This window comes from Puma concolor, chromosome B4 (assembly GCF_028749965.1).
Source record: "Puma concolor isolate L17-30 chromosome B4, mPumCon1.1.hap2, whole genome shotgun sequence".
NCBI lineage: Eukaryota > Metazoa > Chordata > Mammalia > Carnivora > Felidae > Puma > Puma concolor.
In genome coordinates this window covers 120,317,284-121,470,716 of record NC_141673.1, presented here as the reverse complement: position 1 = coordinate 121,470,716, position 1,153,433 = coordinate 120,317,284, and the positions used below count along the sequence as shown (strand labels likewise).

General features: G+C 41.7%; 4 protein-coding genes, 4 long non-coding RNA genes, 1 other non-coding gene and 3 pseudogenes across 33 annotated transcripts; 7 read left to right on the top strand and 5 right to left on the bottom strand.

Moving 5' to 3' along the window:
- The first annotated feature begins 28,556 nt into the window (after window positions 1-28,556).
- OTUD1 (OTU deubiquitinase 1) lies at window positions 28,557-31,377 on the top strand. The gene has a single exon (XM_086714748.1). The coding sequence runs from the start codon at window positions 28,695-28,697 to the stop codon at window positions 30,141-30,143; it is 1,449 nt and encodes a 482-aa protein (XP_086570874.1). The 5' UTR covers window positions 28,557-28,694; the 3' UTR covers window positions 30,144-31,377.
- Window positions 31,378-51,991: 20,614 nt separating this feature from the next.
- Window positions 51,992-58,747, bottom strand: LOC112867962 (nucleoside diphosphate kinase D, mitochondrial-like; annotated as a pseudogene).
- A 22,823-nt stretch (window positions 58,748-81,570) lies between these two features.
- Window positions 81,571-135,478, top strand: LOC147579469 (uncharacterized). The gene is made up of 5 exons (XR_015253985.1): window positions 81,571-81,728; window positions 98,097-98,208; window positions 99,810-99,898; window positions 120,399-120,469; window positions 133,459-135,478. It is a non-coding gene; the product is annotated as an uncharacterized LOC147579469 (long non-coding RNA).
- Window positions 135,479-184,734: 49,256 nt separating this feature from the next.
- Window positions 184,735-185,562, top strand: LOC112867961 (ubiquitin-ribosomal protein eL40 fusion protein pseudogene; annotated as a pseudogene).
- Window positions 185,563-228,395: 42,833 nt separating this feature from the next.
- KIAA1217 (KIAA1217 ortholog) lies at window positions 228,396-983,602 on the top strand. Of its 25 annotated transcripts, none has more exons than XM_086714730.1 (24): window positions 228,396-228,831; window positions 266,391-266,466; window positions 501,700-501,849; window positions 690,257-690,540; window positions 825,106-825,186; window positions 840,286-840,484; window positions 883,769-883,967; window positions 888,051-888,144; window positions 920,124-920,956; window positions 935,981-936,085; window positions 936,601-936,652; window positions 942,857-943,006; window positions 955,318-955,493; window positions 960,870-961,000; window positions 961,575-961,722; window positions 963,487-963,934; window positions 966,419-966,602; window positions 970,605-970,768; window positions 971,488-971,652; window positions 974,942-975,061; window positions 978,796-978,873; window positions 978,985-980,580; window positions 981,100-981,222; window positions 981,936-983,602. In XM_086714730.1, exons 4-24 carry the CDS (start codon window positions 690,427-690,429, stop codon window positions 982,434-982,436), a joined length of 5,661 nt encoding a protein of 1,886 aa, XP_086570856.1. In that variant the 5' UTR covers window positions 228,396-228,831; window positions 266,391-266,466; window positions 501,700-501,849; window positions 690,257-690,426; the 3' UTR covers window positions 982,437-983,602. The 25 variants fall into 25 exon arrangements, with proteins under 25 accessions (XP_086570856.1, XP_086570857.1, XP_086570851.1 ...); XM_086714731.1 differs by having other exon boundaries at window positions 228,460-228,475; XM_086714725.1 differs by lacking the exons at window positions 228,396-228,831; window positions 266,391-266,466; window positions 501,700-501,849 and adding an exon at window positions 587,810-587,946.
- Window positions 293,913-294,515, bottom strand: LOC147579468 (uncharacterized). Its single transcript, XR_015253977.1, has 2 exons — window positions 294,405-294,515; window positions 293,913-294,280 (listed from the first exon to the last, which is right to left on the bottom strand). It is a non-coding gene; the product is annotated as an uncharacterized LOC147579468 (long non-coding RNA).
- Window positions 360,321-360,405, top strand: TRNAE-UUC (transfer RNA glutamic acid (anticodon UUC)). The gene has a single exon. It is a non-coding gene; the product is annotated as a tRNA-Glu (tRNA).
- LOC147579466 (uncharacterized) lies at window positions 533,807-563,330 on the bottom strand. The gene is made up of 4 exons (XR_015253983.1): window positions 563,242-563,330; window positions 549,887-549,955; window positions 548,439-548,601; window positions 533,807-534,543 (listed from the first exon to the last, which is right to left on the bottom strand). It is a non-coding gene; the product is annotated as an uncharacterized LOC147579466 (long non-coding RNA).
- Window positions 783,569-799,309, top strand: LOC147579465 (uncharacterized). The gene is made up of 3 exons (XR_015253984.1): window positions 783,569-797,941; window positions 798,160-798,616; window positions 798,853-799,309. It is a non-coding gene; the product is annotated as an uncharacterized LOC147579465 (long non-coding RNA).
- A 27,873-nt stretch (window positions 983,603-1,011,475) lies between the features above and the next one.
- ARHGAP21 (Rho GTPase activating protein 21) lies at window positions 1,011,476-1,149,265 on the bottom strand. The gene is given in 27 exon segments (XM_086714722.1): window positions 1,011,476-1,012,353; window positions 1,012,355-1,013,989; window positions 1,016,851-1,016,882; window positions 1,018,822-1,018,927; window positions 1,019,248-1,019,289; window positions 1,019,498-1,019,623; window positions 1,022,348-1,022,437; window positions 1,022,515-1,022,588; window positions 1,023,276-1,023,354; window positions 1,023,454-1,023,609; window positions 1,024,420-1,024,562; window positions 1,025,153-1,025,292; window positions 1,025,369-1,025,433; window positions 1,027,769-1,028,053; window positions 1,029,396-1,029,521; window positions 1,031,625-1,031,661; window positions 1,036,458-1,036,560; window positions 1,036,711-1,036,887; window positions 1,048,774-1,050,670; window positions 1,052,012-1,052,041; window positions 1,059,476-1,059,530; window positions 1,062,030-1,062,108; window positions 1,064,108-1,064,200; window positions 1,088,528-1,088,552; window positions 1,088,805-1,088,984; window positions 1,146,982-1,147,442; window positions 1,148,843-1,149,265. Coding segments are annotated over 26 exon segments (5,919 nt in total). The 5' UTR covers window positions 1,147,060-1,147,442; window positions 1,148,843-1,149,265; the 3' UTR covers window positions 1,011,476-1,012,287.
- Window positions 1,130,884-1,130,983, bottom strand: LOC112868032 (U6 spliceosomal RNA; annotated as a pseudogene).
- LOC147579464 (uncharacterized) lies at window positions 1,147,239-1,153,151 on the top strand. The gene is made up of 4 exons (XM_086715145.1): window positions 1,147,239-1,147,419; window positions 1,147,937-1,148,128; window positions 1,148,551-1,149,586; window positions 1,149,829-1,153,151. The coding sequence occupies exons 1-3, from the start codon at window positions 1,147,239-1,147,241 to the stop codon at window positions 1,149,288-1,149,290; spliced, it is 1,113 nt and encodes a 370-aa protein (XP_086571271.1). The 3' UTR covers window positions 1,149,291-1,149,586; window positions 1,149,829-1,153,151.
- Window positions 1,153,152-1,153,433: the final 282 nt, after the last annotated feature.

The window sequence follows — 1,153,433 nt, the reverse complement described above, 5'->3', positions numbered from 1 at the left end:
TGGGACAGCCCGTGGTTCCACATGGTATGTTCCCCTCACTGTAATGAGTCAGACGCCAACTTGTTCAACTCTAAGTGTGTTCTTAATGGCCTTTGGCGGGATGGAATTGACTCCCATAGCACGGACTAAATGTTTTCCATTGTTTTATGTTTACTTGTTCTCCTATCTCCTCAACTAAAGGCAGAGACCATGTCTATCCTGTCTCCTATTATACTCAAAATACCTGCTTTTTGATTTGGAATATAGTTCAATACCTCCTGAATGAACGGATAAACATGGGGGAAATTGGGCCTAGCTTCATATTCCTTGACTCGTTCACATGTCTCCTATGTATTAAGGAAGCTAGCACTTAGGTAGTAATCAGCCTGTGGCTAAGAACTACCAACATACACTGGAAAAGGTACATAAAATCACTCTGTAAACTGTTCTCACTCTTATCCTAACGTAAGTCTTAGAGGTAATACAAATCTTCCTCTAGAGTGTGAATTTCAACTCTTCCCAACAACTGCTGTGAAGTTGTTTGCTTATTCCTCCTTCCTCAGTCTATTTCTTTCTGATGGTTTACTGGTTTTCTCTCTGATTACAAAAGCAGCGGTTTATTTTGGTATTTGGGAACATTGAAAACCATAGACAAATGTAGAGAAGAAAATAAACCCACGTCCTGTTTTTTTTCTAATTTTTTTTTAATGTTTACTAATTTTTGAGAGAGACAGAGTGAGCAAGGGAGGAGGAGAGAGATAGGGAGACAGAATCTGAAGCAGGCTCCAGGCTCTGAGCCATCAGCACAGAGCCCAATGTGGGGCTCAGACCCACGGACCAAGAGATCATGACATGAGCCGAAGTCGGACGCTTAACCGACTGAGCCACCCAGGCACCTCCCATGTCCTGTTCTTAAAGCAGGCATCTTCCCCCAAATTCAAGTTTATGTGACCTCATGGTTTGCAGATTAATAAGACTCAGTGTTTAGATATTTAAAAAAAAATTTTAATGTTCATGTATTTTTGAGAAAGAGAGGGAGAGGGAGAAAAAGAACGAGTGGGGGAAGGGCAGAGAGAGAGGGAGACACAGAATCTGAAGCAGGCTCCAGGCTGTGAGCTGTCAGCTCAGAGCCCGACGCAGGGCTCGAACTTATGAACTGTGAGGTCATGACCCGAGCTGAAGCTAAACGCTCAACCCACTGAGCCAGCCAGGCGCCCCAAAATATTCAGAGATTGAAAGAGCAACGAAAATTATGTTGTACTAAGTGGTTAAGAAAGGGACTTTGAAGGTATTCAGTGAGAGGACTCAGGAATGCCAGAATCCCTCTGCCAATGAGCCAATCACCTTTTTTGCCTGGGCGAAGGGGGAGGTTTGAGTTTGCTATTAAGGATAGAGCAGTGGGACAAAGAAGGGTGGAGGGCTGGAGGGGACAGGAATGGAGGTGGAGGGGTGGAGGGGAAGAGGAGGGTGCTTCCTATCTCTGTGACTCCAGGCCAAGTCTTGAGCTCTTACTTTGTGGGTGGCTTTATGGGTTAGGACCTCATACCCGGGATCCACACGTTCACAAATATATACATAGTTCTACCCCAGAATGTTTACCATCACCACCAAAGATACCTTTTCTACCCTTGGCTATTCCTTTCATTATCTTCTCCAGTAGACTGCAATCCTTTGAATGCGTTCATCTGGCCATATGCATATATCGGGGGAGCATTGGTTGCAGCAGCGTATCTCCTTTTTTCTCTTGCAAAACTGAGCCATGTATTTATCAGATAAAAATCATCTGAAATTGACAAAATGGGAAGATTGCACAGATCACTGCTGTGGTTCTGATACTAATAAACAAAAATGTTCTGATACTAATAAACAAAAAAACTAAATAAACAAAAAAACCCCAAGCAATTATGTAAGTAACATACAGACACTTCAGTGCTCTTTGTGGCTATTATTGGTCACTAAAATTTAGCAGCAGTCACTCTGTATTTATGCATGACATTAACTATGTGTTAGATTGATAAAATTTGGGTTGTTAAAAAAAACTCTAGCATGTTGAAACACTCTGGTAACCATCTGCTCCATTTAATAAATCCCAGGAATCTCTATGATGTCATCAGCAGCCAATCACAGCTTCTGTGGGCATGTGGTCACTTCTCTAGATAACTGTTTACTTCCTGCCACATGCCAGGCATGTTCTGAGCACTGCTCCCAGAACGATGAATGAAATAGGCTCTTTCTGGAGAGCTCATAGTTAATTACTGTTGATATATTCCAATAAAAAATAGAGAAATTGACATTTAACTAGCTTACATAACTTTACGGAATTATGCTTTTACTCATCTTTTAAGAGTACTAAAAGTAGTTCTAGAGGCGCCTGGTGGCTCAGTCAGTTAAGTGTCTGACTTCGGCTCAGGTCATGATCTCGCGGTTCGCGAGTTCGAGCCCCGCTGCAGGCTCTGTGCTGACAGCTTGGAGCCTGGAGCCTGCCTCGGATTCTGTGTCTCCTTCTCTCTCTCTGCCCCTTCCCTGATGTCTCTCTCTCTCTGTGTCTCTCTCTCCCTCTCAAAAAAAAAAAAAAAAAAAAAATATATATATATATATAATATTAAAAAAAAAAAGAATACTAAAAGTAGTTCTAAATCCTCACTATTATATTCCTGAACATCTGGTGGGAAGCACTGTTTACATCACAAACTTCAGCAAATATCACCAATACCTCAAGAGATCAGAATCTCCATTCTCAGTTTTATTATGACTTGCTTATGGTTTTTAAAATGTCTTAAACATGTAAAACTTTTAGTAATCAGTTACAAAATGAGAAACATAACAAACTAGTTTAAAGTTGGGAAACATGGGGCGCCTGGGTGGTGCAGTCGGTTAAGCGTCCGACGTCAGCCAGGTCACGATCTCGCGGTCTGTGAGTTCGAGCCCCGCGTCGGGCTCTGGGCTGACGGCTCGGAGCCTGGAGCCTGTTTCCGATTCTGTGTCTCCCTCTCTCTCTGCCCCTCCCCCGTTCATGCTCTGTCTCTCTCTGTCCCAAAAATAAATAAAAAACGTTGAAAAAAAAATTAAAAAAAAAATAAAGTTGGGAAACATATCAGTGAGGCAGTCCCCTCTAAGTATCAGACTTGAACTCCAGATGTTAAAGCCCTTTCAGTTTCTTTTAGGATGGTCTTGGATGCAAAACTCCAGTCATCACTGGAATTAACTTAAAGCCACCCTTTAAATGAAGATACTACCTAAGAACTACGGATTAAGAGGCTATTCTCTATTCCTGACAGATGTCATTATTCCATCTACTTGGGTATCCAAGCAATGAATGGTTGATCCAACTCAACTGGATAAACATTGCATTTATAAAGCAACACATTCTCCTTTCAGATGCACAAGATTTCAGATGGATCCTAGAAATTTCACTCAAAAAAAAAAAAAATAAATAAATAAAAAGGGGGCCCCAAAAGATCTTCAGAATGAACACTAACTAGACTCAACTTCATCACAAGGATCCATTCGTGAGACCAAAATGGAATTTCTGGGCACCTGGGTGGCCCAGTTGGTTAAACTTCCGACTTCGGCTCAGGTCATGAACTCGTGATTCATGGGTTCAAGCCCCACATTAGGCTCTATGCTGACTGACCTGCTTATGATTTTGTCTCTCTCTCCCTCTCTCTCTTCCCCTCCTCCGCGTGCACATGCTCTCTCTCTCACTAGCTCTTTTTCTCTCAAAATAAATAAGTAAATAAACTTAGAAAAAAATAAAATGGGATTCCCTTTCTTCGAATGAAAGACCATAACCTGAAAAAGCAATATGGCACAGAAATAGTGTTTGCACTGGAATGGGACTGCCTTCAATTCAACTCCCTGCCACTTACTGAATATGCTGTACCTTAATTTTATTATCTATAAACTGGTGATAATAATGGTGACTATCTTATACAGGGACTGTGAGGTTGAACTGAGCTAATACAGGTAAAAGTTTTAGACAGTGCCCAGAACATACTAAGGACGTTGGTCATTATTATGTGGTTTTATCCCAAAGTAACCTGTTAAAAAGATATTTCCAGGGCGCCTGGATGGCTCAGTCGGTTGAGCATCCGACTTCGGCTCAGGTCATAATCTCACTGTCTGTGAGCTCGAGCCCTGCATCGGGCTCTGTGCTGATGGCTCAGAGCCTGGACCCTATTTCGGATTCTGTGTCTCCCTCTCTCTCTGCTCCCCCCACCCCCACTCATGCTCTGGCAAAAATAAACATTAAAAAAAAATTTTTTTAAAGATATTTCCCGGAGTGAAGATGATCAGATAATTTCTCAAGTTTCAGAGGAAATAGGCTACGTCCTAAACTTAAAAAAAACTTTGCTTTTTACTAAAGATCGCTTGGGCTCTGTATATTATTGAGTAAACAGAGATCCAGCTGAGAGTGCCTTTCTTCTTAGAGCGTTTTCCAATAATGCAAAGATTGCTATGTGGTTGAACTTTGCTTCCTGAGCCTAGTAATTTTTCCAAGTATCAAAAAATGACTGGTAGAATTTATTGGTGTACTAAGAACATTCTGCCTGTGTTTTCATTACCATACTCAGAAGGAATCCATTAAGCTAATCAATATACGCTTACGGTTGCCAAGTTGCAGAAAAAAATCCAATCTTCCTAAGGTTGTAGTGAAGGGGCTACAGTTTTAGCAATGCTCCCTGACTCATCTTTTATCATTCTGAGTCATTTGTAACCACCTAAACTCTTTCCCAAAGTTAATCCTGTTCTAAGAAAATGTCCAAGTAAATGATACAGTATGGTATTTTTGAAGCTCTGACCTCACTTGAAGAGCCAGAGAGAGGAAATTTCCCTCTTAAAAAAAAAAAAAAAAAAAAAGAAGAAGAAGGAAAGAAAAAGCACAGTCAAAAAAACAAGCCCTTTGGAAAAAGAAAGCTTACTCTTTTCCACTAATCATTTTGAGATTGTTCTTTTGTTTGCTATGCTTAGCTCTGGAGGAGTGTGAGGTCCTGAAATGGAAAGTAGAGATCCATTCAGATTAAAAAAAAAAAAAAAAATTTTTTTTTTTTAGCAATTCCAAAATGTTTAACCGGAAGCCATTTTAATGAATGAAAAATCCTTACATTAGGGAGATTTATACACTGACAGCAGAAGTTTTGCAGGGCAAGCAAATTCAGCTCCATGTAGGTCAGAAAGTCTCACAGAAAAGTAAGAGTGACTGGACTATTCTTGCAGGATCGTTCAACTATCTCTCTAGAGATTGCTTCCTTTAGACTCTGAATTTAATTTTTTTTAATATTTATTTATTAAGGGGGGAGGGGCAGAGAGAGAGGGAGACACAGAATCAGAAGCAGGCTCAAGGCTCTGAGCTGTCAGCACAGAACGTGACACAGGGCTCGAACTCACGGACTCTGAGACCATAACCTGAGCTGCGGTTAGACGCTTAACCCACTGAGCCACCCAAGCGCCCCTAGAGTTCTAAATTTCAGAATGGTAATCCCTGACACCCGAAAGAGGAAGAAGCAACATGCTAACTGAGTTTTTTTGGTTTTTATGAGAAAAATAGAAAATGTTCATCTTTCTTCCCCAGGTACAAGGGACACACATTCTATTCAAGAAAGGTAGTCCATGGAAGGAATAAACCACAGTTGGAGGTAGGTGAAAGGAAGTAGGTGAGAGGCTGAAAACTCAGTATTGATCATATGCCGAGCACTCTCTTCTTTTTTTCTTTTTTTTAGTTTATTTATTTATTTTGAGAAAGAGAGAGAGACAGAGAGCAGGACAGGGGCAGAGAGAGAGAGGGAGAGAGAATCCCAAGTAGGCTCCACACTATCAGCATAGAGCCAGATGTGGGGCTTGAACTCAGGAACCTCGAGAATGTGACCCGAGCCCAAGTCAGACGCTTAACCAGCTAAGCCACCCAGGCGGCCCACAATCAACTCTTTTTTAGCAGCTTCATTGAGATATAATTCACATATCATGAAATACACGGGTTTTAAAGCATCTGTTCCATGTTTTTAAATATGTTTACAGGGCTGGGCAATCATTACCGTGCGCTAATTTTAGAACATTTTCACCATCCTCCAAAGATATCTTGTACCCGTTACTGGTCCCTGCCCACTTTCTTATTATTCCTTCCCCCACCTCCCAGGCCTAGATGACCACTGATGGACTTTCTGTCTCTATAGATTTGCCTACGCTGAACATTTCGTACAAATGGGAATCTACAAATGTGGTCATCTGTGATGACTGACGTCTTGCCGTTAGCTTAGCGCTTTCAAAGTCCATCCATGTTGTAACATGTATCCGTACATAATTCTTGTGTATTGCTGATATTCTGTTGTGCTGCTATACGGTGTTTTATTTATCCATTCATCCATTGATTCCGTTTGTTGCCACTTTCAGGCTATTGTGACTAACGCTACGATGAACATTCATTTCCAACTTTCTGTGTGGACATATGCTTTCAATTCTCTTGCACAGATTCCGACGGGTGGAATTGCTGGGTCGTATGGTAACTATATTTAACCTTTTGAGGGACGGCCAAATTGTTTTCCAAAGTCGCTTCACCGCTATGTAGTCTCACCTACAATGTCTGAGGGTTTGAATTTCTCCCCATACTGGCTAATGCTTGTTATTGTGGGTTTTTTTTTTTCCTGTTTTATTGAGGGGTAATTCACATTACAGTAACATTCACCTTTTTAAAGTGTACAATTCAATAGTTTTTAGCCTATTCACAGCTGTCAACGGTAAGCACAACCAATTTTAGAACATTTTATCACCCCCAAAGAAACCCTCACCCAGTACCTGTAACTCTGCAATGGCCCCACTCCTCACCCCTGCAGTCTTTCATCTACTTCCTGTCTCTATAGATTTGTGTTCATTTTCTTCAAAGGTAGTCCAGTAAAGGGGCACTCGGGAGGCTCAGTCGGTTGAGTGAATGACTCCTGGCTTCCGCTCAGGTCACCGTCTCACGGTCTGTGAGTGTGAGCCCTGCATTGGGCTCTGTGCTGATGGTGGGGTGCCGGCGTAGGATTCTCTCTGTCCCTCTCTGCCTCTCCTCTGCTCATGTTCTCTCTCTCAAAATAAGTAAATAAACTTAAAAAAAAAATCCAGTAAGAAGTTTTATCTAATTGTGGCTTTTGATTTACCGTTCTGTATAGACTAATGGTGTTGAAAATCTTTTCATGTGCCTATGGACCCCTGCTGTATTTCTTTTGGAGAAATGTTTATTTTTTATTTTTATTAAAAAAATTTTTTTTTCAATGTTTATTTTTGAGATAGAGAGAGACAGAGCACGAGCAAGGGAAGGGCAGAGAGAGAGAGGGAGACACAGAATTAGAAGCAAGCTCCAGGCTCTGAGCTGTCAGCACAGAGCCTGACGTAGGGCTCGAACTCATGGACCCTGAGATCATGACCGGAGATGAAGTCGGACGCTTAACCGACTGAGCCACCCAGGTGCCCCATTAGTAATTTACTTCTTTAGGTCGCTCCTTATTCCTGGAAACTCCATACCTTCGATCCGGTTTGCGGCTGCATCTACAGATCTGACTCTTCCCCCCCTTCCTCCAACTTGAGCAACTTTACTGGAAATCTTTTCCCTTTTTTTTTTTTCCATGCAGACAGTCTAAAAATCCATTTCCACTTCTCTATGTCTCTTTTTCCCTAAAAACAAGTCGTTCTGGTAAATTTGCCTGTCCTAAAGCTCTGGCTTCCATCAAAATATGTGATCTCAGATTGCAGCGTGAAAGCCAGTCGTCTAAAGGCAACAACACTCTTTTATTTGTAACAAGGAATGTATTTAGTTTTCTGCCTGAGAAAGGGTTCTAGACATTTGGGTCCAATTTTGTTCCAGAAGGCTGAGGTCCTGCTCTCCCTTTCAGCTTTAATTTTGAAGTAAGTCATTATTTGAGTGCTTATAACATTGTTTTCATCAAGAATACAGAATGATGTTTACCACTCAAGAGTAGAAATATAGGGGCGCCTGGGTGGCTCAGTCAGTTAAACATCTGACTCTTGATTTCGGTTCAGGTCATGATCTCACTCACAGTTTGTGGGTTCAAGCCCCACATCTGGCTCTGTGCTGACAGTGTGGAGCCTGCTTGGGATTCATTCCCTCTCTCTCTCCTCTCTCTGTCCCTCCCTGCTTGCTGTCACTCTTTCTCTCTCAAAATAAATAAATAAACTTAAAAAATTAAAAAAAAAAAGAGTAGAAATATAACCACGTATGTATGGCCTATATAAGCTAATTCAAAAAAGATTCCTAATTGCATTTAATTCCTAATTAAATATGATATAATTTTACTAGTTATTTGTATTTACTTTAAGTTTTAACATTCATCTGTCCCTATTACTTCTAAAAGTACATATGAATATTTGTCTGTATCCTATGACAAGACAGATTTGATTATATATTCCTTGGATTAAAAAAAAATACCATACAGCAAAATTAAGGACACTATAATCATGAGATTTAGGAAAGAGGTAAATTAAATACAGATTATATTTTTTAAAAATATAATTCAGTCATACTCTGGGTACTTTTTAGTCTCAAAAACATTTACTGAAGATATGTTTAATGGAGAAAGGACATAAGATTTATATAACAAATTGCCTATTAGCCTACTACTAAAAATTAATAGTTGATAATTAAAAATACTTTTAATCTCCCTTGCTCCTTCAAGTTCAATACAACTGAGTAAATATTGGGTGCCTACTTGGCTGAGTCGCTCAGTTAAGCATCTGACTTTGACTCAGGTCATGATCTCATGGTTCATGAGTGTGAGTCCTGCATTGGGTGAGCCCTGCTTCTCTCCCTCTCTCACTCTCTCTCTCTCTCTCTCTCTCTGCCCCTCGCTCACTTGCACCTCTCTCTCAAAAAAAAATTGAGTAAATATTCTTACCCCATTTTATTGGCTATGAAATGAAAACATAAGCTGCTATCTAAAATGTAAGAGGGATATTAACTTATTTACACATGGTAATTAAATGTAAATATAGATTTCTGTTTTGTTTTCAGTCTCTTTAGATATATGCGATGAATTGCCTCAGAGTGAAAGGGTTTATTCTTATTATGAGAGAAGCCCACATTCCTCTTCAAACATTGATTTATTCAACAATTGCTGCATTAACACAGTCTATGGGGATACAGGAGGGAGAAGGGACTGATCATTTCCTCATGTTCACAAAGCTTGTGATCTGGGAGATGGGCAAATCACCACGTGGCAAAGCAGTGTCATGAGGCCCAGGCTGCTGTGAAAGCGTAGACATGAGGCATCTAACCCAGACCTGCAAGGAAGAAGCATCATCTACACTGAGACCTTATGAAGGGACAAGAATTACCCAGGTAAAGTGTTCAGGCAAAGGGAACAGTATGTGCAAAAGCCCAGTGATCAGAGAGACAGGGTCCGGTTAGGGGACTTAATGAAGTTTTCTACGATTTGAAGGTAAAAGGGAGACAGAGTATGAGTTTTGAGAGACGAGGGCTGAAAAGGAAGCCGAAAGCCTGGCCACCAAACCTACTACACCGTGTTAAGAAAAGCAATGGGGAGAGGCACCTGGGTGGCTCAGTCAGTTTAAGCATCGACCCTTGATTTCAGCTCAGGTCATGATCTCACCATTTGTGGGATCAGGCCCCATATCGGGTTCTCCCTCTCGTGGTTCTCTCTCTTTCTCTCTTTCTCTCTCTCTCGGCTCCTCCCCCCACCTTCTCTCTCTCTTGAAATAAATAAATAAACTTAAACAAAAAAGAAAAGAAAAGCGATGGGGAGTCAGTCACACAGGTTCTTAAGCAAGGGACGACAATAGGATAAGATTTGCAGTTGAGATATATAATACTAATAATCATAATAAATAACAAGAATAATCATTGCTAATATTCATTGTGTTGATAACATATCAGACACGATACTAAATGTCTTATATCAAACACTCCCTACTATATTTTTCAAGTGCCATTACTGTCGCTTACAATAAAAGCTACATACAGTATGCTGTGACTGTCAGAAAATGGAAAGGAGATTCATTTTATTTTACTTAAATGGGGCTTTGCTCCATGATTACCAGCACAAGTGAGGCGTTATGTGATGTGTGGACCCCAGCTTTAGAGGACGTAATTTGACAGTGTAAGTGAACAGGATACTTTTCATTTTGGGAACATAGAATTACTTGGGAAAATTGGTTAAAGTACAGAGTAGTTTTGAGTAAAATTGAATTATGTTTAATTAATTTCCCTATAGTGCCGTTTTATGTTAGCTTAATGATTGCGCGCGCGTGTGTGTGTGTGTGTAGTAGGGTAAGTGGGGATTTGGTGGGAAGGCCTTGGAAGAATGCTGCAAATGTATGCTTTGAATTATGGAAATATACATAAAGTCTTTGAGAAGACATAAAACTATCAGCAGAATAGTATCTTCATGCTGTTGGTTTCTCAAAGGCATTGTTGAAATGAAGAGCTTTAGAAACTATCATAAAGTTACTTTGTCGGGGTGCCTGCGTGGCTCAGTTGGTTGAGCATCTGACATTGGCTCAGGTCGTGATCTCATGTTCTGTGAGTTTGCACCTCACGTTGGGGTCTGTGCTGACAGCCCAGAGCCTGGAACCTGCTTCAGATTCTGTGTCTCCCTCTCTCTCTGCCCCTCCCCCACTGGCCCTCTGTCTCTCACTCTCTCTCTCTCTCTGTCAAAAATAATAAACATTAAAAAAATTAAAAAGTTACTTTGCAAGCCATAGACTGGACATGCGTCCGGAAGTGACGTTAAAAATACTTAATGACCGGGGCGCCTGGGTGGCGCAGTCGGTTAAGCGTCCGACTTCAGCCAGGTCACGATCTCGCGGTCCGTGAGTTCGAGCCCCGCGTCGGGCTCTGGGCTGATGGCTCGGAGCCTGGAGCCTGTTTCCGATTCTGTGTCTCCTTCTCTCTCTGCCCCTCCCCCGTTCATGATCTGTCTCTCTCTGTCCCAAAAATAAATAAAAAAAACGTTGAAAAAAAAATTAAAAAAAAAAATTAAAAAAAAAAAATACTTAATGACCTTAGGATATAGGCAGCAATTAATCCAGAAGGACTCATCACAGAGCTGGAGGCTGCCTATTGGTTTCTGAGTGCTGGGACCACCAGGGACGCTGCAAGAGGGAGCATAGATGTGAGAGCAGCTGGGAAACCTCAGAGGTCATAGGGTGTTGGCTGTTCACCAAGGAATATGGAACTATTTCAATATTTTATTACCAACAGGTATGACCACACCAGGAGGTATTGGCTTAATACTAGCTGTACATGTTCTTATTTTTAGTACGAATAGGAAGAGCTATATAAAAATGGCAGGATGGTAGGCATCTGTATAAGCTACAGGAAAAATGTGCCCAGAGAACACTGCACTTGAAAAAACAATCAGTAAATTTAACATCCTTCAAATAGACTTCTGTTCCAAAGAAAAATGAGTCAGAACCCCAAAACAGAACATAAACAGAGCCCAAATTCTAAAAAGTGTAACATTCATCATAATGGAGGTAGATTGTGCTCAACATTGAAGGAGACATAATTTTGGTTCTTCACTAAATAAGGGCATAAAGTTGTCCGAATGGACTCACTCATTTTCAAATTTGTATTGAGCTCTTAGAATACACAAGAGCATTGAGAGAAAAAGTGACATTCTTCTGGGGTGCCCGGCTGGTTGTGTCAGCAAAGCATGGGACTCTTGATCGCAGGGTCATGAGTTCAATCCCCATGGTGGGCGTGGAGATTACTTAAGAAAAAAAAGTTAACATTCTCCTTAACAAGGACATCTTCCTTGTGAAAGTGCATGGCAAGTGATGGAGTAGAAGTTTGAAAGCGGAAATGTCTCTGATCTGCCACTTACTGCTGGTCGATCTCTGACACGTTCACGTGTTGGTTAGAATACTGGTTTAATTGCTTTAATAGAGATCAAGAGAACGATGGCGTAAATAAAATATATTACTTTAGTTCTTTCTCACTTAAAACTTCAAGATGGCTGGCAGTCCAAGCTAATAGCTTCATGTGGCCATCTGAGAACTTGGGGTTTGCAATGCCATAAAGTTGTGGTCTTATCTGCAGGGTGGAAGTTGACTCAGCACTACGTCTATGTTTTTTTTTTAATTTTTTAAATGTTTATTTATTGTTGAGAGAGAGACAGAGACAGAGCATGAGTGAGGAAGGAGCAGAGACAAGAGGAGACACAGAATCTGAAGCAGGCTCCAGGCTCTGAGCTGTCAGCACAGAGACCGACGCGGGGCTTGAACTCATGAACAGTGAGATCATGACCTGAGCCCCAATTGGCCACTTAACCGAATGAGCCACCTGGGTGCCCCATCACTACATCTATGTTCCTGCCTGTTGGGAATGGGGGAAATATGTCAGCGGGAGGCACTCCTTAAAAAGGCCTGACCTGTAAGTTACATACTTCTATTCTAATCACCTTCCATGGACTATTATTGACTGACTTGGCTATTACCGGGGTGGAGGAGAGGTCGAGAATCATAGACTCTATCTGGCCAGCTATGTGCCTAGCTGAAACCACGAAGGTTCTAGTATGAAAAGGAAGGATGAAAACTGGTCCTTGGGGAAACAATTAGCAGACCCTGACCCCTTGGACTACCCTGAGCCTCAGTTTCACCTTTGTGAAATGCAGAGAATTATATTAAACACTGTAGAAAACACCTAGCCTGGTGCCCAGCGCATGTCAAATGTTCAACCGTAATTAGTTTCTCCCCTGCCTGGCTTCATGCAATGGTAGCCCTGGTGGTGTGGGTGGGATTCGTGCTTACAGACGGTCCAGCTAGGTAACAGCACAGACCCTGTATCAGAGCAGTCATATGGTGCCAGCCCTGTCATTCTTCATTCTCTGCCATATCCGTGAAGATGGGTTCAGGAGCTTTACCGGCATGAGGTTTACTGGTTTATGCCTTTTTTTTTTTTTTTTTTTTTTTTTTTGGCTCACAGGCTTTTTTTTTTTTTTTAAGTTTATTTATTTATTTGGAGAGAAGGAAGCAGGCAGAGGGAGAGACAGAATCCCAATCCCGATGCGGGGCTCGGACTCACGAACCGTGACATCGTGAGCTGAGCTGAGATCAAGAGTCGGATGCCTAATTGACGGAGCCCCCCAGGCTTCCCATTAGTTCACAAGTTTTACTATTAAATACTTTCTTTCTTGAGCCCTAGGATCCCTCCGTATTCTGGTGAAATCAGTGTAGTGACCTAAAGGAAGCATCTCGAGGAAATGAGAAGGAGCCGTTTGGGATCGAAGCTCTGAGGAAGAATCTAGTATAAATCCTACTGCCAGGCATTCCGCTCTTTCTCCCGCCCATTCTACCTTCCTAAATATTTCCTAAGGAGCTAGGATCCACGGAGAGCCATTATCCTTTCTCTTCTATCTAGGTCCTAGGTTCCTGAGACCCTTTCTTTACAGTTCTTTCTCTACTCGCCCAACAGTTTCAATATGCCAGTCTTTTTTTTTTTTTTAATGTTTATTTTTGAGTGAGAGAGAGAGAGAGGCAGAAAGAGGGGGAGGACAGAAGATCTGAAGCGGGTTCTGCGCTGATGACAGAGCCAGATGTGGGGGCTCAAATTCATGCACTGTGAGATCATGACCTGAGCGGAAGTCTAACGCTTAACCAACTGAATCACCCAGACCCCCCTCAGTGTGCCAGTCTTAAGATAGCATTCATCTCTTATTACCTAAAGGGGAAGGACTGCTCTTTTCCCAATCGTATTTCCCTTATTTCTATAATATGTCCTTTCCAAGATGGCCCCCAATAATCCTCACGGTAGTCACTTTCTTACATCGTCTATCTTCACACTGAGTCAGGGCTGGCGCATGTGATTCACAGATTACGATGGAGATAATGGTGCGTGACATCACGGCTAGGTCATAAAGGCCATGGAAGCTCTTGCTCTGCTCCTTTTTTTGATTCCTTGTCCTGGGGGGCGTGAACCACCGTGCCATAAAGACATGGAAGTGCCTTTGGGCAGCACCCATGTGCCAACAGCCAGCTGTCTGCCACCCATGTGAGCGAGCCAGCTTGCAAAGAGGTCCTCCGGCCCCAGGCGAGTCTTCCTGAACTTGCCTCCACCACGATTTGACTCTGACTCTATGAGCTACTAAGCCAAGCTGTTATTGGATTTATGATATATCTATACTGTACGCGATACTAAATGTGCATGGATGTTTTAAACTATTATGCTTTGGGGTCATTTATTACACAGAAATAGAAAACTAATATACTACTAATCTGTACTCTATATTTTTGGGGGATAGTCATGCAGTTCGTTTCTCAAATCCTTCCACTGTACTTGTGCGTTTTCCAGGGTAAATCATCATGATTCTTTAGTCAGGGTGTGTAGAGCGCAAAGCAGTTCTCACGATACTGATGCGATTGCAATCAGCTGTTAATAATATTAAATTTCTTTAGGAATTCTTCCTTTTTTTTAAAATTTTTTAATGTTTATTTATTTCTGAGACAGAGAGAGACAGAGCATGAGTGAGGGAGGGGCAGAGAGAGAGGGAGACACAGAATCACAAGCAGGCTCCAGGCTCCGAGCTGTCACCACAGAGCCCGACGTGGGGCTCCAACTCACAAACTGTGAGATCATGACCTGAGCCGAAGTCGGTCGCTCAACCGACTGAGTCACGCAGGCACCCCAGATATTTTTTTTTAATTTTTTTTAACGTTTATTTATTTTTGAGACACAGAGAGACAGAGCATGAACGGGGGAGGGGCAGAGAGAGAGGGAGACAGAATCGGAAGCAGGCTTCAGGCTCTGAGCCATCAGCCCAGAGCCCGATGCGGGGCTCGAACTCATGGAGGAGATCGTGACCTGAGTCGAAGTCGGACGCCTAACCGACTCAGCCACCCAGGCGCCCCAATTATTTCTTTTTAAAATAGAAATTGGAGTGCATTCAAAGTTATCCCCTGGCTGACTCAGTTGGTAGAGCATACAGCCTTTGATCTCAGGGTTGTGAGTTCGCGCCCCATGTTGGGTGTAGAAATTACTTGAAAAATAAAATAGCTGTAGGAATAAACAGTTTACTTCCATATTTTACTTCCTCATGTTCCCCTTTGCAAAATCTCAGTATATACATGGGAGCATAATACTTCAGAAAGTTTTATATACCGTGATAGATAGACAGGTAGATAAATAGTAGATAGGGAGTGAAAGATTGAGAATCCATGCTCAGAGCAAATGGCTTCAATCTCACACACAAAATATACTTTCTCCTGTATCCCCTTCATCTTTCCGATCCACAGTGACAGTCATCAGCATGGACAGTGTATATATAAGATCACCAAACAGACTGTGGTATGCCTAACCCAGGCATCACAGCAATGTTACAAGCATCAGGTATATAGTTGAAACAATCATGTGATGTTACATATCAATCACCAATGAAGCCAAGCAATCAGCTTGGTTATGACAGTTTCATGCACAGATTCTGATTCTACATCACAGTTGCCTGTCTCTAAGATCTAAGAATCCTTTTTCATATCATGCTGAGTGACATAAAGTCAGTCAAAGAAAGATAGATGCCATATGTGGCATTCACTCATATGTGGATCTTGAGAAACTTAACAGAAGACCATGGGGGAAGGAAGGGGGAAAAATAGTTACAAACAGAGAGGGAGGGAGGCAAACCATAAGAGACTCTTAAATACAGAGAACGAACTGAGGGTGGATGGGGGAGTGCGGGAGAGGGGGAAATGGGTGAAGGGCATTGAGGAGGGCACTTGTTGGGATGAGCACCGGGTGTTGTATGGAAACAATGAACCACGGGAGTCTACACCAAAAACCCAAAGCACACTTCACACGCTGTGTGCTAGCCGATTTGACAATAAATTATATTTAAAAATAAAAATAAAAATCCTTTTCCTCCCCCATCCCTTTTCCTCCCAACTTTCTCATTTTTCCCAGGAGATTGTTATTCCTTCTTTTGAGTTTTCTTCTAGATGCACCTTTCTGGGAATTCTCACAGAATGGTAATATTGAGACCACTGATGTTAAGGGTTTAATTTTTTTTTAACATGTATTTATTTTTGAGAGACAGAGGAAGGCAGAGCATGAGCAGGGGAGGGGCAGAGAGACAGGGAGACACAGAATCCGAAGCAGGCTCCAGGCTCTGAGCTGTTTGTCAGCCCAGAGCCCGACCAGGGGCTCGAACCCGAGAGCTGCGAGACCATGACCTGAGCTGAGGTCGGACACTCAACCGGCTGAGCCAGCCAGGTGCCCCTGAAGTTAAGTGTTTAAACTTGTGAAAACGTGCATGTCTTTGCTGCTAAAATCAGTTCTAATCACTTCACACGGAAGGAGACCTCTATGATGACTACCCTGTGCCCCCCAAATCATGAACACACAAATGCAGGCTCAGGTGTCAGAGTCGTCTATCCGCTCTCCGCGGGCCACTGCTCTGTGTCTACTGCTCCTTAAACTCTCCCGCCTCAGCCATCTTCCTTGTCCAGAGTCCCATCACAGACTTCCGCCCTTTGGGACAAAACTAACCTCTTAGTCTTGGGACAAAACTAACCTCTTCGCCCGTTAGTCAAACTTTGTTAGACGAAACAGAGCTATGGTATCTTTCAGTGTCCTTAGTACAACAGCGCTTCCTCGAAATAGCTTTGAATGCATTGCGTAACCTCAGGGTGTTCAGCAACTCCCCCAGGAGAGTCAGAGGGGGGCTGGAACAAGCCCACATTTTTTTTAAAGTTTGTTATTTTTTAATTTATTTTGAGACAGAGAGATACAGAGCAAGCAGGACGGAGCAGAGAGAGAAAGAGAGAGAGGGAGGGAGAGAATCCCAAGCAGGCTCCACAGGGTCAGCATGGAGCCGGCCGTGGGGCTCAACCTCACGAAACCGCGAGATCATGACCCGAGCCAAAGTCAGGAGTCTGAGGCTTAACTACCCAGGCACCCCACAAGCCCACATTTTAACAGGGGCTGCTCTGGGGGGGAGGCCTCCATCACCCTGCTGGTGCTCACATGGGTGCCACACGGGCAGAGACGATGCTGGCAACCCTGAGAGGGGACGCGTCCCCTGAACACCTTCTTGTGCCTGTCACTCCCTTCTGAGCTGAAGTGTCAGGCCCGCGGTGTGTCAGATGGCTGGAGTCCCGGTCAAATCCCGGACCTCATTTTCTGGGTGCTGGGAGAATGAATCCGGTCTTCCTGCTGGGGAGGAAGGGCTCTTCCCATACGAAAAGAATGTTTCAAGAGATGCTGGGCAGTGACGAACATGACAAACGCCCTCTGTGGTCGGCACCTCTTAAAACTTTATGTGCTGTGTTTCATTCAATTTGAATAAAACGATGAGGATTAACTGACTCAGCAACCGTGATTTTATTTTACTGTGTATTTTTTAATTTATTTTTGAAATTATAGTCGACACACAGGGTTGCAACCATGAATTTAAATAGGGTCTACTCTGGGGCGCCTGGGTGGCTCAGTCAGTTAAGCGTCCGACTTCAGCTCAGGCCATGATCTCATGGTTCGTGAGTTCGAGCCCCGCATCGGGCTCTGTGCTGATGGCTCAGAGCCTGGAGCCTGTTTCCGATTCTGTGTCTCCCTCTCTGCCCCTTCACCACTTGTACTCTCTCTCTCTCTCTCTCTCTTAAAAATAAATAAAGTTAAGAAAAATAGGATCTACTCTTAACAAAATTGTGATGTCAACATTGTCAGCCTCTCGTTTAGCCTCTTGTCATAGTTTTCTTCAACCCCAGACTCTTTCTTCTTACCTGTTGTTTGGTTTCATCTGAGAAACTTACTCTAACCTAATCATCTTGTCTTTTTGGGGGGGATTGTGCCTGGGTGGACAAAAGAAGGGGACACTTTCGGCTTCCAATCCGGTTACATATTTGGCTGTTAATTCTTTGAGCCCAGCACCAAGTATATTCTTATTCTTATTCAATACAAGTGTATTGTATTGAAACGTACTTGTATTGAAATGTTCTTGTGTTCAAATGTTCTAAGAGATAATGTTTTGGGGGAAAGCTGGGATATTATGTGACTTAGTTACCTCATGTATATTGCAAGCTTTTTTCGTATCGTTTCCTATGGTATAAAGTCACTTAAATTTTTTTTTAGTTTTTTATTTTAAAGTTTATTTATTTATTTTCTGGTAACCTCTTCATCAACATGGGGCTTGAACTCACCACCTTGAGATCAAGACTCACATGCTCTTCTGACTGAGCCAGCAAGGTGCCCCAAAGTCATTTAATTTTAGAGTTGAAAGGAATCGTACAGATCGTTAAACTCTTATTTTATATATGAAATAATTAAGGCCGGGGAGATGTAAAGATTTGTTCAAAGCCGATCATTTGGTTTTGAAGTTGAGAGGAGAATCCACAGCTCCTGATTCTAGCATATTCTACCAAACTATAAGACTCATGCACCAAATATCAGAGATCCTAGATTTTCATGGACATGACAGAGGAATGTGTTGTAGGAGAAAATAGGGAAAAATATGAAAATAACTTTTCTCTTCTGTCAGTTATTGATGGAGTGACCACACCTGCTATTTTGTCTGGGACACTTTGGGTTTATCCTTGATGACTGGAATAATTATTAAGAGGAACCCCTTTCACCCTCAAAAGTGTGCGGGAACATAAATTGCAGGTTAGCTCACTTAATGAAAAATTACATTGTTCTTCAATGATTCCATCTTCTCAGCAAATGTATTAGAGTAAAAGGGTCAGCCTATGCTATAAATACAATGATTAATCGGAGTAAAACCAAGGCCATAATGGTTTTCAAATTCCAAGTCACAACCATTGGTGGGCCATGAAATGAATTTGGGGTTATAGTCAACATTTATTTATTTTTTTAAAAATTAAAAAAAAATTTTTTTTTTGAGAGGGAGCGGGAGAGAGTGAGGGAGGGGTAGAGAGAGAGAGGGAGACACAGACTCCAAAGCAGCTCCAGGCTCTGAGCTGTCAGCACAGAGCCCGATGTGGGGCTCAAACCCACAAACTGCTAGATCATGACCTGAGCTGAAGTCAGATGCTTAACCCAGGTGCCCCGGAGTTATCATGAAAATTTAAAAGAGGGAATCGAAGAAAAATTAAATTAGAATGCATGTATATAGTAAAAGTAAGCATTATTTTAAGAAACTTGTTTCCGTTACGCATACATACATATATACACAGCAGTGCACTTGGTCTCAATGTAACACTTACTTCTTGTTGTAGGCTGCAGTGAAAAACAAAAACAAGAACAAAAAACAAAAACAAAAAAAGGGTGGGAAGGCCGTGGCATAAAGAAATCCAGAGCTTTAACAACTCTAAAAAAGAAGATGCAAGGCCATGACCGTTTATACCACTTTGCAGGAAGCTGCTAGATGAATTGGCTGTCTCGATAAGGTAGCTAAAATTCACAGCCTTTGAGACACGGTAAGGAATAAATATTAAAGCTCTCACTACAGTGATAGAGTCAGGGGAAGCAATAATCACTTTAAAGGGCATATATATATTTTTTAATGTTTATTTATTTTTGAGACAGAGAGAGACAGAGCATGAACAGGGGAGGGGCAGAGAGAGAGGGAGACACAGAATCGGAAGCAGGCTCCAGGCTCTGAGCCGTCAGCCCAGAGCGCGACGCGGGGCTCGAACTCACCGACCGTGAGATCGTGACCTGAGCCGAAGTCGGACGCTTAACCGACTGAGCCACCTAGGCGCCCCTAAAGGGTATATTTTTTAGTTGTCTTCATATTTCCAGGTATTATTATTAAGCAGATCACACAATGCACACTTGACACTTACACACCCCTTATGTAAGGATGTTACAAGGTTTCTAAAAGACTTAAGGATAACCGATTCATTAAAATGCTGTCGGAGAAAAAGTCCGGAGAAGTGTATTTTTAGTATGGAAGAGATTTTGACATATCAAGTAAGAAAAAGAGGTGACAACACAGTATCTGCATATGATCTCATTTTGTAAAACATTGCGTCTGTACCCACGTGTAATGTGTTTCAGGTTTTGCCAACCTTGGTACTATTGACATTTGGGACCAGATAATTATTTGCTACAAGGGGCTGTCCTATACACCATAGGATATTTAGCAGGATCCTTGACCTCTGATGGCGGTAGCTGCCTCCATCCATCCGATTGTGACAACCAAAAACGCCTCCAGACATTGCCAGATCACCTGGGCTGAGAACCACTGACATAGATACAATTGACCCAGGAATTGTCTTTTCCTGGGAAAAGTGGATGGACTTTTTAGGAAAACATTTCTGTCTTTTGTATTTTCATAATAAGAAACCCCATAAAACTGTTTTTACATTGAAAAAAAAAAAAGCATTGTCTTCACAGCAGTTTTTATAATTTTGATGATTGAGATTCTTAAGCTGGAAGATGTTTCCAGAAAATTGAGAAGTCTCAGTTATAAAGCTGCAGAAGCCAAGAGACTACGATTTCTTTTGTTTTGTTTCCACTCATTCATTTAAAAATGTCTCCTTATTAGCACTGTGTAAGTTTACATATGATAAAGAGAGAGCCTTTAGAAATATAATCATTGGGGTGCCTGGGTGGCTCAGCCGGTTAAGTGTCGAACTTCAGCTCAGGTCATGATCTCATGGCTTGTGAGTTCGAGCTCCGTGTCAGGCTCTGTGCTGACAGCTCAGAGCCTGGAGTCAGCTTTGGATTCTGTCTCACTCTCTCTCTGCCCTTCTCCTGCTCACACAAAAATAAACAAACATAAAAAAAAATAGAAATATAATCATTAAGTGCTATTTTCCCTGTGTCTCAATGGAAAATTGGAGTTATGGGGGAGAATTAAATGTCATTAAATATGTTTCATAAATGCAACAGTTTCCAAAAAAATCAGATTCACTGGCATTCAAAACCTCCCGGGGTCGGTAAACTTTGTCATGGACTACCTTCTAAAATGTTTGGAAGAAATTGTCCTAAGAACCCGCATTTAAAGGTGCAAATATATGTACAAAGATGCTCTCCATGACATTGACTAGTGACAAAATTAGAACAATTGATATGTCATTAAAAATAGATTACCCCACATCCATACTTTGGAAAATTTTGCTAGACATTAAAAGAACAAGGTAGATCTATATACAGGACATGAAAAATGTTCAGTATGTAGCAGTGAAGGCCAAAAGCATATTGCAAAGAAACACACACAGTATAATCCTACTACAGGCACATAGGTATGTGAAATATACAACCTACATGCTTATAAACATTCTAGAAATATATGTAACAAAATGTTGACAGTGCTCACCTCTGCAGTGTGAGGTAGGGGACATGGGGTGGAAGGAAATGGCACTTTTAATTTTACATGTTTGCCTCGCTTTAATCTTTTATAACACACTTTTTCCCCCCTCCATCTTCTCCTTTTTTTAATCTTGGCAAAATAGTTCTGTAACGGCGGGGCATGTTCACAGTCGACCTCTTAGCCTTTAAGGGCGTGTCTCCCAACCTGGCCTTCCACCTGTATGGGGGGGGAGGGGTGTGAAGGTGGCTTCGTGCTCCCCATTGGTCTCTGGGAGGGGTGAGCTGTATTACTATCATGTTCTCCTGTTTACAGATATTTAACTGTGTGAACATTCACGATTGCGGATATTTAACATGTTGGCGTACAACCAGATGGCTCAGTAATGTTAGAACCACCACTGGCAACACAGTACAGCACTTACTGCATTGTTAGTGTGTGTGTGTGCGTGTGTGTGTAATGTCTTGTTTTTGCTACTTTATGTTAAGCGCTTTATATACAGGGGCTGTCTTAATCCATCCAGGCTTTTATAACAACATACCAGAGACTGGGGTAACTTGTAAACAACAGAAATTTATTGCTCATGGTTGAGGTATTAAAAAAAGCAGGGGAAGAGTTAAAAAGGAGGATGGGTAAACAAAAAAAAAATGAAATTTATTTCGCACAGCTCTGGAGGCTAGACGTCTGAGATCAGGGTGCCAGCTCGGTCGGATTTGGTGAGAGCCCCCTTCCAGGTCACAGACATCTCATTGTGTCCTCACACGGTGGGAGGGGCTGGGGACCTCTGGACCCTCTTTTCTAAGGCACTAATCCCATTCCTGAGGGCTCCACTCTTGTGACTTAAACTCTTCCCCAAGCCCCCACCTCCTAATACCATCATCTTTGCACGTTAGGATTTTAGGATTTCAGCAGAGGAATTGGGGGGAGGGGACATAAAATCCAAATCATATTAGGAGCCATATCTTATATTTCCACTTCGTCCTCTCCAACTAGCAGGCCTAGTTATTATCAGTAGACCTGATCATCATACTGGTTAAGGCAGTCGGAAGCAGGTAACAGGGCACAGAACAAGGTGTTTCTGGTCTAACCACTCCTTGGCTAATACCAGATCTGATGAACAGAATTCAGGGAACACCTGAGGTGTTTGGGCTCCTCCCCTTCGTGCTGGAATGACTCAAAGCTGTGTGGGAACTGATTATTCTGTTCAGATTGTGTCATCTGAACCTCCCTGTGAATACCAGCCCTGGCTTTGCTTCTATTCTCTCAATAGTCCATTGAATCCACAAAAAAAATGCCATTGCCACTGCATGAGTAAGGACTTGAGCCGTATTGCTAGTCACTGAGGGAACTGTTGGACTATTTATCAAAAGGGTCTGCACATTTTCCAAGCCTAAACTTAGGAAGTGATTACACATACTTCCCAGTCTTTTCTCCGTTCCTTGTCCTATTTTTTTTCCTATAAAAGGCAAAAATCTACTGATTACTTGATCCAGTTATCCTAAATTAATTTAGATTTCCTGGCGTTATGCGATCTTTAGACAATGGGATTTTCAATGATATTAATAAATACAATTTCAGAAGAGCTTATAAGGTTTAAATAATTAAAAGGAGCTTTTGTTTCTGTCTGGAAATTTCACTTGTAGCCCATGACATGTCAGCAGTGGTAATTGTGCTGCAGAGAGAACACTGAGATGTTTGCATGCTATGGTGTTATTTATTTATTTGTTCACTTTAAATTGTCCATATAATAGAACGAATATATATCGACCCACACAATACTTCCCAAGATGCTTGCCTTTACTGCTTAGGTTCCATTTTTTACTTGACAATATTTAGAAAATATTTATTGAGAGCCCACTAAGTCTCAGGCACTTTTCAGAATCTTTTCCCACAATACACTATATATTTTAAGTTTGGTTGGTTCTGTACATGGTTAAGTTGAGACATATTCCCATATGCTGTACGCATAGTAGTTCTCAGTAACTGTTGGAACAGAATGGACAATTATTTTTTGTAACATGATGATTACACAAAAAGCTTGTGTAAACTTATGAATTATGAATTCAAATGGCTCAGCTTTTCAAATATCCTTTTACCTGGCCCTAAACAATTTGATTTCAGGAAGTTTCAACTCTTTTATATCATTTTAACAATTACACTAAAGCTGCTGACAATTACAATTAATTTGCCAGAAAAGTCATTAAGATATATAGAATGTGCGACTCATAGTAGGCTTTTAAAAAATTTTTTTTTTCAACGTTTATTTATTTTTGGGACAGAGAGAGACAGAGCATGAATGGGGGAGGGGCAGAGAGAGAGGGAGACACAGAATCGGAAACAGGCTCCAGGCTCTGGGCCATCAGCTCAGAGCCTGACGCGGGGCTCGAACTCACAGACCGCAAGATCGTGACCTGGCTGAAGTCGGAGGCTTAACCGACTGCGCCACCCAGGCGCCCCATAGTAGGCTTTTTAAAAACAGCTTTATTTAGAACTAATTCACATGCCATAAAATTCACCCTTTTAAAATGCTCAATTCAGTGTTTCTTTGTTTTTTAATGTTTATTTATTTTTGAAGGAGAGAGTGAGACAGGGCACCAGGAGGGGAGGGGCAGAGAGAGGGAAACATAGAATCTGAAGCAGGCTCCAGGCTCCGAGCTATCAGCACAGAGCCCAATGTGGGGCTTGAACACACGAGCTGTGAGATCATGATCTGAGCAGAAGTCAGACTCTCAACCGCCTTAGCCACCCAGGTGCCCCTCAATTCAGTGTTTTTTTAGTATATCCCCAGAGTTGTGCAGCCATCACCATAATCTAATTTGAAGTATTTCTAACATTCTAAGAAGAAATCCATTCCCATTGGTAGTCCCTCCCTAGTCCTTGGCAACAATGAATCTATCTTCTATCTTTAGGGGTTTGCTTATTCTGCATATGTCATATAAATGGAATTATGTGACACATGTGACCTTTTACGTCCAGTTTCTTTCACTTAGAATGTTTTCAGGTTGTAGCATGTATCATTCTTTTTATGGCTAAATAATATTTTATTGTGGATATACCACATTTTGTTTATCTATTCATCAGTTGATGGATACTGGGTCCTTCGCACTTGTTGGGTATTACGAATAATGCTGCTATGACAAAGCTGATTTACAAGTTTTTGTATTTGTACTTTACAAATTTTGGACTTTCGTTTCTTGGTTCTATACTTAGGGGTCTAGGTGTCACCTTTTGAAGGAGCTGCCAGATAGACAAAGTGTCTGCACCATTTCAAAATCCCATAAGCAATGTACAAGGGCTCTGTTTTCTTCACCTTTTCTCCAACACTTGCCATTGTCTGATTTTTTTGGTATAGTTACCCTAATGGGTGAGAAGTAGATCTCACTGTGGGTTTTGATTTGCATTTCCCTGATGGCTAATGATTTTTTTCTTTTTATGTGCTTATTTGCTGTTTGAATATCTTCTTTGGAGAAATATCTATTCAAATTACTTGGCTATTTAAAGAACTGGGTTGTCTTTCATCATTGAATGCTAAGACTTCTTCACATATTCTTTGTGTATTTTAAAGTCTCATCAGATACATGAACCGTAAATAGTCTCTCATTCTTCAGTTTCTATTTCCACTTTCTCTGGGGTGTCGTCTGGAGCACAAAGTTTTAGTTCTAATGAGGTCCAATTTGCCTATTTTTTCTTTTGTCATTTGTGCTTTTGGAATCACATCTAACAAATCATTGCCTGATCCATGGGGCTGAGGTTTCCTAATTTCATTTAAGGATTTAATAGTTTTACCTCTTGTTTTTCAACGTTTATTTTTTTTCGGGACAGAGAGAGACAGAGCATGAACGGGTGAGGGGCAGAGAGAGAGGGAGACACAGAATCGGAAACAGGCTCCAGGCTCTGAGCCATCAGCCCAGAGCCCAACGCGGGGCTCGAACTCCCGGACCGCGAGATCGTGACCCGGCTGAAGTCGGACGCTTAACCGACGGCGCCACAGGTTTACCTGTTGTATTTCAACCATTTTGAATTAACTTTTGTATATGTTGTGAGGTAAGGGTTCAACTGTATTGTTTTGTATTGCAGATATCCAGTTGTCCCGGAACCGTTTGTTGAAAAGACTATTCTTTCTCCCACTGGATTGTCTTGGCACCCTAGCAAAGTCAATTGACCAAAAACGTGGATTTGTTTCTGGACTCTATTCTGTTCCACTGATTTCTACGTTTGTCTTTATGACAGCACCACATGGTCTTGACAGCTTGGCAGTAAGTTTGGAAATAGGGAAGCACGAGTGCTCCAACTTGGTTCTTTTTCAAGATTGTTTTTTATATTAGGTGTCTACAAAAATGATTATTTAGTGAATGAGCAAATGGATGAATGTTTGCATTTTTAAAAGTTTTCTCTTGAGGGTGAGGAGGTTTTATTATCTTTAAAGGAACCGTAGCTAAGAGATAGTGATATTTAGATATACATACTTTCCGAAAACATGCCAGGATTGGTCCTATTTTATAAAGATGCCTTTGATGGCTAGGTTTCTGCTACCTGGGCTGCTCGACAGGATCTGTTTCTCAATTTTCTGTAATTGGCAGCATGCTGAGGGCATAGCTGGTACTCGATAAATATTCATTGATTAAATGCCTTGTCCTTTTTGTTTTGTTTTGTTTTAACCTATTGCTTGTCTTGTCGCTACCCGTTGGTTGATAGTCGGTAAAATGTCCTGTTTTTCCAGCCCTTTCAAAAACGGTAATTTTAGTTTAGAACCCTATTTTCCTCAACTCCCGCCAATGTTCTTCACAGCACCAAAATACGCTAGACGGATGAGTTTCCAGGATGGAAACATTAGGAATTCTTTTCCGATGGAGTATCCCGGAATTGGGTTTGCCCCTCTATTTCCTACCCTGATTGCTTTGCTATCACTTGCAAGGAGTAGCCTCCCTAAGGCGGGAAATTCCCATTCCCACGCCTGGCAATCATTTCTGCTTTGAGTTTCCTGAAGTGCCATTTCCTTCAGGAAGACTTCCCAGATTGAGATACAGAGTGGACACTGATTCCATAGTGAATACGCGGTCTGGCACAGCCCACCACATCCTCCCACCAATCCCACAAGATAAAAAGGAAAAAAAAAAAAAAAGAAGCCTTCACGTACGTTAAAAATTTTGTATTTTCACATCTTTGTTTTTACCTGTCTGTTCCTAATTTGGTGCATTGTTCCTGTGTTGCCCCCAAACCTGTTAAAACTTGCTTTAGGATTTAAATGGAAGTTTCCTTATCTCCCTCCAGGCTCCTGCTATGCTTAGCTCTGCTAGGCACATAAAGGGTACTTAGTAAATGTGGAGGGATTTTTTTTTTTTTTTTTTTTTTTTAACTGTCTTGTCTCCTGTTTCAGAACACCAACTACTCGGGCTAAAGGTAGAGCTCAGTGCGAAGTGCTTAATACACAGAGCCACGGACACGCCCACAAAAGCAGCGATGAAATCTAAGTAACCTCTCCCTTTTCTAGTTAGCCATGGGGGCTACAAGCTTTCAAACTAGCCCACCAGCAGTTTTTATTTCCTTCTGCCTGGATTTACCTAACCAGTTGGCATGACGCAAGCAAAGGGCCAACTGCTGGGATCCCGACGGTCCCCAAAGCCGCACCTCCGCCGGCCCCGCCTACCGTGGCAAATTAAAAGCCCTGGCCAGTGCCAGGAGACCGGAATCCCAGTTCTGGTTTCTCCAAACTTTAAAACCTTGGGGACCCACATTCTCCGTTAATTAATTCATTCAGTAAATATTAGCCCCAACTGTGTGCCAGGTACACTGCTAGGTCACCGGAACAGCGAACGCGACAAAGTATTTTCATTCGTGGAATTTACATTTCAACGGAAGGTTGAGGGAGGGCGGACGCGTACACCGTAGCCCACGGCTATTTCCCCATTTCTTTTTTAAAAAACCTTTTTTAAAGTTTATTTATTTTTGAGACAGAGCGAGCGAGCAGGGGAGGGGCAGAGAGAGAGAGAGAGAGAGAGAGAGAGAGAGACAGAATTCCAAGCAGGCTTCCAGACTTCAGCACAGAGCCCCATGTGGGGCTTGAACCCATGAACCATGAGATCACGACCTGAGCCCAAACGAGGAGTTGGATGCTTAACCAACTGAGCCCACCCAGGCGCCCCTACTTCCCCATTTCTTAAAGCTACGGAAGAGCTTCCAGGTTCAATTTGAATGTTTAGGGCCTGTTACTTGCACGTGATCAAAGCTCAGCATGCAGCAAAAGCTGCCGCTCCTGTAAAGTCAGTCCGCGGTTGATCACAGGAGTATTCTAGCTCTGTTTTACAGAGGGTACAACTAACAGTTGAGCATAAGTCTTCACTATTCTACACGACCTCGGTATGCATCACGACTCTGACCCACGGTTAGTAGCCGCCTCTATTTGCCAAGGGCCCGAGGTAGTTAGGCATTTGGTATTTCGAAAGGCTGTTTGAAGGGCTTCCTTTCGCCCAAGTTATGCATGTATTTGCCAGTCGACAGGGGGTAGGGGGTGCAGAAAAGTTGCTTTCGGTTAAGCAGGGCAGCAAGGTCCTGGGGAGGACGCGAGGCGTCACGCTACGTTAACATTTTAATCCAAAGAACTGAGTCAAAACGACGGCAGTGGTGCCAGGGCCCTGCAGAGGCCACGCAGGTTTTAAGGAGGCGCTCCGTCCTCCATTCCGAGCCTGAAACTTCCTCCGAAACGCACGCTGTGAAAGCATCGTAGCTTCCCTGAACGGCGCCCATCCCGCCACAATCCGCAGCCGCAGTGCAGGATGGCGCAGCACCGAAACCCGTGGCAGAGCAGGCGAGAGCTGTCACCGCCTCCTCGCCCGCCGAGGCCAGGAACGCCTAGCCCGCGCAGGCCACCCCGGCGCAGCGCTCTCCAGCCCGCGCCCCGCCCGCGCGCGCGCGCGCGCCCGCGCCCGTCCCCCGCCCCCCGCCCCAACCAGCGCCGCGGCCACGCCCATGGCGTCCGCCGAACGGGGCGGGGCGCGGGCCGGGGGGCGGGGCGAGCCCGCGCTGTTGAATGGGGCGCCGAGACGAGCCGCGCATTCCAACGGGCCCACGTGACGCGGCCGCGCGGCCTGAGGTAAACAACCGCGGCCCCGCCTCCCGGCCCCTCCGCGGGCCCTGCACTGCTCCTCGCTGTCGGGACGCGCTCCAGCGGGGCGGGCGGCTTCCTCCGACAGTCCCCAGCGGCCGCCGCGGGCCGGAGCAGCGGCAGGCGGGCGCGGCGCCCCGGGTCTGCGGGCCGAGCGCGCCGGCCGGGGTCGAGCGCGCGTCCCCTCCCCGCCCCCACCGCGCGTTGTGGCGCAGCAGGAATTTGGCGGGGACCCGGGCGCTATTTGCGGCTCTTGACGCGCCGGCGGCGGGTGGCCCTTCGGTCATTTCTATTCTAGGGGCACTGGGTCATCGCGCCGGGCCGGCCCCCTCCCCCGGGCCCGGAGGGTGTGTCCCCCTCACAGGGGCTCGCCGCGCCTATAAGGGGCCCGAGCGGCGGGCAGGGACATGCAGCTCTACAGCAGCGTCTGCACCCACTACCCAGCCGGGGGACCGGGTCCCACGGCCGCAGCGCCCGCTCCTCCCGCCGCCGCCGCCGCCGCCGCCGCCCCCTTCAAGGTCTCGCTGCAGCCCCCGGGCCCCGCCAGCGGCGAGCCAGAGCCCGAGACCGGTGAGTGCCAGCCTGCCGCGGCCGCCGAGCCCCGAGAAGCCGCCGCCGCCCCCGCCGCCAAGATGCCCGCCTTCTCCTCCTGCTTCGAGATGGTGTCCGGGGCCGCCGCCCCCGCCGCGGCCGCCGCCGGCCCGCCCGGCGGGTCCTGCAAGCCGCCGCTGCCGCCGCACTACACGTCCACGGCGCAGATCACGGTGCGGGCCCTGGGCGCCGACCGGCTCCTGCTGCACGGGCCCGAGCCCGGCGCCGCGGCGCCCGCCGCCCAGCGCGGCCGCTGCCTCCTGCTGGCCCCGGCGCCCGCCGCCCCGGTCCCGCCGCGCCGGGGCTCCTCGGCCTGGCTGCTGGAGGAGCTGCTGAGGCCCGACTGCCCCGAGCCCGCGGGCCTGGACGCGGCCCGCGAGGGCCCCGACAGAAACTTCCGACTGAGCGAGCACCGCCAGGCCCTGGCCGCCGCCAAGCACCGAGGCCCCGCGCCGCCCCCGGGGAGCCCGGAGCCCAGCCCCGGCCCGTGGGGCGAGGAGCACCCGGCGGACAGGAGCCTCCGGGGCTGGGAGAGGGCGGGCGACCGCAGCGACCCTCCCGCCGCGGACGAGGCACGGCGGCCCGACCCGGAGGCCGAGGCGCCCCCGGCGCGGGGCGGCGAGGCCGCCCAGAGCGGCGGGGCCGAGGCGGTGATCGTCTCCAGGTCGGATCCCAGAGACGAGAAACTGGCCCTGTACCTGGCGGAGGTGGAGAGGCAGGACAAGTACCTGCGACAGAGGAATAAGTACCGTTTTCACATCATTCCCGACGGCAACTGCCTCTACCGGGCGGTCAGCAAGACGGTGTACGGGGACCAGAGCCTGCACCGAGAGCTGAGGGAACAGACGGTGCATTACATCGCCGATCATCTTGACCACTTTAGCCCCCTGATTGAGGGCGACGTGGGGGAGTTCATCATCGCTGCTGCTCAAGACGGGGCGTGGGCCGGGTACCCGGAGCTGCTGGCCATGGGGCAGATGCTGAATGTGAATATACATTTAACTACTGGAGGGAGGTTGGAGAGCCCCACGGTGTCTACCATGATTCACTATTTGGGCCCAGAGGATTCCCTAAGGCCTAGTATTTGGCTCAGTTGGCTCAGTAATGGACATTATGATGCGGTGTTCGATCACTCCTATCCTAACCCAGAGTATGACAGTTGGTGCAAACAGACTCAAGTGCAGAGAAAACGCGATGAGGAACTTGCCAAATCCATGGCCATATCCCTGTCCAAAATGTATATTGAACAAAATGCATGCTCTTGAAGTGGCTGAAAACCCACACCCTGGGAGAATTGCATACGTGATTTGTGTCGGGAGAATTATGAACTCTAATCAGGGTAATAGCACTTTTAAACTTCCTAGTAGATTTACTGTAGGTGTAATGCCTTAATCATTTTTTTGAATGTTTTCTCCTCAGAGCTGAAGGTTGCTGGGCACCTAAATGATGTTTCATGATGGCTTTCGGTGATCCTACTGTCCTACTGCTATTTATAATTTGCTGTATAAAGTTGGCACTACTTAATTTGCAAGCTAGTTTCTCACGGTGTAAATTTGTTCATTCCTGGTCATCTGTTTTCTACACAAATGTATTTTTGCACAACATTTTTAAAAATTGGTGTACCTTCACCTATGACGTGTGTTCCATTTTGACAGCTTTCCAGCATAAATCCAGAGAAGCGCTTTACATGAAGTTTCTTACTTTGAACAGAGTTTTGTGATTTAGTAGTGATTTTATGTTGTTCACTTTGAATTTTACGATTCTTAGATAATTATTTCGAGTGGATATTGATGCGTTCGTGTTACCAGACTGATTGGCCCATTCCATTTTGATGAAAACCAGATTTGTTGTTTTGGAAATCATTATTTTTCTAGAAATGGTAAACCTTTTAAAGAGAAACACTTAAGGGAAGGTTGTGGGAGTTTTCTTTAAGGGATAGTACCAGCTTACTTGAATGAAAGTCTGATGTTTGCTGATGGTACAGTGACAACTCTTCTTGTACTTTGGTTGGCATTTAGAGTAGATTGGTGCTCTGAACCGTTTTTATTTATATTTGTCATTTTGTTATAGAAGCATTTTAACTTTGTGACAAGATAAGCCTCCTGCTTTGTATGGCTTCTCGGATTCAACTAAGAGATTTGAAAAACTAACAACATAAATGCCTTGAATCAACCGTGGCGGTTGTTTCACAGCAGGAGAATACCGTCTTAATATTTTATTCCTTTTAAATTCTCTCAAAAGGCAAAATAGGATTGCCCTGTATTATGTACAAATAAAAATGTCTGTAAACAGATCTTGTATGGTTTGCTGGGTCAAACAGTGTTCCCAACCTGAAATCTATCTTATTTCCACTTTAACTACTTTCAGTCCTATTTATTAAGTACTGCAGTTTGTACTTTTTTATTTTGTAACATTTTGTGATTTTTTTGTACAATGCTGTATTTGTACAATAGAGCGATTCTCAGCTGATGGAATGAATGAATAAAATGTGTAATTTTACTTTGGCAATGTCTTTTTGGCTAAGGCCGTTTTTGAATTTCAAAAGTGACACTTGTGGGAGCTTTTCTTACACGTATGTGCCTTTTTTCCGTGTGTAAAGCTGTCACGGAATTCTGAGGGAGGTTTCTTAAGTTCTCACGTGAACAGGGTAGGATAATCATTAGTCATTTCACAGGATAAGTCTTTGAGAAATATAATTTAAAGGTGGAGTAACTGAGGACATTGCTCTCATTATTTCTAATTATAATTCCTGTCAAACTATAGAGGATGGCTACTAAACAGGGAAGTGCAGGTATTGTGTTAGCCAGCACAGTGTCTAAGTATCAGCGTTTTGCGTTTCACTTATTCTCAGCACAGATTCACATGTTTCAAAGAGTAACCAAAGCAGTGCCCTAATTTTTATCCAGTCTGGCATCTGGAGACCACGGGAATCTATTAAGTTTAACACGTGTTAATCGGATTTACTTTACGAGCACACCTGTGTATATATAATCGGGGTATGTTGTTTATCGTAGAATAAAAACAGCTGCTTTGGATGTTTTACTTTACAGTTGATAATGGCATCTGTTTATGTGTCACGTGTCTAGGCACATTTGAGCTTGAGTTCATTGCTTAACCACATTTTTGGAAGAATGCCATTGGTTAGCAGGACAATTTCCTTTAAATGTTAACTAATGAACTTTTTTAAATGTTAACTAATCACGCATCTCTGCTTTTTTAGGCAAGATAAGGTTTGCCTCATGGCATCGCTGATTAACTTGGGGAAAAAAATTATTTGAATCACCTAGCTAAATATGGCTCTTTCCTCTTCTCCCCTTTATGTAGACATGTATAAAATTTGGATATGCTTAAAACTTACACATATGAATAGGCTAATTAGGTATAATTTCCTAAAAAGCATTCTAGAAGCCCATGACTATTCGGAAGAAACCGATTTCTTCTGGGTTCGGTTTCATTTTTGAATTAGAGTCCCAACTCCTCGATTGAGATTCTCAAAGGTGTGTGTTAAAAAAAAAAAATTAACGAATCCTAAGATTGTATTGCACGGCAACACGTTTTTTTAGCGGTCTCGCCTAAAATATCTGTCTGTGTCTTTCCCATTGTCTTTCTTTGGCTCGGGTTTGTTTTTGTTTTTGTTTTTGTTTTTTTGAAGAAGTGTCGTGTCGTAACTCCCTTACACTCAGTATTTATTCTCTGCTGTCATCCCAGGTTTATATATTTAGTAGCAGTGCTGGGTCGAGCGTTGAAGCGGTGGAAATGTGGTGGATGTAATTTACTTACTCTCAGCAGCCAGATTGGTTCATATTCCTTCAGATATTCTCTAAGAAAAGGAAATGCCTCAGGGTTCCTTGAACATCAAAGTTGGTTAGCCTCAGCTTGGGTAAACAGTCTTTATGTTGCCATGTTTTCTCCATAGTTTTTGTATTAAAGAAGAGGATCTTGAGCTAATCTCACTACTTTTTAAAATTTATCTTATGTGTTTTCCCTCTTTCCCTAAAAGGTGAGAAAGTTGAACTCTAAAAGTTAGCTTGGTGCTCAGCGTGCCCATATGGAGGAAAAGTATTAGCGAATAAAAATAGGTTTTAAACCTTTGGACCTCTGATAATTTAACATGCAGGTAAACATAACCGGAGACATTCAAGTGTCTGTATCAGATCTGTCATGGTCACGCTCAACGATTGTTACATGAAATCCCAAGCCCAGACCTTATTACTCTTTGGAGTGTCTATAACCATCTCAAAGAGTCACCAAGAAACTAGATGGCATTGAATTCCATTTCATTCCCTAAATGTACTAAGTGCACTAGACACGGACTGTATATTATGTTCCCTGTTGAGTCTCTGCGCTCAAACCTAGTAACTAGCAGAGTAAATGCTCAGTAAGTATTTGTTGAAAGAATGGATTGAAGGAAAGCGTGAGCTTGGGACAATATTTGGTGGATGTGAAATTAAGTAAAAATGATTGGATTCTACAATTACAGGTCATTACCACTGACAGAGTAATTCTGAGCTTGTCACTTACAAAAAGGCAGTGAAGTCTTTAATTCTCTAATGGAAAAAGTAGATTTTGAAACCCAAAGATCAGAATTTGATGTGATCTCTGTGTCATCTTGCAAACATCTTGAGAGCTAAACTAAGGAAAATTATTTAAAAATAGAACTTCCATTCATCTGAAGTGATTTTGAAAGTGTTGCCTCAGCCCAGGGGCCTTGCTCTGACTTGCTTTCGGGGTTGCACGCATCTCGAGTCCAGTCTACGCCATTTCCTCATTCTGTTTCTGTTTTCTTTCTATAGCCTGGTTCGGAAGGAAACGTTGGACAGATTTCAGGCATGTTTTAGGATTGTTGTGTTCAATAGCACCGGCCTCAGCCTTACACCATTGGTCACCGGGGCCTGGGCAAGCAGATCTATTGGGGGAAAAGAATCGGTGTATTGCCTCCCACTGTAAATTAGGTCAGTGACTATTCTATGAGTAGAGGTCAGAGAGAGAGAGAGAGTTCACTGTCATCAGATTACTAGTAGTAACATCCTATCTAGCCTGGTTTTCACAAGTGAATTTTCTAATGGAGCGGTCTATTAAGGTCTAGAATTTAAAACAAAACTGCTTTCGATAAAATTCTTTTAAGAAGCAGTCTGTGGTGCACTAATTTGCCTTTGTGAAATAATAACGTAGTTTGATCTTCCTTGAATGGCTGAGTGCTTTCATGGTGGCGTGGGTATGTGGACGTGAAGCCACGGCAGGCTGCTGGAGGTCCCACAAGTCCCTTGTACTTTAAAGGATCTCAGAGTGCTCGCACTTTTGTCTTTGTGGTTTATACTTTCCTGTCTCCTCCCTCAAACCTGGTTCCCCATCCTGATTTCCTATGTTGAATTAAAGACACCAATAAGCAGGCTTATCAGAATTGACTCTAGGATAATAGGAAATGGGTTTCTAATCTGAGAATAGGATGTTCTGTTATGAGTAATGTGCTCAGCTTTAGTTTTGGGGCAACGAGAGAGGTTTTTTTGCTTATATTTTTGTCTTCTTTTTACTTGTTTTTTTGAGAGAGAGAGAGAGAGAGTGGGGAGAGGGGGAGAGGGACAGAGGGGGAGAGAGACGGGGGGAAAGAGAATCTTAGAGACAGAGAGAGGGGAGGGGCAGAGAGAGAAAGGGAGAGAAAGAATCCTAAGCGGGCTCTGCACTGTCAGTGCAGAGTCCAACGCGGGGCTTGAGCCCGTGAACCGTGAGATCATGACCTGAGCTGAAACCAAGAGTTGGACGCTTAATCTACTGAGCTACCCAGGCGCCCTGAGGGAGAGAGAATCTTAAGCAGGCTCCATGTTTAACGTGGAGCCCAATGCGGGGCTCGTCTCACAACCCTGGGATCATGACCTGAGCCAAAATCAAGAGTCGGATGTTCAACAGACTGAGCCACCCAGGCACACCCATCTTCTTTTTTTTTTTTTTTTTTAATTTTTTTTTTTTTTCAACGTTTATTTATTTTTGGGACAGAGAGAGACAGAGCATGAACGGGGGAGGGGCAGAGAGAGAGGGAGACACAGAATCGGAAACAGGCTCCAGGCTCTGAGCCATCAGCCCAGAGCCCGACGCGGGGCTCGAACTCACGGACCGCGAGATCGTGACCTGGCTGAAGTCGGACGCTTAACCGACTGCGCCACCCAGGCGCCCCAACACCCATCTTCTTTTGTGCATGCTGTGGGTAGTATCCTGGAAATGCTGAATTTTCTGATTAAGGGACCCCAGAATGTACGTAGTGCCATATTCAAACAAAACAAAACAAGACAACTTGAGGCTAACTATCTTAGTCCTCAAGGCTGCAATTGATTTGTCATTGCCTGGTTGATACTTTGCTTCCTCTCTGCCACATGTCATCCTTTTTGTGTACCTGTCATTGTCTTCCTTTTGCTTTTTGTATTTAGTGTTCCGGTTCACCACGATGTGCTGATTATGAAGTAATTCACATTTCAGTTCTGTATTGAAGACTCCAAAGTACAGTACACATAGATAGGTCTAGTACAAATATGACTATTGTCTTTCGAACGGCCTCTCCCTAATACTCCTTTAATGAGCGTGCATTATGTCTACACTGGGTAAATAAGTGAGTCTTCCTCATCCTGGCCTTCCCTTTTCTTTGAAGGATTTTTCCCTTATATTGATTAGAATGGTTGAATAGGCACTCTGCAATTAACCTGAATAGAACTCAGGCAACGACAATTGGAAAAACTCCCAATGGGATTTGTACGTTTTATATGCGACAGCAGTTAGAGAAAACCTCCCCCCATCCCAAGAATTTTATATTTTGAACTGGAATTTTTAGCAAATATCGACGTCAAGTAGATTGAGAGTATGTAGAGAGGTAGCCTCAGTGACGTACGCTTGAAGTGATGATTGAGAACAAATGTTCCACTTAGATGAGAAGTTCTCTCAATAATTTTAACCGCGGACTGTGTGGTTGTATTTCGTAGCCTATCAAAGTGCAAAAGGGCGGTGTGCAAAGTAGGTAATTGTGAAGGAAATTTAAACCAATGGGTCATGTAAAACCTGTGCAGCCAATTTGTAAAATAAACTCAAATAAAGCTTTCGGTTCTAATGACAAACAGGAAACATTCACACCTTTTGTCTCTTACAGTGAAATTTGAACCGTACTGATGATAGAATAGGACTGAAGAAGCAGAAGAACACCGTGAGGAAATTCTCAGCTGTCGCTTCACCGCCTTGGTCATCTTGCCGGAAAGTGCCAGACCTGGGGGTGGGGAGGGGCGTTAACAATTACATTTTTTTTTAAACTTTAACTCTAAACAATACTCCTATCTCAATAAACAGTAGATGTCTGAAACAGAAACCTCAAACACGACTTATCCTACAGGGCTTTAGGACGGAATTAGAAGAGCGATTTAAGACGTATGTTACACTCGGGGCGCCTGGGTGGCGCAGTCGGTTAAGCGTCCGACTTCAGCCAGGTCACGATCTCGCGGTCCCTGAGTTCGAGCCCCGCGTCAGGCTCTGGGCTAATGGCTCGGAGCCTGGAGCCTGTTTCTGATTCTGTGTCTCCCTCTCTCTCTGCCCCTCCCCCGTTCATGCTCTGTCTCTCTCTGTCCGAAAAATAAATAAACGTTGAAAAAAAAAAAAAATTAAAAAAAAAAAAAAAGACGTATGTTACACTCTTTTTTTTTTTTTTAGTTTATTTATTTATTTTGAGAGAGAGAGCATGAGCAGGGGAGGAGGAGAGAGGGGGAGAAAGAGAGGGAATCCCGAGCAGGCTCTGCGCTGTCAGCCTAGGGCTCGAACTCAGGAACCATGGGACCACCACCTGAGCGGAAGTCAAGAGTCAGACCCTTAACTGACTGAGCCACCCAGGCGCCCCAACACTTTTCAATATAAAGTAGTTTTCTCGGACAGATTTTTCATTACCTTCCCATATTGTTGATGGTGGCTGTTGGCAGAAGACAGTACTGCTCAGAATTGAGGCAATTTGCAGAGAGATGGCTAGACTAGTTTAGAAAGCGACAGGAACCTACAGAAATAGACAGTGTGATCTTAATAGTTAAGATAGTTAAGCGAAGCCTGTAACAGAGAGAAACTTCTCTTTCGCTTAACTGTTCCAAAGGGAGCAGTCCAGGCCGGCTGTGCTCTGCAGAGGACACATTCCCCAGGACACGGTCACTATGTGCAAGATCCAAGCTGGGCCACCACCGTGTCTGGATCGTAGCTCAGAGAAACAGCACACACCCTGAGGTAGCACCCTTCGCTTCAGCTCTTGTCTGTTGGCCCGAATTTCATCATATGGCCTTATCTAACTGGCAAATACCATCCAGACTGTTCCCAAGAGGAAGGGTAAATGGGTTTTGGCAGAAAAATAGCAATCTTTTCCAAATCTTTTTTTGACAGGAATGGTTTAGGGTTACAATATCTTTAGGAAGAAAATTATAATAAGGCAGTATCTGGGAATAAAATATGCATGAACTTGCTTCACTGAATTAATAGTGGCTGCCACGGAGGGCTCCTTATCAGCTCTCCCACAATGTGTTTGCCACTGGTTAAATATATACGTGTGCAAAGCCTTCCTTGTTTTAAGAAGGCTGCTATTTTTCTATTTCCCTTCCATTCTTAATTGTTTTGTAGGATGTCGGAAATATCTTGAAAATCTGGCCTTCAACACACGTCCTGGGTCTCTTCAGAGAGAACAATATATAAAACTTTTCCCTCTTACGTTTTCATAGATCTTGCTTCTCCGGGATATTGCTGGTTTTACTTCCCTCCCTTTCTCTACTTTCTAGTTCTTTTTTATTTATAATTCCTGCCTGGTTGTCCTTTAGAATAGTTTTCTGTGCTTAAAATAAGGTGATCTTTACTAATTTTTTACTAATTTACTAGTTTTACTAATTTGCTCAGTCTTTAAAAGAAAACATCTAAACCACACCTAAAGAAAGGGGAAGAACTCACACCATTAGTGGGTACTTAGTGGACTAGCGGCTCCATGTAAGTGTCATATTTAAAATTTAAGGATGAGGCTTCCCTCTTGTAATTCTTAATCACTTTCTTTTTTTTTTTCTTATTTTTTTTTTTTAATTTTTTTTTCAACGTTTATTTATTTTTGGGACAGAGAGAGACAGAGCATGAACGAGGGAGGGGCAGAGAGAGAGGGAGACACAGAATCGGAAACAGGCTCCAGGCTCTGAGCCATCAGCCCAGAGCCCGACGCGGGGCTCGAACTCACGGACCGCGAGATCGTGACCTGGCTGAAGTCGGACGCTTAACCGACTGCGCCACCCAGGCGCCCCTCTTAATCACTTTCTTAAGGTTAATAAGAATCATCACAAATGGGTCAGAGCCGCCAGCAGGAAGCATAACCCATCCCAAGAGATGATCACGAACGTTCTTGTTGAGATGGGCAGTCGTCCGGCTGAGTCAGGAGAGCTGTACTATAAGCAAAGCCTTGTGAAGGGTTCATCAAAAGTAATTGACTTGTGGGCGCCTGGGTGGCTCCGCTGGTTAAGAGTCTGACTTTGGCTCCGGTCACGATCTCCCAGTTCGTGGGTTCAGGCCCCGCACGAGGCGCTAGCTATGCCGACAGCTCGGAACCTGGAGACTGCGTCACGTTCTGTGTGTCTCTCTCTGCCCCTCCTCTGCTTCGTACTTGTGCATGCGCTCTCTCTGTCCTAAATAAATAAATAAATAAATAAGTAACTGATGTCAAGAAAGCCATAACTGATGCAAGTATCTGTATCCGAATTATCTAGCTGCCTGTCTATCTTGCCTGCAGGAACGTATTGTCACAAGAGAAGGATAGTGCTCTGTGTGATGTCTAGAGAACAAAGAACCAAGGAAGAATATTGGTCAATGTGTCTCTGTCCATCTAGGCGAGAAGGTGTCCTGGGCAAGCCTCAGTAATATGCTGAATAGATGAGAGAAATGAAGGAAAACACTTCTTGGAGCGTTTGGTCCCATTGATTTCACAATCGTAAGTTAAATTTGGTGCTTTACCTGCTTTCCTCATGGACCCCTCGGGATAATTGCACGCAGTAGTGTGGAGCCACTGCCTGCACTCCGATCTGAGAATACTGGCTGCTCAGGCTTCGCCTCTCCCTGCCTGCCACACCCAACCCGAGGCGGATTTCTTTCGGGGGGAAAATAGACTAGATCAGGAGAAAAGACCTCCGGGACTCTCAGTTGGGATCCTCAGAAAAGCAGGCACGCAGAGGGAAGCCACACTGTACACATATTCCAAACAGCTTCCGTCTCAGAAATACCAATGCCATCAATCGCCAGGCATTTTTAATATCGTCTCTAACATAAACGCGAGACCCCAATAATTGACGGAGGAACAGTGGATGAGAAGGAAAGAGAAAGGAAAGGATGCAGTGAACAGAAGAAAATCGAAAAGGAGAAAAAAAAGTGAGTGAATCTCTAATTGATCTCTTCCGAGAAATAAGATAAGATCTTGGATCCTGGAGAACAGAGTGCTGCTATTTTTAAAAAGAAGTCTTGTAAATTAAAAATAGCATAGCTGATGTTAAATATTCAGTAGAAGTTTGGAAGATAAAGTGGAGGAAATCTCTCAGAAAGTGGTACAAGGAGACATGGAATGAAAAATAGAGACCCGATAAGAAAATGAGGAAACGAATCTACGAAGCCCAATATTTGACTAATAGGTATTCCAGAGATAGAACGAAGACAATGGTTGAGAAAGAAAGGTTATACCAATGATTTCCCAGAGCTCAAGGATAGCAACCTCTAGGTTGTAAGGTCCCACAGGATGTCCACAGTGTCATCATGGACGGCCATATAGGTTGTGTCTGTGAATGTTATGGGAATAGTATTCCCCAGAGTGGTGCAGTGCACAACATGTACAACTGTGTGTGGCAGCCCAATGAATGCAACCCATGCCATGTTATTTTGAATAGCTATTTCAAAGTACTCGGTATTAAAAAAATAGCCTCATTGCTTTCGAGGAGAAAACGAAGTCATTTCTCAACAGAAGAACTCAACAGATTCTCAACTAAGACTTCTCAACAGAAACATAACCAGGAGACCATTGAACGATGCTTTGCAAATTCAGAAGGAAAATGATTTCGAAGCTACAATTCTATACCCAGCCAAATCAGCATTCTTAATTGTAAACAGCAGAATCTATACGGTTGATGTAAGCAGATAAGAAGTTTATTGACGTTACATTGTTTGGGTTGTTTATGGGCTTTTCTGGTAAGTAAGAGAATGCATGCTTGCACACCATGTTGCCAGGACCCACACCCAAAGACCATCGTGGGGACTGTACCTGAGAAAACATCCACACTACCACACTTCTCCGGATACCACAGCTTGCAGCAATGATGAGTCAGCTCTGTATCGAGCCATCCCTCCCCCACAGAGTAGATCGCCGTCTCCATAATCTACCACAAAATAAAAACATAAAAAAAGGAAACAGCCACTTTCTCATGTTGCTTACTTTTTTTTTAAGTTTATTGATTTATTTTGAGACAGAGAGTGTGTGGGGAAGGGCAGAGAGAGAATCCCAAGCAGGCCCCGGGCTGTCAGTGCAGAGCCCTACGCTGGGCTCAATCTCATGAACCATGAGATCATGAACCGAGCCGACCTCAGAGGTCGACTGAGTAACTGCCGAGCCACCCAGGCGCCTCTCACACTGCTGACTTCGGAACCGAAGTCTTACCCACGTACGTGTCATTGGAAGAATTTAGGCTACATATTTCCCTCCCCAACCCCAGCAGCCAAAGGGCACATTCTAGATGTTATCTTGGAAAAGTGAGACCCGAGACGTGGGAGATTTACCAAGGGAAAGGTGACCAAGAGATCTCGGGTAGTGCGGAAACGAAACAGTATTTACTAGACCAGCCAAACTATTAAGAATGAGAGTGGCATAAACATATTTTCAGACACTGAAGTCTCAAAAAAGGTACCACCTCCTTAGCCTTTCTCAGAAATCTACAGGCAAGAGTCCTGCCTACACGAGGGTGCCAACCAAGGGAAATTAAGACACGGGATCTAGGAAACAGGTCTCCATCTCACCTGAGATAAAGAGAAGCCACATACTGGTTGGTGGTCGAAGGAATGTCCAAGTTGGCATCTGGGCTGCGGGTCTACAGAGAGGCTGGCACAGGACAGCTCGGGGCTTCTGGCCACTGAGGGCTGGATGAGCGTTGTCAGGGGAGCTGACAACGGTATGGGGACAGATCAGTGGCAAAAACAGAGAAAACCAAGCCAATAGAAGAAAAAGGGACGATCATTACTTTTAGGGAGAACAAAAAAGTTGTATACGAAAAGGAAATTTAACCAAAAGACCAAATGTTTGTACTCAGTTATGAAAGATCACTGCATAACATAAAATGTACAGCCTGGATATCGGGTTCGCAAAAAATGAAGTAAATAACTGAGAAGATAAGGGAGGGGAAGTGCCTATATATATGTATATAGATGCACATATATATATACGCACACATATGTATATATACAAACACACACACACACACACATATATAATGTCGCAGAGTTAAAATCTTATCTTCCATAATAGAAAATATATACTATCTTAAAAGTAAAAACCAAGAAGTTTAAAAATATTTTTAGTAACTATAACTATATTATATATTTATATGAGCGTAAATTACATTTGTATTAGTAATTCACATAATAATAGCAACACATTATTTTTAATTATGGAGGCATATGCCAGAATAAAGATTAAAGGAGTGGAACCAGCTGCCTCTGGGGGGTGGGAAGGTTGTGGCAGGAGACTATTGTTTTTCACTTAAATTTTGTTAAATTTTTAAAAATTTTAAGTAGGCTCCACTCCCAATGCGGGGCTTGAACTCATGACCCTGAGATGAAGCGTCACACGCTCTACTCACAGAGCCAGACAGGCACCCCCTGGTTTTCATTTTAAGCTGTGTTGAACCATTTGACTTTCAAAAGTAAGAATATATAGAACTTAATAAAAATAATGATGACGGAGAAAATTCAATATATTACAGATTCTCGCAAGCTCTGGGTTCCGGGTTTTAGTTGTGCAGCTCTGTTCTTTTTAAAATTAAAAAAAAATTTTTTTTTAACTTACTTTTGAGAGAGAGAAAAACAGAGCGTGAGCAGGGGAGGGGCAGAGAGAGAGGGAGACACAGAATCCGAAGCAGGATCCAGGCTCCAAGCTGTCAGCACAGAGCCCGACGCGGGGCTCGAACCCACCGACCGGGACATCGTGACCTGAGCTGAAGTCAGACGCTTAACTGACTGACCCACCCAGGTGCCCCCGTGCAGCACTGTTCTTAATACTATGGTGTGATATAGATATGATGTAGACCTGAGTTCTTGTACGAGTGTATAATTCTGAAACTGACGTCCATGAGAGACCTCTGTGTAACGGGCTGGAAAGCAATGAATACATTTATGTTCAGTCTATATTTAAATGAAGCTAGATTCAGTTCTCATCTACACAGATCAAAACACATGCTCAGGGCATAAGAATAACTGCAATTTCTAGGAGAAATGGCAGAGAAAAGAATCCGTTGGTCAAGCAGGCTGTTGACTCCACCCTGGAATGATTAAGCTCCCACGATGGTAGTCACTGGTTAATCATTGAGGCATCTGATGGGGTTTGGAAAACTCATACCCCCTCACACACATTTTGTATTCAGATGACCAGAAGGTTTCAGTGACCCCCTGGAGAATCAAACCAAGGTGTCATCCCCCCTCTTAAGGAATCAATAGCCTAGTGGGGGGCGGATAAGAAAAGAAATTTTAAGAATACAAACGTATTAAATTTTTTTGTTGTTGAATGAGTTGACTCTTGGGGTTCAGAAAAGCGGAAATTCAGCGAGATTTGAGTTGTCCAAAGAGGTTCACAGAAGAGGCTGGATTCACAGCAAACTCTGAAGGGAGAAAGGATCGGAATGGTAAGGGGGAGGGGGACGGCCACTCTGGGACCATCCCCTTGAACGCACCGATGTGACAGTGACTGAGATGCATTCAGATCGGTAGAAAAACAGTCCTACGTCACCACGAAGAGTTCCTGTGGAGCAGTGTGGAAACCAGGCTAGGTGTTGTGGGGCTACATTATAGAAGATATTGGAAGGCAGGAGGAAGAAGTTAAATTTGATGTGTTAAAGATGGTCAACTGTAAAACAAGGGAGTATTTTTCTTTGATGTATCTTAGGCGTAAAATGTAATTTCAACTTTTCTTATAGAATTAAGCATGCTAATTATAGAAAATACATGTATCTTAGATATTTTTCCACTTCTGTTAGAAGTGGAAACGGTTGAGATTTGAGATTATATCTGGGTTAAGATCTTTTCCTTGCCCCCTGGTACTCTGTGACCTTAGGGAGAGTTCCTTATTCTCCCTGAAGTTTGGTTGGTTTCTTCATCTTTTAAATGGGGCAAATGTTGTAAAATGCAATTTTCTCAGTTCTTACCCTTTTCTCTGGAAATTTCCCTCTGCCCCCATTTGCAGGGATCAATCCTTGGGAAGCCTTACACCCCCACCACTCTGGGGTACACATCTGACTGAAGCTACACTAATCAGGTTCTTTCTTCTGGAAATTGGACACATTTGTGGGCCTGGGATGGTAATATTTGAATTTAAGGCTGTGTGTGTGATTTCTTCCATAGAGTTCTGGGGAAGCAGAAGAGGTAGCTAGCTGGATTGCAGAAAGAGAAAAGAATAGGGGCGCCTGGGTGGCTCGGCCGGTTGAGCATCGGACTGTTGACCTCAGCTCAGGTCATGATCTCACAGTTTGTGAGTTCGAGCCCCACTTTGGATTCTGCGCTGACAGCATGGAGCCTGCTTGGGGTTCTGTCTCTCCCCTTCTCTGCCCCTTCCCTGCTCGCATCCTCTCTATCTCAAAACAAATACATAAATTTTAAAAAAAGAAAGAGGAAAGAATGATGTAAATGTGCTAAGAGATCTGGGTACTAGAGGAAGAGAGAATTCCCAGATTATCATTTCCGGCATTGACCCCTTTCTAAGGCTTTGCTGCCTTCCTGCATCCTTGCAATAAATTAACCTTTTTTCCCCTTAAGCTAATTCAAGTTCGTTTTCATTTCCTTAAAATTAAGAGTCTTAACGCACGCTAGATACAAATAGCTCTCTGAGCGCCTTAAGCACTTCCCCATATTGCTTGGCCTTCCCTCCAGATTCTGACTTTGGTCCTTGCTTCACAGAGATCCCTAGAGCCACCTGCAGTTTCCAAGTCTCTGCTCAGCATCCTATTTGTTTGCTAACGTCCCCTCGGCCAAAGAAAGTTAGACGACCGAAACTAGATTCAGGGGGTGGAAATAGACCTGTCCTCGTGATAGGAGTTGCTGCAAAGTCACATTGCAGAGGGAAACGTACCAGGATGTATCCAGGAACGGTAGGAATTATTGTGGCCATTTTTGCAAATTCTCCCACAGAATTTTGATGTCTAGTGGGGTGAACTTTGATGATTGGAAGACAGAACAGAAAGATCCACAATCGCTTTGTCTTCTGTCTCTCCGCTGGACTATTCTGAGGCTCATTGGTTTCACGCGCTCTCACTGGAGGTGTCCTGGGAGTCTGGGCAGCGTTGCATACAGTCTTTTGCCTCCAGTTTATTTCATAGGTATTTGAGCTAAGACACTATTATATCAGATTCTCGAGAAGATTTAAAGAGGATATAATGTCTCTGGATTACACTCCATAATCTGTAACTGTTGTCAGTGTTACTAACAGAAGCGTTTCATAATAATAAAATCTGAACGGACTTCAACAGTACAGGCATACCTCGGTCTACCGCACTTCCTTTCTTGTGCCTTGCAGTTGCTGTGTTTTTTTTTATAAATTGAAGGCCATGGCAATTCTGCATCGAGCAAGTCTAATGGGGCCATTTTTCTGACAGCATTTGCTCATTTCATGTCTGCGTGTCACGTTTTGGTAAGTCTTGCACTATTTCCAAACTTTTCATTATTATTGTATTTGTCATGATGATCTGTGATCGGTGATCTTTGACGTTACCATTGAAATTGTTTTGGGGTGCCATAAACCACTCCCGTATAAGACCGGAAAGTTAACGGATAAATGCTGTGTGTGTTCTAACTGTTCTACCAACCAGCCAGGCCTTGTTTCTCTCCCTCGGCTTGGACCTCCCCATTCCCCGAGATGCAAAAATATTGAAATTAGGCCAGTTAATAACCCTACAATAGCCTCTAGGTGTTCAAGTGAAAAGGAAGAGTTGCACGGGTCTCACTTTAGATCAAAAGGTAGAAATGATTAAGCGTAGGGGAGGGCATGTCAAAAGCTGAAGTAGGCCAAAGGCTAAGCCTCTTGAGCCAAACAGTTAACCAAGTTGTGCACGCAGCAGAGAAGTTCTTGAAGGAAATTAAACGTGCTTCCCATGAACACAGGAATGATAAGAAAGCGAAGCAGCTTTATTGCTGATGTGGAGAAAGTCGGAGTGGTCTGGAGAGAAGATCAAACCAGCCACGACATTCCCTGAAGCCAAAGCCTCATCCAGAGCGAGGCCCTGACTCTCTTCCATTCTATGAAGGCTGAGAGAGGTGAGGAAGCTGCAGGAGAAAAATCAGAGGCTGGCAGCGGTTGGTTCCCGAGGTGTAAGGAAAGAGGCCGTGTCCGTAACACAAAAGTGCAAGGTGAAGCGGCAAGTGCTGATGTGGAAGCTGCAGCGAATTATCCAGGAGACGTAGCAAAGATAGATCATTAATGAAGGTGGCTATGCTCCATAACAGATTTCCAATATAGAAAATATAGCCTTAGCCTGGAAGAAGATGCCATCCAGGACTTTCATAGCTAGAGAGGAGAAGTCAAAGCCTGACTTCAAAGCTTCAAAGGACAGGCTGACTCTCTAGTCAGGGGCTAAGGCAGCTGGTGACTTCATGCGGAAGCCGATGCTCACCATTCTGAAAATCCTAGGGTCCTTAAGAACTGTGCTAAATCTACTCTGCCTGTGCTCTATAAGTGGAACTACAAAGCCTGGATGATTGTATATCTATTTATGACATGGTTTCCTGAATATTTTTAAGCCAACTGTTGAATCTACTGCTCGGAAAATAAAGATTCCTTTCAAAATATGGCTGCTTTGTGACAATGCCCCCCGGTCATCCCAGGGCTCTGATGGACACGTACAATGAGATGAATGTTGTTTTCATGCCTGCTGACACAACATCTATTCCGCAGCCTGCGGATCAGGTAGTCATTTCAACTTTCAAGGCTTATTATTTAAGAAATACACTTCATAAATCCCTAGCTGCCATAGATAATGATTCTTGTGATAGATCTGGGCAAAATCAATTGAAAGCCTTCCGGAAAGGACCGACCATGCTGGATGCCATTAGGAACGTTCGTGATTCAGGAGAAGAGGTCAAAATATCGAGGTAAACAGGACTTCGGAAGAAGTTGGTTCTAACCCCCAGGGATGATGTTGAGGGGCTCAAAGACTTGAGTGGAGGAAGTGACGGCAGATGGGGCAGAAACAGCAGGACAGCTAGAATTAGAAGCGGAGCCTGAAGATGGGACTGAATTGCTGCAATCTCATGACGAAACTTTAACGGATGAGTAGCTGCTTCTTATGGATGAGCCAAGAAAGTGATCTCCTGAGATGGGACCTACGCCCGGTGAGGATGCTGTGAAGGTTGTCGAAGCGATAACAAAAGATTTGGAATATCACATAAACTTAGTTAATAAAGCAGGGACAGTGTTTGAGAGGACTGAGTCCAATTTTGAAAGAAGTTCTCTAGTGTGGTTCAAATGCTATCAAACAGCACCGCATCCTACGGAGAAGTCGCTTGTGAAAGGAAGAGTCTATTGACGTGGCAAACCTCATCGTTGTCTGCTTTTAAGAAATCACCACATTGGGGCGCCTGGGTGGCGCAGTCGGTTAAGCGTCCGACTTCAGCCAGGTCACGATCTTGTGGTCCGTGAGTTCGAGCCCCGCGTCAGGCTCTGGGCTGATGGCTCGGAGACTGGAGCCTGTTTCTGATTCTGTGTCTCCCTCTCTCTCTGCCCCTCCCCCGTTCATGCTCTGTCTCTCTCTGTCCCAAAAATAAAATTAAAAAAAAAGAAATCACCACAGCCACCCCAGCCTTCGGCGACCGCCACCCTGATCGGTCAGCAGCCACCAGCAAAAAGATTATGACTCTTAAAGCTCAGATGATGGTCAACATTTTTTAACAATAGTTTTCGAGAGAGACAGAGACAGCACCAGAAGAGTAGGGGCGGAGACGGGGAGAGAGCGAGAATCTCAAGCAGGCTCTGCACCGTCAGTGCAGAGCCTGATGGGGGGCCTGAGCTCACGAAACGTGAGATCATGACCTGAGCCAAAACCAGGAGTTGGACACTTAACCGACTGAGCCACACAGATGTCCCAACAATAAAGTATTTTTAAATAAAGGTATGCACATTGTTTTCTTAGACACAATGCTATTGTATACATAATAGGCTGCAGTATAATGTAAACATAATTTTATCTGCGCTGGGAAAGCAAAAAAATTCATTTGACTGACTTTGTTGTGACATCCGCTTTATTGCAGTGCCCTGGAAACCGCAGCGTGTCTAGAGTATGCCTTAGAAATGATATTGGCCACATTCTCAAGTCACCCTGCAGTAAAGCCAGAATTAATAAGTTTGAAGAAAACACATGTAACCTGATGGATAAAACAACAACAACAACAACAACAAAACCCACAAATGTTCCTAAGTAGCATTTGGTCCATGATACAAACAACAGACTATTGATGAAATACGTGAAGAGAGAAAATTAATGTGTAGAAATCTCCAGGTATGCAGCCAAAACTGTTCTCATGATTAAATTCCTTAATGGTCTTCATAAACCAAAAAGGAAAATAAAAAGACATAGAGTATTCAGCTTAAGAGATTAGAAAAAAAGAACATAAAACAGAGCCAAGGAAAGAGCCGAGATCCCACAGTTGGGCTGGAATCCACCCTCACCGGCTGCTCAATTTTCAGGAATTTGGTGAGGCGGTGGTTAAATAGCCATTATTAAAATATCTCATTATATGAACTTAAAGAAATCGAACTAAAAACAAAAATGAGAGGCGGCGGGGTAGATCAGTCGGTTAAGCGTCCGACTCTTGGTTTCGGTTCAGGTCATGATCTTTCAGTTCGTGAGTTCAAGCCCCGTATCGGGCTCTGTGCTGGCAGCTTGGGATTCTCTCTCTCTCTCTCTCTCTCTCAAATAAATAAATGAACTTTAAAAAAATGATACTCAAGTCATTACTTCTTAACTAATTTAGTTCATTTCACTCTTACACGTGCTCTTGAGTTTATACATGTCGATTGCATGTGTCTAGTGGAAATACCAAGTAATGGCGTACTGCTGAGCATCCATTTGCAATTCTATCTAATCCATCTGCTTTCGCCAATGTCACAGTGACAGCTGGAAATCAGCCATGGTGGGGGTATTTACACCATGCCATTCGGCAGTGCTACAAATTAGAGCCATTGTCTCCCACCTCCTCCTCTTCAGCTCCTTCTCCTCCTCCTCTTCTACAGAACTGTTGTTAACAAGCATACCATTGACCATTGTTCCATTGGCCATTGACCATTAGTAAATAATCTTTTTTTTTTTTAAAGTGTATTTATTTACTTTGACAGAGAGAGAGGTAGGGGGGTGGGGAGGGACAGAGAGAGAGGGAGAGAAAGAGAATCTCAAGCACTGTCAACACAGAGCCCAACCTGGGGCTTGAACCCATGAACGGTGAGATTGTGACCTGAGCCCAAATCAAGAGTCAGATACTTGACCGACTGAGCCACCCAGGTGCCCCAGTAAATAATTTTTTTTTAAGGGATTTGAATTTTCCAAGTTGAGATTAGAATTTTTAAAAAGCTTTAAAATGCTTTATAAAGTCCAGGGGCACCTGGGTGGCTCAGTCGGTTAAACTGCTGACTTCGGCTCAGGTCACGATCTTGCATTCTGTGAGTTCGAGCCCCACATCTGGCTCTGTGGTGACAGCTCAGAGCCTGGAGGCTGCTTCAGATTCTGTGTCTTCTTCTCTCTCTGCCCCTCTGCCTCTCATGCTCTCTCTCTGTCTCTCTCAAAAATAAATAAACATTAAAACAATTTTTTAAAAAGATGCTTTATAAAGTCCAAACGTATTTCAGTGTGGTGGAATTCTTCAAATTTCTGGGATACAGGTCTTTGGTTGGGAGGTGTGCAGTTAAATCATTTCTAATTAATACAAGATGGACCTTAGCACTTAAGAGTGAATGAGATCTCACAATGTTTCTTTAGATTGGTAATATGCAAGGATTGGGCTATAGAGAAGTTTTCTGGCCAAGTCTCTGGATGCTTCTAGGTTATCTGAAATCTAGAAATGGGGGGACATGTATTACACTGTGTGTGTGTGTGTGTGTGTGTGTGTGTGTATAGTCAAATGAAATATACTTTACACATGTTTTTTGATAAAACATGAGAAAAATTTAAGTAGGTTGGTGAGTTTTAAGAAAATAATGAATAACAACAGTGACAAAAAGTGCTTTTGCATGGTGGGGGTTATTTCCTTTGGATTTGAAATAATTCTTAGTAAAAAATTCTTCGTAGCAATTTGTGTGAAAGGCATGTTAAACTGTGAGCTTAGACATACAATAGAGAATGCATTTTGAAGGAAGAGAAATTGCAGTGTTATGAAAGTTTGCTGACATGGTTTTCTCCTTTATGCCCAAGCTGTGTTGTGACCCTGTGAGGTAAAGCAAATATATCAAAGCAATTTACCCCTATGTCAGAGAGTATCCTATTTGAGCGGTCCATGCCTCAATTTTTAAGAATGCTTAATTTGTGCCCCAGGTTCTTATGCTGTATAGAATATATTCCACCTTTTTATTTCTTCATTTGATTTTTTTTTTAAAGAGTTAGCATTAGGCTTTAGCTTTTTTTTTCTAGACCTTTCCTTATTATTTTTACAAATTCTCTTGAAATAATGGTAAGACTTCTTTTCTGTTTTAAAATTTTTTCAGTTTCTTCTTGTTTTCTTTTTTTCTTTCTTTCTTTCTTTTTTTTTTTTGAGAGAGACAGAGTCCAAGTGGGGAGGGGCAGAGAGATAGGGGGAGACACAGAATCCGAAGCAGGCTGCAGGCTCCCCGCTGTCAGCACAGAGCCCGACGCGGGGTTCAAACTCACAAACCGTGAGATCATGACCTGAGCTGAAGTTGGACGCTTAACCGACTGAGCCATCCAGGCACCCTGGTAAGATTCATTTTCAAGTCAGAAAATTTTCAACTTGAAAACAAACCATTTCCAAAGATCTCTTTGAACTAAGTCTGACATCTGAACTTTCTTTTTAATTTGTTCTTGGCATTGTTAGCTCTTATGAATTCCCTGGGCTTATTAGAGCATGTGAAGCTCTTACGGCTTTCAGTTAATACAATAAAACCTGTTAATGTAAATTTATCTTGGTGTTCTGCACGTGTTTGCTGATTCTGTACATGTGAGTCATTCAGATCTAGATATAAAAGATCATATTTTGAAAGCAAGGAACTAAATGATCCTTTCTAATTATGTTAAAATATTTAAACATTTGGACTTAGATTAAAGATCTCTAGGAAATATGACTCTACATTTTTTTTTTTTTTTATTTGCCTTTGAGAGATAACCTAGTTGGTTTATAGCATACATGGAAGTGGATTTTCCGGCTGAATAGGCTATCGTGAGATTTGGGCTCCTCCAATACGCAAGATGAGATGAAGGATAGATATCGTGGACCATACCTCTTACTGGGTCATGAAACTGTATCCCTGGCCTATTTAAGTAAATACTCACTTTGAGCCTTTAAGCATGATTTGAAGAGTCTACTCTTAGAACCCTGATAGCTCCTTTGCCTGCCTGACCCCATGTAAATAAATATTTGTTGAGTAAGTGATGGGTAAGAAAATCATAATCTAGAAAAGTAGCCCGTGTTTTCCAACCAATTTTATGTCTTTATTTGCAATGCCCTACCTTTCTAAAAAGTAACAATCTGGATTTCGGCATTCGTGGTAAAATTGAGGGCTTTATCTGCAGTCTATTTTTGTATCATGATAATTCATCCATTGGAATCACGTTTGACATCTTAAAGATGAAAGCAGTGTCTTCTAATAAGGATTCCCAGAATAGAATCAGCATATTAATAAACCTGCCCATCACCCAAGTGAAATCCATTAACTGAGTGATGTTTGTTAACTAGTCACAGATCATACGGTATGACACTTCTCAGTCTTTAAATTTCACTCATTCCTGGCTATTGTGTTCATTAGGTGTTGTTACTAGAACAAAAGGGTGGTGAGCTTCCCCAAATGGTCAACAATGGTTGTTTACTTACATTCCAAAGGAAAGCCTTTAAAAAATATGTTTTGTATGAATTTTAAAGACACTCCAGGGGCACCTGGGTTGCTCCGTTGGTAAAGCATCCGACTTAGCCTCAGGTCATGATCTCACGGGTTTGTGAGTTCGAACCCCACATCGGGCTCACTGCTGTCAGCGCAGAACCCATTTTGTCCTCCATTCTCTCTGCCCCTCCCTCTCTCTCTCTCCCTCAAAAATAAATAAAGACATTTAAAAAAAGACCCTCCAGTTGATATAGTGATTAATTAACAATCAAATCTGTCATCACCAGAACAGCTACTGCTACTTGATTGATTTTAACTAATAGATACGCGGCAACACTGATGACCCTTAGTACAAATAGGATGACCCTATAGAATATACTGTTTGGCTAACATAGTATAGATATTATTGTAAGATTTTGTCTTATTAGTTGTCAACCAAAAAGGTAAAAGTAAAAGTCTCTCACAAAATACCTACGAAGGTAGGGTTGGAGTCAAGCTGAACTTTCTCTTTTTCTTTCTTTTTCTTTTTGTGAGAGAGTAAGCTTTAGCTCCACTTTCAAACTCTGACGCCTTTGCATTTAACATTCCCCCCCGGGGGAAGGGAGGTCACGCTACACACTTTCGGAGACATCCCAAGGGTTGTCTGGCACTTTGGTACAGAGAGGATTTGGTCCAATCTCTTGCTGGCTCGGCATGCTAGAAGGCATATAAATCAAGTTGGTTGCTCAACCCCTCTGGGCTGGGGTGGGGTGGAAGGGGGACAGGGAGGTGGTCTGGGACAGATGGGCAGAGCGTGGGCGTGGGCTCAGGTTCTTACGACAGAGGTAGTTGATCCTGAGTGGCTGTTGAGGCGGCTGAGGGCAGCCTGACTGTTCTGGTGGCCTTAGCTGCTTCTCTGGTGGCTTTCCAGTCCATCAGCTCACAGCCCTGGAACCATAGCTGGCTCTCCCTCTGGGCCCCCTCCACGGAGTCACTGGTGTGGATGACGTTCCTGCTGATGCGGACCCCGAAGTCCTCCCTGTTGGTGATGGGACAGCCTCAGCTGAATCGGTGTGTCCTTCCAGGGCTTTGAGGTGCAGGCCACGCTGGGGCCTTTCCAGACCACGGCCATCATGGGGCTGGAGCTCACGTGGCTGATGATGTAGCTGATGAGGGCTGGGTGGAAGGGCTTCCCCTGCAGGCCCTGGTAGTGCTCGGTGAGGGCGCTTTGGTACCTGCACCGCCACCAGTATGAAGCTCCTCCCCTCAAAGTGCTGGGTCGCATCTCCAAGAAGCCACCACGACACCCCGTCTGGCGTCACTGCGACGCGGGGCTGCTTCCAGGTGCAGGAAGGCCCTCCCGAGCTGGGGCGCGAGAGTGGGTTTGGCCAGGGGCCTGGGGCCCGCGGGTTGCTCTGCACCCCGAGAAGCCTCCGTGACCCCCACCTGTGGGCCACTGGCTCTGAGCTTTCTTTTCAGGAACACGGCAGAGATGAAACTGGTAATAGACATGTTCACCTGTAACATTTACCAAGTAGTTTCTGTCCGAGTGAATACACGACAATAAGTTTGTTATGTTCTAGCACTATGGTTTTTGTGCAGGTGGCATAGGTCGGGAAATTTAAGAAAAAGTGTCACGCATTCATTGACTCAACAGACATTTATGTACTGACGTCCTAGATGAGGTTGGAGACAGGGGCAGGGGCCAGGCCTCGGAGTGTCTTGTAGGCGATGGTGAGGAGTTTGGACTTTGTTCTACAGAAACTGGAAAGAAATGGAAGGATTTTAAACAGGCGCGTAAACAAACCAACAAACAAAATATTTGATTTACTGTCTAAAAATCTCTCTGTGTTGACTAGAGAAAAAAACTGCAGTAATCAAGAGTTGAGGGGTTATTGCAATAGTCAAGGCCAGAAAGGATGACAGAGTAAATTGGGGAGGGGTCAAGGGCAATGGAGAGAAGTTGGTAGACTCAGGTTGAAGGTCTAGAAACTAGTGGTTGGGCAAACAGAGAATTAATTAATTAATTAATTTTTAAAGTCTATTTTTGAGAAAGAGGAAGAAAGAGAGAGAGAGAGAATGAGCAAGGGAGGGGCATAGAGAGAGGAGACAGAGAATCCCAAGCAGGCTCTGTGCTGTTAGTGAAGGGCCCAATGCGAGGCTCAAACTTATGAGCCATGAGGTCATGACCTCATGACCTGAGCAGAAATCAAGAGTCAGACATTAACCAACTGAGCCACCCAGGCACCCTAAGCAAACAGAATTTAAACTCCCCCTAACACCCAGACCTTCCTTTCTTAGATGAAAGATGATCTTTACTCTCTATTTGTTTCTCAGTCAGAAGTTCCGGAAAAAGATCTACAAATCATGCCATCTCATCCACTCGATAGTTAAGTTTCTGGACAGAACTGTTATTACTGGGCATGCAAACCAGAAAACAGAACCACACAGACCCTTAAATATTTACAAATGACGTCCTGACAGAATTTTTACAGTTCCAGGTGAGCGGTTTTCAATGGAGGGAGCAAGGTAAAGCTTCTCCCCTGTTGAATGATCCAAGATAATTGTTGGTAAGAACACAGCTCCTAGATCGCTGAAGTCAAGTGACTACAGAGTGGAGAGGTGTCACGCAAGGAGGTCGCACGGGGTGTGGGATCCCCAACAACGAGGGATGTTGAGATGGTCTAAGCAGTAGTCCAACATTCAGGCGATGTCACCAAACGGTTTGCGACTCTGGTATAAATTCTGAAGAGTCACTTTGGTTCAGGAGCTTTTTGATTTGAAGCTTTCAGCAGCCGATTTAGAGAGGTTGGCTTGACCAATGAGAGAAGCAATCGCTTCATTTTATGTCGTTCCAACCGAGTGCCCAGCACAGCGCCAGTACAAGGAAGCACTCCGTGTTTTCTGCGAACATGTTTTTCATCTATTTGAGGAGATAACAGGTAAACATGCAGAGCAATGAACATAACAGCTTGCACGCTGAGTGTCCCAATATGGTGGAGAGAGCACAGAGTCTGAAGTCAGACGTAGCTCCGATCCTGCTTCTTTCTCTTACCAGCCGCACGATTTCAGGCAAATTACTAACCTCATCATCTGTCTGTTTTTTCAGTTTTATCTGAAGAAAAAAAAAAATAGAGGTATGGATGTCTCCCCCCCACCCGCCCCCTTCCAGTTTGTTAGGATCACACAAACAAACAAAAACCTGAATGGATTTTTTTTTTTTTTAAAGGAAGAAAAAGGAAAACCGTGAAGAATAGTGGTAGGTGCTTCATGCATGTTTTGAGTTTCAAGAAAGAGAGTCTGAATTACAGAGCAAAAAAAAAAAAAAAAAAAAAAAAAAAAAGGCATCTTCATGCTGAAGGAGTTGGAATAATTGTTGATGAGAAAAATGGTTGGCGTTCCCATTTGCGGTAATCGTCTCAAGGTTTGAGATGAATGGAAGTGTTAGCTTTTGTGCTGTGGACTAATCGGAGACCAGAGAAGCCTAAAATGTGAAGATTGTGACATACAGGCAAGTGTAAAAGGAATTAGAAAGGGAAAGATGAGTATAGGCTTTTAGTAAACTGGAAACTATTAGTCTCTGGGAAGCTGCTCAGAGTGGGTAAGTGTGTGGGAGAAGGGTGTGACAGGAGACGGGATATATCTATTACCTTTGTCTTCTGCCCCGAAATTCTCTTCCCTGGCTAGCATCCGGTGCCAGGTGGGCCAGCCAAACCAGATGAGCTTTCTGTTTTCCTCTTCCTTTTCCTGGTTCAATTTCTGCGGGACTCTGACTCTCAGCCAGAGCTACTCAAAAGGTCTCTGCTTTCAAAGCCGGTTTACTGCCAACTTCTGTCTCCACATCTTCAAGATCAAGGTAGGCGCTGATGCTGCCCAGGGCACTGGGACAAAAAGCGGAATGGCTCTGATTTCTTAGAAACAACAATACGTCTGGAGCCCCTCTGTAAGGCAACGAACCTAACGATGTGCTTTGCGAAAGAAAGAGATCTGCAAACGGGTGCTTCATCTCAAGGCAGGCGTTGGAGAATTCAGAATCTTCCCTGAGAGAGGGTGGATACGTGAAATGAGATTGCCCTGAGATTCAAGTGGGAATAGCCACCCACCACGGATTGGTGAAGAGGGGCAGGTAGTCTGTGAAAAGAAGACCACACTGTAGGCCGTTGTGGTTAGGAGTCAATGAGCAAACGTGGAAGCTCTTAGAATGGTGCCCTGCACACCGGTGGATGTGTTATTGTCTCCAGGCAGTGTTTCCTAATTTCCCTAGTGGTAAAAACCGCTTGGAGAGACTTGTTGAATTGAAAGATTTCCAGGCACCTCACAGAAGATACTATTTCAACGGGCTTCAAGAGGGTAAGGGAAGTAGAACTTGTATGCTTAGCCCATGTCCCAGAATTCCAAAGCAAGTGAAGGGTCTTAGGGCTCCTGTTGGCTCATTCTTGCTTCTAGGCTTCCAGACCTGCCCTTCTCTGGGGCTGCCTACACCCATCAGCCCTGAAAAAGGAAACTGCCAAACAGGGCATCACTGAGGCTTTCTTCTAGGTGGGCCCAAGGAGTCTCTTTGCAGGTGCCCTCTGTTGGGGATTTACCCAGGGCTTTATAGCCTGTTCCCATTGGCCTTGGCCTGGGGTGCAGTTCCTATATTCCCTCATCTCTATCACTAACCTTGTCTCATCCCTCACTGCCCCAAACATCTTCCCTCATCCAACTGCCCTTCCACAAGCCTGCCAGCCCTTCCGGCGCTCTCCAGAGCTCCTGTTCCGTGAGCCACGAGCACATCCCCGTCTGCCTCCAACTGTCTTGTACTGTTTTCTTCACTTTCTTGACTCCACTGAGACCCTCTCTAGTCGGGGCTATTTATCTCCTCTTTCCCTAAGTATCTCATAGTCAGAATGAGGGGAACAGTGTCCTTTGTGGTCCTCTCCAACGCCTTTTCAAGGTCGTGGGTCCACAGGAGGAAAAACAATCCATCTTTCTCCTGGTCCTTACCTATCGCCTCCAATCCCGATTGTCTTAGAAGATGGCAAGGATCACCTCACGACACATCCAGCTCCTTTATGGTGGGAATGATGTCGTATGTGTCTGAGCACATTGGTGTCCCTAATATGTCCAATAGGAGAACAGAAGTAGCCTGAGACAGGGGGATTATTAGGCCAGGTTGGATGAACAGTACTGAAAAATGTACAGTGGGGTGTAAGGAGGCCTGCCTGAAACATTTCCTCGGGGTTACTTATTTATAACAAAGAGCAAGCAGGTGGGGTACCCGGGTGGCCCGGTTGGTTAGGCATCTGACTCTTGATTTTGTCTCAGGTCATGATCTCGCAGTTCGTGGGTTCGAGCCCCACAACAGGCTCTGCACTGGCAGTGTGAATTCTGCTTGGGATTCTCTCTCCCTCTCTCTGCCCCTCCCCTGCTCAGGCTCGCTCTTTCTCTCTCTCTCTCTCAAAAAAAAAAAAAAAAAAAAAAAAGATCAAGCAGGCATTAGTACCTCGTATTCACCTTATGAATTACCATAAAATTGTGAAAAGCCGTTAAGTTGTTGTGAAAGAAGTTAAGTTTTTTAGATACAGAGTAATCTTCAAAGTGATATCCCAAGGGAGAAAAGGTGAGGGTGGTCAGCTCTGGATGCAGGCAATAAAGGGGTACCCTGATGTAGAGAATTCAAAAACAATCATCAAAGTGACGAAGAATCGATGTGATTCTTTTAAAAAAACTCATCGTGTGCTGGCACTTGTAAGCAATATTAGTAATAAAATGTGCCTCTCCCCCCAAATCAGTTTTGAGCAATTGCTGTGGTTCCTGTTGAGTCTGTTGTGCGCGAGCTTCAAATGAACACATTTTTCGTTTCGTATCCTTCAATCAACACTGTATCGTAGCTGGAAGTTAATTTGGAGAGCGTCCGGTTATTCAGCGGGCTCTCCATGGGTTTTCATTCAGAGAATAAATTCATGGAGGCTTAGCATCTCTGGAACTAACTTGAAAGGCCTTTTCCAAGCCCTGTGACGTTCCACATTCCTCATTTAACGGTATGCTTGAAATCCACGACGATAGCACAGGCATTGTGAGGACAAGAAATGAGCTCTCCTCACAATCAGATCCTTCAGATCTGTCATTCTCTGTGAGCCTGTAGTGTTCCTACTCGCATTAAGATTTTAAAATCGTGGAAAAGAGCATGAAGTGACGAGGTGAAATATTTTGAGTAAGTGTGTGTTTTAGTTCACACATGAAACACTTTATTGAATTTGAATGACAACTTTTTTTTTTAATGTTTATTTATTTTTGACACAGAGAGAGAGAGACAGAGCATGAGGAGGGGAAGGGCAGAGAGAGAGGGAGACACAGAATCCGAAGCAGGCTCCAGGCTCTGAGCTGTCCGCACAGAGCCCGACGCGGGGCTTGAACCCACAGACCGAGAGATCATGACCTGAGCCGAAGTCGGATGCTCAACCGACTGAGTCACCCAGGCGCCCCTGAATGACGTCTTTTTAAATTTGAAATTAAAAATATTTCATCGTAAGTTATTTATTTGAAAAGTAAAGAACAAATCAAGAAAATAATGCTTATTACTGATTATTGCATGATTATTACTTTTTGACATATAGAAGAAGGGAATGTTAAAAAGGATGCACTCTGATTGTCCAATCTGGACAATATACTAGATATACTAGATGGGCCACTGGTTCCTCAAAGCGTCATTGTTGTTTTCAATTAAAATATAATTAAAACATGTTACTCAGGATAGAGAGAAAATGGACCTTATGATCAACTTTCTGTCTCCCTCCTCTCCCATAATAATTCAAGAAAAACCAAAGGCCCAATGAAGATGTCCATGCATGCTTTTATTTGGGAACTATGAGTGTGTTTCTCACACCAAAGGAGTTTGTTTCTTGACTGGTATTCCAAAATTTGCATAGGTCTGTACGATGGTAATTTCCGAAGTTGTCTTTTATTATTTTTTTCAAGTTTATTTGTTTGAGAGAGTGAGCAAGCAGAGTAGCGTCAGGGAGAGGGGAAAGAGAGAGAGAGAATCCCAAGCAGGTTCCACATGCTCAGCACAGAGCCTGATGCAAGGCTCAAACTCATGAACTGCGACATCATGACCTAAGCTGAAATTAAGAGTCGGACGCTTAAGCGACTGAGCCACCCAGGCTCCCAGAGAAGTTGCCTTTTAAATATGGCATTCACAGTCAAAGGGTATTTTAAATTTGTTGATTATCTATCATCTGGTGGCAAAATACTTCCTGATAATTTAAAAATAGGCGTACAATTTTGGCATTGAGTGGTACCATTTAGAAAGTAGTGTAAAATATTGCCCAAGTTGAATTTAAACAGCGAAGTGTTTTGCATGTTCTGACGGTGACACTTCGTGAAAGTTACCTTTGGAAAACTAAGTTCTTCAATGAGCTATTTGTGAATCCCTGGATGTCCTGGCGGTCAGGAGTATTGCCTCAGATGGGTCAAGTTCTTGCTCCTTAGGTGCCATTTCACCTCGGGCACACACTCATGCAGCCACTGGGAGTGATCACTTGTGCTACTTAAATCGTTCTCTTTCTCCTCATCCTTCTCCCCCTTCCTCTTCTCCTTGCCACCCATTTGCTCTTGTGTCCTTCTCTTCCCATTTGTGCCCCATACCAAAGGCTTCTAGTTAAATTCCCTGGATACAGCCACATAAATTAATTTGAGTATAATGAAACTCCACGGTATTTGGCAAGTCATGGTATTTTTGGCTTCTGGTTTCATTTCACTTGCATTAACACAATTCAAGAAGCACACAATGTGGGATGAAGATCAATGCATGCATCGATTATGTGTATGCTTTGGCAGAGTAATCCGACCTCTAAACATATTTGCTTTAGACCTTGCCAAGAGCATACTTTCAATTCTCTAGGGTGAGTAATGAGTAGAGCTTTCAGGGCACCAAAAGTCGATGATTAGTCAAAAGGTTTTTCTACTATCCCCTTGGTTTTCTGCCCCAAACCGTGTTAAGCAATATCTAGATATTACTCTCATTGGTTTTGAGCATTTATAAATGAGATATTTCCTCATAAAGTCTTGGGACAATCCTCCACTCTTACTTACTTGGGCGAAAGCGGATACAAAGGAATTTGCCTGCAATACCAGCTGGGGTCTATGACCCTGAGTGCGTTTCTATTCCAAAGGGCAACAGTGCTCTGCCCTTACCACCTCCTGTAGATAAAAAATGTCATTGAGAAAACATTTAGCCTGGCTCTCTCCCCATTGGAGGCATGTCCACGGGGCAGATTGTCTCTACAAACTACCCTAACTGGCAAGGGCGAACACATTTTAGAATGAGAGAAAATTCTTATAGGTATTTTGCAAACATAAGATATTCTTCCCTTGCTGCAATATTTGTCTTTTGGGAAACAGGTTGCAGAGCCTTGTGGTAAGTTGCTCAATAGCAGTCATAGCCTGTTAATTCCATTTTTTTCTCTCCCTAAGAGAGACGGGAAAGAACTGTCTGGTGAATATCAGGGTCCCTGGGCTCATATGCGGGCATTGGACCAAAGGTCTCCCAGAACTGCAGTGTTTTACTCTAAAATAAAAAGATTGGCTTATCAAAACAGGGACCTTGACCGGAATCCGTGGCAATTTAGGGACCAGAGTCCAACGGGCATCTTTGGCTGAACTGCAGGATTCTGGAGATCCCTCTAAAAGAAGGCTGCACAATGTTTTTTTGTATGTACATTTCATCAGGTTTTGAAAAGCTTCTCTGACTTTCTAAAATGATCTTCTGCAGCACTCCAGAAGCTAAGGTTTGTTTCTCAAATTACATTAAAGTTCATTCTTAATCGGTGTGCCATTGCCTAGTTCCATTTTTTTGCGATGGGATCTTTTAGGACACTCATGTATCTATCCCCCAGCATTGGCAATCATTAACATGTGGCCAGCCTGCTTCCCCTCTTATCCTGTACCTTCTGCCCCATCTCTGTTCTAAAGCAAGTCCCAGACATCATGTTATTTTATTGAAAGGAATATTTAAAGAAAGAACAACAGGGGCACCTGGGTGGCTCAGTCCATTAAGCAACTGACTTTTGATTTCCACTCAGGTCATGATCTCCTCGTTCATGAGTTCACGCCCCACATCAGTCTCCACTCTAACAACATGGAGCTTGCTTGGGATTTTTTCTTTCCCTCTCTCTATCCCTCTGTGGCTCAAGCTCATATGCTCTCTCAAACTAAATAAATAAACTTAAACAATTAAAAAAAATAAAGAACAATACACTCATCTGGATGAGGATTATGATCCCATGTTAGATACATAGTAACGGTATCTTGGGATTTTTATTTTTTTTTTTTTTTTTATTTTTTTTTTTTTTTTAAATTTTTTTTTCAACGTTTATTTATTTTTGGGACAGAGAGAGACAGAGCATGAACGGGGGAGGGGCAGAGAGAGAGGGAGACACAGAATCGGAAACAGGCTCCAGGCTCTGAGCCATCAGCCCAGAACCCGACGCGGGGCTCGAACTCCCGGACCGCGAGATCGTGACCTGGCTGAAGTCGGACGCTTAACCGACTGCGCCACCCAGGCGCCCCTCTTGGGATTTTTAAAAAGCACATTCATGTGTGCGCTCTCATTTAATTCTCATCGTAATCTTTGAAGTGCAAATTGTTATTCCCACGTTGGAAATGAGAACACCGTGGTTTTAAGGGAGATCGTTGTTTCTACCCAGTGATAAAACAAATAATGGGACAGGGATGGGACTGGAATTTAGGTTGTCAGATTCACAGCCTTAGCCTCTTTCCGGCACACCACTACCCCCTCACAGACTGGTAGCTGCGAATGAACTTCAGCCACATCTCTTCGTGAGGGAGAGAAAGGAAATTTAAAGCAGTTCATGAATTTGACAACCTAATTTTCCATTAGCTTGGAGATTTCTGGGGTTCATCATCCTTGGATCAGTAATTGCATTTAGTGCTGTGTTGTGAACTTGGACTATCAGGACCTTGTAGGAAATTATTCTTAGTATGAACAAGACACTAGGTTTGAGTCAAGTTAATAAGTAATTAGCACATTCTCTGTCCTAGGGAAGTTGGTTCACTTGTCTGTACTACAGATAGAATTGATACTCTAACAGTCCCTAAATGTCATGTTTATACATTTGTTTTGTGGTTAAACTTGCTATTTTTTAAAAGTTTATTTATTTTGAGAAAGAGAGAGAGCACGTGCATGTGAGTGGGGGAGGGACAGAGAGAGAGAGAGAGAGAGAGAGAGAGAGAGACGGAGAGAATCCCAAGCAGGCCCTGTGCTGTGAGTGTGCAGTCCGACATGGGGCTCAATCTCACAAACCATAAGATCATGACCTGAACTGAAACCAAGAGTCAGATGCCTAACTAACTGAGCCACCCAGGCACCCCTAAACTTGCTTTGTTTTAAGGGGACGCCAAGATGAGCAAAGCAGATCCTGACCTCAGGAAACTTACAATCTAACGGTAGGGGGAAAATACACATTAAGATTTGTAATACTTGTCAACAACAATTATAGGTAAATTTAGAAGTCCAGAAGATAAGAAAACTATTCACTGCTTATGAATGACTTCTGTTAGGAAATAGGGACATGTGTCGTTTAAGGCTTCAACACACACATTTGAAGGCAAATATTATTAACCCCAGCTACAGGAGACGAAGTTGAGGTTTGTATGTCTGGGGATCCGGGCATCTCAGGTGAAGGGAGTAGCCTCAGAGAAGCAAGGCGTCTGGGAAGCAGAGAAAATTCTCAGGTTCAGGGATCAGGAAACAGTGAATGAAAAGCTCAAAAGCATCTTTAAGGCCTCTAACCCGTAACGAGAAGACAAGTGGATATGTGTTGTGAAGTGTAGGCTGAACAGGGAAAGTGTGGTTTCAGTGAAGTGTCTACTGATCCGTGAAGTTTCCCATGGGTCCTCTGAGTGATGTATTTTGGGGAGACCATGACCTTAGAAGACACTAAACTCTGATTTGTACTTCTGATTTTCACCCGTGGTTTGTTCTTTTTTTTTTTTTTTTTTTCATTCTATACAGTCTGTGGTCAGCTTTACACGGACCAATTGGCTAGCAGCTGAACTTTAGTTAAGACCTTGTAACCCCCTCCCCCTTATACAATTATGTTACCTACAAAGAATAATTTGGTAGTGAGTTAAGCAAACAGACATTTTTTTTTTTTATATATCGTTTAACCATCTCTGTTCCGTGTGGCAGTGACCTAAGCAATTTGTTTTTATCATTCAAGTGTCTCTTCAATTAATTAAATTTGATTCGTAGCTTTTCTAACCTAAGAATTAATCAAAATTCAGGCAGCGAAAGAAACTATTTTGTATAATGCTAGCGCAGTGGGCCCGAGTCATTATATATTTGTCAAGATCCGTAGAACGTATAACACCAAGAATGAACACTATTGCAAACGATGGACTTTGGGAGATGATGATGTGTCAGTGTAGGTTCATTTGTTGTAACACATATAACACCCTGGGGTAGGATGCCCGTAGTGGGGGAGGGTATGCATGGATGGAGAAGGAAAATCTCTGGAGTTTCTGCTCAATTTTTGTGTGAGCCTGAAACTGCTGTAAAAAATAAAGGCTATTAAAAAAATAATACAAGTAGAGAGCCAACAGAAGCCAGAAGCCTTCAATCTAGGTAGCTTCACACGGGAGTTCAGAGGTTGGAGGTCAAGGTGGGGGTACCATGACTCAGCACAACTGGCAGGAGCAAGGAGCTGGGGTTCTTCCAGCTGCACCAGGGATGGCAAGAGCTTCTTCGAATTAACAAATTCTCTTGTGGCGTGAGTAGAGCCAGCCAAGAACACCACCACAGAGGAGAGATCTTAGAGTCAGAAAGAATGTTCCAGAATTCTAGAAGTGCAACGTTCGTTGTCCTGTTCTGTTCAGAACTGATACAGCGTGAACCAGTCCACACTATCCCTTGCATTCCAAAAAACCCTGTGGTGATGTCTTCCCTTAAGAATGCATCTTTAAAAAAAATTTTTTTTTAGTGTTTATTTATTTTTGAGAAAGAGAGAGAGAGAGAGAGAGTCAAAGCTGGGGAGGGGCAGAGAGAGAGGGAGACGCAGAATCCGAAGCAGGCTCCAGGCTCTGAGCTGTCCGCACAGAGCCCGACGCGGGGCTCGAACTCACAAACCTTGAGATCATGACCTGAGCCGAAGTTGAACACTTAACTGACTGAGCCACCCAGGCGCCTCTTTCCCCCGCCCCAGGCCATTTTTAATTTTTACCTTAAATTTCAAAACACAGGGCACCTGGATGGCTCAGTTGGTTAAGTGTCCGACTCTTGGTTTTGTCTCAGGTCGTGATCTCGTGGTTCGTGGGACCAGGCTCCGCGTCAGGCTCCATGCTGACGGCCACCTCCCTGCTGGCTCTCTCTCTCTCTTGAAAATAAAGAAATGAACTTAAGAAAAAACCAAGTTCTTTTGGGATGAGCACTGGGTGTTGTATGGAAACCAATTTGACAATAAACTTCATATATTGAAAAAAAAAAAAAAGAAAAAACCAAGTTCAAAACACAAACAAAAACATGTATATATCTAATCTAATCCGATCTGATCTGTCAGATTCTACCAAGTATCTCTCCATATTTTATTAGAAACTCATGGGGGCGCCTGGGTGGCGCAGTCGGTTAAGCGTCCGACTTCAGCCAGGTCACGATCTCGCGGTCCGTGAGTTCGAGCCCCGCGTCGGGCTCTGGGCTGATGGCTCAGAGCCTGGAGCCTGTTTCTGATTCTGTGTCTCCCTCTCTCTCTGCCCCTCCCCCGTTCATGCTCTGTCTCTCTCTGTCCCAAAAATAAATAAACGTTGAAAAAAAAAAAAAAATTTAAAAAAAAAAAAAAAAAAAAGAAACTCATGGCAGCTAAATATGTTTCTATCCCTGGCATATACGTGCCCTTTTGCTCTCCCATGACTGTTTGACAAAAGTACTCTCTACAATCCCTTATTCTTCCATCTCTGAACTCATTTGTTTCGAGTTGGCTTTTTTATTTTTACTTAATACTTTCTTTCGACTCTTTTTAATATTAAACACTATAACACACACACACACACATACACACACACACAATCTTGAAAAAAAGCAAGAACACTATATCAAGAGTAGGAACCGAGTTTCCTTGGTATTCCTATATCACTGGGGTGAGGATCTGTTCTGGATCTTGTACATCTTCATTAGCCACAACATATACTTACGTTTGTTTGGGGTCCCCGTTCCCGGGCTAATCGTTTCACTTCTTTAAAGAACTGTGATGTGCAGTTACAGGAAGGGACTAAGCGAGCCAGGAAATGGGGATTCCCGATCAATCCTTCACTCGCTTCACTGTAGTGTTGGTGAAGTCAGTGAAATCTTTTCATAATTCTAAATCTGGAGTACCCAGATCAATCTCACTGAGTACCCAAGAAAGAAAGACTGGTATGGTGATCCTGTTGGAGGGGGCAAAATAATTAAGTAGGTTGGATTCAGCTATTGTACTTTTGTGCAATTGTATTGCATGTTGAAATTTACTGTCCCTTGGGGCGCCTGGGTGGCGCAGTCGGTTGAGCGTCCGACTTCAGCCAGGTCACGATCTCGCGGTCCGTGAGTTTGAGCCCCGCGTCGGGCTCTGGGCTGATGGCTCAGAGCCTGGAGCCTGTTTCCGATTCTGTGTCTCCCTCTCTCTCTGCCCCTCCCCCGTTCATGCTCTGTCTCTCTCTGTCCCAAAAATAAATAAACGTTGAAAAAAAAATTAAAAAAAAAAAAAAGAAATTTACTGTCTCTTAAGAGAAGTAGAGCTTCCGGATTTTTTTCTTTTTTTTTAAATTTTTTTTAAATTTTTTAATTTACACCCAAGTTAACATTGAGTGCAACAATGATTTCAGGAGTAGATTCCAGTGATTCATCCCCTATGTATAACAGCCAGTGCTCATCCCGACAAGTGTCTTCCTTAATGCCCCTTACCCATTAAACCCATCCCCCCCACCCAGCAACCCTCAGTGTGTTCTCTATATTTAAGAGCCTCTTATGTTTTGTCCCCCTCCCTGTTTTTGTATTATTTCTGCTTCCCTTCCCTTATGTTCATCCGTTTTGTATCTTACATTCCACATATGAGTGAAGTCATATGATATTTGTCTTTCTGTGACTAATTTTGCTTAGCATAATACCCTCTAGTTCCAGAGCGCCTGGGTGGCTCAGGTGGTTAAAGCATCCGACTTGGGCTCGGGTCATCATCTTACGGTTTGTGGGTTCGAGCCCCGCATCGGGCTCTGTACTGACAGCTCAGAGCCTGCAACCTGCTTCCGATCTGTGTCCCCCTCTCTCACTGCCCCTCTCCTGCTTGCACTCTGTCTCTCTCCCTCTCTCAAAAGTAAATAAACGTTAAAAAAAAAAATACCCTCGGTTCCATCCACGTTGTTACAAATGGCAAGATTTCATTCTTTTGGTTGCAGAGTAATGCTCCATTGTATATATACACCACATCTTCTTTATCCCCGAGTTTTTTTCTTGCATCTGAATCTGCCAGTCACAGAGGCATTTAGTAAATGCCTAAGAAACTAGGTATGGTCACCTGTGCCCTTGAACTTTTTTATTTCCACCATAATATTTTATTATTTTTTTTCCGTGACCCATAAAATATCTATGAGTCTATGTCGTGGCTTTTTTGTGTCCCACAGTTGTATGATTTCTAACGGGTGCTCTCTTGTTAATCCATTGGCAAATGTTTACTCTATTCTGTTTAAGTGGAACATCCTGGAATTACTTGATACATCAAAATCTCACATATTTCTTTGGCTGTTTAAATGATTGTTATTGATCTCTAAAAGTATTGTTTATAATTTCATCTTTCGATTAGTCTTGCTTTTTTTTTTAAATCTCCTTTTTCTTTCTTTTTTTTTTTTTTCAATGTTTATTTATTTTGGGGACAGAGAGAGACAGAGCATGAACGGGGGAGGGGCAGACACAGAATCGGAAACAGGCTCCAGGCTCCGAGCCATCAGCCCAGAGCCCGACGCGGGGCTCGAACTCACGGACCGCGAGATCGTGACCTGGCTGAAGTCGGACGCTTAACCGACTGCGCCACCCAGGCGCCCCTAGTCTTGCTTTTTAAATAAGAAAGTAAAGCTATTTTCCTCAAAAGATAAATATTTTTAGGAAATCAGCGGCGTGCCCCATGAGTGTTCAACACGTATGTCAGTACCGTTGCCTAGTTCCCTCAGTTATTTGCAGGGGTAATATTCAACCCACTTAACAATTTGTAGGGTATGAGTGCCAAGAGACAACAGGGCATTGGTCTCAGAGCTACTGAAAACTGCCGGATATCAAAGAGGGGGCTCCCGGGGTAGTTGATGCAGCTGTACCAGGAAAACCCGACTAGCCATCCCTCCTATCGTTGAAGAACTGTGATTCTAGATTCTAGATTCCATCTTGGTAGAAGCCGCCTGAGTGATTGATTTACCACACATTCTAATAAAGCAGCACGACACTGAGGAAAGACTTCAAAGTCAGAAAGCCCAAGTTTGGATTCTGTCTATTATTATTATTATTATTATTTAAAAAAATTTTAAATGTTTTTATTTTTGAGAGAGAGAGAGAGAGCACAAGTTGGGGGGGGGGAATGCAGAGAGAGAGAGGGAAACACAGAATCAGAAACAGGCTCCAGGCTCTGAGCTAGCCAGAGCCTGATGTGGGGCTTGAACTTGTGAATTGTAAGATCATGACCTGAGCCCAAGTTGAACGCTTAACCGAGTGAGCCACCCAGGTGCCCTTGGCTTCTGCCTTTATGGCTTGCGTGACTCTGGGGAAACTTCTTATCTTCTGGGTGTAACAAGTTGCCTTCTTTTTTTTAATGTTGTTTTTTTTTTTTTTTGATTTATTTATTTTTGAGAGGGAGAGAGAGCACGTGGGTGCACAAGTGGGCGAGGGGCAGAGAGAGAGAGAGAGAGAGAGAGACACAGAATCCAAAGCAGGCTCCAGGCTCTGAGCTGTCAGCAAGGGCTTGAGCTCACGAACCATGAGATCGTGACCTGAGCCAAAGTCCGACGCTTAACCCACTTAACCCACCCTGTTACCCCACAAGTTCTTTCTAAAGGAGCATGGTCATGTCGTCCATGTAGGGTTGCCGGGTTGCCAAATGGGGTGAAACGCAGCAGCTGGCCCACAGGGAGTGTGTGGTCGCAGAGAGGGACTGCCATCATCCCCCTCATTTCTGTGGCCCCATTCTTCTGGGTTGCTCTTTCCTTCTTGGAAAACTTTTCCTCGGGCTCTTCGTCTTCTGTTCACGCCTTTTGTTCTCTGCACATTCTCTCCAACTATCTCATCTACAACAGTGACTTTTGCTCTCACCTCAGCAACAACTTCATAGCCTGACCCTCTCTTCAGCATTTCTCCTGGGCTCCAAATCCAACTTGTTGCTAGTAATCTCTGCTTGACGGTCCCCTAGCTACCTCAGCGACTCCACAGGTCTGCAACCGAATGCCCCATCTTTCCTGTCACACGGTAACTTGTTGCCTCTCCTACCTGGGTAGCACCATTCACTAACTCTCTTAAGCCAGAAACCTGAGGGTCATCTTTAAACATTCGCTCCCATTTTTGTACGCTGTCACCTACTCCTGTCAGTTCTGCCTCTTGAATATCTTCTCACCTCTACTGTCCTAGTTCGGGTCCCCATTCTTTTCCTACTATTAACTAGCCATTCCCCCTTTGTAGCATCAACTCTCTCCAGACTAAGGCAAGATCCTATACAAAGCCAAGAGAATATTTTTCTTCTTGATACTTTCTTTTCACATTTTTATTACACCCAAAATGGCTTGTAGAAATATCATAAAATAGAGATGTGAAAAAAAAAAAAAAAGAAAGAAAAGCTACCTGTAATCCACTAGCCAGACGAAACCACTACTAAAATTTGGCATCCATTCTCCACACTCTTTTAAGCTTTTAAATAGTAGACTATGCTGTAAGGTTGAACCCCAGGAGTTTTGGAATCCTAGATGTGGTGAGATTGAAAAACAAACAGCCAAGATCTGCAGTCTGATATACACTGGATAACTAATGGTCCGTACACTGTGCTGATATAATGGAGTCTGACCCTTGCTTGGTGATTGATTCTTGGTCGATTTCATTTTAAAGGACATATGGCCAAATCGCATACCTTTGTTGAGGTTATGGTTTCTCCTGAAAGAAATAGATGTCATCCAAGGAGTGGCCAATCCTGGGTAAGCTGAGGTGTGGTAAAAGTCTTTTATTTCTCTCTCTCTTTTTTTTAATTATTATTATTTTTTAATGTTTATTTATTTTTGAGAGAGAGACAGACCATGAGCAGGGGAGGGTCAGAGACAGAGGGAGACACAGAATCCAAAGCAGCCTCCAGGCTCTGTCTGAGCTGTCCACACAGAGCCCAATGCAAGTCTTGAACTCATGACCGGGAGATCATGACCTGAACCAAAGTTGGATGATTAACTGACTGAGCTACCCAGGCGCCCCAAGCTTTTATCTCTCTAATACCAGAATTTCCTTTGAGGATTTTAGGATATTTCCAGTGCATTAACAGCAATGGCTACACAGGGAAATTGGGAGCAAACTAACCTTCTTAAAGACCAAGGATACGTTCTGGGCATGTACAGTAGGAATTCTGAGGTATTCAGCATGTGGTTCTTCCTTCCCAGTGTTCCCAAAATGACAGTGAGACTCCGCGAAGTTGTAACCCTGCTTCCTGCTGAACTGTGGGGAAAGAAGGGGAAGGGTCCATTTGATACTTGAGACAAAATTACATGACTACACGGGGGGCCTGCGTGGGTCAGTCAGTTGAGCCATCCGGCTTTGGCTAAAGTCATGATTTCTAGGTTCATGGTTTTGAGCCTCGCGTCAGGAGGCTCTGTGCTGACAGTTCAGAGCCTGGAGCCTGCTTCAGATTCTTGTTTCTCCCTCTCTCTCTGCCCCTCCCCTGCTTGCATTCTGTCTCTCTCAAAAATAAATAACCATTTAAAAAAAAAATTACTTGGGGCGCCTGGGTGGCGCAGTCGGTTAAGCGTCCGACTTCAGCCAGGTCACGATCTCGCGGTCCGTGAGTTCGAGCCCCGCGTCGGGCTCTGGGCTGATGGCTCGGAGCCTGGAGCCTGTTTCCGATTCTGTGTCTCCCTCTGTCTCTGCTCCTCCCCCGTTCATGCTCTGTCTCTCTCTGTCCCATAAATAAATAAAAACGTTGAAAAAAAAATTTAAAAAAAAAAAATAAAAAAAAAATTACTTGACTACATACCTAAATGCAACCAGTAAGTAAATGTTGTTGAAATATATTCAGCATCTGCTCAGTAGTAATAGAAGGCGAGTAAATTGGAGGCAGACAAGAGGCACCTTTTCAGCCCTGATGGGTGTTAATTTACTTGTACTACATGTCTTACAATCCTGTGTGTAGAAATAACTTAACCTGAATGGCCTTAAAAAGGTAAAATCTTCTCTGCCCGCTTGATTTTTAGCTAGATGGTAATCCTTTGAGAAACCAAGCCTTCATAAACAACGGGTGGTCATGTTTCTTTGTTTGATTTCATTGTTCTGAAACCCTTCGTTGTTGACTGTCATTCACAGGTTATGTGGATGCTGGGGCAGTTTCTGTGGTTAGCAGTCACCCTCCCTCCCACCCCCTCAATATTTCCAGGGTGCCTTTGGTGGTGATGTTGCCTTGCCCCTTGCTGTATGATCCATTATCTTGTGAAGGAACTTGCAGCTCTCCAATTTAAATCTATCTTGTTAATGCGTCCTTGTTCTACTAGTTGGAAAGTAGAGCTGAGATTTCCTGAGTCTCTAAAGGCATTTTTATGTACCAATTATTTTAACCTAATCTCTTTGGAGACAGCAATTAACACAGTATATTTAAATAGCTAAGTTCTTCCTCTGCATATCCTGGCCTCTGAAATGTCACCGATCATGTGTATCGCATGCTATTTAGATCATGGGGAGGAGGAGTTTCACATTAAAGTAAAAACAAATTCAGCCTTTCCATTCCTAAAGGTAGTTTTACTTTGTTGTTGTATAAGAGGTTCAAGTGGGAATCTGCTTCTGTAAGTTACCTTTTGTTTCTTGCAAATACTCTTCTCGCAGAGCTAAGCTAGGTACGTTTTCAGTCTTTCTTTAAATAGTTTGCATTTATGGATAGGAAATGGAAATATTTTTGGTCTCATAGCACCAAGATTACATCTGAATTTTTTATAATGGAATAAAATAGACCAAGATAATGTCTGTTTTACGGGTTGTTATACAATTATAAATTGCTGTATACTGACCGAATTAAAGTACGCTAATGTTTAAATATTCATGGACTGTATGCAATATTTAAATATTTGTTTTCGGCTAAAGCCCAGGAGAGTGGGTTGTTTATACCACTAGATCTCCAACTTTAGTTTGTACCCTGATTACCTGGAAAATATTGGGTCCCATTCTGAGTAACTGATCCTGTGGATCTGAGGAGGGCCAAGAATTCACCTTTCCAACAAGTTTTTAGGTGATGCTGTTGCTTCTGGCCTGGGGACCCCACTTGGAAAACCACTGGTTTAAACACTCAGAAGGACACATTCATAAGGCTTGCCTGGGTGCCGGAATGTTTCTGTGGCTGATAGTCACAGACAGGGTGATGTTCCAATTCTAAGTAAGTCCTTTGTTCTTACATCTCCATTAATTTCATTATCGTTAGAATTCTGGCCCAGGGGATAGGAAGAGGGCTGATGCCATTAGCTCCAAATCAGCTATGGGAGAGTAAGCAAGAGTAGAAGAATGTATTAGCTTAGGTTTGTACAAGTTGAGTTGGAAGTCCAGGTGGAGGTGTGCCAAAGGCGAATGGAAATTATGGGCCAGCACTCGGCAAGAACAAGGCTGTAGAGAGAGGAAAAACTAATCACTTACAGATGACCTAGTGGTCGGTGCCTTCATTGCCTTATTTCATTTAATCCACACAAATCTCCTGAGGGTAGGCAAAAAATATTCTTATTTTTGTAAGTGAAGAAAGCAACTGAGATTCAGGAATTAAGTAACTTGTAATTGTCTACGACTCAAATTGGAACCCCAATTGGTTTGTTTCTGAACTTTCTATTATATTTGTGGATGAGAGAGTTTGAGAAAGGAAGGTAGGCTTCCCTACAAAGGGATCAAGGACGGTGAAGCCTGAAGAAGGCCATTTAGATTTGCTGTCTGAAAAGAAAGCCTCCAGAATCTTGGCTGATGGTGTAAGTCCCTCAATTGCAGAGGGCCAGGAAGGAGAGGCAATGAGCAAAGATTCACTTTTTGAAGATTGGTTTTAAAAGGAAAAAGACAAAAGAATGATTTTTTACGAATTCGGGTCTTCCCTAATATAGGCACCTATTATGGACTGAATGTTTGTGTCCCACTCAAGCTCATAAGTTGTGGTCCTAACCCCCATGGGATGCTATTTGGAGGTGGGACCTTCAGTAGGTAATTGGGCTTTGATTAGGTTATAAATATGGGACCACCATGATGGGATTCGTGCCCTTTTAAGAAGAGGGAGAGAGATGTCTCTATTTCTCCATGTATGGGGATTCCATGATGGAATATGGCACCTCCATGATGGAATTAGTACCTTTGTAAGAAGAGGAAGAGAGAGAGAGATGTCTCTGCTTCTCTGTGTGCATGCACCCTTTAAGGCCACGTGAGCACACAACAAGGAGGCAACCATCTACAAGCCAGGAGGAAGACCCTCACCAGAACTGGACCATATGGACTCCCTGTCCTCAGACTTCCAGCTTCCAGAACTGTGAGGAGGTAAGTGTCTGTTGTGCAAGCCACCCAGACGATAGTGTTTTACTGTGGCCGCCTGGGCTAAGACAGCACCCATGCAAATTGGTGGGGTGTTTATTCAGACATGGCCCATTAAAAGGCTGCTCCGAGGGTTTTCAATACGTGGAACTGGTGTCTCTTGATGTCTGTTCCCATCCCTACTTCTGTGGGAACACTTACAAACAAGCAGGGTCCTCCAGTCTTGTTAGGCATCTCTTGCCAAATATACTTAATTATGCAACTGGGTGAGGTGTGCGGTGCCTCTTACATAAGAACTGGTTTTTCTGTCATTTATCAACCTGGCCTGGGCTACCTCTCTGTTGCTTGTGTGCAGGGGACACGTGAGGTGGTGAGCCAGTGTTAAAAGCGTGACTCAAATGGCTTTCCGTTTTAGTTTGAGCTTCAGGGCTGAGGTCCTTACCACTTCACACTAAGGAAATCAGCTCTGTTATATCCAGGTCTCTGAAGTGTGTCGAGAGCTGTCCGAAATGAATGAAATATCAACTTGTTGGTTCCTACGGGCCAATCCATTCACGTACGAGAGAGCGTAACATGTTGTTTCATTTCCGCTCTGACTTCATTTCATCTTTTGATTTTGAAGTGACAGTGGAGATGACTTATAAACAGCTACAGGGTTGGTTTTTTTTTCCCCCCGCAGCACGACTGGAAAGATTCTTAGCTGATGTATTACTGAGCTCCCAAATAGGTAACAGGTAGAGCCGAGAGAACGAGCATGGTAAGCATGCTCATGGGCCTGAAATTCTTCTTCTATCAGGCAGAATATACAATCGCGAATACATTACAAAGATACGAATTAGTATCGAAGAGAAAATGATGTTGCAGATATCACACGGTTTCATGAATTGAAGTACATTTTGGAAATGATTTATGGGTTTTTCTTTTGGCTGAAGCAGATTCTAGCTCAGAGTTTTGAAAGTGCTAGGAATTCTCCCTGCGGGTAAATACGAAGAGGGTGTGAAGCTGTGCTTCTCTCATTCTGCAGCCATGTGTCTCAAGAGCAGACAGACCTTCGAACTTCCACAAAGGCGACCACGTGTGTAGGTGAAATTTAACAGGTATCCACGCAAGATTTGAGAACCACGAGCAGCTTCCAATACAGATATGGAGAGAGATAAAGTGTTTTACAGGCCAACGTTGGCACTATTTTTCTTCTAAGTCACCTGAAAAAAAAAAATGACAAATATTAGAACACTGCTTTGGGTTACACATGGATTGAACAGGTGAATTACCTGGGTCCTGAATGTATATATATATATATATATATATATATATATATATAGTACATTCTACACTATATAGAATGTACTGGGCCACCTGAATGTACTATATATATAAAACCATCCCCTTTTGGTGTCTCATCTGTACAATGGGGATAATAGTAATATCCACTTTATAGAGTTATGATGAAGGTTAAATATTAATGCATGTAAAGCCCTTAGAACTATACCTGCCATAGAGTAAGCCCCTAATTAAAGTAAGACATTTATTACCTAGAAGGGAAAATGGAATAAGCCCTCTTCTTGCAACTGTCAGCAACAAGTGAAAAAAAAAAAAAAAGGTGGAGACAACTCAGCCAGGTAAAATTGGCGGTGAAGGGGCAGATGATGTGGAGGGGCACATCACAAAGGAGATCTATCCTGCTTGCTTGGGAAGGCACTTCTTGTGGGGATGGTGTCTCCCAGTGGGGTGGCCAGGGTGGGCAGGGGCAACCCTCTTAATTCCCTTTACTCAAACTAGGTGTTTGCTTTTGGACTTTTGGCATCTCTGAGCACAAGCTCTAACTCGGGCAGCCTTTGAAGGAAGCTACTCTCCCCCCGCTCGAGACTCAGGGTCCACCTACAAGTAGAAGGGACTCTACTTGTCACCCGTGCTCTCGGCTCTTGCCTTCCTTTGGGAAAACAGCACGTTGTTTGCCTCTTTAAGCGTGTATGGACAGATACTTTTCTTAACGGACCTCTCTAATCAAAGAATCACAGAGCCTCCTCCAGATGTATATTTAGAAATGTTGCCATGGTCACTGTTTCCTGTTTGGGCTTCTGTCATCTGGCTCCTGCAGCCTGAAGGTGAGACTCTTCCAATAGCTCATCGCACACGTCTGTGCCAGCATGGTGGGGGGACAAGGACGGGGGAAGGACCCGTTTTTGCTATCAGCAGCCCTGCTAATTGCTTTCCAATTTTACTGTAATTGGGCAAGTCACCTGGCCTCCATTCTCTCCTTAGGTAAAATGAGGGTATTGGGTGAGCCTGTAAACTCCTTCAAGGTGTGCTGTCATATTTGATAGATGTAACCCCAGCACAAAGAAGTTGACTGACTTTGGGCCGCTAACGTATTTCTTACATACCGATCACAAAAGTGATTTGACCAAACCCCCTTCGACTCAATAACCATCTCAAGGAGATTGGATCTAGTGACCCGGAAGCCACTATTATAGTTGACTTCCCCTTGGGCTCCATGCTGTCTCGTCTGACCTCCCCACACCCTCACTTTACTTGACCAGGCTTTGCTGTTATTTGCTTCTTGAAGGCTCCCAAAGTTCAAACCAGTTCATCAGAAAGATTCCTGGGCTCACAAGACTTCATGGAAATGAAAGCTTTTCACTCCAGCCTGGGCAGGATCAGACTGACCCGGGTGAGACTGTTCTGAGTAAGTATCCTCTGGGACTCTTCTGTCATTGGCGATTGCTGATGTAAAAACTGTTCCATAATACTTTGAATAGGGTCATTTTCCAGACATGATCATGACAACGTCTTTCTAGGTGGCTAGCAACTGTGGAGAGAAGGCATGCAAAGAAAATGCCTAAGCAGACTATGAAGTTGCTGTGAAATTGCAAAACTGTGTTTTTTAATGTATTTTAAGGATCACAAAATGATCAGCAAGAAAGGTTAATACTGACTCTGTCAGTGGCTGGGACACTCTGGGGTGAGCATAAATGGGCCCATGGATATTATATCTGATGATGATGAGATTTACTCTCTATGTATTTGCATCAGCCAGCCATTTAAGTGTGCAGATAGTCTATAAAATGTAGAATATGGACTTGGAATGTTTGGATCAAAGGTTTTGTAGATTATTTCATAAACTTCTCGTGGGTAGGCATTGTGTAATATGTGTTTCCTGATCCCAAGCACCTGACTTTATTACACTCAGAATAAAGGTCTAGGTGCTTCCAATGCGTTTTGAAATGAAGAGAGGAGACACCTATATATGTATCAATAAATTTCATAGTGCGTTCTAGAAATATTTTAAATAAAAATGTGGCCCTCTTGCCTGTGAGAGAACCCCATAGATACTCCTGAGCAAATTACTTCTTTAAAATGTTCTAGTTTCATTTTATCATTCTGGTTTGGGGACCTGGAAGATTTAAGCCATATCAGAATGCATAAAACAAGAAATTTTCTTGGGGGAGCCTGGGTGGCTCAGTCAACTGAGCCTCCGAGTCTTGATGTGGGCTCAGGTCATGATCTCACGGTTCGTAAGCCCCGCATTGCGGTCTGTGCTGACAGCGTGGAATCTGCTTGGGGTTCTGTCTCTCCCTCTTCTGCCCCTCCCCTGCCTTCTCACTTGCGCCCTCTCTCAAAATAAATAAGCTTTAAAAAAAAGAAAAAAGAAATTTTCTTAGTGCAGTTAGTATCTCTCCCTGCCCCCCACGCCCGACCCCGGTTTCTTAGGTTTGAATGCTCTCATGGAGCTTCCAATGGGGATGCTAAAATCTAAAATGTTTCATGAAGCAGATAAAATGATTTAAAGTAGTAAGTTCCTTTACTCATAAGCCAAGTGGTTGCAGACATGCTTTCTTCATTTTTCCCAAGAGCATCGCAAGGCCCAAGAGTACACATCAGCTCATTCATCATGATTCAGAAATTGTTTCAAGGTTTCTCCATGAAGGGTGAGGGTATTTGCATCTCTTTTGAGTTATTTTTTTTAAGTGATGAACTGTTGTAGACCTACAAAAAGTATAAATGACAGTATAATGAACACTCAACGTACTGGCCGCCTGGATTAAGAAGAAGATTGCAAAGACAGTGGGTGTCCCCATGAAACCCTGTCACCCCTCCTCAGTTTTCATACTTTTACTCTATACATATACAGCCTTAAAATTATGATCTTTTTGGCATACCTTTAAATTTATATGAGTCATACCACATATGTCCTTCTTCAAAAACTTTTTTTGTAGGGCGCCTGGGTGACTCAGTCGGTTGAGCATCCAACTTCGTCTCACGGGGCATGATCTGACGTTTGTGAGTTCGAGCCCCGGAACACGGTTCTCTTTGCTGTCAGGGTGGAGCCTGCTTCAGATCCTGTCTCCCTCTCTCTCCGCCCCTCCCCTGCTCATTCCCTCTCTCCCTCCCTCTCTCTCTCTCAAATACAAACATTAAAAAAATTTCGTTTGTTTCTTTAATCATATATTTGTGACATTTAACCATGTTGGCAGAGGTAAGCTCACCTTCACTGATGTTTGGCATTTTCTGAGGTGAACAGACCAAACATTTTCTGACATTTCTCCAAATCTCTTATGCAAGAATCTCTTAGGGATAAATATGTAGGAGTGGAATTGCTCCTACGTAAGGTAGGCACATCTTTACTAAGACCAGCTATGACCAAATTGTTCCTTAACGTGGTTGTGCCCATTTTCCATGGTCTTCTGGAACTGCATCCCTACTGCTCTGCATTCTCACTGACAGTTACCAGAACTTTTTATTTTGACCAATCTGATGAGTGTGAAATAATATACCTTATTGTTTAATAGATATTTCCCCGATCGGTACTGAAGTTAAAAACCTTTGTATATGTTTATTGGCCATTCAGGTTTCCTGTTCTGAGAATTACATTATTATATCATTTGGCTTATTTTTATTTTATTATTATTTTTTAAAATGGTTATTTATTTTTGAGAGAGAAAGAGACAGAGCGTGAGTGGGGGAGGGGCAGAGAGAGGGAGACCCAGAATCGGAAGCAGGCTCCAGGCTCTGAGCTGTCAGCACAGAGCCCGACGCAGGGCTCGAACTCATGGACCACGAGATCATGACCTGAGCCGAAGTCGGCTGCTTAACCGACTGAGCCACCCAGGCTTCCCACATTTTGCTTATTTTTAAAAATTGTTTATCTTCTTAGTGGTTTATAGGAGTTCCTTATAATATTTTGCCACTAATACTTTTTCCCCCAGGCTGTGGTTTCTTGTTTTTTAAATGTTATCTTTTAATTAGCAAATAATTTGGTAACTCTTTTAAAAGTTTTCTCTTTATTTATTTATTTATTTTTAATGTTTATTTGTTTTGAGAGAGCATGAGCTGGAGGGGGGGCGGGGGGGGGGGGACAGAGGATCTGAAGTGGGCTCTGTGCTGAATTTCTCTCTTTTTAAAAATTTTTACTTTTTTGTATTTTGACAGAGGGGAGGGAGGGAGGGTCAGAGACAGAGGGAGAGAATCCCAAGCAGGGTCCAAGCTGTCAGTGCAGAGCCCAACTCGGGGCTTGAACCCACAACCCGTGAGATCATGACCTGAGCTGAAGTCAGAGGCTTAACCAACTGAGTCACCGAGGTGCCCCTAATTTTTTCTTTAATATAGCTTTTCATATCTTGGGGTCATAAAGCTATTTCCCCCAATTTTGTCTCCTAAATGCTTTAAAGTATTTCTCCCCACCCCCATTTAGCTCTTAATTTATCTATACTTGAATTTATAAATGGTGTAGGATAAGGATCTAATTTTATTTTATTTTTTCACTGAATGGAATTTTCTATGCTAGGAAAAGGTGCATTTTTATTAATCCCATTTGGGTTTGTTTTTCTTCTAGAAACTAAGGGATCAGATTATTATCAATTCTGGTAAAACATAAGACATTATCTCTTTGAATATTTTCTTTCCTGCATTCTCTTTATTTTCATTTTCTGGAACTCATGTTAGAACTATATTTGAACTTCTATCTTCCATGTTTCTTGACCTCTTTTTCCTGTTTTTCACATCCTTGATTCCCTGTCTTGCTTTCTGTGCAATTTCCTCACAGTTAACTTCTTTCTTACTAATCTTTTCTTCAGCAGTGTCTAATATGCTGCTTCACATTTCTAAGTTTTTAATTTCAATGATTATATTTTTCATACGTATGACTTGTATTTTATTTTTTTCAAATCTATCTTATCTTTTTAAACAGTGTTATTCTTTTCTCATGTCCAAGTTCTCTTTGGCTTTTGATTTTGGCATACTTGTTCTATGTCTCTGATAATTTTGTTATCTGAAGTTCTTCCACTATGTGTTGATGTTATGATGATTTTCAGTATGGTTTCTTTGACTATTTGTAAATTTTGGATTGTGAAATCATCTCAAGTGGGACTTCTTGGTGGGAATCTGGCACAACTTCCAGAGTGACTTCTGATCTCCTGCTGCCGAGGATATTTCTAGATTGGTAAGACTTTTGTTTGTTTGTTTATTTGGTACCTTTTTGGCTCAGACATCTCTAGACAATGGAATAAGTGCATGACTACATATTTTGGGGGGAGATAATTATTTTTTCCAACTGAAGCCAAGATAAACAGTCTTCTTTTCTTGGGTGGCTTTTTAAAATTTTTTTAATTTTTAATTTTTACCTTTTACAGAGGGGGTGAAACCTTCTGGAAACTCTTTTGATTCAAGTTTTTTAGTTCTACCTCCCTTTCCTCAGAAAGTCTCCAGGCATTATCTGTTGCTCATGTGGTGATTGAGAACCTAAAGTTTTGGTTCCAAAGACATGCAAAACCCTGTAGAACTGTTTAGTATTATCAGTTTATTCTTTCCAGTTTAAGTGTTTCAGTCATTTTTGGCCACTGTAAATTTCTCTTGTGTAATTAATTACCTTTGGTTTTATAGCAGGGGCATTTTCAACTCCCAGACCTCCAGAAAGCAAAGTCTGTGTGTTTAACTCTTGCAGCTTAAGCTATTCAAATAACAGTCTTGGGGTCAGAAGAAAATGATTTAACCAGTAACAGAGCCAAATGATCACAGAGTCTAATATAAATGTGTTTATTTTTTTATTATTTTTTAAAATGTGTACTTTAAAAATTGGTATCGTGCTTTTTGCCTGCATTAGACTGTATCTTCAGGAGAATAAGTTGCTCTTGACTAAAAATGTTTTTCTTCTTTCAACAGGTGAGTGGTACGTGTCTATGATCTGCCTGACAGTGTGGGATGTACTTCAGATTTCAGTGCAGTGACTACTGACTTATTTCTCGCTTGGCTGAGAGTTACACAAGCCCATGTGTGCATTGGAAACATCACAATCAACGTAGCGCAGATCTTCTATGTGGAAAAGGTCTCCTTAGAACAAAACAGAAGCGAGATTAAGTGGTGCTGGAATTTTGACAATGTTGTCATGAACTGCTGCCAATTAAAAGCAATTAGCTCATTGTTCTTTATTAACTGGACATGCCGATTAATGGGGCTCCAAGGGCTCATGGTCTGAATCTGATTTGATCTCTTTTTACGAGTAATTATGACTCAAGGGAAGACTCGATAGATGTATCTACCAGTATACGTATGTGTATGTCCATATTTTTCTCTGAGAAACAGTATCCTGTAATTTGTACCAATTTTCTCAAAAATGAACTTTTCCAGTTGGGCAAGCTTGGTTTAGTTGGCAAGAGAATGCATGAAAGCACCCACGTACCTCTACCGATTTGGTGGACACATAAAGAGTACGGTCATGCAGTTCATTTACGTGTGCCTCTCCTGAAAGGTTGCTGCAGGGGATCTTGAAACAAAGTGTTCTTTTGAGAAGAAAAGAATCAAAATTAAAAACTAATTTTACTATTTTTATTACCTTATTAAGAAAAATTTTTAAATTATTATTTTATCTTACGGCTACTCCAGAAAGTTTCTCTGCCTTTCCACGGCCGAGGGTATAAGGATCAAGTAACAATAACTACTTCTTGGGCAAAAGAGATCATAGGAAGTCTGTTCCAAGGTCACTGTGACCTTAAAGCAAGCCAGAGCACAAGCAATCTCCACATTGCTCTTTCCATGGTCCCAAGCTCAGAAACCACAAATGACATCCCTTGAGTACAAAGCCAGAAGGGAAAAATATCCATTACTGCATCGTTATGACTTCTTTGACATTTCTCTCACCGATGACTGAGAGGTCCACAGGATCCCAATCCATGGGATCCCAACAGCTAAGGGTGATAGAAAAGTCTGTGGGGCTACTTTGCTTCTCTCAGAGTTGATGTGACTAGCAGGACTCCAAAGCTGCCTAAAATTGAATTTGTGATTTCTTCGACTCCATAAATCATCAATGAATGAATGAGTGATTTAAAACACACTTAGTGAGAGTCTACCAGGTGTTTGGGTGGAAGCGACAGAGGCAGTTAAGAACGAGTTCTTGCCCGGAAGGAATTCACAGGGTGGTGATGGAGGTCAATGCAATAGATGGCTGTCATGTGGATGAAGCAGGGGCACAGGTCCAGTTGTGGGAATGTGGAGGAGAGGCTCAGGGAGGGACCTTGGGTGAGGGACCTCTGACTTGAATAAAAAGGGAATTGCAATGTGCAGCTAAGGCTACAATGGTAATGATGTTGCAATATTTAAGTGTATCACATCAACACATTGTATACCTTAAACCTACACAACGTTACATGTCGTTTTTATCTCAATTAACAAAAGAAGGGAATTGCCCATGTGTTAGTCAAGTGAAGTATTCTCAATCATCAGAGAAAAGCAAAACTTAGGAATACAGCAGGCATGGCTGTTTTTTGTAGTGAACTGTTCCATTTGATTATCCTCGTTTTTGTTTAATTTTTGTTAAGATTTTATTTTTCAAGTAGTGTCTACACTCAGTGTGGGGCATGAACCCACAACCCCAAGATCAAGAGTCTCACCCTCCATGGACTGAGCCAGCCAGGTGCCCCTGTTTAATTTTTCTTACCTTGACAACATAGGCTCTACTATTATGTACAGTGTTCTTTTTAGAAGCAAAAGCATCTCACCATGTGAATAGCTTAGATGTTGTAGGTCATAATGTACACCTAGTAAGTGCTTGCTCTGTCATCCACTCCTGGACTGGGCCTGACTTGCCAGGAAGAGATGCCATGGGGGGGTTATGAGAAATAAGCCCACTGACCCAATCAGAGAAAGGATGCAGAGACTTGGAGCACAGTGAGGCGAGGCTTTAATCAATGTTCTTGCAAGAGTGGGTGTCTGATGGACAGGCACACTGGGGGCAGTTACAGCAGACCATTTATCTCCTAGTGTGCAAGTCCCTCCCCTGGTCCCTCATTGGCTGGGCACTACAGAGGTAAGTCCCTCCCCTGGTCCCTCATTGGCTGAACGCTACAGAGGTTACATACAGCCTTACCTGGATGTCGCCTGCGCCCATGTAAGGCAAAAAGTAGTCTGATTGGAACAAGTGTACATTTCTGGAGGTGAGGCAGAGACTTTCAGTGTTCTGTGTTCTTTGGTGCCTGCTTATTGCAAAGCCTGCAAAAATAAGGCCACAAATTGGAGAGGGGAAGAAGAAATAGGAAGTGAAGTGTCTAAGGGTTTGGGACTTCATTGTGGTGGTGGGCGGGGGGAAGGGGGTTCTCACATATTTTCAATAGGTTGTAAACCTATTAATTAGATAGCACAGCCTTTATTTGGTATTTCTGAAAAAGAATCATCTCCCTTACTTCTCACAGGGTGACAATGGACACTTCCTGTGCTCAGGAAGCACATCAGCTGGGAGACTCGGAGTGGCCATAGCCCTGAATTTCAGCGTGGAGTCAGCATGAAACCAAATGTACCTTACGGCTGCGGTGATGAGAGCGAAGCTTTTACCATTTGTTTTGGACTCCCGCGCTGGTAAATAGTAGACGGCTGACAGTCGATTGACAGGAAGGAGGGTAGCTTTAGGATGAAGACATGGAAAATGGTGGCAAACTCTCAGAGATTCCCAGGACAAAGCGTTCTCCCTCCCCATTCCAACGAACTGACAATTTCCTATAAAAAATTTAGGAAATTTTTAAAATGTTTATTGATTTTTTATTTATTTGGGGAGAAAGAGAGAGCGTGCACGCACAGGTGAGCAGGGGAGGGGCAGGGAGGGTGAGATCGCGACCTGAGCTGAAATCAGGAATCGGACGCTTTACTGACCGGGCCGTCCAGGTGCCCCGGAAATTCTTTATTATTGAAAGGAAATAATGTAATTCAACACAAATTCATTGAGTGCTAGCTTTTGGACAGCTACTGTAATGAGTTGTGGGTTTACAACGGTGGAAAAAGACTTGTTTCTACCTCAAGTTGCTCACAATGTAGACAGACTCTTAGACAGGTGACCATGCCCACTGATTCCCCGACCAGACTGATCAAGTGCAGGCCCTGATTTTCCATCCCAGATCTACCCGGAACTGCCTGTCATGCCATCATTTTGTTTGCATTTCCTACCTCCAGATCCCAGTCGTAATTAATACTTTATCGATTTACCTTGCTACGTTTGTGGAATTGCTCAGCTACATGCAACCCCGGTTCTTTAATTTATAGAATCAGGCTCAGTCTCTAAACTACCTCTGTCCCTGAACCCCCACTCCTGCTCAGTATCTCTCCCCCTCCCCATGTTAACCTTGGCCCCTATTTATCCTCAGTCTTTGGTCTTGTCCTCATCCCCTACCACACCCTGCCCATCCAAAATCTCATTTACTCAAATGACTTACGTATATCCTGCCATTTTTTTTTTAATTTTTTTTTTCAACGTTTATTTATTTTTGGGACAGAGAGAGACAGAGCATGAACGGGGGAGGGGCAGAGAGAGAGGGAGACACAGAATTGGAAACAGGCTCCAGGCTCTGAGCCATCAGCCCAGAGCCTGACGCGGGGCTCGAACTCATGGACCGTGAGATCGTGACCCGGCTGAAGTCGGACGCTTAACCGACTGCGCCACCCAGGCGCCCCTATCCTGCCATTTTTGAACCCCTGTAGACTTCAGCAACATGGAGCTAAAATAAAAAAATGGAAAATCACTCATAAGAGTTGCATCCTGGGGGTCGTAACCCATTACTTTTTTTTTTTTTTTTTGATGTTTATTTATTTTTGAGAGAGACAGAGACAGAATGCGAGTGGGTTAGGGGCAGAGAGAGGGGGAGGCACAGAATCCAAAGCAGGCTCCAGGCTCCGAGCTGTCAGCACAGAGCCCGACGCGGGGCTGCAACTCACAAGCTGTGAGATCATGACCTGAGCCGAAGTCGGATGCTCAACCCACTGAGCCACCCAGGCGCCCCACGGTGTAACCCATTAGTGGCCAATTGCAAAAAATCAAGCGAGGACGCTGGAAGAACTGAAGGGGGCAGCAGAGGAACAAGCATGCTTTCTGGTTCTGGTGCTGGAAGAAAAACCAATACAGGAATCCCAGCTTCATCCAATTTTCTCTCACCTTTGTGCTATTTTTCTTCATGTTTTCATTTCTCCCCCTTTTATCCCTAATTCATCTGTTTCTCTCTCCTTCTCATTTCCTTTTTGAGTCTTCCCAATTGCTTCTGAAGGCTTTGTGCAAGCAGAGAGATAATTTCTAGTTGGTTTTTTTTTTTCCCCTATCCATCCCGAAATATTAAATTTGCCATCCTTTGCCTCTTTTTTTTTTATCCATTTTAAATCTTACGAAATAAATGGGCTCTAGGGAGTGTTAAAAAGCAAAAACAAAGGGCCCCAAATGGCATCACTCAGGTTACGGCTTAAGTCAGTAACCCAGGGCTTAAGGCTTAACCTAATTGCAGTTTCAACCCATCCCAGAAATGTAAGTCTTAACGGGTCAGTCAGGAATTTTCTGATACTCACCAGAGAGGTTTCTGTCTGTAGGCCTTCTCTGTCCCCCAGAGGAAGAGGAGATTATTTGCATACTAAGACCCTCTGCCCTTCCTCCTAAGGGAAGTGATCTTGCCGTAAACAATTCTTTCTTGTCTTTAGCTAATAACTCTCTTGCCTGACCCTCCTTCCTATAAAAACCTTCCATTTTTTTTAAAGTTTATTTATTTATTTTTGAGAGAGAGCGAGAGAGAGCACAAGCATGTGTGTTTAAGGGGAAGAGAGAGAGGGAGAGAGAGAGAATCCCAATCAGGCTCTGCACTGTCAGCATGGAACCCAGTATGGGGCTTGAACTCACGAACTGTGAGGTCATGACCTGAGCTGAAATCAAGAGTCGGTCACTTAACTGATGGAGCCACCCAAACCTTCCATGTTGTACAGCTTCTCAGGGCTCCCCTCTGATTTGATATAAGGGATGCTGCCCTATTCATGAATTATTTAATAGAACCAATTAGGTCTTCAGATTTACGCAGCTGAATTTTGTTTTTCAACAGAACTATTGCAATAAAGTATGTTCTGTATCGTCTTTAATACAAAACTTACAAAAATAATACTGGCTGTGTAAAATTAACAAATGTGATTTTAAGCAATTGCCTTTAGAACTTCTAGCCATTGGTTAAATTACTTAAAGCGCTTTCTCAGGAGTATCCATCCACCTGTCCCTGAGGGTCAAACCTATTCTGCTACTTGTTTTTGTAAAGAAAGTTTTATTGGAACATTGCCATGCTCATTTGTTTACCTAGAATCTATGAACGCTTTTGCACGGCAACAGCAAAGTTGAGTGGCCCTGACGGACTGTAGGTCCTGCAGAACCTAAAATATTTACTTTCTGGTTTTTACAGTTTGTAGACCCTGCTCTAGGTGTCTGTATTAATTCACTGAGGCTAAATTATGCAGCAGTGGCAGATGGTTGGAAACCTCTATGGCTTACAGGGGCACCTGGGTGGTTCAGCTGGTTAAGCCTCCGATTTCGGCTCAGGTCGTGATCTCGCAGTCTGTGAGTTCGAGTCCCACATCCGGCTCTGTGCTGACGGCTCAAAGCCTGGAGCCTGCTTCAGATTCTGTGTCTCCCTCTCTGCCCCTCCCTCATTCTCTTTCTCTCTCTCTCTCAAGTAAAATAAACATTAAAAAAAAAAAACTTAAAAAAAAAACAAATTTCAGTGGTTTACAACAAAGGGCTAGTTTTTAACTCACATGATGCAATCTTTGAAGGTGAGCTTTGATGTTTCACTCCGGGACTTGGGCTGAAGGAACAGCTCCCATATGGAATAGTGTTGACTTAGGAGAAAGGGAACAGAAAGAAGGTGTGGAATCATGATAGCTCCTAAAACTGATGCCGTAGCCTGGGCCTGAGGACCCAGAGAGGATCCTATGGGACCAACCAAGAAGGTCCTTGGCTTCACACAGGATAGAGATCAAATGTGAGCCAGCGGGAGGTGAGAGCAGAGTTTATTGAGGATGTAGAGAGAGTACAGATACAGACGGACCATCCAGGAGACTCAGAAGGAAAAGGAGCATGAGTCTCATCTTTGCTTGGGGTCTTGGGTTTTTACTGGTGACTGTGGTCTGGTGCACCTGTCCACTCAGGCATCCAAGAACTGATCCGAACATGGACAGGGGCCAGGTGTCCTTCAGAGCTCACTCAACACCTGAAGCCGGGGGGGGGGGGGTTTGATGTCAAGGTGTTTGCGGTCAGTGGTCTTGGAGAACGTTTATGGAGACCCTGCATAATCACTACCTAGATGTTATCTATCCTGCTGGAAGACTCCAAAGAAATCATTAACTCCTTGGCCATGTTTTACAAGGAGGACATACATTAAGGCCCACATGCACAAGCAGGGAAGGGACAGAGAGAGAGGGAGAGAGAGAATCCCAAACAGGCTCCATGCTGTCTGCGCAGAGCCAGACTCGGGGCTGGAACTCATGAACTCATGAGATCGTGACCTGAGCTGAAATCAAGAGTTGGAGGCTTAACCGACTGAGCCACCCAGGCGCTCCTGCTTTAAGCACCCTCAAAAGGGACATGACTCAGGGTGTCCAGGCTTTCCTCGACCCCTGGGTTCTCTTCTCCATTCAGTTCTGAACATGCCCTCTTTTGTCCCAGCTCTAACGGAACTAAACATGAGTTCACTCCCTGGTGAGTTACAGACAGAGACTGCACCAGGTGGGGTTGTCACACAAAGGAAACTTTATCTGTAGAAGATAAGGAGGTCACGGGGAATAACTTCCAAAGCCATGACTCCTAGAGTGGGTGTGACTGGGTTTCTTTCGTTTTGGGTTAGGAGGAATATTCAGGAAGGGGAGTTTTGACATCACATATGAAGGCAGGCATAAGGTTGCACAGGTGTACTTAAAAAACATGCCTCTACTCATATCATATGTTATGTCAGAGAAGCTTGTGCTCCTGCGTGGGCGGAGATTGTAACACTATAATCAGGTAGAGGTCGCTGTCCGACAACCTGTGGTCCATCTGGCAGGTATGAGTCAGTGGTTGAGCTCAACCTGGTGTAGCAACTCCAGAGCTCTTCCTGTTTGCATCTAAAAGATAAGGTTCAGGGAACCTGGGTGGCTCGGTCAGTTAAGCGTCCAACTTGGGCTCAGGTCACGATCTTGTAGGTTGTGAGTTCAAGCCCGCATGGGGCTCTCTACTGTCCTTGCAGGCCTGCTTGGAATTCTCCATCTCCCTCGCTCTCTGCCCCTCCCCCACTCGCTCGCTCACTCTCCCTCAAAAATAAGTAAACATAAAAAATTTTTTTTTTAAAGTTAAAGTTAACATTCCCGTGAAGAAGGCAGGTCAGTGATGGTCTTGCTGGTGGACAGCTTTAACCTCATCAACTCTGTGGGGCACAATTTCACAATCACCTACCTCTCCCCAATCCCTGACACTCCAACTGTGCTCTTCGAAATTCACTCTGTTCACTTCTCTATCTCTGCAAATTCTTCTCTAAACCATCCCCTTCATCTTCTTGCTCTGAATGAAACCTAGCTCTTCCCTGAGGCCACTGCTGCCTCAACAGATCTTTCAAAGGACGTGCTTTTCTTGCCTACACCCTGGCTCCCTTTGGACACAGCGGGTGGAAGGATATCCTCCTTTTCCCCACACTGCCACTTCCAGGCCTTTCTCCTCCCCTCCGCCTTAATACTTTCAGCCCCGAATCTCCTATCAAGAGACATTGCCAGGGGGCTTGGGTGGCTCAGTCGGTTAACCATCTGACTTTGGCTCGGGTCATGATCTCGCGGTTGTTGAGTTTGAGCCCCACATAGGGCTCTGTACTGTCAGCACAGAGCCGGCTTCAGATCCTCTATCCCCCTCTCTCTGCCCTTCCCTCACTCTCTCTCTCTCTCTCTCAAAAATAAACAAACAAAAAAAATTATCAAAAAAAAAAAAAAAAAAAAAAAAAAAGACAGACATTGCCACCCACTGCCTCTCCTTGTTGCAGACCGTGGGTCATTCCTGCTCATTCCTTGAGGACATTAGCTCCTGACACACTAACTCCTTTAAGGACAGTCCTGTCATCATTCTTGTGACATAAATGTCTGTGCTTTTAACTCCTTGATCTCCCAGTTTGTTACCTCCCCTCGTGGAATGGCCTTGGGTCCAACCCTTCCTCATCACGTTCCCCTTGTTCATTGTCTTGATCTTCTTGTTACCAGTGATAACATTCCAAAGTTCCCATTGTAAGCAGCCCCACTCTCTAACCATCATCTTGTATCTGTCTAACTCATTTCCTCTGGGATTCTTTTTTTTTTTTTTTTTTAATGTTTATTTTTGAGAGACAGAACGTGAGCAGGGGAGGGGCAGAGAGAGAGAATCCAAAGTAGGGCTCCAGTCCTGAGCTGTCAGTCCAGAGCCTGACGTGGGACTCTTGAACCCACAGACCGCAAGGTGATGACCTGAGCTGAAGTCAGACGCTTAACTGAATGAGCCACCCAGGCGCCCCAAGGTTTTGGGATTCTAACTCCAATAATGGTTGGACCCCATTGGGACCTCCAATACCACTTTTGCTCTGTCCCACTCTGCCCGGCTGAGGATCCGTGGTCCATCATGCACACAACATCCATTGCATTGTTCCCCCTGGTGAAAAGTTCAACTCTTCACCCATTGCAGCTGGACAGGGCTTGAGAAAAACATGCTTGTTAAATTCATGGACTGTTTTAGTCCATTCTAGCTGCTAAAACAAAATACCACAGACGGGGTGGCATATAAACAACAGAAATTTATTTTTTACAGTTCTAGAGGCTGGAGGGTCTGAGATCAAGGCACCAACATGGTCATTCTGGTGAGAGCCCTCTCCCTGGCTCATACCTGGTGCCTTCTGGCTGTATCCTCCCATGGTAGAAGGAGACCAGGAGCTCTCTGGGGTCTCTTTTATAAGACTGCTAAGTCCGTGAGGGCTCCACCCCCATTACCTAAGCACTTCTCCAAAGCCCCACATCCTAATACTATCACATCAGACACTGGGATTTCAACCTATGAATTTTGGGGACATTTATACATGGCATGAATCTTAAGTGAGGTCCTAGAGCTATAGGTCATGACTACCATAACTATGTAGTCTGTTTCCTTTCCAGCTGTTCTAGATAAACCTTCCACACTTTCTCCTTTCCCTTCAAGCTCTCAACATCTTCTCCCTCTCAGCTGGATGACATAGTATTTTACTGAGTAAATGGGAGCAAAGAGAAGATTCCTTCCACACGTTCCCCCTTCCATCTGATCCCTTGTAGTCCTCTTGGTCCTGTGGAAGAACTGACTTTGTTTCTATCTCAAGTCACATCTCACGCCCCCCTCTGGTGTAGTAGATCCTTTCCTTCCTACCTAATCAAGGACTCTGTTCCAATATCTGTCTGGATTCTTGTTTAATATATTAATACTATCAGCAAACAAACATGCTGTCGTTTTTTCCATCTTAAAGTGCCTCTCTTGACCCCACGTATCCTTCCGGGTACTGCCACATTCTTCTGCACCTCTCAGAAGAGTTGTCTCTAGTCATTCCCTCCTTTTCCTGTCCTTCACCCCTCTGCAATTCGGCTTCCATTCCTCTCCCCCACCAACTCACTAACAAGGCTTTCACATTGTATTCCAATGGCCTGTTGTGTGTCTCCATCTGAATTTACTTCCCAGCAGCATTTGATAAGCCGATCTCTTTCTCTTTAAAGTATATTATTTCACCTTCCAAGACACTGTAGGTTCCTTGTTTTCTTTCTACCTTGCTGGCTGGTGCTTCTCAGTCTTCTTCGCTTGTCCCTCCCCTCCCTCCGTGTTGCTATTACAGTACTTCTGCGATTCTCCATCATTCATTTTCTCTTCTCTAACTAACTATGCTTCTTCCTGAGGGAGACTATTCAGTCCCATGAGTTTAAATGCCCCAATTATGTCCACACCCTGGACCTCTGCCTTGTTTTCCAGACTTATAATCCAGTTGTCCACTTGAGGTTTCCATTTGGATGTCTCACAGGCAGCTCAAACTTAGTACGTCTGACATCAGACTCTTGATAATAGCTGGCATGTGGCTGTTTTGAAAATCAAGTGAAACAATACATATACTGCATTTGGATTTTTACCTATTATTATAATTGCATGGAATAGGTATTCAATAAATATTTGTTAAATAAATAAATATTACAGTAAATCACCAGGGTAATAATATGCTGTCTTAAGGAGTCAGCAATAATAAGTATATGTTGATGATAAAGAGAATGAGTAATACGGTTTATTTTAGTGTCTACTATGTACCAGGCACAGTTATAGGCACTGAGACTATAACAGGGAAAAATACAGACAAAATTATTTTTCTTTCAAGGTTTACAATCTAGAGGGTGAAAGGGGAAGGAGACAAATAGACGAATAAACATACATACTATGTCAGATGGTGATAAATGCAGTGGAAAAAAATAAGGTAGAGGAGAGAGATTAAGAGTGCTCAGGTTTGGTAGGGGAGGCTCTTTCAGACAGCACTGTGTATTAGTAAATTATTGCTATTGCCATGCAACACACCTCTCCTAGACTTGAAACAGTAATATACTCTTCGCTCACACGGTTTCTGTGGGTAAGGAATTTCAGAGCACCTTAGCCTGGTGGTTCTGGCTCAGAGCCTCTTATAAGTGGGCAGTCAAGATGTCGGCTGAGGCTTCAGCCATCTGAAAGTGTGAGTAGGTCCGGAGTTGGTTCCATCACAGGCTGGTGAGCTGATTCTGGCCCTTGGCAGGAGGCCTCAGTTCCTTGCCGTGCGGACCTTTCCATCGGGGTGCTTCATGGCCTCAGCGCATGGCAGTTTGCTTCCCTTGGAGATGATCCCAAACACATCAAAGTATCAGCTCAATGTTTTTTATAAGCTGGTGTCCAAATCATGCATGTAGTTTCCACAATATTCTGTTGGTCACACAGGTCAGTCAGGTTCAGTGTGGGAGGGGACCACACAAGGGTATTAGTACTAGGAGGTGAGGCTCACGGGCAGCCATCGCAGAGGCTGGCTACCACAGGGCTGCATGGTCTCTCACTCTCCTTCATGCTCATTTAATCTCCAGAATTATAAGGGATAATAGTAATGTGTGTAAATCACCAATTTGGGGACAGTTCCCACAGCAGATGATGGGAAGTCAGGGACAGATACTCTGAAAAGATAACATTCCACCAGGGGGTTGGCCATGTGAGGGAAGGGGTGTCCAGGCAACAGAAAAGAAATAATTGAGAGGCCCCGAAATAGGAGCATGCTTGGCGAATTGGAAGAATAGCAGGGTGGGTGGTGATGAATCGAAGGAAGAGAGCCAGGGCAATGTCGGTGATGAAGGCAGAGAGGTGGGGCCAGATAATGTTGGGGTTTAAAAATAATCATAACAACTTCCAATTTGGGGCACCTGGATGGCTTAGTCGGTCAAGCATCTGACTCTTGATCTCAACTCAGGTCTTGCTCTCAAGGTTGTGAGTTCAAGCCCCATGTTGGGCTCCATGCTGGGCATGAGGCCTACTTCAAACAAACAAACAAACAAACAAACAAACCAACCAACCCAAGAAAGTTTCCACTTTACTTTGAGACTTACTTTGGGAAGTCATTGAAAGGACTTATCTAACCATTGGAATGACATAATTTATTAGACTTATATTTGAAATGTCTCAGTCTGGTTGTTCTGTGGAGAAAAAAAAAAAAAAAAAAAAACTAGGGAGGCAAGCAAGAGTGGAAGAAAAAGAGCAGTGAAGAGATTGCTTTTATATAGTCCAGGGGATAAACTGGGGGTGATAGAGACTGATAGAATTCTAGAAATGGATTGAAACTACAGTCACCAAGATCTACTTATAGATTGGATGTGAGCTGCAATGATGGCAAAAAATACACTGAGAACGATTTGTAAGGCTTGGCCCAAACAACGAAATGAGCCAAGTTGGTATTTACTAAGATGGGGAGGAGAATGAGGAGGATTCGTGGCTTGTTTTGGGGGGAGGGCTAATGTTCTGTTTGGAAAGCTTAAGTTAATTTCCAAGGGGAAATATCGGTTAGATAGGTATGTCTGGGGTTCAGAGTTTGACTAGATGTATAAATCGATGAGCCATGAACATTTAGATGGTTTTTAGAGCCAGCAGGCTGAGATCATCACAGGAGTGATAGGTAGAGGGGTATCTGGGTGGGTCAGTCAGCTAAACGTGCGACTCTTAATTTCAGCTCAGGTCATGATCTCACCATTTGTGAGACGGAGCCCTGTGTTGGGCTCTGTGCTGACAGCATGAAGCCTGCTTGGGATTTTCTCTCTCCCTCTCTCTCTGCCCCTCCCCTGCCCATGCTCTCTTTCTCTCAAAATAAATAAACACTAAAAAAACAAAAAGGGGTGGGACACCTGGGTGGCTCAGTCATTTGGGCATCCAACTTCGGCTCAGGTCATGATCTCACGGCTCATGGGTTCGAGTCCCGCATCAGGCTCTGTGCTGATGGCTCAGAGCCTGAACCCTGCTTCAGATTATGTGTCTCCTCTCTCTGCCCCTCCCTTGCTCTCTCTTTCTCTCTCTCTCTCTCTCTCTCCCTCTCTCAAAAATAAATAAACATTAAAAAAAAGTGGTAGGTAGAGAAGAGGTTCAAGAAGAAAGCCCTAGGACATTGTAGCATTTGTAAGTTGGCAAGAAGAGGATCCATCAAAGAGGCTGAGACTAAGGGGCCAAGGATGAAGAAGGAGAGCAAGAGTGTGTTGTCCAGAAACCGAGAGAAGAAATATTTCAAGGAGGAAATGAGGTTATATGTGTCAAATCCTGCTGATAATGAAGAGAAAGAATAAAAACTGATGACTGGATTTGATCATTTAGAAGTCATGGGTGACTTTGAGGGAAGCAGAGAAGTGGTATAGTACCTAGACAGAAATGTGGGGACCACAGAGACATTTTAAGATGGAAGCATGTGTAAATGCTGATGGAGAAGATTCTGTAGAGAAAGAAAAGTTGACGACGCAGGAGAAAGGAGATATTTGCAGAACTGAAATTGTTGAGTAGGAAAGAGGGGGTGAGATCTAATGCACAAGGACCAAGTTCATTGTTTCAAAAGCGAAGACAAGGAATATGGCTACAGCTACAAAAAGTTAGTAGATTTGTGGACAGGGATCGCATTTTGTCTCATTGAAATAAGAAGCACTCAGCTGATCTTGCAGAGGGTAAGGGGTTTGGGAGGTTTGAGAAGACAGAAGGTGTGGAATATTTGTTTAGGAGAGCACACTTGCTAAAAGCGCACAACTGGCAGGCAGTGTTGAGGGTCAACCTGTCGCTTGTGGTCGTGATTTTGCAGAAAGAGCAGTCGGCATGACTGTGTCTTCCTTAGTTGCACAGGTGCAGGTGAGGAGTGGAGAGAGAGAGAGTCAGATGTGGTCAAGGATGGAGTTTTTCAGGTAGTTATGAGTGAAGGAGTAATGAATATGGTGTTGGGGGTGTTTGGCAAGGGGCGCTTACCATGTCGATCACGGAATTTGAGCCGAGTGTGAAGAAAAGTGAGGCTGTGAGAGGGGGAACGAACAATGGAAATGATGTGCCAATAGAGTCAAACACTGCTGGAGTTGGGGTGTGGGAGAGCGAGCCGGTGGGAGGTAGGTGGGGTGTCTGAAAGTGGGGTTTTAGATGAGATGCCCTTGTTGGTAGTGATTGGGACTAGGGGCCGAGCACGGAGAGGGTTGTGGCCGAGGTGAGCTGGAACCAGATCCTTGCTGGTGACGAGTCAAAGTTTCGTAGGCTGATGAGTTAAATGTAACTTCCATATGGAGTATCCCCAAGAATCCCCAAGAATGCTCTTGTTGACGGCTCTAAAACCTTGAGTAAATGGAAGGCAGTGACTATGAGTTCTGTGACAACAATAATTAAAGGTTGCCAGGTACCTTCTAATGCTAATTTTATGAGCTTGGCTATTTCATTCAATCAGTATAGGTCTCAGTATACTTGTGCAAAAATAGGAAAGTCGGTCTATGTCATCTCCAAATTCCCCCTGTTCTAGGATTCAACAACAGATTTTAAAAACGTATGTAGGGGCGCCTGGGTGGCGCAGTCGGTTGGGCGTCCGACTTCAGCCAGGTCACGATCTCGCGGTCTGTGAGTTCGAGCCCCGCGTCAGGCTCTGGGCTGATGGCTCAGAGCCTGGAGCCTGTTTCCGATTCCGTGTCTCCCTCTCTCTCTGCCCCTCCCCCGTTCATGCTCTGTCTCTCTCTGTCCCAAAAATAAATAAACGTTGAAAAAAAAATTAAAAAAAAAAAACAAAACAAAAAACGTATGTAACCATCTTGGAAGACTCTTCTGTTAACTGGAGAACAGCTGACCTGTATTTCCAGCTTTCCGACCATATAAGGAAATCTATTTACTTCAGGTTGTAATGTATGATCTTGCTAATTTGCAAGGGCATTTTCTTATGGCTAGCAAGTTAAACAAGGGTCTTGTTAGGTTGAAAGAGGTAGAAGGTCAGGGAGGGAGGGAGAGACAAAATTCAATTCTACAAGTGTTTATTAAGTACCAACCCGGCGAATTTGGAATTAACGTTGTTGGAGGTTTTACCATTAGAGAGAAAATTGCATGATTGTTAGTTTATGAAATGAGTCAACAGGGAGTCTTTGGCCCCAGAAATCTAATTGAGTGAACATCCCCACGTATTATCAGAGAGGATTCCCTCACTCCTCAGTTCTCCCTTGACCTTACCGTCATCCTGCTATTAAAGCACTTTCTCATCGCAAAGTCGTAATTTGGTTTCTTCTCTATCACCCTGTCTGGAATTGGAAGTCCGGGAGGGAAGGATTGTTTGTTATCTTAAAAGCTTAGAATCGCAGTGCCTGATACACTGATCACTTGATAAATGGCTCATCAATTCAGGATTGAATGATAGATTGAGTGTATGAATGGAAGCAGGAGCCATGCATTTATTTTCTTCAGTGTCTGTTAAAAAATGACCATCTGACAGGTTGTTGTTCACCGTACAGCTTAGGAGTTTGTTGTAGATATTTAAAGTATGCATCGGGGGGCACCTGGGTGGCTCAGTCGGTTGAGTGCCCAACTCTGGATTGTGGCTCAGGTCATGGTCTCACAGTTTGTGAGTTCAAGCCCCACGTCAGGCTTTGTGCTGACAGCATGGAGCCTGCTTGGGATTCTCTCTCTCTCTCTCTCTCTCTCTGCCCCTCCCCTGCTCTTATTCTCTCTCTCTCTCAATAAATAAATAAATAAACATTTACAAAAAAGTATACGCTGGAACGAGAATGTGAGGAATCACATGACGAGGCTGAGAGGGTGGTTGGCTTTTGCTAAATGGCATCCCTTTTTCACTCTGGGATTTTGATGAATCTCATACGTGTGTCTGGCAATATCTTCCTTCCTCGTTCACACGCCTTCTGATTTCAACTTGCGTTACCCCATCAAAGCATTTCTAATAATCTAGGTCTTTTAGAAACTCTGGAGCCCAGAATCCTCAAAAGACCTAAAGGAAGAGTTTTGAGAAACTAGGCTCTCTCTTGGCCTTTTCTTTCTCTGTAGGGGGGGCTCTGGCCATGATCTCCTGCAACGGACTTTGGTGAGTCAGGGCACAAGGGGAATGGGGGGAGACTCACTGTTTCCTTATTTCTAACGGATAAAGTGTTATTTTTTTTTATTGTATCGTATTTCTTTTTTTATTTAAAAAAAATTTTTTTTTTCAACGTTTATTTATTTTTGGGACAGAGAGAGACAGAGCATGAACGGGCGAGGGGCAGAGAGAGAGGGAGACACAGAATCGGAAACAGGCTCCAGGCTCTGAGCCATCAGCCCAGAGCCCGACGCGGGGCTCGAACTCACGGACCGCGAGATCGTGACCTGGCTGAAGTCGGACGCTTAACCGACTGCGCCAGCCAGGCGCCCCTCGTATTTCTTTTTTAAAAAAAAAATGTTTATTTTTGAGAGAGAGGGAGATTGAGAGTGCATGAGTGGGGGAAATGGAGAGAGAGAGTGGGACAGAGGATCCAAATCGGGCTGCATGCAGACAGCAGTGAGCCGGAATCGGGGCTCGAGCGCACGAACCCTGAGATCACACCCTGAGCTGAATGCAGTTGGACGGTCAACCGACGGAGCCACCCAGGGGCCCCAATTTTATTGCATTTCTAACTGGACGCTGAGCCATTTGCCCTAGCCCCGGAAATGATCAGTGAAACTCCGACGTGAACTCTGAGCTGGCGCTTGGTTTTTCAAGAAGGCTCTCTGCTGACAAGCCAGGTCTGTCCTCCATGCCCGGGATGGGTGAGGTGGCCTCTGTTACATGGAGTTGGGATTCACCCCGGGATGAAATCATTCATGGTTTCGCCTTTGCCTGTAGTCAGTTAAGAGACTCTGGCAAGTGGCTTCCCTCTGGGGACCTCGTTCTCTCTTCTCACCTGTAAGATCAAGGGTTGACTCAAGAGGACCGGGATGATCTTTTGCAATTCTCACTTCCGGAATGCTGTGGACTTTTTCTTTTCCCCCCACACCGGTCGTGGTTGTTGGCTCTGAGGGACCTCTGCCTAGACACTCCCTTCGTGAGATCACGTTTCAGTTGTAAATCTTCTCCAGGCTCCACTTCAGTCCTCCCATTTGTATCTCTCACGTCATTGTTTTCTCGGTCACATCTACTCTGGGTTGGTTTGCAAGCCTTCTGGCAAAATTGAACTCCACTCGGCATACGCTTATTGAGGTATTAATCCGAGCCACGCACCGGGGACCCAGAACAGGAAAAGCTCTGTCCCCCCCGGGCTCTCACAGCTTGGCAGAAATAATGCCAGTTAGCTTCTGTGCTGTGGGTTCCATTTTAAAGATCTTAGGTGCTCACGAACATTACCTGTCTCCCCTGCCCTGCAAATTTTATTCATGAATTGCCAAAAGGCTATCAAGAAGTTACCCGGAGTATCAGTGAATGCAAATGGCGGTGAACATTTTTCTCTGCTCTTTTGGAGCAAAGGCAATATGCACCTTCCACCTGGTGTTAATTTAGCTGGACTATTCCGCCCCGCAGGACTGTTACCTTACTATGACTCTAGTTTTTAACAAAGGGAAAACATTCAGTAAAGAGGACAGTGTTTACAATTCTGAGGACTTGGGGTTGAAAGGAAAGCAGTGGCTGCGAGCTGTGTGGAGCCCTGGGGCCCGCCCGGCCTTGAGGGAGGGAGGTCACCCCCGCGAGCGAGAGGCGCAGTAGCTCCCCCTAAGGGTGATGCTACTGAGTTGCTTTGCTGACATACTGTTTGCCCATTAAGGGTGTTTAAAGAGCAATTAGCTCCAGTTTTGCTCCAAGAGAATAAACTCTTCAGGACCAAGGGAATCTGTCCATTCCCACCCTCGGCAAGAGCTGGGCCAGACTCGAGGCTCGGAAATGGCAACTTCCTAAGTTTCCACGGTGAGGGTCGTTTTGTGACGTCACAGTCACAGAGTCTCCAATTGTCACATACTTCCTGTAAGCACGATTATACTTCCAAGGAAAGAGTCCAGTGAGTTTTGAACGTCCTCACCTCTGCTCCTCTCCATTTTCTTTAATATTAGGGAATGGAGAACATTGTATTTTATACACTTTATAGCTGAAATTTGGTTACTCCTTGTTGATTTTTGGTAGGTTTATTGTCTGATTATTAATTATTGTTGACATTTCTCATTAATGAATGGCTATCCGGAAGAAAATTATATCAGTTTCGTATAGGATTTGTAAAACACTAAAAAACATGCTTGTTCTTAAAGACTATTTAATTAGAAAAAACAATGCATTATGGGGTGCCTGGGTGGCTCAGCTGGTTAAGCCTCTGACTCTTGATTTCGGCTCAGGTCATGATCTTAGGGATCTGTGGGTTCAAGCCCCGAATCTGGCTCTGTGCTGACAGTATGGAGCCTGCTTAGGATTCTCTCTCTCTCTCTCTCTCTCTCTCTGTCCTTCTCCTGCTTGTGCTCTCTCTCTCTCAAAGCAAATAAATAAACTTTAAAAAAATTAAAAAAGAAGAGAATGCATTTTAGGAAACACATCTTTTTAATGTAATTTATCCCTTCTTTTACTACAATTTCTAACCTCTTATTTCCTCTCCTGAGTTGTTAGCTCTTTGAAGTAGAACATTATTTGGTTCACTTTTGTGTTCTTTCTAATTCTAAATGCCTATCACAAAGGAAGAATATGATGAATCTTGGTGAAATGTCATGGATTTTATTATTTATTTTCTCCTTTTAAAGAGAGAGAGACAGGGCACAAGTGAGTGAGGGGCAGAGAGAGAGAGGGAGGGAGGGAGAGAGGGAGTGAGAAAGAGAGAGAGAGAAGCGGGGCTCACCCAGGGCTCGTGTTTTTACCCGAAGCTGGGCTGGTGCTCACCCGATGTGGGACTTGAACTCACCACTGTGAGATCATAACTTGAGCCGAAGTCAGATGCTTATCGACTGAGCCACCCGGGCTCCCTAACGTCGTGGATTTTAGAAAAACGCCGATATGAGCGATGAAGCACATCACTGACCCATTTGTTACCTGACAAGAGAAGACAAGCGACTTGCCCACGGTCATGCAGCTAACAAGCAGGAGGGCCTGGATTCAAACTTAAGCAATTTGGTTCCAGAGTTCCCCATATACAGTCAGGTATATGAAATAGTGTATATCCCTTCCGCCCTCCTGCTGCAGCTGATACTGTCTTCCTTTCCTTCAAGAGCCCCGGGTTTTACACGGGTGTCCGTACCTCCTGCATGCAGCTCATTTACTAGGGGGCAGTTGATTTCACTTCCGGTTACGGAGATGGGGCATGTAGCTTGGGCCTAAAGTGACAATTGGGGTCCCCTTCTGTGGCCTGACTTACTGCATCAGGGGTGGGCACTAAGCCTGCAGACCATGTCTGCTGAGGCATTTCTGGGAGGGAAGTGTCCTCTGTCTTCTGGAAGAATTTTGGATGACCATTTTCTTTCTCTTTCCTTAGATATGCATGGGAGCAGGCAGCTGTGGATGGCCAAAGCAGGGCCACTGGAAGTAAACCTGGCATTGACAAGGGGAAACAGGTGCAGTAGGAAACCTGGTTTTGGATGACATTGGTGAGTGAGTCAAACCACCCTTGAAGCCAACCCTACCTCTAAGCAGTCAGTCATGTTAGCCACTCATCTCTTACTGTTTCAGCTACTTTGAGTTTTTTGTTTGTTTGTTCTGTTTTTTGTTTGCTTGTTTTTGGGTTTTTTTGACAGAGAGAAAGAGAGAGAGAGAGAGAGCACGCATGGGGGGTGGCAGAGAGAGAGGGAGAGAGAAAGAATCCCAAGCTGACAGCATGGAGCCAGATGTGGGGCTCGAACCCATGAACCGTGAGATCATGACCTGAGCCGAAGTCAAGGGTCTGATGCTCCACTGACTGACTGAGCCACCCAGGCATCTAAACACAAATTTTTTTTTTTTAATCACTCAGTGGAAACTATTCATGGCCATAATTTGGGAAGGTAAGATTTCGTGCCTTTCTCAAGAAGCTAACTGTTCAGAACCTTGACCAAGTAGAGTTGTTAAACTTGGAAAGAAGTAATTAGATCTCAGTATTTAAGAGCTGTGTGATAACTAGTTCATGTTATATTTACAACTCTATATTCGAATACAACCTAAATGTCAGGTGCCTGAGTACGAATATAAAAATATCAGAACCTGCTGTTACTGCAGCTGAACCTAAATTATCTCCTTTAGGGAAAATCAATACTTCTCTTTTAAGCCAAGCTCAGATTCCCACATGTACTTCCAAATGACAAGTAATAAATGGCCAAGGAAAATATTTTTTAAAAATACCTCTACAGAGGTAAAAATTATGAAAAAATGCTACTTGCCTCTTATGAGAATTAGGAAAATCCTCCCTTAACTCCTCTCATACAGAGGATTTTACTTCTCCACTAAAGTAGAGTCCACTAAATAACTTCTGGAATGGAAGTTTTGATTGTTGGTGAATATAAGGACAAGTAATTCAAGGAAAAAGACAAATAATCTAAAGATAAAACCAGTATCTTGAAAGAACGTTTCTTTAAAATTTCAGTGGTTCTAAATTTTAAAATATTTTTGTAATGTTTACTTATTTGTCTGTGTGTGTGTGTGTGTATGTGTGTGTGTGAGAGAGAGAGAGAGAGAGAGAGAGAGAGAGAGGCAGACCAGGCTCTGAGCTGTCAGCACGGAGCCTGATATGAAGCTTGACCTCACGAACCGCGAGATCATGACCTGAGCTGAAGTCAGACACTTAACTGACTGAGCCACCCAGGCACCTCTCAGTGGTTCTAAATTTTAAACTAGAAGGGAAGGGCTTCTGTTGGTACTAAGCTAGCCTAGAGAACTATCTTTAAGAATAAATACCGATTCTTCTTGGTTAAGAAATTTATAAGGGCCTCCTATTCTAAGGTCCCTGTTCTGTTTTCCCTTCTTTGGCAGAATCTACAGGCTTAATACTTTCCTTTCCAGCTTGGTAGACCACCTCCTCTTTCTTGACCTCCTGGCACTGTATCTTGAACAAACAGAATTATAAGATGTTTATTAAAGTTGGGGAAAAAGTAACCGTTTTCTGCTCTTTTTTGTGTATCAGAAAGAGCAGGGGGTCCCAAGGTATCTGATATAATGGATGCAGTATTTGGAGCCCTGTATTTTAATAACTATTAAGGAAAAATGGTTTGATTTCAAGGTCCCTGGACTGTAGAGAGCTCAAGCCCTGGCTGCAAATCGTTTGCCTTGAAGAGACATAAATGAGAACCACAACTGCCAGAAAATACGGTAATCTCTAGAAATGCCTTGATAAATTAAAATGAAAGACAGCCCAAGACGTCAGCCCTTCATACCCATTGAATGCTGTGCTCTCAGTCAGCTGATAAGACTTTAATTTATTTTATTATTTCATTTTTTGTGACAAAATGTAACACAACTCATGCATTTTTGTCCACTAATCCTCTCTCTCCTTCGTATAAATGGCATACATGATGATGACCTATGTTAAAGTTATTGCCCACTGTGTGCAGCGTTACAGAGATAATCTACAAATAGTATAACAATTGGTAGAAAATTAAACTATAAAGCATATAACTGCAGAAAGAGATATAAATCTCTAAATATTTGGGTTTCTTTCCCTTGCACATCTGTTATTTTAGCCACTTGAGCCACCTAGTGGTAATATCTGTGAAATATGATTTCTTATACTGAAAAGGCATATAAAAGCTTTTAACTTGTTGGGATGAGCACTGGGTGTTATATAACTTACATATATATACTATATACATAATATATATACACTATATATGCATATATGTATATATGTACATACATATATACATAATATATACATACTATTATATATATACATATATAATATATACATACTATATATGTATATATGTATATACATATATACATAATATATACATACTATTATGTATACTATATACATAATATATAATATTACATATTATATAACTTACATATAACTGGGTGTTATATGTAAGTAATGAATCACCGGATTCTACTCCTTTAACCAATACTACACTGTATGTTAACTAACATGAATTTTAAAAAATTAATTGAAAAAAGAAATAAAAGTGGTAGTATGGACTGAAAAAAAAACCTTTTAGCTGTTTCCAACTTAACAGGACTGAAGTAAGGAAAATGAATTGTAATCATTGTATACATTCAGATTTCCAAATTAGTGTTTATTAATAAATAAATTACAATTAACTAACAAAGTAAGCAAAGCATTATGTTTTTATAATTTGTTTTATAATATTCAATCTTCTACCAATTTAACATTAATATTTATTAATGAATTCATTTATTATTAATTTATAAATAAAAAATAAAGTATAAAAACGTAACTCTTTGCTTATCTTGTTTCCTCTAGTAAAGTCCACATAGCCAAGAAAATAAAAATTATAGGAAATAGTAATTGATGGGAGGGAAATTTTCAATATGTATAACAAAGAAATAGCTATCAAATATTTAGTGAACTAAAAATGACTAATACATTTTAGAACTTATATTCACATGGAATCTTGGTCCTGGGTAGAGCCATATTTTCCAAATCTGTCTTCCGACACATCATCAGTCTCATTTCTTCTTACATTCAAAGAACAAAAATTAATTACCGATCTGCTTAGCGGTCCATTAGAAATATTCCACACCCAGATTACACGGTGACTAATCTGAGATTTCTTTCACTGGGAATTGTAGCTCAAACTAAGTTTCCATGTTGGCTCTGTTCCGGTGTAATAACCTCCAGCAGAGCCAAATCACAAAATACTTACTAACTTCATGTGTTAGAATCCACATTCGTCTTTGCCTTGTTAACTTTTAAGGAGCTTTTTATTTGTTGTTCCAAGAATGTCAGGTTCTTTGGTTTCCTGCTGTCTTAAATTGCCATATGTCTCTAAAGACATTTGTGTGTGTTTATGTGTTTTTAAAAATCAGAATTAGCACAAAGGAGTGATAAATTTGTTTTCTTCGAATTCACCAAGCTTCTTGCTTGGTAGGATTGCAAAGCCATAGTGTGAAACCAGCAGGGCAAATGTTCTCTCTTTTGGCTGATCCAGTGTTACGTAAACTCTGACCTCCCCGCATCTCATCTGGTTTGCATTAGGTGAGCAGAAGACAGGTTGATTTCACGAGGGGTCCTGGAAGCAAAGGTGTCTATGGAAGGGTAGAGGAGTGAAGCTTGTCAGCCTGAGAGCCGATAAGATCTTTAAGGGATGATTGAGCAGAATGAACATGAAATAGGCTCTAAAAGAGGAGAAGCTTCCCTGATGTATAAGGCATCCAGGCAGATCTGGTGGGGGGAACAAGGTAACAAAGGGAGGATTGTGCTCTAAGCGAGGGGGTGAAGGCCTATTCTTTTGCCTTCCCTTCAGGGGATACCATCTTTCTGGGCAGAATGTGTGCTTGGGGAATAGACATGTTGCCTAGGCTGGGCAGCCAGAGAATTTCCTCAGGCATTTTGAACTTGGGGCCGGTGAGAATGAGTCTGACTTGTTCTTTGGGGTGAGTCTTGGGAGTTGTGTGGTACTGCTTGCTGCTCTGTGGAGAAAATCAGCCTCAGAGAGGAGAGATAGAAGCCAAGATGCAGACATACAGGACAGGGAGAGAGTCTGAACCAAGCTTCTTGGAATGCACTTCTCCTTTTGCATCAATTAATTTGACCCCCACTCTTACTTAGCTCCTCAGACCAATTCAGATTGGAAGATGTAGTGTTCGTGAAATAACACAAGTCCCAAAATGAACTTTAGAACAGTAAATAAAGCCATCCAGAGAATATGGAGGAATAAGACTTTCCTTTGTTCTGCATTTTTCATGTAGAAGGGTGGACATTATTAGCTAAAGCTACGGTCTGCTGGTGTTCAGTCTGGTCTTGATTCCCCGCCCTGTTCTCATTCTTCATAGGATCCTCGAATGAACTTCTTTTCTCTCATGATTTTAGCTCTCACCAATGTGCTTGCTAATGGCTCCTGAATTTTTTTTATATTAAATATAATTTATTGTCAAATTGGTTTCCATACAACATCCAGTGCTCATCCCAACAGGCGTCGTCCTCAATGAATGGCTCCTGAATTTGTAACTCTATGAACTCAAGAGCTGTCTATCTAATTGTGTATTGGGCATTTCCTCTTAGTTCTATGGAAACCTCCAAGTCAGTGCATCTAACAAATAAACTCTTCCTGAATTCTTCGTATTCCTTGGGGCAGAGAGTGGTATCACTATCTACCTGGGTGCTTAAGTTGGAAACATATGAATGAATCATTGGTGACTCCTTCATTTTTGACCCCTACATCTTATCGGTCAGTATGATTTTTCCACAAATCTCATTATTATTCCTCAAATGCATCTCTTTCTCTCCACCTTCACCATTAGGTCCTTAGTCAAGAGCCTTAGTATTTCTTGTGTGGCTTATTTTAATAGCCTCTTCCCTTTTGTCCCAGCCTTGAGTTATTCACCACTTGATATTCTTCTTTCTGGAGTTAACTTTCTCAACTGAAAATCTCGTAGTGTCATTTAAAAAAATCTTTCATGACATCCCTCCCCCCACCGCTCCCCCCCACCCCATGCCAGCCAAAGATCTGTAAGTTCTTCCATATGGTTTTTCCTCTTCCTCCAACATGATCTTTAGCCAGTCCCTTCCTGCGATTCTACTTCCTAGCCATGTGCGTTTCTCCCCGAATGGGCTGTGCCCCTGCGTGTCTCAGTGAGTAGACTGCTCCTTCTGTAGAGACTGATTGCACAGCTTCTGTCTGCATGACTTCCCAGTTCATCCCAGCCACTCCCCTCTTCAGAAAGGCTTTCTTAACCTCTCTACTCTGTGGATAGTTCTGCTACAACACTTATCACAGCCTCTTGCTATCATCTGCTTACTCCCTTGTCTTCCCAAATGTGCTGTGAAACTCCTTGAAGCTAAAACAAGCACCTGGATATCTAATGTGTAAACAAATAGAGTCTTTTATCCAACCGATGAATTCAAAGATGAACACAGCCATGAACCATTTACCAATTACTCTGCTTGGAGTTTACACTCTGGGCAGCATCACTTCTGAAGCAATAAATAAGAAAAATGAAGGTGGCGGTGGTATGTTAGTATTGTTAAAAGACTGCAAAGGAGGAGCCTCCTGCCGTTATCTGCCCACTTCTAGCAGAACAGATTGGTGGGTGAGAATATGAAATATGGTAACTTGAACTGCCATAAGTGAGGGTGGGAGGAAGGCAGTCATTTCATTCTGATAGAGGAAAACCTACATAGAGACTCTGCTCCACTGTTAACTTAAAAAAAATTTTTTTTTTATGTTTATTTGTTTTTGAGAGAGACAGAGACAGAGGGTAAGTGGGGGAGGGGTAGAGAGAGAGAGAAGAATCTGAAGCAGGCTCCGGGCTCCATGCTGTCAGCACAGAGCCTGACATGGGGCTCAAACCCATGAACCATGAGATCATGACCTGGGCCACCCAGGTGCCCCTCCACTGTTAACTTTTTAAACGGCTCTAATGAACATTGGCAGGTATCTGAATGAACAACCTTGAAAGCTTTTGATTGCCCAACAAGAGACTGGAAAAGGCCTTTCTAGAAGCAAGAGAGAAGAGGAGCTATGTGGGATCCTATGAAGGCTCACACAGAAGCGTAGATACCAGCGTCCAACTCAAAGGAGTTGGCCAGGTAGTTGTTTCCAGTCTGTTTCCTGTTGTTGGCTCTGTTTAGGATTTTTCTGTCTTGGTAACATTTCGCAAAAGAGCATTTGCCTTTCTTTGTAGGTCAACTGAAGTGGTTGTGGGATTTTTGCTCCTTTTCTCCTGGGATCCCAAGCCAGCTGCACTACCTGTCGGAGATCCCATGGTCTTTACCCTCCACAAAGGGGAGCTAGAGTCACACTTGAGGGACATAAAACAAGGGATCTATCAAACCATCAAACAGAAAATTCCAGGAACATTTGTTTAATACCAACTCAGAAGTTGCTTCAGAATCTCCATAAGAAAGGGGATTGGGGGCACAATTTATTAGTAAAGGGGAGTGGAAAGGGGTTGAAGGAGACATGGAGATTATGGATTGGTAGGGTCAAGCTAAATCCCTCCAGAGCCCCCTGTTTGTGTTACTATGGTAATGGTTCTCTCACTAAATCATGCTGGACATTGTGGGAAATTAGAACAACAAACAAAGCAAACCACTTGATTAAAATGAACCCTGCCCTGAAGGAAATTGGAGTCCAGCCGGGAGAGACAGAAAAACTAACAGGTTTAAGAGACTATTAAGTCAGGGGTGCCTGGCTGGCTCAATCCAGAGAGCATGTGACTCTGATCTCCGAGTTGTGAGTTCAAGCTCCATGTTGGGTATGGAGCCTACTTAAAAAAAAATAACTAAGAAAAAAAATTAAAAATAAAAAGACACTATTAATCAACCCAAAACAGTTTCCTGGAGACCAGTCTGTGCAACTGATTGACCAGGAGTTCTAGTCTTGCCGACACCATTAATCTTTCCTGGTCCCAGGTGCCATTTGATATCACTTGGTGGTCATTGTGTCTGCTCTGTGGTTAAACATCAGTAGGGATGATTCTGGGTTGTGGGCATGGCTGGGCTTTCAGGGCAGCAGTGGGGATTCCAGAAATCTCTGGGTCACTGAAAGCCCCTTTCTTCAGCCCAGTGTGGGGAAACTGGGCTGAGAGATTACTGGGGATATGGACACCCTCCCTTCACATCCCTATTTCCTGAAACAGGGTTTTACAGTATCTCCAACCAGTCTTACCTCCTCATCTCATGTGTTTTCCTCTCAGAAAATGAGAGCTTTGCTTGTTTTGCTCTGTTTGAGACCTGAGATTGGGCACAGATGAAGACACTTGCCAATTTTCAATTGCATTATATCTGAATTTACATTATCCTGGGGCATGATTATCAAGGGAATTTTCTATAATAATGTTCTCTTTGAGTTGAAAGAAATCAGAGTACTGCCCTGAGGAGAAAGAATTAATATATAATTATTGTATAAGGTGGATGTATGAGGATAATAATAACCAAGGATCATCGATTCTTTACTATATGCCAGGCGTCGTTTTCAATTATTTATTTGTGTTATCTCATTTATTCCTCACAGTGGCCCAGGGAAGACTGCCCTGTTATTATCTCCACTTTAGGACGTGGAGATTTGGGTATAGAAAGGTAAAGTGATTTGCCCAAGAGCACGTAGCTACTCAGTGGCAAAGTTGGAGGTGGAAACTCAGCCAGTCTTACTCTGGATACCGTGTTTTTAACCACAATGTTATTTTGAAGTGGAGCAGTATAGGTTGTCTTTTGTTTGGTGATGGGGAGGGGGTTGCTGTAAAACTAGCTCAGATTCACAGCTTAACCCAACTTCAAAGCTGGACGGTAATAACTAAAATCTGAGTAGCTAGCTTTGTTATAAATGAGAAGAGTGCCATTGGGGTAGGAAAACCCTGCAGACACTTGGAATTTTGATTTCTCATTTCCAAAAAAATTCCAATTTGATTTTTAAATATTTATTTTATTTTTGAGACAGAGAGAGACAGAGCATGAGCGGGGGAGGGGCAGAGAGCGAGAGAGAGAGAGACACACACACACACACACACACACACACACACAGAATCCGGACCAGGCTCCAGGCTCCGAGCCATCAGCACAGAGCCCAATGCAGGGCTCGAACTCGTCAACCGCAAGATCATGATCTGAGGACTGAGCCACCCAGGTGTCCCCCGATTTGATTTTTCAACCTAGCCTCTTCTGTCTTTACAGAAGCATTTTGCAACTTTACTTGTTTTTTCTTTCCTTAAAAATTTCAGTTTTTCTCTCTTAATTTTTTCTTCTTTCCAAAATTTGGGTATGCCCATGACTACTGCATCATGGGGGAAAACCAGAGTGAACTACCTTTGGCTGCACCTGCTTCCTCAAGGTTTTTATTTTATTTAAAAAAATTTTTTTTTATTTTTTATTTTCGAGAGAGAGAGAGAGAGAGAGAGAGGGAGAGAGAGCATGTGAGTGGGGGAGAAGAGTAGAAGATGGGAGAGAGAGAATCCCAAGCAGGCTCCATGCTCAGCATGGAGCAGACTAAGGTCTTGACCCCATAACCTTGGGATCATGACCTGAGCCCAAATCAAGAGTTGGTGGCTCAACTGACTGAGCCACCCAGGCCCCCCTCCAATAGCTTTTTAGAAAGACTTATTTCTTTCTTCAAATTCCACTGCCTCAAGATTTGTCTCCCCAAGCTCCAGGTAATCTCTTTTCGAAGTTCAAAGGCATCTGTCATTTTCATTGCTTCTGGCTCTTTTAGCTTCTGTGTTACCGTAAGATCCCTCTCTTCTGCTTCTCTTTTTCCTTTTTTCGCCTCTCATCTTCCTCCTACCCACTCACTGTGGGCTTGTCCAGGATGTATTTCTGAGAACATTGCTACTCTTTTGATGCATCCTTCCCTTTGAAAAGGTCATCCATTTTCAAAGTTTCCCCTTTCCCTTTCACACAGGTTACTCTGTATCTATCTTTGTCTTAGTAATTTCCTCTTGCCCAAATGTACTTACTTCCAAGCGCTTCCGGGAAATTTCCACCTAAGGATTCTACCGCCACCATTTGGCTCAAAGTGAACAAGATTTGGTTCATAATCAATATTTCCCACGTGAGTTCTCCTGAGAACAGTAAATAGAACACACTTATGCAGCATGTACAGTAAGTCTGGAACCATTCCAGTTATCCTCTTTATTTCACGAGATGAAGGAGCTCAGGCCTAGGGATGCAAAGCATTGTGCCCCCAGTTGACATGACGCAGCTATCAAGTGGAGAAGCCAGGGTTCACCCTAGGCAGTTCTGAGAATCTTTACTCCCAGCCAGCCCTTGATATTTCTATGCCATGTTTTCTGATTTCCCACAGTCAAAATTGTATTCATCAATGTTCCTTTTCTTCCAGTCCAATTCACAGCTCTTTACTTTTCTTTCAAGATGTTTTTGTGGTCTGTATAAGTCAGGCTCTGCAAGGCACAAATGGCCCATTCAAAACCAAACAGACAAAACCCAGTGGTATGGTTAAGGAAACCAGCAAGGGCTGGGGGACCTCCCTGGGGCTAACACATTGGTAAACAATGCTATGGGAGTCCAGAGAAAGCTGGGTCTATGGAAGTAGGACCACCTACCAGTAAGGTATGGGGAGGTGGCAGGGAGGGGAGTGGAGAGAACAAATACCCCAACTCTCTCTCCTCATGGCTTCTACTTGTGCTTCATTACCTCATGCCTGGATCATTGTTGCTCCCTCCTCAGTGATCTAACTTCGTTTCTCTCCACTTTATCGTGCTGCCCTATCGCTAGACCAGTCTCTCTAAGGTGCCACATTCACTGTGTGATTTTTCTTCTCACAACCTTCAAAGGCTTGTCATTGCTTGCCAGTCTAATATGGACAGTGCTCCAAATCTTGAGTCTAATCCCTCTTTCAAATGTTGTGTTCTGTTACTCTCCTAGCACTTTGCTCCAATTGGCTTCCTCATTGCTGCCCCCCTTTCTATAAACATACCCCTCTTAAACCTGCATCCCGTGCTGTGGCTCATATCCTTCCTTAGGCCTGAAATGCCTTCTTCGGTCTTCTATCCAAATGCTATATATCCTTCAAGACTCATCTCTCTGTAAAAATTTCTCAGACCGCTCCTATATACATGGGTCCTTCTATCTTTCCAAGTTTCCGCTGAATTGTGGAAAACACCTTACCAATTAAGTCTTTTCTAGATGTTTTGTAAACATGTGCCTTGTCTCTCCTAACTGATGGATAAAGATCCCCAAATCAAGAATATGGTCAATGGTTCATCAGTGTGACCCTTATTTTCTACGCTATAATAGTTTGAAGGGGTACAGTTAAAACAGTGTGGGGATGGTTAACATGCCAACAAAAAGTAATTTATGCTCTAAGCCCCTTGCTGTACAATCAGGGTGACCCCGGCTTTTAAGTCCCTCCCTCTCCTGGCAGGGTCCCCAGTGATCCCCTTTGCTGCTAGAAGCACTTGAGATTAAGTGCCCGGGGGTATCTCTGCTGTGTCCACTCTTTGCTTTTGGAGGCTGCAGGCCTACAGACCAATAAAATCGATCCGTGCTCTGTATGCATCCTTCAGCTTTCCTTCTGGAGACTGTTCATTTCACACGGTTGTCATTCTTCTTTATCCTTTTTGGTATAAACCATCCTGTTTGCCAGCAGTTGCCTGTTGGTAGGATTATTTGGTTCATACACCGAGAGAACTCCAATGTACTGACCCCTAGCTAGTATTTCTGACCAAAATTGGTCCATATCAAATTTTCCATCATGTAGGTCAATGCCTGGAAGATGATCTTCACTTCTGTTCTTTGCTCAGGAAATCTCAGTGCTGGAGTTTTCTGTGAGCTCTTCTCAGACAAGAGCCCTCCTTGGAACACTGTGACATGCTAGGACATGAGTTCCCTTAATGACCATTAACAATTTATTCTCAAAGGACCTTAACATTCATCTGTCATCTACTGTGATATCTACAATATTGATTTTTTTCTCTTTGCGTTTCCAATCTCATACTGTAAGGCTCTAGGATTTCCTTTACCACTTCTAGGAAAGCTTAAAACTCGACCTTTTAATAGTTAAGTAGAAACAGCATAAGTTAGTGAATATAAATGGACTTCTTCCATTGGTCATTTGGATGGATTCTCTGACCTTATCTCTAGAAGGCTTTCTTATCTTAAAATTTTTTTCTATCCTGTCTCTTTCAATGAATGTTCCCCAAGATGATAGGTTCTTTGATAGCTTAATCAGAACTAGAGTAATTTAAAAAACCAATCCTAAGAAACGCCAAAGTATTTCAGAGGGAAGAAGAATTTGTGTAGTGAAATATTTTCACAAGGGATATATTGGGTTCTTCCGAGTGACATATGTACAGTTAAAAAAAAAATTCGTTGTGCCCATTACTTTTGGAGCAAAGAAATGCAACTTTTCTAATCTACTGTGGTTTGTAATTAGGTGATGAAAAGCAGTCTTCTCCAGATTCAGCAGCTGTTAGCTATCTAGATGTTTCTTTCTATCAAGTAAAAGCTATATTGCTTTTTTAGAGATGATCACAGAAATGAAAACCATCACCAGACTAGCTAAATCAAGACAGAGGGAAGGGGTGGGGTGGAGAATCATTTAAAAAAGCAATTGTGTCCATACAGGACATTCCTTCTGAAGATTTTGACATCCTGAGGAACTTCTCTGTCTACCTCACCTCTTATAAAATCATGCGATGTGAAAGGGAAGCCAGAGCTAGATGGGAACAGAGGAGGGGGTCTGGGCCATTTCCTTTGGTAAACACAAAGACCTTCTTTTGCTAGAAAAAACCCAGAAGCTGAACTTGGTGGGTTTGAGGGCTCGCAAATGCAACCAGCTGAAACTTTGTAAACATTTAGCATAAAACTCATTTTTAATCTCATAAACTTAATTTTTTCCCCTAGCATATGGGATGCATAAAAAGGAAATAAAACTTTAGTAAATTGAGCCTTACTTGTGCTTTATAAAAAAGAAATTGAATTGCTCTAATGGCAGCTGCAGCTGGCATTCAGCTTCCAAAAACCAGTGTAAATCTAGTTTTTAGTGCTTGATTTAGTAAACACTCAGCTGCAAACAGGCTTCAAAAACAACTCTGAATGCAGGGTTTTCCGTAAAGGCAGTTATGTAACCTCTGTGTGTTATGCCTTTAAAATATGTGAAGTCTAGCAGAAACCCTGATTGAGACGTCTTACAATTATCCTTTGCTCTATATTTAAATCTGCATAGAGTTTGCTATCCGTTGCACACAGAGCTCGCACAAATGGATTCTAATAGGCTGCAAATCTAAATGGATGTGTTGTGGTCATTCATGCTATAAAAAAAGTAGAGTCCTCCTCGGATGCCAGAGTTGAGTTTGACCCATTGTTTGGTTATCTTATCTCCAAGTGATAGTCGCAGCCTGTGTTTGATTCTGCCCTGCTCTGGGCCTTGTCAGACTCCCGCACATTGAGGACCCAGAAGAAACCCCGTTTCGCATTCTGTTCAGCAAAGGCTGCACGTGCCCAGCTTGCAATGTTTGCTAAAAATAGAGAGAAAATCTTGTCCCTGACAAACAAGATGAAACGTCCAACTGCTTTAGAATCGACGCACAAATAACTGTTAGGTTTCTAAATGCCAGTTTAGCTTAAATCTTTCTTAGTGAACTGGGTTTAGTGGAGATTTTTGTGTTTCGGTTGTTGGCTTTCCAATCACTATATATTCACCGGTAGACAAAAGGAAGGTGGGCACCTCATGGCGTTTCTGCTCAAGGAATCTTTTCTAATAATTCTGGCTCAGATGGGCAAGGTTAGTCCTGTGAACAATTTGGAATTAGGATAAATTGGTGCCTCTTTCTTCCTCCCTTAACTGCCTTACAGTATCTCAGGCTTATTTTTAGCTGGTTGCCAACCACCCCTGTCTGAGGATTTCTCTACTTCTCTGGGGCATTTCCAATCTTAAAAGAGACCCTCGAATGTGGAAGAATCCCAAGACCCCAAATTTGTGTTGTTTGCAAGCCAGGATCTGGGGTTAATCTTCTGGGCAGAGGGCAGATTGTTGTAAGGCTGGCTCTCGGCAGAGTGGCTGGGCTTTAGAGAAGGAAATTCACATACACCCTCTTTCTTTTTCCCACCATCTGGTCTTTTGGCTGCCAGCGACTGGAGCTATTAAACAAATGGAGACTTTATGAAATTTGAAAACAAGACTGCTGCACAGCGTGGTAGGTGGAGAGAGTCACGAGTTGATGGTTCTACTCATGGCTCTGCTGTTACCAGCTGAGTGACCTTAGGGAAGTCACTCAAACTCTCTGAGCTTCTGTCCTTCCTACCTTTCAGGACTGTGGCAGGGCTGAATACAGACATGAGAAAGTAGTTTGAAAAGTCCGGAGTACGACACAATTCTGAGGGACTTTGATTATTCAAGGCAGTGAGGCTTACTTACACAGCGAGGAGTATCTTCTTCTTCCCCAAGAAAGGGTAACCATTGCCTGCACCATCGTGTTTTAGAGAAATTATGTGAGCATGTAGTAGATCCTGTTATGCCTGTGGATGACCTTTCTGGAGAAGATCTGATCCCTGACTACTGAAACAATTAAAAAGGATAAAAGCGCTTCAGAAGTCACATGAAAATATTAAGGTGAAAACAGATGAGCTATCCTGGATGTAATCTATATTATACCTCTCCCCAGCCAGGAGAGATATTCAAATAATATTATAATATTATAATATATAATATAATATAATATAATATAATATAATATAATATAATATAATATAATATAATATATAATATTTCTTTCTTTTTCTTTCTTTTTTTACATACATCTTTTTTTTTTTAACGTTTATTTATTTTTGAGACAGAGAGAGACAGAGTATGAATGGGGGAGGGTCAGAGAGAGAAGGAGACACAGAATCCGAAACAGGCTCCAGGCTCTGGGCTGTCAGCGCAGAGCCCGATGTGGGGCTCGAACTCACGGACTGCGAGATCATGACCTGAGCCGCAGTCGGACGCTCAACCTACTGAGCCACCCAGGCGCCCCTACATACATCTTTTAATGTTTTATTTATTTTTGAGGTGGGGAGAGGGACAGAGAAAAAGGGAGACAGAGGATCCAAAGTGGGCTCTGTGCTGACAGCAGAGAGACCTGACGTGGGGCTGGAACTCACGAACCGCTAGATCATGACCTGAGCTGAAGTCGGACACTCAACCGACTGAGCCACCCAGGCACCCCTTAGTTTCTTTTTAATATTCAAAATTAGTCGCCTGAAAGGCTACCTGTTTATGTTAGAAATCCAGAATTTATTTTTATTTTTATTTTTGAATTAAAAATCAATAATTTATAGGCATATAGTTTAAACAGTTGAATAGTTTTACGGTTTGCTTCCCTCCCTCTCTGTTTGTAACTTTTTTTTTTTGAGACTCTTAAATACACAGAACAAACTGAGGGTTCATGACGGGGGCGGGGGAGAGGGGAAAATAGGTGATGGACATTGAGGAAGGCACTTGTTAGGATGAGCACTGGGTGTTGCATGTAAACGATGAGTCACGGGAATCTACCCCCCAAACCAAGAGCACACTGTATACACTGTATGTTAGCCAAATTGACAACAAATTACATTAAAAATAAAATTAAGATTAAAATAAAATAAAATAAAAAACAAAAAAGCAACAAAACAAAACAAAACCAAACCCAAAGTTGAATAGTAATAGAAGAGCCATTACGAAATTTAGTTTCCTGACTTGCCCCTTCTCACTTCCCTTGTCCCCTTCCTCAAAGGCAACAGCTTTCAACCCTTTTAAAAGCTCCTCCTGACCTTTACAACTTTCCCAAGTTCTAAGAACGATGCATATATTGCTATGTCTTTAATTGTCAATTTTAGCATGGAAAATGGAGCTAACTCTTCATTTGGATGTCATTTTGCTTCCTTTCTCATCTTCGCAGTATAATCCTATTACAAGTTGGGTTAAATTAGTATTAGGATTATCCTAATATTCTTTATAACTGAGCATTGTCACATACCATGATTAGTCTTCCTTCCTTTGTTTATATTTTTCATAGAGTTAAAAATACTGGTCTTTTCATTCACTGAGTTTTCTTTGTATGTTTTAAATTATTTCCATTTCTTCTAATGGCCTTTTAGTAAAGCTCTCCCCTAAGGTCAATCACAACAGCTAACCTCTCAGTTCCTGTATGTATTTTCTGAGCCACTGCTCCTTTGCCCCTGCAATCTGGCTGGACTGTGGTCACCTTTGGATTACTTTTGCTCCCATTCCAGGCCTGGGTGGCCTTTCTGATCTCATATCTTGCTCTTCCTCCTCTCCCTTTTCTTTTTTATTAAAGAACATTCTCCAGGAGTTTCATCTAGTAGATGTTATAGTAGTAAAGGGAATCAGGATAGCAGTCTTGGCCATGCCAGTCTCTGCCTCTCTCTGCTTCATTCATACTTTACACTTGTGCCCAGTTATCATTAGAAATCTCTGTACCATCGGGGCACCTGGGTGGCTTATTTGGTTAAGCATCTGATTCTTGGTTTCGGCTCGGGTCATGATCTCATGGTTCGGGAGTTCGAGCCCTGTGTCGAGCTCCATGCTGACGTTGAGGAGCCTGCTTGGGATTCTGTCTCCCTCTCTCTATGGCCTTCTCAAAAGTAAAGAAACATTAAAAAAGAAAAGAAAAGAAAAAAGAAAAGAAAAGAAAAAAGAAAAGAAAAGAAAAAAGAGAAAAGAGAAAAGAAATCTCTCTACCATCATCTTGAAATTTGTCCTTTTTCTTTCTCCTGTTTTGGTTTTGTTTTTGAGAGAGAGGGCACAAGTGAGTGAGAGGCAGAGAGGAAGAGAGAGAGAGAGAGAGAGAGAGAGAGAGAGAGAGAGAGAGAGAGAACCAAGGCTCACCTGAAGCGGAGCTAGAGCTCACCTGATTTGGGACTTGGACTCATGAACTGTGAGATCATGACCTGAGCCAAAGTTAGATGCTTCACCGACTGAGCCACCCAGATGCCCTCTCCTGTTTTGAATTGACTCTTTCTCCTATCATATATATTCTTCCTCTGTGTACTCCTTCACACGGGTGAGGGGATCTTCAATTGTTTCCTGAGCAAGTGTGTATTTCAAATTTTTTGAAATCTTAGATTTCTAAAACTGTTCTAATTTTACCTCGTCTATAATTTATGTCTGAGTATGGAATTCTAAGTTGGAAGTTATTTTCCTTCAGAAGTTTGAAGGCCTTGCTCCATGGTCTTCTGGAATTCGATGTTGGTATTGGGAAGAACAGAGTCCTGCAGTGGCTTTTCTTAGTCCACAGTGTTCTGAACTGATATGCCTTGCAGTCAGTCTGTTTCTGCCCCTATGCTGGGTACTTAGTGGGCCCCTCAGTCTGGAAACTGATGTCTTTAGTTCTAGGAAATTTTGCTTCTAATTTCCTCTCCTCTGTTTTCTCTGTTCTTTTTGTTCATCTGATCGTTCTGATGTTGGAGTTCCTGGAATTGTTTTCTAATTGTCTTGTGTCTCTAGGTGTCCTCCTCTTTATCTTTCCCCCTGTTTTCTAACTCGTTTAGCTTTTTTTCTTTCTGTTTTTATGTTTTTAGTTCTCAAGAATGCTTGTTGTTCTCCCAATGCCCCTTTCCACAGGATTCTGTTCTTGCTTCAGGAACTCATTATCTTTTCTTGTGTTTCTGAGGATACGAGTTGCACTTTTGGTTCTTGGATGGTTTCAGTTGCTCTTTTCTGTTTGCTCTGATCTTTATCTTCCACATTCGAGGGTTTTCTCATGTGTCTGCCCTTGTTTATGTGCTTGTGATCAAAATGCAGGAACTAAAACTCTGATTGGAATCTCCGCAAATGTGTTTGGGGCTTGTCAACTTTGAGCACCACTGTGGGATCATCTTCCCTTGGGTCATTTGTAGGGGAGCTCTCATTTTAAAGTTTTCTCCTTTTCTTATGTACTATGTTGCTAGTCATAATGATTTTTCTGCTGAAATTTCTAGCTCTACATAGCAGCTTGCACTGCAGTATCTTATTATAATGCTGTGCCTTTGAATAACTTTTGTTCTTAACTAAGACACTGTGAATCTTGGGGCACCTGGGTAGCTCAGTTGGTTAAGTGTTTGACTTCAGGTCAGGTCATGATCTCACAGTTCATGGGTTCAAGCCCCGTGTCAGGTACTATGCTGACAGCTAGGGGCTATGAGGCTGCTTCAGATTCTGTATCTCCCTTTCTCTCTGTCACCCCCAGCCTCATGAACTGTGAGATCATGACCTGAGCCAAAATTGAGAGTTGGACTCTTAATTGACTGAGCCACCCAGGTGCCCCTGTGTCCATTTTTTTTAAATTAAAAATTCTGGAATGGATATCCTTAGGAGGGTGCTATATATATATATATATATATATATATATATATATATATATATATTCATTTTTCTATACAAGGTAAAATGAAAAAGTGAGATGACCAGGATCCTTAAAACACTCTTATTTTAATTAAATTGGTCCACTTTGAAAAAGTTGGTCATCTATACTTGAGACCAATACAAATTGTAGTTTTGACAATTTTCTCAAAATGTTTCTCCCTAACATATCACACATTCTTGTTTTCATTTATCTTTAATTATATAAGTAATACATAGTTTTTTTGTAAAAAATCTATGCAGATACAGCAAAACTACTGACCACACCAGTCCCCTTAAAAACAAACAAGTACCACTGGTTTTTACAACAGTAAATGAAACTACCGGATATAGACCTACCACAATTTAACTATCTTTCAAATTATGGACATACAAAACACTTCAAAATTTTTCACTTTGCAAGTAAGATGCCAGTTAAAATCCTTATACATGTTTGTTATGTACATGTATGACTATGTCTCTAAAACAGGTAACAAGAGTAGAGCTGCAGGGCCAAATCGTATGCACAAGTAAAGCTATAATAAAATGCTGCACAGTAACCTTCCAAGGAGTTTTACAAATCCCTACTCCTACAATAATATATGAAAATAGTCATCTCCTCACACCTTTGCTAATATTGGTATCCGTCTAAAATAATTCTGGCCAATTTGATGGGTGAAAAATGCCATTTTAAATCATATATATTTAAAACATTTTTTTAAGTTTATTTATTTTTGAGAGAGAAAGCATGAGTCAGGGAGGAGCAGAGAGAGAGAGGGAGACAGAGAATCCCAAGCAGGCTTTGCACAGCACAGAGCCCAACGCAGAGTGCAAACCCATGAACTGTGAGATCATAACCTGAGCTAAAGTCAGATGCTTAACAGACTGAGCCACCCAAGTGCCCCTAAATCATATTTTAAATTAATAATGAAATTGAATGATTTTCTAACTTCAACATCCCATCCATAGCTATTACTAATTTTCTATTGGGGTCCTTATAGACTGTAGCTTATTTTATATGTATTTTTGTATGGGTATGAAGATGAGTTCATCCATATAAGCAATTCCTGTTCTTTTATATATGTTGCAATTTTTTTTTCTAGTTTATTGTGTGATTTTTAACTTTGTTTATGTGGTCTTCTCTTGTGTGGTTTTAAAAGTTTTATGTAGTACAATTTATTTAAAAATGTGTGAGTGAGTGTGTGTGTGTGTGTGTGTGTGTGTATGAATGCATTGTCTAGTGCAAGATAATAAGCACATTTTCCTTGAATTTTTTAGCTTGATGTATTTTTAATAGCTTTATTGAGATGTAAATCGCATATCGTGCAATTCTCCTATATACAGTATACCATTCACTGGTTCTCAGTATACTCGCAGAATGGTGTATCCGTTCCCGTAACCAGTTTTAGAACATTTTCATCAGCCCAAAAAGAAACACTGTAGCCATTTGTAGTCACTCTTCATTTTCCTTCAACACACCATTTTCCCTCCCACCCTAGGTAAGCCCTAGTTTGTTTTTTGTATCTGTAGCGTTACCTATTCTGAGCATATATAAATGCAGTCATGTTATATGTGGTCTTTCGTGACTTGCTTCTTTCATTTAACATAATGTTCTCAAATTCTCTCCACGTTGTAACTTTATGTTTTTAGAAGTAGATCTTAAATTCATCTGGAATGTATTGATTTGTATACATTGGGTAAATAATCATATATAAGTTATTAATATTTTTAAAAATCATAGCCAGTTGTAATAATATTATTTAAGATTTGGTCCATCCTTTTCTTCTTCTTTTTAAAAAACTTTTTAAAATATTCATTTATTATTTTTGAGAGGCAGAAAGAGACAGAGGGCAAGCAGGGGAGGAGCAGGGAAAGAGGGAAACACAGAGCACCTGAAGCAGGCTCCAGGCTGTGAGGTGTCAGCAGAGAGCCCGATGCAGGGCTCGAACCCACGAACCGTGAGATCACGACCTGAGCTCAAGTCGGATGTTTAACTGACTGAGCCACGCAGGCGCCTTCCATCCTTTTCTCACCAATTAGAGTGTCTTACTAATTAAAATGCCTTGGGATGCCTGGGTGGCTCAGCTGGTCAAATGTCTGACCCTTGATTTTGGCTCAGGTCATGATCCCAGGGTCATTGGATCAAGCCTTGTGTGGGGCTCTGTGCTGAGCACAGAACTGGCTTAAGATTCTCTTTCTCTCTCTGCTCCTCCCCCACTCACACTTTCTCAAATAAAATAAAATAAAATAAAATAAAATAAAATAAAATAAGTCTCCCCATCCATGAGTATGGACCGATTTCTGAACTCTGTTTTAAGGACTTTAAGGCGTTAAGGACTGTAGCTGTACAGTATAGTTTTGCTACCTTGTAAGGCAAGTCTTCCCTCACTTTCCTTTTCCTAAAATTTTCTTGGCTATTCTTCCGCACTTTCCCTTCCCTTGAAATTTTGGCGTCAGTCTGTTGCATTTCATCAAAATACTGCTGAAACTGTGATTAGAATTTCATTGAAATAGTAGACCAAGTTTTGAAGAAAGTTCATCTTTATAAGACTGGGTTTTCCTATATTTTTATCCAGTTCACAGCCATATTTTTTTTATTCGCTAGATGGACTGTAGATGTTCCACCTGGAATCAGCATTTTAATTTTTTTTTTCAACGTTTATTTATTTTTGGGACAGAGAGAGACAGAGCATGAACGGGGGAGGGGCAGAGAGAGAGGGAGACACAGAATTGGAAACAGGCTCCAGGCTCCGAGCCATCAGCCCAGAGCCTGACACGGGGCTCGAACTCACGGACCGCGAGATCGTGACCTGGCTGAAGTCGGACGCTTAACCGACTGCGCCACCCAGGCGCCCCAAGGAATCAGCATTTTAAATTGATGTATAGGAAGGTCACTTGCTGTGGTAGGAGCTGCAGAGGGAGGCATAGGGTTTGATGAAAAGGTAATGAGATCTGCTTCGATGCATTCTGCCTGGAAACGTTGGTGAGAAATGACGCACATGCCGAATGTTGCGCCGTTCGTTTTGGTGACTTTTTAAGAAAGGCAATAGGAAGGCAGGTGATACATGATGTCTTCTGAAGGAGAATATGGTGTTTGGACCAAAAATGTCTGAAACGATTAGACGTGAAAAGGGCAGAGCTTCTAACCTATAGTGGCGATTTTTTTTTCAAATGTTTTTATTTATTTTTGAGACAGAGAGAGACAGAGCATGAGCAGGGGAGGGTCAGAGAGAGGGAGACACAGAATCTGAAGCAGGCCCCAGGCTCCCAGCTGTCGCACAGAGCCCGACGTGGGGCTCGAACTCACGGACCGTGAGATCGTGACCTGAGCTGAAGTCGGACGCTTAACCGACTGAGCCACCCAGGCGCCCCACAAATTTCGTTTTTAATAAAGGGGAAACAAAACACAATTAACTGTTTCATTTGGCTTCGCTCGTGTTGAGAGGCTCCCGGGATAAATAATTCTTGAAGTCATGGCTGGCCATGCTCTCTAGAGCCTTCCTTTCTCCAAGGTCTGATTGCAATTGTATCCTTCCATTGTCTCAGGTTTCCGCATGGCCCGTGGTAACCTGAATTTCCTAGGCAGCCTAAGTGGTTAAAATGAAGGGAGGATGACAGGGGCCACTCTCTCTGTACACACAAACTCTTATAAAACACCTACGTTCTCAGTATGAGGTCCCCCAATACTTCAGGAAACCCCCAGGGGCATCGTGGTGTACTTCCAAGGTCGGCATTGCAGAGCCTGACATCTCTCCCTCTCCTGCTGAGTCTCTCCCATGCTGATCTGATGCAGTGTTCTCTGATGCCCACTGGAGATCTTTGACTGGTGACTCATGGCCACTTCCCATTTTGTGACCAGGACGGGGTCACGCTGCCTTTCAGTTGAGCCACACTGACTTTCAACGTGCTGAGTCAAAGATGCTGCAGCATGGGGCACCTGGGTGACTCAGTCGGTTGAGCGTCGACTGCACCTCAGGTCATGATCTCACGGGTTCATGGGTTCGAGCCCTGCGTGGGGTTCCGTGCTGACAGCTCAGAGCCTGGAGCCTGCTTCAGATTCTGTGTCTCCCTCTCTCTTTCTGCCCTTCCCCTGCTGGCCCCGTCTATCTCTTTCTCTCAAAAATAAACATTGAAAAAATTAAAAAAAAAAAAAAAAAAGATGCTGCAGCAGGAGCACAAATGCCCTGCTGGATTCTCTACCAAAGTGGGGAGACTCTTCCTCTTTCTCTACCATCACGTAACGTTGATACCTGGTCAGAGGAGGGCCGTCCGGGGCTCTCAGCAAACACCTGTCTGCGTGGGATTGGGTAGCTGGATGTCCCAAGAGACCGCACTGTGTCCAACATCTCCTTCCTCTCCAGTTGTCCAACTGTGCGTGGGGCCTTGACCTTGAGCCAAGCTTGCTATCAGTGTCTTCAGTCTTGGTCCCATGCATACACAGAACTCTGGTGTCCCACCACCGGGGCCTTCCAAATACCACCAGAAGGTCTGAATCCTAGGATGACTATGGTTTAGGTTCAAGCTGGAAGCCCTTCTGCTCAACTAAGGAAATGATTCAGAATCATGCATTAAGTTTGAATCATCCCAGTAGGCCTGTGGCCATCTGCTCTTACTTGCAAGGAAAGAGACAAATTGTGGTTTTGGCATATGGCTTTTGCTACTAAGCCTTATTGTCTTCTCTTAATGGTGAAAATGACACATTGTTTAAAACTAAGGGATCATTATCGCATGTGACTAAATGTACAACGAAACGTTATAGAAGGTATATTGATAATTCGATGTTCAAACTAATGGAATAAGTGTGAAGGCATGGGGGAAAATTGTGGCCATGGACCAGATTATTTCTTGGCTTTTTTTTTTTTTTTTTTTTTCAGGAGTGGCAGGAAGTTGTTGGAGAGGATGCTTGGATGGTCATTCCTCCTCTCAGCCAGTAGTGTGCCTTTTGGTAACTACCTCCCCTGTATTTTTTTTTTTTTTAAAAAAAAAGCTTATTTATTTATTTTGGGGGAGGGAGGAGCAGAGAGAGAGAGAGAGAGAGAGAGAGAGAGAGAGAGAATCCCAAGCAGGCTCTGTACTGTCAGTGCAGAGCCCAGCATGGGGCTTGGTCTCACGATTCGCAAGATCATGACCTGAGCCAAAACCAAGAGTCAGACGCTTAATCAACTGAGCCACCCAAGCACCCCAACCTCCCCTGTATTTGCCTTTCTCTTGACTTCAAAAAGATGAAGAGGTTTGTTGCCTTCAGTTGCCCAACCCCTTAGGACCTATGGTAGATGACACTCATTATGACTTCTCTGGTTTGGATTGATCTGAGCCACTGAGAACGTAAGATATAATTTTAGAGAGTACCACCTTAATGATTGGGAGTCGCACAGTATCGACTTCTGCTCGGGTCATGATCTCACGGTTTGTGGGTTCAAGCCCCACATCGGGCTCTGGCTGACAGCTCAGAGCCTGGAGCCTGCTTTGGTTTCTGTGTCTCCCTCTTTCTCTGCCCCTCCCCCATTCTCTCTGTGTGTCTCTCTCTCAAAAATGAATAAACATTAACAAAAATTTTAAAGTCACGCAATAGTAGAAGGAGCTAGAAAGATGAGTCTCAGACATAAGCTTGAGAAGCATGCTGCTCTAATTCAACCTCTGCTCTTTAGCTAGGTCTTCCAGTTGGCTGTTCATTCCAATCTCATGCATGTCTCAAAGAGGTCCTGTGGTCACATATCCCCATGCCTCACAGGCATCTTGTGTAGAAGTTTTCCAACGTTTTAAACCTAAGTCATTTATTCCTATTCCGTCTGTAGTAAAAATGACAAACAGTCGTTGAGTCCTCCCAGTCCCAAATTGCATGTGGAATGATATGTAAAGGAAAGGATGTAAGCTCTGATGTCAGATAGACCTGAGTTTGAATCCTGGCTTCACCACTTACCAGCTGTGTGACCTAGGGTAAGTCATTTAACCTCTCTGGATCCGGCTCTTCGTAGCTCAAAGTGGAGATCGAATGCCGATCGCAGCGGGTAGTTATATGAGTTAGATGAAATGACAGATGTGACCGTGACTGGCATGCGTTGTGCGTTCAACAAATGCCCTCGACCTGTGTGTTATTTTCAGATATGCTCTATGTCCAAGTAATTAATTTGCATTGATTCTGTTGCTTGTGTAGCAGGTGACGTCAGCAAGGAAAGAGTTCATTACAATTAAGGAAGTCTTTAGAAATCGAGTTACAGCCTGAAGATTGGACTCCAGGAGATGGAATTATTTTGCAACCTAAGATTAGTTCAGTGAAAAAGATTAATGAGTCACATTATGGAATCAGCTCAAGCTAATGACAAATGAAAATGTTCTGGTTTTTAGCTAGAGTTGATTTAATAATATTTGTGCAATAACAGCATTATATTCAAAGTCTGTTCTAGCAAATTGGCCTTTACCCAGAGTTTTCCTCTCAGAGGTGAGGTCATTCTTATCATCTGACTGGCCACTTTGGGGACAGAGCCCTCGAGGGTGCAGTTTCAGGGCTGGCGAGAAGCCCTCCAATTCTCAAACACCCTGCTCTGTTTCTTTCCTCTTGGGATGCAACGAGGTGATTGAAGCTTTCACCCACCTATTTTCCATGATTTAAGTCATCTGCGAGAATCACAGATGAAGCCAGACTCAGGCATTAATACCTTAATCGGCAGTGATTCATCTGATTAACCCTGGCAGAAAGTACAATCCTGGGGTAAGTAGTTTGGGGGAAGAACAAGTCAGAGTAGGTGAGGCAGAACCCTTGGGAAAAGGTGGGTGGGGTACAGGGGCTCAGCAAGTGCTGGTGAGGGGTTATTTATTACCCCAAGCTGCCAGAACACTGTTTGAGTTTCAGCTGGTATTTGGGTCAATTATGCCTCGTTCTGACATTACTGTTTTCATATTTCTGTCATCCCCACTAGGCTATAAAATCTTCAAGGGAAAGGAGCTTCCCTTTCATATCTCTCACTTTCCCTCCGAGTGCCGTCCTTGTGTCTAGGAGGCATTCAATAAATGCCTGTTGAATGAATAAGTAAGTCAGTGGAGGTAAAGGGGATATTCAAAGTGAAACGAGGAGGCATTGAACAGTATCTGGTGTTTTGTTGTTGTTTTTTAACCTAGGTCTGGATTTCGTAATTCTGTGTTCATTTGTTGCTTCAGGTAAACTACCCTCCTGTGAAGTCTTTTCTGTTTTCTGCCCAGATTTGGGTCTCCCTACCCCTTCCTTTCTATCTTCCTGCACATCACCTCCAGTATGTCTGAGCAGGCTCACCTCGCATGTGAACTTTACGGCTGTCTCTGCTTCGCTGTTTTTATTGAAATCCTGGCATCCACTCTGATGGTGTTCAGAGTGACCAAGAAATCCGCCATCTCTCTAGTATCACCTGAGCAAGAAAGAATCGGGGATCATCATGCTTACGAAGTGCTCTAGTCTGAAGTTCAAGTTACAGCGGGAAAATCAAGTCGCTAATAGAGGCAAACAAATGTTGAACACGCCCACTATATGGCAAGACTGGAAATGGAGTTACACAAGATATGTGCTGCAGGGGACCACTGAAAGCTTTTGGGCGAATGAAAATTTTGTTGCCCTGAACAATCTCTAAAATTTGTTCCGGAATACTGGAATGGTTTTCTATTACAGAAAAATTCATTTCAGTGTTTCTTTTGGTGAAATGCATTGTGTTGGTTCTTTCCCCCTTTTTTTCCTATGGAGGACACTGTATTCAGATATTTTTTGTAATCGAAACTTTTGTCTTGAGGTAATGGTATATTCGCATGCAGTTTTTAACAAATGATACAGAGAGATCCATGTACTCTTTATGCAGTTTCCCCCCAGTGGTAACATTTTTGTAAAACCACAATGCAGGGGCGCCTGGGTGGCTCAGTCCATTGAGCATCTGACTTTGGCTCAGGTCATGATCCCACTGTTCATGGTTTGAGCCCCGTGTCAGGCTCTGGGCTGACAGCTCAGAGCCTGAAGCCTGCTTCAGAGTCTGTCTCTCTCTCTCTCTCTCTCTCTGCCCCTTCCCCATTCTTAAAAAAAATAAAAACATTAAAAAAATTAAAACTACACTACAGTATCACAACAGGGTATTGACGTTGATACAGTCAAGATGCAGAACATTTCCATCCCCAACAAGGTCCTTCATATTGCTATAAAAATAGCCACCCCCAGTTTCTCCCCAGTTCACCCTCTTAAAAAAATTTTTTTTAATGTTTATTTATTTTTGAGAGACAGAGACAGAGCATGAGCAGTGGAGGGGCAGAGAGAGAGAGGGAGACACAGAATCGGAAGCAGGCTCCAAGCTCTGAGCTGTCAGGCAGAGCCCGAACGAAGGACTAGAAAGGCTAGAACTCACAAGCTGTGAGATCACGACCTGAGCCGAAGTGGGTCGCTAAACTGACTGAGCCACCCAGGCGCCCCACCCCCTTCTTAATCCCTGGCAACTAATCTGCTCTCCGGTTCTGTAATTTTGTCCATTTCAAGATGGTTATATACATGGAATCATATAGTCTGTCACCTTTGGGGATTGGCTTTTTTCACTCAACATAAGTCTCCAGAGATTCATCCAGGTTGCTGTGTAGCTCATTCCTTTTTAGTGCTCTGGTATGGACGTATTGCGATTTGTTTCACCATCCATCCATTTCTAATTTCGGGCTACTAGACATAAATCAACTGTAAATATTTCTGTGTAGGCTTTGCTGTGAACCTACGTCTTTATTTCTCTGGGATAAATAACCAGGAATATTGATTGCTGGCCGGTATGGTAGTTACACGTTTAGGATTGTTTTGTTTTGTTTTGTTTTGTTTTGTTTTGTTTTGTTTTAAAGAAAGTACCAAACCATTGTCCAAAACGGCTGGGCCATATTACGTTCCCACTAACAATGTGTGAATGATCCAATTTCTTCGCTTTTGTGGCAGCATTGGTGTTGTCATTATTTTTTATTTTGGCCATTTTGATATGTGTGTAGGGCTATCTCATTATGGTTTTAATTTGCGTTTCCCTAATGGCTAATGATGTTGAACATCTTTTTATATGCTTATTTGCCATTTTTATATCTTCTTTGGTGAAGTGTCTCTTTATGTCTTTCGCTCATGATTTAATTGGATTTTTAATTTTTTTTTAACTGTTGAGTTTTGAGAGTACTTAATATAGTCTAGATATTAGTCCCTTGTCACATGTTATTCGCAAATATTTTTTTTTTCCTGGCCTGTAGCTTGTCTTTTTATTTTCTTAGCAGAGTCTTTCATTGAGCAGAAGTTTTTAAATTTTATGAAGGCTCATTTATCAATTTTTACCTTGTGGGTTATGCTTTTGGTGTCACATCTAAGAAATCTTTGCCTAGATCCTGAAGATTTTTTCCTACTTATTTTTCTAAAAATTTCACAGTACTACATTTTACTTTTAATTTTGTGGTACACTTTCAGTTAATTTTTCGGTAAAGTGTGAGACAGATTGAAGTTTATTTTTTTGCCTGTGGATGTCTAATGCCCCAGCACCATTGGTTTCAAGGCTATCTTTTCTCCATTGAATCGCTTTTGCACCTTTGTCAGAAATCAGTTGGGCATATTTGTGTGGGTCTATTTCTGGGTTCGCTACTCCGTTACATTGATCTATGTATATATTCCTTCACCAGCACCATCCTGTTTTGAATACAGTATCTGTACAGTATGTCCTGAAATCAGGGAGATGGATCCCTCTTACTTTCTTCTTCTTTTTCAAAATGATGTTAGCTATTCTAGTTCCTTTGCCTTTACAGATAGCTTTTTGTATAATCTTGTGTAATGTTTGCAAAAAAATCTTGCTGGGATTTGGATAGAAATTATATTACATCAATTTGGGGAGAATTGACACCTTTACTCTGTTGAGCCTTTCAATTCATGAACACGGAAGATCTCTGATTTCTTTCATCAGGGTTATGTAGTTGTTATCGTACAAGTCCCACACATGTTTCGTTCGATTTACACTCAATGTTGAATTTTTTGAGAGGTTGTAAACGATATCGCATTTTTGTATTGGGTATCTATGTGTTCATTGCTGGTATGTACAAATACACCTGATGTTTTCCCACCTCTATTGAGAAATAATTGAGATACATCACTGTCTTAAGGTTAAGGTGTGTGGCATGATGGTTCAATTTACATACGTTGTGAAATGACTACATAATAGGTTCTGCTAATGTCCATCTTCTATAGATGCAATTAAAAAAAAAGAAAGAAAGAAAAAAGGAAAACATTTCTTCTTGGGATGAGAACTCGTATGATATACCTTCTTAATAACTTTCTTATATATCCTACAGCAGTGTTAGCTGTAGTCTTCATGTTGTAATTACATACTTACTGCTTACTCATCTTATAACTGGCCGTTTGTACTTTTTCATCACCTTCCTCTGATTTCCCCTCTTGCCACTTGCTGCCTCTGCTAAACCGTAAGTCTGATCTCTTTTTCTATAAATTAGATTTGTTGGTTTTTTAAAATGAATTTCTATGTGTTTATCTTGTATCCTGATTAGCTCTGGGAGTCTCTTGTAGATTTTTTTTGACATTTATATGTAAAAATCATGTCGTCTGCAAATATGGGCAGTTTTATTTCTTCCTTTCTTGTCTGTAATCTTTTTTTTTTTCTTCATTTTTCTTGAATACCCTGGTTAGAACTTCCAGCATTATGTTGAGTAAGACTCGTGAGACTGAATATCCTTCCCTTTTTCCCAATTTTAGGAAAACAGTCAGTCTTTTACCATTAAGTACAGGCTAGCTCTGGATTATTTTTAGGTGCACTTTATCAAGTAGAAGAAGTTTCCCTCTATTCCTAGTTTTCTGAGGGCTTTTACTATGAACATGTCTTAAATTTTATCAATGTCTTTTTCACCAGTTGATATAATCATGTAACTTTTTCTTTAGCCTGCTAATAGACTTATTTTAAAATGTTGAACCAGCCCTACCTTTCTAGAATAAGCCCCACTTGTTTCTGGTGTCTAATTCTTTTTATATATTGCTATTTACTAATATTTTGCATCTATATTAATGTACTGTATTCTGTATCTTTATTCGTACTGTCTTTGATTATGGCAGTAAGGTACTACTACCTTCATAAATCAGTTGGGAAGTGTTCTCCCCTTTTCTATTATCTGAAAGAGATTGTGTACAATTGGTGTTAATTCTTCTTTAAAAGTTTGGTAGAATACTTCAGTGAGGTGCCTAGGCCTGGGAATTTCCTTTTTGGAGATTTAAAATTGCGAATTCAATTTCTTTCATTGTTAGAGGGCTGTCCAAATGATCTATATCTTGTTGGATGAGTTCTGATAGTTTGTGTTTTTCAAGGAAGGGATTCAGGTCATCTAAGCTGTCAGATGTATGTGGGTAGAGTTGATGGCATCCACCTGGTGCTACTTTGCTGTCCACAGGCTCTGTAGTGATGTTCCATGTTCCATTCCTACATATATTGGTATTTTGTGTCTTTTTTTTTTTTTTCAGTTTTGCTACAAGTTTGTCGATATTTTTCAATGGGTTTTTGTTTTACTCCCCTCTCTCTTTCTCTCTCTGTTTTCAATTCATTGATTTCTGCTATCCTTATATTCTTTTCCTTCTGCTTGTTTTGGATTTATTTTGCTTTTTATTTTATAAAATATATATAAATATATATATAAATATATTTATTTTATAAATCTATTTTATTTATTTTGCTTTTCTTTGTCTATGTTTTTGAGTTGGAAGCTTAGATCATTAATTTGAGACTTCTTTTTTTCTGATCTCTGTGTTTAGTACTATAGATTTCTTCCTTCATAGTTTTAGTTTATTTATATTTTCAGAGAGAGAGAGAGAGAGAACAAGGGAGGGGCAGAGAGAGAATCCCAAGCAGGCTCTGCACTGTCAGTGCATAGCCCAACCTGGGGCTCGAACACACAAACCATGAGATGTTGACCTGAGCCGAAACAAGAGCCGTCCACTTACCTGACTGAGCCACCCAGGCACCCCTAAGTTTTCCCCTTCACATTGCTTTAGCTATGTCCTACAAATTTTGATACATTGCATTGTCATTTTTATTTAGTGCAATGTATTTTTAAATGTACCTTGAAACTTTCTTTTTGACCCATAGATTACTTAGAAATGCATTGCTCAGTTTTGAAGTGTTAGAGATTTTTCTATTATCTTTCTGCTATTGATTTTTAGTTTAACTTCATTGTGGTTGGAGAAAACACTACAAAACTTCAATTCTTTTAAGTTTTTTGAGGCTTGTTTTATGACCCAGAATTTGGTCTATTTTCATATCTTTCATAGGCGCTTGAAAAGAATGTACATTTGGCTGTGTTGAATGGAATGTTCTATAAATGCTATTAGATCCTGTTGGTTGATGGTGTTGTTAAGTTCTCCAATATCCTTGCTGATTTTCTGTGTAGTTGTTCTAATGATTGTTGAGAGTGAGGTGTTGACATTTCTTACTATAAATTGAATTTATCTTTCTCCATTCAGATTTGTCCGTTTTTGCTTCACATTTTGCAGCTTTGTTGTTTGATGCATGCATATTTAGGATCACTGTGTCCTTTTGGTGGAACGACCCTTTTATCATTATATAATGTTCCTCTCTGTCTTTGGTAATTTTTTTTGTTGTTAAATCTACTTTGATATTAATGTGTATGTGACATATTTTTTCCATCTTTTTACTTTCAACTTACCTATACTGTTATATTTGAAGTGAGTTTCATATAGCCAGCAAATGTTAATTCACTCTGCCAATCTCTGTCTTTTAATTGCTTTTAAAAGATCATTTACATTTAATATAGTGATTTCTATGTTGGGGATTATTACCACTATTTTATTTTTTTGTTTTTCATTTGCTCTCTGTTTTTGATTTCTCAATTTTTCCCTATGTGGGTTACTTGAAAATTTTTTCATTTTGATTTTTCTGTTTAGTGTTTTTGAGTATATCCTCTTAGGTCATGTGTTTGCTTGTTTCTTTAAGTATTGCATTTAATAATGAGATGTCATTGTCTCACCAGTCCAAGTGAAGTACAGAAACTCCACCTCTCTTTACGTTCCTTCACCTTACCTTGCTTAAAATGTACGGTTCATTTTCATTAATCACGGTAGTTACATTCTATAAGGTCTCTGTGAACACTGAATTAGCAAATACTAAATTACTGCTCCCAAGGGAAATACAGAGTTAAATTCCTTTGAGCCTCAGGTTTCATTTTCATCAATACATAACCTGTTTTATGCATGTTTCTGTTTAAAGATACCTTATTTAATATATATTGTTGATTCAGCAACATTGAACTCATGGCTGACAGCACTATAATTTATGCCTAAATGAAGCTTATCCAACACATGTATTTTCTCCATAAAGCACATCACAACCTTCTTGCACTTTAGAACGTGAGACAAAACTTCAGCATTACACTTGGAGGCCATTTTAGACAGCAAATTGATAAATAAAAAGCACAAAAAAATATGTCACACTAGGTAGACAAAGAGCATTTGTTTACAGTATGAGAATTAAGAGGACAGAATGTCACCTTATTTGGCCTCATCATAGAACATGTATGTCAGTGACTCAAATTTTTTGCCAGTCTGCACTTGTAAAAATGGCACGAGTATTAATTTGAGAGTTACAAATACATTTTAATGAGCTGATGAATTGGCAAATATAGAATCTGTAAACAATGAGCATAGACTATAAATGTCTTAAATGTTTTTCTACAAACATTTAGAACCATATCAGACAGTGTTATGATTTTTGCTAAAATCATAAAACAATTTGGAAACTCAAGGAGATAAGAAAAACATTGCATTACGTTATATGTTTGCTTACTTTGTTCCTTTTTTCTTTACTGATGTTCCAGATTTCCTTCTTTTATCATTTCTTTCTTATTTAGAGAATTTTTTTCTCTCCATCCTTCGAGGGTAGTTCAGCTAGTGACAAATTCTTTTTGTTTTCTTTAATCTGAGAATGTCTTGATTTCCTCTTATGCTTCAGGGATATTTTTGCTGGGTGTTAGATTTGAGGTTGTCAATCTCTTCTCCCACTACCTGAAAATTGTGTCACTTCCTTCAGAGTTCCATGGGGTCTGATAAGAAACTTGCTGTCGTTCAAGTAGGTTTTTTTCTTTATAGGCAAAGAATATGCTATTTTTCTTTGGCTCTTTGCAAGATTTTTCTTTGCCTTAGTTTTTGGAAGTGTAATTATGAAATGTCTTGGCACGAATTTCTTTAAGTTTATCTCTTTTGAGGTTGACTCAGCTTCTTGAATTTGTAGCTTTATGTTTCCTGGCAGATTTGGGCAGTTTTCAGCCATTATTTCTGCAAGGACATTTTTAGCCCAAACTTTCTCATTTCCTTCTGAGATTCAATGATATGAATCTTGGATATTTCTTTAAATTTTTTTAAACGTTTATTTAGTTTTGAGACAGAGAGAGACAGAGCATGAATGGGGGAGGGTCAGAGAGAGAGGGAAACACAGAATCCGAAGCAGGCTTCAGGCTCTGAGCCGTCAATACAGAGCCCGATGTGGGGCTTGAACTCATGGACCGTGAGATCATGACCTGAGCCGAAGTCAGTCACTTAACTGACTGAGCCACCCAGGCGCCCCAAATCTTGGATATTTCTTATAGCCCTACAGGTCTGAGTCTCTCTTCATTTTTTTTCTCTGTTGTTCAGATTGGATAATTTCTACTGTTCCATCTTTCAGTTCACTAATTCTTTCCTCTGTCCTCTCTGTTCTGTTGTTGAGTCCATCCACTGGGCTAACTATTTAATTATTGTATAAATTTCAGTTCTAAAATTTCCATTTGGCTCTTCTTTATTGTCTTCTAATTCTTTTCTGAGACTTTCTATTTTTCTCGTTAGACTTTTTTGTTTTTTCATTTCGGTGTTTTCATTGTTGCTTCTTGAAGCATTTTTATCATGGTTTCTTCAAAATATTTGTTAAATAATTCCAACGTCTCTGTCACTTGGTGGTGGCTATCTTTGATTGTCTCTTTGCACTTGGTTTGCGATCTTGGTTCTTGGTATGATGGGTGGTTTTTTTTTTTTTTTTTTATTGAAACGTGGACACTTTCATATAGTGTAAAGAAGTCTCCGGATCTTACTTAAATCTGGTTTTATTTATTTATTTTTTATTTATTTATTTATTTTTAATTTTTTTTCAACGTTTATTTATTTTTGGGACAGAGAGAGACAGAGCATGAACGGGGGAGGGGCAGAGAGAGAGGGAGACACAGAATCGGAAACAGGCTCCAGGCTCCGAGCCGTCAGCCCAGAGCCCGACGCGGGGCTCGAACTCACGGACCGCGAGATCGTGACCTGGCTGAAGTCGGACGCTTAACCGACTGCGCCACCCAGGCACCCCTTAAATCTGGTTTTAATTGGCGGTTCTGAGCGTTCTCTGGAAGGAGAAAGGGAGCACTACCATATTACTACTAAGCTGGAGGTAACAGCTCGGATTCCTGTTGGGCCTCTCCAGAACAGGGAGGCTCCTTGTTACACCTGAACAGGGATGGGAGCTCTGGCTCCCCCGTGTGGACTGCACGGATACTGCAGTGGGGCTGGCTTCAGTACCCTTGGGCCACGGTGATATTTCTGACTGCCCACGACGCCTCTGATGCCCACCCCAGTGGGGTATATTCGTATGTTTAAAAATATATATTCGTTATCTCTAGAAAAAAGATAAAAGTAAGCTTCCTTAATGAACTTCTGAGCTTTCCATTTCTGTCATCTCCCTGCTGATTAATTTTTTTTTGTTTTCTTTTTCAGTAAGTCTCTTTACCTGTTCGGGTCTGGCAGCTGTCCAGATGCTTTCTTCACTCATGGTGAATTTTCATATATAGCTACTGTTTTCTCCTATCTTTATTCCAGCGTTTTCTGCTTCTTTTGCTCCTCCTTTGTGCCTTGCTTCTCAGTGTTTACTCCTTTTGAATGTCTGTATCATAGGTGCTCTTTTCAGAGCGTTTCACTTTTAAAATAAACAACCACCAAAGAGGGGGTTAAGTTCAAGTGCTGAGAAGTGCAAGTCAGTGCATCCTGCCTGGAGACACCTCCCTCTGGGGGCAGGGGGGCATCTCAAGTTGACTGTGGAAGGGTCAATAGGAAAGTCTAGCCGAGGAGCTGATTTTGAAGACTGAAACCCATTTCCTCCGAGGAAAGGAAATAGTGCAAAACTATTTGAGGTCATATTTCCCTGCCTTAGCCACTTGAATGGGGGTAGTGGCAATCAGAAGCTATAAATAGATAAACTTTGCTAGAAACACCTTGAAGAACCATCAGGAAGTGGCTGGCCTTGTTCATGGTGTTTTAGAAACTAGCATGTTAGCGGCCGATGGCATCTCTAATTTCATTTTTGCAGATATCCATGGACGTTGTCATCCTTCTGTCACTCTTTGGGATTCTCAGAAGTATCCTTTTGTTTCATGTCCCATCCCCCACCCCCGCCTCTTCACACTCTTGGGTTTCTGGATGGCCAAATAGGATTTGAGTGATTGATCAGCAAGTTTTACTAATGATTTCGATGAGCTTTATTTGTTTGGTGAGTCATTAGCTTTTCCTGGTAATTAGAATTTAGTCTCAGTATTCATACTTGATGTAATTCTGGATAAAGAGTATCCTCGTTAAACTCAACTAGATTTATAATTTCCAGGTCATTATAGAACAATGTATCTGAACCTGTAGTACTTCTCTCTTCTGACGGAAGAACTGTTTTATTTTGTTTTAAAATATCAAGTATTTTTTTGCTTATGAAATGACCTACAACCCTGGCTGTGGTTTTAAAAGTAATGTTGGGGCGCCTGGGTGGCTCCGTGGGTTGAGGGTCTGATGCTTGATTTGGGCTCAGGTCACGATCTCATGCTTCATGAAATCAGGCCTCTTCGTAGGTCCTGCACTGGCAGTGAGGAGCCTGCTTAGAATTCTCTCTCTCCTCTCTCTGCCCCTCCCCCGCTCATGCTCTCTCTCACTTAAAAGAAACAGACATTTTTTTAAAGATCAAAAGTAATGTTTTCCAACAAAGTGTTTGCTGGGTAAAACTGGTATCAGTCTGGGCTCTAGTAACCCTTTCTTTGGGGAGGCATGTGAGTGAGTCGGCCTTTGGGATCCATTTATTAGATTAATCTTTTTTTAGAATCCTAATTATGCCATATCTGGCGTCTGGAGAAAAAAAAAAAGAGGATAGTGTCCCTGTCCACCTGTGTCGCAGACCCCAATAAAAGATGCGGCCTTCAGCTGGTACTGAGCAGCCCCCCTTTATCCCCTTAGGGATGGCAGGGAAGATGAAACGGTTATCTGGCTTTATCCAGGTCAACAGAAGAGCGGGGCTGAGCAGGGCTTTAGCTGATCCTTCTTTGCGTGCGTGGGCAGCTGTGTGGCTCCCGGAGCCCTGGCTGAGAGGTGCAGAAGCATCGGGGCGTCTTGCTGGGGTGTGGTGAAGTCAGTTCCTTCCCTCGCCTTCCCGCAAGGCCGAAGGGAGGAAGAGAAGTCGCTGCCTTTCTGCCAGCCGGGTTCTTTTGCAAGTTCGCTCTTGGAGGCACTAATGATGAGTGGGAACCGCTTTCTCTGACTACTTTAAGGTCACCCTAATTGGCTCCTTTGTGTTATAAGGCCTTTCAAAGAGACTAACGACGCATTCTTTGGCTCCCAGCTGCATGTTAATAACACCGTCTTTGGAGTCTGACTTTAAAGCAGCGTCACCTCTGATACTTGAATGATTTGATAGTGGCAACAGAATGATCTAAACTGAAGGTCCTAAGCAGGACACAACTCCTCCGGCCACCCCTGGGGCGGAGGGGGACGTGGGCACAGAGTAACTCCCAGGCATGGGCTTTATCGGCCACCTGGCTGTCGTGAATGGCAGCTCCTCAGCAGGTGAAGGAGCCATGCCCGGGGAACTGTCACCGTCAGCATAATGCCGCTGCCTAAACAGTTTCCCTCCCTTCGGCTTGGTTTTCCCACAGACGCTGCTGACTGCGACTGCTGATAAGCTGCATAAGGCAGGAGGTCAACAATCCGGAGACTGCTCTTAATTATTAAAGGATCAACACGTCTTAATGCACGCATCCACCGGGGAGGCCAGAGAACTGGGGCTCGGGGAGAGAAGTCTTCTCCTTCTCTTTACATTGGCAAAAACAAACACACGAAGCAATTCTCGGGGGTGGGGGGGGGGGGTGGAGCTAAAGGGTTGCCCCTCTCTCCTAACTCTAAATTTGGAACCGAGAATATTGGCACCTCTTCCTCTTCAGACTCAAGCTGCCGTGTCATCGAGGAGTGGGTTTGCAGACGTGATCTCCACTTAACGAACCGAACCTTGACTCGGCCCCACGGCAAGGAGCGCTGGGACCCAACAGCCCAGGGCCCCAGGGGAGCTTTGCGCGACTACTCTGCGTTAGTGCCTTCTCTTGTCCTAAATTAAGCTCCTTGACATATAATTATCCATCCCACACACTGAACCTATCTCCAAGGTAAATGTTTCTGCTCGGCGAACACTGGTTCACAGGATAAAAACAATCCTCCTCTGTCTCCTCCCTGTCACCACCGCCAGCCCCATGGATGAGTCCTTGCTGGGTGCCCTGGGCTCAGGGCTGGGCTGCCTGCTGCGGCGATCACACGAAGCTACAGGTGAGCCCGAGGAAGTGGTGGTTGTGCCTTTTCTCCCTCCTTTTTTCTTTCTTTCCACAATTGGAGGGAAAGGCGTCGGGACCGGTCAAGAGCGATGCAGTACGAAAAGAATCAGGACACCATTCCGTTGCAATACTTGACAACGTTGCAGAGGAAAAGGGCTTCATAAAAGCAGTGGCCGGGTGGGTTATCTCCAAACGCGTGTGGCTCCCGAGATGAGGACACCATCCCGAAAATTTGACCGCAATGCCTATAAGCTGAAGTACCTGTTCCAGATCTGCGCCAGATGAGGTTTCGGGGGGGGGGGGGTCTGCCTGAGAACCAACGAGTTCATGGCAGCTCCCAGGCTTAATTATCATGGTGTTGCTCTCAGTAGCAGAGCAAGCGAGGAACAGAGACAATTCACTCGGGAAGAACATGGCAATGTTAAGCAAATGACCAAGAAACATGGAGAAATGGGCTCAAACGAATTCATAAGTCTGAAATTCAAATGACAGCCCTCTATGTTTATCTATCAGGTTTGCAAAGAGAAAAGAAACAACAATACCCTGTGTTGGCAAAGGGTACCGGGGAGTTACTAGAATCAGACAGACTGGTTTATGCTTCTAGGCTCTTTCTCTTACTAGCACAGGGAACTTGGGCATGTCATTTGTGTTCTCTAAGACTATTCTCCTCATCTGTAAGATGCAGATAATATTAGTAACCACCTCCAAGGGGGTTTGGGAGATTTATGTAAAATCATGCTTATAAAGTGCTTAGTGCGTCATCTGACACATAGTAAATGCCCAGTTAATATTCAAATTATAATCATTATTGGAAGCTAGAAACCCAACACACTGATAGGGGAGTATAAACTGGTAAAACCCTATGTAATAAAAACTTGACATGTATGTTAAAGCCTTAATGGTGTGTATACACCTGATTTAAGCACTTCACTTCTAGAAATCTATTTTGAGGAGACAGGACACAATCATATGTTTACGAGGATATCCTTCATGGTATTTATGACAAAAATGGAAGCAATTTAAACACCCAACGGTAGTTAAAAATGAGTAGTAGTTAGAAAGTAGTAATTAAGAAGTAGTTAAAAATTAAGTTTCAGTCGCTATCTCCAAGAGATGCAGAACATATTTTTGAGAAATACTTGATGGTGGAGAGAAATGATACGCTGTGAAAATAATGGTTTTCAATTAATGGATTCCCTATTATTTGTATTTTTTATTAATACTTGCTTGTCATTTTAAATTTGTCTGTAATCAGTCAACAAATACTTTTTGGGCATCTGCTGCATATTGGGCACTACGGTGGGCACCATGGATTTGGTAGTGAATAAAGCAGACAGGGTGCGCCCTTGTGGAACTTCTGGTCCACTGAATATGTGTCACTTTTTAACAAAAAGGACTAATAATAAGACAAAAGGGGAAACTATATTTGTTTGTTAGGGTTGCCATAGCTTAGGTGGCTTAGACACAGAAATTAATTAAAAAATTTTTTTAATGTTTATTTATTTTTGAGAGAAATAGAATGAGCATGAGTGGGGGAGGGGCAGAGAGGGAGACGGAGACACGGAATCCCAAGTAGGCTCCAGACTCTGAGTTGTCAGCACAGAGCCCAACGTGGGGCTTGAACCCGTGAACCCTGAGATCACGACCTGAGCTGAAGTCAGACGCTCAACTGACGAAGCCACCCAGGTGCCCCAGAAGTTACTTTTTTTGCAGTCCTGCAGTCTTAAAGTCTGAGATCAAGGTGTTAGCAGGGTGGGTTTTAACCTGAGATCTCTTTCCTGGGCTTGAAGGTGGCCATCTTCTCCCTGTGTCTTCACCTGATCTTTCCCTCTGTAATTGGATCCAAACTTCCTCTTCTTATAAGGACACCGCCAGTCAGATTGGATTAGGATCTGCTCTAGTGACCTCATTTAACTTAATTACCTCTTTAAAGATCTTATCTCCAAAGACGGTCATATTCTGTGGTACTCGTGGTTAGCATTTCAGCACATGAACCTGGTTGGGGGAGACAATTCAGCTCATAATAGAAACCATTTGATAATATTTCTTGTTTGACAATTACTCTTTTGAGCTATATGATAAAGACACCATGTGTCTCTTCCTTTTCCTTCCAATGAGGCATTTTTTTAAAAGTTTTTCCCCGATCTTTAATTCTTTTTTTTTAAATTTTATTGTTTTAAATTTACATCCAAATTAGTTAGCATATAGTGCAACAATGATTTCAGGAGTAGATTCCTTAATGCCCCTTACCCATTTAGCCCATCCCCCTTCCCACACCCCCTCCAGTAAATCTGTTTTTTCTCCATATTTAGGAGTCTTTTATGCTTTGTCCCCCTCCCTGTTTTTATATTATTTTTGTTTCCCTTCCTTTTTGTTCGTCTGTTTTGTCTCTTAAAGTCCTCAGGTGTGGTATATATATATTACTCAGCAATCAAAAAGAATGAAATCTTGCCATATATATTACTCGGCAATCAGAAAGAATGAAATCTTGCCATTTGCAACTATGGGGATGGAACTGGAGGGTATTATGCTAAATGAAATTAGTCAGAGAAGACAAAAATCATATGACTTCAACGGGGCATTTTTAGTCCCTTTGGAGACCCCATTCAGGAAGACTAAGAACATGTACTTCTCTTTGAAAAAATTTTTTAATGTTAATTTACTTTTGAGAGATAGAGCATGATTTGGGGGAAGGGCAGGGAGAGAGAGACATGGAATACGAAGCAGGCTCCAAGCTCTGAGCTGTCAGCACAGAGCCCGACGTGGGCCTCAAACCCATGAACTGTGAGATCATGACCTGAGCTGAAGTCGGATGCTTAACTGACTGAGCCACCCAGGCAGCCCCATGTACCTTTCTTTGAAAGCTTGTTCACTGGCCGCAGCACAGGCATGTGTGGAGATTTCAGTTTAGGGAAAGGTGACCTTAGATAAGAAGTCCTAAATCACCTGTAGAGAATGGTGACATTCAAGGGTTTCCCTGGCATTTCAAGTCTAAGTGAACTTCAAGTATGAACTTGAGGCTTGAGTCCAGGGTCCCTACCTCAGCCCAGAACTAAGCATTCCAAGTAGACCTCCTAGAGAGGACTTCCCGAGGGTGGTGTCCCAAGGTCTAATCAGATTCAGATGCATAGTCTGAAAATGAAATCTTCTTCAAGGTGTGGCAAGGGCCATCCAAAGAGAATGAGTCATTGATGAACAATAAAACCATTAGCTTCTTTTATTATACATATCCAATTTTACTTTCATTAAAAGAGAGATAAACAAAAGAGGGAATAGATGATTGTTTTCAGCTGGAGAATTACTACAGGGTAAGATTAATATAGACGTGGAAGTGAACCTAGAGACCTCACGTTCATCCCGTTTTAAAGGTTTGGAAATTGGCCCACCAAAGCCACCTAGATTTGCCTCAAATCACACATGTGGTGAACAGCAAAGGCCGATCTAAAATCCAGGGATCTTGACCTTGACCCAGTATCATTCCTGTGATCCATCATGAGGAATGGAGGAAACACTGGATCTGAAATTTCACCCCAGCTGGAGGCCAATGGGCACCCTCTGAGTGCTCTCTCTGGTCTCCTATTTTTTTTATAATATAGCCCCTTCTAACATTAACATCCTCCAAGTCTTCCGTGGGGGTCACTTATTCTACATTCAGGCCAACAAAGTTGGCAGGTGGGTGCAGATGTATTTGTCAGAGAACGGTTCCAGCCCGCTAACAAAAGGAGCTGTGGTCTCGGGTTTCACCTAAGGAAGCCTGAGAATCAGGAGGTTAAAAAACACAACAACAACTTAATAAATGTGGAACACGAACGGTAAGAGTTGGCAATCTTGTGTTTTCCACCTCTTACATTAAAGAATGAGCTTCTATGTCACCTAATGATTAACTGCTGATACATTTTATTTGCCTTTTCAGATTCTTGTAATGCAAGAATCTGTTTTCATTAGCAAGTGAAATATCTTCATCCCATTTTCTCCTCCTCTTGAAATGCTAAGCTATAATTTTCAGGGTGCCAAATGTCAAGGGATTGATGAAAGTTAGTTTAGCTTTTCTTTTAGTTTTAATTTTTCTTCTTCTTTTTTTCTTTCTTCTCTCTCTCTTTCCTGTATTCTCTTCGGTGTGTGATTAGGTTTGTTTTCAAAAGGTGTTGGAACCTTAGCAAAATTTTCATTAGCATTCCCTGTGCGCGCTTTAATTAAAGGAAACTCATGTTTTTGCTCAAGTCATTGGAGAAATGAAAAGTATAGTCTGATGCTAAACATGCTTGTACTTTGCATTAATTTAACTGGACCCCCTTCTCTGATATAAGAACAGAAACAAGGCCATAGACCAACAGCCACTCACAGACAAATTCGTAAGTAGCATGGTTCCAAGACGGTTTCCAATTATCTCATGTCCTTTTTGGTTTTAAAGGACAAAGATCTAAATGAGGAGTTGTACCTTTCTGGGTGAAACAGAGCATTAATTGCTGACATTTTTACATGCTGCTGAAGAGTGTACATGAGGTGTAATGCATATATTTCTATGAGGTTTCTGTGTGAATTGTACAATTTTTACGTGGGTGACTTGCATTCGTCCTTTTACTAAACTGATGCTGCTAATTTCATTTATTTTACAAAAATTGAAATTTAAACCATTGGGCTTTCCCTCAAATATACAGAAACCTAATAAACTGTATTTTGCTTGTCAAACTATCGTTTATTTTGCATAGTGATGATGGGAATCAGGGTTCGTAGAATTTTCTGCTTCTTTTTTTTATTTCAGCAACAAGGGAAGACCATCTATTTTATTTTGATATGAAGTCTCATTTTCTGTGATTTTAAATGAATCTAAAACATTGTTCTGGAGTATCAGATCCAGTGACTTTCACATGGTCACTTTAAAAAAAAAATTGTTTTTAAAAAATCTTTCACTTTTCTGTTCTTTTGGTCCGTGCAACTTAGAAATCACTCAGGTTGGTCAGTAAATTTTATGACATCTCTCTCCATGTGCCAGAGAACAAAATGTTACAAAAACTGCCTGTTGATTTGCCGTGGTTCCTTGACAAAGAAATCTTGAACTAGCCAGGAGTCCCCTGAGGGCTGGAAAGAATTGACAGTTACAGGGCATGACCCCTGCCCCGATCGTAACTGCTTTCACTTCGTGTTGTGGGCCTCCAGGACCTCGTTTCTAGAAGTGTTGGCCACCAAATCCTGAGAAGTGAAGAAAGGGGAGTTGAAATGTCCACTGAGAAAAGAGGGGATGGGACCCCGTCTAACTCAGTTCACAATCAGATCACACCATGACCTGAAAGCAATTCATGAATTCACGATGAGAAATCACCGTCACAGAGATCTGAAATTCTCGGAAACGACATGTCCTTCTCCTAGTGGACAGACTGACGTGGGAAGTCAAATGATAATTACAAAATTGCTACATGAGTATGAAGCTAGAAAATGGGGAGTTAATAGCATCCGGCTAAAAGAGTTGAATGTATCCATTTCATAAAAGGGATGTTCTTACTAATGGGACCACAATATTTGAAGTCCATTAGCTTACTCTCCTTCATCTCTGGATATGCTTGGATAGGCATTCTAGCACTTACCTCAGTGACTCACCTTATTCTATGTTTCCTAACTGACCCGCTCCTTTAATGATTTATACATTCTTTATTTAGACATATCGATGCATTTAATCATATCATGGTGAAATTAACCCTGCCTGGGAGCCATGCTGTCTTTTTTAAATGATGGTCATTCATCTATCAATTATTTATGGAGTGTCTCCTATGTGCCAGGCCTTGTATTTTGCATTAGGCATACGGCAGTAAGCGAAGACAAACAAGTAATACAGTCTGGTGGGGGAAATAACTAAACAAGCAATTATAGTCATGTGTGACATGTGTTACAGAAGGAAAAGAGCAGGGAGTATGGATCACGTCATCCCTAGTCTAGGGGACTCCAGAGGGTTTCTGGGAGAAAGGGATGCCAAATTTGAGAACTGAAGGATGGGGCTGGGAAGGGCAGAGACGAGAAAGTACTCTTGGTAAAGGAAACTTCCTGTGTGAAGGCCCACAGGGTAGAGAATACTAGAGACCTTCAAGTCACTGAAAGAATTTCATTAGGGCCATAATATCACATGAAGGTGATAATGGCTGGTGAGCTCAGCAGGGACCAGATCAGGAAGGATCTTATTAGACCTACTGAGAAGACTGGACTCTATCCATGCTTGCTACGTTTCCTAGGAAGTCCACACAGACTTCCCTGGATGGGCTGTAGCAAAGCACTATGCCTTGGAGTATTCTGCGGGAAAAGTGGAGGCAAGTGCAGGAAATCATTTGCCTGCTTTCCCCCCATCACCTGTTTTCCATTACTGAGGGTTACCCCGGGTATATCAGTTACAGGTAACCAGAGAAGGCACAACCCATAGGAGACTTTACATATGGATTTGTCACAGGAATTGGCTTACGCCATTGTAGGGGCTGGTTCGACAGTCCCATAAAGCCATCTCCGTATCTGATGCTGGAGCTTGAAGTCCATGGGGCAGGTGGTCTGGAAGAGACGATCGTGAGCAGGTTGAAAGTCCATGAGGATGGACGGAAGCCTCCATCTGTTCTTGTTTCCTTTGACCTTTGTGAAGCTCTTTGTCATCGAGCTCAACACATACGCATGGACCAGGATTCACAAAAACTGAAGGTGAATTGAGAAAGTAGGGACAATCGCAGGCCCGGATGCTGTGGTAAGTCACCCAACCAGCAACACGTGTCACCTACAAAATGACATCTTCCTTTCTTTCACCTGGTGGAACTCCCTAGAATCTCCCTGTGGCCCATCATGGGCCATAGCTTTCAGACCAGACTGTCACCGACTTCTCCTCCAAACCTCTTTCTGGGGCCAGTTCTTGAAAGCACAGGACGTGGTGGGAAATTAATTCTGGGGAGCATCCTCTGGCCTCTGCAGCGTGTGGAGCTTCGTCCAAGTGCAGAGGTTCTAGGAGGAGCCAGAAACTTGGAGCGGCTGTTGCCCAGACCTGGCATGTGTGGAATGAGGGTTGGTTGGTCATCACAGTAGCAGAATGGGCTGGGAGGTGGTATATCTGGGGCAGTGGGAGATGCCTCGTAGACTGTAGCTATCTGTTGGGAAATTTTGATAAAATTGCACATAATAGGACCTTTAAGTCTGAATGGAAAATGTTTTAACACGGAGTCAGAAGACTTTGAAAGTTTCTTTTTGTTGGGCAAAGAAGCATAACGTTTCAGAAGCCTGTCAACGGAAGCTTAGAGCTTTGACGTATTAACTCTGAAACCTTTTGCATGATAATGTTCATGCAAAACCACGGCGGGTTTCGCGCATACACTGTGCTGCTTTCGGTAAGAATAATTGAATGTTAGGCAATTATAAAACTTGTTAGATTTTATTCATTCCATTTAAGAAATCTAACCATCCCAGATAGAAAGATTTAGCTGTAGAGAAATTTCATGTATGGTTCAGTGACAATAACGATGCATGTGTGGCTCAGAAGTAATGAAAAATATGAGGATCATCAGATTATTGAAGAACACATTTTAAATCTTTCCCTCTGCTTCCACGCTTCGTGTGCTTGTCTCAAATCCCATCTTTGCAGAAACCCAGTAAGAACAAATAGAAGGAGAGATAGTTTCTGCCATTCTGGCATTTACAAAGAAGACTTCATGTCAAGACTATGAGTGTATTCAGATTTGTTTTCCCTACGTAACTGGTTCCTGATGGTTCTTGTTCTGAGTTACTACCTGTGACAGAAGATGTTTATATAAAGAAAATACCCCATGGGGTGAGGCATTGGTTAAGACCGACTGTGGTTTGTACTTAATCCCAGCTCCCCGCCTGTGATAACATGCACTTCTCTCTCACTTGAGAAATCTGACCAGAATGCATGTGAGTCTGAGTGTGTTATGATAAAGAAAATAGGAAATGGTAATAATTTATTTAAAAATTAAATACTTTGTAATTTGGGTACTTTACCACTAAAGTTTTTAATATCCATATATATCCTCATGCATCACCCACATTTATAACACGGGGTGGTGCCTCACTAAGATTTAGAACTACAATTGTAAAAGCTGGTTCTGAATGAGAATAGCCTTTCATTCAGCTTCTTAAATGTTCTTATCAATAAAACTTAGTGATAGGATTATTCCTGTTGATTATAGTGAGTGGTTGTAGGGAGTGGGAGGGATTAAACTTGATCACAATATTCCTTTGTGGTTAGAGATAGTACTTTGTATTATTTTAAAAATAATTGAATTATCCATCAGTCAATTGTCATAACTTTTTTGTGGGGTAGAGATCAATTTGAATTCCTTGGTTAACTTCAAGTGAAAACAAGCCATGTTGTACTTGTAGAAAATTAGTAAGAATGATCATGGGCTGCTTCACAAAAGAGATACAGGTGGTCTGTATCCATTCTTTGTCTCCATTTCAGCACTCACAAAAATCCTTCAGGAATTAGGCAAGACTCTTTCGACTGTAAATGACAGAAACCTGACTTGAAGTAGCTTAAGCCAATACATACATACATACATACATACATACACAAATAAAATAAAAAGAAGAAATCTATCAGCTCTTGTAACTGAAGTCTAGAAGATTTCCCATGTGGTGAAATTCAGAGACTCAAGTGATATTGTCAGGTCTCTGTCTGCCTGTCTCTACCTCTCATACACACATACACAATTTCTAACAAATCCAGCCTGAGGTGTGCTCCACCCTGAACCAATCACTGAGTGTTGTCAGAGGATGGGATGTTCTAGTTGACCAATGTGAGTCAGGTGGTTGGCTATCCCACTGTAGAATAATGAGCTAATTTTACCCAAAGAGAGATCTGGCCTTTGTTGTGGCCCTTGCGATGTGATCTCTAAACCCTTAGAATTTCCAAAGTTATGGGAATGTCTTTGTTACCCATGGTGGACTCCTTGGACCACATCCGATGGTTTATAGTAATGAGGTGATTCAAGGCAAGGGCATGGCCAAGCGGAAGATCAACCATTTGATGAGAAAGTTGTGGCTTTAAGTCATGAGATATCAGCTTAAAATCAGGGGATGTGTGGGGGTTGGAAATCGAATTCAACCATGTGAGCAATGATTCAATCAGTCATGCCTAAGTAATGAAATCCCATTGTAAATCCTGGAGACCAAAGCGAGGGTGAGTTTCCCTGGTTGACAATATTCTTTATCTGCTGTAACATTTTGATGCTGGAGTGTAATGCATCCCTGAATATGATAGAAGTTTCATATTTAGAACCCTCCCACACTTCACCTTCTGCATCTCTGGTTCTAATTTGTATCATTTTGCTATAATAAAACCATACTGCTAGTAAACTGAAGGTGGTCATGAGAGACCCTACATTTGTAGCCAGCTGATCTGAAGTGAGGGTGGCCTTCCCTTCTTTGTGGGAACTGTTCCCTCAGACTTTGAAGTTTGGCATCCTCATTGCAGTTGGTGTCAGAAGTTTTGAGTAGACTTGGCATTCTAGATGACTGTGCCCTTAACCTTGAATTTGTCTACCTCTGGTACCCACAATGGAGAAATGAAAGGAAAAATGCTGGGTAAACAAAATAAAACCAAAGGGAATAAGACAAAAAACAAAACAAAACAAAACAAATGCCCAGCTAACTCCATTTTTAATGTGTCCCATCACTCTCAAAAATATGGTACTGGGGAGCCTTGGTGGCTTAGTTGGTTGAGTGTCCAACTCTTGATTTCAGCTCAGGTCATGATCCCAGAGTTGTGGGACAGAGCCCCGTGTCTGCTCTGTGATGAATGTGGAGCCTGTTTGAGATATCCTCTCTCTCTCTCTCTCTCTCTCTCCCTCTCTCTCTCTGTCCCTCCCACTGGCACATGCACTCTTTCTCTCTCTAAAATAATAACAACAAAATATGGTACCTATAAAAATGTCCCATGGTTACTGAATGGACTGAACGCTTGTATTACCCCCAAATCCATATGTTGAAGCCCTAAACTTCAGTGTGATGGTATTTTGAGGCTGGCTTTTGGGACCCAATTTGGTTTAGATAAGGGCATGAAGGTGGGACTCCCATGAAGGCAGTAATGTCCTTATAAGAAGAGAAAGAGAGACCAGAGCTCTGTCTCCCTGTCATGTGAAGTCACATAAAGAAGGCTATCTACAATCCGGAAGCAGGTCCTTATCAGGAATTCAATCTGTTGGCACCTCGACCTTGGACTTCCAGCCTCCGGAGCTATGAGAAATAAATGTCTGTTGTTTAAGCCACCCAGCCTGTGGTATTTTGTTACAATGGACCAAAGCAACTAAGACAGCTATCAAAACTTTTCGGGTCATGCTTACCCAAACCTATAACCTTGGGCAGCATTTTATGTCTTGTACCTTCCCTAAACTAGTCTTAAAGTAAAAATTTGAGTTAAGTTGCTAATTCTTGAAAATGAATTAATGTGCTGCCTTTCTTCCAACATTTACCTTTGAAAGTCATTGAGGTTTTAAGTTTATTTGTTTGTTTATTTATTTATTTGCGTAATCTCTACACCCACCGTAGGGCTCGAACCCACAACCCAGAGATCAAGGGTCACCTGCTCCTCTGACTGAGCCAGCCAGGCATCCCAAAAGCCATTGAGTTTTTAACCCAAATCAGAGAGTAATCTGGAATGTAAGCTTTATGAGTGCAAGGACTAGGTAGAAGGCTGCCCAGTGTCAAAATGGCCAATGAAGACAATAAGCCAAACCCTTCAGGCTTTAGTCACTTACTGCAATACCATCAGGAAAACGCCACAAAGAGCAAACAGGCGCTGGCCTCCCCACTATCCCATTTATTCGTAAATAGAGCTGGGTTGGATCAGGTGGATCAGCACACTGCTGAGGCAGCATGGAGCCATATGGACTCCCACCATTTTGTGGAAGGAGAAATGGGAGTAGGAGAAGGAGCAGCTCCGGGAGTAGAAAAGTGCTGAGTACGATGGGGCGCCTGGGTGGCGCAGTCGGTTGAGCGTCCGACTTCAGCCAGGTCACGATCTCGCGGTCCGTGAGTTCGAGCCCCGCGTCGGGCTCTGGGCTGATGGCTCGGAGCCTGGAGCCTGTTTCCGATTCTGTGTCTCCCTCTCTCTCTGCCCCTCCCCCTTTCATGTTCTGTCTCTCTCTGTCCCAAAAATAAATAAAAAACGTTGAAAAAAAAATTAAAAAAAAAAAAAAAAGAAAAGAAAAGTGCTGAGTACGAGTCAGAATGGAGGAAGAGCTCTTCCAGTACCCTCCCCGCCACAAGGGGGTCTCGGCAGAGGTGCCTGGACAGCGTCTCCAACTGGAGGCACCAAGGCCCAGAACACAGAGGCATGTGTAAGAGTGTGACCAGCTGGGGAGATGAGTCCTGGAGTGAAGCTTCCTCCAGAGAGCCGCGCATGGGCTGTGGACCAACTCTGGTGTGGGGAGGGCAGCTTTTCTCCTGGGAAGACTGCCGGGCTAATGTCTTATAATTAGCTATAGTCAGGCCTGAAGGATCACACGTAGGGTTTTGGCCCGGGGTGGGACTCGTCAGGACCCTTGTCTGTTCCCTAGTCCATCGTAAGTGCCTAACGCAGTGCTAGGCACAGAACAGGCACTCAGGAAACTGTTTTTTTTTTTTTTAATTTTTTTTTTTTCAACGTTTATTTATTTTTGGGACAGAGAGAGACAGAGCATGAATGGGGGAGGGGCAGAGAGAGAGGAAGACACAGAATCGGAAACAGGCTCCAGGCTCTGAGCCATCAGCCCAGAGCCTGACGCGGGGCTCGAACTCACGGACTGCGAGATCGTGACCTGGCTGAAGTCGGACACTTAACCGACTGCGCCACCCAGGCGCCCCTGGAAACTGTGATTTTTATAGCCGGCCACACAGAGCCCCTGGAGATACTCCAGGAGCTATTCCATTGGCCCTAATGTCACTGAATGTTAGAGCGCCCGTCTCTCCACAATTGATGAGTTCCAGCGACACATCCGATGCCCAGTCCAACAGGTCTCCAACAGAGCAGGGAACGCTGGAGTTGCCGCACATCGTGCAGTTGGGGAGTCGATCAAAGGAAGAGCTGAAGGGGAAAAAAAAGTGAAGAAATGAATGAGTGGTTTCTGGAGGTCTGGGGAAGTGCCCTTTCGTGCTCACCGCATGAAAAGGGAGCTTTAGAACTCTAAACTCTCATGTGTGGAAAGCGGAGCAGATCAGGTTATAAAATTTATAGCAACTCCCTGCCTTCTGCCATTTGGCCTTTGGGCTCCTTCACAATGTAATGGTCACGATGCGCTTGGTAACCATGGGTCAGCGGAAGAATGATCTCCCCGTCTCTGATTCTAGCCTATTCTCACTTAGGAGGGGGCTCTCCTGGTCTTTGCATGCTGCTCCCCCATCTGTCCTTCCAGTTTGTGCGTTTGCCTGCATCCAGAGCTGTAACTCGCAGAGCGCTCCGTAACACGGGATGTCTGCGGTGCTCAGCGTTGACGCCCTGAATTGAGAGGATGAAAGGAAGTAAACTTTTCTAAGTAGGAAAAGCCTGCTCTGTTGAATGCTTCTTGGAAATTTGCATATTTTCATTTCACTGCCTTATAAATTATTACCGGGAAGTTAAATCTCTGTAGTCTATAAACAATATGATGAAGTGCATTTTTTTTCCCCCTCTAATGGGTTTGTTTTTAAAGACACAAAGCGTGGATTCAAATATTTCAAAGATGTTTTCTATGATCCCGTGTTATTTAAAACTTATTCATTAAACATCTGATGAATAGGTCTGTTATGTGTTTTTAAAGTTGATTGAATGCTCATTTTGGAAGGATGGAATGAATGATCACACAATGATTTCATTTTAATACATCTTTGTAGGTGTCCAGTGTTATATGGAATTGAATCACGATTTGCTCTACAAATTGACAGGCTAGTAATCATTATTCTTCATGTACAAGCAGGAGTCTGTCTTTAATCTCATCATATTTTCAGTGGCACAGGAGATGGAGGTGGTGAAGCATTATTATTTTTCCCGCACAGAAAATTATGCCGCAAAATAAATCGTGTGCAGGGCTGTCATAATGGCCGCAACGGTTATGACAAGAAAAAAGAATAGTGACAGCTACCCTTCAGTGCCCAGTGAAATAGTGAACAATTTGTTGGGTATCCCTGGAGTCCATTAAACTGCCGTATGATCAGTTTCGTGGCTGCCAGACCTCAGTGGGAACCAATTAGAATGCACCAACAATGAAAATGGATGTATGTGGGAAAACAGGGTTAGATTTGTGGGGGAAAGCAAACAAGCCATTGAGCCAAGAATAAGGTTGGTGGGCATTCTCTAAAAGAGACTGGTAAGTTGTTAAGAACGTTTTGAGTGTTTTGACTGTGTCTCCTGCAATATTTTAAGCCGTTACTGCAAAGGAATTGAATTAGTTGGATTTAGCCTCCACAACATGAGCGATCCATTCTGCAAATTGCAGCCATTATTAATTTTGTTCCAGAAGCAGCCTTGCATGAAACATTAGAGTGGTTTTTCTTTTCTTCTTGCATTTAAACTACAGATAAACACTACAGATTGCTCCGGATGAATGCTATGGAGATGCCGAAGACTGTCCGACAATTTCTTTTAAAGTCGGATGTTCAATTGCGAAAGATGTTCGAACAATCTAATGATGGATGTTCATTAGTTCACTGCTGCCAAGATGAGTTGCTACTCTGCATCTCTGATACTGATCGTGTTTCTGCAGTCATGATTGAGCTGTTGAAGAAAAAACACTCCAAAGAACTCTCTCGACTGTGTCCAAGCCAGCACCAACTTGAAATATCATTGGCTTACGCAGCAGCATCAAAACCCACAAAGCGAATAGATTAGATCCATCCCAGAGACTTTTCTCCAGCTGTAAATGGATTTGCCCTCTTTAGAGTGGGGAACAGAGTTCCAACACAATTTTTCTTATTGGAACAGACTAAGGAATTTACTTCAAATGGGGCTGCTGGTTGTCCTGTGGAAGCTGTGTCAGAATAAATATTCAGCTACTCTTCAGAGGCATAATTTGTTCATTCTCCCATGAAACATTTGTGCCACATGAGCTGTGTATAGCCGACTTTGTTTAGCTGGCGGAAAAAGTCTTTCACTCTAGCAAAACTTGTATTTAGCTCAGGTAGGGTCTCATTTTAATGAAAACAGTTTAACATTCAGGGCTTCGCAAGGGGCCATTTCCATATGCCAGATGTCCTGAGGCAATAACCCTTTGTTACTTGTGCACAATCAATTTTATTAAGGGAAAAATTCCAAGTGACAGATGTCACCAGTGACTGTCCACATCAGTTTAATGAAGACGTGGCTTTGGAATGTATCATTGTAGGGTGACTATTTAAATGCAAAGCCTATACTGTTACAATGTGATAAGATATGATGCTTTGCAGATTTATGGGGACAGGAACTGACGATTTCTCACGTGGCACAGCATTTACTGTATCCTTCTTCGAGTCCTAAACCTCCCTAAACTGAAGATCGTGCTTGAGTATAGTAAATACTCAGGAGATGCTTCATAACAAGAGATGATGACTGTGGCCCAGTGCTTTCTATGGGGTCGTTTGGCAACAGAAGGCAAAAACTGGGGTGACTGGCATATGCCATAAGAAATAAGGACAGGTTGCTATCAAGAGCAAGCAAGACTTTTTCTTTAAAATATTTTTTTTTCTAATGTTTATTTTTGAGAGAGAGAAAGAGACAGGGCATGAGCAGAGGAGGGGCAGAGAGAGAGGGAGACACAGAATCTGAAACAGGCTCCAGGCTCCGAGTTGTCAGCACAGAGCCTGACACGGGGCTCGAACTCAAGAACCGTGAGATCATGACCTTGGCTGAAGTCAGACGCTTAACTGACTGAGCCCCCCGGGCACCCCCTAACTTGGATTTCTTGATGTGGCTTGGGCTGTGGATGGTGGCTTCTCCTTTCTTCGTACTGAAATTTAAGGTCTACCAACTGTGAGCTTCCAGTTAATAGAAGGTCTTCATATTGCCTTATAATAAGCCGGAAATGAGGTCATTAGTACCGTCCCTAAGTGGAGCCCTTTGGTAGGGCTTCTTCCACTGGACTGAGAGTCAGGCAACAGGAGACCTAAGGTTACTAAAAATGACCTTGGGAGCATTTACATTCATTGCTCCTAACAGCAACACCACTGTGTGTATTCACAGCAGCTAGAGGGCATGAATGCTTATTTCTTATCCCTTGTCCATTGACTCTATTTGGAAATGTCAACGCCATCTTGCATTTGTCTGAGATAGCCTCCATTTGTATATGTCAAGCTGGGACGCGCTTTTTAGTTGACCTCATAAAGTGATGCTCCTTGTCAGAGACATGCCTCCTAACATCCTCTTAAAATCCTGGACTTGACTGTTTCATGTCCTCACTGTAAAGTGGTCATTTAGAAACATGTCTAATCTTTTTTTTCTCTTCCTGTGCCTTACCCAGCCAACCCAGGTATTCCCATCTTTTGGTAGAGACTGCTCATTGTGCTTAGACTTCCTAATCCTTTAACCATTTAACATATTAAGCTGAAGGCTACAGCTGAGCCTGAATTTTCATTGGTAGCCAGGGATAATAGTGGGACAGAGAGTGTTGGAAATATCTCCTTTTCAAAGGTATAGTGCTTTTATCCCCCCCCCACCCCCGCCCCATTCAGTATTTGATTAAATCAGTGCTTCCAATTTATCAGCATGTTGGTAACAAAACCCGTCAATTTTTGCCAGGGCCACTCCATCTTCTAGTAAAGTCTCTAGGACACAAAGAGTACATTTATCATGAGGAGATTATAAAGGTTCACTTTGACATTTCAAGGGAGACTGATTATGTGTATTCTTTTCATGAGATGCCGAAAATCTATTCGAATATCAGTTATGCCCAAGAAACTTACCAGATCTTGATGACTTTCCTAGCTCCAAAGTTAGACTATTGGATCCCACAATTAGGGGAAAGTTCTACTCTTCAGCTTGCTCTGAACTGAATATTTGTCTACCCCCCTTCACTCATATGTTGAAACCTACCCACAAGGTGATGATATTACGAGGTGGGGCCTGAGGGAGGTGCTTAGGTCATGAGGTTACTTATAAAATTGGTCCAAGAGAGCCAGCTTGTCCCTTCCACTGTGTGAGGTTACAGTGAAAAGGTGTCATCTGTGAACCAGGAAGCGGGCTCTCTCCAGATACCAAATCTGCCAACACTGTGATCTTGGACTTCCCACCCTCTAGAACTGTGAGAATTGAATGTTTGTTCCAAAGCCCCCCAGTTTATAGCGCCTTTATGATAGCAGTGCAAACTGACTGAGACACTTGAATATGATTCCTAGTCTGTTGTAAATAAACAGAATTTTAAAAGCTGTAAGTACATTTATAATATACAGATAATTGGGAAAGTAAAGTTTTTACGGTTTTTATACAGAAATTTTCAGTCAAAGGTGGAGAGTTTAATATAATAAACAAACCTGTACCTAACTTCGGCTACTATCAACATTTCGCTAATTAAGCTTCAATCCTTCCACCACCACCCCCCCCTTTTTTTGTTTTTGTTGCAGTAGGTTAAAGGAAACCCCAGATATTGTGTTATTGTATATCTAACGCTTTAGTATGTATTTCTAACTATCAAGGTTTCCCCTTCCGTTTTTTTTTTTTCCTTTTTTTTTTTTTTTTTTTAATTTTTTTTTCAATGTTTATTTATTTTTGGGACAGAGAGAGACAGAGCATGAACGGGGGAGGGGCAGAGAGAGAGGGAGACACAGAATCGGAAACAGGCTCCAGGCTCTGAGCCATCAGCCCAGAGCCCGACGCGGGGCTCGAACTCACGGACCGCGAGATCGTGACCTGGCTGAAGTCGGACGCTTAACCGACTGCGCCACCCAGGCGCCCCTCCCCTTCCGTTTTTAAGAAAGAAAAATAACTACTTTGTCATTATCACAGATAATAACACTAACAATAATTTCCTTAACTGCACTTAAACCCAGACGGTATGTGAATTTCTGAATTCACTATTCGAACTCAAAAATGTCTTCTTACAGTCGGCTTATTATTATTTTTTTAAATCGGGCTCTACACAAGGTCCACACACAGCATTTCATTAATATGTCGGTCTTTTCAGTCTTACAACCACCCCTCCCCTCCCTCCCTTTATTTATGCCATTTGTTTGTTAGAGAAGCTGTCATTTATTCTCAGAGTGTCATACATTCTGAACTTGGCCAGTTGCCTCCTCATCATGTCAACGAACTCGTTCTTCTCTCCTCTGCATTTCCTGCTGCCGAACTCTAGGTCTAGAAAATTGATCGGATTCCTCAGGTTGCATTTTGTGGAAGGGATTCCTTCTCAGGTGGTGCAGAGTCCTTCCACCACCTCGTATCAGGGGTGTGTAGTAACTGGTTCTACTGGTTATTTTAGTGATGCTGACACTGGGCAGTGTGTCCAGGTGGTATGAACTTAATATCTCCTTTATAAAGTTTGCCATCAACTTTCCTCCAGATGAGCGCCTTTTATTGCATGTGTACTGACAAGAGATTTCTTGCCAATGAGTGATGGACTCAAGACTCCTTGACCCATGCTCATTTGAAACGCTTCCCTGGTTGCCTCACCACTGCTTGCGTCTAGTTTGGCACCAATTATATGCTTCAGAAAAAGGCACTTTCTTTCACAGCATTCTTAATTCTCCATTTCCCCCAATGCGCTTACACGACCCTTTTTTGTTGTTGTTGTTGTTAATGACAGGTAGTTTTCTCCACTTTCCCTACCAAATGCAGATTTGTCAGTGTTTTGAAACAAATCTCTTAGTAAGGCCCCGGATGCTCTTGAACTTGCTCTCTGCTGCCAGATGGCACAAATGGCAACCTCCCTTTGATTGGCCTGCTGGGCTTTCATCAGTAAGGTGCTGTGGATTCATACAGCCTACTTGGAGGAACTGAGGTGATTTGTCAGTGACCTGGCAACACAGAACCACCTAGAACCTTCCAGGTGATGAGTGCTACTGAAGACATAATTGCTAATTAATTATGTGTGAATTTGCATATGCCTGTTGTTCATATGGTAAACAGATAGTAAATAACATATATTCTTAAAAAAAGTTTTTTTTTTAATGTTAACTTATTTTTGTGAGAGTGAGAGAGACAGAGTGTGAGCGGGGGAGGGGCAGAGAGAGGGAGACACAGAATCTGAAGCAGGTGCTCCGGGCTCTGAGCTGTCAGCACGGAGCCCGACACGGGGCCCGAACCCACAAACCGGGAGATCATGACCTGAGCTGAAATCGGACGCTCAACTGACTGAGCCACCCAGGTGCCCCAATAACATATATTCTTATATAACCCATGGAGCCCCAGTCTTGAAAGCAAATCATTTCTTTGCATAGGAAGATATTTAGGGTGATTCAGAAAACCATTAAGAAAAAGGGTTTAGGGTAATAGGAAATATTTATTCTGCAGGCAGGAATTTATCTGGGCAATATTTATTTTTTAACTAAGCCCTTAGATTTCCATGAACTTATTCCCACTTCTCCATGAGAGGACTTTCTGCTGAAACAATAGTAACAGCTATGATTCCATGGGTGCTTATTGGGTGCCAGTCACAGTCACAGACCCCACATTCCCGAGACTCTGAGAGATTATATAATTTATCTGAGACCAGAGTCTCCTAAGTGTGACACTGCACTTCTCCTCTGTCGGAAAGTCCTAAGAAAAGCCACAGCCTCTGCAATTGGTACATTGCACAGGTTTGTGCAACAGCCATTAGTGATATCAAGAATCTCAAGACAAAACATGGTGCTCTAAGAGCAAACTTGGAGCAGTTGCTGATAATGAGACGGCACTCTTTGCAATGACATATCAAGGGCAGTGTCAGAAAGCCACCAGACCAGTACTCCCCAGTGAGGAGCACTTGATTAAAGAATGTGAGTCGAAGATACACCAGCAGAGAGAGACAACGAGATGGGGTAGGGAGGACACCATCCTGGCTGCATTGTTCTTGGCCGAGGTCTTCACCTAGCGAGAACAGATGGGGAACTAATCCCACAACCAGGCTGGACTTTCACTTAAATTATTTGTGATTTGCTGCCTATATCTGAGGCGATATAATTAGGTTTAATGATTTTCAACCAGAAGTTATTTGCTTTTACATATTTTTAAACTGGAAGACTCTCTCCAGTTTTATTAAGGGCAGTACCTGGGCCAGGTGGAGTTGACCCATGGGTGTAGTCAACTTCTGGGTGCTGTGATAGGTAGATTGAGTGGCAGTCACCTTCCAAAATAGCTCCCAAATAGGGACGATGTTTCAAAGAACCAACTGTTACATCCACATTAGAGCAACATACACAGATTTACGAGACTGCTTCTTCTTATCATCACTAATCAGTATAACCATCCCCAAGTGGGCGATTCATATAGAATTCCTTACTCGACTACTGCAAAGACAATCCAAACTATGTAACTCTTACCGTTTAAAAACCAATGTTTAATTACACTTGTGATACATGAGTATATTCTCCCTCCAAAAATCCAGAACCCTACTACTGGCAGAGCACAAATTCAATATTTATCCTGGAGTCACAAAATAATTTTTCCTGAATAGATCTCCACACGTAAAGGAAAGCAATTAATTCAAATGAGCTTACTCTTTGCAGCCATTGAAAGGGAAATGTTGAGTATGGAATCTGCCCAATTTTCTGTTTGCTTCTGTGGGGGAGCTTGGCCATGTGTTGCATTAGTTAACAACTCGTGTCTGAGGCTCACTGAAAGGAATTTTAGGGGTCACGTAGTTTATCGCCCATCTGGAAGCAAAGCCAGCAGGGATCCCATTTCTCAGGAGGTTTGGAAGTGGCATGTACTTAAAAAAACCAAGGAGATATTTTTCTGTTTTGTTTTTCTAAGATTATTTCTTTCTGAAGACTCTATAATCGGAATAGTATCCATTTTCCCACTTAAAAAAAAAACAGTAACATTTTCTGTATCATGATTCTAAAACATATTTTTAGCTTTGTTTTTGTTGTCTTTTCCTGTAGGGCTCCCATTAAAGTATGCCAACGAGAAGAAAAACAAAATTAAAAGCCATTCTGAGAAATGAGAAATTAAGATTCTTAGAGGAGGTTTTTTTTTTTTTCCTTTTCATGTAGAAGAAAAATTGGGGATTTCAGGTTACTTTCATTACTGCTCTTCAAAAATCCTAAATAGCTTTTTACCTTTTTCTTCTTTGTTCTTTTTAAGCAGTTCAGACAGTTTTATTTTAAAATAACCTTCAGTTTAGAAAAAAGGCTATGTAAAACTTCAGTATGGTGGAGGAATCCAGATAAATGTTTAGGGCACGTATTCCCTGGGGTGTTGGAGGAGTAAGATTAGCTCTTATATCCGTATTACCAGTTTCTTTTTTTTTTTTTTTCCCTTCAAATTGTGTTTGCTTAGTAAGGGGGAGACAGAATTTGAGGAGGTTGAAGGTGATATTGTGAGGACAGTGGCTCCTTTTCTACAGCAAGTGGTTTAGAAGGCACCTGGGTGGCTCATTTGGTTGAGTGTCTGACTATTGATTTCTGCTTAGGTCGTGATCTCGGGGTTTGTGGGTTCAAGCCCTCCATGGGGCTCTGCACTGACAGGACCCAGCCTGCTGGGGATTCTCTATCTCCCTCTCTCTGCCCCTCCCCTGCTTGCCTTCTGTCCATCTTAAAAATTAATAAACATTAAAAAAATAGAAAGTGGTTTAGGCTGCATTTTGTCAGCAATGTTGAGAGGTTCTCAAATGAGTAAACGTTTGTCTTGATTCCTCCTCCTTCTTTTCTTTTCCTTTCATTTTTGGAAAGAATCCGCCGAACATCTGAACTCACTTGCCCACTTACTTCGCACCAAAGAAGCTGAAAAGAGCCAGGTACGTGTCCCCATCCCACCCTCACCAGCAAAATTTGAGAACATGATTCGGCTTGACCAATTATGTGCTCTCCTTGGAACTTTGAATTCAGAGCCAAGCAGCATAACTGCGTCTACGGGAGCTGGTGCCCGTGGCCATGCTCAGTGTCCAGAGCTGGGAAGAGGGGACCAGCAGCAGCGAGGGACCCACACGCATTTCTGGTCCTGGTTCCCTGGCCTTGCTGGCCGATTTTGGGAGCTACTCAATGTGCTTCCGGCACGTTCTTTTTCTGCTTCAATCATTCAGAGTGGTTTTCAGTGCTAAGAAAACAATCCTCCCTGACACAGGCTTTTTCTGAGATTTGGACCTCAAGATCTGGAGGTGAAAGAAAGCATGGAAACATTCATTGAGGGGAGGTGGGCCCCCTTTCTGAGGTCTGACCTGCTTCCTCAGACCACATGTGTCTCAGGACACTTTCCTCACCTAAGTACCCCAAGGGAGAATGAGGTAACACTTCACAGAGAACACAAAGAGGCATAATTTCAAGGAAGAGATTAATGCCACCTTTTCAACCTTTCAACATCGGGTGAATTCCTATCCTTAAAAAAAATTTTTTTTAATGTTTGTTTATTTTTGAAAGAGAGAGAGAGACGGAGTGCAAGCAGAGAAGAGGCAGAGAGAGAGAGAGAGGGAGACACAGAATCTGAAGCGGGATCCAGGCCCTGAGCTGTCAGCCCAACACAGGGCTTGAACCCAAGAGCCGCAAGATCATGGCCGAAGCGAAGGCTGCTGCTTAACCGACTGAGCCACCCAGGCACCCCGAATTCCTATCCTTTCTCGGAGAGCGAGAGTTCTGGAAAAGGGACCTGTGTCTTGCAGTATGATGTTGGGGTTCACTTAACTAAGACTTATAGGAGACAAACGTGTCAGTAGCCGATAGTTACCTTTTCCTGATTCCTTCCCACCCGCCAGCTGAATTCACTTATGGGCGGTGAGAAGTAGCAAACCCAGAGCTAAGGACGGCTATTACCTGCTAAGGCATTCTGAGACGGAGCCTCTGAAAATGAGAATATAATTTATCAAGCAGTGTGTGTTCAATGATTCAGAAAGATCCATATGTGCTTTTGTTTCAGCCACTCTAATGAGAATATGTCAACTTCAGTTATACTCTTCTATTATCAGGCTCACTCCGACTAAACCAGAGTGGCTGCTTTCCAGAGAGGCATGTTCTCGTTGCAAGGATATGCTAGCTTTGCAGAGAGGCTTTCTTCCTCGCATAGGATCTTCAGGTTAGGACTGAGGCCCCTTCAACTGTCAAAAATCAGTATTTTATTTCTAGAAGGGATTTGACAACCTTCCAGCATCATTATCCACCACTGACTTTTAGAAAGAAAAGAAAAAAGGGTAAGGCAATATCTTCAAGAGTGAGTGATTTTGAGGGTGTGGGATGGGCTGAAGCCAGAGGCCGATGCAAAACAAGATGTCACATTGTTTAACAGACCAAAAGAAAATGACATTTCTTCCAGCTCCCTGCTGAAATGAAGGTCAAGTCTTCCAGTTTGGAGACAACGGGTGTCCCAAGGGGACAGAATATTGTACAGTTACAGGCATGTGTTGTCCAACAAGTAGATGGTGAAATACACGAACGGCCAAGGATTCGTATAAATGTTCTACTGAAGGGAAAATGATCCTCACCCGAATTCAGCAACAAACCCTTTGCTTTTGTATAGCAAGAGAAACCCTGAGGATAAAAAAGGGAATTTAGTGTGAAACAAATAATCTTTTTTTTTTTTTTTTTCCAACTCAAAACCCCATCTGCCTTAAGGGTGAAAAACACATAAGAATCTCCATGGGAGCGGGAACCAAGCAGGGTTTTGTCCTTACGTGGCCGAATATGCTCTATGTGGGGGCAGAGTCTAATGCCTTATTTGTGATGATGGTCATTTAAGGGCGGGACAAGACAACCAGGAAGAGCTCCTCAGAATTTATTTCCTGCGTCCTCTGTTGGGGCATCTGAAACCGAGAGTCTTTACCTGATGCTCTGGGTTGAGATGTTCATGCTGATCCCTTCGCAGGCAATTTGCAAGAGACAGTCTGCAATGCCAAGACATATCTTCACAAGTTTGCTTTGTTCTTACTGTTCAGTGGCTATCTCCATACGAATCGTCTCCCTTAGGAAACTTCAACCGCTGGCAGCCCTTATGAGGACAGCGCAGTAGACAGCAAAAACCGAGTCCTCCTTGGAAGCAAGCAGTCTCACGGATTCTTGGATGGAAATTCGATCTGCAATTTACTTCCTCCGTCCCGCTCTTTTGAAAGACGCCTGTGTTTTAGCGGACAAGTTTCTGGTGTTTATTGTTTCGTAACAGGCTGAGGAAGTCTTGAGACGGTTGGCAGTTTTAGCAAATTGCTAGAATTTTGGCTCCATGCTGTCATTTACCTTTTTATGCTCCAAAAATGGTAAATAGTACTATTTATCGAGTGTCTACTGTGTGCCCATCACTGTGCTATGATATGCTTTATGTACATTATCTTTAATTTTTATAACAAGTCTGCTCTCATTTGAAGGATTATGGAACGATGGCCTGGAGATTAGCTGAGTAATTTTTGCACACTAGCTGCTCTGTTGTTTGCAATGATATTTGGGTGTTTTTTTTTTTTTTTTTTGCCCGTGTTCAGGGGGAGTCTTGCTGGCTTCGTGGGTTGATTCGTGCATGTTCCTGGTATTTCACTTCTTCATGCACATTTTCCTGCACATGTCAGTTAACGCCTCATTCGATTTTGTAATTGTTTCTGATCCCTTTCAAGTTAAAGCTGCTTCCCTCTCCCTTCAGCAGGGTATCAAAGTTGGCTGCTGGCAGTTGATAGGCATTATCAGAGGCTGCAGATCAAAGATGCTTCATCAAATAGAGGGTGCTTTGGCTCCCAGAGAGCAAGCGACTTGGGCATTCCTTTCCATCACGGTGATGAGACGTTAGTAAGAATTAACTAATTTGCTGTCTATAAATGGGTGTCTTTGACTCAAAGCCTTGAAACTATGCTAATACTGCCTAATGTCTATTTGAAAGCTTCTCCTGAAATTTCCAGAAGATTTAAAAATGTATTGCCTTGGAGCACACAAAATTGTTCTTTCTCTAAATGCTAGGTTAGTTCAGAATGCATGTATGTTAATTAGAGTTTTTTTTAGTGTTTATCAACACGCTGTCAAACAAAAGAATACACCTATGCCGTGTATGAACTAAGAATTCTTAAATATGGGTACAAAATGAGCAGGAGCTATAAGGTTTTTAAAGAAGATTTCCCAAAATGCTTACAAAACTTCTCAAAACGTATTCTTCGGGACGCTAACCCCACCAGTTTTCTTTGGAAACAGGAAGGTGAATAAATGGTCGTATAAATCTGGGGCACAGTGAATGCTTTATTTCTCCCTTGGAGAGTTACAGTGCACGTTAGCATATTGTAGAATCTACAGTAGGAAATCTGTGCTTTCCTTAAACCCATGTTTTCTCATATGAACTTAATCATGGAAGATTTTATTGGGTCATACCTCTTACCATCGCACAGACCATGCTTTGGGGAATGCTGGACAGTGAAAATGGAAAGAAAGAGACAAGTTTCAGTTTTTCAAATGTGGAGTCTTCCACCAGAGAGATATTGACAACGCTAATCCCCGCAGTCAGGTTTATTGTGGGTTTGAGCCTGTGAGAGGAATTTTTGGGTTCTTCAGCACACACAGATTTGTACTGATACGCACACGGTCAGCCCAAGGCCACCTTCCAACAGCGTGCTGTGTAATTTGGACCAGCTCTGCAGCCCACCCCACCCTCAACCCTGGATGACACTCTGTGTGATGGGAGGGGGATCCTGTGTCCACTTCCCTCCCTGCACCGCAGGCCAGAGAGGGGAAGAGGCCTGTGAAAACTGGATAATCTGCCCCCTGTATGTTTTTTTTTTTTTTTTTAAATAGGAACGTTGGTGCATTAGAGTTTTTTTTCCAAATTATGTCACATATATACTTTATTTTAATGGAAAAATAGTGCTTTTGAGTAGCCTATGATCAGTCTTTAAAAATTTGTCTTGGGGCGCCTGGGTGGCGCAGTCGGTTAAGCGTCCATCTTCAGCCAGGTCATGATCTCGCAGTCCGTGGGTTCGAGCCCCGCGTCGGGCTCTGGGCTGATGGCTCAGAGCCTGGAGCCTGTTTCCGATTCTGTGTCTCCCACTCTCTCTCTGCCCCTCGCCCGTTCATGCTCTGTCTCTCTCTGTCCCAAAAATAAATAAACGTTGAAAAAAAAAATTAAAAAAAAATTTGTCTTAATGTTTATTTTTATTTTTGAGAGAGAGAGAGAGAGAGAGAGAGAGAGAGAGAGAGAGAGATACAGAGCGCAAGCAGGGGAGGGGCAGAGAGTGAGGGAGACACAGGGTCTGAAGCAGGCTCCGGGCTCTGAGCTGTCAGCACAGAGCCCGACGTGGGCCTCAAACTCATGAACTGTGAGATCATGACCTGAGCTGAAGTCCGACGCTTAACGGACTAAGCCACCGGGGACCCCAGCCTATGATTAGTCTTAAGGTCGGCTTCTATGCACTGATTTCTTTAGAGCTATTAAACGAGAAATGAATTCGTATCTGTCACAATTTATTGCCTTATAGTTGTCCTGAATGTGAATATTGCATTTCACATCCATATACTTCTCCACACCCTATTATTTTGTTCTTAGGAGCCATTTCAGGTAGACCGTGGCCCTCTCATGCTGGTCAAACCTGCTCCCAGAAAGGGAGCAGTTTTCATTAGTGCTTGGTTTATTTAACAAGCCTCCAAATGGAAAAGGTGACAGGGCAGACAGAGTATAGGAAGGATAGGAGGGCTCTACTGTCAATAGACCAACAACTTGGATTTTAAAAGAGATTTTGTGTCTTTTGGCTGTCCTTAGAGGAAGCAGATCAGATCAGGGTTTATATGCTTGAATTCTTGGGCCATGGTCTCTCGCCAGCTTCCTGGCAAGACCTCAACCAGCTTTCAGTCTTGCCAGCAGGTTTGTGACATGTGATTTCTGAAGAGGGCTTTCTAACCTAGATGACTACACTGTCCCCCTTGTTGAGACGGAATCTGGAAGGATATTCATGGGCCTGGTGGAATCTCAGTCAGCCTAATGTACTTGAAAATGAATTCGCTTGTCAGAGAACAATTGACAAAAGAAAGAAAAAAAATGTCGGTTAAATTTTGGGTCTAAAAAAAGCTGCTCTTAATCACATCTTAAAATAGCAGCCCTCCATTTGATCATTGAGCCCACAAAAATGTGCAGGCCTGAAATTTGGTCAGCTTTTGTTTCAAAGATATCTCGTAAAGTCTGTGCAGCCCTTTGCTACCTGAGACAAAACAAAATAACAACAGAAACCAAATCAAATGCACAAATACATGCCCCCCAATTAACTAGAAAAAAGAGTATTACTTCCTAAGTCCATTCCTACAATTCTTAGTATCGTGCCGGAACAAAACTAGCTTTCTTCCCAGTGAAAATATTTCATTAAGAATATTTTAGCATTCAGGGAAAACTCCGGCCCAGAGGTTGTCATGCCTATGGTATCATGTCTGTGTCTTCGACGGCACAGTCCTCTGAGATACCCCCGAGTACCTCTATCAGTGAGGATTGCAAAGCGTGACCCAAGCCTGAGGCAGCATCCACTGTCATTTCTATATGGCCAAGTTAATCAGCTCCCTCGAGGGCATCCCGCTTATGCGGAAGGAAGAGACTGGAAATCTGCCAAAGCTAAGATTACTGGAACTTGGAGTTACCAGGCAAGTAGATAGATAGATAGATAGATAGATAAATAGGGATAGATAGAGATACATACCAAAGTGCAGAAAGAGAATCGCATTGCAAGTTGAGTTTCTTGGGGAGCAGACTTAACAGGGAGAGTGGTCTACAGGACGGTATACTGCACGTGGGACCCATCCTTAGGGAAAAGAAGGGACAGCAGCAGGATTGGACAAAGGAAGCTGGGCTGAGGTGAGGTCTCAACAAAGGCATCAGCCAGCCCCATGGGAAGCTTTGATGCTGGGATGGTCTTTCAGTGTTGACGCAATTGGAACCAGGCCACTGCCTCTTCGCACTCTCTTAGTCGGTCATTGGATTGATCTGTCCTGAAGGGTAAGGTGGCTGGGTAGCTGCAGCCGTTCCCAGATGGGCGTCGTCTGCCAGCCAAATGCCCAGTCCTTCATCTGGGAGGCAGCATTCGCCACGACACCCTGCAGTTTTCTTTCCTAACATAAGAAGTGACTCAATTAATGACCCTACAGAATCAGAGCTCTGTTAGGATAGAATGTTTTATGTTGTTTTTTTAAAACTTTTTACTTATTTTTGAGAGCGAGCACAAGCACAGGAGTGGCAGAGAGAGGGGACAGAGGATGTGAAGCGGGCTCTGCACTGACAGCAGCTAGCCTGATGGGGGGGCTCAAACTCCTGAACCGTGAGATCGTGACCTGAGCTTACAGTCGGACGCTTACCTCACTGAGGCACCCAGGTGCCCCTAGAATGTTTTATTTTAAAGAAATATTCATGACTCAGGAGAAGCAGTGGCTCCCAGGGACAATGGTGCTGTTTTCTACAAGTTGGGGACAAGCTCTGCTATAAGCCACAACTTCTGCGCATCTGAAAGGTGGGAAAGAACTGCTTTTTAAAAAAAATTTTTTTAATGTTTATTTATTTTTTTAGACCCATTTTTTAAATGTTTATTTATTTTTGAGACAGAGAGAGACAGAGTGTGAGTAGGAGAGGAGCAGAGAGAGAGGGAGACACAGAATCGGAAGCAGGCTCCAGGCTCTGAGCTGTCAGCACAGCTGACACGGGGCTGAAACTCACAAACAGTGGGATCATGACCTGAGCCAAAGTCAGATCTCAAAGGATTGAGCCACCCAGGCGCCCCTCAAAAAGGTTTTATCAAAGCAGGGAGACAGGATCATGGCAGTAAGACCTGCCCTGGGGTTGTGACGAGTGACTGATTATATATACTTGGGAGTTGGGGGAGATAAGGAAAAAAGGAGGCCTCCAGAAGGACTTTCATATGCTAAAGAGGAGTCAGAAGATACTGGAGGCCTTGTTATTGTCAAGGTAAGGTGGTTTTCCCTCTAGGAAGCCATTAACATTAAGACAAGACAGTTGGGAGTTTATTGGAAGACTGTTTTACTCTGCCTACCTCAAATTGGTCAGTGGGCTGCAGATTATAAAGAAATTTAATTAAAAAAATTTTTTAATGTTTATTATTTATTTTTCAGAGAAAGAGAGAGACAGAGTACAAGCACGGGAGGGACAGAGAGAGAGAGGGAGACACAGAGTCTGAAGCAGAATCCAGGCTCGGAGCTGTCAGCACAGAGCCCGATGTGGGGCTCAAACTCACTAACTGCAAGATCATGACCTGAGCCGAAGTCGGACCTTAACCGACTGAGCCACCCAGGTGCCTCTGGCAAGCACTGTTTTGGTTGTGAGGAGTTTGGTAAATGATGTCCCAACCTTGGCCTTAGCGTTCTTTCTGTCCTGCCCCCCTACCCCATGCCTCCATCATGACACTCTCTCTTCTCCCCCTACTTCACCTTCTTCCTTTGCCTCATAGACCCCCTAAGGCCTGTTATTTTTTGCATAAAAAATTCTTGATAAATTTTTATTTATATTCTTAATAATTTTTTTTTGGTACATGAGCATCCCTTTGATATTTTTTATATTAGATTTCACCCTTGGTAATGAAAGTCTGACAATGAAGAATGCATTGAACCTTTTCTTTTGTTACTATGAAGAACGGCATGTGTAGGATTTAAGTGCAAACCAGATGGCCAGGCTTTGAACCTGGCCCCACCACTCACCTGCTGTGTCAGCTGGGCAAGTTGTTAACTCTCTCTGCCTCAGTTTCTTCACCTGTACAAGAGAGATAACAACAACGCTTTTCAGAAATAATAATAGTGTTTTCACAAAACAGGTTGTTATGAGAATTAAGTGAGTTATTTGCGAAGTGTTTAGGATAGTACATATGTATCACATATGTAGTAAACATTATGGAAATATGTTCTTATTCAAAAATAAATTGGGGCCCCTGTGTGACTCAGTTGGTTAAGTGCCTGACTCTTGATTTCAGCTCAAGTCATGATCTCAAGGTTTGCGGGATCAAGCCCCGTGTTGGGCTCTGTGCTGACAGTGTGGACCCTGCTTGGGATTTTCTCTCTCCCTCTCTCTCTCTCTGCCCCTCCTCTGCTCATGCTCACTTCTGCAGGCACTTGTGCTCTGTCTCTCTGTCCCCTACCCCCCATCTCTCAAAATAAACATTTCTTTAAAAAGTAAAAGCAAATACTCTAGGCATGTAATGTATATTTCTTTATCTGGAAAGGGCGGGGGTTTGGAAGTAGGAGGAAGGAATAAACATTGTTAAGTACCTTCTATGTGCCAGAAACCACTAAGGCACACAGGTTGCTTCACTTAATTCTCATGATAGCCTTGGGATGTCGATATTATTCCCCTTTTACAGATGAAGAAATTACGATTTGCAGAGTTTAAATTGCCCACTGTCACGGAAGTGGTGAGGGGTGAGCTGGAATTCAAACCCAAGATGACCTGGCGTTCATGGTTTGCTTTGTTCTATTTTTGCTGGGTCCTCATCCCAACCCACTCCATGTTTATGATACCCCCTCACACCGGCTTTCCATTTTCCAGTGAACAAAAACTGATGTACTTCGAAGTGATACAAACCAGAACTTCTCACTCCCAGGAGAACTCCCTCTAAAACTGTTAGTTTCATTTTGTTTCCCCTGCAACATGAAACAAAGAGTAATGGCATGAAAAATATGACCTGACAACATCATTTATATTATAATTTCTCCTAAAAGATGAACTTTATCCTTAAAACAATGCCCTTTATGGCAAAAAGATTAGCTTACTTCTGTTCTATTGTTAACTGCGAAAATTACCCTTTAGTTTTTAGGGTTTGTTTGTGTTCAAAGAATTCATGAGCAAATATTTCTACAGAGAAGCAAACTCAAAGCTGGGAAGATTAATTCATAATAAGTCAAATTTTGATGCTAAAATAGTTTGATCTGAGATTACCATTGACTACAAATTGCCATCTGTGCTTACTTGTTAAAGATGTCAAGTGTAATTAATTCAGTGGACCCACTATTTGACAACCTCTGCTAAAGGGATCTGTGGAATACATACTGGATGCTAATTTTCGAATTAAACCTGCCCAGTGGTTGTTGGTTTTGTGAAAGTAACTTCTTTCCTGATTTGACCAAACCTCGAAAATCCCATAAGGGGGAAAGAAATGATCGTTCATTAAAAAAACCTACTGTGTGCCAAGCACCGTGTTATGTTAATATACCCACGTTAACCTTATTCATTCTCCAGGCAGTCCTATAAGGGGCAGCTATTAGCTCCTTTAGTGGGGGGGGGGGGGGGGGGGGAGGCACAGAATGCGTTTTTTTTTTTTTCTCAGACCCTATGAGATGTGAGAATTCTTACTCTAGCCCTTTATGTGCAAGACTCATTGTTAACATATATGTGAACATGTATGTGCAGACTGGATTTTCCCTCCTGTGTTTGAGTGGGAAGCAAAGGACAAAGAAAAAAAGGGGAATCAATTTACCACCCATGTGTTTCTTAATCACTACTAGCGTGGAAACTCTGAAAATTCCTCGAGGGGCTTGTGTCCTTGCTTAAGGGCAAAAGGAGAGAGGCTGGTAGATTGATCTTGTTCGTGTTTCGTTAGGGAGGAGCAGCATCTTGGGTAGAAGCAGCAGGTAGTGGTAAGGAGAAGAGATTCTGGGCCGGGAGGCTGCTGCTTGTGAACAGTATCGGGAACAAGACATTGAAAAGAAGGTAAACCTGATCAAAGTCATTAATACTGAAGGAAAAGACTTGACCTAGAAAATTGACCCTGAAACTCTGTATCTCTTTCCCCAAACTTGTACCCAAGGCATTGCCCTGTTTGCTCATTTCTTGCCAGTCTTGTCAGGAGTCCTGCCGGTTGGAGCCCCTACACTAGCCTACAGAAGCCTCCTTAAGTGACCTGGGTTGGAGAAGTTCTCACCAAGGGCTGACCTCAGATGGGAGAAGGGACAGATGAAGAGAATGTCCGTGTGCCAAAGCAGTGTGGGGATAAAACACATTCCAGACAACTGAACTTGAAACGGAATTTATTTCCCTTAATAGAACTGTAAGTGATGATGTATAGACTGCAATCTTATGGGAACTAAATTCCAGCAGGAGTTTGTGAGAAATAGGTTGTTTGTTTGTTTTTGAGAGAGAGAGAGTGCAAGTGAGCAAGGGGCAGAGAGAGTGAGAGAGAGAGAGAGAGACAGACGGAGAGGGAGACAGAGGTGGGGGTGGGGAGAGAGAGACAGAGAGAGAGAGAGAAAATCCCATAAGGGGTGGTGGGGGGTGGGGGGTGAGGTGGAGAGAGAAAGACAGAAGCAGGGCTCAACTCAGGCTCCTGTTTCGTTTGTTTGTTTTACCTGAAGCAGGGCTGGTGCTCCCTGGATGTGGTATTTGAACTCACAAACTGTGAGATCATGACCTGAGCCAAAGTCAAATGCTTAACGACTGAGCCACACAGGAGCCCTGGTTGTTGCTTTTTTAATGAACAGTCTTGAAGACCTAACAACCATGAACAACAAAACGTCTCTTAAAAAAGTATCTTCCAAATTTCCTAAAAATTTACTTTTCACACAACGTATCATAAGATGGAGCTAGCTTAAAGTTGAAGAGCTAAGAGAAGGACAATCAAAAGAAGCTAACAATCTCCCCAAATAAGAATTCAACAACTGACAAATGAGATTAGAAATGGCTCACAAAAGGAGCTACTAAAATTGACCAAAATGGAGCAAAAAGCTGGCTTTACTTTGAAACAATTAAGTAATTTACAAAATATGTTAATGCTCACATTTGCTACATTGTTTACTAGCCTTTATCTCAGATAACATGCATTAACCAGGAGAGAAAATGCACATTGAATCTATGAATTTGTTTTGCTGATTTATTTTCATTTAAAATTTTATGTATTTGCAGTAGACACAGATATACAAATGTGTACTACAACGTTTTTCTGAAACAAATGTATACCGTGCTAAATATCATGCCCAATTTTTTTAAATTAATAAAACAGATCAAGCCTCCTACTTTTTACAGGCTAGCAATATCTCGCTGTACTTTAACTTTTGTCGTTTGCAGGACTGTCTGCACCTGTACTAAGTGGGGGTGTTCTTCTGTATTTTTGTATCTGGACTTCTGCACTTTTTATTGGACGTTTAATTTTCGTATAGTCACATACTAAAAGGAAAAAAAAAAACCCTGTGCTTACCTTCTAGGCAAGGTATGGTAGCTATGGAAATGCTTGTTGTTTCTTTAATATTTTTCTACATAATTGGATCTATTTTAGCAGTCTGAGTTATTGCAGCTATTATAAACCGAACAATGGAGGAAGGCCAATTATTCCAAAGCTGCACTTAATGGCCGCTCGCCTAGCACAGATATCTCTCTTCATAATCAACTGCAGTGCAACATGCATTTTCTGAGGAATTCAAGAGGCAGGCTCATCAACACTGTTTTTTTTATCTTTTTATTTTTTAATGTTTATTTATTTTTGACAGAGAGAGAGAGAGAGAGACAGCATGAGCAGGGGAGGGGCAGAGAGAGAGGGAGACACAGAATCCAAAGCAGGCTCCAGGCTCCGAGCTGTCAGCACGGAGCCTGACGCGGGGCTCGAACCCACAGACCGTGAGATTGAGACCTGAGCGGAAGTCAGACGCTCAACCCACTGAGCCACCCAGGCGCCCCCACCAACACTGTTAAAGAGCATCATTTTGAAGTCTAGTGGCAGACGTTAAGAATCTTGGACCATCTGTAGCGTTACCTGCTTCTTAGAGTTCTTGGCCAGTTGTACTCTTAACTATTAAAAAAAAATGCGGATTGGTGGTTAGGAACTATATCAAATAATTTTGTTCATAAAATCTTCTATATGAGCAAGACATAGTTCTCCTATGTCCTGTGTACTCAATATAGATGTGTTTTCCCAAATTAGCTTCAATACTGGCTTGAGCAAACAGCCGCAAGCATTCAGGGAAAGATGTCAAGGTGAAAATCCAGGTGAAAGGTACCAGTTGAAAGAGACTGGGAAATTGGGTAAGAAACTCAGTTTGGAAATGGCAAGTGAAGACCGTAAACTCCTAATATGGCCTCTGTGGGTCCAAGAGTGATGTCACTAAAGCAAACCTGGCCCCTAAGAGCCCCCAGGCTATTTGACTGACTCCTCTTTGCCTTAAGAAAAATAGTGACTGCAGGGATGTTCGTTTTTAGCACCTTCCCAGTTTATGTGATTCCCTCATTAGTGCTCACCTCAACGACTTGCTTCAGTTTCCTGAGTGCTTGGGATCCCTCCCTCCTCACACCCTCCCAGGCCAGTGCCCCACATCACCAATCTTTCCTGACTCATCCCCCCCAAAGTATATCTGCTTGTATTCAGTTCCCTCAGGGGCATGTCTCCCACAGAGGTTGCATAGCATGATTTGGGAATCAGATAGGCCTGGGATCAAATTCTGGCTTGGATACTTATTAACTGTAAGAACATGGGTGAAGTATTTAACTCTTTTGAGCATCAGTGTGTTCATAAGTAAAATGGGTATAACAATAGGACCTCCTAATAAGGTTGTTGTGAGGAGTAAAACACATAGTGTATTTGAAGGGGCTAATATGATAACGTGAAAAACAGCAGGGCCCAGTAAATGGAAGATAGCGTAACTGATTTGGTAATTGACAGTAAAAAGGAAAAAAAGAGTTTCACATTAATGAAAAATCTCAGAAAGGATGTACAAATACTCTATAAAGATTGTTAAAACCTTATTGGGAGAAATTAAGGAATATCTAAATAAATGGGGTGATATGCCATGTACATGGATTGAAGGAGTCAATATATTAAAGATTTAAACATTTCCCAAATCAAACTACATATTCAATGCAATCCTGATAAAAATCTCAATAGAATGGTTACCATATTGACCAGCTGATACTGAAGTTTATAAAGAAATTTTTTCAAATCCCAAGAATATTCAAGACACTCTTGCAGTAGAGTAACAAGGAGAGAGGATTTATTCTGCCAAATATTAAAACTTGTGAAGCTACAGCAATCATGACTTTGTGGTATTGTTACAGATAAATAGCCCCAAGGAAGAGAATAGGGATAGCTAAAAAAAAGCTCATGTAAATTTTGATATGATATATGACAAAGGAGATGTTCCAGGACAGTTGGGGAAATGATTGTCTTCTCATTAAATGATGCCAAGATAACTAGGTATCTAAGTGGGAAAAGAATGAACCCGGACCCCTTCCTCACACCATATACAGAAATCAACTCCAAGTGGGTTATAAACTTAAATGTGAAAGAAAAAATGTAAAGTGTTTATATATTTATAAACATCTCCAGGGCATTGGGCAACATTTTAAAATGAGATAGACAGAGATGAGATTAGGGCACCTGGGTGACTCAGTCGGTTAATCATCTGACTCTTGATTTCAGTTCAGGTCATGATTTCATAGTTTGTGAGATTGAGCCCCACAGTGGGCTCTGTGCTGACAGTGCAGAGCCTGCTTGGGATTCTCTCTCTCCCTCTCTCTCTCTGCCCCTCCCCTGCTCACTTGTGTGCTCTGTCTCTCTTTCTCAGAATAAATACATAAACTTAAAAAAGAGAATATTAAAATGACATTAAAGTAATTAAACTCATGAAAAGACACCTCTTTGAAGAGTGTGGAAATACAAGCCACAGAATGAGATGACATTTGCAACACATAATCCACAAAGAACTATATCCACAAGTCAGTTAGAAAAAGACCGACAACCCAATGAGCCAAAAGGAAATCCAGATGACTGATAAGAATAAGCAAAGATGCTTAAGCTCACTAATTATCAGGAAGCACGAGCTAAGTCGTACTGAGAACAGAAAGCCAATGTCACACACACCAAGAGTGGCAAAATAAAAAATGTGATGCAAACAAGTGTTGGCTAGGATGTGGAGGAATGAGAGCTTTCACGCACTGTTAGTGGGAGTAGAAATTAGTGTGATTACTTTGGAATACAGTTTGCATTTTCCAATGAAATGGGAGCTCCACAGAACTCAGGACGCAGCAGTCCTATTCCTGGGTATATCCCTAGAGAAATGCATGCATTTGCATATCAGGAGACATGTGTAAGAATGTTCTAACCAGAATTTTGATAATAGTCTGAAGCTGTAAATGAACCAAATGTCCATTAACAGTAAAGTGGCCATAACCATGAAGCGGATGAATAAATTGTGGTATGTACATGAGTATGCTGAAATTCTTCCAACGATGTAAAAAAAATGAGAGCTTTTCTGGGGGGAAGGATCTTACAAACACAATGTTGAGCACAAGAAGTGGAGCACATAAGAATGTCCACAGTATATTTTTAATATATGTAAAATTGAAAAATAGGAGAAACCATACTTCCTAAGGGATAAAATTATAAAGGAAAACTATGACAGCTGGGGCAGAACCGCCATAAGAATCATGGCAGTGGTTACCTCTAAAAAGAGACAGAGGGTCTCAATGAGGAGGGTACAGACTGGGGGCTCAGAGGAGCAACCAATATTTCATTTTATATCTTGGACTTTGATGCCCAGCACATATACCACATAATCATACATCACACTGTATATGTGAATTCTTTTTCCATCCTTCTGTATGTGTACCATATACCAAAATTATATATATATATATATATACACACACACACACACACACACACACACACACACACACATACACACCCACACCAGAAAGAGAATCATGTTGGTATTATTTTAGATTCCAAAATAAAGCAGTTACTATTCAGCCTCTGTGCTTTGAAACACAAAACCCGTGTCACGCTGACATCTTGAGCAGCCTTCCAAGTGTCATTGACGGGCTGTATTTAATGTTAATAAGATAACGTAAATGAAAAACTTGCTATGTCCCAGGCAATGTGCTAAGGGTCTAGTACACGTTAGCTAGTCCTCAGTCAACACTGAGACACCGTCATTTAGCGCAAAATCTTTTTTTTTTTTTAATGTTTATTTTTGAGACGATGCAAGAGACAGAATGCAAGCAGCAGGGGGGCAGACAGAGGGAGACACAGAATCTGAAGCAGGCTCCAGGCTCTGAGCTGTCAGCACAGAGCCCGACGCGGGGCTCGAACTCACGGACTGTGAGATCATGACCTGAGCCAAGGTCGGACACTCAACCGACTGAGCCACTCAGGCACCCCTCGGTGCAAAATCTTGAACAGAACTAGACTGCTACTTCACAGCCATGGTTCCTAAGGTGTGGCATTCACTCGTCCCACAGACATCTGGGTGCCTAGCTCCACCCTGGGCGGTGGTCACACAGAGGAAAAGGACACCAGCCCTGCCCTCAGGGAGCTTCTGGTTCAGGAAGAGAGTCACATAAGGAAACAAGTAAACAAAGTCAGTAGTTTATGGGAGCTCTAAAATGGGGTGGGGACAAATAAAGCTGGAGGAAGAAAATAGGCAAAGGTAAGAGAAACTGTTTTAACCAGAGCCTTTTAGCCAACCAACCTATCCTTCTTTACGACCTGTTCCTTTACTCGTCTCTAACTACTTTAAAGTTAACTCTGTCTTATCACTTGTTTTCTCACTGGACTCCAAGTGTGTCTATTCTTTCTCTTAAAAAGTACGATTCTCTTGGATTCCCCTCTCCCCACCCTCCTGCCTCTCTTCCCAGCTCCCTTCCTCTCCTCCCCACCTCTTTCCCTCTCCTCTCCCTCTTCCTCCTCTCACCCTCTTTTGGCTTCCTAAATCAGAACTCTCCTTTAATGTCTCGATCAAATGTGCCTTTCTCTGTAAACCTCCTGATACCTCCACTTCCAACCCCGGCATTAGAAGTGAGCATTCCCTTTCTGATATCCTTCCACATTTTATTTATGCGATTTTTGCAGTCTATAGTATATGTGATTTTGTATTATAATTATTTGTGCGCATATTTTGTCTTCCCTGCCAGAGTGCAAGCTCCTTCAGCCCCGAGACCATGATTAATTTTGCTTTGTGATTGTCCACAGCCTTGCCGAATAGAAATGGGCACTTAACCAGAGCTTGGAGGTGTTTGAAAGCAACCTGACCAGGTTTTTGGAGGTTGGATGGATCTTCTGGAACAACGGTGTCATGAATTATATAATAACAGCAACTTCTAGTACTTTAACATGGTAAGACATTTTAAGCTGGGTTGAATGGAATCAACAAAGAAAGATGCTATCTACAAGCCAAACACTACTGTTGTATTTTCTCCTTTTGCAAGAACAATCATTTATGAGGAAACATAGCTAAGTTTTCAGATGTATAGAATATGGAAAGGATGGCTTATCACCCATAGATCAATTCCACCACGTTCATGAATTCTACCATCAGGAATTCAGAGCATAAAAGGTATAAAATGCCATGTTACCTCATATTGACAATTGTTTCATTTTTGCTTAATGATATTGAATAAAATCATTAAAATCTTTTCAATGTTTTGGTTTGGAAATTTCTTCTACTTTTGTTTTTTAGTGCAGCATCTCTTGTCATTTCTTTATTGCAGCTTTCACTGTGATCTTCTCTCTTGGAAAACATTTTCAGCTACCAGACCAATAGAGCAGGTAGGACATTTGATGAAAATCTATGAAGGTTTGGTTATTCTCAGAGAACTTTCCTTGAAATTTCTTTATGTTTTGAAATGTTGAATGTTACGTGATCCCTAGGGAACCCCACTGCATAGCTACCTAGAAGTTCAGTTTAAAATACTCAAGTTGGGGTGCCTAGGTGGCTCAGTCGGTTGGGCGTCTGACTTCAGGTCAGGTCATGATCTCGCGGTCCATGAGTTCGAGACCCGCGTCAAGTTCTGTGCTGACAGCTCAGAGCCTGGAGCCTGTTTCAGATTCTGTGCCTCCCTTTCTCTCTGCCCCTCCCCTGTTCATGCTCTGTCTCAAAAATAAATAAACTTTAAAAAAATTAAAAAAAATAAAATAAAATAAAATACAATAACATACTCAAGTTAAGCACATTGGACGCTACATCCAAAACAGAATGAATCACAGAAAAAATATAGTTTTGAATGCAGGGCAATGAGACGCTAGCCTCAATTCCAAATTCCTCCTCTCCCTGACAGTGTCTGGGTACAGTTCGCACACTCTCTCTGTGACCACTTGAGTTACGGCTGAAGCTTGTCTGATCTTCCCTTCCCCCGTCTCTTGACCGGTACGGCTGTTGTCCTCGGGACAACATAAACCAAAACTGGCTTCTGTCTGTTGGTTGTGCTATTGCCAGGGACACACTTGGGGTGCCTAGTCATTGGGGATTTAATGCAAGGAAGTACAAAGAGAGAAGAAGGACAGACAGCAGCCACCGTTCTTTTGCCTCACGGAGAAAAGGAACATTTTTAAGATGCAACATCAGTCTACAGCGGCTGTCCCTGCAGCAGCGGGTGTTGAGTGCTTTGTATATTTTCTGCAGTGGCCTCCAGTGTTTTTAATCATTCAGCAGGGGAAAAAATTGAACACGCTCTTCCCGATATATGTATTTTTAAAATGTACACAAATAATAACAATGAAGAAACAATGAGATAAAGAAATGTGAATAGGTGTTCCGATATTTTCTTGTGATGCCACAGCGGATCCTCTCGTAAACTTCATCTTGGACATCCTTGCTTGGTTCGGGTGAACGCCACAGTTAGGGCGTCTCAGCTATGATCTGCCTCTTTTGCGGCCCCTGCAGCTAATAAGGAGCTTCCTTCTGTGTTAGGACTTCTCCTTACTGTGGTCTCTGTGTCTCTCCACTTTTGCCCTGCCCCCTTTGGCTCTGATTCCGTCTGTACGTGTCACGTACAAACTTCATAAGGAACAGACCCAGTGAGGCCCGTCAATCACCGTTCTGTGTGGAGCTGTCTTGGCAGGGCTTTCTTGCCAGGCTCCAGGAGAACTGCTGACCGGCCTAGAAAACTCTGTGAGTTGTATGTTTGGCACTGGTCCAGCCATCTACCAGCATCAGTGTTATACTTTAGTATGACTGTCATAGGTGTGGAGGGGGCCATGGGTGTGACGGTGGCTGATGGGGACCAGGCACGGTTCTGCACGTGGTGGTGACACCCCTCCCCTCAGAGCCAGTCTTCTGTGGGTCGCTGCTAGGGTTGTTGGTTACAGATCTTGATTTAATTCTTCTTTTCTTATCCTCTCCAAACACCCCCGAGCCCCTCCATTTCAGAGCCACAATTTATTTACTAAGCCCACAGTGGGAAGACCCTGCTACTTTTGTTTTCTAATGTCCTCAGTAAAGAAACCCTTTTTTTTTTAAGTTTTTATTTTTATTTTTATTCATTTTTTGAGGGAGATATAGAGAGAGTGAGCAAGTGGAGGAGAGACAGAGAGAGAGAGGGAGACAGAGAAACCTGAGCAGGCTCCGTGCTATCAGTGCAAAGCCTGATGCAGGGCTCAGCTCACGAACTGAAAGATCGTGACCTGAGCCGAAACCAGGATTCGGATGCTTAACTGACCGAGCCACCCAGGAGCCCCAAGAAACAGTTTTATTTTTAAGTTTATTTTATTTGGGGGGGGGAGGGGCAGAGAGAGAGGGAGAGAGAGAGAATCTCAAGCAGGATCCATGCTGTCAGCATGGAGCCCAACACGGGGGCGTAAGGGGGAGGACTCAGACTCATGAACCGTAAGATCATGATCTGAGCCCAAATCAAGAGTCAGGTGCTTAAGTGACTAAGTCCCAAGAAAGATCCATTTAACCCACTCTTTGTTAGTAAAAGTCCCTGTACTGAAGGAGGTAATGAGTTTTCAGGACAGTCTGGCACATCTCAGGGTGAGTCCTGTTTGTACATTGAATCCTTCCCAGGAAGCATAGGGGTGATTTTTTTTTGCCCACCTCTTCCACCATGTTGGAGAATTTTAAATCTAGAACCAGCCGATAGCAATCATTCATCTGGGTTCTCTTCTGTCCTGCGGCCTATGGATGTTTGTCCAACCTATATCCATGACACTGGGCACAACACGCTTATGTGTCCTATGTGCTCTGGGAGCCAAGAAAATGATGCTACTTTGGGGCCCCACTCCACCTGTGTGAAGCAGCATAGAATGAAGGCAAGAGCAAGGGCTTTGTAGCCAGACCACCTGGGTCCACAATCCAAGGTTGGCCACATATTCATGCTATAACGTGAACAAATAACTTTATCTCTTTGTATCTTGGTCTTCTTCTCTGTAAAACAACAGTAATAATGGTACTTGCCTCAGGATTATTGTGAGGGCTGGTTGAGTTAGTATATAAATTCTTATTATAGTTAGCATTCAGTAAATTCAGGTTCTTATTATCTAAAAGGAATAATATACAGTTAACCCTTGAACAACCCACGGGTTAGGGGCATAGATCCCCTGTGCTGTCAGAAATCCACATATCATTTCTGGTTCCCCTCAAACTTAACTACTTGTAGCCTACCACTGACCGGAAGCCTTACCGAGAGCATAAACGGTTGATTAACACATATTTTGTACATGTATTATATGCTGCATTCTTACAATAAAGTAAGCTAAAGTAAAGGAAAAGTTATTATGAAAATTATCAGGAGGAGAAAATACGTTTACAGGGCTGTTGTGTATTTATCGAAAAAAAGATCCATGTATCTAAGCGGGCCCACGGAGTTCAAAAGCATGTTGTTCAAAGGTCAACGGTACTTTTCTGTGATTTTTCAGACTAGTGGGGGGCTTATTACACTTCTTGCTGGAACAACTGAAGATACACAAAGTGGAAGGATGGGTTTCATTACCCGTGAAATGCAGGCACAGCCAGCCTGTGTCCATCTCGTTCACCGCTCTGTCCTCAGTGCCGAGCCCCATCCCTGATGCAATGTAGACGCTCAATGCATATTGGCTACTGGGTTAGAAAATGTCAGAAAATATAATTACATAAAAGTGAGTGTTCTTGAAGGGATTTTAATGCGTTTTGATTTGTTAAAAGAGAACGAGGTGATGTTCATGGCCTCTAGGAGCACGCAGCAATGATCATTTCTGCTTATGGAAGGACCTCGCCCTCCCCCAGCCAGTTACCTTATGTACTTTTCATAAAATCCTCAGAGGTGGGTATCAGTGATCACGTTGCCCGTGGAAAACTGATCCTCCCAGGATTTATGACCTTCACCGAGGTCACAGGGCATTCAGTGGCAGAAAGAGGACTCGAAGCAGGGCCACATGGAGATTTCTGAAGTCCGTCCTCTTTCTGCTGCTCTCTTTTCACAGCGGCGAGGACGGCTCAGACGACCCCTGTCCAGTACCTCAAGTGTCTAGAAACTTGAGAGTGAAGAACCAGTGAGGGATGTAGAGATCCCAGGCTCCTTAGAGGGTCACTTAAACCACCTGCTATCACTCAGTTCCTAAACTGGTCATCGGAAACTGCTGTTTACCTGATTGGAATTAAGAGACAGACAAATAACTGTACTAAATGCAAATGCCTGATGAACTTTCTTGTTGGATATTTCTCATTTAAAATTCAGAATATACTTGATGTATTATGCAAGAAGGATCAGGAACTCAAAGATATATATATTTGGGAGCCAGGGGGAAACTTGCAGAGAGTGTGGAATGGGGCAATTAATTTCAACCTTTTGCTATTATCTGCAAAAGGAGTTAAGGCCTACTTACCTTCTAAACCAAAGGGGAATTCTCAGGAAGCATTATTTAATGCGTAAAAATAAGTTTTTAAATAATTAAGATAAATGCTAAAAATAGCGAAGCAATAAACCTCTTTTAAATATTTTACCATAGTATATTGCGAACATGACTTACATTCAGACTGTGTCCTGATTTGGATATTTTGTGTTTCTACAGTTTGCTCTGTAGATCACTAATCAAAATTAAATAGTGACTGTGCCTAATTATGATGATAAGTTTTCACAGGCTGCAAGGAGAATGACAATTTTAGAAATAAATGCTTTTGTTCTGAATGAATTCACTCTGAAATAATTTGTTGCTTAGATGAGTAATTTGTTGAGATAGTTATGATAGAAGGGGTTCCAAATGGAAGTAATGAGATGAAATGGAACAGCAAAAAACTCGGGAAAATATCAAGAAAACATAAGGTTTTAAACACATAAAGTGGGTGAAAACCTTCTTGGCGAACAGGTAAAAGTCCTGGGTATTTATATTAGCTAAACCCCAACATGATTATGAGGCTGTTTGTTCAGCAGTAAATATCCCTAAATACCATTTAAGAGTATTATCAAACACACTTTTAATGTTATCTCTTAGATCTTGAGCACGTTAGACTTCGGTGTCTGGGAGTAAACAGGTAATTATTCCGCACAGTAATTTTCTTTACAAGTATAAATTGTCTTATTCTATCTACTGGAAGGGATGGGGATTTTTATCTTGAACTATCACCTGATCTGTTGTGGGACTGTAGAACCGAAGGCAGGAAACTTGACCTTTCTGGGTGACCCCGCTCAACGTTCTCTCGTTGGGAATCTTTAAGCGATGGAAACACAAATACTTCCAACCCAGATAACAATACAGTCGTATTCGACCTACCTGGGTGTTTTTCTGGGTATCAGAAATTTTGCTACATTCCCCAGAAGTTCTGCAGAGCAGCCAAGATGGAAAACTACCTCCAGAACAGCTGAGATCTACATCCCATTTCTTACCTGCGGTACAAATCTGTCTCTACTCTTCTGACTCTAGTGAGTGTCTGATGACTGCCTTTGTGATTTTGCCTGAACTTGAGGAAAATGGCCTATAAAACCTCTACCAAGGTTCTTCACTGTGATGGTTATTATTTTTTTTAGTTTATTTATTTTGAGAGAGAGAGAGAAAGCACAAGCAGGGAGGGGTAGAGAGAGAGAGAGAGAGGGAGAGAATCCCAAGCAGGCTCTGCACTGTCAGAGCAGAGCCCGGTTTGGGTCTTGAACTCACGAACCTCGAGATCATGACCTTAGCTAAAATCATGAGTTGGTTATAACCCTTCACCGACTGAGCCACCCAGAAGCCCCTGTGATGGTTGATTTTATGTGTTAATTTGAGTGGGCCATGGCTGTCCAGATTAGACGTTATTCCTAGGCGTGTCTGTGAGGGTGCCTTTAAACCAGTGGATTCAGTAAAGTAGATTGTCCTTCTTAAGTGGTTGGGCCTTATCCAGTCTGTTGAGGAACTGAAAAGAACAGAAGGCAGAGGAAGGAGGAATGTGTCCCCTTTTTTCCCAGCTTCACAGATTGAGCTGGGGCACCTCGTCTCATATTCTCCTGCTTTCCGAGTAGGATTTATCTCGTTGGCTCTCCTGATTCTCAAGACTTTGGACTAGGCTGAATTACACCACTAGCTTTCCTGAGTCTCTGGCTTACAGGTTCCATGTTGTGGAACTTACTAATAATAATAATTACATAAGCCTTAATAATTACATAAGCCAATTCTTCCTTCAATTTATCTTCTATTGCTTCTACATCTCTGGAGAACCCTGGATAATTCAGTAACAGTTTTCAATTCATTGACGCCTTGGAGAATCTGATAACAGCAACAAACCCTCTTCCAGAAAAATGCACATTATCATGGATATAATTCGAGCATGCTTTAGAACCCCAAAATTCCATCCCTAAACACCAAAATTAAAGTCCCTATCTTACTTAGATAATGCCTGAAACCAGATGCCCCATTCTTATCTAACTGGAGCTGTAGCCTCTGAAGCCTGTACTTGAGCCCAGGAGGCTGGGAAATTGTCATGTCCTTTCCCAAAGAAGCAAGAAGGACCACTTCTGAAGCCTGAGGCTCAACTTCACTGATGTGGCTGTTTAGATATTATCTGAAACCCTAGCTAGAGGTACAAACATAAAAATATAATTCAACACCAGCACAGAATGCTGAACATGCAGCCTCATAAGTGTTATATAAAAATGCAATGGGGTGAATTGCTTTGGTCTGGCTATCAGAACCAATCTTAGCAGCAGAGCAGATGGAATGAACTTGATCGGGTTATTGGGTCTCACCCCTGCAGCTGGGAGAGAGTGGATGGAGACTGCGGGGGCCACTGTGGAAACAGCCACAAAGCCAACACGTGTTCTCTGTGGTTATCCTGCCGCAGCTCGAGGGCATGCCAGATTCGCTGTAGAACCTCCCACCACATGCTCTGGGAGCTCGTGACTCCCCTGAGATGGCCACATCTCTAAAGTGTTCGTCATCTGTCAGGAATCTCAATGTCTGCATCTACTTTCAAGCACTTTTTAAAATTGTTTCTCCATTATCGAAGGGCTTAGCTTTTCCCCTAAAATTTAAGAAACCGTATGATTAGTACATACAGGTTTGTCATATGCTGATCTGGATGCAGTTTATTATTGAGCAAGAAACATTTGAAACTGAATTGTTTTATTTTATAATTCGCTTAATCGAGAGATGTGGTTTGACTCACAGTTCCTCTAAGTAGTCGTCTGAACTGAGATTTTTTTATCCCCTTGTAAAAAAGAAACAATGTCATCTTTAATCCAAACCAAAAAGAAAAAAAAAAAAAAGAAAAAAAAAGCTCATCAGTCCGTTTATTTCAAGCATTTAGTTTTTAGTTTCTTGTCTACCTTTCTGGTTGGCCGTGCTCAAAGTCAGAAAATCCAGCTGAAATGAATGATAACCTAAAAGACATTGGCTCCAAAAGAGAAACTCTGTTTAGATCATTAACTTTAGTAGATACTGAAAAGTAGGCAAATATCAACACCTGTCAAAAGGCAATACATCCAGGGGCGCCTGGGTGGCGCAGTCGGTTAAGCATCCGACTTCAGCCAGGTCACGATCTCGCGGTCTGTGAGTTCGAGCCCCGCATCAGGCTCTGGGCTGATGGCTCAGAGCCTGGAGCCTGTTTCCGATTCTGTGTCTCCCTCTCTCTCTGCCCCTCCCCCGTTCATGCTCTGTCTCTCTCTGTCCCAAAAATAAATAAACGTTGAAAAAAAAAAAGGCAATACATCCAGTTTATGGATGAATTCTGCAAAACTGTCAAGTAATGGGTAATTAATACTTTAAACTATTGAAGAGTATTAAAAAAGAAAAGGAAAGACTTCCTTATTTACTCTGTATAGCTAGCATAAACCTGATTTCAAAATTGGACAGGCATGGCACTCAAATAAAGGGAATTACAATCCAATTTGAAAATATAGGTGCAAATACAGAGATAAAACCTTAAGAAATCAAATCCAGTGGGATCTGGGAGCTAGGGGGAAAATTGCAGAGAGTGTGGAGCGGGGCAATTAATTTCAACCTTTTGTCATCATCTGCAAAAGGAGTGAATGCCTGCTTACCTTCTGCCAAAGGGCAATTCTCAGGAAGCATTATTTAATGCGTCAAACTAGGTTTTTAAATAATGAAAATAAATGCTAAAAGTAGTTAGGCAATAAACCTCTTTTAAATATTTTACCATAGTATATTGCAAACATGGGTATGCATTTGGGAAAATTGCATGATGATCAAGTAGGTTTCGTCTCCTGCATACAAAGGTGGTTCAATACCAGGATACCCATTAACCTAATTGACTACATAACACATGAAAAGAGAGACCAAATTCCTAGATGGGAATATCCAATGTTATAAAGATATCACATCTACCTCAAATTTGTTGATTAATAAATATAACACTAATCAAATTCCGTCAGAATTTTTGTTAGAAATCGGAATTTTATTCTAAATATCACATGATAGAGAAAAATGCCTAACAGTCACAGAGACATTAGTGAAAAAGAACAGAGAAAAGGGTGGATCTTCCCTGCTGTCAGGAGGACATAGTTAATGAAGCTAGTAAGTAAAACAGAGAGGCAGTGCATGGAAGCACAGAGGTCCTAAGCCAGAATCCTGCCATAAACATGGGGATTTTGCTTTGGTATAGGTAGCATTTCGAGCATGAAATAAAGGGTAAGAAATTTAATAAATGGCTACTGGATAATCTCTCACACATTAGAAACAATACAGAGCTACAACCACCATAAAGTTCATACATTTACAAGTGAGGTATTTAAGAATGGAAACAAAATCCCTGTTGCAAGGCAACTTGTCACTCTCCATAAAAATGAGAAAAGAAAATTACAAAGCAAAATTCTAAAATCATTAGAAGGAAATATAGGAACATGTGTTGATGATACTGAGTTGAGGGAGGCCTTCCTAGACAAGACAACATTTGAGAAGCAAAAGGTTAAATCAGACAGTCTCTTTTTTTTTTTTTTAAAGTTTTTAAATTTATTTGGGGGGGGGCTGCAGAGAGAGAGAGGGAAAGAGAGAATCTCAAGCAAGTTCTACGCAGTCAGTGCAGAGTCCAGTGTGGGGCTTGATCTAATGAGACCATGAGATCATGACCTGAGCCAAAATCAAGAGTCAGATGCTTAACCAACTGAGTCACCTGGGCACCCCTCTTTTAAAAAAATGATATAAAAAAGACAGTCTAAGCAGAATTAAAATAGAAGCAATAAGACTGAGAAATTGTTTACACCATATTTAATAGGTAATGATTACTCTCCAGAAAACGTAAAGAGAATATATAAATCAATTTTAAAAAGTCAAAATAGTTGAAAGGTATGAATAAACAATTCATGGAAGTGGAAATCAAAAGGGACACATGAGAAGATTCTTAATGTCAAAGGTAATTAAGGAAATACAGATAAAACTTTAAAATATATTTTAACCATCCAACTGTCAAGATCAGAGAAAATGTTTATCTGCATTATTTGGTAAGGATGCAGGAAAATATATATTTCTATAAACTTTAGGTGAAAGTGTAACTTGAGATAGCCTTTCTGGAAATCAATTTGCCACTTATATAAATGATAGAAAGTTCCTATGATTTGGCCTACCCATTCTATTTCTGGGATTCAAGTCTTTGGAAATATTTACACTTAAATCTACAAGTATATGGACAAAGATTTTCCAGCATTGCTTTTCAGCATAACGAATTGGAAATAATCTAAATCTTCATCAAAACATGGTATTTCTGCTAGTGAATACTACACAACCTTTAAAAATAATACTGGAAAATCATAAAGTCACAAAATATATAGCCAGTAGATCCCATTTATAAATCTTCCATCAACTAATTGGGTGTGTGTGTGTGTGTGTGTATCTGGATGGGTCAGTGTCTGTGTACAAATTCATAGGAAAAGTTTAGGAAGGATCTACCAAGTGTTGACGATCAACGTTATGCCATTTATTTCTATTTCACTTCAGTGTTTTGCAACAAGAGTATATCATATATTGAGTAATAAAAACAGAAAAATAAAATAACATGATATGAAGAATTTTAATGACATCACATAGCATGATGACCATGAATTCCCACTGCCCACCCTTCTCTACTTGAACAAGTAGATACTCTTGACTACCTGTCAGGAAAACAAGAGTGATTAATCTTCCTCTACATGACAAAATCTTTCCATTGAGCACCACAGTACAAGATGAGATTTTTTTCACAGAGTGAAAGGTAAGACATGAACTAGGAGAAAATATTCACAATGCATATATTTGACTAAGGATTTGTATCCAGAATCAATTAAAAAGTTAAATGGAGGGGCGCCTGGGTGGCGCAGTCGGTTAAGCGTCCAACTTCAGCCAGGTCACGATCTCGCGGTCCGTGAGTTCGAGCCCCGCGTCGGGCTCTGGGCTGATGGCTCGGAGCCTGGAGCCTGTTTCTGATTCTGTGTCTCCCTCTCTCTCTGCCCCTCCCCCGTTCATGCTCTGTCTCTCTCTGTCCCAAAAAAAAATAAATAAATGTTGAAAAAAAAAAATTAAAAAAAAAAAAAGTTAAATGGAAAAGTCCTACTAATCAATAAGGTAGAATACCAAATTAGAAATAAATGACAGAAGCACATCTGGAATGATAGATTAAAGATCTCAAAAAACCCACTCCTCCATAGAAGCAGGCAAAACACTGATAAAAATGGCAAAAAGTACACTTCTTTCAGAACTCAGGAAAGTAATTAAAGGCTTACAACAATCCAAGGAGCTTCCAAAGACATCACAAAAAAGAAAACTACAGACCAATATACCTTATAATATTGACATAAAACCCTCAAGAAAATATAAACAAACATATAAAATTAAACATAAAAAACGTAAAATAAAAGCAAGACATAAAAAGAATTGTAGAGGCACTTGGGTGCCCTGTAGTTGGCACTCCATTTGGTTGAGTGTCAACTCTTGATTTTCCCTCAGGTCATGATCTCATGGGTGTGAGATTGAGTCCTGCGCTGGGTTCCATGCTGAGGGTGGAGCCTGCTTAAGATTCTCTCTCTCTCTCTCTCTCTCTCTCTCCATTTGTCCCTCTCTCTCACTCATGTGCTCTCTTTCTCTCTCTCTAAAAAAAAAAAAAAAATTGCAGACAATGACTAAGTGGGTTGATCCCTGGAATATAAGGTTGATTTAACCAACAAAACTCAACCAGTATAATACATCAAATTAATACAATAAAAGACCAAGAATCACATGATCTTAATAGAAGCAAAAAAAAATTTTTTGACAAAGTACAATGACTTTTCATGATAGAAACACTCAAACACTCAACAAACTAGGAGTAGAAGGAAATTTCCTGAAATTGATAAAGGTCTTCTATGAAAAACCCACAGCTTAACACTTAATGGTGAAAAACTGATTTTTTTTCTCCTTCAAATCAGGAACAAGACAAGAACATCCACATTCATCACTTCCATCTAACACTGTATTAAAGGTTCTAGCCTGCATTTAGGTAAGAAATGAGATAAAAAACATCAAGATCAGAATGGAAAAATAAAACCATCTCTGCACACAGATGACACAAACCTACATAGAGAAAATCCTAAGGAGTTGCACACACACAAAATGTTAGTATTAGTAAACAGGTCAGCCCAGTTGCAAGATACAAGATATAGAATCAATATGCAAAAGTCGACTGTATTTCTATTTGTTAGCAATGAGGAGTCTGACAATGAAATTAAGACAATTCCCTTTACAAAAGAATGAAATACTTAGGAATAAACTTAACAGAAGAAATGCAATATTTGTGCTGTCAAAACTCAAAATCTTGTTGAAAGAAATTGAGGAAGACTTAAATAAGTAGAAAGACACCCTATGTTTATGGGTTAGAAGTTTTAATGTTAAGATGGCAATACTCCCCAAACTAATCTACAGATTCAACACAATTCCTATCAAAATCCCAGCTGAATGTTTCCAGGAATTACCAAACTAATCCTAAAAGTCAGATGGAAATGCCAGGGATCTAGAATAGCCAAAACAATCTTTAAAAAGTTGGAGGACTCGTACTTCCTGATTTCAAAACTGACTACACTACTACTATAATCAAGAAAATGGGGCTATAGCCTAAGGATAGGCATATGGATTAACAGAATAAATTGACAGCACAAAAATAAACCCTTATGTTCATGGTCAATCAATTTTCAACAAGGATACTAAGAAAATTCAACAGAGAAAGAACAGTTTTTTCAACAATTGGTGTTGTAGCAACTGTATATCCATAAACAAAATAATGAACTTTGGATCCCTACTCTGCCATATACAAAAATTAATTCACAACGGATCATAGGCATACATGTAAGAACTAAAACTTCAAGACTTACAAGAAAACTTGAGAGTAAATTAAAAAAAAATTTTGTTAACGTTTATTCATTTCTGAGGGACAGAGAGAGAGCACAAGTGGGGGAAGGGCAGAGAGAGAAGGAGACACAGAATCTGAAGTAGGCTCCAGGCTCTGAGCTGTCAGCACGGAGCCCAACGCAGGGCTTGAACCCACAAACCGTGAGATCATGACATGAGCTGAAGTTGGACGCTTAACTGACTGAGCCACCAGGAGTCTTACAATCTTAAATCATGCAGTGGTTTCTTAGGTATGATACCCACAGCACAGATGACAAAAGGAAGACTAAATAAACTGAGCTACACAAAAATGAAGAACTTGCGTGTGTCAAAGGACACTATCAAAAAGTGAAAAGACAACCCACAGAACAGGAGAAGAAGACTTGCCAATCATTTATCTGTCAAGGGTAATGTATTGAGAATACACAGACATCTTTTGTAACTCAACAATGAAAAGAAAAATGGCCCCAGTTAAACATTAAAGAATTTGAATAGACATTTCTCTCAAGAAGGTATACAAATGATCTGTAAGCACATGAGAAGATGCTTAAATCATTAGTCATTGAGGCAAGAAAAATGAAAATCACAATGAGATACCAGTTCACACTCGCGAGGATGGCAAACCTTTTTTGAAAAAGACAGGCAAGGGGCGCCTGGGTGGCTCAGCTGGTTGAGCGGCTGACTTTGGCTCAGGTCATGATCTCACAGTTTGTGAGTTCGAGCCCTGCATGTGGCTGGCTGCTGTCGGTACAGAGCCCACTTCGGATCCTATGTTCCCCCTTCTCTCTGGCTCTTTCCCACTCGTGCGCTCTCTCTCTCAAAAATAAATAAAACATGAAAAAAAAAAAAGACAGGCAATAACAAGTACTAACGAGCATGTGGGAAAAATGGAAACTCCATTCATTGCTTGTGGTATTTAAAAATAGTGCGGTAGCTTTGGAAGTTTGGCAGTTCCTCAAAATGGTGAACATAGAGTTACCATATGACCCAGCAATGTTCCTTCCAGGTATGTATCTGAGAGAATTGAAAACATACGTTTCTTTAAAAACTTGTATACAAATGTCTATAGTAGCGTTATTAACAACAGCCTCAGACAGGAAACAATACAACTGTCCCTCAAGTAATGAACAGACAAAGACGAACGTGGCACGCTCTTTCTCTTCAACAAGGCAGCTGAGCAGATGAAGAGATGCAGATCTTTGTGAAGACCCCGACAGGCAAGACCATCATCCTCAAGGTCGAGCCCAGAGATACTGCTGAGAATGTCGAAGCCAAGCTCCAAGGCAAGGAGGGCATCTCCCCTGATCAGCAGCATCTGATTTTTGTGGGCAGATGGCCGGAGGATGGCTGCACGCTCAGGCGACAATACCCAGAAAAAGTCCACTTGGTACTTCGCCTGTGGTGTAGCATCATCCAACCTTCCCTCCGCCGGGTGACCCAGAAACACAACTGCGACAGGATGATCTGCCCCAAGCGTCATGGTCGCCTGCATCCTGTGCTGTCAACTGCCAGAAAAAGTGCGGCCACACCACCCATACCTGTGCTCCGAGAAGATCAAATAAGGTCCCTCTACTCACTCTTCCATTGCCTGCAGGAGGCCCAAGGCCCTTGGGCTTCAGCAAAGTTCCCCTTTCATTGAAAAAAATACATAACCATATAAGGGAATATTGCTCAACATTAAAAAGGCATGAAATACAGATGCTTACTACAACATGGTTGAGCTTTGAAGACATGTTCAGTAAACACACACACACACACACACACGCACGCACACAAAAAAGTGACAAAATGTTACACAATGAATGATCTTTTTAATTATTATTATGAAATGTCTAGAGTAGGGATATAGACTGAAAGTAGATTACTGGTTGCCAGGGGTTGGGGGCGGAGGTGGGGCAGATGCAGAATGACTACTAATGGGAATATGGTTTCTTTTTAGGGTGATAAAAATGTCCTGAAGTTAGATGATGCTGATAATGGTACAACCCTGTAATACACTAATACCTGATGCATTTGTACTTTAATACCATGAAATTTATAGTATGTGACTTATATCTCAATAAGGCTATTGTTAAAAAAAATGGGCAAAAGACTTTCACAGGCAGTTTCTAAAAGAGCATATCTAACTGACAGTAAGCATGGGAGATGATACTCAATATCATTAGTCATGAGAAAATTAAAATTAAAACCACAACAAAATACCACCACACACCCACTGGAATGGCTAAAATTAAAAAGATTGACAACACCCAGTTTGGCACCAACACGGACCAACTGGAACTCTCATACGTTGCTGGTGGGAGTTTAAATTGGTACAAACACTTTGGAAGACAGAATTATATACTAAAACTAAATAGATGCCTACTTTAAGATTCCCAGTAATTCTACTCCCAAGTGTATGTCCAACAGACATGAATAGATATCTCCACAAAAAGATTCAGAGGAGGTATTTTGGGGGCTCCCGTTTACCGTCCTCTCCCTATTTCTCTCACTCCCCAGGCCCTGTCAACCACTTTCCTACTTGGTTTATATGACTTTGACATTTTTTTTTCTTTTTTAGATTCCACACGTAAGTGATGCCATATCTGGTTTATTTCAGTTAGTATAATTGCCCTCCAGTTTTATCCATGTTGTCACAAATGACAGGATTTCTTTCTTTTTAAAAACTGAGTAATATTCCATATATATTTCAGTATCACATTTTTTCTTTCTTTCTTTCTTTCTTTCTTTCTTTCTTTCTTTCTTTCTTTCTTTTCTTTCTTTTAGTTTTTTTTAAATTTATTTTGAGAGAGATAGAGAACAAGCAAGGGAGGGATAGGGGGTGGGGGGATAGAATCCCAAGAAGGCTCCACATCATCAGCACAGAGCCAGATGCAGGGCTCGAACTCACGAACCATGAGATCATAATCTGAGCCGAAATCAAGAGTCAGACACTTAACCAACTGAGCCACCCAGGCGCCCCTCAGTATCACATTTTCTTTAACCATTCACAGGTCAATGGACACTTGGGTCGTTTCCATACTTGGGCTATGTGAATAATGTTGCAGTGAACGTCAGAGTGCAGATAGCTTCCCAAGATAATGATTTTATTTCCTTTGGATATATATTCAGGAGTGGAAGTGCTGGATCATATAGCGGTTCTTTTTTTAGTATTTTCAGGAATGTCCACACTGTTTACCATCATGGCTGTACCAGTTTACATTCCTACCAACCACGTAGGAGGGTTCCCTTTCTCCACCTCTTGCCAGCATTTATTATTTCTTGTCTTCTTGATAATAGACATTCTAACTGCTATGAGGTGATGATATCTCATTGTGGCTTTGATTTGCATTTCCCTGATTAGTGATGTCAAGCACCTTTTCATGTGTCTGTTGATATTTTGTATGTCTTCTTTGAAAGAATGTCTATTTGGGTGCTTTGCCATTTCTTCATTGGGTTGTTTGTTTTTGTTTTCTTTAAACTGTTTTTTTTTTTACTAACCTTTTATCAGATACGTGGTTTGCAAACATGTCCTCCCATTCCAGAGGTTACAGAAGGTTTTTAGTTTGAAGTAGTCCCGCCTGTTTATTTTACTTTTAGTTACCTTTGTTTTGGTGTCTAATCCAAAAAATGATGCTAAGACCAATGTCCAACAGCTTACCACTTATGTTTTCTTTTATAGGTTTTATAGTTTCAGGTCTTACATTCAAGTCTTGATTCCATTTTGAGTTGATTTGTGTGTATGGGGTAAGAGAGGGGCACAGTTTCATTCTTTTGATTGTCTGGTTTCCCCCAACACTGTTTATTGCCAAGACTGTCCAGCACAGCTAGATATTCTTTTCTGATTTTCTTTCCCAAAAGACAGAAATAAGAATTTATTTTGGTAAGGTCTCCTAATCTTTAAATGCTGAAACTATTTCATATGGGGCTTTAAAACCACTCTGCATGCCTAACAAAGCACACTGGCGTCTTCCATTCAGATCATGGACTGCCATTTTACAGCATTTGCGTGATACTACTCTTGTCCTCTTTTCCAGGGTTAAGTAATTATAATAGATGTCTTATTTAAAATGCCTTTAGAGGGGCGCCTGGGTGGCGCAGTCGGTTAAGCGTCCGACTTCAGCCAGGTCACGATCTCGCGGTCCGTGAGTTCGAGCCCCGCGTCAGGCTCTGGGCTGATGGCTCAGAGCCTGGAGCCTGTTTCCGATTCTGTGTCTCCCTCTCTCTCTGCCCCTCCCCCGTTCATGCTCTGTCTCTCTCTGTCCCAAAAATAAAATAAAAAACGTTGAAAAAAAAAAAATGCCTTTAGAGGCGCCTGGGTGGCGCAGTCGGTTAAGCGTCCGACTTCAGCCAGGTCACGATCTCGCGGTCCGTGAGTTCGAGCCCCGCGTCAGGCTCTGGGCTGATGGCTCGGAGCCTGGAGCCTGTTTCCGATTCTGTGCCTCCCTCTCTCTCTGCCCCTCCCCCGTTCATGCTCTGTCTCTCTCTGTCCCAAAAATAAAATTAAAAACGTTGAAAAAAAAATTAAAAAAAAATGCCTTTATAAGTAGCTACTTTACAGTAATATATAATTAGTAAAATTCAATTGTGAGAGTTTTAGTTCAGTTAAGGATGACATAAAATTAACAGATAATCCATTTGTCTGGGAGTTAATCTATTGTGGAGCAAAGTAATATTCTCTCTTTTGTGAAAAATTGTAGTAAAATATGATATCTTCTTAGAAGCATTACTGGCAAGTAAAATAGGGAATAAGAAGGCATAATACGATAGGAGTGCATCTAAAATAATAGCACCCAGAGAATTAGAGAAAAGATAGACCTAATGACAGAATGTCAGCCCTGTAAAAAGCGTATAAATATATAATCTCCCGAACACAATAAAATACTAATTCTTTCCTGTTTTTACTGATTTCATCTAAAAATATGGCAGTTTTCTCTAAAGTAGCTTATGGCTTCCACGGGTGTGTGTTAATACAGCAAACGTTGGCCATTACAATATATCACACAGGTAGAATTTACCACCGGGCAAAGTGAAAAGGTTTCTTCAGGGTCATGTTTCAGGGAGGTGATTGAGCCCGGGGAAAACAGAAGTCCTCTGGGATGAGTCTGGGCTGGACTTTGACTGAGTTGGAGATTGACCAAATCTTGTAGGTGCTGAGGAAGCTGCTTTCTGACAGATGAAGAAACCATCGAAAAATAGTGAGGCTGCAAGACTGATGAATCTTATTTCTAATTAAAAGAAAGAGAGCCAATCTTTTTTGAATTTGTGCAGCAGAGGGAACACAATTGAGTGTTCCACCACTCCAACACCAATGGGTGAATATAAGTGCTCTAATTTACAGTGCTCTGTATGATTACCTATAAAAACAAAATTGCCCATTTAAATGACTGTATTAATTTCCCCGGGCTGCCTTAACAAAGTGTCACCAACTGTGGGGCTTAAAACAACAGAAGTGATCATTCCATGGTTCTAGAGGCTAGAAGTCTGAACCGAAAAAATGTCACCAGGGCTGTGCTGTCTCGGAAGGCTTTGGGAAAGGCGTCTTCCTTGCTTTTTCCTAGCTTTCTGGTGGCTCCTGGCAGTCATTACTCGGTAGCTTCATCACTCCCATTTCTGTCTCCGTCTTTAGATCGACTTCTTCCCTGGGAGTGTGTCTGCAAATCTCTCTCTCTCTTTTAGGGACTCCACTCATTGGATTTAGGGCCCACCCTAATTCAATATGACCTCATCTTGGCTTGACTGCATCTGCAAAGACCCCATTTCCAAATAAGTTCACAGTCACAGGTGCCCAGGGTTGGGACTTCACCATAATCCTTTGTTGGGGACACAATTCAGCTCACAGCAATGACCACAGCTTGTGTAACTGTGGAGAAGGCACACAAAAGTAAAATATAAATCTTGCCTTCAAGGAGTTTCTATTATATGAAAGATGCAACATAGACACGGCACAATTTACGTATAACCATATGCATAAAATATGGAGAGTCATCATTTCAGAGCTTGAAGAGATATTCAAGATAATCTATTCAAAGCCCTCATTTCCATGTGATGTGAAGTGGATTGGAGCTACCTTTGTTTTGTTATGATATAGGACATTTTAATTTATAAATAGGCTAAGTTTTTGATCTTTTTTTTCCTTTGACATACCCAGCAAAGTAATTCCCCAGCACAGAATTATAATATTATGAATTGATATGACTTTATGATTTTTTATTTTTTTACACTTCTATTTTTGTGTAAATCATAATACAGAATGCTCATTAATGCTCTTCTCCAAATCACCATGGTTATCTAACTTACTATAACTATATGGGCGATAAATACTACAATATTCTTCAATCTGTTTCTTTAATCCTTATTTTTCTTCCATCAATTTGTCTATTCCTGAGTCAGAATCTGATTGTTTGAATTTCTGTGGTTTTATAATATATGACAAAGTAAGCCTTTTTGGTCTTTTGCCCCCAAATATATCTTGGCTCATTTCAAATTGTTCTCCAAGTCAAGTACAATTGTAGTATCATTTTTGAAAGTTCTAAATAGATTTTGTTTGGAATTACACATGAGATTGCATTGCATTTATAGAGTCCTGCCAAGGGATGGCAGAGCCAGAGTGAGATACAGAAGATGTTCATATGGGGGAGGGGTGTCGCAGAGTCTGGAGTGGGCTGTCAGGGCCCAAGTAGGGTAAAGATGGAAACCATGTAGAACTGTCACTTGGCATTAGGTGTCAAAGCCTGAGTAGGACCTGTGGTACAACCACAAAGGTGGGGACAGCCTAGTGGGGGGAATCAGAAGGCCATGGCTCATGTCTACGGCATTCCTGCTAAGGATGCCTAACTTGAATTCAATCACAAAGAAACTTCAGGCAAGGCCAAGTTGAGGTACATTCTACAAAACTGGCCTATAGTCTTCTAAATAATCAAGGTCATGAAAGTCAAGGCAATACTAAGGAGTTGTTAAGACTGAAGGAGACTAAAGAGAGATAACTAAATGCCAAGCATGGTTCTGCACTGGATATTTTTGTGGTAAAAGATTATTGAGATAATTGATGAAAATTGATTATGGGGTTTAATAATTAGATGGCAGTAATATATCAGTAATAATTTTCTTATTTGAATGGTTGTATTGCCATTATGTAGAACACCCTTGTTTGTAGGAAACACACTAGAGTTTTAGGTGATAGGGAAACAGGGAAAGCAATTTACTTCAAGTAATTTGGAAAAAAGCAGGTTTTTATATAGTACTTCAACATTTTGTACCTATGTGATTACTTCAAAAATAATTTTTCAAATAGAAAACAATTGTGTTCTGAAAATAAATTTATAGACTAAATTGAAAGAGAATTGAATGTTTTCAAGATTGAATCTTCCCATATAGAACATCTAATGTATCTCCATTAATTCATTTTTTTTGTTTTTTTTTTTTTTTTTTTTTTTTTACATTATTGAGGAAATAATTGCTTCTTCTGTATAGGCTTTGATTATTTCATTCTCAGGCATTTAATAATGGTTTTTGCTATTGTGGATTTGTGAATGGGATGTTTCTTCCATCCTTCACCTTTTTTTATGCTGACATGTAAGAAATCTGTTGAGATTTATGTGTTTATTTTTTATCTTGGGCACTCAGCTGAGTTTTGACCTTTTATTTCTATTTTCAATTGATTCTTTTGTAATTTCTTAGTAATAAATCATATACTGCAAACAATTTTGGTTTTGTCTCTTTATTGTATGAATTTTTACCTTACCTACCTTATTGCTAGTAATTCCAGAATAAGGCAGCATATGGTCTTTTTTTTTTTTTTTAATTTTTTTTTCAACATTTATTTATTTTTGGGACAGACAGAGACAGAGCATGAACGGGGGAGGGGCAGAGAGAGAGGGAGACACAGAATCGGAAACAGGCTCCAGGCTCTGAGCCATCAGCCCAGAGCCTGACACGGGGCTCGAACTCACGGACCGCGAGATCGTGACCTGGCTGAAGTCGGACGCTTAACCGACTGCGCCACCCAGGCGCCCCCAGCATATGGTCTTAAAGGCAGGTATCTTTGTCCTCATCTTGGCTTTAGTGGGAGTGCTACTAATGTTTTCCTCTGAACTGTGGTTTACTGCTTGTTTATGATCTTAGCCAAAAGGCCGAGAAGCGATACTGCTTGTTTATGATAGATACTCCTTATTGCACTAAGGGAACATCTTCTTATCCCTAATTTGCTAGGGTTTTTCCCTCTACAGATTGAATACTGAATTCTACCAAGTATTTTTGTGGTGATATTCATATGACTGTTCTCACTTAACCCGTTTGAGTAATGAGTTGCCTGAGAAGATTTCCTAAAGCTGACTTACTGATAAATTCTTAGGAAAAAATTCAACTTGGGAATTAATATAATGTGGGATTTAATGTGATAATGTTCTATATGAGATTCTACAACTATATTTATAAACAATATTAGTGCTCATTTGTTCGTGTCTGTTATGTTCTTGTCCACCTTTTAACTTTAGAGCAAGGTAAACATCATAAAATTAACTGGGGAACATATTCTACAATTTCACAGATAACATAGAATATGATCAAACCAACCTTCAAGGAATAGAGAGACCTTGTCTATAAAGAAGACCTTCTCTTCTTTTCTCTTCTGTTTTCCTTATTACTATTATTTTCTACCTTTTTAAAACCTTTTTTCTTAGTTATTATGCTATCTAAATTTGCTATGCTTTTGAGTCAATTTTGGTGTTTTACATTTTCCTGTAAAATCGTCTCTTTACTACGTGTGTCCTTTTCTCTGGTGATGTGAAACTTATATGTCTATTTTTTTCTATTAGTGGTTATCTTTATGTTAAAAATATATTTGATATTAAATTCCTGTCATTCCCAAGAACAAAATGATGTGTATGTACTTTGGTCACTCTATCTTTCCCTCCTCCTTCCAAAAGCTGATAAGTTAGCATGTTATATGTTGCTCCTTCTCTAGTAGTCTCTTTAATTTTGTTTAAGCAGCTATAGATTATTTTTAAATATTATGCATTTTTCCATTAAAAGTGTTTATAATTGCTTTGTCTTTCACAACCATAATTAATTATTATTCTTCAAAAATTTTATTTCTTTCCAATCATCAATAAGGGAATGTATTCTAATTATAAAAATTCATTACATAAAACTAAATTCTCCTTTTATAACCATTGGCAAATGCCAGTTCCTTCCAAAGAACTTATTCCTGTTGTGAATTTGGGTTTATATCCTGTCAAGTATATGGTGATGCATGCCATATACACCCAAACCATGTATTGAATGTGCAATATTTAGAGTAAATTGTTTAATATGGCACAAATTATTACATAGCTTCCTTTTTTAAAAAAACTGATTGACACAGCTTGGAGCTTTTTTCATGCTAGTATGTATAGATTTACTTTGTTGTTTTTACCTGCTTCATCCCATAATGTAAATGTACCACAATTTTTTCACCCACTTTCCTACTATTAGACATGTAGATAATTGTTTTGGAGCTATTGCAAACAATGTTGAAGTCAGCATCCATTTACATGCCTCATTTTGTTTTTTTTAATTAAAAAAAATGTTTTTTTAACGTTTATTTATTTTTGAGACAGAGAGACATAGCATGAATGGGGGGAGGGTCAGAGAGAGAGGGAGACACAGAATCGGAAGCAGGCTCCAGGCTCCGAGCTGTCAGCCCAGAGCCCGACGCAGGGCTCAAACTCGTGAACCACAAGATCATGACCTGAGCCGAAGTCGGACACTTAACCGACTGAGCCACCCAGGCGCCCCTACATGCCTCATTTTGAACATGTACAGGTGTATCTCTAGAGTTATGTATCAATTGCTTTACTTCAGGAAATAGCAAACACTTTAGGTTTTCCAAACATAAAAGGATTTAATGCAGAAATAAGTTGTTGATAAAATAATTATGAGTGCTGGGGGTGTGGCCGTCAGGATATTCCACTGGAACATTGACTTCCATTTTGACCAGTGCCGATGCGATCCCAGCCTTGGGTGACTGCTGCTGTCACTTCTGTCATCACCACCATCCACAGTGACTAGACATGCATGATGAAGCTTGTGCACTGCAAACCCCCTCACTCTTTGGAGCTTCCTTGTCTGTCCACACTGGTGCAGAAAGATCATGTAACTCCTTCTGCCTTAAAAAAAGCTCATGAACATCCATCTAAGTGCCAGAACCAAATTTACATCCAGAATCCTAGCAGCAAGAGAATCAGAGGAATGTAGTTAGCTTTCTAATATCGCCAAATAAGAAGGCAGGATGAACTAGGAGTTGAGACAGTCAAACCAGTCTATCACAGTCTAAATCGTTACCTACTCTATATCCATAAGCAAGTTTTTATGCACATGGAGTCTTCCAGACAGCCACAATAGCAACAACTTACTCCCACCTATCATTATGCAACTATGCTCCATATAAATAAAATGCTCTCTTACCAAAGAAAAGGCACAAATCCCATTAAATGCTCTATCCACCCCTGAAGACGTTCAGTTCTTTTCCAGTTCAGTCACAGGCCCATCTTGGTATCCAATAACCTCAAAACTAAATGACAGCTAACCATCACCTCATTGATATAGAAGTGAAAAGGAGGGGCGCCTGAGTGGCTCAGTCGGTTAAGCATCCAACTCTTGATTTCTGCTCAGGTTATGACCTCATGGTTGTGAGATGAAGCCCGTGTCAGGCTCTGAACTGGGCGTGAGGTCCTCTTAAGATTCTCTCTCCCTCTCACTCTGCCCTTCCCTCACTCATGCTCTCTCTCTCTCAAAAAAAAAAAAAAAAAGAGAAGATTGGTTAATACACACAAATATATACATAATAAAGCAAGCAAGAAAAATATGTACAGCTATGATAATCTGTCCTGCAACAGGTCAGAAAAACATTGTTGGTATTTACAACTTCTTCGTCCACTACCAATTTTATGGGTCAATTTGCTCTCAGTCACCACCAGTTAAGTGTTTTATATCTAGTGAGGTGACCCACACCTTCCTTCCATAAATGCCTGAGCTTTTCTTCATTTTGTCTGTATTGTGTTGCCGTGGGCTTCCATTAATCTTTAGTCTTGGATATGAAGTATTAGGAGACACCCAAGGGGATTCTCTGGGTTATAAATACTCCTTCCTGCCCTTGATATGTACCAGTAACTCTATTGCTGCTTGATAATCAAGGCCCATCACGCAAGCCAGAACAGCAAATCCTTTCTTTGTCTTTGTTCTTTGTTCAGTAGCAAGAGACCCCAAAGGTGGCCAGCTGGCTAACTCATCTTTTAGTTCAGTGAAATCATTGTTGTGTCATAGGTGGAAGCAGCCATCTACTGAGAAATAAGGAATTTAAGCTGGCAGGTTCAAAATCATGGCAAAGAGAAGTAAATATTGTGTAAGTGAGTATGATAACAGCAAGAGGAACCGCTCACACTTAATTCGCCCTCTTGATTCCCAGACCCTCATATTTTGTTGACAGAGGAATCAATACCATAAGACTGTCCCCAATATCACAGAGAGGTATCTTTCAATTGATGCATAAATGAGTTTTGAACAGACCATCTCACCATTGTATAGGGTATTGGGAAACAGAGTTAAGATCCACAAATCTTGTAAAAATAAGTCCATTGTCTCATTTAAAAAATAAATAAAATGAATTCCTTGGTCAGAAGGAATGTCATGTGAAATACTATGGCAACAAAAATGACATCCAGTAAGATCATGGATGATGATTTGTGACAAAGTGCTTTGACAGAGAAGGCAAATCCATATCCAGAATTAGATTATTTTCTGGGATATATATACGAGGCTAGATAGACCCAAGTAAGTCATGAGAAAAATTTCATGACCTCCACGGGGTGAGGGCCCCCTCACAGATCAAAGTCAGTAGTTGGTACACAGAGATATGGCTACACCAGATGTAAGAATATTTAAATACCTCTCTATGGTGAGTAAATAGTACTTCCCCAGCTCCTAAAGCTTCCTTTTCTGAACTCCCTTGCTGCCCCAGACCCTCCTTTCAGATCTAGGCAGTAGGATGAGAAAGGTATAAATGATCTGCTTTTGATTTTGTTATTGTTGTCTTAGGGACAAAAAAAGATGCAGGCAAGGACCTTCACTTCTGTTCACCTATTATCCTTGGCATTCCAAGTTCAACTTGGACAGAAGCCCTCTCCATAATGAGTAATAACTGCTATAGCTCTTTCTGCTTTACATCCATATCTTGCGACTACATGGTACACCCTCATCATATTTAGTTTGATAAATTAAAATGTCTTAAATTAACCTTTCATTTGAAACTTCCCCCAGAGTTCCAACTGGAGATTAGAGTTCAGGACTTGACTTTGCCTAGCCTTGGGTTTGTCCTATCCCATGTTAATGAACTTGTGGGAGAAAAGGGCAGCACCCCTTACTCACGTGACAGACTACAGGGCAAGAGGCAGAGGCGGGCTGGTGATGGCGAGACAAAACCATCAGGTCCCTCTCTGCTTTTGCAGGCCAATCTCCTTGAGAAGTCCCAGGCCTTGCATAGATGCTGGCATCGTGCTCTGGTTTACATCAGAGCCCTAGCATTTATCCTTCTAGATAGCTGCCTCTCCCCCATGGACTAGAAAGAGAGGGAAGGAATGAGATGGAAAGCCTCAGGCTGCCATGTTTGCTTCAAAAATTTTCTTTACTATTTTTAATATTTATTTATTTTTAAATATTTTTAGTATTTATTCTGATTATAAAAGTAATACATGGTCATTTACTTTTTATTTTTTTTAAGTTTATTTATTTATTTTGAGAGAGAGAGAGAGACAGACAGAGTACAAGTGGGGGAAGGGCAGAGAAAGAGGGAGAGAGAGAATCCCAAGCAGGCTCAGCACTGTCAGTGCAGAACTCATGAGCCGTGAGATCTTGATCTGAGAGGAAAGCAAAAGTTGGATGCTCAACTGACCGAGCCACCCAGGCACCCCAAGACATGGTCATTTAACAATGATATCATACAAAAATATATAGGAAGTGAGATAGTCTCTTTTATTCTCATTCCCCTCTCCCAGTGATAACCATTGGTATCAGCTTTGTATTTCACACACACACACACACACACACACACACGTATAGACATTATACCATAACATTTTCCTAGTCTTTGTACTAAAAGGAGTATTAGGATGCATTTTAACAAATTTAATAATATCTTTATTTATTTATCCTTGACAGATCCTCTTTTACATCTTATTCATTTCAACAGTGAGTGGTGCAGTATTTCACGTTGGGTCTGTATCATAATTTCTTTAATCAATGCAGGATGAATGAATATCTAGTAATTTATATGTTGTGCTTTTTTTTTTTTTTTTTTTTTTTTTTTTTTTTTTTTTATATCCAAGCACTTATGGTGATGATAGAGGTAGAAATTTCACCAACTGGTCCTTGGATTTTGGACTCTTTACAAAAGTTTGCAAAATAGAGAGGCCATCTAAACTTATGGACTCACCAATTAGTTTGGAAAGCTAGACTTGCTCTTGGATGCTAATTCAGAATCATTTCAGAGCGAAGCAGGCTTCTCTGTTTTTGTTTGGAGGGGAGGGGACTGGAACACGTAGTGTTGGTAAATCCAGTTTGTGTACAATTGTTCCTTAGATAAATGTATGACATAAAATGCTTTCTAAGGAATTTATGTATCTGTAAGGTACATTAAAAACAGCCTTTATTTTTGTCTCTAAAGAAAATAAAAGTAAGCTGCATAATGATATTTTAACCAACCCCCCCCAACACAGACACATACCCTTCCCACTGACCCCAGAAACTGCAACTGTGTGGATTAGAGAGGTTTTTATACTCTATTTGTAATAACTTTAAGATTTTTAGTCACTGAACCATTCTGTCATCAATTTTCATTGCTTTTTATTTTACTTTGAGGTGGACTGGTTCCAAGCTGACTAAGTCGCACATTTAAAATAATTAAAAGTTTTATGTTGCAGAAGAAAAATACACTCTTTCTTCCACCTTGGTGTGTGTCCTTTTCCCCATTCATTTATCACCGTAATGCAGAAAAATAGTAAACCAAAGCAGCATTTCATGTCTAACCTTGTCGCCTCAAACATTCAAGATGAAACCTATGAAGCTCTACAAGCTTCTGTGTGTGGGGCTTACAGTCTTTGCAAAGACAATGGAAACCACTAAATGCTTTTGAAATTATATTTACAAATAAGATTTATATATCTGTGATATTTTTTAAGTTAGCTTATTTTGAGAAAGAGAGAGAGAGAAGAGAGAGAGGAGGGGAGGGGCTGAGAGAGAGAGAGAGAAAGAATCCCAAGCAGTCTCCACACTGTCAGTGTAGAGCCCGATGTGGGGCTCAAACTCATGAACCGTGAGATCATGACATGAGTTGAAATCGAGAGTCGGATGCTTAACTGACTGAGACACCCAGGTGTCTCTCTGTAATGTTTTTAACAGAGTACTTCATGGTAGAAACGTGGTTCTATACAAACAGTAAACCAAGGTGAACGAGAGAAGTGCTGTGTGCTGCTGAAGGCCAATGAATCTTACTTTTTTTAATTTTTTAAATGTTTATTTATTTTCGAGGGGCAGAGAGAGAGAGAGTGAGACCCAGAACCCAAAGCAGGCTCCAGGCTCTGAGCTGTCAGCACAGAGCCAGACATAAGGCTCAAACTCAGGGACCACAAGATCAGGACCTGAGCCGAGTTCAGACGCTTAGCCAACTGAGCCACCCAGGTGCCCCCCCAGTTCATCTTATTTGAAGACAGACGCAGTGCGCGCTGGTATTAATCAGGTCACGGTAGCCTGTGAATTCTCTTCTCTTGAAATCTCTTCCTCCTATACTCTTCTACTTCCCACCTCCACAAACTGTTCTTGTAGATGCATTGCACCCCTATTTATTTGTCTAGTTTTAGGTGATGGAGACTCCAGAATTTCTTGTCCATCATGTAAGGAGAAGAGCTAGAAGCTGGATTTACACTTGTTCCTTACAAAAGTTTGAGAAATCATTAATTATATTAAAGAATGCCCTACCCTCACCTACAACCCAGCAATACCATTGTTTTTAGAGTAGAAAGGAAACGTAGAGGGAATCCTCTCTGATTCTCTTACTTCGTACATGATACTAAGGCCCAAGAGCTGAAGCTAATTGCCCAGTGTCACAGCCAGATAATGGCACAGCCGGCTAATGGCACGGCCAGTTTCCCACTTCTCACTCCAGTTTGGTATTTATGAAGCATGTTCAAAGTGATAAGTGATTACCACAAACTTGACATTTGATTTTGGAATTGGCTTCATACTTATGTTGAAATGTTGCTGCTCCTGGACTTTATATATTGACAAATTTAGGAATCCACTTTAAACGAAATAATCAAGTCCGGCAGCAAAGACCTGACTTAGGGGGATAAGTAGAATTGAAAAAAAAAATTCACTTGTTTCCTCCTTCTCACTGCGGCTTCCCTTGAGATTTTCCTAAAATAGTGTTGCGGTTGGATGTCCAAGTGTTCTTTCAGTGGCATGACAATTTAATCGTTTGGTTGTGCAAAAAACAAAGTCTCAACAAAGATAATTAGGTAGTTTATTGTGGGTTCTCTTTTAAAAACACTGAAAACGATTTTCTAAGGAGAAGCTCTAATAAGCTTGAAGGTAAGATGATCGCTTTATCTACAGTGACAGTTTAATTTGTGATTATGTGGAGATTTGGAAAGACTGGCACAATGGGATCTAAAAGCCCTTCTTGAAGGGCTCATCTCCCCGTTAGTACATATTCCTAGAGAAGAGAGAAAACACAAAGGTGCCTTAAAGGTACAATAATCTCCACAGAAAGACTTGTCTTAAAAATTTCTGGGCTTGTTTCCAACAGCACCAAAAGTGGCTTCTGGAGGTAGATGTCCACATACCTATATGTGTAGGATGCCAGAGTGAGTGCTGTGACGTAGAAATGGTTGTTGCTTTTTTTTTTTTTTTTTTGTATACAAAGGTCCAGAGATATGAGAAACTTGGTCCTTTCAAAAAAAGTGCAGAATTCTCCATAAAAGTGAGCAGTGGCGTCCAAGAGAACTTTCTTCCAAGATGGAAATGTTTAACGTCTGTGCTGTCCAGTACAGTCAGCACTTGCCCCAAGTGGCCAGTGGGCACTTGAAAAATGACGGGTATAACTGAGTAACTGACTTCTAATTAAATTAATTTTAATTCATTTACACTTACATAACTACCTGTGGCTCGTGGACAGCACGTTGGTCAGAGCAGTTCTGGTGCATAAAGGAATGGATGACAGTGAAAAGAGATGAGGGGGGCCTAAGCCATTCTAGGAAGTGTGGCCTTTGTCCTGTAGGTAACAAAGAAGAACTGAATGGCTGATGGCTTAGGGCCCTGACATCGGCATAGAAAAATAAACTCAAGGGCACAGGTAGAGAGGCTGGCTATAGACTGTAACAGCTCACTGCTTGGGATGAGAGGAAATGAGGCAAGGATGTGTGTCAGAGAAGCTACAGTTTATAAAGCCAATGGGAAGGGAAGAAAAATTTAAGGAAAGTCACATCAGATTCACTTTTCTGCCAAGTAGCAAGAGACCAGTTTGTCTACTGAAATTGAGGGAATGAAAGATGAGTCCTTGGACGTTGTGAAGAGGAGGGTAGGGTTGGTCTGAAATATCATTTGGGGACTGACTAATGATAAATGATGGGATTTCCTGGTGGTGGGACTGAAGGCACAGCTGAAGTTGAAGATTGGCTTTCAATGGCTCCAGTCTGCGGTTCCAGAAGGGTTTATTCATCTGGGTATGAAACTGGAGAAAGTATTGTAATGGGAATCGAGGGTCATAACCGCAAGCAATTGCTGCAAAAGGCCTGGGGTGCAAGGAAATTGAGTAAGCTGATGAAGAAGTGCTTCAGATAATAATTTGAGGTCCTGAAGACCTAGAAGAGTAAGTTAAAAATTTTTTTAATGTTTATTTATTTATTTTTTAAAAAATATTTTTTTTTTCAACGTTTTTATTTATTTTGGGGACAGAGAGAGACAGAGCATGAATGGGGGAGGGGCAGAGAGAGAGGGAGACACAGAATCGGAAACAGGCTCCAGGCTCCGAGCCATCAGCCCAGAGCCTGACGCGGGGCTCGAACTCACAGACCGCGAGATCGTGACCTGGCTGAAGTCGGACGCTTAACCGACTGCGCCACCCAGGCGCCCCTTAATGTTTATTTTTGACACACACACACACACACACACACACACACACAGATCGCACAAGCAGGGGAGGGTCAGAGAGCAAGGGAGACACAGAATCTGAAGCAGGGTCCAGGCTCTGAGCTGTCAGCACAGGGCCCAAAACAGGGCTCAAGCTCATGAACTGTGAGATCATGCCTGAGCCAAAGTGGAAAGTTAACCAACTGAGCCACCCAGGTGCCCCTAGAAGAGTAAGTTAGATCAAAGAGTAGAAAATCGGAGTTGAAGACTTCAGAGGCATATTTATAGATGACCACAAGATCCATGGTGTGGCCATGGTGATATATGGCTGGAGATTAGTGAAGGTCATTGGAATTGAGATGTTGAGAGGTATCTATACTAACAATAACCAATATATCAGGACTTGGGATAGGGAGTAATGATGTGAGCCAGAAGTCAATAAGTGAGAGAAGTTATCAACATCTCAGAAATGAACATGCAGAGGAGGGAGAAGGAGGTGGCATTGTAAGGTGGCATACAGGAAGGAGCCATAAAGGAAGACAAGTTTATGCGAATCACGTCAACTCAAAAATCCTATCTCCTGATCCTGGAGCAACACTGTTGGAAGATGCGAGGTCTCCAGTGGCTAGGGCTGCTGGGAAGCAGTGAACATTAGAACAGCAACAGATTTCAGTTAAGGAGGGAGACAGAGGAAGTGTTCACCATTTGTCAAGGAGCATTGTTTACTGGGTATGGAGATTCAAGAGGGCCCATGGGCTATATAGCAGTGAAGGGACCAGTGAGAAGTGAAAGAAATTACAGCAGAGGGATGTGAGCATGGTTTTTATCTGTTGTGACAGATTTGCTAGTATGATATATAGTCGTTTTTGCTGACTTTGGAAATATTTTAGGACAAGACCAAAATTTAGACCCTATCACCCGTTAGATACGGGGCAAACAGCCTTCACTACAGGGATGAACAAGTCTAGAATTTTACTTTTTCTCTCATCCAGAAACGGCCTATGCATTAAGAGAGGGAGGGTGTCTGACCATCTTTAGAAACAGGATACATTCTCATTAGCCTCGGATGGTTGAGGTGTGACTGCTTACTTGCAAAAGAAGGATAAATTACCTTACCTTACAAGTGCTTTTACATTCCAATGATTTTGTGAATCTAAGATAAATTAACTTAAATTCTTAAATATTAGAAACATAGCAGAATACCACTACAACATTTTTTGAGGATTCCCGGTGACCTTATTTTATAAATTTAAAATCAGAACACGTGGTCCGGCAATGGATGTTTTCTAATCTCTAAATTGAATGATATGAAACCACACTTGGATAAACATTGAATGCACTGCCTTTGTAGAAAAGAATAAAATAAATTTATATTGGAATTGTCTCAGAAAAATCTAAGATATATGACTACTATACTTGTAAGTGAGAATAATTTATCAGGTGGATATTTCAGTGACTATACCTTTTTGGCTACAGTTTAACAAATTCTGATCTAGGGCACAGAATGTGCCAGTGAAGTTCCAGTGAAGCTGTCCAAATCCAGGAAATGAAAGATATAACGTTGATTGAATAATTTAGATTTTTCTTCTCTACTTTCAGGCACTCTGGTCTTACCCTTCTCCTGTTTTTCTAAGTATTCATGCCTTATACAGGTTCCTTGTTTTATTTTATTGCTCAGAAACACATTATCTCACTTAAAATGAGGAAGCCAGTGAGAACAAGTTGGCTCTATTCACAGCACTGTAACTCGAGGAAAATTCCTTCTGCAAATGATGAAGAATTCTGAGCATGTTTAGCCACAGCTAATCCTATTCCTTTGGGTATAGTGTGGTGCCGTACATTGGAACATTTTAAGAGCATTACCCAGCTAAGCAATAAACATGCTTTTAAAGGCTTATGGGTAGTATGCTGACTCAAAGCAGAAATAATATCATTTTAAGTTGCCACATCCAGATTCATTCTTTCTAAGACCCGTGTAGGCTTTTCAAGGTCCTTTGCCCCCTCTGTGACAGTTGGCTTTTATAAGAGTTGTCTCGGAATCCAGTTTGTTCTATGATCTTAAAACAGAGCAAACCCAAAACAAACAAACAAGAAAATCTCAATATTTATTTGGAATTTCATGAGGTGAAGACTTCTCAGGCAAGAGATCATACCCAGCCTCTTCTTATTGGTGACATACCTGGAGTCACCTACGAGCTGTGGCTGGGATCTGTCTTCACCGTGGAAACCACTTTTTTGGTGAAAAGAACTTTGGTTGGACTTATGGGAACTGGAAAAGAAGACAAATAAAGAAGTGATGGGAGAATGAGAGGAAAGATACCCCATTAGAGCCAAAGTGGGCAAAGGAAGGCAAGGTCAGAGCTACACTACGGGTTACTGAGAATAAGACCATGGGAACAGAAAGGAATTTTCCATAACTTCTAGAATCTAAGGGAAAAGGATGCTTAAAATACATTTTCTTGAAGACTTGGGAGCTTTTCCTGAAGTTCCCAGATAGTAAGAATGAGAGTTAGGAGCAGTAGTCTACGAGGAGGGAGACAGAGATTCTCTGTCTTGTAAGATTCTCTGAACCTCATGTAATGACCCCAAGTTATTGTTATTACAGTAATAGGGTAGTCTAGGTATGTTAAAATCTTGCAACAACAAATCCCTTAAAAATACCATGAGATTTTTTTATTTTTTAAAACATCACATAGGGGCGCCTGGGTGGCTCAGTCGGTTGAGCGTCCGACTTCAGCTCAGGTCACGATCTCGTGGTCCGTGAGTTCCAGCCCCGCGTCGGGCTCTGGGCTGATGGCTTGGAGCCTGGAGCCTGCTTCCGATTCTGTGTCTCCCTCTCTCTCTGCCCCTCCCCCGTTCATGCTCTGTCTCTCTCTGTCTCAAAAATAAATAAACGTAAAAAAAAAAAAAATTTAAAACATCACATCAATGGAAAGTCAAGAAAATCACCATGGTCAGAGACAAAGCAAGAAAGCCAGTCCTAGGAGAACAGGAATTGCTGAAATTGTTACAATCCCTGAGAACATCTAGAAGGTCTTGTGCTTAGCACTTTCCCAAAGGGAATTTTAGGAACGGTTACTACCTTAGAAAAACAAAAAGAAAACAAGTCTAGAAGGCTCAGACAGCAAGGAAAATGGTCTCAGCCTCAATTCTGAGTGGGGATGAAAAAGAATCTCTCTCAAGATTTCAAGGTCCCCAGTCAAGACAAGGGTTTCAGTTTTGAACGTACACTATTTGTGTGATATATAAAATCCCAATATAAAGGGGATCCTGATGAGACATTACATTAGAGGACCTCAGAAATAAAATCAAATTCTTCCTCCAAGGAACGTACCCTCCACCTAGGACTTTCACTCCCCAAAAGGAGACTTCCTACAACTATGAGCCCTTAAACACACACACACACCCACACACACACACATGCAAGCATGGATGTGCACATGCACACACATGCAAAACCAAGCCAATGTGAATGAGTAAGCAGAAATAACACACACAAAATTGCACTCACGAAGAACTATCAGAGGCAATAAAACAGCTAGGTTTAATGCATTTAAAGAAAGAAAAGAGTACCTTTTTAAAAGGAGTAAGGAAAGAGAGGTTATATAATGATCAGTCAGATGAGGAAAAGAACCAGACTATAATTCTAGAAATGAGAAAAGTAATGATTTAAATGAGGCACTTAATGGAATGGCTAAATCACCAAATACACACAGCTGAAGAGAGAACTATGAAGAATATATATTATTAAAATGGCAGAAAATATGAAACGGAGGTCAAAATGTCTGATAATTTCCCAGGATTGTTGCAAAACACATCTCTAACTCAGAAGACCAGCACATCTCTACTAGATAAATAGAAAGAAATTCACACCTAGATTCATCTTAGTGAAGCTGCCGAACACAGAAAATAAAGAGAAGCAGTTAAGAGTTGCCAGAGGGAAAAAAGGCAATTTACCCAAGAAGGAATAATAATCAGATGGAAGTCTGAGTCCTCAAGAGCAGCGATAGGGACTACAGACAGTAGAATATTAAAATTTCAAAGTACTGATGGAAAACAACTGTAAGACAAGAATTGTGTTTCTTAAAAAATTATCTTTCACAAACAAGAGGGAAATTTTTTCTGTATAATAAAACTGGGAGGGATTACCCCTAACAAATTTTCACTTATGGAATTTGCCAAGGGTGTTTTTCAAATGCAAGGAAGAAATCTCTAGAAGAGCATCTGAGCTATAGGAAAGATAGCACACGAATAAAATCATAAATATATCACTGAATCTACTTAGTATTAAGAACACAAAACAGGAATGCTTAATTTAAGGGGTTCACAATAAACACATAGAGCTAAAAGACTGGACAAAAATTGAATTTAAGCTGTGGGATGGGTTGGTAGCGGTTGGAAATAAAATAAACGTCTGTGTATTATTTAGAGATGAGTAAATATATCCACCAGGAAGTTACAACAGCCCTCTACGTACACCTAATACAATACTAACACAAGACTAAAACTGTGAAGGAAAAATTAACAGAACTATAAGAATAAATTGACATTTACAACTGCAGGGTGGGAAATTTCAACATACCTCTCTCATTATTTATAGATCAAGAATAACAGCAAAACAATAAAACTTGAACACCACAATTAGGAAGATTGATTCAATGGATGATATGAAATTCAGTTAAAGAGTATGGATATTCTCTAACAACATGGACATTTAGAAGTTGGTCACATACTAGGGCATAAAACAAATCTCCATGAATTTTGAGAAACAGTTATCATATAGACCACATTCTCTGACCGCACTTAAATAAGTAAACAGTTAAAAACAACAACAAAAGAATTAAAAAATGTCAGTGTGTTTGGAAATTTTAAATAACTCAATAACTCATGGATCAAAGATGGGTCAAAATGGAAATTAAAAAATACTAAAAACTAAATGATATGGAAACACCATATACTGAAATGTGGACAATGCAACCAAAGAGATGCTTCAAAGGACATCTATAGCCAAAAAAAGTATATTAGAAAAGGAAAGAGTTGAAAACTAACACAATTTCCAATTTCAAAAGTTAGAAAATGCAGTAACGGATGATAGCAGTAAAGATAAGAGCAGGAATCGGTGAAAAAGAAAACAAAGATATACTAGAGAGCATCACAAAAACCAAATGCTGGTTGTCTGAAAAAGAAAAACAGAGAAATCTTATTAAAGACAAGGAGAGAAGACCCAAAGAAATAATATTCTGAATGCAAAAGGGACACAACCAGACATACAGCAAAGATAGAGAAAATGTGACAATAACATTTTCACAATAATTTTGTTTTGAAGTTTATTTATTTTGAGAGAGAGAGGGGGAGAAACAGTGAGCGAGAGCGGGGGAGGGGCAAAGGGAGAAGGAGACAGAATGCCAAGCAGGCTCTGCACTCTCAGCGCAGAGCCCAATTCAGGGCTTGAATTCATGAACCGTGAGATCATGACCTCAGCCAAAATCAAAAGTTAGATGCTTAACCGACTGAGCCACCCAGCTGCCCCCATTTTTCCAATAAATTTTGAAAACAGATGAAATGGACAAGTTCCTAGAAAAATATAACTTACTATCAGTGAGTACTAAAGAAATTACAGAAATAGCTAAAAACCTTCTCAGAACCAGAAAGTTTTTTTTAGATGAGCTCTACCAAACTTTTAAAGAACATATCATTCCAATCTTTTGTTAACTCTCCCAGATACCAGGGGAAGAAAAGACAATACTCCCAAATCCATTCTGTGAGGCCATTCATAGCCAAACCAGATATGAACAATAAAGAAGCATAGTTATAAAAATAAAGCACATAAAACACAACAGAATTAAAAAGTCAGAAGACAATGGTATGTAAGCTTTGAGATTGGACCCTGGACTAAAGCATCCTAAACTGTTTTATTATTCAGTAGGCAGGTGAAGATATTGATTGCTGTTTGAGTTTTAAGATGTAAGCATGTTGGGGCACCTGGGTGGCTCAGTAGGTTAAGCGTCTGGCTTGGGCTCAGGTCATGATCTCACAGTTCATGGTTTTGAGACCCGCGTCAGGTTCTGAGCTGGCAGCTCAGAGCCTGGAGCCTGCTTGGGATTCTGTTGTCTCCCTCTTTCTCTGCCCCTCCCCTGCTATCACTCTGTGTCTGCGTCTGTGTCTGTCTGTCTTTGTCTCTGTCTCTCTCTATCAAAAATAAATACACGTTGGGGCGCCTGGGTGGCTCAGTCGGTTGAGCGTCTGACTTCAGCCCAGATCATGATCTCGCGTTCCATGAGTTCGAGCCCCGCGTTGGGCTCTGTGCTGACAGCTCGGAGCCCGGAGCCTGTTTCAGATTCTGTGTCTCCCTCTCTCTCTGCCCCTCCCCTGTTCATGCTCTGTCTCTCTCTGTCTCAAAAATAAATAAACGTTAAAAAAAAAATTAAAAAAAAAATTTAAATGTTAGCATGTTAAAATTTCAAGGACAACCACTTGAAGACTAGAAATAAATATCTATCTCCCAAATTGTCACAGGGGAGAAAAAAAATTAAATGTAAAGAGAAAATCAAGTCAGAAGACTAGAAAGAAAAAGGTGACTTCAGGAAAAAACTGGACAAAATAAGATGGAAGAAATAAAGTAAAATATATGAAGAACCACAATGAATGTCAAAAGCATAGGTTGATAGTCTAATTTTCAAAAAGCCCACCTACATATTGTTTACAAAAAAAGTTGATGGAAAATTTCTTCACCTGGCTTACCTGGGCGAAACTATCCTAATTATATCCACTCTGTGTATGTTAGGTGTCTAACATAATAGAAATTCACAGATGTCTGAGCCAACAAATGTCACATGAGTCAGAATTAATTTGCCTCCAAGTTTCTTGGAGACTTTCAGAGGCATGTTTTTATTTCATCAGTCACTGTCCTGAAAGTGTAAGATATTTTAGGCCAACCCCACAGTCTTTTGTGAAGTCTCTGTGGATCTCAAAAAACTGACCACTTGACCAAATACTTGTACAAAGATCTTTGCTCTTAGAACACCATGGATGTTGGCATAGGACTTCAGCCTCAAGATGTTATTCTGGGACCTTTTCTGAGGGCTGAATTCTTTCTTGGAGAGCTTCAGGGATGACTTTACTAAAATCTGATCCCACATTTCCTGTCTGTAGTGACATTTAGTTATGTCAATTTCATAATGTCAGGACCAATCTTATTATATAGGCTGGTCATCAACTGTCTAGGGCAGCAAAATATTACTGGCATTAAGGTGCTGGGTGACTATTTATGCCAGCAGAAAAAAAATCTATTTGAAAGACCACAAAAAAGAAGATAGAGTTAAAAAGAAAACTTTAAAATGTAGGAGTTCTTATGCCTTTGCTTCCTTTAAAGAAAAAAAAAATGCCGTAAGAAGAAGCAGGTCTGAAACTTAAGAATCATGCGGTGCTTCTTTTCCTTCCCCAGAAGGAAAACTCACAGGGCCAGCTCTAGGCAGATTCAAAAAACAGAAAACAGCTTCCCTTTTCTCCAAAAATATTATCCTGCAGACTTCCACTCTGACATTCTCAAGATAGGCAATGGCTGTTAAAAATGTTTAATTCAATTTTTTTTTTTAGTAAAACACACATGGAGTTTTAAAAAATTAACACATTCAATTGAAACGCATGGTCTCTTGCCCCAGGACCTGAGCTGGCTTTTCAAAATCACCCTCTTCATTCTGCTCAGCTATTTCTTCTGATAATTACCTATATGCCTCTAAATACTACTCTGATTTTGATTTTTCAGTTTTACACATTGTCTATTGACTTCTTTGTATGAAAGATGAGTATTTGGAACTCTTAGAGACAACCCCCCCCAAACTTCCTCCTTCCATTATTGTCCCAATATGCCTATATAACACTTTTTAATAAATCAGTAATCAATGGTGCATTTTGATGGCTATGAAAGTTTTATTCACTGCTGAACAAAATCTCGTTCTGTGACTGGATTTTCTTTTTTATGAAACTTTCCATTTTCCTGGGAATTGACACAGCTTCGTTTTTATTTGCTAGGTTATTTTTTAATGTTCCTATCACAAGTTCTTTTCAAACTCTTCACAAGATCTATAAAACCTGTGGTACTATTTTAAATACTTCCCTACATGGTAAAACATTGCAGGTAATCTATCAATTCCAGTTTGCTTCCTCTTAGAGACATATTTCTTGAATCCGTCTATACTCCCCTTCTAATCTGGGTGGTATGATGTGGCTTATTGCAGAGATGGCGTCCTGGGACTCCCCTTTTCTCCACTTTGTATTAGAACTCTTGCACCTTAGATTTGCTCTCTTTGTTTTTCTTATTTACTCTCTGATTTTGCTGTGTAGGATCATCCTTTAGTTTCCTGAGATCTAGCGCATGGGAATTGGAAAGTAATATTTCTAAGGCCTCAGATGTCTAAAAATGTGTTTATATTACCTCTGTACTTTTGATAGGTTGGCCGGATACGGATCCTAATTTTTTTCTCATAATTCTGAAGATTGCTCCATTGTCTTCTAGCTTCTAATGTCTCTAATAAGAAGTCTAACGTCATTATGATTGTTTACCTTTGAAGGTAACTTAGTCTTTTTCCCTGGAAGTTGCCTGGAACTTTTAAGGAAATTTCTGGTGTTTTAAAAATTTGTAATGACTTGCTTTGCGTAGGTCCTCTGTTACTTTGCTGGGCTGGTCATTTCAATTCTAGGAAATCATCTTGAATTGTTTATTGACCTAATCTCTTCTCTGTCGTTTGTTTGTTTGTTTTTGTTGTGGTTGTTCTTCTCTTCTGTATTACCTCTTATTTAGATGTGGAATTTTGGATTCATCATGCCATTTCCCCAAATTCTCTTTCATGGTTTATATCTCTTCATCTTAGCTTCTCTGGGAGGTACTCCTCAATTTATCTTCTAGCCCTTTTGGTATTTTTTATTCTATTGACCCTGCTTTGAATTTCCAAGAATTCTGTCCTTTTCTCTGATTGTGTCTTTTATTATTATTATAATTTTTATCAAGTCAATAGCTTCTTTTACCTATTTGTGGATATTAAATGCAGGTCAAAAAATCCTATTTCAACTTTCTACATTGTTTCATTTCCCCCAAATGCTATGGCTTCTTGGAGGTCTCTTGATATTAAGAAGCTGTTTGGAAAATGTGTGTGCGCAGACAGGACATCTCTACCAGGGTTTCATGCGAGCTCCATAGCAGAGGCCCAGCTGTTTCAGTGAGTAGTATAAAATGTCAGTATATGCAAATCTTTCCCTCATCCTCCACTCAGTCTTTTTATATCTCAAGAGAAGAGAATTATCTAGTCGCCAGCCTTGGGGAAAAAGCCTTGTTGCCTGCGTTCTTGGAGTTGAGTCATGGAAAAGTGGTGGGTGTCTCAATGTTCGGTATATAGGTTTTTAAGTTTTATTTTTAAATTTGCATACAGTAGCATTCACTTTTTTTGGTTTATAGTTTCATGAGTTTGGACAAATGCAAAGAGTCACAAACCACCACCACGATAGAAATAGAACCGGTTCATCCTCCTCCAAAATACTCTCATGCTTGCCCTTTGCATTCTCTCTCTCACTCTAAGTCCTAACCATGAGCAACCTCTGATCTCTTCAATATTCCTAAGGTTTTGCTTTGCTGTCATCTCATATTCATGGAATCATTCGTTTGTGACCTTTCCTTGCCCAGTTAATTTCATTTGGCATAATGCATTTGAGATTTATCCATCCTGTTATATATATCAATAATTCATTTTTTCTTGCTGATTAGTATTCCATTATACAGATTATCACTGATTGTTCATCCAATCCTTCATTGAAGGACATTTAGATTGGTTCTAGTGTTTGGTGGTTATAAATAAAGCTTCTATAAACCTCTGCATACAGGCCTATTTATGAAAATAAATTTTCATTTAAATCCCACCCCCTAGAAATACGATTGGTAGGTCAAATGATAAATGTATACTTAACCTTGTAAAAAACGGACAACTGTTTTTCCGAGTGCCTGTACCATTTTGCATTTTCATCAGCAACGTATGAGAGTCCCATTTGTTCTGGAGCCTTACCAGGATTGGCACTGTTAAGATTTGTCTGTTTTTTTAAGTCATTCTAATAGGTGAATAGTGATATCACATGGTGCTTTTAATTTGCATTTCCCTAATGACTAACCATGATGATCATCATTTCACATGCCTATTTGCAATCCATATATCTTATTTGGAGGAGTAGGTTTTGAAATATTTTGCCCATGTTTTCTATAGGATGTTTGTTTCCTTATGGTTGAATTTCAAAGCTTTTTTTTAATATATTCTGGGTGTAGTGCTGCTTTTTCAGATGTCTGGTTTGCAAATATTTTCTCTTAGTCTGTGGCTTGTCTTTTCACTCTTTTGTTTTATTTATTTATTTTTGAGAGAGAGAGAGCAAGCACACGTGCAAGAGTGAGCAAGGGGCTCAGAGAGAGGGAGAGAGAGAATCCCAAGCAGGCTCCACCCTGACAGCACAGAGACCACGAGATCCTGACCTGAGCTGAAATCAAGAGTCAGATGCTTAACTGACGGAGCCACCCAGGTGCCCCTTTTCACTCTTTTAATAGCGACTTTCACAGAGTATAAATTCCTCATTTTAGTGAGACGCAATGGTCAATTTTTTCTTGTATGAAATGTGCTTTTAGTGTCATATCTAAGAATTCTTCACCTAATCCACATCATAATATTTTCTCCTGTGTTTTCTCATAAAAGTTTTATTGTTTTAGATATATTTCAATCTATAACCTACTTTGAATTAATTTCTATAAAGATGTGAGGTATAGAACAATGTTTTTTTTTTTTATTTATGTATCTCTAATTTTTCCAGCAACATTTGTTAAAAGATTATTCTTTCCACCATTGGATTTCCTTGTCCCTTTGTCAAAAATAAACAGACTGTATTTGTATGAGTCTATTTCTGGGCTTTATGTCTTATTCCATTCATCTATCCTTGAACCAATATTTCATTGTTTTATTGGTTTATACTGAAATTTAAGGTAAGATAGTATGTGGCTTCCAACTTTGTTCTGCTGTTTCAAAATTGTTTTGGTACTTCTATTTCCTTTTTCCCACATACATTTTTTTTTTTTTCTGATAGAGAGAGAGCATGAGAGGTAGAGGGAAAGAGAGAGAATTTTAAACAGGCTCCACGCTCAGTGTGGAGCTTGATGTGGGGCTCGATCCCACAGCTATGAGATCATGACCAGAGCCAAAATTAAAAGTCGCATGCTTAACCAACTGAGCCATCCAAGCGCCCCAATCCACTTACATTTTACTTTATTTATTATTATTATTTGTTTATATGTTAAAAAAATTTTTAATGTTTACTTTTGAGACACACACACACACACACACACACACAGCACCAGCAGGGAGGGGCAAAAAAAGAGAGAGACACAGAATCCAAAGCAGGCTCCAAGTTCTGAGCTGTCAGCACAGAGCCCGATGCAAGGCTTGAACTCACAGACCGCAAGATCATGACCTGAGCTGAAGTCCGACACTTAACCAACTGAGTCACCCAGGTGCCCCCCCCACCTACATTAAAAAAAAAATTTTTTTTTCAACGTTTATTTATTTTTGGGACAGAGAGAGACAGAGCATGAACGGGGGAGGGGCAGAGAGAGAGGGAGACACAGAATCGGAAACAGGCTCCAGGCTCTGAGCCATCAGCCCAGAGCCTGACGCGGGGCTCAAACTCACGGACTGCGAGATCATGACCTGGCTGAAGTCGGACGCTTAACCGACTGCGCCACCCAGGCGCCCCCCCAGCCTACATTTTAGATCAAATTGTTGACATCTATGAAAATTCCTCTGGGATTTTTTCTGGAATTGCAGTACAAATAATACATTTAACTTATACACATGTAAGTTACCTCTCAGAGACTCTTAGAAATAGTCAAGAAAATTTTGCAGAAAAGTCTTAAATCAGCAAGTATAACCAACAAACTTTGACTTGGGACTCCTGCTTCTGTCAAGAAGGAGTAACAGGAATTGTTTCCTGGCAGAAACAACAGCAAAAACAACAACAAAAACCTAGAAAAGTATATTAAACAATGAGTTCCAAGTCATTGTTCATTAACCAATGAACAGCATTTTCCCCTGAAAAATGGGAAACAAATGACATGAGCATTATGCAAAATGGAGTTGGGAATCTTGGGGGTATAGAGTCTGCTAAAGTTTTCAAGATAGATTACTAGAGAGGAGAATGGTACATTGAGAGGGAAGTTCAGAGATCTCCAGATATTACCTTTTCAGTATTCTTCTGGGTACAAATATACACATGCATGTGAAAAAACTACTCTAGGCAGGGGAAAAGACCACTTAAAAAAAGTTAAAGTGAATATATTAAGGGGCCCTGAAATAGTGCCTGTTGCCACCAGCCGAAATGGAAAAACTCAATTTTGGGAGCAATGGTAGAATGCTCAGAAACCTCTTGTAAGAAGTTGGGTAGGGGCGCCTGGGTGGCTCAGTCAGTTAAGCGCCAACTTCGGCTCAGGTCATGATCTCGCGGTATGTGAGTTCGAGCCCTGCATCGGGCTCTGTGCTGATGGCTCGGAGCCTGGAGCCTGCTTCGGATTCTGTGTCTCCCTCTCTCTCTGCCCCTCCCCTGCTCATGCTCTGTCTGTCTCAAAAATAAAAAAATTAAAAAATTAAAAAAAAAAAGAAGTTGGGTAAATAATTAGCCATAGACTGGCACAACTCTGAACCTGCCTAACAAACCAGGAAAGCCAGATCCAAACAAATCTAACAGTTTTGCAATAAATTAACTGTATCCAAGAACAAAGCTTAAGAAGATTTATAGGAATACAAAAATATCCAGTACCCAGCAAGATAAAATTCTTAACTCCTGGCATCAAATCAAAAATTACCAGGCATGCAAAGAAGCAAGAAAATATGATTCATAATGAGGATAAAAACCTGGACCAATCAAAGTGGACCCAGAACTGAAACAGATGCTAGAATTAGCAGACAAAGATGTTAAAACAGTTATTAAAACTGTATGCCAGATGTTCAAAAAGCTGGAGGAAAGACTGAGCAAGTAGAAAAATGATATAAATAAAAAGCCTAAATCATACTTCTGAGATGATAACTAAAATCTCAGAGATGAAAAAAAGTCACTGGTAAAATAATTGGCAGATTAGACATTGCAAAAGTAATAATTATTAAACTTGAGACACAGCAATAGAAAATAGGCAAAATGAAAAACAGACAGGAAAACAAAAAACAAAAAACAAGAATAAGAGAATCACTAAGATGTAGAATCACTTCAATGGTTCAATATGTGAACTTGAAGTCTATAGAAGAAAGGACAATGAGGTTGAAATTTTTTCAGAAAATATTTGAAAAAATGACTGAAAAAGTTTCAAATTTGATGAAAACTAAAACCCCATATACCCAAGATGACTAATGAACTCCAAACAAACAAAAGCAAAACAAAATACAAAAGCAAAAACTACATCAAAACACATACAATCATATTCTGCAAACCATAAGGAGGAAATCTCAAAAGGAGCCAGAGGAAAAAAAAAAGACATATTAAATAGAGAGAAACAAAGATGAGGATTATAGCAGATTTTGCCACAAAAACTATACAAGAGAAAAGCAATGGAGTAACATCTGGAAAGTTTAGTGGAAGAAAAATGGTCAACTGAGAATTCTATACTCGGTAAAAATAACTTCTAAATTCACACAAGAAGTAAGGACTTTTTCAGATATACAAAAGCTGAAAGAATTCATCACCAACAGAGGCATAATACAAGAAATATTGGAGAAAGTCCATCAGACAGAATGAAAATACCAGATGGAAATATGGATATACACAATGGAATGAAGAACATTAGAAAAAGTAACTCTGTGTGTAAATGTAAAAGGACTTTTCCCTGCTTACTTAAATGTCTGTAAAGGATAATTGACTATGTACACACACAAAAATAATAATGTATTGTGGCATGCAAAACATGTAGAAATAAAATACATGACTACAACAGCACACATGATAGGGTGGTTGAAATGGAAGTATACTGTCAAAGTTCTTTGATGAGATGTAATGTGGTATGACATCACTTGATGTTAAAGATAAGTTAAAGATGCATACTAAAGATAAATTAAATATAAGTACTAAAGCCCTCAAAGCAACTGCTAAAATAACAAAGTGAAGAGTAATATCTAATAAGCCAACAAAGGAGATAAAATAGAACTACAAAAATATTTTATTAATTAGAAAAATGTGACAAATGAAGAAAAAGGGAACAAATAGATGGGACAAATAACAAGGTGGTAGATTTATTTTTATTTTTTTTTAAAATATTTATCTATTTTCGAGAGAAAGAGAGAAAGTGAGCGCAGAAGTTGGGGAGAGGCAGAGAGAGAGGGAGGGAGAGAATCCCAAGCAGGCTCCACACTGTCAGTGCAGAGCCTGATGTTAGGATTCAGTCTCATGAACTATGAGGTCATGACCTGAGCCAAAATCAAAGATCAGCTGCTTAACCAAATGAGCCACCCAGATGCCACCAAGATAGTAGATTTAAATTTAACTATGTAATTAATCACATAAAATTAAAGCATTTAAAAACCTTAGTTAAAAGGCAGAGACTTCTTCCAGATTGGCCAAAAAGCATGACCTAACAATTGGCGGCTCTAAGAAACCCACTTTAAATATGTTAGACACAAATAAGAGTAAAATAATGGAGGGGCGCCTGGGTGGCTCAGTCTGTTCAGCATCCAACTTATGCTCAAGTTGTGATCTCATGGTTCCCAGGTTTGGGCCCAGCATCGGGCTCTGTGCAGATAGCTCCAAGCCTGGGGCCTACGTCAGATTCTGTGTTTCCTTCTCTCTCTGCTCTCCCCTGCTTGTGCTCTGTCTCTCTCTCTCTCTCAAAAATAAACATAAAAAAAATTTTAAAAAAGAGTAAATAATGGAAAAGGATATACCATGCCAATGCTAATGTAAAAATAGCTGGAATAGTTCATTAACATCAGACAAAGTAGACTTCAGAACAAAGTATATTATGTTGTATAAATGATGATTTCATAAGAACAAAGACTTCAACTCATGAGGAGGACATGACAATCCTACAATTTTATGTACCTAGTAAAAAAGCTCCAAAATACATGAAGTTGATCAAAAAACTGATAGAACTGCATGGAGAAATAGACAAATACACAAATGTAATAAAAGAATCAAATCTAACTGATAGAATAAACAAGAGACAAAATGTCAATAAGGATGTAGAGCATTTGAAAGACACTATAAATCCTGACCTAATTGATATTTATAGAAAACTTTAACAGCAACAAAAACACAATTTCCTTTCAAATTCATATTGAACATTTGCCAAGATAGATTGAGTTTTGGAGCATAAAAAAAGTCTCAAAAGTTCTCTGACCACAGTGGTATTCAGTTAGAAATCAATAACAGGAAGTGTCTGGAAAATTTCCGAGTATTTGGCAACTAAATAACATACTTCTAAATAACTCAGGGGTTAATTAAAAGTTCAAAAAGAAATCAGAAAGTATTTTGTACTGAATGACAGTGAAAACAGAAAATATCAAAATATGAGGGATGCTACTCAAGCAGTAATTAGAGGGTGATTTACAGCACTAAATGCCTATATTGTTGGATAATAAGAAAGTTCTCAAATCTTTGACTTCAGTTCCCACTATAAGAAAATTAAAAAAGGAGCAAATTAAACTCAAAGTAAACAGAAGATAGGACATAATGAAAGATTAGAATGGAAAACAAAGAAACGATAGAAAAAAAATCAGTGAAACTTAAAGCTGGTTCTTTGAAAAAATAAAGTTGATAACCAGATTTATTACAAAGAAAAAAGTTAAGACCCACATTATCACACAATATCAGAAATAAAAGAGGAGAAGAGGAGACATAAGTACAGATTTTACAAATAATAGATGGGCAATAAAGACATATCATGAAGGACTTCATGCCAATAAATTTGACAACTTTGAGGAAATGAACAAATGCCTTGAAATACACAAAGTACTAAAGTTCACTCAAGAAGAAATCAGATAACCTGAATGGCCTATATCTATCAGATATCATATGGAGTTTCTAGCCAGTGCAACCAGGCAAGGAAAAGAAATAAAAGGCAGCAAGATTAGAAAGGAAGAACTAAACTGTTTTTATTCACACATGACATGATTGTCTACAGGGGAAAATTTGATGGAAACGTACAAAATGTTACTAGAACTAATAACAATTTAGAAAAGTTGCAGGATACAACATCAATGTACGAAAGTCAATGTGTTTCTGTGTATGAGCTATAATAAATTAAAAATTAAAAAAAATATCATTACAGCAGTACCAAAATTTTGAAATATTTGGGGTGAGTACAACAAGCAATGCGCGAAACTCGTACGTGGAAAACTACAAACCACGCCGAGAGGAATTTTAGGAGACTTAAGTAAAAAGGAAAATATATTGTGCTCATCAGTTGAAAGACTTAAAACTGATCAGATATCAATTTTCTCCAAACTGATCTACAGATTCAACATAATCCCAGTGTATACCACCAAGCTCAGGGCTAACATTTCGCTAACACTTTGAAGCCACAGCATAGAATCTGCTAGAGGAGTAAAATAGCACCATTGTTGCCTTTGCACTAGAAAGTTGGCTTCGTAAGGCTGCCCGCAACCTAACATGGCTTCAGCTGCTCCCGCTGCCAGCCCTGACTCCAGTCGAAAAGACTTTGCAAACATAGCTTCTGCTAAAAGCTGAACATCTTCACCATCATTCTCTCTGCTATATTGATTACTCTGCACAGAGGTTGTCTCTCATGTGGCTCACTTCTGGACTGAAGTCTCCTGGGGGTGTGACAGACTACGGGTGCCGTTACCTGCCTGTGCTCTAGCTGCAAAGGAGGTTGAACAAGTGAGCCATCCACGTGTTTAATCTTGAAAAGGTGAAACTCACAAAGTAGAACATTTCCCCAAATTAGAAAGGTGTTAGAAAGTGTTGGGAAGCCAGAAACATGACATATGCCCTGTATATAGGCCAAATACTAAAAATAATCAACATAAAATAATTGGACGTTAGCTGTATTTTAAAAGAAACTGCCCAAATTAGAAGTATGTGAATCTTTTGTTAGTCCTCAAGAAAGAAAAGGCTGTATTTTATTCCAGGGTGTACGTCTGTCTGTCTCCATTTCCCTCAGATTCACTTGAAGAGTTCCAAAAATGTGTGTGCAGGTGGCAGTCAGAAAGAATACAAAAACAAAGCATAGCCTAAGGGATGTCGAAAGTCTTCACCAAAAATCTAAGAAGGAATGACCTATTTCCCTTTGCCCAATCTGTACTGCTTTCCAGGGAGTCCTAGAAAAATGGAGAAAGGCAACCATATGCAATTAGCCCATGCACAGACATGGAAATCTTGTGTGAGTGTATCTATCAGTGAGCCTTAACTTGAATCCTGAACCTTAGGTAAAGGAACAGTGAGAAATGAAGTTTGTAGCTTTTTGGACTCTCCAACTCCAGGTGTGGGATGACGGCTGAGTGAGTCCATGAACTATACCAACTACCAGTGGCCAAGAACGACTCCTACAACTGCTCGCCTCATTCTCAGAGAAAGGAGGGGTCTAAAAGATCTGGGGTGTAGCGAGAAAGGGGTCATTTTGAGAATGTCTATCACTCAGATAATCCTCTCTCTCCATCACCTTGTGTCAGCGACTTGGAGGGAATTCTAACAAAAATGAATGACCCATTTCATGGAACCCTTTCCAAGTCCCTAAGCAAATTAAACCTCAGATATATACATATATATATATATATATAATTTTATATATTCCATATTTATATATATGGAATTTTAAAAATTATAGAATTTTAAAAATTATGGAATTTTAAAAAATTTATAAAATTCCATAGTTATATATATGGAATTATATATATATATATGGAATATATATGGAATTTTCCTTCAAAGGAAATAACAACAGAAGTAGAAATAGGAAGGACTGTGAAGCCCATTGGCAAGAGAGAGTACCAGCAATACCCATAGTGCAGCATGAAGATCTGACACAAGTCAGCTAGATGGAGGAGTGTCATACCACAGCGAGACGGCACCAGTGCCATCAATGACAATTCAGAGGGCACTTCCCGGTCCCCCGGACTAGCCAGGAACTAGAGAAGAGGGAAACCGCAGGCTCCCCAAGGTAGCTGGGAGTCCCTTTCGTGAAGGAACCCTGCAAGGGCTCAGAAACAATTGGGGCATATGGGATCAGGAGCTGCTGAACAACCAGATGCTGAGGTGATCAATTGGGACAACAGCCAAACTGAAAGTAACAATCAAGCTCGTCTACTGTGACAACGCAAGCAAGAGGCACAAAGTGGCGCCGGCTGCCCAGTGTTCCATTTTCCCCATGGAATGGCACCGGGCAAAGGTCAGGTAGATCCGCAAAGATCGGGGGTGGTCGCAAGATAGGCTCACTGCCATGGAGCCCTGAATAAAGCCTTCTGCATTTTTACGCACTCATGGGTGAAGAGGAGGAAGGGGATGAAGGCCGAGGAATGGGAAAGCACTGACTCAGAGTTGAGAAAAGTGCCTCAGTCAAGGTCTCCATAAGGAGGCTTCTAAATGGAGGTGCCTATGCTCGGAATACAGATCTGAGGGTGAGCATGGCTGGCCTTGGGAGCCCAGAGCCCTTGACTGCAACTCCCTCTGGAAAATGGCAATGCAGTGGCTGTGCACCCACTCTGGTGTGGAGAGGGCAGCTTCCCCCGTCTCCCCTGCCCATGGGGGCTGCCAGGCAAAGCCTTTGTAATTTCCTCTGGTTGGTCCTAAAAGATCCCACATAGGATTTCTGGCCTAGAGCTGGACTCCTCAGGACAATGCAAGGGGTTCTCTTTGGGTGGAGGATTAAAGTCCTATAATAGAGTGTGGGGGTGGAATTGTAGAAATGCCGTGTGTGTGTGTGTGTGTGTGTGTGTGTGTGTGTGTGTGTGTGTCCACGCGCGCGCACGCGCCTATTAAGTCTCCGCTGTTATGGTGGTCTGGACAAACAGATTACGTATTTTTAGACTACATCCACTTAAAGTTACATACAAATTTTATTTTAAAGGCCAAGAGGCTTTTTTTTTTAAAGCTAAGAAACCTATAAAGAAATGTACTATTCTTTCAAAGCTTACTTGCTTATTTGTTCCCCAAGACTGTCTGTAATGCCTTAAATTATAACAGCGATGTTAACAGTGACTCTGGTGTCTGAATTCTTTTTTCCTGGCACTTCTAAAATATTTTATAAACAACAATAACAAGAAACCAGGTGAGGGAAAAGTCCCAAGAACCAAGCACTAACTCTTCTTGAAACATGTCCAAAGAGATGGCCAAGGAGGCACAAGCCACCTTCCTCCCAGCTTTGGGTATTTCTGCTGGCAGAGAAAGTCACAGAAATTACCATTTCCCTGCATTGGCGGTGTCCTGCCTTCTGAATGTCCAGAAAGAGCTGTAGCAGCACAGCAGAGGTGGAACAGATCTATGCACCTAGAGGCTTTTCAGTGGCACCCTCAGAAGTCATGGCTGCCCCACAAGTTCAGTTCTGTATTTTTTTGCATGTCATTTCTGGAACCTCAGATCTCCAGTCAGAACTTTTTCCTCTAGATCTTCCAACGGTTCTGTGAGCCCCTAATTCTGGACACTGAGTCACCACTTTCTCAAAATATCCAGAGCAATTTCTGTTTCTACTCCTCTCTTGTAAGAAGACCTCTGGGATGCAAGTTTAAACTCAAGCTGGACCAACATGTTTCACCTTAAACCCACCTCTCTTTTGCCACTATAAATATTTCTCCTTGGATATATATTTTTTTCCCTGCCTCGTACCGAGTGGTGTATATATCTTCTGATGGTGTTTTCACTAAGAATACATATAGTTTCAAACTTCAGAAGCTGTTGCTAGGGGACAGGTACAGTCACTGTACATCTCCCCTTTAATCATTTTAATGGGAATGTTCCGGAGGGCATTTTGACTTGAATTTCTCATTTGCCATGGTCTTTCACGCACACGTTTGAGGATTAGGTCAAGTTTTTTTTATTATTAAAAAAAATTTTTTTAAGCAGCTGCAAGTGAAGACATACATACCTAGTGAGTATTTTGGCGGATCGCATAATGTTTCAAATGATAGCATCTTCCAAAGTCAGCTCCATGTACTGTAAAAATCAATGGGTTTTGCTTTGCTGGAAAGAACCTGGAAGAGCCAGGACTGTTGGGTACAGATTCAGCACCTTTGCCAGAGCGGCTCAGCTCTGTGGCCGGCTGGCAGTTCTTTCTGGGAACCATGCCTTAGGTATTTCTGAAGCAGTGTCAAAGGGATTTTTACTATAGGGTGCTATATCCAATTAATTCAGAGGACTAAAAATACAGCCTGAGACAGTGGAATTTTTGACTGCAGAAGTCTCTGGCCGGGGTTTCCATTCTGGCACATTAAAATAACATTACTGCATTAGAAGAAAACCCCTGGGCAAAAAAAGCAAAGGAAGGCAGGGAGCTGCCTCTTCTTGGTAGTAAAATGGTGTGAGGCTTTCAATTTTATGTAGTGCTGCTCTTTCAACACTATATATTTTCAAATGCCATGGGTGTCCTGGGCATGTGACCTGTCTGCCTAATGATTTAAGCCGCAGTACTAACTTAATTACCTCAACCTGGCAAGTTTGTTGCAGGAAGAGACCAGCAGTGCTGCTTACTGCGAACCAAGAGGTATTTATCCACTGTGTTTTCCACACTTTCTTTGCTCTTTCCTCTGAGGTTGAAAATGAGAGGCAGTTCTCTGTTTTTACCCCAAAGTCCGACTAATTTTCTGGTTGCTGTTTAATCAGACAATGAAGGCTCAAGCAGGTTACAGCAATGGCCGTTGGTAGTTACCTGTGGTTGAACCTTACATAGAGGCTGCGAGGCTTTACATTTCTTGCAATGAGAGTGTGGCAATCCACAATTCTCATGCTGCCCTTTATGTGGGGAAAATTACAGCTTCCCATCTTCTTGTTCGAGTTACTTAGGACACATATATCTCTTAACCATACTTAATGCTGCCTGGCTTTTAGGGAGGAAAAGGCTGAAAAGGAGATGACTTTGAATAGTTTGCAACATGAATACAACTTAAGTATCACCCTGCCATTTCTGTATCTTAGAGGTGGGTGGAGGAAAACACAGGTGCATCTCTCTGCCAGAATATATAGGAATATATTTTTGGAAGATTGTATAATGTAGTGCCCATTATACCATTGGTTTCATGAGATAATTATGAAGCACTAAAGCAAATCAGCATACTAGACTAGTTGAATATGCTAACATTCTAATTTTGTATAGAAGGTGATTACTGTTATTATTACTTATAAAGTACAGTAAGTGTACATAATGCTTTATAAACACATAGGCAGACAAGGGCTCTGCCCAGAGGTACCTAAGTTCTAATTGCTTGAATTAGACAATCTAAATGAAAAAGAAAAAAAAAAACACACCAAAACCCCAAAACTACTCTGTGCTAAAGTGGAAGGAGACCAGGCAGAAAATGGGGTTAAAGAAATAAGTGTTCTGGAAGGACTGAAGGATAAAAGCAAGTGTGCTTTTTAGTCTTAGACTGAAGCTGCTTCGCTCAATTCAGAGAAAATCAAAGCACTGTAACTACATCCACTTAAAAAGACTTCCTGATGCCTCTTAAGAAATTCTAATTGGCTCTTATAAATTCAGTCCTCCCCTACTTGCCCAGACGTAAGTGTCTGGATCCCCAAATCCCAAAGCAGAACTCACAGGGAGTCACATGGAAAGAAGAAAAGGGTGCCAGATCGTAGGCTCTTTGGGGCAGGAAACAAGTCTGATAGGTACTTGATCTTCTAAATCTATTCTCTTGGCCAAGACTTTCCCAGACTTGATACCACTGATGGGAAGAATGAAAACTGTAGCAGCACCGTTGTTCGCACATAAGCAAATCTACCTATAAAAGCATCCCTTATAAAAACCCTTAAAACCCACCCTTTGAGGAAGCCTTCCCCCAAATCGGAATTGAAAACAACAAACTGACTCTTTACTATTCCTCATTAGGTTTCATAATGTGACAAAAATGTTCTTTGGTCTCAATATAGTCCATTTAGGATGAGTAGTCTGTGACTCATGGAAAAGCAGATCCAGGGAATGCTCTAACTCCTATCTGAAAAGCTACGGAGCAGTAGCATTTCAACATATGGACACATGTGTGGTTAAATGTTATCATATTTTAAATATAAATAACCCCAGCCAAATCCAGTTTTTTAATTGCAAAATTATTGTTCATCTGCAATGGTACTTTAGGTGTACTATTTATAAATATGTCATGCCAACTGCTTGTTTCGGTTATGACATTTTTAAAATTTGAATGTATCAGTTTAGGACTTTAACGTCTTAAGAGAAATCAGCCACTTAGATTTTGTCTTTGAGGTTAACTCTACCAGGATTAGAAGGTACTATACAAAGCTATACTGTTCAAATACAGAGCTATTAATATATCATGAGGCATAAAATATTAAGAGCAAATCCAAGTCTTGAGAGAAGTTACAGGAAAATTCCAGTGTTTTATACCAAATTTACTATGTCCTAAAAACAAATGTTTACAATTTTTGATGTTTTCTTTATCATGAGCTTAAATGACTCTTTTCGTGTCTTTTTGAAAATGCATCCACACACAATTGGACCGATTTGTTAAAATTATTTTGACCATAGTCTCTCTTTATAAACACATATAATAAACATATAAAGATATATGTGCCAACTGGTTTTCAGGTAAGCCCTATGTGAACGAATTTTTCTCATTTTTGATTTTTTAAAGTTTGAATTTTAATCCCAATTAGTTAACATACAGTGTTATATTAGTTTCAGGTGTACAATATAGTGATTCAACACTTCCATCCATCACTCTGTGCTCATCACAACAAGTGCATACCTTAATTAATCTCCTTGACCTATTTCTCCCCACCCCCCTCCTCCCCTCTGGCAACCAGTTTGTTCTCTATAGTTAAGAGTCTGTTTCTTGGTTTCTCTCCTCTCTCTTTCTCTTATTTTTTTCCCTTTGCTTGTTTGTTTTGTTTCTTAAATTCCACCTATGAGTGAAATCATAGGGTTATTTGTCTTTCTCGGACTTATTTTGCTTAGCATTATATGCTCTAGCTCCATCCACGTCATTGCAAATGGCAAGGTTTCGTTCTTTTTTATTTGTTTATTTATTTTTCAAAAAAAAATTTTAACGTTTATTCATTTTTGAGAGATAGAGACAGAGCATGAGCAGGGAAGGGGCAGAGAGAGGGAGACACAGAATCTGATGGAGGTTCCAGGCTCTGAGCTGTCAGCACAGAGCCTGAAGTGGGGCTCGAACTCATGAACTGCGAGAGCATGACCTGAGCCGAAGTCGGACGCTCAACTGACTGAGTCACCCAGGCGCCCCTCATTCTTTTTTTTTTTAATTAATGTTTATTTATTATTGAGAGAGAGAGAGACAGAGAGAGACTGGGTACAAGTAGCGAGGAGGGGCAGAGAGTGAGGGAGATACAGAATTTTAAGCAGGCTCCAGGCTCTGAGCTGTCAGTACAGCTGAGCTCCTGTTGGATGCTTAACTGACTGAGCCACCCAGGTGCCCCCATTCTTTGTTATAGCTAAGTAATATTCCATTCATATATATACATCTTCTTTCTCTCTTCATCTATCGATGGACACTTGGCCTGCTCCCATATCTTGGCTATTGTAAATAATGCTTCCATAAACATAAGGGTACAGGTATCCCTTTGAATTCGTTTTCTTTGATTCTTTGGGTAAATACACAGTAGTGCAATTGCTGGATCATAAGGTAGTTCTTTTTTTTTTTTTTTTTAATTTTTTTTTTTCAACGTTTATTTATTTTTGGGACAGAGAGAGACAGAGCATGAACGGGGGAGGGGCAGAGAGAGAGGGAGACACAGAATCGGAAACAGGCTCCAGGCTCTGAGCCATGAGCCCAGAGCCTGACGCGGGGCTGGAACTCCCGGACCGCGAGATCGTGACCTGGCTGAAGTCGGACGCTTAACCGACTGCGCCACCCAGGCGCCCCTCTATTTTTAATTTTTTGAGGAACCTCCATACTGTTTTCCTACGTGAAATAATTTTAATCTTCATTCCTGCCCTTCCCCTCCTTCCTTCCCTTTCCCCTTCCCCCTTCCCTTCTCCCTTCCCCTTCCCCCGTTTCCCTTTCTTCTTCTCTTCCTTCTTTTGTTGCAGAAAACGAGGAGTTGAATCAGAGCTTGCTTTGCTCTGGAGAAAGCTTCCAGTAAACCAGAATTATGAGTCTCCATGATTTTGCCAACATGTATTTGCTAAAGGGTTTGGTTTAGAGGCTTGAATAGCTACAGAGTATATGATAAAAAGCCACTCTTATATTAAAATATTGCCCTCTTCAAAAACAAAAACAAAAACAAAAGCAAAAAACCACCCTGACTCCCAACAGAGCTATTCCTTCTTTGTAAACACGATGTTCGGACTACATGGTAGCTATGGATTGGTGTGTAAGTATAGATAATTTTCCATCTGGTCCCTGGAAGGTGCCTGACAACTGAACTGCCTGGCCATAGGTGAACTTCAGGGTCACACAAGCATTGTCCTGAAGACTGTTGGGCCATATTGGCAGTGCCTGGAGCAGTGAGAGCGGTCCTCACAGTGATTAGGGCAAAGTCCAGGGCAAGTTGAGCTAAGAGTGTTTCTTTTTTTTTTTTTTTTAACGTTTATTTATTTTTGGGACAGAGAGAGACAGAGCATGAACGGGGGAGGGGCAGAGAGAAAGGGAGACACAGAATCGGAAACAGGCTCCAGGCTCTGAGCCATTAGCCCAGAGCCTGACGCGGGGCTCGAACTCACGGACCGCGAGATCGTGACCTGGCTGAAGTCGGACGCTTAACCGACTGCGCCACCCAGGCGCCCCTAGTTAAGAGTGTTTCTTAACTTATCAGAAGTGCATACACCCAACTTAAATGATTTTATGCATTCTGACCAATGGGAAAATATTTGCAACGCACTTTGGGCAGTGTTCTGCGTTCCAAACACCAAATGTTTAAAACTTATACGTGCCAATTAACAAACATGAAAGGATTCTCATAGGAGAAGATCAGAAAGTGATGTTTCTCTGGACAACTTAACCTCCCACTCAGTCATTGACAGTTTTCCTTTTGAGAAATGATTTTTCTTCTCCTCTCCTTTTCATTTCATATATAAATATAAATATAATATACATACTGTATATATTTTGTTTGCTTCTCATAGATGGCATGAGACAGTTTAAAACATGTAGATTTTAACAGGTACTTATTTTAAACTCTTTAAAAAACAATTAATCCGGTCTACATGTATGTATTAAATGCCATTTTCCCAGGCACCATGCTGGGTCCTGTGGAAAGAAAGACAAAATTCCTGCTCCGAAGGAGATTTTTGAATTTAGAAAGGAGACAGAACTGCAAACCCACCAATGCCATTAGAATGTGAAGGAAAGTTACCCTGGAGCTGTGAACAGAATATAATAGGAAATCAAGGAAGAAGTACTTAGGCCCGCTACATCCAATAGCCATTACTTACTTTGGCTATGTCAGCCAGCTGTCATACCTGCTAAGACAGCATTACTAACTGGCCCTTGACACTGAACACTTGGAAGCAAAATTGTGCCCCAACTTGGAAGGTTCGTATGTACCAGCATACCTGCCACTTTACAATCTTGTTTTCAAACCATTCCTTCCTAAATGACTTGCTTATTCCCACACGACTAATCTGAACTTAACAGTTTCAGGAACAGTCATTCCTACTGAGGAATCACTGTTTCTGAAACATGCATAATTAGGATCCAGTTATGTAATTCCTTTGTGATGACAGGGTGTTTTCAAACTTCTCTGTTGAAAAAAGGGCCTTTGCAAAAGGTGCTGGAAGCTGATATGCTATGTCCTTCCCTGAAAATTTCCTGTTCTATCTTCTAATTAGCAACATGCTGCATCTTTACTTATTTTAATTATTCTACTTGTTGTTAAATCCATCTCCTAGTTAAGAATACCTATATATTATTGTTTGATTAGCTAGAATTCTAAGTTTCAAATGTGGGAATTCCTGAGGCTTTTAAACCGCAGGCAGTAGCCCAAGATCCCAAACTTTCTGCTATTCTGTTAAGCTTCCACTGGAGATTCAAGAATGCAACGAAACTTTCTGCTGCTTCAACCAGGGCTGATCCTACTTTTAGTAACTTTAAGAAGCTGAAGTTTAAAAGTGTGAGCAGGGGATCTTTCTCTCCCATTCTGTTTACTTCCTGCTTCCCACCCTCCACTCTTTCCATTTGAAGCAAGTGTTTTAACGAATTAGAGGCAACTCGGAGATCAAACACTATTCAGGAAGACTCCTGCATTAAAAACTCACTGCCACTTGGCTGGGGCAAAACCGCTGGCTGCTCCTGCGGTCACTGCAGTGCGCACCTGACGTCTCACGGCTGACAGCGGATCCGGTCTCGGCGAGAGCGCATTGCACATTTTGCTCCAGCCCGGAGGCGGCGGGCGGCGGGAGGGCACTCCCGGGCTGTGCAGAGCGCAGCAGGGGCACCGAGCCAGGCACTTTGCCCCAAAGATGGCCGGGTCGCTCCTAAGGGACAAACGCTCCAGGGAAAACTTGAGCCATCCCAGAACCTCTTGAAGACCTCTCATTTGGTTCCTCCACAGAAAGGGTCTTCTATTTTTGATCCCCGGGACAACTTCAGAGAACGAGGAAAGTTGGGTGGCTACTTAACGATTTGGGAGCGTGGCAATGATTCAAACTGTGGCTTCACCCTGATGATCTCTAGGGACTCTGCGTGGAGTTCTAACCATCGCAGCTTCAGACCCAGAACCCAAGGACAAGGAATCGCGCATCTACAGTCAAGCCTCGGCCTTGACCCGTTTCTCTGGTTCCGCCCAGCTCTGGTGGAAACTTCCCCCAGGTTCACGCGGGGCTGGGAATTAGGTGGGAAAGGCAAGGCCCCCTTGATCCCTTTACAGAAACTTCTCAGTACACAGCTGTGTCTGTTCAGAGTAGGCACCCTTGTGGCGGACCAAAGCGAGCACCTTCCTAGGACCTCTCAGAGAGAATGGATGGAGGCCAAGGGGACCCTGAGAGGACCTTTCCCGTCCACACCCCGCCTCCTTCCCATGGGAGGTGAAAATCAACCCTCTCGCACGGTTTACTCCTCTCTTCCTAAACATCCAGCGCAGTGTTTTAAAGGCGCCCAGAGCATCCTGCAACTTTGGGGAAAGAGAGCGCCCGACTCCCGCTCTCCCACTGCCCCTGTCGCGTTAATCCGTTTCCTTTGGTCGCTTTCAAACTCGCGTGGGTAGTATCCCCGGATCCCCGCCCCAACCTGGAAGCGAGCGCCCCCGGCTGTTCACGGCAGCCCCTCGGCGCCTGTTTGCAGGGAGCTCGGCTTCTGGCTCGTCGCAGATCCAGCTGCGGTTCCGACCGGTCCCCAGCCTCGCGAGGCACACGCGCGCGTGCACACACACGCGCTCACACTCCCGCTCACACTCGCGCATCCTCGCTCCCGGCACCCCACCCTCCGAGCCGCTCCTCCGCGGGGTGGGGGGGGGGGGTGGGGTGACGTCAGGACTGCAGTCCCGAGGAGAGCGGCTGGAGAGGGTTGCGCGCTCCTCGCCTAGGAAGCTGGAGGCGCACTCGGGCAGGCGCCGCTCGCGCGCTCCTCCCTCTCCTCTGCACCCGCTGTCACGCTGCCCGCCCGCGGGGGAGCCTCGCGAGCCTCCAGGTGAATTGAAAGTCGTTTCCGGGGGAGGACGGAGAGGGTGCTGCAGTCCTGGCAGGCACTGAAACTGCAACTCGGACAGAAACGACCCGGCGGAGGAGCGGGCGCGCGGCGGCGTGCGCAGCCTCCCCGGGCTGCCGGAGGCGGCCGCTGCACAGCTCGCCGCGGAGCGCGGCGGCCGGACCTCCGCCCCGGCACTCCCCGCCCCGGGCGCGCTCGCCGGGGAGAGACCCCCGAGTCCTGCGCATTTCGCAGCTGCGCCGGCGTGGGGAATGAGAGCGCGGTGGCTCCGGGTCGCCGCGGAGCAGCTGCCGGTGGGAGAGAGAGGCGAGGCGAGGGGGCGGCAGCCTCGGCCCGAAGTAAGTGCAGCAGAAGTTTGCGTCGGTTTCCCCGCCGCTCCCCTGGAGCGAGTGGCAGGCACATCTCCTCCCCTCGTTCTCTGAGGACGACGAGGGCACACTTCCGAGGCAGTCTCGCCCGGGAGAGAAAGTGAGCCTTACCACAGGCGGGCGAGGACCCCGGGAGGGCCAGGGCAGGGAGGGATCCCGATGGGGGGGGCGGTGAGGGGGTGAGACCCCGGCTGGGGTGAGGGACGCGTGAGGAGCCCGAGCCTGGAGCTCTGAGGGCGGGAAGGGGGTGGCGAGAGTGAAGGTGGAGGTAGTCACACCTATGCTGGTGACCTTGGCGTGCCCCCCTGGAGCGGCGAGCCGGGGGCTTGTCAGAGGCTGGAAACGGCGCGGCTAGAATATTGCGTGGATCCTTACCCGGGGCCGCGGTGAGGCCATCGCGCTTCCGGACGCCGGACGACGGGGGCACGAGGAGCGACAAGCCGGCGCGAGGCGGCGACGCTGGAGGGTGGGGACGCCGGCGAGCGCAGAGCCCGCGCTCGGAGCGCGAGGTTGGGGGTGCTCCGAGGCGCTCCAGCCTCCGCGCGGGAGACCCCGGTCGGGGGAGGAGGCGGGCGTGAAGCCTCAGGTCGCTGCGGTGGCCGTCGGGCGCCTCTGGAGCCTCGGTGGCTAGTGCTCCCAGTCCGGAGCAGGCTGACCGGCGGGCGGCGGCGCGCCTCCGGCTGCCCCCCCACCCTGCGCCGGTCCCCCCGAGTCTGCAGGCGCTTCCCCGCCCCGCCGCCAGGGCCGGACGCCACCGGGCTTGCCCGCGCGACCCTAGCTCCCTGCTCAGCCGTTCGCGGGGCCCGTTCAGCTCTTCTTTGGCTCCTTGCTCTCTAACCGGACTCCCGAAGGAGGTTTTATCCTTTAACTTGACCGAACTTCTGATGGGGAACAAAAAAAAAAGTTCACGGCAGCCGCGCGCCTCGCTAGGACCAGAGCCCCGCGGAGGGCAGGCGGGGGCGCCGCGGGCCGGCTCGCCCGCCCTCTCCTCTCCTGGAAGGGTTCTCAGGGAAGTTTGGACAAAATGTGACGCGATTATTCTGGGAAGGCCACGAAGGCATCTTCTTCCAGAGTAGGACCGTCTGTGCCTGGGAGTCCGGTGTCCCACCCGGCTTCTGGTACCAAGGGTACATACACTTGGGGGGACGAAGACGATTAATTAAACCCCATCTTTCAAAAAGTCATTCATGATGCATACTGGTCACCCAATTTCATTTACTCTGATTCATTCATTTATTCACGCAGAAACACTTTAGGAGGCCCAGTGTGTGCCAGGCATTGTGTTAGAGGCTGTGGCAACAGAAATGACTGATGTTTGGTTCCAGTACTCAGGGAGCTTACAGTCTGGAAGAGCAGTGGTCGGGAAAGAAGATGGAAAAAATACATGTCCTACAGGAGACGGCAGGTGCTACCTGGTTTTCACCACAGTGACTCACTCCCATCTCGTTAACTGTGGAGCCCAACATCTGCTGTATTTCATCCTCCCTGAAGGCAGCGACACTGTCATTCTTTTTGACGCCCAGAGGCCAATACTGTGCCAAGCACATAGTAGGTCATCGATAAAGTCTGTTAACTGAATGGATGAGGGGATAAGTTATTCATATTGAAGAGTGTTTTAAAGAAAGGTAACCATGCTGTATAGTAGTCCCCCTCATTGGAGGGGGAAGGGATCCGTCCAAAACCCCCAGTAGATGCCTGAAATTTTGGAGATAGTAGTGAACCCTATACATACTGTGTTTTTCCTTATACATTCATACTTATGATGAAGTTTGACTTGTAAATTATGCAAGTAAGAGATTAAGAGTACCATAATAAAATAGAACACTTATAACGAATACTGCAATAAAGTTATATGAATGTGGTCTGTCTCTCTCAAAATATTGTACTGTACTCACCCTGCTTCTTGTGATGATGTGAGATGATAAGATACCGGTCTAATGAGAGGAAGGCATTGTGATGTAGCATTAGACTACTACTGACCTTTTGACCACACCTCTGTGGGTAACTGAAACCTTGGAAAGTGAACCTATGGGTAAGGGTTGGGGGGCTACTCTATTGGGGGGACATTAAAGAAGAAAGAGAATGAGTTGAAAGGGGAAGGAATCAGGGAGCTGGAGAGGGCAGGAGAAAAAAAAAGATAGGGCTCATGAACATTTGGAAGTATATATTCTTTAACAAACAACTTTTGCCTTCCATTTTAAGCCAGTGGAAATTAGCAGCACTCAACTCCGTGCTCTATGAAATACAGGAATCTCTGTGGATATTTGGATTATAACTTTTTTAGAGCAAGGCCTTTGTTAATTACCGTCTGGAGGTCATGATGCCATGTACATGTGGGTATGTTGATAATATGGTGATTTGGATGTGTCTAGGGTAGAGGAACAGGTTGATGAAAGAATACTTTAGAATTACCAAAATAATTCCTTCAAACATCTTTTAATATTTTGCTACTTAATGTGCAAATTTCTACTCATGTATTTTAACTATAATTTAAACTCAATTAAAATATTTATACAGAGATTTTAGCAATGAAGATTAAACACATGTGCAAGACTCTCCTTGGCTTAAGTAATTGAACCCATTGCACAGGTAGAAGGTGGTAAATTCCCAGGTGAATGATAAGGGTTTTTCACCCCATTAATTTTTTTATTTTTACCAAAAAACTAAAACTTCATATATTTTTATTATGTGCAAAACAGAGCTACTTCTTTTTTTTTTAAACCAGTATTTTTCAACAGTAATAATAACTTGGTGATCTGAGTCAAGAGCTTATAGGTATTAATCCTGGATTTAGTTATTGGAAACTTTTGGTGCTATGTGATTTGGAGCCATTCTAGAATTTTTGTCAACCTCATTTTCTCTACTTATGAAATAAGATTATTTTACTGAAATGATTTAATTTGTCTTTTAAAATCAGAGTTTGTCAATGTAGAGTGTGCTGGGTTTAGATATTGTACTCTGTAGTTGATGTCATTAATTTGGTATGCCAGCACTGAGTAGCAATTTGTAATTAGCCAATAGAAAATAACCCATATTTTCTATCATTAGGTGTTTTGAAGATGTTTTAGGACATTGTCAGAGTTCTAGGAAGAGTTTTGTGATTGTGGACAATGCATGGTGACTAAAAATTGTATTTTAGAAGGAACTATAAATAAATACTAAAAATGGTAGCTAAACTTCGGGATTCTTTAACCAGACACTGAAATGTTTCTTCCGTTGTGGATATTTGAATTGAATTGTTACTAGAATTGCACTGGTAGATCAAAAGACTATTTGAATGAATCTTGTAGATTTTACAAGGAGTACATTCTAGAGGGTAGGACTTTATTTTGGAAATGTAGTTAGGGTATAAACATGCTGAGGTTATAGGAGTGTGAGGTTGAAGATTACTGAGCATAGAAATGATCTAGCCTTGTTTTTGCAGATGAGAAAACTGGGGCCTAGAAAGGTGAAGGATCTAAATTTCCCAGGCTCACATTGATATGCACGAGAGCCCTGTATAGGGTCCATTCTAGGCCTGACAAGAAATCACACCCTCAGGACACCTAAACGCAGGGGCACCTTAATGGATCTGCTATCCACGGATTTCCTCTTTTCTCTCTCTCCAGCTCATATCCTGTCTTTGGTCCCACCTCAGAAAGGTCCCACCTGCCAACCTCCTACTGTCCCCATTCCTGCTGCCTTTCCAGGTCCTTGACGGGACAGAGCAGTGAAGGACTTGGTCAAGGGTCCATGAGTTTCAGCCTCACACACAGGTCTAGCCTAGGCAGAACTGTGGAATAAATTAAGTTTGGATTGGGTGCTTCCCACATGTACTTTCCTACATTTTGCCACCACTGCACATCATAGGATCACAGTTTCAGGGCCAGAAGGGGCTTTCGAGATCATCTGGTCTTTATATAGATCATCTATAAGATGAGGGAACTCTGGCCTGGAAGAGATTCTGTGACAGTCATATTGTACAGGACCCCATGAATCGAGTTCAGATTCTTCTTGGCTGCTGTGTTCTGTCTCCACTGAACAATGCTGGTGCTGGCTGGTGTTTGATCACTCTGTTAACATAAATAAGCATGTGAGCTCTGGAAGGAGACAACTTGTGTTTATGTTCTAACTCTGTCTTTCCCCAGCTCCACAACCATGGGCCATTACTTAAGTCCCTAACACCTTTGTTTGTGTATTAGCAAATTTTTGTTTTGTTTTATATGTAGGTATGGGTGTATTTGCATAATCATTTCTTTCTTACTTCCACTTTAGGTTGTAAGTGTTATAAGGAAAGGAGCCAGGTATTTCTGCTTCTGTATGTCCATTGTGTCTTTGGTACACAGTGGATACTCAGTTACCATTTGTTGAAAAAAGGAATGAATGAATGAATGAATGAATGAATGAGTATACAATGACAGAGTGAAGGAGGGAAGTATCACTTAGGTAGAATTGGAATTCTTAATATGAGAGCCATATCCTTCTAAAGATTGTAAATCTGAAATGCTGTTCTCTTTGCATATCACTTTCTGGGTAGATGGGACCCTGAGATGCCCCGTCACCAAGCCTACTTTTCTCATTTGCTCCTTCTTTAAGCAAGTGACTGCTCCATTGTTCTGATTGCTTGGGCCCAAAACTTTGGAGTCACCCTTGCATTCTCAAATCTTGGAGCTGTGCCTTCAAGATGTATTCCAAATCTGACCAGTTCTCACCACCTGCCTTGCTACCAGCCAAGACAAAGCCTCTACTATTTCTCACCTGGATTATTGCAGTGGTCTCCTTACGTCTTTCTTGCCCCAACCCAAGTCTAGGTTCAGTACACAGCCAGGGCAATAGTACTAACACTGAAGTCAGGTCACACTACTCCTGTGCTTACATTGTACGTCCTCACATCTTACTCTTATAGTTCATTTACATCTTCCCGTTTCTTTCAGAGTAAAGGAAACAATCTAGTCCCTTCTAGCCCTTCTGACCTCTCCAACTTCCCCACAATCACTGTGTTTCTTCCATACCGATGTCCTGCCTGTTCCTGCAACATAGCAGGTATGCTTTCTGCAAAGCAACTTTGAACTTGTTCTACCTTTTGTCTGGAATGCTCTCTCCTAAGCACCTGCTGATACTCTCACTCTCTTCAAATCTTCTTCTTAAATTCCTTCTCTTAATAGGGCTTCTCTTGGCTGCCCTATTTAAGATTATACCCCTCTAACTTTTTATCCCTCTTTTCTTGCACTAATTTCCTTTTTAGCTCTTATGACTACAAATACCATATACTCTATTCAAGTACATGCTTAATTAGTATAAGATATTACTCTTATGGTATCATCTCTGGTTTCCTGGCCTTTTTGTCTCTCCTTTGACCAGGTTTATGGTCAGAGGCAGAATTCTGCCAGGATCCTTAGCGAGTCTATTTGGAAATGACCTTGAAGGAATCCGAAAGGTTGCTTACATCTGCTGCTAGAAATAATTAGGAAATAAAATGCCGTTATCTCTCCAAGATATGACCTAATCATTTCCATGAAATACCTCTGACCAGGGGCTTCTGGAAGGTTGCTGCTGTAAGGTCCATCTTTGGGGCGACAGTATCACATTCCATCATGCTTTCCATGCACGTCATCTCCAAAAGGGGTAAGGGTCTTCTTCCCCTAAGGGATCACATTGTATTTCTTAAATGGCAGTGTCAGTGGGAGGCTGGGAAGAATGGCATTCCAGGGGTCAAAAGTAGAGATCGGGGTCAAACTGGAAAACCAAGCTGTTTCTGGAACATTATTTGTTAATGGAGTCACCTACTGAAGTCAGGATTAAGAACAGGAAGGGGAGAGGGAACTGAGAGAGACTTTGTAGATTAGCTCGTTGACCACCCAGGTTGGATTTTCACTGCTTTTCTTTTTCTTGTCTCCTGCTACTGGGTTTTCTTCTTGCCTGTCTTAACATGACTATTCTCATTGGTTGTCCTGAGGAGGAGTTATGAAACCATATCCATTAACCAATGAGACACTACGTGAAAAAAATAATGGTTAAGATGGCACCTCTAAAGCTATCCCCAAGGCTGGGAACAGCCTGTGTGCTGAACAACACTCCTTAATTGCTTGATAATAGGCTGTACCTGTTTAATGCACTGTTCGCTGAACTGATAGGATGTTTTTATGACTTCTTCCAGGATGTTGTGAGCAGATATAGTGCCTATGTGTTAAAGTTGGGTACACTATTATATTTCTATAAAATTATCATACTAAACTCTGCAGCTTATAGTTCCTGCTAGCTCAGAGCAGTCTCGAGCTCAGGGCAACTTGTAAAATTGACTCAACAGACAGTATTTTTAGTCCTAAGTGCTCATAATAGTTTTGCCTTAACAGAGAAAAGTGTTATGTTGTGCCCATTTTTTGCTCTAGAAATAGAAAGAGAGCCTTGGGTTTAGCGCTTGTAGGTTACCAGTTCTGTTCTTAGCACTCTCTGTGACCTTGTCCAATTTACATTAGTTTAGAGTCGCTTTTCTGGAGCCAGGAAAAGTTACCACAGCAGCAGAAATGGGGCCAACAACCTTGAAGTATAGCTGTGAGCAATCCATTTTCCTGTAACTGTAAGAGATGCAGCCAGAGCAATTCTTCAGGAGAGACCATGTGTGTTGGGGGCGGAGGCAGTGGTATGAACTCAAGGATAGAAACCCAAACTATCATAACAATAAGAAGAAAGAGGTGGGTGACTTTTAGCTTTTCAAACAACTGGTGTACACGTATATTTTTGTCTAGTTTACAAACACATTTTGTTCTGAGTGTTTTTCCCAAGTAGGTTGTTTGGAAATATTGTGCTCATAGAAACAATGTTAGATGTGGCATTCAGGGTCCCAGATGCCTTGGGAAGAAGCTACTTAAATCACTTCTGAGCATTAGAAAATAATGCTACAGTTTGATTTTTCATACGAGAAAATGAGTCTTAATTTCTAATTAATAAAATACTAATCTCCATCTTGTTACATTATGAAGATCTAGGTTGCCATTCTTGTAAGTAGCCTCTCTCTTGACTCCTTACAAGTTTGTTCAACAGGAGAATACAGCTGACCTTTGATTTGGGGTGCTGACCTCCATGCAAGTCAAAAAGCTGCACATAACTTTTGACTCCCCCAAAACTTAACTAATAGCCTACTGTTGGATGGAAGCCTTATCGATAACATAAATAGTCAATTAACACGTATTTTGTGTTATATGTATTATAAGCTGTATTCTTACAATAAAATAAGCTAGAGTTAAGAAAATGTTATTAAGGAAATCATATGGGAGAGAAAATACAGTTACAGTACCATATTGTAAAAAAAAAAATCTGTGTATGAGAGGACCCACCTAGTTCAAACCCACATTGTCCAGGGGTCGACTGTGTGTGTTTATTTCTTTACGAGCTTTTAAAAACAAGTATATAAACTCAAGTTAATAAAGCTTATGTAAATAAATAAATAAAGTGCATGTCAACAGTAAATATGTAGACATCGTTGAGAATTAAGATTCATGCGAGGCAAATATCAGTGTCGATACTGGGAATTGGGATGTTCTTCCAGCTTTTGCTGGGACCCCATTCTGCACAGGATAAGGGGGCTTGGTTTGTTGAAAACCGGCTCAGAGTTCTGATGCTGGTTTTCTCAATCGCATCCGTGTCCTTGACTCACCAGACCCCTAAGACTGGATGCTGGCATCTAGTACCCCTTTGTAGAAGACACAGAGCAATTATCCTTTGCCTCTCTACTCTGTCATCCTTCCGTCTGTCCTGCAGTCTCCCTCCCCTCTCCTTCCTCAGCATTCTGGTCCTTCAAGCACCTTTATGCAATGTGGGATCTGTCCTCCCTCTAGTGGTGGTCAGGAAATTGTCCCTTCCCATTGCCTCCCTCCCCACCCCCAGCTTTATTGAGATGTAACTGACATATAACATTGCATAAGTTTAAGATGTACAAAGTATAACATCTTCGTCATGTCACATAATTACCATTTCTTTTTTTGTGGTGAGAACATTTAAAATCTACTGTCTTAGCCATCCATTGCCTGGGTTAACGCCAGGAGCTTGTTTTTACCTACTACGGTCTTGGCAGTGACTGGGCATGTCACCTCCCAGCAGCCTTCAGAGACCTGGGCAAGGAGATTCTCCTGGTAGGCACTCACACATAGAATGGGTGTGTCCGGGCACAGTAGGGGCAAGGGGCAGGGAGATCAGGGACAGTCACTCTGAGACTCCTAAGGTTTCTTTGGAGGACCCCAAACATTACTCTGTGTACTTCCCTGTCTATTCCATTTCCAGCTTTGTATCATGGTATCTTACCTACACATTTCCAGTGGACCAGAAAGTAGGTTCAGGGCTTACATTTTTTACTCAGTGAATCGTAGACACAAAAGATCCAAGAGTCATCACATTTGTTCTATAAAGGTCCAGATAGTAAATAAATATTTTAGACTTTGCAGCCTACATTTGGGTGTTGTCACATATTCTTTAAAAAAATTTTTTTAATGTTTATTTATTTTTAAGAGAGAGAGGGAGAGAGCGAGAGCGTGTGAGCACAAATGGGGGAGGGGCAGAGAATGAGAGAGAGACAGAATCTGAAGCAGGCTCCAGGCTTCGAGCTGTCAGCACAGAGCTTGATGTGGGGCTTGAACTCACCAACTGTGAGATCATGACCTGAGCCGAAGCCGGAGGCTTAACGGACTGAGCCACCCAGGCATCCCTCTTTTTTTTTTTTTAAACAACATTTGAAAATATAAAAACGATTCTAAACTATAGGCAGTACAAAAGAAAAAAAATATGCTGAAGGTTAAATTGGGTCAGTGGGTCTTAGTTTGCTGAACCCTGTAATAGATGATCAGGGTAGATCTTCAGAAATCTTAATTTCAGAAATTTGAATTTTATAATTTATAAACGTATAATAAATATATATTATAGTGAATGTATAATAAGATATATATAATTATATATATAAATATTTATATTTATATCTATATTTCACTCATAATGGGTGAAGTTATCCTGAGCATTTCACCGTAGGACCCAGATTGGGTCTTTGTTGGAAGAATGAGGTCTCTGGGAATTGGGGGTGTGGAGAGGTGAGGACACTGAAGATGGGGACCTCAGTGGTAAATAAAGAAAAGCATGGGGGCGCCTGGGTGGCTTGGTCGGTTAAGCGTCCGACTTCGGCTCAGGTCATGATCTCACGGTCCGTGAGTTCGAGCCCCGCGTCGGGCTCTGTGCTGACCGCTCAGAGCCTGGAGCCTGTTTCGGATTCTGTGTCTCCCTCTCTCTCTGACCCTCCCCTGTTCATGCTCTGTCTCTCTCTGTCTCAAAAATAAGTAAACGTTAAAAAAAAATTAAAAAAAAAAGAAAAAGAAAAGCATGGCCTCAGGGCATCTTTTTTCATCCCTTAAAACAAACAAACAAACAAACAGTTTTATTGAGATAAAATTCACAGGTTATAAAATTCATCCATTTAAAGTATACACTTCACTTTTTTTAGTGTATTCATAGGATTATGCAGTGATCACCACAGTCTAACTTTAGAACATTTCCATCTCCCCTAAAAGAAACTCATACCATTAGCTCATTTGTCTTTCCCCCGCGACCTGCCTGCTTTGCCAGTCCTGCCAATCCCTAAAAACCACTTATCTACTACTTGTCTATTCCGGACACTTCATATACATGGAATCATACAACATGTGGTCTTTTGTGACTGGCTCTTTCACTTAGTGTAATGTGTTCAAGGTTCGTCCATGTTGTGTCGGCACTTCATTTCTTTTTGTTGCCAAATAATAGTCCATTGCATGGATAGACCACATTTTGTGTACCCATTCATCGGTTGATGGACATCTGGGTTGTTTCCAATTCTCGGCTGCTATGAATAATGCTGCTGTGAAGGGTTTTGTACAAGTCTTTGTGTGGATATATGTTTTCATTTCTCTTGGGTGGATGTCTGGGAGTGGAGCTGTTGGGTGATGTGGGTGGAGTTGTTGGGTGATGTGGCGACTTCGGTTTAACATTTTGAGGAAATGCCAAACTGTTTCCCAAAAAGGCTGCATCATTTTACGTTCTCACCAGAAGTCCTTGAAGGTTCCATTTTCTCCATTTTCTTGCCAATATTTGGCTTTTGTTTTTAATTATAGCCGTCCTAATGGGTGTGAAGTGTATCGCATTGTGGTTTTGATTTGCATTTCCTTAATGACTAATGGTACTGAGCCTCTTTTCATGTGTTATTGGACATTTATGTATCTTCTTTGGATAAATGTCTATTTAAATACGTTGTCCATTTTGAAATAGAGTTGTCTTTTTAGTACTCGTTTGTAAGTGGTCTAGATATAAGTTCCTTGTAAGATATATGATTTGCAATATTTTCTTCTTTTTTGGGGGTTGTCTTTTCACTTTGAAGATGGTTTAGTTTGCAGTACAGAAGTTTTGGTAATTTGAGTAAGTACAATTTATCTATTTTTTTCTTTCGTTGCTTGTGCAAATTCAGTAACATTTATTGTTAAGTTTTCTTCTGAGTGTTCTATAATTCTAGTTCTTGCTTAATTTAGGTCTAATACATTTTGAGTTAATTTTTGTATATGGTGTGAGGAAGACGTTTAACTTTATTCTTTTGCATGTGGATATCCGGCTCTCCCAGCACCATTTGTTGAAGAGTTTAATTGTCTTGGCATCCTTGCTGAAATCAATTGAACATAAATGTGAGGGTTTATTTTTGAACTCTCAGTTTTATTCCATTTATCTGTCTCTGTGTCTATTTTTTTTTTTATGTCAGTGTCACATTGTCTTGTATACTATGGTTTTGTAGTAAATTTAAATTGGCAAGTGTGAGTCCTCCAGCTTGGTTCTTATTTCTCAAGATTGTTTTGGCTCTCTGAGTCCCTTGAATTTCCATTTAATTTTAGGATCTGTTTGTCAAATTCTGTTAAAATAGCCAGCGGGGATTTTGGCAGGAATTGTGTTAACTCTGTAGATCAGTTTGGGGAGTAAATACCATATTAACAATACTAATTCTTCTGATGTATGAACATATATGGCTTTCTATTTATTTAGGTCTTTAACTTTTTCATCAATGTTTTGTGATTTTAAGAGCATAAGTATTGCACCTATTTGTTAAATTGTTCTTTGGGATTTCTTCCTTTCCAGTCTGGATGCTTGCTTTCTTCTTCCCTCGTTCCCCCCTTCCCTTCCTTTCTTCCCCCCCCCCCCTTCCTTCTTTTTCTATTTCCTTGGCTAGAACCTATAGAACAATATTAAATAGAAGGGTGACAGTGGATATCCTTGTTTTGTCTCTGATCTTAGGGGGAAAGCATTCAGTCTTTCACAATTAAGTATAATGTTACCTGTGGGTTTTGCATAGATACCTTTTCTCAGGTTGAGGAAGTTCCCTTTCTCTTCTTGGTTTGTTGAGTGTTTCCATTATAAAATGCTATTGGATTTTGTGGAATGCTTTTCCTATGTCTATTGAGATGATCAAATGATTTTTCTTCTTTATTCTATTAAAGTGATATATTACATTAATTGATTTTCAGATGTTAAGCCAACAATGCATTCCTGGGATAAATTCCACTTGGTTGTGTTGTGCAGTCCTTTTTATATTTTGCTGAAATTTAGCTTGCCGGTATTTGTTAAGGATTTTTGCATTTATATTCAGAAGGAATATTGGTGTATATTTTCTTTTCTTGTGGTATCTTCATCTCATCTGGGTATCAGGGTAATAGTGGCCTCTCCTTTTCTGTTCTTCATTCTTTTTTTTTTCTTTAATTTTTTTATTATGTTTCTTTGTTTTTGAGAGGCAGAGAGAGACAGAGCGCCAGTGAGGGAGGAGCAGAGAGAGAGGGAGACACAGAATCCGAAGCAGGCTGCAGGCTCTGAGCTGTGGGCACAAGAGCCCGATGCGGGGCTCGACCTCACAAACTGTGAGATCATGACCTGAGCTGAAGTCAGACGCTTAACCGACTGAGCCCCCAGGCACCCCTCCTGTTCTTCCTTCTTAATACTGCTGTTCTAGGTGCTTCAGGGACAAGCACAAATGCAAGATGGGAAGAGGAAGGAGTCAGGGGTTGTTGTGGATCCCAGGCGGCAGCACGGGTATGGGGAAGAGAACCCCAATAGAGTCTATAGAAGACACAGGATTCTTGGTTGCCACATGGACGCCAGGCTGGGGGCCTATTATTGGGGATATCTTATGTATAGGATGTGTTCTATTCTGTTCTTTTTATACATATATTCATTCGGAATAGTCATCGCCTACTGTGTGATAGGAAGGGCATTTACTACTGATAAGTTTAAATAGATGAAATTCCTTTCCTATGAGAATGCACAGTTTAAAGGAGTAGGCAGATTCAATAAAATAATCACAAATTAAATGTGGCATTACAACTGTATGTGTTCAGGATGATAAAAGGGAGGTTCCTGGTGTCTTAAGAGTATGTAATCAGAGGGGCACCTGGGTGGCTCAGTCGGTTAAGCGTCTGACTTCAGCTCAGGTCATGATCTTGCAGTCCGTGAGTTCGAGCCCCACGTCGGGCTCTGTGCAGACAGCTCAGAGCCTAGAGCCTATCTCAGATTCTGTGTCTCCCTCTCTCTCTGCCCCTCCCCTGCTCATGCTCTGTCTCTCTCTCTCTCTCTGTCTCAGAAATAAATAAACGTTAAGAGTATGTAATCAGAGAAGTTGGTCAAGTGTTCTGGTGAAGGCTCCGCCTCAAGAGTGAGTGATGGCGGCCAGTGTGGGTGGAGTGCACAGAGCAAGGAGGAGGCAGGTAGAAAGAGCCAGACCACTCGAGGCCTGCAAGTCCAGGCTAAAGGCCTGCACCATTATCCTGACAGCTAGCAGTATGTTTCACTTTTTAAGTTTCCCTGTCTGGATTCACTGGTCATATTTTTGTTTCACGTTCTCCTTAAAGAAGGAACTATCACTCATCATTGCTGCTATTTCCATTTATTTTAGGTGTTTACTTTTATGGGGCTCAGAGTGGAGACAGACGGGGGGGGGGGGACATGGAATAGAATGAGGCATGGAAAAAATGGCTTTAGGCTGGTCCTTGAGAGAATTAAGGGAGAAAAGAATACGACAAGGTTATGTTTGTTGAAGGGCGGGAGAAAAAAGATGGGAGCTAGAAGGACGATTGGCATGCACCTGGCCCACTCCCCTAATTTTATAGGTGGACACACAGGCCCAGAAACACCAGGTGACTTCTCTGCTCACATTGCCTGAAACAGCAGAGTCGAAACACCTCTCTGCCGGCCCACCTCCCTTCTGAATGCTCTTCCCTCTGGCCAGCACTAGTTCTCAAGCTGAGCTCTAAAGGAAAAGAAGCCGCTGGTCAGATAGAGAATGAAGGGAAGGAGGCTTCAGGTAGTGGGGCTGATACACCAAAGTCCTTGAGGCGGGAGAGAGCTTGAAGGCAGACATTCAAGATGGCCGCTCTGCTTGGAGCACAGGTGGTGAGACATGAGGGGAGAAAAGAGGTCGGGGCTTCCTCACAAAGGGTCTTGTAGGTTAGTAAGGAGTGTGGATCTATTCTTAGCGCAGCGTGAACAGTTTTTTTTTAAGGAGGGGAGTAACATGAAAACACTGACGTGTTAGGAAGATGATTTGCTACTTTGTGGAGAAGAGGTTAAATGGGGCCAGAGCAGAAGTGGACAGGCTAAAGATTTGGTGGGAGTTAGAATTTACAGGGCTTGATGATGTTACCTCCAAGACATTGGGGGAACTTCCAAGAAGTTGGATATACTTAGAGTAGAGAAAGGGGCAGTGTGGATCCTCCCTAGGGAGGTGGGTTATTCTTGAAGCAGATGTATGGGCTCTCACTGAAGCTGCCCCACCAGCAGTGGGGAAAAACTCCTAGAGGAAAAGAAACTTCGGTCCACCTGAAATGCTCTCCCTTCTTTCATCACGGACAAATGTTTACCTATTTTTCAAAGCCTGTCTCAAATATTACCTCTCCTGTGAAACTTCAAGTTGGTTGACATTTATATAGCACTTATTATGCCTGTCTAGCCCTTATTAGTATGTCGATGTTGCCCTCATTGTGCTTAAAGTGCTATTATTGTTTCTGTTTAACACACAGCAACATGAAGCACAGAAAGATTAGTCACCAAGAGGCAGCCTGGCTCCACAGACCCATGCTTAGCCGCTTCGCTGTGTGGCTTCTTGCTGGGAGCTCTCTGTGCACAGTGACTGACTCCTTCTCTTGCTTCCAGTGACCTCTGTGACAGCACTTTTCGTTGCATGTGAAGCGTTGATGTTTTGAGTGTTTTTCTTCTCTGGTAGAGAGTGAACAAATTGAAAGCAGGGACTGTGTATTGTTGACTTTCACGTCTTCAGGGCTGGGTACATAATAGATGCCGGATGCATGAATGAATGAATGAATGAACGGACGTGAATGAATGGATGGATGTCTGAGAGAATAAGAAAGGAAAGTAGCGGAAGTAGAATAGGGCTTTCTGTAACCTTCTGCAGCCTGTATTTTTCTAGGCCAAAGAATCCCTGAGCTGCATTATAATTCAGGCCAGTGTCATTTCTGGCTTTGCCATCATATTGTTTTAGAATTTCCATTAGTGCTTTGTTGTGTTCTAATCAAATAATGCTATTCTCAGTTAAACAGATGATGAAGCTTCTGCTCTGGCAGGTATTATGCTCTTTAAACAGTTGCCGTGTTGTCACCAAGGACATTTCTGCATCTGATATTGATTTAAATATTCAGTTATGAATGTCAGGAAGACAACTTTATTTATAGCTAATGAGGATTGTATTGGCTGAAGAAATCGGCAACGTGAACAAGATAGTACATGCTTGTTAATTCAGTGTGAGTGAAGAGAATAGCCTCGTCGATCAGCATTCACAAGGCTTTTTGTTCTGTACTGATATAAAATTGCAAAATACTGGGTGTTATGATTTTACTGTATTTTAGTGTCAAATAGTGAAAGTATTTTTGGGAAGTTTATTGTATTTTGCAGACGATTCACGTCGTATTGAACTTTTACTCAAATGTAGATTTATACAGGTGTGCCTTGATTTTGAAAAGTTTGTTTCACAAAACCCGAATTGCAGAACAGATAAGTTGGAAACAAGAGTATTTGGGTAGTTCACTGAATATCTATAGAGTAGGTATGATGAGTTTAGGGGCTTGGGTCCCCATCTACTCTTCTCATTCTCCAGGATTCCGATCGATAACGCAAACCAACCAGGCAAGATCGCTAGCCAGATGGAAAATATAAATAGGGATTCTGTTTGTCTGTATAATCTTCCATGCAGGATTTTGTGAAATCTGTATTAGTGTATGCACTTTAGGCTTCATTCAAAGTGGGACTTCTTACTCCTACTTTTTATTGAGAATTGGGCCCCACAAACTCGAGTGTGCTTGCAAAGGGAGAAAGGGACTAGATATTCAGAGCAAACCCTATACCACTTGCTTGGATGTGGAAGGGGCTGGCAGGCTGCTCCGAGAGGGTATGCTGGGTAGAATAACGCACCCCACCCCCACCTCCCGCGTCCACATCCTAATTCCCAAGAGCTATGAATAGTTTATCTTACATGGTGAAAGAGACTTGGTGGATGTGATTATGTTAAGGATGTTGAGAGAGAGGTATTATCCTGGGTTATCCAGGTGGGCCCTTTAAAATCACAAAGGTCTTTATAGGATGGAGTCAAGAGGGCCACAGAAAAAGGTGTGAGGACAGAAGGACACATTGAAGTGATGGAGGGCCACAAGTTGGGGGATGTGGACCATCCATAGAAGATGGAAAAGGCAAGAAAACAGATTCTTTCCTAGAGCCTCTCGAAAGAGCACCGCCCTGCTCACACCTTTGATTTTAGTCAGCCCCATGAGACTTCTGACCCGCAGAACTCGAAGATAACAAAGTGCTGTTTGTTTAAGCCACTCACTTAGTGGTACTTTTTTACAGTAGCAATAAAAAACGAATACGGAAGGTTTGGGGACCTGTCCAGATGTGCTTACCACATGGAACAAGAAACTAAAGACAGCCCTCTGGGTCCAAGTGAAAGATGAAGTACCCCTGTCCACTAGTAAGACATCGTCCAATTAATAGCAAGCCTGGACAGATCAAACCAACCAGTCTTCTGCCCTGGGATACAGTGAGCGAGAAAATGGAAGCCGGTGAAGCCATCTCAGTGGGGTGAAGTTAACTCCAGGAATCAGAGACTTACACGACCGTTGGACGCTGGGAGAGCCACGCCCAGGATGCCCACTTTCAAGAAATCTGGAAGTGTGGGAGTCCTAGAAGGGTGCCAGATCTCTGGGTCAAACCTCTGTTGTCTGCTGACACCCGGGAGCCTGCCTGTGGCTCATCCAAAAACAACAACTTGCACCTTCCAGATCTCACATGAGGCCCTCTCAATGGTGAACTTTTCATAGGGACTTTGCAGGTAAGGGAGAAGTGAAGTTTCTGGACTTAACCTCTCTGAAGGCCAAGGGCTGAACTGTACAAGGTGTCAACACCATCGGGCAGGGATGGTGGAGGCAACATGCTGGCAGAAGCTTGTTTGCTTCTCTATAGTTTGAGGGAGGAATGTGGCAAAAAGAGCTTACACATCCCTCCCTCCAACCCCCCAGTTCCTTTGTTCTCTTAAGCTATTGGGGCTGTAGCCATCATTCTGGGCCCAGTCAGCGGATGTGCTGGCAAATTCTTTAGGTTACTGCAGAGCTGTGCGGTGAACCCCATTCTGAAGAGAAAGGAGATAGACGTGAAATTGAATGGTTGTGGATACATTTTAAATGACTGTGTCCTAATGTAACTACAACTTACCACGTATCTATTTTGAAGCTACATGATTTCAAGGGCATTTTTCTTTGAAGCTTTTAACAAATAATTTAAGCCAATTAATATTCATTGCAAATGTCAGAAGCAGTTGAATTTTATTTTCATAGGGCCTTTGAACTTCTGTGTTTACTGTGAAAGATCAAATGTTACGCCGTTATTTCCACTTTGAAAATTTGATGAAGTTGCACATGTAACTGTAATCTAATTATTAATAGTTATAAATGCCATTTAATTAAATAATGCATGCCTTATTTCTTTTTTTAAACTTTATTTATTTAAAATGTTTGTTTATTTTTGAGAGAGAGAGAGAGAGAGAGAGAGAGAGAGCGAGCACTAGTGGGGGAGGGGCAGAAAGCGAGGGAGACAGGACCTGAAACAGGCTCCAGGCTCTGAGCTGTCAGCACAGAGCCCAACGCGGGCTCTAACTCACAAACCGTGAGATCATGACTTGAGCTGAAGTCGGACACTCAATCGACTGAGCCACCCAGGCGCCCCTGCGATATTTCTTATTGCTCTCAATCGAGTAGTTTTGGAAGATTTGCACATTACCTGTTCAATCTTTAATTGCCTCTTAAGTGTATAGAATTGCTTCTGATATGCCAAAAGCAACAAAAAGGGGTGGTTGGAGTGGAATGCAGCGGGCAGGCATTTGGTTCTGTGTGTAATCTCAGACGATGGAGACGGGGAACAGCCAAAGTTAACAACAGGAGGTGAGTTGGAATCTCTATAAATTGAGCGGCGAGGGAAGCCACGTCAAGCCAAGGTTTCCAACTGTGATCTAAGAGTTTGGAAAAGAGCGAGGGAGGGATATGCCGTGGATTAATTGACATAGCAGATGACAGGAGTGCGGAGAGCAAGTTGGTAGGACATCGCTGAATAGAAACGTTTGAAGCTGTCATACTTTGGACTGCGTTTACCGGCTCAGGTACCCAGGATGGCTCTCGCAAGCTCATCTCGCACAGGTTCTGGTCTGTACAACTGTGTTCGTTTGGCTTTTTGCCCCCTGGTTATCATACTGAGTCATTTCTCCATTTCTAAGACCATAGGCCAATATCAAGAGCGGTCACTAATATTTCAGTTTTATTTTATCATCAGAAATTTTGTTTTTGTGCTTCCAACACGTTAGTTCGATTCCTACCCAGACAGACTATCGTGGACCAGGAGGCAGGTGCAAAGCCCTTTTCCTGTTTACCAGCATCATAGAAATGAGAACTTCAATAGTAGTGGCCATTTACAGGTCACATTTTTAGTTAATATGGAAGTTCTGCTCTTCTATGGTCTAATTATAAAGGTTCTGCCTAATTTTTCTGTGTCTAGGAGCTTGTGTTGATTTGCATGGTGATATTTTTATCATTATTATTAGTAGCAGGAGTTATTCTGACACAAGACACCCATTAAAATTCTTCAGTATCTCTGATAAGTTTGGCTCTAATTCCCACTAGAATATGTGATGTGATTCTGGAGTTGACAATATTCTAAGAAATAGTCAATTTGGATTACTCTGTTCCTCAGCAAAATTAATGCTTAATGATCTCCCATGTCTGGTACTTCTAGGCAGTTTCCTTTATGTCTTTGTTTTCAAACCTACTCTCAAATCTATTCAGCTTAGAGTTCTCTTCTGAAGCCAAACCTGCATATACACTGATTATTAGGTACCCCAGGCAGGTATTTTACAGGCAACTCACACTTAATGTGTACGAATAGGCAATATAACCCCTTCTTCCATTTCTCCAGATCCATGTTTGCTTATTCAGAGATAGACACCAGCTAGGTGTCAAGTCAGATATCTGAACTTATCTTGGATTTCCTCTTTGACCTTGTCTATATATAATCAGCTGCTGAGACCTGCCAATGAAGGCTTGGGTGGTCCTTCTGTCCTCAGGATAGCTGCTTCTCCTGTGCTCTCATAGCAGAGGCAACTGCTTCTATTATAACAGTTATTTTATTATACTGTAACTGTTACTTGCGTGTCTGTCTCTTGCTTTTGAGGGTAGAGGAGAGAGACGAGATCTTTCTTCATGTTTATCCCTTTGGCGGTTAGCCCAATATTTGTTTAGTCAATGAAGTGAAGGAAGGAGTAAATAAATTTGATGAAAGTACTATGACCAGGGTTGGTACATAAAATGTCCTAAATAATTTATGTATGATGAGCCTGTGATTCCTTATTTGACTTTACTTCCTCTTTACTATTGAATATTATGCGACCTAATGGTAAAAGCTGTATTAATTTTGGAGTCTCTTTGATGTAGTCATAAGATTTTACATTCATTTTATGCTTCGCAGTGTGAAGTTTCAAATATATACCAGGGAGATTTAAAATGAACATGAAGTAGATGACTAACATGTAACTTTGGGAATTTCAGTGTCAAAACATATATATTCATTTTCTGTCATCTACAGACATTATCTTTACAAAAAAATAAGGAAGAACTGATTCCAAAGGAAGTAATCCCATTACCCAAATTTTAACAATTGAACTTGCCCATGAAAAAAAAAAAAATAAGCTGGCACTTTAACTTTTACAGCATTTTATTTAAAGGATAAATGTCATTGCTATATGTTCACCAAAATGATCTTTGAAAGACGTGATCTTTTTTTTTTTTTTAAGTTTGGTTTTAAAGGGAAACACTTTCCCCCAATTTGCAAGTTGATGGTTGTATTTTCGCTGTAACAGTGATAAGAAAGCAGAAGTTGTGACACAAATGATACAAATGGTGTGTTTCAGTTTTGAAAGACATTATCATTCTTTTCACTCCTCACATAAGCTTTTATGGGCACATTCTGACTGATGTCATACGTAGGAAATTTACACTTATACTTCCATTAGATGAGAATATATCATTAGAATATATGAACTAGTAGACCGTGCACACAAAATAAAACAAAAGTATGGTAGGGCACTTGGAAAGTTTCTCCTTATGAAAGAAATGAACAATACCTTTATTTAAATCCACCTAAAACGTAACTCTGACTTACAGCGTGTGGCTTAGGTTTGGGGTCATCAAATTCCCTTTGCGTTGGATTCTTATGCATGCATTTTGTAGTGGTTCTAAAGAAGTAAACTCATCATCCTTTTCTGTTAGGCATCCCTTGTGCTGAATAAACTCAATATGTAAAAATTTTGGAGCACAAAAATTGCAAATTAAAACAAAATTAGCATATACAATCGGGATTTCCTGCACTTATGGGGTGAACTTGCTTTGTCTTTCCCTGAATAAAATTAAGTTTGTTAGACCTTCCCAATTATTACATTTATTATCCTCTTCTCCATCTGGAGACTCTTCCCTCCTTACCTCCAGCCTGGCCCAGCACCGAACACACCAAAGATGATTGCACGATTTGATTGTGTAAGTCATTGGGGAAAGCTGACCCAGCTTATTAGAAGCAATTTTTTATATCTGCACCTATTGTGTAAATTAAAAGATACTTAGGGGCGCCTGGCTCGGTCGGTTAAGTGTCCATCTTCAGCTCAGGTCATAATCTCACGGTTCATGAGTTCGAACCCTGCATTAGGCTCTGTGCTGACAGCTCAGAGCCTGGAGCCTGCTTTGGATTCTCTGTCTCCCTCTCTCTCTGCCCCTCCCCTGCTCTCTCTCTCTCTCAAAAATAAATTAACATTAAAAAAAGATATGTGCACAACAACAAAGCAATATGTGGCTTTTTTTCTTTTTAAATCTTTGACATCAGCCATAGTTCTTTTAGGTCCTAATTTTTCATCTTCTTCACATTTTCAACGTCTCATCTGTAAAGTTTGTTTATACTTGTTATTGTCCCTGTGCCTGTCTTGGGGGCACATGTTTCACCATCTTAAACATTCATACATACAGACACACGCTAAACAAGTAAACAAAAGCCATGCACAAAAACTGCATTCTCCTTCAATACTAAACCCATTGCCTACTTTGCCCTTCTTTTTACAACTTGTCTTTTTGAGAGAGTTCCCTGCACTCACTGTCTTCACCTCTTCACCTTATCTTCAACCTCCAGGTTTCTGAGAACTCACAATGCATCTTGGTATTAAGAAATACTTGGTTACCCCTGTGCCAGTGCATTTTAAAATAAAGTAAATGGGATTCTGCTTTCAGATTTTGTGTTGTTTTTGTTTTTGTTTTTGGCTCTCGATTAAGCTCACAGGAGGACTTGTTGACATACAGTAGCTAATAAGAGCTGATTTTTATTGAACACTTAGTATGGTCCAGGCAGAGGGCTAAACTCTTTGCATGGATTGTGTAAGTTGTGCATCACAACCCCATAACTTTAATTTAACAGGAAGCATTTCTTTTTTTTTTTAATATAAAAATTATTGTCAAATTGGTTTCCGTACAACACCCAGTGCTCCTCCCAACAGGTGCCCTCCTCAATGCCCATCACCCACCCCCCGCTCCCTCCCACCCCCCATCAACCCTCAGTTTATTCTCAGTTTTTAAGAGTTTCTTATGGTTTGGCTCTCTCCCTCTCTAAGTTTTTCTTTTTTTTTTCCCTTCCCCTCCCCCATGGTCTTCTGTTACGTTTCTCAGGATCCACCTAAGAGTGAAAGCATATGGTATCTGTTTTTCTCTGTATGACTTATTTGACTTAGCATTTCTTAACCATAAGAATTTTACCCACTGATTACTGAGGAAAAATGAGGTCCATGGTCTTAAGCACAACAGTACAGATCACCCTAAGATCACCAACCTTGAATACTTTTAGATTGCTGAAAAGATACCAAATAAGGTTAGAGTCCTAAAATCATAAGTCCGGTTGGGAGTGGAATGGCTAGAGATGCTGATTTTCTTATGTTTTTACATTCTTCCTATTAGGTTTTTTTTTTTTTTTTTTTTATGTCTGTAAAAATTTATTTGAGAGAAACAGAGAGAGCATGAGCAGAGGAGTGGCAGAGAGAAAGGGAGACAGAGAATCCCAAACAGGCTCTGCATGGTCAACGAACCCATGAACCCACGAGACTGTGACCTGAGCCGAAATCAAGAGTGGGGCGCTCAACTGGATGAGCCACCTAGGTGTTCCTTCCTATTAGGTTTTAAGTCAAGGCAATACAGATATATACAATGAGAGTGGAGGCAGAAATGAGAAGAAAATGACCCTAAGAGGAGATTACTATACAAAATGAATGCTACAAAATCTTTCTCGTTGGAGATGTGGATCATAAAATTGGGCTCTGAGCTCATTAACAGCTAAGGCAATGGTAAAAACATCATTGGTGACATGGTTCACTGTGTCTCCAATCTAAAAACAAACCAGTTTTTCAGGAAAAGTACAGCTAGTCCTCATAACGAGGCCCAGATCCCCATAGCAATGATCACAGAGGATTACATATAAAACCCTTTAAAATATGTGTATCTTCTCAAAACATTCTTCATACGGCTTTCTTAACTTTCTTGAGCTGTGTTTTAGTGTTAGAGCCATTATGATCCGGCTTTCCTGTTGGTTAGCATAAATCCTCTTTGTTTCCGTTTTAGCCTACTCAGGGTGCAGAATAAACGTGGGTGTTCTGTCCCTCCCCACCCTGCATCCCCAATAGTGTGGGTGCTAGTAGTTAATTAACATAAGTGACTGCCTCTGAAATGGCCTTTCCTCTGTTAAATACCTTTGTGCTTAAGAGAACAGTTGCCTTTTTCAAAATATTTAAATGTGCTTTACAGGATAGCAGAAACATTCTGAAGAACCATTTGTTTATAAGCAAGTTTTGTATCACAGGGGAATATTTTATGATTCAGGATTTGTCTTTCGCTTGTTTTTTTCCATGTTTAAGTAATTCTTTTTGTTTGCTTTGTTATTCATCACAAACTTCAAGCAGTTTTAAAACTGCATTATTTTTTAGTTACTGATAAATCCTTTATCTGGGGAGAAGGGTATGCGGGTCGAGAAGAATCAAGACTAATCCGATACGGAATCAATGTACAGAGACGGAAAGCAAGGGAATCTAACACTTTTCTTTAAACTGAAATCAGTTTGGTGAAAGAAGATAAATGATAAGATTTCTCTTTGTTAAGAAGGACCATATTCTTTACAATAGTTTCTTATAGCTATCTCTGGGTTTATGTAGATGAAGTAACTATTGAATAAGATGTTCTGGAGCACTGAGAGAGACATATCAGGAACCATATAACTTGGAGAAAGAGAGAGGGAAGGAAGGAAAACAAGCAAACAAAACGCAAACTCAGTTAAAAACAAGGCCTTCCCTTCAATTTATTTAGCTAGATCGAATGTGCACACAAAATAAGTGTCTGTGCTTGATGGCTCCTCCAAAAGCTAAACCTGGAATTTACCACGCGGCCCTGCAATTCACTCCTAAATACATACCCAAGAGAATCGAAAACAGGTATTCAAACAAGTACGTGGATTTGCATGTTCATAACAGGAGTATTCACAATAGCCAAAAGGTGTGGACAGCCCAAGTGTTCATCAGTAGATGAACGGGTCAACAAATGTGGTATATGTAAGCCACGGAATACTATACAGCCATAATAAGGAGCAAGGTAGCGATACACGCTACAGCACAGATGAGCCTCCAGAACATTCTGGTAAGAAGTCAGATACAAAAGGTTATATATTGTGGGATTTTATTTATTTAAGTTAAAAAGAAATTTTTAACATTTATTCATTTTTGAGAGATAAAGACAGAGCATGAGTGGGGGAAGGGCAGAGAGAGAGGGAGACACAGAATCTGAAGCAGGCTCCAGGCTCTGAGCTGTCTGCACTGAGCCCGACATGGCGCTTGAACTCATGAACTGTCGGATCATGACCTGAGTCAGTCGGACACTTAACCGACTGAGCCACCCAGGTGCCCCCTGTATTGTTTTATTTAAATGAAATATTTAGAATAAACAAATCCATAGAGACCAAGTACAGATTTGTGGTTGCCATGGACTGGGGGGAAAGGGGAATGAGGAGAAATTGCTTAATGGGTAGGAGGTTTTATTTTGGGATGATGGAAATATTTCGCAACCAAATAGAGGTGGTGGTTGCCCAACATTGTGAATGTACTAAGTTTCACTGAAGTACTCACTTAAAATGGTTAATTTTATGTTATGTGAAGTTCACCTCATTAAATCAAGAAATAGCCATATATATGTATTATGTGGAAATGAGGACATAAGTAAATGCCAGATCAAACAGCTGAGAAATTCAAAAGCATTTGTCTCCGGAACAGAAGAATGGAGGTTTGGGGAGGGGTAGGATAGGGTCAGAGTATTTTTGTTTTTAAATTTTGCAATAACATTTAACCTATTTAACCTATGTGCGTGCAACTTGATAAACTTAAAAATTTGAAGAAGTGTTGCTCACTAAAATTTTATAATACATTAGACAGTGATCAATAATGAAATATCTAAATTCTGCAGAAGCATTGAGTAAAGAAACCAATTAGAATAGTGAGGGTTGTTTTTAAAAATGTCTTTGTGGAAATGAACTATGAGCTGGATTTTGAGGTTGAGTTGAGTAGCTTGATGAAATGAATTTCCAGGGGACCAGAAGGAGGTGGGACATGCAGAGGGACCCTGGGCTGAAGTAAGTATTGTGGCGTCACAGAAAGGACTTTCTGAAAGATGAAAGTAACGATAACAGGGATCCCCCAAACCGGTTACCTCCTTTCCATTTGGTTTTTTACCTGAACTAAACACTTCCCTTTGCCTTCAATTTTCCATTTGGTTAAACAAGAAAAGATACTGGAATCTCACAGCTACATCTTGGAAATGCTGTTAGAATGCTCTGTTCTTAGGAATAGGAAAACCTGTCCTAAATTTCATAGATAAAGATTCAGTGTAAATACATTAACCACTTTAAGCCTAGAATTATTACACTAACATTCACAGGTCACCCACATAGAAATGGCTCATGTCCTCTAAGGGATGAAAAACCCGTGGGTCTAGGTTTTGCTTCGAAAATTAAAATGAAAAGGTATGAATTCCACTGAATTCCTTTTTAACTTATCAAAGACCCTAAGAATATTTTTGGATTCGGGGCATTAATAATAGCTTCTTCTAGCACCCAATTTTGTATAGGCTTTTGTTGTCTTTAAGTCCTAGTTTTTAAGGCCCATTAAAAAATCATTTTTAGAATGAAATACGTGAGAACTTCATAAAACATCTGGGAAATTAGCCAGTTTCCCTTGAAAAGTCAGATAGAACTTCCAAATTGCCATCGGAATCCACTCCTTCATCCCAGCCTTACCACTTCTGCCCAGAAAGTGCATCCCCTAGACAAATTGGAAAGTGGGTTAGGGCTTCCTGTTCTCAGTATTATTTTAATTTAATGTCTTAGAGTTGTCACCTTTCACCCACCTGGCTCTGAAAGGCCCTGCACACTGCACAGCGTGTGGGTAAAATAATAGGTAAAGCATTATCATCCGTTGGAGTCAGGGTCACTATTATAAATAACATCCTTTATTCCTTAAAAAACACACACACACATGATGAAATCCTGCTATTGCTTTCACTGCTGGAATGTGCTATTCCTTTTCAGTGCTTATAAAAGTATAAGGAAATCAATCATCCCTATTCTTGGTTACCTAAACCGATCCAAACCAACAAAGGTAATTACAAATGTTCTCTGAGTATGTTTATCATTAGTATTAATAAGGTATTAAAAATCCACCCCCCCCAATTTCCCTCATTTAGGAATCAGGGTGTTTGCCTTCTGAACAATGGAAGAAAGTAGTGTAAACCCACCTGTTCAGAGTTCAAAAAAAATCAACCCTAATGCCTAAAACACACACCATGAGTGCTTCTAATAAAAATTTTGAAATTTTGCCTTTGCATTAAATCAGGTACTCAAGGTTTCTTTTATTATTCTTGTTTCTTTTCAGATTCCCTATTTTTTTTCTTTAAAAATATTTTGGGGGTGCATGAGTGGCTCGGTGGGTTAAGCATATGATTTCGGCTCAGGTCATGATCTAGCAGTTTGTGAGTTCAAGCCTCACATCAGGCTCTGTGCTGACAGCTCAGAGCCTGGAGCCTGCTTCGGATTCTGTGTCTCCCTCTCTCTCTGCCCCTCCCCTGCTTGCGCTCTGTCTCTCTCTTTCTCTCTCGAAAATAAAGATGAAAAAAATTAAAAAAAATATTTTGCCATTGAAATCCAAGCGTTCATTCACTGACAAATGAATGGATAAATAAAATGTGTACATGCATACGCACACACACGCGTGCACACACACACACAGAGAATATTATTCAGCCTTGAAAAGGAAGAGAATTCTGATAAATGCTAACAACAGGCATGAACCTTGGGACACTATACTAAATGGAAACCACTAGTCACAAAAAAAATCAAATACTGTACGACTCCTCTTATATGAGGTACCTGGGATGGTCAGATTAATAGAGAAGTAGAAAGGTGGTTGTCAGGGGCTGGGGGAGAGTGGGGAGTTAGTGTTTAGTAGGTATAGAGCGTCAGTTTTGCAGGATGAAACGAGTTCTGGGAATAAATGGTGGGGATGATATCATAACGATGTGAAGGTACTTGATGCTACTGAACAGTGCACTTAAAAAATGGTTAAGATGGGGGGCGCCTGGGTGGCGCAGTCGGTTAAGTGTCCGACTTCAGCCAGGTCACGATCTCGCGGTCCGTGAGTTCGAGCCCCGCGTCGGGCTCTGGGCTGATGGCTCAGAGCCTGGAGCCTGTTTCCAATTCTGTGTCTCCCTCTCTCTCTGCCCCTCCCCCGTTCATGCTCTGTCTCTCTCTGTCCCAAAAATAAACGTTGAAAAAAAAAGAAAAAAAAAAAATTAAAAAAAAAAAAAAATGGTTAAGATGGTAAAGTCTGTTGTGTATTTTACCACAATTAACATTGCATATATATGCATATATATATATGCATATATATACATGTGTATATATACATGTATGTATGTATATATGTATATATACGCATGTATATATACATGCGTATATATACATATATATGTATATATACGTATATATGTATATATACATATATACGTATATATACATATATATGTATATAATTATATACATAAATATTTTAGCACTTTTTCATTAAATCTATTATTAGCTCTTAGATTAGGATAAATAAATACTCCTTGTCATGTTAAAAAACTTCCTAGTATTTTTAAATTATCTTAAAATTAAAATAATTCTGGATAAAAATATTTTCTGAATGTATCTCACTTCTTAAATATAGTCTCTTTATATAGTTTTGATTTCTGGGATGTGCCAGCCTTTGAAGGGACAGACCGCATGTGATGTGATAGGCTTTCGCTCTGTTGTCTCCTTAACTTCTCACAATCATCAACGAGGAAGCTTTTATCCATGAGGAAGCTCAAGCTCAGAGATATTAAGTACCTTACTCTAAGTCACTCAGGGCTGAAGCCAGATCTCGACCTTAGTCTGTGTTAACAGGCAGCTTTGGACTGCATAGGTTGCCAACCCCAGTTGAAAAAGGCTTCAACAAGTAGATAATATTGCTCATATATTACAGCTCCCGATGGGTGGCTTTCAGGTCCTGTATCTCGGGTCGAGCTTCTCCTCTGTTCCTCATTTAATTCGACCCTGCCCAGTGTGTTGGCACCATACGCAGTCTGTGGTAAAAGGCCGAAGGAATTCTTGGGGGTCATCCCGCAGACTTGATCACACAACGCATTGGCCAGGATTGGTCCACATGCCCAGTTTTAGACCAGTCACTGGCCATCAGAGAGGGATGAACTTAAGTTATAATTTGGGGGAAAATGGATACTGAGGAGTGCACCACCAGGTCCATCTCAACCTGCCTGATTCTCATGGACCATGCCACTTTCTTAGGGCTCTTGATGTGTCTGCTGTGAAGGCCCTACACTTTTATACTTTGTCATGATTGTATCGGTTGATTGGCTTCTAACTCTTGCTGTCTCGCTTCCAGTTTATGTTAGTGCACTTGTTCCCAGCTGTATTCCCATTCCTCCTCTGATTATTTAGCTATATGCTTATTAGCTGCTGTGTCCTGGGAAAGTGAAAGAAATACCACCTTACCAGGGATTTTTATACAAATTAAAAATAGACAAATAGTAATGGCACATTGGTCTCTTCTAAGGCAAAAGTGTGTGAGCTTTAATGTATGTAACTGGCATCATCTCCTTTTGATGTTCACATTCATTTTTGCACATTTCCTGCTGTTTCATGAGTTTCTCAGTAGTTGAGACTGTCTCATGGGTAACTTCTAATTGTGAATACTGGAAGTTATACAATAGGGAATATAATACTTGTACTGTTTTTATTTTTAAATATTTAATTTTGAGAGAAAGAGAGAGAGACAGACCAAGACAGAGCACAAGCGGAGGAGGGACAGAGAGGGAAGGAGACACAGGATCCTAAGCAGGCTCCAGGCTCTGAGCTGTCAGCATAGAGCCTGATGCAGGGCTCGAACCCACAAACCGTGAGATCATGACCTGAGCCAAAGTCAGATGCTTAAGCCACTGAGCTACCCAGGCGCCCCAATACATGTACATTTTTTACACGGATTTAGTATAATTAGAATTTTTAGCATTCTTAAGATGTTGGCCAAGATTTTTTTTTTCAGTGTTACTAGATTTATCAATAGCGAAAGATAAGGTTGAAAGGTGGACAAGAAGCTGATTGTGGAAGATTTTGATTGCCATGCTGGGTAACTTAGCAGATTTTTTTCAAATTTTACCCTAAGTAAGTATCCCTAAAGGAGGAAGATAATGAAGACATAATCCCAAACTTGCTGGTTAGCCCTAAATGGTTTAAAAAAAAATCAAAATTTATTTAAGCCCTTGTGTTGCAACTTAAAACTTCATGTGATTTTGTATTCCTCTCCATAATATGTGTGTAATTATTTTAATATGCCTTATGCTTTGGTTACTTGTCATTAAGTTAATTTATGCACCAGGAAGTCATGCCATGTTTATCTGACAACTTTGCCTCCAGACTGTCCCACACCCAGGAGGACTTGCACATCTGGCCATGACCTTGGTGTGGGTGGGAGTTGAAGCCCTCCAAGCCCATTCTTCTAGCTTCTTGAAGCTATTGTGTCTGCCTCAGTTTTACACGGTGGGATTCCCTCCTACACCCCAGATTTTGCACCACCCTTTCTCACAAAGTGCTTGCCTCCAGCCTGCTGACCTCCCCAATCTTCCTTTGCCTCTTGTGTCTTCGACTATAACCACTTCTATGTTTCTGGCTTTTTTCTACCCTTCTAAACCCTGGGTTTGGAGTCTAGCTGCCTTGCTGTCTGCACCCTAACTCAGCCCATTCCATAGAGCAGGACTGAAAATTGAAGATTTTCATAAAATAGTGTGGCTGATTCAGAGTCTTTCTGTAAACTTGCCCTGAGAATCGTCTGTGAGAAGGGTTTAAGTGGGCAACTTCATTGTTAGGGACACCAGTTGAAAAGCACATAGAAAGCCTCTTTGGCAGGAAGGCTAACATGATTTGATGTTACTGTGTGAGGACTCTAGAGAAACTGTGAACTAGGTCTTGAATCAGACTTGTTCCCTCTTTAGATTAAAGATGGCTATGTGGGCAAATGATGATTCATGTGAAATGTTTAGGTATTTCCCTGTGTTTAACTTTATGATTGCAATCATGTGTGGGATCTATGAGAATAAGACATAATTAAATATAACACAGCATATGAACTATTTTCCCCCTTTCTTCCAAGTGGAGTCGAATTAAGAACACTGTAGTTAATGGAATAACTAATGTCCACCCCTGATTAGACTGAATTCTTTGGTTCAGAACAATAAATGTCATCTGCTTACATACCAGGCTTGTTTATTCATTGAACTTTTGACTTACGGAAACTAGCATTTTACTGTAATAAACACTTGGTTACATCTGTTACAAATTGAACACAATTGCTTATTCCAAGAATAGTGTTCCAACTCTAGACCAAAATTATAAGCAGCTGTATGCTAATAGATATGCACACCAACTTCCCACCTTTGTGTCCTGTTGTTTTAAAAATGTGTGTACCTCAAAAGTCAAGTTCAAATGGATGTAATTTCTCATTTGGAAAATATATTTTAGGGGTTTGTGTTCTTTTCTTTGCTCACTCTAAAATTTGAATCATTCTGTGTGGAGAGAAAAAGGTGGTTGCAACTTTTGTCTTTGTGTTTTCCTTTTATAGGAATTCAAGGAAATATTTCGCCATTAATTTTATCCACCATTCCAACGAAATTATTTTTCTTTCTTTTTTAACTCTTATGGGGTTTTAAATTAACTTTGTGAGGTTTATTTATTTTATTTTTTTAAGTTTTTTTGGTGTTTGCTTTTCTTTTTCTTTCTGTCTTTTTTTTTTTTTTTTTTTTTTTTTTTTTTTGAGAGAGAGAGTGTGCAGGTGTGAGTTGGGAAGGGGCAGAGAGAGAGGGTGAGAAAGAATCTTAAGCAGGCTCCCTGCCCAGTGCAGAGCCCAACTCGGGGGGGGGTCTATCTCAGAACCGTGAGATCATTACCTGAGCCTAAATCAAGAGTCAGTTGCTTAATCCACTGAGCCACCCAGGCGCCCCAATGTGCTTGCTTTCCTTTAGTACTAACTTGGATACTGTTCCTATGACTTTGGGGAAAGTAAAACTAATTTATTTGTCAATGGTTGCCTAATATTTAAGCATTAGTTTTTCATTTTCTTATAATTTTCCTAAATTATTAAAGAAATATAAGAATATTTTCAGATGCTGAAATGTTTTGATATTTGACTTTTCAGTACCATCGTAGTATATGAAACTTCTAGGATTTTAAGTGTTCAGTAGAATTTTGACTATATAATAGCTGATAATTTAATGGGCAGTAATCTAGGTCTTCAATAATTATGTTTTTGGTTTGTAGGTAAGATTGAATCTTTTTCCAAGTTTGTTTTCTGGTTGCATTTTGTCTTTGGTAAGTTGTTCTTTGTTTTTTTATTTTTTAATTTTTTTTATTTTTTAAAATTTACATCCAAATTAGTTAGTATATAGTGATGTAAGTTGTTCTTTGTTACCTGACAACTTATCTACTGCATTTCTAATATTTTTCTTATAGATCTGTATATTACTTACTGCTCCTTACCATGTTAGTAAGTGTAAATTTTTTCTTTCAAATATATTTATCATGTAGCATTTGATACAAAGTATTGAAACACACAAGTAAGTTATAAAAATAAATCTCAGTTATTATATTACTACCGTAACTGGAACCATGCAATTTAACCACAACTCAGCTTAGCCAGAACATCAGCATTCAACTTAATGGAATCCTACCCCAGTCAATCCACTTCCTCACTTTCCCTTCATTGGTAAGCACCAGTCTTTGAGGTTTATCATTCTCTTAGGAAGAAACAGAAAATCTTAACAGATTGATCACTAGTAATGAAATTGAATCAGTAATCAAAAAACTCCCAAAAAACAAAAGTCAAACACTAGATGGCTTCACAGGTGAATTCCACCAATCATTTAAAAAAAGAGTTAATATGTATCCTTCTCAAACTTTTCCAAAAAATTAAAGAGGATGGAGTGCTTCCAAATTCATTCTAAGAGGCCGGTGCTACCCTGAGACCAAAACCAGGCAAAGACACTACAGAAAAGAAATTATAGGCCAATATCATTGAGGAACATAGATACAAACATCATCAAAAAAATAGGAGCACACTGAATTCAACAATACATTAAAAGGAATCATATGCCACAATCAAATGAAATTTATTCAGGGATTCAAGGATGCCTCAATATCCACAAATCAATTCATGTAATGCATCACATTAGCAAAATGAGGGATAAAAATTATATGGTCATTTTATTTTATTTATTTTGGGGGGTATTTTTATTTGATTAATTTTTATTAAATTAATTTTTATAAAAAACTTACATCCAAGTTAGTTAGCATATAGTGCAACAATGATTTCAGGAGTAGATTCCTTAATGGCCCTTACCCATTTAGCCCATCCCCCCTCCCACAACCCCTACAGTAACCCTCTGTTTGTTCTCCATATTTGAGTCTCTTATGTATTGTCCCCCTCCCTGCTTTTATATGATTTTTGCTTCCTTTCCATTATGTTCATCTGTTTTGTATCTTAAAGTCCTCATATGAGTGAAGTCATATATTTGTCTTTCTCTGACTAATTTCACTTAGCATAATATCTTCTAGTTCCATCCACATAGTTGCAAATGGCAAGATTTCATTTTTTTTTTTGATTGCCGAGTAATACTTCATTGTATATACATACCACATCTTCTTTATCCATTCATCCATTGATGGGCATTTGGGTTCTTTCCATACTTTGGCTATTGTGGATAGTGCTGCTATAAACATTGGGTTTCGAAACAGCATACCTGTATCTTTTGGATAAATGCCTAGTAGTGCAATTCCTGGGTCATAGGGTAATTCTATTTTTAATTTTTTGAGGAACCTCCAGACTTTTCCAGAGTGGCTGCACCAGTTTGCGTAGCCACCAGCAGTGCAAAAGAGATCCTCTTTCTCCGCATCTTTGCCAACATCTGTTGTTGCCTGAGTTGTTAATGACTGCCATTCTGACAGGTGTGAGGTGGTAAAAATTATATGATCATTTTAATAGATGCAGAAAAAGCATTTGACAAAATTCAGTATCGATTTACGATAGAAACTCAACAAAGTGGGTATAGATGGAACATACCTCACCATAATAAAGACCACACATGACAAACTCACAGCTAACATCATACTCAAGGACGTAAAGCTGAAAGTTTTTCCTCTGTGATCAGGAACAAGACAAGAATGCACATTCTTGCCACTTTTATTCAACAGGGTACTGGAAGTCCTAGCTATGGCAATCAGATAAGAAAAAGAAATAAATGGCACCCAAATCAGTGAGGAAAGAGTAAAACCATCAGTATTTACAGATGACATGATACTATATATAGAAAACTCTAAAGACTCCAGCAAAAACTATCGGAACTAATAAATGAATTCTGTAAAGTTACAGGCTATAAAATAACATACAGAAATCATTTGCATTTCTATACACTAATGAACCATCAGAAAGAGAACTGAAGAAAACAGTCCCATTTATAATAGCATCAAAAAGAATGAAAAACCTAGGGAATAAATTTAACCAAGGGGGTGAAAGGCTTGTACTTTGAAGTTACTATGTTTTTTAATGTTTATTTATTTTTGAAAGAGTGCAAGCAGGGGAGGGGCAGACAGAGGGGGACAGAGGATCTGAAGCGGTCTCTGCACTGACAGGCTGACAGCAGCAAGCCGTATGTGGGGCTTGAACTCACAAACTGCGAGATCATGACCTGAGCTGAAGTTGGATGCTCAACCGACTGAGCCCCCCAGGTGCCCCTGAAGTTATTTTTAAAGTTTGTCACATGTTTGGATTTTTTAGCAATGTTTTGTTTGCTTTTGCTTTTTTCTTTAAATTTTTAAAAATTACATCCCACTCTGTGCAACTTCTGCAATATGGTATTTCTGTGAATTATCTGTGTTGTTGCATTTAGATATAGTGTATCCATATTTATCCTGATAAATTTTTAGTTGAGAGAGTACACTCCAATTTATTCATCTATTATCTTGCATTTGAGTTTTGTCCACTTTGTTACTGTTATAAATAATACTGTTATGAATGTTATAAATAAGGATCTACTAATGTACATGTGCAAGAATTCTACAAAGTGTTCTTCTGAAAACAGAATTGGTGGGTTGTGGGGTATGAAAAGCTTCAGTTTTAGTGTTAAGGCTGCATTGTTTTTGGAAGGAGGGGCATATGATTTTAACTTTCCCCAGTGATGTGTAAGAGTTCTTATTGGTCTGCATCCTTGCCTGTACTTTGTATTGTTAGACTTTTAATTTTTTATAAATGTATGGAAGTCAAATGGGACATTATTATGATTTTCTCAAAAAAAAGTTTTTTAATGTTTATTTATTTACTTTTGAGAGAGAGAGAGACAGCATGAGTTGGGGAGGGACAGAGAGAGAGAGAGAGAGAGAGAGAGAGAGAGAGAGAATTCGAAGCAGCCTCCAGGTTCGGAGCTGTCAGCACAGAGCCTGATTCAGGGCTTGAACCCACAGACTGTGAGATCATGACCTGAGCCAAAGTTGAACACTCAGTTGACTGATCCACCCAGGTGCCCCTACATCTTGATTTTAAAATTACATTTTATTTAAAATTATTTATTTAAAATAATTTTATTTTATTTAAAATTACGTTTGATTACTGACAAGATTGAACATCTTCTTATTAGTTTATTTGCCATTTGTGGTCCTTCTTCTGTGAAATGCCTGTTGTGTCTTTTGCCTGTTCTTCTACTGTATTATTTGCTTTATTCTCACTGGGTTCAAGGAGTTTTTAAAAATATATTATGAACCCTACTCCTCTAATGGTTGTAGGTGTTGTATATAGTCTTCTTTCAGGTTTTGACTTGTCTTTTCACTTTATTTATAGTATTATTTTTTAAACAGCTTAATTGTGGGGGAGGGCACCTGAGTGGCTCAATCGGTTAAGCCTCCAACTGTGGCTCAGGTCTGATCTCACTGTTGGTGAGCTTGAGCCCTGTTTAGGGTAAACATGAGCCCCTCTTCTCTCTTCCTCTGTCCCTCCTGGGATTCTCTCTCTCTCTCTCTCTCAAAACAAACAAACAAACAAACAAACAACAACAACAAACAAATGGAATTATACAGTATGCATTCAGTTTTGCCTGGCTGCATTCACTCAGTATAATTATTTTGGATTCATCCATATTGTTGCATATATAAGTAGTTCATTCATTTTTTATTGCTAAGTAATATTCAATTATATGGATATATTACAATTTGTTTATCCAGTCACATTTTGTTAGATATTTGCATTGTTTGTTTTTAGGCTATTGAAAACAAAGACATTCATAGAAGCCTTTGTATGAACATGTGTTTCTTTCTCTCTTGGCATACCTAGAAGTAGGATGGCTTGGGTGTATGATAGGTGTACATTTAAATTTTACGAGAGTGCCCAACTGTTTTCCAAAGTAGTTGTACCATTTTACACTCTAACTAGCAGTGTTTGAGGGTTTCTTCATGGTATCTTTTTGTGAACAGAAATTCTTAATTTTAAGTTAGCTGAATGCATTGATAATTTCTTTTATTACCTCTTTTTTCATGTTATTTAAGAAGTTCCTCCCTACCTGAGACCATAGTGATACTCTCCTTTATGTTAAACTTTTTTAGGTTTTGACTCTTGAGTTCAAGTCTTTAATCCTTTGGTGCGGTGAGCATGATATGATGTGGAATTCAATTTCATTTTTGCCAGATGGCCGACGAGTTGTCTTAGCACCATGTATCACATGTCTGTCCTTTCTCTTGTGGGCTTCAACACCACCTCTGCCCTACATCATGTTTTCATATATGAGAGGCTCAGAGTGTCATCTCTGTTCTGTTTCGTTTGTCTAAGTCAGTGCCACACCATGGTGATCAATCACTATAGTTTAAAAAAATTTTTTTTTTGACATTTATTTATTTTTGAAAGAGAGAATGAGGGAGTGTGCATGAGGGAGCACACGCAAGAGAGTGCATAAGTAGGGGAGGGACAGAGAGAGGGAGACAGAGGATCCAAAGCAGGCTCCTCGCTGTGAGTCCAGAGCCTGAGGCAGACTCGAACCCATGAACGGTGAGATCATGTCCTGAGCAGAAATCAAGAGTTGGCCGCTTAACCGACTGAGCCACCCAAGCGCCCCAATCAATCACTATAGTTTTATTATAAGTCCTAAGATCTGGTAGTGCAAATCCTTTCACCTTTTTTGTTTTCAAGGACTGTTCTTGCGTTTTGCTCTTCCATATATATTCTGGAATCAACTTTCCAAGTTCTATAAAAACAAAACAAAATAAAACAAAATTTCTGGGATTTTGATTGAATTGCATTTAATTCAAAGTTCAGTTTGAGAAATGAATCTTTAAAAAAGTTAAGTATTCTGACCCAGGAACATGACATTTCTTTCTCTTTGAGCGTTTAGTGTCTTTCGGAAAAATTTTACATTTTTTTCCATGGATGTTTCGCAGACATTTGTTAGGTTTATTCCAAGATTTTACATATTGAAGGTAGATAGTCTGTTTTAAATTCTACTAGTACTTACATTGAAATTTTAAGAAGAATTAATTGCTTGCTTTTCAAATTTCCCTCCCATTATCCTCTGTCTCAGTGCACACACAGGTTTACACTTCTATGAATTTAATATGGAATTCGACACACAGAAAAACAAATCTTTTCGAACATGTCTTTTTTTTTCAATAAATGTGTGTTTTGCATTCTGTTTCAGTTACTATAATGATAATAATTAAAATTATATTTGTTAGACTATATTATTTTTGTCACAACTATGAATAATATATTTATTGAATTATCTCCAGGCAGTTAACCAGTTTCAATGCCTACTGGTTAGTTATTTCCTGTTAAACGCCTTCAGTTTTTGAACTTACAGTTTCATTAACCTCCTGGTGAGCTGGAATATGTCATCAGTCAATTTTTGTAAGAAACTTATTGGGTGGTAAATTTATCAGCCTTTTTCATCCGCTGGCTGATATTTTTTTATAACATTCTTCATTTGCAGGTGTATTTAACATATGTTGCCCTAACATATGAATAGCACATACTATTTATAAAATTCTTGAATCATAAACTCTCTTCCTCCATGTGTTATAAACTGCCTTGTCGTCTGGCATTTACAGTTATAGAGGAGATATTGGAAAAGAAACTGTAGTTGGATTTTTTCCCTCAGTTTGGTTGGTTTTAGGACTCCTTAAAAAATTCTTTAAGTTTAAAATTTTTATGAGGCTATGTCATAATATTTATTTCTGCTTGTTAAGCTTTTCTGGAAGATGTTAAACTATCAATTTCTGATCTCAAGTTTGCTTTTTTAGGTCTGGAATATTTTATCCTCTCCAACCTCCTATTATCTGTTCTTTTACTCTTCGGGTTTCTCTCCAAGATCTGTCCTTCAAGTACACCATTCCCTTTGTGCGTATTTTTTTTTTTTAACAACTTTATTCATTTGGCTCTTATTCTGGGGATGCTTCTCAAGTTTATTCCCCACAGTATGAATTGATTTTATGTATGCCTACTGATTTTGTTTCAGCCACTACATATTTCATTTTGCTACACTTGTGTCTTATTTCAGACAGTTCTTATTTAATCATTCTTTAATCATATTGGGCTCAGAAAGCAGATAGTGTTCAAAATGTTTTTCTGTTTATTAAAGTCTGTGTGAAAGGAACACAATACGGGATTTTTCTTTAAGCCATATACTTTGCTTTCTCTTTTCTTAGACAAGAGAAGTTTACAGATAGATAATGGATTAATTTAGCACATATTTACTGAGCACTTGCTACATGCCAGGCACAGTTCCAGACACTGGGGATACAGCAGTGAACAAAATAGGCACATGCACACACAAATCCCTACACGCTTGGAGGCTATCGTCCTCAGAGCAGACACGGGGAATAAGCAAACAAATAAAACACTCGTGCATCAGGTGGAGAAGTGATCTAGAGAAAAGTAGAATGAGGTGCATGGGGGTGCCCGTGGGCTGCTTTCACACTAAGAAGTTACCAGTATTTGGGGGAGAAGACTCCAGGTGCAAAAAACTGCTAGTCCAGGATCCTTCGGCAGGAGTATGCCTGGTGGATGTGAGGACTAACAAGGATGGTTAGTCAAGCCAGGTGGTTTGAGTTTAGCCAGCGAGGGAGGGGCTGACCTCTAGGAAGTGACGTCGGGAGGCACCGAGGACCGGATCACGTAGGGCTTCTTGGCTTTGACTTGTTTCTTCATGACATGGGTATGCGGCAGGGGATTTGAGAACAGAGATGTGACATGACACGATCTTAAGTTTTTTTGTTTTTTTTTTTTTTAACAGCATCACTCTGGCTTCTGGGTTGGAAATTGACGGCAGAGGCCGGAAGACCAGCTGAGAGGCTGCTGCAGTGACCCAGGTAAGGGATGCTGGTGACCCGGGCCAGGTGGTAGTGGTGGAGAAGTGCCAGCTTTAGATCTGTTTTTTATATATTTTGAAGCAGACGTAACATGATTGGCTGAAGCTTTGGATGTCAGGTGAAAGAAAGAAAGAATTAAGGATGAGTTTGAGGCTATTTGCCTGAGAACTGGCATAGACTTGCTACCTCTGAGCAGGAGAAGACAGAGAGAGGAGAAGATTTGGGAAGAGGAGGGCTTCTGTTTTATATGTCATAGGTGTGAGAGGCCTCCTGGATATGTCAGCAGAGCCGATGTGTAGACAACTGGACACAGTAGTGTGAAGTTCAAGGGAGAGGTCAGGCTGGAGAAATGACTTGAGAGTTATCAGTGGATGAACGGTGTTTGAAACTGTGATTCCGGTGACACCAAAGGGAAAACTGTAGATAAGTAAGCGTGCTGACATTTTCACCTGTTTCATTCACTTTTGAGTTTGACTTGATCTTATTTCTGCAGTTGTCCTGGGGGATTGGCTTTAGGGCTTCTCCTGCGTCTGTGAGCATGTTGGGTTACTTTGTTTTGTTTCCTTTCGCCAGTGTGGAAGGTCCATCTGGGTCTGTGTGGGAGCAGGTACAGGGTGGGAGGTTTGCGCTCACCTCATCACTGCTGAGTGCAGAAGTTTTCTTCTAGACCTAAAGATGGTGTGCAGGTTGATAGAAAAACATCTTTGGTGCCTGGGATAACGGAGACATTCATCAGATCCTGGTTTGTTCTGTTGGATGCGGATTTCCCACTCCTCCTTCAGTTTGGTTGCCTACCACATTGTCCGGCCCCAGCTCTGCTGTTTCTTCAGCTCACAGACCAGGGCGGTGAGCATGGCACTGAGGCCTGGGTAATCGTCGCATTCCCGGACAAGGAGTTTGTCCAGTGGTGGACATACAGGCCCATCGAGTCGTTCCTGGGACTGATACAAGGCTGTCGGGAGAAAGAAACCCTCTTTCCATGGGAGCTACTGAACTAAAACAGTCCTGGAATTGATAGTTGTTACTCCTTTGCTGCATAGAGGGAGCATGTTTAGAGGAGGAGAGAATGCAGCTTTCATAAAGAGGAAAGGCCAGGTGAGAGATGGGAGAGAATATGTGCCCTAACAGCATTGTTTAAAGATCTTGCCCTGAGCTGCATCTGAAGTCACTGTTGGGCAGCTCCTTGCTTGCTTGCTTGCTTCTTTCCCGTATCTTTCCTCTCCTTCCTTTATTCTTTTCTTTCCTCCCCCGCTTCTTTCTGGAATATGCTTTTTGGAATTGGCTTTCTCTTCCTTTGCAGTTGGAATAGTTCTCATTTCATGCCTGTTCAATCCTTCAGGCAATCCTCAGGCCCAGGTATGGGAAATAAGGGTCTTTACAAATGGTTCATTGAAGAAAAGAGGCACATTTAGATGCTTAGCTCAACTCTTTTTTTTCTGTATCTCAGAGATGCCATCACTGTCGTTTCGGGATATGTTTTTCTACAGTCACACAGGCAGGACTTACAGAGCCAGCCCTGGACGTCCTGAGTTGCCAGCTGAGACTGGAATAAGGGTCAGTGGTGAATGAGTTCATTACAGTCCTTTCCTCCCAGTTCCTATTTTAGTGGAGGACAGATATCAAACAAATAGATGCAATTTAAATAGTAAAGCAGACAAGTGCAAGGGAGCCCGGGGTCAGTTCTGGAAAGGAAGGGCCACTCTGAGGAGGTATTTTCGAATATCATAAGAGCAAAGTAAGTGCACGAACATGTGGTGGTCTGGGTGGATGCAGTCCAGGCCGAGGAAATAGTGAGGGCCCTGAGAGAGAATGAGCTTTTGTATGCAACTGCCAGAACGCTTTTATGGAAAGAACGGGGTGAAGGATGATGAGAATGGCAATCAGAGTTGTACAGGGACCTGGTCCTGTCCAGCCTCGGGTGTGATGGCAAGGATTTGGGATGTTCTGAAGAGACGAACTCCCTGGGGGTGAAATCAGGGAGGGCTGCTGGGAGGAGGTGGCAGGACCAGGAATGACAGCCTGAGCTCTTCCCCCGCCCCATGTAAACCTCTTTCCCCTTCACTGCAGCCTTGGGGGAAGGAGGGCAGTGGGGGCAGGGTCTGCAAGCCACAGTAGGATTTTGGTATTTGTCCAAGAGCAGTGAGGAGCTATGGAAGGATTTTAAGCAGCAACGGGCTCAGGTTGGATCCTCACTGCCGTATTCTACTCGGAACCAGAGGAAGGGAGCGTTACATAGTAGAAGTCTCGGTTATCCCTCGCTCCCCCCTCCAAAACATGTTTAAGATTGTCAACAACAGAAATAAAACTTCCTCTAATCCGCACCTTTCCCCCAGCCCCTCAAAAAAAGAAACCAATGAGTGTACTAAGGAACTTTGGGTTGGCTTTGAACAGGGAAGTGATGTGATTCAATGTCTGCTTTAAAACCGTCACTAATGTTCTGTGGCAGACTGACCAAGCTCCCTTTCACTTGTCTGCTTTACTATTTAAGTTGCGTCTATTTATTTGATATCTGTGTCTCCCACCAAAATAAGGACTGGGAGGAAAGGACAGGGAGACCAGTTAAGGGCTGACGCCGTGGTCCAGGGGCGAGGCCATGGTGACTTGGACCAGAGTGGTAGTGCCAGAGAGTCATCAGAAAGCAGGGGTTAAAGCCGATGAGGCTTGCTGATGGAGTGATCACAGGGTTTGAGCACATGACATAAGTGTCATGTTGCCTGAATGAAGAAGTTCTTGTGCCACTTTACTGATAGGGGCAAGTCTTAGGGGCAGATTTTGAGAGAGGGTGCAAAAAGGTCTATGTGAGCTCTGTTGTGTTAAGATACCACCAGACATCCAGAAGGGGATGTGTGCCGGGTGGATTTGTCTGGAGCTCTGGCGAGAGGCCAGGGAAGCAGATAACTTGAGGGATTCAATGGCATGCGGGTGGATTTAAGGGTGTTGTGCTTGGTGACAAGTCCTGGCGTGTGAGTGTGGGGAAGCTGGAGACCTGAGCTCTTGGAAGATCTAAAAGAAGAGGCTTCTAGACTTGAGAGGGGCTGTCACAAAGCAGGTCACCAGGGTGGTGTGGAGCCCCGGAGACCGTGTGCACCAGTGTGTTCAGGAGAAGGGGGGTGTGATAAGATATTGCTGAGTGGCCACGTATAATGGGGAGTGGGAAGTCTTTGCTGGATTTGCCTTCATCGTCATAGAACATCAAGGCCGGGGTATGGGAGAGGTGGAGAACACTCTAGGTAGGGACTGACTCTGGACCAAGTGTAGAGTGGGCAGTCCCTCTTACGTGCCAGCCACTGAGGCCGACCAGGGTGTGCAGATGCTGCCCAAACCGTCTTGCCTCTGCTAGAATATCATAAGCGACGGGCTGGATTGTCTGACGAAAAGACCAAAATGGCGCCACCACTGCTGTGGTGGAGAGAAAGGCAGATTGCTGGGAGTTTCAGTAAGATGAAGATTATTTTGTTATCTTTATGTGTGATGTTAGAATGTGACCTGCACAGGAAACCTGAATGAGAAGCTCAGGACAGAACTGCAGTCCGCAAGGGGCGCCTGGGGGGCTCAGTTGCTTGAGCATCCAACTCTTGATTTCAGCCCAGGTCATGATCTCACCGTTTGTGAGTCTGAGCCCCGCATCAGGCTCGGTGCTCCCAGTGCATTGTCTGCTTGAGATTCTCTCTCTTGCTCTCTCTCTGCCTCTCCCCTGTTACTCTGTCTCTCTCTCTCTCTCAAAATAAATAAACTTAAAAAATTTGTTTGAATAAATAAAAAATAAAAATAAAAAACAAAACTGCAGCTGCTTCTGAGGGACTGCAGGTAGTAGATGAATTTGGCAAAAACCAGTGTTTGTGGTTCTTAGCACAGTCTGTTGGTAATCCCATCCAACATCTATTTCCATGAGTAGCTCAGTTTTATTGTTTCTTTTGCAAATCACCTTTAAGTTGGGTGCCTGACATGTGCTAAAATCAACCTGAGGGAGAAAAACTTCTGTGGCATTTAAAAGGATTTGACATGTGTTAGTTTGGACAATTCCCAGCAAGAGGGGACATTTTATTAGGACATTCCACTGGAATAAATTGCACTCTTTTTTTTAAATGTCTATTTATTTTTATTTTTATTTATTTTTTATATTTATTTTATATACATATAAATACATGTTTTTATTTTATATTTATTGATATTTTATTTTTATTTATTAAACACTGATTTAAATGTTAAGGAGAGAAAGACAGAGTATGAGCAGGGGAGAGGCAGAGAGAGAGGGAGACACAGAATCCAAAGCAGGCTCCAGGCTCTGAGCTGTCAGCACAGAGCCTGATGCGGGGCTCGAACTTACGGACTGTGAGATCATGGCCTGAGCCAAAGTTGGACGCTTAACCGACTTAGCCACCCAGGTGCCCCAGTTGTCTGTACTCTTTTGAAGACAGTACAATTCCATTCACTTTTGGGGGATTAAAGATCTAAAAAATAAGAGGGAATGAGGGCCGTTCTAATATAAACAGTTATAATTATGGAGTTCGCACCCAGCTGGGTGGAGAGAAATGATCAGGACCCACCTCAAGAACACTTCACAGTAAGTTTTATATTTTGGAATTCTTATATTTGAGGGTCGTGTCTGATTAATGAGCTAACTCATCTCTGGAAGGTAGCCTGTCACTCCGAGCTATCCAATGCTGTGAGCCTCTGTTTACAAATTACATTTGTCAAGGTTGGTACTAAGAGAATACGATATAACCAGTAAAACTTGCACCTTCTCATACTTAGACTGGTTTTCTAGAACAGTTTTCACTGGGCTGATGTTTGAATATTTGGTTAACATGACCATGCTTTTTAATGTGTCCTTTCTAATCTTCAGAAGAAATTTAAATGTCTCTGGGAACACAGTTAAAGGAGTAATTAATTTTTCCTGGCAGGGGTCAGGAAAGACTTCGGAGCAAATGTAACATTTGAGGCAAGGCTGGAAAGATGGATTGTTTTCTGGTAGAAAAGGGAAGAAAGCGTTTCATGCGGAGGGGAAGCATGAGCAGGAGCAAGACCACGTGGAAATGCCTCAGGTGCTTGGATCCAGGCCAGTTCCAGTGAAAAAAAGGAATACTTTGGAATTAAGGGCTTTAAAGACAGGAGCAGGCCTTTGTGGTGTCCAGGCTTTCTAGTTAGCAAGTGCATGAGCTGCTAGGCGGCCTGCTGTCTCTGGGGCAGGATTGATCGCCATTTCCTACTGTGGCACTTTCCTGCTGCTTTGACATTTGCATGAACCTGGCAGAGGATGCAGACTGATGTTGCTCAGAACTGAAGATTGATTTTCAGTCCTGGGAGGGTTTGTAGGTGACCTTTAGAGCCAGCTGAACTGGGTGATTGCTCAGAGAACAGACTAGAACGAGTGATGTTAAGGAGGCGCCAACGGTAGGTACCCAAGGTCCGACTTCCAAAGGGCAGGCTCTCCTTGATCACTGTTAACCCAGGTGGGGTCCCCCTCAGACTGTGTCATGAAGGCTGTCAGAGGAGAGGCAGTGTAACCGGTGCCTCCACCATCAGTGCTGGGAAGTACGTGATGGATGCCACCTTGGTGGGTATGCTAGCCCTGGGTATCTTCCCCTCAAAATCAGGATACCCCTGTATTAGGGTTCTGCAGAGAGATAGAATCAATAGAGGGTGTGTGTGTGTGTGTGTGTGTGTGTGTGTGTGGCCGTATCCATACCCATATCCATGAGAGAGAAAGAGAGAGATTTTAAGGAATTGGTTCATGTGATTCTTAGGGCTGACAAATCCAAAAATCTGCAGGGTGGGAGGGCAGGCTGGAGACTCAGGGCAGAGCTCATATTGTAGTTCAAGTCTGAAGGTTGTCGTCCACTGACAGTTTCTTCTTGTTTGGGGAGGTCAGTCTTTGTTCTTTTAGGGCTTCAACTGATTGGACGAGGCCCACCTATATTATGGAGGGTAATCTGTGTTACTCAGTGTCCACTGATTTAAATGTTAATATTATCCGAAAAAACACCCTCACAGAAATATTCGGGATAATGTTTGGCTAAATATCTGGGCATCGTTAACCATCACAACCTCTAAAGACTGCTGTAGAGTGAGGATTCTCTATTAGTCAGTGTCTGTTTATCATCGTTTTGCCAACAAAACAGCAGGGAATTTTTATTATTTCTTCCATGTTGCTATATGCCCAGTACCAACAGCATTCCCTGGCATATAATGAATGCTTAAGAAGTGTTTTTATAAATTGAATGAATAATAGAATAAACATTGACTTCAGTTATTTGGAAACACAGTACCTGGCACTCCAGTTATCTTCATCCTGGCCAGAATGTTTGTGCTAACATGATATGATTGCCCAGAGTTGCTCCGTATGTCTGGCTTGAGCCTCTGCATCTTCCCAGACGTAACGTAGGCATCTTTGGAAGTTGATTGTAACTTTTTCATGTTGCTGATTACCATGGATACCCTGGGAACAGCCTCCGCTGCACTGTGATTTGGCGTGTTCCATTGGGCGGCTCTTAGCCGAGCGAGAACCCTCATTGAATCATCTGAGGAATCTCAGTTATTTTAGTTGTGTGTGTATATATATATATGATATATATGATATATATCATATATATCATATATATATATATGTGGTATATATAATAGTATATACCATCTCTGTATCGGGAGAGGGCTGAAGAGAGAAAGTTCATCAGGGAGGGGGTGCAAATGCGAAGGGCAATGGAGAAAAACATCTGCTTCTGATTTTGTCCACAAGCGAGCAAAGACTGATCCATGCTTAGGTTGCTCGCAATGTTCAGATTTTCCTGTTGTTTCGCACCCTTTTTTCAAAAGCTTATTTATTTATTTTAAGAGAGACAGAGACAGCGCAGGTGGTGGGAGGTGCGGAGAGAGAGGGAGAGAGAGAGTATCCCAAACAGGCTCCACACTGCCAGCGCAGAGCCCAGTCTGGGTCTCGAATCCACAAAGCTGTGAGATCATGACCTGAGCCCAAACCAAGAGCTGGACACTCACCCGACTGAGCCCCCCGGGCGCCTCTAGTTTGCACCCTGTGTAAACACTGACGTTATTCTAAGGACTGTGCTGGACATTTTTGCACCATGTTCCCTGCCCTCCATTAACCTACATCCCAGATAGGTGTCTGGGAGGCAGAGGTGTGTGTTCAACTTTTCTACCTGGTGTGCCAACATTATTTGTACGGGTTAGAATTTGAGTGAGAACTTCTGTGGGAAAACAGAGCGGTTGGGGTGATGGCGAAGGGGATCGTTCTCTGCCAGCTGCGATGGGGAAAGAGGTCTAGAGATGGGGTTGGAAGGATTAAACAAAGTGCCAAAGAACATTTGCTTGGTTGGAGTGAAGGAAAGGGAAAGACCGTAGGAGGTGAAGAAGGAATCAAGAAAGCTGGCAGAAGGGCCTCAGGACCACCAGAAGGAGCCATTTAGGAAGCGAAGACTACGGGGCCCAGAGAATCTTACTGACCCATAAGAATATCTCTTTTGGGGGCGCCTGGGTGGCTCAGTTGGTTAAGCGTCCGACTTCAGCTCAGGTCATGGTCTCATGGTTTGCAGGTTTGAGCCCCGCGTCGGGCTCTGTGCTGACAGCTCAGACCCTGGAGCCTGCTTCATATTCTGTGTCTCCCCACCTCTCTGCCCCTCCCATACTCATGCTCTATCTCTCTCTGTCTCTCAATAATAAATAAACATTAAAAAAAAGTATCTCTTTTGAGAAACACTTTATAGTGTCTGACACTCAGCCCGTAGGGATGTGATATGATCAAAATATTTGGCAAGAAAAAAGACCTCTTTGTGTCTCTGCAGAGGAAACTAGCAAGAAACGGGGGGCGGCTGAGGGGCTAGCTAGGGTTTTGTCTTGAGGAATAAAAGAGAAAGGAAGGGGATGAAGGTGTTGGAGGAAGTATTGGCATTTTATTTCTTCTAGAATTTGGATGAAGACTGTGATACATCTTTTACTTGCTGGTCTTCTGACCCTGGGTGATTGGGGTGACTCTCAGAGGTTATTTGAGGAGTTGAACAGTGTGGTGGGTTAAAAACTGCAGTCTTGAGGCAACAAGAAGGGAAGGGTTTGAGAAAATACAATATAGGTGTCTGGGTGGCTCAGTCAGTTAAGCAAATGACTTTGGCTCAGGTCATGATCTCGCAGTTCATGAGTTTGAGCCCTGCATCAGGCTCCCTGCTGTCAGCACAGAGCCCACTTGGGATCTTCTGTCTCCACCTCTTTCTACCCTTACCCCACTCATGCATGCATTCTCTCTCTCTCTCTCTCTCCCAAAAAATGAATAAAACATTTTAAAAAATATGTACTACCAACGCAACTGCAAATCAGCCTCTTGGGTCCGGGGAGAACATGTCAGGATGAGGTGACTATCAAGACCGTGGGAGTTGAGACAATTAAGACAGCACATTCCTCATTAGGAAAGAATCAAAACTAGATCCCAGAGGAGGAGTCACAGATGGTGAGGGAAGTGATGAAGGTGAGCATCCGAAAGTGACACAAAAGTTAGAAGGATACCAAGGTCAGGGTGGATTCCCTTAGAACCATGATGTAGAACTGGCGGGCTCCTTTGCAAAAGGTCCAGCTTCTTCCTGACGCTTCCAGCTTCCTCCTGTATGTGTGACTGACACTGGGGAATACATCCTCCCGTCTCCCATTGTCCTGCACTCCCTGGGCCCACAGTCTAACCAGGTCTAGGCTGGTTTTGTAATGAGAACCAAGTCCCAGAAGCTACTATTGTGTCCCACGTTTGGATTCCCTGAGAAGCCCTACTAATCAGGACCTCCCCATTTGGGGTGAATTCCACTGGAAACCCCAAGGCTAATAGCTCCTCCAGATTGCACACCCCTGCTATTTTTAGTTCCTTCTCAAAATTAAAGTCCCTAGAAGGTATGTTACCTCTTCTGCATAGTCTGGCCTGCTGTGTGCTTCTCCTCCTGACCCAGCCTCCACCACTGCCGTCCTCCAAAACCTATGCCCTGTGCCTTACGGAGAACTGGTTTCCTAGTGAACAAAAGTCCCTTCTTTTACCCCCTTCTTCAGTGGAAGCTATTACCTTTGAGTGTCTTTCTTTCTTCCTTCCTTCCTTTCTTTCTTTCTCTCTCTCTCCCTTCCTTCCTTCCTTCCTTCCTTCCTTCCTTCCTTCCTTCCTTCCTTCCCTCCCTCCCTCTCTGTTTCTTTCTTTCTTTCTTTCTTTCTTTCTTTCTTTCTTTCTTTCTTTCTTTCTTCTTTCTTTCTCTCTCTCTCTCTTCCTTCCTTCCTTCCTTCCTTCCTTCCTTCCTTCCTTCCTTCCCTCCCTCCCTCCCTCCCTCCCTCCCTCTCTGTTTCTTTCTTTCTTTCTTTCTTTCTTTCTTTCTTTCTTTCTTTCTTTCTCTCTCTCTCGCTTTCTTTCTTTCTTTCTTTCTTTCTTTCTTTCTTTCTTTCTTTCTTTCTTTCTTCTTAGAGAGAGAGAGAACACAAGTGGGGGAGAGGGGCAGAGGGAGAGAGTGAGAAAGTATCTTAGGCAGGCTCCATGCTCAGCGAGGAGCTTGACACAGAGCTTGATCACATGACCATGGGATCATGATCTGAGCCAAGATCAAGAGTCAGATGCTCAACTAACCGAGCCCTCTAGGTGCCCCCTGCCTTTGAGTTTTAACGGACATCTTCCTCCATCTCAAGGCTTCCACATTTGCAGCAGCCTCCCTACTGTAGGTTCTTTGAGAGCAGGAAGCACATGTGATGTGTTTACCAAGAATCTTCCCAGCATCTAACACAGTGTCCAAAATAGCAGCTACTCAAGAAATACTTCTTAAATGAACGAATGAGTGCATGCATGTAGAATCTGCTCTTTTGCCACAGCGTGTGTACTAAGAGCCAGGAGTCCCTTTTCCTGAATTACTGTCAACGGCGGTCCTCACTTTTGTCCCCCATGTCATGAAGCCTTTGCCGTCTGGCTCCTGCCTTGCTGCTACACCAAGTCTGGAGTAACTTCAGTGCCCTGCCACCACTTGGAATTATGCCACAGCTGACATTTTTGTTCTCATTGGTGGAGCTTTCTAGAAGTGGGTATTCATAGGCCATGAAAATGTTCTTTACACTCTTATCTCCAATTCCTCACCTCCAAGTGCATCCTAATTCAGTCCAGCTGAGCATTTGTACAACCAAGATTCCCGACTCCCTATCATCCTTCTTCTTTTTATTAAATTCACTGCACTTTTCTGTCTTTAGCTCAGTTGAGAACTTAGCAACACTTGCCAATTTTGGCCATGATTGCCTTGAAACATTTGTCCTTGGCTTTCTCTAGACTTACTCTTACAGTTTCTTCCTTCCTCTCCTTCTCCATCTGTCTTTATTCGCTTCTCTCTGTGCCCATTTCTAAAACATTAGTGCTTTCTTAGTGTTTAGTCTTTTTTTTTTAAGCTTATTTATTTATTTTGAGGGAGAGAGAGAGAGAGCATGCAAACAGGAGAAGGGTAGAGAGAGAGAGGGAGAGAGAGAATCTGAAGCAGGCTCCACACTGTCCGCACAGAGCTGGACATGGGGCTCGATTCCATGAAATGTGAGATCATGACCGGAGCTAAACTCAAGAGTTGGATACTTAACTGACGGAGCCACCCAGGTCCCCTAGTGTTCAGTCTTCTGCTCTTTTTTTTCTTAACCCTAAATTTTCTACCTGTGCTGTCCTCTGGCACCCCCTGAATAATCATTTGCATTAGAGATGTCTTCCTAATTTAGATCCATCTCCTATCAGCTTATGAGGTCTAGATAGATATCTTGCTCCTATGTACTAATTGTACATAAAGGGCTAAAATTGACCTCAAATTCAACCTGTTATAAATGGAACACATCATTCCCAACCAACTCTCCAACTTTGCTTTGTCCCCAGTATTTTCTTTTTTCATAACCTTCCTTGTATGCCTTGATTCCTTTTCATTCTCTTGAACCTCACTCCCACAGCCTTCTTTGCGTCATTATTACTTATTGCCTGGGTTAGCTTGGTTCTTTCTGAAGCTGCTTTCCAGGTATCTACTCCTAACTGCATCCCATTTAATATCCAAAGTGTCAACTTTCTAAAATAAAAATCTGATCATGTCATTCTCCTGCTTAAAACCTTTCACTTCTTCTGCGTTGCCCTTAGTGAAACTCGAAACTTTTTGGCATAGCCTGCAACAATCCTTCAAAATCTAACCTAAAGTATACTTATTGAATAAATGAATAACTAATTTAAGAGCTTGAATGAGAGGCCATGATGGACTAATGGTGGCATAAATGCAGGAGAGTTCCAATAGCAGCATCCTGGGAGAATGAACTTGGTCTTGTTTTATATTATCATTAATACATTCAAGTACTCCCTTAGCTTGGAAATATTTGAAGTTTAGTGCTTCGTCAGAAAGTACACACCTTGTCTTTCCTACCCATAACAAGCTGGCCATTAGAGTGCCTTCTACAATGCTGTGTGCGGTGTCCTATGCTCAGGAATGGATGTGTTGTCTGGGAGGGTTTTTTCATTCACAGATTTTAATAACTTAAACCAATAAGAGTTCTATGTGCTGAAGTATTTTGAAACGTAAGCGAAAACCGTGTCTTCTGGTTTTCAGTTCCCCATATTATGCGTCATGAGGTCCTTACAGGAGCTTAAAATGTCTTTTCGATAATAGGATACTATTTTTCCACCTCTTCCCTAGTGTCCTTGAATTTACTTTCAGTATGAAAAAAATACTCAATTTCATCCCATTTTACTGTGATTGATGAAATTAATTTGTCAGTGTGGCTAATGGTCTTGCAAATCAAATAATTTCCTCGGTTTAGCAAATCTGGTTGAAGAAAAATGTGAAGAAGAAGTTTTAACCTCCTGGCTTCCTTTACTATATTCAGAGATGTCTCCAGGGGTTTCCTGTCAGATTATGTGTCTTGAAAGTATTTGTGACTAATTATGGGCAATGGAACCTCAGGTTCAGGTTTTGAAAAATGTTGAGATGAGGGAACATCAGCGGACATATTTTATTGTGTCTACTTTTTAAATAAATTTTCCAGAAGATTGTTTTCATAGGCAAAAAGTGGGTCTGCTGTGTTATTATGTGTTTTGTTTTTGACAGCCGATTCTGTATTTCACACCCCTCAGGTTAGAAGGAAGACAGAGGCAGTTTGTGGGTATTTGTGAGCTCTTGCTAGAGCCAGCTGGATGCTGGCTATCCTTGTTCAGTTATCCTGTGGTGTATGTTAAGCCCAAAATAGTTTTCATAAAGAAACAGATTGAATTTCACTGTGAACATTTTCATCAATTCCTGGAATCTCAGAATGTCATTAATTAGCAGTTGGAAGTGTTGTGTTATGTGTCAGTAGTGATTTAATGAATTGAAATAGTATTAACTTTGCCTTTTTTTTTTTTTGGTTCATAAGACATTTACATTTTATTTACTCTTTAGCTGTGGGCTTAAACAAGCCTTTATTTATTTTTTTTAGAGTGGAAATCATTGAACAAAATATTTGTTTGCTTCAAAGGTAGGTTTATTTTGTAGCTTTGAATAGCATGGGAAAAAATTGTACTTTGATCCAAATGTTAATTGAAGGCTGAAGAATTGTTTCTGAAAATTTGACTATTTTTAACCACCTGGATATAAGTTCTAATTAAAATAACCACATGTGACATTCACCTTTATTTTCATTAACTCAGAATTAAGAAGCGTGTTATAGGTATAATTTTCCACTATTTATGCAATATTGTACTTTCTCTGGTTCCCTGAGGTATTTTATGTTTGATTACATTTATTTTGAAATGATTTTTCTTCCTCTTATATCAAAAGCATTAGTTATGACATGTTACTAATGAATGCAAGCATAAAGGAGAGACATTTTTATTAACTCCTAAGCATTAGATTTTATTCCGTGCCTTGAGGTTCTTGGCTTCTTAAAAAAACTCGTCATGAGATAAAGTGAGTAGGTATTTGCTGAGTGCCTTCAATGGGTCAGACTTGTGCTAAGCTCTGTATGCTACTTATGTTATTGCATTCAATTATATAAGAGCCTTATAAACTATCATCATCTCCACTTTCCATGGAAGGTAGCTGAGGCACAGAGGTTGAGTACCTAACCTAGGTTTTCATATTGATGGACTTGGGATGGACCTTTGACATTAGTGATAGATACTCTGCAAGCCTATTCACCAGTTTAATGTTTCTTATATTTTATGGGAACTCCAGTGTTATATAGAAAGTATTTTTGCCTAGTTGAAGAAAGATTCCAGATTTGATAAACAATGGTGCCAATGAGTAAATGTCAAACAATAATGGAGGCAAATTTGGCTAAAGACCAGTGTCACTGGTTATAATCAGAGTTTCCATGATCATCATGTAAAACCTTACAGAAAGAAAAGATAAAATCCTCCCTACAAGGAATAGGAGATCATTGTACCCAAAGAAGCATGACCAATAAACTCACAATTAGTAGAAATCATTTTAGAGCTTTGGATTGAAATATGCTTTATCTGCTGTGCCTGCTTTATCTGTATATTTGCTTGTGAACATAATCAAAAGTCAAATAGCTATCCACCTATTTCTTGGTTGAAGTAGCTATAATAGTTTTCGAAAATTTAAGATGTAAGCTGGGAATTGAATTTGTACCTGTGGAGCATGTATGTGACTGAGTTGACCCAACTCTCTGTAATGGACTCTCAAAACATTTGAGTACAAGAATCCCATTGATTGAAACAAGAGTTATCCACACTTGCAGTTCCTGGAAGTATGTTGGAGAATGGAATGGTGGTCTATTCTATAATAAGCAAATTAATCTTTTTTAAAGGATCGAAAACACCGTAAGTCCAAACTCCAAACTAATCTCAAAAATCTTTTCATAGGCCAACCTAATATGAGTTTTACCACATCATGTTTTAGAACATGAAGGAAATCCTAGATCATAAAAATTTCCGACTTTCACTTTCAACTCTACCTTTGGAGCTTAATTATTCTGTTCCCTTCTCATCTTCCTGACAAATTTCTACTTACCTGCAAGACCCAACTTAAAAGTGTCCCCATCTATGAATTCTCCCCCAACTGCTTGCTCACCATTCCCTCCTCCCTGCCCCTATCAGAGTTTACCTCTCCTGGATGTCTCCTACACTATCTAATGACCAGCCTTCCTAGTGTCTCCTCTGCTGAGCTGGGAGCACCTGGGGAGGAGTGGAATTCATTTCAGAATCCTCATGGTATGGTACGGTGCCTGGAACATAAGAGGCACTCAGTGTTTTTTGAACAAATGAATCAGTGACACAAGATAATCAAAGTGTGTGTATACTGGAGATAATCACATCAAAAAAGTGAGAGAAAGGGAAGGGGAAGTTAGTTTCCCAGAAGAACTCCAAAGACAGAAGAATCCCATCCCCGATTAATCTCTGTTTCAAAGGAAATGTGGTGATTGCTCACGACAGAGTGCTCCTGGCACCACGTGATCCATGTGAGGGGCTTTCTTTAGATGGAAACTTCACTAGAATACAGAGTTTTAATGTTCTGCCCAGGGACCTTCCCAGCATTTTTCCAGATAGTCTAACAGACACTCTCCCTCCTTTCTTGTTATGACCTTTGATGAATCTTGGGGGATATTCTGATCCTGGCGGCCTTCAATGGGGCACAGTTCAAGCCTAGAGATGGCAGAAGTCAAGGCTGCTGCTGCCGTATCACCCCCACCTCTCTTTATACCTTTCTTCCTTAGTGTCCACGTGTCCCAAGGATCTAGCGTCCCTCCCCCTTCTGATTTTCTCTCCACCTTCTCGTTGGGGCCCTTGAATTTTGACATTCAGCTTCTGAATGCTCCTTTCATGTTGCTTTCCCATGTTTCCTTAATCTCTGGGCATCCTCTGAGGGAAGGAGCTGTTAGGTCCATTGTACCATTTTCTACAATTTTTTTAATGATCATTGCTAACTTTTTCCATTTGTGAGCCGTAATCGGTGGTATTTAACTGCTGCATTACGAGGAAGGGTAAAATCAAAGGAAAAAGATTTTAAAATCCCATTGGCAAATGACTTAGAACCACCAAATCATCAAAACAATAATTAAATACAAACTGAATTTCATCCTTATTATACAAATACTCCGGCAAATCACAGTCTGTGTAGCCGGCAGGGTTGATGCTTCCAATCCAGAGGTCTGCAGTGGTACTGCCCCCGTGCAGACTCTTGAAGTTCCAGCTGCCTCGGGCTGTGGCCCGCATTCTTTTCTGAGCTGCAGAGCAAACGGAACAAAAGGTCTGGAAGAGAAAATAGCTTGGATCCTTGGAACTGGCTAAGATAAATTAAAATCCTGAAGAAATCCTAAGAACCCAAATCTATGGATAGAGAAAGACATCTCTTGAAGTATATATGGCAGTTCCTAACCATGGATCTTTTGTCATGCTCCAGGGGATGAAGACTCCTGATTTAGTCCCACTACAGTTGACTAATTCAGTTTTATTACCCAACTGGCCATATAATTTTTACCTGAGTCTCTTAATCTCTGTCATCTTCAGTGACCATAAAAGTCCCTAACAGCGCTGAAGTTCAACACCTCTGTGATCCTATGGGTGAGAGAGTACAGGATGTGCAATGCAGAGATGAATGTAGGTTATCTTCTCTCCCCCGTGGCCTCGAGTGAGGAGTGATACGTACAACTACGTGAATGCAAAGCAAAAACAAATGAGGAATGAAAAGAGAGGAGAAACAGAAAATAATAAGCCCAGAGGGAGAAGATTTAATATGTTTTGTGGGAGTACCAATGCCAGCAGGAAAAAAATAGAAAAGTCAATAGTCAACCCCAGAAATTTGGCCGTGCTGTGTGTCACCGAGAGCCTAATGGACTGATTGTGAACTAATGATTACAAAACGGATTTCGGTTTGCCTCCGGTTACCATCTACGCTTCCTGTTGTTTACAATTATGAAGCAGTATATTATTGCATTATTTCCTTTTAGTTTCTGTTGGTTCACATGTATTTGTATCATATCACCTGTGGTTATTATGTGAGTCTGAGGCCTGCTTCAAAGAAGTATAAGGTTAAAAAAAAATGGAAACCTTTTGAATTAGTGTTTTCATTTTCTTTGGCTAAATACCCAGAAGTAGACTTACTAGATTGTATGGTACTTTTTAGTTTTATTGCAGCATTATTTATAGTAGCATGATGAATGGATAAATAAGATGTGGTACATATACACAATGGAATATTACTCAGCCACAGAAAAGAATAAAATCGTGCCATTCACAACCACATGGATGGACCTGGAGGGCATTATGGTAAGTGAAACAAGTCAGACAGAAAGACAAATACCAGAGGTTTCACTTAGATGTGGAATCAAAACAAATGAATGAACAAACAACCAAAAAAACCCCCAAAAAACAGACTCATAAATACAGGTAACTAAGTGCTGATTGCCAGAGGGCAGGGTAATAGGTGAACTAGGTAAAGGGGATAAAGAGGTACAAACTTCCAGTTATAAAATAAATAAGTCATGGGGATGAAAATTACAACATAGGGAATATAGTCAGTAATACTTAATAACTTTATATGGTGACCGATGATAACTAAACTTACCATGGTTAGCATTTTGAATATATATAATTATTGAATCACTATGCTATACACCTGAAATTAATATAATATTATATGTCAACTATACTTCGATTAAACATTTTAGAAAAGAACAAAAGTAGAAATCTGTAGATAAATAAACAGTAAATGATGTGGGTTAATATTTTGAAAAATAATATTGGGAATGCTAAAGATGAGTTTGAAAGTTAAATATATGGTGTTTTTAGTGTTTGTTTTTTATTTTATTTAAAAACATTTTTCAATGTTTATTTTTTGAGAGAGAGTTTGTACCTTTGACCACCTTCCTCCGATTCTCTCTCCTCCCACACTTCACCTCTAGCAACCACAAATCTGCAAATCTGACCTTTTTTTCTATGAGTTTGGTGTGTGTGTGTATGTGTTTAAAGATTCCACATATAAGTGAGATCATGTAGTGTTTGTCTTTCTCTGTCTGACTTATTTCATGTAGCGTAATGCCTTCAAAATCCATCTATGCTGTCACCAATGGTAAGATTTCCTCATTTTTCGTAGCTGAACAATGGTTCCTTATACATGTGTACCACAACTTCTTTATCCACTTATCTTTTGATGGACACTTAGTTGTTTTCATGTCTTGGCTATTGTGAATAATGCTGCTGTAAACACAGAGGCGCAGATATCTTTTCAAGTCAGTGCTTTTATATACTTTGGATATGTTCCCGGAAGTGGAACTGCTGAATCATAAGGCAATTCTAGGTTAATTTTTGAGGAGCCTCCACAATGTTTTTCATAATGGCTGCACCAATTTGTAATCCTGCCAACAGTTCACAAGGGTTCCCTCTCCTCCACATCCAGGCCAGCATTTGTTATCTCTTATCTTTTTCATGGTGGCCATTCTAATAGGCAGGAGGTGATATCTCATTGTGGTTTTAACTTGCATTTCCCTATGACTAGTGGTGTTGAACATATCTTCATATACCTGCAGCCATTCATATAGCTTCTTGGAAAAAATGTCAACTCAGATCCTTTGTTCATTTTCCACTCAGAAAAAATAAACTCAAAATGGATTAGAGACTTAAATGTAGGACCTGAATCTATGAAACTCCTAGAAGAAAACGTAGGAAGAAAGCTCATGGACATGGGTCTTGGTCATGATTTTTTAGAAATCACTCGTAACATACAAGCAACAAAATAAAATATAAACAAATGGGACTGCATCAAACTAAAAAGCTTCTGCACAGCAAAAGAAACCATCAGCAAAGGGAAAACACAACCTACAGAATGGGAAAAAGTACTTGCAAATCATATTTCTGATAAGGATTAATATCCAATATATATAAAGAACTCATACAATTCAATAGCACAAAAGTAGTACTATGTTGAGTAGAAGATGCCAACAGTGGGCATCTCGCATTGTTTCTGATCCTAGAGAAAAGCTTTCTGACTTTCACCGATAGTATGATGTTTCCTGTAGGTTTTTCATATATGGGTTTCATTATGTTTGAAGTAAATAAATGCTTAATTTTGAATGTTACAGTATCTGAAGGCCTGATTTCAGAAGAGGTATCTTTATTGAGTAGAAGGCAATAACAGAAACAACAGTAATACTAATAATGATTAGATAATGGTGTAGAGAGAGGATAATTATATCCGACAGACCATGGGCTGATTCATAACTCCTCTGTTTTCTGGATATCAGATTGGAAACGAGGTGCTTAATGTGAACCACCAGTTTCCTGTCTGCAAATTTCTCTCAGAAAGTTGTATGCATGCTTTAAAAGTTCCAGGTTGCTTCTCTATCCACCTGCAATGTCTGTATGAAGGGTGCGTTTCTTTCCTGTGCTCCTTGACTAGACGGAGGAGGAAATTATTTCCTTTGACTTGACACTATATCCCCATTTAGCTCCCTTCTCCCATTGCCTCATATATACCTTATTAGGGGACTAGCCTATTTTATTTTATTCTGAGCTTTTTCTCTCTTCTCAGGCTTAGAGAAGTTTTAACTCACTACCCAGGCTGTCACGTATGATTTCAGGAGACAGCACAGACAGGTTAATAGACATACATGAATCCAAGTAAGTAGGTGAGGAGGTGCAGGTTTATTCTGCCATGTACAGGCTCCTCCATTGGTCCTCCTTTCACTCGAGGCACAGGGGCTATAAGAACAAGGGAACTGGCCATGATGATGGCTACCGTCATGCACGGGGCAGGTGGAAGTAAATCTTTTCACCTCAGTGGTGGTTGAGTTAGACTAGTCTTCAGTGTTCCCATACCATCTGAATGGGACTGAAAGTGAGGTTAATAAGGAATTTGTGACATCCTAAGGTTGCATCAGTGTACCCTGAGATGGAAGTGTTCAGGTTCATCAAATGTTTTGATGATCAAAAAAGGTTTGGAATGGATAGTGGTGCAGAGGTTGAATTCTAGTGGCCACAGTTGAATGTCTACACTGTTGTCCAAAGATTTTTTTACACCTTTTTCCAGCAGTAAAGAGAAGAATAGCAGTAGAAAAAAAAGGCAGCAACATGGAAGGATGAAAAAAAATCAGTCAAAGTTTAGTAGTAAGACCATGTGTCTGCATACATATGCTTATGCTGAGACAGTTCACCAGTTGGTAAAGAAAGAAAATCTCAGGGAGTTGAGTAAGTATCCACTTTTAAAGCTGATCTAGTCCCAAACAGTCATTAAAACTTTAATGTGATTTTTCAAAATTTAATTGGGCTAGCCATGTACTTGGAACTTCCTTATTAATGCATCTCAATGTTAGTTATAATAAACACTATAGGACGGTTGGATAGAAAACTGTTTCCCTTCTTTTTTTTAATCACTTTTTTCAACCCCAGAAGTGTGCATTAAACATTAGAATAAAAAGCATTCACTTGCTATGCTACCTAACATGTGCAGCTTTCAAATCTCCATGTCTTATCAGGGTTACACGGTAATTTAATTTTTAAAAAATATTTACATTTAATTTTTAAAAAATATTTAAAATATTTAAAAAAATATTTTTAAAAATTTGAAGGTGACTTACAGAAGAAAATGTGGCCAATAAGAAGGTAGACCGCAATTAAATTTCTTTAGCTAACAATGATTTCAGTATTATTCTACTCGGTAGGAAATTTAAGTCAGATGACAAGTTGAAAATCATGTATTTTCAACTGGGTCCTTCTCCAAGAGACTTTTCCAGCTTCTAAATCACACGTGGCTCCATGCCCTGTAATTGTCACTTAGCGGTGTGCTACAATGAATACAGCAAACACTAGTTTTTGCTTTTGTAATCTAAAAAGAATAGTTTTTATTTATGGCAGTGATCTTGACATTCAAACAAACAGGTAACAGTTTGATCAAGTTTATCATGATCTGATTTCCTCTAGGCACCACTTAACAGCAAAGAACAATAATTTGTTTTCAACCCTGATGTTACTGGAAGTTCATGTGACAAATATGTATGTTCACAGAAGCCATTTGACTGCAGAGTCGTGGTTATGGCTATGTGCTCATGTAGCCTCTCCAACAACATGCCATTCTTATTTTCACCTCTGTTCAGTCATTGCTTAAGCAAACATTCATCCAGGGCCTATCCTGTGCTAATAAAAAAGATACAGAGATAGGCAGATAGAGTCCTACCTCCTTAGGACCTTATGAATTAGCTGGGAGACACAGGAACGTTCAGGGTGCTGGGGGAACATAAAGAAGCAGTGAATAATTAGGATAAGTGGTGGAAAAGGATGGTCAGAAATGGTTTCTAAAAAGAGGTGGACAGGGACGTCTGAGTGGGTCAGTCGGTTGAGCGTCTAACTTTGGCTCAAGTCATGATCTCGCGGTTCTTCAGTTTGTGTCCCATGTCGGGCTCTGGTCAGGCTCTGTGCTGACAGCTCAGAGCCTGGAGCCTGCTTCAGATTCTGCATCTCCCTTGCTCTCTGCCCCCACCCCTGCCACCCCACTTGCACTGTCTCTCTCTCTCTCAAAAATAAATAAACATTAAAAAAAATGGTTGACAAAGAGGGCAGTGAGTGCAGTAGGGGATAGGTATGAACAGCTGGGTAGTGCCCCCTGATAATTTAGCTGGGTGTAAGAGAAGTTAGGACAGGAGAGGCATGTCACGTGAAGGAGCTGGGCTTTGCTCTGAAAGCTTTGGAGAGACAGAAGGATTCCAAGCAGAAGAGTGATATTATCAGGTTTGCACATTCCTGGTGCTAAAGCCCCAACTAAGAAAACAGAGATAAGAAGGACATATTTACATTCTACTAGGAAAGAACTGGAAGGGAAGGTAACCAACTGGAAGGGAGAAAGAGGGCACTAGGACCACTTGGAATGGGCACTTGGAAGGTGCCTTTTACTGAGAAAGGAAAGGGCTGGTGATGAATTTACATAGGGATGACATTTTAATGCCCTTCTCTCTTCTGTAGTTTCCTAACATAGAAATGTATACATAAAGAAGATACACAAATGAGACATAAATCACTGCTTTAGTAATAATCAGGTAAGCAACTTACACCCCAAAGTAAGCCCAGACATGAGGCCTAAGTCTGGGACTCCAAGAAGGGCTTTCTCCTTTCTTCTCCAAGAAGGCAGAAGCTGGGTCATCTAATTCAGGAGACCAGAAAAAGTAGTCTGGCTGGTTGCCCCCAGGGAGTACTAACCTTGGAAGAGCAAGCCTTGGGACAGAAGTTACCTCTGAATTAGAAAGTGATAGCAACGTGAAAGAAGCCTCATTTTGTCTCCAAAGAACAGTAACCCCATACTTTCTCAAAATGAGTCCAGATTAATATTTCAAGAGCCAGCCAATAAGGTTTGTAAATTTTCCATTAGGGAAGAAATAGTGAGGGGGGGGGGGAATAGTACAGTGGAGACATTATCTCTTCTATGGTCAGAGCATAGGGATGGTGACAAAAGCATGTTCCTTTTCCCTGAGCCATTCCCCAGTGCTGGACACAGTGACTCTAGAGGTTCTGAAACAACCAAGAGGAAATATAGCAGGGATTTTTGCTCTGGAGAGAAAGAGTTGCTTAGGAAGTCATCCGAATGTTGGTTGTGGTGAAGTGTTGGGATGGGAGGGGTCACTGGAGAAGAATGTTTCATGAATAAGAAGGGAAATGTGTGGAGGATGGAACATGGGAGCAACCAGTATTTAAGGGACAGACCAAAGAAGTGGTGTCTCAAGAGGTAATTAAAAACAGGAAGAAAACATCATCATTGAATCCAAGAGACGAGAAAGTGTCAAAAAGTCAAGAAGAAAGGGGCAATCAACAGGGCAAAGATCTGTAGACAGATCAAAGGTGCCCAATGAAGTTTTCAAGTAGGGGCCACAGGTCACTGATACAGTCTTGATGGATAGTTGGAGGGAGAAGACAGATTCTGTTCACACAGAAGGAAAGGAGAGAGGAAAAGGCTGAAAATGCAGGGGGCAGTGGGGATAAAAGGAGAAGCAAAGTGTTTAGATGCTGGGAAACGCGGATGGGAGCTGGAACCTCACATGAACCAGCCTCCTTCCTGCCTCAGGGACTTGACATCTGTGCTCATACTTCCAATTCTTCACCTGCCAACTCTGCCTCATCTTACACGTCACTTCCTAAAAGAACATTCCCCAGAAACCTCAGTCTAAATGAAGTACCTCTGTTTTATTCTTTCATCAACACCCTGCATCTATTCTTGTGTTTTAAATATTTATTTATTTTTCGGAGAGTGCAGGCAGGGGTGGGGCACAGAGAGGGGGGCAGAGGATCTGAAGCGGGCTCTGCACTGACTGTCTGATAGCAGTGAGCCCGATGTGGGGCTTGAGCTCACAAACCATGAGACCATGACCTGAGCCAAAGTTGGACACTCAACCGAATGAGCCACCCAGGGGCCCCAACCCTACATCTATTCTTGAATTTCAGAGCACTTACCACTGTTGGCAATTATATAGTTTTCTCCATGCTTATTTGTTTAATGCTTACTTCTCTTATTAAACCAAAAGCCACATGTGGGCAAGGATCAGACCTGGTCTTGCTAAGGGTTATGCTTTTGGCTGTTAGCATGGTACCAGGCACATATTTCATGCTCAGTAAATATTTGTTAAATCCATCAGTAAAGTTTCTTGGACTACTCCGATCTGTTGAAAGAGACTTTGATTTTAATGTTCAGGAACCAAGGTATATTTGTGAACTCTTTATAAGGAAAGTGCAAGCTGGCATTTTAAGAATGTGGGGAAAAGTAGTCCTGAATTTTTATTTTATTTACTTATTTATTTTAATCTTTTAAAAAAATTTTTTTAAATATGAAATTTATTGTCAAGTTTGTTTCCATACAACACCCAGTGCTCATCCCAACAGGAGCCCTCCTCAATGCCCCCCCCCCACCCCGCTGCCTCCCACCCCCCATCAACCCTCAGTTTGTTCTCAGTTTTTAAGAGTCTCTTATGGTTTGACTCTCTCCCTCTCTAACCTTTTTCTTTTTTTTCCCTTCCCCTCCCCCATGGTCTTCTGGTAAGTTTCTCAGGATCCACATAAGAGTGAAAACATATGGTATCTGTCTTTCTCTGTATGACTTATTTCACTTAGCATAACAGTCTCCAGTTCCATCCACGTTGCTACAAACAGCCATATTTCATTCTTTCTCATTGCCATGTAGTATTCTATTGTGTATATAAACCACAATTTCTTTATCCATTCATCAGTGGATGGACATTTAGGCTCTTTCCATAATTTGGCTATTGTTGAAAGTGCTGCTATAAACATTGGGGTACAAGTGCCCCTACGCATCAGCACTCCTGTATCCCTTGGGTAAATTCCTAGCAGTGCTATTGCTGGGCCATGGGGTAGATCTATTTTTAGTTTTTTGAGGAACCTCCACACTGTTTTCCAGAGTGGCTGCACCAATTTGCATTCCCACCAACAGTGCAAGAAGGTTCCCGTTTCTCCACATCCTCGCCAGCATCTATAGTCTCCTGATTTGTTCATTTTGGCCATTCTGACTGGTGTGAGTTGGTATCAAAGTGTGGTTTTGATATGTATTTCCCTGATGAAGAGCGACGTTGAGCATCTTTTCATGTGCCTTTTTGCCATCTGGATGTCTTCTTTAGAGAAGTGTCTATTCATGTTTTCTGCCCATTTCTTCACTGGATTATTTGTTGTTCGGGTGTGGAGTTTGGTGAGCTCTTTATAGATTTTGGATGCTAGCCCTTTGTCCGATATGCCATTTGCAAATATCTTTTCCCATTCCATTGGTTGCCTTTTAGTTTTGTTGATTGTTTCCTTTGCAGTGCAGAAGCTTTTTATCTTCATGAGGTCCCAATAGTTTGTTTTTGCTTTTAATTCCCTTGCCTTTGGGGATGTGTCAAGTAAGAAATTGCTGCAGCTGAAGTCAGAGAGGTCTTTTCCTGCTTTCTCCTCTAGGGTTGTGATGGTTTCTGTCTCACATTCAGGTCCTTTGTCCATTTTGAGTTTGTTTTGGTGAATGGTGTAAGAAAGTGGTCTAGTTTCATTCTTCTGCATGTTGCTGTCCAGCTCTCCCAGCACCATTTGTTAAGGAGACTGTCTTTTTTCCATTGGATATTCTTTTCTGCCCTGTCAGAGATTAGTTGGCCATACTTTTGTGGGTCTAATTCTGGGGTTTCTATTGTATTCCATTGGTCTATGTGTCTGTTTTTGTGCCAACACCATGCTGTCTTGATGATTACAGCTTTGTAGTAGAGGCTAAAGTCTGGGATTGTGATGCCTCCTGCTTTGGTCTTCTTCTTCAAAATTACTTTGGCTATTCAGGGTCTTTTGTGGTTCCATACAAATTTTAGGATTGCTTGTTCTAGCTTCGAGAAGAATGCTGGTACAATTTTGATTGGGATTGCATTGAATGTGGAGATTGCTTTGGGTAGTATTGACATTTTAACAATATTTATTCTTCCAACCCATGAGCACAGAATGTTTTTCCATTTCTTTGTATCTTTAATTTCCTTCATAAGCTTTCTATAGTTTTCAGCATACAGATCTTTTACATCTTTGGTTAGGTTTATTCCTAGGTATTTTATGCTTCTTGGTGCAATTGTGAATGGGATCAGCTTCTTTATTTGTCTTTCTGTTGCTTCATTGTTAGTGTATAAGAATGCAACTGATTTCTGTACATTGATTTTGTATCCTGTGACTTTGCTAAATTCATGTATCAGTTCTGGCAGACTTTTGGTGGAGTCTGTCGGATTTTCCATGTATAATATCATGTCATCTGCAAAAAGTGAAAGCTTGACTTCATCTTTGCCAATTTTGATGCCTTTGATTTCCTTTTGTTGTCTGATTGCTGATGCTAGAACTTCCAACACTATGTTAAACAACAGCGGTGAGAGTGGACATCCCTGTCGTGTTCCTGATCTCAGGGAGAAAGCTCTCAGTTTTTCCCCATTGAGGATGATATTAGCTGTGGGCTTTTCATAAATGGCTTTTATGATGTTTAAGTATGTTCCTTCTATCCCGACTTTCTCAAGGGTTTTTATTAAGAAAGAATGCTGAATTTTGTCAAATGCTTTTTCTGCATTGATTGACAGGATCATATGGTTCTTATCTTTTCTTTTATTAATGTGATGTATCACATTGATTGATTTGCAAATGTTGAACCAGCCCTGGAGCCCAGGAATGAATCCCACTTGATCATGGTGAATAATTCTTTTTATATGCTGTTGAATTCAATTTGCTAGTGTCTTGTTAAGAATTTCTGCATCCATATTCATCAGGGATATTGGCCTGTAGTTCTCTTTTTTTGCTGAGTCTCTGTCTGGTTTGGGAATCAAAGTAATGCTGCCTTCATAGAATGAGTCAGAAAGTTTTCCTTCCCTTTCTATTTTTTGGAACAGCTTGAGAAGGATAGGTATTATCTCTGCTTTAAACGTCTGGTAGAACTCTCCTGGGAAGCCATCTGGTCCTGGACTCTTATTTGTTGGGAGATTTTTGATAACTGATTCGATTTCTTTGCTGGTTATGGGTCTGTTCAAGTTTTCTATTTCTTCCTGTTTGAGTTTTGGAAGTGTGTGGGTGCTTAGGCATTTGTCCATTTCTTCCAGGTTGTCCAGTTTGTTGGCATACAATTTTTCATAGTATTCCCTGATAATTGCTTGTATTTCTGAGGGATTGGTTGTAAGAATTCCATTTTCATTCATGATTTTATCTATTTGGGTCATCTCCATTTTCTTTTGAGAAGCCGGGCTGGAAGTTTATCAATTTTGTTTATTTTTTCAAAAAAACATCTCTTGGTTTCATTGATCTGCTCTACAGTGTTTTTAGATTCTATATTGTTTATTTCTGCTCTGATCTTTATTATTTCTCTTCTTCTGCTGGGTTTGGGGTGTCTTTGCTGTTCTGTTTCTATTTCCTTTAGGTGTGCTGTTAGATTTTGTATTTGGGATTTTTCTTGTTTCTTGAGATGGGCCTGGATTGCAATTTATTTTCCTCTCAGGACTGCCTTCACTGCATCCCAAAGCATTTGGATTGTTGTATTTTCATCTTCATTTGTTTCCATATATTTTTTAATTTCTTCTCTAATTGCCTGGTTGACCCATTCATTGTTTAGTAGGGTATTCTGTAACCTCCATGCTTTTGCAGGTTTTCCAGACTTTTTCCTGTGGTTGATTTCAGGTTTCATAGCATTGTGGTCTGAAAGTGTGCATGGTATGATCTCAATTCTTGTACACTTATGAAGGGCTGTTTTGTGACCCAGTATGTGATCTATCTTGGAGAATGTTCCATGTGCACTCGAGAAGAAAGTATATTCTGTTGCTTTGGGATGCAGAGTTCTAAATATATCCATCAAGTCCGTCTGAACCACTGTATCATTCAGGGCCCTTGTTTCTTTATTGATCCTGTGTCTAGATGATCTATCCAATGTTGTAAGTGGAGTATTAAAGTCCCCTGCAATTACCACATTCTTATCAATAAGGTTGCTTATGTTTGTGATTAATTATTTTATATATTTGGGGGCTCCCATATTCGGCGCATAGACATTTATAATTGTTAGCTCTTCCTGATGGATAGACCCCGTAGTTATTATATAATGCCTTTCTTCATCTCTTGTTACAGCCTTTAATTTAAAGTCTAGTTTGTCTGATATAAGTATGGCTACTCCAGGTTTCTTTTGATTTCCAGTAGCATGATAGATAGCTCTCCATCCCCTCACTTTCAATCTGAAGGTGTCCTCGGGTCTAAAATGAGTCTCTGGTAGATAGCAAATAGATGGGTCTTGTTTTTTTATCCATTCTGATATCCTATGTCTTTTGGTTGGAGCATTTAGTCCATTTACATTCAGTGTTACTATAGAATTATATGGGTTTAGAGTCATTGTGATGTCTGTAGGTTTCGTGCTTGTAGTGATGTCTCTGGTACTTTGTGGTCCTTGCAACATTTCATTCACAGAATCCCCCTTAGGATCTCTTGCAGGGCTGGTTTAGTGGTGATGAATTCCTTCAGTTTTTGTTTGTTTGGGAAGACTTTTATCTCTCCTTCTACTCTGAATGACAGACTTGCTGGATAAAGGATTCTCAGCTACATATTTTTTTCTGTTCATCACATTGGAGATTTCCTGCCATTCCTTTCTGGCCTGCCAAGTTTTAGTAGATAGGTCTGCCACTAGTCTTATGGGTCTCTCTTTATAAGTTAGAGTGTGTTTATCCTTAGCTGCTTTCAGAATTTTCTCTTTTTCCTTGTATTTTGCCAGTTTCACTGTGATATGTCGTGCAGAAGATCAATTCAAGTTACGTCTGAAGGGAGTTCTCTGTGCCTCTTGGATTTCAATGCCTTTTTCCTTCCCCAGATCAGGGAAGTTCTCAACTAGGATTTGTTCAAGTACACCTTCAGCCCCTTTCTCTCTCTCTTCCTCTTCGGGAATTCCTATTATACGGATATTGTTCTGTTTCATTGCATCACTTAGTTCTCTAATTCTCCCCTCATACTCCTGGATTTTTTTATCTCTCTTTTTCTCAGCTTCCTCTTTTTCCATAATTTTATCTTCTAATTCACCTATTCTCTCCTCTGCCTCTTCAATCTGAGCTGTGGTCACCTCCATTTTATTTTTCAGCTCATTTATAACATTTTTTAGCTCCTCCTGACTGTTTCTTAGTCCCTTGATCTCTGTAGTAATAGATTCTCTGCTGTCCTCTATACTTTTTTCAAGCCCAGCGGTTAATTTTATAACTATTATTTTAAATTCATTTTCTGTTACATTGCTTAAATTGTTTTTGATCAGTTCGTTAGTTGTCGCTACTTCCTGGAGTTTCTTTTGAGGAGAATTCTTCCATTTTGTCATTTTGGATAGTCCCTGGAGTGGCGCGGAACTGCAGGGCTCTTCCTCTGTGCTGTCTGGAGTAACTTGTGTTGGTGGGCGGGCCGCAGTCAGACCTGATGTCTGCCCCCAGCCCACCGCTGGGGCTACAGTCAGACTGGTGTGTACCTTATCTTCCCCTCTCCCAGGGGCAGGACTCACTGTGGAGTGGTGTGGCCTCTGTCTGGGCTACTTGCACACTGCCAGGCTTGTGGTGCTGCTTCGATGGGATCTGGTGTATTAGCCGGGGTGGATTGGCAAGGTGCACGGGGGCAGAAGGGCAGGCTCAGCTGGCTTTGCCCTTGGTGGTCCCCTGCAGGAGGAGCCCTGCAGCTCCAGGAGGGAGGCAAACCCATCAGAGGGATGGATCCACAGAAGCACAGCGTTGGGTGCTTGCGTGGTGCAAGCAAGATTGGTGACGGGAACTGGTTCCCTTTGGGATTTCGGCTGGGGGATGAGAGAGGGAAATGGTGCTGGCCAGTGGCTTTGTTCCCCTTCGAGCTGAGCTCTGTCTTCCGGGGCTCAACAACTCTCCCTCCTGGTGTCCTCTCACCCTCCCGCTCTCCGAGCAGAGCTGTTGACTTATAACATTCAGAAGTTAAGTCCCGCTGGCTGTCAGAACTCATGCAGTCCTGCCCCTCTGCTTTTGCAAGCCAGACTTGGGGGCTCTGCCTTGCAGGGCAGGCTGCCTCTCCACCACCCTGGTTCCCTCCTGTCAGCGTGCACGGCCTCTCCGTCCTTCCTACCCTCTTCCATGGGCCTCTCGTCTATGCTTGGCTCTGGAGAGTCCGTTGTGCTAGTCTTCTGGCGGTTTTCTGGGTTATTTAGGCAGATGTGGGTGGAATCTAAGTGATTAGCAAGATGAGGTGAGCCCAGCACCCTCCTATGCTGCCATCTTCCCCTCAAGATAGAATTCTTCCAGTCCTTATTTTTTAACACAACAGTTGGACTTCACTGTCATCAGTATCACAAGACATGAGAGATTGAAAAAAAAAATGCCTGGACGTGTCTCTTTACCATTTACTGCAGCCCAGAAATGGGTTAATTCATGGATCATTGACTTGCTCATGGGCAGTCCTGGACTGAACTTGCCTTGGGAGGGTTGTCTGGAGCTGAAGGGGATGCAGGTCTGCTTGAAATTTCCGGAGCCACACAGAACTAGAGCAAACAATGTTACAATCTTCCAGAACCAGCCCAGACAGGTCAATGAGCATTGATCCCTCCACTGTGCTCTTCCCACTGCTAGGAGCTGAGTGTCCTCAGCTGAACAATGGGTAACCCCCCATTCCCACAGCATTTCAAGTCTGGTGAGGACTTCGGGTAATGGAGAAGGAGGTGAGCCAGCAAATGTGTTTTATCAAAGGAGTGGGACTGATTGCTACTATATCATTCTTTCATTCCAGCTCTCTCACAGGTTTTGTTTTAATGACTTTGGAGTCTAAGAAGCTCTATTCAGAACACCAGAGCACATTTGGCTCTGACATATGCAATCAGTGCATGCCATGGGAACTTGGCTCCCTTTAAACTCAAAATTAATTATAGGCATTTATATTTTCAGAAACCAAAATGGGTAATCAGACTTAATTAACTGGTAATCAATCAATGCTTCTCTTCCTCCCCATGTACAATGGCAAGTGAAGATAATTTTGATTCTGAGAAGATTAAAAACCCTTTAGAGTGTGGGGAGAACCATTCTAGCATCATGCATGGGGAATCTGATGTGTGGTTTCCACTATTGTTAATGACATATGGTAGATACATAGCCATCTTTCTCATTATGCCCCCAAACCACTTTTGCTTGGTGGTTTTCATGTCTTCTGTGCTAGAGGCTGTACTAACATTTGCAAATCTCATTTCTCCAGTGGTTACATGCTGGAAGAGTCTTGATACTTGCTATCTCCCTTGTTTAGGCTTCAGTTGAGTTGAATTGAGTTGAATTGAGATACACATTATTTATGATTGTTTTAAAGATCCTTTCCACCTAAGCTTAATTTTCACCAACTACACACTGGTGGGTAAAATCCAGCGAGTTCAGATGTGGTGATAGAAGGGGAAAAGACAGGAATTGGTGACATGCCACTTCAATAACAATAGTAAAACATTGCTACATTAGCCCCCAAAGATGGAGAAGACTCTTCGAAGAAAGTTGTTATGTTTTAGCATCAATCTAAAAAGTCATTTCTAAAAGAAAGTCATTGTATTGTAGCACCAGTCTGAAAAGTTTCTAAGAGGAGAGATCTTAAAAGTTCTCATTTCAAGAAAAAAATTGTAACTATGTTTAAAAAAGTCAGTTTTCAGTTATCTTTTTGAGAAGGTGATATAGTAGTTTTCCTCTTATTCACCATTGAGTGAATCTAGATCCTCTAGAATCTCCATGACGCATAAGTTCTCCCAATTTCCCAAATTAAATGGAAAGACAGGATTAGTTCTGTGCACAGATTGTCCGTTGTGTATCTCTGGAGTCCCCCAAGAGCCCATCTGTTTTTCCAATGCCATGGAACTCAGCAGAGCAGGAAGCCTGATGGAAATAAGGAATATATTGGTTATAGAATATACGTCACCTTTTTATGACTGGCAATATTAGTGCTGCACATTCAAGGTGCAGCTTCTAGTTAGGTTATCTTAACTTCTACTTAAGTTTGAGGCACTTCCTTGATATGACAAGGTAAATTAGCATATTATCAACCCAGCATTCTTTTGGTGATGAACCTTTGATAGAAGTCCTCAAGTTTTTCAGTGTTCTAAGGAAGTGTACTCTGTAAAATGTTTTTTAAAATGTTTAATGTTTATTTATTTTTGAGAGAGAGAGTGAGAGCAAGCAGGGGAGAGGCAGAGAGAGAGGGAGAGGCAAAATCCAAAGCAGGCTCCAGGCCATCAGCACAGAGCCCAATGTGGGGCTCGAACCCACAAACCGCGAGATCATGACCCGAGCCAAATTCAGACTCCTAACCAACTGAGCCACCCATTAAGAGCTGAAGTATTGTTGTAAGTAATGATGCCTCTGGGCGTGTAACTGGTTATTTTTTATGCCACTGTTAGATCTACTCCAAGGGATGGTTTCCAAAGACATAGCTTTGCCTCCAAGTAGTTCAGGTTGAATAAAGCTCTCTCCTAGTTCAAATTACCCAATTTGTAGAGTTTCTGCAGTGAATATTAGAACTTAGTTTTCCTTCTCTTCATACAGTGTGCTTTTGAACCACTTCCTTGTGCTAGAGGTTTTGATTTAGGAAATGCAGGCAAATTGTTAATATTAGCATGAGTAAGATAGAATTGGAAAAATATATGTTTTACTACCAAATCCCCCATATCGTATTACTCTAATTCAGGCCATTAATTTGTGCATCAAGGGTAATGATGCTTCTTGATGATACTTTGTAATGTTTATATTATATATATATAGCGACCCTGGCCACTGTATGAAAGATAAAATTGCAAATCTTAAGGGATGAACAGAATAAAGGGTATTTTTCAGTCACATAGCATGTGTTCCTGATTAGTGGATAGTACCCTTCTAAGTTACGATTGGGAGACTCTGTTTTTTTCTCTTTTGTGGCTTTGCCATTTTTTATACAAGGCTTCCGTGTTACCATGAAAGAGGAAAGGGCACGAAGGATTGCATGTATTCAGGGACCAGGCTTGTGAGCAGCACACATGATTTCTGACTCACATTTTCTTGGCCAGAATTCAGTCACATGCAAGGAAAGTGACACTGAAGTCCAGCTGTAGAAGACACAGCTGTAGCCCATGACCATCCTGTCTCTGTCACAGTTGTTTGCTCTTTTCCTTTATAACCTCTCCCTTCCTTTGCAATTTGTCTTTTTTACTTCTACAATGTAGGACTTGGCAGTGTAGCCCAAGTGTTGAAACTTGAAGAAAGCTTTTAAAAATATATACAATCTGTCAAATTTTATGAATTTTAAACTATGTGAATTTAAAAAGTGTGATTTAAATGTTAGTAAATATTAGCAGAATCTCATTTTATGTGTAAAATTTGAAAAAAAAAAAAAACCCCGAAGTATACCAAATTTAAAAATAATCTAAATTGTATAATTTCAAAGTTAGCTGGCAAAGTGAATAGCAAAGTATTTATGCCGTTGACACAGTTGATGCTCTCTACCTTATGTGATAACAGAAATATCTACTATCCTTGGTAGGTATAACGTCAATCATACATTTCTTTGCGTGCATTAGAATCTCTGATGGTGGTTTTAATGACTGACCTGCTTTCATTTTAATGTCCATGGTTTTCTAATATAAAATCTTTTTTATATTCTGTATATTCTAAAACAATGTTAAATACTCATCAAGTGGTGGTATTAGTCACAATGTTTGAAATGTGCTTAAGAGTCAATACCATTGAAAAGGAAGGTGAGTAATCATAACTGGGAGGTGGAAGAGGATAAGAAACAAAGGAACAACAGCAGGAAAAGATTAGCTAATGTTTGTGAGCCCTGGGCATTGTTCTAAGCACTTGCATTAGGTCGATTCTTTTAATTCTCACACTAACTCTCTGAGGGAAGTAGGAAGGTACCATGATTGCTCTTGCTTTGTAAGTGCAGAAACATAATACTCTGGGTAGAAGGTCACACAGTACCTATTGTGCCATGCCATGTTGCTAATTAAATTTAGAATGAACATTCTATGAGCTATTAGGGATATCGCAGAAAAAAATGAAAAGAAGGAAAGCAGTCTTTTCACCCTGCCCCATTCTGGAATTAATCCTTTAGGATAATTATTTGTTGTGACAATCTAATTCTTCAGGAGCTCATCCTCGGTATACAAGCAACTACCCTCTAACTTTATGTACAACCAAGAAGATACTCCCTTGTGAGTTCTCCATACTTTTGGATCTAGAGCCCTAAGTTACTATTTCTGGTTTCCCTTCCTTCTGTGTCCTCATGTAAACAGCCTGCTTTGCTCCCATCAATGGAGTACGGTTTTATTTTTTCTTCCTGGAACCCTAGATGGATTTAGAAATCCAAATTAGAGAATGGAAGTTAAGGAGGAGAACAACAGGGATGGGCTGAGATAGGGACATAATTGATTGATCCATTCATTAATTTCCTCATTCATTCATTAAACTGTTACCAAGGGTGCTATGTACCAGGCATTGCTGTAGACTTGGGAGATTCAAAGAGGAGGGAACAGTCAAGGTCTTGGAGTCTAGTAGGAAAGAGGAGTGCTAAAACATAAAACAAACAAACAAAAAACAAGCAAAATGAAACAAAACAAAAAACCAGAACTGCAAAATGTTTCTAACTTCCTTGGGAAAAGACTTTATGTACAGCTTGTCCAGACAGGAAGAGGTGGAAGGCCATGACACGTTCCAGAAACCAAGAGGCATTCCATGTGTGCTGGAGAACGGCAGTGCCCTTAGAATTAGGTGACAGGCACTCTTCCTTGATTTGGGTTCTTGTACTTTAGAAGGTGTCACTTTGGCAAGAGGTTTGCGGGGCCGGGGAACCTGGTCAGGCCACCCTGGAGCCCGTGCCCTCTATACTCCAGGTACTAGGTACCCCAGAATGTCCTGCTCGGATGGCCCCCAAGCTCGCTTTGAAGGTCTGTGCTGATCTCCACTGGCAATTCTCCTGAGTGTGAGAATGCATGGTAAATGTAAGCATTTCTAGATCTAGGTGGCTGTATTCAAGGGTGTGTGGTTGAGTTCTGACATCAGCCAGGGGTGTCCATAACCTGCCCACAAGTTTCTTCATGGGGGGAACCCTGGAGTGGAAGCAAAGGGACATGGGGTAAGGGGATACAGCCTGGGGGCCCAGAGTCTTCCTATGCTGCTCTTTTCCATGCCAGACTCTTTTTCATGTGAGGGCTTCAAGCATTCTAAATTCACCCCTGGTATCCAAGTCCTTTAAGAAGTTATATTTGTTAGGATGGAAGCCTTGGGCATATTTAACAGTTCATAAACTTGATTTATAAGTTTTAATCTTCATGCATATGGTATATGGGCCCCCGTTTCTGCTCTCGCCTACACCCCACAAGTGGAAAGGGTGGGCTTCTTGCCGAGCATAAAGCTGAAAAGATAGATTGCCGTAGAATGATGATCTTATATATCTTGCCAAGTCGCAACACGGAGTCAACAGGCATTTTTAAGAAGATGAATTTTTGTAAAAATTCAACCCTGGGGGCAGGGTGAGGTGTGAATAGGGAAGACCTGCCGGTCATGAGCGGGTTAGAAGCTGTTTCAATTGATTAGCTCACAGACGAGGAGGAACTGAATAAAGGCTAAGGAAGAGGCAGTGAATGCGAAGGTAGGATGATGCGGAGATTCTGGACTTGAGGGACGTTAAGGAGGTGGACTCAGTGAGCACTGCTGATGGGTTCATAGATTTATGGGTGGAGTGACAGAATGGGAGACGGGGAGTTAGAAACACAGAGCCCAGGGGGAGTGAGAGGGCTTATGTTGTTGTTGTCTGCGAAACTGTAAGGATGACAGTGCCATTGGTGGATGTTGATAGGCACCTAAACCTCATCTTTACTCATCCCCTGAACCACACGTGTTGTAACGTGTGACAGTTGACCAACATTCCCTATAAAACAAATGACCAACGTTAAGTATCACTTTGACTAAGTGGACAAGATGCTTGAGTTAATTCAAGATTTTAAACTTAGTTTTTGATGGACTTAACATTTTAGGTCATGCTAGTATTTCATATCATACAGAGCTTCAGTGTGATTAAATTAACTGTCTATGAGTGTTGCATGAAAATGGGATACATCTGCATTTTCTTCCTTTGATGTAACTGATGTAATTGATGCAAGACATTTCCATCACAGACTTTTTCCCACTGGTCAGTGGCTTCTGTCTGTATTTTATACATTCTTAATTTAAACCATTTTATGTTGTAGCCCTGCTAACTTCTATAACTATAAAACATAATTATCCCTCAGACATATCAGATAATGTTATAAAAGTAACATTGACTCAAAATGACTTTGACTGAGTCAGGTAAAGATCTCTAATGATTTCTTTTGAAATTATAGGGCAGGTCATGTTCGGAAAAGAATCAAATATTAAGTAGAGGAATTACATTGGATCAGTGCCCAGATTCTTAAGAGAGACCACTGAGGATGATAATCTGGTTTCCTTTGGAGCCTGAATCCAAATCATTTCTCCTTGATATAGCAGTCCCTGATGGCAAGCTTGAGGATAAGTCTGATTCTCCAGATGATTTTCTGTAGTGTGGTTTACAACTTGATTCTTTAAGGAATTTGGTCAATGCTAAAGATATGAACTTTGAGGAAAGTTCATATTTATATGTGTATGTATATATTTATATGTGTATGTATCTACATACACATATAAATATTTATAAATAAATATATATTTAAAACTTTCACCTATGAAGATTTAGATGATGCTCTTCCTATGCTTAGCTCATTATTGTTTTATTCACATATTTATTTCATATGTTTATTCATAATATTCTCTTATGTCAGGCTCTTTTTCCAGGTGACAATTACATGCACCATAAGGGGCATATTTGGCTATAGATCTTACCTCGGGCTGATAGCTCAATAAAATATTAATATTCATAAACTCTAAAGACCTGTTAGTATTTTAAGATGCATAAATAAAACTACTATAAAAATATATTGGAATTATTAGTATGTATACTGAAGGGAATGACAATGGGTACGTTGTTTTTCCTTTATATAATATCCCGTATTTTCCAGAATTTCTCCGATGAACATACTGTTCTTACATTTGGGAAAAGGAAATTTGTCATTTTTAAGAAAGAAACGAGATGCATAAGGGGCATATATGGTGGTGGAACAGAGCGATGAGGTTACAGGAAGTCATATGAAAGCCCATGTGCATCCCTACTCATGCATTCACTAAAAGGAAGTAAAGATAAGAAAAAAAAAGGAACAACTGGAAATATCCCACCATACTTGTAGAATGGAAGGGAAGTTGAATACAGAAAATACTTGCTTTCTGTCTTTAAAAGGTCACCAACTGCCAATATTAACTGAGGATATGTTTGTGGCAGGTAGAAGCATCAGTTCCTGCATGAGAAATATTTTCACTGCATAACTGGAAGAGTTATCATTACAGTTTCTTTTTGGTATCATTAAAGATTTAAGCCCATAGAAAGGTATGGAGATAAATGTAAGCCATCAGCTCACAATCCAGCTTCATCAAAACTTGGCACTTTGCTAGCTTTGCTTCAGAGATTGTATTTGTGTTAAGTAAAATATTGCATCTTTATGGTGGAAAAGAGAGAAGACTTTGGGTACGCCCCAGTTCGAGCCTGCTGGCGTGGGGAAACTGTAGGTGGGCTGAATACAGGTGGGGCATCCTCTGTGATTGGTTAGGAGTGTCTATTTGCCTATTTCTGGTTGGTCCTAAGTTGGAAGCGGGACAAAAATTAGGGAAATTAGTAATGAAATCCTGGTCATCATGGAGTGATCGTTATAGAAATTATTGTGCAACCTTCTGGTTTGTTGCTAATGATAGCAGTCGGGCTTCCTGCAAGTCTGACTTAACGCAGGCTGGCATCCTGGGCTGTTGGGTTGGTTCTCTGGGTTGCCGGTCAGAGTTCTATTTTTACAGGTGGTTTGGCCATTGTCCGTTGGTATGTTCTGTCTCTCATGATACACAAGCCTCCAGTTCATTTCTGTTTACCTGGAGAATGATATTTCATTGTATGGGTATACAACAATGTTTATCCACCCTTGGACCATCCATCCCAGCTTGGACCCCAGCTTTTTACCACTACGAACGCTGCTGCAATTCAGATTTGCGTCTGTTTGCGCAAGGAATGTTTCATACCATGAATTCTCTGCTATCTGTCTGTTTTTTGGTTTTGGATGTGAAAGATATGATGACTTCTTGTCTTTCTGTTTGGTCAAATCTAATGTCCAAGATCGTTAGAGTTAGTAAACACTGTCCAGGACTTCCAGAACCTACAGAGGTAAGCCAGCAAATGATGTTTGCCTGGTGTTTACATATCTGATGATTAAAAAAAAAATCACTCTTTCTCCTCCTTCTGCAAAAATATGAATTCCATTTCCTCTTCCTCCTTCTCTTCATCTGGAATTAATTAGGATGGCAACCCCACTACTCCACCAGCATGGGAAGCTCTTCAAGTTAGCCATTATAAATAGCCTGAAGTGTTGTGGATTCACGACATTATCACATAAAGCTCACTCAGTGTGAATGTTTTCAGTCAAGGCCATGTGACTAATAGATACTTAACCAGAAGTTAAATTGACCGCAAGTTCTAAGATGAACCCTTGGTATTGAATAATTGTCAACACACTTATTTTATGCTTACCCTCTCCTTGAAAAGCTGTACTGTGTATTGAATATTAATATTGTAATACAACCTTTTATATGTAGCTGCTTTCTAGGATTTTCATAGTTTTTCTTTTCACTCCAGATAATCAATGCACGCTCATGTGAACCGTAAATATTTGTTTCAAAGAAATAGTAAAAAAATAAAAGCATACCTGATAGGTAAAATATGAACTTATGATCCTTATTTATGTGACTAAGTGTTAAAAACCCTATCTCTTAACTCACAAACCGGTTCCCTTTTGTATATTCCACTGCCTCCGCTATGTTTTGCCTGAACTTTCAAAACAAAAGGACACTTTGTAAGAAATCTCACTGTCGCTGGGCTTGTGCCCTTCAAGCAATGCTTCCAACTGCTATCAGAGTGATCTTTCTAAAATGAAAATATAATTATCCCCTACTGAAAATCCATTAAGACCTTTTATCATCTGTAGGATAAAGTAACAACTACTTAGTCTGATATGAAAGGCCCTGTGCGACCAGAGCGCTTTTTCTGGACACTCCCCTTCTGGCTCTCTCCAGCATGGCTGGACACCAAGCAGCCCCCTTCCCCATCTACACCCGGGGGTTCCCGGAGGTGCCATAGGACCCTAGACCCCTTGCCTGGAATATTCCCCTTTCCCCTATTTGTCGGACTAACTCACCCTTCAGGACTCACCTCCAGAGTGACTCGTTCTGGGAAGCTGTTCCAGAGTCCTCTCCCTCGTCCACCAAGTCAGGGGCTCCCTCCCTTCTGTGCCCGGGTCTACACACACCAAAGGGTTTTGTAATTAAGGATATGTTTGCATTCCCACACTAGCCTGTGGGATCTTTGAGGGCAGAAACTGCTCTTGAAATGTTCATCTATGTTTGGTTTTCAGAGTTTGGACTTTAACGTTTTAAAATATATACACATATATACATGTTTATGAACATGTGCACCCACAAATGTACCTGGCTTTTAGCTCCTCTCAGCCACTTGCTTTCTGCACTTGGACATTGTTTCACCTCAAACCTTTGGCTTTCTTATGAGGAAGTTGAGCCCAGTTAGATTTTGAGACCTTGGAGGAGTCACTGAAAATTTCAACCAGGGCACCTGGGTGGCTCAGTTGGTTAAGCTTCTGACTTTGGCTCAGGTCATGATCTTGTGGTTCATGGGTTCAAACCCTGCATCAGGTTCTGTGCTGACAATTTAGAGCCTAGAGCCTGCTTCAGATTCTGTGTCTCCATCTCTCTCTCTGCCCCTCCCCCATTCACACTCTGTTTCTCTCTCTCTCTCTCTCTCAAAAATAAATAAACATTAAAAAAATTCAAAAAAAATTCAACCAAAGATCTACCAAGAGTAAGGCCATTTCTCCAGATTCCTTTTTTTATCCACAGCAACCAGGGAATATCTAGCCCAGTTAAGTGTTGACTAACCTGAAGGAAGAAAGAAATGAAAGAGGAAGGAGAGTGGGGAGGGAAGGAGGAAGGAAAAAGAGGGTAGGGGAAGGGGAAGGAAGGTGAAAGGGTGTGGGGGGAAGGAAGGGAACGTGCAACAATATGAAGCACTCTTTGAGATCTGTACAGGCGAGGGGGACACCTAACCGACGTTGAATTTCTGTTGGAACAAAGAAAAAGGAAGAAACTGATGCTGGGTAGGCAGTGAACAGTGTCAACACCAAAAATGTTTCTGGGATACAAAACTAAATCAGACAGGAAACTTGCCCCTGAGAACTTTCTCTCCAGTAAAGCAGATGAAAACATGTCTGCATAGAACTGCAGAGCAGGTGGTGAGAATTGTCTGGCTCAATAGGCCTTCTGTAAAAATCTATTGAGTGTATAAAGAAGTGAGCCAACAGAAGAACAGATAAAGTTCTTCTAGGACTTCAGAGGAGGAATAAATTCTGCCTAGCTGAAAGGCTCCAGGAAGGGAGAAACAAACTTACCTTGGCCTTAGGGCAGGGAGGATTTGGAGAAAGTGGATAAGGGGCAAGGTTTGGGGTGAGTGCGGATGGGGAGGGGAACATTCCAGGTAAAGTGAAGAGTGGAGAGGCGTGTATGGGGCTGGGATGAATCCCATTTGGCCAAACAGCTCAGTTTTGATGGCTCGCAATGAAGATAGCCATGCCACAAATCCTGTAAATTAAGCATACGTTATTCTCTTGTCTTGGCTTTTCTACTGTTATAGAAAACAATAGTAACCATCAGTGACCATCAGTCACCATTTCCACCCCTCCAAAATCTTAAAAATAATAATCTGAAGTAACCAAAAGAGTTCCATGTGAACAGTAAGTACTTATTTCAAAGAAATAGTAAAAAAGGAAAAACATACCTGGAGAAAGAATATGAACTTATGATCATTATCTCTGTGACTAAGTGTTAAAAACCCTATCTCATAACTCACAAACCTTTTGTCTACCAGACAGGCACAGGGACTAAGAGGGGAGTTCCCAAGTGGTGAAGGTGGCAGGGGTTTGCGCTGCTTTGGTTCCTAATGGAGGATGGAAAATTCTTCAGCCAGAGTAAAGCAAAGGCTAAATGGGGTGCTGAGATCAGCAGGTGTAGTGAACCCAGATAGAGACGGAAATGTGACCATGCCTAATGACACGGCATTGCACTTTCTGTTTGTGCTGCTCAGAAGCCTGGGTTCCTATAGAAAAAGAATACTTCGCAATTATCAGCTTAACCTTCGACGGTCATGACAGCTGTCTTGATGTGCCCCTCATAGGTCCTGGATAGAGGAGGTTGCGTAGGACAGTGAGAAAGGAAAAAACGTTTTGTTTTATAGACATTTAAAAAATGTTAACATTTAGTAGCATGGTCTTTTTCTTTCTAGGAACATTTTTTTAAAAATTTGAAATAGATCTCTGAATCATTTTGTATCATAAGCAATTGTAGAAGAGACAGTGAAAGGGAACGTTCAATATATTTTTTTACATGGTGGAAAAAAAACCAATTTCCTGATTATCATGGAATATCTCATATTTCTAAGTGTTCACCAATCACATTGATTCTGTAGGGTAATTTAAATAAAGGGCTTGATAAATGGAAAATCGTCTTGCTTGACAATAGAATGAGAGTATATGGGATTCTAAGAGATTTATGTTACCTCCTGTTGTGTATGCTAGGAGGCTGGGTGTTGGGGGTATAATAGTACAGAAACTACCCTGACAGTGTCCTAGGAGGGCCACACAATCCTGAGCCATGTAGGCAAAGACAGTGGTAAACACAAGTTTTCAGGAGCTTGCAAGAGGGCACACGACCCAATCCTGAGGGTCAAGGAAAGATCCTGGAAGAAATACCATTGAGAGGGGATGTTCTGGGACAGAGAACAGCATGATTGGAGGCTCAGAGGTGAGGAAAAGCAATATTGCAAGGAGCTGGGAGAAAACCAAACCAACCAAACTGAAATCCATCATGCTTCCTGTGATCCACATTCAATGTGCCATATACCTATTTCTGAAACAGAAATAGCCTTCCTGACTGATATTTTGTTTATAAACTGATAGGTGAAGCAATGACTTTACAAATATTAATCTATGGTGCGCCTGGGTGGCTCAGTCAGTTAAGCATCTGACTTCAGCTCAGGTCATGATCTCAGTTTGTGAGTTCAAGCCCCGCGTCAGGCTCTGTGCTGACAGCTCAGAGCCTGGAGCCTGCTTCTGTTCCTGTGTCTCCCTCTCTCTGCCCCACCCCCAGCTTTGCTCTGTCTCTTTGTGTCTCTCAATAATAAATAAACATTAAAAAAATACAAATATTAATCTACTGTAATTCATTCCTTTTGGAGTATATTCTTTAGGACACAAATTTGTGAAAAGTCAGTTATCTTGTGTTTAGGGTTTTGTCATTGGTGAATCCTTTAAAAAAATTTTTTTTTAACATTTATTCATTTTCGAAAGACAGAGAAAGACATTGTGTGAGTGGGGGAGGGGCAGAGAGAGAGGGAGACACAGAATCTGAAGCAGGCTCCAGGCTCTGAGCTGTCAGCACAGAGCCCGACGCGGGGCTCGAACTCACGGACCGTGAGATCATGACCTGAGCCGAAGTCGGACGCTTAACCAACTGAGCCACCTAGGCACCCTTGGTAAATCCTCTTTTAAACAAAATTGGTTATTTAAGAAAAATCAAGATCCCTTTCCTCACCATGGGCTGGTGGGGGAAACATGGAATATCTGTGCTGGAATTCTTTGTGGAATTCGCAGGTCTTGGTCCACTGAGAAGGCCACCGAGTTCCAGATGGAGGAAGCACCTTGCCCAAGTTCACTCAGCTTCGGCAGCTAGAGTGAGATCCGTCTACATACAGCCCCAGTTTTTACATCCCCGTCCAGTGCTGTTCCCCTAACACCTGAAGTTTCGTCCCAAATTTTCCTACAAAGGCTTTGTAGGGATCTGCTAGTTCTTTTGTTAAGTGTCTGTGATATAATCCTTTGCTTGTACTTCCCTCCTCCCCCATGTGGCGCTTTCAATTAATTAATGAAAGGTCAGGTGACAAATGACTTGCTTTCTGATGGGGTTTTGATAGGAATTGTTGAGCATGATTATGTGTGCACATTTTGGGGACAGCGGTTTCCTTACAGCGCTCATTTACATGGCTAATTAACCGCGCTCAGCACTGTCGGGTAGGGCAGGACAGGAACAGGGAGAAACCACCAAGGACATAACACAAAACACCCAAATTATGCTCTTTCATAACTGAACAATCAGAGGCACGTTTTCCATAAAGCCGAGTGACTTGTTATTACAATTCTCAAGGTCCTTTTACTTGAGGCTGAGGATGACCATAGAACTCAATGACATGAAAGGGATAAGCTGTAGGTCACAGGGGGCCACTTTTGATAAATTTCTTTGCAATGTGAGAGGGTAAATGAGCTCTCAATTACCAATAAAATGCAGAGCTCTTTTTACATCTCTCTAATTCTTAATAAAACTTACAGAGACCAAAGGAGAAAACCTTGTTTTCTCTCTTTCCCTTCCTTGAATTTCTGAATAAGGGAAAAGAGGAATGACTTACATTGTATTCTTTTTTTTTGGGGTGGGGGGTGTATTTTTATTACACTGGGCCTAGTTAAGTTATCAAAATTAGAGCCTTGTGGTTCTTACCAGTGTTGGTGACCTTTGTTTTTAATCTTTTGTCATTAAACTTTGGTATCCTGATTTCTGAAGCAGACCACTGTGTGAGTCATCTGGGATTACACAGTATTCTGACCCCGGGCAACAGAAAACTGCCATTTCTAAGCTTCTCCTTTTTCTGTAGACATAGAACTCACAACCTCCTTTGAATGCAGGCTTGGGAATCAGACATTTTTTCACTCCTCTCTTAGCGGAGCTTCTCAACTTCTGAAAGACACTAGGTAAGTTTACTTAAACTTGCCGAGACTCAATTGTCCCACCTATACATTTGGGATGACAATAGTGTCCATATTGAAAAAAAAGAAAAGATTCCCTAGCATTTTGCTAAGCTGTCATATGAACACTTGCATATTGTTATATATAAACACATATTTTAAATATTTATTTATTTGGGGGGACAGCGCAGGTAGGGGAGGGGCAGAGAAAGGAGGGTCGAGGATCTGAAGCGGGCTCTGCGCTTACAGGCTGACAGCAGCAAGCCAATGTGGGGCTCGAACTCATGAACTGTGAGATCATGACCTGATCCTAAGTCGGAAGCTTACCTACTGAGCCACCCAGGTGCCCCTAGGCAGAGTGCATATTTGGGGTTTTATTTAGTTTGAAAGAACTACATTGTGCATGTTGTTTAAATCACTGTAACACAATATTGAAGACAAAATTTGAATTTGCTTTTTTTTTTTTTTTTAATTTTTTTTTTCAATGTTTATTTATTTTTGGGACAGAGAGAGACAGAGCATGAACGGGGGAGGGGCAGAGAGAGAGGGAGACACAGAATCGGAAACAGGCTCCAGGTTCTGAGCCATCAGCCCAGAGCCTGACGCGGGGCTCGAACTCACGGACCGCGAGATCGTGACCTGGCTGAAGTCGGACGCTTACCCGACTGCGCCACCCAGGCGCCCCTGAATTTGCTTTTTAATTAACTATCAGTCAATGAAATAAAATGGAACTTCATTTTCCTCTTTTGGTTAAAAAAAAAATGGTGTCCATATCACAGGGTCTGAGAATTCAATGAGATAAAGTGGGTAAAGCCCCTTAGCAAGGTACCTAGACCATCATCAGAACTCAGTAAATGCTATCAAAATATAAAGTGACTGGTAAGGTAGAATTTTAAAACCTCTCTAGATTGAATTTGATATTTTAAACTTCCCTAACTGCAGTGACCCTGAATTCCGAACTGAGAAATGGCCAATTTCAGTTACACGTGCTGAAGCATCTATTTAATATTTACTAAGTTGTCAGTAAGCAATCATATTGATGATATTTGTAGTAAATGTTATGCAGAAAATTTTGGGATAGAAATTAGCTTATTGTTTGATAGATAATGTAAATCTCTTGATGCATAGCTCTCTTTCAAGAGTGCTGTTAATTTGTTTTATTGTTGTAGATATCCTTAAGCTTAAGATATTCTTATGACTTCTGGTCATAATAATAGCCAAATCTTTAAATGCTGCTTTACAATTTTTTTAATGCTTATTTATTCTTGAGAGAGAGAAAGAGAGAGACAGAGAGTGAGTGGGGCAGGGTCAGAGAGAGACACACACACAGAATCTGAAACAGGCTCCAGGCTCTGAGCTGTCAGCACAGAGCCGGAGGCGGGGCTCAAACCCACAAACTTGAGCCAAAGTCAGATACTTAAGCGACGGAACCACCCAGGTGCCCCTGAATGCCGCCTTTAAAAACTTTGTAATATGAAAAATTTCAAACATGTTAAAAAGTGGACAGAATGGTATAATAAACCTCTATGTATATTTCATCCAGCCTCTATAATTAATACATGGCCAGTTTTTTAAAAATGTTTTATTCTATTTTTTTCTAGCTTTATTGAGATATAATTGACATACAATGTGTGTAAGTTTTAGGTATGCAATGTGATGATTCGATGTATATATTGGGAAATGACTAGTCTAATAAGGTTAGCTAACACCTTTATCATGTCACATAATTATCATCTGTGTGTGTGTGTGAGAGAGAGAACATTTAAGACTTAAAATTTAAGCACATAATACAGTATTGTCAACTATAGTCGCCATGCTGAACATTATATCCCCAGAACTTACTCGTGTCATAGGTGTACGTTTGTACCTTTTGACAAAATCTCCCTGTTTCCCCAGCCTCTGCCCCCTGGCAACCTCCACACTACTCTCTCTTTCTATGAGTTTGGCTTTTTTAGATTTCACATATAAGTGAGAGCATACAGTGTTTGTCTTTCTCTGTCTGACTTATTTCACTTAACGTGAGGCCCTCAAGGTCTATCCATGTTGTTGCAAAAGGCAGCATTTCTTTCTTTTTATGATTGAATAATATTCCAGTGTGTGTGTGTGTGTGTGTGTGTGTGTATTCTTTATCCGTTCATCTGTCCATGGACACCAAGATTGCTTCCATGTCTTGGCTTTTATATAATGCTGCAATGAACATAGGGGTACATATATCTTTTGGAGTTGGTGTTTTTGTTTCCTTTGATTTCAGGTCTTGCATTTAAGTTTTTAATCCATTTCAAGTTAGCTTTTGTGAGTGGTGTAGGGTAGGATTCCAATTTTATTCTTCTGCATGTGAATATCCAATTTTCTCATCACTATTTATTGAAGAGACTGTCTTTTTCCCATTGAGTATTCCTGGCTCCCTTGTCAAATGTTATTGATTGTATATGCATGGATTTATTTCTGTTCTGTTGGTCTGTGTGACTGCTTTTATGCCAATACCATTCTGTTTTGATTATTAGAGCTTTGTCAGATAGTTTGAAATCAAAAGTATGATGCTTCTGGCTTTGTTCTTCCTCAGAATTGCTTTGGCTGCTCAGTGTCTTTTGTGATTCTGTACAAATTTAGGATTGTTTGCTCTATTTCTGTAAAAAAAATACCTTTGGAATTTTGATAGAGATTGCATTGAATCTATAGATAGCTTTGGACAGTATGGACATTTTAACAATATTAATTTTTCTGACCCATGAACAAAGGGTATCTTTCCATTTTTCTGCATTTTCTTCAGTTTCTTTCATTAATTAGTCTTCTAATTCTCAGTATACAGATCTTTCACCTCCTTGGTCAAATTTATTTATAAGTATTTTTCATATATATATATATATATTTGACGGTACTGTAAATAGAATTGTTCTCTCTATTTTTCATATTGTTGTTAGTGTATAGAAACACAACTGATTTTTGTATGTTGATTTTGTATCTTGCAACTTTACTGAATTTGTTTATTCTAGCAGGTTTTTGGTGGAGCCTTTAGAATTTTCTATATAGAAGTTTGTGTCATCTGCACACACAGAAAATTTTACTTTTTCCTTTCTGATTTAGATGGTATTATTTATTTTTCTTGCCTAATTGCTCTGGCTAGGGCTTCTAGTATTATGTTGAATAGGAGAAGTGAGAGTAGATAGTGTTGTACCTTATTACAGAGGGAAAGCTTTCAACCTTAACCATAGAGTGTGTTGTTAACTGTTGGGTTGTCATATATGGCCTTTATTATGTTAAAGTACCTTTCTTCTATACCTAATTTTTGGAGAGTTTTTGTTATATAAAGATGTTGAATCAAATGCTTTTTCTGCATCTATTGATATGATCACATATTTTGATCTTTCATTCTATTAATGTTGTGTATCATATTGTTTGATTTGCACATGTTGAACCATTTTTGTGTCTCAGGGATATCCCACTTGAACGTGGTGTATGACCATTTTAATGTGCTATTGAATTCGTTTCACTAACATTTTTTTTTTCAGAATTTTTACATCAATATTCATCAGGTATATTGGCCTGTAGTTTCTTTTCTTGTATTATCCTTACTTAGTTTTGGTATCAGGGAAATTCTGGCCTTATAAAATGAATTTGGAAGTGATTACTCTTTAATTTTTTTGGAAGAGTTAGAGAATAATTGGCATTAACTCTTTTTAAAATTGAAGTATAATTAGCATACAGTGTTATATTAGTTTCAGGTATTCAGTATAATGATTTAACAATCCTAAGTTACTCAGTGCTCAGCATGACAAGTATACTTTTATTCTTCTTTATGTATTTTACCTATCCCCCTCTATCTCTGGCAACCAGTTTGTTCTATCTATTTAAGAGCCTGTTTTTTTGTTGTTGTTGTTTCCTTTTTTCTTTGTTCATTTGTTTTGTTTCTTAAATTCAACATATAAATGAAATAATATGGTATTTCTCTTTCTCTGTATGATTTATTTCACTTAACATTATATCTACTAGGTCCATCCATGTTGTTGCAAGTGGCAAGATCTCACTTTTTTATGACTGAGTAATATTCCATTGTATATATACAAACAGCAACTTCTTTATCCACTCATCTATGGAGAGATACTTGGGTTGCTTTCATATCTTGGTTATTGGAAATAATGCTGCAATAGACATAAAATGCTGCATATATTTTTCAAAAAGTGTTTTCTTCAGTTAAATACCCAGTAGTGACAACTACTGGATCATATGATAATTCTATTTTTAATTTTTTGAGGAATCTCCATTCTGTTTTTGTTCTTCAAAACAAATTGGCTGCACCAATTTGCATTCCAACTAATAGTGTGCAAGGGTTCCTTTTTCTCCACTGCTTGGCAACATTTATTATTTCTTTTCTTTTTGATACTAGCCATTCTGACAGGTGTAAGGTGAAATCTAATTGTGGTTTTGATTTACATTTTCATGATGTTGAAATGTCTAGTCAGGTCCTCTGTCCATTAAAAAAATTTTTTTTAATGTTTATTTATTTTTGAGAAAGAGAGAGACAGGGAGACAGAGTGTGAGCAGGGGAGGAGCAGAGAGAGAGGGAGACACAGAATCTGAAGTAGGCTCCAGACTCTGAGTTGTCAGCACAGAGCCCAATGTGGGGCTCGAACCCATGAATTGTGAGATCATGACCTGAGCCGAAGTCAGATGCTCAACTGACTGAGCCACCTAGGCGCCCCCCTCTGTCCATTTTTTAATCAGATTATTTACTTTTTTCTTTAGTGTTGCATTGTATAAGTTCCTTTTTTCCCCAACTTTTTATTTAAATTCTAGTTAGTTAACATAGTGTCATATTGGTTTCAAGAGTAGAATTTGGTGATTCATCAATTACGTATAACACCTAGTGCTCATCATGACAAGTGCCTTCCTTAATACTCACCACCCATTTAGCCCATTACCCACCCACCTCCCCTCCGTCAACCCTCAGTTCATTCTCTGTAGTTAAGAGTCTCTATGGTTTGCTTCTCTCTCTTTTTTTCCCACTTCCCCTATGTTCATCTGTTTAATTTCTTAAATTCCACATCTGAGTGAAATATGGTATTTGTCTTTCTCTGACTGACTTGTTTCACTTAGCCTAACACACTCTAGCTCCATCCATGTCATTACAAATGGCAAGATTTCATTACTTTTGATGGCTCAGTAATATTCCATTATATACACATACACCACATCTTCTTTATCCATTCATCAGTCATTGGACATTTGGACTCTTTCCATAATTTGGCTATTGTTGATAATGCTGCTATAAACATTGGGGTGCATGAGCCTGTTCAAATCAATACTTTTGTATCCTTTGGATAATACCTAGAAGTGCAATTGCTAGATCATAGGGTCGTTCCACACTGTTTTACAGAGTGGCCACACCAGTTTGCATTCCTACAAACAGTGTAAGAGGGTTCCCCTTTCTCTGCATCATTGCCAACATCTGTTTCTTGCATTGTTAATTTTAGCTATTCTAACAGGTGTGAAGGGGTATCTCTTGGTAGTTTTGTTTTTCTCTGATGATGAGTGATGTTGAGCATCTTTTCATGTGTTTGTTGGCCATCTGTATGTCTTCTTTGGAAAAAGTGCCTGTTTATGTCTTCTGCCCATTTATTAACTGGATTGTTTAGTTTTTGGGTGTTGAATTTGATAAATTCTTTATAGATTTTGGAGAGTAACCCTTTATCAGATATGTCATTCACAAATATCTTCTCCTATTCCATAGGTCGCCTTTTTGTTTTGTTGATTGTTTCCTTTGCTGTGCAAAAGCTTTTAAAAAATGTTTATTTCTTTTGAGAGAGAGAGAGAAGGAGAGAGAGAGAGAGAGAGAAGGAGAGGAAGAGAGAGAGAGCAGGGGAGGGACAGAAAGAGAGGGAGAGAGATAATCCCAAGCAGGCTCTGCACTGTCCACTAAGAGTCCAGCATGGGGCTTGATCTCATGAACCATGAGGTCACAATCTGAGCCAAAATAAAGAGTTGGATGCTTAATTGACTAAGCTACCGAAGCACCTCTGTGCAGAAGCTTTTAATCTGGATGAAGTACCAATAGTTCATTTTTGCTTTGGTTTACCTTGCCTCTGGAGATGTGTCTAGTAAGAAGTTGCTGTGGCCGAGGTCAAAGAGGTTGCTGCCTGTGTTCCCCTCTAAGATTTTGATGGTTTCCTGTCTCACATTTAGGTCTTTCCTCCATTTTGAATTTATTTTTGTGTATGGTGTAAGAAAATGGTCCAGTTTTATTCTTCTGATGTTGCTGTCCAGTTTTCCCAGAGCAATTTGTTGAAAAGACGTCTGTTTTCTATTGGGTATTCTTTCCTGCTTTGTTGAAGATTAGTTGATCATATAGTGGGGGATCTATTTCTGGGTTTTCTATTCCATTGATCTATGTGTTTGTTTATGTGTGTTGTATAAGTTTTTCATATATTTTGAATATTAACTGCTTATCAGATACTTCAATTACAAGTATCTTTTCCTATTAAGTAGGTTGCTCTGTTGTTTTGATGATGGTTTCTTTTGCTGTGCAAAATCTTTCTATTTTGGTGTAATCCTAATAGCTTACTTTTGCTTTCGTTTCCCTTGCTTAAGGAGATAAATCTAGAAAAAATGTTTCTATGGTCAATGTCAAGGAAATTACTGTCTATGTTTTCTTCTATAAGTTTTGTGGTTTGGGGCCTCATATTTAAGTTTTTAATACATTTTGAGTTTATTTTTTGTGTATGGTGTAAGAAAGAGGTTCAATTTTATTCTGTGCCTGTACCTCTCTAGTTTTCCCAATGCCATTTGTTGAAGAGACTGTCTTTTCTCCTTTGTATAGTCTTACCTTCTTTGTCATAGTTTAATTGACCATATAAGTGTGGGTTTATTTCTGGCCTCTCTGTTCTGTTCTATTGATCTATATGTCTATTTTTGTGCCATTACCATACTGTTTTGATTACTATAGCTTGGCAATATATATTGAAATCTGGGATTATAAAACCTCTAGCTTTGTTCTTTTTTTCCCAAGATTGCTTTGACTCTTGGAGTCTTTTGTGGCTCAATACAAATTTTACTATTATTTGGAAATCTACAGGCCAATATCTCTGATAAACATAGATGCAAACACCCTCAACAAAATATTAGCAAGCCAAATTCAACAATACATTCAAAAAATAATTCACCACGATCAAGTGGGATTTATTCCAGAGATGCAAGGGAGGATCAATATTTGCAAATCAATCAACATGATCAATCAACACCACAATAATAAGAGAAAGGATAAAAACTATATGATCATCTCAAAATATGCAGAAAAAACATTTGAGAAAGTACAACATCCATTAATGATAAAAACTCTCAACAGTGTACGTTTAAAGGGAACATGCCTCAACATAACAAAGGCCATATATGGAAAACATAGCTAGCCTAATACTCAATGTTGAGAAACAGATTTTTTCCTCTAAGATCAGGAACAAGACAAGGATGTCCACTCTCATTACTTCTATTCAACATAGTATTTGAAGTCTTAGCCACAGTAACCAGACAAGAAAAAGAAATTAAAAAAAAATCCAAATTGATAAGTAAAGTAAATTGGTAAGTAAAGTAAATGAAGTAAACTCACTGCTTGCAGATGACATGAGACTACATATAGAAAACTCCAAAGACTCCACCAAAAAACTACTAGAACTAGTAAATGAATTCCTTAAAGTTGTAAGATAAAGAATTAATACACAGAAATCTGTTGCATTTCTTTACACTAATAATGAAGTAAAAGAAAGATAAATGAAGAAGGCATTCCCATTTCCATTTGTACCCAAAACAATTAAATACCTTGGAATAAATGTAACCAGGGAGGGGAAAGACCTGTACTTTGAAAACTATAAAACACTGATGAAAGAAACTGAAGATGAGGCAACAAAAAGATATTCCATGCTTATGGATTGGAAGAACCAGTGTTATTAAAATGTCCATACTACCCATAATGCAATCCCTATAAAATACCAATATTTTTCACAGAACTAGACCAAATAATACTAAAAATGGCATGAATTCTTCTTTGAATATTTGGTAGAATTCCCCTGTGAAACTGTCTGGACCTGGGCTTTTCTTTGTTGGGAGTTTTTGATTACTGATTCAATCTCCTTAGTCATTATTGGTCTGTTCAGATTTTCTGTTTCTTCATGATTAATCTCAATAGGTTGTATGTTTTTAGGAATTTATCCATTTCTTTTAGTTTTTCCAATTTGTTGGTGTGTAGTTGCTCCTAGTAGACTCTTAGGATCCTTTGTATTTTTGTGGTATCATTCGTAACGTCTCCTCTTTCATTTTTGAACTTATTTACTTGAGTATTACCTTTTCCCTATAGTCTAGCAAAGGGTTTGCCTTTCCATCTTTTTAATAAACCCGCTCTTAGTTTTGTTGATCTCTACTGTTGTTCTACTGTTCTGTATTTGCTTTAATTATTCTTTGATCATTGCTATTTTCTTCATTCTGCTAACTTTGGGCTTAGTTTATTCTTCTTTTTGTAGTTTCTTAAGGTGTAAAGTTAGGTTATTTATCTGATATCTTTTTAAATTCTTTTTTTTTATTAAAAAAATTTTTTAATGTTTATTTTTGAGAGAGAGAGACAAAGCACAAGCAGGGGAGGGGCAGAGAGATAGAGGGAGACCCAGAATCTAAAGCAGGATCCAGGCTTGAGCTGTCAGCACAGAGCCTGATGCAGGCTCAAACCCACGAATTGTGAGATGATGACCTGAGCCAAAGTTGGACACTTAACCAACTGAACCACCCAGTGTCCCGAGATCTTTCTGAATTCTTAGTGTAGACATTTGCCACTGTAAGCTCCCTTCTTACAACTGCTTTTGCTGCATCCCATATATTTTGGTATGATGTATTTTCATTTTAATTTATCTTAAGATATTTCTTGATTCCCCTTTTGATTACTCTTTTATCTCAGTGTTTGCTTAGGAATGTGTTGTTTAATTCCATATGTTTGTGAATTTTCCAATTTTCCTCCCATTATTGACAATGGTATTGACTACATAACATTGTGATTGGAAAATATACTTGATATGATTTCAGTCTTCTTAAATTTGTTAATACTCGTTTTGTGATCTAACATATGATCTATCCTGGAGAATTTTCCTTCTGTGTTTGAGAAAAATATATATTCTGCTACTGTTGGATGAATTGCTCTGTATATGTCTTTTAGGCTCATTTTCATCTAAACTATGGTTCAAGTCCATTGTTTCCTTATTTATTTTCTGTTTGGATAATTTATCCATTGTTGAAAGCAGGGTACTGCAGTCCTACTATTATCCTATCCTTATCTATATCTCTCTTCAGATCTGTATCTTTGTTTCTTCTTACTATTCTTGGCTTAACATTTATTTTATTTGATATAAGTATAGCCAACCTTATTCTCTTTTGGTTTACATTTGCATGGAATATCTTTTCATCCCTTCACTTTGAGCCTATGTATGTCCTTAAAGCTGAAGTGATTCTCTTGTAGACAGCATATAGTTGAATACTGCTTTTTAATCCATTTAGCCACTCTGTACCTTTTGGTTGAAGAATTTCATCGATTTACATTTAAAGTAATTACTGATAAGTAAGGACTTACTAATGATATCTTAATTGTTTTCTGGATGTTTTATAGTTCCCTTGTTTCTTTCTTATTTGCTGTTTTTTTTGTGAATTGATGATTTTTCATATCTCTCCTCACATTTTATGTTTTTGATGTCACAGTTTACTTCTTTTTATGTTATATATCCTTTAGCAAATTATTAAAGCTATTGTTAGCTTTGATACTTTTGTCCTTTAACCTTTACATATAGTTAAATAGTTAACACACCACCATCTTATGGTATTAGAACATTCTGAATTTGACTATATACTTACCTTCACCAGCATGTTGTATATTTTCATGATCATAATTAACATCCTCTTATTTCAGCTTAAAGAACTCACTTTAACTTGTAAGGCATGGTGATGAGCTCTTTCAGCCTTTGCTTTTCTGGGAAACTCTATCTCTCCTTTTAGTTTTGAAGGGCAACTTTGCCAGGTAAAGTCCTATTGGTTGGCAAGTTGTTTTGTTTTCAGCACTTTGGATATATCATTCCATTCTGATCTGGCCTACAAGGTCAGCTGAGAAGTTTCCTGATAGCCTTTTGGTGGTTCCTGTGTGTGTGAGAATTTTTTTTTCTCTTGTTACTTTTAAATGTTCACTTTGTCTTTGATTTTAGTTATGTGTTTGAGAAGATTGTTTTGGGTTGAAATTTTGGGATGATCAATTACTTTCATGAACTTGGGTATACAGATGTCTTCCCAGATTTGGGAAATTCTCCTCCATTATTTCTTTAAATAAGTTTTCTGCCCCTTTCTCTCCCTCTTTGCCTTCTGGGATTCCAATAATGTGTAGATTGTTTTGCTTAATAATACCCTGTATCCTTACTGTTTTTCATTCTTTCTTCTTTTTGCTCCTCTGGTTGGATGATTTCAAATGACCTATCTTCTAGTCCACTAATTACTTCTGCTTAATTGAGTCTGCTACTGAAGCTTTCAATGGAATTTTTCAGTTCAGTCACTGTATTCTTAAACTCTAGGATTTCCCTTCAATTTTTAAAAAAGTTTTCTGTTTCTTTGTTGAACTTCTCATTTTGTTCATGCATTGTTTTCCCAATTTCTTTTGGTGGTCTATTTGTGTGTGTGTGTGTGTGTGTGTGTGTGTGTGTGTGTGTTTTGTAGTTAACTCAGTTTCTTTAGGATTATTCTGAATTCTTTGTTAGACAGTTCATAGATCTCCATTTCCTGATAGTCAATGGTGCTTTTTTGGTTTCCTTTGGTGTTTTCTTGATTGTTCATGATTTTTGTGGTCTTGTGTTGGTTTCTGTTCATTTGAGAAAGTAAGCATCTCTTCCAGCTGTTACAGACTGGATTCAGTGGGAAAAGCTCTTTACCACTCAGCCTGTCCAGAGATTCTAGGTGGGCTGTCTGGTGGTGTCTGTGGGCAGACTTGCTGCCAGAGTTCTCAGGTGGGCAGGTCTGGTGCCGGGGTCAGCAGATGGACAGGCCTGGTGCCTAGATCCGTGGAGGCAGGCCTGGAGCCTTCAATTACTGGAGTGGGCCAGGTGCTTGAATCTATGGTGATGGGACCTGGGCCTGTGTGGGTGGACCTGGACCCTGGGCCCATGGAGCTGGTCCAATGCTGCGATAGCCCTGGATCTGGATGCTGAGGCTACAGAGGATGGTCTGAAGCTGGATTTGTAGGAACAAGTCTGGAGGTTAGATCTGTGGGGGCCAGCTTGGCACTGGGATGGACTAGGAACCTGGGTCCATGGGAGCTCCCTGGGGCCTGGGACTACAGGGACTGGCTTGGAGGCTGGGTCTACTAGGAATGGCCTGGAGCTGCAGCAGGCTGAGAGTCAGAGTTTGCAGAAGCCGATTTGGAGGCTAGGTGTGTGGCTGCCAGCCTGTGCTGGGGTGGGCTGTGATCCTGGGTTGTGGGAGCCCCTGGGGCCTGGGGCCGTGGGGACTTGGCCTGGTGCTAAGGTGGGCTGGAGACTGGGGCTGCAAGAATTTGCCTAGAGCTGGTGTGGGCCTGGTGCTGAGGTCTGTGGTGAAGTCAGGTGCTTGCTTACTTCAGTCTCTTTTCCCCATGGGGACAGAATCTCTTTCCACACTGGGCTGCCTGGGCTTGGGGGAGAGGTGATGGGGGAAATGTAAACTTTTTCCTACCCTCTTCAAATGCAATTTCCTACCCTCTTCTTTTCTTTTCTTTCTATTCTTTTTCTTTTCTTTTCTTTTTTAATTTTCCTTTCCTTTCCTTTCCTTTCCTTTCCTTTCCTTTCCTTTCCTTCCCTCTCTTTTTCTTTTCTTTTTAAATTTTATTTTAGAGAGAGAGAGCACATGAGTGGGGAAGGGGGCAAAGGGAGAGAAAGGGAGAATCTTAAGCAGGCTCCACGCTCAGCATGGAGACCAATGTGGGGCTTGATCTCATGACCCTGAGATCATGACCTGAGCCAAAATCAAGAGTTGGATGCTTAACCGACTGAGCCACCCAAGCGCCCCAATATTGTCTTATTTCTGTGCTTTACCCAGGTGCTATAATCCCTCACCTGGAATACTTAGCTCTTGGGAAGGTATTTTTGTTCATGGATAGCTGTTTAAATTGATGTCTCTGAGAGAGGATGAGGGCTAGAAATTTCTCTACCACCATCTTGCTGACATCTCTCTACTCTGCTAGGGCCTGTCTTTTTTCATCTAAATCCCCACTCATTTCTCTCCTGCCCCATCACACTGGGTTCTTTTGAAACAAATGTCAGACATCATATCATTGCATTGTAAATAATTAGGAATTTATAACTAGAAGATGAAAAGTCCTTGATGGTAATATAACTATAATGCCATTTTCACACCTTAAAGCCATTACGTTTTAAATTCCTTAGCATTATTAAATATCCAGTCATATCTCAAATTTCTCCAAATTGTTTTATGCATATTGTTTGATAGTTTGAGAATACCACTTTTGAATAAAGGAAAATTGAAAAATATATTAAATAAAAGTAATTTTTCTGTGAATTTATGTTCATGTGATATACCTTAGTGATTTCTGGCAATTGCCTCTGAAAGAGTAAAATTATACCACTTGAAATATTGAAAGATATATCTTAGTACATGAATTTTACAATTCTGTGGAAGGTTTCATGACCTTTATCTCTAAGAGTGCTGAGTATCCTAAGGATGAATTAAACACAAACTTTTATCATTTGGGTGATCATTTTCTGATGTCTTATCCTTGCAAACTATGACACGAGAGGGCAAAACAAGCATTTAACCTGTCCAGCAGGGTTAGGAAGAGGGCCAACATCTTCATTTTCTGCCATAGGTATTCCAGAATGCTTGCAGGTAAATCATATTTGCAGAGCCGAGCCACGCTTTCAATGCCTACAGAAGCTGGCTTCTTAAGGAGAACTACAGAGAAATCTTTCACAAAGTGAGGAATACATTGTCCTCAGCTTTGAACAAATATTATCAATTTAATTCTCTTCTAGTAAGCTTTCATATATTAGGCTTTTTCAATGGATCTTATTTGAATGGCATTACTATGATCTATTCTTAGTCTTTTTGTCTTGAAGTGAAAATGGATATGGTTAAAAACTCTAAGCTTCTTTGGCATTGTAACTGCTGTGTTTTTACAGAATTGCATTTCCCTGGGAACAGTTTGCTTTCTTTCCTCTTGGCCAGTGTTAGGCTGAAGGGGAGCCAGTGCATATTCTTTAACCATGTTTCTCGGTGCCTCACAGATCATTAGACCCATGAGTTGACTGATGTCCGGAAACCATTACTTCCCATGTGGGAGAAGTGATGACAGGAAGGATGTAAGTTCATTTAGGCTCTAGACCAAGTCATGGAAGAAATGAGTGACGTCTTGTGCACAGTTCTCTTCCGTTTATTAATAACTGTGTGTATTGTATTCCCATCATTCTACATATTCTACCATCAGAACGAGACCTCTAACTATTCAGTCATTCCACTGTGGTCATGGAGAGAACCCCACAAGTGAGCCTAGCTGGCTCAAGGAACCCATTTCCACTCCTGGGAAAGCAGCTTACAAGGTGAGCTAATCAGGCACTGGCATCACCTGGATTTCGTGTGCCGTTCCCAGATAGCGCGTGTCCAATATCTGTCTGGTGCTTTTGCTCATTGGTTATTCCATGGAGCTAATGATTCCCTCATTAAGGGCTACTGTGTGAGCCAGTAGCCACATTCCCTTTCTTGCCTTCTTTCCTCTTTCCCTTCTCTTCTTCCAGCGTGGCATCGTTTCCTTCCTCGATAGTATCCCTGCTTCCAGCAGAAAATTCACTCAGGGAAGGTCTAGCACTGGTGAATGCACTTCTACTGAGAACATTCTTGGCAAGGGAGACAGTGCCTTGGCCGGCAATCGACTGCCTGAAACACTCTGATAGTTCCTAACCGTGCACACAGTTTTGCATATGAAGTGTCTAGTACGGAAGCACCTGCTATCTGGGCCTGGATTCTTTGCCCTGTCTGGTGCTGGAGCTGCGGCCGTCACTGCCCTCTGACCTGTAGCACAGGCTGGCCGTGGACAAATATGATGCATATGCCTGTGTGAGCTGTGGACTCAGAGCCGGCAGAGATAATTTAGGCTGCTGTCAGTAAAAGCACTTAAAAGCAAAGGAGATGATTTCATGTTGACCTTTTCTCCCCATGGTTCAAATCAGGTGAGATTAATTTTAATAGTCATTCATCAAAGGCATTTCGGCTATTATAATAAAATCATTGCTTTTAAAAGTAAGCAAATGCCTGTTAAGAGGAAATTATTGGGCTTTCATATAGTCTTCAATTTAAAAAACATCCTTTAACAATGTAAAACCATAGAACTTCTAGACCTTCTTCAACTTTGCTTTGCAACTTGCTCTTAAGCCATTCATTTATAAACCAAAGTGCAGAGAGAAATACATCATCTCTTCCCACCTGTTTGGAAGGTTACTTTTTAAAGTGGATGCTTATCCATTGTCTAGTCCTTCTGAGGTGCCACTTCCTTGTTGATGGTCATTATCACTAATCAGAAAGTACTTAAATATTTTGGGGGAATATCTGAACACATTTGAAATGAATGTTGTGGGGTGGGGGAGGTAAAAATCTCTTATACAATAGCTTGACTTGTGGGTAAGTTGAATTGTAAGGCAGCTGCTTGGCTGGTTCTTCTTTCTACCTTCTGATTATAAGGGACCAAGCAAAGCTCAAGTTTTCACTGAAGAGGAACATACTTTCCCTCATGCTTTTGCTTACAAAAGCAGAAAAAGCTGTTGTTCGTGTTTTCAGTTAGCTGACAAAATTGCAGTTAGTCTATTTTAGGCAGTATTTGATTTTTGTTAACAACTGTGAGTCATTTCATATATAATACATGCTTTGGTTTTCATTCTGTCAAATTTCAGAACAAAATTTTAGATTTCCTGAAATAAACATGCAATATGCAATTTATTGAATGTAGCATAAACCAGACACATAAAGGTGATTGAGCAAAATAAATGCATAATTGCTTACCTTCAGCTGGGAGCTGAGGATCCCTGGACAATCTGAAAAATGCCCTGGAAAATGAATGCTGATTTTAATGGGTATGTGCATGTCTTTTTTGCTGAGAAAAATATAAAGACATATTCTTTTATCTGATTGTCAGAGGACACTTGACTATCACCTGATTTTACCCCTCACAACACGATGTCTGCTCTCTGAAGAGCTGATTACACTGGCCTGACTCACTCCCCAGCTTGTGACACCCCAAAGTCTTTGGGAAAGCTGGGAAGCCTTGGGGCTTCCTTCCTCAGGGGACTCTCAGTCTTGGAGCTCCCAGGTTTGTGCAGCGGTTTCTGCCTCACAGATCCCAGCCTCTTCCCCAGTCAGGTTTTATGAGAAATCCCATTGATAACATTTCCTGATTTTAGTACCACTTCTTGGAGATTTGGGGGACGTGGGGAGGGATCATTCAGGAAGTGACCTCCCTTTGATGTCTCCCTAGCTTCACCTCATTCTCTCCCAGTCCCTTTCCTTGGCACTTACTAAAGAAGCAGATTCCTACACTTAGGCCTCACTAGTCCCCTTGAAAGTCTCAGCCTCTATCCCTAGTGCTTATCTAGATATTTTCCAAAGGAAACATGGAATATGAAACGACCTCCATCTTGTCATATGCTGCACAAAGATATTAGCTTAGGTTCCCCAGGGGCACAGTGGTGGGTTAGGGAAGAGCATTTCGTCTCTCTAAACCTCAGTTTCCCCATTTGTACAGTGGAGGTAATAACACCTGCTTTACCTTCCTCAGAAGCTGCCTTCCATGTTTGTATCTCCTGCTTGACCCTTCCCCTGCCCCTGCCCTATATCCTAGAGGGTTGAGCTGCTCTAGAATCTTCTCCTTCAGCCCAGTGCCCACTGGATTACAGAACGGTATCCTTGAAGGCCTCAGGACAGGAGTCTTCTCTGGAGAAGCAGAGTACTTTGAGTACAATGACCTGAGCATTTTGTAAAATGTATATTTTAACACAAATATTGGCCATGCTATCATGTATGTCTGGAATATTCAGCCCTATTCCCCTTCCCTATGAGGGGAGGACATAAAGGTATTGTTAGGCTTGACGGGCTGAGAGGGAAGAACCTTGTCCCCCTGGATGATGATAGAGGTGTCTTTATTGAACAGCTCTGGTGCCAGTGGCACTTTATATTCATTATGCATTTACGACTCACAACTGCCTTGAAGGTAAAATATTTTTATCTCTAGTTCAGAAACCAGGAAACCTGAATTTCTGAGGGATTAAGCAAAGGGCTCAAGGCCACACAGTTAGGGCGTATGTCTGATTCTGAACTTATGTATGCCTGACTCCAAATTGACTCATGGTCCTCGTATTCCAAGCTGGGGTAGAGATTGTCATTCATCTTAGCAGACAAAGCATCTGTGCTTTCTGCAGCCACCTGTTCTCTCAAACCATACAAGGAGATTTAAATTCAGAGGAGCTATACATTCAAAGACCCTTCGGGTCACTGCCACTTACAGCATTCTGAGGGGTTATGAACCCAGTTCTTTGGCCACAAGTTAAACTGGGCGCCCGTGAAAGGGATTTCTTTCTTTCTGTTTTGTCTTTTCCTTTAAAACCATACTGTTTGGAGTGCGATGTGAAAAACAACCCATTAGGGTGTGGGAAGAAAATACTAGGCCAAAAGAGGAAGTTGCTAGTCCCTTAAGGCATGGCCTGGAAACCAGCATTCTGCATTCTGTTCTCAGATGGCCACAGCACTTGTCCAGACTCAAGAGGAGGAGGGAGGCCCACCTCTAGATGGAAGCAGTTTCACAGAAAGTCTTGCAAAGAACTATTGGTAGGACCTATGTGCTGTGCTCCTGTTCTCCAGCACTTCCGTGTATGAGTTGGAGAAATTGACCTTCTGCCTACTCCTTGTCACTTCAGGGTGCTTTAAAAAGATGCATCCAGTGTTGTTGGAGCTAAAGCTGTAGCTACCACTTGAGGTTAGCGAATTTTAGCTGTGAACCAAACAGAAAACTTAGTGGTGTAGTGAATGTAGGCTCCCTAGAGTTTGTGGTCTATCCCATGATACTGTAAAGAAAAGGTATAGATTACGTCTCCTCATGTATTCTGAAACATGCAGTGATCCCTGTGGAGCAACGGATTCTACTTCTATGGATTAACATCATAATAACAGGTAGCAGATTCTTGGCAGACAGAACCCTGAGTAGGATGTTCAGTTACAAAATTTTTTTAATGTTTATTTTATTTTTAAGAGAGAGAGAGAGAGAGAGAGAGAGTGCACAAGCAGTGGGAGGGGCAGAGAGAGAGGGGTACAGAGAATCCGAAGCAGGCTTCGTGCTGTCAGTAGAGAGCCCAATGTGGGGCTCCAACTCATGAACCGCGAGTTCGTGACCTGAGGCCAAAGTTGGGTGCTTAACCAACTGAGCCACCCAGGTGCACCTAGGATGTTCAGTTTATCTAGAATCCACTAGAGTCCACTGGAAGGAGGGATGAGTAATGAGTCCAGAGAAGAAAGAGTGGCAGATCATGAAGGACCTTATATTAGTTTGCTAGCAAAGTACCACATAGAGCAGCTTAAACAACAGAAAATCATTTCTCATGATCTGGAGGCTACAAGTCCAGGATCAAGGTGTTGGCAAGGTTGGTGGCTTGTGAGGGAGAGTCTGTTCCCTGCCTCTCACCTAGCTCTTGTGCTGGCAGTCTTCGACGTTCCTTGCCTTGTAGAAGTGTCACCTTGATGTCTGCCTTCATCATCAAATGCATTCCCCCTGGGTATGTCTCTGTCCCCAGATTTCTCCTTTTGGTCTGGACATCAGTCATATTAGGTTAAGGCCCATCCTGTTGACTTCATGGTAACTTGATTACTTCCCTAAAGACCCTGTCTTCAAATGAGGTCACATTCTGAGGTACTGGGGGTTAGGATTTCAACATATGGATTTGGGGGGTGGGGATGGGGAATTCAACCCATAACAGCTTTGTAAGCCAGAAAAGAAGTTTAAACTTTGTCATCAGAGCTTTTATTAAGATTACGTAAGATAATGTTTATGAAAGCACTTCCCAAACTGTGAAGTACAACACAGATGGGAGCTATTGCTATTGTAATTGCTATGTACTTAACAGTTTTTCAGCCTTTTTCTTCTAATTTCCCTCTGATTTTTGGACCTTGTAGAGCAAGCTGCCACTCTCCAGAAAATGTGACGAAGGCAAAATGCTTCTGCTACTACAGGATTATTAAGAGAGAGGGAGAGAAAAAGCTGCTCTTAGCATATTCCTCTAAGGAATTAGGATGTACTAATTAATTTCTGATTTTCTGAAGGAATTCAAGAAACTTCCTCTCGAATTTTTATTGGACTTATTAAGACTCACTCTTGTATTCAAGGCCACTGGGCTTATATATGAAATTGAAATGTTCTGTTAAAGGAAACCTAGTGGCTTCCATTCTCTGTTTAAATGAAAAAGCCTCAGGACCACCTTCTTTGTAATGTCAGATTGAATATATAGCAAAGGGCTTATATTAAAAGAAGCGGCAAAGAGGATAGGGTTCTAGTAGACTAAGAATTAAGAATATATTAGCCCTACAAGAAATGCCTTTATAAGATATAAACCAGATTAATTTTCAAGTGATTTCTTTTCCTTTGCCCGTATAATATTTTTCTGGGAACAATTTTGTTTGCTTTGAAAACCATTACCCCCGGGTGTCTTAGAAATCTCTTCATTGCTTTTTCATCTGCTTATAGCCCACCAATCCTCAACTCTAGCCTCTTATATTTGCACAATAGAAGATCAAAATTCATTTAAACAGGATGGAGAACACCCATGAAACAGACAGAGCAAATAGCATAATAGGAAACAAGACACTCACCCATTTTATATAGATTTGTTGCTCTGTTTAGGTGTATAATGCCTTTATTACTTAATGGATTTGATGTGGTTCATAAAACCATATAAATTACAACAAGATTAAATAACAGCTGAGGTAAACAAGGGCCAAGGATGGAACATGGGTGATGATATTATAAAGTAGGGGTAGGTTTAATACAGTGAAATGCATCACACGTGGTCATGTGTCCTTGCTGGAGCTGGCCTCAGATGGTACCCAGCTTCTCAGAGACCATGGCATTCCTCAAGGCGGCTGGACTTTCTAAGATAATAAAACCAGTGAGCCGCTTTCTTGTCTCCTTGCGGACAGAGAGATTTCTTCTGAAGATGGGCAGGACCAGTAGATAAGTAGTGAGTGCTATGAGGTTGGCTTCTTGTATCATCCCTCAGTGAAGGCCAATGACATTAAAACCTAATTCAGAAAGAGCAAGGTCCAGGGGCACGTGGGTGGCTCAGTTGGTTGGGTGTCCAACTTCGGTTCAATATATGATCTCATGGTTCATGAGTTTGAGCCCCACGTCGGACACTGTGCTGACAGCTCAGAGCCTGGAGCCTGCTTCTGATTCTTTGTCTCCCTCTCTCTCTGCCTCTCCCCCGCTCACACAATGTCTCTCTCTCTCTCTTTCTCAAAAATAAAGAAACATTAAAAAAATAAAAAGAATCTCAAAAATAATGAAACATTAAAAAAATAAAGAGAGAGAGAAAAGTCCAGAAGAACATAATCCAAATCAAAACTTTCTGATGGTCTGACTTCATCGAAGGTTTTAACTGAAAATATCTAGAGCAGGGTTTCTGAATCATTTTGGGGTTACAGACTCCTTCAATAAGAGGAATAATGGCAAATCTAAACTGAGGACCTACTATAGTCAGGCATTAAGGTGGCTCACCCAGATACCTGAGATTATCTTAAATCTGCACAGCAATCCCAAAGATAGGTACTATCGTAACCCCCCTGTTATGATTGGGTATATGAGGCCTTGAAAGATAAACAACTTGCTCGAAGACTCACAGTAGTGGAAGTAAGTATAATCGAAGCAGTCTGAGTTCAGCCTGCCCTTCACTGCCATACAGAACTGCCTGTAAAAGCCCTTTGATGACCTGATTAAAATCATCACAATATCCCTCTGCAAAAATACATACATATACATAAACACAAAAACCCACATTTCATGTTTACAGTGTTCACATGGGCCCTGAATTTCTTCCAAATACATGAAGAGCTCCTGCTTGTAGAAACTGAGTAATGAATGTCATTCAACGCATTCTTGGGAGTATTGGTCTTATTAGGACTTTGTGACTGGGGAGCAGAGAGCTGAGCGCGCTGGTCAGCGGCAGCCCCCAGGAAACGGACATGCTAGGTTGCTGATTAAGGACAGGTCCACAGGCTTTTCCAGTCAGGTAAGATGTGGGGAAGGCGAGAGTTCTCTCATGAAAGCTGAGGACGGTGGCCGAGTGGACAGTCTCTCTGGCCGCCCAAGGAGAGAAGTTGGTCCAGGAATACCCATAGAACACTGCTCAGTGTCTGCCTCAGTGCATGGATAAATGAGTGACTGAGGCCTGGCAGACGTGTTTTTTTTTTTTTTCTTTTTTCCCCCTACATAATCATTTTAGCCAGGAAATATTGCTCCAGTAGCACAAGGCAGCCATATGAGAATTTCAATAAAGCAGCCACAGTGTATCTTCCTTTTAATCGGTGGCGTTCCCTGGCAACCTCCCTAGATAACTCTCTCTGAATTGGGCCCCTTGGTATCTGGTTGACTTGACCTGTTGCATAAAATTAATGCATATGAGCATTAAAGGTTGGGGGACAATCTGACAGTGATGATGGGTTTTGGCTTTAAAATAGCTGATGATGCTATCCTCGTTACTATTCTCAATTGTCTATTGAAGCCGTGTCTTCTGACAATGAAACCAAAAACAGGGGAGACACTTACCTTTTTTCTATCAGTGCCATGGACGTCAACCAAAGGGAACGTTTAATCATTGGGTTACTACCTGAAAAGAGGCGGCTGGGAAACACATCACAAAGACTGAACAGCCTTCTGACTCAGACTCTTGAAGTGGCTTGTGAAGCATGTTCTAAATAAGCATGAGTAACCATGAAGTGATACTGAGCTCAGAGGGTTTTCCAAAAATAATAATGATGGTTGTAGCTAATTGTGTGACAGGTGCTCTTGTAAGACCTTTGCACGGATAATTTCATTTATTCTGCCCACCCCATGTGGTAGGTGCTGTTATTACCATCCCTGTTTTGCAGTTAAAGGAACTGAACCCCCTTCCACAAAGCGGGTGAGCATTTTATGCCAGTCAGGTTTCCCTACAAAGTGATCGAAGGCACTTTTCCATGTGGAAAAGCTGGATTACAATTGACTCACTAAACTAAGAAGTGAGATTACCAAGAGGAAAAACCATAAAGTTTAGGAGGGATATTTCATAGAAGAGTGGACTTATAATTTGGGGTAAAAAGTAATGGACTCCCTAAAAAATGTGGTGCACTTTGAATGTCTTGTAGTGACGCTGTGGTCCACTGCCCGTGCCTCTCCCCCTCTTCAGGCCCAAGTCTTGCATTTTCCCAGCTGCTTGGAGTGTCACTGCTAGTGGCTCAGAGCTGAGTCTGTCCCCAGGCATCGCCAAGGTTGTACCGCTTCACCAGGGGCAGCCAACATCCTAAGACTGGTCAAGGCAGGGGTGCAAGGACACGGCCCCCTTTTGAAACTGAATAGCCATCCACTTCCAACCTCTGCCCTGTTCTGCTGCCTTCACTCCCTGTAACGATGCTGCTCTCCAGTAAACAGCATACAGACACATTTTAATCTCAAAACCTGCTTCTTGGGGAACCTAAGCTATGACCAACCTGTCTTTGTTTACAATAGTCCCTTCTTTGATTCTCCAGCAATGAAAGATTCCTTTCTCATTTCACATAGGATATCTATGAAACCAGTTTTTTATGCATGGATTTATTTTTCTTGTGTTCCACTGCTTTGTGGAAGAAATATATCTTAATAAGACTACCATGAGAATACTGTGATTTCACTTGGTGGATTTGTATACACACGCACACATCCCTAAGGACCAAAACAGAGATGCAGGTTAATACAAATATATGTGTGTTATAGAAAATTAAAATACTCTATGTGACTTAATGAAATAGCAATTTAAGCATGGACAAAAATATAGATATAAAATGAAAATATTTTGCAAACAAAGGCATTATGCGTGGCTCTGTAGACATGTAGATGTAAATATACACAAAAATGTAGACTCACAGTTGAGAACATAGCCAGGGATATAGATGTGGCTTTTGTTGTTGGGTCATGTTTTTAGCCCACACTCCTTTTTTTCTTCACTGCTGGGATTTCACCTGTATTAGGACAACAGGTGAAGTGAAACTGCTCAAATATAGCTTAAATCAACCGCTGGGGTACTTCAGGGAAGAGTGTAATTATATGCTGCAGATATGCTGCAGAATTCTGCAGGGCAGTGAGTAAATCTTCCTGAACCTCTTGTCAAGTGGTTGCTTTCTGTAGAGGTGAGTGTGGTGAGAGGTGCCTTTAAACATTCTGAATTTCTTCCCTGTGTGAGTGCAGGCCAGAGGAGTCACTGCTCGGATGCTTTGCCTTTGTTAACATGACACACAACCAGATTTCTTGCCCATGTGAATAAATGTTGGACTTTTCCCCTGGACAAACTTACAAAATTTAAAACAGAGAATATATGCATAGGGAACATGAACATGAGTCTTGTGCTTGGTGCTCCTGTCAGTCAGCTTTGTTCTCTGAATTACTTTTCCAGGGCAGTAATGGAGGTATACGCCCTCACCAGTGCCTCCTATGGTGTATGTTGAGAGGTAGCTGACTGGATGAAAGTGTGTAGTTGCAGACAGCAGACCAGATGATGTCATTCCTGTAAGCCCTCTAGTCAACTAACGATCCTCATGCATTAAATGAAACCTCAGTTTGAATTCAAGACGAGGGCTCTGGAAGAGGACACTATCAGGCAAATACTTTTAGTTTGATCTCGGACCATCTAACTAGATAGAATTCCCATCTTGGTCATTCCCAAGACATTCAGCCCAGAGATGTCTGAGAGTTGATTGAGGCGTGTGTGTGTGTGTGTGTGTGTGTGTGTGTGTGTGTAAGAGTGAGAAGGAATGGAATGGGAAAGGTGTGTTGAAAATAATCTTTTCATTGATGAGTTAAATGACAGTATTTCCACAGGTGAAAAGCATGCATATCTATATACAAATTAAAAGTGATGGATAAAGAAGTCCACGTAGAAAAATAAATAATGAATGAATGATAAATGGGAATGATTTTTTTCCTACATGAAATTGACTATATTTTTGGGTAATAGCATCAAACTGGAGACTCAGTAATTTTTCATTTCTTCAGAATCTGCTTTAATTACTGAAACTCTGTTTACCTTGGTGATGACCTTCTATTTTAACATTCATCAGCTTTCCTAAGAATACCATCCTGCATTCTTATGAATCATACTATGAAAAAAAAATTCTCAAAACAAACATCTGGGTGTTTTTTTTTTTGGTATTCACATTTCATATTCTATTACGGTTCTCTGTCATCTCTTCTAGGAATAATGATTTTTTGCTGGCCTAGTTGAATCTTCTTAGGTTTGAACCAACTGTCTTTCCTCTTTTGAATGAGTTTAATTTGCATTGCTACTTTTTCTTTATGCCGACTCTTTGAAGATTGCAATCAACTCCTTTTTGGCCTTCACTGTACATTTTCAAGTTATTGATTCACTTGCTATGTTGGTATATAAATGAAGCTTACAAATGCAATTTCTTTGGTTCCGAAGGTGTTTTTTTCCCCCCTTCAGTTCTCTGATGTCCCAGCACTTCTAACTTCACATTCACAATATCTTGGCCCATTAGCAACTAGGATTTGTTTGGTCACAGTGAACTATATTTCCTTGCTCTAATGAAGCACACAAAATATAGCTGCTATCTTCTCAGCAGGCTCACCTTTCTAAGGAGGCCAGAGAGAATATTCCCTGAGAGCAGAGAGCTAAGCCCTGAGAACTTAATGAACTCCAAGGTACTGTCTACATGAGACTGTTGCATTTGAATGAAACTTAGCAACTCCCTGCAGCTGGGTCGGCTGCTCCTATGAGCACACAGCCTTCCTAGCCTTTTGAATGGACCTTCTCACTGTCCTGTTTGGGTTTTGTTTGGTTTTAATGTACTGGTGGCCTGGATGACATAGTCTGCTGTGCTTTCAAATCCCATTTTGTACTTTCTGGAATGGAAGATTCACAGAGTTTGAAGGTTCACAGTCTTGATGTAGGTAACAAATATCATTATTAGAAATAGAATTATAAGTAGAATTTAGACCTAGAAGCCAGCCTTAAATGACATTTCTTAAACTAAAAATGTGATGTTTCAAGGAATATGGGGGAATGAGCCCTGGGTTCTCAATGCTGTAGTATGGGGAATGGGAATTAGAGACATGATTGCAGGTGAAGTTTGGGAGCCAGAATCCCACCTGCATGTGGAGTTTTAAAAATAGCCAGATAAAGAGGTTGACTTTATTCTTCAAGCAAATGGGTAACCATTAAAGGCAATGTGATCACATTTGTGTTTAGAAAGGATGAATATGACTGAGTTGATGTGAAACAGCTTCCTGGCCTTTCAGTTCAACACCTAGGAATGTCAGCAAAATATAAACATGTAAATACCTAGCCCAGGTTCAAAATCAAGAAATGGAAGTCTTGAGCTGTCTGAAATGAAGAACTCAGAGTCAGATCCAGTGAGCAGGAACTGAAGCTTAAATGGACCATGAGAGAAGGCAATAAAGCTGTAGGTCTTAACTGTTGGCAACTGAAGTTTTAAGTCCCAGGGAGAAGGAGGTGAGACCACAGTCTCAGAGCTGAGCTACATACACCAAACCAGGAATCACAAAGGGGTGCCTAGCCCGTTAAAAACTGAGCCAGAAAACTGTGCATGCCCTCAGAGAATTGGTGGCAAAGTTTGCTGTACATTTAAGGCCATAGAGAAAAATATCACCAAAGAGAAATGAGAGCTCCAGGCTATTGTTACTGCAGATTTACACTATCCATGGGGTAAGGTACCCAACATTGAGAAATTACCATGAAAACTTCTGGAGCAGGAGGAATTAGTATACCTCTGACAGAAGCATCCTCAACCATCCCATTGGTATTCTTCCCAACAGAACTCTGATTGAAAACAGCTCACACTGAAGATGAGCTAATAAAAAGTACAAGTCATACAAGTAACAAAGTGCAACAGAGAAACTAGAAGACCTGACAAATGCAGCAATGCAGGTTCCAAAAACTAGAAATGATAAAATAACCAGGAACATCAGCATAAATATATTTAGAATGTTCAAAGAACTAAAGGAAATCAGAAAAACCATAGGGCAGGGATAGAACTATATATAAGTAGGGTGTATTTTAAAATGACCAGTAGGATTTCTAAAATTAGAACTGCAGCCATTTCAATTAAAACGTGGGTTGCATAGGGGCGCCTGGGTGGCGCAGTCGGTTAAGCGTCCGACTTCAGCCAGGTCACGATCTCGCGGTCCGTGAGTTCGAGCCCCGCGTCAGGCTCTGGGCTGATGGCTCAGAGCCTGGAGCCTGTTTCCGATTCTGTGTCTCCCTCTCTCTCTGCCCCTCCCCCGTTCATGCTCTGTCTTTCTCTGTCCCAAAAATAAATAAACGTTGAAAAAAAAAATAAAAAAAAAAAAACAAACGTGGGTTGCATAATCAACAAAGATACAAGAAAGGAGTGAACTGGAATATTAATCTCAAGACATTATAACGAATTCTGTGTAGAAAGACAGAGATGGAAAATATATAATAGAAGTTAAGAGAAATGGAGGCCACATTGAGAACAATCAATACACATTTAATACAGGTCCCAGGAGGAGAAAAATAAAGAATGAGAAAGGAGCAATATTCAAAGAGGGGGTGGTGAGAATTATTCCAGATTTAAAGTGAAGGAGCACGGAATATGGTGAGTAGATAGTAAAATAAAAATATAAACCCACACAAGTCACATAACTGTGAAAATACAGAACATCGATAGCATAAAGAAAATTTTGTAAAGTCCTAGAGAGAAAAGTAAATACCTAACAAGGAAGGGCAGTTAGAATAACAAGACATTTTGCATCTGCAATAATACATGTCATAAAACAATGAAATAATATCTTCAAAGTGCAGAAGAAAAATAATTGTCAGCTTAGAATAATATAAAAATACCCAGGTAAATTATTTAATAGTGATGATAAAATAAAGATAATTTCTGATTTGCAAAGAAAAATGCATTTACTACTCTCACTCTACACTTGAAAGATGTCGTTCAGAAAGAAGGAAATTAAATCCAAAAAAAGAATGGTGAATGAGGAATTTTATAAACAGGCATGCAAGTAAAGTAATATTTAAAGCATCTAATTATGGGGATTTAACAAAAAAGGCAGACATTAAACAATAACATAAGATGTTGGAGGTGAGCAGAGAGTCAAGTTTTTTGTTACTCAGAAGGAGATTTAGAGACACAGGTTAAGCAGAGACATACGAAGGTTAAGATTATATCTAAAACCTTTAAAGGTAAATGTTGCAAGAAGTGGAATGCATACATTTGGGAAACAAAATATTGTAGCAGAAAAAAATAATAAAGAAAAAAATTCAACAAAAGTGAGTTAAGGAAAGGAAAAGAAAGGAAAAGAAAAGCAAGGTAAGTTCAAAACAAAATAAAATGTCACAGTAAGGCTAAATGTGTAAGCAATCACAATAATCATAGATACTTTAAGCATTCTTTATATAAGATAAAATCTCTCACAGAGAATTATAAATTATTAGGAACTTAAAAGGTCGCTAAATTGAAGTTCAGTATAGAAAAACTGTATTCATATAATATATAATGGCAACAAAATGCGTTTTGCCAGATAATACAGACAATGGTTGCTGGGAAGATGACAGTGTAGGGAGCAGCACCAAGAACGTGTCTTCCCACCTAGAGGACAATTGCACCAGTAAGATCTGTCTAATGTTACTATTTTGGAACTTTAAGGTCTGTTGAAGGCTTGCAACTTCCAGGGGAAGGCTTGAATGGTAAATTGTGGTCAATTGTGGTCAATTTCATCTCTTGGCACAGAAGCAGCTACCTACTCCTCTACCCAACCCCCACCACTGCCCCATGGCAGGCCGCTGTGCCTGTGTTCCAGGAGCAGCTTGCTTCCAGTTTGTGGCCACCAGCGTGGCTGGAAAAGAACCCTGTCCTCCAAATATCAGGGATCCGTGCTGTGATGCTGATTGCTGCTTCTTATCTCAGAGATACAAACAAAGAGGCAGGCAGCCATTGTTGTTGTATCTCTTCCCACTGTTGCAAACCCCTCCTCTCTGGTGAAGTGACTTCTAGGGGGTTTAAAGGGGCAGAGCCCTTTTATTCCCCTTAGTGTTTCTCTTTTTTTCCCTTTTGGGAACCAGACATTGAAGACCAGGACATTCAAAAGTAACTGCATACAGAGGGGAAACTAAAAAGTCACTGTACTTGCCTGTGGAAAGGCACAGGCTCAGAAAAGACCCGAGAAGACCTTAAATTTCATCCCTGGCTAATCCTCAGCACAGAGAGGTCCTCCAACAAACAAACAAACAAACAAACAAACAAACAAACAAACAAAAAAGATAACCAGAAAATAACAAGCCCTGCAGAAGTTTACCCTTGATTGATATGATTTCTAGACTTACCATACTATTAGATGAAAATGTCCAGTTTTTAACAAAAAAACACAAAGCATACAAAGAAACAGGGAAGTATGGCACGTTCAAAGGAAAACAAATGAATTAATGGCAATTATTCCTGAGAAAGACCTGATGGTGGGTCTACTAGGCAAAGACTTAAAAACAATTGTATTGAAGAGGCTCAAAAAACTAAGAGAAGATGTGGAGAAAGCCAAGAATAATGATGTATGAACAAAATAGAAATATCAATAGAGAGAAAATTTAAAAAGAAACCAAAAAATAAATTCTGGAGCTGAAAATGGAAGTTTCACTAGAGGAAATGAAAGGCAGAAGAAGGGATCTGCAACTTGAAAATGAAAATGGAAATTATCTAACTGAGGAATAGAAAGAAAAAAAATTGAAGATAGGGGAACAGAACTGAAGGAACGCATAGAACACCATCAAGTGGGTCAACATACACATTGTGGAAGTCCCAGAAGGAGAAGAGAGAGAGGAAGAGGCAGAGAGAACATTTAAAAAAATAATGGCTGAAAACATCCCAAGTTTGATGAAATACATGAATATAGACATCCAAGAAGCTCAATGAACTCCAAATAAGATGAATTTAAAGAGATTCACACTGACACATTTTCTTAAGTTTATTTATTTTGAGAGAGACAGAGCATGAGTAGGGGAGGGACAGAGAAAAAGGGAGACAGAGAATCCCAAGCAGGCTCCACACTCAGCATGAAGCCCAACTCAGGACTCTAACTCATGAAACCATGAGATCATGATGTGAACTGAAATCAAGTTCAACTGCTTAACCGACTGAGCCACCCAGGCACCCCACACTGAGACACATGTTAATCAAACTTTTAAAAGCCAGAGACAAAGAGAGAATCTTGAAAGCATCAAGAAAGAAGTGACTCATCATATACAAGGGATCCTCATTAAGATTATCAGCAGATTTCTTCTCAGAAAGCCTGGAGCACAGAGGCAGTGGGCCGATATGTTAGAAGTGCTAGAAGAGAAATCTATCAACCAAGAATCCCTTATCTGGCAAAATTGTCCTTAAAAGTGAAGGAAAAATGAAAGCATTCTCAGATAAACAAAAATTAAGGGACTTCATTACCATTAGACTACCCTGTAAGAAATGCTACAAATGCTATTGCCAGTTGGAATGTAAGGACACTAGACAAAACCTCAAAGCCATCTGAAGTAATAAAGTCATCGTAAAAGTAGACACATGGGCCATTATAAAAACTGGTCTTGTAACAGTGGTTTGCAACTCTACTTTTTGTTTTGTTTTCTACACAACTTAAGAAACTAATACGTTTTTTAGCAAAATATTATCTTTTTTAAAGTTTATTTATTTTGAGAGACGGAGAGACAGAGAGAGAGAGCGAGCGAGCTTGAGCAGGAGAGGGGCAGAGAGAGAGAGAGAGAGAGAGAGAGTAAAAGAGAATCCTAAGCAGGCTTGGTGCTGTTAATGCAGAGCCCAACGTGGAGCTAGATCTCAGAACTGTGAGATCATGACCTGAGCCAAAATCAAGAGTCAGGTGCTTAATCGACTGAGCCACTGGGTATCCTTAAAGAAATATTTCTAAAGCAATGTCTTCTTTCTTTAAAGAAAAAATTTTTTTTAGTGTTTATTCGTTTTTGAGAGACAGAGAGAGACAGAGCGTGAGCAGGGGAGGGGCAGAGAGAAAGGGAGACACAGAATCTGAAGCAGGATCCAGGCTCGGAGCTGTCAGCACAGAGCCCGATGCAGGGCTCGAACCCACGGATCTTGAGATCAAGACCTGAGCTGAAGTTGGATGCTTAACCAACTGAGCCACCCAGGCGCCCCAGCAGTGTCTTCTTTCTTTGAGTTCCTACAAATTACACAAACATTTCTGCTTTTTCAGATTCTTCTGAATCGGTTTATTTCTTCTGCTTAGCTCTCAGATTCCACCGAATTCTACCCCCACCAAACTCCTATCTCTGCTTTTAAACTCTTAGGAATGTGCCCCTTTCTTTGCCCTGGCTTTACTGTAATATAAAACTCTACTTCTTAGCCACCCTTTATATGTACTATTCTTATTTTCATCCCCTCTCACCCAGGCAAAACTCATTCTTTTTCTTTGTGAATGAAGTTGCTCTGAACTTTTATCCCCTCTTCAGAAATTACTACAATTTTCCTCAATACTTTCTTCAGCCTTCCTTATTAATGACACTGGCTTCCTCTTTTTTTTTTTTTTTCCACTTCTGAAAGGTGATTCTAGTAACATTTAGTCACTAATTATGAATCTAGATTTCAAATTCATTTCCCTCCATGTTTCAGTTTACAGTTTCTGGTGGAAAATGCAGACCTATTTAATAATATCACTGTTTACATTTTACATGTCTAATCTGAAGAACCAAAAGCTCTCTACATGGAGATATTTGCACAATATTGTGAATGTCATTAATGCCACTGAGTCATGCACTTAAATGGTTAAATAAATTTTGTGTTATGTATATTTTCTTACAGTAAAAAATACAAAAAGGTAAAAAAACAATTTATAATAGTGTCAAAAAATCAAATACCAAGAAATAACTATAATAAAGGAATGCTTTACATCCACTCAGAAAATTATTAAACATTATTTAGAAAAGTTAAAGAAAAATTAGGGGTGCCTGGGTGGCTCAGTTGGTTGAGCATCCAACTCTTGATTTTAGTTCAGGTTATGATCCCAGGATCATGGGATTGAGCCCCATGTTGGGCTGTGTGATGTGCATGGAGTCTGCTTGAGATTCTCTCTCTCTCTCCCCCATGCCACTTTCCCCCACTTGCACACTCTCTGAAATTAAAAAACAAAAAAGACAAGTTAAAGAAAAATTAAATAAATGAAAAGCCATTTCAGGTTCATGGGTTTGAAAATTCAGTATTGTACAGAAGTTAGATCTTCCCAAACTGATCTACAGATTCAATGAAATACCAAATAATAATCCTAGAAACTATTTTTATGGAAATTGATTAACTGATTTCAAAAGTTATATAAAAACGCACATGGAAAAGTATATTCAAGACAGTCTTGAAGAATAAAGTTGGAGGACTAATAATGCTAGATATCAAGACTTTTTATAATAAAAGAGCTTAATGTTGGTGCAAAGATAGACAAATAGACTAATGTACAGAATAGAGAGTCAGAAACAGATTCTACCTATCAAATCACCTGATTTACACCTTCAGTGTAGTGCAATAAGGATGCACCTGACTTTGTGGAAGAATAAACACTGGTCTCTACTCATACTGTATACCGAAATTAATTTTAAGTCAATCATGTATCTACGTAGTATAACAATAAAATTTCTTAAAACAGCTTGATCATATAGATGAAAAGTTTTTGAACAGGATACAAAAAAAAAAAGCAGTGTAAGGAAAGATAGATTAGACATCATTAAAATTAAGAACTTCTCTTTACTCCTGTCATTAAAAGAATGAAAAAGCCGGCATTAATGTGGAAGAAGATGTTTGTAATTCACCTATTTCTTAAATGTCTAATATCTGGAATGTATAAAGAATGCCCACAAATCAATATGAAAAGGAAAACAACCCAATAAGTGCTGAGCAAAAAAGACACTTTGCCAAAGAAGATCAAGATGGCCAATAAGTATATGAAAAGTGTTCAACATAATTTATCAGGGAAATAAAATTAAAACTATGAGATAGATGCACTATAATGGCTTTTTAAAAAAATTTTTTAATGTTTTATTTATTTTTGAGACAGGGAGAGACACAGCATGAACAGGGGAGGGTCAGAGAGAGAGGGAGACACAGAATCTGAAACAGGCTCCAGGCTCTGAGCTGTCAGCACAGAGCCCGATGCGGGGCTAGAACTCAAGGACTGCGAGATCATGACCCAAGCCGAAGTCAGCCGCTTAACCGACTGAGCCACCCAGGCACCCCATTGTTTTTTTTTTTTTTTTATAAGGGGAGGACAATACCAAGTATTGATTATGATGAAGAGCAACCAGAACTTTTATTTACTACTGGTGGGATTGTGAAAGTGGAAACTGCAGGTATCTGCTAATGCTGAGCATGTGTAGACTTAGTGACGGGCCAGTTGCATTCTAGGTATATGCTCAGCAAAAATATATACATATATGTTTCAAAAGATATGGATAAGAATGTTCATGGCAGAATTTTTACTTATAGTTCAAACTGGAAACAACCCAAAGGTCCATCATGGAATATATACCTACAGTGGAATACTATACAGCAGTGAAAAACAGGTACTAACTCCTACACGTAGCAACATGGATGAATCTCACAGACTTGGTGCATGAAGGAAGAGAACAAATACAGTTTATTCACTTATTTCTGTGCAGATAGCATGCAAAAACAGGCAAATCAGGGGTACTTGGTGGCTTAGTCTGTGGAGCATCTGACTCTTGATTTCAGCCCAGGTCATAATCCCAGGGCCATGGAACTGAGCTCCATGTCTGGCTCTGCACTGAGCATGGAGCCTGCTTCAGATTCTCCCTCTGCACCTCTCCCCTGCTTGCTTGCCTCCTCTCCCTCCCTGTGAAAAACAAAACAAAGCAAAACAAAAAGAAACCCAGGCAAAGTTAGTCTATGGTGATAGAGGTCAAAATAGTGGTGATGGAGAGTAATGGCTGGGAGAGGGCACAAAGTGGGTTTCTGAAGTTCCTGATCTGAGAGATGGTGATACAACCGTGTTCACTTAGTAAATTCATCAAGACGTACCCTTAAGGTTTGTACCATTTGTTGTATTTATGTTATACGTCAATGAAAAAATTAGCAAATATAAAACAAAGCGGGGTGTCTGGATGGTTCAGTTGGGTGAGTGACTGACTCTTGATTTCAGTTCTGGTCGTGATCCCAGGGTTATGGGATGGAGCCCTCATCAGGCTCAGCACGAGCGTGGAGGCTGCTTGGGCTCTCTCTCTCTCTCTCTCTCTCTCTCTCTCTCCCTCCTCCCCTCTCCCCCACAAGTTCTCTATTTCTAAAAAATAAAATAAAATATAAAAAGCTTTGAAAGAAACAAACATACAAAGCAATACATATAAAGCAATATATATACATATATGTGTGTATTAAAAGTGTCTATACTGGAATTATACACCTACATTCATAAAACGTCTTAGGGACAGGAGGGAAAGGAGAGAGACTGGAAAGGGAACAAAAGTAAATGTGGTTTTGCCTGAAATGTTTCGTTTCTTCTTAGGAAAAAAATTGTATTTACAGCAATAGTTACATTGCGTTAAGATGTGTTACTTCTCTGGTGTTTGTATGATTTTCTGTTTTTGAGTGTGTTTTGACCTTTAAAAACATACAGTTTAAAAGAAGGGAGTTAATTGTTACTGTGACCTAGGAATGAGATTTGGAGGAGGAGGCTGGAATTAGAGGCGTGATTTAGGAAATGGTTGTCCTGTTCTAGAAGAAGATGGGGAAGGCATGAACCAGGGTGGTTGGAGTGGGGGAGACTGGAGCATATACTCCAGCAACACTTAAGAGGTAGGACGATAAGACCTTGGTGATGCCCCGCATTGGAAACCCAGGTAGTGAGCAGACTCAGGGGACTCTGAAGCTTCTAGATCTGATTTTTGAGAGGACGCCATGCCATGCTCTGCCTGAGAGGTACAAATGGGAAGAGGTGTGCATTTGGTAGAGCAAGAAAGGGGCAGGTATGGAGCATTAAAAGATTGTTTAACACTTATGTTTGAGATGTCAGCTGGACACCCAGGTGGATATCTACAGAAGACAATTGGAAATACAGTTCTGATTTGGTAGAAACCTACAATAAGTGACAAAGTTATATACGAGAGCTTAGAAAAAGGCAGTGGAGTGAGAAATGATCATTGCCATTCCTTGTTCTTTGTAATGTTGTGACAGAACATATGTATAATCTGTATAATTAGGAATATATATATATATACATACACATACATACATACCACAATGCTGTTACTTCATTAATTCATGTAAACTTGCAAACAAGGGGTTCACTGTATTTGTGTATCTTTCATTGCGTTTAGCACAGGCCATAGTAAGAGCTTGGTATAGGACTGACAGATGAAATAATGAGAATAGTCTTGCTCCCTTTGTTTTTTAAATCAGCTTAGTTGAGATGTAGTTCACATACCATGATTTACTCATTTAAAATGCACAATTCAGAAAAAATGTATAGAGTTGTTGAGTTATTATATTGTACTAGGTACTGTATATTGTACATGAAACTAATACAATATTGTATGTTAATTATACTTGAATAAAGGTTTATTCTACTAAAAATAATTAAAGCTAAAAAGTTGCAACTCAGAAAAAAGACAAAAAAAAAGTAAAGTGCGCAATGCACTGGTTCTTCATATATTTGCAAAATTGCGCAACTTTCATCACAAGCAATCTTAGAACTTTTTCATTACCCCACAAAAGAAACCCCATTAGACCCCATTAGACCCCATTAGGTCTCACCAACCCCAATGTCCCTTTCCCCCATCCACCTTCCACTCTAACCTTAGTTAACTACTAACCTGTTTCCCATCTTTCTAGATTTGCCTATTCTGGATATTTTGTTTTGTTTTGTTTTGTTTTAAGTTTATTTATTTATTTTGAGAGTGAGAGAGAGAGCGCAGGCACGTGCACATGAGAGAGAATGGGGGAGGGGCAGAGAGAGAGGGATGGAGAGAGAATCTCAAGCAGGCTCTGCACTGAAAGTGAAGATGTGGGGCTCAAACCCATGAACCCTGAGATCATGACCTGAACCGAAGTCAAATGCTTAACTGACTGAGCCACCCTGGCACCCCCTGGATATTTTGTGTAGATAGACTCATGCAATGTATATAGTTCTTTACGACTGACTTCTTTCACTTAGCTTAATGTTGTAAAGATTTATCCATTTTGTAGCAGGTATCATTACTTCATTTCTTTTTGTTGTCAAGTAATAGTTCATTATGTGGATATGTCACATTTTATTTATCGATCATCATATGATGAATAAATGGATTGTTCCCACTTTCGGTTATTATGAATAATGTTGTTACAAACATTCATGTACAAGTTTTTGTGTGGACATGTGTTTTTATTTATTCTGGGTAGATACCCAGGAGTGGAATTACTGGGCCATATGGTAACTTACTGTTTAAGCGTTTCAACAATTGCCAAATTGTTTTCCTTAAGGAGCTTCATTCATCACTTAACATTCCCACCAGCAGTGTATGAGGGTTCCAGTTTCTTTACACCCTCCCCAATATTTGCTATTATGTGACCTTTTTTAATTTCAAAGCTTATTTATTTATTTATTTATTTTGAGAGAGACAGAGATAGTGCAAGTGGGGGAGGGATGGAGAGAAGGAGAGAGAGAATCCCAAGCAGGTTCCACTCTACCAGTGCAGAGCCCAATGTGGGGCTCGAAACCACAAAGCCGTGAGATCATGACCTGAGCTGAAACCAAGAGTTAGATGCTTAACCAATTGCCACTCAGTCACCCCTCTGACTTTTTGATTATAGGATCCTTGAGTGTGAAGTGTATCTCATTGTGGTTTGGGTTTGTATTTTCTTGATAGCTAATCTTGTGCATATCTTTTCATGAGTCTGTTGAACATTTGTATACTTCTTTGGACAGCTCAGTTTCTTTGGCCATTTAAAAAAATGTCTTTCTTATTAATGAGTTCTTTATGTATTCTAGACGCATTTCCCTTATAACACATGATTTGCAAAAATTTCCTCCCATTCTGTGGGATGTCTTGTCACTTTTTTGATGGTATTCCTTGAAGCACAAAATATTGCTGATGTTTATTTTTTTTATTTGTTGCTGATGCCTTTGGTGTAATATCTAAAAAACTCTTGCCTCATCCAAGTTCACTCTCCTTTGGTTTTTTAAAAAATAACTTTTATGACTTACATTTTTTTGTTTTTGTTTAATTATAGTTCTTGTCTTAAACATATGAACGTTGTACTTTCCCCACTTTCTTTCTGAATAATCAGTCTTTAGAAAAGTTCTTCATGCGGGGCGCCTGGGTGGCTCAGACAGTTAAGTGTTCGACTTTGGGTCAGGTCATGATCTGACAGTTCGTGAGTTCGAGCCCCGCATCAGGCTCTGTGCTGAGAGCTCAGAGCCTGGAGCCTGCTTCAGATTCTGTATCTCCCACTCTGTCTGTCCCTCCCCTGCTTGCACTGTCTCTCTCACTCTCTCAAAAATAAATAAACATTTAAAAAATTTAAAAAAAAAAGAAAAACTTCACTGAATATTAAAAAAAAGAAGAAGAAAAGTTCTTCATGCATACAGGGGCACGTGGGTGGCTCAGCTGGTTAAGTGTCCAACTCTTGGTTTCAACTCAAGTCATGATCTCATGATTTGTGGGTTCAAGCCCCACATTGGGCTCTGTGTTAACAGCTTAGAGCCTGGTTGGGATTCTCTCTCTCTTTCTCTCCACCCCTCTCCTGCTCTTTCTATCTCTCTCTCAAAATAAATAAACTTTAAAAAAAAAGTTCTTTATGCATACAGTAGTTTGACCCTATTTTTCTCACTTCAAGTTTTATAGTATTTTCCCATATCATTAAAACTACTTGGAAAAGATCACATAAAATGCCTGTCAACCCTGCTATATAAATTATGTATTCTAATGTATTTAAAAATTTCCTTATTCTTATTCTTAACATTTATTCTTATACATTTATAAATTACTTCCAATATTGTGGTATTTCTGTTAAGGGTTAGTGAACATGCATATAAATATATCTTGGTCCAGGGGCGCCTGGGTGGGTCAGTCTGTTAAATGTCAGACTTTGGCTCAGGTTGTCATCTCGCGGCTAGTGGGTTCTAGTTAAGAGATGGAGTTATTGGGTCAAAGGCCTGAGCATCTTTCTAGACTGAAGGCAAATTGCTTTCCAGAAACTTGTGTCAATTTGCCCTCTCCTAGTCAATGCCTATGTCACCGTATCTTTGTCTGTATGCGTATTACTTTTAAAAATCAAGTAGTGACTATAGGTTACTTCTCACCTCTGCAGTCCCTTCTTTTCTTTAAAGCTGAGAATGGAGCTGCCAGTTCCAGTATGATGTAGTCCCCCTGGGAAGCCATAAATTCTGCCGAGGCTTTTACAGTATTTCCATGGCTTTTTGGTGACTTCACACTTCATTTAAAAAGGCATAAAACAATTACCAGGTCATTAGCAAGCGCTTTTTTAAAGGAGCTTCAAAAAAGCTTTTATAGAAATGGCTAGTGAGCTGCTGATTTATTTTGGAGGGAGAGGTGGAGGATGGGACAGGGACAGTTAACAGAAATGAACAATTTATATATGTATGTATGTATGTATGTATTTTGAGAGAGCATGAGTGGGGGAGGGGCAGAGAGAGAGAGAGGGACAGAAGATCCAAGGCAGGCTCTGCGCTGACAGCAGAGTCCGATGCGGTGCTTGAGCTCATGAACCATGAGATCGTGACCTGAGCCAGAGTCGGACACTTAACCTACTGAGCCACCCAGATGCTCCCAGAAATGAACAATTTAAAGGTAAATATCAGATTATGGCAAGAATGAGTGGGTCTTGCTGCTCGCTAGATCTGGATGATTCTTCTCAGGGCAGGGGTTCTAGTTGACTCTTATAATGGAGACCCTTCACGACGTAGCCTCTAGGCAGGCAGATCTGTGTCAGAACCCAGGCGCAACCATTTTCTGGCTGTGCGACCTTATGCTGTACACAAAGCACTTAGCATGGCTAAGCACATACCACATTCTCAATAAATATTAGCTATTTTGATTACTCTTCATCTCTGTATCCCCAAAGGACAGCAAGCACTGGGGATGGCTGATATCAGGGTAATTATTAAATGAGTAAATAAATAAGTTATGGGAAAACTAAAAAGTGTGTATGGAAGAAACTTTCCAATTTCCATATTGTAGGCCACTTACGGTCCTCCATTTCAAATTTGAGCCATCTCAAGCTTGAAACTTCCCTAGGCTATTATCCACTTAGGTTCCTTGGTGAGATTTTACTCTGAAATAAACCATTATTTGTAGCCTGTCATGTTTCTGTTCTTGCAAGGATATGCATTGTGCTTTGGTTCTGCTATTTTAAATCATTTAGCAGATAACACCAAAAAAAAAAAAAATCACTTAGAGTCTGATTTAATCAAGAGGTGCAGGATGAAGTGTGAAAAACCCAGTGTTGTTCTGAGCCTTGGCTTTATTGAGGGCTGCAAAGAGGTATAAATTAAGTGACCTTCCCAGGTCAGGATTTTATGACTCTGATAAATTCCCCAGGCTTAGCAGTTGTCAGTGAAGACATGGGAGTGAGAATATGAAGATCTTTTCTCCCCAACCACATCTTCCCAAAGAGTAGTGAGATAATGGATTTGAAAGTGCCTTGAGAAAAATAGTTTTATAAATCTAAAATATGATTATTATAAGCACAACAGAAATATGAGGCAATTAGAATTGAGGCAAAGATTTTTTTTTAAGTTTTTTAATTTATTTTTTTAGAGAGAGAGAGAGAGTGTGTATGAGTGTGTGGGGGGACAGTGAGAGAGGGAGAGAGAATCCCAAGCAGTCTCCACACTAGAGACCAACATGGGGCTCAAAGTCATGAACCATGAGATCATGACCTGGACCAAAATCAAGAGTCGGTTGCCTAACCAAACGAGCCATCCAAGTGCCCCTTAAAAAAATTTTTTTTAACCGTAAGATCTTATAATTAAAGGGATTGTTAGGGGTTTTGTGATCCAAATCTCTCATTTTTATATATGAAAAATGAATAAAGTTACTTTGTCAAAATCATTGTGTTTAAAACTGAAGTCCTATTACTAGATGTAAAAATAATAGATAGTAAAAATTAAAATTGAAAGTGTTCCTAAAATACTATTTATTTATCTTCACAATATAAGGAAATCTAATCTTACATTAATGTGATTTATTTATGAGTTTGAATGCATTTTAAATGTTATTGACCTAAGGTAAATTTAAAAACCTGAAATGAGGGGCCCCCTGGGTGGCTCACTCAGTTGAGCATCCAACTCTTGATTTTGGCTCAGGTCATAATCTCACACACCATGAGATCGAGCCCCGTTTTGGGCTCAGCGCTGATGGTATGGAGCCTGCTTGGGATTCTCTCTCTCCCTCTCTCTCTGCCCCTCCCCTTTATGCTCTGTCTCTCACTCAGAATAAATAGGTGTACATTTACAAAAAATCTGAAATGAGAAATTTCTTTTTAAAAAATTTTTTATAATGGTTATTTATTTTTGAGAGAGACAGACAGCAAGTAGAGGAAGGGCAGAAAGAGAAGAGACACAGAATCCGAAGGAGGCTCCAGGCTCTGAGCCATCAGCACAGAGCCCAATGTGGGACTCAAACACACAAACTGGGAGATCATGACCTTGGCTGAAGTCAGACGCTTAACCGACTGAGCCACCCAGGTGCTCCTGAAATGAGAAATTTCAATTCTGAAGGCTTCATTAGAATTGATTGTTTTACTGTTTTAAAAAGGTTTTTTGCTGCACAAAAACACAAAGTTTAAATTCCCAGTCTCCATGCTCATGGTAAGTTAACTGAACAGCCTCTTCCTTGGCGAATTGCTTATAAGGAGGGTATGATCTTCCCTGGAGGTTAATTTACATTGGAATTAATAAAGGTTAATGAAGTCTTTTGGGAACTCCCTTTTCCCCCCCTGGGGTCCCATATTTAAAGTCAAGCTGCTTCCCTTCAGCAAAACTTTAAGAAAGTTCTCTCCTAGTAGGCAGCATTCACATTACCTTTAGCTATAAAAGTCCTGTATGCAAGGTATTGAGTGACATTTTGAATGCACAAAAAGAAACACTAAGTTGCAGGGATTTTTTTTTGGCAAATATTACTTGGATCCTTGGATTCCTACACTCACTTTTGGATGGTAGTCTATTTAAAACACAATTTTTTTTTTTTTTTTTTTTTTGTCCAGCTCTATTTGGAGGAAATGAAGAGTGTGGGGTGGGGTGGTGGTGGGGTGAGAGATCTAAACCACTTTAGAGAGCTCTAGAAAAACTGCATTTTACCATGGTAGTTTGAAGGACAAATGGACAAGTGGTTGGAGGTTAAGGCTTTTGTATCCCTTGTCATTAACTGGAGAGGCCTATTCAAGAAGCGGACAGTGGAAATGGTCCAGCTGGGCATTATTCTTTCTGCAACTGAGTGGGGAGCACTCACAGATTCTGGAAAAGAAGCAAAAGCAAAGAGAGGGAAATGGAAAAAAAAAAAAAAAAAAGATGACTCTGCTCTTCTCAGGCTACCACATATATTGCTATCCTTGCTCTTTGAACTTGAAATAATGAGTACTGTAGAGTATGTATTGCATAAGTGCTTGACATCAGATTATCTTGCATAGTTGGGAAACAAGATGATTCTTTTCCCCTTGCAAAAAGACAAAGTACTTGTTCTTCCGAAAGCAGTACTCTGAGACTATTACATAACACTCATTTTAAATGATTTGAAATAATTTTAATTGGTACTTACCTGGGAGCCTATATCACTTTCATTTCACCAACTCTCCCAAAATGGCATAGAGAATTGCTGCTCATCAGCAGCTGTGAAAGTACGATAAGACAGGATGATGTATACAAACGATTTCTTCTTTAGAAGAATTCATCCAGAAGAATTGTCAAATTATTGTTAAATGGCTATAGTTCTTATTGAAACATTGCAAGAGAAGTTTAAAGCTTCACTCTCATTCTGTGACCTTGCTATTTGGTAATCCTACCAGAGAATCATGGGGTACCTTTGAGCTGGGACATGCTTTAGGGACTGTCTTTTGTAAAGCACTCAGTTTTTTTTTTTTTTTTTTCAAATGAGATAGGGACCAAGGGGGGTTAGGTAGCTTGAAGGCTATAAAGTAAATTTGAGGCTAAAAGGAGCCTTCAGAAACCAAAAGATCGGAGTCACTCATAATTGATTGCGAAGCAGAATGAAGGAAGTCTACAGTTTCCTCAGTATTGACAAGAAGACATTGGAGACAGGAGCAAGAGAGAAGGAACTAGGTTAATATGAGAAATGAGTACCTCCTTGATTTTGGTTACAGGGTTGAAATAGTACTAGTCTTGTTTTGAGATGGTATTTCAGTAGTTTTTGGCTGGTAATACTGTCAGGTTTTTGTATGAAGTACAGAGGTCAGGCTGTTATTCTGAACAGCTCTCTAGGAAGGGCTTTACAAGAACTGATTAAGTTCAAAGTGAAAAAATACTCTGCATTCATTTAAAGCCTAAATTTTGAGTAATATAGTTTCCAGACCCCCTCTTGGTAGGGCCCCCAGCATGCGGGATAGGAAAGAGGAATCCTCAGTCTTTTTTTAAAAAAAAATTTATTGTTTATTTTTGAGAGAGAGAGAGACAGAGAGAGAGAGAGAGAGAGAAACAACATGAGTGGGGGAAGGGCAGGGAGAGAGGGAGATACAATTCGAAGAAGGCTCCGGGCTCCGGCATGTCAGCACAGAGCCCGATGTAGGGCTCGAACCCATAGACCGTGAGATCATGACCTGAGCTGAAGTCAGACTCTCAGCGGACTGAGCCACCCAGGCGCCCCCAAGGAATCCACAGTCTTAATGTCTTTGGTTGGATATGGACGCTAAGACACAGGGCATTCTGTGACAGAGGCAAAAACCAAACCTCAGTCTGTGACTTCTTGCTTTGAAGTGCTTGTGTGATCTTAACAACGGAGACCAGAATCAGCTGTGGGGAATGAGGGCCTCGGTTGCCTTGACAATGATTTGGCCTTAGGCAGGGTGGAAGGGACTAGGAAAGAGGCAGATGAGGTGGGTGGAAGGGGCTGGCCAGACTCTTGAAGAAATTGCCCACTCTTGTAAACCCTCTTGACAAATGTCATGACCTGGTGACTAAATTTCTTGCCCTAGGAAGGATTTTCTAATAGCTCTGGGACTATTGTTTTGCTGTTGTTAGTATCCATAAGGCAAAGATGTGAGCTTATAATAATTGCATTTTAATAAAATATTCCTTATGAAGTAAATGTGTTTAAAATGATTGTCATTATGCTGGATATTACTTTATCCATATAAATCATAGCATTCTATTTTTAGTATCTGGGATTATTTGCATAATATTAAGGCATTCTTTGAATTTATTAAGAGGGGGATTGTTGAGCAGAAATTCTGTGACAAAGGATGCTCATAGCTCCTCATTTATTCTTTCCCTCTTGCCTAGTAACACAATCCTGATATTAGTGGGGCACATGGCTATCGTGATAAAAGATTACATGGTCCAAGGTGGAGCCTGGTGACTAGGTTACAGTGAAGATGATGTAAATGGAACTTTTTTGTTCAGGACCTCCAAGAGGTCTTCTAAAAGAGCAAGGTGTGCCCTTTCTCTGTCCCTTCTCCTTGCTAGCTGAATTCAGAGGACATGGATGAAGCTCCAGGAGGAACCAGAGTTCAAGTATAATATGGGAAAGACCTGGAGCAGAAGGGACATACCAGTCTTGGGTGCCCTGCTGCTGGATTTCTTTAGGTGACAGAAAAATTAATGTTTTTGTTTAAGCCACTATTACTTGGGGATCTCTGGATATGTTCAGTCAAATATAATCTTACATAATACATATCTTAAAATATTATGCAAAATATTTAGCTCCTATAAAAAAAGTCATCAAGCAAAAGGTTTTGCCAATGAACCCCAAAACTATGATGTCCTTTAAATCGCAATTTGCCCTGGTGGTTTGAAAGCTTTATGTCGTAAGACAGAGTTTTTGAACCTGATCTCCCCTTACATGCTATAAGGGGAGTCTTGAGAGGAACACTGGACCAGTGTTTAGGAGCCTGAATTCTGGGCCATCTGAGTCACTTTTTTTGTGCTGTGATTTGAATAAACCATCCTGACCTCAGTTTCTCTGTCTATAAAATAAAAATTCTAGGCTAAGTAGTCTCCATAATTCTTCCAAGCTCTGTAGGCTATAAATTTATAAAATTGCCTATTGCCTTTTAAAACCATTGAAACCAATTGGTCCTAGCTACCTATGCAAATATGTGGTGACAAAATACTTATGGCGTGCCTGGTGTATGCAGATGGTCAGCCAGCTTTGCATCGTATGAGATATGTGTGTGCTGGGAGAGGTGGGCCACAAAGCTCATTTCCAAGGAATTTACTTCCTAATAGTGTAGAAAAACTAGGTGGACACCAAGTCGCAGGATTTTGAAATGGCCTGTGTCTCCTGGCCCCTAGTTCAATGCTATTTCATGCTATCTTATCTCAGGGCTAGCTTGTCTCAGGACTATCTTGTCTAGTCCGTGTTAGAACTCCACGTATTAGATTGACAGGGGCCTACTAGCTAAGTGGTTTATGGAGCTCTTATTAAACTCCAAAAATTTTATTTAATGTCACAAAATGCCATTCTACTCTATTATTACTCATCTAAGACTGGTCTGTTTGCCATGAGAACAGTCATTCAACCTCTCTCTAATCAACATTAGTTGTGCTTCATCTTGCTTATAAAGCTACATGTCAACAAGGGCAAAATATTGTTATCAACTGGGTGCCCACGTGCTGAATGAGTTCATGGGGCAGTAAAATCAGAAAAGGCTTTCTGGAGACTGTGAGTTTTGATCCAGAGTTCTAGAAAGGTGACGTTGTGAGTTGTTAGACAAGCGAGGTTGTTTTTATTTTTTTTTTAATGTTTATTTATTTATTTTGAGAGAGAGAGAGAGACAGAAAGGGAGAGAGGGAGAGAGGGAATCCCAAACAGGCTCCATGCTGTCAGCACAGAGCCTGATGAAGGGTTTGAACTGATGAACTGTGAGATCATAATGTGAGCCGAAATCAAGAGTTGGACGCTTAACAGACTGAACTATGGAGGTATTCTGCTAGGTCGTTTTAAAGGGGGTGAATGTTATGTGCAAAGAGACCGAATAAAACTAATCAAGTGGTTTGGGTAGATGGCAGCCAGGTTGGCTGAAGTGGAGAGTAGGATGGAGCTGGGGGGAAGCCACCTGAGAACTTCCCTGCCGGTCTTTTTCTGCCCGGACTCTGTTGTTGGCATGAAATACTCCCCTTAAGCCCAGTGTTTGTTTGGAGTATGGAAGGAGCCCATGTAGAAGAGACATGAATGAGAGTATGACTCTGGTGGAAGTCATTTTAAAGAAACAGAGGGAGGGATGGCAAAATCATCACTGCAAGAATGTGTCCCCTTTATACAAAAGATATTCCATTTGCATATTTAGATTTCATGCTTCACTGTGTGCTTATTTGGTGGGGATGAGATAAAGTTGTAGAAGGAACTTAGAATTTCCTGACTTTTGAAAGTTAAGTCAGCTGTGACTTCCTATTAATAAAGTATCTTCATGGGCTTAATTTTCTTGAGGGTGTGTGTGTGTGTGTGTGTGTGATATTTAATGAAAAGAGAATAAGTAGGCAGCTGATTGATTGCAAGCAGTGTATTTACCTGAGTGTATCATTACTGAAATTATCATCGACATTAGAAGTGGAAAAACATCATGGTGTTTAGCGTCAGCTCTGGCCTCTTCCGGTTGCAGCACAAACCTATTCAACAGAGTCATGACACTTCCTGAGCATTGATTTGGACACTGTCACGGGAATAAAGCGCATAGCCACATTTCACAGAACATACCACAGATTCTCTCCAGCAAACTAGATTGGCCAAATGGAAAGGATTGCACACACACTACAAATCAATGTTAGTACTGGTTTGTGTTTTCTAGCAGAGCCATGGATGCAGCTTTCCTTCTTTGGTCTTCTTCCAAGCTTCTCTGCAGTCTTGCTTATTTGTGCTTGTAAACGCCCATGTACATCAACGGATACAAACAACAGAGACAACCTTGAGAAGAAGAAGGAAGCAGGGCTCTCTCTGCTTTCCTTTTTTTTTTTTAATAGCTAATTTCTTGGATTCCTTTCATTTAGTCTCTCTCATCTACCCAACCATGCATACACATATAACTGACATGAATTTCTCTGTAACAATCTTATACAAAAACACCACATTGCTTTATGTTTCTATTTCTAATTGCATTTATTGCCTAGGGTAGCTAAAGACCCAATACAAGGCATCATTGGAGGCCTCTGCAGTTGAGAATGGCCCAAGAGTCCAGTGGTATTTTGCAGTTTAAAAAAATCGGGGAGGGCCTCCAATTGTTTAAGCCATTGTGGTTACTGATGAGATGCACATTGTTCAAGCCCTTGTGGTCTATTCCAAGGCAGAGGTCCCTCTCCCAGTACCCGATGTGGTCATGACATCATTCTCCATGCCAACCAAGGCCATAGCTCCTGTGCTCAGGCTACAGCATTCCAGACTATCCCATCAGACATCCTGGACAGAAAATAGGAATTGGGGGCAGCTCCTTACACTTCCGGTTTCTTCTTTTAGTTTTGATGTCTTTTTCACCATTTACACTGAAAGCTACATCCATCTTTTTGGCTAGTAACAGATTCCAAGGCCTGAGTATGGTTTCTGGCCGTTTCTGTTTTCATTTTCTACACCTAAAATTTCTGAAAGCCCTAAACTCGAAACTCAAGAATTTGTTTTATTTAGAATGGGGGGGGGGGGGCAAAATCTGTCTTATTTCTCCTAGATCCTGTTGAGAATATGGATTCATATTTTAATAGACTATCTTGCCACATATCTATTATAGGGATTTGGGGCACATGGGAATAAAAACAGGAAATTTTTTTACCAGAGAGAATTGGCAAAATTTTAAATTTGTTTTTATTATTGCTGTTGATGTTGCTTAATGTTATAAGGTGCAAGAATTTTCTTAAGGCAGTGTGACTGAAAAATTGAGTCAATAGGCAGGATCAACTAGCTGTTTCTACATCATGAATCTTCCAGCCTGTTGTTCCATTTATAAGTTATTAATTATTCTTCCATTCTGGTAGTGTGGTGGAGGATAGTGTGTCCCTTGAATGCTTGAAGAAGCAAAATGTTTTGCTTACTTCTCTTATAAGAATGAAGAGGTATTTAGAAAAAAGCAAATGGGGAAGTATTTCCCAGAGAATTTTGTGAGAATGAGAACCAACTAAGTGTTGACAGTAATGATGTGTGTTTTGAGAGTGAGTTCCTTTAGATGACTAAGTTTATCCTTTGGTCTGAAAAATGACAGTGATTGTACAATTAATTAGCATGTGCATCATATGTCCAAACGGCCTAAAATAAAGATGAGAGAGGCAATTTTTAAAAAATTTACAGGAGCCACTAACCATGAACCACTCCTCCCCAAATTAAGCAGAGTAAATATAACGTATATATAGTGTATTAGCTTTCAATTGCTGTTGTAACATACTGCCACAAACCTCACAGTTCTGTAGATTGGAGGTCCTGGTGGTACAGCATGCCTCAACTCGGTCGTCCACTTAGAGTCTCACAAAGCCAAAGTCAAGGTGTTGACAGGGATGTGTTGCTTTCTGCCTTCAAGTACATTCTTGTTGTTGGTAGAATCCAGTTCCTTGTGGTTGCTAGACTGGGATTTTGTCTTCTTGCTGGCTATCAGCTGAGGTCTACCTGTGGCTCCTAGAAGCTCTCTCTGGTCCTTGCACATGACCTCCATCACATGACTCTCTCCAGCAAAAGCTCTGAATCCTTGTCAATCTTAGAATGTCTTTAAGTCTTTCTTTTGCTGTGTCTCTTCTGTCTCTTGCTGGAGAAATTTCTCTACTTTTTACAGGCTCAGTTAGGTGAGTTGGGCTTACCCAGATAATCCAACATAATCTTTTAAAACCTATGGCCTTAATCACATCTGTAAAGTCCCTTTTGCCATGTAATTAAGCATATTCATAGGTTCCAGAGATAGGGGTGGATATCTTTGGTGGGTCATTCTACCTACCCAAAATGCCATTTTTTTTTCTTGTGAAAAAGAAACACGAAACATTCAATTCAGCTGCTTTTAAATTAAAAAAGCAAAGAACACAAAACTATCCAATATAAGTAAAATTTGTAAACTTTATTTCAGTCCAGTGAATGAATGGCAAGTTGGGATGGGCTTGGATGAATGGAGGTAACACAGAATCTAGAAGCGAGAATTTGTTTCAAAAGGGGGAAAAGGAAAGAAGGAGAGAGCTTTATAGATTTAGAAGGGCAGAGCCATAGAAAGGGGGGGGGGGGGAAAGGAAAGGAAAAAGAAAGGGAAAGGAAGAGATGGAACTAGAAGTAAAGGTGGAGAGAAGATGAAAAGGGGAGGAACAATATATAAAGGTTAAGAAAGATACAGAATTATCCAAAAGAAGTAAAATCAGGATTTCAGGGAGCTATCTGAAATCCCTGTCCACTGCAGCATTATTGTAAATAGCCAAGACATAGAAACAACCCAAATGTCTGTTGACAGAAGAATGGAAAAGGAAAATGGAAAGGAAAATGGAAAAAAAAAAAATATATATATATATATATATTTAAAATGGAGCACCTGGGTGACTTAATCTGTTAAGCATCAACTTTGGCTCAGGTCATGATCTCACGGCTTGTGAATTCGAGCCCCACATCAGGCTCTGTGCTGACAGCTCGGAGCCTGAAGCCTTCTTCAGATTCTGTGTCTCCCTCTCTCTCTGCCCCTCCCCCACTCACGTTCTTTCACTCTCAAAAATAAACATAAAAGTCTTTTTAAAAATTTTTTTTTCAACGTTTATTTATTTTTGGGACAGAGAGAGACAGAGCATGAACGGGGGAGGGGCAGAGAGAGAGGGAGACACAGAATCGGAAACAGGCTCCAGGCTCTGAGCCATCAGCCCAGAGCCCGACGCGGGGCTCGAACTCACGGACCGCGAGATCGTGACCTGGCTGAAGTCGGACGCTTAACCGACTGCGCCACCCAGGCGCCCCTAAAAGTCTTTTTAAAAAAGAATGAAATCTTACCATTTGTGACAACATGAATGAACTGAAAGAACATTATGCTAAGTGAGATAAGCCAGACAGAGACAAATACTGTATGATCTCATTTATACATAAAATCTAAGAAAGTCAAGTTCATAGAGCTAGAGAATGGAATAGTGGTTGCCAGAGGGTGGGGGATGGGGTGAAGAAAAGGGAGAGAGGTTGGTCAAAGGTCTAAACTTTTAGTTATAGGATGAAAAAGTTCTGGGGATCTAATGTACAGCATGGGTGTTAATAATACTGTATTATATATCGAAGTTGCTGAGAGAGTAGGTCTTAAGTGTTCTCTCCACACCAAAAAAAAAAAAAAAAAAAAAAAAAAAAAGAAAGAAAGAAAGCTATCTATGTTAGGTGATGGATGTACTCATGAACTTGATTGTGGTAATAATTTCAAAATGTATACATACATCCACCCATTGTGTTGTACACCTTAAAAACATACAATTTGTATTTGCCAATTATACCTTAATAAAACTGAAAAAAAAATAAAGGTATATAAAATATTTAAAGAGGAAAAGAAATGTATGAGGGCATGTAGATAAGTTCAAGTAGACTGTAAAGTGAAGGTCTTTAGGACATTTAGGGCCTTTGTTCTCTATTAGGGTGACCATATGAACACAGTTCCAGGTTACACTGGTTGTCCTAACATATTTGTGACTAGCAGCCCTTCACACTCATAAGTGTCCTGATTTGGACCATATATTATAAAGTAATCCTCCCTTAATAGGGTTCCATCTGGAAGGCATTTTTTTTTTTTTTTTTGTAGCTTTTAACATGGTATCAGGACATCTGCTTCACATGCATTTGGTCTTAGAATTCTGCAAAATGCATGACATTCATTAATGACTGACTCAGGTCTCTGAATCAAGTTTCTAATTCCTGAACTCATCTCCTATTTGTTTGTCTCCAACATTCACATCTGTAAGCTCTATTAATGGTATTAGAAAATGGCTGTGTTTGTTTCTTTAAACAAATTTCCTTTTTCCTTTTGGTACATCATTGTATAACACACAGTTTACAATGTAATCTTATGCTTTTTGCAAAGAGAAAAATGAAAACTTATTATCTCTTAGATATTAAAATATGATTTCTAGTATTTTAGTTTTTCCACATTAAAACCTCAGCTTTTCCATATCATTTGGATGTACCTTAAATGATTTAAATTCTTAGAAGTCATATTCATGTTTGCATGCTAATTAATCTGTATTGATGAACACGTGTATAAATAATGATGATAAATAAAAGAATGGGTGACCAACAGAAAAATTAACTCTGGCTTTAATGAGGCTGTATTTCATGCTTTTGGTTATTACACAACATATAAAGCTCTTGCCTTATAGTTATTATACTCAGCAAGGCTGGTTATTTGATTATGAGATAGTTTCAATATTGGTTTAAGTAAAATTGATTTTCATGGACTGCAGTTTAGTTCTGAATAATCTGTGTATTATTCTGAATTGTAATGCCTTTAGGAAATAGCAGATAAAGGAAATACCCAATTTGCCATAGATTACCATGGCATGCTTTTCCCAGGTCTAGTAACATGGCAAGGTGGTTAACAAAAGCAATCTTGAGAGTCAGGCAGATGGACCTTGGTCCTTAGCAGCTGTGTGTCCTCAGTCAAATGGTTCCTCTTCTCTGATGCTTAGTATCTTTATGTGGAAAATGAGGATATCATTATCAACCTGGGCAAGTGGAGTTGATATGCATTAAATGAGATTAATGAGAAATCCCCAGTACAGTCGCTGATACTCAGGCAGACTTCAAAAATCTTGCCTTTTGGGTTGACTAGTACTCTAGTATGTTAGCCTTAATCTTTGTCACTCAACCTGAACTTAAACCTTAATTTTGTGATGAAAAAGTTGGTCTATTTAGATTTCACATCCTTTTATATTGTCTTACTTTATTTGAATTTTTTTAAGTTACACCCTCAGGGTCTACTAAAAGAAGTTTAAGTGTTTTATAGGATCATAAACATAAATGTTTGCTAAGTGAATAAAAAATGTATTTTTAAAAAGATCAGGGATTGAAATTTCATAACAGGGCCAGAAACAATAGAATTTTATTATTTACATTAGATTTGTCATTTCAGTAGCAAATGCTCGCCATCGAAAGGCGAAGAGCCTAATGTTAGTCGTTCTTCTCAAGAGTAGCAAAAATCTCTTTATGTTACATGTTTTTTGGAATACAATAAAATAGTTTTGATTGGTGATTTGGGAGCAGAGTCACAGTTTCCCTACGGTTCCTTTGGTGCCTCGTTTATGACTCCTTTGAGATGCCATTGTCCATGGTACTGACCTCTAAACAGGCTGTGCTCCATCCAGTTCAAGTATTTGTGCTGGCCCAGGGTGCCAGGCTCATAAGGAGTGCCCTCTGGTTTGTAGCTGCTGCTTTTCTGTGTTGGGTCTGTTGTCATTTTAAAGCTCTTCTTAGACTCCTCAAATGCTCACAGGGCCCATTTGTTCCTGGGTACAATTTTTTAAACACTCCTATTCAGCGTCTTGTTTCATGCTGTGGTTCAGAGGTTTTTGAAATGTTTCTTGGCCCAACTCACTCCTGGTTGTTGAAATTCAAGTCCCCTACAGTGGTAGCCATTCCACAGAATTTTAGTGATCACCTCCTCTTTAGTAAAATCTCAGTCTTCCTCTTGTGTTTCTCTTTTCCTCTCACAATGCTACTATACTCACAACACTTCAGATGCCAATGGCAAGTACAGATTGTCCCTGTGCTTCTAACCAACTGGCTACAGATTCCAGGTTCCAATGACTCCCCTTCTTATGTTCTGTTCACTCAGAGGAAAGGTATAGATTATCGTTTTATTGTGAAAGGATATGGCTCGGGGATGGCCAAATCGAAGAAACACATAGGGAAAGGTATGGGGAAGAGGTAGGGAGCTTCCGTGCCCTCTCTGAGCACATCACTCTCAAAGAACCTCCATGTGCTCACCAACTTGGAAGCTCTCCTAACCTTTCTTTTTTTTTTTTTTTTTTTTTAATTTTTTTTTTCAACGTTTATTTATTTTTGGGACAGAGAGAGACAGAGCATGAACCGGGGAGGGGTTAGAGAGAGAGGGAGACACAGAATCGGAAACAGGCTCCAGGTTCTGAGCCATCAGCCCAGAGCCTGACGCGGGGCTCGAACTCACGGACCGCGAGATCGTGACCTGGCTGAAGTCGGATGCTTAACCGACTGCGCCACCCAGGCGCCCCTCTCCTAACCTTTCTAATTGGGTTTTTATGGGGGCTTCCTCACATAGTCATGATTGAATAAATCACTGACCATTGGCATTTGACTCAACTTGCAGCCCCTCTTCCTTTCCTGAGGTCAGAGGTGGGACCAAACTTCCACCTCTTTAATCACAGGCCCAGGCAATTAGTTATAGTCCTCAGGTTACCTAGCAGCTCTCCAAAAGTCACATCATTAACATAACAAAAGATACATTAATCACTCCCATCACATAGGAAATTCCAAGGGTTTTAGGGGCTCTATGCCAGGAAAGAGATGATGACCAAATTTGTATTTCTCCTTATAAATCTCAATATCATACCTCTTAAGTATAGACTCCTATTGTAGGCACTATAGGGAAATAAAGTTGAATATGATTTGATAAGTGACTTCAAGAAGCTTAAAATCTTGTGGGAGATGGAGGGGAAATTAGTAAACAGATTTGGGAACGTGAGACGAATAAACTAAGTATTGTACGAGAGATACAAGTAATGTGCTGAGTCTACAGCAATGACTCAACCCTGGCTACCCAGAAGAATCACCTGGGAGAAGGGAAACTTTTTTTTTTTTTTAACGTTTAGTTATTTTTGAGACAGAAGGAGACAGAGCACGAGCGGGGGAGGGGCAGAGGGAGAGACACACAATCTGAAAGAGGCTCCAAGCTCTGAGCTGTCAGCACAGAGCCCGATGCGGGGCTCGAACCCACGAACCGTGAGATCATGACCTGAGCCGAAGTCGAACGCTTAATGGACTAAGCCACCCAGGTTCCCCAAGAAGGGAAACTTAAAAATCTTGGTACAGGGGTGCCTGGGTGGCTCAGTTGGTTGAGTGTCTGACTTTCGCTCAGGTCATGACATCCACGTTCGTGGGTTCAAGCCCCACATCGGGCTCTGTGCTAACAGCTCAGAGCCTGGAGCCTGCTTCAGATTCTGTGTCTCATTCTCTCTCGGCCTCTCCCCTGCTTGTGCTCTCTTTCTCTCCATCAAAAATAAATACACATTTAAAAAAATATTGGTGCAAATGCTCAATCTCAGATATATTCGGAGGCTCTAGGGCTGGAAGTCAGGGTGTCAGTGTTGGAAGTCACCAAGTGATGCCAATGTACAGATGCAGCTTAGAAATACTGGCTTAAATATGGACCTCACATATTCTCACTGGCTGTGCAGCAGGCAGTAGTGAAGTCTTAGACACCTTTGTTTTTGTTGATTTCTTGCACTCATCTTCATGCTCCATATTGGATTTTGAGGGCTTCTTGTTTCAGTGTTGTAGCCATCAAACCTCGTATAATTAGTATATATTTGTTAATATATATATTAAGTAAATATATACTAATATTTGCTGTTGTTATATATATATATATGTATGTGTATATATATATATATATATATATATAACTAAATATATATACTTAATAACTATTTGTTGATAGAGGAATACCCACTTTTTAATGCCTCCTCCTTTTAACAACAAACATTTATTGAACAGCTGCTATGTTTGGGGTACTGCACTAAGTGGTGGCGATAGGGCAGCAATTGCAATCCAGTCTCTGCCTGGATATTTTCTGTTTCCCACACCATGCTTTCCCTTCCATCAGAACCATCTGGGAAGCTTGTGAATGCAGCACACTTTTGGATCCCTATCCAGCCTATTAGTGAGTCTCTGAAGCTCAAGTCCAGGGATCTTTCCTGTTCGCAAGCTGTCCTGATGATTCCTGTGCACATGAAAGCCCAAAAGCGCTAAGTTATGGTGTTTGCAAAGACACAGTGGCTGGACAGAGCTGGGTGGAGAGTGCTGTGGGGGCTATCCCAGAATGGCTGACTTCTGGGGAGCCAGGAGATGGTGCTGGGAGGGGGTGGCCTTTGGACTGGGTCTTCAAGGATGACTGTTCATGGAGGGAACAGGAGAGAGAGCATTTCAGGCAAAGAAAGATTCTGAGTCAAATTAGAGACACATGAAGGAATAGGGCACATTGAGGAGATTGGAGGCCAACTGTGAGGTGCCTTTTGTAATTTTAAGTTAATTAACTTTTATTGATTTCCTACAATGCTCTAAGTATTGAGCACAAAGAGGGTGGTAAACTGCTCTAGGTACAAGGTGTTCCTAGGTCTGGCTCTGAGCTCTTGTTTGGTTCAACAGAGTGGTGCCAAAGCTCTGGAAGTCCCTCAAGAGCTCAGAGGCCTTCTTGATTCATTGTTCTAAAGCCACACCCTGGTGTGGCTTTATCTTTAAAGGAAAGGCACAGAGATCTAGCTTATACAGTCAAGATCACCTCTCCCTGATGCAGCCCTGACAGATGGGGTAGAGACTTCCCATCTTCAAGCATCTGGAGGCTCTAGAAGGAGGCAGAGTCTGGTTGGGCATGGGGGTTGGCTCTTGGAGATCACAGCTGGTGATCCTAAGAAATCGGTAGGTTGATGTTATAACACCATTAATGTCAGGCTATAAGCATTATAAGTAAAATAGGCTTTGGTATTCTAACCTGGAATTCTAACCACCACTTACAACTTGTTGTCTAAGGGAAAGGATAAACCATGTTCCAAAAACTAAAAATTGTAAAGAAACAATAGTAAATGCTCTGAGTTTTATAGTCACTTCTCATTACTACTTATTTACTTTTCTCATCAACCCTCTGAGAGATGCCATATTACTATAGCTGCTTTACAGATTGTGTGGCTTATAAACTGACAGAGTTAGGATTTGAACCCAATGTGTAGCGTTGGAAACCAAGTATGTAACAACCATGCCAGGCCAATTTCGGAATGAGAATTTTTTGATTAAATTGATAATTTTCTCTGCCTTCTTATTTTATATACACATCTCACAGTGTCTGTAAAGGTTTTGGTGAATAGTTAAGGTAAAACAGATGAAATAAATAAAATGCCCCAAATAAATAGAAAGAAAAATACTGCCCCCTTGCCATTTTTCTACGGTGCTCATTGCCATATACACGAAATCTTTCCTCCTGGGTACTTTTGCTCTAAGAATGCCAGATAAAGGGATAAGAAAATGTAAAGTTATTCATTTTGGCAGGAATTACAGCTAAGGCTGCATATCTATCAGATTACTCTGCTCCAATGAGTGTTTTCAGCTATAGTGGCCATAAGATGATTATGATTCTGTAAAACAAAACTTAGAAGGTTAGGATGAATTCAACAGAGTTATGAAAACAAGTGCCGGGATTTGCTAAGTATGTTCCTTGATCATCTACTTTTCCCCTTGATACCTAGATAATTGCTTGGGGCTTGAATCAGTTTACACCTAGCTATTTGATTGTCTGCAGTACCTGAAGGAAAGGGTTAACTATTGGCTTGGTGGAATCTGTTTGAAGGTATCGTCTCCACAGGAGAAAAACAGAGGCTGCCTTGGTGAGAACTTGTAGTTGAAAGGGGAGTACTGCAGAAACAAAATTCCTTCACAGCCATCTGGAGTTTCAGGAATATTCAGTTATGATATATTTGCTCCTTTTTATTCAAAAGTTGAATTATTCACACATTTACGATTTTCTGCATGGTTTGACATCTAATCCAACTGTTTTATGTTTATTCATTGGATAGTCTAAACATGTTCTCTGTTTCTAAACTATTGCTAATCTTTATAGTCATTTGATATGGTTAAATTATATCTTGTAATTTAAATAATACTCTACTGAGTGCCTTCTATGTACCAAGTATCGTATTTGTAATCTTTTTTGGTACATGTATAATTTCAGGTGCCAAAGGGTTAATAAACCATTGCATAGTTGTCAGACATTTCAAAATATTTTTAGTAAAGATATGAATTTACACAGCCTCTTAGTAAAAGGAAATTAATTGAGCTCATGCTGCGAAACTAAATAAATCAGTAGGAAGAAAAATGGCAGGGTTTACTAGCGGAAGTAATTAGATCAAAGGATTCTTCTCCATTGTACTAAGTTGCCTCTATTTGTTTCTGAACGGCTGCTAATGTTTAAATCTCTGGGCTGCCAGATTTTTACTATTTTGCCAACAACATTTTCTCTACTCCAAGTGTTACTGGAAAACTAATCAGATGCAGTAATTGATTTAACGACAGAATGATTCAATAGCTGCAATCTTCTGTAAAAAATCTCCTTTCTTCTTTATTCTTAAGGTAAATTATCAATTCATGGGTCTTCATAGAAGAGCAGTTCTCTTTGCTCCCTTAAAAAGAAGAGTTGTCTGCACTCAAATTTGTCTGGGGGTAAAATGTTCCAGCTATGGAGCCCTCTGCTGGGTGTAAATGCCTCATTAACAGTTGAGTCAAAGATGGTAGTCCCATGCGATAATCATATGGCTGTTTAAAATTGCATGTAATCAAAATGATGTGGCCTTGATAGACAGATGACCTTGTCCGGGGCTGTCTGAAAAGAATTCAGTTATAGAAGTTGGTGTGCTTGCCTGTTTCCGTGATAAAGGGTCTAGGGTTTTGCTTTTAGGAGCTTTTGCCCTGTCTGAACGGCACACCTGTGCCCCTAGTGCCTATCTTCTGATGGACAACATACAGTCTTCCCCTTACAAGCGTGTGTAATGTGAAGTGTTCTATACACACATATCCGCATAGATGTATATGATTTGTATATACGTATATATGTTTAATGACCAGAGAAAGTACCAAACAGACATGACAATTGCAGATTTCATATCAAGGCTTCTCCGTGTCAAGTGTCCTCCAACGCCCACAGGTCCTGAGTGTGGCACAGGGCTTATAGTGAGTGGGCAGGACGCACAACTCTGTAGAGCCCTAAGCTTAATTGAACCCTGTCCCCCACCTCCCAACCCCCTATTTCTAGAACTTGCTTATATGATGATTCCTGGTAACCAGCATCTTCTCTCCCTTCAACTGGGGACCCTCTTGCTTTCTGCATGCCTCCACTGTTGTCCCATTCTCTCCACAGATGCCATTTCATACCCCACTTGTACACTTGAGGGATATTTTAAATTATGAATGTAATGTGTATACTAATAGTAAAATTTGAACAGTACAGAGGCAAGAATACGGAAAGTAAATATCCCTCCCCCAACCTTATCCTCTGTCTCCTCCCATTTCTTTTTTTAGTTCTTCTTGCGGTTAAATCTATAATGATCCCAGGTAATGTGCTGATTTAACAACTTTAAACAGTGGATATTGACTCCTTGGTATGAAAGATTAGGAATTTAGCATACTGGTACTATTTCTTCCACTTCTAAAAAGGTTTTATTCATATTAGTAATCCATTTATTCCTTGACTTTATAATTTTAAATAATACAGTTAAATCTCTTTTTCTGAATATATCAACCTTAGGCACTATATCTACACTCCTCGATATATCTATAAAACGGGGATAATTACTCTTTAGGGCTGTTATGAGGATAAAATGAATGAATCTGTGTAAAGTGTTTAGCAAGGGCCTGGCACTTAGTGCATTCTCAATATATTTGGCCAGTATTCTGTTAGGGCAATTGCTAACCTTCAGCTCTTCACTACCCTAGCTAAATATCTGCCTTAGTCAGCTGTGGAGCGTGACTTACACATTATCAATGTGAATGTCATTTACATTCTCAACTGCAGCATTTCTTGTTGACATAAAAACAATCATCTGCCTTCATCTGATTTCTAGTGTCATCCAGCTCATTTATAGCCCATTTTGTTACATTTGAAGACATTTCCTTTGGGTCCTTTGCTTTCTTACTCGAGTTTGGATTGATAACTTTCCAGGTCTGCTGGATGCTCATCATCTTGGTTAGCTTTTATAAAATGATTAGGGAATGCCTCATTGGAAAAGTGGTATTTGAGCAAAGACCTGAACTAGGAGGAGGAGGAGGAGGGGATTCTAAACAGAGGAAGCAAATTGAGAAGACCCTGAGGCAGGGGTGCCTTTGCCTACTTGGGGCAAGGGAAAGGTGCCTTTGCCTACTTGGGGCAAGGAAAAGGGGCCAATGTGTCTAGAGTGGTGTGAGCAATCAGGGTGGAAGCAATGAAGGTAGTGAGAAATACTTTGAAGACAAAACTAAATGGATTAGATGTGGAATAAGATAGAGAGGAATCAATGACAATTCCAATAATTGCATTCTAAGCAATTGAAATGACGAGGTTGCTGTGTATTATGAAGACCCCAGGAAGAACAGATTTGGGCCATGTGGGGTAGGGGCAGATGTGGTAGGAAGGGGCGTAGAGCAAGACCTCCATTTTGGAAATATTCGTTTAGAATGCCTACAAGATATCCAACTGGAGATGGGACATGCAAGGTTGGATGTGTGCCCTGGAGTTCAAACCTGTGATAGTTAGGCCATGACATGAGAGAAGCCACGGAAGGAGAGAATGGGAACAGAGATGAGAGTAATTAGGGCCAAGTGTCAAGCTCTACACTTAGGGTTATGCCTAAGTGTATATAGGTGGACGAGGTACAGGGGAGCCAGTAAAGAAGAAGGTAAGGAGAGGCCATTGAAGTATGACAAGTAGGAAGGAGTGATTTTGGGGAAGCCAAGTGAATAAAGCATTTCAAGAGGAAAGAGGGAAAGAATTGCAAAGAGGATTCGAAATGGGAGAAGAAGAGAGAGTGATAAAACAAATCGAATGCTAGTAAGAGGAAAAAGACTGAGAAGGATCCCTGAGCACATTGCTGGATTTAGTTAAATGGAGCACATTGGTAAACTTCATAAAAGCTAAGTGATTTTTTTTTTTAACTTTTCTAAGGAGAGAAGGGGGACCATCCCCAATCCTTGGCACATTTTTATTCCCAGGGATGATGAACATCCCACTGCCTGCTAACATGTGCATTAGCACTCAGCAGGGCTGGGCTTTAGCCATTGATGTTTCTGCTCTGTTCCTGGTCCAGAGTGAGATTTCTTTCCTTAAAAGCCTGTCTCTGCTATCTTTGTTTGCTCTTTTTCTATTTGATCACATTGGCATGTGTGTAGGGAAGTGGGAGTATGAGAAAGTATGAACCTACTAGACTATTTTGACTGAAGTTTCTTTCTACTAAATCTTTAACTTCTTTACTACATGTTCCTTTCATTTTCTGGCCTTACCTGCCTCACCATTGAGGATGTGATCTTTGTGGCCACTTTCTCAAATGGAGATGCTTTCTGTTCCCCGCTCCACATACAACTGGATTAGTGAAGTTTGTGTCTCATTGCACCACAGTACCACTAGAAGTCCATTCTCTTTCATTTGATACTCCCCTCTCTGTTTCTCCTAGTTTTTGTCACTTACCAACCTCCTGGTCACTGCCTTTTGGGCTGAATTATGTCTCCCTCCTCAAATTCAAATGGTGAAGTCCTAACCTCCAGCATTTCAGAATATGACTGTATTTGAGGGTATGGTTTTTAAAGAGGTAATTAAGGTTAAATGAGGTCATTCAGGTGGGCCCTAATCCAATATAACTGGTGCTGTTATAAGAAAAAGAGATTAGGACACAGATATACAAAGAGAAGACCATGTGAAGACCATGGTTGATGACAGCCATCTGCAAGCCCCAGAAGAAACTTGCCCTGACAACACCTTGATCTTGGACTTCTAGCCTCCGGAATTGTGAGAAAACAAATTTGTGGGTTTAAAAAAATTTTTTTAATGTTTATTTATTTTTGGGAGGGAAAAAGAGACAGTGTGAGTGGGGGAGGTGCAGAGAGTGGGGGAGACACAGAATCTGAAGCAGGCTCCAGGCTCTGAGCTGTTAACATGGAGCCCAACACGGGGCTTGAACTCATGAACCGCGAGATCATGACCTGAGCCAAAGTTGACCACTTAACCGACTGAGCCACCCAGGCACCCCAATAAATTTGTGTTTTTTTTAAGCTACACAGTATATGGTACTTTCTTAAGGCAGCCCTCTTATTTACAGAAGATTTTGGTACTTAGTTCACAGACCTTCTTTCCACCCGGTGTCCTCCTGGCTGACTTCAAGGGCAGTAAAAATGACTCATTCAATACCCTGGTAATTTAATCATCTCCAAGGCCCTCTTCCACTCTACTCAAGCCAAGTACTAACAAGGCTAGTCCCCAGTTTTCACTTAGAACTGTTTTGCCATTGAATTGACATGTTCATTTTTCCAGCAGTCTCATTCGACTATTTTTAATATACTGGTTCTTCAACCACTTTATCACATAGTCCATAAAATCTTCTAGATTTTCTCCCTATTTATCAGGCAACTCTTTCCATGACTTCCTCCTTGCCCTCCTTAGCCTTCATGAACCGTTCCTTCAACCAAAGTCTACTGCAAGCCTTCACCCTCTTGTTTTGTTGTCTTTCTGTTACATCTGCTTAGCAAACCCCAAATGTGGATGGATCTGAATGCCTGTGTTCTCCATGTCTGCAACTGGGATGCATTATGATGATTGAACATAGGGAGATTTTTTTCCCTTTTTACTATTAAATGAGACTATGATGAATATCATTCATTGTACACATATCGTTGTGTATTTCTTTGATTACTTAAACTAAATTCCTGGAAATGTAGTTGCAGGATTGGAGGGTTAAGACTTTCGAAATACATCTGATTGCCTTTCAGTGAGTTTGTAGTGAGTTTTCATCATTGATGTATGAGAATACATGTTTCGCTGTAAATTTCCGAGAGTTGAAGAAGAGAGAGTTAAAATTTTTTAAGTCAACTAAACAAATGAAAAACATGTTTAGTATATTATTTCCTTTATTGCTAGGAAAATGATAGATTTATATATTTATTGATAACTTGTTCTCTTGTTTTTTTGTTTCATTCTTTTTCAGGTGTGTGTTTGGTTTTTTATTGGTTTTATAAGAGATCGTTTTCTTATTAATTACTGGATATAATTGTTAACTCAGGACTTTATCTTAAACTCATAAATGTCCTATTCTGTTATGAATTTGATTATTGTTTTAAAAATCTATTTTTTTCTTATAGTGCATCTTCAGAACTACAAATTATACATACATAAGGGATTTTTTTCTATTTCATATTTGTCATACTCTTTATCATTATATTCATCTCCATTCTTTTCCTCTATATTCTGGAAGATCATCTCAATTTTTTCACATTACATTGTTTTTCTCTTTTGTATTTTTAGTCCTTTTTTTTTAATAATGTCGCAAGCAGATATGTCTTATAGCTGTTTATTAATTTCATGATGTCTTACTCCTTTCTTTTCTTGTTTCATGGCATGTTTAAATTTTGACAACACTAAGCTGTATTGCTGGCAATCTTGTGAATCTTACAGTAGATCTTTTTCTGAAGCATGTAGTTTTTCTTCCTCTTAAATATAAATTGCTCTCCTTTTGAGTTGCAGAATTTTTAATTTTTATTTTATTTTATTTTTTCCTGTTTGCTCATCTTTAATGAGACGGTCACTGTTTAAGTCTGATTTTGTTAAGGTTGGGTGAATGAATTCTTTTGTTGTCCCACATAGTTCACTTGGTTGGGCTTAGAATTTCTCCCTCATATAATTATAGCCTGGATTATTTTACACAGTTCCTTTTCTAACTTCCTGAGTTCGGTGGTCATTTATACCCAGTATGGCTCTGTGTACTGCAAAATGGTCTTCTGCTCTCCCATTGTCTATTAATGTGAAGGAGAAATTATTCTCAGATTCTCTGATGATCATCCCTTTCCAGAAGTAGTGTGAGAAAACTATCACCTCCCCAGCTTGGATGGCTCCTTCAAACTCTTTCTTCTCCTCAGACAAATAGATTTTGTTTCCTAGGACTGATGCTCTGCAAACCTGTCTTTTTCACCCCAGTCAGATAGTTTTTTTGAAAATGCATATGTCCAAATGTGTGTGGAAAAGCTATACTTTTAACTGATAGAAATGCGGGTGGGGGAAAGGGTCCTGACTGCTGCATACCACAGCTTCTGCCTTAAGTTGGTGGCTTCCCTCATTTTGACCAGAAAATGTTAGCAAACTTCCATGGGCAGTGGTAGAAATCATCTACTGTTCTGTCCTTGGGTTCTGTTAACACTTGGTTAGTATATGTTATTAACCAGTATTCCATATTGCCGGTGCTCTTGTAATTCTGTCTCTCGTCCAGTATTGTTGCATTTCAATGAGAAAGTAGTAAAGGGTGATGGGGAAACTGTTAACTATTCTTCATCTTAATATGGAAGTCTGTGTTTTTCTTAGAAGTTATAGAATTTCTTTTAAAAGTGTAAGTTTAATAGAGGGAAAGAAACATAGAATGAGGAATTAGTGATCCTTTTAAATTAGCTTCCATTACCAATTTGACAATAAATTATATTTAATTAAAAAATTAGCTTCAATTATATCATGTAAGAAAAAACTTAAATATGATTGAACTTTTACGGATAAAAGATTTTCACCTATTTAGTACATTTTATTTGTTTTATTTTATTTTAATTCCAGTGTAGTTAACATACAGTTTTATATTAGTTTCAGGCATACAATATAGTGATTCAATGATTCCATATATTATTCAGTGCTCACCAAGATAAGTGTACTCTTTTTTCTAAGTTTATTGGTTTATCTTGAGAGAGAGAGAAAGTGCTAGTGGAGGAGGAGCAGAGAGAGAGAGAGGGAGAGAGAGAGAGAATCCTAAGCAGGCTCTACGCTGTCAGTGCAGAACCCAATGTGGGGCCTGAACTCACAAACCGTGAGATCACGACCTGAGCCAAAGTCAGAAGCTTAACTGACTGAACCACCCAGGTGCTTCAAGATTAGTGTACTCTTAATCCCCTTCACTTACTACATTCTAGATTTTTTTCTAGTTGATGAAGATACATTTATTGTAAGTTATAATTCATTATACCTAATAATTAACTATTTGCAAATCATCTTCCATCTGTAAGGAAATTCATGGAAATGGACATAATCATTAAGACAATATGAAATATTTAAGTTTCCCAGTTTGGAATAATTTAATAAGACTGATAATAGTTGACCTTCTTTATATTACTCTACTGGTAGTTGCGTTTTTGCCATATTTCATTTTAAGAGGAAATGTAGCATTGTGGCGAAGAACATGATCTTAGGAGCCAGATCTCCTGAATTCACCTTTTGAGTTCACCAATTACTACCTACAGGTCTGGGCAATTTTACTTAACCATGTATATTTCCATTTACTCATGTACAATGTGGGAATAATAATGGTACATATGCATAAAGTTGATATGAAGATTAAATAAGTATATGGGTAGAGAATTTGGCTATGGTAAGCACTATGTATGTGACTTTTTTTTTTTTGTATGTGACTTTTATTAGTATTAGTTCTTTGTAGTAAATGTAGGACTATTTGGCAATTCTTGTAAACCTAATTTTTTCCTATGGTTGTGCAGAAACCTGAATGTTGAGAAGGAGTCTGTAATATGAGAGTCGAGGGAAGACCATGTCTAGAAGAAGAAAAGCTGCAAAAACCTTGAGACAGAGGTGGACTTGCCAGGTTCTTGTCTACTGTGTTCTTTAGTGTAGGATAATATTAGTTTACCTGTTTCCTTCTGGAAAACCAGTGTCAGTTTCTGTGAGTCTTTTTTCTTGGGCTGGGCAGATTTCTCAAAGAAGGCTCAACTAATCTCTTCCTAACCATATAAGCCTGGCAACCATATATAAATCAAGGAAGGAGGCTTTCAGAAATTTTGATTTAAGTCTTCTGTTATTCAGCATGGTTCTCTATCTTTGATTATGACTGGAGTCTATCAGTCCAGAGGTCTTATGTTACTTTTCAGAGAATAAACATCCCTGTGTGTGTTGGCATGGGGGAGGGACAGTATATAGCTATATGTTGTGAAAATGGGCAAATGAAGATTTAATTGCTTTTAAATTATTTCCCACCAATTCTTCTATATTTAACAATCCTTCCATACTCACTTCCAAAGGGACCCAGTGTCACAATTTCTTGAGACTTCTGGTATGATCTGAAATCTAATTTATGTTGTTCCTTTGCTTTTCCTACTTGTTTAGGATCCAGAGTTTTAGAGTATTCAATAGTTTCTATTTTTTCTTCCTTTCTCTTTGTCATTTATACCTTTTTTAAAAATTATTTTACTTTTGTTTTAGTGGGGTTTTGGAAGAGAGTGGAATATAAGTCTTGTTTCAACCCACCATCTTTAAGTGGTGGTCTCTCACTTCCCTTCAACTTATTTAAGATACAGTTTCCATCTCCATTATACCACTAAAATATCCCTTGCTAAGTTACTAATGATTTGTGTTGTCATATCTGAAATAAAGGCCTCCTTCTCATTTTACTTGATATTTTAGCAGCATTTTATTATGTTGACTGCTCCTCTTTGAAACAGTCTGTCTTCTGAATTTCCAGATAGCACCCTCTTCTGGTTTTCTCTCTTTGATCACCTCCTTGTCAATATTCTAAGTTAGTAAATGTTGGAGTGCCTCAAGTCTCAGTTTTAGGCCCTCTTCTGAGCTCACTTTGTACCATTTCCATAGACATCCTTATCCATGATTCTGTCCTCAGTTTCTTCCCATTTCCTCATGACTTTCAAATTTATGTCTCTAGCTAGGTATCACCTCTGAACCACAAATGCCCAGCATCTCTACTTGAATGTCTCAAAAAAGAACCTCCAAATCAACATGTTCAAAACTCAACTTAGCATCTCTTCTAACATGCATGAAACACACGCACCATCTGCCCCCAAATCATAGGTATCTTCTAAGCATTTCATATTTTAGTAAACGACAACATCAGCCATGCTGCTTGTTTCTCGCCCCATGTATCTAATACATCTCCATTTCTCTTGCCTTTACCTCTGTGTAGTGAGTTCCCACTTGGAGGACAACTGCTGTCTTTCCTGGAGAATTGAATGGTTCCTTAGAAGATTTTTTGTGAACAAGAAATATACCTTGGTTGTTGCAAGCAATGAGATGTTGAGATTGTGGTCACAGCATAAGTTAGCTCATTCTGACTAATACAATACATGTCCTAGTTTGTAACTATACATTCCTTCCAGTTAATAACTTAATGTCTTCCTCCCTTTCAATTGTTAGCTTGAGTAGAGGAGAAATTGTTTCTGTGTTTTATGAACCTGCTACAGTCCTAGCACATGGAAGGACCTCAAAAGTATGCGTTCAATGAATTAATATATTAAAAGACAACATTAAGCCTAATGTTATTGTTGACACAGTTCCTCAAATAGGTAGCCATAAGTGTTGATAGAACAAATGAATAAAAGAGTTGATATTTTTGTTATAATTTATAACATTATACCAACGGAAGCCTTAAAATATGTAGATCTTCAATCGAGAAATAGGAATTAATGCTGGAAATGAGAAAAAAGCTGATATTGAGTTGTATTTTCTGAGAACCAGTTCTCATTTACACATGCAGTCAGCATCTATCCGAATTCTGATGTATAGGGAGCTTCGATAGCAGCTAGTTCATGTAAAAAGTTATTTGCTCACCTGCTTCTCAAGACAAGTGCTCTGGTCTGTGTTGAAATAAGGGGAAGTGAGGCAGTTGCTCTAAAACCATCTAGGGTAGCACTTGGTGAATAGCTTGTTACTCCATCATCCCTCCTAAGGAATAATCTGGAAGTTCATATTTTAAGATAGCCTTCTCTGAAATACAGCTTAGCCTCACACCTCACTAATGCTTAAGAATTGCTCTTGCTGGCTTTTCTGATCTTTCCTGCTCTGGCTAACTCCCTGCTCATTCCCTAGATTAGTCAGAAGACTTTCTGTTCAAATTCACTCTCAGCTGTGATGGCTTAAGGTCTTCTGAGGTGAGAGTTTCTTCTTAGTTGACCTTTCTCTCTTCTATCAGGAGTCCTCTGACAATTTCCAGGCACTTATAAACATTCATACATACAACAGACACATTGCAGTCTTGCTTGCTTTCTAATCTGAATAGCCTATATATCCAACCTTCAGGGACTGCTGTGAATTTTTTATTGTGTGCTCAAACCAGGAGGCTATTTTTAAACACAATTTACAAATTGGACTTTGGAAAATGAGGTGGACCAAATTCTAGCATTTACCACAAGTAAATGCCTGAAAGTCCATTTCATTAAAGAGTTTTTAATTAAAAAGAACAACCCACAGGTGCCTCATTGTTCTAGTGTACAGGATCATTCAGCAGCCTTTGGAGGAAATGGAAGAGTTGGTTCCTTGGTTATTGTCCTCCTGACAGAATTAACCTAGCAAAGAGCTGGGATGGCCATTAGAGGCCAAGGTAATTTTGTTTGAAGTGCTACCAGTCCCTCACTTTCATTTCTTTAAGTTTCCTAGAATAACAAAGAAAAGGGTAATTATGGCCTCAATTCTTTTATTTTCTTCAGACACCATTTTAATGTGAATCTCAAAGAATACCAGCTGAAAATATCACCATAGGAGAAAACCAGATGCAGAAGTGTAAATAAGGATAGAATTCTCTTTACTCCTAAACTGTAATCTGTGTGAAGGAAGGGGCAAAGATTAACACGCCTGATAGTGTACATCAGATGTAACAAACTTTCAATAAATGTTTGTTGAATGAAATTCACAAAAGAGTTTTCAGTGTTTTCAATTAATAACTTATGATCTCAGAAAGATAAATTCTCAATGTTTTGTTAACTTATGATGGACTTCAGGTGTTGGTAAATTTTCTTCTTCAGGCTATGAGAGTTTCCTCTGTCTCAGGTACTGAACATATTGTCCAATAGAGCTGATCAGTTCACTCAATGTTTTAAAGGAAAACAATGACAGGACTGAATAGGAGGCTGCAGATAGAAAGCAGTGGGGATCAAATGGTCAACTGAAGAAGGCAGTTGCTAGAAGCAAAACTCTGTCAGTAATAATGATGAGCTTTACTTGAAATCAAAACTGCTTTGTAGATTTATTCATGCCTGTGTGCCTTAGAATGGAGGTCCCCATGCCTGTGTCTGCATCAGAATAACCTGGGCAGGGATGGGGTCAAGTAAAAAGTGTTGATTCAGAAGCTCTAGTGCTAGGACCCAGGAATCTGCATTTTCTAAGTGGTTCACATGTCTGTGATGCACAGCTAGTCAGGAAACTCCATGCCTCTCAGCCTGTCTGTTATGAGTGGAGTGTCATGCCCTCCCCTTTGCGGAAGGAGGAGAGTCTTTTCTCGAGAACATCCATTGATGGATGAATGAATAAAGAAAATGTGGCATATATACACAATGGCATAGTATTCAGGCATAAAAAAGGAAATCTTGCCATTTGTGATAACGCGGATGGAATTTAAGGGCATTATGCAAGGTGAAATAAGTCAGGCCGAGAAAGACAAATGCCATACAATCTCACTTATATGTGGAATCTTTAAAAAAAGAAGTCTTGGGGATGTAATGTACAGCATGACTATGGTTAATAATACTGTATTGTATATTTGAAAGTTTCTACGAGTGTAGATCGTAAAAGTTCTCATCACAAGAAAAAATATAATTATGTGAGGTGATGGATGTTAACTAGACTTATTGTGGTGATCATTTTGCAATATAAATAAATATGAAATCATCACACCGTACACTTGAAACTAATATAATGCCATATGTCAATTATCTCCAACTAGAAAAAAAAAATACTTCACAAAGGATCAGTTGTAATACACTGAAAGAGAGAAGCAAGTTCATGATTGACTGAGAGAAAGCTATAGGTATTCTTAAAATTCTTCGGATGTAAAATTTGGGGGGAAACAAAATTTTATTAAGTCTATGTCAAAAATATTTTAAATTTTAATGTGGTTCTAAGAAGGTAGTAGTTGAAAAGGCTTCAAGCGGGAGGCAGCAGAGAGGAGACAGGCCAGGAGAATCTGATAAGAAAGTGGGAGAAAACAAAAGGTATGGCTTGGGTCACGTTCACTTGGACGCAGCAGGAGAAACCATCAGAGAAGGATCTCGCTGACCACTTACAGGGGGGCAGCCAGGGCCAAACCCCTTCTTCCCCTGGCTCTACCCATGATATGGTGGGACCAGCCGCCTTCTGCGACAGCTCAGACAGTAGTTTGCCAGGTTGACCAGAGAAGGTAACTTAATCTTGCCAAGACTCTGCTGCCTCCTGCTTGAAGTCTTTTGCACTTAAAGTTGTGTCCTTTGCTGGTTCTCTGGGAATGGTAAACTTTGCCTAGCCTAAAAATCCTGGTGGTCAGTTGGTGTGCTTTCCCAGACACACCAGGCATACTACAAAACTAGAAAATTCCCTGCCCCATTGACTCTATTGCTCTCCCAGTCTACTGTACAATCTCAAAGGACTTTCATATCTTTATCAGGATAGAAAACCTTCCTTTGATTTAAAGCTTCCACCTCTCTCCCCTGCTTACAACTTAATTACTTCAAGCAGCTTAGGGTTTCAGAAATAAAAAAACCTGAAAGAAATTCAAACTTACTCTGAGCCAGTGTTGTACAAAAAGCCTGACTACCATCTTGGAAAGGAGAAGAGAACATAAATGATTTCGATGAACTGTAACTGAAAACATAGTAAGCACGTGTGGATGTATTTGTGTGTATGTGCACACGTGCTATGTATGTGAGGTTTGTTGCATTTATAGATTTATGGTTCCTTTGTTATGAGAGCAGCTGGAAGCCCATGGATTGAGATCCTCTGGACTAGAGGATCTGGAATATCCATTCCAGCTCTTGTGTTTTGTGCTTTTAGGATCTCTTTGCCCTTTGTTATCGACCTTGATTGAGAGCTTCAGCAACCTATAGCTTCTACAAATGGGCACTAAACTCTCTAGGTGCAATGACAGGAGTAACTTTGGATAGAATTGTCATTGTTGGTTGGTTGATTGGTTTTTCTAACCTGAGGTGAGATAAAAATACTTTCGGAGTGCTCTCTGGACAAATCATGGTAACAACCCTCCACTAACCACATGCCTTGAGGCATTTCTTGCTCAGGTACCCAAGGGATAGCCAGTGCCTACAACAGCCACAGACTATATTTCATGAGTTCTTCCACATAGAAGCAGCTGTTCTTTAATATTTCACATTGAAACCTCAATTTTATGACTTTTGGCCATGGCATGTTGCAAAGCTTTCAATCCAAAACACAAGTACAGTGTGTACTTCAGAAAAGGTTATGTGCTTACAGCAGCATTTCTAAATACACCTGTTGACAACATTTTAGAGATGGGTTTATTAGCCTCATAAAAGCATCACTGTGGTTAGACCGAAGTGTCTAAAATGACTTTCCTCTGATTTTTTTGGCAGCCAGTACAAAAACAATTACTCAGGGTCACAGACGTATCAGACTCTTGCTTCGGACTTAGGGTAGCGTATGGACTTTCAATGGCATGTACACTCACTGCCATGTGCTCATTTGCCTAATGGCATTTGCAGCCATTGTGCTGAGTGTCACTGGTCTAATTATAAGAGGGGTGAGGGTGAGCTGGAGGCCTGAGGTGCACAGCAGCTCTGCCTCTCCCGCGTGCTGACGTCAGTGGCCTTTTCACGTCAACATAGGAAGCAGCACGGCACAGACTAGGCCTCACAGCCTAGCGCAGGGCCCTGCTTCCTTCTGTTCTGTGCTGCTTGACTTCCTTCTCCTGATGCAGCTGGAGTAAACACGTATGTTTTTACCTTTGAAAGTAAACTCTAAGTGACCCTAATGGTGAAATCTTTAAAAGTGTATACCTCTGGTTTCCTAGGTGATAATTTAATATCATTTCTCCTTGTTTCCAGCCTACCTGGAAACGATTCCATTTCACTTTGGTCCTTTTTTTTAGCGTGATTTCTGTGATATTGGCCCCATCAAAGCTGGCAGGATTCCCTTACCATCTGTAAGAAGTATATCTTTAGTGACATTAATATTACATGTAGTAATGGCATGCCTATATGCAGGACTAACCATGTTTAAAATAAATAGATGAGACAAATAGAGTTTTGGGATTAAGAATTGTTATTCTAAGTACTTCCTCTGCTCTTTTATTTAGAAACAATTTAAGCATCATTTTTTTTAAAAAAACCATTCAAATACATTACTGCTATAGTAATAAAATAAAGAAAGGAATTGTTATAGTGCTAATCATGCGGACTATAACTATGTTTATGGCTTACTTTCAACTTGCTATGGGCAAAATAAAGGTCAAGAACCATTAATTTTTTTTAAATGTTCTTTTGTATCTTTTTTTCCCCTGGGGAAGGGTTCACTATTTTTGTGTTATACAAGGAATCTGACTCTTAAAAGTTCTTGCTAGGAGACATAGACGGAATGTTCGTGTCCCCCTAAAATTCATATATTGAAAGCTAACCCCACTGTGATGGTATCTGGAGGTGGGGCCTTTGGGAGGTGATTCCTCATGAATGAGATTAGTGCTGTCATAAAGGAGACTCCAGAGGGTGCCCTCACCCTTTCTGCCGGTTAAGGACACAGATAACAGACAACAATCTATGAACCAGGAAACAGGCTGTCCCCGGACACTGAATCTGCCATGGCCTTGTTCTTGGACTCCCCAGCCTCCAGACTGTGAGAGATAAATGTTTTGATATTCAGGCCACCCAGTGTATGCTATTTCTTTTACAGCAGCCCTAACAGAAGGACAGTGGGACGTACCTTATCTGATGACATAGGCATGACACTGGCATGAAGGAAGGCAGACTTTGCCAAGACTTCAAGTTAACTTGGATTGAATGATGAAATATATAGACACAGAGGTTATGGTCATCATTTTATGGGCTAGAGCAGTGAGGTAGGCAGAATGGATTCCAGAAATGTCTGTGCTTCAATCCCTGGATTCAAAGGAAATTACCCTGGATTATCTGGGTGGGCCCAATTTAATTGCATTAATCTTTAAAAGCAAAGGACTTTCTCCAGCTGGAGTCAGAGACATGTGACAGAAGGGAGATTCAAAGTATAAAGAGAGAGCCTGCTGTTGCTGGCTCTGAGATGGAGGGGGTTTTATGGTGAGGATATAGCAAGGAAAGGAGGACCCTAGTCCTGCAGCCACATGGAAATGAACTCTTCCTATAATGGGAACGAGCCTAGAAGTGGATTCTTCCCCCACAGAGCTTCTGGATAAGAGCCCACACCAGCTGACATCTGACCTTGATTTCCACCTTTGGAAACACCGAGCAGAGAATTCAATCAAGCCACTAGGATTTCTAACAATAAGAACCAAGGGAACCAAATAGAAGCACGAGAAACAAAACGTGTTGTTTAAAGCACCTTTGAGTGCTCAGGGATTCCATTTGGGGTGAATGTCCTAGCTCAATGGTTCTCAGTCTGCATGCATTCTATAAGTACCTGAGGAGCTTTGTGAACCTGTCAGTGCCCAGACCACACTCTCAAAGTTTGTGAATTAATTAATTATAGTCACTGCTCTTTCAGTGACTATAAAGTGAAATTAGAATTGATAACTAGTGGCTAACCCAACAACTAAGGCATTGGGTGACACAGGAGTGACTGAGACGGGTTTTCAATGCCTCCTAAAGACAATTGGTGTAAAACTTCATCAGTGTTTTTTAAATCACACCAATCCTGAATGATCTTCTGTGAAATTTCTTGAAACTTGTTGGAGGAAGGCATATATAAATAAAACTAAAGGCCAAACCCTAGTTTTACTTGAGGAATTTCTTCAGTGTTTTGTGTGTGAGAGAGACAGAAAAAGAGAGAGAAAAATCATTAATAATGTATTTTGAGCCCTCCAGAGAATTGATGATCTCCACATGAATTTCTCTTTTAATCTTCCCTCACCCCTGTCTTCAGAGAAAACCTTACTCATTCCTCACTTCCTTCCATCTCTTCTTGCAAATGCAACTTTTTGTCCTCTGCCCCACAGATCTCACTTGAACCTCTTAATTGGTGCAAAATGTTCACTAATTGACCTCAACCCACTGTGTATTCTGTAGACTTGTGTGCTCTGTTTTTGCACTACCTTAACTTGTGGTACTTGAATACTGTGTGTGTGTGTGTGTGTGTGTGTGTGTGTGTGCATGCACAAATAAACTATGGGCTTTCTGAGAAGAGGTACACGTTCTCTCAGATTAATTTAATTCCTTTAACAAATTTTTATTAAACTCCTATCATGTATCAACAACTGTTCTAGTTGCTGGAGATATAAATAACAAAGTCTCACTTCTCATGGAGCTCACATTTGGTATTGGAAGGCAAATGCTAAGCAAGTAAATATATGGTGATAGTGATGAAGAAAAATAAAGGCAAAAAAAAAATGGAAAATGAAGGGCATAGAAGGAATGCTGTTTTGGATAAGTTGATCTGGAAGGTCTCTGACAAGGAGATACAACAAACATCCTGGGGAATAGCGGTTCAGGCCAAAAGGACAGTGGAGTGTAAAGTCCCTGTGACATCTGGAGAGCTGTGTGTGTGCCAGGAACGAGGAGGAGGCCAAAGGGAGATTAGCAGGTGATGGAACCAAAGAGATAAGTGGGGCCAGATCAGATAAGACCTGTAGGCTAGTATAAGGATTTTATTTTATTCTGAGAGAGTTAAGGAGATTTTGGAGGGTTTCAAGCAGAGAAAAGACATGATAACTGTCTTCTATCTGTCCCCTGTCCTTGGATATTATATTCCTTGAAAAAAAAAATGTCACTCTTAACCATTTCCTTGTATGTATGCTGTGCTCTTCAAACTATCAAACTCAGACCCTAGTAAGGATAAGTTTGCCTCCCAATTGCCACATCCAGTGCCTTTTTTCCCAATATTTATTTTTCTAGACTTTTGGCAACCTTTAATGCCTTTGACCATGGCCTCCATTCTGAAACTGAGAGCAGTCTGAAAATGCTCCTACTTCACTCTGAAATAAACTTATCTTGGCATGTGTGCTTCAAACCCTTGATGACTTTCCGCTGTGTACAGGGTAAGTCTGTGCTCTTTAGCCTGGTGTGAAAAGCCCTTCACAATCTGGTCCTAATTTATCCTTTCAAAAAAAAGTTTTTTTTTAATGTTTATTGATTTTTGAGACAGAGACAGAGCATAAGTGGGGGAGGGGCAGAGAGAGAGAGAGAGAGAGAGAGAGAGAGAGAGAGAGAGAGAGACAGAATCCAAAGCAGGCTCCAGGCTCCGAGCTGTCAGCACAGAGCCCGACGTGGGGCTCGAACTCACGAACCCTGAGATCATGACCTGAGCCGAAGTCAGATACTTAACCGACTGAGCCACCCAGGCACCCCCAAATTTGCCCTTTCAAAATTTAATTGATGTGTCTTTATTTTCATGCATGTTCAATTTTTATATACTTGATATTGTATTCTACTTTTTTTCACATCATGCTATTTCCATTTTGCTCTAGACTTCCCCCCCCCCCCCATTAACCTCTTCCTCAGTACACACACACACACACACACAAGTCAGTATTTTTAGTTTGGTGTAGATTCTTTCTTAATTTTCCCCATGTGCGTACAAACCTATACAAATAGAAATATGCGAGCATAGGATATTTGTTTGTAACTATGGAAATACAATGTGTGTATATTAGTTAAGGTTATCCACAGAAACAGAATTAATAGGAGATATATATATATATAAAGTCATATGCAAAGTCATATGAAGTCATATATATATATATATATATATATATATATATATATATATATATGACTTGAAACTGCAGTCATGAGTTCCAAGGCATTCTGGAGGCAGAATTCCTTCTTTCTTTGGGGAACCTCAGATTTTTTTTCTCTTAAAGCCTTCAACTGATTGGATGAGGCCTACCCATACTATGGAAGGTAATCTGATTTACTCAAAGTCTACTTACCTAACTGTTAATCACATCTTAAAAAACCAATATCTTCGCAGCAACATCTAGACTGATGTTTGTCCAAATATCCGGGCACCATGGTCTAGTCAAACGATACATAAAATTAACCATCACAATGCATTTCTTTACAGCTGTTTTTTTTTTTCTCACAAACAAGGTATCATTGACATCCTTCCATGTCCATACCTACAGATCTTACTTATTCTTCTTAATAACTACATAACATTTCATATTTTCCATATATTTTTAACAAGATCATGTACTACAGTTTATTTAGCCATTTGCCAATTGATGGACATTCAGGTTATTTTCAGTGATTTCTTTCCTCTATTATTTCCTATTATTTTCCTCTATTTTCAGGGAGGTCACTACAAATAATGCTACGCATTGCAATTATTTTAGTAGATAGCATTGGATTACTTTTTCAAACTGTACTATCCATCTTTCTACGAGCTGTATGTGAGAGAAATGTTTCCTTTGTTCTAGCTGGCACAGAAGATTAGTATTCTGTGTAATTACCCTGTACACAATGGAAAGTCATCAAGGATTTGAAGCACACATGCCAAGATAAGTATATTTCAGGGTGAAGTAGGAGCAGTTTCAGAATGGAGGCCATGGTCAAAGGCGTTAAGGGTTGCCAAAAGTCTAGAAGAATGAACATTGAAAAAAAGACACTGGATTTGGCAATTGGGAGGCCAACCTAATGTATGGAATGTGGCATATTATAATACCTTTAATTGGTATTTTCCAGGCTATCAGTGAAGTTGGGCATATTTTTTTATGGATTGTTGTTTTTGAATTTATTTTAAAAATTGGATTGTATTCCTTTACATTTTTTGCATTGATTTCTATGCCTTTTTAAAAGATCAATTTAACTATTATAGAATTGAACTTTCGATCTCTCGTGTGGTTTGCAAATAATTGTTACAGCCTGTCATTTGTCTTTTTGACATTGTGGAATCATTTATCGTTACAAATATTTTTCTTAAGTTTCTTTTTATAATCAGAACTGCCTTATGGATTATAGCTTTGGAGCTCCCCATTTTGCTAAAGAACTCTAAGTTTCATCTTGTTTTTCAGTTCTTAAACATTTAAGTCTTTAGTTTATCTAGACTTTATTTTTGTATTTGGTGTGGGATGAGGTCTAAATTTGTTTTCCTCAAAATGGTTAGTCAATTATGCTAGCCAAATTCGTCAAAAAATTACTACATTTTAATTTAGAGGAGAGAGGGCTAAGTAAGCCATCCTTTCTCCTCTAACTTAAAATACCATTTTTGTTCCGTGTCAATTTCCCAAGGATACTCAGATCTTTTTGTGGATTCTCTATTGATTTTTTCTGCCACTTCTATGTTAGTTTGATCAAAGAAACTTTAAAATAAGTTTTTGTGGCTGGTAAGGAAAGTCAACAACTTCTTCAGCCTCAAACACAATATGCTTTATTCCTATTTCTTTTAATTTCATAACACTATTGGAGGCTTATTTCTCCATGCAAACATCAAATTACTTTACCCAAATTCCAAAAATAAAATAAATAAAGTAACTCCTACTGTACTAAATCAAACACGCAACCCTCTAAGATTTACTTATAATTGCATTATATGTTATTTCAGGGAGGAACATTGCTGTGTTCATGATATTAAATCTTCCCATCTCAATAGAAAGTGCTTATTTGCTGAACCAACATCATAATAGTTGCTTCAAGTTGATCGGGCCTCAAGGAGAACTCGCCCATTGGGTCTGGATGATATTACTTCACTGATTTAAAAGCACTAAGATAAAAATAGGTGAAATTTAGTAGAGTAAAATTTCATATTTTCGCAAGTTTCTCTCTTTGCTGGATAAGGACCTAATATTTCCCATCAGTATATCCACCCTTTAGTATTCCAAGGAGCAAGGAATCCCCAGGAGACCAAGAGAGGTCAAGAGAGGGTGCTGCTGATTCCTATGGGCAATTGCACCCTTGCCCCACACATGTCTTCCTGTGGTGGGAGGAGGGACCCAGTCCCCTGTGCACCCTACCCAGGCTTAGGAGGGAAGGTGCCACAAGAGGTTCTCTGGGGCTCCTCTCCCTCACCTGAGCCTCCCGGCCTGGCCACACTGTTCTCAGACCTTTGCATCCTGTAGATACCCAGCAATTGTGCCATGGCCGGGACAACATGAGCGGGCCTGGCACTCTGCAGCCTTGTCCTTCGTGGCGGCCTGGTATGCAAGTTCTCGTGTTTCCTCATTTCCCTTGAGTTCAGGCCTGTTTGTTTTGTGTTCTTTTTGCCCTTTCTCAACCCATAAAATAACTCCAGAGCACATGGTTTTCTTCGCCACTGAGAAAGCAGCCCAGATAGATGGCTGTTCAGTTAAGCCAGTCCAGGCATGAAGGATTCGAAGACAGACCAGTGAATAGCCTGAGCAAAGCCAGGGCAAAAATCGCCCTGGCCCAAGGGCACAGTGACTGTCAACCCACTGCTCACATTGTGCCCGGGGCTCTGGGAAGAATGAGCAAGTATATTTGCCTGAATCTCTGTCCTTGTCTGTATTCTCTCTGTATGGATATTACAAAAAAAAAAAAAAAAAAAAAAAAAAAAAAGAATTGTCCATCTGTCACCAACCCATGGCTCTCCTGGCAGTCTGCCTGAGTCAAGCTGCAGTAGTTACTTCCTTGTTCCTTCTGCAGGTTGACATTTTCCAACATCTGCAGCCTCAGTGTTGAGCAAATAAATGGCTGTCAATTCGCTCAGAGGGAATAGTCTTCATTTCTCTTGTGACCTATGTCTAGAACACATGGCAGGGCCTGAGCTGTCTGTCCCCTTTATTAGCAGAATCTCCCAGCTCTCAGGTCTGGTGCGTGGTCGGATGTTTGCAAAAAAGCACTTTATTGGACGTAGTAGCTAATAAAAAGTTAGCATTTGGTGTCACAAGTTGGGGCTACACTCTGAGTGCATATTTTTGAATAACATTTGAAGAAAACGTCTTTCCTTTGGAAAAGCTAAGAATGCCTTTTTTAAAAATAGACCTATTTTAATGTCAATTTTCTGCCTGAATAAAAGTGAATGAATATTAAACATTGCTGCAGGCCATCTTGTCAGTGGCATTAAAGATTCTCTGCTATAATAAATAATTCTGTAAAAGCACAAATTTTGTCTAAGCAACGTTCAGCCCCATTTTTTATAATGTATTTTCAGTCCAGGGTACATATATTTGCAGCTTAATGTGTGAACATGAAATGTAGGTTAGCAAATGAGTAGCATATATTTTGAAATAGCGGTATATCCCTGTAGAAAAGGTGGGCCAGTGGCTAAATGGAGAGCAGACGATTCCTCCTAGTTGGAAGGTAGTGTATGTCTTGGAGGAAAAGTGAGTCATATCCGGCACTCCTGAACTGTTATTCACTTGAGTAACACATTAGGTGTCTGCGGAGGGAAATGTGATGTGTCGTGTAAAAAGAGCATTGGGCTCAAATCAGCAGCCTTGGTTTCAAGAAGGTGGCGGCTTTGCTACTCATCAACTGTGTGACCTCAGGCACCTTATTTATGCTTTCTGAGCATCACTTTTTATCGACTACAGAAGGGAAGTATCCGACTATGTGGGAGTTCTAAACCTCATTATTTTACACATTGGCGTGTCTCAGTCGATGCTGAGGTAAGTAATTTATTGCTACTAGAAATAAAGTCCTGACACTTGCAAACAATTTATGGTTGTAGCACAGATAAGTTTAGTTAGCCCTGTGATGTCATTCTCACCAACTTGGCTTCTGAAGTGGTTTCTTGAGCAAGAGAGAAGGTGTGAGTTGTGGCCGCCACCCTGGTAAGACAAATGTCACTGCCACCAAAAACTTCTAAATGACCAATTTCATTATTTACATGACTAGAAAATGTTTTCATGGATACCATTCCCAAGAAGTTTCAGGATATTTGCCTCGCTTCCATACAAATATTTCTTGTCGGTGTTTTCTCAGTATTTTGCCCACATCTGGACATAGCATGAAGAAGCCAGTATATTTTGTAATCGTTTATTTTAGAGAGACAGTATGAATGGGGGAAAGGGGCAGAGTGGGGGGAGAGAGAGAATGAATCTCAAGTAGGCTCCATATTCAGCACAGAGCCCAATACAGGGCTCTATCTCAGGATCCTGGGATCGTGACCTGATCTGAAATCAAGAGTTGGATGCTTAACCAACAGAGCCACCCAGGTGCCTCAGAAGGCAGTATCTCTTAAATGTGATCCACCTTGTGTGAACTACTGGGCTGGATTTTTCCCCCAGCATTCCCTCCAGTGAACTACCCCTTATGCAGTTAACAAGAGAGGACTTTCACACATGCCGAGTGGGGTGGCTGAGGGAGCAGATGCTAACTACATCCAGAGGTAGAAATGTATCTGGAAGCAGAAGCATCTCTGAAATGTTTCTGCTGCTCTTCTGATGCTGGGTATTTGCTGCTGGCTGCCTGATCACAGAGCCTGACTCCCTTGTGTTTGAGGACTTGGAGTTTCAAGCTCCATATTTGCATCTTCTAGCTTTTCTTTGCCTCAAGGCATCTTAATACAGGTATGTGATAAGGGTTGAACCGTAATGAATCTCCTTTCTTCTCCTGCCTGCTCCACCCATAGCCCACCTGCTCCCACTGAACACACAACTTAAAGAAACACCAATAAATGGACAGGAGAACACCAAAGAATGGTGGAAACAGCCAAGGTAGTGAGGACTCAGCCAGGTCTGGGGGCTTCTTTAACTGCTTCTTTGCCAGGCAGGGGGTTAAATTTTCCATACGTTGATTTGTTGATGCACATGACTCCGTGAGGTAGGCATTAATATCCACATTTTATAGGTGAGAATGCTGAGGCTCAGAGAAATTAAGTAACTTTTCACCCAACTGGTAGCCACTGGATAAGATTCACAGGCAGGCAATCTGGCTCCAAAGTCAAGGCTCTTGACGACTCTTCTTACCATGTCATCTGTACTGCGAGTTAACTGAGCTTCTGCAGCTATTTTCGCCTAACTGTCCCATGAAGTCACTCTTATTATCCAAACGCTACATTGGAAGAATCCAGGGATCCGTGAAATTAAGTAATGTGACTAAGGTCACGTGGCTGGAAATATTGACAGGCAGTGAAGGAGCTGGGATTTGAATCTAAGTCTGGGATCTGATGTAGCAAATGTAAGAGGAACACAAGAAAGCGAGCATCAGCACCTTCCTTTGCGAAGGCCAGGACTTCCCAGAAGCAGATGAAAGGAGACCACTCCTAGGACGAACCTGGAAAGGACGGATAGATTTTGTCTAGGAGAAATACTTAGAGGAAGTCGATAGGAAGCTAAAGAAGTTCAGACGTTAGTACTAAGCCCCATTCTCAATGTACAGAAGTTTGCTCTCAGCTTCTGGAAAGCAAAAGCTGTAGCAGCTGACTGTGTACCCTCAGCCTCGCGGGGACAATCCCCCGCCCCAAGACTGTGTTGTGTTAGCCTTGCTAAGACTGCCAAGAGCTTCATTTACCGCTGCTACAATATCTCCACTAGCTAGTGTTCACATTAAGGGAAACAATTAGAAACTTAATTGGTTTTTTTTTTTTTTTTCCTTCCTTGCTTCTCTATTTCCGAAGCCAGTCTGCCTTGATTGGGAGCCTAAGCGCTTTTATGCGCTCACCAACCTTGCTTCCAGGGTTTTGATGCAAGGTTTGTAAAGACATAGCATTGCAGAGAAGCCAGCCCATGAATGTGAAAGTTTAATTTCTAATGACTGTCCTCAGTGGAAGCTCTTTATCCATTTATATACAATTAATTTTTAGAACAGAAATAAAGATATCTTGTCAATTGCTCTTTTTGGAGTTTGTCAGTGACATTTGTATTTCAGACCACATTTCCGGCATTTTCAGAAGGAAGCAAACCCAGAATAAGCAAGTGGACAGTCTGAAATGAAGTATCAGTAAGTGACAAAAGTCTGTTACAGAGTCCATGCATTTTGTCCAACCAGAAATGTGGGAGTCTCAGGGGCTCCTGGGTAGCTCAGTCAGTTAAGCGTCTGACTCTTGATTTCAGCTCAGGTCATGACCCCACAGTTCATGAGTTCAAGTCCCGCTTTGGGTTCTGCGCCGACAGTGCGGAACCCTCTTGGGATTCTCTCTCTCCCTCTCTCTCTGCCCTTCCCCTGCTCGCTCTATCACTCCCCCTCAAAATAAGTAAATAAACATTAAAAAAAAAAAGAAATGTGGGAGTCTTTTACTGGTTAGAAATTATTAAAAAAACCCGAAAGAGCCAAATTAGAAGCAGGATATTCTGATAGTGGAAATCAGACTCAGAACGACACAGGGTAAGGACAATCATGTGGGGCCATTAAATGTAAGGACAAATAATTTCCCATACCTTAACACACTTTCAGAGTACCACATTTTTTAAATAAAATAATTGCTAGTTATACTCTTCTCAAGCATAAAATCAAATTATGTTTAGTACAGACTAACAAAAACAGGGTCACAATTAATGTTCTTTATAAATAATTCAATAAAAATAATAATGTTTTCCTGAAATATGACTCAAAGGAATGTAATTTATCTGAAAAATGGATTTGTGTGGAGTAGTTCTTCTGCAAAGATGCTAGGTGATACGTTAGTTTATATATATCAGTGAGTGTGGTGCATCTTATCTTACTTATAAGTTTGGCATTATACTCCTAGTTTTAGATGGGTCCATGAGTTATGGCAAGGGGCACAGACTTAACCAGTGTTTGAGTGTGCCAGGGCCGATCCAAGATGCCATCCCCTCTCTCCGCTTACTGGTTTCATCCTATGCAAGTTCAACCTGGAAGGTTGGAGGGAAATCATGGAGAACCGTATTGCTATCCTCTTTTGGTCCTCCAAACAATTCCTCCCCTCCCCTCCCCTTCCCTTCCCTTCCCTTCCCTTCCCTTCCCTTCCCTTCCCTTCCCTTCCCTTCCCTTCCCTTCCCTTCCCTTCCCTTCCCTTCCCTTCCCTTCCCTTCCCCTCCCCTCCCCTCCCCTCCCCTCCCCTCCCTTCCCTTCTCCTCCCCTCCCCTCCCCTCCCCCTCTTTCCCCTCCTTCCCTTCCCTTCCCTTCCCTTCCCCTCCCCTCCCCTCCGCTCCCCTCCCCTCCCTTCCCTCCCCTCTCCTCCTCTTCCCTTCCCTTCCCTTCCCCTCCCTTCCCCTCCCTTCTCCTCCCCTTCCCCTCCCCTCCCATCCCCCTCCCTCCTTCTCTTCTCTCCATTTCCTTCTCTCTCATTAAATTGAATTGGAAGTTAAAATATTCTTTGCCTTAGGTAAATGGGAGATTACAAAATTTCAGCCTTACACCAATGTTAGGCAAGGAAACCTGAGTACACACCTAGTACGATATTAAAGTATTCCAATGATATGACCTAGCACCATACAATTCAGTTGGATTTTGCATAGTGGTGGCAGTGAAGTGAAGTAGCAGCTATCATTAATTGAGCACTTACTGTATGCCAAGCATTCCATTTTACACGGTAAGAACATATCCAACATGAATTTTACTTACATGGTGAGAAAATATGCAATGTTTATGGAATCATTTTTGTAATTCATCCAAATCTATACTCTGTTTGATATTAACCAAATCAGGTTTGTTTTTTACCCTGACTTTTACCACTCATGGTTTGCTATCATATATCAAGCCCCCAACCTCTCCTACAAGTCTGCTGTGAGCCATAATGGATTTATCTAGTAAAATGTCCTTTTTTTTTCTAGTAATATGTCCTTGAATGACATAATGATGTTCACCTCTTGATTGCCATATGTTTTGTATTTTCTGAGTAAAGCTGTCACTTCCTTTTATTTATATTCTAATTTTTCTCTTGTAGATGTCAAATAATGTTGCTTCACTATTTTGTCATTTCATGAGGCCACGGGACCAGAGTTCTGGCTCTGCCATTAGTTAGTTTTGAGATCTCCGTTTATTCAGTTAGTATCCCTTGACTTCAGTTTTCTCATCATTAGAATAAAGAGTGGTCCTTAAGCTTCTAATGTCCCTTCCAGCTCTAAAAGTGTGTTATTTTATGATTCAGTTTACACCCTTCATGATCCATAATCCTTGCTCATATCTCCTTTATCTAGAATGGAACTGTAATGATGTAAACCATCATTTGGACAATACCTGATGCTACGTTCCCACTCCCGACCAATTAAATCTGGGGGTGGAGTCCAACATCATATTTTCAAAAGTTCTCCAGTTTATTCGAATCTGCAGCTAGAATTAACAACTACTAGTCTTCACTAAAGCATCCTGATTTTATCTTGGTGTCTCTACTGGTCACTGCTACAAATCAACAGACAGAAGAGAACAGGAAAAATGTTCTAAGATCCTTCTGTATGGAAGCAAGGGACCAGGCGTCTGACAGGAGGAAGGTAGCCAGTAGCAGAAGAGGTATTCATGGCTTTGGAAGATATTATAAAGGAGCCATTCTTATTCGGGTACAGAATATAATCTTTCAAAGGCTTGGCTGGTGGAATTCGAGAATAACCAAGAAAAAGAGCGTTTGGTCCTCCATTTTAACCACTGTTTAAATTTGAGTTTTCTCCCACAAAAATACACCTCCAGTTTTATAAGGCACAGCAATAGATATAAAGTATGCTTTATGGTATGCTTTGGGGTCAGCATTGCAGGCATGGAGCTCCACAAACACGGGTCCATGCACACATCTGTTACAAATCTAGCCTGTGTCCCATGTTGCATGGCCTCCCCGTTCATGAAGTCCACTTCCTTGGAAAGCTGCCTTGGAGCAATCGAACTGGAATCGATAACTCAGAGCTTTTTTTCTTGACTGAAACTTCTACCTTTCTTCCCATAAAAAAGAAATGGTTGAATTTAAAGCAATATGTGCTCAGGGCTGAGACCACCATGAAATCCTACAACTACATTTGATGACGACAACAATAAGGGGTGAGTTATGAAAAGTTAAGTGTAGGGTGAGAGGTGGCATAGAGCAGTGGAGACACTGGCTTATGTGCCCCTGCGTCTGGAAATTAGACTCACTCTGCCACTCAGTGATTTGATCCTGCAGACTTCTTTTTAACTTTTAAAAGTTCTCCGTTTTCAGAAATGTGGAACGGGAGCAGGTGACAGGATCCTCTCCAGGGTCCCTTTCATCAGTCAGGTTCTACAGTTTTCAGCTTATGTGTCACTAGCTGTACTTTCTTTGGCTAACAAATGGATTGTCTAATTTTCCTCTTTAATTTGTACTGAAGTTTCTAAGACTTCTACGAGATGGGGTCACATGGAAGGCAGAGAGCCCAGTGGCTGTCTTCTCCAGAGGAGGTATTAGACCAAGGGACTTCATAAGTCCCAGTGACAGTGCTGCATCCTGATTGATTCCTCACTTTAATTTCATCTAGGCTTTTATATCTGCAGGAGAAAATTTGTTTTTTATATGTCCTGATGTGTGAAATTCTATTTATCATTTTTAACATTTCTAGAACAGTTCCCTTTGACCTTCAATCTAATGCTTTCCATCCATGAACAAAACTCTTTCCATAGCTAGAGATATCAAATACTGGGTGAGCAAGACAACTCCATAATTGACATGTTTGTATTAACAGTGTGTATGCCTTGATATCTTGAGAAGTTAATATATTTTTGCCTGAAGTAATTACAGTTTCCCTACGAGAACAGGGACAGGTTTCACTGAGCTATACATCTTTTTCCCTGTCAGATACGTACAATTGTCTTTAAAAATTAGGAAGCTAATTCCCTTTGATAGCTTCTGAATAAATGTTCACTATCAAAGGCTTTAACATTGGATGTAAATTGACACTTGAATATAAAATAGGCTTTAAAAATCTCTCTCCTTCCTTGGCTATCATCTGTTTTGTTATATACCAAATAAACACTGGTATATAAAAGATTCATACTGTGATGCCAGTGTTCCTGATAGAGGAGTTCACGGATACAGGAAAATCTTCATTTGCAGCCACATAAAGGCACTGGTTTTCCACTGTTTCTTGTCAAGCTCCCGCAGGGGCACCATGGGAACCAGATTGCCCAGGGCACACAGTTCAGCTGCATCTACAGCGGGTGCAGAAGAGTTACCGGTAACACAGATGCATATTGTCACAGTAAAGAGCCACAAATGCCCTCCTCTTTTTCCCTGGCAGGAAGGCTCTAAAACATGACGACTGACTTATGAGACAGCTTGGCTCTGAGCAGCGTGAGACACTGAGTCAGATCACAGCAAGAAAAAACCCAGACGTGATTTATATGGAAATAACATACTCTTCACATACAATATTTTTTGGAGGAGGCATAGTTATGTGCCAGAGTGTTTCTTCTGTTATCTCCAAGCCACTGGATAGCATCAAAAGGTGGTGTTCCAGCCACAGTTTGGGTCAGCTCCTCTTGCTTAAAATGGTCATGCTATTTTTCTCTTGATTCAGTTATGTAAGTTTATTTCCAGAAGAGTTTTTTGGCTAGGATGTAAAAGATTCAGTCGTTCATTCAACAAGTATTTATGTTCATGCTCTAGGCTCTGTTTCAGATGCTGGGCCTTCTTGAGTCTATATTTGAAGGGAGTGACAGAATTAATAAATAAAAGATGTCGTATGTCGCACTGTGATCGTTGCAATGGAGTAAAATAAAGCAGAGCGCAGGGATAGGACATACAGTGTGGGAGAAGGTGCTTTTTAAAATAGTGTGGTCAGGGAAGGTCTCCATGAATAGACGATATTTGGGCAATGAACTGAAGGAAGTAGGATGCAAGCCATGTGCACGTCTAGGGGAAAGTGACGGGGTTTGGAGCAGGGTGTTAGTAACAGGGGTAGTGGGAAGTGACAGCTTCTCCAACTATATTGGAGGTGGAAATGACAGAATTTCCTTTCAGATTGCATGTAGGGTAGGAGAAAATTGCTCAGGGATGACTCCAAGGATTGTGGCTGCACAGCCGAAAGATGGAGTTGTCCTTCACTGGCGTGGAGAAGTCTACAAGAGCAAGTTTGGAGAGGATGGTATTAGGCATTCTGCTTTCGATCTGTAAAGGTTGAAATATTTTTTTTTTTTTTTTTTTTAAAAAATTTTTTTTTTCAACGTTTATTTATTTTTGGGACAGAGAGAGACAGAGCATGAACGGGGGAGGGGCAGAGAGAGAGGGAGACACAGAATCGGAAACAGGCTCCAGGCTCTGAGCCATCAGCCCAGAGCCCGACGCGGGGCTCGAACTCACGGACCGCGAGATCGTGACCTGGCTGAAGTCGGACGCTTAACCGACTGCGCCACCCAGGCGCCCCGATATTTATTATACATCCAAATACAGAAGTCATGTGGGCAGTTGGATATTCAAGTGTGGAGTTCAGGGGCAAGACTGGTGATGAAGACGTATATTCCAGGGTATCCATTCTTAGATGACATTCAACGCTATAAAGCTGGATGAGATCATCTAAGGCAGTGATTTGCAGTCAGTGCCCACATCCACCCTTAGAAATTCTTCTCTAATCGGCTTGTAATGGATCCCAGACATTGGTATTTTTAAAAATCTCTCCAGATGATTAGTCTATACAGATTGGGTTAAGGAGTAAGTGTGGTTAGAGACAAGAAGGAGGCTAAGACAGAGTCCAGGGCATGCTAACATGTAGATGCCAAGGAGATGAGGAAGAGAGTAAAGAGAAGGAGCTACTGTGAGGCAGGAGGAAAACCAGGAGAGTGAGGGATCCTGGAAGCCAAGTGAACAGAGTATCGAGGAGGAAGTGACCAACTGTATTAAATACCGTGGGCAGGTTAAGTTAATGAAGACTAATAACGGACCATTAGATTTCGCAATGTGAGGCCACTCACTGTGGCTTTCAGAAGAGCTGTATTGATGGCCCAGTGGGGCAATAGCCTGATTGATATGGCTTCAAGAAAGAACAGAGGAGAGAAAGTAGAGCGAGTCCTTATAAAACAATCCTTTTGACAAGTTTCTCTATAAAAGGGAGCAGAGAAGTGGGGAGTTAGCTGGAGGGAGAGGTGAGAGTAAGAGAATTTCATTGTTTTAAGATGGGAAACATAACAGCACACACAAAAAGTGCATTTGTAGGCTCTTGAAAATGACCCGGTAGAGAAGGGAAATGATGCAGGAGAAAGAAGGAAGAATTAGTGGAACAATCCCATGGGGTAGGGAAAAGGGGTGTGTGTGCGGTGAATAGTTTACTCTGGATGGAAGTGTGGCTGGTTGCTCCATGGTAACAAGGAAGGCTTGAATTCACGAACCATTTGCAGAGAGGTGGATGCTTTGGGTGACAGGTGTGAAGGATGTTGCTTTCGAGTGCTTCCATTTTCTCAGGGAAATGGGAAGCACATTCTTCAGATAGGAGAGGGAATGGGAAGGAAGGGTGAGAGGCTTAGGGAGAGAGCAAAGCATGAGATACACGTAGGGAAAATAAGTCAATGGACAAGGGAAATGACTTGATGGGCGGTCCAGGGATCACGGGTTTAGGGTAAGACCGTCGGCCCCAGCAGTGTGTTTGTCTTCCAGCCATGGTCAGCTGTGTGCCTGGTGCAGAGGACCTGGAGCCCTGGACTCAAGCAGGGTGGAGTCTTTGCCAGGTGCATAAAATGAAGGGAGAGTGGGCCACCGAGTTGAGTTATTTGCAATGGCATGATTATAATGACGAACGCTGCAAGTTAGGCTTGTTGGGGGAAAATGAGGACACCCTGGAGATGAAGAATAGTGAAAAGGTGGTAGGATTAATGGATCGGAGGTCTGGGATAGGGTTAGGAAATTGCTGAAGACATGTTTCTAATAATTCATTTATGCCATGAAACCACTGTCTATTTCGATGAAAGGTAAGCACATTCATCACTGAAACTGATTTCACTCTGAATCTAGTTAATTAAGTTTTCAACCATTAAAATTAGTTAAGTTATGCAAAAAGGGCCACAGCTTTGAACATTAGTATGCATTCTTTCACTTACAATTATGAAATGAATATATTAGTGTATAATCTAAAAACAATTAGTGATTGCTAGAATACATCTCAGTAATCTGTCTCTTGTAAAGTAATAAATTGCCAAAGACAGAATTAAACTATCCTGAGCACTTTTTAAATATTTATGCTTCTTTGTAACCCCGGTGGTTTGGGGAAAAAATGATGACAAACAACATAATGTATCTCTCCGTCTGTTTTGTAAATCACTTTAATTTTGCTAAATTGCTGGAAAGGGATTTACTATGGTTAAGAAACACTTTTCAAAAATGTAATTGATAAAATTGTGTTATAAAAGACCGATGCCAGAGCTATAAAGTGCTTGATTTTGATAAGATTTTGTCCATTACACTTTAGAATTTCTATGTATGAATGGGGATTTAGCTGTCCAACAACCAATTCTAATCCTATTCTAATGACCTTTCCATTCCACTGACTGGAGGGGGCAGCGTGGGTACCTTGCTCCATGCCCTGCTTCCCTGATTGGATGAAGAGAGCCAATTTCTTCTAGCATGAGGACCCAGCATGGTGGGCCCATGTACGGCTGCCCTCCTCTGACACAGCCTTGTGGCCAGGTCACTTTCCACCAATCCCTTTTTGACTGGCAATGGCTTATGTTCTTATGTTTGCTGCTGGAACCCCCCCCCCCCACCCATCTGCCCACCAAGATATAATCACCTTACAAGTGTGAGGAAAACACGAATTTGTGTGGTTTATGTCTTCATTTAGGATAAAATATGGTTTCTGATCCTGAAAAATAGAATGCCTCTTCATGGTCTCAACAGTGTTATAATTTTCACCATCAAAGTTAGACTAAAACTTTGAATAAATTTTAGAACAACAAAAACACGTACAAAATCCCCCACAATTGTGAGGTTTACTGGATTCCTGGTTAAGATGAGATGATTGATTCAATGTTTGCTTCTTTTTCTCCATTTGGGAGTTTTGTGGCCTCAGGCTTCTTCCACACTCAATCTCTTGGTCCATCCATACCAGTGGCACTAAGTTCTAGATGCAGTTACAAGCACTTGCTATTGTGCTCTAGGTTGTCAGGTCCAGACCTAATGACCATTCTCGTATCTTCAAATAAGATCAGTCTAGAGCCTAAATGAGCCTATAACAGTGACTCTGGGTTCCACTACACATCTAATCTTCGATTGACTCTGCTTGAACTTCTACCTTGACTTACTATTCTTAGATACAGGTCTTCGACGAAAGTGCTAATGTGGGTTGTATATCTAAAGCTTTCCTATACAGATTAGGATAGAAGAAAACTCACAAGCAGTCTTCACACGTCTAATGTGTTCCTGAAGATATGGAAAATCAAGTGCCAGAAAGTCGACAAATAGATTTGTATGTTACAAGGGATTTCCCTTTCCATAGAGATTTAAAAAATTAAACCCCTAATTATAATTTACCTATAATCTTCCATGAAATGGTTTTATTTTTTATTTTTTAAGCATTTAGATAAATTTTATTTATTTATTTATTTATTTATTTATTTATTTATTTATTTATTTAAATATGAAATTTAGTGTCTAATTGGTTTCCATACAACACCCAGTGCTCATCGCAACAGGTGTCCTCCTCGATGCCCGTCACCCACCCTCCCCGCCCTCCCACCCCCCATCAACCGTCAGATTGTTCTCAGTTTTTAAGAGTCTTTTATGGTTTGGCTCCCTCCCTCTCTAACTTTTTTTTTTTTCCTTCCCCTCCCCCATGGTCTTCTTCCATGATATGGTTTTAATATTCAGCATGTATTCTTCAGTTTTGTTCATTAACTAAACAGGTATCTTCATCGTTCTAATAAGTGTTCGACTGAGACTAGAGATTTGCTGTTCTGTTGAACAACCTGTGCTCCTTATTGGTAGTACCAGAGCTTCCGTTTCTCTGTTTTCCCTTCACTCCTATAACCTGATCTGGGGAACATGCAATGTGATAGTCACATTCTCACATAAACGTCTCAGTACAGATGGAGATGACAATGTCCCACACTTAAGCTACTGTGCAGCAAGATATGTGCCCTACACTGTGATCTGGGGTTATAATCATCCTGAGTATCAAAGTATGGTTGTGTAGATGATCAGTGTTACATGAAACCAGACATATCACCAGTAAGGAAGAACCACTTCTACGTTTTCTTTTTTTTTTTTTTTTAAGTTTACTTTGAGAGATAGAGTGAAAGAGAGAGAGCAGGGGAGGTGTAGAGAAAGAGGGAGAGACAGAATCCCAAGCAGGCTCAGCGCTGTCAATGCAGAGCCTGACATGGGGCTCGAACTCACAAACCGTGAGATCATGACCTGAGCTGAGATCAAGAGACAGATGCTCAATGGACTGAGCCACCCAGATGCTCCTCACTTACACATTTTCTAAAGCAGACCCATGAATAAAGGAGAGGAAAGCATTGAAGGGGAACTAGGACACAGTGTGGGGGAAGAGGGTCCAAGACACTAAAAATTCGCCTTATTTGTCCATTGAATCATGGTTGGGAAACATGATTCAATACTCCCTCACATTTGAATTATCATTTTGTTTTGTTTTGCTTGGAATAGCATCTGGGAGTAGTCTGTACCCATTTTATTGATTTATGCTTACCTATTGATTGATTGATTGATTGATTTGCAATTAGGAAACAAATCGTCATAATCATTAAAAAGAAACAGAACCTGGGGGTGCCTGGGTGCTTAGTTGATAGAGCATCGGACCCCTGATTTCGGCTCAGGTCATGATCTCGTGGTTGTGAGACTGAGTCTCTCGTCAGACTCCATGCTGGGTAAGGAGGCTGCTTAAGATTCTGTCACTCTCCCTCTGCCCCTTCCTCTCTCTTACCCTCTGAAGTTGAAAAATTTTTTTTAGAAAAAAGAAACAAAACCTAAACTTAACTCTATGTTCACCACTCAAGGCAACAAATGACATTTTTGGGGAGTTCCTGCCAGAAATATTTCTCATGCTAAATATTAAGCACTGGAACACCTTTTACTTCATTTTGGACTTATATGTTTACAAATTCTCTCTTTGTGAGGCATCATATCATTTGAAAAACATCTGTGTTATTCTTCATGATGGGGCTAAAGAATGAAAAACTGTGACCAATGCCACAATTAATAAATTAATTAGAAAATATGGGGTGCCTGGGTGGCTCAGTTGGTTGAGCATCTGACTGTTGATTTCTGCTCAGGTCATGATCTCACAGTTCATGAGTTTGAGCCAGGCATCAGGCTCTGTGCTGGCAGTGGGGAGCCTGCTTGGGATTCTCTCTCCGTCCCTCTCTCTCTGTCCCTCCCCAACTCAAGCATGCTCTCTCTCAAAATAAATAAATAAAGTTTTTTAAAAAAGAAAATAATTCAAAAAGTTTGGATCACGGATGATGAAACAGAGTGACAGTTGTGTTGGGAGAGTTTTCTCTTTTAGAATGATTTCTCCAGAGGGGTAATAAGCCATATGAAACTTTTACCTACAGTGTTTTACATTGTAATAATAGCTGCTTTAGCTCATGCTCCATTAAAAACAAAACAAAAAACAAACAACAAACAAACAAACAAAAACCCAACTCAAAGCATTGAAGTCAGGGACAGATGAATTCCTTGAATGATGATTATGGTCACTTCAAGAGCCAGTCAAGGGGTGCCTGGGTGGCTCATTCAGTTAAGTGTCTGACTTTGGCTCAGGTCATGATCTTACAGTTAGTGGGTTTGAGCCGCACATCGGGCTCTGTGCTGACAGCTCGGAGCCTGAGCCTGCTTCAGACTCTGCTTCTCACTCTCTGTCCCTCCCCACTAGTGCTCTGTCTCTCCCTATCTTTCAAAACTAAATAAATGTTAAAAAAAATTGTAAAGATCCAATCAAATACTACTATGCATTATTAAAATTCTAGCATCCTGAAGAGAATAAAATTGGGGTAGCACATTGTCCTGAACCTTAAGAGTTGAATTCTAGATCCAGTCGATGTCGTAACTCTCTCTTGATTTTAGGCAAATAACCTGAAGGAAGGGCAGGAGACTAGATAATATTTCATATTCTAGCCGTTACATTTTAAATTGTGCAGAATAGGGGCACCTGGGTGGCTCAGTTGGTTGGGCGTCTGACTTCTACTCAGGTCATGATCTCGTGGTTCACAAGTTCGAGCCCCGCGTCGGGCTCTGTGCTGACTACTCAGAGCCTTGAGCCTGCTTTGGATCCTGTGTCTCCTCTCTCTGCCCCTCCCCTGCTTGCATTCTGTCTGTCTCTCTCTCTCTCAAAAATAAATAAATATTAAAAAAAATATAAATAAATTGTGCAGAATAAAAGGTAGGAGGCAGGTGACCTATTTTTGCCTCTTACTTACAATAATTAAATAAAAAAAATTGTATCTGAGTGTCAATTGTTGTATACAAAAGAAAATATTGGTGTACTTTTCTTGCCCATTCTTGATTATTCTTGAAGTCCGAAAGTATCTCTGTGGATACTCAAAGATGCCTGACCATCGGACACATGATGACAGCAGGAAAGGGGAATGTGCTGTCAGTGTAGTGACTGTCTACTTGTCCCTTCTCAGAGCAGCACTTGGGCATGCCGTGCGTAGCTTTTGTCCACTTGGTCGTCCTATAAGCCAATTTAGCCTGCTAATGCATTGTCAGTTCTATAGTCTCAGAAGCAAAATTATTTTTCAGTGTAGGGGGGGCCTTTCTCTCACCAGTAGCCAGACTGTAATCCAGGGAAAAATAAAATTCAGCCACTATAGCACATACTATCTTGGTTTTCCAGTCACCTCTCGAATTAGAGGAATTATTTCAGCAGATTTGCCCTTCACTGCAGGCTTCAGGTTTGTTCCAAGTAACTCGTGTATTTTATGTCCCGTTGTTTGGAATAGTAAAGGGCCTGGCACCTGCTGGTTTCCCCAAGATGGTAATAATCCCAGGTCTCTATAGGTACTTGTTTAACCCTACCACTCAGTCTTCAGCTCCTTGCCTGGAAGTTTAACTTAGAACAGAACTGTTTAGGGTGGGTCAGCCCTGCCACCCTGCCTTCTCTCCTATCACGCCGCGCTGTTTTCTCCTGGTTGCCTAAATTGCTGTTTTCTGGAAAGAAGCATTTCTGCTTCCTCTAGTCAAAGAATCTGGGTGGTTTCTTTCTTTAATTTTTTTTTTTTTTTAGTTTTATACTTTTCAGTGTACTGTTTTAAAGCACCTAAGCTGACATCTCTAAATGAGGACAAGGATGGAGAGTCGACTTGAAGAGAGGGTCCTCACCAAGGAGGGAGGTCAGGAGGAAGCAATATAGGGAGCAAATCACAGTGACAAATGCTTCTCTCACCAGCTCCCTTATAGATTTGAACTCCGTAAGTTCAGGAAAAGCTCTTTGCTTATCTTTGTATCTTCAGCATGTAGCCCTGTGTTTAGCCCTCAGGAAGTACTTGATAAATATTGGTTCCACTGAATAGAACACAAACACACACTGTTGAACCGCGCATGGCGGACAATTGGTGACTGAGTACAATTGAAGATGGACCAATGGGAGAAGAAAGGAAATAAATTTCTCACTCTGGCTTCTGTCCCCAAATATCTCCCTGCCATGTCCCTGTTTGAAGCTGTGTTCTTCTATAACCCATTCGCATAATCGGCTCTAAATTTTAGAGCTGTCTTTCAAATCATTGAACTATTAACAACTGTTGTACCCATGTTTAGTGGATTCTTTGTGTAACCAAAGGGGCTCAGACAAAATAGCTATTTCCCAAGATCGCTTCACAAATGTGAAGCCTTGCCTGCTGTTTGTATTGTAAATGTAACGACGTGTATTGTTGATTCCATTCTGGGTATGATTGTGTGGGTGAAGCCTTCTGTGCCAATGGCGGCTGTAGAGTCTGCAGCTGTTAGTAGATAAATCATTATCCTGATGTTAGCTTCTGTTTATCATCTGCCTAGATTTTACAAAGAGTCAAAAAAAAAAAAAAAAAAAAAGGAGAGAGAGAGAAGAAAAGTTGACTCTTCAGTGACACTGTAGTGACTTTTCCTGATTTCCAATAGCCCGGAGCACCAAGTATCACTTTTATAGTTTTTATTGCTAACTTAGTGAATGTCAACATAGGTAGCTTTGTATCTGCATCAGAAAATAGTCTTTCTCTAAAACACATTTCATTGAAAATCTGGTGGATCATATTTCATTTAAAAGGATGTCACCGGTTTACACGGATGCCTGATTCTACCAATCACTGCTATTTAGTCAAAACTCTGCCCAAAAGATAAAAGCTCTGTGTTAAGCATGCTTGGGAGAAGTGATTGCAGAAGTAGCCCTACCAGTCAGTGGGGTCAGATTCCTGGGATCAGACCAAGGAATCTTCCAGGGTTTGGTAAATTTATTTCATTTTTAACACGCTCACTAGGGTGCAGCAGCGAGAAGTTGTGTGTGCTCTCTGAGATTGAATCTATCCACCACTAGAAGCCAAATAACTGACTTAAATCAAGGACAGCAGAGTGAACTGGAGAGACACCAAGTTCAGATTCAGATTCATTTTACATGTGTTCATTATCTGAAGTCTTCTGTTATTAATTTTACTTCTCTGAGACTGGGTGGTTATATCTTTATTACAAAGTATTTTTTCCCCTAAAAAAGGTAGTTTATTAGCAAATTGATATTATTAAGGTACTAGGAGCTAAAATAACTCTTTTTTTTTTTTTTAATTTTGGACTTGCGGCGCCTGGGTGGCTCAGTCGGTTAAGCATCCAACTTCAGCTCAGGTCGTGATCTCACGGTTCGTGAGTTCAAGCCCCGCATTGGGCTCTGTGCTGACAGCTTGGAGCCTGGAGCCTGCTTCAGGTTCTGTGTCTCCTTCTCTCTCTGCCCCTCCCCAACTTGTGCTCTGTCTCTCTGTCTCTCAAAAAATAAGTAAATGTAAAAAATAAAAATTAAAAAAATTAAAATTTGGACTCAAATTCCTCAACTGCTGTACCTATAGAGAGCACTTATTCCCAGCCTCATATTATAAGCCTATGAGTAGTAACATAAGAGATTTCAGGTCTCCCTTAACTGAATCTTTGCCATTAAGATATTTCTGACTATATTTGATAGAGAAAGACAGTAAAGCTCAGGAATCCTAGATTTTAGGTTTGATATTGCCAGTTTCTAGCTTTCTTACCTTGGGGACACCATTTAACCCCACTGAGCCTCAGTTTCTCCAATTGTAAAAAATAAAAGGATCATAGTATCTCACCCATTGATGATTATATCCAATGCAGTATGTCAGAATATTTCTAAAAAGTGTAAAACATATGTAAGTGTTTCTGTTTAAGACAAGAGATGCATTCAAAAAATGGAGTGTGTAACTGCTAGGGGGTGGTGTTTGTTTTTAGTCTCTAAATCACATTCCCTTCAAATTTTTCCATTACTGATGTTCTTATAACAGAGTTTCAAAAAAATAAAAAAAGAAACACAGCTATAGGCAACCATTAGGATAAATTAGAATCTGTGTCTAAAGAATATAAGGCTTTCCCATCTCTGTCCTGAGGGGTCAATATCTACAGTTTCACAGGAAAAACAAAATTATATCTGCGAAAACAGCCCAGTCATGAAATTTACTTATACTGATTATAATCAGGATGTAAGAATACTCATTTTTAGGTATCTTTTTTGTGTTACATTCTTGGTTTCCTTTTTTAAAAGAAATTCATCTGGTCAGGCTTCTGTGAAGATCCAGATGTGATTAGCTTATACGAACCTGAAATTTAACGACAACTAAGAGATTTTACCAGGGACTTGGATTTTATTGGCTTTTGGAAAATCTGAAGTAAATATTATCCAGTCACTATTTAATATTTTTCTATATCTTATGAAGTAATTCTCTTTATGATGTTGTATAAATCACATTCATTTTTATAAATTTTTGGTATATCCTTAATGACAGTTTTCATAGCAAGATTGTGTACAGAGAGAACCATGTGTTATCTTGGTAATATCTTTCACAGAATTTTGCATTTACAAAACAGAATACAATCAAGTTTGAAATTGTGTTTGTGTGGCTTTCCAGGTATTGCCACCTGTCTCACGTAGGATGTCTGGGTCGTACTCAGGGAACAGTTTACTATCTATTACTCTTTCTACCAGGCTCCCACCTTTCTGGCATTAAACCTTAGGACCAAGTTGATGAATTTGAACTAACACTAATTATATATCATTCAGTAACCATCAAAAAGGAGACCAAGACTGAAATTAGGATAGACATTTGCTTGGATTGTTTTTTCTCTCTCCCCATTTTATTAACATCACTCCCATTGACTGATTGGTTGATTGATTGGCATTTCCTAGGGAGAAATAAGTGGGATGTACTACTCTTAATTTTTTTTCTTTCTTTAACTGAGGTATAATTGACATAGAACATTATATTAATTTCAGGTGTACAACATAATCGTTCGATATTTGTATATATTGTGAAATGATCACCACAATAAGTCTAGTTAACATCCATCACCAACACATGATCACAAAAATTTCTTTCTTGTGATTAGAGCTTTTAAGATCTATTCCCTTAACGCCTTTCAAATATGCAATACTTAGTTCCCATGCTGTACAAAATTTACTACTCTTGAATAGGTAGTTATGTATATAATCATGCGTCTAAAATCATCTGTCTGGATTTTGAAATTTAGGGATAATATTTAATATGTTGTTTCACATTCAACTTTCAGCTAGACTTTCTTACAATTTGGGTATAGAAAGCCAGGTAATGAACAGAGACAGATGACAATGAAAAGCCTATTTTTAAATGTATAATTTAATTAATTTTGCCAACTATATATATAGGCCCATGTAACCAATACCCAAATCAAGATATAGAATGTTTCTATCACCCACAAAGTTCTTTCTTGTAGAGTTTCAGTCTACTGCCTCTCCCCACCCCCAGCAACTACTAATCTGATTTCTAGCACTATGGATTAGTTTTCCCTGTTTTAGAGCATCATATCATTGGAGTCACATATTCAACTGTGTCTGGCTTCTTTTAGTCAGTATTATGCTTTCGAGATCCATCAATTTTGTGGCACGTGTCAATAGTTTGTTCCTTTTTATTGCTGAGTAGTTGCTATAGATTGAATGTTTGTGCCCTCCTCCCCCTAACCCCCGCCCCGGCCAATTCACCTAATCCCCAAATGTGATGATATTAAGAGGTGGGACCTTTGGGAGGAAATTAGGTCATAAGGGTTGAATCTTCATGAATGGGATTCATAATTTTATAAAAGAGGCCCTGAGAGCTTTATCGCCCCCCTCCGCCCCCACCTTCCTCCAGTTGGAGGTTGCAATGAAAAGAGGGTGGTCTGTGAACCAGGAAACAGTTTCTCGGCAGACACAGAATCTGCCTAACGCTATGACCTTGGACTTCCCAGCCTCCAGAACTATAAGAAATAAAGTTCTGTTGTTGTTGAGCCTGTTCTGCTAGAGCAGCCTGAACAAACTAAGGCAGTAGTATAGTTATTCCCCCTTACCTATAGTCTTGCTTTCTGGGGTTTCAGTTACCCATGGTCAACCATGATCCAGAAGCAGATGATCTTCCTTCTGACCTGTTGTCAGGTCACTAGTAGCCTAATTTTACATCATGATGCCTATGTCATTCACTTCACTTCATCTCATCATGTAGGCATTTTATCATCTCACATCATCACAAGAAGGGCAAGTACAGTTCAGTAAGATATTTTGAGAGAGAGAAAGACCACATTCATATAACTTTTATATTGTATACCATTATGATTGTTGTATTTTATTATTATTATTGTTTAATCTCTTATTGTGAATAATTTATAAATAAAACTTTATAATAGGTATGTAGGTATAAGAAAAACATAGTGTATATAAGGTTTGTACTATCCAGTTTCAGGCATCCACTACGGGTCTTGGAGTGTATTTTCTGCAGATAAGGAGGGGGACTACTGTATTCCATCTTACAAAAATAGCACAGTTTACCTTTTCTGGATGTTTGAGTAGGTTACAGTTTGGGGCTGCTATGATGAAAGCCACTCTGAATCTTCGGTATAAGCTATGGTTTTAACAATATGCTTTTACTTACATTGGGCAAATACTCTTGGTCATAAATTACCAAATTGTTTCTAAAGTTATGGTACCATTTTACACCCCTACTTGTAACGTGTGAGAGTTGAGTTGCTCTGCATTCTTGTCTATGCTTGATATTGTTAGTTTTTTTGATTATAGACATTCTAATGAGTATCTGTTGGTATCTCACTGTGGTTTTATCTTGCATTTCCTGATGACTAGCGATCATGGGCATTTTTTTAAGGTTATTATCCATTTACAAACCTTTTTTTAAAAATATGTTTTTGTTTAAGTTTATTTATATTTATTTTTGAGAGAGAGTGAGCATGAGCAAGAGAGGGGCAGAGAGAGGAAGAGAGGGAATCCCAAGCAGGCTTCTCACTGTCAGCATGGAGCCTGATGTGGGGCTTGAACCCACGACCCATAAGATCACAACCTGAGCCAAACTCAAGAGTCAGATGCTTAACAGACTGAGTCACCCAGGTGCCCCCAAAACTTTTGTGCAATGTCTATTCTTATCTTTTCTCCATTTATCTGGTTGTCTTCATTACAGATTTGTAAGAGTTCGTTCTATATTCTAGATACAAATTATTTGTCATATATGTGTTTTGCAAATACTTCCTTCCAGATTGTGGTTTGCATTTTAATTTTCTTAAAAATGCTAGTTGAAGAGCAGAAGCATTTAATGTTAATGAAGTTCACTATATCAAGTTTTCTTTTATGGCTAGCATTTTATTTTATTTTTTTCCTATCTAAGAAACATTTGTTCACCTCAGACAAAGTCAAAAGGGTTTTGACCCCTTTGCTTTGTTCAAAATATAGTTGATTTTTGTTTATTTTGTATGATTCAAAGCTACTAAATTCAATAATTAAGTCTTATTAAATATTTATTTGGAACTTTAACATTTTTTTTTCTATGAGTCCAATGACACATATATTAGACTGTTTTATATTGTTCCATGGGTTCTTGAAACTGTTCATTTTTTTTTACTTAAATATTTTCATGCTCTGTTCTTTCAGTTATCATTTCTACTGGTCTTTCTTCTAGCTCCCTAACCCATTTATTCTTCCATCTCCAATGCTGTGAATGTCTCCTCTAGTGAATTTTTCATTTTGGTCATTGTAATGTTTAGTTCTAGATCTTCCCTTAACATATACTTTCCGTTTCTCTTCTGACATTCCTCCTCAGTTGACTTATTATGACCATTTTTTTCCTTACGTGCTTGAATGTATTTTTAAAAAGTGGTTATAAAGTCTTTATCTGCAAATTTCAACATATAGGTGGCCTCAGTCTGTTTGTATTGGTTATTTTTTCTCTTGACAATGGGAGTCATTTTTTTTCTTTTTTAATATGTACACAGTCAATAAATTCTAACTGATTCTGGAAATTGTAAATGAATGATATGTTGTAGAAACTGGATTCTGTTTTCTTTCTCTAAAATATATTGATTTTTTGGTCTTGTACAAAGTTTAATTTTGAATAATCGTGTCGGACTTGTATTAAGCTTTCGTACACTTTGTTAGATTAGATCTTTGGAAAGTCCAAAATGTTTCCTAAGCAATTCAAGTTGACAAATCTTTGAACTCTGTGTCCCCTGTGGATCTTTATGAGTTATCTTGTTAGCTTGTAAAGGCAGATAGTGGAAGCCTCAGTTTAAGTTTTGGTACTTTCTCCTAAGACATGGCCTTTCCAGTGTTTCAGCAGTGTCAATATTGTATATCATGATGTCACTGAGTCTCTCTTATCTGATTGAGCCAGAATGCCAAAATCTCCCAACACTGCTTGATCTCACTATCCGTGTTTGGCTCTCAACCTGGTAGCAATGGCCATCTGATAAGCCCTGAGTTTTGCTCTGCACATACACAGCCCAGTCCTGGGCAAAGGACTTGTGGGAAATATATATTTAGACTTCTGAGTCTATTTTTCCCACATGCTGGCAGCTCTCTACCCTTTAGGACCCAGCCATTCAACTCTCAGCAGCTTCAACAACCTCAGTCTCTGATCTTTGCCTTCTCAGATCAGCAGAACTGCTTCGCTTTGCTTGGGCTCCAACCCCTCATATAAGTAGGAAATTGTTCTGAGGCAGAGTTCCAGGGTAATTATGGGGCTCACCTCATGAGTTTCTTTTGTTTCAGGGATTGCATTCTTTTGCTTCCCATTGTCCATTGCCTAGAAATTATTGCCTCATGTCTTTTGGTTAGTTGTTAGAAAAAAAAAACCTGGTTCTGTTGAGATTAGAAGTTGAGGTCCCTAAATTCTTTCTATTAATTTCTTTTACCTGTTTTTCCCTTACCTACCTCCAGGTGTTATTTTTCTTTTGTTACTTTTCCATTGTTTTTCTATTCTCAGAACTATTTCTTTTTACTTTCTTAATTTAAAAATTCATTTCCCTTTGAATTCTTACTTGCTTGATTTTAAAAATGAAAAACCACAGGAGTGTGTGTGTGTGTGTGTGTGTGTGTGTGTGTGTGTATATATATATATATATATATATATATATATATAATTTGATGTTTGGAAAGTAAATGGCATTCATTTACACAAACCATTAATCAAAATATAAATAAAATATAATTATTAAATGCTTTAATGTCTGTTCACTTTGAAAATTACCTTTTAAATATTGCTTGTCAGGTAGTCATTTATAGAGGTTTCTTTTAGGAGAAAATGGGTAACATTCAAGCAAACAGAACCTTTTAGGAGATTTTTCCCTAGTCTGGTTTCTTCTAACTAATGGAAATAAAATTATCATTACAGTAAGCTGGAAGGCTGCTTCTCGTCCCCAATGGCATGCTTCAGAAGCCTTGTTGAGTTTTGTGGTCCACCTGGTATAACCAAGTGAATCATCTTTCATAACATGTTCAGTGTCTGCTGGCCTCGGGACTAGGAGTCTGCTGATGAACCTTAGCCTTTCAAGTAACAGAAATCAGCCTTTGAATTAAGAGTTATTAATGACATGCATTAAGCATCAGTTTTCATTTCCTCCAGGGGGAGAAATCTCATGGACAATTTGAACAGGGTACCTCATTTATGGTGTTAAACGTCTTTTAATAATGATGGCTGAGTTCTTAATTTTATTCATTTGTTCAGTGTTATAAAGAAAAGAAAAGATACCTCCGTTAAGAATTTTGATAGAACTGGGGGAAAAAAATAAACCTACAACTGAAAATAAGTATTGCCATCATCAACAAACCATGACCTGGCGGTAAGATATATAGAATCCTTGTTCCTCCTGGCTGATTTATGGCATAGAAAACATAACATGATGTTGAAATCTCTTTGAAAAGTGGAAGAATAATCAAAGGCAAATGGCTCTATATTTCTTTCTTCGATTTACAGGATCTTTTGTGGCCAGTTTCCAATTCACTTTCTGTTGTTTTTTGTTCATTCTATAATCATGATCCACATCATCCAGTTTACCTTAGATGCATCTTTAGATTTTATTTCAGCAAGTGAAAAAAAAACTTCTGAATTAATTTGTCACACTTTCATCAGCACTCAGACTCCACATACTGTAAGGAGTTCTTGCTTTATACCCGTATCCTCTTCCTCCCCCTGCCCCCCACCCCCACCCCCCAGGGAAGTCATTATGTGACTACAGTGTCTTAGCTTCAGGTGGTGAATACTGATGTTGCCTGTGACCTCTACAGTGCTATTTCATTCTTTGGTAAATCAGATCTAATTCCATTTTGGCCTCTTGATATTTTGGCCTATTATACAGTGGGTAATGTGTGATAATGAGGACTTGTGAAGAATAATTTTAAAACAAACTCAGGTTTTACTGCTGCAGTAGGTTATTTTGGGGGTAGCATGTCAAAGATTGGGGGGAAGCTTTGAGTAGCCAAACCTGGATGACACTTGCATTCTCTGCAAAAACATCTTTGGACTTGAGATTCTTTCCATTATCAGTTATTATTTTTAAGTTTTTGAGGTTTTCTGACAACTGGGTTTTTTTTTTTCTTTTACAAAGTTGAACCAAATGAGAACAGACTTTGTACATTGAAGCTTTGATTGAGGGTGGGTAGTGATTCATAAGTTATAGAGGTTAGAAACTCAAAGTGGACACCTAAGAACTTTGCTGCTTTAAGTTGTTGGCTTAAAGTTGATGTTGGAGAAGAGTTGTCTCTCTCCATTTGGATAGAAACAATTGTGGTCAGTCTAATACTTTAGATACATTCCTACATTTCCTTTATAACATTTTTTGGAAATAAGTGGCGAATTTTTCAAAGGTATGTATATGAACCTCCCTAGACATTCATGTAGTTAAAATTATCAGGATTGATTTTAATGACCTCATTGGTAGAAATACATTTCTAAATGCTACTCTTTATTAACAGATACCGTAGATTGAAAATGACCTTGTCAGCTCATCAAATCAGGTGTTTGTATGGGGGTCTCCATCAACTTCCTTCATTCTCATTTTACTTATAAATGAAAATAAAAAATGTTCTTGCTCCGTTATTTGCAACAGTGTCCCAAGTTGTCTGAGAAATTTTCTCAGTACCACTCCTTGGTTTGATTTTTCCCTCGTATATCTGCTGCCTCGTCTTTCTGCTCTTGACTGCCCTCTGAACCATCCCCAGGCTTTGTTAGTGCTCAGTGATGTAGGAGGAACAGCGGACTTAGGCTTCAGCTGAAGAACCTTTCATGGCGGCCAGGGCTGAAGATAGAAGTTGCAAACACGCGGATTTGACCAGCTAGGGAGCCAGGGTGCATGAGTGGATCATAGTCCTTTCCGTATTGAAGAGGTTTCTATTCAGGCCCTTGGAACCAAGAGACATGCAAGCTAACTGGCAGCATGGAGCTCTGTCATTATCTTCAACCTTCACTAAACTCTGAATAATAGTAGGGCAACGACTGTTAGTTTTATTTGACATGAGGGCAAATCACCGTTCTATGTGCAACCAAGAGGTTATTGTTTTCTAACTAAAAAAAACTTTGAATTTCTACGGAGTATTACAAAAATCTAATTTCCTAAAAGAATCTGACATGACATTATATTTTATGGAATATTAAACAATTTTTAAATTGCTTTAAAAAAGTTCTCTCTTGGATCCTCAATTCCCCTTCTTTTACAAATAGAATTCTATTTTGGGTGAGGCTAATAGTAATAGTTTGGAGAGAAAGTGCCAGAGCATCTGTGATATGGCTGGGGTTTTTTTCAGTGCCAGTGCCTAGCTGCTGCTAAGCGAGTATAGGAAAACAGTGGCTACTCGTATTTTATTGAACAAGCTGCACATAAATTCTGACTCTAACCAGGAGATTGGGTGCTTTATTGCAAACAGAATGACTTTCTAACCTGGAACTTGGTTTCATATACTCCATCATACTGATCTCAATTCTGACACTCAGACCACAGCTTTTTGGCTTGAAAAAGTTTATATATTTATAAGATGTATGTATGATACATGTGCAACCATAAAACTGGATCCAACACCCAATTCAAGACTTTGAACACAGCTATCATAATTGAAGACCCCATATGCACTCTTCACTATTTCCAGCATCACCTTAACTCTTTATTAAAGCTTTACCATGAATGTTTGTATCTCTAAGAATTATGTGGTGAGTCTCCAGGAGTTTGAAAGTCATAACAATCGAATTATACCCTGTTCATTCTTCTGAAACTTAAAAAAATTTACTTGTGGTAAAAGACACATAATGTAAAATTTAACATCTTAACCATTTTCAAGTAAACAGATCAGTGTTCTTAAGTATTTTCTATTCATATTATTGTGAAACCAACCTTCAAAACTTTTTCATCTTGCACAACTGAAATTCTGTATGCGTTAAACAACTCCTCATTTCTCCTCCTTCCAGCTCCCAGCAGGCAGCATTCTACTTTCTGTCTCTATGGAATTGACTACTTTATATCTCTCATATAAGTGAAATCGTATAGTATTTGTCCTTTTGGGACTGACTTGTTTCACTTAGCATGATACCCTCGAGGTTCATCCGTGTTGTAGCATGTGTCAGAATTTTCTTCCTTTTTTAAAAAAATTTTTAAAAATATTTATTTATTTTTGACAGAGAGAGAAACAGAGCATGAGCAGGGGAGGGGCAGAGAGAGAGGGAGACACAGAATCGGAAGCAGGCTCCAGGCTCGGAGCTCTCAGCACAGAGCCCAACGCGGGGCTCAAATTCACAGATCGCGAGATCATGACCTGAGCCAAAGTTGGACGCTCAAACGACTGAGCCACCCAGGCGCCCCAGAATTTTCTTCTTTTTTAAGGTTAAATGCAAATTTCTTTTGATCCACTCAGGATTATATTCACAGACTAAACCATGTTGATAAATATAGTTCTTCTTGATTTATTTTCACTGCTGTGTGTTATTCCATACGTAACCATTTCATAACTTATTTACATGTTCTATTTTTTCTGGACTTTGAGTTGTTTCCAGAGGTTTTTTTTTTTTTTTTTAATGGTTATTTATTTATTTATTGAGAGAGCGAACAAGCCAGGGAGGGACAGAGAGAGAGAGGGAGAGAGAGTATATCCCAAACAGGCTTCACGCTGTCAGTGAAGAGCCTGATGTGGGGCTCGAACTCGAACCATGAGATCATGACCTGAGCCAAAACCGAGACTTGGACACTCAACTGACTGAGCCACCCTGGTGCCCCTCAGAGCTTTTGAATTTACTTTATAACCAATTATCCTGGAGCAGGGTTGCTCATGGCTCTTGTTCATGTTATGTGTCCCTGTGCAAGAGTTTCTTTAAAGCATAAATCTAAGAAGTGTTGAGTGACAGGGTATATGCAAGTTCACTTTACTAGACAATGCCAAATTGATGTCCCAAAATGTTTATACTGATTTCACAATTTTATGTGAAAGTTCTTGTTGCTTCATAGCATTGCCGGCACTTGATAGTGTCAAAATTTTAATCTGCCAATTTGATGAGTGGGAAATAACCTCGTTGTGGCTTTATGTTGCATTTCCTTGATTGCTAACAAGTTGGGGTATCTTTTTGTACATCTGATTTGAATCTTTGACTTTATTTTTGGATGAATGGAGAAGAAATGTAAGTCAAGGGAGAAAGAGAGTAAGTACTTTATATCCAAACCTTTACTCTATAACCAGAACTTCATAACTGATCATAACTCTGGTAGCTTTGTTCCCCATTGCAGCAGTCTAAATATATAAAATGAGGGGCGCCTGGGTGGCGCAGTCGGTTAAGCGTCCGACTTCAGCCAGGTCACGATCTCGCGGTCCGGGAGTTCGAGCCCCGCGTCGGGCTCTGGGCTGATGGCTCAGAGCCTGGAGCCTGTTTCCGATTCTGTGTCTCCCTCTCTCTCTGCCCCTCCCCCGTTCATGCTCTGTCTCTCTCTGTCCCAAAAATAAATAAACGTTGAAAAAAAAAAATTTAAATATATAAAATGAGCACTGCCCTTAAATCTTCTGTTGAATGACTTCTTTTTTTTTTTAATCCTTACTTATTTTAGTTTTGAGAGAGAGAGAGAGAGAGAGAGAGAGAGAGAGAGAGAGAGACAGAGCATGAGCAGGGGAGAGGCAGGGAGAGAGGGAGAAAGAGAACCCCAAGCAGGTTCCATGCTTTCCGCACAGAGCCTGAAGTGGGGCTCAAACTCATGAACCGTAAGATCATGATCTGAACAGAAATCAAGAGTTGGATGCTTAATTAACTGAGCCACCAAGGCACCCTTGAATTACTTTTTTTTATTGAGATATAACTGACATATAAAATTATATTAGCTTCAGGTATACAGTGTTATAATTCAGTGTTTGTATACACTGTGAAATGATCACCACAGTTAAGTCTAGTTAATATCCATCACCATATATAGTTACAAACATTTTTTCTCTTGTGATGAGAACTTTCAAGATTACTCCCTTAACAACTTTCAAATATGTAATATAGTATTATTCACTAAAGTCACCATGTTGTACATTACATTCCTATGACTTATTCATTTTATAACTGGAAGTTTGTACCTTTTGACCCCCTTAACCCATTTCACCCTCCCTGCACCCCTACCGTCTCGTTCTGTTCTTCTGATGCTGCTCAGAACCTTTGAAAGGAATCACATGGTCTACCAGCCAGGCCGCAAGAAAGCTCAGAGGACCAGAGTCTAACTTTTTTGATTATATGTGAATGTGTGTGTGTACAAATGCGTGTAAAACACATAGAAAAATAACACAAAACAAAATAAAAAATAAAACAAAATTTCATGAAGTAATACATTTACTAAGTATAATATAGCTTAATATTCTTACTTTAATTGATTCTAGCCTTCTCTTTTCTTTTTCCCTCTCTCTTTCTCTCTTTCTTTTTTTCCTCCTTCCCTCCCTCTCTCCCTCCATCCCTCCCTTCCTTCCTGGTTAGCACCAACTAAATTGATTTCACAATCCAAAAAGGTGGTAGTTCTCCATGAGGACAATGCTGCTTCCAGGGAATGTGTTGGATATTTGTGAGTGCTTTCATGGATTTACTGGCCAGGAACCAGAGATGTGATGCATGACATAGTTGCAAACAATGAAAACTTACTGCCCATATCACAGAACTTTCGTTGGATACTCATGTAGGTTTACAGAAAACTGTTTACCTGAGAATGTCCTTCCACAAAATACATTTCGCATAGTTTCCATATGTCAGCCTCACAATAGAAGTCGGACTTATATCAGTTTGTCTTGTAAAATTATGGTCTGTCACCTGCTGGAGTGGAAGCTTCTTGAAGGCAGGAGTGGTATAGTATTCTTCTGGGTAATGTCTACAAATGCATGACCAAGGGCCTTATATCTAGGATGTAGGGAGGAGTGAGTACACAGGCTTCTGTTAGAGAAAAATGTGGTTTAAATTCCATATCATGGGGCACCTGGATGGCTCAGTCAGTTAAGCGTCCGACTTTGGCTCAGGTCATGATCTCACAGTTTGTGGGTTCAAGCCCTGCACTGGGCTCTGTGCTGGCAGTTCAGAGCCTGGAGCCTGCTTCAGATTCTGCGACTCCTTCTCTCTCTGCACCTACTCTGCTCACACTCTGTCTCTGTCTCTCTCTCTCAAAAACGAATAAATATTAAAAAAAATTAAAATATAAATTCCAGTTCTATCACGTCTAGTTGTTGTGGGTAAGGGTAAGTCATGAAGCTTCTGTAACCATTAATCAGTCATCAGCAACATGAATCAATAATACACATATCACAAAATTTCTTTGGGGGATTAAGTAAAATAAAGTTTGTATTATTATAACCATTATGAGTGATAACAATTATTTCCCTTGAAGAAATATTTGTTCCATTGATTTAGACTCCTCTTATTCTAACATTTTTTTAACCACCGCAACAAGCTCTAACATTCATTGAATGCTTGCTTTGTTCCAGACAGAAAAGCTTTCATAGGATTATTTTCCTTCAGTTAATATTTGCTACAGCCCTGTAAGGTATAATTTATCTAGCTGAGAAATTTTAGGTAAAAACAGGCTCAGTAACTTGCACAAAATCTCACTGCAGTGCACCAAAGGAGGGTTTGAGCAAGGGAGTCTGATATTAGCATATGTCTTAACCATTTTGCTTCTTGTTTGCTAATATAAATATATTTTTTAAAAATTCCATAATACAATCTTCAATTCAACTGGCTTCAAGTTTGACAGATCTTTGATATTGTCCTTTAGAAATGAAAGTATACTGACCCAGTGCAGGAAACAAAACCTGGGCCCAATAACACAAACATGAGAACGTGTGTGTAAGCGTTGCAAAACTTACTTACGTCGGAAATCAAACATCCAGTTCAAAATTCAGTGTGTGGCTTAGGATTGAATCTTTCATGCAATCCTGTTTCTCTAATTCTGCTGTTTCAGTAATCAACTAAAAATGGAAGTATTAAAGAGCTGGCATATTTATGTGTGAATCCAGATAATGGAGTCAACCATAAGGGTAATATGGTTATAATATTAATTATATTATACATAACATGATATAGTAACATATATATCTTAAATTAATATTAATATGATTTAGTGGATATGGTTTATAGATATAGATTAATGGCAACTGGTGAATATATAGAGCTTCTATACTGAGTCTAACATGAAGTGCAGTACTTATCGGGCCCAGTATTTCTCTTCTCAGTTCTCTGTGTGCCGATCTATGGGCCACTATTCCGTGGCTGTGAGGGAGTTGTATTTTTAACCACAGCTAAGTATCAAATGCAAGCCTCTAGTTTCATGGGGATGGAGTGAGAAGTCAGGATGGGTTAACGTGAACACATCATCACTACTGGAGGCACAACTCGGAGTACCTTGCCATCCTGACCTGGGGTCAGGTGACGCTTCCTGTTTGTGATGTATTCTTTGTATGTGATGAATTTATGCATGAGGGTGAGAAGGAGCGCGTGGATGCCATGCTGAGCTCCTGAACCAGTTCATAGCATTACTTAAGAGGCCGCATCAGACGGCAGGCAAGGCTGTGCCTTCCACTCAGTCCGAGAGTATTGCAAAAGAGCTCATCACAATTTAATTTTGCTGACAACAACACATGACCAGCTGTCGAAGCGCAGTGAAGTGACGACGGGAGGAAAGAAACAGTAAGCAGAGCTGAGGTCTGGGTATAGCTGCAGAACCGCCCCACTGGTTTGACAAAAGGTTCTTTGAGCTCGGCTTCATCGTAGGGCACAAGAGGCCCATAGAAGAGAGGGTATTGTGGATGGAGGATGTTAGCAGAAAAGCTCAGGGAAAGACTGAAGTTGTGCCAGAGAGGAAGCCTCGAGGGGGACGGGTGGGGTGTTAATGACAGGAGGGATCCTTAAGTGATGTGGAGCGGTTGAGATCGGAGCCAGATTCAAGGAAAGCATTTTAGCTGCTTTGTGCCACTTTGAAAGAATATATGTGAGGCGCCTGGGTGGCTCGGTTGGTTAAGCATCTGACTTCGGCTCAGGTCATGATCTCTCGGTTTGTGAGTTCAAGCCCCTCATAGGGCTCTCCGCTGTCAGCACAGAGCCTGCTTCAGGTCCTCTGTCTCCCTCCCTCTCTGCCCCTCCCCCACTTGTGTGTGCTCTCCCCACCCCCCCTCAAAAATAAATAAACACTTAAAGAATATATGTGTATAAGAAAAGGAATACCCTAAGTTTCTTACTGGACAGTGACTTTTGTCATGAGCTCACACAAGTGCCAGAAATAGGAACAAAGATAAGGAAGATTGCTCTCGCAACCCTTTAGTTTGTTGCTGTTTTTGTTAATTTATAAACTTGAGTCATTGAAAGTCTTGGTGTTCCTTAAAACTTAGGTGCAGTGAGCTTAGTTTCCGTCAAGTGTGGAGGATTCTTTGATGGATGTTAGAAAAAACATCCAGAAACTCTTTCTAGCCCTGGGGTTTGGGGACGTAGGATATGGTGCCTCCCTCAGACTAAATGAAGGAGAAATAACTCCATACAAAATCAGCCTGGTAGCTTCAGTTTATTAAGAGTTGGCAGGGGCACCCGGGTGGCTTAGTCAGTTACGCTTCCAACTTCAGCTCCAGTCATGATCTCACAGTTGGTGAGTTCAAGCCCCACATTGGGCTCCACACTGATGATGCAGAGCCTGCTTGGAGTTCTCTCCATCTCTCTCTCTGCTCCTCCCTTGCTTGTGCGCTCTGTCTCTTTCTCTCTCAAAATAATAAACTTTTTTAAAAAACTAAAAAAAAAGAGTTGGCAGTCTAAGTTGCACCAATAAAGTTTAGAATTCCTGTGCTAGAATATACAAATTCATTTCCACGTAGCTTTTGAAGGAGAATGTTTCTGCACATTCGGAAGTATTTTTGTTCAATTCTTCTCCACCCAACAGTAACCTGGAATGTTCCACAAAGTGAAAGTCTTTTTAGTGTGAATCTTCGACTTGATGAGGACCTTCGCCACATTTTCAAAGGCCATGCCAAATGTAAATGCAAGTGGTATTTAGGGTATTTTGACATCAAAAATAAAATATTGAGTATATATTGCCTAGAATAGTATCAGAAACATGGTGGGTGTTTGTAGACCTTTGATGATGGCAATGAGATGATGAGAATGAGCTACCTTAGCTAGAGTCCAGATATATTCTAATGCTACCATATGTCTTCTACTAAGTGTTTCTAACATGATCTTCATAGATACCTGCAATACCTGGATATCTTCATAGATACCCAATTGACTTTTTACAGCATGTTGTATTTGGCAAAATTTTTCTTATATGTATTTGCTAGGATAAGCTAAGTTTGGCTGTACTTACAACAATATCCAAAATATTCTGGGCTTAACACAATAAACGTTTATGCCTCATTCTTGCAAAGTCAGTGATATGGCAAGATGGCCCTCTGGACAATTGGTCCGGACTGCTTTCGCTTGAAACACTCCCATATCAACGTGTGCTCCAGTGGTCACATCAGAGAGAGAACATGAAAAATCCTGCAGTGGCTCTTGAATGGTTCTGCCAGAAAGTGCCACATAGTCTTTCTATTCAGATTTCATTGGCCAGAGCAAGTCATGTGGCTACATCTAACCTCCTGGAAGTGGGCAAGTACAATCCTGTGACCCAGAAGGAAATGAGAAAATGAAATATCGGTGAGCAGCCATAACATCACCATACCTACATTACCATATCTGTCACTTAGTCTTTCAAAAGAGGTTCAAAATTCTAGCAGTCTTGCCTTTGCAGATGAAAGAAAAAAGAATCAGAAAGGTGAAGTAAATTACCCACGGCGAGCCAACTAGTAAGAAATGGGCCAGCCCATTTGACCCCAGCCTTCAAACTCCAAATTTCTTATTTTTTTCCATCCAATGGACAGTGATGAGTCTACTGCTAAGAGTGTGTGTTTAGGAACAGATTTCACATCACCGTGGGGTTTTTGCAGAGTAGCCATGATATTGCCATGTTTTTAGTTGCACCCAAAGTATCAGTATGTGACCTGCCATCTGAAATTGCTGATGGGAAGGGGCTGCTTATTATGTTGTTACTGAGAAAGTTCCTTGGTGGAGTGGGGGGAAATGTGCCCTGGACCCTGAACACATGCTCTGTCTGCTGAGTGGGCCCTAAGGGTCTGAGCAGAGTGAGTACTTAGAGTTTGTCTCTGTAGGTCTCCCCACTTAGACACTGGCTTTCTGCGTGTCTTGTGTCATGACCTGCTCCACTCACACAGCCAAGGAGCCTGGAGATGAAGGAGTGTAGCCATCAGGTGACCTTCCTGGCCTTCTTCAGGGGCCTGAGGTATGATTTCTGCTTTACAAATGATGATAGCAAGTTCCTGAAAAGATTCAGTCATTTGCCCAAGGTCAAATAACTAAGGAGCTTGGGGAGATCCCAAAACTCCACCAGCCTCTGGGAGGTTCTTTCCATGGCACCACATGGGCCCTTGAAAGGACACAGACTTCCGAGAGCAGATAAGAGGTAGAGAGGGGGATTGTACCCATCATCTGGAAAGAGCCCATTCTTTGGTGAAAAGGGGGAGGGGTCAGTGACTATCTCATTAATCAGACAGCAGTGTCATTATCATCCCCCAACAACTTTGAAACATTGAAAAGCAAACATGAGCCATTCGTCCAAAATTCCAAGACAGATTGCCATGGTAGGGAAGTCCGAACAAATCTGCACATGCGCGCGCACACACACGCACATACGCTGTACACACCAAACATAATCAAGGCTTTTCTCATGATCTTATGTTCCTAATCTCTTCATTACTCACTACTTAGAATAGCCGCGCGTAAAATGGAGTGTACTTAAACAACGAATGAGAAGTGTAGAAAGAAATTACTTTTGCTGATGTCTGGGATTTTTTTAACGTTATTTATTTTTGAGACAGAGAGAGACAGAGCATGAACGGGGGAGGGTCAGAGAGAGGGAGACACAGAATCTGAAACAGGCTCCAGGCTCTGAGCTGTCAGCACAGAGCCCGACGTGGGGCTGGAACTCACGAACCGTGAGATCATGACCTGAGCCGAAGTCAGACGCTTAACCGACTGAGCCACCCAGGCGCCCCTGGGACTTTTTTATTGCTACGTGTGGTTTTAATTTTTTTTAATCTGGGATAAAACTATAATTAGGGTGAAATTTTATCTTGATTCATGCAAAGTAGTCCTACTACCAAAAATATTTCATAAGCTCCCCAATTTGACATTTCTTATAGTTCTGGGTGGACTTTTTAAGAAAGTTCATCTTCTCCACGACTAAATTCCAGCATGCATTTAGTTTCGTGATTGAGGTAATGAGCCTGGAGCCTGAGAGTAATGTGTAGGAGAAGACAGGAAAGAATCCATGCAGTTCTTGTGACTGGAGCCCAAAAGGTGTGGGGACGTCAACAGAGGAGGGAAGTCTTGCTGTAGGGCTGAGGTCAGTTTCCCCAATGTGCTTCACTTTCTTTGTAATTAATAATTATACACACCAGTACTACCATGTTGGAGTTCCCTAACATTTTATGAATATATTTTTTGAGAATATGTGCAATATATTGGGATAAATTCTATTACAGAGAGAATGTTTGTGAGAAAAAAAAAAACCCTGCCTTTCCCAATGACTCAAATACTTAGACATTGAAGTACTGAGAATACCAGTGGAGGTGAAGCTGTCTGAAGCAGTGTAAAGCCCTTCATGGATTTCTGTATATAAATCATTGACATGAGAACTGCACACCAGTCCCCTATGTGTATTTAAGCAAATGGCCTGAGGGCCTTTTATTGGGCTGTGGCTTTGCTTGAGTTCTTCAGCAAATAGACTGCATCTGTATGCTTTTCTTTCTTTTTTTATCCTCTCTTTAAAACCTTCCTCCTTTTCTTCAACAAATAATGTTTGATTACTAAGAAGACTATTAAGAAGACCTGGGGAAGTGAAGGCCGGAAGGAGTGAAGAGCGGAAGCAAAGGCAGAAGGCAGGGGGGCAATGTTAGTTCAGAGCCTGTGCGGCTGGAGCAGAGACAGCAGCAATGACAGAGTGGTGTGAGGGGTGCGTGGGATCCATATCACATGGGGGTTGTCTGCTGTGAAGGAATTCAGGAGTTTTTTCCCTAAATTTAAGTTGGATAACATACAGTGTAGTCTTGGCTTCCGGAGTAGAACCCAGTGGTTCATCTCTTACATATGGCACTGGGTGCTCATCCCAAAAAGCGCCCTCCTTAATGCCCATCACCCATTTAACCCATCTCCCCATCCACCTCCCCTCCAGCAGTCCTCAGTTTGTTCTCTGTATTTAGGAGTCTCTTATAGTTTGCCTTCTTCTTTGTTTTTATCTTACTTTTCCTTTCCTTCCCCTATGCTCATCTGTCATATTTCTCAAAATTCCACCTATGAGTGAAATCATATGACATTTGTCTTTCTCTGACTGACTAATTTCGCTTAGCATAACACCCTCTAGATCCATCTACATTGTTGCAAATGGCAAGATTCCACTATTTTTCATCGCCAAATAGTAGTCCATTGTGTGTGTGTGTGTGTGTGTGTGTGTGTGTGTGTGTGTGTACTACATCTTCCATCACTCATCATCAGGGAAATACAAATCAAAACCACAATGAGATACCACCTCACACCTGTCAGGGTGGCTAAAATTAACAACTCAGGAAACAACAGATGTTGGCGAAGATACAGAGGAATTCAGGTTTAAGAAGCTCTTGGTACATTGTTTTGTTTCGACATTTTTCAACAATTTGGATTTCATCTTCTCAACTATACTACCTTTAATTTCAGAGCCAGTACTCTCCCCTTCATAACTGGTGCCCCTACCCACCCTGATGGCAGTGACAACACTCTCTCTTTTTCTTTCCACCTCTCTGACTCTACCTCTGCCCTTTCATTGCCTTTCTTCCTTGACAAACCCCTTAGGTGTTGCTTTGCCCAGGTATTACCCTCAGCTACCTTCTTTCTCTAGATGCCATTTCTGGGTGACATCTTTTTTTTTTTAAGTTTTTATTTATTATTTTGAGATAGACAGAGACAGCATGAGTGGGGGAGGGGCAGAGAGAAAGGGAGAGAGAGAGAATTCCAAGCAGGCTCCATGCTGCCAGTACAGAACCCATGAAACTGTGAGATCATGACCTGGGCTGAAACCAAGAGTCAGACACTTAACCGACTGAGCCACCCAGGTGTCTCTCTGGGTGACCTCTTTTGAACCATGGTTTCTACACCACTAATTCTCCAACCCAGTCTTGACTTCTCAACTGAGCTTATAGGCCATCTCCACTGGGAGATGTCCACTCTTTTCGTTGTGAACCTTTCTAATGTCCCCCTACTCCTAAAGGATGAAGCTAGAGCTCCCGAGTGACCCTTGTGCTCTCTCCTTGCTTCACCTCAACCCTACACCTTCCTCTTCCTCCCGAGGCCGTGAGACACAAGAAGAGCATCTTCTGGGTGACTGTCCCCAATCCAGCTTTTCCCCAAATGCAGCATCACTGAAGAGCTTGCTCTGTGAACTGCTGGCCACCTATGGCGTGTCAGATGGTGCCTCACGCTCAGCACACGATGGTGAACGGGACCTCCCGGATTCATCCTTGAAGTGGAGGAAGCCCAAAATGGGGGTGACAACCAATAAGCAGTTTGGGGCAACCAGCAAGCAGTCAGAGGAAATAAGTGAAAGTGCAAATGTGCTCAAAAATGCAAAGGTCAAATTTTTTGAAAGAGAAGAAAGTGAGCAAAGGCATGACTTGGGAGAAGGGGGAGGGATAAAAAATAGTTAGAAGGTGTAAGGAAGGAAAGCTGAGGAAAACCTGGGTAAACTCTTTCAGAACCCTAGGTGAAATTGCCTTCTGAAGAAGCAGGGGAAAGTGGAGATTTCTGGAGAGGAAGAAAAGAATGGGGGGGGGGTACTCCCAAGGAAGCTTCCATACTGCCTTGACCAGACCTTTGGCCATGGGTCCAGCTGTAGTCTTGGCTGCAGTGGACCTTACAACCTTCACCAGGGACAGGAAAGTGATCTCCCCTAAGAGCAAGGCTCTAGGTTAAATGAAAGGAAATGAAATTCTCTAAGAAAAACATTAAATCCTGGGTAAAGGAACCTGAGGTGTGGCAGGTGACAAGGCATATAAAAACAACCTGAAGCTCTTCATTTCAGTAGGACATGAGGTTTAAGCTGGTCCCTCCACACACTGCTCTGAATAGCCACAGGCCTGAGGGCTGGCCCATGGTGGTGATTTCTGGCTCCCAGCAGCAGAAGGGGGTTTGGCTAGGAGAGCAATCCTGTGAGCAAGATGCCCCAAGCAGATGGGTCCACCAGCCCGGAGTTGCAGATGGTGGACTTCAGGACTCCTCCAAAGGTCTTTTGATGTGTACTGCCCAGGATCAGAGTCAGAAATGTACAAATTAAAGATGGTCAAGAAGACTTGACTCAAGAGGATTATTGTGGTGGGGTTTTGCAGTAAGGGAGAGAGATGAGACTCAACTCCAAATGCAATAAGGAAAAGTGGGGATTAATGGCTAAGTAACAGGGTGGGAGGTTGTTAGATGGAACACTTCTTGTCATATGTGACCTAGAATTTCAGGGATTTGGATGTCCATCTGGTCCGTGACACAAAGTAGATTCAACCAACACTTAAAGAATATCTGTAATGGGCCAGGTACTATGTCAAGTACTTCCATTTATTATTTTATTTCATCCACACAAGTATCCTGTGATGCATCAGTATTCCTTTCAAAATTGAAAATATTGGAACTAGAAGAAGCAACCAGCACAAGGTCATACCTCTGGTAAGTGAAAAGCCAGGACTCAGGTCATCTGGCTTCAGGTTCAGAGGTATTTCCATGGCTATGTAACTGTCAGTGCTGACATTATTTGCCTGCCTCTGGGCCCTTTGTCCCTTTTAAATGGTAAAAAGACACCCCAAACAACCTCAGTCCTCCTCTCCTGCCCAGTGGTCATTTCAAATTAGAACTGTTTTTATCACTAGCAGCTTTATAGTCTGTACCATGGAAATGCACAGGACTCACCGTTTTCATCTTACCTTCACATATAAGAACACGTGTAAAAGGAGCAAAGGAGTGTGTGTGTGTGTGTGTGTGTGTGTGTGTGTGTGTGTGTGTGTGTATTTAGGGGTTTTGTGTCTCTGTCACACCATTCTCTTCCCCTCCTCCCCCCTAAATTGAAAATAAATTCATAGCAGGCTTGATAAGGGAATTTTATCATCACAGGTTTGGCAAAACTGGACTGCCATCACCCGGTGTTTTAGCAAGCCCGGTCTTGCCTTCCACGGTGAGGGTGAATGGGCACGATGTGAATGATTATCCAGGCATATCAGCCAAGGCTGTGCAGAGCCTTCCGCTCTGACTTCTGTGGAGAGCAGTGCTTTGGCATCAGTGGGCAGCTGGGCTGAGACTTCTTGGTCAGGAACCACCTGACTCTGGGCACCCAGAAGCTGAGTTGAGGGAGCATTGGCTGCTCCAGGTCGTGATGAGCGACAGGCGGGGTGGGCACAAATCAGGCCTCTGCCGACCCTCTCACACCATCGTAGGAGGCAGAGCCTCCCCCCACCCCCATCAACCTGCTCCTCCACGCTGTGGATTCCGTTAACCAAGAACAAAGCCCCCCTCCTTCCTCAGTTCTTAGGAGAGCTTTAAGTACAGGTGCCCTCGGGGAAGGTAACACATTCACCTAAACTGACCACAGAGGTGAGGGTTCGCAGTGGATGAGGCCTCAGGGTCTGAGCCTTCGGGAGCCCTTGTCCGCCCTTCTGGATCCAAATACCAACGAGCCCATCAACGAAGGTCTGGCGGCACCGGAATGAACTGCTTGGAGTCTTTAAAGGAAAATTTAAGGCAGTGCATAATGCAATAGAGAAGACTTCCCTGTGATTGGAGGCACATCACACACATTTCAAAGGAAAGAATTTGAGAATCAAGATAAGAGCAGCGGAAATACAGAGCAGGCATAGAGGCGCTGGCAGCAAGAGGAGACTGGGAATGCCAGCCCCCTTAGAGCCACTTCATTGTCCTTTGTAAATACGGTGACACAGTCTCGGCCTGCTTTGGCCAGTCTGTCACTGGTGTTTTCCCTAGAATGTCACTTTATCTCCGGAGTCATCCCTGGCACATCCAACACAGCATGGCCAGCAGGAGAAAAGGAAAGCAAAGTGATTTGTATTCATTTATCCTTAGGAACAAAGGTCACCCTTGGTAACCGTTCTTCCCTAAGACAGCTTGTGTATTCACAATGACTCGTGACAGCCAGCCAGTCTTAATGGAGACCTTCCTTTTTACTGAGAAGAACTTCCCCGAAGGCTCTGCATTAGCCTCCCTCACCGCAGGGAAGATAAACGGGTTGTCCTACTGATTCTTGCCCAGAGAACAGACATCCTATCAAGTACACGAATGTATACTGGCAAGAAAGACCAGCAAAGCTCCATCGTACTATTTTTTTACCCAATGCTTTTTTATTCCTAAATGAAGACAAGGAGGCTCTCCCTGCTGCCTTATTACCCCTGCTCCCACAACCTGCCTTATGACCTCGCACCGAGACCTGGAGGTTCTTCTCAGATGAAGGTGGTGGGGGTGGGGAGAGTGGGGAGACGTATTTAATTAGAAGACCAGGGGCTGGAATGGAGAGATAAGCGAGGGGGTATCCAGAAGCTTCTGGAGACTCTAGGGTTGGTAGAGCAGAAGGCAGGCTGCCGGGGAGGTTCCAGCTTCCAAAATAGTGCTGGCACTCTTGGTTGGCATTCACAGGCATACCTCAGAGAAACTGGGGGTTGGTTTTAGACCATTGCAATGAAACAAGTTGGATTTTTTTTGCCTTCCAGCATATAAGAGTTATGTTTACACTACGCTGTAGTCTATTAAGTGTGTACCAGCAATAGCATTATGTCTAAAGAAGCAAGGCACATATCTTAATTAAAAAATACTTTATTGCCAAAACATACTAACCACAATCTGAGCTTCTGGTGAGTCATAATCATTGATAGCAGATCACTGTAACAGAATAATAATGAAAAGCTTGGAATATCGTGAGAATTACCAAAATGTGATCCAGGGACGTGCAGTGAGCAAATGCTGTCGGAAACGCGGCACTGAGAGACTCCTTTGATGCAGGGTTGCCACAAACCTGCGATTTATAAACAACACAGTGCTGTTGAAGTGAAGCAAAACGAGGGATGCACGTCCTGCAAGAGAGAAAAGAATCAGGAAGATTCTTCGGTTTTTTTCAGGTAGATTCTTCAAATAGACTAATAAACATATTCTTTCTATCCCTCTCCTATTTCTGCGATTTACATACTGGGGAGGCAGAGAGTCAAATAGATGAGCATCTTTAGGGGAGCAAGTAACTGCTTCCTGCTCTTAGATGTATTGTCCTCACGCTGGCCAGTCTGTACTTGCCCATTTAGCCCTTCATTCATTTAACCACAGTTCATTAGAACCTCTTCAGATCCAGACATTTTCTTAGGTTCTGGTGACACAACAGTTAGCATGGACAGATTTCCTGCGCCGGTAGAAGGCGGGGGGGACACAACGCTAACCCAGGAGTGCTAAGTTGGAGGAGAGGCGACCCAGACTTGTCTGGGGACTTCAGTGAGGCTGGTTGGGAAGGAGAAACTTGGGTCAGGGTGTGAAGGATGGGCGGGCCTTGGCCTGGCTTTCTGGTAGGGAAGACCCCCTTCCTGATGCAAGAAAACTTAAAGGCAGAATGCAACTTACAAAGCAGGCTTGCATGAGGGTGTGACGGGGACACATCTGAGGCCAGTCACCAGTGTGTACACTCCCACCCTTTCCTTCCAGCATGATGCAAAATCCTGATGTCACCTCTTGGCCACCATGGCTCTGTGGGCAAAATCAGACGCCACAGCAAAGTCATCCGCCTTGCCCTTCAGTTACCCCAGCCGGGGCTTGGGGACCGTGTGAACACCTGTGCCACCTGCTGTGCTTAAGTCCAGGAGGAGTCTCCTTCTCAGTCAGATCCATTCAAACAAACAGGAAATAATTCCTGGTGAGCTGCCTGTTTTGTTTCCTGTGTGGCAGTATCTGTATCTAACTTCCATACAATCCAAACTCCCAAGCTAATCCAGGATAGGGCGTGGCAGGAAGTCTAAGGTAGGGGACCACGGGGCTGGGACCCGGGAATGGAGGAAGCAGACGAGGTGGCAGAACTGGGCTGGGGCTCCCGGGAGACAGGTAGGGCACGTGTAGATCCGCTCTGATGCTGTGGTGCTCAAGGGAGATTGGGGGCGTGGAGGTAGGTTTGAGTCATTTGATTATTTATTAACTGGAGAATTAAGGAAACTCTTGCAGTGAGAATGTGTTGAGTGAGAAGAAAGGAAATTACAGATCAGACCTGAGATTACCAGCACTAAAGGGAAGGCAGGAGAAGGGGAGGCTCATAAGAGGAAAGGGAAGGGGAGGGAGGGGAGAGGGCAGTGGGGAGGGGGGTCGGGAGGAGAGGAGGGGGGAGGGAAGAAGAAAAGGAAATCCAGGTATCCCCCACTTTTTCAAAGTTCCCATTAGGCCACTTTGTTTTTACAAAAGGCCTGCATCAGTACCCATTTTCACAGTCCAAAAGAAATCCAGAGAGGCTTTTTGCTTTTAGAGGAAAAGATGAAAAGCAAAACTAGCATTCAGTGTTTGTTTCACAGCGAGCCCTTATAGAGGCCATGTGCCCCCTGGACACCACTGAGCTCCTTCCCAGGGAGCTCCACTCCAAAGCTGCCACAGCTTTGACCAGTGTCTGTGGGCATCTCTGCTTTATCTCCATTTATTTTGTGCATCCATCAAAAAAATGTGTCCTAAGGTATCAGAAAAGCCTGAGACAGGTTATTTTGGGGGGTCTTGGGACGCTCCAATTTTTTTCATATAAATTAACGGTAATTGCTTTTTTGCTTTACCCCATTGCGGCTTACGAAAGCTTTCACAGAACACTTTGCTTTCAGATAGCAGGGGAAGCGTGTAGCTGGAACAGAGGGTGCAAATAGGAAAGGGAAATCGCACAGAAACCAGAGGAAGTAGTCTATGTGGCAGAGAAGCCATGTAGGTAAGGGAAAGGGCGTGTTCCTTGGATTTAGAAAGACGTGGGTCATTCGTTCATTTTAGCAGTTGCAGAGGGCTGAGGTGTGAACAGCAGTTAATCTGTGAGGGAAAAGGGAGGCAACGTGGTAACCAAAGGGAGTCACAGATTTCGGACAGAGGTTTTTTGTTATTTGTTTTTAATATCATAGGGACTTGGATATGCAATTGGGAAGGGAAAAAGGAGATGAGGGGAGACTGGCGAAATCCAGCCGAAGTCTGGAGTTTAGTTAATAGTAACCGACCAATGTCGGTCCCTTCATTGTGACAGACGTGTGGCTGTAATGTGAGAGGTTAGCGTTAGGCAAAGTGGGGTGAGGCTTATGTGGGAACTCTCTGCGTGATTTCTGCCACTTTCCTGGAACTCTAAACCTATTTCAAAACAAAAGGTGAATTTAAAAATGAGCTACTGGGAAATTGCCTTTAATGAGAGACCAAGAGGAGAGGAAGGAAGGGGCAAGACTGGTAGGCAGGCAGGGCCACCAGCAGATGGAGGAGGGAGGTCGGGGCAGTGGGAAAGATGCATTTACAGACTTGGTGGTGGGAAGTTCAAGGCCATCTCTTAGATGGCATCTTTCTCTGACAAAGAAAAGGTCCTACATTGGCTAAATTGAGAGAGGAAGGAAATGGAAGATTTAGGTAGTGGAGATTCTTTAAAAAGCCACAATGTGTAACGGAACAGAAAGAATGCCTAGGGCGATGTGGGGAATATCTAATTGCCATGGGTAGCTTTTAGGAACTTTATTGCTTACCGATTACTGATATTCTAGGCTGTCTCTTAAGAATATTTACCATCTGGGCACCGGGGTGGCTTAGTCAGATAAGCATCTGACTCTTGATCTCAGCTCAGGTCATGATTTCACACTACATGGGGCTCTGTGCTGACAGTGCGGAGCCTGCTTGGGATTCTGTATCTCTCTCTGCCTCTCCTCCCCCACCCCCGCCCCTCTCAAAATAAAAATAAGTAAACTTAAAAAAAATATTCATCCATTGGTCAGTCCAGGTTACTGTTGTCAGATTGTCTACTGGCTTAATTCTAATAAAAAAGTCATCTAAAAGTAGCTTTTATAGAAAAGCAGCATTATTTACAATAGCCAAACTATGGAAGCAGCCCAAGTGTCCATTGATTGATGAATGGATAAGGAAGATGTGGTGGATAGATAGATAGATAGATAGATAGATAGATAGATAGATAGAAATATTACTCAGCCATAAAAAAGAAGGAAATCTTGCCATTTGCAACAACATGGATGGATCTGCAGGGTATTAGAGTAAATTAAATCAGTCAGAGAATGACAAATACCCTATGATTTCACTCACGTGTGGAAGTTAGGGAACAAAACAAATGAACATAGCAAGGAAAAGAAAAAGACAGGAAAACCAAGAAACAGACTCTGAACTACAGAGAGCAAGCTGATGGTTACCAGAGGGGGGTGGTGGAGGGTGGAGGAAACAAGAGATGCGGATAAAAGAGTATATTTGTCAGGATGAAAACACTTCCTATAAAAAGATAGCTTTTATAGATTGACTAACATCTAATGAGGGTGAGCTGACCTTTCTTTCAAATGTCTAGATTCATAGTAACTTCAGCCATGGGTTTGAGAAAAACTCATCATCCTTTGCTTCTCTCTTTGACTCTGGGCAGTTCTGACCCAACCACACAGAGGGTCCCCCCTCTGACCTTCCCAACACCCTACCCAGGCAGCGTTAGTCACTTTCTTCACTGAGCACCACCACTTTAAAAAAAAAATTAATGTTTATTTATTTTTGAGAGATAGAGAAAGAGAGAGAGAAGAGAGGGAGCAGGGGAGGGGCAGAGAGACAGGGAGACACAGAATCTGAAGCAGCTCCAGGCTCTGAGCTGTCAGCACAGAGCCTGACGTAAGGCTCAAACTCATGAAGTGCAAGATCATGACCTGACCCGAAGTTGGACGCTTAACCAACTGAGCCACCCAGGCGCCCCGAGCACCAACACTTTATATGCCTCAATGAGAAGTCACATTTTCTCATTGCACTGCAGTTGACTTACATGTTTACTTAATACTTTGGAGGTAGATTAAAATAAATACATCATACTTTTCAAACGCTCAATATAAAAGTACTCATAAAAGTTATGAGGAATGGTGACTGGAGAGTTTCTTACCCATGTAGCTTAAAAACATACCCTTACACCCTAGTAAAGTAGAATTAGAAATGTTTGGCTTAATATTCTTTTTTTCTCTGTCTTCTTATAGAATAGAATATGTGTATACCAGTGGAACCCCGATTTTTAATATTTTAAATATTTGGGTCATACTTCCAGTTTGTTTCAGTGTGTTAATGATCACGTGGTGGTGATCACGCCCAAATTAAACAGGAAATACTGGAGGAAAATGCAGACAAAGAGAGCATTGCACAGAGACCTTAAAATGGATTCAATATGCAGAATGAACGTCTTGCTGAATTGCACTTTCCAAAACCACTGTTACTCACCAAAAAGGAATCGCTATGATTTCAGTCCAGCCAGTAGCCAAGTCAGCAGGACTTCCAGGACAGGGGGATGCACAGATCCTTAATTTCTAACTGTGAAATTCTCGGAATGCTTTTCCTGTGAGTATGTGCAACAAGCCTACAGTCCAGTCAAAACAGGGTGGTAGAAACAGGAAGTGGAGATTCTGGCCCTCCGTGAGGCGGGGACGAGGAACAGGTGTGTTTGAGAGCCTCCAGCCACAGAGAGAGAAGGGCAGCAGGGCCAAGTAGCAGATGGGAGATCTAGGGGACAGGACTCTGATTGTGTGAGGGGTAAGTGGCTTGAGTTTTAGCTATGAGATGTTATTTCCTACAGCTTGTTTGTCACAGGTAATATGAAGGGTCAACAAAAAAGAGCCAGCAAGAGAGTCCCAAGGAGCTAGCACAGAACTCTCCCCAACTGTCCCCACAGCTGTCGCTGACAAATGATGTCTGGCACCTGTTCCCCCAGTTCACCCCAAGTATGATCAATGAGAGAGAACGAAGAAACCTATTCCATTACCTAAAGCTAGGAGGGGCCTGTGACTCGATCTTTTCTTTTGGCGAGGTTTGAGTGCTTGGCTAATCTTACTTTAGCTTGAGGTGTTTTATATGTATATCTGTATAGATATAAGTGTGCATATAATCAGCTAGACCAGGTTTAGCTTAAATGTTTTTAAATAGGATTTATTTTTTTCAGTTGAGAGGTAATACACTTTAGTCCTGCTATTCTTGGAGAAAAAAAACCCAAGAGGCTAATGAGAAATGTTTCGTCTTATCTATGTGAAAAGTGAATGGAAAAACAACCAGCCGTAAATGGATCTTGTTATGATAATGTAGCATAACTGACCTTTGGCCAGTCCCGCCAGGAAGCTGTTTTTAGCCATGGTAACCTTTGCATATGGTCTGCTCCAGTGCTGGGTAATGGCTGAGACCCCTTGGGAAAGTCACCATTCCCACGGTGGCTTCAGCAGGAAGTCCACGTGGGTCCTTGCTCCATCGCAGACCTGCTGCCATCATCAGGCTGCCACCAGGTCCTGCTCCTGATAAAGACAGCAAAGTCCAGAGTGCTCCCAGCATTGACTGGAACATGAAAAACTTTATACCCCATAAATAGTGGTAGTTCGGTGATCTTTAGGAAGTTGAAGAAAAAGCTACAGTCGGTGTCAATAACAGCATCAAAAAAATGCCTTCAGAGAGCAAGTTTTCTGAGAACAGATGTTGGGACAGTTGTCTTTGCACCAGTGGGGCTGCTGCAGAGTCAAAGCTGGGTGGCCCTGAGCCTGATTAAAAGCCACCCCATACAGGTCTGCAACAAACTCATGGGGGTTGAAGCCAGGTCTCCAAGGAGTAAGGGAGCAGGGCCGTGTGGCCTCAGTAACTGATGGAAATGACTCATTTCCAGTCTGTGATGTTGAGAGAAATAGAAATGACTCATCCTCCCCCGTTACTTAGTGTTTATTGCCATTGGTTTGGAACCATCTGGGTGAAGATTTATGTCACTGAATAGTAATAAAGGAATCCCTAACCAGGAAGGTACCAAATGCCAAATGTCAACCTTGTATATTTGAAACTAGAGTCCCAGTCTTTGTAACATTTTTTTACTTACCTTGGCTACAACCACCCTCCGCTAAATCCCTAATGGACTATGGCTATGCAGGTCCATTCACTCATTCATCAAATATTCATTCACGCTTACTGAGGGCCCAGGCTCTGTCCTGGGCTACAGGCACAAATGACAATGTTTACTGACCAAGGCTTCAGTCCCAAACCCAATTTTTCTGGCACTGGCCAAACAGCAGATCTGAATCTAGAGGAGTCTCTGTGACAAGACTGGAAAGACCAAAAATTCCGGTCTATACCTCCTTGCCCCTTGACCACCTATTCCTATGTGGCTTCCCTAGGGCAGAGCACTTTCTAGGGCTCGCTGACATCTCAGAACCAGGGAGTTTTATAGAACACATCCCAGAATGAAAGACCAACCCAAGGCTTAGTCCTCCAAGTAAAGATTCTAAATAGGGTGACCTTAAAGAGGCCTTGCCATGTGGACCAAAAGTCATTAACCCTGCACTCCACTCTCAACAACTCTAGCACAGGAAGGTTCTTGGCTTTGACCCTGCTTCACGCTAGTACTCCCACTAAGGTGGTGACTCTCAGCCCTTTTTCTGCCACGATCCACTTTAGGGAGGACTCAGGTGTGGAGGAGAAGGCCTACGTGTCCTCTTCCAGGAGCTCGCTTAGGACCAACCTTGGGGTTGCAGATTCAGTTAAGACTCTTTTAGTCTTTATCCACCCTGTCCTACCTTATCCTCTCTTTTGGGAAAGTCCCTCACTGGCTGGACTGTTAACGTGCACTCCCTTTCTGGACTGGCACCTTGAATTTTTTGGCTGGCCACAGAATTCACTGCTCTCTCTGAGGTCTTTCAGGTTGATACTAACAGTGAGTCATCAGACCCCTTTAGAGTCAGCCTTAGAATAATTAAACATCAAGCTGGCAAGAACCTTTGGGAGGATTAAAGCTGATCATCTCCTCCATCCCTTTATTTGTCAGTCAAATCACTTTCTGAGAGGTAGGGATCCGGCTTCTTTCTGAACCCGGTCAGTGACGGGGGCTTTTCCACCTTAAGAAGGCCCAGTCCACTGATGGCTCTAATGGAAGTTCTGTTATGGGAACCCAGGTTCAATTTACACTAAACTGACTTCCACTTTAAAGACAAGGTAATACTTTCATCTTTATGTAGGGCCATTTTAGCAACTGGTGCATTTGTCACTGGTGAAGTACATGTGTTGGGATTCCTGCACCCAACAGGAAATGACTGATTCTCTAAGGGATTGGGTCAGAAAGACAGAACACTCCTTCTCTGCGGCTGGAGCCCCCAAAAGACAACTGTAGGCTCCTTTTGGCCCGATTTTTGGATCCAGTGAGCAGTTTCCATCAGAGGGAGCGTTTGGGTTTTTCCTAGCTCCATCTGCTTGAAGGAGTTAGTTTGAGATTCATGTCCATGGTTGTCACTTCCTTCTCTCATGGTTGCGATAGTGTTGCTTATCTGCTGATATAGATAATTCATGTATAGTGCAAGGATACCTCTTGAACTTTGCCAGGGAAATCAGAACCCAGTCGCCAGAACGTTCAAATAGCCCTGGTTCAAAATATGTGATGTTTTGAGGTAGGTGCCCAGCATAGTTTTTGGTGATTTTCTTCTGGGAGAGGATGCCTAAGGAAGAGCAGATTCTCCCAGCTGGCTGTTTGGTTACAGAGACATGCCCGTTCCTTTCCAGAACAGCTGCCAGAGCACTTGGTCTATAGCACTGCTCCTAACTTGTAATTAGCTAAATGTTGGTATTTGCCAGGTTGTGACTGTGCATCCTTGACTCAAGAGATGAGAACATGAGAATTTCACAGGTATTAAAGACTATCAGGGGGTTATTTTAATGACAGAGAATGTTGCTAAAGAATATGCCGGGGTAGGGGTGCCTGGGTGGCTCGGTCGGATAAGCGTCCGATTTTGGCTCGGGTCATGATCTCACAGTTTGTGAGTTCAAGCCCCGCATCGGGTTCTGTGTTGACCGCTCAGAGCCTGGGGACTGCTTTGGATTCTGTGTCTCCCTTTCTCTCTGCCCCTCCTCTGTTTGTGTTCTGTCTCATCTCTCAAAAATAAATAAACGTCAAAAAAATTAAGAAAAAAAGAATATGCCAGAATGGGGTAAAGATAAACAGCCAAAACTCAGGGTGTTACCTACAATAGAGAAGGGATCTTAGTCCATTTGGCTGCTATAAAAAAATACTGTAAACTAGTTTGTTTATAAAGAGCAGAAATTTAGGGGCACCTGGGTGGCTTAGTCGGTTAAGCATCCAACTCTTGATCTCAGCTCAGGTCTTGATCTCAGGGTCATGAGTTCAAGCCCCCTGTTGGGCTCCACGCTGGGCATGAAGTCTACTTATAAAAAACAGAGCAGAAATTTACTGCTCACACTTCTAGAGGCTAGAAACCCAAGATTGTTATAGCACAGTCATCCAGGTTGCAGAATGCTGACTTCCTCTTGTGTCCTCTGTTGGCAGAAGAGGCAAAGGAGCTTTCTTGGGCCTTTTTTTATAAAGGCACTAATCCCACATATGAGGGCTAATCACCTCCCAAAGACCTGACCTCCCAATACCATCACCTTGGCAGTTAGGCTCTCAGTGTATGAATTTGTGTGGGGGTAACATTCAGACCGTAACAGAATGGGTAACACAATACTTTTGAAAATGGTGTGAAACACTTAGTTTTGATGCACATTATCAGGTAAACTAAGGCTTTTTAAAATAAGAACTTAAGAACTCTGCCAGAATGATGAGAACAGCCGATTCTGAATAATGATCTGAATAATGATCCCTTTAGATGTCTACATCCTAATCCTGGAACCTGTGAACGTTACTGTAGATGGCAAAAGAGACTTTGCAGCTATGTGTAAACTAGGGATCTGGGGATGGGGGAGATTACCCTGGATTATCTGGGTGAGCCCTGACTGCAATTTCCAGGGTCCTGTAAGAGTGAGGCTGAGGAGTACGTGACAACACAGAGGATGTGCAGAAATGGGTGATGTGCTTTGAAGATGGAGGGAGGGGGTTACAGACCAAGGGATACAGGTCACCCCGGAGAGCTAAAAGGCAAAGCAATGGCTTCTCCTGTGGAGCTTCCAGAAGAAGCCAACCCTGCTGACACCTTGACTTTAGCCCAGTGAAACTGATTCCAGCTTCTGACCTCCCTCCAACTGGGAGAAAATAAATTTATGTTCGTTTAAGCTACTGAGTTTGTGGTAATATGTTCCAGCAGCAGTAGGAAACTCATACACACGCCTTCATGTACTTTTCTTGTGATTAGAGGAAAGTTGAAAATCTTGGAGACTGATCAAAGGAAATTATAATTACCAGAACGGCCAAATGGAAAATTCTGATCATGAACATAAGGTGTGCAATGTGCAAGTGAACTGAGAAGCTTCTGCATGAGAAGAAAATGTAAGAATGGTTAATACCTGTGCATTGTAAAAAGAAGGTGTAAGCATTATACAAACTTTGTGACAAAACGGGAACAGAGAACAGGTGTAGAATCGGAGTGTTTCATAAGGAAAGTGACCTTGAAAGTCACCTTGTCCATCCTCCCATATTGAGGATGAAGGAATTTGGACAGGGAGAGCTTTGGGAAATAGTCCAAAGTCACACAGCGAGGCCGCTGTGAGCTGGGACCACACTTCTGCTTCTTGGCTCCAAAGCCCTGCAGGGATTTTTCTCCTGATCCATGACATTTAAAAGTTTGCAAATAACCTGTAATCAAAGGAGAAATGCTATCGATGAGTCAGTGCGCAGTGCTTGGGAATGGGCACCAGTCTTCATTATTTTTCAGTCTTTATTAGGACTTTGTTATTATGACTGTGAGAGGGAGAGGGGCAGGACATTATTGCCCTTTGCAAATGCTACTAGATCAGGGCATGAAGTTTGCTGTTACAGAAAAAGGGGATAACAAAGCATTTAGAAGTATTCTTTAAATTTAGGCCTGAAAAAAAAAAAAAGCAGATTTACTGAGAGAAAACTTGTTGTTTTTAATCTGGTAGGTGAAATGGCATTATTCTGAGAGATCTGGAAACTCAACATGTTTTTTCCACTCCCTTGACCTGAAATGTCTTTGGGGTAAAATATCTCCCAATTTTGGGGGCCCCCCAGATGTTAAAATTATTGAGAAATGTGGAAAGAGAGAAAAAGAGAGAGAGGGGAGGAGGGGTGGAGCAAGAAGAAATTGAAGGAACCAACTTATAAAAGATGGTGTTGCCCACTTTCCTTCTTCTCCAGCAAACATAGGCACACGCTACTTATTCAACAACTAATTATTCAGCCAATGCCAGGCCCTGGGCCAGGCACCAGGGAGACGTCCAGGAGCAAAATGCCTGCAGCTTCTCTCCATTTACATGCAATAAATTCTAGAGGTGGGAAGAGAAGATAGATAACTGAGTCCTTCCTTCTTCTCCCCTTCCTTTCCCCCACCTCCACCCTCCCTGCCTTTTGCCAGGATTGCTGTCTTCTGACTGTCTCTGGCTTTTCCCAGTTTGTTTAATAATTTTCTAAGCTTTTGAAAGAATTTCCTGAGTGAATTGCAGCTTAACATCAGCCTCGATGCTGTTTCTTGTTTTATAGACGTCAGCGTTGTCTTTTCACGAATCCCGGACAATCTTTCAGAATTTGTCATCTCTGAGAATGCTGCCCTTGCCTAGCCCTGAAGTGAAAAAATGGAAGGAACCCTGGGCGAGTGTAGACAGGCTCGATTAGTTTCTGATCCCTGTCTATTTTTAGCTGTGTGAACTTGGACAAGTTATTGAATATCCCTAGGATTAAGGTTTGGGATTCGAGGAGGACCCATAAAAAAACATGCCTCCTTTCTGCTTGAGCTTTATTTATTTATTTATTTATTTATTATTTATTTTTATCTTTTCATTAAGTTTTTTTAAATGTTTATTTATTTTTGAGACAGAGAGACAGAATACGAGCAGAGGAGGGGCAGAGAGAGAGGGAGACAAAGAATCCGAAGCAGGCTCCAGGCTCTGAACTGTCAACACAGAGCTGGACGTGAGGCTCAAACTCGTGGACCACGAGATACGATCCGAGCTGAAGCTGGATGCTTAACTGACTGAGCCACCTGGGTACCCCAGTGAGGTGGTTTTTTTTCCTTTCTTTTTTTAATGTTTATTTTTGAGATGGAGAGCGAAGGCAGAGGAGAAACAGAGAGAGGGGAACAGAGGATCCGAAGTAGGGTCTGTGCTGACACCAGAGAGCCCAATGCGGGGCTCGAAGTCACTAACCATGAGGTCATGACCTAGGCCACAGTCAGACACTTAACCAGCTGAGCCATTTAGGAGCCCTCTGCCTGCATTTTGATCAGTCGAGCATTGAAACCAAGCGGTAAAGCAGATGGGTGTCAAAGTAACACCCACATTCTGGATAAAGACGATATGGGACAATCTGGCTTCTATCTGCAGGCCAGGAGACTGTCTGGTATTGAATCTCAGACTTCCCCACACGCTGTCAGAGCAGCACTGGGGCTCACTCAGCCTTCTCCCACCAGGACAGAGCCTGCTCCTGGAGAAGCAGAGTAAAACCTGTGCTCAGGCACGTTGGTCCTCAGGAAAGAGAAGGAAGGAGGGACGGATCCAGACAAGCCTAGTTCTCCTCCCTGCTCTCAATGGACTGAATCACTTCTACTTTCCATTGGCATGTTGCGGGGAGGGTATGGGAAGAGAGGGTGTCATAAACCATCAGAGCCCCCGGCACGTAGAAGGAAGCAGTAGTTGACAGAAGTCTAACACCTGAGTTTCTCATCTTTAAAATGAGGTTAATAGTCCTCTCACACAGATATCATGACAGTGAGGCACTCATACCCTGCATCAAAGTGCCGCAAAAATTGTTACTTGCCTGCCTCCCATCCCTGCTTCTTCTGCTCTCCCTCCTTGCTTTTCATTCAATTCCTCTCTTTCTGTCTGTTTTACCTGTAAGTTAAGGTTCTCGTCTTGCAATACTACTGATAATTATTTTATTTAAAGTGTAACATGGAAGTCAGATGACCAATAGTGTTATATAAAACTTCTAATAATTGAGAGATAGAATTTTGAGGCATGAAAACCAAATTTTATTATGAAAGACGGATGGTACCAGGCGGTGAGATGCTCACGTGTGATCCACCGTGAGTATGTGAGTTCATGAGAGTAAAATTATAAGGAAGATAAAATGGTTATTCATGAAGCTTTGGGGCAAATCTTTTCAAGATGGGATTTACAAACCCTCTACCTTTTCCCAGAATAAATACTTTTGAATGTTTTCTTGCTTTGCGTCCCCTGAATGTCACCTGTTTTTGGTGTCGTGGGTCCTGGAGCACGGATGCAAGTATAAACAGATGTGTTGTTATGGCCTCTGGAGACTGTGAGGCTCTTTTTCAGATTTAGTTCTAAAACTATTGTGCAATAAACCAAATGTCACATTTTGAGACTGGGAACTCACATATAAAAATAAATATCATGATAATCACTAATCAAATGGTAAAAAAAAAAACAAAAAAACAAAAAAAAAAACAGTTAACCATAAACCCACATAATCCAATCACTGGGGACTGGTGCTGCTAAACGTTGGGTCAGAGGCAGCAGACCAGCCAACACGTGTTCCTGACGCACTCTCTTGCTCTCTGTTTAAAAGCATAACTTGAAAGAAAAAATGGTTGAGCTGCCCACCTCTGTAGGCTGCGCTGGCTTTTGCGTAGTCATCGAGCCAGTCGGTCCCTCTTTGAGACACTGTGCTTTTGTATTTCGCAAACAAGCCACATCTGGAAGCTCTTGCCGAGCAGCACGGGGTCCCAGGAGAGTAGGTTAAGCTTGGGAGGGCCATGGTCCAGGCCTCCGTGGTTTCTAGCTCTTCATTTCTGAAACAAATAACCCATTTTAGTTGAAAACATTGCCCTGAAAACCAAGTACCTGAGAAAGTAACTTCCCAGAAATCGTAGTGTTGCAATTCTAGTTTTTATGACCCTGATAGATCTTTCTGTTCACAAGTGACCATGTATTTAGCGGGCAGTTTGTTCATTGATTAATTTATTTATAAAAGTGTGTACAGTTTAATTTACTAAGTAGTCATGCCTACTACATGCCAGGCATTATTCCAGGCCCTGGGGATAGAGTATTGAACAGGGCATAAGAAGGTCTTTGTTCTCATGGAGCTTAAGAGCCTTCATGTGTGGAAAATAGTCAATGAACCATGAATTATACACACACAATGTGTCATCTCCCAGTAACTATGAGGTAGATGCCATCATTGTCTGCATTGTAGGGATGGAGAAATGGAGGTCTTTGTAGCTCAAGGACTCCCACAAGTAGTGAGGAACTTGAACAAAGGTGGTGAAGTTTCAGTCTGTTTTCTTCACCTCACATGGAAAATTAAAGTATGGCAAAGCAAGAGCCACTGAGTGGCCACTCTGAATTGAGAGGTCTCAGTAGGCCTGTCTATCTGAAGAGTCCGCTGAGGTCTGAATGACAAGAAGTCAGCGGCGCATGGCTGGAGCAGAGAACACCATGTGCAAAGGCTCTAAGGCACAAATAAGCTTGGCATGATGGAGCACCAGAAAGACCAGTGTGGCTGGCATGTCGGAGGAAAAATAAACACAAGAGGAGGTGGTTATGCAGAGGTCAAATCAGAAAAGGCTTTGTAGGCCCAGAAAAGGAGTGTGGACATTTTTTAAATATGTTATGCCAAAAAAAGTAAAATTTAAAATACAAAAACTTGGGGTGCCTGGGTGGCTCAGTCAGTTGAGCGTCCGACTCTTGGTCGGTCATGTCAGCTCAGGTCATGATCTCACGGTTTGCAGGCTTGAGCCTCTGCACTGGCAGTGTGGAGCCTGCATGAGATTCTCTCTCTTCCTCTCCTCTGCCCCTCCCCTGCTTGTGCCCCCTCCCCAAATAAATAAAAACCTTTCATTTGCTGTTGATTTTCCATACAGGTTTTCTTCATGGCTAACCACCATGAATTCTGCATTGGTGAGAAGGGGTAAAAAATGGACACACTGAAACAAAACATTTTAAAACCAACGCCTGGGGGTGCCTGGGTGGCTCAGTCAGTTAAGCATCCAGCTTCGGCTCAGGTCATGATCTCACGGGTCCGTGAGTTCAAGCCCTGCGTCGGGCTCTATGCTGACAGCTCAGAGCCTGGAGCCTGCTTCGGATTCTGTGAACCTCCTCTCTCTCTGCCCCTCCCCAACTCGTGTTCTGTCTTGCTCTCTCTCTCAAAAATAAATAAATGTTAAAAAAAAAAACCAAAAAAAACCCCTGATCTTTACAAATAATGGAGGAAAATATCAGGCTTCTGTAACGTCTGCTCCTACGTCATCTTACATAATTATTATTTAAATATTCAAACTGAAAGATGGTTAGAATTCCTAGTACATGGTGGAAGTGCTTCAATGACAGCAGTTGTTCTGTATCAAACACTTTGTGTTATCGGTTCTATGGCAGACATTTTCTCACATTTGAATGTTTTCAACACTGGTTTGCATCTTGCAATCAAGATGCGCATGTAGAGACTACCAAAGTGATTGTCAGGGTCTTTCGGAAGTTGCAATTTCTGCCGTCTTGCTGGGCAGAATGAAAATTGAGCTCTTCACAGTTTCAGTAGGAGCCAGAGTCGGTGAAATAGATCTTTCCAGTGTATTCATGACTCCTTGGGAAGGAGTTAGATGCTTAAGGATGTTCTGCCTTATTCTTCATTACACTCTAGCTCTGTCTGATTCATGAAAGTTAACTCAGTGTGAAGATGGTGTTCCTAAAATTAGGGCCTGGATTCCATGCCTTCAACAGTCCCTTGACTTGTGTGTTTCGCAACCATCCATGGGCCTCAGTATTGACCTTGTCTTTCCCCAGATGTGCCCCTCCCTTTGTTCTTCTGAAGGATTCAGCCAATTATATGGAACTTCTAGCTTAAATACCTCACTGTCTTTTTCCAAATTAAAAGACACAGAACATGTCTTAAATCTTGGGGGAATATCATTGTTGTATAGAATGTAGCAGCAGAATATTATATTAAATGCTTTTCTACACTTTTCTACAGTCCCTATTTCTAGACTGTGAGCTAACTCATTCTGTCTACTCCTATTAGATATCACTTATAACAAAAAGTAGTATTTATAGAGTGCTTACGAGTCAAACACCATGTTAAATTCTGTACTTGGCTGCCTTGAGTAATTCCTACAACATCCCTGGATGGCATTAGCATCTCCATTTTATCGATGAACAAACTGAGTCCCAGAGAGAATGAGTAACTTGTCTTTGGTCACATAACCAGTCAATAGCAAAGCTGGGATTTGAATCTAGACAATCCTAGTCACCTGATGTTCCTGCCTGTCATCCGTGTACCTACAGATACCAAGAGAAAGAAGAGTCACTGTGTCAAGGCCACTCTAACACTCATCTAGACCACTAACTAGACTATAAACTCCTTAAGACAGAATTATGTGTTACAGTTTTCCCATTTCCTGTGCCCTGCCCAGTGCCTGACACAAAATCTCTACTTGATAATTATTAGTGAATGGATTATCCCTGTTCTTTTTTTTTTCCTTTTTTTGAGAGAGAACATGCTTGTGCATAGGTGGGGGAGGGGCAGAAAGAGAACAGAGGATCTGAAGCAGGCTCTGCACTAACAGCAGAAAGCTTGATGTGGGACATGAATTCACAAACCATGAGATCATGACCTGAGCCAAAGTCGATGCTAAACTGACTGAGCTAACCAAGCACCCCAGATTATCCCTGTATGAGAAGGGTTATGGGATTGACCTGAAAGTGTTAGTTCATCTATAACAAATGAGAGCTGTTTTCCTTTCTCATTGATGATGTGAGATTTACCTTCTAATATTTTATTTGACTATATGGCAGATTGGCAAGGTCTTAGAACTCTTGGGCATCAGTCAGAGTCCTGGCAGGAAACAATTACTCAAGCTGAGGAGTGTTTACTCAAAGGCTCTTTGCAAAGGGGTGGGCAAGGTTTCAAGGAATACAACAAAGGGTCATGCAGTCCTCCAAAGCTAGAGGCTTGAGGGGAGTGTCATCACCCCTTCACCTGAAAAGGCAAGTGGGGGAGGGACTGGGACGTACTGGACTCCAGAGAAGAGCTGAATGGAGAACACCAGCTGGCAAGAGCCATGGCGGGCCACTGATGGAGGAAAACCACCACAGTAGCCCAGCTGGGAAAGAGCAGACGAATAAACACCTTGGCTTCTCCCCTCTCTCCCCTCCATCTCCTGCTGCAACTCCTATTGGCTGGAGGCAACCAGAAGCCAAGGCACAAGGGAGCCCTCAGTGCAGTTGTAAAGTCAGTCTTCTGGACACAGAGTGCAGAAAGCTGATGCTGTACCTGTATAGTTCAAGACTATACTGATGGTGATAGCTCTCACTCCATACAGTATTCATTCATTCAACAGCCAATTGTTGATAGTCTCATATGTGCTAGGCAAAGTATATAAGTTGAGCCAGGTTCTTCCAGCCTTTAAAGTGCAACTTAAGAGGATTTTGGAAACATTAACTCTTCAAAGATGGTTAAGTAATGTAATGCATCATCAACTCCAGGAACCTAACATGCAACTTTGAAGAAATTTATATATGGGGAGTGTGGAATAACTATAAAATTTTACATACACGCAGAACTCTGTCAGAGACCATTGAATCCCACCATGATGGAAAACTCTCTTTATGATTTTGGGGCACCTGGGTGGCTCAGTTGGTGAAGTATCTGACTTTGTGACAGGTCATGATCTCGCAGTTCATGGGTTCGAGCCCAATGTCGGGCTCTGTGCTGACAGCTCAGAGCCTGGAGCCTGTGTCTCCCTCTCTCTCCCTCTCTATCTCTGTCTCTGTCTCTCACTCCTCTCTGTCTCTCTCAAAAATAAACATTAAAAATTAAAAAAAAAACCTTTCTTTATGATTTTAGATAATATTTTAGCATTATTTTTACCTTATACCTTTTATATAATTTTTTTCCACTGAAAACCATGACTTTTGAAGCCAGTAGGTGTTATTTTTCTTCAAAGTGGCCAAATAGATGCTTTAACAATTACTGTCTGGTTTTCAGATTGTTACACTTTGAAATGATTCTCTTTAATGTGTGTTAGTCTAAATTAATACTTGTGATAATGATTAAGCAAAAATAAATGAATGAATAAAGTTGCTTAGAAGAAGTAATAAATGTTAAGGTAAAATTCAGGCCACTTGTAAGTAATGCCCTTGTTTTTTGATTGTTACTTTGACAGGCAAATTGAATACCATAAGAAACCGTTACAAACAGTTAGTCGATTACCTAGAACTACAGGCGGTTTTTAATGTAAATGTTGTAGAGACATTGTATTGGCATTTCAACATTGCTTATGATTGCGATTATTTTGCCCATTTCACTCCCTGTATAATAAAATCAGCATATTCCTTGCTGAATATTGTGGAGCTAGGGTTTGTTAGCATATATTCTGTGTTTATATCTTCCCGGCAAGCTGTTTAATGACACTCTGAAGGGAGAACTGACGATTGAAGTTGATAGAATTTCAGACTAAAGAATATTATTTGAAAAGCCTCAAAGGGCAACAGTCTCTTTATGGGATGGCTGAGTTAGTTTCTGAAATGAACCTTCTACTTCAGAATAGGGCTCCGGGGATACAGGACATTCTCTTCACTATGTGACCAACACTTTTGCCCAAAGCAAAGTACTCATCTCTGTGTCTTCAGTCGTAAAATCACTCATACTAACTTTTAGTGATGGTCAAGTTTCTTTCCGATCTCAAGTGCCATAAATTTCTGCTAACCAAACTATTAAGTCATTTTAGACTGTGTGTTTTGAGTTCTGTAGGAGAAAGCGTATTCAAACGAATGCACAGTAATCCATCCAGCCTCGAAAGCTGATGTCTACTGTGAATATTGACCAGAGCATGGAACTGATCACTCTAAAAATCCATAGGCTGTCCATATTTTCCTCTGTCACATTAGTGGCCTATCTTGTTAAGGTAAGTAAGGTCTGTGTTCTATAAAGAAATGAGTGACGGCACAGAGAGAGGGATGGTACCTCTTGTGTGTTGAGATCTTGGCCTGTCTTAAAGCTGAGAAAACCAGAAGATGGATGGTGAGGCATTTAATGACCATGGGTGTATTGCTAATTATTCATCTGACTTCAAGTCAACATAAATGGACATGTGTATCCAACTATCAGACTCCTGTAACCCCAGACCATTGCGGGAAAAATATTCTGAGTGTTTGGGTAGTTGCCAGAAAACATCTGCATCAAGCATCGCACTGTATGTTGCCCTTTATTTTGTCTGCCTTTACTCATCATTTATCAAGTCCAATTTAACCTGAATTCTCAATATAACATGCAATATAACCTGAAATTCTATAAACTAGAGTATTTGCTCCTTCAGGCCAGAATATATTAGCAACAAACTAGGCATTGGGTAAAGGAAGACCCAGAAATGCATGTAATAGAGGCAAGGGAAGTGAAGCTTCAGAGCCTGCATCTGAGGAATCAATAGAATAAATAAAAGATAGAAAAGTGTATAATTACAACTATGACGAATATTCATAATCAGCCTCCTGTATCATTAGCTTTGTTACTTGTACATTAATTATATATGACATTGTTCTATTACATAACAATATGATATACCATTAATTATATATATATTTAAACTTTTTTAATGTTTATTTTTGAGAGAGAGAGAGAGAGAGAGAGACAGCAAAAGCACGAGTGGGGAGGGGCAGAGAGAGAGAGAGAGAGAGAGAGGGAGACACAGAATCCCACACAGGCTCCAGGCTCTGAGCTGTCAGCACAGAGCCCAATGCAGGGCTCGAACTCACCAACTGCAAGATCACGACCTGAGCCTAAGTCGGATGCTTCACCAACTGAGCGAGCCACCCAGGTGCCCCACCATTAATTATATCTCAGGTGATTTGCACCAGTATTCATGTAAGAAACAGTATACAGCATTATCTCTACAGGCTTTCATCAAAATGGTTAATTTTTCTTTTACATTTTGATGCTCTAAGAGATGAGCCACAAACCCATTTTTAAAAAGAATAATCACTTATTTAGAAGAACTGAAGCCCAACTGATGTCAGGGTCCCAACGGGAAACAGATGGCACACACAAATTAGGATAATTCTAGATGGCTTGTTAATAAAAGGACTGATTACAAAGGAGACTGTAAGATAGATTGCAGGAGCTAAAGAAGCTAAGCTCTTGGTCCAAAGAGCAAGAGGAAGAGTTTACTGGAGCTGGGAATGAGACAGTCAAGTAGAGCAGGAGGCCTGCCCACCTTCTGTCAAGGCACACACAAGGCTGGGGAGGGAAGCCAGGTAAATAAGTTCTCTGGCCTAACTCTTCTCAGTCTGTCCAGTCTGTTCCTGGGGCTCCCTATTTCACTAGACCAAACTAGAAGCCAGAGGTTATGAGAATCCATTGATGTGGCCCACATAAATCAGCCTCCAGGGGCTGAGAGAACAGTGGAGAAAGGTGGAGTGTAGAACTGAAGGATCTACAAAGGTCAAAGGAAGATGTCTGTCTGACACACCACGTGGTGAGTTGAACTGTATCCCCCAAAAGATATATTAAATTTTTAAAAAATATTTATTTATTTTTGAGATAATGTGAGAGACAGAGTTCAAGCAGCGGAGGGCAAGAGGGAGACACAGAATCTGAAGCGGGCTCCAGGCTCTGAGCTGTCAGCCCAGAGCCAGACACGGGGCTCGAGCTCATGAACCGTGAGATCATGACCTGAGCTGAAGTCGGACACTCAATCGACTGAGCCGCTCAGGCGCCCCCCAAAAGGTTTGTTAAAGTCCAAATCCTGGTACCTGTGAAGATGACTTCATTTGGAAACAGGGTCTTTGTAGACGTAATTAAGTTAAATTAAGTAAGATGAGCTCTCAGTAGATCATAGTGGTCCTCAGTTCAGTGACTGGTGTCTTTATACAAGAAAGCAGAGGGAAATTTGGACACAGAGACACAGAAAATACACACAGGGAAGAAGTCTATATAACAATGGAGATAGAGATTGGAATGATGTGGCTAAAAAACAAGGAATACCAAGGATTGCCGACTACTACAGAACCGAGGAAGAGGGAAGGAAAGAGTCTTCCCCAGAGCCTTCAGAGAGAGTACAGCCCTGCTGATAGCTTGATTTCAGACTTCTGGACTCCAGAACCATGAGGGGATAAATTTCTATTGTTTTAAGCAACTCAGTTAGTGGTGATTTGTTATGGCAGCCTTAGGAAACTGACACACATAAAGCATTCCTATCGTTCAGTACCATTACAACACAAGCACAGTTGAATTAAACTTCGTTTGATTCTTTTTGTGAAGTGATCGTAGACCCCAAAGTTAGGTTACATGTGATGGAATTATAGGTTTGGAAGTGTTTGGACATGAAAGAGGGGAGTGTACCTGCAAGTCTAAAAAATGGTGTCCTTGGGTGGATAACTCTATGATCATAAGTCAATCAATCAATCAATCAATCAATCACAACAAATGCTCTCTTACCCAGCAGCTCTGTGGCACATTGACCAGCTAACTTCTCCTTGGTTTCCCTGGGACTCATTCCTAGAACCTCTCCTCCCACTTCCGGTGGCTGACCTGGCTTGTATGTGTCCCTTCAGATTCCACCCTCTTCATCATATACATTAGGCAGCAATGACTCAGTTCTGTTCACCAGAATCTACACCTCACCCAGCTTCACCATCCAAGGTTTCATATGCCTCTTTGAAAACAAACAAACAAACCATCACCAACAAAAACCAGGTTACAAAAGTTTGCTGACAGGAAGATCCGTAGAACAACCAATTAATCCTTTCTTTGTTTGTTTAGAGCACATTGTTAAATTTGGCATCATCATAAATAAATAGAAACTTCTGCTTTAATCCAACTTGGAGTAACAGGGCACAAGTTTTCTTTCTCCTCTGAAATAACTAATAGACTAAGGAAAATATAAGAAACAATGGTGTTTAGACATTGAGCAGCAAGCAATGTAGGACAGTAATTCCTGAGAGAGGAGAAACAAATGAAATGAGCCCTTTGTTGCCCCAGTTTGTTTATCTCCTGGACTGAGTTTCCAGACTCCAGCACAGAGAAAGAAACCCAGGAGATTCCCAGAGGAATCCCTGAGCTGAGAAAATAAAGTTGGGACTTCAGGGCAGCCAAGGTGGCCAGTGTTTCTGGGGCAGGGTATCAGAGATGTAAGAGTTGCTCAGAGACAGAGCACGGAGATCTGGGAAAGTTCCCTCCCAAGTCCTCTACTGAGTATATTCAGCACACATGTGTGAAGAAACTTCCTAAGATTGGAGAATGAACCACTCACAACAGCAAACAGAATTTTCTTCAGAGCTCACATAAAACTTGGGATAGTTGTTGTTCCCACCAGGCAGGGTAGGAATCTCCCATAATTGGGGAAGAATTATACACAGTGCTCAGATGGGTATTGACTCAGTAATGGGGGGAAAAATCAGCCCTACATTAAAGTCTTCTCTGATTTTATTAATTAATCTTAACTGTAAGCCTCAAAAAAATCAAACTGTTCCAAATTATGAAAATTTATTCTTAAACAAAGCTCATGTGTGTGTGTGTGTGTGTGTGTGTGTGTGTGTGTGTGTGTGTGTAAGTACGTATAGCACTCAACCCAGTAAAATCGCAATGTTTGGTATTTAATAAAAAATTAGGGGCGCCTGGGTGGCGCAGTCGGTTAAGCGTCCGACTTCAACCAGGTCACGATCTCACCGTCCGTGAGTTCGAGCCCCGCATCAGGCTCTGGGCTGATGGCTCAGAGCCTGGAGCCTGTTTCTGATTCTGTGTCTCCCTCTCTCTCTGCCCCTCCCCCGTTCATGCTCTGTCTCTCTCTGTCCCAAAAATAAAATAAACGTTGAAAAAAAAAATTAATAGGCGTACAAGAAAGTCAGAAAATATGACCTATAAGAGGGGGAAAAGGCCAGTTAAGCTAAATGACACAGATTATAGAATTAATAGATAAGGATATTAAGAGAGCTATAACTGTATTCCATAAGTCCAATAAAGTAGAGAAAAACAGAAGAATGTTAAGGAGAGATGTGGAAAATACACTGTGTTAGGTCAACAGTATATACTATAAACACTAAGTAGCCACTTAAAAAAATAAATATAGTTAATAAGCCAACAAAATAGGAGAGAAAAAAGAACAAAAAGCAAGTGAAACAAAGGGGGAAAAAAGTAAGATGGTAGATATAAACCCGACTATATCAAAAGTCACATTAAATGTAAATGGTTTAACCATTCCATTAAAAAAAAGACATTGTCAAAATGAATACTCCCTGTAGATACATATGTGTGTGTGTATAATTTAAATTTAAAGACACAAGTAGATGAGAAGTAAAAAGATATACCATGCTAACACCAATCAAAAGAAAACTGACTGGCTTTATTAAATATCAGATGCAGTAGATTTCAAGGGAAAGAATATTATCAGGAATAAAGAGATTCACTTCTCAATGACAAAAGGGTCAATCCCTAAGAGAAGTTAATTATCCTACATATTTATGTAACTAATAATTGAGCTTTAAAATACACAAAGCAACTTCTTATACAGCTCAAAGAAACAAGTAGACACATCTATAATTATAGCCATAGATTTTAACAGTTCTTGCTCAATTAGTGATAAAACAAGTAGACAGAAAGTCAGTGAGGATACTGAAGACTTGAAGAAGACTTCAACTAAAATGACCTAGTGGACATATTTAAAATACTCCACCCAACAGCAGAATATATGTTTTTTTTATAAGTGAACATTGATCTTTTTACCAAGACAAACCGTGTTTTAAGCCATTAAACCCAGTGTCAGTAAATTTTGAAAGATTCCATAATACAATGTATGCCCTGCAACAATAATGGAGTTAGATTAGAAATCAATAATATATATTTGAAAACTCAGCCAAGTCATTGGAAATTAATAACATGCCTCTGAATAACTCTGGCCAAAGAAGAAATCATAAATGTATAGGTATTTTATAAAGTCTTTATGATTCCTGTCATGACATTTCAGCTTCTCATTTCTATTTGTTTCAGACTGTGCCAAACTCAATGAAACAATGAAAACATAATAATCATCTAAAGAATAAGTAAGCAACTTCTAAGTCTTTTTTAAATTTTTTAATGTTTATTTATTTTTGAGAGAGAGACACACACACAGAGTGTGAGCAGGGGAGGGGCAGAGAGAGAGGGAGACACAGAATCCAAAGCAGGCTCCAGGCTCTGAGCTGTCAGCACAGAGCCTGATGCGGGGCTCAAACTCACAAACCATGAGATCGTGATCTGAGCCGAAGTTGGACGCTTAACCAACTGAACCACCCAGACACCCTTCTAAGTTTTTTGACAAAGCAGATATGTATGTCTACAGGTGTCTGCATAAGGAAATGGTTCAGTTGCCTACAGTCTTCCTGGAGGTATAGGCAGTTACATCCCTGTTATTTAGGCATAGACAAATGTCTGGAGGTGAAAACTTCAAATTTTCAACAGTGGGTGTTTGGGTAGTGAAATTATAGGTCATTTTTTCCCCTTACTCTATATTTTTTATTTCAACATTACCTTATAATTGATTGAAAATATATCTATAAAAAACAAAGGAAAAATCATCCTTACTAAACTTATATATGGAAGATTTCTGGGTCTACTAGTGGTGGAGTAGATTAGATTGAACTAATCGTACAATTCGGTAACAAGTTTCACTCCTGACAAACTATGAATATTAACTATTCAGAGTCACTGCAAGCAGGCAGAAACTGGAGATTCAGTCTTGGATAAAGGGAACCATATTGAATCAGACCAACATTTGTACAGTTTTTGTCCTAAGGCTACCCCCTGGCTTTACAACACTGGGTGACTAGAACTCAAATTTAGCTGCATTCATACTGGTTTGATTTGTTACATTATTTGGAAACAGAGGGAGAAAATTCCGGGAGGAAGCGGTCATAGGATGTGGAGCTTTCATATTTGCACATACAATCTCCTTACATTCTTGGTTGACTCCCAACCTGAACATAGATAAAGGAAATTCCAACTATCCCAGCAGAAAGTAACACTGAAAGGTTGAGTAGTTCAAATACTGCTGACACAGAAGTGACAGTTAGGAACTTAAATTCAGTAATATTAGAGGGGTTTGGTAAACATTAAAAAGTTCTATTGAAACTCCAGAAGAGTTTCAAAGCCTCAGGAATCAAGTCTATGTCCTAAGACTAAAGATTCATCCTAAGAGTAAGAGTAGACACTAAAACAAACCTGTCCAAAAAAAAAAAAAAAAAAATTTAAAAAGCCATGCTTCATAATGTCAAAACATTCAACCAGTAATGTACCATCCACTAGAACAAAGACTTACAGTCTACAGAAGAAGAAAACAGAATTCAGAGCCTTCCTAATATGTCATTGGCAATGCCTAGTGTATAATGAAAATATACTAGACATGTGAAGAAACAAGAAAATGTCATCAGGAATCAAAAGAAAACCTGGTGAATGGAAACAGTCACTGAGACAACATGGATCTGAGGATATGCAGAAAAGGACTTTTAAACAGCTTTTATAAATATGTTAAAGAACATAATGGCAAAGATGGTAATAACGAATGGGTAAACGAGGACTATCAGAAGAGAAGTGAAAACTTAAAAAAAGAACTAAATGGAAATGCTAGCGCTGAAAACTGTAATAACAGAAATAAAAAATACACTTGGTAGGCTTACCAGCAAATTGGATACCAAAGATGAGATCTTTTAACTTCATTTCAGATCAGCAGAAATTATACATTATGAAGAACAGAGAAAAAAAAAAAAACTTTTGTGATAGAAAAAATGGAGCAGAAACAGTATTTGAAGAAATGATAATTTTAAAAATCCCTAAATTTATGAAAAACTTTACCTTACAGATCAACAAATTTCAGGAAACACAACTCTGATAAATCAAACACACACTTAAGTTCATCTTAATACCATTGTTACGTATCAAATGTAAAATTCTAAAAGCCACCAAAGGAAAATAATACATTATATACAAAGGAACACGGATAAACAGGAATGTTTACTCTGCCCACTTCATTGTACTGGAGACCCTAGCCAAAGAAAATTTATTTATATATGTGTGTGTTATGTATAAGCAAAGTAAGGCAAATAAGAAGTAAAAACTGTACATCTGAAACTAATATAGTTATATGTCAATTATACTTCACTAAAAAATAAGGAATGGAGCAGAATAGTCCAGAAGTAGATCTATGCATATATGGTTGGTTGATTTATTTTTAAATTTTCTTACCAAGGTACCAAGGCAATTCAATAACGAGAGAAAGTTATCCACATATGATGTGGGAGAAGACTGGATACACAGTGGAAATTATACTCTGACTTCTACTTTATCCTACTCAGAGAAATTAATATTAGAAGGATCTAAAAATAAAAGCTAAAACTGTAAAATATCTACAAGTAAACACGGGTCAATCTCTTTATCATTTTGTTCGGCAAGAATATTTTTAGAAAAGACATTGCAAGTTCTAAATGCAAAAGGAAAAAATGACAAATTGGGCCTTATCAAAATTAAATTTCTGCTCATCAAAAAATAACAAGCATTAAAAAACAAAAAAAAAAACAACTATATTCTCAATATATGACATACTCCAGAAAATGATAATAAAAAGACAAAAAAGCAGTTAAAAATTGGGGCGAAAACTTGAACACATAATTTCATCAAAGATGGTATACAAATGACCAATAAATACATAAAAAATGGTCAACATCGGTCATCAGGGAAATGCCCAGTAATTCCACAGTAAGAGATCATTTCACACCAACAACGATTGCTAACCATGGAAGGGTGGAGGGCACCAACCGGTAGTGAATATGGAGACGTTGGGACTGGCATGCATTGGTAAGAGATGCCAGTCGGGCAGAGAGTTTTCCAGTTTCTTATAAAGTTAAACGTCCATCTAGTCTATGATCCAGGAAGTCCACTTCTAAGTATTTAACCAAGAAAAAAATAACATATACACAGAAAACATTTCTACAAGAATGTTCATAATGGCCTTATTCATTATACCCCCAATATACTGTTTTCATTAATAGAAGAACAAACAGGTAAACCAATTGTGACATATTCATGCAGTTCAGCAATGAAAAGGAATGAAGTATTGACACCTGCAACCCCATGCGTGATTGCCAAAACCATGCAGTAAAGAAGCCAGGTGCAAAAGACTGAATCCTATATTAATCCATTAAGGTGAGGTTCAAAATGAAACAAAACAAAACAAAACAAAACAAAACAAAACAAAACAAAACAAAACAAAACTAATTTGTGACGTAGAAATGAGAACAGTGGCTGCTTATGGGAGGAGGTGGGATCAACTTCAAAGGAGGCATAAGGCGATTTCTGGGGTGATGGAAATGTTTTATATTTCCGTTGAGGAGGTCATTACAGGAGCATATACATTTACCAAGACACGACAAATTTTATAGTTAAGATTTGTGCAGTGTAAACTCAAGAAAAAAAAAACCCACAAAAACCTCATCTCAGGGAACTCTAAGAAATTATGAAAATTCTTTCAGGATGCAGGATATATTTTTTAAATCACATATTTCTTAATTGGAAGTAAGTGGTGCATTTGCTGGAATTTGGAAATAATTCTCCTGCACATTTAGTTTCTGTTAGTAGTAGTAATAGTTATTATTTTAGTTATTATCTTACCTCCGTAAGATTCCACACATAGGACACGACAGGACTATTAGCAAAAAAGGAGCAGAATATCTGTTGTGATGGATGAAGACTCTTCACAGCTGCACAAGGGCTCTGCAAATTTTGTACCTATTTTTAGCTCTAGGGTAAAGCCTGGTTTTCATACCCTGAGAATATTTGACTATGAGACTTAGTCTCATGGTTAGTAAAGCTCTACTTAGATAATAGTTGTAAAGCACACAGAATTCATTTTGGCCATACCCACGTTATGAAACCCAGCTCACACTTCTTCTGGGCAGTTTCCCATCTTTCTTTATAGATTTCTGCCTGCAGCCTGTGTGTTTCCAATGTCTGTTCTGTTAGGAAGGAGAAAAAAAAAAAAAAGGAAGGAAGCTGTTTGGCATGTAGACAAAAAGATCATGTAGGAAAACAACCTGACTAAAATCTCATTAAGGCTTACTGATTTATTTCAGGGGCTCAGATTGTGTAAGTGTTTCTTTAATTATGTATGTATTTATTTTAAATTCATATTTTACCCATATGCACAGCCACTGTCGAGTTTAAATTCACTTGCCCATAACAAACAACAAACTTTCAAGCAAACGCAATTGATGTCTTCACCTTGTGGAGAAATTAAAAAGCAGCAATGGAGAAGAGCACGATGCAGAAATGATCACTGCTGAGTGTTGCTTTTCTCTTTGTTTTCCTTTTATTAGTCTAACGCTTACCTGCAGGACCAAATTACCATCAAATAATGACAGTCTACGTATAGACTCTTCAAGATTCCATAAGAATCCATCTTTCCAATGGGTGAAAGGTTTGGATGGGATTCTCCTTGGAAGGGATGGGTGTAAGAGGAACTTTAGAAAAGACCACTTTCTTTATTCCTAGTAGAATTGAAATATAAGGATCAAAGTATATATATGTATAATGAAACATTTATGACTAGAAAAAAAGTACTCAAAAGTAGTTTCAAAAGAGCCTTTGTTTATTTAGCTGGCCAAAACCAGGATTATGACTTTTAAGCAATGAATATGTGCAATGCATAGATGAACATCCCAAGCTTTTCTTTTAGCCAATCCTATAAATTTCATCCTGTACCGAAGCTCTTCACCTAATTACTTAAAGCTGTAAAAGTAGACTTTGTGCAATTTATAATCTTTCCTTTCCTCCTGTCTTTTTTTTTCAACAAGTGATATTAATAGGTGGTGACTCTAGTAAAGTTACAATTGTAGAATTACCATTAAATTCCTTCTTTTATTCAATAAGTTTTTATGGAGCGCCTTCCTTTGTGGATGTGACAGACACTGTTCTTGGCAAGGAGATCCAGCAGAAAACTACATAGACACAAGTTCTGCCCTCATGAAGCTTAGACTCTGGTGTGGGATACAGATTATAAACAAGATAGGCACATATATGACATCACAGATGGTGATAATTAACAAGAGGGAAAGTGAGGAGGAAACACCTACATCGGGGGAAATGTACCTAATCCAGTTTTGAATAACTGAGAAATTACTGCGTTTCTACCAACTCCCAGCCCTGACAGGAAGGAGGATCATTTTCCTTAGCTCATCCACTTGGATCCTTCCAATCCTGGTCATTTCCTGAGTTACCTTTCACCCATTGCTGCGTGGGTGCAGAGACTTTCCAACATGTCTGTGACCTAATCTGGTATCTGCCTGAGTTATGCATGCCTTGTTTACAAAAACTACATACTGGCAATTTGTTTGCCTTCGGGAATTTAGTTGGGCTCAGTGTTGGCTGGTGATGCCCATGGAAACCCAGTAGAAACATGGGAAGTTAGTTTGTTAGTAGATAAAGGCATAGACTCTAGAGAAAACCGCCTTGGCTCAAATCCCAGCTCTTGTTAGCTGTGTGACGACGGGCAATAGACTCAGCTTCTCTGCGCTTCATTCTCTTCAGCTATAGAGTGAGGATGATAATGGTATTTCCTTCACAGAGCTGTCCTGTTAATGTGGATATAAAGCACTCAGAACAGTCCTGACAAATTGTTTATTAAATAAAACAATACAAAGGAGACCACTTGGGGCATCTGTCCACCAGGGTTTCAAATTTAGGTTGGGTTGAATGCTGTGGTTGACGCCACACCCCGTGCTCAGACACTGCAGGTAAATATTTTGTTTAGCACCTGGGAGTGACACTGGATTTAATGAAGTTTTCTTTGAGACTTAAAGAGAGGGGAGAGGCTGTACCTCCAGGGTATGCTGTGACTTTGAAAAGAAAACGGAGCCCCTATGTATCAGAAACGCTGCATTAGTTGTTTACTCTTTATTGTCATTTTTCTTCCAACAAAAAGTAAGTTCCACAAGGGCAAGGATTGTCATTTTGTTTTGCTTTGACTTTGCTTTTTGTCGTGGTTGTTGTTTACAGATATATTCCAGGTGCCTAGAGTAGTGTTTGGCATATCGGTACACATCTAATACACGGCATAAGTAAATGAACAAATGAATGAATGAATGAATGAATGAGAGTACATGGGTGAATTACAGTGTAAATAGAAGTCTCAGGAGTCGGGTTTAATTCTGGTTTAGTCACTAATTTCACTAGGGCTTTGTCACTTACCCATCTGTAAACTAGTTTCCTTTTTTTGGAACTTTTGTTGAATGCCAGTCTGTGAAAGGTAATCTACTAGACTGTGAGCCTTCAGCAAGTTCACAATTGAGTGGCATAAATAGGAAAGGGACATAAATAAATAACTAAGGTAGAAAAAGCTAGGCATTCTAAAAGAAAAAAAAAGAGAAAGTGGGAATTATAAAGTGAGCAAGGGACCTGGAGAAATCAGAGATTTTTTCCTGGTCTTTTATCTTTTAGGGGTACTTGGGATGATTCAGGCCATCCTTCCGTGAAGTCTTCTTACACAAATCTTTGGAAAATTAAGATATTTGTCAAGCTTAGAAACCTTGTGAAACCCTGGCAGACAATGCGTGGGGAATTCTAGTGAAACAAGATACCCTCGTGTATAAAAGCAAATCAACAGTGAGAGAGGACAGTTGTTCTCCAGGGGGCTCTGATGAGCTTTTGTAAGTCTGATTATTTTTTAGTTGATTCATATATACATATATTTACATTTCCAGTTGTTTTGTTGCTTCTCAGAGTTATGTGTGTCATTTAATTTGTAGGAATACGTAAGATGGTTTGATATATGCATAGTGAGAATTTGTTTCTCTGACAATGATTACTTATATTTGTACAGAATAACATTACAAATGCATTAAATCCAGATACCCAAAAGAAATTGCAGCTATAAATTTCATTTACCAGAAAAGTAGACATCAACAGTTCTTTATTTTTTACCATTTTTAGATTTAATCTTTATAATATTGAGGAAAAGATTGTCTGGTTTTTTAAAACCAATTCTACTGAAAGTCATTTATGATCATGATGATGCAAGTACTGTGAGTGAATTTTTTTATTTTAAAAATCTGAAAAGTGTTCGATTTTGTATGTATAAAGTCATTGAGAAGTGTAAAAATGAGAAAATAATAGCTTCTTTGTAATTAAAATTCTCTGGTTTGTTTGCTAAAGCATCTCCAGTCTCATTATGAAGGGAAGGCAGTGGGATAGGATGGCAGTCTTGAATCATAACAATAACAGCCAGCATTTCCTGAAACCCACTCCTTGTCAGACTCTTCTAAGACTTTTGCATGTTTTAACCCATTAGATCCATAAAATAACCATGGGAAGTTGACTTGATTATCTCAATCACATAGATTAATAAATCCAATGAGAGGCATGAAGGGAATTGCGATCCTCAAGGTCAGGAAGTGGCTGGGCAGAAATTTGAAGCAAGACCCCTCTTCCTCCAACCCCACAACCCTGAAGGACCCTGGACGACCCATCAGGCAAAGAGCAATTACATAGTAATTGTAACCATGGCATCGATCCAGCCTCTGCCTCCAATGCTTTGGGGCTTGTCCCCATATGATTACCACAATTTTTTGATAATCATTACACTGCGGAGCTATGAGAATTCTCTGCTCCAAAAAAAGATAGTAGCTAAGATAAAGTTCAAATGCTTAATATTGGAGTCTTTCAACATTTTGTCTTATACGTTTTCATAATGTTAGGTTTATATCTCATTATTTCTGACTCCCTGAGGGTTTTAAAGAAGTAAATGACTCAATCACAGACAGGCGGATGAGGGGAAGAAACATTTATTGAGCACATAATAGGGCCAGGCTTGTGCTAGAGCCTTCCCTGGCATTATCTCCAACAATATAGAAAGTAATTCTGTTATTCATTTATTCATGAATTCATTCATTGGGGATAATGATGGAAACGAATTTCAAGTTGGAGAAGTGCAGACAAAAATGGGGTAGGGTTAGAGACTGGGGTGGGAGCTGAGGTTGGGCCCAAGGATGTGGAAAAGGATGGAATGGAGCTAGCTTTGAGTTGGGGTGGAGATGGGATGATGTTGGACACAGTGTTTGACCATGGGACATACTAAATATTTTACTTACTCATTGATTGTCTCTTTTCCCCTACTAGACTGTAGACTTCCGGAGGGCTCAGATTATTTCTTGTTTTCTTTACTATTGCATTTCCAGGGTCTAAAAAAAGGCTTGCTATATAGTGGGTGTAAATACTTCTTTACTGAATGAATGAATGCAATTTTCATAAGTATTCATTTTGCTGTGCCAGTCACTTCACTAGTGCTGGGGTGTCCGTGATAAAAAGAAACTTTCCTTGTTCTTAATAAACTTGCAGCTGAAGGTTGAACACATAGGCAGGATACTACCACGGATGTGAAAGGTACTGCTGTGAAGGAGGAATTCAAGAAACACTTGTGTGATCCTGTAAACCTAATCCAGTCCTGGAGAGGCTCAATGGCCTCCCTAGGAGAGGCAAGATCATCTAAGCTAAGACCTAAAGTAATATAGGAGCAGTCAAAAAATTGGGGGAAATGTTGTTCCAGGCAAAGGACATAATAAGGAAAGGTTGTCAGGTAGAGGGTGCATGGCAGGTTCAGGGGACTGTAAGGTTGTCTTAATGTCCTTGTTTTAGTTTTGAGAAAATTGAAGGTCAGACAAGTAAAAATAGGGGCGCCTGGGTGGCTCAGTCGGTTAAGTGTCCGACTTCAGCTCAGGTTATGATCTTGCTGTTCGTGAGTTCGAGCCTCACCTCGGGCTCTGTGCTGGCTGCTCGGAGCCCGGAGCCTGCTTTGGATTCTGTGTCTCCCTCTTTCTCTGCCCCTCCCCTGCTCTCTCTTTCTCTCTTTCTCTTTCTCAAAAATAAACATTTAAAAAAAGAAAAGTAAAAACAATTGTCCCCAAGTCACACTGAATCAAAAGTCCAATTCAGTTCTGTCTGCATTCAAATGTCAGCTTTTCCAATCTGCCATATGTATATGACCTCACAGACCAGAATGTCCTCGTACCAAATGCCCTCCTCCTGCTTATGCGGCTTTAGCATTTGGAAAACATTAGTCTCATTTCTTACTATTTAACATATCCCTCAGAGAACCACAAAACCAATAACTTTTCTGTTTTTTTTTTTTCTCACATAATATAGACTGGGACCAAGCAAAACGTACAGGAAGTTGTGTTTACTTTCTTAGGACTGCAGAGATTTATTGTATGGACTCGTATGTCCATTTAATGAACAAAGCTTAAAGGGATAGAAAAATTCATGCACCATCCAAAACAGCTCATTTTCTCCTGGGGAAATAGTTTTTACGCAGGGATTATCATCCCTATCCCAAAAGAAGGAATTGCTCAATAATTGTTGGAGCAAATTCTGTACAGTCATACCTCAGAGATATTGTGGGTTTAGTTCCAGACTACCGCAATAAAGTGAATATTATAATAAAGTGAGTCAAAGGAATGTTTTGGTTTCACAGTGCATATATAAGTTATGTTTACACTATACTGTAGTCTATTAAGTGTGCAATAGCATTATGTCTGGGGGGAAAAACATGTCTATATCTTAATTAAAAATACTTTGTTGCTGGGGAGCCTGGGTGCCTCAGTCAGGTAATGATCGCACAGTTCGTGAGTTTGAGCCCCGCACTGGGCTCCACGTTGACCGCACAGAGTCTGCTTGGAATTCTCTCTCTCTCTCTCCCCCTCTCTCTCTTTCAAATTAAATAAATAAACTTAAAAAAGTACCTTGTTGCTAAAAAATGCTAATCATCATCTGAGGTTTCAGCAAGTCACAATCACTGATCAAGATCCTGTAACAGATGTAATTGTAATGAAAACGGTTTAAATATTTTGAGAATTACCGAGATGTGACACAGAGACACAAAGTAAGCAAATGCCGTTGGAAAATGGTGCCGGTAGACTTGCTTGAGGCTGGGTTGCCACAGATCTTCAATCTGTAAACAAATGCAGTATCTAGAAAATGCAACAAAACAAGATATGCCTGTAATAAGCAGAGACTAACTGGTGGAAGTGTGGGCTTGCGTCCAGCCAGTTATCATCTGCATATAGAGCACTCCTCCCACATTACCTGTTAGCCAGCTTTGCCTTCTTCCAGAGACTTCCATTGGCTCTTGCCCATGGAACCACATTTTTTTTTTGAGTTGGAAATACAGTAAAAACTTGGATTGTAAGTAACTTGTTCTGTGAGTGTTCTACAAGACGAGCAAACATTTCTAATAAATTTTAACTTGATAAACAAACGATGCCTTGCAATACGAGGGGTTCGTGACGCCAGACATCACATGACCACAGCTGAGCCAATGGTTCTTGAAATTCACCTTGTTATACAAGTGCTTTGGATTACAAGCATGTTTCCAGAGCAAATTAGGCTTGCAAACCAAGGTTCCACTGTATTTCTATCCTTTCATATTGCATTTCTGCTGTAACCATTACCACTCATGTGCTCTAGACCTCCCTGCCTCCCCTTCACCTTTGTGTGCACAGGAGGAATCTCACAAAGGTAGATCATGGTGGACTTCATGTCTATAAAAGGCAGCCCCTTGTGTGGTGATCTGTTCTTGAAACCAACGTCCGCCGATGGCAGAAACTGCCTCTGACAAAATGCTACAAACAGGGCTGTTGTCAATATGGGGAGTAACCTGGTGGTGATTCAAGAGCTACCGTGGCAGTATTAACAAGACTCTTCAACACTCTTCTTGACCATATTCTTCTATCTAGAAACAAGGTACCGAGGTTGGGAAGAATCGGAGTCTCAGCTTTAGCTCTGCAGTTCAGAATCCTTTAGTGTTTTTCAGCCTCAGTTTGCTGATCTGTGAAGTAGAGACAGTAATACTGGCCTTCTGTCTTCATAGTGTTGTCATGAGGAACAAATGAGAAGATATGTGTGGATGTAACTTGTAAATCATAGACATTCCGTAATTGTAAGCTGTTTTTATTATTATTATTATTTATTATTATTATTATTATTATTACCATTATTTTTATTATCATCCATGGCTTGAGATACAATTAATTGGGTGTTTCCATTGCAACTCACTATAACCAGCCATCCTTTCAAGCAGGAGGACTTGGTTCAATGATGTAGAAGTACATTGTGGAGTGCCTGGAGCACCTCCCATTTCACTTGAACTGCCTTCATTCACAAAGTGCAAAAGGGAAGGGGCGCCTGGGTGGCTCAGTTGGTTAAGCGTCTGACCTTGGCTCAGGTCATGATCTCATGGTTTGTGAGCCCCACGTTGGGCTCTGTGCCGACAGCTCAGCACCTGGAGCCTACTTCAGCATAACAAGTTTGTGAGATTAGGGGGCGCCTGGGTGGCTCAGTCGGTTGAGCGTCCAACTCTTGATTTCGGCTCAGGTTATGATCTCATGGTTCGTGAGTTCAAGCCCCGTGTCCGACTCCAGACTGACAGTGTGGAGATTGGTTGGGATTCTTTTTCTCCATCTCTCTCTCTCTCTTTCTCTCTCTCTCTCTCTCTCTCTCATTCTCTCTTTCTCTCTCAAAAGAAAGAAATAAACTTTAAGAAAATAATTTGTGAGATCAGTACTATCCCTCAGTTTACATACAAGAAAACTAAGTCTCAGGAGCTTCCAGCAACTGGCCCAAAGTCTCAAAGATAGTAATTGGCAGGGCTTAGATTTGAACCATGCTTTGAGGGAAAGGAGGAAAATAATAGAAAGAATATTAACTTTGTAGTAAGAAAGAGATGAGTTTGAATCCTGGCTTTACCACTTATCCAAGCAATATCTTGATTAACTCATACAATCCAGTTCATCCATCTGTATAGTGAAGATAATAATAATAATGCTAATAATAACAACTAACACATATGCGAGGCTTTTGGGTAGGGATTTTTACATAGAGCTTACTGCGTCGAGTTCTCTTGATGTACTTTAGGTATGTTAACCCACTTAATCTACACAACTATTTGACTGAGGTGGTAAACATTATGATCCTTGTTTTACAAAAGACAAAACTGAAATACCCAATGATTAAGCAGCTTGCTCAAGGTCATACAGCTAGTAAGGAGCAGAGTGTGAATTCAAACCCAAGCACTCTGGCTACTAAGTCTGACTCCTTAGCTACTAGCTGGCCTCTGCTCAAGATAATTCTATGCGGAACGGATGAGAGAACACATAAAGTGCAGTGTTTGCCCACAGTAGGACATCATGATCATCATCACTTTTGCAGTCTGCAATACTGAGATGACTCTTCCAAGGGGGTGTCTTTTCTTCAAGAAGGGGTGATCTAGCCTGGGGACCTCTGACCATTGGCTCAACTACGAATGGCTCCTCACTCCTTTTATTCACCCAAAGGCTCCTCTCCCACCCTTTATATTGTCTTGGATAATGCCTGTCCGTAGAACAGACATTTGCAATTTCTCTGATTTAAAGGAAATCAAATTTGGGATGGGACCGTCCAGTCTCCATTGGTCTGTAGTAGGTAAACTGCCTACTGTGGGAAAAGTGGGTGATGACCTATGAGGAGATTAAAGTCAAAGCGTGACATGTGAGGAGACCATCCATCAAGTGGGAAGTTAGCTGGATGGTATAATTGCTTAAAGATTTTATCATATATTGGGTTTTTGCTAATGGAGAGCTTAACTATAATCCCCTTAAATCGATTAGCCATTATTCCGGTTGTGAGGCCCAGTTGTTAAGAATGGTTCTCATTTCCTTTGAGTTCGTCTTATCACAGAAATCTAAGAGATGAAGAGAAGTTCTATTTTTGGTGAGCAGTTAAATGCTTAGGAACAATAAGAGAAAATGTGAAAGGCTTGAAATCTTTAGATTAGATACAGCAGCTAATGAATTTGGAGGAAACACTGGAAGAGGGAACTAGTTGTGAGCTGAACAGAAAGATGATGAACTATATTGACTACAGAGAGCAGTCATGGTAAGTTACTACGAAAATATTTTCCAGACCTCCAGGCAAAGAGCACAGACTCAGTGAAGACAAATAACTCTCAGAGTCATTTTGCTATGTGGATCCATGAGGGAGCTACAACTTACAAACATTCTCTAATGGCCCCATTTTAATCTTCTTCCTCCCGAACTCTGAATAAAAGAAGTAAAAGTCGGGGTTAAGTGACAAAGCGGTCTTTCATGATACTTTTGTGTGCATTTATCTTGACATATTCTTATCCCAAATTTAAGATGTAAACAGATATATAGTACACACACACACACACACACACACACACACACACACCTGTTTTAGCATTATTACATATCATGAGCTGCTGGGTGCCCTTGGTGACATGTGGGAACATTATAGTAGTTTAATTAAGTATCATTGAAGATGTATTATGTTCAAGGCAGTAGGTTAATTACCTGACTGCATCAGAAAAAATGTCTGCAGCAGTCACTTTGATGCTCCTTCTAAACCTTACCTAATCAGTTACCAAATCCCTCGGACTCTACTGAGTGGATCCCCACCCCCCCCCCACACCCCCTGTCGTGGCCACCTCACTGCTTTCCAGTCGCCACCATCATCTCGGGCCTGCAGTACCACACCAGCTTCTCACCCACCTCGTCCCTTCCTTCACATAGCAGCCTGTCCCTCAAAATGGAAATCTCATCATGCTGCTCCCCCGTTGAGAACTCAGTTGTGCTCAGCATAATGCCCAAAGTCACCTCTTACCTCACAGGGCCCACCATGTGCTGCTCCGGCCAGCATCCCCACGTTCCCTTGCCAGTTGCACCCTTCTCCAGTCCCATTGCTCTTGGATATTTCTTCACATGAGCCCCCCCGCCCCCCGCCCGCTGCTTTCCTGCCCCATAGCCCTCACGTGTCCACTGCTTTTGCCCACAGAGTGTTCCACCCTGGCCTCACCTGGCTACTCCCATTCTCCTTTGGAGCACTCTGTGTTTTTTGTTTGTTTGGTTTGGTTTTGTTTTGTTTTTGCCCGTGACTCTATCTTCAGAGTTCATTTACATACTTAGTTGTAGTATGTACAACATCCAAGTCCCACAAAAGCAAACTCACAAACCTTCACGAGGAGGTGGGAATGGCTGTATCCTCAGCGTCAAGCACAGTGCCCCACCCGTAGAAATGCCACATATTTGTTGAACGAGTAAACGAAAGAACTTACTATTCGCAGACAGAAGACTATTTGCGGCGAACATAAATCAGGAAGAAAGAGATAATGTGGAGTACAGATAACACAGCCATTCACTCCTTGCAGTGGGACTGGGGAAATCTCTGCAGATTAAAGTGGATTTTGAAGGATAAGCAAAATTAAGATACGCAAAATAGAGGGAAATTCCTTCCCATTCAGAGAAAAAGCACATGGCACTTTCAGAAATGGTGAAAAGGCGGGTAGAGCTCAAAGCTAAGGGACGGTGGTGGATATAGAGCTGGAAGGGAAGGGGAGACGGAAGGTGGCCTTGAATGCCACACCAAAAAGTTGGAGCAAGCCTGGAGATGAAAGGCTTCATTGTCTTCGTGAGGGAGAACCGCATGACCCCAGATGATTACAGCAACACTTTACGGCTGGGTAAGAAAAATCTAGGCTAAAAAATTTAAGCCTGAACTAGAGAAACAGTGAGAAGAACAAAAGCAGGGAACAGATTCAAGAGATAGTGCAAAAATCAAGTTGTCTTTTCACATTGAAATCAAATACAAGTTTCCTATAAGAGGTTTTTTTAGAACAACTGTAACTTCTCCCTTGTGAGTGATTCATTCATTTGAAATGGCTCTTTCTAAATTTTATAGGAAATGAGAAAAAAAAGAGAGAGAGTGTGTGTTTGGTGGATTGTTTTTGTTGCAAGAGAGATGAACTTAACCCAACCAACTAATTTAGGAAAAATTGGGGATTTATGGGCTGTGGTGCCATATACAGACCAATTTGCTGCCGGAGGCTCTCTTCTTGTCATCTTTCATGTTTGCTTTACTTTCGGAATCGGTTTTACCTTCTCAGACACGTACTTTCTGAGCTTTTTCTTGCAGAAGTTGTCATTGTGCTTCCTTTAGATGCCCTTAGAAAACTCCTAGAGGGGGCGCCTGGGTGGCTCAATCGTTTGAGCGTCTGACTCTTGGTTTCTATTCAGGTTATGATCTCGCGGTTTGTGGGATCGAGCCCCATGTCCGCTCTGTGCCGACAGCGCGGAGCCTGCTTGGGATTCTCTCTCTCCCTCTCTCTCTCTCTGCTCCTCTCCTGCTCACGCATGTGTGTGCGTGTGTGTTCTCCCTCTCTCTCAAAATAAATAAATAAACATTAAAACACAAAAAAGAAAACTCCTAGAGAGGGGCTCCCAGCGACATGGTTGGGGAGCACATCCGCTCCTGGTGCCTCGGAGGTGTTCTGTGCCAGCTCCTCCTTAGAACCATAGACCTGACATTGTCTGCTGGGATGGATCTCTAAATAAAAAGGGGTTCCATTATAGAAGGAAGGAAAAGGTCTGGGGAGACAAAACAGTAGATGTCTATTACATACACCATGGGACACAGAGTATATGAAATGTTGAATATTGTCAATATTTGGGGACCACAGATCAAGCATGGCTGTTCACATAGCTCTTCCTTGGATTCATTCATTTGTCTTATAATAACCCAAAATATCATCTCCAGCATGCCCTGTTTGCAACTTGAAGAAAATAGAGAACTTTGTTTTTTCCATCTTAGGGATCTCGGGCTTGGTTAACTGAAAGGTTATGTTCTTCTAATGAAGTTGGAGAGCGCTCTTTTCATTCCAGAAATAAAAGAATATTTGTGTAGAAAAGGAAATAGCTGAACACAATGTTTTTGCTTCTTCTGAGCCTACCTTGCTTGCTTCATGGTTGAATAATGTCCTAGATAGCCAAGGGGAAATAAATAAATGGAACCAATATTTCTCTTAAGAAATTTAAACAAAGCAAAACAAATACCCATTATAGTTCTGGGAATCGAACCCAGTTTGACACACCCTAATGGCTTCATTAAGTCTTTGTTCCAAGTGAGTTCAAAATAATCCATTAAAAAAAAAAAACACACACACAGATGAATATGGTTTAACTGCTTAATAGTTCATCTTATATTTCCTGTAACTACCTTACATTATTTATTTTATAATAGTAAAATAGGGTTCGACAGCTGTGGATTTGAGCAACTATAATCTGATGGCAGATCATTTAAAGCATATTATATTTAAAAAAGATATCTTGATATTCTTAGGAAATCAAAGCCACTAAAATATGAAATTACAGTGCATTAAGAACATTCAAATTATATTTTTATGGATTATAAATTGTAAGATTTTTACAAAGCCTCTGGGGAATTGTAGAATTTGCATTGGAAGCCACTCTGTAGAATTCCATAAAACATTTTAAAGGTAGGAATTTTCATGGGTCACTAAGGACTTCTGTAGAGCTCCATAAAAGTGCAATTTCTATAAAATATTATATTAATACATTTTAGTTTATTTATCTTTGTGCCTTTCCTCCAGCTATAACCTAACAATCATCTCATCTTTTATTTTTTATGTTACTTTCTTATGGTTATATTCATGTATAAATCTGTACATTCATTATATTTCACGTGGCCTTTTGAGGACCATGTTATCCAAAAATAATATTTGAAATGGCACCAAGAAACATTTTTGTGAAGCCAGCAACCAACAGTGCCATGGGTTGAGAGCAGGTTGAAATGGAGACTTCCAAACATTTCTAAATAAGATTACATAGCAACAAATTTCATGACAGCCTCTATAATTAAAAAAAGTAAGAACCTTTTGGCAAGCATTGCATTCCTGGTTCCCCCTGTGTGTAGCCCAGGTTGGCTGGTGAAAGCATACCTTCTCATGTGCTATTATACCTATAATCTGTCTTTAAATAACCCTTATCCTTCTTATTTGAATACAGTGGATCAAATTAAACAGACCTAATTATGCCAGGAAAAACTGTACGGTTTGGGAGCAGTTGAGCTAGGATGGTATATTAGTTTACTAAGGCTGCTATAACAAAGTAGCACGGACTGGGTCATTTAAACAACAGGGATTTATTGTCTCAGTTCTGGAGGGTAGAAGTACAAAATCATGGTGCCAGCAGGGTTGGCTCCTTCTGAGGGCTGTGACCGAAGGGTCTGTTTCTGGCCTGTCTCCTTGGCTTGCAGCTGGTCATGTTCTTCTGTCTCTTTGCATTGCCTTCCCTCAGTTTGTCTCTGTGTTTGAATATCCCTTATTATAAGGACACCAGTTATACTGGGTTAAAGGTTCCCCTTAATGACCTCATTTTAACTTGATTACCTCTGTAAAGACCTTATCTGCAAATACAGTCATATTTTGGGGTACCAGAGGTTAGGATTTAAACAGGAATTTAATCCATAATAGATAGGTTGACCTGCCTGCCTGGCCGTGCAGAGAATGCTCAAAAATGTTGTTTCCATTATTCTCATGGACAGTGGTTAAGAGTAGAGGTCCCAGAGCTGGAGGCCTGGATTGAAGTATTGCTTCTGACACTTGTTACCCGTGTGATGGGAACTAATACTTAACCTCCCATGATCTCAGCTTCCACCTTTGTACACTAGGGGTGAAAAAGAACCTGCCTCAAGGGGTGTATTGGTCTATTTCAGTATTTGTAGCTTGGATATGCCTCAAGGGACTTTGGATGAAAGGTACTATGTACAGTGGCTAAAATCTGACTATATTTAGAAAATTAGTGGCAGACTCAACCACTAGTTCCCTCCCCCCACCCCAGGAAGTACATATAAACAATTCTGATTCCATCTGTGACTTAAAAAGTATTTTGTGCACACAAGACTGGACCAGAAGTTAATTGGACTAGAAATTCTAGTCTAGATTCTACTACTTCTCTGTATCTGTTATCCTTCTGCACAGAACAGAATGCCTGGCTTGGGGTTGATATTCTGTCATTTAGATCTGAGAAACAATGGCTACCCTTCAGACACGCCCACTGGTTGCCTGTCATCAGACAAGAGCATATGAGGAGGCAGCGCCCAGGCTCAAATCTTGCCTCATTTATACTATTTTATAGATAAAATTTTATTAAAATATAAAATCTCTAAGGGTGCCTGGGTAGCTCAGTTGGTTAAAGCGTCTGACTTCAGCTCAGGTCATGATCTTGCTGTTTGTGAGTTCCAGCCTCGAGTTGGGCTCTGCACTGACAGCTCAGAGCCTGCAGCCTGCTTCGGATTCTGTGTCTCCCTCACTTTCTGCCCCTCCCCTGCTTTGTCTCTCTCTCTCTTTCAAAAATAAATAAACATAATTTTTTAATATAAAATGTATAAAATGTTTTTAGAAAAAAAAACAGAAAAGATTTTCAGGTCCCAGGTAATAATCTCCTTCATTCAAGTACTAGCTTGAACTACAGTGAAACTTACAGTAGTTGACCTACAATGATTGCTGCTTCATGCTTAAGTGGGATCACTTTCTTTTAGTGGCAAAGGGACAAAAAATGGTTTCAGCCCCAGCTGTATGTTAAGGGGAAAATATACGAACATGAACTATCACTGTTGTGTTTGAAACATCTTCAGATTTCTACATATTGTGAAAAGTATTTCTGTGATCAGGACCAACCTGAATTAGTAAGGATGAAATGGCAAACACACACACACACACACACACACACACACACACACACACGTAGTTTTTAGAAGATCTTTTCAAGAAGAACTTAAGCTGTGCCTAGAAGCTTGAGCAGCATCACACCCCATCCAGGAAAGAACCTTGCACATGTTGTCTGGGAACGTGTGACCTGTAGATGCTGAGGGCTGTGCTGATGCGTGTCTCATATCCACCAGTGCCTGGTCTCATGGGCACAAACCCTACACAGTCTTCTGCTCCCACCCACTCAGTCCATGAGAATGGACCAGGAGAATACAGGCTGGTTGAGTCTTTGTGAACCTTGTATTTTGGGTGCGTTTCCTGTTTTCCAGATAATTTCCAGCTTAGCTCTGGGCCTGGATATCAACCTACAGCTGTGTGTGAAAGAGGCTAGGATCGCACTGAAGTATGAGTAGCCAGAACTCCGCAACATACGGGCACGATCACATCATCGCTATCTCAGCGGTGCTTATGAGGTCTGTGGGGACACAGGGAACAAAGGAAGAGAGCAAAGGCAATAGTAGCAAACTGACTTTTACCATAATCCACAGTTAGAGGTCTTCAGCACCGTGGTAGGTGGGAGTGCTGCCTTCCAGAGTGAGTGCAGTTACATAAGGCTAAGTATATGTGGGAAGGAAACACCCTGCATTGTGCCCACAGGACCTCTGCAGAATTTGCCATCCTGTTACCCTAATGTCTTTAAAAGATGCCGATTCACGTACAGCAAGGGAGAGTAACAGTGTCCCTGTAATTGACACTGATCTAATGGCTTGTCCTTGACATGCCATGATCCTTTCTGAACCATGGCATCAGGGCACATTTTAGCTAACATTGTTCCTAGGATGCTGGTTATTAGCGCGGCAGCTGGGGAGGCCAGTGGCGGCAGAGCTGGCTTCCTGGGCGTGTGGCCCGAGCGGTCCCACAGAGCCCTGTGCTTAGAAAGGTTCCGTGCCAGGTTTAATGCTCTACTGTCTCCATCTGAAGATTCTTTTTTGTTGTTGTTTTTAAGTTTATTTATTTATTCTGAAAGAGACAGAGACTGCGTGAACAGGGGAGGGGCAGAGAGAGAGGGAGAGAGAGATTCACAAGCAGCCTCCACACTGACAGCAGAGCCTGGTGCGGGGCTTGAACTCACAAAACCATGAGATTATGACCTGAGCCGAAACCGAGAGTTGGCTGCTTGACTGACTGAGCCACCCAGGCGCCCTTCCATCTGGAGAGTCTTAATTTTTTAACAAGGTCCTCACATTCTCCTTTTCCACTGGGGCCTGCAGATGATGCTGCTGATGCGGACTGACAGGCACCGAGGCTCCCCGGGCACCATGTCTAAGGAGGTGTGAGAGCCTGAACAAATGCTAGAAGCCTTGTTTATGGAAGTGAAATGAATCTCAAAGATGAGACATATGGATAATGCAACTCGGAAGGCTGTACGAGAGCGATGGTTTGTGGAAGCTTCACAGAAGAGCTCACGGGGGGGGAAGGAAATATGGTCAAGGTATCCACAAAACCCATCAGAAAGGACTGCTGCCAGCAGGACCCCCTCGAGCCTGCTCTCCTTTCTCAACAAGTAGCAGTCAGACTGCCCTGGTGCCCTCAGCTTACAGCTTACAGCCTCGGCTTACTCTCCTGCTGCCCTGCCCCACTGTCTGTAGCCTCCATTCTTGCTAACCATGCGGCAGATGTTTGATGCCAAGAGAATAAAAATGGTGCTCTCGTCCCTTCTCCTATGCAGTAATGACTGTTTACCCAAGCTCCATTCTTCCCTAGACTTTTTTTTGTAAGTTTATTTATTTATTTTTGAGAGAGAGAGAGGGAGACACGGAATTCGAAGCAGGCTCCAGGTTCCGTGCTGACAGCTGAGCGGGGCTCGAACCCACGAACCGTGACATCATGACCTGAGCCAAAGTCGGACTCTCAACCAACTGAACCACCCAGGTGTCCCTTCCCTAGACCTTCTTGAGGCTTCCAGAGAAAGGTGAAGAAGGCTGGACATTATAGATTTATGATAGAGACTGGTGAAATCCTCTCTGTTTATCCCAATGAAAGCTATCGTGTAGTACAAACCTTATGAAATGACTACATAATTATATAATTAATCCTCTCTGGGGCGGCAGTACATTGAATAATATTAAGCCATCACAGGGCAGTTTCATTTTCATTCCTTTCAATAGGCAAGCTATGTACTTCTTCAAAAAATGTACACCACTTGATTTGGCAGATGACCACCCCTCTATTTTAAAATGAAATAAGGGGCGCCTGGGTGGCTCAGTCGGTTGAGAGTCCGACTTTGGCTCAGGTCACGATCTCACGGTTCGTGAGTTCGAGCCCCGCGTCGGGCTCTGGGCTGACGGCTCAGAGCCTGGAGCCTGCTTCCGATTCTGTGTCTCCCTCTCTCTCTGCCCCTCCCCCGTTCATGCTCTGTCTCTCTCTGTCCCAAAAATAAATAAACGTTAAAAAAAAATTAAAAAAAAATGAAATAAATATCAAAAAAAGTCATCAGTCTGGTGTTTTCACAAAACTTTGATTTCATGGAATGCTTTCTTTGCCAAGAATCACAAGTTTTTGAAAGAACAGCTACTTGGAAATGCGGAAAACCCTCTTCGAACAACTCTTCAAGGAAAAAAAAGAAAACAAAATGTGTAGAAAATAAAAACCACAAAAACATGATGTGAGAATAAATTTATGATCCGAATGCTCACACATATCGGTCAAATAAAGGAAAATTAGTGAATTAAGAGTCCAATTCAAGAAATAGAAAAACAACTATAAGTAAACCTGAGAAAATGGTAGGAAAGCAGAAACAGATGAATAAGAAAACGGAAAATAATAGAATTAATAAACAAAGCCAAGGGTAGATTTTATAAAAGAAAAAAGAAAACGATAAAGCAATGGCTGGTATAGTAAAGAAAAGAAAGAAGAATGTATAATTCAAAAGATTAAAAATGAAAAAAGAAATAAAGCACCCAGCAGAATACCCAGCTAATCCAAAAGCAATTTATATGACTTTACAAATAAATTTGAAAACTAGGATGAAGTTTTCTAGAAGAATAAATGTTACCAAAATTGACCTCAGGAAAAATAGACTAACACACCCAGAAGAAATCAATATTATCAAAGCATCTCCCTCTCCTCCAAACACATACATACCATCAACGCTAAATTTGGATGAATTCACAGGGATGTGCTTCAAACCTTGTAAAAAATATTTAATTTGGAAGCTCTGTAAGCTTTTTTTTTTAGAGCATAGAATAAGAAAGAAACTTCCAATTCTTTTCATAGGGTCAAAACTAAAACTTGTATATAATGTCATTATCTCAAGAAGAAATCTGCAGACCATTTATGTTTATACATATGAATCTACAATCTTACGAAATGTAAGTCAGTGGTGCATTAAAGAAATAACTCACCATGAGCACTTGGCTGGCACCGTTGGTAGAGCAAAGGACTCTTGATCTCAGGGCTGTGAGTTTGAGCCCCATGTTGGGTGTAGAGATTACTAAAAAATAAAATCTTTTTTTTTTAAAAAGAGGAAATAACTCACCACCATCAAATGAAATTCATCCCAGGATTGGCAATATGATAACATTTAAGCAAACAAACTTAGTTTTGCCTTTTATCATACATATGAAAAGCTGTATAGATATTTACTGAATTTAAAGGGCATGTTTGGGATTGGTATGACTAACACATAAGCTACATAGTTCCAGGGAGCTACCCCAAGGAGAAGGTGATCATCTTCCAGAACAGTTGTAAAAACAAACAACGGTTTCAAAAATATGCCTCGCATCAATGCAAAGGCATTAGAGCAAAAGTTATATCTCGTTGGGCAACTTTCTTATGTTCTGCAGGGTGAGAAGCTACAGTTTGTATAATAATGGTTGTAGATTTTCCAGAACAATACTGAAGAACCCAGCTAGATATATAGAAGTGTAGATATATGCTGATATTATGATTAATATAATATGTAGTGGCATTTTTATTGAAGACAGAAACAACTCAAGAAATTCCACAGTAACTTTTACTTTTATTTAACATCACTTTAGAAAAATTACTCAAGGTAACTGGACAGAAGACACAATTTATAAATACGTATATACTATATATTATATATGAATAGTATATATATTAGGACAGAGAATAATTTTTAATTATTTATAGATGTATGATATATGACTGTAAAACTTGAATACACAAGAAAGTCAACAGAAAGACATTAGCATCAATAAGGTAATTCAGAAAGAGGATTGTTGTAATTTAACCTTTAAACATAAGTATGTATGTGGTTTCCCCATATTCAAATCAATCATCAGAGGATAAATATAATGGATAAATTGAAACTATCTCATTTACAATAACAACAAGAACTATTTAAGAATAAACTTCAAAAGAAATATGCTAGGTCTACAGGAAGAAAACCCCACCAATTCTATTGAGGGATATTTAAGAAAATTTGAATATGTGAGAGGCACACCTTGTCTTCAGCACAAATCATTATTTAAAAATACCAATTCTTCTTAAATAGCAGTCTGCCAACAAAATACTTTTCTGTGACCTTAAGAAAATGAATCTGGAGAAATAAACATGTGTTCTTAGCTAGGATATCTTTGGAAAAGAATAATGAGACAAACAATGAGATATTCATATTCTGTAATTAAATAATTAAGTAATTAAAATTAAATTGTACTTAATTTACTTAATTTCAGAATATGTAAGTGATTAAAATAAGTTTAGTGCCAAAACCAAAACTGTTAGAAAATCATTGGAATAGAATAGTCTAGAAATAGACCCAAATTTATCAGTTTATGAAATGTTCTTTAGACTAAAAGTTAATTAACATTTCAAATAATTGAGTAAACTTGAAATAGATGTTAGCCATTTTTTTTAAATAAATAAAGCTGAGTGTCCCATTAGTTATATCAAAGCAAACTCTCTGTATCGTAGTTTTAACTGTAAAAAGTAAAACCTAAAGTATTAATAGAAAGTATAGGTTTGTTTATTCCTAATTTTATTCTTAATTCCTAAATTTGAAGTTAAAGAAGATACATAACTCACAACCATAATGGAAAAGATCAACAAAAATCACAAAATAAAGTTTTAGCAATTCATATGGCAAATTACAAAAACAAAAAACCGGAGAAAACAAAAGGAGACATATTTGCAACACATATACAGGGAATGCATGGATTTATTTAATTTTCCATAAAAAATTAGTTAAAAAAAACCAAGAAGTTTACAGAAAAAAGTAAATACAAATGGTCAGTAAATAAATGGAATGATGCTTGGACTTCTTTATAACCAGAGAAATTCCATTTAAAAGAGAAATATATTAGATTTCACTTACTAGAATTCCAGGTAGCATTGACAAAGATGTGAAGAAATAGGCGTTCTCCTCTAGTGCTGGTAGGAATGACAATTGGTGCAACTTTGCAGGACAATTTGGGACTATAAGTCTTCAAAGAACTCATCCTATAGGTATACTTATGAATAGGTTCTCCCTAAGGTATACCAAAGTATATATGTATAAATGTATAAATATATGTAAATACAAATATGTGTACACACATATTTACTGCAATGTCAAATTCAAGACTGGAAGCATTCTATGTCCATGATGAAGAAAATAGTTAAATAGATGATGATTCATTTATAGAGAATACCAAAACTGTTGGGGCACCTGGATGGCTCAGTGGGTTAAGCTTCTGACTCTCGGTTTCGGCTCAGGTCATGGTCTCGTGGTTTCATGGGCTCGAGCCTCGCATCAGGCTCTGCACTAGCAGCACAGAGCCTATTTGAGAGTCTCTCTCTCCCTCTCTCTCTCTGCCCCTCCCCTCCCTGTGCTGTCTATGTCTGTCTCAAAATAAATAAATAAACTTTAAAAAAAGAATACCAAAGCTGTTTAACAATGAATGAAATTAATATGTCTGTACTTAATGGGGAAGGCTCTCCAAGAGGTGTGGTTCATTTCCTTTCATTTCTTGGCTCACATAGATTGGCCTTATGTAATTTGACTTCTGGAAAGCATCCAACACTTTCTTCTTTTTTGTCGTTCTCAACAGCTTTACTTTAGGTATAATTCATATGTCATACAATTCACTCATTTCAAGTGTACAACTTGGTGGTTTTTAGTATATTCACAAAACTGTGCAACCATCACCACAATTTTTGTCTCCCTTAAAAGAAGCCCTATAGCTATTCACAGTCACTCCCCTTACCAAGCAGCAGCCCTAGACAACCACTGATCGACTTTCTGTCTTTATAGATGTGCTTATTATGGACCTTTTCAACAAATGGAATTATACACACATAACGAAGAGTGGAATTTTGGGGTCACAAAGAAACTCTGAGTTTTGAGGCACTGGGAAAATGTTTTCCCAAGTGGCCATACCATTTTACACTCTCATCACAATGCATGAATGTTCTAATTTCTGCACATCCTCACTGACACTTACCATCTCTTATCCTTTATTTTGGCAGTTCTAGTGTGTAAGAAGTGATAACTCATTGTGGTTTTGATTTGCATGTCCCTTATGTATGTTGAACGTCTGTTCATGTGCTTACTGGCCATTTTTATGTGTTTTGGATAAATGTCTAACCAGAAACTTTGCTCATTTTTTCCATTAGATTATTTGTCTTTTCATTATTGGATTGTAAGAGTTCTTTATATATTCTGGATACAAGTACCTATCAAGCATATGATTTTTGAACATTTACTCTTATTTTCTGAGTTGTCTTTTTGCTTTCTTCATGGAACCATTTGCAGCATGAGAGTTAATTTTGTTGAACTCCATTTTATCTATTTTTTTCCTTTTGTCATTTGCGTTTTGATGTTGTATCAAAAAAGGTTTAATCCCTGGTTAGAAGGATTTGCTTGTACGTGTTCCTAGATTTTATACTTTTAGCTCTTTAGAGCTATGATCCGTTTTAAGTTAAGCTTTACTTATGGGGAAAGAAAGGGGCTCACCTTCATTCTTTGAATATGAATATCCAGTTAATCCAACACCATTTATTGAAAAAAATCTTTCCCCCAACTGAATTATCTTGCCAGTATTACCTATGGAATATTCTAGAATCAAAAGTTGACTGATGGTTGACTGATGGTTCTAGAATCAAATGTTGACTGAATTATCTTGCCAGTATTACCTATGGAATATTCTAGAATCAAATTTGATGCATTTTTATGACCTTTGTATTAAATAAAATTTTTCTTCTTTGTGAATGGATTTACATAGAATTTATATTACATTTCATGAAAAATTTACCACCTAACTTTTTGTTAACCCTCCAGTTAGATAGAGATGTTTTCTCTATCATTGTGAAATTATGGTATCGCTTTGTTAGCTGGTGATGAGGATTTAAACGTTACCTAGATACTTGTCATTTAGGTATGTGGAAGATTAAATGTAGGAGAAAAAATAGCTCTAGAGAAGGAAAATGGAATTATTGAATTTTACCTTGACCATCATAATCACAGCTACCATTTACTGAGTACCTACTCTTTACTACATGTATTATCTGATTTAATCCTTGAAGCAACCTATTTTACAGATGAGGAAACTGAGATTAGCAAAATGCAATGATATCCCCAAAGTTACACTATGTATAGATGGTAGACCTGGGGTTCAAAGCCAGGTCAACCTGAATTTCAAGTTCAAAGACAGCTTACTGCCCCTTCCTGGAATGGTGCCCAGCATCCCAGATGGCTCATGCTGAAATCCTATAAAATGGCATCATGTCCAAGGGGGAAAAAATTCATGTGTTTGTCCAGATAAAAGACTATTATTTTGTCCAGAATGAGGAAGAACAGTTAGCAAATTCATAACTTGTTAAATGTACTCCAAACAAGCACACTGCTCCCTTCTACAAAGGTTTTTTTTTTCCTTATCCCAGGCAATCAGAGGTACCGAGAAACTGTGGTTCATGTTGAGAGCCCATTTGCTTCTCTCTAATCTTAGATTTCACACCAATCTCAGTCAGCAATTTTTTTTTTTTTTTTTGTATGGGACCAATTCTGATGAAGACAGGAAGTATGACTTGGAAAAAACTCCTGTTTTACCTCGGGAAAGGAATGCAGTCACGCTTCTTACTGGCCTTGCGTGTTCAACTCTGTGAAACAATCCTAGAATCAGATGCTAATCAAAGAGCCTCCAAGTGCATAAAGCAATTTTTTAAAAGTTGAAAATGAAAAAATATGTGACTGACTATAGAAGGAAGTTTGGGTTATTTCACTGATGAAAAGGCGGAAAAGCGTTTGTGTTGACTGTGTGAATGACCCAGAAAGAAAAACAGAGACAAGTGTCTGTGTTACAGCCTAGCCCTTGGCTTTAAGGCGTCTCAACGTTAAGGGCACTGCATAGCGAAGATTTCGTATTGGGTGGAGGAGTAAAAAGCATACGATGTAAAGGACTGGGTTTGAAGTCTATGTTCAACAATTTCTAAGAGGCTAGCCTTAGAGAAATTACAAAATTCCACATTCATGTCTTTGTCTATAAAATGAAGATGGTTTTAACTGTTAAATATGTAGTCCGATGTAGAGCTCGGGGGCCTGGGCTCCGCGCTCATTTACATCAGGATCCAAATCCCAACTGTGTGATGTTGGATAAACAGCTAGCCTCTCTGAACCTCAGTTTTTCCTTCTATAAATGGGGTTATTAATACAGAAGTTTGTGAAAATTAAGATAACAAGTACCAAATACATAAAATTGAACTTGGCTTATACTGCATGCTAAAAAATACACGCACCTTTTGTTTTTAGGATCATTGTTGTACCTACTGTGTGAGCCACCTTGTCAGTACATACCATGAAGCAGGAATTCTGTACATATTACTCCTCTTTCCTCACTTTTAGTTTGAAAGAATATTCATTTTTTTTTTAATTTTTTAACGTTTATTTTTGAGAGAGAATGAGAGAGACAGTGTGAGCAGGGGAGGGACAGAGAGAAGGAGACACAGAATCTGAAGCAGGCTCCAGGCTCTGAGCTGTCAGCACAGAGCCCGACACAGGACTTGAACCATAAGCTGTGAGATCATGACCCGAGCTGAAGTTGAACACTTAACCGACTGAGCCACCCAGGCACCCCAAAAGAATATTCATGTTTAATAATTATCCTTTCCTGTGGGGACAAGCATTTCCCCTTTGGCCATAACGTAAATGTAGAAAACTTCTGGCTCTTTTTCATGAGTTTTGGGTGTAGCTGTGTTTATTTTCTCCTTAGAAGTGAACTTCAGTGTTTTAGTGTAATTACTCAAAAATCCATTGCAGAAAGTATGCCTTTCCTGGGTCAGTGATTCAGAGAGCTGATGCACACAGAAGTGAAGGAGCTGGGGTCGGGGCTCTGGCACCCCTTCTCCTCACACAGAAAGTGTGCATTTTCAGTTAAGAATCTCCATGGAAGCCACTGGCTCCAGAGGCACAGACTATTTTTATCAATAGAACTTGGCCCCTGCAACTTTCTTTGCCAGCTGATCTTACCACAACTTCACTCCTCTTGTCTGGTTCCCCACAACCCTTTCCAACTGGAAACCAGAACAAGTTTCAAGGAAATGCTTGGAGGCAGGCAGGCAGGACACGTTTTATCAAAAAGCAAGTATCTGAGGGGCGCCTGGGTGGCGCAGTCGGTTAAGCGTCCGACTTCAGCCAGGTCACGATCTCGCGGTCCGTGAGTTCGAGCCCCGCGTCAGGCTCTGGGCTGATGGCTCAGAGCCTGGAGCCTGTTTCCGATTCTGTGTCTCCCTCTCTCTCTGCCCCTCCCCCGTTCATGCTCTGTCTCTCTCTGTCCCAAAAATAAATAAACGTTGAAAAAAAAAATTAAAAAAAAAAAAAGCAAGTATCTGAAATTAAGATTTCAACCTGCTGTCCCTGCAGCAGCTTCTTCTAGCTTTTACTTTCTACTCTGCAATGAAATTAGAAATACTGAAAGTGCCTTTCAAAATAAAAGGAAAAGAAAGGATGCACTTCCTTGGTTCTTTCACTTTTTTTTAATGTTTATTTTTGAGAGAGAGACAGAGACCCTGTGAGTGGGGGAGGGGCAGAAAGAGAGGGAGACACAAAATCTGAAACAGGCTTCAGGTTCCGAGCTGTCAGCACAGAGGCCAGTGCGAGGCTCGAACTCACAAACCAGACTGTGAGATCATGACCTGAGCTGAAGTCGGACATTTAACCCACTGAGCCACCCAGGCGTCCCCTCCTTGGCTCTGATTGAAATACACAGGCCAATGCTTCTTTAACTTCCCTTATGAGTCCAAAGGAACTCACAAAGAGGAACCTAGATCATTTGCCAGGGTAGATGTGACTTCTCATGGAAGATGCTGTTGGTGGGAGACGTGAAGGTCAACTATTCTTACCTAACTTTGAGGCTCCAACAATTATACTCGGAGTCTCCCATGCACAAAGGCCCCATGCTACCAGTGAACAACACATTGTGCTGTCTTTGAGTTCCTGGAGTGAAGGATTTCTGTACCTTTGGCTTTCCTTCACTTTTGAAAATGTTACAGTCGATCCCTGTAGTATGAATTACTTATCTGGAAGTAGAGATTGTTTCACATGATTTGTTACCATCCAATGTCCAATCCCTTCTTTGACCCATATTCCAGCCTTGCAGATTCTAGATACTCACCAGTCTATGTAGGGGCTCCTTTCGCTAGCTGTGTGCGCCTATTTTTTTTTTCTCATCCTCCACAGATCCAGAATGACCTCAGAGACTCTCCACTTCATGTCAGAACTTAACCAGATCACCTGATTGCAGTCACTCGTTTGTAGATGCAGGATTGAATTCAGTATTAGGGAGATAAAGCAGTTAATCCACAGTCGCCCAAGCAGCTTGTGGCAAAGCTGAGACTAGAAATCAAGACCATTTTTCCTCCTTCCAGACTTCCCCTCTTCCTGTTGGTAAGCATTGGGAGTTTACAGAGAGGCAGCTTAGCTGGACATATTCTTGCTCTCCAAGATTATAAATGGTCTATTCTCAAATGAACTGCAACTGTTAAATTGTTAATAACAATTTAGGTATATTAAAATATGATAATTTGTGCCCAAAGGCACAACTTCTATTTCTAGGCAGATGACACATACATCTATGCCAAAACTCTCCCTCTTGACTTAGGCTCACATAATATTTTGGATACAAGATAATATTCCTTAATACTCAATCAGTGCATATTTAATGAGTATTTCCTGTATGCTCAGCACTCTTCTAAGTGCTGTAGAGATTAGAGGGAAAAATTTTTTTCAGTACAGATTGAGAAGACTAGAGGTGCCTGTGGGAGGAAAGTTTGAAGAAGGAAGTCCAAAGGCTTTTGACTTCCAAAGACATGCTGGGCCCTCAAGTATCAATGGCTGCTGGGGGACTTCTGGGAGTTGGGCAGAGATTTTATAGAGAGTCTCACCGAGACAATGTTACATCACATTGCCCAGGTCAAGGGAAAACTCTTAATATTTCAAGATGAAATATGCTTTACTTTGCTTAAATCAAGACTGTGTGTGGGTTTAATTTGTACGAAAGGAATACAGGAGCTAAGTCATTTGCAGTCAGAGAGCTAATAAAACCCCACGAGACATCACTTTCTTTCTTAGCAGAATAATAGCTAAAAGTTAAAGATGATTATGACTTTTATTCTGTGAGCTTTTCTGCTGACAGAGATCTTTTTCATGTGTGTGTTAGATCTAAATGGAAAGATGGGTGTCCTTGAAAAAAATGTTGCCTCCAGAATTAGGTTCTTCTTGGTTCCATAAGGATGATTTGTGATTCAAGGTTTGAAAAGAATTTTGATTTAGTTGTAAGAAGAGAAGCTCGTCTTGAAATGGTTTCCAAGTTTGTCAAACTTCCTTTCTTTAATGAATTAAATGCCATCTTCCAGCCCTAGTTGTTAGGATGTTATAGATTTATGTAACACTGAAGTTTATAAAGGACTTGCATTCTCTTCCTAGGAGAGGAAGAGAGAGCAGGTATCATTACCTTCATGTTATAGATGAAGAAACTAAGCTTCAGAAAGGTTAGTGACTTGTCCAAGGTTATACAGCTAATACATGGCAGAGTTAGATGAGAAGAGAAGTTTTCAATGATTCCATCGAATGCTCTTTCTGTCATACTCTAGTGGCCTAGCGTTAGAAGGAAGGAAGGACAGAGTGAGTAAGATAAAGGCAAGGGTTAGGACTGATGACATACTTTCTAAGGTAATCCAGTTTCCCCCAAAGTAAAACAGTTGGAAAAGAAAATTGACTGCATTTTTATATGTGTTAAAGCCCTCACCAGTGTTATATAAGATGAAAAATTAATGAACACCTGTAAAAGATTTCATTGCCCCACTCTCTGGGGCCACAATTTAAAGTTAATGTTATTTTCTGTATTAATAGCTGCTCCCAGTGATGTCTCCTTTTAAATTAATGCAGATGCCAGGTAATTTGGAAGAGACCAAATAGACCAAGAGGAACAACTCGCATTGCTCGCTCAGCAGCCCTCTCATTTGAAAAGAGAGCTTCAGGACCAGTTATTACCATTGGGACCTTGTTGGCGGTCATTAGATGCACACAAGCTACTCCTTAAGAATAACATCCTCTATTTCTTATCCTTTAGAAAACTTGTGGGCTCCTAGTAATTGTAGAATAGAATTCCATTATCACAATACTCCCACTGAGTTTCTCTTCCCCTCTTCATTTTTAAAACATTTTTCTTAAACATGACTGCTTGCTCCAGCACCGATAAGGGAGTGGGTTGACACGTTCTGCTCATAAAATGGTAATGATCATCATCGGGGTGATTGCAGATGAAGAATGGAAGAGTCCTCAGTCTGAGAGCTTAAGCTTAGTATTCAGAGGCATCGTCAAGATTTTGCACACTCTCCAAGCCATGCCTTTAGTCTGGAAGAGCTGAGGCTGCAGCCCACCCTCCTTTGACCTTCAGCCTGACCTCCCTCAAGGAAAGAGAACCTCTGGTATGTTCCCAGGTTCATGGCTCACCCCTTCTCATCAGAGGCACAATCACTTCTCTGGACAGGAAGCAAGAGAAACGTGTGGGTGTCTTTCCTGACACCAGTTTGAAGTTATCCTGATAAATTCGCCTAGAGTGTAATTCCTCAAGGACAATGAATGCTTCATGTCGAATTCATGTCAGGCCTTCATATGTACCTGCCCCCATTCCTGTTAGTCTCTCAGTTTGCTTTTGAAGCATAAAAATACGGAGAATTAATGAAGTAGCTGTATAAATCAGACTCTAAATATCACCAGTAATATATGTACCCTGTGTGTGTGTATAATGTGCACATGCTACTGTGTAAATGCGCAAAATGCATTTTCATACATGCACAGGAAATGCAAAGCAAAGGTGAGATAACTATAAATAGGAGTTGTATTTTTCCTTTACTCTACAGAATCATCTTAAGCCCTTTCTTAACCAAGGTTTTAAAGTCTTTTTATGAGGTCACTAGACTTAACCATCAGGTTCCACTCACCATTTTCTCTTTAGTCGCCTTCTTGGGATATGGTAGGGAAAACAATCTTCATGTACTTTATAGACAGCCCCTGAGTTAGGGGATGGTTTGACTTACAATTCTTTTGACTTTACATAGTGGGAAAAGTAATACACATTCAATAAAATCTATACTTTGAATTTTGAATTTGGATCTTTTCGTGGGCTGGTGATATGTGGTATGATATTCTCTCAGAATGTTGGGCAGGGGCAGTGAGCCTCAGCTCCCATTAACCCCCGCGATCACGAGGGTGAACAATTGATACACTTACAACCATGCTACACCCATGCAACCATTCTGTTTTTCACTTTCAGTGCCGTAGTCAATAAATTCCGTGAGATATTCAATGTTTTATTATAAAATAGTCTCTGTGTTAGATGATTTTGCCTAACTGTAGGCTAATGTAAGTGTTCTGAGCACATTTACGGTTGGCCAGGCCAAGCTGTGATGTTCGGTAAGCTAGGTGTGTTGAATGCGTTTTTGACTTAATATTGTCTATACTTGAGTTATTTCTACTTTCTTGTTACCAGAGTAGCAAAGTGTGCTGGGCACATGAATGTTGGCTGAGCTGATACCCCAAATTGATTCCTCAGATACCCGGAATGTTAGGCAAAAAAACAGTGGGATTGAAGATCCAACTGTATCTTTCCCTCAAAGGCACATCTCAAATGAATGACTATACGTCTTGATTAAAATGCTCTTAATATAAAATCAACTTGAACCACAGAAAATAGAAGAGGAGAAAAAAATATTATTCTTCTCAATGTTCTTTGGACTTCTGGATTCATTTCAGTGGAATCTTTGAAGTAATTTTGCACATGTTCTCACTGAGTCCCAGAGAGATAACATGACATGCCCAGGTTGACATAGCCAGTCCCAGTGGGCGGCAGGTCTGATGCTCAAACCCTTCTGTGCTCATTCTCATTCTGGAAGAATTTATATTTTAAGATGGAGAAGTGTTGGATTCCTGGGGCATGAACAATCTCACATTTTATGCCCCCTTAAATTTTTCTTTTCGTGCTTTTCTTAAGGGAAAATATACTGAAATAAAGCTTCATATGTGCCTTCCCTTTTTCTGTTTTGAGATTATTTTTTTTACCATTTTATTGTGAAATGAAATGTAGATGCAGAAAACCACACCAAACACATGAAGCATTTGGAAGGATTTGGAAGCATTCCTGCCAGACCCTCAACAGGTTGGACGTGCTTGTCTTTGCCCTTGTCTGCCCTGTCCTCTCCCCACACTTCCCTTTTCTCTCCCAACTGATGCTTTACTGGGAAGCCAGCTTGCAGGATTGCTATGGACCCCACTCCCTCCTGGGCCCGCCCAGACACTCTGCAAAGCTCTCAACCTGGGACATTCCTTTGCTGATCTCAACTGATATTTTATTTTATTTTATTTTATTTTATTTTATTTTATTTTATTAATTTACTTAGTTTGAGACCGTTGGAGAGAGTGCGAGCAGAGGAGGGCCGGAGAAGGAGGAGGAATCCCAAGCAGGCTCCTCGCTGTCAGTGCAGAGCCCGAAGAAGGTTCAAACGCACGAAACCGCGAGATCATGGCCTGAGCTGAAATCAAGGGTCAGATGCTCAACTGACTGAGCCATGCAGGTGCCCCTGATATCTTTTTTTTTTTTTAATATTCTTTGTTTCTTATTCCTCATCTCTTTGTTCCACTTTCTGAAATATTTCTTTATCTACCAGTTTGATGATAGTTTTTTTAAATGCTGAGCATTTTAATTTTATTTTCCAAGAATTATTTCTTGCTCACTGATTGTTTCTCTTTTATGGCATCCTGTGTTTGTTTTGCGGATACAGTATTTGCTCTTTCTGTCTGATGATAGGTTCAAATACATTTCAAGTTTTCCTCCGTGCTTTGCAGTGTCTCATTTTCCTATGTGATCTTCCTTCCTGGTGTTTGTCTTGGTCTGTCTCTCTTAGACAGGAGGCTTTGCTCGGGGTTTGATGACCTTTGCTGTCTGTCCTTTTAGAGAGGGGGGCCCTGCAGACTTGACAGAGGGTTCATGTTGGGACGGTTGGCTGTGCTGACAGGTGATCAGGGGACTCATCAAACAAGAGACAGATGGCATTATCTGGAGACTGTCTCTGTGAGGTCTTAAGTTTCCTCAGAGCAGAATCCTCCAACTGAACTGGCTGCCAGCATTCTGGAAGCAGGACAGGGAAGGTGTCCAAGGACTCCACCATTCAACACGTGGAGTTTCACTTCATCCTGTTTTGAGTCCTTTTCTCCCTGACAGTCCTCAATCTGCCTGGTGCTTGGAGTCCTGAGTCATCCAGAGGGTGCACATCAGATTTCTTGTGGGCAGGGTGTGTTGTGGGGTGGATAGAGAAGGAAGGGGATAGACATGTTGTAAGGCCTCAAAGACACGCACTGTTCTTCCAGCCATCCCCCTGCTTTGGCCCTGTTCCCTTCTGTGTCTCCCCCAAAACCCACTCCTGCCCTACCTTCCCTGTAACTGGTGTTTCCGAGAGCTTCGTGATTCTGCAGCGAGAATCAGCGGGCTGTTTATTGGCCTGCCTCCTGGTGGGTTCTTGGGCCATAATTCTCCTCGGCTCAGTCTGTTATTACTCCTTCTTTTTCCCTTCCCCATTTTGTGTTAAAACTTCTCATCCATTGCCGTGTCCTCCAGTTCTCCATGCCCATATGCTTCGTGCCTTTTTAGGTTTTGAGAAAGAAAGGACAAATATGGGAGTAGTTATCTTGCTGTTGTTAAATCAATAGGCTTCATTTGCCTTCTCAGTATCTCCATAAAGTCACTTCAGTTATATGATCCATAGTTCACAGTTGCTTAAAAATTTTTTTTATGGGGCGCCTGGGTGGCGCAGTCGGTTAAGCGTCCGACTTCAGCCAGGTCACGATCTCGCGGTCCGGGAGTTCGAGCCCCGCGTCGGGCTCTGGGCTGACGGCTCGGAGCCTGGAGCCTCTTTCCGATTCTGTGTCTCCCTCTCTCTCTGCCCCTCCCCCGTTCATGCTCTGTCTCTCTCTGTTCCAAAAATAAATAAACGTTGAAAAAAAAATTTTTTTTTTAAATGTTTATTTATTTATTTTGAGAGAAAAAGAGAGAGAGAGAGAGAGAATGAGCAGGGGAGGGGCAGAGAGAGAATCCCAGGCAGGCTCCATGCTGTCATTACAGAGCCTGACCTGGGACTTGATCCTACAAATGGTGAGATCATGACCTGAACTGAAATCAAGAGTCAGGCACCTAATTGACTGAGACATCTAGGCACCCTGAGGTTGCTAAAAATCTTTAAGCAAAATTATATTTAGAGCAAAGTAGAAACTTTATTTATGTACCAGTGGATCCTTTAAAAAAAAAAAACAGAACATTTATTACTTGTGCTGACAGTAATGATTTTAAACTGATGAAGACATCTATCAATAACATTTATATGAGGTTTCCTTTGCTACTTGTTTGAAATTATAATGAAACTTTAACTCAGATATTCATTTTCAATTATAGCTTTTTATATTATCTTTATTTTTGGAGAATATTTTCTTGAAATAATTTTCTTTGAAGTTTTAACAACCTCCTCTCAGAATTACAGCCATAACTTTTCTCTTTAGAAAGCCTCCACTAGATTTGGTCAGCCCAAATTTATCTCATGGCTCCTTGCTCTGTTGTGAAGTCCCTGTGTCCTTACACATAAAAGGGCCACTGGTGACCTTTTAATTCAGAGGTTAATTTTGATTTTGCAAGGCTTTGCCACATCTATAAGCAGGTGAGGGTCATTTTCAGAACAGATAATAATTTAATAAGGAAAAAAACCCTATGTGTTACTCCCTGCAAGGATTACAATATTAATTTTTTATGGTCAGAGCAAAGGACTTTGTTATTCTGCCTGAATCGCCTACATTTTCCTCCTGGAAATTGATGTCTTTCTTCAACGCATCAGGACCAGCCCTGCTTGCACGCAATCTGTCCTCTAAGGTACTTGCAGGCCTCCTAACCCCACAGAGATGTGTACATGGCCCTGAAATTTTCATTGCAAGTCATTTCTTGGGGTGCCATGAAAGTTCCAATCAAAATGTAAATATGTTAGTAGCATTTTCATCTACTAGTATTTCGGGGTAATTAGGACAACTGAATTCAACAGGGTCAGAGGATAGGTAGGTTTTAATGGGACCAAACCAAAACTCAGTGCTGGAAAGCACTATCTAGCACTTTCAGAGGTGAGAGGTGGAGAGGAAGTGGTAGGAATCCCCCAAAGTTACTTGAGATGGAAGGGGCTGCTTTTTTAAACTATCTATCTATCTATCTATCTATCTATCTATCTATCTATCATCTATCTATCTATCTATCTATGAGAGAGAGAGAGAGAGAGCACATGTGAGTGAGGGAGGGACAGAGAGAATTGCAAGCAGTCTCTGCACTGTCAGAGCAGAGTCCAATGGAAGACTCAAACCTACAAACCATGGGATCATGACGAGATCAAGAGTCAGACACTTAACCGACTGAGCCATCCACGTGCCCCTGGAAGGGGCTACTTTTAAGGCTAGTGAGTCATGCTCCTTATTCATGTAGACACCAGAGGAAATCTGGCAGAGGTCCTATAATAACTATAGCTCCCCTAGTTATGTTGCTACTACTGTTTTCAAAATGCTTTCATATCCATTATCTCCTTTACTTTCCTCTCAATAATCCTGTGAATCTTCTGAAGTAGGATAACAAGTTATAATTTATAAAGAGGGGAAACTGGGACCAGAAAAACCATGCAACCATTCCCAGCATCACACTGCTGATGATAAATATATGGAGCCAACATTCGGACCTAAGTTTCCTGACTCCAGGCCCGGGCTCATTGCTAGACGGTGCTTTTCAAAAGATCCCCTAAAATAACCATAACTGCAGTGAGTGACTAGTGGGCCCCAAGATCTAAAAGGATAGTCTCAAAAGGTCCAAAGTAAGTGTGACATTTCTCAAAGTCTAGTTTAGTCTTACAAAATAGTGAAGGTTTGTGTTTCACTGTGTATTACTCTGGTTTTCCTTTGTAACAAGCAACCTCAATGATCTCAGGGCTTAAGATAGTCAGATTTCTGTTCTCACTTACGGGGCTGTGGGTTGGCCATAACTGTGCAGGCTTGGCTGTCACAGGCCTGACTTGACCCTAGGCTGTGTGTTGGGTTCACTCTGCTCTGTGGATCTTCTCATTGTCCTTCAACCGTCAATGGCCCAGGACAAGTCAGAGGTACAAGTGGAAAGAGGCAATGACTCTTAAGGCAGCTGTCTCCTCCCAACCTCCTTCTGATGGCTAAAGCATGCCATACAGCTGAGCCTAAAATCACTAGGGCAAGATGTATATTCTGTTGCTCTACTGTACTGCAAAGTCACATGACTTTCAATAAAGAATGGAGAAAAGCAATCTGGTTGACCACAGCCTTCCTTCTTGACCACAATTATTTACCCTCACCTATATGTTCACTTCTACCTCAAGACTCCCCAAAGTGTCTTCTGATCCCAACAGTAAGCTTAAAATCTTTAATCTCATGATTGACATTGGTCTAGATGCAACTCTAGTTATGGAGACTTATAAATTTAAAAGACAAGTTACCTGCCCATCGCCTATGCCCATATGCACACCACTACATAGTCAATATACAATGGTAGAAGATGAAGAGGTTAAATGTCAAAAACATTTGGCCGATCAACAATGGGAGGCACATAGTAGTTACTAATCCACTGAAATTTTGAAGTCCCATTGGGAGAAAATTATCAGGCAGTAGATAAGGGAGTGTGCCTTGATTGGGCCCAGTTCTGCTCCCTGGGAACAGTCCCCAGTATATTGTTCTCCACTGCTCTTGGCTCAGCCTGCCGGAAGTTGATCATCTTTCATGGCCACATTTGAAGAGGGTTGTGGTGAATATGTTCTTCTTAGTGGCTGTGCAGCTAGCTTCCTCTGCCTGATTCCTGCTTATGGACTGTTAGTTGTCCTTAAGTCTTTTATAGCCAACTATAAGTTCTTTTAAGTCTGGTGGTAGTTCTGCTAATATAATTATCTCAAAAGCTTTGCAAGTTTCCATGTATTTGATTCCAGCCAACTCCTTGTGCTTAAGCCGTACTCACCATTCTTTTTGGACATGGATCTCTCTGTAGACTAATTATCAGTCCTTTGAGCTTAATAGATTTCTAGGGGACTATACCTTTAATCTATAATCTTTTTCTGTAAGAGCCTTTGGGGCACCTGGGTGGCTCAGTCGGTTGAGTGTCTGACTCTGGCTCAGGTCATGATCTCACGGTTTGTGGGTTCAAGCCCCACATCAGGCTTTGCACTGACAGTGCAGAGCCCTGCTTTGGATCCTGTGTGTGCCTCTCTCTCTGCCCTTCCCTTCTTCCCCCCCCCCCACTCTTTTTCTCAAAAGTAAATAAACATTAAAAATTAAAAAAAAAAAAAAACCCTCTGTAGGTGCCATTTTAATCCTTCCTGATGTCTTTAAAGGTGTGACTACCAGAGTCTTGAGTTAGTGTTTGCCTTGAGCCTGTATTTTAATGATTATGCCCTGGATCACATCTTTTCCTGAGGTAGCTTCTTAATGGCTTCATCTCTGATTTGATAAGAAACAGTTTCATTTTCCAACCCTATAAGTCCTCAAGTCTCTGGACTCTCTATTCTCTTTGCAAACTGGCCTTTTCTGAATTTGTATCCTTCTTACAGTACCTTACCAAAGGAGTCAGCTCATTCTATCAAGACTTTGCCTCAACACACCGTAAGTTATTATGAATATGTTCTGTATTCTGAGTTTTACCATAAAGGACAGTGTAGCCAAATGGTTAGTCAATTACATATCCTAGGTCACAATTTTTCTGTTCGCCTATGATTTCCTTACTTCCTGTTCACTAATCTCATAGCCAATGCTGCAGAGATTTGTTACTAGCATTCTTTTAGGTACCAATTTTTGTATTACCAGTGTTTTCCAGGCAACAAACAAAATCAAAATATCCAGGGGTAAAACAGCAAGTAAATATTTGTCTTGCTTATGGTTCTTCAGTTTTGCCTGACATGGCTGCAGGCTTTAGGTTGGGTTCAGGCAGAATCCACAAGTCTTTTCCTTTGGACGAATAAGGGTGGATAGCAAGAGCGATGATCAGAAAGGCATGATGCCCCATAGACTCTAGATAAGAAGGTTGCTGTCACTTCTCCCCCATTCTCTTGTCCAAAGCGTGTCACATGGCCAAGCCCCAAATCAAAGCCTACTCTCTGTGAGTCACGTGGCAGAAAGAGGGGAAGAATAACAAATAAACCAATGTATCATGCACTTCATAGTGTATCTTGTTTAATGAAGTTATTTAAATATTGTTATCCTGAAGACTTCAAGTAAAATCAATATTCCAGGATTATTCTTTCCATTTATTATGGCTTTGAATACTCCTGTCAGTCTACCAAGTGCCCCCCCAGAGGTACATGCTGTCCAATTTGGAAAGCAAAGCTTCATAAAACCATGCCTCAAGCGTTGTGAGGAACAATAGTTTTGCAGGTCTGATAAGGATATTCTGATTCTGTGACAAGGGACGGGGTAGAGGGGCGTGGAGGCCGCTGAACACTGTATTTAATTCATAATTTTGCCTATGGCTGGTCTGAATCAAATTATATCACTTCTGAAATGTGGCCTGGTGTGCTCCCTATCTTCCAGCAACAAAGTTACATTCTCTTGAATGCAAGAGAAAGTCTTCCTTTGAAAACTTGTACAGATCCACTCTACTAGAAAAGGAATCATACATGGGGCACGTGGGTGGCTCAGTTGGTTAAGCGTCTCACTTCGGCTCAGGTCATGATCTTGCGAGTTTGAGCCCCGCGTCGGGCTCTGTGCTGACAGTTCAGAGCCTGGAGTCTGCTTCTGATTCTGTGTCTCCTTCTCTCTCTGCCCCTCCCCTGTTCACGCTCTGTCTCTCAATAATAAATAAATGTTAAAAAAAAAAAATTTAATGAAAAGGATAATACAAGAATACAATGTGCTTTTACTCATTCATCCAAAAAATAATTTTTACATATCTATCACGTGTCAGTAATGGTGCTGGTGGCTAATGATATGATTATACGATTGTTAACAAAGTGTAGTCTAGGGACCTTGAGTGTCCTGAGAAATTTCCAGGGGTTCTTCAACGTTTATTTTATTTATTTTTGGGACAGAGAGAGACAGAGCATGAACAGGGGAGGGGCAGAGAGAGAGGGAGACACAGAATCGGAAACAGGCTCCAGGCTCTGAGCCATCAGCCCAGAGCCCGACGCGGGGCTCAAACTCACGGACCGCGAGATCGTGACCTGGCTGAAGTCGGACGCTTAACCGGCTGCGCCACCCAGGCGCCCCTCCAGGGGTTCTTCAAGAGCCAGACTAATTCCACCACAATACCCGAAAGTTATTCGCATTTATCGCACTTGTTCTTAGTATCTTGATAAAAGATAGAGAAGCTATTGTCTGTTATGCCAGACATTTAAGAATATATTCAAAAATGTAAAACAATGCCACTCTTCTCACTATCTAAAAAAATTTTTTTCGGGGCGCCTGTGTGGCTCAGTCAGTTGAGTGTCCGACTTCGGCTCAGGTCATGATCTCACATGAGTTCAAGTCCCGCGTCAGGCTCTGTGTTGACTGCTTCGGATTCTGTGTCTCCCTCTCTCTCTGCCCCTTCCCCACTCATGCTCTGTCTCTGTCTCTCAAAAATGAATAAAAAGTTAAATTAAAAAAAATTTTTTTTTCAAATGCCCAATGTGGGGCTCGAACTCACAATCCTGGGGTGAAGAGTCACATGCTCCACCATCTGAGCCAGTCAGGTGCCCCACTATTTTTTGTTTTATTTTGGAAAAACACAGTCATTCTTTCTAAGAAATATTATATTTATTTTAATATGTAAGACTTTATTACTGTGATTTTTGTATGAATTAAGAAATTAACACTGTTCAAATGTTCACAATTTTAATTTCCCTCATGGTAAATATAGGTAGATATAACCCACATAAACAAAAGTTCTCGTTGGTATCCTCAAAAAGTTTTAAGAGTGTAAAGGATCCTGAGAACATTTACCGTGAGAGTAAATGGAAACATCATGGCTCCTTCCCATTTGGAGTTTGTACCGGATTATCTGCCGACCACCCAGCAACACTCACTCCCTCTATGCACCACCCACTATCACAGGGGCTGAAAGCCTGAGAACTCGTTTCCTAGAACCCCTTGCCAGGAGGGTCCCAGATTAGATTCTGCCAATGAGATGCATTCTCACAAAATTTGGAAACTGGAAGCCAAATCCTTACTTTATGGGCAGGTGTCCAGGCTTCAGCAGATGTGGGATTTTTCAGCAGCTCTGGATATTGCTATAATCACTGGTTTCAGTAATTCATGCAGCTATCTATGATTATCACCAATAGTTTCCTGTTGTTCCAGAAATTTCCTAACTCTCTTACAGCTAGTGGCAAACTTTAATTGTTCTTCTTCCACTCTTTCAACATTTTTGTAACCAGGAAGTTCCCTTATTTATAACCCTTTCTGCTCGGAATACCTGGAGAGATTTTTGTCTTCCTGAACCTGTTTATTTTGTAGTTGGAGAGTCCAGCAAAGACCACACCAACAAATAAATTACAAAAGACACACAGACTCTGATAAATACCACAAGAGAAATAAATGAGTGTTGTAATATAGAGTAAGAATAGAGGCTTTATCTTAGGTTTTATTTTAGATTACAAAATGTATACATGAGACCTATATGTAATCTGTTTATTTATGTTGGTGATTACAGACTTTTATTTTCTAAGGAGGTGTGCAGTTTTTTTTTTTTAAGTTTCAAGGCATGAGGAAATAAAATCATGATATTATACTGGCAAAATGACATTGACTTTAAGAAATTAATACCAGTGTTCCTTGTCACAATGATTTGTGAACGTGTTACAGAATTTTACAGATCTTACCATATGGAAATGTTTTACACAGAAATTCTTGGGAACATAATTTAGAATCTTGTTACATAATAGCTTGATATAAAACATTGATTTGCTGATGTGATTAATGAAAAGCAAAATTTCCATTAATTTTTATTTTCATCTCTGAAAAATATTCTACTTCATTAACTCTTCTAGAAACACCAGCACAATATAAAACACAACTTCTAGTGGACTGGAGCAGAAACCTTAGGTTGTAGCAATGAAACATATCACACCTCAGTTCTGCAGAAACAAGCAATGTTCACCATCAGTGATTATTGAATTAACATATTTTACCAAAGTTGCAAGGAAGACATAAAAGTTGAAGTTATATTCATCAGATAAAATGGATGTATGTGTGTGTGTGTGTGTGAGTGTGTGTGTGTGGTGTAAAACTAGATTTCTCTGAGACTTAAGGCTGTCTTTTTAGGTCTATGACACAAAAAAGAATGTGACACAGAAGGACACGTTTTTCATTAGAATGAACAATAGAAGTCAAATACCAACCTAGTTCATTTTCCAAATTTCAGAAACCAGGAGGGCTAGTGACTTGTCTAGGGCAGACTTATCCCAGATGCCTCACTGCCTTGGCTTTAGAGCTGTTAATGAAGCCCAAGCCCCACTGGCCATGGAGAATTCTCCAAGCTCAACTCTGTGGAATTTTCATTATGAAAACAATAGATCTTTGAACCTTTTCCTGAATATAAAATTTACTATACTGTTGGAAGTACTTTTGAGTAACTGCATATTCTTTCCCAGAGATGATTGCAAATTTTTCCAATCCCAGTCTTAACACTCAAGAGAGAATTCCCCCCAGGGGTGCCTGAGTGTCTCAGTCAGTGAAACACCAACTCTTGGTTTTGGCTCAGGTCATGGTCTCACAGTTTGTGAGTTCAAGCCCCATGTTAGGCTCTGTGCTGATGGTATGGAGCCTGCTTTGGATTCTCTCTCTCTGCCCCTCCTCTGCTCTCTCTCTCTCTCTCTCAAAACAAATAAATAAACTTAAAAAATTAAAAATAAAAGAAGAGAATTTCCTCCACATGAAACTTTTAGAGGAAACTGCGTTCAGAGAAAGTGAAGATGAGACTTCTAAGTGTTTTCCTTGGGGCACTTGGGTGGCTTGGTTGGTTAAGCATCTAACTCTTGATTTCGGCTTAAGTCATGATCTTGCCATCATGGGATCGAGCCCCACGTTGGGCTCCATGCTGAGCACGGAGCCTGCTTGGGATTCTGTCTCTCTCCCTCTCTTCCTGCTCCTCCCCACCCCTCTTAAAATAAATAAATAAACATTTTTTACAAATACTTGTTTTTCTTGCATGTTTAGTTAGGGATTCCTATATAGGAAGGCTGTAATAGAAAGAAATCTGGTACTAGATCTCTCACATAACTGTAATTTATTAAGCAAGTAACTCACATCCAGTTTATCCTATAGACCCAAGAAGACAGTACTAAGGGTCAGGGAAATCTAATTCTGTTGTATACATGAGTAACTGCCAGTTACTCAAGCTTGTTGAGCCTCAGCTTCCTAATCATACCTAATTGCTAAGACTGTAGCAGAAGCTAAATCAGTGAATGAGTAAATGAATGAATGAATGAATGAATGAAGAGTATGTGCCTTGGTCCTTATCGGTGCCTTCACACAATCACCTTCAGCACAAGCTCTGAAAATAAGTTGATTCTATGTCCCCCTTCTTATTTCACACATAATGAGGTTTAGAAATGCTGAGGACTTGGGCGTGTTGAAAATTTATTTGTTGGTATTAATTCATTGGCTATGAGCAATACAAAGAAGAGGGAAGAGCGGTTTGATTAAGCTCACTGTCTCCTAACCTCAAGAGTGAATCATGGCGTGTATTTCCCAACCAAGCAGGTGCTATAAAAAGCACCACACAAGTCAAGGGACTGGGTTTTCCTCTTTTCATTTGTTCATTCTGTTTAAATCTTTCCCTTCTCAACTTGCTTTCATTAAAGCCTTAAAAAAATCATTTTTATCCTTTCCAGTAAATATGAATATAATATCCTTCACCATTATTAATAACCTTTTTTTTTTAATTGGTGGGTTTTGTTTATATTCAATCCACATGCTTTTCTTCATTTGGTTTCTATGGGTACCTTTCTCCTCTTGTAATGATGAGTCATATCTGTGGGTGCTTAAAAAAAAGAGGTTATCTAAAATATATTGAAGAAAAGCGCATACTTTATTTTGTTCCCCTAAGTTTTCTCTTTTCCCAGAGGAGGCACATTTGTTTGAAGTACCACTAACTTTGTAAAAACTAAGCTACAAGAGGGGTGCCTGGGTGGTTTAGTCGATTAAGCATCTGACTTCGGCTCAGGTCATGGTCTTGCTGATCATGAGTTCAAGCCCCGCATCAGGCTCCGTGCTCACAGCTCTGAGCCTGGAGCTTGCTTTGGATTCTGTGTTTCCCTCTCTCTCTGCTCCCACCTGCTTGCACTCTGTCTCCGTCTCAAAAATAAATAAACATTAAAAACAAAAAACTTAAAAAAAAACTAAGTTACAACAGAGCTGTGATCAGATGAAAACTAAGGAAGTGTGTTTTAGTTATTTTTAAATTATTGCTCTCTATCTTTTTACAAAAGGTCCTGATGAGCAGATAAGATGATTGTTTGTTTGTTTTTTAACCTGGTAGCAGAGGGGGTTAATGGGTGTTAGGTGGGTGTTAATCAGTTTATTAACCGATGAATAGAGTGAAAGCCAGAAGGGCCTTCGGGAAACAAAGTAGGTGGTAAGGTGTAGGATGCTGGAGGTGGAAAGAATCTTGGAGAATAATCCAATATTCCAAATCCCTTGCTTTATAAATGAGGTAGTCGCAAGCAGGTGAGACAAAGTGACAATAAAACCTGCCCCTGGCAATTCAAGAGTTTCATATGAATCTGCACATGAAAAGCAAAGTGAGAAACGGAAGTCCTTCTCTATTTAAATTAGGTTCAGAACCAGAATTGTCAAGTTGCGCTGTCTGTTTTGATTGGGTCGTCAAACCCCTCGGGGAATTTTTCTAATTTCTAGTAGAAGTTGTGCTTTGCCAACCCAGTGTGTGTCTATAGGAAAGTAAAGGTCAGCTCCTGCAACCCTGTGGCTACCTGAACAGCTTTTAGAACCGCATACAGCTCAGTTTTGTGCTGAGAAATTACCTTCCTGCAATCCATTTACCTTGGCTTCTATTGCTTTTCATGTAGTCCGCAATCTAGTCACTAAGCATCCAAGATATGCATCGCTCCGGGTTCCTAATGCTTCATGAGAATATAAAAGTACCCAGCAAGGTCCTTTAGGAACTTACAGTCTAATTAATTAGGAAATAAATAGATGGGTGACAAAAGTGACAGATCACATGCCTGCGTGTACGAGAAGCTGGGATTCAGCAAAGGGGATGGTGTCAAACATTGTCCTGAGTTGAAGCTGGACCAGGAAATGCGGACAGCTTCTAGATGTATGAGGGAGACAGGGAACTGCATTTTCAGGAAGGAACAGCATGGGTACCCACTTTAAGTTGGTACCAAACAGCATATAAATTAGGATCAGAAAGGAAAATAATCAGTTGGGGGAGCAGGGATTCATCGTGAGGAATAGATAGGTCTGTTTTACAGGGTCTTGAATACCAACCTGAAGCCCTTTATATTTATCTCATTAAGTACAAGAGTCCTACCCTTCACAAGCCTATTAGGAAATAACCTGTTCATGATGGAAAGTGGAGAAGATAAATTGCCTTGTGATCCATTAAAATAATGACACGAAGCCAAGTTGCCTGATTTCCCCAAAACCCAATTTTATGAGCTACTCCTCTGGTAAAATTCTCTCCTGACTCTGCAACAATATAAAAGAATACTTTCTGTGCCATAACATTGAAACAGATGAGTGCTTTGGGTTGTGCTCCTCATGTGAATTTGTAAGTCTTTATTGTTATTTCATTGTGGAAATTGTTTGGGCAAATACATATTCAGAAGTATGTTCAAAAAGCAAAAGCTTATGAAGGGAAAAAAACTAAAAATGTAATGGATCTGACAGGACAGCAAAGAAATAGAAATGATGAGGCTTGAATTTCCAGTACATGTATCAGTATTTTGTGTGAGTGGACCAGAAGAAGGACCTTGCCTACCCCTTAGCAACTCTTAAAGGTCAAAATGAGGCCTGAGAAAAACAGAAGTGATGAAGGCAGATGAAGAGGGGGCAGGGAGGGGAATGAAGCCGTCAGCGCCTTCGGGAACTCCGAGTAAGGCTCTGGTGACTGGGTAGCTATCTAGCCATATCACAGCCAATGGTCTGGAAGTAGCCTTTGATGTCAGGATGGGAAGTGTCATGGGGTCCCATCATTCCCTATCAGTGTTAAGCTGGACATCCTTGTTGGCACCCTCAGGTGGACCAGAAGAGCCTGTTTGGGGGTTGTCCTCCTCCGCTGAGTTTACAACTCCAGAAGTGACACATATGGAGTGCAGAGGGCGGTGGGTGGGGAGAAGAAGGAAGGATAAACCCATTTAACCAGCCAGACCAACGGAGTCAACGCTGCTGGGCAAAGGTATCAGGAATGTCACTGCAGAGCCACTTGCAGCCATTCTTCTCCATGGACTCTGATAGCTTCATTTTCAGCCCCACTGGGTTAGTTGATGAAATAGCAAACCTCAGGGTTACCTTTATGGCCTTTTCTCTTTTCTTGTTCAGGGCTATTCGCCCAGCCTCCTCATCTTGGCTAGAAACACTCAGCATCTTCGGAAGCTCCGTGTGAGGCTCTGGTAACGAGGTAGCTATCCAGCCATTCCAGATGTCTAGGGTTCAAGTCTTTGGCTATGTGTAGGCAGCCTTTTCTAAAGAGATGCTGGATGGAAGAGAGTCTTCTGGGTTTACCTGGGTCTCAGCCCAGGCTCCTAGGCATTCAGGAGACCAAAGAAATGGTGCTGAGGTTCAAAGCCCTCCTGCTTTTCTCCATCTGGCGGATGGGGACATATGGAGTTCGACAACTGTCCCAGCTTGTGATCAGACCTGGGGATAGATACTTAGAGGGAAAAAGCGATGTGAGTGATATAACCAATTCCCTTTGAACTAACCTGGTAATAAGTACGTTGTGTCCTTAACCCAACCTAGCCTAGAAAAACCATTTACCTTTAAAACCTTTTTTTTTTTTTTTTTTTTTTTTTTGATTTCCAAACCACAAGTTCATGACTACTGAAACTACACATGACCTCAGTGGTCTTTCTGCTGCCATTTCATACCCGGGATAGGAGTCTGAGGAATGGGGGCTCAGGGATGGCTGATGATACGGAGGTTCATCTGTGCTGATTTTCAGATCTAGGACAGTCCCGCTTCCCAACACCACCTCACACATGGGTTCTCAGGGTCGCTGGTTCTACACTGGACTCCCAGTATTCCCCTCATGGTTAGTTTGCCTTCCTCCCTGCTACTCAGAGAAAGCTTCGGAGAATGGAACAGAGGCAGTATATGAAAGCTGAGCTGGTGCCTGAGACTAAATTCTTTTCTAAGACTAATCTCAGAAGCCTCTCTTGAAGGTGTTGCTACAGAAGCCAAAGGAAAAGCCAATCTTTCACGCCAAGATTGATGGAGTTTCATAGTTGAGCATGACACCACCAGGGGGCAGTATGTCCACTACTCATTATTTCAGTCTTGACCAAAGTCGAATCCAAACCACACAACCTTTTCTGTCCCTGTACAGGAGCTTCACGAAAGCCCTTAGGTGGCATTTAAACTTTAAAGTTGTGGAAATGTTTAGTAAATCTGACAGCATCATTAAGAGTAGGTTGGATTTTTCCCTTAAAACCAATACCAAATTCAATTTTACTGGGAGTATGTCACCATTCATTTTCTCATCTGAAATGGCCATTTTTCACTGGTTTCACCATCTGAAATAGGAATGCATTATTTCAAATTATGTGATTCCCCGCCCTACGCTGTAAAAGAGAAAACTTGCTTTCCTGTGTCTTGTAAAACTTTGCCTTCAGTCCATGTTATTAAAATGTAGTAATATACAAGGATACCATGATATACCAAGACAGCTTCATATTCAGATGAGTTCAGCTCTGGCCCTGGGAATGACATAGCTCTTGCCCTCAAGAGCTTATGGTCCCCCAGGGGGTCAGCCAAAGTAACAGAAGGGCCAGTTTCCTAGCACTCTGTTAGCTTTTAGGGAATAACTGGTCAGTTTGGAAAATGGAAAGAAGAAACAATAGGGTCATTTCCAGGACCATTACAGTTTAGGGAACCTGTCATGTTCATAATCTCAGATTTGGGGGTAATACCCGTCAAGTGCCAAATATATGTTGTATATTATAACCAAATTAGGGCAAACAGCTTCCTCGTTATTAAGAGAGCGTTTTGCCTTTTTCTTACAGTTTTCATTATTTCCTAAGAAATGTTTTCTGAGGAAGTTTTGCAAATATATGATGCATGGGAATAGACACCAGTTGAGTTGATAATCCAGGAACTGTCTCATAAAAGCACTGAAGAGTTTGGAAGAACATTGAGCTTTTAGATTGAACCAGCAATAAAATAATGTCATTGCTCCATGAACCAGGTGCTATGTTCTTGCCTAATGTGTCTTAATTCTAATTAGTTAAACAGCAAAATTGAGCCCTTATTTTTTAGCAAGGTTAAGTGTATGGTTGAGTGCGCTTAGCACAGGTTAGGGATTTATAAACTCTTAATCCTGTCCCAGGTCTATTATTGACTTTGGGAAAGTCATTTAACCTCTTGTTTCTTATTTCTCTGGAGTAAAATGGAAGTAATAAAAAGGCCCATCTCAATGGGATGCTGTGATGAATGTCACAAAAGATGAAAATATATTTTGCAAATTCAACTGGTACTGCAACACTGATGTGAACCCTCAGCATAGGGGCATGTGTCCTGTTTCAAAGAGAAGGAGCCCCTTGACCTCATTCTTTTGCTCACCTCCACCTTTGAATGAGTCCAGAAGGTCACCCAGCCCTTCTTGCCTTTATGTGAAGCAGACACAATCCGTTCAAAGACGTTCAGAAAGCATCTTATCTTTATGTTCTTCAGGAAACAAGGAATGCCAAAGGCAAATTATTATCATTTTGTTTATACCCCCTTCTTGCCTTAGGGTGACGGGAAGGTATAGGGTTTGGAGAACAAAGTGGCTTTATTATGTAGGACGCAGATAATTCTCTTTTTTATTGTGAACCCAACAACTGGCACAGTGCCTGACACAAAATAGCCACACAGAGGTTTGTTAAAGGAAAGGTGGAAGAGGGATGCCTGGGTGTCTCAGTCCGTTAAGCGTCCGACTTTGGCTCAGGTCATGATCTCACAGCTCATGAGTTCGAGCCCCATGTTGGGCTCTGTGCTGACAGCTTGGATCCTGGAGCCTGTTTCGTATTCTGTGTCTCCCACTTGTGCACTCTGTCTCCTGTCTCTCTCAAATAAATAAACTTTAAAAAAAAAAAAGGAAAGGTGGAGGGAAAAAATCTGCTGGTTCACCTGAAATGCTAATGGCCATGCCAGAGTGTTTAGAAGCTGCATTTTTAAGGAAGATCTAAATAATAAAATAATCATGAAATAACAGGAAGTAATACTAATCAAATTTATCTCAACTTGCACATAAAATAAAAATTTAAGACATTAAAAAATGAGTTTTAACTTTCCCTTTAGTTGGTTTTATGGATTTTTTTTAGTAGTCAAATTTTTCTATAGGCCCAAGTGCCCAACACACACAAAAACAAAGAGATGCCAGTTTAAACTCACACCGTGGAATGTCTAGCGACCCTGAAGTTGCTCACATGGGAAAATGTAATTTCGGCCAGATGGACTTTCTTCATGCTTACTCCTAAGCATCCAAAATATTTGGAAATGTAAAGGTATAAAGAGCAGATGCAAATAAATGCCTTTAAAACCCACCTTTATTTTGGGAAAGCTCAGTGTTCCTTGTGAACTGAAAAACAGCACACCTTAGTGGTCTAAGCTTTTTCAGATTTAGAAGGATTCCTGAGGCTCACCTCTATAGATGGTTTGTACTCAGATTTCAGCAGTTTTGTTCTTTCATTGCTCTGTTACGAAGAAGCACCCACATTTCAAGATTTTTTACCAGCTTACAGAAAGTTCTACCATGAAAGGAGAACTTGGTATTATTTCAGGAGAAGAGTTATATTCTCTCAGATTACCACATGTCCCCAAAAAGCTATTGTGGAAGGGAACACAGATTATTGCTTGGAGGAAAATGTAGGTTGAAAGCCATTTTCAAGAAAGAAATGCTTTTTTTTTTTTTTAACATGACTTGGATCCATTTTCAATAAAGAGCTTTGTTAATCATTTTTCCTAATTACTTTGGCTAACTCATATTTGATGAAAAAAAAATACTGTGAAAACTGCAGTGAAGTATAAGTTGCTCTCCCATGTAATTAGTTTGTTCTCAGAACTCATTTTTATTATGAAAATAATTTGTGGTGGGTAGTTATAAGGGAGAGGCTCAAGCTGGAAGGCTTCAGGATAATATTCCCTATGTGAAACTTTCTCTACCATGACAATTCATTTTATTCACTGGAAGTCAAATGTATATTTTACATCTAATTCCTGATATACAGAGTACACAGGCCCAGGCCCTCAATTGTCTGACAGTGTTTCTATGGCACTTTCATGGGGGGAATTAAAGTCTTCAAGCATCAGTGGCCACATATTTCCTTCCAGAGAATCTGTTTCTGGGGCCCTGTTTCCCTTTCCTGCTCTCACTTCCTCCCCCTGAAAATTTGATGGCATGGGAGATACAGGGACTAGTGGAAGAGGGAAGGGGGGGAAAGCCATGCCCATAGACACCCAGAGTGACTGCCCTTTGGGCACATTGACTGGTTTTGTTTATGGTTCCCTAAAGCCAAGAGGGGAAAGTAGGGGGAAGGGGGCCTTTCATTTTCTTTTCTAAAATAAGTCTCTCTGCCAGTGTTCTGGATCCTATCCCTGCCACCCCTCTGCACCCCTAGGAACTGTCTCTCAACTTTTTAAAAAATTTATCCTCCATTTGGGTTTTTCTCCTTTGCCTCCAAACCATGATGAGTAAGTTCATTTGTATTTAAAAAAAAAAAAAAAAAAAAGACTTACCCTTAACAAAGTCGTCTTCTTTTTTGTTTGTTTTGTTCCAAAGTTTAACAAATGTCCTTTCCCTGGTGATTTAATTCAATAAAACTTTAAGTCTATACAGTAGAGAGAATTTCCCAAATATCTCAGGGGCCTTGAATTGTGGACAGCTCCCCCTGCCGCCCAACCCCTCCCTCCCATATTCATTATAGAGGGAAAATGTATTAGAAACTCTGGCTAATAAAAAGTCCACGTGCCCTGCACCAATTTATTAAGGCTACTGCAGATTTCATAACACTGCTGCGAGCGTGGTTAGTATATTGTAATATTTTCTAGTATTTTTTAGTTCAACTCAGTAAAGTATTCCTTTGTGAGGTTGGCATCAGGCATTGAGGAATACAGCCTGCATGTTGGATGGGATGGTGTCATTGTTTTTAACTTCAGATATTACCCATGCTTCCCATGGAACCAGCAATAACTAGCAAAGGGTTTATATGAGTATTTAATAGCAACTAAATTAGTAAGTCTCTCTGACCTTTATACTCTTCAAATGTTTTTTGTTTTGTTTTGTTTTGTTTTTAACTCTGAATAGCATCAATTATTTCACATTTAGGAGAAATCTCACCTTACACTCTCCTATTGTATCTAGTTATGCAGCCAGTTTGGATTTCTGAAATGAGAAAATTTGACTGGTAGCCAGTGGATCAGAGGGAGAAATCCTGTTGCAAAAAGAGGCAAGTTTCACAATTGCTTTCCTCATGAAAATGGGACAGCATAGGAGGACTCTGGTGATTAACATGTCCCTCTGAGTCATAGGTGTTTTCCATAATTCTGCCACTAACACAAACTTGCAGTAGTCAAACAACAAAATTTCACTCGATCAGACCCAGTGGTTTTGTCTCAAAGTCTTTAAACTTCGAAGCAGTAGAAGGTCAGCTGGTTTGAAGTTAATATTTACTTAAGTAAAGCCTCTTTTACAAAATCTTACTAGTTTGGTATGAATATTCAAAATATTTCAGGGCCTTTTTAATTTTATTTGAGGATGAGATTTTTCGAGTAACACCAGGTACCTTCAGTGCACTCATTCGCCCTTTACAACCAAATGGTTGCCAATGTTCTTATTCATTCATTATAAGAAAATCCATTAAGGGCTTCTACTCGGCCATATGTAGTTGTGTAATGGAAGTTACTTTGGGTAAAAGTAATAAAACTATACCTATTTGAAAGCAAACTATAATACACTTTTTAATCACCTACTCCGGTTAGTCTGAATTCACCACATTTGACCCTGGAGAACTTTTCCTCTGTGAGCGCCAGCGTGCTCATCTATGAAATGGGGCTAATAATGCCTAGCCTGTAGGGTTGTCATGTTGATCACATGAGCTGATATGTGGGGAGCAGTGCATGGCTCTCAGAATAAACTAGTACTCGTCTTTATTATAATGAAGCAATTAAATAGCTATGTTAAAAAAAATTTATTTAGGGGGCGCCTGGGTGGCGCAGTCGGTTAAGCGTCCGACTTCAGCCAGGTCACGATCTCACAGTCCGTGAGTTCGAGCCCCGCATCAGGCTCTGGGCTGATGGCTCAGAGCCTGGAGCCTGTTTCCGATTCTGTGTCTCCCTCTCTCTCTGCCCCTCCCCCGTTCATGCTCTGTCTCTCTCTATCCCAAAAATAAATAAACGTTGAAAAAAAAATTAAAAAAAAAATTTATTTAGTAAAATAATCACTCCTTGGCCTGGCCTGTGGTTTATGCAAGTGGAAGGATCTTGGATTTTTTTTTTTTTTTTTTTTTTGAGAGAGAGAGAGAAAAAGACAGAGTGCACATGCGAGTGAGGGAGGGGAAGAGGGAGAGGGGAAGAGAGAATCTTAAGCAGGCTTCGTGCCCAGAGCAGAGCCTGATGCAGGGCTTGAGCTCATAACCACGAGATCATGACCCAAAGCAAAATCAAGAGTCAGACGCCTAACTGACTGAGCCACCTAGGCACCCCAAGATCTTAGATTTTGAAGTCAGACTGACCTGAGTTCACATCCTGGGTCTGTTGTTTGATAAGAATATAATTTTTAATGTAGAGACTCTCATTCCTTGTGAATAATGGGGGATCCATTCTGCCTGTCTCTGAGAGTTGTTATCAGGATTAATAGTGATACTAGAGGGCTTAGTAAGATTCCTTATTAAAGGTAGTTGGCATAGTGATTTTCAGTTCTTGGGATTTCATAATTTTTGTCATCCAGTGGCTAATGGAGCTTAGTGTGGTGAGTCGAGCAAGTATTAAAAGGAAGAACCCAGACTAAGTAAGAATGTTCATAAAGTCTCATGATAAAGCAGTAATAGAACCGTCATGAGAACCTGGAATGAAGATCAGCCAAGTTGGAAGACTGTTCTCCATAATAGCATTTATAACTATTTGAACTCAATACAAGAAAGAATCTAAGTAGTGTGAACATAGCCAGTGTTTTAAAAACTTACTAACGTGGCTATTTCAGGGTCACAATTCAAAAATGTTTGTGATATATTTTAATTGTGGCATAGTTCAAATTTTAATAACATGGCTATTTTAGTATCAAGACTCAATGTGTTTGTGATACATTTTAATTGTGTTCAATGACTTTTTCATAGTTTCATCCATGATTTTTTTTTTTTCCATTTAAAAATGTGTTTCTCTGGATTTTAATAAGGGCTGATATAAACAGATTTCCATTTGGGGAAATGTTCTAAAGGGCTGTACTACCCTGTGTGCACTCATTTCACAGATATCAACTAAACTCACCACAGCTTCCGGAAGTGTAGGAATCTGCTGACTGTAGGGGAAGATTACAATGTCAAGTTCAATTTTCTGGGGCTCCTCAGGGATCCTGGGATAGTCCTTCACAGAAGAGGTCCCTCTTGGCCTTGCCCATGATTTCAAAATTTGTATGTAGAGCAGCTCATCTTCTTTAGTGGAGCACACCCCCCACCCCTGTCTTCCCACAGTGCCATGGTTATTTCCCTCTGGGCACAGCAGGGCTAGTGGAACCCAAGCATGTCAGCATAGCAGGCTCTTACGAGGATACAGCAATGGTGCCTGACCATCACTCCCCAGCAAAAGGAGCAAAGAGGCGAATCAGAGATCATTAAGCCTTTCATTCAGGCTCTTCAAGTATTAGTTGGCCTCCCCTGATTTCCTTCCACCCTCAACTACACAAACTTACTCTTATTTTTTCTAATGCTTATTTATTTTTGGGAGAGAGTGAGCACAAGCTGGAGAGGGGCAAAGAGAGAGGGGGATAGAGGATCTAAAGCAGGCTCTGTGCTGAGAGCAGAGAGCCTGATGCAGGGCTCGAACCCAAGAACCGTGAGATCGTGACCTGAACTGAAGTCAAATTCTCAAGACTGAGCCACCCAGGTGCCCCGTTAACTTGCTTTTATTTTCACGGCTAATTTAGCTTCACATGTTTACCTTCCTTTGTAGTGCGCAACTAATGTTTTGTGGAAAACTAGAAGTCGAAACCTCTAATTGGGGGTATCTTGTAAAGGCCTTGTACCTTGTATGTGTGATTACAAGGCATTCTGTGCTACAGGTGTATATGCATTTTATTTTTTGTTCTTCCTTGTTTTTTTAATCGGCATGAATTTTTAGTTACTCAGCAGTTACTTGGTGGAAATGGTGACATTATTATTTGTATTTTTCAGGTGGAGAAACTGAGGTCCTAACTTTGTACTGATCGCACTGTGTATGCTGTGTCTCAGAGACAGTTTGAGCCCCAACCAGAGCCCCTGGGTATTGCCCCCAAAGGACTGCATTACTTATCTGTGGAGGACTTCTCTTCATTTTCTTTTTAGGTAAGGTCTTTCTTTTTCTTAAGTCCTAAGATAAACATTCATCATCTTAACAGTGAATGAATTATGAGCTAAAGGTCTCTCTGTAAAACTTGGCTTTTTGATTAGTTCCTCCCAGAGCCCAGTGGAACAAAATGTCTGAGTTGAACCTTCTGGTCTTCCTCCAATATGTATTTACTCTGATATGCAGCAGTTTTCTTCTTCAAGCTGTCCTTTCTCTGGGCTTGCAGTCAGTGCCATCCATGTATGTAATACTTTTCAAGGCATGTTTTATATTCACATATATACCCGTCTTTGCATTCAGACTCTGGCCTAAAGCCAGCATAACGACTAAAGAATAAGAGAATGTTGAAAGAACGTGAACTTTTGGCAAATGGTATGTGGACCTTTGTAGGTCTCTAATGACTTTGTCTATGGACTGAATAGAATGAATAAAAAATAAGGCCCTTTTAGGCCAACCCAATAATCTGATTTTGTTCAGAGTCAGGCTCCCACAAAAATAGCAAAGTCAATTTGCCAATTTCATTGAGGTTCTTTTGCTTTGCCCAAAATAGCCTCGTATAGGTAGGTAGACTTGAGGGTTTGGAATGAGTGAATGAGATGACCAAACTGACTCCCAGATTTGGCTATGTTTATTTGGCCCAAATTCATTAGGTCAATATTTTACACTAATAAAAGCAATTTCCATTTTGAGTTTTCTCCCATTACGGGGTTTTCATCCAGCCTTCCCCATTCGGACACCATATTGTGAAATTTTGATATTTGATCAGAGGGAGTTAGGAAAGAGAATACATCTATCCTATCGCAGTACAGTCTTTGTTCAACTTGAGTTTTGCTTTATTGAGCAGTGTGAATCAATACTCAGCCATGTTGCAAAGCACCTAAGAACATCATGATCTGAGAATCACTGACAAGAAGTCACCGAACTTAGCTTCAGTGACTCCACAATTGGGAATTCATGGCTCCCATCTTTGTACCAACTCTGCCACAGAAAGTTTGCTCAGTAATGCAAGAGTCCGACTTGCAAAATAGCCTATGAATTCGAGGAACCAAAGAGAGCATTTCTTTTCTTTCTGTAAAGTGACAGTGTTGGTGGAACACTGTCGGATAAAAGAGGGCATGTGGATGCTGGATTTGGGGCAGCGAGGTCCTGCTTTTTCTTGTCCGGAAACTGAAATGGCCTGAGAAAGGAAATTCAGAAGTCCTCTTAGCTCCTGGTGATTTACTCTGATTTCCCCTTGTAGGCATATGGATTCGATTTTCTACTGTCTCTATAAATACTGTTGTGTCTGTCTCACTGCCAAGCCAGCTACCTTTCTCACCCCAGAGAGAAGCCAGAGATCAGACATTCCTAAACTACAGTCCCATCAGACACCATAAAGGGAGGGAGCAGATCTGGCAGTCAAAATGATGTGTGTACTTGAATCTTGAAAGAGCCAGGCTAAACTTAGAGTCAGTGGGCTCCCATAAATAACCTGTGTTCCTCTCTCTTTGTGTGGTTTGGACTGGAATGCCTTTCTCTTTACAGTTGTACAAGCAGCCAGAGATCAAAGAGTCACCGTTTATGGAGGCAGAGTTCATTACAAAGTCATTGTGCTCAGCAGGAGGACTCTGGCTAAAGCACTAATAATTTTCTCCCATTACTATTTTGTTGCATGGATTGGGGTTGGAGGACACTAAAAGACCTTGCAACAACTTTAAATAACGTAAAAAAGAGAGAGGGAGAAATGAAAATTCACTTTCAAAAGAGGGCTAAAACTTAACTGGCATCTTTATAGGGTATGGTATGTGGTAGGAGGAAAGAGGAAGTAAAGAAATTGACCCATTGCCGCATGGAACGTGGTTCAAGAAGAATAATAGAAGGCAGAACATTATCCTGTGTAATTGACTTACCCTTGGGTAAGCATTATGGAGAGCCTTTGATAAGCGGTGCAGAACATGTACGTGGATTTTTTTTTTAAGCCCAAACTAGATAATGTATTTGAAAAACAGGCTTTGAACTAGTTTGCTAGCATGTGAGGAATACATGTGTTTTAAATTATAGCTTTGGTGATGCCAGAAATCCCGGGGTTGCGGATAATCACAATGGTACAGAATAATAACTACTACTTATTCTGTGTCTACTATGTGCCGTGTGCTGTGCTGCATATGCCGTATCTTTTCATCTTCCCAAGCTCGCACAGGGAGGTGTTGTTAGCTCCACTTACACACAGGGAAACGGGACTACGCAAAGTTTAAGCGCTTTGCTCAAAGTCATGCAGTCATTAAGGGGTGAATCCAGGATTTGAACTGACTCTGGAATGAAGCAGAAACGTAGACTAGTTAGCGCATCTGGCTCCGAACGCCTCCCCTGGCCTCTGTTGCAGGAGTTATTGGGAGTTCTGTTTTCCAAGCTTAGGAGTTCTGCTCACGAAAAGCCGCCGTGTCGATCTGTGATGGCAGCTCTTCGGGCCAGGATAGATCATCTCCAAGCCCTGCTTTGCTGTTTGCCTTATTTCCCTTCTCTACACAGCCCTCCTTGGGCTTCTAGAACTGCCACGGACCGTACACGTGCCTCCTGCTGGGAGCATTCCCTAGAATGTGTGATGAAGAAATTGCCTAAAGGAGATATTTGTCAGGTCTGTTGCCTACTTCAAGGACAATAAAGGACGCTTGTTGGACTTCTTGTTTAACTTGTATACGATGTGAAAAATACTTTCTTTGAAAGAAAACTCAAGGCACTGAATGAGTCTCTCTGTGTTAAGTGCTCTGTCAGAGTGTTGTCCATAGGTCGTTGGGCTTGATCACTGACACCCCGTCCACCATACTGCACCATTTGATCTGGTGTTTTCTGCATGGAAGTTAGGGACTGTATATCTTGTAAAGGGTCTGTCACATGCCTGATCAGTTACAGTGATAACTGAAGACCATTTCCTCAAATGTATTATTTTAACAGGTATCATGTTCTACTTTATGTTAGTTTAATTTTAATCAAAGCTGAACTGTGTGAATCTTGAAAAAAAAAAAAAGCATGTGATATAGTGCAAAGAACTCTATGCCTAGAGTCAATAAAATTCTAGTGGCTAAAGTCTCAGTAGCTTTGTAATCCCTGGGAGACTTGTTCCTTGTCACTGATAAAACCTGCATCACAAGGATGCCATAAGACCAAATAAATAAGATGACTGGAAAACTGCAATGCTTTACAAATGTTACCTTTTTTTCTGTTCTTCTCAGTGATATTACCTTTTGTTCAACCCATCTCTTTATGCTGCTTTAAATGCTAGTAGTTTAGGTGGGCCTGGGTGGCTCAGTTAGTTGTCTGACTTTGGCTCAGGTCATGATCTCATGGTTCATGTGTTTGAGCCCCGCGTCGGGCTCTGTGCTGACAGCTCAGAGCCTGGAGCCTGCTTCGGGTTCTGTGTCTCCCTCTCTCTCTGCCCCTTCCCTGCTTGTACTCTGTCACTGTCTCTCTCTGTCTCTGTCTCTCTCTCTCAAAAATAAACAAAAAAGTTAAAAAAAATTTAAATACTAGTAGCTTAAAAAAAGGTCAGAAATAGGAGCAATCAATCAATCAATTCTTTTTTGCTAGTTTAATTGAAAAGCAATTGAGAGTATCATCCAAAATCCTATGGCTCTTCCTCCATCCATATTTTTTTGAAGGATTTCACACGTGCAGTGTAAGAAATTGTGAGTCATCCTTCTCCAACCCTGACTTTAAGAGTTGCAGAAATCAGCTGCCAGGCAGCACATATGTTCTTAGTTCCATGAGAGGAAGAAAACACATTTGCTGAAAAGAAATGGAAACCTTAAAATCAGAGGAGTTGTAATAAAGACACTTTGCATTTTGCTAACTTCTTTTCCCCTCTGGTTCCTGGCTGCTTTTCTGGCCCTGGACAAGTTCTCTTGCTCCTGAGGCATCTGTCATCCCAAACACTCCTTCTCTGGGATGTGGGCTCCAGCTGGCCATTGTCTATGGGGGAAGGCACAGGAAGTGCAGAATGACCAAAAGATGGGATTATGGTGCAGAAATAATATATCAATAGTGAGTACTTCTTGAATGCAAGGCACTCAAAGGCTATAAATCCATTCTCTTATTAAGATCTAGTAACAATTAAATGTGGTAATAAACCAGCAATAAATTCCAATCTGCAGTTGAGGAGACAACCTTAGAAGGTTAAGTCACTTGGCCAAGGTCACACAGCTAGTAAGCCAGGCAGAGGTGAATCATAAAACCTCTTAGCAGCATTACACATGGGGCCTCCAGACATTGGAAAGGCATTTTCTTCTAGGCAGTTGTCTTCATCAAGCATGCCCCTGAGCCACTAAACATCCTGAGGTGGAAGACTGTGACAAGTTGACATGGTAGAAACGAGATTCAGACTGGTTGTGGACTTCTCTTGAAGCAAAAGAAATCAATTACAAGGAAAATGAAACTCTCAACTTAGTGCTCTGACTTAAGACATTTTTAAGCTCATTTCATGATCCTTTGCCCTTCTTCATCTCTCACTGAAGCAGTTTTGTTCTTCACTTGGTATTCCGTTGTTCTCGTGCATTGTTGGTCAGCGTGTTCTTATTCATTAAACCGTATAAGCAAAAATTGATGTGATGGGAGAACCATGGCAGCCTTAGCCGCAGAACAAAGACTTTTCTAAACCAGCATTTCTCCCCTAACATCTGGGTAAACACTTCATGTGGGTTTTCTTTCCCCGAGTATCTGACGGCATGATTCTATCTTCATAAAGAATTGACGGTGGCATTTCATTTGACCAAAAAAAGTAAAGAAAACAGAAAACATTTCTACATTGAACAAAACCTAAAGGCAACTTGAAAAACACTTTGAAAATTTATTTTCATTTTGCAATCTAAAGCAGATCTAAGGTGTTTCTGCAGACAGGTAGTGTTGGTGGTAGTTCTTCTGAGTCCTTGTGAAAAAGATCATGTTGACTTTCTGAGAATATTCCAGGATTCATCATTAAAAGGGACTTTGAAACATGGTTTTAAACTCCCATTGAAATGGGTCACAATGTCAATCCTAAAGAAAAAACCAATCCAGGTAAACCCAGGATTTTGGCTCCACATCCAACTTCACAATTTGAAACCCCAGCTCACACCTCCAGAAATTCTCCAGCACAAGACCTCTTTCTCCGTGCCCATGCTCACCACAGACACCAATCCTGTGCTTTCCTTGACCCTGCTGAGACTCAGCCAAGAAAAAAGTTCAAAGAATGTCATTTTGCATAAATCTATCAGGATGAAGAGAAATCCACAAGAAAACCGAGTCACAGAAAACCAAGGTGTTGGATGGTAAGATAGTTGTCTCTTCTTTCAGGATTAGTGGGAAAAAGTCTCCCTTGTGCCTCTGAATGAGGGATTTCCCTAAAGACAATAGTGAACTCTATGTTTAGTTGCTAGAACTCTGCAGGCCTGGGATTTAAAGAAAGGTCAGATTTCAGAGGAAGTTGGATGATAATGCCCATTATGACGAACTATAATTTAGAAGCACTCTATAGAGACAAAGAGAATGCAAGGCTTTTAAAATGCGGTTTTAACAAAAATTTAAACTGGTTAGATGAAGCCGTCACTGATTTCCACATGCCTTGGTCAGTAGAATATGCACCTTTTATTATTTATGATTTTGTTTATTTAAAATGTATTTGTTTTGAGAGAGAGATCGCATGCATGTGCGCACACGTAAGAAAGGGAGGGCAGAGAGAGAGAGAGAGAGAGAGAATCCCAAGCAGGCTCTACGCTGTCAGTACAGAGCCCATTGCTGGGCTCGATCACACGAACCGTGAGATCATGACCTGAGCCAAATACAAGAGTCGGACACTTAATTGACTGACTGAGCCACCCAGGCACCCTGAAAATATACCTTTTAAAAATGGAGCCTTTTCTGGGGTCACTGATAACATTCTGGCCCCTAACATTTTTATGATTTAAATACAGTGGATCTTCATAGAGTCTGTATTTGCCCATTCTCTAACTCACTAATATTTATTTGTAATCTCAACGTCAATGCTTAAGAGTGTTTTTGTGGTCCATTCACATAAAGCACAGAGTGGCAAAAAATCTGAGTTACCCCAAGTGCGTGTTGCCATCTGAGGTCAAACAAGGCAATACTGTGCCTCCTTGTTTCAGTTCATACAAGTGTCCTTTTCACGGTCTGTTTAGTGCCACATTTTTCTCAATTTTGTGCTATTTGTTGGTGATTTCACTGTTTAAAATGGCCCAAAGCATAGGCAGAGTGCTCTGTAATGTTACAAAGCACAAGAACTTTGATGTGATGTGCCTTGTAGAGAAAATATGGGCGTTAGATAACCTTCATTCCGGCATGAGTTATAGCACTGTTGGCCGTGTGTTCCATGTTAATGAATCAACAACATATATAAAAGGAGGTATCCTTAAACAAAGATACATAAAACAAGGTTTTATACTGATCAGTTGATGAAAATGTGACAGGAGGCTCTCATAAACTGTACCTTGTATTTCTCCTAGGAGCAGTGGTTCAGTACGTGCTAATTCAGTGTTCCCGTGGATCTTATAGACTGAACCTACTGTAAATAATGAGAATTGGTTGTATTTGACTGAAAGCTCTATACCACTGGCTTACTTGAGTGGCTCTGTTGTTTGTAGATAGCGTCCACTTCTCATCTCATCTCCACAGTCACCTCAGCAAGGTCCTGTGATGTTCAGGATGAGGTTTCAGATAAGTTCAGGAGTTACATAGACCGGATGAGGATCCGGTGCGTTTTACACATAGGACAAAGACAGGGAAGCTTGTACTGGTGTGTAGGGAGAGGAGGGAAATTTGGTCATAGGTATGGCAAGGGTTACCCTAAGGGGAGGGGAGTAGGAGTTGAGGAAGAGGCTGAAGAAAGAAATCCGAAGCTAGAAAAGAACATGAGTGTGCTCATAGTGAAGTAGAGTCAGCCCCAAGATAATGCTGTTAACCCTTGGATGTGTCCCTGTCTGAGAGGATTCAACCCACTTCTCCCACTTAAGTATAAAACAGGCAGGTTAATGTGCCTAAAATGCTATTTGTTGTATGTATTTTTTGAGAGGCAGTAGATGAGATACCACCACATCCTGTGGAGCTTAATGACATCATTTTTATGTAAATTGAGTTTTGTGTATTTGTTTTTCCTTCCTTACATAAGGGTCACGACTCCTTGATTCTTTGTTTCATGGCCACCCAGAAAAGACAACTTTGATTTTGGATAAATAGCATCTGTAGAAATGGTTTTTTTTTTGTTTTTTTGTTTTGTTTTTTAAGCCAGAGGCACTTGCATGCACGTAAGTAAATGGAATTTAATAACCTATTTAATACACTATGGCAAGAAAGAGATTTTTACTAGCTAACTTAGAGAGACTATGTGTCCTCATATTCATGCAAAAGGAAATTTGTTTTATAGGCAGAACATAGAGTTTACAGTTTGAAATAAACAAATCATTGCTTTAAACAGCATAGGAGAAAGTACACTACTTCAAAAATAATTGCTTGTTTACATGCATTTGCTGGTTGGAAACAAAAGACCGAAATGAGAACTCCTCTATCATCAGCCTGTTATGTAAAAAAATGAGAAAATATATACAGGGACCCAAAGCAGTAGAGAGAATGTCCCACAATCCCATGTGGGCATGATAAATTGTACTATTTTGCCACTTAATGGTCTATTAGATCAATGCAGCATCTAACTCATGAGCTTCAGCAACAAATCTCAAGTCTGATAGAAAAGTAGTTTTTAGTATTTCAGGAAAGATTCTCAAAACTTTGCAAAAATCAGTGCTGATGAAATATGGCCAAGTTATATCTTCACACATGAAAAATGTACTATGTTTTTTTTTTTTCCAGAAGTTTGAAAATCATTTTGAGTACTAAGAGTTTTTTTATAGCGGTGTTAAAACCACATTGAACTGCTGCTGAAAAGTAATGGTCATGCTCATCTTATATTTTTTGAAAGTTAAACAGTGTAAGGAACAAAAATACACAGAGCAAAAATTAATACAAATTGTCCAATGAGTATTAACGGTTATAATAATGCTTCTTTCTGTTATAGTACATATTAACCCTAAAATAGTATATGATTATCAAAGTAGCCTTAAGCCAAGTTGTTTCTTTTGACTTGCATACAGTCTGCGTCACTCTCGAAAATCCCCAGAACCAACAAAGAAAAAGATAGGAAACAATGAGGCAAAAGGAAATTTTGAGGGCTACAGAGACACTTTCCTGAATCATCCAAGACACTTCCTATAAAGGACTGTGTGATAACTTTGCTGATCAGCATTCATGTGTTTCATTAGTCAGGGTAATTAAAACTAACTGCTGTAACAAGCAACCCCTACATGTAGGCAGCTTAAAACAATCATACGTTTATTTCTCTTGTCATAGTTACATAACAGTCAGGTGGCTCTTCTGGAGGCTCTCTTTTAAGTAGTTTCTTTCATCTTGTAGTGTCACAATCTCCTTGGAAGGAAAAAAATTTGTATAAGTATTTGGGAGGTTTACGGCCAGGTATAGAAATTACAACGTAAGTCCCACTCACATCCTTTAGACCAGAATATAGTCCCAAGGTCACGATGTAACTGCAAGGTGTTCTGGGAAGTGTTGTCTTCCTGTTTACGTGGGGAAAAGAAACAGGATATGCTTTCTTGATTCTTCAGAGATAAAAAGGTTTAAACTTTCCAGTATGCTCAGTTTATTTCTTAGCATGCCATTAAAGGGGTTAGCAATTTATTAAAAAAGCAAAAACGCATAATGTGACATCAGAAACTATGTGCCTCCGCACACATGGTCGAGGTCAGTCTTAAGGACAACTTAAGTTCCAAGTCTTCCAGAAGCTTCCCTGACCATCTGACCACACCCTACAGTGATCCTATTATCCATGCTGTTGTAGTGAGATTTAGCAAATATTTCTTCATAGTCTTTATTCTTTCGTTCTATGTATTGTATCTGTTATCTTCTTATTAGACTCTAAACTTCCTCTCTGTGATAGCATAGTGTGACGTTACATAGTATCATGTCATATAGTATGGACATGGGCTCTGCAGTCAGATCGCAAGGCTTCAAATCTTGCTTTCATTACTTACTAGTCTTTATGTTATCTAATTATTTAACCTTTTTGTACCCCAGTTTTGTCATTTAAAAATAAGCATGATAGCTAAAGTACATGTCTCATATGTTGCTTATGAGGATAAACGTGATAAAATATATAAAGCACTGAGAGTGGTAGCATTTAAAACACATGTAATGAGTCATGAGGAGGTTTAATATAATTACTAATATCATCAAGAACTATGACTTTGTTTTCTTGAATTCTCAACTGCCACTAGTATATAGGCTTGACCAACAAATGTTTATTAAAAGAAGTAATGGCGGGGCGCCTGGGTGGCGCAGTCGGTTAAGCGTCCGACTTCAGCCAGGTCACAATCTCGCGGTCCGTGAGTTCGAGCCCCGCGTCGGGCTCTGGGCTGGTGGCTTGGAGCTTGGAGCCTGTTTCCGATTCTGTGTCTCCCTCTCTCTCTGCCCCTCCCCCGTTCATGCTCTGTCTCTCTCTGTCCCAAAAAATAAATAAAAAAAACGTTGAAAAAAAAAATTAAAAAAAAAAAAAAAAAGAAGTAATGGGTATTTTTTAATTGATGAAATAAAGAGTCTTTTACTACAGTGTAAAAATCTTTCCTAATATATTTCCTCCAATTCCACACAGATGGCAACATTAAGATATAATCTCAGATACAAATATAGAAATTGTTTTTAGAAGAAACAATTATTTATGTAAAAAATCCCAAAGAAGCAGCAAAGAATTGTTGGAACTAATAAGTAATTACAGCAAGGTTACAGGATACAAGATTAATATAAAAAAGTGAGTTGCTTCTTTATATACCAGCAATGATCAATTGGCATTTGTAATTAAGAACACAACACCATTTATATTAGCATCAAAAAATTGGAATACTTAGGTGTAGTCTAACAAAGTTTGTACAGGATCTATATGAGGAACCTCTCCTGAAAGAAATCAAAGATCCAAATAGAGGAAATGAGGTTCCATATTCATGGATATGAAGATTCGATACTGTTAAGATGTCAGTTCTCTTGAACGTGATCTGTAGATTCAGTGTGATCCCAATCAAAATCCCAGTAAGTCGGGGCGCCTGGGTGGCGCAGTCGGTTAAGCGTCCGACTTCAGCCAGGTCACGATCTCGCGGTCCGTGAGTTCGAGCCCCGCGTCGGGCTCTGGGCTGATGGCTCGGAGCCTGGAGCCTGTTTCCGATTCTGTGTCTCCCTCTCTCTCTGCCCCTCCCCCGTTCATGCTCTGTCTCTCTCTGTCCCAAAAATAAATAAACGTTGAAAAAAAAAAAATTTAAAAAAAAAAAAAAAAAACAAAATCCCAGTAAGTTGTCTTATGGATATCAACAAACTGATTCTAAAGTTTACACAAAAAGGCAAAAGACGAAGCAGAGTCAATACAATACTGAAGGAGAAGAACACATTGGAAGACTGATAATACCCATCTTTATGACTTACTATAAAACTTCAGTAATCGAGACAATGTGGCATTGGTGAAAGAATAGAAAAATAGACCAAAGGAACAGAATGAGTAGCCCAGAAATAGACCCCAATAGTCATCTGATCTTTGAGAAAGGAACAAAGGCAATTCAATGGGCAAAAAATAATCTCTTCAGCATCTGGACATCCATACGCCAAAAAATGAATCTAGACACTAACCTCACACCTTTTACAAATATTAACTCAAAATGGATCAGTATCCTAAATCTAAAACCCAAACTATAAAACTTCTAAAAGATAACATAGGAGGGAATATTTTAATTACTTAAGATTAAATCTTAAAATATTTAAATCATTTAAGATGTAGTACAGGGGCACCTGGGTGGCTCAGTCAGTTGAGCATCCGACTTCGGCCCAGGTCATGATCTTGTGGTCTGTGAGTTCAAGCCCCACGTCGGGCTCTGTGCTGACAGCTCAGAGCCTGGAGCCTGCTTTGGATTCCGTGTCTCCTTCTCTCTCTGCCCCTCCCCTGCTCATGCTCTGTCTGTCTGTCTGTCTCTCTCAAAAATAAATAAACATTAAAAAAATTTTTTTAAAGATGTAGTACTAAAAGCATGGTCCATGAAGAAAAAAATCATAATTTGTACTTCATTAAAATTAAAAACTTCTGCTCAGTGAAAGACAGTCAAGATAATGAGAAGACAAGCCACACACTGGGAGAAAATATTTGCACAACACATATGTGATAAAAGATTTGCATCCAAAATATACAAAGAACACTTAAAACTTAACAGTAAGAAAACAAACAACCCAATTAAAAAGTGAACAAAAGATCTGAACATGCATCTCACCAAAGAAGATACATAGATGGCAAATAAACACATGAAAGGATTTTAACCGTCATTTGAAAATGACATTAGGGGATTACAGATTGAAACAATAATAAGATACCAGTACACACCTAGTGGAATGGTTAAAACTAAAAATACTGACAATATCAAAGGATGGCAAGGATGCGGAGCAACAGTAACTCTTAGCTGTTGCTGGAGGGATCATGAATGGTACACCCACTTTTGGAGGCGGTTTCGTAATTCCTTACAAAGCTACACATAGGCTTATGATGTGATCTAGCAGTCACACTTCTAAGTATTTTCCCAATTTGTAGATTTATGTCCACACAAAAACCTGCAAATGAATTTTTATATCCTTTTCTTCATAATTGTCAAAAATTGGAAGGAACCAAGACGTTCTTCAGTAGGTGAATGGATCAGCAAATTGTGGTATGTCTCTACAATGGAATATTATTGAGCAATTAAGAAGAAATCAGCTCGAAAGCTATGGAGAGACATGGAGGAAACATATTAGATAAGAATGTTTGAGGAAACTATGATTTCAATTGTATGACATTTTATAAAAGGCAAAACTATAAAAACATTAAAAAGATCAGCAGTTGCCAGGTTCAAGAGGGGAAAGAAGCAGAAACTCTGGATGAATAGGTAGAGCACAAGGGATTTTTAGGGCAGTGAAGTTATTTCGTTTGACGCTAATGGTGGCTACATGACGTTATGCATTTGGCAAAACCCATAGAACTGCACAACATACGAGTGAATCTTAATGTATGCTGTGGGCTTCAGTTAATAATAATGTATCAATATTGGTTCATCAACTCTAACAAATGTATCACACTAATGCAAGATAATAATACAGAAAATCGTGTGCAAGAGGACAGGGGGTATATGGGGAGTCTCTGTAGTTTCTGTCTAATTTTTCCATAAACTTAAAACTAAAAGTTTTCAAAAAAATTTTTTAAATAATCAAATGGAAATTCTAGATTTTAAAAAGTAATCAAAATGAAAAAATATTCTGAATGGATCAATAGCAGTTTTGAGGTGGTAGGAAAAAAGAATTTGTGAATTTGAAAATAGATCAGTAGACATAGTCCAATCTAAATAGCAGATAGAAAAAAAGATTTAAGAAAAACAAACAAAACCCAGTGACCTGTAGTACCAACATACATATAGTGCAAAACCCAGGAAGAGACAAGAGAGTGAAACAGATAGAAAATTAAAGGTCAATATTTCCCAACTTTGATGAAAACTACAATGAACCCCAAGTAGATGAGAGAGAGAGAGAGAGGAATATCAATCCACACCTTGATCTATCATAGTCACCAAAAATGAAAAACTCTAAGATGAAGAGAAAACCTTGAAAACAGCAAGAGAAACATAACTTACCACATACAGAAGACTGATGAAGTGATTGACATATGACATTTGATCAGAAGCAATTGAGACCAGAAATTAGTGGAATGACCTTCAAAGTACTGAAAGAAAAAAATATTAACCAAGAATTCTACATCTAGCAAAACTATCCTTCAAAATATTAGTTTAATAAAGACATTCCCAGATGATCAAAGACAAAAAAATGCATTGTTCACAGACATGAATTATAAGACATGATAAAAACAAATTTTTTTCATCTGAGAAGAAATGACAGCCAATAGTAATTTAAATTCAAAGGAAAATATGAAGTAATCAAATATTCTTAATATGTATATAAAGACTTAAAATATTTCCTTTTTCTTTTAATTTATGTAAAAATCATAAAATTTTATGAAACAATAATTTAATGCTGTATTATTGGGATTATCACATATATACAGGCAATATATATGACAATAATGGTTCAAAGTTGGCAGGGAAGGTAAAGCTAGATTGAAGCAAAAGTGCTGTATTTTCCTAGAACTTAATCAGTATTAACCTGAAGCAGATTGTGATAAATTAAAATGAATACTGTAGTCCATAGAACAGTCCCTAAGAAAATAACTCAAAAGTAAAGTTTAAAAATAATAAAAGAGTTAATAATAGTACACTAACACTTCTTAAACATTAAAGATAGTAAAGGAGGAAAGTAGGAAGAAAAAATATATGAAACATTTAAAGAACAAATAATGGCAGGCATAATCCTAACCATATTAATAAATACACTAAATATAAGTAGACCAAACACTCTAATCACAGGGTAAAAAAAAGTAAGGATCCAACTATATGCGGTACGTAAGAGACTTACTTTAGAATCTAAGACATAAATTGACTGAAAGTAAATGAATGAAGAAAGACAGACCATGCAAATAGTAACCATAAAAGATCTGAAGTGACTGTAGTCATAAAACACAAATAAAACTTTAAGACAAAAATGGTACTAGAGAAAAAGATGGTTATTTTATAGTAATAAAAGAGTTTGTCAGGAAGATCTAGAAATTACAAATGCATAAGCTTCTAACAACAAAAACCCAAAATACATGAAGCAAAAATTAGCAGATTAAAAGGAAAAAGAGACAAATTCACAATTATATTGGCAAATTTCAAAAAGAAATACAGTGGCATATTTCATGGGAAAAAGATCACCCAAAAAGTATTTGACTATGCCTGATATCTCAACAATAGTGGGAGACATAAACAGTATAACAATATCTTTAGAGACTTTAAGAAAAATAAGTGTCATTCTAGAATTTTGTACTCAGCAAATTATCTTTCAAGAAAAAGAATAAAAGCACTAAGTTAAAAAGAGACAGGGCTCTCATAAATAAAATTAGAAATGAAAGCAGAGACATTACAACCAACACCACAGAAATACCAAGGATCATAAGAGACTACCATGAATACTTATATACCAACAAATTTGGGCAACATAGAAGAAATGAATAAATTTTTAACAACCTTCCAAGACGAATCATGAAGAAATAGAAAATCTGGACAGGCCAATTACTTGTAAGGCAATTGAATCAGTATTAAAACCCTCGTTACAAATAGAAGTCCAGGAACAGATGGCTTCATAGGTGAATTCGACCAAACATTAGAAGAAAAATTAATACCAGTCCTTCTTAAAGTCTTCCAAAAAACAGATGAGGAGAGAACATTCCCAAACTCATTTTATGAAGCCAGCATTACCCTGATACCAAAACCAGACAAGGTTACCATAAGAAAAAAAAAAATTATAGAGCAATGTCCCTGATGAACATAGATGCAAAACTCCTCAACACAGTATTAGCAAACTAAATTTAACAACACATTAAAAGGCTCATACACTATGATAAAGTGGAATTTATACTAGGGATCCATAAATCAATCAATGTGACATACCACATTAACAAAATGAATGATAATAAAGATCATGTGATCATCTCAATAGATGCAGAAAAATCATTTGATCAAATTGAACATCTTTCATGATAAAAAATTCTCAACAAATGGGGTATAGACAGAACATACCTCAACAAAATAAAGACCATATATGACAAAGCATCAGCAGTGAAAGCTGAAAATTTTCATACTCAGCAGTGAAAGTTGAAAATTTTTTCCTCCAAGATCAGAAATAAAACAGGAATAAACGTTCTAGTATTATTCGACATAATACTAGAAGTCCTAGACAGAGTAATTAGAAAAGAAAAAGAAAGAAAAGGCATCCAAATTGGAGAGAAATAAAACTGTCTCTATTTCAGATGACATGATATTTTGTGTCAAAAACCCTGAAGACTCCACCAAAAAACCTGTTAGAACTAACAAATTCAGTAAAGTTACAGTATACAAAATCAATTTTAAAAAATCTGTTGCAGGGGCGCCTGGGCCATTCAGTTGGTTAAACATCCGACTCTTGGTTTCAGCTCAGGTCATGATCTCAAAGTTGATGAGTTTGAATCCCACATTGGGCTCTGAGCTGCTGGTGCAAAGCCTGCTTGGGATTCTCTTTCTCTCCCTCTCTCTCTGCCCTTCCCCTACTCTGTCTCTCTCTGTCTCTCTCTCTAAAAAATAAACTTAAAAAAATCTGTTGCATTTTTATACACTAAGAATGAACTATCAGAAAAAGAAATTAAGTAAATGATCCATTTACAATAGCATCAAAGGTAATATCAGGGCACCTGGGTGGCTCAATTGGGTTAAGTGTCCAACTCTTGATTTCAGCTCAGGTCATGATCTCACACTGTGGGATCGAAAAAGAAATTAAGGAAATGATCCATTTACAATAGCATCAAAAATAATATTATCAGGGCACCTGGGTGGCTCAATTGGGTTAAGTGTCCAACTCTTGATTTCAGCTCAGGTCATGATCTCACACTTCATGGGATCGAGTCCTGCATCAGTAGCACTCTGTGCTAACAGTATAGAACCTGCTTGGGATTCTCTCTTTTCTCTCTCTGCCCCTCCCCCATGTGTGCTCTCTCTCTCTCTCTCTCCCTGTCTCAAAATAAATAAACACTTAAAAAATTATCAAAAATAACATCAAAAATATTTAATGTTTGTGGATTAGAAGAATTAATATTGTTACAATATCCAGACCACCCAAAGCCATCTACAGATTCAGTGCAATCCCTATCAAAATTACAGTGGCATTTTTCACAGAAATAGAAAAAGCAACCCTGAAGTTTGTATGGAGTCACAAAAGACCCCAGATAGACATAGCAATCTTAAGAAAGAAGAACAAAGCTGGAGGCATCATGCTACCTGATATCATACTATATTACAAAGCTGTAGTAATCAAAACAGTACAATATTGACATAAAACACACACATAGATCAGTGGAACAGAGTAGAAAGCCCAGAAATAAACATACACATATATGATCAATTAATTTATGACCAAGGAGCCAAGACTATACAATGCAGGAAGGACAGTCTCTTCAGTAAATGATGCTAGGAAAACTGGACAGCCACATGCAAAAGAAAGAAATTGGACTGCTGTCTAACACAATACACAAAAATCAACTCAAAATGGATTAAATGTGTGAATGTAAGATCTGAAACCATAAACCTTCTAGAAGAAAACGTGTAAATCCTTGACATTGGTCTTGGTTGTGATTTTTTGGATTTGACACCAAAAGCTAAGACAACAAAAGTATACAAGTGGGATTACAGCAAAAGAAATGTTTTTGCACAGCAAAGGAAACCACCAACAAAAAGAAAAGACAGCCTACTAAATGAGCGAAAATATTTGCAAATGATATATTTGATAAGAGATTAATATCCAAAATGTACCAAGACCTCATGCAACTCAATAACACACAAAACAATCTGATTTAAAAATGGGCAAATGATCTAAATAGAAATTTTTCCGAAGAAGACATACAGATGACTATCAGATACGAGAAAATATGCTAAACTTCTTCAATCACGCAAATCAAAACCACATGAGGTGTCACTTTACATTTGTTAGAAAGGTTATTATCAAAAGACAAGAAATAACAAGCACAGAAAAAAATGTGGAGAAAAGAAAACCCCTGTATACCATTGGTAGGAATGTAAATTGGTGCTGCCAGGATGGAAAATAATGGAGATTCCTCAGAAAATTAAAGATATAACCACCACATGATCCAGCCATTTTAATCCTGGATATTTACCCAATAAAATGAAAAGACTAACTCAAAAAAAATTCACCCCCTTGTCCAATGCAACATTATTTACAATAGCCAAGATATGGAAACAATTTAACATGTCCATCAGTGGATAAAGGGATAAGAAGGATCTGATATATACATATATATACACATATATATACATATACATACATAATATATATGTATACATATTATGTATGTATATTATACATGCATATTATATATGTATGTGTACATATATAATATGTATACATATATATACATATACATATATATAATATATATACAATATGTATATATATAGTATCCCATTGTATTCATGTGTATATATATATGTATACATTTATATACATATACATATATATGTACATACATATACATATATATACATATATATACACACACACACAATGGGATATTATTTGGCCATAAAAAAGAATGAAATCTTGCCACTTGCAACAGTATGGATGACCTTATGCTAAATTAAATAAATCAGACAGGAAAAGACAAATACCATATGATCTTAACTATAACTGAAATTTAAAAAACAAAAAACAAACACAAACACAAAACAAGTTCTTAGATACGGAGAAAAGATGGATGGGTGCCAGAGGTGGTGGGGGTGGGGATGTGGAGATGGGCAAAATTGGTGAAAGTTGTCAAATGGCACAAACTTCTAATTAAAAAATAAATCATAGGGATGTAATAAACAGTATAATGACTATAGTTAATACTGTATTGCGTATTTGAAAGTTGCTAAGAGAGTAAATCTTAAAAAGTTCTTATCATAGGGAAAAAATTCCATAACTATGTATGGCGACAGATATTAATTAGACTTACTGTGGTATTCATTTTATAATATATAAAAATATAGAATTATTATATCATACACCTGAAACTAATATAATGTTATATGCCAATTATGTTTCAATTGTTTAAAATGATTGCGACGGTAAATTTTATGTTATGTATCTCTTACCATAATTAAAAATAAATTTTGGGAGCAGCTGGGTTAAGCATCTGACTTGTGGCTTCAGCTCAGGTCATGATGTTGCAGTTTGTGAGATTGGGCCCCAAGTCAGGCTCTGCACTGACAGCATGGAGCCTACTTGGGATTCTCTCTCCCTCCCTCTGCCCCTGTCCCACTACCTGTCTCTCCCTCCCTTTAAAAAAAAATAATAATAAATGAACTTTAAAAATAAGTAATTCTTAAAAAATAGAAACAGAATAAGAGTAAAAGGAAGACTTTTATCCAAAATAATAAAAAACTTGAAACATATTCTATCAACAGGACCTCTAAAGGATTACACTTTGCATATCTCAGAATGATAATTTGTGATACGAGAAGTAAGATTTGCTTCTTTTATCATGTGTGGTTTACTTCATGAAGTTTGAAAGTCAATTATGTTTCTATATGACAGCGACAAATAATATCAAAACTGATATCATTCTCTATAGTACAATTAATATAGGCTATCTGTGAATAGAGCAGAGATGCCTAATATGAAACATGATTAACAGAATTTAAGTCTTAAATTAACATGGATATCATCTAAACAAACCAACTGTAAACTGTTAAACTGACAATTATAATGATAATAATTTTAACTTGTAAGTTTTTTTTTTTTTTTTTTTTTTTTTAAATTTTTTTTTTTTTTTTTTTTTTTTTCAACGTTTATTTATTTTTGGGACAGAGAGAGACAGAGCATGAACGGGGGAGGGGCAGAGAGAGAGAGGGAGACACAGACTCGGAAACAGGCTCCAGGCTCCGAGCCATCAGCCCAGAGCCTGACGCGGGGCTCGAACTCACGGACCGCGAGATCGTGACCTGGCTGAAGTCGGACGCTCAACCGACTGCGCCACCCAGGCGCCCCTTTTTTTTTTTTTTTTTAAGATCAAGGGATAAATTAAATCTTGGACCTCACTAGTATATAAGTAAGGAAAGGAGGATTGAAATAGTAATGTCTGGGGCTTTGTACTCATTCTAAATAAAGGGAGAGGAAAACATTGGTTATTTTTAGAATTTCTAAAGACAAACATTAATGTCAAATGTATAAACATAAAAAATAGAATGCATATTCCTAAACTTATAGAAGAAAAAGTTACAAGAAAGGAGGAGAAAAAATGTAGGCAAAGAAAAAGGAAAAAAAAAATCAAGCTAAATAAGAAGGACAAAATATGAAAATAGAAATAAAATATGTCCTTAATCACAATCAGTATAAATAAACTGTTAATGTAATTTATTATATTAACAGCTTAAAGGGTAAATACCATATCCCAAAAGACTTAAAAAGGAAAAGAAAAATTTGAAAAAGCACATGATAGGGGAGCCTGGGTGGCTCAGTAGGTTAAGCGTGGGACTCTTGATTTCAGCTCAGGGCATAGTCCCAGGGTTGGGGGATTGAGCCGCATGTCTGGTTCCACACTGGGTGTGGAGACTGCTAAGATTATCTCTTTCTTTCCCTCTCCCCAACTTGTGCTCTCTCTTTCTTAAAAAAAAAAAAAAGACATGATAAATTTCAGCAATCATTAATGGTCAAGACTTTTAACAAGGATTTAAAGGAGGAAATATATTTAAGCTGAAAAAAGAAATATCTACAAAAAACCTAAATCAAATATTTTAATGGATGTTGAAATATTAAAACAATTATCTGGGGCAGCTGAGTGGCTCAGTCAGTTAAGCATCCGACTTTGGCTCAAGCCATGATCTCATGGTTAGTGGGTTCAGGCCCCGTGTTGGGCTCTGTGCCGACAGCTCAGAGCCTGGAGCCTTCTTTAAATTCTGTGTCTCCCTCTCTATCTGTCCCTCCCCCGCCCTCTTTCTCTCTCTCCCTCTGTCAAAAATAATAAACATTAAAAAAATTAAAAAAGAATTATCTTTATATTGAAGAACAAGACCAAAACACCATTTCTTCTCAGCATTGCATTACTAGTGAGCTTAGCTATCACAGTAAGACAAGGCATAAGAGTTAGAGAGGGAGAAACAAAAACGTCATTATTTGCTGGCTATCTACCTAGAAAATCCAAATGAATCCATATGTTATTAGAGTCAACAGGCAGTTTAGTAAAATTGCTACATGTAAGATCAAGCTACAAAGTTCACTTTTAACACCAAATATAGTTGAGCAGGTGAGGAAACTGGCATTCTCATACTTTATTGAGTGCATAAAATTTTACAACCATTCAGGCAAACTAATTGTCAGCATCTGTGGAGCTAAATACAATAGTCTTTCAACATGAATGTGTTAGCTGTAATATTTTTTATCAATGTATTGTATCAGATGGAAGCGGTTCCCTTTGGTTCTTAGTTTATTAAGATGTGTTACTATGAATGAGCGTTGACTTTAGTCAGATGGTTTTCCTGGTTCTATTGAGGTGGGTGATTACATGGTTTTTTTGTTGTTGTTAGTCTGTTAAAATCGTGAATACATCAGTTGATTTTCAAATGTTAGAGTAACTTCGCATTTCTCGGATGTATCTTTCATAGCCTTAATGTACTATCATTTTATATATTGCTAGATTTAAGTTACTAAAATTTTCTTAGAGACTTCTCCATATATGTTGATGATACATTTTGATGCATAGTTTTCCTTTAATGTCGTCTAGTTTGGGTATCATAGTAATGTGGCCTCATAGAATGAGTTATGAAATATTACCTCTGCTTCCATTTTCTGGAACACTGTGGGTAGCATTTGTGTTCTATTTTCCTTAAATATTTGGTATAATTCACCGATAAAGCCATCCCAGGCTGGAGTTTTCATCATGGTAAAGTTTCAAATCATCAATTGAGTTTTTGTGGTTTTTTTATATGTATATGGGAATATTGTGTATCTCCTTGAGTGGGTTCTGGTAGTTTATGTCTTCAGAGCCATTTATACATTTCATCTAGGTAGTTGAATTTGTTGGTATAAAGTTACTCATCACAGTTCCTTTCTATGGTGATGCCCTCTCATTCCCTGATATTGATAATCTGTGTAATTCTCCTGTTTTGTTGGCTAGACTCTTATAAATTTTATTGATCTTTTCATAGAATTAGCTTTTACTTATATTGATTTTTCTCTATTGCTTTTCTCTTACCTATTTCATTGACTTTTGTTCTTTATTGTTTTTCTCCTTGTTCTTATGTTTTCTTTAACTTTTTTGAAGGTGGAGACTTAGATCGTTGTTTGAGACTTTTCTTATTTTCTGGCAAAATACCTGTAATATAAGCCTATCTAAATTCTGTAATGCTACAACATTCCCTTTAAACTTGCCTTAGCAGCATCACTCAGATTTTTAGGTCATATTTTCATTTTATCCAGTTCAAATTATTCGTATAATTTTCCTTGTTATTTCTTCTGTAAGTTATTTAGATGGTTATTGTTTAATATTCAAATGTTTGGGGATTTTTCAAATATCTTTCTGCTATTTATTTCTAATTTAATTCTGCTGTGATCAAAGAAAATACTCCATATATTTCTATAACTCTGTGCAGCACCTTCCTGTGATTTTTTTTTTTTTTTGCCCTGAAAATTATACCTTTGCCTCCCTGAACTTTGAACTGTGTTTCTTAAACTCACAGACAGCCAGCCTCTGTGTGAGTGTCCCTTCTTTTCACTGTGGACCGGAAACTCTCCCAAACAGTAACCTAGGTCATTTGTTGTGCTTATCATATTTGTTTTTATTCTTCTAAAAATCAGTCTTCTGAAGTCTATTGTACAGTGTCTGAAAACCATTGGTTCATATATTTTGTCTATTTTCCTGGGTGTTTGGAAAAGGTAAATCTAATTCCTTTTATTCAGTGATTGCCAAGAAACAAGGCAGTAACTGTTTGAAGTCAATTGTGTTTCTACATAAAGCAACAAAACAAAAAATGTAACTTTAAAATGATATCTTAGTAGCAGAAACAAGATAAGGTACCTAGGAATCCATTTAAGAAAAGCCACGCAATTTGTAGAATATAAAACATGGCAAAAAATATATTCTATAATGCCTAAATAAATGGAGAAAAATAATCATGTTCATGAATGTGAAGACTCAAATACTGTAAATTTATTTGTAGATTTAACACAGTACAAATGAAAAAGAGTTTCCAGCTTTATTGAGATAAAATCAGCATATAAAATTGTGTAAGTTTAAGGTATACAATGTGTTCATTTGACAGACTTACGTGTTGCAAAAAGTTATCACCATAGCATTTCCTTTGTTACGCAGAGGCTTTGTAGATGATGCAGACTTGCTTATTTATTTTTGCCTGTGTTGCCTTTGCTTTTGGGATCAAATGCAAGGTCCATGCCAAGGAGCTTACAACCAGTTTTCTTCTAGGAGGTTTATGGTTGCAGGTCTTACATTCAAATCTTTAATCCATTTTGAGTTTATTTTTGTGTATGTTGTAAGATAGGAGTCCAGTTTCATTCTTTTGCATTTGGCTGTCTCATTTTCCAAGAACCATTTATTAAAGAGATGGTCCTTTTCCCATTGTGTGTTCTTAACTCCTTTTTCATAAGTCAATTGATCATATATATGTCAGTTTATTTCTGTGCTTTCTATTCTATTCCATTGATCCATGTGTCTGTTTTTATGTCAATATCGTATTGTTTTGATTACTACAGCTTTGTAACATAGTTTGAAATCGGGAGCATGATGCCTCCAGCTTTGTTCTTCTTTCTTAAGATGCTTTGCCTATTTGGCATCTTGTGTGCCTCCATACAAACTTCAGGATCGTTTTTTTCTATTTCTGTGAAAAATGCCACTGTAATTTTGATTGGGCATTTTGCACTAAATCTGTGGATTGGTTTGGGTGATTTGGATATTTTAACAATATTAATTCTTCTAATCCATGGGCACAAAACATCTTTCTGTTTATTTGTATCTTCCTCTGTTTGTTTCATTAGTGTCTTAATATTTTTCACTGTGTAGGTCTTTCACCTCCTTGGGTAAATTTATTCCTACATATTTTATTCTTTTTGATGCCATGATAAATGGGATTATTTTTTAATTTCTTTTTCTGGTAGTTTAGTGTTCGTGCATAGAAATCCAATAGATTTTTTTTAATTGGTTTTGTATACTGAAACTTTACTGAATTCATTGATTAGTTCTAGCAGTTTTTGGTGCAATGTTTAGAATTCTCCACGTATGTAATATCATGTTGTCTGAAATGGAGACAGTTTTACTTTCTTCCCAACTTGGAGGGTTTCATTTCTTTTTCTTTTCTAATTGCTCTGTCTAGGACTTCCAGCACCATGTTGAATACAAATGGAGAGAGTGGGCATTCTGTTTTCTTTCTGATCTTATGGGAAAAGCTTTCAGCTTTTCACTGTTGAGCATGATAGTAGCTGAAGCTTTGTAATATATGGGCCTTTATTATGTTGAGGTACATTCTGTCTATATCCAGTTTATTGCAAATTGCTGTCATGAAAGGAAGTTGAATTTTGCCAAGTGCTTTTTCTGCATCTATTGAGATGATCATATGATTTTTACCCTTCGTTTTGTTAATGTGGTGTGTCGCATGGTTGATTTATAAATGCTGAACCATCTTTGTATCATCTGAATAAGTACCACTTGATCCTTTTAATGTATTATTGAATTAGGTTTGTTAATTTTTGTTTCTATGGGGTTTTTTTTGTTTCTATGTTTAATGAGGGAATATTTGCCAAATTTTCTTTTCTTGTAGTGTCTTTGTCTGGTTTTAGTACAAGGATAATGATGGCCTTGTAAAATAAGACCCTCCCCTTCTCCTTTTTAGAAGAGTGTAAGTTAAATTGGTATTAAGTCTTTTTCAAATGTTTCGTAGAATTTACCTATGAAGTCATCTGGTCCTGAACTTTTTCTTTGTTATGACCCATGAAAAATGTACTGGGGTTTTTGCTTTGTGTGGAACTTAGCATGATGTTTATAAAATTTGCATGTTAGGGCAGAGGTCTAAGAATACCCAAGACGCACCTTTAGAAGACCCATTGACCTAAGTGAAATAAGTCAGATGGAGAAAAACAAATCCCATATGGTTTCACTTATGTGTGGAATCTAGAAAGCAAAACAAATGAATAAACCAACAAACAAAAAGCAAAATCAGACCTATAAATAGAGAGAACAAACCAATGGTTGCCAGAGGGGAAGGCAGCGGGGATATGGTCAAAATGTGTTAAAGGGAGTGGCACATGCAGGCTTCCATGTATGAAATCAATAAGTCAGGAGAATGAAAGGCCCAGCATAGGGAAAATAGCCAATGGTATTGTAATAGGGTTGCATGGTGACAGATGGTAGCTACCCTTGTGGTGAGCACAGCATAACATATAGAGTTGTTGAATCACTATGTTGTATAGCTGAAACTAATGTAACATTGTGTGTCAACTATCCTCAGATTAAAAAAAGGTTCATTGCTCAATGAGATATCGTGGTTTATAATGAGTCAGATTTGAACAATCTCTGTGGATAGACTGAGTTTATCAAGGGATCTAGATACCTATGATTTATTTATCTGATCCTCAGTTTTCTCATCCATGTAATGATAGTGCCCACTTCGCAGGGTAATGATGAGGAATAAAATGGTTACCATGTGAAAAGTGCTTAGAACAGTATCTGGCATGTCAGTGTGTATTAGCTATTTTCATTATGATTTAGCTCTGATTAAGACAGCCCAGCACAGAGATAGATAAATAAATTTAGAAAATGTTCCAGAACCCATTAAAGACTCACACAAAAATGGAAACTAATAAATGACAAAGCTGATTCTTCAGATCATGGCAAAAAAGTGGATTGTGGTGTGATGTAATTTACTGATTGATTATCCATATGGACAAAACGAAAACATATCCTTTTCTCACACTGAAGACAAACAAATGTTCAACAACTGCAGAAGGTGATATGCTTGTTCATTGCAATATATTCATGTCGTGGACCCCTATGCAAAGTGAAAGTGAGTGAATTACAGTATATCAGATACATACATATATAAATTCCAAGAAAAATAATGCTGAACTCAAAAGAAAGTCACAGAAGAGCAAATTCTATTTGAAGTCATTGACATAATATAAAAACAGAACTAAGCAATATATTGTTTAGACATATATACACATTTGTAAAACTATGAAGAAAAATAAATGAATCATTGAAACTAAGTCTAAGGAAGCTGTCACATCAAGGTTCAAGGGGCATGTGGCCAATTGGAAGCATGTAGAAGACTTCAGATTTTTCAAAGGTGGTGTTTTGTTTCTAGATCGTGGCAATGGGTACATGTGTGTTCTGGTACTATTTTGATTTATACACTTTAGTATATAGCCTCTTTATGTTTGCTGTACTTAAAATTTATTTTCAATTATCCGAGGAGTACCAAAAAATCTAAATATCACTTTTGGCATTATCAATAATTTTTTGCTTCCATCAATAAGTATTACATTTGTTATTTTAAAATTGCCTTAACCTAAAAAAATATTCTAAGTTATAAATTTCCCATGAAGAGCCTTCCTAGAAAGCAAGCTTTCAGTGGGGTAAAATTAGGGGTCTCCTGAGGACATAAAAAGAGATGTCAAGGAAGAAGCAGGAAGTGAAGGGAGCCCAGGGCTATGAAGTGACATTACAATATAATGGAAAATAAACTTGCATTTCTCGGTTTTCTTAACTGCCCATAAGTGGATACACTTTTTTTGTCTATGAATTATTTTAGGGAGGAAAAGAATTATCTGAATAATCCTTCCTTCAAATGAAGTTGGAAGGTATTTCACAAAGAGATCTTTAGAGCCTCATCTGGTTTTGTAAATTAGAAGTGTTAAAAGAGGAAAACACCAAACTTCTCTTTAAGATATATGCTGCTCTGTTGTCTACATAAATATCTACATTGCCTTGTTTGAGAACATGAGTCTGCAGAGATATGAAGGTTATAGACTGTTCTCGCTCAGCATGGAGTAAATTCTTCCTTTCATTCACTCTAAAGAGTATTCAGAGTCTGGTGTGAACTTTTGCTTCATAAAAACAAGTAGAGGATGTGCAATGGGTCTTTAGAAAAAACGGAACACTCTTCAACAGGAACTTCTATTAAATAATTCACTGCAAATTTTGAAAATAGGGGCCAAGGGATATGCTAAGAAGGATTCTGAAGCCGTGGGGGGAAATTTGTTCCCCATTTTGAGGAGAGTTTGCTGTGCCTTTCAAAGAAAAAGAGGTGCTCTTCAGGGAAAGTGAAAAGGCTATGCCAGAGAACCAAAGAGCCAGGAAACAAGTTCCGGAAAGGTAGCTTCATAGTCTTTTTGAGATGAATCCATCTCTAGCCTTTCTTGCTCATCGCTATTAGAATGATAGCTTGCATTCATCTTTCAAGACTGTTGGGGAGAGAGAATGTAATTAAATTCCCTTACAAGGGTTTTGTATCATCTGCTTTGCAATGTGGCTGATGTGACAGCACAAGGAGTCATGTCGGGTCTACTAGGCAGCCGTGGTTAGGCCGCAGTGACAAAATCACATCTCTCCTCTAGTAGCAGAAGGACTCTGGACATCTCCTTAAATCTAGCTTGTGGGAAAAAAATTGTTTTTTTGCATTGCCCAAGCTACAGAATGTTGGAGAGAAGGAGAAGGTAAACCAACATCTAACCCTAGGTTCACAAGGGGAAAATAAAGTATCCACTGTTACCAATATGAATTTGAATTCTTTTTCTTGCAAGAAAATATACATAATATTAAATGTACAATTCTGACCATTTTCAGATGTATAATTCTGTGGCATTAAAATGCATTCACATTCTTGTGGAACTATCACCACCAGCCATCTCCAGAACTTTTTCCCTTCCTCTGCTGAAACTCTTCACTCATTAAATTCTCACCTCCCATCCCACCCTTCCTCCAGCCCCAGTGCTCTTTCTTTCTCTGTGTATTTGACTACTCTTGGTACCTCATGTAAGTGGGATCGTGTAATATTTGCCCATTTCTGACTGCTTAATTTACTTAGCAGAATGTCCTCAAGGTTCAGTCATGTTATAGCGTATGTCAGATATTTCCCTCCTTTGTAAAGGCTGAGGAATATTCCATTATTATTATACACATACGCCACATTTTGTTTACCCATTCATCTATCACTGAACACTTGGGTCGCTTCCACCTTTTGGCTACTGTGAATAATAAATTGCTGTGAACCTGTGTGTGCAGATATCTGCTTAAGTTCCTGCTTTCATTTCTTTTGGGTGTATCCTCAGAAATGGAATTGCTGAATCATATGGTAAATCTATGTTTATTTTATTTTTTTTTTAAATTTTTTTTAACATTTATTTATTTTTGAGACAGAGAGAGACAGAGCATGAGCGGGGGAGGGTCAGAGAGAGAGGGAGACACAGAATCTGAAACAGGCTCCAGGCTCTGAGCAGTCAGCACAGAGCCCGACGCGGGGCTCGAACCCACGGACCGCGAGATCATGACCTGAGCCAAAGTCGGACGCTTAACCGACTGAGCCACCCAGGTGCCCCTGGTAAATCTATGTTTAATGCTTTGAGGAACCACCAACACCATATAACACAGTTGGCTGCACGATTTTATATTCCCACCAAGAGGGCACAAAGATTTCAGTTTCTCTACGTCTTTGCCGATACTTAGTGTTTTCTGATTTTGTTTTGTTTTTGTTTCTGCTTATCATAATTATCCTAATGGATGTGAGGTGGTTTCTCACTGTGGTGATTTTGATTTACATTTTCCTAATGGTTAGTGATGTTGCATCTTTTTTATTTGCTTAGAGCCTTTAATTTTTCAAGCTGTGTGATCTCATAGTCAAAGAAAATTTTGAATATGATAATAATTTCACTACCTTTTTGTATAAATTTTGTGTAAATTCACTGTGGTTTTAACAAAGAGAAAAAGGAAATGTATTCTTTAAACGCCTTTGAAACCAACATTTGTGCTGCCTTTGTGGGTGGATCATATGACCTTCACCATGTTGAGTGGACACACTTCCTCTTAACTCATCCTTTATCAAAAGTTAATTGAACAGAACCCTACAATGTTATTTTATCTCTATATTTTGATGAAGTATTATTAACAAACTTTTTAAAAAGTTAATTGAACATGTAGAATTTCCCCAGAAGGTTTAGCACACTGTTAGCTTGACCCAATTTGGCTCTTTCACATCATGGTTAGTTTTTAACCCCCCTCCTGCCACTAACTCAAAGCCTGCGGGAACCAGAAAGGTATCTCAGAAAAGCATCACATGTCTATTGAGCTAAATGTCATGCCATAATTACACAGGTGCCTCAGAGTTCTGAAATAGCCTTTTCTTACTTTTTTTCTATTTTAAAGTTTGGCTTTTATTAACCTTGAAAATTCAATATGGTGGATGGTTTATACGAATTAAGAACCTGAGCAAGATAATTTGAAATTATATAAATGAAGCTCTGTCACCTTTGTAAGTTACAGCAAGAGAATTGATAAGCTCATCCCCTTGTCGAGTAATCATTGTGATGTTGCTTCCCTCCCAGAAGTCTTCAGTTTTCTCTGTTGTTTTCCTCCACAGAACTATGTAGGTCTAATTAGGATTCTTTTAAAAGGAAGGGGGCGGGGGGAGTCTGCTAACAGCATCACCTCATTTGCAGTTTGGAGTGAGTAAAAGGCACTAATTAGAATCACAGGTATTTAAAACTTTGCAGGTAAATGTGAACACACCATTATTACTAAGTTAGTCAGAAGAATGACTTTTAGATTGTCCAGTGTTTTTGAGTTGCTCTGCTTTTTAAGTTAGACCTTCAATACTATCACTGAAGGCCAGCCTAATAAGAAATAGATTCTCTGTACTTCAGGATTCTACTCTTAAATATGAAATTTTAACTTGCACTTAGAGCTGATATAATTCTTAAAATAGAACATGGAAACCTTCTGTGACTACAAAATTCCAGCCTCCGTCACACAACCTGGCTGTCTCACACATTTTTTGTACAACTTTTTAAAACTGTGTCCAAATCTACTGTTGTTTCAGATAAGTCATTCAGTCTTCTATGTATGGGAGTGTTTTGCAATAAAAACCACAGAAATTCTTCTTGGCATTGACAATCATATAATTTTGAGACTCTTTTACAATCTAGAAGTGCAGATGGGTGACATCATGGTGTAAAGCAACTTTTATTGGACTCATAAGAAATGCCTTTTAAAGGATTCTTAGAAATTAGAGTTGTTAAACCAAGAAATCTTTGCAGCATTTAACCAGGAATTGAGGAATCTCAACTTACAAGCCTTTGTCTTGAATCTGCGAAGCATGAAAAATTTCACAAGTAACGTTCAGACCACAGATTTGGTTACCCTTGTGCTCTAACTATGCCTCCCTCCACATGGCAATCTATATATGTTAATATTGGTACAAAAAATGGCAAAACATGATCTAATCCAGCTAGCCAAAGAGGTGGTTGCTACTCCTATCCTCCTGTATTTTGCAATTAAGTTAGAATCAATATTGGCTGTTCATAAAGTCCATCTGAGACTCCTCAAGTCCCAGAATGTGATGTTAGGTTCAAATAGTAGAGTGAGGTAATATGAGAAAAGGATCACGTCTATATTTGGAGCCAGAACGTGAAGTGCGCTCATCTAGACATAGAGGAAGGCAAAGAATCCAGACGGTAGGTTTTAGTTAAGGAGACAGGAATTTTAGTCAAGGAGACAGGAATCAGAATGATACTTTCATTCACAAATGTTTAATTAGTTGCTATAGCGCAGGGATCAACAAGCTATGGTTAGCTTTCTCTGAGCAGCTATTTTTGTAAATAAAGTTTTATTGGAACACAACCTTGCCCGATCATTTGTGCTTTGTTTGTGGCTGCTTTCACATTCCGTTTAGCAAAGTTGAAGAGTTGCAACAGGGATCATATGGCCCATAAAGCTGAAAATACTTACTGGCTGGCCCCTTACAGAAGTTTGCTGATCACAGCTGTGGAAGATTTTGCTAGGACACCAAAGCATTATTTAGTCAGGACAACTAAGAAAAGTGGTCACTTACCACCATGCCAATCACTACCTTTAATTCACATGTCATTTTACAACTGTCCAAGTGCTTTCATATTTATTATCTCACTTGATTGTTACAATAAACAGCAGGTACCACGACGCCTTCTTCAAGGTGATTTGGCCTTGGAGGGTAAAGTGTCTTCTCTGTGGTTACAGAACAAATTGGGGTATCTATTCCTAGGAGTATGCACAAGATGAGTTTAGAAGGCAGACGGATGTTACCAACTTCTTTCCTTGACACCTGGCCAGAAAGTAAGATCAGGAGGCAGGGATGGAAAGGGCCAAGAGGCCTGGGAGACGCTGAGGCTTAGCCACCTGTACTCCTCAGGAGGATAATGGTACCATTGTCAAGCTCTTTCACTGACATCCGTGGCTTGTGGGTTCCATGTGCAAATGCTCGCTCACACCCTCCAGACTGCCAATCTCTCCATCTGCTCCCCAACACGGGATGTTGTGGTTCTAGGTTGAAATGGCTTGGGGCGCCTGGGTGGCGCAGTCGGTTAAACGTCCGACTTCAGCCAGGTCATGATCTCGCGGTCCGTGAGTTCGAGCCCCGCGTCAGGCTCTGGGCTGATGGCTCAGAGCCTGGAGCCTGCTTCCGATTCTGTGTCTCCCTCTCTCTGCTCCTCCCCCGTTCATGCTCTGTCTCTCTCTGTCCCAAAAATAAATAAACGTTGGAATGGCTTGATCCCCATGACACTAAACTCAGACACGCCTCCTGTCCCCGGCTCTTGTAGGTGTAGGGTTGCGGTGCAGTGGGGGTCTGGCACATGACATCTGAGAGGCAGAAGCACTTTTCCCAGGTACCTCTGTGACCGAACGATCACTGAATATTCACACTCAGTGCCTAATGTGGATTTGCAGCCAGACTTTTTGATTTCTGGAGAAGAGAGCAAACCCTGGGGACAGATTAGCTGAGTTCAAATCCCAGATTCAGTATGAACTATAAGTGAGATCTTGGGCGAGTTTCTAGGCCAGTGAGTACTTCAGTTTATTCATCTGTAAAATGGGATAATAATAGTACCTGTACCTACTTCTCAGGGTAACTGTGAGGGATAAATGACTTAGCACAGTCTGGGTTTATAATAAATACACAGTAACTGTTAAGCATTGCTATTAACCATCATCACTGTCTCAAGGAGAGCTGGGGCCCTGCAGCAGCCTATAGATTTTTGTCTACGGTGGCACCTTTCTTGTCCTTATTGTACATGTTGCCTTTACATCCTTGGTTGCATGTCAGTTGTCATCTGCGTCTTTTCAGTCACCTAAAGGCTATCCTGCAGGTTGGAAAGCAGATAAGACTTAGGAAAAACCACCACCGAACTGCAGCACCAAGGTGCACCGGGAATGCACCATCATTCCAGCTTCTGAGACAGAGTGTGGCTGACTGTAGGTCTGTGGAAGGACAGGGTAAAGAAACTCACATTCCTTGAGTGCTATCACGTGCCAGACAAGGTGCGGAGTTGTCACATGTTGATGAGAAAAAAACTTGCCCAAGGCTGAGCCCAATTTAGAAGTTAGAAGTAACTTCATGTCCAATTGATTCCAAAATTTTATACTCTTTCCAGAGCATAATTCTGCCTCTGATAAAGTGCTAAGTAGCTGTGCATTTATCAACTATAAATGGGGAATGGCATGGTATTTACACTTGGAGTGGAGTCGGATGATCACATATTCACAGAACCTTTTTATAGTTCAGAGAGAGCTGGTGAGACTCTCCCTAAGGGAACACAGAATAATTGAGGTTGGAAACAGCTTAACCTCAAGTCATAAAAATCACTGACAGGGGAAACTAAGAGGAAACTGGTTACCCTTGGTGGGGAAGGGGTTGTGGGTTCCCGGTACGGGCTATGTGTTCAGTTGGTCGAAGCAATATTTTCAGCCTAAAAAAATATTACCCCTTGAACACACTTTATTTTTATATCACTGTTGGTCTTCTAGAAAGCCTGGTAATAACAAGTATTCATTCGTTGATTAGAATAAAGTCTAAGCTCTTTAAAAAGCAAAATAATTTCTATCTCTTCCCCCGGCGCCCCTCCTCGCCACATACGCGTGCACGCAACTCACACAACATACACACACGTCCAATGTCACAAGGACACACGACACTTCTTATCAATCAGTAAGTACCCCACAGCAGCCCAAACGGGTATGGAAATTCTGTTCTTCTGTTTCCTTCTTTTCCATGGTGCTATGCATGTTCTATAAACAGCAGGAGAAGTAATTATGTAGGTGGGCATTCGTTACACGGTCAACTTTTGGAATATAATATAGGAATGTGCTAAGGCGAGGAAATATTTGCTTGAACTAATGCCTGGAAACCGAATGTGGTATGCACTTCATAGTAATATAAACCGCACATCTGGATCATTTCTGTATACTGTACCTGAGTGGGTGGGGTAATATTTACATTCATTTTCCACTTCTAGGCTGTCCGTCCGGTGTCTCGTCTGTGCATGCCAGGAAGTTCCGTGTGTGTGTGTGTGTGTGTGTGTGTGTGTGTGTGTGTGTTCTGCATTTCATATTCCAGCATCTGCCGTTCACTCTGAGTTGGAGCATTTACCATCGCAAAACTGTCACCAGGGTCTCTGAAACACACATTTACATTCCACAGGTCTAGTAAATGGGCTGTGTGGCTGCACGATGCCTTTTGTTCAAAAGAAATCCAAGTGGCAGCCCGGCACTTCCCATCCAACTGCACTTTAGGCTGTAACTGTGGCAGCTGGAACGTGAAGCTCAGAGGAATAGAATCCGCTGCCCCAGCAGGTAACATTCTGGGGTTGGTTCCTTTTATTGTTGTTTTTGCTGCTGTTTAAAATGTCCAGACCTTCTCGCTTGGCCAGACCTTTCTTTGCCAACGCAGCTTCCAAGCTGCCATCACCTAGAAGGGACGATTTGAACAGCAAACAGAAAAAAATCAGTGTAGGTGAGACGATTTTGAGAGCTGGAAGTGAAGGGAATTTGGTCAAACAGCAGCAGGTGCAAACGGCAGCCGCTCCTGCTCAGTGGAAGGCTTCTCCACACAAAGGTAATGTTTTAAATCGGCTGCTTTTGTCAGCTTGTGCTTAGAAACTTCTTTCTTAATAATACTGCCAGACAACTTAAACGAAGGAGACTTTTAATGGTTTCAAAAACTTGCCCCTTTGTGTGAGTGTGACATTTTCTAAAATCCTCGAGGGTGTTGCTAAAATAACTAGTAATTAGGAAGATGGAGGTAATAGAGCTTTCCTTCATTAATTAAGGACGGATAAAAGAAAAACTGAGTGTTTTCACTTCTTTTTGAGGATGACAGACTTTATTCCTGGTTGATTCACAGTTTCTCGTAATCCAGTTATATTCATATGAAGTTTCTTTTTTATTCCTCGTATATATGGGAAGAAACGAAAAGAAAGAAGGGACAGGTCCTAAAACCACATCATCACTGGCCAAAGAGTTTTTGCATGCTTAATATTTTGCAGTCTCTTTTAAAAATGAATTTATTTCTGAAATGATAATCTAATGACATGATTCCCTGCCAAGCATGACAAAGATCTCTGCTACCATTGTCACCTGGAGCATTTAAGTGAGCAAGGATATCGTTGAATGCGTGACCTGGAATTGAGAAATGTGGTAACCAAATCAAACTATTATTTTAGGGTACATATTCACAGAAAGCATGAAACCACCGCTTAAAATACAGTAACAATTTTCTCCATTATACCAAGAACTACATATTAAACCACTAAGCAACATTTATAATAGTTATTTTTTTAAATTACATTTTGAGCTATCACAAAGGTAATTTTTGACACTGTGATTTTAAGGTAAAATAAAAAATGGTTTTAATATTCTCATCCTTATCATTGGAAGTTTTTATTTTATAGAACAAAATAAGTTCATACCACATTATAATTTTAATCCTGATCACTCTTCTGTTAAAAACTATTACAAATGAATATCCAGTAATACATTTTTGCACCATGTACTGCTTCAAAGATGCAAATTTCTGTCTGGAAAATTTTAATTTTTTTCTTAACTTGGTTTATTATTACTTTAGCCATGTCTATGAAATGCTTGTACAGTAAGTATTTTATTGACCGAAATACTTCATTGAAGACACATATAGTGAACACTGAAGGACTTTGGAAGTATTGATGAAAGTTGCTGAATAGAGTGAATTTTGGCTGCTTAAAGGGAGATTTCTCTTTGATGTTATATATAATATGCGTTAAAGTCTAAAAAAATTTCTTCTAAAAAAGGAATTTTACCCACCTCAACTTGAAAAGTATCCAGACATTTAATGGTTACATATCTGTGTCTAAGTAAGGTATGCCCAGGGAGGGAGTTTTTATACAAACAATCTAAGACTAGATGCTATTCCAAAGATTTTTCAAAATATCTTCTTTTGGTAACCTGTGAGGATATCTTTGAATAAACTTAGTGTATGAAAATAGTTTTTCTTTGATAATCTATTTGTTTTGGGGGTTACTTAAAAGTCACTTGAAAGCAAGGGTGATTATTGAGTTGCAAGGTCAGTATAGATAATGCATCTTTTTGTAAAACACAAACGAACGAGCAAACAAACAAAACACTGGGAGTAGATTATAAAATAACAAGGTGGTGTTTCCTGTGCATCACTCTGAGAAGATTCAGGCTGTCCCAAAGGAGAGTTCTACCACAAGAGTTTTGAAATTGGCAACAGGACTACATCATTTTGAAAGACAACATTCATCAGAATATGTCTTTTATTTCATTAACATTTTAAATATTTTTTTAAGTAGGCTTCATGCCCAGTGTGGAGCCCAGTTCAGGGCTTGAACTCACAACCCTGAGATCAAGACCTGAGCTGAAGTCAAGAGTCAGATGCTTAACTGACTGAGTCATTCAGGCACCCCTTATATATTTATTTTTTACTCAGAATTCTTTTTTTCATAGCCACACATCATATCACATAGTACCAATAGAAACCTTTCATTGTTGGAGAACAGGACTAAGACTCTATAGTATAGCTGTGTATTGTGTTAGGCTTTTACTTAAAGTGGTTGTCATTAAGATCAAGAAACCCAATCAACAGTCTCGCCATCTAAGGTTCGTATTGAGTTTGTGTAGGTTCTAGCCCATCACATTAAGATCTCAGTGTTAGTTCTTTAGAATGCTTATTTCATTGGGTCCACAGGGTTTAATTTAGTCTGTATAGTTTCTCATGTATCTGACTCTCATTCCCTACCCACCCCCCTTGTGTAATTTGTTTATTGGAGAAGTATATTCTGGTACATTTCATTTATTTTTTGACATTTGTCTCTTTAGTTGATTTCCTAAATTAATGCAGTGACATTCGCTTCACCACTTTTCCATGTTGCCCCCCTCTTAAAATTTATCAACTGTACTTTTGTTTCCATACGAAAAAGGTTAATAGTAGTTATTTTTTTGGTTAACACAGTTCAGTCTTCCGTGGTTTATCTACAGGTTAATTCTGTAAGTTGAAAATCAATAAAGACTGTAACTAATGAGACCTCATATTTTTATTGCTAAGCCAAAGAAGTGTGCTATAACCATTTATCTTGTAGTCTGTCCTTCCTCAGTGCTTCAGATTCTCCCAAGGATGGTATAGATATGACCACATTCCCAGAACTCCCTTTTCTTCCTGGTGCTTCTGTTCGTATCCCTCAATCCTTCTGCCCTACTCTTTCCTGACTGATTTGTACAACACTTGGACAGGTCTCTCTTAGATTATTTCTTTTTTTTTAATGCTTATTTATTTATTTATTTATTTATTTATTTGAGAGAGAGAGATTGAGAGAGAGAGAGCGAGCATGAGCAGGGGAGGAGCAGAGGGAGAAGGAGACACAGAATCCAAAGCAGGCTCCGCACCATCAGTGCAGAACCCCATGCAGGGCTTGAACTCATGAACCGTGAGATCATGACCTGAGCTGATGTTGGGAGCTTAACCGACCAAGCCACCCAGGTGCCCCTCTCAGATTCCTTCTCCATTTGCCTGAAGCAAATCTTCCTAAGGAAAGCAAGGTTGAAAATAAATTTTCTGAGTTTTTACATGTCCAACAAATATCTGGACTCTCTTTTCACATCTCAGTGATAGTTGGGACAAGCATTATTTTTAGACAGAAAATAATTTCCCCTCATAACTTTAAAGGCCTTTCTCCATTACCTTTGGGGATCTAGAAGTGTTGAGGAGAAGTCCCATGTTGTTAACATGTTCACACATTCCTTTGTAGGTGACTTTTTCTCTCTCTCTTGAAGTTTTGTGGATATTCATCTCATCCTTGATGTTCTGAAATTTCACTGATGTATCTTAAAGTGTGAGCCTTTCCCATTTATCTTGACTGAATACTTTGATGGGCTCTTTCAATTTAAAGAATCAATGGGCTTCAGTCTTGTGAATTCTTTTTGTTAATTCTTTGATAATTTCTTCTTCTGTATTCGCTCTGATTTTCTCGCTACAGTGTTCCTCGGAGTTGGCTTTCAAATCTACTACATCAGTTTTCTGATCCTATCTTTTCTTTATTTTTGTTAGCCGTCTTTTTATGTTATCTAGATTTTCTTGACCTTGTCTTCCAACTCTTCTGTCTAATTTTGATCATCCACGTATTTTTAATTTCCAAGAAGCTTTCCTTACTCTGATTATTTTGATACCAAAATACATGGTATTATATTCTGTCTATAAGCAATATATCTTTGTGCTTTCTTTGCCTCTAGTTCACAGCACCATATACTCATGTTTAAAGATGCAGCCACATCCCTGTAATATTGGTATGCTTTCCGTTCTGAGCCAATGGTCTAAATTGGACCTTAGAACCAAAGACACTGGTAATCAATAAGCTTTAGGATAGCAGCATTCATATCTAATTCTCACCCATGAAGAACTCTCTTCATGATGACATCCCAACAAATGAAAGGTGAATGTTGGTGTTATGTGTTGATACGTGCCAACAGTTTTATTCAGGATGAGGCTATAAGTCAACAGTTGAGAATGTGGCCTTTCTTGCTGAGTGTTCTGTATTTTTCTGAATTCTGTTTCAGGTATATTTCCTCAAAATCATTTTGTCCTGATTTTATGTATTTATTTATTTTGTATTTATTTATGTGTTATGTATGTATTATTTTAGTTGGCCTCTTAACTGTTGTTCTAAATTTTTAAAAAGCATTTTTTTAGGAAGTGTACATGAACATTGACCACTAGCTTAGTTTGCAAATGTAGTTTCCATATATTATGTGTTTGTAAGGTGATGATATCTGAGCTCTAACAAGCTCTTCTTATATGCCCAGCACACTTCTGAGCACCTTATGAATGTACTGTCTTGTATAATCCTCATGGCAATCCTATGATGTAGTACTATCACTATCCTATTTTACATGAGAAAACTCACACAGGGAGCTTCAGTTATTTTCCCAACATCATGCAGACAGGAAAAGGTGGAACCAGAATTCTAGTTCTGGAAGTTTGGACTCCCGAACTGGCACGCTTCACTTGCTACAACACCTTTTTATAAAGAAAAACAATTTGTCTATCCAAAAAGTTAATATAATTAAAACCTTGTGATTGGACAGTCTGGTCCCTAAAAAAAAAAAAAAACAAAAAAAAAAAACAAAAAAACAAAAAAAACAAAAAAAACAAAAAAAACAAAACTGGTGATATTCTGTAGTTCAGAGCATGCTCTTCTGGTTGCAGCCTCTTTATTTGTTGCCCCAGATTTCTGTTTCTTAGACAAAAGAAAAGGGAAGCGAACAGATTTCAGTGAATAAATGTATCACAATACTGTAAATATTTTTGTCATGTTTAGAAATTAAAGGATACATTGAAAATAGGACCTTGCAGTTCCAATATGTACACTCACTCCTACAGACTTGAGCGTGCCTGTGCGCGCACACACACACACACACACACACACACACACACACACAATTCTCTGCATATAATTCGAGAAAGCCTCTTCCATTACACGTGACCTGGTGGTCCAAGTACAAGCCTGTAGGCCAAAAATCACTCAAGTCTAATTCTTTTCTAACACAAGCTCCCTCTGTGGCCTTGAGCAAGGCCATTATCCTTCTTGACTGAGTTTCATTAACCATTAAAGAATAATAATACGTGGTTTATGGGGGACGTAGTGGTGAGGATTGATGACTTAATGTCTGTCCAGTGCTTTCAAGAGCACATGTACTGTGTGCACGCTCTGACTTCAGCACAGTGGGGTCTGTATTTATCTTCAGTTGCTGTGGAAGGTAAAAACTTACTGTCTCACAATATCACCCTTGTACCTAGACCAGGGAAACTCTGCAATAAACCCCTGACCGCATGCTCTGAGCTATTCTTTATGCACAAATGTAATCTCACATGCACCTGATTGCCATCCCAGGTGTTGATTGAGATTGTCTGTGGATACCTGGAACTCAGTTGTTCCTGTCTATAAGTAGAAAATATTAATAACTGGAGCACAAAAAATATGTTTTCTCTCTAGGAGGCTCAGATTCATTCTGGATGCTACTGATGAGCGCAGGGACATTAGGCCCTTGCACAGTGAGGTAGTGTGGAAGGTGATTGTGCCTATGGGTAGGCGGTGCCTGTGAGAGGTACACTCACTATACTGCTTTTCCTTGTAACAAACTGATGATACCAGGGAATAGTCAATACCCACTGGTGGGGCCTTCACTTTTGTCTAGTATTTTCCAGAAGCAGCAGTGGGTTTGTACAGATCGTGTACATTCCTGTATCTGACTGCCCTTTGTGACCAATCCATTCATTTTTGAGGAGAGCTAAGGTCAAGGGCATAGTATTTCTTTAGCATAAAAGTGGTAGATTATGCTTACAGTTATTAAGTCCATAGTTTTGGCTCCTCGTTGACACCAGGTATTCCAGAGTCACGCATACACATCTGTATAGGCCAATAAGTTTCTCTCCATCCTATTACTAAAAGTCACATGGCTTACCCTGGACATTTGTTTTACAAAGAAAAACAAAACATATTTCTTTATCCATTCATCAGTTGATGGACATTTAGGCTCTTTCCGTAATTTGGCTATTGTTGAAAGTGCTTCTATCAACATTGGGGTGCAAGTGCCCCTATGCCTCAGCACTCCTGTATCCCTTAAGAAGATGTGGTTTATATATACAATGAAATACTACTTGTCAATGAGAAAGAATGAAATCTGGCCATTTGTAGCAACGTGGCTGGAACTGGAGAGTATTTTGCTAAGTGAAATAAGTCAGGCAGAGATATGTTTTCACTCATATGTGGATACCATATGTTTCACTCATATGTGGATCCTGAGAAACTTAACAGAAGACCATGGGGGAGGGGAGGGGAAGAAAGTTATAGAGAGGGAAGGAGACAAACCACAAGAGACTCTTAAATACTGAGAACAAACTGAGGGCTGAAGGGGGGTGGGGGAGAGGGGAAAGTGGTGATGGGCATTGAGGAGGGCACTTGTTGGGATGAGCACTGGGTGTTGTATGGAAACCAATTTGATAGTAAATTATATTAAAAAAACATACTTAATGCTGCTTACCAGTATTTAATGGGAAATTTCCTCCAACTACATATGGTCTAAGCTAGGTATGAGTTTTGAAAATTAACATTTACTTCTAGAGTTCTCCTTCTTTTCCTTTATTAATTTTATGTATATTTGTCTTGTACCTAGTAATAGATGAGAAATAAGAAATATAAGTAACAGGTATTCTCATATTTCTCATATTGCTTACCTGATTCTGTTAAAAATCAATGTGTTGGGGATCCTGGGTGGCTCAGTTGGTTAAGCTTCCGACTTCAGCTCAGGTCGTGATCTCACGGTTTGTGAGTTCAAGCCCTGCATTGGACTCTGTGCTGATAGCTTAGAGCCTGAGCCTGCTTCAGATTCTGTGTCTCTCTCTCTCTCTCTCTCTCTCTCTCTCTGTTCCTCCCCTACTCATGCTCTGTCTCTCTTCTTCAAAAATAAATAAATATTAAAAAAATTTAAAAAAATCAATGTGTTGGAAAAGGAGTATGAAAGCACCTCTTTAAATTAATCTGGGGTTTTCTCTGAACTAATCTCTGTATTTTCAGTTACTTTGACATAGTCCACTTAGCCTGGAGAGGTCAATAACTCACAAATCTGATCAAAAATTGAATGCATGTGCATCAGAAAAGCCTGGACCACTAAGGAAAAAGAATTCACAGTCTTAGAATTTTATAGAATAAAAACTTAAAGGCCATCTAATTTATCTCTCTCTTTTGATATATATGGAAAAAGTCTAGTTACTTCTTTTGATCAAGACTAAAGGTATGCAGTTTTGAGCCAATGTCTTCTAACTTGGTGCTTTTTATCCTCTCATATATCTTTTTTTTTTTTTAACATGTATTCTGGGGCGCCTGGGTGGCTCAGTTGGTTAAGTGTCCGACTTCAGCTCAGGTCATGATTTCACGGCTTGTGAGTTTGAGCCCCGTGTCAGGCTCTATGCTGACAGCTTAGAGCCTGGAGCCTTCTTCATGTTCTATGTCTCCCTCTCTCTCTGCCCCTTCCCCGCTCACGCTGTCTCTCTCTGTGTCTCAAAAATGAAATAAAACATTAAAAATTTTTTAAAAAATAAAACATGTATTCATTTTTGAGAGACAGTAAGTGGGGGAGGGGCAGAGAGAGAGGGAAACACAGAATCTGAAGCAGGCTCCAGTCTCTGAGCTGTCAGCACAGAACCTGAGGCGGGGCTGGAACTCATGGCCCATGAGATCATGACCTGAGCTGAAGTTGGACACAACCGACTGAGCCACCCAGGCGCCCCATTCCTTTCACATACCTTAAGCAGAAAGGCACAAACTGCTAGAACACCTTCATGTTTCCCTTCAAATGTTCACTTCCTTGACATGGGTTCCTATGACCTCTGATACACAGCACAGCATCCCTTGTATTGTGCTACCTACACTCTTATTGCTCTGTTGTTGCTTGCTGATTCCAAGTTCAAGATGACTGGGCATTGAGTAGTGTGGTCACAAATCACTGGTTGTGCTGGTTCTTTGTCAGATTTTATCTATGTAACTAAATTACAATCAGGGCTCCTTTAATGCTGAAAAGTTGCAAATGTGCCTGGTGTTATGTTTCTAACACAGTGTTGCTTTTGGTTGCTTATCTTAATGGGCCTGATACAGGAATAGATTTCTTAGCTCAGTAAAGTTTTAAAAAATCATAAGATGTTTTTTCTGTTTCTCCTTTAGCTAGACTGAAAGCTAAAGTAAGACACTTTATTTGTACAAATATTTTTTCTAAAGTTTGTGTTATTCAGTGCCTTCCAAAATTGACATCTGTGTGCCAATGAAAAGTTCCCTCTATAAAGAGCTTAAGAGATTGTATATGATCACAAATGAGGGATTTTGCCAACCTTACAAGAATATTTTACTGCCTGAACTACTTAAACTTTCATTCCCATACTTGGATTTTCACTTTGCTATGTAGTTGTTTCCAACTTTACGTTTTCAAGTATAATGAGCTTCCTTATCTTCAAAATACTATATTATTGGATTGTTTACAATGATCAGGACCATTTGAAAACTAATCAGAATGAGTATCAGTGAACAAGTATGTGCTTACTTTTTTATTTGGGGATATTATCAACATTCTCCCAAGCAAACAAATCATGTCCATATATCATTACATGCTGTATATGTTCTAAACAATAGTTTCATTGGTCTTGCCCATTTAGGAGCAAACTACCATGAGCCTCTACCTGTCTGGCTGCCTAGAAGGCTACTTACCTCTTTTATAATCACATCATACCAACCTCTTAACTCATGGCCAGATAAGGGCAGGATAAGTGTCTGGGAATTTGAAAATCTAGACAAAAGAAAAACCTTTTTCTTAATGATGCTGTTGTGCCAGGTTAACTATTATGGCTTCCTGAGTTAATGATCTCTAGGGTCTTAAATTAAGTCAAAAACTCTACCTCTGTGGTTTTGTCCCCTTTCTGCAAGGGTAAAAAAAATCTCAGATGGGTTCAGATTAATTTTATTTTCCATGTTTCCAACATGTACAATGACATTACCGAAATAAACTAGAGAACAACACAAATAGGTGAAGAATCCTCTCATAAACAAGAAACATCAGTCGACTATAATCTGTCAAGGGTACAGATTCTTTTTGTTGTTATGTTTTATAACAATTCATGCTTATAAATACAGTACACAAGCTAGACTTTCAAGGAAATTCAGCTTTAAACAATTATTTATTCAGACTACAGAATGTCATATCTACATCTGACAGCTTATCATATGTATTATGAATATACATATTATACTGGTATTTTGATCATTTGTATATTCATTATTTTTAAATTCATAAACTTAAGAAGTTACATTTGAATATAAATTAAACATACATTAGATTGACTTTTTTGAGCCAGTATTTTAATACTTGATCCTGGGGATTAGGTTGTTTTCTTGAAAATGTAATTGGTACCATGACTATGCTGACCACCCCACCCATCCCCCAAAAACTCATTGACCATCTACTATGTATCTGTCATTGTGCTAAATATTAAAAAGTTAAAAAAAAAAAAGTTAAGTAAAACATGGTCCTTGTCCTTGAGGAAGATTTTGCAATGGGTGGGATATCCAGGTTATCTGGATATCTAAATATAATTTTCCTAATGCTTTATATACAAACTTGTGCATGGAAGAGGCAGAGCAGGGGGCACCTGGGTGGCTCAGTTGGTTAAAGCATCTGACTTCGGCTCAGGTCATGATCTCCCGGTTCGTGAGTTTGAGCCCCACATAGGACTGTGTGCTGACAGCTCAGAGCCTGGAGCCTGTTTCAGATTGTGTGTCTCCCTCTCTCTCTGCTCCTCCCTGGCTCTCCCTATCTCTCTATCAAAAATAAATAAACATTAAAAAAAATTTAAAAGAAGAAAAAGCAGAGCAGGTTATTTGCCCCAAGTAATGAAAGTTTACCAGATTGAGGGGCAGGGGAGGAAACATGCCTTGTTGTGTTTAGGAAATGACAAAGTAGAGCAGATGGAATAAAAAAAAAGCTGGTGAAAAAAGAGGAAGTGGGGAGAGGTCTATTAGTAATGATTTGAAAAGAGAAAAAGGTTTTCATTTTTTCATTCCTTCAACAAATATTTATTGGGCCCCTACTATGTGTCAGGTGTTGTTCTAGGCTCTGAGCAAGTGGAAGCAAGTATTAGGCTCTAATCAACCATGGTTATGAAGGCTGTGGGTCGATGGGGTTTACCCATTCACGTGGGTTCTAAAACAAAAATTAAACAAGGAAAAGTGATACCAAGTAATGGGAAGCAAGGCAGGAGCAGGTTCTGGGATTTGAGAAAGCTGAAAGGCCTGTTTGTGATGGTGCATGTGGTCCAGCTATGAAGAATTCAAGAGACAATGTCAGATAGGAAATTAAAAATGGGGGTCTGCAGATTAAGTCAAGGCGGAGGCTACCAAGAACAAGTAGGTCACCAGTTATAAATGCTATTTAAAGCCATGGGACTGGACGAAATCACAGGGTATAGAAAAGAGAATTGGCCCATGTCTAAGAAGCCTGGGGCACTGCAACATTCAAGGGTCAAAGTGGGAGCAGAGGGAGGGGCAAAATATTAAGGTACAAATATATCAACTTAGAACTTTCCTTTAGAACTCCAGGCCAGAGTATTCTCAACATTGCCTACCAACAGAAACAAATATATTCATGCCCCTTCTGTAGTTGCAAACAAAATACTCCAAGTATGAATTTTTTTTAAGTTTTATATTTAAAATGATGCAAGTCTGGTAATCTAGCCCATAGCATACTATTTATTTAATATAACATGGCATATAACTGAATTATCATCAAAATTAAAATGTTTCCTACCATGTTTAATGGGAGCTTCAGGTATCCACAAAACCCTATCACGTTTCACTGGGGGCAACTCTTCTGACTCCAGTTGAAGAAGAAAGTCTCAGAAATGGGAACTATTTGGAAGCATTCAACATCCTTCTATTCTTATTTGTAATTTAATATTTGCATCACATAGCTATTTTTTATAGTTTGTTAGTGTTTGTTTGACTATCCTTCATATATCCCTGAGAAGGGAGTTTTCTGGTTTTGATTAAGAACTTTCTCAGGAGGTGAGGACTAATTTGTTACTTCGATTTCTAACACAACATAATGTGAATTTTTTATGATGAAACTTCTATTTACATTCTTAGAGATTCATGAAGAAGCATCTTGAATATTTAAAGATAATACACTAGGAGAACCTCAAATCTATTCTATTTGTGCCCTTTTATTTTTTGTGTGTGCCCTGTTTATTAAAGTTATTTCACAAGGATTTTTAAGTAGCTATAACCAGAAGAATCGTCAACAAATAATACTGGGAAAGTACCTAATAGATATTCAGAGAACACCCTCCCAGGAGACCAAAGCAAAAAAAAAAAAAAAAAACACTAGAGTTTTAAAAATTTTATCTATCATGGGGCTCCTGGGTGGCTGAGTCGGTTAAGCGTCTGACTTCGGCTCAGGTCATGGTCTCACTGTTTGTAAGTTCGAGCCCCGCGTTGGGCTCTGTGCTGACAGCTTGGAGCTCGGAGACTGCTTCAGATTCTGTGTCTCTCTCTCTCTGCCTTTCCCCTCTCTCAAAAATAAATAAACATTAAAAAAACTAAAAACATATATATATATATATATATATATATATATATATCTTTTGATTTGACAGTAAATTAAAGGAATTCCCCTGGCAGGGGGGAGGCAGAAAAAAAAATAAGAAAGCTTCAATGCAAAGAAATAAGTGAAAATTAGAACCATCATTTGGATAGTGGTCTTTGTTAATTCCTTGTGGTCTAGGGAATTTTAATAGATACGTTTAGGGGAAAAGTGACTCCTAATGCCAAGAAGAGTGGCCATCATATTAGAGCCGTCTACAGGCAGCAAAGGTAATATCTTTAGTGAATGACACAAGGAAGAATGCCTGCCCTGTAGAGGGACACCTTAGAGAAAGCTCTAGACTCAACCTCAGCTCTGCGTGGAGAAGAATAAAAGAAAGGAATATCCTGAGCATGTCTAACCTCATGTCTTCACTCACATAGTCTTGGGGCTTAAAGTCATGTTATTGTAGAATGGGGGGAAAACCCAAAAGCCCCCTGTCCCCCCCAAAAAAGCCAAAATAGTACTTAATCATCCTAGATTGTCAGTGTCTCTGGCTGCCTGGTGGCAGAAGATGACCATCCTCTTAGTAAGAATGTCCTTTATAACCAGGCCTCTGAGAAGTACCACAGATAAAAGTCCAAAACGTGAGCTCACAATAAAAATTCACTATGTTGGGAAACAAGTGCCCATGACAAAGAGCCAGCAAGGGAAAAGAATCACAGAACGAGATCTACCTAAATTGCCAATATTAGAATTATTAGATTCAGAATAGGAAATAATTTTTTAAAAAAGATTCTAACAGCAGCAGCTTCTAATATATGAACAATAGATTTTCTAGAGATGGAAACTGTAATAACTAAAGGTACAAACTCAGTGGATCTGTTAAATGGCAATGTAGATCCAATGAAGAAAGAACTGGTAAACTTTGGCAAGACAGACTTTTAAATTCCTAATAATACAGCACTGAGAAACAAAGTGATGGAAAACACAAGAGAGGTTAAAAGATATAAACAGGAGAGTGAGAGGATCCAACCTAAGTCTCATTGGATGTCCAGAAGGAAACCATGTAGACACTGGGAGAGGCATTATTTGAAAAGATAATGGCTGAGAAGATTCCAGAATTGATAAAAGGACATTAGTATCTGAAGTCAGGAAGCCTAGTGATTTCCAAGATACACTGAAAAAAAATTAAACAAAAAACCCCCACAGCTAGACATATAATAATAATAATAAATAAGTATTCAATTTTTATGTCTGTATATATTTTTTTTATTTTTATTTGAGAGAGAGAGCAGAGGAGGGGGGAAAGGGAGAGAGAGACAGACAGACAGATAGACAGAGAGGGAGAATCTTAAGCAGGCTCCATGCTTAGCACACAGCTCAACACAGGGCTCAATCCCACGATGCTGGGATCATGACCTGAGCTGAAATCAAGAGTCGGACACTCAACCAACTGAGCCACCCAGGTGCCCCTCAATTTTTATGTCTATATGGTGGGTTATGATCAAACAGCATTTAATAGATTGGTATATAACACTTCATCAATTTTGACTTGGACTCTGTAGACATGTCTATGGATGACACATTAATATGTAAATTAGCTACCAATTCTTGTTATAATTGGGCCAAATACATTTCAGAAGTATGTGTTTTATAGCCACATCTTGTGTCTTTAACCAACCAGAAATACAATAGTTAAAACTCTCAGTGTGAAGTTTAACAGCTATTACCTGTTTTCCCATGACGGGAGAAGGAGTAATATCTGTGCTAAATTGTTCAAGTTTTGCTGAAAATGTTCAACTTACTTCCAGTTGTATCTTATCAGTTTTGAAGAAAGGTTGAAGAAAAAGAATAGTTATTTGGAGAATAATATTCAAATGGACATCAGAAAATAGAATTCTAGGAGATCATTGTTTGATATTTAGAGCATATGCAATAGTCCCTTCCCCTTATCTACGGGGGATATAGTCCAAGACCCCCAGTGGATACTTGAAACCACATATAGTACCAAACCTTGTATATACTATGTTTTTTCCTATACATATACCTCTATGATAAATTTAATTTATAAATTAGTCACAGTAGGACATTAACAATAACCAATAATAAATAGAACAGTTAAAACAAGAGACCGTAATAACAGTTATGCGAATGTGGTCTCTTTTTCAAAATATCTTACTGTATTATACTTACCCTTGTTCTTTTGATAATGCGAGATGATAAAATGCCTCCGTGATGAGATGAAGTGACATGAATGGTGTGGACTTGGTAATGTAGTGGCAGACTACTACTGACTTTCTGACAATATGTCAGAAGGAAGATCACCTGCTTCTGGACCGCAGCTGACCACGGATAACTGAAACCACAGAAAGCGAAACCACAGGAAAGGGAGAACTACCATATACGTACTACTTACGGGACTCAACAAGTATTCGTGTTGCTTAGTTGACGTGTAGTCTTGCTACTATTTTTAAGGATATCTCTGTAATCATTTCCTAAATAGTCAAGAAAGTAAATACTATATATACTAAAAAAAAAATCATTGTATATGTTAGTATGCCTACTAACTAGTATGTCTGCTAGTATGCCTAGTGAATTCTCGAATTAAGGGGAACATTGTGCCATCGTCAAGGGAATTAGAACTTGACCTAGGTGATAATCCTCAATTACTGGAGATAATATAAAACGTGTTTCTTTTCTAGGGGTGCCTGGGTGGCTCAGTCAGTTAAGCGTCTGACTTCGGCTCAGGTCATGATCTCATAGTTTGTGAGTTCAAGCCCCGCATTGGGCTCTGTGCTGACAGCTCAGAGCCTGGAGCCTATTGCCGATTCTGTGTCTCCCTCTCTGTCTGTGCCCCTCCCTGGCTTGCACTGTCTCTCTCAAAAATAAATAAAACATTAAAAAAAAAAAACTTCTTTCTTTTCCAGTTATCTACCTAAACAGCTAGAAAATTTAAAAACCATGCAGGTAACTATGTAATCCTCTTCTCTATGACTAAATCAGGTGTGGACAAAAAACGCAAGTTTGTTTGTAAAGGCTTCCTTGGGGAAAAAGTAATAGTTTGAGAAGTCCCTCTGCACCCACTGGTTCATTTAAACATTTAAAACTTTATCCAGCTACACTTAATACACCTAAGATTGGCTCTTCTGGGGCTAGCTTTCCTCTTCCCACTTACACACAGATATTCTTTGCTCAGTGAACTCAGACAAGAGGGTTAGTATTTTTAAATCTGTGTTTAAAACTTAATATGTAATTAAGTAGATACCAAAATCAATGATTTCTGATTTTGAAGCATGTTTTAGGAAGTCTCATTTCTGCTTCATCGATCTTAGAATGCCAAATGGTGAATGAAAACTCAAGTCCAGCCCGGTGTGGACTTACATGAGATGAAGAGTATATTTACACTGTGCTGAACACTTAACTAAATGCCATCGGTTACCAGATGACAATAAATATGAACTATAACTGCAACAATGACCCTGAAAAGGCATTATCACCCATCATTGTCAGAAAGTAGGAGAGAAATATGGCGGGTTTTAAGGAAGGAATGGGGAGTATGGCACCAAGGGAGAGAAGAGAGGTGGGGAAAATATATTTGGAAAATGACAAAAATAATAGAATATCACTGTTTATTATTTCACCATCTTTTAAGTCAGTATACAGAATCCTTGATTATGCAGTACTTCCTCAGCATTTTTTAATGGATGTTACTGAAAAACAGAAAGGGAAAATGTTTATCATATCTTAATAAAAACCCAGTTCCAGAGGAGACATATCTTCCAAAGCACAAATTTAGTGCAGACATTTTAAATGGAAGCTTTATCGGTCAATCAGGAAAGAAGAAATGAATATTGTTCTTTCCTAAATTTATTTTGAAGGTAAACATAAAAATAATCACATGATCAGTTGAGTGCTACTCTTTAGAAGCTTAAACTCAGGTTCTCAATTATGTTCTGCCTTTATAGGATCCATGGAAGGGATGCCTGACAAATGTGGTCAAATAGCTTCAAGGGCCATTATATCAATGACAAGGGTCATTATTGAGCGGCCACAGAAGCTCTGAGCCACTTTGCCTCAGAAGCCCAAAGTATGCTGAGAACATGGATAACCTGGCAAGACTTGGGGGACTGTTGAGTGGGGAGTGAGTGACACAATCAAATTTACACTACCGAGGTAATTTTGGAAGCAGTTTGAAGAAATGGAGATAGAGATTGAGAACACAGGCAGAGAGGAAGTGAACCTAAGAAAGAGGGACAGAATCCCGTCAGAAAGAAGAGCATTCTTCAAAGGCTTGGCAACCTTAGGCACACAAAATCAAGCACTGTATAGATGTTCAGCAGGGGCCTGAATTAAGGAATGAGATGTAGGGTGTAAGAAGGGAAATCTAAAGAAAGCCTAGTTGATGACTTTGGATGATGGGATGCGGGAGGTGTCTTCCCGGGCCCACCAAGTGAGTGGTGAGCCATCTGTGCAGCCGCCGTGGAACAGGAAGTACCTAGCAGCTGTGGAGGAAGTACTAGAAATAGGGCATACTGAGCTTGAGGTGTCTGAGGAGCACTCGAGTAGACAGCTGTCCAGGAGCCAGGTGAATATATGGAGCTGAAATGCGAGGGAGCCATCAGCTTATTTGAGCTTCGGATGTGGATAAAATCGCCCTGAAAACATGTCAAAGGCTGGGGACTGGAGGCTGGGGATTTGAGACGGTCTTATTCTAGCTGCCACACTTTGGAAGAGGCAGTGATAAACTGCAGCAACCTTGCGATATGGGAAATGGGTGGGAGGACAGGAGAACGAGAGGGGGAGGCCACCCCAACGTGAGTGTGTTCCATAAAGGCTTGGGCTCCCCCACTACCGGGGCAGAGCTGGGGCCAACCGCGGCAAGTTAGTGGCAGGTGCTTTGCGCTTCATAGGAAGGAGGCCAACTGAGTAACCGACCACCACAAGCTGACTGCCTGACCAAGCAGTGAGCTTCGGATCCATCCGCCAAATGGGGGGGGGGGGGGGGGGCGAGAGCAGAGCTTAGAGGGGGAGGCAGAGCAGAGCTTAGGTGGGAAACGTAATTATACGGATCTTCCTGCTTCTTTCCACATTCAGGCTCTGGGATAGACAGTGCACTGATGGAACGGAGTGCAGCAAGATTTCAGCATAACAGAAAATGAGCAGACTGTCCCCAGAAAGGAGGGTTTGAGGTGGTTTTTCAGTTTTCACCTCCATTTCCCCATTCTTCTCTGATGTCTCCCCTCTCTTCAAACAGTTCTCCACAAGAGCCTGTCAGTAACAAACTCCGTTTTTGTCACATAAAAAATGTCAAAGAAACCAAATAAGAAAGAGAGGAGCAAGGAGAGGTGGGTCATACGACATTTCTTTGAGCCCTAAAGTCTTTTTTTTTTTTTTTTCTTCCTGTTCAGATTGTCTGAAATTCCCATTTCGTCTCCAGCACTGCGTCTCAGGGTGTGCTCTGCATTTCCACCTCTGCCTGTCCCTCCGGTGGGCCCAGGAAGCAGAGACAATCCTTCCTCCCCTCCTAACACACACGCATGCGCACGCACACGTACACACACGCACGCACGCAAACGCACGCCCAACCCCTTCCTCATGTGCTGAGCACAGCCTGAAATTCCAAAGTAGGCATTTCATTCCCCGAGTTAAGCCAGCCCTCCCACTAAGACACACACCGTCTTGGGTGACATATCATTCCAAATTATTACTGGCCTTTTAGGCCTTGTGTGAATGTTACATCTCTTTAAGAGCTGTTTTCTTTGTTCGTTTGTTTACATGGGAGATGATACAAAGACGTTGAAGCCCAAGGAGAGGGGAAGGAGAGGAGCCTGGAGACACAGGACTGGAGCCTCTCTGTCCTTCCTCGCTGGTCTTCCAATGCCACCATTGCATGTCTCCTAGGATTTTTGCCTCTGGCAAGAGGTTATCTTACCAACATTTTTGACAACTTCTTTTGAGTTTATCCTGGCTAATTTCTTCCTCCTCTCCTTACTTGTCACAACTGTGATTCATTTCAGTCAGAGATGTATTATTTATCTTTATTGAATGTAGATCCTCAACCTGTTTATTTTATGTTCACATTAATGTCTCTTTCATGGTTTCCCTCGTGATCTGAAAATTTGGTTCCGTCCCAAATCTTAAGGCATTTCATCCATTCTCATTACTGTGCTTAGTAACCAACCTTAACTTTTAAAAAGAAAAAAAAAATCTGAGGGTCATTACTAAAAATGGTTTAGCCTCTAAGAGAAGCCTGAGAATTCTTCTGTCATTCCAGGCACCTGGAGACATTTTCCATGGGCAACCACCTGTGGGAAGCAGGCCCTGGAAAGCAAGACTGGCAGTGAGTGGGACCTTATCCATCTACTGGTGTCATCAAGACCTGAGACAGAGATTGGTAGCCAGCTTGTGACATCCTTCAGTCCCTTAAGACTAGCATGGCTGGCCTGTGAGTCATATCAGGCCATATGCTTCTTTTCCTGCTGAGCACATCTGAAGATTGATACTGAGTGATTACACCATGTTTAATCATGAACACCCAGCATCTAGTACTTGGAGAACTTACTGATATTAAGCAGAGTAGAAACATAGGGACTACTCCATTATGTGGTGTGGCTAGCAGTAGATATACAGATCCCTTTACTTTGTGGCCGTAAAGAAATGGCACTTACCCTAGAGATTTGTTGTCTGGGCCTCTTCCCTGTACCCAGCCAGTTCATCCTTGTGTTTCTGGAACTGAACTCTCTTTTTCTCTCTTCGGGAACTGTTTCTGCCTGCTGACTCTTCTAAGGATATTTGCTTCCATGGGTACAGAATAGCTCTTTCCATCCTGACAACAATCTCATGTACAACTGAAGTTTAAAAGACTTAAATGCCAGGGGTGCCTGGGTGGCTCAGTTGGTTGGGTGTCCGACTCTGATTCAGGTCATGATCTCATGGCTCGTGAGTTCAAGCCCCATGTTGGGCTCTGTGCTGACAGCCCAGGGCCTGGAACCTGCTTTGGATTCTGTGTCTCCCTCTCTCTCTGCCACTCCCCTGCTCATGCTTTCTCTCCCTCCCTCGCTCTCTCTCTCTCTCTCTCTCTCTCAAAAATAAATAAACATAAAAAAAAAAAAGAAAAAAAGAAAAGTTAAATGCCTGAACTAGGGGTCTCAAAACTGGAGAGTTGTGACCCAAACCCAGGGTCATCTGTCTCCAATACCCATATGTTCCCCTGTCGTGACCAAAAACATAAAATAAAAGCCTGTTCTCTTTACTATGCTAAGAGAATACTAGAAAAAGTAGACAGATTTGAATTCCTAGGAGTTCAGATGCTAATATACTCTGACCTAATAAGCTAAAACCACTATTTGAAAACTGATAGTAAATATACTACTTAAAGAAGATTCAGATATAAAGCAGTAAGAAAGTTAAGGAGGGGGGGATGTATTTAGGGAAAATGTGGCCCAAGGATTTGAATTGGCTTTGGGGTTTGGGGCTGGCCACTGTGACAGAGAAGAAGGCCAGACAGAATGGTACTCTTGGGTCCCTGAGAAGTCAGGGAGTCTGGAGAAGGGCTGGGCAATCAAGTGGGAAGTCTTCTAACCACGAGCTCTAACTTAGACCAACAGCTTTCTAGGATTTCCCCCCAGCAAATCCATTTGCTTTATACTACATTATTTCTCTCTCAAGGAAGTATTTTCACATCAGACATTCACCAGTGATGCTGATGTGTGAGCAAGTGCTTGGGCCCTAATCTCAGCATTTCCCTTTATTAGCTGAGTGACAGTTCACCTCTCTGGACCTAAAATTTCCCTATAAAAATGCAGGGGGACAGTAGCTAATTGGTTTCTAGGTTGCCTTCCTCAGCTTTCTTATTCCATGAGTGGTCAATGCCATGGCATTTTGGGTTCCTCTTGCATTTGGAACACACTGGGGAGTTATGTTAATCCACTTCATCCCTCCATTAATGGACTCATGAAAGGATTTGTCAGGTCAACTATGAAAGATACATGAGTAAAGAAAACAAATACAGAAAGCAGAGAAAGAGATACTCTGTGATGTATAACTGTGAGGTTCAGAGTCAAGGCACAGTTTAGAGGCAATGGAAGAGCGGCAATCACCCTCACTGTAATGGAGGGCCATATGAAGCTATAACAGGGCCAGGAGGCAGCTCTGAGCACCAGAGTTGGGTTTGGGCACGTTCTGTCCACACCATTCAGCTCTGCTGGCACACTGTTTATCAAACATCATTTCCTGTCTGTATGAGCAGGGTAACAATCTCCATTTCCCTTAGAAAATAAATGGAATAATACCATCTACTCCTTCATGGTATTATATCATCCCTAAAAGGAAATAAGATAAGCCCATTTAAATATAAATAAGGTATATGATTATTTCCCTTTTCTTTGAAATAGTGACACATGTTTTCTGTAAAAGATCTATGATCAATCTTATATAAGAAATTACCTATTCCAGGGGCTCCTGGGTAGCTCAGTTGGTTAAGGGTCTGACTCTGAATTTTGTCTCAGGTCATGGTCTCCCAGTTCGTGAGTTCGAGCCCCACATTGGGCTCTGTGCTGGCAATACAGAGCCTGCTTATGACTCTTTCTCTCTCTGCCCCTCCCGCATTTGTGTGTGTACGCGCTCTCTCTCTCTCTTTCTCTCCCTCTCTCTCTCAAAATAAATAAATAAATAAATAAAAAGAAAGTACCTATTCCATGAAGGACATTTTTCTTGTACCCAGAAAATGAATCATTTGCAAAGATGAGAGCCACCCTGGCACAGGTCGTAGATAAATAAGGTTTGGGGGGTGGCATAGCCACTTGTACATCCCCGTCACCCACAGACATGGCCCCTGTAGCAGTGTTTGCATCTGCAAAGCCAGGCTGTACGTGGCCCACCTGTAGTGAAACACTCATGTAACAGATACTCCCTTCTGAAAAGTTGGAATCAGATCTGAGAGATGGTAGGAAGTTTCTGTTGGTACTTAAACCAGAACATCCTGGCACATCCCAGTTTGGCCCAGTGCAAGGAGAAGTTGAGAAAACAATAAAGAGATGAGCGGGGAGATGAAGTATCGACAGAGACAGATGAAGCTGCTGAGGCCAGACCATCACGTGGCCTTTCTGTGCTTCCTGCCTGTGTCTCGAATGCAATACCCTCGCATCCCGTAAGCTCTACTGTTTTGCTTACACAGTTGTGAGTAGATATCTGTTACTTAAACCCAAAGGATCCCTAATTAAATATCCTGAATTCCAAGACCTCTTTCCGTTTCTTATTTTTGTTTAAGGCTTCTCGTTGGTGTGTGAGATCTGGTGAAATATCAGTGGAGTGGGAGATGAAAACAGGTTCATTTTACTAGTAATGGCTGCTGGTCGAGCAAGCCCCTTCCAAGTCTGATGATACTATAGGCTGCTTGGTTGTTTGTCTGGTCCTCCTAGGTCAGTGTTTATCCTCGGTTTTCTTTTAGACGTTGGAGGAGGAAGAAGGGACACTCTGTCCTTGGCATGACTAGTATTGCTCAGTGGTACATCTGTTGACCTAAGTCATTTATGGGGCCTTCCAGAAGCAGCAAATCCTTGCTCAAGCAGTAGGTCAGCCATTCTGATTAGAATCAGCATCAACCACCCATGAAACTAGAAGCGTCCCCCGTGATTTATTGTTACAATAAAGCCTCACTAATTAACTATAATTGGGAGGAAAAGCTTGTCGCAAATTTAAGACTCTGAAAGAAACAACATTTTAATTTCTTCCAACTTTGCACAGTGATTTAAATTAGGTTAAGCAAGTATACTTGACTTAATGTATAAATAAAAATTATTTCTAGATAGCACCTCAACTTAATAGGTGCATTTTTGGTATGTAAATGGTCTTTGGAACAGCTTGTTGTTTTAGGCAGGCGATTTAAGCATTCCACTTATGTTTTTATAGTATTAATAGTTTAGAACGTGCTTTTCAACACTGAAAAATCAATAAGTTAATCTTTTTTAATGTTTATTTATTTTGAGAGAGAGAGAGAGCACTCATGTGAGAGCAGGAAAGGGGCAGAGAGAGAGAGGGAGAGAGAGAGAATCCCAAGCAGGTTACAAGCTGTCAGTGCAGAGCCCAACACAGGGCTTGAACTCACAAATCACGAAATCATAACCTGAGCCAAAATCAAGAGTTGGACGACTGAGCCACCCAGGTGCCCCTGATTAAGTTAATCTTAACACTTGTCAAAATTATTTTTAAACAAGTAGGGTCTGAAGGGCGGAGATTATTGTTATTTTTGGATCAATATGACAATGATTGGGGAAACAATGGTATGAGTTAGCGTGTCATGAAAACCTATTTTAAAGCTTCCTACATCTTTCATAGGGATTTACATTGCAGTTGAAAATGAAGTGATTTATTTAAGAGTCCAGCGGAGTGATTGTACTGTGGATGTGCTAAAAATCATTTCTCCCGCATATTTGATGACGCTGTGATCTTTAGACCACGGTTCCAATTTATAAGGAGATGAAAGTACATGCAAATAAGCCTGTGATGGGGTGTTTGGTGCCCCAAATCATTTCTCCCGATTGTTTATTTGCTGTTTATTAAATCTGACGAAAATGAACTGGGATACCAAAACTGGTGTGGTGACTAGCGATGTCTTAAATGGCTACACTTAATTTTAAGACTGCAAGAATGTCTCATCAGATCACCTGATGTGAGCTGCTTCGGGCTATCAAGGCACGGAATTTTTGTTTCCGTGGGCGGGGGTGGTGGGGGAGGGGGGGCCGGAGAAAGCCTGACTCATGCTGGCCATTCATTTTCCAGGGAACCCCCCTCCCACCTGGTTCCTCTCCTTCCTGTTGCACTGGGTGGTTTCAGCTTCCTGCCTTGCTTTTAACCTGAACCCATAAAAATCACCTACTTCAGTAGAATGGAACATGCCTGAAAACTAAGGCAAGTTTTAGAACCCCTTGGAAACTGGGTACATTCTGGTGTTCCTTCCTGCAGAAGTAGGGGCTGCAGCCTTGCCCCACTGGGCCCAGAAGTACATCTTTGACTCCATGGGGTCAAGTCTGCTGGAGGCATGCCCTTGATAGATCTCCCCAGGCAGTCGAGATGGGACTAAACATGGCATTATCATTGCCACTTAGTAAAGGAGGATGAAAGGAAATGTTGTGTTGTTGAAGGCCATGGTGTGTGCTTTGTTCCCACTTGTACTTCAGCCTCTGGACAGGAATGACTGATGGGTGTGGGTAACTTCACCCCCGAGGAATTCACTGCACTTACCCAGGGCACCAGCCTTTGTCCCGGTTATTATGGGCTTCAACATTTTTTTTATTTAAAAAAAAATTAATCTTTATTTATTTTTGAGACAGAGAGTGTGAGCAGGGGAGGAGCAGAGAGAGAGGGAGGCACAGAATCAGAAGCAGGCTCCAGGCTCTGAGCTGTCAGCACAGAGCCTGATGTGGGGCTCGAACTCACAGACCTCGAGATCATGACCTGAGCCGAAGTCGGACGCTCAACCGACTGAGCCACCCAGGCGCCCCAACATTTTTTTAACGTTTGTTTATTTTTGAGAGAGCGCAAGCCGGGGAGGGGCAGAGAGGGGTGAAGGGGGAAGGAGCCAAAGCAGACTCTGAGCTGTCAGCAGACAGCCCTATGCGAGGCTTGAACGCACGAACCACGAGATCGTGACCTGAGCCTAAGTTGGATGGTCACCGGACTGAGCCACCTTGGTGTCTTGGGTTTCAACATTTTTAAGTGTGTCATTGGTTTGGCACCTTTGCTTCCTTTCTGCAGTCTTTCATCTTGCATAAAAATAAAGCACGTGTGAGATACCAAAATCAAATTTTCCAAAAGATAGGAAAGAAGCTGGCACTGATTACATAAGCACGGCCTCCCTCCCAGTGACTCTGCTGTTGTCTCTGGTGCCACAGCCAGTCTCTGTGCATACATCCAGTGGTGGCCTCCTGACCACAGTGTGCGTGTGGCTTGGAGCAGATGGCTGGGGCAGAGTGCTAGGCATCCCTCTGCCTGACTTCTCATCCAGACCCCACTATTCACTATTTCTATAACCTCAGGAACATTACCACATTTCTCCAGGCCTTGGCTTTATGAAAAATAAATACGAGTAAGTGCTCAATAATCGCTAGCTAGCTTCGTGACATTAGGTGTAGGGTTCTGTATGGGCCTCTATGTATCTTGGGACAGAATTAGTCTCCATGTCTTATCTAGCACTTCTTTGCAATAGGGGAATAACGCTTCACATTTTGAAGTACTTGGACCCACATCTGTTGATATTTTGTCCAATTGAATGTTAATTAAATGATGCTTGCTTAACAGGTGAGGTGATACAGTACATTTACAGCCAAATGTCAATCTAAAATGACTACAGTAAGGGGGCGGCCAGATGGCTTAGTCACGTAAGTTTCTGACTCTTGATTTCAGCTCAGATCATGATCTCACGGTTGTGGGATCAAGCCCCACATCGGGCTCTGTGCCGAGCATGGAGCCTGCTTAAGATGTTGTCTCCCTCTCTCTCTGCCCCTCCTCCTCTAGTACTCTCTCTCTCTCTCTCAAAAATAAATAAATAAGCATTAAAAAATAAAGAGGCAAAAGAGACAAAATGACTACAGTAAGAAGTTTCAGCTAGCTAGATATAGGGGAGAGGACGAGGGAGGAGTTTCTGCCTCATGCAGTGGGTGGACGATGGTACTATTTGCCAGGCAGGGATCACAGGGGAATGCTCCTCACACCGCTAGATGATCAGTCTCCTTGTTTTACTGTGCTTCGCTTTATTGCACTTTGTTGATTTTGTGTCTTTTTACAAATTAAGGGTTTGTGGCAACCCTGCGTCGAGCAAGTCTATTGGCACCATTTTTCCAATAGCATTTGCTCATGTGTCTGTGTCACATTTGGGTAATTCTTGCAAAATTTCAAGCTTTTGCATTATTATTATATTTGTTATGGTAACCTGTGGTAAGTGATCTTCGATGTTATTATTATAATTGTGTTAGGGCGCCAAAATGTAATGATTAGGTTAATCAAGGAAGGCAAGTCAAAAGCCGAGATAGGCTGAAACCTAGGTCTCTTGCACAGTAAGCCAAGTTGTGCATGCAGAGGAAACGTTTTTTTGTTTTTTGTTTTTTTTTTTTTAATTTTTTTTTTCAACGTTTATTTATTTTTGGGACAGAGAGAGACAGAGCATGAACGGGGGAGGGGCAGAAGAGAGAGAGGGAGACACAGAATCGGAAGCAGGCTCCAGGCTCTGAGCCATCAGCCCAGAGCCCGACGCGGGGCTCGAACTCACGGACCGCGAGATCGTGACCTGGCTGAAGTCGGACGCTTAACCGACTGCGCCACCCAGGCGCCCCAGAGGAAACGTTTTTGAAGGAAGTTAAAGGTACTATTCCAGCCAACACATGGATGATAAGAAAGCAAAACTAATTTACTGCTGATCTGGAGTAACTCTGAGTGGTCTGGAGAAAAGATCAAACCAGCTGTAGCGTTCCCTTTAGCTGAAGCCTCGTACAGTCAGGCCCTACCGCTCTTCAAATCTTCAGTTCTGTGGAGGCTGAGAGAGGTGAGGAAGCTGAAGAAGACAAGATGGAAGCTAGCAGAGGTTGGTTCATGAGGTTTAAGGGAAAAAGTCATCTCCATAACATAAAAGTGCAAGGTAAAGCAGCAAGTGCTGATGTAGAAGCTGCAGAAAGTTCTCCAGAAGATCTAGCTAAGATAATTGATGAAGGCAGCTACACTAAACAGATTTTCAGTGTAGACAAAACAGCCTTATAGTGGGAGAAGATGTCATCTAAGACTTTCATAGCTAGAGAGGAGAAGTCAATGCCTGTCTTTAAAACTTCAAAGGAAAGGCTAACCCTCTTTGTAGTAGCTAATGCAGCTGGTGACTTTAAATTGAAGCTAATGCTTGTTTACCATCCTAAAACTCCTAGAGCCCTTAAGATTTATGTTAAATCTATTCTGCTTGTGCTCTATAAAACCACAAAGCCCAAATGACAGCACATCTGTTCACAATGTGGTTTACTAAATATTTTAAGCCCACTTTTGAGACTTACTGCTCAGAAAAAGGATTCTTTCAAAATATTACCACTCATTGACAATGTGCCTGGTCACCCAAGGGCTCTGATGGAGATGTACGTGAGATGAATGTTGGTTTCATGCCTGCTAACACAACATCCCTTCTGTAGCCTGTGGATCAAGGAGTAATTTTGACTTTCAGGTCTTCTTATTTATTATAATAAGATTTATTATAGAAATATCCATTTTTATAGTATTTCTTATAGACATATATTGTGTAAGGCTTTAGTTGCTATAGACAATTCCTCTGATGGATACAGAGAAAGTCAATTAAAAAATTCCCAGAAAGGATTCACCATTCTGGATGTCATTAAGAACATTTGTGATTCAATAGGAAGAGGTTGAAAATATCAACATGAACAGGAGTCTGGAAGAAGTTGATTCCAACCTTCATGGATGACTTTCAGTAATTCAAGACTCAAGTGGAGGAAGTCACTGCAGATGGGGTGGAAATAGCAGAGAACTAGAATTAGAAGCGGAGCCCGAAGATGTGACTGAATTGCTACCATCTCATGATCAAAGTTGAACAGATAAGGAGTTGCTTCTTATGAATGAACAAGGAAAGTGGTTTCTTTGAGATGGAATCTACTCCCGGTGAAGATATGTGAAGATTGTTGAAATGACATAATGGAAACAGCATGATTTGAGAGGATTGACTCCAATTTTGAAAGAAGTTCTACCGTGGGTCAAATGCTATCAAACAGCACTGCATGCTACAGAGAAATTGTTTGTGAAAGGAAGTGTCTATTGATGGGGCAAACTTCATCGTCTTATTTTAAGAAATTGCCACAGCCACCCGAGCCTTTAGGGGCCACCACCCTGATCGGTCAGCAGTCATCAACATCAAGGGAAGACTTTCCACCAACAAAAAGAGTATGACTTGCTAAAACCTCAGATGATGGTTAGCATCTTTTAGCAATAAAGTATTTTTTTGAGTTTATTTATTTATTTTGAGAGAGGCAGAAATAGCATGAGTGGGGGAGGGATAGAGAGAGAGAGGGAGAGAGAGAGAATCCCAAGCAGGCTCCGCACTGTCAGCACAAAGCCCAATGCAGGGCTCGAACTCACAAAATCACAAGATCGTGATCTGAGCCGATACCAAGAGTCAGACATTTAACCACCCGAGCTACCCAGGTGCCCCAGCAATAAATTATTTTTAATTAATGCATGTGCATTGTTTTTTTTAGACACAATGCTTTTGCACACTTAATAGACTACAGAATCCTGTAAAACTAACTTTTGTATGCCCTGGAAAACTGAAGAATTCGCTTGACTTGCTTTATTGCTACATTTGCTTTATTGTGGTGGTCCGGAACTGAACCCACAATATCCCCAAAGTATGCTTGTATTTGAGGAGCTGTTGAGTTTCATGTGTCCATGGAACATCTACAAGAGATGTCTCATTTGAGGCTGGACCTTGGGAGAGAAACCTAAGGGCTAGCAGGTTATAGGTAAGAGTTGCCAAGTCTTTGCACCTGCCAGTCCTCCTGTCCAGAAGACTCTCCAGCTTTGCTCCCTGTCTCCCTAAGATCTTTGTCAGATGTCACCTTTGCAGGAGGATTCTCCTGGCCCCCCAAGTTTAAGTGGCAATTGCCTCCTACCAAAGTACTTCTCGTCCACCTTCTGTGTATCACATTTTCCCCATAATACATAGCAGTATCTAAACTACTATCTAAAACTACCATTTTACTTACCTTTACATATTTATTTCACTTATGATGTTCTACCTATTAGCGTGTAAGCTCCATCCATGTGGGCTGGGGTTTTTGTCTGTTTTGCTTACTTCTGTATGCCCAGTTGCTATAATGGGGCCTGGTACATAAAAGCACTCAACAAATGGTTGTCAGGTGAGACATTGAGCCCTTACGTATGCCTGACACTCAGTACTCTACTGTTGAAATGACACAAAGGGTTTCGAATATCACATAAACTTAGTTGATAAAGAAGCAGCAGGATTTGAGAGGATTGACTTCAATTATTTTTTAAGTTTATTTCTTTTGAGAGAGACAGAGAGAGAGTGCCAAGCAGGGAGGGGCAAAGGGAGAGGGGGGCAGAGGATCTCAGTTAATCTCAATTCATCTTTGTATGTTGGATCTCAAGTAAACTAAATTTAGGAGATGCAGCTTTATAGCTGGTACCAAGAGCCAGGAGGATGCATGAGATCTGTAGGGAGAGTGTTTAATGAAAAATAACAGGGGACCTATGACAAAGAAATAAAGCATATCATCCTTTTAGACATGGGCAAATTTGGAAATGGACCCTACATCGAAAAGCAAGAAAAGCCAGTCAGAGCAGGAGGAAAAACGAGCTGCTGTAGAGCAGACAGACAAATAGGGAGGAAATGTCCAAAGTTGTCAGATGCTACAGAGAAGTTGGCTTAAGTAAGAAGCAAAAAGTGATCGAGAGAGATTGTCTGTGTAGTCTTGCCACCCTGTGTGCTGCCCCTGATTCAGATTCACTGCTGGCAAGCCTCTTACCAAAGTGGGTATTGTTATATAATAACTAATTATATCATAATTGCTTTTATTACTATCTCCTCTGATAAAGCATACTGCAAGGATATAAACAGCAGAGTTTACTTTTAAGCAAAAGGTTGATGATTAATCTACAGTTCAGTGGTTCCCAGACTTTGGAATGTCATGAACTGGTGACATTTGAGGGAGGGGAATGGGCCTCTGAAATATTAGGTTGCCTGCCTCACAGTCAGCTGGTCGTCGTGCTCAATTCAGATAGGGCAGTCCATCCATGGGAAGTGAATAAATTAAGAATCATTTAGGAGACATGAAGCCCAGACAAGAAGATCACTTGTGTTGGTTTGACTTGTAGTCTTCATCGCAAGTCAGAAATCTTTTTGGAAAAGGTATGACTTATGGTCCTTTGCCGCCAACGACTTGCCCCATAGTGGACACTCTTACCATTTACCATTACATTTACCATGACTCACATTTCTGAAAGTCTGGATTGAAGCAGAGAAAGCGCTGTTCCCGGTGGTGCCAAGGAGTAGCCTGAGCAGTTTTTAGCACCTTTGACTAGTAATCTCCATCAACTTCCCCACCCCATGCCACAAATAAATATACAGTCATATAATCTCAGTTTTAAAATGTGTTTGTTAGGTCACTGTCAGGCAAACCCCCAGCTGCCCTCACTGCCCCCTCCCTTCCCTCCCACCCACGACACACACACCTGGCACTGGGCAGGTGAGAGTCTACGCGATATGGTTGTCCGATGTTGGTTGTTAATAGAGTAAAGCTTTAAAAGGAGGAAATTACTAACAGGATGGAAGTAACTTTAAAAAGGAACCTCAACAAAGGAGGCTTTTTTCCAGGGCCAAGTCTGCCTTCGGCGATAGAGCAAATTAGGCATTCCTTTTGCTCCTGACAGTATTTTGAAACTGGATAGCCTCCCTCAGTTATGGAGAGTACAGCTACTCATTCATTATCAGATTGACATTAGCCAGAATATTTTAATGTCAACAAAGACATTTGAATGATTGTTAGCCTAATTATTTCTTATATCCCCTTTGGAAGTTCCTGTGTGTACAAGATTTTAAATAAGGAGTATGTCCAGATTGATTCTTTTTTTTGTTCTTGTGAGAATCCTGAATTTTATCAAGGGTGCAGTCTAATTGAACTTGGAATAAAGCTTTAGTTTCATATTTTCTGGCTAATGTTCCATAAATGTCATAACTTTGCTGTTTAATGGGGAGTGTGTTTTTATGTAATAGATATGCCAAACATTAATGAAGGGAAGAAGAGAGGGAATGACTGAGAAACGCCATCTCAAGCTCAAAAACATCAAAATTAGCAATAAAAATAGAAGTTTCTTAGCTCCAGGAATGGGAGGGAGATAGTCACAGACATAAGAGAAGACACAGCCTGATCCTTGCTTCCAGTTTGCTAGGAGGGGACTCACAGGGTGACCTTGACCCAGCAGTTCAACTGCCTTGTGCCTGTGTTTCCTCCATGTATTCACGGGGAACTGTAGTGCTCCTTTGCTTAGGTGGCAATGAGGTCTTCAGTGGGCATGGGAGTATCGTAGCGATCCTGCAGTGACATGGCCCTGGGTCCTCCTGTCCCCTAAGGCTTTGGGTACAGACATCTAATTTGGAGATTACTGAGGGGTGTTTGTGGTATCCAGACTCAGCAAATCTGTTCATCATTAAATGAAAAGGCTTAATATCAACTGGGACTTAACGTAGCAGAACCAGCTTGAATTTAGTTGGAAGTATGAATCAGAGAAGATTTTCAAGAAATGTAGTTTCATTTAAAAGATTTATAGTAACTAGGATCAGGTTAAATCTGGGCTTAATAGCAAATCTTTAAGAAGGTACTTAAACAAATCTTTAAGAATGCCCTGTTTTTAATATATTGTCTCCTTATGCTTCTAAAAGGTATATCTACGGTGAGGATTCTTGGAAAGTACTGTCTTACATAAATTGAGCATTATTGTACTATTATTTATATTCCTCATTGACTTATTAAATATTTGTTTCAATGTTATATTTTACATACTTTCCAAATCATTCTCAAATTCCTTACTAAATGAGTCCAAATAGATGACATTTTATTACTGTTATCTCTTACCCCAGGTTTTCCCTGCTCACACAGTGTTTGGCAAACATCATACATGTTTGAAAGAATGAATTAGCAAATGAATGAATGACCAAAGGCCATAGATTCAATCTTCACACCCTTTAGCTGGCCTCGCTTTATTCCATGTACAGAGACAGAATCTTGAATACTGACTATCTCTTTAATGCCACCTGCAGAGACCGTTTGTACAGCGTAGGCCACTGTCTTCGTCAGTTGAGGCTGCTGTTCAGAATATATACTGAGTGGCTTATAAACAACAGATATCTATTTCTCACAGTTCTGGAGGCTGGAAGTCTGAGATTTCTGGTGAGATCCCTCTTCTGGGTTGCAGAGTCCCTCCTTTTCATTATATTTGTCTTATGTGGTACAAAGCAGAGAGCTGCCTGGGGTCTTTTTTACAAGGACACTAATCCCATTCATGGGGGCTTCACTCTCATGACTGAGTCAACTCCCAAAAGCCTTACCTCCTCTGCTACCATCACACTGGGGCTTAGGATTTCAACATATGAATTTTGCAGGGACGCAAACATTCAGTTTATAACAGCCACGGAGAAGGCATATTATGCTCTGTGACAAGGGCTTATTCCAACATGGCAGAGTCTTCTTGCTCACAGTGACAGACCGTAGCACTCTCTTCACATCTGCACATTGAGGAGTTGGAAGGTGATGTGCTTCCTGGCTTCACAGAAACTAGAAAGAGTCTGTTGTGAGTAGTTTTCTCTCTCTATCATATCAGAGCTGTGTCTAGCTCCCAGGGCTTCCCACAATGGGATGAAAAGGCAGTGGGGCATCTGCTGGCCTCCCAAGCCAAGTGAATGGATTGTCCACGGGTGACAAGGTGACCCAAGCATCGTTTCCCTGGGCTCACTGGTCCGTTTCCCATTCTACATCTCTCAGCAGCCCTGTAGCTGTGTGGCACAGGACAAAGTCCAAGGTTTAGGTAGAGAGTGCTTTTTCCCCCGAAGAAAGGCTTATGGCTTTGGGAAGTCAGGGATCTCAGGCTCAAGGAGTCATTTCCTAGCCCGTGTTCTCAGTGTCTCTGTGTCAGTGCATCTTGACCGCTCTGTCTTTGCCTTGTTCTGTGCCTCCTCCATCAGGGAGATCCTGCTCATTCACTGAGATTCAGTAGACTCAGATGCCTTCTTAATAAGGTCTTCTCGAAGTTTCTACACAGAGCTAATCTTCCTCTTCTTGTGTTCCCAGTGATACAGATCACATTGGATTCTAGTCTCTGCTTTCGGATCTCTCCCAGAGAGCATCTGTGGGGAGGGACGGTAAGGGTTGTCATGGGAGGGACACTTCTAATTCACACTACCCCCAGTGCCCAGCATAGAGCGGCTGCCCTCTAGAAGTCTGTGAGTGATCCAAAATCAGGCAATGACCTTATAATCACAGAGCTACTTCCAAACTCTCTTAGCCCTGTTATAAAGATGCTAAGTATTCTACAAGGAATTTCTCAAACGTACACGTAAATTTATTTAGAGTATGGCCACCCTGAGATATGTAACACTGTGGCTGAGAAAATAAAAACAATAACCAAAAGCCATTAAAACACTAGTCACCTGTGTATATTATTTCTGGATTCAGAGCCCAACTGGCCACCTAGAGAATTCTTCCCTGATTGTATTAGACTTATGATTGTCTCCAAACCTTTTTCCAAAAACAAGAAATTCTGTTTCCTGACTTTAAACCCCTCGCTTTTTTCAGGTACATTAAGCTGAGATTACCATAGCCAGTTCTTTTGTATGGGACTATTCCACAAAACATTTATTGGTTCCTATGAGTTTTTAAGGTGTTAAATCTGATATCCAACAGCTGACTGTGATTATCAGTCTTGGCTCACAAATTGCTCTGCTACATATCAGCATGAGGCTTTCTGGAATCCGAATGATTGGCTGGAGTCATTTCAGATATTCCCAGAAGGTCTGAAAACCTTCATTTCCTCAACAATATGCCCAGCAACTTGCATTGTAATCATTTAAACTAATACAAGTGCTGTTTTTCTTATTGTGTCATTATTGTTACCATGATTTTCTTTTTTTAAATGTTTATTTATTTTTGGTGGGGGGAGGGGCAGAGAGAGAGGGAGACAGAGGATCAGAAGCCGGCTCTGTGCTAATAGCAGAGAGCCCGATGCGGGGCTCAAACTCACAAACCATGAGATCGTGACCTGAGCCCAAGTCAGACGTCTGATTGACTGAGACACCCAGGTGTCCCCCACTTTCTTTTTAAGAGTAGAAGGAATACATCCTGCTTTACTCATGAATGAGTGAGAGGAGAGGGCAGCTGAGCTTCTAATTATCGGGGGTCAATGTCAGGGTGTGTAGCAAGGAAAAACGTTTATGTTGCCAAGAAGGCTGACTAAGATCCCAGATTGTACAAGGGAAGGGGAATTTTCGTGACTATGCCACCTGTCCCTGAGTCCTGTGAATCCCCAGGTTTTGTGACCTAGAGGCGATTTGGTAAACTGGTGGTTATTTGTGACATGGAGATCAAACTTTGAAAATCGTAAGTGTATCTTTGTAGAAGATAAGGCCAAAATACCTCGGTGGATAAATGTTAACGATGCACTGAACTGGGAGCTTGGCTTCTTCTGAGCACCTGCTCCATCACAGGCAATGGTGACAACTGTCTCCCCCACACACTGACTGGCTCCTAAAGAATGGTATGAGCATGGTGTAGTCAAGAGACTGTCTGGTTGGGTCAAGGGTTTGTGCAGGCGGGTAGCTTGGACGGTCTGAGGTTGTCTTCTACTGTCCCCTATGAGATCATGTTAAGGTCAGGCTAGGGCTTTGAGACGCTCACTGCTTTCCTGCTCTCTCAGTAAAACAGAGGGTCTACTTCCTTGTAATCAAAAACCAGTCCCTCCTACCCTCTCAGAAACCTTGCTACCCCTTCCTCCTCCACACCCTGCTCTTTTCCCCTTTATCTTCAACCTCTCCCTGTCTGCTTTCTCCTTCCCGCCCTCATTAAACACGTGCCAGCCTTTTTTTATCCTTGCCAAACCCTCCCTCCCTTAACCTGGCGGCCACCTCCAACCGCAGCCCTGTTCACTATCTCCATGTTGGCCACAATCTTCTAAAGTGCTGCTCTCACGTACTGCATGTGCCTCCTCACTTCCCTCTTACTTTGTAACCCTCTCCAATCCTGTTTTGATCTTACCACCTCTCCAAAACTACAAAGTCAACAAGATGTTAATGCTTGTAAAGTTAAACATAGCCTCACTCTACAACCCGGAAATCACACTCCCAAGAGAAATGCAAACTTGGGTTCAGACAAAACCTGTATGCAAATATTTGTGACAGCTCTGTTCATTATCGACAAAGACTGAAAATAACCAACATGTCCTCTGACCTATGAACAGATAAATTGTGGTCTAGCGGCACGATGGCAATGGAAAGGAATGAGCAATTGATTCACGTAGGAATCCATAATAACACGAATGATCCCTAAATATATTTTGCAGGGGTGCAAAAAGGCTGTGTGATGTGTGATTCCACGCATGGCATTTTGAAAAAGACAAAACTCTAAGAGTGGAGACAGAGCAGTGGTTTCCAGGCGTTGGGGAGAAAGGCTGAGCTAAAGGGACAGCATGAGGAAATTTGGGGGGTGCGGTGGGGATGGAACTGTCCTGTGTCTTGACTGTGGTGGTGAATGCAAGACTTTGTGCATTTGGCAAAACCCAGAGAACTCTAAAGCACAGAGTGTATTTTAACGTATGGATTTTTATGTAGCAACTAGGGTGTAGGGGATTCCCCCAAATGGAATACAAATTAGCACGTGGGAAAATAAAATGATGCTCATGACTTCCTTAGCCCCATGGGGACGTAGTTGTCTTTATTTAGCCGTTTAACACCACCATCCTTTGACACACTCTCTTCCCTTAGTTTTCCAGGTACCACCTGCTCCAACTTTCTCCTACTAGACTAGCTTCCCTTTCTCACACTCCCTTGCAAGGTCTTCCTTCTCAACTCCCCCTTCTACCTTGCTGGTTCTCCCTGTCAACCTCATCCACTCCCACAATCACAAGTACCCAATATTCCAATGACTCTCCAATTTGCCTTTCCCCTGGGGACCCCTCTTCTGAGCTCCAGACAGTCATATGCTGCCACTGTGGACTAAACCCAGTAGTACTGTGGACTAAATCCCAGACTCCAGTTAGCATCCAGGCCTTCCCTGCACCCACATCTGCTTCCTCTCCTGGGCCCCCAACTCACTAGAGACCAAGAGCTTGGCCATCATCCTTGACTTCCCTCTCTGCCTCCCCTCTCTGTCCCTCACTGCTGCTTGCTACATCTCATTCCCTCTTGAACCGTGTATTTGCTCTTTTTCCACTCACTTCAATGGTGCCACAATGGCCCAAGCCACCACCATCTGTCATCTATACTGTGGCACTTCTATTTAGTCACCAGCAGCATCTTCTTCAGACCTTCTGCACTGTGCAGCTGGGTAATTTTTTTTTTTTCAATATTATTGTCAAATTGGTTTCCATACAACACCCAGTGCTCATCCCAAAAGGTGCCCTCCTCAATACCCATCACCCACCCTCCCCTCCCTCCCACCCCCCACTCCCTCCCACCCCCCATCAACCCTCAGTTTGTTCTCAGTTTTTAAGAGTCTCTTATGCTTTGGCTCTCTTCCACTCTAACCTCTTTTTTTTTTCCTTCCCCTCCCCCATGGGGTAATTTTTTTTAAACAAAGTGAATTGCATTCCTCTGCTTCAAACCTGCCTGGGGTTTTATAATGCTTTTTTATTTTTTTAAATTTTTTTTTTCAACGTTTATTTATTTTTGGGACAGAGAGAGACAGAGCATGAACAGGGGAGGGGCAGAGAGAGAGGGAGACACAGAATCGGAAACAGGCTCCAGGCTCTGAGCCATCAGCCCAGAGCCCGACGCGGGGCTCGAACTCACGGAGCGCGAGATCGTGACCTGGCTGAAGTCGGACGCTTAACCGACTGCGCCACCCAGGCACCCCTATAATGCTTTTTTAAATGAAGCTTAAGTTCTTCAACACGTCCCACCAGGTTCTGCCTGGTTTGCAGCCCCCCCCTCCCCCCCCCCGCCCCCCACACACAGTGACCTTCGCCCTTTCTTCTCCACTGTGCTTCCCCGCCAGCCTTTTTTCTTCCCACAGATACATCACGCTCTTTCCCACATCAGGTCCTTTGCATGTGCTGTCCCCTTCACTCACTAATCCATATTCACCCTTCAGGCCTCAGTTTAAATGTCACTTCTGGGGAAGCCTCCCATGACCCTAGAGACTAGCTTTGCTTCTCTCATGGCATGTTTTCATAGTTTTTCTTTCTTTTTTTTTTTTTTGGTAAGTTTATTTATTTATTTTGAGGACTGGGGGGAGGGCAGAGAGGACGAGAGAGAATCCCAAGCAAGTTCTGTGCTATCAGTGCAGAGCCTAACCTGAGGCTCCATCCTATGAACAGAGAGATCATGACCTGAGCCAAAACCAAGAGTCAGACACTTAACCCACTGAACTACCCAGGTGCCCCTGCATTGTTGTTCTTTCTGAGCATTTCTCTTTAGTATCAACAGCCTTCTCTAAAAAGCGAGCAGGAAATGGACCTGGCTAGTTCACTGAAGTCTCCTCAGAGCTAAGGCCAGTATCTGTTGGAAGGAAATAAAAACCAAGGTAATAAGTTTAAATGCACAGCACAATACATTGTAGACAGGTAATGGGGAGCCACGGAAGGCATCAGTGCATACAAAGACAAGGAGAAAAATGTGTTGAATGGTACCAATTTGGTAGTCGTGTGCAGGGTAGGTTGGGGAAACCTAAACCATGGAGAGTATAATGGAATGGGCCAGGCATGGAATAATAAGGGTCAGGATTAGAATGTGACAGTAGGAACAGGGAGAGACAAAAAAAATCATAGGATTTGATGACTAATTTGTATTTGGAAGTGAGAAGGGAAAGAGTAGATTCTGAAATTAGGGTCTGGTGATTTGTGAAATAAAAATAAATGAAGAAAAGAGAACTGGGTTTCAGAGGAAGCTAATGATGTCAGGTCAATAAATTGTCATGGGGATGGTGAGGCTTACACAGTAAGAATTCCAAGTGGCCTAACACATAGAAGTCATATTTCAAAGACCGTCTGCATACCTTTTCCAAATCAGGACCATCTGTGAGGAAAGCTGATGTGAAATCATTGTTTATGCAGATAATTTTCTCTGCAGGTCGTCTCCTTTTCTTCAGGGAGACTTGTGTGAAGCCAGACCACATTTCACACATGGTCATGGCCACAGCATCATCGGGGAGCTGCCTGGGACTGTAAGCTGCAGATTGTCTTATTCCAAAGGCATCACACCTTTTTTTCTGCTGTGTTCCCTCCCGTTGCCACCCATGTTTGGCACAGGTGACCCAGAAAGAAGGGCAATTAGCCCCAGACAATAATGCAGTGACGGGTGAGTGTGTGGCTTACAGACCTGGTGAACTCTGCTTTGCTGAGCACGGGCAGGGGAGTAGCTATCAATAAGGCCCATGGGATTCTATGGAAACAGAGACACCAAGAGGGCCCTGGGGGGGCGAGGGGGAGTGCAGGAGAGGTTCTAGAGACAGGTACCGCTCAGGGGCCAAGATCTCACCCAAGTGTGGAGGAGATGGAATTGTTTATGCCTAACTTAAACTGGGAAGAAAAATAGACTGGTTTTAGACTTCAAAGCATAGAGGAAAACAATGGTCTGAAATATGGGACCAAGAGGAAGACATTGCTGCTGCTGACACTCTCGTGGGTGGGCAGCACTGGGATAGCTTTGTCCTTCTCTCCTTGCCTTCCTCATAACAGCAATCAACCTTCCAGGTCTCTGTGCCTTATTTCAGTGGTCTTCAAACCTTTTAGGGTTTTCTCATCACGCCACCAGGACACAGGGGTATGAGGCTGCTGTTAGTTGTGTTGGTAACAAGCCCTATGTTGTTACTCTACTTGGCCAATAACTTGAGGGCAGCAGGGTGCACATCCATGTCACAGACTAGGAATAAAACTTTCTCTGCAGATGGCAGAGAAACATTAGAACACTACCATGAACATTACCATGTTCTAATGGTAGCTAGACAGAACTCTCTGTAACTCTTAGCACTAATCCAGGGAGGTGGGCATAGTGCATTTATAATATGAACAGAATTCTCTTCCCCCAAATATATGCCATCCTTTGGGCCTGAAAATTATCCAAAAAAAAAAAAAAAATACCAACAACAAAATAAACATACCTCGGTGTTGTCAAACTATAATATGTTCCTTCTCTGCTCTGTCTACCGATCTTCAAATTTTACCATAAATAGGATGTGTTTTCACTCAGTGTCTTACATAAGGCTAGCACTCAATATATAAAGTGAATATTGCTCTTAGCAAGCCTGTCACTTAGTTTGTGTCCTGGCCCAGTTTAGAGAGTTGCCTGAAAGGGAAGAAACATCATTAACTCTTCTCTTCTCAAACTATTTTTTTTTTAATTTTTTTCAACGTTTTTATTTATTTTTGGGACAGAGAGAGACAGAGCATGAACGGGGGAGGGGCAGAGAGCGAGGGAGACACAGAATCGGAAACAGGCTCCAGGCTCCGAGCCACCAGCCCAGAGCCCGACGCGGGGCTCGAACTCACGGACGGCGAGATCGTGACCTGGTTGAAGTCGGACGCTTAACCGACTGCGCCACCCAGGCGCCCCTCAAACTATTTTTTAAATATACTAATTTTTAGGGGCACCTGGCTGGCTCAGTTGGAAGATCATGTGACTCTTGATCTCAGGGTCATGGATTCAAGCCCCACATTGGGTGTAGAGATTACTTAAATAAATAAAAATTTAAAAAATTAATATATATATGTGTGTGCATGTGTGTGTGTGTGTATTAAGATTTATAACAAAGAATATATTTCTAGCAAAGTGAAAATCTGTATTATTTAGATGTCGATTACCCCAGATATTTTGCTGCTCCATTTTCTCCCTTTTAGTGTCAATTTTTGGAAACTGTTTTTCTGACATTTTCCTCATGAAATGGGCCAGGGAAAGAAAATTTCAGCTAGGTAGCCCTGTTATCAGCTGCTCTAAGAAAATGCATGCAAAGGACATGTCTAAAGGAGCTGCATGAATTTTTAGTATCAGGAACTTCCTGGCCATTTTATTTTTGACATTTTAGCCCTCTAGCAAGGATTCTTTAAGCTTTTATGGTTTTTCTTTTCCTCAAACAAACAAAAACAATAACAAAAAAAGCAAATCCACATATTAACTCTTGCCCAAAAGAAATAACACACACAAAAAGAGGAATTTGCCCAAACAACTCGCAATAACAGCCAAGGTCAAAATACAGTCACAGCTTGGTGAAAACAGTACCTGTACATTAATAGCATACTTTGCTGCAGAAACCCAGCTGATGGGATGTCTGAGGAGACAAGGGCTCACAGTGGGCACACAGTCCTGCCACAAGTCCCATGTTTCTTTTCTCTGATGGTGATTAGTGGAGTTTTAAAGTATGTAAGTTATTCATGAATTTCTTTGGTAAGTTTAAATACTATACAAAGATTTTGTTAAAAAATTTTTTTAGGGGCGCCTGGGTGGCGCAGTCGGTTAAGCGTCCGACTTCAGCCAGGTCACGATCTCGCGGTCCGTGAGTTCGAGCCCCGCGTCGGGCTCTGGGCTGATGGCTCAGAGCCTGGAGCCTGTTTCCGATTCTGTGTCTCCCTCTCTCTCTGCCCCTCCCCCGTTCATGCTCTGTCTCTCTCTGTCCCAAAAATAAATAAACGTTGAAAAAAAAATTTAAAAAAAAAAAATTTTTTTTAATTTTTTTTTTAAATTATTTATTTATAGAGAGAGAGAGCAGGGGAGGGGCAGAAGAGAGAGACAGAGAGACAGAGAGAGAGAGAGAGAGACAAGACCCAGTAGGCTCCGGGCTGTCGACGTGGAGCCCAGGCATGGGGCTCCAACTCACAAACCATGAGATCATAACCTGAGCAGAAACCTAGAGTCGGACGTTTAACCGACTGAACCACCCAGGAGCCCCTGAAATTAGTTGTATTTGGGTCCCGTTTCTGTACATGTTTAGGAAACTGCCCAAGCATGTATTCTCATGGAGATAGGTCAGCACTGAAGGATACTTAAATCCAAGATTCGAATGTGATTTTTAGAACATTTGCACCTTTCATTTATCCGTGTTTTGCTTACACATTATTGTTGCTATACTTGGGAACTAAGTTAAGGTAAACACTGTAGTCGTGAAGGTATTCTGAAACAATTCAGTGATTCAAGTATACCGATGCAAATATTAGGCTGAGTCATATGAAATTGCCACCAGTAGGCAATTTTGCTTATAAAAATGACAATTTCATAATGTTTAGTCTAGGGTTTTTCACTTGGAAATTGGTCATGTTGTGTTTTGAATTGTATTTTGTTTTTTATTTTCCTTTTGTACTTTTAAGTTTTGTCACAATAATTTATTTATCTTGGATGTTGGATTCTTTTGTAAAATGCAGTTCATCTAGGGAGTGGGGAAAGAGGTGATAATGAGTATGAGGTTTCTTTTTGAGTGATGAAAATGGTCTGGAATTAGATAGTGGCGATGGTTGCCCATTTTGTGAACATACTAAAAACCACTGAATTGTACCATTGCAGAGGGTCAACATATGGTATATGAGTTGCATCTTCATTTTTAAAAATTATGCAAAGGTGTGCAGATTGAAAGGAAGAAATAAAACTCTTTGTTTGCAGATGACATGATCATCCATGTAGAAAATCCAAAAGGACTAATGACAACAACAACAACAGCAACAAAACACAAAGTCCTGGAACTAATAAGCAATTATAGCAAAAATGCAGAATACAAGGTTAATATATAAAAGTCTATGGCTTTTCTATGTACCAGCAACAAACGACTGGAATTCAAAATTTAAAAAATCCCACAATGCCATTTACATTAACACCCTCTAAAATGAAATACTTAAGTATAAACCTAACAAAATGTATACAAGGTCTGTATGAGGAAAACCACAAACTCCAGTGTAACAAATCAAAAAAAATAAATTAAGAGATATGTCATGTATATGGATAGGGAGATTCAATACCATCAAGATATCAGTTCTTCTCAATTGATCTATAGATTCAATGCAATCCAAATCAAAATCTCACCCGGTTATTTTATGGACATTGATAAACTGATTCCAAGGCTTATATGGAGAGGCAAAAGACCCAGAAGAGCCAATGCAATATGGAAGAAGAACAGAGTTGGAGGACTGACACTACTTGCCTTCATGACTTACTCTAAAGCCACACTAATCAAGACAGTGTGGTATTGGCAAAGGAAAAAACAAATAGGTCACTGGAACAGAATAGAGAACAACTGATCTTTGATGAAAGAGCAAAGACAATACAATGAAGCAAACAGATGGTGTTAGAACAACTGGACATCCGCGTGCAAAAAATAAATCTAGACACAGACCTTACACCCTTCGCAAAAAATTACCTCAAAATGGATCATAGACCTAAATTTAAGCTGAAAAACTGTAAACTTCTTAGAAGGTAACATAGGAGAAAATCCAGATGACCTTGTGTTTGGCAATGATTTTTTTAGCTACAACACCAAAGGCATGATCCATGCAAGAAATAAGTGATGAGTTGGGCTTTATCAAAGCCGGCTTTATCAAAAACTCCAGCTCTCTGTAAGACAGTGGCAAGATAATGAAAAGACAAACCACAGACTAAGAGAAGATATTTGCAAAATACACCTCTAATAAAGAACTGTTATCCAAAATATACAAAGAACTCTTAAATACAATAACTCTTAAATAAAATAAACAACCAGGATGAAAAATGGGCAAAACAGAGGCACCTGGGTGGCTCAATTGGGTGTCCAACTCTTGGCTTTGGCTCAGGTCATGATCTCATGTTCACGAGTTTGAGCCCCGTGTCAGGCTCTGTGCTGACAATGCGCAGCCTGCTTGGGATTCTCTGTCTCTCCCTCCCTCTCTGCCCCTTCCCTTCTCTTTCTTTCTTAAAATTAATAAATAAAAAAATTTTTTAAATGGGCAAAATATCTGAGCAGACACCTCACCAAAGAAGATATACAAATGGTAAATAGGTATATGAAAAGATACTCAACATCATGTGTCATTAGAGAATTGCAAAATAAAACAATGAGATGCTTATACATTCCTTATTAGAATAACAAAAATCCAAAACACTGACCCCATCAGATGTTGGTGAAGGTGGAGAACCACAGGAACTCTCGTTCACTACTGGTGGGAATGCAAAATGTACAGCCACTTTGGAAGGAAGTTTGGCAATTCCTTACAAAACAAAGTATCTTCTTACCATAAGATCCCACAGCTGTACTGCTCAATGTTTTCTCCAATGACTTAAAAAGTTTTATCCACACAAAAACCAGATGTTTATAACAGCTTGGTTCATAATAACCAAAACTTGGAAGCAGCCAAGATGTCCTGTAGTAGGTAAGCAGATAAACAGTGGTATGTCCATACAATGGAATATTATTCAGCACTAAAAAGAAATGCACTGTCAAATGGTGAAAAAAAAAAAAAAACCAACATAGAGGAATCTTAAATTTTACTAAGCGAAAGAAATCAATATAAAAGGCTACAAAATATATGATGATAATTATATGACATTCTGGAGACAGTAAAAAGCTCAGTGGCTGCCAGGGGCTGGGGAAGGGAGGGATGAATAGACAGAAAACAGAGAGCCATTAGGACATTGACACTGTTCTGTATGATGCTATAGTGGTAGGTATACCACTGTCCAATCATACATCTGTCCAAACCCATAGAATGTACAACACCAAGAGTAAACCCTGATGTAAACTACGGACTTTGAGTGATAATGATGTGTCAGTGTAGGTTCACCAGTTGTAACAAATACCCTACTCTGATGCCAATGTTGATGGTAGAAGAGGTCATGCATATAGAGGCAGGAGGTATATGGGAACTCTGTACTTTACCTGCTCAATTTTGCTGTGAACCTCACTGCCATAAAAAATAAAGTCTATTAAAATTTTATCTAGCAGCCATTTTGGACCATGAGCCAACTTGGCGGCTGAAAGCCTGTTCTCAGATACCAAATTCTAAAGATACAGGGGGACTGTGTCTCTAATTATATGGCTCTCCCATCCAAGCCCTCAACTGCCTATGAGCTGACATCTTTTGTATGCCATAAAACTTGTGTGTTTATGCCCCAGTTATGGGGGTCAGACAGAAAACGGTAAGCTTGATTTTTTAAATCAGTAAAGTAACATGTTAAAGGTGTGTGTCTCACTTTATTCACTGCAGAATCTTGCCTAGAGTAATCAGAGGGGCTCCCCTAAGATAATTCTTTTTTTTTAATTTTTTTTTTAACACTGATTTATTATTGAGAGACAGAGAGAGAGCATGAGCATGGGAGGGGCAGAGATAGGGGGAGACACAGAATCCAAAGCAGGCTCTAGGCTCTGAGCTGTCAGCACAGAGGCTGATGCAGGGCTTGAACTCAGAAACTGTGAGATTATGACTTGAGCCGAAGTCAGAGAGTTAACCAACTAAGCCACCTGGGCACCCCTCCCCTAAGACACATTCTTATCATTTCAAATTTTTGGAGTAGTTTTCTACTTGAAATTTTACGAAGACACCAAGGAAAGTATTGACAATGACTAACCTCCCACCACCATAGAATGACGGTGACACACATTTTATTGTATAGTTATGTAAACACAAATATACGTGGCCAACTACATCTATAAAGTATAGCATACATCTATGAAGTGTGGGTCGAGGTTGAAATTCTAGGGGCTCATAGAAGCAATAAAAAGATGAGTAGCAAGAGGAAACCTGAGCTACAGTCCCAGAAAAACAGACTCGGGAAATACCAGGATAGTAGAAAGCATCAAGTCCCAGAGAGCACTAGCAGACAGCCAAAATAGAAAATCTCAGTGTAGACGTCAGATGGACTGGGTTCAGGAGAGGGAAGAGTGGGTAGAGCAGGGGGCTTATGCTCAGAGACATTCATGTACCAAATATGGAGGCTTTTTAAAGAACCCTTTCTTTAGCTTATCCCAGAGGTGAGGACAGATGCCTTAAGAGCAGTGAGCTGGGCCAGACACAGGCTTCTAGGCTTTCCTCATGCCCAAGAGATCAGTAGTGTCTGCTCTCATGTAGGACTGAGATTCTTCTTATTCCAGACCCACTGAAACTGCAGTTCTGCCTGTCTCCCTCTTAGCAGAGTAGGTCCTCAAGAGGGCTGCATTGCCTCTGTGCAGAAGAGTCTGATTTAATTCTTCAGCAAGTCTTTATTGAATACCTGCTATGATGCAGGCGCTCTTTTAGGATATGATGGTGAATAAACAAATGAGAAGACTAAGTCCCTGCCTTCGTGGGGCTTTCAGCCTGAGATGGAAACCACTGTGGCCATCAAACCATGAGGCACATGTGCAAATGGAAAACCTCCACTGGGCTGGGCACCAGGGAAAGAGAGGCACATGGGTTTTGCAGTGTGGAAGGAAGGCAGAGAAGACCTTCCCAGGAGAGTGGTGCGGAGCTGAGGCCTGAAAGAAGAGTGCGAGTCACTAAGGAATTGGAGACCAGTTCTTGGCACAGGGAACATTGTGATGGGATGGCGCTTTGTGCCACAGTTTTACCAACACCCTCGCCACTCATCAGATGATGGCAGTTTATGTGAAATGCTCTTTGTAAACACTTCCAGGACAGGAGGGTGTCAGAGGCAGTTAGTTACCAATCTATCACTGCATTTTGCCTCCTTGGCAACAGAGCTCTGGTTCTTGGCTGGGCATAATGGCATCTGGAGAAAAGATTCCCTTTTCCAGCCTTCCTCACAATTAGTTATGGCCACGTAACTATCATCTAACCAATGAGATATATGTGGTCTATTGTACAGAACTTCAGGAAAACGTCTTTGAAGGTGGGGGTGGGGGCGGCGAGGAGCCAAGAACATCTTCCTCCCTTTCTCCTTCCTCCTGCTTAGTATATAGTTCTAATGGATGGAGCTATAGCAGCCATTCTGGACCATGAGCCAACTTGGCGGCTGAAAGCCTGTTCTCAGATACTAAATTCTGAAGATACAGGGGGACTGTGTCTCTAATTATATGGCTCTCCCTTCCAAGCCCTCAATTGTCTATGAGCTGACATCTTTTGTATGCCATGAAACTTGTGTGTTTATGCTCCAGTTATGGGGGTTAGGAATCTCAGTTACCTTTAGCTTAATGACAAGTGAGGAAATAGGTTGTCATTGAGTATCCCAGCTTGTCTTGCCTTTCTTTTATCATGTATTCTATTCCAGATAAACAACAGAATACATCCCAACCTCCTTTGACTCACTGACATATTTTTCTGCCCTGGTGTAGAGAATAGGACCAAACCCTCTTGTAAAATCCCCACTAGCTATCTCATCAGTACTTGAACTTGGAAATGAATGTGTTGCCACATCAAATCTCCCAGCAATCCTTAATAACATCTCAGAATCCTTTTCCTTTTAAAAGTCCCTTGCACTTGGGGTGCCTGGGTGCCTCAATTGGTTGAGCATCCGACTCTTGATTTCAACTCAGGTCATGATCCCAAGATTGTGGGATTGAGCTCTGCTTGGGGCTCCACACTGAGTGTGGAGCTTGCTTAAGATTCTCTCTCTCTCCCTCTGCTCCTCTCCGCCACTTGCCCCCCCTCTCTAATAACTAATTAACCAAACAAATAAACAAAGTCCCTTGCACTCATACAAGGAATGAAGAGTATTGCTTAATGTTTCCAAGGGGAAGAACAGTACTGGCCAGGTGCTGGCTGGGATAGCAATCTATAAGTCCCTTATAGATCGTGGAGCTATACAGTAAAAGAGAAAAAATAAGTGAAAAATTAATGGTTTGATCACATATTCCACAACATAGTAGGTGGTGGAATGGAGTTGCCCAAGCAAAGACAAGTCTGGGGGGGGGGGTGGTATCTAGGAACAGGTTCAGAGTGCCCAGCATACCTCACATGTCAAGGCAGGGAAGAGGGAAGAAGAGAGAGACGCTGTAGGTATAAACAACCAGGAAGGTTCTGGAAAGCCTGCAGGTATCAGATACCACCTCTCATCCTAAGGCAAGGTATTTTAATTTATCTACTAGGTTTGAGCAGCTATGTAACCAGAGAATTGTTTTAAAAAAATACTAACTTCATTGAGTCAGGGAATGAAATGCTAGGATTACCTCACAGCCAAAAATATTTTGGTGGCAAAAATGGATAAGGACATCTGACAGTAATGTTATCAACTAGAATCCAATGACTGAAGGGTTCTTAAGAATAAAAAGACAAAGTGTTTGGATAATAAATAAGAACTAGAAGGAAAAGAAAAACTGCAGTACTTTCAGTGTTAAAAGATGTTTGCCAAGTACGTCTTAGAATTTACTGCCCAGAGAGCGTAGCTTAAATCCATTGTGAAATAGTTGAACAAATATTAAGAGAAGAGTAACCTTTAAGCTAACTAAAGTTTAGAAAAATGAGGAGCAGAAATCACGTTTTACTAACTCAGTTGCTTTTTTATGGAATGATAAAATTAATGGACAAGGAGAATGCAGTAGATGTAACATATCTGAACTTTCAAGAAGCAGTTATTGCCATGTCACTGAATTTTACTTAATAAGTCAATTCAGACTTGCCACAATCAAATATGTTCCCTAGATTACAAAGTAGATGAAAATCTAAGCCATGTCTCATGGTGAATGAGGCAGGAGGCTTGAAAGAAAGCAAAGTGCTCTCAAAACTGGCTGTAGCTTGAATTTCACTTTGTTACCTCAATGATCAGAAAGGTGGATCAACATCACGAGAAATGACAAAATAAACAAAATGCTACTGTGGGTCGCATAGTCTTTAAATTATTTAATGTCGCAAGTGGAAAGAAACCTACTCACTCTTTTGTTTATCTTCCCAGTTGCCATTTTAATTTTTTTCACTGTGATAACTACCTTGTTTTATGTAGGTAGTTGAGTTTAATCTTTTTAGTTGAAATGTGGTCTTTAGAAAAAAAAAAAAAAAAGATACTTAGGGTTGCTGGATATATTACTGAGTGGTATTTACACTGACCCGTGGCTCCATACCTTCCACTTACCATCACTAATACTCGGGATGAACTGTGCTGGAGAAACCCAGTGGGATGGTGAATAGATAGCCACTGGAGGTGGAGTGAGAAGAAACTAACCAGAATCTGAAATCAACAGAAATCCAGATGGACAGTCAGGGGGAAATGAAGAATGTCGAAAAGGAGAGACAAAAGCTTAAACGTTGAAGAAAGGATGCTAAGTGGAATAAGTGATCCAGGAATAAGTAGAAAAAAGAATCAGTAATAAAGAGAAAAAAAAATTTGTCAGGGGACGAGGAGGGGGGGTGTCGAAGGGAGGTGTGGATATAAAAGCGAAAGGGAGGGGGCGCCACCTGGGTGGCCTAGTTAGTTAAGCGGCGGGTTCTTGATTTTCAGCTAAGGTCATGATCTCACAGTTTATGAGTTCAAGCCGGCGTCGGGCTCCACACTGACAGTGCAGAGCCTGCTTGGGATTCTCTCTCTCTCTCTCTCTCTCTCTCTCTCTCTCTCTCTCTCTCTCTCAAAATAAATAAATAAGCTTTAAAGAAAAAAAGCTAATGGAAGAACTGTGTAGCTGTCAAAGTGACCCAGGACAGCAACAGAGAGTTCAGTGTGAGAACAATTTGGAATTGGTGATAATTAAAATAAGAATTCCATTTGATTGTTGCTAATTCATTCAGATTCTTTTCATTCAGAATTTTTTACATGCCCATCAAGTGCAGGATGGCTCTGGCCTAACTTAAATGAGAGCTGGACTTTGGGACCGACTTACTTACTGGAGCTTGTATAAGAGAATTATGGTGCACAATTCGCTTTGTCAGTGTTGGTAAATCAATCGATCTGTGTCTTCATGTGAAGATGGAGTGCTGTATGTTTGTATTAACCGCAGGAAAGTGAACTATCATCCTGGATATTCAGAGCCCTCCTTTACCCATAGAAGAGAACGACTAAGTAGGAGAGCCTGTGATTTTATTCGGTATCCTCAGGAAGCAAAAACAGGAATTACAAACATGAAGATTTATTATTCCAAAGGAGTTTGTGTTCACTGTTAATGATTGTCATGATTAGACAATAAAAACATACAAAAATAAGGTATTTGTCATCCCGTTAAATGGAAAAACGAAAGGAGAAGAAACATGGGTGTAAATTGAGGCATATTTGTGCAAAGGCCCCCAGTCTTTTTCTGTCTTTCTGTGGCTCTGATTCTTCTATAGGCCTGAAAAACAAATCTCAAAAATTTTTTTGTCTTAATTTCTCCACCTAAAGCAAATGGATTATAAAACTTTGTTGAGAAGTGGTGAGAGAAATAATTTATTAATAAATGTGAATGTGGCCAAATGGCCAAATGGCATAGGTTTTGAGTATCTGTTATATACCAGCAATGGTTCTGCATTGTAAATTTGAATTGTAAATTATATGGAGACAAATACTCAGATTAGAACAGTGCAAGTCTTAGTTTCCTCAAAGTGCGTATTAATGATGAGGTAATTTGATAGCTAACCACCAAAATCTATTTCTCTATTTTTTCAGACCCTACATATTTTTAGTAATTTTTTTCTTTATGCATTCTCCTTGCTTAAACATTCAGATATTTTTTGTAGTTACAAGGACTATTGTATTAATATTTTCAGTGGCACATTAATGTGTGCCAAGAATGATTGTGTTATGTGGTTTGTTTATACCAGTAGTTATTTTTGATGTTAGCTATTTGGTGCAAAATACAATTCATACACGTTATGGGAACATAAACTTTATTGCCATCTCATTACCATGCAGAAGACAAATATGAGCAAAAGAATAGCATCCTATATTAATCTTCCCAAGATTGGTTATGGGTAACCCAAGTGATTGTATTATAGTTTAATTAATGGAATAAGAAGGGAATAAATAGCTTCAGTGCAGCCTGATAAATGTAATTCTCTCATGGCAAGATATGTACAGTGAAAAACGATAAAACAGTTCTGATGGAATGGCTTTTTGTCTAGTTCAGTAATGCAATTTTCTTTTCTATGCCCATAAAAAAAAAGATATCTCCATCCTTAGGCTATATTTTGTAGTGTCATTTTAGGTATTCATTTTTGGGGAGAAATACTTGCTTCTTCAGCTTAAAGGAATTAGATCCCATTGAACTAGAAAAAAAGTATCTAAAATAGCTCAAATTGTTTTTTGATTTGTGAAATGTAAAAAGTTGTCACCTTGCATGAGTGAAGCAACATTAGTTTCAATGACTTTGCCTGACCTTTTTCTCCTCTGCACGAACACTTGTCCTTTGCTAATGATGATACCATGGAAATTTCCCTAGACAGGACAAAATCGGAGGGGTGCATTCGTAGAGAAAAAAAAATTCAGATGACGGGGTTGGTATTTTTGATGATTTAGTTTGGGTAAATGGATATTTCTCCGTAACCTTAAGATTTTCTGACAACAAGTGCTTTGGAAGAAAGCAAGACGTCGCTACATATACAGAGGTATCGTGGATGGTAGGACAAGTCTGAAGGTGAAACAAATTGCAATGTCTTTCACTTTCTTCCGCAGCAGCATGGTTTCCTCCAAGTCCTTCTAACCTCACGTGTCTGTAGCTGGTTTGTTCAGTTGGCCAGGACAGGATGTCTGACTTCTATGTGGATCAGTCAGATGGCCTTATTTCATTCCACAGGCTTAAAGGGTGTAGTGGGCTCAACAGTGTTCTCTCCCTCCCCCAACATTCACATCCACCCAGAACTTCAGAATGTGATCCTGTTTGGAAGTGGGGTCTTTGCAGGTGTAATTAAGTGAAAATGAAGTCACAGTGGATGAGTATTGGCCCTGGATCCAGTGAATAGTGTCCTTATAAGAAGAGAATAGGGGTACCTGGGTGGCTCAGTCAGTTAAGCGTCCAACTTTGGCTCAGGTCATGATCTCATGGTTCATGGGCTCAGGCCCCACGTTGGCTGACCGCTCAGAGCCTGGAACCTGCTTTGGATTCTGTGTCTCCCTCTCTTTCTGCTTCTCCCCTGCTCTTTCTCTCTCTCTCTCAAACATAAACATTAAAAGGTTTTAAAAAGGGGAGAAAACAGACACACAGTAGAGAACACCACCTGAACACTGAGGAGGCAGAGATTGGAGTATGGAATGCTAAGAAAAGCCAACGTTAGCTGGCAACCAACAGAAGCCAGGAGAGAGGCAGAGAAAACATTCTCCATCAGGGCCACCAGAAGAAACCAACCCTGCCACACGTTAATCTGGAACTTCTAGCCTCCAGAACCATGAAATTCCTATTGTTTTAAGCTACTCTGTTTGTGGTAACTTGTCCTGGCAGTAACCAATATGTCTGGACAGACAGCTTGCTCATGTCCCTCCTGTCACATGAGCATCCAAGTGCTAATTAAGAACGTGTCCAGAGCACAGAATCTCCGTATTGCTGCTAAATTCTGCCATCTCAACAGAACAGGAGAAAAGCTCTTTAAGAAGGCAGTGTGTTCCTCCACGAGTGTCCCTAATTAGGTGTGGTAGTATTGAAGATAAAGGCATGCACTCTATTTTACAGATTATTTGTTGATTGACTGATTGATTGATTTTGAGAGAGAGAGAGAATATGAGTGGGGGAGGAGCAGAGAGAGAGGGAGACACAGAATCGGAAGCAGGCTCCACGCCACAGCATGGAGCCCGACGTGGGGCTCGAACTCACGAACTGTGCAATCATGACTTGAGCCGAAACCAAGAGTCAGACGCTTAACCAACTGAGCCACCCAGGGGCCGCCTGCCCCTCTATTTCAAACAGAAAGGGAATTTGCTTACAACATCACTAAAATCTGGAGGATCAGGATCTGGGCTGGGACTCCTAAAATGGCTTCTGAGCTAACTCTGGTGAGCAGAGCTGTCTTGCAAGTGACTAACCCCTCACTGTGGTGACGAGGGAGCCACTGTCCCAGATATGGACTCCTGAAGCAACCATGCCACCTGCGGTGACATGCAGGGAACTGGAAGCTGTTGCCACTGCTGGCTCCAGGAGCACAACCCCTAGGAAAGGAGGAGGCCGACCCCAGAACTGTGGGCAGGTCTGACAGTGTGATTTGTGTGGCCCAGTGCAAAATGAAAACGCAGGCCCCTTGTTCAAAATTACTAAGAGTGACTGTGATAACCGCGCGGTAAGCCCGGTACAGAGCCCTGGTAGGCACGGGGCGCCATGTGACTGCTCTGGTCACAGCCTGTGCTGCTGGCCTGCTAATCTGCACCTGCAAAAGGGATGTGTCTTGTGCCATCGCTGTTCTTCACTTAACGGGACCAAGTTCAAGTCTTTGAGGGTGTGTGAGACTGGCAGAACCCTAGCCGCAAGGGCAACTGAGAGGTGTCCTTTTCAGCTGCCCAGGCTCTCCTGTGAAGGAAGCACTTCAGAAGGGGCTAGAAAAGATGCCAAGTGAGCCATCTGCTGTATCTGCCCACACGGTCCAGCTGCAGAAGCAAAGGTAACTTTGTAGAGCTCTGTGTTCCCCTGTCACCTTGTGGTTTCCAGACCCACCCTGCTCAGTCTTCGCTTGTAGTCCGCGATACCTGACGTACGGCTGGTGGAATGACACGCGTCCCTTCTCTGTGTGGCGCGTGTGCTGGCGGCTGGGGCTGCCGTGGTGATGAAGGAAGATGAGGTCCCAGATCTCTAGAGTTTCCTTCAAGTGGGTGGAAATGAAAAATTAACATGCAAACAACTAAATGAGATGGTTTCGGATGATCGTTTCGGGGCGGGGAGCAGAGTTGTTATGTTCCAAAACACATCTCAAAACCATTCTCTTCCCTTCAACACTAATGGCACCTTTTTATCCCAGCCAACACTTAATCTCTCCACTGATGTCCTCATTTTCACTCTTACCCCTCCAATCCAGTTTCAACAACAAGGTTAGAGAAATCCTTTTGAAAACATAAGTCAGATCACAGACCTTCCTGGGCTTACATCCTTTCCATGGTTTTGCCTTGCGCTTGGAAAAAATCCAGACCTCCTCATCATTCCTTACAAGGCCACACACCATCTGGTCTCTTCCTGTCTCTGACCCCTCCCCCACTTGCCCACTATTGCCACACCAGTGTCCCTTCTGCTTTTTGAGACATGCCATGTTCCTTCCTACCTCTGTTCTTGAACTCGTAGCTCTCAGAGCTCATTGCACAACTTGCTGCTTCTCCCCTTCCAGCTTTGGCTAATGTGTCAACTTCTCACATTATTGCTTATTGCTGCTAATCGTGATCTGAAAGCATCCTGTTTGTGTGTTTCGGGGTTTTCCATTCCTCTCCATGAGGCCAGAGGCCTTGCCTATCTGACTTAGTCCTAAAGCCCAAACTCAGCACAGTGCCTGGCACGTGGGAGCAGCATAAGAAATACTTGTCGATGGGCCGACTTACTGACAAAAAAGAGCTACATTTGCAGGGCCTAGAAAGCCCAGTCACCATTCATCAGTTACGGAGAAGGAATTAAACTTAAAACCTGAGCAGTATTTTGGGACGGCTGTGGAGTTTGGGAAAATTAAAGCAGGGAGTTTAAAGTCACAGGCAGTAATCAAATCATGCAGGTCAGCTATTCTGGAAAAAAAAAAAAAAATGCAGGCTGGCTTTGGGGTGAAAAGGCCAGGCCAAAACCGGCCAGTAGGACAGATGATCTCATACTTGTTTACGGGTTGTTTTGAGGTCATCCCCTTCCTGTTCTCACGGTGCAAGCTCTCTCAGCGAGCTCACTGACTCAGAGAACAGAGACCCTGTCTTTCTCCAGTGGCCCGTGGTGGCCCCCAACAGCACCCGAGTGGCTCTCTGCTTCTTACCTAAGCTCCCTGGAGTCGGAAGGTATTAAGCCCTGGGAAAACATGGCTTTCGGGTTTTTCTTTTCATCTCGCCTTCCACGGGCTTTCTGCACAGGCACTGGCAAGTTGGACGGCCAACTGTCCAGATTCCTTGGGACTGAGAAGGAGGCAGATGAGTCCAAACTGGGACACATTTGTCACCTTCCACCAGGCCACCAGAGAGAAAGGGCCCAACATCCTTCCTTTTTGCTCCAGATCTTAGTTCCAACAGCTTGTTCTAGGCATGTTTCACATGCCATATCCTGACTTGTAACCAATCTTCATTAGGTTTTCCCTCCATTTATGGTGTTATGGTGCTTCTCTGTTTCCCTCTCTCGATGATGTCTGAATTCTGCCTCTGACTATGCCACCCTACCACACCCCAATGTGGCCTGATCCCCCCCACTCCAGACCCCCAAGAAGCTCTCCTGCCGCATCTACTCTGGGAGTGGTGGCAGGACATTTGAGTGATTGGCGTTTCCTGAAATATGATCCCATGATACCTCTGACTACACAACTCAGGAGAAAAAAAAAGCCTGAGGATCCATAGTTAATCTAGTGACCCTCAATTACATAGAAGAGGGGTCTGCAAACTTGTTCTGTAAAGGACAAGATAGTAAATATTTTAGGCTTTATGGGCCAGTGCCACTAAAACACGAAAGCAGCCACAGACGCTGCAAATGGGTGTGCCTGTGTTCCAATAAAACTTTATTTACAAACACTAACGGCGGGCCTTATTTTGGCCCTTGGGCCGTAGTTTGGGGACCCTTGATGTGAAATATCTTTCCAGATGATTTTGGCATTTTTTTCACTAAGCCCACCAAAGCTCGCTTTGTCCCCACCACCCAGATAGGCCAGAGCCCCACATGCAACTTATACATCTTTATACCATTTTTACTGCTTTTAATCATTCACGCTGTCACTCAGCTGGGCTTGTGGAAACATTTGCTCCACAAAAGCAATGCTTGCACAAAGGCATTGGCGTGGAAAGAGAGATCATGTGGAGCTTATTTTTAGAGGATGTTCAACACCAGTTTGTAATATAAAAGATGGATATGGAGTTAGAGTGAATTATTAGGAGAATTGAGGTTAACACATGGTTAATGCTTTGAGAATGGGATTGCCAGACGGGTTGGGGAAAAAGTCCCCTGAGGGGCAGAAGTGTCCTCACTGTTGGTGATGGGGAAGAAAGTAGCTCCAAGTAGTGCTTTTAAAGGTGAGTTCTGGATGTTGGCTCTTTTGTTTTTTGTATTTCCAATTAAAAAGCATCAAACCGTGGGGTCAGTGGGCAGGCCTCTGTGATGTGAGTGGCTTCCGTAGAATGTTGTTTTCACCATCAGTGCAATTTAACATTCCCGAGTCTTCATAATCTATTTTGAAATGTGCCATCCTTAGGACTGTGCTTTCAAATGGGGAAGGAGTAGATGCAGAAAGAAAACACCAGCAACACTTTCACTTACTTTTGGGGTGCGTGCTTACAGAGGGCACTGCCTACCTTAGATAAGAAATCAGGGGGAGATGGCGAAGACACAAGGAAGAAACAAATGGGAAAAGAAGGCCGGATTCCCGCAGAATGTGCTTACCTACATTTATCTGGTCCTGGAGGTAACGTGTGACTGAAACACAGGACAAACGCGGGGGGGGCACTGACATACTGTGAACCTGCTTCCTACAAGTCGTCCCTGCTGGTGGTGTTACTGCAGAACACCAGAACTCTCTTCAGAGCAGCGGTGTGCATGTGGGCTCATTGCTGAGCAGATACTGCTGAGTCTAGAAAACGGAGAGCCTTAACAAGTAAATTCCACACCCCCTCGAATTTGTGCCTCGGCGGGGAGTCCTCAGCAGGAAATCCTCCATATGTTTTCCTTTACTACAAGGAACTTCAGAGCCTGAGTTCATTTCTCTTCAAACACGCTCACATTGCTGGAAAACAGCACTGGCTGGCTGATGAGAAATGTCACCAGGAATACAAGGGGACGCATTCAGACAGAGATAGGGGAGCAGTTACAGTTCTGAATTTGACGCTAGTTTTGGAGAGGTTTTAATTTTCCTTTGCTGCTTACCTTGTGGACTTTGGGGGGGGGGGTTGTTTTGTTTTTAAGGACAGTCTTTGTGTTTGACTATCTCCTAGTAGAGCTTGAATACTTGGAGAAATAAACCCAAAAGGAAGATTTCTGAAAGATGTGTCCTTTGGAGGAATATGCTCTGAGGACCAAAGGATTATAGCTCAGATCAGTCTTTGCTCTTAAACAAAAAAAGCCAAATTTGAAATTCAGGATGACTTTAAAAATACCACTGAAAGTAAGTATCGTGTCTTTGTTGTTCTCTTTTCTTCCTTGTTAATCCCCTCATAAGTTTCTTCTGCATATTGTTATCTTAATGAAGTTATCAGTTGGACTTGAAATTGAAGTAAAATGTTTTGCCAGCTCATAAATAAATTACAAGAGGAGATAGGAAGTGTCCTGCCCTTAACACTGTTTAGCAGGTAGCAGATGATATTTATGGTAATGTTTATGTTTTTATTGCGAGAATCATTTAATTTCATTAATGTTTCAAGTGAATATCTTTTGCTTCATTTCCTCTGGAAACGTAAACTATAGTTTAGATTGGAAAACAAGCACATAAAATTTTCTTCTGAAAAGAGTGTTGTTGCCATAGCAAGCAAATCGCGAACCAACTTTTGCCACCTTTTCTGGAATACTTAGGTAGATTTGCAGATGAACCTGTAAATCTAGAGAGTAAAATTCACTAGAACTGCAACTTCTCGTGAACCCCTTTTGAAAATGTACCATGAGATCGTGTTGCAAATATGGGGGAAAGAAAACCTCATGTTCTGGCCAGAGGGCATTGAAACATTAAAACATTTCAGATGCTATTACCCTTCCTTGATTACACTATTAAGTTGAACTATAGTATGTTAGTGAGTATGTTAGTGCCTGCTCGGGAATCTAGAGCCGTCAAGCTGATCTAGCTGGGTGAGGTGAGACAGTGCGCAAGTAATTGGGGAGACGGACTAGAAGTGGCCAAAATGTTCTGTTCCCCTCCAGACTCCTAATTTCCACACCCCCCCCCCCCATTAGTCAGCCCTTTCCTCCTTATGTGGTGCTTGTGAATCAGGGGGTTGCTACTGGAGGGGTCGTGGTACCTTTCCCAGCAATTTTTAGGGGAAAGCTGGATGCTTCAAAGTGTTATTTGGCTGATATTTGGGGAAGAATGAACAGAGGAATGTCCTCTGCCTCCTCTGGACCCCCGTTCCCCCCACTAAAGGCATCATCCAGATGAGAGCTGTCTGCAGACCAGGTGATCTGGACTGATGCATTCAAAAGAAAAACAATCTGTGGAAGCCCCTTCCATGAATGGAGAGTTGGATTCTCCCCTCCAACTTCCCCTAGTCTTTAGATACTGTCTGCCTTGTCCTGTAAGAAACATGAATCTTGTTCATTCTGGCAAACATGGTTCCTGATCACCAAAGCCAAGCACTGCCGGAAGTGGCCCTGTTAATGTTTAGCCCATCAGTTAAATATCATTATCTGCCAGACCCTCTGTTATTTTCCCTTAGGAGAGTATATGATTTCAGTTCTACAGGTGTCCTTTAAATGCTTCCCTACATGTTGTGTAGTAGCTAGACGTAGACCAAGGGTAAAGTCCTGTTGCGGACCACGGGAATCTGTGTCCCACTTTTGAAAGCATTAGCGGTAATGGTGCAATCTTGGAATGGCCCGAAAGGGAGGGGGTGATCCCAGAACAGTGAAAAATCAAGCCAAATGAGAGTCTGGTCTTTGCCATCCTGGATGTCTGTAGCCTTTAGAGGAATTACTTGCTCTCTGATTTAGTTGCGCAAAAGGATCTGTGCTTCCTTCTATGGGGCACCCTCCTTATGGATTCTGGATACTCGTTAGCTGTGGAATTTTGGGGGCCCAACTCTGAAAAAGGAGAGCCATGAAGAATGTAAGTTTCACTGCTTGTCATTAGTTAAGAAAAATGTTCAGTAGATTTTGCCTTTTTAAAGGGGCCTGTTATCTACCTGGTAAGTGAGAGTGAGCCTCTATGACTTCATTTTCCCCCAGTGGAAATTATATTGCTAAACTTCAGATTCTCAGGTCATCTCTGCAACCTTGGGCAACCCTCCTTTGTAAAGAGAATGGCTGCTTTGAGCAATTCTTTTATAAACCTGTGTCCTGGAAAAACCTGAAGTGTCATAATCCTATGGTGCTAACAGGTGGTGCTGATGATGGTGATGATGATGGTGATGAGGATGATGATGATGATAACAATGACATTTAGCAAGAAATGACTGCCATCTTTCATCTTTTTCCAGGTGTGATACTAAATATTCTATGACACTTTTGACATTAAGCCTCCCTTACTTAACCTGTAATGCAGGTAATATAGGCAGCCTCATTCACTTATTTTAATTGATGAGGAAGAAAAAAGGTCCCAAAATGCTCCCATCAACTGGCATCCTACATTCTTTTTGTTTGCTGTCATTGTTTCTTTCATTCAAGTGTCTAGCGAAGTTGTGGATTATCCAGGCTCGTCTGTATTACTTTACTTTGTGGACAGCATTTCTAGCAGAAAATAGGTAGCCTAGAATGGATAGTAGGCTGGGATGCATTGCAAGGAGAAACTAAGACCTCAGCAGTGAGTTTCTGTACGTGTGCTGGAAGTGGATTTCAGTTTTCTCTGCTCTGTGTTAATCTCTATGTAGAGTGTGACTTCACCCCCACGTCATGCTTCTCTGTGCTTCACTTCTGCAGGTTTATGGAGATAACGAAACCTTGCTGGCTAAATATAGCCCATGAGTGAGCAAATGTGTTTTAGTTGTTCACGTTGAGCCAGGTTCTCATTGGGAGCAAAAAGAAAATACTTAGAAGACAGAACAGTTGTTCAAGCTACCGGAAGATGGGGAGCATGAAGGGAAAGAGCTCAGATTTTTTGCAGTATAAAGCATGTACCTTACGTAAAATTTACGATAACATCTACGGCTCTAACATTTTTATTAACCATGTATAAAATATGTTTATTATACATTCATAAATTTATAATTTTTTTATAATTTATAATAAATTTATAATAAATTATAAATTTATAAATTAACCGTTTATATGACCAGTCGGGAGAAGCTGGTCTGTAGATGCTCGTTGAAGACATGACATATGAAATCATGAGAAAATGAATAAAGAAACAACTCATTCGTAAATTTGTGAGTGGCACGCATTGAGGATTTAAAGATACTTTCTTTTTGTTTTTCTACTATTCCTAATCTGGGTCATGAGAACATTTTAAGCTAATCTTCCCCCCTTATTGCATCTTTGATTCACTGTTGGTTTACTGAATGTCTCTTAGGGTAGCACTTTCTGGAATCGTCAGTCCATGAGTAAATATATACTTTGAACATGGCGTCCAAAAAAAAAAAAAAAAGAGAAAAATTAAAATCAGGTTATACTATCCTCTCACAACTTTAGATTCAGAGAAACTTGAAACTAGAGTAGATACTGGATCATCTTATCCAAGGCTTTTACATTATATATTAGGAAACTGAAACCAGTATGGAGAAATGATTTACACATCACTAATTAGCTGCAGAACGAAGATGAGAATTCTAGCCTCTGGCCTCCAAATGCAGTGACTGCTTTGTTTACTTTTTAGTTCTATGTTTTTAAAATATTTTTCTCAATGATTAAAAATAATCAAGACATGTACCGCCACGATCATACAAGTGCATTGCTCATTTGCATTTTAAATATTTTATTATAAAATATCTCAAACATGCAAAAGTAATGTGTTAGTTATCTGCAAACCCACAACTTTGGTTCAGATACCTTGTAAAGTAAAATGAAACACAACACAAATACAGTTAAAGGACTACTTCCTTTTCTTCTCCCTCCGTCCCACACAAGAAATCATTATCCTAAAAATGTCTGTGCTCCCTGTGTATATTTTAGAATTTTTACTGTGTGTATATATGTATGTGTTGGGGAGGGATCCAGACATGAATATGTCTATAGGTGTTGGTATCTATTTGTGGTTATACCAATACTTTGGGTTCAAATTTTAAAATATATAAAGCTTTGTCCATAATCTTCCATAACTTTACATTCAACATTGTTTTGGAGTTGTATCCATGTTGATACATAGGTGTCTAGTCCATTTATTATAACTGCAGGATAGTATTACGTTGCATAAGTAATACCACAGGATAGCATTACATTGCATAAATAATACCACAGGATAGTATTACATTGCATAAATAACCCGAGGTTGGCTGATCCATTTTCCTACTTGGGGATATTTGGGTTGCCCTTGCAATTTTGCTGTTACAACAGTACTGCGGTGATCCTTGGACATACGTTCTTACACTTGTGCTGGAATTTCTCGAAGGGAGTTACCTTCAAAGGGAGCTGAATTGTTGGGTCATAGGGGTGCACATCTGTACTAGGTATTGCTGGATTACCCTCCAAATGGGACTGATGTGTTCAGCCATCAACCGTGCTGAGCAGTAGTTCTGAACTCCAGCTGAGAAAAAATAACTTAGCCTTTCAAAATGACTAATGCCGCAGTGTCTGGATGGCTCCGTCAGTTGAGGTGGGACTCTTGATTTTGGCTCAAGTCATGATCTCGCAGTTCATGGGTTGGAGCCCAGTGTAGGGTTCTGTGCTGACGACATGGTCCCTGCTTGGTATTCTCTCTCTCTCCCTTTCTCTCTGCCCCTCCCCTCATTGTGTGTACTCTCTCTCTCTCTCAAAATAAATAAATAAACTTAAAAAAATAAAAATAAAATTACTAATGCCTAAGTCCCACCCCAGACCAATTAAATCAGAAACTCTGGGGATGAGACCCAAGGATGCTATTTGTTTTAAAGCTCCCTGGGTGATTGTAATGTACAACAACAGTAAAGAACCACTGATTTAGCATTTCTGTTTCACTGCATCTTCCCAATAATTGGCATTATCAGACATTCTATTTCGCTAATATCTTGGATGTAAGGACTTTCTAATTATGGGTGAAGCTAAGTATATTTGTATAATGTTATTGAGTATTATACCGCCTTCCTTTGAGAATTGTAATATATTTTACTCACATTTTCTCTTCAGTTGTCTTTTATTGTTGGTTGACTTCCAGACACTATATATATATATATATATATGTACACACACACACACACACACATAAAGGCACTTTATATGTGTATATTCATATACATACATATATAAATATATGTAGGCACTGTGTGTGTGTGTGTGTGTGTGTGTGTGTGTGTGTGTGTGTTTTCTGGACAATATTTGGGAGAGGGAGTATATGATTTGCAAATATCTACCCCAGGCAATAAGTTACCTTTTCAATTACCTGTAGCATCATTGATCATAGAGAAGTTTAAAATTATTAATATGGTTAAATCTGTCAGTATCTTCCTTTATGGTTTGTATGCTGGGAATCTTAAGATATATTTTCCCAAATGACTTAATAAAACAATTTTTCTGTTGTGTCTTCAAAAAGTTTTACAGTAGTACTTTTTCCCTATGAGATCTTTAAACTACCTAGAATATATATTTCTGTATGGTGTGATGTATTGATCAAATTTTATTTTATTTTACTTTTTGCATGAGTAGCAATTGCCCCAGTACAATTTATTAGTGAGCCCATCTTTTTGCAATAGCATTTAATGCTATTGAGTCTCCATATGTCTGTTTTCCAATCTATCCTTGCACCAATACTATAGTTTTAATAGCCTTATAACACATGAACCCTTCTTTACTATTTTTGTTCAAATGTGTCTTGCCTATTCTTATATATTTACTATACCTTATGAATGTAAGAATCTCCATTTCAGAGTCACCTGAAGGGCTCAGTCAGCTGAGCGTCCAACTCTGGATTTTGGCTCAGGTCTAGGGTTCATGGATTTGCGCCCCACGTAGGGCTCTGTGCTGACAGCACAGAATCTGCTTGGGATTCTCTTTCCCTCTCTCTCTCTGCCCCTCCCCTTCTCTCTCTCTCGCTCTCAAAATAAATAAATAAACTGAAAAAAAAAAGAATCAGGGACCCTGGGTGGCTCAGTTGGTTAAGCTTCCAACTCTTTTTTTGTTTGTTTGTTTTATTTATTTTTATTTATTTGTTTTATTTATTTAATTTTTTTTGTTTATTTGTTTTTGAGAGAGACAGAGTGTGAGTGGGGGAGGGGCAGAGAGAAAGAGAGACACTGAATCCAAAGCAGGCTCCAGGCTCTGAGCTGTCAGCACAGAGCCCAACTCGGGGCTCAAACCCATGAACCGTGAGATCATGACCTGAGCTGATGTCAGGTGCTTAACTGACAGAACCGCCCAGGAACCCGCTTCCAACTCTTGATTTCAGCTCAGGTCATGATCTCAAGGTTCATGAGTTTAAGCCCCACATTGGGCTCTGTGCTGAAAGTGTGGAGCCTTCTTGGGATTCTGTCTCCTCTCTCTGCCCCTCCCCTGCTTGCTCTCTGTATCTTTCTCAAAATAAATAAAAAAGTAAACTTAAAAAAATAAGAATCACAGAATCACCATTTCAGTTTCCATGAAAATAATGTTGAGATTTTGGTTGTAAATTGCATTGAATTTACAGATTATTTGGGGGATGATTTCTATACGTAAATATTAAGTCTCCCCATTCATGGACATGATCTAGTTCTCCATTTATTTAAAGCTTAACTTTTATGACTTTCAAATGTATTTTATAATTTTCCCTACAAGACCTTTCCACATTTTTGTTTGATTTATTGCTAAGTACCTTATGTATATTGTTGAAGTGGATTGTTTTTATTGTAAATTTTCTTTTCTTAAACAGTCTAGTCATTGGCTGGCAGTTTATAGAAACTTAATAGATTTTTGCTTAACTCTTGTCTCCAATCATCTTGAACTCCTTATTATTTTTAAGATTGTAGGTTATTTGTATATTCTAAACAAACAATCATCATACATGCAAATAATGACAATTCTGTTCCTATTTTATAATATTTCTACATTTTATTTTAATTTGTTTAACTTTTTTTTTTATTTTAGAGAGAGAGCATGAGCAGGGGAGGGGCCGAGGGAGAGGGGGAGAGAAAATCCCAGGAAGGCTCCACTCTCAGCAAGGAACCTAATATGAGGCTCGATCTTTTGGGGCTTGATCCCATGGGGCTCAGTTCCATGACCCTGAGATCATGACTTGAGCCAAAATCAAGAGTCGGACACCCAGCCAACTGAGCCACCCAGCACGCCTATTTTAATTTAACAGATATTTAATTTATTTATATTTATGTATTTATTTCTTTCCCTCCTGGCTATAGCTATTACAGTTAGCACCTTTTGTTAAATAGAAGTATTGACAGCAGGCATCCCATCTTTTTTAGACTTTTTATGAAATGCCCTTGACCTGTCACCATTACATATTATATTTTCTTGAGTTCTTAGTGAATTATATCTTTTATCAGGTTAAGAAAGTTGGTTTCTATTTTTGATTTGCTCATAGGTTTTATCAGGAGAGTGTTTGGAATTGTATTAAATACTTTCTGCATCTATGAGATGTACTCATGGTTTTTCTCTTTTAATGTGTTAATTGATGAATTAGTAATTTGTCTAAAATTTGGGGCACCTGCGTGGCTCAGTCAGTTAAACATCCGACTTCAGCTCAGGTCATGATCTCACAGTTTGTGAGTTCAAGCCTGGCATCCAGCTCTGCACGGACAGTGTGGAACCTGCTTGGGATGTTGTCTCTCTCTGCCCTGTCCCACTTGCACTCTCTCTCTCTTAAAATAAATAAATATAGGGGCGCCTGGGTGGCGCAGTCGGTTAAGCGTCCGACTTCAGCCAGGTCACGATCTCGCGGTCCGTGAGTTCGAGCCCCGCGTCGGGCTCTGGGCTGATGGCTCAGAGCCTGGAGCCTGTTTCCGATTCTGTGTCTCCCTCTCTCTCTGCCCCTCCCCTGTTCATGCTCTGTCTCTCTCTGTCCCAAAAATAAATAAACGTTGAAAAAAATAAATAAATAAATACACTTAAAATTTTTTTTTGCTAGAATCAAATCATCTTTCTAATCTGAGATCACCCCTAGTGGGTGACAATTTTTAAAATACTCATTCTAAATTTAGCCTGCATATATTTTACTTAGAATTTTTATATTTGTAAATGAGACTATAATTTTTCTTGTTCGTTTTATATCAAGTTAATCTTACCTCATAAAATGAGTGTTTAAAAAGAGTATCAGTTTATTCTGTTCTATGGAAAAGTGTATATAAGATTAAAACTGCTTTAAAATTGTTTTTAATTTAATGTTTATTTATTTTTGAGAGATACAGAGACAAAGCAGGAGCAGGGAAGGGGCATAGAGAGGGAGACACAATCTGAAGCCGGCTCCAGGCTCTGAGCTGTCAACACAGAGTCTGACTCGGGGCTTGAACTCACAAACCGTGAGATCATGACCTAAGCCAAAGTCGGACACTTAACGGACTGAGCCACCCAGGTGCCCCAAGATTAAAACTACTTTTACTTTGAAAGTTAATACAACTTGTCTGAAAGAATCCTGGGTCTGGTTCTGTGTGTGTGTGTGTGTGTGTGTGTGTGTGTGTGTGTGTGTGTATGAATAGACTTTCACTAGTGATATAGTCTCTCTCATTAATTTGGTCAAGTCGGGCTTTGTCTTCCTTCTTGAGTAATTGTAAATTACATTTATAGTGAATTGACGATTTTGGCTAGATTTTCAAGTGCATTGACATAAAATTGTTCTTGATAATTCTCTGCTAAGAAAATCTCTACTTCTCTCTAGTTGTCTTTTTCTTCATACTAATACAGCCATTTCTCTTTCTTTTTAAATTAGTCTTACAAGAATTTTGTCTATTTTCTAGTTGTTATTTTTTTCAAAGAAACAAGTTTTGGTTTCTAGGATCTCTCTGTCAGTAATTGGTAAATACCCTTGACAGTCAATTTAGGTGGGTCTATTATTCTAGATTGCCACTTATTTTCTTTCATTCCTTGAAAAATATTCCATTGATTTCTGTTACTTATCTTTGCTTTTGAGAAGTCTACTGTTGTATAATTGTTATCCCTTGGTAGGTAATTTGTCTTTTCTCACTGGTTGCTTTCACTACAATGTATCTCACTGTGGATTTGTTCTTTACTTATCCGGATTTCTTCTTAACTCATAGGAATCGTATAATCAATTCAGGGACATATTCAGGCATATATCTTTGAATATTGATGCTTCCATAATTCTATTCTTTTTCTGAAATTTATATTAGACATATTGAGTTTGTATTATTTTATGCTGTCTCTTAACTTTATATTTACCCCTTTATCCCACAGTGCTCCGTTCCAAGCTGTTTCCTTAAATCTGTCTTTCAGATCATTGTTTATGTCTTCATCTGTGTTTAAACAGCTCCTTTATCTATGCATTGAGGTTTTCATTCAGTTGCTGTAGTTTTCATTTTTAGATGGTCTATTATTTTAATACTGTATTCTCCTTTTCATACAGCTGATTCCCTTTTGTGTTAGTCATTTAAAACAGTTTAGGAGCATTTGGCTAGCTCAGTCAGTAGAACATGTGATTCTTGATCTCCGGGTTGTGAGTTTGAGCCCCATGTTGGGTGTAGAGATTACTTAAAAATAGAATCTTTTTAAAAAACAGTTTAAAAATCTGTTATTCATTCACTCAAATTTCTTAAGATTCAGAATCTTTTATTTATTGTGTCAGTGATGTGATTCTTCTAATGGATCGTTTCTTCATGCAATTTGTAATTAGGATTATGAGTTCCTCACCAACGGGGAACGCTATAAAAATGTGTAACCAGAGTGGATATAGCCAGCCCTTCAAAGACATTTTACATTTGTGTTTGCTTAGTGTCCTACAGTGAGCCCTTAGGCTAATTTCTTGATTCAGGCTTTCCTGGACCATACAAGTAGCCCTGGTTATAAATTCTCAGTGGATGCTGTCTTTCCCTTCACTTGGTATCTAGTTAGAGACAGACAAGCATCATTATTACTGTGTCCATTTGCTGAGATATTTGCACTTGCCCCTTCTACACAGGAAATTAAACCTAAGCTTCTAGGTTACTGACTCTTGCAAACCCCTTAATGGAAATCAGCGTCTATTTGTGCCCTTACTACATTGCTTTTTAGGTCTCTCTCTCTCTCTCTCACTGTTACTCTATTTTTTTTTCAGTCTCAGTAATGCATTTGAAAGAATGATGTCTTTTTATCTGTTATTTCTAAGCATCTGTAGTGGCAAAGTATTCAAGTTTTCTTGAGAAAAGTTTTAGAACAAGAGGTCTTACTCTGGCCTTTTTGACATTAAAAAAAGTCTAAGAAGATGACTCGGCTGGCTTGTTGGTGGAGTATGTATCTCTGGATCTCAGGGTTGTGGGTTCGAGCCCCACATTGCGTATGCAGATTACTTAAAAACTCAGCCACAGCCTGGTGTGTTGAGAGTAACAGGCTGGTGGGGGGAGGCACCGTATCCCACTTTGAGAAAATGTTCAGGCAGTATCTGTAAGGAACAAGTCATGTTTTCTGAAATAGTACAAAGGTCTTTTGCTTTTCCTCTGTTGAGACACCAGGAAGTCATATTTTCTAAAAGGTTCTAACGAAAAGCCCAAAGCCCCTTCTAGCTCTAGAATTCTGTGATTTTTCTACTACCTTGAGACATTTCTGCAACACATCTTATAGCCTGCTTGCAGCTTAGTAACCAAATCTTAGGTATGAAAGGTACACAGTCTTCTTAAGATGTTTTCCAGCTCTCCCTACCACTCATCCCTGTACCCAGCAAATCCAGAGATATGAAGCAGATCATATTCAGAATTTTTGTTGTTGTTAATATTTCTTGATCTTATTCGTCCACATGTAATCTTTATGACACGTCAAAGACCACATTACCAAACAGATAAGTAGTTGCTTAAAAAGAATGTTGGTTATTGAATGTTATCTAAACATGGCATATTTTGAAATAAACACAGTTGGAAGTTTTTATTACTTCCACTGAACGTGCTATAATTTGGAGATATTTTGCCCCCAGATTCTCTTTGGAAGCAACAAGTTAGTAGTAAAACACAGTTGGAATAAAAACAAAAGTTCATTTAAAAAATATAGCGAATATTGTTTCAACACTCGATACCCAAAGTTATTTCTGAAACCTCACCGTATTATTTTAGATTAAATATCTAAAACAAATTATTGCAAAAATAAACCCATCCCTCTGCTGAATTGTATTCTGTGTTTGAATTGAGATGGAGTCAGTTGTTAGCTGCATGATCAGAGCACAGACGCTGAGTCTTTTTATTTTCTTAATTAAGAATTACCGTTCCAACCCCTTATCACCGGTTTACAATGGCAGTAATCCCTACCAAAACAGTTGTTCTTCTAGATCCCAAGTGGTTTGCCAGAACATTAACCTCGACCTGACCCCCTCATGGTCACAGGAGAGATAAATGAGAGTCAATAATCATTTCTAGAAAACTCCAGAGCGTGGGTTGCCTCCTAGATTATGTAACTTGCCTTTGAAAATAATTAGAATGTGTTTGTCACTGAAAACGACTGGGATCAGCAGGGCTCATGAAAATGTTTCCAGCTTTATCAGTCGGAACGCGAAGGGCTGGCTCCAGAAAGTGCTGACCTCAAAATTTTTGTACTGCTTTTGTTGATCCTGTCTGCTGATGCACATGATCTACTCATGTGTGGCTTGGCCTGCCATAGAGACTTATTCATCCATGATATATGTGGAAGGGGCTTCCGGGCCTCTACATGTGCTGTGGCACATTCCTCCAGGTCTCTAACAAAGCTTTTAATTGGTGACTGTGGCTAATGAGCATGAAGTCCCGGGAGAAATGGAGCGTAGCCTTCCACCACCCATTAAGATGAGCTCGAGCCCCGAGCTTATCAAGCTTGAACCAGGAGAAGCGAGGGCCAAAGGCTTGAGATAAAACAGCCACCGAGAGTTTCATAAACCGCATTAATAATCCTTGGCCAAATTAAACTGCTCGTTTAGTGTTATTACCCGAGCTCTCATAGCCAAGCCCTTACTGGCCCTGGTCATTAAAAGTGACATACCGCTTTTCGGGAGAGTCCGAATGAATCCTACTTTACCTAAAGTTTCATCTGAGGACCTTTCTCCAAGTCCCCCCTCTCTTTGTGCAGGGAAGCAATCTCATTCTTGTTGAGGTCATGTGAGATGAAGTCAGTGCTGGAGGTGGGCCATACTGAGTGAGCCGGCGAGAAATGTACAGAAAAATCCTGATGCAGATGGTTCTGCCTTAGGATTGCTGTGATTTTTTTAAAAATTAATTTAAAATTTCAATTATGTGCCTTGCCTGCAGTATAATCGAGGAATAAGCGGATTAGAGGAGACACAGGACAAAGAACTCAGAGTTGTTACGTATTATTTATTATATTTGGCCGAGAATGTCAAATAAATTAGGGCATTAAAAATCAGTAAGTTGCTGGGATCATGCTCCTTTCCTAAGACTTTAGCATTGACATTTGAAAGGACACTGGAAGTTCTCATTGGTCATTGGTATATTATAGACTTCATACTTCTAAGTGGCATAAGTGACTATGAAGACATATTCAATAAAACTATTTCAGTCTTTCAGGTATACAAAACTTAATTCTTTTTTTTTTTTAATTTTTTTTTCAACGTTTATTTATTTTTGGGACAGAGAGAGACAGAGCATGAATGGGGGAGGGGCAGAGAGAGAGGGAGACACAGAATCGGAAACAGGCTCCAGGCTCTGAGCCATCAGCCCAGAGCCTGACGCGGGGCTCGAACTCCCGGACCGCGAGATCGTGACCTGGCTGAAGTCGGACGCTTAACCGACTGCGCCACCCAGGCGCCCCCGAAACTTAATTCTTAATTTTAAAACTGTTATGTTCTTCCCACTTTAATTGTTGGTTTTTGTTTTAAACAGCCATCTCTCTGCCATATAACTCTACTATTTCTTGCCATATTTATCTGTACTCTATCATTGATACACGTCCATCTCATGTACTTTATAACCTTGCTTACCCATTCCTGGAAATTGGCTCGAACTTCCTTCCATCCTGTCCAGGCTGGCCATTCAGGCCTCAGTTTTTCACTGAGCTCTCCTTTCTTTCCCCTTTTATGGCATTAAGTTGGCTCATTATTGCTCTTAATCAGGTCCAGGTTCATGATCATGGATCTCGTGAGTCTCTCTCTGCCCATATACCCTGTATCACATTACCTTTGACCCCCCCCCCCCCGCCTCCCTCTCTCACAGAAAAATATTTCTTTTCACATTGTTTCCACCTTTGGTGTATAAGTTACAACTCAGTCTTTCAATGAAGACTTCCTTGATCTGGGAATCTTTGTTATTTGAAATGTTACTGGCTTCAAAGACATGATATAACTTGATCAGTTATTTCCTCAATAAAAACATGGGTAATTGGCATGCAGTGGGAGGTCTGTGTTTCATTATTTTGCTGGATACCAAACTATAGGCCATTTTAAGGCGACTACTAGATTTCCTGTCCTGTAGCATCTTGTGTGAACCCGTGAACCCTTAATCTACATAATCAATATCACACCAATTAATGATGGTGGTGGTATCCAACTCCCTATGTAAAGTGAACTTCTAGAAAATATGCACCTAGAACATAGAGTTGGAAGAATACCATGGGGTCCTTGCATTATACTTTTGAAAATTAAAAATTACAGATAAGTATCCTAGAAGCACCCAAAACAGATAAATCATCCAGCTGCTTGTAAAAATTAGAACAGTATCTCTTGAAATTACCTTCTTTTTTAAGGTGTATTTATTTATTTTAAGAGAGAGAGAGAGAGCTTGAGCAGGGAAGGGGCAGAGAGAGAGGGAGAGAGAATCCCAAGCAGGCTCTGCACTGTCAGCACAGCATGCAGTCCAATGCGGGGCTTTCTCACCAACTATAAGATCCTGACCTGAGCCGAAACCAAGAGTCAGACGCTTAACCAACTGAGCCACCCCAGGCGCCCCAAAATTACTTTTTTTATGCGTCTAGTGGCTGGCATATAGTAAGTTCTCAATAAATACTAAATGTACTGTCATTGGACTATGTTTTCAAGACCATATGATTAATTGCCATCATCAAATTTTCCAGCAATTTTTCCACAAAATCTCCTGCTATTTTAAGGTTACTTGGGTGGTTCAGTCGGTTAAGTGTCCAACTCTTGGTTTTGGCTCAGGTCATGATCTCATGGTTTGTGGGTTCGAGCTCTGCATCAGACTCTGCACTGACGGCGTGGAGATTCTTGGGATTCTCCCTCTCTCCCACTCTCTGCCCCTCCCCTGCTCGCTCACTCTCTCTTTCACTCACAATAAGGAAGTGGAAGTTAAAAAAAAGAAAAAGAATCTCAAAGACAATTATGAAATCAATGCAGGACTTGATGGTCCCAAACTTTAACTAAAGTTGAAGTTCTTCAAGACCAATAAAACAGTGACCACAGTTCTTCCTCATAGAAAAATGAGAATACCTATCTTTAGATTACTACATGAATGATTTAGTTAAAACATAAAGAATTATTATAGTTCAGTGTTATTGAATATTGAAATAGATAATAGTGGGAGCTATGCAGTCAACTTTCTCATGTTTTATTTAAAATAGGAGAACATGCTGAGGTCCGAGGTAGATTTGGAGACTGATTTAAGCTCCTTGGACTTAAGATTTTACAGTTATCAGTAATAATTCCCTTGTCCTTTGATTACATGGTGTTTCTTTTGAGTTATTTTTAATTTTAGAACACTGAAGCAAAGATGTTCCAATTCAACCTTGGAGTTTAATACATCATATCTTCTGCCAGAGACATTTTACTGATCCTGTGTTATTTAAAGGCCAAGTGGAACTGTTATGGTGAAAATCTGAAAAGAATGTCAGAACTAACAGTATGGAGATCACATTTTCACAGAAATAATGATTCCAAGTCTTGTAATTTAATTTGCATGGTCGAATGAACTTGTCTTTCTCCTACTCCAAAAATATAGCCTACTGTATCCTGAACCACAGCCCTTCAGAAAAGAGGCCAAGTCCCCAAGTTAAAATTCCGTTATAATGCCCACTCCACACCTTCATACACAGTAACAATTTTTTTTAATTAAAAATGAATTCTAAGACTATGAGCCTGTTCTTTCTGAGAAAATCATGGGCGAGGGAAACAAGTACTCTATATTTCTTTCAACTAAAAATAAAACACTTAACCTAAAAAGCAGTGAGGCTTATATTTCAGATGGGGGCAGGTGAAGTGTCATGGAAAGGAATAGACTGTATTATCTGCAACCCTGAGAAAACAGACTTTGGGCACTTTCTCAAGGGAGTCAAGAAAATTCTTCCTAGAAGGATTTCCCTAGCTTGATTTTATGAGTATATTATTAGAATCTAGCCCTCTGTGTTAGTGGACGTAGTTCTATGATAAATGACCACATTTTGGTGCCTTATCACTGTTTGAGTGTGTGTGTTACTCACAACATAGTCGATGGTGTGAGGGTGAAGACGGCGTAAGGGCTCTGCTCTGGCTGATCTGTCAGGAACCCAGGCTACTTAGGATGCGTGGCCTTGCAACTTCTAGGGCCCCTACCTTCTCTGCATTCAGTCCACCAAGTGGGGAAAATCTCAGGAGACTTCCCAGGAGGTCTTCAGGAGCCAGATCTGAAAGCCGCGTATGTCATCCGTGTCTCAGCCCACGGGCCAGCACTCAACCCTAGGACCACCCCACCCCACGCCCAAATGCAAAGGAGACCGAGAAATGAAACCTAGGTGGCTGCCAAGAAGAGAAAGAATAGGATTTGAGGAACACAGAGCAACCTCTGTCACATCTTCAGTAGTTATGAACTGGGGTTAGTTGGCAGAGTATATAAAAATAGCCCCATGGTGGGTCCTGGGTGCTAACAGCTGTAAGAAAATATAAGACAAGCATGCCCATTCCAGAAAGCTGTAGCTTTACGCTGCCTATTAGAGAGAGTGCTCAATTTTAGAAGCTGTGAGGGATATATGATGAATTGGAGAGGGTCTCTGCTCTCAGGCAGTATATAGTCTCCTAAAGGAGTAGGCTATCTGTATAACTAGCCATGTTTTAGCTTGTATAACAGGACATTAAATCAGAAGTTTCTACTGATGTTCCTTCTTCTAATAGGTAGGAAATTCCAAATTGGGGCAACAGATCAAGGTACAGATTTTCAAAGGATAATCAAGAAAGGGTTCCATCATCTAAACTTTCACAGCTACAAAGAAGATATGAAAGGTCCCTGAAAGTGAAAGTTGAGAGAAAATTCCATGAGGAGGAATTCCGTTTTAAAACATTAAATTAAAAAAATTAAAAATCCTGCTGTGTTTTCTGCCTACATCCCTAAGGATGAGGGCTGTGGGACTGTGCTACCTCATCTAAACTCTAGTATGACCTAAACAGGATCATTTTGGGAACTTGACACCTATCCCCTGAGGCTAGGAGAGGGGACCCAGTAGACTGATGTCTCCTTGCAGCCTGAGAACCTTGGAAAAGAATGTACCATGACTGCCTAGCTATTCTGAGGGCAGGAGCAAAGAAAAGTTGTAGAGTTGAAATCAGCCAGCCTCTCGAGTTTGTTCAACCAAAGGAGGCACTGGGGGCATCTTAGATCATGCCCAATATGGCCACCCAGATGGGTCCTCAGCAGAGAGAAGCCGGAGGTGGACCGCCAGATACCCCGTGGTTGGGAAAGAAGTCACCAGCTGGGCTAGAACTGCTGCTCAAGTCAGCAAGTCAGGAGAAGACCAGAGTGGAGATCTTCTGAAAAACCCATAAAAGTGGTTTTAGAAAGAGTCAGCTTTAAATATTCACTTTGAATGTTAAATACTTAAATATAAGCTCCCTGGGGTGTCTGGGTGGCTCAGTCGGTTAAGTATCTGACTCTTCATTTCGGCTCAGGTCATGGTCTCATGGTTTGTGAGTTTGAGCCCCGCATAGGGCTCCGAGCTGTCAATACGGAGCCTATTTGGCATTCTCTCTCTCTCTCCGCCCCTCCCCTGCTAGCTCTCGCTCTCTCTCTCTCAAACAGAAAAACAAAAACAAAAAACTTTAAATATAAGCTCCCTTACATTTCTATGAGTCAGAAAGATATTTCTTGTCCCTCCTGTTCGTTATTTCAACCATGGGGATGGAGGCTGGTCAGAAAGAACAGTAAGTAGGGTGAGTGAAGGAAGATGGGAACGAGAAAGAGAGAAGACACCAAGTATGCTCTTTATGTTGAAGACTTTATGTTGAGGGCAGCATTGGCTTGGGGGTGGGGAAGAAAGGTTAGCTTCAAGTGATGATTCAAATGCTCATGAATATTGGGCCGGTCATTCTCATTTCTGAATTGAGACTGTGTTTTGTAATCTTCAGAGAACATAGAACTTTTTCTTAACTACGAGTGATCAGAAAAGGCATGGTTTTGCCAGAGTTTTCAGAGTTTTCAACGGGGTAAGGGGAAGAGCTAATCCCCTTGCTCAGGCTTAAAGAGACAGTGACAGGCAAAAAGAACGTTCTTTTATGACTACAATTGACATAGCTGATTTGTTCAATGTGCCACTTATTTTTGAATTCTGGTGGAGTGCCCCAGGAGAAGTACAAATAAAGTGCTCTGGGAGGGCCAGTAAAAAGTGCTGGCTTCTAGCTGGAGCAGAAGTGTGCCTGAACGAGAGGCTGCATGGACACCAAGGCATCAGCACCAGGCCTCAAAGAAAAGGGACTTGAATGTGCAGAAGTTTGGGAAGGGCTAGGGAGGATAGGTGGCTGATGGAGCTTTGTTAAAGGCATTTCTAGCAGAGCAAACAACATAAAAAAGCAAGGTATGTGTCAATGCAGGTTCATCCTTGGTTTAAAAAAAATAGGGGCACCTGGGTGCCTCAGTCAGTTAAGCATCCGATTTTGGCTCAGGTCATGATCTTGGAGTTTGTGAGTTTGAGCCCCACTTCAGGCTCTGTGCTGACAGTTCAGAGCCTGGAGCCTGCTTCAGATTCTGTGTCTCCTTCTTTCTCTGTTCACGCTCTGTCTGTCATTCTCTCTCTCTCTCTCTCTCGAATAAATAAACATTAAAAAAAATAAAAAAAAAAAAATAAGGACCAGCCTGTTGAGTGACGTTGATAATGGGAGAGGCTATGCATGGTGGGGAAGTGTATGGGAAATCTCTGTACCTCCCTCTTTAGGTACCTCTTTAGGTTTGTTCTAAACCTAGAACTCCTCTTAAAAAAATTGTCTTAAAAAAAAGGGCATGGAGACAAAAAAAAAGCATAGCAGATGCATATTAAAAAGCAATTAGGTCCATTTGGCTGAAGCCAAGCATGGGGAAATAATGGAAAATAAGGTAGAAAACGTTGGCTTCCAGCTTGAGTGAAAGGCGTAAGGCATGCTTGCAATCTCTACAGGGAATCTGCAGAAAAGGCAAGGAATTAAGGATGAGGCAGGGGACCAGGGCAAAAGGAAAACCTTGTAGCTAGCCTGACCTTCACGCTAGGTAGCCAAATGTCTACCCTACAGTGTCCGGTGAGGTATGGGCATTAATTTTTACCTACATAGACCAGGCTGATAACCAAGGCGGCGCTGATGTAATAAATAGGGTGTGAAAACAAGGAATTATAGGCAGCAGAGATGACAAATTCAGTAAGTTGTACCTGAAGGTAGTCATTTCACTTTGGAGTAAGTTTGGGAATGAAATCTATATAGACAGGAAAAGCTTCTTTTCAGACAGGCAGCTTTTAACACACCAGTTTTGTGACCTCTGACACATAACTTGTCCTCTCTAAGCCTTAGTTTACTCATCTAAGGAGTAACAATAATATGTAATAAATACAACCCACACACAGATTACCCAGCAGGGTACCTGGCGTATTTATAGGGACCAGGAAAAGCCAATTCCTTTCTCTCTCCTTTAAGAGGAGAAGAAAGACAGAGATTCTTGATAAGCAGGTTACAATTCAGGTTATGGTCCCTGCCTCAGTGAGGGAACTAGAGAAAAAATCCAGAAACCACAGCAGATGCTCTTTCATGGACCAAGCTATCAGTGAGAATGAGAGAAGGCTTTAGGTCAGTGGGTCTTTATGTCCCCTCAACACTGAGCTTAGGGCGAGAAATATCCATCCTATGGCAATTCTCAGTCTGTTGGCCTTGGGTGGGATTGGCTCAGGCAATGGGTGGGGCTGAGTTTACAGGTCTAGGAGGTGGTCTGGGAGGCAGTAGTAAAATGGAGAGTGGGGAGATGTGCAAGCCAAGGAATTTGAACAGCATTCTGATGCACTCGCGAGCTTTTAAGGAGGGAAAGGCTAAGAGACGGGAGAGATCTGAGACATTGTGTGACCATGCAGTTGTGGAGATGGCAAGATGAGCAGGTGGGGCAGCCTGAGGAGTGAAAGCAGCATGGTCCATGGCCTGAAGGTAGGAAGGAATGGTAAGGATACAGGAGCTCTAAGATATAGGATGCAGGGGCTCTAGACACAACTCTGCTGCTATGCTTTCTGAGCCTTGGTTTCTCCATCCATCAAATGGGCTCAGGGTGATACTTTGCTTACCCATAGGCTGTGATCTGAAATTTTGCTTACCCCAAATTCAGCCAAAACATAAGAGTAAATAAAAATGGTAATTGAGGGGCACCTGGGTGGCTTAGTTGGTGGAGCATCTGACTACAGCTCAGGTCATGATCTCATGGTTCAAGAGTTCTAGCCCTGCGTTGGGCTCTCTTCTGTTAGTGTGGAATCTGCTTCAGATCCCGTCCCCACCCCTCTCTCTGCACATCTCCCACTTCCTCTCTCTCTCTGTCTCTCTTTCTCTCTCAAAAATAAATATTTTTTAAAAATGTGGTTGGACAGGAGCACCTGGGTAGCTCAGTCGGTTAAGCATCGGATTCTTGGTATCAGCTCAGGTCATGATCTCACAGTTGGCATGATTGAGCCCTACACTGGACTCTGTGCTGAGAGTGCAGAGCCTGCTTGGGATCCCCGCCCTCCTCTCTGACTCTTTCTCAAAATAAATAAATAAACTTTTAAAAAATGGTCCTTGGGGCGCCCGGGTGGCTCAGTCAGTTAAGCATCTGACTCTCAATCTCTGCCCAGGTCATGATCATAGGTTTGTGGGTTCGAGCCCTGCATCGGGCTTTGATGCTGACAGTGCAGAGCCTGCTTGGGATTCTCTCTGTCCCTGTCTGTCTCTGCCCCTCCCTCACTCACGCATTCTCTCTCCCTCTCTCAAAAATAAAATAAAATAAAACTTGAAAAGACATTTTAAAAATTAAAAAATGGTCATTGGGCAATCAATATAAACATTATTACAAGCTTCATACTGAAAACATGACAGTAATTACTCCTGTGGAACCTATTCATCAAGGACTATATACTTATGTGGACACAATTTTAAGACATCTGACACTGCAGACACTCTTCCCAGAGAACTCAAGACACGCATGAAAGAGGCATTAAAGTGTGAGATGTTCACAGGATCAAGCAAAGGTGGTGAGTCCATTACAAGGAAGGGTTTTTTTTAAAAAAAAATAGCAATTATTATTTTTAAAATAGCAATGGGGACCCATTCAGTATAGTGACAAAGAACCTATACATCTGCATATGTTCTTGGGCCTACCTGTATTTGTGCTGCAGTTTCTGGAATCTGCAAACATAATGAGTCATTGATGCTTGCAAAGATAATTCTGAGTCACCAATAAATGGATAAAATATGTCCAGAAGCCTCTATTTATAAAATAGGCCGGGTAGGGGCCTGGAATACATGTTTTAACTTCTATTCAAAATTACAGAATTTTAAAAATTTGGGTCTTTCAAGGGGCAAGTCTTCATTATATGAACATTCATTTATCCCATATCTGTCTTTTATAGGTCACGGTATTCGTATACAAACCCACTGTGACTATAAAATATGCAGACTGCTTAAACAAAAAAAAAAAAAAAAGGAGGGGTGCCTGGGTGGTTCAGTTGGTTAAGCGTATGACTCTTAATTTCCACTCAGGTCATGATCTCGTGGTTGTGAGATTGAACCCCCACTTTGGGCTCTGCACTGGGCATGAAACGTACTTAAGATTCTCTCCCTCTCCCTCTGCCCCTCCACTGCGCTCTCTCTCTCTCTCTCTCTCTCTCTCTCAAAACAAAAACAAAACAAAAAACAAAATAAAATAATTAATTAATTAATTTAAAAAAGGAAACAGACCAGGACATAGTCGAATGAATAGTCACCTTGGAAGGTTGTAAACTTGCATTTATGATTCTGCTATTGCTGAAAATATTTTTGTGATGAGTACATATTGTCTCTATAGCCTTTTTATGAGTTTATAATGATACAAAGGCCACACCCTCCTTCATTTAGAATCTCAAGTTATTATTTACAAAGAAAACCATTACCACCAATGACAATATATTTTGGGCCTGGTTCTTCTAGAAACATAGGCTGAGTATTTATCTCTATACCATAAGAAGGAGACACTGCCTGGCTCTTGAAATTAGCCCAAAGAGAGGCTGAATTATCCATATTCTTCACTTTTTGATGGCTTACTAAAACATTAGACCTACCCTATGGGTCAAATCGTTGTCACTATTGAAAAGATTTTTTTTTAATGTGCCATCAACTCTGGTGTTACAGTCCCAAGTGGAGTACCAACAGTGGCTTGAGTGATGACAGCACCATTAAAAGAAGGTCGCTCTTTTGAAGGGGACAGCACTTATTTAATATGTAAATTCTGGCATATTCATTTTTAAAATGCATGGCATGGAATCACGTTTGACAGAGCATTGACATTAATCCCTTTACAAAAGTAAAAATATTGCAGCCATCATCATTGTGTTGGAGGCTAAGTTGGAGCCTGAAGATTGCAGAGATTCAAGTTCACCTTCACTGTTGTCAGCAGGATCATAGTTCTCTGTCTGCTCTGGCAGCCAGGTGGGTTGATGAGCTGCTCAGACCCAATGACTATAGATGCCCCGGCTTACAGCAGAGCCGCCCTAGACCTTCAGCAAAGCATCCCGCCTCCCCCCCACCCCCCCACCCCCCGGCAGTGTTCAGGACAGAGAATGACACTTCGCAAGTGGCATTATCTTTTGCTCCCCCTACACCTTTTTAGAAAGGCTAAACATTTGAACAAACCTGTCTTTCTTGAGCTGTCTGGAGCCATGAAGGTGGGCCAAGAGCCAAAACTTTTTACCCAGACTTTGTTTTAAATTCTTATGAACTGAGTTCATCTTCTAAGCATGTAGTTTTAAAACATAGAGTAAAATCATATTATTACATAAAGTGTCATAAGCCATTTATAACTCTACCAGGATGTGCCAAGCCTGAACTTGAAAACAGTAAAGACAGTATGTTGTATTTGGAAGGTTTCAGCGTCAAAAATATCCTATTCATCATAATAATGATGAGGCATTAAGATTTAATTATCAGTTTATTCCCTTATTAAACTGATGTCATGATATCTTATTAAAAAACATTCCTTTTCTCCTCATGATCTTAAAAAACAAGGGTTTAAGTAGACACGTCAGGTCATATTTGGCAGTTCTTTCAAATGCGCAAATGAATTCTGTTGGGATTGTTTCAATGGAAAGGACGTTCGTCCTACTTTAAATAATGTAATTTAAAATATGAAAGTAATATACTTTTAATGTAATCTGGGAAATGCAGAAAAATAAAAGTTAAGAAAAAAAGTCTAATGATAACCATTAAAAATTGGACTTGATCAAAAATTAAAACTCTCACTCTTCAAAAAGACACTGTTGAGAAAATAAAAAGGCAGACTATGGACTAGAGGAAACTATTTACAAATCACATAGTTGACAGAAGACTTGTATCCAGAATGATTAAAAAACACTTAACATTCAACAGTTAGAAAGCAAGCAATCTAATTAAGAAAACAGGCAAATAACCTGGACACTTCACCGTAAAACACATATGGATGACAAATAAGCACGTGAAAGGTATATGACATCATAAATCACTAAGAAAATGCAAAGTTAACCATAGTGAGATGCCATATGCACCTATTAGAGTGGATAAAATTTAAAAGACCAACAATACCAAGTGCTGGTAAGAATGTAGAGCAAAGGAGACCCACATTTACTGCTGGTAGGACTGCAAACTGGTATAGCCATTCACTCTGGAAAACAGCTTGGCAGTTTCTTATGAGCTTAAAAATATACTTACAAGGGTTCCTGGGTGGCTCAGTTGGTTAAGCGTCCGACTTCAGCTCAGGTCATGATCTCACAGTCCAGGAGTTCGAGCCCCGCGTTGGGGCACAGCTCAAAGCCTGCTTTGGATTCTGTGTCTCCCTCTCTCTCTGCCCCTTCCCCACTTGCACTCTGTCTCTCTCTCTCTATCTCCCTCTCTCTATCTCAAAAAAAATGTTAAAAAAATTTTTAATAAAATATGTACTTATAATATGACCCAGTAACCCCACTTCTAGGTGTTTACCCTAGAGAAAATGAAAACTTGTGTTCACAGAGAAACTACTGTACAAATATTTATAGAAGCTTTATTCATAAATTCCAAAACCTGGTAACCCAATTGTTCTTCAAAGGGTAAATGGTTAAACAAGCCAGTAAATATAGACAGGGAGATAGTCCTCCATAAGAATATGGAATGAAATTTCGATACATGCCACAACTCGTGGGAATCATAACATAGTTATGCACATTGAAAGAAGCCGGAGGAAAGAGTTCACCTACTATATGATTCCATTTGTATGACATTCTCCAAAAGAGTAGTGACAAAAATATAGTGACAAAAGATTAGTGGTTAGGGATTAGGGGATGGTGTGAGTAAGAACTGGACAGCAAGAGAGAATTTTCATGCCTCACAGTATAGGTAACAGCATACTTGAGAGCAGTGTCCACGTTTTTGCAGGAAAAAAAATTGTTCTCCCCACACGCCAGGCTTTCCAACTTAAACATCTTTATTTGTAGTATTCAGGAGATCATAGAATTGGTCTAGTCATCCATTCTAATCGTTTTCATGTAGTCACTGAAGAGTGCCAGCATGTAAAATTTAGTAACAGAAATAGTTATTTGATTAAGAGATTAAGCTCTTGTTCGAGAGTCTCCTGAGGATTCCTTCAGTCATGGGAATAAAATGATCCAATGTGCAAACAGGTGGAATGCTTACCTCCCCAGGTGGTTAAGTGGACGGAGGTCAGGGGACAAGATAGCTCAGGGAGCAGGTGAAAGACAGCCTCTTGGAAACTGGAGGAATGGTTTCTGCATCAAAGAACATCCCATTCAAAGTAGGGGTTTCCACTTTGTTGAAGAATAATCCTACCTGGTTGATGCAGAATTACATAAAAGGGCACATTTTTGGAGATAGAAAAAATGACTTAGTGGGTGCAAGTTCTCACACTGAAATGAAATGGTTCTCTGCTCTGGCCGTGGCCTCGAGCCCCCAGGGATTTAGTGGAAAAGCTTATTCCAAATCTCTGCTGGGAGTGCCCGGTGGCTCAGTCAGTTGAGCATGGGGACTCTTGATTTCAGCTCAGGTCATGATCCAGGGGTTGTGAGATTGAGCCTGCTTGGGATTCTCTCTCTCTCTCTGTCTCTCTGCCCATCTCCCTGGCTCGAGTTCTCTTTCCTAAAATAAGAAAGAAAGAAGAAAGAAAGAAAGAAAGAAAGAAAGAAAGAAAGAAAGAAAGAAAGAAAGAAAGAAAGAAAGAAAGAAAGAAAGAAAGAAAAGAAAAAGAAGAAGGAAGGAGGAAAGGAGAGGAGAGGAGAGGAGAGGAGAGGCAAAGCTCTTTTAAAAAACAAAAAAATAAGGTGAATCTCTCCTGAAGTGTGTTCTAGCTAGAGGACTTGGTTTGGAGGAGACATCCGATCTCCTCTGAGCTCTGGCATGGCCAACTCAGCGCTCACACCTCTGTGATCTGTTTAGTCTCCAGGAACCTTTGTGACTCCATAGCAGCCACTCTGACAAATTGGCACTGATCGATCTCTTTGAGGGGATGTTAAACCCTTAAGTATGGAATTTTGGCTTCTTTTTAAAACCACACACATCTCAACGAAAAATAAGCCTTAGGTATATAGTGAACATGAATGGAAATGACTCTTTCCAGAACAAAAGGGTAAAAAAAAAAAAAAAAAAGAAAGAAAGAAGAAGAAGATAGATTAGTGTTGCTCTTGCTACAACATTTAAATATCTGTTGGTTGGGTAAAGACTTGATTAGCATTGTTCTTACCCTGCAGATGGTATTAGCATTGGAAATTAGCATTGTTCTTAACCCTCAGATGATTGCAGTTGTAGAGGGTCAGATTGTGCCTCCGGAGTATTTCCACTGAATTCAGAGTCCAGTCCCTGGATGGAACAGCTGTGGTCTAACGTTCAGCCATGGTTCTTTAACAAAAACATGTCTGGGGCTCATTGAACTTGTAGTGCCAAAGAGACGTAGATGATAAAAGCAAATTGAATCGGTGTCTACTTTTGATCATTTGGAGGGAGCCAAGATCAACATCCGCGTATCGTACAAGCTTACACATCTGTTATATTTATTTTTTAAATGTTATTTTATTTGACTTATTAAAACTTAGAACCAAGTAACCCATAACAATGATGTTAACATAAATAATGATTAGATTCTTAGGCTATCCTTTGAGAATCTATTTAATCCATGATATAGCTGAACCATAGAAACTTATCACTGCATGCAACCTTATTTTTCTTGGAAAATGAATTCCAGTATAGAAGGCATATGTCTCTCCAGCCAGGCAGCTAGAGAAAGCCCCTTCACGCCCTCACTGGATCACCCAGTGGGCAGACTACACATTTCCTGAAGGTATAAACAACGCAGAAACACTAAAATCTGCTAGGATCTGAATATTTGCACCCCCGTCCCCAAATTAACATACTGAAATCCCAGTCCCCAAGGTGATTGTGTTAGAATGTGGGGCCTTTGAGAGGAAATTAAGTAATGAGGACAGAGCCCTTATGATTGATTAGTGTCCTTATAAAAGAGACCCTAGAAAGCTAGCTCACTTCTTCCACCATGAGTGTTCCAGCAAGAACTCAGCAGTCTGCAGCCCAGAAGAGGGCCCTCACCAGATCAGGTTTGTGCCCTGATCTTGGACTTCCAACTTCTATAACTGTGAGGAGTAAACATCTGTTGTTTATAAGTCACATAGTCTCTGGTATCTTTATTATAGCAGCCTGAACAGAATAAGACAAACTTATTTTTAAATAGTTTGATAGAAATATTTTATATACATATATACTTAGAATTTATTTTTTATACACTTAATAGATATTATTATTTATTATATATCAAATAAATATAATATATAATATAATATATATAATGGGGAAAATGAAAACTTTGGTGAACTTCCTTAACTAAGTTTAGTATTGCTTTCATATTGAATCATACATAGAGATCACTAGGGCCTCTGAAGGTCTTGGTCAGGGCCTGCTTCCTCCATCCTGTCATATTTCTGCCTTCGTCAGTTCCCACAATGTTGGCGCTTGCAGCAGAATCTGAATCTGGGGGTAGCTTCCTGAGGGGCCTCAGCAGACATTGAAGACTGTGGCGGAGGTGGGTTTCATGACATGGAGTGGCAGGGTGGGGTAGAGGGTTTCTCTCCAGCTCTTCTGTAACCTGGTACTTGTAGGGATTCCAGTAGCAGGGGAGCCAATGGTTCAGAAATTGGGTCCTGCCTTCCTAAACATCATATATTTCACGTACTCCGGGGGTATCATGGCCACCTCAGAAAGTAAGAGTGTATGAAATGTTTTGTTGTTTATGTTTTACATGAATGGAGAAGACTCCGAGGACAATCTTGTGGGAAGGCCAAATGACAGAGACTGAGATTGGATGCAGGTGATCTTGAAAATATTTAGGAAATGGAAACCTGATAGAAATCACATGGGTCTGAGGGAGAAGTAATCTTTGTTCAAGATTTTGAGTTTGTGGGGTACCTGGGTGGCTCAGACATTTAAGTGTCTGACTGGGGCTCAGGTCATGACCTTGCAGTTCAGTGTCTCCCTCTCTCTTTGCCTCTCCCCCACTCTCTCTCTCTCTCTCAAAAATAAATAAACATTAAAAAAAGATTTTGAGTTTACAGTAGCAAAATTAAATGAATGAACAAACAAACCAATTTTTAAAATGGGCAAAGAATGTGAACAGGCAAGTCTCCAAAGAAACCATTCAAGTGGACAATAGGTACATTAAAATGTGTTCAGTATCACTAATCATAAGGGAAATGTAAATCTAAACCAGAATGATATATCACCCTTAGACCTGTTGGGATGACCATTATCAAAAAAGAAAAGAAAAGAAAAGAAAAATAAAACAAAAAACAAAACAAAACAAAAAACAAATACTAAGTGTTGGTGAGGATGTGGAGAAAAGGCAACCATGCTCTTAGTGAGAATGTAAATTGATGCAGCCATTATGGAAAACAGTATGGAGGTTCCTCAAAAAATTAAACTTAGAACTATCATATGATCCAGGGATCCTACTTGTGGGTATTTATCTGAAGAAAATGCAATCAGGGTCTTAAAGAGATATCTGCACTCCCATGTCCATTGCAACATTATCCACAGTAGCCAAGATATGGAAACAACCTAAATGCCCATCTACTGATGGAGGAAAAAGGCAAATGTGGTATATCTTTATCTATCTATCTATCTATCTATCTATCTATCTATCTATCTACCTATCTGTCTGTCTATCTATTTTGCTATTTGTGAGAATAGGAATGGACCTGAAGCACATTATGTTAAGTGATCTTACTTATATGTGGAATCTAAAATAGTCAAGCTTATAGAAGCAAAGAGTAATGGTGGTTGCCAGAGGCTGAGGGGAGTAGGAAAAGGAGAGGTGATGGTCAAGAAGCATGTTAGTCAGGATTCTCTAGAGAAACAGAACCAATAGGATATATATAGATATATCCAAGAGGAGGCTTATTAATAGGAATTGGTTCACGTGATCACGGAAGCCAAGAAGTGCCATCATCTGCCATCTGCAAGCTGGAGAACCAGGAAGGCCAGTGGTTTAACCAGCCTGAGTCTGAAAACTTGAGAACCAGCAATGCTGATGTCCAAGAACAGGAGAAGATGCATGTCCCAGATCAAGCAAAGAGAACAAATTTGCTTTCCTTCACCTTTTTGTTCTCTTCCTGCCCTCAACAGGTTGCAGGATACCCACTTGTATTGGAGAGGACAGTCATTACTCAATCTACCAATTCACATGCTAATCTCTTCCAGAAACACCCTCACAGACACACCCAGAAATAATGTTTTAACAGCTTATCTGGGCATCCCTTAGCCTAGTCAAGTTAACCCATAAAATTAACCACCGTAGGATACACAGGTCCAGTTAGGCAAGGTAAATAAGTCTGGAAATCTATAAAGGCATACCTCAGAGATATTGTGGGTTTGGTTCCAGACCACTGTAATAAAGTGCGTATTGAAACAAAGCAAATCAAATGAACATTTTGGTCTCCACTGCATATAGAAGTTATGTTTGCTGTGTATTATTGTCTATTAAGTGTGTGATAGCATTATATCTAAAAAAGCAATGTACGTACCCTAAATAAAAAAATGCTTTATTGCTAAAAAATCCTAATCCTCATCTGAGCTTTCAGTGAGTTGTAATCTCTGATCACAGATCCCCATAACAAATGTAATAATAATGAAAGAGTTTGAAATATTGCAAGAATTCCCAAGATGTGACACAGAAAGACAAAGTGAGCCAATGTTGTTGAGAAAAGGCGCCCATAGACTTGCTCTAGGTGACGTTTCAACAAACCTTCAATTTGTAAAAAACAAACAAACAAAAACAAAAAAAAAAACCCACAAAAAAACCCCACAGTATCTGCGAAGCACAATAAAATGCGTGCAGATCTAAATTTTGCTAAAAGGGTAAATATTCTGTTAAATATTCTCACTACACACACACAAATAATAATAATTTTAATAAAGGGGGAGGAAACTGGTAAATGATGGATACGTTTATGGCTTTGACGGTGATGATGGTTTTATGATGTATACTTATACTCCAATTCATTGATTTGTATATATTAAATATGCACAGCTGTTCACATATAAATAACGCCTCAATAAAATGGGTTATTGGGTTTGAACTGGATATTGACCGGGAGCAAAAGTTTGATCCAAATATTAACAACTAAGAGTTTTGACTTGGGGAGTGTTCAGAAATCAGCCCGTTGCAGATGACAGGGATTTAGTTAGGGGGGGGAAAGTGTGTATGTGAGAGAGACATAAACACACACAATTTATTGAGTGTGGTGAAATTAAAATTTGGTCATAACGAATATGTTTTCATTTCTCAGGACTGGGATCAGTTTACCTGTCGCAGAGAGGAAATTTTCACTTAGAATCTGGTAGATCTTATGCATGTGCAGTGGCTCTCCTGTCTAGATAGTATCAATAGCAATATAATGTAAGCCACATGTGTAAGTTTAAATTTTCTGGTAGCCACATTAAGAGTAAAAACAAACTGGTGAAATTAATTTTAATAATATATTATATTTAACCCAATATATCCAAACTATTAGTTCATCATGCAATCAATCTTAAAAAGTGTTAATGAAAAAATGTTATTAAAAATGTTAATGAGCAACGTCTTACTATCTCCACTCTTTTCAAAATCCAGCACAACTCAATTGAGACATTGAACTTTCATCAGAAATACTTGATCTGCATTTAGATTTCATAAAATTTGCAATTGAAAACGTAGATTCACAGGGGTGCCTGGGTGGCTCAGATGGTTAAGCATCCACCTTAGGCTTGGGTCATCATCTCATGGTTTGGGAGTTTGAGCCCTGCATCGGGCTCTCTGCTGTCAGCACAGAGCCTGCTTCAGATTCTCTGTCCTCCTCTCTCTCTGCCTGTCTCCCACTCGCTCACTCTCTCTCAGAATATAAAATAAACATTAAAAAAGAAGAAGACAACATAGATTCACAGACTCAAGTTGTTCCAAACAAAGTTCACAGTTTTCTGATAAGAGAATTGAGTAGCTGTTTTTACATAGAAGTTTATAAGTTGATCACACGGACTAGGTAATCTCTTCCTGGTCTCATAGTCTGTGGCTCTATTTTTTGCTCAATTATTACAATTTAACATTCTTTGGCATGGTCTTCATATGGGTGAGAGGGTGTGAAGCATTGTCACGATTTAGATAGAATGGCTCCCCAGTGTCTAGAAAGACGAGAATAGAAATGAATGGACAGGCAGAAGAACTGGTGAAGAACAGAGACTTTGCAAAGTGCTAAGGGCTGTCATTAGAAAGAGATGAAGAAGGGGGTGCCTGGGGGGCTCAGTCTGTTGAGTGTCCAACACTTTGATTTTGGCTCAGGTCATGATCTCACGGTCATGAGACTGAGCCCCACGTCAGGTTCCACACTGGGCATGAAGCCTGCTTAAGATTCTCTCTCTCTCTCTCTCTCTCTCTCTCTCTCTCTCTCTCTCTCTCCCCCTCTGCCCCTCCCCTGTATGTGTTCTCTCTCTCTCTCTCTCTCTCTCTCTCAGAAGGAGACAGAGAGAGAGAGAGAGAAAGGAAGAAAGGAAGGAGGAAGGAAAGAATGAAAAAGAAAAGTACTACTGATGGCAAGAGACAGAGTGGGTGTCAACCTTGAACACTGCTGAGAATTTGAAAAGGATAAATCAGTTTGGCCTCCCGTGGTGTCATGTGACCAATAACAATTACTGAGAAACATCAGTTATCCCTCTAGGTTTGGTACAAAAAATGACTGGGAAAAAAATCTGAGTACTATTCTTGATACTAAAAAATGGGCATATACACAGGAAGAGAAAAAGAATTTATTACTTATGTCAAAGACCAAAACCACAATAATTCTCCACCAGGGGAAAGATAGGAGTCTATACCATGCTGAAACTGTTTTCCTACACCATTAAAAAGTAAGACAGAGAGGAGAAATAGAAAGGAACTCTTTTTGTAGACTCTTAGGGTTGCGCGTTGCAGAGAGAGGTACAGTTTACCTTAGTTGAACAAAGTTTAAAGTTAAACAGAGAAGTAAGGAGGGAAGTGTCTCTATAGCTGCCTGAAAAGCTCCTGGAACAGGAAAACCCTGCAGGATGCAGCTGGCGCCTGCAACCCTCCGGACATCCCAGCTGTAGTGACCTGGGTGACCTTGTCATCCCCCTCAGTAGCAGGCATCCGATTCTCCTAAACCTGCACCCTACCATTTTGGGGGCTACCTTCTGTGTCTGCTTCTTACTTTGCTGCTACAGCTTACTAACTAAGCCTCCCTATGTGTCCCATATTCAGCCTCACTAAGAACCACAGTGTGATCTCAGCCAGTCACCACTGAGATGGGTGGCCGTGTTGACATATCTGGCCTCCTCCTGTGTAGCAGCAAGCCTTTGGATCTGGAACTGATTCCTGCTGCAGACAGCTCTGGCCAGGCCCTCAGGGTCATGTGGTGCAAAGTATCTGACCCATCATAAAGAACTATAGGTTTCATCAGGAGGGAGTTCTGGGTGTGGCACGCATTCAACGGATCATTGACATCTCAGCCAACTTAGGGTCAAGTCTATGACCCAACTCTGTAAGAAGTAATGTTGGCTACCTGCATTACTAGACTAGATGGAAATCTACATACTCTGGATCAAAAAGTCAGAGAACGAAGGAACCAGCAGTAAGTAAGATGACAAGAATCAAATTAATCAGAGGTGTTATTAAGTAAAGGATTTTGTTTTTATTCATCCATCCATCCAAATCTTAAAGTATTTCTCAATATCTAATGAGGGACTATATCTTCAAAGTCTGTGTCTTGTTGTATCAATCATCTAGGACACATTAGTAATTCCGAAGCTTTTAATTGATTAATGTTAGGAAAACCGACCAGAAGAACAATAATGTAGCATTTCTTGTAAGTAAAGCAAAAGGCAGTGGGGAATAAAAGGGAAGACATAAAGCAAAGAGTAATGTGGAGGGAGCCCTGCTGAGAGAAAGGATGCACACTTGAAAATGTGTTTGCAAATCTTGCATGTGCCATACCCTCACACTTCCATGGATGGTCGCAAAGATGAGAGGGACAAATGTTCATTTGTGATTGGTGTAAATTCACAAAGACAAAGCAATGTAACATGTGACTGACCTTTTAAAGTAAGAAATTAAAAACTCCTGGCGAATGGACCAAGCAGCGTGAAGCAGGATGTGTAATCAGTATCTTTACCGAATAGCTAGGAAGGAGATGATGCGTTTTTAAAAGACGCCTTTTATAGATCGCAACTTGAAATGGCAGGATTCGGAACACAATGGCAGACTGAATATCTTCAGGACCATTTCCTACAATCCTGCTATTTTTAGATGTTTTCTGATTATTTCTTCCTCTCGTCCAGGATCTTGCTTTTAGTGTCCTCCAAGCTGCTTGGGGTATCTGCTTTTCTCTTTTTAACCCCACCTCTCCTTCCCCATTCACATCCTTTATAACTTACATATCCTGCTTCTCTGTGAGGTTTTGAATCCTAGACAAAGGGTAATTTACAGCTGCCAAGTGGTCACCACAGTTTTGTAAATAGGGAACTTATTTGAGTTAATGATTATCATCGTACTTGGGTTTTCACTATAGATCAAAGAACACTTTGGAACACTTTGATTTCGTATGTGATTGAACATTTTAGAGGCTCTATTTTGATGTTGCACAGGGAGAAGAGCACAAGTCCCCCTACGTGAACTGGCTCATGTTCCATGAGCCTTCCTCTGCAGTTCGCATTTATTTTATCCCTGACCCATCTCCAGCAGTCACGCAAACAGGTCTTAAATTGCTCGAATATCAGGATAACACATTTTAAACAGTTTGGTCAAGAATAACTTGTTACATTCTTCTTTGTCTGTTTCACCATGACTTTGAGGCCTTGCTTATAAATGTGTCAAGATGTTGATTATCTGAGATTAGTCAGGTGCGTAAATTATAACTCAGTATTGTACACTCCTATGTACGTGAATCTCCTACAAGACCTATTCTGGCAAGTAGTTGTTATAAAAGAATCGTATAAATAGGGCTTCAAGAAAAGCAAAGCCAGAAAATAAGCATTCACTGAGTGACCAGCATATGAAAAATTTTTTAAACCTTTGCAAGAAATTTGGCACTTACCTAATGAAAGGAGACACATTGCTGCTTGCGAGAGGAATCGACGATTATGTATTGCATTTGTGCTATCTGGTCAGGAAAGATGGAATGACTGAATCATATAAATGCTCCTCTGCACGTGATTTTAGCACCTTCTCAAAGTATTGGGTACGAATATCCTTTGGAGTTTGAAGACACTTCAGAAGTTGCTCATTCTCATTTATGGCCTAAGTTTCTAAGCTCTATGAGTTATTTAGAGAAATACTCTCTTTTTAGAATTTGGTATCTCGAAGAAAATCCAAGGCACAGCTACAGTCACTGTCAACCTGATCCGTAGAGGGACTGAGTCCTTAGTTGGACACAATCTGCTCATTAACGAGCATTTATTAATTCCCCGAATGAAGTACAGAACAAGGATGATACAGTGGTCCCAACCTTTGTCTGCTCTACCCTCATAGGAGGAAACAGGTCAGGATGACCCAGCTTTCTACCTCCCCAAATCCCCCTGCCCCATCCCCCAAACATGGTGGGAGAAAGGAGACGCAAAACAAAATGTATACAAGAGAGAGTTACTTGGAAAATATTGGTACTTCTATAGGATTTGAGGGTTGCTCATCTCTTTGACATCATTATGCTATGGCTTGCAAATTTCTAAGAATCACTTAGTGAGCTTGTTTAAAAAAAAAAAAAATCCCCCCAGAGATTCTGATTCCAGTTCAAAAGCTTTGGTGAGGCCCCAGGACCCGCATTTTTAATTACCCTTTCTCTAAATCTGGAATGCTCTGAATAACTGCTTTTGCTGGTTGATAAATGTGGAGCATCTTGTTCTTTTCTAACAGTGTTTTCCTTGCAGAGATCAGACACACCCTTGTTTCCTTTCGACAGTTTGCAATTTTAATATTTCTATTTTTGTAACTCAGTGAGGGTTGAAGAGATTATTTTTCTAAAACTCTTTAAAGTGATCTATATTGTCAATTCTTAGAAAGCCTCTCTTAACCTTGAAAGTACTACTTTGGGAATGCTTAGAAGGGTCAAGTCAATATATGTGAGTTTTAGAGAGTAGGTTGTCCAACAGATGTCCCGTGTCTAAACAGTGTAAAATACTCATAATGTTAGAAATGCATGTTGAACGAAATCATTTAGTCCTTTGAAAAATGAATTTTCTACCCTGCCTGGATTCACTTTTCAGTGATGTATTTTAGGCGATGTAAAATAAAAGCTATTAAACTTGGTATATATATTATCCAAACACTAGTTTTTTAAAAATATAAAGTTAAAATATTGCTTTAAATATTTTGAACATATAAGTCCAAAAGAGCCAGAAGGATTTTTCTCCAGCTTCCTAAAAATAAACTGCCTTTGACTTAAACCATATATGGAATATTTATCCCTAAAGGAGACTTTTTTTCTTTCTTGATTTTAAATTACTAAAACTATTTTGCATTCTTAACTACAGTATTCATTACTACGAATAGATTTTAATTTTTTCTTGTGCATATTTGAACTGCTTTACAGAATACTTATGTAGTATTATGTACAAGAATTGCTACTTCTGATGCTAATCTTCTACATGTAAATATAAAGGCAGAGTTTCCTAAAGCTAAAAACAAAACAAAAACTAATGTTAAACTTAGTATTTTTCCCATTTACTTATATTTAATTGTACTAGGAAAAGATGTATTCTATCTGTTTTTCTGAATATATGTTTTCCTTTCTATAAAATTTTCATTCTTGACCCTCAGGGCTTAATCTAAGTGTCTTTTTTTAAATTAAGTGTCTTAACATAGTGTGGATATTGCAATGAGTTTTTTATTTTTGTTGATAACAGATAACCTCATTCTGCGGTAAAGTGAGAATCTTCAGGTTTTAGAATTGATCTGTAGAGGGAGTTGGACACAATCTGATCATTACCGGGCATTTATTAATTCCCCGAATGAAACACAGAACAAGGAGGATACAGTGGTCAGGTTTCATATACACCTTGTTTACTGCCTGGCATTGCGTTTCCCTAGGAAATCATAATTAAAGTTTCCTAGATTTGACAGATTCACAGTGTGAATGGTGTGATGGAACTGACAGTTTATAAAAGGGTATAGTATCAACATCTCAATGTTTCTCCTCAAGAACACTATTTTGGGGGAGGGGGTGTCTGGGTGGCTCAGTCGGTTAAGTGTCCGACTCTTGATTTTGGCTCAGGTCATGATCTCAGGGTCCTGGGATCAAGTCCCAAGTGGGGCTTCATGCTGGGCATGGTGTCTGCTTAAGATTCTCTCTCCCTCTCTCTCTGTTCCTCCCCTGCTCACACACACGCTTTCTCTCTCTCTCCAAAAAAAAAAAAAAAAAAAAAAATTGAAAAAAACTCTTTTTATCATGTAAGAAACTAGAGGCAGTTTGTTTATAAACAGATATTGGATTTTCTGTGTGTGAGTTTGAAGTGTCTGGAAGGAAGAAAACAAAATATTAGGAACAGATTTTCTCTTTAAATAGAATTGCAAGATACTCTGTATTTTTCTGAAGCATTCATAAGCATTTTTGAGAAGGCAGTAAGATCTGGTTCACCAGTGTGTCCTTATTTGAGAAGAGAGCCAACAATGAGAATTTATTTAGGAGAATGGTCCAGTCTTGCCCCCAGATCCCCAGGGCCTGCTATGATTCCAGTTTTGTGGGGTAGTGTGGGCCAGCCCAGAGAAGATCTGTGGGGACAGAGGGCTAGTTTAGCAGTCCTGAAGACTCCATGATTTCCGGGTCTATCTTTCCCTCCCTCCCTTCCTTTACTCTGTGAAGCAGTCTTATGACTGTCTAGATGGAGGTTAGGTATCAGGACTCTCTCACTTGCCAGGAACAGAAATCAGCATAAATTGGCCTGGGGGTAGAGTGGGATAAAGATAATCGATTGGTTTTGCAATAGAATCACTAGGGGTATTTCGGCATCAGGCCTGGCTGCGTCCAAAGTAGCTAGCATCAGGAATCTCTTCTCCTGGATCCATCTGTAGGCTCTTCCTGTCATTCCAGTGGCTTCATTCTCAATAACTGAATGACCTGATAGAGCTGATAGTTTAAAAAAAGGCAGAATTGGGGCACCTGGGTGGCTCAGTCGGTTGAGCGTCTGACTTTGGCTTAGGTCATGATCTCACAATTCTTGGGTTTGAGCCCCACATCAGGCTCTCTGCTCTTCTCTCTCTCTCTCTCTCAAAAATAAACATTTAAAAAAATAATTAAGAGACAGAACTTTTCCCATGAAGTTTTTAATAATTAGAACTGAAGGGTATTATTCCTTCCAGGAGACAGAGGGGCAAGACTGGCCTGGTGGGCAGCTTTGCAAATTCTGGGTTCCTGTGCATACCTGAAATGGAAGCACATGTTACCCAAAATGGCGATGAACAAGATGAACTAGAGAGTGAAGCTTGGAAGGCTTGAGAAGCCGAAATCAGACTTCCAGTTCTAGAAGACAAAGACAAAGGGTCAGAAGCCAGGGGCGTTGGAACTGGGTAGGGAGAGATAATAAATTCAGAAGGAGGGAGGCTCATTTGAGGGGTTTGCTGGAACTGAATATACAGATGCCCCCATTCTTGTGTCTGTTGTTTGTTGACTGCTTGTAGAGGGTGGGGAGAAGAGCATATTACAGACAGACGTCACATACTTTACAATTTTGCTGTAGTCCGGGGCTACTCAGACAGAACTTTACGTTTTTATCTCATTGAATAAAAACCTAAGAAGTATCGACTGTTATCATTATCCCCCTGTTAAGGATAAGGACACTGAAACCTCTCGGGACTAAGAAAGTTGCCTACAGCCACTGGCCCCACACAGGGCTAGAATCTGGCCAGAGGAGGGAATTTTCTGGAGTTTGGTCACCAAGCACCTAGCACGTGTCAGTCATGCTTTAAGGCTCTGTAAGAAGCACTGTAGGAAGTGATGTCATTTGGGTGTGAGTGTTTCATGAGGACTTAAAATCTCTCCTGAGAGAAAGTGTTGTCTTATCTCAGGAAAGAGTATGTCTGTCTTCCTGCTTGAATTCCTCCCTAAATTTTGCTGGGTTTTTTTTTTTTTTTAAGTTTATTTATTTTTTTAAGAGAGAGAGAAAGAGCATAAGAGGGAGAGGGGCAGAGAGAGGAAACAGAATCCCCAGCAGGCTCCATGCTGCCAGCATAGAGCCCAATGCTGGGCTTGAACTCATGAACTGTGAAATCATGACCTGAGCCAAAATCAAGAATCTGATGCTACCCAGGAGCACCAGTTTTGCTGAGTTTTATAGAACTCATTGACGGCCTCTGGCTAGATGCACTACCAGCTTTGTGTGTTGCTAGACCAGAGAATCACAGCCTTTTAAAGCTATACAGACCCTGGGGAAGACGAGAGATGCTAATCCAGTCTCCTCATTTTATAGGTTAGGGATCTGAGAGCAGATGGGTGGATTACTCAAGGTCACACAACAAGTTAGTGGCAGTGCTAAAGCGTGAACCTTATCTAATTCCAAATCCCGTGTTCCTTCCATACCACACCCCAACCTTTTAAGTTTCATGTTTAAACATCCAAATAGAATAGCAGTCCCTTGCTGCTAACCAAAGTAGTTACATTTTGTGACCACCGGTCAGACCTAACATCAGAGGTTAGAACAGCTTTCAAACTTGGGGCACCTGGGTGGCTCAGTCAGTTGAGCATCTGACTCTTTTTTTTTTTTTTAACGTTTATTTATTTTTGACAGAGAGAGACAGAGCATGAATGTGGGAGGGGCAGAGAGAGAGGGAGACTCAGAATCCGAAGCAGGCTCCAGGCACCAAGCTGCCAGCACAGAGCCCGATGCGGGGCTCGAACTCACAAACCGTGAGATCGTGACCTGAGCCAAAGTCGGATGCTCAACCGACTGAGACACCCAGGCACCCTGAGCATATGACTCTTGATTTTCACTCAGGTCATGATCCCAGGATCGTGGGATTGAGCCCCACGTTGGGCTGAGCATGGAGCCTACTTGGGATTCTCCCTCTCTCTCTCTCTCTCTCTGTGCCTTTGCCTCTCACCTGCTCACACGCACTCTCTCTCTCTCTCAAAAAAAGAAAAAAAAAGCTTTCAAGCTGCCTTTCCTCTCCTCCTCCCTCCGCCTTCATTGTCTCAAGAATGCTTTGGTTCTTGGAATGGACAATAAACTCTCCCTCTTTGGGTCTCTCACTCCCTCAGCGTTTAGTGCATCACGCAATGAATATACGATTTTCTTCTGATGTGGTTTTACGTATTTTAAACTCCGGTTTGACGAGTAGACATTTGCTGTAAGTGCCCAGATTGCAAATGGTAGCGAGGTGCTATAAAAATAAAATGTGATTATTGCAGTAAATACCCACAGATCGAGAGTGCCGGTTCCGTCTCCATTTCCTTTCCTTCTCATTTACTGGTTAAGTACTTAGCCTTTTAAAAAACCTTTCTGGGGGCGCCTGGGTGGCTCAGTTGGCTAAGCGTCCGACTTCGGCTCAGGTCACGATCTCACAGCCCGTGAGTTCGAGCCCCGCGTCAGGCTCTGGGCTGATGGCTCAGAGCCTGGAGCCTGCTTCCGATTCTGTGTCTCCCTCTCTCTCTGCCCCTCCCCCGTTCATGCTCTGTCTCTCTCTGTCTCAAGAATAAATAAACGTTAAAAAAAAAAAATTTTTTTTAAAAACCTTTCTGTGCAAATCAGTATGTAAAATATTTGCTGCATGTGTCCAATCTGAAAGTTAACGAATTACAAAAAAAATTCTTATTTTGTGAAATAGCATTTTTAATCCCTTTCTGCATGAAGTGTGCAGCAATAGGCAGTGGCTTTAACTGTGATGATGGTCTTTACAAAGCAGAGATTATGTTACTTCTGTGAAACTTCCAAATCCCCCTCTACATCCAGTAACTCTCCCTTTGGACTAAATAAAGCAGAACCTATTATGCCTGTTTCATCCATTGTCTAACACTTAAATAAACTTTCCTCTCTGGCGCTCTCTATTCTCTTAAAAAAAGGTAAAAGTTCTCTTTGTAAAGAAAGATTGTATTGATTTATTTGAGACACGATGCCAAATCTTTTAGCAAGAAGGGACAACTCTAAGGGTGGAATTTTTTTTTTCCTTCTCATTTGAAACAATCTGTTTCTAGAAAATGTGGAATGTTTGCAAGATTTTTTAATAAGTGTAAGTCTCAGATGTCCAGTGTAGGAAAGGGAAGACGTTCACTCATTTTGGAGTTCAGAATAAACCTAATAAGGGTAGTTGTTTTGGAAAAAAAAAAAAAAAAAAGTGACTTGCTCCGAATGTGCCTGCTAGATGCAAATGCACTGTGGTCAGGCTGCAGACCCTGTCGTCAAATCATGGCCTGTTAGCCGTGCCACCATGAAGTCTGGCTGTCTGGTTCATTCTGGGGTTGATTGACTACAGCTGGTCTTGGGAGCAAATGTCCCTTCATATAACATTAAGGATTGCAAATTCCTACACCCTAGGATTCACCACCAGCTGAAACAGCAGCTGGGAAAGGGTTAGTTTATGATTTTGAGGGCAAGAACACAACTTGTGGTTACATCTGTCTGGAATCGTATTCTGTGTCTTCTAGAGACATTAACTCCAAACACTGGAAGCAATAAAAACATATATCGTGGTTACATGGAACCGTGTTTCTTTCAGAAGGAGCTTGGAGATTTATTCATTTTATCTAACTCGTTTTTATTTCACCTTGGTTTTCCGAATGAAGTAATATAAATAAACACACACATATAATTTATAGAGATGGAGATTCTGAGCCACTAAGGCCTTAAGCAGCTGATTATAGTCAACTGAATCAGGACTGGGAATTGAATGAATTCCACTGACCTGTATATTGTTCTTGAACTTCTGTCCTTCTTTTGCTAGGTCACTGGCTGTTCGTTGAATGCATTGTTATCTGGTTACAATAATCGAAGGATCAGGGCTTTGGAACTAGCTGACTGATGTTTCAATCCTGGCCCAGTGATTTCTTGGTTGTGTAGAGGCAGCTCCCCATCAAAGCCTTAGTTTGTATATCATTTGGAAAAAGAAAATGAAAAAAGAATAATCCTTCTCCTCTGGCTTATTGACAGGATTAAACAAGATAATAGAAGGGCACTTAGTGGGGCATGATGTCCCTTATGTGAGGCACCTAGAGTGTTCAAATTCACAGAAGCAGAAAGGAAAGTGGGGAGTGCGTGGGTGGCTCAGTCGGTTAAGGGGTCAACTCTTGATTTCTGCTCAGGTCATGATCTCACAGTGCGTGAGATCAATCCCCACATCAGGCTCTGCATTAAAAGCTCGGAGCCTGGTTGGGATTCTCTCTAAAAATAAATAGGTAAACTTTAAAAAAAGAAGAAGAAGAAAGGAGAATGGTACTTGCTAGGGCTGATGAGGGAGGGTGGGGAGTTAGTTTAATGGATACAAAGTTCTAGTTCTACAAGATGAAAAGAGTTCTGAAGGACGGATGGTAGTGATGAGTGTGCCACGTGAATGTACTTAATGCCACAGAACTGTACTCTTAAAAATGGTTAAGATGGGGGGCGCCCGGGTGGTTCAGTCAGTTGAGCGTCCGACATCGGCTCAGGTCATGATCTCGCAGTCCGTGAGTTCGAGCCCCGCGTCGGGCTCTGTGCCAACAGCTCGGAGCCTGGAGCCTGTTTCAGATTCTGTGTCTCCCTCTCTCTGACCCTCCCCCGTTCATGCTCTGTCTCTCTCTGTCTCAAAAATAAATCAATGTTAAAAAAAATTTTTTTTAAATGGTTAAGATGGGATATTCCACAGTATTGTATTCAACCACAGTAATAACAATAATAAACAGTGCTAGTGCTTTGCAGAAAACTCTGGTTAACCTGCCACATTTGCCTTCTTTCCTAGTCTTGCTTACTGCTGTTGGCAAAGGGCTGATAGTCATTGGAGATCTGACCAGGAGTTATCTGGAACTCTCTGAGCCGGGTGGTCCTGCAAACTCTAAGTAGTGCAGCTGCTTGTCCATTGGTTAGAAGCACAGATTCACACGTCATCAGAGATAACATGAGTTCACAGAACGTCCAAATCCCACACTTTCATGTCATATACAAGGAAGCTAAGGTCTGGAAAACTCAAGTGTTTTGCCTGAAATCGCATGTGAATCAGTGGCAGAAATGTAACCAAAACCTAAGATCACGAATTCCTAGTCCAGTTTGTTTCCCAAGAAATCTTGGATCTGCAGTTGTCCCGGGCCACTCTGTGACCTCAAATTGAGCTGTTTTCTATACTCTCACCAGATAATTTCAGAGACTAGAATATAAAACATTCCCTCGACAGGTGGGGTGCCTAGGTGCTCAGTCAGTTAAGCACCCGACTCTTGGTTTCAGCTCAGGTCATGATCTCACAGTTTGTGAGATCGAGCCCTGAATCAGGCTCCATGCTGACAGTGTGGAGCCTGCTTGGGATTCTCTCTTTCTCCCTCTCTCTCTGCCCCTCCCCCGCACCCCCTCTCTCAAAATAAATAAATAAACTTAAGGAAAAAAAGTTTCCTCGACAGGCAGTTGTAAATAGCTTGATCAAGGGATAAATGGGCTGTAGTAACTGCATTTAAATTATGCTATTTGAGGACATATGGAATATTCAGCTCTTTATGCAGTCAAACCCATCAGTCGTTTCCTTAGTGATTTGTTCTCCCACTTTGAAGTTCAGAAAGTCTTTCTAAACCAGAAGTTATTAAAGATGCATTTCATCATCAAAAAATATATATACTATTTGATAAACCTCGACATATGTAGAGACTGTGAAACCATCACCACAATCAAGATAATGACATGTCCAGGGTGCCTGGGTGGCTCAGTCAGTTCAGTGACCAATTCTTTTTTTTTTTTTTTTAATGTTTATTTATTTCTTTTGAGAGAGAGAGAGAGAAAGAGAGAGAGAGCACAAACAGGAGAGGGGCAGAGAGAGAATCCCAAGCAGACTCCACGCTGTCAGCACAGACCTGGATGTGGAGCTTGATCCCACAAACCCATGAGATCATGACCTGAACTGAAATCAAGAGTCAGACGCTTAACTGACTGAGCCATCCAAGTACCCTCAACCAATTCTTTATTTTGGCTTAGGGTCGTGAGATCAAGCCCCTTGTCAGGCTCCATGCTGTGTGAGATTCTCTCTCTCTCTCTCTCTCTCTCTCTCTCTCTCTCTCTCTCTGTCTCTCTCTCTCTCTCTCTCCCTCTGCCCCTCTCCCCTGCTCTCTTTGTCTCAAAATAATAAAATAAAATAAAAAAGATAATGACATTTCCATCACCCTCAAATGTTTCCTTGTTCCAATTTTTTTGTGTGTGATGACAAATCTTAGGATCTACTCTTGTAACAACTTTTCTATGCATCATACAGCAGAGTTCATCATCATGTTGTACATTACATCCCCAGTACCTATTTATCTTATCACTGGAAGTTTGTATCGTTTGACCATCTTCCTCCAGTTTCCCCTCCCATTCCCTCTGTCTTTGGTAACCTTAGGACCAATCTCTTTTTCTATGAATTTGGTTTTTTGGTCTTAGATTCCACATATAAGTGAGATTATACAGTATTTTTCTTTCTCTGTCTGACTTATTTCACTTAGTAGGATGCCTTCAGGGTCCTTCTATGTTGTCCCAAATGGTAGGATCTCCTCATTTTTTTTTATGGCCAAATGCTGAATTATATTGCATTTTGTGTATATCCATCAGTGGACACTGAGGTTGTTTCCATGTCTTGGCTACCATAAGTAATGCTACTATGAACATGGAGGTTCAGATATCTCTTTGAGATAGTGTTTTCATTTCCTTTGGATATTCCCAGGAGTGGAATTGCTGGGTCATATGGTCGTTCTATTCTTTTTTTTAAACATTTATTTATTATTGAGAGACAGAGCTTGAGCATGGGAGAGGCAGAGAGAAGGGGAGACACAGAATCTGAAGCAGGCTCCAGGCTTTGAGCTGTCAGCACAGAACCCGATGTGGGGCTCGAACTCACAGACCGCGAGATCGTGACCTGAGCCGAAGTCGGATGCTTAACCGACTGAACCACCCAGGTGCCCCGGGTCATTCTATTCTTAATTTTTTGAAGATCCTACATACTGTTTCCCATAGTGGCCTCACCAATGTATAATCACACCAACCAGTGCACATGGGTTCTCCACCCTCACCAGCATTTGTTCTCTCATCTTTTTGATGATGGTTGTTCTACAGGCATGAGGTGATGTCTCACTGTGTTTTAATTTACATTTCCCAAATGACTAGTGATGTTGAGCATCTTTTCATCTGCCTGTCAACCTTTTGTATATCTTCTTTGGAGAAATGTCTATTCAGATCCTTTGCCCATTTTTTAAAAAAGTTTATTTATTTGAGGGGGGGGCACACAAACATACAAGGGGCAGAGAGAGAGGGGGGCAGAGGATCTGAAGCAGGCTCCATGCTGACAGAAGCAAGCCTGATGCGGGGTTCAAACTCACAACCGTGATACCATGCCCTGAGCCGAAGTTGGACGCTTAACCAATTGAGTCACCCAGGAATCCCACCTTTGCCCTTTTATTAAATTGGGTTATGTGTTTTGCTTGGTTTGTGTTTGTTTTGTTTGGAGTTGAATATGGTTTTTTTTTTTTGGAATGTTTTGGATATTAACCCCTTATCAGATATATGGTTTGCAATTTTTTTTCCCATTCCATAGGTTGTCTTTTCATTTTGTTGTTTTTTTGTTTGTTTGTTTTTGTTTTTGTTTTTGTTTTTGTTTTTGTTTTTGTTTTTGTTTTGCTGTGCAGAAGCTTTTTAGTTTGATGGAACCCTACCTGTTTATTTTTTATTTTGTTTCCTATGCTTTAGTATCATATCCAAAAAAAGCATGACTAAGACCCATGTCAAGGAGTTATATTCTTTGTTTTCTTCTAGGGGTTTTATGGTGTCATGTCTTACATTAAGTCTTTAAGCCATTTTGAGTTGATTTTTGTGAGTAGTATAAAATGTGGGTCCAGTTCCATTGCTTTACATGTGAATATCCAATTATCCCAGCACCATTTATTCACAAAACCAACTTTTCTCCATTAGGTATTCTCGGCTCCCTTGTCAAATGTTAGTTAACCATATATACATAGGTTTATTACTGGGCTCTCACTTCTGTTCCATTGGTCTATGTGTCTGTTTTTATGCCAGTACCATACTGTTTTGACGATTATAGCTGAATAGTATAGCTTGAAATCAGGAAGTGTGATGTGTCCTACTTTGTTCTTCTTTCTCAAGATTGCTTTGGCTATTTGTGGTCTTTGTGGTTCTATATAAATTTTAGGAGTATTTTTCTACTTCTGTAAAAAAAAAAATGCCATTGGAATCTTGATAGGGATTGCACTGAATCTATAAATGCCTTTTGTTAGTATTGACATTTTAACAATATTAATTCTTCCAATACCTACACACAGGATACCTTTCCTTTTATTTGTTTCTTCTTTGATTTCTTTCATCAATGTCTTGTAGTTTTCAGAGTACGGATCTTTCCAACCTTAGTTAAAATTATTCCTAAGTATTTTATTGTTTTTGATGCTGCAGTAATTAGGATCAATTTCTTTATTCTTTTTCAGGAAATTCAGCATAATATCCTTGTTTCTATATTTAATGTCATTCTCCATCCTCATCACATGACATACCTCATGTCATGGAATCATACATATTCCATTTTTGTCCCTTTCTTTTACTCAGTGTAATTATTTTGAGATTCATCTATGTTGTTGCACTTATCTATACTTCATTCCTTTCTATTTCTGGGAAGTGGTCCATTGTTTGGATATGCCACAATCTGGTTATCCGTTTAGGTGTTGGCATGTATTTGGGTTTTTTCCAGTTTGGGGCTATTACAAATAAGGCTGGTGTGGTCACTCATGTAAAGTCTTTGTGTGGACATGTGATTTCTGTATTAACCATGTGTGTTCAAGTGCACCTTTTATAGGCAAACTAACCAATACATAACCCAGACTCCCCAGCTTCCTCTCTTACGGTTCATATATTCCAGACCACTCTGTACCTGCTGTAACCATCCAAGGCTAAGTATTAGATGACTAGAATCTCCCCTACACCCTGGAGCCTAGTGAAATCTTCAAACTAGCAAATCCTATTCCTGTTTAGCTTACTTATTACCCTGACTCACCCAATCCTTCCCGCAAAAACCATAGTAAAGGCTCTTGCCCATGATTTCCCCTCACTCTCTCTGCCTCCTGACTGACCCCAGTGCTTCCCCTTGTGGTGCCTCTGAGTGTGTCATGCCTTCTGTTTCTAGGGAACTGTGAATAAAACTTCTTCTTCTTAACAGTCATCTCTGTGTATGTGTATCTGACTGTACCTAACTAAAACAAATCTTAGATACATTTTGAAATACCTTAATTACTCCTGAGTATATCCTGGTTGCGGAATGGCTATATCACATGGTTAGATACATGTTTAAGTTTTTAAGAAACTACCAAACTGTTGTCCAAAGTGTTTGTGCCATTTTACATTCTCAACAGCAGCATATGAGAGTTCCAGTTGCTCCACTTTCTATCAACATTTGGCATGATCGGTGTTTTTTATTTTAGCTATTTTAAGCACTGTGTATCTCAATGTGATTTCACTGGTCAATGTCAATTATGTTTTTTTGTGTGCTAATTTTCCATCCTTATATCTTCTTTGGAGATCCATCTGTTCAAATCCCTTGCTCACTTTTTTATCGGGTTGTTTTTCTTATTGCTGATTTTTGATAGCTCTTTATGTATCCAGTACATATGCTTTGTCAGATATATGGCTTGCAAAGATTTTCCCTCCAGTCTGTCTGGCTGGTCTCTCGGTTCTCTTAGCAGTATCTTTTGAAAAGCAGGAATTTTTAATTTTGATGAAGTCCATTTTGTCAATTTGTTCTTTTACAGATCTTGTTTTTGATGTCAGACTGCCTGTCCCACGGTTACAAAGATTTTTCTCTTCATTTTCTTCTAGAAGTTTTATAGTTTCAGGATTCACATTTAAGCCTTTGATATATATAGTACTACATTCCTTTTATGTAGTTGGCAAAATATCAGATGAAATTTGTTCACTTTTTTGTATATGGATATCCAATTCTTCCTGCACCATTTGTTGTAAAGACTATTCTTTCCTATAGAGTTGCTTTCCTATCTTTGTCAAAAATCAGTTGTCCATATATGTGTAGGTCTATTTCTGGATTCTCTATTGCATTCCATTCATCTATTTGGTGATCTTTCTGCTAATTTCATACTGTCTTGCTTACTATAGCTTTATAATCAGTCATCAGGTCAGATAGTGTTAGTCCTCCAACTTTTTTTTCTTTTTTCTTTTTTCTAGTTGTTTTGGGCATTTTAGGTCCTCTGCATTCGATATGCATTTTATTAGCACGTTGTCAATTTCTACATAAACAAACACTCTGCAGTATTGATTAGAAAATACCAATTTGTGAAAAACTGACATCTTAATAGTAAATATTCCAACCCATGAAAATGGTATATACTTTACATTTATAAAGGTCTTAACTTTTCTAAACAATATTTTATAACTTTCAGTGTTGTATGCTCCGCATTTTTTTTGTGAAATTGGTCCTTAAGTATTACAATTTTTTGATGCTATATGAATAATAGTCTTTTTTCATTTCAATTTTCAATTGGAAAAAGCCTTGTTACATCAAACTTGAATGCTCTGTTTCCATAGAGAACAGACAAACAATGGTTTCCCTGTTCTATTTTGGCCTCTATCTCTCTCAAGAAGTTCTACAAATGGATTTTCTTCTTGGCCTTTCAAACTAAATGCCAAGAGTCCTATAATGAGACTGAAAATGTAACCATATTGCCCTAAAGGAGCTAACTGTGCTGTCCTCTTTTGCAAAAGCAGCTCAGCAAACTGAGTATATTAGAGACACAAATTTCTTGGGCTTGTAAGGATTCTGTCAAGAATGTGTAATGGGGATGAATTACTCTTGCCATGAGAACTTCAACTTTTGCACTTCCTGACTTCAGTATGGCTAAAATTGAAATACGAAAGTAGTCCCCAAAGTGCTTGAATTTAATAGCATTAATTACCAGGCCCCCACAAATCTATAAATTCTTATTTAAAAATTCGACTATTCTATTTGTAATCCCCAGGCACGCTTAACATTTAGTGCCTTACCTGTAAACTTTTCAAAAAGCAAACAATTTTACCTCTGACATCAAATCCTTATAAGGAGTGAGTGAACAGCCTTGTCTCCCCAAAGAAATAGCTGTCCTCAGGAGGTGTCTTGTGATCTAAATCTGGCTTGATCTTATCTCCTCTTCCATACAACGCTTATTCTCTCAACCCTGAGGAAACATGTCTGGTAAGCTACTTCAGCATAAAATATTAAGAATAGAGAACAGGTTAGCACTCCTAAGAGTATTTGCATTTCAAAAGCCTATAACTCAAATGCAGAGACTTCTAGTGTAATGGCGGATTTCAGGCATTATGGGAGGGAAAGAAATAGGGGGATAATAAAGCCTTCTGACATCCCCTCAGATCTCCTTGTTTGTCATACTTTTTGGTAGTTCTGATCCAACCTTCACCTCTGACTATGTGAAGGTTGGGCTCTAACTCCTGAAAGACATTATTAATGTACACAAAACATTTTTTGTCTTTATATCCCAACTCTGTAACAGTGGATCATGGATTTCTTCTTTTTCTTTTTTTTTTATACATCTCTCACAGCAAAGTTGAGAAGATAAAACATGATATGCAAAGTCACACTAAAGAAAGTTCATGTCCAGGTTGAGTTGGCATTATTACCATTATCCAACTCCTTCTTTACCATGCCAGCCTCTGAGGCACTGGCAATTTTTAGTGACATTTACTAAGTCTGTTAAAGTCTTGAATATCCTTCAATTCAGAGTCAATTTGGGGAACCAGGAAAGACACACATAAAGATAATGGAAACATAGCCCAAACTCAGCTGTACTCATACATGAGGATGAATGGCAAGAAGTTGATAGGTAAGAAATGATACTAACTAGATAGAATCATCTTAAAGAAGGTTTATAAATCTAGTGAGCTTAAACATAACTTTGAAGAAGAAAAGAGAAATAATCTAACAGAGAAACAAAGGTGGGATGACTCAAGTGCCAAGTGGTACCTTTAAGACACACACACAACATAAGTGCACCCCATACCCTAAATTACAAGTATTTTAAAGAGTCCACATCCCTGGAACTGGTTAAGAAAGTATGAAATTTGAGTTCACTAACATCTTCAAAAATATTTTCTACCAAATCCTATGCAGGGGAAGGACAGCCTCTGAAAATGTCGAGTTCTCCTAAAGCATGAAAATAGCAAAGACTGTGCACTTTTAAAGGAAGTATGCCTAAAGCCATGCTTTGTTTTCACACTTCTCTGTGAGCATCAAACTACCACCATGTCTTTGTTCTAGGTTTTCCAACAAAAATTTAACACAGGCTAACATCTACCATGCATTATCCTTGAGGAGGCATTGTTGGCATTTGGCAGGGCCACCCTCCCACCTCTTCATCCCTGTTGACAGAGGCTGAGCTGAGGCATGTCCTTGAGCTGAGCAAGTACCTGTCTCTCCCCTGCATGAGAGGAGGCGAGAAGATGGAGTTGTCTCTGAGTAGCGCAGCCCATCACATGGTACCAAGGGTGACTTAGAAGAACTAAAGCACCATGCCTGTATTAGTGATCTATTACTGCACAAAAAAAATCACTCCCCAAAATGTCAGTCTAAATAATAAATAGTTATTATCTTACAGTTTTTCTGTATTTGGAATCTGTTTAGCTCGGTAGTTCAGGCTCAAGGTGTCTTGTGAGGTTGTAGTTAAGCCGTCACCCGAGGCTGGAGTCACATGAGACTAGAGGATCTGCTTCTAAGCTTACTCACATGCTTGTTACCAAGGCTGTTTTTTTGCTAGTGGTTGGTTGAGTATCTCATTTCCTCACCACAGGATGTTTGAACATCCTCAGGACATGACAGCAGGTTTCCCCAGAGTAAGTGATCCAAGAGGGAGATACCAAGATGGTGGCCACATTCTGGTATAACCTAATCTTGGAATTGATATAGCATCACATCTGTCACATTCTATTGGTCTTAGAGACCAACCCTGATATAAAGTAGAAGGAGACTACTGGAGGTATGAATATCAGGAGGCAGAGATCACTGGGAGCCATCTTGGTGGCTACCAACCACAATACCTCTACTCTGCTGAGAGCATAGCTGGCTCTGGTTTTGGACACAGTATATATCAGATAACATAGCTTAGAGGTCTTGCAATGTAGTGACAAGATTAGTAGACTAGGAGTAAAGAGGTTTGGATTCAAGTTCAACTCTACAATTATGAATGTCATGTGATTTTGGAACGCTTCTTAATCTTTTGGATATCTTCTTTCAATTATGAAATGAGAGGGTTGTTATTAATAATCTCAAAGAAATCATTCAGTTCTAAAATTCCATGCCACTAAGAAATATTCCATTTGGGACGTCAATATTATAAAGGCAATTTTGTTTAACAAGATGGGCAATTCCAATGAGCTTTCTCTTATTTCAGAGTAATAAACCAACCAGAGAAACGACCCCCTTGGGATTTCTTGAACCTTATTTCTTTTCTCTTCATTTTACATACTTTACTCTAGTAAGTAAGCCTCACAACAACATATTTTTAATTATATAAGTCTTCAAGGTGTAACACACATTTTAGTATGCAAGTGAATTCATCCATAAATCCCATTAGGAAGAAATTGGACATGGGAAGCTTTCTAATTCTAGTCTTCCATTACCTGATGGCTGATGTTTCAATGGGTGGCCATTTGACCAGAGCTACCAGAAGTAGCCTTTTGATAAGGATACTCCCTGATTCCTGGCCCACATAAATGAATTAAAATGCTCCTTCATGTCTCCAATCTCTAAGTCTAGAGAGACAGCTGCAAACAGCCTAGCATACACAGTGCAGACTAGTAGCAGAATGAGCAGTGGAGATCTTTATCTCTGGTACTAGCCCGGAGCAAGCAGAGGGCAGGGAAAAGCATCTTGGGAGGTTTAACTCTTGAGATGAGAATGGAAACACCACTCATTTGCTTATCTTTTAATTCCTCCAACATTCCAAACAGGCTCCCACTTGAAGGCCTTTGCTTTTGCCCTGCCTGGGAATCACTTATCCCAGTTCATTGATCTCCCCTTCCGATAAGCTTTGCTCAGCCATCAAGCTCAAGTGGTGCCCTTCCCCTGCAGTCCTGCTACACTGCAGTCTACTATCTTAGAGCACTTATCACCATCTGAAAGCGCCTTGCTAGCATGCCTGTCTAAGGTGCTCACCTCCAATAGAATGTAGATGGTCTGAGAAAGGTAAGCCTGTCCTGTTTGTGGCTATATCCCCGGTGCCTACAACAGTTCCCGGCACAGAGTGGAAGCTCAAGAAACATTTGTCAAATGGATGAATGAATTGGTCAGTTTGGAAAAGCTTGTGGTTTGATAGAAGTGGGTTTCAGGAGATGTTTGGATCATGGTATAAAAGAATATCAACTGGGCCTTTTCCCTTTTCCCTTGGATTTGGTAACCAGAGACTGAATCTAAGAACAAAGAGGCTTCAAGTATCCCACACATTGAAGATATCCCCCAACAACTGGAGGCAGACACCTTCCCCCAAGGCTTTGAGAGGAATATGCCCTGCTACCAGAACCAATAACAGAGCCCCAGAAAGGGATAGAGGTTTCTGGAAATAACTGGCACCACTCCATGAATGTAGTGCTTACTGTGGCAGCGGGTCTCTGTGTGGAATGGTAGGGGTGGTCTCCCCTCTTGAAGCCTTAAGGGAATATTGGCTTGATGGGAAAGGTACTAGCGAGAGGAGGAGACTGGCACATCTCTTGCTGGCTGGACTTCTTCACAGGTAGCAAGATTGCAGATTGGTTCCTGTGCCCTGCTGTTTTGGGGAAAGGGAATAGGAAAAAGAAATGGCAAGGCAAAGCAAAGACCTGGTTATGAAGCTGAAAGTAGTTATAATGCATACGATGGCAAAGATGGATGAGATTCTTCCTGGACCGGTGGGGGTGGGGTGGGGGTGGTTTGGGGGAGGCGGTACTGACGCCATTTTAAGAGTTCTCCACTGGCACACAGGGCTCCTGAGTTTCTAAGAGAATGCTTGGGTATGGGGTGGAGGGAGAGTGCATCTGACAGTGGGGTCTGTGTTGGAGTGAGACTGTTGACCAGGAGTCTGATGGCGCACCTCCAAGGACTGTGCAGATCCTCCAAAACTAGCCAGAAAATTCAGTCAGGCACCTGAGAACCACATTTGGGTCCTGTCACAGAGTAGATGCCAAGAGCTTATTAGAGTTAGCCTAAGAAGCAAAGAAAACCACCAGAGAAGATTCACCCGATACCTCCTCAATGCCCCACACCTACTGGGGAGACAGATTTTGGGGAGGAGGTGCCCAGAGACCCGTGATGTCAAGTTCCAATGGCATATCCCTAAAACCACAGCCCAGCCTGTGCTGGGAAAGGGAAAGGTTGAGATTTAAACTGGATACAAGGTTCAAGTTTTAAGCCAACCTGGACTTTCATAACTGAAGGTGACCAGAAGTTTACAGGATGTAGCTGAGAGGTCACTGAGGGACAGAAAAATGGTATTTGACAGCATGGTTGAAGGCAGTGCCTGGAAAAAATAAATTAAACTGTTCTGTGCTTTCAACACTGAGTTCAAACTATCCAGTCACCTGGTTACAGGAGGAAAAAGGCAATTCAGTGGACTTATAGTAAACAAGTTTCCCAGGCATTTGCTTTTTCTTTGTGTGAACTATTGGCAGTTTTTGTCAGAGGGTAAGGTGACAAGACAGTTTATAAAATCCCCAATTCAGGGGTGCCTGGGTGGCTCAGTCAGTTGAGCGTCCGGCTTCAGCTCAGTCATTATCTCACTCTTTGTGAGTTCGAGCCCCGCGTCGGGCTCTGTGCTGACAGCTCAGAGCCTGGAACCTGCTTCAGATTCTGTGTCCCCCTCTCTCTCTGCCCCACCGCTGCTGGTGCTCTGTCTCTCTCTGTCTTTCAAAAATGAATAAACATAAAAAAAAAAAAATTTTTTTTTTTATAAAATCCCCGATTCAAGACTTACCCTGAGTACTACAAACTCAGTAGCTCTTATTCGTCCATGTTCTTTCCCCCTATGACAGGACTCAAAGCTAATTTTCTGAAACTCACTTTCTTACAGCTTCAAAGGCTTTTTTTAGACCCCTGGGCAAATCACGTTTAAAATTTCAAAGATACTTTTTACTAAAATTGAGCGACTGGATGAGAGAAAAACACCACCCTCGTATCCTTCTTACTTGATAAATGAATCACTAGGGAAACCTGTGAAGCTATCCCTGAATGGGTGGACATACCGGAAAGGCATTTTCTGTTGCTGCTGAAGGCTAGTTTGAAGAAAGACCTACAAAGTCCACGTTCAGAAGAGCATGAGTGAGAAGACACGGTTAGTTATTGGTAGCTGGAGGAGAAATGCTTTTGGAAAGGCATGTCAGTTGATTAACTTATAAGTTAAGAATACAGCTTTGAGAGTTACATAATCTATTTTTAAGGAGAAAGTACAAGACCCCTGTCTGGCTCAGCATGAGACAGCATGCGACTCTTGATCTGGAGGTCATGAGTTCAAGCCCCACATTGGGCATAGAGTTTACTTCAAAAAAAGAGAGAAAAAAATACATTTCTTAAAAGGTAAAATAAAACAAAACAGAAAACACACTTTTAACATAAAAGAAAAGATAATGAATAGTAAACTGGTAAAAAACCCCTCCTTGCTTGGAACTCTCTATTCTTTGTTTTATGGTGGCTTGGCTCTTAAGAACTCCTCTCCTCTACCTGATAAAAAAAACACACTGGAGGGGTGCCTGGGTAGCTCAGTCAGTTAAACATCTGATTTCGGCTCAAGTCATGATCTCATGGTTCATGAGGTCGAGCCCCACATCAGGCTCTGTGCTGACAGCTCAGAGCCTGAATCCTGCTTTGGATTCTGTGTCTCCCTCTCTATCTCTCGCTCTATGCCCCTCCCCCACTTGTGCTCTGTCTCTCTGTCTCTCTCTCAAAAATAAATAAATAAAACATAAAAAAAAAAAACCACTGGATAACAGAATAACATTCACTTAGAGAGATTAGAAAGGTTGTGTGTGTGTGTGTGTGTGTGTGTGTGTGTGTGTGTGTGTGTTAGTTTAGATGTTAAAAAAAAAGGTAAAGCAAACCAATGCCTTGTATTATGTGTCCTGGAAAGAATTTTGTGGAATTCATTTGTAAAGTCATTTGTTGGTTAACATCCCAAGCACAGGGCACCTTTACCTTTCCCACAATCCTATACAGCCTATGCAAACCTAACCTGGGAAGGAACTGCCTCCCGACCCTCTCAGGCAGTCAAAGGCTGGCAGTCTTACAAGGGCTCAGGCCAGGCCAGGCCATCTCGCTTCCAGGGGCCCGAGGCTTTTTCCACCTTTGCCCAACATTGACAACTGTGAAAAATCCACCAGTCTTCTATTATATGATTAAATCCATTAACCAGCCCCTTTCCTCACTGACCCTATTCCCTTCGCTTACAGAAAAACACTATTTTCTAGTCATCATTTAGACCAAGTATAGGAATTAAGCTTCATCTCCTTTCACAATTTCCATCTATTATTAAAGGATGCTAAAGGTGCTGTACTGAGAAGGAGTCTGCACAGGATTCTGGTCAGGACTCAGTGGTAAAGAGGAATATGATGGATCGACAAGGTCCTAGAGCAGAGTGGCAACATGTTGACAAAGCCTGGCTAGGCACTATCTCTTCTCTTAAAACCATGACCTTTGTTATAAAGAAGATGTGGCATGTATACAATGGAATATTACTCAGCCATAAAAAAGAATGGCATCTTGCCATTTGCAATAACACAGTGGAGCTAGAGAGTATCATGTTAAGTGAAATAAGTCAGTTGGAGAAAGACATACACCTTATGATTTCCCTCGCTGTGGCATTTAAGAAACAAAACAAGCCAACCAAGGGTGAAAAAAGTGAAAGTGAGAAAGATAAGCCGAGAAACAGACGCTTAAATGCTTAAATAGAGAAAACAAACTTACGGGTACCAGAGGGGAGGTGGGTTGGTGGACGGGTGAAATAAGTGAAGGGAACGAATGAGGACACCCGTCTTGGTGAGCACTGAGTAATGTAGAGAATTGCTGAGTCACTATATTGTACACCTGAAACTAACACAACACTGTATGTTAACTAGACTGGAATTAAAATTAAAAACTTAAAAAAAATAAACTTTTGTTGGCAGATAGAACATCAGGATCCTAATTCTGGCAGATTCTTCACACTCCGACTGCTTGCTGAATCCTGGGGATTTCTGGGGGTATGGGACACAGAGAACTAAAAATCATAAGATTTGAGTTCTTAATTATAGTAAAAAGAATTATGACCATCAATAATTAACTTTCTTGTAGATGCGAGGTAATATATAGATATAGGTATAAGGTACAGGCATACAATTCCTAATCCTTAAAGCATATTTATAAGGAGGCAATTATTATTTTTTCAGATGAGGAAACAGGCCTGAAGAAAGTATGGAATTTGCCCGAGGACACATGCAAGTAAGCAGATAAGCTGGGCTTCAGTCCCGAGTTTGCCTGCCTAGAGCATGGCCTCATTCCAAAGAAAACTTGTAAGCAGAAGCTGAAATACTGCAGGGCCATTTCCTCTGTGCCATGGAGACCTTTTGCGGAGGGGTGGGGATGTGCAGAATTCTTTCCCTATGTGGGATCCCTGCGTTTTCTTTTTTAGGAGAAACATGACAGAAGAGCCGATTACTCAAGAATGAGGTTCTTTTCTGTATGATAAAGTGAGGTGAGAAGAAAGAGCAGACTCACCAGTATGTGGGAGGATTTCCTGACGTCCCCCCGGCAGTAGCAGAAGGGCCCGTCCCTGTTTAGTGTCCTCACCAAAGCCAGTCTCGGGCTCTCCCTGGCCACTGCTTGACATGTTAGCCTCAAAGGACACTGCTTCCCAGGGCACCCCACCTCTCGGTTCCTGGGGAAATGGCTTTTAATTTTTTAAGCAAAAGAAAACCCCATGGTAAAGAGGTCATTTTTCATCCGGATCATCAAGAAGCAGTTTCGAAGTTGTGTTTCCATACCCGGGTGTGCTTGCCAAGTGTGTGATCCAGGCACTGGAGGGGCTCATTCAGAGGCACAATTCATGAGATTCCAGCCACCAACAGGGTCTGGTGAACCAGGTAGGAAGGTTGGCTGCCCTGGTAAGCTTAGTTAATTCCAGAAGCATGAGATATGGCAACATTTCCCCAAATCTTCCACACAGCAAATTTTTGTGTTGTGCCCACTGTTATCTTTGCTTTTTTTTAATTTATTATAAATTAAAATTTTATATAATTAATTTAATTAATTTATTTAATTTATTTAATTTATTATAAATTATAATTTAACTTATTTTTTAAATTTACATCCAAATTAGTCAGCATATTGTGCAACAGTGATTTCAGGAGTAGATTCTGTAATGCCCCTTGCCCATTTAGCCCATCCCTCCTCCTACAACCCCTCCAGCAACCCTCTGTTTGTTCTCCCTATTTAAGAGTCTCTTATGTTTTGTCCCCCTCCCTGTTTTTATATTATTTTTGCTTTCTTTTCCCTATGTTCATCTGTTTTGTCTCTTAAAGTCCTCATATGAATGAAGCCATATGATATTTGTCTTTCTCTGACTAATTTCACTTAGCATAATACTCTCCAGTCCCATCCACGTAGTTGCAAATGGCAAGATTTCATTCTTTTTGATTGCTGAGTAATACTCCATTGTATATACATACCAAATCTTCTTTATCCATTCATCCATCGATGGACAGTTGGGCTGTTTCCATCCTTTGGCTATTGTTGATAGTGCTGCTATAAACATGGGGGTGCATGTGTCCCTTCGAAACAGCACACCTGTATCCCTCGGATAAATGCCTAGTAGTGCAGTTGCTGGGTCGTAGGGTAGTTCTCTTTTTAACTTTTTGAGGAACCTCCATACTGTTTTCCAGAGTGGCTGCACCAGCTTGCATTGCCACCAACAATGCAAAAGAGATCCTTTCTCCGCATCCTCGCCAACATCTGTTGTTGCCTGAGTTGTTACTGTTAGCCATTCTGACAGGTGTAAGGTGGTATCTCAGTGTGGTTTTGATTTGATTTCCCTGATGATGAGTGATGTGGAGCATTTTTTCATGTGTCAGTTGGCCATCTGGATGTCTCCTTTGGAGATGTGTCTATTCATGTCCTTTGCCCATTTTTTTCACTGGATTATTTGTTTTCTTGGGTGTTGGGTTTGATAAGTTCTTTATAGATTTTGGAAACGAACCCTTTATCTGATATGTCATTTGCAAATATCTTCTCCCGTTCTGTCGGTTGCCTTTTAGTTTTGCTGATTGTTTCTTCACTGTGCAAAAGCTTTTTATTTTGATTAGATCCCAGTAGTTCATTTTTGCTTTTGTTTCCCTTGCCTCTGGAGGCGTGTTGAGTAAGAAGTTGCTGCAGCCAAAATCAAAGAGGTTTTTGCCTGCTTTCTCCTCAAGGATTTTGATGGCTTCCTGTGTTACATTTATAGGTCTTTCATCTATGTTGAGTTTATTTTTGTGTATGGTGTAAGAAAGTGGTCCAGGTTCATTCTTCCGCATGTCGCTGTCCAGTTTTCCCAGCACCACTTGCTGAAGAGACTGTCTTTATTCCATTGGATATTCTTTCCTGCTATGTCAAAGATTGGTTGGTCATACATTTGTGGGTCCGTTTCTGGGTTCTCTATTCTGTTCCATTGATCTGAGGGTGTGTTTTTGTGCCAGTACCATACTGTCTTGATGATTACAGCTTTGTATTTTTCTTGTTTAATGTTTATTTATTTTTGAGAGAGCACAGCAGGGGAAGGGCAGAGAGGGGGACAGAGAGAGGAAACAAAGAGGGCTCTGTGCTGACAGCAGTGAGCCCAATGTGGGGCTCAGACTCACACACCATGAGATCATGACCTAAGCCAAAAGTCTGATGCTTAACCGACTGAGCCACCCAGGTGGCCCAATCTTTATTTGTTTTTAAATCGCCAAGGGCATTGCAACTGAGAGCTTTGCAGCAAGGTGGCTCTCATCACACTGGGCATAAAATCTCATAAGACCTTAATGGTTCGACCCATGCCAGCCCTTCTTGACCCTATTCTAATATTCACCCCTTTATTTCCTCTGTTCTAGTCTCTTCTAGAGACTTCTTGGTGCTCTGAATATTTCTCAAACATGGTTTGCTTGAGGGTGTTTGCATATGTTCACTGTTCCTTCTGCCTGGAATATTTTTCTCTAGGTAACTGCATGGCTCCCTCTACCACCTCATTTAGGTCCCTAAATGTGAATATTACCTCATCAAAGACTCCTTTCCTAATCACCGTCTTCCCACCATTGAAATAACACTGCCATCACTCTCTACCCTTTGTCCTGCTTTGTGTTTTATGTTACTGCATTTACCAGTCTTTGTGTACTGTCGTCTATGCCTCCTGGAGGCTAGCTCCCTGAGGATAAGAAATTTGTTTTGTTCCCTATTATATCCCAATGCCTAGTACCTTTGCAATAAATCCGAAAAATAATGATAAATAAATAAATGGAACATAGATTTGGAAAAGATGGTGGTAATCAATCAGCAAGTCAGTCATATTTTACTGAATACTTAACCTGCCCTGGGTTCACTGTGCTAGGGGCATGCACAGCCTTCGGGCATCCCAGGGTGCCAGGACACTTCCAAGGGAAAGGCTGCTTCTTATAGACAGGATAGATTTCTCTTCTAGTTTTGGTTGCCATCTTGCTTTCATGGCAGCCCATTCATGACACTGATGATGTTGAGCAACTTGTGAGAAATTAAGTAACCTACATTCATAATACAGGAAAAATCTAAGCTTACTGCACTACTGTTTTGGAGGATAATTTACTAACAATCAAAAAAAACTTTAAGGGATTTTTTTCTTGGAAACAGGTTATATTTAATAGCAATAATTGAATATATTATGACTGTCCATCTCTCTGCTAGCCATGGAAAATGTACAGATTTTGTCCTCATGTAAGGAATATTGGGTCTAATTAATCTACACATATCCGTGCTTTATACAAAAACCCAAATTAAGAATGGCATTTTCTGGGGCACCTGGGTGGCCCAGTTGGTTGAGCCAACTGATGCTGGAGCATCTGCATCATCCATCCAACTGATGGATGAGCATCTGACTTCTGCTTATTTCATGATCTCACGGTTCATGAGTTCAAGCCCCACATCGGGCTCACTACTGTCAGCCCAGAGCAGACTTCAGATTCTCTGTCCCCCTCTCTGCCCCTCCCCCTTCTTGCACTCTCTCAAAATTAAATAAACATTAAAAAAATAACACTTTCCAATGCTAGTGTGTCTCTATCCCAAATACAGCAGCATTTAAAAGACTTTATTTTGTCTCCGATATTCTGCAGCATTTGCTGTTCACTGCTTGGTGGCAAGTTGAGACTTCAGAACAGGGAAATAGAGTGGTTCCTGAAAGCAGGAGAGGAAGGTGAGAGTCCCAGGGGAACTGGCCTTTGTGTTTGATGAATGAGTCTTTTTCAGGTGTCTCTGTTCTTTGGTTTTTAAAGGAAACAGAGACACTCTCCTATCTTTCCCCACATCCATTGTGTGAAATTTACCTCTTTTGGGGACTCCATTATTTTCCTGGCTGTGAAATGGAGAGTCCATGGGGTTTGCAGGAATGCACTGCCTGGACGCATTCCCAGGGGAGGCTCTTCTTTGGCGGCCTTCCTCATACTACAGTCTGGGGAGGAACACTTAGTAAGTAAATCCAAGTTCTATGGTAGAGAGAGGACAAAGGCGATACTGAACGGATATGGTGGTCAAAAGACCCTCACCACTTCTGACATTTTGTTCATATCCCTGCCGCCTCTGCTGTCTGTGTAACAAAAGATCGAAGTTGGCAGCATCCGCTCTTATTCTGAATTGACTGGAGTTGTGTGACTCTCAAAGATGTTCTAAAAACTTAAAGAAAAGTCTGCATGGATTGTAAGTTAGAAAAATTACAAAGAGTATGGTTTGTAGTTGCGAGATATCCTCCCTGGAACTACCTTATGGGTAAAAAAGCTTCATGTCTCTGGGTGCTCTGGGTATAAAATCCTCTGAAGGGGCTTCCAGATGGACCGGCTTGCTACAGGGTAGTATTCCACCCAATAATGATTCGTGGAAAAGCAGTGTTCCAATGCAGTTTTATAAACACTCTCTTTTCTCTGAAATGCATCAGCAAGGTGGAGCCTTACCAACCCGTGTGGGGTAAGCTAAAAGCTCATATTGGCAAACTCAATCTACCAAGAACAAACAAGGCATGAAGCACTTCATTCACTCAGAGACTTCACTTCATTCAATTCGAATTATCCTCAGCTGGATTAGGCACAATCGGACTGTGAAAGTTCAAAGTGACAAGGTTGGTCATGGACATCATCATCATCATCACCTTCATCATTTTATAGTGAACATATAACCCCAAAATAGGCACCCCTGACAAGAAAAGTTCTGAGAAACATTTCCACTGAAAAGATCTCATAAATAAGGAGTAGGGCATGACGGGAGATTCACTACTCTAGATATTTATAAAGACCTCATGACGTTTTTAAAATAAGTGAACTTAAAAAAATATCTTTATAAAAAAACACTTAAATTGTTTAAAATTAAATATGTTTTCCCTTCAATAATAATGATGGTCCATGCCACAATCCAAATGATAGAAAATAGCTAGGAGTTACTGAAAGTTTCCTGCAATCTAGGAGTTATGAGGGACAGTTTATATAATTGTTTTAATATAATCCTCATGACATTCTCTGAGGTCAGTGCTATTTTTATCCCCATTTTACCAAAGAGGAAACTGAGGTTTCGAGAGGGCAAATGACTTGACAAAGGTCATCTAGCTGGTATAGGATGGAACCAGAATTTAAACCCACAACTGTGGGCTGCTGTACTAAATGTGCAATTCACACAGGGTGGTACAGGAAAGAATAAATTGGAAATTCTGGATTTCTATTGAGGCAGCAGCCATTTGAATGGGAGCTAAGGGTTTGCTGTGGCTTGGCCTGAAGTAGTGAAAAAGGAGAAAAGCTTGAAAGGAAAAACTCTCAAATAATTTGCCATTTCTGGAGGAGCCATTTTCCTACTATCCTTAGAACAAGAAGGTATTTTCTTCATGTCCAGATTCAGAGACAGGATAAATGGTCTGTTCCAGGATTCTGAAAGAAGTCAGCTCAGTCACAGTTTTGAGTGGCTGTCTGTGTAGTTCTTAAAAGCACAAACTCTGGAGTCAAACTCTCTGAGTTCAGGTTCTGGCCCTAATACATACGAGGTTTGTGACCTTGGGGAAGTTAGTTCCTCCATGCCTCTGTTTGCTCATCGGTAGAATAGACAATAATGGCATCTGTTTCACGGAGCTGTTGCAAGTATTAAATGAGTCAACATTTGTCCAGTGGTTGGAGCACACTTGGCACATAGTACAGTTGGCCTTTGTACAATGTGGGGGTTAGGGGTGCTGACCCCCAGTGCAGTTGAAAACCCATGTATAATTTTGACTCCCCCAAAACTTTACTATAGTAGCCTACTGTTGCCTGGAAGTTTTACGAATGATACAAACAACTGATTAATACACATTTGTTATGTTTCATATGTATATGAAATATTTACATAATATATATTATATCCTGTATTCTTACAATAAAGTAAGCTAGAGGAAAAAATGTTATTGAGAAAACTACAAGAAAGAGAAAGTACATTTACAGTACTATACTGTATTTATCCAAAAATATCCACATATAAGTGGAGCCATGTGGTTCAATCTATGTTGTTGAAGGGTCAACTGTAAGTACTTTATAAAGTGTTGGTTATTACCAGTGCCCACATGGGAATAATCCTTGTTTAAGAACTAATAGTTGACCAAAGAGGTCAGTGCTATTCATGCTTCCCTTCCTGTCCACAAGTTCAAACTCAGGCTCTCCATGCATCTTGTTGTAAAGGTGTTTAAGGTCTATTAGTCACTCCTGCTTTCTCCCTTTGACATGATGCTTCAGTCCTGCTCTCACCTTCCTGGCTCACTCTTAAATAAATCATGGGCTTTTACTTTGCTCTGCACTCAAAATAGTAAGTTTCAGTAAAGTTAATTAATAAGGTAATTCACAGAAGCATAATACTCAGAAGTTACCAAGACTACTTAGATACCATAATAGTTACTGAATCTAAGAATTCAACTTGTAAAGCGATCTGGTTCAACCCTCTATCCAGAGGATGGTTCAACCTTATCACATTAAAATATTCTACAGACACTCAAGATAGACATGGATTTTTAAAACTGCATGTTACCTAGTTAATTCTAGAATTTAAGAAGCTTGAAGGACTTCATGGTCTGTAAGAAATTTTTAATAAATATCAACTACATTATTAGCATTAGTGTTAGCACCAGTATTAGTAATAGTTTGGGTAACCCAAATCTTCGGCCTTCTAGGTTGTGACTACCAAAAAAGTTCCATTGCTTTTTACATTTCCAAATCACAAACCCTGAGATTCATCTATTTGCCATGACTTCACCAATTTCCATGTGCCCCTCAGGATTTCTGATCACGTCATCAGATGGTTCTTGTATCCTTAAGAACACATCCCTCGTGACATCTGTTGTGTTCTACTAGTTGTAGCCACCATGGCCTCAGCTTTGGTAGTCCACCATGGAAATGTCCCATCTCTGGGCCCAGGTGTTCTCTATAAGGTTACTGTCAAGTCCATTGCTACCCTGCCTCTGGACTCAAGGCCCAGCAAGTGAAGAACCTCACTGTGAATGGAGACATGCATCTTGGATATTCCATGGAAATGAAAGGGCATTGCAACATGGAGCATGAGTTATTAATATTTTTGCTCAGAGACCACACAACCAGCCATTTCCAGATCTACCCAGCTCCCAGTTTGCTGCCTTGTGACCTGGCCAGCTCACCCTTCACCTCAGGGTGTGCGCCAGGCATCTCCACATCTTAGAATCCACACTACACCACCAGACCCCAGGGGAGAGGAAGGCACTTCCCCCCACCCTGTCACCACCTTCATCACATGCCTACACAGACATGCACACCTACACACCCAAGACTAGAGCTATACCTCAAAACCTAATTTCCTTTCACAGAGGAGGGTTCTTCCAGGAGATTGAAGAGTGAGAAGTCCATTTCCTTCTTAGGGAAACTGTATCTTTCTAACAAGAAGTGTTCTTCCCTCTTGGCCACCAAAGAAACAATTTATGTGAGAACATATTGTTCCAACATAGTACATGGTCACAGCTCTGCTGAGATATTCAAGTTACATGATCAGACGACCGAACATCTCAATCTGATATCTGCATTCAGGCACTAAATACTTTAGTACATTGTTGTCTTTCCCTTGCTTACATTTCATTGATTAAAAAGCCCATTGTCTGCAGAAAGGTTAAATTCAAGTCTCTAAGAAGGGTTAAGGTGCTTATAACATTAACTGATTAAATTAATTTGATTATTAAAGCTTAGGGTGCAGCCTCGGGGGCTTTAGGAAGAACAATCTGATATGTACCCGCCAACATGCACACGTACACACACAGAATGTGTAAATTAGGGAGAGACTATTGATGACTTGGCATGGTATTCTTTACAAAGGAGTCCCTGTAACTTTTTTTTGCAGGGCAACAGGGTATAGGCTCTTCCAACAGTTTACCTGGGAAGAGATGGTGATTTTGACAAGGTAGGCGCAGTTGGAGAAGGAATCAGATTTGAGATCTATTTTTAAGGATCTCTGTAAATTGTATTATGTAAGTTGGGTATGGAGTGTTAGAGGAAAAAAGTGATTTTGGTGGAATGTTATTCAGCTATAAAAAAAAGAAGGAAATATTGCCGTTGTGACAACATGGATGGACCTTGAGGGCATCATGCTAAGTGAAATCAGTCAGACAGAGAAAGACAAGTACTGTATGATCACTGATATGTGGAATCTAAAGGAGCTGAACTCAGAGACACAGAGTATATTGGTGGCTGCCAGGGGCTGCTAGGATGGCGGAAAGGGGCACATGTTGGTCAAAGAGTACAAACTTCCAGTTATGAGATAAATGAGTTCTGGGGATCTGGTGCATAGCATAGTGACAATAATTAGCAATACTGTGTTGTATACTTGAAAGTTGTTTAGAGAATAAGCCTTAAATGTTCTCAATACAACAATAGCAAAAACGGTAATTATGTGAGGTAATAGATGGGGTAATCATTTCCCAATATATATGCATATCATATCATCACATTGTACACCTTAAACATACACAATGTTGGGGTGCCTGGCTGGCTCAGTTGACAGACATGTGACCCTTGATTTGGGGGTGTAATTTTGAGTCCCATGTTGAGTGTAGAGATTACTTAAAAATAAAGTTTTGGGGCACCTGGATGGCTCAGTCAGTTCAGCCTCTGACTTCGGCTCAGGTTATGATCTCACAGTTTGTGGGTTCAAGCCCCATGTCAGGCTGTGTGCTGACAGCTCAGAGCCTGGAGCCTGCTTTGGATTCCGTGTCTCCCTCTGTCTCTGTCCCTCCCCAGGTCACTCTCTGTCTGTCTGTCTCTCTCAAAAACAAATAAATATTAAAAATAATTTTTTAATAAAGTCTTAAAAAAATGTACACAATGTTGTATGTCAACTATATCTCAATAAAGCTGGAAAAATATGAAGAAGAAGAAGAAGAAGAAGAAGAAGAAGAAGAAGAAGAAGAAGTGATTTACATCCTGAGTAGCCTTGTGAATGGGGGTGTCACAGATCATGATGGGCTCAGGGAAGGAAGACCAGTTTTAGAAGCAGAGTGACTAGAATGGTAAATTATGAATTTTGTTTGGGGCACGTTAAGCTTGAGGAGCCCGTTAAATACCCTGGTAGAAACGTTGAAGAGGCGGATGTGCTAATCTGGGGCTCAAAGGAGAGGTAGCAAAGGGGCCTGAGAAAGGGATCGGCAAGGAGGAGGAGGACCTGGAGAGGGTGGGATCTCAGAATCCAGTGAAGAGACCATTCCAGGAGGAAGAAGGTGATGAAGCATCAAAAATGCTGCCAAAGGCCAAGTAAGACCAGGGCTCAGTTGACTGTTGACTTTGTCAAGGGGAGGTTAGTCACACTCACCTTAAATGAGAAGGTTTTCAGTGTTTGTGTGTGTGTGTGTGTAGCTGCGGGGGGGGGGGGGGGGGTGGGTGAGGAGACGGGGGGGGGGTGGGTGAGGAGACAGGGGCCCAAAGGCAAGACTGTAAAGGGACCTATGAGGTCTTCTTAGTGGAGCTTCTTCTGTAGGCTCTGACTATAAATCAGAACTGAGAAATCACACAGGGTCATCTTTAGACATGTTGGAGAGGAGGTGCTTTCATTGTTATCAAAGCACATGAAATTTATAATGTTTTGAAATGTCAGGAGTGAACATCATTACTGAAATCTTAGAAATGGGAGACTTAGTTGAACAGCAATGAAGATGCTGTTACCCTCATCACTGTTCACATAAGCATTGAGACAGCAGATGGCAGAGGGGACCTTAAATAGGTAATCTCACACCTGTCCCCAGGCCCTCACCACAGCACCTCCTTCACGTGGTTAGGGCCTGGCCTGCTCACCTTGCACAGGAAGGAGTAGATCTGCCACTCCTCACAGGTACTGGCACAACTTGGTGCCTTGGGGTGGAGGAGGGGACTGGGTTTGTTTGGGGACTGACTGGAAAGCTGAGCCCAGTGATGTGGCACCAGAGAGCAAAAGTGAAGATACGCTGAGGCAGACCACAGAGGGCTGAAGTGTACTATCAAAAGGAGAGCCAGAAGCCAGAAGAAAAGTGGACTCCAAAAGAAAGGAGAGGGTGAGAAGAGATTCTGGAGATGGGAGGGAGATGGACAAAGATGGGCTTTTACGAGCATCAGGTCCATGTTTGTATGAGCCACCTGGACCCACTTCAAGGAACACAATGAGCACGATGCTCTAGAGTTATAGAACTGGGAGAAAAAGCTCACACATGCCCAATAGGATCATCTCATTGGATCATCTCCTAGGGCCAGATTTGAGTTGTGTAGATACTGTGTCCCAAAAAGTATATCCCAAAAAGGATATACTGAAGTCCTGGCCCCCATCCACACCTGTGAGTATGACTCTATTTTGAAATGGGGTCTTCGTAGATGTAATTAGGTTAAGATGTGGTTCATACTGGGGTAGAGTGGGCCCTATGACTGGTGTCCTCATAAGAAGAGTAAAATTGGACATAGACACAGAAGGAAGATGGCCATGTGAAGGTAAGGCGGAGATTGGAGTGATGTGCCACAAGCCTGGAGCTACCAGAAGCTGGAAGAGAGGAGGAACGATCCTTCCTCAGAGGCTTTGGAGGGAGCATGGCCCTTCCAACTGCTTGATTTCAGACTTCCAGCCTCCAGAAGTGTGAAGAAATACATTTATCTTGTTTTAAGTTGTTCAGTTTTTCATACTGTGTGACAGAAGAAGCCCTAGGAAACTGATACAGGAACTATAGGCATTTTTGGACATCTCCATATATCTATATACATGAATCTGTGTAAAGAAGATATTCTACCGCCTTTACAAATGCCTAAGAGGATGATGTTTTAAAAATCTCAAGTCAGGAAAAAAAAATGCATAAAATCCAAATCAATGCCAATATTTATTTTTTCCCCCAAGTAATTAAACAAATGTAAGGTGGTGACGGAGGCTAGCTTCACTTGATTTCCAGTGAATAGTGTTGATGAGTCAGGACCATTACATCTCTGAGAAAATGCCCTGTAAAAAGCAAAATCTGAGTGTTGTGTTTACTAAAGTGATACCATATGTTGGTTGATTAACAAGTTGTCAGAATATTAGAAGTTCTTGGCTGATTACAAGAAGGAGCATCTGTTTGCTGAATCTCTTATCTAATGTGTGTACAGATATCGCCAGGTTTGGAACGTTTCCTAAATATCAGATATAAATTCCTGCCGTATTTAGCCTTCGGAGAGTAACATTGACGTACTGCTGGGGTTTAAGAAGTTTATTCTCAGGAAAGCAAATAAAGCGAGGCCAAAGACATGACATATGTACGTAAGAATGTTATGCACCGTTCAGAATCATTTTACCGTCGTACCTTGTATCATCTACTACGACTCGTGTTTCCTTGAATGTCACTGGATGTCACTAGATGTGACTAGAAATTTAAGAAAAAAATATTAAATCCACTTTAGAGCTAGTTATTTATTTATTTATTTTAATTGAAACGAAATTTAATGTTTTTTGAGAGAGAGAGACAGAGACAGAGTGTGAGCGGGGGAGGGGCAGAGAGAGGGAGACCCAGACTCCGAAGCAGGCTCCAAGTGGACTTGTTTACTGCTTTACCTGTTGATCGACTTTAACGATACACTCTATTTCTAAAGCGGGGTACGGTTTACGGAAGCTTTCACCTTGCAGCCCTACAACCCTGTAAAATGGCCGGAAATTCCATCTCCATTTCACAGGTGAAGAAGCCGTGGTGGAGCTGAGGTAAATCCATCTGGCACCGGCGAGCTGGAACGGGTACAGGAAGCCAGCCTTTCTCAGTTCCCTTACCGCGCAACCTACCAATGCCATATATGCAGGAGATGGTTGCAGATGCTCTGACAGGACCTAGTCAGGGTGAAGTTCTGTGGCCTTGTCCTTTGTTCCTTTCTACAACCCCTGTCTCATTGAGTCAGCCACCGTATACTGGGGTCGTGCCCTTTTGGTTTCGGCAAGCAGATTCTGTTCGGAAGGAAAAACTTTTCTTCTACCCTTGGAGTGTTTGGGGCCTAACAAATTGAACCCACAAAAAACAGACTAAGGGGAGAAAAGGAATACAGATTTTATTAGTATTTTACATGGATGGGGCTTCTCAGAAAAGAAGGAAGACTCAAAAGAAGTGGTTAGACTCAGGGATTTATATACCATGTTAACAAAGGCTTTTCTTTGGGCTTCGATGGACAATAAATCATGGGAAAGTGACTACAAAATATGTGCAGGAAAACCAGTGAAAGATAAGGGTTATTTTAGTAAGATTTGTCTATGCAGACTTATCTCAGTGCCGACTGTGTCTCCAGTGATAAGGGTTGTTCTCCCTTTTTGGGAAGAGGAGTGGGGGACCCCTTCGCAAAAGGGAATTTATGCCCTGCTTTTAAGCAGAAAGGAGGAGGGCAGAGAGTTTGTCCTGTGTCTGCTGCAACTTAATTGCTTTCAGCTCAAAATCATTGTTATGCCAAAATGGAATATTTGGGGAGAGCATATCCTGATCCCTTTCAATCCCTCTCCACTGCTCATCAAAGCCAACATGAAATAAGTAAGGTGGAGAAAAAGGACTCTTCTTATGTTAACTGAGTTCACAGTCAGACTTCTATTTCAGTTGTTCCATTTCTTTTGAAATTTCTCAGCATTCATGGTCTTAGAACTAAGATATCTTTGACATAATGTACATACCACCTTCTTCTTTAGCCTTGATTCTTTGTCCTATATTTCTACAACACACATGAAGCCTACATTTTGGAGAAGTCTTTCAGTGCTTCAGAAAAATGGGGCATATTATGAAAACAGAGAATTTTTTGTAAGTATCTCAAATTTTAGCCCTTTATTTAAATTGCAAGTCAAGTATTACCTCTGGGAGTTTCTGGCTGTCATTCCTTTGCCCCATGTAGGAGAAGGAAAACAACTTTGTCTTTACCCTCTTCTCTTCAGCGACTGGGGTCTGTGAATTAAACTGGCAAAAGGCAGGTTAACAGGAGAAGAGGTTTATTTCACATGCACATAGGGAACCTCACATAAAAGAATTGGAAAGCCCTCGGGGTGCCTGGCTGACTCAGTTGGTTAAGCTCTGACTCTTGATTTAGGTTCAGATCATGAGTTTGAGCCCCTCGTCGGGTTCTGCACTGTCAGCGTGGAGCCTGCTTGGGATTCTCTCTCTCCCTCTCTCTCTGCCCCTCCCCTGCTCGCATGTGCTCTCTCTCTGTTTATAAATAAACATTAAAAAAATTTTAAAAAGGAATGGAAAACCCCTCAAAGTGGGTGGATCCGGAAGCTTATACTAGTTTAACAAAAGGTGGTAAATTGTGGAGAGGTGACAGGACAAAGGAAAAAAAGGCTTGGGCTTCTAGAGTGGTTAATTGTGGAAAGGTAAATAAATATATGAGGGAAACTAATGGAAAATAAGGGTTTAGTAAGGTATGGATTTGGTAACGTCTGTTATGCAGACTCAAATTGGTGCCTTCTCCAGCGATAAGAGGAGAGAGGGGAGGCAGGACGTCTTTACAAAGAGAAATTTATGCCCTTCTTTTAGACAGAAAAGAAGAGGACAGACAGTTCCCCCTGCATTTGCTGCTTTTCAGTTGTTTTCACTTCAAAATAATCCTTATGTTAATAACATGGCATATTTTAGGATGTCATACCCTGACCCCTTCATTAACTTCAAGGACCTCTCCAGTCAGGTCCTTCCTTATGTTTCTAGTCATATTCCAAGCCATTCAATTTCTAGACCTTCTTTAGAGCAAAGTGCTTCACTCTTCGTCTGAACTCATGCTCCTATTGTCTGTCTGTAATACCATTTCTCCCTTTCAAACTTATCCTCAAATTTATTTTCCTATTTTAACATCTCCACAGACCTCCAGCCACTTCAGATGGCTTCTTCCTGTAAGTGCATTGGGCTCTCATTGTCTGAGGAATTAATTTGACAATCTGTCATTTAGTCCTTCAGATGTGCAGTGGTTGTTTGAACAATTTCATAAATCTTCTGTTTTTATTTAACTTCTCACATTTTGTTCGCTTTGCCTATTTTTTAAAGTTTATTTTGAGAGAGAGAGTGTGTGTGTACCATGTGGGGCCAGAGGGAGGCAGGGAGAGAGGGAGAGAGAGAGAATCTCAAGCAGCTGTCAGTGTGGAGCCAGAGCTGGGGGTCCAACTCATGACCAGTGCGATCATGACCTGAACCAAAATCAAATTGGACACATAACCAACTGAGCCACCCAGGCGCCCCACTGCCTTTGTCTCTTTAACCTCAATTCAGCTTCTCTCCCCTTGCTGTCTGTATCCTTTGGAGTATTGCTTTCCAAAGTGTGACCTAAGGAAAAACTGGACCCAAATCCCCTGGAGTTCTTATTAAAAATGTAGATTCCTGGGACTGATCATGGATCTGCTAACTTGGCTTCCCAGGATTCTTCTGCATAGTAAAATTCATGAATCATTGATTTAGACAGCACATGTCATTCATTACTGTGTTCATTGAACAACGATTTCAGCACAAATTAGGCACTAGGTACATGAAATTCAGCATTGATTGAGGCAGACATGGCCTGTTATCTTGGAATTCCTATCCTCCTTTGTGAAGCTGACAATGAACAAAGACTTAAAAGTATGATGTGGGTTACAAAGGTGAGAGAAAAAGAGATATGCAAATATTTAAGCGGGCTTTGGGGGTGGGGTCCTGATGTGGCAGGGGTAGGTGTCAGGGGACACTCCCCCTGCTGACGTAGTGTTGAGGCCTGGGTGAGTAGGACTTGGCTTAGAAGTGTGGGTGGGAGGAAGAACCGTGCACAAAGCTCTGAGGTGGGAAAGAGCATGGTCCCTTCTTTGGAGGGACAGGGAGCAAGGTCGACAGGACTTGAGCCCCCAGGCAGAAGTGAGGGAGGAACACTTAGAGAAGTAAGAAGTGGTCAGATCCTGCAGGGCCTTGTGACCAGGCTGAGGAGTTTAGAACGCATCCTGAGGGCAGCTGGAAGCCATCAAAGGGACGGAGCAAGGTCACTCTTATCTTTTGGATCATTTCAGCTCTGGATTAGAGCAAGCGTGTGCCTCGGGAGACTACCTGGAAAGCTTTTACGGTTGTCCAGGAGAGAGGGGATGATGGTTTTGTCCAGAGTGCTGGGAGGATGAGTTCAAATGGTACATAGGAGGTCAATTAGGTGGGATTTGGTTATTAATATTGTGGTGAGGGAAAGGGTGTTGTCCGGGATGTCTTTCATTTTTGTTTTGATAACAGGGGTTGGAGCCATGCAATGCAGAGACACCACCACGTTGTGAGGACAAAATTACAAGTCCACTTTCAGGAGCGGAGATTTTGGAGAACCCATGAAACATTCAGGAGGAAACTGTCAAGTGCTTTTTCATATTTCTCATAGAAAAAGTGGAATTTAAGTGGGCTTTGAAAGAACTGTGGAATTTAGATTAGCACCAATGGGGATCCAGTTAGAAGACCACATATATGCTGATCCATCTTGGCGGGTTTTTCTTCTTCCTGGATATTTGGTGATCGGCTGAGTTCACAGTTCTGTATTTTTAAAATCCATCTTCAAAAGTGACTCTTTCCTACAAGGAGCTTATGATGGCTTTGTTTGCTTGTCTGATTTTGTTTTTTAAGTTTATTTTGAGAGAGAGTGTGTGAGCAAGGGAGGGGCAGAGAGGGAGAGAGAGAATCCTAACCAGGCTTTGTACTGTCAGCACGGAGCCCGATACAGGGCTTGAACTCATGAACCGTGAGATCATGACCTGAGCCGAAACTGGGAGTCAGTTGCTTGACCAACTGAGCCACCCAGGCTCCCCTGAACTTGGTTTTGTTTAGGATGTAGGCGGGTAAATAGGGCTCTTTGTGTATATTTATGTTACTTGGGGAAGGGGAAGCTTAGTGGAGGTGTGCATGTTCTTTATTTTTTTATTTTTATTTTTTAATGTTTATTTTTGAGAGAGAGAGACAGTATGAGCAGTGGAGGTACAGAGAGAAAGGGAGACACAGAATGCAAAGCAGGCTCTGGGCTCTGAGCTGTCATCACCAAGCCCAACACGGGGCTCAAACCATGAACCGTGAGATCATGACCTGAGCTGAAATCGGACACTTAGCCGACTGAGCCACCCAGGCACCCCAGTATGCATGTTCTTTAACATTTATCTGTAAACATGACTTGTGTCATCCAGCTGTGGATGAGCTCAGATATACTGGGAGATACCAGAGAACTCCATGAAGAGGACGAAAACAAACAAGAACTATGTCATGATGTACGGACCTCTCAGTGATACTGGTGAAATTTCATGCCCAGTGAGAAATTTTAGCAGGAAATTGTTTTCAAGGATGAAACTGTCTTTGCACTCTAGCCACGCAGTGGCTTACATTAGATATGCCTCCTCCAATACAGCCTAATATCCAGGGAAGAGCAGGTCATGGAAAGGCCTGGGTTCTCCTTCTGCCCCTCTTCCTTTGATTTTCCTTCCCTGTTTTCTGTTCATCATCTGCTTCTCATGTTCCTTCACAAAAGAGAATAATGAATGAAGAAGCAATGGGGCTAAATTACTGTGCCCTAAAAATGATCACCCTCGGTCATTGTCCTCTAAGTTTCAAAAATGACTCAAAAAGCTTTGTAACTGAGCCTGAATGATGAATGTAGAAGCATGGGCATTGGAGTGGTCCTTATATTTTAGTATAAGAAACCTCTCCACGCAGTTCCTGAGCAATGCTCAGCTTGACTCTGCTTGGTTATTCTTAGTGGCAGGGGGCTCCCCCTGTATTTTAAGAAGCAACCAATTGTGTTACTAAATCTAATTAGACAGAATATCTTTCCTAAAATGAACCAAAATAAGCCCACTCACTGACACGTGACACTTGTTCCGAACTTCACAGCAGCATAGAATAAATCTATTCTATATTCTGTGTGACAGCCTTACAAATGTATCAAGACAACTGCCGTGTCTCCTCAAGCCTTCTCCTCCACAAACTAAATGTCTCCAATTCCCTCAGACGCATTTCTTATAGGACACAGTTTCTGCATTCTTCAGCATCTTTCTGCAAAACGGTCTCCTCTGGGCCCTCTCAAAAGGTAGTCACCCCTTTCTGAGTGACGCCCACACTGACCAGAGTCATGTTGGCCGGACAGCTGCCTCTTAGTTGATCTTGTGTTTCTTTCAATGACAAAGACTTCATTTTAAACAGAGGACAATGAGTGGGGACCAAAGGCTGTGTGGGATGTGTGTTGTGTTTAGAGCGCTAAGACATTCTGAGGTTGGTGGAATATTTATGTTTGGTTTGTAACAGAGTGGTTTTTCATTCGTGAGGCTCGAATCATGCTGAATCCCAGTGAAATTACTGGGTAATAAATGGGAAGGGCTCTAAATTCCTTCAGAGCAAAATGGGAAGATGTTCCCCCTTTTTCACTTTTCATGTGGCAGTTGTACCTTAATCTGCTTTTAGGAACAGCTGTTGTAACAGATGTTCATTTTAGATGGTATAGTTTTCGTGTGTGTGTGTGTGTGAGGGTTTTTTTTTTTTTTTCTGTTAGTATACCTAGCAAAATCCTTTTCATGAAGAAATGTTTATGAAAACCCAGATCTTTTTTCTAGTGCAAATAGGCCATCATCTGTATAGTGCCTTCACATTGTCACCCACACTGCTATGCACCTTCCAAGGGCATGGTCCTCTGCTCCACATTCTGTATGGTTTTGCCTGCAGCTGGCACCCCTTCCTCACCTCATGAGACTCCCAGTGCAGGCTTATGGCGAACGGTGTGGGGTGGGGGGTCTCTAGTCAACAGAGAGGGTCTAATAGGAACCAGAAAGTTGGCCTCATAAGTAGCAGTATTACACTTAAAACCAGGAGCAGCAGAAGACTGCTACTTTTCCCAGTTATCCACACTACTAGTTTTGGGGCCTGGGCCCCACAGAGAGTCATTGCAACTGTGAAATCACAGACGTGCTGGCGAATCCCGGTCTTGGTTGGTGCAGGAGCAAAAACTATTGTCTCAGGGAAAACAAGTTGTTTCTCTCATTACATATAACATATAACATGGCCATGTGTAACATTTATAAAATACGTGTTTCTGTATGTAAAAAGAGAAAGAGACACAGTGCTGAAATAATGCTTTTCACTGACCTAAAAGTGTGACCTTCAATGAAAGAGGAGACTCTCAGGAAGAGGTGGCCCTTCCAACTTCTGTTTCCCATTTACCTATGATCTGAAAAGAGAAATTCCTTGCTAAAGAATGAACTCTTGGGATCACCTTTTACCCAACCATCACTGTTGTAAAAGTCTTTACACTGTTGTAAAACCGCGGGTAACATTCCAGTATTCGAACAGTGTTGATGCTCCAAGAAGATATGCCTCATGTCAAGTCCGCAACATAAGGAATTCTGGTCGAGGCAAGTTACAAGTGCATGCACCAGGTCAGTATTCAGTTCTGCAGTTTGGTTGATACATGCTTAATAAGAATCTCCTCCAAGACATGCTTTTTCACATTCTCTGGGAAGACCTCTTCCTCTGTTGTAATTATCTGCTATTTTATTATTCTTTATTTTAATAAGTAATCTGCATACATGATAAAAAAATTAGAATACTAATTCATACTCCTATTACCTGATTTGCCAGCTTTCAGGAATGCCTTCTGACTCCCCATTCTAAGAATTAGGAAAGGGACATAACTATCCTAACTTTTATTCTCTCATCCCAATACACGTTACCAATATTGTTCTTTGTAAATGGCCATTGTTCATAAAATTTAAGTTCTGAAATTTTAATTTCTACAGTTGTCTTGGTTTTCATCCTAAATGGATTCTATCCTCAAGGCAGCCCTTTTCCTCCAGCTTTTTGAAATCCTCTCTTGGATGATTGAGGTTTGGTCTTCCAATATTTCTTCAAAAAGGCTCACAGAAATTATTTTCCTGAGTTCTTAAAATTGAAAATCCTTTTCCTTGTTACGTGAATGACCACGTGAAGTGTAGAATTCTTCAGTCACACTTGACATCTAGGAAGTTTTTACTGTTCCACACTTACTTGCAGAGTTGACTTTTTCCCTTGTATGATTTGATCTGTATCAGTTTTTGTCTTAGTCTATATTTTGATCTGTAGATTCAAGTCTTTTATTTCAGAACAGCTTCCTGAATTAGCTTTGGATATTATCATATCTTTTCCTCTTACTTGGGCTTCTCCAGAGATGCCTATTATTTAGAAGTTGGATCTCCTTCATTTTCCTTGGTTATAAGTAATTTTTATTTACTCAATTTCACTATCACCCCCCCTGCAACCCCCCCCCCCCCCCCGGCTAATTTTACTTAGTTTCCTCAACTCTATACTCTCTGACTCTCCTCTTTTCCTCTTCCAACATTGCCTCATGTCTAAGTTCACTTTATTTATGTGACTTTGAAACTTTACTCACAACCAGGCCCCCCAGCCCAGTCTGTGTCTTTAGGATGTGTTCATAATTGGTTTCTGAAGACCTGATTAGGGATCCAGTCTTTCACTCCATTTTCCTTAACCTGAGCTTCCTTCTTTGTCACAACATCATGGGTTCATCCAGCTCTTTTCTCTCCTTCCTTTCTCTTTTACATTTGCTCACATAACTTGTGTAGCTGACTGACTGACCATAAACAAGCTCTTCACAGCCTCTACCTTGCCTCCTAGATCATCTGTTTCCTTGCCTTCACTACTGCATTCTGTGCTTTTACACTGTTCCCACCTTATTGTGAAGAAGCCCATTTTCAACAGAGAAAAGAACGAGTAACTTTGGGAAATCAAGGGATTAACCCTGAGGGGGTTGACCTCATGCATGCAATGTCTTTGAAGTCCAGCGTTTTATCTTAAAAAGAAAGCAATATTTTTGTTCAACTCTATGATTTCTGTGTTTCTTTTAAATGTTTGTGGGAAGTGGTCCAAACTATTTGGCTATCATTACTTGATTCCCCTACCTTACTTCCAATTTTTAAGTAAAACTGAAGCCACAAAGAGATAAACCATAATAATAAAGAGGTTTCAAGTACTTTCTAGCATGCCAATGGGGATCCTCAGGGGTGTGAGGATCTCAGCCATGGATCAACCCCACTATAAAGGACCCCCATTTGCATCTTTGACTCTCTGGCCTCTGACACAGTACCAGGTACGTATTTGTCTTTCCATAGCTGTTTGTAGAACTGACCAGAACTGAAGTGGGGGAGATTTCTTCTCCACATTCAATAGGCCACTGCCTATTTTAGCTTATTCTCAGTGCCTGCTAGCCGAAATGCAATTGTTTGTTGTACTGAAGGAAAGATCAAGGTGAAGCCTTAAGGAATCAACTGTAATGTGTGTTTATACTGTGATTGCCAAGACTGAGGTCTTGAAATAGGTGTTTCTTGTCATCCCCTCAAGCATCAAGGAGAGCAGACATTTTTCTTGAGCCTCAATGAGGGAGTCCAGTGGACTGTCTGGGAACACAGGCCCTGCAATCAAACTGCCTGATTGCAAACCGTGGTATCACCCTTGATATTTGTGTGTCCATGGGCTCGTTCGCTGACCTGTCAATGCTTCATTTTCCTCATCTGTTATATGAGGATAACAAGAATACCTGCCTCATCGGGTTGTTGAGAGGAACCCATGATGCCATGTGTGAACGTGTTCAACATCAATCCTGAGACAAAGTATGCCCTCATTAAATGACAGCTGTTCTTACCGCTAAATGGTTGACTGATGAGTCCAAAACATTTTGTCTAAAAATACTTTGAAAATGTGACCCCAAGACTAGGTAGCAGCTCTAGACACTAAGTAACTGCCTTTGTGTGAAACTCCATAATTCCCACAACGAATATAGCAATTAAAAATATTTTTCCATTCCCCTTATATACACATACACATACACTGTCATCCAGAAGTAGTAAAATAGTTAGAGGAGGAAGGTGTTGCCTACAGGTCTTGTGCTATAGTCATTTCTCACCCTTCTCAAGCCTGAACTTTCCCGACAGCTTTGTGTGCCTGGGGTGCTGAACCACCGAACTCAGAGTAGAACGGTAAGTCGCCTTGGATCCCCCCACTGAGCTTTAGAAGTTAGCTTTTGAGTTTTCTCATATAACAGGATTGCCCTAGTTGACAAACATAAGGAGCCCAGAAGTTTCTCCTACTCACAGATTCCCCCATTCTTCCATATGTCCTGGGAGAGCCCAGTGCTATCTAGGAATTCCAGAATTAGAACAAGCCATTGAGAATGTCATGTTTAAGGGTAGGCAGCCTGCTGACTAGTTATTTTCTTAACATCTTCCCATCCTTTGGCATCTACTCCAGGAAACGCCAGCCAGAACTCTCCAATTAGCTACCATATGGATAGCATCTATAAGAAAACAACGTATAATCTATATCAGTTACGTGCTCTGATGAACACAATTTCATGGCCAGGAAAGGGTAACAAGGATGTAGATTTGTCACACTGTCCTCTTCAAAAGTTATCAGGCAACCTTACACCAGAGAGTATTTTTTCATAGCACAATTTTACTCTGTTTAATGTGATTTAAAGACCCACATGTTTGCCGATTGATTTGGTCAAGAGTAAGAAACATTTAGCAGGCAGAATAAGAAAGTTCTCTGTTTGGGAGAAGAATTTATGGTTTTGAAATTCCTGCAGAAGTCCAGATGAGGATCAAAGTCCAAGGCATAAAATAATCATTATGACCTTATTTTCCAAAAGCATTCCCACAAGGTTAAGTGCTTCACATGTCCTTTGTTCAGGGCCCAGACTTCAAGAGAAACACATTTGAGAAAGATGATGTGGGACCATGCTGGGGTCCTCCAACCCTGAACTAAAGGTCACACCCAGATAAGGACTAACGAGATATCTAATGGACTGAAGGAAAGTATAAGGTCTAATGAATTTGTTCTGGGTTTGTGACCAGAAGTGATATTAACAATGGCTGGGGTGGTCCTTACAGAAAGAAGCTTGGGGCACTTAGATGGCTCAGTCGATTGAGTGTCAGACTTCAGCTCAGGCCATGATCTCTTAGTTCATGAGTTCGAGCCCCACATCTGGCTCACCACTGTCAGTGCAGAGCCCACTTCGGATTCTCTGTACCCCTCTCTCTCTGCCCCTCCCCACTAACATTCTCTCTGTCTCAAAAATAAATCAACATTAAAAAAAGAAGCAGGAAGCTTATAGAAAATGGCCAAGGGGCACCTGGGTGGCCCAGTTGGTTAAGTGTCTGACTTTGGCTCAGGTCACGATCTCAAGGTTTGTGGGTTCGAGCCCGGCATCAGGCTGTGGAGCTGTGGAGCCTGCTTGGGATTCTCTCTCTGCCCCTCCCCTACTTGTGCTCTCTCTCTCTCAAAACAAATAAATAAACTTAAAAAAATTATAAGTAAATTGGCTAAAAATCTCTGGCTTCAAAACTCCTCCGAGGAAACTTTTTGTCCTGAACAAACCTTATAGCTCTGGTTTAATCAGAATCCTGTGACTTCTCTGGAGAGAATATTTGCTGTGAAGCAGTCAGTGTCTGATACAAGACTTTATGCCAGGGTCCAAATGATCCAAATACTGAGTCGTGTGTAGACAGTAGGGTCTTTGCTGCCACATGCTTCTCCTTCCGTCCAGCTGAGTTAGGGTCTTCACGTGGTCTTCTCCAAGGCCAGGTCACAATGCTCGTGTTCCCTTAGCTAGAGGGGAGAATGCTTTAAATTGTTGCTATCAACCCTGAGCGAGAATGATAGCTTAAATTGTCTCTCCTCGAGGAAATAAGTGAGTTGCTAGATGCACTAATCCAGATAGCCCCATCTGTGTCAACAATGTCAATGAGAAAAAGTGTTCAGTTCTTAACATTTGAGGCATTAGAGCAGATCTCATGTCTCAACAAGGGCATTGGTTTTTGTTTTGGTCTTTTCACCTTCAGCGTTTATTTAAAAGAACACACACACACACACACACACACACACACACACACACACACACACTTTGGTTTGTTGATTTAAAGCGAGTTTGAAATAACTTGGTGAGAAAAATCTGAGAGGATTCCACCACAAAAGAAAGCCTAGCAGAGCCAACAGGCTCTACAGCTAGTCAGTGACTTTGAATCCCAGCTTCTCCCTTCCTTAAATGTGTGACCCTTGCCCAGCTAATGAATGTATTATTTTCTCATTTGCAAAATGATGATGATGATGATGATGATGATGATGATGATAATGATGATGGAACTTTCTTCCCGGAGTTGTAGTGTGAATTACATATGTAAAGAATTTACAACAATGACTAACACATACTAGGGGATAGTTTGTGGTTTTAAGAAGTCCCCACACATAGTGTCACTTTCCCTAGCCAGGTTCTGAGCATATGAAGAGATAAATGAAAGAGTAAGAGACTGAAACAGCATTTTGGTTTCTTGATAAAGTAAGTGTTAAACTATAACTTAGAGTCAGGGCAACTGTGGGCTGCACCACAGAATTAGGCTAACTTCCTCACTCGTTCCAGAAATATGTGGACCACTACCAACATGGGGGCCCAGAGAGAGACAGACAGACACACAGAGACCGAGAGGGGTGGGGGAGAGAGTTGGACTGTGCCTCTCTTGGAAAGGGTGAGGGGAGGGGCAAGGAGATTTGGGGGAAAATCCATCTTTGGAAGGTCAGGGAATGGGAACAAGCACCCCCCTGCCAACATGATCATTTATTGTGCACAGTTATAATTAAACTGTGGACATTTCATGTTTGACCTGCATTGTTATGTAGTTGACCTGGGACACAGGAGACCCCCAATAAATGTTTCTGAAGGAATGAAGGAAGGAGTGCTATGTCTTTGCTATTTGTTTTTTTTTTTTTTTTTTTATTAAAAAATCATCTCCAAGAAGACTATAAATAACTTGCCAACCCTTCTGCGAAACTTCCCTGCCAATCCTGGCCTTTATTTTCACTTCGCTCAACTCTCAAACGGGGCATCCACAGAGCTCACTTGGTCCTTAGCACAGGCAACCTGTATTTGTATAGATTTTATAATACTAGTTCCTTCTCTCTGCCTATTTATCCCCCCAGGTTCCTCAGCACCCTGCACACTATGGGATTCACGCCCTGTCCTCAGAGTCTGTGACATTTCCCGCTCTGGGCAGAGGGCAGAAGGAGTGGACATTCTCCTCCATGGTGTAGGTGAAGAAATAGCAAAGCGGGGAGAGCAGATGGGGGGGGGGTGCTGGTTGCAGCGCTAAGAATTGGGGCTTTGCTGGTTATATTGTTTAAAAAATATGTCACTGTGCTGAGTTTCTGCTGGGAGCCAGTCTGGGTACTAGGCAGAGAAGACACCAGAGGAGCCACAAACACAATCTAGGTCCTGCCGTCAAGGGGCTGGTCACCCAGAGTTGTGGTTTCCAACCTTGCTTTTGCTGTCATGGATAGGAACCTGTGGGATAAGCCCTCCTCCCAGGTGATCCAAATGTGTCCCCTCCCTTCTGGTCCCTTCTGAACATCACTGATCCCATTCTGCATACACATAGAATCCTGGGCAGGCGTGATAAGCACTACCCCACACGGGTAAACGTGACCCTACCTTGGCAGGGAGGAAGCAGGGGATAAGCAGTCAAGCCAGACCTTGAGTCAGGAGTATGATACAGGTGGTGATGTGAATACAGGAAGAGCATCCCAAACAGGGGAGATGGCGTGAGGAAAGGCAGAGCTGTGAATGTCACCTAGTGTGTCCAGGAAGAGCAAGCATCCTACGCTCCACGCAGGGAGGGTTACCAGATTTAGCAAATAAAAATAACAGTTTACGTCTCCAACTGGGGCAGACTTCTATTTCAGAAGTATTCGTTATTTATCTGACACTCAAATTTAACGGGGCATCCTGTATCCTGCCTGTCACCTGTTCCCGACACATAGGGCCTCTGGGCACACCTCCTGGCTGGTCTGAGGTGCACATCTGGACTGGCAGCTCTGGAGCCATTGCACTGACACCAGCTGAAGGCAGTCCTGCTCCGTCAATCTTGGGAAATTTGCCTGAAGGTTTTGTCTTCATTTTTAAATTACTATTAGAAAAAAAAAAAGAAAAGCATTGCCAAAGGTGGATATCCCAAATCTCTCTGGGGTGAGATTGTACTATGAGTCCTGCTGTATCAAGTACTGGGGACTATTTGTAAAAGGAAATGCTAAGGATGCTACCTAGGAAGCATGGAAGTTTCCACCCTGCAGAGCAAAGCTGACGTTCAGAAGCAGGCTTTTGACTCTCTCGCCCTCTAGTGGCCGAATGCCTAAACAGGGATTTGCGTTCCTACTTCAACTCTGTCATCCCTTGGGACTTTGAGTCTCAGTAAGTGAAGTAATTAAGAAAGACCCAAGAAGGTGCAGGCACAGGTGCAGGTAGATCCTAAATGCAGCCTGAGAGGCACGTGGGTCCAGAAAAGAGATGTAAAATGCTGTGCTGCTCTCCCGCGGCCTCTTGCTTCTTCATGATGCCCCGGGGCAGGGCTTCCGGCCCAGGGGGACTGCTTCTGCCCATGGTTGCCTTTGATTTCGTTCATTTATCCAACAAATATTCCTGGGGTGTTGACTATGGGCCAGGCACTGTGCTGGGTGCTGGGCATAACACATAAAACCTAATGTATTTAGGGGCGCCTGAGTGGCTCAGTCTGTTAAGCTTGGGACTCTTGATCTCCGATCAGGTCATGATCTCATGGTTTGTGAGTTTGAGACCTGCATCAGGCTCCATGATGACATCACAGAACCTGTATGGGATTCTCTCTCTCCCTCTCTCTCTGTCCCTCCCCTACTTGCCCTCCCTCTCTCTCTCATTCTCTCTCAAAAATAAATAAATAAACTTTAAAAAAACACATTACAACATATTTCATCATGATTTGGAGTTAAACCAAGGACATTGCATTGTTCAAGAAATTGTACCCAAAACAAATTGAACTCATTGCTAGGCACAGGCATTTTAGGATCATAAAAGGGTCTACATGAGTAATGCATTTTTTTCTATGACATCCTGGCTTTGTAATTCATACATATGTTGTGTCTTTGATAAATGGTCATTGGACTTCTTGACAGCTATTTATAATTTCACACATAGTCATCAATCAGATTGCATACGATACAAAATTGATGCCATGTGATGTGCCTAGAGCCATTCCTGACTTTATGAAAAAAGAGGGACTTGGCAAAACATTGAGTTCTTTCTGTTTTCCTAGAATGGGCAATGCTGTTCCCGACACTGAAAGAATATACCAACAGAAACCTACTAGGGCAATGAGGTTGTATTTGGAAATAGTCAGGTCTATTTGTGGTAGTGGCGACCAACTCAGTGTAAAAACCTCGGTGGCCTGTTGATGTGTCACCTGTGGCTGTTTAGCCATAAGGAGTCATCTTCCCAACTGTTGCCACCCATGTTCTAACTCATCTGCATGCTACCTTGCCTTCTAAGTGTTTCGCAAGTCTGCCTAGACTTTTAGTTCAGATTCTCACATCTTTTTTCCTAAACTATGATAACAGCCACTTGAGTGTAGTCCCCTTTCCTGCTTCTTTCAAATCCATTCTCTAAAACACAAATCTGACCACGTGATTGCTGTTTTCTTTCCCGCGCATGCCTCCACCGTGCTTAGGATACAGTTCAAGCTTTTTGTGCCCTGAGTGTGTGGGACTGCCACCTGTCCAGCCACATCCACCTCCCCTCCATCATCCTTCTCAACACTTCCCTGCAAGGGGCTGGCAGGTGCTCTCGATTGGTTTGTGGATCTGTTAAATGACCATCCAAACACATAAATCTAAATAAATCTCTGTGCTGTCTGGGTTTTCGTTTTCCCTTTCATAAAACCAGAGCCCAGATGAGACCAAATCCCACTCCAAACATGTTATGAATCTGTATTGACTGTGTTTTAAGAGCCCCATTATCAGTGAGTAATATGCTTATCAGATTCCCGAGACTTCTTGCCCGTGCCTTCCCCCATGCCTCAGCTATGTAGCATTCTTTGGCTAATTCTCTTTGGGTGCCCAGTGCTGTGTTCATTGGATTTTGACCTCAACATAGAGTAGAAATACCTTGGTTACAAGGGCTTATTCATTCATTTGTTCGTACGTTCATTCATTCATTTGTGCATTCATTCATTGATTCATGAACTGTTACTGATGGGGCGAGAGTGGGGAGCCCCAGTCTTTCTGAGGGAGCAAGATCTTCCCTGGCAGATGCTAAGTTTCTACACTTTTTAACTTTCCCAACCAGTCATGCAAAGTTAATGCCGCTGGCTATGCCTCATCCAGATCTATTCTTGATGTTTCTGTTATGTTTAGATTACTGAGATCACTGTATGTTATTTTCGTTCAGAGCAATGCAGACATTGAAAAGAAGTGCCAAAATAAATTCCCTGTGACGTGAAGAGGAAATGTCACTGTGTAGCAGTGAACTGATGAATATTAAGGGATCTTGCTCACCTGTCCAGCAATGGCACTTTCTACCTATGTCCAACAGCTTTAGTTATATGTCTGGATTCCTTAGAGATCATGCCCCACTTTGGGATAGTAGAGGGTGATTGATCATGTTTTGACCGAGATGTATTCACTTACTACACTTATATGGCACTTACAATGTACCAGGCACTGTCCTCCTTTAATCCTCCAGGCAACCCTATGGGATAAATTTTTTTTAAAGAGCACATGCATGCATGAGCAAGCAGGGGAGAGGCAGAGAGAGAGGGAGAGAGGGAATCCCAAACAGGCTCCATCTGTCAGTGCAGAGCCCGATGGGGCTCAGGCTCACGAACCACGAGATCATGACCTGAGCCAAGATCAAGAGTTGGACACTCAACCAACTGAGCTACCCAACCACACCCAAATAAGTTATTATTCTTATTTCCATTTTACAGGTTAGGAAAACTAAAGCACCTTGCCCAAGGTTGCACAGCAGATGAGTAGTGGAGCAAAGATTCAGGCTTGGACTCCAGAGTATGTGCTCCCTGCACACGGATATTCTTTTGGAGTAAGGTGGCTAAACCATGTTCTTCCCTTGACCTTAAAGCTGTAGCCTTGTCTATGCAGTCAGTATTTGTACAAAAGAAAAACGTCAGAATACGCATAGGTAATCTTCTTCTCCCTTCCATCAGTAACGTTGGGGCGGTGGATGGCAGGGCTGCTTGGGGAGGGGGGCAGCTCCCAGCGGGGGTTCCCCTGCCTTGCTAACGTGAGCCTGGCTTGTCTGGAAGTTGTAGCAGGACTGCAATAGAATGTTATAATTGCGAGGAGTGTCTGAGTTTATCTAGCCTAAAGCCTTCATTTTACAGATGAGAAACCTGAGGGCCTAGAGAGGTTAAATAACCACTCATCCAAGATCGCACAGCTCCAGAGTGAGCGTGGGGTTGCTTCTGCACAAATTGAGAACCTGAGTGAAACAGCACTCTGTTAATTTCTTAGTTTCCTGCCTCTGTTTTGTCATCATCTTTTGATTTTGTGCTCACTGGGTGACATTTGTTGCTGTTTATTTTTTCTTCTTACTGGATAAACATAGATGCTGGCTTGATCGTCTATAGGATTTCTGCAGAGTAGTGACTCAGACCTGTGTGTAACGGATAAGCTGTAATTTAGGAGAATATTTACATGGGGGTGGCAGTAAATAGGGCACCTGCTCTGGAGAAGCAAATACGAGGAGAGGGCGGGAAGGAGTAATGGAGGAACATTGTCCATGACACCCAGCAGACACACACCGTGAAATTCAGTACATTTATCACAGCTCCTAGCTAATTGCGCGGCTGCTCACTTCACCCCTCCCCCACCTAACCCCCCCCCCACCCCCCCACCATTCAGTGCAGCCCTCACTGTGCTAACAGAATCACTTTTCTAAAGTACAGATTTGGTCCATCCCTTCCTTGTCGCCTACCGGATACAATTTAAACTTCTCATTTGAAGGGGTTCCTGGATGGCTCAGTCCATTAAGCGTCCGACTTTGGCTCAGGTCATGATCTCACAGTTCGTGAGTTCCAGCCCCACACTGGGCTCTCTGCTGTCACCGTGGAGCCCACTTTGGATCTTCTGTCCCCCTCCTTCAGTGCCCACCCTCCCCCCCCAACTCACGTGTGCGTGTGCTCTCTCTCGCTCTCTCTCAAAAATAAACATTTAAAAATAAAATAAACTTCTCATTTGAAATGCAAGAGCCCTCAAAATTGGCCCTTACTTATTTGATCGATCTTCTGCCCACCCTGATCCCCATGATTATTATTATTTTTTGATGTCTTTACTTTCTGCCAATATTTGTCACCACCACCTGCTCCCTACAGCCCACACCACACACACCCCACTCATACTGTCTCTCAAGGCCTTGGCCATGGCATTTGGGGTTCCATGGCTTGAAATGTTCTTTCCCCAGTGACTCACCTGGTGAAACTCTATCCCTTCTTTGAGACCACACGTTACCTTCTCTCCCAAGCTTTTTTCCTGCTCTTGACCAATGTGGCTATTCCTCCATCGATGTTTTTCGTCTGTATCTCAACTAGAGCTCTATTCTTTTTTCTTTAAGTGAACATTATCTTCTTAGTCCACATGGTTTCATCATTCTTTCCTTGAGCCCACCAGGCAAAAAGCACTTACTCAGTATGTCAGTGTGCCCAGCGCTGTGGTAGGGGCTCAGGTTCCAAAATGGCTAAAGCTGGTCCTCCTCCTTTGCAACCTCACAGTCTCATGAGAGAGGCTCACATTTGAGCAATAAATACTGTGCGGTGGGATAAATGTTCACAAAGCGGTGGCTTGTCTCCTTGATTCCAGCATCCCTAGCATCCCCCAAAGGCAAATTAGTGCTCAATAATTTTTTTCAGGATTTTATTTTTAAGTAATATCTGCACCCAATGTGGGGCTTGAACTCACAACGGTGAGATCAGGAGTTGCACGCTGCACCAACTGAGCCAGCCAGGCAGCCCTGTGCTCCATACATTTTTGAAAAAACGAAGGGGTGAGTGAATGAGGACATGGATGAATTGGTTACCAACACTAAACCAGTACTCTCCAGACTGCAGTGTCTTATAAAGCAATTTTATGAATTATAAGAACAAAATATTTTACTTTTTAAAAATAGTTACGGGGGTGCCTGGGGGGCTCAGTCGTTGAAGCATCCAGCTTCGGCTCAGGTCATGATCTCATGGTTCGTGAAGTGGAGCCCCACAGTGTGCTCTGTGCTGACAGCCCAGAACCTACTTTGGATCCGCTGTCCCCCTCTCTCTCTGCCCCTCCCCCATCCTCTCTCTCCTTTTCTTTCAAAAATAAATAAACATTAAAAAAATAGTTCGGTATTTACCATCTGTAGAAAAGTCAGAAAATAGAGTATTGTTTTATCAAACCCGTAACTTTAACAATATTATCAAGGAAATAAAGCTTCATCTTTTTAAGTGAGTCAATACTAATATAAAGTGTAACAATTTGATGACAGGAAACAAATTGCTGGAGTTTGAGAAACACGGACGGACGAGGTAATTTTCACTATTTCCTTCAATTTCGCAAAACGTAAGGCTCCTGGGTGGCTCATTCGCTTGAGTGTCTTACTCTTGATTTCAGCTCAGGTCATGATCCCCAGGGGGTCATGGGATCGTTTCCCCTGTCGGGCTCCATGCCGAGCATGGAGCCTGCTTGGGATTTTCTTTCTCCATCCCACCCTACCCAACTCACACATGAGCAAACATACTCTCTCTCTCTCTGAATCATCAATCAATCGGTCAACCAATCAATGTTGAAAAAGATGGGGCAAAGAACATTGTGTTTTGAAGATGAACCAAACCATATTTATTTATCTCGGAAATGATTCTGTAACCTCTCCACTTGAGTGTCTGATTTTCACAGGCTGTGACCTGCTCCTGTGACAAGGCATAGCCCTACCCATAGTTTGGGTTCTTATTTATGTGAGGAAGTAGGAGGGTTAGGAAATGGCTTTCCCAGGCCTCCTGAGCAGCTGGACATGATCCTTTGACATTTAGGAGAAGCAGTAGCTACTCTGGAAAACAACAGAAATCAGTCCTTGTCCCTCTCATTCAGCTGCTCCATCCTTGCCTGTTTCTTTCTCTGTTGCTGCTACTGCCCTTCTGCTAGAACACTCTCTCTCTCTCTCTCTTTCCCTTCCTACCCGCCCCCCCCCTTCCTTTCCTTTTCAGTCTCTTGGCTGTGCCTGCTAATGTCTGTTTGGGGGGCTCCTCTTTGCTCAGCCATACTGCCAGCACCTGGGTGACCACCTGAACCCAGGTTTCCCAGAACTTTCCTGATTTTAGCATGGAAATTTCTGCATCCAGGGGCGCCTCGTTGTTCAGTCGTTTGAGCCTCAGACTTAGTCTCAGGTCATGATCTCAAGGCTCAGGGCTCATGAGTCGTGAGTCGGGCTCACTGTTGTCAGCGTGGAGCCTGCTTCAGAAACTCTGTCGCCTCCTTCTCTGTGCCCCTCCCCCACTCATTCTCTCTCTCTCTCTCTCTCTCTCTCTCTCTCTCTCTCTGTCTCTCAAAAATAAATCAACATTAAAAAAAGGAGAAATGTCTGCATTCTGGGAGCACCCAAAGTCCTGGGCGAACCTGGCTGGTGGGTCATCCTAACTCCTTTTTCTCTGTACTGCATTCAAATTCTGTAGGAAAGAAGAGGGGTGATCTGACTGGGTCTCTGAGCCCCTCTCCAGCCCGGAGCTCCCTGAGTTCTTGACAGGGAGCACCCCAAGCTGATCCCTACTGACCTGGGGTGGCCCAGAGAAGCTCCCCGGCTGCCTTCCTCAGAAAGGGCTTGTGAGCAGGGCACACTGGGAATATCATTGATTCCTCACTAGTCTACCACATCACTACACCAGTTGGCCGTTTATCAGGGTCTTGGGTTCTGACGCACATGGGTTGGGGGGGGGTGTGCAGAAGTGGGGGAGGTGTGCGTGGGATGGGGGGGAGCAGGTAGAGACTACTTATCATTTTGTTCTTTTATGGATTCAATCACTTCACACAAATTAGACTCCTCATAGAGTGTTGTGGAAAACTTGGTCCAACCTCTAATTAAATATCTTGCCCCACTAAACCTTGCCCAGTTGAGAGACTGTAAAATCTGGCAAAGAATGTGTTTCAAAAGCACAACAGTATAATCCGGGAAACAAAACTTTAAGCTCTAGGAGCACATGGGGAGGACCACAGAACTCACCTGGGGGCCGGAGAGAAGGAGAGCCACAGGACAGCTGGTAAACGCCCCAGGTCTTCTTCCCCCTCCCACTTGGCTCTTTAGGTCCTTCGTGATTAGAACTGTTTTTTCCATCTGCAACGAACATGCGTTGTACCCTCTCCTTAAATCCTGTGGACTGGGGTGGGGAGAGAAGATCGCTGTAAAAATACTTAAGTTCTGGAGCACATGATTGGCTTTCAAGAACTGACCCCAAAACTTGAGGGTGAGCCGGCCTGATGGAGAAGCTGGAGACGGGCCCGCCCTCCGCACACCCCGAGGGAGCACCTGCCCCGTCGGGCGCCCTGAGCCCCCGGAGCGCAGTGTCAGCCTCCCTGGGGGCGAATCAGGAGGGCCATGCATCTGCACAACCCTGCCATTCTCTGTTGTCTGTGGCTCTTACTCCCTGAAACTAAGATCTGATGAAAATGCGAAAAACAAACAAACAAACAAACAAAAATCTAGGTGCATTATTGAAAGTCTACGCGAGTGATTATTTGGCCGAGAAGAATATCAGTACATTCAATCCAGTTTCAACGTTTCCCCTGCCTGGTAGGGAAGGTGAGGACCTCTGAGTTCTAGAGGTGGGGATGAGGAGAGCAAAGGCTCAGGAGGAGCAGTAGGAATAATCCCCCTTCGGGACCCTAGGAGGCACGTCTCAGACATCTCTCTTGCTGTACCGAGGTCACCCCACCTCTGTGCTGCACCCCGTCCCCACCAGCCTACGTGAGCCTGCCAGTACCCCAACTCACCTCACAGGCCCTTTCCCCTATCTGACCATGTGCAGGCTCCTCTCCATGATCTCTGATGGCTGGTCCCAGCCTCACGTCCTGGGGGAAGCCATGTCTCACCTGGGATGTTCCTGGCATTACGGAAACAGCACACAGGCAAGCACGTACATTACAGCATACACCGGGCCTCAGTGTCTTATACAGGAAAGACCCCCAGCTAATATGAGACCCGATTCTGTGATTGAGGGGAGAGGGGTTTTAGAAAATAGATATACTCTCCCCTGTACCAACTCTGACTTTATTCTCCATTTCTTTTTTTTTAATTAAGTAATTTGTTCTTGAGAGAGAGAGAGCGCGCACATGCACGCATGCACACATGTGCCCATTAGTGGGGAAGGTGCACAGAAAGAGAATCCCCAGCAGGCCCCACAGAGCCGGATGCTGGGCTTGAACCCACGAACTGCGGGATCATGACCTGTGCTGAAATCAAGAGACAGACACATAACCAATGGAGCCACCCAGGCACCCCTATTCTCCATTTTGATATAGAAAAAGGAATGAGAATAATTGAGGGGTCCCCTAGGGCGGCTGTGAGAAAAGGGGATAAAATATCCTAAGTATTAAGCAAATTCAACAGCGTGATGGTTGACGAGGGGGCCTGACTGGCATTAACTCTCCAGGTCTCATTTTGCTCATCTGCAAAATGGGGGAGGGAATAGAAGCTAACCCTTGATCCCAATTTTCTGGCCCTGTGATTGGTTCCCCATAGTCCTTACTGCCCCAACAACTCACTGAAGCTTTGCAGGGCACGTGGAGAAGGCCAGGGGCAGAAGTAGGCCAGGGAAATGCCTTCCCAATGAGGTCTCACCAAATACTCTCTGATGAAAGGGTTCATAATAGCACCACTGAGTTAAAGCAAGGAGCAAGCAGGGTGCTTGTATCTGTGGGCGTTCTTACATTTTCATGGGTTCCACCTCTAGGAACTCTATAGAATATGACACAGTTTAGCCCGCTCTGGGATTAAAGGGGCGGGGGAGCGTACATCAGTTGGAATTTTCACTTGAAAGTCGCCACCTGGAAGCCAGACTTGGTCTGCTGTGACCACGTGAAGCAGAGCTGAGCGCTGGTTTCCCCATGATGTGCTGCACACATGGGCCGCCCCAGCGACGCTGCTTGGCAGACGTGGTCTTTGCTTTCCAGCGTCTTCCGACTTAAAAGAGATAAAAGAAACCCCGATAAAAATGGACATCAATGGATTCTCTTGAAAAGAAAGCAAATATGCTTAAAGCATTAACACATTGGATCTAAGTGTAGTTTGTGTTCATAATTGCATGAAGAATTTTACGGGGTAGGGAGAAAAGTTCCAAGACATCGGTATACAGAGAGACGTGAGCGGTGGGGGAGGCTTTTGGTCAACTCACTTCTCCTTGGCTGGCCAGGTCTCCTTGGAGCAGCTGGGATTTTAAGGACTCAAGTAAGATCAGGAAGATTGGTTACCCTCTGGAGAGAATGCTAGAGATAGAAATGGTTCCATGGTCACATCTGTGAGCTCTTCGCCCTAAACATAGAAAGGGAAATTCTGTTTTGATGGATGAATCATACAGATTACGCTATTGTGAGATTTTTGTTCTTCAATGTGAAGTGGTTGGTGGGGCTTGTAAAACAGCTCAGATGACGGTTCACACCTTTAATTAATGCTTAAATTTCTCTGGTGAGGTCGATGTGGGGAAACTGAAACAGCCTTCTTTGGGCTCGTTTTGCATTTGGAAACCCGAAGAACACATGGGGCATATCTTGGGCTACACAGAGGGGACCATCTGTCCTGGTTTGCCAGGGACAGTCGTGGTTTCCGCGTCTTGTCCTGTTGCAATTATTTATAGTGTCCCCTTTCGCGGCCACAAGTGCTCTGGTTTATATTTAAGTGTAAGGTCACCCTAACCAGCTGACACACTGCTGGCAAGAGTAAGGTGGGAGAGCCCGCATTTCATTCACCAGATCGTCCATTTAAGCAAATGTTCTCCCAATTGTCACAAGTCTTTCATTTCTGAACTCCAGGCTGACACTCAGGGGTGTTCCCTTCAGAAAGGCAATGTGTAACACGTCAAAGGGGGCTCCGGTTGAAACATTTTTGGCTTATTTGTTTTTCACTTTATTTTGTTTAGTTTTCCTTTCAGTGACCAATGCCTTTGACAATTACATTTTATGGCTTCCGCTAGCATTACTTCTTTCGTGTCCTCGTGTCAAATCATCGTAGGCAATCCTGTGCCGAATAGCATTTTTTTTTATCTTTTATTTTTTATTTATTTATTTTTTTATTATGAAATTTATTGTCACATTGGTTTCCATGTGCCGAATAGCATTTAAGCTAAAAAAAGAATTTGGGACCTATCAGTGCAATTCCACGAAGGCTGGATTCTAGCAATGATTTCTCTCTTGAAAAACTCACATAAAGGAAGAGTTGACATGCTTTCCACAGCTCTGTAATTAAATAGGCCTGCTAAGCAGTCACACGCAATAGTTTCTGACTGTTGTCACTAATGCCTGTCATGGCGGATGTCTGTTTAAGTTGTGTTTTCAAATCCAGTAGTGGCCCAGTTCTGCAACAGGATTGTTCTGCCTGCAAAATCACCATTTGCCCTTTTATCTCATCACTTGTCTTTCCTTTTAAATGACATTTTTTTGTGTGTTAGCTCATTTTGAGTCATGAATTGCCAACATATGGAGCCATTAAGCAAGAAATAGTCTTGCACCTTCCCTGGTTAACAGAAATGGAGTTGAAAATTCAGCCCCCTGGTATCATTATTGTAGCTCTCTATATGAGTGCAGGAAAATCACATTTCAAGTTCTTCCCGCTTTCCTTCTGCCTTTCACAGCACATTTCAAAGTACGGCAGTAGGCAGATTGGTTTGTAATAGCAATTTTTAAACCTAGAAATTAAATTAAACCTAAAAGCACGGCATGTTTCTAGTTCAAATAGGGTTTCTTCCAGAAAGAACATTTCCGCAGCTATAGCAATGACAATAATAGTATTTTTCATGAAGATCTGAGTTACTGAGCTTATGGAGATTGCAGAAAACGGTTAGTATTTTCTAGAGACCCCTCTCAGAGAAGCTGACAATTAGCAAAATAGTCCTAGTAAGGTCTGTGTGCTTTGAAGAGCGTTGTACAGAATAGTCAGTGCAAAGGCATTAATACAGAGCTTTCTCAAATTGTTTTCAGTTCTCGTTCTCAAGGAGAAGGAACAAAAGGCCAGTAACTAGTCTGGTAGAAGCTTTCCCCCATAGAATGGTCAGAAAGTTGAACTATTCAAGAGAATGTGATTTACTGTAAATATATGTCTAGATTTCCTGGTCCTTAATGATTCATGTTAATTATCTTCGCTCGTAATGCCTTTTTGTTTTGCGCATTCCACAAAGAGTTTTGCTTGGAGGAATATCTACACAGGCCGCAGTCTGCGTTGCCTGTGGGGGAGGGGAGGGTCCCAGCAGCCTGAACACGTGGTGGGCAGAGGGGGTTCCTTGGGCTGCCTGGAAACTAACCAGAGTTTAGAACTGGGGAGACCTGCCCTTATTTTGCCCAGTTGGGGATCAACAGGGCCTTGAAGGGCTGCTCTCCCACTTTCCAAACAGCCCCAGGAAAGCAAAATCTGCATGTAAAAATGGATTTTTTCCCCCACCCCCGCCTGAACTGAGCTAGCCAGAAAGGCTTCCCAGCAGGCGGTGGGCTGTTGGTTGTTGTGGGCTGCTATGGTAGGTATGCTGTTGTCTCCTTCACCCTGGGGGTCTTGCCACTGTACTGTGTCAAGTGACAGGTAGGAGCTGGTAGGAACAGGCTCTTCGGGCACCGAAGCAAGTCAGGTGAGAGCCCAGGGACATCCTCTGGTGTGTCCCTCCCCACCACTCCAACCGTCCCTGGCATTGTTAATTTGAAGACAAATTCACAACAACTACCCAAGGATCAGGACAATCTGGAGCCGGGGGCCTGAACACAAATCCCTCCTTCCTGAACATTTTGTATCTGAGGAAATAGTAAGGTTAAAACAAGACTCCTCTGGCGTTGACTCGTTTGCCCACAGGGAACCAGTACAGAAACTGTGTAAGATTAGTTCCTCCTTAGAGCAAGATTACCAGGTAATTCTGCCGCAAAGTCGTGGAGACCTTGAGCCCTGTCGACTCAGTTGCCTGTATTCATGCTGCCAGGCATGGCTTTAACTTTCTTGAAGATTCCCCACATGTTGGATTTCAAGAAAAATCCTGTTAGGAGTTTCAGGGTCTTTCTTTTCTTCGTCCCTTCCTATGTGAGAGTTTGGCTCAATCTCTGGCATGTCCATTTCCCCTATATCCTTTGTCCCTACGGGCCTTCCGCATCTTTTTTGTCCTAGATGGCCAAAATATGTCTCCCACGCTGCCAAAACACACAGGTGACTCGAGGTCAGAATCTGGAGGATAGGCCAGCCATTGTTCTGCACAAATTCTTGATCTAAATTAATCTAAGACCTTGCCTGAATGGCCTGTTAAACTGCATGAAGGTCTGGTCAGCAAGTTACCCATGGTCCTCTTTTCCCCTCAACTGATGAGGCCCCTACAGATTAGAATATCACACTCTTCCTACTGGTGATTGTGCTACTTTTAGATGGCTGAAATGACAGAGCTAATGTTGCTTAGATTATTTTCCCATCTTTTTTTCGTGTGTGTGGACATTGTGCCTCCTATTTTCACTTTCTGGGAAATTTGCCAATTTTTCAAGGACTGGGTAAAGAACAAAATAAATATTTGTAGATAGCTTAAAAGGAGAATGAATATGTTGGATGTAACTCTGCCCAACCAAAGAAAAGCAATTTTTTTTGCCTTTCAGATATTTTAAAGTAATTAACTTGAGAGATTCGGAAGGTTGACTTTACTAGTTTACTTTTCAAGATTTGTGAGCAAGGGGTGTGTGTGTGTGTGTGTGTGTGTGTGTGTGTGTGTGTGTGTGTTGGGGGAAAGGAGAGGCTTCAAAGCCTAAGCAAATGGGGGTACAAACTCTTTTTAAAGTTCAGTGCAAGTGATTGATACTGACTGTGCGAAAAGTAAACAACTTCTTTGTGTTAATCAGGTTCTAAGCAGTTATTGCCAGAAAGTGTTTACTTAACAACATTCAGCATAAAGGCTTGCTTTCTGTCTTTCTTTTTTATAAAGAGATTTCACTCAAATTTGGGATGTTCTGCAGTTGGCTGTGTATTAATATGTATAGCAGCCTACTTGGGAGGCTCCTTCTGTGTCTGAGATTCAAGAACCCAGGCAACGGACTTCCAGTTCTCGCCGGCGATCCTATGTGAAATGTTTTCCTTCCCCGGCTGCGGGATCTCGGCAGTTCGCAGCGGTGCAAACCAGGCAGTCCGGGTCCTGGTCGGACAGCCCATCACCTGTTGGGGCCTCCCACGCGCGCCGCGCAGGGCTCGCCCGGGCCAGGGGCGGCGGGTGGCTCCGGGGCACAGGCTCTCCCCCCTCCCCCCTTCCTCCGGGACCAGTCGGGCTGGCGGACTGACGGACGGACGGACGCGGGGACGCAGGCACGGAGGGACGGGGGCGGCCCGACGCTGGAATGCAGTTTTCTCCGGCGAGAGAGACTTTGCACCGGAGTGGAGAATAGTTTGGGGTGGGGTTTCGCACGGTCCCCTCCCCCCCCTCCCCCCCCCCGCCCCAGCCCAGGGCCCCCTTCCAGGCGCTTTCTGGGAGCTTTCAGAACTGCGCTCTGAAGTTTAAAGAGCAGCAAGGAGCTTGTGCCGTAGGCAGGGACAATGGAAGAAAATGAAAGCCAGAAATGTGAGCCGTGCCTTCCTTACTCAGCAGACAGCAGGCAGAAGCAGGGTAAGTAACAGACTCATTCAAAGATGGAGTTACAGTTAAGCGTGTTCCTCGCCGCGGGCTGCTTTTTATAATCCCGAGACGGGGCGCATGGCAAAGAAAACGCGCTTTTCTTGGGGTGGTGCGTTTTCAAAACTGAGTGGAGAGCTGTGATTTCTTGGGTCTGACTTGATCTCTGGCAGGGTTTTCGTAAGCAGCAAAAAAAGTGGCTTGGGGATACCGCGTTTGTGGGACAGTAAGCATTCAGTATGTGTTGTATCTCTAGGCAATGACAAAATATATCGCTAAAAGCAGCTTTTAATACTCACTGCTCCAGCCGTGGGAGAAAGGAGCGGTTTCTGGGAGGCTATCTCTGGGAGGGCAGCATTTCCATTCATTGGTTGAGGGATCCCATGAGGCAAATGCACACTGGATGCAAGTTTTGCGGAATTTTAGAGTTAAATTACAGAGTTTAGGGATGTTTTATTTTACAGATCGGAGCAGTAGGGGAGCACTTGTACCTCTATGTGGATGATGGATGGGACTCTGTGAATCTCTCTATTCAAAAGTTGGGAGTTGTTAGAGAATTTTGGTAAATTTTCTCCAGGCAGTTTTCCTTTAATTGTGTCTGTAATAGACTTGTCTTTTCCGTAGGGAATTTCCAGAAGCTTATGTTGTTCCAAAGAAATTTCACAGCGAGGCTGGGTAGAGAAAGGACTTCTCTGCTTTCCAGTATCTGACGTCTGTGATGCCAGAGCCTATAGAGCCTATCATATGGTATCATATAGGCAGCGTGTTCATAAACCCGCACAATCCGAAACCATCCCCGCCCACCCTACCCCAGGTTCATCCAGAGGCCAGTTAGGAACTAAAAGAAGCCTTGCGGGTCTACAGTGCTCTGCGTGGGAGTAGGGATTATGCACAGGGGAAAAGGTGTGTGTGCTTTAAAAAGGCGAAAGGGAAGTAACAAATGACTCATCCACATTGAAAATGCAAAACTAAGCTAGGCAGAAGCACTGCAATTAAAATACCCCCCCTCCCCACCTTACCCCTGTCCTGTGAAATGCAGGAAACCTGAAGCTTAGAAAACCCTGGAGGATCCCCCAGTCCTACAGTCTTCGGTCTAGGTGTCTGTGTTTGTGTTTCTAAAACAGAGCACTCTCCGTGAGGGCGCCTGGTCAGTGGGGTCCAGTGGGAGATAAGGCTGCCATCCCTCCCTTCCCCCCTTATCTGGTAGGGCAGGATCCTACAGCAAGGATTCCATCTGTTGAAATAAATGACCCAGAATCTACAGGGGCAATTAGAATGGGACCACTTTAAGAAATAACTTTCAAACAAACACAGCAATTCAAAGATGCTTCAGAGGCTGGGGATAGTCAGGCTGAGGGAATGTAATCACTTTATTCATTTACTCATTCATTCAGTGGGAGAAACAGTGAACAAAGTAGATGAAAAATACTTGCCCTCACTGAACTTCTGTTGTAAGAGCCATGTTTGGAGGGAAGGAGGTGGTAAAGAGAGACAATGAACAGATACATAAAATACACAGCATGTTAGATGCCAGCGTTCCCAGGTTTAGTGAGTAAAAATACCCTGTATTTGAGTTAAATACCCAGTTAAGTTTGAGTTTCAGATGAGCAACAGATAATTATTTTTGTAGGAGTATATCCCGTGCACTATTTGGGACATACTTATGCTGAAATTATTCATTATTTACTTGAAATTTCATTTTAATTGGGCATTTTATATTTTATCTAGTAACTATTAAGTAGAAATAAGACTGTAGGCAGGGAAAGGGAACAGGAAGTACATGGGTTGCGGGTGAAACTGTAGATAGGGTTATCAGGGAGACCCTCACTGGCGTATATCTGAATAAACATCTGAAAGAGGTGAGGGAGGGAATAGCAGGAACATGTTCAAAGAACGGCAAGGACATGGGAGAAGGCTGGGAGAAAAGAGGGTAAGAGGTAATCCAAGCCAAATCACATAGGGCTGTGAGACTGTGGCAGAGATTTGATTATTTCAAAAGAGCTGGGGAGAGGCTAGCAGGTCTGACTTGTCTTATAAAAGAGAAATATTGGGTGCTATGCCGAGAATAACCCACATGGGGGGTAGGGGAAGGGCAGGGAGGCCATTTTGGAGGCTTCTGTGGTAAACCAGGGACGAGGTTGGACCAGCAGGTGGTAGAACAGGTGATGAGACACTTCCAGATGTATACTGAAAGTTAAGGCAAAACAATTTGCTGAGGGATTGGATGTGGGATATAAGAGAAAAGGAGAAGTCAGAGATGATTTCAGAAATGTTGGCCTGCCTAGCTGGAGGAATGGAGTTGCCATTTACTCAAAAGGGAAGGCATTTGAGTGGAGTTGAGGAGGAGAGGGTGTGTATAGTTTGGAAGTGGAGGGGAAAATAAGAAGTCCTTTGGATAGGTTAGGGTCCAGAGGTTTATATCAGGCATCCAAGAGGAGATGCTGATTGCAGCGTGGATATTCTCCACTCGAATTGAGGAGGACGGGCGGGGGTCAATGTCAGATCTGCTAGGACTGGGTCTGTGTGCAGGAGGACAGGTCCCCAGTACACCCTGGGACACTTGAGTATTTAGAAGTCAGGGAGATTGGGAGGGGTGGCTGGAGAGATCGTAAGGGTGAGAAGCATTCAGATTGGATGTGTAGGGTCCCGTTGAGTTCTGGGTGAAGCGATGCAGCGAAGGAGGATGGCATCAGTTTCAGTTCTTTGGTCAGCACGAGGACCACACAGGGAAGCCAGGCCTCTGTTCACATCATGCGTAATACACCATGTCCATTTCTAGCCCGGCATTCTTGATGGTTGCACCCAATAAGAACGTGATATTCCAGGGCAGACCAGGTCTTCCTCATCTTTACATTTCCTGCACTAACAGAACACCAGGCACGTAGAAAACACTCAATAAATATTTCTTGAACCAAAGGCTAATTATTCCACCGCCAGGCTTGGCGTTTACCAATCTACTGTAGATAAGGATTCCCTGGGTGATCATGTAACTTATTGTCCAGACTGAGACACTTTGGAGAGTGAAAAGGAACCCTATGAATAATTTTGCAGGGACGGCAGTTGTAACCCACAACTGTTTTGGCAAATTGGGGCAGATGGTCGCCCCAAGAATGGCTCTAATCAGTGAGGTTTCCGTGGCTGAGTAGGCAGCTTACTAGGAAAACAACAGCGTGAAAGTATATTGCGAGGTGCCCTGTGTGCGCTCCGTAGTTATTGGCTAACCTGTAGTCTAAGACTATCACGCTCCCTTTAAAGCCCATGGGCTCCTTGGAGCGATCCTGGGGGAGGTTCCTCGGGCCGCCTCTATCTGCCCACAGTGGCCCTGAAATGTCTGCTTTTGCTCAGGCCCCTAAGCTCTTGAAACCCCTGGGCAGGTAAAGTGTTATCAGCCCGTCTGCTCGCCTCCGCCAACCCCTGATCCACCAGTGTTTCGAGATAGTATTTGCTCTGCTGGTAATCATTTTTTGCAGTATGTAAATGTATCAAACCAACACATTGTACACCTTGAACTTGCAAAAAAAGGCCCTGGCCACAGAGCGCAAGCTTGGGGAGTCCCAGATACTCAAGTCTTTGCACAGAACTCTAAAATTGCCCCATCAGTCTCTGCCCCTGACCTGTTTTATCCTAAAGAGCACTTATCACTACGTGACATTTATATGACGTATTGTTTGTCTGCTTCCCTCATTATAATGTGGATCCTCTGTAAGGGAAGGGGATTATGTCTCTCTTGATCACAACTTCACTGTATTTCCTAACTCCTTTCAATGTATGGAGTAGGCACTCAATAAATATTTTCGAGAATGAATGAATCATCTAACCAACACCTGAGCCGAGAATGTTTTTCCGGGGAGAAGAAGGGCTGTTCCTATTCTGTCTATCCCAGAAATCTTATTTATCCCGTATTTAATTTTTAAGGGTTTTTAGGTGAATATATATAATGGTCTGATTTCGGCTGTAGTTTCTGTGCCAGTTCGTATATGGTGGTGATCTGTATGGTATTAACAAGAGAACTGGGAAAGCAAGAAATCCCGTGGGCCCCCAACAGAATATGGGATGTGTATTAGTCAGATAGGCGAATTGCTGTAACAACCCTGTAATCTCTGGTTTAGCACAACCAACGTTAATGTTTTGAACACAGTGGAATGTGGATATTCCCGGCCAGGTGGATCTCCTGAGGGCCCACCTTCAGGCCGGCTCTGGGACCTAGGCCCCTTCTGTGTAGCCTGCCGCCATTCGCCAAGGCCTTGACGGCTTCCTCTGGAGCTTTGACTGGCAGCTAGCCCAAGATCAAAGAGAAGGAGCACGGAAGATCGTTCAGCAAGGTTGGGGGCCAGGGCTGAAGGTGGCCCACATCACCTCTGGCCACCCACACTGCATTGACCGGAGGAATTAGGACCAGGCCCCAGCTAGATGAAGGTTGGAAAACACAGCCTTTCTGTGTGTGCAGCAGGAGAACGTTATGGTTTGAAGTCGCACATGGACAAAATCCTGTTGCTGCCACAGAAGGCCCGGAGAGGTTGTACAGACAGACGAAACAGCAACCCCCCACGGTGTTCCTATGACACGAGAGGATCCTGGCACCATTGCAAAGCTCCATCTCGGAGATAGTGCACAGGAAGCCACTACAAAGAAGGGAGGGACTCCTTCTCAAAGAGGCTGTGGCCTACCGAATCTGAACTCGGGAATAAAATCTCAGGGAAGTCTTGTCGCTGGCTCGCAGGTGGAAGGCAGGCGTGGAATGTCTGAAGGATGCGAGGTCTCAAATCTCTTGCTGTGAAGTCAGCTGACTTGGCTGAGGCCACCTGAGCTGTGGCCTGGAGGCCAGCCTTCAGCTCCCGTGGGCTCCTGCCCGCAGGATAACCTGCTGCGTCTCAGCGGAGTCTCTCTCTCTGGCACTGCCGCCCTCCTCATCCCTGCTTCTGCTCCCGGGAATGCTGGAGGGGCTGTTCTCTGCTCGATGCTCCTGTTCTGCTCTGTGCCCTGCTTGGAGTGAGCTAGGAAGAGCAGTTTCCCGGGGCTGTGCGGAGGCTGGGAGCGGCAGGAAGGGGAAACTGGAAGCCTTGCCTTCACGCTACAGCATCGTTCGTTTGACACGGATTCCCAGAATAGCAAGTGGCTGGACACACCCAATGTTAGCACCAGAGTGCATTCCAGACAAGAAATAGAACTGGATTTCTGTGTGGATGGCTTTGTGGGTAATGAAGAATGGGTGGGACTCAGATCTCTGACTCCACGGCTGTGGAATTGTGACTACCTGTCCTTTGCCCGGTTGCCTCTTGTTTTGCCCTGCTTAGTTTTTCTCCCCAGCTGAAGGGTCACGGTGTCCCCAAATGACTGGAGTGGTAGAGTTGTCAGTTCTCCCTCAGGCCCGGGAATTGAGAGCCCCCAAGAACTGAGCCTCCCTGAGGAAAGGGCTCAGGTGACCGGGACGCGTGTTCAAGTGGCTTTGTGTGGACAGTAGGGTTGGGGTGCTGTTGGTGCCTGTGAGCAGGTGCCTGGTGGTGGGACGGGAGACAGACCGGGCCGATAGCGGAGTGGGGTGAAGGGCAAGAAGGGGAGCCACGGGAAGGAGTGAGCTCCGCCCTCAATTGGGCGTCCGCCAAAGGACTGTGCCTTTGGCCGTTGGCGCGTTTGGGCATCAGTGCTTTTGCTGCCTTCCTCCAAGTCACATTCAACCTTGTTAAACAACTGGAGACATTTTAGAAGAATGCACAGAAAAGAAAAAATGGGAAAGTAACCTAAGGCTGACGTGACCTTCCGGAGCAAAGTGTTAGAAAACGGCAGGGGTTTAGAGTCAGCAAGTTGGGGCTTCCCAAAGGTAAATGGTGACAGGAGATTGGCTGCAAAGACCACCACTCCTCCCCTCCCCAGCTCCTTTCCGAATTTATCTGAAGGAAGAAAGCGGAAAACTGTTTTCAGTCTGCAAGGGGCTACCGTTCTGGCTGTCTTGACCTCGTCTGGGGATCCTTAGATGAGACAAAATAGTTTTTGTGAGTCTGTGTGGCCGAGCAAGGCAGATGGAACTTTCTGCTGCTGTTGGTGGCTGAAGGTGCCCGAACGTTTATCCATATGGGTGTCTGTGTGTTTGCCCATGTGAAGAAGTCCCCTTCCCGGAGATTCAATCCTGCCAATTAATCTAGCTGCCCAGGATCATTTTTTAAAATATGTTAATGATGTCGAAAGTAATCGTTAAAAATACTGTGTAAAAGTGAATAGTGTTATATCAAGTATACAACAAGTTTTTGGCCAATGTAAAACTCATGTGCACACACACGCACTCCGAAAGCTAAAGCGAAACCAGATTGCACACGTATTTACCAACCTGACATATGGCATTTTTTGCAACTCGCTTTATTCAGTGGATCCTGTTACTTCTGTTTTATTAAAGAAGACACCACAAAAAAGGCAGCCGTCATGTGGGTCCATGTAATGAGAAGGGAGCCTAAATAAATGATACAGTTAATCTCTCAATATCTTTTTAATCAATAGTTCGGTCTTCTTCCCCTTCTAAATTTACTGCTGAAACTAATGAAGAGTAGGAGAATTAACTAATTTGGCTATTTTTTCCTCCCTTTCCTCATTGGTGTCTGATGGAGATGCTATAATTAGCAATGTAATGAGAAGTGAAGGGTAAACAAGAAGAATTGTTCCCAGAACACCATTCTCCGGATGGAAAACCAGAATAGGAAAACCAGCCTGAGTTGAAAATGTTCACTATGCCTACCCAAAGGGCGTCAGACCTGGGGTTGTCTACAGAGGCGTTTCTAGACAATGAGGGAAATGCACTGGGGGCATGGCCTTTAGATGAGCTGGTGTGTGTATAAACTGGATGCTCTGGGTATCACTGGCGTGAAGTTTCGTTTGTCTATCTGAGACTCAAGTCTAGAACTTTCAAATAGTGGATCTTTTTTTCTGCACAGAACTTTTAAAGGTGAATAATTAGCAAATGAGCTTTTACCGGAAACTTCTTTAAAAACTCATTGAGACTGGGTTTTAAAGGATTTAGAGCTAGAAGACGCTGCACATCTAATACTGGTCCAGCCATCCTCATTTTATGAAGGAAGATGGTGAGGTTTAGAAATCATATTGTATGGTCTGGGTGTGAGGTTAAAGGTAGGACGCCTGAGAGCCCAGGGTTCACGGATCAGGAGTACCTTATCCTGCCTGCATCCGTGTGATGTGTAAGTACCGCTCCTGCTGAAGAGAATCTGAAGTGCTTTTGAATGTTCATAACTCTCCCTTTCTAGTTTTGTTTTTTAAGAAGTAATTCTCCTTTTTCAGTCAGCTAGGAGATGCAGACCTGACACCCTTCTTGCCAGCCATTGAGCATGAGCAGAGATTCCCTATCCACTGTCATCGCCTGCCTCCTTTGCTCCCTTCTAGGTGGAAATCAACTTGGCCTGGAAAGGCCATGTCCGAGACAAGGTCAAGGCCAAGGGTCTAGGTCAAGGCCATCAAAATGTGCCATATCTCTTCCCTTTACACTGTGTGTTTTAAAGTCCACTTCAGGCCAGATGTGTCCAAGCCTTTACATTCTCTCCATTCTTACCTAATAGTAATATCGACCTAATAAAATTCTAACGCTTGCTTGGTTTATGCTAATGGAGGGGGGCTGGAGTTTTCAGGGGGCTCATATGTCTGTGATTATAATGCCTATTTTTGGTCTTGGGGATGAAATAAGTGTCTCCGAAACCACCGTCAGATTATGAAACTATAAAAGTCCTGTTACCAGCATGAGGTTGCAATTAAAACAAAAGAAATAATCAGAATCACTGGAACTAACTTTTCTATAATTACAGTTGAAGGTAAGGGGTAACCCAGTTGCCTGCAAACTTGTCTGACCAAGTGTTCTCCTTCTGAATAATCTCAGGGAAAGAGTCGGAAACGACCACTTTTTTTTCTACAACTTTTTGTGTTAGTGCAATTTTTCTCATTTCCTTTGTTGATTTTGTTCCCGTCTTGCCTAAAAAACAAATAACCTGCTAGGTTATAGTTACATAATAACAGCAGCCAGAAACCCTCTTAGTGTTCTGTAAATGACATTTCTAGTAAAATCTTTCATTGCAAACTGTATTTTTTTTTTGTCTTTCAGAACAAGGAAAAAGCAATCTACAAGTCACGTCATTAGAAGATGCAGAATGTCGCAGAACCAAGGAACGCCTTTCTAATGGGAACAGTCGCGTTTCAGTTTCCAAGTCTTCCCGCAATATCCCAAGGAGACACACTCTAGGTGGACCCCGCAGTTCCAGAGAAATACTAGGAATGCAAACATCTGAGATGGACAGGAAGAGAGAAGCTTTCCTGGAACATCTGAAGCAGAAGTACCCCCATCATGCCACTGCGATCATGGGCCACCAAGAGAGGCTGAGAGACCAGGTACGACCATGTTGCCGTTCGAAATGAGCAGAGCTCATTCTGCAATGAACGTGAGGGAAAGCAAAGTGGCAGGTCAAAGGGGACAAAACGGATGAGTGGATCGTGCCCACCTTTGGGTTGTTCCAGATCTCTTTGTGGGTTTGCGAGACGGAGGCAGCTTACGGGAAAGGTTTGACCTGAAGCCTCAGTTGTCTTTATCAGCGTGTCAGAGAGGGGAGACCCAGAGAGGAGGCAGTCCCCCTCAAATGTGTCCCGATGTTCAACCACAAATACATCTAAACTGCAGGCGGTGAGGGGGTCTTACTTTACTGAGCCAAGCCTAGGATCCATTACTGTGCAACCAGATAGCACTTGAGTGCTTAGCACAGTGAATGAATGAATGAATGAATGAATGAATAAATAAATATATACAGACATATGTACGTACATACATACTTACATACATATGTATAGACAGACAGACATAAATACATTTTCAGGGTAAAGGAGAGCACAGAGGGATAGATTGTGGTGAACCCCCTTTCCTTAGCAAGCTGACATTAGGGTTTTGTTTCTATTCTCTGTTTTTTTTTTCCTTTTAATCACAGATGTTTACCTTTCGCATTCTTGGCTTTCTGCTGTCATCAGCTACCTGTTTTTTCAGGTTATCTTGACAGCTACACAGACAGCACCCATTTATGCCTTGGGATGTTGTTGTTTCTTGGCTGTATGCAATGACTTTCTTGACAGACCACAAAGTTTTGGGGGGGGGTCCCCCAAAGGCCCCACAGGCATGTGATCAGATTGACCTTTGAGGATGCAGAACATAGTAAAGGAAGCAGGGCCACTGTGACACACGTGATCGGGGAAGAGGACAGGCCGTTATTGATTTCCACACTCCAGAGAGAGAGACCCATTTAGCGTGTTAAGTCGGCGGTCTTGCCAGTTAATCGGTTACCAAAGTGATGTCTGACTAACTCAGCTTTCGATCTTCCGTGGAAATGGAAATTGGCATTCGCCTGAACAATTTGAACCTGTACTTCATCCTCACTCTCGATTTGTCGGTTTATTTATTTAAAAAAAATTTTTTTGGGGCGCCTGGGTGGCTCAGTCGGTTAAGCGTCCGACTTCGGCTCAGGTCACGATCTCACTGTCCGTGAGTTCGAGCCCCGCGTCGGGCTCTGGGCTGACTGCTCAGAGCCTGAAGCCTGTTTCCGATTCTGTGTCTCCCTCTCTCTCTGACCCTCCGCCGTTCATGCTCTGTCTCTCTCTGTCTCAAAAATAAATAAACGTTAAAAAAAATTTAAAAAAAATAAAATAAATTTTTTTTAACGTTTATTTATTTTTAAGACAGAGACAGAGTGTGAACAGGGGAGGGGCAGAGAGAGAGGGAGACACAAAATCCAAAGCAGTCTCCAGGCTCCAGCCCCAAGCTGTCAGCACAGAGCCGGATGCGGGGCTCGAACCCACGAACTGCGAGATCATGACCCGAGCTGAAGTTGGAGGCTTAACCGACTGAGCCACCCAGGCGCCCCATCGATTTGTCGGTTTAAATTCAAACCTGTTTTCTCTGAAATCTTTATTAAAGTGCCTAAAAATATGAAATGAGTGTATAGGCTGTATGTTTGCTTTTTGCTCATGTTGCCAAAAGGTGGCAGACCCAGAAGAGGAGAGAACAGGAGGCCTGGTTGATGTAGATAAATTCTTTAGTAGTTAAGAAAAGGATGACTCCTTTCATTTCAAGCGTATATAGAAAGTACCCCCTATTTATTTATTTACTTATTTACTTACTTATTTTAAAATTTGTTTATTTATTATGATAGAGACAGTGAGTAGGGAAGGGGCAGAGAGAGAGGGAGAGAGAGAATCCCAAGCAGGCTGTGCTCTTCTCAGCACAAATCCCAATGCAGGGTTCCATCCCATGAACCATGGGACCATGACCCGAGCTGAAATCAACAGTTGGATGCTTAACTGACTGAGCCACCCAGGTGCCCCTTTACTTACTTATTTAAAATTTATTTCCTACAGTTTTCTTGAGGTATAATTGACATGTAAAAAATTTCCCTATTTTTTAGTCGATAGTAGGGTCACTCTCCATATACGTAACATGTCGCGTGTTTGTGAGGCACCGTACTTTATCCAGAGTGGTTCAGATAGAGGACACTCAAACTCAGAATAGTTACAGTCACACAATTTGCTAAGGGAAAGTTGGAATTTGAATCTGGTTAAGTCTGAGCTCAGAACCCTTGTTTATTTCACTGTTCTTTAAGTTGATCATTGCCTATAGAGCATGTAGTGTGGTGAGGAAAAAAAACAACAAATTCCTTCTACCTGTCTAGGTTTTTGACTAATTAAATTGATATAAGACAGATTAACAGAAGAAAAACAAACAAAAGCTTAATGGTGTGTATGCTTCCTGTGTATACATGGGAGAGACCCAGGAACTCTGAGTAACTCCCTAAAATGGCCAAAGCCATCACCTTAAATATCATGTTCAGCTAAAGACAAAAGATGTTAGGAGTAGGGAGTCAATTATGGGAAGTTACCAAGAAAAGCATAATAAACAAGGTAAAGTTGTTATGGCCTAAAATAATTTGGATACTGGTCCTGGCTCAGAGAAAGAGCTATTACCAGAGATTACTTTTTCTCTGGAATACTTATCTGTATGGCAGGGCGAACATCTAATTATGCATCATCTCTCCTTGTTGTCCTGTGAATCACCCTCCTCCCCTTTGAAGCCCTAAGCCCCTATCCCATTCCCTAGGTCAGGATAGCATATAAGCCTCAACTGACCCAACATGTCCTTGGGTCTCATATTCTTATGGGGCTCCCATACATACATAATTAAATTTGTTTTTCTTCGTTAATCTCTTTTATGTCAATATACCGGTCAAAACACCTAAAAGGGTAGAGGAAATTTTTTTTCCTCTCCACCAGTCTGTACATGAAGTGTAAGGGATAGGGTGAGGTTGTGTGTGTGTGCGTGTGTGTGCGTGTGTGTGTGTGTGTGAGAGAGAGAGAGAGAGAGAGAGACCACGGGGCTAGCGGTCACCGGTGAAGGAGGTTAGGAAATTGATTATGTGTTGAATGAGGAAGGTGGAATGTATTTTTTTAAGTTAGAAATGTATTCATTTTGCTGAGAAATTAGTATTTCAAAATGGTATATTTTCCATGCTAAAAATATTTCAATTGTTATTATTACTGTTATTATTTATCATCTCATAACTATTGCTACTGCTATGATGATAGTAACTGGCTAAAACTCTCACATGGGGAGCCTAAATATAACCTGAAGGGTGCATGGTATCAGATGACAGGGAATAATGACTGTGGCTTAGTGGCCCCAACCTCTCATCTCCTATCCCATACGTGTCTGCCACAGGTGTAGTCTGGCCATGGCTGGTCAGCTGTCCCTTTATTGGGTAACTCAGGCTGAATTCTTGTGTATTCCAAGCTGACCATCCAGAGAGGGATAGAGTCTGATGCATGGATGTGTGTATATATTTTTTCATTCCATTGTAGTGTCGCCAATGAACCCTAATCAGAGATAAGCTCAGGTAATGGTTTAGGAAATTCCTATGGACAGTACTTCATCCTCTGGCTTTTCTATTCTTTTTCTCCTGCTGCGTGGTTCCTCTTTCCTGTCTTCTTCTCCACGATGCCCTTTGTTCCTCCCTGACCTTCTTAAAGTGGATTATTCCAGGCTTCCTTTGCAGGAAGATCAGATGACCAGCCATAAGGAGGAATTCAAATAAACAAGTCTGACCACTTATCTAATATTGAGCTTCTCAGTACCACATATCCTTCTGGTGGCTGTTTGCCTGGCTGCCTCCCAGAGAAGCAGCCTTCATGAACACAGTGACACTGGGGGGAGTTTGAGAGGAAGATGGTAACTGCGGCAGCCAGCATCTTACCTGAAGTATCTGGATACCAAGGGCATCTAGGTTCCAGTTCCTTGGTATTAAACATAAGGAGAATTAGAGCATACCTTACATTTCAGAATCTGAGTCCAGACGCTGGAAGGTTTATGGTTGAAAACTTGAATTTGGGCCTTTGAAAATAAGTCAGTCAAGATTTTCTTCAGCCTAAATTATTGAACAGAGGTCTCCTGATGGGAGAACAGCCATGTTTAGTAGCAACCTCCTTCCTACCTGTCTTCAAAGATAGCCGATGACCATTAATGTTGCATAGTGTTTATCTGCGTAGTAGTAGTAAAGGTTACTTGTGTGGGCCAGTCAGGGGGTGAAGCTACATCGCCTGGCAGCTAAGGGTGTGGTTCTGGGACAAGGCAGGGCTGGGTCGGAATCCAGCCTCCTCCATGTGCTAATTGCAGGATTGGAGCTAATGACTTCATCCTTCTCTGTCTCAGTTCCCCCGTTTGTCAAAGGACAATAATCTCAGTATCTCAGAGTACTGAAAAACAGCCTCAGAAAGCGATGGATCTTCCTCCTGTTTCAATGGCAGCTCGTGGCATTGCAATCTTCTGGTCTATGGTATCCAAAAGAAGAGTCTCAGTGGTTCTTATTTTCAGATTAGTATTTAAAGGCAGTTTTCTTTTCTGCCCACACATATTTGAGTACCCGAAGATTATTTTTTCCATCGTCAGAGTGTAATTTTATTATAATTCCGAAACTTATTTCGATTTTTCCTTCATCAAAAGCTTAAAATTTGCATTTCTTTCACTTATTCATCCCATATGTATTTATTTGGCACCTGCCATGGTAAAGGTGCTGTGATGAGGCGTGGTCCCTGCCATCAAGTCAATAAAAGAAATACGGCGTTCGTGCACAGATACGGATCCTTCATGGTCCAGGCCAAATGTCGCACCTTCTGAGTTGGTCATAACGTCTTGCAGTACCTATATTGTAGTATCTAATCATGCCTTTATTGTACTTCTCTTTGTGTTTCTTTCTCCCACGTAGAATATTTTGGAGGACAAGAACCTTGTCTTAAATACCTTTGTAAAGTCACCATTTAAGGGAGTATGGAACGTAACTTAAGCATGATCAGTTTTTGTTGAATGAATGAATGAGTGTGCAGATTGTTGGTGGCAGACCTCCCTCTGTCAACTCTGCTTCCGCTTTCTACACCTGTGTATGCAGGTATTGTTTGCTACCAATAATTTGTATGATCTGGACGTCACCTTCCACAGGGGAAGCTTTTTGAATGCAAAGCAGGGTTAATAGAGGGGAGGAGACAGTTAATACCCGATCACAACTCATCTAATCACAGAAAGCCTGTGATTTAAAGGGCTTCGCTATGTGACCCACAGACATTGAATGCCACACACTGAAAAGTGAGTGGGGCGCCTCGGTGGCTTAACTGGTTAAGTATCCGACTTTAGCTCAGGTCGTGATCTCACGGTTCAAAGGTTCAAGCTCTGCATCTGGCTCTGTGCTGACAGCTTGGAGCCTGGAGCCTGCTTCGGATTCTGTGTCTCCCTCTCTCTTTGCTCCAACCCCTGCTCATGCTAAATAAACATTTAGGGTTTCATCAGCACATCGCACATCCATACACAGAACTTTATACTTATCTGTACAATGGCATTAATCACATTTAAATGTGATATAAATATATTAACATATATTTACACCTTTATGTAGTGGCATCTTTGACTTTTTTTTTATAAACTTAATTATATTATGGCAGAATTTCAATCACACTGGATTATTCCTCATGCAGTAGATCTCAGGGTATCATTGTATACCTTGGGAAATTGATATCGTCCCTACGTCATATGTGAAAACTCCAAATTAATCAGATGGTTTATTTTCCTTTTTTTTTTTTAAAGACTTTAAGTAATTCTTTTTTTTAATTTTTTTATTAAAGTTTATTTATTTTTGAGAGAGAGACAGAGTGCGAGTGGGGGAGGGACAGAGAGAGAGGGAGACACCGAATATGAAGCAGGCTACAGGCTCTGAGCTGTCAGCACAGAGCCCGACGGGGGGCTCTAACTCACAAACTGAAATCTGAGATCATGAAATCTCGAACTCACGAGCCATGAGATCATGACCTGAGCCGACGTTGGATGCTCAACTGACTGAGCCACCCAGGTGCCCCTAAGATTTTAAGTAATTCTACCCCCAACCTGGGGCTTGAACTCACAACCCCGAGATCAAGAATCACATGGTCTATGGACTAAGCCAGTCAGTGCCCCAATCAGATTTTTTTTTCCCTATCACATTTGTTCTTTTCCTATCATGTTTGTTCTAATCCTAATCAATCCATATATGTGAAGTGTTAGAATTTCTCAAATATGCATCTACATTCATGAATATGTGTGTCAGTGAAGCCTGGAAAGTGATCTAATTGGAACTAAAGGCACATTAAGACCATAGACCATCGTTAGTGGAAGCCTTGGGCCCTCGTGAAGATGTGGATAAAAGGCTAAAGTTGTAGAGGGGGCAGGTTCTAAATAATTATACATGCTTCATAAATAAATGAATACACAAATGAAAAGTTTATAAATTAAACTAAAGCAATAGACCCAGCTAAGAAATTCTTTAGAGCTACTAATTTATTCTCAACCAAAAAGGAAAATGATGGGAGAACAGCCATGTTTAGTAGCAAGAACCAGGGAGCTGTTCAAAACTAATGACTAAATATGTATTTACAGACCAGTTTCTTGCCTAAACCTTAAGGGAAAAGGAAACAGCATTTTGGCGCTTAAGAAATCTAACACAAGAGGGGCGCCTGAGTGGCTCAGTTGGTTGAGCGTCCCACTTTGGCTCAGGTCATGATCTCATGGCTCGTGAGTTCGAGCCCCGAGTCAGGCTCTGTGCTAACAGCTCAGAGGCCGGTTTGGATTCTGTGTCTCCCTCTCTCTCTACCCCTCCCCCACTCATGCTCTGTCTCTCTCTCAAAAATAAACAAACATTAAAAAAAATTTAAAAAAAATCAAAGAAATCTACTACAAGGTATGTGGAGCAAATACTGACAATAAGCCACAGTGGGATGAAGGAAGAAGGCCCTTACCCAGATGGAGAACGTGAGCATGGAGGTTAGTTAAATGTTCAGCATTTTTTTAGCACTGTTTTCTTGACCGCTGTTTATAGTGGTGAAACAGTGGAAAAGACTGCAAGAAGAACATCTTATTGGCCTCAGTTAATATTATGACACTATTGCTCTTTGCCCGTATTGGTATATTTCACCGTCTCAACAACCCTGCGTGGTAGGCAATATTGTGAACTCTCCGTAACAGAATGGGAAACTGAGGCACCGCTTACTTAGCTCTTGTTCACAGTGACAGGGCAAGTCACCGGTACTGAATCCTATTATTTGGCTGTGGGGCAGGTCTTACTTTTTTGCCTCCACATCACACCATCTCTCTGATGCGCAGCAAAACCAATAGACATTAACCTAAAATGTCGAGAAAATGGAGAAGGGTTGGAATGGGGGTACCGGTTTGGCCATTGTCGTAAGTATGCAATTTGGTGGTCATCTTACAGTGGCTGAAATGCCCGCCTCCTATTAGATTGGCCTTCAATAATTCTGGAAAGAAAAGGGATTTGGCACCAAAGAAGCAGTGACATAAATAGTGATTTAAGTATCTACGGAACGTAAACGTTGAGAGGATGTTACTATTGCCAGAGCAACACCTCCAAATGGAAGGATCATGGTGTCGTGACAAAATTACAAGCTGCATTTAGAGAATTTATATTATATATGGGAGCGTTTAATGAAGTGAGATGTAATGAAATGCTGGAGCCTGTGAACAAAGGATATAATTACAATGGAAAGAATCAGTATAAAAAAAAACTGTCCTCAGAAATTCCAAATCTTGGCTATGTCTAAGAGAAATCAGAATGCAATCAGAAACAATAGTCATCGAAATTTGGGCGTGATGAAAAACAATGGGAAAAAAATAAGCAGAAAGCAGTCTACTACGAAACAGATGATGATGTTACTTGAGGGACCAGATGAAGGAGCTAGCTGGAAATGTTTCCCAGGGGACTGATATTTTGAATTGTGACTTAAAGGAGATGGAAATGCATTTCTGAAGATTTGGAGTATGACAGAGTAGGACATCTGGGGGCAGGGTGAGGGGACACTCAGCGATCAAAAAGACTAAATTCAAGGAGTTGTGTTTTCACTTGCAAAATTGATTGGAAGTTGACGTTAATCACAGAGGATACAGAAAAACAGGAAAGGAATCCTAAATGGGGATCATTCGTAACACATGGCTTTTGATCCATGTTTAATTGGGTGCCACCAAACTCTGCATTAGCTTTCGTTTTAATTAGTGGAAGGAAGAGCAAGAGAACAGTGCTATATTAAGAAGAGGTCTGAAAGCAAATCAAAATAAGATTCTACTGGAAAACCTGCTAAGGAGTGTCGGGGAGTAGGTGGGAAGTGAAGGGCAGTCAGAAACCCAAGTGTGGCTATGCGGTGGCAGGAGACGCCTCTGATGTGGTGATCGGCAAAACTTAGAGAAAACTGCCACCAGGTCAGATGGAGATTTGCAGTATTGAGGAATCCAGAAAAGACCAATGTGATTCAGTCCAGCTGACTGATACAGAACTCATATCACAGGCGTTTAGACTGTCCTCTGCTTTCTCGTAGCCGGCTTACGTCTTTGCCCTTTATTCATCCTTCCTGCAGGTGTTCTCTTGGATTAATTCAATCAGATGGTTGTTTTTCATCGACCTACACTGTCAGCTCGACATCAGGCAGTATGTGTAGAGTAGCCAGTACCTGCCCTGCCGGGGGCACGTCTGTTGAGTGATAACTATGGGGTCCGATATAACTGAGTTTTTTATATGCTGGACGCTCTGAGCTGTGCAGTGTAGGTGAATCATCTGTTTTCCTGAGGCTTTTCTTAACCGCAGAAATGAGACTGACAATACTTTTGTGGTGAGGATTACATGAGATGATACATCCTATCAAATAGATCGCAGGTGTTGAGTACCTGTCAAAACCCTTTGCATTCAGGAGAGCATTATCCTGGAGGGGTGAGGGCAGTATGCATTAGGGCAGCATAAAACAGTGTGTGTTCTACATTGCAGCGATCTAGGGGCACCTGGGTGGCTCGGTTAGTTGAATGTGTCACTTCGGCTCAGGTCACGATCTCATGGTTTGTGAGTCTGAGCCCCACATCGGCCTCCCTGCTGACAGCGTGGAGCCTGCTTGGGATTCTTTCTCTCTCCCTTTCTCTCTGCCTCTCCCCCACTCATGCTCACTCTCTCTCAAAATAAATAAATAAACTATAAAAAAAAATAACGAATAAATGAAATAAAGAAATTGCAGTGATCTAGATCAGCATTTTGTAAAAACATGCTCTGCTGAATCCTGGATCCCCAGGCTGTTACTAGTTGTTTGGGGAATGGAGAGAAAGTCTCTAATTTGGGGATATTTTTGGTTATCTAGAGTTAAATGAAATTCTACACTGCCAGGCCTATCCGATCTTTTAATATGCTAAAAGGCATTCTACGTCTCATTTGGAGATTTGGGAACAGGTGGGTGAGGAATGAACCATAATGTTTCCCAAGCCTGTTTGACCACAGAATTATTGCTTTGGGGACTCTTCTTCTGTGAGACACGCCAGGGAATGGGAGTATATACTTCAAAAGCTTGCTGGAGTTCAGAGCAGTGGGAGAGCAGAGGGGGAGGATTTCACACAGAGATGGACATTTGAATGGTGTCTCTTGGAATGATAGAGGTCTCCCGGAGACAGACTTGTCCTAATTATCTATTTCCTCGATCCCCAGGGCATAGTAGGTATTCAGCAAATATCTGTGGCAAGGAGATTAATGGATTATGATTTGAATGGATACAATGCAGCCATGAAGGCATTGTGATAGAGGAGGAGGGGGACAGGAAGAGCCAATGTTGAGACAAGAATAGAGGTGGCTCCCCTGTGAATCAGTGGGTAGGCCAGTTTAAGTGAGGTGATGGTGTCATTCGGCAGAGGGGGAAGACAGGGGAGTCAGGCAGAGGACGGCCAGGTTGTGTTGGACCTTGAAAGTCAGCAGAAAGCTTGGGCTGTCAGACACAGGGCAACCTTGTAGCCTTGAGCTCAGAAGTGGAATAAAAGCAAAGTTGAAAGGTTATCTGCTCGGTGCTATGTAGGAGGGACCGTGAGAACAGCCTGGGTCCTGGCCTGGAAATGGTTGCAGCATCCGGGCCACAGTGATAAGGCTTTGGGCATGGAGCTCAGCCAGCACTGAAGGATGACACACACATCAGATATTCGAAAGAAAAATGGGAATGACTTGGGGTCTGATTGGAGAAGGATGAAGGGACGAAGGGCTGTGGCTGGGGTAGTGGGGAAGGCAAATGCGCCCGATGAGCACCCCATGTCCTCACTCAGCTCCTACCTGTGCCCAGACCTTGAGCAAGTCACTAAGCACCCTGTGTCATCTGTCCATAAGCGTGGAACCACTGGAAGACCAGTGGACTGCCACGGAAACATGTTAGTCATCGTCACGAGAGGGATGGGTGTTAACTCTTGGGATCAGCTATAGGGATGGGACTTGGAGGAAAAAAATCTGGTCTGGAGCCCAGTGGGGTTTTCAACAAAATTGTGTAGTTTTTGGACTTTTGCACCAACCTCCTTTTGCCTTCCTCTCACAGTATCTTTGTTTTATCAGGCCTGCCCTCTCCTCTTCCTGCCCTTCCCCTGATGTGAGATGTTCGAGGGGTATGCTCCAACCAGTGTGCAAGCGTGGAGGTGACGTGTGAACAGTGGGTAATGCTCAGGGGCCGTCACATGGAGCTTTGAACTGAGCCACAGGTTTTGACAGTGTGGAGATGAATACAGCTTACCACACTTAGTTGTGTCAAACTTGCCCCAAAGGGATATTTTTGGGCCAGTGGAATGTACAATGATTTCCTCCATGAGCACTTCCCGAGGTCACAGTCGGAGCAGTCACCGGTTTTACTCAAACAACACGGGGACGCTGATGGGAGAGGAGCAGGTGGATGGGGTGGTATTGTTGTAGCAGTTGTTTGGGAGACATGAGTGGGCTGTATGTGCTATCATTATTGCTCACTGATTCCATCTTTTGGGTCCATTGTCCTCCCTCTGTCCCTCCTCGCCTTCTCTCTTTCCTTTTTGTTTTTAAACATTTCAACTCAACCAGAACATTCTCCTATGCAAATGTGCGCTGGGCATTGAATGTGCGAAGACCAATGCTCTTCCAGGTCCAGAATGTACTTGCCCCGTGTCCATGTTCTTTCTCCAGTTACTCCACACAGCATCTGTTTTACTTCCGGTTGAGTACCATGACCTTGAGTTGCCCCATAAGCTTTGAGAGCAAATGCCATTTTTACACCCTCTCTTGGGTTTATCTGTTATGTGTATGTTTTTAAGTTTATTTATTTATTTTGAGTGTGTGTGTGTATGTGTGTGCGCACATGGGAGCACAAGTGGGGAGGAGCAGAAAGAGAGGGAGAGAGAGAATCCCAAGCAGGCTCTGCACACTGTTAGTCCAGAGCCCGATGCCAGGCTTGAACTCATTAGCTGGGAGAACATGACCTGAGCCGAAACCAAGAGTCAGATGCTTAACTGACTGAGCCACCCAGGCACCTCAGGTTTATTTGTTATATTGATTTCTTTCAAAGACTTAGTTTGCATTTATCTCTTCCAGATTATGATTTGCTGTCTCATCATTTTCAGCTTTTTTTCATAATTACCTGCCTTTTCCTAGTTTTTAAAGTTGTCTTTGTTATCTTCTGTAATTTCTTAAAGTGAGTGTCAAGTTCATTTATTTTTAGTATTTCTTGTTAATAATGAAGGCATTTAGAGGCATACATTTCCTGACACCAGGTTGGGCTGTGTCCTGAAGTTTTGTATGAAAATTTCCTGTTTCATTTCCTTAAGGACAGTTGAAAGTTTCAATTTTGATTTGTTCCTTTGATTTAAGGGTTTTCCAAGAGTATTTCATTTCCAAATAGTTGCGATTATTATTTATTTATAATTTTATTGGATGTGATCAAAGAATGCAGTCTGTAAAATTTCTGCTTTTTAAGACGTTTAAGGATTTGTTTAAAATTTTTTGCATAGTCAAATGCACAATCAGCATTTGTAAGAATTGTGTTATGTATTCTTGAGAAATTGCCTATTTTATGTTTATTATATATACACATACATGTGCACACTTCTATATCAGGTTTGTTGTATGTTTCATTTATTTTGTTGTGGCCCTTACTTTTTCTAGTGCTGTTCAGTTTCAAACAATGTATCATGGAGTCTCTCACTACCAACATATTTTTATCCTGTTCTTCTTGCATTCCTAAGAATTTTTGCTTTACAGCTTTTCATTTGCTTTATTTGTTGCAAACAAATTTTTGATGATAATTCCTTTCTCATAAATTGTCTTTTTACACTACCAGATGACCTCTGTATCCAGTTTAGTGTTTGTTAAGTTTTCTTATTATTAATATTGTCACTTTGCGTTACATTTATCTGGTATAGACAGATGGTACTCATCTATTTTCAAGTTTTCTTTATTAATATTGAGTATGTTGATTAGAAATTACGTATAAGTTGGTTTTGCCTTTTTAGCTCAACTTATTAGTCTTTGTCTTTTAATGGGAGAATTTAGTCCATTGATATTTAGTGTAATACTCAGTGAACTTGATTATATTCCTTTATCTTAATTTCACAGGAAATATCTCTTCTTTATTAAATTCAGTTCATGCTCAGTAAACACTAAACAAAGTTTCAGTCGTGACAGGCAGTATTTGAAATGACAGTAGGTGCTCCAAGTAAAAATGAGTGTCAGGCAGTCATATGGAGGTAGAAGAGAACTGGAAGCAGAGAATAAGACTGGGCAGATACCCATTGGCATTATCTGCTCTATTAGTCGGGGCTCTCCAGAGAAACAGAGAAACAGTTGGAAAGAGAGCAAGAGCAAGACTGAGAGAGAGAGATATTTAGTTTAGTTTGAAGAATTGGTTCACACAGTTGTGGGTACTGGCAACCTGAAGACTGTGGGGCCAGGCCACCAAACTGGAAATTCAGGGAAGAGTTGATGCTGCAGCCTTCAGTTCAAGATCTGCAGGCAGGAAACTCAGGTAGGGTTTCTAGGTCTTGAGGCAGATTCCACCCCCCCGCACCCCCCCCCCCCGCCAGCTCCCCAAAGGGACTATAAGTCCCACCCACACTATGGTCAGAGTGTGCTGACTCAGAGTCTGCTGATGTGTTAACCACATCTAAAAAATACTTTCACAGCAACATTTAGACAGATGTTTGACCCAACGGCTGGGTACCACAGCCTAGCCCAGTTGACACAGAAAATTAACCAGCGCTGTAGCAAAAGCTGACCAAATGTAAATGGACCATCCCTAAAGCAAACAATGACTACAAACAAAAATAGAGCCAAAGTTCAAGCTTTAGGGAATTACCACAATTGGTTTTCATTGTTTGATTCAGAAATGAAAGCACCCTTCTTCTTTTGGTGATGCATACAATCTGTGCTGGACTTAAGAAATGTATATTTGACTTTTTTTTTTCCTTTTTAACGGTTGTCCGTATTTCTTTAGACCAGAACTTTAGGAGGTTGTGCCTCCTTCTTGAGTGTCCGCTGTTTCATTAGCCTTCTCTGCATGTTAGTGGTCTGTTTGTCCTGGGGTGGACGAGTGGTGATACATTAATCCTGCTCTGGACCTCTGTCAAAGGCCTCCATACAGCCTGAAGCTAAATAGAGACCACCCCCCACCCCCCAAGGCTGCTGTGCTGATGGCCCACCCTGTCCCGACTCTTCCAGACCCCAGCCCAGCCCCATCTGTGGGCGTGGTGTTTCTGGGAGGATTTCTGGAAAGTCTGTGCAGTCCAATGTGCACCTTTGCAGTCCAATGTGCACCTGCAGGCTTTACTAAACAAATCATTTTAGCATGACTTAGGTTAGTTAGGATTTTAGTGTCCTCAATTGTGAGCAGTGTTATTAAACCAGGATAACTGCTTGGTGGTTAAGCACATGTGTTTTGGATTTCGGTCTCGGGTCTGCCTGGATTAAAAGGGACACTCCCACACTTCGTGGGCATGTAGACTTACTCAAGTGACCTAAGCTGTTGAAGCTCCCTTTTTCCATTTATGAAATGAAGATAATAACCAGTCTTATATCACCTTTTGCTGTGAGACTTAAATGAGGTAAGGATTGCTTATTTTAATTATGAAAGTATTGCTTCTTCTACCCAAAGAAGCATTCCTTTTCCATGTGACAACTTCTAATTCATTTTATTTACTTTTTTTAAAGATTTTGTTTTGGGGCGCTTGGGTGGCTCAGTTAGCTGAGCGTCCGACTTCCACTCAGGTCATGATCTCACGGTTTATGAGTTCGAGCCCCACTTTGGGCTCTGTGCTGAGAGCTCAGAGCTTGGAGCCTGCTTCGGATTCTGTGTCTCCCTCTCTCTCTCTCTGCCCATCCCACCCCCGCCCCTGCTCATACTCTCTCTCTCTCTCTTTCAAAAATAAAACATTAAAAAAATTTGTTTTAATGTTTATTTTATTTTTGAGAGAGGAGGGTCAGCAAGAGAGGGAGATAGAGGATGCCTAGAAGGCTATGCACTGACAGCAGAGAGCCCGATGGGAGGCTTGAACTCACCAACCGTGAGATCATGACCTGAGCTGTAGTCAGACACTTAACGGATTGAGCCACCCAGGTGTGTTTTTTAAGAAACAAAAACTCAGGCCATAGACGGTTAAATCCAACCTCTCCCACCAGACACCTGTGTCTTTATACGTTCATGGCCTTTTTCAGTGAGTGGATGTCTACATCTGTTATAAAAGGTTTATTGAAACAAATTCAAGAGGAAGAATCCCATTTGCTATCCAAATCCATCATGGATCCCTCTGATGTGGCTACATTTACAAACAAAATAGCCCTTCTACATGCATTTGCTGAGCTCTGACTTGGTTAGTGGTGCTTAGTTGCTGGCAGGCAAATCATGGTGCTCTCATAGTCCAGCTCAGTCCAGCTCGCCATTTTCCTCATTTAAGGACAGTAGGAAAAATCATTAGTGGATTTGCAAACCTTGGCTTTTCTGCCCAGCCTGTGTTTCCTTATTGCTGAGAGTATTATGCTCCACATTTACCCCGCTGTAAATATTTCAATATTCTCCATCATCACGGTAATGATGTCGTCCCTGGTTACAAAATCTTTGGTCTGTGCTTACCTCAGTCCACCTGCAGACGAGTGGGTTAATCAGGTTGCTTTCACATCTGAGTTATTTCTGGGACTCTCTTCATTTGTCTGACTTACAGATTCTGACTGTTCTCACTCACTCTCTTTTCTGAGCTTGAATTCAGTAAGTAAAAGCGGAGATATTGTAATTTCCTAAACAACCCAAAGGGCAGATGTGGTCTAATTTATAACCCCTCTGACTGCTGAATCAACTTTCGTGTGCTCTGTCTAATGGAACTTTGAGGAATAACCGAATAAAGCCTAGATCTGGTTATACCTTGTTTTTGTTTGTTTCATGTTGCGTTTGTGCCCCACTGGGTAAAGCACAAGTGTGGGCTTCATCTGGATGTATTTTCATCTTACAGAGGCAGTAATTGAATCTCTGACAGTAGTCTTGCCTCCAAGGAGTGTTCCAACTCAGGCTGCTATATTAAACCAGGGTAGCTCTTGGTTCCCTCGGAAGGTAATGTCACATCTGTTGACTGTGAACGATGGCAGGGCAAACCTCTCAGAATAGTCAGAGGAGGGGAAATGGACCATTTACAATTCTTTCTAGGAAAAGAGCCATTCTGAGTGCTTTTACCTATGGATGCTCTCTCTCTGAACATCTGGGTAGGCTCAGCAAGGTATGGGGGGGTGTAAAATTTGCTCTCTGACCTTTCAAAGATGCTGCTGATTTTCTTGCCTTTGCAGCAGGCTGTGTGGCATGTTAAAGCAGTCTGCAGTGTTGACTACTGCTACTTCCGAGATTCTGCAGGGTTCTAGCAGATTCTGCAGGAGCCTGCCTTCAAATGTTTCCCGGCTCCCTGCAGAGCCAGAAAGCCAGAAAGAAGAACTTTCTGCAGTAGCACTTGACAGCTATTTGATAACATCACTGTAAACTCTCCTGAGTTTGGAGCAAGTCCCATTCAAACCTTGCTGATACCTCAGGGTCAGCAGCCTTAGACTTGGGAGTGTGAGGTGTGTCCGCAATAAAGTTAGAGTGAGAAGCAAGAGTGCTGTGCCCAGTGTCGCCATGAGGGGCTGGGCACAAATTTGGCAGAAATTTGCCTGAAGCTTTATGCAAACAGGGGTTCTATAAAAATTGATTCGATTGATTTTGATGTCATTCTGGTAACTTACGTAAGTTAGTACAAATATATGAAAGATGCAAGTATGTTATGAAAGAGTTAAAAAAAATTCTCAACACCTTCCCCTACCTCCTCTGCAACCGGAGGCCAAGAGAAACTACAAACACACACACACACACACACACACACACACACACACACACACACACACACATTCCAGCAAAGAACCTGTTTTGCAAGTTTTGCTGGTAAAAAGTAGGAAGGGGGTTGCTGGAAAGTGGAAAAGCCTTAGAAGTATCAGTTGAAAGTTTTTCAAATCGTATGTTTTTGATGTAACTTTATCCTGCAGAGAGAGGCATATGTGCCACCGAAGGTTTTTCTTTAACCGATTAAGTGCATTGTTAGACAGGGAGGGGCAGATTAACGAATGCCTATAATTTTGATCATTGTTTTCTGCAAAACAGCTCAGGCTTTGAAAATGAAGCCATCGTCCTTGGCTGAGTCTCTGCCAACAGCACAAATTATACTGTGCAGAGATCCAAAGCCCCTCAAAAGGTTTCATTAATGAACAATTTCAGACGATTGTTTAAGTCTTTGCCTGACAGGTAACGTTGGCATGTAGGCAGGTGGGGTTAGGGTTTCCATGGAGATTTATGATGTCATGCTTGAAAGAGCATGTCAAGACAGCCAATTTAACAAGTAGCTACTCAAAAAGTCCTATAGGCTAGAAGTAAGGCTTTATGCAAATGACAAGAGTTTCACTGGGAAAAACTGCAAAAGAAAACAGTAGAGACATGGAGGGGGGTTTACCTGACAGCTCGGAAGGATGACCCCGGAGTCCATTAGAGACGAAAACTTCCAGAAGACGCGTTAGATTTTTTTTACTTTAACTGCTGCTTCACCTGTGGAGCTCTGGGTACAGGTAAACACAAGTTGTTTTTTTTTCCTTCTGAGTTACCGCCAAAAATTATTTGCAAGCATTGAGATCTATTTCTTTGCATTGTTCTCTTGGTAGGGAGAACTGAATCAGTAAGTGCAGCTTTCCCACACCGAATGTTCAATGTGTGTGCTTCAGGGCTGTGTTTTCAGGGCTTTTTTACTGAAAGAACTGAGATTTTTGAATAGGTCTGAAAAACAAGTGATGCATTATGCATCATGCTGATTGTGCTAATGTTATAAAGTGCTACAGATAAAGGTTAGAAGGATGATCTGAGATACTATATGTATTTGTGGATTATTCCCAGATGTTGGTTTCTTCTTTTTTTCTCTCTTTTAACTCTTAGACCAGCCCTGAAATTGGGACTACGTGTATTTCCGTATTTTCAAGTTGTACAATGCTAAAAATAAAACCCGTGGAATATTACCGAACTTTTTATGAACATCACGCTTTTTAATTTTAAGGGTGTCTGTGTGCTTTTCACACAGAAGCATTTTACAGCACTAGAGAATATCCTGAGATATCGGGGTTTCTGGACTTTAGGGAAGCAGGACTTGTAAATTCTAAGATTTCTTGGGTTGGGGGAATGGTTGATAACGGTTGGTAGTTTTTAAAGCATGCTTTGGAAAGAAAGCCTCGCTCTGGTGGTACAGGGCTGTTTGCATCCATTTCTAGTGAGACAGAGTAAGCGATCTTGCCAGAGAGATGGATGTGATAGTGGTCACTACAGGTAGCTGTATTCCTGCAAAGTTGACTCAAAGGGCTTAGTCTGGGGACATCAGGCTGTGATGTGAGTAGTTCTGTCCACCAAGCTTAAAACGAAATGAAAAACATTTTTGAAGGTTAAAAGGAAGAGTTAAGGATAAGTGCAAGATACCTGTGAAATGGGAACTTGGGCTTTTGACACCCAAACTGTCTAGGAGCAAATGGGCAGGCATTAAAATGTCTTTTTAAATTGTCTAACGTGTGAGACTGCGAGCCTCCTGAAACCTTGCAGTCAGCGACTGCGGATTAGCTCCGGAACTGTTCTCCCGCATTAGACTTGGGCTGCCACGGTTTCTGCCGAATGCTTTGACAAAGGAAGGGCTGGAATGCCTTGGGTTTTGAGTCTTGGCTTCACCACTTCCTACCCGTGTTAACTCTGGGAAAGTAAATTCACATCATTCAGCCTCAGTTTTCTCCTCCATAAAATGGCGGGGATGATCATGGCGTTGTGAGGTTTAACCGACGAAATATGTAGTGTGCTTCTCAGAGTTCAGGTTCCACGTGTTAGCCGTTGTTTTTCTTCTCTGCTTCTGTGGTACTGGATTCTCTGTCACGTGTTTTTATAGGCTTCATCTTATTGCAACAGATCAGGAGGATTGCAGAATCTTTTTATTCCTCCTTTTCAGGTGAAGAAACCGTGGCTCAGAGAGGTACTGAAATACACAACACAGTAAACTGCCCTTCTACATGTTCTGCTGGTTTTTTTCCCATCTAAGGGGTCTACGAAAAAATTAATGTGCTACTGAGACAACTCCCAGATGCAACAAGTATTTCTATAAATTAATTCAAATACAAAATGTTAAGTGTAACAAAGGAGTTGGGACGTTCATGTTTTTATATTAGTTATGCTCGTGACGCTTTTTCTAGGCAGGCTGGAGAAGTTATGTTGGTTTACCTTTCACTGCTACCTGTTGATAGGAGCTCAAGTCACTTTGAAGGCTTATAGTTTTGTTTTGTTTTGTTTTACCATTTATCTTTTTTTAAAGTTTATTTATTTATTTTTGAGAGAGAGAGAGAGAGAGCGAGAGAGAGCACACACACAAGCAGGGGAGGGGCAGAGAGAGAGAGAGAGGGAGTTAGAGAATCCCAAGCAGGCTCTATGCTATCAGTACAGAGCCTGACCTGGGGCTGGAACTCATGAACTGTGAGATTACGACCTGAGCCAAAACCGAGAGTCAATCAATCGTTCAACCAGCTGAGCCACCCAGGCGCCCCCAAAGACTTAACAGTTTTAACTCTTACCTGCATCTGATGTTTCTTGGACCCCCAAGAAGAGTCAGGTTTTGCTGTCACAGGTATATCCTGAGCAGGAAACAAAGTCACCAAGGGGCTGTGGGAATCACCACAGGGAGCGAGGGGTTGGACACAATGTCTTTTCTCTTTTTGTATTCTAGACTTTGGCAGCTCCCTCCCTTGCCTACATCCCAGACCAAAACAGCCCATAATTATATTCTACATCCATTGTATGTAAGAGACAAATATGTTTTTCATTGTGTTATTTTTAGCAGCAGTGTTTCTAGCCAGGGAAAACACTCTATTAGTTCCCGGGTTTTCCTAATGACTTTTCCAATTTTTCCAAATTTTCCACATCAGATTGTTCAGGATTGTTCAGGTCCCACACTCCTGGAAGAGGGTTCTTAGCAGGAATATTGGGGTAGGCTCATCCAGTTGGATTCTGAAGGCATTCTGATCTTGGAGCTGCTGAGGCTGAGCTCATTCTGTGCCAGACAATGAGTAAATTAATTAAATGTGGTCATCAGACTGCATTGTGGCCTGCAGTTCCCAGCACTGGTGTGGGACATCCGGAAAAGCTCCGGTTATCTCAAAAGCAGATCTGTGAGTCTGAAAGCAAATATTTACTTCATTCAAAGTTTCAATACCAAGTATGAACCACAAAGCAACAAATTTAAGGTAGAAAAGAGTCATGAACTCACACAGATGTAGGGTGCCAAAATTCCAAACAGGCTCAGAATCACTAGTGCATCTTTTTCTACAGTTTTCTACCCGTTTTTAATGGATTTTTTAGAAGTCCATTAAAGTTTTTTATTACAGCTCATTGTGCTGTTCAGAGATTTTCTGTTGATTAATAAGCAGTGATTGCATCTAGAAGTGTCTTTTACACCTAGTGAGGTTAGTAAAGGTCTTTTGAGTCAGAGGGGCCGGGCGAACAGGGATTCAAAAGCCAGATTGCCTGGATTGGAATCCTGCTTTCATTACTTATCAGTAACACAGATTTCCCATTGAAGAACATACATGGGTCTATTCATATTCCAAATAAAATGTAGCACCCAAACTTAAAAAGCTTCTTAGTAAAGGAATTAGTGGTCTTTAAATAATGTTTTAAAACTTTTTTTTTTTTTAATTTCCATGGAAATTGTTTCTTCAGAAAGAAAGACACTGAAATCTCTCAGTCCAGGAAATGGAAGTTAGAGCTTCCTCTGGCCCTGATCCAACTTAGTTCTTTTCAGTGCGAGGGAAGTTCCATCCAGAAGCTGTTTAAAGCTCAGGCTGTATGTCATTGCTATTCGTCAATTGAATGTCATCAGAAACGCTCCTGTTATGAAACTGGTAGGGAGCAGTTTTAAAAAGTCTATTTATTTAAAAAGAAAAAAAAAAACTCATCCTGAGAAATGGTGTCATCTCAGATACATGGCTTCTCTGCAAGCGTGTGGTTGTTGAGGGGAGAGCAGATGGAGTGGGAAGGGCGCTTTCGACTTCCAGTAACCAAGCTCGCCCTTCTCCTTTCTTTTCTCAACTTTTTTCTGAAGCAGGTAGAAATGTAATTTAGTGGAAGCTACAATTCCTCAGGGAACCTGAATTTGGGATCTGCTTTGGTTTCTTCCCCCCTAAATTTTAGTGTGTGTGTGTGTGTGTGTGTGTGTGTGTGTGTGAATTTATTTATTGAAGTATAGTTGACACACACAGTGTTGTTACATTAGTGTCAGGTGCACAACATAGTGATTTCACACCTCTTATTCAGTTATGCTGTGCTCACCACAATAGCTACCGTCTGTGTGGGATCTGTTTTTATTATGAATCGTGAAACAGCATGACCGGGCTCTGCCTAGGAATCGTGGCCATTTTGTATTTCAGAGTGGAATTTCCTCCGAAGTTATTCCAAAATCTATCGCCTGTTGAGAGAAGGATTTTTGCTTTTGTTTTTAGTGGGTTTTTGTTGTTGTTGTTGTTGTTTGTTGTTTTGTTTTGGTTTGGGGTTTTGTTTTTTTTTGTTTTTTTTGTTTTTGGAGTCTGAGGTTACTCAATTGGCCATCCCTTATAAACCAAAAATGAGTTCTGCTTCATTTGTGGTGACAGTTGTGTGACATCTGGGCAACCAGAGGCCATGGTACCTGTGGAATTCAGGGCAACCTTAGATGGCAGAAGGACCCGGGAGGAGCGAAGGGTGGAGACTGGGGATGACAGCAGACATATCTAGCAGAGAGGATTGTGAACTACTTGCCTCCATGGAGAGACCAGAGCAGAGGTAAAATATTACATGTGTTTAGAGAATGCCTTCTCTAGAGATCATACAGAAAAGATTTTATGTGACGACATGCGTGTAGTCTGTCGGGAAGTGAAGGTAGGTGGAGATCCGGTCCTAGAATCCGGTAGTGTGGTTTTCCTTCATGCCCCTGGGTGCCTTTGCTCAGTACTCTTCCACTTGTAACCGCGCTCAGGATTAAGCAACGGAAGTGATAATGCTGTTTCCCACCATTGGTTTTACGATGGTTCGCAAATCCACAAGACAACATTGCCCCTGTGCACCCAATGGTGGGACTGCCCTCAGAGCCGTGGGTCTTCCTTGCCCGGATGCCTTGCTCTGTGCTCAGCGCAGATGGTACAAGACAGAGCAAAGCCCCCACGCACGAGATGTTGGTCCATCCCAAACTTTTCAGAAAGGGCTTTCTTTGGCCTTATTTCTTGCCACTCAGGCAAAGCACGCTGCTGCTTCACTCATCTTTGGAGTGGCTAAGAAAACAGATATTTGGATGGACCACTGGTCATTTGCAGCCTTTGACATTAAGAACATTCCCCAACACCCCTCACGATGACAGTTGGACGTCAGATCAAGTTTTCACGGTAGTCGTTAGTAAGGTGCATTCAGCCTCCTGTTCCAGGGGGGACAGGTTTGTTTGTTTGTTTTTGAATCATCTGCTTGAATTTTGCAGCAGGATGGGTTGCATGGGCCCCCTTCACCTCTAATTGTAACTTTACTTGAATCGTTTTTCAGGGTAAGTTTTAAGACTGCAGAGGAAAGCATCTCGGGCCAACTGCCTCGTAAAGGACAATTTTCAATTTATTCTTTGTGGAGCCGGTGTATGTCTGTATGTCTCCGGGTTTGTGATGATAAGAATAGCATGAACTCAGGTTTTTAAAACTCGTCTCTCTACATGGGGCGTGTGGCTCAGTCGGTCTTGAATCCAACTCTTGGTTTTGGCTCTGGTCACGACCTCACGGTTTGTACGTTCGAGCCCTGCGTCTGTGCTGACAGTGCAGAGCCTGCCTGGGATTCTCTCTCTCTCTCTCTCTCTCTCTCTCTCTCTCTCTCTCTCTCCCTCTCTCTGCTCCTCCCCCACTCATGTGCGTGTGCTCTCTCTCTCTCTCTCTCTCTCTCTCTCAACATAAATAAAAATTTAAAGAAAAAAATAAAACTCTTTTTTCTACCGAGCAATGACAGTAGTAGTCCCATGATATGTTAACTCGACCCGTTTTAACTGCTATCTCGGTTGCTTTTTTTTTTCTCTCCTTTGTACGAGCAGTGCTGCAGTCACCTTCTCTGTATCTGTGCATGTGTCAGCAAACGTGAAGAACAAATTCCTACATGTCAAATCACTAATTGACTACTGCTAGCTTACTAGGATTACTGGCATTGAAAGATATCATCTAATTTTCTCTCGACAAGACTCCCCAGCGTATTTGGTCAATAGGAATCTTTGAGAGTGTGTTACAGCCCATTGAGATAAGGCAGCTCACTGCAGCCATGACGGTGTATGAAATGGAACCTGTGTGCAAGTCTGAACACATTACCCAGTTATGTATTAAATGAGCAGGACCGTTTACAGAACATGAGCCCTTTTATTTAAAAAAGGCTGGATCCTATTTGTGTGAAAAAGCATGTCCATTTTCTGTGTGCTTATCTATACATTAAACATTTCTAGAGGGGCGCCTGGGTGGCTCAGTCGGTTGAGCATCCGACTTCGGCTCGGGTCATGATCTCACGGCTCATGGCTTTGAGCCCCACATCAGGCTCTCTGCATCAGCACAGAGCCTGCTTCAGAGCCTCTGTCTCCCTCTCTCTGCTCCTACCCCCCTCAGAAAAAAATAAACGTTAAAAAAAGTTTTAAAAATATCTAGGATGATAACCTAATAAATCAGAGAGAGGAGCTAGGGGGAGGGTAGAAGCTTTCATTTTTAACTTCTGGACTTCTCTACTATTTCTATTTTTATCATACGCATATGATACTTTCAAATTAAAAAAAAAAACAAAAAACCTAGTTTACAACAAAAACTGTCGCCCTGGAGCATAGCCTGTGTTCTTCCACAGGCAGCTGGCAGTTTTCAGGTAGTCTGAGAAAGTGACTTTTTCTGGCTCACACACCAGCCCAGGAGCATGTTTGTGTTTTGATGTAGTTGTCCTTTGAAGAAGGAAGCGATTCTTTTTTCCTTCTTCTTGATAGGAACAGTCATTTCTGAAGCAGAGTCTTTTTCAGCAGAGTCTCCCCTAAACGACTTTATTTGAGTCAGGATCCCAGCTTTCTAAAGAAATGCTGTTTTGCGTTCTGAGCATCATGTGTATTTGGAGTAAATATATTTAAGTCTCCTGATTTAAGTTCAGGGGAACTTCTCTTTTTAAAAAAAATTTAATTATTTATTTTGAGAGAGAGACAGAGAGTGCAAGCAGGGAAGGGGCAGAGAGAGAGAGAGAGAGAGGAAGAGAGAGAATCCCAAGCAGGCTTTGCACTGCCAGTGTGGAACCCGACGGGGGGGCTCATCCCCATAAACTGTGAAATCATGACCTGAGTCCAAATCAGGAGTAGGACGCTTAACAACTGACTGAGACACTCAGGCGCCCCTCTTTTCTTTCTTTTTTTTTAAAGTTTACTGGGGTGCCTGGGTGGCCCAGTCAGTTAAGCGTCTGACTGTGGCTCAGGTCATGATCTCACAGTTCATGAGTTCAAGTCCCACATCGGGCACTGTGCTGACAGCTCAGAGCCTGGAGCCTGCTTCAGATTCTGTCTGTCTGTCTGTCTGTCTGTCTGTCTCTCTCTCACTCTCCTCACCACTCACGCTCTGTCTCTGTCTCTGTCTCTGTCTCTGTCTCTCTCCACCCAACACAGAGCTCGAACTCACAACCCTGACATCAAGAATCAAGAGTCGCATGTGCTTCCAACGGGGCCAGCCAGGCACCCCTGAACTTTTCAACAAAAGCAGTAAATTCACCCTCCTAGGTCAGGCCATCCTCATTAGACCCATTGTCAAGTTCTCATGAGTATACTTTATAAGTAAACCTTACCCCTTGCCAAGTGGCTGGGGATCGGTTTTGGATAAAGGGAACTTGAGCTCTCATGTTATAGTCTATAGAGCTGTAATTCAGTTTCCTAAGTGAAATATCTACAGACTATACAGATTTGTAAAGACTTACAGGGAGACAAGAATAGAAGTATCCTGTCACAGGATACCTTTTGCAAAAAAAGAAATGACGCTTTTTATCTCTCAGATCGTGGAAGAAAGCTTTAGACAGCATTATTTTAAACTCCAAATCCTTTTTTAATTCGGATTCACAGAATGCATTGAAAGCACAAGTGTTGTAGGTTTACGTGTTCCTTTTGCACACATCAGTACATATCTTTCGTAATTAAACTTTTCTTCCTTTCTGTGTCTCAAAAGCTATTTTTGAAACTTCACTTTTTCCGTAGATATATTCTTTTTACTTCATGAAATATCTCAGTTCTGCAGCTAACTGCAAACGTCTGCGGAAAGGAACCAATATATAAATGCCTCTTAATGGGATATTTTGTGAATAAACAAATGTCTGACATTAGTTGGTTAACTTAATTAAAAAATAAAGAAAAATAACTACGCTAGGGAAGAAAAAGAGCAGGATTGTGTCTGTGATGTGAAAAACAAAGAAAGCTGTAATTTTAAACAATTACTTTCTTTTTTTAAAACAATTTCATTGAAGGTAATATAATTAGTATAGCCTCCAGGTGGTGGCACATCGCTTTTAAGGCTAATTGAACTTTTTCTGTATCATTAGAAAAATGGACCAGGGGCGCCTGGGTGGCTCAGTTGGTTGAGCGTCTGACTCTTGATTTCAGCTCAGGTCGTGGTCTCACGGTTCCTGAGTTCAAGCCCTGCATCTCCACGCTGACAATGCAGAGCCTGCTTGGGATTCTCTCTCTTTCCCTCTCTGTCCCCTACCTCCAAATAAATACATAAACTTTAAAAAAAAAAAAAAAGAAAAGAAAAACGGACCAAACTTCCTCTTCCATGGGGTAAATACAGTATTTTCCTTTCTCCAAATATTAAATTCTAGGGTTTAAAAAAAAATTTTTTTAATGTTTATTTTTGAGAGAGAGAGAGAGAGTGTGAGCAGGGGAGGGGCAGAGAGAGGGAGACAGAGGATCTAAGGCAGGCTCATGCTGTCAGCACAGAGCCTGACACGGGATTCGAACCCACAAACTGTGAGATCATGACCTGAGCCAAAGTCGGACGCTTAACCAACTGAGCCACCCAGGCGCCCCTGAATACCAGGGCTTTTTAAGACATACATAGTACCTCCAAATCTCAAATGTCCTCATGCGTGCCAGCACAATACAATAAACAGTTTCTCTGCATGCATTCAGATCACTGCAGATAAGTACCAGAAGGCCCACAAGTGTGATTACTTACTGGATGCTGGAAAATTTCACACCAATTATCTCATATATAATCCTCCAAAAATCCCTTACGAAAGCACGCAGAGAAATAAGGAAACCAAAGCTCAGAAGAGTCCAGAGACTTGGTCCCAAAGGCAGCGGAGCAGTTCTGACTCAGGCTTAGGGCATTTTCCTGGGATCCCCGAGGTGCTCACCATGAATAGTGCTGTGCATTTTGAGGGTGGATTTCTGAACAACATAATCGTGCCGTAAATCTTGATTTACTTCCTGCCTTTATTGCCTCAAGTCCTCATCTGTACCTCCTCCCTTTCTGCTTTCTTGCTTTCTTGCTTTCTTTCTTTCACATCTCAGTGTGACCCCAAAGGGTGACTTGAAGAAACTGAGGCGGCTGGAACAGGCATCGGTTTGCTCCTTGTGAGCAATACCTCTTAAGTCAAGCCTGGAGCTAACCTGTCAGGAATGCGTTTATTAAGCAAGCTCCTTCCTAGCATTAGACGAAGGAAGCTGGAGTGTGTCGATCAAATTTCCCCCCTCCGTGCATTTGGGGAGCAGACCTTTAGAAATCACCCCAGAGAAAGGATACTTAGTGGTTCAGAGAAAATACTTCATAAAATGCTGCTGCGAACACATTTGCATAATAACCCCCAAACACGCGCACTCTCGTTGCCAGTATTTTCCAGCGTGATTGCAGAAGTTCTTACAAGAGCTGAAGGAACAAATTGGGCAACGTTCCCAGGTAATTCCTTGTGTCGGCCAGAGCAAGGAGAGATCAGAGGCACCGGACCTGGGCCCCCGGTCTCTAGAGAGGCCTGCACAATGGCTTCTGCAAATCCTGATAAGCCACCAAAGCTTTGTAGAATTGAGAGTTTTTACATAGAAATCAAATTTCTTACAGTTTGAGGGGAAAAAAGAAATCAGATGATCAGGAAGCGTTGGGCTCCAGTTTCTTTCTTAAAACCTGTGTGACAGCTAAGTAGCAGCTGCCCCATGAAGATGGAGGGGTGCTGATTCTCGGGTTCTCCACAGCCCCCCACCCTTATCCCCGCACCTGTCTCCCTCACCCGCCTGACTCCTGCCATGCGTGCAGGCCTGCTCCACGAGGCGCTGTGGTGAGGTGGGAGCCCTCTGGCTTTTGTTGTTGGATAGAGTTAAGTTCCGGAACCGGTTCTGCCACTTTCTATTTCTGTGGTCTTGGGCACGTCACCCTATCTAAGGAATCTTTCATTTGTGCAACCAGGTGGTTCACACCTGGGGACAGAGCATAAGAAGTACTTGACCCATTATCTGGCTTAGTAGGTGCTTGTGACACGGAAGCCACTATCATGGAAACATCTCATACAACATTTTGTGAGAGAGGATCCGTGTCTTTGTGAGAAAGGATCAGTGGCAGTCAGGGTCTTAAATGTTCCTGGTTGTTCAGGGTGGGAGGCGCCTGAGAGCTAAGGCAAGAAACACCCTAGTGTTAGGGAGAAGGAGTTGAAAGCCAGGAGTTGACTAGCCCAGGATTACTCAGTTTCTTCAAGGCAAACAGCTCCAGAGCCAATGACTTTCCACCAGCCCACAAAAAGGCCTGAGAGTGTACTTTTGAGCATTAAATATGTGGAAGTGGTTTTTGAATTCAGTGTGAGCATAAGGTAATTTCAATCAGCATAGAGGTTGTACGGTCACCTGTTATCAAAGCGTCACTTGTCACTGAGCGCTCAGAGTCTCTGGTGTGGACGGGTCCTGGCGAGGCGTCGGGACTTGAGCACTGGCAAGGCCTGCCTTCAGAGAGCTCGTACTAGTGCAGGCGGCCAGGAGAAAACAGATGTACAGATGGCTTCAGATTGAAGTGAGTGCCATGAAAGCAATAAAGGGGATTTTGTGAGAGGCAGCCATTCTCACAAACAGCGGGGCAAGGCACAGGCAAGAGGAGTGGTTAAGTGCAGGGATCTCAGGGCAGGAAAGGGCTTGTCTGGTTTAGGGCTAAGACGCAGGTGGCCTGGGAGAGGTGGCTAGGGGCTTAGGAAACCACTGAAAGGAATTTGGATTTTATTCTCAGTGTAACGCAAAGGTCTTAATCATAGGAGTGATAGAATATGTTCAGCTTTGTTCAAACATTGTTTTGCATAGACGTCCCTTTGTGGGGGTGGGGAGGGGAGCTTTTAACCAAGCCGGTCTCCCTGCTCTCCCTCTTGGTGACCGTCCCCAAAGTGTCCTTTGGCTGTCCAGAGTTCCGTGGTCACTGTGGAAATCCCCAGGACCGGCAGTTTACAGAAGCCTGAGAATCTGTGACTTGCTCACCCAGGGTCCCACGCCTGGTGTCCACAGACAATCCACTGTTCTTGTCATTAACCAAAAGGCCAAATGCTGGTGTTTTTGTTCTTTTTTGTTTGTTTGTTTTTCCTAATTTTCAACAGTGTCATTAAGTCTCACATATGCAGAATATCCACTGAAATGTTTCATCTTGACCACAAAAAAAGGCGTAAGGCGATACAACAGTGTCTGAAACGGGAGACACGTGTCATATGTCCCCGAGTTGGGGTTTTTCCAACGGCATTGTGATGCATCTGACCTTTGCCTTCTCATCTGCCCGCAACTCACAAAAAGACATCATCAGTTCAGATTTCAGTCCACCCAGTTTTTTCCATCTTGTGCTGGTCTACGTGAGGTCAGATACTGTCAACAAACAGTTCTGCCAGCTCCCATACGGAACCCACCGGAAGCTCGCCTTTGCTCAGAGCTCAGACTGGGCCTTCTGATCGCACCCCACTGAGGGTAGCTGACAGTGGAGTGCACAGGGTGCCGGTCCCACCAACACTTTTAATACTGGGCGCACTTCACTCCGGGCTTGCTCGCAGAGATTTGGGAAATGCTGAAAGTGCCAGTCGTTAGCATTTGCCTCCCTCATTTTATAGGGGAGGAAACAGCTTCAGAGAAGGGATGGCCTTTGGGTCAGCCTCACAGCTTGTGACGTCCAGGGCAGGTTCGGGATCCAGGTTTTGACTCCCGGTGACCCAGTGACCCTTGCACACGTGCCCATGTTCTTTGGAGAGCACGCTCTGAGGGCGGTCTGGTGGGGTAGGTGACACAGGCCGTGCGATCAGGAAATCGGAGGCCAGTTCTCTGGATGGTTCTCAAGCATTTGGATATCATAGCCCCACCCCCATCCCTTTTCCTTCTTCTGTTCTGGAAGTTCTGGCCTTGCAGGTTTTGAGGGTTTTGAGGCAGATTATTCGGCCTTCGGGACAAAGCAATTTGACCGAACGCTGGTGTTGAGACAGCTGACAATTTGGTCTTCGCCTCATGATGCGAAAAATAACTTTGATATGAACTAAGCAAAGATCTCTCTTCCATCTGAAAGTGCACGTGGCCGTTGGCTGCCCAAATGTGTGCTGGTGAACTGTAGATGGCCCCTTCTCACTTTCTGCGACGTGAATGTTCTTGAATGCGAGGTGCGTGGGCCGAGCCCGTTCGGCCAAGTGAAACAGATGGAAAAGAGGAGGCTTCTTGCCCTTCTTTTTGGTGTCCACATCCGGATTTACCTAAACCCCACCCAGGCAGCATTTGCGTAGCAGTGAAAAACCGGTATTTTCTACCCATGAATCACACTGCAAATCCTGGGCTTCTGTTCTCTGGGTGCGTCAGGCCAGTGTGTGGGGAGGATGGGAGCTGCTGAAGGCACGCTGAGTGAGGAGCGGAAAGGTCCCTCCACCTGGGGGCCGGGCAGGTGACTGCCGACCTCCACCTGCCGACCTGGACATGGAGCCGTCTGTCTGCCCGCCTGGAGAAAGCCCGAGAAAGGAGGGTGGAGTCTTGAGTTTCTGCTGTCGGGGGCTCTGCAGTGCAGCAGAGGAGAGCAAGGTACATGCATGAATCTGGGGGGTCCCGTTCTTCCCGGGGTCCCTCTGCCGTAGAACGCGCCCCTGACTACCTGCGCCCAGCGGTTCCTGGCTGCTTATTGCCAAGCGAGGGCCAGAGAGGGCTATGGGTCGCCGGGGTTTCTTTTAAGTCAAATTATGCTTCAGTGCAGAGGATGATTGCTCACAGCAGTTAAATGTTGTTTAATGATAATTAAATCGCCTCTCTTTACTCTGAAAGAGCTCTTCATTTTCTGGACAAAGGCAGGAAGCATTTTTCTTTGATTGTACAGAACATCTCTAGGTAAGGTATAATCCATCTTAACTGTGCTGGGCTCTAAAATAATGAGCCTGTGGGATCCTGATTTGGAAACGCTACAAAGATGAGAAAACCAAGCGCTTCCAAGTTTCAGAATCTTCTCAGAAACCAACAACAACAACAACAAAAAGCTGCCCTTGCCTCCTGCCTCCCCCTTCAGCTCTGCCTTAACACTTTGGTTAGGAGTCTCTTAAAACACACACGGCTGCTTCTGAACCGGTCTGGATCACCTCTGCAAGGTGTGGAGGGGGTTTGGCATGTCCCATCCCGTTCCCCCCTGGCTCTGTTCCTCGTCACAGACGTCGATCTGCCTCAGGAGCCCGCACAGCTTTGCCAGCAGAGACCTCAGCTCTTCCCAGCACCTGACAGGCCGCCCGGCCTTCTTCCCGGGAGGAAGACATTTCCAGACAGCGGAGGGAGCGTGGAGACGTGGGCTGAAGCCCACCCGAAGAAAAAAGGAGAGGCCTCAAAAACGAAAAGCCCCGGAACAGGGATTCATTTGATGCGTCTTTGTATCTGATCTGTTATTTCATGTGCCTGATGTCCTGCGGCCAGAATTAAGATGTTCTGACAAGAGACCTTAGGAAATGTATCACGGCGGTCGAGTTTGATGTAGGAATAGAGTGGAGGGGAGAAATGAATGTTCCTGAAGGAATGGAACCAACGGCAGTTGCAGAAAGCCTGCGTTTTAAATTTTAATAGAAATGATTGGCAGTATGAGGATTTGGGGTGTGTGTGTGTGTGTGTGTGTGTGTGTGTGTGCTGCTTTGTGTTGGAGCGTTGGAACCTTTTGGCTCAGGCTACTTCTGCTTTCTCAGGCTGTGGGTGTTGATTCCATGGCCTGGGGTGCGTCCTTCAGACTTCTTTGGGCTGATGTGATCCTGAGCGGCAGAAAGGCTGCAGGTCAAGGTATGGGTCAGTAAAGAATAACCACGGAATAAGACACACAAGGTCACAGGCAGGAGAAAACCGATGCTGGTCATTTACATGAAAGGGAAAAGCCCGGGACTTTTTACCAAGGACTGTAAATTTGAAGTGGGCGGAACACAGGAGTCTGGCGCATATATGTGTCTTTAACCGACATGGTCAGAAAAAACTTTTTTTCTTTGTTAAATTACTTATTTATTTGTTTTGGGGGAGAGAGAATCCCACGCAGGCTCCATGCTGTCTGCGCAGAGCCCGATGCAGGGCTTGAACCCACGAACCGGGGGATCATGACCTGAGCTGAAATCAAGAGTCGGACGCTTAACTGACTGAACCACCCACGCACCCCAGAAAAAACTTTTTTTCAAAGAGGGTATGAGTGGAGGAAGGTGACGGAAGGCACAGGCATGGTGGTGGTGGCATGGTAAGGAAGGACAGGGTCATGGCCTGCACGTGAAGACTTCAGTTCTGTCCCTTCCAGAAGAAAGGATCGAAGAGCATTCCGTTTTGGAGAGGCTCCTTCAGTTTCTACCTGGTTTTCTAATGGCTTCTTAAAACCTGGGTCTAGGAGGAAGTGAAAAGGAAGATCCCATTTATTAGGGAAGTGGCTGGCAAGAAAGTGCTAGGCTCCTTAGGGAGGATGGCGTGGCATGGGGTGGGGAGCGCGTTGGAGCCACACCCTGAGTTCCCCTAAGCCAGTCAGAACACGAACTGGGTCCCTGATGCCCTCACACATCCCCAGGACCCTTTCCTCTTGAGTTACAACCTGGTTAACCTTCCTAGTTTTGAATTTGTGAATCACACTAACTCAGATCAAAACCAAACTCAGAATCAGAGAACGTAGGGGCCGCAGGCTATCGCCAACCATCCCCAGATGACAGATGAGGTCACTTAGGCCAGAAAACATAGGTGGCTTATTCAGGGTCACAAGTCAGTCTTCCGGAGGATAACCTCCCCACTGCTGGTCTGTGAATCTTCTGGAGGGAGGGCAGAAGGATATGGATACAGCAGGATAACTCAGGAGTTCCGGGTAGTTTGGGCCCACACCCTGATGGCTTCCCTCCATCCCAGTGTCCTGGCTGGGCTCCTGACTTGTCTTCGTGTTTTTCCCTCGCTGGGCTGCACCAGGTGTCCTGGAGGAGATGAGTGGCATTCCCTCCCAGGCAGCGTGCCTCCCAGTGCTTAGGTACCACTCCGTCCGAAACCCTGGCGATGAGCCCCGTCTCTGACAAGGGCTGTATGCCAGACAGACTCTGGTTGGGGAAAGCAAAGTGATTATAGGTGAAAAGGACAATGCTGTCCCCGATTATTTATTGTGTGGTCCAAACCCCTAATGCCGAGGCACACACAAACACATAGATACGCAATGGCCTGGGAGATTTGAAATCCTGACCGGCTTTGCAGAGCTGGGGCTAACAGTTGTACGAAGTGACAGCTAAATGAGAAAAAGCAAATTTGGGAAAGAGCCACGCTGAGAACCGGTGACTTGAAGTACAGTCTGCTGAAGTCAGGCATCATGGAGACTAAGGTTGGAGCCAGCCCAGGGCGCCCACCACGTTCAGAAGCAGGTCCTGTCGTCGGGGGGCTTACGTTTTAATGAGCCCGTAGATGCCTGTCCGCACTGTGTCATCACGAAGGTGATCGCTTTTTCTAGCAAACTGTTTTCCCCTCAAAGCCCAGGGCTCAGGGGCAGCCCTTCAAAGATGAACCACTGTCTGATTCCCGCAGACGCACACGGAGGAAAGTTAAGCTTCTTCTGCCCTGTTCAATTGTGATGAGATTTCCAACTAAATTCAGTAATCAAGGCACTAGCGCTTGCAAAGGATGCTGGTATTTTTTTTTTTTTTAAGTAGAGTAGTCTACCTGTGTGTGTTTGTGAGTGTTTCTTTCCATAGGAAAATGAGAGTGCAGATTTTTTTTCACAAATGAAACTTTGGCTGTCCCACATGGTCTTTCTTCACTGAAAGCATGCTTGCCAAATCACTTGGAATTACCCTAATAGGAACGTTGTCAAACGACTTTGGTGCTCAAACCTTGGGGGTGCCTTTGGGAAAGTCCTGGAGTCAGCTGAACTCGCTGTTACCTTTACTCTCTCCTTGAGCACCTCTGAAGATGGTGGCTCCCTGGCCGGGGTCCCACGCCCAACCACCCTGCCGAGAGGTCACCTCCAGGCATCACGCAGAATGTTCTCAGTGCTTCCCACTCTCCTCAACCCTTTTCTCCCAGATGGAGAAAGGGGAGGGCGTGAGAAGAAAAGCAGACAAACTTCCACTCCGTTCCCTGCCCCCAGGCCCAACCCCCAACACACACACACACACACACACACACACACACACACACACACACTCTCACACCTCAGGGTTGAGATTCTTTCTCTTGTGCAACTGGATTCTGAAAAGTCGAACCATTCTTCTCTGTCTGTGTTTTCGCTCAGTGGCTCAAAAGGGCTCAGGGGTCTAAATTTGGAATTTTCCCATGGCTTTAAGATTCGGTCCTGCAGATCTGTCCCCTGTAGGAGATCGAGGGGCCTTCCCTGGGTTTGCTTTTCTCGCCCTGTACAGAAAACAGAAGGGTTTAGGCCTCACGGGCTGTGAGGGCGTAAGCAGGAAGGAAAAGATCGTGTAACTCGAAGTACTCACATTGTAGAATCCTAGCCGGATTCCGCGCGCGCGCTGTGCCAGCTACAGACACGAAGATGACGGTCACATCTCTGAAGGATTAGGAAGGAGATGCACAGAGGAGCATGTTACCCTTCTGTCTGCCTGCATATGTGTCCCTCGGAAAGGCTGCCCCAAAGTGGTCGGGGAGCCTCTGACTAGGAAAGACACCACGAAAAACAAGGCCCTACTTGTTAGCTCCAGTAATATTCATTTCGTGCCACAGACGACATTTGACTTGTGCAATCGTCCCCCAGGAAAGAGCATATTTAATTTTTGAAAAAATTGTGAGATAGAAGATAATCCGCCAACGGCTTTATCTAGACTACTGCCTTTTCTCGAGACTCGACAGAAATTGTTAAATACTGGAATGTTATTTATTGGGCCTCACCTGTTCTGTCTGTGAAGAGAGATGTCCACCCTTTACCTAGTTTGCCGGACTATCATGAGGAAAGATATCATGTAGATTTATGGTACTGGAGGTGGGGGGGGTTCAAAATGCCTCTTCAAAAAAGAGAGTTAGTTAACAGGTCATATGAAGTAACTGTTTCCTGTGAGTTCCACGTGGTGGTTCTCAGTGCCACAGAAACTGTGGATCAATACCTCTCTGCCTTTGTACCCTTCCCCAAACGACTGCCTATGGCTGTAAACATTTATTTTCTAGCTGTTCTATGGAATTTGGCAGCCGCCTTCTAAATAGCCCTACAGAAGTTCATTCAGTCTGGAAATTTGCTGACCTGATTTTTTGTTGTTGTTGTTTCAATGGGAAAGGGGTTCTGGATTCTAATTCTGTATTGGGACTCAGTAAGCACTGCTCTCCCAGGCTGTGATGGCCTGAGAGGGGGTTCTTTCCCCTGTGTTGTGGGTTAGCGAGGGCCCCTTCCTGGGGCCAGAAGAAGTTTCTTTAGTGGTCTGTGAGGAGGTTGTGGGGAGGGGTTGCAGACTCTGCCGGTGAGGAGGGATGGGTGGGGCTGTTGTGTGGAGGTCGGGGTGCTGTTTAAGCCTAGTTATTGTAACCAAGACCCCAAGGATAGGCTCGGGGGGCAGATGATGGCTGGCAAGAGTTGCCGGTTCATGGAGAGGCTGTTTGCCTGAGCGAAACCATGGGAAAAATCTAAATTTAGAGACCTGAGCTCTTTCCAGCAACTGAGCCAAGGCACAGTAGATGGAATTGTTTGGCCTTTGAGAATCCAGTATTTTTTTTTTTTTTTTTTGACACACAAGGATCCAGTTCTATGGGGGAAGGAGGCTCCCCACCTCTTGTGTGTGTGTGTGTGTGGGGGGGAATAATCAACATACAGGGATCATTGTAATATATTGGATCTATGTCACTGTCATCAGCCCCATTCTAGTTGTCAGAGGATTCAGGCAGGACAAGGTGACAGAAGATGTAGTGACAGGAAGGTGGAAAGAATAGGATGATACTGAAGAGAAGGCTGTTGTCTGGAAATACATGAAGGATCGCCCTGAAGATGAATCTGATATCACTTCACAGTGCAGGGAGCCACACAAAGAGATAAAGACCTTAAGGCAAAAGATGGCTTGACCAAGTTGTGACAAAACATTGGCCTCTGTTACCAATTAGGCGGGTAGACTGTTGCTGTTCCAGAGGCTGAATGATGATCTGTCTTAAGAGGAAATATTCCCGGGAGCCCTAATTGAAGGGACTAGGGAAAGTGGGAGCTCTTCCTGAGGTGTCCTTACAGATAAAACACCTTCCTAAAGTACCCTTGAGTAACTTCTGTATCGTGGACCGGGGCAAAACTTCACCCACCTAGAGAGTGCTCCCAGCAGGAAGACTCCTCTGTGTCTTGGCACCTCCTTGTGCCGAGGTCGCCCGTTCTGGTCTTCCTGCTTCTCTGTCCCAGACAGAGGTGATACATGAGTGTGTGCATGTGCGTGTCAGGGCTTCACCCGAAGCCTGGCATGCTCGGTCAACCTCCCTCCCTCTTTCCCTGCCTCCTGCCTTACTCCTCTCCTTTGTCTCTGTATGCAGAAATACCCACAGAAGATTAGCATCTCTTTATAAATTCTCCCACTGGGCTCCTTAACCATTCACTGCTACTCCTGTTTGTTAGTGGCTATGAGGGAAGAGTCGGCAAGAAAGAAGCTTAGAATTGAAAACGAGCACAACAACGCTAGGCCATTTTGGGGGAGGAGGGAAGGCTTGGGTCACTCACTCCATTGTGCTCAGCTCTTGTGGGACGTGCTTGCCGCATTGGGTATGTTCCTGCCTGGGTTTCAGCCACTCCAGGAGAGCCTGGCTGGTGTCTTTAACGTCTTAAGGGAGGCATTCTGGGTTCCTGAAAGCCAAATTTCTACCACTTCTGCCCTCTTGACTCTGATAAGGTATTTTAGCCTCTCAGGACCTTGTTTTCCAGGTAAAGATATTTAGCTTTTCGTTTCCCATGTGTGTTTGTGAGGCTAACCAATAAGCATTTCTCTTTTAGGTTTGAGGGGCTGTTTCTTTCTGAGACTGGAGTTGTTGCTGACGGGCCTTACCTAGTTGAGTGAATTTAGGTTTGCATTTCTGTGTGGAGCCTCTAACATTTTTATTATGAAAAAAAAAAACCTTTTTTTTGCCCACCGAATAGAAGGTTTGGGAGGAGTATTTAAAATGTTGTAGGGTAAGGGTGCCTGGGTGGCTCAGTCGGTTAAGCGTCCACCTTTGGCTCAGGTCATGATCTCATGGTTTGTGGGTTCGAGCCCCGCGTCTGGCTCTGTGCTGACAGCTCAGAGCCTGGAGCCTGCTTCAGATCCTTTTTTCTTTCTCTGCCCCTCTCTTGTTTGCTCGCTCTCTCTTGCTCTCAAAAATAATTATTTTAAAAACTTTTGAAACAAAAAATAATAAAATGTCGTAGGGTAATTATAGATTTATAGCTAGATGCACACTCAATCACACACCTCAAGTCCATACAGCGATTACAGAGTGATTTTTCTTTCTTTGCTCTGAGGCAAGCAGGCCAGGTAGAACACACACAGTAAAGGTCGAAAGTGTGTAAGAGTGCTTAAAATTCAGTCTTCCCTATTTTGTTATATTTCTAGCTTTTTGAGAGGGACGGGATCAAGATGGCTTTTGGAAGGATCTGCTAGTGAACAGACACCCAAATGGTAATTTGGGAAAGGAAGAGTCGAGAAGAAACAAAAGCAGACAGGTTCAGATTTTATCAAATTGACACACTTGTGTAAGGAGATGAAAGCTGAGGTCTATATTAGTGTGTTGAACTAGTAATACCAGCTTTAGAGTTCAAAGAAGAAGGAGGAGGAAGAGGAAGAGGGGGAGGGAGAGGAGGTGGAGGGAGAGGAGGAGAGGAAGGGGAGGAGGAGTTAGAGGAAGAGGAAGAGGGAAAAAAAGGGGAAGAAGAAGAAGGAGAAGAGAAAAGTACACACATAAATAAAGGGGGTGCCATAGGCTACTCTAGGAAACCATTTAACTGTGGGCGATCATATCTATCTTTCCTTCTCTTCCTTCAAAGGTTGATTGCAGGGGATAGTTGGGACAATACCTGTCATATGAGGACAACGGGGGGATTTGTAAAGAGCAGGGAAAGCAGCTATCTGACACCACATGTATCATCAAAGTTTTTCTGAAGTTATTTTAATCTGGATTTACTGTTGTGTTGGTCTTGACAATTTAATACAGAGACATTTGCCGTGGCCTTCATAATTTATCTGGACTTGAAGACTTTGTGTCTTCCACTAGAACTAATGCCTAAATCAGTCCTATACATGGTCTCAGATCCGCCTACATTGCACTCGGGTCAAATAACCTTGGCAATGCTGCTATGTGGGAGTGTGGTCCTGTAGAAAATATTTTAAAAATCTTTTACAACTGACAACACTGTGACTTTCCTCCTCACATTAGCACGCACACTTCATCCCCCACCATACCCTGCCCCATATTCAGCCTTCCTCTCAGCTCTCTTTTCGAAGCTCTTGTCTTTATCCCAAGACCGTTTGAACAAAGACTTCTTTCTTAAAGCAGCTCAGAGTCAGAGGAGTGGAGGGTGAGGAGACAGTGGGTCCAGCCATAGCTATCTGTTTCCTGTCTTAATGTCTTTGTCCCACCTATCTTCCTGTGAAAGTTTTTCTTTTCCTTCCTTCCCTTTTCCCCTCCATTCACAGAACCGAGAGACTGAGTGTGTACTGGGTACTGTGAGAGGCATGGACGTCCCACAGTAAGCAAGATGGCACTTCCCTCTTCTTAAGGGGGGAATTAGTCGTGAAATAATTAGAACTGTGGTGAGTGTTACGAACAGATTAGGAGGGGCATCTGGGGGGCTCAGTCAGTTAAGCATCCAGCTCTTGATTTTGGCTCAGGTCATGATCCCACATGAGTGAGTTCGAGCCCTGCATGGGGTTCCTCAAGCTGACAGCTTGGAGTCTGCTTTCTCTCTTTCTCTCTCTCTCTCTCTGCCTCTCCCCTACTCTTGCTCTCTCTAAATAAAGAAGTAAACTTTGAAAAAAGAACAGATTAGGGAGGTTAAATGGGGGGCCTGACATAGCCTGTGTGTGGGATAAGGAGTCAGCAAAGTGTGAATAAGGAAAGCCAGAGAGGAAGTGAAAGGACTCGGGAGTTACCTTCAGAGGACGGGAAGGAGAACATACAAATCCAAAGGGAAAAGGGCAAAACATGCTTTGTTTTATGCAGAACATTGGAGACCACATTATATTCAGTTCCAAATCTGGATCTGAAAAGACCAATTTTTGGGGGGAAAATATTTTTATTGAGTTTTTTATTTTAATTTCAGTACAGTTAACACACAGTGTTAGGTTAGTTTCAAGTGTACAATATAGGGGTTCAGCAATTCTATACGTTCTTCAGTGCTCATCATGAGAAGTGTATCCTTTAATAGGATTAATATATATTTTTTTAATTTTCAAGTTTTATTTTTATTATTGAGATTGCATTGCTTTTTTAAAGTTTATATTTTTTTGACAGCAAGAGAGAGAGAGTGAGCTGGGAAGGGACAGAGTGAGAGAGGGAGAGAGAGAATCCCAAGCAGGCTCCGCACTGTCAGCGCAGAGTCCGAAGTGGGGCTTGAACTCATGAACCGTGAGATCATGACTTGAGCCGAAATCAAGTCGGACACTTAACCGATAGAGCTACCCCAGATGCCCCTGGATAACCCCATTATTGACACTGCATCCACCTATAAAGTGGTTTGTTTACAATGAACACCAACCTAAAAGTGATTTCCTATATTATTAATAGGATCAAGGACTAATAATTCTTTATTGATTGTCCAAACACTTCATCTTTTCTTTTTCTCGGGTACCATTACTTTTGGCGATTATGCCGTTAATCAACTCCCCCCTGCCACCCCGCAACTGGATGAAAGAAATCAAAACAAACAAACAAACACATACACAAACAAAAAACCTGCTGGGATGCTACTGTGATCATGTAACTAGCTGTAATTGGAGGAGAGACGCTTGGAGTAGACATTTGTCCGTTTTGATTACAATGAGATTGAGTTATTTAAACTTTATGCTTTTCCTCCTCTTCATAAATATAATAATAAATTCTCATTAAACATCCACTAAGTCAGGAGTCCATGAAGCTATGGGAACATAAAGATTAATAAAGATGATTTGCATTCTCAAGGATCTCCAGTCCAGTGGCAGAGACGTATATATACCCACACATGTAAAACAGATGGAATAAATCTTCTGCGGGGAATAAGGGTTAGGCATGATAGGGAAACCCAGAGGAGAGTTCTCCCCAGGTATAAGTATCTGGAAGGACTTCAGAGAGAATGAGTATTTGAATTGATCTTAAAAGAATAATAGGCTGCTAATACAGCTAAATAGGCTTTAAAAATTTTTTTACATTTATTTATTTATTTATTTATTTACTTATTTATTTTGAATCTTTAATCTTTATTTATTTTTGAGAGAGAGAGAGAGAGACAAAGCACGAGCAGGGGAGGAACAGAGAGAGGGAGACACAGAATCTGAAGTAGGCTCCAGGCTCTGAGCTGTCAGCACAGAACCCGACGTGGGGCTTAAACTCATGAACCATGAGTTCATGACCTGAACCGAAGTCGGACGATTAACCGACTGGGCAACCCAGGGGCCCCTACATTTATTTATTTTTGAGAGACAGAGCACTAGTCGGGGAGGGATAGACAGAGAGGGAGATACAGAATCTGAAGCAGGCTCCAGGCTCTGAGCCGTCAGCACAGAGCCCGACGCAGGGCTCAAACTCACGAACCATGAGATCATGGCCTGAGCCGAAGTCGGACGCTTAACTGAGCCACCCAGGTGCCCCCTAAATAGGCTTTTGTAAAGGGTCAAATTATTTTAGTATTTAGTGCTTAATATGTTTTATAATGCTTTTAAAGAGAGAAAAAGACCACGATTGAAGCAGATCTGTTTTCCTTTAATCTAGGCATCCTGCTTGGCATGTGTTGATCTAGAAACAACTTAATATTCTGCTCACTCTGCTGAATGGTCTGCCTAACATTTCACAGTAGAGGGAATCTTGAAATTTGGATGTAGGATGAATTTTCATAAAGCAGACACATTTCCCATTATCTTACGTTTAATTAAAGAGATGCTGTGCTTTCTGATTACCCAAGTCACTGGCAGTGGTAGCTAACCCTATAACTCTCTTCTCCTGCCCTGAAGCTCCCTTCTCCAGCAGGTAGTTCATCATCAGTGTGCTTAGACTAACAGTGAGTTATGGGGAAGACACAATAAAAACAAAAACAAAAAAACAAAAACAGGATGCTGTCTATGAAAAGGGAAGGGTTCTGGGGCAAATCACTACTCCCTAGTTCATTTGGGAAGAAAGGTCAGATTTCTTATATTGGCTTTTCACAAAACTGGGCAGACTAACAGTTCCCTGTGTACCATATGTCAACAACCTGTTATGTTTGAAATTACTCTTTAAAATGAGGTGTAAGACTGCACTTTGCTTTCTCCCTGCCAATTAATTGACTTGCTAACCTCCTGCCAGGATTTGCCCATTTTGAAAAGGACTGCTTAAACATTCATCAAAAAGCATATAGCAAATTGTACTTTGGCAGAAACATGAAAGCTAATATTTGGATCTGAGCACCCACTCACTCAGGGCTGATCACACCGAAGGCGAAATGCGTGGGGTTGGTTTTCTCTCGGAGAAACGTTGCTTTGGGACAAAGAGCCCTTGGTCTTTGTTCCGTGCAGCCCACTGCCGGAGGATATGTTTGGCTCCCTCAAGAAGTTCTGTGATATGTTCAGACAATGCAGATACTTATCAAGGGGTGCTTTTAGGAGTTGCAGAGGGCCAAATCATCCCCTCCAAATTTTGGGGCCCCATGCTATATATAATACTAAATAAATCTCACTTCTGTGGTCGTACGAGTTGCCCTTATCCCTTCCGCCCATCTCATCATCTGCCGTAGACCCACCCCAAATCAGTGTAGTTGGGGAAGAGTGTGCCCCAGCCTGGGGTGAGTGAGAGAGAGCAGTGGGTGCTGGAAATGGATTGCTGAGTTCTGGTTCCAGGTTTATCCAAGTCATTGGTCTGGTCTGTTTCCAGACCAGAAGGTGTTGGTAATGGAAAATCCTTAATACATTCCTTGATTTCCAAAAGAGAACAATCAGTTTTCATCATCGTTTTGAGTAAGTGTTTCACATTTTGAATGCTTGTCCTGGATCCGTATCCGCAATTGTCGTTGACGTGGAGAGTAAGTGTGGTCACTGAGCACTGTCTCTTCCAGCTCTGTGACACTTGCATGAGTTGTGGCTCACATGTACCCGCTCCCCAGGTTCTGATGACGCTCTTCTCCTGTTACACGTGGGCTGCTAAAATACTCAGACCGCTCCTCCATCGTCATAAAGGCAATTCATGTGCACATGTGCACACATTCCATTGAAATCGAATACACTGTCGCTAAATTGCGCAAAGCATGGCATCTTTGTTATTTTCATCTTCTTGCCAATTAGCAAGCATGGGAAATAAAGGTGATAACTGAAGGGATACTATAGAGTAATCCTGGCATGCTCCACCCCCCCAACCCCCACTGCCCATTTCCGTTTTAAAGCATTATTTCTTTGAACTACCAGCCACAACATATAGCTCTCTATTTATTCCTCTGAGGGAAAATGGGTGAAATTGCCAGATTTCTGTGAGAATTACAGGGTTTTCAAGTCCTTGTGGAGAAAATTACTGAGGTTCAGTGTCACTGGAAAAAGCTTATTCTTAATTTTCCTGTAACTTTTCCTTTAATTAGTACTTTGGTTCCACTTTCAAAGCACTTTTGAAGCCTTCTTTTTCAATTTGGTATCAAAATTACCAAAAAAATGCCATTTAATTCTAGGATTATTTTCTATTTTGATTGACATAAAATGTGTCATTCTGAAGGGAAAAAAATATTAACATTTTGATAAGGGACTCACTTAATATTTATTTATTTATTTATTTATTTATTTATTTATTTATCTATCTATCTATCTATATGAAAGAGAGAGAGTGCAAGCAGGGGAGAGGCAGAGAGAGAGGGAGACACAGAATCTGAGGCAGGCTCCAGGCTCTGAGCTGTCAGCGCAGAGCTTGACGCGGGGCTCGAACTCATGGATGGTGAGATCATGAGCTGAAGTCGGACGCTTAACTGATTGAGCCACCCCGGTGTGCCGGTAAGAGACTGAGTTAAATGGGGTTTTGGAATCCCTTCTCTAGGAATGATGTTTAGTGGAAATAGATATTGGGAAAATCTCTCAGTGTAACCAACGTGCCATCTGAATCCTGGCTGAGATTCCGGATCACAAGTGCTAATTTTGGCTTGAAGGATAACCATTCCATTAGTTATCTTGCTTTTTATTCCATTCCATTCCATTCCATTAGTTATTACTTGCTTTTTATTAAGGGCGTGAAGAATAAGGATAATGGAATTGTACACACAGAGGCCTCTTAACAATTTTTTTTCCCTGTGCATAGCTCATTCTAACTGTATATAGTCCTTGGGTACCTGCCTCTCCAACCTCTTCTATAAAAATTGTTCCTTTCAAAAGTATGACCTGCCCTCATAGAAGATAAAATAGCACTCATTGCCAGGTTCATTTAGAGCCCACCTCTGTTTTAGGCTGATCACAAGAAACACAGAGAGAGACCAAGGTTTGTGGGGACAGTCACAAGAGTAAAAAATACGACGGTGATGGGTGAGGGTGTGGGGGTCTGAGGTGGGGAGATAACTTGGCATTTCTCTACCCTTAGCCAGGCGATGGCATTAGAAGTTCTCTCAGGCCTCCTACTCCTTTCTCTCCACATGATTAGGGTCCCATTCCTGTAACAGATGTGCTGTGTCTAGGCAGTAAAATCAGATCTGGAGGAACCACCAGGAAACTCACTCCTCACCCTGGGATGGCCACAATGCTCACTGAAAGTCCTGTTTGGTGCTAGGAGCCCCAGGCCAGGAGGCAGGGGGGCTCCGGTCTTGCCCAGTCCTATTTCCAACTCGATGTGTGACCTCACTCCCTTCCTTTTTTTTTTTTTGATTTTGGTAATCTCACCTGTTGGAAAAATGTTCAAGTTGCATGCAGTATGAAACGATGTCTGAGGTTTCTTTAACTCTAAAATTCCATGAGTGACTGACCCGTTGAGAAGAGCGTGAGTTCCCAAAACCACATTCTGCAGAGCCCTGCCTTCGCCAAGTCGCTCCATCATTGCTGGGAATAAAATACTGAGGTTGACTGATTGTCCAAGTCTAGTCAGATTGAATGTACATCCACAAATTGTCACCACATTGCAGCCAAATTGAGATAGCTGTTAAAATAGTAATGGATTTATTAAATAATTGTCTTTGAAATTTTTTCACTTATTTTTTTTCAAGGCAGCCATTAACAGCCATCTTGGAATTTCATCCACGATCTGCTTCCACACACTTCTCAGTGATCCCTGTGAAATAAATCATATTGAAGGGGTTTTTTTCATAACCCTTGTGAGTTATTTGCCTGGGGGAAGAATTCTTAACTCTCCTTTGCTTCTAACTGTACATTAGAATAAAGTGTTCTTTGAAAAGTCTTAATGAAAAGAGCAAACAGGGGAATAGCTTTCAGTCTGATTCTTTCTCTGGGATCTGGGCTCTGAGAAAGAAGTTTCTGACTGCCTGAGGAATGTCAGGGGACTCCCACTGTGTAAAAGTCTACGCCCTTCTGCCCCTTAGACAATTGGTCTGTTGACTATTTATGGAGAGCAGGCTTTGTGAAGGAAAAATATTAAAAAATGGAGAAAACTCCCAGTTTCTAGGAGTTATTTTAGCCACACTAAATATATAAGAGAGAGAAGCTGGCATTTTTGTGTGTGTGTGTAAGATGTCTCATTTTGCCCAACTCAAGGGAGTGACACGGTAAGAATTATGTTGAGAGATTGGTAAAGTTCCCTATGGTTACTATCAAGAGATCAGACTCTTACTAACTTTTGCAAAGTGTGAACAGGAAAGAACACTTGAAAAATAAACACCAGATTAAGTATTTCTCGTTCTCTCATTCCCCTTCCTCTAGAGATGTTCTTAGACCATGCAAGGCATTAACAATCTTCTCTGAAACCAGTTATACCCTGCAACTTCCCTTTCATGGGTGTTTTTGGTTCTTCCTTTTGGAATACTTGAGGCAGATGACGTGGCAGAATCTGTCACATCCAGCTTGCTATCTCAGTGCGTGAAGATCCCGCAAAAAGACCTCCTCTCTGTGTACAGCTGGTCCGCGCCACATCCTTAATTAGAACCTCTTTGAGAGTGACATGGGGTATCTCCATCCTTATCTCAAGTCAAGAATGTGAATAATAATCCCAAACATAAAAATGTAAGTTCTTGAGCTTAATTAGAGCAGACGCTCAGTGCAGCGACATTTCTTTTTTTTTTTTTTTCAATTAATTTGTTTTTTTAAATTTACATCCCAGTTAGTTAGCATATAGTGCAATAATGATTTCAGGAGTAGAATCTAATGATTCATCCCTTACATGTAACACCCAGAGCTCATCCCAACAAGTGCCTTCCTTAATGCCCCTTGCCCATTTAGCCCATGCCCCCTCCCACAACCCCTCCGGCAACCCTCAGTTTGTTCTCTATATTTAAGAGTCCCTTGTGTTTTGTCCCCCTCCCTGTTTTTATATTATTTTTGCTTCCTTCCCCTATGTTCATCTGTTTTGTATCTTGAATTCCACGGGTGCGTGAAGTCGTATGATATTTGTCTTCCTCTGACTAATTTCGCTTAGCATAATACACTCCAGTTCCATCCACTTTGCTGCAAATAGCAAGATTTCATTCTTTTTTATTGCTGAGTAATACTCTCTCTCTCTCTCGCTCTCCCTCTCCTTCTCTCTCTCTCTCTCTCTCTGTGTATATATATATATATATATATCTCACATCTTCTTTATCCATTCTTCTGTCAATGGACATTTGGGCTTTTTCCATACTTTGGCTGTTGTCAAGAGTGCTGCTATAAACATTGGGGTGCGTGTGCCCCTTCGAAACAGCATACCTGTATCCCTTGGATACATACCTAGTAATGCCATTGCTGGGTCGTAGGATAGTTCTCTTTTTAATTGTTCGAGGAACCTCCATACTGTTTTCCAGAGTTTGCATTCCAGTTTGCATTCCCACCAGCAATGCAAAAGAGATCCTCTTTCTCCGCATCCCTGCCAACATCTATTGTTGCCTGAGTTGTTAATTTTAGCGATTTGGTGTGAGCAAAACTTTAATACAGCACAAATGACCTAGAAATACATGCCTTAAGCCATAAAACAACTGAAATCTCACAATATTATTATAATAATAAGATAATTATTAAATAATAAGATAATAGTTTGTGATCCACATATTATCAGAGTAGTTCTAATAGCACACATTTCTCTGAATTGATTTTATGCAAATAACTAGAAATTTTTAAGTCAGGGGAAGACCTGAGGTGACTGATGTTTATTTTCAGATTGGTCTAATATTATTGGGTAATTTGGGGGAATAATGAATGCTTTTTCTAAGACTTGGTGATAAGAAAATCCAGCTATTGTTTTCTTTTAAAAAACCTTGGAAATAGATTTAACAAAGTAGTACCCAAATCAGACAAGAGAAAATTGTTACAAAGGTGCTAACAAGAACTTTTACTTAGTCTATATCAAGAGGATTAGTCTGTTTTTCTTCTAATAATCTTGTTGTTGAAATTCAGATTTCCAGGGATGCCTGGGTGGTTCAGTCGATTGAGCGCCTGACTTCGACTCACGTCGTGATCTCGTGGCTTGTGGGTTCGAGCCTTATAGCAGACTCTCTGCTCTCAGTCCAGAGCCCCCCTTGGATCCTCTGTGTCCCTCTCTCTCTGCCCTTCCTGTGCTCTCTCTCTCGCTTTCTCTCAAAAATAAATAAAACATTAAAAAAAAGAATTTTAGATTTCCGTAAAAAAATAAAAGGTCTTGGATAGCATAGGCCATGTGGCCTGGACTGGATAATAGATGGAACGACCACATTGCTCCTGAGTTGAAATGGTGGCCTAACATTTCATGCTTTAGGTAAATAGCAGATTTGCAGAGTGAGTTTATACTAGTCTTAGTTTACAGAATAGGTTAAGACTAGATTTGACGTCTTGAAGCCTTAACTCTCCAGTGAATATGAATAGCGCACCTGTGAGATCCTCCTTTTGAGAATTTAACATGAAAATATACATTATGTTCAGGAGTTCATCCTAACAATTATGACTGATTTCTAGTAAAACATCATAATTTAGAGGACCACATAAGTATCCAACATAAGCCAGTGATCAGAGATTGTCCAATTTGTAAATCTGAAATAAAGTAAAAAAGATGAACTAACTATCTGTATATATACTTTGCTTTTTTGCCTCCAAGTACTGTCTTACGTATTGGTGACATTTTTGCTATAATTTGAAAACACAGTGGATTCTTGTGATTTGCAGTAGTTATGTTATCATGTGATTTGCAGTAGTTTTGTTCTATAAATTGCTGTAAACACTGAATTAGTGAATACTGAATTTATTACAGAATACTGGATTTCCTAGGGGGAAATACAAGGTGAGGTTCCCAAGAGCCTCTGGTCACAACATTTTATCAACCAGTTAACACAAAGCCTTGTTTCCCATGTATTTCTGTTTGAAAACCCCTTATATAATATGCATTGGTGATTCATTAATGATGAACCTGTGGCCAACAGTGCTGTAAATCATGCGTGAATGAAGCTTATCTAAGACAACTGTCTTGTCCATATACACATTACAGCCTTCTTGCACTTTGGAACCTAAACAGAACTTCAGCACAGTTGGGAGCCATTTTAAGTAGTGAAATCACAAAAAAAAAAAAGGGAGGGGGAAAGAAAACATGTGGGAAACATGGCACTAAACAGTGTGCAGAAAGAATTAAAAAAAATTTTTTTTAAATGTTTTATTTATTTTTGAGAGAAAGAGAGAGAGAGAGACAGTGCGAGCAGGGGAGGGGCAGAGAGAGAGGGAGACACAGAATCTGAAGACAGGCTCCATGCTCTGAGCTGTCAGCACAGAGCCTGAACGGGGCTCGAACTCACGAACCATGAGGTCATGACCTGAGCCGAAGTCAGATGCTTAACCAACTGAGCCACCCCGGTGCCCCAAGAATTTTTTAATGGTGTGAGAGCTAAAACAAGAAGGCAGAATGTGGCCTTGTTGGACATCAGCTGGGAGCGTGTTCATTCTGCAGATGCCAGCAAATGACGACAGAAGGGCTGAAAGCATCAATGTGGGGGGTACAAATAAATTTCAGCAATTGGGTGAGTTTGCAAATATGGAATCTGTGACTAATGAGGATTAATTGTATGATAATACAGTCATTTCTAGTATCTTTCTTTCCCATTAAGCCTTTACTTATGATACAGGTGAATGATGTACACATTTTAAATATCGTAAAATTTTATCTGTCAATTATACCTCACTAAAAAATTGTTTTTGACCAGACAAAAAAAAATACAGGTGAGATTGATGCTATTGGCTTTGTTGACTTTTAGCATCAGTGTTATTTGGTTCTTGATAGAATTTTCCGAAGTAGAGTGTATTTGCAATTATGATGTGACAGGGGCAGACTGCAGCAGGAGTCTTGCCCCTCCCTTATGCCTTCTTTGCTCCTTTTATATTCTTTTTTAACCTGTTCTTCCAGATTCAGCCCTCCAGTGAACTTGACAGTGTTGACATGAATTTTATGGGGGAGGCAGATGCTGTCCCAGTCCCCACCCTTTCTCTTTTGACCCAGACCCGCTCCCGTGTGGAAGAGAAGTTGAATCTGATTCATAAACTCAACAGCTTGAGTGCTTGCTGTGGATTTTGCTCTTGTTCAGCGAAATTGATTGAATTGGACCACAAGGTTATTGGAATCAGTGCTGTTTCATTTCATATCATTTTACATGTTATTCTAATAATGGTACAAAGGGAGTTAGATGCTATTTGCTGATCATCTATCTTACTGATGTCATTGAACAGATCGCAGAAACACAAAGGAAATTATATGGCATTTCTGCTTTGATATCCTTTGAAAATGGAAGGTCATTTCAGAAATGTTAAAGACAAAGCGACTTAAAATTCCACCTACTTCTGCTTTGGCTTGAGAACATCCCGTACTGTTTCTGAGCTAGCTACTAAATCCTATGGAAATCTGGGTGTGAATTTTTCAAAAACTTTTAAGCCAATATTCAAATGTGTTGTCCCCTTACAATCCCATCCCTAGTTTTGTAGATTGGAAATCTTCGTTGTGTTCAAACCAAGTCTTAACTCTTACCTGATCAAAAGGGGATCACTTTGCAAACACAGACCGTGTCCACTCTTAGCCTGGATTTGTTAGTTCCAGGGAATGGCCTTTTCTGGATTGCTGAATTCATTTATTTGTTTACTTTTAAGTCAGCTTTATGCCCAGTGTGGGGCTTGAACACATGACCCCGAGACCAAGAGTCGCATGCTCTACTGACCGTGCCGGCCAGGTGCCCCTGAATTTATTTCTGATAATTCGTATGTTTCTGGGGTGGACCTGGAGCTGCTCCCATATGCAATGGAGCTGCCAGTCTGTGGCAATTCTCCCTTCTGGACGAAAGCCACATGAACAGAATAGGAGGAGTTGCTGCCCCAGGTGGTCTTTGAGAAGGAAGACCGAAGCCTGCCTGCTATCTAGATTTCTCCCATGTCATCTCTCTGACTCTCCCTCACCCGAGCAGACAGGTGTCAAAGGGCAGCAGAAGCACTGCCAGCCAGCAGCCAGGCCTTGGGTTCATCGTCCCCTGTGATGAAGCAGTGCACGCTGGCTTTGCTTCATGGTGCTTTCGGATGACAACTGTGTGGTTTCCACCTTTTGTCCTGTTGATGCGTGGTCTTGGCAGTCAAGGAAGCTGTCATGGCTGAGATGCTTTAAAGCGTGGTGGCACCTCTTAGGCTCTGTGCGAAAATAGCCAGGGCAAGCTAGGCCCTGATGAGCCACTTTGGAGAGGGTTAGAGGCACCAGGGAGAAGCGTGAGGGGCCAAGCCACGGTGGGGGTGCAGAGGGTCAGCGTAACCGGCAGCTCCTGGAAAGTCTTCGTTTGTGAAAAGACTGTCAGTTAGAAGATGGATTAGAATTACTCCGTGAGGCCCAAAGCATAGAACGCTGGTCATTGTGCACAGGCTTCAGGGAGAGACGGTGTTTGCAGGGAGATAAGCAGGCAATTTTGAAACTACACAGACCTGGTTTTCAATTCACTCAGGAACGGTGTGACTTGGAGAAGACTGTTTTAATTCTGCCGACCTTCGTCTGTGAAATGTTCAAAAAGACTACAGAGCTTGCAGAGTTGTGTGAATAAGAGATAATCTATTCAAAGCATCTGGCAGGTTGCTGCCATGCGGTGGGCATTAGGTAAGTGGCGGCACCCTTGTATCGAGTCTCATTCATCCATTCAGCAAATGTTTGGCTGCTGGCTCTCATCTGGGGGTTATGTCAGGCACTAGGGAGACAAAAGGAGTAAAAGAAACAGGGTAACCTGGTGTTTACCATCTAGTGGGACAGCAAACAAACAGGTAGTTAAAATAGACTGTGAGAAGTGCTGTGATAACAGAAGAAGTTGGCAACACGGGGGCACATAGAAGGGACTTCTAAAGCCGTACTTGTGGGGTAGGAAACTTTTCCCTGAAAGAGAATCCTCTCCACTGAGCTGTGAAAGATAAGGGAGCCAGGCAAGGAGAGAGAGAGGCCTGGGCTTCTAGGGACACAGGCACTTATGCAGATGCCTGGAGGGAAAAGAGCATGGGTCTTTCGTGGAGCTGAACAAGGAAGGTTCAAGACACTGAGCACAGGTAACAGGATGTGATGGGTCTCAGGGCCTGGTTGGAAGTGGGGAGAGGGAGGATGTGCAGAACCACGAGGCCATGTCAAAGAGTCTAGACTTTATGGTGAGGGTAGTAGAGAGCCATTGGAAGGTTTTAGGCATGGATTTGCTTTTACAAAGCCCACTGGTTGCAAGGTGGAGGTCAGATGAACTCCAGGGTCAGGAAGCAGTTGTCAGACAGCAGGCTGGGACAGTTGGCATCAGGCTGTTGTGGTATCCCTGCGTGACAAAGGAGAGCCTGATCCAGGGTAGATGCAGTGGCAAGGAGGTTGGAGAGAAGAGGATGGATTCAAGGTGCATTAAGAAGTTGAAATCAACAGGATTTGGGGGGTGGAAGTGAAGGATGAAGGAGAGACAGGAGACAGCTGACTTCAAGTTTCTAGCATAGACATCAGGATGGATGATGGTGCCTTTCAAAAGGTGCGGGAGCTGTTTGAGAGGTTGAAGTAGATAAGGAATTTGGTTTTGGCCACTGTGTTTGGGATTGCATAGGACTTTGGAGGGAAGATGTCCATTAGGCAGTTCAGCAGCACAAGGTAAAGCCCAGGAGAGAGATGTGAGCGAGAGGTGTTGATTTGAGAGTTACCTGCATATAGATCATCCGAAATCCAGGGAGTGGATGGGATGACCAAGGGGAGCGGGCAGAGATGTGGTCATAGGACAGACCCTTTACGCAGTGAGGCACCACCAGAAAAGATGAATACTTTCTCAGAAGACCTCTTTGCCTTCTACCAGTTTTCTTAGTTGTATCGATCAGCTAGGAAGGGTAAACAGAAAGCTTAGGGAATTTTCTACATTTTTGTGTTGGCTGGTAAAACCCCCCAAATTATGTTTTCATAAAGCAAATGTTGATGGGTTTAGAAAGATGGCGAGGCGGACTTTACGGAGACAAAATATTCTAGGAAAGTAAAACATTTTTGAGGGAAATTGTTTACATAGGTCAAGGCCCACCAATAGCAAAATCTGATGTCTAAGTGATGAAGAGCTCTGTGATCAAACATTGTTCTTCAGAGGATTATGAAATTTACCTCTCAGGGTGTACGATTTGAGTTCTCCTGGCCATGCCTCACTTGCATCTCTTACTTTGCAGGGAAAGTAGAACCAAAAGGTTTTAGTCTGCAGGTAAATCCAGTTGTTCATAATTGTGTATGTGTTCTCTTCAATAGCATGGAGGACGTTTTAATTTAAACCTCTGGAGCGCTCCAGGTTTGCAGAAAGGGTACAGGAATCAAAATTAATGTTTGGGATGCTTGGCATTTATGTTCACCCCTCAGCATTGCAAAGATTTCCTGTATGATTAGCAATGAGGATAAGTTCTCTGTGTGCATAAGAAGAAAGACTTCTCAGCAGTCACTGGTGTTCAGTTTAACATTTTTTAAAAGGCTGTGCTTCAGTCCCTGGGTCAGGAAAGACCATACAAAACCATCCAACATGCACATTGAGAAAACTGTGTTCTGTCTTTGAAAAACTGACTCTTATCTTATTGTCTCCAAATTGCATTTCTATTTGGGACCCTTTATTTACAGTAGTTTCTGAGAGGAAATTGGCACAGTTAATGATCCTAGATCTTACAGAAAGCCAAGAATATAAAAGGAATGCTGTGTCCAACACGCATTTAATTTAATTTCTTAGCAAGATAACTCAGACTAGAAGGCCCTAAGACCAAATCCCCTATTGTGCCTCAGTTTACAAGTTAATGGCACCATAACGTGAAGGGACTTAACATCTTGCTAATTCACAGTGAATGTGTTGGTTGTGCGATGAGAGATGAGGTGGTGCCTCATCCCTTATTTGTGCCTGAGGCTCTGATGACTAAGGCATGCACACTCTTTCTGGAGCCTTAGGTCACTTCATGACCTCCTCCAGGAGATCTGTGCTCGTACAGCATAAAGGGGAGCAAGTCCTCAGTTTCATCTGGTTGGACAGAATACAATACTGAAATGCCCTAGCTTTCCAGAAAGCCATCAGTCATCTTGCCAGCATCTGCCTGTCCTGTGGATGCGGGGGGTTGCATTTGACCTTCCCCCACTCTGGATCTGAGTGCGTATCCTTTCTATTCTGATCCATCCTGCCTGATGTAATACGCCCTTCAGAGGGACTTGTACTAAATCCCCAGCTTCAGTTTTGTTAGGGTGGACAGAACTAGGTTTTTTGGAATGGCGTCACTGCTGATTTTTAAGTTGTTCTTTATTGTGGCTAAAACATTTGAAAAATATGAAAAATATTCCCTCATAGGCCCATCCCCTAGAACTAATCCGAGTTAACATTTTTGTTTGTGATTTTCAGTATTTTATCCAGGCACAGATATTTTTAGACAAAAGTGGGATCTTTTGGTATACTCGAACCTTTTTAATTTGTCACTATTTCATTAGCACATTCTCAAGTCATCCAAATAAGGGATATAAATTTTTAACTTCATTCATATCCTCTTAAAATGGAAGATTCATCGTATTTCAGCTCTGATCCCTTTTTGATGTTTATCAAATCCCAACTTTAGAGACTGTCTTCAAGTAGTAAATGTACATTTACCCTGTCATAACACTTTTAGGAATAATTGCAATTCTTCTGCCTTACGTATATCAGAGATTCCAGGTTAACTATGTGATGGACAATTAGAGTCCATTGTTTGTTTCATGCAGTTGTAGAAAATTCCAGCTGGCTATGTGGCATGTCATAACCCTCACCATCTCCATCAGAAAGTCACCTAATCTGCAAAGTATCCCATGATCAATAGGAAAACTACATTGCAAAGTCTCCGCCTTCAAGGATTTACCACTGTAGGTGAATGCGCTCCTGGTTTTATGGCCTGGTTTTGATATAAGAGGAGCCAGTATTGCACCTGGCTTCATCGCATATAGGTTGGCCATTGGCTACTGTAAATCACCAGTGCCAGCTCAAGTCATGACTTTTGTTCTAGAAAATCAAGATTGAACCAAAGCACCATGATTTTTGGGTCCACTGATTCCAACAGCCAGATCTTCCTTGTGAAATGAATTGGGAGTTAGCACCAGCATGCTTTACAACGTCATACTAGATAGATATTCACCTTCATTGAGTGGCCACCGACCTCTTTGATTTTAAATTAAAAAAAGAGGTTGGAGATTGCTGACAGTGAAGGCACCACTGATGAAGAGTGGAGGCAGCTGAATCTGCTGAGGGTGGGCTCAAATTAATGGTTATGATTGGGGAAAAGACAAGGTAGGAATTAGGGACTTAAGAGTTTTCTCCTTCCGGTCCCTTATATCTGTGTTTTGTATCTGTATCAAAAAAATTTGCTCTGTCCATTATATAATTTGCTGGAGCCAAGAGCATAGTAGCATCCTTGGTTTTAAAGTCCTTTGGCACTGGTGGCATCTGACTCTGTCATAATTGCCATTAACACTTCACTATACGATCTACAATATTACTCAAGTGGAGGTGTTACCATTCAGTAGGGAGATATCGATGATTAATGAGTATGTAGAAAATTTATCTAGAAAATTAAGTGTCTGCGAAAAATAATGAAGGGTTTTTGCAAAAGAGCATATGAGAAAGATATTCCAAACCAAAGGCTTATGAATTCTGCATATTCAATATACATAGTTATTAAAATATTTATTTTATTACAATTAAACAAAGTAATTACAGCCTATCATTAGGAATCTGAAATTTATGTGAAAACTTCTAAAGCTAAAATGTAATAAATCTAAAGTAGAAAAAAAAAGTCACCAATTAACTCCGGTTAGAACCTTTTGCTTCTTTTTTGCAGTGCCAGAAGGGAAAAGTTATGTGTGAAACATGTTGTTACGGTAAAAAAGGGAAAATAATACTGCTAGTGGACAGAAATAATAGTGAGCAGTATTGAGCAGGCTCAAGTTCATCTGGTGATTGTAGCTCTGATGTTCTAAGGAGAATCTCTCATTTGGGTCTTCAGGTTTAATGTTTGACTTTATTTTTTTATTTTATTTTTCAATTTTTATTTATTTATTTTTAGTTTTAAAGTTTATTTATTTTGAGAGAGAGAGGGAGAGAGAGGGAGAGAGCATGCATGAGCAGGGGGAGGGGCAGAGAGAGAGGGAAAGAGAGAATCCCAAGCAGACTATGCCCTGTCAGTGCAGAGACTGATGTGGGGCTAGGTCTCACAAACTGTGATATCATGAACTGAGCCAAACCAAGAGTCCATTGCTTAGCTGACTGAGCCACGCAGGCTCCCCTTTTTATTTTTTATTTTATTGAGAGCCGGGGTGGGGTGGGGAGAAGGCCAAAGGCAGAGAGAGAGAGAGAGAGAGAGAGAGAGAGAGAGAGAGAGAGAGAGAATCTTAAGCAGACTGCATGCCCAGTGTGAAGCCGGACATGGGGTTTGATCCCCCAACCCTGGGGGGATCATGACCTGAGCTGAAATCAAGAGCCGGTGGCTCAACCGACTGAGCCACCCAGGCGCCCTTGATGTTTTGACTTTTTAAAATCTAATTTGAAGATTCATGGTGTGCAAGGCTCAGTGAAGACTTACCGTGTTGAAGAAATGACTCCCTGAAATAAAATGAACACATAGACCCTTATCATTTTTAATGCCATGGAGAGCTTGGGCTCCTGAGGCTAGGTTTAAAGAGGTGGGTGTGGTTCCTGTGTGCTCAGGTTATCATTGGCGTTTCTCTAGAAAGGAATGTTGAAGGTTGAAGTCTTTTTTTTTTTTTTTAACTCATTCTATTACTTGTTTATTGCAAAGAATATTAAAGGCTATGGATCAACAGCCAGATGAAGAGATACATAGGCAAGATCTGGAACAAAGTTCTGTCCCTGTGAAGTTTGGAGCCCTGCGCGGGGCACGGGAAGAGTTCTGGTTCACCAGCCTGGAAGCTCTTGAACCCCTTCTGGGTTTTCATGATTGGATTTTCTTAGGGAAGCTTCCTTAAGTAGGCACAATTGATTAAATCATTCGCCACTAGTGATGGGCTCAGAATGGTGGTCTTTTATGTGGAACTATATGAAACAGACATTTACACATGTCAGACAGGCAAATGTCTGCGGTTTTATGGGGTTCATGCCAATGAATTCTAAACAGGACTAAGACCATGACTTGCCTGAGTTGGCCAGAAATGAGGTTCCATGTTTCAAGGACAAAATTTCTGGAATAATCTGGGGTGCAAAGGTGGACTTTGGCTGATTATGATATGTCAGTGCAGGTTCATCAGTTGTAACACATACACCTCTCTGGTAGGGGAGCTATAGAGTGACAGGGTGCTAGGAAGCAAAATGAAAGGTGCTGAACTACACCACTGAAACTGAAATTTGCCTGCATTCTCGGTTGAAAATGACCTTCTCCTCGCACACAAACTATTTCAATAGGAGACTAAATCTAATTATAATCTTTCAATTTACGATGTATATTTTTCTGTTTAGGAAAACAGAGTTATCAAGTATTTGAGAGAAATTGGTGTTTATATTCAAATAGTGTTATCTCAACACATGTGAGGAATAATGTTCCTTGGGTTGGTGCGTTGATAGCTTATTTCAAATCAACATTTTTTATTTATTCAGAATAGAACTCTGATATGTAGTATTTGGTAGAATATAATGTAATTTTCAAACCTTGATTTCTATATTTTTAAAAAACTTTTTACTTTAGAATAACTTTAGATTTACAGGAAAAGTTACCAAGTTACTTCCATTCCCATATACCCATCCCACAGTTTTCCTTATTAGTAACATCTCACATAGTACATTTGTCACAATGAATGAACTGGTGTTGATGTATTATTATTATATTAATGTCTACAGTTCACAGTTTATCCGACTTTCCATAGTTTTTACCTAATATCCTATTTGTGTCCCAGGATCCCACAGTACATTTAGTTGTCGTGTCTCCTTAGGCTGCTCTTGGGTGTGACGGTTTCTCAGACTTTTTCTTTTTCTTTTTCTTTTTCTTTTTCTTTTTCTTTTTCTTTTTCTTTTTCTTTCTCTTTCTCTTTCTCTTTTTCTTTTTCTTTTTCTTTTTCTTTTTCTTTTTCTTTTTCTCCTTCTCTTTCTTTTTCTCCTTCTCTTTCTTTTTCTCTTTCTTTTCTTTTTCTCTTTCTCTTTCTCTTTTTTCTTCTCCTTTTCTTTCTTTTCCTTTCCTTTTCTCTTCTTTTTTTGGTTTAATATTTATCTTTGAGAGAGAGAGACAGAGTGCAAGTGGAGGAGGGGCAGAGAGAAAGGGAGACAGAGAATCAGAAACAGGCTCCAGGCTCTGAGCTGTCAGCACAGAGCCCGACCTGGGGCTTGACGAGATCATGACCTGAGCCGAAGTCAGGCTTAACCGACTGAGCCGCCCAGGCACCCCAGACTTGCCTGTTCTTAGTGACTTTGGTGACTTGGAGGAGTACTGGTCAGGTATTTTGCATTCTCTCCCTCAAATGAGACTTGTTTGATGTATTTTTAAAATTTGTTTTTTGTGAAGACAATTTTTAGAACAGTTTTAGGTTCATAACAAAATCAAGAAATATATGGAGATTTCCCTCCTTCCGCCTTACCCCCATGTGTACACAGCTTCCCCCATCATCAACATCTCCCACCAGAGTGCTACATTTGTTACAACTGACTGACCTATAGTGACACATCATAATCTCCCAGAGTCCCCGGTTTACATTATGGTTTTCTTTCGGTGTCCTGCATTGTAGGGGTTTGGGCAAAGGTATAACGCCATGTATTCACCATCACAGTATCATATAGAGTATTTTCCTTGCTCTAAAAATCCTCTGTGCTTCCCCTAATCATTGTTCTCCCTACTCCCACCCCCTGGGAACCATTGATCTTGCCACAGCATTGCCTTTTCTAGAATGTCACATAGTTGTAATCATACAGTGTGTAGCCTTTTCAAATTGGCTGCTTTTACTTCATAATGTGAATTTAAGTTTCCTTCGTGTCTTCTCATAGCTTCATAGCTCAGTTGTTTTTTTTTTTTTTAGTGCTGAATAATATTCCATTGTCTGGATGTCCCACAGCTCATGAACTCATTCACCCATTGAAGGACATCTTAGTTGCTTCAAAGTTTTGGCTTCTATAAACCCATAAGCAGGTTTTTGTGTGGACACAAGTGTTCACCTCCTTCGGGTAAATGTCAAGGAACACGCTTGCTGTATGTATTCTAAGAGTGTGTTGAGTTTTGTAGGAAACCACCCGACTGTGTTCCAAAGTGGCTGTACCATTTTGCATCTTCACCAACAATGAGTGAGAGGTTCCACAAGGCTATGGTTCCACAGCCTTGCCAGCTTTTGCTGCTGTCAGTGTTCCAGATTTCTGCCATTCCAATAGGGTGTAGTCGTATCTGTTCTCGTTTCAAATTGTACCCCCTGATGACACCTGATGTGTAACGTCCTCACATATGCTTATTTGCCATTCGTATCTCTTCTTCAGTGAGGTGTCTGTTTAGGTCTTTGGCCCATTTTTTATTGGGTTGTCTGTTTTCCTATTGTTGAGTTTTAGAAGTTCTTTGTATAGTTTGGATAACAAGTATTTCATCAGATGTGTCCTTTGCAAATATTTTCTTCGGGTCTGTGGCTTGTGTTCTCATTCTCCTGACATTGTTTCTCACAGAGCAAAAGGTTTTAATTATAATGAAGTCCAACGCGTCAGTTATTTCTTTCATATATCGTGCCTTTGGCATTCTATCTAAAACCTCATCACCACGCCCAAGGTCATCTAGTTTATTCACATAAATTATTTGGGCTTCTTCTACATGAGAGATTTGTCTCTTCTTCCGCATTTATTTATTTAATCCATTATTAATATCCATATAGACTCATGGATATTTATTTATACTCTGGGTTTTACTGTATACTTTAATAACACTTTATTGTGTTGCTGAAATTGTCCCAACTTTGGCCATTGGGAGGGCTTTCGGTGGGTCCCTGTATTCCTTTGATAGACTCTCATCTGTGTGTGTGTGTATGTGTATGGGTGTCTTAAGCACTTCTTCCCTTTATGGCACTAAAAGATAATTCAGATTCTTCTTTTTTTTATTAAAAAAATTTTTTTTAATGTTTATTTTTGGGAGAGAGAGAGAGCGAGTGAGTGTGAGCATGGGCGGGGCAGAGAGAGAAGGAGACACAGAATCCAAAGCAGGGTCGAGCCTCTGAGCTGTCAGCACAGAGCCCGACGCAGGGCTCAAACTCACAAACTGTGAGATCATGACCTGAGCCGAAGTCAGATGCCTAACCGATTGAGCCACCCAGGCGCCCCTACTTCAGATTTCATAGGTTTCCTGCTGCAGTCCTAGAACCAGCCATCTCTCTAAGGAATCCTGGTCCCTTTTATGGGAAAATAGTATTAGAAACCAAGATTTACTTTTTTGCTTCTGGGGTGTTGCTTCTTTTAGGGCCTCTTCGTGATAGCAAAGAGATACATGTGTGGGAATTAACCCATGAGTATACACTTCTATGGCATTTCCAAATGTAACCATCTATACGGACAGTAAGTAAATATGAGTTCACACTGATGTTCCCAACTGTAATCCATTACCACATGGATTATTCTTCCCCTTGCTCATCTGTAACCGCTCACTCCCAACAGAGAGAAACCTTGCTCCCACCATCTGCCATTCATTTCCTTGAGCATTCAATTCCAGTGTACATGATTAACGGTGTCAGAATGTTAGCCAGTGCCCTAGGCAAATGGATTTATCAACTAGAGTACAGTGCTTATGTACAGTTTCTTTTGTCTTCAGTCTTACGGATTTCACTCCTTCCCAACGTTAATTACATTAGCACCTCCCACACCCCTCACACACCTCCTCACTGAGATTGTTTCATGCATGTGTAATGCAGTTACGTTATTTTGTCACAGTCTGTATTTCATCCTGGGGTCTCCCGAACTCTGAACTGATACATTAAATTTATATGCATTAAAGTTTACCCTTTGTGCTTTCAAGTTTTGTGGGTTTTGACAAATGTGCAGGGTAATGTGCCCATCATTATAGTATCCCGCAGGATACTTTTATCATCCTAAAAAACAAATCCCCTGTGTTTTACCTGTTCGCCTCTCCTCCCTCCCTGCCAGACTCCCAGCGACCACTGATCTTTTTCTCATCTCTAGGGTTTTGCCTTTTCCAAAGTGTCATATAATTGGAATCATACCTTGTGTAGCCTTTTCACACTGGTTTCTTTCACTTGCCAATATGCATTTGAGATTCATCCCTGTCTTTATTGTTGTTTTGGTAGCTTTTATTGGTGAATAATAGTTGGTTGTTGAGTGTCCCCCAATATCATTGGCTTATTGAAGGATAACTTTGCAGCTTCCAGTTTTGGAGATTATGAATAACGCTGTTACCAACATTAGTGTGGAGTTGTTTGTGCGGTTGTGTGTAAGTTGCCAGATCAGTTGTGTAAATACCTGGGATCAAGATTGCTGGATTGTATGATAAGACGATGTTCAGCTTCATAAAAAAATGGCAGACTCCCTTCCAACATGGCTGTGCCATTTTGAATTCAGACCAGCGATGAATGAGAGTTTTTGTTGCTCTGCCTTCTCACCAGCAATTGATATAGTCAGATTTCTGAATGTTAGCCATTCTAGTAAGAGTGTAGTGGGATCTCATTGTTTTAATTTGCAGTTCCCTAAAGACCAATGATGTGAAGCATCTTTCTCAATATGCTCATTTGGCATTTGTGTGTTGTTCTTTGGTGACATGTCTGTGTAGTTCTTTTCCCCATTTTAGTGGTTTTTCTTTAGTGTTGAATTCAAGAGTTCTCTGTATGATTTTACTTATCTTTTAGAACGAATATACATATTTTAAGAGACTTTAAGTGCTACCATCAACTTCTTAATTCTACAGGATTTTTTTTTTTTACCAATTTAGAATAAAGTTACCCTTTTTCCATTAATACAGTTTAGAAGATTTATTCATTTAGTTTCAAGGAATATATACATTTGTACACATCAAATGGGCCCAACCCTACTTGCAGGAGTTTACAATTCAGGAAGGAAGATTCAATGGGAGGTATTATTATAGATTTAATTTGATGGGAAATGAGGCAGAAAGCTTCAAGGACATTATCCCCTTAATATCCTCTTCACTCTTTGCAGATTCTGGCTTTCAAGACTTCAGAAGCCTTCCTGAGGCATTTTTGCATTCTCCAAGGGAATGTGAAAAATCTTAATTTGGGGTAATTTTGTATTACTCCAGACTCTGAGCTCTAAGGTTCTGTTATGTAGTTTCAAACCAAATCATTCTTTTCCCTTCAGGAAGGGAAGCATTGATGAACAAAAGCTATTCACATTCTTTCGATTTTTCTACCTAGCACCAATGGAAAGAGCTACCTGGTCAGCCCAATTATTTCATTTTAAGCCAAAAATAGGGGATTATAACTGTATTTGATTCAATCAAATAATGCAGGGGCGCCTGGGTGGCTCAGTCAGCTGAACATCCCCGACTCTTGATTTCGGCTCAGGTCATGATCGCAGGGTCCTGGGATCTGGCCTGCTTAAGCTTCTCTCCCCCTTTGCCCCCTCCCCTGCACACACTCTCTCCCTCCCTCTCTCTCTCCAAAAAAAAAAAAAAAAAGAAAAGAAAAAAAAAAAAGAAAAGAAAAAAAAAAAAAAAGCAAAGTCCCCCAGTCCATGTTTATGGATTTGGGTTTAATAACATCTGCACTTTACCTGTCACAGGTTTTTCCCACTTGGTTTCAGTTAGGATGCTTAGGTCACTAACAACTTCCGTGAGTCAAAACCGACCATATCCATACTTGAGAAGACTTAGGCTGACAAATCAAGTTTTTAATTACAGGAAATAATCCCAAACTACTGTAAATGCAATTAAAGGCATTTTTCTTGGAGGGAAGCTTGTTTGTCTTCTATATTTTCCTCCAAGCTCATTATAAAAAAATACTATAGTCTTTCATACTTATAGCCTGAACTCGGTAACTTCCTGCTGTGAAAATGGAAATGGATTTTGTTGAAATCAAAGAAATTAGTTAATAGGATTTTTTAGCCTGTTAGTAGAAGTGGCTTAAGGTTTTTCAAGAAAATATTTGCTTTGTTCCTGATTTAACTAAATAAGGCATCTGACCTCTCATATCTATCATCTCATATCTCTCTTTCTGTGACCAGTAAATTGCTTTCAATTATAGGAGTTGTGAACTGATGAAATACAACCGTAACTCGATTCTCCAAACTGTTTAAACTGTTTAGCATTCAAATATATAAAGTATATCTTACTTAATAATGTGAGACGTTTTTTGTTTTTGTTTTTGTTTTGTTTTGTTTTGTTTTGTTTTGTTTTGTTTGCTTTTCTTTTTAAATGTTCACTTTGGCATTTGGTAGCCACCCGAGAAATACTGGGTTTGGAGGGGCATTTTGGGTCAATCCTAAACACCTGCAGAAGGAGTTGGCAGAATATAATCCTGCCAGTTGAAATTTAGCCAGCCTTTGAGGTTTATTCTCATCTGGGAAGTACTACAGGAGTTTTATTTTTATTTTACTATTTATTAATTTATTTATTTATTCAATGTTTATTTTTGAAGGAGAGAGAGACAGAAACAGAGACAGAGGATGAGCAGAGAGGAGCAGAGAGAAAGGGAGACACAGAATCCGAAGCAGGCTCCAGACTCTGAACTGTCAGAACAGAGCCCCCCCATGGGGCTCGAACCCATGAACCGCGAGATCATGACCTGAGCCAAAGTTGGACAGTTAACTGACTGAGCCACCCAGGTGCCCCACTACAGGAGATTTGCGTACTGTGATAGGCCTACTTAGGACCCCCGTCCTTACATTCCTCTCGTTACTTGTTTGCCAAGACGACTGTGTATTTGAAAGATACTGGGATGGAGCTTGGACTACACATATTATGATAGTTATTCGTCCTATGTATTATTTCATTTGAAAATGTCGAAGTATATTATCCAGCGTTTTCCTGTTTTACAGATTTGTACACTGAGGGTCATGATTTTGATGGGCTTCACTCCCAGGGCTAGATCACCATTTAGCTTTACCTTCTGATACTCACCACCATCCATATAAGGCGGCTGCGCTATAGAGGGTTTTCTCCGAGTCTTATGTCGGTTTGCCATTCCTTCAGCAAGCGTGTATGTGGGACATGCCCGGCAAGTGGACTGCACGTGTGAACGGTGCTCCGCGTTTGTCGTGCAGCCTAGTGGGAGACACAGCACAAGATTGCTGTGTAGTACATAGGTGCTGCCTCAGCGGACAGAACGTACAGTGACCCCTGGGTCAGTCACCTAACCCAGGAGGGAGCAAGAAGATGGGAGGCGATTTGGATCAGGGAAGGTTGCCCAGAAGGGCTGATCCTGAAGCTGATTTCTGAAGAATGAGTCAGAGTTTGCCAGATATGAACGAGTTGGTTGGAAGCGAAGAGATCGTGGTGTGGCCTGTAAGTAGATGGAGTCTCCCATGCAGCATTGTGGGGCTGGGGGGAGGCGAGGGGCACAGGGATGCTGGGACGTGAGGAAGTGGGGGTTGGGTCATTGAACTAGGAGGTATGTCAGGTTAAGAATTCTGGACTTCATCCTGTGGACAATGGGAAACCGCGGAAAGATTAGCATTAAGAAAGTGACATGATCTGGGGCGGCTGGGTGGTTTAGTCATTTCGGTGTCCGACTTTGGCTCAGGTCATGATCTCACGGTTCATGGGTTTGAGCCCCATGTTCTGCTCTGTGCTGATGGTTTGGAGCCCGGAGCCTGCTTCAGATTCTGTGTCTCCCTCTCTCTCTGCCCCTCCCCTGCTCACACTCTGTCTCTGTCTCTCAAAAATAGACGTTAAAAAAAATTTTTTTTTAATTTTTAAAAAGGTGACATGATCTTATTTTCATTTTAGGCAAGTCCATGAGAAGGGTTTGAGGTTCATTTTACAAAAACCGCTTCTAATGCTCTTCACACTTATATAGCTTGCCATGTATTAATCCCCTACTGTATGCCGAGGCGTGTCTGTATACTTTCTTATACTCTTGACCCCGTCTTCTCTCTATTGGCTCTTATTTCCCCAATCCCTTGCCAAGTTTAAAAACAGGATTAAGCCCGATATTAATTTATTTATAATAAATTTATTAATACATATATAAATGCATATGTATTACATTACTTATACGTTACTATTCATTAACACAAATAAAATAACACCACTACCACGTTAAGGTGAGGATATTACCATCCCTGTTGGATTCAGCATCGGTGAACTCATGGCAACCGTGGGAAGACCCTTTTCAGTTGAGGGACAGGGGCGGTGGGTCAGGAGTTGATCGGCAGGTCCGGAAGGTGAAGTGGGGAATATACATGCTCTCTCTGGAAGCCTTACTGTGAAAGGAAGGCGTTCACTGTGGGAGATGGTGAGAAGTGTGTGGTCCCCAAGGAAGCCTGGGAGGGGGAGAGCCTAAAGGCCTGGAGAAAGTTGGCAGGTGGACCTGCTTTGAGTGGCGGAAGGAGGAGGAGGAGGAGGGAGAAAAGGATCTTTTCCACTGTCAGTGCAGGAAGACTGGAGGTTGGGGCTGAATATAGATGGTCTGTGGCACTGTGGCGATTGGAGAAGGCTTGCTGCCTGTCTTGGATTTTTCCATGAGGATCTACGGAGCGTTGTAGAGGTCGCTGGTGAGGTAGGAGCTCGAAGAGAACGGACAAGGTTTGAGGGTGGGTGTGTGTGTGGGAAGGAGAGAGGAATGTGGAGAAGGATTATCACCAGGGCGCTGGGTGAGCCCGGCCAGGGTTACAGACCGCGGGGGGTGGGGGTGGGGGATGGTGGCGCCTCACAGCGAGCTGGGGAATTTTCTTCGGCAGCGGCCAGCAACACGGGAGGTCCATCCAGGACTGAGTGGGGGTTGAGCTGTGGCGTGTGGGTGTGGGAAAAGATAGGTGGTCATAGGAGTTGAAGGTTGGACAAAGGTGTGGGGAAGTGATGGATCATGACACGGGCCATCTGCTTGGGAATGGCCAGGTGGTAGTGAAGGGACTGAAAGACAAGATGTGGGTAGAGTCAGGGTTGTGAAAACCGGGAGCTTCCCCGGAGGTGAGGAGTAGGGTTGAAGATTTCAGACGTGGAGCCACGGTAGTGAGCAGTGCCAGGCTCCAAAGGATGGCTGTTAATGGGGGTAGAGTGCGGGTGAGGATTCTCTACGGGAAGAGACCAAAGAACGTATGAAGGGCTTGTCCAGAGGGTCCTGAAGCTGCCCAGGGTGGTGGCAGATATCAGGGTAAAGACAGAGCGTGGGAGGGGGTCTCCCAGATCATTAGTTGAGCAACGGAGTCAAGACCAGTGGAACCTGGAGTGTGCTTCTCTGTAGAAAGAAGCTTCTTACTTGCATTAAATAAATATGTTAAAAGTAACACTTTTTTTAAAAAAAAAATTTATTTTAGAGAGAACATGAGCAGGGGGTGGGAACAGAGGGAGAGAAAGAGAGAGAGAGAGAGAATCCCAAGATGCGCTCTCAGCGCAGAGCCCGACGCAGAGCTCTATCCCACGACCCTGGGATCATGACCTGACCTGAAATCAAGAGTCAGACGCTCAAAGCACTGAGCCACCCAGGTGCCCCTAAAAGCAACTCCTAAAAATCTGATTTTCATCACAACTTATTTTCATGGACTTGAGGATTTTGGAGAAAGTCAAAAGTGCCCCAAAGTAGGAATCTGCTGGAATTCTTAAAGTGTCCTGAAAACCAGGCCTGTAAATATTATGTCTCAGGTGGGGTCTTACAGATTCAAAAACAAGAACAAAAGAAGAGATCGTTCTTTCTCCTTTGCTGAGTTACCACCATAATATAAGGGAAAGAAAGCTTTAACCAAGCATGATATCAACAGGTCTCTCTTAAGGTCTCTCTATCTCTCTTAAGACTTTTTTTGGTGGGGAATCAGAGATAGTTCATTGCTTTCTCTTTTTCAAAGCTTGCTTTCCATCTGTCTCCTATTTGTGTTCTTCTGTTTTATATTACGTTTTGCCTTACCTCTCTTCCTGCATTGACTGCAGTGGCTGTTGGGATAGGAAGTGTAGCCCCCTGAGGTGGTCGTGTGGGCAAGGAGACCTGGGCTACTTTTTCTTGCCAACTACCCGGGGGCACTTTGAGGGCATGGGAGGTTCCTACCAGCTTTTATCCTAGAGAACTTTGGCCAATTATTCCAATTCTGCTCCTCTTCTTCCTCCTTGGCATGTGGGGACATTTCTAGGGCATTCTGTGGGGACAGTGACTTGTGTTCCTGTCCACTCATAAGCTTATATCAGAAACCTGTTGAGGATCCTACCAGGGATTAGGTTTCCCTTGCAGATTTTTCAAATCAAGAGCTATTTTTAAATACAAGGGATCCCAAAAGTCTAATACTCTGAAGACATTAGGTTCATCCATTAGATTCTCTGCCCACCCCCAACACACAAACACACACAGGGCCTTAGGTAAAACATAGTGAGTACGTGATCCCTACCCCTGTGGCATGCCTGGAGAGTCTGTATCCTGAAATCAACTGAAACAATACTGGAGAATTTTGTTTAATGACTTAAATAATACTTGAAACACTGTCCAGGTCTGTCACGGAGATGCTTGGGTGAGTTCTTTGGCTCTTTTCTAATCACGAATGGCTCACTGGAAAATTAAAGGAGACATGCATGAACAAATAAAACAGTCAAAACAATGCAAAATTGTTCTGGATCATTATGATGGTATGGAAAAAAAAAAAAAGGGATCCCAAAGGAGTAAATTGTAGTTTGGAGTTAGGGCTGAATTGTCATGAGGGTTTGCTGTCAAAGTTGTTTAACTGATGGAAAACTCCAGAAGATGGGACCAGGAACTGATTTGGACCAGTTTGGGCCATAATAAGCTGAAGCTCAATATCACTCACTGTATTTTTCTAGTCACAAAGTCTGCCCATCCAAAACCCCCTTCTTCTGCTCTGGCGTCTCAGGCTGGTTGTGCACACTTTCCCCAAGACCGCCGTGGTTCTGTCTCTAAAGAAAGTCCACTGGCCTCGCTTGTCAAAAGTAAACGGACTTTATTTTGTGTGACTGTGAACAGTTTAGGGAGAAGGGAGGGGAGGCAGTGAATGTTCTTACAGCCCACCAAGAGGTAAACATATCCTGTTAACTTCTTCAAACCCTGGCAGCATTTGCCCCAGACTGTTTATAGTACACTTCATATCTACTACAGAATTTGCTTTGTAGCTGACATGCTATCTCCAAAAATGGGGAATCCCATTGCACTTCTCTGTTTTCTGTTTTCTTTCTTTTTTTTAAGATTTTATTTTTGGGGTGCCTGGGTGGCTCAGTCGGTTGAGCGTCCAACTTCGGCTCAGGTCATGATCTCATGGTCCGTGGGTTCGAGCCCCGCGCCTGGCTCTGTGCAGACAGCTCAGAGCCTGGAGCCTGTTTCGGATTCTGTGTCTCCTTCTCTCTCTCTTTGACCCTCCCCTGTTCATGCTCTGTCTCTCTCTGTCTCAAAAAAAAATAAATAAACGTTAAAAAAAAATTTTTAAAAGAAGATTTTATTTTTAAGTAATCTCTACACCCGACATGGGGCTCGAACTTACAACACTGTCATCAGGAGTCATATGCTCCACTGGCTGAGCTGGCCAGGCACCCCTGCTCTGTTTTCTTGATAAGGGAAAACTACACTCGTGCTTGAGGTGGACTGTTTAAAGGGATCAGAGTCTGAGTCAAATTAGACATGTAGGATTTGCAGCCTGAGTGTGAGACACTGCCTGGCACAGCCACTTCCCATAATTCTTCATGGTGGGTAGAGAGGGGATGCCCAGGACATCCTTGGGTTGAAAAACAAAACAAAAAAAGGTGGTCTGAAATGCTCTTATCTATGTAATCTCTGGAAATACACAGACATCTAGGTCTTCAGTTGTAGCATCCTGTGAACCAGAAATCTGACGCCTACTGGCTACAAGCTGTACTTCAAAATGCACCTGACTCTATGCTCAGGAAATCTTTTGTAATGGCCGTAACTAGATGAACTCTCTTGCCTTTGCTAACCCTGAACTCACAGCCTCCTTGCCCCTTTCTCCTCCCCTTCCTTCCCACGCATCAGAGGAAAGCACCTGGCCGGTTGCATCTTTCATTCTATACCCGGGAAATGACAGATACACTCAGGGACTTTTCCTCTAACTTGTAACCAAGCATGTTTGCTGGACTTGGCAGCCATCAGGAGCAGCTCAGCCTAAAAGCTTCTGTCGTTGATTTCCATTCCCAGCATGCGCCATGGGGTGTAGAGCTCTGGAATGGTGTGTGTGTGTGTGTGTGTGTGTGTGTGTGTGTGTGGTGTGTGTGTGTTTCAACCTCTGAAGCCCTCTGTCGTCTGCTCTTTGGTAAGAATGCATCATCAGCAGTGTCTTCAGTAACTTCTCTCTACTGGCAGTTTACCTGCCAGAATCAACATAGGGTTTCTCGGTCCTGAGTGCCCGTTAATGAAACTAACATCTGGGACACAGAAGTCCATGCAGGGTCTGTTTTGCCAGCATTACTGGCATCCTGGCGTGAAGAGCTCCCCACAGCTGTGCTTGCTATAATCCCTTTCCACCAAAGGGAGTGGGACTGGCCACCTTGGGGCTCTGCATTTGCCAGCTTGGTTCAGGCACTTTTCTCCTATTTCATGTACATTTCAGTCTTTGCCTCCATTAGTTTCCCTCAGTTCATTTCTTAGTGTGATTACGTATGCAGGTATATACTTTTTTTTAATGTTTATTTATTTTTGAGAGAGAGCACAGCAGGGGAGGAGCAGCGAGAGAGGGAAACAGAGGATCCGAGGTGGGCTCTGGGCTTACAGCCGCCAGCCTGATGTTGTGGCTCAAACCCACAAACCATGAACTGAAGTCAGGCACTCAACCTGACTGAGCCACCCAGGCTCCCTTCAACTATATACTTCTTTTAATAGTCAATCAGTTAAAGACTCCAGTTTGTTTGCTTTTTTCTTTCATATCAATGAGATGGAGACTGAACAACTGACGTGGCACATCCCCACCCATCAAGGGGCACGATGTTTGCCGTGCACGCATACTGCTTCGCTTAGGCACGTTAATGGCAGTTACATACACTCACACCGAGGAGAAAACAGACTACTGAGTATGCATCTTGTAAACAGAAACGCAGTCGGTGCATCTGTTTCCTTAACAGAACATGGTTCTGCTGCAGTGTACAATTCAACAAACTGCTTCAGTGAAATTATTCCTTAGAAGAATTTTCACTTAATTAGGATTTAGAAAAGAACATGGAAACTTTAAGACCTCCATTTGGTCCGCTGCATACTTCAGGGGCTTCTGCTGTCTCCCGCTGAGATTGGAAGAGTCAATGGTCTGAAACTTTTAAGATTCAAAAGGTAGGCACAAATTGGATATTGTCCACATTACTAAGGTGTCGGATCACACAGACCTGCCTGATTCCCTACCTGTGGGATTTGGGGAATTTAAAATTATAATATTTTCCACCTTGGAACACCTTGTATTCTCCCCCTCTGTAAACTAATGTTGTGGAGACAGCCTCTGTTAATCTATATCAGAGCCAGATACTTTTGTCTGGAAGTAAGACCTCTTTCTGAGGTGACCTAAAATTGACACAGCTTCTGGAACTGGAGGAAGAGGAAATGTGGCTTAGAACATGAAGACCACCTCTTCTGCTCTTCTGAGAATGAAAACTGACTATTTTGTGGTAGGTGGGACATTATTCATTTACAGTGAACTTAGATTCCATCTAAGGTCTCTGAAACAGATTACAGCGTCTCTTAGTTATTTCCAATGTAATTCCAGAAGTGAATGCTCCAAGAACATCATCTTGTAACTTTTAATTAAGATATCAGTTTTTTCCCAAGCCCTTTATGAAATGCTTGTACCTTTGCTGTCACATCAGAAAGTAGATCATTATTCAAAGTAAAACCCAATATAGGTAATTAAGGTATAAATGGCTCAGCTTTTTTTTTCTTATCAAAGATTTATGACTGCCTCTATTTCAGGCTTTCTTTTTCTCTCTCCTGAACTATTTCAGTAGCCTCTTCAAACAGGTCTGCCAGCCTGTTCCTCTTCCTCCTCCTTTTCCATCTGTCCCTCCTGCTGCTCTGCGGATAGTTGTCATAAGCTCAGTTCTCGATTTCCTGACCGCGTGTTGTAGGGGAGGAAAAAATTTCGTTCTACCCTTGTAGGTTCTAGGTTCTTTTGGCTCGTCTGTTAATTAAATCAACATGAGAGAGATTAGCAGGAAAAAAACAATTTAATAACAAACATACGGGAGCCCTGTAAAAATCTGAGACCCAAGGGCAAGTCGGGCAGTTGAATTTATATGATATCCTGAGCTAAGGAATGGGATGGGGGCTTGGGGCTTAAAAGCGGGGGAGGGTGATTCCCAGGATGATAACAAGAGCAGACATTTGGTAATTAGATGTCTGTCCTATCATACAGATAGATCATTCAGATAAAAAAAAATTATACCTGATAACAGCTCCTGTTCTGGTACGGGTCCCCTATCTGGATTCTTTTACGTAGTTAAGGGAAAGGTTGAAGTTTTTTCTGAGTCTGCTGGGTCTTGATTGCCTTCAGCTTAAAATAGTCCACATGCCAAAGTGGTGAATTTTGGGGTCAAATATCCTCTCCCCTCAGTGTCCCAGGTGCTTCCCAGACCACTTCCCAGACTTCTCTTGGGCCATCTCCCACCATTTAATTCACATCTACTGTCATTCCCTTCAAATGAGACTTCTCCCTCTTCACTGTGGCTCTGCACACTTTTATTTATTTATTTATCTATCTATCTATTTATTTATTTATTCATTTATTTATTTATATATTTATTCATTCATTCATTCATTTATTTAAATGGTTTTATTTTTGAGAGAGAGAGAGGGAGTGGGGAGTGGGAGCAGGGGAGGGGCAGAGAGAGAAGGGAACGAAGGATCAGAAGCAGGCTCTGTGCTGACAGGAGAGAGCCCGATGTGGGGCTTGAATTCATAAACTGTGAGATCGTGACCTGTGCTGAAATCAAGAGATGGATACTTAACTGACTGAGCCACCCAGGTGCCCCAGCACAGCATTCTTTTAACTTCTCTCTCTTTGTTGACACTGATCCCTCTGCCAGGAGTTTTCTCCCCACCCTCCTTCCCTGTGGCTACATGTCCAATGTGTCCTCACTAAGGAAGCAGCCGAAATGCCACTTTCATCCTGTCTTCCCAGACACCCAACCACCCCCTGCCAAGAGTCATTCTTTGACTTTGAATCACACTTTATCTGTTACATCACTCTTATAGCACATAGCTCTTCTGTTTATTTGGAAGGTATATGTCCCCTTATGTAAACTTTAAGTTCTTTGAAGGCAGGGCCCATGTTTAATTTAATCATTTTATTCTCTGAAGTGCCTTGTTACTCAAAATATGGTCTGCTGACCAGCAGCATCGACATCACGTGGGAGCTTGTTAGAAATCCAGAATCTCATTACTCATCCCAGAACTGATGAGTCAGAACCCACATTGTAACAAGGCCCCCCAGGTAGCTGCAGTGCATGTGAAAATTCCAGAGGCTCTGCTGTGTTTCATCATACAGAACTTCATGTGCACCAGGGATACTATGGGTATCTGTTGAATGACTAATGAATGAATAACATTAAGAGCTGATGTTATTATCATTGACTTATGGGAAGATTATCTATAATCAGACATAGCAAATGTAAGCTGGCATCCATTGTTTTTCTGTGACCATTTTCAGCCTTAAATCATGGAGATCTTTTTCTCCCTTTAAAATCTTTGATTTGCTGCTCTTGGGTCACCTTTGGTAGTTTTTTGTTTTTGTTTTTGCTTTTTTTTTTTTTTAATCCCCTCATAGGGCAGTCTTGCCCTTGGTAAGTAAGTACAGAGGGAGTGCTTACTAATTGGGTCTAAATATGGATTATGTGCAAAAAACAATTGCTAGCTTCTGAAAATAAGCACTTGTATGGCATGTAGCTTTTTGTCATCTTAGCAGCTGTGATCTTTGGGACCAAGTAAATGGCAGCTAAAAGCTAGGAGGATATTCTTTGTTATTGTGTCGAAAGCTAAGCGATCTAGTTCATACAGACTTGCTAATAACCACAGAACAAGATGACAATATAACATGCTGGGGTTTTTAAAGCACTAAAGAATTTGATATTACAGTTTCCTTAGCTGTCTAGAAATAAAAGGAGAGTAGGGAGACCATGTAAAGGAAGGAGGAGTCTCGCCTACAGCTTAGCGCAAACAGAAGAACCACCCGCTATGGCACAAGGTGGAAACCTGTGAGGCCATCTTTGTTTGTCACAGTAATTGGGGGGGGGGAGGGTGACATTTTCATGGACACAGGCCAGGGATGCTAGGTGCCTTGCAGTGAAGTGCGTGGTCTCACGTGGTGAAGAATTGTCTCATAGGAGACCATGACTTCAGAACATCCAGCTAGACATTTTGGGGGTGAAAAACTGTTTATGTTACTAGCATCTAAACATACATACATGCTTATTTTTTTTTTCATTTTTAAAAAAATATATGCTGAGGGGTGCCTGGGTGGCTCAGTCGGTGGGGTGGCTGACTACAGCTCAGGTCATGATCTCGTGGTCTGTGAGTCTGAGACCTGCATCGGGCTCTGTGCTGATGGCTCAGAGCCTGGAGCCTGCTTCCGATTCTGTGGCTCCCTCTCCTCTCTCTGTCTCTCCCCTGTCTCTGTCTCTCTCAAAAATAAATAAACGTTGAAAAAATTAAAAACTATACATATGCTGATTTTTTCAGGAATGCAACCACCGTATTGAGAGGATATTGTTCTTTGCTTGTCTAGAACTTTCCCTTTTGTTTATTTCAGAAAAATAATGACACTGCCCCTATTGGTCTGCATGTGTAGCCATTGCATTCACACTGATCTTACCTAGAGGTGTGAGCCTCCGTCTTCTGGTGCAGTTGCATCTGAGCATTTATGTATTGAAGCACATCTTATTTGTTACAGATTTCTCTTTTGTTTCTCTTTTATATAATAGTTAGGACATGCTACTGATTTTTTTTTAAGCGTATGGGACTAGGCAAGTTTTTCATGAATTATGTCTCAGGATATTGAAAGAGGTGCCCGATCTGATAGGTTTGAGAACCGCTGTGACATAGACAGCCTTGTGAGTTTTTGTCTAAAGATAGGAAGCTCGAGCTCGGAATGTATGCACAGGAAGAGTCACATCCCACGTGCAGAGAAGCTGAGAGGGAGGCAGGGATCGGGGTGGCTGTGTAGCAGATGCATGTTTTGGGCAGGAGGGACAGAGCTCGGGCTCTGAGCTACCTACCACACTCACGTGCCAGCCTTTCCCCTGCCACTTACTACTGGGTGGCCTTGGTCACCCTCCCTAACTCTGACTTCCGGGGATCCTTGTAGGGTCAGAGTGAACATTAGAGATAATGAGCTCGAAACACTCGGCAGAGAGGTGCAAACATGACAAATTGTAAATAGTGTATATCATAACCTTGATATGTGACTTTTTGAAAATGGAAACTAAAGAGGTCACATTACTGGCTTCAGGAGAAGTTGACCAGGATTCCTCAGGGCTGGATGGGGCCAGGGCTCCAAACTCCAGGTTCTTTAGAATATCATGACACTACCAGCCAACTGCAGACAAAACTCCTGACTTAAACCACTCTAAAATCCTAAAATCCCCTAGACTCTTGCTTTGCTCCTGTGGGGACCCTTCCCTCAAATTACAGCAAACATCCCACAAACCCTACAATCCCTTAAGCAAACCTGTGACTTTCCCATGGCAACTTAAGCGTCTTCGGCACATGTTAGTTGGTTTTGTTAATAGTTGCTGCCGGTTTTAGGAAGGAAGAGGAAACCAGAAAAGACCTTTTCCCTGGCTCTCTGTGGCAGGGCTCAATCATCCCAGAACTAGCCCCTCAGCCCTACTGCCCCCACCCCCCCTGCCCCCCACCGCGTGCTCTCACTCCGTCCTGCAGCCCTGCTTGCCTAGTTTCTGGATTCCACCTGTCAGCTCCTTAGATTCTCCCTCCCACTCCTGCCTCCCTCCCCTACCAAGCCACTTCTGTTTTCCTGCTGTTTATGCTCCCAGAACAGATGCAAGCTTTACATCCAGCCCCAGCTTTTCTTATAGGGTTCTTTCCTGGTCTGTTTAATTTCAGGTACAAGAACGATGGACTTCCCCAGGGTTTCAGGTATTTTTCAGAACGGTTTTATTTTTACTCTAGGAAGGGGGGAGTCACCAGCTCTTTACTAAAGAAGGCCACACAAATAGGGATGCTTCCCCACCCATTTACCTTCCTCCCCGGGGACATCTGGGGGGATTAGACTCTTTGTAAGACAATGTGAGTTAGGCATTTTGCATTAGAACCACTTTCAAATGTTAAGAATGAAACGAATCCTTGCTTTGTGGTGCCAAGGGCTCACTACATCCTCAGTTTACTTTTGGAAGAATTATTTCACATTTCTTCTGCAAGTTAAGTGCTTATCGTGTAAAAAGTGACCTCGTGGCCACTTGAGTGTTCTCGGACCTTTTTGTCCATTTTGTCCCCCTCCTCTTTATTCATTTGTCACAAAATGCTTGCAGAAGTTCCTCCGTTCTTGTCTTCGGCATGATTGTCTTTAGGTGTGGTATAAATAGATCCCTCTCCTGGTCTATGAGAGAGGCCACTGTTAGCATTTTGTCCATGGTTCCCGTAAGCTGTTCTGTGCATTTTAGGCGGTGTCTACCTTCTTAAGGCTAGTTCTCAACTTCAGCATCTCCGACAGTAAAATCCAGTGCAACCGGGGCGCCCAGTGCCCTCTGCTCTGACATTTCCCTTTGGTCTTGGTGCGTTAAAGTTAGACCCAGGTCATTATTTTTGTATCAATGACATTTTCATAATGCACTAAATAATGAAGTGTTAAGAACACCAAAAAAAGCCTTAAAAATGACCAGAACATTTCCCGAAGCATTTAATATTAAGGGTATTAACCTTTCACATCTCTGTCTTAATATTAATTGGTTATAAAGCAGATTGAGTGACTTCAGATCAAGGCATTCAGCATCTGGAAAATTGAAATTTAATTGCCATCTGCACCGGAGCAGCGTCGACCCAGCTTAGCTGTCATTGTTGCTAGCACCTTCCATGTCTGATCTCCAGATAGTCCTAGGTCTTCTCCCCACCGCCCCCCAAAGCCCTGCCCTCTCCCCTACCCACAGTGGAGCCAGCCCGCGATTATCCCAGCTGGAAGTGATTCATTTGCCCCTTTCTGAACTCCAAGAAGCCTTTTGCTTGCAAAAAGCTGGCAACAAAGGTTCCACCTTGAATCCTTTTTTATTCATGCTTTGTCTTCCTGAATATAAAGCAGTATAGACTTCTGTGGGCAGAGGATGCCTGTCTGGTTGATCTTTTGCTCTACTTTGTGCCTAGTACACTGCCTGTCAGGCACCACACAGTGACTTTTGCATGACTAATCAGATATCACCGATGCACGCGCTACTTATGGAATTGCATGCGAGTCCCATGAGACAGACACGCTCATTATTCAAAAGAAACTTCTAGAAAAAGTGAAGGGTTTTTTTTTTTTTTTTTTTTTTTTAAGCATGAAGAGTCCCTACCTAAATGAATTGCCTTTGCTCTGGCATTGCAGTTAATTATGTACATGTCTTGCTTCTCCTTCAGCCTTTCGTGTATTCGGTGTCTGTCTATAAGGACACGTACCACACAGTCTGTGGGAAAACAGTACTGAACACCACAAAGTACCTGCCATCTTAGTACTGACATTTCAGTGAAGAGAGGCAGGCGATCAACAAATGTCAACAATGGTGCAGGTGATGTCAGGGCTGTGGACAGAAATCAGGCGGGGTAAGGGATATAGAGTGATTGGGGTGCTTTCTTAGAGAAGATCTGAGCAGAGAGCAGGGAGAAGGGAGGGAGGGAGCCGGGCACATGGATGCCCATGGAGAGGAAGACCCCAGTCTGCGGAAGAGACAACAAAGGTCTGGAGGTGGACGGTCCCCTGGGGCATCTGAGGAGCAGGGTGCCCGAAGGAAGTGTGGCTGGAGTGGACTTAGGAACCAGTATGGGGCGGTTCTGGGGACTTAGCTGGACAAGGTCAGATAGGGCCAGTAGGCCGTGGCAATACTTGAGTTTTTACTTAAGAGAAGAGTTGGAGGGTTGAGGACCTACATCCTGTTTTTGAAAAGACTGACTTTGGCTGCTCTGCGGAGTCGACTGTAGCAGGTAGGTGGAACCTGGACGCAGGAAGAGCCAGGAGGAAACTCCTGAGTAGCCCAGCGAGAGGCCCCAGGAGCCGTGACTGTGGTGGCCTGAGGGGTAAGAAATAGTCAGACCTTGTTGCTGGAGTTGGCGGGATTTGCTGCTGCTCTGACTTGAGGGCCTTGAGAGAGAGGGCATCGAGAACGATTGTAAATGAGGTCAGTGGCCTCAGCGGCAGGCAGATTCATGTTGTCATTTACAGAGTGGGGAGGGCTGAATGGAGGGTCGGGTCCGAGGGACAGACTCCAGCTAGACTTTGGACCCGCTGCACTTGTCCACCCAAGGCTGCGAGTTTCCCTCTCAAAACTATGAGTCCTTGAGTTCAAGGTCATGCCTTGGTCGTCTTTGTCTTCTCCGCTTAGTTTGCAGGGGTTCTTGCTCGCGGGACCCCCAGCACTCGTCTTTGATTAATGGAATTCAGATTTGCACGCAGGGGCTTTTCTGAAAGTGGCCTGTGGCCTTGTTGGAGCCTCCTTGTTCTTGTTCATCACCATCTGTCAAGGCAGAGAAAAAGCCAACTGGAAAAAAAAAATGCCATATGAAACTTGCTGAAAATGGGTAGAACCAGAAATGATGCTGACAGGAAGTTTGGAAGAACAAACTAGAGAGTACTCAGACCAGATATAAGAAAATTAGCATAAATCATCGTCCTCTGATTTTCATGTCTATCTCGCCCGAATTGGCTGACTCAACAGCTGCTTCTGTGACTACAGCTGTATCATTCCCCCACGGTCGCCTTTGTGCCTGGAAAACGTATTCCAGTTTCCCATTGCTTCACCATTTGCGATTTTATATTGGGTTCCTTTTTTGTTGTTGTCCTTTTGGCTGCCCATATGGTTAAGAAAAGTCTTGCGACTTTTCCTCCCATTCTGTTAACTGTTTAATTTGTTTTCACTTGGGGTTTTCTTGTAGATCCACAAGGGGTTTTATTATTGCCATGGGGGCCCTCCAGGCCACTCTTCTTAGATGTTTGGAAATGCTTCTCTGCTGACTGCAGTACAGCTCAGGAGCGCGCTTCTCCTCTGTCAGTACTGAGTCTCTGGGGCTGGGGTCCCACCGAACAGATGGGGATGTGCAAGCCCCCTGTCGAGAGGAGGGAGTGGGGCGCCTGGGCCCCTTCAACTAACACAGAAAACCGCGTGGACCTCCCAGTCCAGACCACCTTGGGTGCATCTTTGCGTGACGCCTCACGGTTATAAATACAGAGCTCGATTTTATTCTTATAAATGTGTTCATCCCCCACTCTATTTTATTTTTTAATATTTATTTTTGAGAGAGACAGAGCGTGGGTAACAAGGGGCAGAGAGAGAGGGAGACACGGAATCCGAAGCAGGCTCCAGGCTCCCAGCTGTCAGCACAGAGCCCGATGCGGGACTCGAACCCACGAACCGTGAGATCACGACCTGAGTGGAAGTTGGACACTTAACCGACTCAGCCCCCCAGGCGCCCCTAAATTCTTTAAATCATCTGAATAAACTAAGGGTATCTTATTTGTGGGGTTTTATTTTTTTATTTTTTTTTAATGTTTATTATTTTTGAGAGAGAGACAGAGACAGAGACAGAGAGCAAGCAAGGGAGGGGCAGAGAGAGAGGAAGACACAGAATCGGAAGCAGGCTCCAGGCTCTGAGCTGCCAGCACAGAGCCCGACGCGGGGCTCCAACTCACAAACCGCGAGATCATGACCTGAGCTGAAGGCGGCCGCTCAACCGACTGAGCCACCCAGGCGCCCCGTGATTTGTGGGGTTTTAAAAAAGCAGGGATTTGAAATAGTGGATAAGAGTAGCGTGTAGCTGGGCCGGACGAGGACGGCGGCTCGGGCATTTATTCTGAGTCGGGAACAATCTGGCATTTAATGTGATGCTTTGAAATCTGGATACCTTCTGAACATGCACAGTATTCAGGAAAAAAAAAAAAAAAGTAGTACTGCTCACTTCTGACAGCTACCTGCCAGGAAACTCCTTTCTCCCTGGTTGAGCCTTACAGGATGGTGGGAGGTCCCAGGTGGAGAAAGACCTCACAGAGGGAAAGACAAGTGCAGGGGCAGGTGGCCACTGTGAGAGCAGGTGCCTGGTGCGGTGTGGCTGCAGCATGGGCTCCGTGGGGAGTGTGAAGAGAAGTTGAGGCAGAAAGAACAGGTGACATACAGGTAATAAAGGTCCCCATGGGCTGTGCCAACTAGGATAGAAATTGAAGAGTGTCAGAAGTGTCCAGAAGTCCTATGATGGGATAGGTTTTTTAGGCAAAGTTGTTCTGACTGCTACAGGGAGGACAGATAGAAGGTGAGAGATACCGGTAAGAGGGTTCGTGATGATGAAGGCAAAAGATGATAAAGGGCTCATAAAGTTCTTAGGACAGTGACTGGCACACAGTCAGTGCTATATAAATGCTTGTAAAATACAATTAAATAAGTGACAACAGAAACATTCGTGATGGGAAGGAGAGAGACATCAAATCAGAGAGACATCCCATAGGTCGGATTGCAACATCTACTTGGGTGAATGGTGATATCATTCCCAGGTGAGGAGCAGGTGGGGTTCGGTGGAGGCAGACAAGGGGCCATAGTTCTGTCTGGACATGTCCCCTCTGCGGAGCCTGAGGAGCATCCATTAGGTGGCTGGGCCTCAGCTGGGACCTGTAGAAACATGCTTGGAACGTGTTGAGAAGGTTTCAACGTCCAGATTGGAAACAAAGAGATCACCCCAGGAAAGAAAACAAAGCAAGGTAAAAAAAAATCATCAAAATGGAGTGCTGGGAAAGCCGTTTACGTGGAATTGAGTGCCTGGGGTTCTGCCTCCGGTTCTACCACTGATGTTGAATTTGAAAAAAGAAGAGAGTTCTCTTCAAATTCTAGTTGTTTTAGTTTATCGTTAAGATTTTCTGGCTCAGCAACTGTGAATGTTCCAGGAAAACACTGTTATTTGTGTTTTATCAAAAAAAGAAAAAAAAAAAAAAAGAATGCAAACTTAGCTCACCCTCCCGGCAATGCCAAACAGTGTCAATGAAAACATCTTAATCAGGTGCCCCTTCTGTGAAGACCCTCCGACCAACTTTGAAGTTCAGTCCTCACTGAGGATAATCTCACATTCTGACTTCCTGAACCCCCAGTGGTTTGCAACTTTGGGCATACCTGTTCTGTTCTCAATATCATGCAACAGTCTATGGCGTCAGAGACTTCCAGCATCTTAAGGCATTGAAGCAGAGCATCATTTGGCCCCAAACCTACAATACCACAAACAGCCTCCTCTTACCAGCCATATGGATTCCTGGAAGATACCACGGAACAATAGTGAATTCTTACACTTGTGAATTCTCCAAAACACCAGGTCCTTAGCCTGGTATGGAAAGCTACTACCTCTCTGGCCACTTGTGCCTTAGTGACTTGCAGGCAGCTGTTGGCCTTTTGCAGGGGTTATTCTCCGAAGCCATAGAATGGGTCAGGGAAGGCTGGACACATATCACACATGTGCATGGGAAGTAGAACTTTCAGCAGCAACATCTTCCAAGTGGTAAAAATAACTCGCCCTTAGTCAGTAGCCCTGACGCCAAGTGTCCCCTTTCACTTCCTGTCCTCTGTTGGTATCTTACAAAGGACATCTTGTCTTCCACAGTTTGGAATGTGATGTTTCTCGTCTCGCTAATTCAGCTGCCTGATGTCTGTCTGCTTCTCCCCTTGTCAAATAGTTTGAGGGTCCTCACCCCTTGGAGCATTTGCATTCTGCCTTCCTCATGTCTGTGGTTCATGCAGCAGGAGTTTGACAGCTACCTGCCAGGCACTGGCGGGCAGAGATGTTTTCACTTGGATTTCTGTTGTTTCCCTCCCTTTTAGGACTAAGCTGTTTAATAACTGGGCAACAACTTTCAAGTCAATGATTCTCTTAAAAGTTTTACTTTATTTTATTCCCTGGAAGTTCTTGCAGATTTTATGTTCTTTTTTTAAGTTTATTTATTTATTTTGAGAGAGAAAGAGAGAGAGAGAGAGAGAGAGAGGGAGAGAGAGAGAGGAAGGGAGGGAGGGAAAGAGTGTGAGCAGGAGAGGGGCAGAGAGAATCCCAAGCAGGCAGGCTCCGCACTGTCATTGCAGAGCTGATGCGGGACTAGAATTCACGAACTGTGAGATCACGACCTGAGCTGAAACCAAGAGTCGGACACTTAACTGACTGAGCCACCCAGGCGCCCCTGTATTCTTTCTTTTTTTCTTTCAGGTTCTATGTTCTGATAATAGATGCATGTCCTGCAAAATATCAGATCAGCTTTTTGATTCTGAAGTTCTTTACAAGTCTCCTGTTTGAAACCTTACCAACCAGTGAATATAATTTCTTCTTTCTCATTAGCCTGACGTTGAGTTCCTTCTCAAGAGCTCCTATGTTATAAAGCCTACATCTGTGAGCATGCAGGGATGGATGGTGGGTGTTACTAATCACTGAAAGATGTGGCTGCCCGTGGTGTTACTTCCTGCATCAAGTTTCCCCCGTCAGACCTGGCAAAGAGCTGAAGCGCTATGGGGAACATCTTCGCGTAAACACTGCTCGACCCCACACTCCCTTCTTCCCATTGTGACAGAATGGCGTAGGCCTCCACCCTGAATGCCAAGGCTTTCTCACTCACTGTAGAGAAAAACTTCCTGTGCACCTGCTGAGATAACTTCTGAGTGGTTTGTGATGGAGGGAAACAAAGAAATGTGAAGTCATTGAGTCATACAATCCCCATCAAAACTTCTTGATCTCGGCAGCCATATTTATTAAGATTTTTTTAACGTTTATTTATTTTTGAGAGAGAGAGAGAGATGGACAGACAGAGCATAAGTGGGGGAGGGGCAGAGAGCGAAGGAGACACAGAATCTGAAGCAAGCTCCAGGCCCTGAGCTATCAGCACAGAGTCCAACGCAGGGCTCGAACTCACGAACTACAAGATCATGACCTGAGCTGAAGTCGGACGCTTAACTGAGCCACCCAGGTGCCCCTGGCAGCCATATTTAACTGACCAATTACTTTTTAAATTGTAGATAAGTATAGCCTAAGATAATTGGATACAATAAACCAATTTATTATATCTGTTATTACATGTAAAATCTGTTGTTTGGGGACTCTGTTCTTTGTTGCTAGGCAGTGAGGAGCCTTCCTTTTGAACTCTTGGCTCTTCTTCCCTATCCTCTGCCATGTTCCTTCTCAGCCTCCTGTGCTAACTGATAGCACGTGTGGTTTAGAAGGGAACCTGGAGAAGGAATGTGTACGGCCCTTGTATGGAAATACCATTCCAAATTCCATACGCTGTTAGATAATACACTGGCTAGACCGTCCAGAGTCCCCCCAGAAAGGGGGATTTAGATTGGAAAGGAATCAAAGGAATTGTGGAGCTAATACAACTGACTGCAGTGAAGTCGTAATAGGGTGGTCTGGACAACTGGACCAAGGCCAAGTTCAAAATCACAGGCAATTCCCCCTACCCTTTGAGAATGAGGTGAGGTCTACTGAATGGAAAGCAGGGCAAGTCGTCAACTTCCTTAGAGTTTATTCCAGATATGGGCCCCGAACTTTGTCTTTTGTTCTTTGAAAAGGGTAAAGATAGTGAATCCAGCCAGAAAAACCTGTGCTTATCCATCACAAACCTCCACAGAATTACTTCTTTTATCCCCCTTGTCCTTCTTTCTCAGAAACAGGTTCTGAAATAAGTTCTTGGCTGTGTCTGATGAATGGCAGCTGATGTCCATGACTCCTTCATTTCCTTTGTCTTAGGCATAATGACTAGGATAACATATTTGTTAAGTGAATGAATGAATGAATGAATGAATGAATAGCAATGGAGTCAGAAAACAGGGGAAGTGTTAGTTATTGGAGGAGAGGGTGAAAACAACAAATCCTACTTTTAAGAGTAACGAGTTTGCCCACAGTGCCCTGGGGGAATCAATATGGTGTAAGCGTGGGGTTACCAAACTCTATATCCCATGGAGCAGTAGACCATGACAGATTACACACAAACACATACACACACATATACACACAGAGGCTTCTGTAACATCTTCACAGATGTTACACGCTGTATAATACTGTGGGATCCACAGGGTACATTTACATACTGAAGACTCTGAAAACACCTGCAGTGAAGATGGCCCTGTAACCTTAAGCTGTTCTCCCAACATATTTGGTCATGGACACAGACACACACACACACACACACACACACACACACACACACATTCTAGTCTGGAATCTGGCAGCCTTGGGATCCAGCAAGAGTCGATGTTTTAGCTGATGTCCAGAAGACAGGAAAAACCAGTGTCCCAGCTCAAGCAGTCATGCAGGAAGTAATTCTCTCTTACTTGTGGGAGGGTCAACCCTTTTGTTCTATTCAGGCCCTCAACTGATTGGATGAGGCCCACCCACAGTAGGGAGAACAATTTACTTTACCCAGTCTACTGGTTCAAATGTAATCTCACCCAAAAACCCTCTGGCAGACACACCCAGAAGAATGTTTCAGCAAATATCTGAGCACTTTCTGGCGCAATCTTATTGCCACATAATATTAGCCATCATATGTCACAAAGTTATAAATCACAAAGTAGGCATCCTTCTCTTTAGTTTCCATGTTTTCGAGCAAGATCACCAGAGCCCAGTGGAATATTCCTGGGTTCCAGTTCTTCCAGAACTCAGCCCCTTTCATGACATAAGACATGTTTAATTGAATATTGTCAAATATTCGCATGTCAATGATTATTAACAATTTAAACATTTAAAGTTTGAGCAGGGGTCTCCTCCAAGTCAAAAACTGCTGATTTTCCCAATGCCAGCAATCATAACAGGGGGCCCCAGGCTCTCCGGGGTGGTTATACAGGGAGTCCAAGTTCAGAGCTCTGTGCTCTATGTGCATAATGTGGCCCCAGGATCAGCTATGTGTTGGGTCCTAGCCTGTGCCCTATGACAGTTGGGAGAATGAGTGAGAGTGGTTTGTATTTGGAGGGGTGACAAAGAGACTTTTCTTTTGTCAGCTACTCGGCTGTTCTCCAAGCATCTTAAGGGCAGCGAACAAGACTTAGACTCATCTCTGAGCCTCACACTTTGCCTTGCGTAGGAGTCAAGCAGTAAATACTGGCTGAGGGAATCAGCAGATGTTTGAGTACCCACTGCGTACTTTCCAGTATTTGCTAGGGAATTCGTGCTAAGGGGAGGGAGGAAGACCCAAGGAGCAGCATGGAGTTGCTCTCTGAGTAAAGTAGCGACACGGACAGTGTTACTTTTCTTAGCCCCTGGTTTCAGCTCTGTGGAACTCTTTCCATTTAGTATCGGAGACAATTACCTTCAAACCCTGATAACTCATCCCATATTGGGTTGGTACTACAGTGGTGGCCTCTATGTTTGAGTTAGGATTCCTTAGCTCACTAAGAGAACGTATGGAGTCAGGGTGATAGAAGCCATTTGGGGATTCTTTGTCAACCGGAAAAAAAGAAAACTCTTCCAAAAGTTAAAAAAAAAATTCTCTTTCTGCAGATGAAAAAGAAATGCAGTTGAGGTCTGTGGGGGCTTCCTGTAGACTAGAAAAGAGAGGGGCTTGACCATGGACACCTGAACTAGGTTCAGCAGCAGACACAGGAGGAAGAGGGCAGCACCACAGCTGGTTGTTTGAGACTCCCTGACCCTGTGGCCCATGGATGAAAAGCTGTCTGCCCTGCAAAGCAGATTCTTCTTGCAGCAGGATTTTGTGTTCCTCCCCGGGCCAGTGTTAGATTCTCTGGATGCATAAGGTGACAGGGGAAGAAGCAGATGATATCAACATCACAGTTTATTTGTGGAATCTGGGCCTCCTCTTGAAGGACAGTGCTTTTCCTCCAGAGGAGGGGGGATTTACTGATGTCCAAGATACCTGCCCTCTCTCTCAGCCTTTCTGCACCAAAGCAAGAAGGGGAGGAGTCTGGCTTAACATGGCCATCCAGAAGTCATTTCAGGGACAATGGACATAAATAGAAATACCTGGAAGGCTGAATTTGCCTTCTGCTGCACGAAGATTAAAAAAGAAGCCTAAGTCATAGATTTGCTGCAGATTAGTACTGAAGAAGACACCGGGTGTGGACACCAGTGAAAGATCCATTATGTAAGAACATACGAAGAGGAATCTCGTATTGCTGTTGCGTCCCTGGGACCTCCTCCAATGATCCTCTTGAGGAAAATCAACAGGGGAGTGGGACACAGTTTTGCAGTTTTGCCATGGATGCTTAGGGGACCTGGGAGGGTAGCTTTTATAAGTGTTTCTTTGAAGACAGTGACGGAGCCCTGGTTGTCAGCCGAGCTGACAACGAAGTACCCTTTGCTGACAGCCGCTGACATGAACACAGGACACCGTGCTCCCGTTGGTAGGTTTGGGAAGAGGAGCCTGGTGACCGGGTGTTCTTGTATTAGAGTGAGCAGTGCGACTGTGTTCGGAAGAGCCCATTATGTGGAGTGTGAGGCTCATCCACAGTCTAATTAAGAGGAAAGGGAGGGTGGCTGTGGAAATATCAGTGGGTTGCATTGCTAAAGCTGTCTGGGTTTAGAGCCAAACAGGGCTTTTCGGTATGAAGTCGATATGGAAGTCTTGTGTGTTTTCCTGTCAGATGCCCTCCTGCAGAGGGGGGTGGTTTTAGATAATGACTGTTTTGCTTTGGGATACCACCTGCAGAAATGTGTTTATTTTGACTGTGTGCAGGTTGCAGAAAGCTGGTGGAACTGTCTTATGAGAGAGGATTCTTTCGATGGGCGTTTTCCCCTCCGATGACAGTTCCTGGCCCCAGAATTGCCGACAGGGTCAAGGTTATAGGCCATGATATTTAAGAGCTCAGTGTTGGTTTACAGACCTGCTGGTAACAGTTTGGGTCGGCATCCTTGGCATCCATGGAGTCAGTCTTACTCACTTCTGAAAGACAACTTGATCGTCAGCAGGAGAACTTCAAAAAGACCGATGATTCCATTCTTTCTTTTGAAAAATAAATTTCTATTGCCTCAGCTCACATGCAGTTCGACTGTTACTCTATTTGCGTTTATGAAATGAAGAGAACCGATTGCATGGCTTTGCAGAGGACTAGCCCCAGTAGTCTGTGGCCACAGTTCCGCCTAAAATTTAAACATCCTTATAACGTGGTGAAGACTCAGATGGGAGTGGCTAAGGACCATCGTGCCGAGCAATAACCTTCAGCTCAGCAAAATTGTGTGATCTGTCCCAGGCAGCACTTGAACTGGTGTTGTGACCACACGTGTGTGTGCACATGTGTGTGGCATGAGGAACTGTCCCATCAGTTAGTTCCTTTGGATGTGATATTTGATGATGTCTAGTATCTACAGAATAAACCCCTTTTTTGCCCAAGACCCCATGTGTCTTTTGGGTGGCTCTCCACCTAGCCTTGGCGCTGGTGGCTTCTAGCACAGGGGTCTTCCATGGGACCCAGCAGTGCTCCAGAGGCAGAGAGAGGAGGGTTTATGGAGGAGATTGGGGGCATAAATATACAGGAAACTTACAAAGAGGAAAAGGTTGTACAAAGCAACCAGAAGCACCAGCAATTGCCTCAGCTACTGATGCTAAAAGTAGCTGCAGAAAAGCAATGCTTCTACATTAAAAGGAAATGGAGGAACGGGGCACCTGGGTGGCTCAGTCCACTGAGCATCTGATTTCAGCTCAGGTCATAATCCCAGGGTCACGGGATCGAGTCCCACATTGGGTTCTGTGTTGAGCGTGGAGCCTGCTTAAGATTTTCTCCCTCTCCCCCTCCATCTCTGTCTCTCTCTCTCTCTCTCTCACTCCACCTCTGCTCCTCTCCCCCTGTGCCTCTTTCTAAAATTAAAAAAAAAGAAAGAAAGAGAGGATGAAATTTGAGGTCCAGACTGTGTGGAAAGAGCCCAAGAGTTTCACAGGATTTCCGTGACAAATAGGAGTTCTCGGTCTTTGTGTGATTTTCTGCTTCCAATATGGAAATCCTGTATTTATAAAGGAGATAGAAACACAGGGCAAACTATATGCTTACTTCTCTGCATGTTTCTCTGCCTATTTTCTGGAGTCGGATTTTGATGTGGGAAGTTATCTGAAAGGAAAGAGGTGAAGTTCTGACTAATCATGAAAATAGCACTTTTCTGTTTTCAAAAGGGACAGACTCCCTCCTGTCCCTCGCTGGCACAGTACATCAGCCAGATCTCCTGCCACTGGGCTCTGAGCCTTCGTATGTTTTCAAGGGCAAAATCCACTGGTGGAAATGATTGTAATTCTAACCGTTGCCAGAAGGAGAGCTAAATATTTTTAAAACAAGAACAATGAAATGGTATCTGTTTATACGCACATATTTTATTCATGACGATTTTGACTTTTGATCATTAAAAGTAACTGGATGGAAACTTATCTTGATATTATCCAATATTGACGGGATAAAAGAGCTTATCCAAAAGAGATCTGATATAATGAAGATTATAAGGAGGATTGTTATCCGCCAAGTTAAAATCGCTTTCTTTAAATACTTTAGCTGTCCTTTTCTACCTACAGGGTGAACGTGGAACCCAGTCTCAAACACCTTTAGCTATGCTTTTAGTATGTTCACTATCCTGGATGATGTCGGAAACACCAGGTTTCCTTTACCTACGTTGAGTGATGTGTCTACCCCCCGAAAGGTATTCCTCACTCTGGGGTATTTATCTGTTGCTGGATCACTGTGGTTTGAGTCATTTCAAAGTGAGATCACCTAGGACATATTACATAGTCTTATGCGGAAGATCGGGTAACCAACTGGCCTGTCTCAGTCTGCCAGCACAGAGGGGATTCCCAGGATGAGGGACTTCCAGTTTTCATACTGGGAAAGTCCTGGACAAACTGGGGTGAATTGTGAGCCTCTGTGGGATAATGGATTTGACCATAAATTTCAGCATCACATTTCAAAATATTAAGCGGTTGACATTCTGAATGTTTCTAAACGTATTTTACAGTTTGGAGTGGACTTATTTCCAAAATAACCTGAACCCATGCCTAGCCAACTTGATCAGCTCTTGAAACTCTGCTACTAGAAAGGAACACGAAGATGGTTTCAGAATGTGCCTCATTCCGCTTCGGTGGCTCTATTCATTTGCAGACAGGTGCAGAGAGCAGGCTTAGAAGACAGGGTCCTCACCCCTGTCCCCTGGCCTCCCACCCCCTTTTAAAAGCAGGGTATCACCTCTTTTATCTCTCAGGAGAAAGGCTTTATACCTCAAATGAAGAAAAAAAAACATATTTCTGAGCCAGTGACTAGATGCCCGCATAACCCTTTTGGCTCCGGTATTCTGTGGTCTTCCGTGGAGAATTGCTAATTTTCTGAAGGCTTTGAATGGAATGAATTTAAAGAAAACTGCCAGTTCAAATAGTTCTTATGATAGTGAGAGATACTCACTGTGTGGTCCTTTTATTTTTAGTAATAGCGTTGGAAAAATCAGGTTATGTTTATTCTGAGGCTTTGAGGGAGCTGGTACGACTGTGTAGTCTAGCAGATGCTGGAATTATAAATTATTATAAACATTGGCCAGTGGGGAAATTCATATATCAAAAATACTACAATATATAAGTTAGCCTATAGATTTCGCCCTAGTTCATTGCCCCAAAATGTATACGCTGAGAAAGTACTTTCATGGAGAAATATAAATACACTTAACCGTGCTGTTCTTTTGACAGATGTGTTTTTATATCATATTTCTTGCTTGCCCAGAAACCCCCAAGTATAAGTTTATTTATGTTTTGTTACCTTCATTGTAAATCTCATAGCGTGGACTTGTTCTTCTGTTAGATAAATACGTTCCAATTGTCATAGTTGCTAGTTTTTAGTATTAACGAAATATTTTATGAACCTTCCCTGAGCTGTTATTTGTTTGCTAGCCTTTTGATGTTGTTTTCACTAGAACACTGAGTCTTCTACGGGGCTGCTGACATCCATAGGTATTTGAGGGCTGGTGACTGCAGCATCATTCACTCAGCGGGAGCCAGAAGCCCCATTTGAATGGGTTGGCTTCTTTTCATGGCCAACCAACTGCCCTCAATGAATAACAAGGCTCCCTCCTTGAGAGAGAAAAATCACATTGCCTCGGTATCTCAGGAATACAGTTCCATAAATATTATTATGCATGATGGAACAGCATCTTTATTCAGTAGAGCAGATATTGCCAACAAAAATGACATAATAGAGGAGATTACTTCTAGTGGTTTCTAGCTTTAATTATGAGAAATCAGTGAAAAGGAGAGTTTGCAATCAAAGTGTTTTGCACAGCGAGAGCTGGCCATCTTTTACTGTTAGGTGTATGTGTTCTCAGGGGAAAAGAGATAAAATGAAAAAATTTTTAACATTTTCTGTCTTTGGTTTTTGGCTGTGTAAGGTCAAATGTTACACTTGTCTTTTAAGCCACCCACAGACTCAGCTCTTTGGGTGGGATTGAGCTCATCATTGGGACAGAGGCTGGCTCAAGTTTATTATTACAGGATGGCCTCACCATATCAAGACTAATTTTAATGAAAATTAAAATTACATTTTGCCTACAAAATGTTTCATGAAAGGCAATGTTGTAAAGTATTGGGGTTTTTTTCCCTAAATCAAGGAGAATGTCCCTTATAAAAACATAATAATTTATCCCTGGGCTGTATACTTTTCCTATTCTATCTTGACTGCTTTTTCTGCCTATGAAGACATGGGAGAAGTTAAAAATAAACATTTTCCTCTGAAAAATCGTGAACCCATAATTTGTGACAAGGGCTTTAAACTGGCTGCATATAATTTTTTGTCTATAATAACATATCACATAGGTAAACATTATTGTATTATGTTTCAGAGGAGTTCCATGGTGGGGTGGATAGCAGTGGTTAGTGGGGAGACCGGGTGGATGAGATTAAAAATGCATTTCTGGAAATCAGATTGACAGTAGGTTGGTGGAGGAAATAAGAAACTGGGTTTGGAACATTTGAGGGAAGATAACTGGGAATTCTTCCCTTGGGAATATATAAGAATATGGGCATGCATTAGAATATGCATGTATGTTGAAATGCAGTTAGAATAGATGCATACTGACAAGCATTTAGAATGTGCATGTCAAGAATTTGGTAATAAAAAAAAGAGAATTTGGGAATACAATCTGGGCTGCATTCTCAGTGCCTGCAGGCCAAAAGTAATACCTACCAGTTCCATTTATTAAGTAGTAGAGTCCAAACAATTCAATGAGTATTCATGTCCTAACAGGTTAGTGGCTGGTTGAAAATACAGCTGTATAAATTGGGAAGAAAAAAGTACATATTTTTCATTCCTAAGTGATACTTAATTTTACGTGTCCACTTGGCTAGGCCATAGTCATCAGATATTTGATCCCACATCGGTCTGGATGTTGCTGTGAAGGCATTTTTTAGGAGAGATTGACATTTGAATCAGTAGACTTTGAGTCAAGCAGGTAACTCTGCGTGATGTGAGTGGGCCTCATTCACTCAGCCGAAGGCCTTAAGAGATAACAGCTGAGGTGAGGTGCTACCGGGGAGAAGGAATTCCGCCGCCAGATTGTCTTCAGATGCGAACTGCAATATACGCTCTTCCCTGGGTCCCCGGTCTGCTGGCCCACCTTGCAGATTTTGGACTTTCCAGCCACCGCATTAGCATGAAGCAATTCTTTCAAATCAGCTTCTCTTTCTCTCTCTCTCTGTACACACACACACACACACACACACACACACACACACGCACACACACGCACACACACACACACACACACACGATTGGTTCTGTTTTCTGGAGAACCCCAACTAATACACTTACAGAATAGATGGGTTGTATGCACATGCCGGGCACTGCACAATTTCCCAAACCTTAGAACCAGATTGGACACCATTTCCTGTTCCACTTTGATTTTTGTACAGTACCTACTGTTTGATCACAGCCGCCTCTGAGAACCCCCCCTTGGTAAAGATATCTTCCAAGGGAATGCAGGTGATCTCATGTTCAAACTGTGAATGACCTGAAGCTAGTCTTTTTACGTGTCCAACCAGTGTCCAGTATGGCGGCATTTCCCTCAACAATGTAAAATATCCTTTGGTGCCTCCGTGAGTTCACCGCGGCATCCCAGAAAGCCTCGGCACAGTTTGGGAACCGCAGGTACAGGTGGTGGCAGTTGTTATGGGGATAGATTCACTCCGGCAGAGAGAGCAGAGGTGAGCTCCAGAAAGGGGAGGCAGCATAAGAGGCGCTTCTGAGAGGAGATCAGAGGGAATCTAGAGACACAGGGAAAAATGGATGTCCTGGCTGAGCAGTGCAAAGGAGGTATGCTTACAGCTAAGAAATGAATCTAGGTGTAAGAAAGGAAATTTTCTTTGCTTTTTTAAAAAAAATTTTTGATGTTTATTTTTGAGAGAGAGACAGAGAGAGCACGAGCAGAGGAGGGACAGAGAGAGAGAGGGAGACACAGAATGCACAGCAGGCTCAAGGCTCTGAGCTGTCAGCACGGAGCCCGATGCAGGGCTCAAACCCACAAACCTTGAGATCATGACCTGAGCCAAAGTCTGAAGCTTCGCTGAATGAGCCACCCAGGCACCCCAGAAAGGAAATTTTCTATGAAGTTTACATGGTTGATGGAGTGGGGATGGTGGTGCTATGGTAATACCTTAAACTTTTTCTCTTTTCCCATTTTTTAAAATTTAAATTTATTTATTTGAGAGGGAGAGCACAAGTGACGAAGGAGCAGAGAGAGAGAGGGAGAGAGAGAGAATCCCACAAGGTGCAGAGAGACAGGGAGAGGGAATCCTGTGAGGGGCAGAGAGAGAGAGAGAGAGAAAGAGGGAGAGAGAGAGATCCCATGCAGGCTCCGCACTGTCAGCCCCGAGCCTGAAGTGAAGCTCGAACTTAAGAACCCTGAGATCACGGGCAAAGTCAGATACTTAACCGATGAGCTACCCAGGTGCCCCTCTCTTTTCCCATTTTAAAAAATACGTATCTCCTCATTGTATTAAGAAAAAAAAAAATATATATATATACTTATGACCCCCCCCCCCAAAAAAAAAAGCTTTCTAGCTTTCCTGTTACTCAGCACAACTGATCTTTTTTCTTTGGTTGGTTTTTCTTTTCATGCACCCTGTTTCTATGGAGCTGCAGCACTGAGCTGTGGAGGGCAGTAAAGGTAGGCGCAGAGATTAAAGCAAGGGTATGACAGAAAATGCATAGTTCCAGGTTTGCTTTTCTTCGTGACACATTCGGTAGAACTGGGGAGGTATAGTGTGAAGCGGGTTTGCACAAGGCCCTATGACGAAGCCGTGGAAAGAAGCCAAGGCCTTGATGCTGAGCAGAGAAGGTAGAAGGGACGCTGGGCTGGAGCAGCCCTGGGGAGGGTGTGAGAATGTCAGGTGGGCGGAGCCAGGAAGAACACCCCCCGCGGAGCCCTGGAAAAACACTTGGACAAGACCCCAGCAACCGGTCTTCAAAAGGGGACTGCACTGAAGGTGCGCGGCCCGGCTTTCTTTCAGAGCCACAGTTTCCCAAGCCAGCACTAAAAACCACTCGTGTTGACCAGAACACCTGAAGGGTCTTGGAAAAAGTTCATATATCCAGCTTCGTTTATTTCTTTTAAGTTAGTTTATTTATTTTGGGAGGGGTAAGGGCAAAGAGAGAGGAAGAGAGAGAATCCCGAGCAGGTTCCATGCTGTCAGCACAGAGCCGGACATGGTGCTTGATCTCAGAAACTGTGAGATCATGCCTTGAGCTGAACTCAAACGTCGGACAATTAACTGACTGAGCCACCCAGGCGCTGCCATATATCCGGGTTTGTTCACTGTTCATTCAGGTGAAAGGTTTCTGGGTGACAAAGCGGAAAGATGACATAAGTAAGCATGTAGAACTCCAGAGGTTTTGCAATTACTGTCATCTCGTATCCGGCTGTTTCATCAGGTAAAAGCAGTGATTCTGAGAATCACGTGGCTGGAACCATTGGGTTTGTGGATCTGATAGAGAATGCGATCTGGCACCCATTTCCATTTTAAGGGAAAAATAAAGGACAAGAAAGCATCCTTATTCCAAGCCTCCAAGAAGGTTATGTTTTTAATTCCGCACCACAGCAAATGCAAACAAATTTGTAATTACACTTCATGCATGGAGCCCTGTAGAGGAAAAATAAATCGGTATCCATCTACCCAAAAGCCATAAATCAAACATAGAATAGCTAATCACAGATATGAATTGTATGCGCGGGCCTGATTACTTTCCCCGCAGTCTGTTGTGTACAATTAACAATTTAGATCTTAGGCTGGCAGTGCCGTTTTTGAAATATGACTCGAGAGCATATAGTTCATTTTTAAATTTTCCCAGCCCAGGTTTACACCTTTTGTTCCATTTAGGTTAAAGTATTATCTTCAGGGGCGCCTGGGTGGCTCAGTCGGTTAAGCGTCCGACTTCGGCTCAGGTCACGATCTCGCGGTATGTGAGTTCGAGCCCCGCGTCGGGCTCTGTGCTGACTGCTCAGAGCCTGGAGCCTGTTTCAGATTTTGTGTCTCCCTCTCTCTCTGACCCTCCCCTGTTCATGCTCTGTCTCTCTCTGTCTCAAAAATAAATAAACGTTAAAAAAAAAAATTTAAAACAAAACAAAACAAAAAGTATTATCTTCAGGAGGGTCAGGTTTAAATGATAAAGACTGCCTTGGGGCAGCTCTCCTGGTACCCCAGCACCTGTCCGTTTATCGGAATAAATGGAACTGCTGATGGCTGAGAACACACAGCCACTTTTATGGCGTAAAAACAAAAACAGAAACACAAATACAAAGCAGCGGCAGTCTGCATTCCTTGATTTCGTCGGGTGGAGCCTGGTCCCAGTGGGCCCAGCCCTGGCTCCGTACCTTCTCGTTCTCACCAGAGTTACTAAGGACCATCTTAGTTACAGAGCAAATGGTACAAGCTGCTATGAAATCAGTGTGGCGGTTCTTCAGAAAGATTAAAACTACCATTGCCCTGTGACCCAACAATTCCATTTCTCAGTATCTATGGCCAAAAGAATTGAAAGCGAGGACTTTTAAAAAATAAATTCAGGGGTGCCTGGGTAGCTCAGTCGGTGAAACCTCTGACTTCGGCTCAGGTCATGATCTCGCAGTTTGTGGGTTCGAGCCCCGCATCGGGCTCTGTGCTGACCGCTCGGAGCCTGGAGCCTGCCTCGGCTTCTGTGTCTCCCTTTCTCTCTGCCCCTCCCCCGTTCACCCTCTGTTTCTCTCTCTGTCTCTCAAAAAATAAATCGGTGTTTAAAAAAATTTTTTTAAATAAAAAATAAATTCAATGCGTATTTTAATTTTATTTATTTACCTACTTACTTATTTATGTAAACTCAACCCCCAGTGCGGGGCTTGAACTCACCAAGATCAAGAGTCACATGGTCCACTGACTGAACCAGCCAGGTGCCCCTGAAAGCAGGGACTTGAAGAGATCTTGGTACCCCTGTGTTCATTGCTGTGTTATCCTCATAGGTGGATACCAGCCATGTGAGAGGGTGGAGACAGCAGCGTGGATATCCAGCCTATGGCATATTATTCTGTCTTAAGTAGGAAGGAAATCCTGGCGCATGCTACAGCGTGGGTGACCCTGGAGGACATTGTGCGAAGTAAAACAAGCCAGTCACGAAAGGACACGTGGTGTATGATTCCATTTATATGAGGCACCCAGAGTAGGGAAATTCATAGGGACAGAAAGTGGTATGTGTGGTGGTTTCCAGGGCCTGGGGCGGGGCGGCAGGGGGGGGGGGGTGGGGAGTGGGAAAGAGAGAGCAGTTATTTAATGGGTGTAGAGTTTCAGTTTTGCAACATGGCAGGAGTTCTGGACGCGGATGGATGTGACAGCTGTACAATGGTGCGAACGTATGTAAGGCCACTGAAGTGGACACTCAAACATGGTTAAGATGGGCCTTTTCTGGGGCGCCTGGGTGGCGCAGTCGGTTAAGCGTCCGACTTCAGCCAGGTCACGATCTCGCGATCTGTGAGTTCGAGCCCTGCGTCAGGCTCTGGGTTGATGGCTCAGAGCCTGGAGCCTGTTTCCGATTCTGTGTCTCCCTCTCTCTCTGCCCCTCCCCTGTTCATGCTCTGTGTCTCTCTGTCCCAAAAATAAATAAAAATGTTAAAAAAAAAAAAAAGATGGGCCCTTTCTCTCATGGTTCTTTTACCGCGACTGAAAAGCAAAGCCGCAGAAGAGTGGGCTCCACTACAGCAGGCCAGCCCCGGTTAGTCTGCAGCAGGGGCCAAGCTGCGCTGGTTCGGGCCCAAAGCAGGGGGTGAGCTCAGGAGCGGTTAGACCCAAGTGGTGCCATCTGCAGAGGGGAGCCCACTCTGCCAAGTTGGCAGGCGGGGATTGCCGAGCACTGGGAGAGAGAGCAGGGCGACGCAAGGGGCAGGTAGGCTCCAATGAGGCAGAAGACCCTGCACCCTGCCTTGGCCGTGGACTTGCCCCAGCGGGAGAGATGGCGGGCAGTGTGAGTCATCTGTGTACCTGGGCCAAAGGCTCTTTCAATGCCACCTAGGCTATTGTCCTCAAACCACTCAGAGTGGGTGGGTGTCTGACGTGCCACCGGGAAGCACCGGCTCCGTCCTGGGTCTTGTCTGGCTGGCTGCTCAGGAGAATCTTGACGGTAGTGGACAGGCGTCTGCTCTATTGACAGGTATAGAAGGGAGGCCCCGGATGAATGGACCATACTACTTTCCATCTCAATGATTCATGACCGAAGGAAACAACTTTTGTTGGTGCTGACGACAGCAGTGTGGTGATGTGGCTTATAAGTGATCCTTCCCTTTTTAAAAAAAAATTTATTTTGACAGAGAGGGAGAGAGAAAATGAGTGGGGGAGGAGCAGAGAGAGAGGCAGAGAATCCCAAGCAGGCACGACACTCAGCCCAGAGCCCGACGTGGGGCTCCATCCCACGACTGTAAGATCATGACCTGAGCCTAAATCGAGTCAGATGCTCAACCCACTGAGCCACCCAGGCACCCCGCCCCCCTGCCCTCTTTCTTTTTTTTATTTATGACATGTGAACATGGTTTCAGCCCTTTGGTTTCTTCCGGAGCCTGAGCTTCTCCTGGCCCACCAGCACTTCATTGAATGTTGGGTTAATGGAGCGACCCGTGTGTCAATTCAACTGACACACGTACAGCAAGTTCTGTGCACGCTTCAGCAGCTCACCAAGTAAGACGAACCAGGGTTCAACTGGGTAAATCCTTCTATGCCATGAGAAATCCCTGACAATGTGACATTTCTCCTTTTACCGGGAATTTTATGGCCGTCAATGATAGCTAGCCCTGGTATCCATACCCAAGCTCTTTACTGAACGCAATTCATTTTGAGTGACCTTTACTTTTCAGTAATAGTCCATTATTTGTGACATACAGATTGCAAACAGCCTAATCAGCCCTCTGGCTTTGGGTTACTAGCACTCCATCTGCTTTATGATGCCATTGTAAAAATCCAGCTGTGCTGCTAGGAAGGGGAAAAAAGTATAGACTGAATCTTTTTCCCTGGAAGAAAAATTTGTGTGGAATGAAGAGTATCAAACAATAATGACTTTCTTTTGCTCGTGTGTGTGTGGGAGTGGGTGGTACTTCTTCTTAGTACTTAAGAGTTCATGTGCCTCAGTTAATATTAGAATTATGAGCTAATTCTACTGGAAATGTGAACTAATTCCACTGGAAATATGGAAAAGAAAATACGGATAGTTTTGGGCCCCAAATGGGAGCCGTAGTAAGAATTCTTGTATTTTACTTCCCCGGCCGTGGCTCATTCGTTGTTTATTTTGTACTTCTGCTTCTTCAGTAATCTTTGTGTCTTGTAGACCCTTACTTCTTAAACAGGTGGTGTTCATACCTGTTTGTGTGTTAGTCTTGTCAGGTCTTGCAGACTTGTACTGCAGTTGTGCCAATTTCTTGGAGAGGAGCCTAAGATGATCACGTGTTCGTAATAATGCTTACACTTGCTTTTATTTCAAGATTGCTTAAAAGAGCCTTGCCTTCCTGGGTCGATCCTGAGCTTGACCCCCTGAGCTATTGACCGTGCAGAACTGGAGCTGGAGAAGGTGATAAGAAAGTGCTGGCTGGTTGTTAGCTTCTCAACTTCAAATAATCCTGGAAGTTCTCATTTCCATTTATCAAAGAACAATGCCAACGCCACCTGGAACTAAGCAGGGTATTTAAACTGAAGCTCGGTTTTCTGACTTGGCTTCGTTGTTTCAACATTTCCCCGATACAGATGTGTGGGGCAATGGTTTTGCAAGTTCTTTGAAGGCGGCGTTTTGTCTTGAGGATTTTCTTTTCCCTTTCGAGTTTGGAGCTTAGCTCTTGGATTTCAAGGAGGGAAGCTCAGGCAGGCTATGACAGTTTAACTCTCTTTGCTGACATCAGTTCCTGGGGTCATGGATAAATAGGGAATTACTAGGGGGAATATATGGAAGTTAGATGAGATGAGAAAGAAGGATATGTTTGGTCCCGGGGTGGGCATCTAAAAATGAGAGCAGGAAAGTCATTTTGGTCTCAGCCCTTCCACTTATAGATGAGACCCTGGAGAGAACAGAGGGCTCTCAACCAAGGTCTCAGCTACTTAATGGCAACTCGGCCTCCAGACCCCTTAATCAGCCACCTTTTACACCAGTGTATGGATAGATTCTCTTAAACCTCTCAGGCAAGACTAATTGTGAGCAGCCCGTTGATCCTATAATTCACTGATTTGTCTGATCTGGCTCTAAGATTAGAGAAAATTATGCTCTTGATGCAGAGTGAGGGAAACAGAGGAGTAGGTAATTGGGCGGAAGTTTGGCTTTGCACCTGGGTCAGCAGGGACAGGTGTAAACGTGTTTGTACACTTTGGAGGAGTGATGAAGAGAAAAATGATGAAGACATTGGCCAATTTTGTATTCGATATTTTGTTGTCTTTCTACCCTGTGCCATTTTCTTGTATGAGTTTATGCTCTTTGGATTAGATTCTGTCCGACTAGATTTAGGGTCCTCGTCCCCCAAATCCAGAGCTCATGGAATTATGTGAGCATATTGGTTGAGTCTCTCACCCACCCTAGTCGGTTGCATTGCTGATTTACAACTGTGGCTGTCAGTAACAAGGGCAGGTCATTGCTCACCGCCCTCCCCAACATACTCTTGGATCACTCCTTGGTACACGGCTTGAGAAAGCCTGACCCTAGAAATAAATAACAGTGTGTGGTAAATAACAGGTGTTGTGTCACTTGTTAGACCAAGTCTACATGTTACTGGAAAATTGGCCCTGATTTTAGTGATCTTTTTATTAACAAAAGGCGTTTATCCCGGCAATCAACGTTATCCCCTAAATTAGAATTCAGAAGAGTTGGCATGAGGATGAATCCCAGGACGTGAACTCTCCTCCTGTCCCTTGTCTGGAGTGCAGGTCTCTTGTCTCTATTTTGATGAGTCCCGGGCGATAGCCTTTAGTCTTCTTCTCAGGCACACTCTGTATGCTAGCGTCTTTCAGGATTGTCTCTCTCCTAGGCCTCCCTAGGGGGGGCAGACAGGTCCAGATCCCAGGCCTGCTCATGAAGTTTTCTAAGGGAATACCATTGTTCCTTTTTCCTAGACCCATCAACTCAGCATGAACAGAGGGTGCTTTTTCCAACCACCTCACTGACTTGTCCTGCCTCCTTCTCGGAAGATTTACCCATCATGGCATCCATGCATTTGAGAGAGAACTGCTCTCTCTAAATGATCACACCAATGAACCTGTAAGGAAAAACCTCCTTTGGGAACATGAAATAATTACACTCCTGTTTTTGTTTTAAATTTTGCTCATGCTGTATGCAGCCTTGTTCCATTCAGGTGTTACATTATTTTTTTAACGTTTGTTTATTTTTGAGAGAGAGAGCACATGCATGTGTGTGAGCAGGAGAGGGGCAGAGAGAGAGAGGGAGACAGAGGATCCAAAGCTATGGGAGCTTGAACTCATGAACCATGACATCAAGACCCGAGCTGAAACCAACAGTTGGACACTTAACCGACTTAGCCACGCAGGCGCCCCTATGTGTTACATTGTTAATGAAACAGTGTATTCTCCAGCTAAGTAATTTTCTGAAAACTACTTGGTTTTCATGTACTTAGAGCTAGAGTTGAAGGGTAGGTCATCTTCAACATAGCCCAGATTTCTTGGCTTCACCTAATCTATTTTATATGTATATTTATATATAACACATATGTATATATGTGTTATTGCATACTGTATGCATACTGCATATGCGAATATAAAACAATCAGATTTGGTTTCTAAGATGGGCAATATTAAGGCAAGCTTGTACGCTTGTGAGAATGAGCTAGATAAAAAAGGGGGACTAGTGTGGGAGGGAAGACAAAGGACTGGACCGTGGAAGGGCTGGCCTCAGGAACAGAGGCCACTTTAACATCTTAAGAAGAGGCAAGGCATAATGGGTAATTATGTAAGTTGTGGTTTGACAGTAAGAGGATGAGATAGTTCTTATCTGTCGGTGACACATGGAGGAAGGTGATTAACTGACAATAAGAAAGAAGAAGATGTTGGAAGTTTGAGGAGAGAGGAGAAGTTGTGAAATAGGTAGTTCTCCCAGAAAATGATAAAGTGAAATTATCAGGAAAGTGTAGGAGAATCATTTTGCAGAGTTGAGGGCTAATTTGAGATTTGCGGTTAGGAGTTTAAGGTAAGGCCATTAAGTGGAGTTGTGTGGGGAGTTTTCCCTCCGGCAATTTTAGCTGTTCTGTTGCAGATGGTTAGTTAGGTTGAGCCTGTATTGATTGCCAGACTGGTGCAATGGTGGAAGAGAGGGGCAAAGGCAGAAGAAAATATTTGCAAGGAATTGATCACAAAGTTGGAGCATAGAATCCAAGCCGAGCATGGACGTGGGTAGTGAACACATGACGTGGAAGGAGATTGGAATCGAAGGATGGGATCGACGTGGGGTCAAAGAGTCACGGAAAGGGGGTGCAAGGTAAGGGTTTGACTGGTTTATTCTTTATGCCTCCAGTTTGACTATATGACTGTGCTTTGTTTAAACTCTGCCCTATAGTCTCCTGTCCTGAGGGCTCATGGTAGGGGTGATAGTGGGAAGGATGGATGTCTACAGGTCCAAAAAGCCAAACTCTCACATCAGGGGGAAACTTGGCAGCTGGATTTTTATTAATTTTTTATCTATCTATCTATCTATCTATCTATCTATCATCTATTTATCTATTTATTTATTTTAAAGTTTGAGAGAGAGAGTGTGTGTGTGTGCGTGCACACCCGTGAGCAATGGAGGAGCAGAGAGAGAAGAGCAGGAGAATCCCAAGCAGGCTCCGCCCTGTCAGCACAGAGCCCTAGGTGGGGTGCGAACTCAGGAACTGAGAGCTCGTGACCTGAGCTGAAATCAAGAGTGGGATGCTTCATTGACTGTGTCACCCAGGTGCCCCAGCATTTTTATTTAATAGACTGCGTTAGTTTTTGAGAGATGTTAGAAGTTTTGTTTGTTTGTTTGTCAGCCTTTATTCAGTCCGGGGTTAATAATAATTTTTTAGAAACTTAGCTGTTTTTAATGGAGTTAAAAAAAATTTTGTCCCTTTAAAATTTTTTTTAACTGTGATTCTGAAAGTAAATTATAAGTAAAGATGAGGATTAATATTTCGTTCTCTGAAGATAATTTTTTTAAGTAAATCATACCATTATGGAAAGTTCAGAAAATCCAGAAATCATTTCTTTTTTTATTATTATTTTTTAAACATTTATTTAGTTTTGACAGAGAGACAGAGGATGAGTGGGGGAGAGGCAGAGAGAGAGGGAGACACAGAATCTGTAGCAGGCTCTAGGCTCCGAGCTGTCAGCACAGAGCCCAACATGGGACTCGAACCCACAAACCACAGGATCATGACCTGAGCTGAAGTCAGATGCTTAACTGACTGAGCCACCCAGGTGCCCCCAAGCATTTTTAAAAACCTTATCCTACAGACAGACAGAAATCTCTTTCCATTTTTAAATATTTAAAAATAGTTTCTATTAATGTCTTGACATTTTATTTTTAATGGCTGTAGGAAATTTGTATTAATTTTAAATATTGGAAATTATTATTGTTAATCGACATTAAAATCTTCTCACATTTATATTGTGGACAACCCAGCAATGAGCCCCAGCAAGAGACCATCTTAAATTGTAGATATAGGGGCCATGACCTGCCCTATTAAGACTTTGTTGGGAACCATGTTTCTGTAGCAGACGGTTCTAGAATTGTCTGGAAGAAAGTACCATCATGAGGGCTTCAGATACCTGAGAAAGTAGATGTGTTGATGCGTTAGATGTCGTAAGTTGTAAAGTTTCCTACAAGCTATCATTTTGCTCATTGTACCTCCTAAGAGTATTCATTTCACCCATGGCATTGAAATTAACATCTTAGGTGAGAAAACCTTAAATCACAAAAGTTCTACTTGCTTCCTTTGCCCCCTCACCCTCTAAGAATTAAAAAGAATGCTAGCTTGCAATTTTGATAGCAGAATACTTTGGCTTAGCTCGTGAAATACAAATATTTGAAGTAACCTAGTTTGAGGACACCAGACAAAAGCTCTTCGTAACACAGGTGTTGTAGTTGCAGAATTCATTTTTTCCAGCACGCTCTAACATTTCTCAAATCTGAAGGTGTGAAGGACATGGTTACCAGAAACAAATAGATGTGAATAGTGCCATGTTATTAAATGTCATGCTTCTTCATTTGTCCGTCATGTTTTCTCTCAAACAAAAATGGCTTTTCCTACTTTTATGCTTTTGCATTTTCTCAGCTAGGCTGTCCACTGAAAGGTTTGTGGCATTCTTATTTTCCAATAAGGAATGGAAATGTGAATTGCTTTTGGTCCCTTTCACAATTATATGAATTAATACTGGCCTGGGTGCCTGGGTGGCTCAGTCGGTTTAGCATCCGACTTGGGCTCAGGTCATGATCTCACGGTTCGTGGGTTCAAGCCCCACGTCGGGCTCTGTGCTGATAGCTCAGAGCCTGGAGCCTGCTTCGGTTTCTGAGTCTCCCTCTCTCTCTGCCCCTCCCCTGCTCGCACTCTGTCTCTGTCTCTCTCTCCCTCTCAAGAGTAAATAAACATTAAAAAAAAAATACTGGCCCTTAAAACTCTTACACGTAGGAAGGTACAGTTGAAGTAAAATTGTGTTTCAGTGGTAACTAGGGAAGAGATTGACATGAAACAGCCACTACTTTGCAAACAGTGCTTAATAATTTAAGAAAAGCAAGGTGATAAATTGTTGTCCAAGTTGGAAATATTTTGTGCATACCACTTTTAGTTTTCTTTTCATCACATTATATTTGCTTCTTGGTATTTTCAAAAGACAGCATAAAATATTTGCTTTTGAACTGTTTCCTGGAAGATAAGATAAAAAGTGCAAGCTCATCACATTTTTATTGGAATGGCTGCAAGGTAGCTGTAGTCTTCCAAGTTGGTACTGCTTATCTTTGTTGAGACCTGGTCTGGATGTTGTCAGCATTTTAGAAAATCATTTCGTGGGTGCTGTCTTCACAAAGCCGGGTAGGATGCCAAATATGGATGTTTCCAAAATATTAGTTCAATAGGCTAACATCACTGTGATACTCAGACTGATCTTGACATATCACATTAGCGAGTTGTTTAACAGTCTCTCCCCAAGTTTGTTTACCTAGGTGATTTTAAGTGTGTTTTGCGATTTTATTAATTGACGTAAAGTCCCTTTCATGTAAACTTAAGGGAGTTGCTTATTGAGTCCTATGTGCTTTATGTGTGTTAATACCTCTCAAATACCCATTGAGGTAATTCTGCCTTTATTACCATTTTTACTGATGAGGATATAGAGGTATAGAGGATTTGTATGACTTGCCCAGGATGACAGCTAACAAATTCCCAGGGCACCCGTCTGGCTCAGTCAATAGAGCATGTGACTCTTGATCTCAGGGTCATGAGTTCAGGCCCCATGTTGGGTGTAGAACTTACTTAAAGAAAAAAAAAAAAAAAAAAAGAACAACAAATTCTAGTTTCAGAGAGTGTAATCATAAATCTGTATACTGTTATCTCCTTCAGTCCCAGGATTCTGGGACTTAATGTTCTTCAACTGCTAAATATTATCATGGTACAGTACACCCTATTTCGAAGGCAAAATGTTAATGTCATCTCTGGGTGTGACCCAAACTGGGCCACTGAGCAGTGAAACAGCTCTGTTAACAGAGATGCCAATGTATCTATTTATTTTTCATTTACTAGGAATTAATTAGTAATCTATATGTTATATTTTGATCACTAGTAGATTGCCATAAGGAACTTGAACGGTTCAGAGAATCAACCTTTAGCAAAGAAATCATAATGGCAGGAGGCTGTGCCCTAAGCCAGTACTATTTTTTAGGAGTTTGCCTAAAATAGAGGAAATAAGGAAAAATAGGAGCAAAGAATTCCCTCTTCTTAACTTATCCCTTGTTTGCCCTTGTCCAGTGTATAACTTACTTAAGAATTCAAAAGCGTGGATTGTTGAAGAACAGGTAGGGACTTGAAAAGTAAGGCTATGTCACTATTTGCATTCTTTTTGTGATTTAAGAGGACGTGAAAGGAGATCATCAGAAAGTTTGTAGCTTCAGATATAAATTTTAGAAAAAGCACATGGAAACCTTTCAAGTAATTTTGTTGTAGAGCTCTCACTTAAGAAAAGTCATGGACACGCCTTCAGAACATCTGACCAAGTCAAAGACCTCGATGATGTCAGGGATCTCCTTGCCCTCTTCTGCCTTCTAGAGCCAAATAAACTCATAGAGGAACAGTGGGATCATTTTGGAAAAGACAGCAAGAACATTCAAAGAAGATGGAGGTCATATTTGAAATTAACTATTACAGATGTAGAGATTAGGTCAGTATCTAATTATGAAAGACGTTAGTATTTCTTAGGATCTTCAATGGCTAAAAAAATAATGTTGCATTAACAAAGTTGAATTTGTGAAAATGACTCCAGGTATTTCAGAGGAAACTATCACTACACAGATTGAAAAGAATTAAAAAAAATGAGTATCCAGCAGTATGGACTAGGACTATGATTTAATGAAATTTGGTTAAAGGCAAACAATGAAAGGCTATTCTAGCTAAGGTAGAGAGGGTAGGAGAAAACCCAACAGGATGAACAAAGAACTGCTTGAAGAAGAAGAATGCGACCACAAAGGAGGGGGGATGGCGGAAGGCCAAGGAGGAGGACAAAGAAACAGCAGCAGAGGAGAGTCGAAAGCTCAAGCAGGAAATGAGAAGCAATGTTCAAAACACATCAAGGGAAACATTCTTTAAATACATCAGAAGCAACAGGACTGCGAATGGCCTTTCTCTGTTGGGTAAAGGAAGGGTTGGTTTTAAATGACCGCAGTAGGTCAAGTTGCTGTCTTTGTTGTTTCTTGTTTTCCCCCAAAGAAAAATTTCTTTGTTTTAAAGAAATCTGGTAGTATTGACTGGGAATATTGGGGAGGAAGCAACATTATCAGAAGAGCTGGTGAAAGGCTGTTTTAGCAGACTGCTTATATTAAAATCTGTAGGTACCAATGAATCTGGAAACAGTTGCTCAGAATGAAACCCTCGCAGAACACCAGTTGTAGAGAGAATATGAAACTAGGACAGGAGCAAGGTGTCATTTCTGTGTATCGTGGAGGAAGAATGGCCTTGGAACGACACATCTGAAAGTGTTTATGACCTGGAAGAAAATAGGGGATTTGGGAAGGAAGTAGCAGATATCATTGCAAAATCAATTTGGAAACACCTTGTAGGCCAACAGGTAGCAGGTATACGAGTGTGGTTTGAAAGTGAGCAAATTCTGTCAAACGAATGCCGTCTCTCTCTGTGACACAGTGGCAGCCCAGTAGGTTGAGGGAAAGTGGAAGAAGTGATCTAGTTTGATTTTAGGAGAGTTGACAATGCTCCTCTACTGTTCACACTTACGGGACCTCAAACAAGTGATTGTTTTCTACTGTAAAACTCTGTGAGGGGCTACCTTGTTGCAGCACGCTGAAAGTGTGTTTTAGTTAGGAATTAATGTTATAGTGGGCATAAAAGGTCTTAGCAAGAAATGGTTTTGAAGTGATCACTGAATCTAGTGCTTAGTCAAAATGTTGTAGTAAATATTCTATAGATACACAGGAAACACAGAAAATGACCAGGCTGTTGGTGGCGATGGGAAGAGGGAGGGATTTAAGTCAGAATAATTGTAACCATTTAGAGGCATGGTCAAACAAGCTGCTGAAGGTAATGTCAAGGGTGGAAGGGTAGGGCAGAGGAGAATACTTACATTTTTATGTGTAAGGTTTATGATGATATTATCATAATTAGAAGGCTGCATGCTCAGAGGGCACACATTTTTGAGTTTAATCTGATAGCATTGTGTTGTTTCTTTCTGAGCCCTATCGGTTGATCCTTTCGGGACTCACTGACCTCTGACTAGAGTTAAGAGAAGACCTTGTTGGTATCGAGCTCACAATCAACAGGCCAATCTACAAGGTCAAGTAATCGAGTACTTTGTACTAAGTTCTGGTCTTATCCTTAGGTGAACAAGAATCTAGTCTTACCTCTGTAAGTAGAGGAGTGGTTGGAAACATGGAAAAGTGTCAAAAAGATGGTCAACAGACTGAGAAAAATAAGGCTTCCAGGTAAAACAAAACTTGAATTCAGTGTGGGAAAACGCTGAGTGATAAGCTCAAAGCACGTTGATGATGTCCGCTTATATTTCTTTTCATGACAAACTAAGAAGGCAATGACTTAGCTTAATAAAGGATTTGGAAAAGATTTAGAGGAAGACAGGGTGACCTTTATTAAACATGGAGGCAAGGCAGTGAGGAATGAGGGTGTCACCTTTTTAGAGATCTTTAAAATTATGAACAGTTACGTTTTGGGGATGAGTACATTTTAGACATTTATAAAATGTTTGAATTTGAACTTAGAGTTGGCAGTTAAGAGATGAGCCCTCTGATCTCTTTCAGCTCTTTGTTGAAACTTGTATTTGTTTTGAAGGACCTAGTCTTTTGTAAGAAAGTTTTAATTGGCATTTTCCTCTTCCTACTCCAACTGTGTGTGTTTAGCCCTTTTCTAATTACCATGTAATTCCTTTATGGTAGTGTATATAAATTTTTATCATACTTGCTTGCTTAAATTAACATTCTCGGGGCGCCTGGCTGGCTCAGTTGGTAGAGCATGCAATTCTTGATCTCGGGGTCGTGAGTTGGAGCACCATGTTGGGTGTAGAGATCACTTAAAAAATAAATAAAGATTTTAAAATTTTAACACTTTTCTTGGTGCCTCTCAGCTCCATAAACCATGTCTATCTTGTTCACCACTGTAATTCTAGTCCCAAAACCTTATCTGGCACACAGTTGTAGTATTTGTAGAATAGGTGATAATATCGAGAGAAGTATGGCTTGGAAGGCTGTCATTTTTGGAATGATTTGTTGGACGAAGGAATAGCATGTAATGTACTTCTCAATCTTGGGCATTCTGTTGAACTCCACACTGCTGGAATTGTGTGTCATTTGAATCCAAGAATTTCCTCTCTAATCATTTTTTTGTAATTTTTAAAAAATGTTTATTTATTTTTGTGAAAGAGCGAGGGAGGGACAGAGAGAGAGGGAGACACCGAAATCTGAAGCAGGCTCCAGGCTCTGAGCTGTCAGCACAAAGCCATACACAGGTCTCAAACTCATGGAAATGCGAGATTGTGACCTGAACCTTAACCAGCCCGAGCCATCCAGGCGCCCCTCTAATCATCTTCTTTTAAAATGCAAATGGATCCACACAAAAACTTGTACGTAACTGTTCATAGCAGCATTATTTGTAATTACCAAAAAGTAGAAATAACCCAAATGTCCATCAGCTAGTGAATGGCGGCATATCCATACAATGGAATAATTTTCGGCAGTAAAAATCAATGAAGGACTCATATATGCTACAACATGGATGCATTTTGAAAATATTATGCTAAGTGAAACAAGATAGTGGAAAGAAGATTTCCACTAATAAGAAATGTCCAAAGAAGGCAAATCCATAGAGATAAAGAGGAGATTGGTGGTCACCTAGGGCTGAGGAAGTTAGGGGGAGATGGGAAGTGACTGCCAGTTGTCAGGGGGGTTCACTGTAGGGTGCTAAAAGGTTTCTAAAACGACTGCCATGTCAATGGACAATCCCACGAGTAAGCCAAAACCGTTAAGTTGTATGCTTTAAATGTGTACATTTATGGGGACCTGGCACCACGGGGATAGGTCTCTAACAAGAAAAAGAGCACGAAGAACATGGAGTTCTGTCGATTTTTGCCTTTTTCTAACTGCATTTAAGAATTATATTTGGGGGCGCCTGGGTGGCTCGGTCGGTTAAGTGTTCGACTTCGGCTCAGGTCATGATCTTGCAGTTTGAGAGCTCGAGCCCCGCATCAGGCTCACCACTGTCAGCGCAGAGCCTCCTTGGGATCCCTTGTTTCCCTCTCTCTCTGCTCCTCTCCGCCTTCAAAAATAAATAAAAATTTAAAAAAATGAATTATTTTTGCCAAATATGTTTTCTATAAAAGAAGCATTGTACAGTGTTGCTATTTTCTCTTAGAATGTGGACAGACCTTCTAATCTTATCACAATTAGCACCAAAAAAAAAAAAAAGTGTTTTTTTTTGTTTTTTTTTTTTTGTTGTTGTTGTTTTTTTATCTGCCTCAACCTTCACAACATGAACAAGGGTACTGTGATCTCAGCTCGTTCAGTGTTGTGTCCATGTTGATTTATCCAGGACCTGGCTCACAGTAGAAGAACCACAGATGTTTGCTGCACTATCTGCACTTAAATATAAAGGTCTGGGGAGATTTTTCTTAAAGAAATGGCCCAGACTCTAGTATCAGCTTAACAGAGGTGCTTGCTTAGAAAATGCTTTTTTAAAAGATTGCCATTCAAGTGATTTTCAATAAGAGTGTCAATGAGGAAAGGACATTCTTTTAACAAATGGTGCTGGGAAAACTGAATGTACACCACTTGAAACCTTACCTCATGCCACGTACAAAAATTAACTCAAAGTGGGTCAAAAACCTAAACGTAAAAGCTAAAACCCTGTCTTAGAGGAAACCATAGGGAAAGTTGCGCGACCCTGGATTTGACAATGATTTCTTAGATATGATGTCAAAAACACAGGCAAGCAAAAGACGAAATTGGACTTGAAAATTAAAAACTTGTGCAGCATGGGACTCTTATCAACAGAGTGAAAAGGCAACCTGTGAAAATGGAGGAAGTATTGGCAAGTCATATATCTGATAAGAGATTGGTATCAAATATATATATAAAGAACTTCTACAAGTAAACAGAACAACAAGTAAAAGATAACAAAAAAAAATGCACAAAGGATTTGTGAAAGGAAAAACACTTTCTTCTCAATGCTTCATTCACTTCTGACACCAGATGGGTGCATTTTTCTGTATCAAACTGTTCTCTGATTCTCAGCTGATACTAATTGCTTGTTCTACAATTTGACTCAATTCTGACGCTAACTGCCCAGCGTTAGTGCAAATCACACAGATTAAGGACACAGTCCCACAAGACTGCCACCTGCTTCAGACTCCAGTCGCAAGTAGTGGGTCCCAGATTACCCACAACTTCTGTCTGACCTTACTACAAATCAGGGGTTCCCATTCCTCCCTCGTCAGGTTTGGTAATTTGCTAACATGGTTCACAGAATTCAAGGGAACAGTTTACTTACTAATAGCCATTTTATAATAAAGGATATACCAAGGGACACACATCTGCAGCCAAATGAAGAGATGCCCAGGGGGATATCTGGAAGGGGATGAAGAGGTGCCCAGGGGGGTATCTGGAAGGGTCCTGAGCACAGGAGCTTCCGTCCCTGTGGAGACCACTCTCCCGGAACATGAATGCATTCTTGTTCACCAGCCCAGAAACTTTTCAAATTTCTTTGGTTAGGGTTTTTAAGGAGGCTTAATTGTAGGGGGAGGGGGAGGGACTCGGGAGGTTGATCAAATCATTGGCCTTTGGTGATAAATTCAACCCCCAGGCCCTCCTCCCTCCAAGGAGGTTGGGGGTGGGACTGAAAGTTACATTTCTCTGGTTGGTTTCTCTGGCAGCCATCCTAGGGATTTCCAGAATCACCTCATTAACATAACTTAGGTGTGGCTGAAAGGGGCTCATTATGAATAACCAGAGAGATGTTCCTTTAACCTTTGGTACTCTGAAGCTGATTCAGAAGCTGGGGACACAAACCAAATATTGTAGCAAAAGATGCTCTTCTGGCTCTTATCACTTAGGAAATTACAAGAGTTTTGGGAGCCCTAGCCAGCAGCAGGGGGAAGAGACCAAATATATGTTTCTTATTATGTTATAAGTTAAATACACATTTCTCCAAAAAAAAGAGACATACAAATGGCCAATAAGGACACGAAAAGATAATTAACATCATTACTTGTTAGAGAAATGTAAATCAAATGCACAATGAGATAGTACTTCGCACTCATTAGGATAGCTATTAAAAAGAATGGAGAGGGGCGCCTGGGTGGCGCAGTCGGTTAAGCGTCCGACTTCAGCCAGGTCACGATCTCGCGGTCCGTGAGTTCGAGCCCCGCGTCGGGCTCTGGGCTGATAGCTCAGAGCCTGGAGCCTGTTTCCGATTCTGTGTCTCCCTCTCTCTCTGCCCCTCCCCCGTTCATGCTCTGTCTCTCTCTGTCCCAAAAATAAATAAAAAACGTTGAAAAAAAAAAAAGAATGGAGAAGGAAGGGAGGAAGGAAGGAAGAAGGGTGGAAGGGAGGGGGAGAGAGAGGAAGTGTGAAAGGCAGGGAGAGAAAGTGGATAATCATAATAGTCGTTGAGGATGTGGAGAAATTGGAACCCTTGTACTTTGCTGATGGGAATGGAAAATGGTGCAGATACTGTGGAAAATGTGATGGCCATACCTCAAAAAAAAAATTAAACATAGAATGGCCATGCAATTAGCCAGTCTCCTTCTGAGTATATATGCAAAATGAACAAAAGCAGGGACTCAAAACAGGTATCTGTGCACCCATGTTCATAGCAGCCTTATTCACAGTAGCTAACAGACGGAAGCTACCCTAGTGTTCATCGCTGGGTGTATGGGTAAACAATATGTGGTGTATACATGCAGTGGAATATTATTCAGCCTTGAAAAGGAAGGAGATTCTGACATGTGATAAAACACGATGAACTTTAAAGGTATTATGCTAGGGGCGCCTGGGTGGCGCAGTCGGTTAAGCGTCCGACTTCAGCCAGGTCACAATCTCGCAATCCGTGAGTTCGAGCCCCGCGTCGGGCTCTGGGCTGATGGCTCAGAGCCTGGAGCCTGTTTCCGATTCTGTGTCTCCCTCTCTCTCTGCCCCTCCCCCATTCATGCTCTGTCTCTCTCTGTCCCAAAAATAAATAAACGTTGAAAAAAAAAATTTTTTTTAAAGGTATTATGCTAAATGAGCCAGTTACAAAAGGACAGATATTGCATGATTCCACTTTATGCATTTTCTGGAGTGGTTAGATTCATAGAGAAAAGAAAGTTGAAGGCTGATCACAGGGACCAGGGGAGGAGGGAATGGGAAATTATTGTTTAATACGTACAGAGTTCCATTTTGGAAAGATGAAGCTGATGGTGGTGATGGTTGCACTTAATGTGAATGTATGTAATGCCAGAACTGTATACTTCAAAATGGTTAAAATAGTGGTGTGCCTGGGTGGCTCAGTTGTTTAAGCGTGTGACTTTGGCTCAGGTCACCATCTCATAGTTCATGTGTTCGAACCCTGCATCAGGCTCTCTGCTGTCAGCACAGAGCCCACTTCAGATCCTCTGTCCCCCTCTCTCTCTGCCCCTCCGTCCCTCAAAAATAGATAAAAACATTAAAAAATGGTTAAAATGGTAAATTGTATGTTCTATGTTTTTATCATAATAAAAAAATTATTAGGTTAAAATAATGGTGTTTATTTACAGAGACAGAAGTCCACCTTAAAAGTCCCATGTTGCTCATCCAAACATAACTGTCTTCAGTTGCTTTCTCTAGAACACAGCAAACAAAGTAAGCATTGCCTCACTTTGATTCTTTTATAGGTCTTTTTTCTTTTATAGCTTTTCCTTCAGGAGTTACTGAGTGAAGCAAGCAATAATTGACATTTTCAATAGTGCTTAATATGCTATTGAAAAACTTGAGACTTGTTAATCATCATCTGGGCCGAACTCTATGAGATTTCATAGTATTGTTGTTGTTATTGATCTTCTAATTCTTCCTGTTAATTTGTTTGATTCACTGATTCAAAAATATATTTACAAATAATGTATTTTTGAAAAATACTGCTGTTCTCATGAGCTCTTTCCTAGTGGAAGTCAGTCTTCCTGATAATGATGGAATGCCGTTTTGAAGCTTGGAAGGGGGTCTGGAAGATTGATGCTGTGTACACATTATTTCTTCCATGACCTATGGCTTACCATCTTGAGTTGGACTGCCCATGCACACCTCACTTCCTGGGAGCATGACTCATAGCTATTCGTTCATCTGCAGACTTCACATTTTTACATTTGCCTTTTTGCTGGACTAGTTGCTGGTTGCACTAATAGATGGAGCATTATAATCTCTAAAAATGTTTCTAACTTAAGTGAGTCTGTAGTCTAGAAGGCGAGCGACAAATGCCCAATCCGGCATAAGTCTCAATGTCCTACCGGCTTGACTCCGTTCCCCTAGAGGCCTTTTCTAGGCCAAAAGTCAGCAATAGCACTTGTCCCAGTGTGGGTAATTATCCAGTTTCTCTGTCAAGACTTCCTTCAGGGTAACCTTCCCAGGTGTCTGAAGTGTGGGGTCTTTGCACCTTTTAGAACACTTAATATCCCATTATGGGAGATCCAGACCTTAAGCAATCTTCTTAGCCCAAGTCTCCCAGTCCTGGAGAATCACATCTAAGTGGCCCCGGAACAAATGACATCAGTGGCCCCATCCTTCTAGAAGACTGACAGGTACTCTTCAAGTCCTATAGGTTGTGGATGTGCTGGAAAGAACCTCATGAAATTATTCATGTGTTCAAGGTGGGCTGAATTTAATCTTTCAAAGAGAAGCAGCTGTCAAGGTTTTAAGACGTGGAGCATATTTTACAATTTTGACCTTGATATTCGAGGTATTTCTCTGTGTCTAACCTAAAATTTATTTGGAATGATTTTTCTTTTCACTTTTTCATAAGATAAATTTATATGTTTATAAATTTATAAATTTATAAGTTTATAAATTTATAAGTTTTCTTTTCACTTATTTTCATAAGATAAATTTATATGTTTTTTTCCCTGATTCTGGAAAGAATACATATTCCTTTTGAAACATTGTCAGTTGAAGACATTTTAAGTTTATTTCCTTGGTTCTTGTGGCTTTGCCATTTAGATACAATTGATTCTTTTAGTACAGATGACTCTTAAGAAAGAGGAAATTAATCAGAGGGCCTGGGTGGCTTAGTTGGTTGAGCATCCAACTCTTGATTTTGGCTCAGGTCATGATCCCAGGATTGTGGGATTGAGCCCCACATCGGGCTCTGCACGGAGCATGGAGCCTACTTAAGATTCTGTCTCCCTCTCTCTCTCCCCTACCCTGACCCTCTGCCCCTGCTCATGCTGTCTCTTTCTAAAAAAAAAAAAACAAAAAAAAAAAACAAAGAAAAAGAAAAAGACAGAGGAACTTAATCTTAACAGAATCATGTTGCAATTATAGAAGGACATAGAGAAAAATACAAACTAATGTTTCTGGAATAAATTCCATTACATAGTGAAGGAAAACACTAAGTCAAAGTGACTCACATGTAGATCCAGATTTATGCCTGAAGCAGCCTTTTTAAGCAAGTTTTTGAAGCTTGGTTTCCTTATCTGTAAAACTGAAGATACCATATTTTTCTCAGTGGCAATGTATGGATCGAATAAATGCTACGTGGGAGAGAACCTGATGAGTATCTGGTACCCATGGCTTCAAATAATGATCTCCCCCTACCCGGCACCTTCTCATCTGTCTCTACTTCACCTCTTTTTCTTACCTGTCATCTCTTCTTACATACCCCTCTGTTATTGGCACAGAATATATGTTTCCTTTGGGTTGTAATCATTACAGTTCAGTCACTGAATATATTTTCCCCCTTGTGGGCATTGTCACCCACTTTTTGGCCATTTGAATAAGTCTCCATTTATAATTCATCAGGCATTACCTAATTTCAGTGGAAAGAAAATCAGCCTCTGAAGTAGAAGGAAATCTGGTGCCATTCGTTGTAAAGGATTTACTCTCTCAGTGTCAAGGTAACACATTTGGGCTTCAGACGGTATCTTATATGGACCTGCTGAGTTACTAGATTAAGAAGCTAGCAACCTCAGAGGTGGGATGATAGGAATCTTGGTACTATTTGTTTAATAACTACCGTGGGCCAGGAACTAGGACGGATGCTTCCCATCTGTTTCACATTCAACCTTCATGACTCTTCAGTGGGTGTTATTACCCTTGTTTCATGGAAGAGGAAGTTAAGGCCCGCAGAGGTTGGTGAGCTCACTCAGGATGGCACACTGAGAAAGTTCTGGTTCCGTGTTGCACCCAGGCCTGTCTGCAACTCTGAGTATTTTCTATGATTGCACTTAGGGGTCATGATTATGAGAAGACATCTTTTAAAGTATGGAACTTTAGCATCCCACCAGAGCCACCATTCAAGCCTGTCTTACAAGACAGATTCTGTTTTTCCCCCTGTGACTCCATCTTTTCTCCCACTCTCCCTTGCTTGCCGGGAAAACAGGTTTATTGTGTAGAGTTTGTTCATACATATGGCTAATTCCGAAGTATCATAGTGTCGTGATGTCCCGAAAGAAAACGAATCGCAAGCTGTGCAGTTGTATGTAGAAGGAAAGGAGAATCCAAAAGGGACTTGATCTCCAGGCATTTAGGATCGGGTCAGAAGGAGGACTCCCTGCGTTGGCCTCTGTCCTAGAGGCACATGAAGCCAATTCTGCCAACACTGAGGTCCTACCCTTAGTGCTGTCGCTTCCACCAACCCCCACCTCTCCCCTCGAACTCCTGCAGTGCCCATCCTACCCATCCCGGGGCTGGGGGCAGGCTGGGTATCCCTGGCTTAAGAAAACTGATTCACTGTGAAGTCTACACTTGAGAGCTTTCTTTGGCCTTAAGCTACCCTCTGTAGTCGACTACCTCGTATTCAGTCGAGTGCTTTTTTCTTCTGAGAGATCAACCTCACAAGGAATCATGGAATTTGCTTGAAATTATTTTCAAATAAGCAGAAATACTTCAGCCTTCCATCCAGGTTTCTGGTGGTTGGAAATTCTTTGAGTGTGCGTGCGTGTGTGTCTGTAAATGTGTCTGACACATGTTACGGGGAGATAGTTCTCTGGCGTGTAATCCTAAGAAATGCAAATCCTCTTCTCTGATTGCTTTGCCCTTTCCTTCCCCGTGGACGTTTTGCTGTGCTCAGTAGGCTGCCAAGTCCATACGGATTAGAACTGCGTAGTACCCTTCACCTACTCCTGTCAAAATAAGCAACCATCGCAGGGCGGAAGGAAAACCAACAGATGCGTTCTTCCTGGGTGAAAGTGGGACTCAGTGGCCCAGCCTGCAAATGAACTCCTCCCTCATTTCTCTCTAGAAGCATCCTGCAGTCACATGTAATAAGATTCCCTTTTTCATGTCTTCTGCGTGTAAGCAAAATCTTCACTAAGCCCCTGGTTAGGGATGGCAGTTGGGATCAGTTGGAAGATTATCACGCCAGGAGGATTCCGTCTCCTCCATTCCTAAAAAAGAGACCCCACAAAGTTGTTTTCACTTAAATTCGGTGTTTTGTTCCTCCCGATCTGGACTTGGGTCTTTTTTTTTTTTGCTTTCCTTTTCAGTGGAGACTCGATGTTTATCTCCGTATTTCCATTTCTAGTTCAGTATAACATCTCCCCTATCCAAACCCAACATTCTTGGGAAAACTTTATGAAACTGAATCAGGCAAACAAAGTGTATTTCCTTGCATACTCTTTGTCATAGCATGTGCCTCCCTTACTATTTATTTTTGTGAGCTGAGGTTGTAGTTTAGGTTTCCTCAATGTGGTTTTTAGAGCAAAAAGCATGAAACTGCTACTCACGAGATCTAGGATTTCCCACTGGCTCTGCCGGTTGCTAAGTGGTAACCTTAGATAATGCAATGAACTTGTCCAGCGCCAGTCTCTTAAATGGGGGAGTCCAGCCGAAAGGCCTTGAGGGCTCCTTTGGCATCGGCCTCCTGGGACTCTGCAAAAAGATAGTTGCGTAGAGTGGGAATATCCTTATGTGTTCCCAAAAGATTGTCCTTTATAATGACATCTTTTGAAAGGAGCGCCAGTACACAGATCTTGGACAAATAAGTAAACTTTAAGGAAGTCTACCAGATCTCTTTTGATAGCGTAAGATTATGTCTCAAGGCACAGCACTGTGCTCTTTTCAGGCAGTCAGCTTGCTTTTGAGATACACCAGCCACCGTGGATGTGCGAGAAGCTGGTGAGCTCCGTATACAAATACGCGTGAGGCCACAATCACGGAGAACAGCAGCCACAAACATCTGGAATATAGCCATAAATCTAGACGTGGAAGAAAAGACAGTCAAGAAACAAATGATTGCCATCAAGCCTAAGCATTTTAATCAGAGAGACAGCCACCTAACCCCACATACCTGACAAATTTAGTAGAAGACTGTGACAACAGAAAAGATGGCAGTTGACAGCAGGAGGACTAATTTTTTTAATTACAATTTTTCAGGACACCTGGGCGGCTCAGTTGGTGGAGCCTTCCCACCTCAGCTCAGGTCATCATCTCACGGTTCATGAGTTTGAGGCCCACATTGGGCTCACTGCTGTCAGCTTCAGACCCTATGGCCCTTTGTCCCCCACCCCCTCCCCGCCACTCCCCCGCTCACACACCCGTGCGCACTCTCTTTCTCTCTCAAAAATAAACATTAAAAAAATATAAACTAAAAATTTTAAATTAAATGTAATATTTGTATGTGGTAAAAACTTCAACTCCTACGTTAATCATACGCACAGCCACAAAATTAAAAGCTTCTATCCTAAATTCTCTGTCCTTCTTTCTAAAAGTAAGTATTGGGGGGCGCCTGGGTGGCTCAATCGGTTGAGCATCCGACTTCAGCTCAGGTCATGATCTCACAGTCCGTGAGTTCTGTACTGACCGCTCAGCGCCTGGAGCCGGCTTCAGATTCTGTGTCTCCCTCTCTCTCTGTTCCTCTCCTGCTCTCACTCTGTCTCTCACTCTCTCAAAAATAAATAAAAATTTAAAAAAATAATAATAAAATAAAATAAAATAAAATAAAATAAAAGTAAGTATTGTTCATGGTTTCTTGTTAGATCCTTTCCCAAAATCCTAGCCGCATATCCCAGTAGAACTATCCATAGCTTCTTTTTATATTTATATAAATTATCAGAAAGTATGGTTGTTTTGTGCCTTCCTCCTCCTTTAATGGTGTGGCTTCAGGTCATACATATCCAACTCATTTCTTAGGGACTGTATTGTTGACTACCGTATAGATTATCATAATATTAAATCAGTTTCCTATGTACGTTACATAATCATTTCCTTTCCACCTTTCTCAACCTGCGACACCTGCCTTTTGGTCATTGTTCTCTTTATCAGGAAGACAAAGCTGTTCCTATTTCTGGGTTTTGACACTCAACTATTCTACAGGGTAAAGTGCAGTAAGTACAACTGATTGTCCAAAATATTTACAAATTCTACCGGAAAGGTTATGCCAATGTAGAGATCCCTGCAACACTTCAGAAGGCTGTTTTCTCTATTGTTGCTACCTGGAATATCAATTTTTTAAAAACTTTGGACATCTAATACGTGAGAAAAGACACTCATTGTTTCGATTTGTTTATTTTTAAGTAAATGATGTTAAGGTTTATTTTCCTATTAATTATAGTTGATTTTTATATGTGTATAAGGTTCCTGTTTGTGTTTTTGCTCACTTTAATGGGATGATTACCCTTTTTCGTATTGATTTGCAAGACTGCATCATAAATTAAGGGATTAACTTTTTATTGTACCTGTTGCAAATACTTTTCTATATGTCTGGAGTTTGTTTGTGGAAGTTTCCCCCCCCCCCTTAGAAAGTTAAAACTTTCATATAGTCAAATCAGGAATCTTTCCTTTTATATTTCTGCCTTTTAGAATTGTGTTTTTAGAAAGGCCCTCCCCATTCAAGTATCACGTATTAAAAATGTTTGTTTTATTCTAGCACTTTTAGAGCGTAACTTTCTTAGGTTGTGCTGTTTGATCCATCTGAAGTTTATTTTGGGGGTAAGGAGTTTGATAAAGTCTCAGCTTTATTTCTTTTTCCAAGTGGCTGGTCAGCGGTGCCATTACCACAAACTGAGTAATTAATCTTTTCCCCACTGATTTGAAATGCCACCCTATGAGACCCAAATTTCTGCTTATAGTTGAGTTTATTTTTGAACTCTGTGTTTAGTTCCATTGAACAGTTTTTCCCTTTTCCAATTCCAGGATGTTTGAGTTACTGTAACTTTATTTTTTTTTAAATGTTTACTTATTTTTGAGAGAGAGAGAGTTCAGGAAGGGCAGAGAGAAAGACAGAGATCTGAGGCAGGCTCTGCACTGACAGCAGAGAGGCAGATGTGGGGCTCAAACTCATGAACTGTAAGATCATGACCTGAGCTGAAGTCGGACAGTGCCACCCAGGTGCCCCTACTTACTGTAACTTCAGATACGTGTCAAGCAAGGGGAACATTAGCCATTGTTCTGCTCAGTTCATAGGCACACTGTTTAGTGCCTACTTAATGAAGGGACCTCTGTTTTCAATTTTCTCTATTACCATCAGAACTAATGTTCATGATGACATTGTACCGTCTGAAAAAATTAACTTCTGCCGTCATACTAAGCTTAAAAAGATCGAACGTATGCCAAATTAAAGTAAACAAGATGATTTTTAAAATAACACACAAAATGATATTTTTCCAATCTTATCTGGAAATTTCACTTCTGTGACACTGTTCTGTAAATAAGACATTACAGTATCTATTCACGCACGCATTTATAGGAGATCAGCCAGAAAAGTATTAGTATTTCTTGTGCTGTGTCTTTTAGTATGTGGCACATCAAATAGAGTTATGGGTTGTCCTGCTCTGATTGATTTCATATAAAGGTCTTTGCTTTGGCAGCACTTGGGACCTATTCACTTTCTGAGGTAAATCTTACAGAGCAGGAAGTTGAGGTTTTGGGGTAGAGTCCAAGAGTCAGTTCTGATCTTATTGTTGGGGAATGTGGAAACCTAAAGCCTTCCTTTAGTTAATAATGTGAATAGTGGAGGATCTTTTTTCCCCCGTATTAATTATTTTCTGAAAGATTCATTTTACACAGATCTGTGCTTAACTATGGTCAGAGAATCGCCCCTGATTTAAAACCTCCTTATTTGTACACGTTGTAGTTCAAAGGCGGGAGGGACCTTACCATTTATGTGGAGAGAAAGTAAATGAGATTTCTTGCTATCTGTCTCCATACGTTTAATGGTAGGATTGTGCCTTGGGTCCTATTTTGAGTTAAAACTGACAAGATTCAATGAGTTGCTACAATTAAGAATCGTTTTCACCTCAGAATCAACTCTTAAGTGTATCTCAGAGAATCGATTGTCAGCCGTGCAGGGGGTAGACCATCTTGAGCTGAATGGGCAGTTTGATTGTTTCTTTTCAATTGAACAAACATAGGTGCTCATTTGTCTCAGACCCTGCCAGAGAGGCAGTGTGGGGGTGTGAAAAAAAAGTATGTATATTCTGTTGTCTTGTCTTCAAATATGAAAAAAAATGCTTACAGCCCAGCTAACTTGAGACACCAAGCACAGAGATTTCTTCACGGATAATAGAAATGAAAATAACAATGGTGTCTTCCTATAGTTCATAAGCAGGGGCTTGGGCAAAGCTATGGCAGAAGGCACCTGGAGGGACATGGCTTGATCTGCCCTCAACATCCCACTTGGTAGAACACAGCATTGTTTGCCTACACATAGCACTGTCCCCAAACAAAAAGGGCAGCATAGACCAACAGCGGCCTACCTCAGAGAACCTTCCAAAGGGCATCTGTATGTCATCCAGCATGTGAGGTTAAACATCTCAAAGAATCAGAAGAATGGGAAAATACCAAAGGAACCATTAGGTGAAATGAAATGTGGCAAAGATCTTCATTCCAATTTAATGGAGTCCAACGCCATTCCTCTCTGGAGAGATCCATTAGGAGAAGACGTAGCTTTGACTGAATTCACAGACCACGAATTATCCTCACATGATAAATGATATGCTAAAAATTATTTGGATTTGATCCCTCCTTATATCTTCAGATACTTTGTGGACAACACAGGCTAGGAATTGTTCTTTTTTTTTTTTTTTTAAAGATTATTTATTTATTTTGAGAGAGAGAGGGAGAAAGAGAGAATCCCAAGCAGGCTCCACACTCAGAGTGGAGCCTGACACAGGGCTCAATCTCACGACCATGAGGTCATGACCTGGGCCAATGACAAGAGTTGAACGCTTAACGGACTAAGCAACCCAGGTAGATGACCCCGGAGTTGACCTTTTCAGTTCACTCTTTCTTTTCTCTCTCTTACTTATTTTGACTGTTGACAGTATTTTATTTTAAATTGTGGTAAAATGCACATAACAAAAAAATTTTACCATCAGCCATTTCAAAGCGTACAGTTTAGTGGTGAAAGCATTATGTAAAATCACACCGTCCTTGTCTTTTTTGTGTCTTACTTGTTACTTCACTTAGCATAAGTGCCCTGAAGGTTTTTCCATGTCAGAATGTCCTTTCTTTCTTTTTTTTTTTACATTTTTATTTATTTTTGAGAGGCAGAGAGACAACGTGATCAGGGGAAGGGCAGAGAGAGAGAGAGAGAGACACAGAATCTGAAGCAGGCTCCAGGCTCTGAGCTGTCAGCCCAGAGGCCAACGTGGGTCTTGAACCCATGAACCCCGAGACCGTGACCTCAGCCGAAGTCAGACACTCAACCGACTGAGCCACCCAGGCGTCCCAGAATGTCCTTCCTTTCTAAGGGCTCCTTTTAAAGGCTGAGTGATATCCCATCGTGTGTATATACCACATTTGGTTTGACCAGCCAGCGGTCAGTGGAAATTTGGATTTTTGTCATTTTTAATAAAATATACACTCACTACCATCTCAACAAAACAGGTTTAGAATTTGAAACGACTTCCTGGTTAGACTTTTGCTGTCGTTGATACCTGTGAGTTGGCTTAGTGAGCGTTAAGAGGAGTAGAAATGATTGCTTTAGAAATGAATTAAAGATGGGGCGCCTGGGTGGCGCAGTCGGTTAAGCATCCGGCTTCAGCCAGGTCACGATCTCGCGGTCCGTGAGTTCGAGCCCCGCGTCAGGCTCTGGGCTGATGGCTCGGAGCCTGGAGCCTGTTTCTGATTCTGTGTCTCCCTCTCTCTCTGCCCCTCCCCCGTTCATGCTCTGTCTCTCTCTGTCCCAAAAATAAATAAAAACGTTGAAAAAAAAAAATTAAAAAAAAAAAAAAGAAATGAATTAAAGCAATTGAGCACTAGTCTTGAGACTTCAAATCTTCCCCCTTCAAGTGTGGGCAGCTGTAAGATCCTATAAAAAAAAAGCCGAAGGACGAAGGTGGCAACCACTTGGTGAAAGATGTTTGTTTCCCTGAATTGATTTCCCTGTACCCAGCGTCCAGAAAGGTGTGTTTTTCGTGGCCCTTTTTAGGCCTCTAAGCTTGCAGGGTGGGTTTGTTTCCTTAAAGACACAGTACGTGATCTTTCTCACCAGACTCGCTCGAAGGCTCTACTAGATAAACACTTAGAGGTCCGGAAAATGGGAGTAAAGGGAGCCATTTAGATTATTTCACATCCTCTTGCCCTGGAGTACTTTCCTTACTCAACACTTTCCTCACGTTTCTCAGAGGAGAAAAGAAATGGAAACTTGGTCCATTTATTTTTTACATACATGCCAGCTTTGACCACTCTTGGCACGAGGTGAACAGGAGATTAATGATGGGGGTTATGCCATGGAAAAAGCCATAAGGCTTTACATCACAGTGTTTTGTTTTTAAAACATTTTGTTTTCATAGCTGGGGATTACTCTTTTGGCAGAGGGTAGGGAGAATGAGAAAAATATTGTAGGATAAAAGAGAGAGTACTGATTTAAACAACAAAAAAAAAATGCAACCGATTCCATTTTGGCTTTGGGAAGAAATGCTTTGAGTTTGGAGGTGAACAGGTAGGATCGTGTCGCCATGTATATGCTATTTGCATATCATTCCTTGCCTTAAAAAAAAATTACTATATAGGGGGCGCTTGGGTGGCTCAGCCTGTTAAATGTTCGACTCTTGATTTCAGCTCATGTCATGATCTCGAGGTTTGGGGAATCCAGCCTCACCTCAGGCTCCATGCTGATAATGTGGAGCCTGTTCGGATTCTCTCTCTCCCACTCTGCCCCTCCCCTGCTTGCGTTCTCTCTCTCTCTCTCCTTCAAAATAAATAAATAAAATAATTTAAAAAAAAAAAGAAAATTACTATTTAACGAAGAGGTAATTATTGACCCAGTGTACTTAGAGTACGATTATTCTTTTTAAATTTTTTTAATGTTTATTTATTTTTGAGAGAGAAAGACAGTGCGCGTGTGAGGGTAAGGCAGAGAAAGAGGGAGCCACAGAATCTGAAGCAAGCTCCGGGCTCTAAGCTGTCAGCACAGAGCCTGATGTGGGGCTCAAACTCACGAACCACAAGATCATGACCTGAGCCGAAGTCAGACACTTAACCGACCGAGTCACCCACGTGCCCTGTTGTTGTTTTTTTAAAGTAGTTTCTACACCCAACCTGGGCCTCGAACTCACTACCCTGAGATCAAGAGTCGGGTGCTCTACCTCCTGAGCCAGCCAGGTGCCCTGCCATTTTTATTGTTAGTAGATGTAGTCGCTTTAGAATAGCATATCTAGCACAGCTTAGCAAATGGACGTATTTATTAGCTCCGAGTGTATACTCACATCAGATCTCTTCTTTTTTTTTTTTTTTACTCTGTGTTTATAGTATAAGTGATCTTTTAAAAATCATCTTGTATTTTTGGTATAAATTACCTAAAAATAAAGGGAGGTTTTGTTGTTGTTGTTGTTGTTGTTGTTGTTTAAATTAGAAATTAGTGAGGTCTTAGAGAAAGAGAGGAGATATCGTATACATTTTAGGAAAGTCACCTCCTGCATGTTCTATAGGATTTTGCACATAATGGAAACCAGAAGTCGCCAAGTTAACAGTCGATCTCAAGAATAAGCAGGCTGAATTCTCATCCCTGTTCTGTGAGCACTGAGTTCAGTGAAAAGCAGTGATTTGGGGGAGAAATATGAAGCTCTGGTGAAGGGTAGATGGTGCTCTGAGCAAGTTACTGCTCCCACATTGCAGACCCAAGCACGTGAAATAATTTGGGGTCTCACATTTTTATGGGAGGTTACACTGATTATCACTAGAGGACTATTGCCTTTGTGATTTTGTGAAGGACATGTAACCTTGCTCATTTGGAAGAAAAAAAAAATGCCTACCAGAATCAGCCAGTGTGGAATATAGAACACAATCCCTCTAGTCTGAGGATTCCCCAACATCTGTGTGTATTCTAAGAGGATATTCAAAGAGAGGCTGGAGAATGAGCAAAGCAAAAGTGTTTATTGACATTGGACCATGTGCCAGGCGTGAGAGTTATTTCATTTATTCCCCACTGAAACTCTACACGGTGGTATTCCCATTTCGTAGATGAGAAGCCTGAGGCTCAGTCAGGCTAACTTACCTGGTGGACAGTGTATCGAGGACGATCTGCTTCCAAGCCTGTGCCCTTTCCAAAGCAGCCCCCTGCTCCCGGCCGGCCTGTTCCACCGGGCACGCTGATATGGAGCCTCCCTTGTCTAACCTGGGGCGGTCCTACCTTCCCTGCTCTGGCTGTTGGAATGTGCATGCCAGTGTCTGAAAGCCATTAAGGAAAATGAGTCACTTGCTGGATGCATTGAACTCCTTTCGATTATGAGAGCTTCACGGAGAAATAAAGTACCAAATGATTTTTCTTCGTAAAAAGAATTGAATCTCTCTCCTGAGTAGAGATTGTTGGCAAGTTCATGTGCAATCATGGTCAGCAGAAAAGAAATATAAGCAATAATGAAAAGCTTGTGGACTCGGAATGCCTTTAGCCCCCAGAGCTGAAGAGCAGGCCTTTGGGGAATGTTGTAGAGAGGATGCAGAATTGGGGCATGCAAAGAATTTTGGTCTTGGAGGAAAAGGCAGGGAACAGAAAATGAAGAGATGGAAAGCAAGGCGCGATGGATGGTTACTCTTCACCCCTGGGTAAGGTGGTGTGAATTGCTTTTGTTTCACCCCTTACCCCCCAAATAATTTCTTTCTGGTGAAGAAATATTTTTGAGGTAACTCATTACCTTTTGGCTTTAGGCCTGGAAGCCTCAGAAGTTGAAAGTAATTTTATATGCTACAGATGCTTCCTGGTTTTAAAACTGTGACCTGGCTTCTAAACGATGATGACATCGATGGTATAGGATAATACTCTTCCATACCAGTAGCAGCTGTGGGGGACTCTTTACAAACTTAGGGGGAGGGGAGGCAGTCCGATTTAGATCATGGGCTGACCGAAGGGAAGATATTTGGCGTGATTTCCATTGTAGGTAAAGATAAATTGGTACTGTGTTCTAGTTCCGAGACCGCGCAGTAGACAAACCCGTCTTTGCCTGGTGGTACTTTTAAAAACTCTTAGTATTGATTCCATACTTTTGATGTGTTTTCATGACCAGTTCAGACTACCCAAGCTGTAAAGCACCAGTCATTAGGAAAAACTCTCCATCAGAGAAGAATCAAGGAAATTCTGCTTCCATTATTTAAGTTTTGACATCTCTGGAGGGACACAGTAAAACTCTTTCTACCCGTTAGTAGTTGACCTTGAAATAGGATACGTATTTCCTCTGTGGTGTGCTCACTAGTCTCCGTTTTATTCCTGTAAGCACGGAGTTAAGTGATAGAAACAAAAGGAACTTCATAAAACCTTGTTGCCGAATCCTGTCCTCCTCTATTCATTGGAGCTAACTAACAGTCAACAGGGGATTTTGATGGTATTTTATGTTATTTCAACTGTTACTTCTTGAAAGAGTGGATATGTGACTTGTAAATAGGTTGTTGGAATCCACCTCTTCAAAAATTCCCATCTGGCTTCCTTTCTTCCCCTCTAGTGCCCTCCTTTTCTTCCTGCCTCTAGCTCCATGCTTTTCTGGAGCTCCTGAAGTCTCTATAACCTCACCCTTCCCACACGATCCTAGGTCAGCACTCCTTTGTGTCTGTTTGGTCATTTGTGGGCCGTGGTAGGTGGGCCCCGCCCCTTTGTGTAAGAGACACGCCCACAGAGTCTCATCCATGGTCTAGCTTGTTGCCCATTAATGAAGCGGGAGGTTCGTCCTGTAGGGGAGGGGAAGCCAGGGAGCCGGGGAGAATACAAGACCTTTCCTCACCTTGCACCTAGGCTCACGAACTCAGCAAAAACAAGGAAGGAAGGAACAGTTGCCTTGCACAATTTATTTCATTTCTGGGTCCCTTTTCCTGTATCCTATCAAAATCTCCTCTCTGCTAAATTATTGATACGAAGTTTTATCTGGTACAGCTGCTGCTGTCTCTCCCCAGGGGTGTCTTCACTTTGAATAATGGAGTTAGTTCAAAGCCCCTGCTTAGCCAATCAAGGAGCTGTGGATTTGCAGGGTTCAGCTGGCAGGTTGGTGTAATGTTCCTGGAACAAGAAGGCTTCTTGGTTTCCATGAAATCACCCTCTTCCCCCATGACCGACCACAAGCCACTACCCTGCTTGCTCACATGGCTGACCTTGCCGTTGTGGTTAATGGAAAGGATACGAGTCTACACATGCTGGTGGCTGGCAACATAGCAAGAAAAAGTTCTCCTGCCTGGGAGTGTAATGCAGCCCAGGGCCGGGAATGGGCCTTCTGGGTGCCCTTGGGATGGATCACCTGCCAGGTAGCCTTCTTTGCTTCATCCCAGGGTGTCAAGTGTGACCATCAGCTTAACTGGGTGCTGTCGAAGCCCGCCTTCCCCATCTGCAACACTGTTTGCTCCACTAGAGTGGGAAAGAGGCCAGTGGACGAATCTACAGCAGAGCCAAACATTGGATTACACTTTACCCATAAGTCTCTTCAGCTGGCCTAAGAATTGCATTATGAATGGGGAGGGCAGGTGACTTGCTGAGATAATCCTTGAAAGAGAGATTGCGTGCATAGAAACTCAACCTCCTTTCCAGTGTTCCGCATGGAGTAATCACGAACCACATAATAGCTTTGTATTTCCATACTATTAATTGCAAGTTATGTGTGTATACTTGAAGTATCAACTTAAAAACAGTGCTTTACCTTTCTCATAAACAGGCTCTGATCTGCCTATTTTACATTATGGTGGCCAGAGCACCACCATTCTATTAAAAGTATAATGTTTTCAGGGCACCTGGTGGCTCAGTCAGTTGACTGTCCGACTGTTAATTTTGGTTGGATCCCAGGGTGGTGGGACTGAGCCCCCTGTCAAGCTCTGCACTGAGCATGGAGTCTGCTTAAGATTCTCTCTCTCTCTCTCTCTCTCTCTCTCTCTCTCTCTCTCTCCCCTGCTCGCACTCGCTAATAATAATAATAATAATAATAATGTTTTCTTATGCCAGCCAATCAAATGCTCTATCTGTTTAAACTCTGTCCTCCACTCTGTATTTGAAAGCTCTTTAGTGACCTCTCAAAGTCAACCCTATGTTCAGGTCAATGTCATACTAGGAGTAAATGAAGAATCAAGGTTATTCTTGCTCTGCAGTCTTGCCTTAAAAGAGTGAGTTAGAGGCAAAGGAACCGTGCTGTGCTTTGGTTACACATATGCAAGTGGGATTTATTAGCTTTGGGAAGGAAGCAGAGGTCATCATGGTACTTGGTAAATTATGAGAGGGGGTCAGAGGGTCAGAAAGAGGGAGCTTCCCTGCCAGACATCCCTGGCTGAGAGTTGAAATACCATGGAGCAGATAGTTGGAAAATTATGAGTAACCTTCTCAACTTTGTCCTAGACCCTCGTGCCTGAGAGTACGAACCAAAGGAGGGAGTATAGCTTTGCAGGGATCTGGGGTGGGGGGGGGTGTGGAAGGGGGAGGATGGTAGCTAGCCAATCTTGCAGGGTTCTACAGTGAGCACTAAAGTTTGAAAGTAGTGTCAAGGCCTCCCCAAAAGCCTGGAATGACCCCACATACCTGCACATCAGCCTCAGACCCACCGCGGCCTCTCGGATCTTCTGGGTGGAAGAGGAGAGAGTTGTTCACACCAACAGGAAGTGCTCATCTCGATGATGCGGTTTCCTCTTTGCTCCCTCCCTGAGGGTCTCTCCCTCCCCTCCCTCCACCTTAAAACGGCTGAACCAGATGCCCTTCAGATAGGCTTGACATTCCAGTGCTGCCACTGCCCCGTATTCTGAAGGACAGGAGGTGGGGCAGCCTAGGTAGATGGTCCAGACAGAAATGCCTGTGAAGTCACAGGGTCACCCCGACACCCACGTGGGGCTTGTGTATGGTCAAACACCGCCTTGACAATAGCACTGTGTCTTGCTTGTGAACAACGGTTTCTGGTTTTCTCTCTCTGTCCGCATAGTCCTCGTTGTGTTGGTTCCGTCCTGTATTTTCGACTTCTTTCTGTGAAGCTTTGATGGGAAGGTTCTGCAGTAACTTTGCCCTACACTTCTCCTGGAAGGGCCGTTGATAAACTTAAATGTTTTTTTGAAAGCCTTTTTGTGGCACGAGCCGGGGCCCCGCTGAACATTTTTGAGCTGTGATTTGCACTGCGGCTCCAGAAACTACCATGCCGGTGGCTCTAAACAGGAACTATACTACTTTTAATTTTGCTGAGGGGCTCGTTTCTCTCTCTTGATCTCACTCTCTCAGTTTTTCAGTGTAGGGCCAGAGGCCGTTCGTGTACTTTGAGACTGTTTTCAACTTTTTGCACCTGCTATTTCCAGGCAATTAGCAAAGCCCGTTTAGAGTTGAATTGTTATGTGCACACATTCTGTTTTAAATTCATTGTTGTCACAGGGATGTATGTTAAACGTCAAGAAGAACTCCTAGAATCCAACCTTTTGCTTCAAAAGATTGAAGTCTTTACTTATTTTATCAACAAAAGATTTAACTAGATATTAAAAATGACAACAGGGGCACCTGGGCACCTCAGTCGCTTGAGCACCTGACTTTGGCTCAGGTCATGATCTCAGGGTTCCTGGGTTCGAGCCCCATGTTAGGCTCTGTGCTGACAGCATGGAGCCTGCTTTCTTCGGATCCTCTGTCCCCTTCTCTGTACTTCCCCTGCTCTCTCTCTCTCTCTCTCTCTCAAAAATAAACATTGAAAAAAAAAAGACAACAAATAGTATTCATCCAGCTAGAAGAATGTATGAACTCTAGTAGATTCAAAATCATGCCAGAGAGCTGTAGCTGGGTTGTTGTTTTTTCTTTTTGCTTCTCTACAGATTATTTTCCTTAATTGCAATGTTAAAAATACTAATTTGTAATTATGGCCCCAGTTATGTTGTATTAATTATAATTACGATGTTTTATCACACAGACTAGCAACTGATGATGGCCCTTGTCTGTTTAAATAATATCAATCCGTCTTTGAATTTAAGAAATGGCATCACTTGCTTATTTAATTGATGTCAGCAGTGAAATGGAACTGTCAAGAATAGTTTTTGTGTCAGAACACATTTTTATCCCAATAAAGCTTATAGCTTTCACAATAAATTTCAACCCCAAAAATATACTTGGCTATTTCTGGGAATTGATCAACCAGAAACTGGGAAATGAGGCCAGGCTCCAGCACTGAGCTCTTGGGTGATAAGGGCTGATGAGGGCCGGTGGGTTGGCTGAGCCCAGTCCGTGGAGCTCAGCATACCTACGACAGCGTAGAACTAGAGATCAAAGCCGCAATTACCTTGGGGTCAGGAGAGGTCGCAGCTCTACAGGCAGGTGGACCTTAGGGCCTCCAGTCAGCAAGTCTCCCAGCCCAGACCCCCAGCTGGAGATGGGGGTGCCAACATCCACCACTGTGATTTTTCTCTGCTCCTGGATTGAGGCTGTGTGTTGAAGGTCTAACATCCCTGGAATGGACAGAGCCAGACCTCATGCTTTAGCAGCAAAGCATTCTAGGAACTCTGGTCCATGTGTGCATGCCTCCAGCTCCCTCTCCGTCATAAAAACACTACTGCACTGTTATTATTAGAGTTTTACACTCAACAGTGCTTTTGTCTGATTTACCTCGTTCGCACTTCTTGGTGACGTTGTGAGGTAGGCAAGATGGTCGTTGCCATCTTGGAAAGGGGAAAGTGAGACTTAGTGGTTTAACGGATCCAATTCAAAGCCTAATGTCAGCTTAAGTCATTTATTCAGAGGACAACAGTGAATGAGTGCTGAACATCTTCCCACCTGCTCATGGAGCTACACGCTAGACCTTCCTCAGTAACGACTGTGTGTGGAGCACTCTGGTGTGGCCAAGGACGTTAGGAGGCAATATGCTTTTGGAGAACCCAAAGCTAAGATCTGCCATAGAGGTTGAATCTAACTCTGCGTTTTATACATCAGGAATTGAGGACCAGACAGATGTCTAAGTTACATCGAATGCTCAGCAAAGACTGTAGAGCCCACGCTCCAACTCTTTGCCCAGTGCTCTCTGGACCACTGAGCACGTCTCCCTCATAGAACAGCATTGGCCATTATTCCATAGATATCGCATTTATATCACCGCCAACCATTATGGAAACTTCTAGAATAGATGTTGTGTGAAAAGGCCAGCATTTCCCCATCTTAGGTAGGGGAAGACAAGATGCTCAGAGGCATCCTTCCGCTGGTCTGGTTCCCCTTGCTTATGGGGGAAGTTTGTCGAGATCTAAGAGATTCTGGCCTCTGACTGTTTTCTCTGGGAGAACAGGGAGAATCAGAAAGGCGGTGCCTTCCCGGATGGTTTCTAAATGATCCCATTTTTTATCCTACTTTCCTCCCTATTAAAATTCTTACCTTGAGTTACGTCTCAAGTGCAAGAAGGCTGCTTCCAAAGCAAGGCCCGGTCAGAAGATGGCCTGACGGAGCCAAGGGTCAGCTGGAACAAGGATGAAATGTATTACAAAGGTTTGGCATAATGAGGGAGAAATAGAAATCTGGAGTTCAGAAGCTCTTTTTTTCTTAGGAGCTTTGAGTCTTTTTTGTGTTTAGTATTCCAGGGGAGAAGGGTTTGGTGGAAATTGAAGGGAAATGCTGCCAGACAGAAATTCCGTATCAGATAGACATTTGCCTCCTTTCAAGAAGGTGTGAGAGTAGCCATGAAGCATTAAGGCACGGGGGAGTCAGAGTGATGGGTTGGAATGCTCTCGATGGAGCATGAGCAGTGGCTGGGGACAGATCTGCAGGTTGGCTGGGGAGGCTGATGTGAGCGTTGGGTGAGTTTCTGGGCCAACTCCTTGCGCCTGAACCCCTCAGACCTGAGGTAGTTTACAGACCAGGAGGTGAGCCCTCAAGTCAAGCAGACTGCCAAAGTCAAGGCTCCCCAAACACCAATGCCTCCTTCACAGCCTTTCTATTCATTCTGGAAGTGAAGTCAGCACTGGAGACATCCCCGCCTTCCTGGTGCTTAAATGGGGGGCGAGGGGGCGCAGAGAAGAAACAAGCAAGTAAGTGATATATCTAGTATATCAGGTGGCATTTAAGTGCTGTGGAAGAAAACCAGGCAGAATTCTCAAGGAACTGGTCGTCCTGATGTCCATAGATTGTGTGTAGGGGGGCAGTTCCAAGTTATTTGTCACCCTTGTGGAGCTGACCTGGGGTAACTCTTCTCAGCCATTTTATATAACTCTATGCAGGGCACTTCATTTCCATTTTTTTCTTTATTAAGCAGCAATGTGGAGGAAAGACCTCTGAATAAAGCCCTCTGAGATCTGTTAAGGAGCCAACAGTCTCTTATACTAGGTAGTCGATGCATTTGTGTATCTTATTGAGAGCCAGCATTCCGTTGTATGCAGAAAGAGACAAATGTATTTGGTGTTGGGTGTTTTAAACATCAGACTCCTTATTTCCATTGGAGTCATGACAACACAAGCACAGAGGCGTTCAGACGCTTCCCTTGGCCACAGACGAGCACAAGAGCCGTGGCTGTCCTAATATTGCTCAGGCTCTTATTACACCAGGTACCGCGTTTTTATATGCTAGGCACAGATTTAGCATTTTTTCATAAACTATCTCATTTCATACAGGAAAACAGTAACACAAATATTATTATTACTATCTTTACTACTTTAAGGACGAGGAAATGGGGCGCCTGGGTGGCTCGGTCGGTTAAGTATCCGACTCTTGGTTTCAGCTCAGGTCATGATCTCACAGTTCATGGGTTAGAGCCGCGTGCCGAAGCCTGCTTGGGATTCTGTCTCTCCCTTTCTCTCTGCGCCTCCCCTGCTCACTTTCTCGGTTTCTCTCTCTCTCAAAATAAATAAACAAACTTTAAAAATTTTTAAAAAAAGAAAAGATGAGGAAACCACACATGACACATGATAAAGGCAGCATTTCCAGGGTAAAATGCCCAAGGTCTGAGATGTTAGGAGTTGAACTGGAGGCTCAAAGCCACGTATATCTTTCCAAGAGTGATACCCCCAATCACTGTCCTAAGTTCACTGTAGAATTACTTGGAATTCTTAGGAAATTCGGAATTCCTAGGATTTTTGCCCTGAATCTTTTTCTTTTTGAGATGTGGCAGCTTTTTTTGTTTGGTTTTGTCCGTTTACCCTTGAGAGTCCCTGAGACTTTATCCTGTATTGTAAATTTATCGTTAATCAATTATAAAACTGAACGTGACTCACAAAGTCTCACAAAGCCTACCTAATTTTATCCCATCTTTAATGTTTTAAACATTTTTAGAAAAGAATTATGTTACAATTGGGTCTCTCAGTTGAGTAACTTTTTTTTTTGTTTGTTTTTACCCCAAATAACCTGAAATTATGTTGGTCTCCAAGTTACTGGTAGAACTGTGTGTCCTTAGGATCAAATTACTTCTAAGATGATTTCCGCAACATTTGCTTTTGTTGTGTTCTTTAGTTTTGTGTTATGGGGGCTACTAATTTTCATTTGTTCAATAACAGCTTCATTAAATCTATTAGATTTGCAGAAATCAACTCTTCCTGCTGTCATGACACAAATGGTCGCCCCATTTTAGTTTTCCAGACTGGGTACCTCCAGCCAAAGTGAGCTGTCTAAGGGACTCTGAGGCATTTTGAAGAGATGAAGGTGGGCTCAAAGCCATCAGTGTGGAGTATGTCTTGCTTCCTCTCAAGTTCGGGATTTCAGCTGCTTCCTTCCATCAGGCCAGGGGCTGCATTTATTGTACTCGTTAAGTTCGCGGCGCCCCCTCGTGGTGCAACTGATACATAGTCAAGGTGAAAAAAAATGTTGGCAAGCTTACAAGTGATAAAAAAAAAAAAAGGCTGTGCATTTAGATAGGATCTTATTCTTCCCATTTTTAAGACTGTCAAATGCGTAAAATCTTGTTTTCCTATTTTGGTTTAAATTCATCTGTAGCTGTTTATATCATATTCAGTGCTTCATTTTGGGGAGGGAAAAACAAATCAGAAAAGCAAGCTCAAATCCCAAATCCCCCACAAGTTCAAAAATATATATATACATATTTTTTTAATGTAAGAGTAATACATGTGCATTCTGGAAATACTGGAAAGAACAGATAAAGAGCAAAAGAATCACTTATGATCTCACAACCCACATGGATTAACATTGGGTTAAATGTTCACACACCCATTATATGTGTGACCTTCATTCTGTGTTGTTACAGAGTCTGCTTCTTCATCATTGTTAGTAAGTTGCTTAGATTGGTGGGTTCCATTGCGTACCTGCTTGTGGATTATTATAGATTATAGATTTCCTTAAAGTCAGTTGCTCAAAATAGAATGGCTGAATCGAAAGGACATGCAAAATTTTAAGGCATTAGATAGTACTTCCTAGTTATTGTAAGTAAAGCATCTTTTGGGGAATGCAGTTTTTTTTTTTTTAAATAAGCGTTTCAAGTTCCTAGCATTTGCCTTCTTACTCTGTGCCAGGAATTGTGTCTCTTGGTTTCCATGCCTCGATCCCATTTGATCCTCATAACAACTATGTGAAGTAAATACTATTATTGTTCTCGCTTTCCAGATAAGGAATGTCAGGCTTACAGGAATTAAATAGCTGCTATGTGATTCCAAGAGCAGGAAGACAGAAGGCTTTCAGAAATTGGATCAGAATAGCACTCTGCATCCCTTGAATCTGGAACTAAGTGGAAACTAATACTGATAATTCTCCATTGGTAAAATAAAGAACAAGGGTGTTGGCAATAAGAGAGGAGGAAGAGGAAATACGGGTCTGTAAATTTAGAAACATGATGAAAATTCTAAGTTAAGACTCTGGCAATTAGATCTTCTTGTTAGAAGAAGGTACAATGGACAACTCCGTGATTACTGTATAATCACAAACTCTGGGGAACCCCTAATACGGACGTGTTTTCGCTAGATCTTGTCATTTTTTTTTCATGAATACATTTTCTTTGACCACAATAATCTTCAGACTGCTTCAATTACTCCTAAATAGTCAAAAGTTGACTAGAAGGGAAGTGTATCAGAAAATCTTCCATTTCTGGATAAAACCAGAACCTTTTGCGAGCTTTTCGATTTTGGCAAATCTCCAAAGTTCCTTATGGTTTTTCTCTCACTGTTACTCGCTAGGGACCTACATTTGCCTTTTGTGACTGTCACCCATATTCTTCTCTTTTTGTATTCTTATGTAATTATCTTTATTCTAGAAAGCTCAGGAAGATACAGAGCAAAAGAAAGAGAATGAATAGTGCTCATCATTCAGGCTGTTAGAAATACTGTGTGTGTTGTTCATTTTTGGTTCTCTTTGTCATTACTCAATATTTACTATTCCTGATCTGCCCTTCTCAGGCTCACCAGCACTGTCTTTATTCTTAAGGAAGAGATTTTGAACCTCTTTCTCTTCCTGCTGCATTTAGCCTTTCAAAGACATCTTGAGCACCAGTTAGTGGAACGGCCACCTGTGTTGTTTCCCTTGACCATTTTCCTCTTATGATGCCATCGGATTTATTAGGAATCTTTGAAATACTCAAAATTTCCTTCTGTTTAATTTTTATGGCATCATCATGATGCAGCTACAGCTGTTTCCTTGAGGTCGTGGGCCTTGCCGTTACATTCCCTTATCTCGATGTGGCCTCGTGATGTCCGTCAACTACTGATCGCCATTATAATTCTCTGAAGTGACTCGGAGATGCTCCTTCCGCACCCACACTGATTTTTTTTTTTTTTTTAGGAACAATTTTCTGTTTTATGGTCAGATCTATAAATCAGACTTCTAAGTTCTACACACTTGATTTAACCGGAGCGTGTGAGTGGCCTAATAAAATCCCGTCTCCTTCTACACTTCCTTCTGTAGGGCTCAGAACCTATAGAGCCCGAAACATTTTGCACACGTATGGAACCTGCTGAAAAGTGAGGAGGTTTTCTGTGAGTCGAATTTTGTAATCCTGAGGAAATGGATGCCATTAGAGAGCTCGAGTTCCTGCAGACCCAGTTTCTGGAACCCCTTCTGCGTGGGAGCCACCGACCGCATCTTTGAAGAAAGGCCTCCTGCCTCCCTGGCACCCCGGGGTCCTTTCCTGCTCTGATGCAGGACGGCTCTCCCAGCTTCTGTGTTTCCTCGACCTCAGGCAGTAAGGGCAAGAAAGGATGACCAGCAGAGTTGGTACTTGCTCGAAGTTGGAAGCCTTTGACCACTCCTGTGTTTGTCCCCCTACGTTCTTGGATTGCAGACAGTCCTTGCCTAAAGCAGCTGCTTTAGCGACTTTCTTTGTCCCCCTTTTGTCCAAGTATTGTATTATTATTGTTGCAGGTCCCTCTGCTGAGAGCCCTCCTACAGAGAGAGGCTGGGGTCTCTGCCCTCCTGGCAGCCATGTTGTTGGGGAACTGGTCTCCCCTCCCCCCTCTTGTTCTCCATCCGCGCTGTGCGGGGCTGGCTCTCTCGGGTTCTCTGCCCTCAGCCCATTTTATTTCCCATCTCCTTCGGATGCACGTTCTGGTTTTCTGCACCCTTTTCTCCTTGCTTGTGCACAGCAGCTCTTCAAATCTATCATCCTGTTTTTATCTTGCACTTTTATTTATCATGCACCTACGGGGCTTTAGTATTTGTGATCTGCTTCAGATTTCTTTCGTAGTTGATGAAGCCTGTAAAGAATCAGAAGCCCTACAGCAACCCTCACCTTTCTAGGGAGAATATATTCACCTAGGAAAGGGCTTTTATGAGGTCAGTCTGGCTAATAGCTCTTCTAATGGTGTCACTCTCCTGTTCTCTTAAAAGTCCCTTTGAGTTCTTTGCCTCCCCCCCCCCCCCCCACTTCTGAATGCATTCTGGATAGACCATTTTAGTACAGTTCTTGCCTAGAGACCTGTCTTTTAGCTTCGGGATGTAGCCCTCTGTATTCAAACGTTCTTTTCCTTGTAGGGATTTGTGTCTGATATGTGTGAAACCAGCTTCTAAATAATATAAAATTAGTGAGAAATAAAAGAAATACACATATATACATCTTATCGCTGTATCTATAATGGTGGTATGGACCGCAGATACGATATAATTCAATTCTGACGATGTTTAGAGGCCGTGTATATTTTGGTCATATTCATATGGATACATCTGTGTGCACATGCAGTAATTGTAACAAGCAGGTGTCGAGCCAGGACATCTCACTGGCCGATTTTTTTTGTTTTGTTTTGTTTTGTTTTTACTTTTTGTTTTTAATTGTGGTAAAATATACATGACACAAAGTTTACCACCTTAACCACTTTTTTTTTAAGTTTTGTTTATTTTGAGAGAGAGAGAGAGAATGTGTGTGTGTGTGTGTGTGTGTGTGTGTGTGTGTGTGTGTTTGAGAGAGAGAGAGAGTGAGAGAGAGACAGCATGAGCAGGGCAGGGGCAGAGAGAGAGGGAGGCCGAGAATCCCAAGCAGGCTCCAGGCTGTCAGCCCAGAGCCCGACGCAGGGTTTGAACTCCCGAAACTGCGAGATCATGACCTGAGCTGAAACTATGAGTCGGGCGTTCAACCGACTGAGCCACCCAGGGACCCCCATCTTAACCAGTTCAGTGGTGTTAGGTGCATGTTGTGCAACCAGCCCCCAGCACTCTTCGTTTTGCAAAACTGAAACTCTGTCCACATCAAACAGCACCTTCCCATCCCCCTCTCCTCCCAGCCGCTGGCACCCGTCATCCTACTTTGTATCACTCAGTTGACTACTCTGGGTACCTCATGTAAGCGGACTCTTACAGCGTGTGTCTTTTTGTGTGCGGATTATGTTACTTCCTATAATGTTCTCAAGGCTCCTGCGTGTTGTAGCGTGTGTCTGAATTTCTTCCCCTTCTGAGACCAGATAATTTTCATTACACGTACACACACCGTGTTTTGTTTATCCGCTCATCTGTTGGTGGACCCTTGCTTCCACTTGGGCCTGTTGTGAATAATGCTGCTGGGAACGCGGGAGTCAGATATCTCTTTGAGACCCTGCTTTCAGTTCTCGCTGGCTGATTCTGGATTCAGGAGTGAGTCATCTGCTCATGAGGATTATGGAAAGTTTCATTTTTAGGAAGACAAAAAGGTATTTCCACCGTGATTATTTAAAAAACGAAGTTGTCCGGGGGTGCCTGGGTGGCTCAGTCAGTTGAGCGTCTCACCTTGGCTCAAGTCATGATCTCGCAGTTTGTGAGTTCAAGCCCCACATCGGGCTCTGTGCTGACAGCTCGGAGCTGGAGCCTCTTCGGATTCCATGTCTCCCTCTCTCTCCGCCCCTGCCCTGCTTGCACTCTGTCTCTCGCTCTCTCAAAAATAAATAGACATAAAGAATAAAGTCCAAAAATTGATCAGTGGATCGGTGAGAATTGAAATATTTAAATACTGGCACAGGAAGCATAATAAACTGAAGACACACACTCCAGGGTCACCCAGATTTCAGGGACAGAATTTGTTCCCTCAGCTGTGATCCTGATCTTCTGTTCCTGCAAGTATTCACATTGGGTGTGATCAAGAAAGTCTTGTCATCCTGCATGGCAGAGCCCAGGTGCAGAGCACTGAGCTCACAAGCCAGTCTTGAGAGAAGTGGCCATTCCCAATCAAGATGGCAGGCGGGGCTCACCACCAAACTGCACTCAGACTAGGAAAGGTATTTCAATCTGGTTTGGCAACTCTCGTAGCTTCCCTGCAGCCTTGGGAGACAATTGGCCAATGTGACATATTCTCAGATGACGCGGTGAATTTAGATAGGCTTGTGGCAAGATGTTTTAGGGGAAACTCGTTGCCAGGCGGGGCTTGCTTTCGCCATTTCTTTCTAGAACGTAAGGATGGGACTGTCACTGTTTTCTCCTTCCTTGAGGGGGACAGGGGTTAACTGCTACATTTACATCGTGAACAAATAGATGGTCAGTCCATTTTGGTCAGCCTATTCTTTTTTCTCATCATGTTTTCACCCCTTTTCTTTTCTATCTTTTTTTTCTCCTTTTCTCCTGTTATACAGGCTTTGCAGTGCATGCTGATCTCTCTTCAGGCAGAACTTGACATTCAAAGGTACTTGATGAAAATTGAATCATCTCAGCGAGTTAGTACTCCTTTTTTTTCTCTGCATTGAGTTGCACCTCACCTCCTGCCTTTTTATTCCGTTGCGTGTGGCTTTCTAATCGGCATCAGCCACTAAACCAGATGGGCTGTACTTTTTCCCTGTCTCCCCCAAGCCCCGATTTAAACCCATCAAAGCCAAATGCTTGCAGCATTCTGAAACATGCGCGTGTCTTTCTGTGTTAACTGCGAGAGTTAATATGAAGGTGCACGCTAACTGCATGCCTGCTTCGAAATACGTCGTTTGCTTTCCACACACTGAGTTGTGGAGCCGGCAGGAATGTGGAGGCGAGTCAGAGATGGGGTGGCCATCTGAAAAGTGGGGCTCTGCGGCAAGCCTCCCTCCTCGCCGCCTTGCCCGAGGCAGAGTAGTCGTGGACATCCGACAGAAACCACGTCATTCTAGTAACCTCGGAGCACCGTGGCTCTTCCTTCACTCGGCCCCAGTACACCCAGTGCTGGCTCCTGATCGTGTTACTGATGTGCGTCTTAATAACAAGACGTGAGAGCAACAGACACATTGATACAGGACTTACTATGGGCCAGCCACCCTTCTAAGTGCTTTACAAGTATTAGTTTCTCACAGCAACCCATGGGGTGGATGTACTGTGGTCCTCGTTTTACAAATGGGGAAACCGAGGCGCAGAGACGTTACATTACTTGACCAAGACCACATAGTCGTAATAAGTAACGGGGTTGGCATTGGACCCCAGGCCGTCTAGCCCCAGAGTCGGTTTTCAGCATGTTACTTATTTACCCACAGTCCTCGGTGCCCTCTGTGTCCAAATGGGGCAGTTTGGAACATGAAAATTGGAAAGGGTGGGGAGAGTTTCCAGCTCTTGGATACCTGGCTGGGTGCTGGGCGCTGTGCCCACAGACCTCTCGCACATTGCCACCCACGTCCTTTGTGTCCCTCCAGACACGGGGCCTATTTCTTTCTCGTCTCCTGAGCATGTGCAGGCCAGAAGCGTTTGCGCTTTACCGTGAGGGCTTGAACCGTGAGGTTTAGGAAGCCTCCGACAGACTGGCCTTTCTACAGAGGTGGCCTCTTTCCCATTGGTCAGTCTTCAGTGACCACACTGACCTCTTTCCCTTTCCTTTCCTTTTATTTTATTTTTTTTTATTTTTAAAGTTTATTTTTGAGAGAGAGAGAGAGAGAGCACGTGTGCGCAACCCAGGGAGAGGCAGAGAGAGGGGGAGAGAGAGAATCCCAAGCAGACTCCACCTTGTCAGTGCAGAGCCAGACTCGGGGCTCAGGCTCACGAACCGCAACATGGAGACCTGAGCCCAAACCAAGAGTCAAGCCCTTAGCCCACGGAGCCACCCAGGGGCCCCTGACTTTCCTTTTTTAGTAACCGGTCTCACGGGTCTTTTGGGGGGGGTAACAAGCTCAAACTGGAAAGTTTGTCCCCAAGGGGACATTCAAGTAAAAGTTCGGCCAGACTTGCTACAGAGAATCATCGCCCCTCCCCCCACGGTCTCACTTACGATGGGGTGTTTACCTCTAATTTTTTCCCATGCTGCTTAATCATTTTCATGTCTCTGTAATTTCACGTTTCTATAATTCTGTAATTTCTATAATTCATTTAAAATGGAGCTTAATTATTTCCTTGCACACGTGTCATGCGCTGAACAGGAGGGCAGGAAAGGAGAAAAATGTCATGCATGGCTTCTCCCTACAATTTAAAATCTGCCGCCATTTTAACTGTTCCTGTCTTCTTGCAGAATAGAGATTTAGCTTCATAATGTGGGATTCTCCATCATAAACTGTGCAGTGTTTGGGGTCCCCTGCACTGTTGTCTTCCCTTATGCTTGAAAGAAATTCTCAGCACTGACTTTTTTTTTTTTTTTTTTTTGATATATCAGCCAGTAATGGGATATTTGAAAGTCGTTTTGAGGGATTATTTTTTGAAAAGCATTTACACACAAGTTACAATGACAGTGGTGTATTTTGGAGGAACGGGATGTAATAAGGTTGGAAATTGATGGTCTTCCTCCTTTTTGGTTAAAGGAGTAATGCTCAGCCTCGGAGGATGTCATGTCCTCTGGTTTGAAATTGGAAGTAACCATCTACTCATGTCAGGCGGGGTGGACACAGAAAGAGGGTGGTTGTATTCTCTTCTCTCACATAGGACCCCCCAAGCCGAGGGACCCCCACTGGACAGCTGGGAGCCCAGCCATCTAGAACCGCCCTCAACAGAGCAGCTCTCCACAAGGGTACCTAGATGCTTTCTATCATTTATAGTTGACAACTTCCTGAGCATTTTTTTCAGTGACTCCTCACCACATCTATATCAAGTAGATATTTTGATTATTTTGTAGAAGTGAGAATGAAGGTTCCAGAGAGCCTTCACCTGGGGTCACATTGCCAGTGCACGGCCGGATTGGAATCTGCATTCTGTAAGAACCGTGTGGTAAAGAGGAAAGTGCTTTCATTCTAAATCTTGTCCTCTGTGTTCCCAGACCCTGATGTTCTTTCTTTTTTTTTTTTTTAATTTTTTATTCAATGTTTTTATTTATTTTTGGGACAGAGAGAGACAGAGCATGAACGGGGGAGGGGCAGAGAGAGAGGGAGACACAGAATCAGAAACAGGCTCCAGGCTCTGAGCCATCAGCCCAGAGCCTGACGCGGGGCTCGAACTCACGGACCACGAGATCGTGACCTGGCTGAAGCCGGACGCTTAACCGACTGCGCCACCCAGGCGCCCCCTGATGTTCTTTCTTATAGTGGCTCTAGAGGGAAAAAGAACCTTTACCCTGAAATTGTCAGAACTTTCACATGTATTTTTGCATTTGAAAAGCATTCCAGTGACATTGGGAGGGTGGCTGGTGGTGGTGATGGGTGTGTGTGTTTGAGTTGGAAAGTATCAGCAGATCCTGCTTTCAAGAAGTCTGAAGAGGGTCTGGCCACAAGCACGGAAGGCATGGCCGCCTCCAATACCCCAGTGTCCCGCCTGGCCCAGCTCCCTGTGGCCTTCCTCACTCCAGGGGGACTGGGGACACCTTCAGATCTCCCAGGATAAGTATACTAGTCAAAGGAGGGGCCTCTGCTCACAGGGAAAGCCTCTCATTTCACTACAATGCGGTTCAGCTCTAGGGGGCCCCACGTCCTCTCCAGAAAGGACTGCAGCCTGGGCTGTGAGGATGAATTCGCAAATGGCTTTGTTAGGAGGCTTTCTACAGGGCATATTTAGCATTCCTTGTTAGGCTGGTTGTATTTGACTTGAAATTTCAAAGCCCCCTGGCAGGCCCTTGCTTTTCATCACCCATAATAACAGCAGCCCTCACTCAGACACCTTTTATCCCGAAACCTTTGAAGTGCATTGCTAGCTCTCTGAATTGTAAAGGCATCTGCCCCTGCTTTGCTCAGACTTCTCCCAGTGAGGACAGTGGGAGCCCAAGCCTGTGACACTTACTTGTTTATAATGCACATCTTCTTGTTTCAAAATACAGGAGGGGAAAGAGAGAGAGAGAGAGAGAGAGAGAGAGAGAGAAATAATGAGTGATTGATTCGAGGCAGCTTGGAGTCAAGAGACATCCACTTCGGTGGATAAACTAAAAAATCTGAAGGCAAAATCTCAGAGGAGGCGGAGACAAATTTAGGAGTATAGCTAACTGTGATTGGCTTGACCATTAACTTCAGGGTCAGCCTTTCTGATGGATGCGACATTTTACATACATTCTACATACTTCCCGTTATAGCACAGAGGAACACTTTTTAACTCCTTCACGAGGCGAAGTTGTTTTCCTTGTGTTAAACTCCACAAGTGCCATTGTTTTGCTCTTGCCTTCTGAGAAGGGACATCCATCCCCATAACAGACAGGGTGCATGAGGAAACGGCGTGTTCCTCGCCTGGCCTTTTTGCGTGTATCAACTCCTTCAAGAGGAAAACACAACACTAAAGAGAACTAACTGCAGGAGTGTGTGTCTGAAAGGGGGAGAGGGGGGTCTGAGTTAACGAGATCCAGATTTGGAACTCGCTGATGGTATAACTTTGTAACCCCATGGAAGAATGCTAAAGACAGAGGGAGGCAAGCTAGGCCTTATCTTCTTTCCAAAGTCTTTGTCTCATTGCGGCTTGGGAGGGAAGTCGGAGAACAGCCGGTTCAAGGTGCTGTTTCAGAAGTGAGGCCTGTGTCCTATTACAGGTAGGACACCAGGCGGGCAGGTGGCGGGTTGGCATCTAATCCTGAAAGTGGGAGAGGCCGCCCTGCAAGCTGACCTGGGGAGGGGCCCAGGGCGCATCTGCTCCTTTAGGCACAAGCCTCGCAAAGGGAAAAAATGAGAATCATATCACCTACATACGACGAAGGGGTTGAAACATAGAAAATATTCAACAGACTGTAAAAAAGAAAAATTGCTAAAGTTCCCAATTTACCTGGAGTCAAATTTTAAGAGCTCTTGGGGTGCCTGGGTGGCTCAGTCGGTTAAGCATCGAGCTTCGGCTCAGGTCATGATCTCACGGTCTGTGGGTTCGAGCCCCGCGTCAGGCTCTGTGCTGACAGCCCAGAGCCTGGAGCCTGTTTCAGATTCTATGTCTCCCTCTTCCTCTGATCCTCCCCTGTTCATGCTCTCTCTCTCTCTCTCTGTCTCAAAAATAAATAAATGTTAAAAAAAATTTAAAAAAAAATTTTAAGAGCCCTAAAGTTAAGTTATAGTAATGGAGGCAGAACTGCAGATGGGAGGGGGGAGAAAAAGAACTACGGATGCAAGAATCTTGTCTCCTTAAAAGGTGAAGTGCATTATCCGCATGTCCAAAAACTAACGGATGGCTTTTGGCTCTTCTTTCTTAGCTGTAATCTTTTTTGGACGTGGACGTCCACCCAATTCTGGATTCCTGCAGAATTTTGCATGGCATGAAAATGAAAATGTGTCTTCTTCGTTCCTGTGTTTACCCCATGCATTTGAGTCCTCATGTCAAGGGCCATTTTAAGGATGAGTCCTTTTACGTGGAATCTAATCGTAAGGATTACACATGAGAAGACAGGCCTGGGTTTGAGTATCTTCAGGTCACCATAGACAAGAATCTTTCTGGTTTCTAAATGTTTTGTGAGACAGTCTTCCCTTCCCCTGATCTGCTCTTTAAAAATATCATGCTTAGGGGCGCCTGGGTGGCTCAGTCGGTTACGTGTCCGACGTCGGCTCAGGTCTGATCTCACAGTTCACAGGTTCGAGCCTCACATCAGGCTCTGTGCTGACAGCTCAGAGCCTGGAGACTGCTTCGGATTCTGTGTCCCCCCACTCTCTCTCTACCTCTCTCCCGCTCACACTCTGTCTCTCTCCCAAAAATAAACATTAAAATTTTGTAAAAATATCATGCTCATTCTGTAAATCTCTGATTTGCAGAAGCAATTTATTCTCATTTGGGACAAATAAGGAGGAAAGTATGTTACTCAGAATACTACCCTATAGAGAAAACCAATGCTAATATTTGGGGGTATGGCTTCCATTTCTGAAGTTATAGTTGAAAAAAAAATCCTTCAAAGACCCTGATGATGACTGTGTAATATTCCATTGTTTGGTTCCATGATACTTTTGTTAGTCAGCCTTCTATGTTACTCTAGGTTTATTTATTCTATTATAGATGTAACATATACAGATTCACTCCCTGACCCACTAGTACAGAAAGTATCACCTTTCTACTTTTTGCAAATCAAACTCATCTGGTGTGACTTCAGCAATTATTGAGAAATTTATTCTTATCACTTGGGGTCATAAATCAATCCTAAGGAATGCATCTAGTCCCATAAAACTGGGTAAGCTTGGAACCAGTTTCAAACACTGTAAGCATGCCCTGCATCCGTCTTCCCCAGTGGGGACACTCCTTGTAAATGGAATCCAGGTCTTCATAATTTGAAGAACACCATGGCAGCCACCACCACCACCACCACCACCAATAAAACCAGCATGCTCCAGCTGGTCCTGGATAGTCATTCATCCCCCCTTTTCCTGCCCAATTGGCAACCTTCCTCCTCACCCAGTGGAGGGTGGGAGGACACCACCATATTTATTTTCCAAATGCCTTCACCTCCTAAGTTCAATCTAGGGAGAAGGTCTTCCTGTTGGCCTCTGTAGCATAAAGACAATGTTAATAAACCTTCCAATGGGAAGACCTTAGAACGCAAAGGCTTGGCAATTTTTTCAGGAAATAAGCAACAGGAGTAGATGTTCCATAATTTTTTTGTTTGTTTGTTGCTGACAACTGAGAGGACAAGAGAATTAATACCTCAAAAGATTCATGTGACACAGAAATAACGTAAAAGAGAGGATCTGTGTAGCGTGGTGCCTCTATAAAGAATGAGGAAGCATCCTTTTCGGCACCAGCTGTCCTTGTCATTGGTTTCTCAGCATCTGTAGAGGGGGCTTTGCAGGGGGAGAGGTGGGTGGCAGAGGGGTCCCGCATGGCTCACGTGGCTCAGTGCCGTGCCTGCCTCGCTGTGTGGATGCCTGTGGCCAGCTCTAGACAGGGAGGCAATGGCCAGTGACTACTTGGCATCACTGCCCTTTTCATCTTTCTGATCTGATAACGAAGTAACACACACGGCGAAGGAAAATGTGGAGACGAAAGACACAGTTGTGCTTTGCCCAACTGCTGAGTCGTCTGATTTTACTCCAGACCAAACATCTTTGTGTTTTCACAGGTGAAAATCATGAAAAATGTCTGGGTACCCTTTTGGTGGAAAGAGGGGGAAGGGGTTGAAATATTACCCTTGAAGAAACAGGGCATAAGCTGAGTTTATCAGGGGTAACTCATCAAAATAAATCCCAGAGAAAACGCGTCCCCTCGGTCCAAGCTGAGGACGGGAAATACTGATTTTCAGAGCTAAACTTCAGGCAGAAGGGACTTCTAAGAATCTCAGGTGTGCACGGTTGCAAGTTGGCGTCAAAGGGGGGCTTGTGCAGATATGCCCTTCCAGTCGCAAGGCCCAGAAGTTCCTGGTTGACTGGAAAGCTGGCACGTGTCCCCGAGCTGCTCTCATGGCGCGCGGATATGCACTAAACAGTCAGTTGTGTGTGTGTTTACACCGACAGCAGGACCCTTTAGTGCTTGCACTCACGTTTTCTATTAAAAATAAAAGCTGATTTCTTCTCCTCTAAGTCTTTGGCACCAGACCCACCCAAAACTTTCATAATTGCTATAAAACCAAGCACTTCTGTCTTACGTGTGTATTATAGTTCTCACGTCCACCTGACATGGTCTAGAACTGTGGATGTCCTCTGTCTATTCCCCAGCCTGGCCATCAGCAGAAGAATGGCCCTTGAGGAGACAGCGGCTTGGGTTTTGTTTTCCTGGCCCTCAGCCGCAGAAGTTGTGGGAAGTAGCCAAAGAGCCTTGCGGAGACCAGGGCCTGCTGCTTCCAACGCGCGCCTGGCTGTGGGTCCCAGGCTTACCTGACGGCGGCAGCCGGGCCACCCGAAGGGAGCCGATGTCGGTCGATGCAGATACAGCCATCTGGGGTGGGTTTCCGTAAGGATGGAGGCAGGATGGGAGCCAGGTGTCCTCGGCGAGCTCTTGCCGTTCTTCCCATCCCCGGTTCCAAGCCCAGCAGATGCCTTAGAATTTGGAAACAAGGAGGGGCTCCCGGCTGGTTCAGTCAGTGGAGCATGTGACTCTTGATCTCGGGGTCATGGGTTCGGGCCTCCCCATTGGATGTAGATATTAAATAAAAGAATTCGGGGGGGCACCTAGGTGGCACAGTTAAATGTCTGACTTTTGATCTCGGCTCAGGTTATGATCTCACAGTTTGTAAGCTCGAGCCCTGCATCCCCGCTTAGGATTCTGTTTGTCCTTCTCTCTGCCCCTCTCCCTCTCCCTCTTGTTCTCTCTCTCTTTCTCTCTCTCTGAAAATAAATAAATACACTTATTAAAAATTTTTTAAAAGTAAAGTCATTTGTAAACAAGGAGAGGCAAAGAAGGAAGGCAAGTGATTGTGCTATGGTTTGTAGAAAGGACTCTGTGAGTAGAGAAACTTAAACTTTCCTTAGCGACAGCTCGTTAATTCTCCGGAAGCCAGAGGAACATGGAGCGGGATGAGAGAGAAAACGAAAGTCTGGGGATGATCCATTGTTGTTAACTTCTAATAGTTTGCACCTTGAATCTTTCACGAGAGTACTTAACAGCCAGAAAGTTCTCTTCAACTCAAGTCAGGATTTTAACTAGGTTTGAGTCAAAAGCTCCCCAAGTACAAGAATTAAAGAGATTAAAGTGTCTGAATGTCATGATCAAATTAACCAAGTCAGTTAATGAGTCCTGCTGATCCTCCAACAACGCAGGGGTTGGGGAGCCGACCCCCCACACAGTCAAATCTGTGTGTATAACTTCTGACTCCCCCAGAACAACCACTAATAGCTTACTATTGACTGGACGCCTTGCCGATAACGTAAACAGTCAGTGAACCCATATTTTGTATATTATATGTGTTATATACTGTAATCTTACAATACAGTAAGCCAGAGAAAAGAAAATGGTACTGAGGACATCATAAGGAAAAGAAAATATACTTACAGTATACCAAAAAATCCAGGTATGAGTGGAGTTGCACAGTTGAAACCTATTTTATCCAAAGTCAACTCTATTAGCATAATGAATTATTCCAGATACGTTTGAAATGTCATATTTCTGAATTCTCTGTGGAAACTGGGCACTAATTAGGATGATGTAAAACTTCAGGAAGGCAACGTTGAGTTTTGTTTTCAAAATATGACATAATTTGAAGTGACGTGAGTCACCTGGCTAACCAGACGCCTCACCGCTCCTGAAGGTGAACATATTATATAAAGCTACATTTGCAGGTTTCCTTTTCTGGATCTCGGCATTTCAACTTTGACTTCCAGGGGTCGGAAAAATGGGAATGGAAACCCATCATCAAAGCCTCTAGCTTAAACTTGCCTTTCTCTTTGGCTTTGGTCTCCAAATACAACAGCAGTGCGAAGAATAAGAATAAATTTGATCTCTTCATACAGCATAATGCTCCTGGTGAACATTTCAGCAAATATTTGTTCATGATGATAAAGTGCAAGTGTGGCAGTCTTTTAAAAATTAATGCTGTGCAACCATGTTGCATGCACTTGGGGAGGAAAGTGTGGAAACCTAAATCTTAGTGCTAGCTAAGCCGCACATTTCTATCAAGCAAGTGCAATCAGGTAAATAATTTGAAGGAAATCTTAGTAAATGAAAGTCTGAGTGACATAGTTTTTGCTTCTTTGTGTAGTGTGTATGTCTAAGTTAGGAAATTTTAAGTGTGTGTGTGGGGTTTTTTTTTTGTTTTTTTTTTTTTTGTTTTTTTTTTTTTTTGTTTTTGAGACAGAGCATGAGCGGGGCAGGGGCAGAGAGAGAGGGAGACACAGAATCCGAAGCAGGCTCCAGCTCTGAGCCATCAGCACAGAGCCCGATGCAGGGCTCGAACTCAGGAACCAGGAAGATCATGACCTGAGCCGAAGTCAGATGCTTAACCGACTGAGCCACCCAGGCACCCCTAAGTTACGAGATTTTACTCCTGAAAGGACTCACTACCAACTAGTTCAGCCTCTGGTCTTACAGATGAGAAACTATGACTTAGTTAGGCTAAATACCACCCACTTTTTGGTAGAAGCTGAACTGGAGCCAGTGTCTCCAGACTCCTGGTTAAATGACTTTACCACTGACTGCCAGCTCTGGAATCTTACAGACTTGGTCCCAGTTGCTTCACTTGCTAGAATTTCAGGCAAGTTGTGTAAATGATTTGTTTTCTCAGTGGTAACCAGTATCATGAAGCAGCGAGGGTTTAATGAGATTACCGTGTGTCGATCACAGTGAAGCAGGCATCAGTTTGTTAGTCCCTGCTCGCTCCTGTCACCGTTTTCTAGAGGACCATTCTGTGCATGTTGCAGATGAAGCATAGGGGGGATCTGCGTGAAGCCTGTCACCCCAGCATCTCTTGGTGACAGAAAGTCCTCTTTGAAGAAGGGAAGACTAGAAAGGCTAAATGGAGTTCAGGTGGCCAGGTTTACACAAACCATCCCTTTGTGCATGACTCCAAAGGACTACCCATTTGGGTTTGTACGTTTGAGGTCAGTTGGTGATTTGAGGTAAACGTTTAGAAGGCGGTGATGGAAACAGAGGGAAGGATGGTTGGTATCATGGGTCTCCATGAAGCAGGGAGGGAAATGCAGCCTTCCAAACCCTTGAGTCCTGCTCATATGGCTCACATAACATTTCTACTATCCACTGCTCCACACGTCTTCCCCACTGAGGGTCAGCTCTCGCTCAGGAGCTTAGGGCAGAGACTCCAAATGCCATGCTGTAGACGATGCCTGATGGAGACTTCGCCTGAGCCAAATGGGAATAACTCCCAACGTAAAGACTTCTTTATCAGGCCAAATCTGAAAGCGTGTGAGCATCCTGCCCCCCCTTTTTTGTTATTGAACCTCTCCTTTCTTGTGTAATAATAATAGCACACGCAGTGAAAATTTCAATAAGACATATTTGGGTGCCTTTGCAAAATAACATCTTAGTAACCCTACATCATGCTTTTTAAAGAGATTTTTTAAAAAGAGTTTTTAAAGAGAGTTAGCTCTATGAACTACAAAATAATGGGAGCCAAACTCTGAAGAGTTTAGCTTTCTCCGTGTCTTACTGCTAATATTGGAAACACGCTAGCATCGTTAACAGCCCAGGCAGGGGAGCTGTTAGAATTGGTCTTTGTCAAGTGATGGCTTGTTGCAAGGCACAAAGTCATCTCAAACTAGTTTAAGAACCAAAATGGAAATAATTGGAAGGAATTCATGGGAAAGGCCCCCCACAATGTGCTGGAATCAGAAACCGAGATGCCCAGTGGCCCAGATAGATGCTGCCTGTCTTTCAGGTCATGAACATCTCTTGTCTGTTTTCTTGAACAGATCTGCCTCATCCTTTCTCTGCACTCTCCCTGTTTCACATTCCCTGTCAATGTCAGCCATGAGTTCATATGGCCTCACATTTCAAATTCTCATGAGGCACTAATGAAATAGCTCCTGTGTCCCAGGTCTCCATGTTTAAGGGAGAGAATATGATTGGTCCAACCCAAGTCAGGTGGCTACTACTTGGTCCAATCAGCTGAGACTGGCTGGGAATGGGTGACTCTACACTTAATTGCTCATACCAGTACATGCTTGAGAGTGAAAGGGCATTTCCACTAATAATCACACTGGGACAACAGGCAAAAGCAGGACTGTCCCCGGGTAGCTGCAATGTCTGTCCATCCTAAGTATGGGACATGGGGCTTCAGGTGCTTATCCACGTGGGCAGGGAAGAATTCCTCAGAGAACAGGGACATCGTTTGGGGGCAGGAACTCTTTCAAAGATTGCTGAGCATCAAGTCAAATAATAAAAGTGAAACTTCTCCATGTGTTCAGTGTTACCAAAGAGGTTAGCAGGAGGCAAAATCCTGCCCCGGGGTTGCCTAGGGAAGGATACAGCTTGGGACTGCACTGCTTTGGACGATGTATCTGTTGGTTCAGTTGAGACAGCAGAGTGACATCATGCCTCAGCGTGTGCCCAGGGGAACGAGTCCCTTAAGGGGCCAGCACTTGTCCCACCTTCTCCTGTGTGTCCCCGAGTGCCTAAAGACCTGAGGACACGGGTGCAGGTGCGTGACTCCACTCAGGGTGTCTCTTAGCATGTTCACCCACGTTCTTCCTCCTCTCCTGACCCACCCTTCGGTGTCAACAGCTACTCCCCCAAACCCTTTCTGCACTCACAGTTAGTTCTTCTTGCCCAGCTGTTATGTATATATTATCCTTGGCCCCGAAATATCCCTTAAATGCCTTATGATCTCAAGAACCAGAAAGCAGTGCTTCTAACCCCAGGAGCCTAGCCCTGTGTTGCATACAGAGACCCTGTTCCGAATGGTTTTTGACTTTTCTTTTTTCGTATATCCAATCACAGAGTATCTGACACTAGTTAGTGTCAGCAATTTCCATTGTCTTTTCCCTGCACTAAATGATGTCTCAGCAGCGAGCTGGCATCTGGGAGGGGGTACCCTGTGAGGAGATTGCTAATATGCAGTGATAGTTTGCAGTGGGAAAATGAATGGCACAGAAAAAAGAGAGGAAATTTATATTTGGAACTAAGTAGCTGTGTACAGGAAGTTAAAAAAAAAAAGATTACCCCTTATATTTCTATTTTTATGCACACTACCACCACGATGACCCTGTACAAGAAATAGAAATTTGATTCTGATTTTCTTCGAGGATTATTCCTTTTTGCAATGGAAAATGACAACTCATCAACTGGACCATAGGTGCCGTGGGTTGCAGAGATGACCACACGGCAGAGGTCGTCGACGTGGCCATGTTGCTTCAAGTAATATTATTTCTTGGCTATTTTGCTAAATCGAATGTGTAGTCTTTCTTTTTTTTTTTTTTAAGCCACAGTGAGGACATCTTACCTTGGTATTCTGCTGAGTGTAGCAGCCAGGTAACTACTTCTTTGGAGACCCTACGAATGTATCTAGACCTTAGTGAGCCACACAGTGATTTAAGGAAGATTTTTCTAGTCCAGTAATATTCTCACAGGGTGCCAAAGCCAGATCCCAATCTTTATTACAGAAGCAGACTTTATGGAAAATAAATCTGGGAATAAACCACTTTGGGGGCTTGCGCACAAGAATGAACCCAACGAGACAATTTCACTGTTAATGGCTGTCCTTTCTGGCAAGTAATCTGCGCTGAGAGTTTCCTGTGGAACACCCAGGTTGATGCTCTCCCGGAAGCCACATTCCACACCTCAGGGAGTGTGCTGATCTTCCCGTTTCCAGTTTTCCTCTGTGGAAAGGTCCTGAGAGGTGTAGCAAGGAGCGAGCGTGTAGATACTGCAAGAGTGCCCCTGCCAAGAGGGGTCTCCTTGTACTTTTAGCAAGAAAGAGGGGAAAGAAACTGATCGTTCTACCCTCACAGGGTTCCCTGGTGTATCTGGCTAGATGATTTTCACCGTACCTTGTTCCAAAAATCACTAAGAGTTTCAAGACAGCCACAGCAGAACAATAAGCCAAGCATGGAACCCTATTAAGTGTGGGGCCCTGTGTGGGGCATAGGGCGTCCACCCACGAAGTGGCTCCTGCCTAGAGAGTTAGGTGTCTCGGTGCTCAACTTCAAAACGCAGTGGCAGCCTTGGGAAGTCTTAAAGGAAATTCAAGAATGCAAGTAAACCCCAAAACTAGCTGCTGTGGACTGCCTGTAGCCTGCCACCAGCCCCTCAGCACCTTTGGTATCTTAGTAAGAGAAAACTCACCTGCCTGATTAATGCTGATCAGTTTGCCTTCCAGAAGGTGCCTGGAATCATGCGATGCTGGTCACGATGGGCAGTGCGAGAGGGGAAAGCGGACATGCATTTATTCAGCCTGATCCCCTACTTTTGCTGACTCCCTTTCTCTGACCTTCCACAGTATAATCTCTGACCTCCACACAATAGCTCCAGTGATCTTCAAAAAAAATGTATCTGATCCTGGCCCCCTGGCCTCTTGGCCTGCCTCAAATTCCTCTGTGGAGTTCTGGTATCTTAGAATCCGAATGAGCACCCTCACCTTGACTCTGAGGCTCTGTGATCTGATCTCTGCTGGACACCTGCCCCAGCAAGCCTCCAGGGCTTGTCACCTCCTTCTGCGTCGGGGACTTTGCACTTGCCGTCCCCTCCACTTGGAATGCCTCTCCTTCTCTTTATCCCTACCCTCCGGTTTACCCCCTCCTCCCAGCTTACCTCTTTCCTCTTTTTTTTTTCCTTAATGTTTATTTTTGACAGAGAGAGAGAGAGAGAGAGAGAGAGAGAGCACAAGTGGGGGAGGGGCAGAGAGAGAGAGAGAGACAAACACAGAATCTGAAACAGGCTCCAGGCTCTGAGCTATCAGCACAGAACCTGACACGGGGCTCGAACCCACGGACTGTGAGATTATGACCTGAGCTGAAGTCGGACGCTTAACCGACTGAGTCACCCAGGCGCCCCACAGCTTCCCTCTGTTTTGAGAACACAGTTTCCGTGTCTGATTCTCCACTCAAGCACCCCACCCCCACCAGTCTGAGTTAGCAGAGTCTCACTGCACCTTGAATTTGCCTTCGGTGCTGGTCCCCTGACTAGACTGTAAACACCATGAGGGCAGGGGCATGTGGGTTTTGTGCATCATTCTGGCCCAGTACCGAGCACAGTGCCTGGAGCATGGTGGGTACTCGATATATGTCTGTTGAAAAGGTGACTGGATGTACCACATAGTTCATAGCTGACACTTGGTTACACACTGTCTTGTGTTACCTTGTGCCCTTCACTAATTGTACCAATCAGTTCTCGAACGTTTTGACCCTAGGCAGCATGTTGTCTCTTCTTTTCTGCATCTCCCACAATGCTCAGCCAGTAGTCCATGTTCAAGGAATGTTATTGACTAATAGGTTATGGGCATTTTCCACATTAAATTTCCTGCATTGTGGTATAGATAACTAAAAATGCAATTATGTGTCGAGTGTGTGTGTAAGTTGTTATAAACACTTCCTGCTGATTAGCAAGGTGAGTAATAACCAAAGGTAGACACAATCTTACCTATGGGATTTGGGCCTCAAAAGAAGAAATTCAACTGTGATATAAATATCTCCCTCACAATCTGAGTTTACTGATTTTGGAAACAGTCTTGCTGTAAGACTTTGAAGGACTGGCTGTGGTCGGTTTACTGTGGGGTGAGTGCATCATCCATTGAGGCATATTTAAACACGCACAATCCCATCTGTTGTCATAACAACTCTAAGAATTTGGCCAAAGGAATTGATTTGCTATCATTCTTTCCCATGATGTGGCTTGCCTGCAGCTCCTTGCCCAAGGTGGCATTTGTACAGATGAGCAGTGATAAAAATCTTAATGGGATACTTGGGGGCAGTTTTTTTTTTTTTTTTTTTTTTCCAGTAACTTTCACAACTGGTACTTTGACCCACTGGGTTTTCAGTTTTCTGTGTCCAGTCTTCTGATGGAGTTTTTTCCCTACCACACTGTTTGCCAGGATCGGCAGACCTTGATGGCATTGCAAATATTTTCAGCATAATTAATAGTCATTTATTTTCCTACTTTCTCTCAACTGCCTTTTGCAGACAAGAAGCCCCAAACTGTCTCACAGTCCTCAACCTCCCAATCTGGGCGACCCTGTCGAGCATTTATCAGAGACGTCTGGTGATTCTTTGGAAGCCATGTCTGAGGGAGAAGTTCCAAGTCCTTTTTCCAGAGGCAGCCGAACTCGAGCGAGTCTCCCGGTGGTGAGGTCAACCAACCAGACGAAAGAAAGATCTCTGGGTAAGCCTCGGTGGGCAGTTTCTGATGCCTTTTGATTACTGCACGTATGTATTTTTATGCTTCTGAGCACACATCCTTGCATCCGAATATTAATTAGATCTCGTTTTGTCATAACACAAGTCCTAGGGAACTTCACTACTTTTGCATCAAGCTGAAGAAACAGCACGTCCAAACTCGGGCTAGGCCCCATGACTGTTAGTGACAGCCGTAAACACAGGGCTGTTTCTCCCACCAGCACAGGGGGCGTGTGTTTGGTATCGCTTTTCCTTTCAACAAGCTTTTAGGGAAAGCAGAAGGATTCTATTGTTCTGCCTTTACCAACGATCATTTGCTTTTTTAGACTGGAAATTCACTTTCTATCTTGCTTTGCTTTAGAAGAAGTTTTGGGCCCTTTAACAAAATGTACAGGCCATAAGGATTTAGACCTCTCTGCCCATTTCATAAGCTTAACCTGCCATTTTAAGGTTCCAGGTCAGTACTTGTTTTTGCAGATAGATGAGGTCATGGGGTAAGAGCGGACAGGGACAGAATCAACCCACGAACGGCTTCAGGGCTGGACCTTGCAGAAAATAGCTAAATTATGCCGCATAAAACCTAGCAGATACCTTGCGTGAAGGAGAAAAGAGCAGAAAGCTGTGAGGAGGAATCTCGATTTTGTTCCCTTGGTTGCAGAGGATGAGAAAACTGGTTTCAGACATTGTGCTGGCTGTCCTTTAAAAGAAACCAAACTATTATTATTTGCATTATCAATGCTACTTTTTTACATTAAATTGTGTATAGTTCCTCTTAGGTTAATAATGCAGGTTTTTTTTTTTTACAAATTATATTTGTAATTTTACAAATTAGAGAAGAAAATTACAAAACATCTGTTTTTATCTTTTCTTGGTTTGTTTTTTGTTTTTTGAGGTCCCATAGTTAGACAGCAGAAACAGGCCTCCGTTTCCTATCAACCTCACATACAGGTGAAGGAATGGGCCACATAGGGGGACCCTGGGCCCGGACAGTGTCCCGACGACACAGGCTTCCACACCAGCACGCGGCTGGGGTGCTCCAATCTGGATGACAGCGCTCCGTGCTTTACCCCCACCGAGTTTGTGCCCATCGGGGAGGGGGGATTTCTCTTTTGTGCTTTGCAGGAAATGAGTGAGGTTCAGGTCTCTGTAAAGATAGCCTGTGCTTTGCAAAATAAAGTGAAGATAAGAAATGCCTGTGCGCCTTCCTCCACACCTGGGGAACACTGAGCCTGCGGGACAGTGCATCCTTTGTCTGGCTGGCAGGACTTTCCTCCAGCATCCAGGCACAGCTGGGAGTGCAGGTAGATCCTGGCGGTGTTCAGGAAGCAAGTGGGGGCAGAGAAGCTGCCGGGACCAGGAGCTGCCTTGCCCTACGAACGGCTGAGGGTGGCTGGTGTTTTCTCGTGAGGTGGCCGTGCTTCTCTGCAAGGGGCTCGGTTCTCCTGAGCACACCTTGCTCTGACGTTCTGGCGAGTGCAGAGTCACGGCAGATTAAAAAATGTATCCAAGGTGTTTATTCTTCCAGCTCCGCAAGGCACTTTTTGGCCTGTGAGCTTTACAACTCTCGGGCAGAAACAAAGGAATACAGTGAGCAGAGAGGAGAGCAATGAGAAGTTGGCCCAAGCAAGCAAGGGGAGCCACGGTTCCAGAAAGGAGGCTGGCGCAAGGCCAGAGGCGTTGGCTCTGCCCTTGGCCGCCTCTTGGTGGCCGATTTGGGAATGTCCTCCTAGCCGCACCTGGCCTCGTGGCGTCATTCAGTTGAGCCGGGATGGGAAATAAACAGGAAAGTGTGAGTCAGGGAGAGTCTAAACACAATCTCCCTGCCGGGGCCTTGCTCAGCCTTGTGTTGGGGAAAATCCCTAGTGTGCCTGGCTTTATTTAATATGCACACACAGGCTCCGGGAAGAGCGGGTCCCCCAGAGAGCCCAGGACCAGGAGCAATGGGTGGCCTCCAGCACTTGGTGGCAGAGGAACGTGGTGATGACTCCACGGATGGGGGACCCAGCCGCAGCCTCCGGCAGACCCAGCGCCGGTGCCATTTGGAAGCCCCGGTTAACTTTGGGGATCTGTGCACTGTCACCTTACATGCCTCTGCAGAATTTTCAGATCTCTCCCGGAGCCCTGGCGATCCTGTCTTTATTTAAAATTGTCATAGTGTGTCCATAATGGATTTTTGCACTGATTTGGGTTTTTAAAAATTTCACATGAAAATATTGTTTATCCTGATTGCTGACTTTGGGGAGGCCCCTTAAATTTTGCACCCAAGGATAGTGCTTCTCTCTCCTCACCCGAGGGGCTGCACCATGTGCACCTCCAGGACCTGTCTGTGGAGGCCAAGCTTCTGCACCTGGACAAGGAATCACTGGAGAGGAGGCTTCCCCCAGCTCAGGCAGCACCAGGAAGAGATCTGGGCTCCTTGAGAGTGGGGGCCAGGAGCACGCAGAATCCTCAAACCACTCTCGCTCCCTGGAGGGCACGAAACCTGCTCTCACTTCAGGCAGCCTGTGCCTGGAGATAAACTTGCCTGCTTAATCATTTTTCCACCCGACTAATTCCCTCTTTCCATTACTTTAGCATATTCAAAGGATGAGAGGAGCCCAGGGGGGCTGGGCACGGTGCTTGGTGGACATCGTGTGTCACAGAGGTTTTCAGAAGGCGTGGAGGAGAGACAAGGGGCAGGGAGAGCACGAGGCGTTGTTCAGCACAGGGAAGTTAGATATGCTGGTGTCTGCATAGCACTCTCCCTTCACGCAGGATGCGGGCTTCCCATCGGGGAGGGGACTCTGGGACTGCAGGCACGGCCCGATGACAGTAAAACCCACGAGCCCTTTCCCATGCTGAAGGCAAAGGTGGCCATTCTTGGAGATCTACAAAGCAGAGAGGTACATAGAGACATCTGCTCAGGGTCTCGGATCCATAACATGGTCAGGCTGCAACGATGGGCCAACTCTGTAGGTTCACTTCCCTGCCACGCTCTACCCATCCGGAGCCCGGATGCACTCTTTCTCCATGGAACTCATGCCATTTCCCCTTCCCTCTCTCTTCGGTGAAAATGGAGAAGATGAGGAGAAAGGAAGTCCACAAAATAAAGTAAAAACCGCTCTGCCGTCGACTTTTGGTTTTAGCAATAATTTCCGTGAAAAAATGTCCCGCTGATACTAGGTCTGGGCCTTAACGACGGAGCCATTTGCTTTTAATCATTGCTGTCTTATAAATGCCTGTCTGGAATGCGACCATGGGCAGGGGCTGATGTCTAGAGGCTCCACAGTCGGCTTTGGGGAAAGGGTAGCCACAAGATGTTCCCACCCTTCTGTGTGCCCTCAGGAATTTGAAAATAAAACTCCCGTGAAAATAAGAACAGCAGCAGCAACTTCCTCCTCGCTGCAGCCAGATGCCTTTGTTGACCATATTCTGAACGGTTAGTTGTGGAAAAGAGAGCTCCCATGCCAAGCCGGCAGCCAGAGGCATTGCCACTTCTGTAACAAACTGCCTTTTAAAGACTCAGCCTCAACAAACAAGAATGATTTTAAACGACTCGGGAGGATTTTAGACTAATTGAGGGAGAATTTTCTCAGCGCATGTGAATTCCTGAGCATCTCTGTGTCTGTTCTTTTATTCCAGAATGGTAACGGCGAGGGTGATCATTCTCTGAGAGTGATTTGAGGGGGGGACAAAGGGTTCATGGTTGCCGGAATCTCTGTTCCTGTGCACAAGAATGGGCAGGATGTTAGAGCAAAGGGTTGAGGAAACCGCCCCCGTCTGCAAAGTGGAAAGCCAAGAAGGGTTGGGGCAGAGACTATAAGACTCATATTTGAGCACTTTACTGTTTCAGCATGAAGGCTTAGCCTGTGGATAGTTAAAATCAATGTCAGACAAATGCAAAGAAGTATTGCTCTACAGAGTAAGTGAAACAGGTATGAAATTGTTGTCCCGAGCACCAATGATGATGGAGATGTAATGTAAAAACAAAAAATTACAAAGAGAGTTTTGTAGCAAGTCAGTTGGTTCTGGGGCACACTCCTGATCTTTTTAGGGTGCGACCAAAGGAGAGTATTTTCTCTAGCATGGAACTAAGCAGACAGGCATGGGTGGGTATGGTGGCTGGCTGGCATTGTCCACTCCTACCTTCTACTGTGCTGCAGTGTAGACTCGTTCTGGAATATCCAGTGCTCTGGGTTCCACCAGTAGGGACCAAGGCACATATGAAAGCTTTTGGCTTTTCTTTAGGATCATTTGTCATTATCCCAGGGTGTAGTCACTAAAGCTAGTGTTTAGAATCAAAGTGCAAGGCACCCCTTTTTCTGGTACCTAGGGCTCAAGTGTGGCCTGAATCGCTGATGGTATTAACAGCTTTTACTGCTCAAGGCAGCAGGGGCTTTGGAGTCTTAGCCATTCAGGGTGGCAGGAAGCTTCCTCATTGTCAAACGGGTTCTGCGGTGTCCCAGCTCTACAGTGGAAATTCAGTTCAGTGGTTGTGCAAACCATTCAATAAGTCAGTTTCTGCTTAAATTAGCCAGAGCTGGTTCAGGCTCTGCAAGTGAACCCTGACTGATACAAACCCTGATTCCTGTGTTTGCAGAGAAAATGTAGTGCTTCCTGTTGTGTGCTTCAGAAAATATAATTACCAGTAGATACAAACTGATGACTTCTAGAGACTTGGCAGTACACTGAAGAATGACTTGGAGACAGGGTTTTTCAACTGTGTTTCCTACAATTCTAGAGTCTGTGGAGTTTTCTCTGCCATAAAGATTGTAGTTTTATGTAAGATTTCGTTTGAAAATGAGCTGTGCTAAACTGCTAACATGCACACACACACACACACACACACACAGAGTAAAAACATTAAATAGACCAGGGGTTTGGGGGAAGGAAAAAAAAGGAAAGAAAGAAATTACGAAGAAATTTCCTCTATACAACAGAAGTCCTTGAATACTTTAATTTGACTATATTGGGTGAGTCAAAAGGATTGCCTCTTACTTTTCTTGCTGCACTTGATGTAATGAATGTCCTGAAAGGTAGTTTTTGTAAACTGAGTCAATCTTTTTTTTTTTTTTTAATGTTTATTTATTTTTGAGAGACAGAGATAGAGCACGAGCGGGGGAGGGGTAAAGAGAGAGAAGGAGACACAGAATCCGAAGCAGGCTCCAGGCTCTGAGCTGTCAGCACAAAGCCCGACGCGGAGCTCAAACTCACAGTGAGATCATGACCTGAGCCGAAGTCGGAGGCTTAACCGACTGAGCCATCCAGATGCCCCAGAACTGAATCAATCTTTAAGCTAAGAAAAAAATGGGTTTGTGGGAATATTTCCAGAAATCCTCTGGTATAGTGGAGCGTGGTTTTGTGATGTAAGTATGGGTTTTCATACATGAGGTTTTCTGAGAGAAGGAAACTTCTTTCCTTATTCAAGTTTACCCTCTTGGCTCTCAATTCACCCGTAAGAAAGAATGTTCTTGTAAAAGATTACTGTGTAGATTCATGGTGTGTTTGTGCTTATTTTGAAAAGATAAAGTTCATCAGATGCCTTTCGAAATCTCTTGCTATTAACTCCTGGGTTGAAACCCTGTAACAGATTTCTCAGACTTTGAAGAAAGTGTTTAGTTAATATGATACCTGAGGAGATCCAGGCCCTTGAACAATATCTTGAGGATACTTTACAGACCGGATGCAGATCAGGAGAGCCATCAACAGAGACGAATAGAAGATTTGATTCATTTTAAGGGTCAGAGCCCTCCCAGGCCACCGTTACTTTACAGGGTCTGTCGTTGGTAGGTCGTAACGATGAGGGGTCCTGGAGACTTGAGGTCTGCTGCTTCTGTCTCCTGCTCTACAGCTGGGGTGTTGCTAACCCTGAATTACAGGTCACTTTTTTGGAAAGTGTACATAAAACATTTCAATACTGCAGGTGAAGCTATGGGGTTAGATAACTAGATAGGTGACTTAAATTTCCAAAGCTATTTCAGGACATCAACCTGCCAGTAAGCCAGCGTGAAATCTTTGTCTCTGTCTGTCACAGCTGTGATACCCCATCCTAACCCAGACTCCTAGGTAATGTTTTTGCTTTTTTTCTGATGTAAAAAATACTCTTATTCAAAAAAGAACCCTTCATCAGGTTTCATAAGACAACACATGAAAGTGTGGCAAGTTTTATCTGTTATTTATACCTCTCCACATCCAAAATAGATTTGATTTGGCTCATTCAAAGACAATAAAAGTATATAAGAACCATTAAAACAAGAATTAACACAAGTAGCAGTTGGGCACAATATGTGTGCCAGAAAAATTAAGATAGGGATAATTGCTATAATTGCAGCAAAGACAAAAAAAGAAGATAAAATGAGAAATGTACTGAGTCAAATGGATTTCATTATTTAAGACGAGGTGTATACCAGTTCATTAGAAAAAAAAAAAAAGAGTCTAAAGCACTATAACCCAAGAACTCCTGCATCTTAATGTCGTTGACAGCGTATTATGTAATAGTTGTGTTTAATAACGGCTGTCTTATGAAAAGGTTTTTCATACAGCTACGTCCTTACATAACAAGTCAAAATCCCGGGAGCCAGTGTGAAGCCATGTTGGTAGAAGGCACATTTTCTTGGACTCTGTAGATTTCTGGTGATCTAATCTGGTACACGGGAAGGGTTGATAGAGTCTTGACAGTTGAGCTGGCCCTTAAGTGATTGGCTCTTGACTACTCGTTGTCTCTTCGGGGTACATAACTGTAGCTGGAGAGGGAAATTTGAGGGGCACCTCGCTACTGAAGGCTTGAATGACAAAAGAACCTTAGAGAAGGAATCTCTCCCACGAAGACAAAATTCCAAATTTTTAATGTGTTCTAGTCATACTGGCTGTTACTCTGTACTCTCTCCAGTAATGGGTTTGGAAGTATCTGGATTCAGATGATGTATTCTGATATGCGCTGCTACGTTTTGGTTGGAATCGGAGATGAGAGACATCAAGAGATGTTGCCTGAACTACGTATGGCGGGGGGGAGAGATTTAGTTCTCCGTTTTCCTCTGCCATGAAAACTCGATGAAAATCTGTTGACTCTGTCTCGTTACTTTTTGATAAATGCGAGATTCGTTGCACACTTAGAAGTTTCTTGCCAAGTTAACGTGTTCTTTAAAAGCTGACTTTAAAAAAAAATTTAAAAATTAAAAAAAAAATTGTTTTTTAATGTTTATTTATTTTTGAGACAGAGAGAGACACAGCATGAGCAGGGAAGGAGCAGAGAGAGAGGGAGACACAGATTGTGAAGCAGGCTCCAGGCTCTGAGCTGTCAGCACAGAGCCCGACGCGGGGCTCGAACTCACGAACTGTGAGATCATGACCTGAGCCGAAGTCGGATGCTTAACCGACTGAGCCACCCAGGCGCCCCAAAAGCTGACTTTAAAATATAACCAACCCTTTGTGCTCATCTAATTCTATAAGAATTCCCACACATTTTTTTTTTGCACCAGCTTTTAAAGAATATTCTATGAAATACCAAAAACAATATTGAGATGTAAGCCAGCTTTATGTCATACCCTCAAGTAGAGCTCCATCCGCGGTGCTGTCATTCTAGCAGTGGCCTCCAGAGGGCTGCCCACTGACATCTGGAAACAGATTTTAGGCAGCGTCTGTATTTCAGGCAGAGTATAAGAACACGGGAAGGTACCCGTTCTGCATTGCTAGAGGGTAGACATATGTCTTCTTTGGTAAAGCAACTGGTGAATTCCTATGCAGATTTCTTGAGTTAGCTCTGGGATATGGCATTACAACTAAAATGCCTCTAAATCTGGAGATGATGTTTTATGTGGACCACCAGTGGACTCGTTCTCTCCATCCAGAAATTGCTTTGGAGCCCCAAGCCACCACTGTGATGGTCTTTACCATCATATGTCAGTCTGAACCACTCTCCTAGGGGCTGTTATTGGCCAAATCATACCCCGCCTGCTCCCCCTTCCAAGTTCATATGTTGAAGTTCTAACTCCCAGTATCTCACAATATGACTGTTTGGACATAGGGTCTCCAACAAGTTGATTAAGTTAAAATGAGGTCACTAGGGGCATCTGGGTGCTCAGTCTGTTAAGCATCCAACTTTGGCTCAGGTCATGATCTCACGGTTCGTGGGTTCGAGTCCCACATCGGGCTCTGTGCTGACAGCTCAGAGCCTGGAGCCTGCTTGGGATTCTGTATCTCCCTGTCTCTCTGCACCCCCCCCTCCTGCTCTCTCTTTCTCTCTCTCTCTCAAAAATAAATAAACAGTAAAAAATTTTTTAAGTATAAAAATAAAATGAGATCATTAGACTGGGCCCTCATCCAATAGAACTGATGTCCTTATAAGAAGAAGGGTAAGGACATAGACAGGTATGGAAGACACAGGGAGATGATGGCATCTGTAAACCAAGGAAAGAAATCTCAGAAGGAAACAGCTCTTGATCTCAGCCTTCCAGGCTCCAGAACTGTGAGAAAATAAATTTCTGTTGTGAGCCCCCAAGTCTGTGGGACTTTGTTATGGCTGCCTAGCAGACGGATATTGGGGCTTGGGACGCCCTTCTCTTTCCTATTGTTTTCTCATTTGAGAGGACGATCAGCCTTATGGCAGTTGTCACAAACTTTAAGTGGTCCTTTCTCCCAGACAGGAAAATGAGGTTTGTCAAGTTTTCTGTTTATTTTGGTTTGGTTTCATTTTAGCCTCTGCAACCTTTGCGCAGTGCATTGACTTGGTGTCTCACTCAGCAGTGCGAGCGGGAATGTAAAAACCTTTGGTACCGATTCAACTTCTGTTCCTACTTTTCTGTTTGGCATCTCCTGAGCCCCCTCCTCAAGTTTGGGAAACGAAAGTTGTTTGACATCTAACTGATTTCACTGTATCCCATCAAGAAAAGCTCCTAATTTCATCACGCTGAGTTTGAGTTCTAGAAAATTTGGCTAATGTCATTAGAAATGATATCCCCGCCAGCTTTTCACTTTCGGGCTTTTTCTAAGGTGTTAATTGGCTTTCATATATCTCTGGCTACATGGCTCCCAGTAACGTAAAGCTAAACACGATCAAAATAAATCTTTCCTTCCCCCCGCCTTCCACAAGTTTTGCTCACTCCCCAGTTTTTTTCCCTCTATTTATGTATTTATGCATTTATTAGGAATCTATTCAGTTTCCGGCACTGTTAAAGGTACCCGGGTGAGTTATTTAGAAACTGTATGAAATCTGGTTCTTGTATTTAAGGGGATTTCAGTATAACTAAAGACACATGGTACCCATGTCAGGACTTGAAAATAAATCAGACTACCCATATGAAGCTGCACGGACCCCGGCCACGCTGCCTCCCGGCTGCATGAGTGGTCCGGTCTGCCTGTGCTTCTCTCTTCGCCTGGATTCGGTTCCTTCCTCCTGGCACCACCATACCTGCATGGTCCCCTCCCCACTTCACTCAGATCTCTGCTCAGACGGTGCTCATCAGGGTGCACTTCCCTGAGGGAGACAGCACCCACCCTGCCAGTCTCTGTCTGCTTACCCTGGTGTATTCTTTCTCATGACACTTCTCATTGAGGACAGTGGTTCTCACGCGTTAGCAGAGAACTTGTGAGGAGAGGTGTCTGGCTCTACCTCTTGGGGTTCTGATCCAGTGGATCTGGGGCAGAACCCGGAAATCGGCAGCTCTAACAAGTTCCCGGGTGATGTTGCTGTTTCTGATGCGGATCACTGAGTTAGGGTCCTAGGATGCCCTGGGAAAGAAATAGAGTGAATTCACAACATAGCACCACATGAAGGCATTTTAATCAGTCCTCGGTAAGGGATGGAAAGTAGTCATTATATTTTGGCAGGAGAATATGGAGACTTGAAATGTCTGCCCTGGATAATGTCCTGAAATTAGGGTATTTAATCCCAGCACACATTCACCAGCAGGACCCTCCCAGGAAGTCCGGGAATATGCATCCTTCCCACCGTGAGCTGCAGAGCATCTTGTTCATTAAGTCTGTCTCACCTTTGACTCTGTGCTGTTTCTATTTTTGGCCCCCGTCTTATCCCTGAACCAGCTTATCATCCCCCATCTTGACACGCTTAGAAATGTAGGTAGGTTCAACAATGGAAAGGTGGCCGACCTTTTCACTGGACTGCACGCCCCCTTTGTACACACGCCCCAGTTTCTGAAACTCAGGTATTTCCCTCCCCAGTGTCCTCCCCTTGTCTGCTCCAGGGGAGGTCAGCCCAGCCATGGTCAGTTAGCACCCAGATGTTGATGTTGGTCCTGGTCTTGACAAGGCAGAGGCAAATGAATGAGGCCAATGCAGCTGAAGATTTTCCCTGGGAGGAAAGTTCCTTTGGAACAAGATGCGTTATGCTTTGGTTCGGCAGTTAGTTTGGTTTTGCATGATTGTGGAGTTACATGTTTTCCTATGCTTCCATTTGCCTTCATAAGAAAAGTCAAGTAATGTAGGAGCCTTTTGTAAAAGAGTTCAATGTAACAAGTACATATTAAATACCTGCGGTGCACATGGTGTTATGTTAGGTAGGAAGAAAGAAAGTCATTCTTTTAGCAAATACTTACTGAGCTCCTACATAGGCACTCTTGGGCGCAATCCACAAAAGAGTCACAACCCTCTGATCTTCTGGAGCTTCTATTCTGTTGGTTGAGGCAGATGGCAAACAAAGAAGATACACAATAGATGGTATAAATGCTATGGAGAAAAATAAAATAGAGGCACGGGTACAGGGAGTGCCAAAGAGAGGAAGGCATGAGAGCTGCTGTTTTAAAAAGGATGGACAAGGAGAGCGTCACTGAACGACTGGCATTTGAGCCATGACCTGGAGCGTGTGGAGATGTGTCAGCCACCTAGATACCTGGGGGAGAATTCCAGGTGGAGGCAGCAGCCAGAGCACAGGATCCAAGCAAGAACATGCCTGCAGCCTTCAAGGAACAGCAAGGAGAACCACTGTGGTTGGAGTTGCCCAGTAAGACAGGAGGAGGGAATGAGGTTGGAGAAGCAGCGGGGACTGGATAAAGTAGGCCTTTTGCAACATGCAAAGCTTTGGCTACACTGGCCATATCAGAATGGAAATGGCTGATTGCAGAAGTATAAGCGGTGGGTTCGCTTGAGTTCTGAAGATTGGCTTCTGGCTACTGGATTTGGAACAGACCCAAGGGGGTATGGGCAAAGTTGGGAGACCAGTTTGAAGTCTGGCTTCGATCTAGGGAGATGAGAGTGTTAGCAAAGGAAGTGGTGAGACGACTTTGGATTCTGCAGGTGTTTTGAAATTAGAGTAAGATGGTTTCCTGCCATCCAAGTTTGCGTTCTAATGGAGGAGGCATACGGAAAAGAAAGCCCGGATGCAGTTGCCATCATAGTAGCTAAAACTTGCTAAGTACTTACTCTGTGCCAATGAACACTTACTGTATGCCAGGCTGTATCTAATATGCTGAGCAGCAAAGCCAGGATTTGAACCCTGGCAGTCTGTCTCCAGACCCACATGCTCAACTACTATACTATACTATACTTTCCTATCCTATACTGGAAAGAGAAAGAAAGGAATTCCAATTTTGATAACTTGGGACGTTTTTAATGAAAAGTAGCATTTGAAGTGGACTTGAGTGTTGAAGAGAAGTTTGTCTGTTGGAAAAAGGATGGATCTTTTATGAGGGCAGTAAGCAGAATCATAGATACCATGTATTGAACACTTGAACTTCCTCTACAAGCTGGACTGGAGCCATACTGGTGCACTTCTGTCTACAGTACTCACCCCTGTCCCCTGCCATTCACACCTGTAGCTATGGTGTCCCCTCCCCCTCAAAAAAGAACACTGAGTATCACAGAGGCAGCTGGTGTAGTGATTAGGGCCACCTCATCCGGACTCCATTACTTACCCGGTATGTGAGTTTGGGGGAGCCCCTTCCGTAAAGACCTACCTCTAGAATAATTGTAAAGGACAACTGAGGTCATATAAGTAATGCTGTTATTGTGGTGCCCGGCATATAGTAAGTACTCTGTCAGCTAACTGATGTTCATAACAATGACCTGAGTAATACATTAAAATGTCAATTACATTTTTCTTTTCTCAGGTAAGATATTATGGATTCCATTTAGAAATACTTACATCAAAACGGTGAAAATCAAAACATTTCCCGTTGGAGAGCTCTTAGCTTCTAACTTTATTTATCCACAGAGCTAATTAAAGGGATCATCTCAGCTTTTCCCCAATCCAAAATAGATGCCCCATCATTGCTCTTTGACATTATATTTTGCTTGCTCAGTTACGGGTTATTTCACAGTAATTCCATTTTAGGCTGGCTGCTTCCTGACAGTCTCCACCTGCATCAGTCATGTGTCTTTTTTTTTTTTCTTTTTTCTTTTTTCTTTTCAGCTTTATTAAGGTATAGTTGAAAAACCAAATCGTAAAGACCAAACTGTAAATTATTTAACGTATATATCATGATGATCTGATGCACATATGGATTGTGAAAGAACTCCCCCCCTCTCAGAAAGTGATACATCTTTCACGGCACTTATATCTCTTTGTGTATGCGAGAACATCGAAGCCATACCCTCTTAGGAAATCTCAGTTACACAAGACAGGGTTAGCTGTTGCTGCCATGTTAGGCATTAGATCCTTAGACCTTATATATCTTATAGCTGAAAGTTCATACCTTTCTGTCAATCCTTCCCTATTTCCCTCACCCCCAACCCCTGGAAGCCACTTTCTACTCTGTTTTTAAGAATCTGTCTTTTGCTGCTTGGCTTCTTTTAGTTAGTATAATGTCCTCAAGATCCATCCATGTTGTTGCAGATGACAGATTCTCCTTCCTTTTTTTTTTTTTTTTTTTTTTTATGGCAGAGGAACGTGCCATTAAGTCACGTGCCTTTACATTACACTTGAGTCTAGGAGCACCTGGGTGGCTCAGTCGGTTGAGTGTCTGACTTCAGCCCAGGTCGTGACCCCGTGCTTCGTGGGTTCGAGCCCCCCATCAGGCTCTGTGCGGACAGCTCAGAGCCTGGAGCCTGCTTCAGATTCTGTGTCTCCGTCTCTCTGCCCCTCCCCCACTCTGTCTCTCTGTCTCCCAAAAATAAACACTTAAATTAAAAAAATAAATAAAAACTAAATTACACTTTAGTCTATATTGTTTTTGGATTTTGCCTCGCAGGCAACTGCCCCCATTCACGATGCTCCCTCCTTATTTACTTGTTAGACATCATCTCTAAATTCTAGGTTCCATTCCATGTTCCATTATTCTTCTGGAGCCATCTCTTTGAGGTCCTCTGTTCTTCAGTTCTAAGGGTGTGACCCAGGCATCCCAGCAGGGAGACAGTTGGTGTTAAGTTGAATGTGAGTAGTATTTCAGAAAGAATCCAGAACATGTAGAAGTTATGTTTGCAGGGAGATTCTTAGGTCGAGATCTTAGGGAGATTCTAGCAATATGGCAAAGGTAAAGGAACGTAGAGTGCCAACAGTCCCCTTCTTCCTACAAACACATGGAAACATAAGATAAAATATAATAATAACAGCAGAAAATGAATACATGGCCGAGTTTGAAATAAAGGAAAGGAAATCCCCAGCTTCCAGAAGTGAAGAAGAGTATCAAAGTAGAAACGACAGTGAGCACAGATATTTCAGAAGTGGGTATTGCTCTCAGAAGTGGTATTACTCTCAGGCATTTGGCCAGGACTCTGATATTTACATAGCAACAGGAAAATGAACAGAAAAACACACTATGGCCCCTACAGAAATAGGCCAGGGGTTCAGATAGGTGGGCATTTAATAAGATGCGAGGGGATAGAGAGAGACCTTATTTACAGCCCAGGAAAACAACAACAAAGTTTACACTCTGACCCCAACATTGGTGAGAAATAAAGTGTTGTTTCTCAGAGAAACAAAAGCCCTAGACATGAACCACGCATAGGGAAGGAGCCTAAACTTATTCTGGTGGCATTTGGGGAGAATCTCCAAGTGTATCAGTCAGCATAGGCTAGGTAACGCTTCAGTAACAGACAGTCCCCAAATCTCAGTGGCACCTGGGACAACCAGTGTCTATTTATTGCTCAAATTGCCTGCCCACTGCAGGTTGGCAGAAGCCTCTGCCTTTCTTGGCCCCCCAAGGACCCATGCTGATAGAGGCTCCTTTTCAGTGTGTCACTAAGGGAGGAAAGGGGAGGCTGACAAGTCCTGCTGTGGCTCTCGAAGCTTCTGCATGCAGTGGTAGTTCAGTTAAAAGTCAGCACGACACTGTGCTCAACTTCAAAAGGGACAAAGGAGGTGCAAGCCATCAATGTGCCTAGAAAAGAAGTAGACTATTTGTGGGACAATACCAATGACAAGCAATGCAAACCTATAAATTCACTTAGAAATGACCAGGAACACCAGAATCCCTCAAGCGGGTTTTTCAACTGAGGAGAGAAATGACCCACTAGGATATAAGTCTTAGGAAATCTCACAATCTGAGGAGAGATAGAAAAGAAGAGAAGAGAAGAGAAGAAAAGAAAAGAAAAGAAAAGAAAAGAAAAGAAAAGAAAAGAAAAGAAAGGGAAAGAAAGAAAGAAAGAAAGAAAAAAGGAAACATCAAAAGGCAATTCAGAGGCAGCATAAAACAGCCGAGGACATCAATATCCAATAGGTACTCCACAAGACAAGACTAGTAATAATTGGGAGAAGACAATAAGAGGAGATATAGCAAATGAGAATTTTTCTAAAATTGAAGACAGACCTGAGCCTTCAAGTTGAAACACCACACAAAATCCCAAGCAAAATTTAGAGGAAAAAAATCCACACATAGGCCCACTGTCGGGAAACTTCAAAACATCAGATGTCGAAAGCAAATCTTTACCACAGCCAGAGAGTAAGGACAGGTTATCTGAAAAGAAAAGAAAACTTGACAGCAGCATACTTTTACAAGTCAAGAAGTCTGAAAACAATGGAATAATATCTTCGAAATCCGGGGGGAAAGATCACTTTCAACCAATATTTCGTTAACTGGCAAAATCTTCACTTAAGGGTGAGGGCCAACAGAAGACATGTTCAAATAAAGTAAAGAGAATTTCGCATTTACAGAACTTTGGCTGAAAGAACTAGTAACAATGTATGAAATGAATCACAACCGAGTGATTTATTCCAGGTATGCAAGGCCATTGCAACATTTGAGGTTCAGTCGATGTAAGGTACCATATCGATAGGCTAAAGAAGAAAAATCGTATGATCATACCAATTGACACAGAAAAAGCATTTGAAAAAAATCTAGTACCCATTCATTATTTCAAAAAATAAATCAGAACTCTCAGCAAACTAAGAATAGAGGGAAACTGTCTCACCTCATAAAGACCGTCTGCAAAAACCTACCAGCTAACATCATACTTAATGGTGAAAGATTGAATGTTTTCCCTCTAGGATTGGGAACAAGGAAAGAATGTCCAATGTCACCACTCTTAATCAACATAATTCTGGAAGTTCTAGCCCATGCAATAGATAAGAAAAAGAAACACAAGCCATGCGACTTAGAAAGGAGAAATAAACTGCCTCTGTTTCCAGATGACATTATGTAATAGAAAATCTGAAAGAATGTAAAAAAAACAAAAAACAAAAAACAAAAAACAAATAAAACACTTCATAGAAGTAATAAGTGAGTTAGCAAGGTCACAGCATACAAGATCAACACACAAAATCAATTGCATTTCTGTGTTCTAACAGCAAACAAATGGAAGGCAAAATGAAAAACACAAGACCGTTTACAACCGCTCCAGAGAAAATGAAACAATTACAAATCTAGTAAAACATGTATGCTGAAAATTGCAATGTATTGATGAGAGAAACCAGAGACCTAAGAGTTGAAGAGACATACTGCTTTCATACACTGGAAGATTCAGTTCTCCCCCCAAATTGATCCCTTGGTTTAACACAATTTCTATTAAAATCACAGCAAGACTTTTTTTAGCAGATTCTAAAATGTATATTAAAAAGGTAAAGGAGCTAGAATAACTAAAACAGTTTTGGCCAAGAAGAATAAAGAGGGAGGAATCAGTTTACCGATTTCAAGTCTTTACCTTATTTTAAGTCTTACCGTAGAACTACAGCAATCAAGATTGTGTGGGATTGGCAGAGAGATAGACACAAAGATCAATGAAATAGAATAGAGACTCCAGAAATACACCCACACAGTTCTGCCCAACTGATACTGATCAAACTGCAAAGGCAATGCAGTGGAGGAAAGATAGTTTTTCCAACAAGTCATGTTGGGGCAATTGGACATCCACAGGCAAAACCCAGGACTTTAACCTAAGTCTTGCACCTTATACAAAATGTACTTGAAATAGATCACGGACTTAAATGTAAAATGTAAAATTATGAAGCCGTTAGGAAAAAGAGGAAAGAGTATTCAGAACCTCAAGTTTTGTGAAGAGTTGTTAGCCATCACACCAAAAGCATGGTCCATGAAAGCAGAAGTTGATAAAATGGACTGCCTCCTGAAAAGACCCTATCAAGAGAATGAAAAGACAAGCTGTAGTTGGGGAGAAAAATCTCTATAGTCACACAACCGAGAAAGGACTAGTATCTAGAATATATAAAGAATTCTCAAAACTTAGTAGCTAAAAATCGAACAATCCAATTGGAAAATAGACAAAAAAGTCAAGAAGAGACATTTCCCTGAAGAGGATGTACAGATAGTTAATAAGCAGAGGAAAATATGTTCATCATTTGCCTTTTGGAAAATGCAGACTCAAACTGCAGTGAAATATCACCCCCCACACAGAGTGGTTAAGATGATAAATAATGATAACACCAAATGCTGGCGAGGATGTAGAGAAACTGGGTCACTCATATATTGCTGGTGGGAATGTCAAAGGGTACAGCCTCTCTGAAAAACAGCCTTACAGTTAATTTTAAAATGAAAAACAGACTTACCATATGACCCAGCAATTGTACTCTTTGGCATTTATCTGAGAAATATGAAAACTTAATGTTGACCCAGAAACTTGTGTATGAATGTTCACAGCAGCTCTGTTTGTAATGGCCAAAAGCTGGAAACTACCCAAACATCCTTCTGTGGGTGCCTACTTAAACAGGTGAGGTACGTCCACACAGTGGAATTCTACTGCAGTAAACAGGGACACGCTACTGATGTGCACAACAACTTGGTTGTACCTGCAGGGGTGTGCAGAGAAAAAAAAGCCCCAAATTCTAAAGGTACTATTTCCATTTATATAAAACACCAAATAGATAAACTCATAGAAATGGAGAACAGATTGGCAGTTGGGGGGAGGTGACTAGAAAGAGGTAGCACGAGAGAGCCTTGTTAGGATGATACAGTTACATAGCACTGTTGAGTTAGTGGTTACATGCAGTTAAATTTTATAGGATAACCCATGCACGCACATGTGCGCGCGCGCACACACACACACACACACACACACACACGAGTGCATGTATAAATCTGAGTAAGCTCTGTGGGCTGTCCCAATTTCAATGACCCGGTTATTTCAATGACCTGGTTTTGTTATTGTCTATACTTAAACAAAAGGTCAACATTGTTGGAAGCAGGGCGAAGGTGCATGGGACCTCCCTGCACATTTTTTTTTGCAACTTTCTGTGAATCTATAATTACTTCAGAACAAAGGACAACAAAAAGGTATATATTTTGCTAAGAAGTGTCATAAACATAGGAGGAGGAGGAGGAGGTGGACTGTATCCAGTGATGTTGAGGAAACAAACTAGTGAGCGTGGTTTTTTGGTAAAATCTAAATAAGCATCAGTCATAATGAATCATTTAAGGGAGTTAAGACCAAAGGAAAATAAAAATACCAGCTAGAAACTGGTCCAGAGAGTGTGATGAGAGTAGAAGCATTCTAAATCCTCGTACTGTTTAGGGAGGAGGATAGAAAACCATATATTTGAAATATCTTTATGATAAAAAGGTAGAATGGCATCTAAGCCAACCCAAGTTCTTTTATTTCATACTAAAATCATCCACTGAACACCTGTTCTGTGTCTGGAAACCTACTGACATCACTAATTGCTGTCATAATCCTGAAAGAAGGATTGATGAAGAAACAGACTACGTGGGAGTGAGTCACATATGAACAGTCATAGCAGTAAGTTGTGAAGCCAGCATTTGAACCCAGGCTCACTAACACTTGAAGCCTATGTTCTTTCAATTCCACTGTGCCCTGCTGTGCACAATGAATATTGAAATAGATTAACTTTCTAAAGAGAATACCTGCAGTGTGTTTTGAAGGTGAAATATTTTTACCTTACATGGATTGAAATATGACCCATTTCCAAACTGTGGGCAAAACAGAAAGCTTTTGTCTTACCCATTGCATTTCATGGCCCAGCCTGTGGGCAAAATCTACTGCAAAACAGAAAGCTTTCGTCTCTTGCCTTTTCCTTTGGCAGCTCTGAACAGTCGTTGTGAAGCCATGTGTCACAGGAGCTCATTCAACTGGTTGTGTTACTTGGGAGAATGAAGGGCAGTGGTTAACGTTCAAGTTTAGTGTTTTCTCAGTAAACAAAGCATGGGCTTAGAAATGAATTTTCTTTTTCATTTTATCCTGCGCGGATGAGAAAAGGGAAGTAACATTTTGAAGATCAAGGAAAACACCAGTCTCTCCAACTATTAGTTAATTTCCCATCTGTAAACCTTGTTTCTGTTTCTCCTGATGCTAAAGCGGTCTGGAAGCCTAACAAGCCCTGATACATCCTCGTACACACATATTCACAGAGTGTGCAGGGAGAATGCACGTACACATCGATGATAATAGGTGTTAGAGCTTTGTGGCTCATGTCTGTTGACAGGTTTGAATAAAAGGAACCGGAGGATTTGTCTCTGATCTATCAGGCTTTTTCTCCTTCTTTTAGCCAGGAATAAATGACTAAATCTCTCCATTTTATAGGATTGAAAAGAAGGAGTACTTTTATCTTTACTTGAAACATTGTGCAGCAGAAGCTTCTATTTACTGGCTCATAAAAGATTTTATGCCTCATCTGTTGTACTTAGGATGACTATAGCGGATGTTCTAGAAAAAGATTTGAAATGTGTTGCCTCCTGAAGTTAGAATTATAATCAGGTGTATTACTGAACAATCCAACTTTCCTTAATGTGTACAGATTTCTCTACTGGCGGGAAGTACTGAAGAAAGCTGAGATAGAACATTAAGCAAAATGTAGCCTGAAACTCTAAAAACATGTGTGATTGCCCACCCCTCTGTGTGCAGACTTCAGAACGTGTTTGCCCAGCTTTTACAGTAGTTTTATCTGATGAAACAACAGAAGCACCTGTCACGGGGCTGAGCTCAAAGCCTTCTATAAAAACATTGGGAACATTCTGATCTCAGCGTTACCATCCCTGCTCTGTCATGGAATACCTCAGAGACCCTACGCAAATCTCTTCTACTTCCTAGGCCTCAATTTCTTCATCCATAAAATCCTGACCCATTTCCCAGGAGACCTGAGAGAAAGATCCAGCACTAGAAAAATGGTTGTAAAGAGTAGAATGCCTCCCGGAAAGTCTTAGTAATGATAGAGTAAAGGGCCATTGGTTTATTTCATGCTCTTGATAAAGCGAAGATAGCTATTCTTTTACCAAAGAAAAACCAAAAGGCAAGTGCCAGAAAGAACGAATTCATCAGAGGGCAGGCAGTTATGGCCCTCATGCTCTGAATCCTTCATGCCCAGCCCCATTCTGGAGTCCGTGCTTTTCAAGTGGGTCACCTTCAGTGCAACCTTTAATAGCACTCACCATTAATGTACTCATGGTTGTGAATAGTGGCCAGGCAACTTGACCTTATCCAAGAAGACCTATGAAAAGTGGCTCCACTGGGGCGCCTGGGTGGCTCAGTCAGTTAAGCGTCCGACTTTGGCTCAGGTCATTTTCTCATGGTTCGTGTGTTCATGCCCCACATCGGGCTCTATGCTGACAGCTCGGAGCCTGGCGCCTGGAGCCTGCTTCGGATTCCGTGCCCCCCTCTCTCTGTGTCCCTCCCCCACTCGCGCTGTCTCTCTTTCTCTCTGAAAAATGAATAAACATTAAAAAAAAATTTTTAATTGGTAAAAAAAAAAGTGGCTCCACTGAAAATTGGTGTATCTTTAAAAAAAATTTTTAATGTTTATTTATTTTGAGAGCAAGAGAGAGAGAGAGAGACAGAGAACAAGCATGTGCACATGAGCAGGGGAGATGCACAGAGAGGGAGAAGGAATTCCAAGCAGGCTCTGTGCTGACAGAGTTCGAACTGTGGGGCTCGAACTCACGAACTGTGAGATCATGACCTGAGCTGAAACCAAGAGTCGGACGCTTAACCCACTGAACCCCCCAGGCTTCCCGGTTTATCTTGCTCTTAACAAAAGAGGGAAAGGCTATTTCTGAAATTCTTGTTTGGGACCCAAGATTTTCAATGAATGGCCATCATAATATTTGTTTCTCAATTTTTTGGTTGAATTGGGTTCGTCAGGGTCAAGATAGTTATTATTTCTCTTACACATTAACCTTGAGAAGTCATATAACATGTCAAGTGTAGACTCTGGAGCCAGACTGCCCAGAATTATACACCAGCTCTGTCACCAACCACTATGTGATGTGTGTCATATTCCTAAGTACTATTTGCCACAGTTTCCTTATCTATAAATGGATATAAAAGTAGAACCTACTTCATAGTGTTGTTGCAAGAATTAAAGTAGTTAATTTATGTTAATTGCTCAGTATCGTACCTGAATTGTAGTAAGTACTACATAAGTTGGGAATATTGTCATTATTAAGCATTTCATAAAGCCACTGTGGGGAAATAAATCCTGAGCTGTTGGCCCACTTGCTTTTTTTTTTTTTATAATGTTTTACTTGTTTTAGAGAGAGCACATGAGTGGGAATGGGGGAGGGACAAGAAGGGAGGGGAACAGAAGATCTGAAGCAGGCTCTTCGCTGAGAGCAGCAAGCCTAATGTGGGGCTCAAACTCACAAACTGCAAGATCATGACCTGAACCAAAGTCAGATGTTCAACTGACTGAGCCACCCCGGCGCTCCATATTGGCCCACTTTTCAAAATGTATCTAGACCCTGGCCACCTCTTACCTCTTCCATTCCTAATCCACCATCACCACTTGCTAGGACCCTTGCAGTAGCTTCCTCCTGGCCTCCCTACTTCCCCCTTGCCACCAACAGTCTCCACAGAGCCGCCTGAACGGTTATTCCAACCCTTAAGTCTTGTTGCAGCACTCTTCTGTACCAAGTGCTGTATGGTCCATCATTTCATTCAAAGTCCAAGGTCATCCACCATCTGGTGAGTAGGTATAAGCCCATCTACCATCTGGCCTCACCTCCTTCCACCTCATACCCAAGAGGGTGTGTCGGAGGGGGGCAGGAGGTCCAGCTATCGACATCTCGGTAGTTCCCTTAACATCCTAGCTTACTGCTTCTCAAGTCCTTTTATACTTTCTGTTCCCTTTGCTTGAAACATTCTTCAGACATCTGTGAGAAGGGTGGCTTCTCCTTGATTCAGGATGACAATGCACATGTCATCTTATCTGAAGTGGGTGTCTCTGTCCACCCTTTCTCAAATATCTTTTCCTTTCCTTCTAGATTTACCCTTACCTGCTTTATTTCTCTACAGTAGACTAATTACCGCAGACATAGTTTGTCATTTGTTTCTTGACATATGTTTGTCTCTCCCTGACTAGCATAAAAGGTCCATAAGAGCAGGTGTCTTACTTTGTTCACTGCTGTTTTACAAGCTCCTGATATGGTGCCTGCATATAGTAGATGCTCCATAAATATATGTTGAAGAATTAATGGAGTGGGTGATACAGTAGTTTGTGTTGGACTGGTCAAGCACTTTCACATATACTCTTATTAAATCACATGATGTAGGAAGCCTGGGGGGCAAGTTTCTTTTCTTGCACTTACACCTATAAATAAAGGGTCAAATCTGAAAAAAAGACTTCTGTAGTGACAGAAAACGGATCAGTTTTTGCTTAGGCAATGGCGAGGATCACCAGGGCATACAAGATCATTTGGGGCTTAAGCAGATTTTCATTATCTTCACTGCAGTATATGAATATATCAAAACTTATCAAATTACTAAATTTTATTTATTTACTTATTTATTTATTTACTTCTTGATTTACTTTGTTTTTGTAAGTTTATTTATTTTGAGAGAAAGAGCATTTGTACGCGCGGGGGAGGGGCAGAGAAGAGAGAGAGGGGATAGAGAGAATCCTAAGCAGGCTCCGCAGAGCCCGATGTGGGGCTTGAACTCATGAACTGTGAGATCGTGACCTGAGCTGAAATCAAGAGTCAGGCAGTCAACCATCTGAGCCACCCAGGCGCCCCTCAATTTTCTACATTTTAAATATGTATGTTATGTTGTGTGTTATTTTACTTCAATAAAGCTGTTCTAAAAAATTTGTCAGGTGACCTACCCAAGGTCACACAACATTTTTCTGGAAAAGCTTGACTAGACCCCACACCGGTAGATTCATGGTCTGTTCTTCCGGTTCCCTGCATTACCTGCCAGGTGACGAACGAGCCTTGGGTCTTCAACAGGAACAATGCCAATTTGTTGTAACATTTATTTATGTATGCCTCTGTGTTGAAAAGGGAACTTTGATTTTATAGTTTAGAAGTATTGTCTATCACTTATGTAAGTTTCTATCCCCTAAATTCAGTAAAAGTCAAATAACCACAAATAATTGGATAATATTTGAGGACTCGCTGGTTTATAGAACTTTTAGGTAAGCAAACTGAAACAATGACATGATTTAACCGAGGTCATCTAGAGCAGCTGCTTTGGCACAGGAATTAGAAATTGAGTAACCCCAGATTTTGTTTTCAGCATAAAAGCTACATTTCCTTCCATCTTTTATTGGCAATTATAACACTTTTTTTTTTTTCCAAACTACCAAGATTATCCGTTTCTTGAAGTCCTTTGTGCATATTGTCTTTTTCCATCTTCTGAATGAAGTGCTCTGAATGTCTTCTGGCACATACAGGACTCACTATTAGGCTCTTTTTTGGTTTGTTTTTTAATTTACCGTCTATGAGGGCACCACCTATGGAAGACGATACTGATAGAATTGAAATCAGTAAAGATATCAGCAAAATGTACACGTCAAGTTAAGGCTAACATTCTATCTATTGTGGTTAAATGGGGCCACACCTTAATTAATAAATCTGTTCCTGACGAAGCAATTGCTCTCAAATTGATCAATATTTTTCCATTTAAATGGACCTTTAAAAAAAAATTCCTGCCATGTGCTAGTGAATACCTACTTAATGTTCATTGACACAGAGAGGTACAAAGATGGTCAGCCTAATGTTCAGATAAACGGAATAGAACAAATGCACAAGTATTTTGTGATGCAAGGAAAGTATACTATTCTTGAGATGCGTAAGACTGGTTTTTTTTTTTTGTTTTGAATTATTACTGAACCTTTATCTTTTAGCTTTTTTTTTTATTTATTTATTTATTTTTTTTATTAAAATTTTTTTTTTCAACGTTTATTTATTTTTGGGATAGACAGAGACAGAGCATGAACGGGGAGGGGCAGAGAGAGAGGGAGACACAGAATTGGAAACAGGCTCCAGGCTCTGAGCCATCAGCCCAGAGCCTGACGCGGGGCTCGAACTCACGGACCGCGAGATCGTGACCTGGCTGAAGTCGGACGCTTAACCGACTGCGCCACCCAGGCGCCCCTATCTTTTAGCTTTTAAATGTATTAGTTTATCCCCTTTATTGCACTTATATTCCCAAGACCCTTGGTCAAATAATTTATAATTGTGAATTGAAGCACATTTGGATACTAACGGCTGCTTACAGACTATGCTTGGTGAATTCTTTCATAATACTACTGGTTAATTACTCCTTGGTTTATCCGTTATGAGAAACTGTGTATACATTCATATGTACATGTGTGAATATGTGTATACACACACACACACACACATATATATATATATACATGCGTATATGTGATTTTCTTAAAAATCTATATTTTCCATTATATTTGCAAGCATCACTAATCTTAGGAAAGCACATTCTGGCAGAGAGAAAGAACATAGTGGAAAATTTAAACTCCAGTGTGATTTTTTTCTTTCATTTGCAACATGTCTCACATCTAAACAGACACTAGTATGTTTCCTTGCGTCAAGCTGCGAACATTGGAAACTTAATTTTTCTTTGGAATTTGGAGACTAGATGTTATCAGTAGGAAGTCGCTGATGGAAATTGATGCTTTTGCTTCTGGCCAAGCATACCACCGAGATCATGAAAGGAGCATCCAACCCTTGCAGAGTGTGCCTTATAAAACCAGAGAAGTCATCGGAGTGGGTGGATTACTTGCATCTGCAAAGGAGCAAGTCCTAGCCAGATTGCCACCTATCACTGTGACCAAAATTTGTTTGTGTCTGCAGAATTCTCAAAGAAAGATCCTGTTCAATTTTTTTTTTTTATGTTTGTTACAATTTTCCATTCAGATTGGAAGAATACCACAAAAATATTTGGTCAAAGAAATCTGAACCTTCTAAAAATATTTCTGTTATTACTGATGGCATTTGAGCCGTGGCTCATCTGACCTGCTTGTCAGTCTTCAGCAACCGTTTGGGACTATTTTGAGACTGGATTACCCAGTGCTTTAGCTTAAGCTCCCCCGTATCTTACAAAATCCCCTTCCAGTTACTGCCTCATTATGACAAAATGACTGGAAAGTGTTGTCTCTAAGCCCTGTCTCCATTTCCTCTCCTAGGATTTCTCTTGAACCCGCCCATTCAGACCTTTAGTCCCACCACTCCGTAGAAACAGCTCTGGTCAAGGTCACCAGTGACCCCCACATGTTAACAATGTTTTATTATTAACAATGTTTTACTTGACTTGTCAGTGCCTGGCATGCTAGGTCACTTGCTGTCCTTAAGACATATGCTTCTCCTGGTTTCCTAGACACTTCTCACTCGTCAGTCTTCCTACCCCACTGACTGCTCCTCTTTTTTTTTTTTTTTTTTTAATTTTTTTAAATGTTTATTTATTTTTGAGAGAGAGAGCGCAATCAGGGGAGGAGCAGAGATAGAGGGAAACACAGAATCTGAAGAGGCTCCAAGCTCCAAGCTGGCAGCACAGAATCCAGCGCAGGGCTCAAACCCGTGAACTGCGAGATCATGACCTGAGCGGAAGTCGGATGCTTAACCGACTGAGCCACCCAGGCGCCCTACTGACTGCTCCTCTTAAGTCTTCTTTTTGGTTCGTTCTCATTTTCTCACCCATAAGCATTGGCCTCAGCCCCCAGACTCCATCTGTTCTCAGTTATACTAGTTCCCTAGGTGATCTGATCTGGTCCCATGGTGCCGAATGTCCCCTGTATGGTTGACTTCGTCACCTTGGGCTGCCATGATAAAATATTACAGACTTGGTGGCTTAAACCATGGGAATTTCTTTTCTCACAGTTCTGGAAGCTGGGAAGTCCAAGTCTTCCTGGCTTACAGACAACTACCTTCTCTCTGTGTCCTCATATCGCCTTTCCTTGGTGCCTGTGCAGGGAGAAGGAAAGAGGACAAGCTTTCCTGTGTCTCTTCTTATGAGGGTACTAATCCCACCTTCATGTCTTCAGATAAACCTTATCACCTTCCAAAGGGCCGACCTCCAAATACTGTCACGTTGGGGGTTGCAACTGCAACATATAAGTTGAGAGGAGGACATAAACATTCAGTCCGTAACAATGATAATGACCCCTCCGGCTCAGACCTCTCCCCTGAAGTCCAGATTCATATTTCACATCACCTACTTGACATCTCCCCCTAACAGGCTCCAAAATGAACTTCTAGTTCCTCCTCAACAACACCCAGTCCTTCCAGCGTCTTCCCCATCTCAGTAGATTGCGTCCCCCTCCTGCCGGTTGCTCACGCCAAAGCCTTGCCATTTGCCTGGACCCCTCCTTTGATCTCATTTCATACCTAATCTGTCAGGAAATTTTATTCACCCTCCTTGCAGCATCTATCCAGATATCTGGTCACTGCTCACCATCCCTAGGACTCTGCCCAGGTCCAAACTACCACACTCTCTCTCCTGGCTTAAATTTAGTGCCTTAAATTTCAGTGGTCTCCTGAGGTGGGTCCTTGTCCCCGGGAGTCAGTTCTCAGCACAGTGGCTCTGGTAAATAAATCTCATTTTTGCCACACCTCTGCTTTCAGCCCTCTGTTGGCTTCCCGGCTCACGGAGACTCCTCCCCCATCTCCTCTCCTCCTCCTGTCCCCCACCCCGCTCATTTCCCTCCAAACGTGCTGGCCCCTTGCTGCTCCTGCCTCAAGGGAACTTGCTGTTCCCTCTGCCTGGATTGTTCTTTGCCCACATACCTACAAGACCGGCTCCCACCTTTCTTTCAAATATCTTAGCAGCGGTCATCCAACTCCTGTGAATAAAATAGCAATCCACCCACTCCAACCCCACTGCTCTCTGTCCCCCACGCCCTGTTTTGTTTGGTTCCCTATTATTTGGCCCACTCTACACATTCCTGTCTGTGAGCTTATTGTCTCTCCTACACCAGTAGAAGCTAGGACCTCTGAGCTTCCTGCTGTATCCCCAACCTTCAGAAAACAATGTGGCAGGTACTCAGCGAATATTTCTAGAACGAATGAAATCTGTCTTTTTTTTTTTTAAATAAAATGTTTATTTATTTTTGAGAGAGAGAGCAGAGGAAGGGCAGAGAGAGAGAGAGAGAGAGAGAGAGAGAGAGAATCCCAAGCAGGCTCAGCACTGTCAGCACAGAGCCTGACGCGGGGCTTGAACCCACGAACCACAAGATCATGACCTGGGCTGAAATCAAGAGTCGGATGCTTAACTGACTGAGCCCCCCGAGCGCCCCTGAAATCTCTCTTTTATGGCACTAATTGTGCTGAAGTGGGTGCAGCGCTCCTGCTCTGTGCATGTAAAATGGCCCTGAGCTTCGTGAATGTTCTCTATTCCTCAAGCTTTCATTTAAGGATCTGCTTAGCCTCTAGTTGTTTTAACCTGGATGAGCCCACTCTGGGAGTAGAATTACTTGTGCCGTGGAAAAGGGACCAAGCTTATTATTCTCTCTTTTGTCACGTTTGTTTTAAAGCATAACGCTTATATATCCGTGGATCTGCTATTATAGAAAATAAAGCCAAGAGATGCACGGACGCCTGTAAGTGACAGTCATTTGAGTTGGGTCTTGTTTTCTCCAGGCTTCTTCTAGTGAGGGATAGGTGCTCAGTGTGTCCAGTGCATGCTTTGATGAGGGCAGCCCCAGGCAACAACGTGGCTTGATTGATCCCTTAGCTAATCAAGCAGGTGCCTTTAGTAGGAATATCAACAATTATCATTTTGATCTTGAGACATTTGGTGGGGGGGGGTGCCTCTTACCTACGAAAGTGGGGAGAGGGGAAAGAAAGGTTATTTATGGTGGCTCTGGAAGCAGGGATGATATTTTACAGGCAGTGGTAAAGGAGACCAGGGGACAGGGATCTGAGCAGGGACACTTTTGTCATTGCGGTCTGTCCCCACCCACCACTCCCTCAGCTGCCTCAGCCACCCTCAGACATTTGTTCTTTGTTGTGATCTTGGGGCTGAGAACAGAAGCTGCTCTTAAAAGGCAGCACTGGAACCTCAAAGGGAAATGGGGAGGAGGAAACAGCCATGTGTGATGTCTCCTACGTGCCCCTTCGGAAAGTACCAGAGGGAACAGAAGGTAAAGGTACAATGAAAAGTCTTCCGGGGTCTTTTGAGGGCGATTCGAAAGGTCACTTGTGGAGCCCGGTCCTGGAGATCGTCATCGTGGCCCCTAGCACCCTGAGTCACTCCTTCCTTGGAGTCCCTGCGTGCTGGGGGGCTGGGCAGTAGCAGGGGTGGGGCGGGGGAGAGTGTGGCCTCATCTCGTTACCCCTGTGCAACTGGGATTCCCCCCAGCAGCAACGCTGTCTTTTCCCACTTGCTCTTAAAGCAAGAAATGGCCAACAAGGGTAGCCTTGGGAAAATTAGAGAAGCCTGACAAAAACGTTGAAAAGCCCCCGCCCCCACCGGGACAAGTGCCACCAAAGGACTTAGATCCGAACACCTGACGAACAGCCCAGGCCCCACCACCATCCTCTCTCCTCTCCTGCTCACACGACAGTAAGTCCTGAGCACTCATCCCCGGCCTTTCCACCGCCATCTCTCTGGATTCTTCTAGACAATAGCTCTCTTGGGAACCCCTTTGTGCCTCTGGCCGGGACTGACACGATATTCCAGATCTCCCCACAGGGACAGGGCGTGAGGAGGGGCAGGGACAGAAGACACGGAGGAGGCTCCCAGAAGGTCCACACCCTCTGGCATAGACCCGAGGACACAGGAGGAGCGATACTGGAGCAGCAGGGAAGACACAGGGAGTGGGGATGGGCAGGAAGCCAGGGACAAGCCTCAGAACAGACTCACCCTGCCTCATGCTGTGTGTCACTGCCCACTGCAGGCTGGAGCCTGGCTGGGTCTGTCTGGGAGTGTCCACAGGACAGCCGTGGCCCGTCACGGCAGAGGGAACCTTTACAGCAGCCCCGGGAGAGTCCGCCGAAAGCCCGGAGGAATCAGGTAGTGAACGGATAAACAGAATGATTAGCAGGTGATAGTAATAGGAAAAACACAAAGCTTTAAGCAGTACGGAAAGCAGTTCGCCACCGTATAAAAAACGTGGAAACGCTAAAGGCAGCTTCGCGTGACTCCGCCCTTTCTACTGACAACCCAGAAATAAAGTCACCGAATCGCGGGAGGAGTTGAGGACACTCAGGTGCCTGCTTCCATTAGGACTGCTCAGAACAAAATCAACAGAAAGGCATCTGTTGATAGAGTGGACGGCACACCCACCCCGAGTGCCGGAAGGTGAAGAAGGTCCCATCCCCGGCTTCGATGCCGACGTTGGGGGGAACGCTTCTCGTCTCTCCGTGTCACACTCAAGCCTGCCGGGGGCAAGAGCACAGGGGCTCATGTGCCATCTGTCTAAATATTTTTAAAACTATAAATCAAGCTGCCCAACTGTTAGATGAAATATATTCTCTCCTCATCCTTCGATAAATATACCTTTGTGACCACGTCAAAAACTAGATTTGCTTTTAGCATTCTCAGAAATGCTCACGGAGTTCTGTGCTGGGTCACGAGATGAAGAAGGGCTTCCCCACCCCCAGCCTGTCCTCATTTCCACCACGCACATGTGAGCGATTATCCAGCCCACGTGGGCCCTGCTAACAGCCACGCCTCCATCACCCCTGAGTACTTGGGGAGAAGCTCTGAAGCGCAGTGCCCGGGGCAGGGTCCCTTTCCCGCACCCCTCCTCCATCTCACAGTTTGGCCCTCCTTCCATGGGGACTCCTGCACATGGGCCCTGCGCTTCTATGGAACCCCAGACGTTAAGGAAGTCGATCATTCCGACGAGAGGAGGACATCGGGTAGGTTGCCTTGTATTTTTGGGTCACGAAAGAGAAACAGCAAGTCTGGTTTTTTTTAAGAGCTCCAAATGAAGGCCAGTGAGATATGAATTCCCCCAAACTGCCCACACTCTCTTTCTCACCACTTTCTGGAAAAGAATTCCGAGCCTCCCCCTCAGACACCTAAGAAGAAGCTGAGAAAAAGCAGCCCAGAAGACGAACAGCTGCTCTACCCAGTGCATGCCTCACCCTCCTAGTTGGCCACACGCCCTGCATCGCCCTCTCTCGCAGACTTGGGGAGCAGAAGAGCGAGTGTTCCGGAATATCCCTCAATGGCTGCCTGTGGCCAGAGTCACCTTTCAGCTGAGGCAGCTCCCCCTTTTGGGCCTGGTGACATGAGTAGATCCACCCCTAGGCTTCAGGGTGGCAAGGGCCAGTCATTTGCTGATAGTCTGACCGATAACTGAAGGTCATTTCCCCCTCCACCCCCCACCGCAGCATTTTCCCTGAGCTGCTAGAGAGTGGATGAGTTCCATGACAGTCACAGACCCACAGAGACCAGCCTTGCCGGGGATGGGACCCCCTGTCTAAGGCTGGACTTTGGAGGGAGACCAAGGCGTACAGCTGGGGTACGGGAGCAAGGCAGAGAAAAGACGTGGGAAGAAGTGGCACCAGAAGGCAAGACTCTTTGGGACCCAAGTATCCCACATTTACTACTTTATAAACATGAGTTTCACAAAGTTGGGAGTCTGCCCTCTGGAGCGAAATCCTAGAGAGTGGGTCTCTTGGCATTTGTTTATAATTTGTCAGCAAAGGATGGTTTTTATTTTATTGCCATTAGCATATCAAAGTATAAATAAGCAACACTGCTCCGATTTACCCGGAAAGTTTCCTCGGGAAATCCCTGGTGATCCTGGGGGGGTTGCCTACAAGGGGAGAAAAAACGCTCATCCTGTCAACATCTTGCAATGTCTTTCTCCCTTTCAGCTTGAGGATGAAGAAGGTTGTTACCTTTTCGAGCAGAGTAATTTTCACAGAATAGTAGAAAACAAAAGAAATTCTGAATAATAAAATTAACACTGAATATTGGTGGGTTTTTTTTTTTTTGAAATCTACATGTAAATGACATAAAAGTTAGAATTTCATACTGAAAACTTTGCTAGAGATCTGTTTCTTCATCCGAAATAATTAGTGGTTATTATTATGTAAAATACTAATAATTTAGCAGGGAAGAAAATAAGTTTCAGAGTAACTCAGATGGTGTCTTACTAATGTCCATGATCTCTGTACCTAAATCTGCTTATCAGAATGATTGAAGAAAATGCAGGATGTACAAATCTCCTAGTGGGGTGGTCATAGGCTTTTTTTCTGAATTATAGCTAGACTCTTTCTGGTACTTTGAAAACATGCATTGGAAACTGTAAAAGTTGCATTTTGCATATCCCTGAAAGGTCGAGAAATGTTTTTCTGAGATCAGGATTACTATACTTTTACGCTTTTGTTCTTGTCTTTAAGAAAATCTTCTTCTTCCTTTTGTGCCCTTTATCCTTTGTACTGTAAAATTCCCATACCCATTCTTTTATCAAAAGTCAAGGAAAACTTCCCAAATTCCCATAATTACATTCAGGTATAAGCTCCTGGGTGCTCTGTGGAAGTGACACTATTTAGACAGCATTATTTGGCATTCTTTTAAATATATGTATGTGTGTGTGCACACACATACACACACACATATACACACACACATATGTGTGTATATGTGTAATATACATACGTGTGTGTGTGTGTATATATATATATATATACACACACACACACACATATGTGGTTTTTAGTGTTTTGAATGGAAAAAGACAGAAAACATAATATAATAGACGTTACCAAAGTTAAACAGATATTCGCATCTGTTTAACAGTTGAGAGACAGCATAGTACAGTGGTTACTGTCATTAACAGGGAGGATGAGTCATACAAGTTACTTCTCTTGCCTCCAGTGTTCTTCATCTGTGAAATGGGGATAATTACAGTAGCGACCTCATAGAGAAGATTAAAGGAGTTAATGTGTGGAAAGGTCAGGGTCTGGTACATGGAAAGTGCTCTATACATTTCTGTCAAATTTTAAAAGGAAAAGTATCTGTCTCTTTTTTTAAAGTTATTTTTGTTTTACTAGTCTCTGTCCCAAACATGGGGCTTTTGAGCTCACGGCCCCAAGATCGAGAGTCATATGCTCCTCTGACTGAGCTAGCTGGGTGCCCCGAAAGGAAAACTATCTTTCTGTAATTGCTTCAGGCCCCCTCTGGCATTTTTAAAGAAGTAAAATGTAAAATTCGATCTTCTTTTCTTCCTCCCTACTTCCCCAGAGCTAACTACATGCTGAAGTTGGGGGATGTGACCGTCATGCCATTTTAAGTGCTTCTACTGGTATATCATAAATAGTATATATTATTTTTCTGCATTATAAAACTTTACATAAATAGGAACGTATTGCGTGCATCCTTGGTAACTTTCTGCAGCCATGCAACTTTATGTTTTTGATATTGATACACGTTGATAGATGTGGTTCTAGTTTCTTCATTGTAAATGCTGTTTACTGTCCCATTATATGAATAAACCACTGAGAACAAAGTGGTGGGAAATGGTGCTGTAAACAGCATCTTAGAACAAGTGCTTGGCTTGTGAGATTCTTCTCTCTGATGGATAATTTAAAGTCAGGTGACGGGATGAACATCTTCAGTTTTACCAGGTATCCCACGAGCAGTGAAGAGCAGACTGCATTTTCCATGACTACACCAATACTTGGGGTCACTGGGTTTACTGACTTTTGCCTCTCTGATGGGTATCCAATGCCATGGTTTCCATTTTTATTTCCATAATCAATAGTGAGGTTGGGCACTTTTATGATTATTGGCTGCTGGGGCTTCTTCCTCTGCGAGTTGCCTTCTTATGCTGTGAGTTTGGGATATCTATTATTTCCCACTTTCTATTTTCTTATTGATTGATAAGGGTTCTTTATTTATTCTGAATACTAGTCCTTGGTAGAACACATGACTTGTAAATGACTTCTCCCAGACTGTGGTTTGTCTTCTTTATTTTGGTGATAATGCCTTTTACAGTAAAAATATTCTATAATGTAGTGTCATTCAGCAGTATTTGTCTCTATGGCTTACGGTTTTTATTTCTTTTAAAAGTCCCTGTAATGCCTGGGTGGCTCAGTCAGTTATAATCATCTGACTCTTGATTTCAGCTCAGGTCATGGGATCGAACCCCACGTTGGGCTCCACATTGGGTGTGGAACCTGCTTAAGGTTCTCTCTCTCCCTCTCCTTCTGCTCCTCTCTCTCTCTCTCTCTCTCTCTCTCTCTCTCTCAAATAAAATAAAATAAAAGTCCCCATATCAGTGTGTTAGGAGACAGCATCGTGTTTTGTTTTGTTTTTTAAATCTCGTAGTTTTAACTTCTCACAGGTCTTTAGTCCATCAGGAATTTATTTTACTTATAGCATAAGGAAAGGATTTTTTTTCTTTTTTTACTTTTTCCATTTTGAGAACCAACTTTCCTCACACTACTTCTTGAATAGTCCTTTCTCCATGGCTTTGTCCCACTCCTTCTGCCATATATCAAGCTTTCATAAATCCCGTGTCTTTTTCCGGGCTGTTTTGTTCCATAATTCTGTTTGTTCCATCCCTGTGCCAAAACCACAGTGTTAATAGTGTTGATAGCTAGTACAGCAAGTGCTCCCTCTTACTGTTTTCTTCAGAATTGCAGGATTGTTGCTGTCAGTGGTATATTTTTATTAAACTGTGTTCTCTAATTTTTTTTCTAGTATCTGGGGTTGCTGTTGAATCTATATATTGATTGTACATCATTCAGTCATATTGAATCCTCATTAGTTCTAATAGTGTGTCTGCAGGTTTCCTTGGATTCGCTGTTATATCACCTGAGAAAAAGCAGTTTTGATTATCCCTCCTAATCCATATGCGTTTTTATTTATTTTTCTTGTACTAACGGTGCTACTCAGACTGACTTCAGATGCAGCAATAACAAAAAAATCTGAGTTTCAAGTTTTTGTTTTTGAGTAATCTCTACACCCAACATCGGGCTTGGGCTTACACCCCTGAGATCAACAGTCTCATGCTCCACTGACTGAGCCAGCCTGGTGCTCCTATTCCCCCGCAAAAATCCAAGTTTAAGGACAACGTTTCTAATGTTTCATCGTTAAGCGTTACCCTTCTTTGAGGTTTTTGGTTGGATACCTTTCGCCAAATTAAAAGAGTTCTTACTTTTAACTTATTTTTTCTTAACCTTTTTCTGACGCTATCAAGATTATCGTATAGAGCTCCTCTTATTTCTTATTGTAGAATATATTAGGACTAGACTATGTAGTGTCAAACGATCCTTATATTCCTGAGATAAATTCTTCTTGGTCATGATGTATTTTTTCATACTTTGCTAGGTCTGTTTTGCTAATATTTTATTTAGGGGATTGCGTTGAAATGGCAAGCTTTTCCTTTTACTACTTGCCTATCATTCAGATTAATACTAGCCTTATAAAATGAATTGACAGCCTGCTCAGTCGGTTGAGCAGCTGGCTCTTGGTTTCAGCTCAGGTCATGATCCCAGGGTCGTGGGATCAAACCCCACATCAGCCTCTGTGCTGAGCATGGAGCATGCCTAATATTCTCTCTCTCTCTCTCTCTCTCTCTCTCTCTCTCTCTCTCTCTCTCCCTCTCTGCTCTTCTCCCCTGCTTGTGCTCTCTCTCTCTAAAATAAAATAAAAATAAAAAATTTAAAAACATAAAATGAATGGACATGGCGATGTTTAATTTAACTGACAGCTCACCTGAAGTATAAGAAAGAATTTAGTTATAGTTGTACCGTACTTCTCATACTTAATTCCGGTGTTTCTCACAGCATTCCATGCATTTTCCACCCTAATTGCTGACTAACCTTCAAGATTAAGTTATTGACTCCCTTGACATTGCGCAAGTTCTGTAGTGACTGTGTATTATATCTTCTTCAGAGGCAAGTTTCTAACTATCCACGTAAAAAAGCAGTAAGATCCACTGGGAATGAATAGGGTCCCAGCCCCAGAAATCAGCATCCGACACACTCATGACTTCAACACATCTTGAATTCCAGAAGTCATCAACACATTCTTCAAGGCATTTTTTTTTTTCTTAGAGAAATGCCTTGGGATCTCACTTCAATGGTACTATCATATCACTTGAGTCCCAGGTATACCAATTTGTCTGGAACAAAATAAAGTTAAGGAGTTAATCGCAATGGTGCCATGACTAAGACTTTGTCTTGAGAATGAGTGCCTCCGAGCAGGATCTCTGTCCAGTGACTACTGCCTGTCAGGTTGTTGAGTGGGGCAAGACTCTATCATATTCAACTTCCAACAGACTTATTTTTTTTTAACATCTTCTTCCGTGATGCTAATGCAGGTGGCTCCACAATTAGGACTCTTTAAAGCACATTGTAAATTAGAATTTGGCATAAAATTGCATTTATTTGCCAGAAAATTCTAAGTCTTTCATAAAGACTCTCCCTTAGGGATTCTCCAGAGGGCCTCCATAGTTCCTCAATTATAACTAATAGAAGATAAATTAGTTAAAAGACTTCACAAAGTCTTACATTGCCTTAAATATCAGGTATCTGGATGAAATAAGCAGCTATTTGATAGATATAATCGTTCTTCAGATACTTCTGCAAAGAGTTGCTGGTTACCCAAAACAAAGACACTGAAAGCTGAGAGGTTATTCCAAAAATAAAGATTATCAACTTTCTATGGAGAATAAATTTTCTATTACCTTGTTCCTCCTCACAAGGCAACTGTCGCCATCCTGCTTCGTCCCCTGCTTGAAAAGCTACTCCATAGGAAGGGACATAGCAGCATGGGTCTGCTCAGGACGGGAAAAGTTACTGACATCTGAGGGCATGCTGGAGCTTTTCAAGGAACCCACGCAGACTTGTCTTGAAAACGCTGCTGTGTCCGAAACAGAATGCCAGCGGGTGTTAGCTATGAATCGCTAACTTCTAAAGAACAGTGTCGTTTATGGAGCCCCTCTGGAGGGGTTAGAACACAGAGGGCGACCAGAGGCTTACCTCTGTACTTCCCATTTCTGGTATAGGACCCGGCACATCATAGGGGCTTATGGAGTGAAGGGATGAAGCCATCCCTACAGGTCCCCTTCAGTTCATTTTGTTCTAAATCATAAGACTCTTGAATTCAGTCTCTTAAGGATACACCAGCGTGTTAACTAATCTGGAATCTTTTGTTTATATCAACCACCAATGCCGTCCCCATTTCGGATGCCAGTTTACAATTCTGCCGACGCCAACGGAAATTTTTCTAGGAGCAGCCTCCTTGGCCCATCTCTTCCGGCTGAAAAAACTCCCCGGTTTCCTGAGGAGAATCCCTAGTTGGCCAGTCTCTTTAGATCTGTGGAGGTTACCTTTTCAAATGATCAAATGAAAGCATACTTATTCTAGGAAATGGAGAATATGCAGAAAAATCGGAGAGAACAGTATCATCCATGACCTTATCACCCAAAGACAATGACTCTTCTTGTCACTTTGGTGTGTAGTCATCAAATAGGTAGACTTACCATGAACTCGATGAAACCAAGGTTCAGGTCCCCATGCATAAGTTATTAACTTTCCTACTGGATTTGATATTTCTAATTGTTCTTAAAGAGGTCCCTCAAAACTGTATAAGCTTCAGACCAAACAAGACCTGTTCCATCATCCCTGCCATCAAGGTGATTAACTGATTTCTACAAATCTGGTTCCTTTCTGTTTTGTAGTATGCTTTACCACTTAACAAACTATAAAAATTTTCTCGTATCCTTCTAGAATTCCTTTAATGACAGCGTAGTGTTCAATGAATTGATTTATCAAATGAATGGATTTATTAAATGACTCCCCTAATGTTGGAATTCCCCTATGTTCTTCCTATAGATGATGCTTTATTGAGCATCCTGACAACTACATCTTTATGCATAAATATGTAGAAATGAAATTACCGGCTCAAACCGTATGTGTAATTTAGAGGGCTTTTGACACAAATAGCCCTTTAGAGAGGTGCTGTCAGTTTACTTTCCCAACAGTGGTATGTGAGAAAATTCATTTTCCCAACCCTTGTCAGCACTGTTTATTGTATTGTAAACGCCTTTGCCAATTTCACAGGTATAAAAAGCTATCTTAATATTTTCATATTTATATTTTTCTTATTAAGTTGACAACTGAGCTCCCTATCAGAAAGTACTATAAGCGCCCTTTCTATTTTTAAGGCATTGGCCGTTTGCAATAGTTGTAATGCAAATACTGATTTGCATAATCATAAATTGGATTTGGAGAAACTGAGGAATGTAGGTCATTTGGATTGTCCCCATCATCTGCCTGTGGGAAATGCCATTTAGGCCAGAAGGGAAGCATACATATTAGATTGGCTGCATTACAGGGAGAATTGAATTCATTTCAGCTGAAGGATATGTGAGCATCTACTACGAGTCTAACATTCTACTGTATATTCCCATCTGATGAATGCAGGTAATCATACTGTCGAATTAAAAGCTATACTTGTGGAGCGCCTGGGTGGCTCAGTCGGTTAAGCGTCCGACTTCAGCTGAGGTCACGATCTCACGGTTCGTGAGTTTGAGCCCCGCGTCGGACTCTGTGCTGACAGCTCAGAGCCTGGAGCCTGCCTCGGATTCTGTGTCTCCCTTTCTCTCTGCCTTTCCCCTGCTTGCACTTGATCTCTCTCTTAAAAAATAAATAAACGTTAATTTTTTTTTTTTTTAAAGCCATGCTTGTAATTTCAGTAAAACGCAATATGAGCACAGGTGTAAGAAAAATTAATTCCTGGGGCGCCTGGGTGGCTCTGATGGTTAAGCGTCCAGCTCTTGATTTCAACTCAGGTCACCGTCTCCCAGTTCGTGGGTTTGAGCCCCACGTCGGGCTCTGCGCTCACGGCACAGAGCCTCTCTCTGCCCCTCCCCTGCTTGCGTGCATGCACACGCATTCTCTTGTTCTGTCTCTCAGAATAAATAGAAAAGAAAGAAAAATTAATTCCTCAATTCTCAGTGGAAACGTGACAGAGGAGTGGTCGGGGAAAATCGCTCAGAGGAGGTAGTGTGTGTGCCGAGCAAACTGGTGGGAAGGTCACCCACGGTGGCGGTGCAGCGTGTGTCATAAGCGTGCATGCTGAGTTCACAGAACAGCAAGATTTGCGGCACATCCAGAGTGCCATAGAACTGTGGCCTGGTGTGGGGTAATAGGGCCGCAATGGGCGACTGAGGTCTGTATTAGCCCATTCAGGCTGCTGTCACAAACTCGCATACACAGAGTATCTTAAAACAGCATATTTGTCACAGTTCCAAAGGCTGGAAGTTCAAGACCAAGGCGCCAGCAAATCCGGCTGGTTCCCCGGGGAGGACCCACTTCACGGTTCGCCGATGGCTCTCTTCTCAGTCTATGTCCGTGTGACAGAGAACGGAGAGAGAAAACAAACTCTTGTGTCTCTTCTTAGAAGGGCACTCCTGGCATGGGGGGGGGGTCCTCCACCCTCGGGGGCCTAATTACCTCCCAGAGGCCCCACCTCCAAACACCATCACCTGGGAGATTAGGGTTTTAACATAAGAATGGGGGGGGGGAGGGAGGCACACAGACATTCAGTCCGTAGCAAGGCCACTGGGTGAAAATCCTTGCTTAACTACATCAAGACAAGGAATATTTGAGATGTCCCACGTTCCGGAACTCATTCCGAGATTCAAAAGATTATAAGGATGTATAGCCCCAGCGTGACCTGCCAAGCGTACTTTATTTCTGTTTTGTAAAATATGACCAAGAGTTCTTGGTGAAAAATCCACATTGCCTTTGCAGGGCCATTGAGGTGGAAGAACCCTGGGACATTCTGGCCTCTCAGAGGGGCTCCAGGTGTCTTGAGGTTGATTTCAATACTGTTGCTTTCAGAGCCCTATGCCTGCCCCGGCTCCCCTCGGCAAAGTGGATTGTTTCCAACCATGTGTCAGCGTTTAAGTAGACTTAAAGACGGGAATCTTTTTTTCTGAGCTGCCCCCCCACCCCCATCATGCTTCAGTATCGTCAAGCAGATGGGCTGGAGAAGAGTGTGAGGACAGCTAGCATTGTCCAGAGAGGAAGACTGGAGGAGATGGGTAAGACCCCGTGCAGAATTTCAGACGCCTTATGCGTCAAGGGAGGGATCGTGGGGTCTGTGGATTGACAGAATGGGATATCGAAGCTAGATAGCCATTTACTAGCTTTCGCTTTAGGCAGGCGCCTTGGACCTTCTGATCTTCCTTTTCCTTATCTGTGACACGGGGCCACCATAGCCACCTGACAGGAGACACGGTGCTGATGGGAAAACCGTGCATCCCGTTGCTGACACATAGCAGACCGCCTCTAAAGGCGTTTCCCTGTCCTCCTCCTTCACAAAATGAGAGTTTATGATCCAAAGTCCTTCAGACTGCCCCTGGAATCTGGATCAGGCAGTACAGCCGAGGGCTAGGAAAGTAGCCAGCGTGTACTGAATCTCATCACCGTGCCAGTAAAACGCCATCATATATTAAGAGATTGCCTTCTGACTTAAAGCATTTCTAAATACCTCTTCTGAGTTGAGAAAGCAAACTGAATCCAGTGTAAAAAGACTCTTCCCCTCTGTTTGAAAAGGCATTTTTCCCGTCTTCTCCGGATTTTCACGATCTCTAACTGGACTCGTAGCCCCAGCTGGCAGCTGCACCAGCCAGACCCTGAGGTAACCGTCATTTGGGCCCAATCTTTTCTTTTTTTTTTTTCACTCAGAGCCTACAAATTCTATTTCAAGCACACACACGTACAGAATGCAGATGTGGGAATGAGAACCAGGCCCTCTGGGTGAATGAGGCTGTCATATTTGACTGTAGCGAGGCCATAAGTAACCCATTGGCGGGGGGCCTCGCCCAGGCATGGTCGGGTCCCAGACCTCAAGAGTGGTTTTGGCATTTTGCTACGGCATTACCGATCCCATTGGGGCAGTCACCATGTCTCCCGTTTGGGACGAAAAATTGCAAGATCTGTGTGATCAGACAGACTTGAAAGGATTTTTCTGAACCCTGAGGAATGTGTAACGCCATGGATATTTTGAAAAACCCACTCCCTGAAGAAGTTGAGGATCAAAATTTCCTCGGAGGGGAAATCTAGCTGCTTATGCTCAGCGCAGAAGGACTACTCCAATCAAGGAGTAAGGAAACAGCCACTTCAGAAAGTATTTCTAATCTGTGTACAAATCAGAAACAAGACTACTCGGCTGTTTCATGGAGCAAAAGCCCTTACAGCTTGCACAGACCCCAGACGAACATTCCTTTTGGCTGACTGACAAACCATTCATTCCTTCATTCATTCAACAGACATTTGTTGAGAACTTGCTGCGCGACAGGTGGTATCTATAGGCACTAAGGGTTCTGTGGTGAACAACAGCAAAAGTTTACAAAACAATCCCAGACCTCATGAAGGTTACAGTCTAGAGGAAGAAAGTGATGACAAATAACAGCAAGAGTTAAAATATGAATTACACTGTCTGTGAATGTTACTGAGGAATAGAAATGAAATAAGAATGGGGGTATGAAGTATTAGGGTGAATGGTTGCTGAAATTTTGGACAAGGTGGAAAGGCCTCATGAGAAGCTGATTATGATAAATACCTCATTGATGGTCTGCGTGGATATAGACTGAGATCAACGATATTTCCTTCCGGATTTTCAGAGCTATTTTTCCATTGTCTTCTGGTTTCTGAGTTGCTATTGACTGACTTTCTTTTTCTTCCTTTCTTTCTTCCTTCTTCTTTCTTTCTTTCTTTCTCTTTCTTTCCTTCCTTCCTTCCTTCCTTCCTTTTCTTCCTTCCTTTCCTTCCTTCCTTTCCTTCCTTCCTTTCTTTCCTTCTTTGCTTCCTTCCTTCATTTTATTTACTTTTTTATTGAAAAATTTTTTAATTTATTTTTTTTAGAGAGAGAGAGTAGGGAAAGGGCAGAGAGAGAGGGAGAGAGAGAATCTTAAACAGCTTCCATGTCCAGCACAGAGCCCAATGGGGGCCTCCATCTCAGGACCGTGAGATCATGACCTAAGCTGAAATCAAGAGTCAGAGGCCAGACCAACTGAGCCACCCAAGCCCCCTCCGGGTGGCTGTTCTAATGCCTTTCTGACTCCTGATTCTTTATGACCTTCCTCCCCAAACCCCTGGGAACTTGTAGGACCTTCTGTTCTCCCCTTACCATCTGGAATGTCTCAGTGACAAGCCCGAGTCTGTGGTGTGTTTCATAAGCTTTTTCGATCTCTGATGTCAGGTCCTTCAGTGTGGGGGAACATTTTTTCAGGATACTTTTTGTAGAACTTTTGCTTTTCCTGATCTCTTTTATCCAAATTCCGGTTAGTAAGACTTGGGATGCTCTGAAATAATTCTGTTTTTCTTACTGTTTTTCACTGTCTCCTGTCCCGTCATCTTTTTGCTCTACTTTCTGTGATTTCATCAACTTTTTCTTCCTCCCTGAATTTTTTTTTTTTTTTAATTAAGTAATCTGTACGCCCAACCCCAAGATCACAAGTCACATGCTCTACTGACTGAGCCTGCCAGGCACGCCTCTTCTCCCTCAGTTCTTAGTTCCTGCTGTCATGGTTCCCGGAGACTGCCCTTGTTCTCCAAATGTTCCCCTTTTCTTGGACAGTCTCATCTTTTCTGAGTTTCTGCTTTCTGTTTATTCTGGTGTTTCATGTTAGTGGTTTCTGTGAAATGTCTGTTCATCCTGGGTAGTCTATGAGTGTGTGAGTGGGGCATAGTCGTACTAACTGGAAGCTTTCATATGGGGTTGGACCACTTCTCAATGAGGCGATCAGACGGCACTTGGCCATTACCCTCAAGTGTAATGGAACCCCTGTAGGGTTCCTCCAGCTTCCTGACTGAGGGTCACCTCTTTGCAAGCATCTTGTCAGAAGGCACCTCACCTACTCTCCCCTGTGCCTGATGAGCCAGAATCCAGTCTGTTTTATTCTACTTCTTAAGTCTTCTTCTGTAGGGAGTCGGTTGGCTGAGTGGGATAGAAGGGGAGTTTCAAACCGTCTGCAGCACCATTAAAAAGAAGGAACAGTTCCATCAGGCTTCATGATTTGCACTCAGTCTGAATTCCTCCCCTCAGAAGGATCTGGTGCTTTGGTTTTGGAACTTCCCTGGCCCTGCATGTTTTTTGTTTGTTAGTCTGCTTTGTTTTGTTTTGTTGGTTTTTTCTTTAAAAGGGATATTTCTTTATTTTATTTTATTTTTATTTTATTTTTTGAGAGAGAGAGTGCTTAAGTTCGCATACAAGTTGGGGAGGGGCAGAGGGAAAGGGAGGGAGAGAATCTCAAGCAGGCTCCACGCTCAGCACAGAGCCTGATGCAGGGCTCAATCTCACGACCCTGAGATCATGACCTGAGCCGAAATCAAGAGTCAGACACTTAACCGACTGAGCCACCCAGGCGCCCCAGCCCTGCATGTTTTATGTGGAGTTCTCCCCTTGAAGACTTAGGTGTTGACTTTCTCTTGTCTGTTGTTGTTTCCTCTCTCATTCCCTTAATTCTTTAATTTACGCTTTGTTAATCTCCGTTGTCAGTTTAATGGACTTTCAGGAGGAGATAGAGACGAATTCGTTGCATGAATTGCCATCTTTAATCAGAAACCATATTCTATTCTCTTTTGAGTCTCTCCTGCCAAAGTTTACTCTAAGGGTATTAGTCTGTCCTCAATAGATTCTCACAGGAAGTGGATTCAAATGAAATGTCCGGATCTTTGCTATCCTGTTTCAGTTATACATTTCTGAGTAACAAGGGACCCTAACCATAGTGAGTTAAATTAACAACTATTTATTTGCTTTATTCTGTAGTTTCGGCAGGGTTTGGAGGGGGCATTGCATTTCTGTTCCATCTGACAGCTGGAGCAGGTCACCTGGGAGCTGGAGGTGCTCTCAAGATGGGTCACCCGCATGACTGGCCAGTGGTCCGGCTATCGAATGGGTGCTTAGTGGGGGCTGTCAGTCAGGACTTTCATTCTTCTTCATGTGGCCTCGCCATTGGGCTCAGTTGGACTCACAGAAGCTTGGTTCAGTGAGGGAGCGTCCAAGACCACACTCATCAAGAAGATAAGGTCTAGTGTGCAAGCACTTACCAAGCCTCCATTTTGCATTTTGCATGCTAATGTCTCATTGGTCAAAACAAGTGAGACATGGTCAAACCCAGGCACAATGTGGTAAGGGATTACACTCACAGGGGTATGAATACCGGGAGGTATTGTTCATTGGAAGCCACATACCCCCTGGAACTCCAAAATTCTGTGATCTGATGTTTCCATTTGTCTTTTGGGTAACTGGTTTGCTCCATTTTCTTTCTGAAACATTGGGGTGCCAGATTCTTTTCTTAGATAGTTTCATTTGGCATAAACATTCAATAAATATGTATTAGAGCCACAGAAATATTGTAGCCTTTCCACTTAACATGTCTCTGAATGGACTATAAAGATTTAAACTGTATAGCGTACCCATCGCTATAATGATTGTGTTGTTAGTTAGCGAAAGACATGGGGAAAATCACCCTACGGAGTCAAATTCCTAAATATTCCTTTCAGGGGAATCAAGTATTGTCTTTTGCTTTCGGCTACCAGAAGTTAGCTTCCTGTCTCTGGTTTTAAGAGTTGAAAATTAGCCTCTTTAACATCTGCCTGGACTCCAAAGAATAAAAGTGAATATTTATGCGAATCTTTGGAAATTCCAAACAAATGTCTCTTGTTACACTCTTTCCAAGCTTGTCCTGAACATTGCTGTCTGTGGTAAGACAGGAGTGGCTGAACTTTTGCTGCGTGTTGTGTGCATCTTGATCTGGGACTGATAACCGTGTTCATTTTGCATGCAGGGGTTCTCTATCTCCAGTATGGGGACGAAACCAAGCAGCTCAGGATGCCGAATGAAATCACAAGTGCAGACACAATCCGTGCTCTCTTCGTAAGTGCCTTTCCACAGCAGCTCACCATGAAGATGCTAGAGTCGCCCAGTGTTGCCATTTACATCAAAGACGAAAGCAGAAATGTCTATTATGAACTAAACGATGTAAGGTAGGTAGTTACATCGTGTGTGTGTGCGCGTGTGTGTGTATGTGTATGTCCAGCATACTGCATTTAGCATTGTTACAGTTTGTACTGAGTCCTAATCTCTCCGTGTCCCCATGAACAAAGCACAGCTATTACCCTGATTGGTAGGCTTATCTTACCCCCAGGTATGGATTCACGATCTGCTTTTCTGTAATCCATTTATAAGGTCTGGTTTACAAAGATGAGGACAGACTTCTTCCACATAGATCCTTGCCTATTACATCTGAAAAGAATGTTAAGAAATAATCTAGTCCACTAAGAGTTAGGGAAACTGAGGCCCAGAAGGTAGTGGAGGGACTTGATCAACACCATAAGGCCATGCTTGTGACTGGAACTTTCCCAGCTCCTTCTCAAGTGCTCTTTCCCTCACAGAGGCCGTGAAACATTTTAGGTAATGATCCCACTGCGCCATTATTTACACCAACAGGTTAGAGTCGAAGCAGGGGACCCTGTGCTGTTGTCCACAAGAAAAAAGGCTGAGAAACATTGTCCTTTTTCATGTTTTTCTTAAATAGTTGGCCTTACCAAAGAATCTCACTTCCCAGGTGGGCTTTCTCCAGGGCCCCCAGGAGAATGTCCTCTCAAATGAAGCTAAGCAGACTCAAGCCACAGCAGGCTGCACAGAAGTAAAAGCATCTGTGTCTACTGAGGTGTTGGTGTGTCCAGAGCAGAGGCGACCCATCTGATCTCTTCCAGCCAAACAGCCTGACAAACCGGACTTAGGTCAGCACAGAAAAGCAGTCGCTCCTATAGCCTCTAGACATTTTAGAACTTAAAAAATTATGTAGTGACTAATTCAGCCCTTTCATTTTATGGGACCAGAAACTCAGATGTGTAAAAGTTAAAGGGCTCATTCAAGATCACACAGCCAGGTTATTTCCAAGCCCAGCCCCAGGCCTGACTGTCCGCATCCTTGGTGACGAGTTTCTTATTCCCTCGGAATGTTCCCTGACCAACTGACCTGGTCCACAACTTGGATTTTTGGGTCCCTTCCCCATGGGGACAACAGGATGCCCTGTTTCTTCATTATGAAATTAATAAGAACCACTTCCTAAAAATATGCCTCCTAGTGCATACTAAGTGTAAACTGATAAATATCTAACAATGATCACAGATGACATATTTAGGCGTGTGCCAAAGTGTATGAGTAATTTAGGGCTTTCAAAGTTTGACGCATGCCCTAAGGTATGGGTGCTACATCTGTTGCCCGGCCTTGCTGCTTTTAAAAAACATGTTTAAATATTCATGGGTATCAGAAAATTCATGTCTGTTTTTTGAAATAAATTATTAATCAGCCTGTCACCAAAAAACAAAATCAAATTTATAGAGCATGAACTTAAACGTGGAGCGATCGCAGTATCTCTGAAGAGTGTGTTTGCGGTCATACGATCGCATGTAGTATTTTCACACAGACATACAGCAATTGTTTTACAGCAATTTTCTTGAATTTCCATGTTGTGCAGTCAGAGTACTGGAATAATAAATCCGTATAACACTACACGAAGCCACTTTTCATTATGGAGCTCAAGCCTGATGAGGTGATTAGAAACAATTGGACCCCACTGTCTTGCAACCATTTTTATTTATTGACTTATTTATTTTCATGCAAGCACTTTCAAACTGCAGTGAGTCACGATTTTCTAGAGACTTTCCCAAACTCAGGGTGCTACTGCTAGGGTTTCCTCTACACGTTCTTCCAGAGTGTTGCAAGGAAGTCTTAGAAAAAGAGATGGGAAGGAGGTCAAAGAGGACGAGGTCGCCCCAAATTTCAAACTGAGATACTTCTCCTTGATGCAAAGTCAGTTGACAAAATAGATAAAAATAGTGCTTGAGAGAAGATGGGATCCTTTCTTTAAACATTAATAATATTCAGTTAATATGTTTACATTTGTGAAAGTGATTTTAATCTCATTTAAAATGTTTAACTGGTGGGGCGCCTGGGTGGCTCAGTCGGTTAAGCATCCGACTTCGGCTCACGTCATGATCTCACGATTCATGAGTTTGAGCCCCGGGTCAGGCTCTGTGCTGACAGCTCAGAGCCTGGAGCCTGCTTCCAATTCTGTGTCTCCCTCTCTCTCTGCCCCTCCCCTGCTCGTACTGTCTCTGTCTCCCAAAGATGAATAAACGTTAAAAAAAAATGTTTTAATGTTTAACTGGAAAATCATTGATTTATAACTTTGTCTATAATTTTACTTTTCAGTATTTTGATTTCCTTATAAAAATGGACCTACAAATATTTTAAGTGGGTAAAGTGTTTTTATTTCGTGATGAATATAATGTTTATGCTAGGTGATCAAATGTAGGTTTTTTTCCCAAGAATTACTCTCTTTCTTTGCTCATGTGCATAAAATGCCTCAATTATGTTTTATTTGAATGGGAGAATAAATTCTCACCATCGGCATTATATACAGTGTCCCCCTTCCCCACAAAATGTACCATGTAGACTATAACTGAAGACAATGGCTTTCATCTTCTGAGCCCAGAGACAAATTTCCTTTCACATCCAGTATTTTTGAGACAAATTTCCTTTCATATCTAGTATTTTTGAAGTGAGAGCGTATTTGTTAAACATTTAACTATTTCGTCATTGTGTTGGGTTCTTCGTATTTTCCTTAGGGAAATGCTGTAGAGCGGTCAGGTTGAAATTCCATGTTGTAAATGTTGCCATGGTAAATGCAATCTGGGCCTTTGCTGTTGGTTCCTCTTGGATGAGCATGTTTCTAAATTAATCATAAACCAACCTCATCTTTTTAAAATACCTTTAGAATCACACTAAGTTTTTTTCATGGCTCAAGTGAGGTTTTCAGCTTCTTCATATTGTCACTTGTGACTCCCTCCCCCCTCCAGCCACAGGAGGGTCCTTTAGGGAATACCTGTATCCTCACCTTCTGTGAGCTCTTGCCTTCGCAGTAACCCAACCCCTCTCACACCAGCTTGTAATGAGCTACTTGAAGGCTGGGGCAGCCATGCAAGCTTGGGCTAGTCATTGCTTCAAAGCAATTACTGACATATTTAAAGGAGGGAAGCAAGACCAGTCCAAGAATCCCTCAGTTCATGTAAAACAAAACATAACCCAGTAATGCCAGAGATTGCGATCAGCCCACAGAGCGTGTGCTGCACCTGGAGGAAAGGAATGCGTTTTCCTGCACACATTTCCCTGAGCTCAGCGCGCCGGCCTTGGGGAGACTCAGTGTAGACGGGGCTGAAAGTGCCCTGGGTGGCCCTTCTGCTGATGAAAGCTGAATGTGGAGGGAGAAGGACTTCATAGACGTTCATATGCTTTTAAACAATTATAAGGTAGGGCTCTAAGCAAGGTGTGGGACTTCTGTCCTTTGCTGCAGTATGGCTGACACTGGAGCTCTAAATGCTGGAGCATTTAGAGAAACAGACCAGCGGAAGACTTTCTCTGCTATTCCTTCTAAACACCCTGCACGTCCAGTAAGTCAACCTGTATGCAGAAAAGTCTTTTTAAAACCCACTGTGGAAGAGAAAAAAAGGGCATCGGAAGGATACTAGTTTTGATCTTGGTGGTACCATTTTTTTTTTTTTTTCTGGACTGCAAATACATTTTCTTTTCCTTGCTGAAAGTATTTGAAGGGGAAACCATTTTCATTCGTGCGCATTCATGAGATAAGCAGAAAACCAGGTGTTTGGGCAAAGTAAACTATTAAATATTTAAATATTAACCAAATCTCTTTGAACGTATTGTAAGTATTGGAGCTTTATTGTCTCTTTAAGTGTTAGCTTTCCTTGCTCAAATCTTGAAAGAAAGCCCGTGCTACCTGGTATTTGTGGGTGGAGGACTCTAGGGAAAGACTGATACTTTCCTAAGAACAAAAACAGGATAGAAAAGCCGAGGTCACTTTTCTCCTTTTCCTTATTTATTTTTGCCTATTTTGTGGTGAAGGGACTTTTTGTCTGGTTGATTGTAGACAACAGCTGGAGTGTCTGTTCATGTCTTTTACCTGATTCTCCAGGGCAGGCAAAGGACACGGCCAAAATAAGGCTCCTTTCATCTGCCATAGTTATTGCTGTGTTTGATTCCAGGAACATTCAGGACCGATCGCTCCTCAAAGTGTACAATAAGGACCCTGCGCACGCATTCAATCACACACCGAAAACTGTGAATGGAGACATGAGGGTAAGTGTTCCCGTTCTATTCTTAATTTTGTTCGACAGGTCAGACCGGCCCATTCGTTCTCTGGCATGGTCTCCTGATGGCAACCACAGTCCACCATCAGATCTTAAAGGTTCTCAACACTCATCTTGTCTGATGACTCATTATTTGTTCCTTGGTAAAGAAACCAGATTTCCTGGACATTTGGGGCAAAGGGAGTGATATAGGGCCCGACACATCCTCATTTATCTCTAAGCATGGAATTTCGTTGTGTCCTCACTCCGAGGGGATCCTGAGAATCTTTGCATAAAAGTGTCTGTGGTCTACGTACAATTAACTTACTCAGAGGATCTCTTGCTCTTTTTTTCTCCAATGAATCTGTTAACATTCTCCTGTCAGCTATTCCAAGCATCCTACTTAAATTGTTCCCTTTCAAATTGAAGACCGTTTGCTGCTGTACTGTATTAATATTATCAGACCTTATCTGAATCACGTTGAAGGCATAGTCCAAAAATCTGCATGATTTGGGAGCTAAAGTTCTCTGGAGGTAGATCATCTCAGAAGATTATCCAAACATTCAAAGCACACAGGGATGTTTTGAAGAAAAAAGCACCGGGGAACAGAAAAGGCAGATTTTTAAAATCACATTAATGCAGGTTCGCTAAAAAGGGATTGAGTTTCTAACAATAACGTTACGTTCCCCTCCAGCTGTACCTCCTCCCCACCACACACACAAATTTAGAAGATGCTGCACCATTTTATATCATCCTTTCTGAGGATGAGCACTTTGCTGGATGCTGGAGTTTAACTAGAAAAAAGTAAATGAATAGGTGTTCTTGTCAAAGAGACCCAGGCACTGTCTGTCCGTGTCGTGGTAGCATTCCCGAGGTAAGGCTGTCTCTGCTTCCGGACAGCACATATCAGTTTGCTGTTGTTGCTGTAACAAATGAATATACGTTTAGTGGCTTAAAATGACACAGGTTTACTATCTTAAACTTCTCGAGGTCAGAAGTCTGACATGGTCCTCAGTGGACTATAAACTCCAGGAGTCATTGACAGGACATCAGCTGTCCTTTCTGGAAGCTATAGAGAGAATGTCTCCGTTTTTCCCAGTTTCTGGAGGTCACACGCATTCCTTGACTTGTGGTCCCCTTTCTCCATCTTCAGACTCAGCCAAATAGCATCTCTCTGACCCTGATTCCATCATCACGTCTCTAACCCTCCCTCTTCCACTTTTTTTTTTTTTTTTAATTTTTTTTCAACGTTTATTTATTTTTGGGACAGAGAGAGACAGAGCATGAACGGGGGAGGGGCAGAGAGAGAGAGGGAGACACAGAATCGGAAACAGGCTCCAGGCTCTGAGCCATCAGCCCAGAGCCTGACGCGGGGCTCGAACTCACGGACCGCGAGATCGTGACCTGGCTGAAGTCGGACGCTTAACCGACTGTGCCACCCAGGCGCCCCTCCCTCTTCCACTTTTAAGGACATTTGTGATTACATCAAGCCCACCCAGTGCTCCAAAATAATCTCCTTATTTTAAGGTCGGCTCTGTAGCAACCTTAATCCCCCTTTCTTGTATAGTCAGAGGTTCAGTGGATTCGGATGCAGACATCTTTGGGGGACGATTGTTCTGCGTCCCCCACAAGGTGTGTGAGTTTAGGACCGAGAGGCCAGGAGGATCAAAAGCACTGGAAGAATTTCTAGGGAATGCTGGACTGCAATATGAGTGATGACATTGTGGGACAGAGCCCACACCTTGGGAAAAAGGCTTCTTACGTCCTCAACTGCTTTTTTTTTATGTCAGAAATGATGTGCAATTTGAAGTGAAGGCTGTGTTGCTACTTCAGAAAATCTAGGATTTTGAGGCTTATTTTTAGCTAGTTACACTTTAAATGTAAACCAGCACCACGTGAAGACAGATTGAGTCATGCTGGTCATGAAACATGGACTGAGTGTCATAGTACCCTTGCTTTTTATTATTTCATTATTTTTTCTCACTGACGTCCTTAAGTGTCTTTGTTCCCTTGGTATCCTTATTTTTTGGATATGTCTGGCCTTCGAACTGGACTTTCGTGGCTGTCACAGTTCTGTTTCTGTTACATGGAGGCCACAAGGGGCCCCAGAATCGCCTCTGAAAATCTTGTTTATGGCTGGGGAGGACACCTGTTTTAACTCTTAAGCAGATGTGGTACCTACATAAAGACCAGCAGTGAGCACGTAGAGACTTAAATATCAACCATATGGATGAAACCCGTTAGAATTCAGAACTTTGGCTATGAGTTTCAGTAAAGCTGTTCTGCTTTCACTTTTAGACGAGACCCTAGCGATCTTTCTGTGTTGCCCACAGCCTCCTTTTACACAGTGGGGTGTGTGTGTGTGTGTGTGTGTGTGTGTGTGTGTGTGTGTGAGGAAATCAACTGTTGTCCTCAGATGACAAGACAGCACATGTTCGCCATCCAACCCACAGACACGCTTTTAGGTTTCCATGAAGACTACTCAGATATGAGAAACAGAACGTGGTTTTAAAACCAACGAGGTGTGATCATGCCTGCAGTTTGTAACTTGGCCCTGATTTGCAGATTCCAGAAGCTAAGAGACATGGAATTCTCTCTCTTTCCTCCGTGAGCGTGGCTGCCTTGCCATTAAAGGAAAGGAGGTTTTGGTGAGCCCGTCCTGAAGCCCAGATGCATTACCCTGTCAGTTATGGTAAAGAACAGAAAGAGAGAGCAAAGCAGGGATCAATTGTTGTAGACTAAACCAAGCTGCGTGGTAGGCTTAGGGGAGCTCCATCCTTCCGTATGTTTGCAATGTGCGCGTGGCCGTGAAGAAATCTGATGATAACTACTCGTATGAGTCAGTTACGCAGCCCTGCGCCTGATGTCATCTGCCTTCAACCACCAGCCTCCAGATGCAGCCTGGGACAGCCCGCCCGGCTGCCCACTCATTACCAGCAAATACGCATATCAGCAGAAACATTGGTTGGATCAAGCAGGGGTGCAAAAACAGCAACACCAGAGCTTGGCAGTGGCCCCTGAGACCGTCTGGCAACGGTGCCTTTAAGATCTTACCTGCAAAACCCAAGAAAACGTGAGACTCCGAATCCACCACAGTCCGTTCCCCAGAGCAGTTTTATGATGGCGGTGGTGTTACTCAGGAAGCATGTTAGACTCAAGTATTAACTTTGAGGTTGTGGGCCCCAGAGCATGCACAGAATATGCCTGCTGGGGAAAACATGTGTCTAGTTTTTCATTTAGCATCTAGCTGAGCACTTCTGAGGCTAGTCTGTGGAAGGAGACTTGTAGTTTTCTGCTGGAACTGAGCACACCCGGCTCCTGATTCTTTACACGTGGGTGCAAATCACCCTGATCTAATTTAATCACATGGCTTTTGTTTTATTACAAAATTAGATAGTCGCTTTGAAATTTAGTTCCCAAGGGATTGAGCTCACCATATGGAAGAGGCCCTCTTGCAAAAAATGGTGCATGCATTCACAGGGCTTGCAATTCACAAACGTACAACTCAAAGATGAGCCATTCCATTTTGTGGCTCTCAGAGGGTACCAATGACTTCCTGTTCACCAAACCCAGTGGCTTTTTCACAGTTAGGGCCTTTTCTATCTTTTTACGCACTTTGAGATTACTACCTGAGATTTTCTGCTCCCATCTTTCAGTTCTTTCCCTCTTGTGTGTCTTTAATTTTTACTTATATGTGACAGCTTTGCGTTTAGATATGCATTTCGAACACACTCCCCAGAATTGGCCCTACATTCTAAATTATTTCCTAATACCAAAATCAGTCGCTGCCTCCCAGACCTCTTTTATTTCAGGTCCGCATTTGCACTAACCAGTGGTTTCCTTTGAAATCTTGGTTCCCATTACACCGCCATTTCTAAATCCCCTACGTATGTTCAAACACATCTCAGCCTGCTTCATTCACTAACTCCTCTTCTGCTCCTAAACCATCTTCAGTGTGCTCAGGCAGAACTCACTACAGTGTGTGTGTGTGTTGAGTGTGTGTATATGTGTGAATTTGCTTTTGTTTAAATCTGCACCTTTTCACTTGTGGTTTTTATCTTACTGCTGGCTTCGCTTACCTCAACGTGGATGACCCTAGAAACTATAACCCTAACTTTGCCATTTCTCTAGACTTCAAGAGCTCAGTGTTCAACTTCCAGTGACTATCTCCATGTGGATATTCTTCCAATGTCTCCATTATATCCTGTTGAAAAAATCCTAATTCCTTTTTCTCCTAAGTCCTTTTCCTGCTTGCTTTTCTATTTTTGCACATGGTAGGGTGACTGCGATGGTATATGTGTGTGTGTTTTGAAGGGTGGGGAAGAAGAGACTTAAAAAGTTGAGCTATCAGTGATTCTTTAAGTGCCTGACCCCTGTTTCTCAACAAATCCCTGGTCACAGAGCCCATGCAGGCCACTCAGCAAGGCCTCTCATGGATGATCCTTCTACCATTGCCTGCACCACTGCTACCTTTTTTGAGCATTTACTGCACACTCCTACAGGTGATCTCATTTAATCCCCAGGACAACATTTTGAGGCAGGTATCGTTATAAGCCCTCATATTTATAGCTCAGAAAACAGTCACTTAGGTACGTTAAGAAATTTTTCCAAGAATACACAGCTAGAGAGTGGTAGAGCTTAGATTTGAACCCAGGTAGGTAGGCTCCAGATCTTCAGCTCTTGGCAACATGACTCTGCTGCTCTAGGTCTGGCGTTCAGTATTATCCTAGCAATCAGTCATGCAACAGTCTTTAGCCAGGCTTCCAACTCTTCTCACCCCAGTCTAACGATGACTGTTCCCCAAGCCATACCCCTAAGCCCACCTTCCCACTGCGCAAAGAATAGCACAGGCCGATGGACAGTATCATCTGCACCCCAACACCCAAGCATCAGAGACGCCTCACAGTTCTTACTCCAGGTGTGTGAGGTGGCCTTTCCTTCCCCAAATATCTACTTTTCAAAATTCTATCCATCTAGCACACTACAAAACGGTTGCCCAATTCCTTCTATAAGCTACTGGCCTGAGAAAAGGGTTGGCGGGGACAGTATTACGTTTCCTGGGTCACATCTATACCCTAACAACCAAATGCCATGTGTGTGCCATGTTAGGATCCTGATTGGAACAACCAACTCTAACAAAAGAAAAAAGAAAAAAATCTTTGAAACCCTTTAAGAAATCCGAACATGTGTTAGAAATTGGATGATATTAGGGGATAACTGGTAATTCTGTTGGGTATAATAATGGCTTGCTGGTTATGTTTTTTAAAATGAGACATACTAAGTGTTTACAGGCTAAATGGCATGATAAATGGGACTTGCTGAAAAATAGTCCAGCAGAGTAAACCCAAAAAGTGGACAAAATTGGTAATACAATACAAAATGATTGTTACAAAATTGGATGATACAAAATTGGTAAACTGCTGAAAAATGTCAAAGATAGATGAAAGGAATTCCCTGTATTATTTTCTCCACTGTTTCTGAATGGTTGAAAATATCTGCATTAAGATCTGTCAAAACACAAACGCTTGTTTTTAGAGGCCAAATGAAAGACCACCTACTCGATGAAGCTTTCCCTAATGCTCTGTCAGAATTTATCTTTCCTTTTTGGGGCACGTTGCACATTGTCCTTGTGTTATAATTATTTATCAATTTATTTTTAAGTAATAGCACTTTTTTTTTTTAATTTATTTGAGAGAAAGAGAGAGAACATGTGCGGGGGAGGGGACGTTAGAGAGAGAGGGAGACGGAATCCCAAACAGGCTCTGCACAGTCAGCACAGAGCCCAATGCAGGGTTTGAACCCACGAACCATGAGATTATGACCTGAGCCAAAACCGAGAGTCAGACGCTCCTACGATGGAGTGACCCAGGCACCCCATGGTATTATAATCATTTGAATGCACATTCATCTCAGTCTGCAAGACTGTAAATTCTCCAAAAGCATAAACTGTCTTGTGTTCATCTTTGTATCCCTCAGAAAGTCGGCCGAGGTGTCCTACCCATGGTGAGTGTAAACACGGAATGCATTGAGTACTATCATGGTAGTGCTGTAAATACTGTATTATTCATTTTCTGTCATTAACGAGAACCCACTGTAAAAATATCTCTCTGTTCTCATCACCAGAAATAGTTGTGCTTCTCCTGGTTTATTTTTGTCATATGGACACTTTGAATCTTGAAAGTGATCATTTTCCCTCTTTGTGTTGCTACTCTAAAGCTTGGAATTAAATTTGTGGCCCGCCCACAACAAGCGTACAGGCGTTTGCGGCGTGTATTTTGTGTGTTGGCTTCGTTCCTGGCCTCTCTTTTTTAATTTTCCTATTTTTATCTTTTTGTCATATGCTCCACTTTGACTTTTTTGGGGCAAAATTGTAATGATTTATGTGAATTCTATTCCTTTGTGGAATCAGGCAGAATATAAGAAGTATTCATTCTATACCATTGTTTTTTTTTTTCGATGTAAGGTAAGAGACCTTTTTGTATCTCTACAGTAGGCAATGTGTTAAATACTTTACATACTGTGTAGTCCATAGCTCTGCAAAGTAGGTATACTGTCTCCATCTTTATGGATGATACGACTGAGGCCAGTGAGTCTTTCCCAGGCCCACAAGCTGGTAAATGTCAGACATCAGATTTGAACCCAGTTCTTTCTAACTCTTTGTATTCAGTTCTAGCCTCCCTTCCTTGATATTTCTATTAAAGTTTTAAAAGTTTTGAAATGATGCTCCTGATGAGATTTTAGAACATGTAAATATCCTTTCTTAATATCTGTTTCACTTTCTTAACTCTACTATGCATCTATTTCGTGGCATCTTTTTATATTTAACTTTGCTCCATTTCATTCTTTTTTGGCCAAGCTAAAAAGATACTCTCCACCCTTACCCCCACTCCCACCCACCCCCCAAAAAAAAATAAAAGAAGAAGAAGCATATGTCATTTAGTATGTATGTCTGAAATGGCCATGCCTTAGAGCTTTTTTCCATGGGGTAGTGTTCTGGCTGAGAGGAAGGTTTCGGGATTTGGGGAGGGATGAAATAATCCTATAGAAACGGAAGAGGAAAGAACCCCAGAGAAATGGAAGTTTCCAGGGCACCTGGGTGGCTCAAATCTATTGAGCATCCAACTTTGGCCTCAGGTCATGATCTCATGGCTCTCGAGTTGTCAACATGGAGCCTGCTTGGGATTCTCTGTCCCCCTCTCTCTTTACCCCTCCCTGCTTGTGCACTCTCTCTCAAAAATAAACAAACATTTTTTTTAAAAAAAAGGAAAGAAGTGGAAGTTTCCAGAAACACTCTTTCATCATTCAAGGTCCTCCTCCTTGACCCACCACCACCAGCAGTGGTATTAGTGACTATCATTCATCACCTACTGACTCTCTGCCAGGTACTGCTCCAAACATCGCACCCCTATTCATTCTCATTTGATTCTCAGAACAACCCAGTGTGAAGGAAATTCTCATTATCCCCTGTTTCAGATGTGGGAGCCGAAGGTCAGAGAGGATAGGGAACTTGCTCGAAGCCGCACGGCTCCTCAGTGGTAGAACTGGCTTTGGAACCAGGCAGGCCAACTCTAGGACTGGCCTTCTTGCTCACTCTGGTGGCCATGAGTGTCCTTCCCCACTCTGCTGTCTTCATCAGCAATGTCCACGCGCCACCTATGTTTGGGGACCTAACTCAAAAGCCAGTATTTTTAACATGACCTCCCTACCATTTCCTTTCGCCAAGCCTGTCTCAGAACCTCCACAGGACCTTAGCTGTCCGTCTCCTTTCCTTTCTTCCTGCTTACCATGGACACACCAGAAGTTCCTTTCTAACTGAGCTTCTTTAGGGGTGAAGGTTTCCTCCAGTTCATCTTCATGCTCCCTGTGTTTCCCTCTGGCAATGTCCTGCTCTGAGGAAATTCTCATTAACTGTCCGGATGAAAAAGGGGTTCACTTCAGCACTTTTCCTACTGCAAACTTTCCGTGAATGCCCTATTTGCTAAGATCAGTACAATGATTTGTAAATAGAAGTATGAGCATTTGTAACACATTCCCTAGCTTATCTTAGTGGTAGTTCCTGACCAAAATGAGAAATGAGAATATCTGTCTTGTCCTAACAAATTCTCCCATCCTATCAATAAAATTATGTAACAGTTAATAATCCTAACTTTTCTTAACGTTTATTATTTATTTTGAGAAAGGGAGAGAGAGAGACAGTGCAAGCAGGGGAGGGGCAGAGAGAGAGGGAGGCACAGAATCCGAAGCAGGCTCCAGGCTCTGAGCTGTCAGCACAGAACCCGATGTGGGGCTCAAACTCACAACCTGTGAGATCATGACCTGAACCAAAGTTGGATGCTCAATGGACTGGGCCACCCAGGCACCCCAATAATCCTAACATTTAAGATGAGTCTAACAGATTTGTCGGAGTGAACTAAGTGATTGTCAGAAAAGCACACATATTTTCCCTTTTTAAAAATTTTATTTTCAGGAGTTAAATTCACCTGTGGTAGGAAGTACACTAATCTCTGGATACCCGATTAAATATAACAGATCTTGTTTTGCTGTGTTTTATAATTCAGTAGGACAAATTTGCTGGTAGATTGAGTTGTTGGTCAGAATTCCCAATACCTCCAAACTCACAAAGTAGGATTGATGATTTCAGACCAGTTCACCTACCCCCAAGGTTCACTGGTTCACTTACCCCGCCATTATGCATCACACCCCTCCTTTGACTCTGGCTCTTGTGCGAGATTCTGAAGATGTAATAGTGAGCAAGTGTGGTGACTGCCCTCGCAAATCTTCTAATCTAGCAGAAGATCTGAAGTCAATAATCAACAGGTCAATAATCAGTCGTGATACAGACATCTGTACATTTTCAAATCAGTTCCAGGCTCCGTGAAATCCTTGCCTCCGTTCTATTATTTGCTCGAGTTAGCACAGTGGAACTCACTTGAGTGATGTATCTAATTATGCCCCTTTTATGTCATGCTTTTCTGACCGGCCGAAAGATGTTTATGTTACAGTTGGTAAGGAATTACTCTTATTGAAATGGTTACGGGGGCAAACACATTTGAATCCAGTGGCTACCCAGAACACGGTAGAGATTTTCTTCCTCCCTAGCTGCTTCCAGTAATACTTTCTTTTATTTTCTAAGAAGCAAGAAAGGGTAATATATGCACATCTGATATACAGCTTCCAAGTGATACAAATCTCATCTTTCCTGCTGTGTGGCTGCTTGCTTTTCCTTGCACTTTTTTTTTTTTTTTTTGTCATTGAGAGGTTATGACAACATGAGCCATATTGTATTTATAAACATCACGTGTTTCCTTGATATGGCTTGCAGTTTCTGCCAGACGGAACACATGGAAGAAACATTTCTCGTTAGCTCAGCATTGGTTTTAGTTATGCTGATTTCCGGGACAGGAAAAATGCCTTCCTACTCAGATTTAACTTTCATAGAGTAGAAACAAAACCTCTGAATGTCCGTGAAATGGTTTTAACAAGGGTGGATACTGCTCCTTTAAACCACATATTTTGACTAAAAGCTTCCTTCTGTAAAAAAAAAAAAAAAAAAAAAAACCCAAGCCTTGCATTTAGTCACCATAAAGACAGAGCTGGAAGCATTCGAGAGATGGGTGGTTTCAAGGTCTCTGCAAGTCTAGAAAGTTTCTTCTAGAGGAGAAAGGTTCACGGAAGATGTAAGGTAAGAACTGTGCCTTTATAACAAAATACCATTGTCAGAATTTTTTTTTTGCCATGCTGTGGCACTTCTGCCTTCAACTGAGGCAGGTCTTCTGTATTTAAGTTCAATTCAATGAAGAGTTGAAATTCCAGGTTTTTAATTTTCACTTTTTACAAACTGCTTAAAAGGAAAGTCCTTTTTTTATTGGCAATCGTCTGTTTTGAAAAATCCATTTAAATGACATTTGGTTGTCTTTCATCTGTAAATCTTATGATCTAGTTTCTGTTTAACCTTATTAAAAAGAATTGAAGGTGTCAGGATTATCTGCCAGTATAGATCTCACTGATGTATGTGTTTTGTGACCATTTTCAGTGTTTTCATGAGGATGTTGACTTGTATTTAGTTTCTAAGACAAACGTAGAAGATTTGAAGATGTGATACAATGGGAGGGGAACCTTAGTCTGTGTCCTTCAACACTCCAGGGAAAATTATTTGTTGGGTTTTTTTTTTTTTCCTTGTGAAAAACACTTTAAATTTTAAATTAAAAATAGCTCTTGTATCTCGGTTTTGACTTTTTTAAAAGAAATATCCCTGTAAGCCTCATGAGTAACACTTAAAACTTCTAGGGTTTTATGTAACAGATATAATCCTATTATGTCAGGCTTATTGATTGCCTGAAAAAACTCTTTGGCAGAAATTTTATTTACCAGACATAGCTATTTTGTCTTATTCTTGTAATGGTTAAGTCACAATATTTTGCATTTTTTTTAAAAAAGAATTCAATACGGCAATGAAATTAAATTTTAAATGAGTCTATTTCCCTTTAAAGGTTCATGTGTGCATGGATCTGCTTATCCAGATCCCTGTGGTTATCTTTATCCCCTTTTCGAGAGGAGTTAATAAGCATGAAAAGTTGTTATCTAGTGTGGTCTAAATAATATATAATATTTCATTGAATCATCAGAATAGCTCAATTTCATAGGCACAGTTATACCCATTTTTAGATGGGAAAAACTGAGGCCAAGAGATTAAGTAACGAGATCCCATACGAGTAAGTAGCAAAGCTGAAGTTCACACCCAGGCCAACTGTCTTACTAGTAGGTAAGAGCTCTAAGTCTGAAGTCAGATACAGAGAACTTAACTTGAAAGTACTAATTACAAATAAGCAATCTTTATTTGGCTCAAGATAAATTATTTAATACGATTTGCCGGGGGGGGGGGGGGTTGGTTGGTTGGTTGGTTTAGATCTGTAGCATCCAAAACCTACTATCAGACTGGTTGTTGTGTCAGAGACTTGGTTACAACTTACTCTGAGTGGAACGAGAACGGTAAACAGGAGGCAGTGTGGGGATAGTTTCAGACAAACTACCCTTTCCTCTTTGCTCCTTCCTTCTTTGCTTCCTGTGCCGTGTCACTCGAAAACTGGTTTCATAGACCCGGGTCAGGGAGCTTATTCGTGAGCTTGATCTGGAAGTGAGAAAGTGTCTTTGAATGGAGAGCTGCCCACATGCCAGGCTACGCAGCCTGTCAGGCTTCCGGCAGAGCCGTTGGGGGAGGACAGGGAGAACGTTGAATAACGTTGAAGGCGGAGGGCTCTGGAGTGGGGGCAGCCAGCCGAGCCACCTCGGGACCAGGGACTGCTGCTCCCCTCACCCCCTCCTGGAGACTGAGGCATCCACTCCAGCCACAAAAATATCCTGGTGATTTGTGATGCGAAGTCATCACTGCCAACGGCGTCAACAGGGGATGCAGCTGTTCTTTCTTCCCAGCATCGCACTTGGGCTTCGGGATCGAGACAGCCAGCTTCCAACACCATTTCTGCATGAAATCCGGGGCTGGCTGAGCAGCCACCTCAACTGAAAGCGATTGGAGCAGGACCTTCCTTTAGCAGGTACTGGGGTTGTTCCCAAAGAATCCTGTGCCAGTGCTGGAGAGCTCAGGAGAGGTTTGCACCACACCCTCCGCCCTTTGATATCCAAACCACATCCCTTTTCTTGGCTCTTGTAAATACAGATGTTAGCGGAAATTGCCTTTGACTGGGAGCATATGTCCTGGTATTTTCAGGTTGCAACCGGTGCACCTACATGCTGCTTTCTTCCCGGGGTTTAGCTTTTCTGTCTTCTTTGTGGGTCCCCATCAGGGTAACCCAGACCGTAGGAAATTGTTTCCTACCAAGTATGCACAGGCTCCCTCCGTCCACGATCTTGCCCAATAGAGGGCTTCCAGATGACCATTCTTTCCTTTACACTTCTTCTAAAATTTCTCAGGTAAGTGTGTGTTGCTTTTATTTAAATTTGTGCGTGAGGTGGAGGGGAGTCATGTTAGTTTCTTACAGAGAAAAAAAATATATTTTTAAGGTACATCCATATCGACTGTTGGCAAGCCATTTCCTCTCTGCCCTGCTTTTCTTCCCATCAGGTTGCTGATCCCTTGGCTTGCGCGTCATTTTTGCAGGAGCCATACTCTGTCTGCTCCTGTAGATTTGGGTCGGGGAGATACCTGACCTAGTAGTTGGTACCACCTCAAGCAACGGGCCTGACTTATTCGGAATCCTAGGGTTTCGGAGGTGGAGAGACGGTCCCGTGCATCAGCTTTTAGAACCCATCCGGTGAGACTTAGGGGGTCTAGCGTGGTTGCAAAGACTTGGAGTGACAAGATCACAAGACAAGGAAGGAACAAATACAGGGCTGGAACCCGGGCCACCTGTCCCTCAGGCTAACCCTTTGTCCATCCCCCAGGGCTTCCCTGCTTTTGCTCTGGCCCCACTGGGTCTCACTTGATTGATTTAGCAAAGTGTTGCCTACCTGACTTCTCCTAGCCAGCCATTGTTGTAGTTGAAAATAGCCGGGCCTCACCTACCATCCAGAGCAGCACGTGTCTAGAGTGGGGCCAAACCTCATTAATTGGAAATGCATGGGCCTGGACCAAAAATAAATGGATTTTGAACTAACCAGACTGAGATGATCCAATATTTTTATTGAAGGAGAATAAGCCCTCAAGTCATCTGAAAAACAGCAGCTGCTTCAAATTATGGGATGCTTTGAATAAAACAATACATACTGGCTTAAAAGGGGTGTGTAGTCTTCTAACCTTATTTTCAAAAGTCAGCCTTTTTGCTAAGGAAAATGGCTTCTACGGTAACTCTGTTTGAAATGTTAATGTATTTCCATTCGGATGACTTTCAAAGTCGTTTTTCACGAGGAACCAGTGATTTTAGGTGAGACCTCGTAAAACAGGTTTTGAAATTTTAATAATTGTATAATGTTTTAATGAATATTAGGTAAGTAGCACAAACAGCTTGAGAGTTAATGAATATTTTTCCTTCACCACAACTAAGTAAAAAAAAAAAAAGGTCAATTTAAAATTGACTTGGGGCACCTGGGTGGCTCAATCGGCAAGCGTCCGACTGTTCTCAGCTCAGGTCTTGATCTCAGGGTCATGAGTTCAAGCCCCACACGGGGCTCCACACTGGATGTGAAGCCTCCTTAACTCAACCAACCAACCAATCAATCAATCAATCAATCAATAATAACATCGACTTAAAGAAAATCATTAAATGGGTAATAGCACAGTTGGTATGAGAAAGTGGCCAAAATGGTGACGGTGTCTTATTACTGAGTAAACTGTAAAAACGGAGGCTTTGAGACAAGGGGCCAGTCAGGGGTTTGTGAAGACAGAGCAAAACGTCATTAAAGATTATATGGTTGAAAAAATGAACCGTTTTGACGTCAGAATCAGAACTAATTCCCATTTAGGAGTTCTGAAGAACTCCGGCACCTTGTCATTTGGCACAAAAGAAAAGCTGTTCATTAAATCATTTTTGTGCAGATTTCTTGATTTGAGGCTCTCCGGATAGAAGGGGTGACTATCCAGTGTGCCATTTAAGCCAGAGGGGCGCCTTCTCGTGGTTCAGGTGGCGCTAACTCACTCCATATTCCTGAAATACAGAAAATATGTTTCTCTCGGTTGATCGACACATGTACTTGATTTCTTTCTTTTTATTTTTTCTTTTCCTGTGAAATCAAAGTTCATGCTTTCCCTTGTTCTGATTTAACTCTCTGAACCTGTGCCTTTTCATTTGCCCTTGATATCTTAGGAAGAGCAGTCAAACACAAACCCCAACAACAGTAAGAAATCATAACGATGTCAGTGATGAGGTGATTCAGAAATAGCAGAGACCTGCTTAAACTTCAATGCATGTTTTTCATAAAGCAAGCCTCCAGAGCATTAGGTATCACAGTCAGGGTGTGATAGCTTTCGTCTAGGATGAGCGTCTAGAGCTGTTCCTTGCACTGACTTAACAAGAAGGAAGGCGACCGAGAGAGCATTCTGTAGATGGTGGACTCCTTATAGGAGGGACTGAGGGAACATTCTGGATACATATCTACAAAGTGGATACCATTTTTGCTTGCTTTTAAAAGCAAATCTAAAAATATATTTCCTAGCAGCTGTGTAACTGCAAAACAAAAAAATCTGCTCCACTGCAGCGCAAATTACTTACTAGATATCTCCAGGGTTCTGATCTTAATGCTTCAGAAATTTGCTTTAGATTTTATTGTATATATTTAGACCAAGGAGCCTATTAGCTTGCGATCTGGGTGAACCTCTGCATTCTCATGAAAATGAGAAATGTGCCACTCTTGGCAACCTAAGGCTATAATTATGTTAATATGACCATTTTAAGACTGAAATATGTTGTTTTAAAATGTTTCTGTATTTTTATTATTCGTAACAATGATCCGAAGAAATTTAGGGAAATGCTAATAAGTTTTTGTTCAGTATCACTTTGTGACTAGAGCATAAAAATGATTCAGATGTGGTATTTTGAGATTTTTAATTTTGACAGAGAATTTCTATCCATAGATAAGTACTCCTGTATATAGTCCATTTTAATAATATAAAAACTACCCAAACCTTCTTTTGTATTTTAAATGTAGATGCAGTGAATATATCTGAAGGGCCATCTCGACCTGTAAGTTCCATGACAGCATTTTTTTTTTAATTTTTTTATGTTTCATTTATCTTTGAGAGAGACAGCGGGAGACAGCGCGAGCAGGGGAGGGACAGAGATAGAGGGAGACACAGAATCTGAAGCAGGCTCCAGGCTGTGAGCTGTCCGCACAGAGCCTGACGTGGGGTTCGAACTCACAAACGGTGAGATCATGACCTGAGCCGAAGTCAGATGCCTAACTGACTGAGCCACCCAGGCGTCCTTCCATGACACTTGCATTAAATCACCACGCTTTGCAATAATTAAATAAATAAATAAATAACCACAGTTCAAGAAAGAAAGAAAGAAAGAAAGAAAGAAAGAAAGAAAGAAAGAAAGAGAAAGGGAAAGAAAGAAAAAAGAGCACCAAAAACTATCTTTTGAGCAATATGGCAAGATAGCTGTTTTTCTATCAAGGACTATCCTAAAGCACACAGATGCCTGCTTTTAATATAAATGTGGGAGACTAGAATGAACAATATAGTTGGAATTCTGAAAGGATCCAAAAAACTTGTGTCTAGCTTATTGGTTCATCCTTGCCCTCACTACCCAAAACTTCTATTCTGGCTACAGGCAAGATTCTTTCCCAAAGACAGGTTCTCCCAGGTGGCGCCACAAGAAGGGAAGGAGAAGGGCAAGAGTGGAGATGTGGATAACGGCCCGTCGCGTAATTTTTATAAATAACTGACGTTCGAATCTCTATCAGTATAAAGTTGATTAGAAATCTTTCACTGAGGGGCGCCTGGGTGGCGCGGTCGGTTAAGCGTCCGACTTCAGCCAGGTCACGATCTCGCGGTCCGTGAGTTCGAGCCCCGCGTCGGGCTCTGGGCTGACGGCTCGGAGCCTGGAGCCTGTTTCCGATTCTGTGTCTCCCTCTCTCTCTGCCCCTCCCCCGTTCATGCTCTGTCTCTCTCTGTCCCAAAAATAAATAAACGTTGAAAAAAAAAATTTAAAAAAAATAAAAAAAAAGAAATCTTTCACTGAGCCTAACCCGGCTTCAGAATCGCCCATTAATTCGGGAATGGGAATGAGGGAGAGCGCTTTCTTGACTGTGAGTCCATTGCCTATAAGCAGACTTTTTTTCTCAAGGGTATGTCTTTGGAACCTAATACGGCATGGCGCGCTTCCTTTCAGAAGCTCCATCCATTCTTTCTTTCTGGGAGCTTGTGTATCTCATGAAAGTGTGTCATTCTCATCGTGCTCCTATGAATATATTAAAGTGAACATTATCCATTCTATTCATTTTGCTCTCATTTGAGTGAGCCCATGAATGCTTGTGGGCAATTTTAATAATAACCCACGCGGTTCACGCTTCCCTGCGTGCAAGCCGTACAAGAGTAATTCAGCTCACTTGGCGTTCACAGAAATAGGAGGTGTTCCTGAAGCCACCGAGCAGCAGAACCAGAGGTTCAGAAAAGTTCGGTGGCGGAGCCACAATCAAGGCGGTAAGAGCACAAGCGAGGAGCTCCTCAGGAGGAGAAACAGAGTGTTTTCATTCAGCATCCAGTACTGATGCCACCACGACCCACCACCTTCCCTGGGCGTCATGGTGCGGAGGAGTACTGATGGAAGAGGATGATTAGACCCTTAAAAATGTTTTGTTTTGGAAACTAACTTGTAGACTGCAGCCTGCTGAAGGACAAGTTGAGGTTGAGGGCCATCGGAATGAAGCCTGTGTCTCACTGCACCGAGTATAAGAAACTCCCTTTGTCTGTGTGTTCACCCCTCTCTTCCTGTCCTCTCTGGGAGAAGCTTTGTCCCTATGTTGCTTTTGAAGTGGGTTGAAAGCTCTGGCCGCTAGTCATGAACTTCGAAAGGCTCCGTAGATTACAGAGCATTGTCTTTACCTGTCTTGCCTCCTGTGTGACAGAGGATTCTTTCCCGTGGTTTTGTGTGGGTGCGGGGGGTGGTGGAGACAACTACACCATGTCCACCCCCTCACCCGATGTGGAAGCTTTGTCATATGGACCGTGACTTCCCTTTTTTTTTTTTTAATTTTTTTTAATGTTTGTTGATTTTGAAGGGGAGAGAGAGACAGAGTATGAGCAGGGGAGGGGCAGAGAGAGAGGGAGACTCAGAATCCAAATCAGGCTCCAGGCTCTGAGCTGTCAGCACAGAGCCCGACGCAGGGCTCGGACTCACGAACTGTGAGATCTCGACCTGAGCTGAAGTCTGTCGCGTAACCGACTGAGCCGCCCAGGTGCCCCTGGACCGTGACTTCTTTAACATAGAGTCACTGAGCTAGTGGCTCTCTATTTGTTTCTCGTGAGCTGCTGAGATTTGGGGACGCAGGGCTTCCTTTGAATGTAGGAATGCCCAAAGTCCGGCATTTCTTGGGACACAGGGAAGCAGATCCCGTCTCGGAGCGGGAGGCTTCTGGCAGTGTTGGAACCCAGTGGGAAGCGGTGACTGGCCAGACTCCCCCAGCTGTCGAACAGGGCAAGGCCAGGCAGGGCGTGGGTGGAGAGGCTTGCCAAACCCAGCCTCGGGGTATGCACAGCTCCCAAACTGGTTGTCTTGGAGGCTGTTATTTATCCAAATAAGGAGAAGTAGTGGTTTTGCTGACCATCTCAGATTTCTGAGCCATGTCCACTGGCTTGCTGGCTGACTTGACGTGATATTTGAACTGAACACACAAAGGTATTTCTTTGAAATGGAGCCCTCTTGTGGGGCTCACGGACGTCCTGGGGTCATCATTTGGAAGGTGGTTTTTCCCCACATTTGTAGATAACGGTAACATGGTCTGGTCTATGTTACTGTTCTCTTGTGTCTTCTGTAACATTCGATACAGATGACTTTGTTCAGGTATTTCTGAACCCGATTTTACATGGTGAGAATACTGACCTTAGGGATCCCTGAACTGCTGCCTTCCTTTGAAGAGTATTCAAAGAAGATCGAGCCTCCACACTGATTTCTTTTTTTTTTTTTAAACATTTATTTTATTTATTTATTTTTTTTTTATTTTTTATTTTTGGGACAGAGAGAGACAGAGCATGAACGGGGGAGGGGCAGAGAGAGAGGGAGACACAGAATCGGAAACAGGCTCCAGGCTCCGAGCCATCAGCCCAGAGCCTGACGCGGGGCTCGAACTCACGGACCGCGAGATCGTGACCTGGCTGAAGTCGGACGCTTAACCGACTGCGCCACCCAGGCGCCCCAACACACTGATTTCTTAACACTCGAGTGTGAGATTTTTCTGGCACTTCATAGATCCTGGCCCTGTTATTTGACTTTGGGTAAGACATTTGTAGTCTCTGGGCCCCAGTTCCTCATCTGTAAAATGGGGATTATAATGTTTATCTGATGGGAATCTGCTGGGAATTAAATGAGCTGGTTTTGGAAAGCACTGGTAAATAGGAAACCTTCAAAAACATGAGTTTCCTTGCCATTTTTCCGTTTTCTCCTGGCAGCTTTAGTTGAAAGTATTTATTTATAGAGAAATCGTAAGTAATTAAAATTGTCACCCAAAGTTTAATAAGGTCAGCTTCCTGAATTAGGATTTAACCAAACCCACACTAGAAGGAAGATTTTGATGGGCACTTCCCACTCCCCTTTACTCCCTAGAGCAGTGGTTCTTCAAGAACATTCCATGGACCAGCAGCTTAGCATCACCTGGGGACTGTTAGAAATGCAAATTCTCAGGCCCAACCCCTGACCTACTATCTCAGACACTCTGGAAGTGGGGCCCATTAATCTGTATTTTAGCCAGTGCTTCTAATGTAGGTTAAAATGGAGAACCATTTGCTGTTTGGGTCAGAGATCTGTCTGTTCCTCTGGGTCACTTGGCGTTCCCCATCTCTGGTCTCTAACGACGCCTTACTTCCTGCCTGGAATACCTAAGAAAGCAACCTCTTTCTTTCTTCCCTACTGAAGTCTTGCTCATAATGTGTGGATTCATTTCATCTCACCTCTTCAGAGAAGTGTTCCTCAACTATCCCAGCCAGAAGAATCTTACCCTTCTGTAGATTCCGAGAATATTTGTGTATTGCACTCATTGAACGCTTGCCAGAGTTCTTCTTGCTTTGTCTTACTTTGAATATTCATGTACGTGCCTCATTATCCCTGCTAGAAAGTAAGCTCTTAAAAGGTGAGAAGTACGTCTTAAAGATCCTTTTCCCCCGTCATCAGTCTTAATCCTGAGCTTGGTATACAGAATGACTATTTAGAAAATATGTCATGGATACACAGAATGTGATCATATAGAGACAGTCTAGATGAGACTTCTCGTTTATGTATAATGAACCTGATGTTAGCATCTGGTTCTGAATGCAGGTTCCACCATGCTTCATTGACTGTTGGAAGACACCCTGAATGGGGGCATCTGGGACCCCTGGCTTGGTCCAAACTTGCAGCTGCTCTTGTGATCTTTGCCACACCTCCAGTCACACCTGAGGAAGACAGACACATTTTCAAAGATATATTCATTTAATTTATAGGCCTGGAACCTTTTAGATTCTTTCAGAACTAATGAGAGCTGGGAAATTTATGAGTCTATATAATGATACAACAAATGGCATCTATTTTCAGTCTTACAGGAGAGAATTTTCTCAGCTCACACACTCAATACACCTGGGATACCCATGGAACTTCTTTAGGGTTTGAAAGTTGCTTGAGGGGTTGAAAGTTGTTGCTAAAGAGAAGAGCGATTGGCTCTTCTGAAGCCATGAAGAATTGGCACAAGGGCTGTTTTGATCTGGATCTCCATTGTTGTTTTGTCATGTTTGTTTTAAGGGAAAATTGAACTTGGTGGATTTGTGAATTACTGTCCTTCAGTGTTATCCTCTGGGGTTCTTCCCCTCACAGGATCCTTGCTGCTTTTGATACATTTGTTAATACTGTTCAGCTGAAGGTCAGAATAACAGCAGAACTCAAAAATCGTACATCAGAAGCCTCTTTTTTACCATTTATTTTTATTTACTTTCATTTTTATTTTTAATTTGAATCCAAGTTAGTTAATATGTGGTTAGTTAACATATAGTAATAATGATTTCAGGAATAGAATTTAGTGATTTATCACTTACATACACCACCCAGTGCTATCCCAACAAGTGCTCCTTAATGCCCATCACCTATTTAGCCCATCCCACCCACCCACCTCCCTGACAGCAACCCTCAGTTTGTTCTCCATATTTATGAGTTTCTTCTGTTTTGGCCCCCTCCCTGTTTTTATATTATTTTTGTTTCCCTTCCCTTATGTTCATCTGTTTTGTCTCTTAAAGTTCTCATATGAGTGAAGTCATAGGATTTTTGTCTTTCTCTGAGGGACTAATTTCACTTAGCATAACGCCCTCCAGTTCCATCCACGTAGTTGCAAATGGCAAGATTTCATTCTTTTTGATTGCTGAGTAATACTCCATTGTATATATATACCACATCTTCTTTATCCATTCACCCATCGATGGACGGTTGGGCTCTTTGCATACTTTGGCTATTGTTGATAGTGCTGCTATAAATGTTGGGGTGCATGTGCCCCTTTGAATCAGCATTTTTGTATCCTTTGGATAAATGCCTAGTAGTGCAAATGCTGGGTCGTAGAGTAGTTCTCTTTTAATTTTTTGAGGAACCTCCACACTGGTTCCCAGAGCGGCTGCACCAGTCTGCATTCCCACCAACGGTGCAAGAGGGTTCCCCTTTCCCACATCCTCTCTGACATCTGTTGTTTGCTGGGTTGTTAATTTTAGCCATTCTGACAGGTATAAGGTGGTATCTCCTTGTGGTTTTGTGTAAAATTCCCTTTTAAACTGACTCTGCTGGCATAACTCACCTTGTGTTGTGTGTTTGTTCTATTCTTTGCTAATAGAACCAGCACATGCTTTGCTTTGATTGATATGAAAACAGAGCAGCATACAGGCAGTGGGGTGATGCCATTAGAAGGACCTCACTTGTAACCCGGGTCCACAGGGGCGATTCCAGAAAAGTCATGAGGAAAGAGGGACAGGGAGTGGACCTGAAGGAGTCCACATACCAGGGAACACTCTTGGACACTGCCACAGGGGTCCTGGGATGTGACAGGACAGGGACCGACCAAGAACAAAAGACCATTTGTTTTCCAGCTTGGCATCTATCAGCCGTCGATTTGTTTACACACCATTTTTTCCACTGAGAAATAGCTATCCTTAAGCTGTGTCTGTGAGCATAAAATTCTATACAGAATGTCATCATTTTGTTGAGATACGGTGAGGATATGTCATATCATCAAACCGAGATTTTTTTTTTTCAAAAATTCTTACATCGAGGGGCGCCTGGGTGGTTCAGTCGGTTGAGCATCTGACTTGTGATTTCGGCCCAGGTCATGGTCTCACAGGCATGAGTTCGATCCCCACATCAGGCTCTGGGCTGGCAACGAGGAGCCTGCTTGGGATTCTTTCTCCCTCTCCCTCTCCCTCTCCCTCTCCCTCTCTCTCTCTATCTCTCTCTCTGTCCCTCCGCTGCTCGTGCTCGTGCGCTCTCTCTCAAAATAAACTAACTTAAAAAAATGATGACTTATTTAAAAAATGTAGTAAAAATATTCTTAACATTGTTGTGAACATCTTAAAGCTTTATAGTGTTATATCAACTTTTTTCACTCGTGGTATAGTCAACTTGGTCAGTTTCCCTGATGAAAGGTTAGAGGGGCATAGGATACAGTGACAGAATTATAATAGCTCTTTCAGGGATTCATACACCTCTGAGAGATACGGTCCCAGGAATGTCACTCGGCATTGGGATTGGAGTCAGAGAGGTGAGGAATGCTAATCAAAGGAAGCCTAGACATTTTATCCCGTAAGTCATGTGGCATCTGTGACCGATGAAAGTCTATGTGTGTGTATATACACGTTTGCACATATATGACTAGTGATGCAGTGCTATCTGTATAGTGATAATCAGTGATACAGAACAGAGAAGTACGTGTATGCAAGTGTAATGTATACAGACATATACTACCATACATGTAACTAATTTTGAGGCAAGTAGATAAAACCTAGTAGTAATCAAGATAGTGTCTGGATAATTGGATCCAAAGTCCCCTGAGATGTCTATTATTTTTTTCCTTTGCTGTGAAAATCTGGATCAGAGAGTGAAGCAGACAAGGTACTGCTCAAGCCGAGTTCACCACGCTGCCTGCTGAAGTTCAGAGCTCAAGCAGGTAAACATTCAGTAGTCCCTGCGGGGAAGGCCTTGGGGGCACGGTTCCTCTCAGAGCAGCACACAGTGTCTTAGAGGACACGTGGTTTCCCACTTAAACTGTGAAGGAAGCAGGGACACGGTGGCGAACCTGAAGACGGGCATTCTTGCCGCCTCACGACTTTGTCACCACGCGAAGTTGGGCGAGGTTCGAAACTCCTGACGCTTCCTTTTCCTAACCAATCACATGGGGATAGGAGTATCAGATCTGTGTGTGGTTCCCCGAGTTCAGAGGTCCGCGAAATAGAATCACAATTGTAAGCTGCAGACGGCTGGGTGACCGTCTTGTGTCTGTGGATAGGGGTGTCCGTAACATCGAAAACCCTTCATAGAATGAGAAACATTGTCAATAAACAAAGCAATGTATTATATGTTGCAGAGTGCATGTTGACAAGCCAAATGGGAGTTCAGGGAACAGTCAGGAAAGGAAAAATAGAGTCGAAGGCACTGAAAAGTTCTATTTGGGTGACAGAAATGACTTACCACTAGAACAAATCTAGAAGCCCCAAAGGGAGATGCATAAACAAATAGCGTCCTTACGGGAAATGCGTGAGTGTGAGGGAGATGGGGATGAAAAACGAGGACTTATTTGCACTATCTGTTACAAGCGGTAGAGAGAAGATACTGTTTTATAAACTGTAACTATTTTAGGTACAAAAGGAGGTTGTCCTTGGCCTGGATGATACAGGAGTATCCCAGAAGATTAAGTATCAATGAGAGAAGCACATTTTTCTTTTATCTGTCCTGCAGCTCCACACAGTTACTGACTGTGGCTTGGAAGCTGAGTGATTTATTTAACATCCCTTTATTCTGTTCCAGACTGGGATCTTTAATCACCGTTGGGCAGTGTTACGTCAGCTGGGTCCCGGTACTGGAGGGCTCACCAGTGCTTCCCATGTCAAAATATTTGTGGAAATAACGCTCCTCTTAAATATAGCCGTCAGCTAACCACTGACTGGACCATCTCTTTGCTGAGAATTGAATAATTTTGGCAACAGTCTGTCTGTCTCGTGTCTGGGAGACATTCCATTTATGATCAAATGAAACGTTAATAGTTTCGCGAAGACCTCACAAATGACCGCCTTTCCAATTTTAACAGTGTAAGCAAGACGGACTTGAAATTTCCCAACATCGTAATTACTTCCCTTCACCACGCCATCTTCATGCTCATAAGCACATTTTAGATTTCCTTTTATCATATGTAATTTTTTAAAAGCCAATAAAGAAATGAATGAGAGAGAGGAAATAGAAATAAATTTCCACAAGACTGTTATCCTTACCAGAGCATAAAAATTATTTCCTGTTGAGGTAATGCTGAATATTTACTAGCATGTTCTTTTTTAATACTAACTCAAAAGAAATAAATTGCTTCCACTTTGCTTATCGTGCCAGTTAATGAAAGGAAGAAGGGGCATCAATAGTGGAACACTCAATACACCACTGGGAAGAACAAATTCACAAAGGCTGCAGCCTCCCAAGGTGGGTCATGCAGAGGAGGGTCTGGCGAAGAAAGGACGCCAGAGTGCGGGGACGCGGTGGTTGGACGCACCCAGAATGAGCCACATTTTGGGGTGAGTTCTCCTGAATGAGCTGTTCTTTGGAGAGCACGAGCCGGACAGGTGAAGTCAAATCCTGCACAGCACCAGGATATTGCTTAGGAAATTAGCCCGCCTGGTTCTTCACCGGGCACTCGAGGACCTTAGGGTCCTCTCTCGAGGGTGACCTGTGTGCTTCGTACTGGAGGATATTTAACTCATCCTGATTCACCGCAGCTTTCAAACTCCTGATGGTGAATTACAGCTCTCCTCATGACGAGGCCATGCGCATACTCTCCAGACCGTGCCTTGAAACGTTTCAGAAAAGTGAAAGGAAATTGCTCTGAACATGACGGGAAGGAAGAGATGGGAGACGTAAACCAGACCTTCTCTCACCTTGCACCCCCCACCCCGACTTGCAAGGCAGCTGGGTCAACAGAAGCCACCTGTCTCCGCCGTAGCCGGCGTGGACGCCCGTGTGGAGTATGGCGTGAGGCACGTAGCGAAACAGTGGTGAGCGCTCAGTGCGTCTGTTTTCCGGGGGGGACAGCGTGGCCCAGACACTGCACATTCATTCATCCGTTCTTACAAGCCGTCCTGCTTGTGTAAACAGCAGGTAAATCAGTACAAGGGCCGTTAGGACATCTGATGCTGGAAGGCGGGGTCTTCGGGGGATATGGTAGGGTTGGAATCATGGCTTAATCAGACAAGGGAGACCAACCCCTACATCTCCCTTCCTGGAAAGCGTGTGTTTGACTGCAGAAGCAAAACCTGCCAAATGTGTGCCAAATGTTCCAGGGGCTGATAGCGCGCGTGCTTCCCATAGTCTGGTGAGAAATCACAAACTCCTGCTGATGAGATTAAAACATCGAAACAAGCGTTTTCTCATTCCTTCTACTCTTTTCCGACCTCTTAGGTGGCATCTGTTACAACCACTTCATCCAAATATTGTGTCTAACGAGGCATCTTAGGAGGGTGACAGTGCCCCGTGCTCCGTGGTGCCCCGCCCTTAATAGCCACAAAGCATTCTGATGGCAGTAAACAGTTTTCTTTAGAAAGCCTGAAGCACTGACTGGATTTGAACTTGAGAGACGTCATGGAATTCTTTGGGTCAGCAAGAACAGCCTCGAAAAGCCTTAAAATGTTTGAAAAATGCACAGGCTTCCCAGAGCCTGGTCGCGGGGTGTGGCGTGAGGCCAGTGGGTTTCCAGCCCAGCATTTCGAGTTACTTGTCGCTGGATTCCCACTTGGATAGCTTTCCTTTCCCCTCCGTCCCTAAGGGCTCAGAGAGCATGGTGGTGATTAAACAGAGCCTACCCGCCAGCTAAGGAAGTGCTTTTTCTCCCTCACCTTTTGTGAGTGAGGCGTTGATACCTGTCCTCTGTTCAGGGCGGCACAAGCCACTTCTTGTTGGGAACACACACCTTCTTGTGCCTGTCGCCCCGCAAGAGATCAGCTGCATTGACAGCCGTTGCCGATGGGGCGGGGGGGGGGGGGGTTGGGGTGCCTCTGGAGACTGCCCTGGTCTCTGCTCCTCAGCCTTGTTGAGGGTGGGGCAGAAGGATTCTGGCTCCCTTTCTGGAATCCCCTCGTGGCGTAGCCATAGTTTTCCCTCCCCCTTCTCTCAGGTATGTTTCCCAGAATGATCACAGTTACTTGCCCGGCGCTGGGTAGGAGTGATTCATGGCTGCTACCCAAAGTGCATCTTGGTAAAACCAGGCTGGTTAATTAATAGACAGCCTCCTTAATCACCCCTCTGTTTTCTTTCTGCTGTTCAAAACCAGGAGGGGAGAGGCTCGCGTTCCCTTCACTTGCCAGGCCACCGACTTCAAAAGTGTGTCAGCAGAATGAGTGTTGGGTGCTGCTGGCCCATCTAGATTTTTCTCAGCGGATCACACTCGGAGAGTTGGTCCAATACGGTAATTAGCGTCCCGGGGTTTCCGATGGTCTTATGGTGGCTGCTTGTCTGTTTCAGGGATCCTGTTTGCCTCTCCGTCCGGTCTAGTTTGTCACGTTCCTTTCACTGTTAACCCATTTACCTAGGCCTCTCGGAGTCTGTTCGTTGGTGTGTGTGTTCCGTGTAAGCAATTGTTACAGGCCTGAGTCACCCGTGAGGTAGCCTGTGGTTGGATGTGAGCTGAGGTTACTCAGTGACTAATTTCCAAGGGGAGGAGAAATTGGCTTATCATGGGGAGGACTACTTTTCATCCATGCCTGTGACAGCCTCACTCGGAAGACTGGGGGAAACAGAATGGTTTTTTTTTTTACCGGTTGTAAACACTCAACCTGGGAACGTTTTAGGATCTGTGGCCTTTGCGATTTCTTCCCTGAAGACAAAGCTGTCTAAAACATCCAAATGTGGAACTGAGGATTTAGATGAAACCAGCAAACAAAGAAAGCACATAATTGGGAGCTGAGCCAATGTGCTGTTTTCACGGCATTAGTTGTACAGGTGATTTCCTTAAGAAAAAGTAAGTGGCTTTAATTCTTTGAGGATGAAAGAGTCTTATAACAATCCTTTTCAGTTTTGTCCGGTTACTTCATTGTGTGGTCTGACTGACTGGTGTGTTTACAAATTCTAGACTTGGAAGGGTGGGGTTTGAAATACAATGAACTGTACAGAATACTCCCTTTCCGCAAAGAATATATATATTTTAAATACTCCACAAAGAGACGTGATTACATGAGACAGCTTCCCAAAATGATTTGAAATAAACATTTTGCATGCTAGATTTTTTTTTTTTTTTCCAGAAACAATTGTAAGTTTTTTGCCCCTTCTTATCTTACATTCAGGCAACTTCTAAGTGAGCAATGTTTGATTTAACTTACTGTGTTTCGGGGAAATGAAATATAGATATATGTTAGGATTCCTAACTCAAATTTCAGATAATCAATTTGAAGCTGCCCCCAGATTCTTTCTGGTCTCTAGGAAGTGTGGCCCAAACAGCATACTGAGGTCTGTGCTGTGGGCAGGGGCAGTGGCCTCTCGGTCAGAGCCACGGTGCTGAGCTCCGGAGAGGAAGCCCCACTGTTTATAAGAACAGGAAGCACTCAAACAAGAGAAAGCAGGGGTTTGGGCAGTAATGGCAAGAGGGAGAAGTGATGCTCAACAAAGTAAGGCGTAGAGTAAGGAGAATTGTCTGGTTCATACATTGCCAGTGATTCTAGTGAAGGTAATCGAATATTTTCTTTGTCTGGGCCGAGGTATAGGCAAATGGAGATCCGAGATCCGAGTTGTGTTCTGGTAAGGTGTGAAAAGACCCCTTATTCCTGGGCTTAGGTTAGCTTTTTCTTGCTGTAAAACGGAATTCTTCAAAGCCTACATAAAGACATTAAGTGTTGAGGGCTTCTGGGACAGAAGTGTCCGTGACACAAGGTTTCCAGATATTTTGAGAAAAATAACAGGATAGGATTAGTGGCATCAGAGACTGGCGGGAGAAAAAGCGAGTCAGATATACTGATATCTGATATACTGTATACTGATATACAGATAGAAGGTGAGTCACAATAGTGTGTGATGTGTGTGTGTGTGCCGCTAATTTATTTTACTTTTGAAGTTTGACATAATTTTCTCCTAAGAGGCCTGACTTCCAGGCCTAGTGCAGGAAGAACTCAATATGTATTTAATACCATTTGTGTTAAGAAAACAGAACAAAACCGTGCAGGTGCCTGATGCTAGGAGATCTCTCCACGGAAAGAGCACTAAGCTGTAACACTGGGACTTCTTAAGATTATGTATTATAGAATCTTAACCATCATCCCGATTGTCAATCAGAGAGTGAATAACTCCTGGAGGCTACAAAGTCCACATTTTACTGGAACAGCAAGTGGTCTCCTTGGGTGATCATGGCGAAGACTTGAAAAAGATTCTCTTTTCATCTCCCCGTCGCTTCTGCCTCATTTTCAGAGAGAGTGCCTTTGGTTGATCCATATCCTTTCGTGGATGAACCTCAGTTTTAAAATTTTAAAGGTTCATCCTAGTTGTAGGCTTAAAACATTTTCCCACAGTCTGATGGAACCATCATGTCCTTCTCTTCCTGGGCTGAGGGGAATTGCTGAGGAGGACATCACCATGGGTTCTTTTATCTGGGGTCTTGTGAAGTCAGTCAGAGCTTGGCAAAGCAAGATAGGAATTCTACCAAAGACTTCCAACCTCCAAGTCACCAGGATTGATGGAGGCATTCAATCTTAGGTCACCTGTTCTGTCATAGCTGAGTCCTTGTATTCACCGCCACTGTGGAGGACTCAGGTGGACAGTGATTCTTTCAGTGACCCCGAGGGGTGATGGCAACGTTAGTTTGAGATGGACAAGACAAGGCTGATAGGCAGCATTACCACTGGGTACATGATGCTGATTGCATACAGATAGGACCCATCCTGGTTGGCCAGAGTCCCATTCCAGTTGGTTGGCACCCATGTGACATTAGCTACCAGATGGTAAATATTTTGACTATCACCCACATTTGCATATGAGTGCACAGCATATCAGAATTACTGCTGTTACTTCTCTTTCTGAATTCATCTGTACGTGGCACCAAGAAAGTCTAGTATTAGAGATTTGTGTGTGTTTTATTTTAAAAGTTCGTTATATAATGTACTTCCCAACAATTTCTTCTCACATCAGCAAGCTTGTTTGTTTGTTTTTTTTTTTTTTATATCTATGCAGGTGTCTGTGTTGTTGTTTTTAAAAATTTTTTGATGTTTATTTTTGAGAGAGTGACAGAGACAAAGACAGAGTGCAGGTGGGGCAAGAGCAGAGAGAGAGGGAGACACAGAATCCCAAGCAGGCTCCAGGCTCTGAGCTGTCAACACAGAGCCCAACACGGGGCTCAAACTCATGAGCAGCGAGATCATGACCTGAGCCAAAGTTGGCTGCTTAACCGACTGAGCCACCCAGGTGCCCTGGTATCTCTGTTGTTTTAAAAGAAATTTACTCAACTTTTCATTAATTAAAATTAATTTTCTATTTTCCTTTCATTAATATCCCTTATCCTTCTAGACAGTTCTGTACTACTTGAATTATTAATGTGTCTTCTTACTCTCTTGCCAGGAAAGGGGGGCATTCACTGTGTGTTAATTGGGGTCAATTTGGATCCCCCAAATTCTGATGTAATCTGAGGCCAGATAAAGACGACTAATAGTTTGGATTATTGTTTATCCAGAGGGATAAACAACAGACATTTGGAACCTTTTTTAAGAAATGGTATCAGGGGTGCCTGGGTGGCTCAGTCGGTTAAGCGTCCGACTTCGGCTCAGGTCATGATCTCGTGGTCCGTGAGTTTGAGCCCCGCGTCGGGCTCTGTGCTGACAGCTCAGAGCCTGGGGCCTGTTTCAGATTCTGTGTCTCCCTCTCTCTCTCTCTGACCCTCCCCCGTTCATGCTCTGTCTCTCTCTGTCTCAAAAATAAATAAACGTTAAAAAAAAATTAAAAAAAAAAAAAGAAATGGTATCAGTAATGACAATAGTTACCTGTCTTTCGTTGCACTTGATTTGCCCTGCGCACTCACTGTGTTATGTCTTACACACAGTGGCATGTTTGAATCTGTATGAATTTATCTTTACCTTTGTTTGGATTAAATCTTGTGTTGTGTGGTCTGATCGCATGGGGAGTTTGGCCAGATATGTGCTGCTGCCTAAGCCAGTGCCTCTTGTCTTTTACGATCTATGAAGCCCTGCTTTACTTAACCACTTTTCTTTTCGCTGAGCCTTGCCTTGTGAAAGATGGGGTGGTAGAGATATTTATGAAGGATCTGTGTAGATCTGTTGCAGAACTTCTGACGTATGGTTACTCAGCCATTGTGGGAGGACAGTCTTGTATGTCATCACACACTGACCTTGGGGATGCCCTCCTGGTCTAAGGCCCTGAGCCCCTGAGTTATGAGGGTGTCAAGTGAGTGAGCAGAGGGAGGACCATGTGGGCTAGGGCGTCAGGCCTGGGCCACGTGGAGCAGATGCACCTGGAGCCAGACCTTGACCCTCAGTCTTGGTTTGGATCCACAAGGGCCAGGAAATGGGGAGAGAGTCCCAGGGGTGAGGACAGCCTGAGGACGTCCCAGATTTGGTTTAGAGGGGGGAACAGACTAGCCTGTTGTGGGAGTGCACGTGGGGCTAGTGGAGATAAAATTGTAGCTGCACGTGAGAAGCCTGCATACTCTGGGGCCCCCACCAGGGGATTGAGGAACCAAATCAGTGATGCACAGGTAACACACCCTCAGAAGGTTCCTTTTGGTTGCTACATATTTGCGTCTTGCCTGCATTTGTTTTATTGGTCATTTCTGTTAGAAAATCCGGCATCATTTATAAAACTCCTGGACCAGGGATTCTGCACTGGTGGATTCTTCCAGAGACAAGATAAGGAAGCTGTGGGGTTCCCAAGGCCTCTTCCTCTGTGTGTTCATCTAAGAAATATACAGAGGAACATACCTTCTCAAGGGCAGGAACTTGGGGACTTATTTAGAACAATGCCTTATTCTTAGCAAGTGCTTGGTAAATATTGCTTACTAAATGAATGCATTTGTAAGATAAGGAAACAGTACGTATTCAGAACATTGGTCTCTGTTTCATCCTCATTCAGCCTTCTCCTGTTGCCTCTGTTTTTTGTTTTTGCTTTTTCTATCCCTCCCCATCACTCACACTGTGGGTCTCTTGACTGCCCACCTTGGTTCCGGTCCATTTGAGCCCACCTCCTCTCTTCCTCATGCCCCTACTTCACCCACCTCCCAACCCTTCATGTTCCCCCTGTCTGTCACATCTGCCAAAAGTCTAGATAGGAATACGGGCTCCTGTGATGGTACAAATAGAACTTGAAGAGTGAGCTTGGTAGGTGCCAAAGCTGTCCATCCCTTCCCTGTAGCCGTTTGGAGAATCTCGGTGAGTTAGTTATTACCTTCTTTGGCTTTGACCAAAACAAAGTGTATCAAATATTCATATTTTGAATTAATTTGTATTTTTTATTCTGCCCCTTGCTACACACAGTAGCGTAATTGCAAATCAGTTTCCCCTTGCCCCCTTACCTTGATTCTTTTTTTATTGACATATAATTGACAAGGTAGCATTATATTAGTTTCAGATGTACAACATAGTGAGTTGATATTTGTGTATATTGCAAATGATGACCAACAATAAGTCCAGTTAGTATCCATCACCATACATATTTACAGTTTTTTTTCTTGTGAGAAGAACCTTTAAAATCTACTCCCCTACTTACTTTCAAATATACAATACAGTATTACTGATTATAGTCACCATGCTATACATTATATCCCCATGACATTTATTTTACAGCTGCATGTTTATACCTTTTGACTCCCTTTACCCATTTCACCCAACCCCAACATCCTGCCTCTGGCAACCACCGGTCTGTTCTCTGTGTCTATGATTCTTAAGTCATTGATTCTTTACTCCTCGTTTCGTGCAAAGGAGAGCTGATGGAAGACCGAGTGGGAGTCTTCACTCTCCTGGACTGGATGGTAATGACACCACCCAGAAGTCACTGCTGCCTGGGCAAGAAGTACTTGGCTTACGACGGTCAACTCCATCAGGCTCTTTATCACATGGCAGACCCAGAAGGGTTTTCTTAGGATTCTCACTCTTCACCATGCCTCAGATTCCTTTCCCTCTTCTCTACCTTACCCACCCACCCCCCCACCACCATGAGTTTTGCCTCGAATTACATTCTTACCTCTCAGATCATTATTTTCTCCCAACCTCTTGGAGCTGGTTTCTCCAAGGCTCAAGTAGAGGGCTGATGAAATAATGAAACTTACTTCCAGGTTTTCCCTGTGCATCTCATTACCTTCTCTGGCCATGTCTCTAGATTGTCTCTGCTTGGAGAGATGGGAGAGATGCTTAGTAACTACTTTCCAGGGCCAATACTAGAAAATGCACCCCGGACAAATTTTAGAAAATAATATTTTAGCATTTTTGATACATTAGATTTGCATTTATTAAGTGTCTCTAAGAAGCTGTGACCTGCCAAAGCAAACCACTGCGGTGTTTTCCCCCCAAACCCTCACAATGTTGAGCTCTTTATTGGGCGTATTTGTTTCTTGGGGTTGCTGTAACTAACTACCACAAACTTAGTGGCTTAGAACACCAAAAGTGCATTCGCTTACAGTTGTTGAGATCAGAAGTGCAGAATGGATTTTACAGGCAATATGAAGGTACTCGCCGTGCCTCACTCCCTCTGGAGGTGCTAGGGGGGCATCCGTTTCCTTGCCTTTTCCAGCTGCTAGAGGCCACCTGCAACTCTTGACTCCTGGCCCCTTCCTCCCTCTTTACAGTTATCAGCAGAACATCTCTTAGTCTCTCTCTCTGGCCCTGCTTCTGTCCTCTCGTCTCCTTCCCTGACTCTGACCCCCTCCTCCCTCTTGCACATATAGTAGGATAGCATTGGGCCCATCTGGATAATCCCGGATATTCTTCCCATCTCAATATCCTTAAAAAGGAACATCCGTAAAGTCCCTTTTGCCACGAAAGGTAACATGGTTCCAGGTTCCAGGGATTAGAGTATGGGCATCCTGCGGAAGGAGGGGCCGTGATTCAGCCTGCTACATCAGGAAAGCCACACTGTCACACCGAGACATCTCTACGAACATGAATATCAAAGGAGATTTTCTAACGTCTTGTTTTATTTTCAGATGCAGAGAGAAATTGTTTATGCAAGAGGAGATGGCCCTGGTGCCTCTCGGCCTGGATCCACAGCTCATCCACCCCATGCCATTCCAAGTTCTCCACCATCCACTCCTGTGCCCCATTCCATGCCTCCTTCCCCATCCAGAATTCCTTACGGGGGCACCCGCCCGATGGTTGTTCCTGGCAACGCCACCATCCCCAGAGACAGACTCTCCAGCCTGCCAGTCTCCAGATCCATCTCACCCAGCCCAAGCGCCATTTTGGAAAGAAGAGATGTGAAGCCGGACGAAGACATGAGTGGCAAGAACATTGCCATGTACCGAAACGAGGGCTTCTATACTGATCCCTACCTTTATCACGAGGGACGGATGAGCATAGCCTCTTCCCACGGGGGGCACCCGCTGGATGTCCCTGATCACATCATTGCATATCACCGCACGGCAATTCGCTCGGCGAGTGCATACTGCAACCCTTCCTTGCAAGCAGAAATGCATATGGAGCAGTCACTGTACAGACAGAAATCAAGGAAATACCCAGATAGCCACTTGCCTACTCTGGGCGCCAAAACACCTCCCGCCTCTCCCCACCGAGTTGGTGACCTGAGAATGGTAGATATGCATGCCCACCATAACGCCCACGGGCCCCCTCACACCCTGCAGCCAGATCGGGCCTCTCCAAGCCGCCAGGCCTTCAAAAAGGAGCCCGGCACCTTGGTGTATATTGAAAAACCACGGACCGCTCCAGGATTATCCAGCATTGTGGACTTCGGCCCACCTCTAGTTGAGAAGCAAGTGTTTGCTTACAGCACTGCTACAATACCCAAAGATAGAGAGACCAGGTAAGATGGTGAGGGTGGCCGCGGGTGGTCTGCGTGCGCCTAGGAGTTATTGAGGACCCCTCTTGAGAGTCAAACCGAGGGAACAGGTGTCGACTGAGCACCAGCCCTGTGCAGCGTGCCCTGCGGGTGTTGGAGAAGCCACAGAGTAGGATCAAAGGCCATCCTTGTCTGCAAGGAGTTTCTGAACAGTGGGGGGGTCAAGTGAAGCAGGCCAGTAGCCATGCTAAAGGGCGGGGGGCAGACACACAGTGCGGTGACGCAAGCTGCGGGCAACGCCAGCCTGGGGGGGCATGGGTCTAACGTCATCATCAGCGTAAATCTGAATAAGTGGAAAGAAAATTGTGATCAGCAGAAACCATTTGGACTAAGAGATCAGGAGCTCATGGGAATTGATCTGTGCACCAAGAGGAGTGAGTGGTTCAAGTTGTAAGTGTTCGAAATGGCCATTTGTGTTTTTCCTTATAGAGTGCACTTTTGCTTTCTCATCTGGCCCTTGGAAGTGGAAAGAATGTGTCACTGTCTGTCATCTAGGGTGATAAAGCATGAATTTGCATAAAAATAGATTGGTTTAGATTTAATACTCATTCAGAAGTGGTACTGAGATCAGCAAAATTTGTCTAGGGAATGAGACACTCCGAGTATCTAAATTTCTTTTTTAATGTATGTATTTTTATAACTTTCCAGCCCAGTCCATTTTTAAAACCCTCCAAAGTTCATATAATAATAGAAAAGCTAATTTTGATAGAGGGACTTTCTCTAGCCTGAATTGGTTGAAGAAAGCCAACATAATACTTATAATCCTAAAAATTTGGTTGAGGAAATGGAGTCTGAAAGAGGTTAAGCATCTTACCTGTTGTCACATATGAATTCAGTTACTCAGCACTTTATTAGAACCACTATTCCCTGTTCCTCACCAAAAGGGTAGTATCACTTACATACTATTATCATCCCTATTTTATAGATGCAGAAACTGAGGCTCAGAGAGGTTAAGTACTTCCTCAAGGTCATAAAGCCAGTAAGTGGCATAGAATGTCCATATCTATTAAAGAGTCTATACTTTTTTTTTTTTTTTTTTTTTTTTTTTTTACCACTGTGCAATATTCTGCCTGATGGGTGAGGATTTATGAGCTACATGTTTACCCAACAGAGAGGTAAATTGAGGTGTGCATTCTGAGCATTTCAACTAGAATTCTTCAAAATTTGTTTCAGGACCGGAAGCTAAGTAACTGCTCCTAAAGGATATTTACAGTCATAAACATGGTAGCATTTGCATAATTATGCTGCTAAGTATATACAGGCCATTTAAAATATAACTGCCCTAGCTAGTATATTAGCGCAATTGTGCAGCAATGGGGAAAGAAAGAAGAGAACGTTTTTGATAGATTTTATTTGCAAAAAATGAATCGTATTTTGTGAAAGTATTTTGTGAAAGTTTAAAAACAAGAACACCGGAAACAATTACTGAAGCACAAAATTAGAGCCCATTGTTTCCCCCTGTACTGTGCTCTCATCTTGGATGCATTTAATCTGTATACTTTTAAGAGTTCAACCCTTAAAAGTCCACCTTCGTGAATGCAGGGTCCTGTAAAGCGCCAAATCAATTTCTGTTGCCATTGCAAAATATTAAAAAGCAAATAAATCTTGAGAGTGCTTTTTATATGAAACTCTGAAGCGAAATTCTACATCTAAGATGTGAAGCTACAAAAACACAGGAGGGGGACTAAGAAATCAGTAGCGTTGCTTTCTTTTGGGCGCTGCTGAATTCAAGTGCTGTTCAGAAGAGCATCGTATATGAAATGGCCCAGATAACTGCAGGATGTTTGAAATCAGAGAGAAAAATTCTTTCTTTCCCATCTGTGCTTAGGAAACCTCCAACGGTAGCTTTTGGGGGGGGAGGGGGGGGTGTGAGAAACATGATTTTATAACAGCTCTATTGACTTGAAAATGACGAGTTAAAGATAAATTTCATGTCGGTTCTTATATTTAGTCATGTGCCTTGATCTAAAGAATTTGGCTTCTCTTTTCTTATAAAGATGTTTCCACAAGGCATCTAGTGATGACAAGTTATATATAGAAGATCTGGGGGGAAAATAGTGTCTATAATAGAACATAGATGATGGTAGGGCTCTCCTCCTGAGATGGCCATGGATCTTGGGGGCAGGGGAGCAGATTCCAGCCACTTTGACTTTCAAGACAGCAATTCTTCTATCTGAGCTTCTAGAAAGAAAATGATCTCAAGTGTTAAAGTGGCTTTACACAGATGACGTCCCTTCAGCTGGGACCCCAAGAAGAGAATGGTCCATGTGGCTATGAGGGAGTGCCCGGGGTAGGGGAGGGCGTGTGACAGATGACTCCGTGCATGAGGTTCTGTCTTCCCTAGGTTATAAAATTCCTTCATTAAACAGCATCGTTATTTCTATTCACGGCACATAAAACAGCCCTTAAGAACTGTAAAAATCTAGGACATTTATGTTTTGCTACTTTCTATTTATAGTGTGGATCCTATAATGTAAAGTATCTTTATCGAAAGAACACTCAGAATTCAAGAGTGCTCATTGCAAAGTGACTAATCGCTCTCTTTCCAAATGTATAACAGATTCTTCCTAATGTAATATTTTTCAAGACATGGTAAACTCATATTTTTATACCATTCCACACTACTGTGGCTAAATTCAACAAATGAGTGAAGAATCCAGCGGGGAGCAAATTCTTGCCCCGCCCAGGCACCTGTATGTGGAGAAAGAAAAGCCATGTGAAATCCCATCATGATTTCTAAGAATTCCCAGATTTAGAGAAGCAGAGTTCCCTGCCCTGGGCCAATTAGAAGAGGACAGGAAGCTTCTGGTTACGGGAGGAAGCCCACATGCTCGCTGGTAGCTTATGTCTGTTCTTAATCACCTCATCTCACTTTCTTACTTTATGAGGATTATGTCTTACTGTGTTGGTAGCTTTGAGGGGTGGGATGCATGCTTGGTTGAACAACTGATTGAGTGAAAGTCTAAATTTAAATTTATGTCGTTTAAAAATGGTCACAGTAGGGGTGTCTATGTGGCTGTCGGTTAAGCTTCCGACTCCGGCTCAGGTCATGATCTTACAGTCCATGGGTTTGAGCCCCGTGTCGGGCTCTGTGCTGACAGCTCAAAGCCTGGAGCCTGCTTCAGGTTCTCTGTTTCCCTCTCTGTCTGCCCCTCCCCCTCTTGTGCTCTGTCTCTCTTTCTCTCTCTCAAAAATAAACATTAAAAAAAAATTTTTTTTTAAATGTTCATAGTGACTGGTAGACCTTTGAAGGTTTTCTAAACTATGCTCTATCCTACTGGAGAAGTGAGCCTGAATGACTGAAAAATAATAATTTTTTTCCTTTTCCTGAATGTGTAGTCCAAAGTGAGCCACATCAGAGACCTCCTAAGTAGTTACACTTGGGATCTTTCTAGAACAAGGTTTCTTAACTTCTGCACTAATTGATATTTGGGACAGGATAACGTGTTGTTTGCGGGGACGGAGGGGTTCCCCTGAGATTCAAAGGATATTTAGTGGCATCTCCAGCCTCTGCCCCACTAGATGTCAGTAGCAAAACTCCCCTCTACCCTGCCCTAGTCATGACAATCAAAATATCTCCCGAGGTTGACAAATGCATCCCCTGCACTGGGGGGATGGGTGCAAAATGCCCCTGTTTGAGAAGCACCCCTCTAAGGGAAATGTGGACTTTTTCTACTCAATGAAGTGGAGAAACGAAGGAATGCCAATTGTGACCTTCATAAAACATGGCTCCAATTCTGCCCTTCACCTCTTGGGAAAGCAACTTCATTATTGTGGGAACGTACTATTGGTACTGTTACCTTTGATTCAATCAATCTGTGATCAGTGATTTATGGAGAGGCCACAATATGTCCTGTTTATGAACATGAACTCCAAAGCCAGACTGCCTGGGTTCGATTCCCAGTTCTAACACTTGCTAGCAGTAGAGACTTTGGACAAGTTACTGAATCTCTGTCTCAGTTTGCTTATCTGTAAAATGGAGATGATAGTAACGAATCTACCTCACGGAGTAGAACAACTCATGACAGTTAAGTGCCGTGTCCCGTGCCTGGCACATAGTAAGTGCTCGAGTGTCCCCACTTTGAGCAAAGCTCTCTGCTACATGCTGCTAAACAGACGTCAGTACGCAGAGCTGGCCAGGACACAAGACCGTACCTAAAGAAGCAAGGAAACAAATTGTCCACTGTATCACCAGGAAGAACATAATGCAGGTGGGGGGTGTGGAGACAATAAAACTGAAGTGTGAACAGAGAACAGAATTAACTGGGCTTAAAGATCCAAACTAGAATGTCATGAATATCAAAGCCACTTTCAAATCCATTTCAGGGGAGTAGTCAGGGTTACATCTCTTCTTGGGTCCAGGAGCAAAAAGACAAGCCAGGATTAGGGCATCCTTTTAAATGCACCAGAGCTATCTAATTGATGACAAAGAGACCTACCAGGTAGAACTGACATTATGAGTTTATCTGTTTTGATGCCTAACAGTGCCTGACTGATTCAGCCCTTGTCTGAATTGCTTTCCCATGTAGCTCTAATTATGGATCAATAAATGTTTATTGAGCCCCTCTTAAGTGCTGAGCTGAGGACTGGATGCTTTACAGCGTACAAAGAAACATAGATGTGGTCCCCATGCACAAGGACTAGAAATCAGGAAGACAGCATATAAAACGTTAAAAGCATGATACAAACATATAAGCTGTGCCACAGTTCCGTACGGGAAGCTTCTGAGCTACAATTGTAGGTTAAATAACTGTTTTTGCAGGAACAACCACAGCAGTAGGGTTTCATTCACGGGTGGTGCCCAGGGATATCCTTGTTGTCACCTAAGAGTGACACTATCTCCTAGTGAAGAAGAAAGAAGGGAGGAGGCCATGCCAGGCCACTAAGGGGGAAAGAGTGTCTCTCCCTGAGGCTAGGACTCCAGGGGGAGATCTGTCCTCACACCTCCACGTCCAGCTGGAAAGTCAGGACACGTTTTTTTCTTGAAAACAATGGGGAACAACGATAGCACTAATAATACATTGTAGGTTAAAGAGGCTTCTGTGGGCCAGCTGGAAATCCAACCACCAATTCCAAGTTCTAAACAATGAAAGTACAAGTAAACTTTTCAATTACAAGGCTATCATCATCTGGGGACTGCTTGTACATAATTAATCCAAAAGAAGTGATACAGACAGTAATTGCTGTGAATTCAGAAGAAAAGAGAACTTTCCTGAACTTACACTGGTCTGGGAGCTTTCATGAGAATGTCGGAACGGACTGCAATTTAAGGGACATACACAGTGAAGTGAAAAGATAACATTTGGAAAGACAGACTGATCTCGATTCAAAATTTGCTCTATTTCTGCCATTATGGTACTATAAAAAATAGCATCTGGATATGACGTTTTGCCAGCTTCAGAAGTCAAATGAGCGCCAATAAATTGAATTTAATTCACAGGAATATAACTTCATGGTTGAGTATTCTTTGCTTGTCATTCCTTAGGCTGCTAGATGCAGGCAAGAACTGACAATACTTAACGAACTGACAAGTTTATGAAGGTAGCTTTGCTCTCACACAAGGGATATTCTGCCAAAAATACCAGTGGAATGAATGTCACAAGGTCTGTGTTACTTTAAGCAAACCAATTTCTCAAAAGGGAAAGCCATCATCTGTCACTAATTAGATGAAATTAAATGCACCCTGTATCTTCTTTGAATATTCACGAGGTGCTGTCAGTCAGATGCCTGACGTCTGAAACCAGAAGCAAAGCCAGAGTAACCTACATCCTGTGCGATTCAGATACTCCCTTCTCCTTGCCTCCTTCAAAGAGAAGAGGAATAAATGTTTAGGTACAGGTTCTTCCTCCTTGAACTATGGCAAGAACAGTTCAATGCAGAGTCTTGCCCGAAGCAATGCAAAGCCAGCCCGAAGATAGGATTCCTCTAAGTAACCCGGTGGCCCAGGAGCTGGATAATCCCGGGTCCTCGTGATGTCAGGGACGCATTTTAGCCTCATTTGTGATTGGTTGTCCTTCTGTCTGGTAGAGATGGAGATTTACACTGGTCCTTATTGAATCTTTGGAGTTTATTTTTCATGAATGAAGTGTTTGAAAAATATCACCAGGTCTAAGGATTCATTCAAACTTCCAAAAACCACAGGTCTTGAAAAGTCTGCATTGCCCACTCCACTCGTGTAGTGCTAGTGAATACCTCCTCTCCCTCCCTGTCCATCCTCAGAGCTGAAGGGGTCTTAGAGACCACTGTGCTCATCATTGACGTTGTAGGAGAAACAGGCAGGAGACTTTCCAAAAGCCCCATGTCTTGAGCTACTCCAGCCACGATGTTTTCACTATCAAACTGTCTCAATATGTTTTTTGTCTTTGTAATAAAGGCAGTATGTCCCTAACTTCCCCAGTAAACACAAGTATCTAAGAAGACAAAATACAAAAAGACATGATAGACGCCAACGATAGGAAATGTCTTCCTTCCTTTTCCCGAGTCATTACCTTTTGAGTTCATGCTGCGATTTCACAGATCAAAAGCAGTTGGGAGTGGAGAACTTATTGTCACAGCTCCCTTAGGACCAGTCAAGGGACCATCTATCCATCACCGCTGACGCTATCTCTCTTGGAAGGTGAATTACAGGCCCCTGTTCAGGTAGCTGGGACGTGAATGAACGGCTGTTCCTACCGGTTTGTACCTGTACAAAATGTGAGATGTCACTTCCAGAGCATGAATATGAAAGCTTCCCCTCAGGGAAGAGAAAGAAAATGCAAAGGAGGTGATTTCATACGCCGGGGTGTAGGCTTGTCCTGGAGAGTGAAGGTTCTTGGCCCCCACGGAAATGTGGAGTGCCTCACCCCAGATGGTGAGTCACTGTGTGAGGCAACTCAGAGCCGTGCAGGGAGCACCAGATCATGGGATCGCAGGTGAACTAGCCGTGTGTCTTTAGGAGAGCCTCTGCCTTGCTAAACCTCCATGCCCTTCGCTGGAACCTCTCAGTGGTTCTGTGCAGCTTTAATCAACATGGGTAGAAACTGGACAGTGAACTGGAAAATTCTCTATAAATAAGAGCAATACTGACTTCTTCCTGCAGGGCCACTGGATCTGGCCATTTGGATGTGGGTATCCTCATGCCTGACTTGGGGCTGTATTCTGGTCCCAGCCAGGACAGCATGCCCAGAAAGCAAGTTGTGAAATAGATTAAAAGCTACCTGGAGAACTCCCAGGCACATTTGCTGTGCTGGGCAGAACACGGTTGGAACCTCGTTTGCAAGGAGTGATTATACTCTTGGGAGCACAGACCTGGGCGCGGCTGTGCTTTGCCTGACCTGCTGGGCCTGCCACACCTTTTTTTTTTTTTTTTTTTTTTTTTTTTGCTTGTCAAGATCACTGAACCAGAATGGAAGGAAATCTGTAAATGTGTGGGACCTAAATAAGTTCCTTCCAACCAGAAAATTCTGTAATTCTAGAATTCTAAGTCTGGCAGCATTTCAGACATGGTATTTGAGTGTTGGGCATAAGAAGATTGGCAAGGGGCAGGAGACTTTGAAGGGCCTATTTCCTCTGCGTGCTGAAAGCTCATTCAGCCTTTTGCATAACCTGTCACGAGTTCCTCCATCGCTGGCTTCCTGTGTTTGAACTTGTCAGGCCTTTCCTGCCTCAGGGACTTTGCATATGCTCTTTCTCTACCCTGTGCCCTCTTTCCCCACATGTCTACCTGACTGGCTCCTCACCAACATCAGGGCTTTTACTCCAACACCATCAGCTCAGCGAGGCCCTTACCGGCCATTGTAATTAAAGTTGCAACACACACACACACACACACACACACACACACATATATAATTAAATACATAAAATACATATTTCTATATAAGACCATATACATCTATTTATACACATACATAAATCGTTGTTGTACCATTACCCTCATCCTCTAGAATGTAAATTCGCTGAGAGCAAGCCCTCTGTTTCACTCACCGTTACATCCCCCGGCCACTGGAACTGTGCCTGGCACACAGTCAATGCCAGAAAACTATCTGCTGAGTGAATGAAGTCAAAGGGTTAAAGGAAGCCATGTGCACCCCTAATGTTCTGCGGGTTATAAGGTGCTTGCACATATACTTTCTCCTTTGCCGTCATTTCCTGGGCCTCTGTAGGATGACAGCCCTGTGGGACAGGGAAGGCTGTTGTTAGCCTAGTTTGACGGTTGAGGAAGCTGAGGCTTGGAGGCATTAAGTGACGTGTGAGTGCAGATTTTGTGTTCCCCACCCCCCTCGGATGTCTGTTGGTTGGCTTGAACCCCGTGTGTCCGAAGATGAGCTCCTGTCTTCTCATCTCAGGCACGGCAGCTTCATTCATTCCTTACCCAGGTGGAAAGCCTCGGGTGCCATCTTGATTGCTGGCTCTCGCACTCCCCATTTGGACAACCAGAGAATGCTGTTAGTTCAGTACCAAAGGTTCCTTGACTCCAGCCATAGTTCTTGACCTCATGGATGCCACACTGGTCCCAGCCACCACCACTCTTACCTGATCTGCTACCCTTGCCTCCTGCCAAGTCTCTGTACCCTGCCCCTGCCCACTTCTGGAGTCAGAGCACAGGTCTAGATTAATTCCTGGTCCACAGTTTTTGCTTCCATTAAATTGTATTAGTCTAATGCTTCTGCTCTTGCCCTGGGACTCCCCTTAGAACACTCTTCTACTCTCTTCTCCTTCCTCTTCTCCCTCTGCTAACTCCTATTCTCTTGGGCTTCATTCACACATTTCCTTCTAGGAGGAGGTGCTCTTCCCCAGGAGACTGCTCTGTGTCTATCATCCAGGGGCACCTGATTGCTTGGAGCACACACACCTCTTAGAACTCAGCCAGCTGTGCCCACCCCATTGGGGTCCTCTGAAGCCTGGGGTCGGCAAGAAAGACTGGCATCATTTACCCCCTCAGTGTCCGTCCCAGCACTCACACTCAGTGATTGTTGAAGTTGCTGGCCTTCCAATGTCATCTGAGTCCTTTAGGGGAAACAGCATCAGTTACTGGCTAATATGTGAAGAACTGTTTATTCCGAGGAATACTGTCATTCTCACAAAACTCTCTCTTAACATCCCTATTACAAACCTCCATTTTCTCAGTGCCTCCGTGAGGTTATGAAGAAAGATTAGAAATAGCTTTTTTCCCTGGTCCCTTGTAAACGGGGCTCCATTTTTGCCTGTTTCTTTACAGGTGCCGTTAAATGCATGTATCTTTGTGTCCATAAGTAAAATGCAGAGCATTCCAGGTGAACACCTCAGCTTCGGTCACGGTTTCCTTCTTGACTTGGTGAAAACTTGGACTTTTAGATCTAGACAGTAAAAGCATACCAAGTAAGAATGTAAGGTCAGAGCATGTCTGTGAAGAAGCGCTGAAGGTCTGTATTGGCCAACTTCGAAAGGTTATCCGAGCAGATATTGAAGCCACAAGAGATAATGGATTGGAATGTGACAGACAGGAGGCCAGCTTCCCACACTGAAGTTCTCCAAGGATGTGAGGGAACTTCCTAGATGCTCGTAGGGCATTCACCGATGAGTAACTCAGAATTCAGAAGCATGGGAGATGTTGTGAGCTCAGATAGAACAATGAATTGAAGGGGTAATAGGAAACATGAACATACCCAGTCTTCCTTCTCCGTGAGCAGAGGACAAGGAGAGAAATAACAGCCTTCAAGGCCAGTGTTAGAAACAATATTTCTTCATGACCTTCTGTGTGCCCAGTTTTCATCTAAGGACTGAGAACACGAGAAAAAATGCCAGACATGGTCGTTCTCCCTGAGCAGCATGCAGCGGGGTGAGGATGGGGTCGATCTTAATACATACAAAACATTGCAGCCCCTTTGCAGTGACTACCAACTCCATCAGTGTCTCCTCCATAAATCTAGATGTTTCCATGAGAAGTTAAATTTATGGGGAGTTTTTGGAGGAATGTTTTTAGTTCTACAGTTTTTTTTCACCAGTAGGTTAACATCAGGCAGAAATAGAAAGTTCATTGCTCAGAGTCCTATTTGAAAAGCTTTACCACAAATTCAGATAATTTGAATTCCAGTGTTCTGTTGAACTCTTCTGAAAACAGTGTCTTTAATTACTTTGGGGTTTTTTTTCCCCCTCATACCAGAGAATCAGGGCATGAGCAAACAAGGGCATCGCCTAGCTTTAAGCCTGTTCACTGTTCAGCTCTGGAAAATGCCTTTGTCACTGCCAAGACTAAAGGGTTTTAGTTCACTTAGATTTCTCCCAGAAAAGAAAAAAAAAAGTGACTTTGTGAAGGAATGATGGTACTTTATTCACCCCTGTGTTCACAGCGGATTGCTCCGTGCCTAGCACATATTAAATGCTCAGAAACATTTGTTGGTGACTTGTTGACTGTGTTTCTGACTTTCTGGGGAGAGAGAGATGACGGGATGAGCAGGAACCAACACAAAAATAATCACAAAATATTAGAACTAGAAATGAATTGATTGGCCACCTGGTAAGCACTCCCAGAAGAACAGCCCTGGTTAATGTCATTGTAATTGACTCGACTGCACCAGTGGGTTTCAGCGTTGGTAGCTGGTTTGGAAGGTGAGCGCCTCCGACAGAGGCTGATCCCGTCAGCTCGCCTGACTGGTTTCCATCAGCTCCCTGACACTTCTGGATATTTAAAACCATATCCTTAGGGATTCATTATGGAGGAATTACCAGTCTCCTAGTTGTTGCCGCACCGACTTGTTTTTTAATAGCCATTAATTTACTTAGATGTACAATGATAAGGACTTAATTCAGGTTTAACCAGGCCTCGGTCAGCCTAAAGGCAAGTCTCTAGGCAAAAAATGGCGAAGGTGGAAATTTGAATCAAGAAGTTGTATAAATGGGGGCACCTGGGTGGCTCAGTCAGTTAAGGGTCCAACTTCAGCTCAGGTCATGATCTCACAGGTTGTGGGTTTGAGCCCCGCATCTGGCTCTGTGCTGACCGCTCAGAGCCTGGAGCCTGCTTCGGATTCTGTGTCTCCCTCTCTCCCTCAAATGCAGACTCTTTCCTTCCCTGAACTTCACTGAAGACAAGAGCAGACTGTGCCCAGTCAGGGTTTTGCTTCATCACAGGCAGACACGGGTTTGCAGGGAAAGCTGGTTGTAGCAGAGGGAATTTAAATACTGGAATCAGCACTTTCCCTGGATTGGACTGAATTTTTTATTAATATTACGCTTGGGTCCCAAGAAGATGCATTCAGCCAGGCTGACTTTATGGCACTAAATGACTAGTTAACCATACATCCTAATCACATAAATATGGTTTATGGAATGATACAAAATGGTTTATGAAATCACTTTTAAACCATCTTTTCAACAGTAATTATACCAGTTCTGTAATACCTTAAACCAAGCAATATTGGCAGGAATTAGCTTAAGCATTTTTAATATTCTGACGATTATCATACAAAATTGCCACTGCAATTAAATGACAGGGTCATATTTAATTTCTTTTCTTCCACTGCATTTCTCTTTTTTCCTTTTCACATTAAAACATCCTTCATAACATTTCATCATGGGAGAAGGCTGCATAAGTTTCCAGTTGCTGTAATTTAGTTAAACCATAAAATTGTTTCCAGATTACCAACCATGAAATGGAAAGACAATCTTATTTATGAATTTATAAATCAGATAATCTCCCTCAAATGAATCCTGAAACCAGAAACACTTTGATGATTAAATAGGAGGGAAAAAGTTTTCTCATTACCATGTGTCAAAAGAATTGTATTTTTGTAAAGCGGGTTTGGCCGAGGCAGCGGGACACGCATGTGCAATCAGTCCGTGTGATGCCTCGGTCGTGTACCCTCCCCACTGTTTCCTGGACAGTGGGAGAGAATTGCTCCCTCTTGGCCATCAGGCTCAAGTGTTCTGAACTCTCAAGGCTCTGACAGATCATGTCTCCTTCCTGGTAGCCCCACCAGTGACATAGCCTGGAGGGAGCATTCACGACCATCCTCACAGATCCTCACAGATCGAAAGGGAGAACCAAGTGTGTGTGTACCAGGACTGGGTATGAGGCTGGGCTACACGGTACCCAAACTCTTACCCCAGGCAGTTTTGCGATTTTGACTTAATCGCACCGTGTCTCTGTGAGGAAAGAAGAATGGAGCGCTGGTTAGGTATTGTCTTTCTCTGTATCCTAAAACCCTTGTCAGGGGGGAGCCCAGTGAGAAGCCAAGTACCCACTGAGCCAAGGAAAAAGCCAAAGGTGTGTAAGAAGGAAGCCCCATGGACACCCATGTGGAGAGGACCCAACCTGTGCTGTAACATTCTGCACTTCTACCCGTGATGATGACTGAGCAGTGTTCTGAACCTGGAATGATTCAGGTGCTTTGCTTGCTGTTTTGTGCTGCTGCCCTCCTTTGTTAAACTGGGTAATGAAAGTGGTGACTAGAGAGCAATGATCAGAGGGAACACTGATTGGGCCCTAATCAGGTTGGGTGATGTTAGAATCTCTTATGCTATTTCCGCCTGTCAGATTCTCCTTTATTCCCTACAGTCATAGACTTAGCCGTTTCTCCTCTTTCTTTTTTTTTTTAAATATTTATTTATTTTTGATAGAGAGAGAGACAGAACGTGAGTGGGAGAGGGGCAGAGAGAGAGGGAGGCACAGAATCCAAAGCAGGCTTCAGGCTCTAAAGTGTCAGCACAGAGCCCGATGTAGGGCTCGAACTCACAAAGCATGAGATCACAGCCTGGACACTTCACCAACTGAGCACCACGGGGCCCCTTTTTCTTCTCTTTCTTAACTTTGTTGTCGTCGTGTCTGGATAGGTTGTCACTGCGCCTTCCTATCCCACATTCCAGCTTCACGGACTGTTTTAAGCCACTCCCTACCCAAAGCTGCCTAGACTCTAAAAATGTCATCCCACTTAAAAAAGAGAGAGGGAGGAAGGAAGGAAGGGAGGGAGGGAGGAAGGAAGGAAAGAAGGAAGGAAGGAATCCTTTGCATTTTCCTAGAATTGAATAAGCTAGTACATCTCAAGGTGGTTCTGAATGCACCTGCACCCTTAGGGCCATGAGCTTGACTCCAGCATTACCGTGGGAAGAATGGAGGCACTGGACGACTTCCATCCAGTGCTCAGCAGGGCTGCTGGGAGTCATTCATTTCCCACGAGCCCATTTGACTAAGGCTGTGTCTCCCACATGAAGGCAGCATGATCGACCACCACCCATATTTTCTTTGCGATATGGGTCTGATAAGCTTGGGATTTCCGTTGGATATTTACTAACCTGTTTTCTTGACTGAAATTTCTTACTAACTTGTCTCTTTGGCACATGTTCTGTCTTATGGCAGAGACGAGGCCAAGAGCACAGGTGTAAGACTCAAAATGTTCTGCAGCTTTGATGTTTGGTCTTCACTACTCTGCCTGGAAATACCTGGAAAGCCCTTCCATGGAATTTCGGCTCAGACTATTTGAGATTTCTCCTCTCCATACCATTAGAACAAAGAGATCATATTATTAATACATCAGTTGGGTTTTTTTTTTTTTCCTTATCATGTTCAGAACTGGTAACTAAGTCAGACTGTATGACTCACATCCAAGAAACTCAGCCTTGGGACAGAACAATCCATTTTAAGCTAAAGAAAATGCATGAAATTGTGAAGTCAGAAACTCGTAATTGGGAAATTAACTTCAGTGATTCATATCGCACTAAAGGTTATACTCCCAAGGCAAAATGCAAGGCCTAAAGGTTGTGTCTAGACAAAATGACCCTTAAAAATCCTCTTGATTGCCATGAACTTTGAGATTCAGATACATCATCTCTCAATTAGTCCAACTTAACCGATTATTTTTTTCTAGAGGAGGAACAGACCACAGTGATTTTTTTCCATTGGGTACCAGATAAAGAAGTTGGCTTGTGTTTAAAAGTCACGATGTACGCATATACCATTTGTAGTACAGGAATCACTGTTGCTAACGCTACCGAGGTCTGTGGGGTGGAGACCCACAGTGAAGAGTGGGTTCACTTCTCTGTCTCAAGTTGACATCTGCTGATGGGATATGTTGGCAGGCGAAGTGCCCACACTATTCAAACTGTTCTCAACTCTCTTCCCTGTATTGTTTTAAGCTACCACATAAGGGTAATTGAATTCACATTTGTGCTGCCCATTACTCAGAAGAGGTTACTTTGTTGTGGTGACGTGTGTATGATGTATTGAAAACAATGCTAATCATTCTGTAAAACTGCCATTGTCTGAGGTACAGAAATGTGAGCCTGTTTCAAAGGCCCGATGAATTGTGATGGAGCATGAAAGGGCCCCGAACACTAATGTGCGGTGTCTGTGTAGGGGACATAACTGTGTAGGGGATTCTTCATTTGTGTCTTAAGTTGACCGAAGCTGTTAGGGATATTTGTCTTCCTACTTGATCCTGTAAAAGGCCCCGGGTTAAGGTTCCTATGACATTACATTGAGCATCCCCTACCCCCAAGTCAAGAGATTGATTCCAATCATGTTTGTCCTTAAAAGACATTCAAGTGTGTTGCTTTTGGGCTATGAAACAAGTATCACTCCACTCTCCACAAACATCTCTGTCATTGACACCAACATCAGGCAGCAGCCTCCCAGCTGACGAGGACAGCTTGGAAGTCTGTGCCACTAGGCCACAGCTGGCCTGGGACACCGCTGGTGCCAGAGAGAAAATAGCGAAAGCAGGGCAGAAAGCCTCAAAAACACGACGCGCACACAGAATCATTTCCGAAGGAGGCGCTGTTCGATTTTCCAGAAGGCCTCTTTCTCATCTGACCGGTGTTTTCTCAGTGAGATCACTGAGTTAATATTAACCTCTGATCATCGACTCTTGAACTCAGCAGGGCTTTGTCGGCTCTGCAACATTCCCCCAGCCAGGATGGGGTGAACTTTGCCAGCCTCCTAAGTGGTACGTTTTATAACCCTCAGGTGATCATTCACCCAGACAAACCAGTCTGAAAGCCAATATAGCTTTAACAAACCATTCTCTTGTTTTCCAGAGAGAGGATGCAAGCCATGGAGAAACAGATTGCCAGTTTAACTGGTCTTGTTCAGTCTGCGCTTTTTAAAGGGCCCATTACGAGTAATAGCAAAGATGCGTCTAGGTAAAAAGAAGAAAGCAAACCAATTACAGATAATTCGATCTGTTTCTCTTTAATCATTAAGATCATTCCTTCATTCAAATCCGTTTCCTTGTAATCATCTCAAGGCTGAAAATATGCACATCTCTATGAATCGTGGTTTGTGTGTGTGTTTGTTTGTTTTTCCTTCCGGTAATTCTTGGTCGAAGGTAACACTTTGGCCCAAGGAGGGTAGGTGGGTTTCCCAGAGTGCATGTGGCTTCATGGACCACTGTGCAGTGCCTGCCAGCGCCATCCACACGTCTCCACATCCACCTCATCCGAAAGTCGTGAGCGTGCCTCAGCCGCATTCCACCGGCAGTGTCAGACGCATACCTGGGAAGCCTCTTCCATCCCGGCCGATAGTGACGCTGATGCTAAAACACATTGCTTAATACCATCACTAGCTGCTGCTGATTGCTTAGAATAGTCAATGGAAGGGGGGGAGAAAAAGGGCATTTGGGAAACTGTATAGCTGACTCTCTTTTTCTTTTATTCAGCGAGAAAATGATGAAATCCACAGCCAATAAGAGCCACACAGATGGTGCAGGTAAGTGTCCCTCAGAGCCTCTGCAGGCTGCCTTTGGTGAGCTCTGGCTTGTTTCGGAGCATTTAACCTGTCCCTAAGTCGCCTAATTGGTGTGATTTCAGAGGCTTTCTGGATGACGCCTGACCCACCACACCTTCCCTGCATAACGCTGAAATTCCAGATGAGTCATTCATTCAGGGGAGGGGAGATGGCCTAAGCCCTTCAGTCCTCTCCCTTCCGTCTTCATTCATTCATTCATTCTTCTTTCATTTACATGCGTATATGGCCATACATCCCACAAATATATATGTGCCTGGCACTGGGCAAAGACAGTGGGCATAATTCAGACAGGGCTGCCTGCCTGAATTCCTAAGCCGGGGGGAGAAACAGATACAGAACGAGTAATTCTGAGTGGTAAGAAGAAGCACAGGGTGAGTATTTCATCCACAGAGCTAGCCTAGACTAAGACATTTCCCTGAGGAAGTGACATAAGCTGAGGCCCAAAAGATGAATGGGACTTAGGTGAGTGAGTGGGGAGAGGAAGAGCCATTGAGGGGAGGGGAGGCATGAGCAAATGCCGTGGTAAGGAATTTAGACATTTCTCTTAGTGCAAAAAGTGAAGCCACTGGAAGGTTCTGCGATGAGTAAGGACCTCAGCCCAGCTGCAGAATGGGAACAGACAAGAAGGGAGCCAGTGACAGAGGTGGGAAGAGAAGGTGTGCTTGGACCAAGGCCAGCTTTTTAAATGCCAGCATCCCCCCCAAAAGAAGCTCCAATTATATGCCCAGTGGAGTCCCCTACTATCCAGGTATATTTAATGTACGTCTTCTGCCGCAGGCTCAAAGCGGGCCTCCTCTCAAGAGTAAGAGATCTTCCCTTGTGTTGGATTAGAAATAGAAATCATCACCAAGGACATGTTTGTCTACTGAGTTACACAGGAAGCATGTGGCAAGTTGGGTGAAACCCCTAATTTGGGGAAGCCACAGAGTGTCGTGCAGCATGGTAGAATGGACAGACCTTGGGACTTCAGCTGAGTCCACTGTTAGACCTGGTTCCGCCCTAGCTGACTATAGGCAGTTGAGCTGTAAAGCCAGGAGGGTTGGGCGTCCAGCATTTCCAATCCTCATGGGATTTGCTGGTTTACTCAGAAATCAATCAGTGGCCTTGGCTTCAGCCAGAGAATTATTTAGCGGAAATTGCTAAACCTGTCTTCAGAACGATTGCCAGTTTGTTTGAGAGATATTCATTCTTTCTTTTATTTTCTCACCAATTATGAATGTAAAGGGGGAAAAAAGGAATCTAGTGAAGTCATAGAAACAGACAGCGGAATGATGGTCACCAGGGGCTGAAGGTTGGGGGAAGTGGGGAGGTGTTGGTCAAGAGTACAGACTTCATTTAGAAGATGAACACGTTCTGGGGATCTGATGCCCAGCATTGTGATTACAGATCACAGTACTCAACTGTACCCTTGAAAGTTGCCGAGAGAATAGATGTTAAATGTTCTTGCCGCAAAAAAGAAATGGTAATCATGTGACATGATGGGCGTGTTAGCTAACACTGTGGTAGTAATCATATTGTAATATATAAGTATATCAAATCAACACATCCTAAAGGTACACAGTGTTGTGTGTCCATCAAGTCTCAGTGAAGCTGGGGAGAACAAAGTTTGCCTACCGAACACTGCAACCTTCCGTTCCTCTGGATTCGATTCTAGAAATGATGAGTACCCGACACCATTGTTCTAATCAATGCGTACGTGCTCTTTTACATTGTCCCTTTACCCCTTTTCACTTTTGGTGACATCATCATGCTCATCATGGGAAACACTTAGTGAGTGTTTCTTCTGTGCCCCACACCGTTCTGAGTGCTTTTCATGCGTGAACTCATTAGCTCCTGACACATCTACGCAGGATAGGCCCGGTTGTCATTCCCATGCTCCAGATGGGAAGACTGAGCGTATGGCCCCACATGTGACCCACAGCCACACGGTCCCACCTGTCGTTTTACCTCATCCTTTTGTGTGAAGGTGCCCCAATCTCTTTAGAGATAGGTAGGCTGTTTCATTTCTTAGTGTTGAAAGTTTTTGTCCCTGTCTCTTTTAGAACCAGGGGAGAGGAACAGGTGTAACTTCCTTGAGATGTGTTTCCCAAAGTGGAATCAATAAGTCCAGAGGGACAAGCTTTAGTAGCACTGGCAACATGCTTCCAGCTTTCTCCTCTGAAAGGCTGAGCCAGCCCATGACGCCATTGGCAACTGCACGCGCGTTGTTCCCCGAGTCTCTGCTGGGTTTGGTCTCTCTTGTTCTAATGTGTCAGGGCTAGATGTGGTCCACGGGGCTCTCGTTGCCATAGCAGCCTTGTACGGGGGTGCAAAGTATATTAATTCTTCCAGAATCCTAGGAAGTAAGCTACGAGACAAACAAAGGATAATCCCTCTTCTGTAGACAAGTCCAGGGAATTATAGAGAAGTCAAGTAGCTCATTTGGCCGAGGGTAAATAAAAAACGGAAACCCAGGGGCGCCTGGGTGGCTCAGTCGGTTAAGCGTCTGACTTCGGCTCAGGTCATGATCTCACAGTCCGTGAGTTCGAGCCCCGCATGGGGCTCTGTGCTGACAGCTCAGAGCCTGGAGCCTGATTCCGATTCTGTGTCTCCTTCTCTCTCTGCCCCTCCCCTGTTCATGCTCTGTCTCTGTCTCAAAAATAAATAAACGTAAAAAAAAAAAAAAAAAAAAAAAAAAAACGGAAACCCAGATTTCCCGTTACTTTAGGAATATTTGGTTTACTGTGGATAGAAGAGAACAGAAGGAGCCTCCCATTTCAAGGACATACCAGATGTTTTATATTGTATGTTATATCATTGAACACATCTAATCCTCTAAGGAAGATGTGAGCCACACTGCTCGCTAGTAGAAGTCATGGCCGGTCTTGCCAGTTCCCAAACCTGTGTCCTTTCTGTCACAACAGGATACATTAAAATCACTTCATCTTTGCATTAATTAGGTTCACATTACAAAGTACTTGACTGAAGTGAATGACCTAAGGGCAGGCTGGGTAGGAGAAAGGTGGGGGTGGGCGTTGCCTGGAAAGGGCGAAGTGCACGGAAAGGAGTGAGGTCTGCAGACTGCACCCTGATTCTCTGGACCAGTCCGGACCTGTTGGGAGCAGAGTACGAGCACCTCCCGTGTGGGCGTGGCGAGCACACATCCTGTGCACGTCTCGTCTGAAAGGGGACTTCCCACCCGCCAATCGCAGCTCCATCCGTAGATTTCAGGGCACCTGCTCCCCCAGCCTTTCCACTTGCTGACCCTCCAAGTGAGGAGGGGAGGCTGGCAGAGACTCCTGCCCCCTCTTCTCAGAGAAATAGTAATCACAGCTAACTGCAGTGGGGGGGGGGGGGTTCTGTCTGCGCCAAACACTGGCATAAGCAGTTTACCTGCGTTGGTTCCATTATCCTACACAATTTACCCATTTGTCCATTTTACAGATGAGGGAACTGAGAGAGAAAGAGGTCATGTTCCCTACCTGAGGTCACACAACTAGGAAGTAGATACTGAGAATGATTTCCAGGGTTGTGGTTTAAATCATTGGGAGGATAATAGTGCCACTGGCTAAAATAAGACCTACAGAGACAGAGGTGTAGAGAAGATGAAGAGAAATAATGAATTTGACCTGCTTGTGGAAAAGTCCGGAAGCGATGGGAAGGTATTGGTACGTGCATCTGAAGATAACTGGATGCTGGAGACAAAGATGTGGGAGACATTTGCAGGTGGAAATATATCCAGGGAGAGGAGAAGCAGTCCCAGGAAAACATACCAGGATTTAAAGGGTTGGCTGAGGAAAAAATCAGAAAAGACAGTGACCAAGATGGAGCAGCAGAAAGGTAAGGAGAAAGGGGATAGGAACAGTTAAAACTGACTGAAACAGAAGTAAATGAGTGACAAAGCCCAGCATCACGCCAAGGAGATCTCATGTCAGCCCAGCATCTGTTGGGGTGACCCCTGACCGGTGTCCATTTCAGTGAACGATGGAGTTAGAAGCCAGATTTAGCGGATTAGGTTAGAGGTGAAGAAATTTTACAAATGAGTGGAGATTCCATAAAGACATTTGGTGGTGAGAGGTACTTTTTAAAACCCGTGTTCAGCATTCAACTCTCACAGATGGTATGTGGTCTCCGGCTTTTCCTCCGTGCAGGAGGTCGTGAGCGCTATGGTGTCCTCACGGTGTGTAAGGGGAAGAGGGGGAGGTAGAAGGAAGGGGTGCCTTCCCAGGCTGAAGAATAGCGGAGCAGTTCTGAATGCCGCATGCGAGGTAGCTAGCTGGCACCGCGTGGTTTTCACTGGAGAAATACCTCAAGGGTGTGGGCAAGAGTTGGACGCTCAACGGACTGAGCCACCCAGGTGCCCCTGGGAGAATATTCTTTGGAACACTTTGCTCTTCTGGGGGTGATTTTGATTTGAGGGGGAACAGACAAAAGTTGGTCAGAGCCACGACCGGTGATGATAGGAGTTAGCTCATACAAAGACCAGCTCTTTGTCTGCTTTGCTGGGGTTCCTTTGGAAATCCCTATGCTGCTTTCTGTTCTGTGATCCTGACTTCCGCAAGGGGGCCACGAGAGGGCTGGGAAAGTGGTTCTCTAGGGGTGAGGAACTTGGTGTGCCGTCAGCTCTCACTGGCATTGCTGAGACCAAGCAAGAGGACAGCTGTGCCCTCCCTCACTCACTGGCACGCCCTCTAGACCCTGGAGCAGCCCCGCTGAGGCTTTCAGGGCTGTGTGTGCTGGGGAGGGAAGGGATCCCTTGGTTGCTGAGCCCAGATGGAAAGAGAGGCCCCTGTGCTGCGTCCACTTCAGACTGTGCAGAGGCACAACAGGATTCTGTCCTCGAAGGCCTGCCCAGCCTATCGCCAACCTTCCACGTTGTCCTTTGCAGAAAAGAGAGCTAACCAGAAGATGGTGTGCGCGTGCGTGTGTGTGTATGTGCGTGTGTAATGTGAATTCAGAGTCTACTCTGGAGGCCTATTCCAGAGAATTGCCCTGTCCTATAAATACAACAGCACTTTCTTTTGATTCCCGTACCTTGCTGATCTTCTCAGTGGCACTTGGGATCCTTTTTGAGGCATTTTCTAAAGCACACTTTGTCGAATCAGGCCCTTCCTGGATGGACTTATGAAATCCACGAGGCTTGTTTAAGTTGGACCCACAGAGCACAAGTTTATGGCAGCTAGAAAACTATTTAGGAAGAGTTTCTTTCTGCTGCCTGTTTTTATTCTTCTCCTAGAGAATTTTGTACCATACCTGATTTTCTCACTGAAGGAGATGTGAGCAGGAGTCCTGCTTCTTTTGGTCTGAAAACCTTGAAGAGGTCCATGAGAGTATCCTCTTCCTTTTACTTTTCCCTTGGTGACTGGCTGAATCTGCCCCGAACTAAGTGCCTGTTCTCAGGATACATCTGCCTGCAGGAAGTAGTCATATAAGCACTGTGTTAGGTCCCAGAATTGAAAAACTTATTTTTCTGGGGGCACCTGGGTGGTTCAGTCGGTTAAGCATCCGACTTTGGCTCAGGTCATGATCTCATGGTTCATGAGTTCAAGCCCCGTGTCGGGCTCTGTGCTGACAGCTCAGAGCCTGGAGCCTGCTTCCGATTCTGTGTCTCCCTCTCTCTCTGCCCCTCCCCCGCTCATGCTCTGTCTCTCTCTGTCTCTCAAAAATGAATAAATGTTTAAAAAAGGCTTAAAAATTTATATTTTTGTTGTAAAAATCCACACACTCACTATGCAGATTTAAAACTACAAAAAGTAGTAATATAAAAACTATATAACTCATGGAATACTACTAGCTGGAGAGAATGTTAACACTTTGTTATATGTACAGCTAATCTTTGCTCTGTGCAAACCTGTGTATTTAAAGAAGATAGATAGACAGACAGACAAAAGATAGACAGACAGCTAGCTAGCTTCCTTAATGTGGCATTATGTTATACCTACTGTCCTATGATCTGCCTTCTAGGATGTGACATTTACAGACCACATACTATAACAATGCATGAATGTTTCCTAATTTTAAACCCAATTCCTTTTTTTCCCCATTTAGAGGACCAACCTAACTTAAAAAATTTTTGTTCATAATGAAGGACTTACCAGTAATCTGTATTGGGATGGGATTTAGACTTTCCTTTCTGGGATGCTTAGGTTCTTGGCTACTCTTTTCTCGTAGGAACACTCCATGTTTCTGGGGGAAAGACTGTCAGCGCACTGGAGTCCTCAGGGCCAGCCAGCCAGCCCCTGCCTGCCGGCACCTCGGCCATGCACATGAGCCTGCTTGACATGAGGCGGAGTGTGGCCGAACTCAAGCTCCAGCTCCAACAGATACGACAGCTTCAGGTACTGAATGAGTTCCTTGTGGACAACGTCTTCTGTCCTAGTTCCCCAGAATCCGCTTTCTCCTCCCTGTTCACCTCCAACAACCCTAGCCACTCAGCACCTTCCCGGGGCTCTCTCTACCCTTCCCTCCTAAGGGCTAACTGAACACATAAAGAGTAGCACCCTAAAGGCACGGTTTCCTCTCTTGAACACGTCATCTTGGTCTAGAGCCTTTCATCACAACTCGAGTCAATCTATAACCACTTCTTGAAGCTACGCATGCTTTTACACATGAAAAAATCATTAAACATCTGTCTTTTGGAGGAGGGCTAGAAAGAGGAGCCTGTGGAGCATTGTAATAGCCAGTTAAGACTTACTGCTTGCAGGGTTTCGGCTCCTGGCTTCTCTTCAACGAGTATGCACAAAGCTAAGCTTTTTTTGCAAGCGACTATGGTGTCTTTAGAAATACGAGTTTAGACTAGAAGATGAATTCGTAAGGAAAAGAAGCCCTCGTGGAAGATTTGTTGAGGCAAACATTTGCATTTTATTTGGATTGTGTGTTCCGTAATATTTTCCTTCCCTTTTTCCATTGTTCGGGAATATGTGAACCGCCTGGGAATCAGCAGAGAGGGAAAACGACCCTTTGTGTCACTAACCTTGGTGAATCGGTCCCATCGATCCATTGAAGCAGAATAGCGTATCTGGTGGTTCCGAGTATCAGGGGCTGGGGCTGGGCATTTCTTTATGAGATCGCTTTGTGAGATCTCTGTGAGATGGTTCACGTGTCTGCCTCATGCCCCTACCTTTGTGGTGGGTTAATCATCGCAGATATAGTGCTGGCTTAGTACCCAGGCATCTTCCCTGACTTCAAGAAGCTCATTTAAACCTTGGTAGAAGTCAACCCACTGGGAAACCTTGAGCAGCCACAGGGAGCATGGCATCGTCAGTAGCCAGGGGGACGGAACTTCCTGGGCTGGTAAGGGAGTTGCAACGTGGAAAGGGCTTCAACGCCCCAGATTGTGTCTCTCTTCAGCTCACTCGTGGCCTGAGCCCTACATTTTTCACCACCTAATTAAAGCTAAGGTGGCGACTTCCTCTCGCCCTCTATCTACGAGGAACAAACAGAAAGGCAGCTGACTTGAGAGCCCTGCCCGGGGGCCCCACCTTGGACCGTGAGGGCCGTCAGAACAGACCACACTGCTCAGTGCTCGGGTCTCCAGAGGCTACTCTGTCTCCCAGGCAATGTCCCAGATACTTTAGACATCCCAGACGAAGTCATTTCAGTGCTCTTCTGAGTCACGTCATCCGTGACATTCCTCATCCTCTGCGTCAACTTCGCCTCACTTTGCAATTTTAAATACACTTTGTGGTGGTGGAGTGCATGGTTTGGGCTGAGGGTGTGTGCCAGGTGACAAAGTCCACTGCCTACAGTGTCCAGGCAGTAACTTAACAAGTGAAATGGAGGAGGGACAACGGCAAGTTGGCCCTTCTCAAGGTCAGTCACCACTCAGCTCCAGCCAGCTCTTAACCTGACAGAATTAGAGTCCAGTGTTCTCTGGAAACACAGGTTTCGTATGATTTATTCGTATTCATTCTAAAAGTGTTGGAAAGTAATTAAAAACCAATTATTTAGTACCCTGCAGGTCGAATGACAAATGTGCAGGCCAGAATGGGTCTGCTGTGTCCCAGGTTAATCTTACCTGGGATTTGGGGAGGGTAAAGCCCCTTCTCACGCTGCTTCTGCCTGTGAGCGCCACCTTCTGGCCATTTGGAAATGATCGCTCCTTCCTAGACCCTCGGGGCAAAAAAATTCCTAAATATTGTTTGTATGGTGGTACCTACTGCTTTCCAAAGTGAGCATTTGTTGGTATGGGGGAGGAGGGGGAATTGCTTTAGCATAAGTACCTCGGAAGTGTGGCACCTTTGATATGGAGGCTGATGTGTGTGGCTGTAGCATCACCCCGGTGACGGTTGGTATTGTTTGGTTTCCTGGCTGGCTGTGGGGGTCGGGGTAGTTGCCCACAACCCGCCACTCCTTGCAGACCTTGAACTGTGGCTGCTGAGTTTTGGAATCATAGCTCCTCAAACAATGCAACTCTTTGGTCAAGGTCTGGGAATGCTATCTTAACCATGCGAGTTCCTTTATTGCCCCAGAATTGCTCAGCTTTTCTGGCTTCGGGGGGTATAAAGAACAAGCAGCCGACATGCTCTTGAGCTTTGAAGTTTGTGCAGTTCTAAGGAGCAGACACATAGGGAAGGCTAAACACTTTGTTACCTAACCTGACGGCTGTTGTTTCTACCTCATCTTTGTGTTTCCTGTGTCCCTATCAGCTTTCTTCCCTGTCAAGCCTCTGTCTTTTCAGTCAGGGGAGTCTCTTTAAGACAAAAACAGCTTAGAATAATTAAGCTATCTCAGCACCAATTCTCCTTTGGCATATGTATTATACACTAAAAAAGAAGTGTAACCCCAAAGTGATTATAAGTCCAATAATGGAACTATCATTAGAGATATACGAAACTCTGCAGAAGAGTCTCAAAAGAACAAAAATTAAATTAGAAATTCAAATGTTCTTTGAACTGTGTTATAAAATAGTGAAACTGAATGAAATCTTTTGTGCTTGGCAGCCGGCTCCAGTAATTAGATAATTAAATCACTGGAAAATCCTAGACGGTAGAGCATATCCTATTTGAGCGTTTTATTTTCAGAATTGATGGATTATTCTCAGGAATAGAAATTTGATGAGGACACAGTGGGATGGGTAGATTTAAGTAGGGCAAAAAGAATGTCAAGGGAGGCAAAAGGAGCCTAAGCAGAAGATGAAGAAAACCACTAAAGCTCTATTCATATAATTCTCTGCTCTCCAATTTCACATGAATTATTGGTCTAAGAGAATGGTTCTTAATCCTGGCTACTTATTAGAATCACCTGAGGCCTTTAACAAAAACATGAATACCCTAAGGACCACTGCCAGGGTCTGACTTCATTGATGTGAACCAGCGGCCAGGCACTGGTGACTCTAGAATGCTCCAGGGTAAGAACTATTGCTCTTGGGTATTATGAATGCTCAGTCCATTGAGATGTTTCTTGGAAATGTTGTGATCTCAGTCAGCTATCACAAGAGTGAAGCAGAAACACATGGGGTACCCACCACCCTGTATGTGTGAAAAACACCCAATGACTTCAAAGCCCTGGCTTCTAACAATGCACCTCATTCCCAGTGGCTAATAGAACGTGTTCTCTACTTAGTTACAATTGATACAAGAGCCATAAGGAACTTTCCAAGGTAATAGTCGGGTCAGCAATTAGCTGCCAATAATAGAAACAGATAGATGGCCTTATACCTAACAAATGTTTCCTTCAAAAGACTATCTTTATCCATTACCTCTTCTGGTGTGATTTAGAAAAAGCTTACTTTTCCTAAGTGATGAGCTACATCTTTCTTCAAAAATGCCACAGTACTTGGATTTTCCCAAGGCAATCCCATATCCACTGAAGTGACTGCAATTCTGTCCCTCTCTGTGGGCTGAGGAGAGAGGGAAGCTTCTGGAAGATATGGTACAAGTTCTGTAAGGGCCAGATGGGACTTGGCCTAAAGAGAGAATGAATACGTCTTACTTGTCTAATTCTCACAGTTTTTTTTTTCCCCCTTGGTTCCTATTTCCTTTTTCTGCCTCCTGATAAATTTCTAAAAAATGGGCTGGTTCTGAACATAGTGTTCCATTTTTAAGACTACTGAGAATTTACTGTGCTCTCGTAAGAGAGGAAGGAGGTAAAATACCAACACAAAAAAGAAACATGGCAGTACACAGAGACCTTGTATTTGAAATCATATAATTCAATAGTGTTATCTTAAGGTGGCTTTTTAATTAAGATAGTGCCTCATAGAAATGTGCGAGAGTCTCATTTATCATCCAAAAAATGATCATGGGAATGTATATCCCTGAGAAAAGCACACTACAGTTTGGTCCATGTGAGCAGATCTATTTTTACCCATTGGGCAGAAATAATAAATGGAAATAGTTCAGGGTTTGATGAGTAGGCTGCCATGCAATGCACCAAGCCCTAGGTAGACTGTCACATGGAGGCTGTCTAAGGTGGGGAGTCATCTCCCAGGTAACATGTGGTTGTCACCAGGCATCTTATATGTGGTTCCCTACAGCCTGGGGAACTTAATTAACCAGGTAGCCAGGAGTCATTCTGGAGTCTGGCTATCATCATGAAACTTCCTGATTTGTGGTACAACCACTGTCCAGTGTCACCGCTGAACAGGAAGTCAGTTCCACTATATGACAGTGTGGGCTAGACTGATAGTCCTAGGTTTTGCCTAAGAAATCAAGGTTGAGTATGTGAGGCACATTGTCCAATTAGAAGTGGGTGAAATTAGTTTCAGGTAGTTTCCTAGTTTCTTGATGTTGATAGGGACAGCTTATTTGGTTTAATTAAATATTTAATGGCCAAGAACATTATTCCTAAGGCATAGCATTTACAATAAATTTATGTTTCTTTTTTTTTTAATTTTTTAATGTTTATTTCTGAGACAGAGACAGAGCATGAGTGGGGGAGGGGCAGACAGAGAGGGAGACAGAGGGAGGGAGACAGAGAATCAGAAGCAGGCTCCAGGCTCTGGGCTGTCAGCACAGAGCCCGACGCGGGGCTCAAACTCACAAACCATGAGATCATGACCTGAGCCAAAGTCAGTCACTCAACCAACTGAGCCACCCAGGCGCCCCAACAATAAATTTATGCTTCCAGAATGAGGGGTAACTGTAACTGTACTTGCCTTCCCACTGTTGACAACTAGAAAACTGGAGGGAAAAAAAAGTGAAACAACTGTTTCCAGGCATTACATTACAACAGATTGTAATCCTTAGGAGTATGAAAGCAAAGAAGTGAAATTCAGCTTTCTGCCTGGGGCACTTTTCAGATCATGATGTGGAAAGCAATAACCCAAGCAGAGCACTGACAGTGTAATTGAGAGATAAGATAAAAATTTAGAGAGCTGAAACAGCTAGAATTTGTGGAGTTGAGTACCAAATAAGAGAAAGCTCTGCAGAGAAAAGACTATATAAATCTGTGCTCTGTTATTGAATAATAAGCCACGTATGTGTAGTGTGAAAGACCACCTAGCCAGGCAAAAACAAAGTAGGAAGCTCTAAGATTAAAAATCCCCAGAGCTCATACAGGGCTGGGAGATGTTCATACTTTGACAAGCAAGAGTAAAGAGGGTTCATTGGTCACCTGGGGCATTCAATAGAGATCAGAGAAGAACCATGTTCCAGTTTTAGGACTAAACTAGTCCCAGAGTAAAGGCTACCCTAGATTCACCCTAACAAAGCTTAAAAGCAAGCCTCTAAAGAACAAAAATTATCCACAAGTAACTGAACCATCTGCCAGAGAAACTCCGTCTGTAAAGGAAAACAAAATTCAAAACTGCCTGCCTAGCACTCAGTCAAAAATTACTAGACATGTGATCCATAACCTTAAGAAAGTTCAGTTGATAGAAATCAACCACTAATGGCAGGAATAACAAGAACAGCAGCATGGACTTTAAAACAGCTATAATAATTATTCTCAAGGGTTTAAAGAAAAACATGAACACAATGAGACAAGAAACAAAATTCTTTTAAAAATCTAAGTGTAACTTTCAAGGGCTGAAAAACACAATTTCTGTGAATGGACTTAACAGAAGATTTATTAGTGTAAAAACAAAATATTAGTCAACTTGAAAACATAGCAATAGAAACTGTTCAAACTGAAGTATAGAGAGAAAAAGACTGAAGAAAATGAACCAAAACTTAATGATTTGTGAAACGATATTAAGTGGTCCAGGGAAAAGAGAAAAATATTAGAAGAAATAATGGCTAGAATTTTTCTAAATGCAACCAGAGGGGGAAAAAAGACACCGTACATAATAGGGGAATATAAATAAGAATGAACACCTACTTCTCATTAGAGACACAACTTAAGTCTGGAACAATGAAATGACATCTTTGCAGTATTGAAAAAAAAAAAAAAAAAACTCCTTCATCAGATAGAGGACACTTCCCAAGTGGTTTTATGAAGCCGGCTGGCATTACCCTACAAGCAGAACCAGTCAAAGATATTTTAAGAAAAGAAAATATAAACCAGTATCCCTCATGAAAGTGTACGTAACAAATCCAAAACAAAATATTAGCAACTGAATCCAGCAGTATATAAAGAGAATAGTATCCTGGTTTTCATCCCAAGAATGCAAGATTGTTTTGACCTTATTTATGAAATAAAGGAGAAAACCCATATCATTTCAATAAATACAGAAAAACCATGTGATAAAATTCAATGCTGATGATAAAAACATTCAGCACTCTAGTACAAGGACACTTCCTTAACTTGGTAAAGGACGTCTGAAAAACCTACAGAAAACATAGTTGATGGTGAAACACTACACATTTCCCATAAAATCGGAAACAAGAGCCAAGAAGGCTGTTCTCACTTACTATTGAGTACTGCACTTAAGATCCTAACCAGTGCAATAAGGCTAGAAAAAGAAAGAAAAGGCATACATATAGGAAAATAAATTGGCTTTACTCACAAATGAGATGATTGTATATATATAGAATCAGAAAGACTACAAAAATTGCTACCAGAAATAAGTAAATTAAAGCAAAATCACCAGAACCGAGTCAATATGTAAACATACAAAAATGTTAGTATATACAATATAAATCCATGCAAATTGATTTATCCACGCAATGGAATACCACTCAGCATAAACAAAAATGAACTATTAAAACACTCAACAACACCCAGAAAAGGTGAAGGGAAGAAGGGAAGAAGCCACACCCAGAAGATTACATACTGTGTCTGCAGAACAGAAAAACTAATCTATAGGGACAGAAAACAGATTGGTGGTTTCTCTGGGCTGGGGTCTGGGTGACTGATTGCAAAAGGTCATGAAGGAGTTTTCTAGCGTGATAAAAAATGCTGTCTTTTCAGTGGTGGTTACATTGGTGCATACATTTGTCAATATTCACCGACCTGTGCACTTAAAATGGGTATATTTTATTGCTTGCAACCTATAATAGAGGGTTTTTTTAAGTTAATTGAAAGGTAGGTATCCTTGCTAAGCAAAAATAAATGTAATGATTTGAACTGCTAACGACTAATTTATTTGAAGCATTTAGAGAGAGATGCTGATCTACATCCTGCCTTCAGCTCACTTCACACACTGCTGGGATGAACAGGAGAGTCCTGTGTCCTAGGGACATTGGCCAGAACACCACCTCAGGAGGGCAGGGGGACTAGCGGAAAGGGGAAGGAGAACGTGGGCACATGCTTATTCCTTCATGATTAACTCATCATTGCCTAGCATTGGGCTATGGAAAATTCCCTCTGTAATCCCTCCAGCTGGCTCTGGTAAGCCCCTCTTTTGGAAGGAGGATCCTATAACCTGGACCTCCGGGCAAACCTCCTCTCCAAGGGGAATAATTTTAATGCAATCTGACCATGTTACCAGTTGAATAACTTGAATATTACGTACATTCGTCTGATGTGTCTGCACTTCTGAGTAGTGTTCTATTGAAATTCATTTGTGCAGCAAATATGTGGTGGGTACCTGCTGTGTGCCAGAAACTGTGCTTGGTGGCTGGAAATAAAACAGACATGTCCCTGCCTTGTTAGAGGAGCAACTTGGGGTGGTTGAACAATGACTAGGTGGAATTCAGAAGACTTGGTTGTCACCATGATTCTGCCCTTAATGACTGAGTGACCCTGAATAAGTCACTTAACCTCTCAGAGATCCACTTTTCCCATCGTCCAGATTTCAATTTTCAGAATTTTAAACATCCCAGTAATAATTTCCAGTTTGATAGCCACTGTTAATATCTGCTGCTAACAGGACCATAACTTGTTGTGGAATTTGTCTGTGAGATTTGGTGGGAGGGTTAGGTACAGAGGGCTGTGACATGACCCATCCATTCAAGAGCCCTTCTCTTAGACCATAATGTTTACTCTGAGTGACTCATCAGAATCGTCTGAGGAGCTGAAAGAATCCCCAGTGCCCAGGCTACCCGGTAGACCAATGAAATCACAGTCTCTCAGGGGGTAGCACCCAGGTGTCAGTCACTTTTCAACACATTTAGTCATGCACTTATTTGTCCCTTGCATCCCTATGACCCCTCATCTCCCCACCCCTTCAAAGGAAATAGCTCTGTGGGATTTGACCTCCCGTTTTGATAGCTGGCAGTGCTGCTGTGTATATTCAACAACCACTGCAGTCAGAGCAAGTCGGGGCATGAGAGGTGAGCCCACCGCATATCTGAGCCCATGGGTCAGCCCATGTATCTACAATCTAGGAAGGCATTTCAGATTCTCCTTTGTTTGTTCTTAACAGCATTACTGCTTAGTCCAGGCGTTTATCTGTATTTATTAAGTACCTGCCGTGAATGGCCCTGTATCCTGGAGACTCTGTGAAGAGCAGAAATTAACCACATGAAGGGAACAGCAGGTGCAAAGTCCCTGTGGCAGAAAGGAGCCTAGCCAGTCGAAGAACAGAAAGGAAGGATGTTTGTGTGACTGGAGCAGGGACTGCCGGCTGCATGCCATGCGAGGAGACTGGCGATGTGGGAAAGGGTGAGACTTCCTTGTGCCTTGTGGGCAAAGCTGTAGCTGCAGAGAACATGGGAGGAAGTTGCCCTCGATGCATCGTTTCCATACCTGGTGGCTTTTAGCAGCATACTGACTGTTTTTAAGACCACAAGAAAAAGCCGTTATTAGCAGAGGCCATGAGAGCATGACTATGAGTCATACAGAGGAGGTAGCCCGGGAGTGGCACGTTTCTATTTGCTTCCCTTCCAGACAAAACTGCAGGCCCCACCCCCAGGGCCTGGTTTGTGCCAGACACTGTTGTAAGCACTTTATTCCCTCACTGAATCTCCATTACCAGCCTATGAGATAAGAACGATTATTGCCCCTTTTATGGATAGACACCAATGAATAATTTGCTCACGGTCACATGGCTACCACGTGGTAAAACTAGAAATGGAACCCGGGCAGTGTCTTGCTGGATGGGCAGGTAATCAGTACAGAGCTGATGTTGGAACGTGACGGTGGCCCTGCTTGCTGCTTCTGTTGAAATGTTTTATCTTCATTCAACAAAAATAGAAGACACCGTGAAGGTTTGAGTTGAGGGTCACATGGTCAGATGGCGTCTGCACAAATAGCGGACAATTGACAAAGGCATCATTCTCATGAGGTCACATACAGTGGTTGTGCTACAGCCCATGACACCAGAACACAAACAGCTAATTGAAATTTCAGGGAACCTTTAGGTATGATACAATAGGTATCATGTAACTTCTGTCTCTGAGGCTGGTTGAACGAATTCACTTGATGGATGTGCTATTAGCAAACTCTCCTGCCCCAGAGAAACACTTAATACAGGACTTGGAAACAGGAGTCAAGCGTTTGACTACATTCTTCTGAAGCCAGATGCAAACCACACATCTTCTGCTCTCCGGGGTAAGGAACAAGAGTGCTCTGGAAAGTATATGGAAAGTTATGTGGATGTTGTGGCAGTATGTGTGCAAGCAGCCTACATAAAACCCAGGGAAAATAACAAATTGCCGAGAACCTTGAGCTCATCTGGGATCATTGTTGTTGCAACCACCAACATCAAGTATTATGTTTTCATGGTCTGTGATTACATGGCATTCGGTACATGGACCTGTGTAAACAAGAGGGACACAGATTCTCTCTTTTTTTAAGTTTCTTTATTTGTTTTAAGAGAGCAGAGGAGGGAGAACCCCAAGCAGGCTGTGTGTTAGCCTGCAAATCCCACTGCGGGGTTTGAACCCACGAACTGTGAGATCATGACCTGAGCTGAAATCAAGAGTCAGACACCCAACCAGCTGAGCCACCCAGGTGCCCCAAACATAGATTCTCTTTTAACTAATACAGTGAAATAGTCCATGGCTAAATCAACATTTCTTGATCACCTATTCGATACCAAGCAGTAGCTCATGTAATCCTCAGACCAGCACTGCTAGAGGAAGTGAATCCTCATCCTTGAAGATAAGGAAATGGAGACCAAGTGAGGCTAAGGAACATGCCAAAGTCTCACGGTAGGCAGAGTTTGGGGTCCGATCCAAAGTGGAACCACAAAAGGCTCTGAACAGTGCAAAGCAGTCTTGAAAAAGAAGAAATGTAGAGGCAACACACTCCCTGATTTCAAAACATAAGGCCGAGGTATAATGATCAACATAGTATGGTTCTGGCATAAAAACAGACACGTAGATCAATAGAGCAGAATAGAAAGCCCAGAAGTATGATCCCATTCATATATGGTCAATTAATTTATTTATGATAAAGGAGCCAAGGATATACAATGAGGGAAGAAAGGTCTCATCAATAAATGGTGCTGGGAACACTGGATGCCTCATGCAAAAGACTGACACTGGCCCACCATCTCTCACCAAACACAAAAGTTAACTCTAAAATGGATTTAAGACTGGAATGTAAGACCTAAAGCCATGAAACTCCTAGAAAAAAACATAGGCGGTAAGCTCCTTGACAGAGGTCTTGGCCATGAATTTTTAAAGCTAACACCAAAAGTAAAAGCAACAAAAGAAAAAAATAAACAAGCAGGACTACATCAAAGTAAACAGCTTCTGCACAGCAAAGGAGACCATCAACAAAGTGAAAAGGCAACCTACCGAATGGGACAAAATATTTGCAAACCGTATATTTGATAAAAGGTTAATATCCAGAGTATGTATACCTCAATCCAAAGAAAAAATCAACCAAACCCCAAACAACCCAATTTTTAAATATGGGCAGATTTGAAAATAGATAATTTTCCAAAGAAGATATGAGCATGACCAACAGGTACGTGAAAATTATACCCAACTTTATGAATCATCAGGGAAATGCAAATGAAAACCACGATGAGATATCACCTCGCACCCATCAGAATGGCTAGTACCAAAAAGACGAGAAATGAAAAGTGTTGGCGAGGATGTGGAGAAAAAGGAGCCCTCGTACACGGTTGGTGGGAACGTAAATTGGTGCAGCCACTCCGGAAAACAATACGGAAGTTCCTCTAAAAATAAAAATAGAACTACCATGTAATCCAGCAGTTCCACTTCTGGGTATTTATCTAAAGGGAACAAAAACAGTAACTCAAAAAGATACATGCGCTCCCATGTTTATTACTGTACTGTTTACAATAGCCAAAAGATGGAAACAAAAGTGTCCATCAATGGATGGTCAATATTGTAATATTATATGGTGACTACACTTGTTGAGCATTGAGTAACGTATAGAATTGTTGAATCACTGTGTTGTACACCTGAAACTAATATAACATTGTATGCCAACCATACTTCAATAATAAATAAAAATAAAAATAATTAGGTATTTATATACAATGGACTATTACTCAGCCATAGAAAAGAATGAAATCTTGCCATTTGTGCCAATATGGATAGACCTTGAGGGCACAATGCTAAGCGAAATGAGTCAGAGAAAGACAAATGTCATATGATCTCTCTTATATGCAGAATAATAATAATAAAAAAAAAAAGCCTCGTGGATACAGAGAACAGATTGGTGGTTTCCAGAGGGGGGGAGTGTGAGAAATGGGTGAAGGGGGTCAAAGTTTTTAAAAAAGCCTCTGAGATCTAAAAGGCCAACTAATACGGGTATTTGGGGCACCATGATGGAAGGAGGCTGCAGTAGGCAGGAAGGAATATTTTGGTGCACAGACCACTTCTCCTAACTTTACAGATATTCTCCTAACACCGTAAGCCATATTCCTAAACGTTCCACTCTTGCAGCTGAAGTCTTGCACAGAGAAAGAGAAAGTGATGTTTCCAAGATCACGTGAGTTCAAGGAAGGAGCGTGGGTTGGGTCACTGGGTTCTGCATCATCACACGCTCAGTTCCGTGTTTCAATTTGGGGCTTGCAAAGCCCAGGCGCATCTTCAGAGCTACACAACCAGCAAAAAAAAAAAAGAAGGTGCTTGACTCCAAAGCTAGTGCTCTCAGCTGCTCCCTGTAAAAAACATGTCAGTGAGAGTTTATGCCTGTTGTCCATGCTGCACTGACTGGAGTAAGTGTCCTATTTTTTGCAGACACAGACACGAAAGTCTGGTTGGCAGTTGGCAGTAAACCTCAGATGTTGGCTGAAGTAGCAATATTATATACAATCTCTGCTTCCTTCCCTTTCTCACTGAAATAAATATTCAGCTGCAGGGCTGTTTACCCCAGCCGGCTTCTGAAGACCGTCAGGCAGTCAGTCGCCACGATGTCAGTCAGGCAGTACCAATTGAAGTTGATTTCTTTTGTTCAACAGCTGCAGAACCAGGAGCTGCTGAGGGCAATGATGAAGAAGGCCGAGCTGGAAATCAGCGGCAAAGTGATCGAAACCATGAAGAGGCTGGAGGACCCTGTGCAGCGACAGCGCGTCCTCGTGGAACAAGAGAGACAGAAATACCTGCACGAAGAGGAGAAGATCGTCAAAAAGCTGTGGTGAGTGCCAGTCACCCGTTGGACCCGAAAAAGACACTGTCCTTGCCAACAAGAAGCCCCTTCCTAGATGGTGCTCTCTCCCTCTCTCTCTTTTAACTTTTTTAAAAGTTTATTTATTTTGAGAGAGAGAGAGAAGGAGAGAGCAAGGGGGCGGGAGGGCGGGAAGAGAGAGAGAGAGAGAGAGAGAGAGAGAGAGAGAGAGACTCTCAAGCAGGCTCCGCACCAACAGCACTGAGCCCGAAACAGGGCTCGAACTCCCAAAGCGTGAGATCATGACCTGAGCCGAAACCAAGAGTCGGACGCTTAACCCACTGAGCCACCCAGGCGCCCCTCCCTCTTTCTTTATTGAGCACCTACTGTGTACAAGTTAGGGTTCTGCTGGTTCTGGGTATCCTTGGACACTTAGCGCCCCTCTGTCCAGACCCCGGCAAGTTCGACTGCGCTTGTCTCATTAACAGCTGGAGCACCGCGCTCCTTTGTGGGGCTCGGCAACAGAGAAAATGAGAGGAAGCAAATGGCAAAACCCAATGATAAATGGGAAGTCGGCATTTAATCTCAGTAAATGAAAACTAATAGCCAAAATAACGGTGTTAAAATTATCTTCCTATTATTCAACTGTAGTTAAAAGCACAAAAGAAGAATTTAAGTGTAAAGTAGGTCTGATCCAGGAATGAAAGATGCCTCCTTGAATGTTATCAATCTTCTATGAGGTTCTTATTGAAAGCATCTATCAAGTCCCACTATTGAAATGAGCAGTTTTATTACTCCCCAGTCACTGGGGTGGGCACATCTTTTATGGTAATATATGTTTTGTTATGCAATGAAGATTTATCATAGAATGATTTCACCTTCTAGTGTAATGAGCAGTAATTTTTCTGGATTCTCCTAGCATTGTTAATTCTCTTCAATCTCCCAAATTGGGACTAGAAAGAAGCAACTTTCACGTTCTTCTCATGGGCAGAAGGACCGCAAGTCTCCATGATGGAAAGTGTTATTTTCTATCGACTGTTTGATATTTGAGCCTGTGTCACCCCAGATGCCCACCCAGCGTGTCTAATTAAAATAAGAATGTCCGTCTCAGTAGCAGTCCAGAGGGGGGAAAAAAATCAATTAGAGTTATAATTTTCCAAAAAAAAAAAGTATTTGACCACTGTTCACCAACATCTCAAAATAGCTTCTAATATTTTATGTAGTTCATTCATTTGTAGACCATTAACCACCCACCGTGAGGTGATAAGGCTGTTATTTGTCTGAAATGTTTTTGTGATGGCCCAGTTTTCTACGTCTAGGTGTTAAAAGATTCTTCTTGAAAACTTCTTTAAAAATGTGTAGCCTTTTAAGAATATTTTATGTTTTCCAATTAAATCACGAAAAAGTAAATTTCCTTCTTTTAAGGATTGTGTTTATCAGTCAGCTAAGTCTTGCTTTTGCTCTAGAAAAAGTACTTAATCTCAGTACTACCCCAGCAGCCCAGCACAGGAGTGAGCTAGGAAGGGGCATGGGGAGCCTATCAGGAGAGCACTTCATCTGTGGGCTGGCTGCACCTGGAGAAGATGTGCACAGGGCATTTGAGGAGCTCCGGTCCGGCAAAGCAGAGCATATGAGTATGTGTATAGCCCAAAACAGGTGGCTCACCTGTGCCAGGTGGCCCTACGCAAAGGAGAGATTGCTTCGGGCCCCAGGGATCAAGAAGACAACCTGAAATAAGTTATTTGTCCTGTGGCCCCAGACCCAGGGCAGCGCCGTGTGTTTAGCGGGGTCTCACAAAGGGTTTGTTAAACCGAACCAGGCTGGCCTGGAGGTCAGGTGGGGTTCCATCAGTGGAAGCGGGGCGAGGGATGGGGGGTTCCCAGGCAGAGCAACCCTGTGAGCCAGCAAGACTCAGGACCAGGAAGGTGCAAGGTGTCCTTGGAAAACTGGGGGCCGACCACGTTGGCGGAGATGATGCAAGATGCTAGACCATGTCTCATGTCTGGGTAACGCCGTTCCCCCTTGCATGATGCCTGCCCGTATCTTACACCACATTCACGCCCTGCCTGCCTGCTCCGTGTGTGCAGGGACTGTGTTTACCGAGATTGGAGGATCATGTGACAGAAACCTAGATTCCTGGCTTTTCATGGAAGCTCCTGGGTCCAACCCCAGATCCAGAACCTCTCTGGATGGAGCGTAAGAATGTGCATTTTACCCAGGGGAGATTCTCAAGTGTCTTCCCATTTGACCAGCCTGATGAGGAGGTCACTGACAGTTTTTGATCAAGGATGCAGCAAAGTTTTTTGATCAAGGAAACACAGAAAAGGATGCAGAGCTGTGTTTCAGAAAGGTCCCTCTGGTGATCATGTGCAGGACTGTTGGAGGGGGAAACTTTGGTGTCAGGGAAACCATATTGGCAGCAGCTAGAACAGTCCAGTCGAAAGTCAGTAAGGCCTGGGGCACAAGGGTGGCTCCCTCCATCAGTTAAGCGTCTGAGTCTTAATTTTGGCTCAGGTCATGATCTCAAGGTTTGTGGGATTGAGCCCCGCATTGGGCTGTGCACTGACAGCATGGAGCCTGCTTGGGATACTCTCTCTCGCTCTCTCTCCCTCCCTCACTTGCATGCATGCACTCTCACTCTCAAGATAAATAAATAAACTTTAAAAAAATGTCAGTAGGCCTGAATTAAGGAGTAAAAACAGGAATGGGAAGAGAAATCAAATGAAAACGGACTGTTACAAAAGACAGCTGGGGGTGCCTGGGTGGCTGTCGGTTAAGTGACTGACTTCAGCTCAGGTCATGATCTCACGGTTTGTGGGTTCAAGCCCCGCATCGGGCTCTGTGCTGACAGCTCAGAGCCTGGAGCCTCCTTCAGATTCTTTGTCTCCTCTCTCTGCCCCTCTCCCACTTGTGCTCTGTCTTACTCTGTCTCTCAAATACATGAGAAATACATGTAAATACATGTAAAAAAAAAAAAGACAACTGGAAATTTCAACTTAGGAGCATCAGGAAAACAATCTCCCCTCCTTCCCTCCTCTCCCCTCCCCTGCCCTTCACCTTACACACACACACACACACACACACACACACACACACACACACACACACTGGAAAATAAGTTCTCTTGGGCGTCATGTTGGACTAAGTTGCTGGTGAGCCATTAAGAGGGCAGAGAAGTGAAATTTGGATCTAGAATACAGAGAGAAATGGAATCCAGATCATTTCTCTTTGGTGGGTTTCTACTTGGAAATAATAATTGGGCTTCTAATAACTGTCAAATTAAATATACTTCATTAATATATTAATGAAAACATTAATGCTTCTTTTAACTAACATAGTATGAAAAGCAACTTACACAAATAGAATGGATTTAGAGCTAAACCACAGCATCTGTGAACATCTGGCTTTCCTTTGAGCCGAGTTCACATCTCCAAAGTCATATTGATTACATAATATTGAAAGTTTGTTTTCAGCATTCATTTTAGCTCCATGATCTCTGTTACATTTTGAATAAACAAATTTTATCTGAGTGCTTCGTAATATATATCATAAACATATGAACAGAAATGACATTGTTGTATACAATAATATCAATACACTTTTGTGTATATTCCTTGATCAACCCAGGAAAAGCTGTGACATTTATGGGTCTTCTGTGTTCAGAGTTATGAAATCCCAAAGGCACATCATGTAAAAGAGATTAAAATAGAACTTTAGGCAGACTGACTTCAGGTCAGATGATAGCTCTTAGGAGTATTCATTGACACCTGGCAGACTTGTGGGTTGTAAATGGAACCGTGATAACATTTGGGTCTTAGCTCTTCCCTCAGAACTTGGAAGGACTGGACAGTGTGTCCAGTCTACACTCTAAGATATTTCGTTTTGGTGATGAAGTGGTAAATAACTTTTGCACACATAGGTGCCATATTTAGAGCTCTTAGGAGGGATGGCATACATTGTCTCCTCAGGGGTGTGGTTAGCTGCAGGAAGTTTCCTGTGGGTGCGTTCCCATAACATCAGGTACCTTTCCATAGTTTGCATGGGGACAGTGAGCAGTTGGGGCTTTCCCTTTGGGTCCTGAGTTGCAGTATTTCATCTGAAGGGATCACAGGCAGTTTGGGTCCATTTTCCATAATAGAATGAAAGACGTCACCAAAAACTCCATCTCGCTTCTCTACAGCGGATGGACTTGTTGTTTGCCCCATTGGTCCTTGTTAAACACACATGGCATCCCGCCTGAATCCGTCCTGCAGTAGCTGTGCCATCCATAACCTCCATCTGCGCCCCCACTTAGCGGGAAGGGTCTTGGCAGGCCATCTTTTTACAGATAACGCTGTGTCTTCTTTCCCTGTTCCCCGCCAGCCCCTAGCACTGCCCCTGTAGGTGAATGCTGTTTGCCTACCGCCACCTAGTGGTTCTTAATCTCTCAACGTTCTTGTCCTCCACTACCTTAAGAGAAGTTTTCTGTTGTCAGATTTACAGGCAAACTGAAGTGATACAACCGTGTTTATGATGGGTGATTAATGTGCCCAGGAGACAGGATGTTGTTGGTTTGTTTCGTTGGTTGCTTTGCATTTTGAAGCAGAAGACCTCAGAACTAGCAGTACCTGTGTGTGTGTGTGTGTGTGTGTGTGTGCGTGTGCGCGCGTGCACCTGCGTGTGTCTTTCTCTCCCTCTCTCTTACAGACACATACACACCAGAAATCAGATCTGTGATCGTTCTTCCTCTTTGGAGCTTAGAGAGGAAAGTCAGTCCTTATTGATGAGGCCATCAGTATAAACCAGAGGGGCAAGTTTGCTCCCCTCCCCCACCCCATCCCCACTTCCCTCAGGGACATTTCCCAGTGTCTGGAGACATCTTTGTTTGTCACACACCGGGGAGAGGGTGCTACTAGATCTAGTGGGCAGAGGGCAGGGGTGCTGCGAAACACCCTACAATGCACAGGTCAAGTCCCTATAGGAAAGAATTATCCAGCCCAATATATCAAGTTTCAGGTTTAGAAGGCTAATATAAGCCAATCAGGACCACTCCTTTTGCCCTGCTACGGCGTGCACTCCCCGCCCCCACCCCATCACCTTACAAAATGCACACTGCCCTCCCTTAGTCGGCATCAGCACCACTGAAAATAAAGAATGGGTCCAGCCACCACCTCCCCTCTGGCCAACCTGGGCATCCCCAAGAACAGGCCCTGGGAAAACTTGCACCCGCCTTACACCTCAGAGGAATATTTAAGCCACACCAAGCTACTCTGTCGAGATACTGCCGCCATCTTAGCGGAAGGCCAGGGGAGGCTGGGCCGCGGTGAGCAACAGGAGGCTCGGATGGGCCCTTTGCTACTACAGCTGTCCTTTTGGGGGGCCTCGGTGTTCACTGCCACCTACTGGTCTGCTTGCCCCCACCCCCAGTGAGCTGGAAGACTTCGTTGAAGACTTGAAGAAGGACTCTACGTCGGCTGCCCGAGTGGTCACTCTAAAAGATGTGGAAGATGGGGCTTTCCTCCTGCGGCAAGTGGGAGAAGCAGTAGCCACCCTGAAAGGTGAGCCTCCTCCTTGAAGGGGAGAAGTCCGAAGCGCGTCTCCGGGAGGAGAGCGGGGGGGAGGGGGGGAGGTTAAAACCCTGTCCGACAGTGACAGATCCGTTCGTTCGTGCATGTGTGCCTGCAAGTGTTCATCAAATACCCTGTGGGCCAGGCGCTGTTCTAGGCACCGGTGATGCCTCACTGAACAAAATGGGCACATGTCCCTGTCTTCTTGGAGCTTCTGTTTTAGTGGGCGCCATAAGATTTAGGGCGAAATGACACCAATGCCGGTTTCTCTCCACTGGCTCTTCCAGTGTGCCAGGGCACCTGTGCCAAATTCATTGAAAATGGCCCTCAGGGACGGTTGCCTTTATCCCACATAAGCAGACAGGAAGTGAGGCGCAGAGGACCCCTGCCCTTGCCCGAGGTCACTTGGAACCCGGCTCTGTCTGACAGGCGTCTGCCTCCTGGAGATGTGTGCGGAGCGCTGCGGCCGATGAACCCCACGCTCCCGACCCTACCCGGCCTGCGTGTGTGGGATGGGGGCTTGTTCCGCTTTTTCTCCAACTCACCCTCTGCTCTTGGCCTGCAGGAGAATTCCCCACCTTACAAAACAAGATGCGAGCCATCTTGCGCATAGAAGTCGAGGCCGTGCGGTTTCTGAAGGAGGAGCCCCACAGGCTGGACAGCCTCCTGCAGAGAGTACGGAGCATGACCGACACCCTGACCATGTTGCGGAGGTAACCGGGCCGCCCCCCCCCCCCGGGGGGCGGGGAAACTCGTGAGGGAGGACGGCAGCAACTCCTTCCCACCTCAGACGTTCCATTGCAGTATGACTTGAGGTCCCGGTCGTTCAGCACAGGCCTGCTGCGTTTGGCACATCCTAGAGCTTAACGTTAGGAAACATTGAGTAAACATTTTTTTCAAAAACTCATTTGAAGGTGGTCCTTTTTAATAACACTTTAAGATTGAAGAATGCGTCAAAATATTTTATTAGGCTCCTTCACTTCTGGAGCACAGCTGACTTCAGTTAGAGGAAGAAACACACACTGAATGAAGTTCAAGAGACAGCGTTAGAGGCGCGGCCCTGCCTAACTGGAGAGAGGGAGGGCAGGAGGGAGGAGAGCTTCAGAACTGGAAGTTGCCTTCATGCAGATGACTGCTGACAGTGGAAGAGAGGGCACGGTGGCAGGAGAGGGAAAGGGGGGGAGCAGATCCTCGGGGGTCCCTCGGGGATTGGAGGAACAGGGTACGTAAGCAGCAAAAGAAACAAGTGAGTAGCAGAGGAGAGTCATCGGATGCAGTGTCTCTTTTCAAATCAAAAATAGACATTTTAATCGGAAGAAAGTAAGGGACTGATTAAAGATTGTAGGTCAAGTACCACGTATCATGTCATCTGACATACCCTACATCGATCGTAACAGCTCCTGAGGAAGGCGCCAGAAGGCAGTCTCATCCTCCCTCCTCCTTATCATCATCACTACATTCTACAGAAAAATATCTGAGGCTCAGAAAGGTACAGTTCCCAGCATCCTAGAGCTAGAACCTGCCAGAACTGATGATATTCAAACACAGGCCTGTCTGACCCCAGAGCCGTGTTCTTTCCCCTGCACCGTGGGTGGAAATGCACAGATAGCTTCACGTGACCCCAAAATGCAGAGGAGGATGAGGACCAACCGGGCTGTTAGATTTGGAGTCACTGTTGACCTCCCAGAAAGGCGTGGTCGAGTCCAGGTGGGGAAGGAAGCCTGATCCAAGCGACAGGAAGAGCAAGCACCAGGAATTAAAATAGAGTTGACTCTTGGACAACTCGGGTTTGAACTGCACGGGTCCACTTATGTAAGGATTTTTTTTTTTTTGATAAGTACGAGACAATGCTGTAAATGTATTTTCTTTGTGATCTTCCTAATCACGTTTTCCTTTCCCTAGCTTACTTTATTGTAAGAATCCAGTCATAGCATACACAATGTATGTTAATCAGGTACTTATGATATAGGTAATCCTTCTGGTCAACAGTAGATAATTAGCAGTTAGGTTTTGGAGAGGAACAAGAGTTCCATGTGGATTTTCAAAGGAGGAGAGTATGGAGGGCTCAGGAAGCTTTTGGGGTTAGAACGGAGCATCTCTGAGGGCTGTCCAGCGGGGACTGGGTGGAGGGGGTTAATGTTAGAATCATCTGTTCACTCCTGGCCGCCCCCACACCAATAGTGATGGAACCGTGTCTGGCTGGGCACAACGGTGCTGGTGGAAAGGCAGAGACAGACCATCTCGTGAGGGAAGGACTGGGCAATCAGGTACCAGAGACGGTTAGGAGGCAATTGGAGGGCATTAGGAAGTTGCTATGGAAACCTTCATCCCCAAGCTGCTACTCCGGGTTGTCAGATGTCTTAATTTTGCAACCTCTTGCCTGGCTTTGGGATGCCACGGCATTCAAGTGTGCCATACAAATAAAATGCAAGTTACCTACCTTAAGAGTTAATGCTGCTGTGCATGGTTTCTCCCAGACACGTCACCGATGGGCTCTTGAAAGGTACAGATGCAGCCCAGGCCGCACAGTACGTCGCTATGGAAAAGGCCACGGCCGCGGAAGTCCTGAAGAGCCAGGAGGAGGCACCCCACACCTCAGGCCAGCCCCTCCACGGCGCAGGAGTCCCCGGCGACGTGAAGTCAGAAGTGGTGCCCTTGACCGTTCACCATGCGCAGAGCTCCCCTGTGGTCATCCAGCCCTCCCAGCTCTCCGCCGCCCTGCTCAACCCCGCCCAGCACTTGCCGGGGGGCTCGGGTCCCCACCCCACCAGCCCTTCGGCCACCACACAGGAAGTGACCTCAGCTCTGCAGTCGGCACAGGCTCCTCAGTCCCCACAGATGCCCATGAACGGCTCTGCCATGCAGAGCTTGCTCATTGAGGAAATCCACAGCGCGAGCGCCAAGAACAGGGCAGTGTCCATTGAGGTAGGGTCCTATGTCCATTTCTCATTAACCCTATAGAGGAATAACATCTGGTCCTTCCCTCAAGGAGTTTATAGTCTGGTTGTAAAGAGAATGCATATATGTGTCAAAGATACATTTATATCAAATATATATAGATATCTATATATATATATGTATGTATATATATTTGTCTCAAAGAGAGATTTTTTGAACTACAAATGGGTTTCGATGGCCAGATTAAGAGAACAGTCGGATTTCAGAGAAGGGTGAGACACCCCATCCTGTGGGAAGGTGAAACCATGGTGTGCTGGGAAGTGTTTACCAACCAGTTCTCTGGTGGGGGCAGGGGGAAGCCCTGATTCATAGAATCTGCCAGTTTCTGAGGCGTCTTCTCCCACCGTTGCTGATTGCGAGTTTCAGCAGGACGTCAGTGGGCATGCGGCTGGGGAGATGTGAGTCAGCTCTCCCTGCTCAAGCATATCACTGGTGAATGCGGGCCGGTGGAGGGTTTGCTACTGGCCTGGAAAAGTGAGTAGAATCTGGGTAAGTGGAGCAGGGTTGGTGAGGGCTAGCACAGAGGGGTTGCTGGAGCAAAGGGAACCACGAGTAAACTTGTTTTATGGGAACAAGATAGAGGAGACGAGGCTGGCAAAACAGACTGGAACCGGATGTGTGGGAGCTGGCAAACCAGTCCAGGACGTCTCAAGGTCATGGGGTGGGTGTCCGAAAAAATGCGGCCCCTCAGAGCAGTGATAAAAAATCAGCATCTTCAGAAAATTGCTCTGAAACAATGTACAGAATCAATTAAGGTGGTGGGGTCTCGAATTAAGGTTGCTGGGTGGGAAGTCATTAGAGTAGTCTCAGGATGCAAGGTGGAGGCCGTCAAAATGGAAAGAGAAAACTGGGTCTTAGAGTCACACGACATAGAAAACACGCCATGGTTTTAAAGATTCTATCAGGAGCCCAGTATCCACGCCTGAGTATCACATTTTGTCTCCCCAGCGTCGTTACCCCAGACCCTGCTCCTCACCGTGCCCGCCTCTCTTGCGTGTCAGCAGTGGATAACTCAGGTTTCAAGAAAAAATAACCTCTTCAAATTGCCAAGGCCACGGTCAGGGCAACCGGGCCTCTGGACCCTAGGTAGCTTCTGCCTCTGCTCCAAAGTCAGCGGCTGTGCCTCCCCTCCAAGCCAGCCGTTTACGAAACGCAGCTCACGGGAGGGGTGAAATGTGATTGCCTGACAGTGATTCTGTCCCATTGTGCCCAGCAGGGCAGGGGCGAAAACTGAACAACACGTTTCCTCCTGAGAGTGAGCGGAATCTGCCACTTCCTACATCTCTGTATGGAAACCGTGTCAGTGGGACGACCCATCTATTTAACAAACGTCTCTTGAGAACCCACTGGGCGTGGCCATCGTGGCCACGTGTGTATTCTCAGTTTCGACTCACGAGTCGTCTCTGAAAATGCCCCGATCTGCGGTAAGGAGGCCTGGGCCTCGCCGCCCGCTCCACTGCTGCTGCGTAAGGTGAGCTTCCTTCACGGACCGTATCCCCGAGCCCTGCTGTGCACCAGCCCCCAGAGGCTCTGAGGCAGGCAGGGAACAGAAGGGACAGAGTCCGTGCCTTCAAGAAACATGCCTGCTTGTAGGGAGAGGCCGAGAACCAGCGTATGCCAGATGGTCATAAAAAGCTAGGAAGAAACAATGAAGGGAGGGGGGTGGTAAGGGGTGGCAGTGGCTTGTTTACGTAGCGTGGATCTTGGACACATCCGCGTTCTCACGTGTGAAGTGTGTTGGTGAAGTGATCTCCTCGGTCTTTTCCAGTTCTTACGTGTTGGGGTTCTAGTAACCCTGGTGCCATTTCCCCTCTGCCCTCCTGGAAGGATTACTGTGCCACCTCGAAATCACAGGAAAATGTTCCTTTTAAAAAAATGTACAGGTATTTAAAAATGCATTTCATGTAATTCTCCCTATTGGGAGAACTTGATGGAACTTCGAGGGTGTCCAGATAAACCCCATTTTACACGTAAGAAAGTTTGACCCGGAGGCCATATAGCAGTTCTTAGCCACGGGACTGTGATGTAGGATTCTTTGTTCCTGGTGAGTGTTTTTGGGCTTAGCTTCTGTTTGTCTGCACATCTCCTCCGCAGTGAAAACTCAGTTTCGAGAACAAAAACTTGGTGATGGGATACATGCTTTTGAAAGCATATCCCTGTGTCCTTTTATTAGTATTGGTTGAAAGTAGCAGTAAGTGCTCAGTGATAATGGAATGAATGCATTTGGGTTTCTGAGCTTGCTTCTGTGTGAGTGAAGACCACTTGGGCTTACACAGCAGAGAGCACAGGGGCACGTTTGTCTGATGTGCAAAAATGTCCCTCAGTGCAGAAACCGGAGCATTATTTTATCCACATTTAACCTGTGTTATGCTCTCCGCCACCCCCACACGAAATCTCTAATTAGCTTTCCTTCTGGTTTTTAAACCTTCCTCACTTGTTCTTTTCCTTCAGAAAGCAGAGAGGAAATGGGAAGAGAAAAGGCAAAATCTGGACCACTATAACGGGAAAGAGTTTGAGAAGCTACTAGAAGAAGCTCAGGCCAACATCATGAGGTCAATTCCAAACCTGGAGATGCCACCAGCCTTGGGCCCACAACCAAAGGGCGATGCTCCGGTAGACAAGCTAGAACTTTCAGGTGAGGTGCTCACAGGGCTATGCGGGCTGGCTACCCTCGGGTCAGGGCAGTGCTGCCTACGTAAGCACGTGCTGGCCAGCAGCACCAATCTCTCACTTCTTAAGACTCTTATAAATTGGAGCAAATCCTCAGGTATCACTACATTCTCACTACTGCCTCTTAACTATAACGGTAGCCTGGAAATGATGTTCTACTTGAGGATACTAGAACAATGCCCGGTAAGGTAAAATTTAGATTCCCGGCTTCCACATTTCCTGTGAATTTATGACACTTCACAGCACCAGCTGGGAGAATGAGAGGGCCGCATTTAGAGTAAGAGCTTTTCATATGCTGCAGGAAGAAAATGCCAGGCTTTATGAGGTCCCGAGGGGACATTAGATCATGAGGCGAAATTGCATTTTTTAAATCAAAATTATTAGATGGTATATTGAACTAACTAAACTATGGAAGTTAAGCCTCAATGTGTCCCTAAGAACATAAAATAACCGTTAGAAAACTCAGCCTCCTAAATCTCCGACCAACAAGCCTCATGCCTTACTCTGATCTTAAAGTTGCGAACAGAGACACCATTCTACCTGCAGCCCAGTGTCTCAGAGCCACATTCGATGGTGCCTCCTCCAGTAGCTAAAATTAATCTGGAAAGGAATCGCCATCTTGACTTGCATGCACGTCCAGGAACATGAGCATAGATACAATTTGTAACCACTGTAACCCTGTCTCACTGTTCTCCTTCCCCAAAGCTGCTCTAAAATTCCCCTCACTGAAACTGCCCCCATCAGCCTGTGTGTGCCAAGTTTTTCACCCCTTTTCCCCACCTGCCCAGCTGGGTGAGGCCTGTTTAGGGACCAGAAGGGTCAGGCAGCAAGTACCTTAGGAGGAAGGGGCCCGGGAGGGGCAGCCCTGTTCTCACAAAGATGGCTTCTCCCCCAAAGTCCCCGTGAGGAATTTCTCATGGGTAAAAGTCTACACCATTCCGTTTCCATCTGGCCTAATTTGGCTCTCCTTATTATTACTTTTGTCAGGTAGTCCTTTGATGTTTTATAATCACAAATAAGTTATAAAAAATAGTTATAAATCATAATTGTTCCTTCTCGTGATTGCACTTGTTATCTTACCACATCTGGGCTTTTTATTCCTTCAGATTAAAAAAAATTTGTATAAAGTGGGGCGCCTGGGTGGCTCAATCAGTTAAGCGTCTGACTTCAGCTCAGGTCACGATCTCTCGGTTCATCAGTTTGAGCCCCGTGTCGGGCTCTGTGCTGACAGCTCAGAGCCTGGAGCCTGCTTCGGATTCTGTGTCTCTCTCTCTCTCTGCTCCTCCCCCGCTTGCACTCTGTCTCCCTCTTTCTCAAAAATAAACCAACATTTAAAACCAAAGAAATAATTTGCATAAAGTATTTTTTAAAAATTACTCCCCAAAATATTTTTGCTCAATTAAACATGTTATGTTATGTTATGTTATGTTATGTTATGTTATGTTATGTTATGTTATGTTATAAGTAAACTGTATACCCAGCATGGGACTTGAACTCACAACCCTGAGATCAAGAGTCACATGCTCCACCAGCTGAGTTTGTTTTGTTCTGTTTTGTTTTGTTTTGTTTTGTCTTAACACATGGCCTGATTTCTTCTCAGAGAGAGTCTGCTAATGTACTGGCCACCAGAAATGCATAAGGATACAATCTGTTACCTGCAAACGTTGGTTTCTATCATTTTTACTTATTTGGCATGGATGTCACTGCTTTTACTGATTTTTGTTTACTAATGAGGTGAAATTCTACGCTTAGGGTTTTTAAAAGCTATTTGTATTTCCTCTTGTATAAATTGTCTGACTACTTAGAAAATGTAGCTCCTAAAAAAATCAGTGGCAAATTTTAGAGATGGTAGCCTCAGTCAGTGTTAAAGAAAAATTATTCACAGAGATATTTGTTAAAAAGAGCAAGCAAGACTTTATTCAAGACCACGGCAGCAGGGGAGAGAAACTGAACCCAGCTCTGAATACAATACATCAAGGGTAGGGAGAGTCTCGCTAAAAGGCAGGCCAAGCGCCTGGATGTGCAGAGGGAGCGAAGAACCAGCTCAGATGTCAAGAATGGGGGATTCTTGCTAAACGGACTTCACGGAATTCTTTGCTAAAACTGGGCTGAGCAGACAGAGCAAGGGCAAGGCTGAGCAGACAGAGCAAGGGCAAGGCTTAGCGGAGAGGAGAGCTCGGAGGAGCCTGACCAAAGCCGGGCAAAGAGGCAGTCATGGTCATGACCCAGGAGAGGAGACCTGGGCCCACTTCCAGGGCCCGTCAGCCTGTGCCAGTCCCTGGGGGGACCCACAAAGCTGATGAGGCTGTCCCCCAGCCAGGCCGCTGGCTCAGGAACCAGCCAGGTGGCCCACTGCTGCTGGGGCCTCGTCACCCAGCACTCTCCTGCAGGAGACCAGAACTGTCGGCTACACGTAACCACTGGCCTTTCACCCTGATGAGCACCCACACCCTTACTACAGCTTTAAGTAGAAACTTCTCAAGCGTGTCCCTCAAACAGCTCTGACTAGGTTGCTCAGAAAGGACAAACATATTCCTGAGAGGGCAGGCCGTGTTCCTAGAGAGAGCTGGGGCAAAGTGCAGTTGGAAGGTCCAACCCCGAGTTTCTGCTTCTGCTGCTTTAGTGCGCACTTGGGTTCAGGCTGGTAAAAGGCAGAGGTGAGGAATGATGATAAAGGACAGAAATGAGGAGGTTTGAGTTTGGTTAAGTGCCTTTTCTGGACATTTTTCTGGAGAAAGCTAAGTAGATATCTGTATTTCCTAACCTTTGGTGTCAATGCCAACTTCTCCTTCTGCATTTCTGTGTTTACTGCCTCCTTTCATTAACAGAGAACCCTTTCCAACCACATAACCAGGACCAAAAGTCCATTTTGTCCCTGACTTTGTTTTCTGTTCATCTGCCTTGCATTTCCTCCTGGCCCTTCATCGGCCAGATTCTATTCTAACATCCCCTGCACAAACTCCTCCTGCTAATAACACCGTCTCTCACGTCCTTCCTTTAGCAGCCATGCGAGGGGCTCTGGACTTGTCTCTAAGCTCTAATATTTCATCTCTCCAAGGAATACCCAGAAGTTTTACTTAATGACGATAGCTCTTGGGGCACCTGGATGGCTCAGTCGGTTGAACATCTGACTCTTTTTTTTTTTTTTTTTAATGTTTATTTTTGAGAGAGAATGAGAGAGTGAGCAGGGGAAGGGCAGAGAGAGAGGAAGGCAGAGGATCTGACGTGGGCTTTGCACTGACAGCGGAGAGCCTGAGGCGGGGCTCGAACTCACCAACTGTGTGATCATGACATGAGCCACAGTCGGACGCTTAACCATCTGAGCCACTCAGGCACCCTGAGCATCTGACTCTTAATCTCAGCTCAGGTCTTGGTCTCAGGGCCCTGAGTTCAAGCCCTATGTTGGGCTCCACACTGGGCATGAAGCCTACTTAAAATATATATACATATGTATATATGCTACATATATATATATGTGTATATACAAATATATATACATATGTATATATGCTACATATATATATGTGTATATACAAATATATATACATATGTATATATGCTACATATATATATGTGTGTGTATATGTATACACATATATATATATGCACATATTTTTTTAATAATGATAGCTCATACTTGTATTGCATTTACAGTAAGTCACTAAGCACTGTTCTAAATGCTTCGTGTATATTAAGGTATTTAATCTCCACAGCATCCCAGTGGAGAGGATTATTATGATACCCATTTAATAGATGACACAACTGAGGCAGAGAGAAGTTAATTAACTTGTGCAGGGTGTTTTTGGGATTTCAAGTCAGTCGGGCTATAGGGTCTATGCCTTTAATCCTGGCACTATGGAGAGAACAGAGAGATGTTTACATCAGATTGCATCAAGTTTATAGAAATACACTGTTCTGGAAGTTCTCTTGCAAAGAGGTTATTTTGCAATGACACACTGTTTTCCAGAAGACTCTCCGAATTCCGAACAAGACTTGGACAAGCTGGGGGGTAAGTCCCCACCTCCTCCTCCCCCACCCCCTCGGCGGAGCTACCTGCCAGGATCAGGGCTCACCACCACGAGGTCCGGCGATGTGGTCTACACCAGCAGGAAGGAGAACATCACCGCTAAGGTCCGATGGGTTCAGCTCTGGTGAACTGGTCTCTGAGTTCAAATGATACCCTTAGACAAGGTTCTCTCTATTCTCACGTAGAACACAGAAAGTAGTAAGGCGGAGGAGAGAATTGATTAAGCTACATCACAGGAAGCCCCACAGATGGGGAAATGTCAGCCAGTGTTATTGGACTAGACTCAGCACCACCTGCTCTATCCTTACTTGACTTGTAGCTGCAACAATGTAAAATGCAAATCACAAGCTACTTCTCCAGCAAGGGCCTCATAAGATTGAAAATGGAGTAGAAGGGGACGCAAAGGAAAGTCCACCTTATAAAAGCTAAGTGAGACTAGCTAACACGGTTGTAAGAGTCTGTACAGAAAGGTGTTCAGTGGGCTTTAGCTGTCACTTAACTTGGCAAGTGTGGTCTTTTGTGTTAAATGTAAAATACAATTTCCAAGGAGATGTAGTACGGGCAGGCCTTTCTTAAAGGCACCAAATGTTGAGTAGTTATAACTTTATTTAAAATCTTCAACCCATTCACCAAAATGGCAGCTTGTACAAAAAAAAAAACCCAAACTAAAAGCAAGGGATATTAATAGTCTTTCGACTCGATTTGAAGAGGTAGGAAGCCGACATGCCAGGCAGTAAGGGAACGTGTGTTGCTGTAATCTGTGCCTCTTTTTGCCAGCCCCTAGAGGCGTTGAGCTAATATCTGTGATTTGAATCTTCCACAGGCAAGCAGTGAAGATGCTGGACCAAGCCCCCAGGCTAGAGCCACTAAGTGTCCGACCGAGGAGCTGGCTTCCACCTGGACCCCATCCCCACCGCCAGTCGCTACCTCGTCCTCAAAGGACGAGGAGGAAGAAGAAGAAGGAGACAAAATAATGGCGGAACTCCAGGTATGTGGATGAGGTAACTGGTTGTGGCTCCTTGCCTTACTAGCTAGGCCGCTCTGGCTACGTCTCTCATAGATCCATTAGCTAGAGAGGGCTGGCAAGGAGCCTTTGGACCTAGGCCTCGTAAGCAGCATCTTTTGGCCTTGGCCTTCAGTTTTCCAAGATGGCGCTGAACTACCCTCAGGGTACTTCATGACGTGCGTAAGGAATGACTGTTTCACAAAACAACTCAGGAAGTTTATACAGGAAATGAATTGTGAATTTTCCTAGCTCCAGCCAAGAGGATTTACTTTCCTTGCTTTTAATAGTCCATTCATTTCAAAAGCAATTCAGACAGGGATCCAAAATATCAGCCATTGTCTTGTCTTCGTAAGGACTGATTAAGGCCTCCTTCACGTGGGTCTCATAAAAACTTTGGTTTTAATACTTAGAATGGCTGCCCTTAGGTCTTCTGTCCTTCATACCAAGTTCCCATTCCGTGTCAGCATCGTCTTTTCAAATATGCAGAAAAATGGAATGATTTCATTTCCCATTTTCTTTGCCCTGTTTGCGAAATGATTATTTATTAGTTTTAGATTTTTATTTTTTAATTAATTGACACAGTCCATTCTTAGGATTAAGGATGGGGTACAGAAACTGTACTCAAAGTTTACCCCACATTCAAATCATGGATGTGAACCTACCCTGGGTGTATGTTCTAAGAACTTTTCTAATCAGAGGCATGCACCATTCCCAGACCAAAGTCTGTTCATAGAGTATTTCATTTTGACCCATACTCACTGTAGCATTTTTTCCCCTCTCTGGATGGTCAGATCACATGGTCAGATCACACACTTAGGGCTCCAAAATACATTGCCTCTTCACCAGTGCACGCACCATGGGTCTGCATTCTTCATGTGGAGTAAAGAGAACTTTTAAGCCATGTCATTTCTACCACGGTTGTTCCACTCTGCTTTCTGTGGTAATAACTACCAAAATTGGGCTGTTTGGATTTACAGGGCTGCTGGTTGATTTGTCACGGGGGTGAGCCCTTCTGAGCTTCTCTCAGACTGGCCTAGGACATCCCCTCCACCAATCAGATCGCTGACAGATTTTTAGGACGTTTAAAGAATGTCATACATAGGAACCATAGATGTATACAGTTAGCGATGCACGAAACAGTTGAGAGGGTGGAGGCGTCCGTCGCTCAGTGATCCAGGGAGGACCCTCTGGCTAATGACACTGGCATGGCCGGGCTGCTTGTCGTCGGGAGATTGGTGCTCGTCCTGAGATGTGTAGGCAGATTCTGGGACCGTTCGTTGTAGCCTCTGCCCCAAAGCGTGGTTTAAATTGATCGTGGCCCAGTTTGGTTCAAATGGATGACGAAGAACTAGGTAATTTTACATCTGTGCAAGGTGAACAGTCACTCCTAATCCAAGAAGTAGAAACTTTTAGGCTCATGGATAATCCTGCACTAGCCCCCTAAGAGAAGTCATTTACTTGTTCCAGCTGCGCTTTAGAGCTCATCACTTGGGAATATTTCCCACCACTGACGTCTAAATATCTCTGATGGTTTCTTTGAAAGTTTTCAAAGCCTGGAGTATGTGGTTTCTTGTTGTGTTATTGGTGGTTAGGTAATACTGGTGAATCAAGTGCTCTAAGCCTGACTTAACCAAAGCCAAGAGCCCTCCTTCTGGGGTAGGGACCCTACCCGCTGCATCAGAAGGTCAGCCGCGCACTTGGGCTCTGCACTTAGATGCCCCCGAGGCAGGACAAGGAGCAGATGCGGCCTCCTGAGTGTGACTGTGGAACAGTTTCCTGCTGTGTGTTACCAGGCGTCAGAAAAAACCAGAGGCTCCGAAGTCCAGGGTCTGACAGCCCAGCAGAGATGGCAGGTGGCCTCAATGGGCATCTCCAGGGCCCTCTAGGACTGGGGTGTCTGAGAGACCGCAAGGGGGGAGCCAGCACACCGGCTTCAGGAAGAAGGAACAAGCAGAGAAACAGAAGAGCAGGCCGGGGAAGGTCCCAGGCATCGGCTCAAGTCATGTTTTAGGACCCGTGCTGAAACAGTCAACTTGGCACGGGCCTGGGATATTCTTTCTGCCCACGGAGGTATTTCCAAAGGACCATATTTGACAGTAAGAAAATATTGAGGCAGTTATTTGGGATTTTTCATCGAAATAGCTGATCTTTAATCCTGACTGCAAGTTTCAATTATTTGGAGGAGTTTAAAAAAAAAAAAAAAGGCATGTGAATTAATTCTGAATTAATTATTCTCTGTGTGAGGCCTGGGTAACAAAAATTTTTTTTTAACTAGGTGACATGTAGTTGAATTGAGAGCCACTGATTTCAAGAAGCTTGGGTGCTGGGTTCTTCATCTTTCCTGCTTTCGTGACCGTATTGTCACTCCCTCTCTGCCCCGCAGACACAGCCTGTGCTTTCTGTTTGTCTGAGGACTGGCCTCCCTCACCCACTATTCACCCAAACTGGGGTGGACTCCTAGAACTGAAATTGATAGTTTTCTAGGACAGATCTAGAAGCTCAGGCAGAAAGGAGGCAGCTCAGAACCCCATGGGCACTCAGGAGCATCACTTTATTCTAAATGCACCTCAGAGCACCTTAGAATGTGGGAGTACCTGTTACTATGTTACTACTGTATTCTTTTTTTTTTGTTTGTTTAAAGTTTATTTTGCACGAGAGAGTAGTGTAAGCAGGGGAGAAGGGCAGAGAGAGAGAGAGAGAGAGAATCCCAATCGGGCTCTGCGCACTTTGGACGAGAGGGTAGTGCAAGCAGGGGAGGGGCAGAGAGAGAGAGAGAGAGAGAGAGAGAGAGAGAATCCCAATCGGGCTCTGCACACTTTGGACGAGAGAGTAGTGCAAGCAGGGGAGGGGCAGAGAGAGAGGGGGAGGGAGAGAGGATCCCAAGCAGGCTCCACGCTTTCAGCGCTGAGCCCAGTGCGGGGCTCAGTCCCACAAACTGTGAGATCAAGACCTGAGCTGAGATCAAGAATCAGTCGCTCAACCGACCGAGGCACCCAGACACCCCACAAAGGGCATGCGTTCCAAGGGTTCTGTCCATTTATCACGCCGTGGCACAGCCAGTGAGGAAGCCTCTGCCTCTGGCTCAGAGCTCAGCTTTGCTGCTCTGAGGCCAAATGCCAAACCAGGTTTCGTGGCGCCGCCTCCCCGTCCCTGGTGTGACCGCCCGGCAGGACTAGGCTGGGGTCTCCACGCCTCCAGACTCCCTGTCTGTTCCCTCCTCCCTCCTCACTACGCCGGCATCCCTGTTAACCTCAGTATTTTAATCCCTTAGGCATTCCAGAAGTGTTCCTTTATGGATGTAAATTCAAACAGTCACGCTGAGCAGTCCCGGGCTGACAGTCACGTTAAAGACACTAGGCCGGGGGCCACAGTCCCACCCAAGGAGAAGAAGGTAATGTGGCAGTTACACATTTGCCACACAGTCGAATGGTCCTTCTTTCCTTGCTCTGACACTAACACCGCTCCTGCGTTTGTCCTTTCTGTGCCCTCTTTTTCCCTCTCACCTGTTTTGTTTTGTTTTTTTTTTTAAACTAACAGAGACACAGCCTTAGGTTTAATCAGAGATGCCTGGTTCGGGTTCCCAGCGTGCACTGTGTGTTCCTGTAATAGTCTATGCAGAACTTGGGCATTATCTTCCCAAACTAAAGAGTATCCCCCTTGCAAGATTTTCTAGAACTCTAGAAGTAAATGGAAACATCAGTCAAGTATGTAGCACTTTTTCTAATTCTTAACGTGTCTTCTAGATCCCACACGCCTGTGTCAGAAGTAGCTGCAAGCCTTAGAGTGTAGGGAGAAAACACACCACAGAGCTATATGCTCATCATCCCTGGGTGTATCCTCGTAGAAACGACGCATATGTGTTTGCACACGTGTTCAGGAACGCCAGACAGAATTTGCGCTAAGTAGGACAAATTCTCAAACTATACCTTGCAAAACAATAAGTTCGGTGTAAGCTCAGTGCTCATACACATTGTGGCGTCCTAATGGCTTCAGGACAGCTGTCCGGGCTCTAAAACAAAGTTCACCGTCATTACGTAAGTCCTTTAGGGAAAGGACATTAGCCTGAATGTGTGAGCTTCAACTTTCTGAGTTGGCTCTAGAGCTTTTAGGATTCTTGGGCATAAAGCCATCTTATCTGAATGAATTTCAGGATTAAAAGCTTATCGTGACCCACTCCGGTCCTAGCACTTTTCGCGAGGACTAGGTTCGAGCTTCCCCTAAATAAAGTCAAACAAATCAGCCGTAGTGTAGCCTAATAGCTACTCCCGGTGGGCACCTCAGTCCCCGTGAAAGAAGCCTCAGTGAGGGAGATGAAGGATCACGAATCAGAGGGCTATTCTAGCATAATCCTTCAAGAGATGCGGTCCTGGGGCTGACAGCCCCGGGCCGTGAGGCCCTGACAAGGAGACCGGCCTCCTCCTCCCTGCCTCACAACCATCCCAGGGCCTCCTGCAAACTAGGTCTGCCGAGGTGGGGAGGGGGGGGGTTGGGGGCATCTCTGTGCAGCAGGAGAGGTTATGAGATTATTGCTGTTAAATCTTTCTCATGAAGAGAATCTCCTGTTACTTTCAAGTGAACCCATGACATCCTATTTGAAATATACTCCTCTTTCAGTCTGTGGGATTGCCCTACAGTGGCCCTAAGTAAAACCACCTCATGAAAGGCCCTGGGATATCCTGAGTCACAGGGCATACCTGGGCCGATGTCTGTCTGAAACACTGGGAACTGGAAACTTCCGAAAGATCCCTCTAGAGATCATCGTTGTCTCGTAGAACTTTGCTGATTGGCTGAAAAGTTGCATAAGATTTCTCGCCTTGCAATTAGAAAGCCATAGCCTTTAGATACCCTTCACCTCAATCAGGAGTCCGTCGGATAATAGGCCAAGTCTGTAGTGAGAGCCGTATAGGCACTTAAGAGCTTGTTTTAGATACTTCTACGCAGCAGATTGACCTGTCTCATAATAACCATGAGTATCAGACTTCTCCCCACATTTTTGTCAGCACTCCTCCTGGGCTATTCGTCTACTCTTCTATAAATCAAGTATTTCTTTAAAATTTTCTCCTTATCATCATGAGGTGCCAGCCTAATGCTTCACTTGTGTACAATTTTCCTATAACTCTGTCTCTGATTTTGCTTGATTGCCATATGCATTTAGAGCCTGCTACACAGTTTTCTGAACAATCCAAACCTCAGGACCTACCTATAAACAGACATTAAGAGGTTTAACCACATTTTACGCAGTCTTGACCCTCTAAGATTACCTCTGAGATATAATTGTGAGATGACATGACAATTGTGACCGAGCTACCCTGGATACAGTTAATGCACTTGTTGTGAGACTTCCGTTCTTTTTTTCTAGCCCAGTAACAAAAGTAACAGGTCATGTGAAACCTACCCTTGACATCTTTACCTTAGTGGCTTTCATCGGAGGATTCCTGCTACCACACCCCTTTTAAAATACGTGTGTCTCTGGGTGACATTTGAAATACTTAGCAGTGGGTATGGCATGGGCCCTGACCAGTCAGACAGATGCCAGCGCTGACCCCAGGCACTGGTCCAGAAGAACGTCAGCTGTGCACGTGTCGTGTCTAGATTACATGTCGACTCCTTCTCCAATTCCAGGGTAAATTCTCACTCATGTCCTAGCATGCTCTGCTGCCTCCGTGTTTGGGGTTGAAACCTTAGTCCGAAACCTCTCTTGCTTTTCTTCTTAAACCTTTTATTGGATGTGTGAGTTGTTTAATGATCCAAATTTAAAATCCCACAAAAGACCTCATGTTGTTCGTCTGCACCGGCCGAATTGTTGCACTGGTTTGGGGCCTTACCGGGAGGAGGGGAGGTTTAACAGGAGGTATCCGGTGGCTAATGCACCTTGTATCCCGTACGATGTTTCCATGTGATTAATACTGACTTTGGTGTTTGTGTGTTATTCCTTGAATGTGTATGGACATCCTTTCCATTTGTAACAGGGCGGTGGGGTTGCTGTGGGTTGACTTGGGCGGGCCCGGTTATTATGCTTTGTTATGTTGTCATCGCTTTAGCCAGACAACCTTCTCGGGATTGTGTCCCTTCCCCCTGTAACCACCTCTTCCTTTCGGGCTTGGGCAGCAAGAAGAAAGGGCAGCAGTGCCTTGGAAGCGACAAGGCACAGCTAGTGTTAGTGCCGTGGCAGAGCCCAAGGGAGCTGATACACACAGGCCAGACAAGGCCACGCTTCCCGGTGAAGCACTGTCCGGACCTGAGCCTCACTGCTGGGTCCTCACGTCCTGAATCTCGGTGACACCCGCAGAAATGGACCTTCGCTCTGTGTCCGAGAATACAGAGACTAGAAGCTGACTTACGATGTCAAAGTCACCGCTGTAGTCTCCAATATCTGCTTTGGAGGTATTTTGAGGGTATTTTGGCAGCATTATCACTCTGAATTTGGATTTGACCGCCTTGGGTATTATTAGGTTGAAGGCTATTGTGACACTTGACTTGGCCAAGTCCAAGTGCAAACTGCACATACACTGTCAGTCTGTCATTTGAACAGGGAAAAATAAGGTTTTCGTTTCATCTCCAAGTACTACACCCAAGTGGGGCAGAGTCCTTATAGGACAGTTTCCAGAAAAGCAGCAGAGATAGTACCGAAGTAACTAGCTGGAAGGGTTCTGGTCTAGTTCCCCAGTCTATACACAAGAAAACGGAGGCCCAGGAAAGTGAAGGTGACACAGTTAAGGGGCAGAGCTGGATTAGAACCAAAAAGCTTCTGCCTGCCGAGATACTGTGCTTTCTACTGCACTACACCTCTCTTCCCGTTTTCGATTCTGCTAAGCTCACAATCAGATGCTGGAGAGAGAACGTGTGGACACAGAATCGATCCTTTTATTCTCTTAACTGCTCCCTCACCAATTTTGCAAATCCCTAAACTATTTTGCTAATTGAGATTTTCGTCTCGTGCGAACACAGGGCGTGTTTGGAAGCTGGAGAACAACAAAGCCAGCCAAGGTAGAGCTGTCTAGGCTTTGGCAGATGTGCTTGGCCCACAGGTTCTGGAAGTGTGATTAAAGGAACGATTTAGTTAGAGTCCACTTTGGTGGGGGGATGTGGTTTTGTGCAGTAACATGTCCTACACTATTCTACCAGAATTTGGAATTTTTCCATGAAGACGTTCGGAAATCTGATGTCGAATATGAAAACGGCCCCCAAATGGAATCCCGAAAGGTGAGTTTAGCAAATCTACGTTCCGACGGATACCATGCAGATTCATTGCCCCCTTTCGCGGATCCTGTTCTGATTAATGTGTGTGGTTTCCCTCCTCCACTTCCCTCTCAGGTTCCCACAGGGGCTCTCACACCCCTTGACCATCCTAAATGGGAAATAGCAATGGAGAATAGTGTTTCTGATGCATCAAGAACATCAGAGTATAAAACAGACATCCTAAAGAAGGAAAATTCCATATCCGGCAAACGTTTATTTAAAGACAGTAGAAACTATACCCAGAAAAATGTGTCTAAGGTCAATCCCAGTTACTCTGGCCTTTGTTCATTAGATGAAATAAACAAAGGACCTAAGAGCTCAGGACCGCAGTACCCTGTGCCTGACGCTGAGAATCAGAAGATGAATTATGGAAAGACGAAGGAGATGAGACTAGAAAGACAGGAAAACGCAGATAGGTGTGACCTTCCCTCTCCCGCTAGGTCAACTGAATTGAGCACGTGTGATGTTAGAACTCAAGATCAAGAGGTTCACATGACAGAGTTCAGCCAGGTTGCTCTAAGACCCAAGGGGGCACGGCATGCTAGCGTGAACTCCAGCGAGGACGGAGAATCGACACCAAGTTCTCCCACTGAAGAAAATGCGACCACCGACAACATCGCCTTCATGATCACCAAAACTGCCGTCCAGGTGCTCTCCAGTGGGGAGGTCCGCGACATAGTGAGCCAAAAGGGGGAAGATGTACAGACGGTTAACATTGATGCCAAGAAAGAAGCAATGTCCCCACAAGAAGGAGCTGAAAACGAAGAGCCCGTCGTGTGCCTAGACAAGAAACCAGTTATCATCATTTTTGACGAGCCCATGGACATCCGGTCTGCATATAAGAGACTTTCAACCATATTCGAGGAATGCGACGAGGAACTAGAGAAGATGATGACAGAGGAAAAGATAGAGGAGGAGGAAGAGGAGGAAAACGGAGACCCTGTACTCCAGAATAACACTTCCCAAAAGTTGCATAAGAAGGTTGCATCCGGCAGCCCCGGATCAGGGCAGCAGGCTGATGGTAAATTCCAGCCACACTGCCTTTCACCAGAGGCTGAACCCCCAGGACAGGAAACGAGTAAGAACGAGCTGAGCAGGTTCAGCCACACAGATTCTCCAAGTGCAGAAAGCAAGGGTGACGTGACGGATGACCAGTTTGAAAGCCCCAAGAAAAAGTTCAAATTCAAATTCCCTAAAAAGCAACTGGCTGCTCTCACTCAGGCAATTCGCACGGGAACCAAAACGGGGAAGAAGACGCTGCAGGTGGTGGTCTACGAGGAGGAGGAGGAGGACGGCACTTTGAAGCAGCACAAGGAAGCTAAACGATTTGAAATCACTAGGTCCCAACCTGAAGACGCCCCCAAGAGTATGCTTAGGAGACCAGAGCCGCCCAGTGCAGAGAACGCATCTGTGATTTCCAGAACTGACGAAATTAGAAAAAATACCTACAGGACGCTGGACAGCCTGGAGCAGACCATCAAACAGCTTGAAACCACAATCAGTGAAATGAGTCCAAGAGCCCTAGTGGACGCTTCATGCTCTTCCAACAGAGATTCTGTTGCAAGCTCAGCCCACATAGCCCAAGAGGCCTCTCCCCGCTCCCTGCTAGTTCTGGATGAAGCTCCCACTGCCCTAGAGCCCCCCTCGTCCGTACCTTCAGCCTCACGTAAGGTATCTTGGTCTGATGGAAAACGAAAAGACCCAGCTGCTTTCTTACATCTGCCATAATCACCATTAGCAACAGGTGTCTTGTGATTTACTTGCTTCCTTTCAGGTGGCTCATTGTGGTTTTATTTTTGTCTGTTCGCCACGATCCCTTTCTCTCACACTTTCTCCCTCACCTTCAAAACAACAACAACTAGGTGTCTAACAGCTAATTGATGCTCTTTTTACCTCTGTTGCTGATTGGTGTTGGGTAAACGCAGAGGACGCTGGGTCAGTCATGTGCTGTTGAAATGATTGCTCTGATACTCACATTAAAATCCGTTTGATCAGTAGTGGAGCAGATTCATTCTGTTTGATTCTTCAAATTAACCCCAGTGGTGTCTCCTGATGTCCGTCTCCTAGATCTGTCCTGCATGTAGGGCTGTGGCTTCTCACGTTGAGCTTCTGCACACAGTGGGAGAGCTTGCGTGACAATCCGCTCACGTGCTTCTCCTTCTCTTCCCCTCCCGCTGCTACTTCCCACAGGGCGCCACCGGGACCCCACAGACGAGCAGGATGCCGGTCCCCATGAGTTCCAAGAACAGACCCGGAAGCCTGGACAAGCCTGGCAAGCAGTCCAAACTGCAGGACCCCCGCCAATACCGTCAGGTAGTTTTACCTTAAACCCAATTTTGGATGGACACTGTTGCGTTTAAGAAGCAAGTCACTGACTTAGTTTATACCAAATATCATGTTTTCTTTGTAAGATATGGTTTACGTAGACACCCTGGATCTGGGGCATGAAGAAAGTCTAAAAACCTTCGTTAAACTTTTCACCACGCTTCTGCATGCTTGCAATAAAACATCTTTTACTTTGTGACTCCAAAGTTTAACTGTTAACACAAGGTGCCGGGCCCGTCGGCTTTTCTTTGGGTGAATGTAGTGGTTCATCAGAACACCTCGGGAAACCGAGTCAGACCTGTCCTTGAGCTGCCCTGAAAGTCACCAGTACTAACGTATATGCTGACTGCATTGCATTAGAGGCACATTAACTGTCCGTCACGATGCCCCCGCCCCACCCCAGTAATCACCCAGACGCATGGCCGACCTAGCACCCGGGAACGGTAGCGGGATGGTGTGCCTCTTCTCACCTACGCCGTTCTTCCTTTCCTCCCGTTCTACACATCTCCGTTCTTGTACTTTGGGGGTCTCTCCCAGGTCCAGTGCAGCACAACAAGGACTTAGCTCAGGCCTTGAACTGGTTTGGTTTGATTTGGTTTCTTTTATTTAGTCATTCTCAGAAGGGCTGTGTTGCCAGACCCTGTGGTTTGATCGTGTTACCAGCTTTCTGACAAACTGTCTCCCGCCATCTTTATTTGCAGGCTAATGGAAGTGCTAAGAAAGCTGGTGGGGACTGTAAGCCTACTTTCCCCTCCTTACCTGCTTCTAAGATTCCAGCCCTTTCTCCCAGCTCTGGGAAAAGCAGTTCTCTGCCCTCTTCTAGTGGTGACAGCTCTAACTTGCCTATTCCACCTGCTACTAAACCACCGGTTACTTCTAACCCTCTCAGCCCCCAAACAGGACGATCTGCTCCCTCTGCCTCCCTCATCCCCTCTGTCTCTAATGGCTCCTTAAAGTTTCAGAGCCCCACTCACACAGGTAAAGGCCACCATCTCTCATTCTCACTGCAGACTCAAAACGGCCGAGCAGCCCCTTCCCCCTCCTCCTCCTCCTCCTCCCCGCCCTCCCCCGCCTCCCCCACTTCACTGAATCAAGGTGCCAAGAGCATCAGGACCATCCACACTCCCGGCCTCACCAGCTACAAGGCACAGAACGGAAGTTCAAGCAAAGCCACCCCATCCACAGCCAAGGAAACCTCTTAAAGGCCAAATCCTGTTAGGTGAAAGTCGGAGTTACCTTTAAAAAAACACACAAAAAACGTTTTTCGACAGTCTTCCACAACTGTTTTCCCAAGCGAATGTAACATATTGCCGTACCGTTTGAGGCTTAATGCTAAGTATGTGCTAAATACTGGATGAATAGATGTCAGTGAAGCTTGTTTGTTTTCTTCGTTGCTATTGTAATTACATAGTGTTTACTGTCTATAGCCGATACCCGTCAAATGAAGTAAGCATGTGTTACGAAAAGAGTGGCTGGCAGGAGAGAAGGGTGTGTGAGAGACGGGGAGGAAAATGTACTCAGCATGTAAAACATGTATGATTCCAGAATTTTAGTATGTTTTGTACAAAAATATTTTTCATTACGGAGACTAGACGTGAAACCGAGAAATACACAAGCGTGACTATCTATACAAATTGTAAAACAGATACTATAATATTTCCTTTTATTTTGGTGTTATTTAGCTTTATTACAGATTTCTATTTTTGTCAGAACGTCATGGTTCCTTTCAAGATCTTTTTTGCCAAAAACATTTTGATACTATAGCATTGTACATTTGAAAGTAGCGTGCTAGACAAAAAGCCAGTGAACTTCTACACGAGCCGACACGAGGCATATGTAGAAGGCAGTTTATCAAACCTGTTGCACTGCCGTGAGAATTATGTATAATAATTTGCAGCCCAAGCAAGCTAGTTTTCTTTGCTTTTCTTTCTTTCTTTCTTTCTCTTGTTTCTTTCTCTTAACATATTGGGATTCTCTAGTTGTTTCCTTTCCAGTATCTAAACCCTTCCTTTGTTTCCTGAGACCTGGTGACCCACACTCTTGCATTGTGGATTTTAAACATGTACACTTCTGTACGGTTCTGTAAACTGATCAACTTTTGTACATATATATAAATAGGCCTAATAAAAAATACCGTATGTGGCAGCACAGAGTAGTTTTCGCACACCAAAGTTAATTTTTATGCATGCTTTAAAAATATATCTTGGGATGGGCAGAAATGGGGATACCCGTGCATTTTTAAAAAGCAACGAGTTTGCACAGATAGAGTGTTTTTGTAAATAAATGTATTTGTATAACACAGTCATGTAATATACAGAACGATAAGCAGAGGCTTTGCAAAACTCAATAAAGGGCTGCATGCTTATTATTTTTTGTACCTTGTCACTCGAACTGCTTCCTAGTCAAAGAACAAACATAACTATCACCAAGTTAAATGGGCTGGGTTTTGAGGACGTTATAAGTAACGTGTCACGGGACACGGACTGGCTTTCGGAAAGCCCTACTTCTCTGATTCATGATGAGTTCCTGATCGATTCATTGCGAGTGCGGTGCCTTCTGATGTAACCTGCTGACTCTCTCCTCTGTGGCTTTACCAAGGTTTGGCTAACAGAAAGCAAACCTGGGTCCAGAGTTTCCACCCTCGTTTACAAGAGGGGCTCTTCCTACCTTTTCTTTTTTAAATTTCCAGTAGAAGTCAAGTAAAAATAAAGCATCTTTATCACTATGATTTTTTTCGAGTTCTCAGTGTCAAAAAATATTGTTGGTGTAGAAAGACATACGCTAGCTAACATTACACTGTGGGTAACAGTCGGTGAAAATACCACCAGGAGTATGGAATCGACAAGAACAGTGTCAGGAAACTGCTTCATATTCATTTTGGCCTCCAAAATATTTAACTTGGTTTGATGTAAAGGGAAAATGAATATTACCTGAGCACCTGGTTGTCGGTGTCCGTAGCTTCAAGTTTACAGATCTGGGATGCCTTTATCAGATCTATGTTATAGGTCCACTCATTGTGTAAATTACGTGTTAACATTATATGAATCACGTGTTTGGGGGAGGGCTCCGGAAAGTCGTCATCTTACAGCTTTTAGGTATAAAATGTTCCGACATTTCAACCATGTCCTACAACAACTCAACAACTGCATTATGTTAAAATCCACAGGGTAGTGGTGCCTGGGTGGCTCAGTCGGTTAAGCGACCGACGTCGGCCCAGGTCATGATCTCTCGGTCCGTGGGTTCGAGCCCCGCGTCGGGCTCTGTGCTGACAGCTCGGAGCCTGGAGCCTGTTTCAGATTCTGTGTCTCCCTGTCTCTGCCCCTCGCCCACTCATGCTCTGTCTCTCTCTCTCTCTGTCAAAAATAAATAAACATTAAAAAATAAATAAATAAAAGGTGATACATGCAGAACACTTAGCATGATACCTGGCCCTTGATAGGCAACGGACGGCAGTTATTGTTGATACGTTCACAGACACAAGGATCAAGGACTTGGCCACCAACGCTAGGCACTTCGACAAATGAAGCATTTGGCATAAGTCTGCCTCATGTGCTCCGCTGCCTTCTAGGTGGAGTGTGCCGAGCATAACTTGATCTTCTTGCCTTCAGGTCATCAGGATGAGCTTTTGTTTCCAGCTGGACGGCCACGAGCCCTGGCAGATCTGACGTTCTCTCCTCAAAAGGGCTCGTGCAATCACTTTATTAGCTTTGGACATGATCTTCTCTGGAGCAGAGATCACTGCACAGGGGCCTGTGGTCCATGGTGCGTTTCCCCAACAACGTCACCTGGTTGCTTCTGCGATACCACCTTTTGAGTTTTTGGTTGAAGCAGTCTTTCTTCCTCCGCTCCCCCTCCAAAGAAAATTTCTTGGTCGCTCTCAAATGCTTTTGCATCTTCAGAGCCATGGAGAGGGGAAGAAGCTAGTTCAAATTGCAGAGGGGGGGCCCTCGGGAAGCGGTCTGGGGGACAGGCATGGCCAGAACTGCTCTGGGAGCCCAGCGGATGTGTCTGCTTCTCTTCACGGGTCTTGTCCTGGGTGCTCAGCTCAGGAATGGACACCAACTCCTCCCGCCATCTGAGGAGTCTGGGCAGGGTGATTTGGGGTGCACCTTCTCCTGACCCTGAAAATGCAACCTCACAAAAGGACCGGTCTTCAGTAGCCATGATTCTAGGGCCCTGGCTTTTCTCCTGTGCAAATTTCTTTGTTTTGCTTGACTTTGGAAGGAGTTGCGGTCACGACGCCGAAAGAAAAGCAACCTCTGTAACGCTGCAACACTGTTAAAAGTTGTGTGTCGTGCCAGAGAGGGCCACATGCCATCACCTCTGTGAAAGGCCTCTCCTCTGGACTCCCGCAGTCTGACTTCTTCTCTGCAACCAGATGGCAGCCTTTGGAAGAGCGGGACGAGTGTCTGGTTATCCGTGATAAAAACAACAACCCTAACCTTTATTGAAGGTGCAACGTGTGTCTGGCTCTGTCTTAAGAATTTTCTATATGTCGCATCTAATCTTCTCAACAGTCCTCAGAGGGAGGTTCCGTTATTATTCTCCAGGCACAGAGGAGAACCCGAGACGTGCCCATGCTTGTGCATCCAGCCCATGGCACTGACTTGGACGGTCGCACGAATCTGAGGAGCCCCTAGGGTTTATCTCGGAGAATATTTTTTTCAGATGCAACACTCTGTTGAGTGAAAAAAAAATTTTTTTTGCATCTTTCCGAGAATGCCTAAAAGCTTATTTTTAAAGCAGAATCGGCCTGCAGGTGCAGATCGTTGTAAATAGGTTTTTCGCTCGCATGAATGTTGGGCGGGGCGTTACCAGGTCCTGCCGCGGGGGACAGTTCCTGGCAGCCCATTGCAGGACGCCTGGCGTCCCTGGCCCGCACCCGCTCGATGCCAGCTTTGCCTCATCATGGTGACAGCTACAGAGCTCTCCACAAATACCTGTACTTGTCCCTAACGAGCAGAACCGCTTTGGCCGAGACTCACTGGCATAGAATACTGAACACACACTTCGTTGTTGGAAAAAGTCAGGGCCAACCTGGACGGCATAAGGATCTGGCCTCGCGAGCCCTTCTCCACAAGACAGCATTAGGGGCCAAACCCAGAGCTCGGGGCGCCTGAATGGCCTGCTATTTCTGCAACTTTTGCATGACACCCCTATCCATATCAGCATGTGTGCGCTCTCCATTCATGCCTGCGAGAGCAAGTGATTAAGGACAAAAGAAAACCAAGCTCTAAGCATTTAGTTTAAGGAGGAAAGAGACAGGGGCACTTCTGTGGCTCGGTGGGTTAAGCATCTGACTCTGGATTTCTGCTCAGGTCATGATCTCCTGGTTTTTGAGTTTCAGCCCAGAGTCAGGCTGTGTACTGACAGTGCAGAGCCTGCTTGGGATTCTCTCTCTCTCTCTCTCTCTCTCCCCCTCTCTCTCCTCCCCCAATCGTGCACGATCTCTCAAAATAAACATTTAAAAAAAAAAAAAAAAAGGAAAGGGACAGGAAATCTTGAGCAGATGGGTGGGAACAGACTTCTCTCTTCTAACTGTTGAAGCTCTGGGATTAGCAAGGTGCTGAATCATTTAGAACGAGGGCTCTCACCCGCCACGGTCTCCTCTCTGACTAGGGACAGGATGGGGAAAACAGGGATGGCCAGTGGGATCCACCCTGGTGACGGAAGAACCCAAGGAAGCCGGATCTGGCATTTGGAATAAATGGGGACTCGTGGCCCAGATTCTCAACCTTGGCTGCACCTGTGATCACATGGGAACCCTTAAAGATGCAGAGGCCTGGGTCACATCCTCAGAGATTCTAAACGAGGGGGACAGAGGCTCCGCCCGTGCAGCAGATTGTCAGACCTTTCCGGGCGATTCTAATGGGAAGCCAGGGCTGGGAACCACAGTCTCGCACTAGGACAGTAGGGGCCCGGGAGTAATGAAAGGATGAGGTGTCTTTTTTTTTTCTTCTTATGTTTATTTTGAGAGAGCGAGGGAGAGGGAGAGCATGCACAGGAGGAGCAGAGAGAGGGAGAGAAAGAGAGAGTCCCAAGCGGGCTGTCCACTGTTGGTCACTAACCGTGAGCTCATGACCTGAGCTGAGATCAAGAGCTGGACGCTTAACCAGCCACCCAGGAGCCCTGAAGATGGTGTACCTTAAAAACAAAAGGTGACTATTACCCCATGAGAGCGGATTCAGACTTGAAAAATATTTTATTTCTTTGTCAAGTTTTCCAACCGTTTTAAAAAACATAGTTGGAATGGAGGGACATTGTTTCTCCCTCCCAGCTGATAGTGTCGCCCCCCGGGGCATATGAAGCTGTCCTTGTGTTTTGACTCTTCCGGTGCTGCCCCGGGGTCTCCCAACACTGGCTACATGTAGGGCTCATTGCGTTTGCAGGTGGCTAACAATTACAACACTCAAGTGCCTTTGGGGTTGGAGTAATTCAAGGATCTGACGTCTGACGCCAAAAAAGTACAGGTGTAACCCCCCCTGTAGTTTCTGGAGAAGCCGGGCGTCCTCATGATGGTTCCCAGTAGTCGGTTACAACGAGACGTTGCAGGTGCCCTTTTACGCTTGTTACAGAGGTTCCGCTGGCTGGTGAATACCAAGTTGAGATGTGTTTCAAATGGTGCATCTAGGTCTCTGTGTGAAATATGTGTGTGTAAAGCAAAAAAAGCAAAGTGCAGAAGCACTCCTTTTGTGGGGAGGGGCAGCAGGGAGGAGGGCAGCCCATGTAGATACGAAAACTATTCGGGCGATACGGGATCTGAGGATGGGGCAGAGAATCTAGAAGCCCACGGTGAGCAGAGGGGGACCAGGCGGGAGAAGCCTATCTCTGCCTTCACCCCTGTCCAGTAAGAAGGTCAGAGGGTGGTGGGTAGGCTCCCAGATTCGGGCTAGAAATGTTCGCAGAGCCTCTCCCCACCAAGAGCCCTCGGTCCATGCCTGATAGGTGACCCCAGTGCCTTTCCCCAGCTCCCAGAAGCGGGCCCTGTCTTAGGCGTCACCCCCCACGAGGATCCCTCCACCAAGCCCACCAGCTTCCGCTCCCACTGCGCCCTGAAATGGCTCCCTCGAGGGTCAGCCGTGCCTCCATGTTGCGACACCCAATGCACCGTTTTCAGCCCCAGCTTTGGCTTTATTTAGAGGATTTACCTACAAATATTCCACGTGAAACGAATGAGATTGAGTCCCCTCTTCTATTGATAAAGGGCGGTAGGGACCAACCCCGCGCCCCGGCCAGCCAGCATACCTCTGCAGGGCAGAAGGATGATCACAAACACTGGTGAGCGACAGACCTGTGGTTCTGTCCGGGGAAGGCATGACACGCTTCTCTGCAGCCGACTTCCTCAGTCACGCTCTGAGCTAGCCCTAGAACTGGTTGCAGTGCAGCCCATCAGGCTGATTAGACGGGAGATTCCAGACGGGTTAGAGGTACAAGATTCCTTAGACCTGGAAGGAAGGCGAGGCTCGTCTTCGACCCGCTCGGTCTCCTTTCTCGGGTGTCGTTCCCCACCTGATTTTGTGCTCGTCCCACACGCGCCAGTGCTGGAGTCTGGGGCCTCAGCACCTCTCGCCTCCACATTCCTGGTCTCCTCCAAGGCACAAAGGGCCTCCCAGGCATGGTCTCTGCTCAGAGGGCCCTACCTCCTGTACCTAGAGAAGTGGTTTTTGCCCCGACGTCTACAGTAAACCAGGCCAAGAGGGCATATTTTACTCACAGGAGAGAGTTCACTCGCCTGGAAATGGAGTCAGGGAAAGAAACTTTCAGGAATAAATAGATCATGGCACAGCGATTGCAATCTGATGCTCTTTGTTTCCACAGAGGAACAGAATCACACAGTGGAAGGGCTTTGTCAGGTCCGACACACCTTCCACACCCTGGAAAAAGAACGTTCTTTCACGGTGGAGGGGGGTGGGGGGGGGGGACTCCAGAGGAAGAGGCCACACCCTCCTTTGCCCTTCTGCCACTTCTAACATTCCTTAAAGGAGACACTCCAGGGTGAAGCAAGGCCTTCCCGCCCCACAGGGTCTGGCTGCTACCGTCCTCCATGTCAGCTCCAACCCCATCCCCATCACTCCCCTGTTCCTGCTTCCCTGCTGTCCGCTCTGCTGCTCGGACAAGCGTGAGCCACTAGTTCTCCTCTGCCCGGAATATTCTCTCCAGGAAGCCTGGATCAGGGCCCCTGCTATGAACGCCCTCTCCTTAGCGTTTATGGGAGTCAGAGGTATACGGTGGCGTGAGCCATCAGTGAAAACCAGTAAGTACAGGAATTAGCGTCTGTACATACACACAGAGGGGCCCAGAGCACCTGCCAAAACCCACGAAGGACCATGTTCTGTGGAGACACAGGCTGGTGGAGAGCGCACGCCAGGCTCATGCTGTTCCTTCCATTCCGGTCGCCCAGAGCTAGGACGTAGTCTTAGGAAATTTCTGTTCACTTGCTGCCACCTGGTGGTCCTTTATGGAACTTCCTCTCAGAGACCGAAGCGCTCTGCTTCTCCCCGAATCTCTCAACTTCCTTCATGTGTTTTGGCCACAGTTCTACCAATGCACAACCCATCAGCACTATGCAGCCGTGGCCCTGGATGACAGTGGCCCTTGTGGCCACCTCAGGGTCTCTCTTTCCGAACCGCTCACTACCTCTCACTCCTACTGTGGGGGAGAGTGATGATAAACTGAGGAAGGAGAAAATTAACATTCCCTTCCTTCCAAGTACTGTAGGGGCAGAGGAAGAGGGCCACATGTAAGCCAAGAGTCCAGCATCCAGGAGTGGCCTCCCAAGCATCAGAGGGCAGAACCCATGGACTGAAAGTTGGTGTCCCCCACAATTCAGATGTCGAAACCGGAACGCCCAAAGTGATGGAGGCAGGGCCCGTGGGAGATAATGGATGTTAGATGAGGTCACCAGGGTGAGGGCCCCAAAGGTACACCAAAACAGATTTACATTTCCACCTGTTCAAGTCAGCAGATCATTCCAGGGACCCTGAAATAAAACTCCAGACTCTGTACGAGGGCCTGGCGGGCGTGAAGGCAAAGACAACCCGTGTGTATCAGTCACTCTCAGCTTGGCCACCTTTATTGTATCCCAAAGCCACATAGGGACGCTGGGGGAGGGACGTGGAATCTCCATCTGTAACAAGGGTCACGTGCTACCAAAAACGGAGGAGAAATTCTGCCCTGACGTCTCTTGGAGGTGGTGCTGTCGCAGCTTCGCACGTCCAGGCCTTCAGCGTCAGCACGGTGTGGAAGCCACGACCACTCAGAGCCCTGGGTGTTCTTGGGTGGGATGTGTTCATGCCCCTGTTGTCTCCATCCACTTCCGGGTCACAGCGCAGGGCTCCTTCGGCCGGCGACCAAGACGTCTACCTCGGGGGTTCTCAACGAGAGGCCGTTTTGTCCCCAAGAGACACGCAGAGATGTCAGGAGACACTGGGTTCTCACAAGGGGGTAGAGGGGGTGCTTCTAGCATCTGGTAGGGGTCAGGGGCGCTCCTAAACACCCCACGACGCACAGGGCACCCCCCCCCCCACACACACACAGCGAAGGCTGGCCCAGTCCCATGTCAGCAGTGCTGAGGCCGAGAAGCCCAGCTTCACCCCTGCGCTCACCTTGGTTGGGTATCTGTCTCATGGCTGAGAGGCCCAAGAGGACGGGGTCTGGCCCACGGAAGGTGCCAGTGAGAGTGGGTCGTATCACATTTTGTACCCAATGCCGTTCCCTTTGAGGGAAACCCCTACGTGCGCAGCTTGAGTGGGACTCGGGGTGGCAGAAGAAAGAAGAGGTGCCTGCCACTCCCCATGTGCGCCTGCCCTCCTTCCGCTCTCACCCCCTGCTCCCTCTCCCCCCCCTCCCCTCACAGTTTAGCCCTTTAGACTCTTGCCCTTTCCTGTTTGTTTTAACGTGAGTTCCCCCGTTCTGAAGGGGTTTGAAGGGAGCAAGCAGGCCGAGAAAATTCCTCCAGTGCCGCAGGGACGAGTCCTGACCGGCTCAGCAGGGGAGCACCAGGCGAGGTGAACGCTGGGGCTTGAAAACCTCAGGGGCCTGGGGAGGCCCAGCATTTGTGGCCGGAAGGCTGGCGGCTGAGGGAACATGGGGCAGCTCTACCTGGAAGGTCCACCAGGTGGCGCTGCGCCCCTCTGCAGGGCTATAAGCGGCCGCCTGGGGACAAAGGCGAGGGTTGTTTTTTTGTTTTCTTTTTTCCGGATTTTTATTTAAACTTTAGTTACCATACCGTGCAATATTGGTTTCGGGAGTAGAATTCAGTGATTCATCACCTACATGCAACGGCCGTTTCTCACCATAACAAGTACCCAAAGAGGGAGAGTCTTTGGAACCTCTGGCCTCCCTCACCGACCTGGGGTGTTCTGTGACCTGCCCTTCTGAGTCATGTGTGGCTGGGATTTGAAGGGCAGTTGACCTGAGACTATTCCCTTAGCAGCAGGGCGGAGGCTGAAGGCAGTGCTGAGCAGTGAGGGGATAGTTAGCCTCCTAGTTGGCCTGGAGACAGCTGCATTTGGGAGGGGCAGGGGGCGAGGAGAGAGGAAGGAAACAGATGTGCCCAGGGAAGCCAGGGGTCATTGGAACCCCAGGAAAAGAGAGATGGAGATGTGTCCCGGACGCTGTCTCCATTCCAGGCAGCTTTTGAGGCCCGGTGCCAGTTCTGAGGCATCATCAACTTTTTTCTTGAATGATCAAGGGGTTTTAGTTTCTGAATAGAACATGCTATATCCCAGCATGCTCTGAGGGCCCCTAGGAAGTCCTGCCCGAGGTGTGAGCTACACATGTGTGAGCTACATGCATGACTTCCAGAGACCGTGTTCCCTGGGAAGGGAGGGGTCATCTAGAAGAGAATCATCTCAGAGTGACCTGGGGTTCTTGAGATCCTGTAGGAACCCCAAGATCCAGAAGCTGTGCTCCATGGAGAGGGGCAGTAAGGAACACCTCCCAGGGGAGCTCTCATTTGAGCCGAGTCTTGACGGGTGAGCAGGAAGTAATGAAGCAAAGAAGTGGATAAAGTATCACATGCTACATGTGTGGCTGCAGGGCGCCAAGCCACCTGCCATCTTGGGAGGACTAGTATGTAGAAGTATGGAGAGCAGCCAGTGGGGTGCAGGGGGAGACTGGCTCCTGGAATCTGTGCTGGGGGGGGGGGGTTGTCTCATGATTAGTCCATCTCAACCAGCCCCTCATTACTCTGGCTCCTTGCCCTTGAGGAGGCCTTAAATCACCCTGCGGCTTTTAGAGTGTGGCCTCCCTCCTTACTGACAGGCCCCAAGGGCACAAAACCTGCCAAGTCTCCCATTCTATTGTGTACCTCATTATTGGGCAATTGTGTGAGGTCCCCTGGGGGGAAAACTCAACAGCTGTCCTCAGGGACCTCAGAATCTGGCAGGAAAGGCAGGACAAGAAATAGACACAAACCACTGAGGTGTGGGTACAGTGCTGAGGACGGGTGGGAGCACCGAGCCGTGTGGCCCTCACGGCCTTACTGGGCACGGCAAGAAAAGTCCACTCAGAAACAACTCAAGGAAAAACTGTATTTGGCTGGGCCAGAGCCTCAGGGAGGAAGCAGAGGCGATGCCATAAAATTAGTGGAACCAAAACAAGAAAAGTCTTGCATTCTAAGCCACAAAAGTAGTAATTTGCTTCGTAGGCAAAAGGAAAGTGTGAGTGGATTTTAAACAAGAAAGTGACACAATTTGCATCTTGGAAAGCCTTCCGGAAGTGGGGTGGAGATTGACGGGAGGAGGGTAGGGGCTCAGCATCGAGAGGGCTCACAAGTGTGCCCCGAGACTGGACAGCAGCTAAGGGGACAAATCTCTGAGATTAATAGGAAGAAGGACTCCATCAGTGCCTAATCGGATGTGTAGGGACCATGGGTGGCTCCGAGTCTCACCTCCCCTACCCCTTCGTTCTACCTCTGCCTTCTGCAAAATTAAAACATCCTGCTTGCCCATGGATGATATTCGGAAGAGGATAATCTCTGAATTCCATCGATATTATGCACCAAGCACCGGTCCCTCACTCTGTTGCCATAGCAATACCAGAGGCTTCTGGCAAGATGGTGGCCCTGAGAAAAAACTGACAATATTAAAAATCAAAACAAAGCCACAACAAGCAAAATCTTTGTTTTTAAACTGTACACTAAGGTTTTGAAAAATGAACTCAATTATTACCTTCTCAAGTCCTGTCACCCCAAAGCCTATAGGAGGACAGACAGGAAATGCCTTGACACTTTCCCAGCTGTCTCAAGGAACCGCCCTTCTGGGGGTAACCACCCCATCTACCACCCCTGAGGTCTGGCTGCCCCCTTTCTGTCACGGCCAGAACTGTCCTGCCTCTCCTATTTCCAGAGAGAATGTCACCGCCCCCCCCCACCCCCCATCCTGGGAAGCCCCACAGGGGCGACAGCCAGCTGGTTCTGGGAAGAAAAGCACAGAGCCTCAGGTACAGACCCATGTGGCCTGCAGCCCAGCTGGCCAGCAAGCTTAGGGGCACATGAGGGGGGCTGCAGGCCGACCTGGTGCACAGGCCATCCCTCCTGCCTCTCGGTGACAGCCACGGAAGCATGGAAATAGCAACGGCTCCCTGCTAGGCCGTCTTCCGGCCACAGGACTGGGAAAGACCAGGCATTGCTTTGGCTGAGGGACCGGATCAGCTCACCTCCCCCTCGACCTTTCCTTGTATCTTTCCCAGAGGGAAAAGGGCTGGAAAATGGCGCCTTAGGAGAAGTGACTATTATTCCAGGGATCAGGTGGGAGAGGGAGGAGGGAAGGGTGCTGAGGGGAACAGAGACGCTGGGGGTGTTGTGATGGGCAGCGTGGCCCTGAAGTCAGGAAGAGTGGCAGCAATTCGGTGGTGGCTTCCAGAAGCTGAGAAGCACCAAAGGGAAAGAGGCCGAGTCAAAGAATCCAGGCAACGTCCTCAAAGCCAGAGGGTTGTGTCAATGGAAAGGAGCTGAGGAAACAGACTTGAGAGATGGTCCTAGAATGTGGCAATGGAACAACGGCCCTGGGCTCGCTTCTAATCTCTGCAGATCTGGCACATTCTGTCTGTCTGGCTTGTTTCTAAGAAACTGTGCCCCAAGCAATTGTCTGGGTTTTAAATAGGGATGGGACTTGGCGGTATCCTTTAGTTTGAAAACTTGCAACTAACTACAGTGGTAACTAAAGGTGCAAGTAACTAAAATAATGTTTCAGTAATGTTTGTTTAAAAGTGTTTAAACAATTGAAAGCTGTGTTCTGTATGTCCTCTATATTTTCTTGACATACTTCATCCGGTAAATTTTCTCACTTTGGAAAATCCTAGGGGCGCCTGGGTGGCTCAGCTGGTTAAGTGTCTGACCCTTGATTTTGGCTCAGGTCGTGATCTCAGGGTCACAGGATTGAGCCCTGTGTTGGGCTCTACACTAAGTATGGAGCCTGCTTAAGATTCTCTCTCAGTCTCTCTTTTCTGTCTCTGTCTGTCCCTCTGCCCCCATCTCTGCCTCTCAAAAAAAAAAAAGTAAATCCTGATACATCATAATCTAAAATTTTCAACTGACTAGATTTTATTCAGACACATAATACTGACCTAATGTTTTCATTTGCTTTTGTATTCTTGGAAAATTATATAGGGATAGAAATGTCTACGCTGTATAAGTTCTAAAATTCCGTTACTAAAACAACAACAACAACAACAACCCAGAACCACTGGGGTCAATTTGATAGATTCAAATACCGTCGCTAGATATTCGAGCACTCTGCAGGGGAATCTGACCTGGGTGGAACACCATTTGCCATTCTCAGCTGTACAATCTTAGACAAATCACGGAATGTCTCTGCCTCAGTTTCCTCATCGGTACCAGAGGGATGTAATACTTGTGTATCATCTACGAGTAGGTTCAGCTGCACATAATAAGCCCCAAATAATATGGCTTAAACTAGAGAGAAGTCTATCCGTATTGCGTCCACGCTGCCCAGAGGTAGAGTCCACGGCTGGTGTGGCAGTCCACGGAGTCACGTGGGCAGCCTCCACCACGCCAGGCTTGCTTTCCTGGGTTACCTCATGGTGTAAGGGGCCTTCTAGAGCTCAGACTCTGACAGCGGAAAGAGGAAAGCTTGTAGAAGCGCCCGCCCCTCCCTTTAAACACACTTGCTGGAAGTCGCAAAAACCGCGTTTTCTGGACAGGGGGTGAGAACTGAGTCATGTGGCCACGCCTGGCCGGGAGAGGGGCTGGGAAGCTAGTCTGTGCACACGGATAGCGGGAAATAAGCAAGTCTGCGCCCTGATCTGTTTCACCGGGCAACTGTGAGAATCATCGTGCAGATGAACAGAAAACCTGCAGAACAGCGGTCGCCTGGCACCCAGGCTCTGCTCCCTTCGTGTGAGCTGCCAGCCTCACACCCAGGTGGTGGAGACGGGCCGTCTGGTGTCAAGGAAACGCACATTGTCCAAAGGGCTCCCTCTTCAATTGTCCTTTTCTATTCTTTCTTACCCCTGATAAGACTCTGGGATGGAACCGGAGAGAGAAGCCAAAGGGTTCTAGCTTCTTTATTCGGGACATCTGATTTCCCCCGGAGTCTGGTGGTGACTCTTCTGGGCTTCAAGCAGATACTGCAGTACCGACTGTGGCCCCGGACAGGAGGGGGGAGCCGGCAGGGGGGGGCCCTGGATGCGCTCCAGAGCACAGGGTCTGTCTATAGGGAGTGGAACTACCCCATCCCTGCTCTGCAGGAATGCAGGACTAGTGGGGCCTTCCATTTAAAAAAAAAAAAAAATCAGGATTTTTAGGTGACACCTCCTTTTGTTCACCTTGGCAATTATTATGGCTTCAGGCGAGCAATCAGTCCGTTACGACCACATGAGATGAAAATAATGAGGTAAGGGGCAGGCTGGAGAAAGCAATCGGCAGCTGCGGCTGGAGGGCATGCTCTTCAAATGTTGGGAGGGAAGGCTGCATGGGAGGAGGGCTCAGGGGCAGGGGGGCTGAGCAAGGTTGGCCTGCTGCCTGGTTCCTCAGTCTGCAGACCCTTCCCAGCGGGCTAAGGAACCCAAGGAAGTTGGAACGCTTAACGCTTAACCAACAATCTCAGGGCTTAAGTTTTGTTTGCATGATGTCTGCTCGGGTGGGCTGGAGGGATGAGAAGATTACTGTTTTCCAATATTAAAAATGTTATCTATCCTAGAAACACAATAGAGCATTCATTTAAAAAAAAAAAAAAGTCAACATTTCTGTTTTTGTGTTTTGAGTCTTTGCGAAGCTACCGGGTTTGAGTTTTTATTCTGTTGCCCCCCGGTGAGAAATCTACACGCACAGGATTACTTCGCTGATTCCTTCTTTGGGGGTGAAGCCTTCTGTGTTTGAGTGATGTTTTCCTGGGGTGGGGACGGGAAATGCTGCTAACCGGTAATAATCAACCACAGGCCTCACTAGCGTCTTGAATCAAAGCCCTCGCTTCTCTCATTTTTCCACAGCAAGAGGGTCCTGCGGGGCTCTATTTCAGTTTCCAGATCAGGTCATCTTGGTAAAAGGAAAGAAAATAATTGGATATTTCCCCTAAGAATTTCTGAGAAGGAAGAATTTGGAATGTTAAAACATAAAAATGTCAACACAGCCTAAGGGAAACTTTAGTAGGTTTCTTCAAATCTATCACGTTGGCCAAAATGAACAGAGATGATGAACAACTTACAAATTTAAAGCTCTCTCTGGCTGCTTGAAAAATGAAATGAGGGAGACTGATTATTTGTGTCAACAATATAGTCTAAAAATGTCAAGTTCATTGCCCAGGTTAACAGCTTTTGATCTCTTGGAGTCTCAGATTAACCACTCAAAAGGGAAATATTAGGTCACGTGGCTTCACAGTGGCTCTGGTTGGTTTTAGTTATTGATAGACTTGTTTTCTTTGATTCTTAAGGTAAGGGCTCCTCTAAGAAACCTCTCCAGAGGCTCCTGTGTCACTCTATGAGCTCCTAGGAATCTTACATTGACCTTCAAAGCCACAGACTAAGTGGGCATCAAAATGCCTGAGTCCTCTTGCCCACTAATCCTAGAAAGTGGGCTTCGGGTATTCTCAAAAATAGAAAAATGTCACTTAGGTATACTGAACTGTACACACTTCCAACAAACGCTTACCTTTTTGGCATGAAGATGATAATGATAAAATTATACATCTATTATTCTGATGTTTGAAAACCTTTAATGTTTAGTTTTGAGAGAGACAGAGAGAGAGAGTGCGAGCAGGGGAGGGGCAGAGAGAGAGGGAGACAGAATCTGAAGCAGGCTGCAGGCTCTGAGCTGTCAGCACAGAGCCCGACACGGGGCTTGAACTCACAAACCGCGAGATCAGACCTGAGCCGAAGTCAGACGCTCAACCGACTGAGCCACCCAGGAGCCCCTATTCTGACTTGGATGAATCGAAACCACAAACATGCTTTATCATATGGAAAAAACAATCACCATAGGCAAGAGTCTGTAGAAATATCAGATTAAAGAATCAGACCTCAAGTTGCTGAGAGTAGATCTTAAAAGTTCTCATCACAAGAAAAAAAAATCATAACTGTGTGGTGATAGATGTTAACTGGACTTATTGTGATTATTTCACAATATAAACAAATATCAAATCATTATGTTGTACATCTGAAGCGAATGCTATATGTCCATTATATTTCAAGAAGGGAGAGGAAAAGGAAGAAGAAAAAGAGGAGTAGAAAAGGAAAAGGGAGAGGATCAGACCTGAGAAAACTGAAGCCATGGCGATTATTGGATCCGAAATATAATAATAACAACAGCAAACGCATGCAACAGTATCTATGAGATGGACATTATTATTTCCTTCATTCCACATGCGAGGAAACTGAGGCGCAGAGAAGTTAAGTTACGTGGCTTGTTCAAATTCATTCAGATTTGAAGCTAGGGAGCCTGGTCCAAAATTCATGCTAAAAGAAATGTGCTTAACATTTTATAGAAATAAAAACAAAAAGAACAAATCATGAAATGTGATGCAAACAAAAAGAGCTCTCAGGTTGTTTTGGAAAAAAGACACAGCAGAACTTCTAAAAATGAGGGAAAAGTGAAATTAAAAACTCCGTGGACAGACGAATGCACAGGTTAGACATTGCCAGAAGTAAAACGATGAGCTGGCAAGTAGTCCCGCAGACCCAACCTGGTTGCAACAAAGAGAGAAAGTGAGACATAAGATATGAGCAAGAAGGGAAGGGACAGGGAAGATCGAGTGAGTTCACCCAACAGACATTTAATAGGAGCTCCTGGAGGAGATAATAGAGCAAAAGGGGGAACAAATATTAAGAAAGGACTGAGAGGGGCGCCTGGGTGGCTCAGTCGGTTGAGCGTCCGACTTCGGCTCAGGTCGTGATCTCACAGTTTGTGGGTCTGAGCCCCGCGTCGGGCTCTGTGCTGACGGCTCGGAGCCTGGAGCCTGCTTCGATTCTGTGTCTGCCTCTCGCCTGTTCACACTCTGTCTCTCTCTCTCAAAAATAAATAAACATAAAACATTTTTTAAAAAAAGGACTGAGACATTTTCTAGAATGGATGAAAGAGATCAATTCTGTTTCAGAAATCCAAATTCTAAGTAAGAAGATAAAAAGAAATCCATACCTAGACACACTGTAGCAAAGTGTCAGAACACCAAACACAAAGGGACAATCTTAGTAAAAATAACAGGTTACTTACACAGACCCAGACTGACTGCTGATTCACAACAGCAACACCAAGGCCCAAAAAGAGAATGGATTAATATCTCATGATACGGAGGGAAAATACCGCTGGCAGCCTATGGGTGCGTATCCAGCAAAACAATCTTTCCTGAGTAAAGTTAGGATAGGACAATTGGAGGGGTGCCTGGGTGGCTCAGTCGGTTAAGCGTCAGACTTCAGCCAGGTCATGATCTTGCGGTTCATGAGTTCAAGCCCCGCGTGGGGCTCTGTGCTGACAGCTCAGAGCCTGGAGCCTGCTTCCGATTCTGTGTCTCCCTCTCTCTCTGCCCCTCCCCCACTCACATTCTGTCTCTTTCTCTCAAAAAATGAATAAACATTAAACAAATTTTTTTAAAAAGGATAGGACAACTGGAAATCAAGTATACCTAGATCTTTGAATAGCTTGGGAAGAAGGTACAGCTGTTGATTCTATTTATTTCGTATGCATATTAAAGTTTCTGGGGTATCTACTAAGAGGACAGCAATTAGGTAGCGAAAAATGGAAAGAGAAGAAAATATCACTCAATTCAAGTTAAGGTGAAGATATAAAGGTAAAAAACAAACAAACAAAAAATAAGAGAAAACAAGGAGTTCAGCAGCTGACATAAGCAAATCAAAACCAACAGATGATGGAAATAAATCAATAAGCACCATCAGTGTAAAAAGAGGAATCATGGAAGTGAAATGATAGAGCTCATCAGACTAATTTAAAAACAAGAAAAAGGGAAGGAAATGTACCATGTATTCATTATAAGGACTTCACTGTGAATTCATATAATGGAGAGAGACATCGAAAGGTTAAAGGTAAAAGGATGGGGAAAATATACCAAGCAAGTACCAAAAAGAACAAAAGTAGGGTCGCTATATTAATATAAAACAAATACAAAACAGGCTTTAAGTTGAAATAGAGACGCAAAGCATCACGAGGAAATGATAACAGTGAAATCATTGTGGAATGAGAAGCGTCCTTCTAAGAGAGGCAGAGAGTTACAGCAATTCTAAACTTGTAAGATGACACGGCAAGACTCCAAGAGCAAAACCAAGCAGCCAACCATCCCACAGAAGACCCTAGAAGGAGAAGGTGACACATGTATCATCACCACAGTGGGCAGCCATCTTGGTTAATTGACCTCCCCAGACCAGAAAGGGTACAGATTTTAAAATCTCAATGGACGTACGTAGAATGGTGTGTCCCTCGCTCCTAGAGAGTACACATCTTTTCCAAGCACACACAGAACATTAATCAGAGCTGCTTGCATACTAGCCTCAACAAATTGCAAAGACCTAGATCATAGAAACTACATACTCCGCCAAATGCAGTTAGGTTAACAAAATTATTATTTTTGGAACATTTGAAACATATTGCTAAACAACTACGTGTCAAGAAGAAATCATAACAAACATTTAAAAATACTTAGCATTAAAACTTGTTTGCCATCGCTTATACCACTTAGGAATGGACAACTTCTAATGATGACATTTCAAAAGAGGAAAGACGGAAATAAAAGGGCTAAACTCCTTAGCCTAAGTATTCAGCTTGAGAAATTAAACGTAGAACAAAATAGCCCCCAATAAAAGAGAAAAAATGAAAGAGAACATCACATCGAATTATGAAACTCATGCGGAACCTCATAGCACCTCGAATAGCCTAAGAAGAATCAGGAAGCAAAATTTCCCCATCGAGTTTTATAAAGCATGTAGTCTTCAGGACCTATGGACTGGAGTAGATCAGCGTTTGGGGATAGCGAGCCCCAAACAGACCGGCACACACATGGGAACATGATACATGGCGGAACTGGTGTTGCTCACCAATGCGGAAACGGGGCTCTGGTCACTACACGGTACTGAGACCATAGGATAAAAAGATATAAATCCTCACTTCACAACACGCACAAAAATCAACGCCATGTGGATCAAGATCCTTTACTCAGAAAAGCGTCCAGCACTGGATAATAAATTACATGACGTCCCTACTTCCAACCACATTTTTCCCTCAGTCTAGGCTTTCAATAAGATCCTCCATTCACTCAACAAATGTTTAGTGCGCCCACGGTGTTCCAGCCACTGTTCCAGGCATCTGGAATACAACCGTTAACCAGAGACCTCCACCCTGTGGGGTTTAGTCTTGTAGGTAGCTACAAGATGTAGATGTAGACGTATCTTGCAGACAACTACAAGATGGCACTTTCGATGTATCGGGCGCTTTCTAGGCCTTGACGTTAGCTCATGTCATCCTTGGTAGATGCTATTATTTGTAAGCGGCAGAGGTGGGATATCATATAAGTCAGCAGCCCTCGGAATCCCAGGCACTAACTTCTACCTTATACTGCCCCCTTAGCCCTGTGGCCTTGGTGACGTGTGCTGTGCAACGTTTCTGCTTAAATATACACATGCGCCGAACCTAAGACACGTGTTGTGTGTGAGGAACTGACTTCTTTTCTCCGAACCTAGAATGGTACTGGGCATGTACCATCCACTCTTGAGAGAATCGCTACTCAAACCATTTTCTGTGTGGTGTGTTTCGGATGAGAACTTCTGGTTGGGAAAGGCTGCAAAGATGATCTCACGGGCCAAGAGATGCGGGGGGAAAAGCGCCGAGCTGAAGGCGCCCTGAGCGGCATTCCGATGTTGCCCGTTGAGTTCTCCCCTCAAGCATTGCAATCCTTGCTGCCATATTGTAGTGGCTGACAGAGATTTAGGTTCTTAAGCATAATGGAGAAAATAAGCATGAGCCTAGCTCTCGGCCCCTGCCTCCTTATGTTGAGTACATTTAGGGTTAGCGTCTACTTAAAAAAAAAAAAAAAAAGTTATGTCGTTAGAATACAGTCATTTAAAACCTTCTGGTAGACCACCCTTGTGGTAGGCTGAATAATGGCCTCCAGAGACACACAGGTCCTAGAACCTGTGAACATCACCTTTTAGGGCAAAAGAGACTTTTGCCAACGTATTACGTTACCCAAGTGCAGGAGAGTATCCTGGATTTTTTGGCAGTTCTTAAATGTAACCACAAGGGTTTTTATAAGAGAGAGGGAGCGAGGGGCTACAGGAGAAAGTATGGGAACCGAAGCAAGGTACTATGCCACCAGCTTGGAAGGTGGAGGGAGGGGCCACCAGCCCCCAGGTGCGGGGACAACAGCTCCAGACGCTAGAAAGGGACAAAGACAGCCTCTCCCCTCGAGCCTTCAGGGGGCACAGCCTCACCGTGATTTCCAACCAGCGAAGGTGGTTTTGAACCTCTGACTTCCAGAAGCGGGGGAGAATAAATGCGTGCTGTCCTAAGCCACTGATTTGCTACAGCAATGGCAAGAAATGAAGTCTGCGGTTATTTCTACTGAAATGACGTTAAGCTCAAGACCGCACTCGCCTTTTCGAAAACTCCGGCTCTCACAGGGCGGTGGGGGTGCGAGGAAGCTAAGGAAGACGAGGGCGGAGAAGCGTGCCACCCCTCCCCCCCCCCCCCCCCCCCCCACTCTCGTTCAATGCCCTCCGGGGAGGAGCCGGGACGCCGCTGCCCCGCAGAGCCCCGGAGCGAGCGCTTCTAGCGGTGACCGGCGAGAGGGAGGGGCTGTGTGCAGCCGGGCACCCTTTGCCACGTTCTCTTGTCCGTGGATGCGGTGGCTGGCAACGCCCAGCCCAGCGTGGGGGAGACGCGGAACCGAGCTGCCGCTGGTCCGCAGCCGCCGAACACGGGGGAGAAACAGACCTTGCTAGTCGTGAGCCAGCGCGGCCTGACCTAGCTCACCCCGCGCGACCCAGCGGGCAAACAGCCAGGAGATGGGAACACCGAGGGCAGCTGCCGAAGGGGTACGTTGGCGGCTTTCAGTTTTTGAGGCAGGGGCCGGCGGCACGAAAACAGAGCCGACGGGGCTTATGGTGTTCAAAGTGTTGGAACACCTGGGTGGCTCAGTGAAGTGTCCGACTTCAGCTCAAGTCATGACCTCAGGGTTTGTGAGTTCAAGCCGTGTGTCCCGGCTCTGTGCTGACAGCTCGGAGCCTGGAGCCTGCTTCGGAGTCTGTGTCTCCCTCTCTCTCAAAAGTAAACATTAAAAATTAAAAAAAAAAAAAAAAGTGTAAGTGGGAAGAGGAAAGGCCTAGGAAGAGCATTCTGGAAACTGTGGCTGTCCATCCATCCTGCTGCTTAGAGAAAATACCTTTTGAGGGCGCTTGAAAATACAAATACTGATACTAAGAGGCAACGCCCTAAGCCAGAGATAAAAGAATTAACACAGAGAAGTGCACACTGGGTTAAAGAAAGCCACAGATCCTGCACCGTCCTTTGCCTTGAGAGGTAGAGTCTGATCTGCCTCCCTTTGAATCTGGTCTGGGCTTGGTGCCTTGCTTGACCAATGGAATGCAGAAGTGATGTTCTGGCTCTCCCAGGCTAGGTCCCAAGTAGCCTTGTGGCTTCTAGTCTATCGCCCTTAGAGCAGCTTGTTGTTGGGACGCTCCCTCTGGGCACCCAGCCTCCATGCTGTGTGAAGCCCAAGCCGCTTGGAGAGGCCACGTGTGGACTGGTCAACATGTGCAGCTGAACCCCTAGCTGAAAGCCAGCGTCGGCTGACAGCTACAAGTGAGCCATCTTGGACGTGGAGCCCAGTCTTCAGATGGGAGCAGCCCTGGCAGACGGTTAGCTGACGTACCAGCATGAGCGCAGCCTAGCTGAACCTAATCAAGCCACACAACCGTAAAGGATCAGCTTAAAAGTTGTGATTTAAGCCATGGCATTCTGGAGTGGTTAATCGTTCAGCAAAAGATTACTGGAATATGTACGTGGTCCTTGTGCTCTGTTGGTAGAAGGAGCCTACAACTGCAGAGGCTTAAATCCGAAGAATTGCCAGAATGCTGGGAAGCCCACAGCCAAATCAGGGGAAACTTCTAAATCCTACAAGAAGCATGGCAAGCAGATATTCTATTGCCTAACACAACGGGCAGCAGGTAAGAATTCAAACTGGGGGCGCCTGGGTGGCTCAGTCGGTTAGGGGTCTCTCGATTTCCGCTCAGGCCATGATTTCATGGTTCATGAGTTCGAGGCCCGTGTTGGGCTCTGTGATGATGGCATGGAGCCTGCTTGATATTCTCTCTCCCGCTCTCTCTGTCCCTCCCCTGCTCTCTCATGCTCTCCCTCCCTCTCAAAATAAATAAACTTAAAAAAAAAAAATCAAATTGGAATCAGATGTCTTTGTGTCAGGTTAAATTACTTCCTGTGGATGGAAAACACCCTAATAGACTAAAGGCAGTAATAGATGTGATTTTTTTAGGGACATTAGAATTTGCTTATTTCTTCAAATGAACAAACATTCTTGGTGACGGCCACTAAGGTATGCTTCCCAAGATGCTTAGGTAGTATCTAAACAGAAAGGGGTGGGGGGGGGGGAGATCCTGGATTCTCCATAAATAACATTCAGTAAGGAGCATACAGCTTTTGTGAGAGTCTACACAAAACTTCATGTCCAGGGGACCTGGGTGGCTCAGTGGGTTACGCATCCAACTTCCGTTTCATGATCTCACAGTTCACAAGTTTGAGTCCTGTGTCGGGTGAGCACAAACTTCTTGTCAGGTGAGCTCGAGCCCCTGCTTCAGGCTCCGCACTATTAAGTGGGAGTCTCTCTCTCCCTGCCGGTCTCTCCCCCTCTCTGCCCCTTGCTACTTGCACCCTCTCTCTCTCAAAAACTAAAATAAATAAATAAGTCAATAAATAAATAAAATAGTTTAAAAAAATTTTTTTTCCAAAATCTACTTTCTGTCAGTCCAACAACCAGAACTGAATGAGCCACAATCGAGAGCAATCTAGCAGAGCAAATGCACACTGATGTCAGCTTTCTACTTCCAAAGGTCAACTCAATTCACTAACAGTGGGACCTGGTTAGAATTCTCTTCCTCATATGGAGATAATATCCACCTCCTTTTAACTTTCAACCACTCTTCCGTGTTCAGCAGTTAGGCTGCTTAAAATGGTGGGGCGCCTGGGTGGCACAGTCGGTTAAGCGTCCGACTTCAGCCAGGTCACGATCTCGCGGTCCGTGAGTTCGAGCCCCGCGTCGGGCTCTGGGCTGATGGCTCAGAGCCTGGAGCCTGTTTCCGATTCTGTGTCTCCCTCTCTCTCTGCCCCTCCCCCATTCATGCTCTGTCTCTCTCTGTCCCAAAAATAAATAAACGTTGAAAAAAAAATTAAAAAAAAAAATGGAAAAAGATAAGATTTGGGAGACATGATAAAGATCTTTAAATACTTGTTGTGAGAGTAATTCTGTAGAAAATCGACACTGACTTCAATATATGTATTTAAAAACCCACCAGGAAACTATGAACATCATTGTAAGGTGACCCACACATCTGTATTTGCATAGCGCAGTTGAGAACTGGGAGAATAGTAATTCTGCCTACTGGAAAAATGTATCCGTATCTTGCAATCTAACACTGACTACTAATCTATGTGAATTTAAGCATATGGCGTGTGAGCACCCTGGTGTTTTGCTCAATTCTGCTGGTAGGTTCTCATAACCATCATCTTTATCCTATTCTCAAAAATAAAGGTTTCACGGCCTTTTTTTTTTTTTCTATATCCGGAAGAAAGCATCTGTAGAAACCCCATAGTCGGGGGGCGCCTGGGTGGCGCAGTCGGTTAAGCGTCCGACTTCAGCCAGGTCACGATCTCGCGGTCCGTGAGTTCGAGCCCCGCGTCAGGCTCTGGGCTGATGGCTCAGAGCCTGGAGCCTGTTTCCGATTCTGTGTCTCCCTCTCTCTCTGCCCCTCCCCCGTTCATGCTCTGTCTCTCTCTGTCCCAAAAATAAATAAACGTTAAAAAAATAAATAAATAAAATAAAATAAAATAAAATAAAATAAAATAAAAAGAAACCCCATAGTCGGGGCACCTGGGTGGCTCAGTCGGTTAAGCAGCTGACTCTTGGTTTTGGCTCAGGTCATAATCTCACGGTTTCTGAGTTGGAGCCCCACATCCGGCTCCGTGCTGACAGTGTACTGCGGGGATTCTCTCTCTACCGCTCTCTCTGCCCCTCCCCTGCTCTCTCTCTCTCTCTCTCGCTCTCTCAGAAATAAACTTAAGACAATTTTTTTTTTAAAAAGTAAGAAACCCCACAGTCAAGTGGACAATTGATAAGTCTCTATCTGCGTTTCCCAATAGTTTCCTTTTGTAGCTGCTTTACAATTGGAAGGTTGGGACATACAAAGTCTCAATCCTCTCCTTGGCTGGAGAGAACTAAGCTTTCTCCTGTTTGTGTATTTCATCACTGCTCCAGCTCTCACTTTAGTTTGCACTGCAGGGATGCCATGAGGCCGGGTGGCAGGTGTCCCCTCGCCCCCGCAGTACAGCCCTACTTCCTTTTGAGCAGCCAGCTGACCTGCCTGTGTTACAACCAGCACCTGCTGTTCTCTGTTGGCACAAAACAGTCTGCTAAAGCATCCTCGCTGCTGGGGTAGAATTTCTGCACCTTCCAACAGTGAAGTGGCAAGGAGGGACGCTTGGTTGTCCTGCTTAAGAATTCCTGGATCCAATGTAATATTATGTGTCTGAAACTAATATAACATTGTCAACTATACTAAAAAAGAAGAAAGGAAGAGGAAGGAGGGAGGCGGGAGAAGAAGGAGAAGAAAAAAGATTAAGGAGAAGGAGACAGAGACGGAGACGGAGACGAAGACGAAGAATAACATTATTATTATTATTATTAATATTCCTAGATCTGTAGTTGTGTAGCAAAAACATCCACAATAACTACCATAGGAGAAAAAAAATGTTGTCATACCACCTCACATCATTTATAAAAAATGTCCCAGACACCTAAACACCTAACAGTGAAAAACAGTCCTTCCCTCCCCTTCTTTCCTCTCCCCTCTCCTCCCCTCCCTCCCTTCCTTTCCCTTTCCCTTTCCCTTTTCCTTTCCTTTCTGCTTCATGCCCAGTGTGGAGCCCAATGTGGGGCTTGAACTCACGACCCTGAGATCAAGACCTGAGCTGAGATCAAGAGTCAGACTCTTAACCGACGGAGCCACCCAGGCGGTCCAGGAAGTACTTCTTAAATGGGACTCAACAAGTACATGTAAAAGCTAGTAACTCTGATTTAAAAAGACAAATTTAAAATATACAGTTAAATACCTTAAAAACTATAAACTGAAAGATGATATTTGAAATCTACACAACAGGCAAAGGATTAGTATCCAGCTTATATAAAGATCTCTGAGAAAAAGCCAGCAACAGAAAACACTGTCTTGACTATGCACAACAGTCAGACGTTACCTCACATGTGTCAACTTTCCAGACAAAACATTAAGAACCGCAAAATATCTAGCATCCAAGAGGATGTGAAGAAATGAGAAAACGCATACACGGCTGATGGTGTCTAAGTGGACGCCACTTTGGAGATTATTTTGACAAAACCTAGTCAAGTCGAAAAGGTGCACAGTATCGACCCAGAAGCTTTTAAGACACTCTGTATGTGTGCGCACAGAGGCAAGTACAAAGACACCCCTTCGAACACCACGTCCACCCCAAGAAGAATGGGAAAATAGAATAGAGCTACATGGTTCAATAAAGGCAGATCTCGAAGACATATGAAGTGACAACAGCAAGTTAGATACTATGCTATGATTTATGTAAATTAAAAATATTACACTATGTTATAATTATGGTTATATACATAATAAAAGTAAAATGTGACTGGAGTGATATACTCATGATGTCTGTGTTGGGAGGAGGGAAGGGAATAGGAATGGGAAGGGTAACAAAGTGGAGTAAAAACAGAAATATTTATCCTGTTAAAAAAGAGCTGATGCAAATATTACAAAAATGTTAATAATATTTGTTCATCCTGGGCAATATAAACAGAGTGTCATATTCTTCTTCTCTGTGTTTTCAGTATTTTTCTCTACTTTTTCTTAAGAAAAGATAAAGCAATGTTGCCATATGTGGAAGACGCTAGAAGATGCTAGAAGGCATTATACTCTACAGAAGAATCAAATGGTGGGCCTGAAGCTACTTTAGGATCATCTGTTCCAACCTGTTTTTACAGATGGGAAAACTGAGGCCCAGAGAAGTAACTTTCTGCCGAAAGTCACACAGCTGGTCAGCAGCAGGTCATGACTATAGTCCAGGGCTTTGAGCGTTCAATGCAGCGTTCCAGGTGGATGTGAAGTAAGGCTTAGAGAATATGATCTCAAGGGGTTCCTGAGTGGCTCAGTCGGTTAAGTGTCCCAACTCTTGATTTCGGCTCCGGTCTGATCTCAGTTTGTGAATTCAAGCCCTGTGTCGGGTTCTGTGCTGTGCTGACGGTGCGAAGACTGCCTGGGATTCTCTCTCTCTACCTCTCTCTGCCCTTCCTTCACTCATGCTCTCTCTCTCAAAATAAATAAACTTCTGAGAAAAAAAAAAAGAATATAATTTCAATTTAAGAACCGAGAAGTAGGAATCTTTGACACCTCCATGTAATTACATATTTCCACCCGTCAGCCCCTTCAGAGAGCGGAAACTGCATTTCAGCGTGCACTTTATAAATCTGAATAAAGGAACCCCCAAACAAATGCTGGGTCCCTTCTTTCACTAAAGAAGCAGTATAAACCACTTTTCAAATGAGACCCCAAAATTTCTTAAAACCTTTTCATTAAAAGGTAGACACAAAACAAAACAAAACTTAGACACAAGACCTGCAGGATAAGCTAGTCTAACCATTACATTTTTATTGAAATGAGACCAGAATAACTTAGGCTGGGGACAATTTGAATAACTGTAAATCACTGAACTATGCACATAAAATCATACTACTTAACAGGAGATCCCTGGCTATCTGGGTGTTTTTAGAGAATTCACTGTTTCTAAGATTTTTTAAGTTTATTTTTGAGAGTGGGAGGGGGGGGAAGGGGCAAAGAGAGAGGGAGACACAGGATCCCAGCTGTTAGCACAGAGCGCGACGTGGGACTTGAACCCATGAACCATGAGATCATGACCTGAGCCAAAGTTAGATGCCTGAGCCTAGCCAACTGAGCCACCCAGGCGACCCTATAATTAGAGTTCTTTAGGAAGAGAAAGACTGCAGATAAAACACAAAAATAAGGAAAGAATAAAGAGCAGTAGAAATGGTTATTGTTGGTAAATGCAGATGAATATTCAAGTATATAAAACAAAAATAATGTCTTACAAGGTATGGAGATACATATATATATATAATCAACTGTAATAAGCAGCATGTCTAAGTAGTAAATGTTTCATTTAAATTAGGTCCTATTAGATGAAAAATGTCTCTAAAAGAATAGTAAAAGAATAAATAACATGCTAATAGAAGGGGAAAAGGGTATAATAATAACATTTGAGTAATTCAGAAGAGGCAAGAAACAAGAGAAAAAGGGACATAAAACTTGTGAGACAAGTAGAAAACAAATAAGACAGCACATACGAATCCAAATACATCAGTAATTTCATTAAATGTAACTGAATTACGTACTTTGGTTAAAAGACAAAGATTATCAGACTACATTTAAAAAAGAATAATATGCTGCTACAAGAGATAAAAACCGAACATAAACACAAAAGGGTTGAAAGTAAAAGACTGAGAAAGATTACTATGCAAACACTAGCCAAAAGTAACTGAGACAGTCACACCAGTATCATATAAAATTAAACTTTAACACAAACAGCTTTGGTAGACAGAATGAAGGGCATTCCATAACAATAAAGGGGCCAATTCGCCATGAAGATAAAATAATTCTAAATCTATGTCCACTTAGTATAAACTAGCTTCAAAATGTATAAGGAAAAAATGGACAGAAATAAGAGACCAAAATATTTGTAAACATAAGACTTCATCACCTCTCAGGAAATGATACGAGCTAGGTAAGGTATCAGTAAGGATATAAAAGATCTGAAAAACTAAAATTAAGAAACCTGACCCAGTTAACATAATAAAGCACCAGTTATCTTGTTTTATTTCTTAAAAAAAATTTTTTTTTAATGTTTATTCATTTTTGAGAAAGAGAGACAGGCAGAGCGTGAGCAGGGCAGGAACAGAGAGAGAGAAAGAATCTGAAGCAGGCTACAGGCTCTGAGTCGTCAGCATAGAGCCCGATGTGGGGCTTGAACTCATGAACCACGAGATCATGACCTGAGCCGAAGTCAGAGGCTTACCCGACTGAACCACACAGGCGCCCCCGGTTATATTCTTTTCAAGTGGACATGGAACATTTATAGAAATCTGCCACATGATGGTTTATGTAATGGATATCTCCATTAATTTCAAACAGCTTGAAACTATCAGAATATGTTTAATAATCATGTGAATTATACTAGAAATAATTTTTTTACAAGACAAACTAGAAAGCCTCCAAATGTTTAGAAATTAAGCAATATACATCTAAATAACTCACAATAGAAATCACAATAAAAAATCACAACAGAAATTAGAAAATGTTTTGAAACAAATGAAAATAAAATAGCCTTTTAAACAGCAAATATCAAAAAACAAAAAGTGGCTGAAAATCAATGATCTAGCAAACATCTCAAGATCCAAAGAAAAGTGAAGATAATAAATATAAGAACCGAAATGAATAGAAAATCATTATCTGAGCCTTGAACCAGCTTCTTTTTTTTACATATAAAAAGTACTTTCGATGATTTTAAGAATACACTGGCTTTTCTAGTAATACGTCTACTGTGTACAGTAGGAAAGAGTGCACTTATATTTTGTTCAGAATTTTATCATCGTTTAAGAGTATCCTGTCACCAATAGCAAAACTACTCACGGTACATAAAGTTATTGCACTGTTAGTGACTCTGTATATTGGTGCAAATATCCGACTGCTTCTCATATTGAATTGTTTATTACTTTATTATAAATCATTTTCTTTCCTTTCTATAAGAAAATTATAGACATTCCATAATATATGGAATAAGATATATATTACATATATAGATTTGTTATACAGGTAGTTTATATTATCTGTGAATTTCTCTTCAGAATAGTAAAGGAGACATTTAAAAATATTCTTTACTGAATGAGAATATGGGGTCTGGCAGGGTTGAAAACAACTCGATTTGATGATTTTTAAGGCCCTTCCAGTCTTACCATTCTGAGACTTTAAGTACCCATTATTTCTTAGAATAGGTTTGACATATTTTGCAAGTGGTGAGTGGCAGGCACTATATCTGGAACAGTATGGCATTAAATCTAATAACCCTTATAATGGATACTATTATCATTATTTATCTGAGGGGATAAATTCAGAGGAGTTACATAATTTGTCCAAGTTTACATATCTAGGAAGTACAGAGTTGGTCTGATTCCCAAACACATGCCCTTTTCATTCATTATCTCCAACAAAAGGTAAACACAACATGTTACTTTAGCTAGAAAAGCTAAATATTATCTGTGTGCAGAAGGGAGGTTAGGCCAATGTAAACATTTATAAGAGATCCCTGTCCAACACAGCAGAAGAGAGGAGAGATGGACTACATAAAGAGAGCAGTGATTTTCTTAAAGTCAGGACCAATTAAGGCAGTTATAAGTGGAAGACATTTAAAAATATATTAGAATAAGTTTCAAGCCATGCAAAGTTCACCAAAACAATTTTTATTTCCAGTGTTTAATTGGGTATGCACACAGGCATGACACAGGTTTGGATTCATTAAGTCCTCATGCAGAATTATATTCTTCTCGATAAAGAAGCCAGTTCCGTCCAGGTCACTATCTACACACCTATGTTACAACATTTATATCAAATCTGGTATCTGAAGAAAAGATACACATATAATATGTTCATTTAAGTTACGTATTTTACAGAAAGATTAAAAATTCAAGTCACACAAAACTCAAAAACTGTATTAAAAGTTTGAATATAAAACTCAGAGATCCACCTGGAATGACTAAAGAATGGAAGTTCCGTATCCACCTGTGTTAAAACTGGTAAATGTAATGAACTTTGTTACCAATAAAATGCGTTCATTTATTCAATGTAAGTTATCTAATTTTAACAATATGGCACCCTAATAACCAAATGGATTTTTATGATGAGGCACTTTTGTTAGTGATGAAACCAAAAGAACAAATTTGCTGCATACTAATAATGCCAGCTATTTTCTTCAGTAATCTTGGGTATACACTATGTAGTAAGTTGCAACAAATACCTTGCTCATTTGTATACAACTATCCTATATATATATATATATATATATATATATATATATATATATATATATGTTCTTCTGGCTGTAGTAATGCACTGTAAAGCTATTCCACAGTGCAAAATGATGAAACCAGCCCAAATGAAGGCTGCATAATAACAATTCTGGTACAAGAAAATATTTACAGAGTTACTGGAACGTGTAACAGTAGCTTTTTTTATTTGCTATGGAGGACATACCCCAGTTTAAAGACAGGGATGCAACTGTGCTTTATCGCCGGGGGTTTCAGACAGTCGAGGAGGCTGGGCATTATAATGCTGCAGAACTAGCGTGTTGGCTCATGTTCTGGAAGCTTTCTCCATTTATTTGGTCAGGTGACTGGGGTGGGCTGGAAAGAAGGGGCCTGTTGGTTGAAGCCAAGGTACCGGGAGAGCCGCCCGCGTCGGCCTGGGAGGACAAAGGTGCGTGGGCCGTGGCTCCTTCCAAGGCGCGCGAGCTCTCGGGCTGGAGGCCCCCGGTCTCCCCTCTGCTGAGGTCGGAGGCGCTGGTGCGCAGGCGCTCCCTGGCCAGCCAGTCTGAGATGGAGAGGTCCTGGGCTGAGCACTTGGGCTTTAACCGATTCACAGCTGAAAGTTCGGATTCCCTCTCCGCACCCTGCTCGTGCGCCTTCCAAAAATTCAAAACACTGATCTCGGCGGCATCTCTGTGCCCTCCTAGCGTGTGCCGCCGTTTGATGTTTTTCCTCTTGGCCGCCTCGGCGCTCGCTTTTTGGTTTCCTACTCCGAACATGTCGTCGGCCGGCGCCCGGGGTCTCAGTTTTAACCGATCTGCTATCTTGGTCTTCCAAGTGGGCTCCTGTTTTTCGGATTCACTTCGGGTCGGTGTCAGTAAACTGCCCGTCGACTTTCCTTTCTTCATGACGTCAAACACCCGGGTTATGGCAGGGGCTTCTCGGTCGCTCTTGGCATCCCCGAGGCTGCCGCTGTCGGACTTGAACCGCGCCGATTTCTTCCTGGACAGGGTGTCGCACTCGATCAGCTTGTGGGAGCTGAAGAGCTGCCTTCGGCTGTCCAGGCTCGGTGTCAGACTTCCTTCCGTGCAACTGACCTCGCTGCCTTCCGAGTTCCTCCGGCTCGCCTTCCCGGCCTCCTGCAGCTTTCCCCGGAAGAGCCTGTCCGGGGCCAGGGCCGCGGGGAACACGGGGAAGTCACTCTCGCTGTCCGTCTCCACCGGCCGCCCCTCGCTGATGAGCTCGCTGCGCTCGTCGTCCGCCTCGTCCCCCTTGCTCTCGGCCACGGAGCGCACGTCGGGGCTCAGCCGGCTGCAGTCCAGGCTGGCCGGGTACGCGGTGGGTGGCGCGGCGGAACAGTCGGAGGTGGCGGTGCCCACGGTGGCCAGAACCTCGCCGCGTTTGCTTTCCGGGCTGGTGGACGTCTTGGTGGGAGGCCTGGCCGGAGAAGCCTGCGAGGAAGTGCTGGGCAGAGGGCCAGAGTCGGACCCCGGCTCTTCCAAGTGGGGGGACGACTTGTGCGCAGCCGGGGATCTGGAGCTGTCTCTCAGCAAGGGGAAGCGGCCGCTCAGCGTCGGAGACTTGCTGTGCCTCGAGCTGTGCGGGGGTGAGGGTTCTTCCGACGGCGCGCTCTCCTGCCGCGGGGGCGTCTTTTCATCTTTTGGGGCACCGCTGTCCTTCTTGGCGCTGTTTTCTTTGGAAAGGACGAGCCTTTGCTTTCTGCACAATGCCTCACTCTCTTTTTTGGACTCCTCTTTAAGGTCATTGTGACACTGTTCTGTGCTCTCTTTCTTAAAAAACACACTGTCCAGTTCGTCTTCTGAGCTGCTGGGCTGTGCCTTTTCTTTGGGCTTTTTCCTCTTGCGACTAGCGGCCGCGAATATGGAGGACACGAGCAGTTCCCTGCTGTACTGGTCTCTTCCAGATCCCCACGAGCCCTGAGAGGCAATCAGAGAAACGAGGCTTTGAACACAAGGATGCCACGGAGCTCGCCTGAAGAGGCCTTCCCCCAAACGTTTCTTACCGAGTTAGCTCTACGGAAGCTCTACGCACACTACAGAGTGTGGGGTTTTGTGCCTCCGTGTGACTTGGTCCCAAGAGACATTTTTCTTTCTTTATGACCAGTTCCATGTCTTGGTAACTGGTGGTATTTATCTGGCAAGTCACAGCGCACATACATCCATCTTTCACAGGGAAATAGTTCGTGCTTAGAGCTACCTAGCGCTCCTATTCTTGTTAGTTTCCCTGCACCGACCGACTGCCCCTGCTTGTGCAATGCTGGACCTACTTCAAGTTCCTTAACCTGGAACACAGGTTTGAGAGTTAATACCTTGACAGAGTTGCATACAATATTCTGCCATGGGTTACTAGAATTGTATGACTGACTACCGTGTTCTAATTACAGACGCCATATGATACATATCTGGTATCAGAGAAGCTCATTAAGGGAACCCTTTGGTCTTCCATTAGTTCAGCCAGACTGGGTCTTCAGACTTGCCTGGGCAAATCAGGTAGGTAATGTCTCATTTATCTCAAGGTAACAACAACACCAGACAATTCAAATAATGTAAGGTCAGTTACAGATCTTAAATCCTTACCATAGAAGCACCATCATTGCTAAAGCTGTAGTGCAGGCTACTGGTTTCCTTAGCTATGCTCAATAGGGTCTTGACGACAACTATTTAATTAGTTTGTTCATAATGCCTATCTGCTAAGTCAAGGGTAGTGGTGGGCTAGGGGGTCAAGAAACACTTGATCACAGACCGTGGAAGACAAGCAGGAAGGCAGGAAGTATGCTGAGTAATAGAAGCAGAAAGTGTGTTTCTCTATTGTCATAAAGATCTGACACAAACTAAAACTACCGTATCAAAGTCGTAAAAAAAAAAAAAAAAGTAAACATTTAGGCTGTTGTATGAAAACGCATTCACAACAATAAAATCACAGGTTAAGAGAACTTTGTTTTTATGGGTTGGAAAGGAATGCCCGGTTATCCAGGATCCTTCTAATTGGTTATCTACATTTTAACACCTTCTGCTGAAGATTGTAGTGGAGAATGGTTGCGGTTGGACTCTGAATCAAGCCTGACCTTCCTTCCTCTGGCTTGCCGCACAGAACACTGAGCAAGTGATTTACTTTCCAACATCTCAATTTCGTTGTTTATTTAACCAAGACAAAATTAGATTACATTAAGATTTCCTAGGGTCCCCTTCAAAATCCTATGATTCTGTGACCATATACGTGTTGGAGCAAATAATTTGTCTGTGGTTATTTTACCATTGAAAAACTGCTACAAAGAATCATACTACTTGTATATCCACCGTATTACAGGCAGAATACAACTACCACCATTGTTAACATGGAAAAGCTGTTATAACAACAGATTAAGAAATATGCACCTAGTAAGAGGGAAGGAGAGATTTCAAGTAACTCTGAAATCTCAAATATAACATCCAAATCTAAATCTGAAATCCTCTGGCAAAAAAAACCAACAAAACAAAACAAACAAAACAAAAAGGAAACTGTCCTAGATCAAAGAAGCCTAAAGAAACATGACAATAAAATGCAAGGAGTGATCCTTCATTGCATCCTGTATAGGGAAATAAAAAACAATTTACATCATTGGGACAACATGGAAAATTTGTATAAAAACTCTACATTAGAAATAATAATGCTGTGTACTCATGCCAAGTACCTGGGTATTACGATTACCCTGTAATTTTACAGGACAATGCCCTGTTGTTTGGGGATGGATGCTGAAGCATTTAGGGATAAAGTGTTATCGTGTCTATATGTAACTCTCAAATGATCGACCCCCCATGTATATCAAGATTTACCAAATGATGAATCTAAGGCAAAAGGTGTGGGCGCTATTTTTCTGGTAACTTTTCTCTAGGTTTAAAATTTTTCAAAATAAAAAGCTGGGGCCAAAAGCCAGTAAAAATCACAACATAAGTTATAGCAAATGGTGTGATATGACTGGAATATTTTGTAAAATTTCTGGCAAGAATTATAATTTAATCATACACAGCCCCATTATGGAATTTAAACACGATATATAAATCTCTCGTCTCATTTCTGAATAGAACAATGTTTTAGGAAGTTTCTTGACAATTCTAGTTGCTACTGTCTCAGCAAAGTTTAGACAAAGCGAACTAATAAAAAACTTCCCAAAACTACTCAAAATGTTGTATAGTTTGGCAGTGTTGTCAATGGCATACAAATTATGCAAAAATACTGAGTTTGCTGAAAGGAGCTGAGAATATATATTTTCTTATGAAATATGTATCACTCAGAAGAATGTGTAATAGTAACAAAACCTATATTACTACTGAAATATTTACAGATGAAATACGATGCTTGAACTTGCTTCAGAATAGTCCAGGAGGAGGGAAGTGGGTGAAATGCACATGAAACAAGATGGCCAGCCACGTGTTAATTGTTGAGAATGGATAATGGTTGCATGGGGACTCGTTATACTATCCTCTCTGCTTTTGTGTATGTTAGAAAATTGTCATGTTTAAAAATGAAAAAGTGTCTACTCCTCTGTATTAGGCTAAACTATGCTGAGAGAAACCCAACATTCCAACTCAAAATCCAGTATTCTACCATATTCTAAGAATCCATTCTTCCCTTTAAAAGACTTTGTCGGTCTGTGTCCGGAAACGCAGAAAGGGATGCATTTGTATACTAATCACAATAATCAGCCACAAGGCAACTCTCCCCGTCCCCCCCCCCCCCCCCGCCGACCAAAAATCAGCCACAAGGCAACTCCTCCCCAAAACTGTACGAAACAATTTACCTTAGATTTTGTTGAGTCACTAGTAGCTGAATCTGTGAGAAGTTAAATAAAACACGGTCAGTATCAGCCAATGTGTACTGCTTTCAACGGACAATGCAAAACTTATGGAAAGACAGGCACAGAACAAAATGTGAAAGCAGAACTCAAACAGAACAAGAGAACACAGTGGATAGTCAGAGCTCACAAAGATGCAAGCTGCACCACAGAAAGCCACCGCCATGAAAGGATGCTGTGAATTGAAGGCAGAGTCAGCTCGATGATAGGAATGGCAAAGGAGCCCTGGACTAGACAAGAACAGAAGCGCTAGTGTTTAATCAAATTTCTAACAAGTAAATCTAGCAATAAAGAAGCTGGAAGACCTTTGTAAGAATTGTACTATGTACCACATCCTGTATCTGAAACTGATACACAATGTAGAACTTTCAAGACTGTCAGCTGGCCTCGCTGCAAATTGAGACACTCATACTCGGTGTGCTTATGTTGATTTTTGTCAGACCGTCAGACTTCAATTTTATAAGCATGTACTGCATGCATATGGATGCATTAGGTAACCCCGCTTCCAGGTCACTTTGGTTTGTAAATAATGCTGATCTTTGTGCTTTAGACCCCAGGCTCACATCTGTGCAGTCAGGGATCCTTTTGACTAGTTTGGTCAAATTGCTACCAGTTTTGTAATTATCTATCACAAATGCTATTATGGAAATGGAAAAATGGAGACCATAATTTTCACTGTCTGGCAAAAACTCAGATTATACAATTAGAAAGAGGGTAGGAAGGGGCTAGCGCTATTCAGGAGAGTACCAATTGTGCAATTTTTGTCTTTCAACTTGAGGGAAATTGATTTTCAAAATTAATGAGCTGAGCCCCATGCCACGCCCCTTTGAACACATGGCTAAATGCTTTATGACTTTAAGAACTGGTGGACCATACCATGCTATTTCTCCTCACGGTCTGCTTCAGAAATAACAAGAAACAGCAGAAAAACTTTTAAGAGAGTAGTATTGATCTGTTTACAATAATCTTGAAGAGAAAATTTACACCACAGATCAACCAGGTTTGCATTTACAAGAATCGGGGGTTTCTGCAGACAAGGCAGCTACAGTGTGGACAGCAATCCTCCTTCTTCCTACAGCTCCAGCTGTCCATCAGGGCCACCACAGAATCCACTAGCGACATTACCGTGTGATAGACTCCTCCCACTTCGCCTGTTCAACATCAGTATAGATTTGCCTGTGTCAGTAAGTGCTGAAAAAACCCTTTAGGACTCAAACAAGAACTAGAGACAAAGGGAGAACAGCGTGTGAAACAACATGCTAGATTTAGTGCAACAGTTTGGCAGGCGAAAATTGTCAGCAAAAGAGCCTAGGAAAACCACTACTTAACCAGACATTAGGGCGGCAAGAGAAAAACAGAAGAAAACGTCAAATAGATTGACTTTTTTATTGTGACATCTCTAGTGACAAATAATATACTGCATTTATGAAAATGGTGCCCACTTAGCAGTTCAACATATTTCGCTGGCTGCTTTCAAACAGAATGTCTAGCTCAAGAATAAGAACTACTTATATACAGTCCAGATCATACTTTCTGCCATCACAGCAACCACATATTCAGTAGCATATATCTGTTTTACCTTGTGATGACTATTACATGGAAACTGTGAATTAAAAAAAAAAGAACAAAACAGTGGTTTGCATGCTCATTTCCCTCCTATTTCCATTCGGACAAGCATTACAATTCCATGCACTGCCAATGGCATTATAGTCACTGGAAGATAATTAAGATCAATCAGAAAAGGAAGATTACGTTTTTTTATTAGTATAAAGGAAAGAAAAATAAAGGAGAAGAAGAAGGAGAGGAAAAGGAAAAAAAAAATCACAGTGAATTGTTACTTGTGATTGATTTGTTCTTTCATGTTATTAAGAATTTAGCTTTTAGCCTAGAGATCAACACTGCCCAGGCAAAAGTTACCTGATACATCTCCAGGGGAGACTCCTGTCCTTCCAATGTTGGTGAGTAAATGATCTATGTTTGGCACTGGCTGGGACTCTACTGTGTTTTCCTCCTGCACTGTTGTCTATGGTTAATAAACAAACATCTCTTCATCATCTCTTCAAAGATAATTTAAAAGTCAAACAACATTTAGCAAAAGACACATTACTGAGTGGAGCACATGTGCTTAACTTCTTACACCGTTTACACATAGTTGATTAACTACAAAATAAGCATCATACTTGTATTTTCATTAGACCAGAAACTGAGGAGCTATAGACCTGCTTCCGGGGTGCAAAGCAGACAATAGCATACAAAGCAGGAAGGTGACACTGTTGTGTGGCATCGGGATCTGGTGTCCCAAATGAAAACAAGTCAGTACAAATGCTGACGGACAATACTTACAAGAGGCTCTTCAGCACCTTCTTCTGTGAAAAACCAGTCATGCTGAAAGTTAAAATAAAAAAGGTGAAAAGAGAAATGAAATAACCCTGTACATAGATCTATATTTTGGAGAATAATATAGGAAAAGAAAAAGGTAATTTTCTCAGTAAAAAAAAAAAAAAAAAAAAAAATTATAATCAAATTCTGTCCTACCAAACATCAGCTGCTTACAACAAAAGGATTTTCTTGAGGAGACGAAGCCTGAACTTACGTGCTGGATAAGCGTCTCTACGATCTTGTACTGGTCTGGCATGTGAGTGACCATGTGGGTCATGTTATCTTCAGATGTTCTCACAAGAGTTGGGCCAAACACTATTGCTAGGTTTCTGGGTTCCATCTGGAACAAAGGATGTTATTGAAAGATATCAGAATTTCTCTTAAGAAAGTAGGCTTAAATTCCCATTGCGTGTTTGGCATTTTATTTCTGAAAGGTTCTTTTGATGAAAAAGAACTCAAAGAAGAATGGTTGATTGATTGTGTGTAAAAAAAAAAAAAAAATGCTTCCTAGTTAGCCTTTCTATAAGCTAATCTACACCTAACTTCTTTTTCCTGCTTTAATGACACGTACTATGCTTAATTGGCATTCATTTTTTCAATGAAGTCTTTGATTGCAAGCGATTGATCTGGTTCAAAACTAGTATTATGACAGCTACATTCACTGACAAAAATATGAAAATCAAAGGAAAAAAACATTTACGAAAGAAGAGGGCAACCCTCTCCCCTCAAAAATGAAAAACTGGAAAAGGTGCTCAGAGACACGTAACGTTTCCCAAATTTGTCCCTGTAGTACATCAAAAATGCAAATATTTAAAAACCTGAAGTCCAGAAATACTCTTTTCTGACCAATTTTTACTTCAACGAAAACAAAGCTGTCCACTTATCCTTGTGCCAATCTGAACGCCTCGACAGGACATGCTTTTATGTTTGAACATTCATTTCCACGATATTTTGTATTCCTTGTTCATTACATAGTTATCAAATGTATAGATCCTTTGTTTCCCTTTGTTATATCTTACAGTGTCTGGTGTCATATTTTGAATTTAGGATTTGATTAAAATGTCAAATAGCTTTAACCAACCCTGAAAACGTACCAGGAGGTTCAAAAAAAATCACTGTAGTACTCAAAGAGTCAAACTGGTTCAGGGGGCCCCACTGCTATACTATTTTGGGAGAGCCAGGCGCATGCCCACACGCGTGCATACACACATTTTAGGTATGGTGCAAAGTGGAAAACGCACAGACTTCCTGTTCTGAAGTAATTTTTATGCATCAAATATGTTAACTACCATAACACATGCATTATTACACTGTGCTTACTGCAGAGATATAAGTAGAAATTGCGATCAAAGTCAGTATTTTCATAGAAAGCTGACTTGGTGGAAAGAAAATCTGACAACAGGAAAGGCTGACTTGAACTGGGCTCACAGGCCTGTTTCTTACTTTCCCTCCGGGAGATGTTGTCCTCTTATTCCTCCATCTGTACTGGTGAAAGTGGCTCACAAAATAAAGTCCATCTCAAAGGTCTCATGCAAAATTTTTGCTAGATTCATTTAAATTTGTAGACTAATGGTAACGCACATTATTATTTCTGGTATAGAGTCGTATTTATTATGTGGGTATATAACTTCTAGCTGGCTCCTCCATAAGACTAATAGCACAAGTAGTTCGCAGTTTAGTCATTCATTATTTAAGGCAAATTCTGTATTTTTTGAAAGATGTTCCAGAAGTGTCATCAAATAAGTCAGGGAAATGAAATGCCTTAGCCACTTCTTCAAGAGTCACAGTGTTAGTTAACATATTAAAACCACTAAAAAAAGTCTACAGTAAAGAAAGTTAAGTGTTAAGTGTTTAATTCAGTGCTTTCTACACTGATTAGACCATCAACCGCTACTTTTCCAGTGCTTCTAATACCAGCAAAAGTGATGAACTGATCAATGATGTAATGCACTTTGGGGAATGCTGAAATAATTAGAAAATACGTCAGCTATGATTGTATCGAGAACTCTTTGGATTCTACTGGATGAACTTCTGGAAACAGTACAGTCAATCTCTCTCTTGTTTTTTCCTTTTTCCTTTTTTAGCCCTATCACTACTGAGGAAATTGAGAGCCTGAAGGATATCATAACACTGCTTATAAACTGCTCAATCTGCAGGGAAAGGGCTTGACACTGTTCTCACACTCCAGCCTTACTACAGCTGTGAGCAACTGTCTTCCAGAACACCACAGACACTAAACTGACTGAATCGATGCTTTTCTCTACCTTAAGCAGGCATAACCCTTAGAAAAGGGGGACAGCAGTGTCCTGAGCTTGTGGTATTCTGTGTTTTTCTTCTCCAGAAGCCAAAATGACTTCATTTAAATATTTGTCAGTAATGCTGAGCTTTAGAAAACCATCATTTTGCAACCTCTAATGATATAATGGGTTTAGGCAACAATCACCAGTGATGGATAAAAATGATGAATGAAGACTACAACGGTATCAACCAAACACAATGTGTGGAACTTCAGATAATGATTTAAACAAACAGGTGTACAAAGACATTTCTTGAAACCAATCAGGAAAAACTGAACACAAACTGAGTATCAGATCATTTCGAAGGGTAACTAATCTTGGTGTGTTTGATAAAGGGAATGTGATGGTGTTGTTTAAACAAGCAAACAGGAAGGTCTTATCTGCTTAACACAAAACAAACCAAGAACAGGTCAGTTTTGCTGTATACACCACTTGGTACATCTTGATCATTGTAGCACGCAAAAGTGTCACAAATGGTGCCTATCCAAAATACTGATACACAGCTGAAAAATAAAAGAAGGTTTTGACTTATTTAAAATTTTTCTTGCTGGATAAATGTGAAAAGAAATGTGTTTTTCAAATGGTGACAACTGATATTTTGGGATCTTTTCCTTTCAAGGGTGATCTTTACGGGGGCTCACTGGCCAACAGGATTTCAGAGCCTTTGCTGAATTGTAACCCCGTTTTTGACAGACGTGAAGCAATGAAACTTATCTTTTCAACTAAAGCCACTGAAAGTATACCTCTTCCATATGTACTTTACTCACCTTATTTTTTTCTGAATTTTCTGCCACTGTCTTCAGATGAGCAGAAAGGAACTTAAGAGTTTCGTAATGATGTTCGGGCAAGTCGTGGATCTGAAACATATTAGTTTCATGGTGGATTTAAAGGCGGAATTTCAGTTGTATCTCCAAAAATAGAAAATAATACCTACTAGTCTTTTTAATGTTTTCAGACGGTCTAGAGGATCTTCTTTACGGTTGGCCTCAATGAAGTCGGCATATTTATCTGACGACAACAATAAGAACAATAAAAAGAAATTTATCTTAAATTGCTTAGGTGAGTTATAATCTGGATTTCCTCTGAGGTTCAACTTCAAAACACCACACACACATTTAAAATGTAGGAATGACCCCAAATAGCCTTTGAAATGTAAGTCCAAACCTGCTGTTTTTAACGATCCTCCAAGATTTATCATCAAATAAAATTCCCTAAAATGTGAGTTCTCTGAAGGTACTGTCCTCTATTTGTAGTCTGTCCATTCTTTTCTCCCCCCAACCACAACATAGAGAACAGTGTCTTAATAAGTCAAATATTTGGCTTAACTGAAAAAATGTTTTTCTACTAATTGTACCGTAGTATGTCTGAAAATTTTGACAGAGGACAATACATTTTTAATCTGAGAAGTAAACATGCGTGAACGGGATAAGATATGTTTTATTGAACCTACATAATTTTATTAACTTTTTCACTGAAATTTATCAGGAGGAAAAACCAATCTGAATGACAAAAAATAGCTATAATTTTAAAGAAAATAGCCATAATTATGCTTTATACAGAAGTAACAAGTAAATAAAATCTCCTGCTTCCTTTAACAAAATATTTTCTCCAGGTTCAATTTAATATTCTCCGGCTTTCCAACAATGTCATTTTAAACTATTTCAACTGGTATCTTTTGTGTGGGAGTTCACTCACCATTCGTGAAGAGAGGCTCAGGGAGTTTTCTGAAGAAAGATTTTAGTAGACTGCTTATCACATTCAAATCTCGCCATTTCTGGGGGTGCAAAAATAGAAATGTGGCATTTTTGTTGTCAGTGCTACCAAAGGGAAAAAAAAAACAGATCAGGTATCAAACAGATATAAACACACTTACATCATCTTGTATATCAATATCCGCCATTCCCTTGTTGAGCTCCTCCTGCATACTTGAGATGGCTGCATTATTTCCAGGAACTCTGTAAATACCTGTATATTCAAGACCTCTTTCTTCAACTAATTTGCAACATATGTCAACTATTAATGGAATATACTGCAAAACAAGAAATAAATATTTTATTTAATACAGCACAAATGTTCATATTTGTTAGTAGATGTATATCGTAGCTAAAAGGCCCTTTCCATCCAAGAGGAAAAACATCAATCACTGTTGTTTGATAGAGAGAAAATGAAGAATGCAGACATGGCAGAACCAGGAATAGATCAAAGCAGCAAGAGAGATTTGGGACAGTGGGAAGAGAACAACTAGGTCAAGACAGAGAGAGGAGGGTCCCCAGGGAGATGAAGGTCTGAAGAGGAAATGAGGAAAGTCTGCAGTAATGAGAATGTGGGCATGACTCAGGTGGATAAAGGGGAACAAAGTCAAAAAAAGAAGAGGGGGAGAGAACAACATCAGTCAACTCATGACACAAATCCTAACATGGACGCTGTATACACACACGCGCGTGCACACACACACACACACGCACATTTACATTTATTATTACTTTCTTAATCAGGTTCTTGTTCTCATCCTTCTTTTAAGATGCTAAAAGCAGAAACACACAGGATTTGAAAATGAACTCTTACCATTTCAGATACATTTCAGATACATTCCTAATGGACGCATCATGATTCAATTTCAGAGTGAATATGTTAGAAAAAAATGCGTTTACAGATAAAATTACTCAGCACACCCTGACAGGTCAGCAATGCTCAGGGAAGCTGGGTCTGCTAGGAGGAGGAACATTCTGGGCAGACTGACACACACTCTCTGTTATCTGACTGGCTGTGCACTCAGGTCCTACAATGACTATAATTGAACTAGCGACTGTAGGAAATCCAGGTGGCTGGGATCTCATACCCGATTGGTGTGTGCGGGTGGGCAGTCGTCTAGTCTGACACCGAACGTTCCTGTAGCAGTAGGCTTTTTTTCAAACGTCTTTCTCATAATACTTGGAATGCCTTTTCTCCACGTGCCTTTGTCTTTTGGGGGACTGGTATCATCTTTTGTTATGCAAGAAAAAGACATAAGAAAAAAATGAAAACAAGCACGGTTAAATCATGTCGTTTATCAATATTTCTATAACTCAGAGTCCTGTCCTATAAATATCTCCTATATTTATCAAAAATATTATATTCTCTTCTCTTCCTAACATAGCACTCCTTCTAACCTTCTATGTAATTTAATCAGAATCTGTTCCGCTTCTCCACCCTTTTACAACCTGCAGTTTTCTTTAAAACAGTCAGGAAAATAGGATCAATGTGACTTCTTGATAGTGAGATTTTAGCAAAAGGAAACATGATGGTTTTATCTGACAATGACAGTGCCTGTGTCCTCTGCATTAATCACATTTGCAGTGTTTTTTACGTAGACGTATGTGTTATATTTTCCTTCACTTCATCTACTACAAGACAAAGACTCATCTTAAGGGAAAGGGCCCATTAGCCTAGACCAGGTCCAAGGTGACCTTTGAGCTAGCTCACACTGGGCTGAGGTCAGCAGAAATGGTACAGAGAAACATGAAATACCTTTAAAATCCCAATCTTAAACCATTGTATTTGTCAAATTTCTCCAGAAATGCTAACATCAGTACCTTTACTGAGAAGTTTCCTTTCTGACTCTTCCTTGGGAGAGTGTGGACTTTGAGTCTTTGGCTCTGATTTAGCACCAAGCAGAGTCTGCCGGATGCTGAGACTCTGGCGAGGTGTTTTTGGCAACTGTTCTGCTTTGCTGCTGAAAGAAACGAACATTTCTTAACAATTATGTATTTTACATCCAAAATAACTTGTAGGCATGGTGGGATTCTCACCTCATCAGACTGTTATATTCTTTTATTCTTCGACTAATTAGATCCCTGTTAGTCACTCCAGTGTCCTACAGAACGAACAGGAGGTAAGATTAGAAAATCAATTCTAAACTTAAGTGGGGATCTCTACTTATTTTTTGAAGCTCTTTATTGTACTACATTGCTTAGTAAATACAAACCCTATATTCTCAGTGGGCTTGTTTTGAAACCTCTGTTCAACATCACCCAACATCACTTTGCAATAAATGATCCAAATACCTCCCACCCACTGCCAAAAGAGCTTTCTGTTTCTTTTCTGTACTCCTATGATACCTAGACTAAACCCAGCAAGCAGCAGGTGTTCAAACTTATCGATCTGACATTTTTTATCAATGGCAGAAAGCAGAGAGTCATTTTTTTCCTCTAACACCAGAAAGAATGATCAGCATTTCAAAATAATACAGTTGTGGGGGCGCCTGGGTGGCTCGGTTGGTTGAGCGTCCAACTTCGGCTCAGGTCATGATCTCACGGTTTGTGGGTTCGGGCCCCGTGTCGGGCTCTGTGCTGACAGCTCAGAGCCTGGAGCCTGTTTCAGATTCTGTATCTCCCTCCCTCTCTGCCCCTCCTCTGCTCTCTTTCTCTCTCAAAAATAAATAAACATTAAAAAAAAAATAGTTGGATAAAGGATAGAAAAATACTGTCAAAATTTGTTAATGATGAATCATAGAAACATCGACATTGGGGGTGACTTAGTGTCAGAAATGGCACTTAGATTATCCGAAGAGAAAAGCACAAAACTGGGCTTTTCAAGTTCAACAGATTAACTTTTATAATATGCTATATGGTAAACTCAGATTTGACCATGAAGTGATGATTGTTTTCTACTGATTCCAATTATACATCGACATGTATCCCCATTTTTTTATTAGTCTCATTTTGATTAGAATGAACAATTCAATTTACAAATATACTTTGGAGTCAAACAATCTCGACTTCAAATACTCTTCCTACCAAGCAGCTGAGAGATCACACAGTTAAGATAGACAGTAAGATCGCCTGGGTTTAAATTCTGGCCCTGACACTTACCAGCTGTGTAACCTGGAGGAAATTACTTAACCTCTCTTTGCCAGTGTCCTTGTTTATAAAACGGTGATGACACATTCATATGGTTGCTGAAATTTATTCATGTAAAAAGTTCTTACTCTCCCTGTTTACTCTGAAAAACTTCAAGTCTGATGCTTTACAGTGGTGGTGTAAAACAAAGGTTGTATTGAAACGGATCTGGTGTTAATTTTTAACTACAAAGACGGTAGGGTGTAAACTATCAGAGAGAAAAGCACAGACTTTTTCCCAAGACCTAAGACCTTTTTTCAGAATATGAATTGATGTAATGGAAATGACATTAGAGAACATAACTTTACAGTTAATCTGGGTGTCCCTGTGCACCGTGAGTTAAGGGAAAAGAACGTTGTGCTTTCTTTGTGTGTGCCCTAACAATGAGCACAAAAGGTGAGAACAATGTGTAAGAAACACTGTGTTAATGATATGAGAAGATACTCTTGAGCAAAAGTTATAGATTTAATCATCACCGAATGTGCACTGTCAGGTTTATAATTATGTACCCTGAAAACACTACCTTTATGAATGAAATTCCTGTTGTAAAAAATATCTTGCTGGTTGTGAGCCAGAAACCCTCAAGTCCCTAAATATTTCTTATTGAAAAGAAAAACAAGCTTATCCCGTGACTTCTGACAATGCAAGTTTTCTTGAAAACCAATGACTAAATTCTAGCAGGCTCTATTATATTCTTGACTGAATTTATATTTCCATTAACAAAAATCCTCCTATCAGTATCGCTTTGCATTTATACAGTAATTTGTTTTGACAAGTATTTTCACTATAACTTAAGCCTCACAGTAATCCTGTTTTTGAGATAAGGAGCCAGAGCTGGAATTACTTAGTAACGACCAGGACTAAGACCTAGGATTTCCTGACCCTGCTTCTAAGAAAGTAGGCAAAATATAGGAATTATCTGTTTTTGTAGTTCAGTAATGGAGATTTTCAAAATAATATTGAGTAGGGACACGTGAGTTTTCCTTTTGATCAATTTTTCAAGCAAAAATAGCATATTATAACTTGTTTTTAATGTTTATTTTTGAGAGACAGAGCAAGGGGGAGAGGGGCAGACAGAGACACACACACAGAATCCGAAACAGGCTCCAAGCGGTCAGCAGAGTCCAATGTGGGGCTCGAACTCACAAACCGTGAGATCGTAACCTGAGCTGAAGTTGGCGCTCAACCAACTGAACCACTCAGCGCCCCCCTTATAACTTCTTTTCAAATGATGTATCAGATCCTTTCAGTCTTCCTAAGAAAAATGTCACAAAAGAATCTGGTTTTACAAGCACCACTCTGAACACACACCTCCTCATTGAGGTTGCTGCTCTCCTGGATGGTCTTGATCCACGCTAGCATGTCGTCTCTGTCCTCGGCCTGGAAAAGGCACTCGCAGTCTGATGTGGTGAGTCGAAACACATTTTTCCTCTTGGTCTCGCTGTACGAGATGTCTATTAAGCAAGCATTGACGCTGATGGGCTGTTCTTCTTCAGATGGAGTCATCTGTTCCCTTTTATCTTTGTACAAGTACAGCGAATGGCCCCGAAGCACAACATACATCTGTTTCCACGGCCGAATACTTCCACCAACTCGCTGGAAAACATGGAACAGTTCAGGAATACTTAATGCGTGGCACAGTCTTAGTGACAGGATCAACACACCAAGCAATACTGTTAACACACAAATGGACACCAAGTCTAGCAGGTGTCTGATTCACGATCGTATGCGTTGGCCAGGAGAGGATTGGCAAATTGTGCGGAGGGTAAACCAAGCTAGGCAAGGTATCCATGACAAAATCAAGGACAGTGAAATGTCAACTTTAATTCTGGTCGGAGGGAAAAAACTATTTTACCGTTCATGAACAAAGTAATTAAGATACATTGAACAAAGCAAGGTAAAACAAGAGTAGCAAAATACGTAAAATATATAAAAATGGTAAGAGAACAAAAAGTAAGAAAAAAATCAGTCAGAAAAGTCTTTTGAGTGAAAGTAAGGCTGACAACAAAGTCCCAGCTCATGCAAATGACAAATAATGCTAAAAACAGCATGTACAAGGAATGAATTAAGTTAACAAGACTGATCAACTTTATGCGGTCAAGCAACAATATCCATACCCAAGGTGGGTTTTTCTTAAAAATTAAACTCTTTTGACAGTATTAAAATTTTTTTATAAATAATCTGCCCAAATATTGCAAGAAATTTATGGCAAAGGTTTTATTGTATTGAAATCTGCTTAATGAAGCATATAGATATTGTGATACTCATTTATATAACTCAATATTTATAAAATAAAGTGAAACAAGGAAATTATAAAAGCAATTTAAAAGAATAAAATGGGAAAGCTAAATAAAATATTTAAAATTATTAATATGGAGAATTGTCACTCCCTCAAGGAGGACTCTGAAAATCTATGGCTAATAAACTAATAAGAAAAGCTGAGTTCCTTCTTGAATAACTTCATTTCTCTTTTATGGTGGCAAAATATAAGACAGTATACTCCATTTGCAGTTGATACACAGGACAAAAATATACAAAATTAAATCAATGATTAGAATTTTTTTAAGTGACTTTTTCCTTTATGTAAAAAACTATTTTTTATAAAAAAGTGACAGAATTTTATTTTTCTTAAATGCTTATTTATTTATTTTTGCGAGATCATAGATGAGTGGGTGCAGGACAGAGAGAGACAGAGAGAAAGAGAGACACAGAGAGAGAAACAGAGAATCCCATGAACTTCGAGATCATGCCCTGAGCTCGAATCAAGAGTTGGACGCTTAACTGGCTGAGCCGCCCAGGCACCTGGAAAAAGATATTTATATGTGATGTTTTCTACTCTTTATTCTGGATAATTTGCCGTCTCATCTGTACAGACTTTATGTGTTACTTCACAGGGGCTGCATTCCATACACTCGCAGTAGCTGAGAAAACATACTACCTTGCCCTTATCGGTGACAAGTGGTCGGAAATGGAGCCATCCTTCCTTTGCAGCATCACTGAAAACCTCTGAGGAAGAATCTTTCCTGGACCCAGAGTCTTCTGATGACTTCTGGCTGTCTATGATCTACAGAGAAGGTCAAGAAAATATAGTAAAATATCCTTTTCCTTTATAAATATTTGCACATGGAAATTGCTTTACTGAAAACAACTCTTTTTTATTGTTTATTTTTGGGAGAAAGAGAGAGAGGGAGAGCCAGCCATGTGAGTGGGGAAGGGGCAGAGAGAGAAAGAGATCTGAAGCGGGGTCTATGCTGACAGCACAGAGCCCGATGCAGGGCTTGAACTCATGAACCATGAGATCATGGCCTTGAGCCTAAGTCAGAAACTTAACTGACTGAGCCACCCAGGCGCCCCTGAAAAAAATCTTTAACGTTCCAAAATGAATGGTTATTTTTGAAGAATACCAACTTTATCAATTCCGTTAGAAAATGTTCTGGTCTTGTTGCAAAAAAAAAAACCCAAAACACGTGAATTGTGAATTGACTGCCATCATTTTTTAAAGGTCATCTGTAGGAAGTTTTTCATCTTTAAAAAAAATAACAGAAATAGTATAATGTTCCTGCTCTCGAGAGCTCACATTTTCGTGAGCAAAGATAAATCAGAATAAAAAATAAAAACAAGAAAATGATCAGACTGTGATTAGTACCATTTGGGAAAGGAAAACTGAGATGTTGTAACAAATGACTGAGTAGCGGCTATAAGTTCAAGGCCTACTGAAGGAAGAATATTTAAGATGAAATATGGAGGAAAGGGGCCATCCATTGTAGGTCAGGAAAAAGAACAGTTCAGGGAGAATGTATAGCTAATGAATGTACATTCATCATTATCGCTTCAGGGCGTGTTCTGGAGGTACAGTGAATAACACTTGATATGGGGGAGGGTGAAAAAGAAGCAACAAGGCTAACTCCCAGTTTCGGGGCTTGAAAACTGGGTGAAGTGGACCTAGTGGGATGGGGAAAACTGGATAAACATGTCTGGGGTATAACCCAGATCTATTTGGCCACTAAACCTTGATTGCTTATTAAACACCCAAATAAAGATGTCAAAAGGGTAGCAGCCTACATGAGCTGCAGCTTGGGGAAGAGGCCAACGCTAGCAGTATAAACTGTGGGAGATCTCTGGAAAAGATCATGTTGGCAATGAGGGCAGATAGAGATGAAAGAGGGGTCAGAACCAGTTCTAGACATTCCAACATTTTAAATGTTAGAATGGCAGAGGCAGAAATGGAAACCAGCAGAAGAAAGCGTTTTAGAAAGGCAGCGGGAAATGGTGTTGGATACTACTGGAAGGTCAAAGAAGTTAAAAATCGAAAATAACCGTTAGTTTGGGGACCTTGAACATCACTGGTAATCTTGGCATGAGCAGTGTCATTCTGGTATGTGTGGGGTGAGAAAGATGTGACGTGAGGAAGTGGACCGACTGGCCATTTTTTTCAAGCAGTTTTGCTGTGAACAGTGGAAGAGAAAATATGAGTAGGAAATAGAGGGGGATGTAGATTTAAGGAAGGTTTGTTTGTCTTTTAAATATAGCAAATAGTAGAACGTGCTCATATGATGGTGAATGAGCCACTGGCAAGAGCGATTCTGCAGAGGAGAGAACGATCTCGAGAAAGGGAAAAGTGATAGAATCCAAAGAAATGTGGATGTAGGCTTTTAACCGGATCATGTTCCCAGTAAACAGATACTTAAGAGTAACGAAGGCAGAAACCGTGGGTGCAAATGAAGATGGCTGAGATTTCCGGAGAATGTGAAACAAGGAAATTCCTGTCTAACAGCCTTCTGTGTGTGTTGTCAACAAAGTAGGAAGGGAGAGTAGACGAGAGAGGACGGGGTGAACTGTACGGAGGAAAGCGGAGGGTAGGAGTGAAACGATAATTTTGAGGAAAGAAAAATATGCATACGGCAAGATACAGGGTGGCTGGGTAGTTCGATTTTTGGCCGTAAACTGATAGAGTGAGAAAAATCGGCACAATGTGTGTGAAGTATATATATTGATGAATACGTTTAGAAATTAGAAAAGACCACCTTATAAATAATATTTTCCAAATGCACCTGAAAGGGACAGAATATAGGATAATAGCAATAATTCCCTGTGAAGAGCCAAAGTAAGCTAAGGTAAATAGAAACATTTATCATTTGCTGATATTTAAAAAATATTGAATACCAACCTTGATTCCCTTCAGGCTAGAAACGTGCTTAAAGGACCTGTCGGAAAGAAATGTATAAATATTTGCCATAAATGCATAAAACACCTTAGAGATGTAAAAACAAATTGAGTGTCACAAGTTAGTTTTCAATAATAAGCTGATGTTTCATCATTACCATGTTAAATGCTCACTGTTCAATGCAAATGAGACAAAAAGCTAATTTTCTAAATACTTACACTTTTGATTCTATGCTAGAAGCTTTCTTAGTGGATCTGGTCAATTAAAATGGTTTCTGCATAAAGTTTGAGAGTTTATCCTTCTTTTTAGATGAAAGAAAAAAACCACTCGGGCTGAACACTGGGCTTTAGAATAAATTATCAGTTAACCATAGTTGCAATGCTCTATTAAGGGTTCCCACAATGTTACAATGATTGATAATGTGGCAGGGAGACCATTCTTCCTGCCAACCGCATTCGGGATGCTTTGATACGGAGACCAGTGGCTGCCAGTGAAAAGGCTTAGGGCTTCCAAAGATAGGTGTGCTTTAACTACTCAAAATAATTTCACTTTAGGGTACAAAGTTGTTTTGCTGTTTTTTTTTTTTAATTCAAAATTAATTTTAAGAAATTTAGGATTCTAAACAACAGCGGTGAGAATGGACATCCCTGTCGTGTTCCTGATCTCAGGGGGAAAGCTCTCAGTTTTTCCCCATTGAGGATGATATTAGTTGTGGGCTTTTTATAAATGGCTTTTATGATGTTTAAGTATGTTCCTTCTATCCCAACTTTCTCAACGGTTTTATTAAGAAAGGATGCTGAATTTGGTCAAATGCTTTCTCTGCATCGATTGACAGGATCATATGGTTCTTATCTTTTCTTTTATTAATGTGATATATCACATTGATGGATTTGCGAATATTGAACCAGCCCTGCAGCCCAGGAATGAATCCCACTTGATCATGGTGAATAATTCTTTTTATATGCTGTTGAATTGATTTGCTAGTATCTTGTTGAGAATTTTTGCATCCATATTCATCAGGGATATTGGCCTGTAGTTCTCTTTTTTTGCTGGGTCTCTGTCTAGTTTGGGAATCAAAGTAATGCTGGCTTCATAGAAGGAGTCTGGAAGTTTTCTTTCCCTTTCTATTTTTTGGAACAGCTTGAGAATGATAGGTATTATCTCTGCTTTAAATGTCTGGTAGATTCCCCAGGGAAGGCATCTGGCCCTGGACTCTTATTTGTTGGGAGATTTTTAATAACTGATTCAATTTCTTCACTGGTTATGGATCTGTTCAAATTTTCTATTTCTTCCTGTTTGAGTTTTGGAAGTGTGTGGGTGCTTAGGAATTTGTCCATTTCTTCCAGGTTGTCCAGTTTGTTGGCATATAATTTTTCATAGTATTCCCTGATAATTGCTTGCATTTCTGAGGGATTGGTTGTAATAATTCCATTTTCATTCATGATTTTTATCTATTTGGGTCTTCTCCCTTTTCTTTTTGAGAAGCCTGGCTAGAGGTTTATCAATTTTGTTTATTTTTTCAAAAAAACAACTCTTGGTTTCATTGATCTGCTCTACAGGTTTTTTAGATTCTATATTGTTCATTTCTGCTCTGATCTTTATTATTTCTCTTCTTCTGTTGGGTTTGGGGTATCTTTGCTGTTCTGCTTCTATTTCCTTTAGGTGTGCTGTTAGATTTTGTATTTGGGATTTTTCCTGTTTCTTGAGATAGGCCTGGATTGCAATGTATTTTCCTCTCAGGACTGCCTTTGCTGCATCCCAAAGTGTTTGGATTGTTGTATTTTCATTTTCATTTGTTTCCATATATTTTTAAATTTCTTCTCTAACTGCCTGGTTGACCCATTCATTCTTTAGTAGGGTATTCTTTAACCTCAATGCTTTTGGAGGTTTTCCAGACAATAGCCAAATTATGGAAAGAGCCTAAATGTCCATCAACTGATGAATGGATAAAGGAGTTGTGGTTTATATACACAATGGAATACTACTTGGCAATGAGAAAGAATGAAATATGGCCTTTTGTAGCAACGTGGATGGAACTGGAGAATGTTATGCTAAGTGAAATAAGTCACACAGAGAAAGACAGATACCATATGTTTTCACTCATATGTGGGTCCTGAGAAACTTAACAGAAGACCGAGGGGAGAGAAAGTGGGAAAAAAAAAGTTACAGAGAGGGAAGGAGGCAAACCATGAGAGACTCTTAAAAACTGAGAATAAACTGAGGGTTGATGGGGGGTGAGAGGGAGGGGAAAGTGGGTGATGGGCATTGTGGAGGGCACCTGTTGGGATGAGCACTGGGTGTTGTATGGAAACCAATTTGATAACAAATTTCATACTAAAAAAATAAAAATAAATTTAAAAAATCATAAATGAGAGACAATAGCATCTGCTTTAAAGAGCTGTTACAAAGATCAGTGATAATATATGTAATATGCCCCAGAACATTGCATAGCACGTAATAAATGTTCACAAAGCAAAAAAAAAAAAAAAAAAGGATTTGATTGTAAGATGGGACTGAAGATGGCACTCCCATTCCTTTTCAAACTGCCCTGAACAAGATCGCTAGAAATAGATACGCAAACTTCATCTACCAGTATCAGGAGACACCTGTAACTCTGAACTACAATATATATATACATGAAGATAGGTGGTTAAACACAGTGAAGAAAAGAATGGATACCGGAAGAGAGGACACCCCTAGCGGCGTATTTCAGGCAACACTGCAGCGCGCTGCTCACTGAGAGATCAAAACCTCCCCTTGTTTGGAACGTGGGAAACCGGGTGCCAGAGCTGGTGACAGGAGCCTCGCTCGTCACCACGGATATCAGGGTTTATGAAAACGAAGGAGGAAACACACAATCTGGCCATCTCTGCAGGGAACAGTGTGTAGTTGGTGCAGGGTATCTTTCAGGGAGGAAAAAGTGAAGGCAAAAATAGGTCACGAATTCAACTCTGCATCATTAGAAAACTTCCTGTTAGCCTGGACCACTGCCATGGCCACACCTCACACAAACTTCCCCCATGTGGTTGGTCCAGGAAGAACTGACTTTATTGGAATATAAGTAATAATCAAATGGAAGCCTCAGAGAATCTTTCCAAAAATACTATGATAAAAAATGACAAATTGTTCTTTGACCGAAGGTTCAGTATCATAAAAATGTCAATGTTCCTTAGGTTAATCTTAGAAATTAAACACTGTGCCATTAAAAATATCCATAAAAATTTAAGAACTAGAACATTGACTTTAAAGTTCAAATAGTAAAATAAACAAAAATAGCCAGGAGAATTTGGAAAAACATAACGTAATGAGAGAATGGCCTTACCAGATGATAAATACATTATAAAACCACCACATAAAACCACCACAATTAACAGAATCTGGTGTACACGAGTAGATAGATAAATCAACTGAACAGAAAGGAGGCTAAAAATAAAACTAAATATACATAATAATTTCATATATAATAAAGATGAAATATCAGTGGGAAAAACATTGTTCTGGGGACAACTGAGAGACACTGGAAAATATAAAGTTGGCCCTTTATCTCATTAATTGGAATAAAATAAATTCCAGATGAATCAAAGTTGCAAATACACAAAAGAAAAAGAGAAACATAAATCTGAGAGGCAAACATGGAAGAATTTTGTTGTAATTCTGGAGGAGAGAAAGGCTTTTTCAGTATGACCTCAAATCCGAAGGCCATAAAAAAGAAAAAATCCTAAGTGTGACTGCAAGGAAAAAGTTTAACAGTTTTGCAGAGTTTAAATAAAAAGAACTTAAGAAAATCAGATGAAAAACACTGAATTGGGAAAAGACTTAACAACACTTATCTCAGAAGAGAGCTCGTTTCCTTTATATAAAGAGCCTCCAGAAGCCAATCAGGAAAACCAGTAGGAAGATGGGCAGAGGATATGAAGAAGCAGTTCACAGGAAAATATAAATATCTCTTAAATATATACGAAGTGATGTTGAATTAATTTAATAGAAATTTTCAAATAAAAACTACAATATGACACCATCAGATTTAGAAAAATCAGAAGTGAAGTAACATGTTGTGCTGGTGAGGAGAAGGAGGGACTTCTATACTCTGTTGGTAGAATTGTGATTTGGTACAAGCTTTATGGAGAGCAGCAGACGATGCATGATGCATATTAATATAAAAAAAATACACATCCCTTGATGTAACAGTCTCTCTTCCAACCATATTCACTTATACACTAAATGAACTATGTACAAATATAGTCACTGAAGTATTGTTTGCAGTAGCAGAAGGCTCAATCAATCTAAATGTCTATTAATAGAATGTAGAATACCAGTTAGATAGATTTTGGTACAGCCATTCAATGGAAAATGAAACAATCATGAAGAAGTGAGCCAGGATTGTATGCACTGGATGATCTCCACGGTCAGTGTGTATAGCATCTATCACTTGTTTTTATAAGTGATTAGGATACGTGCACACACACATAGGAGCCTATGTAAACATGTGTATGTGATTTGATGCATAGAATAGCTCTGAAATAATACAAAAGAAAACAGTAACATAGTCATGTCTGAGAAGAGAACTGGGTGGCTAGAGGCCTAGAGTAGCAGTGATTGTTTAATACATATCTTGCTTGTATTATGTTTGTGTATTACTGATTTTTAAACATTAATTTTAAAAACTCAACTGAATATATTACTGAATAACAATTTTGCTTTATTTTTTTATCTGTATTTCTAATGTTATATAAAGTTAGAAAGTATAAAGGAAATCATTAAAATTCAGTATTTATATGTCACAATCATGCTGAACACCCACAAACAGATACTTAAAATGATATGCTTGAGACTTACAATTTTGCATCTTCTCTGTAATCATCCAGGCCCTCATCATAGGATTTTGATCTTTCAGTCTTTGAGCTGGGCTGGGCATCTAGGCTGGGAGGGCCGACAGATTCTGTAATTAAAATCCAACATTTAGACATCTGTAAGTGGTTTCCAGATCCTCTTATTAGAGAAGAGATCACAGATCACAGTATGCCATAGCATTCTAAGCAAAAAACTGAGAAAGCAGAGATGGTTTGCACAGCCACTCACTGAAACATACCCTGATCATGGGAGAGCTGGCGGCGAATTAAAGGAGCCGAGGTGGTGAGACTGGGCGGGACCGTTGCTATGGAGGGTGCCTGGGGCGCCTGGGGTGCCTGGGGAGTGGAGGCTGAGATGACAGCTGAAGCAGGGATGTGTGCAAGGTCATGATCAATGCTGGGGCTCGTTGGTTCATCTAGAAGATAAAATGAAAATAAATATTGGAGGGGAGCCTGGCTGGCTCAGTTGGTGGAGCATGTGACTACTGAACTCAGGGTTGTGAGTTCGAGCCCCATGCCGGGCTTAGAGCTTACTTTATAAAACAAAAATTTAAGAAAATAAAAAGAAAGGAAATATTGGAATGTTAAATGACTTAATGATCAATAATCAGCATTTATTATTAAAGAAAAACCAGATACAGATTTTAACACTTAACCACTAAATCACCAATAAATGACATAGTTGGTCTGATAAAAATCTTATAATTACTCTAGTAATTCCAAATAATTCTGAGAGTGTGGTCCAAAAAATTAAATAAGTTGCTTCTTCTACCAACCAATTAATACTTTCATTAACTGGCAATCAAGATACCAAAGTTCATAGGTATTCAGAACCTGAACCTAAAAAGCAGAATGATAATCATACACTACCCTAAAAGAATTACTTTCTCATTTTAAATGTATTACCCATCATTTCAGGAAGTTAAGCAAGGTGATGTGGCCAAGGCTTAACTCTCAGAGTATCAATACCGAAAATTTTCCTGTGCACAAACACACAGGTATACCTTCAATTTTTGAGAAAAATGAGAAAGGACAGTTACAGTCTTAGAAAATCTTAACAAAACCCTCTATAAAGAATATGTTATAGGGGCGCCTTGGTGGCTTAGTTGGTTACGGGTCTGACTTTGGCTCAGGTCATGATTTCACTGCTCGTGAATTCAAGCCCTGCATCAGGCCCTGTGCTGACAGCTCAGAGCCTGGAGCCTGCTTCAGATTCTGTGTCTCCCTCTCTCTCTGACCTTCCCCTGCTCATGCTCTGTCTCTCTCCTCTCCAAAATAAATAAACATTAAAAAAAAATTTAAAAAAGAATATATTGTAATGATGAAACAGGGTTTTTGATTTTTTGATATAAAAGATCGAACTATTTTAATTTTGACCAAATTCTAAAAATGCTCTATCATTTCAATAATTGGCATTTTAATCAAGATGACTAATAATGATACAAAATTATAACATGTATACCTACAATCTATAAATTCTGACTACCTTGAGCTTAGTTTCTGTTTTTACAATGTCTTTAAAAGCAGCTCTTTATATCTTAGCAATAGAGAACATTTTAAAATTTTCTCTATGAATCAAGCTTACTAAGTATTTGGTGATTTAATATCTTATGTTAGTGGGCATACAATTTTCTTTTTTCAAAAGGAAGGCGATAACAGGTTTTTACATCAATTGAATAAAGATAAAATTTAATTTTACTACAGATTATAGTATTCTTTAAAACTGTCATTATGACTTAAATTACCACAAATTAACCAACCTTTTCAAATGATACATATCTATACAGTAAGTTAGTCTTATGGGGTCTGCTTAGGGCACCAATCTGTTATAGATTCAGAAACATGGTTATAAATGGGAAAATACTGTATTCTTTAGAAATGATCAGGCATATGTAGGACTGATAAGTACTAATAGTCTGAAGAGATTTCTGTGCAAAAACATCGACAAGAGTGGTGTGAAATATAGGTGTCAAAGAGTGTCTAGGAGATGCCGTGGGATAAATCTTTCAAGACCATTTCATGCCTTGCAAAGTAACTTAAAACATTTTTATATTTGTTTAAAACTAAATTACATGATGGGGCGCCTGGGTGGCGCAGTCGGTTAAGCATCCGACTTCAGCCAGGTCACGATCTCGCGCTCCGTGAGTTCGAGCCCCGCATCGGGCTCTGGGCTGATGGCTCAGAGCCTGGAGCCTGTTTCCGATTCTGTGTCTCCCTCTCTCTCTGCTCCTCCCCCGTTCATGCTCTGTCTCTCTCTGTCCCAAAAATAAATAAACGTTGAAAAAAAAAATTTAAAACTAAATTACATGAAATGAAATTCAAAATGTTCATGGATTAAGCATTAAACAAAATTTCAAAGGTGATTTTTTTTTTTTTTTTATGACTCTGGACTTCCTAGAGGTATGCATTCAATCTATTTTGACTGACTACACTTTGGAGGAAATCTCTGCATTACACTGGGTTGAAATAATCTCTGTTTTAAGCATGTTGTGCAAAAAGGGTTGGGACAGACCCCTGCCGGTCTGGGAGCAAGGGTGAGTGGAGGAGGCCCAGCTGGAAGGTTAGAACGCTGTGCTCACACATTTTAGTCTTTGCATTCTTTAGAATAAACAGATCTACTATGTTAAAGATAGTCAAAGAAAAGCCAGATATGCTTTTAAAATACACAAAATTACATTACCCCACATTTATGAATTATACTAATAAATCCAATTCCTTATTCTCTGTAAAAATGTGAGAACTTTTTCTACTGTTTTAAAAATACCACCGTAATGATTAATTGGAATTATTTTATTTTATTTTTAATGTTTATTTACTTATTTTGATAGAGAGGGAGAGGGCGTGAGCAGGGTTAGGGCAGAGAGAGGGAGAGAGCGAATCCCGAGGAGGCTCCAGGCTGTCAGCGTGGAGCCTGACATAGAGCTCAATCCCAGGAACCGCGAGATCACGACCTGAGCCAAAACCAAGGGTTGGACGCTTAACCGACTGAGCCACCCCTAATTTTAATATCTGCTTTCATTATTACCGACGTATAGATTACATAAAAACAAAAATAATTCATGCTCATCTCATTTTTCAATGTAAGAAAATGGGCACTGTTTAGTTGTCCAAAGAGAAAACCAGTGTGCTGTCAGATTTTCAACTAATTCCTATATTTTTAATAATCAAACTGATTCTGTCAGGTGAAAATAACGGATCATCTCTGTCCTAAGCATATCATATACAACATTAAGATGTTAAGCAAGGCATACAAAACATACTTCTGACCTATCAAGGCTCCAGACTTGCTATTACCAGGCGGCATAACCCCTGAGGGTAACCTAAACTGCATAAAGAACTCACTTAACATATGAGGCCCTAATTGACTTTATTCACTACAGGCCCCATAGCTCTTCACAATAAAGAAAAGGTGGAGGACTCTGAAATTATTATATATTAAAATTCAAAGCGATACTGTTTCCTAACCTGTAAAAAAGACAGACCTGAGTGTCCAAAGTTTTATTTTAGTTTCGGAAAATACTGCTTGCCAAAAATAGATAAATAACTAATTCTCCCAGAAAATATATACTCCATAATTTGGGGTTTTTTTCCAAATAGAGAATACTACAAGTTATTATGTTTAAACTGATTAGTCACATCTGAATAAAAAAATTTTCACTGTTATTTCTTAACAGTTTAAAATTCTAGAAGAACATCTATAAAATTTCACAAATCAAGAAAAATAGAGTGGTACAAAATCAAGGCAGCATATTGTGAAACGATGAATAACTCTTAGAATTATTTTTCAAACAACAAAGAAAAAAAATGGAAGCCCTAATGTATATTGAGAGCTCTTATAAACGGAAAAAACTAAAATCATAACAGAAGAAGAGCAAAGCACATGAAAAGACAAATCATGGAAGAAATACAAAAGCCTGATAAAAACGTGAAAAAAAAATCCTGTGAAAACCTGACTACTAATGAAATAAAACGAAACCAAGTGAAATAGGACAGCTGTTTTTCATCTCACAACCTGGCAAATATTTTCACCTCATGATGTTCTTATCCTATTTGTTCCTCTTCATCTGCAAGATGACTGCAGAGAATGTATGTTGCTAGCTGCCCAGCTCTATCTTTGGGGTTCAGTGGGGTTCAGCAGAGCACCCCCATCCTGTGGATGGGTATACGTGCAAGGCCCCTCGCTCACTGAGTCCACAGTGACTGGCCAAGGGTGAAGAATATGATCCTTTTAGGACTAGTCACACAGTCTCTCCATTGGATTTGATACACAGATACTGAGAAAAGTAGTCTTTTTCTTCCCTTCCTCCAGCAACAAAAACTATAAAAATCAGTAAACTGAGTTGCCAGCGGCCATCTTTTCTACCATGTGGAGAAAAAGCATCTGGGAAGGAAGAAAGCAAAACAGAAAAAGATACACAATCTTGATGACAAATCACTTGAGTATTTGGCCCCAGCCACGCACAGAACCAGGTCCACCCCAACACTTCTTCACCGTGAGCCGACAACCCGTTTTGGCATGAGCTAATATGAAAAAAACTTTCTATCGTTTGTAACCAAGAGAATTCCAACCGACACAAAGGTAGAGCACAGTGTGTTTCTAGTTCCCTTTCACAGACCAGCTTTACTCCTAACACCTCCTGTCCAATGCTGCAGGTTAGAACAGAGGACAAAATGGGCCTTTTCTAAAACAAGCTGAGCTATGAAGAATTTTTCTCACAGTTCACATAATTACTCAAAGAAAGCATGGCATCAATGTAGTTTATATTTTAAAATTATAGTTGAGAATAATTTTATGCAACTCAGTGAAATTATTGGAGTTTTTGGCAAAGACTATGGCAAAATAGTTTCTTGAAGTAACTTTGCTTTTTATTTCACTTCTGCTAGCAAGAGGTAATCCTACCCCCTCCCCAAATAACAGAGGGGTTTAAGGAATGTAAACAGCATAATATTCAAAGATGGAATAAACTGTAGTTGCAAGGGAAGGAGTAAATTTGTGTGAGTTGGAAGAAAAGGTAACTAGTGTAAAAGTGCATATTTCCAGAACAGCCTGAGCGTGTGAGTATGCATATGTGTGCGTGTGTGTGTATATATATCATTTTTACTAAAGATATGGATTAAACAAAATGCTCCACAACAGGGGACATTCACTACAAATGACCTAGAAAGTCAACCTACACCTCAAGCAAAATACATGTTTAAAAATCTTTGAGATTTTTCCTTGTCCTTAAGGAAAAGTAGAATGAATAAAGTTAATGTATTCTTTGTCTAAAAAGAAATTCAAATGGGAAAGCTATCCTTCCTTTTTATTTGCCTTCTGTGATACTTCTACTCAGTTTAAATCAAAGGAAATGAACAGGTTATAGCAGGTTGAATTCTCTTTTCAGCAGGCAAGCATAAGTTCTTTCTTGTGTATTAACAAGTAACAACCGATTAATCTTTGGTAATACCACAGTTTTGTTTTTAATCTAATGTAACCATAACGAACTGAAGGAATTCTAAAAAAACTGGAACTCTCTAGGCAAATTTTCTTAACTTCATTAACAGCAATACCAGTTCCCGAACATCAGGTGGAAAAGTTGTGGGGTTGATAAAAATGGCACACTCAAGAAATGCCACATACATTAAATTAAAAAGATGTGGTTAGAAAGGATGCTTAAAAAATAAGTCACTAAGGGGCACCTGGGTGGCTCAGTCAGTTAAGCCTTCAACTCTTAATTTCAGCTCAGGTCATGATCTCAAGGTTTCATGAGTTTGAGCCCCGCATCGGGCTCCATGCTGATTGCACAGAATCTGCTTGGGATTCTCTCTCTCTGTCCCTCCCCCGTTCATGTGCTCATTCTCTCTCTCTCTCTCTCTCTCTCTCTCTCTCTCTCTCTCTCTCTCACTCTCTCTCTTAAAATAAACTTTAAAAAAATAAGCCACTAATATATTAACATATATTTCTCATCTCTGATCATTAAGCAACAGATCTCTACTTACTGAAACTCTTCATTAGTTATAGCTAGAGTTCCTGAAACTGCAAGTCCTATTATAAACTGATAAGGGGTGCCATCACCTAATTCAAATATCTCCATTTTAAAATAATAATTCAACTCATTATCACAATAGGAATTATTATGGCCAAGCTTCTTTAATAATCAGCTCAATGACATGCATTTAAGTAAACATTTGGCTTTGTGAAAGCCATTTTCAGATTTGGTTATTTTTAATAACCAAAATACTGTATCTTCCTATGAGATAGATGATTTTTTTAAATGTTTTTTTTTTTTTTTTTTTTTTTGACAGAGAGAGCAAGCATGCATGAGAGTGGGGCAGGGAGGGAGGGAGGGAGGGAGAGAGGGGGAGAGGGAAGGAGGGAGGGAGGGAGGGAGAGAGAGAGAGAGAGAGAGAGAGAGAGAGAATGAATCCCAAGCAGGCTCCACACCATCAGTGCAGAACCTGACATGGATCTCACGAACGGTGAGATCATGACCTGAGCCCAAATCAAGAGCTGGATGCTTAACCAACTGAGCCACCCAGGTGTCCCTGAGATAGATGATGTTTTAAAAGACTAAGAAGTGAGAAGAATTTTGAAAACTTTATTCATGCTTGCCATAACTACATGGCAGTGAGTGCTCAAGCAAAGGGAGTGGAGATGTAAATCTAAGCAAATCTAATCTAAGCAAAAATCTCAATCTAAGTTTTAAGTACCAATGGAGTCACATCTTAGTATATGAAAAGACTGTAAGATGAGGAGTATAGTTTTTCTCTTTGTAGATTAGTTGCTTTGTAGAAAGTATCAGTATGTACTAGTATAAAAGAGGGACTGGGTGCTCAGTGCACTGCCTCTAATAGGCGACTAGAGCTCCCAGAGGGAGAAGTGGTGTATAGGGGGATAGTCACCCACTCCCACTCCTTTGGGGTAAATTTTGGACACTATAATCTAGATGTGTATCCCACAAGCTTTAAAACTCCTGAATTGGTTTAAAATGGCAGGACTAGTAAGGTTGTACCAATCTAGTTCAATTTTACATAGGCTAACACTAAGTACATGCATATTGGCCAGCTTTGGGGTGAGAACAAGAAGGGGTATTAGAAATATGGCAAAAAAAAAAAAAAGGGAAATATATTTGAAATGAAATCTGAGTGTGGGTAATACAGCTATAGTTTCTTTATATCAACAATTATATGAGTAGTATAAAGAAATGTAGAAAGTCCACATGGTAGAATACGTCTGAAGTCCTACTATCGTGATGTCAAATTACTTATGAGGTGATTACTCATTTTGTGTTTTGTGTTTACTCGTAAAAGAAGTCAAAATTTATTTTCAGTACTTACTGTGAAGCTTTATAAACTGCGGGTGGGGGGTAAGCAAATTACTGTCAATGACTGATATTCTTAATTTAAGAACAAATAAAATGGTTTATTTTTTTCACTTCTCTAAATCTTTGTGAACCGAAAGAAATATTAAACAATAAATCTATAACAAAATGTTGGAAGATTTTCTCTCTGTAAGACTTATCATTTGCTCTGTATTATAAATAACTAAATAAATGAATTGGCTCCATTCTCTGGTATTTTGGGAATAAAGCCAAGGCACTTATTATTTTTTGCATTCATTTATAATGTTTTCAAATAACAAAAAATAATTTTAAAAAATTTGTCTTAATGTTTATTTATTCCTGAGGGAGAGACAGAGCATGAGTGGGAGAGGGGCAGAGAGAGAGAGAGAGACAGAGGGAGACACAGAATCCCAAGCAGGCTCCAGGCTCCAGGCTCCAGGCTCCTGGCTCCAAGCCGTCAGCACCAGAGCCCGACGCGGGGCTCAAACTCACAAATCACGAGATCATGACCTGAGCCGAAGTTGGACACTCAACCAACAGAGCTACCAGGGCGCCCCCCAAAAATAATTATTAAAATCACAGAAATTAAGATTCTGGAGTATGATAATATAAAAGCAAATCTTGATTTCTTCCCTTTAAATGTTCCATGAAATACCATGAAGTATATTCTCCAAAGTGTTTTATGATATATTAAACAGGGATACTGTAAATAAAAGGGCTCATGGTCAAATATTTCTGAGAAAAATTGTATTATATCCTACCTACCTAGAAAATATAGAGTAGCACATCAATGAGTCTAAGAGTCTTATGGGAAAGACAAATAAAACTTGTATAGCTATTTAAACCCAGCATTTCTCAATTTATTTGATCCCTGTTTTTCTTTTTTTCTCCTTAATCAAGTGGAATTAATGTTCCCTGAAAATATACTGGGAAAAACTGCAAATAGTCTATTTTACTTCATTTCAGTGCTGATGTCTATCCCACTTTTATATATATAAAATTTTTAAAAATAACTAGATTGGAAAGAGAAACACGTATGAGTCAGGTAACACTCTAAAATGATAAAAGGATGTCAATATTAAGTTACAGAACTTATACTTAATGAAATCTAAAAGTTCTTTCATTGATCAGTTACTTATCTATTCAACAACACAGTCTCTAATAAGTACTTTTTGGACTTCCAAGGTGAGAGTGCAGGATTTGGGTTACTGAAGAGCTAAAACCTTTTGCAGTAAAAAGGCAAGTATATTGGGGCATCTGGGTGGCTCAGTCAGTTACGTGTCCAACTCTTGATTTTGGCTCAGGTCATGTCTCAGTTTGTGAGTTTGAGCCCTATTTGAGCCCCGCATTGGGCTCTGTGCTGATAGTGCAGGGCCTGCTTAGGATCCTCTCTCTTGGTCTCTGTCTGCCCCTCCCCTGCTCATGCTCTCTCTCTCTCTCTCTCAAGATAAGTAAATAAACATTAAAAAGAAAAAGGCAAGAATATTAAGCAAAAGAAATTATACTTTTGATATTATGTTCTAAAAATTAGATAAATATTACAATTCTTTTCAATGCCTTTACTTCCAACAGCATACAATTAAAAACTCAGGAGGCCTGGCATTATTCCACCAGGGCATAGAAACTTTTAAGAATTCTTGTGTTGTGGACAACATTTACATATAGAAACATCGGGAAATAAATACTGTCTTTGTATTTCAGTTTGTTATCCTGCCCTATTCCACTGGTTATGGTATAACTTACACACTACAGTAACCATATGCTATATATTAAGGTTTTAGGAGGTAAATATGAAATTGTACTAAAAAGTACTTAAAGGAGACTGTGATCAGGACTAGTAAGTTGAGCATTTTTATTTTTAGTGACTAAACAAAATAGTTTATTTTAATAATGTCTCTAAATCCATATGCATATAGAATTATAAGGATTTTTATTTTATATATTAGCCAAAGTTCTCTCTTCAATAGCAGTGGATTTTTTTTTAATGTTTATTTATTTTTGAGAGAGAGCAAGAGGGGAGGGGCAGAAAGAGAGGGAGACAGAATCCACAGCAGGCTCTGCTAGGTCAGCACAGAGCCTGACAAGGGGCTCCGACTCACGGACTGTTGAGATCATGACCTGAGCTGAAATCAAGAGTTAGATGCTTAACCAACTGTGCCACCCAGGCACCCCTAACAACTGAGTTTTTGATTTATTCAGTGCATAGATAACTAGGAAGAACTATTAAAAGATATACCTAGCATATTTTTTATTATTCCAATATAATCTGATTATATTATTCTTATCAAGTAGGAAGAAAATACAATGTCATTATTCTGGTATAATCTCATAGGCTTATCAAATAAAACCACAAGTTGTAGGGACTTTTATGTTTAAAAATAATCATAAAACAATCGTTAGTCTTCAGTTACTTTCTAAAAAATATCTAGATGATGTATAAGATTACATTTATGGCAAAGTTCTATTCTCTGAGCTTGGACTTAAGGGTATGGATATAAATTTGAGTACAATTTAGGTTGAGATTCCCTGCAATGTTTATAACTTGAATATATAATATTTATAAAAAAATACAAGTTACACAGAACTTTCTTAAAAGGTTTCTGCGGGCCTGGGTGGCTCAGCTGGCTGAGCGTCCAACTTTGGCTCAGGTCATGATCTTGAGGTTTGTGAGTTCAAGCCCCACAATGGGCTCTCTGCTGTCAGTGAGGAGCCCAGTTCAGATCCTCTGTCTCCCTTTCTCTCTGCCCCTCCCCCACCTCTCGCGTACGCGAACGTGCACTTTCTCTGTCTCAAAAACAAACATTAAAAAAAAAAAAAAGCTGATTCTGATAGTGTTGCCTGACTGTCCAATAGCTCAGTAGATTTAAAAAGTTTCTCTAAAAGGGTGCCTGGGTGGCTCAGTCGATTAAGCGTCTGACTTCGGTTCAGGTCATGATCTCATGGCTCGTGAGTTCAAGCCCCACATCGGGTTCTGTGCTGACAGCTCAGAGCCTGGAGCCTGCTTCTGATTCTGTGTCTCCCTCTCTTTGCCCCTCCCCCACTCACTCTCTGTCTGTCTCTAAAAATTAAATAAAAACATTAAAACAAAAAGTTTCTCTAGAAAAGAAAAAACCTTGAAATGTTGCTCAAAGAGAAGCACAATATACTATAAAATTATGGAGAACTCTTCATGAACTTATGGGGTAACAGGATATGAGTACAGGCCGTGGCTTCAAAAGAAGGCCCCTGCATCACACAACTCCAGGGGGCGCTCCTCACAATGCATCTATATAAATGGTGTCCTCTGGAGCTGTGCTCTGTGTGATGAGGCTGAGTCAGAGGGCCAAGTGTCAGTCTCTACTGTCTATTAATTGTGTGACTTCAGGGAAGTTATTTAATCTCTCTATAGCTTAAACTTCTCATTATTAGGGAAAGGTAATTCTAAAGACATACAAGATAATCCTGTGAGCAGATTATGTGTGTTAGAGCTGCATAGTAACTATGATGAGAACTTTTTATTTTGCTATACATTTAACCATCATCTCAAACATTATCCTTAGCCTATTATTTCAACAAATATCATGTTGAACATGTCAGGCAGTGTTCTAGGTATTGAGATTACAGACGTAGACAACAGATCTAAAATCCTGGCTCTCATGTAGCATATGTTTTAGCTCTACAGAGAAACGTGTAGTAAAAAATATAAAACATGTCAAGTGGAAACAAGCAGTATGAAGATAAATAAAGTAGCTTAAGGGGATAGAGAATGTCAGGTTCTGTGTATGTTGTGGGGGGGGGGGTACCTATTTTAGACAGGCTGGTGAGGAAAAGCTGCTTTGATAAAGTACTAACTTGAGCACAGACCCAAATGCAGCTAGGGAGTCTTGTGACTATCTATGGAATGTGTTCCAGGGCTGGGAACTGGCAGTGCTAGGGCCCTGAAGCATGCCTGGCATGTTCCAGAAGGGCAAGGAGGCTGGGGTGGTTGATGATGGGTTACACATGCACAGAGGACAGGAGAAGTGATCAGAGAAGTGGAGGGTGTTGTGGGGCACATCACAGAGGGCCCTGCAGGCCACGGAAGGATTTGAAATTGTATTCTGGGTAATGAGGAAAGTAAACAGGGGTTTCTGGTCAGAGGAGTGGAATGATCTGATTTACACTGTTACTTTATTATTTTAAGTTTATTTATTTTGACAGACACAGAGACTGTGCAAGTTGGGGAGGGGCAGAGAGAGGGAGAGAGAGAGAAAGAGAGAGAGAGAACCCCAAGTAAGCTCTGCACAGTGCAGAGCCTGATGCAGGGCTCAAACTCATGAATGGCGAGATCATGACCTGAGGAGAAACCAAGAGTCATAAACTTAACCATTGACTGAGCCACCCAGATGCCCGATTTACATTTTTAAAACACCACACTGGCTGCATTGTGGAGAATATATCTAGGGTGCATGGGAGCAGACAAAGCCTAAGTAAACCTAACAGCTGTTCCATATTGGGGCACATGCTTGTAATTTAAGTAATTTTTCCAAACCTATCCCAAGATTTACTCCAAGACAAAGTAACTTGCCAACGAGGAGGTCTATTCATTCAAGCCAAAGAAATAAGAAATAATAAAGTAAAAAGCACTGCATAAATGAAAGGTCGATGACTAATTATTAACACTGTTCTACTTGGCTTTCGGTTCAGATATTATCGTTGACTAGGTACGATTTGGTTTGCTGAGTCCCTTGGGCCCAGATAGGGAAATTCTGTCTTATTCAAGAAAAAGAAAAAAAAGTATTGAGAGCATAATGTTAAAATAAAAAAGGCAAACTGTCACTTGAAATAATTTTTGAGGGTAAGAGCTCATGGCTCCGGTCTTAGCTTGGTGCAGGAGATTCAGAACAAGTGTTTTAAAATCCGAGCGTACAATTTTTGTGCCCGTTGAACTAGAAATAATACTTTGCTGAAAAGATCTGCAAAATATTTGACACAGTAGCCACGGGCTGTGAATAAGCTCACCTATAAACGGGATTGATGCCAAGGAATCCCCAGGTGGGCTGGTACTTGAGGCCTTCCTTTCCTCCATTCTTTTTATATGGACCTCTCGGCGCGCATCATTAGGCAGCCAGCAGGTGGTGTCTGACCCGGCCTCCTGGTCATTTACTGCCAAGATGTAAGACTGATGCCTTAAAGGCTGTGGTGTTTGGCGGCCAGATGGAGGCTTTTCTCTTAGGATGACAGTTTCTTTATTATCTAAGGTATTCGATTCCTGCATTTCAGCCTCTTGCAGAGTTAAATCTTGATTTCTTTGAGGGGCAGGTAATTCTAAATCCGAAGCGCCGTAGTTCTCACTCATCTGAGGGATAGGCTTAACAGAAGCTCCAGGTAAAGAGGGGGGTTTCCCCGTCTCCACTTGGTGATCCGGGGCACTTTCGGTTCTCAGCCACGGCTGCTGATTCAATAGACTGTTTTGATGCAAGTGATTTACTGGTCTTTGGTCTTTGACAGAGACAAGTGAGTTCTGGCTAAACGATGGTTTTGTGACGTGCGTAGAAGGCGCTTTCAGAGAATTACTTCGGACTTTCACAAGAGGTGACCTGTCTTGTGTAATACCTCGAGACAATGACATTCCACAGGTAGTCTGAAAATTTCTGTTGGACTGCAGTGTTTTCAGATCTGGTGGCACTTTTTTAAACTGAGACACAGACCCCACTCCTCTGCCAGTCATTCGCCTGTTATCAGAATTAACAATGCTCGGGGCCACGGTAAAATTTGAACCTCGAAAAGACTTATGAATTTCTTGCTGTCGAGGTCTTTCATGAATACCTCGTCTATCATCCTGTTCGGTAAATCCACTCCACTTATAAGTCTGTTTTCGCTCTCCATTTGAATCGGGTATTTGACCTTCAGAACTGACGTTTTCTAAGGTTTCACCCTGTCCCTCGATATAATCCCATGAACGAGTTCTGTGATTACTGAAACTAACAGACGGAGATGTCAGCGCTCCTTGAGACGCACTTCGTGGGCAATACTTCATCAACACAGAATCCTCCAGCCTCTCCTGGGACACGCTGCGCTGTCGGATCTGAACAGACTGCGGCACTCGATCATGAGAGGTGCTTCGACGTCGTACCTGCAAAGTAGTGCGGTTTGGTACCACCTGGTTATAATCCGTTGTGCTCTGAGATGCTGCTCTTAAACTATCTAGTCTTTCTTGAATCGTCCGACAACCTATGTGCAATCGTCTGTTATCAATATACTCTTTGTAAGTTTTATAGTTTTTCCAGTCTATGTGCTGATGGGAATTTGGAGAATAGTGATTAACAGAGACAGAAGGAGAATCCACAGCTTGAGGCCTGCTGCTTGAGATTCCCTCTGAATGTCCACTGTAATTGCCGGATTTAAGTAAGATTCCAGAAGGTTCCAATGACCTGGAGCCTGTCGTCTGATGAATTAGATGGGCAGTGGGAACTGATGATGGTGGCGACGTGGTTCTTGACACTGTTTTCAAAGCGGTCTGCTCATTTATGCCATACCTCACCTCTTCAGTTCTATGTGAAGGAACTGTATGGTTGTTTCTATTAGTTAACAAATCTACAACCTTCTCAGAAGGTACAATGACAGTCCTTACACTTTCATTGCAAACACACACCGCTGTGTTGGACTTTGCAACATCTGTTGGTGATGGAGGCACTTGTATTTCCATTCTATAGGCCCTGCCAGGCTGCGTCAGTACTGGCGTAGTGGTTTGTGGTTTGCTCGATGATGAATCTGGAGGAGAGATTTCAACTGGCTGTGCCATGGCTGAAGGGGCAGATGGCAGCCAGGGATAGCAAATTGGTGGGGGTTCAGGTATATTGCGGGCATTTCCACTGTAGGCTTCATTGCCTTTCAGGTAGGCATCTTGAGAATACGCCTACATGGAAACGAGAAAAAGGCGTCATTTAAAATTCACAGAAAGAACAACAGCTTCCATTCTTGCGATGCACTATTTTATTTTACCATGCCCTGCCTTCTTCCTAAGTGACATTCGCTAAAGCAAGCATGCAAACACAACATAAGGATGCTCCACAAATTCAGAAAAGGGCTAGTCTTTCAGAAATCAAATAAATTGTAGAATTGGCAACAAACAGAAATGACAACTGCCTGTTTTCTCAAAAGACTGAAACATACCAAATTTCCCCATAGCCAATTAAATACAGCCTTGTTGCTTCTAAAATTTTCCCCAGTCAAGTTTGATGATCTTTCAGCATTTGACAGGTTAAATGGCTGCCTGATAAATCCCAGCAACATTCTGATCATTTTGCCAGAGAACATTTTGATCTTTTGCCAGAGTGAAGGTGAAAATATTAAAAATCTTAGCCAAATGCCTTTTTATCTTAAGCACCACTGCTAGCATAAATTAAATGTAACATATTGAGCAGTGTCTTGTAGATTCATGATTACTGAGTCCTTAAAAGTAATCCATTTTGATAAATTAAGTCCTAAGCCATGCTAAACATTTTAGTATTTAAAATCAGAGAAAATATGCATGTTTAAATTAAGCATGTATATTAAAGACCCCAAAATATGAAAAAAGTAATTCATCTCTCTGTACATAATTTTTATTTATTTTAAGCAAATGCAAAATTATATTGCACAAATTTATTTGGTCTCTTACTATAAGGAGACATTTCTCTATTACTAATAGGCAGGCATGCAGCTCAAATTATTTTTTATCCATTATTGGTGAAATTAGCTAGCCATATATTTTAAAACTTCAAAATAACTGAAATTAAAGACAGAGACACAATAAAACAGAACCAATTGATGTAACTGAGCACTATGTCAGCATCTGAGACAGTGAGGTGTGGTATCATGTTACACATCCTCCCCTAATCAAAACAAGCTTAAATTCATGTCTATCATCACATCCTGCCTTTGCATCAGACAGCTTGCAAAGCCCAAGTGCAGCCACAAACATAACAGCAAAGTACCAAGGAAACAGAGAGGGTGAGATACTTAAAAAAATACACATACAGGTAAATGTTATGTTTTAATACCAGTTATGCACAGGATTCAAAAGAAAACCAAACATAAAACAAACAAAAAAAAATAAAGAAAACCATACATCACAAACACATTCTGCAAATTAGTAAGATTAACACTATGGAGGGATGTCGCTAAGCAAACTTACAGTTTTAATAGGTGGGCTGATTACAAATCTCTATAAAACATAACTTAAAAAGCAAGGAAATGGCTTCTGTGCATTTCTTACCAGAGCTGTGACATCCTTTGTAAACTGTAGCTAGCAGAAAATAGGAAAACATAGTAGAAGCTGCTTACTGACATAAAGACAGAATCATGTTGTCATACTGATGCTGGAAACAGCAAGCTAAAAATACATCTATACTGATTTCTCTGGAAGGTACCAAGAGAAGTAAAGGGCAGTGAAGCATAAAGAATAACTTCAGTATCCTTCTGAGCGTCTTTTTCTCAGGCTTTTATCTGGTTCTTATTTGATTCGTCTACCATTTCTGAGAGCAAAATACATCTGGTGACATGCATTCCTGACAGGTATTGTCTTCAATCTGCACTGCTGTCTGATACTGTGCCACAAAGCTTCCCTTCCACAAGAGCAACATTGATGTCTCTCATTTCCCCTGAGCTGCTTCCATCTCTGCTTCCAGATGACGAAACGAATGCTCTATTATGCATTTAAAATAGTACAACCTCCTCCTTCCCCTGTAAATCAGAGCACGACCACAAGCTGTCAGCGGACGGGAGCTGTCTTTACACTATGACTTGGAAAGAAAAACTGTTTTATTAAACATGTTTCGCTCAAAAATTAAGATCTCTCAACACTGTACCTTTTGTCCTGTTTTACTAGGTTAAGAAAAGAATTACTGAATAGACATAAAAATATTACTTCCAGAGTAATTCTTTAAAACTTATAATGAATATTATAGAACGTAAACAAGAATGCGGTGAAAAAGCTGAGTGAGTAGATAAAAGAAAACATGCATGCCATAATATTTTTAAGGCATGAAGACAGTCAATCAAAATATACATGGGTATATGCCTATAACAAGACTATCTTTTCGATGCTGATTATATTCACACCAATATCTTTGCATGGCAGGAAAATTGCGTCTGGATGAGTGAACAGTCTGGTACAGTATTTCCCACAGTGTGTTTGTGCAATTTTATTAAGCATCACCTGAAAGGGAGGGGGAGGAGAGTATTCTCCATGCTCAATGATGTAGTGAAGGATTGATTGGTAGGCTCCCTGCCTTCTCAAAACCTCTACTACATTAATGTACATTATTAAACTCAAGGGGAAATGACAAGCTTATTTGGCTGTAGCACTCGTATTTTTTGAAGGTTTAAAAAAAATTTTTTTAATGTTTATTTTTGAGAGAGAGAGAGACAGAGACAGAGCGCAAGTTGGGGAGGGACAGCGAGAGAGGGAGACACAGAATCGGAAGCAGGCTCCAGGCTCTGAGCAGTCAGCACAGAGCCCGACACGGGGCTCAAACCCACAAGAGCAGCGAGATCATGACCTGAGCTAAAGTCAGATGCTTAACTGACTGAATCACCTAGACGCCCCTGAAGGGGTTTTAATACAACTGGAATTTCTGCTGGGAAGTACTATTCTAGAACTAATAACTTAGGGATACCTCCTTTATTCAAATTTTGGAGAGGAATACTATCTTAATAATAAAAGTATATAACAAGAACTATTAAAAACTTGAAAAAAATATTTGACATACTTCAACTATCTCTATCTAAGAGCACAAATAACAAATCTCAATACTAAAAAGCCTACATTCATGGGCCCCCACTTCTGGGTAAAGTTATGGCAAAGTGGGTCCTCTCATACATACACACGGACCACACATTAACAGTGGACTAACTAAACAGCATATTCTACACAGACTAATAGAAGCAGATATAATTGTGATGAGTAAAATATGAATTCACTCAAGAGCATTACTGAATTTCCTTACACAGTCTCAGAGTTCGTGTACACTAAAAAGCTTGTTTATCTGTCTCCTTGAAAGTTCCTCATTCTCATAAAGTTTGGGGACCAATACCATTCCATTAACATCCATGGGCAAATCAGCAGTGCCCTCGACCATTGTGGCTTTGTACGTGTCCAGGTAGGTCATGGACATACCCGGGAATTATTCTAGGGAATCACACTTCTACGGCTACTCTCAGGGCTATGCTACAAACATAAATTAGCTCCAGAATAAGTTTAGGGAAGTAAATTAGGAATAGACAATACACATTTTAAAGAATCCTCTTCTCCCATGATGCTTTTAAGTATTCCTCTGGAAAACAAGCTGCCTACTAAGGACCACTTTAGACTCTTTCAAGGAGGAAAGTATTAATCAGGGCTGGAGCAAATGTTGGGTGGATCACCTGGGATGGATTACAACATGCAACTTCTCGAGATGAACAGGAACCCACTGATAAGGTTTTACCTTCTGGGAACAGAACCAAAAACTCTATAACCTGCTCACAGCTGTGACTGTGGGATACTTTTTCTCGAGTGCTTGGTGAAAAGTACCAACTCTTCCATTGAGACATCATGACCTGACATGAGTGTTGTAACTACATACATTCCTACATATTGGGAATCTGAACTGTCAGCGGGCACCCATTAAATAGCACAAAATATCATGTAAACAAAGTCATTCATATGTAACGATGCCAATTTATATTCTTTTATAATAATGTCAACATCATGTGTATTAATAAGTTTGTCTGAAATGACACGGCCCAGCAATTTTTGAAACCAATGTCATAAGAACTGCATTATTTGGCTCTTAGTAATGTTTATTTTTACATTTGATTTAAGCCCAAATGGATACCTCACAACATATGCAGATGTTTTGATGGAATTAGAAATTACTTAAATTTTCCTCCATTGAACTCAATAGGCTATGACAAAAAAAGTCTAGCCCATTTTTTACATTTAGCCCTTTTATATACCACTCAATATTCTTCCTTGGATTTCCTTTACTTAGTAGTTAATTTTTATATCTTACAGTAGTTTAGTAGTTTAAAAGCTCATATTTTAAAAGTAAAGCCATTCCAAATGAAAACAGAGTAGCAGCAGCCCTGCCTACAGATCCAAAGGGTTCTTTAAAAAGAGAGGGGATGGGGGGTGAGGAATGTAAGGAAAGAAAGGTGACCCACAGAATTCGTCATCTGGAATCAGAACTGCAGAGAGCATATTAAATAAAATTTAATTTTAACAGTCTGGATCTCGATTCTATGTATAGTATCTAATAGTAACTCATCCTAAAATAATCTTCCAGTTCGGTTTTAGTAGAGTTGTACCAAAACTGCAATTACCATACCTATTACCATTATAATACTATTACTATTCCATATTTATTGCCTAATAGATGATAAAAACAAACAAACAAAAACCCACAAAAAAACCCCTGCAGAATAACTAAGTCGGTAAGATTGAAATTCCTGCCTACCATTTCACCTTTAACAGGCTGATCTATTAATTTAATAATATTACCTATGATAAAATAAAAAATAATTACATGTCTGTCTGTATAATAAAATACACGCCAAACATGGCAAGGTGGGGTGTGGAAGAAGGGGGTGGTATGAAAACTTTATATCTTTCTAAATTATTTGTGGCTTTACAAGCATGTTAGAATTATAAATATTTAAAACTGACAGTGACCATGGGACTATGCTAAGCCACTTAACTCCTCATCTGCACCTGTTGGCAGTAAAGGGCTGCGGTTCAGTTTAAAGAATAGGCTTTGGTCTCAGACCTACCTGGGTTCAAGTCCTAACACTGTTGCTTCCTTCCCTGTCTACTAGAAAAGCTGTTTAACCGTGCTGTGTTTATTTATTTTTTATTTATTTATTTATTTATTTTTAAAATTTTTTTTTTCCAACGTTTTTATTTATTTTTGGGACAGAGAGAGACAGAGCATGAACGGGGGAGGGGCAGAGAGAGGGAGACACAGAATCGGAAACAGGCTCCAGGCTCTGAGCCATCAGCCCAGAGCCTGACGCAGGGCTCGAACTTACGGACCGCGAGATCGTGACCTGGCTGAAGTCGGACGCTTAACCGACTGCGCCACCCAGGCGCCCCTACCGTGCTGTGTTTATTAACGCACAACAGCAAAAGCAGGCTCAGAGTGCCCTGGTCAAACACTAGACATGCCCACAAATCGCCACAGCTATAAGGACTAATCAACTTAAAATTTAATTTGGAATCCAGTAAGCCAAACGCTTAACAAAATCTCACGATGCACCCACTGACAAGAATGGTCAGGTCGAAATCTCATATCGAGAGCCCATTCAAGAAAGGGTTCTCTTCAGGCAGCAATCCCTTTTTAGGTGACTTGATGACTTCATGCATGGCCGACATTTGGGAGGGTAACGAAACAACCCTTCTGGTTTTGGTTTTGTTTTTTTGAAAATGGAACAGAAAGAGTTTTTTATTTTGTGATAATACCTTAAAAATATGAAGCTAAGATATCACAGTCTAAACTATCATTATAAAATACGTCAAAATGACTAAAATGAATGTAATACTATTCATATTGCTCATCTAGAAAATAGATGTTGGTTTAGAAAAGGAGGCTGCGGGTACAGAAGCACTACTAACGGCACTAATAGGAACACAATGAATTATTCTTCGTTTTACTTCATGTTTTTCAATATTATATGACTGGTCATCTGCAATTATGAAATTTATTACTACATACCTATCCTTCCATGAGTCAAATTTTAAACCAAATTAAATCTTCTATGCCAAGATGAGCTGAGCGCCTCTAGAACAATTTGGTCCATATATCACTTTAGAAAAGAAAATTCCATGGACACACAGCCCTGCTGTCACCCAGGCAAACACATACAAACTACGAGAAGCTTTCACTTGGGTGAGTAATTTTTACAATGGTCATAAAAATGTTCACGTTTACTTTTTCTTTACAATGAATATTCAACCTCAAGAGGGACAAATACGTCTTTAAAGCATATACTTTGGGTACCAGACTTAAGACCAAGATAAATACTTAAGGCCTTTACAGAACATTTTAACTCTAGAATCTGTTATAACAATTTCTACATGTTTTTTCTTTTAAATCCCAGATTCTCTTTGTGTTTTGCAATAGCTTTAAAAAAGGACACTCATAGATATCCCAGCTAAAAACATTTATGCAGAAAAAGAAGGTGCCACCTTCTAAAATCCTTTAGGAAACAATGCATAGCAGGCACTAATTATATACACTCCTTTGATTTTCTCATGAATTACAGTACGTTCAACTGTGAATGAAGGCTGAGTTTAAAAGTGTGGTTTTCTTTTATCATTCAGGGCATATGCTTTTAATCTCTTAAGATTAAAATAATTCAAATAACGTTTTAAAAATGAATTTTGTTACAATTTTACCACGACCTTTAAATTATTTTTTTTTTAACATTTATTTATTTTTGAGACAGAGACAGAGCATGAACGGGGGAGGGTCAGAGAGAGGGAGACACAGAATCTGAAACAGGCTCCAGGCTCTGAGCTGTCAGCACAGAGCCCGGACGCGGGGCTCAAACTCACGGACCGCGAGATCACGACCTGAGCCGAAGTCGGTCGCTTAACCGACTCGACTGAGCCACCCAGGCACCCCTTACCACGACCTTTTACTAATGAGCTTTGTAGATCCGTGTGCTCACGCCACTCAAGTGCACCAATTTTTCCCTGTGTTTGTAATACTCTGTATTTTGCCTTTGTTTTAAATACACATATCCTAAATAAAATATAACACGACAGGCTAATTAACCTAATTTTCCACTGATCATGAAATTAGAAAATTATTCCCTCCACCGCTGCCGCTTCCACATTGATACTCTTCATCAACCATACAGCAGGCTGCGACGGTAATTCTGTGCTTGATTCCCGCCCTAGGAATTCAGTACAACTCCAGCCATTCTGTGAAACGAGACCTGTTCTAAACAGCATCCAACCCAGCGCCTTCACCTTGGCAAGGAAAGAGTCCACTGAAGATGAGAAAACGGTTCTGTTTTGGAAACGCCTTCTATCTTTGAGTCATCAAATTGCCAAGGAGGATTCAAGGGAAGGCCTCCTCCACATCTGTGCATCATCTTGTGTAGGAGGAACATCAGCCTGCAGTCCCTCATTTATTTCTAATCTGGTGACTCCCATTGCCTTCAGTGGTTATGTCTGCGGCTCTCGTACTCTGCCCAAGTACCAGGGTGGGGACTCCACAGCTAGTTCTACTTGCCTAGGACAGCTACCCTGGATAGGGGCACTTTCCTCGTTGAGACTTCCCAACGCCAGAAGAATTATGTACCTGAGGAGGGTGATCTGTTATCGCTAAAAAGCCATTCCTAAATACAATCCGCATGCCTATGCCTGGAAAACATAAGATGGGTCTCCATGGATTTTAGTCAATTATACTTTACATGTCAGTGGATAAGCTGAATCACTAGGACTAGCTTTAATCACATTTCTGTTAAAAAAAAAAAAACACACACACAAACATTTTGGGACACCGGGGTGGCTCAGTCGGTTAAGGGTCCAACTCTTGATTTCAGCTTAGGTCATAATCTTATGGTTGTGAGGTTGAGCCCCCTGTCTGGCTCTGTGCTGAGTGGGGAGCCTGTGTAAGATTCTCTCTCTCCTTCTCCCTCTGCCCCTCTCTCCTGCTCTCTCACTCACTCTCTCTCTCTTAAAGAAAAAAGATTGTTTACAGAAGATCTTAGGACTTATTTTAAACTAAATTCAAACTAATGCCTTACAAATGAAAAACATGACTTTACCCTTTCCATTCCCATCACAAAGATTCCATGAGCTCCCTGTTGTACTTGAATAAAAAAAAAAAAAATACAATTATTTGCTAAAAGGAGAAACACAAACTTCAGTGGTCACTGAAGCTTAGAGGGTGTTACTTCAAAGCTTTTACTGATGCTATTTTATTCTACTAAACTACAAAGTCAATTGAGGAAAACTAGTATTTTCTTGAATGAAATTTATAGATGTTTATAAATTTATGTATGTTTTGCTTTTTACTTTCAGCAATATTTAAGCTCAATAAAATAGTTAAGGATTCTATTCAACTTATTTTCTTTCTGAAAATGAGGAAAAATTTAGGCTAAATGCTAAAGACTTCAATATAGTATAATTTCCTCTTGAAGACCCTGACATTTTTCCTTCACAGGGTAGACTTCGTTCATTGCGAACCTTCCTTCTAATGGAATGGATTGAACTGTTACCAACATTGCTTGGTAGGTTAATTTACAAACAGTCATACATATTGAAAAATTAAGAAACGGCTTTCACAAAATCTCTGTTCTCATAAGAAAAAAAAAAAAAAGATTCTAATTCCTGGGGATATATACTATGCCCTGAACTATGACTTCTGGTCAAAGGACTACCTAGGCTGTAACACCAGGGCAAACTCTTTAGGAATTTCCTTCCAAATGGCAACAACAGAAATTCACTGTCAAAATGAATAGAACATTCTTATGTCACTTGATTGTAAAAATTGACGATTTTTTTTTGTTGAAAATTTTTTTTGTTTGTTTATTTGTTTTTTGGTAAAATATAGAGAATCCCAGACTCTGCTAAATTTCCCCAGAATCTTTCATTCTGTCCACCTCCACCTTTAAAGTCCATCTTTAAAGGATTTTTACTAGTGTTTGAGACTGTTGAACAATTCAGATTTAAATAAATAAAACTTACCACTTGGAGAATGTCTTCATCTTTTGGCATAACACTAAGTTCCAATGTTGTATCACTGAAATTGAATATATATAAAAATTATTTTAGGGGAGGGGCAAGTGTATACAAAAGACATAAAAAATAGCTCAGAAGTATCTGTTAAATTTGCTTACAAGTTTAATTTTTGGGTTTTTTTTTTAATCTTTACTTTTCAAACTCAAATCATTAAAAAAAGAAGTCACTTTTATATATACAAGCTAATTATGAACGAAAGAAGGCATCCTGCCATATGTTAGAGCTATTTATAACCAGGTAAATCTTCTTTATAATGTGTTTCTAATTTAGGAACATGAAGTATATTACATATGTTAAATACTCCTGGAACAAAGCTCTTCAGCATATATTTATTTATTATTTTAATTCAAGTCACAGAAAGAATTATAATTTTTACCACATATTTTCACTATTTATCAAGTTAAAAATATAGTCACATGAAAATAACCAAAGAACCCTCAAATTTAACATTTTAAGTAATATTAAACATCTCAATTTTGAAATATTCCCTTTTGGCCTCAGAAGTGAAGGAAATCAGAGTTTACCATCATAACTATCAAAATGACTCATTTCTAAAAAGTATATAGTGTCTCAACTATTTGCTTTCTTCTCTGACTTAATTTTAGAGGCTTTAGAGAAACGGCTCAAAGTCTCACTTTATTTTGGTACTATAACTGCCCTGTTAAAAATGATAGAGAAGTTTCTCTAGGTTCAAAAAAGCACAAAGGGGTGAATTATACTGAGTCCTGTGACCTGGAATTACATTTAGAAAAGGCAAGGATGGTGGGCTATCTCCATCAAGTGATTCAGTATCTAACCTAACAATATCAGACAGATTTTTTTCTTCCCCCAATACAATCAAGAGATGAAGAAACAATCAACAACAAAAAAAAGAAAACGAAACCTAATAATTTACTGGTGTCACTTTTCGTTCGATTTGAACTTATTATGAGGTTCATAAATGCTGAGAATAGTAAACTGTAAGAACCACAGGTTCAAATAAATTTTATTGATAAAATATGTAGGTACTTGTATTTCAGTATTTAGAGCTGGTAGAAAATACATACTGATGCTTAGATAAATTCTTCTGCAAGGATACATTTTTACATTAATATACTGCAGAATCTCAATGGCTTTGTGCTGCATTATCCATTTGCTACCAACTGCAGACAAAAGGAACAGAATTTTTTAAAAGAAAATAAGATAATCAAAAAAACAGTTTTCCTCTATTTTTCAAATTGCTTTATTGGCTGAAAAATCAAGACTGTCATTCCAAAGTGTTATAATTCTGAGAGACGAACTGCACCAGGAACAAAAAAACAAAAAAAAACTTAATGTGGATTTTGAGTAACAGAGATTAAGTCGTGGTTACTTGGAAAAATACTATTTTTAAAGAAGAGATGTTAGCAAATACACGAAAAATTCTTAAATTACAAATTGATAAGATACATTGGTGTACGTATAATGACCTAAATTATTTCAAGGGAATAAAAATTTGGGTGACCTCCCCACTGCCTCTGAAGTGGCTTTAAATTTTTCACCAGTCCCCTGTTCTCTCCGATACTTGAGATCAAATAGGGATCACTGTCAGGAACACCTAGAATCTAACATCAGACGCAAGATTTAAGATTTGCTTTCTCTAAGAATTTCATTAAATAGTAAAACAGTAAGAAGAATACTTGGAGAGCAATAAATCCCAATCACATCATCTAACTGCAAAAATGACAATGCATTAGGGCATTAGTGTAAATAACTTAGATTATATCATGAAATGCTTTAGACATGGTTGGAGGACTCTGATAAAAGTCTTCAGAAAATAGTGAACTTCAATTTAATTATAATAGGGATGATCTGGACAAGGGGACCCCAGTCATGGCCAGTAGCATCTGACAGGAATTCAATTTGGTAACCACTTTGGCTTTCAATTTATTTATTTATAATTAAGAAAAATTTTCTTGGTGTGTGGTAGACAGGAAGAGAGTAGGACTAAGTTATCTTTGAGATCTCACAGTCTCTCTACACATATTTATTTGCCTTTAGAATTCAAAAGTCTCTCATTCTGTAGAACGTAGGTGAGAGATGGATTCAAAGACAATTTCTTTCTGTCTTTATTAAAACAAATGAATAAATTGGAGCCAAGAATGTGATTCCATAAGGTATATAAAGATATCTAAGGAAGAGGTTTTAAAATAAATTACATTGGCTTTCATGTACATTTTTGCTATAAACAAATTACAAATTTAATTGTCATTTCATTTAAATCTAAACTCTGTTCCTTTCAGATTCTAAAGGACTTTAATCACAAATCTGATAGATTTGCTAAAGCAAAGCCACCAAGTTAAGCCACCATCAGGTAGTTCAACCTTGGCAATTCTCAAATGTGTTATCCACTTTAAGGAAAAGTCCCGCTTCTCCACATCCCATTGTAGGGTATAGACATTAATGTATTAAGTGTACTTGCTCCGCTGATTTATAAACACCCATCTTTGGCCAAAATTAATCCTAATTTCAGGAATCTTACCTGTTCTGAATTAAAGCAATTACTTGGGAATAGGTCTTTCCAATAACACTTTCTCCATTGACTTTTATAATTCGATCACCTACAAAGAGGAATAAAAAAAAAAAAAAAAAAACACATGGGGAATTCCTTAAAAAGTCATTTCTGAATACTTTTGAAATATTTTTTTTAATGTTTACTCACTTTTGAGAGACAGAGAGTGATCGGGAGAGGGGCAGAGAAAGAGGGAGACACAGTATTTGAAGCAGGCTCCAGGTTCTGAGCTGTCAGCACACAGCCCAACACGGGGCTTGAACTCACGAACCATGAGATCATGACCTGAGCTGAAGTCGGATACTTCACCGTCTGAGCCACCCAGGTGCCCCAACTTTCGAAATATTTCTTAATGTACTTATTTTTAACATATTCTTGTTCATTATCTTTTAAAGTATCTTTCACAAAAATGAATCTAAATTTTAATACATACAACTTCTGATGAAATAGAGCTAGGTCTTAAGGGCCCCAGGCAATGATGAGTTTAGAAATGCCAAAAGGTATAGTCACCAAGTGGCTCTAGCTATACTATTTATAACCCTATCACTTGTTTTCTGAGTTGCAGAACTCCTAGCTTTTTCTCTGTTTACCCTGTCATCTCTGATAGAGAAGCATCGTTCAGTGCGCTTAGACAGTTGATTGTTTTTATTACCTTGCTATCCTCTACTTTCAGTCTCATTTCCTTGTAGTATCCTCCCAACACATTTAGTTTTTTTTATTAGTGCTATATTACGGAACTTGAATATGGGTGTGCACCTGGTTTTGGCTTTCTGTATATTAACTTGTTCTTCATTTTAATAAAGAAAAGGACATTTGGATTACTAGTAAGAATTCAGGGCAGCAGAAAGGAAAAGACTGAGAGAGAAAAGATATGGGAAATAGAAAAAAAAAAGTACTTTCTGTGTGCTTCTCACAGCATCTCCATATCTTCCTGCCTTTGTGAGGCTTAGGATAAGATAGGAGATACATGATACATTCCGGGTAATGGAATCCCACAGGTACACTGATATACATGTTATACACATTAATGAGATTAGGATTAGGCTTACCTTAACTATGACAGAAGAGATAATCAATAAATAGTGCATCCTAATAAATCTTAGTGGCAACATCGCTGATTGTACTATTTATAGCTGAAAAGACTATACTTTATTCAAAAGGCAGTAAAACATAGTTTTTTACTAATTTCCATTTAAATTATTTCATATTGACAACAAAAAGAGTAACTATTTTAGTGTGTGCATTCACCTAAACTAAATCTCTTAGTTTTTACTAAAATCACAGAGGGGCACCTGGGTGGCTCAGTTGGTTGAGTGTCCGGCTTCAGCTCAGGTCATGATCTCATGGTTCGTGGGTTCAAGCGCCATGTCACGCTCTGTGCTGACAGCTCAGAGTCCAGAGCCTGCTTCAGATTCTATGTCTCCCTCTTTCTCTGCCCCTCCCCTGCTCAAGCACTGTCTCTCTCTCTCTCTCTCAAAAATAAACAAACATTAAAAAAAATTAAAAAAAAAAAAAGACTTGCTGAAATCACAGATCACAAGAGTATTTTAGAACAGTTACCAGACCGCATCCACAGATACCTACGGATGAAGCAGGACTTGCCTTCCACTGCAGACTTAGGTTATTCTTTGCAGTGCAAATTAGTTAATTCACTTCTGGCAGATAAGGTACTTCCAAATCTTGGATCTCCAATATTATTTCAATTATGCCAATAAACATCTTTATCATTTGGCTTTTTTGTAATCCTCATCAAAATTAAATGTATGCAAAACAGGTGCTTTTAAAAGGGCCCCCAAGAGTCCATTCTCTAAGTGGTAACCAAAAGTGCTCCTAATTTATAATTTATATTAAGTTATTTCTGTCCGAACCCATCAGTTTGGGTATCAAGAAACACACAGCTAAGTAGGTTTCAAAAATAGTAATAACTGATGCAGAGGCATAGGAAAAAACATACAGGAGATAAAAATGTGGAAAATGAAATATGGAAGAAGGAAGAAATGAAGTAAAAAAGAAATTACGAGGTATTGTTTAAAGAAAAATATTAGCACCTGTGCATAATCCAGCTTCAAAAGCAGGTCCCCCTTCTTTAACCTGTTTAACAAATATGGTGTCCATTGGTTCCAAGCGGTTTCTTGGTTTTCCTGCAGGAGAAAAAAAGCCCAAGGCATGATTTTATCTCACAATATTTTATTAAAATGCCAAAAGAGAAAATGGTATTTTAGGCAACGAAGCAAAGATTTTTAATGAAGCATGAAACACATATCCTGAATATGGATGCTAAAATCATAATTTAGGAGTTTTCATTAATTCAAACATTTATTTTGCCTCTTCTAGAACACAACCACCATCACAATAGTAATGGTTTGCATTTAGTAGGGACATTCTGTATGTAAGTTGCTACATTAAAGACTATGCATGCCCTGAGAACTAATTTCCACAGCACTTAAGTGTTGCTACCACTACTGCATAAAAGAGGAAACTGAGGCTAGGATAGATTAAATCCTCCCAGGTCACATAGCTAGATTTCACAGGCAGTACGCACTCTACTGCTCTTTAACACTGCATTGTGCTAAGCATTAAGTTATAATGATGACTAAGACTCAGTCCTTTCCCTTCAGGGGCTCTGGTGGGAGACAGACATACAAACAAAATGATACTGTAGTATAGAAAACAATAATAAATAAAATATACAATCATAGCAATGACAAGTGCATGATCAACTCCGTAAGTCAATATTTCACAATCTATCGATGGATCACCTGCATTAACACTGAAAGTGCTTGCTAAAAATCCATGTTTCAGGGTCCAATCAGAAATCTGCTTTGTCAACGAGTTTTCCAGGCGATTCTTGTACACACTAACATTTGAGAACAACTTACAGTTTCAATAAAATAGAAATCAAGGGAAGATTCCCGGATGAGAGGGCATTTAAGCTAAGTGATAAGCACCAAGGCAAGGACTGTGGTGGGAGGTAAGGCGAAGAGGTAGACAGCGGTTCTCAAAGTGTGGTCCCCAGACCAGCAGCATTGATATAACCAGGGAATGCGTTACAAATGGAAATTTGGGGACTCCATTCGAGACCTACTGAATCAGAAACTCTTGAGATGATTGTGATGCACACTCATGCTTGGGAACCACTGAAGTAGAAGACACAGCCCTGACTCTTAAAGAACTTGACTGAGAAAATGAAGCACATATATATGCATGGAATAATATAGTAATATATGTTAAATTGCAATGCTAGGCAAAAGATGAGTGTCAAATATTAAAAGTTTACATTTCTTGCCATATAAAACTAAATTTTCATCATGGTGTATCACAAAGGTGGCTCAAAAAATTCTTAATAAAGGAATATATCTCAGTAGATTCCTTTACATATTTAGGAATTCCTCTGAAGTCGTGAATGGCTAAGTCAATCACTTATAATGCAACAGGGTATAGTGGAAATTGCTTGTTTTTAGAAGCCAGTAGATATGGATCCAAATCCTTGCTTTGCCACTTGATAATCTAATTGCAATTAAGTAAACACTTCTACTTAAACAAACTATTAACTTTTTCTTCTATAATAGAGATATTCTATATTTTTACATTCTTAAAGAGTTTCCACAAAGGCTAAATGGAGTAATTCCTCAGTCAATGTACATTTCCACTCTTCAAAGCGCTTAAATGAAAACTAGTGACATATTTTTATGTCTTTAAGAATTAAAAACATGAAAAGTAATAAAAACACACTTACAAAGTACCTACTATCCAATTTAAAAAATTATAAATATACTGTATATCATATATCTTCCCAAAGAAACTTTATACAGCCTTCTATGTTCAGATGACATGAAAATATTATAAACCCTTTTGTCATTTCTGATGACTGCTTTCTCCATGAGGCTTTGGAGGAAAAAAAGAACTAGTGTTGGTTCAATCCCTACTATAAAGAAGAATGTCCTAATTCTTAAGAGATATCTGTTAAAGTAGTTAGGGACTAATTGTTAGGATTATATGATTACATCTCTATAATTATATCTGCAACTTAACTTTCAAATGGGTTGGGAGAAAAAATAAACCAAGATACCCACACCCCCCCAGATACACATGTGGATAGGAGGTAAATGAAGCAAATATAGCAACATGTTAGTTGCTGAACCAAGATGGACAAGGTTTTTGCTGTGTGTTGAAAATTATAATAAAAAGCCGGGGGAAACTTCCCGTGGATGTCAGGCTTTATTTTTCTTCACAGAACTTATCACTCACTACTTAAAATTACATTTTTATTTGCCTTGCCTTTTGGCTGTTTGTCCCTCCCACTAAAATGAAGAGCAGGGATTTTTATCATGTTCTCTGATATCCACAGTACCCACCACAATGCCTAGTGCAGAACTGGTATTCAATAAAGTTATTCAATGAATAAATAAATTTATTATTTAGTTTGATTCTCATAACAAGCCTTCGGGATGGGCATTATGATCCTAATATTGTCATTGTACCCGAGAGGAAACAGACTAAGTACCTTATAAAGAGGCAGAGTAGGGATTTGAACTCAGGTCTGAATCCAAACATGGTGTTCCCTGCTGCTTCAAAAATAATTGAACTATTTATTCTTTTGTCAAGCTTTACTGAATACAAGTAGATAGTCCGCTTATAAAGACTTTGAATAGAAAAAAAGTTTCTTTTCAGTATCACTCACTTAAAATGCAATTACTTAATTTCAATCAAGTCCGTAATCAGTCTAGGTCTCTCTGTAGCCAACTCAACATTTACAGGAGCTGGCATTGAAAGAAAACCATCTACTTTTTCTTAGCTAGAGATTTGAGGGTTTAACTAAGTTTTACTGAATCAAGTCATTGCTTTCATGGAAAGATTTGTACAATAAAAGAGAAGAAACACTTTTCTCATTAATGTTTTCTGGTCCACTATGTCCGAAAGGTGATTATACCCTACTTATATTTAAAAATACAAAATGTTGGGGCGCCTGGGTGGCGCAGTCGGTTAAGCGTCCGACTTCAGCCAGGTCACAATCTCGCGGCCCGTGAGTTCGAGCCCCGCGTCAGGCTCTGGGCCGATGACCCAGAGCCTGGAGCCTGTTTCCGATTCTGTGTCTCCCTCTCTCTCTGCCCCTCCCCCGTTCATGCTCTGTCTCTCTCTGTCCCAAAAATAAATAAACGTTGAAAAAAAAATTTAAAAAAAAAAATAAAAATACAAAATGTAAATGACATTAATAATTTCTATTAAAAAATTAAAAGTTAGCTGGATAGCAATGTAGTAAACCCGATAGAAAATTTCACATATACAGAACAGATGTAGTCCAAAATAATTTTGTTTTAATTTCTATAAAAGAAATATTAACTTTGCAGTGATTGTCATTACAAATCCAGAGACACTTTGTCATTGACAAATCTTTCAATACACTGTGCCTGAAAACATATGAAGGTGGAAAAGACTGAATAAAATAGGGGCCAATATTATAGCAGAAACTATTACATCTGCTGAGAATTACACTTTTGATTCTTTTGTCACTTTCCTTTCTGAATTTTCTCTAAAATCTGACTTACTATTGCTACCTAGATATTACCCGATTCCTTCTGGACAATAGAAAATTGATATCCCTTAATTACAGACAGGTTTCACTACAAAACATACATCTTTTCAAATTCCATGCTCCTTGACTCTAAGTCTTGAATTAAACACTTGGCTCATTAATTTTAAGAGTGTCTTCTTTTTATAAGACGGACAGAGAACGATAAATACCATATGGTTTCATTTCTATGTGGAATCTGAAAAAAAAACAAAAAACAAAAAACAAAAACAGACTCAAATTCAGAGAATAAACTGGTGGTTGCCAGAAGGGAGGGAGGTTGGTGGGCAGGTGAAATAGGTGAAGAGGATTAAGAGGTAGAAACCTCCAATTATAAAATAAGTAAGTCACGGGATGAAAAGTACAGCATAGATAATATAGTCAATAATATTGTAATAACTTTGTGTGGTGACAGATGGTAACCACACTTACATAGCAAGCATTTCGTAATATATATAAACGTCAAATCACTATATTGTACACCTGAAACTAATATATTCTGTCAGCTATACTTCAATTAAAAATTTTAAAGAATTTTTTAAAAGAAAAAATAATTTTAAAAACCATCTTCTCTTTAATATATCCTACTGAAACTGGAAATGAAAAATATCAGATTTAAAATGTGTGTTTATTCAATCTTTTGTGTCCCTGGTTTTTTTTGTTTTGTTTTTCATTTTTTGTTTGTTTGTTTGTGTTTTTGTTTATAAGTAGCCTCCACGCCCAACGTGCAGCTTGAACTCACAACCCTGAGACCAAGAATCATGTGCTCTACTGACTGAGCCAGCCAGGCACTCTGTGTCTTTAGTTTTTTAAGTCAATTTCCAGATGTGCAAAACTAAAAGTCTGATCCTGAGTTGTGGTAATTCATAAGGAAAAATGATTTCTTACTTCTCTGTATTATCATCTGGCAGGGCCAGATAGCTTCTTAGTGAAAAGCCTCTTTTAATTCTACATCTGTGTTTTATACTTTCTCATTTTTTTTAAAGAACACATAGGACATGCTTCAAAGAACTGTTAAATACCTTTTTAAAAAAGGTTTTTTTTATCTTTATTTGTGAGAGACAGAGTGTAAGCGGTGGAGGGGCAGAGAGAGAGGGAGGCACAGAATCTGAAGCAGGCTCCAGGCTCTGAGCTATCAGCACACAGCCCGACACGGGGCTTGAACTGACGAACTGCATGTTCATGACCTGAATCAAAGTCGGACGCTCAACCGACTGAGCCACCCAGGAGCCCCACGTTAAATACCTTATTCAAGTGTCATTTCCTTGATCTTATCAAAAAAGAAAAGAAAAGAAAAGAAAATGTATCTTTTTAGCACACACATGTAATTAAATCTTTCTGTATCTGAGAAAAGGAAGTAAAAAGACAAGAATTTGAATAATCTAAATGGCTAAATGACAATGGCTATGTTATTTAATATACAGTTAATAAAGACTTAAACAAGAAGATATAAACACATATATGAATTTACTTGAATATTAGACTTTGAAATCAGGGGGAAAAAGCACATATTTTTACATTATACTAAATACTGAAAAATAATGAGTAAAAAGGAAGGAAGGAAGGAAGGAAGGAAGGAAGGAAGGAAGGAAGGAAAGAAAGAAAGAAAGAAAGAAAGAAAGAAAGAAAGAAAGAAAGAAAGAAAGAAAGAAAGAAAGAAAGAAGTAAGTCAGTGTAGGTAGTGATTGCCTTCCAAATACTGGATGAATATCCAGGTAGATGTGATTTTTATTCTCCATAGCCCGTATATGGCAGTAGCTAACAGCTTGGACCTTTTAGGCAGATTATGTGGTTTAAAATCCTAGCTCTGCCATTTATTTTCCAGGGAGGGGGGTATCAAATTATACAAGAGTTAGTTGTCTCTCAGAAATTCAATTTAATTGGGCATCCTGTATTTTATCTGGCAACCTCACCTCCCTGTGATTTGAGACAAATGATTTATTTGTGATCCAGTTAACTCATCTGAACAATGAGGATGATGGTAACATATCCCCACCTGACAAGCCTGTTATGAGGATTAAAAGAGATAATCCATTAAAATGCTTATATAATGTCTAATACAAGTAGGTATTTAATAAATGTTATTACTCTGCTAGACTGATAATAAACGTCCAGAAGGTTTACATACAGATCAGGGATAAATGAGCCGGGGGCCTGTCACTCTGAAAGTACTTAATTAAATCCTGGTTGAAAAAGAGTATCTCTACAAATGTAACTGCCAGATTATGGGAAAGTTGAGGAATATAAGCCAAACACTACAGAACGCTAACGAAAAGAAGGTCGAAAAAAATTAAGGGATTGCACTAAAAAGTCTCCAGTAACTGACATGAACTACACACCTGTTTTCAAAAAAGACTGGTGTTGAAACCAGTGTGCTACATCTCTAGGCCAGTGGGCTTTGTCGGTTAAGAAAGATTATTTAGCGGCACTTGGGTGGCTCAGTCGGTTAGCGTCTCACGATCTCATGGTTCGTGAGATTGAGCCCCACATCGGGCTCTGTGCTGACAGAGCCTTGCCTGCTTCAGATTCTCTCTCTCCCTCTCTCTCTGTCCCCTCCCTGCTCGTGTACTCTCTCTCTCTCTCTCAGAAATAAACATTAAAAAAAGAAAGATTATGTAAACCTATAATAACTTTCTTCTTTAGAGAATGCTAAAATCAAAATCACTTGCAACATGTAAATTATTTCAAAATCTAAACTTAGAATAGAAGCAAACAGATTAAAGCAAATAGATTATTTTAAGAAGTGACAGTTTTGAAGTATGCCACTTGCAAAAAGGACCCTGTAATGAATATCCACAGAGTAACAGGTAGAAGTCAGGGAATCTTGTAGTTCTGGGGACAAGAGAAAAATATTTCTTAACAGAGTGAAAAAAAATATATACTTTAAAAAAAAAAAAGTTGTTATTTATTTTTGAGACACAGAGAGACAGAGCATGAGCCGGAGAAGAACAGAGAGAGAGGGAGACACAGAATCCAAAGCAGGCTCCAGGTTCTGAGCTGTCAGCACAGAGCCTGATGCGGGGCTTGAACTTACGGACTGTGAGATCATGGCCTGAGCCAAAGTCGGACGCTTAACCGACTGAGCCACCCAGGCGCCCCTATACTTTACACAAAGAAATACCATCCATGTTTTAAACAAAAACAAAGCAATAGAAAATAATGGCTACCACTGAGATTAAGCTTTTAAAATTCTTCCTTCTCTCTGAGTTCTCAAGGTTGCTGCTGAACAATTTTTTAAAAAATGGAACCAATCTTCTCATTTATAATGAGAGTTAATTTTTTTAAGTAGTCTTTTAATTTATTTCTTTGTTGTAAAAAAAAAATCTCTCCACAAGAGAAAACCGTTGAACTTAAACTGTGCTTCATAGGAAACTTATACAAGCCTTGGAAGAAGTATACTCCCACAAAGGTGGAGAGATACATCACATAATGGAACATTAAAGCTCCAGGCATTAATTATTTAAAGAAAATCAATTAAATAGCTTATTGAAATTGATATTTAGTTTTCAGACCAAAAATAAGTGAAACCACAATGTAGATTGAAATAGATACCAGAGTTAAATCTAAATAATGAAAAATGAGCTCAGCTTCTTTTGGATGGGTAATAGATTGCCACAGGGGAGGAAAAAAAGGTTATGCAGAAGAATTTAGTGAGCAAAAGTTAGGAATTATGAATCTACTTTAAGGCAGAAAACAAACGGGGGGAAATAAACACCAAATTCAGGCTAGTGATTACCTCTGAGGAAAGAGAATAGGGAAGGAGTGATATAAAACACCTTAACCATACTTATAATCATTTATATCTTGGGGGGGGGCGATTAGGGAAGGGGGAGCTGGAATTGGGGGGAAGGATGTGAGACGGTAATATGACAAATACAGGTGGCAAGCATTTGGAAGCCACATTTTTTCCCCTATATTTTCTGTTTGCCTGAAATATTTCATAACCATTTTTAATTGCTAAAAACAGGCTTCTAATCTTTATTTTGGGGGTCTGGTTTGCTGATGGCATACAAGATTACCCTAAGAGCCTAACAGAGACACATTGTCTAACAAGCAAAAATCCATATATATCATTATGAAGCAGCAGCCAATTTAAGAAGACTGATATGGCAGGTTATTGGGTACTCCATTTCCTTTGGTTGTGGCAGAAGCACTAATTAAAAAAAATAAATATATGCCATTTTATTAAATCTAGGTATTCCCAAATTTCTACTAAAGGTGCTCTCATTTCCAGAGTGATGGCTAGTACTTTAAAACTATATCTCCCAAGCCTCCAATCTGCAGCTCCAACAATTATGAGCTTCAAACCTCAAATTCCAATAACCTCTGGACATTGTAAAATGTTGCCTGCTGGGGCTCAGTCAAATTATATCTATTATAAGCAAACACGTATTCTCTACTCAACCTCATCTTCAAGTAGTATCAGGTGAAACATAATGAAATAAAATCTGTTAAATATGAAAAAGCAGACCATATTCTACTTAATCATGATACACTTTCTTTCAACCCACACCCATCTGATTATTTTTGTTTACTTTTCACTGCAGAAAATGTCCAGCATAGACAAAACAGTAGAATAAACCCCCATGAACATGACTTAAATAGCTGCAAAAACCCTGCCAGTCTTGTTTCACTCCTGCTTACTTTTTTCCCTAAAGTATTTTAAAGCAAATCCCAGATATCATGCCAATTCATCAAGAAATACTTCAAATACTTCAGCATACATCACCAACAAATAGGAACTCTACTTTTTCTTAAAGAAAGATAACAAAACCCTCCCATAGTTCTCCAAACTATGTAATACTCTCCAAGGTGTGGATAATATAAACGGACGACAAACACAACCTTGCCTTCTACATTCATTGTCCCAAATGCCTACTTAACATTAATGAAAAGCAGTATGGCATGACATAGAAATGACAGCACCAAAAGCTATGAAATAAATTTAGAAAGGTTTCACGTGTAAAACACCACAGAACTCTAAGTTAAGTTCCCAATCAAGTTAACTGTTCTCAATGAATGCTCTGCCTACATATTCTAATTCAGTGAGGTCATCCGTGTGAGAGAACATACCCTACATGAAAAAGTCCAGCATACAGAACAGTGCTTGGCATATGACAGATGACCAATAAATATTCACTACTGACTTATTCAAATTAAAGCCCTAGAAGATGTCAATAGTAAAACTGCCCCAATCCAAGTCAGAGATAATGTTTCAGGAACAAAGCTCTTACACCGCAAATGACCTGCCGAAGAATCTCCCTCAAATAAAAGGAAAATGCTGCCACTTAGTAGCAGTTTGAGTAAAATACCACTAGGTGTCAGACATGAATCAAAATTTTCTGGCATGACATCTATTTAGACAAGAAAGACTCTGGAAGAGTGTTATTCATTCAACAAATATTTACTGAGCTCATAAATGTGCCAGGTGCTGATTATCCTACAATGAACACAACAGTTCTGGGATCTGCCTTCTGGAGTATCTGAAGTTTATGAAGCATCATTTTTCCTCTCTCTCTGAAGTTTCAGGAATTTCACAAAGTATGTCTCGCGTGTAGATTCACAGCCCTGCCATTCCTGTTGTGCTGGATTTTAATTTCTCTGCAAACCCAGAAAAATGTGTTACAGTGTTCTAACCACAAGCAGCTATCTTTCCATCTGTGTATCTTTCCATTTTACCATCGCTGGACCCCTTGACCAATGAAATTTGCCCCTCACATTGTTATCAAGCCCTTCCATCTTAAAAAGGAGGACTTACCAGGCTCCCCCAGAAATCACTCTCTTTCTTGCTAAGAACACTCATGGATCAACAAAATCCAACAGCAACCTCCACTTCCTTTTCTCCTTGACCTTCCAAAGCATTCCATTTGCCAATCTCCAACTATGGAGAATTCTGTCCAGATGCCCACTCTGCTCCTATTCTTGGCCTGCTATTTCAGCATAACCTATAACCCAATGATTTACAGTTTCCAAGTTCAGTGAAGTTCTTGGTACTGCTCACTGAACCTTCAAGGTTGCGGTTTCAAACCTCCAAAAAAATCTTCTTAAACTGGCTATTCCATCTTGATTTCCTCACACTAGTTGGAAAACTTTGCCTCTTACGGCACCATACCTCGATGGCTATATCCTCATTTTTTTAATCTTTGCCCACATCCATACTTCCTTTTGCTCCACCTCAAGGAAGGACTTAGTTACTGGCCTTCTTTAGAACCTTGTTTCCCTCATGGTCTCCTCTCGTGGGTAAAACTTCAGTCAGCCTCTGTTCTTCTCCCCGCTGGACGGAAATACATGTTCTCAGAGACCTACCAAAGCTTCCCAAATGTAAAACAACAATCAATCTTCTCCCTGTCTTTCCACATAGCTATCATCTCTTATACTCCTTCCCTTCCTTTCCATGCTTCCTGAAGAATAGTCTATCCTCCTATCCTCATTTCTTTATTTTCAATTCAGGGTTTCTCAGACACTGAGAAGTATGCCGTTGGGGGCAAAATCGCCCACACACCTCACTCCCATGCTCACTGAGGTTCACTGCTCTAAGTTACATTCCAACCCACGGATATTTGGTTCTCACATCCCATCGGCTCACTGTACTGAAACTATTCTATCTTACCACTTTGCTACTTGTCAGACTGGGTCCAACAGTATCTTTTTAGTCATCAGCCTAATGAATTTTCTGTGACAAATGGCATGTTGTCCACTCCCCCCTTAAGATGACCACCTCTTAATTAGTAGGTCGTCGACTCCTCCTGGTTGTCCTCATACCTTCTAAAACTTATTCTCAGAGTTCCTTTTCTGATTCTTCGTTCTCTGACCATCTCTTGGATGTTGTGTTCCCTAGGGTCCTATCTTTTATTCTGTTTTCATGCTCTCTGTGGTTTCATTTATCCCTAGGACTTAATTACAGCATATATAATAATGACTTCCAAATCTATTTTCAATCCCCACCTCTATGAGCTCCACACCAAAATTTTCAACTAGGTACTGAACGTTCTACAGGCATCAGAAATGCAACTTATCCCAAACTAAACCCATTTCCCCAGAGGAAGATATGCTTCCCCTCTAGAATCCCGCAGTTAATGCCCCTTCCCCCATCTATCTACTCATTTATGCTAAGCATAATCCTCCACAAATCAACCATTGTTGGTGACATAAAATCCACCCCCAAGCCCTACCACCAAATCTGGGCAAATATAACTTCCGGGTGTCTCTGATATATCTGTTCCAGAACACTGTTCTTCCTTCCTCCTGATAAAGTCCTATTCATCTGTCAACAGCACAGAGGACATCCCGCCTGAGACCCCCTTCCCTGGTGCTTAGACGATTCCCCCTCTGTACTGTGGTCCTGTCAAAACTGTACACACCTCTGTGGTTGCACTTATAGAATTATATTACACCTTCACTGTCCACCAGAGCAGGAGTTTCTGGAAGCCAAGGCCCATATCTTACATACACATTTGTTGAACGTATACAGGCCAGGAACTGTTCTGGATTTTAAGCCAAAATAATAAAATAGAGTTCCTGTTGTACATTCTAATGGAGGAAGAAAATGTTCCACAAGAAACAGGTAGTAGGAGAGATGGTGACAGTGTTAGGAAAAATAATAAGCAGAGTGGGAAGGAGAGGGAAAATGAAAGGCAGGGCTGTTAATACTATCTTCATGAAATGGTCAGGCAAACCCTCTCTAGCAGGTGACATTTGAACAACTATCTGAAGAAAGCCAGGTTAGAGGCCATATTGCTCCCTTCCAAGCAATCAGATTAGCGACTTGTTCATGGCAGTGACTCAACAAATGTTTGCTAAGTGAATGAATAAGCAACAGGAAACATATTTCTATATATAACATATTTAGCATTCGTATGCAAATATTTCTACTCTGAAAAGTTATCTGTTAAACTTCGAAAACAGAGACCATAACTATTACCATTAACTTATTAGCCGTATCTATGAATCACATACTTTGAATGTAGACTAGCTGGAGAGCAATCAGGGAAAAAAAACCAAACGGGACTATCCAGCCAGATGGTGTCTGTGATCAAGGTCTTAAGTCATGCAGCAGCTGGGAAAAGACAGCTCAAAGTCACCTAATTACAGGATCACCTCTGCAACAACATTTTCCGTGGAGAAGTTATTCCAGGGGACAGCCTAGAACATTAATACTCCAAACACGTACCTTCCTTGACTTTTTCACCTTTATAGCCCTATCCCTAGTTAGCTTTCTGAGACCCTGGATGTCATATATCTTAAAGGTTTTAGAACACTTCCAGAAACTTTTAAAATTGCATTTATTTTCTTGACCACCAAAGTAACTTCATGCCTTTCAAAGTCTTAAAACCTGCTCCAAAAAATTGGATTTCTGACAGTGCCTACTTTAATCCAATCAAATTCCATTATTGTGAAAATGGCTTCCTGGAACTTTTAAGGTGAAGTTATATATATATATATATATATATATTTTTTTTTTTTTTAACTCACATCTAACTTGACCACCTTAGCAGTGTATTTTACAAAGAGGTTGCCCAAATTCCTACTGAACTCCAGGATTACCACATTTTTGTTACTACTGTCCCAGCTCACACGCTCAGCAGTTATATGAAGTAAGATCTCTAAATTAAAGAAAAAAAAAAAAGTCTGACACTTTGCATAAAAAGGGGAGAAAGGTGAAAGATAAGAAGGCAGACAAGAGACAATAACTTTCTTCCTCGACAGCGGAGGTACAGACATGAACATGCTGAGTTCTGCAGCTTTGGGAAGAGTCATTTGGGAACAGTGTTTACTCAACAAACATTTGAGCTCCTACCAGGTACTTACTAGGCACTGGAAATTAACAATAAAAGACAGTTTCCTTCCTTAAATAATCTTTGCCCTTAAAGCAATGCATAAAAACACTGTCTTCATAAATACAATGAATAGTCTGGGTATGTAGGAAAATTTCACTTTGCACACGCCGATGATTAATTTTTGATAAGAGATATCATTGCCCCTCTTATTTCTGCATTTTCCTGTATTAGATCTGTGCTGCGGCTACCACCTCCCAGAATCAGGTATAGGAGGAGGCAGAAAACCTCAGCTTGTTTACCATGGAGCAGGAGCAATCACTCGGATTAGCTGTCTCCAAAATATGAGGAGGGATTTTCCAGAAGAGAATTAGGGAAACTAACTGTGAAGCATGAAACAATCGGTTTACTTCATCTTATACAAAATGGGCTTCCAAACATTTGAAAATAGCTATCACTTTCTTGCCCTCTGCATCTCTTTTGCAAGCCAAAGGTTCAAGTTCTTTCAATCTTCTCAAAAAATACACATCATAAAATTTATATATATCCTTGCCATCACTGTCTTTGATTTCTGGGGCTCCCCAGTGTTTCAACCATGTCCTATTTAACCACAAGAAGATCTGGGAGCCCTCATTTCCCATCCTTTCCCACCTGTCAAATGGAGATGAATAAAATGAATATCTGAAGTTAACTTATCAATAGCAACATGAAGAATCACTTATCTTGTGTGTGTGTGTGTGTGTGTGTGTGTGTGTGTGTGTGTGTGTGTTATCTGTAAGCTTATACATTTTTATACTAGGAAACATTGCTCATAACAGCAAACTACAAATAACTTCATAATCTGATTTTATCCATGTTGATAGGACATAAAGATATTTTATTATGACATATGGGCGGCAAATCTTCCAATGAAGTATCGATGTACTAGCAAATTGAGCTACTACAAGGGAATGCACAATTTATATTTGAACCAGAGTGCGTATACATGTGAGCCTAGCTGCTAGACAACATCTCCAAATACTATTAATGTCAACCCTATATGTGCAGGCTACTGAACATGAGCCTCTTCCATTTTAAGAGTTTCTTCACCCAGCAGGCAGAAGAAAAGCCTAAGTCCTAGACAGTTATGAATTAATTAGAAGATTAGCCCACATTTAAGAATAATGTTAACTGAAAATTATGCTTCCACCAACCTGAAAGCTACCTGGGTGCTAAGCAAAGGAAGGGGGAAAAGAGAAGGAAACCAATTTCTAAAAAGTGGCTATAGACCAAACTTCACATTGATTTGCAGGCTAAAAATACAATCGCCTGGTTCTGTATAAAAGCAAACACCAGTCTACTTGAAAACAACTTTTTCACCCTAGATCTCAAAAAATCTCCAGTAATAACTTTTGAAGGTCAACAAACGCAAAATAGTCCAATACATAAAGCAAAAAAAACCCAACCTATCCTGAGCTAGAAACAGAAAAAAAAAAAAAAAAAAAAAAGGAAAGAGAAACAGAGGAGCGCCTGGGTGGCTCAGTCAGTAAGTGTCCAACTTCAGCTCAGGTCATGATCTCACTGTTCATGGGTTTGAGCCCCAGGTGCTGTGCTGACAGCTCAGAGCCTGGGGCCCACTTCAGATTCTGTCTCTCTCTTTTTCTGCCCCGCCCCCACTCATTCTCTCTTTTCTCTCTCAAAAAAATGAGTTAACATTAAAAAATTTAAAAAAGAAAAGAAAAAGAAAAGAGAAACAGACCCAGAAAGACTGTTGATAGTGGAATTTCCAGAACCAGATTATAAAACAACTTTGCTTAGCATGTTTGAAGAAATTATTAAAAAAAAAAGGCCTAAAAATGATAAAGAGAAAACTATAAGAAGCGATCATGTACAGTTTAGTACATTACCCTAAAGAACTTCTAACAATCAAAATTTAAAACTCAAAATTATTAGATATATACTAGAAGAAAATATCCAAAATGCAGCTGGGGAAGACCAAAAACAAAGAGGAAAAAGTAGAGAATTTAGGAGCCATAGGGGACAGAATAAAAACATCTAACATATGTTTAATTGAAGAATTAAGAGAGCATTGAAGAATTGAAGAGAGCCTTGAAATACAGATAATATGTGAGGAAACACTGACTGAAAATTTTCTAGAACTGATGACAGACACCCAATGACAGACACAAGAAGCTCAATGAATTGGAAACAAGGAAAATAAAAATAAATTTTCGCCAAGAATGGCCAAACACCAAAATGGCCAAACACCAAAGACATGCAGAAAATCTTAACAGTAGATATGAAAAAAGTTTGCCTTCAAAAAACCAATAAACCAAAATATGAATTCTTATGAGCAAGTATAGAAGCCAAAAGAGAGTGGGATATGATCTTCAATATGTTGGAAGAAAATATCAACATAAAATTCTGTAGCAACAATCTTTTCCAAAATGACAGCAAAGCAAAGACCTTTCAGAAAAAAACAAACCAACAAAAATCCCGAGAGAACTGTGACACAACATAAAAGTATCCTGCAGGTAGGAGGGAGAGAAATAAGTAGAGAGAGCATGACCTAAGGCCCTTATATTGTTTCAGAACAGAGTAAAATATTAATTAGCATTAGACTGTGATAAACTTGCATATTATAATTTCTAGGATAACCACTAAAAGAATCACAATATATTATTTAGTCTTAAAGAGACAAAAGAAATATAAGAAATTCAAAATAAAATAGAAACTTTAAAATAAAGTAGGCGATTAAACAATAAATGTATTATGAGTTGTATTAAACGTAAACAGACAAAAATTTCCAAATCTGACAATAGTGAACTGCCTTATTTCAGAATCAACTCTTCCACCCATGAGCCACAACCAGAAAACCTCGACCAAGTACAGGTAACATTTGTATGAAGGCAGAGACAGCCTCCAAGGCAAGAGCACTCAGAGGGACAAGATCCCAGAGAGAAGGAAGTCCAGCGAGGTGGTCTCGGTGTTTTACACAGCTTTTCACCTCGAGGCCCTTTCTGCTTCCAAAGCCACAGCTGAGAGACCGAGGAGCTGTGCAGAGCTTCCATCAGTCTCAAAGGGCCACGGGAACAAAAATGGGCATTCGAGGCCAGCCAAGGAAGAGGGCCTGGAAAACACCACCATGCTTTCAGTTGGGGCCTCCAAAGTAACATGTGGGGTGAGCAGGGGTGAAAAAGAGAAAGCCCAACCCCGTCAAGCATGCAGGTGTGCTGTGCAGATTTCCTTCTAGAGAAGCTGCTATGGGGAACACAGCTGGGTGACAGCCCCAGCTGCTGCCCTTTAATATCCACGCCACATTCGCACAGAGGCCACGTTTCCCCACGCCTGCCCAAGGATTCTCAAGGGCAGTGTTTGCATGGGAGCTCCCCAGTTGCCTTACAGAGACCTCCATACCTTGTGCTGCAATCCGGCACCTTTCCTACCAGAGCCTCCCTTCCCTCTCTTCTTTCACAGATGTCAGACCTACAGTGCGCTCTGAAGTCCTCCCCTGCCTCTCCTGCCCCCTTCTTCTCAATCCTGCACAGACACTTCTCCCACAAAATCTCTGGCACGTCTAACGCTGTCTTGCCATCTGTTCCTGTTGTGGCGTCTGTTTCGCAGAGAACCCGAACTGTTACACCAAATGTCAAAAAAAACTAAGGCCCACCTTTAGGTAAAGACAGTCTCTGAACAGAGATGCAAAAATCCTAAATACAACAGAAAACCAAACCTGGCAATATGTAAAAAGTATCATATATTATGAACAAGCTTGGTTTAGTCCAGTAATGCAATGTTTAACAGTTGGAAAAATAAATCAATATAATTCACTATATTAAGAGATGAAAGGGAAAAAAATAAAAGGTTTATTCCAAAAGATGCAGAAAAATTCAACACTCCTTCATGGGAAAGACATTACATTCGCAGATTAGAAGATTCAATTATTTCAAATGTTTTCAAATAATCAAATATTATAATTAATACAAAGCTAATTAAAATTCCAATAGGATTTTTTTGTGGGTGTAGAAACTGACAAACTGATTTTAAAAGTGTTATAATATTGCAAATGGACAAAAACCAATCGTGAACAACAAATCGTGAACAACAAAATTAAAAGACTTTACCTTTCAGCAACATTTATTATATAGTAACGACAGTAAAATTAAGATCGCAGTTTTGCTGCAAAGAAAGTGACCGATGGAATAGAACAAAGGTTGACAAATTTTGTGTGTAAAGAGCCAAGCAGTAAATATTTTAGGCCTTGCAGAACATATACAGTCTCTGTCACAAATTCTTCTTCTTTTAAACAACGTTTTAAAAATACAGAACCATTTTTAGTTTGGAAGCTACACAAAAGTGAGGCACAGGCCAACCCCTGGAAAGAAGAAAGTCCAGAAACAGACCTACACATATACAGATACTTTATGATCAAGGTGGTTTTACAGAGCAGTAAAGAAAGTACGGTCTTTTCACTAAAGAGTGCAGGGTTAAATGTATATCCATATAGGGGGAAAAAATCTTGACTTCATACTACATGCAAAAATAGTCAATTACAGGTGAACTGGAGATAGATAACACAGGAGAATATCTTTGTGACCATGCTTAAATAGGATTCAACGTATTAGCCATAAAAGGGAAGATTGACAATTTGGACTATATTACAAATAGGAACTTTCCTTTATGAAAATTACTAACGAGAAATTGAAAGGTAACTAATAGCTGGATATTTGCTATAGATACAACTAATAAAATCCTCATCAAGAATATTTAAAAAATTGTTTAATGTTTTTTAAATTGATTTTTGAGAGAGAAACAGGGTATGAGTGGGGGAGGGGCAGACAGAGAGGGAGACACAGAATCTGAAGCAGGCTCCAGGCTCTGAGCTGTCAGCACAGAGTCTGACGTGGGGCTTGAACCCACAAACCATGAGATCGAGACCGAGCCGAAGTCAGATGCTTAACTGACTGAGCCACTCAGGCGCCCCTCCTCATCAAGAATATTTAAAGAACTCCTACAAATTAATTTTTTTTAAAGTACTGACACCCAATAGCCAAACGAAAGGTAATCAACCCCATTAGTTTTCAGGAAGATAAAAATGAACCCACATGCCACACCACTATACACCCACTAAAATGACTAAAATTAAAAAGACTGACAAATATTAAATGTTAGTGAGGATATGACACAACTGGGACTCTCACACCTCGTGGTTCAGTATATTAGTTGGTATAATCACTGTGAAAACAATTTAGCGGTATCTACTAAATGTGCCTGTATGCATACCTATTAGTGTTACCCCTGGATACACAGACCCACCAGAAATAAGTACATGTGTTCCCAAAAGTTCATGTATAAGAACGCTCATAGCTGCACTGGCTGAAATAGCTAAACACTGGGGGAAAAAATCCAACTAAATTATATATGTTCTCTTTGTTTTAAATCAACTTTAATGAGGTATAATTTACATGTAATAAAATGTGCTCATTTTAAGTGTGAGCTTCCTAAGTTTTGACAAATGTATAAACCCATGTAACCACCATGACAATCAAGATAAAGAACATTTCCATCTTGCCAGAAACTTCCCTTAGCCCCTTTGCAATCAATTCAGGCAACCACAATTTGGGCTGGATTTATCTTTCCTCCCATACAAATAGAATCAGACAGCCTGTACTCTTTTGTGCTTAGTTTCTTTCACTCATCAAAATGTTTTAGACAGCAAAAGCATGAACAACAAAAGAAAAAGTACATAAATTAGATTTCATCAAAATTAGGAACTTTTGTGCATCAAAGGACATTATCAAGAAAGTGAAAAAACAATCTGTGGAATGAGGGAAAATATATGCAAATCATATATGTGATAACAATCTACTATCTAGAATATATAAAGAACACTTACAACTCAAAATCAAAAAGACAAATAACCCAATTAAAAAAAAAAAAAAAAGGAGCAATGGACTTAAATAGACATCTCTCCAGAGAAGATATACAAACGGTTAACAAGCACACGAAAAGATGCTCAATTTCACTAGTTATTAAGGAAATAAATGCAAAGCAAAACCACAATGAGATACCACTTCACACTCACTAGACTGGCTATAATTCAAAAATGGAAAATAACAGGCACTGATGAGGATGCGGAGAAACTGTGACCTTCACACATTGCTGGTGCAAATGTAAAAATGGTACAGTTACCATGGAAATGTGGAAAACAGTTTGGCAGGTCCCCAGATGTTAAACACAGAATTATCACATAACAATGGAGCAATCCCACTCCTAGATATATACCCTAGAGATCTGAAAACAGGGACTCAAATAAACACTTGCATACACAAGTTCATAGCAACACTAATTACAATAGCCAAAAAAGGTAGAAAGAGTCCAAATGTCCATCAATGGATGAATGGATAAGCAAGCTGTGGTATATACATGCAAGGGAATACTATACAGCCAGGAATGAAGTATTGATTCCTGTTCCCCATGGACAAAACTCAAAAACATTACACAAAATGCAAGAAGCCATATGAAAAACATTATATATTGTATCATTCTATTTTTATAAAATATCCAGAATAGGTGAGTCCAAAGGGACAGAAGACAGACTGGGATTTCTCAGGGACTTTGGGGAGGGGAGAATAGTGAATGACAGCTTAATGGATATGGGCTTCCTTATGGAGCAATGAAAATGTTTTGGAACTAGACAGAGGTGATAGATGTACGTTTCATACATGACCTTTAATTCTATACTAAATGTCATTGAATTGTTCGCTTTACAATGGTGAATTTTGTATTATGTGAATTTCACTTCAATATAAGAAATGTTTATGAGATTGATCCACAAGGCTATGTGTATTCCATTGCATTGATACACCACAATTTGGTTATCTATTCATATATTGATGAATACTTAGGTTGAATCCAGTGTTTATTTATTATGAATACAACACTTATGAATATTCCTGTACAAATAGTTTTGCAGGCAAATATTTCATTTATCTTTGGTAAATACTTATGAATGCCCTTAACATCTCTTACAACTAAGTGAAAAATACCAAAAACATTCTATCTGTCATGAGATGCATAGGTATCAAAAATATAACCAAATCAAAGATGGAAATCAATTGCAAATATTAAAGCAATAATGCTTTATCCTGCTGAACAGACTTAAGCCAATAGGACATGTTCAATTAGGAAAAAGAAGAAGAAAATTAAAGAACAAGTATAAAATGCTAAGACTATGTTAACCAAAATTGCATATGAAAGTTGAATTAAGGTATTTTAATACTCTTTACCTTTCAAGGGAACAGAATGCTCTTTCTTACATTTCCAAGGATGAATTATGAAAGTAAAGAATTTTCTGCAAAACCATGGTAGAAAGTGAGAGGAAACCCTAGAACCAGATGGCTTGTTTGTAGTCCAATGCTGTCCCTTGCTAATTACTTAAACACTTCATGCTTCAGTTTCCTCATCTAAAATAGGGAGGTGATAATATCCACCCCAGAAAGTTGATGAACTAATCCACAAAAAATCTTAAAACAGTGCCCGGCACATTATAAATCAGCTGCCACCACTGCCACTACACTATCTCCCCCTCCTCCTCCACATCATCATCATCATTATCATCATCATCATCATCATCATCATCATCTTCTCATCATCATCATCATCATCATCATCATCATCTTCTCATCATCATCATCATCATCATCATCATCATCATCTTCTCATCATCATCATCATCATCTTCTCTTCCTCCTCCTCCTCCTCAGCAACATCACCATCATCATCTTCATCATCATCTTATCATCATCATCATCATCATCATCATCATCTTCTCTTCCTCCTCCTCCTCCTCCTCAACAACATCAACATCATCATCTCTACTTCCTAAAGTATCTTCAGGACAATATCAGACATCTGTGGATGTTCTAATGAATAGTATTAAAAATTAACAAAAATATGTAACTAATTAGTATATTTGCCTACCTACCAGAGAAACTCAAATTGTTTAAACTGTCAAATACAGTGAAAAATGAATCCCAAGGGGTTTAGTCAATGCACAAGACATCAGCAAAGACCCACGGAACTCACTTAGTGTTGCTACATTTTAGAAATAGTGAAACACTCTTCTAGGACCTACCGGGATACTACTGACCATGGACCTAACCATAAGAAATTCCTCTTATAATGAATTTTCAGGTCCATTTTTTACTGTTATATTATTCTGAGGGAATAGGTTTTCACCTTATGAATGGAAATTAGTGGCATAAAATATGCCCGATTTTCTCAGGTTTTCAGAATTTACCTCTTCATTAAATGGAAGAATGTTTGACCTCTAAGCATAATGGGTACTGTTCAGTGGGCATAAAATGATGAACTGGGCCAATTAGGTTTCATTCTCAGGAACAGGAAGTGTTATGATAAGAGAGGAAGGAAGAAAGAAGATATAATGAGGACTGTACCTTATATACAGATGTCAGCTCATGAGAAAATCAGGTATAATCAAAATTAATTATGAAAGTCATTTCGATCCTCCAGTAAATTCCAAAGTTTGGGTCGTTGTTGTTGTTACTCTTTGCATTTAGTAGCTTCCCAGGTCCCAATTCTGGTGTCTATGGCTACCCAGGTATCCTATCACTCTTGACATTGAATTTGGAAATGCTCTATTGGTTTTTCGGAATTACCACATCTTTCCAGAAGTGGTCTGAGGAAGTTTCTATTTCTTGCCACTAAAAGAGCCTTGGTTAGAAAACTCCAACATAGGCCACAGAGCTCTTTAGTCAGAAACAACTGCAATCGGGGGCCCTGCGTGGCTCAGTTGGTTGGGCATCCAACTCCGGCTCAGGTCATGATCTCACAGTTCATGGGTTCGAGCCCCGCATTGGACTCTGTGCTGACAGCTCAGAGCCTGGAGCCTGCTTCAGATTCTGTGTCTCCCTCTCTCTGCCCTGCCTCCTCTCACTCTGTCTTTCAAAAATGAATAAACGTTAAAAAAAATTTTTTTAATAAAAAAAATTAAAAAAAAGAAACTGCAATCACAAAATACAAATTTTTACTACTGAGAGAATTTATAAAATTCCCAGTTACTTTTTTGTACTATTAATGCTTAAATATACATTTTGATGCCGAAGTAGAAATCCAACAGTTATTCAGGTACCTAACAAAATGACAAACACACTCCTGGACATGTCCCTATAATTAAACTTTGACAGAATTTTTACTCATGGGATAAGTAGAAAAGAAATAACAGTAATTACAAACTTCTAATTATTCTTGTTTTGATTATTTATAAAGATCTTCTCCAGAGATTTAAGGGACAACAGGACAACAAGCAAGACAGCAATTATCAACAACTATCATCAACAAAAAATATTTTTCTACTTTAACGGCCTTTTTCTTGTAAATATTATTTGCATCATAATACAGAAAACAAATCAACAAGAAAAAATAATTTTAAAACACAAGACAGTACACATATATAGGCTCTAAGAAACATACCAGAATGGAAGTTGGGTAAGGAGAATAATCAGAAAGTCAAGTGTCAAGAGATTCCACTAAATTGCCAAAAGGAAAGAACACTAAAACAAAACCTTTCAACTGTTTCACAGAATTTTGGCATTATCACAGGATCTCTTAGGAGTTTGAATAAAATTCTGGCAATTACTTCCTCTCCAGTGATTCTAGGCTTTGACTCGGATCATTACACTGGAGGCTTGGATTCTATTTCATTAAAACAAAATTCACATAAAAAGATTTCGTAATCTCAATATGCTTGAAAGTTTTATCAGCAGATGAAACTGTAAAATAAAAATCGTCATATTCAGTTGAATTAAAAGAAAGAAACTTTATTCTCATAAAATATGTTCTTATGGTTGGTTGATGAGTTGAGTTGAAATGGTATTATGAGGGCTATACTTTCACTAACTAGGCCTCAATGGACTAACTTGTGACCCCACTACCAACTGGGATGATCAGAGCAAACCTAGGCCTGGGGGGCAGAGGAGGCAGAGGACGACTCAGTCAGTCACTCCTTAAACTCCATGGACTTCCCAAATTCACTGCTCGCCAGGGAATCAGAACTGAGTAAAAAGTGATGGTTGCTCTTCTAAGATGTTCAGGGCTTCTAAACTGAGGATATCCCTGACTTTTATGTGAATTCTTTGTCCTTAGGTATTCACAAATATGGAACAAACTTCTTTGTTTTTAACTTTCTCAAGGCAGAGAAATATGACAGAGTAATTTCATATCATATTAATTATACCCTGTTTTATCCACCAATTCTTGACTTTACATAAGTCAGACTGTTTCCTAAAAGACAGCATTATTCTAAATGCTGTGTGTAACAGGCCACCTGAGCACCAGCACATCGTCCTGCGGGACGATGGGAGGACAGAAGACCCACATCCTCTTTCCTCTTGCTGAAGCTGGTTTTGTAAGCTTTCCCTTTCCTCACTAACACCTATTTCTAGCTCATGCCAAGTAACATTTGGAATTCTTCCTGAACCCCAGTGCATGACAGATGGTGACACAAGAGTGGCCCTCCTTGCACAACAGTGATAACTTATGAAGGGTCCTACCTGGCCTTACACTCACAGAATACTTTTGATAATGCTGAAAGAAATTGTTTTCTTCCCCTTTAACCCTTAGCATGACCATTCCAAGACCGCAAATCAGATATGGGTATTACAAAGTTTCATCAACAGGGGAGTGGATAAACAAACGGGTGGATAACCAGTCTGCGGTGTATTCAAACAAACTAATCAGCAACAAATGAAAGAGCAGTGTTAGTATCTATCCGTACCATGCAGTGGAACCTCAAAAATACTACAGCAAGCAAAAGACACAAACGAGTACACGATATGGTATTCCATTTATAAGAAATACTAATCTGCAGTGATGGGAAGCAGATTAGTGGTTGTCTAGGAACAGCAGAGTGCTGTGTAAGGGAACTTTATGGAATGATGGAAAGGTTGTTTGTGTTTTTGTTTTTTTTAATTATTGAAGTATATAGCAATATACAATGTTACATCAGTTTCAGGTGTAAAACATAATGATTCTACAGAAAGGTTCTTTTTGGTATCAGAGCTTGATTGGGATGGTGGTTTCACAAGTTACAGATTTATCGAAATGCACCTTACATGTATAACTGCACACTTAAGATTGGTGCAAACATGACATTCTTGTTAAAAAGGTGTAACTTCAAAGTCATGATAAGAAAACATCAGACAAAGCCAAACTGATGGGCACTGTACAAAATAACGCACTGGTACTCTTCAAAGGTGTTGAGGCCATGAAATACAAGGACAGACTGAGGCGCTGTCACAGACTAGAGAAGACAAAGGGACAAGACAATTGAATGCAATGTGGAATCTCGCATCAGAGAAAAGATGCTGGTAGAAAAACTAGTAAAAAACCAAATAAAGTCTGTAGTTTAATTAACAGTATCAGACCAATGCTAATTTCTTAGTCCTGTTCACTGTACCACGAATGTGTAAGTTGTTGGACATTATGGGAAGCTAAACGAAGGATATACGGAAACTTCTGTACTATTTTAGCAACCTTTATTCTAGCCTAAAATCATCTAGAAATAAAAGTTTTTTAAATAGGCACATTTTATTGTGTGTGACCTTTAACTCATTAGAGTTCATATAAAATTAAAACAAAATGAGTGGACATTAATAAGAAATATCCCCATCCCCGGCCTGATTCTCCTTTTAATAAGCTTATTAAAGATAATGCTTAAGTCAAGAGTAAGATTAACTATGAGAAGACCCCAAGTACTCTCTTTTTCACTATTTGAGTCAATAAATCTACTAGATAAAACACACAGCATTTCTTACCTAAAAAAAATTACTGAATTTAAGAGATTACTAATTAAATAAAAATATCACAATTACTTTCCTCAGAATCATAGATGTTCCCCTGCATAAGCACTAACATATAATTAACAATAAAATCACCACATGTTGAAATCATGCTGAGACAATGGAATCCATAAAACAGTAAAATTATTTCATTTCTAGGGCTCTCCCATCTAAGAGTTATATATATATTTGGACTCGAAAAACTGTATCAGCTCATTTAATATTACTTAAGGAATAGAAAGACATGTAGCAAAACAGAGAAAAATTAAAATTTCTACAGCATACCTCCTCTGTTGCCATTTTCTTCATCCTACAATATAAAAAAAAAAATACCCATATGTGAATAGTTATTTAGAAATTCTAGTAAAATCAAAGCAAGCCTCAATTCAATTCAAAGTGCCCTCCCCAAAACGTGGCAATAACAACCTTATTAACCTCCAGAAGGATGGAGCCTTCATAAGGAAGGCACAAGGGGAGGATGAGAGGAAGATAAGAAGGAGACAGGAACTGCCTTGCATTGTTGTTGTTGTTGTCTTTAACTTACTTTAATTAATGTTCTTACCTTATATGAAAATTGAATTGCAGACTCTGGGGGATAAACAATAAAATGCCTCAATGTAAAACCAAAGCCTTGAGATGTTCTTTTCAACATAACTGTTTTGGGGCCTGGCCAGGAGAATGTTTCATCTTCGGATGGTGATACAGTTTCACTTTGTTCTTTTCCATCTTTACTCTTTGATACCTAAAATAAAAAGACATTTAAAAGTTAACTAGAAAATTCAATAGACTTCCTCACTTGGACAAAAACCATATGTATGAGTGCAGATACAAACCTAAAGGAAAAAGAGGAACCATATTCTTTGTATTACAAATCACGTAGATCATCGTGATTTTTCTAGAGAGGGATGCTATGAAAGGTAATCAGATGTAAGAAAGAACCCTTGGTAAATCTAACAGTTAAAACTGAAAATGCAATAGAAGGTATGAAGCTAACACCATGACCATCCCGTAAAGCACTAAGAAACACAAACTATGAAAGAAGAGACGTGATTCTCTTACTAAGAACACTAAAACTGTTATCAGAGAGTCCAACAGAAATAAAAGATAATTAGAAAATAATAGACAAGACCTTCAAGTCCTGAGCACAAATTCAGTACCCACACAGCTAGTCCTTCCATTACCCTGGCTATCCAGCATTCTGCTCTCTTCTCTTCCACTCTTGGCTTTCATCTGATCATGGCTGAAAACCCTGCGCAATCTCCAATCAAACACCCACTCTTCATTCCCTCCCATCCATGCCTCAGCTCTTCTAAATCTGCCGTCTGGAGCTGCTGCCTCCTACCTCTTCCCTGTCCCTCACCACCTCATGTTCTCACTTCCCTTGTAAGCCAGCTTCAATTCACTCCATTGCCTTTCTCTTCCTTCCTCGAAGTCCTAACCTTGACATAATCTAACCTCGGATAAATAATTAACACTGCCTGCTCTGGGCCTGCACCTATGTGGCCAAACATGAGCGGAGATAGAAAAGAAAGAAAGACAGAAAGAAAGACAGAAAGAAAGACAGAAAGAAAGAAAGAAAGAAAGAAAGAAAGAAAGAAAGAAAGAAAGAAAGAAAGAAGAAAGAAAGAAGAAAGAAAGAAAGAAAGAAAGAAAGAAAGAAAGAAAGAAAGAAAGAAAGAAAGAAATTGAACAAACAAATAAATAAGTATGAAGCTGTTTTCATTTTAAGTTCATAACCTCAAGGGAGCTTTTACTGTTGTCTGCCAATAATAATATAGTTCTGTCCAGTATATTCGAGCTACATGACTATTTTATCCCTTCTCATCCTCACTTGCAGCTAATGACCCTGCATTCTGTCACACTGAAAACCACAGGCCATGAGATGAGACCTTAGTCGCTTGCCACATCTACCCCCCTACAGCTGTGGCCAGCTTCTCCTGCCCTCTTTCTCATCACAATCCTGCTCCGATGGCCCACTCTTCTGGGGTCCCTACCCATGTACCAGACCCCTTTTACTGCTCACAGATGTGATTCCTGTAATTCTCCCCTCTCCTTCACATCATCTATTTTCTTTACTATATTCCCATCAGCATAGACACATTTTGTAGGTTCTTTAATTTTAAAGTAACAACAACAAAATCCTCGAACCACATAGCCCTCTCAAGCTACCACCTTGTTGGCCACCACCACTCTGCCTATCCTGTAGAGCAAAACTCTTTGAAAGTTGACTATAGTTGCTCTCTTGAATTATTTTCCTCCCATTTTCTTTTGAATCCCCTTAAATCAGGCTTTTGCCACCATAATTCCTTGATACTGTCCCGGTCAAGGTTACCAACGGCTTCCACATTGCTAAACTGAGCAGTCAATTCTCAGTTCTTGTCTTAATGTGACTTACCAATGGGTTCAAGAATCACTTCTCCTTCTTGAAAATTTGTCTCCACTTGACTTCCCATACTGATTTTATTCCTAACTCATAGGCTATTTCTTAGTCTCCTTTGTTACTATGTCATCTGCTCAACTTCTGACATTGGGAATATCCAGGGCTCAGTCCATAGACTTTTCTAGTTCTACTCTGTCTTTTGGTGATTTCATCCAGTCTAATGCTTTAAATACCATTTATATATAGACAACCCTTAATTTTTAAATCTAGCCCAGATATCTCCCCAATCTAATAGGTATCTCAAAATTGTGTCTGCATTACTGCTAAGATTTTGTATTAAATTACAATTCCAAGTTCATCTCAACAGTTTGAAATATCACCTTTATTGGGGCACCTGGGTGGCTCAGTTGGTTAAGCATCCGACTCTTGATTTCAGCTCAGGTCATGATCTCATGGTTCCTGAGTTCAAGCCCTGCATTGGGCTCTGCACTCACAGCACAGAGCCTGCTTGGGATTCTCTCTCTCCGTCTCTCTCTGACCCTCCCCATTTGTTCTCTCTCTCTCTCTCTCTCTCTCAAAATAAATAAATAAACTTAAAAAAAAATGCCACCTTTGTCAAATGGCAAATACTTGAACATGCTTCATTTTATTATATTTTTATTATGTTTCACTAGTGAATCTACCTATTCCTTCAGAATGACTTGCTTCATATAAAGGTGTTAAAACTTAAAACTTAAAAAATGTCCTGAAATTAATTTTTGCATGATAAAAAATTTATTACACTACAAAGAAAATAAATCCAAGAGACTTCTAAATCCTTAATATTTTCATCACACAGTCAATATTTGGGCTGTTAGTAGTTAGCTATTCATCAATTTCATTTTCTCTTCTTCCTGGAAAGATAACTAGATAGTAACATTCTCCAGGCAAACTTGCCATAAGAGCAGCTGTGACCAAATTCTAGTCAATGGAATTCTAGTCAGTGGAATGTGAATGAAAATAATATGCAATATACAAAAATCAGTTGTATTTCTACATACTTACAATAAGCATTGGTAACTGAAAAAACTTTTAAAATACTGCTCAAAATATGAAATACTTAAGGACAAATCTGACAAAAGATTTGCAAGACTTATTAACTGAAAATCCAAAACACTGCCGAGAGATTTCAAGCATATCTAAATAAAATGGAGAGATATACCATGTTCATGGATCAGAAGACTAAGTATTCTTAAAATGTCAACTCTCCCCAAATTGATCTAGAAATGAGATCACAATAAAAATCCAGGAGATTTCTGTTTAGAAGTTAACATACCGTCTCTAAAATTCACTTTAAAATGAGAAGAATCCAAACAGCTAAAACAAATTTGAAAAAGAACAAAATTGGTGTACTTACAGAACAAGAATTCAAGGCTTATCATAAAGCTACAATAATCAAGACTGAAATCATCTATGGAGACTTTGTGCACCTGAAGCTAATTTATCATAAATGCATTTTAGTTTATCCTCCCTTCTGGGACTTTGCTAGAAAGAGGGAGTAAGAGCAAACATCAACATGGGGGAATCAAGCTGAGTCTCAAGTAACTGCAAAAGTGATCATACAATTAGGTAAAGTTTGCAGGATAAAGGTTATTATTCTGGGCTTAATCACCTAAATAGTTTAGTCAAGATTTAAGCAGTGACTAGATCCTCCTTTTGTGATCCAAATGAAAGAATCATTTTATACATGCACATAAGCAATCCCCCATTTATTCAGTAAATCAATACTGAGAACCTACTGTGTATCTAACACTGTTCCACCCAGTTAGGATACAAGGGTAAATAAAATATACATAATTTATTTTGTTTTCTAAATTAAGCTTCTAATTTTAAGATAATTATAGGTTCACATGCATTTGTAAGAAATAACACCAAGGGATCTCCTTAATCTTTATGCAATTTCCCTCAACATCAACATCCTGGAAAACTATAGTACATATCACAACCAGGATAATGACATGGATAGCATCCATTCATCATATTCAGAGCAATTTTACTTGTATCCTGTTTATGTTTAGCTCTGTGCAGTTTTATTGCATGTGTACAATTGTATATTCACCACCAGTCAAGATACAGAACAGTGCTTTTACCACAGGATCTCTCCTGTGGTCCTTTCATAACCACATCCACCCTCTCCCTTCGCCCCTCACCCAGCCCCTAACTCTAGGGAACCACTACTCTGTTCTGTATTTCTATCATTCAACAATGTTATATAAATGGAATCATGCAGTCAGTAAACTTCTGGGATTGCCTTTTTTCACTCAGCCTAATTCTCTGCAGAATCACCCAAGTTGTTGCATGTGTCAACAGCTCATCTCTTTCATTGCTAAATAGTACTCCACGGTATGGATACACCACAGTTTGTTTGAAGGACATCTTGGTTGTTTCTAATTTGGGGCTATTATGAATAAATATATTACAAATATTTGTACACAGGTTTTGTGTGAACATAATTTCCATTTCTCTGGAATAAATGTCCAAGAGCATAATTGCTGGGTTATATGGTAACTGCATCTTTAGTTTTGTAAGAAACTGCCAAACTATTTTCCACAGTGAATATACAATTTTAGGTTCCCAGGATGTATGATGTATGAGTGATCCAATTTCTTTGCTTCCTCGACAGCATTTGGTACTGTCATTATTTTTTATTTTAGCCATTGTTATAGGTGTGTAGTGATAGGTACTGTGATTATACTTTGCGTTTCCCTAATGGCTAATAATAAACATCTATTCATGTGTTGCCATCTTATTATATAATTGTAAAGCACAAAAGACTCTTCAAGACTTAAGATTAATAAATCCTTTCATGTTACACATGAGGAAACTGAGGCCCAAATTGGTTATGCAATTTATCTGAGATTACTGCTGGCTAGTGTCAGGGCAAGAATTAAAATCATGGCTTCCTGAATCTAAAGCTAGAATATCTCCCCTATGTCATATTACGTTTCTTCTCTTTTATTCTGTAGTCTGCACAGATTCTTCTCCTCAATAGCTCTTTGATCTAATTATATTTTTAAATTTCACTTCCCTGCAGGACTACAATTTTACCACTTTGAAAACTGTCCATGTCTTAAATTTATCTTGAGTGAAGTATTATGACTTGGCCCCCTGAACTTCCAAATATATTCAAGTTTTCTTTACTTTTCCTTTGAATATAGAGATAACCCTCTTGCATTATGAGTTCATGTTTCAAGTTTCTTAACTAAGCCTGCTATGTCTTATTCTACTGACTTCTTCACAAAAATGGAGAGGATGGGATGAAGAAGAGTAAGGAATTTCTTTTTTGATCCTGAAAACTTTTAAAGATTTTTTAATGCAACACAGCTCAATTGTTTCTATTATTTCACCTTCCCAGAACATCACACTAAATCCTCTCCAGCCTCCTACCTTTTCCCGACAGGACAGAAGGGAGGGTTATACTTCTTTCCACATAGAAAGAGAAGATGAAAAGAAATACACATATGGGCCTTCTCTACTCCTTTTCTACTTACCCACAGAGCCATTTGATGTGATGACTTTATCAGAAGGGCAAACCACAGGCACACGGTGAAGGGCACAGCAGTTACAGAATCCTCCACTTAAGAAGACCCCTAAGGCATGTCCCTCGCCACACGTCTCACCTCCCCACCATGAGCATCAAGTCACGTACTAGCAGCATCAGGGTGCAAGAGGTAACCAAGAGACTAGAACAATGGCAGTTAAATTTCTGTGGATTAAGGACTGTCATTTGATCCCCTTAAAAGACTTCATAACAAGGTCACTCGATTGAATAAATAATGGCTCAAGGTTAAAAGAAACCAAAATAAAGGACGAAAACTAACTGCATAAAACCCAGACATAACAATTAGACAAAGCAACCCAAAGGAGTGAAAGAAGGTATAAGAGGAAAACAATCATATAACAATAAAGGAAATTAAAACCTCATGGATGAGAATACAAATTGGCATGACGGAACTTTTTAGGATAATAGAAATGTTCTAAAAGTAGGTTGTGATCAAAGTTCCACAACTGTATAAATTTAGTACGAACCACTGAAATGCAAACTGACAGTAGCAGGTGAATTTTATAGCATGTAAATTATACTTCAATGAAGATATTTAAAAAAAAAAAACATTCACATAGGTAAAAAGGACAAAGTCTAAATGTTATCCTGAGCTGTCATGAAAGTAAACACAAGAGTTACAAAAGAATGCTTATGCACACAATAAATATATGACCCCTCAGCTATCTTTTGTAACTACTTGTACTTTAAGTAGAATCTGGATAGCTTCCTAGAAGTTTCCAGGAAGCAGGCTGTGTTCAGCTTAAAAAATTCTAATATTAATTCTATCATATACCTAAGATTATGAGTCCTACTCCTACTTTGAAAATATTTTAGTTTATCTTACCACTGACAATGTTATCAGTTTCCTAAAGTAAGATTTTTCTTATTTTAGGGCCAGGCTTTTTTTTTTTTTTTTTTTTTTTTTTGAGAGAGAGAGAGAGAGAGAGAGCAGACATGGGTGTGTGCACAAGCAGGGGAGGGGCACAGGGAGAGGGCAAGAGAGAATCTCACTCAAGCAGGCTCCACACTCAACACTGAGCCTGACACAGGGCTTGATCTCAGGACGCGGAGATCATGACCTGAGCTGAAATCAAGAGTCAGAGGCTTAATTGACTAAGCCACCCAGGCTACCCATAGGCCAGACTTCAAACTGATAACACGTCCTTTTTTTTTTTTAATGTTTTTATTTATTTATTTTATTATTATTATTTTTTTTAATTTTATTTTTGAGACAGAGAAAGACAGAGCATGAACAGGGGAGGGGCAGAGAGAGAGGGAGACACAGAATTTGAAACAGGTTCCAGGCTCTGAGCTGTCAGCACAGAGCCCGACGCGGGGCTCGAACTCACAGACCATGAGATCATGACCTGAGCCGAAGTCGGACGCTCAACTGACTGAGCCACCCAGGCACCCCTGTTTTTATTTATTTTATTTATTTTTGAGAGAGAGAGAGAGAGAGAGAGAGAGAGAGAGAGAGAGAACACAAGTTGGGGGAGGGGCAGAGAGAGAGGGAGACAGAATCTGAAGCAGGCTCCAGGCCCTGAGCTGTCAGCACAGAGCCTGATGCAGGGCTTGAACTTATGAACTGCAAGATCATGACCTGAGCCAAAGTTGGATGCTTAACCTACTGAGCCACTGGGTGCCCCGATACAACACCCTTTTAAGATGTTTCTCCTTTATAGTTTTGAAATGTTACCACAGGTAAGGCTGTCGTCTGGCTGGATTTTTTTCTTTGATAACCCAAGGAGATGGGATTGCACAGAGGGGACTGAGCATGGACTCGAGCCAGTCTACCTGGGCCTGGGTCCTTGGTTCCACAGCTGTGGACCTTGGACAAGTTCCTTAACGCATCTGTGCCTCAGTTCCACATCTTTACTATGAGGATAATACCAGTGCATACTTCACATCCTTATGGGATTAAAAGAGTTAAAGTCTGTAAAGTGCTTAAAACAGTAAATCATGGGGCGCCTGGGTGGCTGAGTCAATTAAGCATCCAACTCTTTTTTTTTTTAATAAGGTGAACTATTTTATTTTATTTTTTAATTTATTTTTTAATGTTTATTTTTGAGGCAGAGGGAGACACAGTGTGAGCAGGGGAGGGGCAGAGAGAGAGGGAGACACAGAATCCGAAGCAGGCTACAGGCTCCGAGCTGTCAGCACAGAGCCTGATGCGGGGCTCGAACTCACGAACTATGAGATCATGACCTGAGCTGAAGTCGGACGCTTAACTGACTGAGCCACCCAGGCGCCCCTTAAGTGTCCAACTCTTGATCTCTGCACAGGTCGTGAGCTCACCATTTGTGAGATGGAGCCCCACATGGAACTCTGTGCTAACAGGGCACAGCCTGCTTGAGATACTGCCTCCCTCTGCCCCTCCCCCATCCCCACTTGTTCACTCCCTCTCTCTGCCCCTGTCGTGCTTGCTCTCTCTCTCTCTCTCTCTCAAAATAAATAAATAAACACAACAATTAAAAAAAAAAAGAACTGGAAAACAATGTTAAAACAAAACCAAAAAAAAAAAAAAAAAAAACAGTAAATCACACATACTAAGCACTAGTTAACTGTTCTTTTTTTTTTTTTTTAATTTTTTTTTTCAACATTTATTTATTTTTGGGACAGAGAGAGACAGAGCATGAACGGGGGAGGGGCAGAGAGAGAGGGAGACACAGAATCGGAAACAGGCTCCAGGCTCTGAGCCATCAGCCCAGAGCCCGACGCGGGGCTCGAACTCACGGACCGCGAGATCGTGACCTGGCTGAAGTCGGACGCTCAACCGACTGCGCCACCCAGGCGCCCCTAGTTAACTGTTCTTTAAAAAACCCAGAAGTCACCAATAAATAATGGCTTCTTTCAAAAAGGTATCATGAGGGGCGCCCCTAGTTAACTGTTCTTTAAAAAACCCAGAAGTCACCAATAAATAATGGCTTCTTTCAAAAAGGTATCATGAGGGGCGCCCCTAGTTAACTGTTCTTTAAAAAACCCAGAAGTCACCAATAAATAATGGCTTCTTTCAAAAAGGTATCATGAGGGGCGCCTGGGTGGCGCAGTCGGTTGAGCGTCCGACTTCAGCCAGGTCACGATCTCGCGGTCCTGTGAGTTCGAGCCCCGCGTCGGGCTCTGGGCTGATGGCTCAGAGCCTGGAGCCTGTTTCCGATTCTGTGTCTCCCTCTCTCTCTGCCCCTCGCCCGTTCATGCTCTGTCTCTCTCTGTCCCAAAAATAAATAAATGTTGAAAAAAAAAAACAAAAAGGTATCATGAAAACCGTTTTCAGATACTCAGATGAACCATAAACCACAGTGTTGTCTGAAGGGAAAAGAAAAATCTGGATTCTCCATTAAAGTTTCTACTAGATTTTTACAGACATCATAGCAAGTCTGATGGAGACCTGGGTTCATGGTGATTGAGTAACCCGTCAAAACCAACCAGCTAGTAGGTGATAGAACTTACTCTTTAGCTTCTGTGTCATGAGTAGAAAGGAAATGACAACCATCATTTAGATATTGCTTATCTTTAAAGTACTTCCTCCATAGTTGTAATGCCACAGAGAGGTTAATCTTACAGCAAATTATTCCTCATATATTAGGTTTCCTTGGTGTGGCATTTCTCTGCAAAATTTTTCAACATATGTGGAAACATGATGTTTTGCAGGGTTTGTCTGTTTAAAGTCCAATTTAAATTCCAAGTTCAAGCTAAAACACACTTGAATAAAGTTTTTTTATATGCTAAGTATGCTTGCTAACCCTTGACTTGCAGCTTCTGTTTCTAGAGTCTCCTAAAGATGTATCTAGATGTGTTTTTCCAAGGATTCTAGTTCTCAGTAGGTATTTTAATATTTAAGAGATGAAAAATGATGAGCAAAGAAACTGAAAAATCTAGATGACTTTAGTCTAAAATATTTCAAATTAAATACCTGGACTTAATTTTTAAAATGTAACTCTTAATTTTTACATTAATTATTTCCTTGCAAATTCCTATAATATCTTTTATCTAGGTTGACTGTTGACATAGGTCCTTTCTGCTGCTATTCCTATATGCTATGATTTACAATTATTTTGAATCAGTATTTTTTTATGTGATTTCCTTTCCTATTCAGAGTTCTGGTTTTAAATGTAATTTTTACATAAATGCACTTTTCTCCCTTCTGTCTCTTTCTCTCTGATTTTCAGATCCCAATATTTCAAAGACACAAGTTCTTAATTCCTCAATTTTACAACTTCACCCTCATAAAAGATAGGTATTTTAAAATTTGTGGTAAATTTAAAAATTGGGAAGATTATTGTGAAATTTCGAGAAATTTTAATGTTTTTTAAACTATTATGACTTTGAAAAGTTTATCTTTTTATCTGTTTTTTTTTTTTTTAAGAGAAAGAGAGTAGGGGAGGGGCACAGAGAGAGACACAGAGAGAGAGAATCCCAAGCAGGCTCCACGCCATCAGCACGGAGCATGATGCAGGGCTCGATCTCACATAACGTGAGATCATGACCTGAACCAAAATCAAGAGTCAAGCTTAACCAATTGAGCCACCCAGTGCCCCGAAAAGTTATTTCGAATTTACTTATGACCCATATAACCTGGTAATATTAGCAGGCTCATAAGATGACAAGATGGTAAAAGTCAGAATGTACTTCTCTTCACAACCATTCAGCCCCATTTCCTGGGCATATTCTCTGAGTTGTGTTATCAGTTGGTGGTGACAGGTTTAGATGACACCTACTTAATTCTCTCCCTCGGTCCTCTTGTGACTAATAATAAATGTCTTCATGATAACAGGGGAAAGTCTGAGTTTGTCTGCTAAAATAGCGACCTCACTTTCAAAATAATGCCTGGAACGAGAATCCTCATGAGTCCTCTGGCACATGTAAACCTTCCCTTACAGTTTTAAGGAGTTCCTCCTTACTAATCTGGTTCCGGAAGCAGGTATGACTGAATCTAACTGGCATATTTTCTGCATTCATTTTTTTCTTCCTTAACAGCCTCTGGCATCACCTTCTAATTCTGTTACTTAAAAAATTCATTAAAGCAAGGTAGGCTGGGGAATGTGACTAAACTATTTGCCAGAAAGAGGAGGAAAGGGATTGATGAACAGCTGCCCCATCTCTGATGCGGTTCACTGATTTTCACCGGTATATAAAATTCCATTGTGAATATACCACATCTTATTTATCTTTTATCCTATAAAAGGAAACAGGCCTTTTTCCAGTTATTTTGCAATTACAATTTAAAAAAAAAAAAGGCCTCAGAGCACTTGGGTGTCTCAGTCAGTTGAGCGACTTTGGCTCAGGTCATGATCTCACGGTTTGTGAGTTTGAGTCCCACGTCCAGCTCTGTGCTGACAGCTGGGAGCCTGAAGCCTGCTTCAGATTGTGTGTCTCCCTCTCTCTCTGCCCCTCCCCCGCTCATGCTCTGTCTCTGTCTCAGAAATAAACAAACATTAAAAAAAAATTTTTTTTTTTAAGCCTCTAAGAACATCTCCCCATTGGAAGGACATCCTTTATACCATAGTTTCTTTAAAGTATTTACATAGGGAGTGCCTGGGTGGCTCAGTAGGTTGAGCAACCAACTCTTGATTTCGGTTCAGGTCATGATCTCAGGGCTGGTGCGACTGAGCCCCACCCCGGGCTCTGTGCTGACAGCATGAAGCCTGCCTGGCATTCTCTCTCCCTCTCTCTCTGCCCCTCCCCTACTAGCTCACACACAAGCACACAAACACATGCTCACTCTTTCTGTCTCAGAATAAATAAAAACTTTAAAAAAATAAAATAAAGTATTTACATTGGATTTACCTACTTTCTTTAAGGCATTTACATAGGTTTATATACTATTTAGATGGTTTCCTTATGGTATTTACCTGTATGGGATATGCCTTTACAATTTAATGCCAGAAGATGGCTTGCTAATATAGTAAATTTCAATGTGTAATTCAGAAATCTGATCTGGACTATGGCCATAAGCAGACACTACCATAGTTTATCCCTATCATCCTACTTTACCGAGAGGGACATACGGTTTAGGAGACCATCTCTCTTTGAACACACAGACTTTTCTCAATATTTTCACCTCAGTTTCACTCATACTGCCTTAGTGCTATCTCTGGAAATATTTAAAACTCATTTCTCATTTAAAAAAATCATTTATGGCTTTGGTTTTAGAGAAAAAGAAATCAAATGAAAAATATTTTTATATTTTGCATGTGCTGTACACACTGCACGGTTGTTTCCTGAACAACTGAGTGCCTAAATTCCACTTCATATAAGAGAGAGATATTTCTACTTCAAGATGCATAATTATACCAAAAATTCTTCCGATATTAACTACAAGCAAATATGAGCATAAGTGATGCTAAAAGTTCAGCTAGCGTCCAGTGAGCATCGCCCATGTGTTGTCAGTGTCACCATATTTAAGTGGTATTACAACTTTGAGACACATGGATTTCCATTTTTTTCAAAACGAAGCTCAGAGAAGTATAGTGACTTTCCCACAGTCCTAAAACATAAAACTCCAATTGTAGAAACCTTTTCTCTAAAAAGCAGCTCTCTATCCAAAAATGTAAAAGAACTCAATCTGATTCTCCTTAAAATACTCGTGACTTATAAACAATATTTCATTTTTAAAATAGTTCATCAATCCATTTATTAAGGGCAAATACAACTAAATACACATTCAACTAACTCAAGTATTTATTTAATCTAATAAATTTGTCCTCTTAGATTGCAAGACATACTTAAATCCATACAGAAGACTCCACACAGAAGAATGATCTCCTATAGACTTCAAACACTTTCTTTTTAATAAGGCCTTATATAATTTAGATTTTACAGAAACCAAAATTCCAAACTAACTACCCACGAAAAACGAAATGTCACAGAAATTTATCAGCTTGATTGTCGAACGCCTTCTGAGCATACTAGGAACGGATTTGCATGAAATGATGACTATTAACTGGAATGCCAAAGTTATTTAAATCTGCTTTACATAAACGTATTTATTTATGTATTCATATTTGGCTGAAGGGACGCAGAATGATGTACTTCTCCCACAAACCATGCAGCAGTACTCTATTAATAAGTATTAAAATTTCTGCTTAATTGCTTTTTCCTTTCCTGAGTTTTAATAAATATGGAACTTCCTAAAGGCAGGAAAGAGCCAAAGAATGGAAAGAAATAAAGCATTTGTTAAATGTATATTTATTTATTTATTTATTTATTTACTTACTTATTTATTTTTAACGTTTATTTTTGAGACAGAGAGAGACACACAGCATGAACGGGGGAGGGGCAGAGAGAGAGGGAGACACAGAATCGGAAGCAGGCTCCAGGCTCTGAGCCATCAGCCCAGAGCCCGACGCGGGGCTCGAACTCACGGACCGTGAGATCGTGACCTGAGCTGAAGACGGACGCTCAACCGACTGAGCCACCCAGGCGCCCCTAAATGTATATTTAAAAGAGTACAGTGGTAGTCACATTTAGCAAAGACCCAAACAACAAAACAAGAGCATTATATCATGCAAATATTCACAGTTTAATACAATTTATACAAGGACAAGCATTTTGCCCACAGCATCAAAGTCTATCAGGCTCTACTGAGAATTTATAATCTATTACCTTTTAAATCTATCTACCAAAATCAAGGAACATAGTTTTAGTTACATTCCTCCTTTGCTGCTGTCTTGCCAGAAAATATCTGCTAATCATAAAGATGCAATGACAGAATTGATCATTTAGTACAACATACCTCTCTCTTTTCCCAATATAGTATTATACTGCTAGAATTTTCTTCTTAAACATGAAATTAATCAGTTCCTAAATTCTCATTTCATGAGATTTTCAAATCATAAAGGAAAGATACTCAACTTCCAAAATACTTTTCTCCTAAGGATTTTTGAAGGGAATTACTTAACTGATTCTTTCTAGATAGAGAAGGACATGGAAGAAAAAATAGTACACTAAAATTAATCAGAGAAAGAAAGAAAGAAAGAAAGAAAGAAAGAAAGAAAGAAAGAAAAGAAAAGAAAAGAAAAGAAAAGAAAAGAAAAGAAAAGAAAAGAAAAGAAAGAAGAAAAGAAAAAAGAAAAGAAGGATGGAAGGACTGGGGAGGGAGGGAGGAAGGCAAAAACGTGGTCCCATGGTGTTACAGAAAATGGAATCAAATGAAAATTCTCATACACTTGTACCTGGGAGCATACTCTTTCTGTAAACCTCTTGGCAATATTTATCAAGAGACTTAAATTTTATACCTTTTAACCTAATAAGTAGCAAAGTAGTAAGAGATGAGGGCAAAGATTCATATTCTAAGATGTTCATTCCAAGGTATTATAAACGCAAATTGGAAACTAAAGGTCCAATAACAGCAACAGAAAGGAATAAATAAAATCATGATATAGCTACTGAAGTCATGATTGTGAAAAAATGGTTAATGGCATGGTAAATGGCATGCCCAAACACAATGCTAAGGAAAAAAGTAAAATATAAAAGTCAGAGTATGATAAAAAGTATTTTTTTAACGTTTACTTATTTTTGAGAGAGTGAGAGAGACAGATCGTGAGCAGGGGAGGGGCAGAGAGAGCTGGAAACACAGAATCCGAAGCAGGCTCCAGGCTCTGAGGCGTCAGCACAGAGCCCAACGCAGGGTTCGAACTCATGAGCTGTGAGATCATGACCTGCGCCAAAGTCGGACTCTAAACCAACTAAGCCACCCAGGCGCTCCTATAAAAATTATTTTAAACACACACACACACACACACACACACACACACACACACACACACACACTTTGGAATCAAAGGCCAGATTTCTCTTTTTTCTAAATAACTCCTAGATTTTCTACAATGAACATGCTTGCAAGCACTAATAACTTTGCCCATCTGCCTTCAATGTTGTGTAGCATATTCCTTGCTGACAGGTTGTATTCTGAAAATTCCGTCTGTGCTGAATGGTCCACTGCCTTCTCAGTGCCAGAGTTCCTTACAGCAGAATTCCCCAACCACTGTACTGCAACAGAGTACTCCAACTCCAGCAGAATTCCCCAACCAGTACTTTGAAGCAGTTTCTCAGGTCCTTTACCCGACAGAACATCCTTACCGTACAACATATCCTACCGTGGTATAACTACTTGTTTATACCTTTGTCTTTTTAATCACAGAGCAGCTTCCTGAGGAGCAGGTCTATGTCTTATTCCAGTGCCCAACAAAAACCTGACAGAAAGTAGTACATGAAAAGCAAATTAAACTTAAATGAATTAAATGAGCAGAGTTTAAGAAAAAAAAGGATAATACAGGGGCACCGGGGTGGCTCAATGTCCAACTCTTGACTTCAGCTCAGGTCATGATCCCAGGGTCGTGGGATGGAGCCCTGTGTTGGGCATGGAGCCTGCTTAAGATTCTCTCTCTCTTGCTCTGCCCCTCTCCCCGTTCATGTTCTCTCTCTCTAAAATAAAAAAAAAATAATTTAGGGGCGCCTGGGTGGCTCAGTCGGTTGAGCGTCCAACTTCAGCTCAGGTCATGATCTCACGGTTCGTGAGTTCGAGCCCCGCGTCAGGCTCAGGGCTGATGGCTCAGAGCCTGGAGCCTGCTTCTGATTCTGTGTCTCCCTCTCTCTCTCTGCCCCTCCCCCATTCATGCTCTGTCTCTCTCTGTCTCAAAAATAAATATTAAAAAAAATAATAATAATAATTTAAAAAAATAAATTTAAAAAAGGATAATATAAAACGATTAATTTAAAATCTTGTGGAATTATTCTGTTTACTCTTTCCCCCATTTTTCTCAATTGAGACAGTAAATGTATATAGCTCTATTTCCTATCAAACAAAGATAGAGAAATAGCCATAAACTCAAATACAGATGTCTATTTTTACACGTATTTTCTTATAAAGAAGCTTTATTACATGAGTTATTTTCAGAAGCTACTTATTTTCTGATATGAATAAAATCTTGTTGACTCTGAATCAGAGAACAGATTTTATTTTTAGGTTAAAAACAATTATATCCCTACCCTTTGGGCAGACAGGAATCTCCAATTTCAGCTTAAACTTCAGTTCATTTTAGCTACCAACGAATAATGCAGTCCCCTCTGAGCAGACACAAGTAACTCTGAGCATACACACGGGATAGAGAAGACATATGTAGAGAACATCAGGCCCATATCATGTGGTTTCGCTATTTTGTTTGAAGCACTGTAATGATCTACAAAGTCAGGGACTGGTTAAACGAACATACAAATAAATTTTCCAAATCTAATTTAATTTATGATTATCAATGACCCTATACTGGCAACCAAGGTTAGCAGCTGACTCAATTTCATTGGACTGAACTGTAGAGACTACATAATTTCACAGAATTTGATGGACCTAGAAGGAAACATAGAGATAATATAATCCAACTTGGTCATTCACCATTTCATAAAATAGAACACTGAGTCTCAAAGGGGTTAAGTAATTTGCCAAAAGTTACCCAATTATTATTGGTGACCCCAACTATTCATTAGGGTCCAAACTGAAGTAGGGTAGGTCAGTATTACATCAGGAAGAAAGTATTACATCAGACATGAAGATTAATTTCCTCACTAGCTCTCAATGAATGTAGCCTATCATAGTCTGACACCTGTTATTTCCAGGAGAGCAAGGTTGACACATAAGATAAGGTCTTCCCGATAAGAACCTTATACCCCAATGAATATGAAGGTGTGAAACTTAAAGGAAGTAGCATAAAAAGTACTTAGAATTACTGAATCTTAGAAATAGGGTATTTTTTTTTTCCTTTCCCTTGCCTTTGGTTAAAAGGTATCCTGAAACAGAAGCTCAGTATACAAGATATCAAATACATTGAGCTGCTCTGTCTGGGAGAGACAGGCAGGGAGAGTCTGTACAGAAGCCGGCTTCATTCTGCTAGTTCTACAGAAACTTCCAACAGCCTGTTAGGGAGCTTACAAATCAGAGATCTAGTTCAACAAATTTATTTCACAAATACAGAAACTGAAGTCCAGAGAGACTTGCTGATGGTCTCGTAGCTAATGAGTGACATAGTTCGAACCAGAACCTGTGTTTCCAAGTCTCCTAATCCTGACACTTTTCCACTACACAACGCCACTGATAGACTGTTTCAGCAATCTGGGGAAAATAGTTAATGGGTAACCTATCTTTCTTTTTCCTTTCATAATTTATGTTTTTTAAACACACAGTACATGTTATGTTCATTAAAGACATATTAGAAAATAGAACTAAAGCCAAAAGAAAATAACTCATGTACCAGTACTCCTCTAGAGAAAATGGATGTCAATATTTTGGTGTATATATACATCCTTCCAGAATTTTTCATATGTAAATACATATAAATATGCACTTTAGAAAAATGTTCTTTTAATCTACTTATTTTTATTTAATATGTTATGAATGCCTTTCCATATTAACATGTTTTATCATATGAATAAACATTTTATTTATTCACTCTTCCCTAGTGAATAGTGTTCATTCCTATGAACACATGGAATGTTCTAAATAGGGTAAGTCATTTAGATATGTACACAGTACATTAAACTTCCCTATGCTACTCTTAGTATTACTACTATTACAACCACTTTAAAGACAATATTTGTGAAAACCCATAAGTAGTTGTCAGGATAAATTTCTAAGCATGGGTCTGCTGGCTCAAATAGTTTTGTTTGTTTTTAGTTTCCCATACAAAATTCCAAAGTGCTATCTATAAAACAAAGTCACAAACCCACTGACAATACATGAGACCACTGTATCCGTATTCCAGCATACAGTGGGTATTTTTTAATCTCTGCAAATATGCTAAAATGAAAAGTGGTTCTTATTGTTTTAATTTTGTTTCTCTCATTAGTAGTGAGACTAAACATCTTTGTCTGTAACATCCTATTCTTAAAGACTTATAATATAAATAACACAGACAAAAAATACACAGAGAGTCTCCAGCTTGTTTAAGATTGAATTACAAGAAAACATGTCGTCATTGGAGTTCAGAACACAGTTCTCATACAAAATTATAAATGAGGGTTGACAGTAATAGCTTAAAACATGGTTGTAGAAATCAAAGCAAAATCTCTGGGAACTAGAAAGAGAGCTTAAAATCCACAAGAACTCAGACACGACCATGTGGGGAAACAGACCCCAGATCTCAGAGAGTATACAAGTCACTCTAAGAAGGGCCCAACTATCTCACATTCAAATCAGTCTGAGCACTGGGATGTGCCCTAACGTGAGGCAGAGACATGACAGTGGGTCCACCTTTGAGTTGCCTGGTCCAGCAAAGGCAAATGAGATGACGTGATCTAAGCATCCATAGTCCCCTGGGGAAGACAGGGCTTCGAGATGGAGAAACCAGGCTGCCATCCAATTACTAATGTAGGAATGTGGGGGGTCTGTTTATACCCTTTCAAATGATTCACTACTTCTTGGTCGAACCCAATTGTGTTTTACTCATTTCAAAAACCCAGCTACGTAAAAAACTCCAAATGCAGCAGGTCCTTGTTTTGTAGTTTGTTCACAAAAAGTTATGATTAAATATTAAAAAGTATTTTATACACATTTTGTGGAGTTTGCTATTTAAAGGAACTCTGGGATAGAGCCTTTTAGAAAGCAATAAATTATTTTAATCATTCCATAATTTATGTCCTATAAATATAACTGCCTTTCAACATAGCATATTTCTGGAAACTACATCATAAAATGGATCATTTTTAATAGATAATATTTTCACATAGAAAAAGTCCTTTAATTAGCTAAAACACAGAAATGATTCAACAGTATATCAGAAAAGCAAAGATACAACAATTTAAAGTCTCTAAAACCATTTACAAGTACAATTTTTAAATAGGCATAAATATACCAGCCACATATGGAGTATCTTAAAATACTTTAAAGTCCATACAATACTCATAAAAAATACAAATCCAACCTACATAAATTTTACTAAAAAATTTATGAACAGCCTGAACAGCCAAAAGGGAATTCTATATCAAAAGGGCTTTTTACATTCCTTTACACTCCTTTGCTTTGGTTATAGAACAGGCATTTATGGTTGCATTGGATGACACAGGGCATTTCTTTGAATACTAGCTGGCTGGACCATCTCCCAAATCAATTTCCAGATTTTTGTTGATGATACTGATACTGTTGTTGTAGAAGTATATCAAATTTTGACTAAATAATTATAATTTCCACAGGACAAAGCAAGAGTCTATCTTCTTACAAACAAGTCCTATTTTTTGAAAGTTGATTCTCTATTATCTGGATCTCTCATCCTTAAAAACCTTTATATTCGAGTAGATAGTGTCAATGAGTGAAATATTTAATAAGCAGTTCTTAAGGATTTCTGAAAAATGAAGGCCTGGGATTGATACTAACTTGCTTTGTTACTCAAATAAAGACTATTCAAAGAAACTGAAAATTAGATGACATTAGTCCTATTTTATGGGTTTTTAACAGTATACTCAAACACATTAGGTAACTCACCTACTTCTTAGAGCTAGTGAATGAGGGGCAAAAGATCTGAACAGACCCGTCACAAAAGAGGGAATTGAAATGGTCAATAAGTGTAAGAAAAGATGCTCAACCTCATTAGTTATCAGACAAATGCAAATTTAAACCATAAGATACTACTAAACATACACCAAAATGGCTAAAAAAATTTTTTTTAACTGGCAATCAATTATTGGCAAGGATGTAGAGAAATGAGAATTTTCAAATACTGCCTATTGGAGTATAAATTGGTACAACCACTTTGAAAAACTGCAAAACTGCTTATAATATCTGTTAAAGTTTGGCCATGAAATATACATATCCTGAGTCCCAGCATCTTCACTCCTAGATATAGATTCAACAGAAATCCACACATATAAAACTATGTTCATAATATTCTGAGCACCATTATTTATAAGGGCTAAAAGTTGGAAACAAGCCAAACGTCCATCAAATGAATTGAAAAATAAATTGTGGTATATTCATAAAATGACCTACTATAAATGAAATTTTTAAAATTTACAGCTAATACACATGGATGAACCTCGAAGATAATACTAAGTGAAAAAATCAGGGGCACCTGTGTGGCTCAGTAGGTTAAGCATCTGACTTCAGCTCAGGTCATGATACTGCAGTTTGTGGGTTCAAGCCCTGCGTCGGGCTCTGTGCTGACAGCTCGGAGCCTGGAGCCTGCTTTGGATTCTGTGTCTCCCTCTCTCTCTGCCCCTCACCTGCTCACACTCTGTCTCTCTCTCAAAAATAAATAAACGTTAAAAAAAAAAGTCGAACACAAAAGGGTACATAAAATGTGACGGCATTCATAAAACTCAAAACAGGCAAACCAATACATGGTGGTTATCTTTAGACTAGGAGGGAAAGATGACTACAAGGGATATAACAGAGGCTGCTAAGGAGCTGTTTACTTTCTATAGCTTGATCTGGACAACGATCCACAGGTGTGCTCACTGTGTGAAATTCACCAAGCTGCGTACTTATGATTTATTTGTGTTGTGTACTGTTGTATTTCTATTTAAAATGTTTATGTTTGTGAAAACATGAATCTGATTATGTTACTGTCGTGCTAAATGCCCTACAGTAGGCTTCCCATCACACTGGGAAGGAAATCAAACTCTTCTCTTACAGACCCTCCATGACCTTGGTCCTGGATAGAACTCTGACCTAATTCCCTAACTCCTCTCCCCTGTTCAAGGGCTCCTGCCACGCAAATCTCAAACACACCGAACTCCTTCCCATCTTTGGGGCTTTACTTTTGCAGTTCCCTCCACCTGAGTGCTGACATTTATATGGCCTGTTTCCTTAATTCAATCAGGATTCCACCACACATCATCTATTCAGAGAAGTTACTCTGCTCAGTGGGGCTTTTCCTGACCACCTTATCTGTCTCTCTGTCACTCCATCCTGCTTTATTTTTCCTCCTAGCACTTAGCACAGTCTGAAACACATTTGTTTGACTGATTGATTGATTTTCTGTTCCAGTCCCCCACCATTAAAATATAAGGTCCGTGAGAGCAGGAATTCTGTTTTGTTCACACCAGAACAGTAGCACAAAGCAGGTACATAGAAAAATGTACATTGAATGAACAGAACATGAATATTTCTTTTCCTACAAAGGAAATGCTATATTTGTAATGATTTATTTCTGTGTTTCCTTGTTTAAATCTGTCTCCCCTACTTGAGTATAATCTCCAAGACCAAAGACATACATGCTCAGCATTTTATAGCTAAGACCTAACACAGAAGCCAGGTAAAAACCAAGTGCTCAATAAATATTTGTGGAAGCAACAGATGTATATCAATGCACCACCGAAATTTCATTTTTCCTAAGCTTACCGAAAAATACGCATTGTAACACTTGAGTCAGGATCTAACCATTAGGATTACTGCCTGAATGAAGCTCCTTATATTTCAAGGCCCTAAAAAAGCACCATTTCTCCCTCACCACTAGGTGTACACCCAGAATCACTGATTTAACAAAGTATTTTGACCGATCACCATTATTTATGGTAAGCTTAATATAAAGTCCCGTTCCCTCCTGTGCAGAAAAGAGTTAACATAGAGGAGGCCTGCGCATAGAGACTGCCATCCTTAAGACAGGCCAGCTTACAAGGTTGGTTCTTCATTGTCATTGGAGTATTTGGATACAGGAGGGCTCCCACCATTCCCTAACTGACGAAAGTCGCTCACTGAGCCTAAACTGTGTATGCAGACGACATGGTTTATGCTGAACATTTGCTTGCCTTCTGGGGGTCTGGGATTTGGGTCCATGCTGGGCAGAAGGTGACGGACTCCGATGAGCTTCCCTGGTAGACACGACTTCACATACAGTCACACTGTGATGCTAGAGGAATTCAGCGTGCTGTGCACGACTCCACTGGGAGAGACTCTTGGAAGTTTGTGTGGTTTTCTCTGGGCTGCCTTTGCCGATTTTGCTTTGTGTCCTTTGCTGTTATGAAACATAGTTCAGTACTACAATATGCGGAATCTTCTACATTCTCTGAGCACATCATCGAACTAGAGGGTTGTTTGGGGGATCCCAACACACTTCCCAATTCTGAAATAGATGATAATCAGCCCCAACTATAGAGAGACAAAAGAGGAAAGAGAACAGTGATCTCCACCTTCTGGTGTTTATGCCTACATACACTCCCCTCCCTTCGGGTGTGATTTGCTTCTAATGAATGGAATTCAGCAAATGTGATGGGATGTCACTTCTAAGATTAGATTACAAGAGACTGTGACCTTTCTCTTGCCCGCACTCTCTCTGGCTCTTCTCCCTTGCTCCTTCTTATGAAACAAGTTGCCATCTTGTGAGCTGTCCTCTGGAGAGGCGCATGTGACAAGAAACCCAGGACAGTCTCCAGCCAACAGCCAGCAAAAAACTGAGGCCCTCAGCCCAGCAGCCTGTGAGAAACTGAATCCCACCGGCAACCACGTGAGTGAGTCTGGAAGCAGATCCCTCCCCAGAAAAGCCCTGAGATGATGTCAGCTCTGGCTGACCCTGAGGGTGGCCTCATGAGACACTCTGGGACAGAGGACCCGGTGAAGCCACGCCTGGAATTCTGACCAGCAGAAACACAGATAATAAATGTTATTGTTCTAAATCACTGAATTTTGCAGGCAACCTGTTTTTCTGCGGTAGGTAACTACTCTGCCACTTAAAACAACTAAAAATCTGAACATACATAAAACAATGATTTCCAGACATTGGACGTCAGACAACAAAGGATAGTGATTGCTGAAAAAAATGGAAATAAAGTGAGCACTACTGCCCCAGCGTACTACACAAGAAAACATCAAGGCCAAGGCACACCTCGGGCCCCCCTAAGTTCAATGAAGCCACAGTGGCCAGAGCTCTCAGGGAGGAGTACGAAAAAGAAAATGGAGCAGGGAGGGAGCTCTGGGTCCTTCCCACCCAGGCTTTAGCCGAGTACTAATGAGCTTTTATGACGAAACTGGCCGAGACAAGACCTGGAGAGACCAATCCCTGCAGCTCACACTGGGATAGGAAGAGTGCCAGTTCCCACCAGACAGCATGGGGAAAACCCCAGAAGTCATGGGCACCAGGTAAAATACTCCCAAGTATATTGCTTCACCAGAGGGGGAATATTAGCACTAGACTAAAGCTGCTCTGGTTCTGGTAATAAGGCTTTAAAAAAAGAAGGAAAGAAGGAAAAGAAAAGAAAAGAAAAGAAAAGAAAAGAAAAGAAAAGAAAAGAAAAGAAAAGAAAAGAAAAGAAAAGAAAAGAAAAGAAAAGAAAAGAAAAGAAAAATGATTATATGCCAAAAGAGCAATGGGCCAACATATACTGGTATATGGGCGAGTACAGCAGGAATGGTTGTGCGGGTGCTAGATCAGGGAGGGGTAGAATATAAAGTTGGATAACAGTTAAGATGAGGCACTTTTAGGGGCGCCTGGTGGCTCAGTTGGTTAAGAGTACGACTCTTGATTTCAGTTCAGGTCATGATCTCAGGGTTCGTGAGTTTGAGCCCCAAGTCAGGCTCCACAGCTGGTGGTGCAAAGCCTGCTTGGGATTCTCTCTCTCCCTCTGTCTCTGACCCTCCCCCAGTCATTCTCTCTCTCTGTCAAAACAAAGAAATAAACTTTAAAAAATAAAAAGACGAGGCACTTCTTTTTTTTTTTTTTTAATGTTTATTTTTGAGAGAGAGAGAGAGAGGGCAAGGGGCAGAAAGAGAGGGAGATACAGAATCCGAAGCAAGCTCCAGGCTCTGAGCTGTCAGCACAGAGCCGGATGCAGGGCTCAAACTCACAAATCGTGAGATCATGACCTGAGCCAAAGTCGGGCGCTTAACCAACTGAGCCACCCAGGCGCCCCAAGATGAGGCACTTCTACTTGACACAGGATTTAACACCGAGGCAGGGAATAAGACAGCCAAGGCTGATACACTACAGGGATGGTTCCAAGAAGCTTGGCAGACATGATATCCCATATTAAATGAAATACAGATGCCAGAACTGCTGACTGTGGTGGAAGGGACAGCTCTAAAGGCCAGACAACTGGGCATACTAGATGGGCCTAACGGGTCAGACCAGAAAACCAACCATCTAACCGTGTTCCTCGGGAAGGCCTGAGGACACTGCATTTACCAGGGCAATTTAGAATGGACCGAGGCAGGAGGATCGGCTCCTCTGAGCAGCAGGCCAGCACTAATAGCAGAGAATCCTGCTATAGATCTGGGCTTCTCCAGGAGCAGTGAGGATGTAAGGACCACAGAACAGCAGAGCCCAGGAAGCAGCATTTAACATTTAGAGTCAGGGTGGAGAAATTCAGGAATGAGAGTCAGAATAAGAACGGCATCCTGGGGGCCTAACCCAGAATCTGCAGAGACAGGTGAAAAAACATGTCTCTCCTAGGGGCAGTCCGTCACTGGCTCTCCCCGGCCCCTGCAGGAGATAGGAGTAAGGTCCCAGGAGCGACAAATCTCACTAAGGCAGAGAAGGGGGACAGGTGAAGCTATGAGCTGCTGGAAGATGGGTGAAATGGTCTTGTAAAGGGGAGATGGGTGAAGGGGCAAGAGGGGGTGTGGGGACAACAGGGGCAAATAAAGGGAAGGAGGCCTTCCCGCAAGAGGAAAAGAAAACAGAGACTCTATTGCAGTTTCCTGTTTTCTTAACTGTTTTTTCTCTCTCTTGTCACTTTCCTATCCCACCTTTTCTTCTCCTTTCTCCTATTAGTCCCTGTTCAGGCAACATCTTCTCCAGTACTCCCTAAATTGGCCATCAATTGGGAGGATGCTTTTTCACATTAGGAATATAGCTTTATAATTCCCATTTCATCGATTGATTGATTTTTAGAGAGAGAGCACGCATACAAGTGGGGAGGGGGGCAGAGGGAAAGAGAAAGAGAACCTTAAGCAGACTGCCCAGTCAGCACAGAGCCCGACACGGGGCTTGATCCCAAGACCCTGGGATCATGACCCGAACTGAAATCAAGAGTCAGACGCTTGACCAACTGAGCCACCAAGACCCCCTATAATTCCCATTTTAAAAGCTAAAATGTTGAACACTATATTCTTCAAATAAGAGTTTGAGAGTATTACGTATTGCATTTTAGAGGGAGAATTCTAAGGCACTATGTTGATAAAACTAGTAAATTCTGTAGCTCCTACATTTGTTTCTATTTGGACACCCTTGGGAAAACTAGGTACTTACTGCACAGTTCAAAGCAACTACTGTAAAGTTTCTATTAAATAAATGACAGATCCCTATCGGTGCATGGGTGGCTCAGTCGGTTGAGCGTCCGACTTCGGCTCAGGTCTTAATCTCACAGTTCGTGGGTTCGAGCCCCACGTCAGGTTCTGTGCTGATGGCTTGGAGCCAGGGGCCTACTTTGGATTCTGTGTCTCCCTCTCTCTGCCCCTTCTCCACTCATGCTCTCTCTCTGTCTCTCAAAAATGAATAAACGTTAAAAAAAATTTTTTTTAATAAATAACAGACCTTCCCATTCATGGCATAAACTAAAAGTCACTATGGATGGTACCCTGTATCAGCAAGGTTCCCCTCTCAGTCGTGACTAAACACAGTACAACACAGGAGTGAAAATTTCATTCCTCAAATATATAGCAGCATGTAAGACAGATCTGGCTTTTCTAAAAATCATTTTTTTTTTTTTTTTTTTTGCTAGCACTGGAATCATCTACTTACAGGTAAGAACAGTAAAATCCAGAGAGTCAACAGAATCACACAACCAAATAATGGCAGAGCACACAGCATATACAGAAGCCTCTACTCTCAGTCCAAAGCTCTCTTACCACCAGACCATCCGACTTCTCAAGCAAATGGGTCCCCCAAAGGCAGGGAAAGGTAGCATTCAAAAGCTCACGCTTTCAGTGCTTTTTTTCCTTGTAATCAAGCCCAACTATCATCAAAAAGTCCAAACAGATGAGTCTGCCATTCCAGTTATCCACAGACTATTCAGTCTGTCATTTACAAATCAGTCTTTTCCTTCAGAGAATTCCATTTTGTCTTTCTTATTCATTTAAACCCGAGTTTGCCCATCAACTGGAGCTCCCAGGCTGAATATCTAGGCTAAAGGGGGCAGGACAGAGTTTGCCTCTGGCCCCTCTGGTTACAGGTCCAGAGGCAGCTGGCTCAGGGTTAACCATGGATAGGAACTACCTATTTAATCTAATTGCTTCCTATTCAAACCTAACCACTTTTGAGTTCAGAAGCAATTATGCGTATTGTTATAGGAAATTAATGACGCTACTTTTTAAAACTTTATTTCAACATTAAGCTTTGCTCACATAGGCTCAGTTGATAATTACATTGCTTATATAGCATGGTCACCACCTCGAAGTATTATCACACGTGTATATGCATATTAGCAATGCTGGAGTTTCAGTAGCAGAGCAAAGACCTAAGAAAGTGACATTAACTAACCCACATTACAAAAGGCACCTAACACTCACGACCACCAATAGCTATTGCAGAACCTAGTTCTCCCTCTTTGTGTTTTCTTACCTGTCTTACCCTTAGTGTTCAGCCTTTTCTCTCTCCCTTAGTACCGAGTATCTCTCATTCCAGACTTCCTAAGCTTTTTCTCCCCAATCTGTGCTTCTGTTCCTCCTTTTTTAGTCTCCTTTTGTCCCCTGCTTCCTATATTGGCCATCAACCAACAATATGTACATATATAATTTTTGTCATTTACGTTCTTTTTTTAAACAATTTTTTAATGTTTGTTTATTTTTCAGAGAGAGAGAGACAGAGAGTGAGACACAGAATCCGAAGCAGGCTCCAGGCTCTGAGCTGTCCACACAGACCCTGACGTGGGGCTCGAACCCATGGACCATGAGATCATGACCTGAGCCAAAGTCGGACGCTCAACCGACTGAGCCACCCAGGCACCCTTTGTCATTTACATTCTTTAAATTTTCTTTTTAACATTTATTCATTTTTGAGAGTGAAAGAGACAGACCATAAGCGGGGGAGGGGCAGAGAGAGAGGGAGACACAGAATCCGAAGCAGGCTCCAGGCTCCGTGCTGTCAACACAGGGCCTGACACGGGGCTCGAACTCATGAACTGTGAGATCATGTCCTGAGCTGAAGTCAGACACTTAACTGACTGAGCCACCCAGGCGCCCCTGTCATTTACATTCTTAATGCAGCTTCAGAGTTACCAGTTTTAAAAACTGATGCACTGAATACCACATTCTACCCTTCAGGACAGAGGCAGAATAGCACGGGCATTAAGAGCAAGCAAGGGCTGCAGAGTCTGACTCCCTGGGCTGCATCCTGGTCTGCAGCTTCTGAGCTGCGTGCGGCCCTGGGCAAGTGACTTATCCCCATGTTTAATCTGCTTCCTGTAAAGTGGGGGTGTGAAAACAATATCATCTCGATAGGGTTATTATAAGATTTAAAGGAGGCTAACTATGTAAAATATCTGACACATAGTAAGTACCCACTAAACGTTAGCTCTTTTTATCTCTCACAAAACACTGAACTTAAGGGGCAGCTGGGTGGCTCAGTCGGTTAAGTGACAGCCTCTGACTCTTCCTTTCAGCTCAGGTCATGATCTCAGTGTTGTGAGATCCAAGCCCCAGGTCAAGCCCCACATGAGGCTCTGCTCTGGACATTGAGCCTGCTTAAGATTCTCTCCCTCGCTCGCTCTCTCGCTCTCTCCCTCTCCCTCTACCACTGGTACTCTCTATCTCTCTTTAAAACAAAACAGAACGAAACACTGAACTAAAGCTCCTTGTGACATCTTTCAGCATTTTGGAAGCTTGGTGTTACGGAGCTAGTCATAGGGCAGAGAGGTATTTTTCTTCCCTCCTGTGCCTTAAACCAATAATTCACCTCACAGTGGTTATGACGCCTTGCTCCTTCAATTCCTAGCCCCCCACGCCCCACCCCGATCTCACCTGTAAACTCTACGCATGGAAAATCAGCCCTCTCTGCATTGCAGCAATGCTAGTCATATCCCTACACATGTAAGCGTTTCTGTAATCCCATCTTCACCCTGCCCACCAGCAAGTTTCTCCTGCATTACTCCCCGCTGATCGCAACTACGCATCTCCAGTACAAGGCCGTTCGTTCGTAGGGAAGTGAGCAGTGAGCATAACGAGGAAAGAGATGACTCACAAAGCATGCCACACAGCTGCAGAGAGGGTTCTCCTGGAGGTCAAACCGAGAAAAAAGTCAATTTATACCATTCTGCCTAGCAAAGCCAAGCCATTAGCATCCTTAAAGAGAAGCCCTCATTTTCAGGCTCCCTGATCAAAAAACAAAAAACAAAGAAGTAGGGCGCCTGGATAACTCGGTCAGTTGAGCATCTGACTCTTGATTGTGGCTCAGGTCATGATTCCCGGGTCATAGGATTAAGTCCCATGTCAGGCTCTGTGCTGAGTGTGGAGCCTGCTTAAGAGTTTCTCTCCTTCTCCCTCTGCCCCTCTCCCCCTTTCAATCTCTCTCTCTAAAATTTAAAAAAAAAGAAGCAATTAACCACTTAGAATTTTTATATAAACATAATTTAAATCACGTAGTAAGTGATAACCCTATAATACCTTACATTTCCCTTAATTCTTAAAGGAAGATAAAATGTAAAGTAATATTTATAGAAAAACAGTCAAATAAGCATTTAGTTCTTTCCATCATTTAAGGCAGAGTTTTACTGTGTAGGAGAATCACCAGAGGATCTTGTTAAAATGCAAATTCTGACTTTATAGGGTTGGGGTGGGTCCTGGAAGTCTGCATTTCCTACTGACTTCCTGGCCACACAGATGCTGCTGGTCTGTGGATCACACTTAGGACTAGCAAGAATTTAAGGTATCTTAAGTGTCAAAAGGCCTATTCCCAATTTCCTAGCTTATCAACTGAAAGCCTCCTCTGACCGGTGTTAGCAGCAGCAGCTTGTTCTAACAGCTGGAAGGAACAGACTGTCGTAGGCTACCAACTGCTTCTTAACAATCGAGGAGCAAAGAGAGGAGCTGGAGAAGAGGAAAGAGCTTCAAGAAGGAAGCACAAAAGGTCTCTGCAGACTCTCTTTCTGTCTTCCATTTGGTTTCCCCGAGGAGGAGATGAAAAATATACACCTGAGTCATCAGTATGGTTATCTCCCAGTTTCCAACTCAAGGAATCCAATCTGGCTCTTCTTCCCTGAAATGGACTTAACACAGAATGACTATTTCTATTAAGGAATAAAGTTTCCAACCATTTTTACAACCTTCTTTCAAAGAAAGAAATGTATCTTCTTTAACAGTATGATTATTTTTCCCTTTGTAACACTTTACAACGAATTTAAAGGCAACACTTCATTGAGAAGGAGACGTGTGAGTAAAACCCTGACGGAAGTGAAAAGGCATGCCGTGCAGAGGGGTCTGGGAGTAAAGCATTTCAGGAAAAGGGAACCGGAAGCAAAGGCCTTGGGATTGAAACAGCAAGGAGTGCAGTGTGATTAGAGACAACGGAGCAGAGAAATGTCAGTAGAAACAAGGTCATGGAGATGATGGAGGAAGGGGAACGAATCACATAGGGCCCTGGACTTTTGCGCTGACTCTGGCGGTCTTTGGGGGCTCTGAATGGGGGCCACGTTCCAGTGTGTACCGCGGGGTGGGCACTCTGCACATGTATAAAAAGAAGGATATGTCAGGATCTTCCATGCTTGGCACCTCCCAGTATCCCTTCTGAGGTCCCTAGATAAGGGGCCGGGCAAGATCGATTGTCACCGGTCTTGAGTGAAAACCAAGAAATGGGTTATTGGTTATGTCCCAAACATGAAACCTTAATGGCAAACTTCTTTGTATGACTGAGCTCCACCACCACCAAACGTTCAGCCCTGGTTCCAAATACTGATCAGAACAGCTGAAATTTCATATACCAAGGCAGAGAAAGGAGAAAAACATAGGGTCCTCTTTTCCTCATGGTGTGGTGCGAATGCAAAGTATTATCATCCATAAAATTTTAAAATGCACTCATCTCTCACAAAGTCTAAGAACACTCTACTCTCTAAGATTTTCTTAATATAGAAATGTGTTTTATAAAAGTTATGCTTTAAAAGTATTATTACTCTTGGGGCGCCAGGGTGCCTCAGTCAGTTGAGCATGACTCTTGATTTTTGGCTCAGGTCATGAACCCAGGGTCGTGGGATGGAGGTCTGCACTGGGTTCCAGGCTGAGCGGGGAGCCTGTATGAGATTCCCTCTCTCCCTCTGCCCCTCTCCCCTGCCCGCGCGCTCTCTCTCTAAAAGTTAAAAAAAAAAAAAAAAAAAAAAGTATTATCACTCTAAAAAATAAACAAATAAATAAAAGTATTATCACTCTGACCCAGTAATTTCACTTCTGAAATGGTATCCTATATGCAAGTAATCCTAGCAGTGAAAACAATTTTAATCACAAAGATACTCACCATATTTTATTTATAATCGCAAAAAAAAAAAAAAACTAGAAGCAATTTAAAAGTTTGGCAACAGTTAAATGATTAAATATATTAATAGTGTAATATATGAAATATTAAGTACATAATAATATATAGATAATAAACATTAAATACATTAAGATTACATTAGAGATATATATATATATATATATATATATATATATATATTCTCTAGAATATCACGCAGCCATTAAAAATGACATCACCATATGGCATCTGTGTCACAATTTGCATGTATACTATGATTACAACTTGTAAACTACACAAGCACAGAGGAAAAAAAAACACTATGTGGGCAGGAAAAAAACTGCAATATACATACCAAAATATTAATAAGAGTTGTATTTGAGTAACTGAACTAGGTAAATCAATTTTAATTCATATTTTCCAATTTTTGTAAGTGACTCTGCACTTAGCTTACAATTTTAAAAATTAAAATAACAGACCTCTTTGCTCCCATCTTTTTATTTCCAATATGGATCTCAAACGATATCACCCCTATATATGTTACCATCCAGCCTAGAATATGTTAATAATTACAGTAAGCACTGTCAAGCACTTATTGTGTCAGGCCCTGGGTTAAATGCTGGACCCAGGTCATCTGATTTAACCTTCACAACAGTCTGTGATGAAGGTACTACTCGAGATGAGGAAGCAGAGGTGAGTAATGCTGGGGCCACCAGCCAGGGATGCACTGGGCCTTGGACACTGGATCCAGTTCTTGGACACTAAAATCTGTACTGCCTCCCTCTAGCAGTGTACAAGTATTTAACAAATAATAGACCCCGAATCAGAACTCTCCCGGCAGTATGCCAACAAAGTGTCAACTGAGAAACGTGCCCACTGAGGCACCCTCCTGTTCCCATCATATCATTTATCTCGTCTGCTGCTCCTTCAGTCGGCCTCCCTCACTCCTCACCCTGCCCTTTCCTTTACTCCTCTATTTCTCTCCTACATTTCCCTAACTATATCATAAACTTTCCAGCAGCATCCTTCCACCACTTAGCTTCAATAGTAAAACTCAAATGAAATCAACTGCTGCCCTGAAGTTTCTTAGAAACCAGAAATGATACATGGGAAGCCTTAAGCCCCATTTGGCTGCAGATGTGTTTTGCTTAGATCTCGGTATTTTGAAAAACTTGAATTAGTCACCAGCACTTAAAAATTAGGATGAATTCACATCAAGATGCTAATTTTAAAGTTTCCCTTAAAAACTAAATGATTGACAACAAGAGGTCCGACATGGTATCAGTCTCCTGAAACTGATTCTCCAGTTTGCCACAGTCTCCACCAGTGCCTGCTGTCTTACACCTGGCTCTCTTCAACTCTCTTTACTCTTTAAAATATTTTTCTTAAGTTTATTCATTTATTTTGAGAAAGAGAGTGTACACATGCATGGGAGGGGCAGAGAGAGTGGCAAAGAGAGAGGAAGAGAGAGAATCCCAAGCAGGCTCCGTACCATCAGCACAGACTGTGGTGTGGGGCTAGAATTCACAAACCAGGATATCATGACCTGAGCCGAAATCAAGAGTCAGACGCTCAAACGGACTGAGCCACCCAGGCGCCCCTCAACTCTCTTCACTCTTATGGAACCCGAAGCCTAGCCACCAAATCACGGAGTTTGTAACCTCCATCAAATACTTTAAGGGGTGGCATAAAGTCCCAGGAGACGTGGTCACATGCCATTCTCACTTTACGCTAAATTCTGCAAACTCTTCTCAGTGACGCCAGCAACCAAATGGCCTATTGTTGGATCTAAACCACAGGGAAAATAAACTCAAATAAAATCAACTGCTGCCCTGAAGCAGTTGCAACAGCAAGCCTACAGAACCCCGGGCCACAGCACGTCCAAAAGCACTTTGTATTGCCGGCTCACTGGATCAACTCATCCTTGGATTCTGTCGCAAGTCAAATATTCTTTTGGGATTAGCCAAAATCCTGACAAGGTCCTAGACCTGAAACTAGGAAGTTTTCTGATGATGAGACTAATAAGTCCAGTAAGAGCTGTGAACCAGTTACTAACCACTCAGTTTGGTTTGGGCTTTTTAAGTTTCAGCTTTGGTAGGTTCCTGATATTATGAATTTTACATGCTAAGATAATTGAAGTATCTATCTTCTTTTATTCTCTAAGTAGCCATTCAAAATCCATATTTTTACGGTAATGTAAATCCATTAGGAGAGAACTAGAAAGTGCACTGAGAGATCAATCTTACACTGGAAGAAATATAGACTACATGACCTTTTCCATCTCTAATTTCTGATACATTAGTCTATTGTGCCCAACCTGAACTATGAAAAAGTCTTTTCACCATTCCAGGACAGAGAGAATAGGACATAAAGAAAAGTACTGGAGACCCACAAGTCCCACTTAGAACTAAATTCATGTCTCATAAACTTCTGTTCATGCTGTGTTTATGGGAGAACTGAGAAATGATGCTGTGTTTGGAGGGGTGGGGGATGGACATTTCATTTATCATTCACTGCTTTCAATATTTTAAATTTAGCTTTTCTTCTAAATTTCAAACAATACTAAAGAACAGTTTTAAATAAGGAAGGCCAACACTCACAAAGAGATTAATAACCCTGTAAGGTAAGTAATTCATAGTTTTTAAAGATTCACCAATAACTAGAACAAAGCTACCATCCAGTATCTTTCCATTTTGTGAGAGATGCTATTATGCTGAATACGTGCAGAGCTATTTGCGACTTACAAAAGCAGCCTGCACCTGATAATAACAATGTTGACTGAGGCTGAAAGGAGAAATAGAGAGTTTTTGCTTCTTAGGGAAGAAAACTCAAACGTATATGGCAACTCTCATAAAAAAACATACTCAGCAAAGTTTCTCTATTGCACAATAACTATTTCCTAAAAGCCTGTTCAGGAACAAACTAAGTCCAAAAAGGAACTTCCATTTAATCCCACAGTAAAAGAAATCAACCATATTTCATGAAAAATGAAAAACTAGCCAAAAAGCAACTCATTCCAAAATCCTGCCTACCTAACTATAAACACAATGGGAAATGTCTCCAAAAATATACAACATTTACTTTGTTTTATGATTCTAGTGCTTTAATTTTTTCCTGGTTTTATTTTTAAGTAATTCATTCCAACTTCCCCTCCCCCACCACAGAAAGCTCTACAAAGTCTCATCTGTGCAACTGAAGAGTCCATGTAATTCTCTTAGAGAAATTCACATCATTAGAGTTGAGATGTGCCCTGTTAAACTAGTATTTCAACACAAAGTAACGTCTAAAAGACTACTTTTTCACTGTTACAGGAAGATACTGATTTTATAACCAGCATTTTCACTGATTTTTTTTTTTTTTTGCTTTATACATTATAGCAGTTTTGAATTAAAAAGCAAATATGTACATATATATATATCAAACAAACCTGACCACTCCACGCACAATACAGATTGCACAATAAGCTCCAATTGTGGTTGATCATACAGTCGAAAATCCTGAACTGGGCCATGACGGCTCAGGGCACAGTCTGTGTGTATGTCTTCTCTGACTCAGCTCCCGTCAGCACCGGAGCGCTGTTACCAGAGCTCTGCAGTGATGTGAGCCGCAAACACGCTCTCCCCCTCCCTTTCCTGTCCAAGCAGCAATAACTAACCGGCAGAACTACATCATCTTCCCAAACACCGGTACGTGTAAATTACGAGAGCACGAAGGAAAGACTTCTCACAAAAGCCTTATTCTGACTTTATTATCATCTGATTTTTAAAAAGGTGATTGCTTTTTCCTTCTTTCCGGAAGTCATAGGCTAGCATTTATAGAGTCCATGAAAACACAATTTGGGAAGCTGGTACAATAAATCCATCGTGCTGACGACATCCCACAACAAACCAGCTCCCCATTCGATGCTGTGGCAGCATCAGTGACCACGCTGTGTTCAATCCAAAGGCATCTCTGAATCCTGTCTTCATCTCTCAGTACGTCTCGCCCTGCTAACAACTCCTTAAAGGTCTCTCATCCCGGGTACCCTGCCATGGTTCTCTTGGTTCTCTTCCTACTTCTCTGACCATTCCTTCTGGAAAGGGAGCCTAGACTGCAGTAAGACAGACTTCACCTCTTCAACTGCTATCTACCAGATGTAGGACCAGGAGCTAATGGCATAACCTTTGAGCTTCAGCTCATCCATTTATAAAACGGAGATACTAACACCTGCCCTCACGGGGGTTCTAGTATGAAATACAATGACATATGTAACATGCTTAAAGCAGTGTTTAACAGACCCCTAGTAAGTAATGGTTATTAGTATTCTTAAGATGGGCTTCCTTCCTGTCCACATTAGAATTCTACCTCTCATCTCTTATGCTGTCCCTCCATGATGTCATCCTCCAGACCCATGATTTTATAATTATGAATTACCTGCAAACCTCTCTTTGGCCCCACCCTTTCTCCCAAGCCCCCATCTCACGTCTAAACTCTTGTCAAGTGTGTATACCTCGATACCTTATACTACATGTCCCAAACTGGACTCATCATGTCCCCATCACAACCCACACCAGCTCTGTGTCCCTCATCTGCAGTATGGTGGCACAATCCATCCCCTTGGTCACCGAAACAGAAACCAGCTATCCTAGACTCCCTCTCCCTTACCTCTCACATCTGTCACCAGATCCTGTCTTTTCAACTAAAACGTGTGAATCGGCCCCTTTGCTATTCCTACTATCACTGCCTAAATTCAGACCCCATCAGCTTTCTCCAGGCTTACCACGAGGGCGTCTAGCTGGTCTCCCAAACACCCTGGCCCACTCCTTTCTGGAATCCCGCCTCCAGAGGACTACCAAAAACAATCTCTGAAACTACACACTAATCGTATGACTACCCCACCTAAATCCCTTCCTGGTTCCTTTCTGCCTGTGGCAGTGTTTCCTAAAAACTGTTCCTACTTCTTCCATAGGACGCAGAATATGAATTAGTTAAGTGAAAAAAGGTTTTCAGGGCAAAATCAGTTTGCCAAAAGCCAGGTTAAACACAGATAAACAAAGTTGCGAGACTGCTAAGAGTCTAAATAGGATGAGATTCAAAGTCTCCTGGAAAGCTTGTTTTTAACTAGTTCTTCTTGAAATCGTTAGCTGATTTTTCTTCCTCTATCTTTTCCTTAATTGGTGGTGTTCCCTAAGGTTCTGACCTTGGCTCTTTTCTCTCATGTCTCTCAATGAGCTCATCTATTTCCCAAACTATAATTATAGGACACACTGGCTTAATTGACCTCTGCCTAAATGACTTGCCAGACAAACCAAAATCCTCAATTCCTGCTGTATGAACCCTGGCTGGGCCCATGGCAACTCAACTCTTACGTTTGGGAAGACAGTCTCTAGCCACTTCATTTCTGCTCCCACCAAATGAGATGCACGCTCAACACAACCAGTTTGTTTTTGCACACCTCTTTATGTCGGTTTTATTTGTATTACTGTGGTTATGTACCTTAGATGATATACAAACTGATGAAACAGGAGTAAAAATGAGAGTTGCTATTTCTATGAAAACCCGAATGCTTTGAAAAGATTCAATAAAGGCTGCTGCTCACCTCTAGATTTTTTTCCTTCCTTGGTCTTGTACTCTTTTCTCCAGTAAGATACTAGAAATTCTCTCTAGCTGTAGCCACTAGGCATATTCAAAGACTAAGGCTGTTCCCTCTGCCAGAAGATTCTTCTTTCTACCTAGCTAACTCCTACCGGACTAAAAACAATCTTCCCAGGAAGACATTCCCTGATCCCTACACTAGGTGAGGTCTGTCTGTTCTGTGTTTTCACAGCTACCCACTCTTCTCCTAAGATAATATTCATTGCATTCTATTAAAATTATGTGTTCAATTGTTTGTACTTCTCATTATCCATGTATATCCATGAAGGCACAGACCACACCATGTCTGGATTTTTCACTGGTGTTTCCTCATGTCTGGCACTTAGAAGGTACTCAATTAATATTTTTTGAATGTGTTAATAAATGTTGAAGGACGGTTCTAAGTATAATAGGAATCTCTGGCACTAGAAGCATCAAATGTGAATCATTTTAAGACAGATTAGCTTTTAGGGGCACCTGGGTGACTCAGTCAGTTAAGCACCTGACTCTTGGTTTCGGCTCAGGCCATGATCCCACAGTTCCATGGGTTCGAGCCTCACATGGGGCTCCACACTGAAGGTGCACAGCCTCCTTGGAATTCTCTCTCTCCCTTTCTTTCTGCCCCTCCCCAGCGCAGGCTCACTCTCTCAAAATAAATAAATAAACTTAAAACAAAACAAAAAGATTAACTTTCATCCTGGGAACCAAAGGGTCATTATCACCAATTGTGAGCAAAACACAAAATGCTTCCTTCCTGAATGATCTCGTTAAGCTGTTGAAACAGACAGGATTCTAGCAAAATCCCCAAATACCTATACTATTCTATCCCCATATTGAGATTCTGAAAAATTCTGGGAGAGGGGAAGGAAAAGTTTCAGGCATCTGATGTCCAAAAGTTCCCAGGTGAGTTATAGATCTTATTAGTTAAGAGCTACTGCACAGAAGCACATACCAAAAATAAGTAATAATACATAAATAAAGACTCAGAGACTCAAGGTCCAACTATAATCAAGCTTTTATCAATCATTCCTAAACACAGCGTATACTTCAATTGTAATATTGTAGCAATACTAATTTTCTGGTTTTGACAACTGTCCTATGGTTACTTCAGATGTACATGAAAGAAATGTGGGTGAAGACTCTAAGACAACTTTACACTATCATGCAACTTCTCTGTGAGTCTAAAGTTATTTCAAAATAAAAAAAAGTTAATATGAAAAGGATCATAAACAACTGAAACCCAGGGGCAAGGAACACTCCTAAGATCCAGATGTGATCTCAAAATACCATTCACCACTAAAAGAAAGCAGGACTTCTTAGAGAAATGGCTTGTTCTAAGGTCCTGGGCAAGAAATGTACATAAAAGATGAGCTAGAAAACCACACAGGCTCATGTCTCATGGACTCAGTTGAAAACTTGAAGAGGCTACCACTGGTCAAAAATGGGATAATTGGAGCTAGTATAAAAATTGAAACCTAGGAGCTATGTTTGCATTTGTCAGCTAATAATACTAGATAGGCAGATAAATACAGAAATACATACATATAGGTCACCTTTGAAAGCTGATCAGGGAACTGATCATTTCTGTAAGTAAAGGGAAAGAATTAAGCAAAAAAATCATAAAGTCATACGATCACTACTTTTTTTACAACATATGGTTCATACTTCTAAAAAATTAGTTAATCTATAATCCCATATTGACACTTCTGAAATTCAAACAACCCTGAAAGTCAAAACATTTTTTGTAACTCACCAAATGGCAAAATCTGCCCTTCCATGACCTGACACAAAGCTCTTTCTAAGCTTTTATTTATTCCCTATAGGATAAATATTCATACATTGTCAGCAGAAATTACTGATAGCGGGGTGCTGTCCCAGAACCTGCATCATCTTACATTTCTAAAATCTGAAGACTTCTGGATTCTGAAAAACACAAGGACTTTGGATTACAGATCTGTATAAATAACACTGGAATTGAGGGTAACTAGGCAGCAAGAGTCCAAAAGAAAAAAAAAAAAAAAAAAAAAAGAAGCGGGGGGAGAAGACCACAGAAAGCAAGACCATCCACCCTGAACTGGGAACATCAGTTTCACCTAGGGTCACTAAGGTCAGAGAAAGCTTTATAAGCAGATAAACCCTGAGCCAAATTTTGAAGGAAGTGTGGGAATTACATAAACGACAAGCCATGAGAAAGGCATTTGAGGCAAAATGAACAAGATCAGACATGAAAACACTTCAGACTTCCCATATATTCAAGGGACAACGGATTGGCCATTTGGCTTGAGTAAATGCCCCATCTGGCTCTTGGTGGACAGTAAGAAGACACATGGAAGAAGCAGATGTGCTTTAAGTCCTGCCACGGTGATTCAGCGTTAAATGAACTTCAAGTTTTCCTCAAAAACACATTTTTTATATGTGATATATGGTGATTGTCAGGATTAAATAAGGTACATAATAAATGTTAAGGTACTTAATAAGGGTTCAGTGTTCACTCTTAAAACCCTAAAAAAAAATCTAAAATCTACTTTATCTCCCTGTATGTTTTCAGGAAAACAGACATTACAGCCTAGCACTTACAAAAGGCATATTAAGATTAAACAGGCTGGGGCACCTGGGTGACTCAGTCGGTTGAGCGTCCGACTTCGGCTCAGGTCATGATCTCGCCATCTGTGAGTTCGAGCCCCACGTCAGGCTCTGTGCTGACAGCTCGGAGCCTGGAGCCTGCTTCGGATTCTGTGTCTCCCTCTCTCTCTCCCCCTCCCCCACTCATGCTTTCTCTCTCTCTCTCTCTCTCTCTCTCTCTCTGTCAAAAATAAACATTAAAAAAATTTTTTTTAATAAAAAATTTAAAAAGATTAAATAAAAGGCTACTCAATGCCCATAGTATAAACACCTAAAGGGCAATAGGAATAAAAAATATTGAAAGACTATGACACTCAAAACTGGAGACAAATAAATAAATATTGCATGCTAGAAGTCAAAGCGCTACTAATTAACTTTTTTCTGATTTATGTATTTTTAGGCAAAAACAAGTATAAACTATATAGCTCTTGGGGCACCTGGGTGGCTCAGTCAGTTAAGCATCTGACTCTTGGTTTAGGCTCAGGTCATGATCTCACAGTTCCCTGAGTTCAAGCCCCTCATGGGGCTCCACATGGACAGCACAGAGCCTGCTTGGGATTCTCCCTCTCCCTCTCCCTCTCTCTCTGCCCCTTCCTGCTTATGCTTGCATGCTCACTCTCTCTCAAAATAAATACATAAACTTTAAAAAATAAACTGTCACAGCTCTTTAACAACCATATCACCTTTTGCAAAGGCTTAACTACTCTTTTACTTCCAGCTATTGGAGATCTATTCTGATGGTCTGTATTTTTGCTCTCTTCCAACTAGAGGTTTGAGACCATCCTGGCCAACAAAATCTTCTAGAAATATACACAGTTAATCTAACAGAAACAAATTCACTTTTTCCTGACCTTGCCTGTTCATATTATCTGCAGAAAAGCAAAACCATCACCATAAAACCTCCAGGAGTTTACAGGTTATAAAACAGTAGAAGAAGGAGATTAGCAGAAACAAAGATTAAATAAAGATGTCTATAGAACCAGAACACATTAAAATATTTCAAAGAAGAAGTGTTATCTGATTTAACTATTTAAAGAGGAAAGCTTAAAAAATACTATCACCAACATTACTCTTTCTTGGGGGTCCAATGGCTAATTTGCTTGTGAGAATCAACAGATTATACAGGTTGACTTTGTAAACAGCTACTCACAGCTACCTAGACCCTAGCTTTTAAAAAAAATCAGATACAAAAACACTAATCCAAAGGGATACACGCACCCCTATGTTTATAGCAGCATTATTTACAATAGCTAAATTATGGAAGCTGCCCAAGAGTTCATCAATAGATGAATGGATAAAGAAAATGTGGTACACACACACACACACACACACACACACACAGTGGACTATTATTCAGCCATAAACAAGAATGAAATCTTGCCATTTGCAACATGAATACAGCTGGAGAGTATAATGTTAAGCAAAATAAGTCAGTCAGAGAAAGACAAATACCCTATGATTTCACTCAGATGTGGAATTTAAGAAACAAAACAAACACGCATAGGGGGAACAAAAGAGGAAAACCAAGAAACAGACTCTTAACTGTAGGGAACAAACTGATGGTTACCAGAGGGGAGGTGGGTGGGGGGATGGGTGAAATAGATGATGGGGATTAAAGAGTGCACTTATCATGACGAGTACTGAGTACTGTCAAAAGAAGAAGAAGAAAATAGCAACAAAGCTGGAAGATTCACACTCCCCAATTTCAAAACTTATTATAAAACTACAACAGTGGTACTGGCACACTGTAGTATAGGCTAGACATATAGACCAATGGAATAGAGAGGCCAGAAATAAATCCGCACATATACGGGCAATTCGTTTTCAATATAGGTGCCAGAACCATTCAATGGGGAGAGGATAGTTTTTCCAACGAACAGTGCTGGGAAAACTGGATATCCACAAGAATGAAGTCGTACCTTTACCTTATACCATATAGAAAAACTGGCCTAAAGTGGATCAAAAATCTAAATTTAAGAGCTAAAACTATAAAGGTCTTACAAGATAACATGCAAATTCTCCATGACCTTGGATTTGACAACAGTCTCTTCATTATGATGCCAAAAGCATAGGCGGCAAAAGGGAAACATAAATTAGGCTTCATAAAAATTAAAAATCGGATACATTAAATGACACTGTATGGAAAGTAAAAAGAAAACACACAAAACGGGAGAAAATATTTGTAAATCATATATCTGATAATGGATTAATATCCAGAATATAAAGAATTCCTACAAGTTAACAACAAAAACCACACCCAATTTAAAAATGGGCAAAGACCTAGAACAGACATTTTTCAAAGATGATAAACAACCAAGAAGCACATGAAAAGATGCTCATCGGTAGTCATTATGGACATGCAAATCAAAACCACAATGAGATTTCGCTTCATCCATATGCTGGTTGGCTACGATTTTTAAAAAAGTAGTATTTTAAATGTAAGATAACAAGTACTGGTGAGGATGTGGAGAGACTGCAAGGCTCATACACTGCTGGTAGGAATGTAAAATGGTCAGCCACTGTGGAAAACAGTTCAACAGCTCCCCAAAATGTTAAACACAGGATTACTATATGACCCAGCAATTCCATGTCTGAGTATATAATCAAAAGAATTAAAAACAGGGGTTCAAACAGAAACTTGTACACCAATATTTACAGCAGCATTATTACTATATATAGTCAAGGCAAAAACAGCCCAAATGTACATATCAACAGAGGAATGGATAAGAAAATACACTATGTACATACAGAAGAATATCATTCAGCCATAAAAAGGAATGAAGTTCTGATGCGTTCTACAACATAGGTGAACCTTAAAAACTTTATGCTAAGTGAAATAGTCCAGGCACAACAGGACAAATAATGTATGATTCCACTTATATGAGCTATCTAGGACAGGAAAATTCATATTAAACAGAATAGAGTAGGTGCCCCTCCTCGGTGACTCAGTCGGTTAACTGCCTGACTCTTGATATCAGCTCAGGTCATGATCTCACGGTTCATGGGTTCGAGCCCTGTGTTGGGCTCTGCGCTGACAGCGTGGAGCCTGCTTGCAATCCTCTCTCTCCCTCTCTCTCTGCCCCTCCCCTGCTTGTGCTCTCTGTCTCACAATAAATAAATAAACTTAAAAAAAATAGAATAGAGGCTACTAGGGGTTAGGGGAATGGGGAGTTATAGCTCAATGGGTACAAAGTTTCTGTGCAGGATTATGAAAATGTTCTAGAAACAGTGATCATTACACAACACAGTGAATTGTATTTAATGCACTTAACTGTACATGTAAAAATGGTACACATTTCATGTTATGTGTGTTTCACCACAATAAAAAAAGTTAATCAAAAACTTCTGAACCAAGAAAAAAATATGAACTATAATTAATTACTGATCATAACTAAGGGAAACATTACAACATAGGCTCTTACCTACATAAGAATCTAGTACTACAGTAATGAAGTACAATACTGTCATAAGCAAACAAATCAACTACTTTTTTTTTTTTTTTTTTACAAACTGAATTCAGAGAAGTTTACTTATTTATGTTGGCTTCCAAAACAAATCAAAGGCTGAGATAAAATTAAATTGCCTAATAGTTGTATGCCAGTCTCCTTAAACCCAAGACATATCAACATTTTGCAACTTAAAATCTACAGAACATGTAGTTTTTCAATAATTTTTCATATTCAACTATCTTTAAGTTTTCAATGTTAGCTACAACTAAGAAAAAAAATAAAAATTAAAAAATTTTCTCTATCAAAAAACAAAACTTAAGAATTTTTCCGAACTACCTAGGAGGATAAGAGAAGTCCAATGTTATGATGTAATGATATGATGTTAGGGCTATAAATTAAAGGTTTAAGAGGTCAACTTTCTGAAAGGTACAGCAACTCTCTCTCCCTGACCATTCTCAAAAAAAAAAAAAAAAAAAAAAGCTTTGGAATTAGATCTTAGAAATCACAGAAGCTAAAAGTATTTTGATTTCCTTCTTTTTAAAAAATATAGTTGGAGGATTTGAGAGTGAGGAAAGACAACTTCTCATTAACTTCTCATTAACTTCTCATTATATTTAATTCTTTTCCTTGTTTTGCATTTTTTAAAAAATATGGACTACTTCACCAATGTGTGTGTCATCTTTGTGCAAGTGACATCCTAATCTCCATATTGTTCCGGTTTTAGAACAATGTGTGCGGCTCACGTGAGCAGTGTCTTGTATTCTTAATTGCATTTTTCATATATTTTCATTGAGGCATAAATATTTACACATTTAAACATTTCCAATGTTTAACTCTTATAAAGCATAGCTCTTAAGTGTATATGAACCGTTACAGATACATGCATCTAAGTAACTCCCCCCAACCTCAAGAGACAGAACATTTCCATCACCCCCAGGAAGTTTGCCGTGTGTCCCAGTCATTCTGGAAATCATCCCCTTTACCCACAGAGGCAATGTGCATCCATCGTGCTATTCATTATATTGATATTCATCCATATTGCTGCATGCACACGCAGCCTGCTGCTTTTTATTGCCAAAAAGGATTCCACGGTAGGAATACATGAAAACCTATTTATTTTCCTATTAATAGACATTGAGTTGTTTCTAGTTTGAAGCTATCTTGAATAAAGCTGTTATGAACATTCCTGAACAAGCCTTTTGTGTGAACGTGTGTTTTATTTCCCTTGGGGGTAATTACATAGGAATGAAAATGCTAGATCATAAAGTAGGTATATGTTGAACTTGATAAGAAAATGACAAAGGTTTTTAAAAATATGGTGGCATTTTACACTCTGATCAGCAGTGTAGCAGAGGTCACAGTGCTCTACATCCTAACTAAAATCTGGTGTTGTCAAACTGCTTTCCTTTTACATAAATTCTGATGAAGTTTAATTTATATACAGGAAAGTGCACCCCTATAAAATGCACAGTTCAGTGAATTCTGACCACTATAGATACCCATATAACCACAACCACCATACAATCAAGAACATTTTCATCACCCCAACTCCCTTCATGCTCCTTTGCAATCAAAGCCCTCCCAGCTCCAGGCAACCCGTGATCTGCGCTCTGTCACTAAGGCTTAGTTTACTCAGTTCTAGAATCAGACGTAATGCACTCTTCCAAGTCTGGCTTCTTTTTTCTCAACATTTTGAGATTCATTTGTGTTGTTGAGTATATCAATACTTCTTTTTAAATTTCTGAGCAGCATTCCATTATGTGGATATACCATTATTTATTGATGGATTTGGGGTTGCTTCAAATTTGGGAATACTATGAATAAAACTGTTATGAAATTAATGTACAAGTCTTTTTGAGGACATTGGTTTTCATTTCCCTTGGGTAAGTACCTAGGAGTGGGCCACATGATAAATGTATGCCAAAATATTTTCCTAAATGGCTGTGTCATTTTGCATCCCTCTCAGCAAGTATGGCTGCCCCACCTACCCAACAACCCTTGGTACTTTTATTCTTCTTACGTTTAGCTTTCTAGTAAGAGTACAGTGGTGGCTCATTGTAGTTTTAATTTGCATTTTTCCCCCTAATGGTTGACACCACTGAACATCTTCTCATGTGCTGAAATACGGTTCCTATATCTTCTTTTATGTAGTTCAACTTTTCCCCATTTTAAAAATTGGGTTGTCTGGAAGCAGGTCTTTGATCAGATATATGTTTTACAAATATATTTTCTCCCCACCTGTGGCTTTGCTTTTCATTCTCTTAACGGTGCTTTACAAAGAGCAAAAGGTTTTAATTTTGATGAAATCCAATTTATCAGTTTGTTTTCTTTTCTGGTTAGTGCTTCTTGTGTCCTGTCTCAGAACTCTTTGTCTAACCCCCAAAGTCATACATATTTTGTTCTTTGCTAGAAGTTTTATTGTCTTAGCTTTTACATGTGTGTCAGTGATCTATTTAGGGTTGATTTTTCTGTGGCATGTAAGGTAAAGGTTCATGTTTGTCCATATGGATATCTACTTGTTCCAGCACCACCTGAATAACCTCACTGAATTCAAATGATCAAATACACACACAAGGGTCTCCCAACTCTCCACTGCCTTCCACTGCTATACAGATCTATCATTATGCCAATTCTATACTGTCTCTATTTTTGTAGCTTTCAACATTATAAAACAGTATTATAAATAAGTAATATAAAACTACTCTTTTTCAAAACAGTTTTGGCTACTCTGTGTCCTTGGCATTTTCAAATAAATTTTAGAATTAACTTGTTTATTTATAAAAAAAAATTTTTGTTAAGCCTCGCTAGAACTTTAACTGGGATTGAACTGGTTTTATATAGCAATTTGTGGCTAAGTCATATCTTAATATTGAGTCTTCCAATCCATAACATAGGGTATCTCTCCATATTTAGGTTGTCTTTAAGATATTAAAATAAGGCTATGTTTTTATTTCATTTTCCAATTGTTCAATGTATAGAAATACACTGATTTCTGCACAGTAGCATTGTATCCTTGTGTCTTGTGACCTTGCAAAATCTACTTACTAGTTCTAGAAAGTATTTTTGGTAGATTCCTTACAAAGTTCTATGTGCACAATCATGTTGTCTGCAAAAAAAGAGTTTTACTTCTTCCTTCCCTTTTTCCTTCCTTCATTTCCTTTTCATGATTTGTTACACTAAGTAGGGACTCCAGTACATTGCTGAATAGATGTACTGAGGGCAGACATCCTCACCCTGTTCCTAACCTTGCTAGCAAAGTATTCAAGATTTCTCCATGTATGATAGCTGGAGCTTTTTTCATAAAACTCCCTTATCAAATTGGGTAAATTTCCTTATATTCCAGTTTTCTGAGAGATTTTATGAGGAATGAGTGTTAAATTTTGTCAAATGCTTTTTCTGCATCTACTGAGATGATGACCATATGAGTTTTCTCCTTAATTGTATTATGTTAAATTGTTAAATTTGTTCATTACTAATATGTTAAAATGACAAGCTTACATTTCTGGGATAACTCCCACTTTATCATGACATTATTATCCTTTGCATATACTGACAGATTTGACTTGCTAACATTTCGTTAAGAATTCTATCTACAGCCATAATGGTTCTTGGTCTGAACGTTCCTTATAACGTTCTTGTCTAGTTATTACCAGGCTGATGCTGGGTCTCATAAAAAGGAGAGGGTGAGTGTTCTTCCACCTCGTATTTTGAGTTTGTATAGTATTGGTAGGATTTCTTTCTTAAACACGTGATAGACTCTATCCATGCAGCCATCAGGATCTGCAGTCTTCTTTGTGGGGAGGTTTTTCATTACAAATTCTATTTCTTTAACATTTATGACACTAGTTAGATTTTTTTTATTTCTCCTGTGCCAGTGTTGGTAATTTGTATCTCCCAAGGTGTGATACTATGATTTATAATAAGAAATACATATTTGGTCTTCATCCCCATTCCTGGCACAGAGTTCCTAAAACCCTTGGAATTTCCTAAGTGGGGAAAGCAACAATGGTGTCTTTTGTTGTGTTAATGAGGTGACTTTTGGACTGCACCTAAGAATAGGGGCTGGTTGCCAAGAGAACCAACCCTGTGATTAGACTTGGAAGTTTCAGTCCCAACCCTCTGACCTCAGGGAAAGAGAGAGGGCTGGAGTTCGAATCATTCCCCAATGGCGAATCATTGAATCAATTCTGCATATGTAATGGAGCCTCACTATAAACCCAAAAGGATGGGGTTCAAAAGCTTCCAGGTTGGTGAGCATGTGAGGATTTGGGGAAAGTGGTGCACCTAGAGAGGACATGGAAGCTCTATACCCACACCCTTGCCCCACACCTTGCCCTAGGCATCTCCCCCATCTGCCTGTGCCTGAATTGTATTCTTTTAAAATAAACCAGTGATCTAGTCAGTAATATGGTTTTCTGAGTTCTGTGAGTCACTCTACCAAAGTAATCAAACCCAAGGAGGGGGTTGTAGGAACCTCTGATCTACAGCCAATGACAGCTGGTGGGTCAGGCAACAACCTGGCAGCTGAAGGGAGGGGGCTGCCTTCCAGGAATGAGCCCTTAATCTGTGGGATCTGATGATCTGATGCTAGGAGGTTATCTCCAGGTACACAGTGTCAGAACTGAGTAGAACTGTAGGACACCTAGTTGGTGTTGGAGAACTGCCTGGGGTGGGAACCCACACCCCCCACAAACGCAAACAAGTCTGAATAGGTACCAGAATTCTTACACAGAATTTGCCCATTTCATCTAAACTGTCAAATTCACAGACATAAAGGTGTCCATAATATCCCCTTTTCATCTTTTTAAATGTCTGCAGGCTCTGAATGATGTCCCTCTTTTATTCCTGATATCAGTATCTTCTGTTTTCCCTCTTAATCACACAAACTGATTTCTAAAGTTTGAAATCCTTTCCAGAGACTGACATAAAGTTGCTATCTGGTCCGCTGTCAATTCAAAGCCAACTAGAAAAGACATACTGTCAAAAATCTGCTAAACATTTCACCATAGCTTGGCAAAATCCAGTAGTATTCACTCTCTAAGCCATATGTTTTTGGTATCCTTATGCATCCTGAAGACATACGAAAATTTCAGAGCCTTAAGTATCGGCCTTTTTTCCTAGAGATCCCGCTTGATCCAAGCATAGTGTTTCAGCAACTAGTTCAAGGTAAGAGTTAGATAAAAGATTATGATGATCAAATTAAAGGCAGCCGAGAGTGGTGACAGAAGCTAAGGATTAAACAGGGAAAAACGATTCCTCTTCCAAGTTCCTCTAAACTGAAGAGAATTTGCATTATCTCTTATCTAGAGCAGATGCAGTTCTAGTAACCATAAACTATGAATATGAAATGAGGTTTTGTCAATATCTTCAGCGAGGGATTCTATTTGATTCATACCACCCCGAGGGAGATTCCAATGACACCTAGTCTCTCCCACTAAGTCTATAGTGTATAGTGTAACCCTTGTCAAAGGGTACAAGATTTCAGTTATGCAAGGTTCTGGAATTCTACTATACAGCACAGTGCTTATAACTAACAATACTGCACTGGACACTTAAAATTTGCTAAGAGGATGGATTTTTTTCTTTTTTGAGAGAGAGAGAGAGAGAGAGAGGAACCAGGGGAAGGGCAGAGAGAGGGGGAGACACAGAATCCGAAGCAGCCTCCAGGCTCTGAGCTATCAGCACAGAGCCCAATGCTGGGCTCAAACTCACAAACTGTGAGATCAATGACCTGAGCCGAAGTTGGACACTTAACCCAGGTGCCCCAGTAGATCTTAATTTAACGGGTTTTACCACAAAAATAACAATAATAATAATAGTACAAATAGCAGTAGCAATAATACAGAGGCAAGAGGAAACTTTGGGAGGTGATGATTATGTTTATAGCCTTAATGGAGGGAATAATTTCATGGTATATACTTATCCCCAAACTCACTGAGCTGTACACATTAAATATGTACAGCTTTTTACATATCAATCATACTTCAATAAAGGGATTAAAAACACCAAGGCATTGGGGTACCTAGGTGGCTCAGTTGGTTAAGTGTCCAACTTGATTTCAGCTCAGGTCATGATCTCATGGTTTGTGGGTTTGAGCCCAGCATCGAACTCCATGCTGGCAGTGCAGAGCCTGCTTGGGATTCTCTACCTCCTGCTCTCTCTGCCCCTTCTCTGCTTGTGCTCTCTCAAAATATAAATAAATAAACTTAAAAAAAATTTTAAAGGCCAAGGTATCTAAAATATTCAGAACCCTAAAATATTTGGGCATCTAACAACTACTGTAACAGCAGGACCTTTGAAGAAGCAAGCCATGGACCTCTGTTTAAACAGCTTTGCATCAAAGGCAACTAGTGAAGTTTGGATTTCCTATTAACTCTCAGAAACAGTCTTTACCTAGGAAAAGAAAGCAAAGGAAGTCCATTCACCACTGCTATTCCTTCTTCTATTGATGTATTCATACCTGCTTTTTAGTATTTCTTGGCAAACAGAGATTCAACCATGGGGTCTAAGATAAACATCACTTCCTAGAAGAAAAGAAATACATCGCATATTTGCCATGACATTCAAGGACATCAGTTTTCTCAAAGGCTTCTCTTAATCCTGTGAATTCAAATCATTCTCTTTTGAGATGCCTATCAACCGCCGTTTATGCCTTCTCCATTTCTCTACTGGTCTCACTCTGTCAGATCCTCCCAGTCGGTCGGTGGCTTTGCTCCTTCTCCAACATTACTTTCAATGACTTCAAGAAATCCTGCTTCTTTTGCAGAATTAGCAATTGGACTCTATAATTAGCTTGCATTGTATTTGCATTGTGATAACACAATGTGGATAACTAGTGCATCTCACACTCCATGAGATTGAAAGACAAAATGGATTCAATGGACAGACAGAACAGGGGCTAGTGCTAAAAGAGGAAGGGTATGTAGAGGGAATTATTCTGTTAATAATTATTACTTACGTTAGAATGCTTTCTGAAACCCTTCAGGATGTATACTCAGATAAAGAGTACCATATATATACATGAATGATATATATGAAAGAACACATATATAGAGATAATGTGTATATATATGTTTTCTGCCGTTGTAACTTTTCCTAGTCTTGACACAAAGTTAATATGAACAAATGATTATAAGATGCACAGAAGAAATTATTCTACCAGTTACTTGCTCAAAGAAAATATACCCTTCTGTCAATGACATGAAACAGATTACTTTTCTAATACAGCTAAAAGGTAACAATAGCTTCAATATGACCACAGAATTCTATCAGTTTTAAAATGGTAACTTCTGATTAAAATATAACATACAAAAAAGTGGGACTATCTCACTGTTGAATTTTAAAGTGCTCTTTTGACTTAAAGTTTATTTGATATGAAACGAATATTACTTTGGTATACCAATGACCTGTAGAAATATATACGATTACAAATAGAAGAAAAAAATTGTAATGTTAATCCCGAAGTGTTCGCTGGCTTAGTCATTTAAATTCTGTCTCCATATTTCTGCCTGTTTTCTTTATACTGATTTCAATTTGGTCAGAAAAATTCCAAAATCAGGGTACCATAAGAATTCAGACTTTGGAAGGAGCTATGAATGTCATTTAGGCCTGTTGTTCTCAAACTTGGAAGGTCACCAGGGAATCTTTTTTAAAGTTAAGGCTTTTCAGTCTCACTTCCAGGGATTCTAATTCATTAGCTTAATGGTGGGAACAAAAATCTGTAGTTTTAGAAGTTATGCAAGTGATTATAACGATCACCCAGATTGGTCTGACTTAAATTCCTACCAAAGCAGAAATTCTGTCTGTTATTCCCCAAGTGAAGGTCATTCTATTTGCAAAGAACACATTCAATTTCAGTTACCTTCTATTAAAAAAAAAAAAATTCTTCTGAATACTGAGCTCAATCAATTGGCTCATCTATCTATCCACTGACCTTAGTTCTGCCCTTCACAGCATACAAAATAAATCTTATCTCTTTTCCATATTACAATCCTTGAAAATAACTTGGTACAGTGCTTTGTAATTTTCTTTTCCTGCACTTACAAAATTGGTAAGATCCACGTATGTGTGTGTGTCTAGGTATATGTCTGTCTGTCTGTCTATCTATCTATCTAGAGAGACACACACACATCCATCTACAGAGACACATAAACACAGAAGGGGTGCCAACCCACACACACTTCAAAATCTGTGTGTAACTTTCGACTCCCCAGAACTCAGCCACTAATAGCCTCCTATTGACTGGAAGCCTTACTGATGACACAAACAGTCAGCTAACACATATTTTGTATATGATATGTATTATATACTGTATTCTTATAATAAAGTAAGCTAGAGAAAAATGTTATTAACAAAATCATAAGGAAGAGAAAATACATTTACAGCACTGTCTTCTCTTTGTCAAAAAATGTCCACATTTTAGACCCACATAGTTCAAATGTCCATTGTTCAAGGGTCAATTGTATATATCTTCCCTATGGGGAGAGAAGGGTGTCAGTAATATATTATTAAATGGAAAAAAAAAATAAATTGAAAACATTTCCTAAAAGCATTAAAATAAAGAAATGATTTCAACTAGGGGCCCAGAGCATTTCTTTCCCCTCACATTCACTCGGTAGGTAACATGTTTCCAGAAGCCAATATGCAGAACCCAGAGGAGAAAGTAGGTCTCCTTGACCAAGCTAACACAAATTCTTTTAAATACAGAATCTTTATTAGCAAAATGCTGGGGATTACAGATGTCTAGATATCTTGAGGTTAAAACAAAAAAATGATGCCTATTAATCCCCAAGATCATAACAGCTAAGACATATCCAGAAGAAATGTAATCATCAGTCCAGCTTTCCATCTATCGATATTCAAGGATACTCTCCGCGTTGTAAGAAAAAGGAAAAACAAAATGTTCCTAAGAATGTAAGTTCTGTCAAGTTGTATTAAAGATTAAGGCAGTGAACAAGAGTGTAAGTCAAGAGACTGTGTCCTCACTAGGTTGTAAGAAGGAAAAAGAAGTTGCAGGATCAGGAGCAGGTCGCGTATGTAGCACTACTCATAATTGTGCCAGATGTGGATCTAGAACAGGGATACACATACAAGAGGGAAAGGCAATAAAAAAAAAACAATTCTGAATCAAAAACACACCCAATATCAAATAGAAGACTCAACAGCAGCTGGTGCGACTAAGGAAAAGTAAATACGCTCTTTAACTTGCCATCTTTTGGTAGTAATAGCTAGCTCTGGGCTGCCTAAAAAATTTCCCCAAAACAGATGAATATTCAGAAATATCAAATTTGGGCTCTAGATCTATTCTCTTATTCACAAATCTACACAGCAGGATTTCTTACATAGTAATAGATAACCGAAAAAAAAGAGGACTTACAAAAAACAATTTCCATCAGATTTAGTTTCTTTATCCTAAGTACGAGGTGACCAGTTGTCTTTCAGATAATTTTAGAAGTACAAAAGGCCATCTTCCATATTTTTTTATGAAGTAAACTACTTGCACAATACTCGTTTTTTTTAAGAATAAGACAATTCCAACTAAAAAACTATTTTGGTGGAAACAATCCAGAATTAAGCTTTTAAATGGAGATGTCCTCCTCCTCCAGACCAATAGAACTTACAGAAGGCTCATAAGATTTAACATATTTAATTCTTTCTGGTCAATTGAAATTAGATAAATAATAGGACAATCTTTAAGCCCACTAACCTTTCGTTTTACTAATCTAATCACATCAACCAGAAAGAAAAACAAGTGCCTACCATATGGTCTTTCTGTAATAGAAGATAGCTGCATTCAATAACAGCATCTGTGCATCTTCAGCGACACTAGCATTGCTCATACTTAAATCACCATGTTGTTAAATATAATAAGATGACAGGTCCCTTCACAGAGCAAAGAACAAAAGAAACTGAATTATCACTTTCATGCTAGATTATCCGACCTGGTAAAAAGTACAGAAATGAAGAAAGGATCAGAGATTATGTAATCAAGGAATAAGGACTTCATAAAATGTTTAGCTTGGAAGAAACGAATGCTAAGGAACACGAACAATGTGTGGAGAAATCTTCTTTTGGCCGGGGTACTCATTTGTTGATGGCCTGTATCTAGTTATGTGTCCCACTCAATACAGCCAAATCTGGACTCCTGCGGAAATGTCCCTCCATACTTGCTGTTGGCTACTGCTGCCATTCTTAATTCTGACAGGCTTTACCTTTAATCCCAACCTGCAGCACAAAGCTTTTGACACACAATGATATTCTGACATCTAGACTCAGGTATACAAAGGAACACATGTTTAAATAACAGTGTTAGATTACATGGTACTACAACTAGCCTAGAGTGAATCCTAGGCCTCCACTGGAAAAAAACACATGCTTTAAAAAAAAAAAAAAAAATTTTAAGTACTGTTTTGAGTAGTGTGAATCCTTTTCAAAAAGTATTTAAGTATTACTTTAAGCAGTGTAGGCTTCCTAGAAACCAAATTTTCGCAAGACTAGTAACGTATTGCTTATTTTTTAAAATCTGTAAATGGTGTCTTCTTATTGCAGTTTTAGAATCAGGCAACAAAGAGAAAATACAAAAATAATATCACTCCAAATTCTCATCGTCTAGAACTAACAAGTGCTAACATTTTGTCACAGTCAATGTTGTGAACAATTTTAACTTACAATGAAAAGTCTATGATAGGAACAATATTTAATAAAGAGCATTACTACATTGGCCATTCATTTTAAGAAGAAAAAGATCACCAATACAGACATATTATCTTTTTATAGTTTCCCCAGCAGCCTGATTCCCCATCCACCAGTCTATTAATTACCATTATCTCACCTCTTAGTGCAAATCATTTCATTCATTTCTGCTGCACACTGTCTGGGTTACTGTTACTTGGATACCAGCTTCCCAAAGGGAAGAAAGATGCAAAGAAAAAAGGCACCAAAAATGTGAACAGCAGTTGGTCCTAACGGAAACGGAGGTCTCAGAGACAAAACACCCTACACACTTCTGTCTCATCTAAATTAAGCATTCACATGTTATGTACCCATAGATAAACTCAATAACACTTTGGAATTTTTCTTAAGTCTTGATTCACTCGTTCATTTGCTCATTGGAAAAAAAAAAAATGTCTGTGGGCCTATAATGTGCAAGGCATCATTCTAGGCACAGAAAATACAACGTGAACGAAACAAACTGCACTGAACACATTCTAGATGTACGATCTGTCCAAATAAATAAGCAAAATCAGATGGATAAGCTATGTCAGAGGGAGATGAAGCGACAGGGGAGCAAAATACAACAAGGAAGGAGGGATGGTCGTGTCATGGAACAGGGGAGAGGCCTTCACTAAACCTAACTAACGGTCAGCAAAGGCGACACTCAGGTGACCTCAAGGCAAAACCTGAAGGAGACAAGGAAACGAGCCATGCAGAGGCCTGAGCGGGGAGAGTGTTCCACGTGGAGGGCACGGCTAGTGGGAAGGCTCTGGGGAATGCCATGCCCAGTGTGTATACACAAGAGTCCAGAAGGGCTAGTACAGAGGGAGGACAGTGAAAGTAGCAGGAGGTGAGATGAGGGAGGTGGGAGGGCGGACTGGGACTATGTATGGAAGAACTTCGGCTTTTAACCCTGAGGGAAATGAGAGGCCATCAGAGGAATGGGAGCAGAAGAATGACCCTCTGATGTACAGAGAGACGGTACCATCCGCTCTGGTCTGGTTACCGTGTGGAGAACAGACTCCAAGCTGGCAAGCACTGAAGCTGAGAGACAGTCAACCCGATTTGCAAGGTATGCATGAGGGAGATCAAAGATCACTCCAAGAAGCCTGACCTGGAAGGTGGGAGTGCCAGTGCTTGAGAGGAGGAGAAAACTGGGAAGGTGGGCAGGAGTGGTTTTCGACATGCCTCTTTACTATCTATCCAAGAAGAGACAGAGTGGCCAGGTGAATGCAGGAATCTGAATTCAAACAGGGGTGGAGACACACACACACACACACACACACACACACACTCATAGGTGTATATATGAATTATCAGTATATACTTGATACTTAAAACCAAAGTGCTAACCATCACACCATGGAACCCCACTTGATATTTAAAATCATAAAACAGGGGCACCTGGGTGATTCAATCTGTTAAACGTCTGACTCTTGGTTTCAGTTCAGGTCATGATCTCATGGTTTCACGGTTTGAGTCTGATGCTTGGGATTCTCTCTCCCTCTCTCTATGCCCCTCCCCCACTCACGCTGTCTCTCTCTCAAAATCAATAAATAAACTTAAAAAAAAAAACACTTTTAATAATAAGTAAAACCATAAAACTGAGCACAGAGAGAAGAAAAGAGGGCCAAACTGAGCCCTGCTGTATATGAAGATTTAGCAGGCCAGAAAGTTGAGGATACTTCAGGGACTGAGAAGGAGGGATCAGTGAGGCAGGTAGATCATCAAGACAGTACAATACACTGGAATCTAAGTGAACTCTGAATAAAAATTAAAGCCTTTCCCATGTATTCATTCATTAATTCCACAATATTTATTAAGCACCTACTATGAGCCAGACACAGTAGAAACAAACATGGCACCTGCTCCTATGGGGGTTGCAGTCCAGGGGGGAATAGAGATAAACACGTAAGGACTATTCCTGAGAAAGTACAGGGTTTTGGGGGGATATCGCACTGGGGGCCACTAATCCAGCCTGGGAGGATCAGGAAAGGCTTTCCTGATGAAGTGAAATTGAAGAAATGACCAGAATGATGAGTCAAAATCAGGCATGGAGGGGTGGCAGGTGGAGGAGGGGGAGCTGGAGGAAAGGGTGAAAGAAAACAGCATTTGTGAGAGCCCAAAGCGGAGAGACTTGTGTTGCCCCAGCGGACCTGACAGCAGTTCAGTACTGAAGTGTAGGAAGAGGTGACATATGACAGGAGAAGGGCAGGACAGGTGCCTTTCTTCCAAAGGCAGTGGGAGGCCAGAAAACTGTTTTCTACAGGGGAACGTTGAGGAGGAGCACTCTGACGACTGCACGGGCAGAGCGTTGGCTGATGACAAGGCTGGGCAACCGGGAGAGGAGTTCAGAAGTGAGAAGCCGCTGACCTGAACTCGGGTAGTGGCGGTGGGATTTGGAATGCAGACTCCACAGGACTTTGGATAGGAGCAATGGGGAGAGAGAAGGGTCAAGGGTGCTAACCCGGTCTTTGATGGGGACAGATAAGGAGGTGGCGTTGCTACTCACAGAAAGAAGGAACTCAGCAAGAGGAGTCGAATTTGTTAAATTTGAAATGCCTTTGGGCATTTTTTCGGATTAAAAAAAAAAAAAACTGTTTGGTAAAGAGGCAAAAGGTTCCATAGGTCTAAAGATCAACTATGAAACCTGGGATTGAGCTGTAAGTTTAGAATCACCAGCATGCAGAATAAAGCCATGGGAGAGTGTAAAATGAAACCCAGGGAGAAAAGAGTGGAGTAGAGGAATGGCAAGAGCCTGGCTCTAGGTAAAGCCAACATGAAAGGGGCAGCAGAGGAAGAAGAAGCGCAGGGAGGAAGGGACAGAGACAGAGAACAGGAGAGCACCTGAGAAGGAACGAGGGGGTCTGGGATCGAAGCAAAGTGCACAGGTATTCCAGAAAGAACAGCAAAAGGATGAACTCTCGTGAGTTCATACACAGGAAAATGCCTTCCTGTATCATTTACACCATTCCAAAATCAACCAACCATTGTCTTTCATCAGCTATGGTACACTGCAGTCACAGGATAATCTCAGGCTGGATGAAGAAGCACGTCATAAAATGAAAGAAATTAATTAGCATTAGTAAATAAGCCTGTCTTGATAACAGGCAGTGAAAAGTGCTAAAAATTCTATCACTGGGTAACACGAGGGCCTACAGACAGAGTGAAATAAATATGAGAAATAGGAAAAATAACGTGCTCTAAAAAGCTGAGGAAAAAGTTTTTGCCTTTGGTTTAAAAAAAAAAAAAGCAAGTTGGACCCTAAAGGATGAGCTCTATAGGGTATGAAAGGGGTGATCAGATCACCAAATCTAAACTAAGTGATTCTGTAAGCAAAGCTCCTCAAGGCTGGCTGTCAGAACACTTCACAGATGAGGCTGTACACACACACACACACACACACACACACACCCCAAAGCACACTTAGCCGGCTCAGAGTGCAGGAAACCATATTTTCAGATATCTAAAGTATTTAATTCTGTATGAAGAGAACTGTGCTATCCTTACCGCAGAATCCTTAAATACATTCTACGAAATTGTCACAATTCATTATTTGAAGAGGACTGTTATTTGTTTGGTTTTTAACCTTCCGATATATTCTTGGGGAGTGGTGCTTACATTTATTCATGTATCAACACAATTAGATTCTAATACAGAAGATGAACAAGAAGTTTCTGAATGTTTTCCAACAAAGCAATAGACCTTATCTATAAAAAGTGGAGTTAGCTAATTAGATAAATCCTGAATCAGAGATTTCTATTAATTCACTGCATCGATTTCTTCTGTCCTGCACAGTTAAGTTTCTTGGATGATTAACAGCATCGATATTAAGACATATATGCTCATCTCTTTTTAGGTTAAAACACATACCAATTTACTATTCAAACACACATTTAGGAACATAGCTATTGGTTTCTAAAATTTTTTAAAGAATGACAGTATTACTTCAGAATGTAATACTTCTAATAAAATTAAACACAAAATTAATTGCAGTGTCAAAGACTTAAATTATCTATCAACCCAAAGTATTCCAGTGGCAAGTCTCATTTTATTACTAATAAATACAAGATTTAACATGCTTCAGAAGTATCAATGAGAGCTAAATACACAACAATGAAACAGGCAATAATTACTCCTTACCCTCAGATTTTAAGATGCTGTCTGACAGCATATAGTCCCTTTATTTCTATTTCGCATAGAATGTAAGCTATATACCTATTCTTTAAAAACAATATTATAGCTTAACACCAAACTCAAGTTCTGTGTATAACCTTTAAATGAGCAAAATACAGGCAATGTAATGTTTTCTTGTTTCCCAAACTAGAAATAATGTGGCCATCCCAGCAGTAACATCCAAATGAAAACAAATTTCACAGTCCTTAAAAAAATACATAACTGTCAGTGTTAATATAAGCCAAGTTTGCAACTGGAAACATTGCTTTCTAGCCAAGGACAAGATGTGTCTATTAGAAATTCTTGGTTTCAGGACAACCCTTAACTGACAAAAAAAAAAAAAAAAAAAAAAAAAAAAAAGAAATCAAATAACATTAGTTCTTGCAAATATAATGCAAATAGCATGCTAATTAAAGTATTCACAAGACAATGACAAATAAGGCTTTGGGACCACAGCACATATTATTATGTAACTACAATACACATTAAGCAATCACCAAAGTTGTAGGGAGGCCTTCCAAAAGGAGTTATTATGGTTTACCATGATCAGAGGATTGTGGTGTTATACTTAATCACATTTTACCTGCAAGCAGGTGTTTACAGGTGTCAAAAAGTAAAACACTGGTTCTAACTGCAAACGTACAGTTCTAAAAAGTTGTACAGTGATGGCATACTGTGCCTACCTCCCTGTATTTTCTGCATAAACTTTCTAATCCAATATGAAGTCAGATACATGAAGCAAGTTGTTCTGCATGCTTTAAACACAAAAATTTAACCTGATTCATTTTTACTAAAATGCCAAAACTCACACACTCAGAACTAGAACCCGTGGCCGTAAAGTTAACATTTAACACTTGCAAAGCACAAATGACAGAATGAGAGCAAAGGCTCTTTGGGGGATGTTACTGTTATCTATCCCATCTGTCAATAAAAATAGAGACGGCTCAAAAGTAAAGTTTAAAATTCAGCACATTTAGCAAGCAAATTACAGAAATCCCCAATAACCAAGTAAACACAATATAGTCATTACAGAACTCCAAACATGAAGAGAAAAAAACAATACGAGAGGCAACGGGGTGCATGGGTGTAATAAATCAATGGATTTTCTGATTTCTGTCCTGCCTGCTCCAAAAAATTTCAGGAAGCCTGGCACAGAATCTTCTGAGCCCTCCCAGAGACGATGGGCTAAAGGCGATGCAAGCCACCTGACCCCCCGGGGCGGCTCACAGAACTTCTGAGCGGTGAAAGGCAGGCATAAATAAAAGGACAGCAAAGGCAGGAGATTTTTCAGGGAGGTGGAGTTACAACTCTATAAATCTTTTTTTTCCAAGGCTGTGCTTAAACTGTCCATGGGGAAAGACCTGTTTTTCTACCCAGAACAGAGGTCCACACCAATGGTAAGCCAGAATACCCACCAAAGCCAAAGTGAGACTGAGGTCCCATGGCAACAAGCGTCACCAGCTCCCCTCGCTCCACCTCTGAGGGCAAATCTTGGCTACGGACACTCGAAAATGCAAAGAGGCACCCCGTAAGCAGCCCAGCTCCAAAACTGCTGGAGGACGGGGACTGAAGGAAAAGACACCCGTCAAAGTATTCCCAGCCACCTGCAAGGGCAGAATTCCCAAGTCTGAGGTGATGGGGCATGATGGGGCATTTCAAAATGAGGAAACCCTTCTTGCAGAAGAATCGCTGGAAGTTCCTGGAAACAAAAATGGGCAAGGCTGCACCGCCCTAGGGTCGAGCGGGGGCGTTCCCACAAACCAGTCCAAAAGGGCCCAAAGCCTGTCAGCTGACCCCCCCAGCCAGCAGGACACCCCGCGGCCAGTGGCCCAAGATGCTGCCTCTGCACTTACCTCACACGTGGGGGACCCACAGGCCTTGAGCTTGTCACCATCTCCCTCCGGTAGCCCAGTCCGACGTGTGGCCATCATTTCATTTCAAATGACAAAGAAGGGACCGACCCTTTGGAGTCCACATTGGGGGGAGGAATGCTACCACACACCAAAAAGGGAAGAATTCCACACCAGGCTCCCGGGAGATGCAGGGCTGGTGAAACAAGTAACGTGCCAGGGAATGAAATGTTTTGATGAAGCCCCTTCAAAACGCCCCGATGATTTATTTCTCCGGACTGCAACTGACTTCACCGTCTTCGTCCATTTCTCAAGACTTGAAAAACAAAGACGATGGGTCTTCTCGGCAGCTAACGAGGCCAACTGCAGACCGCGGTCCCCCTCCTCCTCGGCGTGACTCCCAGACCAGGAGGAATCCGAGTGGGTCTCGAAGGCTGGAACGTCAGCTCCCCGAGAGATCTCTCCTGGAACAGGGAATGGTTACAAGGGCATGAACTTTCTCCAGACGCTGACCTTAGCCTTGCCACATGTCTACACCAAGTTCGCCTTTCCACCACTTGGAAAGATTATTCGGTCCACGCTGATGGACCTCACGCACGAAAGAGGAAATAATCCTCCTAGACAAAATTGTCCTGATTTCCTATAAATCAGGAAAAAGAGAGAGAGAGAGAGAGAGGGAGAGAGGGAAGCCTCAGAACTGCACGGTGGTTGCGTCAAACACGCCTGGTTGGTGTGCAGCCTTCAAGAAAGAATTTCCCTTTTCTCCAAGTGCATTTTCATCAGTGTGTTTTCTGGGCACAAGACACTTAGGCGTAGCGGAAGTTTTCTCCCCACGAGATGGAAATGGAATAATACTTTTCAAAACCCCTGCTCGCTCCTCTCCACCACCCCCCCCCAAAAATAAAAACAAAAAGCCAGCCTCGGAGGCCGGCAGCGCTGGCTCGGCCGGCGTTTGCAGGCGAGCCGGGGGAGTCTGGGCGCCCGAACCCGGCGCCCCCGCGCCCCCGAGGCTGCCCCGGAGGAGGCGGCTGTTTTGCTTGGCCCGAGGCGGGGCTGGGTGGGGAGGTGTGCGCGGCCGCGGGTGGGACTCGGGAGCAGCTCCGTCTCAGGGACATTATTCCGGAGCGACAGAAACGAAGCCGCAGCCCGGGCAACTTTTATTTACTTGCTTCTCCCCAAACTACCATTCGACGCTATCTTTCCCTTTCCCTGGGGCCACCTAGGGAAGAGAAAAAAAAAAAAAAAAAAAAGAGGAAAAAGAAAACCACCACCCACCTACCACGATTTCCTCCGCCCCTTCCAGAGGCGGGTCGGTGATCTCGATCTCCCGGGAAGGGCGGCCCAAATATGTACTTTTAAAAAGGTGTCGGGAGACCCGGGGGAAAGACAAAAAAACAAACAAGCAAACAAACAAAAACAAACAAACAAAAAAAAAAAAAACGGAGGGCTTACCCTTCCCAGCCCGCCTGGCCCAGCTTGCGCGGCGCGGCGGCGAGCAGGAGCGGGGACGCGGGCCGGGCGCCGGGCCCGGCCGGGACGCGCTAGGCCGCAGGCTCGGTTAATATTCATGAGCGGACGCGAGGCGCCCCTCCTCCACGGCCGGCCGGCCGGACCCCGGCGCCCGCCGCCGGCCTTTGTGCCCTTCCCTCCTTCCTCCGGCCCTCCCTCGCTCCGCACACGCGGGCGCGGCCCCTCCGCCCCCGCCGGGCGCCCGCCGCGGACTCCCTCCGGCCCCGCGCCAGCGCCGGGCGGGGTGGCCTGAGGTGGCGGGAAGGGAGGGAGCCCGCGGCGAGCCGGGCTCTCCACACCCGCCCGCGGGCGCTGCGCCCTGTCGGCTACGGCGGAAAGTAAAACAGACACGCACCGGAGAAAGCGGGGCGAGAGGATCCGCTCGGGGCTGGCCGGCCCCAGGCAGCGCGCCCCGCACGCCCGGAGCGAGCCGGACGGCGCGGGAAGACGATCCGGCGCTGCCCGCCCGCCGCAGCGCTCCGAGGCCGCCGCCCCCGGCCGGCCGCTCCCAGGCACCGCCGCGACCTGCCCCGGCCGGCCCCGGGCTCTCGGCCGCCGCGGGAGGGCGTGGGGCGGGGCGGCGGCCGCCGGACTCTCCCCTCGCCTCGCCGGGCCGGGCCGGGGCCGCGCTCGGGCGCCCGCGATCGCCAAGTGACAGAAGTGCCTCGCTCCGCTGCCGCGCCGAGCTGTTTCCCGGGGGCGGATTTCTCGCTTCTTCCTCCCTGGATCCACCTCCTCCCACTCCACCTCCTTCCCCTCCCCTCCCCAGGGGAGGCTCTGAGGCTGAATATTTTCTGTCTTGAATAATACGGTCCCGGGAACCGACGCTGGAGAAGGGGGATTAGCCGGGGTAGGGGGTACTCACTCCAACCCCCTCCCAAGGCGTCTCCGACCTGCAAGCCCTCACTGCTCCCCCCCCCCCCCCCGCCCCGCTCGCCAACACCCCTCCCAGAAACCAGGCTCACACAAAACCTTCCCTGCCTTCTCCTGTCTCCCGAGGGCACAGCGGGAGCGGCCAGGAGCCGAGGTTTCTACTGGGGAAGACTCGGTGCTTGGCGTCAGGGGCGTCAGGGACAATTCTATGACTGGATTCGCGAGTGTAAGGGGTCACAGGTCCCACCCAGACTGCGAGGAACACATCTTGGCGAATCTTTGCCCCCCCCCTTTTTTTTTTTTTTTTTTGCTGCGGGAGGGGAAAGAACCAGAGATGCGACGTGTGACTTCAAGATAATACGGGAGTGTCCTTTTCACGCCCAACAGCAAAATTGCTTCTCCTGTTGGGGGAAGGGGGTAGCAGCGAGGCGTGGTTCATTCAATTATTTTTCCTTCTTAAATCTGCAGACAGCTGAATGAAGCCGGCGCGGCTAGCGGAACTGAGGAAAAGGTGGCTGCGCCGCTCCACTCTACAGGTCAGAGCCGCTCCGGGGACCGAGCGCCACCGCCGCCCCTCCCCACCCAATTCCGGGGCCTGCCTCAGACCGCAGGCGGCTGGCTCCGCCCCGCCGCGCCTCACAACATCTCCCGCTGCAAATGGCCCAATCGGGAGACGCGAGGAGAAAACAAGAGCCAATCAGGCGCTGCTGACTCAGGCTTCCCTCCACCCTTGGCCCCTCCCCCGGTAGGAAAAGCCACCGCCCCTCTGTCTCCCCTTCCCACCCCCTCACCCCCCCCCCCCCCCCCGGGAGGTGGCTCACCGGCTCCAGTCCCCGTCCGGCTGGAGTGGGGTAGCCCGCTGAGGTGGCGGCGTTTGTCACCTTGTCACCCTCATCCTCGCCCCCTCCCAGACACACCCCTTCTCCCTTTCCCAGTCCTCCTGCTGGTGCTGTTGAGGGTCATTTGTATCATCACACCGGCAGGGGACCACCAGCTATTGTGTCTGATCAGCTGCCACCACCATCCTGAGGGAAAAGAACAAAACCAAGAAGCTATGTGATCTGCTTACCTTTTCCTTCTTTCTTAACCACTGTATCCCCTGAGATTTTAAGACGCCTCCCCATCCCCGGCTCCCTGCCCGCCGCCAGGGGTCCTGTTTCTTGATTTGGGCGGGATGGGAGGTGGGGGGGGACACCACGGGAGCCTGAATACCTCTGCCTTAGTTTTTAATATTCCTCTGAGTGGAAGGTGACAAACATTTAGAATATACAGTTAAATCCTCGGCCTCAATTAGAGGAAAGACTTTGACTGGATCATCTTTATATGGCCATGAAATTTGCATGTTCGTGACAGCCCCTGACAAAACTAGTCAGCCAATAACAAAGAAAGGAAAAAAAAAAAAAAGAATAAAATAGAGGGGATGCCTGCCAGTCATTTGGTAATTTACTGAATAGCCCACTGGGCTATAGCAGTATCCAGTTCTAGATACTGTTGAGTAAATTAACAAGAAGTGAATAGAAATGCAGGGTTCAAGTAGCGTACCTCTAGTGGGCTTATAGAATATGTCCAGAAAGGGAAAACAATTTCAAGCACAAAACAGCTCTTTACAAATGCAAATGTGCATGCATGGAGTACTTCACCGCTGAGGACATCTAGGGTTAAGATTTTTGCAATGGAAATTTTCATAAATGTTGATTTTGAAAAAGATTTTCAGTTTAGTAAAGGAGAGTAAATATTGGCCATGGAAGGAGACATGAAAAGGAGGTTAACCCATTTTAGGAAGTGTGGAAAAATAACATAACCTAGAAAGACATTTCTATAAGAGGTAAATGGAAGCATCCAGATCACAGTCTTGCTCCATCATTTACCTTGTGACTTAAGGCAGATTATTATTTATGTGTCCGAGTACTAGAGCTATCAAGTAATAAGAGTGCCTGCCGTCTATAAAGCACTGCCTCTGTGCTGGGTATTCCTTCAAGAGCTTTGCACACAACGTAAGGAGATAGCTGTGTGACAGAGCCAGGATTAAGCCCAGGCGATGGGCTCCAGAGTCCGTGCTTTTCTCACAACACTATACTACAACACGATACTCCAACATGGTTTTTCATAATCATAACAACAATATTAACTAACACTTACGTAGCTTATTATGCGCTAATTAGTGTGCTTTGTGGGTAACTAATTTAATCTCACCTCTGGGTTAGGCATGATTATGATGTTCCGTATTGGGGAATGTTTTTAAGAGCCATTATGATAAGTTACTGTTATATGTATCTTATTTCTGTTAGGATAGGAATGATCATGATGTTCTAAAAATTTGGGAATGTTTTTGAGAACCATTGTGATAAATTGCTATCATATGTATCTGTGCATTAGGCTATCTGGATGGACAGGGACAGTATTGGGAAACCTGGGTCCTAGTCCTTTCCTGGGACCTCCGAGTAGGACATCACCTTTCCTAGCTAGCTGGGCTGTTGAGAGTGTCGAATGACATAATACGTGTGAAGGGACTTTCAAAATGTAAAAAACATTATTCTGATTACATTATTTGTCTTATTATAAAGCAGGTGTTTATCCTGTCTCCCCGACTGGGAACCCTACTCTTTATAACATTTTGTCGTTATGTATTAGGAACATTTTAACCCGGTTAAAAATTAGGCCAATTCCTTTCTTGAAGGCATGAGCAATAATAGTATTTTATTAACTGTTTGAGCTCTCATTTAGATGCATTCTAAGCAGACCACTGTGGACACTCTCTGGGCGTCTATAAAGTGGCAGCCATCAGCCAGTCATTTGCCATGCCAAAGGTGTAACTGGTGGAGAATGTAACTGGTGGAGAATGTAAACCCTTGGAGTTCCCTTCAGCTGCCCATCTTGGGCATTTCACTCATTAACACCTCCACCAGAGGGAGGGCAAGAGAAAGGAAAAGGAGCCAAACTTCCATCCTGCGGCTACTTGTTAACTGCTCCAGTGAGAGATTTGGTGAAACAATGAGTTTGGGGATCACTCTAACTGAAAGGAGATTTGGAACTAACTGTGGGTTTCACAGTTGATATCTTGATAGTTTTCTTTACCCTAAATACAATGGATAAGCAAGAGCTAACAGTAATTCCACCTTTGTTTTACTTTGGAAGGCTAATATTTTCCTCTTTTGTGCAAAGCCAATTAATAATCTAGCTTCTTAGAAATTTCCACACCTATATTAATAATAACTACCAGACGGTCTTGTACACTATAATTCTGACAATCTAGGCAAGACATTTTTAAATATGGGAACTATATCCTTAAAATGTAACTTTTGACTTTGTTAATGACACAATAATATTGTTTTGGTGAACCACAATCAAGGAAAAATGTCGAAGCCAGAAATAGAGCCAAGTGTCTTAACCTCTGGTCTAATGTCATTCTGTTATAAACTATGGATGATTTCTACTCTGAATATAGAAGCTGGCAATTCTAAGAGGCACAAGTGTTTGCCATTGAATTCCACAGATGAAATGTGTAATTTGGGATGAAGCATTTGCAAAACTATGTGTCTGAGGTAGTTAAGACCAATGGCTCTCAGAAGAGTGAGCATTTTTTTTTTTTTTTTTTTTTTTGGTTTTAGGACAATGCTGTAGACTTCTTTTTCATACAATACTAAAAAGATACGTTACCTGCTAATATTTCCTTGAAAAGGCCTTTGATGTTGAACTGAATAGCTCCAGAAAGCCCACCTCTCTAGCAAAGCATTCACTACTGTAATCAAAACAAGGGAGTGATTTTCCACAATAAATAATTTCTAAGATTCTTCTTCCGTCATCACCTCTTTTACATTAGTGATGTAAATGATTTACTAATTTAATGTTCTTCATTGGCGAGATATATGACATTATTTCTGGCCCCATGATTACTATCATCAATTACTAATTTCGAATCTAAAGGATAGACACTATTTAATTCAATGCATACAGTACCTAGCAAAGTGCCGCACGCAATAGGTATTTTTGAATAATTTCTCTGCCCTCAGCTTTGTGGTTTCTTTTTCCTCTAAACTAGTACTCTCCTTGGGTTTTTCTTTTTGGTTTGTTTG

Excerpts from the sequence above, each read along its gene's own strand:
- OTUD1 (XM_086714748.1), top strand. The coding sequence starts at position 28,695 with ATGCAGCTCTACAGCAGCGTCTGCACCCACTACCCAGCCGGGGGACCG.
- KIAA1217 (XM_086714723.1), top strand. The coding sequence starts at position 682,089 with ATGGAAGAAAATGAAAGCCAGAAATGTGAGCCGTGCCTTCCTTACTCA. Across the intron at positions 961,001-961,574 it reads AGCAGTAGCCACCCTGAAAG|GAGAATTCCCCACCTTACAA; the intron begins GTGAGCCTCCTC and ends CTTGGCCTGCAG. Across the intron at positions 970,769-971,487 it reads AGGAGAACATCACCGCTAAG|GCAAGCAGTGAAGATGCTGG; the intron begins GTCCGATGGGTT and ends AATCTTCCACAG.
- LOC147579464 (XM_086715145.1), top strand. The coding sequence starts at position 1,147,239 with ATGATTTATTTCTCCGGACTGCAACTGACTTCACCGTCTTCGTCCATT. Across the intron at positions 1,147,420-1,147,936 it reads TGGGTCTCGAAGGCTGGAAC|GCGAGCCGGGGGAGTCTGGG; the intron begins GTCAGCTCCCCG and ends CGGCGTTTGCAG. Across the intron at positions 1,148,129-1,148,550 it reads GAAACGAAGCCGCAGCCCGG|CGGACGCGAGGCGCCCCTCC; the intron begins GCAACTTTTATT and ends AATATTCATGAG.